Source organism: Lissotriton helveticus, chromosome 7 (genome assembly GCF_964261635.1).
Source record: "Lissotriton helveticus chromosome 7, aLisHel1.1, whole genome shotgun sequence".
Taxonomy (NCBI): domain Eukaryota; kingdom Metazoa; phylum Chordata; class Amphibia; order Caudata; family Salamandridae; genus Lissotriton; species Lissotriton helveticus.
In genome coordinates, this window is record NC_136068.1 from 555,873,536 (window position 1) to 556,853,779 (window position 980,244).

Sequence of the window (980,244 nt, forward strand, 5' to 3'; positions counted from 1 at the left end):
CACAGCTGTAGTTTGGGATGGCCTTCTGATGACCCGACAGCATCCAGAACATTCCCTCAATGGCGATTGCTTCAGAGTAGCAAGAGTCCAGAATCCGAAATCCCAGGTTGATTTGAGGAAGAATATTGGGATTCTGGTTGATTTCATTCGTTACGAAAACCATGGCGAGCACAGATTGATAATGCTCTGTATTCATTCTAATGAAGTAGAAAAAATTACTTTTAATACATGGGGGACATTATCAATGTCAAGTCAAAGGTAAGATGAAAATAGTAATTCAAAATGTCAGAAACTATAGGGAACACCATCTCAAAATGGGCTGTCAAGGAATTTGTTAGCTGTGTCCATCTGGGGTCATCCAGGAACCTCTGGACAACTGGCTTAGTCAAGCATTTGGAAGGCAAATAATATTTAGTAGCAATATTATGAGCATCATTTGGACTTGGGAAATGAAACTGAAGGCTGCAGAATGGACAGCACCCAAGTATGGTCAATTGTAAGTGGGTTATGCTAGTGTTCTTTTTAAGTATGGGCCGAAAATCCGTTCCGCTCGCGGAATTTGCGGATTTTCGGCAATTTCGCGATCTGCAAATCTCGCGAAATTGCCCAAAAATCCGCAAATCTGCTCGCGGATGGATTTTTTTTTGCACTATATATTTTCCCAACGAGGTAGCACTTACTGATTAACCAGTAGAAAGTACTCCAGTTGAGTAGAGGTATGGCACAACACGGTGGCATCTTCGTGGATAAATATGCAGGCAGGATTTATTCTGGCACAATGCTCCTGTCACAAAAATTAAACCTCAACAGGAAGCACTTACAGATATAAATAAAGCAGGTGCCTGAGTTGAAGCTCAAATTCAGTAACGCATTATAATCAGTCCAAAAAACTAGTGAGCACGGTCGAGGCTATGCAGGTGTGTTTTCTCCCCAGATCTACCATCTACAATGAGCTGTAATCCTTGATGGAGGTCTTTGCATCCACGAGTTTCTCGAGCGCAATCCCCGTGTTCTTCCTGTGATGAGGAGGCTGCTTTCTCCTCATCTGCTGCTCTGATCGGCCTCTGACCCTTTATAAACAAGAGGCATGTGAACTCGCATAGAAGCCCCGCCCGTTTGGACCCGCTCCACACACACTAGGGTTTGCAACATCTTCCTGCCCTTTCCCCCACTGTGATGGACAGCTCACTCGATGGACCTCGGCGCCTATCGGCGCGGTGGCAAAGGTACAGACACACGTGGTCACTGGAGACAACTCTTCTGGCCCTTTACACAGCTGTAGCCTAGGAAAAGCACTATACATTTACCCAATGAGGTAGCACTTACTGATTAGGCAGCAGAGTAGAAACAGACAGTACTCTAGTATATATTTGTTCAAATCTGCGAGTTTGCAAATTTTTTCGCGAACTCGCAGATTTGTTTGCCATTTCGCGAGATTTCGCGGACCGCAAATCCGCAAAATTCTTCCATACTTAGTTCTTTTACAGCAGTTGGACAAGTGATACACAGATGTTTGAAGAGTTCTTCTCTCCCATGAAGTCAGAGTGAAGGCAGAGATGGAAATCCGGTATTCTCTGAGCCACACTCCCATAAAATTGAAAAACAAGCACAGCTTTCCATTACTTAACTCAAAAATCGGTTTCACAGCAGACAGAACAGAAGTGGGGAAGAGCTGGGGTGCTGTCCCGGCAAGAAAATTCCATCACCTTGGGGGCCTTCCTCAGGTGTTTCATCATATTGTGCTCTAGTGCCTGGGTTTCACCCGCATGCTAGTTAGGCAATCCTTCACCGGGGAGGCTCTTTTTCCACAAACAGGTCGCATAGAAGGTCTCTGCTGGGTCAAAGGCCAGGACAATTAAGTCATGAGAAGGTGCTCTCCACTTAGGTAAGCCTGATTCTCTGCTCTAACAGCACTGTGTACCTACAGCCTGTCTCTAATACATGCCTGGGGTGGGTGACAGCTAGATTTTGGGCATTCCCTCTAGACAGCCTCAAACACAAGAAGCTTAGGTGTGTCTGAGTACAGATCTGTATACTGATGGCTCATCCTGGGCAGGAAGAGCGGGAGGGGGCTGACACTGACACCTGAAAAGGCAGTGTCCTGTCCCCACACAAAGGGCTGATTACCCTGTACTGATAGCCTGGAGCCTCCAGAACCTGATCTATCGGAACTGCACATCGCCTAAGCAGCAGTTTGGAGAGCTTGACACATCTCCTCGACTGCAAAGAGAAACCCGGCACATCCCATCGGAACCAACAACTCTTGGCTTTGGTGCTTCATCTTTGAAACCGACGCATCACAACCACTGAGGGATCGACACATCGCTCGATGAGAAAAGTTTCACTTTGCACGTATACGGTATTAGTCAGGACTTCGAAGGCGACAGATATGACAGGTAGGAAAACCTTAGCTTAGGTATTCTTTCATAGGTATATTGCATCGTTCGAAGGCAGATATTCAAAAGTACAGAATGCTGCACCCAACACTACACACATGGATCATATTTGTGGCCGCTTGCCATATTCACCATCAGTCAGAACGTGCTACATGTTCTGTTAGCTATTTGACAAGCGTATGAAAGTGTATGAAATTCACAGCACTGCACAGACCAGTGGATGGGACAACAGCATGTTTACATTAGTTTCAAAGGTAGATATGCTCTTAGAGTTCGATGAATGTAGGCCACGTCCTGAAGGCATCCTCAGACACCCCCCAATGTACATCCACAAACTGGAAGGAGTTGGATTTTGCACAGTGAGTCCACTAAAGTCTCAGGAAAGGCATGTCATCCTGAGCGTCATGTGGCTGTCATAGGAGGCCTACTAAAGTTTCACTTAGCATGCATTTAGACCCACTAAGGACTTCGAGGGAGGCAGGTACTTAACAGGTAGTAAAAAACGTAATCTAGATTCTTTTCATCTGTGATGTTGTGAAACTTGCAAGGCACCTGCCCACAACATGCCTGGCCGCAAGTGTATGTAAAGGTTTGCTTGTAATGTGTTTGCATGCAAGCTGGCTGATGATTGTGTAAGGGGTATGTGATTGGGGATTCAGTTGTGCTGTGTGTTAATGTGATGAACTCTTAAGTGGCAGTGGTATGTATGTTGATGTGAGTGTTGTGCTGTGTTGTATTGGGCCTGTGGGTGGTGGTATGAATGGCATAGTGTGTGCTGTGGGAAAGGCATGTGAATGATCAGTAAAGTGATTGATGTCTTGCCTTGGTTCACGGCTCACCTTCAGTAGTCATGGGTGTAATCTTCTGATACCAATATTAGTATTTGCTCTTTCAACTTAGAACTACTGATGTAAGTTTGTATCTCAGTAGCGGATGGACTCCAAAGGAACAATAAGAACCCCTCACATTTTTTAAAACTGATCACCCAAAGGTGTCCAGGGTGGTGTACCTTGCATTGGTGTCACTCACTTCCCCACAATGCCCAGGAAACTTCAAACATTCTCCAAATTACTAAATCCTGCATTTTCCATACATTACTGTGAGGGAAAGTTCTGGAATTAGTGGAGATCTTCAACTACTTAGCGTTCCCACACATCCTATGGCTCGGATATCTGGGGTTACGTAGCATGGCCTAAGATACAAACCGCAGAAAATAGGTTCCTCAGATCCCTCCTGTCACTCCCGCAATCATCCCCCACATTCTCTATACACTCTGAAGTGGGACTGGGCTATGTCTCAGACTATTTGAAAATGGCTCAGTTGATTTGTTGGGTCACAACCTGGCTGAACGTAGAGATCACTCTTAACTACCTGATATTGAAGGATTGTGTTGCCCTTGAGAAGGCGGATAGGGTCCCATGGCTGTCGTATGTCAGAGTGGCATGCGGCAGGTTGGGCCGACCAGAATTGTATTCATCGCCACAGGGCATTAAGAAGGAGGATATAGGGTGGATCCCGTATAATTTTCACAACCTGTTGGAGGCGGAAAGGGAGGAGGAAGAACTCAGAAAACCTATGGTGAGATCCATTTATGGTTTATTAACCTCTCCAATGATTGAACCGTATCTGAAGTACGTCACCAAGCCCTTCCATCCCTTTCTACTGGTCAGATGCCGGTTCAACCTCATCCATCTCACGTTAGGCATATATCCTAAATGGGGGAAACCAGAAGACACACCACCATGTACTTGTGACAGTTTTTCCCTACAGGATACGCTCCACTTGGTAATGTTCTGTGAGCACTACTCGGTGGCGCATAAAAAATTCTTAAATCCAATTCTGCGGGAATCTGGTTTTGTACAACTAAGGCCCACCCTCCTATACTTACAAATGCTTAGTTCTGTCTAGGTTACCTATAGTGTAGCCAGTTTTCTAGTTTTAACTGTAATTATTGTGCAGGTCCAAATGGGCTTATGACCATCAACTGATATACTAATCGATTGATACACTAAATGATACCCAATGATGCACTTTATACTGGATTCAAATTGCCGTTGGTTAAGGAATTTTAGTACATGTTATACTATTTGTTAAAGTATTTTAAACCCTGTTTATATGAACTGTATAAATCACATGTGTTTTTAGTCTTTACATAATTTTAATGTGGGGAAGATGATTTTGTACTGCTTTCTATGATTTTAATTAATCGAAATAAAGAACTTTGACTGACTGACTGACTGACTGAGTGGGAAAGCTGTGCGGTAGGACATTTGCAGATTCCAGAACTTTGAGGTTTGCAAGGGCTTCTGGGTAAGAAAACCTAGTAAGAACCACACGTCACACAACACTGGACTCCTCACTTTTGGTTGATTTCACCAGGGAACGGCTGAGCTAGGGTCCAAAATCCAAGTCATTCACATTGTTAAAAAAACGTAGACATTGATGGATGAAATGGGATGTTTCAAGTTGCGTTTTATGTTGCAGGCACTAGGCAGAAGCCATGTGAGAACACTGAATAGTAGAACATTTTCATTACTAATTGAATTTCTCTGCATTTCTTGATTCCAAATGTAAGCCATGTATAAGAAGGAAGACATGCAAAATGCCACTGAATTATGTTAGCATGGGTACCCACAATTTCAGAGGTATACCCATAACTACTGCTTCTAAATGATGTATTTTGTGTACAGGTTTTCTTCATACACATTTTTCAGGGAGAGGTGTGGCGCCGCGGCCAGGGCGACTGATGCTGGAATCTGGGGACCACGGTTCGATCCCCGGCTCCGGCGGCAGGTTAGCCCAGCACCATGTGACTCTGGGCAATAGCTCGCTTAATCTTCCCGACGGCCCCCAGCGCCTAGAGACCCTTACGGGTGATTGTGCGCTTTACAAATGTGGACTTTACTTTACTCTTCATATTTTACCATATGAATTGCTGTATATTCAGTACCCAATGAAAAGTCATTGTAAGGTGCAGCTCAATTGTTGGCTCCAGGTGTCTTGTGTTCATGGAGAACCAATAAACCCTGAACATCTCTGAGACCAGAAGGGTCTATTGGCTGTAACAGTATATTGCTGTTGTAAATCACCCATCATGACGAGAAGTTACAGATGAAAAAGGTGTCACAATTGATTGGCCTATCTCTGGGAAAACTGCCAAAATTGTGTCATGAAATTTTCATACAGCTCAGTGTATTCCTAAAAGTTATTCCTAAGCAATACATAGTTAAATCAGCACGGATTTGTGGTTACCATCCTTACCAATATCATAACCAATCATAATCATTAAAACCCTGAAAAAACATGCAGTCATGCTGGCCCTGGCTGTAAATGGTTACAGTCCTAAATATCAATTACAAAAATCTCCCTTTACAGAATTATCAAGGTCAAAATACTGACTTAAAAAATTATCTATTAGAAAACAATGTGGGGCCTGTTTTAAAGTTTGGCAGGCTGTTTTTGCACTTGCCAACGTGACGGATATCTTGTTATCCTTATTACAACTGCACTTGTAATGAGGTGAAGGAAATATCCATCATTCATCGTAGTTATGATGGAGTAACCTGTCCACCAAGCTCTAATCAGGCCTCCAATATAACTATAAAATATGAATGAATATATATATATGTGTTCAAGAATTCGTTTCTTGAGTGGACAGATTGTTGAGCCGATGTACTTTTTCCCGCAGAAGCACTGTATTTGATATACAACAAATTTTGACTCACACGTTATTTTGTCTTTAATAACAAATGTTCTTCCCCTGGGATCAGTTATTGATTTTAGATTCTTCCCAATCTTACATGCTTTGCACGTCATGCACTTACTGAATCCCAGTTGTCCTTTTTCCAGCCAGTTTTTACTTTTTGTTCTTGTGAAGTGGCTGTTTACCAGTGTGTCGCGGATTGATGGAGCTTTGCGATATGTTACCAGAGGTCTGTCGCCAATTAAACTGCCTATTTCACTGTCCTTTTTGAGAACATTCCAGTATTTGGACAGGATTTGGCGGATTTTGTAGCTTTCCTTGGAGTATGTTATTATTAGTCTTGGTTGTTCTTCCTCCATGCTGTTTGTACTCAATTTTGGTCTGGTTATCAATGTTTCCTCTCTTGTTTTCGCTCTCTCTTTTTGTTCTCCCTTTATTATATCAGCATGTTTGTATCCACGTTTGGAGAAGCGATCTTTGGTCTCTTTGAATTTGTTCTCCATCTCACTTTCATCAGAACAATTCCTTTTCATTCTTAAAAATTCCCCGTACGGGATGCTTTTCTTGAGGGAGATAGGATGAAAACTAGTTCCATGCAATACGCTGTTTGTTGACGTTGCTTTTCTATATACAGTTGTTTCAAGCTTGTTGTTCTTCACATACACTTTAGTGTCCAGAAAGTCTATTTCTTCCTTTTGAATGTTTGACGTGAATTGTAATCCTCAATGACAACTCAGTAGGATTACATTTCACGTCAAACATTCAAAAGGAAGAAATAGACTTTCTGGACACTAAAGTGTATGTGAAGAACAACAAGCTTGAAACAACTGTATATAGAAAAGCAACGTCAACAAACAGCGTATTGCATGGAACTAGTTTTCATCCTATCTCCCTCAAGAAAAGCATCCCGTACGGGGAATTTTTAAGAATGAAAAGGAATTGTTCTGATGAAAGTGAGATGGAGAACAAATTCAAAGAGACCAAAGATCGCTTCTCCAAACGTGGATACAAACATGCTGATATAATAAAGGGAGAACAAAAAGCGAGAGCGAAAACAAGAGAGGAAACATTGATAACCAGACCAAAATTGAGTACAAACAGCATGGAGGAAGAACAACCAAGACTAATAATAACATACTCCAAGGAAAGCTACAAAATCCGCCAAATCCTGTCCAAATACTGGAATGTTCTCAAAAAGGACAGTGAAATAGGCAGTTTAATTGGCGACAGACCTCTGGTAACATATCGCAAAGCTCCATCAATCCGCGACACACTGGTAAACAGCCACTTCACAAGAACAAAAAGTAAAAACTGGCTGGAAAAAGGACAACTGGGATTCAGTAAGTGCATGACGTGCAAAGCATGTAAGATTGGGAAGAATCTAAAATCAATAACTGATCCCAGGGGAAGAACATTTGTTATTAAAGACAAAATAACGTGTGAGTCAAAATTTGTTGTATATCAAATACAGTGCTTCTGCGGGAAAAAGTACATCGGCTCAACAATCTGTCCACTCAAGAAACGAATTCTTGAACACACAAGGGCAATTCAAAACAATGATCCAACCTATGCAACAGCCAAACACCTGAATTCACATCCTGGAAGAACCTGGAAGGACATGAAATATTCAGGAATAGCAGTGATTGGTGAAAATGAAAGAGGGGGTGATCGAATTATTGCTTTGAGGAGGTTGGAATCTAAATTGATAATAAGATTCAAAACCAGGAACCCTTGGGGTCTGAACGCCGATGAGGAACTTTATGTACACTTATAATTTCAAAACTATAATAACAACGCAAATTCCAGAATCCCTGTTTACTGCTGAGTATAAAAACAGACATCAGCAGTGAAATGTTTGACACAATGATGAATGAACAACATGAATTTTATATTTGTGACATTTGATAAGTATAATTTATATTTTAACTTTCTGTGCTCTGTGAATGCTGTTGATCCAAGCAGGAACCGACATGATGCAACTCGTAGGCACTTAGCCATGACAATTTGCTTTGGACACTCAGTCCTATAATTGTTCTTTTGGTGGCACATATATGTGCCAATAATGTGAGTTAATTGTACCACATTTATAATGTCTACAAGACCAATGTGTGCACATCGGTGAACACCACATTTATTTAGAATCGAGTAATAAATCATGTCGTTGAAATGCTTGGAACCGGCATGGTGCAGCGCACAGTTTGGAGTCACTTTATTCCTCAAAACTACTGGGCCCACAATGCACCTTAATTGCCAGGTGGTGACCACAGGTATAAAACCTAAAAAGTAATGAAGGACTAATGTTTGTACCGTGACCAGGGACAGATCTATGTCCGAAACGCGTAGGTGGTGGGAAACCCACAGAAAATAAACCAAAATACTTGATAAACGGAGTAGTGTGCGGCGTGTTTCTTTATGGAGACAGTTTTGCTGAAAAAGTATCTTGCAAGGGTGTCCCGAACCTTGCCGCTGGCACCAGCTTTTTGAAGTGCTCCTCTCATCTTGGGACATTTGCTTTTGAATTTGAATCCATGAGAGGGAGCCCAGCTTTAGTGTTTCGCCGTGGGTAATGAAAAACAAAAACACGCAAGGATTACAGTTTTCATCCTGCGCCTCGAAGCGAACAAACGGAGGATTGCTAGTTTTCCGAAGAGTATCTCGTTTCAAAGGCGAAACCGAAGAAAAACACGCAAGCAAAAGGAACTCGCGTTTACACCGGTAGAGCGCCGACTGGAAGTGTCGGAGGGCACCGCCAGCGACGGGAGACTCCCGGGTAAGTGTAAACCTTGCACGGAATGCTTGTGCGTGTTTAAAAGCTGCAGCGTGTGAGCATTATTGAACGTCTTGGAATTTTGAAAGCGTTTCTTTGTGCCGGTTTCCAGGTCGGAAACTGTAAATCACATACTCCGTTCAAGTATATTTTCTGAAGAGGGAAAGGAACAGCTGTGTTCCGCTAAGCACAAATCTAGCAGGAATTCCCCCCAGAACAGACATTTGTCACGTAAACAAAGCAAACGTCACAAATTAAATTGATAAGCAATTATACAATCCCGAAAGAACACCTAGCCTTGCAAATGGAGCAGAGAACAGTCAAACGAAGAGAAAAAGCAGAGAACATTTTCTCCATAAATGCAACTGTGCCCAATCCATCAACCAGTAAAAATGCACCTGGCACTAATGCTAAACCGACCACAAAACAACTATTCCAGCAACTAGAAAAATTGCAGAGGAAGGAAATATCAAAGAGCTGGGAAATCCTGACACTGGATAAATACATAGAATTGGGTCTAGTTCCGAGAGGATTACGTATATTCACTCTGCCCAACCATCCAGACACCAGCCGAGAAATGTTAGAAGAGTGGGGTTTAAACAATATGGATTGTTCGCGTAAAATGATCCTGATAATACTCAAACATGCCAAAATAGATGTGGACAATCTACACATCAAAATAAAAGAGTTAGAAGACCAAATACAGGCACAAGGAGAAGATGATGAAACGATGACTAACCTACGAAAAATCATGGATAAAAACCTGGACAGACATGACAACGAGATCCAGGAGCGAAAACAACGCAAATTCAAACGTGATCAGGCTGACTTTGCTAATGGCACTATATTCACATTCGCTAAACGCTTCGATGTACTGAAACAATCAAAACCTGGACCAGGGAATGTACAATATGACACCACGGTCAGTGAGACTGAATCTGAAGCAAGCGAGGGGGAATCAAACAGAGTGCCGCCAAAAAGACTCACTTTCGCAGAGGAGCTAGAGATGCTCCACAGAGATCAACTAACCCCAAAACAAAGGGGAAGGGGACGCGGAAATGCACCAATGAGAGGAGGTGGAAGGGGACAAATGGCAAATCCAATCCAAGGAGGAAAACCCGGAGAGGAAAAAAATCAAAGATATCCACTCCGCAACAGGACAGCAAGAAAGTAAAGGAAATCTTCAAAATAGACCCCAATTTGATAATCAACCTTTCAAACTATACTTTGACCAAAGCAGAGGAGACGCTATTGAACAAGGGTCTTTCATTCTGCCCTGACAAACATCAGGACCAAGTGGAAACCAGGATCGACGTGTACAAGTATGTGCGAAAATTGAAACTGAAGAAATTCTTTTCCAAAAACAAACGTGCTGAACAATCAAACACAGTGATTCAGCCAGCTATAAACAATGGATCAGAAATTTTCACAGTAATGGATGCCAACAGCCTACAAACGGCTTACGAACTGTCGCATCAAATTGACCATACTGTACTAACAAACACTCAAATACTCTCCCAAATGGGTCATGAAGTAGGAGTACGTCCAAAGACAACTTTAAGAAGTAAATCCAAATTCTGCCCTGTTTTACATCCGGGCAACCGCATAGATGTCTTTCATGATTTGGTGGTAGCAGAATTAGAAACAATGAATAATACCATCAATAACAAAAATGAAAACGTATCAATAAAAGAACGTGCAGCCCTAAAAAATCTACAGTTCAACGCCGCCATAGAAATAAAACCTGCGGACAAAGGGGGGAATATTGTAATTCAAAACAAAGGAGACTATTTGGAAGAAGCATACCGCCAACTCAACAATGTAACCAACTATGAAGTGCTAAAAAACAATCCAACGACCAGCATGATGATTAAATTACACAAATGCATAGAAACTTGGCAAGAAAATGGCCTACTAAGCGTGGAAGAAAAGAGATTCTTGACAACCACACACCCAATAATGCCAACAATATACTTTCTTCCAAAGATTCATAAGACTCTTGTAAAACCACCAGCCCGTCCAATAATATCTAGCTGCGGCTCATTGTGTGAGAACTTATCTTCCTATGTCGACTTTTTTCTAGCCCCAATCGTTCCTACACTTAGCTCCTATATCAAGGACACTGGGGATTTCCTCAGAATCATAATGGGAATTCAATGGCAACCAGAGTACTGGCTAGCAACCATAGACGTGGTTTCGCTATACACATCAATCCAGCGGGATGTGGGAGTAACTGCAACTAAATATTTCTTGAACCAAAGACCTATATCAGAACTACGACATACCAACATGGTAATTGATATGATGACTTTTTGCCTAGATAATAACGTTTTCACTTTTGACAAAAAAAAATTCAGGCAAACGTGCGGATGTGCCATGGGTGTTTCATTCTCTCCAAGCTATGCGAATCTCACCATGGGGTGGTGGGAGAAAAACATAGCTTGGAGAGAAGAAAACGAACCATACACCACGGATGTGGTTATATGGCTTAGATTTATAGATGACTTGTTCCTCCTTTGGAAAGGTTCAAAAAAGAAATTGCAAGAATATATTGCAATCCTCAATGACAACTCAGTAGGATTACAATTCACGTCAAACATTCAAAAGGAAGAAATAGACTTTCTGGACACTAAAGTGTATGTGAAGAACAACAAGCTTGAAACAACTGTATATAGAAAAGCAACGTCAACAAACAGCGTATTGCATGGAACTAGTTTTCATCCTATCTACCTCAAGAAAAGCATCCCGTACGGGGAATTTTTAAGAATGAAAAGGAATTGTTCTGATGAAAGTGAGATGGAGAACAAATTCAAAGAGACCAAAGATCGCTTCTCCAAACGTGGATACAAACATGCTGATATAATAAAGGGAGAACAAAAAGCGAGAGCGAAAACAAGAGAGGAAACATTGATAACCAGACCAAAATTGAGTACAAACAGCATGGAGGAAGAACAACCAAGACTAATAATAACATACTCCAAGGAAAGCTACAAAATCCGCCAAATCCTGTCCAAATACTGGAATGTTCTCAAAAAGGACAGTGAAATAGGCAGTTTAATTGGCGACAGACCTCTGGTAACATATCGCAAAGCTCCATCAATCCGCGACACACTGGTAAACAGCCACTTCACAAGAACAAAAAGTAAAAACTGGCTGGAAAAAGGACAACTGGGATTCAGTAAGTGCATGACGTGCAAAGCATGTAAGATTGGGAAGAATCTAAAATCAATAACTGATCCCAGGGGAAGAACATTTGTTATTAAAGACAAAATAACGTGTGAGTCAAAATTTGTTGTATATCAAATACAGTGCTTCTGCGGGAAAAAGTACATCGGCTCAACAATCTGTCCACTCAAGAAACGAATTCTTGAACACACAAGGGCAATTCAAAACAATGATCCAACCTATGCAACAGCCAAACACCTGAATTCACATCCTGGAAGAACCTGGAAGGACATGAAATATTCAGGAATAGCAGTGATTGGTGAAAATGAAAGAGGGGGTGATCGAATTATTGCTTTGAGGAGGTTGGAATCTAAATTGATAATAAGATTCAAAACCAGGAACCCTTGGGGTCTGAACGCCGATGAGGAACTTTATGTACACTTATAATTTCAAAACTATAATAACAACGCAAATTCCAGAATCCCTGTTTACTGCTGAGTATAAAAACAGACATCAGCAGTGAAATGTTTGACACAATGATGAATGAACAACATGAATTTAATATTTGTGACATTTGATAAGTATAATTTATATTTTAACTTTCTGTGCTCTGTGAATGCTGTTGATCCAAGCAGGAACCGACATGATGCAACTCGTAGGCACTTAGCCATGACAATTTGCTTTGGACACTCAGTCCTATAATTGTTCTTTTGGTGGCACATATATGTGCCAATAATGTGAGTTAATTGTACCACATTTATAATGTCTACAAGACCAATGTGTGCACATCGGTGAACACCACATTTATTTAGAATCGAGTAATAAATCATGTCGTTGAAATGCTTGGAACCGGCATGGTGCAGCGCACAGTTTGGAGTCACTTTATTCCTCAAAACTACTGGGCCCACAATGCACCTTAATTGCCAGGTGGTGACCACAGGTATAAAACCTAAAAAGTAATGAAGGACTAATGTTTGTACCGTGACCAGGGACAGATCTATGTCCGAAACGCGTAGGTGGTGGGAAACCCACAGAAAATAAACCAAAATACTTGATAAACGGAGTAGTGTGCGGCGTGTTTCTTTATGGAGACAGTTTTGCTGAAAAAAAAAAAATATATATATATATATATATATATATATATATATATATATATATATATATATCAATCAAACCACAAAGTTTGCCTGCTATGGAAGAAGCCACAACACCAGCTAAGTTTTTCGCCACTCTTTACTGGAAATTGAAGGAAGCGATGCGGGGGAACAGCCAAGTCCGCACAAATTCACCCATTTCGCCCGACGCGTTTCGTGATCTCCTCACTTCATCTGGGGCTGCCGGTAGTGAACACAGATTCAACGGCAATGTTCTTTACACCACTGTTAAATCTGATAGCTTTCGCCCGCGTGGGCGTGGCCACCCCCGTGGCCCATGGTACTTGTAGTGTTTCGGTATCCTCAAGTGAGCTGCCGTTTGATCTGGTTCGTATTAAAAAATATAACATCCCTGTGGATTGCGGTGCTTCGCTGTTACATGCCGCACCACTTGCTCATTCCTTCAATCCTGGCTCCCAATGTTCCAAAAACGGCTACGCAGAATTACGTCTCCTTGGGAGTGCTCGAACAGCAGCCGGGCATCTTCCACGACTCAGGCCAGCCGCGTTCAATCAAACCACAAAGTTTGCCTGCTATGGAAGAAGCCACAACACCAGGTAAGTTTTTCGCCACTCTTTAATGGAAATTGAAGGAAGCGATGCGGGGGAACAGCCAAGTCCGCACAAAGTCACCCATTTCACCCGACGCGTTTCGTGATCTCCTCACTTCATCTGGGGCTGCCGGTTGTGAACACAGATTCAACGGCAATTTTCTTGGCACCACTTTTAAATCTGATAGCTTCCGCCCGCGTGGGTGTGGCCACCCCCGTGGCCCATGGTAGTTGTAGTGTTTCGGTATCCTCAAGTGAGCTGACGTTTGATCTGGTTCGTATTAAAAAATATAACATCCCTGTGGATTGCGGTGCTTCGCTGTTACATGCCGCACCACTTGCTCATTCCTTCAATCCTGGCTCCCAATGTTCCAAAAATGGCTACGAAGATTTATGTCTCCTTGGGACTGCTCAAACAGCAGCCGGGCATCTTCCACGATTCAGGCCAGCCGCTTTCAATCAAACCACAAAGTTTGCCTGCTATGGAAGAAGCCACAACACCAGGTAAGTTTTTCGCCACTCTTTAATGGAAATTGAAGGAAGCGATGCGGGGGAACAGCCAAGTCCGCACAAAGTCACCCATTTCGCCCAACGCGTTTCGTGATCTCCTCACTTCATCTGGGGCTGCCAGTTGTGAACACAGATTCAACGGCAATGTTCTTTGCACCACTTTTAAATCAGATAGCTTCCGCCCGCGTGGGCATGGCCACCCCCGTGGCCCATGGTACTTGTAGTGTTTCGGTATCCTCAAGTGAGCTGCCGTTTGATCTGGTTCGTATTAAAAAATATAACATTCCTGTGGATTGCGGTGCTTCGCTGTTACATGCCGCACCACTTGCTCATTCCTTCAATCCTGGCTCCCAATGTTCCAAAAACGGCTACGAAGAATTACGTCTCCTTGGGACTGCTCGAACAGCAGCCAGGCATCTTCCGCGACTCAGGCCAGCCGCTTTCAATCAAACCACAAAGTTTGCCTGCTATGGAAGAAGCCACAACACCAGGTAAGTTTTTCGCCACTCTTTAATGGAAATTGAAGGAAGCGATGCGGGGGAACAGCCAAGTCCGCACAAAGTCACCCATTTCACCCGACGCATTTTGTGATCTCCTCACTTTATCTGGGGCTGCCGGTTGTGAACACAGATTCAACGGCAATGTTCTTTGCACCACTTTTAAATCAGATAGCTTCCGCCCGCGTGGGCGTGGCCACCCCCGTGGCCCATGGTACTTGTAGTGTTTCGGTATCCTCAAGTGAGCTGCCGTTTGATCTGGTTCGTATTAAAAAATATAACATCCCTGTGGATTGCGGTGCTTCGCTGTTACATGCCGCACCACTTGCTCATTCCTTCAATCCTGGCACCCAATGTTCCAAAAATAGCTACGCAGAATTACGTCTCCTTGGGACTGCTCGAACAGCAGCCGGGGATCTTGCACGACTCAGGCCAGCCGCTTTCAATCAAACCACAAAGTTTGCCTGCTATGGAAGAAGCCACAACACCAGGTAAGTTTTTCGCCACTCTTTAATGGAAATTGAAGGAAGCGATGCGGGGCAACAGCCAAGTCCGCACAAATTCACCCATTTCACCCGACGCGTTTCGTGATCTCCTCCCTTTATCTAGGGCTGCCGGTTGTGAACACAGATTCAACGGCAATGCTCTTTGCACCGCTTTTAAATCTGAGAGCTTCCGCCCGCGTGGGCGTGGCCACCCCCGTTACCCATGGTACTTGTAGTGTTTCGGTATCCTCAAGTGAGCTGCCGTTTGATCTGGTTCGTATTAAAAAATTATAACATCCCTGTGGATTGCGGTGCTTCGCTGTTACATGCCGCACCACAACCGGCAGCCCCAGAGATCACGAAACACGTCGGGCAAAATGGGTGACTTTGTGCGGACTTGGCTGTTCTCCCGCATCGCTTCCTTCAATTTCCATTAAAGAGTGGCGAAAAACTTACCTGGTGTTGTGGCTTCTTCCATAGCAGGCAAACTTTGTGGTTTGATATATATATATATATATATATTACCTACTGGCGGTCGCCAGTAGGTATATATAGTTAGGATTTTTTCTCTATGGGATTTTTGAAAATTCTATGTCTAATAACTTTGGCGTTTGTGGACGGAATTGGCTGAAATTTTTCAGGAAAAAGGCACATTTTGTTTCTGAGTAGCCCTTGAAAATTTGGGGGGGGTTCGTCAAGGGGGGGCCGAGAAAAAAAAAGGGGGGTCCCAAAACGTGTTTTTAACATTGAGTTTTCCATAGGGCGGTTGGCCTCACTTTTAGCCCGAACGGCTGAATGGATTTGCACGAAACTTGGCAAAATTGTAGGGACTGGTAGCCCGATGTGCCTTTTGTAGGTCTCAATATATGTGCTACAGTGGATTTTGAGAAATTAACGTTTAAAAAAAGATATATATCTGTAACAGCGGACCGGGCAGCGCTCCAGGACGCGTACTTTTCGCGCAACGAAGCTGATTGGTTCTCCGGCGTCTGTAAACATTCCAAACAGTCCGTAGCGGCCGCCATCTTGTCTCTCGGTAGGATCGAACAGCTGAATGGATTTGTACGAAACTTGGCAAAATTGTAGGGACTGGTAGCCCGATGTGCCTTTGCTAGGTCTCAATATATGTGCTTCAGTGCATTTTGAGAAATTAACGTTCAAAAACAAGATATATATCTGTAACAGCGCTCCGCTTCGCGGAGATAAAATTATATGTGTATTACCTAGCTGTTGCTAACACCAGTTAGCGACGGCTAGTAGAAGATAGCGACCATCTTGGGCCCCACTTTGCATGTGAGTGATATTTATCACTAATGACATGCAAAGTGGGCATGCCAAGATGTTAGCGACTGGAAACAGTCGCTAACATCGCTATCTCCTATTATCAACTTTTGGAAATATTCGAGATAAGCGCGAATATCTCCAAAAGCTACCACCTGCCCTGAGCAGTTCTTAGCCATGTTATCCAATGGGAGGTGGATAACATGGCTAAGAGCATTAGCTCGGTAATGCATGAATATCGCTGAGTTTTCAGCGCTATTAATGCATTGCGGTCGTTTTTTATCGTATTTGCGATAAACCTTGATAATAGCAAGGTTTATCTGCGATAATTTCTGACGGTAAAAAAATCGTTGCTAAGCATCGTTAGGGATAAATATCGCTTAACTTTGGTAATATGCCCCAACGTCTGTTAACGTTCGATTCGAAGGAAATCAGGAAGTGTTGAAAAACATTGTCTGCGCCATCTTGTCTTTTTTCAAATGCCACACTTTTGTCGTGCACGGCAGCCATTTTAGATGCCTTGACCAGACCCACTCTGTGCACGCTGTCGATCCTTAGCATGGCTCCCCACCCTCGCAAGCATCTGCCCCAGGCAGTGGTCACCCCCGCTCTCTGTCTTATGCATGGGTAATAAACCCCCCCCATCTGCGCTGCTCTTCCCTGAGAATCACACCCTGTGCCCGCCCGACACCTCCCTTTCGCCCTATTCACTACCGCACCCTCTGACACTCCTTTTCCTCTGTGTCCGATTGTCCAGGCTGGTCCTAGGGTATCAGCTAGCCCTGCAGATGTAGTTTATGGCCACAGCTGTAAAGAATCACCCCTCTTCAAAGGAGTTATAGTAGATCAAGGCCCACACTCGATGAGATCCGTCACAGCAGAAGCGTTGCTATTATCTGAAAACCATCCTGTATTGTGATTGGGGAGGGGACCGAGCCTGAAGCGGAAGATTCCAGGGATGACTCTTTGTACATCAAAGTTTTTACAATTATGTGTCACATTAAAAATATATAGCACTCCGACAAAGTAGTAAGATTATAAAACTTTAATAATTTATAAATATATACAAGAAAACAAAAATAGTAATAACATATAAACATTTTTAGGGAAAAACAACGAAGTAGCGGTCGGCTGTGCGAATAGTCCCAACGCAGCACAACGTCCAGATTTCCGGCGTGGGGCGTCGCGGGGGGTGGGTCATCAGTAGCAAACTGTTGTGCGAATAGTTCCAAGGCAGCAGAACGCGCTGAAATCTAGATGACACGAAAGTGATGTCTAGTAAGTTGCCACCCAGCAAATAACGGCATGGGGCGTCGCGGGGGGTGGGTCATCAGTAGCAAACTGTTGCGCGAATAGTTCCAAGGCAGCAGAACGATGGCACCAAGGTGATGTCCAGTAAGTTGCCGCACTGGTTTTGGTATCCTACAATGCTGCTCCGAATAACGGCGTGGGGCGCCCCGGGGGAGGCGGCGTGAACGGGCCTCTGCAGGTGGAGTGTCATCTGTTGTAGTGGGGCGCCCCTTTACCGTTTCAGTTGCCATTCCGTCCGTTTTTGGTCCACTGTGTCAAAAGCCGCAATTCAGCTGAGTTGCGCCCACTCTTGCGGTGCAGCGATAGGCGGCTGTCACAGGACTCTCAAAATGGCGGCAGGCTGTTTCCTTTTTGGGCCTGGTCCACTGAAATGGCCCTGGGACACCTTGGAAATCGGACGCTTGTCTGCTAGGTCTTGGACCCCATTCTCGAAAGCGTCCCCTCCGCCTTGAGAATTCATCAAAAGTTTTGGGGGCTCCGACTCCTGCAGGCTTCTGGTGGGGAGCGGCTGCCATGATTGCTCGCGGAATGACCACGACTGAGCTACGAGATGGTGGTGCTCTCATGCTGACGCCAGCTTCAGTCTGAAACATCCAGAAACAAGGTGGGGCTTTCATCGTTTGGGAAAAAAAAAAGTTTTCATCCAATGAAAAGTGTTGTTTTTAGGTCACATGATCAAGCCTTCCATCATTAGGAAACCAAAAGTAAAATGAACCAATGAAAAGTTTTATAAACAAGTCACATGACCTGTTATGCGGCATAGGGTATAAAATGCGGAGAAAATACGTTGGCACGTGAGGCGGCGTCAGTAGCGGACCGATGTGCGAATAGGCCGAAGGCAATACAACGCGCCAAGATCCGGATGGCACCGAGGTGGTGTCATAGTTGAGAGTTCTGAGCAGCGGTTGTAACACTGTCTGAAGCTTATTTGCAGCTGCTGCAGCTTCACTACGCGCCAAGATCCGGATGGCACCGAGGTGGTGTCTAGTAAGGTGCACTGGTGTGGCCATCCTACAATGCTGAAAGTCGGCGTGGGGCGCCCCGTTGGCCTGTGAGTTTGCGTCAGTAGCGGACCGATGTGCGATTAGGCCGAATGCAGCACAACGCGCCAAGATCCGGATGGCACCGAGGTGGTGTCTAGTAAGTTGCCGCACTGGTGTGGCCATCCTACAATGCTGAAAGTCGGCGTGGGGCGCCCCGTTGGCCTGTGAGATGGCGTCAGTAGCGGACCGATGTGTGAATGGGGCCGAAGGCAGCGCAACAATATTTTCGGAATAGAAGACACCACTAGGCGCTGAGATGCCAAGATCCGGATGGCACCGAGGTGGTGTGTAGCAAGTTGCCGCACTGGTGTGGCCATCCTACAATGCTGAAAGTCGGCGTGGGGCGCCCCGTTGGCCTGTGAGTTTGCGTCAGTAGCGGACCGATGTGCGAATAGGCCGAAGGCAGCACAACGCGCCAAGATCCGGATGGCACCGAGGTGGTGTCTAGTAAGTTGTCGCACTTCTGTGGCCATCCTACAATGTTGAAAGTCGGCGTGGGGCGCCCCGTTGGCCTGTGAGATGGCGTCAGTAGCGGACCGATGTGCGAATGGGGCCAAAGGCAGCGCAACAATATTTTCTGATTTGAAGACACCACAAGGCGCTGAGATGCCAAGATCCGGATGGCACCGAGGTGGTGTCTAGCAAGTTGTGGCACTGGTGTGGCCATCGTACAATGGTAAAAGTCGGCGTGGGGCGCCCTGTTGGCCTGTGAGATGGTGTCAGTAGCGGACTGATGTGTGAATGGGGCCAAAGGCAGCGCAACAATATTTTCTACAATATTTTCGGAGTAGAAGACACCACAAGGCGCTGAGATGCCAAGATCCGGATGGCACCGAGGTGATGTCTAAGTTGCGGACCGATGTGCGAATGGGGCCAAAGGTAGCGTAACAAGATTTTCTGTATGGAAGATACCACTAGGCGTTGAGATGCCAAGATTCGGATGGCACCGAGGTGATGTCTAGCAAGTTGTGCCACTGGTGTGGCCATCGTACAATGGTAAAAGTCGGCGTGGGACGCCCTATTGGCCTGTGAGATGGTGTCAGTAGCGGACTGATGTGCGAATGGGGCCAAAGGCAGCGCAACAATATTTTCTGACTGACACCACAAGGCGCTGAGATGCCAAGATCCGGATGGCACCGAGGTGATGTCTAAGTTGCGGACTGATGTGCGAATGGGGCCAAAGGCAGCGTAACAATATTTTCTGTATGGAAGATACCACTAGGCGTTGAGATGCCAAGATTCGGATGGCACCGAGGTGATGTTCAGCAAGTTGCTGTACTGGTGTGGTCATCCTACAATGCTGAAACTCGGCGTGGGTCGCCCCATTAGCCTGTGAGATGGCGTCAGTAGCGGACCGATGTGCGAATAGGCCGAAGGCAGCACAACGCGCCAAGATCCGGATGTCACCGTGGTGGTTTCATAGTTGAGAGGCACTTCATCTGCAGTGGGGCGCCGAGATCCGGATGGCACCGAGGTGATGTCTAGCAAGTTGCTGTACTGGTGTGGTCATCCTACAATGCTGAAATGTAGTGGGGCGCCCCTTTACCGTTTCAGTTGCCATTCAGCTGAGTTTCGGCTGCTCTTGATGCTACAGCGACAGGCGGCTGCAAGAGGACTCTCAAAATGGCGGCCTGTTCTTTGGATTTGGGCCTGGTCCACTAAAATGGCCCTGGGACACCTTAGAACTCGGACGCTCGATTTTTTTTTCCTTTCCTGTACATGCAAAAAAAGTAAATGCCCGGTACGTTACACGCTTCATCTGCCACGATGAACTCTCCAGAGGAACCGAAAAAAAATATAGTTGTGGTAACTATACCATGCATCGTCATATGGAGAGGTGGCACCAATTAATTATAGTGCTGCATAAAAGAGGAATTTGGAGGAGAACCCCTGACCTGCTAGTACATTCATCAAAGAAGTGGCACTGAGAGCTTCAGAGGCAAGGGAAACGGTCCCAAATATTTAGAAGAACTTTGGAAAGATTAAAATGACATGTTTAGATTGTGGTAAATTAATTTCATGTGGACAGATGAGTGTTACTCTAATAAATACAGCATATGAACATCATCATAGTCGATGGTTGGTAGAGACATTTTGACTATATCCTGGACCTGCCCGTCCTCGCCCAAAATGGCGCCGGAATAAATGGGACTCGTAACTCCTTGTTGTGTACTGGTTGCAGAACCTTGAAATCACGAGATACGTATGCAGTTTTGAAGCACATGGCGGGCGGGGACGAGAATTGATTGAATATTTCGACATCCCTATTGATATTAAGTTCTGATGTGTTATTGATTACTGTACTGTTGAAAATTCGAATTAACGTCACCCATGGTACTTGCCCGCAAATGTATATCTAGATAATTTTATTGTAACTGGCCCTGTCGTATTTTAATTATAAAATGTACGTCCACCGATTCCGTAACTGTTAGACACCTTAGTTCTTGCAACCTAATGGCCCGCCCGTTACGTTCCTCTACAGTGTAAATGTCTATTCATCATATACGATTACAGTTTGCTCCGTGGCAGGCCCACGTGGTTATAGGCTCGTATTTGTATAATGAAATTTTCACAATAAAGGTTTTTAAAAGAAAACATGGTAGTAGTATATACATTGGTAAAGTTTTTAATAATAGTCACTGTTTTAGAATCATTAAAAGGCAAGTGAAATAAAGCAGACCAATTACATGAAGGGTAAAAGGTATAATACGAAGGAACGCAGTAAAGATAAATGGTCAAGGGCTGTTGTGTTTTCTATTCCTGCAACATAAAGTGATCGATAAGAATCTCATATTCAGGCGTATCGGCGACTAAGACAGCAGGTCGACCCTCTTTTGCTCAACGGCTCCGTCATGGGACGAAGAAACGCTCTTTTTCTCGAAAAAAGAATATATTTTACTTGCAGGACAGTTGTAAAATTTCCGGGAAAGTACATTAGCCTGGAACATTATAACATATATTTAAGAAAAAATAATGTTCGGAAGTAATTAAAAGCGTAATTTTTAGGTGATATGACCAAGCCTTTCCTCATTACAATAAGAAAAGTAAAATGAACCAATGAAAAGTTTTATTAACAAGTCACATGACTTGTTATGCTTACGTTACGCGCTGCGCGCCCCGGATGACTTCCGGATGCGCTAACGCGGCGCGTCATATGACGCATTACGCGACAACGCAGGTCCAGAATATAGTCAAAATGTCTCCACCAACCAGCGGTCGAAACACAACCCCTTTCAGCAGGCTAAATAGTTCTGTTAAATGACAACAGAAGGGACAGGCAACAAGAACCATCAGTCAAAGAGGGGAGGGCTAGTTCTTCTCTACCGGGTTACATTGGGGCGCTACCGGAACTGATCGAATTGGTAGTCTACAGTGTTTCTGGATGTTTCAGACTGAAGCTGGGGTTAACATGAGAGCAGCACCATTTCGTAGCTCCGTTGTGGCCATTCCGCAACCAATCATGGCAGCCGCTCTTTATCGTTATTTTGGGCGGGGTGGGTGGCGGAGCCGAGCTGTTTTGCAGCCATCATTGTGTGGAGTTCAGTTCATCTCACTAGTTTTGTATTTGTCATGAGGGGTTGTTCCTAATGTTTCTATTTTAGCAAAGTCAAAAAGAGATCCCATTAGTGGCCTACTGATTTTACTCGATTCCTTTTCTTTTTTTTTACACGATTTTTCGTTATCTGCAAAGACTAAACAGAGTATTGCGACTCTGTGTTTGTTTGTAAATAGAGAATGAACCAAAGAGAACTAATTCTAAAACAGTAAATACTTGGATAACAATCAATCAAATGGAGAGAGAAGCAGGCACGACGGATTACAACGGGGGCAAAGGCCTGCGTTAACTACCTTTCACTATCTGCAAAGAGAGAGTACTCCTAATAGAAATGAGGGGGGGGGGCACCATTCAAAGCAGATCAGTGTGCATAAACACGAAAATGTTTTCACTTACCACGTACTTGACATTCGACAGCTTATGATATTTGCTATTAAAAAACCATTGAAATTCACTGAAAAAACCATAGGTTATAGACCATATATAGTTAGGAATTAGCATTTACAAAACCTTGAAAATTCACTGAAAAAACCATAGGTTATAGACCATATATAGTTAGGAATTAGCATTTAAAAAACCTTATTTTACTCACACAAAACCATTGAAATTCCATATATAGTTAGTTGCACTAACTATATATCGCGCACCCGCAATCCACTGCTGATGATGTCACATATTACATCATTCATGACATGGTCAGTGACATCACTGATGACATCTCAAATGACATCACTGATGACATCTCATTTGACATCAATGACCACATCACTGATGATATCATTCATGTGACAATACAATGCATCTCCTCACATTTTAATATAACCTCTGTTTCACCCAGTGTTAAATACAGAGTATAATTTTTGAAACCATTGACACACCAATACTAGTTACTACATACGCACTCACTGATTCGTACGTCTACACACACATTCACTCATTCACCCATACAATCATTCATACATACAATCACTCATCTTTACAACACTATCATATGCACTCATACACCTATACAGACACTCACACTCTGCCACTCATCCATGGAGTTACTCACACACCTAGTCAGTCCTGTAAAGAATCAATCACACTTCCATTTTCTAGTTTATACAGTTAAACATAGAGCACCTTACGTTTTCAACCATATACTAACACATACTTAGTCTCTTATACAATCATTGATAGTAGTACACATTGATCTGCACAGAGTCACACACCTCCCAGCCAGCCACACACACACTCAGTCTCCCATGCAAATACTTGGGCAATCAATCAATAACCCATATAGTTACTCATATAGCTACTGATCAACACATGCAGCAGTTTACAGAACAACAGACATAATGATGCACAAATTAAGACAGTTTAGTCACTAACCCATGCATTCAGTGAGACACATTTAATCACTCACTCATACAGTCAGTCACGCACCTACTAAATCCTTCATCCAGACACTTCTACATCTACTCATTCTTCAATATGTAAAACATATTTAAACTTTACAGAAACACACAGTCACTGGATGATGTCATCAGTGATGTCATTTGAGATGTCGTCAGTGATGTCATCAGTGATGTCATTTGAGATGTCATCAGTGATGTCATCAGTGATGTCACTGACCATGTCATGAATGATGTAATATGTGACATCATCAGCAGTGGATTGCGGGTGCGCGATATATAGTTAGTGCAACTAACTATATATGGAATTTCAATGGTTTTGTGTGAGTAAAATAAGGTTTTTTAAATGCTAATTCCTAACTATATATGGTCTATAACCTATGGTTTTTTCAGTGAATATATATATATATATATATATATATATATATATATATATATATATATATTCAAAAGACCACATGAATTCTCGGCACTTCCGCACATCCGTTGGGCGAACAGAGAAACACGAACCACTGGAGATTCTGGCACTATTCTTTATTGTTCCTCAGATATGACGCGTTTCGGACACCACTTGTCCTTGATCACATATCAGAAAACGCAGTTCGCCAATTTTTTAAATATGCTGTGTCACTAAAACCACGTGGTATATAGACATAGAAAACACACTAGCACAACAGTCTTCATAGTAATCAGTCTGTTTTCCTTTTGTTACATGTTTCTCTCTGATACAAACAATCCATGCCTGTCAGAATTAATGGCTTAAAACACACACACTGAGATACATGTTCCTAAGTTCAGGCGATAAGCGGAGTTTTAAACAACTTATTTATTAAATGTAATCAATTGTAAATGCCTCATTGTTGAAGTCAAATTGAGTGCATTGTACTCCATAAATAAATGTTAAAAACATGTTTATAAAAACAGATAAAACCATACAATGCAGAATAATCTTACTGCTTGAATGCAAGTATGTATGAGTTAACACCTCATCCAGAGAATTAAACCCACATAATGTTACCAACGATTCTCAACAGTGTACAAAATATGCAGTCAAAATAAAGTGGTGTGTGCTGAAGGTGCTACCCTTGGTCTAATTGACCTATTAAAGTGCATGTGCTAACAATTCATAAAATAACCTTATAAAAACATTATTCAACAAAAAATGTACATGATCCGAGCCCAGATGGAAAATAGGAGGGCTGCGGCGTGAACTTTACATCAGTGTTTAAATCTTACGACATATTGCCCCAAATGAGAAACCCAGGTATTCATCAGGGGGAGGATAGCATTGAGTAATTGCTGTGGGTCAAATATTATAGGAAATAATGCAAGTCTTCCGTATAGTTGAGTCCATTGGGAAATTTGCTGTCCAACTCCAATATCATTCTTGACTCCATCTGCCTTAACATCCTTTCCCTATCACCTCCTCTACAAAGTTTGGGAATAGCAGCCACTACAAAATACTTCAAGCAGTTAAGATCATTGTTGTGTTCTTGCTTGAAATGGTGAGTCCCCGGATACGTGGCATCGTTATTTACAATGGCCCGCAAATGTTAAAAAATTCTGACATGCACCTGCAGTTTGGTACTACCCACATATCTCAAGCCACAGGTGCATGTCAGAATATAAACTGCAAACTCCGTTCTACAATTAAAGTTGCCCTGAATGGTGATCTTATCAGGGCTGAACGGAGTTGAGTAGTGTGTCGTGTTCTCTCCAAATTTGCAAGCTCTGCATAATGAGCATTTGGAGAAAACTTGCCTGGGTTATATTCACATTTTATCTGCTGTTAGTTCTGGACTGTTCTTAACAGTTTGTGTTCGTATTGAGGGACCTTTTCTATATGTGACAGTAGGTTGCACAGAGAGCCTTGGAGCTAACACACTATCTGTAAGCACTATGGTCCAATTGCCTCTTATCATTGACCGTATCTTTCTCTCTTGTTTATTGTATGTAGTTAATATTCTTGGGGCATTGTTAGCAGTGTTGGATGTTTCTTTTCTAGTACTGGTGGTAAATAGGGATTCCCTTGTTCTTTCATTCACTTTTCTAACTGCCTCCTTGAGGGTGACCTCACTGTATCCTCTCTTTTTGAATCTAGAGAGAGCCTGTTGAGTACAGATATTCAGGTATTCTTCCATACTGCAGATTCTTTTTAGGCATAAAAGTTCACCGAAAGGAATATTTTTAATAAGATGTTTAGGGTGTGCACTGCTGGCATGGAGTGTGGAATTGCCAGCAGTGACTTTTCTGTGCAAAGTAGTCACTATTTTTCCATCTTTTATGTAAACCTTCACATCTAAAAACTCAATGCTATTTTTACTGATGTGCGAAGTGAATTTAAGGTTTGCAGTATTTACATTAATGTGGTGAATAAAATCAGTGGCACTTTTTTATCCCCTCTTCACACAATACAAACATCATCAATATACCTCAACCAGTGTTGAACATGGTTGATATATTCAGTACAGTGTGTGCGCTTGAGGACCTGCTCCTCCCACCAGCCAACATGCAAACATGCATAGCTGGAGGAGAAGCAGGTCCCCATCGCCACACCCCTCTTTTGTAGATAAACGTCATTACCAAATGCAAAGAAGTTGTTGTGCAGACACCAAGTACTAAACTTAAAGGCATCTTATTGTGATTATAGCAATCCAAGGGCCTAGTATTGAGAAAATGTTCAGCTGCATTTAAACATGTAACATGCTTGATACTGGTATAAAGCGATTGAATGTCCAGGTTGATGAATATCCAATCTTCTGCCCGTTGGACGCCATGCACTTTCTTAAGGAAATCCCCAGTATCCTTGACATACTTTGGGAGTTGATTTACAAAATCCTGCAGAAAGAAGTCCACATATTGCGTTGCTTGTTCTCCCACACTATTTATGGCTGGTATAATTGGTCTGCCAGGAATAGGTGAGGACTTTTGGTGGACTTTTGGAATAAAGTAAAGCCTTGGTAACAATGGATGTTCAACACGTAAAAATCGATATTCTTCCATGGAGATAACCCCTTCTCTTTTCCACTCCAGAAGATACTTTTTCAAGTTGTCTTTAGATAGATTGTATTGCTTATAGTTAGTTTTTTCATAGCATGATTGGTCATCAAGGTGTTCTGCGTGCTTCCAATAAATAATCTTTTTGTGGTCAAATCACTATATTGGCACCCTTATTGGATTTAGCAACAACTATCTCATGATTGCTCCTTAATTTTTTCATCAATTTAGCATATTGTAATTCATGGTCATTTTTGTAACGTTTTCTATGTTTAATTTGATGATGTAACTTTTTTATATCCTCCGTGACCACCTCATGGAAGATGTCAATTGCATCCTTTGGCATGGCAGGAATGAATTTGGATTTGGATTTGAAAGGGCTCATGCCAGCTCCTCGTTGTTTAATGTTGGCATTAGACCACCTCTTTTGTTTTACTGTTCTTAAGTAGAGTCCTGATCTCCCATGTTCCTGTTGCTGCTGAGATCATGCAGGGCGAGCAAAGTTGGAACATCAGATGCTTGGAGTTCTGTACTTGGCTCACTCCCAATGGCATTACTTAATTGCATTTCTTTAAGTCCTTCTTTGATGGCAAAGAACTTTTTTTATTTCAACTTTCGAATAAAACAGAAGAAATCAACCCTTGTACGCGCATAATTAAAATCACTCATGAGGCAGAAAGACAACCCAAGTGACAGTAGTTGTTTCTCTGCCTCAGATAGTACCATTGTAGAAAGATTGATAATAGTGTTGTCTTCTGCTATTATTTTCTGCGTCAATATGTCTTTTTCGGTTTTGTGCTTCTGCCTTTTGCGCCTTTCCCTTCTTCTTGTGTTTTTTCTGGTTCTGTTTTCCTCTTTTGATTCCTTGGTCTCAAAGTTTGGCGACGGCTAAACGCTAAAAAATCTATCTCTTCTCCTACATCAAAAATTCTTGCTTGTCCAAAATCTCGCATGCTGCTAGTACTCACACTTTCTGATGATATCTCACTAGTGAGAGACTCACCATCCAAAGTTGCAGAAGTTTCATTTTCAACAGCATTTGAATGTTGCGCAGAGGTTGTTGCCACATTTACTGGTTTGGTATTGAATTCTGCTTTCTTCACATTTTCATATTTACGATAGGCCTGGGCAATAAATTGTGTTCTGCTTGCGGAATTGCGGAATTCGGGTAATTTCGTTTTCCGCTGAGCATGCGGAATTGCAAAACAAGTGATCTGCGGCTTCGCTGAGTTTTTTGCTTGTTTGCGCTTTCAAGATGCGTGTTCGCGAGATATTTCCTCCCGAGCACACAAGCAGCATTCGCGGACAGGAAAAAAGCATTTCGAACGGGCAGCACAAGCAATTCCACATGTTCGCGGAACTCTATGTGCTCGCAGAGATTTTTTACCGTTGCGCCGAGCGCTGCGTAGTGCGACTACGCAAATTCCACCCACCCCTAATTTACAAGCAAAGGTTAATATTCAACCTTGCTCATAGTCAGAATTGTTGCGGGAAAACTTATATGCTTTGCGGGTTTTGATTCTGTCTTCTTGCTTAGTTAATTTTTCCAGTATTTCCTTTTGAGTTTTAGATATAAATTCACTGGGTTCCAAGTCACTCAGTTGGTCATTAATTTGCTCGATTTCCAAAATCAGGGCTTGTCGGTCAATCTCAGCATATTTCACAAGTATTTTTAGCAAATTCATAGATGCCTTCACCCCATTCTTTAAGCATGCTCGGATTCGGGCTTTCAAAACTTGGAGCTAGCAAAATCCTTAACCTTCGTGGGATACATCCCACTTCCACATATTTAGTGAGTGATTTGTTGTGAAGTTATAAAAATATATATTATAATGGGGGCAGGGTAGGGAACCCGCCTGGGGCAAAAAAATATAAACTTGCGATTCTTGCCACGATCCTGGGGCACTCCTGCGGGATTGGTACAAAAAACGGAAAAAATGAGTGGCCCCATTTAAAAAAAAGATATGGGGATAAGGCATGGGTAGTGCCGCGGGGTAAGATGTATTTTTAAAGGGGAGGGGCATGCTCCCCACCCTCCAGAGTTGTTTTAAGCCTCGGGGACCCCATTCCCAGGGGCCCAATGTACTAATTAAGGGGAAGGGGCTCTTGGCCCTACTCTCCAAGCCTAATGTCGCCCTGGGTATCCCATCCCTCGGGGCCAAAATCTAAATGAAAGAGGAGGGAGGCCATGTTGCCCCCTTCCTTGTTCCTAAAGAGACCCGGTCCCCCATCCCAGAGGCCATATTAAAAAATAAAGGGGAGGGGACACACGCAACCCCAGTCCCAGAGCCTTAACAATTCCCTGGGGACTCCATGTCCCAGGGCTGTCACTTAAATTAAAAGGGAGAGGTCCCCTCCCTGACCTTCTAATGTCCACGAGGACCCCATTTCCGGGGCCTGTTAAGTGACTGTTTCATAGACGCCCACTCCCACGAGACAGTAGTTACCCTGCCTGCACTAGCACGGGCAAAGAAACATGAGTTTTCTCCCATCTGATGTGAGCATTTATAAATCTCCTGTCAAACTAGAGCAAACACTAAGGGGCCGATTCCGATGTCGGATGGAAGGGCTCCGACCGACGGTCGGAGCCCTCCCGCTCGCATCGGAACTTGGCATTCGGATTCCTTTCCGACCGAGCCATTCCGATGGGCTCGGTTGGAAAGGAATCCGACTCGGATTTCCGGATGGCTTACAACAGGCTCGGAGAGCCCGGGGTAAGCCATTCGGAAACCCTTCAGTACTCCCCCGGCCACCCCTTTCCGACTGAGGGAATACAATGGCAATTTCCCACTGCCTTTTCCTGCCAGTCTTTCCGGCACAAAAAGGCAGTCGGAAACTGTCTTGGGTGTGAGGTCGCCAAATGGCGGCCTGGGGGGCACCGTAGGTGCCCCCTTGTTGATCCCTGCATGCTCCCATTGTGAAGTTTACGAGGGTCGCATCATACTTGCAGGTCCGTAACCGACGACAGTAAGTCGGTCGGTTACGATTCCTGACTATTGTTGGACGGACTCAGGTCCGTCCTACATCGGAATCTGCTCCCAGCCGATGGGGGATTTAAAGATGCTCTCGTAGGCTAGGAGCAGACTTGTGTTCTATTTACCTGCCCGCACTGATGGAGGGAGCAAGCATAGGTAGCTGCTCCCTGTGGGTGGGAGTAATGTCAAATCTTGCACCATGTGGGGATCCAGCTGGGGCTCCCCCGAGACCCCAACATATGGTATGCCGGTGTGCCAGGTGGACACTGAGACTCCCACCTCTGGCCCTGGCGATTGGGGTCCCTGGGATTCAAGAATGCCTGGTGAGAGAGGCCACATGGCCCCTCTCCTCTTTTAAAATAGATACGCCCTGTGGGATCGGGTCTCCAGGGCCTAATGAGGCTCTGGGAGGGGACTGCGCACCCTCTCCCCTTAGATTAGAGGGGGCTCATTTGAAATGTCATCTGTGATTTCATAAATGATGTCATAGAACATTTCATGAGTGATGTAACATATGAGGTCAAAAGCAGTGCATGGTAAGCGGTGCAAGTTATAATTAACTCTGCTAAGTATAACTAGTGAATTTCTGTATTTTTTTTAGTTCAAAATGTTAATGTTGCCACTAAGATATTCAACTATCTATAACATCACTTTAATCTTTGTTTTTTTTTAATGTTTATATATATATATACAAAGACAGAAAGCGAGAGAAAGACAGAGGCCCAGACAGGCACTGACAAACTCACCATTACAAGGCTATATACTCGAGACTCGTCATGAGGAGGATTATAGGTGACAGAAGAGGAGAAAGAAAAGAGAAGAGGGGACTTGTGGACTTCGTGCAAGAAGAAGAAAAGGGAGGAAAGAGATGAAAAGAAGAGAAGCAAAGATATGGTGTAGATCCTAGCGCTCCCTAGTTCACGTAGAGACTTAGAAAGTTGATACAGGGGTGCCGTAAATAAGAGAGGTTATGGCACACATATTTAAAGCCTTTCAGTAGGTAATTGCACAAACAGTGCTTAAAAGAGTACAAAGCAGCCATCATGGAGGAAAATATGTTATATTTCTCAAAGACCACTGAATCATTGAAATCTTCTAGGGATCTTTTCAAGCTTTTTAATTCTCTTACCTCCCCCCATGTCACTGGTCCCTCAGAATTTTCCCAGGAGCTCTGTGATAAAATATCTGACTTTTTTCAAACTAAAATTACAGATATTTACTCTTTGCTAGAAGCGTCCAACTCCATTGCGGGGTCGCTTGTTCGACCTATCCCCGGTTCCAGTGAGGCCTTATTCACGGAGGAGACTCCAAGGCTTCTTACTTTCCCTTGCATGTCGTTAGAGGTGACTGATCGGGTTCTAGAATGAGTCAAGTCGGTCTCTCCGTTGGATCCCTGCCCCCTCCAGGTGCTAAAAACCTGCTGTGAGATCATCATCCCTCACCTTACTGCTGGTCTTAATTTTGCTATCTCAGAGGGACTGTATCCCACCTTGTGGAAAACGACAGTGGTGAAGCCACTCTTGAAGAAACCTTTTCTTGACCATGGAGAATTAAAGAATTATCGGCCGATCTCCTGACTTCCTGTTCCAGCTAAGATTCTGGAAACCTACCTGAACTCTCACCTCAGTGCCTACCTAAAGGATCACCATCTACTTGATGGCTCACAACATGGATTTAGAAGCCACCATAGTATGGAAACAGCATTGACGGTCGTATTCAACAATGTTCGTCCTCAAGTAGACGCAGGGCATACCACCCTGCTTATTCTACTTGACCTCACCCTGATACCCTGTCTCTGCGGAGGCTGGTTAAATGCCTCGGAGAGATAGGTATCAGGGACTCGGCCTTGGGGCTTCTTGCTTCCTTTCTTAGTGAGCAGGCAGAGACGGTGAAATTTGCCCAATTCTACTCAGCCTCCAAACCCCTGTTGTGCGGTGTTCCGCAGGGATCATCCCTGAGTCCAACACTTTTTAACATCTATGTTGCCCCACTTGCTAAGATGGTATGATCCTGTGGGTTAGAGGTGTTGCCCTATGCGGACAAGACCCAAATAATGGTGTCCATCTCCCAGAGTATTAGGGATTCTGTCCTTAACTTCAGGAACCGCATGCGGGCAGTCTCCTTCTAGATGGTGGAATTTTTGAAAAAATTGAACAAAAAGAAGACAGAGGTCCTGATTTATCGCAGTAAACAGGATATCTGGTCCAGTGACTGGTGGCCGGACGCGCTTGGCATCTGTCCCTGTCCGGTATCCCATGGGAAAAACCTAGGGGTCATAGTGGATAATTTACTCTCCCTCAATTTGCAGGTCAGCAGGACTGTGTCCACATGCTTCGGGGTTATCCGGATCCTCAGAAAGATTTCCCATTTCCTCTCCTTTGATGCACGTAAGCAGGCTGTTATCGCTTTGGTAACATCCAGATTGGACTATTGTAATGCCCTTTATTTGGGCATTAACAAAGGTCTAGTGCGACGTCTGCAGATGGTGCAGAATGCTGCGGGTAGGCTGGTGATGAACCTACCGAAATATCATTCAGTCACAGCCTCCATTAAGTTGCTGCACTGGCTGCCTGTGGACCATAGGATCTTGTTTAAAGCATTGTGCCTGACTCATGATGCCTACAATGGTCCAGGCCGAGAGGGGATTAAGGCTATTTTCCATTGTTATGTTCCTAACAGGCTACTCCGGTCCTCAAATAAGAATCTGTTAACAGTACCGAGATTTAAGAAGGTAAAATGGGGAGGTAGAACTCTCTCCACTGTTGCTGCTAATCTGTGGATAGACTGTGGAACTCCCTCCCGGAAGAGCTCTCTAGTCAGGTGTCCCATTCTCTCTTCTGCAAAGTCTTAAAGACTTGGCTTTTCTCACAGACCTCAGTATGAGTACGTATTTCTGTCTGCCCTTTCAGTTCCGCTACTAGCGCCTTGACGCCCTTGGGCTAAGTTTGCGGTCTACAAGTTCAATAATCATTACTTCATTCATTCAGCTAGAGGGAAATCTGGGGTGTAGTGGTCAAAATTAGGCAAGGAATTGGAGTGGTAATCAACTGACAATGACAAGAAAGCATAATACCTAATCTAGTACATGTTTAATGTGATTTACATACTAAGGGGGCGATGGGGCAGCATCAAAAATAGCACAACCAACCCTGTGTACATCTACGTATAATGACAGGCTGGCCCAGCCACACCCGCGTGGCATACAGCTGGGGTACACAAATGCAAATGGTGAATGACTGGGTGTAAGCACCCGCCAAAGACCCAGCAGTGCTGTTGGATAGGAGTGGTATGGTGGCGCCTAGCGGTATGCACTACCTGTGAGAAGTTAGCCTGGCATATGATGTCCACTATTCTGGTGGGAACCTTGCACCAGTCTAAACGACCCTTATTGATGGTGGTTGTAAAGTCAACCTTATAGATAAGCTATCCTAGTGGTAGCATGGACCAGCAGTCATAGGCTAAGACATCAGAGAGCATGTGTAGCAAGCTGTTTTACCAATTATAATCCCTTGAATACCAAATGAAAGGACACCACACAAGGTATATATCAAATATATATGTATTTATTTCTAGCACAACCCCTCTGCACTCTTTATGAGGTCAGAGGTAAAAGTACATCACAAGTTACTCAATTAGCATACGATAAGTTGCACAAATACAGTTATGCCCTATGGGCCTCACAAACCATATACTAAGTAAGTGGTATAAGAACCTAGGGCCTAAAGAATCACTGGGGCTACACTAAACAACCAAAGGTTAGGAAGTAGGAGGCCCACGGGAGACGCGTGCAGTGTCTAAACACAGTCGCGAGTTACCATTGACTTATAATAGAGAACGTAGGAGTTACAAAGCTACTGTTTAAGGGCAATTCCGGATGGACTACGACAAAACCCCTTTCGACTAGGACACTTCGAGAGTCAAGACCCACGAGAGCACCGGAGTACTCGTGTTACCTCACCCAGGGAAGCCGGGTGCATAGGTGCCTTTTGGTGTTGGGTTTCGTCAATGCTTTCAATGGAGATCTGCAAAGAAGTGCTGCAGGCGGCCAGAGGAAGAGTGTCCAGGGGGATCCGAGGGTGGATCGAAGATGTGAAGAACCTGAAAGCAGAGGGGACAGAGTCTGGGTCACTAGTCAGTGACCAGGAAGGAACCAGGAAGGAACCAGGCGATGTCGCGATGATCTCAGGTGAAGAGGTGAAGCTTGTCTCTGCAGCCACGAGGACCAGGAGGCGTCGACGACAACCAGGGGCTGGACTCGAGCTATCCCATGAAGTATCTAGTTGACTGCGGTGTCGTTATCTGGACTGGACCCAACAAGCCTTGGCAAACGCAATCCATGCAGGAAGTGAAGATGGGCTTTGGGTCAGACCAGCAAGGTCTGAGGAGCTTCTCCTTTGCAGGGAAGCTGGAACAAGCCTGGAGCAACCAGGAAAGCAGTTTGGTTTCAAAGGTTTGTCTTCAGGAGGCATACTAGCTAATGGGCTAGCAAACGGGAAGACGCGTCAAGCTGAAATGCAAGAGCGGGCTCCACGCGGCACTCGTGGAGTGTGGAGGGCTGAGCTTCGTGCAAATAGTGCTTGGGTCTGGGGCTTCTCGTGCCCCAATGCACAACTTCAAGTTACCTCGGGAGTCGTTGTAGTTAGCAAAATGCAGGATGTCCAGGGTGTCCGGTCCCACGTCTCTCGTGTCTGCCACGGGTCTCAGCTTTGCTGTGGATGTAGGTCGGAGTCAAAGAAGTCTGGAAGTCCAGTTCTTGTGTCGCTGAGTCTTCGGGTTCCGGCGGGACCATCAACAAAGCTGACCGGCAAGTTACTGATGGTGCCTGTTTGCACAGGGTGGTCACTCCTTGACCACAAGGGAGATGTCTTCAGTCTTCCAGTCGAAATAGAACGTCGAAGGTCCAAGAGTTCTGTATCAAAGTTTCGTTCCAGGATAATCTAAAGTCCTTGGGACACAGCTCCTACACTTATACTAAGAAAAGGGGCTGGATTACCTGCTAGGTCCCTCCTATGGGTGGACCTGGGAAGGGGGTGGTTACACCCCTTTCCCTTTGTCTAGTTCCACACCAGAGCGGGGCTGGAGTGCCCCAGCAACCCGGTTTGAACCGAGCTTTGCATGGAGCACCTTGTGTGCTCCAGGCAGTGTCTCAAAAAGCATCTGCTGATGCAGCCCTCCCTGTCCCAATACACACCTGCCTGTCTGGGGAGGTGCTGGCACCTCCCTGGACAGGAAACCTATTGTCCAGGCCTCCCCTGCCGGAGTTTCGTCCAGCAGCAGGAGGTCAGACTTGTGTCTGTGGCAGCAGCATCCATTTTGTGATGCCGGGGCTCTCTTTAACTTTAACCGGGTAAAGCAGTAACATACATGTCTTTTTCCTCTAGAAGAGTGGAATGCTACCCCCGCCGCCAGAATTGGCGGGGGTAGTGTTCCAAAGTGTTTGACACCTTACACAACATGTTTTGATAAAGCCAAACCAAAGTTAGCATTAACCGCGAGGATTATAATGCAGTTATGAGTATATGGTATGGCTATATCATAGAACAGCTATAAGGAGATGGTTCCAAAAGCTGCAGAGGGGCTCAGCTCATGCTAGGGCACCCTCTCACATAAAACCAATCACTTTGCATCCAGGATTGTCGAGGCCTACCATAGGAGTGACTTATAGGTGCATATGTGTCTATATATATGGGTAGATATAAGTATACTATATCTAAGTAAGAGGTGATTACACCACCTTACCCAAGCTGAGTGAACAACCTGTGGTGTCAGTTTGGATGGCCAGCCAGGGGTGGCATAATACATGCTGCAGCCCCTTGTAGGCCTTGTATGCATCTATGCCCTGGGTACCAATGGTACACTTATACAGGGGCTCACAAAGGTGATCCAATACCCAATCAAGTATGTACCTAAAGTACATGGTATCCGTTTAGAGAGAGAGCAGCTGGGCTGTGGGTCTGATTAGCAGGCCCACAGCCACACTAAAGTAAAAAAACAGAAAATCAAAAAGTGGGGGTGACTATAGGAAGCCGACCCTACTCTCCTACACTACCTTTAAGGGGAGAAGGGGCATCAGTGCTCTCTGCCTCCATTAAAACTGTTCTAGGGTCCTGTTAGTGTGCAACTGCCTGCTTGGGGTGGACAGGGGGGTCACCCTGGAGACACCTCTATGGAAGGAGACCATGTTCAAGGAAATAAATAAGCTGAAATGACATATGCATGTTGGGACTTTATTGGCATCTCTAAAATTTGTGGCTTGATAGAGAAGGGAACCGTGAAAATCTTTCACTAGATGGAGGAGGAATGTGAGCTTTTGTACTCACAAATGTACAAGTACATGCAACATAGACTTGCCCTGTGAGCAGAACCATTGAACTGGGCAAAGGGACCTGAATGTGCTTCACTCGAAAGGCGCACCTTGCAAGGAGATGGGCAGGTGGGTGAGGAATCTGTTGCTAGAGTATCCACTAGAAAGATCATTACCGCAGGTAAGTAACTTTTCCTTCTGATGGATAATTCAACCTCCAAGTTCCTCCACTGTAGAATAGATTCCAGGGCCATGCCTCAAACAAGGGGATGGTTGATGGATGGTTACATTAGGAATTTCTGCAATACAGACTGACCATGTGACTGTCTCTGGACACCTCCAAATCCAGACAGTAATGCTTGGATGACAGTAATGCTTGGAGAACGTGTGCCCAGATGCCCAATTAGCTGTCTGGCATATATCTCATTGCAAGAGCAGAAGTGGTAGCTTTGATCCTGGTGGAATGGGCCCTAATTCCTTCTAGAGGTTATTTCTTCAGCAAGACATGACAAATCTTAATGCAGAGTATGGTCCTCCTTGAAAGTGTTCTTTTTTGCACAGCTTTGCCCCTCTGGGTACCATAATACCAAACAAAGAGGTGGTCATCCAGTTGTGCGTCCTTAGTGCAATTCAAGTAGTAGCTGACCACCTGACCAGAATCATCCTAAGCAACCGCTCTTCCTCCTTTGTGGAATGGGGAGGGGATAAAAGGTTGGACATGTGATGTATTCATTTTAATGGAAGGGCCTCACCACCTTAGGCAGGAAAGCAGCACTGGTTCTCAACACCAACCTTTCCATGTAAACAGACATAACTAGAGGAAGGGACTAAGAGCCTGTAACTCATTCACCCCTCTGGCTGAAGTTATTGCTACTAGAAAAAAATTTTCTAAGTCAACATCCTTAAGGGACAGCTATGCAAGGGCTCAAATTGAGTCGCCATCAGAAACGTTAAAACAAAATTAAGGTTCCAATGGGAAACAACAAATGGGGTTGGAGTATATAGATTCATCAACCCTTTCAGAAAATGTATAGCAATCAGCGATTTGAACAGGGATGGTTGTTCTGTTGAACAGAGGTATGCTGACAGTGGAGCTAGATACCCCTTGACAGTGCCACTCGTACACCCTTTCTGGGCAAGAGAAAGTGCAAACTGCAAGACCAAGGACAACATGACTTGCAAGGGGTATACATTGTTGTTCACACCCGATGCAACAAAGTTGCTACATCTGCCAGAGTAAGCTAACTTTGTGGAGGGGTGATGAGCTGATAGTATAACGTAACCCCCTTCCAGTGTGCAGCTGAAAGAAACTTAGATGTCCCTGCTCAATCTCTAGGCATGTAGGTGGAGCACTTGGAGATTGGGTTGCACTACCATTCCTTCCTACTGGAAGAGGAAGTTATGTCTAAATGGCAGCTTGAGTGGTGGGCTTTTGGAGGAATGCCCAATGTGTGCAAACCACACCCTTTTTGGCCAATCTGAGGGAATTAGCACAAATTGGGCACGGTCTTGGCGAACCCTTTTTAGTACTCGACACTGAACATGGGTAGTCCAAATGGTGATGCAACACCCAGGAGCATTCCAGATGAGGTGAGACCCTCGTGAAGATGCCAAACATAACATTAAGGAATGCTGCTGAGTCTGTTCCCGGCATCAGGAATTCTGAAAAAGAGGGATGTGGTGTTGGAAAATCCAGGAGTGACGGAGTTGGCATCAATGTGTCTGATGATGCCCATGAGTCGGCTGGGAGGTCAAGTCTGGCTATAAAACAGTCTAGGAACTGGATGAAGCTGAAGGTCCTGTGGGAGACCACAGTCGGAAGGGGGACTTACCTCTACCATGCTCCTCTGATTTCTGTGCTTCTTCATATTAGTCAGAAATGAATGCGAGGCTGGAGATCTTGATCGTGGTCTTGAAAGACCATAACATCACTTGCCATTGAAGACCTGTGGCATAAACAGTTTAGCTTTGCTCTCCTTGATCGCCTTAGATTTCATGCTAAGACATGGGGCACAGGAAAATTAATCATGGTCGGAGCCCAAAAACCTATGGTGTGCAGGCGTCCCTCAGAATCCCTACAGGGCTTAAAGTCTGATCGTTTAGGACGAGGCATGATGCTGCTTTTAAGATTTTTCGTGTGAGAAAAACTCACAACTCTCTTAGCAAGATCTGAATCCACGTCAGGGTAGGTGATATAAAGCTTTGGTGACATCACATGTGGCCACTTCCAGCATTGCTTAAATATTCCAGAGCCAGCCTGACACCTGGGGATTATTCTACATGTGATGTAAAGAATCTGCAAATAGAAGTTTCCATCAGAAACAAGACACTCATTATTAATATGCCCGACAACCCTCATGCAGTGTTGGGACAGAGGCCTGGGTGCCCTTGGGGACATTTAGAGGCTGCCTTGACGCACCCAGGGAGGTTGCCTTCAGCAAAGGGTTCCATTTGATCCAGTTTAAGATCCTGCACAGGGCATATTGTGATAGATCTAAGCTATACAAAATGGGGAGATCTTTGACACCCACTTGCTGGGTATGCAACTCAATGGAGGGAGCCTTCTAACATACACTGTGGGGAAGTCCTCAACTTCAAGAATATTGGACAATGATTTTGAATGATTTGTTTGCTGTTCTGCCAATCAAGATCCCCCTCAACCCTGATTTTATGCTTTCAGGTATCCCCTGTGATACTGATCTTCCATCCATGCAAGCAACTTCTATTGTGTCAGTTGGGCTTGGGCCCATGCAAGCAACTTCTATTCAGTCAGCTGAAGTTGATGGTGGCATGGCTAACATGGCCCCTACTGTTGCCGTCTAGGGACCAGTGGCTCACAGAGATAGACTAGTGCATGAAAGATAAAAGAAAAGTGGTATATATCAGATGGTGATGTCCCAAGAAATTTGAGCAAATTTGTGGGCTCTGTAAAGAGTTTCATGGTTTGGAAACTGCTGATGGTGCAGCTTCCTGCATAACAATATGTACTCTGGGTGTTAGACCACTGATGCCACCATCGACAGGGATACATGAATGGAGAAAATGACATATGAGAAGGAGGTGCTCACTGCTTCTTAACTGGGGGTCATTCTACAATGTTGTACAGGATGTTACCACTGCAGGTTGCCGTCATGTCACATGTCATTCTACAATGTTGTACAGGATGTTACCACTGCCCTGATGGAGACTCCATGGTTCTGAATATGCCTGTTTCACAAGAATGCCTAACATTGACCATGGAGGGGTTCGGTAATATGCACGTGGTTTGATAGGTTTGTATTGAAAATTAAATAAAAAAAAAATATATATATATATATATATATATATATATATATATATATATATATATATATATATATATATATATATATATATATATATATATATTACCTACTGGCAATAGCCAGTAGGTATATATAGTTAGGATTGTTTTCCATAGGGAAATCGCAACATTCTATTGGGAATAACTTTGGCGCCGGTTGAGGAATCTTCCTGAAATTTTCCTTAACTTTGCCTCGCGACGCTCCGGTCCTTCCCTGAAAGTTTGGGGGGGATTCGTCAAGCGGGGGCCGAGAGAAAAGGGGGGTCCCAAAACGTGTTTTTCCCTATGTTAATCTCCATAGGGCGGTCGAACTCACTTTTAGCCCGAACGGCTGAATGGATTTCCACCAAACCTGGCAAAATTGTAGGGACTGGTAGCCTGATGTGCCTTTGCTATGTCTCAAGATATGTGCTCCAGTGGATTTTGAGTAATTTAGGTTCAAAAAAAGATATATATCTATGGCAGCTTACCCGTGAGCTTACCGGTACGCTTACGGTACGCGTACGTGCGCGTACGGTACGCGTACCTCTAGTGCGCGAGCTGCATTCTGATTGGCTGCCAATGTCTGTCAACACTCCAAAACAGAAACTGTTGGCAGCCATCTTGTGCCTCGGTAGACTGAGGCACAGGAAAGCAGAAAAACAAACGTGTAGAACTCAAAAAGGGGGCAGGGTAGAAGCATCCTGACCCCCTAGGCCTGCTCAAGGGGTCCCACAAGGACCCCCAAGGCCCAAAATAAATACATTTACAAGAAAAAAAAGATTTGGGGGCCTTGTAGAAACACTCTGACCCCTCTCGGACTGTTCAGGTGGTCCCATACGGATATTAACATATATAAATGTTATCCGCTAATAGAATTAGCATTTAAAAAACCTTGCGAGTTCACTGAAAAAAACAAAGGTTTCAGGCCTTACATAGTTAGGAATTAGCATTTAAAAAACCTTTGAAATTCACTGAAAAAACCATAGGTTTCACACCAGTTATAGTTAGGAATTAGCATTTAAAAAACCTATGAGATTCTCTGAAAAAACCATAGGTTTCACACCAGTTATAGTTAGGAATTAGCATTTAAAAAACCTATTAAATTCACTGAGAAAACCATAGGTTTGACACCAGTTATAGTTAGCTGAACATTTTACTCATACACACACACCCCACACACATACCCCCACATACACACACCTCACACCCACCCCTCCCACACACACACCCCACACATACCTCACACACCCACACCTCCACCCACACCCAAACACCCCACTCACCCACACCCACACCCACACCTTACACACCCACACCCCCACCTACACCCACACACCCCACACACCCCTACCCACACACACCTCACTCCCCCCCACACACACAGACTCACACACCTCACAGACACACCACACACATCCCCCACACACACCTCACCCCTCCCCCACACCCACACACCTCTGACACACACCCCCCCACACACACACACCACACACATACCTCACACACACACACCCACACCCACACACACACTCCTCACACACACACACACCCCCCCACACACACACCCACACCCAAACACCCCACACACTCACACCCACACACACACCTTACACACCCACACCCCAACCTACACCCACACACCCCACCCACACACACCTCACCCCCCCACACACACACCTCACAGACACATCCCCCACACACACCTCACCCCTTCCCCACACACACACACACCTCTGACACTCCCCCCCCCACACACACACACCACACACACACCTCACACACACACACCCACACACACACTCCTCTCACACACACACACCCACACACACACCCACACACACACCCACACATCCTACACACACACACACCCCACACACATACCCCCCACACACACACCCCCACACACACACACCCATTATTTCTTTTCCTTTCTTGAGGGGGTGCCCCACACATATACCCCCACACACCCACACCCCACATCCACCCCCCACACACACCCCCACCTACACCCACACACCCCACACACCCCCACCCATACACACCTCACTCTCCCCCACACACACACCTCACAGACACACCCCACACATCCCCCACACACACCTCACCCCCCACACACACACACCTCTGACACACACCCCACACACACACACACACACCCCCCACACACACACACCTCACACACACACACACACACCCACACACACACTCCTCAACCCCACACACACCCACACACACACACACCCACACACACACCCACACATCCTACACACACACACCCCACACACATACCACCCCCCCACACACACCCCCCCACACCCCCCCACACACACACACCACACACACTCATTATTATTATTAATTTTTGAGGGGGTGCGCGCCCCGGAACACGTATCGGTACGCGTACCCTGGAGAAAAAAAGAAAGACAGAGTTTTTAAAAAATGTAGCATTTTTATATAAATTGGAGGAAGTTCTGAAAAGAACTGTTTTTTTATTCTTATTGTTGTTTTATATTTTTTTATTGTTTTTTTGTACCCCGCAACTTAAAAAAAAAAAATATATTTTTTTGCCTTGCTTCTGAGTTCGGCGGAGATGGGTAGGTGTCCCCACACGGTCACGGGCTGATTAAGCTGAATCTGAAGGCTTAACCTCGATGTACCGACCCGCCGACCACTCATGTGGCACTTAGGGGTATATTATCAAGGGGTTTATCTCCGCTTTTTTGGCTTTAAAAGCCAAGAAAGCGGAGATAAAATTATCTCCCTATTACCAAGCTGTCGCTAACACCAGTTAGTGACAGCTAATAGGAGATAGCGACCATCTTGGGCCCCGCTTTGCATGTCAGTGATATTTATCACTAATGACATGCAAAGTGGGCGTGCCAAGATGTTAGCGACTGGAAACAGTCGCTAACATCGCTATCTCCTATTACCAACATTTGGAGATATTCGTGCTAAGCGCGAATATCTCCAAAAGCTAACACCTGCCCTGAGCAGTTCTTCACCATGTTATCCAATGGGAGGTGGATAACATGGCTAAGAGCATTTGCTCGATAATGCATGAATATCGCTGACTTTTCAGCGATATTCATGCATTGCGGCCTTTTTTTATCGCATTTGCGATAAACCTTGCTAATAGCAAGGTTTATCTGCGATAAAAATCGCCGATGTGCGGCGATAATTTTTGTCTCTAAACAAGTTAGAGACAAAAATTATCGCTAGTTGTTGGTAATATGCCCCTAAGTTCTTGACCATTAGGCATAGGACTGTCCACGGAGGTAAAATATACCCACACCACATGCATGTTTTTGAGTTCCTTATTTTATAATTTTTCACTTTTTTGAGGTCCTGATGAATCGCAGGAGATTTATCCAATTGCGAGAAACATGTTGACCACCTATTATTTTCCTTAGCTCGACTAGGGTCACTCTACCTAACGAGGTGACACCAAGCGAGCTGGTATTCACGATTTTAATTGTAGTAGGGGGACCACCAGAATAAAATAGTTTCCGGCACCCCGTGCTGCATTTTAATTATCACACCAGGCTCACCTGCTCCCTTGCCCACACACCCGCACTTCACCATAGGGCAGTTGGATACAAAAGATCTCCGCCAAAGTGCCCCTCTTTGAGGTGTGCCCGTCGGGGATTGCACCGCCCCCCCGACGAGGAGCAACCGCCGATGATGAAGCATGACATCCCTCGGGGAGTGTGAGGCAAATACATCCAACAAAATGGATGCCCCAAGGTGTAATATTTACACCTCCGGTCACGCCAGTCTTTACTTTAACTTCCCCCTCGTTCTAGGAACAGTTCAGCACCTCCTTTGTTGAATGGCCTGTCATAGAGCCACCTGCCCCAGTGCCTCGGTGAGGTACTTCAGGCGGGTATCCTCTTGTGGACTCCTCACACTTTTGACTATTTGATCAACCTTCCCTTGCAGGGTTAAATTGAGATCACCTCCGACAATCAAGAGCGCATCGAGACTCTCAGCTATAGAGTCTCCCTTTCCCCCAGTCCTGCTTCCTGGAGTTCTGGAAGAAGATACCTCATCTTCCTTACTTAGAATGGTAAGGATTTACAAACTTAAATCCCTGTTCCCTTGAGCCGGCTGAAAAGCACCAGTGTTTTGCATTTACCTCTACCCAGAAACCCACAATTGTTGCATCTCATTGGGTTTCCTGTAGTAAAATTAAGTCAGAGCGATGTGTGAAGTACCTCATCACTACCCCTTGCTTCATTTTATTACCCAGGCTATTAACTTTCCAAGACAGGAGCCTAAGGGATGTGCTCCTCATTGTGCAGTGTGTTTCTACCTGTATAATGTATGTGCGCCTTCTGAACCTTCCTCACCAATCCAATCACGCAATTGAAGCAGTATCTGAACAAACCAGGTGCAGCAACTTGAACCCCACCTCCTGACCCCCCCACTCCATCACTTTGGGTGGTGGGTTTACAAGTCCCCCCCCCCCAAATACTTGAGATGCTTGCGGCCAACCCATGAGTATACTATACATTGCAAACTGTATCAAATAAAAATGTTGGTTTATGAGTAGGGCTTGTGCCTGCAGGTGGAGTCTCGTGAGCTGGATGCTCATTTAGGCCAATCGTCTCACCCCCCCACACATCGGTTTACCCAGCCATCCATACCAGACTGTATTTGCAAAGTAAATCCTCTGCCGTCACTGGAGTGATCAATGGTATCATCCACCATCTCCTCTGAGGCGATAGTGCCCTCACGGGCTCCATCAGAGTCTCTGTCAGGGACTGCCCATTTGTTCTTAGAAGACCATGGGGGTCCCTGTTACACATCCTCCACAACTTTTGCTTACTCTGATTCCGCTTAGTTCTTTGTGAGAGCTGTCCTGGAGTGCCGGCGGGACCGTAGTCTTGATTTCTGTTTTTGTCATCCTTGAGAGCCCCTACTCTCCTAGTCAGTGGGTGCTGGATGGTCGCCTCTCTTTAGCCACCCCAACACTGCTGGAGTAATGAAAAAGTGGGACTCCTTCCCGGCTGTGACCTTAAGCCAGGCCGGGAAAAGCGGGGCATACTTCATGTTGAGGTGTTGCAAGTGTTTTTTATAACAATGAGGAACATTTCATGCTGTCGCTGTACTGTGTTGGTGTATTCCAGGTAGATGTTCACCTCGCTCCCATCAATTTTCCAGGGTCCAGGAAATCGCGCCACTTGCAGGATGCTGTCCCAGTCTCAGAAGTTTAGCAGTCTTCTACAATAAGTTGGGGGACTCTCTGTGTGTGCAGTCCACAGTGGGGAGATTCTACACCTTTCCTCCAACACAGTTGACAAACGCCACTGTTCCACAAATAATTTGGTGCTGGGATCCTCCACCTTCTCTGGGATCCCCACTAAGCACATATTATTTAGCCAAGAGCGACCATCTGAATCGCTTAGCTTTACCATGAGAAAGTGAACCACTTGTTGCAGCTTTTGAATTTTGACAGAGTAATTCATGACCATGGGTTGGACCTGTACCAGAATGGATTCTGTGTCCCCTCCATTTCGCATTTTCTTGTGATCTACATGCAGCAGTCCGAGGTCAAGCACCACTGCCTGTATTTTTTGTTGCAATGCCATATTAATTTCACGTATTGCTGCCAATATCCTGTCAGTGTGAGCCTTCAGATCCATCTCAGCCTTGTCACCTGCTTGTAGAGGTTTATTCTGTTCAGGGCCCATCACTGCATATTCTCCTGAGTCTGGCAGCAACAACCTCGCACTTATCACATTCCAGGCTGTTGCGGAACTACATCACCCCCCCCCCCCAGTGGGGGCCACACCATGAGTATTTCCTCACCATCACCCACACTCTGTGATCCACCACGATCTCACCTACCTCTCTACTTGTTGGAAGCGATTGCATGCATCCACCTCCGGTTCCTTCGGTTTGCACTTTGGTCCTTCCTTGTAGTAGTTTATCCTGATGCACACCAATCCTCTGGTCCTCAGGTGCTGGGACAGTAAAGCCTTTCACTGGCATGCCTAGCCCCAAGTGTTTTTCTAGTACCACCATGCCTGCCCGGGCCATGCTTTCCAGGAATCCTTCCAGACTATACTTGGAGGCACTTATCCGTTGGGGCAAATGACGGGTTGTCCTCAACCCCCTGGTCGGCACCCGTGAAGCAAGTCAGCTCACTGTGTTGGTGGTGGCCTTTTCTCTCATATCCACACCATCCTCTGAAGAGGCACCTGCCCTCCCACCTGTTTCTGCACTAAAGGATCTGACTTCCTGCCTGAGCGCTTGGAGTGGTTTGCGCCTCAGGCATTATCTTCACTCTGGGAGCCACGCTTCCACTTTGGATGGGGCCATGTCTCCTCACACATATCAAGGGCCAAAGACTGTGAGACACTCTCTCCACCAGTCACTGGCCGTGCTCCTCTGGGCCAGGTCGGTCGCTGCGTCTCCCCAGTGACAGGCCACCTGGCTCAGGGCATTTGTCTTCTGGGCTCCACTATTTGGGGCTCTGTCTTGAACCCCAGCTTCACCTGTAGCTAACATATTTCCTCACGGGAGCCCCCTGCCGATGCACCAGGACTTCCATAGTCACCAGTGTTCTCTTTGTCCCTTCTGCAGCCTGATGGGTCGTTGGGCTATCAGGATTCTGTTGCTTGCGGGGCCAACAACACTGGAGCTCAGATCTATCCATTAGTCTCCATTGCTGTGTTGGGCACACCCCTCACAGGCGTTATTTGACATCTGTGGTAGAAGTTAATATTCTACCATGTATATTAAGCCTCTTTGCACTACGATTCCTGAATATTTTAGATTTTCCACCACCCACCTGAAATAATGCTGACCGAAACTGCCCATGCCACATCGAACTGCAACGGGCTCTTGCTCTGCAAGAGTAGACCAGGATTTTGTGGTCATATGAGTGCTGTATCCTAGAATATATCCCCACCATTACTTAATGGTTGAAACATTGGGTATGAAATATAACTTGTTGAGATCCCTGTGAAAGAATTAAAATGTTTTCTTCACACATATGCCTCTGTACATATTTCCTTATATTTTTTTTAGGCCATTAAGTACTAGCCTCCAATCAAAGAGTTCAAAGGTCTGATTGTTATGAATGCTGAATTCTGAGTCCAAAAAACATTTGTTGCTTTAAAGTATGTTTTCTGAATGATTCCCTCGTTTGCATTACTTTTGTTGCTTTGACAGGCACCTGCAACGGTCTTGGACTATCCAGAAATGAATGCTTTCCTATGCAAGAAATTTGTATATAAACGCAAGATTTTGGGGGTGAGAGAGAAGACTTTCCGGATTCCCTTGAGTGCTATGATGAAGGCTACCCGATTTCCTATTATGTTGCTGCTTATTAGGGAATTAGGGCCAGATGTAGGTGTCCAAATACCGGTCGGAAACGGCCGAAAATACCAATTTTCGGCCGTTTCCGACCGGTATTTGGACATTGGTATGTAGCGGTAGCAAAAACATACAGATTCTGTAAATTTACCGAATCTGTAATCTCTTATGTAGGTAGCACTTTAAACAGTGCTACAGGGCCTTTAGAATTCGTTATTTACCATGACATACTATGTCATGGTAAATAACGAATTCCTGTGTACATGTACATCTGTGCATGTACACCTGTGCCAAGTGGCACACATAAATGCCCTAGGGGCACGTATGTGTGCCACATGGCACACAAGCCAGAATCAGGGGTGCAACAGGGTGTCAAAGTGACACCCTGTCCCCCTTGCAAATTCGGTAATTTTACCGAATCGGTATTTACAGATTCGGTAATTGACATTGATTCCTATGGGCCTCAAGGCCCATAGGAATCAATGGCAATTACAGAATCGGTAAATACCGATTCATTAATTACCGAATCATACCGATTTGGTAATTAATTCGGTAAAATTACCTACATCCCGATTGCCAGTTCTTAAATACCGAATCGGTATGATTCGGTATTTAAGAATCGGTAATCTGGGATTACCTACATCGGGCCCTTAGACTTTTTCTGATTTTGCACCTTTTTCTGTATTGCCCTATTTACTGAGAGCCTTCATGGAAATGATTTCCTGCATTTGAACTTACGGTTTCTGTTCCACACCTTTTGCATTTTTATCTGATCTAGCACTCAATTATTGAGTCTGTCCTTACTTAATTCACTGCATTTTGACATGCTGTAAGGTGCCTTGCTTTAGAGACACATTGCCTCATGAAATTGAGGTTTAACAAGTCTCCTTTTCATTCACATATGGAAATGCTATTGAGGTTCTATTTTGTGGTGTACAATTTAGTAGTTCCCAGCGCCCACACCTATAAGTCTGAGGTCAACTCCAATATTCAGACTATGTCAGGATTCTGCCATTTCGGACAGTAGATCATCTTATACTGCAGATTGTAAGTACATAAGTTCAAGTCAAGTCAAAAAGCTTTATTCGATTGAAAACAAACAATCATAAAAGCACAATAGCAGCAGTTCACAAATATTAAAATTCCTATGAAATTCATTTAGACAAATTAATTAAGTTCATTGAGAAAAAAAACATTATTAAACTCCACAAGCTTTCCTGAATTTTCAAACTGAAACATTTAAGGAAGAAGCAATTGTTTCCTTAGACGCAAGACCTTTTTCAAATAATTTACCATCCTAAAAACAATATGTACATTGTCTAGTTGTTGTAATGCCAGAAGGGCAGGTCTACATTGGCGAAGCCCAAACCATTTTAGTACAGGTACTATGCTCATTCTTCTGCCATCAGAATAAAATTTACAAAAAAGAATAACATGAATCGAGGTCTGCTTAGACATTTTATCACAAGGGCACAGCTGTAAAACTTGGGACCAGTCATTCACTTTGGGCAGAGTAACTAATGTATAAAAAAATTCCAAGCGAAAGCGAGTTAAAAGGAACCTGTCAAAATCACTCAGAACTATAGTGAGGTAGGGTTGTATGTTAAAAGTAATTAAAATCAACTGGTTGTGCAGGACTGTAAGTTTTGCGATTTCAGTTGATAGTCTGGCGGTGTCGAGCAGAGACAAGCCCTTTGCTTTTAGTTCCTTCCTAGTTATTTTCCTGATGTTACTGGGATTCGTAAAGTACTCTGGGTGGTCAAGATCTTGAAAGAACCTTCGAAAATAGCTTATCCACAGGATTTTCAATGCCCCATCCAGTTTCAAAACGTTCCGAATGATGTCTCCCTTTAGTTTGGTGTCTTCCTTTGTCCAGACAGCACAGGCTCAAATTGTATTAAATCTGAAACAAAAGAGAGGCCCAACTCCGTGTGACAAATGCTCAGGAAAGTGGCATTCGGAACAGATAAGATATATTTTAGAAAATAATTTTCTACTGTTTGGATGGGAAGCAAGTCCAGTGGTGCCCAATCCCAGTCCCATAAATTGCAGCAGAGACACATTTAGCTTTATATATCTTGATAAGCTCCTCAGGTAGTCTTTTACCAAGTTTAATTGCAAAGGTTCTGATGGCAGATGTAGTGCGCAATAATGTCAGTTTTTTGGCAGACACCGCCTGAGACCATGAGTCATTGTAGGCAAAGAGAATGTCCAAATATGAAATTTTCTTGGTGACCCCGATCTTTTGTCCTGATACAAACATATCTTTAGGTTTTTTGACGCCAGTACTGCAATGCATGATAAAAGTATTAGAGGAATTTATTCTTAGGCCGAGCTCATTCATGAATCTTGAAAAACTATCCAGAACCCTCTAGAGTCATATATTAGTACGGGACATCAGTACTGCATCATCTGCATATAAAAGGGCTGGAATAGGTCGCCTCGCCACTTGGGGGAAGTCATGATTGTCATTTAAAAGGGCCTCACCCAGCCTGTTTATGTACAGATTAAAAAGAAACGGAGCAAGGACACAACCTTGCCTGCCTCCGCTTTTAATCGGGAGGGGAGCCGAGTGTTCGCCCTGCAGACCACAGCGCACTCGAGCATTGGCATCACTATAAAAATGTTTAAGAAAGTAAATAATCTGCGGATCGACCCCCATCACTTTTAAAATTGACCATAGTTTGTTATGAATCATACAATCAAATGCGGCTGTGAGGTCAACAAAAGCTAAAAATAGATTCCCCACCTTGGCCCTAGTGTATTTACCAACTAAAAGAGACATGGTCAGACCCTGCTCAACGGTTCCAACACCGGCACGAAAGCCATATTGCAGGTCCGACAGAACAGAGTTCTCCGCCACCCACACCTGAAGGCGTTCCAACATTTTTCTGCCTGCCACATTTGTGGTAGCATCTAGTAGTGAAATGGGCCTATAGCATACCGGATCCTGTCTATCCCCATTTTTAAAAATGGGGACAATAGTGGATTCTACCCACGTAGGTGGGAAATCAGCTACACAGCTAGCATTTAAGACCTGTGTCAAGAGAGGTCCCCACAAGATAATATCAGATTTCCACAGGTCTATTGGTACCCCATCGGGCCAGGTGCCTTTCTGCCCTTGCTAGCAGACAGAGTTCGCGCCACCTCATCCAGATTAAACATTAGTGCATTCACTTGTGAGGGGAGGTTTTATTTACAGACATCCTCGTCGGGGCGGTCCGTCAGAGCAGGAATTCCCGTGCCCTGATAGACCTTAGTAAAATGATTGATCCATTGCTTCTCTGTTATTGCTAATTCTAGTGATGGGCTGTCCTCCCTAGCCAGGAAAGGAGTCCTAACGACTTTCCAGAAAGCTGCGCTATCCTTGAGCACTGATGCAGTGAGTAATGCATCCCACAGCAACTTTCCTATCCCTGATCACTAGTTTATATGCGTCTCTGGCCACCTTTACCTCACTATTGATTCTTGGGGTTTTATGTAGCACCCTTTTTAAATGAGAATAGGCTTGAGTGCATCTGGAATCAAACCATCCTTTGCTGGCACCCTTGGTGTTTCTACGTTTAGGTAAAGACTCTGATGGCTTTCGAGATAGCCTGAAAAGAGGCTAGTATAACTTCTGAAGTGGCTGTATCACTCAGGCATATCTCTATCTTCAGTTTAGTTTTGCCCACCACTGATTTAATTAGGGCATCTTGATCAACCGAGGACCAGCACAGGGAAAAACCATTAGTACTCTTTATAGCTAGGTTACCTGACAAGCAATTGTTCTTGTTCGTTCTTGAGATTATGTTGGACGAAAGTGAGAATACTAGGCGGAGAGCAAAGTGATCACTGAGGGAATTTTTGGTAACATAGAAAAAATGGAGAGTGTGTGCGTGGCTGTTAGAGACTAGTACATAATCAATCGTGGAGCAAAGGCCCCTACCATTGAATGTACATGACATGGGAGCAGGGGTTGAGCATATTTCATTTGCGAATCCCAGATCGAGGGTAAAAATAAGCTCATTAAATAGATCCCCCAAAACTGAAGGACAAAAATGGGATACGCAAGCCCCTTCATCATTTAACGCTTCACACTGTTTATACCCCGCATTTGCACATAAGGTACAATTAAAAACCCCGACCAGAATCAACAATAAATCTTTACTTCTGCTTATATTTGTTAGCGTTTTTAACATGTTATAAATCACAGCTCTCACATTATCAGATGGAATATTATTATATAGAATAATAACTACGATCAGGTGCATAGAGTCTAGGTCCAATGTGACTAGTTGATAATACTTATCATGTGCATACAGTGATATCTTTTTAGAGTTTATGTTACACAATACATATGTACAAATGCTGCCCTTAGCCCTACCACTCAAACTGCTAACTGCCGGTGTATGGAAGGTTCTATAACCGTTCAGGTGAACCGCCTCCTTAAATCAGGTCTCCTGAAAGCACAAGATCTCGAACTGGCTAATCAATTCCCCCCCTAAAGGATTATTTAACTTGAAGGATATAGCAGCAATGTTCCAAGAAAGAACATTGCAAAGAACAGGTTTATTACTCACAGGATGTTTAACTATATCTGTCATAATTCATAATTGTATCCTCTGGTATGTTATTGGGGGGTAGAGGGATGTTTGGGGAATCCAGAGTTTCTTCAGATAATGGAATCTTTCCCTCCAACTTTGGGCTTCTCGCCTAATACAAAACTTGGAGCAACTAGGAGACAGACCGTCTAAGTACCCACTGGAAGGGCTAAAAGATCGTTCCACACTGAGCCCTTCCACTTCAGAAATTATAGGTACTTGGATTCCCGAGTACAGTCAATCTATATCCTCCAGTGAACGCAAAGCATCAAAGCGATTGAACACTGGGATTAGGAATCTGGGCTCCCTGAAACCCCTCGTATAGCCTCCCATGGAAGTGGTATCTCAGGATTCGAAGGGGTTCAGTGGTTAATAGAAATAACCTAATGGTAATAAATGTATATCACTAGTGGTTTGTCCTTTCCAAGATTGTGCGCACCAGAAGAGGTGAGCTAAAAGTTAACACAACACAATCCCCTTGAAAAGTCTTCCCTGAAGGTCTGACCCAACCTATTCTTCGGGCCATTTTAAATTCAGAAAAAAGGGGATTACCTAAACCAGTTCTTTGACCCACATAGTGAAGTGACTTATTCTTCAGCGCAGCCCAGTGTTCAAAAGAATTATGGCATAATGGGGGAACATATCCCAGGACCACTGTAGATGGAGGGTAGTTAGGGGACTCAAAGTGGCCCCTAGGAGTAGTACCTCTAACACTATCTTTGAGCGGACCAGATGGCCTAAGAGTCGGTGCTCCACTTGCTACGTCGGAGGAATTTCTGGGATGATCCACAGGAGTTTTTATTTGTGGGGGGGCTGCCTGGTGCTAGCTATGATATTTGTTACACTTGGATCTTTGCTTTTGATGGTATTACTCATACTCACTTATACATTACATTCATAACCCATCCAGAATTCCACAAGTTACACGTCTAGTTGGTTATAGTCTCTATGACCCTATATTGGGCTGCTGCTAATTAGTAGGCTTGTGAAAGGACCAAGTCATTTTACAAGCCAACTAATTAGCAGCCGCCCAATATAGGGTCATAGAGACTATAACTAACTAGATGTGTAACTTGGGATAGCCTTGTGGAGTTCTGGATGGGTTATGAATGTAATGTATATGTGTGTATGAGTGGTATGTGTGGGTTTGTTCTCTACCTGGGAGTGAATAGATTATGACTGTAGAAAATTTGTTTGTACTGGAGATTTTTTGTAAATAATATGAATATGTATTTTTTATACAAACATTGCAAATGAACTAAGATAAATGAACGAAAACATAGTAAAAATAAATAAAAAACTCTAAATTAATATGTTGTAATAAGTTATTGTTTTTCTGATTCAATAGCCCATAATAAAATGTATTTTGAAATTGGAAGTAACGTTTTTTAGGTCGTGAGGGAGTATTTTTTGTATTGTTTGCTGTTATTTCCCCTCTTCTCCCTGGCCTTTGAAAAATAATCTGTGTAGAGGGGGTCCCAATATTTTTTGCATTTCGCTCATTAGGGTTGTCAACAGACATTTGGCCCTTGCTACGCGTTCTCGGGCTGTCTGACATTACCGCAGCCTTCCCATTTAATTTTGGTCCAGATTTGCTTTGCTTCCGGGTATTCCTAGTTGTCCTTAGTACATAAGTTAGTTTAAGCCAAACAGGCACTAGGCAAAGGTGTCCTATTCACCGTTCTGTTTTCTTTGTTCATTGAGCCTTTGGCCGTTGCATTAAAGACAAGACTTGCAGATTAGGGCTCCCATCCAGGGCGCCCTCAAGATAAAATGTTTCGCAGATGATATGATCTCATATCTGGCCACTGAGGAGAATAATATTCTGAATGTGCTCACCAAAATTCAGACTTTTACGGATATTGAGGGCTATAAAATTAACTACACCAAATCTGAAGTTCTCCTCTTCAATGGTACCCCTGCGTTTGTACCCATCGAAATTAGATCTCATCATCTCATTACTCTATTACTCGTCCCATCAGATACCTAGGAATCTACATTTCACAAAACTTTTCAGATCTATTTAGACTAAATTATACCACAACCCTCAACAAGCTGTGTAAGTTCCCTGCCTCTTTCCATTATAGGACATTTAGGTTTAGTCAAGATGGTTATTCCTCCATTATTCTTGCCTATCTTTTCAAACTTCATGATGAAAATTCCCCAATCCTTCTTCACTGAAATAGACTCAATGTTATATCACTTTTTATGGCAGAGGAGGAAAGCCAGCACCAGCTTGATGACATTACAGTTAAAAGTTTAAGACATAGGGTTAGCTCTCCTGCACCTTAAAAGGTACTATCAAGCAGCGTTCTTCGACTGGCTTGCTCAAGTGGCAACGATGAGCAACTGTTTGGACTGTTTTACCCTTCCGGAAATGTTAGGGTAGGCTGATATCCGGCCTCCTGTCTTTTTAAAAAAATAACCAAAAATCCCTGAACGCATTAGAAACAAGCTACCTCACATTGTTGCTTTTAAATACGTGAGACTAAAAGACGAATTTCAGATTCCTCAATTTCATCCCCATGTTCACCTGAGGGAAGGCCCTCGGTTACGATTACAATAAGAGACTCCAGTCATAAGGGGATGGGAGGAGGCGGGATTACACAGACTCAGTGATTTCATGCTGACCAGGACGGTGATTTATTGGGAATAGCTGACTACTAATGAAACAGGATCTAAAGCTATCCGCAGAACATCCTTCATTCTTTGTTAAGGATGAAGGAAGTTCTGCGGCTAGCTTTAGATTCTGTCTGCTTGTAATAACAGAATGGATGACCCTCAGCTGTCTCAAACTGAATGTTGAGAAAATCGAGATCTTGGTTCTGGGGAAACAGCCATCTATCTGGTCCACCACCTGGTGGCCAGACACTCTAGGGCCAATATCAACTCCCAAGTAGGAATTCAAGAACCTCGGTATATGGTTTGATAATAATCTCTCCTTTGACAGGCATATAGCCAGTCCTATCGGGATCTGCTTGGGCACACTCAAAAAATGCTACGTAAGATCTTGGGTCTTCTCCCAGAGTCTGCCAGAAAGACAGTGGTCAAGGCCCGATTGATCTCTTTGTCTGGATTACTATAATGTGCTATAATTTCCACAAAAAGGTCAAGACCTGGCTCTTCCCTAAAGTATAACCACCCTAGGAGCAACATGTCATTCCTCCATCCCGCCCCTTGCTGATCACTTCTTAGTTGCACCTTCGCCAAAGCGCCAGGATGCCCGTAGGGTTGCAGCGCGCTCTATAAATGGTATAAATAAATCAATAAATAAATACCTTGGGGCCACTCAAAGCAGTTAAAGGATGCTCCAAAGGCTGCAGAATGCAGCAGCATTGGTGCTTCTGAACATCCCTAGAGTCTCTTCTTCTGCCCGGCCCTCGTCAATCTCCACTGGCTCCCAATCAGAAAAAGAGTATCCTTTAAAGCTTTATGCTTTTTTCACAAAATCTTGCATTTGAAAGGCCCTCTATATCTTCACCCTTTGATTAAGCCCTGGCGACCTAGCATATGTCTACGATCCACAGAATCTGCGCTTACTGTGGCTCCTAGGGGGCCATTGACACATATGAGAGGCCACTCGTTCAGTTTCTGGGCTGCCAAACTGTGGAACGCCGTCCATGTTGATCTGAACTGGTTTTATGGAAAAAATCTTAAGACCTGGCTGTTTGGAAAATCTTAACCAGGTCTCTGTCTCTGGACTACTATGGTTCTGAAATCTTAGCACGGGGACACTCCGAATAGAGGGCCCGATTCACAGAACTAACTTAAGACAAAATCCTAAACCTACTACCATTTTGGTATTCACAGAAGGCACTTACTCATTTTGGTATTCACAGAATGCACTTACTCATTTCGGTATTCACAGAAGTTAGGAGTCCTGACTTTAGGACTCTTAAATGCCTTCTGTAAATACCGAAAGTCTTAAAGTTAGGATTTTTCTGAATTTAGTAGTAGTAAAGTTAGGACTCCTAACTTTAGGACTCCTAAATGCCTTCTGTGAATACCGAAAGTCTTAAAATTAGGATTTTTCTCAATTTAGTAGTAGTAAAGTTAGGACTCCTAACTTTTGGACTCCTAAATGCCTTCTGTGAATACCGAAAGTCTTAAAATTGTTTTTTTTCTCAGTTTAGTAGTAATAAAGTTAGGACTCCTTACTTTAGAACTCCTAGATACCTGCTGTGAATACTGAAAGTCTTAAAATTAGGATTTTTCTCAATTTAGTAGTAGTAAAGTTAGGACTCCTAACTTTTGGACTCCTAAATGCCTTCTGTGAATACCGAAAGTCTTAAAATGTTTTTTTTCTCAGTTTAGTAGTAGTAAAGTTAGGACTCCTTACTTTAGAACTCCTAAATGCCTGCTGTGAATACCGAAAGTCTTAAAATTAGGATTTTTCTCAACTTAGTAGTAGTAAAGTTAGGACTCCTAACTTTCGGACTCCTAAATGCCTTCTGTGAATAGCAAAAGTCTTAAAATTTGGATTTTTCTCAACTTTACTACTACTAAACTGAGAAAAAAACTAATTTACTTTCGGTATTCACAGAAGGCGTTTAGGAGTCCTAAAGTTAGGAGTCCTAACTTTACTACTACTACATTGAGAAAAATCCTAATTTTAAGACTTTCGGTATTCACAGCAGGCATTTAGGAGTTCTAAAGTAATGAGTCCTAACTTTACTACCACTAAACTGAGAAAAAAAACGATTTTAAGACTTTCGGTATTCACAGAAGGCATTTAGGAGTCCAATAGTTAGGAGTCCTAACTTTACTACTACTAAATTAAGAAAAATCCTAATTTTAAGACTTTCGGTATTCACAGCAGGCATTTAGGATTTCTAAAGTAAGGCGTCCTAACTTTACTACTACTAAACTGAGAAAAAAACAATTTTTAAGACTTTCGGTATTCACAGAAGGCATTTAGGAGTCCAAAAGTTAGGAGTCCTAACTTTACTACTACGAAATTGAGAAAAATCCTAATTTTAAGACTTTCAGTATTCACAGCAGGCATTTAGGAGTTCTAAAGTAATGAGTCCTAACTTTACTACTACTAAACTGAGAAAAAAAACAATTTTAAGACTTTCGGTATTCACAGAAGGCATTTAGGAGTCCAATAGTTAGGAGTCCTAACTTTACTACTACTAAATTAAGAAAAATACTAATTTTAAGACTTTCGGTATTCACAGCAGGCATTTAGGATTTCTAAAGTAAGGAGTCCCAACTTTACTACTACTAAACTGAGAAAAAACCAATTTTTAAGACTTTCGGTATTCACAGAAGGCATTTAGGAGTCCAAAAGTTAGGAGTCCTAACTTTACTACTACTAAATTGAGAAAAATCCTAATTTTAAGACTTTCAGTATTCACAGCAGGCATTTAGGAGTTCTAAAGTAAGGAGTCCTAACTTTACTACTACTAAATTGAGAAAAATCCTAACTTTAAGACTTTCGGTATTCACAGAAGGCACTTAAGAGTCCTAAAGTTAGGACTCCTAACTTCTGTGAATACCGAAATGAGTAAGTGAATTCTGTGAATACCAAAATGAGTAAGTGCCTTCTGTGAATACCAACATGGTAGTAAGTTTAGGATTTTGTCTTAAGTTAGTTCTGTGGATTGGGCACAGAGTAACCAGGCGCTCTACAAATTCCTTTATTATAATTATTTTTATTATTAATAATAATTCATTCATCTCCTCCCTATTTGTATTCTCCTATCTGCGTATCAGCTATTTTTTAGGGCATCAATAAACAACCTTCTAGTACACTTTCTGGGGACAGTAACAACACTATATAAAAAACAACATGAATCAGTGGTCCCAGCATTTTTGATCAATGTGCGGGCCTTCACAGAATGCAAGACTGATTTACATTCATGGGCCTGGTATAATCAAATGGCCCACAAAGCCATTTGTGGAGCAAATTGAAAAAAGGAAGGCTTTCTATTCCAAATAGCTGCTGTATTATACTCCCCATTGTCTACAAAATATGTTTCCCACCAACTCTGCAGCATTTTCTATATGTGGTCACATGAAGGGTGACTGGTTACATATCTGTTTTACATGCCTGGCTCTTCGCCATTTTTGGCAAAAAAGAAATTTAGTTTATCAGCAATAAACTGCAGGTTAGTATTAGTCCAGACTCTATGGGCCTTAATCGGCATTTGCCATCCATGTATACTAAACGCAGGAACAATTCATTTTTATTGCCTGACTGATTACCTAATATTGCAAAAGTGGAGATGCTATGAGGTACCTACCTTCAACCAGTGGATAAGTAACATGAAGAGGGTGAAACCTTTGGAAGAGCTTTATGCACAAAGAATAGGTGTTATTAAATAAATTGAGGAGGTCTAGCAGGACTGGTTGGACTGATTCATTATATCATGCTTTCAAGTTTCACCTGTCATTTTAGCTGTGTCAATGTTATAAACCATGTTTGTAATTTTGTGACGTTTGCCTTCAAAGGGAAGATATATCTTTTTATCACACTTACGGAACTGTGCTGGATTCATGATGTACTTTTTGTATATATTTTAACTCTTGAATAATGATGAACATTTGTCTACTGTTTCGACACGACCATTAAAAATAAAAAATAAAAAATAAAAAAATGAGTTTATATCAGAGTCAGGTTAGGCTATATGAGAGTTTATGCCAATGCGAGGTTTCAATTGTTCATCAAGTTTGGTCATGGGACTTGGGTAAAATCGTCCACAGATTTCAATGAGAATCTGGATTTGTCACTGTCTCTTACAAGGCGTTCTACAATTTGGTTTAGGTTACCTTTATCTGCATTATGGGGATATGCTCTTGAAGCCTGAGAAGTAGTACAGCATTCTGCTGTTACCAGCACTAGCTCATGGTTATCAGGTTGGGCTGTAATGGTTCCATGGAGAGTTTGTTGATTCTACACTATCTAAAAAATATTTCAGATCTTCTGGTTCAAGATGTTACTTGGAGTAACCATTGGTAGTTATCAGCAAGGCTGAAGGCTCTAACAACCCATATTGTATGTGTTTTTGTTTCTATTAGTCTCAATACAAAACTAAACAGAGATATGGATTGTTAGCCTTTGACTGAGAAGGTTCCATTCCTCTTGGTGGCCTGGATCACCAGCCTTGCTTGTGGGTTTCTTTACGAAATAGGCAGTCATCAGCCTCGGCTGTGAAAATTTGGAGGGGTTTAATGGGAGTATGCTGTGTACTCTCTGGAACTCCAGAGCCAGTGGATATTGAATGCACAGCAAAAGTTGGTTGAAGTTGTGCAAGTACATTTCTCCTATTGTCATCCTCAATTTTGTCCAAGAATCCATTCTATTGCTTATGTTGCACAATTTCTTACCTGTAGCGACCCTTTAGGTCAGTTTTTGTAAAGAGACCAGATATCTTATCCTCAATCCAGAATCCTACCTATGCTTCCTTTCAAGTCAGTGAGCCTGTTTTCAGCTGTATCAATGTTCTCGTTATTTTCCCTTCCTGTGCCCTAGCTGACATTCCAAGTGCAGCAATTTCTTTCAAGATCTTTCAAAGTACAATTTCGTATGGTTGCGCCATGTTGGAGGTTTGGGGTGGTTTGGCAGCATGGCTGCTTCCTAGAATGATTGTCTCAAACTATGCGAACTAGACTGTCTGAAACTTGATTTCAGTTTACAGAGTGGCACTCAGTGCTATGAGTAGTATGAGGTCTGGCGGAGTAGAAGGTTTGCTGGGTTGATTGTAGTGTAGTTCCTATTTTCCCAATAGGCTCTGCGCATTGGAATAGTACCTACAGCAGTAAAGGCCTAGGCCAGACGTTAACTAGGTCTACTACTGTCGATACTAGACTTAATTTTTGGGTTTGCCAGCTAAGCTCAGAGTTCGCTAGAAACTTTCTCGAATGTTCAAGGAAGGATTAACTTCCCTGATTAGACAAGAAGGGATTTAGTTTCTGACAACCATAGAACATGACAACTTTGCTCTCCCCTAATCAAGAGTCAATCTCGAGAGTCGTGTGAGCACAAGGCAATTATTTTACTCAGTCAGTACGTGCATTCTTAGTCTCATCAGAATGTAGAGAAAAGGAAGAGACGGGCGTGTTCAATAAAAAGGTGTTATTTATTGATCAGTCTCTTTTCTCATACATGAGAAATGGATCGATATTATTGCAATACTTATAGTTAAGTAAAGTGCATACATTAAAAGCAATAGTATAAAATAATACTGTAAAAACATTGATATGGTTTCTGAGCCATATGATGTTTAAAATGATTAAAATATATTTACATACACATATACATTTGACTTAACGTACTCAACTGGTGTTTCTAAATACGCCTACCCCGTGTACCTGACCTAAGTCTAATGCGTGGGCGGGAATAGAAAGTTACAGTTTAAGTTAAGTTTGTTTTTGCCAAGTGAATAACTAAAGAATTCTCTGTGAGGGGTTATTCAGTTCTGTACCTGGAATTTACGATGAATGAGGAATGGTATCTCTTTCTCTGCTCTCGATATTCCAGGCTGCCTGCGAGGGCTACCCGGAAGCGCCGGTGCTGGGTCTCTCGGCTTGAGATAGCAGCGCGTCTCTCAGCGCGTCAGGAAGGCGGGGCTGCTGCCAGCGGGGTCTGCTTCTGCTCTCGGCTTCGGCAAGTGTGGCTTCTCCGTCCTGTCACCACGCGTGTGTTTGCATAGGGCAAGGTCGGCAATATTTATACCTTAAAGGTGCCGAGATTGACGTAAGGATGGACATAGGTACGTCAATAAAGATGTCATACGACTTGCTCGTTAGCACATTCTTTTGCAAAAGTTCTCTGTGAAATCAAAACAATGGCCGCACGGATTATCCAGGTTGTCATAGGTTTGATTTGTTATGAGAACGTCGTATGCCTTATCAGGGGCTGGAGGAATGTCGCTTGTCTAATTAGATCTCAAGCGTTATGACCTAATCAGATAACACGTTCCTGTGCCGTAGTGTGACTGCGTCAGATAACGGTATCTGCATCATGGGGGCTGTTCTTGCCTCATGGGCTGACTGTTAGTTAACTAGCTAGTTAGTTTAGCCAGAATAGGGTCAGGAATAGGGGGATCGATTCAGAACCTATAGAAATACACGACACCCACTCCACGCTAACTATGGTCATATCTACTAATCTATGCATAGTATAACATAGTACAACATACTATAGAGTATAGTGTATACCTTACCACCCCAAAATACATAAATGCATTTTGAAATTTTCAAATATACTGAAAAATTGCAGTCATATATATTGTATGTACTTAAGCTATGAATTAAATGCAAAAGTAAACACGCATTTGTATGCATTATTGCTTATTGGTATATGAGAAATACACATGAAATGGCTCTTAATATGGCTATACAGAAAGGAAGGTCGAGACCATTTCATCACATAATAAAATATATTTGTGAACATACCAGCGGGCAGCTAAAGTCTATAAAGTATCTAAAAATAGAAATTTTAGTTCTCTAGGAATAGTTTCTTACTTTAAGCAGAAGATCAGTGTCCCGGGAAAAAATATGTAGAAAAATATTTTAGGGGCTTGCTGAAAAAATTGCTGTCCGTGAACTGGATGGTAATTGTTCATGTGACTTTATTTTAAAGGTTGAAGGCCGAATTCAGGGAACGCCGTGTGCGAGTTTACTCAAAAGTCTCTATTTCTGTTCTGGAGAGAACATCATATCATTCAGGCTTTCGAAAAAACTGTCAACAGCTTCATGGGAAAGTTCCACTAAGTCGGGAATAGGGGTAACCATGCATTCGTGCGCATGATTGTCTCCATTGACATTCTGATTTGCATTGCTGGCAGAAGGTCGTACCTCTTCGATGCTGCTTTCATCTTGAACTTCACTACCCTTTAATCGTAGTGGTGAAGATTCCAGGAATGCCGTCATCAGGATTGGCAGCCTTTGAGGGCAGCACAAAGCGTGAACCTTGGTAGGAACCAACAGTGTATCTGCATCCACCGGCGCATCCGATTGTAGCGTCAGACAGGTGTCTAACACGCATTCTTCTCCGCATAGCAGACACCTTAGTACAGGTAAAACACACCTTTGCCACATTGGTCGAAATGATAGAAACCAAGTCATGTTTAGGTCTCTAAGCCGGGAGAGTCCCAGGATTTTTGATATCCGGTCCCGGTATCCAATGGCTAGGATCGTTTCTTCCATTGTCGCGAGAGTTTGATCTGTGACATGGGTTGCCATAACGAAAAATAAGGACTAGGAATAGGATTCCTGCAATTAGTCCCAGGATCAGGGGAAGTCCGCCAAAAATCGAATGGACGAAATCTGGAAAAATACTCAGTATGGCTTTGAATGGTGTTAATGCCATCGAAAATACTGTCTTAAATACCTTTGAGACCCCAGTGGTATCAGAAATATTTAAGATTTCGCTTAGGATTTCCGCGAAATGTACGGGGGAATTAGTTGATAATAATGTATGTATCTCTGCAGTCGTCCTTGCGACTTGTAGATCATACGTTTCTTTTGATGACGTGAGCCTTGTAGGCGTCTGAAGAAGCACTGTTTTCATTCTGCTTAAAGTGTCTATTCGAATAGAAGTAATTTTCAAACTGGGCCATGCCCTTGCCTCCCTGTCTGGAAAGGAGCTGGGGAACAAAGAACGTCCACAGCACTTGACCTTCGCCGTTGTAGTTACTAGATAAGGAGTCCCGGGCATAAGACTGCAACATCTGCGGTCTACAATAAGAATGTAACTCCCATTATAGAGTCTTTGAAAGAATGGTTCTATTTCAGTTGCAGGTGCGCCTTGCTGGTGACATGAAAGGTTGTATGAATTCCCTTCACAGGCTCCATGCAAACTAATTCCGTTACACAGAAGCGTGCCGCTTAGTGACATAGCACAATTGTTGCCACTAAGAAACACTTTCTGTCCTTTATTACTGACACATGCATGTGAATAGGGCAGGTTCCATGATGTTTTAAGGTACCCTTTTCCCAATTTCTCATACATGCCAGCCTGTATATATTTTTGGCAGTATTGAAACCTGAAGGTTGAGATTGGAATATTTATTATTCCGTGGATTATCCATTCACTGACAGGTCGTTCTGACATTGTCATTGGTAATCTTTCTAGTTTTTCAATGCTCAAGATTGTATAATCAGCACCCTTTTGCGCCATACCGATTTGTCTATCAGTAAGGTTAAAGATTTGGAATAGTGACGTTGTGTTGATTAAACGCCAAGGCACATAGCCTGAACGCAGATTTTGTAACGTCCAGCCAAGCTGTACAATGGAACGCAATTGTGACTGACCATGTTGTAATAACAGTAAGTCTTGCGATAATATATCGATTGCTGAAGACACAATGCTGTCCAATGAAAAAATTCTGGAGGACAGAGTCATTAACCCATTGTCCACTACAGAAAGTGATTTTTCCAAATTAATACGATCAATTTCCCGTATTCTTTCTGCTGTTTCAATTTGAGTAACCTTCCAGGCCTCATTGTATGCTGCATATACAGAGGCTGCTATGAAACGCTTGTGACGCTGTTTGCGTGGTCCCATTATGAAATCACGCAAGTCAGCACCATCAGTAAGTAAAGTTAGGTGTTGCTTAATTTCAGGCAGTGTGGAAGTCTGTAGCCATTGAAGGCATAATTTGCCCACACTGTAGGTTGTAATTATCCCTGGGTGATGTCTTTGGGGATATCTAGGGTCTGGCCTGGTCATTTTGAACCCCTGTGTTTTATTCAGGAATCTGTCTTGACAGTTATTAGTATCTGTTGGCCAGATCAACCACTGTTTCCAATCAGGATGTGTTCTGTTTTGGTTAAGTATATTGTTTACGTCTATTTCTTCATCTGTATCAGAGTTATTGCTAAACATTGTTGGCTTTGGAATAGACGGGTTATTTAAATCTTTGATTTTGGCTAAGCCAAGACAGGTGGTTTGTTGAACAGTGTCATTTAAAAATATCATTTGTTCTGGGATCATGCAGGCTCTAAACAAAGCTTCTAAACCCTGTACTTGCCAATCTTTTGTACCCCAAACACTTTTCAAATCAACATTTTTGTCCCAATAATCAAATCCAAAAGTATTCATTTTTTCAAAGAATGAATCTGAATATATCAATTTTGTGTTGGTTATCATGGTTTTCATCCCTGTCTTGTTTGACAATTTATAATAAAATGTTTCAGCATTACTTGTGTTAAAACCTTGAAAGTATGAATATTTGTCATAAACGGTTCTTGAGCTCCCTTTTGGAGGTGTTGCACAATGTTCCCATTGATTATAATTTAAAACATTTCTAGGTTGTGCAGATTTATGCAAGAAATGGTTACCATAATGGTTATAGCAATACATACTATCATAATTTGTAGAACCTTGCAAATAATCATGTTTTGTAAATTTAGCAGACATTACTAAGTCAGACATCATGTTGTTAATACTTTCGAAGTCCCAATCATCAGCAAATGAGTTTGGTTTTGCAAAGTCACTCAAGGAGATCTTGATTTGGTGTGGATATTTCAGGATCTCGACCGGACCATAAATTTCATAGTCAGTGTTGTCCCAGGCTACCCCACCAGGTATCGGATTGGCTGTGAAGTTGGCTGAAGAAAGTTCTGGAGAAAGTTCTCTTTTCTCGACGTGTGAAGATGTGTGTGGTTTGAGGACCAAGTTGATGTTCTGACTTGCTGTGTCCATTTTAGCATATTTTCCCTCAATGAAGCGTCCCAAAGTAAATACCATGATGAGCCAAAGTATGAGGATAAATGCACCAAAACCCACCCAAAATTCAATCCATGGAGAAACCAGATATGTTTCTTTCAGTTGTTTCAAATGTTCCTTAGCTTTGTCTTTAAAGGATTTTGATGATGGCTGTGTCTTTGATTCACTGAAGCCGTCAGAGGAATCATCGAAGTTGATGAAGTAACCAGATGCAGTTCTGTCAATTGTTCCAATTGGTTCAGGATTTTTGTTTCTTGCATTTTCACTTGGTACTTCAGTATAGATTGGTGTGTCTCTGCTAAATGTCTTTATTTGGGTTTTCAGAGGTCTGAGTTCTATTGCATTGATGCATAGTCCTTGTTGTTCTTCTGTAGGCGTTTCGAATGTGATGAGCCTCTTTGTTAGGACCTCTGTACTGGTAGCAAACCTTGGTGTTCTGCTACTTATTGGGAGTCCACTTGGCCTACTGTTTGTTATCGGCCACATGTTGTGGTTTTACCAGGTCAATGGATACAACTCGGTTCTCCTTTTTTCCGGCAAGTGGCGGTAGTACAACTGATCTTGTCCCGTTGACAGACAAGACAGGAACTGCTTTTCTGTAAGAAGGCCCAAATTCCTTCTTTACCGCGATCTTCTCCCTGACTCGATCCCCGACTTTTGGAATCCAGACAGGTCTTGCTGGGACAGGTGGTGATTCTTCAGTGGTTGTTGGCTGTTGTTTCAACTGTATGTTGCTCAGGTCTTTTCTTGTTTTGTTTAAGTCCTGCAAAATAGCCAAACGGTCTTTGACATCAAAGGTTTTTTCTATTACCACTGAAGTCTGACTATCAAGGTCAGAGATCAACATCCTAGTTCCGAATAATAATTCGTACGGACTGAATCCCTTCAGAGAATTTCTTGGCAAGTTATTTAGACTACGTTGGACACTTATTAGATGTTTGACCCACCCAGCTCCCGAACCTAATATCCTTTCCATTATAGATTGCTTTCTGCCTTGGTTTTTTCTTTACACCATCCCGTACCCTCAGGAAGGAAGTGAGAAGATTCCCGCTGGGCTGTGCTCATTTGGCCATGTTTCCCCCCCAGGCTGGTTTGCCTGAGTGAAAACAATGGTCGAACGTAGCATGCTCTTAGCGTATATGCCATTTAGACTCGCGAATCTTTGTATAACAGTCCGGACGTCAGCCGAGTGCTGTGGATCTACATTATAAGTGGAAACTAGCCTGTATATGTTAATCGCAAGCCATTATTTTTACTGGTGATGTTATCTGCAGTCAGATTCCACCGTATTTTATTTTTTCTCTCCCCACTGCGATTTCTGTTGCAGTTTGGGCAGTTTTTTACAAACATGGTATGATGTAGGCTCATGCCTGGCCACCAGTACCGTGATTGTAAATCTTCCAGAGAATCTTTTAGTTTGAGGTGTCCAAGACCCTCACCCATATGTGCGTCTGCGATTAACAAGTTTCTCCTGTCCATGTTTGGAATCACTCTATCCCCCACTCCAGGGATTCGAGCAAAGGGAACGGAGTTTGCATCTATTATGTATATGTAATTGAGTGGATAGTTGATCGGTAACGCCGAGCAGTCGCCTTTTGATGACGTTTTCACCGCCAGCAATGTTTCACCGTCAATGTATTTTAATGTACGCTTTTTTCGAACTACGGGAGCCGATTTAGTGGCTGCCGCTGCGGCTGTTTCAGCCAATGAATTCCCTACAACGTGAACGCCATCACGTTGATGACTCAGTGAGTGAGTCACGTGAGTCTTTGGTAGTTCTTTTTGTAAAAGAGCTATTTGTTCCCAGAGCAGTCTCTGCTTTATTGGTGCATCTGTGTCATCTTTGTAACCGTTCTGAATCCATGTCTGCAAATCGCTGTTATATGATTTGACGCAGTAATATGAATCTGACACTATAAGTGTCGGGAATTCGCGATCCGCATTATCTAGCGCCATTTTCAATGCGATTATTTCAGTTTGTTGTTCTGAATTAGTTTCTACTGAGTGTGATTTTGTTAATAGAGGTTTTAATATACCTCCGCGCCACACTTCTTTTGTAATCTCACATGTGGGGTTGTATGCTTGTTCTCCCCAAACGGAGGGTTGAGCATGTCCGTCTGTATAGATTACACAGGCGTAATGTCGTAGAGGCAGAATGTCGATTGGCAGAGGATACGTCTTTTCATTTTTTAGATTTTTCAATTCTTCTAGTTCTGGATCAAAGTAGTAGTATACTTTGTCCGTTGTGATTGAATTCACCCATTGTATCCATTCCGGATTCAATGTTGTAGTGGGTAAATTACACGGTGTTGTTAGTGCCTCAAAGGCTGATTCTGCTGTTCTGACTGTGATATGTCTACCGTCAGCTATGTCTTTTTCTCTAGCTATTGCGGTTTGAACTGCACGAATGATTTTTTCTGTATTACTGAATTTCTGTTCAGCTTCTGTGTACATGTGTGATTTGAATGCAATTGGTACCTTTTCTCCCTCATTAGAGGTTAGGTACGTGAATCCGCATCTCCCTGGATGACTCGGATCACAAGGTTGCGTGTATTATCACGTGTTTCTAATTTTGTTTTAATTAGCATGTCTGTTTGTAAGGATCTCAAAATTTCTGTGTGTGTTTGAGTCCAACTGGATCTTTTAAAGTCTGGTTTAATTAGATCGTAAAGGGGTTTGACCCTTTCTGCGTTATTTGCAATGTATGTTCTTCCGAAATTTAGGAAGCCTAGAATTGACTGTAGGTTTTTTAGTGTTTTAGGAGCTTGGATTACGGCACATTTCTCTAGGAAATTGTCTGCCAGGCTTTTACCTTCACTTGATAACTCATATCCTAAGAATAGGACTGTCAGATGGGCAATTCTGGATTTTTTAAAGTTGAATTTGTAACCCTCTGCAGCGAAACCAAGTATTATGGTGTTCACTCTTTTCAAGTGAGTCTCCAAGTCATCATCTGTTAAGTAAATGTCATCGACATAAGATAATGCTTCATCATCATATAGTTGTAGTAATTCTGTTACTCTCGCTGAGAATACCCCCGGGCTGTTCTTGTACCCCTGGGCTAACCGACAGAATTGTTTCTGAGTGCCATTTACTGAGAATGCAGTTAAATATCTGCTCTCTGGTGCTATGTTTTGACAAAAGAATCCATTGGAGATGTCCAAGGTTGTTTTGTATTTTTTGCGCACTATGTTATTCATTAGTGCAGCACTGTGTGAGTTTTGCACTGCAAAAGTTTTACAACATGTGTTAAGGTGTCGGTAATCCAAAACTAGACGGTATGAATTGTCTGGTTTGGAGACCGGAAACAAAGGATTGTTCATTTGTGAGGTGCAAGTTTCAATCACCCCCTGGTATTCTAGCTGATCTAGTATTTCATTTACTTGTTTTTTAGCTTCTTGCTTAATTGGGTACTGCCTTTGTGCAGTTGGTTGTGTTTTTAACTGGATTTTGTGAGGAGGAGAATCCTCATCCCATCCTACGTGATTTTTATATAAAGCAGGTGCTAAGGCCACTGCCCACTTTCTAGCAAGTGTATATTTTTTATGAATCGGGATTTGAGTCGAGAAGGCAGGCATAATTACTTCTTCGCCATGAGGGCACTCCCTGACAAACTCTGGTGGCCAGTGTTTTTCAGCTAGAAGGATGTCATAGCCTTTGGATAGATTATCCCAAAAATAGTCCCCTTATTTTCCTAGTCTTATCTCCCTCTATACGTAATGTTATCTCGTATATCTTGTGGGGCTTGCTAACTCTGGTGTCTGCAGTTTCCACTTGAAGATATTCATTCGTGTCCACTGTCTCCAGATGATTCATAAGGACTTTGCGAGCTATGCTCACCTCTGCTGCGCTGTCTAGCATTGTCTGAGCCCACTCTCCGTTTTTCAGTTGTGTCCTCAGTATTCTCGGCATTGTTAACTACCTTGATACTGGCTACCTTCTTTTTTGGAAATTGTAATTTCTTTCTTAGTTGAGCAGGTTCCTTGTCTTTGGACTTGGCGTGCTCTTCTGATCGTCCTCTTCTTTCCGATTTCTGCGAGGAATTCTGAAAAGATTGAGAGGGACGTGTATCAATGTCTTGATATCTATCAGGTTTTTTAATATTATCCCTATTTCTAAGGTTATATCTATTCCCCGAGGGGTCACTCTGCGGTGACCTCTGTCTTTGGTTTGGAGATTTCTCTCTTCGCCTCGGAGACCTCCCTCGGGACTGGAATTTCTTTTCTTTAGGATTGGATTGTTTGTTTCCATCCCAGTTCTTTTTTGGTGAATTATTATTATTAAAAAATATTTTTTCTGGACTTGTAGTCAGTTGCGGTTTTACAGGTATTCCACCTAGACTATCTCTGCCTAGTTCTCCATAGGATTTTTCTATGATTCTGGCAATTTCAGCTGGTTGGTCTGCTATATCTGTCTCTTTTAACCTCTGGCGGATCGCCACGTTTGCTGCTTCACCTTTTATGTTGGCTAGTAATATAGCCGAGACCTGCTTGAAGTCTTTCAGTAATTTCATACCAAGAGTTAAAGCAGGTTCTGGACCGTATTCATCTTGAATTTGTTTTAGCACATCTGGTATCACCGAAATGGATGGGACACCGTGCGTTTTTGTATAGATGGAAGCAAAGACTGTACCCCAAGTGTCACAGTCCTCAATGTGTGGTGCGATTCCCATTGGGAGACATATAGTCAGAATCCTGTGTTTTTCCAGCGGGGTGGTGTCAGGAAACACCGCCTCTATTTGGGTGATTTTCTGTGCCAACCAGAATGGTATTTGTTCCCGTTTAGCTGGAACTTTACCTAGGCAGGATTGGATGTTCTGTGGTGTTATTTTATTTGTGTTCCCCTGGTGAGGGGTCAGCTGTGGAAGTTTAATCGCTGGCTGAATTGTTGAAGTCCGCATTACATACTGAACTAATTGTCTGTGAATTTTTAGTAATTGTTTTAGCTGTATTAACAGCTCTGCTGCAGGCATTCTATCGATGTCTGGATGTGGTGTGTATCCGGCTAAGACCGGCCACGTTGCTCCTGGTCTTCCTAAAGGACCGAGCCTTGTAATGTGATTATTGTGTTTTAGGGCGCCATCAAATAAGAGTAAATGCTCTTGGAATTTGAGTGGTACTTCCACATCCTCGAAAGGAGTGTACTCATTAGGAGGTTCCTCTACTTTGTAATAGTGGAAGTACTTTGTTACAGCATTTGCTGCTGGAAAATGTATCCATGTATAATATACCTCTGTCTGCCGATATTCGTGTGCCTCAATTACGAATATGACTGTACCACCTCTAGGTGTCAGTCCATTTTCTATAAGTTTTAAGGTTATAGATCTCCTTTTAATGACCGGAATGAGTGTTATATTTGGGTCTGCTGCTTGCATGGTAGCATCAGCATCTGCGAGTTCAGTAGCTAATCTAACTGCCTCTCTTTCGTCATCACTCTCTGCCATTTTACAGACAGGATGGTATTATGTTTATTTGCAGATCAGGTTTCTTTATGGAAACAGAGATTAGATGCACAATATTTTGGAACTGTTTATCCTTCAACGTTGACTTGACCAAAAACCATACATAGGAGTTCCCTCCTGCGAGGTTTTGGAGGATATAACCTTTCACCCACTCCAGACGTCTTTGGAGTATTTGGGAAAAGGGGTCTGAGTGAGAAAGCACGACTGAGTTACTCTAAATGTCTTACGTTAGTTTTATCGCCCTTTCCAAACGCGTTGGGCGCCATGTAGTGTAGTTCCTATTTTCCCAATAGGCTCTGCGCATTGGAATAGTACCTACAGCAGTAAAGGCCTAGGCCAGACGTTAACTAGGTCTACTACTGTCGATACTAGACTTAATTTTTGGGTTTGCCAGCTAAGCTCAGAGTTCTCTAGAAACTTTCTCGAATGTTCAAGGTAGGATTAACTTCCCTGATTAGACAAGAAGGGATTTAGTTTCTGACAACCATAGAACATGACAACTTTGCTCTCCCCTAATCAAGAGTCAATCTCGAGAGTCGTGTGAGCACAAGGCAATTATTTTACTCAGTCAGTACGTGCATTCTTAGTCTCATCAGAATGTAGAGAAAAGGAAGAGACGGGCGTGTTCAATAAAAAGGTGTTATTTATTGATCAGTCTCTTTTCTCATACATGAGAAATGGATCGATATTATTGCAATACTTATAGTTAAGTAAAGTGCATACATTAAAAGCAATAGTATAAAATAATACTGTAAAAACATTGATATGGTTTCTGAGCCATATGATGTTTAAAATGATTAAAATATATTTACATACACATATACATTTGACTTAACGTACTCAACTGGTGTTTCTAAATACGCCTACCCCGTGTACCTGACCTAAGTCTAATGCGTGGGCGGGAATAGAAAGTTACAGTTTAAGTTAAGTTTGTTTTTGCCAAGTGAATAACTAAAGAATTCTCTGTGAGGGGTTATTCAGTTCTGTACCTGGAATTTAGGATGAATGAGGAATGGTATCTCTTTCTCTGCTCTCGATATTCCAGGCTGCCTGCGAGGGCTACCCGGAAGCGCCGGTGCTGGGTCTCTCGGCTTGAGATAGCAGCGCGTCTCTCAGCGCGTCAGGAAGGCGGGGCTGCTGCCAGCGGGGTCTGCTTCTGCTCTCGGCTTCGGCAAGTGTGGCTTCTCCGTCCTGTCACCACGCGTGTGTTTGCATAGGGCAAGGTCGGCAATATTTATACCTTAAAGGTGCCGAGATTGACGTATGGATGGACATAGGTACGTCAATAAAGATGTCATACGACTTGCTCGTTAGCACATTCTTTTGCAAAAGTTCTCTGTGAAATCAAAACAATGGCCGCACGGATTATCCAGGTTGTCATAGGTTTGATTTGTTATGAGAACGTCGTATGCCTTATCAGGGGCTGGAGGAATGTCGCTTGTCTAATTAGATCTCAAGCGTTATGACCTAATCAGATAACACGTTCCTGTGCCGTAGTGTGACTGCGTCAGATAACGGTATCTGCATCATGGGGGCTGTTCTTGCCTCATGGGCTGACTGTTAGTTAACTAGCTAGTTAGTTTAGCCAGAATAGGGTCAGGAATAGGGGGATCGATTCAGAACCTATAGAAATACACGACATGATATGTAAAAAACGTACAACCTTGGAGAAATCTTCATTGTTTTGCGAAAGCAACAGAATTAGTTTTAAAAGTGAATCTCCTTTGCTGTGTGACCTTACTTAAGGTCTGCCAGGAGGCCCCACATCCCACTTTATATAGTAATCTACGCCTGCCTGGCAAACGTCTTAGTGCCACTGAATGCACTGTAACTTTACTGAGTGGCCAGAATGTTTAATGTGGCTACTCAGCAACGTTTTTTGTCTTTCAAAAACAAACTTATCAACGTGGAAGTTTTGATTCGACTCGAAGTGGAGCTTAGCAGCCAGAGTTCTTCGCCATATTTGTGGCTGAGTAACCTGTCCTCTAAAACAGGCACTTAGTTTCCCTGTCAACTTTAAAGTATGAAGCATATAGCCTTTTTCAAAAGAAGTGCAGATTGTAATTTCTCAGTGTTACTGGTGAAAAAAGATGGACAGAGTGTCCTGTTTCCCTAAATCAATGATGATAACGGACTCCCAAGTTTTGTGTTACACAGTTAGCGGTAGTGCAGTGATGTTGTGTGACTTCCAAACAGACCTCAGATGGTAATTCAGGGTGAGCCTTACCGCAATTCTGTTCTTTCGACATCTTCTGTCTCTGAGGAGCCCGGGTGGGAGACAAAGGGCCAGATTCTCAGCTGGCGTCGAGAAGAAGCGCAGTGCGCAATCTCACCCGAGCCTGTGTGAACTTCCTCCATGACGTCACTATATGCTGCACTGCGCAGCCAATCAAAAGAGTATCTCCGATGCTTTGGTTTGCTGTCATGGCCATGCAGAGTCTTTCTTCACTTGGTTGTTCAGAGGCAGCAGTTTTGCTTAGTCCCAGCAAACATCTCTCATCCGGGTTGTCATGTCGATCAGATTCGGGGCTGTGTGCATCACGCGGTCATGATGCCAGTAAGGCAGGGTTTAAAGGTCTGGCTGGAACCTTTCTGGAGTGATTCCATGTGCTGATTGCGGGTCCATAAGGGTCCCTCGACAGCAGTGTATGACGTCTGCAGGGCACTACAGCATCTGAAATGTTGTTAATTGGGTCTGCTAGCAGTCTTAAATACTAAGATTTATAGATGGTAGCCATTTTGCTCATAGCCAGGCTCTGCCTCACTCTGGCCAGTGTATCTTGATGTTTTGATCACTCAAAGGAATTGTTATGCATTGAGACCAATTTGATGGTGAGAATGAAATTTGACAGGTGAACTAATTTTCTAACCACTTCTTTTTGCCGAACAATAATACACAAACAAATCGTCTCTACAGGGTAGGGTACCAGAATATTGTAAAAGCTATACCAAATAAAGTGATATTATGATAAACAATATTTCAGAAACAATAGTTCTGTCAGACAATATTTATGCTAATATTGTAACCAAAACATTTTCTGACAGAAATATTGAATTCTAAATTTTTTTTTAAATATTGTCTTATTGGGTTAATAGTAGAAAAGCTATATCCAATAAAGCGATATTATGATCAACATTAAGGGGTCGATTCCGATTTGGGAAAAACCGCTCCGAATAGCCGTTCGGAGCGTTTTTCCCGTACGAATCGTACCCTGCAACGTTCCCCGTACGTACGACGAAGTACGATTCGTACCAGGAGCCGTACTCCGTACGAGTCGTACAAGACACCGTACGACTCTAATCTCCGTACGATTCTCCCTCGGAACCCGCTGTACGCGACATCTGTACGGTTCGTGGCTGGTTTTTACGACCCAGCAAGTACGATACGTGTCGGGTACGCACCGTCCGACCCTTTTTCTACGGGAGCTGAAAACAGCCGTAAAAGCAGAGTTCGCGCCGAAACAGGTACAGAACGGCCCCCCCGGGTACGGTGCGTACCCCCCATGATCGCAGGGGTATGCACCGTACCCCTGCGATCATGGGGTGTACGAGCCGTACCCCCATTGTACGATCGGTGTATGTATGTATGTATGTATTGCGACTTATATAGCGCACGTATCACCCGAAGGTATCAAGGTATCAAGGCGCTTGCTTAGGGAACCCGTCCTGGTATTCCCCAGTGAGATACCCCGGCAGGGTATCCACAAGGTGAAAGCCAGGCATCCCGCCGCGAGGGGCCGTAGTGGAGATTAAGCAAGCTATTGCCCAGAGTCGCAGAGTGTGACCCCGTGAGTCGAGTAGGCACCAGAGCGAGAATTGTCGAGTCCGTGGAATTTTTGAGCCCGGGACCCGCCGAGGCGGGGAATCGAACCCTGGTCCACAGCCGATCTCAGCTTCCGGGTCTGCCGCCTCTAACCACTGAGCCACGCTTCTCCACGTACGAGCCGTACCCCATGTACGATGGGTGTACGAGCCGTACCCCCATTGTACGATGGGTGTACGAGCTGTACCCCCATTGTACCATCGGTGTATGAGCCGTACCCCATGTACGATCGGTGTACGAGCCGTACCCCCATTGTACGATGGGTGTACGAGCCGTACCCCCATTGTACGATCGGTGTATGAGCCGTACCCCCATTGTACGATGGGGTACGGCTCGTACACCGATCGTACAATGGGGGTACGGCTCGTACACCCATCGTACAATGGGGGTACGGCTCGTACACCCATCGTACAATGGGGGTACGGCTCGTACACCCATCGTACATGGGGTATGGCTCGTACACTGATCATACAATGGGGGTACGGCTCGTACACCCATCGTACAATGGGGGTACGGCTTGTACACTGATCGGACATTGGGGGTACGGCTCGTACATCCCATGATCGCAGGGGTACGGTGCGTACCCCTGCGATCATGGGGGGTACGGACCATACGGTGTGTATGTGTTTGTGTGCTTTTCCGTACGACTCGCCCTTACCTGACATGGACCGTACGAATCGCGTCCTCATACCCCGTTCCGGATCGTACTCCTCTGGTCGTACGGCATGTGTACGAGTCGTACGGTATGTGTACGAGTTGTACGGTTCACGGTTACAGCCTTGCAATACGAACGGATCGCGACGATTCGGACGGATTCACGGAATACGGATCGTACTTCGCGACTCGGACGGACGGGTACGATTCGTACGGAGAGGGCTCCGGATACAAATCGTACGGACAGTTTTTTCCCCGAATCGGAATCGACCCCTAATTCTATGGCAGGACCGGAGGCTTCTGATTATGCTTTCTCATTTCTTTACTGCAAAAACACAACAGTCAATGAAAGTAAAACTACATTAGTAAAAAACAACAATACCCATGAGGCTTTGAACCACGCCTCCTGTCTTACAGCCAATCACAGCAATAATAAGCATACAAAGTGGAGAGACACTAATCTGCCTCCTCTTTCTGTGCTGCTCCGCAGCCCAGATAAGTGCCTCTCTACTTTGTACTCTTGCACTGCACTGTGTTGTACATGCTTTGTTATATTTCATGATTGTATTTTGATATATATTGATATTGTTATTATTACGCTGTATTTTTCACCTATTTATGGGGCTTTGTTTAGATTTGTGCACGCTGTTTGCTAAGTGCTGTTTTTCCTTACTTACCGACCGGAGCGCGGCTTCTCCGCCACGCTCCGCTCTTTAAGTTAGCCACCATGTGAAGGATGTATGACGTTACAACGCATACTTTTACAATGCATACCTTTACAATGCATTTTTTACAACGCAACATCCATTACAACGCATGCCATTACAACAAATTTTTTAGAACTACGTTTACAACGCATTCCATTACAACGCATACTACCTTTACAACGCATACCATAACAACGCATACCATTACATTGCATGTATGGTAAGTATTGGATAGTGTAGGGGTAAAAATTACTATTCTAACTCCAGGGGGGTGCAACAGTAGGGTAAGTGTTGGATAGTGTAAGGGTACTATGCGTTGTAATGTTATGCGTTGTAATGGCATGCATCGTAATGACATGCATTGTAGTGGTATGCGTTGTAGTGTCATGCGTTGTAATGGTTGCGTTGTAATGGCATGCGATGTAATGGATGTTGCGTTGTAAAAGTTTTGTTGTAATGGTAGTGCGTTGTAAAAGTTGCGTTGTAAAGGTTGTTTCCCCGTGTGAAGCGCGTGTTGCGCTTTAGTAGCTCCCCGTACCTCCGATATTGCTGCCTGCAGCTCCGGCTGTTCGAGATCGCGGTGCGCGATCAAAGAGGGACTTGCCCCCCCCCGTCGGGAGTGGGACGCACACTGAGGCCTTTGCGGGCTCCCAGCGTGCGTCTCTCTGGGGCTCGCGCGCATCTCAGTACGTGCGCAGCCCCGTTTAAGTGCCTGCACAGATGCTCTGCCCCGGGCTGAAGAGGGGTTAACACGCAGGAGGCCAGGAGCCGATTTGGGCCGATTTTTCGACTTATTTGAGGCAGCGTCAGGGTCGCTTTGAGTGTTTTTGGTTTTCCCACGCTCGTGGCTGATATTAACACCTAATTGACCAGGGTTTTCGCCACAATTTTTTGAGAACCCTATTCTGTTCCCAGACAGGGGTTACACCTCCATTAGTCCTACACTGGGACTGTTTATTAATACGGTGACTTTTAGTATTGAATAATTGGCTCCTGCGCCTGGCACTACTCCCAATCTACGCCCTTTCCTTGGGCTGTGACGTGAGCTTCCCTCTGGGGATTTTTGAAGTGGATTTTTCAAATCTGTGCTTGAGGATGGCAGAATATGATTGCTAACAAGAGGAGGTGGCTGCGTGTGAAGGCCAGGGTGATGAAGATTACGAAGAGGAGTCCATGGAGGACCTCATTGACAAGAAGCTTGACGCCAAGAAATTGGAGTTGCTCGTCCCTAGTGGTCCCAAGGTCCCCCCGCCTTCAAACCTGGGTCAGACCCCTACTCCCATGCCCCGTGAATCCCCAGAGTCTTCCTGGCCTTATGTCCACTCCTATGCTAAGCTTTATAAGTCCAAAGAGGGCGCCAAGGACGCTGTCCCTTCCCTCCCTCCTCCCCAGTCCTCCCCTATTCCTATGGTAGACACCACTACTGACACTGATACGGACACAAGTTCCTCCCCTGCGTCCAAGCCACGTAAGTGCGCAAAGAAGCGTAAACATGCTTCCTCCCCGGTTACTGCTTCCCCTTTCTTGTTTGACCCTTCGGACATTGTCCATCCTAGATCTTCCGACTGGGTCCCTCCCCCCGCGGTGGCAGGATACCTACAAACCCACCCGCGCAAGGGGTTTGATAAAGAAGTCAGGGCAAGACTGAAGTCCGAATGCCCCCATCCAGACCTTGCCCACAAGGTGGCCCTTACCCCAGACATTGAGACATCTATGACCACTTTTCTTAAGAAATACAAAAAGGACCCCAAGAAGGGGATTGATCGCGCGCTCAGAACGAGCCAAGACAAGGTCCTCGACCTTTCGGGCCCTTTGGCAAAAATATTAGAATTGGCCCTCCAAGCTCAGGAGACAGGGGATGCCATCCATCCTGAAGTTCTGGCTGGTTGGGCGCAACGAGCTATTTGCATGCTAGGGAATGCCAACTGTGCCCTTGCTTCGGAGCGACGGAAGTCGGTCCTGCTCCGGATTGACCCACAACTGATGGAGCTGGCCTCATCAGAACCGGGACCTTTGGCGGAAGGCCAATTGTTCGGAGACAAGTTTGTTAAGGATATCGCCAAATTTGTAAGCACGTTTGCTTCACTAGACAAATCGCAGGCATCTTTGAAAAGGGTTCTGCATCAGGTCTCTGGTAGGGCCGGACGTGGCAGAGGATGCTCGACCGGCCGCTACTCAAATACCAGTCCTCAGCGAGGAAATGCCCCGAGGCGTGGCAGAGGTTACACACAAGAACCAGAACAGGCGACTTCTACCCGTCCAGATCATGCGGCTACAGAGGCCGTTTCAACCATGGTGTCAACCGAGGTTACAAGAATTTCGACAATCAGTCCTTTGGTAAGTCCTGTATGTCCTGTCACTCCTCTGGGGGGCAGGTTGCGACACTTTGTGGTGAATTGGGCGAGTCTCACTTCAGATGTTTGGGTCCTTCAGACCGTACAGGGCTACCAGATAGAAATGTTGGAGTGTCCCCGTCAGGTGTTCCCCCCTCAGCCTCTCCATTTTTCCAATCTAGAACAGAGTTTTATAGACTCAGAACTAGAAGAGCTGCTGGCCAAACAGGCTATTGCTGTGGGACCATTCATTCCAGAAGGGTTTTGCAGCAACGTCTTTTTGGTACAGAAGAAAGGTGGCGGTCAACACCTAGTATTAAATTTAAGCGATTTCAATCTCAATGTCGTGTATCGTCACTTCAAGATGGAGGGTATCCACCTCTTGCGAGATCTCCTGTTGGAGAAAGACTGGATGGTCCGTTTGGACTTGAAGGATGCTTACCTTACTGTCCCGATTTGCCCCTCACATCAGAAGTTCTTGCAGTTCCCATGGAAAGGGCAGTGGTACCGATATCGGTGTTCATCAAGCTCCTCAGGCCAGTGGTCTCCCGTCTCCGGGAGATGGGGGTGCATCCATTGTGAATTTGGACGACATGCTAATTCTGGCACAAGATCGAGATCTCCTCCTCACGCATCTAGAGTGGACGATGTCCCTATTACAGAATCTGGGGTTCGTCATCAATGCCAAGAAATCGGGGATGATTCCGAGCCAGCAAATGGAGTTTCCGGGTTTCCTGATAGTCTGCACAGCTACTCCTTCCAATGAGCAAGATCAGGTCCATAAAGAGGGAGATCAGGACCACCTTGTCCAAGGAAATGATTTCCTTGCGGGTGCTAGCAAGGATTGTGGGTCTCCTTGCATCCTCTATCCAAGCCATATTTCCGGGACCCTTACATTAAAGGGCCCTTCAGAGACTCAAAATCTTTTACATTCAAAGGAAGTTTAATTACTTTCATCTCATTCCCCTCTCCCCGGAAGCCTTGGAGGAGCTTCAATGGTGGCTGGAGCACATGACAGCCTGGAATGGGCGGGCAATCTTCGGAGCCGCCCCCGTCATGGTCTTCGAGTCCAACGCCAGTCAATGGGGTTGGGGCGCTCGCTGTGGGGATTTTACCACAGGAGGACGATGGTTTAGCAGAAGAACTAAAATTGAACATAAACTGTCTAGAGTTGTTGGCAGGGTCCTTTGCCATCAGGTCTATCTCACCTCTGAAGGGTAATTGTTGCATCCTGCTTCGAATGGACAATGTCTCAGCGGTGAGATACATCAACCGATTAGGGGGGACGAGGTCCCGCATGTTAGTCCACATTGTGAAGGAGTTTTGGCATTTTTGCCTGGATAGCAAGATCTTGGTAGTAGCAGAGTATCTTCCGGGGAAGTTCAATCAGATAGCGGATTGGAATTCCCGGTTCCTTCGGGACTACAGCGATTAAAGGCTTCATCCCTCGCTGTTTGCTCAGATCATGGTTATGCGAGGCCCATGCCAGATAGACCTGTTGCCTCTCGCCTCAATGCCCAGCTCACATTGTTCTTCAGTTGGAGACCGGACCCGATGGCGATGGGAACGGATGTGTTCCTGCATCAGTGGGGGCAGTATAGGAATTATGCCTTTCCTCCGTTTGCACTGATCCCGAGGGTGGCGGCCTTTGTCCGTCGTCAGAGGGCTTCAATAGTGTTGGTGACCCCGTTTTGGTCGACTCAGTCGTGGTTTCCCACACTGTTGGAGTTATCTGTGGATATTCCCTTCCGGCTTCCAACATTTCCGACGCTTCTCCAGGACCCTCTGGGGTCGTGCCACCCGTTGGTCCTGCAGAATCAGTTAACCCTGATGGTGTGGACGCTCTCAGGAGACATGAGAGCATGGCAGGCCTTTCACAGACGGCTGCCAGCTTTATGCAGCAGGCGTAGGCTCCTTCCACCCGGAAACGATATTCTGCTTCATGGAAGAGATGGGTGGGTTGGTGCCTTCAGAAACAGGTGGGTCCCGTGGGATCAAATGTAACTGAGATTTTGAATTTCTTGTCAGAATGTGCATTACTTACAGGTCGGTTAATAATTTCAGGTCTGCTATTTCTGCGGGACATGATCAAGTTGATGGTAAGCCTGTGGGGATGAATCTCCTGGTTTGTAAGTTACTTAAGGGTGTCCGTGTGGCTAACCCCCCTCGGCCCAGGTATTCTACTTTATGGGAGGTTTTGAAAGTTCTCTCTCTTTTAGAATCCTGGCCAGATAATGGTGATCTGTCTTTGAAACAGCTTTCTGCCAAGCTTACATTGTTGCTATGCCTCATATCATGTCAAAGAGTATCAGATGTTAAAGCCTTAGACTTGGCTGGTAGGATGTTTTCTCCACAGGTGTCTCTTTTATAATCACAAGAAGGACTAAGACCATGTCTCGTTCAGTGGTGTATCCTGCTTTTCCTCATAATAGTAAATTATGCATTTTGCAGTGTTTGAAATGATATGAGGAGCCTACTTTTGCACACAGAGCTAATCCGTTGGGTCAGTTATTAATTTATGTTCAGAAACCTTTCAAGCCAGTTGCTGCTGCTACTTTAGCTAGGTGGGTTCGATGGATTATGTCAGAAGCTGGCATTGACATTTCTGTTTATGGTGCTCATTCAGCTAGAGGAGCTATGGCTTCTAAAGCCTATTTATTAGGATCCCGCTTGGAGGACATCCTTAAGGCAGCTGATTGGTCTTCTGATTCAATGTTTAAAGTATTTTATTATAAACCTATTCCTCATGTTTCTGATGCTGTGTTTGATGAGCTTTGAACCAGCATAATCAGAAGCCTCCGGTCCTGCCATAGAATACAACATTTTCTAGCTATCGGGACAAGAATTTTAGATACTATTAAGGACACAGAGGCGAGGATTATCCCACCCGTTGGGACAGTTTTATGCAACTGTGAAGTTGTTAGATGTTATATTGTGTTAACAACTTTTTGCTCACCCGATGAGAAATGAAGTTGTGGGTTCCCTTTCTCAACCTTGTTTTTCTGTTTTAGGAAATGATTCTAACAAGAGTTGAGTACCTACTCCGGATGGAGCTACTGTGCCTTCCTGACAGAAGCGGATGTCTTCGTGTGTTTTGGATTATTCTCCGTTGAGAATTCCTACAGGAACTGTTCATCTCTCCGTTGAGAGTTTAAGACTGTGATTTTCTTATTGGACTGATTCGAGCAATGAAAGAGGAGGCCAGATTAGTGTCTCTCTACTTTGTATGCTTATTATTGCTGTGATTGGCTGTAAGACAGGAGGCGTGGTTCAAAGCCTCATGGGTATTGTTGTTTTTTACTAATGTAGTTTTACTTTCATTGGCTGCTGTTTTTTGCAGTAAAGAAATTAGAAAGCATAATCCTCGCCTCCGTGTCCTTAATAGAATCTAAAATTCTTGTTGCGATAGCTAGACAATTTTGTATTCAGAAACAATAGTACTGTCAGACAATATTTTTCCTAATAATATTCTGACATACAACCAGAAAATGGGTAACTGTATTATTGTCAGCACCACTGGAACTATGCGGTGGCATGGTTCAGTAAATTATGCAGCAAGAAAAAAAATTATGTGGCGTAATGCGCCACATTTTGTAATAGTCTTACTTCATTATTTTGACATTTTTACACCTGTTAACGCTGTCTGTTAATTGGTTGCAGCTCATTAGTGCTTAATATCCAAATACAGCAATAAACAATGGAAAGGTGAATATCAATGTTTACAAAGGGCCTCAATTGTGCGGCAACACGTGTCACTGCATTTTAGTAACTTTCGAACCGTTAGAGCTAGAAACTAACTTTTGTGGGTTAAAATCTCCATATTATGCAGCAGATGATGAATTGTGTGGCAAATGCAGCATATTCATAACTATGCCAAAAAAGCCACAGCCACACAATTCCCTAATTCCAGTATCCCTGATAATTGTCTACTACAAATCAGACATCTGTAGACTAAAACAAAGTTGAATTTTATTTGACTCTTAGTTGGTTATTATCTACTCAGGAAATACATAGCTACATGCCTAAGGAAATTCTCATTACGGTATGAACCCACATATTGCTACGCCTTCTTCTCTTCAGAGATGCCTGTGAAGATAACACAGTTCTAATTTTAAAAAAAGTAGAGTGTTCACCTAGGTCAGAGAACAAACTAGCATTGGAAGAAAGGCTGCTGAAAAAGGTAGTTTGGGAATCTTACACTTTCCAGTGCAGAAATCTAAATATGTACATGAAGTTCTCAACTCTGCATCTCAAAGTTTTCTAGAAAAACAAGTCCCTGAAGATATTCCTCTCCTTATCTTAGCATTATATATTTATAGGTGCTCCCAGTCCGTGAAGCCCAAGACATTTTTCACAATGTTTTAAAATAGTTGACGTATTGTTTTGTTTGATTTCCACTGTTAATTATTTGAATGTTTAAAATGATTTTTTTATGTAGTCATTCATAAGATATACAGGGAGACATATCTATAGACAATAACAATATATTAATAATAATTGAATATCATAATAAAAATAATAAAATTTATTTTTTAAATGTGGTTTTATCATTTCCTTATATTCAAAATTGAAACAAGTGTACATTCACTGTGGGAAATGCAATTACTAACTCAAAGAAAGTGGTAAAAAGAGAACTTAAATGCCCAAACAGCAACTATTTAGTAGGATTTCACTACTTCAGGGAGTACAAATCTATTAATTTTAAGTATGAAATCTGTGTCTGCAAATAGCTCCCTGCACAGCTATAAAATATACTTTCAGGCATTTACATTTTCTGATTTTAAAATTAAGGAGATATTAAGCAGGAGAGAGGATGATCTGAGGAACCAGATGTGGAAAGGGAATGTTTGACATACGTATGATCTCTCTAATTAACTAAAGTCAGCCCTATATAATTATATTATGCCATAAATGACTGAAACTCATACTTTTTCCTCAAAGGCAGCTGGTTTCATATCTTCATTACCAATCAAGTGCTCATTTATGTGAGTCTGCTCCACAGGAAATGCTTTAAATTCAACAGGTTCTATTCCAGCAACCTTTCTTAAATGGATGGTAAAGATATTTAGAAAATTCTAGAAAAGTGTCCTAATTTTAGATTTCTGGTACACTAATTATAATTCCCTTTATAAAATCATGAGAGAAAATCCCAGCAGAATATTGGCATTGGTGAGTGCAATAACGCTACAATTACTAAAATAAGTATAACACCAACAATATATGATTTCTGTTGTGACAAACATCTGTTTTAGCCTTTGTTATAGTGTCTTGTGACCCCCAAAACATGGCGTTCACTACAAGGCATAAACAGAGGCCAATATTAGGGAGAATTAACACTGAGAAAAATTCCTGCAGGTATATTCTTGAAACTTTTCACCTAAATAGTACAATTAAAACCACACCGTCCATCAAACAATATTCTGAATTTCAGCCTAATTTTTAAGGGTCTGATTTGCAATCGCAATGTTATCCAAGAGGGATGGCACTACTAGGTAGGTCATGCACCCCGTCAATAGCCGACTGACAGGGCAAGCCCCACTGGATAATATTACTTAAATAATGCCATTGAAGGAGCTCCTGTGACATAATAAACCACAGAATGAAGACCGAGAGGTTTGCAGAAGGCACCCTTATTCTGAAATGGTTTTCTGTGACCATCATCTATTTACCTATTTTTTATTTTTTATATAACATTCTGAGTTGGTTTAGTCAAATGTTAAGTCCAAAAATGATGTGGGACTTACTTTTCACATTGCCTGACAGCAGGTGGTTCTGTGAAGAGATTTGCTGCTTCCGTGTAAACAGTTTCTAGATGAACTGGAGCAAGCCCCCCCAAAACTATTTTTCCTTCTTGTGAGTAATCATGAATGTTGGTGGAAGCGAGGTAACAGCCTGGTGGTCGGGTTAACTCAGCAGCTGCTAAAGAGCAGAACAGGTAAAGCCGTAAAACAAGGTGTAGAGTCATCATCTCCCAGGGCAGAGTAGGCAGATAGGTACCTGATAAAATAAAATGTATGAACAAACACATAAATAAAGTCGATGTATGAGTACGTTAAATAGGATGTATACATGAGTAGGCTAGGTTGTTAGGGTGAACAAGTGAATGAACAAATTAACAAATGACTTGAATGCTAAAAGAAGCCAGTGCTTTATCTGAGGAAATATATGAAAATGTACATACCATGAAGTTTTATGTTATAATATAAATGAATGTACATTCTGCATAGGAATGAATAAGTATATTTTAAAGGGTGATAAGAACTAAATAACAATGTCCAAGCACTCACAACCATCCACAGTTAAAATTGATTACATGGCTCTGCCTCACACTCAATCCCTAAAGAACCAAATCCCTCCTCTGTTACACCCCTTAGTGCATTTAGATATTATTGAATCTATCATGAGAAAATTAAAACCTAATTACTGTCTAAATATAAATACAATTGTAACCTACCTGTTCAGAATAGTATGTAAGAGACTGCTAATACTTTGCCCTTTTTATGATCTGGCTTGACAGAGCAGATGCCGCCAGACAATTATGTGAGAAACACTAGAGAGGGATTTTGGCTCAACCCACATGTTGTGAGCCAGGTTCACATACTTTGATTGGGCAGACGTTGAGTGATTTCCTTTTAAAAAAGTGTTTGTCCTCTATGCAACTGTGATAATTTTGTTTCTCCAGCTGCCTGATCATGAACTTTCAAGGGCACACACATGACATTGTAATGCTGCAAAAATTTCCTAGATAAATAGATAATTTATCTATTTATCTGAATTTCTCTGGCAGCAGCAAAGGTGGGAGGAATGCAACCAAAATCAATGTATTGCAGTTACCAGCACCCTTCCCTTCCATTGTTAACTTTAGACATCAGAGGGCAGATTTGTGTTTGAGAGCAGAATGGGATACTCAGGGGTACCTTAGTTCTACATGGATTTTTAGGCCTGTTATGAAACATTAAATCACAGTCAGTTGGCCTGACCAACTTATTGTGACATCAGTGATGTAATTTGAGATGTCATCAGTGATGTCATGAGTGATGTCACTGACCATGTCATGAGTGATGTAATATGTGAGGTCATAAGCAGTGCATTGCAGGGGTGTAAGTTATAGTTAGCTCAGGTAACTATAACTGCTGAATTACACTGGTTTTGTATGAGTAACATCGGAGCCCAACTATAACATTCCTATAACCTTTGGTCTTTTCAGTGAATTTCGGAGATTTTTTAATTCTATTTCCTGACTAGAACGTCCCTGTCACATGTAACAGATACTAGTTACATGTCAGTTACTCGTCATGAGCATGGAAGCTGTTAAAACCAGGCCTCCGGTTTACGTACGCCTCCTCATGGTCTACCTTGGCTGTCATCCAAGGGGCTTCACGTATCAGCATCTCTTACCACCATATCACTGATATTACCTACAGAGCCTTCACCCCTTAAAACAATCTCTATCCCACCCATAATGACACACAGTGAGCCCCCTTTCCCAGTATATAGCGCACCTTCTTCACGCGCAAAAGCACTCTGTTTCTGGTCTTGGACCAACACTGGTCTAGCAAATAATTGAACATAAGCATCTAACTGTGTATTCTATTTCTTCCTGGTGGAGAACAAGAACAGATCTAGTGACCAATATGCTCAATGCTAGGAAAATCTTCCTCTTTCTTGCTCTCAATTGCAATTATCCAGGCTAGACTTCGACAACACTGTGTACTTCAGACAACTCAAATCCTGTATATTCAAAATATGACAGCTCATAGTGTGCCTTAAGTACAAAGGTTTCTCGCATTCGCAAACCCTCTGATTCAGTAAATCAGAGGGTTTGCGATTGCTAAAACCCTGTTTCAAATTAACTAAGCCCATTTAACGATTTGGAAAACGTTAAATGGGTTTAAGAAACCATGCCAAATAGGAATTTGGAGGTAGCATGTATAGGGCATACCTTCCAAATGCTGATTCCTTCTAATATGTATTAGTGTTCTGAAACTGCATTCCGGTTGTAAAACATAAACATTTCACTGACTACACAACAGTACTGATAACCCATTTGCAAATGGTAACGAGTGCCCAATAGCCTTCTTCCACTTCATGAATGCTGAAAAGAATATTTTAGGAGAAGAATATGGAACATGACGGCTTATTGCTAAGAAATGTTTTTTGCATTCATTTTCCCTTTAATAAAAAAGCCAGCTGTGTTTAAAAAGATATTGTTTTATTTTAAAGCAATCACAGAAATGGTTGCCTGCAGCCGCCATCAGTCCACCATCCGTATTATGGCAATGAGTCATAGTGAGTCCGAATGTGCGAACCACTTCATTAATATGCATGAGATAGATCAGAGGTAGCTCAATGTTACTAGTAAATGGCTTGCATAATCGCCTTGATACCTTGATGAAGTAGCTGTATTAAGCAACTTTGCATTAATGTATTCATTTACAATCACATCACTCTTTAGCCCATACTTTCAATCTGCAAGGTCCTCTACATCTGTCAGAAACTGAATCTCACTGATCCTCAGAAACCTACAACATCCATTAAGTTTACACATTCAAAACCTTGAACACACAGGACCTTAACCCAAGTCTTCGCCAAACTCTCCCACCTCAGCTAACGTTTTGACACACCAGCATTTACTCTACTTTATGATTCAACCATGTGCCTCCTTATCATTATCATTACGTGTACTCTTTTTAAACACCAAATCAACCAATGCACACTTTAACAAACTATTCAGTGTAATTACAAGCCATAGTGGATGATGCTTACATTCATCCTCCATTCTTTATCCTTGAATACCTCAAAATTACAAACTCTTCCGGGAAGCCAGAAAAGTCCAAATCAACGGTGGCATAGTAGTCATTTGAAAAACTCTCAAGTGCAATGCTATCTCCACCCAACACATAACACATATACATGCCTTAAGCCATCTATCTACCTTACATCCACAGGCATTAACTAACTAAACACAAATTACCATCCATCTAAGCATAACTTCAAATTTGTTTTAACAGCTCACACAGGATAAAACGGATGTATGTCAGTACAACGCGATCTTTTAGATCGCGGTACTTGACATCGCAGATTTTACAACGCAAGTCGTTACAACGACTTGTGTTGGAGGGCGTGGATTTAGGAATTTTATCATTTTAGATTCCAACACCAGTCCCCGTAACAGTAGGGAAGGTGTTAGAATATAAAATTACAACATTCCTTATCCCACAGCGCCATCCAGCGCAAGTCGTAGTAACGACTTGCGTTGTAATAGCTGCGTGGAAAAGGTTGTGCGGTGTAAACACCGCGTTGTAAACGACGTTTCCAGAATATAACAGAGAGTTGCATGCTCCCCACCAATATTATCTTTCTAGAGGATTATAACCCCGACTGGGGAATCCCCAACTCTAGACATGGGATAGCCGTCAACAATCGAACAAAATTACATAACCTGTAACAACACAGCTTCTTACCTACTCATACAAGAGGAAGAATTTGCATGTTAAAAAAAACCTTTATTCAGGCGTCATTCCGCCCATAAAAGGAATACAAAAATTATTAAAACATTGTCGAAAATAGTTAAATAGTTCATACACAACTGGCAGCATAGGTTAAAACAACTTATTGCCTCTTGCCCTTACAGCATCTCTCAGAAAAGAACCTGCATGTATACTAACTTCATCGTCATTCAATTGCAGAATGAATGTAAAAGCAGTTCTGGACTGCCTGATATTATTGCACTTCTTTTTAAATAATGGGATTAAAAACAGCCTAGTACACATTTCATAAAATTTACAAAAAAACAAAGTGCATCATCATTTGGCCTGTTGTTCCATCACATGGTCTTGGAATAGCACCCAAGTTTAACTGATAACCAAAAGGAAAATACAGGAAATGTTTGGCAGTATCAGCCCTAAAACAAATAACAAAGAGTGTTCCCAGCACCCCCGTGGTTGCCAAAGGTAAGTAGGTGGGTCGTTAGGAGCTCGCATAGATAGATAAAACACAACCTGAGTTTTCCCATCCATTTAATATAAGTGACGTTCTCCCTCAGAGTCATAGAAAGCAGATGCTAATTCCACTGGCATAACGAAAATTGACGGGGCCTCCCTGCAAGGTACGTAGAGGGGCACCCTCTGGGCTCAATTAGGAGGTCTCCGGACAGAGTGCAGTGCCGAGGGGGCCCCCTGGAGCTTCGGGCCCTCCTGCACCGCGTGGGATGCGGGGGCCTGTGTTACGCCCCTGGCTAATTCTATCCTATTGAGACTGAGACATGAGTCTGTCTTTGCAAAAATCTTCTGCATGCCAATATTATAATTTTTTTTTTTTTACATATGCCAGCCACGGGATTTAAAAGCCATTATCCCAAGAGAAGCAGTCATGTATAATGTCTCTAGTTAGCATCGCCTTCTCATTCTTCCAGATTGACAACCAAAATATTAACAGTCTAGCTCTAATATAATCAATTATATAGTGCAAAGTAGGATCACTAGGTCAAATAAAATGAGAGGTAGCAATTGGAACTGCTAGGAGCCATCTACAAAACCTATTTTTTCAAGTTGTAGGGCCTGGCAATTTGCGATTCCACCATAGTTCGACTCAGTATGTTGCAATGGGAACACATTGGGATTTATAGATCTGTAGCAGAGGAATCAGTTGGCCCTCACCACGAGGTTAGGGAAAGCTAAGAAGAGAGTTGAATGCCTTAGGCAATTTCATTTGTCGCTGTGCAATTCCAGGAGACCATGCACCAGAAGCAGCAAAAGTAATCCCCAAGTATGGGGTAGTTAACGCTCGTCAGCCGGTTTAGACCAATTGATGTGGTAGAAAGCTGGATACATCGTGGCCTGAATGCCATTATATGTGATTTTGAAAATTTAGTACGTAGGTCACGGGTGGTCATTAACTCTACAAAAGCAAAAGCAGTGCTTTTGGTGTGCAGGCCATAAGCACCGTGTCATCTGCATATAAAAGTGTGGGTAAGAGTTCACCCTTAATTTCCGGGACGCCATTGGAGTGTTAAAAACAGATTCAGGTCATTGATGCATAGAATAAATAAACGAGGGGCTAACACACACCCTTGTCTAACACCTCTACAAATCTCTATATCGTCGGTCACTCCTGCATTACCATTAATTCTAATCCTGACTCTCATATTTGTGTGCAAATATGCAAGAAAGTGCACAAGAATAGCATCCAGGCCTCTTAATAATAGCATCTGCCATAATTTTGGACAGCTAACACAATCAAGGGCGGCAGATAAATCCATGAAAGCCAGGTACCGGGGTCTTTGCTTTGCACAGTATTTTTACCCAGCAGCAACTTCTAATTCACACATTGCTCAATCGTCCCAATCTTGTTTCAGAATCCGTATTGTGATGGACTTCGCTTGGGACCACTCCTGAATTCTATTATAGATAACTCGCCCTAGGATTTTGACAGTAGTGTCCATCAATTAACTAGGCCTAGCAACTGGGCTCAGCCCTATTTCCCTTCTTATATATGGGAACAATAATTGATGCACGCCATGAGGCTAGCAGATTGGAGTTTGCAAGATTATTAAACACTTTAGTCAAGATGGGGGCCCAAAGATCAGTGTTATGTTTAAATAAGTCATTTGGAACACTATCTGACCAGAGGGCCTTCCCCCCAGTGCTCTGAGTAATAGCCTTTTCCACCTCGGCCAAGGTTATCTTGACTTCTATCAGCCTTCCACTGTCAATTTCAAAAGTATCCTCTACCTGTGGCACAGCAATAACTTTCCTAAATTGATTTTCCCAGGACTCGCTGGTAATATGATAAGAGACTAAAGACATTAACTGTTTTTTATGTTTGAAGTTCAAATCGGTAGTCCAAAAATACCTACTATCTTTCAGGATGGCAGCCTGCGCTTATAAATACCACAAATCTGATATTACATCCTGCCATCACTTAAAGGTAACAAACTTGTATTGTTTCCTCAGGGTGGCAATTAGTACACACATTCTGGGCTTCTTCCCGAGAGCTATTCTCAGATCCCCATTAGCCCGGATACAATTGTGATTAAACCATCAATGTCATTTATTATGGGTCCTCACAGGTATGAGTAAGGGTTTCTTTTGCCTAAACATAAATCATCAAAAGCATCAACAATCTGGTGCTCAGGATCCTCCTCAGCCAAGCAAACCTCCACCGCTCCAATAGTATTCATAATTACTGATTGCAATACTTGGGAAGGATCTTGCATTCACCATATCATCCTTAGATTATCCCTTGTAGGTTGGAGGTAACTGGCCCCAAACTCTCTATGATACTTATTCCTAGGAACTATTAAAAAGACAGCCTTGAGGAGTTTCTGGTCGCTAAAAGTAGACAGGACAACTGATCATTGTGAAAGTACCTCCTTGTGACAGATTTATAATCTAGTGTTGATGACGATGCTCCTCTACCTTTATGTGTAGGTGGATTTATAGTATCCCTTCCTACTAGCTCCAGTACATCAACCAAGTCAAGAGGGGCTAATAAGGACAACAGCTCTAGGCTTCTCGGATCGGCTCCAGATGTAGTGAAGGCTAGAGTATTATGGGCAGATGGAAGACATGCACTGAAATCGCCTGCTAGGCATAGATAGATTGCATGCCCTTCAGTAACAACTTTGTCAGACAATTCAGTAAGATGACTAGATAATTCTAGGAATTTGGGATTTGGTATATGAACAAAATCATTATTATATTAAATATTATATTAAAGATTGAAGTGATTTTTGTATAACACAACTTGGAAGCTAACACTTGGTGTATCCAACATCTCCATCTGGCCACCTATTGCTGTATTTAGCCACACTGCTAGCCCACCCACTGATCAACGACTGCTGCAATACTTTGGCATTGGTACCCATTGATTGTAGTGGAAACTACCTCCCATGTCTCCTGTAACATAACAATATCATAACTTTTAATAAATGACAACCACTCAGGCAGGCATAGTTTGTTACTAAGCCCGGCCACGTTCCAACTCAGAATTCTCAGTGAAGTACTTATAGTGGGTGGGGCGCAGCCATATCATTAAAATCCTGTAATATTGGTGAGTTGAGTGGAAACTGCTCACGTGGTCATTCAACATCTTCTAAACTATTAAGAACGTCAAACCAGTTGTTGCAGTTAAGTGGATATGTCTGCAAAGAAAGAACAGCTACACAAGGTGGTGATACTGCTGGCTTATAGAAATAACCAAGAGGTAGTGTCACGATTTGGGGGGTTAGTATTATGTGGCAGTTCTTTAACTAGCAGGATATTACACACATATGCGGGGTTCCAAACATGTACCACTATACAGTCCCCAGTAATCTCCTTGCCACCTTGCTCCACCCACCCGCCGCACCATGATGATTTTACTCATGTTCCTGGCATCAAAATTCTTGTGCCTATTTAACAAGGGAACAGTTTTGTTCTTTAGTTGTACCCACGTTTGAACATGGCCTGACTTCAATGGAGGTACGCCAGCAAGTATCAGCACATATGGACAGGATGTGGGTGATAAGATCAGTATGTATGTATGTATGTCACAGGCTGTATGTTTAGTCACCTGGGCATCCCTATCAAGTATGTTAAAACTGGTCCTTTGCCTTCCGGTACACTCAGGAGAGTTAGTGGTATTCATGGCGGGAGCCATAAGGACAGCCTCTGAGACAACAGGTGTGCAGAATGAAGTTGGCTTGCACAGACGTTCCCTGTAGGTAATTTGTTGTCTCCAATACATTTCCCTCCCCCTTGGATGGGGATGAGTAAATTAACCTGTCAGAGTAGGGTACGGAGTAATGCCTTTATTAGTAGCCTTATACTGATCTATCAATCCGATCAGAAGCCCCTCTATGTGGTCCAAGCATGCGTTAAAAGGGCACAATTTCTGGTCGAGAATAGCACTAAGTTGAGCACTCAAAGTGGTTATATTTAGTGTTTCCTCAGCTTGTTCGACCTTCAGAGGACGTGTCTGTGTTGATCTAGTCCCAAACAGGGGCTTGACCCAGGGTGATAACTGACTTTGGCGAGAACAGAGAGAAGGCTGATGTTTAATAGTAGTAGATACTTTAGTAGGTGCCTTGAGCATCCCCCCGGTTTCCTCCTTTAAGTGCAGATTGGATTGGAATTCTCAAGTTAATTTTCAGTTAGTTCAACCGCTAAGTTCCCATTAGCACAAACTGATCATATTACTCCTTAGTTCTCATCCGCATTCATATGTAATCACCTTCATACCCCAGTATCCTTCTCCATGGGAAAACATGCCAGCCCATAGAATAAGCTCACTCCTTCTTCAATCCAAGATCTCATCACCACTTTATTCAAACAAGAAAGCCCACTAACAAATGTTGAGACAACAGCTAAACATTATATGAACAAGATTACATAGATCATGGACCATTTAGCACCAATTCCACTTGCACCAAATTAAAACTTAGGGCCATATTAGCAAGAAAATGCGAAAAATATTGCAGAGCGCGTTTAGCATGAACATTTTCATCGCCAGCTATCGCTGGAATATATCGCCACGCTAACGCTGTATTAGCAATAATTAGCGCTATGGTGATATATATTCCAGCGATAGTGGGAGGGAAGGGCCAACATCACGACAAAACCAGCGATGTTTCATGGGGAAGGGGGAAAACCTTGCTGATACAACCCTGTGGTCGTATCAGCATAATCCACTCCCCCATGTTAGGTATGGTGTAGTCAGGAAAATAGCAGGTGTCAAAAAATGGCGATGACCCCAGTTAGACTTTTCACGTTGCTAACCGGGGCCAGGGCCTCCTTGCTTATAGGCGATAGGTCTTTTAGCGGCTGTTTGCTAGGTCTGTTGGTTGGGAACGCCTACTTTGCATGTCATTAGCGATGAATATCGCTAATGACATGCAAAGCGGGACCCAAACCGGCCGCTATCGCCAGAAAGCTGTCGCTAACGCCTATAAGCGACAGCTTGCTGATAGGGCGATACAAAAATTGCTGCTTTAGTGGCAAAAAGTGCCGCTAAAGCGGCGATAAGGCACTTGGTAATATGCCCCTTAGTTCTTTGACTCAACTGCCCATGCCACAAGGCCACTTACAAATATCAAGAACGAATAAAGAGGAATAAAACCTCTACAACTATTATCAAAATTACTGAAAGTTAGGAAAGAATATAAAATTATTATCCCAACAGGAATTTCCACTTCGTTTAAAAATAACATGCAAACTGCACTCACTTGAGTTCTATTCAGGCAAATAAAAAAACTAATCTACACCCCCTAATGACCTTCAGCCAGCCTCATCCGCACAAAACAGAAATGTTTATACTGAAGAGCAAATCACCTGCACCCCCTTTAAATATAACAACTGGGAGGCATCACATCCATCTCCACCAACGAGCTAGTGGAAACCATTGAAACCTCAAGCCCACAAACTACTTCATGGATCCCATTCCAATAAAAAATATCGAAGATTTCACCATTGTGGGAAATTGTGTTGCTGGTTGAGGAGGGTGAAACCCTCTTCAACCGCAATTCATGTCCAGGTGAAACACTAGCAAACCCTAAATTAATCAGTTCTTATCCCTCTGGTAGCGTGGCACAAAAGCAGTCAGATCAGAACTTAGAGGTAATGTGAAAAGTTTTTATGCAGCACATTATTAGTAATAAAGTTAAAACACAACACATGAAAACTCCCACACCATTTTAGAAAAACTGAGTAAAATGTCATAAATAATTTGACTCAAAACAACAAAAATCTAATCAGTAGAACCAGAGATATGTAATTTTAAGTACAAATAGAGCTTAAAAGTGCCAACTGTGGTTATCTGAACATGCCAGACCGGGACAAAGTCACAAGTTCAGGCCAACGGCAATGGAGCATGGGCCAAAACAGGGGCAAACTTAGGCCCGCCAAACAAAGTACCTTATATCCTGGTTACGGAGCATTGCAAGGTCTCGAGTTGAGGATGTGTCATACAGTGCCAGTTCCAAAGAGCTGCGTGCTGGGATGCAAGTTCCGGTGTTGAGGATGTGTAGCACAGTGGCAGTTCCGAGGCAATGCAGGACGGTGATTTCCATGTGGAGCTGCAAGATGATGTTCCGTGCTGCAAATGTTCTGCTAGGACCACAGTTAGTCTGGCAAAGCACATTCAGGCCCACTCCCAAGGTTCCAGGACTGGGGTGGCACTACTTTGGGGGCAGGACTCACAGCAGGCAGAGTGCAGGATTCAGGGTGGTCGCAACCTTTTCTGTCCCTGAGGTTCTGATCAGGAGGCCAGCCAACGAGCTTGGAGTCACTCTGGTGGTCCGGGGTTCAAGTTACAGGTCCAGTCCTTCTCATTCAGACAACAGGACAGCAGAGTAGCTGTGCTTCTCGCAGCAGAACAGCACAGTAGTCCCTCTTCTGAGAATTGTACTGAAGAGGTGCCTCTGAGGGTTCAATTTTCATACCTGGTGCCAGCTTTAAAGTGGGAAAATCTTCTGGAGCGTCCTCCTACAGAGGTGTCTGGAGGTGTTGAATATGACGTTATTTATATATATAAATAATATATATAAATAACTCTTTCGCGTATCCTCCCCTACTGCCAAATACCTAGAAGTCACACTAGAATCAGCCCTCAACTCATCATGCAAATCAGCAATGTGACCAAAGCAGCATTCATCAAAATGCCTTGAAATAATCTGATACCTCATCCCCAAAACAAAATCTAAGTACACTTTGGTACGGTGTTCCTTGGTCATATCTAGATCAGACTTTGACATTCTTGCTAAAATACCATTTCCTCTTTTGGAGGCCAATGCCCTTATCTTGTGGATCCTCCAACCATCTAAGAGGGCTCACGAAGTTATAGAAGCAAAGACAAGTTTGTAATTTAGCCCCCCTTGTTCAAAATGTCCACGGCTAGCAAGAGCAATTAACCCTAATCATCACTTTCAGGAACACCCCCAAGGCACAGCTTTTCAAACAATTTCTCATCTAGTGAAGGACCTTATTCCACCTCGTACGTAAACCTCTCTCCCACATCAACTCTGATCTTTCTTCCTTCTGATTTAATAAATGTAACACTCTCACCACGTTCAGGAAACACCTCAAGGCAAACATAACCAGAAAAATGTCTTGCTGAGCCTCAACCACTAAGAATCTTACTCCATCCACTGAGTACTGCTATTGTAGCCAGCTTATGTTTAATAATTACCCTCTTTCTATTTCAATATATCCTGTTACTAGTTTCATTGTGTAAGTGTAAAACACACCAATACCTAGCTTGGTTAAGGAGCATTATAAAAGTGTTCAAGTTAATAAACAGTTGACTAATATATTACCTCTAAGGCATATTCACCATTTCTTAATAGGCTCTAGAGTTCCAGGTGTTTTTTCAGGGCTGCTTTTGGTTCAGCCTGTGAGGACATGCCCACTATGCTCCACCTTGTTGACTGAATAACTTTGAAGATTTGCAGTTTCAAACACAAAGCCTCTAACCCAGGACAATCTTTGTTACTTAAAGGCAAGCTAAACCTTGGTCAAAGAATCCCTAAATCTTGAGAAGCAAATCACCCTCATCCTAGGAATCTACACACTAAGAACAACAAAATTCTAAAATAAATCATTCATTGAAATTTTAGACCTACACTTGGTCTCCTAATTATCTGCAAACTATGGCAGAAGACGGTAACAAAGCAACACAAAAGAATCTCAAACACACACCAATGAGTGAGAACCAAAGAAATCAGGCTCTTTTTTCTGCCCAGTCCTGACCCGCAGACGACTTTATTAGACGTAGTGCACACCATCCAATAGATTCTCAACACAGGTGCAGTCGTTGTGGTGGTGACCTTAGATCTCCCTCTTGCCTTTGAAAACATGATCATAGTCTACTCCAGTTCAGGCTCCAGGAAGTGGCAGGCATTGCAGACCGCAGCTATTCATTTTAGATAAGGACTCTAACATAGAGTAGATAAGGACCTTTGCACCCCTGTCAAGTTGGATTGCAGAGTAACCCAATGGTTTCTCCTCACAACCTCTCTAATTCAACATTTACAGCAGACAACTTCTATCTGTGACACTTTGGATACAGCAAAACTATCAGTCCTACACAGAAAACGTCCAGCTGCTACTAGACACCGATGACTCTTACAACCAGTATTAAACTTAAACTCCCTGACTTTGTGAAATTGAAGCATGGATGAATCGGTGTAAGCTAAAGGCAAATGGTCCCAAAACCGAACATATTTTTTCCTACAGCAATGTGTGTATCAACAAGTATCAGCAGGGTATTATGCTCACTATTTATGGCGATAAAAACAATCTTACTAATAACATAGGGAACCACAGGCTTGGCAAGACCAACAATTGAAGATGAGTTCCACATCATAGCTGTGGCAAAAAATATTAATTTCCAGCAACGTAAAATGATGGATCTATAGTCAACTTACATCTTGACCATGCAGAAGACCTGCATTTGGAGATCACCAAAATATTCCTGTATGGTTCCAGGATATCTACTTGGGAAATTCAAAACCATCCACTCTTCTGCCCATTTAAACTCCTCAGGCAAATGCCTGGGATTGTATTTTATGCTAAATGCACTGGGTGGGTGGTAAGAGTTTTCTCATTGGCCCCTAAATGATGGAAGATTGTTTCAGCTCCCTAAAAACAGGTATTACAAAAGGTTTCAGTGCTTGTTTTAGACTCACCTTTTGTCACAGGCAACCCAATGGCTTATGGAAGCAGTGTATAGAGGCACCTAGACATAGAGTGCTTTATATAAATGAACTATGCAGTTATTTACTTGTTGTGCATCCAATTTCATCACCTTTATGGCAATAAGACCTTATAAAGCCTTTACATTGGCACTTAGAGCACTAGCAGGGGAAGCTCCTTCCTATCTAAGAGACAGACTGAGTCTGTATACACAACATAGATCATTCAGGTCTAATAATCTACGCCTGATGCTTGTCCCAAAATTCTCTAAAGTTAGACGCAGAGGCAGTTCCTTTTCGGTCCTAATGGCCAAACTATAGAATGCTTTGTCAGTCAATGTCCACCGGACACCATCAGTCTCCATTTTCAAAAGAGACTGAAAAACTTTTTTTGTTTGACTCAGATTAACTTTAAAGCTAGTTACGGGCTTATATGAATCTTTGCTTTGAGCGCCTGGACGCTTCTGTTGAAGCAGCTGTGCGCTATACAAATGCCTTTAATTTAATAAAGCCTCAAAAAATTCTGTACAACGTTACAATTTAAAGACCCAAAATGTGAAAACTCCCAAGGATATCTGATGGAGCCAACACAAGGAGAATATAGACGGGGCGCTAAAACATTTCAGACACTCACCCGCAGTCACAGATCTGGGTTGAATCCATCATCATTCTTTAGATCACTTCGCCACCTCAGTTCAGACCCAGCTATATGCAAATCAGTCTTGACCCTGTGCCTCATGGGAACAGTCCAGCCGGAACTACCAAGACAGGTCTTCCCTGAACCGGAAACAAGCATCCAGGGACTGGTTTCAGAGAGCTGAAGCCATACATACATGCAGAGAAGAATAACACAACCAAAGAGGAGTGATTGGAAGCATGACATGACAACAGGCTGAATGGATGAGATTTAGTCAGTAGAAAGTTTTAAACAAGTTTGAGTAGATGCAGTCTAACTATTGTCAGAAATTGGGACTTAAAAACAAAAGCCTATTGTTAAGAGGGAAAGAGTTCCTGTCCTATGGGCTAAGAAAAACAAAGAAACATAATATATAAAAAAAAAGCACATGAAGGTGGAAAGAAATCATGTTGGAGAATAAAAATAGATCAAAAAGACTGAGAAGGCTGTGGAAGAAGGGCATACAGCAGAAAGAATGACTGGGAGCTGATTAATTTCAAAGTCCTAAGGAAACTTTCACCATATGGCTAGACCAACTCATTTACAGCTCCTGCCTGCTCACGTATTCGTGGAAATGCTCCTTAAATATTAATATCCAATAATAAGGCCCTATTACCTAATCCTATTCGTTCTATGCCAGAATATCAATCACAAAAATATCGTGCTACCAACAGTGTTGGGATTGTAAAAAAGTACGTTCAGGATCACAGAAAATGGTTGTAAAGCGGTGCCAGGAGAAAGAGGGCACCGTCGTGAGACTGACAGTCAAAGTATATCTTTATTTTTTAATAGATGCAATAGTAACTATAATCTGGAGTACTTGACTAGTCACAACACACTATTTAAAACAGTTTATTGGAGTTATAGCCCCTGCTGTAGAGACCTTTGTATACCAAGGAAGCTCCAAAGGTTGATAATAGCAAGATAACTTTGGTGGAAATGCACTTGCTGGGGAGATCTGTGTTCCTCAGACACACAAAAAATATATAACAAGCAGGGTCAGGAGTGATTTGCATAATGCATCTATTTGGAGTGGCTGAAAAGGAATGCGCTGGCATGCAACCCAGAGGGGCTGCCAATGGTTTAGGTTGTTTGCAAGCATCCGTCCCATCACATTTGTGGGTTTCAGATCTGCATGGATCCCAGTCACAGATCTGACATCATAAAAGCAAATACAAGGTTAATGTGCTTGCTGGAAATCATAGAGAGTAACATACTGGTCACAAATGTGTATTTTATTTAGATAGCTTACTGGTTTACAGCTTTTTCTGCAGAGATCATTGTGTTACCTGTAGTTATTTTGCAATAGAGCATTGTGAGCTATAAATATGCATCAAGGAGATGCAAGCAAACCTCAAGGCATACGTTTACATCACTTTTTTTCTCAATCTTTTGTTATTCTAAGGTTACTAAAAAGTGCTTCTTTCAGTAGTAATATTCCCTTATTGTAAATGCTTTATAAATCAACAGTGTTGAGACTGATCAGATGCATACCTTTTCGGCATCATGTCTCTCCGCATTTACACGAGCTTCATTGGCTCCCAGTAGCCAAAAGAATCGAATTCAAGGCCATGACTGTGGCCTACCAGGCGCTAAAGGGAAAATGCCCCGGATATCTTAAACAAAGACTATGCTGTTATAAGCAAAATCGACCTCTTAGGTAATATTCACAAAATGTGTTTTGTACCCCCCGCTTTTCGAAAGCCCTTCTGGGTAGTAGAGCGTTCTCAGTGAGGATGGCCAAAATGTGGAACACTCTGCCTGGGAACCTCCACCAAGCTGATTAAGAGACCTGTTTCAGAAAAGCACTGAAGACATGTCTCTTAAGACGTGACTAAGCTTGGGTCAGTGCCTGGACCTCTATGTGCGCAATGCCTGTTGTTAGACCCGCCGGGGCACCACTGTCTGAGGTAGCTGTTTTGCGCTATATAAGCTCCAGTATTATTATTATCATTATTATTATTACGGTGCTTGCATATCAGTTTCTTACAAAGCTTGGATAAGTAAAATACCTGGCTCCAAATTATAGGTTATGTGTTCAGTCTTTGTGAGGTAACTAACGAAGGGTCTTTGTTACCATATTGGCACTGGCATCAAGGTGTTAGGCTTCAGCTATTTTCCAACCAGGAACAGATTGGAAACAAGCATTATGCAATGCAGTAGGTCATTTGCGAGAGTTTAAGCTATTGGCATTGTAGATGACAATGCCTTTTGTTGTAATTAACACATACATAAAAGTCATTGCCATTTACAATGCCAATAGCTCGAACTCTTGTAAATGCAAGACATATTTCATTTCAAAGAAGTGGCCGCCATTGTCCCAGGCTGCTTGAAAAGTGAAAGCAAGCACGCTGAATGTTGCAGGAAAGCATGTCATGCCTGTAGTAGGAGAAACTCATTACAGAAAATAGGGCTTACACACTAAATAAGACATACCGTGTAACAACAAAATTAAAGGGGCTCGTCCTCATGGGAGGTTAAAAATGAAGCACAGCAGTACTAAGAAGGGACTAACAAGCCTATTAACGAATCCGAAGGCAGCATTTACAAAGGAAAATGACACAAGCCAATGAAAAATATGGGCGGAGAGTGTACTCGAATACAACATGCATCGGAGAGTAGTACATGTGCTGCCCAGACTCTACCCAAAAATGAGTGCGGATGGCCCTTTAAGAGAGGCTTTTGTGTTAAAGAAGCGACCCCCCCCCGATGCAGATTGCTGCTCTGAAGTCAAAGAGGACAAAGTGTGGCCACTGCTGAATGTACACCTGTGCCAGCAATCTGTACAAAGACACATTGAACACTTGTTTATCAGGGTCAGGCCAGATCCCAGATTTGCTGCTTGATACAGTGTGGTGTTGGATCCCCTTGTTTTTAAGCAATGACTACCAAAATACTATATATATTGCCAAGCTACATACATGTGGAGTTAGGCACAGTGCATCCATAAATATGTGTACTTTCAGAATATTTTTTCAGTCGATATTTAGGCTATTAAGTATTAGTAGTACAATATTTAAAACTCAGTATTCACGTAGTATACTCCCATAAGTTAAGTCTATCTAGAGCCTGATTTCTCTCATTCACTCCTTAAATACACTACAGTATGTATTTAGTACACTTTCACCATTTAACTCGGTGTTCGTTTTATTTTAATCTCTTGACTGTTTTGCATCGTGCATCTGAACATCCTACATCATTTTTGTGAGGGAGTAACCCATCCACAAACTTTAAACCAGGCCTTAGGTGTTTAGGTTTTGCAAAAACACTCCAAAAGAGCAAAATGGGGCCTTCCATAAGCATTTTATAAAACAAAAGGGCACTTGTATTTCGAAGCCATGACATATTGGATCATGAAAACTCCATAATTCATCTAAACAAAATAAGGAACCCACTACACTCGTCCCCCTCCTTTCTACATGCTCAGTCTCTCTCACTTTCTTTGGCTCTCTCTTACCCTCCCTCTAAACTGAAACACCTGAAAAATAACTTACCCTTGATGCTAATATGATTCAGATTCCAAAGATGGTACATTATAATATAAGCAAAAATGTAGGGAAACCCTCCAACCAAGAGCAGCTGCCTATGTGCTGCCTACCTTTTATCCATGTCATGCACACAAAACAGCCTCTCAAATCTCCGAAGAATTCATAATAATTAAATTAATACTTATTCTCATTCCCACGTTAACATATAATCATACAGGCAGCTCGACCATTACAGATAATGAACACATGGTATGTTGAGCATAGTGATTTGTATTTTACAATACAAGTTATAATACTTACCTTGATATTTTTGGAAGTTTCACGCCCTAGATTATCACTTACGCTGTGCACATAGTTTTCAAATGCTTAACCTATTTAAAAAAATCATTTATTGTATAATATTAGAATAATTCAATGCTATAAACAAGACCTTATAATACAGATGCTGAGAATTGGTCAAGGCAAAATTGATAAATGTACTTTATAAGTTTTTTACTTGCAGTACAGATAATTAAAAAAAATGGTAATGCAATAATTAGCTCACTAAAAATAATATTTTTATTATTGTGTTTACTATTGTGGCTCATGCTTCTTTGAAAGCTCTACGTACTGCCTTGAGGGAGACAACTGGGTTAAGTGATATATGGACTGGCTTCTATTCGCTCTATGTTGATGATCAAGCCATTTCTGTGAGCCTGAAATTCATTAAAAAAATTTATAAAACATATATATATACAGCTATATATATATATATCTATATATAGTTTGGAGATTAAGTCTAAGCCACCTTTTAAACTAACTAGTTGTGAATGGTCCGCTACATGGAATATTTTACTGCATAACTCATCAATGGCCCTACTATTGGTATCTATTAAAGTAACCATTCAAAAAATGCAGATGCTTAAAGCCAAGCTACAAAAAGAACTGGAACTTTTAAAGAACACAAAAAGTGACTCTGAAGTGGCACACATACTACAGAGGATTGCAGTAGTAAAAAAGATGACTGCCAGGAATTCTATTAAAATTAAATCTGAAAAACTAAAAAGAGATATGTTAAGATTTCATATACCTCCTCCTCCAACTAACCACTTCGTAAATCATTCTGTTTTTGGAGATTTTCTTGTCAGTGTAAGCCCTGTGAATAAACAGCATAAAAAGAACAGAAGATTTATAAGACAAAAAAGACTACATAGCATCAGCCAGCTTCAACCCTTCCAGACATCTCACTCAATTATTGACTTGACTGGAGGGCTCCTATCACCAGGTGAATTGAACCTCTTGAGCAAAGGCCTCTATTTCTGTCCTGTACCGAAGGACCATAATATGGCCAACATGATGAGAGACCTCAAAACCTTCGAGAGAAGATGCAGACTCGCAGAATACTTTTACAATAATTCTAATGTTGGTCTGCCAAGCTACCTTCCAGATCCATTTAAGAAGTTCCGCCATCCCAAATCATGGACTCCTCAATGTGGTAGAAATCCTGTTCTTGATACATACATTTTATCCATCAACAAACACATCAAGGAATCAACACCTAAAAGGATTTTTGAAAACATTAGCAAAGAAGAAAGAAAAGCTCTCCACCTCCTTCAACAGAGAATGGATGTCATTATAAAACCGGCAGACAAATGTGGTGCAGTGGTTGCCATGAAAGTAAGTGATTATATTGAGGAAGGAATGAGACAACTAATGGATACCAACACTTACAAACCTTTAGAAACTGATCCCACTGAAGATTTGAACAAAGAAATTAAAAACATGGTTGTAAGGTACAGGTGCTTAAACCTCATTGATGAAACAACAGCAGATATACTTGTTCATCCCCAACCAAGACCTGGGAGATTTTATATGCTTCCCAAAATTCACAAAATGAACAATCCTGGCCGTCCCATCATCTCTGGCAATGACACCGCCAATGAGAGACTATCTTTATTTGTTGACCTGCACCTCCAGCCCATTGTACAGGAACTTCCATCATTTGTTAAAGATATCAGTCACTTCCTTCAGATTATTGAAAAATTAAACCAAACCTACACATTTGATGATGATACTCTTCTGGCTACATTTGATGTTACATCATTATACACCAATATACCACATGAGGATGGGCTTATGGCGTTATCTGAAGCTCTTAGTAAAAGAACTGTGAAAAAACCATCAACAAATGTGCTTACCAACTCTGCTAGAGTTATCCTTAAATCCAACAATTTTACATTCAATGGTAAACACTATCTGCAGATACAAGGTACTTCCATGGGTACTCGGATGGCTCCATCCTGTGCAAATATCTTGATGGGCAAACTAGAGAACAGTATACTTGCTACTTCTAGCATCAAACCACTGGTATGGCTACGATACATTGATGACATATTTATAATATGGAATGCAGGAAGTAGAACATTGGAACAATTTACAGCTAATATCAACAATATCCATCCTACCGTCAAATTTACCAGCAGCAATACCAAACAGAAGCATCATCTCCCTTTTCTGGATGTGCTAGTCACCATTCATGAACACAAAATTACAACTGTTCTGTACCATAAGCCTACAGATGCTCATTTGTATCTAAACTGGACTTCATGTCACCCTCATCACACTAAACTGAGCATCATCTACAGCCAAGCACTCAGAATAAGACGCATCTGCAGCAATGAGGAAACCTGGAAAGACCATCTACAGGAGCTTGCTACATTATTTAGAAGGCGAGGCTATCCTCTGCATATCATACAGCAACAAACGGACAAATCTTTGCAGTGACCCAGAGAAGCACCTATTTGGAATACCAACGCCAGAAACAAAAGTGACAGAACTCCATTTGTAGTTGACTATCATCCATCAGCTCCCAACTACAGAAATATAATGCAAAAAACATTTCCCTTACTGTCCACTTGTGAAAAATTGCAAAAGGTTTTTCCAAAACCGCCAGTCATTGCTTACCGCAGAGCTCCAAATTTACGATCTCTTATTGTGAGAGCTGAACTCAAGCAAGCTGTAACAAATGCAGGGGTTCATTGCTGTGACTCTAAAAGGTGCATCACGTGTGAATACCTTTTACAAAAATCATTGCATCCAGATGGACTGAACATTACTGACAATACAACCTGATTACTGCATATCTCAAGAACTCTCAGGACTGCATTCGTTCCACATTCCAAATGGAATCTTCACTCATGATGCTTTTTGAAAATTCAGCTGTGTCATTTGTGCAGCCACTGGGCTTACCATCTTGAAACTACCTGAGGAAGGCGGAAGCTGAAACGTTGTAGTAGAAACATATTTTTGTTCTTTGGTGAATCTATCTGTTTGAGTCACTTCTTTCTTGGATATATATATTATACATATATATATATATATATATATATATATATATATATATATATATATATATATATATATATATATATATATATGATATATATATATATATATTACCTACTGGCGGTCGCCAGTAGGTATATATAGTTAGGATTTTTTCTCTATGGGTTTTTTGAAAATTCTATGTCTAATAACTTTGGCGTTTGTGGACGGAATCGGCTGAAATTTTCAGGAAAATGGCACATTTTGTTTCTGAGCAGCCCTTGAAAATTTGGGGGGGGTTCGTCCAGTGGGGGCCGAGAAAAAAGGGGGGTCCCAAAACGTGTTTTTAACATTGAGTTTTCCATAGGGCGGTTGGCCTCACTTTTAGCCCGAACGGCTGAATGGATTTGCACGAAACTTGGCAAAATTGTAGGGACTGGTAGCCCGATGTGCCTTTTGTAGGTCTCAATATATGTGCTCCAGTGGATTTTGAGAAATTAACGTTTAAAAAAAGATATATATCTGTAACAGCGGACCGGTTAGCGCTCTGGTTCGCGGACTTTTCGCGCAACGGAGCTTTGTGAAGCGAAGCTGATTGGTTCTCCGGCGTCTGTCAACATTCCAAACAGTCCGTAGCGGCCGCCATCTTGTCTCTCGGTAGGATCGAGAGACAAGAGGAGGTCAAAACAAAGGGGGAAATAACTATAAGGGGGCATAGTAGATCCTCGCTGACCCCCTAGGTTTGATGTGGAGGTTTTAAAAGGGCCCCGCGGGGCAAAAAAAAAACAAAATAATAATAATCGAACGGCTGAATGGATTTGCACGAAACTTGGCAAAATATTAGGGACTGGTAGCCCGATGTGCCTTTGCTAGGTCTCAATATATGTGCTCCAGTGGATTTTGAGAAATTAACGTTGAAAAAAAGATATATATCTGTAACAGCGCTCCGCTTCGCGTACTTTTCGCGTTACGGAGCTTTGCGAAGCTGATTGGTTCTCCGGCGTCTGTCAACATTCCAAACAGTCCGTAGCGGCCGCCATCTTGTCCCTCGGTAGGATTGAGAGACAAGAGGAGGCCAAAGCGAAGGGGGAAATGACCATAAGGGGGCATAGTAGATCCTTCCTGACCTCTTAGGTTTGATGTACCATTTTGCCAAGTTTGGTGTAATTCCGTTCAGCCATTCAGGCTGTAGACGTATGTAAATGTCCTATGGAAAATTGCATGGGGAAAACACATTTGAAAGTGTTGAAATTTAGAACCAATTAAAATGTTACTTTGGTTTTGTATTTGTGTGTGATGAAAGTTAATTGGTTATGTATATATGTCAAATGAGAGGAAACCACAGCCATTTTGTGATACTACTGTCTGAGGTACATTTGTGAGGAATTTTTGGTGGTGAATTTCTGGTGTTTGATTTACACAGTACTAACACTTCTGCTACTTTTAAAAAGGTGAGTTGTTAATTTGTAAGGGGAACTATGTTGTACACTTGAAGATAATTTGAAAAATGTTTTCTGTTATTTATTTGCAGTCCTTCTGTTATACTAAATACTTGATGAAGTTAGTTTTATATTATGTATTACTAAAAACGATAAATGAAAGTGATTATTTTTTTCTGCAATTTACAGCAAGCAATTTCAAAATAAAATGGCTCACAATGAAGAGACCGTGGCAATTTCTTTTGAATTGTCCACTACATTGATTGAAATTGAGAGCACCAATAATGAAATATTGTCACAAGGAGGACATGACTTGTATGATTCCATTAGATTGATTGAAATGGACAGCACCAAGAATGAAATATTGTCACAAGGAGATGACTTGAATGATTCCACTACATTGATTGAAATTGAGAGCACCAATAATGAAATATTGTCACAAGGAGGAGATGGCTTGTATGATTCCATTAGATTGATTGAAATGGACAGCACCAATAATGAAATATTGTCACAAGGAGGAGATGACTTGAATGATTCCACTACATTGATTGAAATTGAGAGCACCAATAATGAAATATTGTCACGAGGAGATGACTTGAATGATTCCACTACATTGATTGAAATGGACAGCACCAATAATGAAATATTGTCAGAAGGAGGAGATGACTTGAATGATTTTTTTGATCAATCTCTTGATGGCGAATTTATCGAGTGTTTGGAGACCATAGAGTTACAAGAATCATCATTGCAGACTTTTAATGAGGAGATTCCAGATGAGATGATTGAAGAGGAAATTACTGATGAGGACATGTTACTAGTTGTTTCAAATTTAGAAAATTCTGAAGAATAAATTTATATTTAGAAATCAAAAATTGTTTGAGACATTATTTATTTTTATTTTTAATTTATGAGGTTGTAGCGAAGTGATTGTAGTATAAAATGAGACTTATAGTATAGAGTGCAACATTTTTATGTTACATGGTAAGTTTACTCATATTTACTTCCCTTCTGCCACTATATTATCTCCAATGTGTATTTGACATGTCTTCTTCATCTCCGGCCTCCTTTCTCTCACTGTGTGTCTCCGATGCATCTTATCGCTGGTATTTTGTGTAATTACAGAAGAGAGTAAAATAAAATAGTTCGGAACGTGAAAAGGGGGCAAAGTAGAGTACTCCTCACCCCCTAGGCCTTTTTAGGCGGTCCCAAAAGGATCAGTTTCTGCTTTCCTGAGAGATTATGGTATGAGTTCCATATACCACAATAACTTGCATTACAACATGCAAGATATCTATCTCCTATTACCAACTTTTGGAGATATTCGCGCTAAGCGCGAATATCTCCAAAAAGTAACACCTGCCCTGAGCAGTTCTTAGCCATGTTATCCAATGGGAGGTGGATAACATGGCTAAGAGTATTAGCTCGGTAATGCATGAATATCGCTGACTTTTTAGCGATATTCATGCATTGCGGCCGTTTATTATCGCATTTGCGATAAACCTTGATAATAGTAAGGTTTATCTTCGATAATTTCTGACGATGCTTAGTGGTAAAAAATTGGTTGGTAAGCATCGTTAGCGATAAATATCGCTTAACTTTGGTAATATGCCCCAACGTCTGTTAACGTTCGATTCGAAGGAAATGAGGAAGTGTTGAAAAACATTGTCTGCGCCATCTTGCCTTTTTTGAAATGCCACACTTTTGTCGTGCACGGCAGCCATTTTAGATGTCTTGACCAGACCCACTCTCTGCACGCTGTCGATTCGTAGCATGGCTCCTCACCCTCGTAAGCATCTCCCCCAGGCACTGGTCACCACCGCTCTCTGTCTTATGCATGGGCAATAAACCTTCCCCCATCTGCGCTGCTCTTCCCTGAGAATCACACTCTGTGCCCGCCCGACACCTCCCTTTCGCCCTATTCACTACCGCACCCTCTGACACTCCTCTTCCTCTGTGTCCGAATGTCCAGGCCGGTCCTAGGCTATCAGCTAGCCCTGCAGATGTAGTTTATGGCCCCAGCTGTAAAGAATCACCCCTCTTCAAAGGAGTTATAGTAGATCAAGGCCCACACCCGATGTGATCCGTCACAGCACACGCGTTCCTACTATCTGAAAACCATCCTGTATTGTGATTGGGGAGGGGACCGAGCCTGAAGCGGAAGATTCCAGGAATGACTCTTTGTACATCAAAGTTTTTACAATTATGTGTCACATTAAAAATATATAGCACTCCAACAAAGTAGTAGGAATATAAAACTTTAATAACATATAAATATATACAACAAAACAAAAACAGTAAAAACATTTAAACAACGAAGAGACCGTGGCAATTTCTTTTTAATTATCCAATAGATTTATTGAAATTGACAGCACCAATAATGAAATATTCTTGTCAGTAGCGGTCTGTTGTGCGAATAGTTCCAAGGCAGCAGAACGCGCTGAAATCTAGATGGCACGAAAGTGATGTCTAGTAAGTTGCCGCCCAGCAAAAAACGGCGTGGGGCGCCGCGGGGGTGAGTGAGTCCAGTAGGCACCACAGCTATTCTTACCGGCATTGCAGAATTACTGCTGGGGACAATGCCTGTGCTGTAGCAGGGTCACAGCAGAAACAAAAAGGATTCTGTTGAAGATGTTGTTGGTTTTCAATTTGAAAACAGTTCTGGTGTCAACTGCTATGCTAATGTAGTGGTTAATGTTTTGTTTTCTCTAGAAAATGTAAAAGAGGGGGAGGCAGTCCAAAGTTCCGTTAAAAGGGCAAAGGAAAGGATCGGTGGTTTGAACTATCAGTCAAAAAGGGGAGGGGGTGCAATAATTTTTCCTACCGGGTCACACTGTGCTTTCACCGGAAGTAAGGTCTGCAGGATTGTAGTAATTCAAAGTGAGGCTGGCGCCAGCATGGGAGCGCCGACGTCCCGCGGATACAGTTTCGTCACTCCACGGGCGATCATGGCAGTCATTCCCCATCGGGGGTCGGAGACTCCCGCGGCTCCTCTAGAATCTTCAAGGTCGTGGAGGACTACGGTGGTGGAGTCAACCAGTGACCGGGCCATTTCTTTATGTTGGGCCCGCTCTTGCCAGGTCGACCGCCATTTTGAGAGTTCGGCAGCTACCGGCGATCGCGGGGTCACATGAGCGGACGGGCTCCACCCTGCCGGGCGAGACGTTGCAGCATGGCCACAGTGGAAGAACCGTTATCTAGGTCGTTCCGAAACTGTGCAGCACTGTAGTTGTTAGGATGCCACCGCCTGGAGCGCTGAGGGTGCAGCTGGGAAGCCTCCACCTGGGGAGGCGGGAGAGGCCTGTTCGCACCGTCTCTCCCTCCCAGTGCACCCCACGGCGTCTCGCTTGAGATTTGTTATGGCCGGACCAGGCGATGAGGACGAGGGGGGGGTCGGAGGCATGTGCAAGACATCCCCCTCCAGTGTTGTCGCAGCCATTATAAAAGAAAGAAGTGTCCCGTCCGTCTTCGGGCCGGGCTTCCGGTGGATGTCGGCCGGACGCCCCTGGCTCTGGCCCCATGAACGGGTTTCTTGGTTTATCGGCTGCAGCCGGATCCCGTCGGCCTCGGCCCCCCGACCGTTGGTGGTCGGACCGGAAGAGCATGTGGCGGGACTACCTGCAACTCTCAAGGGCCACCGCGGCCGGACTGGGAGAGAGAGGGGAGGGTCGAGGAGACATTCCCCCCCCCTGCAACTGTTCAGCGTTGTAAAGGCAATCCCCTGGCCGGGTCCCGCTGGTCTCGGCCTCTCCTCCGGCTACACCCTACGTTAGGATCTCCTGGCCGAGGCGTGGCAGCAGGACCTGCCTTATATGGGCTGCTCCCGGCTGGGCGTAGCCGGAACCCTGCCCCACCTTGGAAGTTTCCAGAGTGGGGGTGGATGTTCTACTGACTTGCATTTTCCCTAGTCTATCGATTTTTTTGGCGTGGCAGGCGGTGGGACAGCGAGGGGTGATTTGGTTTCTCTTACTGTTTTTCTGGTCTCTCACCACTGGCATATTTTAACGTTTTCTTGTTTCTAGGACATTAATAGGTTTTATCATTACGTTATGTTATCGTTTCTTTGTTCGTTGTTTAATAAAAGTTCATGTTCATCAGTGGCCTACTGATTTTCGTTTTCCTATTTTTTTCTTTCCAGGTTGTTTCATGGTAAAGTTTCTGTTAACAGGATACAGTGATCACTTCGTTATTATTGCATATGTCCTTTTCACTAGGGGTGCTCTCTGGTCGGGCCAGATGACGTATCTCTAGTAAATGGTCCGGGTGAAAAAGGTGCATCAATCAGTGGGGAGTAGATAGGCATGACAGATTACAACGGGGGAGAACGGTCCGCATTACGTACCCTTTCACTACTTGCAAAGATTTTCCTACGTTTATTTGCAAACAGGGAATACCTCCAAAAAGAACTAATTCCCAAACAGTCAATGTTCGGACAATCAATCAATCAATGAGGAATGAAATAGGTACGACGTGTTAAAGGCTTGCGTTACCTACCCTTCACTATCTGCAAAGGGAGATAGAATATTCCTATTCTTCCTCGTTTGCAGGTAGAGAAGATCGTTAAGAGAATTAACTTCGAACAATTCAATGCTCGATTGAAACAATCAACAAGGGGTACTGTGAACACAAATGAACGCCGCTTATATACATACGCATTGCTATTTTCAACAGGTTGTTCCTAATGTTTCTATTTTAGCGAGGTCAAAAGAGATCCCATTAGTGGCCTACTGATTTTGCTCGATTCCTTTTGTTTTTTTACACGATTTTTCGCTATCTGCAAAGACTAAACAGAGTATTGCGACTCTGTGCTTGTTTGTAAATAGAGAATGAACCAAAGAGAACAATCAATCAAATGGAGAGAGAAGCAGGCACGACGGATTACAAAGGGGGAAAGGGCTGCGTTAACTACCCTTCACTATCTGCAAAGAGAGAGTACTCCTAATAGAAATGAGGGGTGGGGGGCAGCAATCAAAGCAGATCAGTGTGCATAAACACGAAAAAAAAAATTCTTACCACGTACTTGACATTCGACAGCTTATGATATTTGCTATTAAAAAACCATTGAAATTCACTGAAAAAACCATAGGTTATAGACCATATATAGTTAGGAATTAGCATTTACAAAACCTTGAAAATTCACTGAAAAAACCATAGGTTATAGACCATATATAGTTAGGAATTAGCATTTAAAAAACCTTATTTTACTCACACAAAACCATTGAAATTCCATATATAGTTAGTTGCACTAACTATATATTGCGCACCCGCAATCCACTGCTGATGATGTCACATATTACATCATTCATGACATGGTCAGTGACATCACTGATGACATCACTGATGACATCTCAAATGACATCACTGATGACATCACTGATGACAACATCCAGTGACTATGTTTCTGTAAAGTTAAAATATGTCTTACATATTGAAGAATGAGTGGATGTATAAGTGTCTGGACGAAGGATTTAGTAGGTGCATGACTGAATGTATGAGTGAGTGATTAAATGTGTCTCACTGAGTGCATGGGTTAGTGACTAAACTGTCTTAATTTGTGCATCATTATGTCTGTTGTTCTGTAAACTGCTGCATGTGTTGATCAGTAGCTATATGAGTAACTATATGGGTTATTGATTGATTGCCCAAGTATTTGCATGGGAGACTGAGTGTGTGTGTGGCTGGATGGGAGGTGTGTGACTCTGTACAGATCAATGTGTACTTGTATCAATGATTGTATAAGAGAGTAAGTATGTGTTAGTATATGGTTGAAAACGTAAGGTGCTCTATGTTTAACTGTATAGAGTAGAAAATGGAAGTGTGATTGATTCTTTACAGGACTGACTAGGTGTGTGAGTAACTCCATGGATGAGTGGCAGAGTGTGAGTGTCTGTATAGGTGTATGAGTGCATATGATTGTGTTGTAAACATGAGTGATTGTATGTATGAATGATTGTATGGGTGAATGAGTGAATGTGTGTGTAGACGTAGGAATCAGTGAGTACGTATGTAGTAACTAGTATTGGTGTGTCAATGGTTTCAAAAATTATACTCTGTTTTTAACACTGGGTGAAACAGAGGTTATATTAAAATGTGAGGAGATGCATTGTATTGTCACATGAATGATATCATCAGTGATGTGATCATTGATGTCAAGTGAGATGTCATCAGTGATGTCATTTGAGATGTCATCAGTGATGTCATCAGTGATGTCACTGACCATGTCATGAATGATGTAATATGTGACATCATCAGCAGTGGATTGCGGGTGCGCAATATATAGTTAGTGCAACTAACTATATATGGAATTTCAATGGTTTTGTGTGAGTAAAATAAGGTTTTTTAAATGCTAATTCCTAACTATATATGGTCTATAACCTATGGTTTTTTCAGTGAATTTTCAAGGTTTTGTAAATGCTAATTCCTAACTATATATGGTCTATAACCTATGGTTTTTTCAGTGAATATATATATATATTCACTGAAAAAACCATAGGTTATAGACCATATATAGTTAGGAATTAGCATTTACAAAACCTTAAAAATTCACTGACAAAAACCATAGGTTATACACCATATATAGTTAGGAATTAGCATTTAAAAAACCTTATTTTACTCACACAAAACCAATGAAATTCCATATATAGTTAGTTGTACTAACTATATATCACGCACCCGCAATCCACTGCTGATGATGTCACATATTACATCATTCATGACATGGTCAGTGACATCACTGATGACATCACTGATGACATCTCAAATGACATCACTGATGACATCACTGATGACATCTCAAATGACATTACTGATGACATCACTGATAAAATCATTCATGTGATAATACGATGAACCTCTTCAGACTCTAATATAACCTTAGATACACTCAGTGTAAACACAGACTCACAGATTGTCACTCATCCATGAAGTTACACACACACCTAGACAGTCATGCAAACAATCAATCACACCTCCGTTTCCTTAACTATACAGTTAAACACACCTTACTTATTCAAACATATACTAAAACATATTTACTCACTTATACAATCCTGGATACAAGTTCACAATGATCCATACAGCCACTCACACATTCACTGGCTCTTATGCACAGTTATTTATATATGTCAACTCTCACATGTACTGTATTTTACATATGTACTTAATTTGACATGTAGCACTGAGATATCTATTCACTCACCAATACAGTCATGCACACAGTCAACCGCCCATACAGCTGTTTCCAACATGCACTTTTGAATCCATACATCTATGCACAGAGTCATACACTTCCCAGCCACCCACACACACACTCAGTCTCCCATACAAATGCTTGGGCAACCAATCAATAACCTATATAGTTACTCATATAGCTACTGATCAACACATGCAGCAGTTTACAGAACAACAGACATAATGATGCACAAATTAAGACAGTTTAGTCACTAACCCATGCACTCAGTGAGACACATTTAATCACTCACTCATACATTCAGTCATGCACCTACTAAATCCTTCGTCCAGACACTTATACATCGACTCATTCATAAATATGTAAGACATATTTTAACTTTACAGAAAAATACAGTCACTGGATTTTGTCATCAGTGATGTCATCAGTGATGTCATTTGAGATGTCATCAGTGATGTCATCAGTGATGTCACTGACCATGTCATGAATGATGTAATATGTGACATCATCAGCAGTGGATTGCGGGTGCGTGATATATAGTTAGTACAACTAACTATATATGGAATTTCATTGGTTTTGTGTGAGTAAAATAAGGTTTTTTAAATGCTAATTCCTAACTATATATGGTGTATAACCTATGGTTTTTGTCAGTGAATTTTTAAGGTTTTGTAAATGCTAATTCCTAACTATATATGGTCTATAACCTATGGTTTTTTCAGTGAATTTCATTGGTTTTTTAATAGCTAATATCAAAACCTTTACAATGTATTATTCTTTAAAAAGAAAAATATTTTTTACATGTTTTTTATACAATTTTTTTTTATTTTTTTTTGTTTCGCTCCCAGTACGCGTACCGGTTAGCTTCCCGTTAGCTCAATCCGGAGGCGCGACCCGGTACGCGAACTGGTAAACGTTCCTTTTGCGCACCTCTCGCGTTACAAAACAACATCGTGACGCTTCGCGTCAGCATGACGTTTCGCGTTCTCGCGTAATACGTCATATTACGTGCTACGTTCGCGTACCCGGAAGCGCAGCGGTACGCGAACCGGAAGCGATCCGCGGCGCGGCGCCGACCGCGTAACGTAAACATAGCAGGTCATGTGACTCGGTAATAACACTTTTCATTGGTTCATTTCACTTTTGGTTTCCTAATGATGTAATACAAGGTCATGTGATCTAAAATGGACACTTTTCATTGGTTTAGAACTTTTGTTTTTCCCAAATGATGAAAACCCCTCCTTCTTTCATCACTCTGACTTTCATCTTGGTGAGAGAAAGACCCTTTATTGAGACTTTGAGATGGCTTCATTAGTAGCTTCAGCTGGTGCTAGCCCACCACCTCCACCAAATCCAAGAAAGAGAGGACCACCTGCAGAAGTAATTTTGCAAGAAGAGGAAGAACAGGAAGAGGAGGAAGAGGAGGAAGAGCATGAGTTTTTGCCAGAGGAGCCCAGGAGGTACAATCGAAAGGAGAATTACATCTGGCAATTCTACAGAATTCCTGAGGGGCAAAAGAAAGTGAATGCACGTTACGTGTTTTGCCGCATATGCGGTGATAGATTGTCAAGGGGCACTGATAAAAAATACAGTTATGGCAATCATACTATGCATCGGCATATGAGTAGGTGGCACCCAAATAATTATAGTGCTGCCCAGCTACGTGACGAACAACAAAATCCCCTCCCAATGGCAAGAAGATCGGTGGTTCCAGAGGTGTCGGGACCAGAGGCGAGGGAGATGATCGCAAACATCCAAATGTTGTTTGGGCACGTAAAGCAAGTGTGCGTGGAATGTGGCACTTTCATCTGCTACAGAGAAAGTAGCATCACTTTGATTTTGCGAGCAATTCAAAATCATATTAATGTTTGTACGAAACGCACCAAAAAATAAATTCTTTTTTTTTTTTTTGCTCCTGTTGAGCCCTTTATAATGGATCGTTTTTGTTTCCCCCCCCCCCCAAAAAACCCCCCAAAAAATTTAAAAACGTTCAGAAAATACAAAAAAAGTAAAAAAATGTTCAAAAAATACTAAAAAAAATATAAAACAACAAAAACATTAAAAAAAAAGTTCTTTTCAGAACTAACTCCCCATTATAAAAAAATTGGTAGAATATTTGGAACTCTGCCAACCTCTATTTCTCTTAGTTCGCTCCCGGAGCGCTACCCGGTACGCGTACCGGAAGCTAACCAAAAAAAATATTTTTAAAAAAAAAGAACAGTAAGTATAAGGTAAGCAAACAGACAGTTATGTTAAAAGAAAGACAGCTCTAGGGAGTAAACTAAGGATACTGTTACCTACAATCCACTGCTGATGATGTCACATATTACATCATTCATGACATGGTCAGTAACATCAACAGCAGTGGATTGTAGGTAACAGTATCCTTAGTTTACTCCCTATAGCTGTCTTTCTTTTAACATAACTGTCTATTTCCTTCCCTTATAGTTACTGTTCTTTTTTAAAAAAACATTTTTTTGATCAGTCATAAACAGTGACATTAATAGAAACAGAGAGAGTGAACAAGAGTGAAGAACTATGGTCCTCCTCAGCCACCCTCAGAAAACCAAGGGGGTCAAGATACATCTACCGTGCCCCCTTCTACCCATTCTGAACATTATTTGCCCTCCATCTTGTATCTTGATTCGACCGAAACACAAAATGGTGGACTGCCATAACGCTGCTGGTTTGCGAACCGGGCAACTTCCCGGGAAGCGGTCCAAAAAAAAAAAAGTTGGGAAAGTAATTCACAGACACTAAGAGTAATAGAGATGGAGTGAGTGAACAAGACTGAGGAACTATGAGAACAGAGGGACTGAGAAAAAGAGTGGAAGGAGTTGAGTAAATAGGTAATAGAGAAAGGAATGAGGAAAGTAGCAAAGGCAGGAAACTGAGGATTAAAGAAGTGAAGCAGTGGATCTAATAGTAGGTGAATGTGATAGAAATGTAACGAAAAGAGTACAACTATTTACCTTGTAATTGCCGTTAAATTAATCACATTTTATTTCTATACTTTCAATCTGTGAAAGAGAGAACCAACATTTGAAAAAAATTAAAATATGTATTTAAAAATTACAAAAGACAAGGGAAAATATTGAAGGACAAATAGTTTTTCAACAACTTTGACACTGACAGAAGCTTCTGCTTCTCCAGGTCCTCTACACAATCCTAAAGATATACATTTTAAACTAACAGTATCTTGATGCAGATGAAGTGAGGCCTATCTTAAAACATGGTGCATCTTTTGCATTGCTCTTGTTTCAGAAAAGTGTCGCTTCAGTATGCCAATAACATGTCTCCTATCCAGAGATTTGTTTGAGGTGAGGCCTACTCAGAGTTCAAGATGAGATTTACACTTGTTGAAGTGTACAGAGGAGATAATATCTGTGAAAGTCTACTAATGAAGTGAGTCATGTCCACTGCACTCTTCAACAAAGTAGAAACCTCCTATGTTTCCCTGGACTGACCTAAACTTGATCTGCACAATGTGATTCGTAATGATAGGAAACACAGGTGATGTAATTGAAATATGTGCAATTTATTTTGCTCATTTCACAATCACATCACTTGTGTTTCCTTTGCTTAGGTATCTCATTGTGCAGATGTAGTCCAGCATATGAAAGAATACGTAGAAGTGCAGCACTGCATACAATAAATTTAACACTTACAGAAAACTCACCTTCTCCATGCCTCCTACACAGTTCTACATATACATCATAAATGCAAACAGTACAGAATTAATTATACATGTTAAATGGTTTATTTTTGCTGTTCTCAGAATGTATCAAAATTCACTAAAAACAGTGACTTGAAGGTATTCATCATGTAACAGCGGGGAAAAAAAAACACAATCAAAATGATTGTGTTTAAAAAACCCATACAACATCAGAAATTAAAATTCAGAACTCCTTAAAGTTAACTTACTTTCCATGACGTCCAAGGATGTCCTATGAACAGCGTACACTCTTTTGTGCTGTTATTACTTTCAGCCCGCCACTTTCTGAAAGAAAACCTCCATCGTTTTTAAAAACACGTTACATGCAATAAATGACTTCTTGCTCTCTACCACTATTTTCCACAAGGCCAAATCTAGTCAGAGATATTTATAACTCTTGGATTTCTTGTAAGCCAATCCCATCATTTGGCATTTCCGCAACTTTCAGAATTAAAATGTTGAAGATCATTTTCACAATCCTGGAATAGTAATATCTTCCCCTTCTTGCTCAGTCATGTTCTACATTTCCTATGACACTGATACTGCTTAATATGAAGCAGACTTACACTACCTCTATGAGTACTACAATTATTTAATTCTCTACATCACTTTTAATCACAAAGCAATGTAAAACAGTAGACAGCATTGCAGACTTACATTCCCTCTACTCCATGTTTTGATTGGCTGCTTCAATTAGCTTATGAAAAGAAACAGTTTTTCTGAACTCATTTAAAGTGCACATACATCTCCATGATGTCCAATCCTATGATTAGAAGTTATGTCTCTGAACTACACTTATCCTCAAGGCCAAATTGTGTAGGAGCCATTAGAACTTCTTGAAATTCCACAGATCATATCCCGAGATTATTTTCCTAAAATTTTGGTTTTAAAAACACCAGGTAAGAGTTTTTAAGGTCATACGGCAATTTTTTTTTGAAAATTAAAACAGAATCATTGCAGAATGACCAGCCATTTCTAGACTTTAAATAAGCTGTGTAATGTCCTGATGATATTGAAGGGCCGTCATGATATATAATTGCTGTAGTTACAAAAGTCCTTCCTGATATTGACAACTGCGAAGCTACAAATTTTTTTATTAAAGTTGTCAATTTTGTTCCATCAGGCCTACATCGTTGGAACATTAAAATGACGTACTGGCCATATGTTCGTATAAATAATGTGGACATCATTTCAGATTTACATTGGCTACACTCCATGTTGTGATTAGCAGCTTTTACTAGCTTATTAAAGGAGACTGATTTACTGTCTGGCAAAGTTAAATATATAAATCTTTCTGAGTCTACACTAGTAGTACTTGATACCATACAGTTCTCGCAGTCATGCTGCCATTGATAAGAAAGCCCAAACAGCTGATCTACATCTACACCTTCAGCATGTAATACATCAAGCATATACATTAAAAACTCCTGACAATCTTGCTGAATATTTTGAGAGAATTGTGTTTGGCCTGAACATCTATCTAACAGATTTCTAATTTCAGACACACTTTCTATGTTTCTTCTATCAGTGGTACATTTCTCTAACACAGAATTTAACAAACTGCAAAATCTTTGATCAGAATTGACCACAATCTCTTCTTTTACATTTTTTAGAGAAAACAAAACATTAATTACTACATTAGCATAGCAGTTGACACCAGAACTGTTTTCAAACTGAAAACCAACAACATCTTCAACAGAATCCTCTTTGTTTCTGCTTGTAATTTTAGGTTCATTCACTTTTTGTCTTTTTGCTACAACCTCCCCAGTATTGTTCTCATTTCTTCGTTTCCGGCCTACCAGACGTTTCTCAAACAAAGGAAACTGAGGCAAATGTGGCGCATACTCTCTTCTTAACCTATTGTATTCCTTAACACAATCTAGATCTGCACAAATGTTTCTGACATCACACTCAATCAAGTACAATCCCGATAAAGTTCTAACTCGTGACAATGCCACATATGCCATACCCTCCTTGAACACAGAACTGCCAATATTCACCAATGCAGTGTCTACACTTAAACCTTGCGATTTATGAATTGTCACCGCATATGCCAAGCAAACAGGGAACTGCTTACGGCGAACATATAAGTCTTTTACAAGCAAAAATCTAGCAGAACAACGAGCAATTAGCTGTACTTCCTCAATGCCATCAAATTTAATTTTTTAAAATTCAATTCCATCTCTATTTCTGTATTTCACAAAATCAACAACATTACCCATTGATCCATTTACCAGACCTCTTTCAACATGTAAATTCCTTCTTAAAATTATACGGCAGTTCAAGCACACATTCAGAGTCTTTTCAAAACCTGCAGTTTTAGATATACTCTTCTCTAATGAATCCAATTTTGTTTTCAGATTCTCAGACAAAATAATTGTTGATCCCATATGCTCTGCTCTATCAATAGCTTCCACTTTCACAATCTCTTGCTTTTCTAAATGCAACATTTTGTTGTTAAATTTGGCACATTCTGCAAGAGTTGGCATCAAACATATTCCAGATTTCTTATCAGTAATTTTCTGAAAAATATTCTCAGGCACAACATCTTGTTCTGGATATAAATTTGACAGTAATCGTGCATGTAAAGCTTCTTTCCCATGCTCGGTCACTTTTCCAATTCTAACATCTTGTAGAATAGTCTTGTAAACTTCATCCTTTGCCTGACGCATATTTTCATGCAGTTCAGCATAATTGAAGTTTAACCATATATTGACGTTGCCAATGCTGCCTAGGCACTTCCTGGTATCTTCATGCGTGAGCATTTTGAACACAGGTTGCCCTTTCACTAGTGTCAGCTGCAGAAGATCTCCGAAAACAATGATGTGTTTGCCACCAAATAACACATCATACTCTGTTTTGAGAACTTCTTGCATCCTCAAATGCACAAAGGCAAGCATGACATTGGAAACCATGCTTACTTCGTCAATGATAAGAAGTTTCATTTTCCTCAAGATTCTTGAAACTTCAAAACAAGCATCTCCAGATAGCTTGTGATATTCTAATTTGTTGTCATGCTCCACTGGCAGCATCAGTAAACGATGTAAAGTAATCCCTTTAATATTATGTGCTGCCAGTCCAGTTGGAGCAGTGACAACACAAGACAGCGATGACTCTGTCCTTTCCTGCAAATAGCATGAAATTGCTTTAATGAGGAAACTTTTTCCAGTTCCCGCTTCTCCACTCACGTACAGTCGGACAGGCTTCAACGACGTACATGAGCACTCTTTCTTATCATGACTTAATCCATGATCAATTTGCATGGTAACTTCGTCATATATTTTCCTCTGCTCAACGTTGAGTTGCCTTTCCAACTCTTCTAAGTTAACCGCATCCTCTTGAGCATGTGCCATGGCTCTTTCCACCTCATTCATAGCAGTGGCAGCTTCATTTTCAATAAGAGGTCCTCCTAGTGGATCCTGACTCAATGAAGCAGAACTCTGACTGTCCTGAGAACTGTCTCTGGCAATCTCGGCTGCAATCGTTGCTTCCTGCTCAATTTCCGCATTCAACATTTCTACATATTTGGGAAAAGCAGGACATTCTATGGTCTCCTTGGCGACATTGAAAGAGTCTTCGTAACAGAGGAAATCTCCAAGCAGTTCCTCTTCTGCACGCCAAGGCTTGAAAAGTTGCAAAAGTGCTAAATAGAAAAACTCCTTTTTTTCAGGAGATTCGCCACTCAATTTTCGATGGTTTATCAAGTGGCATTTTCTTTGCTTGACCAGACATCCCTCACTTCCTATTACAGCATACACTCCTTTCTCAGTATCTTCTTTGATGTTCCTCTTGAACATGTAATTTTGCAGAACCTCATACAGACAAACATTCTCTAGGTGACTGCTTCGATTTGGATAATATGTATCCAACATGTTTGTCTTCAAAATGTCGGTACTGTTTGGCTCCTTTTCCGCCAAATACTCAATTTCCCGCACAGGTTTGAGAACTCGATTACGCGTTGCAGCAAGACCAAGACTCGCCCAAACGATACTCCTGGACTTGGCATAGAGACTTGCTGAAGACAACCGGTCAGAACATTCGTACGCTCCGATTTCTCGATGCGACAACATCTTCAGACTGAAACTGTACAACTTCTTGCTGAGGCTCTTTTCATGGGAAATGTCCTCCCACATATCCTTCAATTCTGTCTTCTCTTTTTTGGTGATGTAAGACGTCACATACCGAGCCACAGCCATACAGTTATCAGCCACAAACTGTATATCCATGTTAGCATTCCACATGGACAAAATCACCGGGTTGTAGTCGTTGATGTACTTGGACTCTTCGTTCCTCTTCAAATTGTAAGTGTTTTTAGGTGATTTCTTCATCACATTATGTCGCAGCGAAGACATCAAACTGTTTACTCTTCCTTTAGAAATCACCGGTCGTGGAAAGCCGAAACGACATTTGGTGTAGAACTTGTCTTTGTTTCGGAATTTACGACGGCAGTACTTTCCACATCGATGGCTTTGGAAACGCAGAACTTTTTCTCTTAGGCTTTTCTTCTCCTTTGCGTTTGGAACAGCACACATAGAATACTGTTGGATGAAACTCATCACTGAGTCTTCTGGATCCGTTCCAAATTTAGGTGCATCCTTGATCCACAGCAACATATGTATATGAGGAGCACCTCTTGCTTGGTACTCCTTTCTCCAGAAGAAATCCAACACCTCTCCAAGAGGTGGATTCTTCTTATTCATGATGAAAGACATCATAGCTTCAAATCTATGATTGAAGTACCTACATACATTGACTGGATCCAAAGAGCACAGTTCTCCGGGTGTCTTGAATTCGATGTTTTCTACGTTAGCATTTGCCTCTCGTAGAAATTGAAGTAAGTCTTCCCAGCCATACTCGGCACAACTCAGAGTGAGGAACCATGTGGGAGTACCTAAGTTCCTCAGCATACATTTTAAATCACCATGACGACGGTACCAGTACTCATTAGTACCACGCTGACACGCCATGAGATTAATCAGGTGAGAATCCAAAATACTATCTTGGACATTCACTTTATCCATAAAATCACTTGCCGAGATGTTTTGCATGTGTATACCACTTTTCAAGATGTGGTTCACTGCATATGACAGTCCAGACAGATCGCTTTCAAACAGGAGATGAAACAAATAAGGAATGCATTGTCGAAACCTAGCATCTCCTGCATACAATCGCAAAGTCCGGTATTCAGAAGCAGGAATTTGATGAGGTCGCTCATCATATCTTCCTCCCTGACCTGTTGGAAAAAGCTGTGGGAAACACCGAGCTTCCAAACTTTCCTCCCAAACACTAATGGGACTCCCTTTGGCTTGTTTCATTTGAAACAACTCAATAGCATTCCCCATGACTTCCTTTGAATGCAAAGGATGAACACTATAATGTTCATATATTTCCTCACTAGTAGAGGGTTCTACTTTCTCAATTTGACCAGCACACAAATCGCTATCCTCTTCCTCACTTACTTCCTCTTCTGCAACATATACATTCTTATAGTATTTATTATTTTTTTTCAAATACAATGTTGCCTTTTTAACTTTCCTAACATCTACTAAATCTTGCCATATTTTCTTATTCTTTGTCGGAACCCCATTAACTAAGATAACCAGAGGTTCCTCTTCCACTTTTTCTACTCCAATTGTGTTAATGTTTTTCTTGAAATCTAGAGGCAAATAAACAACTCTTCCCTTTAATCCTCTCTGTAAATCTGATGGAGGCAATTTCCCTGTCTTTGGCTCCATTCTTACAATAGCCTGAAAGGGATGGATACTTTGAATCAAAATAGATTCATAAGTATTTAAGTCCTTCAATTCAGAAGGAATCTCAACCAATTCCAGATTATTATGAACTGCTCTAGCAGGCATCTGGTTTTGTTTTAATTTGTTACAACAATAAGTACACACACGTTGATCCAATCCCAAATCAAAACAATTTTCTACCATCAAGTATGTTGCAAAATCCTTCCATTCACTATTATTTTCCCTTTCACTTTTTGCATATAAATCCACTAACTTAGTCTGATTCTTATAATAAGTGCGTCTACAACACACACAAGTGAAATTAGGCCTCTCACTTGATTTCATGTCAAACGTCGCAATTTCCCTCTGGAAATTATCTGTACTGGAAACATGTACACTATCTTCCAAATGACCCTCTACTTCTTGCTCAATTTCAACATTCTCCTCTTTACTTCCAAAGTAACAAAACTCAATTTCTTCACATATATTCTTCACATCTATTTCAGAACCATGCAAAAGAGCAGCGCATAATTGTTTCAGCATAATTGCTGGACTCTTAGCATAATACAACAGTCTAACTAACTTCCTCACTTTGTTATGATGCACTGCTAGCATCCTGAAATGATGAAAAACACTCTGGCATACTCTCCTGGAAAGACAAGCCAGTGAATGACCATGCAAACCTGTCACTTCTCTCACTCTGCAAGGATCTAATTCTTGCAACAACCTTATTTTCTGCTTCAAACTTTTCTTGTTAAATGTCCGTACAAAATCACAAAGCAAATTGATGGAATCCTGTCGCACACTGCAAATACTACTACACTTCCAGGTGTACACAGGACCCTTAGCACGTCTTCCTAAAACCTCATTACCTAACAACTCTTCTGCCTCTGTTGTCACAAGTTTTTCTTTTTCAACTGGACAACCATCTTTCACTTCATAAGCACGACCACTGATGTCAACTGCATGCACCAAATCATTATCCTGGAAATAACTCTCTTCATTAAAAAATGCCTCACAGCTTGAACTATGTATCCATTCTCCAGAAAAAACTTCACAAAAATTACTACGATTAACTATTCTCTTCCATCTACTATTTCTTTTGAAATCAAAAATTGCCTTGTTTAGCTTCCTAATTCTATTGATTATCAAAATAAATAACTTACGTTTAATTTCAAAAGCCTGATCAATAACTTTCTCAACTTTTTTTTTTCTCCTATAAAAAACTAATTTCTGTTGACCTTTCTTAATATTTTTTAACAAATTGCCAATTATCCTGTTACGGAACATTCGTTTACGAATCTCCCTAAACTGTTGTTTCCTTCTACTATCATGCACAGATTTATCTCTTGCTCTAGCAGTAACATTTTCATTTGTCCTTTTCTTTCCATTTGATTTACTTCTCATGTTATGGATTGAAACATTTTCTGTACTAATATTTTTTTTATTAGAAATATTTCTTATGAAATATTTAGAGCTCTTACCCGGTGCTTTCTTCATGGCTTGAGAAATCTTTTTGTTAGAGGACTGCTGCGTTTTTTTTTTCTCCTGCTGTCTTTGACGTTTTGCAGCCTTTATCTCTCTTATTTTTGTAGGCATATTGAAATCTTGAAATGATCTGCAGTTGAATCTGAGGAAAAATATAATAAAAAATGTTATTAAACATTATTATCAAACAGTAAATCAGTAATAGTGATCAAAAACATAACACACTACTTGACATTTTAATTTGAAGATTTTTTAGTCATTGCCATTTTTACAATACAGAAATACCAGAAAAGAAATGACATTTATATTTATGTTACCTATGCTATTTTATATGTGAATCTGATCTAATTTTATGAGCATATTTTAATATTTTATTGAAGACACTACACATAACCTGTTTTTGAAGGTGTCTTTATTTTTAAATTAAACGGTTTACCTTTTTACTTTTTATTGATTATAAATTTTAAAAATAAATGTTTATAATTCCAAAGGCTCAAGCAGGTCAGCTTCCCATCCTATATCATATAATTCGGACAAATCTGCATCCTCATCACGCTCTTCTTCATCCTCAGGATTTAAATCATCCAATGGATCAACATCCACTGATGTTTCAATTACAAGTTCAATGATGAGGTCAAAATCAACTGATTGCAGATTGTCGCTCATGTTGAGGTTGTCTTTATCTTTAAAGAAAGATAACAACAATGAGATGTTGCAGAGTAAGAGACAAATCTCACAGATTATAATAGTAAAATTATTTAACAAGAGTAACATTTTGCAGCTATTATTTAGCCATGTCCAGCGATGCTGAGCAGGTGAAGCCTATGTCTAATTTTTCACTGAACAGGACTCATCTGTTCTTAACCTTGGATAAGCCTCAACGACTCTGTGTCCCCTGCACATACTCAAATGTTAAAGTGCAGATTTATATTAAATGGCACATCCCCAGGCATGCACCAGTTAATGTGCACCACTGCTTTACCACCCATGGTGTGCCGCATTTACAATCAGATAGGAGAAAGCTGCTTCAAAACCCTGCGCCTGCTTGAAGCTGGCATAGGTCTTGACGCAGCATTGTAGAGATGGGGCACCCCTGAGCCTTGCTGGAGCTGCATCGCACTTACGATACAACTCCAGCAATGCGCCACCTTTACGGCACAGATGCGTCACGCATCTGTGCCGTTTTTGCCCCATGCTGCGCCGCATTGTAAATGCAGCACAACATGGGTGGCGGAACAGTGGCGCAGGATGACTGTCACATCCCTGGTGATGCGCCACTCATCATAAATCTATCCCTAAGCTTCTTATCTTGTTACAGATGAACTGCCATATGTATCATCAAAATATTTTACATATTATAAATAGCAAATTTTAAGGAATAAATAGCGATTCTTTACTATTCCTAATTTGCAATGAGCAAATTGCTAATTGCAAATTACCCATTCATTTCCATAGGCTAGGAGGCTCATAAGAATTAATGTTGCAAGTTGTGATTAGCAATTAGCTCATCACAAAATAGGATTTTTTTCAAGCGTGCAGGGGTATCTCAAGAACACCCTGCTGCACCCCTGAAAAAGAAATTTGGGAGCACATGGCACACCTACATGCCCTAATGGCATGTATGGGCGTCATATGGGACCTTTTTTTTTTTTTTAAAAAAAATGCTTTTTGAAAAGAATTCGCAAATTACCACAAACTAGAAGTTGGTGGTAGTTTCCAAATCCTTAATATCATTTTTTACATATTTTTTTTTGATACATTGCATTTAAGGAATCACAAATCACAAAAAATTGGGGAAAAGTAATGGTTTGCAAATTTATGACAAGGACATAATGGTGTATGCTTCTCTATAAGGCATTTCAGTGTCTCTGATGTCATTTTTCCCATATTACATTATAAGACCTTTCCCCATGAAGCACATTCCTTGTAAATATGCTCCCACCTGTGCATTGCAAATTTAGATTTTGACTGTTTCAGACACATAGCCATGTTGAAAGTGACCCAAAAAAATTGCAAACGTTTTAAAAAAAAACATTCATGTGTCTTAATGACATTTTAAGTCATTTCCCCATGGACAATGTTTTCTAAGTGGCACAAAAGAGGTATACACCTATCATAAATCTGTCCCTAGCATTATAAATGATTAAATCAGGATGACAATAAGATGTGGCCTATCCAGAGGTTTGTTTAAGGTGAGGCCTACTCAGGATTGCAGATTAAAGTTACGCTTGATGAAGAATACAGAGGAGATAATTTATTGTAAAGGCCTACCAATGAAGTAAGTGATTTCTACTTCATTGCACCAGTCATCATAAATGTATCCATAAGCTTCTTATCTTGTTAGACATCAACCGCCATATGTATCATATAACTATTTTGCATTTCCAAAAAAGCGAATTTTAAGGAATAAATAGCGATTCTTTACCATTCCAAATTTGTTTGAGAAAATTGCTAATTGCAAATTACCCATTCATTTCCATGGGCTAGGAGGCTCATATAAATGAAGGTGCAATTTGCGATTAACAATTTGCTCATCACAAATTAGGAATTTATTCCAAAGGTGCAGGGGTGTCTCAAGAACACCCTGCTGCAACCCTGAAAAAGAAATTTGGGGGCATATGGCGAACATAAATTTTAACAACATTCCTTTACCTCAAAAACGATTTTCAAATCATAACTTCAAAACACTACACATGGGAAAATTACTTAAATTGTCCTTAAGACACATAAAAGCGTTTTTTGATTGGCTTTCCTGCATGGTAGGGTCACTTTTAACATGGCTATGTAACATAAACATTCAAAATCAAAATTTTCCATGTACAGGTGGGAGCATATTTACAAGCAATTTGCGCCACAAAGAAAGGTCTGACATTAAAATGGGAAAAATAACATCAGGGACAGTCAATTGCCTTATAAAGAACCATACACCATTATGTCCTTCTCATGAATTTAAAAACAATTCCTTTTCCCCAAAAACGATTTTCAAATCATAATTTCAAAAAACTGCACATGAGAAAATGACTTAAAATGTCATTGAAACACATGAAAGCGTTTTTTGATTGGCTTTCCTGCATGGTTGGTTCACTTTTATCATGGCTATGTAACACAAACATTGATAATTAAAATTTTCATGCACATGTAATAGCATATTTACAAGCAATTTGCGCCACAGAGAAAGGTCTTACACTAAAATGAGAAAAATAACATCAGGAACAGTCAATTGCCTTATAAAGAACCATACACCATTATGTCCTTGTCATGATTTTATAAACAATTCCTTTTCCCCAAAAACGATTTTAAAATCATAATTTCTAAACACTGCACATGGGAAAATGACTTAAAATGTCATTAAAACACATGAAAGCGTTTTTTGATTGCCTTCCCAGCATGGTTTGGTCACTTTTAACATGGCTATTTAACACAAACATTCAAAATCTAAATTTTCCATGCACATGTGAGAGCATATTTACAAGCAATTTGCGCCACAGAGAAAGGTCTTACACTAAAATGAGAAAAATAACATCAAGGACAGTCAATTGCCTTATAAAGAACCATACACCATTATATCCTTGTCATGAATTTAAAAACAATTCCTTTTCCACAAAAACGATTTTCAAATCATAATTTCTAAACACTGCACATCAGAAAATGACTTAAAATGTCATTAAAACACATGAAATCATTTTTTGATTGGCTTTCCAGCATGGTTGCGTCACTTTTAACATGGCTATGTAACACAAACATTCAAAATCAAAATTTTCCATGCACATGTGAGAGCATATTTACAAGCAATTTGCGCCACATAAATCATAATTTTCTCCTTAAAGCACACTATTCTCTATCTAAAGTAAAGAAATATTTTCTCACCTTAGCAAATACTTTGAGTTTGAAAACAGTCTAAGAAACACACCAATTTGTCTTCAGCAGAGCAAAAGGTATGCACTCCAGAGTCTGCAGCTATCAAAAGCACAGAAATGGTGTAATTCTTCACACATATTTCTCATGTCACCCAATCAAAACTCTTCCCTCACTTTTTTTCAAATGAAAACCCTTCCCCCTCTGCCCTTTCTGCCTATTTTCCATAGCAACCACCTCTTGGAGAAACTCTGGTGTTTGCAAATTCACACAACAATGTTGCAATTGAACTCTGAACTCTCAGTGCACCTGCATATCCAGTGCTTTCTTTCATTTAATGATTTTTTATTGACCACTCAAAATACATCTTTCAAACAACACATCTGTACACCCTAACTTTCTGTTTTCATCAATCAAAATCCACCAATCACTGTTACTACTTCATGAACACAGAAACTCCACAGTTTTTTTCATTTCAAACTCACATTTTTTCAACTGCCATTTCATTGCCACACTTCATCTGACTGCAGGAGAACCTTCTCTCACCATGTTTTCTGTCTGGATTGTTGGTCATAGTTATATTCACTGGGCTCAAAGGTACGTTGAAAGCAGGAATTTACCTAACCTCAATTTACAAGATGTGGAAATTAAGTGGTTTGGCCACAGAGGATTAAAATGTCACCAATTGATACCATTGGTGAAAACCTTTATGCATTTGCCAAAACCTGACCTGTTAATTGTGCACTGTGGAGGTAATGACTTGGGCACTTTGACTGGTGTAGGTCTGGAAATGCTTTTAAAGGACACCTTTGAGCAATTAATGGCACTTTTTCCTCAGACTGCCTTGGTATATTCAAATATATGCCAAAGACAGAAATGGAGGTGGTCAAACCAATTTTGTCCACAAATTGAGAAGTCGAGGAAGCATGCAAACAAATCTGTTTCAGCTTACATGAGAGACCATGGAATGGGCTCCCTGTACAACAATAACTTGCGTTACTACATGCAAGATATCTACAGAGGAGATGGAGTTCACTTCTCAGATGAGGGCAACAGAGTTTTCACTCTGAATTTAAAAATGTGCATTGGTACCTACTTATAAGTACCAAAATGTACCATAAACCCAAAAGCTCTTCTCAGAGCTACCCTACATCTAATCACTCACAATTATTATTTTACTCTAACTTTTTTCACTAATTTTCAACAAAGTACACTCCCTGGGGCGCTACCCGGTACGCGTACCGGGAGCTAACCTCGCGAAATTTTTTAAAAAAATGTTTTTTTTTCGCACATATAAACCTCCTCAGCCACCCTCAGAAAACCTAGGGGGTCAAGATAAGTCTACCGTGCCCCCTTCTACCCATTCTGAACATTATTTGCCCTCCATCTTGTATCTTAATTCGACCGAAACACAAAATGGTGGACTCCCGGAACGCTTAAGGTACGCGAACCGGGGCGCTCAACGGTTCGCGTACCGGGTCGCTCCCTGGGAAAAAAAGGTGGGAAAGTAGTTCACAGAAAAGCCACTGGAGACAATTTCACCAAATATAGATTAGCTCATACTACATACCAATCCCTACCATTTTCACAAATTTGATTGGAATTCCATTTAGCCATTTAGCCTGTAGACCTCTCTAAATACCGTGAGGTAAATTACTTCACAAAACACATCTGAAATGTTGGAATTGACAACCAATTAAAATGTTACTTTCATTTTCTACTGTTTTTACCTCACATTTGATTGGTTATGTACCCGAATATATATAAAGGAAGAGAAGGAAACACAGCCATTTTGACTACTACTTCCTGGTGTACATTTCAATAGGATTTTCATTAATAACTTCAACTTCTTTTTAAAGGTAAGTTGTTATTTTTAAAACTGAAGTATATTGTGCACTTTAAGTTAATATGGCAAACTTTTTCTGTTAGTTATATACTATCCCTCTGTAGTACTTATAAATTTAGATACACTTTTTTATATTCCTACTTCCACTCTGATACTATACACTGCCCAAAGATAAATTCTCTGTTAAAAACTGCCTATCTAAAATTAATCCCAACAGTGCCCTACCTCTACTAATATATATTTTTTTTATGCAAATTTCAGGAAAAATGGAAAGTGAACAAAACATTTCATTTGAAATTGTCCTTCCAGAGTCCAACACAGAAATCATTGATCCAAATGAGATTGAATTTATGGATGAAACTTGGGACCAAGAACTACTGCAATGTGTACAAGCAGTAGATAACCTCCTTGCAAATGAGGACATTTTACAACCTCAGAGACTACAATCTATATTCCATGATTATTATGAAATTTCTGACAATGAAATGTTAGAAAGTTTAATAAATTATGAAACACAATAAAAAAAGCTTAAAAAATAAAAAATAAAAAATAATCAACAAAACCAACAATCAATTAACATACAGCATTTGAAAAGTCTATCATTCATTTTTCATTGTGATACGCTCCCCAGAACGCTTCCCGGTTCGCGTACCGGGCGCTAACCACGAAAAAAAACAAAAAAAATTTTTTTTTTTGCTTAGCGGGGCCCCTTTAAAGCCTCCACATCAAACCTAGGGGGTCAGGGAGGATCTACTATGCCCCCTTATGGTCTTTTCCCCCTTTGTTTTGTCCTCCTCTTGTCACTCGATCCTACCGAGAGACAAGATGGCGGCCGCTCCGGACTGTTTAGAATGTTGACAGACACCGGAGAGCCAATCAACTTCGCTACGCGAAGTTCCGTTACGCGTCAAGTACGCGTACCGGGGCGCTGCCTGGTCCGCGCTTACAGATATATATCTTTTTTTGAACGTTATTTTCTCAAAATCCACTGCAGCACATATATTGAGACCTACAAAAGGCACATCGGGCTACCAGTCCCTACAATTTTGCCAAGTTTCGTGCAAATCCATTCAGCCGTTCGGGCTAAAAGTGAGGCTAACCGCCCTATGGAAAACTCAATGTTAAAAACACGTTTTGGGACCCCCCCTTTTTTCTCGGCCCCCCCTGGACCAACTCCCCCCAAATTTCCAGTGGCTGCTCAGAAACAAAATGTTCCATTTTGCTGAAAATTTCAGCCAATTCCGTCCACAAACGCCAAAGTTATTAGACATAGAATTTTCAAAAAACCCATAGAGAAAAAATCCTAACTATATATACCTACTGGCGACCGCCAGTAGGTAATATATATATATATACATATATATATATATATTATTTTTTCACAATGCAGCATCCAATAAAACAAGGCTAACCAATGCTCTGATAATCTGCTTTAGTAGCAATAGACACAAAATGCAGTTCTCTTTTTAATATATCTTTTTTTTTTTAAATGTACACATATATAGAAGAAGAAAAAAATATTAGGAGAACAAGTCCAACACTTGATCTATCTTTAATGAACACCAGAAAATTGTCATGTCACACAGCAGGCATTGTTAGCCCATAGTCTGCATTGGAATCTTAAAATAGAAAATGAAAGCAATTGCAAGTGCAAAACTGGCACTGTGCCGTTAAGGCAGTCATGACCCACATGTTTCCCATCATGCCTCAGGGGTGACAGTTAGGTCAGTTGTTCTTTCTGGCTCCTTCAGTCAAGACCCTGGATTTTCAGCTCTGTATTTTTTGGGGCTTTTTGTCAAAAAAGTTTCCTTTATCAGTCAGTAACTTCGGTTTATTCGATGTCTTTCTCCCGTTGAAGTAAGAGGATACCTTTTTCTGACAGAAATGTAGTTTTTTTCCTGTCATATTATGCCTTTTCTTTTCAACCCTTGCCCCTCCTGTGGCAAAAGGAAGGCCAAAACACTCACATTATGAGGTCGATTAGGATGGCGGACGGAAATGGCTACTGTCCGCCATGGTGGGGGAAATTTTACTCCCGGCCGCGCCGCGGAGATTCCGCGTTTGGGATTAGGATAATCATGTCACGAAACTCCGACCGCGGCGGACGGATCATAACCAACACCGTCCGCGGTGGACGGAACACATCCAACTCCGTCCGCGGCGGACGGAGTCCAATGAACAACCACTGCCGCGGACGGAAATGACCGCGGAAAATAACACATGTACCGCCATACCTGTGAATACTCCGTGGCCGCAATTAGGATTAATCCGCCCGGACCACGGAACTCACAGCCATCCACGTCCGCGGCGGAAAGAATGCTACGATAACCACAGCATCACTGCGGAAGGCCAACACGCACAACATCCCTAGCGGCAAACAAATGCCAGGAAGCCTACCGCTAGTCCAAAGCAAACATACCAACATTGACAACGCCCCCCCCCAACATCAAGCACAAGCCGCCATGACACGTCCCAATTATCCAATAATGCACACTAGTCAACACGCCCACCTACCACCTGACTGCCAACAACCATTGAGACACGACTATAAAATGACACACACACGCTACCACAATCCTTTGCATCACAGCATTGCTGCTAGCAAGAGGCCAAAATCGAGATACTGCAAACTCACATAGAAGACACACAACCACCACCCTACCACACCCACCACACAAACACCCACCACACAAATCCTACACATCACACACCACACACCTGCACCCCCCAACTCACTCAACTCACACACTGAGCACCACACACCATGGCACCCAAAAAAAAAAACAAATTCACGGAGACAGAGTTGAGGGTAATGGTAGATGAAATACTCCGTGTTGAGCCCCACATCTTCGGGGCCCAAGTCCAGCAGACGTCCGTGGCGCAAAAGAACCACATGTGGGACAGGATCGTCACTCGGGTGAATGCCTCGGGGACTGTGCCGAGGACGAAGCATGACATCCAGAGGCGGTGGCATGACCTGAAGACCAGGGTCAAGGGCATCCGAGCTAAAAACTTTGCCCGAGCCAATCATACTGGCGGTGGCACACCCCCGGAGCCCATACCCTACACCGATTGGGAGGAGAAGGTGCTGGTGATACTACACCCAGAGAGCCTAGACGGACTTGACAAAGGAGAAGAGACTGGTGAGTACAAACCAAGCACCACGATCAGCACGACATGGTCAAGCTCACACAACTGAGAAGAAACATCTCCTATGCCCCAACCCATGCACGTTGGACACCAACTCACTAACATGTCCATGGCTCCCAACAGGCCCCCATGCTCACGGGGAGGGTGCTGGTGGTGGTGGTGGTGGAGGGTGGGGTGTGTGAGAGGCCCAAACTACAACTCCCAACAGGCCCCCATGCTCACGGGGAGGGTGGTGGTGGTGGTGGTGGTGGAGGGCGGGGTGTGTGAGAGGCCCAAACTGCAACTCCCAACAGGCCCCCATGCTCACGGGGAGGGTGGTGGTGGTGGTGGAGGGTGGGGTGTGTGAGAGGCCCAAACTACTACTCCCAACAGGCCCCCATGCACACGGGGAGGGTGCTGGTGGTGGTGGTGGTGGAGGGCGGGGTGTGTGAGAGGCCCAAACTACAACTCCCAACAGGCCCCCATGCTCACGGGGAGGGTGGTGGTGGTGGTGGAGGGTGGGGTGTGTGAGAGGCCCAAACTACTACTCCCAACAGGCCCCCATGCACACGGGGAGGGTGCTGGTGGTGGTGGTGGTGGAGGGCGGGGTGTGTGAGAGGCCCAAACTACAACTCCCAACAGGCCCCCATGCTCACGGGGAGGGTGGTGGTGGTGGTGGAGGGTGGGGTGTGTGAGAGGCCCAAACTACTACTCCCAACAGGCCCCCATGCACACGGGGAGGGTGCTGGTGGTGGTGGTGTCGGTGGAGGGTGGGGTGTGTGCGACAGGAAACAGAAATGTCTAAAAATCTACATAACCATGTAATGTCCACATCACTGACCAGCTCTATCTTGTCCCTCAGGTGATCGTCAACTGACTGGGGAAACCAGTACCCGGCCGCCAGCCTCGCCTCCCACACCTACAGGACTCTCTGGTGACGAGGACACAGGCAGCTCCGGTGCGGAGGATGGAGCGGGACCAAGCACGCAGCCAGGGCCATCTGGCTCACAGGGACTCCCGGGACCGACCAACGTCGCAAGTGTCACTCCAGCGACACCTGTCTCTGTGATCTGCACAGTCCCCACCACCACCAGTACCACCAGTACCACCAGTACCACCAGTACCACCAGCACCACCAGCACCACGACTCCTGCCGGTGCCACCCAGCATGACCCAGCGCACAACGCTGGTCCATCGGCCCCACACACAAGCAGGGTGAGTGGGCCACAGACACAGGCAACGGGACATCAGCCAATCAGGCGAGCCACACACCGCCGTGCAGAGGAAGGACAGCTACCCCAGCCAGTGGCACAGTCCCTACAAGCCCTTGCCAGGTGCCAGGCGTCATACGACCGGTCCCAGGCAAACGCAGATAGTGCACACCAGGACTCGGTGGACAACAACAACATCCAGCGCGAAATCTGTGGCATCCTTGGCCAGATGTTGCAGATCATGGGCCAGCAGGCAACGATGTGGAGGGAATGGGTTGCCCGGAACAACCCCCCCCCCCTCCACCAAGTGTCGTAGCGCCACCGTCACCTCCGCCTCCACCGCCACCTCCGCCTCCACCGCCACCGTCACCTCCGCCTCCACCGCCGCCACCACCACCTGTGCCCCTGGCGACGGATGTGGCCCTTCAACAACCTGCCCTCCCAGCTGACTCTGGACCACCTCAGAGACGGAGGGGCCGGCCGGGGCAGGAAGTGGCTGAGAGCAGTGTTGGAGCGCCATCCACACGCTCCAAGAGGGGACGACCAGGACAATGTCACCGCCTGTGCCAGACATTCACCCAGCTAAGTATCCTGTCCCACAGACAATCATTCCCACTGGTCTGCTGGACTACCCTGACACCCCCCAATGTGGTGTCAGCACAGACATTTCATCTGCCATTACCTTCAACTCCAACTCCCTCCACCCCACTTACTTGTAAATATTCACCAGCACAGAAGCACAACCTGTAAATAAATAGCACTTACTCACACAATGATGTTTTGCCTCCATGTTTATTCACATGATTGCCTTCAGAAACAGACGTAAACAGGTTCAGGGATGACAGTCGTACATGATCATGGCGCTGCGGGAGTGACCTAGAGAAAATCAGAGACAGCAAACACACGTCAGGAAACAGATTCACACACATCACAACACAATGCACAGCAACATTACACAAACGACAACCATCACAAAAGCATGGGATGAGAGCACACACATCATGGAGACTTGTATGTCCAAAGAAATGAAGACACACATTAGCAACCATCACAAACAAGAACACCCAGCTGATTAACCCCACATCCACACAACACCAGCAAACATACATGAGGCATTGTCAACCACCACTAGAGGTAGTAACTCACATTCAAGGGAAGTAGCGATCTATGAGCTGGCGCCTCTGGTCCACACCTTCCTCCTCACCACTATCCTCATCAGTCGACATGGGTGGGATGGGAGGCCGAGGAACTCCTTCGTCTTCAGGGTCCAACAGCAGTTCAATGTCATTGCGTACTGCCAGGTTGTGGAGCATGCAGCAGGCAATCACGATCCTGCATACTTTTCCTGGTGAGTAAGGCAGGGCCCCTCCGGTCTTATCGAGGCACCGAAACCGAGACTTTAGCAGTCCAAAGGTACGTTCGATGACTCTCCGTGTCCTTCCATGTGCATCATTGTACCGCATTTCACCCGCTGTTCTCGGATTACGTAGGGGACTGAGGAGCCAGGGCCGGTTTGGGTAAGCCGAGTCGCCTATGTAGGGGGATGACAGAGACAAACATCACAACAAGATATGGTGGGTACCCCATGCAACACAGAGATCACAAGAGTCCCCACTGCACACTCACCAACAAGCCACGCTTGACCGGGTCGCAGATTAGCCATGAGTCGTGGGACATTGCTGCTCCGCATGATGTGGGCGTCATGTGCAGATCCAGGAAATCTTGCACACACATGTGAGATGATGTTGTTTGCCAGGCACACCACCTGCACGTTCAGCGAATGAAAGTGTTTGCGATTCCTGAACACTTGTTCCCGTGCCCGTGGTGGAATGATTGCGATGTGTGTGCCATCAATTGAGCCCACAACGTGAGGTATGTGGCCCAGGGCATAGAAATCAGCTTTGACAGCTGCCAACTCTTCCGGACGTGGGAAATGTATGTAGTCATCCTTGTACAGCATCATAGCTGTTAAGACATCCCGAAGAACCGTGCTGAACATGGCCTGTGACATCCCCCCGGCATGTCCAACTGTGTACTGAAATGTGCCAGTAGCAAAGAAATGGAGTACCGCCATGACCTTTGCAGTGGGTGTAATAGACCCAGGATACGTCCTACGTGGCTGCAGATGAGGAGACAATTGAGCCACAAGCTCCAGCAACCGACGTCGATCCAGCCGGAATTTCCGAATCACCTCCTCGTCAACCATATCCTCCAGCACAGTGTATGGCCGATGCACATTTGGAGCCCTCCTGTGTGGGAGAGAGATGTAACTTAGGTCAACTTGCAAACGACGCATACGTGTACAACTCCATCACATGTGAACCTTACTGACAATACTTCAGTCTGCACCCTAATGTTTAGTAGCCACATCACAGACACACATGCAACTGCATGCACACAAACGATAATTATACACACGCCATGTCATCAAGCACACATGCCAACACCAAGAATAATGTACATACGGTAATTACATGCATGGTGACACAACGTACAAAACTCATACACGGAATGCATGTGTACCACCACCACTGTAGTCACCTTGCCAGAACAAGACACAGACAACAGATGCATAATTTGAGCATACAGCCGTGATGTACTGTGTAGTTGTGAAGATGTAAGAACGTATGTAGGGTCACACCTGACGTCAACACGTACAAATGCACATCTGTTGCCCATTGTGTGCCGACCGATGGGCATTGCATGGACACACATGCTACATTGTATGACATATGACCTTTCCCTATCACGCTCACATCCCTCATGACGCAACTGCACACAACACATCACGGTGCAGCGTCTGACAAGATAACATAATTGGCGCCGCCATGGCGGTGCTCAACTTCCGCTACTTCCCAAAGGCCATACGCGGCCAGCGTCCCTCTTCCCATTGGCTGCATGTGCGGGGACCGTCACGGGCACACATCGGCAACCGCACGTGCAAGCCTCAGGCACGGATGCTTCAGTTGCAACAATGTTCCATCACTGGCGCCACCATGGCGGTGCACGTACTCAGCGGGGGAGGTGCAGGCCTATACACCCTGTAGATGTACGCAATGGACATGCCAGGTCATGACCCCCCTTACAGTCACCTTGCATCATCCACCGTACACCGGCCGTAGCGGCAGGGCCTAGGACGGCCGTGGCCGGCCATGTACACAACCGCCGTGCCCGGCCATGAACACAACCGCCGTGCCCGGCAATGAACACAACCGCCGGGCCCGGCCATGAACACAACCGCCGGGCCCGGCCATGAACACAACCGCCGTGCCCGGCAATGAACACAACCGCCGTGCCCGGCCATGAACACAACCGCCGGGCCCGGCCATGAACACAACCGCCGTGCCCGGCCATGAACACAACCGCCGGGCCCGGCCATGAACACAACCGCCGTGCCCGGCCATGAACACAACCGCCGTGCCCGGCCATGAACACAACCGCCGTGCCCGGCCATGAACACAACCGCCGTGCCCGGCCATGAACACAACCGCATGGCCGGGCACGGCGGTTGTGTTCATGGCCGGCCACGGCCGTCCTAGGCCCGGCCGCTCCAGCCGGTATACGGTGGACGATGCAAGGTGACTGTAAGGGGGGTCATGACCTGGCATGTCCATTGCGTACATCTACAGGGTGTATAGGCCTGCACCTCCCCCGCTGAGTACGTGCACCGCCATGGTGGCGCCAGTGATGGAACATTGTTGCAACTGAAGCATCCGTGCCTGAGGCTTGCACGTGCGGTTGCCGATGTGTGCCCGTGACGGTCCCCGCACATGCAGCCAATGGGAAGAGGGACGCTGGCCGCATATGGCCAATCGCAAGTAGCGGAAGCTGGGCACCGCAACAACAGGGCCAGTAATTGGCCCATCTCACGATCACGCTTCCAGGGCTGACCAATTGCTGGCGACGTATGCCACTGACACGTGCTGAGGGCCCTATATATGTGTGTTGGCCAAAATGACACTTCCTACCCTGGGGACCAGTGCTGCCTGTTCACCTCGACCTGCTGCTGCTGCTGAGCTGACCACCGACTGCTGCCTGTGACCATCACCTCGACCTGCTGCTGCTGCTGAGCTGACCACCGACTGCTGCCTGTGACCATCACCTCGACCTGCTGCTGCTGCTGAGCTGACCACCGACTGCTGCCTGTGACCATCACCTCGACCTGCTGCTGCTGCTGCTGAGCTGACCACCGACTGCTGCACTAGTGCCATACTCCGTGATCTTGCCATGTCGGGAGGCAAAGAGATCCGGTCTCGACCCTTCACCGCCGCGGAGTATGATGTCCACGTGGACGGTGTACTCCGCAACTATGGACGCCTCTACGGCGCACCAGGACGGGTGGTAAGTGCAGTGTGGGACATGTTGGTGTGCGTGAGGGGGCCAAATGATGTGGCCTATTCCTATCTTAGCTGTGTAGTGTGGGCTAGACATATGTTCCTGATTGTGCATGGCTGCTGACAGTTACGTCTTGCCCCTATGTGTGTGACAGGCCACCTGTCCACTGACTTAAACCCTTTTGTCTCCCATCATGGTAGGTCAAGCTGCACCTTCGCAAGGACCTGTGGAGGAGCATAGCACGGGAAGTACGGGCATTGGGGGTGTGCAACAGATGACATACACACTGCCACAAACGCTGGGACGACATTTCCAGGCTAAGCAAGAATGTAGCGGAAGTTACACTGGGCCTGATTCCAAGGATGCCCCGTCTGGCCCGCCGCTCCATGACCCCTCTCATGCACCGTATCATTGCAGTGACGCATCCTGAACTGGCCGAACGTCTGAGTGCCGATCAACAGCAAACTAGCGGTGAGCAAACTGTCTGTGTAGGAAACCTGTGAGTGCTATGCATGTATTGGTGCACAGACACACTATTGAGTTCCGTGTTGCGTATGTATGTCTGTGATGCCATTTTGGTCCCATTGGGTGGTTCTCATTTGACATCCAGGTCCGCCATGTTGACACGCCACTTGCTTAGTAGTTGAGTGTTGAGGCACATCCCCTAGTGGTCCATGGCCCCATGGCAGGAAATGTGAGGATGACTGGTAGAGGTGGGCCATGTGCAGGATGAGGGCTACAAAATCTTTGTCAGCTATGTAATTTGGCAATCCTGTTCCTTCTGTACGTCAGTCTGCCCATGACTCACACATCTTTTATGTGCATTTCAGGTATGATAGAGGACACTCAGCCACAGACGGTGGAGAGTAGTCGAGGAAATGAGTCCGGCTCAGACTTCGCACACACGCAGACTGACACAGAGGAGGCCAGCGCCGGAGAGGGGGACAGGACCGTCCCTGAGGACTCGCATGTGGAGACACCATCGTCCTCCTCGTCGGACACTCTTGGTGAGCCTGCACTGTTGTCACAGACTGGGAGTGGGCACTCTTCACCTTCTGTCGGAAGACAGCACACAGGGCCCACACTTCCACAAACTGCACCATGTACTGTTCGTGGCCGGAGGAGTAGGGGGAGCAGAGTGGCGTTCGGTGCAGGCACCGCTGCCCCTGCCACGGTGAGCCAAAATGCACTGTGTGCTGAGGCCGTTGATCTGCTGCGACAGCTGTGTGTGGGGCAGACCAATATGACAAATGCTTTCCAGGACCATGACAGGAAGTTGGGCCAGGTGGTGGCTTTCATGGAAGGGATGCATGGCGATCTTGCAGGTCTACACAGGACAGTGCAGACATTGGCAAGCAGTGTGTCGTCTGCAATAGTACAGTCGCATGAACAGGGTGCTACTTCTGTTTCCCCATCTACACCACTGGATGTCTCATGGGGTAGTGATTATTCTGAGCAGGACTCAAATACAGGTTATTGCACTAGAAGCAGCATCAGACAGCACGTCAGGGCACGCAGGGCACAGACCCCATCCCCTAGATCAGCTAAATCTGTTCACGTAGACGACGTCAGATACACTGGAGTACACACACAGGATCCACAAGTGTTGTTGGGGGACATGCCTTCAGGAGCTACACAGGCATTCAACACAAAAGGTACTCCCAAGGCAAGGGATACTCACATGTCCATGGACTGTACCTTGGACAAGGCCAGTCAGAAGACAAAGGCACCTACTAAGAGCAGGGAGACTCCCAAGGGCAGGCCCACAGCAGAGGAAAGGGACACTCCCAAGGACAGTGACAAGACAAAGGCACCTCCTAGGAGCAGGGAGACTCCCAAGGGCAGGCCCACAGCAGAGGAAAGGGACACTCCCAAGGACAGTGACAAGACAAAGGCACCTCCTAGGAGCAGGGAGACTCCCAAGGGCAGGCCCACAGCAGAGGAAAGGGACACTCCCAAGGACAGTGACAAGACAAAGGCACCTACTAAGAGCAGGGAGACTCCCAAGGGCAGGCCCACAGCAGAGGAAAGGGACACTCCCAAGGACAGTGACAAGACAAAGGCACCTCCTAGGAGCAGGGAGACTCCCAAGGACAGGCCCACAGCAGAGGAAAGGGACACTCCCAAGGACAGTGACAAGACAAAGGCACCTCCTAGGAGCAGGGAGACTCCCAAGGGCAGGCCCACAGCAGAGGAAAGGGACACTCCCAAGGACAGTGACAAGACAAAGGCACCTCCTAGGAGCAGGGAGACTCCCAAGGGCAGGCCCACAGCAGAGGAAAGGGACACTCCCAAGGACAGTGACAAGACAAAGGCACCTCCTAGGAGCAGGGAGACTCCCAAGGGCAGGCCCACAGCAGAGCAAGGTCCATCTCCCAAGGGCAGGGACACACACAGAGAGCAGGTGTCTACTGGAGACAGGTGCACCACAGACGACAAGTCTGCTGGCAGGAACAGGGCGGCGACCAGGGCACAGGCTACATCCAGAGACAACACTCCACCTAAGGATAAGGCACATCCTACGGACAAGGCATCTAGCATGGACAATGGCGCAATCAAGGACAGGCATACTTCACCCCTGGCTGCACTGAGGCTGATGTTTTCTACTGAACGCCAAACAGATGTCTCCGCGGCGGAGTCCCCCCATACCTCCACTCCCATCCAGGCCAGTCAGAAGCAGAGGAGGGTGTCCCCTGTTGTTGCATCCCCCATTACACATGATTCCGAGTCCAGGCGGCAGGCACAGAGCAAACGACAAGCAGGCTCCAGCACGTCCCCAGAAACCAGATCCCCGGCTGCAGATGCTCCACCTATGGTGGGTGGTGATTCTTTGGAGTCCCCACCACTTGCCAGTCCTGTCCTGTCCAGGGTGCACTCACACATCCCTAAGAAACGCAGACACACACCATTGACACCTGCCAACCCCGATTTGGCTCTAGGTCAGCTATCCCCAGCTCCCAGGCCCACCCTGCCTCCTGGCCCATACAGCCCTGTGGCTCATCATTTCAGTTGTCCCAGTGGTGCTGGTGCAGTTGATTCTCATGTATCAGATGGTGGCACAGTGTCAGTTGTGCCCTCTCCTGTTGCAGGTCCTGGCAGTGTATCTGGGTCTATGGCTCACGTGTCAGTTAGAAGATCTGTGGCTGTGTTGCACACTCCTGTTTCTGGTGCTGGCAGTCTGTCTGGGTCAGTGGCTCACGTGTCAGTGACTACATCTGTGGCTGTGTCTCACACTCCTGTTGCTGGTGCTGCCAGTGTGTCTGGGTCCGTGGCCCATGTGTGTGTCACTCGGGCTGTGGCTGTGTCTCACACTCCTGTTGCTGGTGCTGCCAGTGTGTCTGGGTCCGTGGCCCATGTGTGTGTCACTCGGGCTGTGGCTGTGTCTCACACTCCTGTTGCTGGTGCTGCCAGTGTGTCTGGGTCCGTGGCCCATGTGTGTGTCACTCGGGCTGTGGCTGTGTCTCACACTCCTGTTGCTGGTGCTGCCAGTGTGTCTGGGTCCGTGGCCCATGTGTGTGTCACTCGGGCTGTGGCTGTGTCTCACACTCCTGTTGCTGGTGCTGCCAGTGTGTCCGAGGCAGGTAGTTCACGCAGTCCCCCTGATTCTGTGATGTGAGGTGCTGAACACTTCACTCAAATGTTATTTCACATGGTGTGTCCATTGAGAACTGCGTGGCACTCTTGTGGTTCCTGTGACGGGTTGGTAGGGACACGTACTTGTGCAGCCTATGATGTACCTGCTCTGTACTCTACAATGCCCTGTTGATGCTCTGATACTGCATACTGCCCTCTCGTTACCTGCCTATGATGTACCTGCTCTGTACTGCGCATTGCCCTGTTGATGCTCTGATACTGCATTCTGCACTCTCACGTGCTGCCTCTGATGGAGCTGTTCTGTGCAATGGACTGTTGATGCACTTGGCCCCTCTCACGTGCTGCCTCTGATGGAGCTGTTCTGTGCAATGGACTGTTGATGCACTTGGCCCCTCTCACGTGCTGCCTCTGATGGAGCTGTTCTGTGCAATGGACTGTTGATGCACTTTGCCCCTCTCATATGTTGCCTCTGATGTACCTGCTCTGTTGGCCACACTGCCCTGTTGCTGTTCTGATACTGCATTCTGCCTTCTCATGTGCTGCCAGTGATGTGACTGTTCTGTGCAATGGACTGTTGATGCACTTGGCCCCTCTCACGTGCTGCCTCTGATGGAGCTGTTCTGTGCAATGGACTGTTGATGCACTTGGCCCCTCTCACGTGCTGCCTCTGATGGAGCTGTTCTGTGCAATGGACTGTTGATGCACTTTGCCCCTCTCATATGTTGCCTCTGATGTACCTGCTCTGTTGGCCACACTGCCCTGTTGCTGTTCTGATACTGCATTCTGCCCTCTCATGTGCTGCCAGTGATGTGACTGTTCTGTGCAATGGACTGTTGATGCACTTGGCCCCTCTCACGTGCTGCCTCTGATGGAGCTGTTCTGTGCAATGGACTGTTGATGCACTTAGCCCCTCTCACGTGCTGCCTCTGATGTACCTGCTCTGTACTCTACAATGCCCTGTTGATGCTCTGATACTGCATTCTGCCCTCTCGTTACCTGCCTATGATGTGCCTGCTCTGTACTGCGCATTGCCCTGTTAATGCTCTGATACTGCATACTGCCCTCTCGTTACCTGCCTATGATGTACCTGCTCTGTACTGCGCATTGCCCTGTTGATGCTCTGATACTGCATACTGCCCTCTCGTTACCTGCCTATGATGTACCTGCTCTGTACTCTACAATGCCCTGTTGATGCTCTGATACTGCATACTGCCCTCTCGTTACCTGCCTATGATGTACCTGCTCTGTACTGCGCATTGCCCTGTTGGTGCTCTGATACTGCATTCTGCCCTCTCGTTACCTGCCTATGATGTACCTGCTCTGTACTCTACAATGCCCTGTTGATGCTCTGATACTGCATACTGCCCTCTCGTTACCTGCCTATGATGTACCTGCTCTGTACTGCGCATTGCCCTGTTGGTGCTCTGATACTGCATTCTGCCCTCTCGTTACCTGCCTATGATGTACCTGCTCTGTACTCTACAATGCCCTGTTGATGCTCTGATACTGCATACTGCCCTCTCGTTACCTGCCTATGATGTACCTGCTCTGTACTCTACAATGCCCTGTTGATGCTCTGATACTGCATACTGCCCTCTCGTTACCTGCCTATGATGTCGCTGCTCTGGTGCCCACTTTGCCCATGCTCACGCATACACTGTGATTATTCCCCTATTTTGTACAATAAAGGTAGTCTATCAAGTCTCGTGGTCTGTCGTTGTCATTCCTGCTTGCGTACTACAAATGTGTATTCGTATATGCTTCTCATCAGTGGTTTCGGTAACATGACACTCCCCCTCCCTACGTCACGTCCCTTGCTGGTATTCCCCTCCAGACAGCCAATGGTTTGTGCCTTACCTGCGTCGTCGTCCATAGTGGGCCATGACTAGGACGTGGTGGATCGCGAAGAGCATCGGGAAAGCGTGTAGCGCTGGGTCCATGGTGGTGGTCAGCTTGCGGTGGGTATCTCTGCTATGTCACCTATGTTCGCTGTGTGGATTCCGCCGTGTTCAGTCAGGTTGTTTTTCCGCTGCGGTTTTATGTGGAGTTTCCGCCATCTTGATTTGGGGGACGGTCTTAGACGTCAGTACGTACGGCGGGGCCTCCGGGAGTGTTCCGTCCGCCACGTGGTCGTGTGTAGTTCGGCGGCGGTGCGTTCTTTTCCGTCGCGGACGGAAACTTGACACGTTTTCCTATCCTGATATGGCGGACGGAGTATCCGCGGCTGGCGGACACGGAAAGTGCTTTTTCCGCCTACTCCAGGGCCGCGGTGGCTCTTCCGTCCGCCATCCTAATGAGCCCCTACGTTTGCATTCACTGTCATCCTGAGTCTCGATAAGGCCACCATCCAAAGTATCGGAACCCTGCATGTCTTCATACACTTCTCATTAAAATAGAGGTACTTCTTCCCATCGACGACATCCATTGACATTGGTTCAATCCTCTCCGTTGCCGTCAACTCCGCGATGGTCAATGTCAAGGAGCAGATCTCTGTTGGCGCCTTCACAACATGCAAAGTCCTCCGTTGCCGTCAACCCGGCGACGGTCGATGTTGAGGTCTCAATCAATGTTGACACACTCCCAAAGAGGCTCAACGTCCAGAAGACATTCGCCATAGTCATCTCTGTGTACGATGTTTTGACATCGCTCTCCGTTGGCCAGAACACTGCTAACGTCAAGGCACCAGTCTTCGCGGCGGGTCATCGATTGACGTTGAAGCTGAAATCGCACTCAACATCAAGACTTCATTCTCCACCGACGGTTCGTCACTCGTCATCAAAGTCAAAATCAACTTCAGTCTCCGTCGGCTATTCATCTCCCAACGTCGAGTACGCGAAGTTCGTCAGTATCTTCCCTGCCAGAAGTCTTGGTGGAACATAGCTGTTCAACGTTGAGGCACTCTCATCTCTCTACATCGACACACTGATCACCATCGGAAAGACGTTCACATGCTTCCCGCCCAGCACTGAATGGGTGCTCAGTGTCATCAATCTCTCAGACGGGATCACCACAGGTACCTCTCTTGATGTTAAAGAGCTCCATTTCTCCATCTCCTGAATAGCGAGCATGGAAATACACACCACAGATGGCTGTTCCTCCAGCACAGCAAGAAAAGGGGCAGAGATCACCTTCCATTCATCTATCTCCCAGATGGCTCCTTTCAGTGCACCACTGGCAGAAATCTCCACTATGCAAACACAGCAACCTTTGGACTACTCTAGTCCTCTGCATAGATCTCCTCTGGCTCGTCTAGTACAGGCAGTAAACATTTCTGCTACCACATTTCCCAGAGGTTAACAACGTGACCGAACTCCTACTCCATCACCACGACGGAGGGCTCCTACACGTAGCCACAACAAGAGACATAGATCACCTTCATGGTCCTCTTCTTCTACATATTCCTCCAAGAATGACTTTTCTCCCACCTTCTAGAAATTCTCCGGTGGATGACATTACTACTTTTCATGAGGTGCTTGCAAAGTTAGCGCATAGGTTGAATATTGAGATGCCAACTCCTCAAACATCTTCTTCGGTCATCTTTGAGACTTTGCACCAAAGGTTGGCTGCAAGACCATTGTTACCTTTGGGACCGGGACTATTGCAACCAGTCATGGATACTTTCCTCACTCCAGCATCTCTCAGAACGGCTCCAGCGAGGATCTTAAACAAGTATAAACCTCCAGAGCAAGGTACTCTATTCCTGAGAGTGGATCCTCCTCCTGATTCAGTTATTATTGCTGATGTAAAGAAAACTCATGCAGTAGCCTCCTCTTCAACATTGCCTCCGGACAAAGCGAAAAGAGCACAGGACTCTTGGGGCAGGAATGTTTGTGGCACTGCAGCTTCATCCTTAAAGGTGTCCAGCACTTCAGCATGGCTGGGGCGCTATGATATGGCCCTGTGGGGCCCCTCAGAATGCTTCAAAGACAAGCTACCCGAGGAAGATCGCCAAGATTTCAAAGAAATTCTTCAGGAAGGGCGCATGGTGGCGAACCAATTGATTTGTGCAGCAGCAGAGAGGCCATCTCTAGTTGCACACTCTCACTTGCACAGCATCTGTGCTAGAAGATCAGACTGGTTATTTCTCACTGCGTTGAAACCGGAAACCCAACAGTGCATTCTAAACCTTCCTTTCTCTGAGAACTTTCTTTTTGGCTCTCATACAGAAAAGGAAATGGACAGGATGAAAACAGAACTGGACGCTCTAAGCGGTAGGTCTGGAGAAGAAAAAGGAAGTCCGTTGCCGATACAGACCTTAGGACCGCAGGCCGTTTCATCAGAGGATTCAAACCCCTCAACAGTCTCAGAGGCAGCAACACCAGACCAGAACGCACTACCAGGGGCATCACCCATCGCCAACCCTCCTCCACCACCAAGAATGCAACCAAACAGTGAGCAGCCACTTCCTCTGTCGCCGTTACCCACTCCAGTGGGGGGAAGTATCACCTACCATGTGCAAGAGTGGTGCAGTATCACAAAGGATCAATAGGTACTGAATATACTGCAGAATGGATACTCTCTATATTTCTGTCATTCACCCAAAGCAATTCTTACAGGAAAAGCAAGGTGTCACCAGCTGTCACTGCTACAGCAAGAAGTAGCCACTTTCTTAAGGAAATCTGCAAAAGAGGAAGTCTACCTCTCCCAACAAGAAAAAGGGGTCTATTCAAGGTACTTCCTAGTACGAAAGAAATATCACAGAGCAGAATTGTGTCCTATATTGGACCATCACATTCTAAGCAAATCTATCCGAAGAGGAAAACTTTGTATCCTGGCTCTCCATCAAATATATCTTCATCTCCAGCAAGGAGACCGGATGTTGTCGATAGATCTTTAGGATTCATATTTTCATGTACCAGTCACCGTACGCCACTGGAAGTTCCTGCGCTTCATGATAGGGACCAAACACTACCAGTACAAAGTTCTTCCATTCAGATTGAAGTCAGCCCCTCGTGTGTTTACAAAATGCATGGCTGTAGTAGCGGCGGCTGCTCTACGTCACCAGGGACTATTCATTTGTCCATACCTTGACGACTGGCTCCTAAAGAGTTAATCTCCTCAGGGTGTGAGAGACCACTATAAATTCTGCCTAGTATTGTTACAATGGCCGGGCCTTCAGGTCAATTTGTAAAAATAAGTTCACCAACCTACTCGATGAATACACTATCTGGGTGCTACTCTAGACTGCAGCACAGGTATCCTTCGGAGGAGAGACTATCATCTATCACTCTGAAGTGCACCCAACTTCTTCACTCTCCTCATCCCTTGGTGCAACAGGTTGCCTCACTTCTGGGGTCGATGGCCTCTTGCATTTTCTTAGTCCCCAATGCCAGACTGAGAATGCAACCCCTGCAGCAAGATCTGGAGGACAAATGGGATCAGAAAACCGCTCGATTGGACAAAAGGATTCTACTCTCCCAAGCTGCGAAATCATTCATCCCATGGTGGACCCATCGGAGAAATCTTCTGGTGGGGATTCTCTTCCATCAAACCCGGCTAACACAATCTCTGATCACAGACGCCTCCCTTCAGTGTTGGGGAGCTTACATGGGACCTAGCAAAAACATCTATATGCTAGAGCTACGGGCAGTGCATCTAGCCCTCAAGGCCTTCTATCCCTCCATCCAGACCAGCTCCATATTAGTCCAGAAGGACAACATGACCACTATGTACTATCTAAACAAGCAGGGAAGGACACACTCTCGCCCTCTCTCCTTGGAGGCTCAGGCGATCTGGCATTGGCTTCTGGCCAGACAATTGTCAATTACGGCAGTCCATCTCCAAGGAATTCAAAATGCTCAGGCAGATTACCTAAGTCGTCACTTTGAAGATCAACAAGACTGGGTTCTGCACAAGGAGGTGGTGGCAGTCATCTTCCAAGAAGGGGTCATCCAAGCATCGATCTCTTCGCTGACTACACAAACAAATAATGCCAAGACTTCACGTAAAGATATTACTGGCCAGGGTTGAAAGGTAATGCCCTTTTGATCAATGAGTCAGGGGACTTTTTGTATGCTTTCCCACCTCTTCCTCTCATCCCTTATGTCATAACCAAACTCTCCCACTCCAGAGCGAGGATGATACTGATAGCACCAGACTAGTCATGACAATGGTGGTACCCAGACCTTCTACATTTCTCACAGCATCCACACAGGAGGCTTCCATGCAGGCCGGACCTGCTTTCCAAGCTGAACGGCAGAATCCATCATCCCAATCTTCCCTCGCTGATCTTAGCCGCATGGCTCCTGAGGTCCTCCAGATCGGCCAGCTAGCACTTCCTCAGGACAGTAAGAACATTTTGAAAGAATCTAGAAGGCCTTCCATAATGCATTTATGGATTTAAATGGAAAAGATTCTACATGTGGTTGGTACAAATGGGTTTCCAGCCGACCCAAGGGCAGGAGGAGGTAATCCTTACATCTCTCCTACACTTGGCTAAGTCAGGGTTAAAATCAGACTCCAAAAATGCACATCTTGTTGCCATTAAGGCATAAAGGAAGTCACCATCCCAACCATCCTTCTACCAGTTTAAGGTACTTAAAGATTTTGTACAGGGGCTAAAGAAAGTTTTCCCCCTGATTCGACCTCCTTATCCTCCGTGGGAGCTCAATCTGGAGCTCTCCAAACTCATGGGTTCCCCCTTTGAGCCAATTCACAAGGCGACCCTGCAACATCTCACATTGAAAACTGCCTTCCTAGTGGCAATCACTTCAGCTTGTAGGGTGAGTGAGATTCAGGCCCTCTGCTCAAAAGAACCATACACAGTTTTCCACAACAACAGAGTAGTGATGAGGACCCACCCGTCGTTCTTACCGAAGGTGGTGTCGATTTTCATGTTAACCAGTCCATTTCACTTTCCACTTTCTTTCGCAATACCTCCACCCCAGTTGAAAGGTCTCTTAACCCTTTAGACCTGAAAAGAGTCTTAAAGTTCTACCTAGGCAAGTCTAAGGCCATTAGGAAGTCTAATCACTTGTTTGTAAATTACGTTTCCATCCCAACAGGTTTCCCAGCCTCTAAATGCTCCATCTGCAGAGGATAGTGTCATGTATCAAGTTGGCTTACCAGTTGTCAAATAAGCCTCTTGTGGCTACTCCCAAGCCTCATTCCAAAAGAGGGAAGGCAGCTACTGTAACCTTTTTGCACAATGTACACATCACTGAGATCTGCAAAGCAGCCATGTGGAAGTCGGTACATACATTCAAGAGACACTATTGTCTCAATTCAGGTATGAAAGCAGACACTCAAGTACTCCAGCCCTCCTTGAGAAATTTGTTCCAATGCTGTGCTCAGCTGATATTGATTCTACTCATTTGCCTGCAGGTGTAGAGGATGGGCTTGCAATTCGATTCAGTGCTTATGACTTTGATGAGGATACCCGTGGAAGAGAACTAGGATTACAGGTGAGTAACTTACCCTTATTGTACTGAACTAGCCAAGAGCACATGCACCAGGGCTCTTTTTTTGGTATGGTCACCTGTCCTGTGATGCCTGTGTTGGATGGGTGTGTGGTGGGTGTATGAGCCAGCCCTTGTGGGAGAGGCTGGATAAACACTAGACTGTTCAGCAGGACACAACATTCCTCACAAATGTTATTAAAAACAAAAGTCCAACCTGTGCGAAGGAATGAAAAACAATTAAAACAAATTAAGTCTCACTGCTTTGAGAGACAGTCCGCAGGACAGCGGTGCACAGGTGCAGTTGGTGATTAACAGTTCAAACCTGGTTCATCAGGAGCATCAGTGGAGTCGATTGTGAATGCTTGACGATGGTGTTACCTGATTCACTGAAAACAGTCTTATTGTGCTGTGACCTGTTGAAGTCTCTGTTACACATCCTGGCTGCCTCCTGAAATCCAGTGGTAGGGTTTAGTCAAGTCCATCTCTCACGCTTGGGGGAAGCCCCTTGGTTGAGTTGCCACGGGCTGCCTATGGGCTGCATATGTGTCTGCATCTAGACTGCCGCAAGGCTACCTCAGGACCACTGCCTAGTCACTCGTGCAACGTCAGGGGTGGATGTGTCCTGGTCAGTACATGCGCTTGCTACCGGGATTAGGATGTAAACCAGGTGAGCAGGTGGTCACTGGATTTCTCCAGATCATCACTGACCCTTTTCGTCAGGTGGCTGGACGGTAACACTGTGAAGCGTCGGGCAGATACCGCGTTCGCACATGCACGCGGCTTATGTTCAGTACTCAAGCTGAGCCATCCCCATGTGACGTCACTGTACCCTATTGGCTGGCTTGTGTTAGTAGATGCACTCAGATAGTGGAACCAGTCCTCATTCTTGTCCCCTTTATAAATTTCCTGCACACCCCTGGCTGTCCGTTCTTCTGAGTGACACGATTGTCACACTCCTTTCTCTCCAATCTTTTTCTTTTTCACAAGTGAAGCAACATGCCGCACTCTCTTCTTCCTACTTTCAGTGAAATGTGGCGTCCAGCCACATCTTCTCTGCACATGCTACAAAGTGGCGACAGGCCACATATTATATATCTTTTCTGCACATGCTGTGAAGTGGTGACAGGCCACTTGTTATCAGCTCTTCTCATGGGGACTTCTTGCCTGCTCCATCATTTCCGATGGACTGCACATCTTCTCCCGTCACTGACCACTCGCCGGTCCGGTTCTGTCTGTAGGACTGAGCGTCTTTTGGTGGCAGCTCTCTCTGTCATTTCTTATGACATGGTGCCCTCTGGTGGGGCATCTCTTGCCACTGCGCTGCAGTTTTAAGATTTGACCCATTTTACCTTTGGTTCTGACAAACACGGTCAGATGAAAGACTTCTGAGGCAGGGGGCTCAGAAACAAGAGGCCTGGCAGTATGTTTCAGGTTGGGGACCTCTGAGGCACAGGTTGTGTGGCAAGGGTAGCTTTGTGTAGTGGCGTGCTTATTGTTAATCGCGCGTGGTGCCACGCGATGTGCCGCCTTCTAGGTGGCAGTGCTTGCCTAGCATCAGCAGCAGCATTACAGGGCACCTTGGCAGGTGATGAGGCAGTCTTTGAAGGTGCTCTCTGCTGGCATCCTTCAGGCCCACAGCGCCCTGTACCTGGTTTGCTGATTCCGCTCCTGTTCGTCTGATGGGGGTGAGGGGCAGAGAGCGCCTCTCTATTCTGTAGGCTTAGGAGAGTGGCTTTGGCTGGGTAGGCAAAACTTCTTGCTGGGCTATGCCCTCAGTGTGGTGCTGTCATGCTTGATCCACGTCTTCCTTTTTAGGTCTCTCAAAGCGTTGCAGCGCAATGTGCTGTCGCTTTGCAACGCCTGCAGTATACAGTACAGTGGGGGAAGCTCTGCCCACTTTCCGAGCATCTTTTTCATTGGCTTAAATTGTAAATGCTTCATTCTCATTGGTTTTCAGCTTGTTGGTCCCTCCTCCTCACAGCCATGTCGTAATTTTTCTCCTTCCATGGCTATCGGCCCCTTTACTTTAAAAACACTTTTATTCACCTGCCTCCCCGTTCCCTCCTGCAGTTTGTAACTTCTCTGCCCACCAACACCAACCCCCCCTTTCCTGTTCATACGTTCTTGGACGCCCGCACTTTTGTTTACAATGCAATAGGTCTCATATAAATACGAGTCATATTGCATTTGTAAATGCTTGTTTTCTGCTGGGAAAGTCTGGGTGAGTTTGCACTATATTTTGCCTGACCTGTCCAGGTGGTTATATTATGCATGCATCCAGCAGCCGCTATACAGACGCTCCTGCGCACGAAGAGGAAGAAGCTGGAGACGTTATCATATGTAGCCATGCCAGCAGTCTTACTGCATAGCGGGCTTGGCTCCGGCGCATGGAGGGCTCTGCTCGTGGCTCCGGCTGCAGTGGTTCATGTCGTAAATGGATCACTGACATAATATCGAGGGACATAATATCGAGTAGCAAAAATATCGTTGACAAAATATCGACAGACAGAATATCGAGTTTGTATCTACAAACAGGTAAGTACAAAAATATCAAGTACAAAATATCATTTACAAAAATATAGTTTATAAAAATATCGACTTTATTAAAAACAGTGTTAAATTAAATTAATATTTAAAATAAATTACTAAAATATACTTAAAAATACTTAAATTAACTTATAATAATTAAAAAAAAAAATTACAATAATATTTGTTAAAACATATATATATAGTAACATAATATAATTAAATAATATCCAAAATTATTACCGTACGATAGCGGAAGTGTAAAAATGACTATTCCCACTCCAGAGAGTGCAAAAGTAGGGAAAGCGTTGGATAGCGTAGGGGTAAAAATTACTATTCCCACTCCAAATAGTGCAACAGTAGAGAAAGCGTTGGATAGCGTAGGGGTTAAAATTACTATTCCCACTCCAAAGAGTGCAACAGTAGGGAAAGCGTTGGATAGCGTAGGGGTAAAAATTACTATTCCCACTCCAGTGGGTGCAACAGTAAGGAAAGCATTGGATAGCATAGAGGTAAAAATTACTAGTCCCACTACAGTGGGTGCAACAGTGGGGAAAGCGTTGGATATCGTAGGGGTAAAAATTAGTATTCTCACTCCAGTGATTGCAACAGTAGGGAAAGCGTTGGATAGCGTAGAGGTAAATATTACTATTCCAACTCCAAAGAGTGCAACAGTATGGAAAGCGTTGGATAGCGTAGGGGTTAAAATTACTATTCCCACTCCAAAGAGTGCAACAGTAGGGAAAGCGTTGGTGTAGGAAGGTGGATACCTGACTATGGTTACCCCAGATTTTTTGCCTTGTGTTTAGCTGGTTTTCTACTTAGTTGGCCTGGGACCCTGCTAATCAGGGCCCCAGGCTATCTGCTTTCTCTTTAAATGGACTCCATGTACTATAGGTACATAACCAATTTGGTACTGGACACCTTGTGAGCCCCTGTACCATGCACTATAGGTGCTCAGGGGATAGATGCATCCAAGGCCTACAAGGGGCTGCAGCATATCTTTTGCCACCCCTGGCTGGTACTTAAATCGACACAACTGGCTGGTCACACAGCTGGGGCAAGGTGGTGTAATCACCCCTTGCTTAGATATAGTATACCTATATCTAAACCTATATCTGGACACATATATACCTATCAGTCACTCCTATGGCAGGCCTTTACAATACTGGAGGCATAGTGCTTGGTTTTATGTGAGATGGTGCTCTAGCACGAGCTGAGCCTGTCTGCAGTGTTCGGGACCATTTCCTTACTGCTGTTCCAGTGATACTGCCATACCATATACTCTTAAGTGCATTATAATCCTCACGGTTAATGCTAACTTTGGTTTGGCTTTATCAAAACATGTCGTGTTTGGTGTCATACGTTTTGGAATACTACCCCCTCGCCAGTTCTGGCGACGGGGGTAGCATTCCACCCTTCTAGAGGGAAAAGACATATTACTTACTGCAAATGCGGTTAATCCTAACCAGAGCCCCAGCATCACAAAATGGATGCTGCTGCCACAGACACATGTCTGGCCCCCTACTGCTGACCGAAACTCGACAGAGGAGGCTTGATCAAAGGATCTCCTGTGACAGGGAGGTGTCACACCACCCCAGACAGGAGATAGTGGATTGTAGCAGGGAGGGTTGAAAGAAACTAGACACTGCATGGGGCACACAAGGTGTCACTGGGCAGATTCCAGTCAAACCGGTTCTGGGGCACTCCAGCCCCAGTCTTGGCAGCAAACTGGACAAAGGGAAAGGGGTGTAACCACCCCCTTCCCAGGTCCCACCCATAGGAGGGACCTAGCAGGTAATCCAGCCCCCAGATTTGGAATATAGGTGGGAGCAGTGCCAATGCACTTCAGATTATCCTGACTGAAACTTAAGAAACGAAACTCTGGACCCTTCGACATCCTACTCGACGTAGAAGACTGAAGAATCTCCCTTGTGGTCAAGGAGTGACCACCCTGTGCAAACAGGCACCATCCAGCACCTCGACGTTTGCTTTGTTGCATTTCCCGCCGGAGCTCGAGCAACAGAGATCAACAAGACCCAGCGTGCCTGCCTTCTAACAGCCCGATCCACAGTCCCTGCAAAGCTGAGACCCGTGGAGGCGACCTGAAGCGTGGGAGCGGCCATCTTGGAGGAACAACGAAGCGCTGACCGTGCAGCACCTGAGGATCCCTCGAAGCTGTGCATTGGAGTTTGAGAAGCTCCAGCCCCGAGCAGCTTGTGCACCGAAGCTCACCCCTCCACACTCGACGAGTGCTGCGTGTGCCCCTTTTGCATCTTTCTGCTCGACGCGTTGGTCCGGTCGCTTGCCCGTTGGCTAGTGGCCCCAGAACCGACGAACCTAAGAACTTTCACAGCTGGTCTGGTTGCTCCAGACTGGCACTCGCTCCCCTGAAAAGGAGCATCCGCTCTGACCTTGCTGTTCCGAGTATTGAGCCTTCTTCGAATCCTGCGTGGGTTGCCCTTGCCAAGGTTTGTTGACTCCGATCCGGAAGCCGACACCGCCGACAGCGAGAGCCTTTGTTAGACAGCTCGTGATCCACTTCAGGACATCCTCGGTGCCCCAGAGTCCATGTGGCACCGGAGACAAGGCACCCGACATCAACCTGATTGCGCCCGACATCGCCTGGTTCCTTCCTGGTTCCTTCCTGGTCACTGGCTAGTGACCCAGACTCTGTACCCTCTGCTTTCAGGTACCCATCAACTTTGATCCACCCTTGGATCGCACCGGACACTTCTCTTCTGGACGCCTGCAGCATCTTCATCCTCAGGCACCATCGAACTGCGTGACGAAACCCGACACACATTGGCACCTATGCACCTGCTTCCTGTGGGTGAGGTAACTTACTAGCGCCGGTGTTCCTACACTGGTACACACCTCTAGTGCCTAAGTCTAAAGTTTGGTAGTCCTAGTCCAGTCGGAAGTCTCCTTTTGTAATAACTTTGTAACTTTTACGTGCCATTGACTTTACATTGGTGCAAGCCGTGCTTCCCGCACTGCACCCGAATCCCGCGGGCTACTCCCGTCCTAACTGCTGTTAGTCTTGTGTAGTCCAAGCGATTCACAAGGCCCTAGGCCTTACCCCCGATCGATTAGTGATTGTTATACCACTTTATTGATATATGGTTTGAGTGGCCACCGGCCTCATCCAAAACGTGCAACTTGTCTATGTTATACGGTGCTTTTATTTAAACGCTTGTGCTTCATTGCTCATAAAGAGTAGTGGGGATTATTCTAAGAATAAATACATATATTTTGATAATATATAACTTGTGTGGTGTCCTTTCATTTGATATTACAGGATTGTATATGGTAAAACAGCTGGCTTCACATGTCCTCTTGAGTTAAGCCTTTAGGCTGCTTAGTCCATGCTACCACTAGGATAGCTTGTCTTTAAGGTTGACTTACAACCACCACCATAAGGGATTGTTTGGACTGATACAAGGTGCTAACAGAACTGTGGACATCATATACCAGGCCAACTTCTCACATTGGTGAGCAGCGGTACGGATTTGAGCTTGCTGTTGTTTTACCTTTACAATCTTTTATCACATTAAGTACCATAGGTACATATAAATAAAAGCTTAGCATATTTAAGTTCTACCGAGGTAGGTGCATCACTTACACCACACTAGAGTCATGTCTGGCACAGGTGAAGCTACAGGCTCTCTACCTGTGAAGGCTGACCCTCCACAGGCAACCTCCAGCTATGACAAATTCAGCCACAGAGACTTGAGTGCCTTGTGCACTGCAAGGAAGCTGAGAAAGGGTCACAACCCTACCATTATGTAATATCTTTGTTTTCATCTGGAAGAGAAGAGGATATGTAATATCTCAGTTAAAATGTTTTACATGCTTTTCACCCTCCACTGTAGAACTCTATAATGTTGATGTCACCTAGAATGTTGGGGCATGCAGCAGACAGTGGGAGAAGGGCTGACAGCCTTGCTGGCTGCTCCTGGTGGGGCTGATTACATCTATACCTCTATGCTGTAACTTATCTTAATAAATCCTCTTGAAACATCACAACCAGCGTGGACCAAGTTACTACATATTTTATGGCGACGAGGATGGGATACGAACCCACACTTTAAAATACATAGGATCAAGCACGTATAGGGAGGGACTAGTGTAAGAGTGTGTGCACCACCCAACACTAAGAATAGACCAGAGTAAGGAGACCTGCTCCCACACACCACTACCCACAAAATATCGTGCCCAAATGAAACCAAAATACATTTCACCAAACTACCACATACACAGGTAAAAATTTTGGCAGTGAGCATTACAAACATAACTAGAATGCTGTTAAATAACACAAGAAAGCAAAAATATTTTCGCATAAAATTAATAAAATACAGTAAGCTAAAAGTACATCGGTGAGTAAACACTCTCACCCGAGATGTCAAGTGTTATCGATGACTGACATTGTTCCAAGACGATGTCCAAAAGTTCGTAGGATGAATTCTTTCATTTCGCCTTCAAAAAGTGTATTTTTTCTTCAATTAAATTTGTGCGACCACTTAAGTCTGACACGTAGGTTTCACTGTACTTGGTGTCATTGCATTTCGGACAGCGTAAACACATTCCCGAGATAAGGAAGGAAACAGTACTCTAAAATGGCGGCACGTCCCCTCACGCAAAGCCGGATGGTTCACAGCACGTCAATAGAGCAAGGCGTGTATCGGCAGTCTAAAGAATGATGTGACATCAGTAATGATCCACGATTCTGCTGCTTGACAGTTTTTGATATACAGACTCTTTCTATGTTACGTAGGGTTTTAGTCCCTTTAGTTTTCTGTTGTGCACATCATTAGTCCATACACAGTTTCCACTGGATTTAGTTTGTCTGTAGTTTATATAGGGTTATATTCCCTTTAGTTTATTACTGTGCACATCTAGTGTCTATACACAGATTACACCAATTATTGTTTCTCTGTGTTTTGCTAAGGATTATAATCCTTTAAGTCCTAACAGCACTACATTAGTCCACACATGGACCTCATATAGATTTTATTAGTGCTTACTTTGATAGAATTTATTGAAAAGTTTAAAGTTTTTCTAGCTTTTCTTGTTTTAAATTCTACTCATTTCTGCTGTGTATTTTCACAGTTTAGTGTCTTAATACTTGCAACACTTGTAAGTTCTATTCTCATGCACTGTGCAAATGAGAATTTGTGTTAATATCATATTTAGCTTGAGTTTAGTTCTATTTAGGTGCTCCCATGCACTTATTGCTAAATATGTTCTGTTTTATCGTATTTTGAAAAATTTTCTTGCACTATTACCTTTACATTACTAATTTTGTATTTTGTTTTAGGTTAATGGTGTTTAGATGAGGTTTCTTCCTTTTGTTCCTCATCTTCTTTTCTACTTATTCTTCTTTTCTGCTTTTCTGAATTCTATACTTTCAAAAAATTTCAATCTCCATTCATTCCTATTCTGGCCAGTAAGTGTGCATGGAGTTGCTTTTCATATTTAATCTATTCTTTTCTTTTCTGCTATTTAAGAAAAGAGGATGGTTTGTATATTTAATTTCATTCTGTGGTTTCTAATTTTAATTCCATTCTTCTATTCCTATTTTGCTAATTCTTTCTTTCCTGTGCTCACTTTTCTTGACTTCATTTCTCTGTTTCTAAAATGATGTTTTTAACTTTTAAATTTTATATAAGAAAGGGGGATATGTAATATCCTATAATTCACAATGTGATACATTTCTACCATCTTTAGAATGTTCATAAATGCAGCAGTCAGAATGTTAGTACTCTGACTGGAGAGTGACAGTTTGGATGGGCTGAGCACCTGGATAGGAGCTCCTGGTGGGGTCTCTTCCTAGGTCTCCACTAAGTCTCCCTAAGGTCTCTTCCTTGGTCTCCACTAAGTCTGGGCAGTTATTTTGTTTTTACAATAATTTAGATCTCATTGCACATTATTTTTTCCTTCACAACAGTGCACGTTGTAATCCTACTTAAGCTGTCCAATTGGGTTGTATGTTTTATATATGACTGCGCACATTAGTCTTTTTTTTCCCTTTTGGTTATTACTTCTGCATAATCATATTGTAAGTTGTTTTTGCAGTGGTCCATTCAAGACTGGGCGTTTCTATATTTCTCCAACTGTCGATTTCTATTTCTTCAACCTTCAGTACACTGGAGCCCAGCACTTTTCATCTTAATTAATTACTCTAATGTTTGAAAATGTATGGAGAAGGAGTTTTACATTGTATTTCTCTTTCTCTGTCACCTTCTTTTCTCCTGATGTGGATTGCTCTCTCGCATGCTTTCCTGGCCAGTTTGTGTGCAGTGGGTAATCATTGATGGTTTCTTCCTTATTCCTTGTTCTTCACTTCGTTTCCTTCTCATAATTATCAGAATAGAGGATATGTCTTTCTGTTTCTTTCTTTTAACCTTTGTTGCCTTCTTTGTATCTCCTTTTGCTTTGTTCCTTTCTAGCACTCTTTTCTCTTCTAGCTAATACATCTGAATGCGTTTTGTCTTCTCTTTTGTTTTCATTTGGAAGAGAAGAGGATATGTAATATCTTTGTTTTCATTTGGAAGAGAAGAGGATATGTAATATCTCAGTTAAAATGTTTTACATGCTTTTCACCCTCCACTGTAGAACTCTATAATGTTGATGTCACCTAGAATGTTGGGGCATGCAGCAGACAGTTGGAGAAGGGCTGACAGCCTTGCTGGCTGCTCCTGGTGGGGCTGATTACATCTTTACCTCTATGCTGTAACTTATCTTAATAAATCCTCTTGAAACATCACAACCAGCGTGGACCAAGTTACTACACATTCCTATCATGATAGCCATCATAGAAAAGGATGACCTTGAGAAAGCTAGAATAGCTCCCTCAGGATCAGGAGATGGAGTGAATCCCCCAGATACCGAGAACACCTCCCCAGAAATAGAAAATGAGGAGACAGACCCTGAATCAAATGGTGAAGAGTCAGATCAGGATCAAGGGGTTAGCCAGGTCCCAGTGGCAAGGCTTAGCCAGGCCAACTTGGACCTACATGGAAATGGAGAGGGCCAGCACCTCCCCAGAGTACATAGCAGGATTCTCCCAGGCAATAGGAGAGAGAGAAGCCCTTCCAGGGATTCTCACATTTCTAGTGCCTCAAGAGAATCACAGAGAGGAATGACTTCCCCTCAAAGAAGAGAGCATAAGGGCAGGATGAGAGCAGTTAATCTCCAAATAGAAAGAGAGGAATTAGCCCTGGCCCAAGCTAGACTAGCTTTTGCAAGAGAGCAGAAGTTAAGTGGGGAGATACCCACTGGTGGCAGCAATATCCCAAAGGATAAAGACAGGTCCTATGATACTAGAAACTTGAGTAAGATTGTGCCCCCCTACAGAGATGGGGATGATATCCACAAATGGGTAACTGCTCTGGAGAGGGCCTGCATGGTACCGCAGGTCCCCCAAGATCAGTGGGCAGCAATCTTGTGGCTCTCCTTTTCAGAGAAAGGGAGAGATAAGCTCCTCACTGTTAGAGCTGAGGATGCTAAAAATTACACTGTCCTGAAGAGTGCTCTTATTGATGGGTTTGGATTAACCACTGAACAATACAGGTTGTTGTTCAGAGACACCCAAAAAGCACAGACTCAGGACTGGACTGATTTTGTAGATTGTTCTACTAAGGCTCTGGAAGGTTGGCTACACGGCAGCAAAGTACATGACTATACAGGATTGTATAATTTGATTATGAGGGAGCAGATCCTAAGTAATTGTCAGAACCAGCTTTTACACCAGCACCTGGTGGACTCAGATCTGACCTCTCCACAAGAATTGGGTAAGAGGGCAGACAAATGGGTCAGAACCAGGATTAGGCCTACGAATCAGGGTAATGACCAAAAGAAGGATACTTCCAAGGCTCAAGAGAAGGGTGGGGATAACTCTAAAGACAAGTCTCCCACAGGGCCCCAAAATTCCAAGGATGGGGGTGGGTCCCAAAACACTTCCTCTGACCAGAAGAAACCTTGCTTGTAAAAAGCCTGGTCACTGGAAAACAGACAGCTGTTGTCCAAAGAATAACAATAAGGAAAATATTCCTCCAAGTACAGCTCCAACACCTCCTGTTACTACTAGTAGTAATCCCCCAGGTGGTGGGAGCACCCCCAAGAATTTGGGTGGGTTTACTTTTGGAGCCCAAGTGGATTCTGGCCTAACCAGGTCCCCTAATACAGATACTCTTGTCTATGAGGATGGCATGGGGTTTGCCAACTTCACTGATTGCCCAAACACTTTGAGCAAGTGTAGACAAGAACCCCTCATCAATGGTAAAAAAGTTGAGGCCTACAGAGACACAGGGGCTAGCATCACTATGGTGACTGAGAATCTAGTCCCCTCAAGGCAACTTTTACCTGGTGCCACATATCAGGTGACAAACATTGATGGAGTTCAGAAGAATCATCCCATGGCAGTAGTAAATCTCAGCTGGGGAGGTGTCACTGGCCTAAAGAGAGTGGCAGTGTCATCAAACTTGCCTGTAGATTTTCTACTTGGGAATGATTTGGTAATCTCAGCCTGGGCTGAGGTGGAGCAAGAAACCCATTCTAAAATGGTAAATCTCCATGGAAAGGTTAGTGGGGCTGTGATGGCCACAGCCCCAATCCAAGATGTCCTTCCTGAAAAGGTTGGTAGGGCTGTGCAAGACTCAGCCCCATCTTCAGCAGAATCCCTTCCTGAAAAGGTTAGCAAAGCTGTTATGATAACAGCCCATACCCAAACTGAGTCCCTTCCTGCAAAGGTTGGTGGGGCTGTGATGGCCACAGCCCAAACTCAAACTGATTCCTGTGTTGTGAAGCCTGAAACTATGGATCACTCCACACAAACAGAGAGCATTGAGGAGGAAGAGAAATATCCCTCCTACCAGACATTAGGAAAGGATCAGCCTCCTCAGGGAACTGATCTTACCCCTTATGAAGGAACTGCCCCAGAGGTAGTCAGGCCTAGCCTGGCAGAGTCCCTGATGTCAGTGGACCCTTCCAAGGTGGGACCCAGTCTGGAGCAGGTAACCTGCCCCTCTCTACCCTGCCTCAGTCAGCCCAGGGCGGCAGAGGTCAAGGAGGTCAGTGAGCCCCAAAGGGCCCCCTGTCAAATAAAACACCCCCATCAGCAGATTAGGGGCACCAAAGCTAGCAGCCCTAGCAAGGTGAAAAAGTTAAAAACTCCTGAGGGATCCCCCTACCACTAGTTAGGGACCTCCCACAGATGGAAACTGTTGGGCACAGCCAAACCTGGTACCTAAGGGCCCCAAACCTGACCTGTCCCTCCAGTAAGCCAACAGAAGGGACCCAGCCTCCAGCTGTAGGCAGCCAGAGGTTGACCCGAAGGAGCACAGTGCAACTCAGTCAAGGAAAGAAAGGCACACATGGTGGAAGAGGATTGGAGGAAGCTGAGCCCTAATTTAGTGGAGCCTCACATCAGTACTCCATCTCAACACCAGCCTTTTACTTTGCCAAAACACACCAAAGGTAGTGATTCCCTGTGGTGGAGACCCTCTGATACCCCTAGGGTGAGGCATTGCTTAGTGGACCATGAGACAGGGGGTAACCATGCTAGTGCAGGTACTTCCTTATATGGCCACTTAGGCAATATAGGCTTACCTGGACAAGGATAGCCTTATCTCCTTTCGTTTGGGGGGGGGGCTATGTAGGAAGGTGGATACCTGACTGTGGTTACCCCAGATTTTTTGCCTTGTGTTTAGCTGGTTTTCGACTTAGTTGGCCTGGGATCCTGCTAATCAGGGCCCCAGGCTATCTGCTCTCTCTTTAAATGGACTCCATGTACTATAGGTACATAACCATATTGGTACTGGACACCTTGTCAGCCCCTGTACCATGCACTATAGGTGCTCAGCGCATAGGTGCATCCAAGGCCTACCAGGGGCTGCAGCATATCTTTTGCCACCCCTGGCTGGTACTTAAATCGACACAACTGGCTGTTCACACAGCTGGGGCAAGGTGGTGTAATCACCCCTTGCTTAGATATAGTATACCTATATCTAAACCTATTTCTGGACACATATATACCTATCAGTCACTCCTATGGCAGGCCTTTACAATCCTGGAGGCAGAGTGCTTGGTTTTATGTGAGATGGTGCTCTAGCATGAGCTGAGCCTGTCTGCAGTGTTCGGAACCATTTCCTTACTGCTGTTCCAGTGATACTGCCATACCATATACTCTTAAGTGCATTATAATCCTCGCGGTTAATGGTAACTTTGGTTTGGCTTTCTCAAAACATGTCGTGTTTGGTGTCATTAGTTTTGGAATACTACCCCCTCGCCAGTTCTGGCGACGGGGGTAGCATTCCACCATTCTAGAGGGAAAAGACATGTTACTTACTGCAAATGCGGTTAATCCTAACCAGAGCCCCAGCATCACAAAATGGATGCTGCTGCCACAGACACAGGTCTGGCCCCCTGCTGCTGACCGAAACTCGACAGAGGAGGCTTGATCAAAGGATCTCCTGTCACAGGGTGGTGTCACACCACCCCAGACAGGAGATAGTGGATTGTAGCAGGGAGGGTTGAAAGAAACTAGACACTGCCTGGGGCACACAAGGTGTCACTGGGCAGATTCCAGTCAAACCTGTTCTGGGGCACTCCAGCCCCAGTCTTGGTGGCAAACTGGACAAAGGGAAAGGGGTGTAACCACCCCCTTCCCAGGTCCCACCCATAGGAGGGACCTAGCAGGTAATCTAGCCCCCAGATTTGGAATAGAGGTGGGAGCAGTGCCAATGCACTTCAGATTATCCTGACTGAAACTTAAGAAACGAAACTCTGGACCCTTCGACATCCTACTCAACGTAGAAGACTGAAGAATCTCCCTTGTGGTCAAGGAGGGACCACCCTGTGCAAACAGGCACCATCCAGCACTTCAACGTTTGCTTTGTTGCAGTTCCCGCCAGAACTCGAGCAACAGAGATTGAAAAGACCCAGCGTGCCTGCCTTCTAACAGCCCGATCCACAGTCCCTGCAAAGCTGAGACCCGTGGAGGCGACCTGAAGTGTGGGAGCGGCCATCTTGAAGGAACAACGAAGCGCTGACCGTGCAGCACCCGAGGCTCCCTCGAATCTGTGCATTGGAGTTTAAGAAGCTCCAGCCCCGAGCAGCTTGTGCACCAAAGCTCGCCCCTCCACACTCGACGAGTGCTGTGTGGGGCCCTTTTGCATCTTTCTGCTTGACGCGTTGGTCCGGTTGCTTGCCTGTTAGCTAGTGGCCCCAGAACCGACGAACCTAAGAACTTTCACAGCTGGTCTGGTTGCTCCAGACTGGCACTCGCTCCCCTGAAAAAGAGCACCCGCTCTGACCTTGCTGGTCCGAGTATTGAGCCTTCTTCGAATCCTGCGTGGGTTGCCCTTGCCAAGGTTTGTTGACTCCGATCCGGAAGCTGACACCGCCGACAGCGAGAGCCTTTGTGGGACAGCTTGTGATCCACTCCAGGACATCCTCGGTGCCCCAGAGTCCACGTGGCAGCAGAGACAAGGCACCTGACATCAACCTGATTGCGCCCGACATCGCCTGGTTCCTTCCTGGTTCCTTCCTGGTCACTGGCTAGTGACCCAGACTCTGGCTCCTCTGCTTTCAGGTACCCATCAACTTCGGTCCACACTTGGATCGCACCGGACACTTCTCTTCTGGACGCCTGCAGCATCTTCATCCTCAGGCACCATCGAACTGCGTGACGAAACCCGACACCAATTGGCACCTATGCACCCGCTTCCTGTGGGTGAGGTAACTTACTAGCACCGGTGTTCCTACACTGGTACACACCTCTAGTGCCTAAGTCTAAAGTTTGGTAGTCCTAGTCCAGTCGGAAGACTCCTTTTGTAATACCTTTGTAACTTTTACGCACTATTGACTTTACATTGGTGCAAGCCGTGCTTCCCGCACTGTACCCGAATACCGCGGGCTACTCCCGTCCAAACTGCTGTTAGTTCAGTGTAGTCCAAGCGATTCACAAGGCCCTAGGCCTTACCCCTGATCAATTAGTGATTGTTATACCACTTTATTGATATATGGTTTGAGTGGCCACCGGCCTCATCCAAAACGTGCAACTTGTCTATGTTATACGGTGCTTTTATTTAAACGCTTGTGCTTCATTGCTCATAAAGAGTAGTGGGGATTATTCTAAGAATAAATACATATATTTTGATAATATATAACTTGTGTGGTGTCCTTTCATTTGATATTACAGGATTGAATATGGTAAAACAGCTGGCTCCACATGTCCTCTTGAGTTAAGCCTTTAGGCTGCTTAGTCCATGCTACCACTAGGATAGCTTGTCTTTAAGGTTGACTTACAACCACCACCATAAGGGATTGTTTGGACTGATACAAGGTGCCCACAGAACTGTGGACATCATATACCAGGCCAACTTCTCACAGTTGGATAGCGTAGGGGTAAAAATTACTATTCCCACTCCAGTGAGTGCAACAGTAGGGAAAGCGTTGGATAGCGTAGAGGTAAAAATTACTATTCCCACTCCAGTGGGTGCAACAGTGGGGAAAGCGTTGGATAGCATAGGGGTAAAAATTACTATTCTCACTCCAGTGAGTGCAACAGTAGGGAAAGCATTGGATAGCGTAGAGGTAAAAATTACTATTCCGACTCCAAAGAGTGCAACAGTAGGGAAAGCGCTGGATAGCGTAGGGGTAAAAATTACTATTCCCACTCCAAATAGTGCAACAGTAGGGAAAGCGTTGGATAGCGTGGGGGTTAAAATTACTATTCCCACTCCAGAGAGTACAACATTAGGGAAAGTAAATACTTCATATATTATTTAAAAAAATATAAATGAATATCTATAAAAAAATAATTTAAAGTAATTACCAATTTAATATAATATAATAATTAATCAATTAAAATTACAAATTAAAAGTAATTATTACAATTAATTACCTATTAATACAAATTATTTACAAATTAACAATTAATAATTTAACATTTAAAAATTAATTAACAATTAATTCTAAATAAATACCAATAAATAATTTTACATATTTAATTAATTATAAATAAATTACTTCCCACCCAATTGCCCTATAAACCCACAACCCGCTACAGAAAATAAATTAATAAAATTAACATAATTAGCAATTAATCAATTAATTAAAATGAATTGCCAATTGAAATTTAATTAATTACCAAATATAAATGAATTAACAATTAATTAAAAATGAATACCAATAAATAAATTTACATATTTAATTAATTATAATTAAATTACTTCTCACCCTATTCCCCTATAAACCCACAACCCACTACAGAATCAAATTACGCAAAAATTGAAAAGAAAACAGGTCATTAATTAACATAAATTATAACATCAATACACACTTTTCACACATATAATAACATAAAAAACACTATAAAAAATCGATATTAAAAATTCGATAATTTTAATAACCTATATTATATACTTCGATATTTTAACTTTCTATATTTTTAACATTCGACATTACATTACTTACCTTAAAAACGATATTTTTGATGTCTATATTCTGTCCATTCGATATTTTGTCCATTCTATATTTTATACTCAATATTATGTCCATTCGATATTTTGTAGTCGATATTTTGACTGTTTACCGTCGTAAATCACCTCATGTTCCCATTCAATCCCCACTCCTTCTATGCTTGTAACTGCAAGACTAAGAGGAGGCACGCTCTTCCTGAGCAGTCATCCGTTCCCTGGCGCGCCCATTCCCGGGACAGCTCCCCAGGCCTCAGCCATGAAGATTGAGGAAGCACAAAGCACTGCACAGGGTTCGTGGGCAGGAAACTGCTGGAGACATAAGGAGAGATGTGCAGCTGCAGCACGGGCAGGGCATAATTCAAGGAGAGTATTTTACATTTTCAATTTTTTTTGCTTTCTCCCGAAGATGCAGTTTGCCACGATTGTTGCATCTCTCCTGCAGAGGAACTGGCAACGTAGCGCAGCATTTTACATTAATGAGGTGAGAAAGGTACACAGGCGGGTAGTAACAGTACCAGAAAGTTGTAAGTATTCTAAGCATGTCAACCTACACGAGACTATATGTGTGCATGTATTCCTGTTCACATATCTGGGTATAATAGGGGTCTGCATGCATATCAGGTATAGGCAGATAATTGTTCCTCTGAGTTTACCGCCTAACACAATAGCGTATTGTTTTGTGTCACAGTGAGCAGTGACTTTCCACAGTCACTGCTCTTTATTGAAAAAGTATTGTAAGGTTGGGCCAGCAAGGGATTTTGTTTGTATTATTACTGTTGAGTCAATATGAGACTGAAATGAAATTAAGTACTCACACTATTTTATATTAGTGGCTGAAGTAAATCAATTACAGGACGAACAAATTATGTTACCACACTAACATTATTAAGAATAATGATGCATAAACCAGGATTTTGAAAACAAGTTTGTTTGTGTACTTAGTGAAATAGAAATTGATCATATATCACAAAAAAGGGGTACAAAAAGAATGCATTGGAGATATAAAGGGTGTATACTCAATATTCCACAAATATATCACACAAGAGTCTAAACTGCTATTGGTTTAAACATACAGATTCCAACTCAGCTAGTAAATAGAAATCAATATTGAATAAAACTCCTGCAGAATTAGACGAGGTAGTCGACGTTTCGGTCTTCGTGTAGTAATTTCATAAGACCATCATCAGGACATAAACTTTATTGCATTTGGCTGTGGACCCACTGTAATAATGTAATATAACAACAAATTAAAAGTTATTTTAGCCTGGTCATGTCACATATCTTTCATTTAACATTTTACTAATTATTCATTAAACAATTTGCTAATCAAAAAACATTAAACATACTTTAAAAAAAATGCTGTTCAATTTAGTTTAAAACAGATTATGTAAGTCGGTGTGGCGACTTACTATTGATTTAAAAGTGACTACTAAATCTGAGTGTGTTTATGAAAAGGAACCATTATGAATCACACTTACTCAGAGTAAAAAACAAGTACTTCTTAATCAGTCTTGCTGGTCGAAGGGGTGTAAATGATTCAAACCCTTTAGTCGAGGAAAAGCGCCTGTAGCTACATATCAACATACGCTGTGAAATAAAACGTTGCTGACTTTAGTCTCATTTATCTGCTTTGTTATTTTCAACTTAAACTTTTTTTCGACAATGAAAATTACCTTCAGATTTTGGAAAAAACGTGGAGGAAGCGTTTGCAGTTCGGATAATTTCACACAATGTGTCGTCACGTTCTTTCTGTGAAGAAGGCAGTAAGCAACTTATAACTCTGGTCTAGTTACGTTTTATTACATGCCAGACTTAGTTATTAGGTGAGTCTAAGGTCATTTACAGCATTAAATCTTCGTTCAGATCGTAATAACGAACTTGCAACAAGATAACATATTCAAAATACTGGTGCCTGGTTAAAAACATACCAGAATTAAACATCTAGCAGTTATTCCATTAGTTTAACTTCAGGAGCTAGCAGACTAAGGCATTAATTATAGGTTTTGTGATCGGGTAGCTTGGGTTTACGAGTATTGCTTCTAAATGATTGAAGTTTAAAAGACTGCAATTATATTCAAACTTACGCTGTGTGGTACATATTTGCCGGTCCCAATCAAAATAATTTAGTTAGTATAATAAACCTTAATCCTTTCAAAATTACCTTTAGATCTTGATGAAAAGGCGAGGATGAAGCGTTTACAGTTCGGATAATGGCACTTGTTATATCGTCAAGTTTTACTGTGAAAAAGGCAGTAATGAATTAGAGTTATAATCTGCCTGACAGCAAAAAACATCTAGAAGTGTTTTTATACGTGAGTCATTATTAAAGAGCTGCACAGCTATTTCAACTGTTTTAGTCGCTATCTCCTTGTTTAAATCACTATGGGGGAATCCATGCTACATGCGGCTATACGATAGCGCGATTTGTCATCTATTTGGGGTATTGGTAAACAGTGACTACTGTGCTAAACAACGTTGCAGGGTAAAGAGTTTTAAAAAGAAGCTTTAAAAATTGTCCGGTAGCGATTGACATTCAGGGCTAGAAGTACTGGCTGTTTTCTAATCAGAATTGCGCGACTCTTACTCAAAGTGCTGGCTGTTTTCTAATCAGAATTGCGCGACTCTTACTCAAAGTCAAAGCTTGTGCTCGGACCGACATGTAGGTTATAAAAACCTATTGACTTACTCAGATAATCGTGCGCTGAAAGGGACAGCAGTCACTCGATCGGGCGTGGCAGCATATTCAGACGAAACAGCTGATATCTTTCGGTTACTGTTGCCTTAGTTTTATATTGCTACAAAGTGGCGCCAAAGAGATCAAATCTCGTGAGATTTGCAAGTGTGGACAGACAGATTTTGGCAGCCATACTTGGACAGGCAAGTATTTGTTGAAAAGCAGACTTTGGCGGCCATATTGAAACATGCAAATATTAGTTAGAGAAATCAATTCAAACAGGAGGAGATTCGTAATACATCTGTATGTTTAACAAGAGCCCGTTTTCAACCTAGTCGATTCATTACACATCTGAGATTGTCAACTTATACACATATTGTTTGTAATTTCTTCTTGTCAACATAAACATTGTAAAACAGACTATTTCATGATGATAAGTGTATGACTTAAGGGGCAAATCTGTCGCAGACAAGCTGCGCGCACAATCTTGGTGATTCTATAGACACTCGAAAAAATGACAATTTGAAAATGTCACAGTATGTTTATACAACAAAATTGTTGAACCATCTTTTACATCAAATGCTAAACCTCAGGAATGCTAACTGCCCTTTATTTGTTGGTCTTTTCTGTAGAGGATAGGTTGTATTTCTGAGGACCTGAGTTATCTGGAACTTCAGTGAATCTAGCCCGATGTATATTGAAGAGTATGTGCACATCACCTGAGGCACGCTAGAGAGTGCCACTCAGTGGATGAGTTCATACCATTCCTAATGCTGTCAGCGATTTCGATCCAACGGTTTTCTTTCAAGGTCAGAATATTATCTATATTTTTGTGACGAATCGTAGGTTTAACCAATTCTATGATCCACCAGGTCATTTCTTTTTCAGTGTGTGGAACTTGTAAGTAGTGGTCTACCAGAGGGGCATTCTCAACCCTGCATCGTATGCGGGACTGGTGCTGCAAGATCCTCTGTTTGACCATTTGCGTAGTTTTACCGATGTACAATTGATTGCAGGGGCAACGAATACAATAGATTACATTGCTTGTTCTGCAATTAGAAAAATGTTTAATCATCATCTGTCTACCATTGATCTCAAATGATTTGATATTGTTGGTTGTATTGCACGCTATGCAATTGTTGCATTTGTAGTGACCTTGTATTGGTGTCAATTGCCTCATGTTGTCTACAATATTGAACTCCTGTTTTTCATACGCATGGACCAGCCGATCTTTAAGATTTGGTCCTCGTTTAAAGGCAAACATAGGTTTTTCTTTAAGCTCAGGCAGGTCATGTAGCAGAGGCCAATGTTTCACAACAGTTCTTTTGATCTGTTGGCTCATAGTGCCAAATGTTGTGATACATACTAAGGGCACTTGTGTCTTTTTCGGTTTTGTTTCTAATAGGGCGGCGCGGTTGTTGTACCATGCGCGTTTTAATGAATTTTTCAAAAGTTTGTTGGGATATCCTCTTTCCGATAGTTTCATTTTTAGAATTTTTGCCTCTTGAAAGTAGTCTGACTTTTTTGTGCAATTTCTTCGAATTCGAAGAAACTGACCAAATGGTAGCCCATCACGCAATGCTTTGGGGTGATGGCTATCATATTTCAAGAGAGTATTTCTCGCCGTTGGTTTCGTATACAGAGAAGTGTAGATCGTATTGTCATTATCCACTTTAACTGTAATATCAAGAAAATTCATCTCTCTGGAATTGTAGTCCAGAGTGAATTGTAAATGAGGATTAAGACTATTAATCCATTCATGAAACTGTTTGAGAAGATTGATGTCTCCTCTCCAAATTAAAAACACGTCATCTATGTATCTAAGCCAGTTGGAAATATTGGCTAGATATGGGTTCAAGTGATGATAGATGAAATTCTGTTCAAAGTTAGACACATAGATGTTCGCTATGTTGGGGGCATAAATAGCCCCCATGGCGACGCCTTTGAGCTGTTGGTAATAGTCTTTTTCGAATAGAAAGAAGTTTTCACACATCGAAAGACGGATGCACTCTATAATGAATTCAGTAGGTACAGAATGCGGCCTTACACGGCTATCTAGTATCTCTGATAATATTACTAGAACGTCATCTTGAGGGATGTTTGTGTATAGGCTTGTGATATCCATCGTTACTAAATATTCTTCTTCAGGATTAAAGGAATGATTTTCAAGTCTATTAATCACTGAGGTGGTATCTTTGATGTACATTTCAGATTCATACACAAATGGTCTAATAAAGAAATCTGAGTATTGGGCGAGGGGTTTCAGAATAGAATTACACCCCAAGACTATTGGTCTCCCTGGTGGTGTTGTGGCATGTTTGTGTATTTTTGGGAGGATGTAAATTGCTGGTACTGTAGGAGTTTTGTTAATAAGGAAAGCTGCTTCCTTGTCACTCAGCCATCCTCCTTCTAGTCCTTTATGACTTAGAGCTGTTATTTCTGCTTCTAATCTTTTTGTTGGGTCAGATCTAAGAAGTTTATAATTTTCAGACACTGATAGTTGTTTCAACATTTCTTCTCTGTAGGCTTCACGGTCCCATAACACCAGACCTCCGCCTTTATCGGCTGGTTTAATCAATGTGTTGGTAAGAGACTGCAGATTTTTAAGTGCAAGGTGCTCTTCTTTGCTAAGGTTATTCCTACAATAGAACGTCTGTTTGAAGAGATTTTCAACTTCAATAAGTACAGCGCTTTCGAAAGTAAGAATATTTTTAGCTATCATGTTGTTTAATGGAAAGAAGGTCGATGGTGGATGTAATCCGGTTATGTTAGTCGCTCGAGTTTCTGGTCTTGATGAGAAAAAGTTCTTCAGACGCACTGAGCGAAAGAATTTGTACAGCTCAAGTTTGGTCTGAAATTTTTCGTTTCTGTGGGTAGGCACAAAGGACAGGCATGATGATAACACAGAGATTTCAGCTTCTGAGAGAATGTGCTGAGAGAGATTAAAGATGGGAATCGTGGGTGTATCTTTCACCATTCGTAGTGTTGATTGCGGGTTTGTCATTGTCCCGGGGTGTACTGATTCCTGTACCAGCCCCGTCTCCCCCCTCTGCCTCTCCGTGGAGGGCGAGAACCCCTCCTGTCCTGTCCTAAAAAAACCTGGCGTGAGGTTGATGGCTGTTGGTCTTGCGCTGAAGTATATTGGCCTCCAGTCGTTTGTTCACCGTCAGTGTCAGAGCCAGTATCAGAGAAAGTTGTTCTCTTGTATTGTTGTTGTTGATTCTGATTCTGACCTCGGAAGCTGTTCTGTGGCTGGTAAAAGTCTTTATTTAAATATGGGTAAGTTCTTTCCTTATTGTACCCACGAATATCTTTTTCTAGTTTATCTGTTTTCTTTTGTGAGTTAAACTCCTCAAACTCTTTAATGGTTTGAGCAATTTTATCTAATAATGTTTTGTCATTGGTAATGGTGGAGTCACTATTAATCTTGTTTTCAAGTGTCTCTATCTCTTTAAGTAACAACTTGATTTGTTTAAATGCTGTTTCGATGCTCAGCACCATCCAAGTGCGTGAGCATTTGTTGGCTGCGTGACTGAAGCCAATTTTGAAATCACCGTCGTCTATTAATATAATCGGTATATTACGAATTTGAAGGCCAGTTGGGATAATGTTGGCACTAAGACAATCGGTGAGAAATTTCGCGTGGAGTTCTGTTCTGACTAATTTCTTTTTTAGTCGTTCTAGTTGGTTAAGGTCAGACTCTGTAGGTAAACTCACATGTGAACTTTGGTTCCCAAGAAGAGAGGGTCCTGCCGCTATCTTCAAGATATAGTCATCAGTATAGGAAAGGGTCTCGAGTTCAAACATCAAGACACAGTTGGAATTTCAAAAAAGAAGAACTGTTGTACCAAACAGTTTTACCACTAAAATAATGGCTCACAGCAGAAAGCTTCTGCGCAAAAAATAAGAAATGAGTAAGGGTGAGCAACCCAATATACCCTTGCGGGCTTGGGCAAATATAGTATTGTAAGATTGGGCCAGCAAGGGATTTTGTTTGTATTATTACTGTTGAGCCAATATGAGACTGAAATGAAATTAAGTACTCACACTATTTTATATTAGTGGCTGAAGTAAATCAATTACAGGACGAACAAATTATGTTACCACACTAACATTATTAAGAATAATGATGCATAAACCAGGATTTTGAAAACAAGTTTTTTTGTTTACTTAGTGAAATAGAAATTGATCATATATCACAAAAAAGGGGTACAAAAAGAATGCATTGGAGATATAAAGGGTGTATACTCAATATTCCACAAATATATCACACAAAAGTCTAAACTGCTATTGTTTTAAACATACAGATTCCAACTCAGCTAGTAAATAGAAATCAATATTGAATAAAACTCCTGCAGAATTAGACGAGGTAGTCGACGTTTCGGTCTTCGTGTAGTAATTTCATAAGACCATCATCAGGACATAAACTTTATTGCATTTGGCTGTGGACCCACTGTAATAATGTAATATAACAACAAATTAAAAGTTATTTTAGCCTGGTCATGTCACATATCTTTCATTTAACATTTTACTAATTATTCATTAAACAATTTGCTAATCAAAAAAACATTAAACATACTTTTTTTTAAAATGCTGTTCAATTTAGTTTAAAACAGATTATGTAAGTCGGTGTGGCCACTTACTATTGATTTAAAAGTGACTACTAAATCTGAGTGTGTTTATGAAAAGGAACCATTATGAATCACACTTACTCAGAGTCAAAAACAAGTACTTCTTAATCAGTCTTGCTGGTCGAAGGGGTGTAAATGATTCAAACCCTTTAGTCGAGGAAAAGCGCCTGTAGCTACATATCAACCTACGCTGTGAAATAAAACGTGGCTGACTTTAGTCTCAGTTATCTGCTTTGTTATTTTCAACGTAAACTTTTTTTCGACAATGAAAATTACCTTCAGATTTTGGAAAAAACGTGGAGGAAGCGTTTGCAGTTCGGATAATTTTACACAATGTGTCGTCACGTTTTTTCTGTGAAGAAGGCAGTAAGCAACTTATAACTCTGGTATAGTTACGTTTTATTATATGCCAGACTTAGTTATTAGGTGAGTCTAAGGTCATTTACAGCATTAAATCTTCGTTCAGATCGTAATAACGAACTTGCAACAAGATAACATATTCAAAATACGGGTGCCTGGTTAAAAACATACCAGAATTAAACATCTAGCAGTTATTCTATTAGTTTAACTTCAGGAGCTAGCAGACTAAGGCATTAATTGTAGGTTTTGTGATCGGGTAGCTTGGGTTTACGAGTATTGCTTCTAAATGATTGAAGTTTAAAAGACTGCAATTATATTCAAACTTACGCTGTGTGGGACATATTTGCCGATCCCAATCAAAATCATTTAGTTAGTATAATAAACCTTAATCCTTTCAAAATTACCCTTAGATCTTGATGAAAAGGCGAGGGTGAAGCGTTTACAGTTCGGATAATGGCACTTGTTATACTGTCAAGTTTTACTGTGAAAAAGGCAGTAATGAATTAAAGTCATAATATGCCTGACAGCAAAAAACATCTAGAAGTTTTTTTATACGTGAGTCATTATTAAAGAGCTGCACAGCTATTTCAACTGTTTTACTAGTCGCTATCTCCTTGTTTAAATCACTATGGGGGAATCCATGCTACATGCGGCTATACGATAGCGCGATTTGTCATCTATTTGGGGTACTGGTAAACAGTGACTACTATGCTAAACAACGTTGCAGGGTAAAGAGTTTTAAAAAGAAGCTTTAAAAATTGTCCGGTAACGATTGACATTCAGGGCTAAAAGTACTGGCTGTTTTCTAATCAGAATTGCGCGACTCTTACTCAAAGTGCTGGCTGTTTTCTAATCAGAATTGCGCGACTCTTACTCAAAGTCAAAGCTTGTGCTCGGACCGACATGTAGGTTATAAAAACCTATTGACTTACTCAGATAATCGTGCGCTGAAAGGGACAGCAGTCACTCGATCGGGCGTGGCAGCATATTCAGACGAAACAGCTGATATCTTTCGGTTACTGTTGCCTTAGTTTTATATTGCTACAAAGTGGCGCCAAAGAGATCAAATCTCGTGAGATTTGCAAGTGTGGACAGACAGATTTTGGCAGCCATACTTGGACAGGCAAGTATTTGTTGAAAAGCAGACTTTGGCGGCCATATTGAAACATGCAAATATTAGTTAGAGAAATCAATTCAAACAGGAGGAGATTCGTAATACATCTGTATGTTTAACAAGATCCCGTTTTCAACCTAGTCGATTCATTACACATCTGAGATTGTCAACTTATACAGATATTGTTTGTAATTTCTTCTTGTCAACATAAACATTGTAAAACAGACTATTTCATGATGATAAGTGTATGACTTAAGGGGCAAATCTGTCGCAGACAAGCTGCGCGCACAATCTTGGTGATTCTATAGACACTCGAAAAAATGACAATTTGAAAATGTCACAGTATGTTTATACAACAAAATTGTTGAACCATCTTTTACATCAAATGCTAAACCTCAGGAATGCTAACTGCCCTTTATTTGTTGGTCTTTTCTGTAGAGGATAGGTTGTATTTCTGAGGACCTGAGTTATCTGGAACTTCAGTGAATCTAGCCCGATGTATATTGAAGAGTATGTGCACATCACCTGAGGCACGCTAGAGAGTGCCACTCAGTGGATGAGTTCATACCATTCCTAATGCTGTCAGCGATTTCGATCCAACGGTTTTCTTTCAAGGTCAGAATATTATCTATATTTTTGTGACGAATCGTAGGTTTAACCAATTCTATGATCCACCAGGTCATTTCTTTTTCAGTGTGTGGAACTTGTAAGTAGTGGTCTACCAGAGGGGCATTCTCAACCCTGCATCGTATGCGGGACTGGTGCTGCAAGATCCTCTGTTTGACCATTTGCGTAGTTTTACCGATGTACAATTGATTGCAGGGGCAACGAATACAATAGATTACATTGCTTGTTCTGCAATTAGAAAAATGTTTAATCATCATCTGTCTACCATTGATCTCAAATGATTTGATATTGTTGGTTGTATTGCACGCTATGCAATTGTTGCATTTGTTGTGACCTTGTATTGGTGTCAATTGCCTCATGTTGTCTACAATATTGAACTCCTGTTTTTCATACGCATGGACCAGCCGATCTTTAAGATTTGGTCCTCGTTTAAAGGCAAACATAGGTTTTTCTTTAAGCTCAGGCAGGTCATGTAGCAGAGGCCAATGTTTCACAACAGTTCTTTTGATCTGTTGGCTCATAGTGCCAAATGTTGTGATACATACTAAGGGCATTTGTGTCTTTTTCGGTTTTGTTTCTAATAGGGCGGCGCGGTTGTTGTACCATGCGCGTTTTAATGAATTTTTCAAAAGTTTGTTGGGATATCCTCTTTCCGATAGTTTCATTTTTAGAATTTTTGCCTCTTGAAAGTAGTCTGACTTTTTTGTGCAATTTCTTCGAATTCGAAGAAACTGACCAAATGGTAGCCCATCACGCAATGCTTTGGGGTGATGGCTATCATATTTCAAGAGAGTATTTCTCGCCGTTGGTTTCATATACAGAGAAGTGTAGATCATATTGTCATTATCCACTTTAACTGTAATATCAAGAAAATTCATCTCTCTGGAATTGTAGTCCAGAGTGAATTGTAAATGAGGATTAAGACTATTAATCCATTCATGAAACTGTTTGAGAAGATTGATGTCTCCTCTCCAAATTAAAAACACGTCATCTATGTATCTAAGCCAGTTGGAAATATTGGCTAGATATGGGTTCAAGTGATGATAGATGAAATTCTGTTCAAAGTTAGACACATAGATGTTCGCTATGTTGGGGGCATAAATAGCCCCCATGGCGACGCCTTTTAGCTGTTGGTAATAGTCTTTTTCGAATTGAAAGAAGTTTTCACACATCGAAAGACGGATGCACTCTATAATGAATTCAGTAGGTACAGAATGCGGCCTTACACGGCTATTTAGTATCTCTGATAATATTACTAGAACGTCATCTTGAGGGATGTTTGTGAATAGGCTTGTGATATCCATTGTTACTAAATATTCTTCTTCAGGATTAAAGGAATGATTTTCAAGTCTATTAATCACTGAGGTGGTATCTTTGATGTACATTTCAGATTCATACACAAATGGTCTAATAAAGAAATCTGAGTATTGGGCGAGGGGTTTCAGAATAGAATTACACCCCGAGACTATTGGTCTCCCTGGTGGTGTTGTGGCATGTTTGTGTATTTTTGGGAGGATGTAAATTGCTGGTACTGTAGGAGTTTTGTTAATAAGGAAAGCTGCTTCCTTGTCACTCAGCCATCCTCCTTCTAGTCCTTTATGACTTAGAGCTGTTATTTCTGCTTCTAATCTTTTTGTTGGGTCAGATCTAAGAAGTTTATAATTTTCAGACACTGATAGTTGTTTCAACATTTCTTCTCTGTAGGCTTCACGGTCCCATAAAACCAGACCTCCGCCTTTATCGGCTGGTTTAATCAATGTGTTGGTAAGAGACTGCAGATTTTTAAGTGCAAGGTGCTCTTCTTTGCTAAGGTTATTCCTATAATAGAACGTCTGTTTGAAGAGATTTTCAACTTCAATAAGTACAGCGCTTTCTAAAGTAAGAATATTTTTAGCTATCATGTTGTTTAATGGAAAGAAGGTCGATGGTGGATGTAATCCGGTTATGTTAGTCGCTCGAGTTTCTGGTCTTGATGAGAAAAAGTTCTTCAGACGCACTGAGCGAAAGAATTTGTACAGCTCAAGTTTGGTCTGAAATTTTTCGTTTCTGTGGGTAGGCACAAAGGACAAGCCTGATGATAACACAGAGATTTCAGCTTCTGAGAGAATGTGCTGAGAGAGATTAAAGATGGGAATCGTGGGTGTATCTTTCACCATTCGTAGTGTTGATTGCGGGTTTGTCGTTGTCCCGGGGTGTACTGATTCCTGTACCAGCCCCGTCTCCCCCCTCTGCCTCTCCGTGGAGGGCGAGAACCCCTCCTGTCCTGTCCTAAAAAAAACCTGGCGTGAGGTTGATGGCTGTTGGTCTTGCGCTGAAGTATATTGGCCTCCAGTCGTTTGTTCACCGTCAGTGTCAGAGCCAGTATCAGAGAAAGTTGTTCTCTTGTATTGTTGTTGTTGATTCTGATTCTGACCTCGGAAGCTGTTCTGTGGCTGGTAAAAGTCTTTATTTAAATATGGGTAAGTTCTTTCCTTATTGTACCCACGAATATCTTTTTGTAGTTTATCTGTTTTCTTTTGTGAGTTAAACTCCTCAAACTCTTTAATGGTTTGAGCAATTTTATCTAATAATGTTTTGGCATTGGTAATGGTGGAGTCACTATTAATCTTGCTTTCAAGTGTCTCTATCTCTTTAAGTAACAACTTGATTTGTTTAAATGCTGTTTCGATGCTCAGCACCATCCAAGTGCGTGAGCATGTGTTGGCTGCGTGACTGAAGCCAATTTTGAAATCACCGTCGTCTATGAATATAATTGGTATATTAAGAATTTGAAGGCCAGTTGGGATAATGTTGGCACTAAGACAATCGGTGAGAAATTTCGCGTGGAGTTCTGTTCTGACTAATTTCTTTTTTAGTCGTTCTAGTTGGTTAAGGTCAGACTCTGTAGGTAAACTCACATGTGAACTTCGGTTCCCAAGAAGAGAGGGTCCTGCAGCTATCTTCAAGATATAGTCATCAGTATAGGAAAGGGTCTCGAGTTCAGACATCAAGACACAGTTGGAATTTCAAACAAGAAGAACTGTTGTACCAAACAGTTTTACCACTAAAATAATGGCTCACAGCAGAAAGCTTCTGCGCAAAAAATAAGAAATGAGTATTTTGAATATGTTATCTTGTTGCAAGTTCGTTATTACGATCTGAACGAAGATTTAATGCTGTAAATGACCTTAGACTCACCTAATAACTAAGTCTGGCATGTAATAAAACGTAACTAGACCAGAGTTATAAGTTGCTTACTGCCTTCTTCACAGAAAAAAACGTGACGACACATTGTGTGAAATTATCCGAACTGCAAACGCTTCCTCCACGTTTTTTCCAAAAGCTGAAGGTAATTTTCCTTGTCGAAAAAAAGTTTACGTTGAAAATAACAAAGCAGATAACTGAGACTAAAGTCAGCCACGTTTTATTTCACAGCGTAGGTTGATATGTAGCTACAGGCTCTTTTCCTCGACTAAAGGGTTTGAATCATTTACACCCCTTCGACCAGCAAGACTGATTAAGAAGTACTTGTTTTTGACTCTGAGTAAGTGTGATTCATAATGGTTCCTTTTCATAAACACACTCAGATTTAGTAGTCACTTTTAAATCAATAGTAAGTCGCCACACCGACTTACATAATCTGTTTTAAACTAAATTGAACAGCATTTTTAAAAAAGTATGTTTAATGTTTTTTTGATTAGCAAATTGTTTAATGAATAATTAGTAAAATGTTAAATGAAAGATATGTGACATGACCAGGCTAAAATAACTTTTAATTTGTTGTTATATTACATTATTACAGTGGGTCCACAGCCAAATGCAATAAAGTTTATGTCCTGATGATGGTCTCATGAAATTACTACACGAAGACCGAAACGTCGACTACCTCGTCTAATTCTGCAGGAGTTTTATTCAATATTGATTTCTATTTACTAGCTGAGTTGGAATCTGTATGTTTAAACCAATAGCAGTTTAGACTTTTGTGTGATATATTTATGGAATATTGAGTATACACCCTTTATATCTCCAATGCATTCTTTTTGTACCCCTTTTTTGTGATATATGATCAATTTATATTTCACTAAGTAAACAAAAAAACTTGTTTTCAAAATCCTGGTTTATGCATCATTATTCTTAATAATGTTAGTGTGGTAACATTATTTGTTCGTCCTGTAATTGATTTACTTCAGCCACTAATATAAAATAGTGTGAGTACTTAATTTCATTTCAGTCTCATATTGGCTCAACAGTAATAATACAAACAAAATCCCTTGCTGGCCCAACCTTACAATACTATATTTGCCCAAGCCCGCAAGGGTATATTGGGTTGCTCACCCTTACTCATTTCTTATTTTTTGCGCAGAAGCTTTCTGCTGTGAGCCATTATTTTAGTGGTAAAACTGTTTGGTACAACAGTTCTTCTTTTTTGAAATTCCAACTGTGTCTTGATGTTTGAACTCGAGACCCTTTCCTATACTGATGACTATATCTTGAAGATAGCGGCAGGACCCTCTCTTCTTGGGAACCAAAGTTCACATGTGAGTTTACCTACAGAGTCTGACCTTAACCAACTAGAACGACTAAAACAGAAATTAGTCAGAACAGAACTCCACGCGAAATTTCTCACCGATTGTCTTAGTGCCAACATTATCCCAACTGGCCTTCAAATTCGTAATATACCGATTATATTAATAGACGACGGTGATTTCAAAATTGGCTTCAGTCACGCAGCCAACAAATGCTCACGCACTTGGATGGTGCTGAGCATCGAAACAGCATTTAAACAAATCAAGTTGTTACTTAAAGAGATAGAGACACTTGAAAACAAGATTAATAGTGACTCCACCATTACCAATGCCAAAACATTATTAGATAAAATTGCTCAAACCATTAAAGAGTTTGAGGAGTTTAACTCACAAAAGAAAACCGATAAACTACAAAAAGATATTCGTGGGTACAATAAGGAAAGAACTTACCCATATTTAAATAAAGACTTTTACCAGCCACAGAACAGCTTCCGAGGTCAGAATCAGAATCAACAACAACAATACAAGAGAACAACTTTCTCTGATACTGGCTCTGACACTGACGGTGAACAAACGACTGGAGGCCAATATACTTCAGCGCAAGACCAACAGCCATCAACCTCACGCCAGTTTTTTTTAGGACAGGACAGGAGGGGTTCTCGCCCTCCACGGAGAGGCAGAGGGGGGAGACGGGGCTGGTACAGGAATCAGTACACCCCGGGACAACGACAAACCCGCAATCAACACTACGAATGGTGAAAGATACACCCACGATTCCCATCTTTAATCTCTCTCAGCACATTCTCTCAGGAGCTGAAATCTCTGTGTTATCATCAGGCTTGTCCTTTGTGCCTACCCACAGAAACGAAAAATTTCAGACCAAACTTGAGCTGTACAAATTCTTTCGCTCAGTGCGTCTGAAGAACTTTTTCTCATCAAGACCAGAAACTCGAGCGACTAACATAACCGGATTACATCCACCATCGACCTTCTTTCCATTAAACAACATGATAGCTAAAAATATTCTTACTTTCGAAAGCGCTGTACTTATTGAAGTTGAAAATCTCTTCAAACAGACGTTCTATTGTAGGAATAACCTTAGCAGAGAAGAGCACCTTGCACTTAAAAATCTGCAGTCTCTTACCAACACATTGATTAAACCAGCCGATAAAGGCGGAGGTCTGGTTTTATGGGACCATGAAGCCTACAGAGAAGAAATGTTGAAACAACTATCAGTGTCTGAAAATTATAAACTTCTTAGATCTGACCCAACAAAAAGATTAGAAGCAGAAATAACAGCTTTAAGTCATAAAGGACTAGAAGGAGGATGGCTGAGTGACAAGGAAGCAGCTTTCCTTATTAACAAAACTCCTACAGTACCAGCAATTTACATCCTCCCAAAAATACACAAACATGCCACAACACCACCAAGGAGACCAATAGTCTCGGGGTGTAATTCTATTCTGAAACCCCTCGCCCAATACTCAGATTTCTTTATTAGACCATTTGTGTATGAATCTGAAATGTACATCAAAGATACCACCTCAGTGATTAATAGACTTGAAAATCATTCCTTTAATCCTGAAGAAGAATATTTAGTAACGATGGATATCACAAGCCTATACACAAACATCCCTCAAGATGACGTTCTAGTAATATTATCAGAGATACTAGATAGCCGTGTAAGGCCGCATTCTGTACCTACTGAATTCATTATAGAGTGCATCCGTCTTTCAATGTGTGAAAACTTCTTTCTATTCGAAAAAGACTATTACCAACAGCTCAAAGGCGTCGCCATAGGGGCTATTTATGCCCGCAACATAGCGAACATCTATGTGTCTAACTTTGAACAGAATTTCATCTATCATCACTTGAACCCATATCTAGCCAATATTTCCAACTGGCTTAGATACATAGATGACGTGTTTTTAATTTGGAGAGGAGACATCAATCTTCTCAAACAGTTTCATGAATGGATTAATAGTCTTAATCCTCATTTACAATTCACTCTGGACTACAATTCCAGAGAGATGAATTTTCTTGATATTGCAGTTAAAGTGGATAATGACAATACGATCTACACCTCTCTGTATACGAAACCAACGGCGAGAAATACTCTCTTGAAATATGATAGCCATCACCCCAAAGCATTGCGTGATGGGCTACCATTTGGTCAGTTTCTTCGAATTCGAAGAAATTGCACAAAAAAGTCAGACAACTTTCAAGAGGCAAAAATTCTAAAAATTAAACTATCGGAAAGAGGATATCCCAACAAACTTTTGAAAAATTCAGTAAAACGTGCATGGTACAACAACCGCGCCGCCCTATTAGAAACAAAACCAAAAAAGACACAAGTGCCCTTAGTATGTATCACAACATTTGGCACTATGAGCCAACAGATCAAAAGAACTGTTGTGAAACATTGGCCTCTGCTACATGACCTGCCTGAGCTTAAAGAAAAACCTGTTTGCCTTTAAACGAGGACCAAATCTTAAAGATCGGCTGGTCCATGCGTATGAAAAACAGGAGTTCAATATTGTAGACAACATGAGGCAATTGACACCAATACAAGGTCACTACAAATGCAACAATTGCATAGCGTGCAATACAACCAACAATATCAAATCATTTGAGATCAATGGTAGACAGATGATGATTAAACATTTTTCTAATTGCAGAACAAGCAATGTAATCTATTGTATTAGTTGCCCCTGCAATCAATTGTACATCGATAAAACTACGCAAATGGTCAAACAGAGGATCTTGCAGCACCAGTCCCGCATACGATGCAGGGTTGAGAATGCCCCTCTGGTAGACCACTACTTACAAGTTCCACACACTGAAAAAGAAATGACCTGGTGGATCATAGAATTGGTTAAACCTACGATTCGTCACAAAAATATAGATAATATTCTGACCTTGAAAGAAAACCGTTGGATCGAAATCGCTGACAGCATTAGGAATGGTATGAACTCATCCACTGAGTGGCACTCTCTAGCGTGCCTCAGGTGATGTGCACATACTCTTCAATATACATCGGGCTAGATTCACTGAAGTTCCAGATAACTCAGGTCCTCAGAAATACAACCTATCCTCTACAGAAAAGACCAACAAATAAAGGGCAGTTAGCATTCCTGAGGTTTAGCATTTGATGTAAAAGATGGTTCAACAATTTTGTTGTATAAACATACTGTGACATTTTCAAATTGTCATTTTTTCGAGTGTCTATAGAATCACCAAGATTGTGCGCGCAGCTTGTCTGCGACAGATTTGCCCCTTAAGTCATACACTTATCATCATGAAATAGTCTGTTTTACAATGTTTATGTTGACAAGAAGAAATTACAAACAATATCTGTATAAGTTAACAATCTCAGATGTGTAATTAATCAACTAGGTTGAAAACGGGCTCTTGTTAAACATACAGATGTATTACGAATCTCCTCCTGTTTGAATTGATTTCTCTAACTAATATTTGCATGTTTCAATATGGCCGCCAAAGTCTGCTTTCCAACAAATACTTGCCTGTCCAAGTATGGCTGCCAAAATCTGTCTGTCCACACTTGCAAATCTCACGAGATTTGATCTCTTTGGCGCCACTTTGTAGCAATATAAAACTAAGGCAACAGTAACCGAAAGATATCAGCTGTTTCGTCTGAATATGCTGCCACGCCCGATCGAGTGACTGCTGTCCCTTTCAGCGCACGATTATCTGAGTAAGTCAATAGGTTTTTATAACCTACATGTCGGTCCGAGCACAAGCTTTGACTTTGAGTAAGAGTCGCGCAATTCTGATTAGAAAACAGCCAGCACTTTTAGCCCTGAATGTCAATCGCTACCGGACAATTTTTAAAGCTTCTTTTTAAAACTCTTTACCCTGCAACGTTGTTTAGCACAGTAGTCACTGTTTACCAATACCCCAAATAGATGACAAATCGCGCTATCGTATAGCCGCATGTAGCATGGATTCCCCCATAGTGATTTAAACAAGGAGATAGCGACTAGTAAAACAGTTGAAATAGCTGTGCAGCTCTTTAATAATGACTCACGTATAAAAAAACTTCTAGATGTTTTTTGCTGTCAGGCAGATAATAACTCTAATTCATTACTGCCTTTTTCACAGTAAAACTTGACGATATAACAAGTGCCATTATCCGAACTGTAAACGCTTCACCCTCGCCTTTTCATCAAGATCTAAAGGTAATTTTGAAAGGATTAAGGTTTATTATACTAACTAAATGATTTTGATTGGGACCGGCAAATATGTACCACACAGCGTAAGTTTGAATATAATTGCAGTCTTTTAAACTTCAATCATTTAGAAGCAATACTCGTAAACCCAAGCTACCCGATCACAAAACCTACAATTAATGCCTTAGTCTGCTAGCTCCTGAAGTTAAACTAATGGAATAACTGCTAGATGTTTAATTCTGGTATGTTTTTAACCAGGCACCCGTATTTTGAATATGTTATCTTGTTGCAAGTTCGTTATTACGATCTGAACGAAGATTTAATGCTGTAAATGACCTTAGACTCACCTAATAACTAAGTCTGGCATGTAATAAAACGTAACTAGACCAGAGTTATAAGTTGCTTACTGCCTTCTTCACAGAAAAAACGTGACGACACATTGAGTGAAATTATCCGAACTGCAAACGCTTCCTCCACATTTTTTCCAAAATCTGAAGGTAATTTTCATTGTCGAAAAAAAGTTTACGTTGAAAATAACAAAGCAGATAACTGAGACTAAAGTCAGCCACGTTTTATTTCACAGCGTAGGTTGATATGTAGCTACAGGCGCTTTTCCTCGACTAAAGGGTTTGAATCATTTACACCCCTTCGACCAGCAAGACTGATTAAGAAGTACTTGTTTTTGACTCTGAGTAAGTGTGATTCATAATGGTTCCTTTTCATAAACACACTCAGATTTAGTAGTCACTTTTAAATCAATAGTAAGTCGCCACACCGACTTACATAATCTGTTTTAAACTAAATTGAACAGCATTTTTTTTTAAAGTATGTTTAATGTTTTTTTGATTAGCAAATTGTTTAATGAATAATTAGTAAAATGTTAAATGAAAGATATGTGACATGACCAGGCTAAAATAACTTTTAATTTGTTGTTATATTACATTATTACAGTGGGTCCACAGCCAAATGCAATAAAGTTTATGTCCTGATGATGGTCTTATGAAATTACTACACGAAGACCGAAACGTCGACTACCTCGTCTAATTCTGCAGGAGTTTTATTCAATATTGATTTCTATTTACTAGCTGAGTTGGAATCTGTATGTTTAAACCAATAGCAGTTTAGACTTTTGTATGATATATTTGTGGAATATTGAGTATACACCCTTTATATCTCCAATGCATTCTTTTTGTACCCCTTTTTTGTGATATATGATCAATTTCTATTTCACTAAGTAAACAAAAAAACTTGTTTTCAAAATCCTGGTTTATGCATCATTATTCTTAATAATGTTAGTGTCGTAACATTATTTGTTCGTCCTGTAATTGATTTACTTCAGCCACTAATATAAAATAGTGTGAGTACTTAATTTCATTTCAGTCTCATATTGGCTCAACAGTAATAATACAAACAAAATCCCTTGCTGGCCCAACCTTACAATACTATATTTGCCCAAGCCCGCAAGGGTATATTGGGTTGCTCACCCTTACTCATTTCTTTATTGAAAAAAACACCACCCTTTTGAGTGGGTTCGTTTCGAAATGTTTCAAAATAGTAAAGAAAGTGGCTCAGTAGTATTTAGCTAAACTGGGACCCTTTTTAAAAAAATCCCATTCCTGCTTAGATATGATAAGGTGCACTTCTGTTCGCTGCTGTTTTGTCTGTTGGACGTTTCTATAGACAAATTTGGCTTTGTTGTTCGTCTGCAGTTCTTTGCAATAAAATATATTGTGGACTTTGTGTGTGTTATTGGTGGTGGTGACACAGAGGGGACCTGAGCCCCACCCATTCATCTTGTTCTGCACTCTATTTTTATTGCGGAGACGAAGGGCACCCCTCGGGGAGCTAAGGCTGAGGTTGGAGGATGGGGGCTGAGACCGCCTTTATCTGCTATCACCCCCCTAGCCGGCCATCTGCTCATCGCCAAATTGTGTTATTTTATTTTTACTTCCACACTGCATGTCTGATCAACAAACATCGGCCCAGATCACAGCAGTCCCTTCTGAGCGGAGCCCCTGCACATTGACAATGACAAGTTGTCATCCTGTGTTGTGTTCCACCCATCACCACGCCTCACCCTCTTCTGTTATTTAAACTGCAAAAAGGGGTGGCAAACAGGGGTGCTCAGCTAAAATGCAGCCAGAAGCTTTCTATTTTGGCACTGTTTAATAGAACCAAGTTGGCCGATAACAGCTGTTTCCATATCTTACATTAACTGAAAGCTTGTGCTTTTTTTTCACTTTGAAGTGAGAATACATGCATCATTGGGGGCATGTTGATCTCTCCACATATATGCAGTGCGTTCCAGTGCTCCCTTCTGGCACATGTACCATACAAAAGTCAAATTAGTTATCTCTCAATTACTTTGCAAGCTTTCAATTGTCCATAGTTAATGAATATAAAAGTGCAGTTATTTTAAACAAAGGCTGGTGCTAATCATACCTTTTGGAATGAAATTAGCATTTTCGGTTTGTGGTGAAAATGTACCTATATGTGCATACTTTAGTATTTATTTGTGCACCTTTAGTTGAATTACAATGTTCGAACTGCTAGGGCGTCTTTACAGTTTCTTGAAGATGGCAAATAAGGGTTTCAACTTACTCTTTAGTTTATCTTACATTTGTGTTGACAGGTTGATGGCTAAATCACGTCTTCAGCACAATCAGACTGAAACGTGAACACTTTCCAGTGTTTGCACCTCTAATTTGTTAACCATCCACAGGCTTCTTCCCTATTTCATGTCTCAATACCTTGCATTGTTTTCTCACGTATTTTCTTTCTTGTTTCTATAAATGATTCAGGATGGGTTTGTGTTTGCTGGCCTTACAACTCAACAGCTGAGGAGGTGCTCATCCGTTTCATCACGTTCCTTGTTCTGGAGGCTGCGTTTCTGACACAGCACTTCACTACGCGACATTTTGTGACTATCTGCCAACTCTTCATCAGTATTTAAAGTTTATCATAAAACTGAAATGCCACGTCTAAAATATTATCCATTTTGCTTTATCAGTTTAATATTATAATGTATTTCATCAATTGTCAAACTTGTTTTTCTCACTATTGCTTCACAGCATTTCAGTTCTCACTCCACGTTTCACCCTCTTTCTACTCTCATGCTTTTTCATCTCTCCTAACATGCCTGATCTTTTTTAGCCAGTTTCGTCAACTCTCTACATCTCTGACACATACCAGGTTTGTCCTGCCTCCCATCGCAGTCACGGTCCTTGTTTCTCGTCCTTTGTCCTTCTCTCTCTGCTGCAGTGTTTCACACATTTTCTTCATCTTTTATTCCACCCCCTCTCTCTTTTTCCTACCCCGTGTATCCCCTCCCTAACATGTCCCGGGTCGTCTTTATCCCTTGTCACTTTCACCTCACAACCCTATCTCTCCCCTTAGCCTGTCTTTTCTCCGCTCTTGCTCCTTATTTCGTTTCCCCGTCCCCACCTTTCTCTTGTTTCTTTTCTCAACCTTTATTCTACTTTTACTCCCCCATCACATTTACTAACATTCTTTCCTTTCATCTCTCTCATCACCTCTCCCCATGCCATCTCAGTGGCCCTATTTTCACTCGTCCTCTCCACAGTGCCCTCTTTATTCTGTTGCTCTCACTGCACAGTTTCCCCCTTTTATCCAGTATTGGGGTATCTTTCATAGATTCACATGCCTGAATCATTCCCCGTCGTCGAGGCAGGAGTCCCACGGTAAAATACAAAAGCAGTGCCCTAAGTAAATAAGAGTAGTAGGCTAAAAGAAAACCCAGGGGCCTAGATCTTAGTAGCCCATCTACATCATTATATGAAGAGAACCAAAAATTAGTTCCAACCAATCAGCAACCAGCATCCTCTAGAACCTTCCTAGCAGAGGCAGTTCTCCTCAGATTTTCACCGCACGTAGTGTGGAAGGGAGTCTCCCTGAGTGCCTACTCAGTTCTTCACTTAATTTCTTCAGGAAGTCTGATAAGAAGGCTCTTTTTAGACCCTGCAGGACCGGTGAGAAGAAGAGGGTCCATGTGGAGGACCAGCATAAAGACTGCATATACGCCGATGATACCCAGTTGGTACTGGCAATCAAAGGTGATGGAGATCAAGTGTCCGAAAAATTTAAGAAGGGACTTATCGACATAGGAGAATGGATGGCCACCAACTGCCTCAAATTAAACTCAGATAAAACTGAGGTGGTCATATTTGGACCTCTTCTCCCAGCCTGGCCATCAAGTTGGTGGCCAGTTGCCTTTGGTACCCCTCCCATCCCAACTGCCAAAGTTAGGAACCTCGGTATCATTTTCGATGAAGGTTTACACTTCATGGATAACGCCAATAAAACAGTTTCCACAGCACATCTAAAACTAAAGATGATCAGGAAAATTCGAACTTTTCTCCCGGTCTCTGCCATCAAAACTCTGGTCACCTCCCTAGTATTTTCTGCCCTGGACTACTGCAACGGACTCTTTCTCAACGCTCAATCTAGAGTCATATCCAAACTGCAAACTATCCAGAATGCAGCAGCACGTCTGCTGTCAGGAAAAACAAAATATGAATCAATATCTGGAAGCATAAAGGATTACCACTGGCTCACCGTTCGAAACAGAATCCATTTCAAGTCCCTCTGTATCGTGTTCAAAGCGCTCAATAATCAAGGACCTCACTTTTTGAAAGAGCAGCTGCAACCGTACAAACCTAGCAGAATTTTACGTTCAGCCACACTCGGCCAACTGTTTATTCCCCGCACAAAGACAGTATCCTGGGGTGATCGACGCTTCCTGGTGGCAGCCCCAAAGCTCTGGAATACTCTACCCCTAAACATCAGGCAGAGCCCCTCCCTCCTTCACTTCCGTAAGCTCTTAAAAACTTGGCTGTTCGATCAATGACCTCTCCAACTCCTCGTCTTTTACCACAAGTAACTGGTTTCTCAGCGCCAAGACGCCCTAGGGTATATGCTGCGCTTTATAAATATCAAAAATAAATAAATAAATAAATACTACCTTCATCCAAAGCCTGTTGCTAAGGATTGTAGAATGTGCCGTACCTTCCCTAATAAAACTCTTAGGGATAGGGAAGCAAGACTACTTTTATGGCTAAAATCTTCCTCAGCTGAGGAGGATGACAAGGCCTCAACTTTGAGTAAAAGGGCTAGATCACATGACAGTTCTTCCAGTGAGGGAAGAAAACATCACAAGGCTTCCCATGATGTTTCTGACCATTCACAGAGGTCACCTAAGCTTTCCTCTGGGTCAATGCTGTCTTCGCCCTCTAAGGAATCTAAGAGACCATCGAGCTCTAAAACTGTGAGTAAACCCCAGGTTAAAACTCTCACACTGGTTTCATCATCGACGGTTTCCGTGACTTCTGCTGCCCCCTTGTCGATGGGCTACTGTCTCGACAATGGCCATCTCTTCACCTATTGTGTCAACCAAGATCTTTGTCACGTCTAAGAAACCTGTTCTTGAAGACTCGTTGACTAAGAGTTCACCTTCCAAGACACCGTCGACGACCGTGTCGACGTCAAACTTGTTGACGAAGGTTCCATCGATGACGAAGGTACTTCTATCTATAAAGGCAACTTCGTCGAAGTCGACCAATGTTTACTTCAGTGATGACTTCCGGCGACAATGAGTCTGTCGATGGGATCTTCGTCGACGAAGTACCCGTCGATGAAAGCCCCTTCGACGACGAGCCCGTCGGCTATTATTTAATCGACGAAGAGCCCGTCTATGATGAGCCCGTCGATGATAATTCCGTCGACGAGGAAGAGCCCACCGACAAAGAGCTCGTTGACGACGATTCCACCAGTCTCTCAGCCATCAGCAGTGGGACTTTTGCCTTTACAATCAACGCCCATATCGTAAACACATTTTCAACTGAAGACTTATCAAAGGCAGGATTACAGTAAGATATCTCCTCTCTTGCCATCTCACCTCTTGGAAACTTATGTCGAGGATGATGATTATGATGATGAAGAGGACAAAGGACCATTTGGCATAGCTCACCACCCCTCTGAGCTTAACATTAAGTACCAAGAAGAGGATGACGAAGAATACCAGGAGCATTATTATCCGGAAGATCTTACTACTCCATATCATAAGCACCCCAGAAAGGAGTCGTGTCACAGTGAGATGAATCATGTCCCTCTATCCCCCATTCAGGATCTACAGGCCATGCTGGCGGATTACCTCAAAGGTTTCCTCCACAACAGACTGTTTCTGAAAATCCACCTCCACCAGCGGAGATACCTTATTCGTTACTTCAGACTGAGGTTCCTGCTTCACTGCCTCATCCTCCTGGTCCATCTGAGCAGGTCCACCATTATACTACCTCCTTGGAGGAAGAGTTTGAAGAGGGTGAGTTACCTGACAAGACTACTATCACAGATCTTTGGGACAAATATGTCAAACCGATGCCTTCTCAACCCTTTCCTCAGCCTTTGGATTCTCCCCCTGAAGACATTGGGGGTTTTCATAATTTGATGCAAAGAGCGGCATCTAGATTCCAATTCCCTGTTACAGTAGAACACACAGATTGCTTTTTGCATGATTTTAAAGAAGAGTCTAGGAAGATCACTCAAGCTGTTCCTATCATTGAATTTCTCTGGAATGAAGGAATTAAAATTATGAAAATGCCTGCATCCATTCTGGCGGTGCTTCCTCGTATTGAGAAAAATTACTGTGCTCCTCCTGATACTCCATCTTGTTTGATTGGTCATCCCGACCAGATTCAGTGATTTCACAGGCCGAACAACAGAGATCTAAAAATCCGGCAACGCCCATAACAACACAGCCTGATAAGGAAGGACGGAGATTAGACCTTATAGGTAAAACATTCGCCACTATGGCAACAGCTTCTATTAAAGCAGCGAATTCTCTGGCAATAATCGTCCGCTATGACCGCCAGATGTGGTCAGATTTGGTGGAATTTATCAACCTCATCCCTGAAGACCGTAAACAGGATGCAAGGAACATCCTTTTAGAGGGAGAATGAGCCGCATCTGACATCTTAGATTGTGCTCTGGATATTGCAAACACCAACTTTTGCCAACTTGCTGGTGCTGCAGTGCTTAGACGCCAGGGATGGCTTTAAAACACACCTTTTAGGCCAGGGGTACAAACAAAGATCTTAGACATGGCCTCTGATGGAGAGTCTTTATTCGTAAACCACATTGATGTGGCCCTCCTTGCTATAAAAACGGATACTGATACTGCTAAATCACCGGGCGCTCTGCAATACAGGCGCGGATCATTCAGAGGTGCAAGAGGACAAGGTTTCGCGTCAAGAGGAGGATATCAAAACCAACAAAATAGGCAGTATCAATCACAATATAGACCACCTTACATCCAATCATCATACCGCCAATCCTCTTCGGCTAGTTTCTCCTGTCAGGGCAGTCGGAAGCGATTAAACAATCAAGGTCGCAATACCAATAGGAAGCAATGATTTGCGCAGAACGCCAGCCATGCCGCCCCCCTCCCCGTGGGCGCAATGATTTCAGCATTTGCTCAAAAGTGGAGACTGATTACTTCGGACCGATGGGATCTCGACCTAGTAAACAATGGTCAGACCCTGGAATTCATCAAACAGCCACCTATTACCCCGCCCAGGGGTCCCCCTACCCCTCGTCTTATCTTACTGTTCGAAGAAGCCTTAAAGATGCTCCTCAAGAATGCGATAGAGGAAGTCCCATCAACTCAAAGAGGAACCGTGTTCTATTCCCGTTTCTTCCTCATCAAGAAGAAGTCAAAGGAATGGCGTCTGATCCTGGACCTCCGCAAGCTTAACAAATTCCTCAAAAAGCAAAGTTTCCAGATGGTCACACTTTCTGAGGTCTTAAGCTGTCTAAACGAAGTGGATTTTATGGCTTCTCTGGATCTGGAGGATGCGTACTTTCACATCCCTATACATCCCAAGCATCGCAAATATCTTCGATTCACAGAGCTGGCGTCCACTAGCAGTTCAAGGTGCTACCGAACAGGCTGAAATCAGCACCAAGAATCTTCACAAAATGTTTGCCACCAGTGGCAGCAACATTGAGATCTCAAGGAATACAAGTGTTCCCTTATCTTGACGATTGGCTGCTCAATGGTCCTTCGGAGCAGGCAGCCGAATATGCTGTCACAGCATGTCTACATCTCTTCTCAGCTCTAGGCCTCACTCTCGAGGACAAATCATAGTTGCATCCTCTCCAGGTTATCCCTTTTCTGGGGGCAATACTGAACACGATACAGTGCAAAAAATTCTTATCAAAGGAACACCAGTTACGGCTCCAAAAGTTGGCAATCTCAATCTCAAAAAGAAAGTCAGTTTCTGTCCGGATGGTTGCTTCTCTTCTGGGGATGTGTTCATCTGCGATAAACCTCTTAACCTTGGCACAGCTCAGAATGAGACCTCATCAGGAAGAATTACACCTTCAATGGCAACAAGCTGTAGGATTGTTTGGAGATTCCATCAGGGTCACGTCGTGCATGATAGATTCTCTGCATTGGTGGTCCCAGATGGCGAATTTAGCTCCAGGCCTCATTTTCCTACCAGCCACTCCCGACTTTGTTTTAACAACCGACGCTTCCATGGAGCGATGGGTAGGTCATCTGCAAGATTAGCAGATTCAAGGAAAAAAGGTCCCAAGAATACAGGCAACAACTTATCAACAGGTGAGAACTTTGCTGCATTTTTCTTTCTCTGCAAGCATTCCTCCCAAGGATTGTGGGTTCCTCAGTGCTGGTTCGTACCGACAATACGACCAGCATGTATTACATCAACAAACAAGGAGGAACAAAATTGCCGACGCTGTCGCAGTAAGCCCAGGAATTGTGGGAGTGGGTCACATTCCACAACATAACCTTAAGGGCAGAACATGTCAAGGGCCTCCACAATACTCTGGCCGATACGCTGAGCAGGTCTCTAGCAGACTGCCACGAATGGGAACAGGAGCAGATGAACAGAGTCTTCAATACTTGGGGCAAACCAACACTAGATTTATTCGCAACAAGGGAGAACAAGAAATGCCAATACTATGCCAGCAGGTTACCTTAACAGGGATGATCAAGAGGGAATGCCCTGTCCATGCGATGGTAAGGGATTTGTGCATACGCTTTTCCCCCAATACCTTTGATTCCGAAAGTGCTCTGCAAAATGAAGATGGAGGGCTGCCGTCTCATTCTGATTGCACCCTGTTGGCCAAGGCAATATTGTTTCCAGGAACTACTTCTTCTATGTCAGGACAGTCCTATCTGCCTGTTTCAAACACTCAAAATGTTGTCAAGGGACAGGGGTCAAGTGGTTCATTTGGATCCACGGTCGTTGCGCTTGTATGCAAGGCTCCTGATTCCTTAGAATTCAAGGACCTTAACATTTCTCAGGACTGTCGCGAGATTCTGCCCTCGTGCTCAGAGTACAATAATAACTTATCGTTTAAAGTGGAAACAGTTCTTTCATTGGTGTGAGGTGAATAACATCCATCCTATTCAAGCTCCTGCGGAACAAATTCTTCCTTACTTGCTGTCCCTGGCCAAATCTGGACTGGCTTTTTCATTGATTAAGGTTCATATCGCTGCTCTCTCCAGATTCAGAAAAGGTACCAAACTACCTTCTCTCAGTTCATCTGCGCTTGTCAAGCAATTTATGAAAGGGCTTTTCCAAGCTTTCCCTCGAGTATGCGCACCTCCTCCAGAGTGGGAGCTCAATAGGGTGCTGGTACAATTAATGAGATGACCATGTGAACCTATCCACAAAGCTGATCTCAAGTTCTTCACGTGGAACGTTGCCATTCTTCTGGCTCTTACTTCTGCACAAAGAGTCAGTGAAATTCAAGCGTTCACTATCACAGAACCCCTCTTATATTTCACTAAGGATTATGTAACTCTTCAAGCTAATTCCAAGATTCATCCCTAAAGTACCGTCTCAATTTCACTTGAATGAGCCAGTAAAGAAAAAGTTTTCCTTCTGGATCCATCCACGCCAGCTGAGAGAGCATTCCACTCTCTTGATGTTAAACGTTGTTTAAAATTCTACTTACAGAAGACTAAAGATATCAGACGATCCAATCAGTTGTTCGTGGCCTATGGTCAAGCCACACTTGGGACTGCAGTAACAAAGGCAACTATAACCAGATGGCTAGCTTCTACAATTCATTTCTGCCATGACAAGGCCAACAAACCTTTGCAACGAAAGGTTAAAGCTCATTCTACCAGGACTGTAGCAGCTTCTACAACATTTTTGTGCTGGTGTGACTTTGGAGAATATTTGTCGTGCTGTGACATAGAAAAATGTTCACACATTCACTAAACATTATTGTCTGCAATCCGCACAGCAGGAGGATACAGCGGTAGGACAAGCAGTCCTCTGTCAACTTTAGGTATTTGCTCTCATATGATGCATGTGATGCAATGTGGGATGGGTATGCTCAGACATGAGTCCCGTGCTCTCCACGCCACTGGAGTCAAGCTATCCTGGCTGAAGACATGGCTTGGCAGTTCAGGCTGGACGGTTCCCATGAGGCACAGGGTCAAGGCTGATTTGCATATGGCCATGTCTGAGCTTGGGTGGTGTGGTGAGCAAAAAAACGATGGATTTAGGCCCAGATCTCTGTACTAGGGTGAATGTATGGCATTGTTCTGCATTCTGTCCAACAACTGTTGTTTTTGCATTTGTCACCCCGAGTGGGACGGGTATGCTCAGACGTGAGTCCCGTGCTCTCCACGCCACTGGAGTCAAGCTATCCTGGCTGAAAACGGCTGATAGCCAGAAACCGGTCCTAGGATGCTTGATTCCGGTCCAGGGAAGACATGGTTTGGCAGTTCGGGCTGAACTGTTCCCATGAGGCACAGGGTCAAGGCTGAGTTGCATATGGCATGTTTGAGCTGGGGGGTTGTGGTGAGCAAAAAAAGGATGGATTGTGGCCCATATCTCTGTACTGGGGTGAATGTATAACATTGTTCTGCATTCTGTCCATCAACTGTTTTTTTGCATTTGTCACCCCGAGTGGGACGGGTATGCTCAGACGCGAGTCCCATGCTCTCCAGGCACTGGAGTCAAACTATCCTGGCTGAAGACAGCTGATAGCCAGAAGCCGTTCCTAGGTTGCTTGATTCAGGTCCAGGGAAGATATGGCTTGGCAGTTCGGCCCGGACTGTTCCCATGAGCCACAGGGTCAAGGCTGATTTGCATATGGCCATGTCTGAGCTGGGGTGGAGTGGTGAGCAAAAATACGATGGATTTAGGCCCATATCTCTGTACTGGGGTGAATGTATGACATTGTTCTGCATTCTGTCCATCAACTGTTGTTTTTGCATTTGTCACCCCGAGTGGGACGGGTCAAACTGGAGTCAAGCTATCCTGGCTGAAGATGGCTGATAGCCAGAAACCGGTCCTAGGATGCTTGATTCCGGTCCAGGGAAGATATGGCTTGGCATATGGCCATGTCTGAGCTGGAGTGGTGTGGTGCACGAAAGAACGATGGATTTAGGCCCAGATCTCTGTACTGGGGTGAATGTATGACATTGTTCTCCATTCTGCCCATCAACTGTTGTTTTTGCAATGTTTCATATGACATATTTTATATGCTTTCATTGATTATATGCATAGCTATCTGTATTTTAATACCCTTACCTTATTTCGGTAATGTTGCTTAATATGCATCTTATTTCCTAAAGGCTTGCTTATGTTATTGACGTTCCAACAATTATGGATGCGTTTTGGGAGTTTATGAACCTTGTCTCCCACCATCCGCAAGCAACACAGTTTTTTGGCTTACTGCTTGCTATTCTGATTCAGGCATGTGAATCTATGAAAGATACCCCAATACTGGATAAGAAAACAAGTTACTTACCTGTAAGTACAGGTATCCAGTATTGGTATCTTTCAGAGGTTCAAATGCACCCACCCTCCTCCCTGGCGAGTCAGTTCTTTATATTTGGAATACTTACTTCCCACTTGTGCTAAGAAAATCTGAGGAGAACTGCCTCTGCTGGAAAGGTTCTGAAGGGTGCTGGTTGCTGACTGGTTGGAACTAATTTTTGGTTCTTTTCATATAATGATGTAGATAGGCTACTAAGATCTAGGCCCTTGGGCTTTCTTTTAGCCTACTACTCTTATTTATTTAGGGCATTGCTTTTGTATTTTACTGTGGGACTCCCACCTCAACCACAGGGAATGATTCAGGCATGTGAATCTATGAAAGATACCAATACTGGATAACTGTAGTTACGGGTAAGTAACTTGTTTTCTTCTTTTCCCTCTTCATTGACCATTTTTTACTCTGTTGGTCTTCCTTTCTCTCCCTCTCCCTTTCCCCAGTCCCTGTTCTAGCCCATGTTTAGTCTGGCTCTTCCTTTCTCTTTGTCCCATTCTCGCTCTCATTTTGTAAGGTTCCTCTGTTGCACTCGGGATAATTTTTGTTTTGGTGTTTGTGTTTACATGGAAGGGAGTGCCGAAGTTGTTTCTATTTCCCTCCATTTGGCTTCCAGTAAATGTTTGTACATAAAGGTATTTGCGATTCTGGGTGCAGAATTGTCTAAGTTTACATATATTGTGTTGATGTGTATGTGGCTGTCTGTGTGAAGTGTGCTTGCACGTTGCTGTGTGAGTTTGGGTGCTTCTAATTTTCTACACAGATTTTCATTTTCCTGGAAGTTTGGTGGTGTCCATGTTTCTCTTGGTATGTGTGTTTGTAGTTGGTTGTGGCAGTAACTGCATTTGTCAGCATTTATTTGCTGCCTATAGAGTTGGTGTGTATGTTCTGCTGTCTATTTGTTGTTTTTTTGTCGGTGTGCGAATTGCATGTTTCATGTGTTAGTGTGTTTCAGTTAGTGTATGCGCGTATCCTTGTTTGTTGCTACGCATCTACATGTGACAGTGTTTGAATCATTTTCTATGCTGGTCTGTACTTTCTTAACTGTTTGTATTTCTTCCTGTTCGTGGCCACCTGTCCATGTGTGTGTGTGTGGGAAACACAAAGTTGCCGTGGGCCTACTTATGTGCGCTAGCCTGTGTATCTGTGTGTCTGGGTGTGATTAAGTGAGAGAGAATGAGAAACTGTTGTATGTGTTCTACCGTTTGTTGATGTTTATACATTTGTTATTTGCATTTCACTGGATTTCTGATTGTGTTTGTTTCCCTCCCTATTTTTGGCTGTGTCTATTTGTCTGCCTGTGTGTGTCTGCTTTGCTGGTAGTGCTTGCATGTATGTGAGTGTAGAGCGGCATATTTTGCTTAGAGTTTGTATATATTGGTTGGTTTGTTTGTTCACCCTTCTTTAAGTCTTTGTTTTTGTGAGGGGTGTGCTTGGCTTCTTCTTATATACGTTGTCATCTACAGACCAAAAACTTTACTTTTGAGGCCCGCTCACTTAAGATTCTGCCATACTGCTGGAATCCCATCATACTTGGCCAGGTAACCTGAATGTTAATGGTTTGCTTGGTTAACAGCAATCCTATGTACATAGGTTACAAAGAGTAATGATAACTCGGACAGGTGGTGTTTTCTCAACCATGCAGCAAAAATAATTATTCCGGGGTGAGAACAACCATTAGGGTTGAAATGCAATTTCTATTATGATGGTAGTCCTTCTATTGGTATGTTGCTTAAATACGCATAGTTGCAACATGTGTGCCCCAAAAGAGGTTTATTTATGCAGGCTAGCAAATTAATTATTACTTCCCCGAAATTGATATCACCTGAACAGACCTGACTTTAGAGATTATTAATATGTCATTAGCAGGGCAACACGTAGCATTGTCACAGCTGGAGAAGCCGTCATTATTAGTCCTAATTAGCAGTTGGCAAGCAGAAAACAAAACTAGCCTCATTGCAGTAATGTGCAATAATCTGGTGCATCGCTAAATACTTATAAGGTCCCAAAGGCGAGACCGATTGCATTGCAAATGCTTGTTCTTACTGCCAGAGCTGCGGACCACAGTCTCCTTCCTTCCCTGCGGTGGTGACAGAAGGGCCACCAGGTGGCACTGTAGTCACTCTTGCCCAGTAGGGGTAGCCTCTGTGATGATGTGAGCTAGCCGCACGGCTGGAGATGCCAGCTCATGGGTTTGCCAGTGCAGGAGCAGCTTCTTTTGCTCGTTCTGACGGATTCCGGCTTTCAGGCAGCCGGGCCGCTGCGGGAGGTCTCCTCTCTTCCCTGCGGCAATCGGTAGGTGGCCCCCAAGGCCGAGCGGTTTTGTTCACCCGTCCGGGCTTCTCCTTGTGCCCGCTGGTGTACTCTTCCCCCTTAAGGGATGTCAGGCCCAGCAGAAAACAGTCACGCAACAGGCAGCAGCAATGCACAACACGAGCTCAGACTTGCAGGGGCTGCAACGGCGCATTGGGTGTAGTTCGCTTCGCAGGAGAGTGCTTCTCCCTTCTCTTGTCAACACTGATGGCAGCTGGCTTGGGCAGTGTGCGGGAGCCTCATGCTGTATGGGGCATAGCAACATCAAGGGCCCTGGCATACCTTGCTGTGCCCATACTTCATTGGCGTTGGATGGTGGGACGTGCGGTGAGGTGTGGGAGATGATCAACCTCTTCTCTCTCCTCCTTCCCCAGGAGGCCACTAGATGGCGATATAACAGCTAATTGCTGTACTTTTTCTGTTTGCATCTGCCCACAGCGTGCCAGCCCGTTAACATGGAGCAGCAGCTCCGAAACGCGTAGGGCAAGGCCATGATATTTCCAGCGACGTTGCCAGGAATGCTGCAAGGCTAAATTCGACCTTTCATTGTGTGCTTCCTAGAGTGTGTGGCAAACTTTGGACGATATTTACCGGCCAGCCAAGGTCGGGATGACAGCACCACCATGAAAATGAAGTGGGTCGCTGGTTTCAGATTCACGGAAGCCGCCCTAGCGGAATGAAAGGCGGCATTTGTATATGAACTGGCAACTGAGCTGGGGACACTATTAGAGTGTTTTAAGGTACATGTTATGATGTAGAACCCACCATGGATATTATTTATGCAAACAGGACTACAAGTCCCAGGAAGGCTTTACATTTACATAGTCCACTAGATGGCGATATAACGATATAACAGCTAATTGCGGGACTTTTTCTGTTTGCATCTGTCCACAGCGCGCCACCCCGTGAACAAGGAGCAGGAGCAAGGCCATGCTATTTCCAGCGACGTTGCCAGCTCTGATCAATAAAGGATTGCTGCAATGCTAAATTCGATCTTTCACTGTGTGCGTCCTCGAGTGTGTGGCAAACTTTGGATGATATATAGATAGTCGCCAGTAGGTAGTTATAGTTAGGATCTACTTTCCATAGGAAATCCGCAACATTCTATTGGGAATAACTTTGGCGCCGGAGGACGAATCTTCGCAAATTTCTCAAAGAAGATGGCCCGCTCCGCTCTGCTCCTTCCCTGAAAGTTTAGGGGGGATTCGTCAAGCGGGGCCGAGATAAAAGGGGGGTCCCAAAACGTGTTTTCCCCATGTTAATTTCCATAGGGCGGTTGGACTCACTTTTAGCCCGAACGGCTGAATGGATTTCCACCAAACTTGGCAAAATTGTAGGGACTGGTAGCTCGATGTGCCTTTGCTATGTCTCAAGATATGTGCTCCAGAGGATTTTGAGTAATTTAGGTTAAAAAAAATATATATATCTATAGGCTCGCACCAGCGCGCTACGAGAGTACGCGAGCGGAAAGCTGATTGGCTCTCGGGTGTCTGTCAACATTCCAAACAGTCCGGAGCGGCCGCCATCTTGTGTCTCGGTAGGATCGAGACACAAGAGGTAGAAAAAACAAAGGGGGAAATTACCAAAAGGGGGCAGGGTAGACCCCCCTGGCCCCCTAGGTTCGATGTGGGGGCCATAAAAGGGCCCCGCGGGGCAAAAAGAAATATATATATTTTTTTATTTTCGCGGGGGGAGCGCCCGGTACGCGCACCGGGGAGCGTATCGGGGAGCGTACCCTGGAGAAAAAAGAATGACAGAGTTTTTTAAAAATAAATTGGAGGTAGTTCTAGAAAGAACTGTTTTTTATTCTTTTTGTTGTTTTATATTTTTTTATTGTTTTTATGAATTTTTTTCCTTTTTTTGGCTTTTCTGAACAGTTTTATATTTTTTTGTATTTTTTATGGGGAGAAACAAAAAACAGGGAATTGTAAATGGCTCAACTGAAGCAAAAAAAAATTAATGTTTCTTCGGGCACTTGTGGTGATCACCAGCACGGATGATAAGTTTAATGCTTTGCTCACCATAGCAAATTGTCCCTCCACAAAATTTGCAAACGATTTTAAAATCGTCAAACTTGGGTTAAACGTTTGGGATCATCTCCCTTGCCGCTGGACCCAATGGAGTGGGTTGTTTACTTTGGGAGGTGCTGGGAGACGATTGGGGAAGGTTTCTGGCCAGTTCCCTGACCTCTGCCCTAGCATAGTTGTTAGGGTGCCGGCGTTGCATGTGCCGAATCATGGTGTTGTTGCCAAAAGAGTATTTTTTGTTAGGGTTCCACCTTGAAAGTTGAAAGCCACAGATTAAACAAGTAACCTTCGGCGCATTAACTTTCTTCTGGCCCTTTGGGATGGAAAAAACTCCCAGATAATGTGCTCCTCTGGCTTATATGGGGTAGTATCTTCTGGAAGGAACCTCCCCTCTTCCTCCTCCTCCTCCTCCTCTTCTTGTTCTCCACCACTGTGGTGTTGTGGTGGTCCTTGTGGTGGTGGTGGTGGTGGTGTTGCAGATGCTCCTGCTGCTGCTGCTACTGTAGCCATTTTTCAGACAAATAGGTACAGAGAGGTCTTTCAACAGGTCTTCTTCACTCAAAGTACAAAGTGAGAATGAGGAAATTAGGTGGGGGCTTTCATCATTTGGAAAACAAAACTGATCTGAACCAATGAAAAGTGTTATTTTCAGGTCACATGACCTGACGCGCTTATGCTACGTGCCCCGGGGTGCGTAGCGTAAGCGCGTCAGGACGTGCCCGGGGGCGCTCACGTAGCGCGATCGTATGTGCTCGGGCGCTTCCGGGTGCGTTTATGCCGTGCGTCATAAGACGCATCACGCGGCTACGCGATACGTCACGATGATGTTTTCGTTCGCGGCAATAGCGCTAACGGGACGCTCACCGGTACGCGCAACGGGGCGCGGCCTTGCTGCGCTTACCGGTGTGCGCATCGGTACGCGCCCCGGGAGCGCTCCGGGGCAAAAAAATAAATAAATAAATTTAAAAAAATAAACAAAAAAAAATAGTATTACATAAATATACAATATAAAATTCATTAAAAAAAAATTACATTTCATACCTATAGAGATTTGCTATTAAAAAACCTTTGAAATTCACTGAAAAAACCATAGGTTTCACACCAGTTATAGTTAGGAATTAGCATTTAAAAAACCTATTAAATTCACTGAAAAACCATAGGTTTCACACCAGTTATAGTTAGCTGGAAATTTTACTCGCATAAAACCAATGAAATTCCCATGTTATAGTTAGTTGGACTCACTATAACTTGCGCGTGCAATGCACTGCTGATGACGTCACATATTCCATCACTCATGACATGGTCAGTGACATAACTCATGACATCACTGATGACACCATCCTTGTGAAAGAGTGACAGACCTCCTTTCACTGTAATCTAACCCTTGAAACACATATTCAAAAATAGAAACTAAAATTTTCAAAAAAATGGAGATACCCATATCAGTTACAACAACCAATTCAGTAATTACACCATCTATATACACATCCACTCATTCACAAACAGTTCTATATAGTCACTCATACATATACTCACTCATCATATGTAGTGATACACCTATACATCCTGTTACACAACGACAGTCTCCAAAAGTTACTCATACACATACTCACACATGCAAATAAACTATTGAACATTCATTTATTTGCATATACAGCTATACTAAGTGATATATTATATTATATTATATTATATATATATATATATATATATTTTATATACTATACTAAGCACTAAGTAATACCCCCACCAACCCATGCAGCCACTTATACACAAAGTGAAACACTAATCCATATATTTTAATATTTAAACATTACTCACTGATATATGTATTCACTAAGATACACTTAATAAGCCAGTAAACCAATCAATTATATATTTTTTTTAAAACATCCATGTAAACACTTATTTAAACATTTACTCTTCCATCAACTTTTACATATACATATATAACACATATTTATTTTTCGGAAAGACACACATTCACTGGATGGTGTCATCAGTGATGTCATGAGTGATGTCACTGACCATGTCATGAGTGATGTAATATGTGACGTCATCAGCAGTGCATTGCACGCGCAAGTTATAGTGAGTCCAACAAACTATAACGTGGGAATTTCAATGGTTTTATGCGAGTAAAATTTCCAGCTAACTATAACTGGTGTGAAACCTATGGTTTTTTCAGTGAATATATATATATATTCACTGAAAAAACCATAGGTTATAGACCATATATAGTTAGGAATTAGCATTTACAAAACCTTGAAAATTCACTGAAAAAACCATAGGTTATAGACCATATATAGTTAGGAATTAGCATTTAAAAAACCTTATTTTACTCACACAAAACCATTGAAATTCCATATATAGTTAGTTGCACTAACTATATATTGCGCACCCGCAATCCACTGCTGATCATGTCACATATTACATCATTCATGACATGGTCAGTGACATCACTGATGACATCACTGATGACATCTCAAATGACATCACTGATGACATCACTGATGACAACATCCAGTGACTATGTTTCTGTAAAGTTAAAATATGTCTTACATATTGAAGAATGAGTGGATGTATAAGTGTCTGGACGAAGGATTTAGTAGGTGCATGACTGAATGTATGAGTGAGTGATTAAATGTGTCTCACTGAGTGCATGGGTTAGTGACTAAACTGTCTTAATTTGTGCATCATTATGTCTGTTGTTCTGTAAACTGCTGCATGTGTTGATCAGTAGCTATATGAGTAACTATATGGGTTATTGATTGATTGCCCAAGTATTTGCATGGGAGACTGAGTGTGTGTGTGGCTGGATGGGAGGTGTGTGACTCTGTACAGATCAATGTGTACTTGTATCAATGATTGTATAAGAGAGTAAGTATGTGTTAGTATATGGTTGAAAACGTAAGGTGCTCTATGTTTAACTGTATAGAGTAGAAAATGGAAGTGTGATTGATTCTTTACAGGACTGACTAGGTGTGTGAGTAACTCCATGGATGAGTGGCAGAGTGTGAGTGTCTGTATAGGTGTATGAGTGCATATGATTGTGTTGTAAACATGAGTGATTGTATGTATGAATGATTGTATGGGTGAATGAGTGAATGTGTGTGTAGACGTAGGAATCAGTGAGTACGTATGTAGTAACTAGTATTGGTGTGTCAATGGTTTCAAAAATTATACTCTGTTTTTAACACTGGGTGAAACAGAGGTTATATTAAAATGTGAAGAGATGCATTGTATTGTCACATGAATAATATCATCAGTGATGTGGTCATTGATGTCAAATGAGATGTCATCAGTGATGTCATCAGTGATGTCATTTGAGATGTCATCAGTGATGTCATCAGTGATGTCACTGACCATGTCATGAATGATGTAATATGTGACATGATCAGCAGTGGATTGCGGGTGCGCAATATATAGTTAGTGCAACTAACTATATATGGAATTTCAATGGTTTTGTGTGAGTAAAATAAGGTTTTTTAAATGCTAATTCCTAACTATATATGGTCTATAACCTATGGTTTTTTCAGTGAATTTTCAAGGTTTTGTAAATGCTAATTCCTAACTATATATGGTCTATAACCTATGGTTTTTTCAGTGAATTTCAATGGTTTTTTAATAGCAAATATCATAAGCTGTCGAATGTCAAGTACGTGGTAAGTGAAAACATTTTCGTGTTTATGCACACTGATCTGCTTTGAATGGTGCCCCCCCCCCCTCATTTCTATTAGGAGTACTCTCTCTTTGCAGATAGTGAAAGGTAGTTAACGCAGGCCTTTGCCCCCGTTGTAATCCGTCGTGCCTGCTTCTCTCTCCATTTGATTGATTGTTATCCAAGTATTTACTGTTTTAGAATTAGTTCTCTTTGGTTCATTCTCTATTTACAAACAAACACAGAGTCGCAATACTCTGTTTAGTCTTTGCAGATAACGAAAAATCGTGTAAAAAAAAGAAAAGGAATCGAGCAAAATCAGTAGGCCACTAATGGGATCTCTTTTTGACCTCGCTAAAATAGAAACATTAGGAACAACCCCTCATGACAAATACAAAACTAGTGAGATGAACTGAACTCCACACAATGATGGCTGCAAAACAGCTCGGCTCCGCCACCCACCCCGCCCAAAATAACGATAAAGAGCGGCTGCCATGATTGGTTGCGGAATGGCCACGACGGAGCTACGAAATGATGCTGCTCTCATGCTAACCCCAGCTTCAGTCTGAAACATCCAGAAACACTGTAGACTACCAATTCGATCAGTTCCGGTAGCGCCCCAATGTAACCCGGTAGAGAAGAACTAGCCCTCCCCTCTTTGACTGATGGTTCTTGTTGCCTGTCCCTTCTGTTGTCATTTAACAGAACTATTTAGCCTGCTGAAAGGGGTTGTGTTCCGACCGCTGGTTGGTGGAGACATTTTGACTATATTCTGGACCTGCGTTGTCGCGTAATGCGTCATATGACGCGCCGCGTTAGCGCATCCGGAAGTCATCCGGGGCGCGCAGCGCGTAACGTAAGCATAACAAGTCATGTGACTTGTTAATAAAACTTTTCATTGGTTCATTTTACTTTTCTTATTGTAATGATGAAAGGCTTGGTCATATGACCTAAAAATTACGCTTTTCATTACTTCCGAACATTATTTTTTCTTAAATATATGTTATAATGTTCCAGACTAATGTACTTTCCCGGAAATTTTACAACTGTCCTGCAAGTAAAATATATTCTTTTTTCGAGAAAAAGAGCGTTTCTTCGTCCCATGATGGAGCCGTTGAGCAAAAGAGGGTCGACCTGCTGTCTTAGTCGCCGATACGCCTGAATATGAGATTCTTATCGATCACTTTATGTTGCAGGAATAGAAAACACAACAGCCCTTGACCATTTATCTTTACTGCGTTCCTTCGTATTATACCTTTTACCCTTCATGTAATTGGTCTGCTTTATTTCACTTGCCTTTTAATGATTCTAAAACAGTGACTATTATTACAAACTTTACCAATGTATATACTACTACCATGTTTTCTTTTAAAAACCTTTATTGTGAAAATTTCATTATACAAATACGAGCCTATAACCACGTGGGCCGGCCACGGAGCAAACTGTAATCGTATGTGATGAGTAGACATTTACACTGTAGAGGAACGTAACGGGCGGGCCATTAGGTTGCAAGAACTAAGGTGTCTAACAGTTACGGAATCGGTGGACGTACATTTTATAATTAAAATACGACAGGGCCAGTTACAATAAAATTATCTAGATATACATTTGCGGGCAAGTACCATGGGTGACGTTAATTCGAACTTTCAATAGTACAGTAATCAATAACACATCAGAACTTAATATCAATAGGGATGTCGAAATATTCAATCAATTCTCGTCCCCGCCCGCCATGTGCTTCAAAACTGCATACGTATCTCGTGATTTCAAGGTTCTGCAACCAGTACACAACAAGGAGTTACGAGTCCCATTTATTCCGGCGCCATTTTGGGCGAGGACGGGCAGGTCCAGGATATAGTCAAAATGTCTCTACCAACCATCGACTATGATGATGTTCATATGCTGTATTTATTAGAGTAACACTCATCTGTCCACATGAAATTAATTTGCCACAATCTAAACATGTCATTTTAATCTTTCCAAAGTTCTTCTAAAAATTTGGGACCGTTTCCCTTGCCTCTGAAGCTCTCAGTGCCACTTCTTTGATGAATGTACTAGCAGGTCAGGGGTTCTCCTCCAAATCTCTCTTTTATGCAGCACTATAATTAATTGGTGCCACCTCTCCATATGACGATGCATGGTATAGTTACCACAACTATATTTTTTTTCGGTTCCTCTGGAGAGTTCATCGTGGCAGATGAAGCGTGTAACGTACCGGGCATTTACCTTTTTTTGCATGTACAGGAAAGGGAAAAAAAATCGAGCGTCCGAGTTCTAAGGTGTCCCAGGGCCATTTTGGTGGACCAGGCCCAAATCCAAAGAACAGCCATCTCACAGGCTAATGGGGCGACCCACGCCGAGTTTCAGCATTGTAGTATGACCACACAAGTACAGCAACTTGCTAGACATCACCTCGGTGCCATCCGGATCTCGGCGCCCCACTGCAGATGAAGTGCCTCTCAACTATGAAACCACCACGGTGACATCCGGATCTTGGCGCGTTGTGCTGCCTTCGGCCTATTCGCACATCGGTCCGCTACTGACGCCATCTCACAGGCTAATGGGGCGACCCACGCCGAGTTTCAGCATTGTAGGATGACCACACCAGTACAGCAACTTGCTAGACATCACCTCGGTGCCATCCGGATCTCGGCGCCCCACTGCAGATGAAGTGCCTCTCAACTATGAAACCACCACGGTGACATCCGGATCTTGGCGCGTTGTGCTGCCTTCGGCCTATTCGCACATCGGTCCGCTACTGACGCCATCTCACAGGCTAATGGGGCGACCCACGCCGAGTTTCAGCATTGTAGGATGACCACACCAGTACAGCAACTTGCTAGACATCACCTCAGTGCCATCCGAATCTTGGCATCTCAACGCCTAGTGGTATCTTCCATACAAAAAATATTGTTACGCTGCCTTTGGCCCCATTCGCACATCAGTCCGCAACTTAGACACCACCTCGGTGCCATCCGGATCTTGGAATGTCAGCACCTTTTGGTGTCTTCTCGTCAGAAAATATTGTTGCGCTGCCTTTGGCCCCATTCGCACATCAGTCCGCTACTGACGCCATCTCACAGGCTAATGGGGCGCCCCACGCCGACTTTCAGCATTGTAGAATAACCACACCAGTACAGCAACTTGCTAGACATCACCTCGGTGCCATCCGGATCTCGGCGCCCCACTGCAGATGAAGTGCCTCTCAACTATGAAACCACCACGGTGACATCCGGATCTTGGCGCGTTGTGCTGCCTTCGGCCTATTCGCACATCGGTCCGCTACTGACGCCATCTCACAGGCTAATGGGGCGACCCACGCCGAGTTTCAGCATTGTAGGATGACCACACCAACTTGCTAGACATCACCTCAGTGCCATCCGAATCTTGGCATCTCAACGCCTAGTGGTATCTTCCATACAAAAAATATTGTTACGCTGCCTTTGGCCCCATTCGCACATCAGTCCGCAACTTAGACATCACCTCGGTGCCATCCGGATCTTGGCATCTCAGCGCCTTGTGGTGTCAGTCAGAAAATATTGTTGTGCTGCCTTCGGCCTATTCGCACATCGGTCCGCTACTGACGCCATCTCACAGGCCAACGGGGCGCCCCACGCCGACTTTCAGCATTGTAGGATGGCCACACCAGTGCGGCAACTTGCTACACACCACCTCGGTGCCATCCGGATCTTGGCATCTCAGCGCCTTGTGGTGTCTTCTACTCCGGAAATATAGTAGAAAATATTGTTGCGCTGCCTTTGGCCCCATTCACACATCAGTCCGCTACTGACACCATCTCACAGGCCAACGGGGCGCCCCACGCCGACTTTCAACATTGTAGGATGGCCACAGAAGTGCGACAACTTACTAGACACCACCTCGGTGCCATCCGGATCTTGGCGCGTTGTGCTGCCTTCGGCCTATTCGCACATCGGTCCGCTACTGACGCAAACTCACAGGCCAACGGGGCGCCCAACGCCGACTTTCAGCATTGTAGGATGGCCACACCAGAGCGGCAACTTGCTACACACCACCTCGGTGCCATCCGGATCTTGGCGCGTAGTGAAGCTGCAGCAGCTGCAAATAAGCTTCAGACAGTGTTACAACCGCTGCTCAGAACTCTCAACTATGACACCACCTCGGTGCCATCCGGATCTTGGCGCGTTGTATTGCCTTCGGCCTATTCGCACATCGGTCCGCTACTGACGCCGCCTCACGTGCCAACGTATTTTCTCCGCATTTTATACCCTATGCCGCATAACAGGTCATGTGACTTGTTTATAAAACTTTTCATTGGTTCATTTTACTTTTGGTTTCCTAATGATGGAAGGCTTGATCATATGACCTAAAAACAACACTTTTCATTGGATGAAAACTTTTTTTTTCCCCCAAACGATGAAAGCCCCACCTTGTTTCTGGATGTTTCAGACTAAACTGGCGTCACCATGAGAGCACCACCATCTCGTAGCTCCGTCGTGGTCATTCCGCGAGCAATCATGGCAGCCGCTCCCCACCAGAAGCCTGCAGGAGTCGGGCCCCCAAAACTTTTGATGAATTCTCAAGGCGGAGGGGACGCTTTCGAGAATGGGGTCCAAGACCTAGCAGACAAGCGTCCGATTTCCAAGGTGTCCCAGGGCCATTTCAGTGGACCACGCCCAAAAAGGAAAGAGCCTGCCGCCATTTTGAGAGTCCTGTGGCAGCCGCCTATCGCTGCACCGCAAGAGTGGGCGCAACTCAGCTGAATGGCGGATTTTGACACAGTGGACCAAAAGCGGACGGAATGGCAACTGAAACGGTAAAGGGGCGCCCCACTAAAACAGATGAGACTCCACCTGGAGAGGCCCGTTCACGCCGCCTCCCCCGGGGCGCTCCACGCCGTTATTCGGAGCAGCATTGTAGGATACCAAAACCAGTGCGGCAACTTACTGGACATCACCTTGGTGCCATCGTTCTGCTGCCTTGGAACTATTCGCACAACAGTTTGCTACTGATGACCCACCCCCCGCGACGCCCCACGCCGTTATTTGCTGGGTGGCAACTTACTAGACATCACTTTCGTGTCATCTAGATTTCGGCGCGTTCTGCTGCCTTGGAACTATTCGCACAACAGTTTGCTACTGATCACCCACCCCCCGCGACGCCCCACGCCGGAAATCTGGACGTTGTGCTGCGTTGGGACTATTCGCACAGCCGACCGCTACTTCGTTGTTTTTCTCTAAAAATGTTTATATGTTATTACTATTTTTGTTTTCTTGTATATATTTATAAATTATTAAAGTTTTATAATCTTACTACTTTGTCGAAGTGCTATATATTTTTAATGTGACACATAATTGTAAAAACTTTGATGTACAAAGAGTCATCCCTGGAATCTTCCGCTTCACGCTCGGTCCCCTCCCCAATCACAATACAGGATGGTTTTCAGATAATAGCAACGCTTCTGCTGTGACGGATCTCATCGAGTTTGGGCCTTGATCTACTATAACTCCTTTGAAGAGGGGTGATTCTTTACAGCTGTGGCCATAAACTACATCTGCAGGGCTAGCTGATAGCCTAGGACCGGCCTGGACAATCGGACACAGAGGAAAAGGAGTGTCAGAGGGTGCGGTAGTGAATAGGGCGAAAGGGAGGTGTCGGGCGGGCACAGGGTGTGATTCTCAGGGAAGAGCAGCGCAGATGGGGGGAGGTTTATTACCCATGCATAAGACAGAGAGCGGGGGTGACCACTGCCTGGGTGAGATGCTTGCGAGGGTGGGGAGCCATGCTAAGGATCGACAGCGTGCACAGAGTGGGTCTGGTCAAGGCATCTAAAATGGCTGCCGTGCACGACAAAAGTGTGGCATTTGAAAAAAGACAAGATGGCGCACACAATGTTTTTCAACAATTCCTGATTTCCTTCGAATCGAACGTTAACAGACGTTGGGGCATATTACCAAAGTTAAGCGATATTTATCCCTAACGATGCATTGCAAAGATTTTTTTACCGTCAGAAATTATCGCAGATAAACCTTGCTATTATCAAGGTTTATCGCAAATACGATAAAAAACGAGCGCAATGCATTAATATCGCTGAAAACTCCGCGATATTCATGCATTACCGAGCTAATGCTCTTAGCCATGTTATCCACCTCCCATTGGATAACATGGCTAAGAACTGCTCAGGGCAGCTGTTACTTTTTGGAGATATTCGCGCTTATCTCGAATATTTCCAAAAGTTGATAATAGGAGATAGCGATGTTAGCGACTGTTTCCAGTCGCTAACATCTTGGCATGCCCACTTTGCATGTCATTAGTGATAAATATCACTCACATGCAAAGTGGGACCCAAGATGGTCGCTATCTCCTACTAGCCGTCGCTAACTGGTGTTAGCAACACCTAGGTAATACAGATATAATTTTATCTCCGCGAAGCGGAGCGCTGTTACAGATATATATCTTGTTTTTGAACGTTAATTTCTCAAAATGCACTGAAGCACATATATTGAGACATAGCAAAGGCACATCGGGCTACCAGTCCCTAATATTTTACCAAGTTTCGTGCAAATCCATTCAGCCGTTCGATTATTATTATTATTTTTTTTTTTTGCCCCGCGGGGCCCTTTTAAAACCTCCACATCAAACCTAGGGGGTCAGCGAGGATCTACTATGCCCCCTTATGGTCATTTGCCCCTTCGCTTTGGCCTCCTCTTGTCTCTCGATCCTACCGAGAGACAAGATGGCGGCCGCTACGTACTGTTTGGAATGTTTACAGACACCGGAGAGCCAATCAGCTTCGCTTCGCAAAGCTCCGTAACGCGAAAAGTACGCGAAGCGGTGCGCTGTTACAGATATATATCTTTTTTTGAACGTTAATTTCTCAAAATCCACTGAAGCACATATATTGAGACCTAGCAAAGGCACATCGGGCTACCAGTCCCTACAATTTTGCCAAGTTTCGTGCAAATCCATTCAGCCGTTCGATTATTATTATTATTTATTTTTTTTGCCCGGCGGGGCCCTTTTAAAACCTCCACATCAAACCTAGGGGGTCAGCGAGGATCTACTATGCCCCCTTATGGTCATTTGCCCCTTCGCTTTGGCCTCCTCTTGTCTCTCGATCCTACCGAGAGACAAGATGGCGGCCGCTACGGACTGTTTGGAATGTTGACAGACGCCAGAGAACCAATCAGCTTCGCTTCACAAAGCTCCGTTGCGCGAAAAGTACGCGTCCTGGGCCGCTGCCCGGTCCGCTGTTACAGATATATATCTTTTTTTAAACGTTAATTTCTCAAAATCCACTGGAGCACATATATTGAGACCTACAAAAGGCACATCGGGCTACCAGTCCCTACAATTTTGCCAAGTTTCGTGCAAATCCATTCAGCCGTTCGGGCTAAAAGTGAGGCCAACCGCCCTATGGAAATTAACATGGGAAAAACGCGTTTTGGGACCCCCCTTTTTTCTCGGCCCCCCCTTGACGAACCCCCCCCAAATTTTCAAAGGCTGCTCAGAAACAAAATGTGCCATTTTCCTGAAAATTTCAGCCAATTCCGTCCACAAACGGCAAAGTTATTAGACATAGAATTTTCAAAAATCCCATAGAGAAAAAATCCTAACTATATATACCTACTGGCGACCGCCAGTAGGTAATATATATATATATATATATATATATATATTTTGCGGGAAGAACGCTGTGCAGAGCACCTCTCCAACAGCTAATTTATTGGATTTCACCAATACCGTCCCCAGCACTACTCACCTGGGAGCCACTGGGGCGGAGCTCACATTCGCACCTATCCAGCGCGAGTAGGTGCATTTCAACTGCAGAGCGTCAGGACTTCCGTTCACACCACCGCAGGCGCTGACGAGGCCACACCGGCCGAAATGCATTCGCCATTAATCTGTCATTAAAGGCTCTGCCATTAAATTCCCCTTTGAGGCTCCTGCTTCTTCCATTGGAGGGAGACGATTTCTTCATTCAAACCGCGCGCTTTCCAGAGGCGCGTTTCAGCAGCCCCCCCATCTGAAGTGGCCTGGAGATTCTGGAGTTTGCCTTGGCATTGCGTGTTTCTTCATGTTCTGAATCTCTCCAGACTCGCCGACAGTCCAAGGATTTGCAGCGTTACAGCGAGACATTGGTTCTCAGCCAGGGCGGGTTGTATGCACCTCCTGCTCACGCTATTATTTTTGCTCGGAATTTCGGTTGATGGGGTCTTGGGGACTCAAGGCGGGACCCTTTTGTTTCATTTTGCGGGAAGAACGCTGTGCAGAGCACCTCTCCAACAGCTAATTTATTGGATTTCACCAATACCGTCCCCAGCACTACTCACCTGGGAGCCACTGCTGCATCCTGGGAAATGGAGTCCAAAGATTGAATCGGACCCTACGAATCATTACCTTCACCTGAGGATTTTGTTGCTGAGGGGCGGAGCTCACATTCACACCTATCCAGCGCGAGTAGGTGCATTTCAACTGCAGAGCGTCAGGACTTCCGTTCACACCACCGCAGGCGCTGACGAGGCCACACCGGCCGAAATGCATTCACCATTAATCTGTCATTAAAGGCTCTGCCATTGAATTCCCCTTTGAGGCTCCTGCTTCTTCCATTGGAGGGAGACGATTTCTTCATATATATATATATATATATACAGCATCACAGTTAGGTTGAATGGACTACTGAAGATACTAGACCTGCAGGTCTGATTTTTTTTTAATGATTTTTCAAATCCTGAATATGCATCCCTATTTCAAACAATTTTTGTAGTCCATGTCTGTTCGAAAGTTTTATTTAGGCTTATGTTTTTCACTGTAGATTGATAATTAGGTGTAACTGTGTAGCGTTGATGCCCCAGCTGCATAATTTGGTCCATAGCTGAGATCCCTCAACTTTACCAAAAGCAGATGTGAGATCAACATAGCACATGTGGAAGGAAGCCCCAATTCTTTCACTTAGAGAATGAACTTTTAGAATAGTCCAGGCCCTCAAGTTGTCTTTTCAGATGCAGTTATTTTCTAACACCCATTTGTAGAACAAAGCAGCAATTGTGTTCTCTGTGGCCTAATTAATGAGCCTCTGAAGCAATACTTTTGTGAATAATGTATTTTCTGAGTTGATCAGCACTTTGGTATGGATAAAGGGAGAATGAATCCATCCCGCATAACATCTGTGAAAAGAATAATCAATTGGAGAACCCACCCCACAGGACCAGCCAGTATATTGATTGGGTCAGAAGCATGCAGCAAGCAAATTCATTTAATTAAATCCTCTACTTCAATTGGAAGAATTCTTCTATATGTTTGTTAGTCCAGATCTTTTCTTTAACAAGCTCATTATGTTGTTCTGCATTGAAGTGTACCATTTATCATGCAGTACAGATTAGTCAAGGTCTAATCCATAGAAAATAATAGTAGATTTAATTAACTTCCAAACTGTTTGAATATCATTTGATTGTGTTATGGGCCACAATTTGAACCAAGGATCGCTCTTCTGAGCTGATGTGATCTGATTGGTCTATTTTTTTTTTAACTATCAGGGTACTCTAACGCAAACGCAATGGAGTATCCTGTCTGCCAAAACAACAGTCCACCCGTCTTACTTAGAGTCAGGAGGACAATCACCTTTCTATTGACGGAGCCTCCATTGACTCCATCAACTGAACATTTCCTCCGACAGCACAATGAAGGAGAGGCTATAGGAGGAGGAAGGGCATTACACCCCTCACTCTAATTAAGTGGGAGAGTGGCGTTGTTTTTATTCTGTTCATCAGTACCAGGTAGAACCTGGTAGTGAAGATCAGAAATAAAACAAATAATGACTCCCAAATCCAAGCAAAAAAGTCCCTGGATGTGGGTGCCATTACGTTTAGGGAAAATTGTTTTTAAAAAACAAAAGGTTTGACAAACTTTGGTGGATGGCTGTCAAAACCAATGAGGGCTATCCACCAAACATTTTGTATCGTCACAGGAACCACGATGATGGTGGATCATGTCCAAATACAGAGATCACAATTGAACCAGCTGTGATCTCTAAATCAGATGGGCAGTGGTCCATCAGTGTGGCAGACACAATGTTCTTCTCCACCCTGACGGGCAGAGTACTATCCAACTAACTCTAGATTCAACTCTTAATCTCCAGTACAAATACCTTTTCACAAGGTGCAAACCACATCTGCATGATTATCAACCATTTTGTGGAATATTACTCTTTTGTTTGGAGGACTATCAAACTAATTCCTTTAGCACTATACCTAAGGTGTAAAGCGTCTGATCTGAACTTACTAAAGGTGTATGCAATAGGTTCACAATAGAGGACAACATAGTCTAGAAAGAATTCTTAATTTGGGTCATACCATTTTTGCCTCTAGATGTGGTAACATTTTCTCTAATCAATGAAGATGCATTGAAACATTCTTTCTCTTTGACTCTAAATTAACTGTTCCTATCCCGATTCTACTGGAGAGGAACCACCATCATTATGCCCAGTGATAGGACACTGCTCCACATAGCATCAATTGTCTTTGTGTTAAATAATCACATATTGAAAAATGCTCTAAAAACATAAGAGATAACACTTTACATTCAGGACTTCAGGTACATTTCTCAGCAGGCTTAACTTGGTCCTCATAGTCGGCCCGCGTTCCATCACGGTCAGCCTGAATTTGTGACTTTGTCCTGGTCCTGCGTTATCAAATAACCACAGTTGGTGCTTGGCGCTTTTAATCACTATTTTAACCTAAATCTTTAAAATTGCACACCTCCAGTACTACTGATTCGATTTTTGTGATTTTAGTCACAATTTATAAAAATATACCTATGTTAGCTAAATTATTGTAAGATTTTTAGTGTTGTGTTATCACTTCATTACTGTTTGTGTGCTGCATAAAGAGTTTACACATTACTTCTAAGTTAAGCATGACTGCTTTTGGGTCATGCTACCAGAGGGTTAAACACAGTTTAATTTGGAGTTTGCTTATTGTTCACCCTGACAAGAATTGTGGTTGCTGATTGATTGGGGTTTCACCCCCTTCAACTAGTAGCCCCATTTCCTACAATTATGAATCCATGTTGAGATCTTTGCAAGTCCTATGTCCCTGGCTGGAATGAGGTCGATAATAAGTATATCACATTTGTATTCAAACAAATTCTTACAGCTAGATAACATCTAGAGCCTGGCAGATGTTGTTGAAGAAGTGGATGGGTAGCTTTACCAGAGGCAGGATTTACAGTTCCTAATAAAGGTTGTTGGCAGGCCTTAATATAACTGAGTTTTGCTATTGCTCACTATTCTATGGAGTGTGAACAGTGGGTAACAGGAAGCAACCTTTGGGTTGTAGGGGATTCGAAGTGCTTTATTAGGCACTTTCTTGCTCAATATTAATCTACTGATTGTTGATAGCAGGATTGTTACTACTAGTCAGCTTGGATGATGTCAACATTTTTCTTAACCTTTTCTGTTGCAAGGTGACAAAGGGATAGCAGAGACTATTACTTGGTTTGCCCATGAAAGTCAAATGTCTCATTGCAAGAGGCCTTAAAGAAGCTGAGTGTGGCTGCAGAATTATGTGCCAAAGAGACTGCTGAACGCCTGGGAGCCACAAGAACCCATTCCGTGGCTTCCCTTAAAAAAAGGAGCAAAATTATGACAAGGTGGTGGACGTCAGAGGCTGGGCAAGCTGTAGAGGCTCAGGGTGTATGCTAGACAATATCTCATCAAATAAATGCCTTTCAGGTATCCTTCCTCGGGACTTCAACGATTTACATACAGGGATGAAAGAACAAGCATTTGCAAAAAGATTAGGTTTCGATTTCGTATTTGTACAGCGTGTGCACACTTCTTTTTTATTTGCACTATCTTTTTCCTGTAGTATGGGCATAATCAAGACTGGTGTGAATGCTTCACAAACAGTGCATAATAAAAAGGTACGTTTGTAATATTACATTTGCTATTGGCACTGTGATTACATTTAAATATTTCTTTGGAAAAAGAAAATAGTTGGAACAAAGCAAATAAGTCTAGCACAATATTGGCAGGCATTGATGAGCAGTGAAAAGTAATAACTGGAAAATATTCATGCTGTACTGTGTAGTTATTGTCAATACAGTTATGCGAATATACATGGTTCATGTTCTATAGCAAAAACTGTCACTAGACAAAACTCTGATCTCGTTCCAGCACTCACCAGAGTTACATTGACCTTTTTCTTGATGAATGAAAACTCATAGACACACATAGAATTCAGTCCCACTGCCAACTGGGTTTAATCCCAGGTTATATTTTTCTGGGCCTTTGCAGAATCTTAACACGATTCTCTGGGAGAGGTCGACCCTACTGGTTTATCTCAGTCCATTTTAATCCCATTCGTAACTTACCTATGGTGTCTTCATCGGGCCAGAAGGAGCATGAGGGTGAAGTATTCCACATATGATGGTCATGTAGCCAGGTAGATATTCATCTGTTAAAACGTAATCAAGAAGATTATGCCAACAATTGATACTACCATAAACGGAGAGAACACCTTATAGTCCACCAAGAGGAAAGACAAGCAAATTACGATACACAAAGGTGAGCACACAACAGAATCTGTGTCAGTGCGATGCATCCATCGGGTCCATTGGATATCATCCAATAAGCGCACAGTGAATCGCACAGATATGAGCAAAGTGAACAAACAAGGAGCCCGCTGATCTGGGATAAAAATCTAGAGGAATAAAAGAACAAATAAAATTCAATCAGCACTTCCAATACCCAGATTTAATTATGGATGGAGATCCGTTTTCAGCATGAAGCAGATCAAACAAGATAGCCTGTAAGTGATCGTCTGTAAGCGATCTCAGAGAAGGGATCGTGATATTTTGTAGTTACAAATAGCGACAGTCAATTGGGCCTCAGTGATTGTGAGCATTTCTTTACAGATTGTTATCCAATAACACTAGCTCATACGGTATACACCAGCAGTGAGTGACAAAAACTACAAGCAATCACTGCAAAGGTGTATGAGAAAACTCTAAGAGTATATAACAATAATACAAAAAGAATATGTTGGTATGTGCTCAAATTGAAATCAAACAGAACACAAGTACTCGAAGCTGACGGATTACTACAAACAGCAAAGGTGAAAATAAGCAGCTCCCAAAGAAACAGATTAAACATTCCGGTAAAGTTCCGAATACCAAACAAGTGAGATACAATCACATTAAGTGATTCTGGAGATGTGCTCCCCCTTGTCAGAATCCACGTACCGAAAACGTGAGGACTGGCAACAATGCGAGAAGGAATGTGTGCTCTGGACGCGCTATTTACGTATGGCCCATACCCGCAATAGATAGAAGACAGCGTGTACGTAACAATGACAGCGTCACTGCTGGGCCTCGTAGTGATATCTCAAAGTTCGGAAGCATTTATATCTAATTCTTGGCTCGAAGAGAGATGAACACAGTTTGTGCTACTGCTTCTGGATAGTGAGAACACTGTGTTCCGAAAAACGTACTATTTCCTGTTATAAGTTTACTCATGGTCTGACGCCTCACAGAAATAGAGGACGATGAGGTAAGTGTCAGTGTATGGTGGGGGGCGGAAAGGTTTAATGTAGTTCAAAAACAATTTCATTTGCTATAAACGCGGATCCAGGGGACATTTGAGAAACAGTCCAGAATGTCCGTCATAGCTAGGTACAAGAAAATGCGGCAGTGAATGTAAAAATAACCCAACTGGAAGCAATGTCAAGATAAACTGTGTTGAAGGCTTTGAACAAGAAATAGTGCGTAATTAAGTATACACATTTTTGAATTACTGAGGGTTGAATGTAAATTTGTCAAATTCAAGCGGCCATTGGGTTTAGCACGTATTGAAATGTTGGTCTCAGCCTGGGCTTTAAGTGGGTCGGGTCCTGGGTGTGCCGAAGCAGGTGCCGAGACGGGTCCCTATCGGGCTCTCCATTTTTACCCTGAGGGTGGAAAAAAAAACCTTAACTCTTCACACTACCTTTGATGTAACTTCAAAGAGACTAGTTTCTTAGTTTTATATAGCGCAAACTTAGAGCGCTTTACATGAGCCCCAGTTACATTACACAACAAGGACAGACAGAATTATGTTTTGAATCACAGGCAGGGCACGAGTAGGGGGTACACGCAGGTACACAGCGTCCACCCACTATTTTCACATGGTGGATGCTGTCCACCCTGCAAAGAAGTTGGGCCCACAGAAACATGTTCAGCTTGTCCCAGTGTAATTTTGAGACACTGGAACAGGTTTAGCAGCTCCTGCACGTTGTCTGCTTTCCATTCCCAGCAGCAGTGTGGAGGCAGCGAAGGAGCTTTTTTTTTCACCTCCAGCTGGGCAAAGATAAAGTTAGAGGTTAAGGGGCCATCAGGTCTCCTTTTGATTGAGTATCTGACTGGAAGCATCCTGGAACCTCACAAATGGAAATGCACCTGGAGGAAACAAAAACCCACAGCTTATCTCTTCACAGGTACTTAAGAGATGCATGCCTTTTACTTTGTTGTACATAAGTGCATGCACTGTAAGAATGTCAGATGGGTTGGTCTGTCCCAGTATTTTGACAAACAACAATTTAAATAGTACAATTGTATTTATTTTATAGCGCTACTCATCCCAATGCAAAGTGTTGGAGCGCTTTACATAACATACACATCATCCATGCTAAATGAGTAAGTGTGTAAATCAATGTACATGGTGTTTTACATGAGACAGTCAGGGTTACAAAGATGTAGGAGTCAAATACCCTGCATAGGTCACTGTAGTCTTCTAGAAGGATTCAAATTTATTAACTGCAAGTAACAAAAGGATCTCTGTGTTCAAATCAGTAATCCACTTACCTATCTACATAAAATATAAATCTGTGATCTGCATGTTACATGATATATTTTGCAGGAGAAAACTTTTTTTAAAACATATTTTATTGCATTTTCAGTTTGCACATGTATAACATACACATATCAGAGCACTATTGCATGATTAAGTGGTACATTTATGCTTACAGCAAATGTCAAACAGAACCTGTTTGAGCCCAAGGGCGCACTTTTCACAAATCCTATAAGGTATACATGTGGTTTAACACAGCTATTCAATCAACAATTATTAAAAAAGTGAGTGAATTGTTCTGACAAACACACAAAACATTTTTTTCAATATTTTTCAACATGTGTTGAAGACCATGAAGTCCAAACAAATCAATTGAAAACAAGGTCAAAACTCGATATGAACAGTTCCAGGCACTGTGTCCAAATTTTTTTTTCTTCAGAATTTCATTTCTTGATGCGCCAAACAAATTGGTATTTCACGATTCCCAATGCATTTCGGTGCGAGTACCTTCGTCAAGGGAATACTGCAAAGATATACATACAAAATATATATTTCTAATGTTCTGTACATTAGAAATATATATTTTGTATGTATATATTTGCAGTATTCCCCTGACGAAGGTGCTCGCACCGAAATGCATTGGGAATTGTTTGGACTTAATGTTTTTGTGATTCCTAGGACTTCTGAATCATCAACACATATTGAAAAATATTGAAAAAAATGTTTTGTGTGTTTGTGAGAACAATTCACTCACTTTATTAATAATTGTTGATTAAATAGCTTTGTTAAACCACATGTATACCTTATAGGATTTGTGAAAAGTGCGCCCTTGGGCTCAAACAGGTTCTGTGTGACAATTGTTGTTTATCAGTTTCCTGGCAGGGGCTAGCCAGGCTTTACTAAGGGCAGCACCGCTGTTAGCTTTGGATCACTCGTTGTTAATTTGAATGTACATAATTGTATAGATTTGGTGTGCAGCTTACCCACCTCTACATTTATGCTTACACCATTGTATAAGATGCACACTGTTAGACCTGTCTGGATTTTTTTGCGCAGTCCCTCCTCATTATTATTTATTTTGTCCCCTTTTTGCCCCTCATACCCTTACTATTTTTCTGTCTACTACTTTTTTTGGTGTTGGTCAAGGGGATAGGTGTTCTTTTTCCCCCCATAATCTTTTACCTCAGGCCCTGAGGCCTGTTCTGACAGGAAAGTTGGAACCACACAAAATGGTGGCTTCCAACTGCCCCAACTGTCACACCTAGAACTTGGCCATAGCTTCACATAGGGCATTCCAGAACCTTCTGGTCCATGCTGGACCATTGAAGGGCAGCCTATAAAAGGCGGAATGCGGGGCAGCCATTTGGTCTGTCAGTGAGGAGCAGCTAGAGTGAAGGTTGAGGTCTAGTAGGGGTAGGATTCTGAAGGGTGGTTCCCTCTCCAAGAGTAGCCCCCTGTCAAGACTTTCCCACCTCCTAAGTCCTGTTGTCCTAGCCAGGTTAGCCCATCCTGCTGACCCTGGATAGATAGGTGAAGGGGTTAACTTTAGTAACCTTGGGAGCTGTGAAGTACCCTGCCTTGGGAACTGACCTAAGAGTTCCCCTGTGTCCTGAATCTGTCCAGTAAGGAGGGATAGGGGTCTAGTGCTGAGGAAGTGCTCTGTGGACTTGTTCTGAAGGAGCCTCCCCATTTGTAACCCCCCTCCTCGTCATAGTGAAGAAAAGAGGGTCTTTCATTGGACTAATTCAAGATTTGCGTTTTCCTAAACTGAACCTGTGGTGTGTAGCAAGTTTCCTCACCTGTGGGTCGGCAGAGAGAGCTGAGGAACCTGCATCCTGCTGGCCATCGATAGCGGGACCCCTGGGGCACTTGTCGCGCTATGTGGCAGCGCCCCCGCAGGTTCCACTGAGCCTGAGAAGCCTTGCGAGGCTTCCCTGTGTGAACGGGACCCCAGGGGCGCCTGCCGCGCTGTGCGAGAAGCGGATCGATTTCCTGCGCTGAGAGCTCTGTGTCCTGCCAGCGCTGTTCCGGTGATTAGAGCAGGTTTGCCGGTCATTGAGGGCGGGGCTGGAGGAAGCCGAGTGGAGCAGACTCCGGAGTCAGCCACTGCTCACTCGCGCATGCCCGCTCGCGCCACTCCTCTCCAGGAAGGCGGAGGCGGGATCAGTGTGAGAGGCGCCGGGAGCTGAGGAGCGGCTGAGGTGTGGGGCATCGTCTTTCCCTTTCCCCGCTCGAGCGCCTCAGAAAGGAGCCGGCGTGAGCGGGAGGGGGGGGGAAAACCAAAGTGTGCTCGCAGTTGTTCCTCCGCCCCAGCATCCAGGAAACAGCTGGTTGGGCGGGAGGAAATCGAGTGGGGCCTTGAGAATATTTTCTTCGTCGTTTCCCCGCCCCAGCAACCATTAAGCAGCTGGCTCGGCGGGAAGAGGTGGAGAGAGGCCTGGGGGTCCCTAGAGGAGCCTTAAATCACCAGCGACGCGTGGAGACTGGGACATCATCGTCTCCACGCTACAGTAAGGAGCTCTGAACACAGGGGGATAGCTTTAACTTTTGGTCATTGCCCTCAGCTGTATAGAGAAAGCTGGGCCAGCTGAATAGATAATAGTGCAGCTTCTCTTTAGACTGTTAATGTCCCTTAAACATCTTATAGCTCTGAATCCCCACAGTGACTGCTGAGCTGTTAGGAACTGTGGGAGGAGGATTAGGGGCACCTCATTGAAATCTAATTATATGTCTAAAGAATCTTTACAAAATTGAATGCAGATTACTGATGTTGCTGTCTGATGCAATGTTCTTTTAATAACAGTTCCTGAAGCAGGTTACCAATTCTAGAGTTGGCACTACTGATGTACATGACATCCAAATGTGATAAAGGTTATTGTCAATGTGAATTTTTAATGCCAAATAGTCCTGCTAATTAGGTTGCTATTAATTCTATAATATCTGCCTGCGCTTATATTGTGTAATAGTTTTCTCTCCCCAAAACTTTAGCGGATTGTTTCACTTAATTGATTGCAAAGTACTGAACTGTAAATTCTAAAGTATAAAAGAACAGAGTATATTATTTTTATAAAGCAGTACTTATTTTTCCACATTTTTGGTGTAGCGTTATTTTTGTGTGATATTGCGTGGTTTTACTTTTGGGTGGTCTGCAACCTTAACACTGTGCCTCTGAAATGTTTGTCTTGCCCTAGGCCAGGCTACCCAGTTCCAACATTTGGTGCCTAGCGGTGGGATTACTGACTTGGTTGCAGCTACTCACTAGTAATTCAACGCAATACACTAAACCTACACCAGGAGTTTTCTCCTTGCGGCCCTCCTAATTTACATTTTTGTTTTTTCTAAATTTATTTCTGGTGGTGGGTGGAGGTTAACCTCAGGTCACTTCGTGGTTTTCTCCTGCGAGTAATTACATTCCATGGCAAAGATGGAGGTGAATCTTAAGGAGCTGGAAGCCAATACTGTGGCCCAACTCAGGGATTGGTGTCAGCAGAAAGGGGTATTTTTTAATAAAGGTGCCAAGAAAGGAGAGTTGCTGACAAGCATAAGGGCATGGGTGGAAGCTCGTTTGAGGGAGGAACCAGAAACTGAAGTGGGTGAAGGGGACACTGTTACTGAGGCTGCATCGCTGAACCAAGTGGGGAGAGGGAATCTTCTGACAGGTCCCAGGATACCTTCAAGGGCAAGCAGCAGCGTCTCAGACAGGGGTTTAACCGAAGCCGAGCTAGAAGATAGGAGGGAGGAGAGGAGAATGAGGCTGGAGTTAGCTAGGATGGATATGCAAAGGGAGGAAAGGAGGTTAGCTCATGAGCGAACCCTCAAGGAGATGGACCTACAGGTCCTAATACAAAGGCCTCCCACTTCCGACAATGGTGGCAGCGAAAAGAAAGTAGACACCAGGGAATCTAGACCCTACCTACCCAAAGATGTCATTGCTAGTTACACCCCCCGGTGATGACATTGCCAAATGGTTGGCCGCCTATGAGGTTTCTTTAAGGGCTCACGGGATCCTAGAAACTCACTGGGGAGGTGGGCTGTATAAATACATGCCACCTGCTGGCAGAGACACTTTGTTGGCTCTGGAGCAGGATGAGCAAACCCACTACCCTGCCATGAAGGTGGCACTGGTGAAAAAGTTTGGACTTACCCCTGAAAGGTACAGACAAAAATTCAGGGGAAGTCACAAAATGAGTAACCAGAATTGGGTAGACTTTCTAGACTACGCCAAGAAAGCTTTAGAGGGTTGGGTCAAGGGCAGCGAGGTAAAAGATTATGAGGGGCTGTACAATCTATTTTTGAAAGAACACCTCCTCGAGAAATGTTTTCCCGAGTTGCGCCAACACCTGGTGGACAGCAAGCTGACCGATCCCCGGAAGCTTGCAGAGGAGGCGGACACTTGGGCAAGTACCCGGGTGTCCTCCAAGGGGACTGGAGGGGATTCTCAAAAAGCCGGACAGGGCGCCCCCCAGAAGAAAGAGGGAGGAGATAAAAAGAAGGAGTTCTCCAAAGGTCCCCAAAATAATTTCCAAGGTAAGGGAGCAGGTTTCACCCCTAGGGCAAACCCGCCCAGAAACCCTAATCCTGGCCAAAGCCAGCAGCTAAGGGTTCCCCACTGTTTTGAATGTGGTGGTGTTGGACATTATAAGGGAGATGTCAGATGCCCAAAGAGACCACCCCCTCCCACCGGAGGAAAGTCACCGGGAGTAGCTAGTGTAGCGCTCGGGGAGGAGTTGCCCTTAGATAAGGGGGGTGAGTGGGCGGGTGTCACCTTAGTGTCCCTGGGAGAGCGGGAGATGGTACCAAAGATCCAGGTGCCCCCAAATACTACAAAGTATGGGCAATGGGTTACCATCAATGGCCAAAGAGGGGAGGCTCTGAGAGATACAGGAGCCAGTATGACTATGGTGAGAAGTCAACTGGTGTCTCCAGAGCAGGTTGTTCCTCATGTACTCCACCCCGCCGCGATGGCTGACGGCAGAATGGGCCACTATCCAGTGGCTGAGGTTCCCTTTGAGTGGGAAGGGGTTGCAGGTTCACTTCGAGTTGCCGTAAGCCCTGCCGTGCCAGTTGATTGTCTGTTGGGGAATGACATGGAGCACAACACTTGGAGAGAGGTGGAATACCGGACGCATTCTGCGATGCTGGGTACACCTGACTGGGCCTGTGTAAGCACACGGTCTGCGACTGCCCGGAGAGGGAGTTCGCCTGGGTTGGAGCCTGGAACAATGGCCCAACCCGCTGCCAAAAAGGGTCAGAAACGGAGACAGGGACAGCCTGCTTCGGCTTCCACGCCCCATGTGACAGATCGGCCACCTGCAGTGGTAGGCCAGGAGTCTGTGGAGGGGGGAGTAGACTCTCTGGAGGAGTTACCCATCCCTGCTGAATGGCATGTGGAGGGAGGTCCTACCAGAGAGGAATTCTGTAAGGGGCAGAGGGAGTGCCCTACCCTTGAGGGACTGAGGCGTCAGGCTGAAGCCCAGGCAGCAGGTGATGCTACGGGACACCACCATATTTACTGGGAGGATGGCCTCCTCTACAGTGAACCTAAGGTTCCTCTACCTGGCTCATCAAGGGCCTTGGTGGTCCCGCAGCAATACCGAGCCTTTCTGCTGGAATTGGCTCATGCGATACCACTGGCAGGACACTTAGGCCAGGACAAGACCTTTGCACGGCTTGTTCTCCACTTTTACTGGCCTCAGATGAAAGCGGCGTCCAACACATACTGTAGGACATGTGTATCCTGCCAGGCCAGTGGGAAGACAGGGGTGAAGCTAAAGGCTCCCCTGGAACCACTTCCTGTCGTTAGCACCCCCTTTGAAAGGGTGGGCATCGACATTGTAGGGCCATTGGATCCACCAACAACAGCTGGTCACAGGTTCATCCTGGTTCTGGTGGATCATGCCACACGGTACCCAGAGGCCATCCCTCTGAGGACTGTTACTGCACCTGTGGTGGCTAGGGCCCTGATGGGAATCTTTACTAGGGTAGGATTCCCGAAGGAGGTTGTGTCTGACAGGGGGACTAACTTCCTGTCTGCTTACATGCGGACCATGTGGAAGGAGTGTGGGGTGACCTACCGGTTCACCACTCCTTATCACCCCCAGTCCAATGGACTGGTTGAGAGGTTCAATAAGACCCTGAAGGGCATGATAAGAAGTCTGCCAGAGAGCTTACGGAGGAAGTGGGACGTCCTCCTACCTTGCTTACTGTTCTCCTACAGAGAGGTGCCACAGAAAGGAGTGGGCTTCAGCCCATTCGAATTGTTGTATGGGCACCCGGTGCGTGGGCCTCTCAGCCTGGTGAAGGAAGGATGGGAGAAGTCTCCCAGAAAACCTCCCCAGGATGTGGTGAGCTACATGTTGGCCTTCAGAAGCCAGATGGCCAAGTTGTGGATGCAGGCTGCTGACAACTTGGAGGCCAGTCAGGCAGTCATGAAGGAATGGTACGACCAAAATGCTCACCCGGTGGAGTTGGAGCCTGGCCAGAAGGTTTGGGTGATGGAACCTGGAGAGCTAAGTGCCCTTCAGGATCGTTGGACAGGCCCATTTGAGGTGTTGGAGAAAAAGGGTAAGGCCACTTACTTGGTGGATCTTAAGACCCCGCGGCAGCCCCTACGGGTGCTGCATGCCAATCGCCTCAAACCCCACCATGAGAGGCCAGAGGTCATCCTGATGATGGTGACTGATGGTGCTGAGGAAGCAGAAAGCGAGCCTCTCCCAGACCTCTTTTCATGTCAAGAGAAGGATGGGTCGGTGGAGGGAGTGATTCTCTCCCCGTCTCTCACTCCTGAGCAACGAGAGGACTGCCGACAGGTATTGGGGCAGTACTCTTCACTGTTTTCCCTTGTCCCAGGAAGAACCCACCTGTGTACCCATGATGTGGACACAGGAGACAGCCCCCCAGTGAAATCCAAGACCTATAGGCTGTCGGACAAGGTGAAGGCTAGCATCCATGGCGAAGTTGCCAAGATGTTGGAGCTAGGAGTGATAGAACCGTCCAGCAGCCCTTGGTCCAGTCCGGTGGTGCTAGTCCCAAAAGCCGCCCCACCGGGCACCACACCAGAACTGAGGTTTTGTGTGGATTACCGAGGACTGAACTCCGTTACCAAAACTGATGCTCATCCCATCCCCAGGGCGGATGAGTTAATTGACCGGCTAGGAGCTGCCCAATACCTCAGTACCTTTGACCTCACTTCAGGGTACTGGCAGATCTCCTTGACAGATGGAGCAAGGGAAAGGTCAGCCTTTTCCACGCCCGAGGGACACTTCCAGTTCTGTGTGATGCCCTTTGGTCTCAAGAACGCTCCTGCCACATTTCAGCGACTGGTGAACCAGGTCCTCTCTGGAATGGAGGGATTCTCGGCTGCTTACCTGGATGACATTGCTGTCTTCAGTAGCAGTTGGGAGGACCACTTGCAACATTTGCAAGCAGTTCTCCAGGCGCTGAAACAAGCTGGATTGACCATCAAAGCCAGCAAATGCCAGCTTGGGCAGGGGTCGGTTCTGTACCTTGGACACTTGGTGGGTAGGGGGTCAGTGCAGCCCCTGCAGGCAAAAATTGAGGCAATCATGGCCTGGGAACCCCCCAAGACACAAACTGAGGTCCGAGCTTTCCTGGGCCTCACAGGTTACTACCGTCGCTTTGTGAAGGGGTATGGCACTATTGTAGCGCCCCTCACAGAGCTCACCTCTAGGAAACAACCTCGACGGGTAGTTTGGACAAAGGCTTGTCAGCAAGCCTTTGAAAAGTTGAAGCAGGCAATGTGCGAAGCACCGGTCCTGAAGGCTCCCAATTTCTCCAAGGAGTTTATTGTGCAAACAGATGCATCCGAACATGGCATTGGGGCAGTGTTATCGCAACTAAATGAAGAGGGCCTGGATCAGCCTGTAGTCTTCCTATCCAGGAGACTGCTTCCCCGGGAACAGAAGTGGAGTGCAATTGAGAGGGAAGCTTTTGCGGTGGTGTGGGCTCTGAAGAAGCTGCGGCCATACCTCTTTGGCTCGCACTTCCTGGTTCAGACTGACCACCGCCCCCTTCGTTGGCTGATGCAAATGAAGGGGGAAAATCCCAAGCTGTTGAGGTGGTCCATCTCCCTACAGGGAATGGACTTCCGGGTGGAACATCGGCCTGGAGTGGACCACGCCAATGCAGACGGTCTCTCCAGGTATTTCCGCCTTAGTGAAGAGGACTCCCAAGGGGTTGGGTAGTTCTCCCCACTTTCAGCTGGGGGGGACACGTGTTAGACCTGTCTGGATTTTTTTGCGCAGTCCCTCCTCATTATTATTTATTTTGTCCCCTTTTTGCCCCTCATACCCTTACTATTTTTCTGTCTACTACTTTTTTTGGTGTTGGTCAAGGGGATAGGTGTTCTTTTTCCCCCCATAATCTTTTACCTCAGGCCCTGAGGCCTGTTCTGACAGGAAAGTTGGAACCACACAAAATGGTGGCTTCCAACTGCCCCAACTGTCACACCTAGAACTTGGCCATAGCTTCACATAGGGCATTCCAGAACCTTCTGGTCCATGCTGGACCATTGAAGGGCAGCCTATAAAAGGCGGAATGCGGGGCAGCCATTTGGTCTGTCAGTGAGGAGCAGCTAGAGTGAAGGTTGAGGTCTAGTAGGGGTAGGATTCTGAAGGGTGGTTCCCTCTCCAAGAGTAGCCCCCTGTCAAGACTTTCCCACCTCCTAAGTCCTGTTGTCCTAGCCAGGTTAGCCCATCCTGCTGACCCTGGATAGATAGGTGAAGGGGTTAACTTTAGTAACCTTGGGAGCTGTGAAGTACCCTGCCTTGGGAACTGACCTAAGAGTTCCCCTGTGTCCTGAATCTGTCCAGTAAGGAGGGATAGGGGTCTAGTGCTGAGGAAGTGCTCTGTGGACTTGTTCTGAAGGAGCCTCCCCATTTGTAACCCCCCTCCTCGTCATAGTGAAGAAAAGAGGGTCTTTCATTGGACTAATTCAAGATTTGCGTTTTCCTAAACTGAACCTGTGGTGTGTAGCAAGTTTCCTCACCTGTGGGTCGGCAGAGAGAGCTGAGGAACCTGCATCCTGCTGGCCATCGATAGCGGGACCCCTGGGGCACTTGTCGCGCTATGTGGCAGCGCCCCCGCAGGTTCCACTGAGCCTGAGAAGCCTTGCGAGGCTTCCCTGTGTGAACGGGACCCCAGGGGCGCCTGCCGCGCTGTGCGAGAAGCGGATCGATTTCCTGCGCTGAGAGCGCTGTGTCCTGCCAGCGCTGTTCCGGTGATTAGAGCAGGTTTGCCGGTCATTGAGGGCGGGGCTGGAGGAAGCCGAGTGGAGCAGACTCCGGAGTCAGCCACTGCTCACTCGCGCATGCCCGCTCGCGCCACTCCTCTCCAGGAAGGCGGAGGCGGGATCAGTGTGAGAGGCCCCGGGAGCTGAGGAGCGGCTGAGGTGTGGGGCATCGTCTTTCCCTTTCCCCGCTCGAGCGCCTCAGAAAGGAGCCGGCGTGAGCGGGAGGGGGGGGGGAAACCAAAGTGTGCTCGCAGTTGTTCCTCCGCCCCAGCATCCAGGAAACAGCTGGTTGGGCGGGAGGAAATCGAGTGGGGCCTTGAGAATATTTTCTTCGTCGTTTCCCCGCCCCAGCAACCATTAAGCAGCTGGCTCGGCGGGAAGAGGTGGAGAGAGGCCTGGGGGTCCCTAGAGGAGCCTTAAATCACCAGCGACGCGTGGAGACTGGGACATCATCGTCTCCACGCTACAGTAAGGAGCTCTGAACACAGGGGGATAGCTTTAACTTTTGGTCATTGCCCTCAGCTGTATAGAGAAAGCTGGGCCAGCTGAATAGATAATAGTGCAGCTTCTCTTTAGACTGTTAATGTCCCTTAAACATCTTATAGCTCTGAATCCCCACAGTGACTGCTGAGCTGTTAGGAACTGTGGGAGGAGGATTAGGGGCACCTCATTGAAATCTAATTATATGTCTCAAGAATCTTTACAAAATTGAATGCAGATTACTGATGTTGCTGTCTGATGCAATGTTCTTTTAATAACAGTTCCTGAAGCAGGTTACCAATTCTAGAGTTGGCACTACTGATGTACATGACATCCAAATGTGATAAAGGTTATTGTCAATGTGAATTTTTAATGCCAAATAGTCCTGCTAATTAGGTTGCTATTAATTCTATAATATCTGCCTGCGCTTATATTGTGTAATAGTTTTCTCTCCCCAAAACTTTAGCGGATTGTTTCACTTAATTGATTGCAAAGTACTGAACTGTAAATTCTAAAGTATAAAAGAACAGAGTATATTATTTTTATAAAGCAGTACTTATTTTTCCACATTTTTGGTGTAGCGTTATTTTTGTGTGATATTGCGTGGTTTTACTTTTGGGTGGTCTGCAACCTTAACACTGTGCCTCTGAAATGTTTGTCTTGCCCTAGGCCAGGCTACCCAGTTCCAACACACACCATGTGTGTTGCGATATCATGAATAACATATCCGAAGAAGGTAGCAACAAAATAGAGGTTCAACAATCCCCAAACCCCCCCACCAAGAACAGTCGGTAATTATGTTTTGCAGGAGACAACTTAATCTTCTATATTACTTTGATTCAAATTTGGCACTACACAAAGCACAGATCCCTCCAACAAACGTGTTAAGCTCCAAAGTGATCTCATCATTATTATTATTCCCTGAGATTTACTGGGCACCTCTGCAGCAGATGCCTTAATCCCATAAAATATTTGAAAATGCAGACTTTGCAACCAATTAAGCTGAACTTCTACTACCATTATTTTCCTTTTTGCCAATTTCTTTGTGGCAGGGTTTATTAAAAAAATGTATCCATTGAGGGCCCAGATTTTGCTTCAGGATTGTACCACTTTTTTGGCACAGCCTCGACTCCAAATCTGCACTTAAATGTACTCATCATGCACCTTATAAACATATGTGTGAGATCGTAGTATTTGATGTCACTTCTTGTAATGTTACTTCCAGTGATGTCATTTCCTGGGATGCCACATAGAATGTCAAATCATCATGATGACATGTGCTTTGATGTCACTCGTCAAGATGTCACTTGCATACTGTCTAACTTGGTCAATGCCCCCACTTCTTTTTTTAGGACTTGTGCCCCGATCACAGGACGTCAGCCTTGAACCTGTTTTCTCAGCCTTAACCCACAATCTCGCCCACAAGAGCCAGTGGCAAGTGAAAGTTGTTGCTTATTTATCTTATGCAATTTACAACCAATGACAAAGCCAATAGTCCTGGCGTGTTGTTAGTGTAATGTTACTTGTTGTGTTATATATCTGTATGAATGGGCAGAAGCAGCAAAATACTTGTCAGGCTTTTATGACAAATTGTCGAATAAAGCTTGTTTGACTGACTAGTCAGGCAGCACACTATGCCAAGCACGGATTTTTAGCATCATTGTTTTAAGCCACGCCCTTATTTACAGCAGCCACACCCGTCTGAGAGACCCCCCCCCACACAGTTTTTCATCCCATTTAAAGCCCTGGTTGGTCTTATTATAATGGCTATTTCAGGTTCACTCATCGCTGTTCCACGTGATGTCACTATTGCAGAATTATGGAATGATGGGCGTTTGACCAAATCAGATGTGAACCTGAAAACATTTGGGAAACATGATATTTCTATGTTACGTTTCTTTAAAGATGCGTTAGAATGAATGGGTCATTCTATTAACACTAAAGTTTATGTTTCTGAGGAAGGATACACGATAGTTAGCAATATTTAGACAGAGTTCACATTCTGCTTGAATCTTGAACTGACTGACTTAAAAGCTTTGGATGCCATGCCTATTCCATCTATTATTAGTGATGTATATGATGAGGTCAGTCCCATTATAAACACGACGGTTTGTGAGTAAAAAGATTTGAAAGAAGGGGTGAACCCCACAGTTCACAAGGTGAGACAAGTTTCCTTAAGTGTCAGAGAGGGGCTGAGGAAGTTGCTAAATTCCCTGTGCTCTGATACCATCATTGAACCCATCGACTCTATTGAATGGATTCTCAAATGAATTAAGGATGCCCAAGCCTTTGAAGGCGATTTTTTTGATATATGTAAAGACAGTTGTTTTTTTCCTAAATCAGACTTGATTGATGCCATTTAAAGATGCACAAAAACCCAGGGATAATGATGTACTTAGATTCTGTTACAAGACTGGAGGCTTGATATTACTCATCTTCTTTACTTTCAACTCTAGCAGTGAAGTAAAAACGTTATATAATATGGAAGAAAAACTACACTTAACAATGCGAAGAAAGTCAGCTGTCTAGATGTGCTGTGGCCTCATGAATAGTCCACCAATTAGAGTCCAGCATCTGAAATAATTATCCCTGCTGAGCAGCAAAAACCCTCTTTGCTGCTCTAGCAGAGATAAGTATGCTTTAATTTATTTTCTTGCTGTAACATTATTCTGATTATTACAGTATTTATTTTGTATGTTTTTGCTTTTGTCTTGGTTTCTATTTAAAACGCAGGTTTCATCCTAAATAAACTTTGTTTTTCAATGATAACACAGAGTGCATGAGCTCTCTGGTGCCCATGTTTCTCTTCAGCAGGCACCTGCCTTGCGCAGCCATTGAAGACGAAGACCTGGCTCTCCGACTGATCCGGAGACCCCCCAGCGTCTTGAGACCCTCACGGGTGAGTAGCGCGCTTTACAAACCCCTGATTGATTGATTGATTGATTGATTGAAGTGCGCACGTCTTTAACTGACTGTCAGAGCGTAGCTCGCTCTTCTATCTGGGCCTTCCTCTTCTTTCAGCCTACGGTGCTGGCCCGCATTTAACCGTTCCCCTCTGGGACAGCCTCATCAGTCTCCGATAGCAGCATTGATCTAGTTTTGAACTCCCCCTCGAATCTACCACGACACAGGTCTCTGCCTGCTCCAGGACAAGGCCATTAATCTCACCTGACACCTCTAATGCCTGTTCATTTCTCCTAAGGAGTACGTTTCTCAATACAACCGCATTATGAGTCTGCCTCAGAGCAGCTTTCCTTTGCTATTTTCACACTTCATGACATACAAACATTTAATCATGTAATCCTTATACGTATTTAACTGATTAAATCTAATTAATTAATATGTTTTTCTCTATTTTAATAGTTTATATTTAATTGAATAATTGACTGGTATGTTCCTGAAAATAACACAGGAAAGGGAGGGCATAGATAAAAATGGTCTTAAGAGGCTAGCAGTTTCTAAACAGCCAAGAAATTCTGAGCCAAATGACTCTGACTCCTCTATGCAAGAGGAGTGCCAGGATGGACATCCTAAGCAGGAGTCTGCCTGTGACCAGCTAGTTACAGTCCCGGACGTTATACAGTCCAATGTCTCAGCATCGATGCAGCAGATGCAGGAGGTATTTGATAGAGACTTCTAGCTGCAAATTCCTTACTTTTGAATTTCCCAGGTGTCAGGTAGGATCCGGAAACTTTTGCCGAGCAATACCGACGTTGGGTGGCTTGATTCGCCTCTGCGTGACATCGTTGGCGTCGGTAATGACGTCACGGTGCCTATATATGAGCTACCTAGACGCGCAAACGTCAGTTCTTTTCTTACAGTTAAGCAGCGATCCGGGCAGAACCCTCTCCCACTTTTGGGCAGGCTTTTTCTCGACTTTTGTCAAAATTTTGGATTTTTCCCAACTTTGTGTGCGAGGGATGTCTTTTAGAAAGACAGATTTCAAGCTGTGCGGGACTTGTTCCCACATGATGTTGGTAACCGATCCCCACCACATATGTCTTTGGTGTCTTGAGTGCGGCCACGATACAAAGTTGTGCTCAGAATGTCGGGCGATGGCTCCCAAGACCTTGAGGGAGCGGGCAATGAAGTTACTCGCAGCCCGGCAGCTGACACCGTCTAGCGAGGCTCCGAGGAGGTCACGGTCCCGATTGAAGAAGAGGAGGTCGCCGGACCGCTCACTGAGCCCTAAGTCCTCTTCATCCCATTCGAGGTCTTCGGGACACTCGGAGAAGAGACACAAAAAGAAGAAGTCCAAGCGGACTCCGTCTTCACCTCGACTGGTGTCCGTCGGCTACAGAGTTAAGGAATACCAAAGCTCTAGGCATGGTTCCACGTAGCCAGAGCAAGAGTGAACTTCACACCTCCTCCTCTTTCCAGGAGCTTGAGTGACTCGCGCACAGTTAAAAGAGTTTTAATAGGCCATGTGCTACATATATGAGTGTAACGACCCCACTGGTAAGCTTTCGGGCCCACCAGCGGGACGGGTTGGGGCACCATTGGCTTTGACGCCATCGGCTACTGCCACGCCGCCGGTGGGGCCTCAGAGATCCGATCTCATAACCGGTTTGACGCCGGTCGTGCACCTGTGACCTTCCCCGGTGTCAGACCCGAGGTCGGTGCCTGGGACGTCACTGACGCCCGTCGGTGGCGCAAGCGCCATCCTCACCCCCGATGACACGGCATCGGAATAACGTCAGCTGATTCTGAAGTCGACAGAACCCAGAGATTCTATGGTGTCGCTGGAAGTGCTTTGAGGATGTGCTACGCTCAGGAGAGGATTGGCAGGGGTCTGGGGACCCTCTTGAAACCTAGGAAGTCTCTGAGGAGAATTTGGACTGGTATGGGGAACTTGGGGAGGCCAGTGGACGGATACTTCCTCAGATACTGGCATGCTTTCTCCGCCAACAGTGGCTGCAGAGGAGGGGGCATCCTATGCAATGGTGGTTTAGAGAGCAGCCTAGGTTCTTTGACTGGAGCTGCCCCGGTGCGAGTCAGGACTAATATCCTGACTGAGGTGCTTCAACCTGGGGCTTCCACATCCGAACCCTTGTTTGCCTTTAATGAGGCACATACGGACGTGCGTCTAGGAACCTGGTCCAAACCTAGCACAGGGTCTTCTGTAAATAGAACGATTGCACGCTGCCATCGCCCAGTGCAAGGTGACCTGAAGTTCCTCAGCCAACACCCCACCCCGGAGAGTTTGGTGTTGTAGGACTCTACATCCCAAGGCGCATTCCCTTCTGCCCCTCTGGATAGGGAATCCAAGAGGCTGGATTCTTTTGGAATGAAGTTGTTTTCTTCTTCCAGGCTGGCATTGCTGTCGGTGAATACCACATGCTTATTGGGCCATTTCTCCCATTCCCTCTGGGAGACGGTTGCACAAGTGCTGCCACAAGTCCCGGAGGAGGCCGGGGCTGTGTTGTCCCAATCTGTCAAGGAAGGGCGAGATGACGCAAAACTCACCATACGGTGCGGCCTAGATGTGACCAATTCGCTGGGTAGATCGATTTCAACGATAGTGGCCTTGAGGCGCCACACCTGGCTTCGAACAACTGGCTTCTCAGGCGATGTCCAAGCCAATTTGATTGTCATGCCCTTTGACGGAACCCACCTTTTTGGGGAAGAGACAGACTCGGCCCTGGTCAGGTACAAGGACTCTCGAGCTACTGCCAGATCCTTGGGCCTCTCCTCCACCCCCGTGGACAGTCTTCCTTTCGCCCCTTTTGGGGTGATGGAAGGGGTTACCAACCGCATCAGCCCTATCCCAGCCACCATCCAGCAAAGACTGCCCAAGCCATACGAGGATCTGAGCATGGTGCATTCCGAGCTAGGGAATGGAGATGATCATAAGTCATTGACCACCCTGCATCCAGCAGCCACAGGCTTCAAGCACTCCTAGGCTGATTCTGCAGGACCACACTACTCCAGTGTGTGGTAGAATTCGTCATCATCTCCCCCAATGGAGATTCATAACATCGGACAAGTGGGACTTGCAGATAGTCCAGGAGGGCTATTCTCTGCCTTTTCTTTCTTTTTTCCCTCTCCTATTCTGCCAAATCAGGAACAGCAGACAGAGGATCATTTAAAGTTGCTCCAAGAGGAAGTTATGGCTCTCTTGGCCAAGGGAGCTATAAAAAGGGTCCCCATTTCAGAAGTAGACCGTGGCTGTTATTCCCGTTACTTTCTGAATCCGAAGAAGAACAAGGGGCTACAGCCCACTTTAGATCGGACAGTCAATGTCTGCCTCAAAAATGAGAAATTCAAAATGCTCACTCTGGCTCAGGTCTTGTCTGCCCTAGACCAAGAAGACGGGATGGTAGCGTGGGATCTGCAGGACATGTATTTTCACATTCCCATCCTGCCGGGCCACATGCGTTACTTGCGGTTCAAGGTAGTCTACAAGCACTTTTAGTTTACTCTGCTGCCCTTCGTCCATACCTATGCCCCTTGGGTGTACACCAAGGGGATGGTGGTGGTTGCAGCTCATCTGCGCAGGTTACGGGTGTCAGTCTTCCCCTACTTCGACGACTGGCTGTTGAAGGTGACCTCGCGCCAGTCAGTCGTCTTCCACCTTCAGACGTTGGCTAACCTTCTACATTCTCTGGGGTTCTCCTATAAACGCGCCTAAGTCACACCTGACTTCTTCTCAGATCCCCCCTTTCATCATAGCTGTTCTGGGCACAGTGCAGATTCAGGCTTATCCTCCCGAGCAGTGAATCCAGGATATTTAGGCTATGATTCAGATACTTCAGCCTCTATTCTGGATTTCGGTGAGACTGACTTTGAGGCTGTTAGGCCTCATGTCCTCCTGCATCCTGTTGGTAAGACACGCCAGATGGCTTATGCAGGCTTTGCAGTGGGACTTGAAGTTCCAATGGGCACAGCATCGGGGAAATCTCACCAATGTGGTTCAGATATCGAAAGGAACTGCAAAATATTTGCAGTGGTGGTTAACGATCTGCAAGTGGATCTACAGCAGACCTCTCTCCCTTCCCCAACCAGATCTCACAGTCATGACAGATGCATCACTTCTGGGATGGGGTGGTCATCTGGGAGAGGGTGGCGATCAGGGGACACTGGTAGCTGGGCAAGACAGGGCCACACATAAATTTATTGGAGCTCAGAGCGATTCAGTTGGCATTGAAAGCATTTCTTCCCTCTGTCAAGGGGAAGCTAGTGCAGGTGTTCACAGACAACACCACCACCATGTGGTACTGCAACAAACAGGGTGGGGTGGGGTCGTGGACCCTTTGTCGAGAGGCTCTTTGTCTCTTGACATGGCTGGAACAGCATGACATAACCCTGGTGGTTCAACACCTGGCAGACTCTATGAACGCCAGGGTGGATGAACTCAGCCGTCGATGCCTAGCCGATCACGTATGGCGTCTCCTGTATGGAGTGGCGCATGGTCTCTTTCAGCAGTGGGGAGAACCTTGGTTGGATTTGTTCACCTCCGAAGAGAACACGCAGTGTCAGCAGTACTGTGCGCAGGAGTTTCCAAGGCAGCTATCACTCGGCGATGCTTTTCGTCACAAGTGGAGCTCAGGCCTGTTGTTCGCCTTCCCACCCATACCACTCCTGCCCAGGGTTCTGAAGATGATCAGGAGTCACTGGGCCCAAGTCATTCTTGTGACTCCGGATTGGGCGAGGTGAGTCTGATATCCAGAGTTTCTGAGAATCAGTATCATTCCTCCGATCAGGCTGCCCCTTCGGGAGGATCTTCTGTCACAGCAGCAGGGGAGAGTCCTTCACCCGAACCTGTCAACTGTACGCCTTCATGCGTGGAGTTGATAGCTTTTGACCTACCTCCTGAAGTCTGTAATGTTATTCTAGCGGCCAGGCGGCCCTCCACTAAGATGGTATATGCCTGCCGTTGGCAGAAATTTGTATTATACTGTACAGAAAGGTCAATTGACCCTCTTTCTGCTTCTTTTTCTACTGTACTTTTATTCATTCTAACCCTTGCCCAGCAGGGCTCTGCCTTGGGAACTCTCAACGGTTACCTCTCTGCTTTGTCTGCTTTTTTGTGACTGCCAGACCAGCCCTCTCTCTTCAAATCTCCTATTGTAAATAGATTTCTAAAAAGGCTGGCTCACTTATTTCCACTCATGCCCTTTGCTATGCCGCAGTGGGAACTTAATTTGGTCCTTACTGACTTGATGTGTGCTCCCTTTGAGCCTTTGCACAATAGTCCCCTCCAGCTGTTGACCATCAAAACAGCCTTCTTAGTGGCAATTACATATGCCCGAGGGTGAGTGAGTTGCAGGCGTTATCTTGCTCGCCCCCTTATCTTATGTCCTTTCAGGACTAGGTGGTGCTTCGTATCAGGGCACACTTTTTACCAAAAGTTGTGACCCCATTCCATCTGGGTCAGTCCATCACTTTGCCCACCTATTTTGCTCCACTGCATCCCTGTAAGGAAGAGGATCGTCTCCACCGGCTGGACCCCAAAAGAGCGCTGTCATTCTCCCTTGACCGCACAAACTTTTGCCTCTCTGGACCAGGCACAGCAAAATCTGAAGATAGCTTTTTCGCCTTCCATTTATTAGTGCAAAGTCAGACAAGGAAGAGCTTGCTCTTCCAGCAATTACCAGCAGAGCTCCTATTGACTATTCTTTTACGTGATCCTGGATAGAGCGATAAACAAGGAAACGCTCCTTTCTACCCACAGAAAAGAAATAACTTCTGAGGTTGTTTTCAAAGAGGCAGAGGTAGATCCACCGCAACACAGGTAGGCCATGTTATGTTAAATCTTTTTTTCCAGGCAAAGTTGGGTGGTAGACTCTATTTTTTGACAACTGGAGACTAATTGCATCAGACCAATGGGTTTTGTAGAAAATTCTATAGTATTGGATAGGATTTCACTCCACTGCTCGTTCAATAGTTTTCAGCACTCTGGAATCTAAGCTAATGTCCCAGGAGGTTTAAGACATGTTATCGAAAAGAGCAATACAGGAAGTATCAATCCAATCCTTCAATTTTCTCAGCAATCTTTTCCTGGTAAGGAAAGTAGACATAGGTTTTTGTCCTGTAATCAATCTCAGGACCCATAACAGATTTGTTTTGTATAGCCATTTGAAGATGGAAGAGATACTTTGCTTAAGGGATCCCCTTTAACAACACAACTGGACATTAAAAATAGATCTCAAGGCCCGCCATTTATCACACTCATTCTTGTTACTTTCAATTAATTAGGAAGGGTCACAAATACCAATTCCTCTCGATACACTTCAGACGTTCATCAGCAGCCTATTGCTTCTCCAAACTTCTGAAACCAGCGGTAGCCTTGTTACGCCTTCATGGTGCACTCCCAATTATACACATTGAATTATATGTTGATTGCAACAAGGCTGTGTTGCGGGTCCTATATCATCAGGCTTGCTATACGAAGTCACGCCTCTGGGATGCGTAGCACAGCTGGAAATGTGTTGGTTCAAGGAGCTGTGAGACTGCGATTCGGGTGTCAGCGTAGAGGCTGCAGAGATATGAGGACTTTAAAACCCAGCATAGTACAGTTGAAAATAACACAGCCTAAGTATTCACCAATTCAATTTGTTATGCATCAACAGAATACACCATCATTCCTTTCTATCAGTGTAGTTCATTACATTCAACTAGATGCGTAGAGGTAGTGTTATTTTCAGCAATACTAGGTTGGTTTTTAAACACAGTGATCACATTTGGTGGAAATGTAAATAATGTGGGATCAAATATTGTGAAATCTGTATGCTCTGGGTTTTTTTCATGCTCTAAAAGTATATGATAGACACCAAGACATTTTGTAGAAGTGTAATGAATGTGATGACTGTAAATTGTGAATTATTCCTTTTCATCATGTTAATTGATTTTTTGATCATATGGTAAACAATTGTTAATTGTTTCAGACAAGGCTTTGTCATATATATATTGTTAAAAATGGACTATCCTTGCTGAAATATACGGACCGAACCCCAGGCTTGCTATAACTTTCTAAAAGTGTCAGTTCCAGAATTGCAATGCAAAATCCGACTTCACCATTAGTTATGATTTTAAATTGTGATTCCAGAGACTTTAAACTTGAAAGTTTATCTATTACCATTTGGAAATTGCACTTACCAGATATAACAAGGTAACTCTAATGTTGTCCCATGGGAGAGATAGTCCTTGCAGTAGTGAAAAACGAATGTAGGAGTTTTTCAGTACCAGTACATGTAAAACTTAAAAGTACATGTCCAGCTTTTTAAATACACTGCACCTTGCCTTTAGGATTGTCTAGGGCCTACCTTAGGGGTGACATATTTATTAACAAGGAAGGTTCAGGCCTGGCAAAAGATTTATTTTTTCAGTTCAAAATGGCAGTTTAAAATTGCACACACAGGCTGTGCAATGGCAGGACTGGGACTTGTTTAGAGGGCTACTTAAGTGGGTGGGACAATCAGTACTAAAGGCCTACCAATAGCATTTCATTTACAGGCCCTGGGCACATGTAGTGCACTTTACTTTCGGACTTAGAATTTGCCAATTGAGTAAAGGCCAATGTCACCATGTTTTAAGGAGAGAGCACTTTAGCACTCTTTAGCAGTGGTAAAGTGCACAGAGTCCCAAGGACAACAAAAACAAATTCAGCAAAAAGTAGGAGGAGGAAGGCAAAATGTTTGGGGGTGATGCTTAAGAAAGGGCCATTTCCAACACTCATGCCTTCAGTGTTATGATTTCCAAACTGCTGGATTTCGCCCATCAGGAGTAGCTCAACTACTGGTATCTTTCAAGAAACCCCATGCTCCTGTGTCTCCGTCCACTTTGACTAGCAGGGCTAGATGGATCATGGAATAAGCTGGTATTGAAATTTCCTTATTCGGTGCCCATTCAGTTAGGGGAGCTACTGCCTCAAAAGGTTTTGTTTCAGTTGGCCATGTGAAAGGCATCCTTAAGGCAGGAGATTGGTCAAGAGAATCCACTTTCGGAGCCTTTTATTTTAAACCAATAGAGCATGTTGCTTCTCATATTATTGCACAGCTTAATGTAAATCTCCTCCACTAACATGATAGAAGGTGTGGATTATGTAAAGACACGAAGGCAAAGATTATCCGCCCTTCTCACCCGAATACATTTTCAGCTTAAATTCATATTGGTTGACTTCAAACTGCCTTGAGATGGAGAAATATTTTTAGGGCTCTCTTTTGACTCCAGACTGCCTTGAGATGGAGAAATATTATTATGGCTCTCTTTTCTATGTTAGAGCATTTCCTGTTTTCTTTGGTTAAGTTATGATTTAAGACTTTTAAGAATGGACTATTTCGATTGTTCTGCTGTTAAAGGAGCAAAGATGAGGGTTGTGGCTGCTCAGCTAAGACAATTATATCAGATGCTGGACTCGGATTGGTGGACTATGCATAAGGTCACTGCAGATCTAGACGGCTGTCTGTATTAAAATGTTTTTGTTTATTACATTGCTCTCTGTCTAAAGGAATACTATGCGAAATTCATACTGGGCTATGCTTACATGTTAAAACAAGCTTTGTAAAAGATGTTGTGCAAATGGGAGAAAATTGTGTCAGTCAGAGAGCAGGGTGGGGCATTTAGCTCTGTAAAAAATATGACAGTGACTGCACCCTATCCTAAGCCATTTGAAAGCACAGAAAATTGTACCATCGGGTTAGGCCCTAGTATAGACACAAGTTCAGTGGGTTTAGGAGAGCTGTTAAGCCATTGATTGGGTAACAGGAGTGTATAGTAGTGTTTATTTGTCACACATTAAAAGGATTGGAGGTAAATCATAGCATAATAGAAGATTTTGCTTATGTAGGGACAGAAAAAACATTTAAGACCTTTTTGTGGGGAGCCAGTTTTAATTTTGTTACTTATCATAAGCCCCTTGTGTACATGACGAATAGGAATGGCATGGGGAAAACGTTGTCCAAACTAATCAGGCTGATTTCAAGAATTCAATTTTGATTTGAAATACATCTCTGAAGGAAAAAAACAGAACGGACTGCCTATCAAGCATTCCCATAGAATGTACTGCTGAAATATATTTTGGGGATGGACAAGAATGTGTAGTGAGACCCATATATGCTGTTCAATCATGTGAAGGGTGTATTTCTGACAAGGAGTGGTTGAGTGAGTGTGAAAGTGATACTCCGCTCCAGGTGGTGAAAAATCGCCTTATTTTGAGCTGGCCACAGAGTTAAACATCTTAGTAAAGCAACAGTGGTGTAACGAAACTTGAGGGGGCCCCCCTGCAAAGCACATGGAAGGGGCCCCCACCCCCGGCGGCCCGGCCCACCACCTACCACTTTGCCCTACCACCCAGATATCTAGTATATTTTTATTTGAAACCTCTAACATTTAAATGAAATGCCTCTATATTGTCTTTCTCTAAGTTCTAATGGGAAAGTGGGAAACACTCTTAACATACAAGCTATGCCATTTGTAACAATACTGTCAAAAGCAGATTATTTAACTGAGGCAGCATTAAGAACAATGCCAAGGAGCAATCCTATTGTCTCAGGAACACTATGGCTGTAGAACAAAGAACAACTATGAAGTGTCTGAAATAGAAATGACATTAATGGACAATAACTTGAAACTTTGAAAGACAAACCCAAACCTGCAATTCCATAAAAGCTCGACTGACAATATACATGAGAAGTACACAATATATAACTCAGTATCCTGCGAAAGGCAAGAGAAATAGACTTGTGAATTATCTACATGCCACACACTAACAAATGGCAAGGGTCGTGCATGATAATAACGTGAACCGAGGAAGCAGTTTTAATCTCTACCATCATGGCTTTATTAGTAAGCACTGCAAAAGAGGCAGGCAAACAAGGCTGAGGAAGAAAGCTGTTTGAATGCTTCAGAACATTGCTGCAGATGTTTTTCAGTTTTAATGTGCCATTTCTGTAGTGTAAACAATGCTAAATACAAGATTTAAGGCACACGTATTACAGACAAGGGAAAGCAACACCATAAATAACACTGTGGAATAAAAACAAACCATATCAGCAAGTACTTAATGACAATCTATACAAACTGTAGTTGGTAAAGCGAAAGAAAAAGTGCAAATACTTTCAAAGTGCATAATAAGGCAACCACCAGTCCAGCAATATAGAAACATCAAGCATGTTTTGTAAAACAATCCAACTTTCTTCTTGCATCAACGTGAAAATACGTTCAAAGTGCATGATAAAAACAAGTCAAGCAGTATGCAAAAATGAAGCCAGATTAGTCAAACAATTCCCCGTTTGGTGTGTGCCTACAGGCACATATATTTCAAAGCAACTGGTAAAGAATAACAACTACAGCACCATACAATAATCAAACCAGTTTAAACTAATAATTCCCCTTTTGAAGGCTCAAATATTTTAAAGTTTACAAAGGTATGTAAATATGCAAATGGTCTCTGGCCTCGAGGGAGTTGCCTTCAACCCCCTTGCTTCTGGGCCTGGAAGCTCAGGTCACCTGCACCCGCGTCACGCACCATTTAATTTATGAGGTAGGACTGTTATGAGGCGATTCACTGGTGCAACCAACGCCAGCGAGAGAGTGTAGTCCTGCCTGTGTGCGCTACAGCTCTGATGGTGCCCCTGAAGACTGGAAAATAGGGGCTGCTGGGGGCATAGCTGCCACGGTTTCAGATTGCAATGTGCGACTGTTGTTGATGTATGTTGCATGTATGTTGTAGAATATATTGACGTGGCAGAAGTGTATGACTTGGTAGTCATTGTAAATTCATCCTTGTGCATTTGTACTGGATTAATATAAGTCAAGCTTTAAACATGTAACGTCAACCGTAACAATGAGAATAGCGATTTTATAAATATGACAAAAATAAGAATTTTACTTCCAGCCTAACCTACTTGTATGCGCTTTGAGTAATTTACCATGACTCCAGAAAAACCTTTTTCATACTCTAGAGCTAAATATAGATACTGTTTCAAAAACTGATTGTGTTAAATTGTTATTGTGTGAGTTTCAACTGTTCAAAGTCAAAAGTGAAAACATGCACAGACTTACTATTTTTCTTAAACATGAAGTTTTAGTGGTAATATTGTATTATCATGGTAATAATTTAATATGCTTTTACGTACATGTAAGGGGTTTTATTAACTATGCATAAATAAACTAAACTTAAAGTAGTTGAATATGTTTCAATACCAGGGTGGAGGATCTCATGTTTGAAAATGAATCAGCAATGTTTTCATATCTTGATATATTGACAGAAGGTATGCATAAATGTAAAGTCTGTGTCCAGTAATACTAATAGGTTGAGCTCGTCATGTTTCTTATGACATGTTATTTTTATTTTTATTATTGGCTTCAGTGGTACCATTAGACCACTATAAATGGTCCCCCTAGGATCCAATAGAGAGGTGGTCTCATTTATTTTGGGTTAAAGTGTGGAGATTGGTCAATCCCTCCATAGATGACAGGTCGATGGTATATTCATCATCTATTATTATGGTGGTGTCCCACACATATGCCCATACCTAGGTTTTCCTCAGAAAATTCAGGCCATTTTGGTCCTTATCCCAGAGCACCACTTCACCTATTATAAAGACAACAAGGATATAGAATGCAGCAACGAGTAAACTACTACAACTACACCTGCATGACCACATCACTCCAGCCATTCAACCGGCGGACATGCTCCTCCGTCAAATGCCTCCGCCTTACACCTAGGGCAATCTACAGCACTGAATCCTCTTTCATCCAAGTAAAACCTTTATAATGCATGTGAAATATCACCTGCGCATGACTGTTAGCCCTTCTCACGTCCTCCAGAATCATAGCACATAAGTATAACATGTTGTCAGTCAGCCTGCATACATGCTTCACGCCATGCTAGCTTTGCGAGTAGACCTCAAATAAAGCTGCGCCGATACCACGAGCACAAGTTATAAATAACCTTTTTTAAGTGTAAATGCCCTCAAAAAGGCAGTGTGAGTTGGGCGCAGTTCTACTTTCTTTAGGTGCTTCGCGGGGATCTATCTGCTTAGTTCCATATATTATCACTATTCAGTGTGGGGAGGGGTCATGATTCACCAGATAAAGTGCGTCATGCTGCCTCCCCCTCCCTCAGCAAAGGTAACTGATCGGAATTCACTCAAAGTGTCGACACAAGCACGTATGGTTTATGCCATGGTATGGTATTTTGTATGTAAACTGCTTACAAACAACTGTCTTTAACCGCAAAAAGAATTTGCACATTGAGATGAAGTCACAATTACTTTAACCCATTGTAAGCATGGCCATGTTTGTTTTCTTGTGTTAAGTGATTCTGAAAATGGCATCTGTGATGAGGTATTAAGTCATGTTATATTGCAAATGAGTTAAGCTCTACTACGGAAATTATATTTGAATAGAAGTAAAAAAATGTGTGAATCTGTGTTTATTGTGCACTTATTCCATCTAACGTGTTTTGATCCATATTTCTTTCACCAGCATGTCATATATAGTATATGTTCAATGTGAAATGTCAATGTTACTACCCTTGTTGAATGTATGCTCCGTGCCTTCCCTCAACAAGGGTTCAAAATAGCATATTACATCCTGTGCATCCAGAAATATGGTTTATGGCAGACTATTTTTCATACATATATATATTTTAATATATTTAGCCAAAAACCACTAGTATGTACAGGGATAACATCCTTTTGAGTAGGCCTCGTGGTGACTAGCAGAATTATTTTCCAGTACAAAGTCATTATAAAGTGTGATCTGTGAAGCAGCAAACAATGCTTTTCTCATCCCAATTCCTCTGTACTCTAACAGTACATGTCTTAATGAACATTTAGTAGTACACTTGCTCGCTATCTCGCTATATATTTTAGAGGAAGCGAAAATAAATATAGCGCAAGAGCACCCATTTAATACTACAGTGCAAAGGTCAAATTTGACGTGACACTATATCAAAATTGACAAAACACCTTTCAATGCCTCACGAGTTGCTTGTAAGAATTACTTAACAGGGGAAATAGCTCTGTTAATAGTCACAGAGCTCTTCAGTGTGATTGAAGGAGCTGAATGTATGAGTTATAATATGTTATGTGCAGATTTGTTGAGCGCACTAGCACTTTGGAGGGTATCCCATCCCTGAGCATTAAATATGATTTATTAAAACAAGTACACTGGAAATAAATCCGTGCATGAGATGAGCAGAGTATAATGGCCCCTTTCTCCCGTCTGAAATAAGGGCATCTTATTCCAAGTTATTTGCATGCCTCGATACTGGGTGTCAGGCTGGATGGATGGCGAGGAACACGAGGATTAAACGTACAAAAAACATTGATGTACGCAAAAGAAGCGTGAGGCTTGCAGGTAGAATTAACAAGATTAACACAAGAAGGGGACAAAGCCCCTCGGAAGCTTCCGTGGGCGTGGGGCCCGCTACTCCCTGGCAATGAGCGGCAGGGGCGGTGGAGCCCACCACGCCGCAGCCCACATCTGTTGAAAGACAGAGCAGGGGATGCTGCACCCGCTTTGGGCAGGGGGCGAAGGAGATTCGGGGGCCAGATTGTGCTTGGTCATATCCCGGCTGACATGGGTCTTGCACCTTTGAACTTTGGGAATCGGGATCTCTCTGTGTCTGTACGTAACACACCCTTTGGCTTCACCCAATTATCTACCACTTGGTGTACCTGACAGACTCACCTGAGGCCTGGGCAGCCTGCTGCAGCTTCAGAGGCAGGCAGGCGCCAGCGCCAAGCGGGCAGCCGAAGAGAGGGCAAGGCCGGCTACCTATGCAGCAGGGGCAATAATTAAATTATGGCCTGGGGTGCTGCACTGTGACCGTGATGGTCTCTTTCTGTAGTCACTTTGGCTGGTGGCTGGGGCCTCTGTGGGATGCCCACCTCACAATCCTGACGCGCACTTTTAATTGTGCTTCTGCGCATGACAATCATCTCCAGCCCCACCCTGAAGACGAGCACTTGCAGAGACACGGAGACATCTGCGCGCTCGGTGCGCGCCAAGCACCATAATTAATAAATAGCCTCAGAGACGCCCGCCTGGGGTCCGGCAGCCGTGGACATGCATGCGGGCGAATTAATTAATAAAGATGCTGGTCTGGACGTGCGGTGCGCACTGCGCACTATTTAATTCATGGTGGCTCCACCTCCGCTGAGTGAGGGGACCCCTGGAGCACCCACGCTTCCCCTCCCAACACGGCCTGGGGGCTGCAGGAGCCTGCTGTGTTACACCCTGGCCTGGTCGTGCGCAACAGCTGCATCATTTAAAATGTAAGAACTAAGAGGCTCGCTTAATTAATATGCTGAGTGAGGGGGGCCCCTGGATCATGGGGGCCCCCCGCAACACGGTGCTGCGGGGTCCTGTGTTACGCCCCTGTAAAGCAATGGCTCAGTTACAGTACATTGCTTGAGAGTTTCCCATTCAAAATGAAGTGATCCGCAGGCAAGGTGTATTCGTACCCCCCAATAGTTTGAAGAAAAATTGATTAACAATTTCTCCCGGTGGTCATCCAGGAATGACTGCCACAAAAAAAACCAGAACAACGCAATTTGGATTAATTGGAATCACACGTGGAGAATTGTAAGACAGTTGAAAACTACAGAAATGATTCCACAAGGTTCCATATGGAGGCTATGTAGTGCAAGAGAGTTACCAGTCAAATCTCATTCTTTCCTTCTGTTAAGCAGCCATGTGTGTCTTCTTCCTTTTCTAGTATTTGTCTTGAAATAATTGGTTAATTTTAGTTCGTTTTTGTTTAATTCAAAGATTGAGTGGTTAATTTATTTCCTGCAGATTGTTTTATGTAACAATTCCTTGTATTAATATGCTTTAAGAGAAGATGATGCTTCTTTTCAGACTTGCATTGCTTGCGAGCCTTTCCCAAGCACAATGTTTAGTTTGCCTTTATGAAGACCACTTACACTGCAGGAGATGGCGTTCTTCACTGCTTGTTCTCTGTCGTGATTCCGTGGGGCAGTTTGGCTTTCACGTCAAATCGTTCCCATTTCCTTTCCATTTATGGCCCATTAAGCTCTTCTGCTTACTGGTGGGAGTATGTATTTGCTGTGTAAACAGTTCAAAATCACAGCAGCATCTGAGAAGATTTCCTCACAGCGTGTGCTACCTTTTCCTTTTAGTACATGAACATTGGAAGAAAGTACCTTTTTTCATTATATTTACACAGTGTTGTCGTCTAAACTCTTAGCAGTTGCTTTAACATTTAAAACAATGAATACTGCTGGTGTCAATTTCAAACTTAATGATGATAAAACACAAGTTTGGAATTTATAAATATTAATTTTAAAAAGCTGGTAATGTTTCAATAGGAATGGGGGAAATTGTGGAAAATTGGCAAGAATGTCAAAGGTATTGTGCAGGTGTAGACTCATTGTCTGCCGGTAGTAGTATGACATTCCATCAGCTAAAGCCTAAAAGATAAAGAAAATTATGAATATGTTACACAGTTTTCAACCTAACCGGTTAAAAGGCATCAAATTAAAATGATTAGTAAATCAAAAAATCTGGATTCTGCCAGTGCTTCCCCAGTCAGTCTAAGATATAGGGTACATTGCCTCCTCAGGACTCAGGTTTACAACCTGACATATTACCCTCATGATAAAGGTAGATTCCCATCATAGAAAAAGGTGTAATGACAAAGTCTCCTCATATTTTTCAGATGACTCAGATGTATTTCTTTGTTTACAGGATTATGACTCTGATACTTATGATGGGTCAGATTTCAATTGGTTTTACTCTAAAAAGAATAATATTTTTTGCCCTTCCAAGTTGTCTTCTGAAAAGCCAATTATCAGGACACCTCTGATATTTTGGATTCTGCTGGTGATTTACTGTTTGATCGCAAGTTACTTCTTCGGTTGTATGATTGAACCACAACCTCATAAATCATGCATGTCTGAACCACGCATGCGAAATAACGAAGTTACATGAACAACGCAGATGTTAACAAAGAATGTCTAAACCACGCATTTCAGTACTATTACATTAAAAGCGTTTGAACCACGACAATTGCTACTCCGCATATCTAAATCACGAATTTACGCACACAAACACATAATTAAAATCAATGCAATTAAAAAAAAATACTTTGCTATTTTCAAAAAACTGTAGATATTAGGGAGATAAGACTTGTTTTGACTAAAGCAAACATGTAATATTTGTTATTTTCCATAACTATACTTCATTAAATTTAATCTAGAAAGACAAACGGCATACTAATGAGCAACTGAGGTGAAGCCTCAAAAATGAAGTCCATCATCTATTTTTACACATATGACAATGGGGTCCTCGGGGGGAGCAGAGCGCTAAGCGGTCTCCCCCCGGGGATTTTCACCCGAATGGGACGGACCATGGGCTCTGATTGGCTAGCGGGTGAGGGCTATAGCACGAGCCAGGTAGAGACATTAGTTTTAGTTAGGCGGGAATGCCATATTGCGTAATAGTGTGAGGAGGTTAGGAGCTTTTTAGGTGAGGTGTCAGGTTTAACATAGTTATTAAAACGAAAAGGAACAATATATTTACGGCAGGGATGGTGTCTCAGGAGGAGCTGCAGGAAGCGCTCCGCGTCATTGCGGAGGCTGGCAGAAGCGACCTGCTGGGTGAAGGCGGAGATAGTGCCACGGCCCAACCCGTCAGGCCGCCGAAGAGGCATGCGGCAAAAGGCGTCCAGAGGGCGGTAGAAGCTTGTCGGCCGCCGTCCGCCCTGGTAAGAGGTTTAAGGAGAGCGCGTTCAGCGAGAGGCCGCAGGACGGCGGTGACGCGAGGCGGCCAGCTGTGTGCTGTGGGAGGATGGAAATCGCCCTCGCTTTCCCCAGCGTTGCTGAAGGGGACAGGCTGGTATGCAGGGCTGTCTGGTGAGTCGAACGCGCCCACAGGAAGGAGGGCGGTCCTGGCAGGGGGTGTGCCCATAGGGGGGCTGAGAGCTCTTGGAGGAGGGAGGGGCCGTGGAGCAGGAGCAGGCTCTGTAAGGCTGTCACGTCCTAAACCGGTAGCCTTTTTCAGTGTGCCACAGAGCTCAGGCAGCACAAATTTGCATGCTTCTGACAAGCAAGAGTCTGTTAGTTTAAATTCAGGTGCTCAGCACATACAGCCCCGGGTGCTTGTGGATTATTCAAGTGGCAGTGACGAAGAGATGCCTGAACAACATCATCAGGATGAGCATGTTAGGGGGCAAAATAGTACTGTGCCTGCATTTTTTATCACCAAGGAGGCAAAGGACATGGGGGGCATGGATGGAGTGGGTCAATTCAAGATTGTTAGGAATACCAAGGATGCTGCTCAAGATAGGCAAGAAGAGGACCAAGATTGGCTGGGTGGCCAGGACATTGGACACGGGGAGCAGGTGTGGGAGGGTTTTCAACAAGGGATGTCTCACAAGGATTATATAGATTACATGTATGAAAATGGATTGGAACATACCCGGCCTAATAGGAACTACATTTTTCCGGCCGCGCGAAAGGCGCCTGCGGGTTTTTTTGGAACAGAGGAAGAAGAGTTTGCGGAAAGTTTAGCTGGGCAGTAGGTGTGGGTCGAGCATACTCCAGCGGAGGGCAAGAATCGACGCAAAGCGATCAAAGGGGCCACTAGTAGCAGGTTTGGTTTGGTGGGGAGTCAGGAGGTGGGGTTGCTGACCGGAATATCTGAACGTGTTAGGGACAAGAAGAAGGCTGGCATGGATGGAGCACGTGGCAGAGCAGCGGATCAATCAAGGGCAGCCGCTGAGCAGAGTGGTTTCAATGTTGGATTATCAGCGGATTCACAACAGGCGGGCAGGCTTTTAGAGCGAGGGCCTGCTTTAAATTGGAAAACATACAATGGGGGAGTGGGGGATGGAGAACGACCAAGAAGAAGCCAACAAGTTATCTATCCCCAGAGTACGTGGGCAAGGGATGCTGAAGTTGAGGTGGATTTGGAGGAGGTTGGATGTGAAGAGGATGTTTGGGGACATATGGAGGTTGGGACGACTTAGATAAGGGATAAGGGGAGGGAGATGGGGACAACAAGATCTGCTAATTAATTTCAGGTTGAACGGAAAGAGGCGGCACCCTTGGCACAACAGGAGAATCTCGAGCGGATATCTCAATCGGATTTGAGGAGGAGAGAAGAGCAACTACCAAAGGGTAAGCCGTGTTGGTGGGGGGCATGGGATGTTGGTACACAAGGGGGAGAGGGTAAGGAAAAAAACAGGGACAACGAGCGGGACATACTGGTGCAGCAGCAGGTGGTGGGTCAACCAACAGGTGAGAAGGTTGGGGGGATGATCAAAGGCAAACGCAAGATGTTAATAAAGAAGGGGCAAGTTTTCCAAAAAGATTACCGTATATGGGCCTGGCAATGCCTTTAGGCTCGCATTTGTCGATGAAAACTAAACAGAAGATAAGGCAACACAAATATGTTGATGTTTTTCGCTTGCTGCACCGTGATGTACAAGCAAAAGAAGGTTCAAAAGAGGAAGAAATGGAGCTAGCAAGGCGTCCTAGAGTGCCTCGCAGTATAGATAATTAGACATCAGCATTTTTAATATTTGCGAGCATTTACTGCGGAAAATACCCGGACAGGGCAGTATCAATATTCAAATATATGGATGTAGTGAGGAAAGCCCACATGCATTTCGGAGGCTTTTCGTGGTTAAACTACGAAGAAGAGTTCAGGGCAAGGATGGGTATGTCTGGGGATAGGCCATGGGGGGACATAGACGCTGAACTCTGGCTTCAGTGGATGTCATCTTCTCACCCTCCGGCAACTACACACACAGCTAGTGGGTTGCCAGTGATGTACCGGCCCTTTCCGGGGCGCGCCGCCCAGGGAGGGGCGGGAACGATGGCTCAGGGGAAACAAGTGGAATGGGATCATGCTGGAACTATAACCAGGGTTATTGCAACAGGCCATACTGCCGTTTTAAACACGAATGCTCACAGTGTGGAGGTAGGCACACGCTCTTTCAATGTTTTACAGCAGTGCCAGGCGCAATGGGGCAAAGGTTTCAGGAGCAAGGGCAATCAGCAAGGGGGAGAGGGGCACCACTACATCCTTTACCAAAAGGCTTTTGCCCCAATTAAATGGGAGTTGTTTATTCCCTGGCTTAATAATTACCCAGACACGTCGGCGGCGGCCAAATTATACTGGGGGTTTAAAGAAGGTTTCCGAATAGGCTACCAGGGCCCTAGAGTCAAACGATGGGCGGACAATTTACGGTCTGCAAAAGAATTCCCAGACGTGGTAAGGAACAAATTGCAAGAAGAGGTAGGGTTAGGCAGGGTGGCAGGCCCCTTTAGTGAAATGCCTTTTGCTAATTTGATAATTACACCGTTAGGGGTCATTCCCAAGAAAAGACCAGGGGAATACAGGATGATACAGCACCTCTCATGGCCAGAGGGCATGTCAATGAACGATTTCATTGCAGAGGAAGATACTTCAGTTTCATATACCACAGTGGATGGGGCATTGAAAATGGTCAGAGGGTTGGGAGAGAAGGCAGAGCTCGCAAAATGTGACATCCATTCAGCGTTCAGATTGATTCCGATACATCCTGTAGACTTTGAGTTAATGGGAATGCAATTTGATGGATACTTCTTTTTTGACAAAGTGCTTCCAATGGGCTGTGCAGTTTCCTGTGCCCTTTTTGAATTATTTAGCTAATTTTTGCAGTGGATTTTCCAACAGTTATGTAGTGCAGGTCAAGTTTGTCATTACTTGGATGATTTTTTATTCATGGGGAAAGCACAGTCCAGGCATTGTGAGATAGCATTGCAAACTTTTCAGAACATGGCTAAGGAATTTGGGGTGCCTTTGGCACCAGACAAAACAGAAGGACCAGATACACAGATTACATTTTTGGGCATAGAAATTAATACAATAGTGATGATGGCAAGGCTTCCGCAGAACAAGTTGGAAGAGATTAAAGCATGTGTCAGAAAGGCGTTGCAGGTAGACAGGTGCAGAGGTTATTGGGTTATTTAAACTTTGCGTGCAGAGTAGTCAGGGCAGGCAGGACTTTCTGCAGACAACTAGGTATGGCAATGTCAGGTGCAACGATGCCTCATCACAGGATAAGGCTCTCGAAAAGCATGAAAGAAGACTTGAGAATATGGCTTTTGTTCCTCGAAGATTGTACCGGAGTTTCCTTATGTTTCATTGAGGAGGGAATGATTTGGCAGGTACAGCTTTATTCAGATGCATCAGGTGCAAATGGATTTGGTTTTTTTTGGGATGGCCGTTGGTGCGCGGAAGAGTGGCCAGAATTATGAAAGATACAAGGACGCAGTATCGCGTTCCTTGAGCTGTTCCCACTGTTAGTGGCACTGCAAGTATGGGGACAGGAGCTTAGCAATCGGACGATACTGTTCCACGTAGATAATATGGCGGTGGTCAACCTAGTAAATAGACAGAAAGCGAAAGACCTGAGAGTGCTGAGTTTAATGAGGGCTTTTATGTTATTGAGTCTGAGATTGAATATAGTTTTCAAGGCTAAGCACATCCCGGGTGTAAATAACATGTCGCTGATGCGCTTTCTCGTTCCCAGTGGGAAAGATTTCGTTTGCTGGCCCGTGGAGCGGCAGTCATGAAAACACCTATTCCTCACAGCGTCTGGGCTCTAGGGGACTGAGGATCGTGCAGCTTGTGGAGCATTCTATAGCGCCGACCACTCAATGGAGTTACATGCTGGCATGGCATGAGTTTATAAGTTATGGCAAAACTTTCAGCAATATAAGAAGTGATGAGATGTGCATTCCTTTCATTTTAGATTTTGTCTTAGCATTAATCAACAAAGGGCTTTCTCATACAACGATTGCAGGAAAATTAGCGGGGTTTCTTTTTAAGGGCTATTGTATTGTGGTGTTGATCCAATTAACAATGTCTTAGTTGAAAAATTGTTAAAAGGTTTGCAGAGAGAGAATTCTAAGATGCCTCCTACGAGAGCCCCTATATCCTTTGAATTATTGCAGCAAATGTTGTTGACATTACCAGGATCCTGTTATAATTTTCATGAAGTTAGGTTGTTTAGGTTATGCATGATATGGCTGTTTTTCGGGGCATTTAGAGTTTCTGAAATATTAGGTTTAAGGACTGAAATGGGTTTAGATAGCACGGATGTATGTTTGGAAGGGAACGGATAAAAAATCTTGTTAAAAAAATCTAAAACTGATCAGATGGGGCAGGGAGTGTGGATACATTTAAATGTTAGTCAAACAAAGGGGTGTTGTCCTGTGAGGGAGTGGAGGGATTTTAAGACTGCAAAAGAATTTGTAGAAGGGCCGATTTTTGTCCACAAGTCAGGGGAGAAAATACCGAGCCATCAGCTGCTGGCGGTTCTGAGGAGAGCGTTATTATTACTGGGAAAAGACCCAATGAATTTTGCAACACATTCCTTTAGGATCGGGGCAGCGTCAGAGGCAGCGCGTTTGGGGCTAGGTTGGGGAACGATCAAAAGAATAGGTAGATGGCGTTCAGATTGCGGTGTGCGATATGTAAAGAGATAAAAAAAAAGAACAAAATGCATTGGTTATAGTTCAATTTTTAATTAAATGTTTTTCTTTTACATAGGTGATATTCGGGGTGTGCATCCTATCAAAAAACAAATATGGATCGTAGATCATTCGTTTGTCAAGTGGGCTGCGATTTTTGCCGAACATCAGATATATGGACGAAATCTGGGCATCCCCAGTGATGGACACGAACTTTACTGGTGCGGTAAAGGGGGAATGAGATGGGAAAATTTATTTCCATTGCTAGCAAAAATCTGGTATGACAGGCCCCTGATATGGTAATACTCCACTTAGAAGAAAATGCCTTATCAGGTTTAGGTTTAATAAAGAGAATGCAGTTAGACTTAGCGGTGATCACAAACAACTGGTTAGGGACCAGGTTGGTGTGGACAGAATTTGTGTTCAGGAAACATTGGAAGAATGCACGGAACCACAGTGCTATGGAGAAGGCAAGGAAAACACTGAACAGAGCGATTAACATTTTTTGTGTGGGCATGGGTATTCAGACCATAGCACATGATAACGTCACTGACAGAGAAGGCCATTTGTTTAGAGATGACAGGGTACATCTAACTCATTTGGGAATGGCCTACTATATTCTGGAGATAAGAGACATGTTGTCTAAAGAGTTGAATGTGGAGTTGTGGGTATCTTCAAGGGTGGGAGAATAATAATAAAAAAAAAAAGAATGAGAACGGCATGAACAGTTTTGGGTGGGGTCATGAAAAATCTGGGGGGTTTCCTGAGTGGCAGAATAGGGGGAGGTCAATGTCTAGAGTGGACTTGATCGTCCTTCATGAGAGAGGGTGGGGGAGGATCAGGATGGGGAAAAGGAAAGGAAAAAGAAGGAAAATTGAAAGATGGGGTGAATTCATGAAATGAAGTTTATGGATGGTTTTGGACAAATACAGTTGCAACGAAATAAAGTTTGAAATAAAATATAAGGTTTTGGTATAAAGTTCAAAATTGTACGGTTTCGAAGAAAGATATAACTTGTGTTAGTATTTATTGATATTAGAAACATTGCCTGATCTTATTAATAAAGTGGCCTTTTATGCTATCAGTGATGTTTGGTTGTTGTGGTCTGGATTACTTTGGGCGAACTAGAATGGGTACTAAAATGATGGACAATCGAACACTAGCACGGTTGTAAACACATTTTATAAAGCATTAAAATTAAATACACTTTCTCACATAATAAACAGTTTTAAATCAAACTGTTTCCAAAACATATTTTATTTTTATGAAAGAGCAACTCTAAGGAAACATAGAAAAATAGCCAACTATTATTTTGTAATCAGTTGTACTCAAAATATCGTACTGAGCACAGGCATCGTTCCGAGCTGAACTTCACAACTGACATAATTTTCAAAGAATGCTATCTAGCGGCTTCAGCAGGTAAATTTAAAAATAACATATCTATTACGAGTGCTCTAAAAGGCCTCTACAATATATACAAATACAAATTAATATTTTTAAATTTAATTTCCAGACTTTGAAAAAACACTCTTTCAGCTAATCAAACTATGCCTTCGGAATTAATCGATTAACACACAGTAAATAGAACATTTTTATGTGAATTTACAGAAAGTTATAAAGACAAATCTTCTCACAAAATGTTTAAAAGATTTTTTTAAACATTCTGCTATCGAACTTACATCAGAACATGTGCTGCTCAGAAACTTGACAATCTAAATTTTATGGCAAGGTTCGGAGGCCAATTTTATGCATAATACTTTATTGCTCCCACACAACAGGAATCTTAGAACTAGAACGCATTACAACCCTAGAACATAGAACATGCATATAATCCATACGCAGGCAGCCATCTTCCTACTTTTGTTGCTGCTCATACACAGATAAGTACATCCTTTTTATGTCCTTGATATATGTATGAGAGTATATGGTTAAATATATTAGTTTTATGGTTTTAATCATTGGAGATAAGTAGGGCATGTGTCTCTTGGTAAGGAACGGACAGGAAATGCCTGAAGTTGAGTATTTGTGACTTTGTCAATATCTGGACGAAAATACCTACAAGGGAGGATTTTGCTGATTTTTCATAGTAGCGAGTGGTACAGTCGCATGTGCTTAATGAGGAGTTTTGCAACCGTGTGTATTGTTTTTAAGAAGGAGACCAGGTTCTACTGTTAGATTTGGCAGTTGAAGCTGCACATGGGAGGAGCAAGAAAGTAGGCACATGGGGGAGCCGAGCATTCTATTTGGTGCACGCTGCTCTCTCGCTGTGTGGCTCCATCTTTTTGGGCTCAGTGCGTCTCCTCGGCGGGAGCAGAATGTTGGTATATGTTCTCGCTGAGGAGATTGATTTTGGCTAATTGGAGCCACTGTATGCGTTATGTAGTGTACAGCACTCATACAGCGGCTATTTTAAGAGATTGGAAACCGCCATGTTTTGGGAATTAGGCCGACTGGGTGATGGGCCAAAAGGTTATTGGTTCAGTTGGAGGTCGTTCGGTGATTGAGGAGCAGTGATTAGGAAGGGCATATTTTGAAGAGAGTGAAGATAAGGAATTATAAAGTTAAATAAGAGGAAGTTTATTTTTTATATATAAGAGGAAGTATATATTTTTGTGGAGTGAGGTGTTGATAGTGAGGAGTTAATGAATTAAAGTGTGTTCTTAAAAAAAGAAAGTTTATATTTTTGTGGAGTAATGTGTAGGTTCACACCCTTCGACCTTCAGATTCAATTTCAAACTGCCCCGTTGTTAGTTTGCACCCAAAAAGGATTATTGGATTAAACTAGATAAATAGACATGACGTCACATGTAAGGTGTTACAGTAAGATCACATCCATAGAGGTGGAAAATCATGTTATGAATTATAATTGAATAGATTGTCATAGCAGGCTTTCATTTTGGAATTTTTACAATGAACATTAAGTCTAGAATATCTAAACTGTTTTAAATTGTGAAAATGTTGAAATGTAAACGTCATGTTTGATAGCAAGAAATGTAAGATTAGACAATCAATGTCTTGAGAACAGTTGCCGGAAGGGTGGGGTATATGATTTATAAACTCGGGGTCTTTTGAGTTTAGAGGCTGTGTGAGTGAGGACACATGTTAGCGGTTCAAAATCAGGTTTGGGTGGGCACATGAGGCATTAAAAGATGCGATTGATGGGATTTGTAGATCTGAGGGACGGGTATTGGAATAGGTTGGTTGAAGTGATTGGTTAATCACCAGGGCGTGGTTATTTTGAATGAGGTACAAAGGGCAGAGTCACAGGGCAGGTGAGAATAGAATACATTGACATTGAAGAAGTGGAAAGTGTTTGGAGTTGTTTGTATTGTAATGGGTACAGGTACAGGAAAAAGTTTTTGTTTGTTTTGATTGTGGGCACGGTTAAATTGGTTGGGAATTTTTACGGGCGTGACTTTTAATGTGAACAAGGAGGCTAAAGATTTTTGGGAGGTGTGCTTTAGGACAATTTTCTTTGGACACATTTTGGATGTGTTTAAAAACATGTTTGCAGAGGGAAAGCGCTGTTTATTGGATGGCTGTAAAACATGGTAGGAGTCTTTTCGCAGAATGCAATGTAAAATGAATTTTGATGAATACAGGTCTGAACATAAATCTAATGGCAACTTTTTAACTTCATAGTGAATCCCTGAAGAAGGGGTATAGAAGCCCGAAATACATTGGCTAAAAACAGAACAAACTACCATGGATGAATTATGTATTCCTTTGTGCCCCAGACAAAGGCCTGGATAGGCATAGCTTTTGCATTAGAAACAATGGAAAACATAAGCATTGTACATGTGAATGGAGTAATAAATGACAAAAGAAACTTTGGAATACATGGAGCGAATATTTTTAAACACGGACAAGTTTGCGACATTTTTTTGAAAAGTCACAAATCAAGCTGTGCGTCTGGCAGGGGAGTGCAACTACTCTCCAGTTCAGTGGATTATTTGTGAATTAGTTGCGCCAGTGGGTGCAAAGGGCTATTTGCATTGAGAGGCGCAAGAGCATATCGATGAAGACTGACCCAAAATTGTCTAAGTTAGCCAGTAAGGAATTTGGTGAGGGGAGTGAAGGAAAGCTCTTTGTTGAAGAATTTGTGAGGGATATGTCAAGGTACATGTTACCTTCAATTCTTTGCAAAAGGCATAAAAGGATTTAAGGAAGGTTTTTGGTAGGCCCGGTCGAGTGAGGGGTTAATTCCCTGGCCGTGGACAGCGAATAACTCAGGGTTTCTTTCGCGAGAGGATTTACACCCTTTGGTTATGAATATGGATTTGGTTTCAACTCCAGATCGGAGCAGGGTGGGTTCTACCCACAGAAACAGAGGACGAGGTCCCATGGAATGCGTTCAGAAAGGAGAGGAAGAGGTTCTTCAGGTAAGACGTTGCAAAGACCCTTTTTCTATCCGTGTAAAATTGGGCGGCAGACTAGCCCAGTTTATTGTTTCAAAGTGGAGAGAAATAACACAGGATCTATGGGTCTTGGAAGTGGTAGAGGGATATCGTACTGATTTCATGGAGGTTCCAGTACAGTGGTAGTGTCCATGCTGAGGTTTGCAAAGGATCTGGAGGAGTTAGTGTCTCAGGAGGTAAAGGCTTTGGTAGAAAAAGTGCAAAAGAGGTTGTGGAGGAGGTTTCAGGCTGTTTTGTAAGCAATATATTTTTGGTGGAGAAGCAGTACAAAGGTATGAGGCCGGTGATGAATCTAAGAGAGTTGCACGATTGGGTGTGATACAACCACTTCAAAATGGAGGCCATTCATAAGCTGGGGGATCTGTTAAGAAAGGGAGATTGGATGACCCAGTTGGATCTGAAGGATGCATACCTGACAGTTCCAGTCTGTGTGGATCAGAGGGATTATCTCCAATTCAGGTGGAACGGCAGACGATGGAGATTCAAAAGTCTACTGTTCGGTTTCACATCAGCTTTGCGGTGCTTTACTAAGGTGATGAGACCGGTTGTGGCATGTTTGAGGTTCATGGGTGTTTGGTTAATAGTGCACCTGAATGATATTTTGATTACGGTGGAGGAGAAACTTTGGCTTTGGAGCAGACGGAGTTTGCAGTGAAAGTTTTGGAAGACTTGGGTTTTATTGTGAAGAGAAAGAAATCGTGTGTGGAGTCAGCTCAGGAGATGCCGTTTTAGGGTTTTCAGATTCAGACCTTGGAATGTGTGTCGAAGTTGCCTATGGAGAAAGTGAAGAAGATTCTCAGAGAGGCGAAAAGAGTGAGGGATGTGGAATGGCTAACTTTGCGCTAGTTGAAGAGGTTTCTTGAGCTGCTCTCTGCATCAATTCAAGCGATTATTCCAGCGCCATTCACTACAGGGCACTGCTAAGGCTGAGGGTGTATCACTTAAGACAGGGAGTGAAGTATTCTCAGAATGTGAGGATGAATCAGGAAACTCAGGAAGAGTTGGGATGGTGGTTGATGAGTCTGGAAGAATGGAATGGGAGAGCAATCTTTGGGGAGGCTCCGGAGGTGGTGATAAACTCGGATGCGAGTCTGTATGGTTGGGGAGCAAAATGTGGTGCTCTGATGACTGGGGGCTCTGTTGAATTCCGCGGCGAACCCTGGTGACCCTACCTGCAATCTTGGGGGCACTTGTTGCTGAGGCCGAATCATTTGCCGGTCCCGTTGCCCTGTGTCACTCTGCCCGCTCCCCCCCCCCGGCGCCGCGTTCCTGTACCACCAGTGCGGCCGCTGTGAGGGGGAGAGCGTGTGGCACAGCGTACTACTACTCCCAGCAGCCTTAGCGGCCTGAAGCCGCACACGGGGGAAGCGCGCCAGGAGGCGCATAAATCATCGCGTCAGTAGCGGTGGAGCGGGGGCTCTGTTGAATTCCGTGGCGAACCCTGGTGACCCTACCTGCAATCTTGGGGGCACTTGTTGCTGAGGCCGAATCCTTTGCCGGTCCCGTTGCCCTGTGTCACTCTGCCCGCTCAGCCCCCGCCGCCGCGTTCCTGTACCACCAGTGCGGCCGCTGTGAGGGGGAGAGCGTGTGGCACAGCGGACTACTACTCCTAGCAGCCTTAGCGGCCGGAAGCCGCACACGGGGGAAGCGCACCAGGAGGCGCATAAATCATCGCGTCAGTACCCGCGTCGTGGAAGCGCGAGGGAGCGCGCCAGGAGAAGCCCGGGACAAGGGCAGGACAGTCTGTGGCAGTCCAGGGCAGAACGAGGCTGGGCTGGGCCTGGCACCCTTGTCTTTGCTATACAGATTACCTACACACGCCAAGTGAGACCCATGATTTATTTGACCTTGTTCTTTGACTAATTGACTAATTGATTTTCATCACTATTGGTTTTTCTGAGGTGATATAAACCATACCTTTACTGTATCCAGCAGCCTTAGCCCTTCATAGTTAAAGACTTTGGGACCTGCCGCTAGTGTCAACTATGTCCAAACAGAAAGCCACGCTGGATAATTATTTAGTGAAAGTAGTTAACAAAATTAATAATGAACAGCGAAAATCGCTAGGTCTGGGGAGCCCTACTGCTTTATCTCCTACACTTCCTACCTCAATGATTGCATTACCATTGGATGATAGATGTGACCTTGATGCTTCAACAACGGAAGTGCCAGTTCTACCAGCGCCCAATCAGGATATATTGGATGCATCTCATGACACTGCAGTACAGTGCTCCCCAGCCGCTAGAGCACTCAGGACATGTAGGAAAGCGCAACCTAAACGTGGGGGGAACAATAACAAAAGAAAAGTTGAAATACTACCCAAAAGTACCGCATGTGATGTGGATTTAAAGGACAAGAATGGTACAGTTAATATGAACATTGAGCAATTTGATTCTTTAGTCAGCATTATAGAGGCCAAGCTAGAAAAGATCATTAAACCCTTAGTAGTTAAACTTGATCTGATTACAGCAGAAGTGTTAAGATTAGGTGGATTTCTGGATGCCCACATTGGTATGGCTGAAAGATGTAGGGCTGTCGATAAGGGCCCTGAAGTAAGTAATGATGCATCAAAGTCACATAATGGGAGGTTAAGCATAACTAAAGAAGCTACATCTGACCCCCTGCCAATAGTACGTCAGAAAGAACAGGCAATAATAGTACCAGAAAGTAAGACGGGGGCAGCAGCAGTAAAGAAAAGCCGTTTTATCAATCTCCCACCCGATTGTGCACCTTATGTAGTCGTTCTTACTAACGTACCACCTCCTAATTTAAATCCGACCCAGTCTCAGCAAGAATCACACAAATCCCTTAAAAATAAGACAGTTTCATGGTTGCATAAGGAATGCGGGTTCCCAATTACCTATTCTGATGAAATACTTACTACCAGAAGTAAGACTTGCAGAGGCGATGGTGTCATTGTTAATTTTAAACATCCCCAACACGTCGCAACTGTCTTGTTAAGAGCGGCCTCCCTAACTTATGATGAGAACAGTGTATGTGTGTGCCCACTTGGCTATTTCTACAGTCACCTTATTAAAGCACCCCCCGTTAACAATAGAAGTAGGCCTTTTACACCTACTCATAGCCCAACTTTCAAGGTCCCGGTACAGAATAGATATCAAGCCCTGAGCTCCGTGGATTCAAATGACTGACATATACAGGATTGTGAGTCTCCTATGTGTGCGATTCCTAATAACCAGGTGAATGAATTAAGTGAAAAATGCATTGACTCGGAGCTAACCCCGAAGGCCGATCTAGATATGATTTATGGCAGCGGGCCCACATTTGTCGCTGCTATAGAGAGGGTGGCAAACTACCAAGGATTCAAAGATGTAGATGATATAAATGCTGGTTTAGACGAGGTGGAGCATAGAGGGGATGGTATTAATTGTTTCACTGCTCAAGACCAGTCCAATTGTAGCAATACGAGGGGAATATCAATCGTTAGTTGGAATATAGCTGGCTGGGCATCTAAGGAAAAAATGCAGGGGTGGGCCGATTTGATCAGATCACATGACATCCTGTGTTTTCAAGAAACCTGGTGTTCTACATAGCCGAGTTTTGATGGGTTTGTATGCTATCATTTAGAAGCATCAAAGTCGCGGCATGGTAGAGCTAAGGGTGGTTTGCTTATTCTACTATCTTTGAATTTAATGCTGACCATTGTTAAACACTTAACTGTAGGGACACATTCGCAAATCCTATGGATACGTGAGAAGGAAGGTCAAGATGTGTTTAATTAATTTTTATAACAATATTTTTGACAACACACGGCACAAAGTTATAGGCGAATTAGAAAGTGCCCTATTGAAGCTTGTATTAGAGGCAAAAACTACTTTTGATTTTATTTGGCTAGGTGAATTTAACTCTTCGATCTGCCCAATGTCATTTTCCAGGGCATGTGGGGTACAAAACAACAGGGGTGATAATACACCACATTTCCCACATAATGAGTATGGTGAGGCAATAAATAATTTAATGTCAACTTATGATTTAGAGCTCTTACAGCCTGCCAAAGATGCCAAGGGCCAAACAATTCCTACCTATACAGGCAGGAATAGTAATTCTCATATTGACCATGTTATGGTTTCATCAAGCATTGTGTCATATTGTTTGACCCCGGTTATAGAGGAATCCACCCTAAGTGACCACAACTGTATTTTAATGAGAACTGAGATCTGGAAACGTAGTACACTGCGGACGTCCAGAATCGTAGTTAACGTTGAACCACATAGATCTAATGGGACAAGGTTAAGGTGGAACGGGGAAAAATCTGCGAAGGTAATGAGCATAATTATATATGGTAGATATTAATGGTATCCTGACACCTGGGAGTGCTTCAGTCTTTATTCTAGATAATTTTATTAATATTAACAAGACTATAGATACATTATTTACAGGGCCCAGGAAAGGGAAAACCGCCCATAAAAATGGATGGTTTGATCGTGCTTGTACAGCCCACCTTTCTCAATTGAAACAGCCTTTAGATCTTACACCTAGGGACAAGAATAAAGTAACATTTTTGAGACATGATTATAAAACGGTTCTTTCTAAAAGGAAGAGGGAGTTGCAGCAAGAAGCCTGGGACAATTTAGCACAGGCTGCGTATACCTCCGATTGTTGCCTGTTTTGGGCCACGGTTAACTCCCCCTTTCTTAAGGATGATAAAGCCCCTCATCTCGCGTCTAACGTCAGTAGGGAGGCCTGGGTTACCCACTTCTCAGCTATATTTCAAGCTGTCGGCCAAAAGGGTGTAGAACAAAGATCATGGCCTATAGTCCCATTGGACATTACTTTAGCCGAGGTGGAAGGCAGTATTAAGGTCAGCAAGGGGGATAAGGCCCAGGGACCGGACGGGGTTCCTATTGACATTTATAGGACTCTCCCGCTGTTATGGGGCCCTATACTTACTTTGGTTCTTAATGCAGCAGTAACTACCATGATTCCGCCAACATGGGGAGACTCTATTATTGTCCCTATCCATAAGAAGGGGGACAAGTCAGCAGCATGTAATTACCGCCCAATCAGCTTACTCGACTCATCAGTGAAAATCATGAGCAGAGTGTTGCTGACTAGGTTGGAAGAGTGGGCTGATGAGAATGGGATTCGGGCGACCTCGTAGTATGGCTTTAGGAAGGGCCGTGGTACATTAGACCAATGCTTAAATCTAGAATTATTAATTGGCAAATACACCAAGGCCGAGCACGGCACCTTATATCTTTCCTTTGCCGATTTAAGCAGTGCATTCGATCTGGTCGACCACTCTATTTTATGGCCAGCCCTGCTAGAACTCGGTGCACAGGAGGCAATTATTTTCTTTTTAGCCCGACTCTACGAAAAGATGCAAGCCTGTGTGCGCTATGGAGTAAGCGGTGAGTGTACCCCTAATTTTAATGTAACGTGTGGAATAAGACAGGGTTGTGTTCTCGCCCCTCTGCTATTCACTCTTTTTGTAAATGCTGTTGACACAATTTAATTTTAAAAACAGTTAAAGCGGATGCGCCTCGGGTAAATGGGTCAGGAGTGCCAGTACTTCTTTATGCAGATGATGTTGTGCTTTTATCACAGACCCCCATTGGTCTCCAGCGCCTGATGGACCGGGTTTCTGTTTTTATAAAAGAAAGGAAACTATTAATTAATAAGAGCAAAACCCATACGATGATCTGTGGTGCTAGGACTAACAAAAACCATACATTTTTTATAGAAGGGGTGAAAGTGCAGCAAGTCGAAACATTTTGCTACCTGGGTGTGACCTTTTCGAGGGATGGTAGTTGGTCCCAGGAGCTCGTAAATGTAAGGTCAAAAATGGCAAAAAATGCCTATGGAATATTTAAATTCGCCTCTAAAATCGGCGATAGACGAATCGGTGATATGATGCAGATTTATAAGGCAAGGAGTGTCTCAATTGCATTATATGGGGCTGGGTTGTGGGGCTTTTCCAACGTAGGCAGTTTGCAAATGGAAGAAAATGCCTTCCTTAAAAAACTCCTCTGCCTATCTACCTCTGCCCCAACCGATTTGATCCATAGGGAAGAGGGGGCTGCCTATTTATGTGACCTCGTCTCATTAAGGCCTTTAATGATCTGGTGTGCCATTTGGCACAAGGAAGAGACAGTTTTCAACCAACACGTTATTAAGGATTGTCTTTACCTGGTTAACTATACTAAGATCCCCTGGCTAAAGTACATCGTAGACAGCTTTCAGGCTATTTATAGTCTCAATATAATAGTGGACCAGTGTGCTGCGGGAGATATTCCTAAGCAGGAAATGAAAAACAAATTTAAGTTGTATAGAGCCCAAAAGCGTCTAGTTACCAATGCCCATTTGACTACAGTTAACCTCTACAACAAATATAATGATTGTGAAGGCCTTCAACTATACTTGAGCCAGGTAACCAGACCAGCCCACAGGTTTGTTCTCACAAGACTTAGATTTGGTTTGGCTCACGTTTTGGTGGCCTTTCCCAACCCTAAGAAGCATCCTGTTGGCCCTTGTCCATGTGATGGGCACTCGAAACAAAGCACACTGCACTTTATGTTAATCTGTACCCTATTCTTGATTCTCAGGGTGGCCTACCTCAAACCAATGTTTATAAAATATGGAATTTATAGTGTTGATGAGGCTATGAAGTTGATTTATAACGTAAACTCGTCGGATAAATGTTTTTTTATTGCTACTTTTATATGTAAATCTATTCATTTTAGGAAAAGTATGATATTTTAAACCTTGCATCTCGCTTTTTAATTGTATGTCGTCACCTATTAATATGTTTTTGCCAGTATGCTTTTATGGTCATTTGTATATTATGAACCGAATAAAGCTTCATGAAATGAAATTAAATGAATGACTGGGGGTCAGTGGTCTCTGGAGGAGAAGAATTTACATATAAAGTGTCTTGAACTCCTGGCGGGTCTTTTGCAGTCAAATGTTTTCTAAAAGGACAGGCCAACTGTTGTGTTCTGTTGAAGATGGACAACATCTCGACAGTATGTTATGTCAACATATTGGGGGCCCACGTTCAAGGAGTTTAGCGGAGTTGGCAAAGGAGTTTTGGAGGTTTTGTTTGGACAGACTGATAATGGTGCAGGCGCAGTATATTCCAGGGAAGAGCAATTTAGAAGCAGATTGGAATTCAAGGAATCTGAAGGATGTGAACAGTTGCAAATTGAATAGGGGGTTTTCTTGAGATTACAGGAGTAGTGAGGCCCACTGCAGGGGGATTTGCTTGCGGACAGATTGAATGCGCAGTTGAAGGAGTTTTACAGTTGAGGCCGGATCCGGAAGCGAAAGGGATAGATGCCTTCCTGCAAGAGTGGGGAATGGGTAGGCTGTATGCTTTTCCTCCGTTCTCAATGATTTAGAGGGTGCTGATGAAAGTGAGGAAGGAGAAAGTGGAATTGGTGTTAAGTATGCCATTTGGCAATCCCAGGTATGGTTTCCGGATCTTATGAACTTGTTGGTGGAAGACCATGTTTTCTTACTGAGTTTTCCAGAGGTGCTGTTGGATGCACGTGCACAAACTAGTGATAACGGGACAATTGAGGCTATTGGGATGGCTTATTTTAGGAGAGTATGGCAGTGTTCTGGATTATCAGAGGAGGCTTCAGGCCTCATCAAGGGGTCCTGGGCACCGGGGACAACTCAAGTCTATTGGTCAGCGTGGAGATGATGGTGTGGTTGGTGTGTTGAGAGGGACTTGGATCCCGTTTTAGCTACTGTAGTGGAGTTAGTGAATTATTTGTCGAGCTTGTTTTGGAGAGGTTTTACTTACAGTTCGGTGAATTTGAGCAGGTCTGCAATTTCTACTGCTCATGTGTTCTTTGAAGAAGTGCTGGTTGGTCAACACACCTTGGTTAAAAGGATAGTAAAGAGTGTTCGCATGGAGTTGCCACCTAGGGCGAAGTACACTTTTCTTTGGGATGCTTCAGTTGTGTGGAGGGAGTTGGATGGCTGGGGGTCCAATTCCGATTTAAGTCTGAAGTTGTTGTCTAGGAAGTTGGCATTATTTCTATGTTTGGCTTTCATTTAGAAGAGTGTCAGATATTAAGGCTCTGGAGGTGTCTTCGCAAAGTTACCTGCTGTAAAGTGTGTGTTTTGTGTTGAGGAGAACGACAAAGACTATGTCTAGGACAATTATTTACCCCAATTTGAAGGGGCAAAACAATTTGTGTGTGGTATGCTGTTTGAAGGAATATGAGAAGAGAACAGAATGGTTGAGAGAGTGTGGAAGAATACAGCTTCGGATTTCTTTCAGGAAGCCATTTAGGTGTTGATGTGAATGTTTTCGGTGCTCATTCGGCAAGGGGTGCTATGGCAACTAAGGCTTTTACAAAGGGCTCCAGTTTAAGTGGTATTATAATGGCAGCAGATTGGACTAATGATTCAACTTTTAAGAAGTTCTACTTTAAACTTATGGAGAATGTGTTGCAGAAAGTAATGGGAGAACTTTTAACATGCATAATTTTGGCCTCCAGGCTTTGCCATAAAATGCAGATTTTCCACAGTTTTAATGGGAAATAAATCATGATTTTATTAATGGCACGGAAGCTAATATTAACCCTCCCATGTTATGACCAACCCGTTTGACTTTTTTTTGTGTGTTGCTTTATTATTGAGATCAAAGTTAAGACAAAGAATGTCGGCGTGGGATGCCGGGGTTAGGGAGAAAATATTCTACGGTTTGAAATTTGTAGTTTTTTCGTCAATTCGCAGCTTTAAAAGCAGGAGGATGTCTGCCTGTGTAAGGATTATATGCATGTTCTAGAGTTGTTAGGGAGAAAATATTCTACGGTTTGAAATTTGCAGTTAATTAAAAGTTTTTTCGTCAATTCGCAGCTTTAAAAGCAGGAGGATGTCTGCCTGTGTATGGATTATATGCATGTTCTATGTTCTAGAGTTCTAATATGTCCTAATTCTAAGATTCTGTCGTGTGAGGAGCAATAAAGCATTATGCATAATATTAGCCTCAGTGCCTTTAATAAAATCATTATTCTCTTCCTATTAAAACTGTGGAAAATGTGCATTAATAACGCAACTGCGTAAAGTATTTACCACAGAGCAAATGCTGGTCAGTAACTTCTGATTCAAATTAATATTACAACTCCAGCAGGTACTTAACCCCAGGCAGGTACTGGTCAGTAACTCGGTTCCCATTAAAAGTACCAACACCACCAGCTACTTACCTCAGATCGAGTGCAGGTGATTGACTTGTAGATTTAATTTAATATACCAATTCCTATAGGTACTTACCTCGCAGCAGATTCTGGACAGTGACTTAAGGGTCAAAAAGATATTACAAATAGGCCTGGTACTAATCTCAGTGGGAAGGTAAGAGCTCCCTAAAAAAACCATTCAACCTGATAATTATTTCTAAGCAAATAAAATGTAATAAATAAATAAATACATTAAAATTTTGTATTCAATCTTTCAGCTATCAAACCAATAGAATATTTCAATTCCCAGTCTAAGAGCCTAGAGAACTCCTTTGGCAAGCTACTACTTTACACAGTAAGTACCAAAACAATTCAACTAATAATCTTACTAGTGCAAGAAAAATAAACAGTGACAACAAATTCTAAAGTATTATTCCAACTCCGTCCGCTACTTACCAACTCCACCAGATACTTACATCAGAGCAGGTGCTAGTCACTGAATTGGGGTCCAGTTTAAAAGTGCAGGTGCTGACCTGGGATCAGGTTTAATATTCCAACTCCACCAGGTACTCATGTCATGGCAGGTGGTGGTCAATAACTTGGGATCAAATTTAATATTGAAAGTCTGTCAGACACTTACCTGTGGAGAATAGCTAGTCGGAAACTCAAAAGCACAAAATAATTTTCCAAATCTGCCAGGAACTAGCCTCAAAGGATGAGTGAGAGGTCCCTGAAAAAAAAACGATTGAACTGGATACTTTATTTTCTAGGCAATTGCCATGGTACAAAATAAAAACAAAAGGAAATGTAACACAATTTAAAAATTGTTTTCAATCTTTCAGGTATCAAACCAATAGAATATTTTGATTTTGAAGAATAAGAGCCTGAAAAACTCCCTGATCAAGCTACTACTCTACAAAGTAAGTACTAAAATTATTCTATTATTAATAATAGCACTACAAAACTGTACAGTCATTACGAAATCAAAAATAAAATATTCCAAAACCATCAGACACTTACCACATGAAACGTAATTATCAATGACTAGGAGATGAAAATACCTATTCTAAATCCACTTCGTACTTTAAACAGTAGTCAGGTGGTGCCAGTGACTTATGGTTCAATTTAATATTCCACATACGCCTGGTACTTAGCTCCAGGCAGGAGCTGGTAAGTGACTGGGAGTCTAAATGAAAAATCCAGCTCCACCACTTACTTAAGGGCAGCTGAAGATCAGTGACTTAAGTTCCTGATTAATATTCCAACTCAATCGAGTACTTAACTCAGAGCAGGTGCTGGTCAGTGACTTGGGATCCTATTGAATAATCCAACTCCACGAGTACTTATCTCCAGTCAGGTGCTGGTCAGTGACTTGGGGTCTAAATGAATAATCCAGCTCCAACAAGTGCTTACTTCAGGGCAGGGCCCGGTCAGTGACTTGGGTTCTAGTGTAATATTCCAACTCAACAGGATACGTATCTCATGGCAAGCGCAGGTCAGTGACTTGAGGTCAAACTAAATACTCCTAATCCACCAGTTACTTAACTCAAAATGGGTGCTGGTCAGTAACTTGAGGGCCAAATTAATATTCTAACTCCACCTGGTACTAACGTCAGGCTAGGTACTGGTCAGCGATTTGAAGTCCAGATTAATATTGCAACTCCACCATGTGCTTACCTCAGAATAAGTGATGGTCAGAGATTTAGGATCCTATAGAATAATGCAACTCTTCCCGGGTACTTACCTCCGGGCAGGAGCTTGTCAGTAACTTGTGGTCCAAATGAATAATCCCGCTCCAGCAAATACTTACTTCCGGGCAGTTGCTAGTCAGTGACTTGAGTTCCAATTTAATATTCCAACTCCACGGGATACTTTTCTCAGGGCAGGTGCTTGTCATGGACTTAAGATCCAATTTATTAATCCAACCCCACTGAGTACTTAATTCAAAGCAGGTGCTAGTCAGTGACTTGAAGTCCAAATTAATAATACAACTCCAACAGATACTAACCTCAGGCCAGGTGCTGGTCAGTGATTTGAGGTACAGTTTAATATTCCTACTCCACCAGGTACTTAACTCAGAGCAGGTGCTGGTCAGTGACTTGAGATCCTATTGTATAATCCAACTCCACAGGGTACTTACCTCCGGGCAGCTGCTGGTCCGTGACGCGGGGTCAAAAGGAATAATCCAGCTCCAACAAGTACTTACGTCAGGACAAGTAATGGTCAGTGACTTGAGTTCTACTTTAATATTCCAACTCCATGGGCTACTTACGGGCTACTTATCTCAGGAGAGGTGCTGGTCAGTCATTTGAGGTACAATTTAATAATCCAACTTCAACCGGGTACTTAACTCAAAGCAGGTGTTGGTCAGTGACATGAGGTTCAAATTAATATTCCAACTCTAGCAGGTTCTAACCTCATACTAGGTACAGGTCAGTGACTTGGGATCCTATTAAAAACATCCGACTCTGCCAGATACTTACCTCAGACCAGCCGCTGGTCTGTGACTTGGTATCCTATTGAATATTCATACTCCACCTGATACTTAACTCAGAGCAGGGCCTGGTTAGTGGCTTGGGGCCAACATAAATAATCCAGGTCGAACAAGTACTTACTTCAGGGCAGGGTCTGGTCAGTGACTATGGTTCCAGTTTACTATTCCAACTCCACAGGGTACTTATCTCAGGGCAAGTGCTGGTCAGTGACTTGAGGGCCTGTTTAATAATCCAACTCCACTGGGTACGTAACTCAAAGCATGTGCTGGTCAGAGACTTGAGGTTCGGATTAATATTCCAACAACAACAGGTACTGTAACAGGGATTCTGCACAAACACAGAAATGTGCACGGAGATGTAGGACCTCAGTGAATTAGGGTGTGCCAAAACTCACCTTAGTACCCAAAATCCCCTACCAGACTAGCAATCAGTGTCACATTAGCTCCTATAGAACATGCGACCTAGAACCATCTCAGGAATGGTGGGAAGTGAGAATACTCTTTTGTCATACGCTCATACTAGTCCACAACAGGAGTAAAATAGAGACACTGTAAGGTTAAAATGTTTATTTTAACTACGTGATCTCAAGCGCATTATTTTAATCAACATCAGCATACATATGGATAATAATAATAGGGACAGCATGGTTACAATTATATAAAATACAAAAGGAGGAATTATGTTACAATGATAGTGCAAACAGGTGATAAAAACGCCTATTTAAGACACCCTCCCTATCTAGGAACTATGTATTATGAAACTATAGAAAGTCTCTGGAGTAATCTTAGGGGGACCCCATTTACCTGTCCGCTCAGTAAATGTAAATTACATCAGGATCGGTTAGTCTCTCTGCATGTCTGGAATCTTCCAAGTGTGTGCAATTCTGGCAAGTGTGCTATGATAAAGGCGCCAGAATCCTACTCGGCTTGCAGCTGCCAAATTGTTGTGTCTAGAATGTGTTACACCGACAAGCCAATAAACAGGCTCACATTATGATAACCTTGGTGGCTTAGCACTCACTGTACAGACTGGGGATACGATGTATGTCTAGAGATGTGGAAAAACAACCTGTTTCCCATGTATAGACCTTCATCCAAGCAAAGTCAGCAAAAATAGCTAAGCAGTATTGTGTGCAAAAGCAGCAAAGGGGAACGATGGTGTTTAAACTTCGAATAAGCCATGCTAACTTAACATACACGAAAAAGAGGCCCACAAACTATACGACACCCCCCCATGTTCAAGGAACACACAGCACTTAGGGCAAACAGGCTAGAACGCAGAGTTCAATTTCGAAGAGGACAGAACCAAGTTCAGAAAGCCTGTCGAGTTTGAAATTTAGGAGTAAAAATCCAAAATATATTCAAGCCAGTGGGAATACTACTCAGCCTTACAAAGAAAAAGCAAAACAAAAATAAAAATATTCACGAGCCCAGCACGTGTATATGAAGCAAAAATAGGGCAATACTTCAGTCCAACAAAGTGTAAGCACCGAATGTTGCAACTGCTTCCAACAAGAAAGTGTTGCTCTCATCCGTGAACATATCAGCCATCCAATCAAGTAAAGGGAAAGAACATACATGTTCCTCAATTGCCAGAGCCTCTAGCATCATCAGAGGACAACTCTGGCTTACTTCAAGAAAACTACGATCCAGAAAGTTATTGGCCGCAGTCCAAATGTTCCAATTGCCTAGAACCCCATGTGCCGCTGCTCAGGCCATAATCCCATTACCAGAACAGTCTATTTCATGAGCAACTAAGAGACTCATTAGTATATCAAAATCCAGATCATGAGACACCGTGTTGCAGAGACAAAAATCCAGGGCCAATTCGAATTCACAATCCAGGCAATGAAAAACAGACTGCACGCAAGTGAAGAAAGAGAACCAGAAGGATAAACCATACGCTTCACTTAGAGTCGCCAAAGTTAGCGCTCCATAGTATTCTAGCATCCGGTCACGCAGGTGGAGCAGCTGGGACTGAACGTCTAGGGGCACATGCAGCGCATCCATTTTGCAATAAACAAAACAAAAGCAGAATGCCTGCACCCAAAGCCAGAAGCAAGGGGAAACCTCCAAAGACGCTCGAAAAAATTGAATGAAAAAATGCAGTGATCACACCTAATACTGTCTGAAACGAGGTAACAAGGCCAGAGCATACTACTTTAAAAAAATCAGCCAAGCCAGTAGTCAACGAGGCATTCAGGATCATGTGGATCAAAGCACCGAAGTGCAAGGGCAGGTCCGTGTTTAATAAAGCATTTTCTTCTGTACGAGTATTTGCAACGTGAAGGATGAATGTCTCACGCGCAGATCTAAGGGGAACTTCCTTTTGGGACAATAGAGCTCTTATTCTGCTCATCTTGTTGAACTCTGCTTTCAAGGTCGGAATCGAGGGCCAGATGGAAGCATCAAGCCTGCCATGCGAAGTGCGCCCAGGCCGGTATAGAATGCCGCCTCGACGCAGACTAGACAGGACCCAGTTCATTGCTGTCCATGTAGGGCACGGAATTTACCCCCCCCGCTGCCGCGCCCCCCCTTACCCCCCCTCCTCCCCCCCCCCGGCCGCCTGCCCTGACTGCTGAGGTTTCACACAACGTGGGATGTCCCCTGCCGCTCCCCGCCACTGCCCTTCCCCCCCCCCCCGCCTCCCCCCCCTCCCTCCGCCCTGCAGCGGCAGCGACCCCACATCCTCATTTACACCCGCCCCCGCGCAGCCCACATAGGGTGCACCACACACAGCTAGGGACCTAGATACACACTACCACACTCACATATACTAGTCCAACAGTTGTTGAAATATTTTCCCTCTCCCTCTTCTTTTATTTCCCAGTTATATCTTTTGGTTGACGCAGAGATTGTTGATAACCAGGGAACACACCTTCATACAATGACTGTTGGACTTCTTGGACAGCCTGGCCTTTGCGCAGTGCTACGAGTCGCGAGCACTGCGACACGAGACATTTCCTGGCACCGCCACTTGTGAACTAATGCCTCTCCACTGGCTACTGTTTATTTTCACTTGTATATGATTGACATGTCATCCTGTGCTGATAGCCAAGTACCGTTTGTAGTAATGTTTCATTGGTATGACACTGTATGATTACTGCTTACCTCATCTGTGAAACTAAATAAAGTTTGGGACCGTTGGTCTTAAAAAAAAAAAAAAATCAAGCCTGCCATGCGAAGGAGAGAACAGCACATCCTTGCAACAAGTAACACGCTGGGAAACGGTAACAATGTAAGCAACACCGGCGGCCAACACACAACACTCCTCATTATTTAGTAACAAATAACTAAGATTAGCAAGCAGTGTGAATGTTGGTGTAATTGCCGGGACTGGGGTGCCTTTTAAAACACACCCTAAATTCGGTGCAAGCACATTACAAGAGCCGTGCGATTGAAGATTTCTGCATGTCTATGAATGATCGGGTGTAGAGACACAATCTTCACCATTTAAAAACACTTCCTTACCATCCCTTAAACATCTGTAAGTGAACAGGAGGTTCCAAACTTCATGAAGGAATGCTCCACCCAGGGGCTCAAATCTGCCTATAGCATAGTGTTTCATCCAATTCTCGAATTTAAAAAGAGAGAATGGTAAGGTTATTAACCCGTGAATAAGCCAAACAGCCGAATTTGCTTCTGCTACAGAAAAAGGCAACGGTTCTAATTTTTCAATATGCAACAGGGAAAACGTGACATCTTTCATTGACATAAATTGCTGTTTCAAAGTCAAATTAAAGGCAGAAATAACAAGCTTGTATTCATGTAATCCCATGGAACGCAACCATGTGTTTGCAAAGTCCAGGCAAACTGCATGACAGAACGCAATTGATGTTGCCCATGATACAACACTGCAACATCGTCTTGTACAATATCGACCACAGATGACACAATATTATCTAAAGTGTAAATTTGGGAAGAAAGGGTGTTAATGCTATTGTGTACCACTGCTAGTACTTTTTCTAAATTAGCTTGATCTATAGCTCTAAGCCTAGCAGCAGCCTCAATCTGAGATAGTTTCCAAACTTCATTGTAAGCAGCATATATCCATCTCCTCGATCTGCCACCCGAAGGGCCCTAAACAAAATCATTTAAATCGACAGATTCAGTGAGTTTCGACAAATGCGACTTGACAGGCGATAAGAATGAATGTCTGAGCCAACTCTGGCACAATTTGCCAACAGAATAGGTCGTTACTGAATGGCGAGTTGGAAAACGGGGATCAACTCTAACCGCCGTATAGCAAGGGGTCAGACCCAGAAACCAGCGCTGGCAGGAATCTGCACTTTTTTGCCATAGCAACCAGCCTTCGGGATTAATGCTGGAAAAATTAAAAGAGGAATTACTAAGCAATGCCTGTATTTCACTTAGGGTTGCACTGGTAAAATTATTCCAATCGGGATATGCACCCAAATCAGGAAAGGGGTATTTCATTTTTTAGAAGTAGCCAATCCAAAGCATGTCTTTTGTTAAATAGTGTCATTCCGAAACAACATGTGGTTCGGGATTAACCCTGGGTGTAAAACTATGCTCCGTTCGCGGAGTTTGCGAATTTTTGGCAACTTCGCACTTCGCTGCGAGCACGAAGTTGTCGACTACTTCGCAATCTACAGCGTAGCGTAGTAGTTTTTCTTCCTCGCGCGCTCAATAGCATTCTCGCGTACGCGGTAATGACTTACCGTGGTTCTGCATTCGCTTTCTCGCTTTTCACTCCCGGTCGCGTTCGCTTCGATGTTGAAATCCGGCCGCACAATCCCATGCGACTGTGAGAACGCGATAACGTCATTTGGACGCGCGAACATGTCATTAGGACGCGCGATCCTCCTTGCAGCGCCATGGTGGTAAGATCGCGTTTCCGAAGATGCAGAAACTGCAATCTGGCACAGAATATCTCTCGAGCATGTTAAAATCTTCTAAAAAATGTTCATTTAACCCCTCAGATTGTGATTTGGCTGTATTTTTCTGGGCTAGGAGTCCTCTTTTTGTTTCTACTCATTTTTTCAAGAGAAAGGAAGTGCCCCTGAGTCTCCAACTTCCTGTCCACCAGGCTCCTCCCAGTGATTTGTCCATGTGGTGTTCACTTTCATTTGGATTTGGAGCTGGAAGGATCACTCTTTGTGTATCTCTGCTGCATCATAGCATTTAATTGGATTTATTGAGGAATTTTGGATTTGAACTTTTCTTTTACAAGTAAGTTTAAGAATTGAGAATTGGTGTGCTGTAAATCTTTGTTTGGTTTGGGGGTTTTTAACTACAGTTTTCTGTGCTTCTCAATCTTTCTTAAAAAGTATTATTAAGGGAGGCCTGTACTTTCATGAGGGGCCAAGTTGTATGTGTTTGAAATTTCATCCAGTAGGCCTAGAGGTACCCAAGGGTCCACCCATGTTTCTGTGGTGTCTGTAAAACATCATGGATGGCATTGGATTAAATTGCATACTCTGTTGTAGTGGAATTGAATTTTTTTTTTAGTAAAATTAGGTAACCCTAGTAGTTCATGTAGTTAGTGTAGGCCTGCTTGAGTTCATTTACTTTCTGTGGGTGGCTTGGCCAGGTGGTGGCGGCCATTTTGTGTTTGTAGCCACTGTGTTTTTGCCATAGGCCTCCAAGCTTGTGGCCTATTCTGCCAGTAGGCCCAAGGGTACTACTAGAGTCCTCATCATGGGTGCATGAAAGTTGTTCAACTGTTATAGGGGTGTTTAAGTTCTAAGTGTAACATCATGTAGGTCATGGATGGCTTTGGATTGATTAGCAAAATGTGTTTTTGGTGTTGAATTGCACGTTTTGGGTGTGTGTTGAATAATATGGCTTTTTCTGCGCACTAGGTAACCCTAGAATTCAGCTCGCGTAGTTTTGGTAACTTTGCACAGTGCTACAACGCGACCTTACAGTTTTTGTCTTCTTCGCGCGCTCAATGTGCGTGCTCGGGAATGCGATAACGACGTTTTTTACAGTTCGCGCTGCCGAACACACCGAATTTGCATTCTCGCGAGCAATATCTCTCGAGTTGCCTAAAACCTTTCCGAAAATGTAGATGCTGTTCATTTTGATAAAGAAACTCCCCAGGTTGTCATTTGCTTGTAGTTTTTGAGCATGGACCACTTACTGTTTCTGTCCTCTTTGTACTTTGTTGTTTGAGGGTGGCCTGACCATGTGTGCGGCTTGGCGCCCATTTTGTGAAGCCAAGCATTGTCTTTTTACCATAGAAAAGTATTGTCTGGCTTCTCTTTCTTTTCATGTTTTTGGGGGTGGCCAGGCCATGTGGGGGCGGCCATTGTGTGTGACCTTCCATCGTGCTTTAGTTTTTTTGCCGCAGGCCTACAAACTTGTGATTTTTTCTGCCAGTAGGCATAGAGTCCCAGAGGTAGTCAGCGGGGATGCTTGATGTAGTGGTTTCCATTTTGTCTGTTGAATTTAAAATCATTTAGGACATGGGTGGCAATGTATTGAATTTTCAAATGTGGTGTTTGGGGTGTAGTTAACTGTTTGGGTGTAAACTGTAAATGCCTTTGTTGTTTTTGTTGTTGTGTAACTTTCAAACCTTTTAGCCATGGGGATTTTCTTTTTTGCATTAAGCTGTGATGTGTAACAGGCATCCTCCTTTTTCTGGCCATATAGGGAGGGATATAGGCCTGCTTGAGTTTATTGTTTTCTGGCCTTTAGCCATGTACCTGTGATGAGAGTGCCCATGTGGAGCTGTGGTGGTAGTAGTAGTGTGCTGTTTTGTTTTTGACAAATTCGCCTGTGTCTTGCCATTGTTCCTGTTGGCTTACTACTGTTTTCATCCCCATTGCTATCTGCTGCAGGTCACTGATGCTCCATCCATCCGAAATGATGCACAAATTAAGGATAAACAAGTTCCACTTCCACTAGATTTGCATTTTAGTTCTTTGCTATTCTTACTCTTACTGAGTGTACTAATACTTCTAGTAGTAATTAAAATTAAAGCTAACAAAAATCCACATTTGACTGATGTTGTTCTGCCTTCTTTGCTTGCAGGTGCACAAAAGACTGAAGAGGAGGTGTCTGTCATCGTTCATCGCCTGTTCTACTGCCAGACGGACGTCCTTCTGTACTACGTCACGTGTGGTGTGACTAACCTGACCAGACATCATTCTCAACAACTTGTGCAACTGAGTGCTGTTGCTGACAGCTGAAGAAGATGGGCCCAAAGAAAGCAGGTACCAGGTCCTCCAAGACCAAGAAAGTTGCTGAGAAGAAGAAGGAAGAACAGAAGAAGGAAGTGACACTTAAGTCTGGTGTTGACCCGAAAACCTTTTTGGGGAAAAAAAAAGTACGCCTGCAGCAGCAGTGACCGGGGTCCAAGCTGGGGCCAGCACCTCTGCATCAGTGGGCCCAAGCCACCAACCCAGGCCCAAGCAGATGAGTGGGGAAGAGGTAGCCAGCCTAATGGTGGAAAGCAGTGATACTGAGCCTGACCTGAACTTATCGCTATCTCAAAGTAGTACACATTCCACGCAAGAGGGAACACAGCAGAAAAGTGGTGAACAACAACCACCGCCCGCAATAGTAGATGTTCAACCTCAGCAACCGCCCGCAATAGTAGTTGTTCTACAACCACCTCCCGCAATAGTAGATGCTGAACGAAAAGAACAACCACAACCACCACCTGCAATAGTAGTTGTTCCACAACCACCGCCCGCAATAGTAGATGTTCAACAAAATCAACAACCACAACCACCGCCTGCAATAGTTGTTGTTCAAGAACCACCACCAGCAATAGTAGTTGTTGTTCCTCCCGAAGTCGGGGCAGTTCAGGAAATTGAGCCTGATGCAGAGCAAGAAGAGGCAGCACCTAATGCAGGAGATCTATTGTTTTCCAAATCCCCACCAAGGAAAAGGAGGTTAGTCCATCGAGTTCTTCGCCAAGCATCCCTTCTGATGATCTTGATCTCAATTGGGAGCCACAACAATCTGAGCATGAGAGGGAGAGACATCCCAAGAAGACCAGGCTAGGGAAAAGGAAGGTTCCAGGAAGCCTACCACTTATAGAGTGCGATGTTGAACAGCCGGATAATGATGGTGATGACGAGTCAGACCCAGTCATCACAAGCATTACTCCTGGCCCTGAGGACATGGAGACCAACATTTTAACCCTTGCGAGAATGGCTGCAACTAGGGATGTAGCACGCATACCACCAACACAGGCCACACAAAAACTACCTCCAGCTTCCATTTTTACATTTGCACAGAGCCGGCAGCGTCCTACATCCAGCACAAGTTCCACCTCAGCAGAAGTAGGTAGTGGTACTACTGCGCAGCCACATAGTGAAATTCAACACACAACCTCCAGTTCATCTGGCATTGGAAGTGGCACCTCTAGCAGGAAACAAAAGTTAAGCTCCCAAGTGTGGGACTTCTTTACAGTTAGCGCAAATGAGGAGAACATTGCTATATGCTCCATTTGTCATTCCTCTGTTAGTCGTGGTAAGCTTGGTACAAACTATGGTACCGGAGGCCAAATGACCCATATGAAAAAACACCACGCAATCAAGTGGGAGGACCACCTACGTCTCATAAAAGCAGGAACCATTAATGTTGGTGGGGAAGCAGTAGAAGGTCCACGGGTCGAACAGGAAGAAGAGGGAGACATTCTATCTGGTAGTGGTACACTAAGTACCCCTGTCCGACTCCCCAGCACTGCAGTGGTAGATCCCACATCCTCCGCATCAGCAACATCTCAGTGGCACCAGAGTAAGAGTAACCCGGAGACACCAATGAGTACTGGTGTGAAGTCTGCAACGCGAAGTACTGCATCGGGCATAACTGAAAGAAATACCAAGCAGCGTACCATTGTTAGCATGTTTAGGCAGGAGGGAAAGTACGAGCGCAACCACCCAATAGCACGTTTGTACAATGCTAAGCTTGCTAAAATGTTAGCTCTGGACCTTCTCCCTTTTTCTTTTGTTGAAGGGGTGGGTTTCCTGGCATTTGTGACAACCCTCTGCCCAAAATGGAATGTTCCCAGCCGCCACTATTTTGCCAGAGTTGCTGTTCCAGCACTACACCACGACGTGCTGGAATTGCTTGGAAAAGCCTTGCAGCAGAGTGCTGTGCATAGTATCCACCTGACAACAAACATGTGGACCAGTTGCCAAGCCACTGATTACATGTGCATCACTGCACACTGGATCTCTTTTTCAGGTGTTAGAGACAGAGTATCTACAGGCATTGACACTACTGAGATTTTTAATGATACTCACAGACATGCTACTATAGGCCATTAATAACCTCTGTGGGACCATGAATCTGGAATTTTACAGCATCCCATACAATCCCATCTAAAACTATTGTGTTTTTATCCAGGAGCCTAAATCGATATTACTATTTTATGCCCTTGTTCGGTTATAATCAATAATATCCCTATAACGGCATGGAAATTATATCCATATTCAGTCGTAGCACATGCTGTCACATTAAGCAAGGCTACTTCCCCGGCCCCCTAGAAAGCACAACGAGTTCTCTAAACAAATCCAAACCTCCAGCAACCTGGGAAATCCCCCTTGCTTTTGTTTTGATTTCATCCGAGAACTCCTGTAAAGCACTGTAAGAACGGCCAGTTCTTAATGACATCTTTATTGACGTCTTATGTCCAACCTTACGTCAAACCCGGCACCTTTCAGGTATAAATATACCAACGTTGCCTTAAGCAAACACACGGTGGTGATTTTGGAGCAGAGCAGTTAACTACTTGCCCGAGAGCCCAGCTGATGCAAGAGCCCACGGACGCTGCCCCTCCTCTTTTGACGCACTGAGAGAGACGCTGTCTTTTCTCCTGCCGAGAAATCCAGCTCCGGTGTTTCCAGATATCTTCGTGGGTTACTGGGATATCGAGTCCTGAGAGAGAGATACCAGACCTCCTGCTTTCTAATACCCAGGTACGGAGCTGACTAAAACCTTAGAGAGAATTCTTGAGTCAGATTCTTGGCAAAACAAACTTAACTTAAACTGCTACTGACTTACTCCTTCCCACGTATTAGGCTTAGGTCAGGTACACCGGGGTAGGCGTATTTAGAAGCACCAGTTGAGTACGTTAGTCAATGTATATAAGTATGTATATATGTTATCTATTTTAAAGTATCTTATGGCTAAGAAACCATATCAATGCTTTTACAGTATTATTTCTTAAACCTCCTTTTACTGTACGCACTTTACTTTACTATGAGTATTGCAATTGTGGCAATTCATTTCTCTTGTATGAGAAAGAAGACTGCTCAATAAATAACAACCTTTTATTGAAAACGCCCGTCTCTCTTTTTTCTGCACTCTGGTGAAATTAAGTATGCACACTTGACTGAGCGAAATAGCTGTCTATTGTTTTCACACAACTCTAGAGATACACTCTTATTCTGAGAGAGCAAAGTTGTCATGTTATATGGTTGTCAGAAGCTAATCCCTTCTTGTTTATCCAGGGAGGTTAAACTCCTCCTCGCTTATTCAAGAAAGTTTCTAGTGACCTCTGAGCTAGCTGGCAAAAACTTAAGTCTAATATAGTCAGTAGAGACCTAGTTGAACTCAGTCCTACGTCTACACTGCTGAATATATTATTCCAATGCGCAGAGCCTATTGGGACTATAGGAACTACACTACATGGCGCCCAACGTTTGGTAAGGTGATAAATCTAACGCAAGACGTTAGAGTAACTCAGTCGTGCTTTTTCACACAGACCCTTTTTCCCGTAAATACTCCAAAAGACGTCTGGAGTGGGTAAAAGGTTAAAATCCGCCGAAACTTAGTAGAAAGAGATTTCTATGTATAGTTTTTGGTATAGTCAACATTGAAGGATACAGTGTTCCAAAATATTGTGCACCTAATCTTTGTTTCCTTAAAACCTGATCTGCAACCAAAAAACCTTCTATCAGTAAAATGCCTGACGGAGACGAAGAAAGAGATGCTACAGCGTCTCAACTGTTGTTGGAAGACACAACTCTCCAACAGAAAGACCCGAATGCTATTCTCATTCCGGTCAACATAAGAAGAACTATAACTCTTAAACTTATAGAAAATGGACTAGTCGTATTCGTAATTGAGGCTCATGAATATCGGCAGACAGAGGTATTCTATTCATGGATAAACTTTCCAGCAGCAAACGCTGTCACACACGACTTCCACTATTACAAAATAGAGGAACCTCCGGATGAATACACCCCTTTCGAGGAGGTGGAAATCCCACTAAAATACCAAGAGCACCTGCTCTGGTTTAAAGGCGCCCTAAAACATAATAATCACATCACCAGGCTCGGTCCACTAGGTAGACCAGGAGCAACGTGGCCGGTTCTAGCCAGCTACACACCACATCTAGACATCGAAAAAATGTCAGTACCGGGGGTTGGGCCAAGATGGCGTCGGAGTAGGATGCTTCCTCGAGCCTCTCCGACGCCGGTCCTGCATAGCACCGTATAGCGGGGTCCCAGGACGGGCTAACTGGTGCCATTTGGTCAGAGGGGGCTGCCGATCCCTGGGGGCGTGCTCCGGTGCCATCAGCGGGGAGAATCGGAGCCTCCGGTGGCCGACAGTGAGGGACCGAGTTGCGGCCTGTGAGGCGGCGGCATTGCGTGCTCGGGAGGCCGGCCAGGGACTGAGCGGATCCTGGACCTGAGCGTGGACGCCGGACGCTGGTGCCCCCGCGTCGGACTGAGGGAGCGAAGAGCTGGACTCGCCGGCGGTGTCGCTGGCAACGGAAGCAGTTCCGAAGCGGAGTCTGCTGTGCCTGCGGGTGGCTGGGAGCCCGCCGGAGCTCAGCGGATTGGAGCCGAGCTGGGGCCTGTGTGGCAGCGGCCTTGAGAGATCTGGGGCCGGCCCGGGCTGAGCGGCGTTTGCCCAGCGGGGGAGCGTGTGTACTAATTGCCCCCACCGTCACCGGCGGTGCAGATCGGCGTGCCTGGCCTGCGGAGGAGCTGGCCGCGGGGCGGAGCAGGGACGGAGCCGGCATAACTGGCCGTGGCAGCTGGGTGACACGGTGCCTACGTGGGCCGGGCCCGGGGGGGGCCTACCGGCTGGAAGATCCTGCGTGACGCTGCTCCTGCACCCGTGGTGCGCAGGGTGAGTCGAAGCGGCTGGAAGAAAGGCAATAACGGTGGCAGTGCATTGGGTGCTGTAACGGGACATTAACCCTGCTGGTCTTTCCTGTGGCGGGTCCTAGCCTCGGGTCTGAGGTGGACCTAACCTGCAGTGCCCAGGGGACTTCGTCAGCGCGGTTGCACCTTTGGCCTGAACATTGGTTCTCCAGAGTGGCGGTGAGACAGAGACCAGAGGGCACGGAGACTAGATTGAGGGGAGCTGACGCTGCCACCCGCCCGTGAGGTGGACACCACTTGCAGCCTCGCACGTGGCACCATTTTGGAGGGGCCTTGCGTGGCAGCGCTTGGCGGCCCGGTCCTACTTGCCTCTGGAACTGGCTGCTGACTGGGGAACTTGTTATAGAGAGGTCGCACGCGTTCTATGGACTGGGCGCCGACTTCGGGGTGAGGGCTTTACCACCCATTCTCTGCCTCTTGGATTGGAGAGAGCCTCGGGTGCACGCGGGACTAGCCGGCTCGTGGTCGCCCTGGGGAAGGGGAGGCCGCATCGCTGAAAGGACGAGCCGGAGCGGAGAGTCGCCTGTCTGAGAACTGTCCCCCGGTTGCGGCCACATCGGAGTCTTGTGATAAGAGTGCTGCAGCTACTCACGGCTATGTCCTCCTCGCAGCGTAGGGGGAAAATGCTGAAGGATGGGACCTCCAAGTCGTCGCAGCAGCCGGCGTCGCCGGGTGCCAGCGGATCCTCAAAGCAGTCGGACGACGAAGCGCCTGCGACTAAAGCGTTCATGACGGAGCTCTTCGCCTCCATTAAGGATGACATCTCCGAACTCCGTACGCAGTTGGCCTCGGACCTCCGGGAGGTGCGGAGGGACGTAGATGGGATTGGTGAAAGAGTGGCGACGCTGGAGGACCACGACCTTAGCATGGCGAATGATGTGCACCAGCTCCAACAGGACATCATTCGCCTCACGGAGCAGAATTTGGATGTGCAGACCCACGCGGAGGACTTGGAGAACCGCTCTAGGAGAAATAATATTCGTATCAAGGCGGTGCCGTGGGACGGTGAAGCGGGGGATCTGCGTGGGTACGTTCAGGCCTTGTTTCTCCAGATCCTGGAGGATGAAGAGGTGCGTGACATTCAGATGGACAGAGTGCATAGAGTGGGGTTGCCCAGACGGGGCGGGGGCCCGCCCCCGGATATCCTTGTTTGTGTGCATGACTTTCAGATGAAGGAAAGGATTCTGAGGAAAGCTAGAACCATCACCTCATTACAATTTAGAGACCACCGCCCGCAGCTCTACCAGGACCTGGCGGCGACGACATTGCAGAAGCGGAGGGACTTCCGGCCTGTGACCGCCTTCCTCCGGGAGCGTGGGGTCTCCTACTCATGGGGCCATCCTTTCCGGATTATATTTCGTTGGGAGAATAGGCTGAGGCAGACCAATTCCCTGCAGGCGGCGAAGGATCTTCTGGGCATCGAGGAAGCGGAACCTTCTCAGGAAGCACGCGGCTCGCCATTCCGGAGGCGGCGTCGTTCTTCTTCCTGGCACAGAGTGGGCCCATCACCGGAGCGACGACGGCCAGATCCTGCAACTACTGTGCAGGAGAGGGGAGCCGCAGTGGCTTCGGTGGCCTCCGTCACTATGGCGGACTCCCAGATAAGCTCTGGAGCAGCGTGACCCCGGTACCATTGATTGGCGTCGGAGGGGCTCTTGGCCTGAGGTCCCCGGGGTATGATGGTACTTTTGCAGGAGACACCCTGGACCTTGGACCTGGGGGTCACCAGGTTGACACCCCAGCCCCGATTCCAGACCGGTGGGGGACTTCCGAACTGTGACCTGCTGGAGCTGATGACTACGAGGTTCAGGTTCAGTGCCTTGAGTTGTGTTTTGTTGTTTCTCTGTTTTTGGGGGGGGGGCTGGGGGGGTTTGGGGTTGGGGCTGGGGGACACGTTGGGGGGGTGGGGCACAGGGGGGGGAAGGGGGGCCAGTGGTGGCGACAGTTGGCTGTGTGTATGGGGTGCTGCATGTGGGGGTGGGCGTGTGCTTTACAACTCATTCCTAGAATTCTGCCTTTGGGGGTCATACTTGACTTGCATTTCACTGCGGAGGGCAGGCTGGTGGTGGGGAGAGGGGTGCGATGGGTGGTTGGGGACGGAAGTGGGGTTGGCAGAGGGGGGCTGGATGGGCCCCCGGGTGGAGAGGTGCGAGGACCCCATCCTCAGCTGTCTGTGTCATGGTGCGGGGGCTGTTCCTTGATTTATTATGACTATTAGTATAGGCACCTGGAACGTGAAGGGGCTCAATTCCCCGCAGAAGCGGCAGAAAGTGTGGAAGTACCTGGCGGACCACCACCTGGATGTGGTTGGTCTTCAAGAAACTCACCTAGCCAGGAAAGATGAGCTTAGGCTCCGGCATCGACATTTTCCACTTATATACAGGGCATCCGCTTCCACTAAGCACAGGGGGGTGGCTCTATTGTTTCGGGCGTCCCTCCACTTCCAACCGGGGGGGGTGAGCGGGGATAAGGAGGGGCGATGGCTGATGGTGAAGGGATTGCTGTATGGACGTGTGTGCACATTTGTGGTGGTGTATGTGCCCAATGTTTTGCAGAACGGCTTTTTGCAGACTTTGTTGGAAAAAGTGGGGGAGTTCGTGGAGGGCCAGCTGTTCCTGCTGGGGGACTTCAATATGGTGTGGGATAAAGTCCTGGATAGCTCGTGCTTACAAAGGTCCGGGGCGGGGGTATTCTCCACGGAGACGCAGCGGCGGGTGGGGGAACTGGGACTGATTGATAGTTGGCGTTTCCTTTATCCCCAGTCTAGGGACTACACCTATTTTTCCCACGTTCATTTGTCTTATTCTCGAATTGATCATGTCTTCATAAGCCAAGCATTGCGGGGGGACGCCCAGGTATCCAGCATCTTCCCACTCTCAGTGTCGGACCACAGCCTGGTTGTGCTAGGGTTGCAATGGTCGATGGGGGGGGATGGATGGAAGAAATGGTATTTCCCCGAGGCTTTAACTCGGGATGACGCTGCATGTAAGGACCTGAGGAGGGCCATTCGGGACTTCTTGGAGCTTAACCCGCCCTCAGACACCTCGGTGTATACCACTTGGGATGCCTGCAAGGCCTCACTGCGGGGTACCTGCCTAAGCCTTAATGCTAATCTTAATAGGCAATGGAGGAAGGAACGTGAGGCTCTTGAGTCTGAACTGGCAGTGCTGGAACAGGCTCATAAAGCCAATCCGTCCCGGGCGACCCTGCGACCTTTAACTGCGGTCCGGGGGAAGCTCCGGGCTCACTATAATAACAGAGCGGAATTTACGCTCCTGCGGCTGCGGAGGACTTCCTACTCGATGGGGAACAAGGTGGGGAAGCACTTGGCGAGGCAGCTTCGAGATAAACGGGAGCTTGAATATGTAGGAGGGATTAAAGATGAGGCAGGAAAGGACCAACACAGGGATGGGGACAAGGCTGCTATCTTTAGCCGCTTCTATGCTGCTCTATATGGAGGGGAGGACCTGGATCGAGCTGCTCAATCCGCTTTCCTAGCTAGCCTCCCTATACCCCAAGTCTCCAGGGAGTGGAATGAGCTTCTCTCAGCCCCTATTTCGGGGGAAGAGGTGATGGACGCCATAAAAGCTATAAAGCTCCACAAGGCCCCGGGCCCTGACGGGTACACGGCCTCGTTTTACAAGTCATTTGCGGGAGAACTCTGCGAATTTTTAGTTACCCTCTTCAACTCCATGGCTGCAGAGGGGCGAACCTCGGGATCGATGGCCGAGGCTTTGGTCACCATTCTCCCCAAACCGGGGAAGGATCCCACCCAGTGCACCTCATACCGTCCGATAGCGCTCCTTAACCTGGATGCCAAATTGTACTCCTCGATTCTTGCAAAGCGGCTCCAGGATCTGATGCCGGCCATTATCCACCCAGACCAATCTGGGTTTATCAAGGGGCGGCAAACCCATGACAATCTGCGACGGGTGATGCATCTGATCGAAAAGGCCGACCGGTTTCGCTTACCTGCCGTATTGGTGGGTCTGGACGCGGAGAAAGCTTTCGACCGTGTTGACTGGGGGTTTTTGAATTTAACACTGGAGGCATTTGGGTTCTCTCCCCACTTTGTACGAATGATCCGGGCTAATTATGATCGGCCTGTGTCTAGGGTGTTGGTTAACGGACATAGATCTGCTTGCTTCCCCCACTCCCGCGGCACGCGGCAGGGGTGCCCACTTTCCCCGCTCCTCTTCGCGTTCAGCATAGAGCCTCTGGCGCTTGCGATTAGGGAGATTACCGGCCTTCCCTTCACCGGCGAACAGCATAAGATTTCTCTGTTTGCGGATGATGTTCTCTTGTCATTAGGGGATCCGGCCCGCTCGCTGCCTCATGTTCATGAGGTTCTTTCTGAGTTCGAGAAGGTTGCGGGTTTTAAAGTTAACATGGATAAATCGTACATTTTGAATTTGACACTGCCACCTGACGAAGTAGACCGGGTGCGATCGCTTACGTCTCTTTCGTGGTCATCCTCATCCTTGCTCTATCTGGGTATTAGGTTAACCCCCACCCTGGGTGGGCTGTTTGCAGCTAACTTCCCTCCTGCATTAGCGGCGGTGCGTGGGGAGCTGGAGAAGTGGAAGCCGAAATTCATCTCTTGGCTCGGTCGCATTCACGCGATCAAGATGGTGCTGCTGCCCAAATTCTTGTATCTTTTCCAAGCTCTCCCCATACCTGTGGAATTGGATTTCTTCCGGCGCTTGAAGACCCTGATGTTGAAATTTGTGTGGCAGGGAGGCCGGGCGCGGCTTTCGTTTGCTGTACTTCGACGGCCGCGGGGGGGAGGGGGGAGTGGGGTTCCCCGACATGCACTTATACTATAAGGCAGCGCAATTGAGGGTGCTGGTGGAATGGTCACAGCCCCTTTCGGAGAAGCATTGGCTACATATGGAACGTAGTGTGGCTGGGAGATCCATTTGGGACTTGGCCTGGAAACCTAAAGCGGATCGGCCCAAGAATGCCTATGTATGCACTCCCACTAGCACAGTCCTGAAAGTCTGGGACACGGTCAATAGCGATGACCGCTGGACCACCTTTCCATCACCGTTTACCCCTATACATAGGAATCCGTCCTTTCCGCCGGCGGAGCGTGATGGACCGTTTACGCTTTGGAGTGAGGGGGGCTGTAGGGCGCTTACCCACCTGTTCCATGGGGCTGATCCCCTTACCTTCCACAATTGCATGAGGGACTATGGGGTCCCGCCCACTGAACGGTTTCATCATATTCAACTCATGCACTGGGCTACTTCGCCGGAAGTGCGAGATGCGGCCACGAGACAGCTGACGTCCTTCGAGGCGTTTATCGCCCGTACTTCTTGTATGAAAGGGACGATCTCCTTCCTATATAGATTGCTCCTGGACACTGTTATATTTCCAAGGCCCCGTTATATGGAGCACTGGGAGACTTGTCTTGGAAGGGACATCTCGAGAGCCGAGTGGGAGGGGTTATGGCGAGATATCAATGCACATAACCATTCGATTGATCTTAGGGAGGCTCATTTGAAACTTAGGTATGACTGGTACCTCTACCCGTCCAAGCTACATCGCATATTCCCATCGTCCTCTGACAGGTGCTGGCGGGGATGCGGCTTATTGGGAGATTTCCGCCATATATGGTGGGACTGTCCAATCATTAAGCCTTTCTGGTCGGAGATACTAGCTCACATCAAGGAGGTGGTTGGTTATCCGATCCCGGAGTCCATGGACTATGTCCTGTTGGGACTTCGTGATCCAATGTTGGCGCACCAAACTAGAGCTGACAAACGGATTATTTGGCTGTGCCTGGGAGCGGCTAAATTGACACTGGCGGCGGCGTGGAAGAAGCCGACGGCGCCGGCGACCTCATTGTGGCATGCGAGGTTGTGGCGATTACTGAGTCTGGAGAGGGTGTCCGATATATTTCTGGGTAGCTTTAAGAATTTCTTGTTTAAGTGGGGCCCCTTGGTCAGGTTTCTTTCCCGGGGCCTTCCGTCAGCAGTATGTCCTTCAGCACTGCGAGCGCTACACCTATTTCAGATCTGATTAAAGGGATGTATGCTTCCAGGTATGATTGTGCAGTTGGTCGCCACCGCGGGTGGGGGGGGGGTGGGGGGGAGGGTTTTGGGTGGGGACTGTTGATTTTAATTGTTTGTGCGACGCCCGGCAGTTGGTAACGGATTATAGAGGACTCCGGTGCGGATGCATACCTGGCTGGTGGCTTGGACTATCGAATACTGCCTCTGGTGGAGATCTGGCGTCTGGTGGGCTGGGCTTTGACCTAGACTGTTCCACTGTTACGAATGGACATTGGCTTTGCAGTGACATTGCAGCTTATCCTTCTTGCATTCCAGTGGTCTGTTGAGAGGACATCCCCGGAGTTTCCCTTGTGGGAATTATTGATCTTTGTCGCTGTGTCTGATTGTTGGTTTTTTTTTCTCTGACTCTGAAATCAATAAAAACTACTTTGAAAAAAAAAAATGTCAGTACCAGAACTTTTAAACAACTGATTAAAATACATAGACAATTAGTCCAATATGTAATGCGGACTTCAACAGTCCAACCAGCTATTAACATTCCACAGCTGACCCCTCATCAGGGGAACACAAACAAAATTACACCACAGAACATAAAATCCTGCCTTGGTAAAGTACCCGCAAAACTGGAACAAATTCCATTCCGGTTAGCACAAAAAATCACTCAAATAGAGGCAGTATTTCCGGATACTACCCCTACTGAGAAACACAGAATTCTGACTATCTGTCTTCCAATGGGGATCGTACCACATGTGGAGGACTGTGACACTTGGGGCACAGTCTTTGCTTCCATCTACACAAAAACACATGGTGTTCCGTCTATGGCGGTAATACCAGATGTACTAAGACAGATTCAAAATGAATACGGTCCAGAACCTGCTTTAACTCTGGGTATGAAATTACTGAAAGACTTCAAGCAGGTCTCGGCTATATTATTAGCCAACATAAAAGGAGAAGCAGCATCTGTGGCGATCCGCCAGAAATTGAAAGAAACAGATATAGCAGACCAACCAATTGAACTTGCCAGAATCATAGAAAAATCCTATGAAGAACTAGGAAGAGATAGTTTGGGTGGGAAACCAGTAAAACCCCAACTAATTGAAAATCCAGAAAAAATATTTATTAAAAATAATTTAAACACTCCAAAAAAGAGCTGGGATGGAAATAAACAATCCACTCCTAAAGAAAAAAGATTCCAGTCCAGAGGAAGGTCTCCTTGGCGGAGAGAAAGATCTCCGGACCAAGGACACAAGTCTCCCCAGAGGGAGCCCTCTGAGAAAAGATACAACCTTAGAAATAGGGATAATCTGAAAAAACCTGATGGATATCAAGATATTGATACACGTCCCTCTCGATCTTTTCAGACTTCCTCGCAGAAATCGGAAAGAAGAGGACGGTCAGAACACAGGGAAGAGCACTTCAAATCCAAAGACAAGGAACCTGCTCATCAAAGTAAAAAATTACAATTTCCAAAAAAGAAGGTAGCCAGTATTAAAATAATCAAACATGCCGAGGATACTGAGGACACAACTGAAAAACGGAGAGTGGGCCCAGACAATGCTAGACAGCGCAGCAGAAGTGACCATAGCTCGCAAGATCCTGATGAATCATCTGGAGACAGTGGACATGAATGAATACATTCAGGTGGAAACTGCGGATACCAGAGTTAGCAAACCTCATGAAATATACGAGATAACATTAAGTAAAGGGGGAGATAAGACTAGGAAAGTAAGCGGTCTATTTTGGGATAACCTTTCCAAAGGCTATGACATCCTTTTAGCTGAGAAAGACTGGCCACCAGAGTTTGTCAGGGAGTGCCCGCATGGCGAAGAAATGATTTTGCTTGCCTTCTCAAATCATATTCCAATTCATAGAAAAAATACATATGCAAGAAAATGGGCAGTAGCCCAAGCTCCTGCATTATACAAAAATCATGTTGGATGGGATGAGGACTCTCCTCCTCACAAAATCCAGTTAAAATGTCAACCAACTGCACAAAGGCAGTACCCAATTAAGCAAGAAGCTAAAAAGAAAGTCAGGGAGATCTTAGATCAACTTGAATACCAAGGGGTGATTGAAACATGCACCTCTCAAATGAACACTCCTTTGTTTCCTGTCCTCAAGCCAGATGATTCATATCGTCTAGTTTTGGACTACAGACACCTTAATTCATGTTGCAAAACATTTGCAGTACAAAACTCACACAGTGCAGCACTAATGAATAACATTGTGCGCAAAAAATACAAAACAACATTAGACATCTCTAATGGATTCTTTTGTCAAAACATAGCACCTGAAAGCAGGTATTTGACCGCTTTCTCAATAATGGGGTCACAGTAACATTTCTGTCGACTCCCACAGGGATTCAAGAATAGCCCAGGATTATTCTCAGCAAGAGTAACAGAGTTACTACAAATATATGATGATGAGGCATTATCTTATGTTGATGACATCTATCTCACAGATGATGACTTGGACACTCACTTGAAAAGAGTGAACACCATAATACTTGGGTTCGCAGCAGAGGGTTACAAATTCAACTTTAAAAAGTCCCGAATTGCCCATCTAACTGTCCTGTTTTTAGGATATGAATTATCAAGTGAAGGCAAAAGCCTAGCGGACACTTTCTTAGAGAAATGCGCTGTCCTCCAAGCACCAAAAACGCTGAAGAACTTACAATCAATACTAGGTTTCCTGATTTCGGAAGAACTTACATTCTAAATTATGCAGAGAGGGTTAAACCTCTCTATGAATTAATAAAACCTGATTTTAAACAAATCAATTGGACTCAAAAACACACAGAAATTTTGAGATCATTGCAAACAGACATGTTAGCTAAAACAAAATTGCAAACTTGCGATAACACACGCAACCTTGTAATCCGAGTCATCCCAGGAAGATGCGGATTCACGTACCTGACCTCTAATGAGGGAGAAAAGGTACCAATAGCTTACAAATCACATTTGTACACACAAGCTGAAAAAACATTCAGTATTACAGAAAACATGGTAAATGCGGTTCAAACTGCTGTAGCAAAAGAAAGCGCCCAAGCACAAGGCAAAAGGATAACTGTTTTAGCAGCAGAATCAGCCTTTGAGGCACTAACAAGCCCACGCAATTTAACTACCGTGGCATTAGATCCAAAATGGATACAATGGGAAAATTCTCTTGCTACAGAAAAAGTGAAATACTATTTTGACCCGAACATGAAAAAACTGAAAGATCTAACGTATGAAAAAGAATATCCTCTGCCAATCGAAATTCTGCCCCTACAACAGTACGCCTGTGTAATATATACAGACGGATATGCAGAACCCTCAGTTTGGGGAAAACAAGCTTACAATGCTACGTGAGAGGTTGTTAAATGCCGGTGGCACAAAGGTAAATTGAGACCACTGGTAACTATGTCTCAATCTGTAAAAGACAATTCATGTCAACAAACTGAATTAATAGCTTTAAAAATGGCGCTCGATATTGCCGATCGCGAATTCCCGACACTAATATTGTGCGATTCGCATTCCTGTGTCAAGTCTTACAATAATGACTTGCAGAACTGGGTTCAAAACGGTTACAAAGATGACACAGGTGCTACAATCAAGCAAAAAATGCTTTGGGAACAAATAGTTCTTTTACGAAAAGAACTACAAAAGACTCACGTTATACATACACTGAGTCATCAGCGTGATGGCGTTCACGCTGCAGGGAATTCATTGGCTCACAAAGCCACAGCGGAAGCAACTCAACCGGCTTCCGTAGCCACAAAAAAGCGTTAAGAAAAATACATAGACGGGGAAACCATGCTGGCGGTAAAAACGTCTTCAAAAGGCGACTGTGCAGCACTACCTGTGAACTATCCACTCAATTATACATACATAATAGATGCAAACTCCGTTCCTTTTCCTCGAATCCCTGGAGTGGGGGATAGAGTAATTCCAAACACGAACAGGAGAGTCTTGTTAATAGCAGACGCACACATGGGTGAAGGTCTAGGGCACTGAGAGATCAAGGAATCTCTGAAGGAATTACAATCAGAATACTGGTGGCCGGGGATGAGCCTGCAACATTACAAATTTGTAATGAGCTGTCAAAACTGCAACAGAGATCGCAGTGGCGAACCAGCCGGAGTAGTGCCAGGACCCCAATTAGAGAGCATAAGGCGATCTATACGCATAATCAAACAGGAAAAATGCGTCCCATTGTATATTATTTAAGACTAAATTCACTTAAAATGTGGCCCCAGCGCTCAGCTGACGCCAGAACTGTTATAAAAGATTTGCGAGTCTATATCGGCACATACGCAATTGGCATGCTACATTCTGACCAGGGACCTGCTTTCAGCTCTCGAGCTTATAAGGAGGCCATGACCAGCATGGGCATTGCATTGCGGTACTCTTGTCCCTTCCATCCTGAGGGAAATGGGATTGTGGAAAGAAAAAACCGAGACATAAAGCAATCTATAACGGCGAGGGTATTAGGTTCGGGTGATGGGTGGGTCCAACATTTAACAAGTGTCCAACGTAGTCTTAATAATCTGCCAAGAAATTCTCTGAAAGGTTTCAGCCCGTACAAACTATTGTTCGGGACTAGAATGCATATTCAGGACTTAGATAGTCAGACTTCAGTGGTAGAAGAAAAATGCTTTGATATCAAAGATCGTTTGGCTATTTTACAGGACTTAAATGAAACAAGAAAAGACCTGAGCAACGTAAAGTTAAAACAGCAGCCAACAGCCCCTGAAGATAAACCACCTGTCCCAGCAAGGCCTGTCTGGATTCCAAAAATTGGGGATCTGGTCAGAGAGAAGATCACGGTGAAGAAGGAATTTGGGCCTTCTTACAGAAAAGCAGTACCTGTCTTAGCTGTCAGCGGAACAAGATCAGTTGTACTACCGCCCCTTGCTGGTAAAAAGGAGAACCGAGTTGTATCAATCGACCTGGTAAAACCACAATCATGTGGCCAATAATAAGTAGTAGGCCCAGTGGACTCCCAAGATGTAGCAGAACAACAAAACTTGCTACAATACAAGAGGTCCAATCTGAGAGACTAATCACATTTGATAAACCTGCAGTGAATAAAAAAGGACTATGCAACAATGCCATGGAACTTGTGCCTCTTGAAACCCAAATTGCAACAGTTCGTCAAGAAACACCTGTCTACAACGATGTAGCCTCAGACTATGCTAATGAAACAAAAAATGCAAAAGCAAATAAAAATCTGGAAGCGATTCCAACAATTGACAGAACTGCATCAGGCTACTTTATCAATTTCGATAACTTTTCTGAGGATCCAAGCAAACCTGAAGAAACGCCAACAACAAAAACTTTTAAGGACAAAGTAACTGAACTCTTTCATAAACTCAAAGAAACCTATCTGATTTCTCCATGAATTGAATTTTGGATTGTGTTAGGTGTACTTTTCCTCCTGCTTTGGCTCATCGTGGTTCTTAGTTTGGGAAATTTTATTGAAGGAAAATATAGTACAATGGACACAGCAAGTCAGAACATCAACTTGGTCCTAAAGCCACACAAGTCATCTCACATCGAGAAAAGAGAACTATCACCAGTGAATGTCACAGCCAATCCAATACCCGGCGGGGTAGCATGGGACAAAACGGATTATGAAATCTATGGCCCGGTCGAGCTCTTGAAATATCCACACCAGTTTAAGGTTTCATTAAGTGACTTTGTAAAACCGAGTACATTCTCTGATGATTGGGACTTTGAAAGTATTAATGATATGTCCGATTTAGTTATGTCAGCAAAATTTACAGAACATGATTATTTACAGGGTTCATCAAATTATGAAGAAATGTACTGCTACAACCACTTTGCACATCATTACTTACATAAATCTGCTCAACCTAGAAATGTTTTTAATTATAATCAATGGGAACATTGTGCAACTCCACCAAAGGGCAGTTCGAAAATATTTTATGAGAAATTCCCATACTTCTCAGGGTTTAACACAAGTGATGCAGAAACATTTTATTTCAAACTGTTAAATAAGACAGGGATGAAAACAATGCTGACAAACACTAAATTGATCTATTCTGAAACATTTTTTGAAAAATTAACTGCATTTGGTTTTGATTTTTGGAAAAATAACATTGAAACCAAAACCATCTGGGGTACAAAAGAATGGCAGGTCCAAGGTTTAGAAGCATTATAGCCTGCATGATTCCAGAATAAATTATATTCTTGAATGACACAATTCAACAGACAACCTGTCTTGGCCTAGCCAAAATTAAAGACTTAAATAAACCGTCTATTCCAAAGCCAACACCTGACAGTAATAGCACTACAGATGTTGAAATAGACGTATCACATATTTTTAAACAAAACAGAACACATCCTGATTGGAAAAAATGGTTGATCTGGCCCACAGACACAAATAACTGTCAAGATAGATTCCTGAACAAAATACAGGGATTAAAAATGAACAGGCCAGACCCTAGATACTCCCAGAGACAACATCCAGGGATAGTTACAACATACAGTGTAGGAAAACTCTGCCTCGAATGGTTACAGACATCCACACTGGCAGAAATTAAGCAACACTTGACTTTACTTAAAGACGGTGCTGACTTGCGTGATTTCATAATGGGACCACGCAAACAGCGTCAAAAACGTTTCATAGCGGCCGGTATATACGCAACTTACGCCGAGGCTTGGAAAGTGATGCAAATTAAAACAGCAGAAAAAATACGAGAAATTGATCGTATTAATTTGGAAAAATCATTTTCTGTTGTGGACAATGGGTTAATGACTCTGTCCTCCAGAGTATATTCACTGGACAGTATTGTATCCTCTGCTATTGATATCATAGAACAAGACTTACTAATGTTACAACACGGTCAGTCCCAATTACGTTCTATTGTACAGCTTGGCTGGACGTTGCACAATCTGCGTTCAGGCTACGTGCCCTGGCGTTTAATCAACACAACGTCATTATTCTCTATCTTTAACCTTACTGATACTCAAATCAGTTTGGCACAGAAAGGAGCAGAATATATGATTCTGAGCATTGAAAAATTTGGGAGATTACCATTGACAATGTCAGAAAGACCGGTCATTGAATGGATAATACATGGAATAATAACAATTCCGATAACAACTTTCCAATTTAAATACTGTCAAGAGTATATACCAGCGGGCCAGTATGAAAGGTTGGGTAAAGGGTACATTAAGTCATCATGGAAATTACCTTACACACACACATGTTATAGTGAAAAGAAACAGAATGTATTTCTTAGTGGGAAAAGTTGCAAACAATCACTAAGCGGTATACTTCTATGTCAAGGTATTGACCTGCATGGGGCCTGTGAGGGGACTTCAAGTAACCTTTCATGTCACCAGCATGGCACACCTGCAACACGAATAGAGCCATTCTTTAGACGGCTTTCTAACGGGAGCTATATTCTAATAGTGGACCACAGCTGTTGTGGCATGGTGCCAGGAAAAGCTTATCTTGTGAGCGTTAGTTCCATGGTCACTTGCTGTATGCAAGTATTGTATCCAAACAGCACTCCAGACATGGAGGCGAAAATGTGGCCTTTTTTAAATATCTCTTCTATTCGAATTGATACTTTATGCAGAATGAACTCTGTTCTTTTACAGACAACTGTGCCCTTGACGTCATCAAAAGAAACGTATGATCTGCAAGTTGCAAGGACAACGGCGGAGATACATACCCTTTTATCATCAAACTAGCAGCCCGTCCCGACGCTGTCCGGGAGCAATTAGGCTTCTGGGCCCCCGCCCGCCCCGACGTTGTCTCAGGCTTCAGGGCCCACGCCCGCCCCGACATTGTCCGTGGGTCCCCCGGAGCTCACCCGCCACTTTCAGGGCCCCCAATGAGCCGCACAGGGGCCGCTTCACCTACCGCAGCCGCCGCTCCTCCCCGCCTGTCCGCCGCTCCTCGCCGAACCTCCCCGCCTGTCCGCCGCTCCTCGCCGCCTGTCCGGCGCGCCTCACCGCCTGTCCGCTGCTCCTCACCGCCTGTCCGCCGCTCCTCCCCGCGCTCATTTCTACCGCTCCTCCTCGCGCTCCTGTACGCCGCTCCTCCCTGCGCTCCTGATGTCAGCACGCACGTCGCGGCCGGCGCTACTTCCAAGGGACTAATTTTTTATCGTAAATATTTTAAAGAACGTATATTTTATTTTGTTATATAGCCTATGTCTATCTGCAAACCCTGACAATTACAACGATATATCGGGTGTTTGGATTGGCGCTGTGGTTCCCGAGTTTATCTGCCTCAAAGGTTCAAAGTTCTCTCTTTATAATAGTAGTATAGATTATCCATACTACTATAATAAAGATAGAACTGTTAAAGTTTTTCCCCCGAACAACGTTGGTAGGGGCTGCTAGTGTTTAACCGAAATAATGGCCCAGAACTATTTATAGTTCTGTTTGTGAGCATTGGGAAGTGTGATTTTGTGACTGTAGTTAATGGTGCTTTACATTGTTAATGGTTAACTGTGTTGCAGAATGCAGTATTGTCTTGTGAGTGTGACAGTTGAATGGAATAGCAAAGATTGCTGTATTTGAAAGTGTGCAAGAGAGCTTGAATTCCTGGTGCTATTATTTGTATTGTGTGCGCCTGAAGTGTGAACTTTCTGTATTGTGTGAATAGTATTTTGCTTCAGAGCAAAGTACCATGAATATTGCATACAGCAGCTGTTATTGTGAAAGTATATTTTTATTTATGTGAAATTGCGATGTGTGTTTTGATGTTAGCCCCCTGTGGCAACCTCTGATGTAGTGCTAAGTGTGAAAGGATTTTTGTCTTTGTGCTACAATTACACAGATGAGTGCGAGAATTGTTTATTGTTCAGTGTTGAAGTAATGTTTGCATGCACTTTTCTAAACATTGTGTGTTGAGAAGCAAGTTTTATTGAGGTGTTGACAGAGCAGTGCGAATAGGGAAAGCTCGGTGAATAATCATACAGCAGGTCTGTTTCCTGAAGTGCAATGAGCCTTCTTTAAATCGGCAAGTGTTTGTTTCACTGTCAGCCCCCTTCTTTGCACCTTTGATGTAGGGGAAATGCTGAAAGTCTGTCCGCCTTTGCTTAGCAAATAGAGTGATTCCTTTGCGAACCCCTTTGCCCAGCCCCCAGCAAGAAGCTTTGATGTAGGTTCAAATGTCAAAAGGGTTTGTTTACTTTGTGCTGCAATTACAGTGATGAGTGCCTGAAGGTTTTAGTGTTGCGTCTTTAAATGAGGTGCGCAGTTAGTAATGTAATAATTGTTGTTTTCTAATGTGCTTTTATGCTTGTTGGGACGTTAGTGTGCGACACGGTACTCGCCGTTAATTGGCATACATCATGCCAGTTTCGGCAATGTAAATGCAGCTTAATCAATTCGGCATGTTTTTATTTTAATGTCCCCCCCCCCGGCCTAAGTTTCCGTGATCCCTCCGTGAACGGCTTTGTCCCTACGACGGGGATAATGTTTTCCCTGCGCCAATGTTTGAAGTTGTTCAAAGGCTGAAAGTGTCTCCCTTCCTCGAACCCGAACGCGTTTGTGCGTACTACCGCAATAATGGGCAGAGTGCGTGAAGCAATCATTGTGGTATTTTTTTTTGTCACGTGCGTGTCGGACCAATGTTTAAACGTTTAGCATACTTTTTGTTGGAAGTACTGTGTTTTTCTAGTTAATGGAGCGTGATAGGTTGATTGGTTTAGGCGCGCCCCTTTTGTGTGCTGTGACTTGGGCTCTGACGTATGTTAGCTTGCCCCTCTATCCACGCCCCTTTTGCTTACGAAGCCGCACCCCTTTGTTTATGTTTGCTCCAAACCCTGCTTTACGAAAGGCATGAATTTACCGAGGTTGAGAGTGAAGTGAGTACCCAACCCATGGCACAGATTGAACTTGTAATGTTTTTGTTTGTAGGCATGCCCCTATCACAATGTTACCGCCCACATGTTTATTTACACATAACGACAGTCCTCAGTAACACGCTAACACCACTGAAGGTTTTTTCATGTAGTGTACAAAACGCTGTTTATGTGTCTAGTGGCACCTGAATAAAGGCTTGAAGGTTTTTGTGTGCTTGAAGGTTGCAGCCCCAGTTTGATGCATTTTGGGACATGCCCCTCTGGCAATGTTGCCGCCCATAGGTTTAGTTTGACACGCCCATGCTACTCCCTACCAGCAGAACAACGCCCACAAGGAACTACTTTAGCCCTTATGTTGTTTGCCCTTTGTAATGTATATGTTGGAGAAATGTATAGCCTATGTCCATCTCCTAGAACTCCCCTTTCCAACGCTGTATTGGGTGTCGTGATTGGTGGTGTACTTCTGGAGTTTACCCGCCTCAAAGGTTCCCAGTTCTCTCTTTATAATAGTAGTATAGATTGCCCAGTGCATTTCGCAGAAATGCTAAGCCAAATTCTAAATATGTCTGATACCAGTGGTATCCCACATGTATTTAAGACAATTTTTTCTGGACTGTTAACACCCTTCAAAACAGTTCTGGGCATTTTTCCTAATTTTGTCCATTCTGTCTTTGGCGGCCTACCACTTCTGTTGGGACTCGTAGCAGGCATTTTATTTTGATACTTCTGCTTCGATATGGCAAGCCAAGTCGCAGACAAGACTCCAGCAACGATGGAAGAAACGATCCTAGCAATACGCTATCGGGACCGCATAACTAAAGTCCTTGGATTAGCCCGGCTAAGAGATCTTAATATGACCTGGTTTCTTTCATTCAGACCCATCTGGCAGAACTGCATCCTACCTGTGCTTCGATGTATGCTATGCGGAGAAGTATGCGTTTTGGACGTCTGTCTTACACTACCATCAGCAGTACCAATGGATATAGATACTTTGCTAAGTCCTGTAACGGCTCATGCATCGTGTTGTCCCCAGCGGTTACCCATCCTGTTGACGGCATTCGTTGAGACTTCGCCACTACAGTTAAGGTGGTAGTGAAGCACGAGATGAGAGCAACATCGCCCAGGTACGACCTTCTGTGAGCATTGCTGATCCTGACATCGATGATAGCAATCATGCTCGAGACTGCTCAGTTGCGGCATTTTCGAACTTGATCGAACTTTCACCTGAAGCCGTAGACAACTTTTTTGCAAGTCTGTCTGAAATGATGTTCTCCCCTGAACAAAAAGAATAACTTTTAAGCAAACGAGCACACAGCGTTCCCTGAACTCTGAATTCGGCCTTCAGCTTTGATAAACAAAAGCTACTGAAAATATTTGGTACTATTTTCTCCCACTGAAATCAAAACTATTTTTTCTTCGATTCCAAAATATTTACCTTTTTTCCTGGTACTTGTACTCTGCTTAAAGTAGAACTATTCTTAGAGAACAGAGCTTCTATTTTTAGGAACTCTAGAGACAATATTTTACCTCAGCCTCTAGCATAGGTACAGAGATTTTATTATTATGTGATGGAATGGTCTCGACCTTCTTTTCTGTATTAAGAGCCATTTCATGTGTAAATTTCGCAAATCATTCAGCTAATAATATATATGCATCGTTTTCAACTGAATGATTACGCTGCTTGAAAAGCGTACAGTACCAATATCATTTTCATGTATTTCGCATACACCATTTCAAATGCAAAAAATGTATTTTGGGGTGGGTTGGAATACACATGCACCTATACATGTTTACTATTGCTTAGTTTTAGTAATGATGGACATTAGATCGTGGAGTGGGTATTGTGTTTTTATCCAGGAGCCTAAATCGATATTACTATTTTATGCCCTTGTTCGGTTATAATCAATAATATCCCTATAACGGCATAGAAATCATATCCATATTCAGTCGTAGCACATGCTGTCACATTAAGCAAGGCTACTTCCCCGGCCCCCTAGAAAGCACAATGAGTTCTATAAACAAATCCAAACCTCCAGCAACCTGGGAAATCCCCCTTGCTTTTGTTTTGATTTCATCCGAGAACTCCTGTAAAGCACTGTAAGAACGGCCAGTTCTTAATGACATCTTTATTGACGTCTTATGTCCAACCTTACGTCAAACCCCGCACCTTTCAGGTATAAATATACCAACGTTGCCTTAAGCAAACACACAGTGGTGATTTTGGAGCAGAGCAGCTAACTACTTGCCCGAGAGCCCAGCTGATGCGAGAGCCCACGGACGCTCCCCCTCCTCTTTTGACGCACTGAGAGGGACGCTGTCTTTTCTCCTGCCAAGAAATCCAGCTCCGGTGTTTCCAGATACCTTCGCGGGTTACTGGGATATCGAGTCCTGAGAGAGAGATACCAGACCTCCTGCTTTCTAATACCCAGGTACGGAGCTGACTAAAACCTTAGAGAGAATTCTTGAGTCAGATTCTTGGCAAAACAAACTTAACTTAAACTGCTACTTACTTACTCCTTCCCACGTATTAGGCTTAGGTCAGGTACACCGGGGTAGGCGTATTTAGAAGCACCAGTTGAGTACGTTAGTCAATGTATATAAGTATGTATATATGTTATCTATTTTAAAGTATCTTATGGCTAAGAAACCATATCAATGCTTTTACAGTATTATTTCTTAATCCTCCTTTTACTGTACGCACTTTACTTTACTATGAGTATTGCAATTGTGGCAATTCATTTCTCTTGTATGAGAAAGAAGACTGCTCAATAAATAACAACCTTTTATTGAAAACGCCCGTCTCTCTTTTTTCTGCACTCTGGTGAAACTAAGTATGCACACTTGACTGAGCGAAATAGCTGTCTATTGTTTTCACACAACTCTAGAGATACACTCTTATTCTGAGAGAGCAAAGTTGTCATGTTATATGGTTGTCAGAAGCTAATCCCTCTTGTCTATCCAGGGAGGTTAAACTCCTCCTCGCTTATTCAAGAAAGTTTCTAGTGACCTCTGAGCTAGCTGGCAAAAACTTAAGTCTAATATAGTCAGTTGAGACCTAGTTGAACTCAGTCCTACGTCTACACTGCTGAATATATTATTCCAATGCGCAGAGCCTATTGGGACTATAGGAACTACACTACAAAATGGGCCAAGCAGTTATATTCACAAATGATGTGCGAAGAGGAGTGGGGAGCCAAAGTTCCATCAATTACTTGAATTGACGTTCTTTCTTCAACATAGTGTCCATTGATCAAACGAAAAAAATATACCACAAATCCTATGGACATGATCAAAAAATTGCAATCAGCACCAGCCAAATGTAAATCCATGGAGGGACCAACATTTTTTTCTTAAACCAGGCAACAAAAAGTGACACTTTTGAAGGGGTCTTTGATGTGGATGAGCCAGAGTCAAATGAAAAACGGGATTGATTAGCCACACGGGTTTCCAAATCAGGCATAGACAAGTCAGTTGGATAAGTATATTCAGTATCATTAAGAGGATCACCAACAGGTGGATTCACTATAGGATTCCTAAGTTGATTCATTTCAATGGCAACATCAGGCCCGAGGGCAGGATCCGGGGCCAAAACAGAGTGTCACACCATTGCTGGACACGAAACCGCAGGCGTCATACTATACAGTATCGGCCACCCTGTGTGGTTTGACATGGTCAATTGAAATGTACCTGTTCCCCTTTCGTCCAGGAAGAGGAGGTAAAATTACTGTTCTTGTACCCTGGACACCAAGCACGGCAACTGGAGCTCGACAGGAAGGACCAAATTATTTTTTGTTGTCGATCTTGTCTTGGACCAGTTCTTCAACATGGGGTAGTCAGCCGACTATCGGAATCTGCAACGCAGCCTTAGACGTGGCGGGCAAGTGTTCCTTTGCAAGACTGTCTCTGGTCTTCTGTAGATTCTTTTGTAGATTCTGAAAAACATTAGAATGTTCGTCTACGTCAAAGGATGCGGCTCCCGCCGCCATGTCTAGACAGTCAAGGTCCGGAACAAACATCTTGATGTCAAAGAGCATTTCGTATGGGGTCTGCCCACCCAGAGACCTTCTAGGGAGATTATTAAGTGCACGTTGTACGCTATGCAAGTGGGTAAGCCATTCTCTGGCAGCACCTAACACCTTCACTGTCAATGATTGCTTTAAGTCACGGTTCATCCGCTCCACAACACTATTGCCCTCAGGCCTGTATGGGGACAAAAATTTGACTTGGACCCCCAATGAACCCATGGCATCCTTGTATGCCTTAGAGGCGAACGCTGGACCTGGTCCGAATGGAAGGTGCCACACGCAAAGATTCCCACAAAGACACGCAAATCTCTTATGACAGTTCTGGCATCAGTGCTCCTTTTAGGCCACAGCCACACAAAGCGCGTGCAAGAGTCAACTGCTACTTAGATGTACTTATATGCAGTCTCAGAGGAGAAAGGACCGCAGTGATCCAAATAAACACACGCAAGTGGCTTATTAGATATGAACTGAGTCTGGGGCGGGCGTGCAGCAGAAGAAGGCTTAATTTGCTGACAAATGCCACATTGAAGGACAAAATCACGTGTCTGTTTATACAAACCCCACCACCAGTATCGTTGTTGAAGGAGCGATACAGTAGCTGATACGCCGGCATGCGCCGAAGCCATTCCTGCATGGGCTGCTGTAATCAAAGCCTGTCTGCGGTCCGTGTTGGGAATCAGTCTGTCACCAACGTCGTTAATTCTCACTTAAGGAACTTTATCGGGACTTAAGTGATAAGTGTACTTTGAAGGAAAACCCTTAGGATAATTACCTCCCTTCTCAGTTGCGGCAATAGCTGCCAAGATGTTATCATCAATCTTACTTTTGGAACGTGTAACCGCTGCCACTGCAAATGTTGCTACTGCTGTCTTTGCAGCTTCGTCTGCGAGACAGTTGCCAACAGCCTGAACTCCCACACGCTGATGACCCAGAGTATGAATTACAAAAACGAGTGGGAGACGTTCTTTAAGTTCCGCCAATCGTACCCAGATAATTTTATGTTTTATTGTGCGACCTTTGGAGTCACGATAATCATTCTGAGTTCAAAAGGGTAGATTGTCATTGAAAGACTGTACACAGTAGTAGGAATCACTTACAATCAGAGTAGTCACACTGGGGTCCGCATACTCTAATGCAAGCATCAGAGCACGTAGTTCTGCTTATTGGGCGGTAGAGTCCCCTAATGTCTGTGTATGCACAACTTGAATTCACCATCCACCATTGTACAAACCACAATTGCACAGGCCGCAGAAAACGCGTGTCTAGAACCCGTAGCCGCTTGAGCACTTCCATCAATGTAAATGATACAACGAAAATCCTCCAGTGGGAGCATAGTCAGAGGAGCAGGATAAACAAACTCATACTGCAAAAACTCCTGAGTCTGCAAAGAGGAATCAAACACGAACGTTACATCCGGGGATGTCAAGGATGTAGCCCATTGTATCCACCGAGGGTGCAAAGCCTTGGAATTTGGTACCCTGCCCTTCGTCACTGCCTCCAAGGCAGGATACGGAGTAACAACCACAATGCGCTTTCCCTGGGACAGTGCACGTTCCTTATGAATCGCCATTTACACTGCTGTCAAATCTTTTTCCACAGTGGAAAACTGCAACTCGGCCGAAGTGTACAGGTGTGACTTGTAAGCAATAGGAACTGCGTCTCCCTCATTAAAAGTGAGGTACATGGAACCCACCGCCCCTGGCACGATTCTTATCACCAGGTTTGTGTGGTTGTCACGAGTCGACAAGAACTTAGATTCAAGTAAGTCAGCCTGCAAAGATAACAAGACTGCTGAATGTTCTGGCAGCCAGCACGATTTGGAGAAAGTAGGTTGTATCAACACATAGAGCGGCTTGATACACTGGGCATATTCCGGAATGTATGTATGACCAAAATTCAAAAAGCCCAGTAAGGATTGTAATTTTTTCAGCGTTGTAGGAGCGCGCAAAAGAGCACATTTCTCCAGGAAGAGAGGAGCCAAGCCTCTACCTTTGTTGTTGAGCTCGTAGCCCAGGAACAACACTGTGTATTCTGCAATGTGTAATTTCGCAAAATTTTATCTATAGCCAAAGTCCGCAAAATGGAAAATTATGCGGTCAACACGGCACAGGTGCGGCCATAATTCGTCGTCTGTGAGATAAATGTCATCCACATACAAACATGCATCTGCGTCGAGCCTCTCAAGCACAGAGACAACATGGGCAGCAAAAATGCATGGACTGTTCTTGTAGCACATGGGCAAACGAAGAAATGGCGTTGTTTGCCACCACAGGTAAAACTCATCCACTCATTACTAAAAGGGTACAAGTTATGGGCAAAGAAGCCATTGGAAATGTCAAGTGTTGTTTTGAACCTTTTACACACAAGACTATCCACTAGAGCAGAGCTGTGAGTATTCTGCACCCCACACAATGTGAGTTCAAGTGGCGGTAATCTAATACCAAATGGTACGAGCCATCGGGCTTGGTCACAGTAAAAAAGTGGGTTGTTCATCGGAGACACGGACGTTTCAATTACACCCTGATCTTCCAATTGTTCAAGGATTTCGGCCACAGAGGCTTTCGCCTCACGCCGTTGGGGGTATTGGGGTTGTGGCTGTGGCATGGACCGTAAAGGGATCTCATGTCGAGGGGATAATTTATCGCATCCACAATGAGTACGGTACAACGCCGGCGCAAGCGCCTTAGCCCAATCTTCTGCAAACTGCAGCGCCTGCTCCGTCGGCACAGTGTGCGTGAAAGCGGGGAGGATCACCACCTCCCCTTGCGGAGCGGCTAAAACAAACGGTGGGGGCCAGTCGACCTCTGCCAACAAAATGTCATAAGTAGTCGTTAGATTTTCCCAAAAGACCCCTTTTATGGTACATTCTATGTCACCTTCAATCACAAAGACTATTTCATAAAGCCAGTCAGGGGGAGCCACTCTGGTGTCTGCTGTCTCAAAAACAACAACAAAGGTGTCAGTCGCTGTCACCTTCAGTAGTGGACGCAGCGCCTCTCGAATGATGGTAATATCTGCCGCGCTGTCCAGCAGGGTCAGAGCCCATGTCAGATTCCAAAGCTGTGATCTCACTATCTGTGGAATATCTCGCTGTTACAGCAGCAACTTTCTTCTTCTGAAACTGGGGTCTCTGAGGCTGTGTCTCGTCCTGCTTGCCTTTTCCGTCAGCCTTACGAGGCTGCTCACGGCTTTGTTGGCACCTTGACCTCTGCCGCAGCCTCCTCCACCGGTGGTTGCAACTAATGTTTCCTGCAAAGAGCAAGGAGAACGTTGTTCAGGAACCTGAAACCTATCAGGTGACTTAATAGTACTGTGGTCACGCAAATCATATTTATGCTCAACAGAGGCAGGTGTAGGTGAAGCGGGACGGGAACCCTGTTTCTGCTGCTTTCCCTGTTTTTTGTCCTTACTCCAATTCTATTTCTACACTTTCGGGCGGTCATCCCTATCAGATGACCCTTGCTGAGCCTGCTGTTGTTTTTCTTTCTTCGCGAAAGACTTAACACCTAAACTATTATGGCCCACGGTCTTATAAGGCTCCGTAATAGTTTTCGGTAACTGGCGTGGTTTGTCGGCATCGGGCACCTCGCGCAGAGCATTAGAGACTTTGAAACTTACAGCATCTCCCTTGACATTAGCAAGGACGAGATCACATACCATATCAAACGCTCCCATGAGACGCATTCCCAACTCCACTGCTGCCTCTGGCCCGTGCTCAAAAGCACCAAGTGTAGACTGCTGCAAAAATCACCCCCCAAGTTGTACACTCAGTTACGTCAGGCACTAAGTCTTTCTGCAAACTCACGGTGAGAATACTGTGCTTCTCAAAAGGACTCGTATTTGGGAACACTGCTTCCAGTTGGTCAAATTTCTCAGCAAGCCAAAAAGGCATTTCTTCCTTATCTTGGGGACGCGTGCCCATGACCGTATTAACCATGACGGGACTAAGTTTGAGTCCGACACCGCCAACTAGATGCGCTGCACCAGCCGGGGCCCCACCCGGGAGGTTGCGAGAAATGTAGTGAATCAGACCCCTAATAACTGCTAACGAAGAGGCAAACAGGGGTCGGAGTTGTTGGGCTGTCAAAAAACCCGCCTGGGGATGCGGAGTGTAAGCAGCCAACACAGGCCAAGTAGCGCCTGGAATGGACAACGGTCCTTGTCTGACTGCTGTAGCAATGTGTGGGAGGGCGCCATTAAACCAAACGGCATGCTGCCAAACAGAAATCGGAATTTCTACTGTCCGATATGGAGCGTACACTGCAGGAGAATCAGCGGGGGTATAGGAGTGATAAACACTAGAAACGGTATCCACTACGGGAAATGTGACCCAAGAGTAATGCAACTCAAACGGGTACGCCACGTCAGCAGAGACTACAAAATTCACCACCTGTCCCTCAAGGGAAACAAGGTATTCCTGCAAGTGATTCTGCACAGCTACACGACTGTGAGCTGGGATATCAACCGCAGCCATATCAAACAGCAATAAAGAAGCATTAGACAATACCAGAACGCACAACTGGGTTGTAATTCAAAAAAGGTAACCTATGAAAATGAACAAGCTTGTAACAACCTATGTGCAAATATAGGTAGGTTTTTAATCCGTCACTACCGTCAACCGGAAACGACAGTGAGAGGGTTGTAGACTAATGTAAGCACTACTCAAGTGTCTCACAATAAGACCACACTCATTGGCGGCGCCATGTAACAGGGATTCTTCACAAACACAGAACTGTGCACAGAGACTTGGGACCTCAGTGAATTAGGGCGTGCCAAAACTCACCTTACCAGACTAGCAATCAGTGTCACATTAGCTCCTATAGCAAAGAAACCAATGATTAGACAACCTAGAATTTGCAACCTGAACAATCTCAGGAATGGTGGGAAGTGAGAACACTCCTTTGTCATACGCTCATACCAGTCCAAAACAGGAGTAAAATAGAGACACAGTAAGGTTAAAATGTTTATTTTAACAACGTGATCTCAAGCGCAGTATTTTAATCATCAGCAGCATACATATGGATAATAATAATACAGACAGCATGGTTACAATTCCATAAAATACAAAAGGAGGAATCATGTTATAATGATAGTGCAAACAGGTGATAAAAAAGCCTATTTAAGACACCCTCCCTATCTAGGAACTATGTATTATAAAACTATAGAAGGTCTCTGGAGTAATCTCAGGGGGACCCCATTTACCTGTCCGCTCAGAAAAGGTAAATTACATCAGGATCGGTTAGTCTCTCTGCATGCCTGGAATCTTCCAAGTGTGTGCAATTCTGGCAAGTGTGCTATGATAAAGGCGCCAGAATACTACTCCGCTTGCAGCTGCCAAATTGTTGTGTCAAGAATGTGTTACACAGACAAGCCAATAAACAGGCTCACGTTATGATAACCTTGGCGGCTTAGCACTCACTGTACAGACTGGGGATACGATGTATGTCTAGAGAGGTCGAAATACAACCCCGTTTCCCATGTATAGACCTTCATCCAAGCTAAGTCAGCAAAAACAGCTAAGCAGTGTCGTGTGCAACAGCAGCAAAGGGGAACAATGGCGTTTAAACTTCGAATACGCCATGCTAACTTAAAATACACGCAAAAGGCGCCCACAAACCAGGCGAGGTGCTGGTCAGTGACTTGGTGTCAGAATTAATAATCCACCTCAACCGGGTGACAATGTTTGTGTGCGGAAAAAAAAACACCACAAGTATCTCTGAATTCTTAAGACATAACAAGCCATTGCTTATTTCATACAGTAAACCAAAAAAACAGAAACAAACGAGTAACAAGCAACTGTTCTACAACTGAGGCCCAACTCAAGCATCATCTACCAAAGCAAAAGAAAATAACAACAAGAAACGGAAAGTGCTCTACATTTAATTTTTTTACCCTAAGAAAATTAGCAAAAATTGCTCACTCCGAGAATATAGCAAATAACAAATGATTTCATTTCACAGATTGAAAACCATAAAAAATATATATATATATATATATTACCTACTGGCGGTCGCCAGTAGGTATATATAGTTAGGATTTTTTCTCTATGGGATTTTTGAAAATTCTATGTCTAATAACTTTGGCGTTTGTGGACGGAATTGGCTGAAATTTTCAGGAAAATGGAACATTTTGTTTCTGAGCAGCCACTGAAAATTTGGGGGGGGATTGTCAAGGGGGGGCTGAGAAAAAAGGGGGGTCCCAAAACGTGTTTTTAACATTGAGTTTTCCATAGGGCGGTTGGCCTCACTTTTAGCCCGAACGGCTGAATGGATTTGCACGAAACTTGGCAAAATTGTAGGGACTGGTAGCCCGATGTGCCTTTGCTAGGTCTCAATATATGTGCTCCAGTGGATTTTGAGAAATTAACGTTCAAAAAAAGATATATATCTGTAACAGCGGACCGGGCAGCGCTCCAGTTCGCGTACTTTTCGCGTTACGGAGCTTTGTGAAGCGAAGCTGATTGGTTCTCCGGCGTCTGTAAACATTCCAAACAGTCCGTAGCGGCCGCCATCTTGTCTCTCTGTAGGATCGAGAGACAAGAGGAGGCCAAAGCGAAGGGGCAAATGACCATAAGGGGGCATAGTAGATCCTCCCTGACCCCCTAGGTTTGATGTGGAGGTTTTAAAAGGGCCCCGCGGGGCAAAAAAAAATAATAATAATAATAATCGAACGGCTGAATGGATTTGCACGAAACTTGGCAAAATATTAGGGACTGGTAGCCCGATGTGCCTTTGCTAGGTCTCAATATATGTGCTCCAGTGGATTTTGAGAAATTAACGTTCAAAAAAAGATATATATCTGTAACAGCGCTCCGCTTCGCGTACTTTTCGCGTTACGGAGCTTTGCGAAGCTGATTGGTTCTCCGGCGTCTGTAAACATTCCAAACAGTCCGTAGCGGCCGCCATCTTGTCTCTCGGTAGGATCGAGAGACAAGAGGAGGCCAAAGCGAAGGGGCAAGTGACCATAAGGGGGCATAGTAGATCCTCCCTGACCTCTTAGGTTTGATGTACCATTTTGCCAAGTTTGGTGTAATTCCGTTCAGCCATTCAGGCTGTAGACGTATCTAAATGTCCTATGGAAAATTGCATGGGGAAAACCCATTTGAAAGTGTTGAAATTTAGAACCAATTAAAATGTTACTTTGGTTTTGTATTTGTGTGTGATGAAAGTTAATTGGTTATGTATATATCTAAAATGAGAGGAAACCACAGCCATTTTGTGATACTACTGTCTGAGGTACATTTGTGAGGAATTTTTGGTGCTCAATTTCTGGTGTTTGATTTACACAGTACTAACACTTTCTCCTACTTTTAAAAAGGTGAGTTGTTAATTTGTAAGGGGAACTATGTTGTACACTTTAAGATAATTTGAAAAATGTTTTCTGTTATTTATTTACAATCCTTCTGTTATACTAAATACTTGGTAAAGTTAGTTTTATATTATGTAGTACTAAAAACGATAAATGAAAGTGATTATTTTTTTCTGCAATTTACAGCAAGCAATTTCAAAATAAAATGGCTCACAATGAAGAGACCGTGGCAATTTCTTTTGAATTATCCACTACATTTATTGAAATTGACAGCACCAATAATGAAATATTCTCACAAGGAGGAGATGACTTGAATGATTTTTTTGATCAATCTCTTGATGGCGAATTTATCGAATGTTTGGAGACCATAGAGTTACAAGAATCATCATTGCACACTTTTCATGAGGAGATTCCTGATGAGATGATTGAAGAGGAAATTCCTGATGAGGACATGTTACTAGTTCTTTCAAATTTTGAAAATTCAGAAGAATAAATTTATATTTAGAAATCAAAAATTGTTTGAGACATTATTCATTTTTATTTTTAATTTATGAGGTTGTAGCGAAGTGATTGTAGTATAAAATGAGACTTATAGTATAGAGTGCAACATTTTTATGTTACATGGTAAGTTTACTCATATTTACTTCCCTTCTCCCACTATATTATCTCCAATGTGTATTTGACATCTCTTCTTCATCTCCGGCCTCCTTTCTCTCACTGTCTGTCTCTGATGCATCTTATCGCTGCCATTTTGTGTAATTACAGAAGAGAGTAAAATAAAATAGTTCGGAACGTGAAAAGGGGGCAAAGTAGAGTACCCCTCACCCCCTAGGCCTTCTCAGGCGGTCCCAAAAGGATCAGTTTCTGTTTTCCTGAGAGATTATGGTATGAGTTCCATATACCACAATAACTTGCATTACAACATGCAAGATATCTATCTCCTATTACCAACTTTTGGAGATATTCGCGCTAAGCGCGAATATCTCCAAAAACTAACACCTGCCCTGAGCAGTTCTTAGCCATGTTATCCAATGGGAGGTGGATAACATGGCTAAGAGCATTAGCTCGGTAATGCATGAATATCGCTGACTTTTTAGCGATATTCATGCATTGCGGCCGTTTTTTATCGCATTTGCGATAAACCTTGATAATAGCAAGGTTTATCTGCGATAATTTCTGACGATGCTTAGCGGTAAAAAATTCGTTGCTAAGCATCGTTAGCGATAAATATCGCTTAACTTTGGTAATATGCACCAACGTCTGTTAACGTTCGATTCGAAGGAAATGAGGAAGTGTTGAAAAACATTGTCTGCGCCATCTTGCCTTTTTTGAAATGCCACACTTTTGTCGTGCACGGCAGCCATTTTAGATGCCTTGACCAGACCCACTCTCTGCACGTTGTTGATCCGTAGCATGGCTCCCCACCCTCGCAAGCATCTTCCCCAGGCACTGGTCACCCCCGCTCTCTGTCTTATGCATCGGCAATAAACCTCCCCCCATCTGCGCTGCTCTTCCCTGAGAATCACACTCTGTGCCCGCCCGACACCTCCCTTTCGCCCTATTCACTACCGCACCCTCTGACACTCCTCTTCCTCTGTGTCCGATTGTCCAGGCTATCAGCTAGCCCTGCAGATGTAGTTTATGGCCCCAGCTGTAAATAATCACCCCTCTTCAAAGGAGTTATAGTAGATCAAGGCCCACACCCGATGAGATCCGTCAAACCACACGCGTTCCTACTATCTGAAAAGCATCCTGTATTGTGATTGGGGAGGGGACCGAGCCTGAAGCGGAAGATTCCAGGGATGACTCTTTGTACATCAAAGTTTTTACAATTATGTGTCACATTACAAATATATAGCACTCCAACAAAGTAGTAGGAATATAAAACTTTAATAACTTATAAATATATACAACAAAACAAAAACAGTAAAAACATTTAAACAATGAAGAGACCGTGGCAATTTCTTTTGAATTATCCACTACATTTAATGAAATTGACAGCACCAATAATGAAATATTCTCACAAGGAGGAGATGACGAATTATTTTTTTGATCAATCTCTTGATGGCGAATTTATCGAATGTTTGGAGACCATAGAGTTACAAGAATCATCATTGCAGACTTTTCATGAGGAGATTCCTGATGAGATGATTGAAGAGGAAATTCCTGATGAGGACATGTTACTAGTTCTTTCAAATTATGAAAATTCAGAAGATGTTGCCTGGGTGCCGCACTGATTTGGGTATCCGGTTTGGGGCGTCCCGGGGGTGGGTTGTCAGTAGCGGTCTGTTGTGCGAATAGTTCCAAGGCAGCAGAACGCGCTGAAATCTAGATGGCACGAAGGTGATGTCTAGTAAGTTGCCGCCCAGCAAATAACGGCGTGGGGCGCCGCGGGGGGGGGGGGAGGCAGTCCAAAGTTCCGTTAAAAGGGCAAAGGAAAGGATCGGTGGTTTGAACCATCAGTCAAAAAGGGGAGGGGGTGCAACAATTTTTCCTACCGGGTCACACTGTGCTTTCACCGGAACTGAGGTCTGCAGGATTCTAGTCATTCAAACTGAGGCTGGCGCCAGCATGGGAGCGCCGACGTCCCGCGGCTACAGTTTCGTCACTCCACGGGCGATCATGGCAGTCATTCCCCATCGGGGGTGTCTGCGGGGGTCGGGGACTCCCGCGGCTCCTCTAGAATCTTCAAGGTCGTGGAGGACTACGGTGGTGGAGTCAACCAGTGACCGGGCCATTTCTTTATGCTGGGCCCGCTCTTGCCAGGTCGACCGCCATTTTGAGAGTTCGGTAGCTACTGGCGATCGCGGGGTCAAATGAGCGGACGGGCTCCACCCTGCCGGGCGAGACGTTGCAGCATCGCCACAGTGGAAGAACCCTTTTCCGGGCGCCTGGAGCGCTGAGGGTGCAGCTGGGAAGCCTCCACCTGGGGAGGCGGGAGAGGCCTGTTCGCACCGTCTCTCCCACCCAGTGCACCCCACGGCGTCTCGCTTGACATTTGTTATGGCCGGACCAGGCGATGAGGACGAGGGGGGGGGGGGGTCGGAGGCATGTGCAAGACATCCCCCCCCAGTGTTGTCGCAGCCATTATAAAAGAAAGAAGAAATGTCCCGTCCGTCTTTGGGCCGGACCTCCGGTGGATGGCGGCCGGACGCCCTTTGCTCTGGCCCCATGAACGGGTTCCTTGGCTCATCCGGTGGGGCAGGCCTTGGCGTGTGGTGCCTCTCCTGGGCCTTTCGTGCAGTGGCCTCTCCACTCCCAGGCCCTCCATGGATGCTGGCCCAGACTGGGAGAGAGAGGGTCTAACCTGCAATTCTCCAGGGTTACCGCCACCGCGGCCGGATCCCGTCGGCCTCGGCCTCTGGTTGATGGTGGCCGGACTGGGAGAGAGAGGGGAGGGTCGAGGACACGGACATTCCCCCCCCTGCAACTCTCCAGTGTTGTCAATCCCCCTGGCCGGGTCCCGCTGGCCTCGGCCTCTCCTCCGGCTACACCCTACGTGATGATCTCCTGGCCGACGGTTGGCAGCAGGACCCGCCTTATATGTGTTGCTTCCGGCTGGGCGTAGCCGCAAACCTGTTGCACTTTGGAAGTTTCCAGAATGGGGCGGATGTCTGCTGACTTGTATCTTTCCCAGTTTGCCGTTATTTGGGCGTGGCAGGCGGTGGGACAGACACGTTTTGGGGCAGTGAGGGGCGATGAAGCCTCGTTGCCTTGTGGCCGTTGCAATGTCACACTTGGTTTCTCTTACTGTTTTCAGGTTTCTTATTACGGGCCTACTTCTAACGTTTCTTGTTTCTAGGACAATAATAGGTTTTATCATTACGTATTGTTATCGTTTCTTTGTTTGTTATTTAATAAAAAGTTCATCAGTGGCCTACTGATTTTCGTTTTCCTATTTCTTTCTTTCCAGGTTGTTTCATGCTAAAGTTTCTGTTAACAGGATACAGTGATCACTTCGTTATTATTGCATATGTCCTTTTCACTAGGGGTGCTCTCTGGTCGGGCCAGATGACCTATCTCTAGTAAATGGTCCGGGTGAAACAGGTGCATCAATCAGTGGGGAGTAGATAGGCATGACAGATTACAACGGGGGAGAAAGGTCCGCATTACCTACCCTTTCACTACTTGCAAAGATTTTCCTACGTTTATTTGCAAACAGGGAATACCTCCAAAAAGAACCAATTCCCAAACAGTCAATGTTCGGGCAAACAATCAATCAATGAGGAACGAAATAGGCACGACGTGTTAAAGGTTTGCGTTACCTACCCATCACTATCTGCAAAGGGAGAGAGAATATTCCTATTCTTCCTCGTTTGCAGGCAGAGAAGATCCTTAAGAGAACCAACTTCGAACAATTCAATGCTCGATTCAAACAAGGGGTACTGTGAACACAAATGAACGCCGCTTATGTACATACACATTGCTATTTTCAACAGGTTGTTCCTAATGTTTCTATTTTAGCGAGGTCAAAAAGAGATCCCATTAGTGGCCTACTGATTTTGCTCGATTCCTTTTGTTTTTTTACACGATTTTTCGCTATCTGCAAAGACTAAACAGAGTATTGCGACTCTGTGCTTGTTTGTAAATAGAGAATGAACCAAAGAGAACAATCAATCAAATGGAGAGAGAAGCAGGCACGACGGATTACAACGGGGGCAAAGGCCTGCGTTAACTACCCTTCACTATCTGCAAAGAGAGAGTACTCCTAATAGAAATGAGGCAGCATTCAAAGCAGATCAGTGTGCATAAACACGAAAATGTTTTTACTTACCACGTACTTGACATTCGACAGCTTATGATATTTGCTATTAAAAAACCATTGAAATTCACTGAAAAAAACATAGGTTATAGACCATATATAGTTAGGAATTAGCATTTACAAAACCTTGAAAATTCACTGAAAAAACCATAGGTTATAGACCATATATAGTTAGGAATTAGCATTTACAAAACCTTGAAAATTCACTGAAAAAACCATAGGTTATAGACCATATATAGTTAGGAATTAGCATTTACAAAACCTTATTTTACTCACACAAAACCATTGAAATTCCATATATAGTTAGTTGCACTAACTATATATCGCGCACCCGCAATCCACTGCTGATGATGTCACATATTACATCATTCATGACATGGTCAGTGACATCACTGATGACATCACTGATGACATCTCAAATGACATCACTGATTAGTGCGCGAGCTGCATTCTGATTGGCTGCCAATGTCTGTCAACACTCCAAAACAGAAACTGTTGGCAGCCATCTTGTGCCTCGGTAGACTGAGGCACAGGATAGCAGAAAAACAAACGTGCAGAACTCAAAAACGGGGCAGTGTAGAAGCATCCTGACCCCCTAGGCCTGGTCAGGGGGTCCCACAAGGACCCCCAAGGCCCCAATTTTTTTTTTTTTTAAATTCAGAAAATCGCGGGGTACGCTTACGGTACGCGTACCGTAAGCGTACCTCATTTTTTTTACAAGAAAAAAAAAGATTTGGGGGCCTTGTAGAAACACTCTGACCCGCCTAGGGCTGTTCAGGTGGTCCCATACGGATGTTAACATATATAAATATTATCCGCTACTAGAATTAGCATTTAAAAAACCTTGCGAGTTCACTGAAAAATACAAAGGTTTCAGGCCTTATATAGTTAGGAATTAGCATTTAAAAAACCTTTGAAATTCACTGAAAAAACGATAGGTTTCACACCAGTTATAGTTAGGAATTAGCATTTAAAAAACCTATGAAATTCTCTGAAACAACCATAGGTTTCACACCAGTTATAGTTAGCAATTAGCATTTAAAAAACCTATTAAATACACTGAGAAAACCATAGGTTTGACACCAGTTATAGTTAGCTGAACATTTTACTCATACACACACACAACCCACACACATACCCCCACATACACACACCCCACACCCACCCCTCCCACACACAACCCCACACATACCTCACACACCCACACCTCCACCCACACCCAAACACCCCACACACCCACACCCATACACACACCTTACACGCCCACACCCCCACCTACACCCACACACCCCTACCCACACACACCTCACTCCCCCCCACACACACCTCACAGACACACCCCACACATCCCCCACACACACCTCACCCCTCCCCCACACACACACACCTCTGACACACACCCCCCCCACACACACACACACATACCACACACACACCTCTCTCTCACACACACACACACACTTCTCACACACACACACACCCCTACACATACCCTCACACACTCCCCACACACACACCCACACATCCTACACACACACACCCCACACACATACCCCCCCACACACACACACCACACACACACACACACACACTTTTTATTTTTTTTCTTTTTGGAGGGGGTGCCCCACACACATACCCCTACACACACACACCCCACACCCACCCACCCACATACACCCCCCACACATACCTCATACACCCACACCTCCACCCACACCCAAACACCCCACACACCCACACCCACACTTTTTTTTTTTCAGTCCTCATTTGTGCAACATTTAAGTAAGGAGATATCAGGGTCCCACTTTCCCCTTGGTGTATTCCGAGAGTTTCCCTTCTGGGAAATTGTGGGGCCCCTTACTTCCAATTACTATTTTTGAAGGTTACTTTTCGGGGTTGGTTGAGCTAGCCATATTGGCTACTCTATTTGGCCTTCACCCAGTTGAATTGTTGCTTGCACTAATCATCGGACTTCAGGAGAAAAAAAAGCCACACACAACTGGATCAGAGAGGACAACCCCACTTCCCTTAGAGCTTTAGCCGCCAGAATGATGATTTTCCCATAGCTCCCAAAATCTATATTTTTTAGGAAAGGGTTTCTTCTTTTTATCTAAACTATAGATTTTTAGAATTGTTGTTAGCCACTCACCCCTATTCGGTGGAGATGGGGTGATCCATTTTAAGCAAATCTCTCTCCTAGCCACGAGAATCAAAATAAACACCAGATTTTCTTCATGTTTTGTTAGCTTAACTACTGGGGGAGAGCCAAATACCCCAAATAGAACTAGATCAATACTCACAGTTAGTTGCTTTCCCAGTACCTCTTCGATAGTCTTACCCACTTCCTTCCAGAAACCATCGAGATGGGGGCACTGCCAGAACATATGCAGGTTGTTGGCCTTCATTAAACCACATTTTGGACAGGACTTCACCGTAGATCCGCTGAATTTGGATAATTTTTCCGGCGTCCAATAAGCTCTGTGAGTGGTATACAAATGGTTTCTTTTTAATGCCGCAGATGTTACTATTGACCAGCATTTGTTCACTGATACTTGCCATAGGTTGGTCGTATCCAGCGTTGGCAGATCTTTCCCCCAAATTCTCTCCGGTATCCGAAATTCCTCCTCCCCTGCAGGTATGAGAGCCCAGTACCAAAATGATATTTCCTTCTTGAAGGGTTTTTCCAACATTTTCTTTTCCAAGAGTATATTACCAGTCTTAGTTTCTTTCACGGACTTTGTCCAGCTCAAAAGTTGGTAATACTTGAATTTGGATAGTGATAAGTTCGTGGTCTGATTCAGAATCTCCCACTCCATGATTTTGTTCTGATATAGCAGTTGTCCCCATGTTATTATTCCTGCTGTTTCTAAGGGAGTTGAAAGGGAGTCCTGGAGGCACTCAGGTGTAGAAGGTGAGTTCCAAATTGGGGCTTTATCACTGTGGAGTGGGATATTCACTGTGGATCTGATACAGTACCACGATTTAGCGGCCGCCCTCAGAGTCTTCAATTTAATTTTTTTGAAGAATTTCGGGTGACCGAATTTAAAAAGGAAGTGGCTGGTGTTCTTTGTTAGCTTCTGTAAATATATTGGGTAGTCCTCATAAGGGCCTAGCATAATTCTTATGTTTTTAAATTGAAATGCTCTGCAATATTCTAGAATATCTGGGGTAGCTAGCCCTCCCTGGTTTTTCCTTCTCCTTATTTTAGTCCAAGCAATTCTGGGTTTTTTAGATGACCATATAAAGCTTGATAACTCTCCCTGGATTTTCTTTATGTGCTCCCTATTGAATTCCAACGGAATTGCACCAAAAATAAAAGTAAACTTAGGCAAGATTGACATTTTTAAGATGTTTGATTTGCCCAAAATCGTCAAGGGTAGGGCTTTCCATACGTTCAATAATCTCTTAATTTCCACATGTATCCTCTGGAGATTAGCCTGTGCTACCTTATCTAGATCTTTAATAAAGTCGATACCCAAGTATCTTATTTTTTCCTTATTATAAGGACTTTGATAGTTCTCGTTCCAAGTCATGGTTTCAGTCTTGGACTTGTTTATTAGGTAGCCCGAGATTTTCCCAAACTTCGTTAATGTTTCCTCAGTAGCTTTGAGGGCCTCCTTAAGATCAGAAGTGAATATCATGAGGTCATCGGCATAAAGAGACACTTTTTTATGCCAATCTTGATATGAAAAGGGGACAATATCTGGATGGCTCCTAAGACATTCCGCTGCAGGCTCGATGTATAGGTTAAATAATAATGGGGATAAGGGACACCCCTGGCGTGTTCCTCTCTTAATCGATATTTGGTCAGTCAAATCCCCATTTATTAATATTCTGGCCTTAGGTGCATTATAAATATTTTCTACCATCTTTGAGAAATTAGTTCCTACATCGAACTTTTTCAACACCTCACTTAGATAGATCCAGTTAACTCTGTCGAACGCTTTTGCTGCGTCGACAGTAATTATCGACAAAGGTATTTTCTCACTTGTGGCTATGTCCACTGCTCCAATGAGCTCATGAGTTAGTTCTTGTAAATTTCTTTCTGCCACAAACCCTTTTTGATTAGATTTAATCAGAGTGCCCACTACTCGTTCAAGTCTCTTTGCCATTACTTGGGTGAAAATTTTGTAATCACAATTTAAAATTGAGATAGGGCGATACGACTCGCATTTCTTGGGATTTTTGCCTGGTTTTAGGAGGACTGTAATATTTGCATCATTCCATGACTCTGGGAGGCAGCAGTTTTCAAGAAAGATTTTATTAAAGAGTGAGTAAGAGGTGTCACTAAGGAATCCTTTAGTTTGATATATAGCTCATTTGGAAGGGCGTCTGGACCTGCAGCCTTGCCTCTTTTTAGATTTTTTATGATTCCCTTTACTTCTTCCGTTATGATTTTAGTGTTTAATTCATCTTTCATCACTTGTGATAAGTTAGGAAGATTTTGTGTGTCTAAAAATGTTTTTATCTCTTCCACTGTTGGATTACAATCCTCAGAGTAGAGTTCCCCGAAGAAAGCTGTAAATTCGTGCCTTATTATTTCTTCTTCTGCTCCATTAAGCTCTGGGTTACTAGGGTCTATATAGGCAATTTTATTTCTGGACCTTTCTGTTCTTGTCTTCCACGCCAGTAGTTTTCCGCAGCCTTCCCCGACTTACTGCAATCCCATCTTTCTCTGATTTTGTCTTCCAGGGTCTCAGAAAGTTTATCTTGTAGCTTACTTCTTTCTAACACACCCACACCTTACATACCCACACCCCCACCTACACCCACACACCCCCCCACCCACACACACCTCACCCCCCCACACATGCACACCTCACAGACACACCCCACACATCCCCCACACAAACCTCACCCCTTCCCCACACACCTCTGACACACACCTCACAGACACACACACACACACCACACACACCTCACCCACACACACACACACACACACTCCTCTCACACACACACACCCACACACACCCCCACACACACACCCACACACACACCCCCCACACACACACACACATCCTACACACACACACACCCACACACATACCCCCCCCCACACACACCCCACACCCACCCCCCCAACACACACACACCACACACACACACTCATTATTTTTTTTATTTTTTTGAAGGAGTGCCCCACACACATACCCCCACACACACACACCCCCCCACACCCCCCCCACACACACACCCACCATACCTCATACACCCACACCTTCACCCACACCCAAACACCCCACACACCCACACCCACACACACACCATACACCCCCACACCCCCACCTACACCCCCACACCCCACACACCCACACCTTACACACCCACACCCCCACCTACACCCACACACCCCACACACCCCTACCCACACACACCTCACTCCCCCCCACACACACACACCTCACAGACACATCCCACACATCCCCCACACAAACCTCACCCCTCCCCCCACACACACACCACACCCCCCCACACACACACACACCTCTCTCTCCCACACACACACACACACCCACACACACACACTCCTCACACACACACACACACCTAAACACACACCAACACACACTCCCCCCACACACACACACACATCCTACACACACACACCCCACACACATACCCCCCCACACACACACACCCCACACACACATACCACACACACACACTTTTTATTTCTTTTTTCTTTTTGAGGGGGTGCCCCACACACATACCCCCACAAACACCCCCCCCCACATACTTCATACACCCACACCTCCACCCACACCCAAACACCCCACACACCCACACCTTACACACCCACACCCCCACCTACACCCACACACCCCACACACCCCCACCCACACACACCTCAACCCCCCCACACATACACACCTCACAGACACACCCCACACATCCCCCACACACACCTCACCCCTTCCCCACACACACACACCTCTGACACACACCTCACACACACACACACACCCCACACACCTCACACACACACACCCACACACACACTCCTCTCACACACACACACACACCCACACACACCCCACGCACACACCCACACATCCTACACACACACCCCACACACATACCCACCCACACACCCCCACACACACACCCCACCATACCTCATACACCCACACCTCCACCCACACCCAAACACCCACACCCACACCATACACCCCCACCTACACCCACACACCCCCACCCACACACACCTCACTCCCCCCCACACACACACACACCTCACAGACACACCCCACACATCCCCCACACACACCTCACCCCCCCCACACACACACCTCTGACACACACCCCCCCCCACACACACACACCCCACACCCATACACACATTCCTCACCCCCACACACACCCACACACACACCCACACACACACACACCCACACATGCACCCCACACACACACCCACACATCCTACACACACACACCCCACACACACACCCCACACCCACCCCCCACACACACCCACCACTCACACACACACTCATTATTTTTTTTTTTTTTTGAGGGGGTGCGCGCCCCGGTACACGTACCGGTACGCGTACCTTGGAGGAAAAAAAAAGACAGAGTTTTTTAAAAATGTTGCATTTTTATTTAAATTGGAGGTAGTTCTGAAAAGACCTGTTTTTTTATTCTTATTGATGTTTTATATTTTTTTTATTGTTTTTTTGTACCCCGCGACATTTAAAAAAAATATATATATTATTTTTTTTGCCTTGGGGGTCCTTGTGGGACCCCCTGAGCAGGCCTAGGGGGTCAGGGTGTTTCTACTCTGGCCCCTTTGCGAGTTTCACACCTTTGTTTCACTGCTATCTTGTGCCTTGGTTCAAACAAGGCACAAGATGGCTGCCAGGGACACCCAGTATGCAAGGGGAATTAGTTCCCCCTCTTCAAACATGCACGGGGGCTGTGTTGCAGAGAGGTGTAAAAAGGGTGTGGCCTCATTACACCTCTATGCAATGCAGCCATCTGGCGCATACTGGAGGCTCCTGGTGGGCTAGTTGGCCCCCAGGGACCCCCATTATGCAAGGGGAATTAGTTCCCCCTCTGCAAAGGCACCAGGCGGCTGCGTTGCAGAGAGGTGTAACAAGGGGCATAGCCTCATTACACCTCTGCAATGCAGCCCCCTGGCGCATACTGGAGGTTCCAGGTGGGCTAGTTGGCCCCCAGGGGCCCCCAGTATGCAGGGGGAATGAGTTCCCCCTCTTCAAACATGCACGGGGGCTGCGTTGCAGAGAGGTGTAAAAAGGGCCGTGGCTTAATTACACCTCTCTGCAATGCAGTCCCGTGGTGCATACTGGAGATTCCTGGTGGGCTTTCAGGTCTTATATAGTTAGGAATTAGCATTAAAAAAAACTTTGAAATTCACTGAAAAAAACATAGGTTTCAGGCCTTATATAGTTAGGAATTAGCATTTAAAAAACCTTTAAAATTCACTGAAAAAACCATAGGTTTCAGGCCTTATATAGTTAGGAATTAGCATTTAAAAAAACCTTGCAAATTCACTGAAAAAACCATAGGTTTCAGGCCTTATATAGTTAGGAATTAGCATTTAAAAAACCTTGCAAATTCAATAAAAAAACATAGGTTTCAGGCCTTATATAGTTAGGAATTAGCATTTAAAAAACCTTGCAAATTCACTGAAAAAAACATAGGTTTCAGGCCAAATATAGTTAGGAATTAGGCACAAGAAAGCAGAAAAACAAACGTGTAGAACACACAAAGGGGGCAGGGTAGAAACACCCTGACCCCCTAGGGCTGCTCAGGTGGTCCCACTAGGATATTAATATATTTAAACGTTATCCGCTAATAGAATTAGCATTTAAAAAACCTTTGAAATTCACTGAAAAAACCATAGGTTTCAGGCCTTATATAGTTAGGAATTAGCATTTAAAAAAACCTTTGAAATTCACTGATAAAACCCTAGGTTTCAGGCCTTATATAGTTAGGAATTAGCATTTAAAAAAACCTTTGAAATTCACTGAAAAAAACATAGGTTTCAGGAGTTATATAGTTAGGAATTAGCTTTTACAAAGCCTTTGAAATTCACTCAAAAAACTATAAGTTTTAGTGGTGTTATAGTTAGCTGGACATTTTACTCATACAAAACCATTGAAATTGCTCCTATATAGTTAGCTGTACTAAGTATATAGTACTAAGTATATATCGCGCACCCGCAATCCACTGCTGATGATGTCACATATTAGATCATTCATGACATGGTCAGTGACATCACTGATGACATCTCAAATGACATCACTGATGACATCACTGATGACATCATCCACGTGACAATCACATACACCTTTTCATACACTATTACAATGTTTCATCAATCTTTGTAAAATACAGAGTATCATATTTAAATCCATTGTCACAGCAATACAAGTATCTAAAAATCCACTCAGTGATTCATACATGTATACACACATCTAATCCCTTACCTATGGATTCACTCATACATGCTGTCAATGAACAATAGAACACTATAAAAAATACTTATACATCTATATCGACATTAAACAACAGCACGCATCCTATTCACATATGAAGTCATCCTACTCACTTATGCAAACAATGGATCATACTTACATATTTACTTAGCAAAACACTTATACAAACACCACTTCCTCTATTCATTTAGATAGTAAGTCATACTTAGTGAATTATAAAATCATTATTACAAGTATACAGTTATCCATACAGTCACTCACACAATCATTGTGTCTTATGTATACTTATTTATATACAAGAACTGACACATACACTGCCTTTTATTTTTCTAGTTTGTTGGACCAGTACTTTTGAGAAATATATTTGCTCATCACCACACCCATAAAGAGATTCCCTCACCCAAACTGTTAGAACATGTAGTTTTAACTTCATATATCTACTGAATAAACTATTCACACATCTTTGGACAGTCACACACCCTCCACCGAACCACACACACTTTCACACTCCCATACAAATACTCAGTTAACTAATCAATAACTAATATAGACTTTCACATAGCTAGTAACCAACTGTAGAATCAGTTTACACAACAACTGACAAAGTGATACAGATATTCACACAGTTTAGTCACTATCCACTATATTTAGTGAGACATTATAAATTGGTCAAGTAAACAGTCAATTACACTGCTACTAAATCCTCCATCCAAATATTTATTTATATATCCACTCATTCTTCAATGCAAATTGCTACATATATAATGCATATTTAAATAACGAAGCAAACCGCATTCACTGGATGATGTCATCAGTGATGCCATCAGTGATGTCATTTGAGATGTCATCAGTGATGTCACTGACCATGTCATGAATGATCTAATATGTGACATCATCAGCAGTGGATTGCGGGTGCGCGATATATACTTAGTACAACTAACTATATAGGAGCAATTTCAATGGTTTTGTATGAGTAAAATGTCCAGCTAACTATAACACCACTAAAACTTATAGTTTTTTGAGTGAATTTCAAAGGTTTTGTAAAAGCTAATTCCTAACTATATAACTCCTGAAACCTATGGTTTTTTTCAGTGAATTTCAAAGGTTTTTTTAAATGCTAATTCCTAACTATATAAGGCCTGAAACCTATGGTTTTTTCAGTGAATTTCAAAGGTTTTTTTAAATGCTAATTCCTAACTATATAAGGTCTGAAACCTATGTTTTTTTAAGTGAATATACATATATGTATATATATATAAATCCACAGATTGCATGAAAAGCAAGAAGACGCACTCAGGAAAATTGCAGCATAACGGATTTATTGTCCAGACAACACGCTACGCGTTTCGACAATAACTTTTGTCTTGATCACACGTCAATTTTCCTGAGTGCGTCTTCTTGCTTTTCATGCAATCTGTGGATTTATAACATTTTCGGCTGGTGTGGTTCGCCGAATTCAAGACGCCACCTGACTGGGGAGGAAGGACCCCGTTGTTTTGTGATGTATATATATATATATATATATATATATATATATATATATATGTGTGTGTGTGTATGCGTGACCAAAAAGTGCCTAGCACTACCACGAAATACATATATACATGTATATTCAAACCATAAATATGCAGCCTAACATATTTCCAATAGGGCAACATGCCAAAATTACATAGGTTTTTCTTGCACAAAAAGTAGTATTACACATACATACTGCAATAGAGAGCATACACTGAAATAGTGTCATACAAGAAAACCTTTATTTTCATAAAAGAAAAGCAGGTGATAGAATGCATTTGGCCTATAGGCTGCATAGATGAATAAGTATTACAGTACAGTCAAAAACTGGCACCTTGCCTTTAAGGCTTCCAAGAACTTGGACACCGTGCCTTTAAGACCTCCAGGAGCCCCCCTGCTCCCATCATGCACCACAGTTAACAGTTAGGTCTGTTCTTTTTTCCGGCTTCTTCTGTAAGGATCCTGGAGCTTGAGCTCAACAGTTTTTGATTATTTCTAGTCAGAAAGAGTTTTTACCTTCATTATTTGACATTTTTGACTGCTGGTTGATATTTATTTATCTTTTCTGACATTTTAAAATATTTTTTCCTGTCAGAATGCCAGCATTATTCCACAAATATCCATCTTCTGGAAAAAAATGGCTAAATATCATCCACACCCTGTGTGCATCGTGTGTTTGCCATCCTCTCATAATCCTGACACTTGTAATTATTGTCAGCAGTTTTCTAAACGGACTCTTCGGGACAGAGAGAGGATTAGACTCCATGCCATGCTGGAGAGAGGTAAAAGTCATCGTAAGAGTGACCTTGGGAGTGGCGAAGGCCCTTCTTCTCTTCAAGAACACCGAAAACGGCGAAGATATACCTCTCCACAGTGCAAGAAAAAACAGATTCCTGATTGCTCACCATCAGCGTCGAGACGGCCGTCGAAGAAGCAGCCGAGACACTCTTCAGCGCTGAGGGACAGATCGCCGTCGAGACAACGACATTCTCCATCTCACAAAAGTAAGTCGATGTCGAGACATACTTCCGGTTCGAAGTATACTGGTCCCGAGAGACCTGACAAACGCCCGTCGAAACATCCATTAACGGCGAGGAGCACTCCGCCACCTTCTAGGAGGTCGGCGTAGAGGAGCTCGCTGGCAAAGACACTGCCGAGAGTTTACCGACTGTCTACGTCAAGATCTCCATTGCAGTCGAGGCGCTCGCTGTCGAGAAAATCGACGCTGAAGAAGCGCGAAAGACGTTCGATGACGAAATCTCCAGTTCTGCGTTGAGGGCGTTCGATGTCGAGGGCTACGCTGAGATCAAGGAGATGAGAATCCTCCAGCATCTTGCTGCCGAGGAAGTCTACGTTGAAGGAAGCACAGACGGTGTCGTCCAGACATCGGTCGACGTCGAGAGACAAAGATCCTGTAGCCGTGTCTGAGGAAGTGGCAGAGGGGGCGAGGTTGACGTCGAGGTCACAACGTTCGACATCGAGGAGACCTTCATCGTACCCGGGCCTTAATATCGTCTAGATTTCCCCAGAGGGCTCTCCGGTTCCACCCAAGAAATCACACCCTTTCAACCTGTCGCCTAGATGGCTGGAAGGAACTGGACATACTATACAAGGGGTGCTGATCATGGAAGTCCAGGGTCGGATTATTCTCGCACCTACTCGCCATCAAGAGTTACCAGAAGTCCTCCTACAGAAGCATCATTGAGAGTTTCTCCAAGAAGAACCCCGAGAAGATCAAGATCTCCTTCCTCCCGTCATACAAAATCACGGGAGTGATATCGTTCGCATCACACTTCCTCTCCCAAGAGGAGGAGGCAAAGATCTCTAATGTGGTCAACATCCACCAGATCTTCTATCAGGAATTATAATCCAACTCTGTCTGCAACACCACCTTCCAGAGTTTCCCCGATTGATGACATTGGGACTTTCAACGATTTCCTCTGCAGGGGGGCCAAAAAGCTCGGCATTAGTATGTCGGCTTCCACGGTCTCCACATCTATTATATTCGAGACTGTACATCATCGAACATCTTCCAGGCCTCTGCTACCACTGGTCCCAGGCCTCATAGAGCGTGCCACGCTGACTTTCCTAACCCCAGTCACAGTGGGTTCTGTACCATTTCACTATGCGAAAAAATACAAGGCTCCGGCTCAAAACCCTCTTTTCATGTGCTCAAACCCCTCCACCAGACTCAGTTATTAAGGCTGCGGCCAGAAAAGCACACTCTGCTGCATCTTCCTCTTCATGTCCTCCCAAAATAGACCACAAGAAAATGGACTCTCTGGGTAAGAGGATGTGGAATACCTCAGCGTCTGTGATTAAAGTGGCCAGTGCCTCGCGGGGCATGGCTTGGCCGAGCAGCGGAATGGCTGCTTGCTAGAGCAGCTCCGCCGGCCGACCAAAAAATCCATTTATAATCCCCTCACAGGCATGCTGGACCGGCCCTAACTTGGCGAGAGTAAAGCAGACGACATCCTGAAGTGCTGTTGGGGACAAGACGGGCATCCGACTGGCCGCTGATAGCACGGGAGCGCTCGATCCCTGTAATCGCCTGAGGCCTGGAGCGCAGGGGTGGAGCCGGGCCCTACATTTTGGCAATGTCCGGAGGCCGATGAGGTCCGTTGCGGACCGGGACACGTAAAAAGAAGCCAGAGGCAGAGGGAGGTCCGGTCTCAAAGCCCGGCGTTCCGGGAACGGAGCCAAGCAAAATCGGTGGCTGGGAGTGTCGCACTGAGGGGGCAGTCTCCGAGACTCTGCGGGAATCGGCAGCGGTGCCGCGAATCAGCACCGGCGGTTGCTGCTCGTGGGTGAGACTTACGGAGCCAGACTGTATGAGGAGGCAAATCACTCGGGCTGCCGGGCAGCTGCATCATCGAGACCAGAAAGGAAGTAAGGAGACGTACGGCTGCGGTCCCCCCCTAGCGCTGTGAGCCCTTCGTCTGGGAACGGGGGGACCGGCCGCCATTTTGTTTATCGTGGTTGGTGGCCTGAGATACTTGGACAGATTGATTGGGGGCTGCAACGGGTGCAAAAGGCCTGGGGATACGGCAGACGGCTAAACAAGTTGCGGTTAATCTGCCGGCAGCCCCAGCTGGGAGGGCTCCTTGGGGCCCTTAAGGTGTGCTTGCCACTGATGGTTGGGTGCTGCTGCATGGAACAGATCGCGCCTGAGCCGAGAAGACCTTGCCGTATTTGAGAAATTTATGGTGGCAGTACCCCACATTGCCCTGCTGGGACGCAGGGTCGAGAGCCCGCGCTGAAGCTAATCCGGCCACGATCCTGTTGATTGCAGCGAAGGCCCAGGTGTGCAGGATATTCGAGGACTCGCATGGCCCGCATGTGAATGCCCGCATTTTCTGTGGAGCCTGGGTGGAGATTAGACTTGCATGGTTGTTTTGGCTATCATTGCATCCTGAAACCTCTGGTGGCCTGCCGGTGGTCGCAAATGAACGACGCCTGTGTATCGCATGGTTCCCTGGTGGAGGCCTAGCGTGCCAAAGCATCGATATTATACTAGTGCCCACAGTCTAGCGGGCAGTCCCCGGCTGCACCGGAATACAACCCTGGTGAAACCTGCTTGAACCCAGTTGTGGAGAGAGCGGTGTCACGAAGTGAATAGGGCGGGAAACTCAGCGCCGCCCACGACAGGACAGCTTGGTCGTGCCGCGGAAGGGAATATCACAACACTCTTCATGACGACTGCATTGTGCCTTGCGGACTGGGCGCCAGGTGCAAATATGGGTAAACCAGAAACGCGGCAACCGAAAATAACCTTCGAAAGGAAATCAAACAAGACTGGAGACACAGATGGTGGCCAGCTGGAACAATCTATGGGCTCCGCGGCGCCGCTACCACCTGAGGATGACATCCGCTCCATGTTCAAAGATCTGAAGACCAGCCTGCAAGGCCTAGACACCAAAATGGACTCACTGGCTGAGAGAATGGATCGTATCACTCAACATATGGACAAACAAGAAGGACGAGTGAGTGTCCTCGAGATGAGGGTTACCGAAACGGAAGAAGGTCAGACAGAATTAGACAAAAAATTGTGTGGCATGGATGGAGTGCTCCAGCTTATCAAACAAAAGAACGAGGATTTGGAAGCGAGATCGCGCAGGAAAAACATACACATTACGGGGATTGCAGAATCAACGGACATACAGAATATGTAAAAATACGTAGAGGAGATGATGAAGGAACTTTTTGGCCAGGAACTGTCGGCGATGTTCCTGATAGATCGCGCGCACAGATCACTGGGTCCGCGACCAAAGCCAGGTGCTCTGGCACGACCGATACTGGCGAGAGTACTAAACTACAGGGATCGAGACATAATCTTGAAACTTGCCAGGGAAAAGGGTGACATACAATATGAAGGTAACAACGTAGCCCTATATCCAGATTTTACAATGCAAGTCCAAAACGCCAGCAGAGAATTTCTCCCTGCCAAGAAAATCTTTCAACAGATTGGCACCCGCTACGCTTTGATATATCCTGCTAAGCTCAGAATACAGGGACACGGCAGACCTGTGTTCTTCACGGATGCCAAGGCAGCCCTCGCATACGCGAAGCAAATGGCAAAATAACACAAACAACGTGAGGCGATGCCGAACTCCCAGATGGAGAAATCCCTTAGTGACATTGATTGAGGTCTAAGGGCACGGCGCATTGAACAATCAGATAAGTGAATGTTGTAGAGACCTGATGTGTATGTGGGGGATGCGGATGCGGGTCGGAACTCCTGTAGTTCTCAACACAGTTGATTCCGTATATTTGGGCGGACCAATGGTTGGGTGTGAGGTTGCCCAGTACTCTGAAGCTACATACATGGGCTAGGTGTGGGCCATGGGCCGCATGCTGCATGTTCGGCTACCCTGCCATAAGTGCAGGGGAGTGTAGCTGACTGACTCATGTACCCCGCTGGGAAGATTCCCAAGAGTTCACAACCCTGGTTAGAATGGCATTGGGGAATTGTGAGGGGAGGGTACGTACACAACCTAATTGGGGGGTTGGTGTGGGAGGGGAGGGGAAGTTGGTTCAGTTCTTCAAGTTTCAATTGTCACACATTGCACTGCCGTGTTTGCATCCAACGATACAGTGGACTAGGCCATGGTCATACAGGCGATATTATGCAAGAGCCGTAGATGCCTCACTCTAATGATGTAAATAGAACGCTGTGCGTATGGTGCCACTTAAATGCCCTTACTGGAATTTGAGGGGTCTTAATGACCGGCGGAAGGTGAGGTTGATACAGTCGTACCTGTCGAGGTAAGAGATAGATATATGCCTACTGCAAGAGACTCATTTACGAGAAGGTGCGGCAGATACCCTCAAGAGTGCAGGATGGGGCGAGATTGTAGCGGCTGGATATTCGTCCTACTCTAAGGGGGTTGCTGTCCTCATCCATAAAGGGATCCCATGGAAAACATACACAACCATATTAGACCGGGAGGGCAGGTTTATTTTATTACACGGTACGCTCTATTGCACTCCCACAGTGATTGTGAATGTATATGGCCCAAATTCTGATAGCCGAGACTTCTTCTATGATGTTTGTCAGAAGATGCAGTCGTTCATGCCAGTGTCGCTTCTTTGGGGCGGGGATTTCAATGTGGTACTATCTTCGGTGCTTGACAGGGAAGGGGCCACACGTGAACATCATCCTAGGGCCGCGCAGGCGTTGAGGGACATCATGCAAGATCTACACTTAGTGGATACATGGAGGGAGTTGCATCCCACGGACAGGACAGGCACATGCATCACACATCATAGAAATTCTTGGTCACGACTAGATTACTGGCTAATGTCGAAGGACATTCACACACAAGTTACAGGAGCGGAGCATCTTCCGCGCACTTTTTCGGAGCATGCTCCTGTGGTGGTAAAAATACGCATCCCTAAACATTACATACAACCATTCACTTGGAGATTTCCATCACGAGCCTTGCTTGATCAGGTCTTCCGGGAGAGTCTTAGAGAAAAGGTGGAAGACTATTTCACGCTAAATGAGGGTACGGTAGACTCCACCGGTACACTCTGGGAGGCATTTAAGGTGGTCATAAGGGGGGACTGTATAGCCTTGAAGACAGGAGTGTTAAAAGACATACGTGCCACACTTGGGAGGCTGGAGGCTGAAATTCGTGCACTGGAAAGAGATTTCCAGATTCACCCTTCTGCGACCACAGTGGCATAGATCAGAAATAAATTGACAGAATTCCAGGGCGAAGCGGAGAGGGAAAACTGCATTTTTACATGAATATGCGCAGGCTAGGCGATATGGTGAGGCAGATAGAGCTGGGAAGACACTAGCGGGGCTGCTACGTGCACCGAAAGGCACAGACTTTATCACAGAGTTGCAGACAGAAGATGGGGGGGGGGGCGCTCGCACACCGCGGCATATACTGTCCACAATGGCTAGCTACTATGAACAACTTTATTCAACCTCTGAAAGCCCATCGGAAGAGGATATAGTGGCGTACTTAGACACACTTGCACTGGCATGGTTTAATGATGGAGCTCGTGAAAATATGAATCTGCCAATAACGGTTGATGACATACGACAGGTGATCAGTAGTATGCCGGCAGGCAAGGCCCCGGGGGCTGATGGCCTGACAGCCGCATTCTATAAGGAATATGTTGATCTCCTGGCTCCCCGATTATGGCAAGTATACATGGAAGCAATAGACACGGGGGAGCTACCCCCTACTTTAAGAGAAGCCATGATTGTTGCGCTCTTGAAACCAGAGAAGGACCCCACTTCCCCTGACTCATACAGGACGCTATGCTCATTAACCTTGACGCAAAAATTTACGCCAAATTATTGACGAATAGACTGCAGCCCATGCTCCCGCAAATAGCGTTACCAGATAAGTCCGGTTTTATGCCTGGCAGGGCTACATCGCACAACCTGCGGACATTGTTCGGAGTCTTACATTTCCTGGCACCGCAGGTGCAGGCAGTGGCGGCCCTCCTGGACCCCACCAAGGCATTCGATTCTTTAGAATGGAAATTCCTGTTTGTTTTATTGACTCACAAGGGCCTGAGTCTCCCTTTTATACAACAAATCCAGGTCTTATACAATAAGCCGCGAGCCAGAGTACGGATCAATGGGAAAGTGTCGGGTCCCTTTTCCATAACCATTACTATTTGCTATCGCCACTGAGCCTCTAGCAGCAAGATTGCGTTAACACCATACGCACAGAAGTATTGGCTTCACCTCCAGAGGCCTCCTGATCTCTATGTATGCAGACGACGTGTCCATCTACATGATGGATCCAGTAGACAACTTCAATCACCTAATGCGTGAAATCATCAAATATGGAGGCCTCACGGGCATTCAAATAAATTGGGCAAAGTCCACTATTGTTGCGCTCACGGCTGAGACGACACCCTGTGACACAGACTATCCACTACAGTGGGCGGAGTCCGGGACTCATTATCTCGGCATTGTCATAAGCAGATCCGTACACGAATTTCGGCTTGATAACTATGGCAAAGTGATAGAACGGATCGAATCCAAAGTGCAGAGTTGGAGGCGCCTCCCCCTGTCGCTGTTAGGGCGCATAGCGCTCACAAAAATGATCCTACTTCCCAAATGATTATATCTCTTCGTAAATATACCAATGCCACTTACAGTGCCCTTCTTTTGACGTTTACGAATGGCGGTTCTAGAGTTGGTGTGGGCGGGACGACAACCTCGGGTGTACTGGAAAATATTGACTTTCCCTTTTGACCAGGGCAGGCTGGGGGCCCCTGACTTTGAATTATACGCATACAGCGCGCAGGCGCAGTTCCTTCACTTCTGGCAACACCCGACGCCATTTCAGCCGCATGTCGCAATTCAGATTGACAGGTCTGCGCCGACTACCTTACATGCAGCGGTGTACCAGCGGTATAAACGTCCACAGGGTGAAATTGACACGGTGGCAGCGACCAGATGGGCCTGGAAGGGTATAGCGAAAAGAGCGGGAGTAACGGAATTATACGCTCCCTCTATGCCACTAGATGGAAATCCGTTGCTAACCCCCATGACGGACAGGGCCACTACTCTGCGAGCTAAGGCGCATGGGCTGGAGAAGGGGGGAGACCTTTTTCCTGAAGCCACATTCCTGTCGTTACAATATATGTGCCGGGGAGATGCGCCCTCCCTGTCAGACGCATTGCTCTACTATCAGATTAGATCGGCGTGCAAAGCCCGTTACACAGAATATCCCAAGGAGCCACACTCCCTCCCTGCTTTGGAGAATGTCTTGTCCAACTCCTCCTCAAAAAAACTTATAACGCGCATATATAGTATAACTCAAAAGACTTCTCCCATAACGTCCTACACGTCCAAAGGCAGTTGGGAAACGGACATGGAAACGTCTATAACTGACCAACAATGGTCTTTCTGCTGTGTGAAGTTAGAACACTTGTCTCCGAATTACAGGCTCAGATTGATCCATTTTAATTACCTGCATAGGGCCAGTGCAACTAAAACGAATGAATCTAAGGGCGGACTCCAATTGCTGGCACTGCAGATGTGTGGACGCAACATTCCTCCATTTGGCATGGTCCTGTAGAGAGATAGCTAACTTCTGGCTGGAAGTACTCAGGCACATAGGTGATATTGTAAACATCTTGATCCCGCCCACCCCACTAGTGGCGCTCCTGGGCTATGTTCAGGATACACCGGTGGGCTCTCGCAAATTGGTGGCGATGCTGCTGCTCTTGGCTAAACGACAGGTGGCAGTGCATTGGAAGAAGGAGAGTCCGCCTACTGTTGCTAGCTGGCTACAGACTGTCACATATTGTAGGGATCAGCTGACCCGCTACTGGGAACTGCAGCCCTGTCGCTCCAGACCAGCTGACATCTGGGAACCGTATGTGTTGTGGTTGATGGCGGGAGGCGCAGATATAGCTGCTGGTGTGGATGTCTGATATGTACACAGTGGAGTATTTGATGTAGAGGAGATGTCGGATTGGGTATATACACTGCTCAGGGAGACACCTGATATATGTGCGCTGTTCACTGACAGTCGAGTCCTGGTAGTTATAAATGGATGTAATATGTATAGGCAGATGTGTGTAGTTAAGGGTTGGGGGGAAGTTAGGTAATCTTCACATAAAATCATGACAATTGGTCAACAGCGTATCACATTGTATATATTCATTTGTTTCATCCCAGTTGTATCACCATTACCATTTGTATGAACTCTGTTTATTCATACACTACGCTGCCGTACCCCCGGGATGTCGGCATACTAGCTGTGTAACGTATTGCAGTATACCATCTTCAACGCTGCCGGCCCCCGGGTTGTAGGCATATTGCAGCTGTGTACTTTGTAACCACAATAAACAACGTTGAAAAAATAAAAAATAAAAAAATAAAAAATAAAAAGTGGCCAGTGCCTCAGCTCTGTTAGGGAGGTATGATAGATCTCTCTAGGACTCCCTTGCCAGATTCACAGAAAAACTCCCGAAAGAAGATCAACCGGACTTTCAGGAGATACTGCATGAAGGGGGCTTGGTAGCTAACCAGGTGATCAGTGCGGCTGCAGATTCATCTGATCTGGCCGCCCACGGTTATTCTCACAGGATCTGCTCCAGGTGTTCGCTTGGCTACGTCTCACAGGCCTGAAGCCAGATGCTCATCGGAGGATTGTCAACCTTCCGTTTAATGGTTCCTCATTATTCGGTGCTCATGCGGATGATGAGATGGCCGAGATGAAGACGGAGTTGGATACCGTGAAGGCGGTTGGTCTTGAGAAGTGGAAAGAATTCAGGAAATGCTTCTGCCCCTATGACAGGTGCTCCTCCCAACAGAGGGTTCAAACCCCTCAGTGGTCGTCTCAAAATCAACAACAGCAGAGGTCTCAGCTCCAGCAATGATGACCAGGCAGAGGCAACAATAGGCAGCAGTCATCAGCGGCCAAACAGCCAGCCAAGCAATGAGCAGAGGTTTCCTCCGGGCCCGTTACCCACTCCGGTAGGAGGAAGTATCACCTTTTATCTGGAAGAGTGGAGATCCATAACAAACGACAAATGGGTGCTGAGTATTGTTCAACATGGATACTTGCTGAGGTTCAAAGCCACACCTCCATCAATTCCTCCTCAAAGCAAATCCAATCATCATCTTCTACTGTTGCAGCAAGTGGTGGACAATCTGCTACAAAAACGCCACAGAGAAGGTTCTGAAACACCAGCAAGGTCAAGGAATCCATTCTCGTTACTTCCTGGTCGAAAAAAAGAGGCCTGTCAAGAGAATACAGACTGATTCTCGACCTGAGGCTCTTGAACAGGTTCATCCACAAGGAGAAATTTCGGATGTTGGTCCTACACCATATCTTTCCACATCTACATCAGGGAGACTGGATGTGCGCTATAGACTTGCAATAAGCCTATTTTCATATTCCAGTGTGCAGGAGGCATCGCAAATTTCTCAGTTTCCAAGTAAGCCGTCGACATTTTCAATTTCGAGTCCTTCCATTTGGGCTCAAGTCAGCTCTCTGAACGTTCTCCAAGTGCATGGCGGTGGAGGCAGCTTTTCTATGAAAGCCCAAGATCTTCATTTACCCCTATCTGGAGAATTGGTATCTCTACTTCAGAATCATCTCAACTACTGCCTTCAGCTGTTGCACACGTTGGGGCTTCAGGTCAACTTCAAAAAGTCAGTCCTCAATCCGACCCAGAGAATCTATTACCTGGGTGCCTCTCTGGATACCGTGAAGGCAAGCGTGTGTCCTTCGGAGGAGAGATTGTCTTCGATCAGAAGCAAAGGGCTTGATCTCCTCAGTGCAAGTCATCCTACAGTCAGACAGGTTTTGTCGCTGTTGGGCTCCATGGCCTCTTGAGTGTTCATCGTTTCAAATGCGAAATTGAACATGCATCCTCTGCAGCAGTGTCTGGAAGACCAGTGGATGCAAGTTTCAGGTCACTAGGAGGACCGTGTGACCTTGCCCCAGTCTGCCAAGGACTCCATCAGATGGTGGATGAAAAGATCACACCTGCTAAAAGGAGTTCCATTTCATCAGGACATTCCCACTCAGACGATAGTCGCAGACGTTTCCCTTCAAGGTTGGGGAGCACACATGGGGTCCCTTCAAGTGCAAGGTCTCTGGTCAGAGACAGAACGAGGATATCACATCAACTTCCTCGAATTACGAGCCGTTCACCTGGCTCACAAGTCTCTGTATCCTTCTCTCCAGTCCAACTCCCTCTTGGTTCAGACGGACAACACCACAACAATGTATTATCTGAACAAGCAGGGGGCACTAGGTCGGGAACTCTCTCTCTGGAGGCACTGACCATTTGGAAATGGCTTCCCGCAAGAGGACTCAACATCATGGCCATTCATCTTCCGGGTTCCATGAACGCCCTAGCAGACTCACTCAGCATGGACTTCGTAGAAGCGCACGACTGGGTGCTAAACGCCGAAGTCACACAAGACATCTTTCGACAATGGGGAGTGCCACACATCGATGTCTTCGCAGACGCAGACAACACCAAATGCCCCGTCTTCGCATCCAGGTTTCCCTAACCAGGGTCACGATGGAATGCCCTTTTGATAAACTGGTCTCAGACATTACTGTACGCCTTTCCACCGCTTCCTCTGATCCCTGCAGTAATCACCAAATTTTCCAGGTCCAACACCAGAATGATCCTCATAGCTCCGGAGTGGCCGTATGGCTCCTGAGGTCATTCAGTACGGACACCTAGACTTACCAGCGGATTTTATGACGATCCTGAAAGAAGCCAAGAGGCCTTCCACCATAAAATCCTATGCTTGCAAGTGGAAGCAGTTTTACTTGTGGTGCAGGGACAATCCTCATGATCCGGTCAAGGGTCAAGAGCAGGTACTGTTGCCATAGCTACTGCATTTGGCCAAGTCTTGTTTGCAGTTCTCTTTGATTTAGGTGCACCTAGCAGCTATCACTGCATACAGGAAATCTGCATCTCAAATCTCTTTTTTCAAAATGCTAGTAGTGAAAGATTTCCTTGAAGGGCTAAAAAAGGTTTACCCCCAGTGAGATCCCCATCTCCTCCTTGGGAGCTCAACATAGTCCTTACAAAGCTTATAGGTGCTCCATTTGAGCCCATTCACAAGGCCTCTCTGCAGCATTTATCATGGAAAACGGCATTTTTAGTCGCCATCACTTCTGCCCGCAGGGTTAGTGAGATCCAGGCTTTGTGTTGTAGAGAGCCTTATACTGTCTTTCACGCTAACAGGGTGGGTTTGAGGACTCAGACGAGTTTTTTGCTAAAGGTGGTCTCAGATTTCCCCATCAATCAGGTGATCACTCTCCCTACCTTTTTTCCCAATCCCTCTACTCCACCAGAGAAGTCTCTCCATTCTTTAGACCTCAAGAGGGTTTTGAAGTTCTATCTTGACAAAACTAAGTCCTTGAGACCCACGGACCGGTTTTTTGTTAACTATGGTGTCATAAATACCAGTTCAGCAGACTCAAAGAGGTTCATCTCTAGATGGATACTCTTTTGCATATCCTTGGCCTACCAGCTAGCCAATAGGGTTCTTCAGGGCAAACCCAAAGCACATTCTACCAGGGTGAAGGCTTCTAGCACGGCTCTTCTAAGAAATGTGCCTATGTCACAAATTTGTAAAGCAGCTACTTGGCGCTCAGTTGATACTTTCACCCGCCATTACTGCTTGGACTCTGATACTCAGGCGGATGCCCATATTGGGCAGGCCTCTCGGAGGAATTTGTTTGCTTGATGTCATGTTAAGGTGCTTTGTCATGTGTTTTTCTATACTATTTACTCGCCCGCGAGGTAGTGGGTATGGGCTTGCTACTCTATTCAGTGGTTATAACTATTGATGAGTATCTCCTGGAAGAGAAGGATTAGTTACTTACCTGTAATCCTAGTTCTCTTTCAGGGATATACTCATCAAAGTCATAAGCAACCGTCACTCCTCCCCAGACGAGCATTTTTAGTATATTTGGTAGTGATTGTATCTGTTAATCAGGTTACTACAAGTTAGTTCACCGTAAAAAAAGAACTGGCCTACCTGTCACCTGTGGTGCATGATGGGAGCAGAGGGGCTTCTGGAGGTCTTAAAGGCACGATGTCCAAGTTCTTGAAAGCCTTACAAGCAAGGTGCCGTTTTTTACAGTACTGTAATGTTTATTCATCTATTCAGCCTATAGGCCAAATGCTTTCTATTACCTGCTTTTTGTAATGAAAATAAAGGTTTTCTTGTATGACACTATTTCAGTGTATGTTCTCTATTGCAGTATTTATGTGCAATACTACTTTTTGTGCAAGAAAAACCTATGTAATTTTGGCATGTTGCCCTATTGGAAATATGTTAGGCTGCATATCTATGTTTTTTATATACATGTATATATGTATGTCGTGGTAGTGCTAGGCACTTTTTGGTCATGCATGCACATATATATATATATAATGTATATTTCTGTATGCTCCGGGATCCCGCACATGGGCGGGGCTTATTCAGTGCTTATGACTTTGATGAGTATACCCCTGAAAGAGACCTAGGATTACAGGTACGTAACTAATCAATTCTACACTTCCATTAGACTATTTTACCCAAAATGAAGACAAATTGGCCCCTCTACTAAATTAATTTGAGGATACATGGATTGGCTGTCTAAGCAGGTCAGGTCACAGAAGGAAACCCAGGTATCCTATAGAATGGTGCAACTGCTATTCAACGTGCTTAGAGGTTGGTGCGAAAACTAGCAATGCCATTGAGGGATGGCACAATTCCTTCAACAAATCAGTAGCCAAACAGCATCCTAATTATCATGTTCTGCAAATTTCGAAGAAGGAACAAAGTTTCCAGGAAATGAGACTGGCGCAATCACTGTCAGGTTGCCTAAATCCACAAATTTCTAAAAACGTAAAGAAATGTCTGAGAGCCTATTGGAAAAACTACAACAATTTTTGTTGATGGCCTCCAACTTCCTGGACAGTAATGCGTACATACTAAATTTCTAACAATAGTTAGCAACTTTTCCAAAGTGATTGCCAGGTTTTAAACAAACACCAGTTAATTTGGAATTCATTTCTCTAAAAAAAAAAAAAGGAAAGTTGGGGTTTCTACCTTTTGATGTCTTCTTTTTTTTTATCTCATAGTGACCGTTATACAATCCAAATGTCACCATGAGTCTCCAAATCTTGCGAGAACATTTGTTTCTCCACTCATTTATACTTTATTTTTGTTCTCCAGAAAAACCAATCAAGAATAAAAGCTTTGAAAAAATCTCTTCCCAAAAAACATCATTTCAAAATAGGCCATTACATTAGCCTTAATCCACACCAGGAATGTTTCTTTCATAAAAGAATCTAGACACGAGGATTTTCCCCTAAAAATAAAGAAATGCATTTATTAGGCAACTAATTTAGCCATATTGCACCAAAAGCCTCTTTTGTCTTCAAAAACAAAGTACTCCACAAGCTTAAAAAAATTGAAACACTTTCTTCAGGCTACTTTGTTAGCCTTAATCCAAAATGCATCCCAAAGAGTTCCCCATAGAAAAGCTGTCTTATTCAAACAAATTTCTACAAGAAAACTACATTAGCCTTACTTCTCCAACACAATGTTTTTTTTGCCAAACATCCAGAGTTCTCTTCACAAAACACAGAACTATCTGTAAATGACAACTGCATTAGCCTTAATCTTCATGTGCTACTACTGTCCAACTTCTTCGAAGACACCAAAAAAGCTGAAGTCCCTTGTTGCAAAACTCTGCTTCTTTTGCAGATCCGAAATGCATCCACACTGATCTAGAAAAATTAAATGAAAAGAATAAATCCACACAGGTTTCCACTTTTTAAAAGCTTATCTTTTAAAAAATAAATACACCATCCACGCAGAGAAAAGCAACACTAACCTGCACTGGAATGAAAATTGGGTTAACTGAACATAACATGTTAGCTACAGTACACTCTAACAACTACACAACCCTACCGACTGTTTTACTCTAGAGATAGCCACCATATTAAATAAATATATAAATTAAATCAAACTTACCCGATTGCAGATCTTCCTCCAGCCGAGCTTGAATGTGACACTCTACCGAATAGCAAAACCACGTACGTCACCGACAGTTTCAAAAATAGAAAAGGGACTATTTGCCTCATTGAAAACTGAGTGAAAGAGTGCATTTTCATTTTTTTTTTTTAAATCAGGTCAATTTGTTGTTCTGACTTCGTGGTTAAAATAACGTTGTTGAAGATACGTGGTTGAGATCGTTTCCCTACTTCACCCAAATTCAACTAAGTGGTTCACCTTGCCCCATGTTTCTGATTATATAAGGGTCCAAATGTGCATGCTTCTGGAAAAGCCAGTTAGAAACACATACAAAAATCGGAAGCCCCAAGGTCATAGATTCCCGATCAAGGTTTCCTGCCCCTTGCAGTAGATCCAAAACTCCTGACTTTTTTGTCAAAATATGGCTAAGACCCCACAAAATGGATACATTGAGCCTGGTCATCCTGCCAGGACAAGCTCCTAGATGCCCTGGGTGCCTTAAGAAAACTATTTTAATTTGCTGAACTTGTTAAGATCAACATTGATCCAAGTGATCTCTCAAATTACGGTCACAGAGCTATCTGTTTACTAGGAAAGTCTAACTCGGCAATCTATTTGGAAAGACACAAGAGATTGCTTATTACGATAGACCTACAATTGACTTAGTTATACACTTCTTTTTATGTTTGAAAGCTTTATTTACTTTAATTAATTTTAATTTTAGTTCTCATTTGCACCCCCCTGTTATTAAATAACATGTTATAATTTAAACTGAGGCGAGGAGTATCTAGTATCATGAATATTAGATAATAAAACGACCAAAATGGAACCGACATCGTCATCTGGTAGTTTCTTTGTCATTCCTCGCGAGATCAGAGATCTTTTTGGCTCTCGCGTGATTAGACCTATCAAGGTGTATGTGGATCACTCGAGAATTAAGCGTTAAATTTCTCCTGAATCATGATTAATGGAAATAAAAACTAAACAATTTAGAACGTTTATTCATGTTTCAAGGGTAAAGTCTGCACTCTTCCCGCAATATACGGGGCGGGACACTACTCGGCAGTACGGCATGACGTCCTTTTGTAGTCCGAGATTCTCTCGAACCATTCCCTCCCGCGAGAACACGCCTTCTGCGTTTGGAGAATGAGGCTCGCTTTCACGTTTGATGAACCCACCATGAAACACTCGGGTGAGCTCCATGTTTGCCTTAGAGAGTAATGACAATCGGTCTTAACGAAGTTGTTGTTTACAGCATAAAGACCAATCAGGCTACTTCTTAGCCTTGCTGTCTGACGAATCGATTTTGGAGGCATTCACATAAATTGGGCTCTTCCTGTCACGTTCGTGGCCTCCCCCTGACTCAGTACCAGCCTGAGGCAACGACGGACAGGTGAGCACCATGAGACCCAGTGGCAACAATGCTTGGGTCCAGACAAATAAGTACCAGAGATAATCTCTTTTTTAAGCTCTATTTAGTTTGTGTTTACTTCTCAGGTCATTTGTTTAATAACTGCCTAATTAGTAGCCACTTTTGAGATTATGTGGACATAGCATGAGTATAGGTCATTTTTTTTAAAACTGCTTAATTAATAGCAACTTTTGATATTATTTTGAACATAACAAGAGTATAGCTAGAGAAAAGGGTCATGCACCTGACTGATTTTAGCCATTTCGAGTAGGGATAAAGGGAGCAAGTTTGTCTCTGAGAGGCTAAGACAATATGTGCCTGAGCATACCATATTTAGAGGACAGAGCAGCACAGTTCCAGGTGTCCTTTCTGCTGTCTTTTAAGCTCAGGATTTCTTGCTTCCACAGAGCGGGGTCTCACTATTCCTGAGCCAGGTCCAGGCGAGGTGAGGTCTGTTCCCCTGACACACTGGGTGAGTAGACCACTGTCCCATAGAGCGTTTTTAATGTTTCCTGGACAGTGCGATGGGTATAAGGAGGAGTCTAATGGTGTGTTCACCACATGTTTGTTGTTTCAGATGTCTAAGACACCAGGTGACACGGCGAAGTTTAACAGATGATGGAAAATAATATCCTTTGTTTGTAATCACGTAATTTCTTTTGAATTAATTTAGCACATTATTTACCACTTGCAGTAGCATTTATAAGTCAGAACAGAGGCCCTGAAGAAAGCCTAGGGCATTTTTCCCAATAGGCTGAAACATGTTGGCCCCCTTGCAGCTATTTGGTTAAACTGCAAAAACCATATATTACTGCACTGTTCTTGTTTTTAACAGGAAGAGGCCGCTTCTTTCTCAAATAAATAAATAGTGTTCTTTTGTGGTTCTCTATCCTATTTTATATTCACCACTTTCCTAATTTTTCTGCACTGCACTTGATCCCATCAAGATCAGAGTCACATGGTCCTAAAGTGATTGTGAGTCGGAATCCCATTTCCTGATAAAGGGTACGATCCCGGTCTCAATGATCTAGAGACATGCGACCCTAATAGGATTACCAAGTGATAATATTGATCATTCAATTGTTTGATGGGAATCCTAAATAAATGTGTTTCCTCTACAATCATTGGTGGCCCACCCGCTTGATATTCTTATCCCGAGCCAGAACTAATTAGTCTTGGCTGTATCTGGTCGTACTAATTTAGACTTCCACTTAAATACATAGAGGTTCTTAACAATCCTCCCTTTTTAGACCCCTAGGTTTCTTTGTTGTATACATATAAATTATGAGGAATTTAACCTAGGCTGGTCTATAAACATTCCTCGGACCCTCTCTTAATGATTTGTTGTTTATATATGAAAGCTTTATTGAACAGTAAAAATGATAAACAACAATAGACATCAGCAAGGAGAGAAAATGCAAAACCAAAATTTAAAGTAATGTCATTGCTAATGTCATAACTGAGAAACAAAAGCATTTTATAAGATTTTAAGGCAAGAGGACAGGGGGAAGGAGGGGAAAAGAGAGTAATGTTATAACAGGATAATGTTATAATGAACATCGGCAAATAAAGCTATGAATAGAAACAATCGACCATACAACGTACACATTATATAAAAACGTTACAATATAAGAAAATTGCATCAAATTAGCAAAACATTAGCAAAAATTAGTTAAAAGGAGAGTATAAGTCCTTCAAGGGGGTTTAAAGTTCTCAGCAGTGGTATGAGTGGGTTTCGTACGGGCTAAGTGGTCTAGGTATGTGGTGAGTGGTAGCCAAGAAAGATCCACATTGCGTTGTGGCTTGCAGGAAGAAGCAAAGGCAACATCAAGCCTGTGAAAATGGCATAAGGAGTTCCACCAATTCTGTATTGAAATGTTTGTGAGTGATTTCCAATTCGAAGAAATGTGTTGGAATGCGAGTGCAAGCATAAGATCATAAAGACCATGTGAGTGTAGAGGAAGATCTAAAGATTCTGAAAGACTGCCCAGAAAAAGATGAATGATTGAAAAAGGAATAGAAAGTGTGAAAATGCGAGAAAGATAAGACCAAACCCTTTTCCAAAAAACAGATACAGCAGGACAGATGAAGAATAGATGAAAGAGATCAGCATTTAAAGAGCCACAGGTCCAGCATTTAGAATCGGAGTAGGAAGTAAAACAAGATAGAGAAAGAGGAGAGAAATAGAGTCTGTGATATAGAAAAAATAAAGATTGAGTAAGAGAGGCAGAACGAGATATTTTCAAAGTTCTAGGCCAGAGTTTGTCCCAAAGAGTAACAGACCAGGTACACTCCAAATCCTTCTCCCAAGAAAGTTCCACTTTAGTTTTGGTACGGTCTGGGTTAGGAGAGGTAAATAATTTATAAATTAGAGATGCTTTAGGAAGGGTAGAAAGAGCAACAAGCAGAGGGGATGTGGGAGTTGGTGATGTCAAGGAAGGAAGAGAATAATAACGGTCAAGAATTAGCTCCATAAGAATAGTACATTTGTGTAGAAAAGAGTGAGGAAATCGGAACTGAAGTTGAAATTGGGGAAAAGATCTAGGCACCATCGAAGAGGTGATTGACCCATATGATACCTCTTAATCTCCAAGATGTCCAACAAATGGGCCTATTATTAAGAAGTATAAGAGAATGATACCAAATGGGAGTATTTAGAAATTATTCCCGCAAGATGTTATGCGAAAAGATCAGAGGTTTGAGAAGAGAAGAAGTATATTTAAACAGAGGAAGCAAAGTATACTGAGATTTGGTAGAGAATCCAAGTATCTCCTCAAATTGAAAGGGTAGTAATAAGGTCCGTTCAATATTAAGCCAAAGAGGAGAAAAGGGGGAGGGATCCAAAGAAAGCCAGCGGGAAGCTTGTCGCAGAGAGAAGGATTTATGGTAGAGACGAAAATCTGGAAATTTAACACCACCATTCGATTTGGACTTGCGGAGAGCAACAAGAGATATTCTAGCTTTTTTATTTTTCCAAAGGAATTTTGAAAGGGAGGAATCAATGCATTTGAAATAGAGAGCAGGGATATGAACATGTAAAATGGAAAAAATATAAATAAGAATAGGGACATCCATCATTTTGATAGAATCAAGTCGACCCCACCAGGAAAGGAAAAGAGGATTCCAAGAGGGAAACAATTGATCAAGTCGGGACAAAACTGCGGACGTAGTTAGTTTGAGGGAAGAGGAAATAGAAGTGGAAAACCAAATACCAAGATAGTTAATATTTGTGCTGTTCCAAGCAAAGCCAGTTGAGGAGAACATATGGGAAAGACAAGTTTTGGTCAAAGGGAGAATTTCCGTTTTATCGGAGTTAATCTTATAACCCGAGACACAGGAAAAAGCTTCAAATTCGGAAAGTAAAGGAGGGCCAGACGATTCTGGGTTGGAAATAAACAAAAGAATATCATCCGCATTGCAGAAAGCTTTAATTGATCAGCACCATAAGGGAAACCAAAAATTGATTTATTATTTCAAATGGAAGACAGAAACGGTTCAAGAGCTAGAATAAAAAGAAGCAGGGAAAGAGGGCAACCTTGACGTACACCTCTTTGAAGTTGAAAAGATGAAGAAAGTTGACCATTCACAAGAACCAAAGCTCTGGGTGCAGAGTATAGAAGAGAAATGAGAGAAATTAATTTGGGACCAAAACCATGCCAACGTAATGAAGCAAACAAAAAGGACCAGTCCACTCCATCAAAGGCCTTTTCCGCATCAACAGAAATAGCAGCTAAAGGAGTGGAAAAAGAAGAATCCTTAGTTATTTCAAACATTAAGAAAGAGCCGGGAATTATCAGAGGTGAGTCTACCCTTAACAAAACCGCACTGCTCTTTACCAATAAGATGAGGCATAAAGGGATCTAAATGTAGGGCAATTAATTTAGCAAATAGTTTATAATCCATATTAACTAATGAGATTGGGCGGTAGTTTTTACAGAATTTGGGGTCACGGCCTTCTTTAGGAATCAGGCAGATGGTAGCATCTTGAAAGGAGCCTTCAGCTTTGCCAGAGGAAGAAAATGATTGAAAAAGTAACAGGAGATGAGGTAGTAAGAGATCAGAAAAATGTAAATAAAATGCAACAGGAAAACCATCAGGACCAGGTGTTTTACCTTTAATAAGGGAAGAAAGAGCTGTAGAAAGTTCATGTAATGAAAGATCAATTTCAAGATCGGGAAAATTGAGATGGGAAGTAGTAGGCCTGAGTAGTTTCTCAAAGTAAGACTGAATAAGAGAAGCATTAGGAGGAGATTCTGGAGTGTACAGCTGTTGGTAAAACAATTGAAATTGATCTAGTATATCTCTATCTTTATGCAAAAGGATATCATCCGAAGAATAAATGGAGTCTATACAGGTGCGTTCTTTACGAGATTTAAGATAGTTAGCCAAAAGTTTGCCAGATTTGTTGTGACCACCATAGTAGCGCGCACTACTTCGGAGAAGAATGGAAGATGCGTTATCAGTAGTGAGTTTATTAAAATAAATTTTAGCTCGTAGATGCTCCGGTGACATGCATTTATCGGAGGATGTATAAAATTGATGTTCCAATTGTTTTATATGTGCAAGAGAGAGTTTAGGTTTCTGATGAAACTGTCTTTTTTTTTGGAAACAAAATCAATGATGAATCCCCTTGCAGTACCTTTAAAGGAATCCCAGAGTATATAAGGAGAGATGGTAGGATCAGAGTTAACTTGAAAGAACTCATTAGTAAGCATGAGCGTAAAATCAGTTCCGCTCGCGGATTTTGCGGATTTTCGGTAAATTCGCAATCCGCGAACTCTCGTGAATTTACCGAAAATTCGTAAATCCGTGCGAAGCAGATTTTTTGCTTAGTCGCACTTGCCAACTAGAATCCTATACAATTTCGCGGGAGTAAACACTTGCAAACACGTAGCTGCGGCGGGCAGCGACAATCTCGCAATTGCGAGATTGCAAAATTTGCAATTTCGCACAAGAAATCCACCAGCAGGCAGCATAAACCTTGAAAATTATGACTTTTATCAGAATAACTCCTCAGGTTGACATTTACCTGCACTTTTTTTTGCAAGGAGTCCATTTTGGGGGGGGGGGAGTGCCCCACAGTCTCCAACTTCCTGTTCCTGTCCAGCAGGCTCCTCCCAGTGCTTTCTTCATGTGCTGGTCACTTTGATTTGGATCTTGACCTGGAAGGATTACTTTGTGGATGCTGCTGGATATTTGGATTTTTGCAAAACTGAAAGCACTCAGCAGGTGCAAAAGTTCAATCTTATCATTAGTAACCATTCCCTGTAGTGCTTCCTGAGGGGCCCCTTCAGAGTTCAGTTGCCTACTTGCAACTATTCTATGACCCTGCTCTGACCCTCACAGCAGGCTCAGAGAATAGCTACAAGTATACAACAAACGTCCTGTTAAAAAAAATTACCCTGCAACAGAAAGCAATTACAGATAAGGAAGCAGGTGCCAGACTGGAAGTTCAAATTCAGTGACACATTAATCAGCCCCTAATTCATTCATGTCAGTTGAGGCAGGGCAGGTGTGCTTTTCCCCCCAAATCTATAGTGATGAACTAGAGGGTGGCATGGGTGAGCCAGAGGGTGGCATGGGTGAGCCAGAGGGTGGCAGTGGTGAAACAAAGGTTGGCAGTGGTGAAACAGAGGGTGCTGTGATGAACCAGACGTAGAAACAACATGGTCGCAACCGTTGCTACCCAACAAGTAAGTTCGCGTTTGCGAACTGATACAAAACCCTTGCGAAATGGCAGAAACACTTGCGAACACAAAAAAAAAGGAATCCGCAAAATTCATTAGTAAAGGAGCGAAAAGAGGAAGAAAAATTGGGGTCAGAGAGAAGAGAACAATTAAAACTCTAACGAGATGGTTTGGGGTGAGCTGGAAGTAAATCAAGATCCGTTACAACGGGAGCATGGTCAGAAATAACTATAGGTTCAAGCGAGGAAGATAGTAAGTTTTGAGATAAGGATTGAGAAAGAAAGATATAGTCTAGTCGAGAGAAAGAGGCGTGAGGAGGGGAAAATAAAGAATAGTCCAAAGTATCTGGATGTAAGAGTCTCCAAGAATCAATAAGATGTGATTGTAAAATGGTATCTAGAAAATGTTTATGTGATTTGTGAGGAATGAAGCGAACAGTGGATTTGCGGTCAAGAAATGGGTCCATAATCTGATTGCAGTCACCACCTAAGAGGAATAAGTCATCTTTATGTGGAATGCATTTGCTCGTAATTAAAGGTCAAAATGAACAATCAGGATGGGTGGGACCATAAACATTAAAAATGGTTAAAGGTATTGAATTAATTAGTAATTTAGCTAGGATCCATCGACCATCAGCATCCTTTTCTTCTGACAAAACTTTACATTTCAATCTTTTATGAAATAAAATGACAACGCGATACAAAAGGGGATGATGGATGGAGCGTTTGAGAAAATCAAACACTCACCCCCAGTCAACTGATCTGGGTTTAATCCATCACCATTCTTTAGCCCACTCAGCCACCCCAGTTCAGACATGGCTATATGCAAATCAGTCTGACCCTGTGCCTCATGGGAACAGACAACCCCATTTTTCTTGTTATTAGAAGGGGAAAATAAAACTGCACCAACCCAATTTTTTTTTAATTTGAGGGATTCAAGCTCAGTAAGGTGAGTTTCTTGTAGAAGGACTACGGGGCACATGCATCAAAGGAAATTGCATTCGCAAATGGTGCGAATCGCAAAATTCAGCCGTTTGCGAATGCAATTCCCATTTTTGGGATGCATTAACATTTTTGTAATTTTCGCAATTTAAGAAATCGCAAAATTGTGATTTCTTAAATGCGATTGCATTTAAGGAATCTCAAATTGAGATTCCTTAAATGCAATGCATCAAACTCTAAAAATTTGCGAATTCGCAAATAAGGGGAGCAAATTACCATGAAGTTGACCTTCATGGTAATTTGCAAAAACTTTGAAAAATGCACTAAAGTGCATTTTTCAAAGTGCCATTTTACACACACAGAGCATGTGAGTGTGCAAAATGAACTTCTAAAATGATTTCAGGGGTGCAATAGGGTGTCCTTTGGACACCCCTGCACCCTTGAAATTGCATTCTTAATTTGCGAATTTCTAATGGTGAATTGCAAATTAAGAATGTCTTTCCATTCATTCCTAGGGGCCTCTAGATCTAGACCCATAGGAATGGATGGGGAGGTATTCCTTAATTGTGATTCTCAATTAGAGAATCGCAATTAAGGAATTTTAGGAAATCGCTATTTTTTTTAGCAATTTCTTGATGCATTTGCAGTTTGCAATTCCTTAATTGCGATTCCTTATTTTTCGCAATTAAGGAATCGCAAAATGCAATATTGATGCATGGGCCAGTAAATCAGGGGTGTAAGAAGCTAAATGAGAGAGGACTCTCTGCCGTTTAATAGGATTAATAAAACCTTTTACATTCCAAGAAACAACTCTAAATATTAAATAAGGTGAGGTTGATAATATCAAAAAATGCAAAACAATATGTATACATCATATAGCCGAGAAAAGAGAAAAAGAGGAAAAGAAAAGAAAGGCATGTAACAATTTCAAAAAAAGGATAGGGTTGAAAGAGGGGGGAGAGAAAGAAGATTGCAAGGATATAGATGAAGAAGAAAAAGAAGAGACAGTACATATCCAAAGGGACGACTGTAAAAAACATACCTGAAGGGAAAATACAAAGGAGAGACGGGGTAGTGGTGACACTTAACAAGAAGCACCCTGCGAAGAGTAGAAATCCAACTACACCAGGACGTCAAAGAATAGGGTGAGGAAGTTATACGAAGTAGAGGGTAAACAACGTGGGTCTATGTGAGGGAAGGAAAAGAACAAATGTTAACACAAAAGACACATGAGGAATATGGTAGCAGGTAAACAACAAACCCAAAAAACATAACATCAAATACGAAAACGTAGATAATACATTTAAGTACAAAACTTCAACAGTAACGCAACCAGAAGACTGACAAAATTAACGAAAAATCATTCAGCCAGTAGGAGGAGAAGTATCCATGCCAGAATTAGACTGAATATGAATAAAGTTCTTAAGTTCTCCAGGATCCTGAAAAGTCCATGTTCGGTTTGGTGGGTGACCTTGAAGATGCATGGGTGAAACAAACCATAGCGAGCTCCAAGGGAACGCAAAGAAGGGCGGAGAGATAGAAATTCTTTTCTTCTTGAAGCAGTGGCATTTGAAACATCCTGAGATAGGAAGACTCTCTGACCAAGCCAGGAAACCTGCCTCTTAGATCTAGCCGCTGAGAGAACTGAGAGCAGTTCAGTAAATTTCAAAAAGAGAATGATGACTCCGCGGGGTTTCATTGAGGCGGATGAGCGAGGACCAAGTCTTTGAGCTCGTTGAATACTGAGAGAAGTAGTAGATGGCATATCCAAAAGCTTTGGGAGGAAGGATGTGAAAAAGGTCACAGGGTCATCACCTTCCAGGGATTCCGGCAGACCGTAAATACGGAGATTATTTCTTCTATTTCTATTTTCTAAGTCCTCAGTATGCTGTTGAAGAGAGAGAACTGATTTTTACAGAGAGGAGATGCATTGATAGTTGGTTTGTATCTCCAACACCTGCTGCTCCACAGACGTAATCCGGGTGTCCATAGACGACCATTTTTCTTTCAAAAGTTGCATGTCTTTATTAGTTTCCTCTATAAAGGGACGCAAAGCACGTATTTCCTCCAATATGAGCTCCATAGAGATAGGAGAGGAAGATTTATCAGGAGAAGAAGGATCCTGCTTCAGTCGTTTGGTTGTAGTTGGAGGAGAAGGTTTGTTAGAAATAGCTTGGGAAGCAGAAGAGCGATTAGGTGCAGCGCCAGCCATTGATACTACAGCAGTAGAGGAATGTAAAGATGAAGAAGAAGTTACCTGGATCTCTACAGAAGGTGCAAAAACAAATTTTGGCTTGCGCAACCGAACCATAGGAGACAAATTGCTTCCAGGACGTTGATATGCAGCAAATGAGAACCACGAACAACTACCTCATATAAGCATAGCATCACCAAGTTGCAAACATTCAGAGCAAATTTAAAAAAAACAATATGCAAAGATGGAGTTCAGAGGCAGAGCACATATAAAACAATGCAATCCTGGCAGAGCAAAAGAAGGTGACTGTCTGAAGTGCCAAAAAACATCATATAGATTCTTGCATATTATAATAGGAAATGCTCCCAAAAAGACTTCAGAAGAAAATATATTTAAAGCGCAGCGTCCATGTTGATCATCACAAATATGATAGTAGAACAGGACTGTGGGAACCAGTAATTATTACAAAAATTGCAGGAATTCAGAGCAAAATTGAAAAGTCAATAGGCACAGATTCCTTTCAGAAAGAAGGCATAAGCAAACCAATGCAGTCCTGGCAAAACGATGGAAAGAAGTGATGAGTCTGGCGGCTGTATTGATTGAGGCTCTTAGCGGAGCGGTTGTTGATCTGGGAAGGACGCAGAGAGCGACACTCCCATAATCCACTCTGGGAATTACTAGGGCTTGGACTGCCCATTTAAGGTCATTCGCGGGTAAGAATGGTTTCAGTCTTCTCGGGGTGTTCATCTGAAGATTGGCTCCTTTAGTTGCAGCGCTGATGTGTTTCTGCATGTTTAGATTATTGTCCAGAGTTATTCCTAGGGATTTCGCAGAATCAATAATGCGAGGTTGACCATCGAGTGCAGTTAGGTGCTGCATCCATTCACGGATCGTGTCTGTTTGGGGGGAGTGATGAGGAGGAATTCTGTTTTTAGTGTGTTAAGTTTTAGATGGTTGTTTGCCAGCCAGATCTGTGTTTTTTGTAGCGTTGAGTTAAGGGACTTGAAGTCTTCAAGAGAGTCTACCTTAATGTAGAACTCTATGTCGTCAGCGTACATGTGATATTAGGTGTTTGAGGAGCTGAGAAGCTCTGTGAGTGGTTCCATAAACAGATTAAAGAGTGTCGGGGAGAGGGAAGATCCCTGGGGTACTCCCAAGGTGACTGGGGTGGGGTTAGATAAAGATTGGTTGATCTTGAATCTTTGCGTTCTGTCATGGAGGAAGGAAGTGAACCAGTTTAACATTGTTCCAGATAAACCCATTCTATATTTTAGGAGTTCTAGTAGGTTGCTGTGTTTGACTGTGTCGAAGGCTGAGGATAAGTCAAGGAGGATTAACAAACAGGCTTTATTTTGATCCAGTATTTGTAGGCCGTCATCTATGATGTGGGTCGTGGCTGATTCGGTACTATGCCCAGATCGAAAGCCTGATTGGAATTGAGCCAGAAGATTGAAGTAGTCGATATGATTACTAAGCTGCATGTGGACACACTTTTCGAGCAGTTTCGCCAGGGTTGAAATGTTGGATATAGGGCGATAATTGTTCAGGTCTGACGGGTCAACTGAAACTTTCTTTAGAATGGGGGTTACCTGACCCGCTTTGAGGATGTCGGGGATGGTTCCTTGCAAAAGAGAGGTATTTATAATCCTAGTCCATAGAGGAACTAGCTGTGGCATGAAGGTTTTTAAGTGGGTTGCTGGGAGTGGATCTGTGAAATGGTTAGAGGGATTCAAAGCCATGAGCGTATTTAAGATCACTTCTTCGCTGTAGAAGTTGAAGGTGGTCCAGGAAGCGTTGTTCTTGAGGTCGAGCTTTGAAGAACGTAGGTCTGTCTTTAAATTCACGGTCTTTGTAGTGAAAAAGGCGGCAAGCTCCTCGCAATTGGGGAGTGTTTCCGGACTAGCTTGGAGTGGCGTGGGAGACACCCTCTGATTGAGTTTTGATTATTTCAAATAGTTTTCTGGAGCGATTCTTAGCTTGGTCTAATTGTTTACATCTTTTGAGCGTCTAATCTTTCTGTAATGGGAGTTTCTGGTGCTCCTTAGTAGTTTGAGGTGGGCAGCGGATGGAGCGGATCTCCATTGTCTTTTAATTGCTCTCAGTGATCTTCTGTCTTCATTTAGCCTACCGTCGTACCAAGGGTTTGAGTCTTTTGTGTTGACTCTTTTCAATTGTAGGGGTGCTATGTTGTCGAGTACCATGTTCATAGAGTTGAAGTAGTGATCGGTCAAGTCCTGTACATTATTTAATCCGTCCAGTGGTGGCGTGAAGATGTGGCTGGTGGTTGCGAGTGTGGAAGGATTGAGGTTTTTCTAGGTTCCTCCTCCCGATTTTTGTTCTCGTAGGTTGGATAGAGAGTAATTTCACTACTTCCTTGATATGGAAAGTGATTATGTGGTGGTCAGACCAGTCGCAAGGAAGAATCGATTCAAGCTGAATAAAGTCTGCTTTAGAGATCACTAGATCAAGGGTTGAGCCCTTATCGTGGGTGGAACTATCACATACTTGGGACACGGTGAGGTCGGACAGAAAAGCTTTGAGGCTATTGACCTTTGGGTCGTTTAGATCGTTCCAATGGAGGTTGAAGTCCCCCAGGAAGATCTGGGTAATCTTATGACCGACATTTGTTGCTAAAATATCCATGATGTGCTCGATGAAGGTCAGGTTGTTACCGGGAGGGTGGTAGAAAGAGTGGAGTGAACATATTGGTTTGTTATTGCTCGATATGAGTAGGCAGAGGTATTCACATGAAGAGAATACCGGGGTGTTGGAGTGGTTCACAGAGAGGTTGTTCCTATGAATGCAGGCAATGCCACCCCCTAGCTTATCAGGTCAATCAAGTCTTGTGATGTAATAGTTTGGGGGAACTAAAATGTCTAAGATGGGTGAGGATGATTCGTTTAGCCAAGTTTCCGTCAGGATGATAAGGTCAGGTTCATTAGTTATAATGAGGTCAGCTCTCTCTCTCTCCTTCTCTCTCCTTCTCTCTCCTCTCTCTCCTCTCTCTCCTTCTCTCTCCTCTCTCCTTCTCGCTCCTCTCTCTCCTCTCTCTCCTTCTCTCTCCTCTCTCTCCTTCTCTCTCTCTCTCTCCTCCTTCTCTCTTCTTAATCAGTTTGATATGCTTTGTATTTTACCTCTGAAACTTAAACCACACACAAACTAACTCCTGATTTTTTATATCTAGCAGGACATAATCATGGTTTCATTCAACGTCCTGTTTTTCACTTGCGATCATGTGTGTTCAAAAAGATGGTGACTTCATGCTTTTCGACAATCCCGGAGAAGTTCTTTTTAAATGGCTGGTCACAAATCTAGATGAAGCTGGTCGGCCAATCACCGAAGAGAGAGATTTTAAAGCTATGATTCTGTTCCAATCATCTGGTAAGCACAATAAGTAAACCTTTATAATAAGTTTGCAACTGCAGGATAACAGTACAATTTACCAACCTGTTTCAGTAAAAACCTACATTTGTGATTAATGAATCCAATAATGGACAGTAAAAATGAACATGCATGTCCCCACATATGCCTTGGATTGCTCTCCAGAGACAAATGTAACACTTATGAAAAGGACTGAAACGTTTAGCTTGTGGCACTACAATAAGGCAGCCATTTTTGGATAAACTATTTTATTTAGGCAACTTTTTTCAGGAGGTTAAAGTTCAGTCTTACAATGTGTACTGTCTATTAAGGAAAGCTTACTTACTTGGTTATGGATAGATTGTACATTTGTCCTTTATTATCAATACCTCTTTATTTATATATTATGGCTAGAGCGTGAAGATATATTGCAAGTGGTCAATGTGTTCTTATCTGTTTTGAAGTTTATATGTAAATATATATTTTTTTCTCTTGCTTTTTTTAGTGAAGAAACAGTGTCTAATGATTCAGGATATTTTCCAAGAGATAATTGCAAGCTATTCTGGCACAACAGAGGGTCTAAAACAGGTGTTACTTCAAAGGGCACTGGAGGAAAAGCAGATGTTAATGGACTATGGCAATCCGGGAAGCGCTGGTAGACTTAAGAGGGGGTTACGCGAACTACAAGAGGAAGAAATTGCAGAGAAAAGATGCAAGGACAATAAAGCCAAGCAGAGTGGACTGGATTATATAAGAGTTGGTAACAAAGCTCATGCTGAAAGCACAACTTCTCAGCCTGGTGATGCAAGTTCGCGGATGAGTTTGCAGAAACTTGAAAACCTGGCCCTTTTAGCAGGGATGGCTAGTGTCCTTCATCAAAAATCCACAACTAAAAATGACGCATCAGACCGTGAAAATTAACTTGTCTTGGAGTCCCTGCTTAAATCCAAATATCAAGGACAAAAACATGCCTCCCTTTCACCACGTCATCCTAGAGTAATCAACACTCATTCTGAAAAAATATAATGGGGCCATTCTGATGTAATCAATAGCCATCTGAAACTGTCATAGGATCATCCAGGAATAATCCACACTCATCCAGAAATTGTCACGGGATCATTCCAGAGTAATCCACTTCCATCCTGGAGCGGTTATAGGATCATCCTGGAATAATTGACAGTCATCCTTAAATTAGCTAGAACCCATCCTGGAGTAATTCTCACTCATCCTGAAGTTGTCAATTAGTATTCGTGGAGTTGTAAAAGGTAATCACTTCCTGCCAGTAGAAGTCATCAGAACACCATCCTACTGTAGTTTTTGTGATGAGTCTAGGTTCGTCATCACATTTACATTTTTCGTCCTACAGGCATACTTCAGGATGGCTTGGGATGACTTCCCCAGATAATTGCAGGAATAGCCTGACTGTAATCATCAGATGAGTCCAGAATGACTCCAGGATGATCTTCCTTTTTGACATGGGGACCTCTCAACAGCGGGCCCCCGCCTACCGCAGTGCCGGTCTGGGCTTCAATAGTCCTATGCAGTGCTGTACATGTCCTCCAGCAGGCCTGCGCCGTACACTCCCAGGATGTAAGCACTCCTCTGAGGCCCTTCAGCACTGCAGCGACTAAGAGACGATACCAGGGGCACCAGGCCGCACTCAGCTTACCTGGGGCCTCTGTCAGCGGCGGCCTCCTAGATACGATGAATATCATCAGCACACTAGCTCCCAGTAGGCATCTGGTAGTAGCAACGTACTCGCAGCACTTCACGGCTCTGCAAGAACCCGCAGGACGCCCCTGCAGCAGCTCTGCTCACCTTCGCTCAATTATAACGTCCACTGCAGGCCGCGGCCGCCATGTAGCCTTCAGTGCAGCGGCGATCCTCAATCTTAGAATTTTGGACCTTCTGCCCTTCTGCTTTGCTGCCAAGCTACACCCTGTTTTACAGCGTAAGTGTCCTACAATTTGATGTTCAGGATGGCAGGGTGAATGAAAGATTATTGGCGGATGATGTGTTCAGCAGGCAGAGGTGCACTACGGCGCAGCCATCTTGCTGTGCTTCCTCTAACACACCCTCACACTTCTTAACTCTGTTCAACAATTCCCTACATCTTTTAGCAACAGTTGTAGGTCTTCTATTATTCTCAATCCAAGCTTTTTTGTCAGTGTCCACACCCTTATTTAGGGTTTTATGACTTAACAACTACTGCCTAAACCACGACTTCCTCAACAACGAAAGCTAAACAACAAACTGTACTTAACCACTACTTTTTCAAACAACTACTTCCTAAACAACGAAATAAAAAATATTAAAATGCCCATTACCGATTAATGCCATTATGTTGTTTTGAATGAATACGTAACGAACTGTGTTCTTCGGGGAGCACAATAAAGCAGAGTGAAGCACAAAGAAACCTTTATTTTTTAAAGTGAGGATTGCGTAAATAACCATTTTTGTCATTGGAAAGTGATACTTCAAAATACTGAAAAAGACTAGAAAAGTGCGTAAATTCATACAGCGCCAGAACATTTTTAGTCCATCATCTATTTTAATACAGCTGTCTGCAATGAAGACTAAAATGGTGGAATGACCAATTTGAAGTTAAAGAAAAGCACTATTTAAAAAGTCAACAATAATCACATATTCACTCATAATTAAATATTATTTTAAAAAAAGGATTGCAAAACATATTTTCAATGTCAATATAATTCAAGAACATTGATGCATATTTAAAAAACGGACATCCTCCATTTCGGTGTAATTTCAACTGTGAAAGCATGAGAGTTCAGACGCATCGAGCAGAGAAAGGCTTCACCAAAGTGAAAAGCAAAGCAACAGTGCCATCTACTGGCATAAACAGGTAATTAAATTCTAAATCATTTAAAACAACAACGTTAGATGAATTAGGAATTTATTTAGAGAAATTAAATTTAGAAATATGTTGTATACAATCAGAATTTGCCTAAATACCTCATCAAGACAGGCTAAATAAGCGACATCTACATTTTTGCAAATGTTTTAAACATGAATCATTTTAAGGAGATAAAACGTGTTTAGTATTCAAAATTGTAAATTAAAAAACATAGGAAGAGCATTGATCCACCCACATCCTCATAGTATCCTGCACCCTCTTCCCTAAAAAAACATGTCAAATTTTAAATTATTCAAACAAAACGAAATGTATTTATTCGTAAAAAATTACAGATATACTTCTTAGAAAAACAAATGATTTGAGACGTCGAGGAGTACAGAGACAACCATAAACAACAAGTATGTTTAAATATTAATTAACTATTATTTTTTTATTTTAAATCAATTAAAAAAATACTCTTTAAATATTTTATAAAAATAAATCAAAATGTATACTTTAAAAAATGGAGAAAAAAAATTGAAAGGAAGATGGTTGTTAATCAAAATAATTATGATTTTTAAAAAATTGCAGAATTATTTTGAAATTAAACAAAACTTTGAAAAAACTAAGAACAAGGAAAGTGCAGACCCACAAAGAAAGAGATTACAAAAAATATAGAAAACAAGCACGGTAAGCTCTTTTAAATTAGAAAAGCATTTCTCTTTCAATCAAATAAACTAGACAGCAATGTAAGGAGAGTTTAGACAGTGGCTATGAAATAAAAAAAGCAAAACACTTAGAAAGACAACAGAGATCAGCTGTTAAAAAAAAATTGTCATACAAATTCTTTTGAAATTACAGAATTCAAATCCAAATAAAAACCTGCATTTCCTTGATTCAAACCAAAAAGCAGCAGACTATAAGAATCTACAAAAAGAACAAAGAGATATACTAAGTAAGTACATAAAAATATCTACATAATTACATAGTCTGCGATCAACACATTGTATGTCATTGCCATGCCTTTTTTTCAGACATGTTTTTAATAAAACATGCTTAGACAACGCATACCAATAACATGCATTGTTTTTAATTTAAAAAAACAATGTGTTTGTGAGGGGAGACCCCCAAAAACCCCCAATCTTCTCTTAACAACATTTTAAAAACATGCGTTGAAAAAAGCATGAATAAGGAAAAAAACATGCATTGAAAAAAAGCAGAAAAAACTGGTTGAGAAAGATTATTTCATTTACAGAAGCAAGGAGAGAGTACCAAAAAAAAGCAAGTGCATAACAGTGACAATGAATCAACATAAAACAAGCATTTGAAAAGCAGAAAAAGAGATAGTATGCCTAAACCAAAACTTTTTTAGCATGAAAAAAGAAAAATAGAGATAGAGAACCAAAACATAAATGCAACTTATCCAGGAAGTCAACACAGAACAGCTGTGAATACAATCACTTATTGTACCATGTCTATTCTATTTTCAGGAATCTAATCCTTAAAAAACCAATGTTTCCTTGATTCAAACAATCAAGCAGAGGACTAAAAGAATTTACAAGCAGACAAAGAGATATACAAGGTAAGTACCAATACATCTCTTAAAAATTAAATAGACTGTGATCAAATACAAGTTTATAAACCAAGACATTGTATGCCACTACCATGTCTATATTTATGAGACTTTTTTTAGCACAAATATGCTTTGATAACCCATACCATTACCACGCATTTTTAAAAATTTATATACCCAACTTGTTTGTGGGGAAGACCCCCCACACTCCCACATTCTTCAATTAAAAATGTGGTAAAAGTATGCATTGTAAAAGAATGCTTGAGGTAAAAAAAAGTGTGTTAAAACAGTGTTTAAAAAATAATTTCAATTACAGAACCAAAGAGTGAGTAGTAAAGAAGAAAGTTCATAACAGTGAAAAAAAAATAATAGTGGGAGAGAACAAAAACCATCAATGCAACACATCCAGGAAGTCAACGCAGAACAGTGGGAATAAAATCTCTTAATGACCCATATCTATTCTATTTCCAGGAATCTGGGGCCTTATTATCAAGGACAGGCGATACGTTATCGCCGCTTTTATCGGCAGGAAACTGCCGATAAAGCGGCGATAATGGCCTTGTTAATATGCTCTATGAATTCCAATCGAAGCCCCTAACATAGGCTTCGATTGGAATTCATAGAGCATATTATCAAGGCCATTATCGCCGCTTTATCGGCAGTTTCCTGCCGATAAAAGTGGCGATAATGTATCGCCTGTCCTTGATAATATGCCCCCTAATCCTTAAAAAAAACTATGTTTCCTGAATTCAAATAACCAAGCAGCGGCCTATAAAAATCAACAATAAAGAACAACAGATATACATAGTAAGTACCTGTAAAACTTTTAAAATTTACAGAGAATGAGTTGAAGGGCAACCTTTAAAACATAAGTAAGAACTGATTTTATCAAACATCGCATGCCACCACCATGCCTTTTCTTTCCACACACGTTTAGCTCAAACATGCTTTGCCAACCCATACCATTACCACACATTTTTATAATAAAAAAAACAAACTAGTTTGTGGGGGAAGACCCCCAACACCCCCCAATCTACCCTTATTAACGTGGTAAAAGCATGTATTGTAAAAGAATGCTTGATGTTAAAAACATGCGTTTTCAAAAAAAAAAATGTCTGTATGAAAAAATAGTGTGAAAAAAAATCTTTTCGAGACAGAAAAAAGAAATGAGTACCAAAGACGCAAGTGCGTAACAGTGATTTCATTACAAGACCGGAGGCTACATTATGCAATCACTTTTATTGCTGCCCAAGATATGCAGCCCTTTAAAGTGTAACAGTTACATCATAAATAAAACATTCCACACAGCATAGACAAGTGTCAAAGCAACCAAATAACTTCCTCTTTTATTCGCTGCTCATGGAGAGTTAAGTACAACTTCCTTTCTCCCCTTTTTAGAGTATTTTATTTGATAACGGTTTATCTAACATATATTTCTTTTCAGATTTATCTCATTTAGGTAAGTAATATTGCACCTTGCCATTACAATTGTGTATTTTTTTGGGAAATTTACCTTTCAGGTAAGTTTGTTTTACTTATTTTTTCCACCCTTCCAATTTATGGTTGGGTTCTTTCTTATTTTCTTTCAAACAAGCCCTCCGCAATGCTGAATGCTACCTTAGGGCTCTTTATTGTGCTAGAGGAGTTTTGTCACTCCGTTTTTCTCTTCCCCGTGTTGCCCACACTGCATCTTTTTCAAATGTTCTTTAACGCTGATTGAGTCCTATCCGCGTGTATATTCTTAAGTCCTATCAGTGTTGTATATTTTAGGACTATATTTTGGGAAAGATCTCTCACTGTGTAATGAACATTTTTTAAATAGTTTATAACCACGTGGACGCTTACCTCGAGACCTCTGTTGACCTTCTCAAGAGCGCAACTAATCCCGGTACGCTTCTTCCGGGTTCTGTGTAATGTGACCCGCTCGCGGAAATGAGTGGGTCATGCCTCTCGAGCTTTCCCAATCTGACCTGCAATGCGCAAATTACAGCCAGTGACAGGCTGAAAGCAGAGGCTATTTCTCAGCTCGCGCTGTGCGTTTCATTGAAGACCTTTGCACAGCGCACAGCTAACGGCCGGTCAGCCCTTTCTTCTCTCTTTGTGAGTGACTTCTTTTTTCAAACTTTAGGACACGGATTATTAAATATTAGGATAACTACCACCTGTTTTAACGGGAATTCATTATTTTATCGAATTTTTTACCTTCTCTAGGAATCTTAGTTAATAACAATTTCTAAACTTTCTCTTTGAAATAATTTAAACATTAAAGATGACTGAGAAGGTTGATGATATATGTGAAGCTCCCCTCACAGAGAACTCCTTAATGAGTCTCTTTGAAAAACAGTTAAAGTCCTCCTTGAAAGAGGCTGTTGAAGCTGCATTATCTAAGAGGAAAAGGGATGCTCCTCATGGAGATTCTGTTTCTTCTGATGAGGAAGACCCAATTCCCAAAAAGGGCGGCAAAGTCTCGAAAAAGACCAAACATCTTGAAAATATCTGTAACCCACACGCTGAAAATGAAAATGGTGTCCCGAGCGGCACAAACAGATTGAGCGTCCTCAATGGCGCAAAGACTACTGGTGTCCTTCACGGCACAACTGGACATGGTGTCCCGAGCGGCACAAGAGACGTCATCCTTTGTGATGATGATGATTATTTGTCCCCTATTGATGACAATGAAGCTGATGAGTACATATTTTATCCATCAGAAAAACTTGATGAATTGCTGGATGAAGATTTGAACCAACCCTCCACCTCATGCTCAGTTAAAGACCCCTCAGGGGTGGAGATGTTTAACCCCTCTAAAATTACACACCCTAGAGGTTCGGACTGGTGGCCCCTTGACCAAGTAGCTAAATGTATTAAACTCTGGATCAGAAAGCCGCTTGAGAGAGACTCACGGAACCTAATGAAGTCAGAATGCCCAAGACCCTTCCTTGACAACAAAGCAGGCCTGACCCCTTTGCTAGACCCTGAGTTATTAACCTTCCTCTGTAAGACTTGAAGAGACCCTCGTAAAGGTCTTGAACGCTGTCTGAAGCAGTGTCAAGATAAACTGCTAGACACGTTAGGCCCTTTGGCCAGAATTCTAGACCTCGCTGAAGAGTCCTCTATTAACGGTACTCCAGTTGACACCGAACTCTTGAGAGGATGGAGTCAACGTGCCCTATGCATGCTCGGAAATGCCAATGCTAGCCTCACATCCGAAAGACGTAGAGGCATTCTGATTCGGATGAACCCCAAATTGGGGGACCTGGCCAATAAAGATATAGAGGGAGACCCCAAAGGACTCCTCTTTGGAGAGTCTTTTATTAAAGTTCTTGGGAAATACGTGTCCACTTTCTCTGCTTTTAGCAAGGCTCGGCTCAGAGTAATATGAGAAGGATGTTTGGAGGTAGACACATTTTTGGAAGGGCTGACAGAGGAGGACCGTCTGTCAGCCGGGGATACAACAGGTCCTTCTATCAACAGAACCAACGTGGAAGATACTTCAGAGGGAACAACTCCTTTTTCCCTCAGAGAGGACGCAACTACCGCAATCATGGAGGTGGAAACAACCGTGGAAAGTTCCAAGCTCAAGTAAATCAAGGTAACTGCCCCTTTTGGTTCTTTCCTCCCAAGGGTAGGGGGAAGACTTGCTATTTTCAGCCAAAATTGGTTATCAATAACAAACGATGCTTGGGTTTTACAACCTGAGAACATTTTCAAGATAGACTTTGTTTCTACTCCTCACCAGACCTCACCTCCCAGAGAATTAATTCTAGACCAAGATCAATCTGTTCTAGTTGACTAAGAGGTTCTCCAAATGCTAGACAAAGGGGCAATTTTCATTGTATCCAATGCTGGCCCCGGCTTTGTGAGCACAATTTTTCTCGTGAAGAAAAAAGAGAAGGGTTGGCATCCCATAATAAATCTAAAGCTTTTGAATTCTTTCCTTGTGTACAGACACTTCAAGATGGAAGGTATCCATCTTCTGATAGATATTCTTCAAGAGAAGGATTGGCTCATAAAGCTAGATCTCAAGGATGCATACTTTACTATCCCTATGGATACGGAATCTCAAAAATATCTAAGGTTTGTATGGAAAGGTGTGACCTACCAATTTCGATGTCTTCCCTTTGGCCTGTCCTCGGCTCCTTGGTGTTTCACCAAGGTACTGAGACCGGTTGTGGCATCTCTAAGGAGAAGAGGAGTCCGTTTGATTATCTATCTGGACAATATCTTATTGATGTCCCAGAGTCAGGAGGAACTTCTTCTCCACATGAGATGTACTGTGGATCTCTTACAGAGTTTAGGATTCATCATCAATGTAGAAAAGTCAGTCATGACTCCGTCACAGAATCTGGAGTTTCTAGGGTTTTAAGTAAATACGTCTTTAGCCCTTCTTCAACTTCCTTTAAAGAAATTGGCCAAAATAAAGAAAGAGGTCTCATATGTTTTGTCCAAAGACTTGGTGAGTTTAAGCAAACTAGCTAGAGTAGTAGGTCTCTTGTCATCATCCATTCAGGCGATCTCTCCAGGACCACTTCACTACAGGGCCCTTACGAGATTGAAATCCGCGGGCCTGAAGAAAGGTCTTACCACATTCCCCTGTCTCCGGCAGCTCGAGCCAACCTACTTTGGTGGCGGAACAACCTAGACAGTTGGAACGGGAAAGTGATATTCGGGAATACCCCGGACCACATTTTGGAATCCGACGCGAGCAATTTAGGCTGGGGTGCCAGATTAGGAATGTTGGAAACAGGTGGGAAATGGTCCCAAGAGGAACTAACCTTACATATAAATTGTCTAGAAATGATGGCGAGTCTGAACGCTCTTATGAGCTTCAAGTCAATTTTGAAAAACAGTGTTGTGCTGATAAAATTAGACAATTTTACAGCCGTCTCCTACATCAACCGTTTGGGAGGGGCGAGGTATTTTTTTACTGGCAGATCTAGCCAAGAAAATTTGGTACTTTTGCGGGAGCCAGAAAATAACGCTGAGAGCCAAATTCCTCCCGGGCCATCTAAATACATGGGCAGATTGGAATTCAAGGTTCCTGAGAGACGCGAGCGATTGGAAATTGAACCCTCTGATTTTCATGAGAATTCAGGACTTATGGGGCCCTTTCGAGATAGATCTCTTTGCCAGCAGATTGACCTTTCAGATAGATCAATATTTCAGTTGGAGACCAGACCCATTTGCAATTGCAGTGACGCTCTTCTCCAACCTTGGAACACTCTCAGTTGTTATGCCTTCCCTCCTTTCGCTCTAATCCAGAGAGTTCTTCTGAAAGTTCGTTCAGAACGATGCCGCATTGTTCTAATTACTCCTTTTTGGAATTACCAAATTTGGTTCCCAGGTGTGATGGAATTGGCGATGGAAGTTCCTCGTCTTATTCCAGGCAGCTTGGATCTCCTTCAGGGTCTAGAGGGAGACATACATCCTCTTCTTTTAGAAGGAAACATGAACCTTCTTGCCTGGAAGATTTCAGGGGTTCTACAAGATACTCAGGCCTTTCAGGGGAGGCTAAAAGCCTTTTGGATGAGTCATGGGCTCCCGGAACAAGGAGAAGATATACCAGTGCTTGGAAAAGATGGTGTAGTTGGTGCATGGAACGGGATATGGATCCCGTGGAGGCACCTGTAGTGGATATAGCTAATTTCTTAGCGGACCTTTTTAATTCAGGCCTTTGTTATAGAACAGTTAATTGCTATAGATCAGCAATTTCCGCAGGACATTCCTTGTTAAACAATTTTTCTATTGGTACCGATCCCTTGATTCGTAGAGTAATGAAAGGTATAAGGCTAAAGCGTCCTCCTAAACCCACATATAGTTCCTTGTGGAACGTTAATCTTATTTTTGATCTTTTTTCATCCTGGCCTGACAATTGTTTCCTTACAAGGAAACAGTTATCCATTAAACTAGCTACTTTACTTTGTCTTATTTCTTTTAGGAGAGTATCCAATGTTAAGCCTTTAGAAATATGTAATAGATTTTACTCCCCTGATGGTGTATTGTTTGAAATCTGGAAGAGAACTAAGTAACCCTGGGCGAAGAACTACGCTCCGTTCGCGGAGCTTGCGGAGTTTCGGCAACTCCGCGTTCTGCGGAGAACGCGTAGCTGTCGATTACTCCGCGATCCGGTGCGTAGCGTAGTTCTCGCGCGCTGAATAACATTATCGCGTGCGCGGCAATGGCTTACCTTGGTTCTGCGTTCGCTTTTTCCCGGTCGCGTGTGCCACCATGTTTGTAAACCCTCCCGCACAATCCCGTGCGACTGTGCGAACGCGATAACGTCATTTGGATACGCGATAGCATCATAAGGACGCGCGAGGATGCTTGTTGGTAAGATTGAGTTGCCGAACACGCAGAAACTGCAATCTTGCACAGAATAACTCTCGAGCATGTTAAAACCTTAATAAATTACCATTTTGGTTAGCAAAAAAAGTGAAAAACCCCTTAAAGTTGTACCTTTGGCTGTATTTTTTGGGGGGAAGGAGTCCTCTTTTTGTTTCTACTCTTTTTTTGAAGAGTAAGGAGGAAGGGCCCTTGAGTTTACAACTTCCTGTTCCTGTCCACCAGGCTCCTCCCAGTGCTTTGTCCATGTGGTGCTCACTTTCATTTGGATTTTGACCTGGAAGGATCACTTTCTGTGTGTGTTGGCTGCATTACTGCTTTTTCTTGGATTTATTGAGGACTTTTGGATTTGGAATTCTCTTTTTCAAGTAAGTTTGAGTAATGTATGAGTGAGTATGATGTAGAATTGTGTTTGTTTGATTTGAGATTTTTTTTAACTACAGTATTCAATCCTGGATTTAAATTATTGATGGAGGCCTGTACTTTTATGAGGTCCCAACTTGTATTTTTTTTTTAATTTCATCCAGGCTACATAGAGAGGAACCCATGGGTCCAATCATGTTTCTGTGGTCTGTGTTTAAATTGTTATTCCAGTTTGTAAACAAACATCATGGATGGCATTGGATTATGGTCATTATGCAATAGCAATGTCTGTTGTGGAATTTCTGTTTGTGTAATTTAAATGTTTTTATTTTTTTAAGCCAATAACTGACCCTAGTACTCCATGTAGTTAGTGTGTAGGCATGCTTGAGTTCTTTGTATTAACTTTCTGTGGTTGGCCTGGCCATGTGTTGGCGGCCATTTTATGTTTCCAGCCACTTTGCACTTGCCATAGGCCTCCAACCTTGTGGCCTACTCTGCCAGTAGGCCAGAGGTACTACTCATAGGGTCATGAAAGTTAATCAACTGTTTTTGTGGTGTACCCTTAATTTGAAAATCATGGATGGCTTGGATTGATTTAGAAAATCTTATTTTTATGTGTGGGGTATTTCAGGTTTTGGGTGTGTTTAACTAATCTGTCAATTTCTGCCATTAGGTAACCCTAGGAATACAGCTTGGGTAGTTTTGGTAACTTCGCACAGTCATTTATGTTGTCATGTGGTTGTAGTTTTCTCTTTTTGGAGCATGGACCACTTCCAGTTTCTGTCCTCTATGTAATGATTTCTTGTTTATGGGTGGGGTGACCAATTTGGGCGGTGGTGTGTCCATTTTGTGAAGCAAAGCATTGTCCCTTTGCCATAGGCATTTATTGTCTGTCTTCTCTTTCTTTTCATGTTGTTGTGGGTGGCCAGGCCATGTAGTGGGGGCCATTTTGTGTGTACTTCCTTTGTGATGATTTTGCCATGTTGTTGTTGGTGGCCAGGCCATGTGGTGGCGGCCATTTTGTGTATGCTTCCTTTGTGATTTTGCCATGTTGTTGTGGGTGGCCAGGCCATGTGGTGGCGGCCATTTTGTGTGTACTTCCTTTGTGATGATTTTGCCATGTTGTTGTTGGTGGCCAGGCCATGTGGTGGCGGCCATTTTGTGTATGCTTCCTTTGTGATTTTGCCATGTTGTTGTTGGTGGCCAGGCCAAGTGGTGGAGGCCATTTTGTGTATACATCCTTTGTGATTTTTCCATGTTGTTGTTGGTGGCCAGGCCCTATGGTGGCGGCCATTTTGTGTGTCCTTCCTTTGTGCTTTTGCCATAGGCATCCAAGGTTTTTTACTATTCTGGCAGTAGGGCAGAGGTACTACTACTCATAGCCATAGGTGCATTAAAGTTAATCAACTCTTTTTGTGGTGTATCTTTAATTTGTACAACGTGTATGGCTTTGGATTGCTTCAATTTTTTTTTTTTATGTGGGTACTTTTCAGCTTTTGGGTGTGTGTAACTACTATGGCAGTGGCACTCCCTGCCAGTAGGTAACCTTAGGAATACAGCTCGCGTACTTTTGGTAACTTCGCACAGTGTGGACACGCGACATTATATTTTTTGTCTTGTTCGCGCGCTCAATGTACTTGCTCGGGAACGCGATAACGACGTTTTATTCCATTCGCGCTGCCGAACACGCCGATTTTGCAATCTCGCGAACAATATGTCCCGAGTTGCATAAAAGTTTCTCGAAAATGTTGAATGTGTTTCTTGTGCACCCAAAAAAACTGCAGTTGTCATTTGGTTGTAGTTTTTGGAGCATGGAACAATTCCTGTGTCTGTCTTCTGGTTTCTGGGTGGGATGACCACGTGGGCAGCGGTGCAGCTACTTTGTGAAGCAAAGCAAAGCATTGTCCCTTTCCCATAGGCATTTATTGTCTGTCTTCTTTTTTCTCTTTCTTTTCATGTTGCTGTGGGTGGCCAGGCCATGTGGTGCACCGTGGCGGCCATTTTGTAGGTAATTCCTTTGTGCATTTATCATTGGCCTCCCAGCTTTTGGTCTGATCTGACAGTAGGCGGGGGTGCTTTATGTAGCTGTTTCCATTCGGTCCATTCAATTAACATCATTAGGGCATGTGTGTATGGCATTGCATTCCCAAATGTGTTGTCTGGGCAGGGGTGTTGGTAACCTTTTGTGTGTTTAATAATTTTATGCCTTTGGATGTGTTTTTGCGGTGTAGGTTTACAACCTCTTAGCCATGGGGTATTTTTATTCCTTGCATTAACCTGTCATGTGTAGCAGGCATCCTCCTCTTTCTGTCCATATTGGTATATATATAGGCCTGCTTGACTTTATTGGTTCTTTCTGGACTTCATGTGGCTGGGAGCTGTGGTGCTGGTAGTATTAGTCTTCTGTTTTGTCTTTTATACATTGGCCTGTGTGTCTTTCAATTGTTAATGTTGGATTACTGCTTGTTTGACTGATGTTGTTCTGCCTTCTTTGCTTGTAGGTGCACAAAAAAAGACTGAGGAGGTGCTGGTTGTTTCCATCCATCGCCCGTTCTACTGCCAGACGGACGTCCTTCAGTTGTACGCCACGTGTGGTGTGTGACTCATCTGACCATACATCTCTGCAATTTGTGCTGCTGTGTGCTGACATCAGAAGAAGATGGGCCCTAAGAAAGCAGGTACCAGGTCCTCCACCACCAAGAAAGTTGCTGAGAAGAAGGAACTGAAGAAGGAAGTGTCACTTAAGTCTGGTATGGACCCCAAAACCTTTTTTGGGCCCCCAAAAGGTACGCCTGCAGCAGCGGTGTCCGGGGTGCAAGCTGGGGCCAGCACATCTGCATTAGTGGGGGCAAGCCACCAACCCAGGGCCAAGCACATGATGAGGGTCGAAGAGGTAGCCAGCCTAATGTTTGGAAGCAGTGATACTGAGCCTGAACTAAACTTATCGCTGTCTCAAAGTAGTACACAATCCACGCAAGATGGAAGTGCTCAACAACCACCGCCCGCAGTAGATGTTCAACAACTACCGCCCGCGATAGGAGTTGTTCTACCACAACCACTTCCCGCAACAGTTGTTGAACAACCACAACCACCGCCCGCAATTGGAGTTGTTCAACAACAACAACAACCAAATCCCACAAGAGTAGTTGTTGAAAAACCACTGCCCGCAATAGTACTTCCTCAAGAACAACAACCACCATCTCCGCACGCAATAGTAGTAGTTGTTCCTCCCGAAGTCGGGGCAGTTCAGGAAGTAGAGCCTCATTCCGAGCAAGAAGAAGAGGAAGCCACTTCTGGAGGTGATCTATTGTCTTTCAATTCACCAAGGGAAAGGAGGGTTAGTGCATCGAGTTCTTCGCCAAGCATCCCTTCCGATGACCTTGATAAGGATTGGCAGCCACAACTATCTGAGCATTCAAGGAGAGACATCCCAAGACCAGGCTAGGAAAAAGGAAGTTTCCAGCAAGGCTTGAACTTATGGAGGTCGATGTAGGTGAGCAGGATACTGCTGGTGATAAAGACGGGTCTGACACTGTCATCATCACGAGCGTTATTCCTGGTGCAGAGGATGTAGAGACCAACATTTTCACCCTATCCAGAAAGGCTGCGATTAGTGATGAGCAGGTAGCACGCATAACTCCTACACACTCAACACCCAAAGTAACACCAGCTCCCATTTTTTCATCAGCGAAGGCCCGGCAGCATCCGACATCCAGCACAAGCGCCACTTCAACAGAAGAAGGTAGTGGCAGTACTAGGACTGAGCTGTCACATAGGGACATTCAACAAAAATCCTCCAGTCCATCCGGCATTGGAAGTGGGTCCTCCTCTTCCTATGGCAGGAGACAAAAGTTTACCTCCCCAGTGTGGGACTTCTTTACGGTTCACCCAGGTCAGGAGAACATTGCTATATGCACCATTTGTCATGTCAATGTTAGTCGTGGTAAGATTGGTACAAACTATGGTACTGGAGGCCAAAAGACCCATTTGAAAAAAACACACTTAATCAGGTGGGAGAACGACCTTGCAAGCTTAAAAAATGTAAGCTCTGGTGTTGGTGGGGATACAGTACTACAAGGTCCACTCATGGTTGACCAGGAGGAAGAAGAAGAGGGAGACGATGACCTTCTATCTGGGAGTGGTGCACAAATGAGCCCTGTCGCCAGCACTGGAGTGGTAAAGTCCACATCTTCCGCATCAGCAACTTCTCAGTGGCACCAGAGTCAGCCGGAGACACCAAGGAGTGCAAAGTCTGCGATGCAAGGTGGTCCGTCTAGCATAACTGAAAGAAATACCAAGCAGCGTACCATTACTAGCATGTTTAGGCAGGAGGGAAAGTACGAGCGGAACCACCCAATAGCACGTTTGTACAATGCGAAACTTGCAAAAATGTTGGCACTCGACCTTCTCCCATTTTCATTTGTTGAGGCTGTGGGATTTCGGGAATTAGTGGCAACCCTCTGCCCAAAATGGAATGTTCCCAGTCGCTACTATTTTGCCAGAGTTGCTGTTCCAGCACTACACCACGACGTGCTGGAATTGATTGGGAAAGCCTTACAACAGAGTGTTGTCCATTGTATCCACCTGACAACAGACATCTGGAGCAGTTGCGATGCTACAGATTACATGTGCATCACCGCACACTGGATCTCTTTTGCAGGTGTTAAAGACAAGTTAACTTCAGGCCTTGACGTTGCTGGGATTTTTAATGATACTCGCAGACATGCAACTGTAGCCATGTTTGCTATGGAGAAAAGTCATACTGCTGAAAACATTTTGTCTGAGTTTAACAGCAAGGTCTTTGAATGGCTGCAACCAAGAGGCCTTAAGATTGGTTTTGTTGCCGCCGACAATGGCAGTAATGTAGTGAAGGCAATGAGAGAAGGACATTATTTCAGGGTACCCTGTTTGGCACACTGCATTAACTTAGTCGTGCAGGACTTTCTGAAAACTGACGCCAAAGTCAGCAACATACTAACCATCTGCAGAAGAATATGCACGCATTTTAACCATTCTTTTAAAGCACGGAAGCTGCTACGGGTCATTCAGCGTGAGCATAAATTGCCAGTCAAAGCACTGATCCAGGAGGTCCCAACACGTTGGAACTCTACTTATTTCATGCTTGAGCGTCTCTTTGAGCAGTACATACAACTGAATGCTTATGTCATGTCAAGAAGATTAGTGGATCCTACTGTTAATCTTAAAGCCCTGATCGTTGAGATGTGGCAGTGGGACCTCATTAAATGCTTCACAGAGATGCTACTACCTTTTGAGGTCTTCACACGTGCAGTTAGCAGGGAGGACTGTACTATGGGCCAAGCCATCCCATTGTTGTACATGCTTGAGCAACAGCTGAAGGAGGTCTGTGAAACATACGAAGGTGACGAAGAAAAAGTTGATGCATATACCTTGGCCAAGGCCTTAGTCAACCGCTTATCTCTAAATGCAAGGCTTCAAATGATTGTGTCAGGTCAACATTACATAACTGCAACAATGTTGGATCCACGGTACAAATTATTTGTCAGCAGTAGCGCAGTAATTCCTTTTTCAGATGGGGATGTTGCCAAGTACAAAACTTCCATAGCTGCGGAAGCTAATGATTTAGAAACTGAACGGCTGTTACTTAAAGGCCTGCCAGTGCCAGCCCAGGCCAGTCAAAGTACTCCAGGCCATCCTCCTGAGGCAAGTTCTTCAGAGCATGAGAGCAGTGCGTCTGCTTCCCAGCAGGCACCAACAGTACCAAAAGCAGCACCTACACGATCTGATTCAGCAGACACAACCAAAAGCATAACTGCTTTTTTTCTACAGAAAGGGATGGGTAAGTCCGTTGCTGTTGCAAAGGGGAAAGAGGACCAGCAAAGCCGAGCACCAATGAACACTGAGCGGATGGTTCAGGCCTATCTGGATGACACAACAGAGGTGTTCATGGAGCAAAGCCCATTGGTCTATTGGTATGAAAGAAGGAGACAGTGGCCAGTGCTGAGCAGGCTGGCGATAAAGTATCTGGCTTGTCCTGTAGCCAGTGTCTCTTCTGAGCGGGTTTTCAGTGCTGCTGGTGCCATTGTGACAGCGAAAAGGACCAGTCTCTCCCCCAAAAGCGTGGAGAGGCTGACAATGATAAAAATGAATCAACACTTCATACCACCAGACTATAAAGTACGTGAATCAGAGCAGGATGAAGAAAGCGAGTCCGAAGACATCATCACTACTGGGTTACATGACCTACTTCTGTCCGAACCCCCAGAGTTTGAGGACGAGCTCCTCTTCCCTGACAACTAGACTTTTAAATTGTTACTTTCTCCCTTCCTTTATTTGTGTTATTTTCTTATTAACAATGGCTTTCTGGTGCAAAACTGCAAATAAAAACCACAACCAAATCCATCCCCACCACTGATTCTTTTTATGTACCTACTGGAGTTGCACGCCTGTGCATTTATTTTCACTGTATCTTTTTATTTACCTACTGGAGTTGCACGCCTGTGCATTTGTTGACTGCACTCCTGAGAGTCTTGCTCCATCTTCTTGACTCCCACTCAAGTCAATACAATTCCATCTTGCCAGCCATACATTGAATGTTGTAGATGGAGTTTAGTACAATAATGTAGCCTCTAACAGTCCCTCCATAACAAGTGAACCGTACAGTCATGACTACAGCCATCCTCTATTTCATTTGAAATCTGCAACTCATCACTGTCTTACTTTTAAGGCTACCACCTCTGTCTGCAGGCATTCATAGACGACTCTTCAGTGTCAAAACTTGAGCAGGCATCCACAACTGAAGTCAACTTGTTGTGACTCATCATTACTTTTAAAAGGCTCGGCAGCATCTGTGATCAATCCTCTGATAGTGAAAGAGAAGAGCAAGACAGGTATATTAAATGAATGATGCTATGCATTGCATTGGATGTTTTGCTGACTCTGAGCAAATGGGCATGGAATTGAAGTATACTAGTAACTTCAGACTCACGTGATAGCCAATTTTTCCATGTTATTTAATAATATAAATTATTTACGCACTTGTGTTCCTACTACTACAGGTGCAGTCAGGACTTAATTTATCGTAGTCACTCACTACAGACTGAGTTGCTGTTGCTGTTGGACTAGACGTGCCACACCTGATAATGATGGTGACACCACCATATCTTTGCACGCTGTCAGGCAGTTGGATCTGAGCTGATTGATGTACGATGTTTCTTGGAGTGGAATACAAGGTAAATACAAATAAGAGGCACATCTCTTGTATTATTTTTTTGATCTTCACTGTATTACAAATACAATTTGTTTAGGTCATTCACATTCTTTTGTATTTGCCTTTTCTTTTTCAATCCACACAGGCTGGACGTTTTTCACCCACTGCTATTATACTATGAGCATCAACTCACCCTTACCACTTATCCTCATCATCAAGCAATTGGATGGCGGGAAACCAAGAATGATATTCAGCGTGTCCTTTTCCTACGTTTATTGCTTACATTCATTGGCTAGTGGATCAACATCATAAATCATCGTCTTCATTGTTTTGCTTTTGTCGTCTCCATGCGTACTGTTTTTCTTTCTCAAACCTTTCCCAAAACCCCCGTACCCATCCATTCAACAAACCCTAACCCTCTTCCCCCGGGCTGCGTGGTTTCATCGAGGTGTGATGTTTGTTACATTAAATATACACCAACAATTTGATCACGCGCTTGCTGGGGCAGATGTGGTGAAAGCAACAATAGTGAAATTCCAACAAGGCATGGCCAGGATCTTCTTCTGCTTCCCAACTCAAGCTCTGTGTATAATGCCAAATAATTTACCATTACCATCAAACAACGAATACATCGAATGAATTGGCGTCATTGTTTGGGTTTAAGTTTACAGCATTATGATTTAGAAAAGTTTGATGTTGACGTGAGTACTACAAGTACAGTTGAACTTCTTATCTTCTCTTGCACTTAGTTTCCAGTCCCCCAAACCATTGTTTTGTTTCAGTTTAGCAGTTGCAATATTGTTTTGGGTCAGTCGTGTAATGTACTGTACTTAATACTTATACTACTCCCACATTGTCTATCACGCAAATGACTGCCTCTTTCTTTTTGTCTCAAAATGCTACTGGCAGGGCATGTCTACTACTACTATCACAGAAGTTCAGAACCACAGATTCTTCTCCATTGTCTTGGGAAACAAATGCAGCCCTTGCAGTGCCACACTTCATCATCAATCATCATCAGCAATCACAGGTAAGATAAGTTTGCTGTGAGGTATAACGCAAGACAGACTGGTAGTTCTTCTAATACTACAAATATAACTCGGTGAGGGTTGACCGCATCTATCTGTCTGCATGTTAAAGATGTGGCCAATATATTTTTTTGTTCGAAAGCACTGTCCGCTGACCTGCATGGCCCATTAAACCTTGCGATGTTGCACAACGTACATTATTTGGTGAAACAGTCCCCCCTCCACCCCCCAACAAACACAAATGAACTTCAAATGTTTTCTTTTGAAAATAACTTTGTGTCTCATTTATTTCACCATAATATAAAGATAGATGATACAAAAATAAAATATATATGAAATCTTACCCCACAGCTGTCCCTACCCTCCCCTAACCCCAACCAAATTTCCAAGTTCAATGTAACCCCCAACACCCAATTCCCACCCACCAACAAAAGGATTGAAAAAGGGGCAAACAAACAGGGTCCATCTCAAAGCCGGCGGGCTTTCAAGTGTTTGTCCACAATGAGCTTCACCCGCTCCTCTATTTCATCCTCGAGCCTCGCTACCCGGAGGAGAATATTTTTTTGAAATTCACGGCACCTACATTGGCATGCATGTTGTGGGGGGGCGGCCGATGATGAAAAAATCCGGTGGCGGGCGGCTGCCTGACCACGGCGACGTACTCCTGCAGGCTTGGGGGCCGGGGCATTGGAAGAGGCAGCAGCTGCTGCCGCCGCCTCCTCCTCCTCCTCCTCGGCCTGAGCCACCAGCCGGCGGTAGGCCTGCAGTTTCCGCTGCCGGGCCCGGACTGCCAACTCCTTTCTTGTTAGTTTTGAAGGAGTAACTATAAAGAAAGAGACAGAATTGTTGTAATCCAAAATCCCAGCAAATCAAGAACACAAAATTTATTCAACACATAGTGGCACAGTAGCACTAGCAAGCAAGCTGAGTACAAAAAATTGTGTTGCATCTATCTTCACCATTCTACGGCCTATATAATTAATTTGTTGGACTTTTTGGCACGGCATTATGCCTGCCCTAGTAGCATGGGTGTACTTCAACGGTCACACACATACGAACACCTGTCTTTTTCATATCTCATTTTATATCATATACTCTGCTTCCGGGAACAGTCTCAAACTAACATTAATTAACAGGGGCCAGCTAGTAGTAAATGTCTAGTAGAGACTATCATTCTTTATATCGCGCAACAAACCTTAGGTGGTTTGTGTTTCACCAGCAACGACCCATGCATCCAGTCGTCCCCTCCTTCCCTTGCCTTTGGGTTTGACCAAAACACCGCTGCTGAGACTATCCTACCCACCGATATTGGGTGTGTCTCCCAACCACGCAGGCAGCTGTGTTTTCCCCTTTCCATGCTTCCACAACAACCCATGCATCTGACTGCTATCAGCCACCTGCATTGCTGATTCCAAAGTATCCTTCTATATTAGATGATTGGTGCTTTTTCTTTGCTCCTTTCATCATACTTAAAATCGATCTCCTTAGTGTTAATCCATCGCAGTCATGTTGTGGATAAGACTTTTAGTCTCCCACCAACCTTTCACAGCTGAGTTGTAGTCAGATAGAAGAGGCCTGTTATTTTATCAATGCTCGCCGGTGGTAATGCTAAGCATGGTAATGACAAATAAAGGTGGCGTCATATATTGTCCAGTAGAACTTCAAGTTCATTATAAATCTCAGAGTACAGTGAGGAAGTTTTCCCCTCCCACCAAGTAATGCGGATCACTATTGAATGTAACTTACCATCGCCCACCGCTGTTGGCTCCTCCCCCACTGCTGCTGGTGCTGGTGTAGGTGCCTCTGGTCCTGTCCCCTCCGGGATCGCCTCTGCTGACGCTGCGCCGCTGTCCCCGTCGGCACTGGTGGATGGTACCGGTTCTGCACCTATAAAAATAAGTACACCTTTTTAGATGGATGCACAGCCCCCATTGTACTTGTTCACCAAGAATGGAGTTCTGCAAAACAGTTAAGTACAACGTAATCAGTAGTAGTCCACATTGCATAGTACAGCAGAGTCACTACACATATTAGCATTCATTTGTTATGGTATGGTACCCAAGCTTATCTCATTTCTACTGCTACTCTAGTCCTTGGAAATTTGAACTGAACCATGTAACCTTTGTACATCAATGTATACAGTTTTGCTCATGCTACCTCGCAGCTTGTTGCGCAGTACGAGAAGACGCCTTTGTGGCCACATGACTGTTCAATGCATACACATGAAGAGGTTGCAAAATAAAAAGGCCCGTATTTACTTTTTGTATGTGGATTGTGGAATCGAGTTTGCTTACAGGTTACACCTTTTTTTTAGCATGACTGCAAAAAACTTGCATAAATGTATTTCATACTGTCTAACGTGCACCACTTTTGTCAATATTTTTCGGCAGATGAGAAGATTTCCTTCTACGAAGCAGAGATTTCAAGAGCTTACCAAAAAGAGGCATATGTAACCAGTATACGTTCAATGGTGAGGGGTCTCCGACATTTCCCACATTTCCCTATCGTGCACTAGTAGCTGTACAAATGTAGATTACTTTATTCAGCCTTTTTAACTCTGGATTTTTTCTGGTGGGCCCCTTGACGTATTTCACGGAACAACTTAAAAACATTGATGTTACTTACTTACTTCTAACAAAATAAAGCTTTTGAAGTACCACATTGACTCTGAAGTATATTTTCAGTGTCTGTTGTCTTGTAGACTTACACGAGTGAGTGAGCAAAAGGGGGTTACCTAGGTTATGGATGGTGTAATAAAAGCATTGGGCATCTTGGTATTGGGGTTCAGGAGTGGGATAATTGAATAATTGACCAATGACTGAGCCCATATAGGTTGTCGTTCAGTGAATTGTGGGTTCCTCAGAGTTCTGTGACTGAGGTGTAAGTAAGGTCCAACCTGCCTATCACCAACATCCAATTTTCTGGTGCATACATAGTTATGTATGTGACTGCATAGAAGAATACCCACAAGAGTAGTAGTGGTATACTAACGTTTACAAAATACTAGACCAACATCTGGATGCATACTTGGTTGGTGTCAATTGGCAAAGCAGAGACATTACAGAGGAAAAAGCATAAGACAGGAGTGGACCCTGTGCCTACAGCTATTCTATCACAGATTTTTTGAAAAGATTAATACCTTAACTAAAGAGTGGGCAACAGGGCAAGCTTACCTACAGACAGTCTAATACTAGTAGTAGCACAGAGAGTCATAGCAGAGGCTCTTTGAAGGAACAGAAAGGCAGGGACAGATACCCAAAATTTTGAAAACATAATGAAAATCAAAAAAGCATTTGTCAAAATTTATTTAGGAAGGAAATGTCATTAATCGGTTGGGAAAAAAAGCTCAGTTAGAAAGTTAGGGAAATATCATTGTTCCAAAAGAAAGCACTGTTGGACTTACTGGGGACAGCAGCAGGATCCTCAGTAGAGGAGCTCTGTGCCTGTGGTTCACCCGCCGACTCGGTCCCAGCCTTCTGCTTGCCCCTGGGTTCTGTGGTTCATGTAAGAAATAATAAAGAAAGAGAAAAACATTGAGTGCTGTGAAACATAGACATCATTTCAAAAACCACTGCTAGAACATTAAAAGAAACAAACATTGATCTACCAAATGACTACTGCCTTGCAGGATTCACTGACTGTATACTTGGAGAAAACAAATCAAATGTTCCATAAACATTCTGATTGCAGATTACTAAGTAACACAGAGGCAGTAACACCTGAACAACACCACCGATTCAAGAATGGGGTAATCAATTATCTGTAAGTAGGCATTTCTTTTTTATTTTTGCCAGCAAAATGCATAGATCACAAGGAGGAGACATGCTTAACTTTGTGCATACACGAAATTGTACGTTCGTTGCATCATATTTTGTTCTGCTACTGACTAAATGCTACTGCTGCTAAGCCTACCCACTCACTAAACAAACTACATCAGTTCTATGGAGGGCTGAGGCAGGGCCAGCTCTAGGCTCATGGTGGTCCTGGGCAGGGAGCGTAGGTAGGGGGCCCCGGAAGAGGAGGTCGGGGCGGAGCACGGAGGCCAGTGAAGTGGGGGGAGTCAGGGTGTTTGGAAGTGGAACAGAGCCGGAGGCACCAAATCCCTGCCAGGGGCCGCCACGCAAATATGTATCCATCCTCAGAGGATTATTAAATTAAGGATATATATTGGTGTGGTGGCCCCTGGCGTTTGGTGGCCCTGTGCAGTTGCACAGCTTGCACATGTGAAAGCCGGCCCTGGCTGAGGTAAGAAGAACAAAGTAACTTTAGCATTCATTGCCAGAGGAGGATTCATGCAGAAGAGAAGGCCGTGAAAAAAATGATACAATATGCAAACTACGTACAATTATCCATCCACCGCTATTTCACTGACGGACAAAGGAAGGACAAGACTCTATTAATAGCATTAACTAACTTCAGTTCTCTACAATAAAGAAAATCTCACATCAATAAACAGCAATAGCTAGCGCCAAGTTGAAACAACACGCAAGAGTCAGTGAAGAAGAGCAGCACAGACCAGTGTCATACAATTACAGTAGATATAACGGAATACATCGGAAATGTAACTAGGAGCACCAGTCATCGCGTTACTTATTCAGCCAAGATTTAGAAAGATACAATAACAATACTTATACTACTATAGATATATATATATATATATATATATATATATATACACACTTTTTTTTGGGGAAGCCACTCACCAAGACCCACGACCTCGACACCAAGCAGGTCCAACAGGTCCTGCTCCCGGTCCAAAATGTCTGCCCAGCGGTGGGACAGCTGATGGTGGGTACGCCGGATACCGGAGCAGCGGAAGACTGCCCGGCGCACCTTCGCCCACCGCCGGAGACGCTCTTCAATCTGGTAGCCGGAGCCGGGCCTGCCGCCTGCTGCCAAGGTCAAGGGGAGGTGGCGCTGGAGAAAAAAGACCAGGGCAGCCACCTCCTCCTCCCCAAAAAGTTGGCGGGCCGTCACCCCTGAGGGGCGCATTCTGCCGCAAGGCAGCCGGGTTTTTTTGGGCACAGGCGCCTTGCCCTTTGAGCCGCCGATGCTGCTGGCGCCCTTCACCATGGTTCTGGGTGGAGGGGAGAAGAAAAGTTCAAGACAAAAAGGTAGGGGAAAGAAGAAGCAAGGTAAAAGAAGGAAGTAAAATAAAACAATAGAAAAGTTGAAAAAAAGTTGTAAAAGTAGAAATAAAATAAAAAATATAAACCTAGGCACAGAGAGAGATAGGTAATAACTAAAGAAAGTTTGAAAAAGTGGGTAAAAAGACCAGGATTGAAGAGATATGAGCTAGATGCTAAAGTAGGCCCAAAACCATAGCCAGAGTGTGAAATCCAAGATGGCTGCGCCCGTCGCGACCGCGTGGGTAGGTTCGCGCGATATTTAGCGCGATCACGCACTTTTGTAGTGCGAACGAGAAGATGAGTTCCCGAACATGTCTTGCACAACCCGAACACGTGACTTGTGACCCGGAACAGGAAATAAGGGAACGCAAGCGGGCGGGACAAACCTCTTGGGTAACTTAGCGCGCTAGCCATCCCGAGCATGCAGGCAGCGCCCCGAACACGCGCACCGCGCTCCCGAAGACAAAAAACGGCGCGCGAACGGGTCTAGCAAGCAACTACGCATGTCCGCGGAGCTACGCGTAGGTCGCGGAGTGCAAGTGCGTCTTCGCGTAGCTCCGCGGAGTGCGGCTCCGCGAACTACGCCCAGGGTTAGAACTAAGACCATGTCCGAGAACATTTTCTACCCTTATATTTTAGATTCTCCAAAACTATGTGTTGTAAGTTGTATGAACGTATATAAGCAAAAAATGAATTGTTTAGACCTTGCAATGAAAACCAATTGTTAATTTCTTTTGTCAAACCTCATAAGGCGATCTCTTCTGCGACAATTTCTAGATGGGTTAGAACTGTTATGTTTGAAGCTGGAATAGATTTGTCAAAGTTTGGCGCACACTCCTCTGTTGGCGCTATGGCTAGCAAGGTATTTTGGGGTGGGGGATCCCTTTCTGATATCCTTAAAGCAGCAGATTGGTCAAATGCCTGAACTTTTGTTAAATTTGACCTTAAAGCTGTCGAACATGTAAGCAATGTTGCTTTGAGAAGCTTTAAACTTGCATAATGTAGCCTCCGGTCTTGTAATGAAATGACGATTTTCCAATTATCATACAGAGAGAATCTTGATTTCATTAAAGACAATGGAGGCTGACATTATCCCTCCCACCACTGCCTGGTGGATGTTTTATTAATTATGTCTTTGGATGTTTGATTAAATATGTCCTTTTTGCATTTAATCTTTTGTACCTTATGAGACAAGTACTACTCCTTTTGCTTTTTTCTTTCAGATTCGGCTTCTTTATAAACCTTTTAATTTGATGGAAGAAGTTGAAGATACAGTCATTTTCTTCGCAGCTCTAAGAGGAAGTTATTTGGTTGCGAAGACACTTGTCTATGCTGTGTGGAATGTTTTATTAATGATGTAACTGTTACATTTTAAAGGGCTGCATATCTTGGGCAGCAATAAAAGTTATTGCATAATGTCAGCCTCCGTTGTCTTTAATGAAATCAAGATTCTCTCTGTATGATAATTGGAGAATCGTCATTCTCAAGCAGCATAAAACAAGCATTTACAAAGCCAAAAAATATACAAAATGCCAGTAACAAAACTGTTAAACCATGAAAGTTGAAAATAGATAGTGACTAAAGACCAAAGCAAAAAAAAGCAAATCACAACGAAAGTCAACAAAATCACCTGTGGAAAACAAAATACTTATTGTACCATTTCTATTCTATTCACAGATATCTAATCCTAAAAAAAAATCTTAATTTCCCTATTTACAACAACTGAGCATCATCCTACAAGAAACTACGAAATATACAACAGATATACAAAGTAAGTACCCATAACTGTCTTTATCAATTAGAGAGACTGTGACGAAATGAAATTTGAAGAAAAATAAGTAGGGAATGAGTTTAAAAAGCCTTGTATGCCACAACCATGGCTTTTCTTACAAATCACTTTTTTTTGCTAAAGCATGCTTATAAAACGCTTACCTTACCGCTTATTTATTTTTATTATTGTTAAACTAATGTATTTGTGGGGGGAAACCCCCCACAACCCCCATCTACCAATAATAACATGGTAAAAGCATGCATATTTGTGGAGGGGAGACCCCCCACACCCCCATCTACCCATAATAACATGGTAAAAGCATGCATATTTGTGGGGGGGGGAGACCCCCCACACCCCCATGTACCCATAATAACTTTGTAAAAGCATGTGTATTTGTGGGGGGGAGACCCCCACACCCCCATCTACCCATAATAACATGGTAAAATAATGCGTATTTGTGGGGGAGACCCCCACCCCCATCTTCCCATAAAAACATTGTAAAAGCATGTTTATTTGTGGGGTGAGACCCCCCACACCCCGCATCCACCCATAAAAACCTGATAAAAACATGTGTATTTGTGCTGGGAGACACCCAACACCCAAATGATGTAAAAGCATACATTATAGTGAGGAGAGATTCACCGCACCCCCAAATGTTCCCTGAAATATGTGATAAAGATTACTTTGAAATGACATGTGTTCAAGTAACATACATGTGTATATATGTATATATATATATATATATATATATATATATATATATATATATATATATATATATATATATATATATATTCACTGAAAAAAACATAGGTTATAGACCATATATAGTTAGGAATTAGCATTTAGAAAACCTTATTTTACTCACACAAAACCATTGAAATTCCATATATAGTTAGTTGCACTAACTATATATCGCGCACCCGCAATCCACTGCTGATGATGTCACATATTACATCATTCATGACATGGTCAGTGACATCACTGATGACATCACTGATGACATCTCAAATGACATCACTGATGACATCACTGATGACATCTCAAATGACATCACTGATGACATCATCTAGTGTCTGTGTGTTTTTGTAAAGTTTAAATACGTTTTACATATTGAAGAATGAGTGGATGTATGGAAGACTGAGTGTGCGTGTGGCTGGCTGGGAGGTGTGTGACTCTGTGCATATCAATGTGTACTTGTATCAGTGATTGTATAAGAGAGTAAGTATGTGTTAGTATATGTGTGAAAAGTATGGTGTTCTGTGTTTAACTATAGATGAGAAAATCGAAGTGTGATTGATACTTCACAGGACTGACTAGGTGTATGAGTGCATATGATAGTGTTGTAATAATGAGTGACTGTATGTATGAGTGATTGTATGGGTGAATGAGTGAATGTATGTGTAGACGTAGGAATCAGTGAGTGCGTATGTAGTAACTGGTATTGGTGTGTCATGATGTCATCAGTGATGTCATTTGAGATGTCATCAGTGATGTCATCAGTGATGTCACTGAAGTATGGTGTTCTGTGTTTAACTGTATAGATGAGGAAATGGAAGTGTGATTGATTCTTTACAGGACTGACTTGGTGTGTGAGTAACTCCATGCATGAGTGGCAGTGTGTGAGTGTCTGCATAGGTGTATGAGTGCATATGATAGTGTTGTAATAATGAGTGACTGTATGTATGAGTGATTGTATGGGTGAATGAGTGAATGTCTGTGTAGACGTAGGAATCAGTGAGTGCGTATGTAGTAACTGGTATTGGTGTGTCATGATGTCATCAGTGATGTCATTTGAGATGTCATCAGTGATGTCATCAGTGATGTCATTTGAGATGTCATCAGTGATGTCATCAGTGATGTCACTGACCATGTCATGAATGATGTAATATGTGACATCATCAGCAGTGGATTGCGGGTGCGCGATATATAGTTAGTGCAACTAACTATATATGGAATTTCAATGGTTTTGTGTGAGTAAAATAAGGTTTTCTAAATGCTAATTCCTAACTATATATGGTCTATAACCTATGGTTTTTTCAGTGAATTTTCAAGGTTTTGTAAATGCTAATTCCTAACTATATATGGTCTATAACCTATGGTTTTTTCAGTGAATTTCATTGGTTTTTTAACAGCTAATATCTGTAGCTGTAAAATGTATTCTTCTTTAAATCCAAAAATATATTTTATATGTTTATTAATTTAAAAAAAATGTTATATTTTGTTTTCTTCGCTCCCGCTTCGCGAATCGGGAAGCTTTCCGTTAGCTGACCTTGATGCCGCGAAATAGACCGCGAGCCGGTAAACATTCCTTTACCGCAACTGCCGCGTTAGAAAACAACATCGTGACGCCTCGCGTCCGCATGACGTTTCGCGTTGTCGCGTGATACGTCATATGACGTGCTACGTTAGCGAACTGGTACGCGAACCGAGGCGAGAAGCGCAGGTTCCTGGAAGCAAACCGGGAGGCGGCGCAAAGCGCGTAACGTAAACACAGCAGGTCATATGACTTGGTAATAACACTTTTCATTGGTTCATTTCACTTTTGGTTTCCTAATGATGTAAGACTAGGTCATATAATCTAAAATGAACACTTTGCATTGGTTGAGAACTATTGTTTTTCCCAAATGATGAAAATCCCTCCTTCTTTCCTCACTCTGACTTTCATCATTGTGAGAGAAAGACCCTTTGTTACCAGTGAGCAATGGCTTCTTTAGTAGCTTCAGCTGGTGCTTCCCCACCACCTCCACCACATCCAAGGAAGAGAGGACCACCTGCTGAAGTTATAATTCAGCAAGAAGAGGAAGAAGAGGAAGAGGAAGAAGAGCAAGAAGAGCAAGAAGAGAGGCACTTTTTGCCTGAGGAGCCCAGGACGTCTCACCGGAAAGAAAACTTCATTTGGCAATTTTTTAAATTTCCCAAAGGTCAGAAAAAAGTAAATGCAAGATACGTAACTTGCCTTATATGTCAAGATAGACTGTCCAGAGGGACCGAGAAAAAATACAGTTACGGAAACTACACAATGCATCGCCATATGATTAGGTGGCATCCTAACAACTACAGTGCTGCACAGTTTCGTAACAACCTAGATAATCTCCCTATTATGGCCAGAAGATCTGTTGTACCGGAAGTGACGGGACCAGAGGGCAGGGAGATGGTGCCAAATATACAAATGAGATTTGGTGAAGTAAAACAAGTCTGCGTACATTGCAGTGGATTCATTTGCTACAGAGAAAGTAGCATCACTCTGATCAACAGAGCTATTGACAATCATATGCAAATTTGTACGAAACGCCCCAAACAATAAATTCTTTTTTTTTTTGTTGCTCCTGTTGAGCCCTTTACAATGAATCGTTTTCGTTCCCCCCCCCGAAAAAAAACAAAAAAAAATTTAAAAGCGTTCAGAAAAATTCAAAAAAAGTAAAAAAATGTTCAGAAAAATAATTAAAAAAATATAAAACAACAAAAACAATAAAAAAAAAAGTTCTTTTCAGAACTACCTCCCCGTTATTAAAAAATTGGTACAATATTTGGAACTGTGCCAACCTCTATTTCTCTTAGTTCGCTTCCCAGTTCGCTCGCCGGTACGCGAACCGGGAGCGAACCAAAAATTTTTTTTTTAAAAAAAGAACAGTAAGTATAAGGGAAGGAAACAGACAGTTATGTTAAAAGAAAGACAGCTATAGGGGAGTAAACTAGAGATACTATTACCCGTAATCCACTGCTGATGATGTCACATATTACATCATTCATGACATGGTCAGTGACATCATCAGCAGAGGATTGCGGGTAACAGTATCCCTAGTTTACTCCCTATAGCTGTCTTTCTTTTAACATAACTGTCTGTTTCCTTCCCTTATACTTACTGTTCTTTTAAAAAAAAAAAATTTAGATCAGTCAGAAACAGTGAAAGTAATGAAATATAAAAGACTACGTAGAATATGAGCACTGTATGCAACAACTTTGACACTTACAGAAGCCTCACCTTCTCCATGCCTCCTACACAGTTCTACATGTACATCATAAATGCAAACATAACAGAATTAATTATACATGTTAAATGGTTTATTTTTGCTGTTCTCAGAATGTATCAAATTTCACTAAAACAGTGACTTGAAGGTATTCATCATATAACAGCGGGGAAAAAAAAACACAATCAAAATGATTGTGTTTAAAAAACCCATACAACATAACAAATCAGAATTCAGAACTCCTTAAAGTTAACTTACTTTCCATGACGGCGAAGGATGTCCTATGAACAGCTTACACTCTGTTGTGCTGTTATTACTTTCAACCCGCCACTTTCTGAAAGAAAACCTCCATCGTTTTCAAAAACATGTTACATACAATAAATGACTTCTCGCTCTCTACCACACGTTTCCACAAGGCCAAATCGTGTCTGAGCCATTTATAACTCTTAGAATTCTTGTAAGCCAATACCGTCATGTTGTATTTCCGCAACTTTCACAATTAAAATGTTGAAGATCATTTTCACAATCCTGGACTAGTAATATCTTCCCCTTCTTGCTCAATCATGTTCTACATTTCCTATCACACTGATACTGCTTACTATGAAGCAGACTTACACTACCTTTATGACTAGTACAATTATTTAATTCTCTACATCACTTTTAATCACAAAGCAATGTAAAACAGTAGACAGCATTGCAGACTTACATTCCCTCTACTCCATGTTTTCATTGGCTGTTTCAATTAGCTTATAAAAAGAAACAGTTTTTCTGAACTCATTCAAAGTGCACGTATTTCTCCATGACGTCCAGTGTTATGGTAAGAAGTTATGTCTCTGTACTACACTTATCCTCAAGGCCAAATCGTGTAGGAGCCATTAGAACTTCTTAAAATTCCTCAGAGCACATCCCGAGATTCTTTCCCTAAAATTTTGGTTTTAAAAACACCAGGTAAGAGTTTTTAAGGTCATACGGCAATTTTTTTTTGAAAATTAAAACAGAATCATTGCAGAATGACCAGCCATTTCTACACTTTAAATAAGCTGTGTAATGTCCTGATGTTATTGAAGGACCATCATGATATATAATTGCTACAGTTACAAAAGTCCTTCCTGATATTGACAACTGTGAAGCCACAAAATTTTTAATTAAAGTTGTCAATTTTGTTCCATCAGGCCTACATCGTTGGAACATTAAAATGACATACTGGCCATATGTTCGTATAAATAATGTGGACATCATTTCAGATTTACATTGGCTACACTCCATGTTGTGATCAGCTGCTTTTACTAGCTTATTAAAAGAGACTGTTTTACTGTCTGGCAAAGTTAAATATATAAATCTTTCTGAGTCTACACTAGTAGTACTTGATACCCTACAGTTCTCGCAGTCATGCTGCCATTGATAAGAAAGCCCAAACAGGTGATCTACATCTACACCTTCATCATGCAATACATCAAGCATATACATTAAAAACTCCTGACAATCTTGCTGACTATTTTGAGAGAATTGTGTTTGGCCTGAACATCTGTCTAACAGATTTCGAATTTCAGACACACTTTCTATGTTTGTTCTATCAGTGCTACATTTCTCTAACACAGAATTTAACAAACTGCAAAATCTTTGATCAGAATTGACCACAATCTCTTCTTTTACATTTTCTAGAGAAAACAAAACATTAACCACTACATTAGCATAGCAGTTGACACCAGAACTGTTTTCAAATTGAAAACCAACAACATCTTCAACAGAATCCTTTTTGTTTCTGCTTATAATTTCAGGTTCATCGACTTTTCGTCTTTTTGCTACAACCTCCCCAGTATTGGTCACATTTCTTCGTTTCCGGCCTACCACACGTTTCTCAAACAAAGGATACTGAGGCAAATGTGGCGCATACTCTCTTCTTAACCTATTGTATTCCTTAACACAATCTAGATCCGCACAAATGTTTGTGACATCACACTCAATCAAGTACAATCCCGATAAAGTTCTAACTCGTGACAATGCCACATATGCCATACCCTCCTTGAACACAGAACTGCCAATATTCACCAATGCACAGTCTACACTTAAACCTTGCGATTTATGGATTGCCACCGCATATGCCAAGCAAACAGGAAACTGCTTACGGCGAACATATAAGTCTTTTACAAGCAAAAATCTAGCAGAACAACGACCAATTAGCTGTACTTCCTCAATGCCATCAAATTTAATTTTTAAAAATTCAATTCCATCTCTATTTCTGTATTTCACAAAATCAACAACATTACCCATTGATCCATTTACCAGACCTCTTTCAACATGTAAATTCCTTCTTAAAATTATACGGCAGTTCAAGCACACATTCAGAGTCTTTTCAAAACCTGCAGTTTTAGATATACTCTTCTGTAATTAATCCAATTTTGTTTTCAGATTCTCAGACAAAAGAATTGTTGATCCCATATGCTCTACTCTGTCAATAGCTTCCAGTTTCACAATCTCTTGCTTTCCCAAATGCAACATTTTGTTGTTGAATTTGGCACATTCTGCAAGAGTTGGCAACAAACATATTCCAGATTTTTTCTCAGTAATTTTCTGAAAAATATTCTCAGGCACAACATCTTGGTCTGGATATAAATTTGTCAGTAATCGTGCATGTAAAGCTTCTTTCCCATGCTCGGTCACTTTTCCAATTCTAACATCTTGTAGAATAGTCTTGTAAACTTCATCCTTTGCCTGACGCATATTTTCATGCAGTTCAACATAATTGAAGTTTAACCATATATTGACGTTGCCAATGCTCCCTAAGCACTTCCTGGTATCTTCATGTGTGAGCATTTTGAACACAGGTTGCCCTTTCACTGGTGTCAGCTGCAGAAGATCTCCGAAAACAATGATGTGTTTGCCACCAAATAAAACATCATACTCTGTTTTGAGAACTTCTTGCATTCTCAAATGCACAAAGGCAAGCATGACATTGGAAACCATGCTTACTTCGTCAATGATAAGAAGTTTCATTTTCCTCAAGACTCTTGAAACTTCAAAACAAGCATCTCCAGATAGCTTGTGATATTCTAATTTGTTGTCATGCTCCACTGGCAGCATCAGTAAACGATGTAAAGTAATCCCTTTAATGTTATGTGCTGCCAGTCCAGTTGGAGCGGTGACAACACAAGACAGCGATGACTCTGTCCTTTCCTGCAAATAACATGAAATTGCTTTAATAAGGAAACTTTTTCCAGTTCCCGCTTCTCCACTCACGTACAGTCGGACAGGCTTCAACGACGTACATGAGCACTCTTTCTTGTCATGACTTAATCCATGATCAATTTGCATGGTAACTTCGTCATATATTTTCCTCTGCTCAACGTTGAGTTGTCTTTCCAACTCTTCTAAGTTAACCGCATCCTCCTGAGCATGTGCCATGGCTCTTTCCACTTCATTCATAGCAGTGGCAGCTTCATTTTCGATAACAGGTCCTCCTAGTGGATCCTGACTCAATGAAGCAGAACTCTGACTGTCCTGAGAACTGTCTCTGGCAATCTCGGCTGCAATCGTTGCTTCCTGCTCAATTTCCACATTCAACATTTCTACATATTTGGGAAAAGCAGGACATTCTATGGTCTCCTTGGCAGCATTGAAAGAGTCTTCGTAACAAAGGAAATCTCCAAGCAGTTCCTCTTCTGCACGCCAAGGCTTAAAAAGTTGCAAAAGTGCTAAATAGAAAAACTCCTTTTTTTCAGGAGATTCGCCACTCAATTTTCGATGGTTTATCGAGTGGCATTTTCTTTGCTTGACCAGACATCCCTCACTTCCTATTACAGCATACACTCCTTTCTCAGTATCTTCTTTGATGTTCCTCTTGAATATGTAATTTTGCAGAACCTCATACAGACATACATTCTCGAGGTGACTGCTTCGATTTGGATAATATGTATCCAACATGTTGGTCTTCAAAATGTCGGTACTGTTTGGCTCCTTTTCCTCCAAATACTCAATTTCCCGCACAGGTTTGAGAACTCGATTACGCGTTGCAGCAAGACCAACACTCGCCCAAACGATACTCCTGGACTTGGCATAGAGACTTGCTGAAGACAACCGGTCAGAACATTCGTAAGCTCCGATTTCTCGATGCGACAACATCTTCAGACTGAAACTGTACAACTTCTTGCTGAGGCTCTTTTCATGGGAAATGTCCTCCCACATATCCTTCAATTCTGTCTTCTCTTTTTTGGTGATGTAAGATGTCACATACCGAGCCACAGCCATACAGTTATCAGCCACAAACTGTATATCCATGTTAGCATTCCACATGGACAAAATCACCGGGTTGTAGTCGTTGATGTACTTAGACTCTTCGTTCCTCTTCAAATTGTATGTGTTTTTAGGTGATTTCTTCATCACATTATGTCGCAGCGAAGACATCAAACTGTTCACTCTTCCTTTAGAAATCACCGGTCGTGGAAAGCCGAAACGACATTTGGTGTAGAACTTGTCTTTGTTCCGGAATTTACGACGACAGTACTTTCCACATCGATGGCTTTGGAAACGTAGAACTTTTTCTCTTAGGCTTTTTTTCTCCTTTGCGTTTGGAACAGCACACGTAGAATACTGTTCTATGAAACTCATCACTGAGTCTTCTGCATCCGTTCCAAATTTAGGTGCATCCTTGATCCACAGCAACATATGTATATGAGGAGCACCTCTTGCTTGGTACTCCTTCCTCCAGAAGAAATCCAACACCTCTCCAAGAGGTGGATTCTTCTTATTCATGATGAAAGACATCATACCTTCAAATCTATGATTGAAGTACCTACATACATTGACTGGATCCAAAGAGCACAGTTCTCCGGGTGTCTTGAATTCGATGTTTTCTACGTTAGCATTTGCCTCTCGTAGAAATTCAAGTAAGTCTTCCCAGCCATACTCAGCACAGCTCAGAGTGAGGAACCATGTGGGAGTTCCTAAGTTCCTCAGCATACATTTTAAATCACCATGACGACGGTACCAGTACTCATTAGTACCACGCTGACACGCCATGAGATTAATCAGGTGAGAATCCAAAATACTGTCTTGGACATTGACTTTATCCATAAAGTCACTTGCCGAGATGTTTTGCATGTGTATACCACTTTTCAATATGTGGTTCACTGCATATGACAGTCCAGACAGATCGCTTTCAAACAGGAGATGAAACAAATAAGGAATGCATTGTCGAAACCTAGGATCTCCTGCATACAATCGCAAAGTCCGGTATTCAGAAGCAGGAATTTGATGAGGTCGCTCATCATATCTTCCTCCCTGACCTGTTGGAAAAAGCTGTGGGAAACACCGAGCTTCCAAACTTTCCTCCCAAACACTAATGGGACTCCCTTTCGCTTGTTTCATTTGAAACAACTCAATAGCATTCCCCATGACTTCCTTGGAATGCAAAGGATGAACACTATAATGTTCATATATTTCTTCACTAGTACAGGGTTCTACTTTCTCAATTTGACCAGCACACAAATCGCTATCCTCTTCCTCACTTACTTCCTCTTCTGCAACATATACATTTTTATAGTATTTATTATTTTTTTTCAAATACAATGTTGCCCTTTTGACTTTCCTAACATCTACTAAATCTTGCCATATTTTCTTATTCTTTGTCGGAACCCCATTAACTAAGATAACAAGAGGTTCCTCTTCCACTTTTTCTACTCCAATTGTGTTAATGTTTTTCTTCAAATCTAGAGGCAAATAAACAACTCTTCCCTTTAATCCTCTCTGTAAATCTGATGGAGGCAATTTCCCTGTCCTTGGCTCCATTCTTACAATAGCCTGAAAGGGATGGATACTTTGAATCAAAATAGATTTATAAGTATTTAAATCCTTCAATTCAGAAGGAATCTCAACCAATTCCAGATTATTATGAACTGCTCTAGCAGGCATCTGGTTTTGATTTAATTTGTTACAACAATAAGTACACACACGTTGATCCAATCCCAAATCAAAACAATTTTCTACCATCAAGTATGTTGTAAAATCCTTCCATTCACTATTATTTTCCCTTTCACTTTTTCCATATAAATCCACTAACTTAGTCTGATTCTTATAATAAGTGCGTCGACAACACACACAAGTGAAATTTGGCCTCTCACTTGATTTCACCTCAAACGTCGCAATTTCCCTCTGGAAATTATCTGTACTGGAAACCTGTACACTATCTTCCACATTACTCTCTTCTTCTTGGTCAATTTCAACATTCTCCTCTTTACTTCCAAAGTAACAAAACTCAATTTCTTCACATATATTCTTCACATCTATTTCAGAACCATGCAAAAGAGCAGCGCATAATTGTTTAAGCATAATTGCTGGACTCTTAGCATAATACAACATTCTAACTAATTTCCTCACTTTATTATGATGCACTGCTAGCATCCTGAAATGATGAAAAACACTCTGGCATACTCTCCTGGAAAGACAAGCAAGTGAATGACCATGCAAACCTATCACTTCTCTCACTCTGCAAGGATCTAATTCTTGCAACAACTTCATTTTCTGCTTCAAACTTTTCTTATTAAATGACCGTATAAAATCACAAAGCAAATTGATGGAATCCTGTCGTACACTGCAAATACTACTACACTTCCAGGTGTACACAGGACCCTTAGGACGTCTCCCTAAAACCTCATTACCTAACACCTCTTCTATCTCTGTTGTCACAAGTTTTTCTTTTTCAACTGGACAACCATCTTTCACTTCATAAGCTCGACCACTGGTGTCAACTGCATGCACCAAATCATTATCCTGGTAATAACTCTCCTCATTAAAAAATGCCTCAGAGCTTGAACTATGCATCCATTCTCCAGAAAAAACTTCACAAAAATTACTACGATTAACTATTCTCTTCCATCTACTATTTCTTTTGAAATCATAAATTGCCTTGTTTAGCTTCCTAATTCTATTGATTGTCAAAATAAATAACTTACGTTTAATTTCAAATGCCTGATCAATAACTTTCTCAACTATTTTTTTTTCTCTTATAAAAAACCACTTTCTGTTGACCTTTCTTAATATTTTTTAACAAATTGCCAATTATCCTGTTGCGGAACATTCGTTTACGAATGTCCCTAAACTGTTGTTTCCTTCTACTTTCATGCATAGAGTTATCTCTTACTCTAGCAGTAACATTTTTCATTGGCCTTTCCTTACTGTTTGAATTGCTTCTCCTTTTCTGGACTGAAACATTTTCTGTAGTAATATTTTTTTTACTACAGATATTTCTTATGAATGTTTTTGTACTCTTACCCGGTGCTTTCTTGGTGACTTGACAAATCTTTTTTTTAGAGGACTGCTGCTTTTTTTCATTCACCTGCTGTCTTTGACGTTTTGCAGCCTTTCTCACTCTTTCTTTGGTTGGCATGCTGAAATCTTGAAATGATCTGCAGTTGAATCTGTGGTAAAATATAATAAAAAATGTTATTAAGCACTATTACCCAACAGTAAATTAATAACAGTCATCAAAAACTTAACACACTACTTAACATTTTTACATAGAAGATTTTTTTGTACATGGCAAATTTAGAATACAGAAATAGCAGAAAAGAAATGGAATTTATATTCATTTTACCTGTGCTGTTTTATATATGAATCTGATCTAATTTTATGACCATATTTTAATATTTTATTGAAGACACTACACATAACCTGTTTTTGAAGATGTCTTTATTTTTAAATTAAACGGTTTACATTTTTACTATTTATTTATTATAAATTTATAAAATAAATGTTTATAGTTCCATAGGCTCAAGCACGTCAGCTTCCCATCCTATGTCATACAATTCTGACAAATCTGCATCCTCATCACGTTCTTCTTCATCCTCAGGATTTAAATCATCCAAGGGATCAACATCCACTGATGTTTCAATTACGAGTTCAATGATGAGGTCGAAATCAACTGATTGCTGATTGTCGCTCATGTTGATGTTGTCTTTATCTTTAAAGAAAGATAACAACAATGAGATGTTGCAGAGTAAGAGACAAATCTCAGAGATTATAATAGTAAAATTGTTTAACAAGAGTAACATTTTGCAGCTATTATTTAATCATGTCCAGCGATGCTGAGGAGCGGAGGTGAAGCCTATGTCCAATTTTTCACTGAACAGGACTCATCTCTTCTTAACCTTGGATAAACCTCACCAACTCTGTGTCCCCTGCACATAATTAAATGTAAAGGGGCAGATTTATATTAACTAGCACATCCCCAGGGATGCACCAGTTAACGTGCACCGCTGCTCTGCCACCCACGGTGTGCCGCATTTACAATCAGATAGGATAAAGCTGCATCAAAACCCTGCGCCTGCTTGAAGCAGGCATAGATCTTGACGCAGGTAGGCTGAAAGCTAAAGCAACAACTAAGTGTCGTGTGCAGAAGTTGCAAAAAAGGTAAAATGGCATTTAAACCAGTAATGAGCCCATGCTAACTTAACACAGTGTAAAGATATCCAGGATCTACATCAGTTTGTGGTTCACGAACCTGGCAGGTACAAGGCACTGAGGCTTTGCACCGTGCATGTCTCATCCCAAATCATATGTTGTTTGTGAATGAAACAATTTCCCAGACCAAATGCTTTGGATTGGCTACTTCTAAAAAATTAAACACCCCTACTATCCCGGAGTTAGAGGAATATGATGGTTGGAGTAATTTTACTCTGTTGTCCATTAGTGATTTACAGGCCCTACTCCGTAATTCTTCATTTAACATTTCCAGTATAAATCCAAAAGGTTGGCTGCTTTGGCAACGTGCCTTATCCACGGTTTAATAACGCTGCCTTTTGCTTTATGTAAGTTTTCAAATTGTATGAAATATATACCAATAGGTCATTATGAACCTTTAGGTAGTGGTTTTCTTCATGAGATCTGGTCGCTTCCATACACATACAGATGTTTCAAAGATGATCAAGAAGTTTATCTGAATGGAGAGGAATGCACTGAGACGCCAGATCATTCACTAATGTGTAGGCACATACAGTTACACGGTTCATGCAACAAAGACCAACCAAATATGGCTTGCGTGTTGCAAGGCACGCCAGTTCCTGCTATCATCCCCACGTTCAGTTGTTGGAAAATGGTAGTTATTTGATGCTCAATAATGAAGATTGTTCTGGGTTAATTAAAAGTATTCCTTTTATCGTAACAGTAAGTGAACGGGTTATTTGCTGCAGAAATGCTATATGTCCTCCCACACATGAACATAGGGAGTTTTCAATCTGGCCACAAATACCAACCTTGGGAGCAGATTTCAACGGCATGGCAAGAATAAGGGCTCTTTTGTCTCAGAGAGAGGTGGCCTTGAGTTCGGCCCGTGAAACTTTCGTGCTTCTCATAGCGAACACCCGTACAGAGGTGCAGACCCTTTTAAATACTGATTCGCCTTTCCATTTCAGAAAGATGGTTCGGACTATCTTTAACGCGTCCTCCACAAAGGGCCTGGCGCATTTTTTTAAAGTTGTTACCAGTGGTCTCGTGACTTCATTTGAGAAAATCTTTGGAGTCATCCCTGCTTTCTTTCATTCTATTTTTTCCACTGTGCTTGGTGGATTCCCATTTTTACTTGCATTAGCAGCGGACGCTCTTGTGCTTTTTTACATTTTTAAATATGGATGTCCCTCCTGTGCAAGGTCCCGCCCTGCAGCTGCTGACGCTGTTCCGCAATCGCATGCTTGAATATTATGGCACAATGCCGTTGGCGATATTAAGCACGGCATATGGATTATCTTTTCGATTCTCCTACTTCACCTGTGTCCAGCCTGTATTTCACTGCCTAACCTGTGATTTCGATTGGGCCATTGATTTGTGTCTCTGCGGACCGGTTTCTCCTGACGTCGACTTTAATCAGCTGATGAGTCCTATCATTACTCACGAGTTGGTTTGTCCTGGCGAAAGGATTATGGCTGTGGCATTGATGCATGGACTAATTGGTCCCTGGAATTTACTGGCGGCAACACAGTCTTTCTTGGAACAGAGCTTTCTTGAAAACCCACCGAGCTGTCCTCTGATGCTGATAGAGGATCCGGTGCTGGGAGAGCACGTATGTTCTTTTCCGCTTTTAAATTGGATGGCTGAACTCTTTTTTTGGATGAAGACGGTGACTTCCTATTGGAGGCTGTTGCAGCTTATTTTGCATACACAGTTATGTCATAGACCTTTTTCATGTTTGATATGCTGAGTACTAGCATTTCATTGACAATTCATTGACTTATTTGTCAAGTTTTTATTATTTAGCTTGCCTATTGGCTTAAGCCTCGATAAAGTAGTTGGCTGTTTTATTTTTTTTTAACATTAAATTTTCCTAGTTTTTAATGTTTTACCTTGCGGACCGTCCACATATAAAGTTGCAATCTGCTCTCATGAGATGGCACTTCTATTATCTTATTCAGTTCGTTTCCGGATCATGGGGAGGTGTCATCTAGATCCTGGATATCTTTACACCGTGTTAAGTTAGCATGGGCTCATTACCGGTTTAAACGCCATTTTTCCTTTTTTGCAACTTCTGCACACGACACTTAGTTGTTGCTTTAGCTTTCAACCTAGTAGTTCATCGTGGTTTACATGAGAATAATATGTTATTGCTCTACTATCTGCTTTGCTTGTTAAACTATATCTGTACAGCGAGTGCTGAAGTTTCAAGAACAACACGATACAGAATTGTTATGAGGTCTGATCTCCACGACTTCATACTCATAACATAAGGGCAGCTTCTGCCAATTCTGGGCATGAGGCGGGTTTTATATTGCTTTGCCGAACACACATACACAACACTTGATGCGGTTCACATGAAGAGAGAGCTGGTGTATACTAATGTGATTCCTTCAAATCTAAGACACTAAAGTATGGGCACGCCCTAAACCAACACAAAGAGACCTTCTTAGCAAATAATATAATATGTGTATTAGGGAGGGTGAGATAAGTGTTGCTAACTCTTATTCATTTACAGCATGTTAACATACTGTCACCATTCGCTTTTTATGTACTAGTAACTATGCTGGTAATTTTACTACTGATAATATGTGTACTTGTATTATCTAAGATACTACGCCTGAGAAGACGGCATTAGTAAATAAACATTTCAAATGCACATGTGTTCTTCTTAACTCCATGTTCTGGTTTCTAATAAATATATAACGACCGAGTGTTCATGAGTTCCACGTATCCTGAGGTACTATAAGTTCATATTCTGGATTGTCTAAACATTGAGAGTTTGTTATATCCAATGTGACACTGTACCTAGCTTGCTAAGGGGTTTTTGAGTACTAAGGTGAGTTTTGGGGCACCCTAATTCGCCGAGGTTCCAATCCTCTGTGCACAGTTCTGTGTGAGAACAGAAACCCTGCGACAGGGGCACCCCTGAGCCTTGCTGGATCTTCATCACACTTGCGATACAACTCCAGCAATGCGCCACCTTTACGGCACAGATACGTCACGCATCTGTGCTGTTTTTGCCCCATGATGCGCCGCATTGTAAATGCAGCACACCATGGGTGGCAGAACAGCGGCACAGGATGACTAACACATCCCTGGTGATGCGCCAGTCATCATAAATCTATCCCTATGCTTCTTATCTTGTTAGAGATGAACCGCCATATGTATCATCAAAGTTTTTTGCATTTCCTAAATAGCGAACTTTAAGGAATAAATAGCGATTCTTTACCATTCCTAGTTTGCGATGAGCTATTTGCTAATTACAAATTACCCATTCATTTCCATGGAGCAGGAGGCCCATAGGAATGAAGGTGCAATTTGCGATTAGCAATTACCTCATCGCAAATTACGAATTTTTCCTAGGGTGCAGGGGTGTCTCAAGAACACCCTGCTGCACCCCTGAAAAAGAAATTTGGGGGCATATGGCGCACATAAATTTTGAAAACATTCCTTTACCTCAAAAACGATTTTCAACTCATAATTTGAAAACACTTCCCACGGGGAAATGACTTAAAATGTCCTCAAGACACATGAAAGTGTTTTTTTAAAGCCTTTGCAACTTTTTTGGGTCACTTTTAACATGGCTATGTAACTCAAACAGTCAAAATCTAAATTTACCATGCACAGGTGGGAGCATATTTACAAGGAATTTGCTCCACGGGGAAAGGTCTTTTAATTTAATATTGGAAAAATAACATCAGAGACACTGAAATGCCTTATAAAGAAGCATACACCATTATGTCCTTGTCATAAATTTTAAAAGCATTAATTTTCCCCAAAAACGATTTTCAAGTCATAATTTAAAAACACTCCACATGGGGAAATGACTTAAAATGTCCTTAAGACACATGAATGCGTTTTTTGATTGCCTTTGCAGCATGTTTCGGTCACCTTTAACATGCCTATGTAACGCAAACATTCAAAATCTAAATTTGCCATGCACAGGTGGGAGCATATTTACAAGCAATTTGCTCCACAGAGAAACTTCTTACATTGAAATGGGAAAAATAACATCAGAGACACTCAATTGCCTTATAAAGAAGCATACACCATTATGTCCTTGTCATAAATATTAAAACCATTGCTTTTCCTCAAAAACGATTTACAAGTCATAATTTGAAAACACTCCACAGCTCCTATGCACATAAAAACCCTGTCAGTACTAATACTTCACATTTTCTCCAATTACAATTTCTCAAAGAAACAAAATCTATTTGTAAAACACTTGACACAAACCAACATTTGAAAAACACAACTTTCTTCATAATTTTCTCCTTAAAGCACACTATTTTCTATCTAAATTAAAGAAATCTTTTCTCACCTTAGCAAATACTTTGAGTTTCAAAACAGTCTCTGAAACACACCAATTTGTCTTCAGCAGAGCAAAAGGTATGCACTCCAGAGTCTGCAGCTATCAAAAGCACAGAAATGCTGTAATTCTTCACACATATCTCTCATGTCACCCAATCAAAACTCTTCCCTCACTTTTTTTCAAATCAAAACCCTTCCCCCCTCTGCCCTCTCTGCTTTTTCTGCATAGCAACCACCTCTTGCAAGACCTCTGGTGTTTCCAAGTTCACACAACAATGTTGCAATTGAACTCTGAACTCTCAGTGCACCTGCATATCCAGTGCATACTTTCATTTAATGATTTTTTCTTCGCCACTCAAAATACATCTTTCAACGAACTCATCCATGCACCCTAACTTTCTGTTTTCAGCAATCAAAATCCACCAATCACTCTTACTGCTTCATTAACACAGAAACTCCTCAGTTTTTTTCATTTTACACTCTCATTTTTTCAACTGCCATTTCATTGCCACACTTCATCTGACTGCAGGAGTAGGTCTGGAAATGCTTTTAAAGGACACCTTTGAGCAATTAATGGCACTTTTTCCTCGAACTGCCTTGGTATATTCAAATATATGCCAAAGACAGAAATGGAGGTGGTCGAACCAATTTTGTCCACAAATTGAGAAGTCGAGGAAGCATGTAAACAAATCTGTTTCAGCTTACATGAGAGACCATGGAATGGGCTCCCTGTACAACAATAACTTGCGTTACTACATGCAAGATATCTACAGAGCAGATGGAGTTCACTTCTCAGATGAGGGCAACAGAGTTTTCATTCTGAATTTAAGACTGTGCATTGGTACCTACTTATAAGTACCTAAATGTACCATAAACCCAAAAGCTCTTCTCAGAGCTACCCTACATCTGATGACTCACAATTATTATTTTACTCTAACTTTTTTCACTAATTTTCAAGAAAGTACGCTCCCCAGAACGCTTCCCGGTTCGCGAACCGGGCGCACTCCACGCAAAAAAACTAAAAAAACGATATTTTTTGTTGCCCTGCGAGACCCTTTTAAAGCCTCCACATCAAACCTAGGGGGTCAGGGAGGATCTACTATGCCCCCTTATGGTCATTTGCCCCTTCGCTTTGGCCTCCTCTTGTCTCTCGATCCTACCGAGAGACAAGATGGCGGCCGCTACGGACTGTTTGGAATGTTTACAGACGCCGAAGTACCAATCAGCTTCGCAAAGCTCCGTAACGCGAAAAGTACGGGAAGCGGAGCGCTGTTACAGATATATATCTTTTTTTCAACATTAATTTCTCAAAATCCACTGGAGCACATATATTGAGACCTAGCAAAGGCACATCGGGCTACCATTCCCTACAATTTTGCCAAGTTTCGTGCAAATCCATTCAGCCGTTCGATTATTATTTTTTATTTTTTTTTGCCCCGCGGGGCCCTTTTAAAACCTCCACATCAAACCTAGAGGGTCAGGGAGCATCTACTATGCCCCCTTATGGTCATTTGCCCCTTCTCTTTGGCCTCCTCTTGTCTCTCGATCCTACCGAGAGACAAGATGGCAGCCGCTACGGACTGTTTGGAATGTTTACAGATGCCGGAGAACCAATCAGCTTCGCTTCACAAAGCTCCGTAACGCGTAAAGTCCGCGAACCGGAGCGCTGCCCGGTCCGCTGTTACAGATATATATCTTTTTTTGAACTTTAATTTCTCAAAATCCACTGAAGCACATATATTGAGACCTAGAAAAGGCACATCGGGCTACCAGTCCCTACAATTTTGCCAAGTTTTCTGGAAATCCATTCAGCCGTTCGGGCTAAAAGTGAGGCCAACCGCCCTGTGGAAAACTCAATGTTAAAAACACGTTTTGGGACCCCCCTTTTTTCTCGGCCCCCCCTTCACGAACCCCCCCCAAATTTCCAGGGGCTGCTCAGAAACACAATGTTCCATTTCCCAGAAAATTTCAGCCAATTCCGTCCACAAACGCCAAAGTTATTAGACATAGAATTTTCAAAAATCCCATAGAGAAAAAATCCTAACTATATATACCTACTGGCGACCGCCAGTAGGTAATATATATATATATTCACTGAAAAAACCATAGGTTTCACATCAGTTATAGTTAGGTGGAAATTTTACTCGCATAAAACCATTGAAATGCCCACGTTATAGTTAGTTGGACTCACTATAACTTGCGCGTGCAATGCACTGCTGATGACGTCACATATTACATCACTCATGACATGGTCAGTGACATCACTCATGACATCACTGATGACATCTCAAATGACATCACTGATGACAACATCCTTGTGACAAAGTGGCAGACCTCCTATCAGCATAAAATAACCTTTGACACACACATTTAAAAATAGAAACTAACATTTTCTTAAAAAAGGAGAAACCAATACCAATTACAACAACTTATTAGGTAATTCCAACATCTACATACACATCCACTCATTCACCAACAGTTCTATATAGTCACTCATGCATGTACTTACTCATCATATGTACTCATACACCTATACATCCTGTTACACACTAATACTCATCCATATAGTTACTCACACACAAATTCACACATGCAAATAAACTATCAAAAAAACATTTACTTGATTATACTGCTATATACACACCACTACACATACTTCTACAGAAACTGAAACATATTTACTCTCTTAAACAATCAATTATAAAAACACATACTCACTAACCCACCCATACACACAATCATCCACCCATACAGTCTTGCACACATGCTGTCTTCAAAATACATACAAATAGTGAGTCACTCATTCATGCATCTGTGCTCTAAGTAATATCCCCCACCGAACCATACAGACACTGATACTGATACTCAAAAAAACAACTAATAACCCATATACACACTCATGTTGCTACTCACCAACCCATGCAGCCACTTATACACAAAGTGAGACACAGATACAGATATTTAAATATTTAAACATTACTCGCTAATATATGTATTCACTAAGATACATTTAATAAGTCAGTTAACCAATCAATTTTACACAAAAAAACATCCATTTAGACATTTATTTACCCATTTATTCTTCCATCAACCTTTAGATATACATATATAAAAAATATTTATTTTTCAGAAAGATACATATTCACTGGATGATGTCATCAGTGATGTCATTTGAGATGTCATCAGTGATGTCATGAGTGATGTCACTGACCATGTCATGAGTGACGTAATATGTGACGTCATCAGCAGTGCATTGCGCGCGCAAGTTATAGTGAGTCCAACTAACTATAACGTGGGAATTTCAATGGTTTTATGCGAGTAAAATTTCCACCTAAATATAACTGATGTGAAACCTATGGTTTTTTCAGTGAATTTAATAGGTTTTTTAAATGCTAATTCCTAACTATAACTGGTGTGAAACCTATGGTTTTTTTCAGTGAATATATATATATATATATATATATATATATATATATATATATATATATATATATATATATATATATATATATATATATATATATTACCTACTGGCGGTCGCCAGTAGGTATATATAGTTAGGATTTTTTCTCTATGGGATTTTTGAAAATTCTATGTCTAATAACTTTGGCGTTTGTGGACGGAATTGGCTGAAATTTTCAGGAAAATGGAACATTTTGTTTCTGAGCAGCCCCTGAAAATTTGGGGGGGTTTCCTCAAGGGGGGGCCGAGAAAAAAGGGGGGTCCCAAAACGTGTTTTTAACATTGAGTTTTCCATAGGGCGGTTGGCCTCACTTTTAGCCCGAACGGCTGAATGGATTTGCACGAAACTTGGCAAAATTGTAGGGACTGGTAGCCCGATGTGCCTTTGCTAGTTCTCAATATATGTGCTCCAGTGGATTTTGAGAAATTAACGTTCAAAAAAAGATATATATCTGTAACAGCGGACCGGGCAGCGCTCCAGTTCGCGTACTTTCGCGTTACGGAGCTTTGTGAAGCGAAGCTGATTGGTTCTCCGGCATCTGTAAACATTCCAAACAGTCCGTAGCGGCCGCCATCTTGTCTCTCGGTAGGATCGAGAGACAAGAGGAGGCCAAAGCGAAGGGGCAAATGACCATAAGGGGGCATAGTAGATCCTCCCTGACCCCCTAGGTTTGATGTGGAGGTTTTAAAAGGGCCCCGCGGGGCAAAAAAAAAAAATAATAATAATAATCGAACGGCTGAATGGATTTGCACGAAACTTGGCAAAATTGTAGGGACTGGTAGCCCGATGTGCCTTTGCTAGGTCTCAATATATGTGCTCCAGTGGATTTTGAGAAATTAACGTTCAAAAAAAGATATATATCTGTAACAGCGCTCCGGGCAGCGCTTCGCTTCGCGTACTTTTCGCGTTACGGAGCTTTGCGAAGCTGATTGGTTCTCCGGCGTCTGTAAACATTCCAAACAGTCCGTAGCGGCCGCCATCTTGTCTCTCGGTAGGATCGAGAGACAAGAGGAGGCCAAAGCGAAGGGGCAAATGACCATAAGGGGGCATAGTAGATCCTCCCTGACCCCCTAGGTTTGATGTGGAGGCTTTAAAAGGGCCCCGCAGGGCAAAAAAATAAAAAATAATTTTTTTAGTTTTTTTGCGTGGGGAGCGTCCGGTTCGCGAACCGGGAAGCGTTCTGGGGAGCGTACTTTGTTGAAAATTAGTGAAAAAAGTTAGAGTAAAATAATAATTGTGAGTGATCAGATGTCGGGTAGCTCTGAGAAGAGCTTTTGGGTTTATGGTACATTTAGGTACTTATAAGTAGGTACCAATGCACAGTCTTAAATTCAAAATGAAAACTCTGTTGCCCTCATCTGAGAAGTGAACTCCATCTCCTCTGTAGATATCTTGCATGTAGTAACGCAAGTTATTGTTGTACATGGAGCCCATTCCATGGTCTCTCATGTAAGCTGAAACAGATTTGTTTACATGCTTCCTCGACTTCTCAATTTGTGGACAAAATTGGTTCGACCACCTCCATTTCTGTCTTTGGCATATATTTGAATATACCAAGGCAGTTTGAGGAAAAAGTGCCATCAATTGCTCAAAGGTGTCCTTTAAAAGCATTTCCAGACCTACCCCAGTCAAAGTGCCCAAATCATTACCTCCACAGTGCACAATTAACAGGTCAGGTTTTGGCAAATGCATAAAGGTTTTCACCAATGGTATCAATTGGTGACATTTTAATCCTCTGTGGCCAAACCACTTAATTTCCACATCTTGTAAATTGAGGTTAGGTAAATTTCTGTTCTCAGCATACCTCTGAGCCCAATAGATGTAACTATGTCCAACAATCCAGACAGAAAACATGGTGAGAGAAGGTTCTCCTGCAGTCAGATGAAGTGTGGCAATGAAATGGCAGTTGAAAAAATAAGAGTGTAAAATGAAAAAAACTGTGGAGTTTCTGTGTTAATGAAGCAGTAAGAGTGATTGGTGGATTTTGATTGCTGAAAACAGAAAGTTAGGGTGCATGGATGAGTTCTTTGAAAGATGTATTTTGAGTGGTCAAGAAAAAATCATTAAATGAAAGAATGCACTGGATATGCAGGTGCACTGAGAGTTCAGAGTTCAATTGCAACATTGTTGTGTGAACTTGCAAACACCAGAGGTCTTCCAAGAGGTGGTTGCTATGCAAAAAAAGCAGAGAGGGCAGAGGGGGGAAGGGTTTTGATTTGAAAAAAAGTGAGGGAAGAGTTTTGATTGGGTGACATGAGAGATATGTGTGAAGAATTACAGCATTTCTGTGCTTTTGATAGCTGCAGACTCTGGAGTGCATACCTTTTGCTCTGCTGAAGACAAATTGGTGTGTTTCTGAGACTGTTTTGAAACTCAAAGTATTTGCTAAGGTGAGAAAAGATTTCTTTAATTTAGATAGAGAATAGTGTGCTTTAAGGAGAAAATTATGAAGAAAGTTGTGTTTTTCAAATGTTGCTTTGTCTCAAGTGTTTTACAAATAGATTGTGTTTCTTTGAGAAATTGTAATTGGAGAAAATGTGAAGTATTAGTACTGACAGGGTTTTTATGTGCATAGGAGCTGTGGAGTGTTTTCAAATTATGACTTGTAAATCGTTTTTGAGGAAAAGGAATGGTTTTAATATTTATGACAAGGACATAATGGTGTATGCTTCTTTATAAGGCAATTGAGTGTCTCTGATGTTATTTTTCCCATTTTAATGTAAGACCTTTCCATGTGGAGCAAATTGCTTGTAAATATGCTCCCACCTGTGCATGGCAAATTTAGATTTTGAATGTTTGCGTTACATAGCCATGTTAAAAGTGACCCAAACATGCTGCAAAGGCAATCAAAAAACGCTTTCATGTGTCTTAAGGACATTTTAAGTCATTTCCCCATGTGGAGTGTTTTTAAATTATGACTTGAAAATCGTTTTTGGGGAAAAGGAATGCTTTTAAAATTTATGACAAGGACATAATGGTGTATGCTTCTTTATAAGGCATTTCAGTGTCTCTGATGTTATTTTTCCAATATTAAATTAAAAGACCTTTCCCCGTGGAGCAAATTCCTTGTAAATATGCTCCCACCTGTGCATGGTAAATTTAGATTTTGACTGTTTGAGTTACATAGCCATGTTAAAAGTGACCCAAAAAAGTTGCAAAGGCTTTAAAAAAACACTTTGATGTGTCTTGAGGACATTTTAAGTCATTTCCCCGTGGGCAGTGTTTTCAAATTATGAGTTGAAAATCGTTTTTGAGGTAAAGGAATGTTTTTAAAATTTATGTGCGCCATATGCCCCCAAATTTCTTTTTCAGGGGTGCAGCAGGGTGTTCTTGAGACACCCCTGCACCCTCGGAAAAATTCCTAATTTGCGATGAGCTAATTGCTAATCGCAAATTGCACCTTCATTCCTATGGTCCTCCTGCTCCATGGAAATGAATGGGTAATTTGCAATTAGCAATTTGCTCATCGCAAATTAGGAATGGTAAAGAATCGCTATTTATTCCTTAAAGTTCGCTATTTAGGAAATGCAAAAAACTTTGATGATACATATGGCGGTTCATCTCTAACAAGATAAGAAGCTTAGGGATAGATTTATGATGACTGGCGCATCACCAGGGATGTGCCAGTCATCCTGCGCCGTTGTTCCGCCACCCATGGTGTGCTGCATTTACAATGCGGCGCACCATGGGGCAAAAACAGCACAGATGCGTGACGCATCTGTGTCGTAAAGGTGGCGCATTGCTGGAGTTGTATCGCAAGTGTGATGAAGCTCCAGCAAGGCTCAGGGGTGCCCCTGTCGCAGGGTTTCTGTTCTCACACAGAACTGTGCACAGAGGATTGGAACCTCGGCGAATTAGGGTGCCCCAAAACTCACCTTAGTACCCAAAAACCCCTTACCAAGCTAGCTACAGTGTCACATTGGATATAACAAACTCCCAATGGTTAGACAATCCAGAACATGATCTTACAGTACCTCAGGATACGTGGAACTCATGAACACTCGGTCGTTATATATTCATTACAAACCAGAACATGGAGTTAAGAAGAACACATGTGCATTTGAAATGTTTATTTACTAATGCCGTCTTCTCAGGCGTAGTATCTTAGATAATACAAGTACACATATTATCAGTAGCAAAATTACCAGCATAGTTACTAGTACATAAAAAGCGAATGGTGACAGCATGTTAACATGCTGTAAATGAATAAGAGTTAGCAACACTTATATCTCACCCTCCCTAATACACATATTATATTATTTGCTAAGAAGGTCTCTTTGGGTTGGTTTAGGGCGGGCCCATACCTTAGTGTCCTAGATTTAAAGGAATCACATCAGCATACACCAGCTCTCTCTTCATGTGAACCGCATCAAGTGTTGTGTATGTGTGTTCGGCAAAGCAATATAAAACCCGCCTCATGCCCAGAATTGGCAGAAGCTGCACTTATGTTATGACTATGAAGTCGTGGAGATCAGACCTCATAACAATTCTGTATCGTGTTGTTCTTGAAACTTCAGCACTCCCTGTACAGACATAGTTTAACAAGCAAAGCAGATAGTAGAGCAATAACATATTATTCTCATGTAAACCACGATGAACTACTAGGTTGAAAGCTAAAGCAACAACTAAGTGTCGTGTGCAGAAGTTGCAAAAAAGGAAAAATGGCGTTTAAACCGGTAATGAGCCCATGCTAACTTAACACGGTGTAAAGATATCCAGGATCTACATGACACCCCCCCATGATCCGGAAACGAACTGAATAAGATAATAGAAGTGCCATCTCATGAGAGCAGATTGCAACTTTATATGTGCACGGTCCGCAAGGTAAAACATTAAAAACTAGCAAAATTTAATGCTAAAAAAAAATAAAGCAGCCAACTACTTTATCGAGGCTTAAGCCAATAGGCAAGCTAAATAATAAAAACTTGACAAATAAGTCAATGAATTGTCAATGAAATGCTAGTACTCAGCATGTCAAACATGAAAAAGGTCTATGACATAACTGTGTATGCAAAATAAGCTGCAACAGCCTCCAATAGGAAGTCACCGTCTTCATCCGAAAACAGTTCAGCCATCCAACTTAAAAGCGGAAAAGAACATTCGTGCTCTCCCAGCACCGGATCCTCTATCACCATCAGAGGACAGCTCGGTGGGTTTTCAAGAAAGCTCTGTTCCAAGAAAGACTGTGCTGCCACCAGTAAATTCCAGGGACCAATTAGTCCATGCATCAATGCCACAGCCATAATCCTTTCGCCAGGACAAACCAACTCGTGAGTAATGATAGGACTCATTAGCTGATTAAAGTCGACGTCAGGAGAAACCGGTCCGCAGAGACACAAATCAATGGCCCAATCGAAATCACAGGTCAGGCAGTGAAATACAGGCTGGACACAGGTGAAGTAGGAGAATCGAAAAAATAATCCATATGCCGTGCTTAATATCGCCAACGGCATTGTGCCATAATATTCAAGCATGCGATTGCGGAACAGCGTCAGCAGCTGCAGGGCGGGACCTTGCACAGGAAGGACATCCATATTTAAAAATGTAAAAAACCACAAGAGCGCCCGCTGCTAATGCAAGTAAAACTGGGAATCCACCAAACAAAGTGGAAAAAATAGAATGAAAGAAAGCAGGGATGACTCCAAAGATGTTCTCAAAAGAAGTCACAAGACCACTGCTAACAACTTTAAAAAAATGCGCCAGGCCCTTTGTGGAGGACGCGTTAAAGATAGTCCGAACCATGTCGCTGAAATGCAAAGGCGAATCAGTATTTAAAAGGGCCTGCACCTCTGTACGGGTGTTCGCTATGTGAAGCACGAAAGTTTCACGGCCCGAACTCAAGGCCACCTCTCTCTGAGACAAAAGAGCCCTTATTCTTGCCATGCCGTTGAAATCTGCTCCCAAGGTTGGTATTTGTGGCCAGATTGAAAACTCCTTATGTTCATGTGTGGGAGGAAATAGAACATTTCTGCAGCAAATAACCCGTTCACCTACTGTTACGATAAAAGGAATACTTCTAATTAACCCACAACAATCTTCATTATTGAGCATCAAATAACTACCATTTTCCAACAACTTGAACGTGGGGATGATAGCAGGAACTGGCGTGCCTTGCAACACGCAAGCCATATTTGGTCGGTCTTTGTTGCATGAACCGTGTAACTGTATGTGCCTACACATTAGTGAATGATCTGGCGTCTCAGTGCATTCCTCTCCATTCAGATAAACTTCTTGATCATCTTTGAAACATCTGTATGTGTATGGAAGCGACCAGACCTCATGAAGAAAACCACTACCTAAAGGTTCATAACGACCTATTGGTACATATTTCATACAATTTGAAAACTTATATAAAGCAAAAGGCAGCGTTATTAAACCGTGGATAAGCCACGTTGCAGCATTGGCCTCTGCCACTGAAAAAGGCAAAGATTCTAACCTTTCAATATGTAACATAGAAAAGGAAGCATCACGCATTGACAGCAAGCGTTGTTTGTCAGTCAAATTGAATGGGGCAAATAAAGAAGAAACGTTCATGTATCCCCAGGGAACTTTACCATTTTTCAGAGTTTGAAGGGTCCAAGCAAATTGCATGATTGATCTTAATTGATTCTGACCATGGTATAACACTGACACTTCATCATGCACAATGTCGACAACTGACGACACAATGTCATCTAGTGTGTAAATTCTAGATGAAAGAACGCTAATACTATTGTCAACAACTGCAAGCACTTTTTCAAGATTCGCTTGATCAATAGCCCTAAGGCGTGTAGCAGCCTCAATCTGAGTCAGTTTCCAAATTTCATTGTAAGCTGCATATATCCACCTTTTCGACCTGCCACTAGCCGGGCCTTTAATGAAATCATTCAAATCCACGTCTGCATTCAGTTTAGAAAGGTGACTTTTAACTGCAAGTAAAGTTGAATGCTTCAGCCAATTCTGACACAATTTTCCTACAGAGTAAGTAGTGACAGTGTGGACCAAGTCAAACCGGGGATCAGGTCTAACATTTTTAAAACCTTCTGTTAAACCGAAAAATCGATTCTGGCAAGAATCTGAACTACGTTGCCAAAGCAGCCAACCTTTTGGATTATACTGGAAATGTTAAAGGAAGAATTACGGAGTAGGGCCTGTAAATCGCTAATGGACAACCGAGTAAAATTACTCCAACCATCATATTCCTCTAACTCCGGGATAGTTGGGGTGTTTAATTTTTTAAAAGTAGCCAATCCAAAGCATGTGGTCTGGGAAATTGTTTCATTCAGAAACAACATATGATTCGGGATGAGACATGCACGGTGCAAAGCCTCAGTGCCTTGTACCTGCCAGGTTTGTGAACCCCAAACTGATGTAGATCCTGGATATCTTTACACCGTGTTAAGTTAGCATGGGCTCATTACCGGTTTAAACGCCATTTTTCCTTTTTTGCAACTTCTGCACACTACACTTAGTTGTTGCTTTAGCTTTCAGCCTACCTGCGTCAAGACCTATGCCTGCTTCAAGCAGGCGCAGGGTTTTGACGCAGCTTTGTCCGATCTGATTGTAAATGCGGCACACCATGGGTGGCAGAGCAGCGGTGCACGTTAACTGGTGCATCCCTGGGGATGTGCTAGTTAACATCAATCTGCCCCTTTACATTTAAGTATGTGCAGGGGACACAGAGTCGGTGAGGCTTATCCAAGGTTAAGAAGAGATGAGTCCTGTTCACTGAAAAATTGGACATAGGCTTCACCTCTTCAGCATCGCTTGACATGGCTAAATAATAGCTGCAAAATGTTACTCTTGTTAAACAATTTTACTATTATAATCTCTGAGATTTGTCTCTTACTCTGGAACATCTCATTGTTGTTATCTTTCTTTAAAGATAAAGACAACATCAACATGAGCGGCAATCAGCAATCAGTTGATTTCGACCTCATCATTGAACTCGTAATTGAAACATCAGTGGATGTTGATCCCTTGGATGATTTAAATCCTGAGGATGAAGAAGAACGTGATGAGGATGCAGATTTGTCAGAATTGTATGACATAGGATGGGAAGCTGACGTGCTTGAGCCTATGGAACTATAAACATTTATTTAAAAAATGTATAATAAATAAAAAGTAAAAATGTAAACCGTTTAATTTAAAAATAAAGACACCTTCAAAAACAGGTTATGTGTAGTGTCTTCAATAAAATATTAAAATATGCTCATAAAATTAGATCAGATTCACATATAAAACAGCACAGGTAAAATGAATATAAATTCCATTTCTTTTCTGCTATTTCTGTATTCTAAATTTGCCAAGCAGTAAAAAATCTTCTATGTAAAAATGTTAAGTAGTGTGTTAAGTTTTTGATGACTGTTATTGATTTACTGTTGGGTAATAGTGGTTAATAACATTTTTTATTATATTTTACCACAGATTCAACTGCAGATCATTTCAAGATTTCAGCATGCCAACCAAAGAAAGACTGAGAAAGGCTGCAAAACGTCAAAGACAGCAGGTCAATGAAAAAAAGCAGCAGTCCTCTAACAAAAATATTTGTCAAGTCACCAAGAAAGCACCGGGTAAGAGTACAAAAACATTCATAAGAAATATCTGTAGTAAAAAAAATATTACTACAGGAAATGTTTCAGTCCAGAAAAGGAGAAGCAATTCAAATGGAAAGGAAAGGCAAATGAAAAATGTTACTGCTAGAGCAAGAGATAACTCTGTGCATGATAGTAGAAGGAAACAACAGTTTAGGGACATTCGTAAACGAATGTTCCGCAACAGGATAATTGGCAATTTGTTAAAAAATATTAAGAAAGGTCAACAGAAAGTGTTTTTTTATAAGAGAAAAAAAATAGTTGAGAAAGTTATTGATCAGGCATTTGAAATTAAACGTAAGTTATTTATTTTGATAATCAATAGAATTAGGAAGCTAAACAAGGCAATTTATGATTTCAAAAGAAATAGTAGATGGAAGAGAATAGTTAATCGTAGTAATTTTTGTGAAGTTTTTTCTGGAGAATGGATGCATAGTTCAAGCTCTGAGGCATTTTTTAATGAGGAGAGTTATTTCCAGGATAATGATTTGGTGCATGCAGTTGACACCAGTGGTCGAGCTTATGAAGTGAAAGATGGTTGTCCAGTTGAAAAAGAAAAACTTGTGACAACAGAGATAGAAGAGGTGTTAGGTAATGAGGTTTTAGGAAGACGTCCTAAGGGTCCTGTGTACACCTGGAAGTGTAGTAGTATTTGCAGTGTACGACAGGATTCCATCAATTTGCTTTGTGATTTTATACGGTCATTTAATAAGAAAAGTTTGAAGCAGAAAATGAAGTTGTTGCAAGAATTAGATCCTTGCAGAGTGAGAGAAGTGACAGGTTTGCATGGTCATTCACTGGCTTGTCTTTCCAGGAGAGTATGCCAGAGTGTTTTTCATCATTTCAGGATGCAAGCAGTGCATCATAATAAAGTGAGGAAATTAGTTAGAATGTTGTATTATGCTAAGAGTCCAGCAATTATGCTTAAACAATTATGCGCTGCTCTTTTGCATGGTTCTGAAATAGATGTGAAGAATATATGTGAAGAAATTGAGTTTTGTTACTTTGGAAGTAAAGAGGAGAATGTTGAAATTGACCAAGAAGAAGAGAGTAATGTGGAAGATAGTGTACAGGTTTCCAGTACAGATAATTTCCAGAGGGAAATTGCGACGTTTGAGGTGAAATCAAGTGAGAGGCCAAATTTCACTTGTGTGTGTTGTCGACACACTTATTATAAGAATCAGACTAAGTTAGTGGATTTATATGCAAAAAGTGAAAGGGAAAATAATAGTGAATGGAAGGATTTTACAACATACTTGATGGTAGAAAATTGTTTTGATTTGGGATTGGATCAACGTGTGTGTACTTATTGTTGTAACAAATTAAATCAAAACCAGATGCCTGCTAGAGCAGTTCATAATAATCTGGAATTGGTTGAGATTCCTTCTGAATTGAAGGATTTAAATACTTATGAATCTATTTTGATTCAAAGTATCCATCCCTTTCAGGCTATTGTAAGAATGGAGCCAAAGACAGGGAAATTGCCTCCATCAGATTTACAGAGAGGATTAAAGGGAAGAGTTGTTTATTTGCCTCTAGATTTGAAGAAAAACATTAACACAATTGGAGTAGAAAAAGTGGAAGAGGAACCTCTGGTTATCTTAGTTAATGGGGTTCCGACAAAGAATAAGAAAATATGGCAAGATTTAGTGGATGTTAGGAAAGTCAAAAAGGCAACATTGTATTTGAAAAAAAATAATAAATACTATAAAAATGTATATGTTGCAGAAGAGGAAGTAAGTGAGGAAGAGGATAGCGATTTGTGTGCTGGTCAAATTGAGAAAGTAGAACCCTGTACTAGTGAAGAAATATATGAACATTATAGTGTTCATCCTTTGCATTCCAAGGAAGTCATGGGGAATGCTATTGAGTTGTTTCAAATGAAACAAGCCAAAGGGAGTCCCATTAGTGTTTGGGAGGAAAGTTTGGAAGCTCGGTGTTTCCCACAGCTTTTTCCAACAGGTCAGGGAGGAAGATATGATGAGCGACCTCATCAAATTCCTGCTTCTGAATACCGGACTTTGCGATTGTATGCAGGAGATGCTAGGTTTCGACAATGCATTCCCTATTTGTTTCATCTCCTGTTTGAAAGCGATCTGTCTGGACTGTCATATGCAGTGAACCACATCTTGAAAAGTGGTATACACATGCAAAACATCTCGGCAAGTGACTTTATGGATAAAGTCAATGTCCAAGACAGTATTTTAGATTCTCACCTGATTAATCTCATGGCGTGTCAGCGTGGTACTAATGAGTACTGGTACCGTCGTCATGGTGATTTAAAATGTATGCTGAGGAACTTAGGAACTCCCACATGGTTCCTCACTCTGAGCTGTGCGGAGTATGGCTGGGAAGACTTACTTGAATTTCTACGAGAGGCAAATGCAAACATCGAAAACATCGAATTCAAGACACCCGGAGAACTGTGCTCTTTGGATCCAGTCAATGTATGCAGGTACTTCAATCATAGATTTGAAGCTATGATGTCTTTCATCATGAATAAGAAGAATCCACCTCTTGGAGAGGTGTTGGATTTCTTCTGGAGAAAGGAGTACCAAGCAAGAGGTGCTCCTCATATACATATGCTGCTGTGGATCAAGGATGCACCTAAATTTGGAACGGATCCAGAAGACTCAGTGATGAGTTTCATACAACAGTATTCTACGTGTGCTGTTCCAAACGCAAAGGAGAAGAAAAGTCTAAGAGAAAAAGTTCTACGTTTCCAAAGCCATCGATGTGGAAAGTACTGTTGTCGTAAATTCCGAAACAAGGACAAGTTCTACACCAAATGTCGTTTCGGCTTTCCACGACCGGTGATTTCTAAAGGAAGAGTAAACAGTTTGATGTCTTCGCTGCGACATAATGTGAGGAAGAAATCACCTAAAAACACATACAATTGGAAGAGGAACGAAGAGTCCAAGTACATCAACGACTACAACCCGGTGATTTTGTCCATGTGGAATGCTAACATGGATATACAGTTTGTGGCTGATAACTGTATGGCTGTGGCTCGGTATGTGACATCTTACATCACCAAAAAAGAGAAGACAGAATTGAAGGATATGTGGGAGGACATTTCCCATGAAAAGAGCCTCAGCAAGAAGTTGTACAGTTTCAGTCTGAAGATGTTGTCGCATCGAGAAATCGGAGCTTACGAATGCTCTGACCGGTTGTCTTCAGCAAGTCTCTATGCCAAGTCCAGGAGTATCGTTTGGGCGAGTCTTGGTCTTACTGCAACGCGTAATCGAGTTCTGAAACCTGTGCGGGAAATTGAGTATTTGGCGGAAAAGGAGCCAAACAGTACCGACATTTTGAAGACCAACATGTTGGATACATATTATCCACATCGAAGCAAACACCTCGACAATGTTTGTCTGTATGAGGTTCTTCAAAATTACATATTCAAGAGGAACATCAAAGAAGATACTGAGAAAGGAGTGTATGCTGTAATAGGAAGTGAGGGATGTCTGGTCAAGCAAAGAAAATGCCACTTGGTAAACCATCGAAAATTGAGTGGCGAATCTCCTGAAAAAAAGGAGTTTTTCTATTTAGCACTTTTGCAACTTTTCAAGCCTTGGCGTGCAGAAGAGGAACTGCTTGGAGATTTCCTCTGTTACGAAGACTCAATGCTGCCAAGGAGACCATAGAATGTTCTGCTTTTCCCAAATATGTAGAAATGTTGAATGCGGAAATTGAGCAGGAAGCAACGATTGCAGCCGAGATTGCCAGAGACAGTTCTCAGGACAGTCAGAGTTCTGCTTCATTGAGTCAGGATCCACTAGGAGGACCTGTTATCGAAAATGAAGCTGCCACTGCTATGAATGAAGTGGAAAGAGCCATGGCACATGTTCAGGAGGATGCGGTTAACTTAGAAGAGTTGGAAAGACAACTCAACGTTGAGCAGAGGAAAATATATGACGAAGTTACCATGCAAATTGATCATGGATTAAGTCATGACAAGAAAGAGTGCTCATGTACGTCGTTGAAGCCTGTCCGACTGTACGTGAGTGGAGAAGCGGGAACTGGAAAAAGTTTCCTTATTAAAGCAATTTCATGCTATTTGCAGGAAAGGACAGAGTCATCGCTGTCTTGTGTTGTCACCGCTCCAACTGGACTGGCAGCACATAACATTAAAGGGATTACTTTACATCGTTTACTGATGCTGCCAGTGGAGCATGACAACAAATTACAATATCACAAGCTATCTGGAGATGCTTGTTTTGAAGTTTCAAGAATCTTGAGGAAAATGAAACTTCTTATCATTGACGAAGTAAGCATGGTTTCCAATGTCATGCTTGCGTTTGTGCATTTGAGAATGCAAGAAGTTCTCAAAACAGAGTATGATGTGTTATTTGGTGGCAAACACATCATTGTTTTCGGAGATCTTCTGCAGCTGACACCAGTGAAAGGGCAACCTGTGTTCAAAATGCTCACGCATGAAGATACCAGGAAGTGCCTAGGGAGCATTGGCAACGTCAATATATGGTTAAACTTCAATTATGCTGAACTGCATGAAAATATGCGTCAGGCGAAGGATGAAGTTTACAAGAGTATTCTACAAGAATGTTAGAATTGGAAAAGTGACCGAGCATGGGAAAGAAGCTTTACATGCACGATTACTGTCAAATTTATATCCAGAACAAGATGTTGTGCCTGAGAATATTTTTCAGAAAATTACTGAGAAGAAATCTGGAATATGTTTGATGCCAACTCTTGCAGAATGTGCCAAATTCAACAACAAAATGTTGCATTTGGAAAAGAAGGAGATTGTGAAACTAGAAGCTATTGACAGAGTAGAGCATATGGGATCAACAATTATTTTGTCTGAGAATTTGAAATCAAAATTGGATTCATTAGAGAAGACTATATCTAAAACTGCAGGTTTTGAAAAGACTCTGAATGTGTGCTTGAACTGCCGTATAATTTTAAGAAGGAATTTACATGTTGAAAGAGGTCTGGTAAATGGATCAATGGGTAATGTTGTTGATTTTGTGAAAAACAGAAATAGAGATGGAATTGAATTTTTAAAAATTAAATTTGATGGCATTGAGGAAGTACAGGTAATTGGTCGTTGCTCTGCTAGATTTTTGCTTGTAAAAGACTTATATGTTCGCCGTAAGCAGTTTCCTGTTTGCTTGGCATATGCGGTGACAATCCATAAATCGCAAGGTTTAAGTGTAGATAGTGCATTGGTGAATATTGGCAGTTCTGTGTTCAAGGAGGGTATGGCATATGTGGCATTGTCACGAGTTAGAACTTTATCGGGATTGTACTTGATTGAGTGTGATGTCACAAACATTTGTGCGGATCTAGATTGTGTTAAGGAATACAATAGGTTGAGAAGAGAGTATGCGCCACATTTGCCTCAATATCCTTTGTTTGAGAAACGTGTGGTAGGCCGGAAACGAAGAAATGTGACAAATACTAGGGAGGTTGCAGCAAAAAGACGAAAAGTCGATGAACCTGAAATTATAAGCAGAAACAAAAAGGATTCTGTTGAAGATGTTGTTGGTTTTCAATTTGAAAACAGTTCTGGTGTCAACTGCTATGCTAATGTAGTGGTTAACGTTTTGTTTTCTCTAGAAAATGTAAAAGAAGAGATTGTGGTCAATTCTGATCAAAGATTTTGCAGTTTGTTAAATTCTGTGTTAGAGAAATGTAGCACAGATAGAACAAAAATAGAAAGTGTGTCTGAAATTCGAAATCTGTTAGACAGATGTTCAGGCCAAACACAATTCTCTCAAAATATTCAGCAAGATTGTCAGGAGTGTTTAATGTATATACTTGATGTATTGCATGCTGAAGGTGTAGATGTAGATCACCTATTTGGGCTTTCTTATCAATGGCAGCATGACTGCGAGAACTGTAGGGTATCAAGTAGTACTAGTGTAGACTCAGAAAGATTTATATATTTAACTTTGCCAGACAGTAAATCAGTCTCTTTCAATAAACTAGTAAAAGCAGCTGATCACAACATGGAGTGTAGCCAATGTAAATCTGAAATGATGTCCACATTATTTATACGAACATATGGCCAGTATGTTATTTTAATGTTCCAACGATGTAGGCCTGATGGAACAAAATTGACAACTTTAATTAAAAATTTTGTGGCTTCACAGTTGTCAATATCAGGAAGGACTTTTGTAACTGTAGCAATTATATATCATGATGGTCCTTCAATAACATCAGGACATTACACAGCTTATTTAAAGTGTAGAAATGGCTGGTCATTCTGCAATGATTCTGTTTTAATTTTCAAAAAAAAATTGCCGTATGACCTTAAAAACTCTTACCTGGTGTTTTTAAAACCAAAATTTTAGGGAAAGAATCTCGGGATGTGCTCTGAGGAATTTCAAGAAGTTCTAATGGCTCCTACACGATTTGGCCTTGAGGATAAGTGTAGTACAGAGACATAACTTCTTACCATAACACTGGACGTCATGTTGAAATAACTGCACTTTGAATGAATTCAGAAAAACTATTTCTTTTTATAAGCAAATTCAAGCAGCCAATCAAAACATGGAGTAGAGGGAATGTTAGTCTGCAATGCTGTCTACTGTTTTATATTGCTTTGTGATTAAAAGTGATGTAGAGAATTTAATAATTGTAGTAGTCATAGAGATAGTGTAAGTCTGCTTCATAGTAAGCAGTATCAGTGTCATAGGAAATGTAGAACATGAGTGAGCAAGAAAGGTAAGATATTAGTAATTCAGGATTGTGAAAATGATCTTCAACATTTTAATTCTGAAAGTTGCGGAAATACAACATGACGGGATTGGCTTACAAGAATTCCAAGAGTTATAAATGGCTCTGACACGATTTGGCCTTGTGGAAACGTGTGGTAGAGAGCGAGAAGTCATTTATTGTATGTAACATGTTTTTGAAAACGATGGAGGTTTTCTTTCAGAAAGTGGCGGGTTGAAAGTAATAACAGCACAACAGAGTGTAAGCTGTTCATAGGACATTCTTCGCCGTCATGGAAAGTAAGTTAACTTTAAGGAGTTCTGAATTCTGATTTGTTATGTTGTATGGGTTTTTTAAACACAATCATTTTGATTGTGTTTTTTTCCCCGCTGTTATATGATGAATACCTTCAAGTCACTGTTTTTAGTGAAATTTGATACATTCTGAGAACAGCAAAAATAAACCATTTAACATGTATAATTAATTCTGTTCTGTTTGCATTTATGATGTACATGTAGAATTGTGTAGGAGGCATGGAGAAGGTGAGGCTTCTGTAAGTGTCAAAGTTGTTGCATACAGTGCTCATATTCTACGTAGTCTTTGATATGATAGACTACATTTCCACAATGAGATACCTAAGCAAAGGAAACACAGGTGATATGATTGTGGAATGAGCAAAAAAAATTGCACTTTTTTAAATTATATTACCTGTGTTTCCTAACATTACACATCACATTGTGTAGATGAGGTTTAGGCCTGTTCCTGGAGACAGAGGAGGTCTGACATTTGTTCAAGAGTGCAGTGGACATGACACACTTGGTTGGTAGGCCTGCACATGTATTTTCTTCTCTGTATTCTTCAACAAACCTAAATTTCATCTGCAACTCTGAGTAGGACTTACCTGAAACAAATCTGTGAATAGGTTACACCTTATCGGCATCTTGAAACAATGATTTAAAATGTTAGGGTCAGATTTATGATGACCGTGCGCCTCATTTGCTCCGCTGTGGGTCACTTTTGTGTAAAAGATGCACCATGTTGCAAGATAGGTTTCAGTTCATCTCCAGCAAGATACCATCACTTTGAAATGTATATAATTAGCACTGTGTAGGGGACATGCAGAAGCTGAAGCTTTTCTAAGTGTCAAAATTGTTGTATACACTGCTCAACTTCTGTGTACTGTTTGATATGCTAGACTCCATCTGCACTATGAGATACCTAAGCAAAGGCAACACAGGTGATGTGATTGTGAAATGAGGAAAATAAACTCCACATTTTTCAATTACATCACCTGTGTTTCCTAAGTTTACGAATGACATTGTGCAGATGAAGTTTAGGTCTGTCCACGGACACAGAAGAGGTCTGGCCTTTGTTCAAGAGTGAAGTGGACATGACTTACTTCATTAGTAGGCCTTCACATGTATTATCTCCTCTGTATTCTTCAACAAGTGTAAATTTGATCTGCAACCCTGAGTAGGCCTCACCTTAAACAAACCTCTGGATAGGCCACACCTTATTGTCATCCTGAATCAATTATTTAACATGTTAGGGACAGATTTATGATAGGTGTATGCCTCTTTTGCGCCACTGTGCGTCACTTTTGTGACGCAGTCGCGGTTGAAAAGATTTGCTATGAGGCGACAAAATTATAAAATGATGCATCTAGGCAGATGTGTCATGCTGTAAAAATACAATGCCACATGAAACCGATGCAGCAGTCATGCAAAAGATGCACAATGTTGCAAGATAGGACTCACTTCATCTGCATCAAGATACTGTTAGTTTAAAATGTATATTTTTAGGACTGTGTAGGGGCATGGAGAAGCAGAGGCTTCTGTAAGTGTCAAAGTTCTTGAAAAACTATTTGTCCTTCAATCTTTTCCCTTGTCTTTTCTAATTTATTAAAAACATGTTTTAATATTTTTCAAATGTTTGTTCTCTCTTTGACAGATTGAAAGTATAAAAAGAACAAATGACTAACTTAACGACAATTATAAGGTAAATGTTTTGTACTCTTTTCGTTATATTTCTATCACATTTAACTTCTATTAGTTCCACTGCTTCATTTCTTTAAGCATCACTTTCCTGCCTTTGCTACTTCCCTCATTCCTTTCTCTATTACTTAATTACTCTACTCCTTCACTATTTTTCTTAGTCCCTCTCTTCTCATACTTCTTCACTCTTGGTCACTCACTCTGTCTCTATTACTTTCACTGTTTCTGACTGATCAAAATTTTTTTTTTTAAAAAGAACAGTAAGTATAAGGGAAGGAAACAGACAGTTATGTTAAAAGAAAGACAGCTATAGGGAGTAAACTAGGGATACTGTTACCCGCAATCCTCTGCTGCTGATGTCACTGACCATGTCATGAATGATGTAATATGTGACATCATCAGCAGTGGATTACGGGTAACAGTATCTCTAGTTTACTCCCCTATAGCTGTCTTTCTTTTAACATAACTGTCTGTTTCCTTCCCTTATACTTACTGTTCTTTTTTTAAAAAAAAATGTTTTGGTTCGCTCCCGGTTCGCGTACCGGCGAGCGAACTGGGAAGCGAACCAAGAGAAATAGAGGTTGGCAGAGTTCCAAATATTCTACCAATTTTTTTATAACGGGGAGGTAGTTCTGAAAAGAACTTTTTTTTTATTGTTTTTGTTGTTTTATATTTTTTTTATTATTTTTCTGAACATTTTTTTACTTTATTTGAATTTTTCTCAACGGTTTTATATATTTTTTTGGTTTTTTTGGGGGGGGGAAACGAAAACGATTCATTGTAAAGGGCTCAACAGGAGCAACAAAAAAAAAAGAATTTATTGTTTGGGGCGTTTCGGACAAACATGAGCATGATTGTCAATAGCTCTGTTGATCAGAGTGATGCTACTTTCTCTGTAGCAAATGAATCCATTGCAAAGTACGCAGACTTGTTTTACTTCCCCGAATCTCATTTGTATATTTGGCACCATCTCCCTGCCCTCTGGTCCCGTCACTTCCGGTACAACAGATCTTCTGGCCATAATAGGGGGATTATCTAGTTCGTTACGTAACTGTGCAGCACTGTAGTTGTTAGGATGCCACCTAGTCATATGGCGATGCATTGTGTAGTTTCCGTAACTGTATTTCTTCTCGGTCCCTCTGGACAGTCTATCTTGACATATAAGGCAAGTTACGTATCTTGCATTTACTTTTTTCTGGCCTTTGGGAAATTTAAAAAATTGCCAAATAAAATTTTCTTTCAGGTGAAACCTTCTGAGCTCCTCAGGCAAAAACTGCCTCTCTTCCTGCTCTTCCTCCTCTTCCTCTTCTTCCTCTTCTTGCTGAATTATAACTTCAGCAGGTGGTCCTCTCTTCCTTGGATGTGGTGGAGGTGGTGGGGAAGCACCAGCTGAAGCTACTAAAGAAGCCATTGCTCACTGGTAACAAAGGGTCTTTCTCTCACAAAGATGAAAGTCAGAGTGAGGAAAGAAGGAGGGGTTTTCATCATTTGGGAAAAACAATAGTTCTCAACCAATGAAAAGTGTTAATTTTAGATTACATGACCTAGTCTTACATCATTAGGAAACCAAAAGTGAAATGAACCAATGAAAAGTGTTATTACCAAGTCACATGACCTACTGTGTTTACGTTACGCGCTTTGCGCCGCCTCCCGGTTTGCTTCCGGGAACCTGCGCTTCGCGCCTCGCTTCGCGTACCAGTTCGCTTCCGGGTACGCTAACGTAGCACGTCATATGACGTATCACGCGACAACTCGAAACGTCATGCGGACGCGACGCGTCACGATGTTGTGTTCTAACGCGGCAGTTGCGCTAAAGGAACGTTTACCGGTTCGCGGACTATTTCGCGGCATCAAGGTGAGCTAACGGGAAGCTTCCCGATTCGCGAAGCGGGAGCGAAGAAAAAAAAATATTAAAAAAAAATTATTAATAAACATATAAAATATATTTTTGGATTTAAAGAAGAATACATTTTACAGCTACAGATATTAGCTTTTAAAAAACCAATGAAATTCACTGAAAAAACCATAGGTTATAGACCATATATAGTTAGGAATTAGCATTTACAAAACCTTGAAAATTCACTGAAAAAACCATAGGTTATAGACCATATATAGTTAGGAATTAGCATTTACAAAACCTTATTTTACTCACACAAAACCATTGAAATTCCATATATAGTTAGATGCACTAACTATATATCGCGCACCCGCAATCCACTGCTGATGATGTCACATATTACATCATTCATGACATGGTCAGTGACATCACTGATGACATCACTGATGACATCTCAAATGACATCACTGATGACATCACTGATGACATCTCAAATGACATCACTGATGACATCACTGATGACATCTCAAATGACATCACTGATAACATCTCAAATTACATCACTGATGACATCACTGATGACATCTCAAATGACATCACTGATGACATCACTGATGACATCTCATTTGACATCAATGGTCACATCACTGATGATATCATTCATGTGACAATACAATGCATCTCCTCACACTTTAATATAACCTCTGTTACACCCAGTGTTAAATACAGAATATAATTTTTTAAACCATTGACACACCAATACTAGTTACTACATACGCCCTCACTGATTCCTATGTCTACACACACATTCACTCATTCACCCATACAATCATTCATACATACAATCACTCATCTTTACAACACTATCATATGCACTCATACACCTATACAGACACTCACACTCTGCCACTCATCCATGGAGTTACTCACACACCTAGTCAGTCCTGTAAAGAATCAATCACACTTCCATTTTCTAATCTATACAGTTAAACATAGAGTACCTTACATTTTCAAACATATACTAACACATACTTACTCTCTTATACAATCATTGATACAAGAACACATTGATCTGCACAGAGTCACACATCTCCCAGCCAGCCACACACACACTCAGTCTCCCATACAAATACTTGGACAATCAATCAATAACCCATATAGTTACTCATATAGCTACTGATCAACACATGCAGCAGTTTACAGAACAACAGACATAATGATGCACAAATTAAGACAGTTTAGTCACTAACCCATGCACTCAGTGAGACACATTTAATCACTCACTCATACAGTCAGTCACGCACCTACTAAATCCTTCATCCAGACACTTCTACATCTACTCATTCTTCAATATGTAAAACATATTTAAACTTTACAGAAACACACAGTCACTGGATGATGTCATCAGTGATGTCATCAGTGATGTCATTTGAGATGTCATCAGTGATGTCATCAGTGATGTCACTGACCATGTCATGAATGATGTAATATGTGACATCATCAGCAGTGGATTGCGGGTGCGCGATATATAGTTAGTGCAACTAACTATATATGGAATTTCAATGGTTTTGTGTGAGTAAAATAAGGTTTTGTAAATGCTAATTCCTAACTATATATGGTCTATAACCTATGGTTTTTCAGTGAATATATATATATATATATATATATATATATATATATATATATATGTATATATATATATATATATATATATTTATAAAATTTCTATGGCAAAATGAAACCCCTCATTTTGTTCCTTTTCAAATTAAATGTATTAAGTGTTACCACTTTATTCCAATCAAGATGACTTCAGGTGTGCCATACTTTTGTCATAAGTAAGACTGTTAGCGTTCTAGTTGTTCTTTAGAACACTCTGGGACATTCTGTCATTGGGCTATAGTTGGGCTACATCTGGCTGATATTTGGGCTACATTTGGGCTCTTTTGTCTCTGGTGGCCATCTTGGGAGACTGCATATCAGAATTTTGTTAATGAAATATAAGAGGATTTGAGAAGTCACTCAAAATGTGCCCTAATTTTTCTTTCTTCAGCACTAATCATAATTTCTATGGCAAAATGAACCCCCTCATTTTGTTCCTTTGCAAATTAAATGTTTTAAGTGTTAACACTTTATTCCAATCAAGATGACTTCAGGTGTGCCATACTTTTGTCATAAGTAAGACTGTTAGCGCTCTAGTTGTTCTTTAGAACACTCTGGGACATTCTGTCATTGGGCTATAGTTGGGCTACATCTGGCTAATATTTGGGCTACATTTGTTTTTTTTTGTCTCTGGTGGCCATCTTTGGGCTACATTGGGCTACATTGGGCTACATTTGGGCTCTAACATATATATAGCCCAATGTAGCCCAATATATATTTTTTCAAAGTTAATTTTCGTAAAAACCACTGGAGCATATATCTTGAGACATAGCAAAGGCACATCGGGGTACCAGTCCCTACAATTTTGCCAAGTTTGGTGGAAATCCATTCAGCCATTCAGGCTAAAAGTGTGTCCAACCGCCCTATGGAAATTAACATGGGGAAAAAACACGTTTTGGGACCCCCCTTTTATCTCGGCCCCCGCTTGAAGGATCCCCCTGAAACTCTCAGGGAAGGAGCGGAGCACAGCGAGGCAAAGTTAAGGAAAATTACAGGCGGATCCCCCATTTGGCGCCAATGTTATTCCCAATAGAATGTTGCGGATTTCCTATGGAAAACGATCCTAACTATAACTACCTACTGGCGACCGCCAGTAGGTAATATATATACATATATATACAACAACCAAGCAACATATGTAAAATCTCGGACAGGAAATACCCTTCCTCAATATGGTGGGTACCTCTATTGTAAAGATGAAACAGTTGAACCCAGAAGTCATTGGAGGTGTGTGCAATACTTCTCGTCCCATTGCAAAACCGTGGTTAGGACAACAGACCATAATCACTCTGCCTCTGCAATGGAGATAGAAGTAAGAGAAAATGTCCAACAGAACAAACTTCTAGCACACACCTCCAATGAAAACTGTGGTACAATACTGAAGGATGTGGCTCAGAACATACCTTTGCATGTTGCAGGTAGCATGCCCTCCATCCCCAACCTTAGACGGATGGTTCAAAGAGAAAAAGTGTCAAGTAATTCACACCAAATAACACCCCGTAATTTTGAAGATATTAACATCCCTAATCATCTATTACTAACTTTCTCTAATGAAACCTTTATTTTATATGATAATGGTGACGTTCTTAAAAGAATTTTAATTTTTAGCACTAACCATAACATTTTGACCCTTGAGAACAGTCCAATTTGGATGATGGATGGTACTTTCAAATCAACACCCCATCCATTTTCTCAAATTTACACTGTTCATGCTAATACAAATAACACAACAGTCCCTTTAGTGTATGTGTTGCTGCCTGACAAACGATCTTCTACTTACACTGAATTTTTGTCAGTATTAAAAAGCAAAACCATGAATAAAACTCCTGCAAAAGTAATAATTGATTTTGAATTGGCAATGATTACTACAATCACAAAATTATACCCTGATACGCAAATCCAAGGATGTTTCTTTCACTTTTTGCAGGCTTATTGGCGTAAAACTCAGAAATTATCCTTGGTAGAGGACTATTTGTCAAGCATCAAACTGCAATTTGAGTTAAGGAAACTAACAGCATTGTGTTTTGTACCACCTGAGAGTGTAGATGAGTACTACACTGCAATTACAGATTCAGATTTTTTTTTACCCAAAATGAGGAAAAATTGGCACCAATTCTAAATTATTTTGAGCATACATGGATTGGCCGTCTAAGCAGGTCGGGCCTCAGGAGGAAACCCAAGTATCCTATAGAATGGTGGAACTGCTATTCAACCTGCTTGGAGGGTGTTGCAAAAACCAACAATACCATTGAGGTATGGCATAATTCGTTTCATAAAACTTCATCCTAATATATATCATTTTCTGGAAACTTTGAAAAAGGAACAAAGGGGGTCATTACGATGGCGGGAAGTCCGCCACCGCTGGGCCGGTGGTGAGGACCGCAGGCCCGGTGGTGGCGGACTTCCCACCATCACCCTGAATATTCCCACTGCCAAATTAGGATGACGGTGGGAATGCGAAAGGTACCGCGGTGGATGGAAAGACTGTCCTCCGTGGTCCCGCAAGGCGGTCCTTTTCCGCCCACCTTGCGGGACTCGGTATCATGGGGCAATGGAGGCGGTGCCGTGCAGGCACCGTCGTGGGCATTATGATGCCTGTCTTTTGCGGCGGAGTTCCCGCTGCAAAAAGACAGCCGGAGAATGCCTTTGGGGACCTGTTACGGGCCCCCAGGGGGGGAGTGGGTGAGGTGCTGCACGTGGGGAGTACCTATGGTACCCCCCTGCATTTGCATGTGCAAGGTGCAGGCACCGCACGGTATCTGCCACGTTGTACATGCAAAACATGTATTTTTACATTGTGGCGTGTGCTGCCACCCGCCACAATGTAAACATACAGGATGCGCCCGCCAGTGTGGCGGGCGCATCCTAATTCATTTTGCGGGACCGCCGCACCTATGGCGGCGGTCCCTTTTGCACCAACGTAATCATCGTAATCGGCCCCAAAGTTTCCAGGTAATGAGACTAGCGCAATCACTGTCAGGTAGTCTTAATCCACGGATTTCCAAAAAAAGCAAACAAATGTCCGAGAGACTATTAGATAAAATTCAACAATTTACGTTGATGGTGGCTTCAGACAACCTTGACAGTATTGCATACATTTTACATTTACATTTTACATTACTGAAAATACTAACATCATTAGGGAATTACTTGACATTTTTTCATCTAAAAACAATTCATATGGAATTTTTTTATTTATTTTTCACCAAATTAGGGAAAGTTGGTGTTTTTAGATGTCTTCTTTTTTTCAACACAATGGGACTGCTTAATAATCCTTGAGACACCATTGGTCAACAACTTCAATTTCCGGAATCTTTTCCCCCCCACAAAAATTTTCATTTAGCCAAAATAAATCGCAGAATATCTAATTTTATTGATAAAAACAAAAAAAAAACATGAAAATATGAAAAAAAATAGGCAACTGCATTAGCCTTAATGCATTGCATAACTGCAATCTCCTTTTATCCACCTGAAAATTATGTAATGTACCAATGAAAATGTGGCTTTTTTCAATTACCAACATCCAAATAGAGAATGCTTTTTTAAGAGTAAGCAGAAAGCAGTTACAGAAACGCTAAAAAAAAAAGAGAATGAAAGAAAGGCAACTGTATTAGCCTATTCCTATGATATTTTCTAAATGTCCGAAGATATGCACTCTCCAAAACCCAAAAAAATGTGAATTGCTTGTAAGATGAAAATTCTTCAAAATCATCAGACAAAGCAGAACTTTCCAATTCTTCAACAATTTCTGAAAAATGACAAATATCCAGGTTTTAAATACCATTTTCGTCCAGCACTCGACAACCTGAAAAAAAATTGCCCTGACTTAGTGTTTCAACAGAATTATTATCTATAATTTAAAAAAAGCATTCTCTTTAAACATAGACATATTTTTTTAGGAGAAACCATTCGCATGGAGGCAATGCAACATGTAAAATGCATTGGTGTATTAGAACATGAAAATTGAACTTAACAGTACCTTAGACTAAACACGTTTAACAGCTATGCACTTCCCTCACTTTTAACTTTACATTAGAGGTGTCCACCATATTATAAAGTATAATATAAAAGTTTAATCTTACCTGTCTGCAAATCAGTCGTCATCACATCTTCACCGGAAGGCAATACGGTCGGGAAAATTAAAGAAAAAGATCTGCCGCATACAGCAGCAGATTTGTGAAAATGGCCCCTCAGGGGGAGCGGCGCGAGCTGTCTCCCCCTGGGGTTTTTCGCACACATGGAACAGTCCATGCGCGAGATAGGAAGGGAGCGTTAGGGAAGTTTAGCGCGCGCTAGGCTGTGAGAAGATTAGGCGTAGGCTGAGACGCAGGTAGGAAAAAGACGGCGAGGTTTTCACCTCAAGCAAAATCAGCCCCACAAGGTCGTTTCTTCGAGATAATAGGGGGCAGAGGTTGCCATAAATACAGTGAGTTTTCGTCAGCATGAATATGAGTGAGCAGCTGGTAGCAGCTTTGAGAGTCATTCAACAGGAGGGGAGAGAGGACATGCTGACGCAGGCTGCCCGTCAGGAAATGCTCCCTCCCAAACGTCCTCCACAGCGGAAAGCGGCGAAAGGGGTGAAGTTTGCGATCGAAGCTTGTCAGACAGCGCATGTCAAAAAGGAGCCAGGAGAGCGCGCTCATTGAGCACAGGCACTGAAGGACCTGCAAGACTTGGAGCAACAAGGAAATTCGTGGATATGCGCAGGGGCATTTCCCTCACACCTCAGAAAGTGGTGAGTCACGAGGATGACATACATGACTTTGTAGATGAGAGTGCGCAGGTTCCAGTACTTAAAAAGGGAGTTTCTAGTGGTGCTAAGCAGGCAGCCATCAAGAGAAAAGGGAAGGAAAAGGCTGTGAAGAAACTGGTAGTCACCCAAAGCGGGCTGGGGGTCCAAGGGATGCCTACATTACCCCCATCAATGCGCCTTCAGAAGGGATTTGCCATTTCTCGTCAGGATAACAGGCCAAGCGCCATGAGTCAGAATTTTATAGAAAGGGGGCGAGAAGGTTCATTGGTTGATTATTCCACAACAGCGAGGAGGGGAAAGAGTATGCGGCTCAGCCTATTAAGGAGGTGCCCCTTTCCAGGACACGGAGTAACATGCCATTAGACAGGAGCGGGATTGAGGAAAACACAGAGTCAGGAGTAGAATGCCAACCGTTGGCAAAACAGGGGGGACCCCGTGCGCATACACAGATATACTTAGATCAAGAGCCACAGGGTACAAGTGGCTTGGAGGTAGACCTAGACTCAGACAGTGAGGAGGAAGGAGGAGATGACGAAGGAATTGGGGAAGGAAGAGACACAGTTCGTTCATGCTCGGCGGTAAGGAGATGGGATACAGAATATTTATTCCTGCGCGCTCGCTCGCCACCGTTTGCAATGCAGGATATGAGCGACACCCAGAACAGGAGCTGGGAAGGACAGTTGGTATGGGTTGAGCACTCAAACTCTGCTGGTGACAACACGACAGAGGGAAAAAATTACAAAGAAAGTTTCAGCTCTTCGCGAGGTTCTCGCGAAATTTCTGACGTGCAGATGGGTGGTTTCTTTACTATGCCATCTGTTAAAGCGCCTACCTCTAATGTATCACCGTCCATTGAGGAGCTTGGTTATGTCAATAGTAGCGAATCTAGAGCGAATTTTGTGTGATCGGGCAGACCTCTGGAGCGGAGCTCTGGCTCGGCTTGGACAACCTTTGATGGTGGGGTTCGGGATGGGGTATGTCCCAGTACTAGTGAGATGCTGTACGAGTCTAGACAGGGTACCAGGAAACAGGATGGGCTGTCGCTAAGGGGCAGCGATAATTTTAATAGCAAAAAGGTTCCTCAACAAACAGTTTCAGGTATGGTATATAAAGCAAAAGGGGGAAAAAAGGGGAGGCAACACAAAAATCTTCTTTATCGTTTCAGAGGTCAAGTGCGGACTCTTCTAATACAGAATTAACACCAAGAGATTATCAAGAGCGGATGTCTCGAACGGAGTTACAGCAAAGAGCGGAACAGTTACCTTACGGTAAGCCTCATTGGTGGGCAGCGTGGGATGAGATGCAAGGTAAAAGGGGGAATGAAAGAATTTTACATAGGGTAAAACCTGTTGGGGAAGTGGAAGGTGGAAAGAGTAGGTTGGTAGACGGGTCTGTATCATCGAGAGTTCTGACACCGCTTAGCGTAATGGGTACAGGAGAGTCACAAAATAGGTCAGCTAGTTTAGAAGAACGGCGGGCACAAGAGGAAGTTTCTGATTATACAGTGTCCCTTAATGTGAAACGAAGGCTTCCTTACATGGATCTTGCGATGCCCTTGGGGACGCACTTATCAGACAAAACCAAACAGAGGTTATGGAACCATGAGTTTGTTGACGTTTTCAAGTTACTACACCGGGATGTGCAAGCTAAAGAGGGTTCAAAAGAAGAGAAATGGGAGTTAGCGCGACGTCCCAGGGTTCCTCGTACCATTGAAAACTGGACCTCGGCTTTCCTGATATATGCAAGTATTTATTGCGAGAAATATCCTGAGAGGTCAGTTGCCCTCTATAAATACATGGATATAGTCAGGAAAGCGCAGCGGCATTTTGGGGGATACTCATGGTTGAACTATGACGAGGAATTTAGAGCTCGTATTAGTATATGCGCTGAGAAGCCGTGGGGGGACGTGGACTCGGAACTTTGGCTGCAATGGATGTCCACTTCTCACCCATTGGCAACGACACACACAGCAAGTGGATTGCCAGTGCCCTACCGGCCCTTTCTGTGGCGTCCCGCTCAATCTGGGGCAGGTGCATGGGGAAGGGGTTTCAGCTCTGGGACGGGGGCCTGTTGGAACTATAGTAGGGGAATGTGTAGTAGACAATTGTGCCGCTTTAAACATGAATGTTCACAGCGTGGAGGACGTCATCCACTCACGCACTGTGGTTTCCCAGCAGGAGGTTTCGGCGGCCAAAGATTCAGTGAACAACAAAGATTTAACGAACAGAACAACTGGGCATATAGGGGAAAAGGCGCCCCTTTCCATGCTTTTCCAAAAGGCGCATACACCAGTTAGATTGCCAAGTTTGACGCCTTGGTTAGACATGTATCCAGATACTGACACAGCGGCTAGATTGTTTTGGGGGTTCCATGAAGGCTTTAAGCTTGGATATCAGGGCCCCCGTCATCATAGGTGGGCTGACAATTTAGGTTCTGCTAAAGAGTTGCCGGAGGTGGTTCGTCGTAAGTTAGACACAGAAATCAAGGAAGGCAGGATAGTGGGCCCCTTTCAGCACTGTCCTTTACCAAATTTAATGGTGTCCCCACTAGGTGTCATTCCAAAAAAGACAAAAGGAGAGTATAGCATGATACAACATCTGTCCTGGCCAGAAGGTGGCTCCATTAAGGATTTCATCTCAGCAATTGACACTTCAGTGTCTTACACCACAGTAGACGAAGCGAATAAGTTAGTGACACGGATGGGAGAAGGGGCAGAGATGGCTAAATGCGACATCCAATCTGCTTTCTCTTTACTACCAATTCACCCTTCTGATTTTGAACTGCTGGGTATGTTTTTTCAAGGCCAATACTACATGGACAGAGTTTTACCAATGGCCTGTGCGGCTTCATGTGCGCTTTTTGAGATGTTTAGTACGTTCATTCAGTGAGTATTTTCTCAAGTGTGTACTAAAGGCGTCAGCTGTCATTATTTAGATGATTTCCTTTTTGTTGGGAAGGCTCAGTCGGGCCATTGCAAGGAAGCACTCACGCAATTCCAGGCACTGACAGAGTCTTTGGGGGTCCCATTGGCTCCTGATAAGACAGAGGGGCCTGGCCCGATAATGACTTTTCTAGGCATTGAGATTGATACACTGAAGATGACAGCGCGCCTCCCAGAGGGTAAGATTCAAGAAATCAGATCATTTTTGCTATTGGTCCTAGACGCACGGAAGATTGAGTTGAGTCAAGTACAGCGCTTGTTAGGCTATTTGAACTTTGCGTGTAGGGTAGTGAGAGCAGGGAGGACATTTTGTAGGCGTTTAGGCATGGCGTAATCAGGTGCTTCTCTCCCACACCATGGAGTTCGCATGACTAAGGGAATTAAGGAGGATTTGAGAGTGTGGTTGTGTTTCCTGGAAAGTTTCAACGGAATACCGTTGCAATTCATGGATGAGGATTTCGTTTGGCAAGTACAAATTTATTCTGACGCTGCTGGATCAAGTGGTTTGGGAGTATTCTGGGAAGAGAGGTGGTGTGCCGAAAGCTGGCCGGAGCATTGGAAGAATAAAGGCCGCAGTATTGCCTTCTTGGAGCTGTTTCCATTGATTGTTGCTCTGTTGGCATGGGGTCATGAATTCCAAAATAGATCTGTCTTATTTCACGTAGATAATACAGCAGTGGTAAATTTAGTGAATAACCAGAAAGCCAAAGACGTGAGAGTTTTACAATTGCTCAGGATGTTCATGCTATTGAGTTTGCAGTTCAATATGATTTTCAAAGCTAAGCATGTCCATGGAGTTAACAATTCCATTGCTGACGCCCTTTCCCGCTCTCATTGGCAGAAGTTCCGAGAATTGGCGCTGGGGGCGGATGTCAACAAAACGAGGGTGCCACACAACCTTTGGGCCCTAGGGGAATGAGGATCGTACAGCTAGTCGAGCAGTCCATTGCCCCTTCGACTAGACGAAGTTATGTACAAGCATGGGAAGAATTTTTACACTATAAACAGGTTTTAAATGGGTCAGGGTCAGCAGAAAAGGAGAGTGTAAATATTTGTGACTTTGTTCTAATGTTAATAGATAAAGGTTTATCTCACACGACCATTGCAGGGAAACTGTCGGGTTTGTCATTTTATGGACAATTGTTGTGGGGTTTTGATCCAGTAGATACTATTTTAGTTAGGAAAATGTTGAGGGGACTCAAGAGGAGGACAGTTAATTTTCAACAGCTACGGGCCCCCATTACTTTTGAGCTACTAAAACAGTTGTTAGAGCAGCTGGCGTTATTTTGTTATGATGTTTGGGAATTGGGGCGTTTTAGATTGGCTATGATTTGGCTGTATTTTGGCACATTCAGGGTGTCCAAAGTTTTGGGTTTGGGGAGAGATCGGGGTTTATGCAGCACGGAGATTTCAGTTTTTGAGCATAAACTAGGTATATGGGTTAGGAGGTCCAAAACTGATCAGTTGAGTAGGGGTACATGGGTTTTTCTGAATGACAGCGGGATAGCGCATTGCTGCCCGGTACAGGAATGGGTACAATTTTCTTCTTCAAGCTCTTTTCAGCAAGGCCACATTTTTACGAGACTGGAAACAAAATAACAAGTGCACGATTCTTAGCAGTATTGCGAAGAGCCTTAACGTTCTTAGGAGAGAACCCGCAAAATTTTGCCATGCATTAATTCAGAATAGGGGCGGCTACAGAGGCAGCTAGGTTGGTCTGGGACTGGACGTATTGCAACGTATTGGCAGATGGAAATGCAGTTGTTACAAAAGATATGTACGCAAATAAATATGCATTGACAATCGGAATCTTTTTTGCAGTAGATTAATTTCTGTTTTCTTTTAGGTAATGTTCGGGGAGTTACATCAAAATTTAAAAAGCAAACGTGGATGGTAGGTCATTCCTTTGTAAAATGGGTGGCTCTTTTTGCGGAGAAATAGATTTACGGAAGATCTCTTGGTATTCCCAGCGCCCAGCATGAATTGGTGTGGAAAGGAAAAGGAGGTATGAAATGGGGTGATTTGTTCCCAATGCTAACACAGATGTTTCATGTACGAGGTTGCCCGGATTATCTCATTATCCATCTAAGAGAAAATTATTTGGTGGACTTATCGGGCCTAACGCTCATCAAAAAGATGCAATTAGATTTAGCGGTTTTGAAAACCAATTGGCCGGCCACTCACCTCATCTGGACTGAATTTATTTATAGACAATCTTGGAGAAATGCCAGATGTCATACTGCAGTAGAGAAAGCAAGGAGAAAGTTGAATAAAGCAATGAGGGTATTTTGTACAGTGATGCAGATCAAATGTATTGTTCATGAGAATATCACAAGCACCGAAGGTCACCTTTTTAGAGATGACGGAGTACATTTGTCACACTTAGGCATGGCTTATTATTTAATGGAAATCAGGGATATGCTGGCTCAAGAGCTACAAGTCAATTTGTGGTATAATTCTAAATTGTGAATCGCTTCAGATTAGGTAGAGGGTGGGGCCAGGAAAACTCTTTGGTTTTCCTGGGTGGCAAAAATCTCGGGGAGGAAAATTCTAGAGCGGGCTTCTCCAGTCATTAGTTGGGGGTTAGGGGGACTTATAGAGAACAATTGAGGGGAAGGATGTAAAGAAAATGTTGGGGAAGTTTATTTCAGTTTGGAATACAAGAAAAATATATTGATGGTTTCGGTCTGAATTCATATTTATAGTTAAAAAAGTTAAGATGACAAATGGTTTTGTGTTCAATTGCCAAATTGTATATTATAATATTAATAAACGGTTATCTGATGGGAATTCATATATCCTGAATAAAGTGGCCTTTTATGCTATAAAGAAAAGCGAGTGGTCTTGATTTTGTGGGCGAATAGAAGACGGACAAAGATGTCCATTCAAATAAATACAAATGTGTGGGAAAATGTAATTTTACAGTATTTAAGCATCTTTTAGGTGAAAAATACTACAGCATCAGTTTTTAATAATAACATTATTGAATAGATTTCAAGTGAAAAAGGAACACAATATTAATAAATATATTTTTAAAGCAAAAATGGATGTGTACATTATAATTTATTCTGAAAAAGTGTCAATTTTTTTAATGTGTATATATTGTGTATAATAATATTATTTTTAATGTTATTTACAATCATTGTCATATTAAATTAATTATTTGTTTTGAAATTACTAATTTAAAAAAAGATGGAATAAAAAATGTAATCAGAGTATTATACTTTTACAACCCATTTCTCACAACATCCCTAAAACATATATTCCTTAAATAATATATATTTTTTAATGTAATACCTGGGTAAATAAATTGTTACCTGGGTATTAAATTACTTCCCCACCCATTAACCCTATCCTCCCTACATCCTGTCCCTAAAGGTAAGTATCTTTAATTGTTTTTTTAACTTTATTAAATAGATTGGGATGAAGGGGCTGAGATGATTGATGTAACACTCCTACACTATCAAAAACAAGATGAGATGAGGGGTTGAGATGGGGCAGAGAGAAATAGCGTGCCACGCATAGTGCGAGGGTGCTAACAAGAAATAATGACTAGACATACTCATTCCCAAAATGTAATACCCGGGTAATAACTTTGATGCCTGGGTATTAAAATACTTCCCCACCCATTACCCCTATCCACACTACATCCCGTCCCTAAAGGTAAGTATCTTTAATTCATTTTTTCAACTTTATTAAATATATTGGGATAATGGGGCCGAGATGATTGATGTAATACTCCTACACTTCCTAAATCAAAATGAGATGAGTTGTTGGGGAGGGGGGCAGAGAGAAATAGCAAAGCCACACATAGTGCGAGGGTGGTAACAAAAAATAATGCCTAGACAATACTCATTCCCAAAATGCAATACCCGGTAATAAAATTGATACCTGGGTATTAAAATACTTCCCCACCCATAACCCTACCCACACTACATCCCGTCCCTAAAGGTAAGTATTGTTAATTCATTTTTTAACTTTATTAAATATATTGGGATGATGGGGGGCTGAGAAGATTGACGTAACACTCTAACACTACCAAAAACAAGATGAGATGAGGGGTTGGAGAGGGGGGCAGAGAGTAATAGCGTGCCTCACATAGTGCGAGGGTGCTCACATGAAATAATGACTACACATACTCGTTCTGAAAATGTAATACCCGGGTAATAAAATTGATACCTGGGTATAAAAATACTTCCCCATCCATTACCCCTATCCACACTACATCCCATCCCTAAAGGTAAGTATTTTAATTTTTTTTTTTAAACTTTAATAAAAATATTGGGATAATGGGGCTGAGATGATTGACATAACACTCCTACACATCCTAAACCAAAATGAGATGAGGGGTTGGGGTGGGGGCCAGAGAGTAATAACGTGCCACACATAGTGTGAAGGTGTTAACAAAAATAATGACTAGACATACTCATTCCCAAAATTTAATACCCGGGTAATAAAATGTATACCTGGGTATTAAAATACATCCCCACCCATTACCCCTAATATCCCTACATCCCGTCCCTAAAGATAAGTATGTTTAAAAAGTTTTTCAGAATTAAATATTAATATTTAATGGACACGTTTTTATTTAATACATAGGTAATAAAAATATTATCTGAGTATTACTTCACAAACCAATGCACCTTAAATCCTAACATCCCGTCCATGATGGGATTATTATTAAAATAAATAATATTTTTAAAAAACGTAATACTGGAGCAATAAGAAGATACAGAAGTATTGAAAAACTACCCAACCCAATACCCCTTTAATCCCTACATCCCGTCTCTAAAAGTAAACGATTTAAAGAAACTAATAATTTATTATATATTTATATATATAATAAATTAATTAAATGTTCATAAAATACATTTATACCCAAAAAAGTTACTTGAGTACTAAATACTTCCCAAACCCACTACCACTATCCACTATACATTCTGTGGCAAAGGGTAATAAAATATGTTTAAAAAAAGATTGACCTACCTGAAAATGCCAGTAAATTCCAAAAGAAGCAATTCCCATGCCCTGCAAGCAAACTGGAAAAATGCAAACTGCACCCAAACACTTTTTTTTCACTCCAGTTAAATTTTCTGCAGGAATGCCTTTCAAAAGGCATGGATCGCAAAAATGTATTTTTATTACAAAAATAGTGCCATATCTAAATAATGTGAGGCATTATCAGTTTCTATACTGTTCAGTTCAGAGAAGTGAGGAGGCGGAGAAAATTGATGTCATGCTCCTACTCTGGCGAATCAAACAGCAGAAAATGTGTAGTGAGACGGAGAGAAGAGACGTGCATAACATTCTTTCCCGTTCCAAAACAATACGTCAGCCTTTAAAACAACGTGGATACAGATCCAGTTGCGGTCCTCTATGAAAAGTCGTGGTTCCAGACTTCATGGTTCCAGACTTCGTGGTTTGTCATGCTTCGTTAAGACTTCGTAGATAAAGTAAGTCTTTGTTTAAACTTCACTGTAAAGTATGTTTCCCCTTATTGAGCCCTTCAGAAATGTCACCTAACAAGGGGTCGTAGTTACTATGACTTAGAAGCCCTTTGGTGGCTGGAACACCTCAAAGCCTGGAACAGGAAAACTATTTTCTATTTTGCTCCAGATAGATTATTAAAATTAGGTGCAAATGTGCCTGGCTGGAGAGCTTGTTGCAGCAAAGGGTTGTAGTCTGCACATAAATCCTTTAGAAGTTCTTTCAAGTTCCTTTGCAATTCAAATCTTCACAGAGAACGTCTGCTATTCTGTAGTTCTTCAGATGGCCAATTTCATATTTGGTACAGTACATCAATCATTTTGGGAGCACAGCTTAAAAAATGCTGGATACACTAGTTTTGAGAGTACGCAGCATTTGGAAACTACATCCTTCTTTTTTCTAATTCATTCATTTAGTCCTTTGGGACTCCTTTCCATACACGTATTCACTTTGAGAATCAACAATCAATGTTGTCAGTTTTACCATGGGCCAGATTCCTTAGTTTTGGCAACTAATGCTTTCCTCTAGCTTGGGAATGCAGGTCGTACTTATGCCTTTCAAACTTTCCAAATCATATTACAGCATCTGGCTTAGGCTAGGAGACAATTGACTACCATTGTGATAATAGCACCCTACTGACCATCTCAGATATGGTTTTCTCAGTCAATTGTGCATGCTTCATTTCATCAGAGGTGCAGAGAAATAGAGAGATGGGCATTTTCAATAAAAGTATTTATTGAACAGTCTTCTTTCTCATGCAGAAGAAATTAACTGCTACAATCGTAATACTGGCTGCAAAGTATAATACGTACAGCAAGAAGAGTATTATAAAATAATACTGTAAAAGCATGGTATGGTTTCTAAGCCATAAAATACATACATAAATAAATAAATACTAAAAGTACTCAACTGGTGCTTCTAAAATACGCCTACCCCAATGTACCTAACCTAAGTCTAGTACGAGGGAAGAAGTAAGTTAGGTGTAGCATCAGTTTAGTATTCATTGCCAAGAATCTATCCAAGATAGACACTCTAACACTGCCAAAAACAAGATGAGATGAGGGGTTGGAGAGGGGGGCAGAAAGAAATGGCGTGCCTCACATAGTGTGAGGGTGCTCACATGAAATAATGACTACACATACTCGTTCTGAAAATGTAATACCCGGGTAATAAAATTGATACCTGGGTATAAAAATACTTCCCCACCCATTACCCCTATCCACACTATATCCCATCCCTAAAGGTAAATATTTTAATTTTTTTTTAAACTTTAATAAATATATTGGGATAATGGGGCTGAGATGGTTGACGTAACACTCCTACACATCCTAAACCAAAATGAGATGAGGGGTTGGGGTGGGGGCCAGAGAGAAATACCGTCCCACACATAGTGCGAAGGTGTTAACAAAAATAATGACTAGACATACTCATTCCCAAAATGTAATACCCGGGTAATAAAATTTATACCTGGGTATTAAAATACTTTCCCATCCATTACCTCTTATATCCCTACATCCCGTCTCTAAAGATAAGCATGTTTAAAAAGTTTTTCAGAATTAAATATTAATATTTAATGGACACGTTTTTATTTAATACATAGGTAATAAAAATATTATCTGAGTATTACTTCACAAACCAATGCACCTTAAATCCTAACATCCCGTCCATGATGGGATTATTATTATAATAAATAATAGTTTTAAAAAAATTAATACTGGAGCAATAAGAAGATACAGAAGTATTGAAAAACTACCCAACCCAATGCCCCTTTAATCCCTACATCCCGTCTCTAAAAGTAAAAGATTTAAAAAAACGAATAATTTATTATATATTTATATATATAATACATTAATTAAATGTTCATAAAAATAAATGTAGACCCAAGTAAAAAAGTTACTTGAGTACTAAATTACTTCCCAAACCCACTACCACTATCCACTATACATTCTGTGGCAAAGGGTAATGAAATATGTTTCAAAAAAGATTGATCTACCTGAAAATGCCAGTAAATTCCAAAAGAAGCAATTCCCATGTCGTGCAAGCAAACTGGAAAAATGCAAACTGCACCCAAAATTTTTTTTTTCACTCCAGTTAAATTTTCTGCAGGAATGCCTTTCAAAAGGCATGGATCGCAAAAATTAATTTTTATTATAAAAATAGTGCCATGTCTAAATAATGTAAAGCATTATCAGTTTCTGTGCTGTTTAGTTCAGAGAAGTGAGGGGGCGGAGAAAAGTGATGTCATGCTCCTACACTGGCAAATCAAACAGCAGAAAATGTGTAGTGAGGCGGAGAGAAGAGACGTGCATAACATTCTTTCACGTTCCAAAACAATACGTCAGGCTTTAAAACAACGTGGATCCAGATCCAGTTCCGGTCCTCTATGAAAAGTCGTGGTTCCAGACTTCATGGTTCCAGACTTCGTGGTTTGTCATGCTTCGTTGTTAAGACTTCATAGATAAAGTAAGTCTTTGTTTAAACTTCACTGTAAAGGATATTTCCCCGTATTGAGCCCTTCAGAAATGTCACCTAACAAGGGGTCTCAGTTACTATGACTTAGAAGCCCTTTGGTGGCTGGACCACCTCAAAGCCTGGAACAGGAAAACTATTTTCTATTTTGCTCCAGATTGATTATTAAAATCAGGTGCAAATGATTCCGCCTGGAGAGCTTGTTGCAGCAAAGGGTAGTTTTCTGCACATAAATCCTTTAGAAGTTCTTTCAAGTTCCCTTGCAATTCAAATCTTCACAGAGAACCTCTGCTATTCTGTAGTTCTTCAGATGGCCAATTTCATATTTGGTACAGTACATCAATCATTTTGGGAGCAGAGCTTAAAAAATGCTGGATACACTAGGTTTGAGAGTACGCAGCATTTGGAAACTACATCCTTCTTTTTTCTAATTCATTCATTTAGTCCTTTGGGACTCCTTTCCATACACGTATTCACTTTGAGAATCAACAATCCATTTTGTCAGTTTCACTATCGGCCAGATTCCTTAGCTTTGGCAACTAATGCTTTCCTCGAGCTTGGTAATGCAGGTCGTCCTTATGCCTTTCCACCTTTCCAAATCATATCACAGCATCTGGCTAAGGCTAGGAGACAATTGACTACCATTGTGATAATAGCACCCTACTGACCATCTCAGACATGGCTTTCTCAGTCAATTGTGCATGCTTCGTTTCATCAGAGGTGCAGAGAAATAGAGAGATGGGCGTTTTCAATAAAAGTATTTATTGAACAGTCTTCTTTCTCATGCAGAAGAAATGAACTGCTACAATCGTAATACTGGCTGCAAAGTATAATACGTACAGCAAGAAGAGTATTATAAAATAATACTGTAAAAGCATGGTATGGTTTCTAAGCCATAAAATACATACATAAATAAATAAATACTAAAAGTACTCAACTGGTGCTTCTAAAATACGCCTACCCCGATGTACCTAACCTAAGTCTAGTACGAGGGAAGAAGTAAGTGAGGTGTAGCATCAGTTTAGTATTCTTTGCCAAGAATCTATCCAAGATTTCTCTTAGGGTCTAATCAGCTCCATACCTTGGTTTTAGAATGAAGGAGGTCTGGTATCTCTCTGTCCCGGGACTCGATTTCCCAACACCCCACAAGGGGAGCTTGGAAACACTGGAACTGGATTTCTCGGCAAGAGAAAAGACAGCGTCTCTCTCAGTATGTCAGCTGGAGGGTTGGCTTCCTTCGACACTTGCTGCAGCGAGCTGTGTCGGGCAAGTAGATAGTCGAACTGCTCCAAACCACCGTGTGTTTGCTAGGGCAAGTGTGGGCATATTTATACCTTGAAGGTGCCGAGTTTGACGTAAAGTTGGACACAATAATGTCATCAAAGAATCGCAGTTCTTTGAAAACTCCATGAGTTCTTGGACAAATCAATATTCAAGCAAGGGGAAGTCCCTAACTGCTGAAGCCAAGTTTTCCAAGAAATCGTTGTGGCTTTTCGGAAATAGTGCCTGTATTTGGACTGCATGGGCTGAGTTTAAATATGGTTATGATTTCTACCCCTATATGAGGACAAGGTGATTTATACCTATATAAGGGCATGAATCGGGAAAATTACACTACAGTCCTAAAATGCTATACAACAAGGACAGGAGCAAGACCACTGACTCATTGTCAGTGAAACTTCTCTCCCACCCTCGCAGCACCACCATTAAGTGAGGCCTCTCATGAGCCTCTGCAGTCCCGTGGTGTTGAAGTTCGAGGCCCTCCTCCACCTGCAGGTTATACCTGCGCCTTATTCCTGGTGGTCCAGTGGACCTCTGACTCCTTTCTCTCGCTCCGCTTCTGCCCCTTTCTGCTCGATTTTTCACCCTTTAGCTCTATCCCCCTCTTACTAATATTAGCACTCTTCTACTGCTTTTGCTTGGTTTTTCACCCTTTAGCTCTTTAGCTCTTTCACCCTTTCACTCTTCTTAGCACTCTTCTTCTGCTTTCTGCTCCACTTTTCACCCTTTAGCCCTTTCACCCTTTCACTCTTCTTAGCACTCTTCTTCTGCTTTCTGCTCCGTTTTCACCCTTTATTCTTCCCACCCTTTTACTCTTCATATCTTTTTTTTCTTTTTTACCCTTTTACTCTTTACTTTTTTCCTTTTCCCTATTGCTTGCTTTCCTGTTTTTTCCCACTGCTGCTGCCCCCGCGGCCCCTCCCGCCCAGCAAGACCAGCTCAAGCCAGTTCCCCTTCCCGCTCCCAGCTGGCCAGCCCCCCCGACCCCTGCTTAATGGCAGACGCACTGCTGGTGCGCCAAAGGCAAACCCATCTGCACCCATCAGCGACCAGTGCCAGGACCCCTGGATATCCGCACCGCCAACGCTACAACCCAGCGGTACTCCACGCACTCAACTCAGGCCGCAACAACACCTGCAAGCTAGCATCACCAGCTGACACCAACGGACCCTTCAGCTGTCAAAGCTGTCAGCACACCTGCAGCACTGCCATGAACATGGACCCAGCACAACCTGCCCGCAAAAACACAACTGAATCGAAGACCCTGCAAGACCTTGTGGAGAAGCGTGGCTCAGTGGTTAGAGGCGGCAGACCCAGAAGCTGAGATCAGCCGTGGACCAGGGTTCGATTCCCCACCTCGGCGGGTCTCGGGCTCAAAAATTCCACGGACTCGACAATTCTCGCTCCGGTGCCTACTCGACTCACGGGGTCACACTCTGCGACTCTGGGCAATAGCTTGCTTAATCTCCACTACGGCCCCTCGCGGCGGGATGCCTGACTTTCACCTTGTGAATACCCTGCCGGGGTATCTCACAGGGGAATACCAGGACGGGTTCCCTAAGCAAGTGCCTTGAGACCCCTGGGTGATTAGTGCGCTATATAAATCGAAATACATTTACATTTACATTTACATCCTCCTCAACGTACGATCACTTCACAAACACGCTGCTGAAATCTGGGACCTCCCCGACAGCACCAACCCTGGATGTAGCATTCTTCACCGAAACCTGGACCAACACCACCTCAGGACCGGACATCGCCATCGCTATCCCCCAAGGATACAAGATCTGCTCGAAAAGAGGAATTTCCATCATCCACAAATCCACCCTCTGCCTGAGCACACTCCCCGACTAGCCCACAGACCTGTTGGAACACTTCAAGATACAGGTCAGCCCTACCACCAACCTCCAAGGAACTCTCATCTACTGACCCCCTGACCCTGCGGACCTTTCACCAACTTTATCACGGACATCATCTCCCCACAAGCCATCGCATCCACCAACTACACCCTGCTGGGAGACCTCAACTTTCACCTAGACAACCAACTAGACCCCCAACACCGCATCCCTCCTGGACAACCTCCACAACATTGCACTCCACCAGATCGTGGCCGAACCCACACACTCAGCAGGACACACCTTGACCTCTCTTCACAGCAGGAAACTCCATCACTTTCAGCCACACCTCCGAACTCTAGTGAAAAGACCATCGATGCATCCACTTCACTTTGAGAACACCCACCATCCACAGACACCCGCATCTGCTCCCATGAAGAAACTGGACCAAAATCCCCGATGACCAGCTCACCTCCTCACTCAGCAACTTGACCCCTACCACTGCAGAAGACGACGACCCCAACACCGCAGCCCGAGCTCTGCACAGATGGATCTCCGACAGCGCCAACACCATAGTCCCCCTCAAGAAGAACAACAACACACATGCCAAGAAAGCCAGATGGTTTACCACTGAACTTTGAGAGTCCATATGCACATGCGGCAGCCCCGAAAAAGCCTGGAGGAACTCCAAATCCACAGAAGCCCACAACAACTTCATAACCGCCGCCAACGCCCACGACCAACTCATCAGAAACACGAGAAAAACAGCTATCAAAGACAGAATCTCCACACACGCACACAACAGCAAAGAACTCTTCAGCATTATCAAGGAGTTCACCCAACCCACCAGCTAGTCTACTGACATTCCTCCCTCACAAGACCTCTGCAACAAACTCAGCACCTTCTTCCACCACAAAATCAAGAACATCTACGACAACTTTGACAAAGACAACCAACACACCGAACCCTCACTAGCCACCCCGACACCCTGATGCCAACAATTGGCAGCCGGACAGCCCTCAGCACTGAAGACACACTGAAGATGATGAAGTCAATCCACTCCTGGGCCCCCACGGACCCCTGCCACAACCACATCTTCAACAGAGCTGCTGACACCATTACACCCATGCTTCGCCACTCCATGAACCGCTCCCTGGCAATCGCGTCCTTCCTCGACGACTGGAAACACGCCGAGGTCAACCCCCTCCTGAAGAAGCCCTGGGCGGACCCCTCTGACCTCAAAAACTACCGACCCCATCTCCTCGCTCCCGTTCTCAGCAAAAGTCATCGAGAAAGCCATCAACAGCCAACTCGCCACCTTCATCGAAGATCACAACATCCTCGACTCCTCCCAATCTGGTTTCAGAAAAAACCACAGCACAGAAACCGCCCTCCTTACCGCAACAGACAACATCCACTCCCTACTGGACAAAGGGGAAACAGTAAACCTCATCCGCCTCGACCTCTCAGTGGCCTTTGACACAGTCTCTCACTGCACCCTAACAAGCAGACTTCACTACGCAGGGATCCGGGACAAGACCCTCGACTGGATCCTCTCTTTCTTCTCCGGCAGCATGCAGCTGGTCGGACTCCCTCCTTTCCTCTCGGACCCTACACCAACAACCTGTGGAGTCCCCCAGGAGTCCTCCCTCAGCCCCACGGTCTTCAACGTCTACATGGCTCTACTCGCCCCATCATCAGAAACCACAGACTCAACATTGTTTCATATGCAGACGACACCCTACTCATCCTCTCCCTATCCAACTAACCCAACGCAGCCAAACAGAACTTTATATAAGGATTGAAAGCTGTCGCCAAATGGATGAAAAGCAGCTGCCTACAAGTCAACACCGACAAAACAGAAGTACTCATCATGGGCCCACAGCCTGATTCCTGTAACGACACTTGGTGGCCCCTTGCCCTCGGTAGCCCACCCACCCCCACGGACCACGCACGTAACCTTGGAATCATCCTGGACTCTGAGCTCAAAATTGACTGCTAGATCAACTCCGCGCATCCTCCTGCTTCCACACCCTCCGCCTCCTGCGCAAGACCTTCCAATGGATCCCCCTCGAGCACAGAAAGACCATTACTCACGCCCTCGTAACTAGTAGACTTGACTACGGCAACGCACTCTATGCTGAAATAAACAAAAACCTCACCGCAAGCTACAAAACATCCAGAACACTGCCGCAAAACTAGTCCTCAACCTGCCAAGACACTGTCATATCTCCCAGCACCTGCGCACACTCCACTGGCTCCCCATCGAGACTAGAATAACCTTTTAAGATCCTCACCCATGCACACAAAGCCCTCCACAACACTGACCAGCATACCTGAACAGCCAATTCAAATTCCACGCACCCCAAAGGACCCTACGATCAGCCCAGCTCTCCTACGCTGTGGTCCCCCGTGCCAGAAAGACCAGATAAGGAGGCCGCTCCTTCTCCTTCCTCACGGCCAGAGCCGGGAACGCCCTACCACTCCACCTCAGACAGACAACATCACTCCCCATCTTCATGAGAAACCTCAAAACTTCGCTCTTCGACAGACCTCCTCCTTGATGGACTCAAACCAGCAACTCTCCTCCTCCCCAGCGCCTTGAGACTCTTACGGGTAAATAGTTGCGCTTATCAAACACGTGATTGATTGATTGAGCTGCACGCACAACCTGCTTCTCAGAGAGTGGATAAAATCCCTGTCGCAACATCCCCTGTAAGGGTTGCTGTGGCCACCCTTACTTAAGGTGTTATGTAACCTGAATCAGGGCTATCTGCAGGTCCTATTTGAGCCACAAACTGTCCCCAGAGGACACAAACTGTCAGGGCTGGAGTGGCCATGTCAGAGTTGGATTGTTTTTTTGCCTCCCTCTCACCACTTGACCCTTCACAGAAGTCTAGTGGAGTTTGGCTTATGACTCTGTTTTATTGTTAAAGTATGTTTAGGCGGTTTGCTTTTGGGATGGGGAGTTCGAAGTTAGGGTGTGTGTTGTTTGTCTCAGGGAATGCGATGCTCATTGTGGTGGGAGGTGTGGGTTCAGGATTGGTCTGAGATAAGATGCTTAGACTAGAAGGCTACTAAACATCCAGGGCTCATTTAAATGACATGGAACATCATGGGGATGGGTTCCGCATCCATGCGATACAACTTGCATGGATAATTTAGGCGCAGAGGGGTGAACATTGCCATTCTGCAGGAGACCCATCCCTCATTGTAGAGGTAGAGCGCTTACGACGCAGGTGGTAAGGCCAGCTGTATGCTACCTCCTACTCCACCTACTTTTGGGGGCACTGGTGTGGGTCAAGCCTGGGACTCCTTTCGAACGAATACAATCTTATATAGAAAAAGAAGGGAGAAATGTCCTGCTCAGGGGCAGACTATTGGGAAAGGCAGTAACGTTGGGGAGCATATATGCAAAAAACCAGGACCATCTGGTGTAACCAATTGAAAAACAAGGCTTCCTTTCATTTTCTTGATTGCATATACCACTCACAAACAGACACCCATCCACATATTTTCACATCAGCTATACACAGGGGAGTCTAGTTGCAGACCCAAGGCCAAAACACAAGAAATAGAAAACATGTCTATTTTTTAATATTAAAAGCATATACAAAACATATCAAAATCAATTGATCATTAAAAACAAGATAAAAAGAGTTATACATCAAAATTACGTGAATTTCAAGTTCATACATAAATTAGACAGTTTTGCTTAATCGTGGCTGAGAAGGAAAAAACAATACAATTGTAGACAACTCATCAAGATAACAGATAATAAAAACAAGAAAAATACACAAGAAAAGACAGCACAATGTGTCATGGAGAGTACACAAAAAAAGACTATACAATTTGTCATAAGAAACACACATCTGTGTTAAAGACAAGTAACGCCTGGAACCCAATATGTTGTGCCTAATTCAATATCTGTAGTTCCAGCCACTACACGGATTGTGTACACAAGCGTCAACACGTTTTGATGGTAAAATTCTAATTAGACCATTTTCATCAAGACCCAAATATGACTCCCACAACACCTGTATGTTGCCAGTGTTAGGTCGTATACCTCCTATTCTGTGTTAAGATCTTCAGCTGCTACCAGTGGCCAATAATACATTAAGGGCTAAATGGTCCCTTCAGCAGTCCTCAATCAATCAATCAGTCATTTGTAGAGCACACTACTCACCCGTGAGGGTCTCAAGGCGCTGAGGGGGTGGGGGGGAGCAGCTACTGGTCAAACAGCCAGGTCTTGAGAAGTCTCCTGAACGTCCGCAGGTCCTGGGTGAGACGCAGGTGGGTGAGGAGGGTGTTCCATGTCTTGGCGGCGAGGTGGGAGAATGATCTGCCACCGGTGGTCGTTCGGTCAATGCGTGGGACGGTGGCAAAGGCGAGTTCGGCAGAGAGAACCTGGCAGTTCGGGGTGTAGAAGGACAGTTGCTCGTTGAGGTATGCTGGTGTTGTGGAGTGCTTTGTGAGCGTGGGTGAGGAGCTTAAAGGTGATCCTCTTGTTGACCGGGAGCCAATGCAGATTGCTTAGGTGGGTGGTGATGTGGTGTGGCAAGGGAGTCCGAGGTTGAGGCGTGCAGAAGCGTTTTGTATGTGTTGCAGTCTCTTCTGGAGTGTAGCCGTGGTTCCTGCGTAGAAGGCATTGCCATAGTCCAGCCTGCTGCTGATGAGTGCTTCGGTTACCTTTCTTCTGGTTTTGGTGGGGATGCATCTGTAGATCTTGCGGAAGAAACAGTGTTGACTTGCTGGGTCATAGAGAGTCCTGGTAACAATCAGTATAATAGCGGCCCTATCTTCGGGGTTATGCCAATTGGAAAGGGCAAAATACTCTGTAGATTCCTTACTTCTGGCGTATGTTCAAGGGGCGCTATGAAAACTGCCACCCTCCTTTACACAAAACTTTACATATAAAATCTGCTATCTTAGGTCTTGTGGCGCATCCTATTTAAAAAGGGTTTCAATAAATATCTTCCTCTAAGTATGTTTCCCAGCCCTTCTCAGACTTCGACAGTGCCCTTCATCAATTGGGCCTTCTCGCCAGTAGAACAGCTCGGTAATGCGCTCCTTGCGTTGTCCTCACAAATCCGGAAAGCGTTACTCCAGTTCCTGTTGGCACCCCTGGGACTATTAGCGAGTGATATGTCCTGCTCCTCGGGGGGGGGGGTTTATTGTGTCACAAACATGCACCTGGAGCGCTCCACTCCCCCCCCCTTCCCAGGGCACAGGTACATAGAATGAACATGGGCCTCTGGGAGTGGTTACAACATTGGGAGCTGACTGACATTTGGTGCACCCAACTTGGGGTAGAGTGAGATTACGCCTACTGTTTGCACATTTATGCGTTACACACTAGGCTGGACAGGTCTGTGTGTTCTGAAAGGCTGAGTCAATATAGGCCACACCCTTTTGGACCACAGCTCTCCTCTACTCATGAGATTCCAGCAGATTGATGACCATTCGGTAGTCCCCACGTAGAGACTCTAACTATCGGCGATTGAAGATACTTGCTATAGGGACTCCCAACAGACTCATGGAGTATGTTGACACCAATCAGGGCTCTGCCTTTACTGGCCTGGTAGAGTGGGGGGCACTTAAGGTGCTGATCCGTAGTCACTGCATTGGACGATGAACTATGTAAACTGGATGCCACGCTTCATGCACTAGATAATAACTTGGGGGCAGCCCTGTTATGCATCATAGGCACCTTATAGCAAAGGAGTGCTACAATAGCACACTGGAGTGCCTGTGCTGTCATGATTATAAGAATTACTTAGCCCAGGCACACAAGGAGGAGGGTAGGTCAGGGAGGCTTTTGGTATGGCTCATTCACCCTGAGAGGTGGGCAGGCTCCGTAACCAAAATTCCATCTGCTAGAGGGGTGCATCTCTAATCCAAGGGGGCTATTAATGATGCGTTTCGAGACTACTAAGAGACATTATATTGTTGTCCAGAGATACTTCCAGAAGTACTTCAGTTATTGTTATCTAGGGGGATGGCACAGCACCTAGTGATATGGTTCTATCGGGCTCTGAACAACATGGTGCAGAGACCACTGGCTACACTTAAGGCCAGGTGGGATGGCATATTGGGCTGCAAAGTCACAGACTGGGAATGGAGTAAGATAGTGGCCAACCCTAAGAGGGTTTACTGAAATACAAGACTGAAGTATATCCAATTTAACTTTGTTCACATGACCTACCTTACCCCTCAGAGCTGAGGAAAGAGTCCTGCTTAGGGAAGATGCACAGGGGGTGGTGAGGAGATGCCCCATAGTGGTTCTATGGATGGAGGTTCTGGAGAGCTGGGAACATCCAGAGAGAGACACTGACTCAGAACGGGAGAACCCAAGCGAAGAGATTCAAGGTGGGGACCTGATGCAAGAGCGGAAGCGAATCCTCCCTTAAGAGACCGGCCCTTCTTGAATTCTGCAGTATCGCGCCTGCCACATGTTGCACTGTCTGCCTACCCATGTACCCCCACATCCTTCCTTTTCCCCTGCCCTGAATGTTTTGAATCCAACTTTATGGGACACACAAGCACACTAATGCCTGATTACCTACAGCTCGCCTTCGTCCTGCTATTTAGAAATGATGCACCCCGAGACACCTCAGTTCTTCCCCCTTTTTTATTGGGTTTGCTTTTAACATATCCCCAGTTGTTGCATGTAAGCCGTGTTTACTTGTCTTTGTGTTTTATACCAACTCATGCGTATTGGACCACGCTTGCTAGTTTGTGTATTTGTTTTTTTGATCAAATGCTGATACAAAATATTTTGAAAAAAAGTATGATTTCAGAGCAATAACCCACTTCTTGAAGATAATTTTGCCATCTATTTGCACAATTATATTTTTTATAGGCCTCTGCAAATTTTGTGAGACTGCTGAGCACGGTATTTACCTTTGTTCAGATCCAAGGTATGACTACTTGCATTAGTAAAGAGGCAAATCAAAATAGGCTCTGTGGTGTTGCCGTGGAATCAGTCCAACAGATAATCATGACATCAACATTAGTGACATAAAGCATGTGATCATTTTACTTATCTTGTATTGTATGCTCTTTGAATGTCTTGCTGGGAAACCTGGGATGCTAGTTATGAGGTACTGTCAAAAGTGGAAGATCATGCGATGTGCACTCAAGTGACCTGGTTCTTGCAAATGCCTTCCAGCTATATACAATTCTACTGTAGGGGACAGTATGGATAATTATTCTTTTTTTACTTAGTTTTGAAATTGATTAATTGCATATAATATGTTGAGCGTCTCATTTTTTTATCTGCCCCCTGGTCGGGTTAAACCCCTTAAGTGCGGGTCATGTGACATCAACATCCTCCTCGTTAACTGTATAGTGCTGAGGACTTGGACTTCGTTTCCTTAGACCAAAGGGTAGGAATCCCTTATATTTGGGCTTATTTTGTTACTTTCTGGCTTTATTTCATCAATGTATCAGTTTATAATCATCCCAATCAATGCTTCATGCCAAGCAAATCTGGAACCTTATCAATTATTCATTATCACCCAGATTCATGAAAGTGCAATTCTGGGAATAGCAATTTGCGAGAAATAGCGAATCGCAATTTGAAATTCGCAGAATGGCATTCATGTAGAAATGCGATAGAAAAAAGCGAATTGCAATCGGTCGCAATTGCAGATTGCGATTTTGCCACAATCGCTTACATTTTGCAGAATCGGCATTTTTCCATGTAGAAATTGCGATCTCGCAATTAGCGAAATCGCATTTTGCGATCTCGCTAACTGCGAGATCGCATAAACGGGAAGTCCCATTTCGAGCCCATTGATGACATCACAACCAGGAAGTAGGCTTTTCCCACCCACAAACAGAACACTGAGCCAGACAGTGGAAGCAGCATTCTGAAGAGCTCCAAACCTCTGATTGTGCAGCACCCCAGCAGGACACAAATCCTCAACATGACCCAGGAAGCAGTAGGGAGCAGTGGGCAAGGGAGGAAGAGAAAAATCAAGTTCTCTGAACAAGAACTAGAGTACTTGATTGAGGGGGTCTGCAAGGACCATGGACGCCTCTTCGGCAAAGACTCCCGGTGGGTGCCAGAGGCAGACAAGTGCCGGATCTGGCTGCGCATCCGCGCGAAAGTAAATTCGGTCGGGGTGACCCAGCGGTCAATTGATGACCTCAAGAAGCGCTGGTACGACCTGAGAGGTCGTGCAAAGGAGCGCATTGCCGAGAGGCTTGGGGAGCGACTGGCCACCGGTGGAGGGGATCCTATTGCCACACCAAACACTCCATTGGAGGACCTCATAGAGGACACCCTCGTACCAGAAACCTGCGTGGGGGTAATCCAGCTGGACTCGTCCCGACCCAGCCAACAATCAGAAGGTAAGTGCCATGCAACTGCGACCCTGTCCCCCAACAATGCCCAGGACTCCTGAGCTAGCAATATGACATCCCCAGTAATGCAGGCCATGCACACCTGAAATGCCCCATTGCATTGTGGTAGTTGTAGTGAAATAATAATTCCCCAGATAGCTCAACACAGCTAGACCTGTCAAATCAAAGTAATTCCAAAAGCCAGTCAGGGAAAGCAAGCCTGCATGCATGTATCAACATCTCATGTGCAAGAGACATAACATTAATCATGCACCCTTTTACATCACAGGTGCTGTCGACAAACCCAGCACTGATAGCGAGGCCCTGCACATCGCGGAGATCCAGGAGGACACTGAGGGTGAGGGCCAGTCCAACCAACAACCTGGTCCATCACAGCCACCTGCAGTGCTTCCACCACCACCACCCCGTGTGGACAGGGCCACCCCTGCAGCCACAGGTGTCCAGCCAACACCCCAACAGACACCCACAGCAGTGGTACAGGCCACACCACCAGCGCCTAGGAGGCAGACGAGGCGCACAGCTGGAGCAAGAACACACTCCAGCGCACTGAGGCGCCAGCAGCGTCAGGCCTCAACAGGCACGGGCAGGGCACTCCATCTTCCTGATCCTGGCCTGGCCATTGAATGCCGCATGCTGGCGGTGCACCGTACCCAGGCGCGTCACCTGGCAGCAATCCATACACAGCTGCAGGCGACTGGCCAAAATGTGGCCCAGATGACCGCTGCTGTCAGGGAGAACAGCCAGCTGCTGGTAGCCCAGCAGGACATGACCTGCCGCCGCCACCGCCAACTACTGGCCCGCCTGTCGGCCTACACCAGGTCGAACCACATTGTAGGTAATGCGACGTCACAGCTGTCACGCAGGTCACTTGCCATGCAGGGCCAGATGGTACAGTGCTGCCAGGATGTGGCCAGGTCACTTGATCTGCTAACAGCAGCAGTGCTCGGCAGCCAGCCCACTGCCCATGGAGAACCAGGGGGGCCTGACGATGTGAGCGAGGTTGCGTCGACAAACAGCAGCATATCCTTGCCGCCTGTGCCTGTACGTCGCCGCAGCAGCAGGCCCACAGCATCATCTCGGGCCAACACCGTCCCTCAGGACCCAGAGAGACGACTTGGTGCGTCTCGTCGCAGCCGCCAGTGAGAACTTGGACACTGTCGGTAGGGCCATGCTGGACACCTCTGCAAGCCCTCTACCCCTGCATGGGGAGGTATGAAGAAATACTGTCCTCATGTGACACCAAAGAAACAAAAGGCCACTTTATTGTGCATTAACAATAAAGATTTATGGTCTGACCTAAATCCAACTCATGTCATTATTACATTTGTCATGCATGAGTGCAGTGTTGTGTGAGGGGTATGGGTGCACTAGAAACAGTTAATAGTGATGTGGTTGCGGCGCCTGTGACCTTCAGCAGGATTTTCCCCGCATGCATGACGCACATGTGGAGGTGGGCGGTTGTCCCCTTCCGACTCACTGCCAGATATCTCCACTGGTATCCTGCGCTTGGTAGCAATGTTGTGGAGTATTGCACACACGGCCACGATGCGGCAGCAGACCTCAGGTGTGTTTTTGATGGCCCCACCAGTCTTGTGAAGTATGCGAAAACGGCTCTTCAATAGGCCAAATGTTCTCTCTATGCAATTTCTTGTGCGTATGTGTGCAGCATTGTAACGCCGTTGCTGTGGTGTGGCAGGGTTGAGGTATGGGATGAGGAGGTACTCACGTAGACCGTTGGCGCTGTCACCTGAAGGTAAGAAGCACAGGGTGAGTGCCTGTTCTGCGCAGATACATGATCACAGTGTACTATTTGGGGGCATGTGTACTTACCTAGTAGGTGTCCTTCGCCAAAGTCTCCCCTGGCCAGTCGTGTGTGCATGCCGCTGTGCCGGAAGATGAAGGAGTCATGTGTGCTCCCTGGATATTGTGCCACTATGTCCTTGATGAAAGTCTTGGCGTTGCACACCATCTGGATATTGAGGGAGTGGTAGGACTTGCGGTTGCGATACATGCATTCCATTTGTACTGGTGGGCAGATGTGAATGTGGGTACAGTCAATGCATCCAATTACATGTGAAAATTGTGCAATGTTGTAGAAATGAAGCTTGGTGTCATTCAAGTCCTGTTGGGTGGTGGGGAATGAGATGTAGTGGTGTAGCCGGGTCAGCATTGCATCCAGGAAACTCCTTAGGCAGTGGGACATGGTGGGCTGGGACATCCCCCCTGCAACAGCGACTATCCCCTGGAAGCTTCCGGAGGCCAGTAGGTGCAGGCTGCACAATACCTGGACATGGGTGGTCATGGCATTGGTCCTCCTTGTTGGGTTCTGCATCAGGGGGTCTAGGTCCCGGATCAGCTTGATGATCATTGCCCCATTCAGGCGGTACTTAGAGTAAATTTGCTCATCAGTTTGGCCCAGAAGGATGATCCGCTGGCGGAATATTCGCTCCTGGATCCTGCGTTTGTTCTGTGTTGCTCGCTGTAGCCTTCGCCGCCTGACCACCATGTAGAGTCCTGGCATTGTGCGAGTCCTCATGCTCCAGCTGCGTCTCCTTAAGTGTGTTTGGTCAGAGCTGCACCTGTTGGTAGTTTGTTAAAGTTTGGGGATTTTTTTTCCCTTACTGGTTACCACCTGGTTTGGGTTCTCCTTGAATTGCGCCTCGCAAATAGCGATTTTCTGGTTTTTCGCATTTTGCGATTTTTCTTGAATAGCGATTGCGATTATTTTGCCATTTCGCAAATTGATTCGCAGAATCCATGGTATCTCACAATTTCCGATTCGCCAATGGGCTTCTTCCTGGATTCTGCGAATTTATTTGCGAACTCGCATTTTTACTTTAGCGAATTCGCAATTATAGAGTTTTCACTATCAAGAATTCCTTTTCTTCAAATTGCGCTCGCAAATGCGAATTCGCAGCAATTGCGAGCGCAATTTGGCTTCATGAATCTGGCTGTTGAATTCCTTTTGCTGTTCGTAGATTGTATTCAGCAGGATTGTATATCATTATAAATACAAAATCATTTCTGATGAACAAGCTTTTGCCCTAAGACAACAACACCTCTGTGTTTATTGATTGTAACCATACCTGCTACTCTTTTATGATGCCTGACCTCTTCACCGCCGACTACCTATAGAGTTCAAGCTTAGTATTCTGTTTATTCTCAATGTTGTGTCCTTTCTTTATATATTTGACTAGTTTTGTTAGCTCAATTATACCCTACCTCCCGTTCATGTAATGCGCTTTGATTCCCACTAGGGTCATGTTCGCGCTATTCAAAACTTTATAAATGAAATAAATAAATAAAATAAATGTTCGGAACTCTGTAATGCCTATGTCCCTGGCTGGGATTAAAACGATAATAAGTCTCTCATCTTTTTGGTTACTGTATTTATGCAATGTGAGTTCCTCTGCTACAATTCCACAAAAGCTGTTGGAGAAGAGGATGGGCAGCATTTTCCCAGAGGTAAGTGTTACTGCCCCTATTTTCTCCTTTCCTGGTTGAGTGTGGGTAACAATGCTGTTATTGAAAGTATTACTGGAGGTTGCTGGCCGGTACTTACCACACGCCTGAGACCCCTTCAAGCGAGCAGCACTGCTTCAGGTGGGACACTTTGACACTGTGTGCACCCACTCACAGTCTCTACTACCACACACTCACAAAACTCATCATGCCCGGTTTCGCTAGTTTAACCATGTTACACTTAATTGTCTTTCATCACCTATGTATCCATGTCTGCCTTGATGCTCATAGGATGACTGATATGTATAGATACTCCCTTTGTATAAAATAAGAAAACTCAGTAAAGCTAGTTTAAAACAATATAGAGGATTCCTGGCAGGATTCACGCTAAGGTACGGAATACTTGGCTACTGCCAACCTTCTGAATGTGCACAGTTGATAACAGAAAGGGACCCATGGCGTTGCAGAGGACTCAAAGGTTTTACGGTACCCTTCGCTCTCATTTATAATCTGTTGAGCGTTGACAGGACAACATGGCTGCCAGCTTTAGGCAGCTTAGATGATTGTCGTAATACCAGTGACATTTCTTATCTTTCTTTCTGATGCAAGGTGAATTGGGTATGGCAGATGCTATCACTTGGTCTGCCTATCAGATTTCAGATGGGTGTGTTCAATTGCAGGAGGTTTTAAATAAGCTAAGGATGTGGCTGCCCATCAGTGTGCCACAATGCTTGCTGAACAACTGTTAGCCACAGGAACCCATCATATGGTTGCCCTTGATGGGGTTGCAGCATCATTAACACAAGGTAATGGATGTCAAAGGCCGGATGGAGGAGACACTGATGTAGGGTCACCAAATGTTAAGAAGAAAAACTGGGACAAGCCAAACATAAAAGTAGGACTAACACCATCAACCATACTTCTGTCTGTCTTGGCACTATTTTTATTTTGTAAATCGCACGCACGTATGTGGTACATTCACTTAACATTAGCTATGGCAAGACTTCTAGCCTCCACCCTGACTACTCCTGCCCTCCTTCAAACTGCTGCTGTCTGAAACAAATACATTATTTAACAAAAGCAGTTTTTGATTTCATTACAAGACCAGAGGCTACCATTATGCAATATACTTTTATTGCTGCCCCAACATGCAGCCCTTTAAAGAACATTAATACATCATAAACATTTAGAACGTTTATGAAGAAGTTTAAGTATCCAGTGCACAGGCCTATCTCTCTCTTTTATTAGCTGCTCCTCAACAAACTAAGTATACCTTTCCTTCCTGTTGCATTCATTGCATTGTTGTATTGCTTTTTTCTAAGCTTAATTAGCCTTATTGTATAATTATGTAATGATGTATATAATAACTTGACTAGATGTACTGTATGCCATTATTTTTCAATTGATAGTTTAACTGTGATGAATATTTAATTAGCTAGGTTAATCTTAGTGTCTTATATTCCCATTTTTGAGATAATTGATGGTACTGTATTTGTATTTCGTGTTTGTCTGCCTTCCAATTTATCGTTTGCTTAGGCGGGTATTGCGACTATCACCACAGTTTATCATTACCAAATAACCTTCAAGAAAAAATATTGCTGAGTTATCTTTCTGCCCATAACATGCCAGTCCCCTAATTATAGAAGAACCACGGCACAACTTTTGCACCTACAGTTGAACCACTGCGTCCTTTCTCCTTTATATATCTGAAACAAAAATATGTGAGACCTTACTGTGTTTCCGTGAAAGCGCAAATGGGACCCAGGGAGACCGGGGTGCGAGCCGGTGTCCCCCTGGGAGGATTCGCGCGGTGGGAGCAATCCCCCGTGTGATTGGTTGAGGGAGGGTATAGGGGCAGGTCTAGTGGGTTGATAATATAAGCTGGGGAGGAGGGCGGGAATGACGTCAGGGAGGCGGAGAAGAGGTGGCGTCGGAGCTTTGGAGGCGGCGCAGCTTAGTGAGGAGAGCTGAGGCGGTGTTTTTGAGGCGTTTTCTGGGTCGAAGGTAGAGGTGTTTTTTCCAGCGCGCAGCATGGAGAGCGACGGCGTCGTCAAGGACGCGGTGCGAGCTATTGTGGAGGCGGGGCGCGGTGACCTACTGAGGCCTGGAGCCGCTCTTCAGTTTGAAACGGGCTCGAAACGCCCGAGACGTGCGGCGGCTGTAGGGGTGAGTAATGCGGTGGCTGCTTGCTTGCCAGCATCGTCCCGCTTACCCATTCAAGTAATGCCCATAATTAGCAAGCCGGCTTTGGCGCGTAGGGGTGCCCTACTGTGAGGAGCGCTCGAGCAAAAAGAGCGAGGCCTCGAGCTGCATCGATGCCAGCAGCTTTGCAGGGGCAGGAAGTTGAGGTGCTTTCACAGCGCGCTAGGAGGGCTGCTATCAAAGGAAATGGGAGAGGTTCTGGGGGCTCCAGCAGTGTGCTGGCCCCTGCGCTTCGAAGTGGGAGCATGTCCTATCCTAACCAGCTTGGTAATGCCCGTTGTGAATCAGCAGCACAGGAGGTTAAAAGGTCAAAAGGAGTGTTAAGGTTACACAATGTTTCACAGACTGGAATACATTTGCAGAATAATGACTTTCAGATTAACATAGCCCCCCCAGTTCTGGAGGACAGACGCTGTGCTACGTTGGTGGATTATTCTGATGATAGTGAAAGGGATGAGGAGGGACACGTGGAAGATGCAGACATTTTCTCACGACCTACAGTTGAAGAGTGCCAGGAGGATGGAAGGGGGGCTACAGGGGGCATGGTTAGGTTTGAGTATTCCTGTATGCCAAAGCCTAGAGGCCCCCCAAGGTCTACAGCTGCATTGGGTTCTAACTGCATGTTGCTTAATGCGGAATTAGTGGTTCCTAATAGCTATGTTGAAAGTGAAGATGCGTCAGGCCAGGATTTGGACTTTTGGTCAGTAAGGGACCATGTGCACGATGGTACGATTCAAACTGTTCCTAGGGAGGATATTGTTTAGATATTTCCAGAATCCCGCCCGCCACCTTGCCCTTCTCAGATGGGTTTTGACTCTGCTCGTGGGCCACAGAATGGGCAATGGGTTTGGGTAGAACATGCAGATATGTCGGCGCTTGCAGCTGCAGGATCTTCAAAGGTGCATTCGTGGGGTAAGTCAACAATGACTTCATACAAGAGCGGGAAGAAGTTGTTGGCAGACCCTGCTACTGGGCAGGGTTTTTAATTTTCTTATGTCCCTTATGAGAAGCAAAGTGCGGCTTTTGGGGAGGCGGTTTCTCATCATAGCAGATCTAGAGCGGAGTTTGAGTCTGCGGCCGGGTTCTCTCAGCGGAGGCCGTGACCTCTTGGAGAGATTATGATGGAGGTATTGGTGACGGTCAGATGCCGAGCACTAGTGCTGTGAATGTATACGGCTCTGAGCCACTCGATGATACAGTTTTTGACAATGATAATGATTATGAGGATAATACGGTTGGAAATGTGGTACACAAGACGGCTCCTTCGGGTTACCTTAAGGAGTTGGGTGGGGGGATCGGGGTGCATTTACTTCTTTGAGTATTTTGCAGAGGTCTCGAGCGGAGTCCGTCGGATCAAGATCGACGATGGAAGAATAAAGAAGATCCTCAGGAGTTTCAGAAGCGGGCTACGCAGCTCGCGTCAGGTAAGCGTCATTGGTGGGCTGCATGGTCTAAGCCTGTAGCGGGTGGCAATGCTTTGGATGCTGGTGCGGCTGAGGTGGTGATTTCTAAACCTACAGGAGTTGGGGATTATGTTTCTAATGTTTTACCTAAGTCACGGCCTGGGTCACATGTCCAGATTATTGATACAGAAGGCTTTTCGGCTGTTCCCTCTGATTTGACTGTTCAAGTGTCAGGAGTTAGCAGGATGCGTACAAAGCTTCCTTATATGGGATTGGCTATGCCACTTGGTATACATTTATCGGACAAAACTAGACAAAAAATTTGGAATCATGGATATGTTGATGTTTTCCGTTTGCTGCATAGGGATATTCAATCCAGGGAAGGTTCCAAAGAAGAGGAATGGGAACTGTCACGTCGCCCCAGAGTCCCTATCTCCATTGAGAATTGGACGGCTGCCTTTCTCATTTACGCTAGCGTGTATTGTGAGAGGTATCCTGATAGGGCTTTGGCCATGTTTAAATATATTGACATAATTCGCAGGGCACATTTACAGGTGGGTGGTTTTGCCTGGTTAAATTACGATGAAGAATTTCGGGCCAGAATTAGTATTTTCCACGACAAACCTTGGGGGGAGGTGGATCCCGAACTCTGGTTGCAATGGATGTCCACTAATCAGTCTCAAACAACAATCCATACCGCCAGCAGTTTGCCGATATCATATCGGCCCTTTCTACAGCGTCCCGCCCAATTTGGAGCGGGATCTTTGGGAAGAGCACAAATGCCTGCAGCAGGTGCATGTTGGAATTACAACCGAGGTGCCTGCATCAGGCAATTTTGTAAATTCAAGCATGAATGTTCACAGTGTGGGGGAAGACATCCAATTACCCAGTGTTTTCCCATCCAAAATTTTGCAGAGGCTGGGAGGGGTCAGAGGGGAAGAGGAGTCGTTCAAGCAGTTGTTCCAAAAGGCTCCTACCCCGTTGATTTGCAGGCTCTGTCAGTATGGCTGGATGTTTATCCAGATACAAAAGCAGCATCTAAGCTATTTTGGGGTTTTGCAGTAGGATTTCGATTGGGTTATCAAGGGCCTAGAAGTCATTGTTGGGCTGATAACTTAAAGTCAGTCAGGGATCTGCCCGATATTGTGCGTCTGAAACTTGACAAAGAAATACAAGCTGGGAGGATTGTGGGCCCCTTTACGGAATGTCCTCTGGATAATCTGATTGTATCCCCCTTGGGGTGATCCCTAAAAAAGTGACATGTGAGTTTCGGCTTATACATCATTTATCATGGCCGGAGGGCCAGTCAGTTAATGACTTTATATCACAGGATGATGCCAATGTAACCTATACGTCGGTGGACGATGCTTTGAGGCTGGTGCGATTAGCTGGGATAGGTGCTGAATTAGCGAAATGCGACATACAATCAGCGTTTCGTTTATTACCGATTCACCCAATGGATTTTGAGCTACTTGGTATGTATTTTGACGGAACCTTCTATGTTGATAGGGCTTTACCGATGGGGTGTTCTATCTCTTGTGCCTTGTTTGAGACATTTAGTACATTTTTGCAGTGGTGCCTGGTACAGAAATGTGAGACAGCCTCAGTGTGTCATTATTTGGATGATTTTTTGTTTATTGGACGGGCATCACTGGGTCAGTGTAGCTCAGTTTTGAATTGTTTTCAGGATATGGCAAGAGAGTTTGGAGTGCCTCTAGCTCCGAAAAAGACTGAAGGCCCCTCTACAAAGCTCACCTTCTTAGGTATTGAGATCGACACAGACTAGATGATGGCTCGCTTACCGACTGATAAGGTTCGGGAAATTAAATCTTTCCTGTTGGAAGTGTTGGGTAGACGTAAGATGGAACTCAGGCAGGTGCAGCGTTTGCTAGGCTATTTGAATTTTGCGTGTCGGGTGGTGAGAGCAGGTAGAACGTTTTGTAGAAGATTGGGTTTTGCCATGTCGGGGGCTTCCCTGCCGCATCATAGGATAAGATTGACAAATGCGGTCAAGGAGGATCTTAGGATATGGCTATAGTTTTTGGAGAATTTTAATGGCTTATCGATCTTTTTTCTGGAAGATAACACCTTGTGGCAGATTCAGCTATTTTCTGATGCAGCTGGGGCACATGGATTTGGCATATTCTGGGATGGACGTTGGTGCGCTGAGAAATGGCCGGAGCTTTGGGTGCAACAGGGCAGGAGTATTGCTTTCCTTGAGTTTTTCCCGCTTCTAGTAGCTTTGCGAATTTGGGGTGAAGAATTTAAGGACAGATGTGTTTTGTTTCACATTGATAACATGTCTGTTGTGGAACTGGTCAATCGTCAACGGGCGAGAGATGACCGTGTGTTACACCTGTTGCGTCAGTTTATGTTGATTAGTCTACAACTGAATATAGTGTTCCGGGCAAGACATATTCCAGGTGTGAATAATTCAATAGCAGATGCACTATCCCGTTTTAATTGGCAGGCTTTTTGTTCATTGGCACCAAGGGCGGACAACTGCAAAACAGAGGTACCTACAGACGTTTGGGCAATGGGAGAGTAAGGATCATCGAGTTGGTAGAGCAATCCATTGCGATGTCCACCAAACGCTGCTATCAGAAAGCCTGGTCGGAGTTTGTAAATTATGCTAAGACTCAGAATCAGCCCTGTATGGCGGTTGGTAACGAGGAATTCATTTTGCAGTATGTATTATATTTTATGGATAAGGGTCTGTCACATACCACGATTGCGGGTAAACTGTCAGGCATTTCTTTTTATGGTGATTTATTATTTGGGAAGGAGGTTGGGGGTGGGATTTTGTTGCGTAGAATGTTGAGAGGTTTTAGCAAACTGAAGGCACGTTCTTTACATTACTTTACCTATTACTTTTTCTCTGTTACAGCAGCTGTTATTGTTTTTGCCACAATGTTGTTTCAGTGGGTGGAAGGTGTCTCGTTTTAGGCTGGATATGATTTGGGTTTTTTTTGGGGCATTTCGTGTGTCCGAATTGTTGGGGCTGAGGGGTAAGTTGGGGATGCACACAACTGATATACAGGTGCTGCAAGGTGAATTGAGAATATGTTTGAGACAGTCGAAAACAGATCAAATGGGGAAAGGGGCATGGGTTCATTTACGTGGGAGTGGGGTGGAAGGTTGTTGTCCTTTGGATGAATGGATTTCATTCTCAAAATCTAAGGTCTTTCGTCAAGGAATCATTTTTTGTCACCAGGATGGCAGCAGTATTACATCTTTTCAGTTATTGGCGGTTTTGAGGAAAGTTTTAATCCTGGCCGGTCAAAACCCTTTATTGTTTGGATTGCACTCCTTCACAATTGGGGCTGCAACTGAAGCTTCAAGGTTGGGTTGGGGCAAGGATGAGATACAACGTATAGGCAGATGGAAATCTGATTGTTGTACTAGATATGTTTGGTCATGAGTTCTTGTTTTATTTTCATTATGCCAGTCTAATGTTATCTTTTTGTCATCACAGGACGAGTTAATCCTATGCCATGGAAAATGAGAACTTGGATTGTATGACATTCATTTGTTAAGTGGTCGTCCACTTTTGCGGAACAGCAGCTTTGTGGCAGAGCTTTGGGTTTACCAGGGAAAGGTCATGAGGTATTTTGGTATGGTTTGGGAGGGATGAAATGGGGTGCGTTGTTCCCTGTGCTTTCTAAATTATCTAAGGAGAGGGGGTTTCCAGATTTATTAATTATTCATCTAGGTGAGAATGATTCAGTTGACCTCTCTGGTCTAACTCTTATCAAACAAATGAAGTTGGACTTAGCTGTGCTAAAAGATAACTGGTCAGGTACATCTGTGGTGTGGACGGAATTTATTTTTCGTCAGCGATGGAGCGGAGCTAGAAGCCACATTGCCGTTGAAAAGGCGCGACGCAAATTAAATAGAGCAATGAAGCTTTGGTGTCCGGCTATGGGCATTAAGGGTTTATCACATGGACTCATTACAGGTGTTGAGAAACATTTATTTCGGGATGATGGGGTACATTTGTCAAGAATGGGTCAAGCTTACTACTTAATGGAGTTGCGGGATTGGTTGGCGAGTTTTTGGGGGGAGAATTTATGGTGCGACAGCAATGTTAAATAGGGTTGTTTATTTCATTTTGTCTAATGTCTGGGTGGGGCCAGTAAAACTCTTTGGTTTTCCTGGGTGGCGCTGTGTGGGGTCTGGGATAGTCTAGAGCGGGTATATCCTTTTCCTCGGGGGGAGGAAAAGGTTGAAGATGGTGGTTAAATGATGACATAACTCAATGCTGGTTTTGGTACAATTTAAGGGAATTTGTGATTACAAAATGTTGGGAATGTTTTTGGTTATAGTAAGGAAATGTTTTTGGGAAAATTGTTTCTATGGTTAATTATTTAGGTTTAAGTGCTTTATTAGGATGATCTGTTTTGACTGTCTTAAATAAATATGTGACTTTTTTTGCTACAAATATCAAGTCTGGATTGTCCTTATTGCGCAATGGGACCCAGGGGGACCGAGGCGCGAGCCGGTGTTCCCCTGGAAGGATTCGCGCGGTGGGAGCAATCTCCCGTGTGATTGGTTGAGGGAGGGTATAGGGGCGGGTCTAGTGGATTGATAATATAAGCTGGGGAGGAGGGCGGGAATGACGTCAGGGAGGCGGAGAAGAGGTGGCGTCAGAGCTTTGGCCCCCCCACCCTCCCCCTTTTTTGTTATTTATTTTATATATTGTATGTTATTTATTTGTTTTAATTTTATTCATAAAAAAAAGGATTCGTCACATTTAAGACAGTATACAGTTATCCTATATTTTATAATTCTTTAGGCGCTGTGTGGGGTCTGGGATAGTCTAGAGCGGGCATATCCTTTTCCTCGGGGGTGAGGGGAGGGGAGGAAACTGTTGAAGATGGTGGTTAAATGATGACATAACTCAATGCTGGTTTTGGTACAATTTGGGGGAATTTGTGATTACAAAATGTTTGGAATGTTTTTGGTTATAGACATCAAGTAAGGAAATGTTTTTGGGAAAATTGTTTCAATGGTTAATTATTTAGGTTTAAATGCTTTATTAGGATGATCTGTTTCGACTGTCTTAAATAAATATGTGACCTTTTTTGCTACAAATATCAAGTCTGGATTGTCCTTATTGCGCGATAGGCGCTCACTCCGAGGACGCTCTTGCATGTCTTAGTTGCCGTCGCATATCAGCAGAGAAGGATTAACGTTAGTCCTTCCTCTCTGTTGACTCCCGCTTGCAGCGTAGCCTTGACAACAGCCTTCACCCAAGCTGTAAAGACTGCGCTGCAAGGAGACACTCCGGATGGCAGGCTAGTACGAAGTTAAAATTAAGAATAACTAAACATTGACCCTACCTAGTGGATCCTTTGGGTATATACTGGCAATAAGAACAAATCAACGTGAGTAGCGCTTTTAACAGCTGTCACTTCGTAACCAGAATAAACCCTTACCATCTATACTGACTAGCAACAAATCGCATCATACTGATTAATTTAAAATTACTAATACAATCATTTACTTTTTTTTTAAAAAGAGATAAATATGGAATTGGATAATCCACAGAACCAGTGAGAACCTGGGATAAAAGGGGACAGCATTAAGAAATTCCTTCAAGAGGAACTAAGATCCTCTGTTAAAGAGGTGGTAGGCTCCCCAATATCTAAGAGGAGGAGGGATCTCCTTCTGAGGAGAATTATTATTATCTTTCCGACGTAGAACTCCCTTCCAACGCCTGGACCCTAAAAAAGGGGGAAAGTTTTAAAAAAAAGGAAACACACGGAGAAGGCATTTGAACACGCCTATGGCACTGAAAGCCCCCATGCTACAATAGGCAATGGTGCTCTTAGCAGCACAAGAGAGGACGGCCACCTGAACGAGGCACAAAGAGAGGTTGCCCCCAGCAGCATATCAAGAATGAGTTACCTTATTTGTACAATAGATCATAATAGATCATAATAACTTTATCTCATCAGCAAATAACACCACTGATTTGGATATGGCTGAGTTCATATTTGATCCACAAGACACGTTTGACTAATTAGATGATATAGAGGAGGACATAGATCAACCCTCCACTTCTCAAGGGATCAAGGACCCCTTTGGGGCGAAATGTTTAATACCACCACAATTAAACACCCTTGTGGTGGCCATTAGACCATGTCTCAAAATACCTAAGCTATTGGGTAAATAAACCTCTAGATAAGGCTACACGAAACCTCCTTAGAAATGAGTGCCCATGATCCGCCAGAGAGGACAAGGTGTGTAACACACCTAACTTAGACCCCGAACTAATAACCTTTCTATTCAAGTTAGGCAAAGACCCTAGAAAAGGTATTGAGAAATGCTTGAAACAATCACAGGCCAGATTCTTAGTTATCCTTGGCCCACTTACACGCATCTTGGATATGACGGAAGATGCCAGAGGCAACGGAGCAATTTCAATGGTTTTGTACAAGTGAAATGTCCGGCTAACTATAACACCCCTAAAACCTATGGTTTTTTCAGTGAATATATATATATATATAATATATTCACTGAAAAAACCATAGGTTATAGACCATATATAGTTAGGAATTAGCATTTAGAAAACCTTCTTTTACTCACACAAAACCATTGAAATTCCATATATAGTTAGTTGCACTAACTATATATCGCGCACCCGCAATCCACTGCTGATGATGTCACATATTACATCATTCATGACATGGTCAGTGACATCACTGATGACATCACTGATGACATCTCAAATGACATCACTGATGACATCACTGATGAAATCTCAAATGACATCACTGATGACATCATGACACACCAATACCAGTTACTACATACGCACTCACTGATTCCTACGTCATTTCTACACTTTAAATAAGCTGTGTAATGTCCTGATGTTATTGAAGGACCGTCATGATATATAATTGCTACAGTTACAAAAGTCCTTCCTGATATTGACAACTGTGAAGCCACAAAATTTTTAATTAAAGTTGTCAATTTTGTTCCTACATCGTTGGAACATTAAAATGACATACTGGCCATATGTTCGTATAAATAATGTGGACATCATTTCAGATTTACATTGGTTACACTCCATGTTGTGATCAGCTGCTTTTACTAGCTTATTAAAAGAGACTGATTTACTGTCTGGCAAAGTTAAATATATAAATCTTTCTGAGTCTACACTAGTAGTACTTGATACCCTACAGTTCTCGCAGTCATGCTGCCATTGATAAGAAAGCCCAAACAGGTGATCTACATCTACACCTTCATCATGCAATACATCAAGCATATACATTAAAAACTCCTGACAATCTTGCTGACTATTTTGAGAGAATTGTGTTTGGCCTGAACATCTGTCTAACAGATTTCGAATTTCAGACACACTTTCTATGTTTGTTCTATCAGTGCTACATTTCTCTAACACAGAATTTAACAAACTGCAAAATCTTTGATCAGAATTGACCACAATCTCTTCTTTTACATTTTCTAGAGAAAACAAAACATTAACCACTACATTAGCATAGCAGTTGACACCAGAACTGTTTTCAAATTGAAAACCAACAACATCTTCAACAGAATCCTTTTTGTTTCTGCTTATAATTTCAGGTTCATCGACTTTTCGTCTTTTTGCTACAACCTCCCCAGTATTGGTCACATTTCTTCGTTTCCGGCCTACCACACGTTTCTCAAACAAAGGATACTGAGGCAAATGTGGCGCATACTCTCTTCTTAACCTATTGTATTCCTTAACACAATCTAGATCCGCACAAATGTTTGTGACATCACACTCAATCAAGTACAATCCCGATAAAGTTCTAACTCGTGACAATGCCACATATGCCATACCCTCCTTGAACACAGAACTGCCAATATTCACCAATGCACAGTCTACACTTAAACCTTGCGATTTATGGATTGTCACCGCATATGCCAAGCAAACAGGAAACTGCTTACGACGAACATATAAGTCTTTTACAAGCAAAAATCTAGCAGAACAACGACCAATTAGCTGTACTTCCTCAATGCCATCAAATTTAATTTTTAAAAATTCAATTCCATCTCTATTTCTGTATTTCACAAAATCAACAACATTACCCATTGATCCATTTACCAGACCTCTTTCAACATGTAAATTCCTTCTTAAAATTATACGGCAGTTCAAGCACACATTCAGAGTCTTTTCAAAACCTGCAGTTTTAGATATACTCTTCTCTAATGAATCCAATTTTGTTTTCAGATTCTCAGACAAAATAATTGTTGATCCCATATGCTCTACTCTGTCAATAGCTTCCAGTTTCACAATCTCTTGCTTTTCTAAATGCAACATTTTGTTGTTGAATTTGGCACATTCTGCAAGAGTTGGCATCAAACATATTCCAGATTTTTTCTCAGTAATTTTCTGAAAAATATTCTCAGGCACAACATCTTCGTCTGGATAAAAATTTGTCAGTAATCGTGCATGTAAAGCTTCTTTCCCATGCTCGTTCACTTTTCCAATTCTAACATCTTGTAGAATAGTCTTGTAAACTTCATCCTTTGCCTGACGCATATTTTCATGCAGTTCAGCATAATTGAAGTTTAACCGTATATTGACGTTGCCAATGCTCCCTAAGCACTTCCTGGTATCTTCATGCGTGAGCATTTTGAACACAGGTTGCCCTTTCACTGGTGTCAGCTGCAGAAGATCTCCGAAAACAATGATGTGTTTGCCACCAAATAACACATCATACTCTGTTTTGAGAACTTCTTGCATTCTCAAATGCACAAAGGCAAGCATGACATTGGAAACCATGCTTACTTCGTCAATGATAAGAAGTTTCATTTTCCTCAAGACTCTTGAAACTTCAAAACAAGCATCTCCAGATAGCTTGTGATATTCTAATTTGTTGTCATGCTCCACTGGCAGCATCAGTAAACGATGTAAAGTAATCCCTTTAATGTTATGTGCTGCCAGTCCAGTTGGAGCGGTGACAACACAAGACAGCGATGACTCTGTCCTTTCCTGCAAATAACATGAAATTGCTTTAATAAGGAAACTTTTTCCAGTTCCCGCTTCTCCACTCACGTACAGTCGGACAGGCTTAAATGACGTACATGAGCACTCTTTCTTGTCATGACTTAATCCATGATCAATTTGCATGGTAAGTTCGTCATATATTTTCCTCTGCTCAACGCTGAGTTGTCTTTCCAACTCTTCTAAGTTAACCGCATCCTCCTGAGCATGTGCCATGGCTCTTTCCACTTCATTCATAGCAGTGGCAGCTTCATTTTTGATAAGAGGTCCTCCTAGTGGATCCTGACTCAATGAAGCAGAACTCTGACTGTCCTGAGAACTGTCTCTGGCAATCTCGGCTGCAATCGTTGCTTCCTGCTCAATTTCCACATTCAACATTTCTACATATTTGGGAAAAGCAGGACATTCTATGGTCTCCTTGGCAGCATTGAAAGAGTCTTCGTAACAAAGGAAATCTCCAAGCAGTTCCTCTTCTGCACGCCAAGGCTTAAAAAGTTGCAAAAGTGCTAAATAGAAAAACTCCTTTTTTTCAGGAGATTCGCCACTCAATTTTCGATGGTTTATCAAGTGGCATTTTCTTTGCTTGACCAGACATCCCTCACTTCCTATTACAGCATACACTCCTTTCTCAGTATCTTCTTTGATGTTCCTCTTGAATATGTAATTTTGCAGAACCTCATACAGACAAACATTCTCGAGGTGACTGCTTCGATTTGGATAATATGTATCCAACATGTTGGTCTTCAAAATGTCGGTACTGTTTGGCTCCTTTTCCGCCAAATACTCAATTTCCCGCACAGGTTTGAGAACTCGATTACGCGTTGCAGCAAGACCAACACTCGCCCAAACGATACTCCTGGACTTGGCATAGAGACTTGCTGAAGACAACCGGTCAGAACATTCGTAAGCTCCGATTTCTCGATGCGACAACATCTTCAGACTGAAACTGTACAACTTCTTGCTGAGGCTCTTTTCATGGGAAATGTCCTCCCACATATCCTTCAATTCTGTCTTCTCTTTTTTGGTGATGTAAGATGTCACATACCGAGCCACAGCCATACAGTTATCAGCCACAAACTGTATATCCATGTTAGCATTCCACATGGACAAAATCACCGGGTTGTAGTCGTTGATGTACTTAGACTCTTCGTTCCTCTTCAAATTGTATGTGTTTTTAGGTGATTTCTTCATCACATTATGTCGCAGCGAAGACATCAAACTGTTCACTCTTCTTTTAGAAATCACCGGTCGTGGAAAGCCGAAACGACATTTGGTGTAGAACTTGTCTTTGTTCCGGAATTTACGACGACAGTACTTTCCACATCGATGGCTTTGGAAACGTAGAACTTTTTCTCTTAGGCTTTTTTTCTCTTTTGCGTTTGGAACAGCACACGTAGAATACTGTTCTATGAAACTCATCACTGAGTCTTCTGCATCCGTTCCAAATTTAGGTGCATCCTTGATCCACAGCAACATATGTATATGAGGAGCACCTCTTGCTTGGTACTCCTTCCTCCAGAAGAAATCCAACACCTCTCCAAGAGGTGGATTCTTCTTATTCATGATGAAAGACATCATACCTTCAAATCTATGATTGAAGTACCTACATACATTGACTCGATCCAAAGAGCACAGTTCTCCGGGTGTCTTGAATTCGATGTTTTCTACGTTAGCATTTGCCTCTCGTAGAAATTCAAGTAAGTCTTCCCAGCCACACTCAGCACAGCTCAAAGTGAGGAACCATGTGGGAGTTCCTAAGTTTCTCAGCATACATTTTAAATCACCATGACGACGGTACCAGTACTCATTAGAATCACGCTGACACGCCATGAGATTAATCAGGTGAGAATCCAAAATACTGTCTTGGACATTGACTTTATCCATAAAGTCACTTGCCGAGATGTTTTGCATGTGTATACCACTTTTCAAGATGTGGTTCACTGCATATGACAGTCCAGACAGATCGCTTTCAAACAGGAGATGAAACAAATAAGGAATGCATTGTCGAAACCTAGGATCTCCTGCATACAATCGCAAAGTCCGGTATTCAGAAGCAGGAATTTGATGAGGTCGCTCATCATATCTTCCTCCCTGACCTGTTGGAAAAAGCTGTGGGAAACACCGAGCTTCCAAACTTTCCTCCCAAACACTAATGGGACTCCCTTTCGCTTGTTTCATTTGAAACAACTCAATAGCATTCCCCATGACTTCCTTGGAATGCAAAGGATGAACACTATAATGTTCATATATTTCTTCACTAGTACAGGGTTCTACTTTCTCAATTTGACCAGCACACAAATCGCTATCCTCTTCCTCACTTACTTCCTCTTCTGCAACATATACATTTTTATAGTATTTATTATATTTTTTCAAATACAATGTTGCCCTTTTCACTTTCCTAACATCTACTAAATCTTGCCATATTTTCTTATTCTTTGTCGGAACCCCATTAACTAAGATAACAAGAGGTTCCTCTTCCACTTTTTCTACTCCAATTGTGTTAATGTTTTTCTTCAAATCTAGAGGCAAATAAACAACTCTTCCCTTTAATCCTCTCTGTAAATCTGATGGAGGCAATTTCCCTGTCTTTGGCTCCATTCTTACAATAGCCTGAAAGGGATGGATACTTTGAATCAAAATAGATTCATAAGTATTTAAATCCTTCAATTCAGAAGGAATCTCAACCAATTCCAGATTATTATGAACTGCTCTAGCAGGCATCTGGTTTTGATTTAATTTGTTACAACAATAAGTACACACACGTTGATCCAATCCCAAATCAAAACAATTTTCTACCATCAAGTATGTTGTAAAATCCTTCCATTCACTATTATTTTCCCTTTCACTTTTTCCATATAAATCCACTAACTTAGTCTGATTCTTATAATAAGTGCGTCGACAACACACACAAGTGAAATTTGGCCTCTCACTTGATTTCACCTCAAACGTCGCAATTTCCCTCTGGAAATTATCTGTACTGGAAACCTGTACACTATCTTCCACATTACTCTCTTCTTCTTGGTCAATTTCAACATTCTCCTCTTTACTTCCAAAGTAACAAAACTCAATTTCTTCACATATATTCTTCACATCTATTTCAGAACCATGCAAAAGAGCAGCGCATAATTGTTTAAGCATAATTGCTGGACTCTTAGCATAATACAACATTCTAACTAATTTCCTCACTTTATTATGATGCACTGCTAGCATCCTGAAATGATGAAAAACACTCTGGCATACTCTCCTGGAAAGACAAGCCAGTGAATGACCATGCAAACCTATCACTTCTCTCACTCTGCAAGGATCTAATTCTTGCAACAACTTCATTTTCTGCTTCAAACTTTTCTTATTAAATGACCGTATAAAATCACAAAGCAAATTGATGGAATCCTGTCGTACACTGCAAATACTACTACACTTCCAGGTGTACACAGGACCCTTAGGACGTCTCCCTAAAACCTCATTACCTAACACCTCTTCTATCTCTGTTGTCACAAGTTTTTCTTTTTCAACTGGACAACCATCTTTCACTTCATAAGCTCGACCACTGGTGTCAACTGCATGCACCAAATCATTATCCTGGAAATAACTCTCCTCATTAAAAAATGCCTCAGAGCTTGAACTATGCATCCATTCTCCAGAAAAAACTTCACAAAAATTACTACGATTAACTATTCTCTTCCATCTACTATTTCTTTTGAAATCATAAATTGCCTTGTTTAGCTTCCTAATTCTATTGATTGTCAAAATAAATAACTTACGTTTAATTTCAAATGCTTGATCAATAACTTTCTCAACTATTTTTTTTCTCTTATAAAAAACCACTTTCTGTTGACCTTTTTTAATATTTTTTAACAAATTGCCAATTATCCTGTTGCGGAACATTCGTTTACGAATGTCCCTAAACTGTTGTTTCCTTCTACTTTCATGCATAGAGTTATCTCTTACTCTAGCAGTAACATTTTTCATTGGCCTTTCCTTACCGTTTGAATTGCTTCTCCTTTTCTGCACTGAAACATTTTCTGTAGTAATATTTTTTTTACTACAGATATTTCTTATGAATGTTTTTGTACTCTTACCCGGTGCTTTCTTGGTGACTTGACAAATCTTTTTGTTAGAGGACTGCTGCTTTTTTTCATTCACCTGCTGTCTTTGACGTTTTGCAGCCTTTCTCACTCTTTCTTTGGTTGGCATGCTGAAATCTTGAAATGATCTGCAGTTGAATCTGTGGTAAAATATAATAAAAAATGTTATTAACCACTATTACCCAACAGTAAATTAATAACAGTCATCAAAAACTTAACACATTACTTAACATTTTTACATAGAACATTTTTTTGTACATGGCAAATTTAGAATACAGAAATAGCAGAAAAGAAATGGAATTTATATTCATTTTACCTGTGCTGTTTTATATATGAATCTGATCTAATTTTATGACCATATTTTAATATTTTATTGAAGACACTACACATAACCTGTTTTTGAAGGTGTCTTTATTTTTAAATTAAACGGTTTAAATATTTACTTTTTATTTATTATAAATTTATAAAATAAATGTTTATAGTTCCATAGGCTCAAGCACGTCAGCTTCCCATCCTATGTCATACAATTCTGACAAATCTGCATCCTCATCACGTTCTTCTTCATCCTCAGGATTGAAATCATCCAAGGGATCAACATCCACTGATGTTTCAATTACGAGTTCAATGATGAGGTCGAAATCAACTGATTGCTGATTGTCGCTCATGTTGATGTTGTCTTTATCTTTAAAGAAAGATAACAACAATGAGATGTTGCAGAGTAAGAGACAAATCTCAGAGATTATAATAGTAAAATTGTTTAACAAGAGTAACATTTTGCAGCTATTATTTAACCATGTCCAACGATGCTGAGGAGGCAGCCGCGGGCCGTGGAGGGAGTTACGGTGGAGCAGGGAGGCGGGTAGGGGGAGGGGCAGGGTGGAGGGACCTAAAAACTGGCATATGAATAATTGCAGGTAAGTACACAATTCAATTATTCAAACGAATTTCGTAGCGCGCACAGCATCGCAAAATGCGATGCTGTGCGCGCTACGAATTTCGTTTAAATAATTAAATTGTGTACTTACCTGCAATTATCCATATGCCAGTTTTTAGGTCCCTCCACCCTGCCCCTCCCCCTCCCCGCCTCCCTGCCCCACCGTAACTCCCTCCACGGCCCGCGGCTGTGAGGAGGTGAAGCCTATCTCCAATTTTTCACTGAACAGGACTCATCTCTTCTTAACCTTGGATAAACCTCACCGACTCTGTGTCCCCTGCACATAATTAAATGTAAAGGGGCAGATTTATATTAACTAGCACATCCCCAGGGATGCACCAGTTAACGTGCACCGCTGCTCTGCCACCCACGGTGTGCCGCATTTACAATCAGATAGGACAAAGCTGCATCAAAACCCTGCGCCTGCTTGAAGCAGGCATAGATCTTGACGCAGGTAGGCTGAAAGCTAAAGCAACAACTAAGTGTCGTGTGCAGAAGTTGCAAAAAAGGAAAAATGGCGTTTAAACCAGTAATGAGCCCATGCTAACTTAACACAGTGTAAAGATATCCAGGATCTACATCAGTTTGGGGTTCACGAACCTGGCAGGTACAAGGCACTGAGGCTTTGCACCGTGCATGTCTCATCCCAAATCATATGTTGTTTGTGAATGAAACAATTTCCCAGACCAAATGCTTTGGATTGGCTACTTCTAAAAAATTAAACACCCCTACTATCCCGGAGTTAGAGGAATATGATGGTTGGAGTAATTTTACTCGGTTGTCCATTAAAGATTTACAGGCCCTACTCCGTAATTCTTCCTTTAACATTTCCAGTATAAATCCAAAAGGTTGGCTGCTTTGGCAACGTGCCTTATCCACGGTTTAATAACGCTGCCTTTTGCTTTATATAAGTTTTCAAATTGTATGAAATATATACCAATAGGTCGTTATGAACCTTTAGGTAGTGGTTTTCTTCATGAGGTCTGGTCGCTTCCATACACATACAGATTTTCAAAGATGATCAAGAAGTTTATCTGAATGGAGAGGAATGCACTGAGACGCCAGATCATTCACTAATGTGTAGGCACATACAGTTACACGGTTCATGCAACAAACACCGACCAAATATGGCTTGCGTGTTGCAAGGCACGCCAGTTCCTGCTATCATCCCCACGTTCAAGTTGTTGGAAAATGGTAGTTATTTGATGCTCAATAATGAAGATTGTTCTGGGTTAATTAAAAGTATTCCTTTTATCGTAACAGTAAGTGAACGGGTTATTTGCTGCAGAAATGTTCTATTTCCTCCCACACATGAACATAGGGAGTTTTCAATCTGGCCACAAATACCAACCTTGGGAGCACATTTCAACGGCATGGCAAGAATAAGAGCTCTTTTGTCTCAGAGAGAGGTGGCCTTGAGTTCGGCCCGTGAAACTTTCGTGCTTCACATAGCGAACACCCGTACAGAGGTGCAGACCCTTTTAAATACTGATTCGCCTTTCCATTTCAGCAAGATGGTTCGGACTATCTTTAACGCGTCCTCCACAAAGGGCCTGGCGCACTTTTTTAAAGTTGTTACCAGTGGTCTCGTGACTTCATTTGAGAAAATCTTTGGAGTCATCCTTGCTTTCTTTCATTCTATTTTTTCCACTGTGCTTGGTGGATTCCCATTTTTACTTGCATTACCAGCGGACGCTCTTGTGCTTTTTTCATTTTAAATATGGATGTCCCTCCTGTGCAAGCTCCCACCCTGCAGCTGCTGACGCTGTTCCGCAATCGCATGCTTGAATATTATGGCACAATGCCGTTGGCGATATTAAGCACGGCAGATGGATTATCTTTTCGATTCTCCTACTTCACCTGTGTCCAGCCTGTATTTCACTGCCTGATCTGTGATTTCGATTGGGCCATTGATTTGTGTCTCTGCGGACCGGTTTCTCCTGACGTCGACTTTAATCAGCTGATGAGTCCTATCATTACTCACGAGTTGGTTTGTCCTGGCGAAAGGATTATGGCTGTGGCATTGATGCATGGACTAATTGGTCCCTGGAATTTACTGGCGGCAACACAGTCTTTCTTGGAACAGAGCTTTCTTGAAAACCCACCGAGCTGTCCTCTGATGGTGATAGAGGATCCGGTGCTGGGAGAGCACGTATGTTCTTTTCCGCTTTTAAATTGGATGGCTGAACTCTTTTCGGATGAAGACGGTGACTTCCTATTGGAGGCTGTTGCAGCTTATTTTGCATACACAATTATGTCATAGACCTTTTTCATGTTTGATATGCTGAGTACTAGCATTTCATTGACAATTCATTGACTTATTTGTCAAGTTTTTATTATTTAGCTTGCCTATTGGCTTAAGCCTCGATAAAGTAGTTGGCTGTTTTATTTTTCTTTAGCATTAAATTTTCCTAGTTTTTAATGTTTTACCTTGCGGACCGTCCACATATAAAGTTGCAATCTGCTCTCATGAGATGGCACTTCTATTATCTTATTCAGTTTGTTTCCGGATCATGGGGAGGTGTCATCTAGATCCTGGATATCTTTACACCGTGTTAAGTTAGAATGGGCTCATTACCGGTTTAAACGCCATTTTTCCTTTTTTGCAACTTCTGCACACGACACTTAGTTGTTGCTTTAGCTTTCAACCTAGTAGTTCATCGTGGTTTACATGAGAATAATATGTTATTGCTCTACTATCTGCTTTGCTTGTTAAACTATATCTGTACAGCGAGTGCTGAAGTTTCAAGAACAACACGATACAGAATTGTTATGAGGTCTGATCTCCACGACTTCATACTCATAACATAAGTGCAGCTTCTGCCAATTCTGGGCATGAGGCGGGTTTTATATTGCTTTGCCGAACACACATACACAACACTTGATGCGGTTCACATGAAGAGAGAGCTGGTGTATGCTGATGTGATTCCTTCAAATCTAAGACACTAAAGTATGGGCACGCCCTAAACCAACACAAAGAGACCTTCTTAGCAAATAATATAATATGTGTATTAGGGAGGGTGAGATATAAGCAGCCGCGGGCCGTGGAGGGAGTTACGGTGGGGCAGGGAGGCGGGGAGGAGGAGGGGCAGGGTGGAGCCCTCTCCACCCTGCCCCTCCCCCTCCCCGCCTCCCTGCCCCACCGTAACTCCCTCCACGGCCCGCGGCTGCTTATAAGTGTTGCTAACTCTTATTCATTTACAGCATGTTAACATACTGTCACCATTCGCTTTTTATGTACTAGTAACTATGCTGGTAATTTTGCTACTGATAATATGTGTACTTGTATTATCTAAGATACTACGCCTGAGAAGACGGCATTAGTAAATAAACATTTCAAATACACATGTGTTCTTCTTAACTCCATGTTCTGGTTTCTAATAAATATATAACGACCGAGTGTTCATGAGTTCCACGTATCCTGAGGTAATATAAGTTCATATTCTGGATTGTCTAAACATTGAGAGTTTGTTATATCCAATGTGACACTGTACCTAGCTTGCTAAGGGGTTTTTGAGTACTAAGGTGAGTTTTGGGGCACCCTAATCCGCCGAGGTTCCAATCCTCTGTCCACAGTTCTGTCTCAGAACAGAAACCCTGCGACAGGGGCACCCCTGAGCCTTGCTGGAGCTTCATCACACTTGCGATACAACTCCAGCAATGCGCCACCTTTACGGCACAGATACGTCACGCATCTGTGCTGTTTTTGCCCCATGATGCGCCGCATTGTAAATGCAGCACACCATAGGTGGCGGAACAGCGGCACAGGATGACTAACACATCCCTGGTGATGCGCCAGTCATCATAAATCTATCCCTATGTTTCTTATCTTGTTAGAGATGAACCGCCATATGTATCATCAAAGTTTTTTGCATTTCCTAAATAGCGAACTTTAAGGAATAAATAGCGATTCTTTACCATTCCTAGTTTGCGATGAGCTATTTGCTAATTACAAATTACCCATTCATTTCCATGGAGCAGGAGGCCCATAGGAATGAAGGTGCAATTTGCGATTAGCAATTACCTCATCGCAAATTACGAATTTTTCCGAGGGTGCAGGGGTGTCTCAAGAACACCCTGCTGCACCCCTTAAAAAAAGAAATTTGGGGGCATATGGCGCACATAAATTTTGAAAACATTCCTTTACCTCAAAAACGATTTTCAACTCATAATTTGAAAACACTGCCCACGGGAAAATGACTTAAAATGTCCTCAAGACACATGAAAGTGTTTTTTTAAAGCCTTTGCAACTTTTTTGGGTCACTTTTAACATGACTATGTAACTCAAACAGTCAAAATCTAAATTTACCATGCACAGGTGGGAGCATATTTACAAGCAATTTGCTCCACAGGGAAACGTCTTACATTAAAATGGGAAAAATAACATCAGAGACACTCAATTGCCTTATAAAGAAGCATACACCATTATGTCCTTGTCATAAGTATTAAAACCATTCCTTTTCCTCAAAAACGATTTACAAATCATAATTTGAAAACACTCCACAGCTCCTATGCACATAAAAACCCTGTCAGTACTAATACTTCACATTTTCTCCAATTACAATTTCTCAAAGAAACAAAATCTATTTGTAAAACACTTGACACAAACCAACATTTGAAAAACACAACTTTCTTCATAATTTTCTCCTTAAAGCATACTATTTTCTATCTAAATTAAAGAAATCTTTTCTCACCTTAGCAAATACTTTGAGTTTCAAAACAGTCTCAGAAACACACCAATTTGTCTTCAGCAGAGCAAAAGGTATGCATTCCAGAGTCTGCAGCTATCAAGAGCACAGAAATGCTGTAATTCTTCACACATATCTCTCATGTCACCCAATCAAAACTCTTCCCTCACTTTTTTTCAAATCAAAACCCTTCCCCCCTCTGCCCTCTCTTCTTTTTTGCATAGCAACCACCTCTTGCAAGACCTCTGGTGTTTGCAAGTTCACACAACAATGTTGCAATTGAACTCTGAACTCTCAGTGCACCTGCATATCCAGTGCATTCTTCCATTTAATGATTTTTTCTTCGCCACTCAAAATACATCTTTCAACGAACTCATCCATGCACCCTAACTTTCTGTTTTCAGCAATCAAAATCCACCAATCACTGTTACTGCTTCATTAACACAGAAACTCCACAGTTTTTTTCATTTTAAACTCTTATTTTTTCAACTGCCATTTCATTGCCACACTTCATCTGACTGCAGAAGAACCTTCTCTCGCCATGTTTTCTGTCTGGATTGTTGGACATAGTTACATCTATTGGGCTCAGAGGTACGCTGAAAACAGGAATTTACCTAACCTCAATTTACAAGATGTGGAAATTAAGTGGTTTGGCCACAGAGTATTAAAATGTCACCAATTGATACCATTGGTGAAAACCTTTATGCATTTGCCAAAACCTGACCTGTTAATTGTGCACTGTGGAGGTAATGACTTGGGCACTTTGACTGGGGTAGGTCTGGAAATGCTTTTAAAGGACACCTTTGAGCAATTGATGGCACTTTTTCCTCAGACTGCCTTGGTATATTCAAATATATGCCAAAGACAGAAATGGAGGTGGTCGAACCAATTTTGTCCACAAATTGAGAAGTCGAGGAAGCATGTAAACAAATCTGTTTCAGCTTACATGAGAGACCATGGAATGGGCTCCTTGTACAACAATAACTTGCGTTACTACATGCAAGATATCTACAGAGGAGATGGAGTTCACTTCTCAGATGAGGGCAACAGAATTTTCATTCTGAATTTAAGACTGTGCATTGGTACCTACTTATAAGTACCTAAATGTACCATAAACCCAAAAGCTCTTCTCAGAGCTACCCTACATCTGATCACTCACAATTATTATTTTACTCTAACTTTTTTCACTAATTTTCAAGAAAGTACGCTCCCCAGAACGCTTTCCGGTTCGCGAACCGGGCGCTCCCCACGCAAAAGAACTAAAAAAACGCAATTTTTTTTTTTTGCCCTGCGAGGCCCTTTTAAAGCCTCCACATCAAACCTAGGGGGTCAGGGAGGATCTACTATGCCCCCTTATGGTCATTTGCCCCTTCGCTTTGGCCTCCTCTTGTCTCTCGATCCTACCGAGAGACAAGATGGCGGCCGCTACGGACTGTTTGGAATGTTTACAGACGCCGAAGAACCAATCAGCTTCGCTTCACAAAGCTCCGTAACGCGAAAAGTCCGCGAACCGGAGCGCTGTTATAGATATATATCTTTTTTTGAACGTTAATTTCTCAAAATCCACTGGAGCACATATATTGAGACCTAGCAAAGGCACATCGGGCTACCAGTACCTACAATTTCCCCAAGTTTCGTGCAAATCCATTCAGCCGTTCGATTATTATTATTTTTATTTTTTTTTGCCCCGCGGGGCCCTTTTAAAACCTCCACATCAAACCTAGGGGGTCAGGGAGGATCTACTATGCCCCCTTATGAGCATTTGCCCCTTCGCTTTGGCCTCCTCTTGTCTCTCGATCCTACCGAGAGACAAGATGGCGGCCGCTACGGACTGTTTGGAATGTTTACAGACGCCGGAGAACCAATCAGCTTCGCTTCACAAAGCTCCTTAACGCGAAAAGTCCGCGAACCGGAGCGCTGCCCGGTCCGCTGTTACAGATATATATCTTTTTTTGAACGTTAATTTCTGAAAATCCACTGGAGCACATATATTGAGACCTACAAAAGGCACATCGGGCTACCAGTCCCTACAATTTTGCCAAGTTTCGTGCAAATCCATTCAGCCGTTCGGGCTAAAAGTGAGGCCAACCGCCCTATGGAAAACTCAATGTTAAAAACACGTTTTGGGACCCCCCTTTTTTCTCGGCCCCCCCTTGACGAACCCCCCCCAAATTTTCAAGGGCTGCTCAGAAACAAAATGTGCCATTTTCCTGAACATTTCAGCCAATTCCGTCCACAAACGCCAAAGTTATTAGACATAGAATTTTCAAAAATCCCATAGAGAAAAAATCCTAACTATATATACCTACTGGCGACCGCCAGTAGGTAATATATATATATATATATTTATATATGACATATTACATATATTCCACAGTCAAAGAAAAAAGGCAAACATGGTTAATACCATGCCTAATGTATAGATTGGTCAGTGGGCAATAAGGCTTAAATATTTACCTATGTACACTTTATTTGTGCCATTATACACTGTATTCTGAAACCGAAAGCATAACGTCATGTTAGTTTTGCTTGTGGTGCAGTGATCTGGAATTAGTGAATTGCAGTGAATGAGAATTACCTTTTGGTATCTGAATGTATTATTAGAGAACTGCAAACTGGTTTAACATTGTTTGAGCAAAACATGTTTGGTAAAAGAGATGTCATCTGATCGGTGGGGTCGCTGATGGAATATTTGTTCCTATAGAGATATACCTCTGAAGAAGGTACCAGGAGATATTTGAAGACTTACACGTTCTGCATTTGCAAGACATTTCTTTTGCTCTACTCTGATTGGTCACTGCTGTCACCCCAGTATTTATATATTATTTTGAGTTGCTTTGAGGGTGTGCTGCACCTCTGACTAGTGGCAATTGTATCATGTCCATGATCACTGGAGTTCTGCAATTCTGCCACTGCAGACGTTCTTGCATAATTATGTATTTGTCGCAGTAACCACATTATGGTCAATCAACTGCATGCACAATTTGCAGACTGGTCACCTTTCAATTGTTTGCAGTATTCAGGAGTGAAACTGGTACTAATCTTGTGAAATATTTGCCCAGATGATATTGATGTGTTTTAAAACTACAAAATAGCAAAATAGCATGGCCTCAAAAAGTACCATAGAATTAGCTTTTTCTTGCTGCATATGGAGGCTACCATTATGCATATAAATTTTAATGCAGACTCCAAACAGCCGCATATGTCACAAAGCAATAGTTCCATGTAGAACATTCTTAACAAAACAATTCCAGTAAGCACTAGGCAATCAGCCTCTTTTAAATGCCGCTCCAAGCAGATAAGTCATGTTTTTATCATACTCTCCTTTAACATTGCTAATCATTTGATTTACTATTTATTACTGCTATTTATAACTTATACTTATTATTAACTATTACTGTTACATTACCTGCCAATACTACCTGATGATTGTAATGCTTTTATTCAATTTTCCTTGCTCTTTTTTCCCATGGGACGTTCTGTTCCCTCCCCCTTCCCTGACTCGATCGCCCGTCCTCTAATTTATGGAGGTCGGCTCCCTTTCATTGCCTCTGTTTGTTCACATTATTTTAATTAGTAATCGCGCTCTTTTCATTTCACGCGCTACGGAATTGTATTTGTTGCTTTTGAGTGAAGCGCCTTGCGCTTCGACATACCTTGCCTCGTTCGGTCGCTTTTTCGGGTTTCTCCCCTCACCGCTGCCCGTGACTGTGTCTTTTTCTCAGAGCCTGCCCAAAATTGAGGAAAGACCGTTAGCAACACACGCACTGCATGTTATCGTTGCTTAGGTACTTTCCTCGGTCTCCCAGCTCACAATGAGCGTTTCTGGGCAACTGGCTGATCGCGCTCGAGGAGACAGGCAGTTTCCCGACGCGATCAGCTGTTTTGAACATATTTACCGTCTCTACTACGTTTTATTGGATTAAAACACAATTTCGACTTACTTCTTAGGTAATCTTAAATCGATTAAAAAACGATTCACAATCCATCTATAATCTCTCTCCTAAAAAAAAAAAAGGGGGAATCACATTGAGTTAATTTATATATATATTATACCAAAAAAAGAAAAGAAAGGTCTTTACTTATTTATTTATTTATTATTATACCTCTTTATTCCCCATCCTTATCATGTCTGACTCAGATTCAGACCAAGATAATCTGTCTCTCCCCAACATTGAGAATGAGGCATTTAAATCTCTAATACACAAAGAAATGAGGTCTTGTATGTTTTCTACACTTTCTAAAGTCATGGCATCTAAAAGATCCTTTTCTCCCGAAGAGGAGGATGAATTTCAATATGAATTAGAGAATGATAATGACCTCACTGAAATAAGGGGTAAAAAGAGTATAAAAACTAAAAATATTGATTGTACCCCTAAGAGCACTACTTCAGGTCCTAGTATCTATAATCTTACTACAGGTAATCTTACCTCAGACGATTCGGGTGTCCCTAGCGGCACAATATTTAAGGGTGTCCCTCGCGGCACAAATTATAAAGGTGTCCTCCGCGGCACAACTTATCCAAGTGCTCAGAGTAATGAATTCATCCGCCATGATGATGATGATGATGATTTTAATAACTATGACCATGATGATACTGCCTCAGAATTCCCCGACGAATACGTCCTTGACTTGGATGATAATCAAGATTTTGAATCCTTTGACGATAATTTACCTTCTTCCTCATAGGATAGCGTTCTAGATCCTCTAGGCTAGGAGATGTTTTCACCTTTTAACATCAGACATCCTAGAAGCTCTAATTGGGTTCCTATGGATCATGTTAGTAAATTCATTACCAAATGGATTAGAAATCCCCTGGAGAGAGACACTCGTAATCTCTTACAAGCAGAATGTTCAAGACCTTCTATCGAAGGCAAAGTCTGTCAAACACCTAATCTTGACCCCGAGCTGATAAAATATCTTTTAAAGCTCGGTAGGGATCCCAGGAAAGGTATGGAGAGATCCCTTAAAATCAGTCAAGACCGACTTCTTGATATTTTAGGTCCCCTCACTAAAATTATTGATGCCGCTGAAAATAGTCATATCAACGGCTCTACTTTGAACACTGATATTATCCGTGGCTGGAGTCAAAGGGCACTAGTACTCTTAGGAAACGCCAATGCCAGTCTCAACTCTGAAAGAAGGAGAGTTGTTCTCACTAAGATTAGCCCAAAGTTGAGTGACTTGGCTGATAAAGAACCTTCACTTAATCCTAAAGGCTTACTTTTTGGCGAAGACCTAATCAAGACATTAGGTAAATATGTGTCCACCTTTACAGCCCTGGATAAAGCACATCAAAACATGAAGAAGGTTTTAAACGTCAACAACAATAACCTTTTTGGCAGGGCCGGAAGAAGGGGCAAATCTTTCGGCCGATTTAATCGTAGGCCCTATGGTAGATACAGAGGTTATAACGCAAGAGGCGGCTACCAATCATCATACCAACCCCAATTCTACCCTTCAAGAGGAAGAGGCTTCCGCTCAACAGGTTCGAGACCTAGAGGAGGATCTAACGACGCAAACCTACAAAGTAAGTGCTTTGATTCCTTTTTCCCCTCCCACAAAAGTGGGAGGCAGGCTAAAATTCTTACTCGAGAATTGGAAACTAATCACTCAAGATCCTTGGGTTCTGAACACTGTTACTGGTTTTACAATAGATTTCATAGATACTCCGATTCAGTTTTCTTTCCCAAGAGCAATGTCTCTCTCTCTGGATCAAGAGAAGATTATAGAAGAGGAGATCTCTTCAATGCTCCAGAAAGGCGCAGTCATAGAAGTCCCTATGGAATTTCTGTGGTTTGTAAGTACTCTTTTTCTTGAAAAAAAAAGGACAAAGGTTGGAGACCTGTCATAAATCTCAGGGAGCTCAACAAATACCTTGTTTACAGGCATTTCAAGATGGAAGGTATCCATCTTTTGAGAGATCTCTTATTAGAAGGAGACTGGTTGGTCAAACTAGATCTCAAGGACGCTTATTTTACCATCCCTATGGCCAAGCAAGATCAACCCTTCCTTCAATTTATTTGGAAGAACCGACTTTATCAATTCAAAGCTCTCCCTTTCGGCCTGTCATCAGCCCCTTGGTGTTTCACCAAGATAATGAGAGCAGTCGCTTCATCTCTGAGAGAAAAGGGTATTCGTATGATTATATATCTAGACGATATCCTTATTATGTCTCAAGATTATACTCAAATTCTTCAGGATCTCAAAACTGTTATGGATCTTTTAGAAAACCTAGGGTTCATTGTAAACAAAGAAAAGTCAATACTGTCCCCCTCAAAGTCCATGGAATTCCTAAGTTTCACAGTAGACACCACCAATTGCCTTCTCCTTCTTCCTCCGAAGAAGATTTCCAAAATCAAAAGAGAGATAAGACATGTCCTCAAACATCACAATCTTTCTTTAAGAGAACTAGCCAGACTTTTGGGTCTTCTCTCATCCTCCATTCAAGCCATGTTTCCAGGCCCTCGAAATTATCGAGCCCTTCAAAGGATAAAAGGAAACGCTTTAAGATCGGGTCTTTGGTACGGAGAACGTGATTTCCTGAACCAAGAATCCATTTCAGAACTAACCTGGTGGTTGAAGAATTTGGATGCTTGGAACGGCAGAGCAATATTTGGTTCAACACCAGATTTTATTTTGGAATCAGATGTGAGCCTTCATGGCTGGGGTGCCTGTCTCCTAGATCAAAATACTGGTTGAGTCTGTTCTCAAGAGGAGTCTTCTCACCATATAAACTACCTAGAACTGACTGCAGGCCTTTATGCTCTAATGAGCTTCAAACACTCTCCTCAAGGCATATCAGTTATTCTAAAAATGGACAATATGTCCGCTGTTGCCTACATAAACCGCCTGGGTGGAACAAAGTCGGAAGACTTGTCAAATTTAGCCAAAAAACCTTGGATCTTCTGTCTGGAACACAAAATATCTCTAAGAGCAGAATACTTTCCAGGGGAATCCAACCTTTCTGCAGATTGGAATTCGAGATTCCTCTTGGATCATTCCGATTGGAAACTCAACACCTTAGTGTTCAGATCCCTCAACCACTTCTGGGGTCCCTTTCAAATAGATCTTTTTGCGAGCAGGTTGACTTTTCAACTAGATCTTAATTACAGCTGGATGCCCGACCCGGGTGCTCTAGCAGTCAACGCTTTTCTTCAATCATGGGTGGGAGTCAACGCTTATGCCTTCCCTCCCTTTGCCATGATCCAGAGAGTCCTCCAGAAAGTGAGACATCAATATGCCTCCATTGTCCTGATAACTCCCTTTTGGCCTTCCCAAGCCTGGTTCCCAACTACTCTAGAGATGTCTTACGATCTTCCTTTCCTGATTCCTTCTCTCAACAACCTTCTCACCGACATAGACGGTCAAATTCACCCTCTTGTTCAAATAGGGAGGATGTACCTTCTTGCCTGGAGAGTGTCAGGAGATCCAATGATCTCGCAAGGCTTTCGTCAACAGCTTCAACTCTCCTCGGAGAATCTTGGGCCCCGGGAACACACTACCGGTATAACAACATTTGGAAAGTTTGGTTACGTTGGTGCTTGGAAAGGGACTTGGATCCCGTGGAAGCACTTATCGTTGATATAGTCAATTTTCTCGGAGAACAATTTGACAGGGGTCTAAGTTATAGATCTATCAATTGCTATAGATCGGCTATTTCTGCTGGTCATTCCTTGGTCAACAGTAAGACGGTAGGTAAAAATACTATTATTTGTAGAATCCTTAAAAGTATTAGACTTAGAAGACCTCCAAAACCTAGATTTCAATCTTTGTGGGATGTTAAATTAATTCTTGACCTTTTCTGTAGTTGGCCAGATAACTCACTTTTGAACAGAAAGAACCTTTCTATCAAATTAGCTACCCTTCTTTGTTTAATTTCATGTCGTAGAGTTTCTAATGTTAGAGCTCTAGATATTTCCTATAGATCTTATGATATGTTTGGCGTTAAATTTGAACTCTGAATAGATATCATTTTCGGCAACGAAAGAAGCAATCAGATCCCCACGCCTTGCTCCCGGACATTCTTGAGCTGTTGATATATCTATATCGGGATAGAATAACCAATACAGGGAACTCTCCATATCAGGAAGAATTTCCCCTCTCCTTTTCTGCTACTGCTGCAGTTATTAAAGCTCTTGTGTTATTATATATCCGCAAAGTCCTGGGAGCAAGTGATTATCCTCTCTCTGATCAAAAAGAATCTTCGCATAATTGGAAATTAAATACCTGTGTCTACGTAACCGCAATAAGTGTAAGCTGAATAAATTGAGAAAAAAGCACGACAGAATCTACCCTGATGTCTATAATCTCGCCAACTTGACTTGAGCCAAGTAGATAAGTTGGGCTGCAATACTGCTTGTTTACGAATTATTTGCTTATCAACGGCGAAGACATAACATGCAATACCCACTGCACTAAAGAATAGCTAAACGTGGTTTCTCCAGAAGAAGACGCTGGTCGCCGAAACGCGCGTCGAGATTAATTACATTTGCCACTTTTTTCACTGTTATACTATTTGGTTTTTATGTTTTTAATATGAATTGTGATAAATTTTAATCTGTAATTGCTTATATGTGATATTTGTTTTTATGCAGAATCTAATAAATACTGAATATATACTTTTTGTAACCTCTCTTTCTGTGCAATATTAAGTTTTGGACTATTGTTACGTTCAAGTACCTAGGTTGTTTTGTTTCAATTGAAATTTGAACTCCACAGAAGAACTAAAACTATGTCTGATTCTATTTTCTATCCTCGTTTTGATATTTGTAAAAAACTTTGTGTTGTTGATTGTATGAAACATTATGATTCGAGAATGCATACTCTTCGCCCTTGTGGCGTTAATCAGTTGCTTATTTCCTTTGTTAAACCTCATAAGGGTATCTCCTCTGCCTCTATTGCAAGATGGGTCAAAATTGTTATGAATTTTGCTGGTGTTGATTTAAATATCTTCAAACCACATTCTATCAGAGGTGCTATGGCCAGTAAGTCCTTTTGGTCAGGAGGTAAGTTGGATGATATTCTTAAAGCTGCTGATTGGTCGAATTCTAAAACTGTTGCTCATCATTATTGTAAACCAATCACTCATATGTCTGATGTTGTCTTACATGGCTACCAACATGCATAATGGTAGCCTCCGGTCTTGTAATGAAATTGCGATTCTCCTATTAACATGACTAGAGAATCTGGATTTCATTAAAGACACGGAGGCTAACATTATCCCTCCCACCCTTCACTGGGTGGTTGATGGATGATCGTTTACTTACTGTTTATTTCATATAATATGTTTATAAATGCAATGGTGAACTTGCTATGACAATAAACATATTTTAATAAAAGAAATGCTTATTTGAATTCTTAATGTTCCTTTTCACTTAACGTTCCTTGTCAGGATTAATCTTTGTTTATATTTCTGAATTTATTTACACTTCTTTTCTTTTCAGATAACCTCTCGTGAACTCATGTTCCTGATTCTTTCTCTACGAATCTTGGAGATTTTGTTTGTCCTTCATCTACCTTGATTTTGTGAAGTCTCATCGTTGAAGTTTTTATTGGGACATTTCCTTTCTCTCCTTTAGTCCTTATTTAAAAGAGGCTGATTGCCTAGTGCTTACTGGAATTGTTTTGTTAAGAATGTTCTACATGGAAGTATTGCTTTGTGACATATGCGGCTGTTTGGAGTCTGCATTAAAAGTTATATGCATAATGTTAGCCTCCGTGTCTTTAATGAAATCCAGATTCTCTAGTCATGTTAATAGGAGAATCGCAATTTTCTTTTACATTGCTATATAATTTCAGTGGCCCTGGCCATAGTCCATGTGCTTTGTGTATATCTAATGAATCTTGTCTGCATCCCCAGATTCAAAAAAGCCCGAACAGGAGGTCGTCAATTCTCAGTTCAGGCGGCCAAGGGCTGGAACGCACTCCCTCGCGCCCTCAGACTGGAATCCAACTTCCTTGCGTTCCGAAAAAAACTAAAGACCCATCTGTTCCCCAAATAATACCCCTCGGCTACCTACCCTCTCAATGGGATTCAAGTTACATAGCGCGGGGATGCCCTTGGGTCACCAGGCGCTTTAGAAATCGCTAAAATAAATAAATAAATAAATAAATAATGCTGTAGTTTAGGGTTTGACAGGACGCTTTAGCAATCTTTATATACATATACTCTCTCATTGAGTTCCTAATATATTGCACTATATATGCTCACTCATAGTAAACTATCCACTTGAGTGGTGCTCATTGCTTGATGTGCATTGTTTTTTATTGTGGTGAGGGGAGGGGAAAAGGTGAGACAAACAGTTTATATGTTTAAAGGTGACCACTTCACTCCAACCCAGGTAATTACTCACTGTGTGCACAGTGCTGAACTTTTCAGCTACACATCATTAATTTCATTAAAAAGTCCAGGACTGGGTACAGTACCCAAATGACCTTGAGTAAGGTCGTTATACTAGTTTTTGTGGCAGTAAAGCAAACACTGTGCAGGGAGTGCAGGTACCATGTACAGGGATTGGGAGGGGTCACTCGATCCTGGAACAAACCTTACCATGATGGGGGTCGGTGAGCTAATCTCTGTTCTGGAAAACTAACCTAACAATCTAATTATCTTCCATGGTGATAGAGCTTCATTGTTTAAGGATGGATTAACTTTTTTTAAAAAATACAACAATAGTCTTGGTAAGAAAACAGTGGTGTACCATGATTTTCATCAAATATTACTCCAGTGTAGCACAGCAGTAGTCCCAGGGTTAACCGTAGCATTACAAATCTATTGAGCCATTTTGTGGATTTTTTAAAGGTGTGATGCTTCCTGGCAATTTAATCTTAGGTAACAATTGGACATTTGGTATACTTGGCAACAATAAACAGATTCTAGGTACTGTACCATACAGCTAGTAACCAACTGATGCAGCAGTTTACACAACAATTGACCAAGTAATGCAGATATTCACACAGTTTAGTCACTATCCAATATATTTAGTGAGACAGTATAAATTACTCAAGTAAACAATCAATCATCAATCACACTGCTACTAAATCCACTATCCAGATTTTTATATATCCACTCATTCTTCAATACAGATTGCTATATATATTTAATACATATTTAAATATGGAACCAAGCAACATTCACTGGCTGATGTCATCAGTGATGTCATTTGAGATGTCATCAGTGATGTCACTGACCATGTCATGAATGATGTAATATGTGATCTCATCACCAGTGGATTGCGGGCGCGAGAGTTACAGTTAGTACAACTAACTATAACGGAGGAATTTCAATGGTTTTGTATGAGTGAAATGTCCAGCTAACTATAACACCCCTGAAACCTATGGTTTTTTCGATGAATTTTTAAGGTTTTTTAAATGATAATTCCTAACTAAAACCTGCTTGAAACATATGGTTTTATCAATGAATTTCAAAGGTTTTTTAAATGATAATTCCTAATTATAACCTGCCTGAAATCTATGTTTTTTTCAGTGAATTTCAATGGTTTTTTAAATGACAATTCCTAATTATAATGTTGACCACTTCCCCATATCTTCAACAAGAAACGAAATCTGCAATGCTACCAAAAAAAACTGGCAATAGTTCCACTTACCACTAACAAATTAACATCAACATCTAACTAGTGTAAGGACGTCGACTATGTACTGCGTGAATTACATACAACTCACACCCATATTTAAAGAGGAATATGTGATAGAGGTACTAATTTTACACTTCTGAAACCCAACAAAATCACAATACCCAGCACCACTACCACTACAACCACACCTCTTGACCCCTCCCCCTCTACTACCTGAGAGGCAGCGCAAAACAGGACAACCAACCTTCCCAAAATAATATATCCCCTCAACAGCACACTAGCTTAATGTTCAGAGATGTGACAACCAACTATGTATAAGGGAAGGAATTCGCACATCAACAATAATGTACACAATGCTAACACTACCGGTGATATGCTATACACAACTCACTATACAAACCAAAAACTTTTCCATGTGTAGATATACCATTGATATGTGTAGTGTACTGCACATTGGACGCAACCATATTATCTCAGACTCTGGGGAATATCTTGGCCATGTTGCTGTGTTGTCTCCCCCCTTCAAGCAGAACTGAAGTGGGCTGATAATAATAATAATAATAATAATATCCACATTTGTAAAGCGCACAATCATCCGTTAGGGTCTCTAGGCGCTGGGGGCCGTCGGGAAGATTAAGCAAGCTATTGCCCAGAGTCACATGGTGCTGGGCTAATCTGCCGCCGGTGCCGGGGATCGAACCGTAATCCCCAGATTCCGGAGTCAGTCGCCCTGGCCGCGGCGCCACACCTCTTCCCTTGATCCAACGTACGCAACGTCAGCGTAAGAGTATAAATAATTAACCTACACCTTGGGCGTGGTTCACTTCTGCAAAGAGTATAAATAATTAACCTACACCTTGGGCGTGGTTCACTTCTGCAAAGAGAAAAGACTCTGCAAAGGTCCTCACCCTGCCACGTGGCTGCCGCCATGACCACGTGCCTCCTCGATACAGGCCGATTGCGAACTCAGCGCCACAGCACCGCAAACTTATGTCTGTATCAACTACTGCCTTCGATCTGTACTGCGGACAGCCGGGTTCACAACTTGAATTCAGCTTTGTATCTACACTACGCACAGCATTTAAGTTATCCTTCATTTATGTAAGGCAGAGACAATTTTCTTAAAGTTTGAACAGTAGGAAATTCAGCCTTCATTTATTTAATGCAGAGACAATTCTACTATATGTCTTCAGATTTTGTTTACATAAGTGACAAAAGGCATTTTTCCATGTCTGTCTCAACAACTGACTTCAATCTAAGCTGCGTACAACAGGGTTCACAACTTTAATTCAGCTTACCATCTACACTACGGACAGCATTCAAGTTATCCTTGATTTATGTAAGGCAAAGACTATTTTGTTAAAGGATGCCACAAAGAACATTCCTCAATGACTGTACTGAGTTCTGTTTTCAAATGTACACTGCGATCAAAAGAGTTTACCACTTGATACCAGTGGCGCATAAGCACTACAGACAACATAAAATTCAGTCTTGATTTATTTAAGGCAGAAAAATAGTACTGTGTCGTCAGATTTTGTTAAAGTATGTGAAAAAAAAACATTCCTCGATGTCTGTGTCAACTACAGCCTTCGATGTACTCTGCGGACAGCAGGGTTCACAACTTGAAGTCACCTTTGAATGTATACTATGGACAGTAAGGAATTCAAACTTGATTCATTTAATGCAGAGACAATTGTACTGTATGTGTTCATATTTTTTCAGCTAGAATGACGATTGTACATGACGCATTGCAGTAGACAAGAGACATTATACCACTGTGACCCCCCCCGAACCATGAATCATCACAGGGTATGCACACGCTGAGTTATTTCGGTACCACTGACTCACTACACCACAAATCATTTCCCCATAGCCCTATTAAAGCAGAATTCACTAGGCAAAAAACATTGCTCCCAGTACAGCCCCCCTGCATTACGCATTATCGCAGGGTACGTACAAGCTCAGCGCCAAAGATACTACTAACTCAGTGCACCATAAATCATCGGAAAGAAGAGTGAACAGTTTTATGTCAGCAATGAGGCATACTATCACTTTTAAGTGGAATTGATGCAGAATCCAATCGACAAAAGACATTACTCCAATTACTGTGCCCCCCTCCCCCAGACCACACATCATCGCAGAATATGTACACGCTAAGCACCAAAGGTACTAGTAACTCAGTGCACCAAAAATGGTTATCACGTGGCCTTACTAAGGCACCATTCACAACATAAAAAAAATTACTATCAGTACGGCCTGCCCGGACCACGCATCATCGCAGGCTCCACAGAACCTTGTTGTTTTAGATACCACTAACTCAATGCAAACCAAACTAAGTATAACACCTATCAAACCCTATACAATATCCCTTTATTATGCTTCCTTGAAAAACTTATTTTATATCAATTATAGATTTATTTGAATAATACAATTTACGCTGCATATATGTTATATCTTCTACTTCAATCATGATTGCAGATGATGCAGTCCACCCTAAGATCTACACTGAGGACAACAGGGTTTACAACTTCAATTCAGCTTTGTATCTACACAACAAACAGTAGAGAACTTAGCCTTGATTTATTTAAGGCACACACAAAAAATACTCCTGTGGCACTGCTAGCATGCACAAGCACCTTTAACCACATCGCTGCTTACTACTTTCCCCTCCTGTGCTGGACAGCAACGAAAATGGGTGTGATCATGACTAGCTCAGCTCGTCATGAGCAGCTAAGAGGTATATGCCATGACGAGCTGAGCTCGTCATGAGCATGGAAGGGGTTAATACCTACATCCTGTGAACTATGTTTACAAAGAAAGTACAACACAGCGCCAGAATGTACCTCCACCACCGGTAATACCAAGTACCACTGGGGTATCACCTTTAACTTCGCAACCAGACAAATGTCCCCATTTTGAGAAATTTAGAATGCACTGCGTGAAATGCAATCATTTAATTTCTTATGGAGAGCAATCAGTAGACATAGTTTGAAGAGCAATTGACAACCATTGATGATAGTTTTTTTTTCAACCTCAAAATTCATGCAGACCAGTATGCAACACTCAATATTTTGAGTACCGACCGCTCGAACCATGCATCATCGCAGGCTGAGTACACGCTGAGCACCACACGTACCACTAACTCAGTACACCATAAATAATCGCCACGTGGCCTTATTAAGGCAAAAATCAGTTGCCAAAAGACATTCTTACCAGTTCGTTCTGCTTGAACCACGCATCATCGCAGGCTCTACATAAACCGCCCCTACCTCAGTGTACCACAACTCATGAACACTTTATGATAGAATCTTCTGTCTATTATTTCACATATAGTGCTCCTACCTTAGTAGAGCAGAAGTCATAAACCGTTTACAATTAAATATCTGTATATAATATCATGATTACTATTCTACTTGTTACCAACAACGTAATAAAATGGAGTTGAGCGCATGTGCCCGTACCCACTTCAACTACCTATCTGTGTCTGTGTATTTATTATGTTTCTAATATACTGCTCCTGCGCCCTACCATATTATATTGTGCTATAAATAGCGTATGCAACCATCTTACCTCTGATTGTAAGTGTGGACTATTCCTCCTTTTTTAATTTTTTTTGCGTATTTATACAGCGCAAAATCAACACAAAACTATATCAGCAATCTACGCGAGCACCGTATTTACAGTATATTTTCAAGCACGCGTAGATAACGGCATTACTCTACAATATCAGGATGTGGACGCAAATCCAAGCCTCGATAACTGATTTCCAGCAACAAGTTTGACAGTGTTCCTGATTGACCACATACGTATATATATTAGCTGTCCTTCATGTGCCAAAAACTGCAACTTAAACCTTTCACAGCCCTGTATTTCTACAGCTACAACACTCTACTGAATGTGCAACAAACATTCATAATCACAGAAATGCGTCATGTCCACCATCTTTTATGTGTGCAACTATGAATGAATATAGAGTCAGTGATACCCCGCACACATTTATACCAAATGGGAGTTCCATGGTGACTCATAGTGACGTGGAAGTCGCAGTACAGAAAGGGAAGAAATACAACAGCTCTAATACAACAATTCGGCAATAAGGCAAAAGATATGGGAGAGTAATATAACAGAAGGTACAACACAGTGATAACCTGTACCTTTCATATTGGCCATGTTGTGAACATTTACAGACATAATGATACATTTGCATTTAAGACCCGGGTGACGTCAGCACTACAAAACGGACACCCAATTCGCTCCATTTTTCATATAACTCACAACGGAACCACACCCATAGCGCCAGAATCATGGTTCAGATTCTCACGCAGCACTGGCATACGTCACACCAGCCCACTCCGCTTGCGCTTCCAAGGAAAAACAAAAACGCAACATTGCCCAGATTTCCATTGTATGGATTTCTTAGTTCCAGGTCTAGTTGTCAAAACTGCACACACACACACTCCCTCATGGCTGGTATACACCCAAACCACACCCATCTAGCACATGCGTCACTACACACGTGACCCTACCAATAAAAAAGACGAAGCGCACGTGCTATATGCCGTTTTAGAGTTGCTCCCATCGCAAGTGCTCTGATGGTCCATCCTGGTGATTAAGAAGCCTCATGTAGGCCTGAACCACCAAGTACAAGGGCCCACCACTACGTGCCTGGCCTTTGTGGTCACTGAGTTAGTGGTACCGCAAGGACTGAGTGGGTGAGGAACCTGCGATGATGATGGGAGCACGAGTATTTCATTAGCCATACCGATATCAAGACTCTGCACCATATATCAGATTTCTTGGTGACAGAGCGGGACTGCATGATATAGAGGGTGTCCTGTCCACGAAAAGGTAAGCAGTGAGGCCTCGATGCGCATCGGAGAGAGTTTATGGGGTGCAGCAGACTAGATACAAAAAAGTGATGCAGCGATTTAGGCGTACGCAGTCCTATATACCGTATCTTATTGCATTAAAAAAAAAAATTCCAATAGCAGGATCATTTTTATAATCGGTCAAATGTCCGTTATATAAACTGTACAAACTGTTGTTTTTAAATGCGAGAGGGAAGGTGTGTGAAAGGGTGATGTAATTCTACTCCACATTAAGATAGTAACAAATACCAATCACAACATCTTTCTTTTACTATCTTTTAAATGTAGAGCTTCAGGTTGAATTATGTCCCGGCACGTGGTGAAAAACACACCGGTGACAGAAAGTTGAGCTGCGAATATTCCTTGCAGTCACTCTCCCACTTTCTCTCTCCTTTGATAAACAAATGGCACACATTGTTAACTTCCTTTTTAACTTACAGGTTGTGTTTCAAAAATTGGTGTTACCCCCCCAAACACCTCCAAAGCTCTACGTTCGAGCATTCTGCGAAGATGCATGGCCATCGTAACAACGTCTGAAGAGGCTGCTTCGACATGTGGTGCACCCTCTTTGAATCACGCCAATGGCACAAGGTGAGCAAAGAAGCTTGTTTCCGAAACGACGGCAAGTCATCTGTGGATGGAGAGAGTGGGTAGTGTGTAGCAGCTTCACTGCGTAGGAATGTACAATTACCTCGGAGCTGTGAGAATAGATAGGTTACAAAAGTCTGAGGGGCAAATTTACAAGCCTCTTGTGCCACTTTTGTGTCACTTTTAACATGGGAAAAGTGACGCAAGGAGCTTGTAAATCTGCCTCTGACTTCCCATGAAAAACACTCACCTCCGGACTCTGCGAGTCAATGAGGTGCAACAGTCTAGGTACGCAATATTGAGAACTCAGTGGGAGTGCATGGGATATACTACTTTGGATGAGAACAGCGCACAGACACCTCCTTACAGTGGAACTTGATGAAATACATTATCCTGAGTGTACAAATAAATAAAGCAAAAACATACGTGTGCAGTTGTATGTACTATGCTATTGCTAACTCTATATACTATCTTTCAGATCAATAAACTGGAGGGTGCACCAAGAACTAGCACGTGCTTGGACACACAATGGAGGCAAAAGGTGAACTACGATTATTTTCTACAGTATTAACTGCTCTACCTATAACTTTCTCTCTCTCACAGTTTTAATGTTGTTTTTTTCTCTCTTTCTCTCTCTCACATCGTTTCTCTTTCTCTTTTAAAGCTATGGACGCTGCTGTCCACTCTGCCGTGTACAACCAAAGCTGAGTTCAAGTTGTGAACTCTGTTGGTCACAGTGTTTACACAAGGTAAGCAGAGCGGCCTAGATATACAATGCCTCTGATTAAATGAATTATAAATAAAATAGCTTATTTACAAGCACCTTGCACCACTTTTACGTCACTTTCAACATGGGAAAAGTAACACAAAAGTATCTCAAGAGTCATGTAAATAAGCAACAAAAATTTTTTTTCCTGCATAATAATTTGATCTCTCACCTAAATCTGTCTCATCTCTGAATCATTTTAAAGACCTGTTGGTCCATAGTGTAAATCTGACGCAGTAGGCACTTCCATACAGACACCTCTTAAATGCGGGCCTATAAGACAGCTGAAATGTATCAGGCACACTGCAGACGTGCAAATAACTACATTTTGCCAAGTGTTACCTTAACTTGTAATGTTTGACCTCATTTAGTCACACCGATCTAATTTTGAACACTTATTTTCATTTTTGTTTTGCAGATTACCTACCCTACTTCTATTGGAGTCCATATTACATTTTGTTGAATTGTTTTTTTTAAGTTATGTTTCTAGTTATTTATTACATTGTTATCTTTAAGTTACGTTTCCAGTTATTTATTGTTGTTTTAATAAAAGTTAATTTTAAAAAGCATACACGTCTTTTTTTCTGACAACATTTCACTATTATTCAATGTAATTATATAGTTAGAAAAAATTTAAAAATAGAAATGATATTTATAACTTGAAGTATAATACTGAGGCTAACTCTTTACCAGATCTTTACCAGAGTCTATAGCTACGTCTAACAGTTCCTATGGAAATGTTTTAAAACTCCAGCACAGTAACTGTTTCAATTAGTAACATAGTGTGGTGAACTTCTAACCTCATTTAAGTGTTCCATGAACTGTTACTAGGGTAACAGGCAGAAAGCCATTTGGGGGTAAGGTTAAAAGGTACTAGCTGTACAGAAACCGTTATATTTACCCAGGATCCTCTACATTACAGAAAGGAAAGCAAAGTAAAACAGAACACTGTGTATCAGATTTACAACCCCTTTGCGCCACTTTGGCGTCACTTTTCCCATCTTAAAAGTGATGCAATAGTAACGCAATGAACTTGTAAATCTCTCCCTATGCACATTACGTGCCGAACAAGTACACAACTCCATCAATTCTTTATCGATCACAATTAGACAGTGTTGCTTCACGATTCACACTGAACTTCAATAAATATTTCATGCCTATTTAAATGGAAGACCAGATTGTCGACATTATAAAACTTAGTAGCACATTTACAAAGATGGAATTAAAATGCTCCTCGCTTTAATACCCGCAAACTACAGCAAAAATGCCGCAAATGGACTTCAAAATCCTTTGTTATCTTACCGAAAGATTTTCTCAACATTGCTGTTTCCTATACAAGACTGAGAGCTACCCCCGGGGCAATAAAATAAATGGTTGTGGGGGCTCCAAGGCCTCCCCCTGCAAAATTAGAAGTGTGGGGACCTCAACGACCCCCTCAAGCCCCAGGAACCACCACCCCTGCGATTTATGTATTGTGGGAGGGAGACTGCGTGGCCCTCCGCCTGGACCCCTCGAGGGCCCTGGGGACCGCCATGCCCCAGGGCCGGCCCTTGTAGTGTCCCAGGGTGCCTACCCCTGGGACACTGCTGTTTGCTATGAGAAGGCGGGAGTCTCGTGGCCCTCCAATAGCAAACTTAGTTTGCATTTTGAAAGACACAGCAGTGAAATCTGTTCTCACTTTCAAAATCCAAACCAGATTGCTTTTCCACATGCAATTTAGCATCTCCCCATGTGGAAAAGCAATGCCGGATCCCGAAGGACATGGGGGGGGGGGGCATTGTGGCTCCCCCAAGGTCCCCAACATTTTTTATAAGACCCGGGGGATAGGGTCCCCGGGGATATTAGAAATTACTGATAGGGGCTATATTTTTACGGTAAAATTAAAAGTCGCGCACCCAGGGCAGCGCTCAGTGCGGCCCCCTGGTGTGTACGTGCTGGATGCACGACTCATAATCTGTAGGGTGCTCGACTGCAGTGCCTTTGGTGCACAATTTCTATGCATTTGGGAGCCAGCATTGCTTTTCCACATGGGGAGCAACTAACATGCAGCTCCCCATGTGGAAAAGCAATCTGATTTAGATTTTAAAAGAGAGAACAGATTTCCTTGCTATGGGAGGGTGGGATGGATACCCCGGGACACTGCAGGAGCTGGCCCTCCCACAATACATAAAGCCCCGGGGAGTGGTGGTCCCCGGGGCTTTGGAGACCTTGCAGCCCCCCCACCATTTGTTTTGTTGCCCCGGGGGTAATGGGGCCCTTGAGTGCTCCAGGAGGGGGGCCAAGCAGTCCCCCTCCCACAATACATAAAGGCCCGGGGTGGTAGTCCCCGCAGCTTTGGGGACCTTGGACCCCTCCCCCCACCATTATTTTTTTTAGCCCCATGGGGGTGATGATCCCCGGGGCTGGGGGGCCCCTCTGGGCCCCCCATAAAATGTAATAATTTTGCCCCCGGTATTTAGCCCCCTAGGGGCTAATTATAAAAAAAGCTCAGTTTTATTTTATTTATTTTACAGCAGAGTCTGCCCACCCTACACGCACATGCCGAGTCTTTTAAAAAAAAAATAATTTGTGGGCCCTGGGGGTCATTCTGGGACCCCCTAAGCAGGTCTAGAGGGTAAAATTATTTCTACCCTGACCACTTTCTACGTTTTGCACACATATTCCTCTGACTTCCTCAGCCTCGCTTCTACCGACGCACAAAATGGCTGCCAACAGTTCCTGGTTTTGAATATTGACAACCACTTGACAGCCAATTAGCATTCAGCACGTGATTGGAAGGGTGCGCTTATGGTATGATGACAATGCGCGCAGACTCCGCGGATCCACCGCGCCCATAGATATATAAATGATTTTAACTGTATTTTCGCAGTAACTACTGAACAGATTGACACCATTTAAGCAAAAGGCACAAGTCTGAACTGAAGACTACCTCTTTGCCAAATTTGGCGTAATACCATTCAGCAGTTCAAGCTGTAGCTGTGGCTAAAGGTCCTATGGGAAATTGTATGGGGAAAACACGTTTTGAGACCCCCTTTTTTTCTCGGCCCCCACTTGACGAATCACCGTGAAACGATAGGAGTGGACCAGAGCTGGCCAAAAGTTTGGAAAATTTCATAAAGATTCATCAATCTGCGCCAAAGTTAATGGGAATAGAATGTTGCGGAGTTCCTATGGACCTGTAAAGCTACTAACTAACTTATGCAGTAGTTTACACACCAAGAGACTGAGTAATACAGATATTTACACAGTTAAATCACTATCCCATATATTTAGTGACACACTTTAAATTAGTGACTTAAACGGTCAACCACACTGCTAGTAAATCCTTCATCCAGACACTTATACTTCGACTCATTCTTCAATGCAGATTCTGTGAGGTAATGCCCTGCTCTTCGGGATCCGGGTGATGCTCACAGGGTCCACCTTCCGACCTCCCCAAGCTTGGTTCCGATCTGTACCCAAAGCTTAGAGGTGGTCTGGCGAGGGAAAAATGTATAAGGCCGGGATGGTGCGGCCCAAAGGGTATCAACCTGAAAAACAAAGGAAGAACCTGTTACCACAACTCTATGGCACCTCACTACATAGACGTCTCAATGAGGTCAAAGGCGTACCTTGTTAGGATTACCGGTGTGGAACAACCAACGCGGTCACCTGACGCTCTTCTCGTGTGTAACTCCCTGAGATATACCTACAATGACACAAGCACAGGTTATTCCTTCCCTGCTCTCCGCTATAAGTCTCTATCCTTTCCGCCTCCCTTTTGTGTACGTACCAGAGCCTCACACCCCGATGTCACTAATGAGCATGACAGGCCTCACCCTTCACCGGTATTGTCAGCAATCATACCAATGGACCTATTCCCTACTTCTGTTCCGTCACAGAAGCAAAGGCGGGAATTCACAGTTGCACCAGAGCCCAAATCAAATGGAGAAATAGAAAACAAAAAATAAAGGAAGGAACAATAAGCAAGGAGGGTCTAATGGCCAGATAGCCTTAAATCCTACCGCCAACCTCCAATGGAGTCTACAGAATCATTGGGCTCCCACGTTGACAGTAGCAGGCGTCTCTTCCATCCCTCGGAGCATTGCTCGCAAAAGGCTTCCCTCTCCAAACCTGCAAAGGGAGAGCAATGTCCAGCGTCCGTGTCTTCGCGCTCAGAACAGAGAAGCACCACAGCGCCGCAGAGTGTGTCAGCCGACACACCTCCTCCGTCCTGGGAACACCGATCCAAAGGTGGTTGTGTCTTCGCGCAGCTCCTTCTGTGCAAAGCACCACAACCACTCCAACAAGGAGACCGCGTCTCCGACGCTTCCCCTCCGCGATGGCAAGGTTCCCGACCCAGCCGGGTCAAACACACTGGAGTCCGTGTCTTCGCGCCTGAACCAGCGAAGCACCACGGAGAACAAGCAACTAACGGGCAGCCGCACCATAAGTCCAAACACCGCTAAACGAATCCAATACAACCTGACTTCCGGGTTCAGTCCCAATATGTACGTTCCGCCCCCATATCACCGGGACTCCTGGGACTTGTAGTTTCCCAACTCTAGGTAGGGGCCATGGTCCGGGTCACAAACCCTGACAGATTGCTATATATAATATATATTTAAATATTGAACCAAACCACATTCACTGGATGATGTCATCAGTGATTTCATCAGTGATGTCATTTGAGATGTCATCAGTGATGTCACTGACTATGTCATGAATGATGTAATATGTGACAACATCAGCAGTGGTTTGCGGGCTCGCGAGTTATAGTTAGTACAACTAACTATAACAGAGGAATTTCAATGGTTTTGTACGAGTGAAATGTCCAGCTAACTATAACACCCCTAAAACCTATGTTTTTCCAGTGAATATATATATATATATATATATATATATATATATATTACCTACTGGCGATAGCCAGTAGGTATATATAGTTAGGACCTAGCTACCATAGGAAATTCGCAACATTCTATTGGGAATAACTTTTGCACCGGTGGAGGAATTTGCGTGTAATTTTCCAATATTTTGGCCAGCTCCGCTCCGCTACTTCCCTGCAAGTTTCGGGGGGAATTCATGAACTGGGGGCCGAGAAAAAAGGGGGGTCCCAAAACGTGTTTTCCCAATGTTAATTTCCATAGGACGGTCTGACAAGGCTACAGCCCGAACCGCTGAATGGAATTACACCAAACTTTGCAAAATTGTAGGGACTGGTACGCAGAAGTGCCTTTGCTATATTTGGGGAAAATTGCTCCAGTGGTTTTTACGAAAATTAACTTCAAAAAAATATATATATCTGGGCGGAGCCTAACCACACATCTCATCGTGAGATCTGATTGGCTGTCAGCACTTCATCCAAGAAGTGTTGGCAGCCATCTTGGGACCAATATACATGATAGCACCTCATTAAAAAGCATTGCAGTTAATAGAAGGTTTTAGGACTTTAGTTGCATTATAAATCATTTGTTGATGGTACCATACTCATTTTAGGAATTGTGGTGTGTTCTAAGGTGATTTTAGCATGTGAAAAAGCCTTCTGCTGGGATATCATGAATCATGTTTGAAAGAAAACTACTATCTCATGCTTTTCCCACAGTGGTTTGGAAGGGGATCTATAAGCTAAACTGAAAGCATATTTTCTGTAAATTCACATTATCTTTCTCAGTCATGTGAGAATGAAGTCTGACATTCTCAGTAAAACATGTACATCCAACAAGGAAAGAGACTGTCAGTCGATTCCTTTGTGTTCTACTGCAGCTTCCCAGAGTGTTCTAAAGAACAACTAGAGCGCTAACAGTCCTACTTATTACAAAGGTATGCCACACCTGAAGCCATCTTGATTGGAATAAAGTGGTAACTCTTAAAACATTTAATTTAAAAAGGAACAAAATGAGGAGGTATATTTTGCCATAGAAAGTATGATTAGTGCTGCAGAAAGAAAAATTAGGGCACATTTTGAGTGACTTCTCAAATCCTCTTGTATTTCATTAAAAAATTCTGACATGCAGTCTCCCAAGATGGCCACCAGAGACAAAAGAGCCCAAATGTAGCCCAAATATCACCCAGATGTAGCCCAAGTATAGCCCAATGACAGAATGTCCCAGAGTGTTCTAAAGAACAACTAGAGCGCTAACACTCTTACTTATGACAAAAGTATGGCACACCTGAAGCCATCTTGATTGGAATAAAGTGGTAACTCTGAAAACATTTAATTTAAAAAGGAACAAAATGAGGGGGTTCATTTTGCCATAGAAAGTATGATTAGTGCTTCAGAAAGAAAAATTAGGGCACATTTTGAGTGACTTCTCAAATCCTCTTCTATTTCATTAAAAGATTCTGACATGCAGTCTCCCAAGATGGCCACCAGAGACAAAAGAGCCCAAATGTAGCCCATATAGCACCCAGATGTAGCCCAAGTATAGCCCAATGACAGAATATCCCAGAGTGTTCTAAAGAACAACTAGAGCGCTAACAGTCTTACTTATGACAAAAGTATGGCACACCAGAAGCCATCTTGATTGGAATGAAGTGGTAACTCTTAATACATTTAATTTAAAAAGGAACAAAAGGAGGGGGTATATTTTGCCATAGAAAGTATGATTAGTGCTGCAGAAAGAAAAATGAGGGCACATTTTGAGTGACTTCTCAAATCCTCTTCTATTTCATTAAAAAATTCTGACATGCAGTCTCCCAAGATGGCCACCAGAGACAAAAGAGCCCAAATGTAGCCCAAATAGCACTCAGATGTAGCCCAAGTATAGCCCAATGACCGAATGTCCCAGAGTGTTCTAAAGAACAACTAGAGTGCTAACAGTCTTACTTATGACAAAGGTATGGCACACCAGAAGCCATCTTGATTGGAATGAAGTGGTAAGTCTGAAAACATTTAATTTAAAAAGGAACAAATTGAGGGGGTTCATTTTGCCATAGAAAGTATGATTAGTGCTTCAGAAAGAAAAATTAGGGCACATTTTGAGTGACTTCTCAAATCCTCTTCAATTTCATTAAAAAAACTCTGACATGCAGACTGAAACATGCACTTTGAATACCAGCAGCAGACTTCGCTGGTGAGCAGTAGCTTTACTACAGTGATATAATGAGCAACTAGAGTGCTAACATTCAGAATTTATGGCAAATGTGTGACACATCTGAATGCCTTCTTGATCAAAGTAAACAAGCATTGAAAATGCAATAGATCTCTCCCTCGTTTAAGTTAAAGCCATTCTGTTGGTAATGAGGTGGCTTTTTAGCTTTGCTTTTAATAGTGTTTTTCAAACTTTCATGTAAATAACATGCATATGTATGCATATATGTATATGTATGCATGCATTTATATTTGTATTTATATAGATATGCTGATTATATATGTTTATATATGTATGTATGTATATATATACACATACATATATATAAAGGCATATATATGCATATATATATGTGTATATGTGTGCGTGCAGATATACCGAGGCACAAGAAAGCAGAAAAACAAATGTGAAGAACACAAAAAGGGGGCGGGGTAGATACAACCTGACCCCCTAGGCCTGCCCAGGTGGTCCCACAAGGACAAAAAAGGCCCACATTTTTTTTTTAAAAAACCTGGTCTGTTTTTTTTAAAATTACCCCCCGGGGGGACCAAATCGCGGCGGCATAGTGATAAAGAAGTGTGGGGGGTCCACAATCCCCTCCACACTGCCCCGGGGACCGCCGCCCCCGGGGCAAAGCAACGCAGCCCCTTGGCGCATACTGGAGGCTCCTGGTGGGCTACTTGGCCCCCAGGGACCCCCAGTATGCAAGGGGAATTAGTTCCTATTCTGCAAACACGCCAGGGGTTGCGCTGCAGAGAGGTGTAAAAAAGGGTGTGGCCTCATTACACCTCAATGCAATGCAGCCCCCTGGCGCATACTGCAGGTTCCAGGTGGGCTAGTTGGCCCCCAGGGACCCGCAGTATGCAAGGGGAATTAGTTTCCCCTCTGCAAACACGCCCGGGGGCTGCGTTGCAGAGAGGTGTAAAAAAGGGTGTGGCCTCATTACACCTCTCTGTAATGCAGCTCCCTGGCTTATACTGGAGGCTCCTGCTGGGCTAGTTGCCCCCCAGGGACCTCCAGTATGCAAGGGGAATTATTTCCTCCTCTGCAAACGCGCCAGGGGTTGCGCTGCAGAACGTTGTAAAAAGGGGGCGTGCCCTCTGAACATCTGCCTGCAAAAATGTAGTAAATCAGTATAAAAAAATAACAATTAATACATTTAAAAATTGTCATTTAAAAAACCTTCGAAATTTAATGAAAAAACCATAGGTTTCAGGCCTTATATAGTTAGGAATTAGCATTTAAAAAACCTTGCAAATTCACTTAAAAAACCATAGGTTTCAGGCCTTATTTTGGGGCCGATTAGGATGGCGGTTAATCCGCATCCCCCCGGCGGCCGGGAGGATGCGGATTAACCGCCGCTGCCACAGACAACACCCACCTGACAATGTCATGAATGATCTAATATGTGACATCATCAGCAGTGGATTGCGGGTGCGCGAAATATAGTACAACTAACTATATAGGAGCAATTTCAATGGTTTTGTATGAGTGAAATGTCCAGCTAACTATAACACCCCTAAAACTTATATTTTTTTGAGTGAATTTCAAAGGTTTTTAAAAGCTAATTCCTAACTATATGAGGCCTGAAACCTATGGTTTTTTCAGTGAAAAAAAAACAAATATATATATATATATATATATATATATATATATACACACAACTCCAGTCTTGTATTTCCACAAAACACTATTCGAGAGCACGCAAAAAAGCAATTCAGGGGGGTTAAGTTATATATTATTTAATAAACGCTTCAGCAAGCAAGTTGACAAATGCGTTTCAGCGTTCCCGCCTTCATCAGTGTCAACAAAAACTTTACGCATTCGTGTTTAATTAAGTCCTATTTACATGTGCTTAAAACAAATCATAATAATCGACGATGGTCTAATCATGGCGGCCATCTTATAGTGGTGTGTTTACTTTCACCAATACATTCGTGTCTCGCTACAGCGCCATACATAATTTCAATTAAATTCAATTAAATTCATACTTTGTAAATACTTTGTAAATAGGACTTTCTATGTCTTTGGATTGGACTGCAATGTTTATGATTTAAACACGAATGCGTAGTTTTTGTTGACACTGATGAAGGCGGGAACGCTGAAACGCGTTTGTCAACTTGCTTGCTGAAGCGTTTATTAAATAATATATAACTTAATCCCCCCTGGATTGCTTTTTTGCGTGCTCTCGAATAGTGTTTTGTGGAAATACAAGACCGGAGTTGTGTATACGATTACGCGTTGCACCACGCGTCGAGAAAGGACCCGTAGCAAAGAGGAGCAATGGCTGGTGAAGAAACGAGTTGGGAATATATATATATATTGGTTCTTCAGCAGAGTGACCCCCCGAAACAGCTTTCGGGCAATTGGTGGACAAAATTACTAACGGCGGCCCACGTCGTGGGGGGAGCACCGTCTCTAAGAACAAAAGGGACCATCAGTGTGATGGGAAACTGAGAAGCTGTGCCATGAGACTGGCTTATAGCGTGCAGCGCTGAAGGACCGAAGTACTTAGTCTCTCTAAAGTGGATCTTATCCTACGAAGGAAATGTTTGCTATCACTTATGCAATGCCAGTGGAAACCCACTTAGGGAAAATAATGCGGCGCTCTTTTTGGAACCACAACTCCCGGCGTGCAACGCGAGGGATTGAACTAATCAAGCGTGCTTCCAATTAGCAATAAAAGAGAGCCTCCCACCCTGGATTGCGAGAAGCCAGCCTCTGATGAGATGCAAGTCGCATCGAAACGCGTCAGGCAGTTATTTTTAAAGAACACGGCGGAGAGCAGGAAAATACATACCGTATGGTGGTTCTTCAGCAGAGTGACCCCCCCGAAACAGCTTTCGGGCAATTAGTGGACAAAATTACTAACGGCGGCCCACGTCGTGGGGGGAGCACCGTCTCTTAGAACAAAAGGGACCATCAGTGTGATGGGAAACTGAGAAGCTGTGCCATGAGACTGGCTTATGGCTTGCAGCGCTGAAGGACCGAAGTACTTAGTCTCTCTAGAGTGGATCTTATCCTACGAAGGAAATGTTTGCTATCACTTATGCAATGCCAGTGGAAACCCACTTAGGGAAAATAATGCGGCGCTCTTTTTGGAACCACAACTCCCGGCGTGCAACGCGACGGATTGAACTAATCAAGCGTGCCTCCAATTAGCAATAAACGAGAGCCTCCTCCCCTGGATTGCGAGAAGCCAGCCTCTGATGAGATGCAAGTCGCATCGAAACGCGTCAGGCAGTTATTTTTAAAGAACACGGCGGAGAGCAGGAAAATACATACCGTATGGTGGTTCTTCAGCAGAGTGACCCCCCGAAACAGCTTTCGGGCAATTGGTGGACAAAATTACTAACGGCGGCCCACGTCGTGGGGGGAGCAGCGTCTCTTAGAACAAAAGGGACCATCAGTGTGATGGGAAACTGAGAAGCTGTTCCATGAGACTGGCTTATGGCGTGCAGCGCTGAAGGACCGAAGTACTTAGTCTCTCTAAAGTGGATCTTATCCTACGAAGGAAATGTTTGCTATCACTTATGCAATGCCAGTGGAAACCCACTTAGGGAAAATAATGCGGCGCTCTTTTTGGAACCACAACTCCCGGCGTGCAACGCGAGGGATTGAACTAATCAAGCGTGCTTCCAATTAGCAATAAAAGAGAGCCTCCTCCCCTGGATTGAGAGAAGCCAGCCTCTGATGAGATGCAAGTCGCATCGAAACACGTCAGGCAGTTATTTTTAAAGAACACGGCGGAGAGCAGGAAAATACATACCGTATGGTGGTTCTTCAGCAGAGTGACCCCCCGAAACAGCTTTCGGGCAATTGGTGGACAAGATTACTAACTGCAGCCCATGTCGTGGGGGGAGCACCGTCTCTTAGAACAAAAGGGACCATCAGTGTGATGGGAAACTGAGAAGCTGTGCCATGAGACTGGCTTATGGCGTGCAGTGCTGAAGGACCGAAGTACTTAGTCTCTCTAAAGTGGATCTTATCCTACGAAGGAAATGTTTGCAATCACTTATGCAATGCCAGTGGAAACCCACTTAGGGAAAATAATGCGGCGCTCTTTTTGGAACCACAACTCCCGGCGTGCAACGCGAGGGATTGAACTAATCAAGCGTGCTTCCAATTAGCAATAAAAGAGAGCATCCTCCCCTGGATTGCGAGAAGCCAGCCTCTGATGAGATGCAAGTCGCATCGAAACGCGTCAGGCAGTTATTTTTAAAGAACACGGCGGAGAGCAGGAACATACATACCGTATGGTGGTTCTTCAGCAGAGTGACCCCCCGAAACAGCTTTCGGGCAATTGGTGGACAAAAAATAAATAAAATATATATATATATATATATATATATATATATACATATACATAGAGCTGTAAATATATATGTTTTTCATATATAATTTTTATTATTTCTGGGGTCCCCTCACATGGGTGGGAATATTCAGTGCTTATGACATTGATGAGGATACCCCTGGAAGAGAACTATGATTACAGGTAAGTAACCTATCCTTCCTTGATCAGAGCCTGAACCTTATTCCCTAGGGTTAGACCTCCAGAAGGAATGAGAGGGATCGCTGGACCCTGCAGAATTCCAGACCTACGAAGAAGAAGCTATGTACTGATGTGAGGAAATGGGTGAAGCTAGTGGACTGAATATGTCTCCAGATACTGGTATGCTTCCTCCCACTACCGTGGCTACAGAGGAGGTAACTTCGTATGGAAGGGTGGTGCGGTGGGTGGCTGAGGTCCTTCATTTTCAGTTGTCCTCGGTTACAGTCAAGACTTACGTCTTGACAGAGGTGCTGCAACAGGGAGACTCCATCTGGGAGAGGAGTTGGCCTAACGGTTAGGGCGGTCGACCTACAATCTGGGGATTCGGGTTTGAGTCTCGGCAAAGATGTGCAACATCCTGTGATTCTGGGCAAATCACTTAATCTCCCCGTGCCTAACAAAAAAAATGAATATGTCCTCATGTAACGCAACTGATACTCTCGTGTTCTTGTAAAGCTCTGATACCCAATACCTTTGGGTCAAGTTTGCGCTATATAAATCGCAATAAAAATATATGTCACAACCGCTCTGTTGCCGACGAGAGAGTTGAAGCAAACTTCACAATACGCTGTGGACTCAAAATGGCCGACTCACTGGGCGGTTTCATCGACAGTGGCCACGCCTGGTTGAGAACGACTAGCTTTTCAGGTAATTTCCAAGGTTCCCCTATGGATATGCTTCTTTGATGGCAACTGTCTCTTCTGAGACAAGGCAGATTTGGTGCTCAAGCGCTTCAAGGTCTCTCAGGCTATGGCCAAGTTCTTGAGTCTCTCTGCGACCCCACGTCATCGCCAATCTGTCTATCTCACTTTTTGTGGCTATGTGGAATTACCTCCCAGCTGATGAGCTGCGCACACTCCCTAGCCCCTGCATGGACGAGGGTGCGATACACAGAACTCATGGGTCAGGTAGCCAGCGTTCTGGTTAGTCCACCGCCCCCCACTGCAGCTCCAATCTCCAAACCCTTCTAACCTGTCCCTTTACCACCAGCGGCATCCAGTTGCTGGCAGAATTCACCATCACCTCCCCCACCGGCAGTCCATAAAATCGGACAGGTGGGTTTTACAAATTTTCCAAATGTGCTACTCCATCGCCTTTGAGACTACTCTTCCCTCCAGGCCACCATCTCACGACTGGTTTTTGGAGGCTCATCTATCATTTCTCTGGTGGAAGTCATGGCTCTCCTGGCCAAGGGAGCTATAGAGAGGGTTCAGGGCCTAGAAGTAGGCAGTGATTGATATTCACACTACTTTCTGGTTTCCAAAAAGGACAAAGCCCTTCATCCTTTGATAGATCTCTGAGCCCTCAACTTCTTCCTGAAGAAGGAGAAATCAAAATCTTTACATTGGCTCAGGTTTTGTCTACCTTGGACCCAGGAGACTGAATAGTAGCGTTGGATTTGCAGGACACTTATTTTCACATTCCTGTCCTGCCTGCCCATCAGCGCTATCTGTCGTTCACAGTAGGCCATGAGTATTTTTAGTTCACTGTGCTCCATTCCTGGCCTTACTAATGCCCCTCAGATGTTCAGCACAATGATGGTGATGATTGCAGTTCATCTGCAAAGATCAGGGGTGCCAGACTTCCCCTATCTTGATAACTGACTGTTGAAGGCGGGCTCGCTCCAGACTGCCATCTCTCACCTCCAGACTACTACAGCGAACCTCCTTCACTCACTGGGGTTCACTGTGAACATGCCGAAGTCGCACCTGACTCCCTCTCGAACACTCCCTTTCATCGGAGTCGTTGGATACATTGCAGTTTCTTGCTTATTCCACCGAGTGGCGAGTCCAGGATATGATACCGATGTTTCAGCCTCTGTACTGGGATTTGGTAAGACTGACTCTGAGGCTGCTTGGCTTCATGTCCTCTTGCTTTCTGCTTGTGATGCATACCTGCTGGCATATGCCTCTGCAGTGGGACCTGAAGTTCCAGTGGGTGCAGAATCAGGGAAATCTCTCCAACCCTTTTCCTTTCCTCAACAATACCTAATGGTAGTGACAGAAGCATCACTCCTGAGATGGGGTGGCCATGGAGAGGTGGAGATCAAGGGATTCTGGTCTAGTGCAGAATCCAGACTCCACATGAACATACTGGAGATCTGAGCTATCTGACTGCATTGAAAGCCTTTCTACCATCTATTAGGGAAGACTAGTGCAGGTGTTCACAGACAACACCACCGCCATGTGGTACGACAACATACAGGGCGAGGTGGGGTCATGGACACTTTGTCTTGAGGCCCTGCCTCTCAGGACATGGCTGGAACAGCAATGTGAATCTCAGGTGGTTCAACACTTGGTGGACTCTCTAAATGGCAGGGCAAAGTAACTCCGCTACCGATGCCTAGCTGATCATGAATGGCATCTCCAGTTGCTGCAAAGTCTCTGCTAGCAGTGGGGAGAGCCTTGGTTAGATCTGTTTGCCTCCGACGAGGATGTGCAATCTCAGCAGTTTTATACACTGGAGTTTCCAAGGCGGCTCTCATTTGGTGACGCTTTTAATCTTGAGTGGAGCTCAGGCCTTCTGTACACCTTTCTGCCCATACCACTCCTGCCCAGGGTTCTCAAGAAGATCAGGAACGACCAGGCCCATGTCATCCTTTTGACTCCGGACTGGGCATGGAGAGGTTGGTATGTCGTGCTACTGAGCATGGTCATTTATCCTCTGATCAGCTGCCCATTCTGGAGGATCTTCTGTCGCAGCAGCAGGGGAGGGTTCTCCACCCAAACCTGCACACTCTCTGCGTTCTTACTTTGAGATTGAATAGCAGCAGTTGACAGCTTTCGACGTTCCTCCCAAAGTCTGTCACGTCATTCTGGCAGCCAGGCGTCCCTCCAGCAAGATGGTAAATGCCTGGAGTTGGAACATGGTTTGTAAAAAAACATATTGATCCTATTTCTGCCCCACTTTCCGAAATCTTACTGTTCATTCTTTACCTTGCCCAGTAGTGCTCTGCTCTGGGCACTCAGTTTTCAGTTTCAGTTTCAAAAACTTTATTCGGTTAAAATACAAATAACCATAAAAGTAACAAACATATACAACAGGCTACAATGATTACAACTCTACAAATAAGTGTTCAGTGAGGGAGATCAATAGATTATTAAAGTTTAAACCATTTCTCTAATCATTTGTTTCCGTAAATAAAACACAGTTTTTAAAAATTTTAAAACCACAGTTACAGTTAAAACCATGTCCATTCTCTAGACCTCTAAAAAAGCTGGGCGGCATCTGGTTAAATTCATTTCTTTTAAAAAAGGGACGATGATTTTAATACGAGAGGCTCTATAAAATCTGCAAAAGAAAAGGATATGAATATCCGATTGTTGTGAAATGCCATCGCATGGGCAAGTGGGCAAGATGCGAGTCCATAGGTTCATACTAGGAAAGGACACCAGTCTAAAATATATACAAAATCTAAATCGAGTTAAAAGAAAACGATCATAGTTTGACATGGGCAGGGAAAGATATGGCTGTACAGTCTTAGTCTCACATAGAGTAGGGTGGTGGGATTGTACAGAATGTTTCAGAGTTTCAACTCTCCTCCTCTTGTCCTCAAGATGGTCCAGGCAGAGGGCTTTCAATGTGCTCCTTGAGATGCTGTCCATTGTAGATGGATCCGAAAAATAAGAGAAGCACCCCAAATCAGTTAGGAAGCACTTAACATATCCCAACCACTGTGATCTCTCCACGTGCTCCAGGCGGAGGGTGTCCTGTAAAAGAGCCCGGTTCATAGTACATTCATTTGTAGTCCAAACCCTGTGCCACAGCAGGATGGGTTGAATTTTGATAATATCTGATATATGAGATTGACCCAGTTCGGCGTGACAATTGAATGTGGCAACGCACTGTGGAACAGCAAGGACTTCCCTCAAAAACTTATTTTCCACAACCTGGATAGGATCAACATTTGCGTACCCCCACAAACCTGAGCCGTACATAGCCACAGATAAGCATGTTGCTTTATATATAATTAATAGTTCTTTTATTGGTTTCCTGCCCAATTTTCTGACAAAGTTCTTTAAAGCCATGATCGTTTTCATAAATAAAAGAGTTCTGGCCTTAATTGCACTTGTCCATGAACCTGACTCATGAAATAAAATGCCCAAATAAGAAAAGGTAGGGGTATTGTCTAGTGGAAGATTATTTAAAAACATTCTTTTCATTGGTTTACTTGATTTGGGGCCACAGTTCATTGTAAATGTTTTGCTACGATTAACTAGCAAATCTAGATTCAGCATAAACTTCTCAAAGCTTACTACTAGCTTTTGCAGAGCCTGCGGTGTGCGTGCCATAAGCACGGCATCATCCGCATACATGAGCGCAGGGATTGCCCTCCTCCCGACCCTGGGCATATCCCCGCACTCATGCAGCAGATGATGCTCAAGCCCGTTAATGTAGAGGAGGAAGAGAAAAGGTGCCAGCACACAACCTTGACGTACTCCACGACCCACACTAAATTTTCTGGAGCATTCCCCCCCTCTACCGTAGCGAACAGAAGCTGTGGCTCCACTATACAGTTCCCTCAGAAAACAAATGATGGTATTATCCACTCCCATACCTTTCATTACTGCCCATAATTTGGCATGCGACACGCAGTCGAACGCAGATGAAAGATCCACAAAAGTAAAATACAAGCGTTCCGACTTAATCCTTATATACTTGTGCTGTAGTAACATTAAATTTAGGCCTTGCTCAATTGTGCCGATCCCTTTTTGAAAACCAAATTGCAAGTCACTCATGACGTCATTTTCTTCCGCCCAGCTTTGGAGTCTTGCCAACACTATTCGACCCAAGATTTTTATTGAGGAATCAAGAAGGGAGATGGGCCTATAGCAGGCACAGCTGTTTCTATCCCCCTTCTTGTAAATGGGGACAATGACAGAGGTGAACCAGGAATCTTTTAAGCCCCTTGACAAAGCTGCATTAAAAAGTTGTACCAATATAGGGGCCCAGATTTCAGAGTTTGCTTTAAAAAGGTCCGCCGGGATCCCATCGGGCCCAGCTGTCTTTCCTCCCTTAGTTGCTTTTAAAGCGAGCAGTACCTCATCAAGTGTAACAATCAAATTTGGCCCTGTTTGTAAATCCAAACTAGTCTGGGGGCCACCTCCTTGATTGTCATCCTGAGCCATATAAAGATTTGAGAAATGATCCACCCAATTATCCTCATTTATTGCAATCTCAATTCGCGCAGTGTGGGTTTCATAAGGAAAAGGTGTGTTAATTACTTTCCAAAATGCAGCAGAATTTTTGGATTGTGAGGCCTCACAGAGTGAATCTAATGCCTCCTTATTTAGCACAATTTTCCTTTCTTTAAGAGCCTGGTTATATAGTGACCTACATGTTCTTATTTCGCCTAGGTCTCTGGGGCTTCTGTGAACTGCATGCTTTAAATTTTTCAGCGCCCTAGTACATGCATTATTGAACCAGCTCTTACATCCCTTACCACTACGCTTTGACTCCACCCTTAAACTGCTTTTTATATTTGCGGCAATGATACCAAAATGTTCAATAATTTGATCACTACTCGCATCATTTCCCAAACAGGTCAAAAAGCTAGTAGAGCACGCCTCCCAGAGTTTCTTAAAGAACATTGCGGGGACTATTTTGCTCCACTTAAGTGAATACCCGTTTTGTCTCCCAAGAACCACATCAACCGCTGCCTCAACAGGAGGCGCGGCCGTAGATGGGTCTGGGAATAGATCAACTACCTTAAGGCATTGCGGGAAATGATCACTTATGGGCAATGGGATGTTTGTAACCTCCACCGCTCTATGATTAAGGTTGCTGGAGGTGATAATAAAATCAATAGTTGACGTCAAGCCTCTACCAACAAAAGTGGGAATAAAGGGTGCGGGTTTTAGGGCTGTTTCATTAGCAAACCCTAAGTCAAACGTAAATAGTATTTCGTTCAGCAAATCCCCCATTAGATTATGGTCAAAGTGGGTCAGATTCGTGTCTCTATCTGTCATTAGACCACATAGTCCCTGACTACCTTTGGGACAAAGTGGACAGTTAAAATCTCCCCCCCATAAAATTACAAATTCTCTATTGTTTTTATCTACCTCTACCTGAACTTCCTCCTTGAGTTGCTTCATTGCAACCACAATTTCTTCCCTCGTGATCAAACCTCCTTTAGCCCTTCCAAAATGTCCTCCAATTGCTGGGGTGAAAAAAGTCCTGTAGCCATTTACGTGGATTGGGTCCTGAGTCCATGTTTCTTGGAGGGCCACTATATCCTGACCGCTTATTATGAGATCCCATGCTGGGTTGCTGATTTTTTGTCTCAACCCAGCTACGTTCCAGAAAAGCAGTTGGCAAAAATCACTCTTCGCCTGTATCGGACCATTCCCTATCTGTTCTCTGGGCCCATTAGTGTCTTCTCCGGAAGGCTGCATCTGTTCCGGGAAAACACTGTCACAAGTTGTTAACCCGTCTGGGATGCTGGTCTTATTTAATATGGGAGATTCATGAAGTGAATTAATGGGGACCTCAGTAATGCTGGGGAGTACCCTGCCCCTAGTAGAGACTTGAAGAACTGGGGGTGGGAGCCGTTCCTCAGCCACAGATTCCGTGAGAGTCTGAGCTTGCTGTCAATCTACACAATCCAAGCCCGACAAAATATGATAGTGGTTTTGGATCGGTAGATTATACATAGGTGGCAGCGGTCCTCTATTATTCCATGGTCTCCCTTGGGTAACATTAGGTCCGAAATAAGGTGGATAGTGATTGATGGTAGGTGGATTTTGGTAAACCTGGTAATCATTCCTACAATAAAAGTCCTCCGGGCTCTCAGTATAAAAAGAGGGGCCTTGACCACTTGCGTAACCAGAACTAGCCTGCATAGGCAGTTTGCCCCCAGGCCCATCCCTATCCCATGATCTTGCATTTTCAAACCCCCAGCGTTGACGGACTGGCTTCTTAAAAAGCTGCCTGTCCCTCCCCCAATTAGTAAGACTTTTTGGGGGTGCATAGGGATAAAAATAGGAAAGAAGATGCATGGAGATAGAGTCGCTGCTACTAGCATCGAACCAATCCCCAATATGCCTCACAGCCCTATGATCCTTAAAATTGATGATTATAACGTCACCACTTTTGTCCTTAGGCCTAACCCCCACCCAATTGGCACGCCTTAGACTTAGAATTTCGCCATTTATTGAAGCAGGCAACGGTCTATTATCACGGAGCCAGAAAACAACCTTATTTCGTAGCGCTCCGTGATCTTCCCGTTTACCTGCGAGGAGTTCTGGGACCCCTGCCATAACAATGACAAAAGGGGCAGAGTCAGGGGTTAAGTCCACAACACGATTAATTTTAGTTTTAATGGGAGCGGTTGTCGAAAGATTACCTTTACTTAACTTGGTCGTTGGCGGATCCTTACTACCATCTCGATTTTGGGTGTCCCCTTGTTTAGTTGGTTGTTCATTAATTACCGGAGCCACCTGTTGGGGTATAGCCATCTTTGGGGCTGGAGTAATTAACGTAATTGCAGGGCTACCTGCTCTTACCCCCTTTTGTACGGAGCTCTGTTTTTGCAGCAATACTGGCGTTTTTACTGTTGGTGTTATGGGTGCTAATGACAGAGGGGGCCCTGTTAGAATAGGTTTTACAGGAGGATTGACCTTGGATTTTACAGGTGGATTTACTTTAGGTTTTCCTAGCCCCTTTGCCAGGTCAAGTAGGAGAAGGGAATTGTGTTCAACCTTCTTCTCTATTTGATCTAAATGAGCACACAAGGTAGTTGTCTTATCTAGGAGTGGTTGCATCGCTCCCTTAATAAGTTCTGCAATTTTGGCCATCATGGCCACCTCCCCTTCTAGAGTTTGGCCAACTTGTGTCAATGGCACACAGACAACCCCTTTTCTTATTTTGTTTGCACGATTTCCCAGTGGCTCACCTCCCCTTTTTAAACTATTAGTTATAGTAGGGGGGGATGTTGGGGACGTAGGAGATGGGTCAATAGGGAGTCTAGGGGAGCCCGATAGCCTAACAGTATCATTCACAGTAAGTAGGTCCAATACAGGAGAACTAGTAGGTGTGCTGGACAAAGGGAGCTTATTAATCATGGTTGGGTCATAGGAGGACCTTTCTATATTATCGGTGACCCCTGAAGATGACAAATCAATAAGTAGCAGAGAATCTCTAGGGCATTCGGACGCAATAACATCCCCTTTTTCTCCTGTTTTACCTGATCTAGGTTCAAAACATACTGATATAGTACCAAACACTCCCCCCCTCCCTGTTTGGTTTTGTGGTTACTTCTCCTTTGCTTTCCCCTGCGCCTCACTCGGGCTTTCCTAAATATTCGTGGGGGATCCTTTGTTGCAGGCTCCTGTATTTCGGAAGAGCCTGTAACTACCCCGTGGGTGTTGAAAACCTCATCATTCGCACCCGCATGAATCAAAGCAACTACCGTCGTAGCTTTGCATGTAGGGGCAGGGGGCTCCTCCAAAGGAGTATCTGTAACGGTGAGTGGAAGCTCAAGAGAGTTTGTCAAAGGAAGCTCCAACCCCAAGGACGCCCTTCTGTTGCTGTTAATTAGTGCAACCTTTTTGATTAAGAAGTTGTCCATAGTAACAGGTTTGGGAGGCATAGTAAGTTCCTATAATAGTAGTTACTAATGTAATGTAAAGCAGTAGATTCGCACTCACATATATAAATGACTAAAGCAGGGATGGACTTAGGAGTGTGGCCCCGGCCCGGCTCCCTCGGTCCCCGGAGGGCCACAGAGGGCCCGCCCTTTGCCCGGGCTTAGCCCCGGGCTGCGTCCCGCGTGCGTCCCGCGGTACGCGGTCCTAGGCCTACTGATATGGGAAAGGCTTCCAAGGGGGCGTGGCACTGGGAGGGGGCGCGGCTCCCCCGGGAAGAGGACACAGCTGTAGATGATGAAGGCTGTTCCTCGCAGTCCCGGGGCCGCGCCTCTCACCTCCTCTGCGGCCTCACGCCTCCCTCCTCACGATGGCAAAGGTCCTGGAAACAGATTCAAGGCAAGCTACTCCTGTAGCGCGATTCAGCCAGAAGACAAGGGAAACTCCTCACACGAGCGGCACCCGCGAAGCGGGGCCGCGAGGAGTAAAGAGCTCTCAGATGGGGGCGGGCACTGGGAGGGGGCGCGGCTCCCCCGGGAAGAGGACACAGCTGTAGATGATGAAGGCTGTTCCTCGCAGTCCCGGGGCCGCGCCTCTCACCTCCTCTGCGGCCTCACGCCTCCCTCCTCACGATGGCAAAGGTCCTGGAAACAGATTCAAGGCAAGCTACTCCTGTAGCGCGATTCAGGCCAGAAGACAAGGGAAACTCCTCACACGAGCGGCACCCGCGAAGCGGGGGCCGCGACGAGTAAAGAGCTCTCAGATGGGGGCGGGCACTGGGAGGGGGCGCGGCTCCCCCGGGAAGAGGACACAGCTGTAGATGATGAAGGCTGTTCCTCGCAGTCCCGGGGCCGCGCCTCTCACCTCCTCTGCGGCCTCACGCCTCCCTCCTCACGATGGCAAAGGTCCTGGAAACAGATTCAAGGCAAGCTACTCCTGTAGCGCGATTCAGGCCAGAAGACAAGGGAAACTCCTCACACGAGCGGCCACTCTTAAGGGCTATCTCTCTGCCCTTTCTGCCTTTTTGTGGCTGCCTGACCAGCCCTCATTGTTCAAGACCCATATTGGGCATACATTTGTCAAAGGTCTTATCCATATTTTGCCTCCTTCACCATTTATCATGTCTCGGTGGAACCTTAATCTGGTCTTAACTTCTCCTTTTGAGCCACCCCCAAGTGTCCCCTCAGTCTACTGACACTGAAAACAGCCTTCCTTGTGGCAATTACATCTGCCTGCTGAGTCATTGAGCTGCAGGCCTTATCATCTAAGTAACCATTGGTCTCTGTCCCCACCAGGAAAGGTGGTGGTGTTTCGTACACGGACCTCCTTTCTACCAAAAGTGGTCACCTCATTCCATGTAGGCCATTCTATCACCCTGCCTACCTTTTGCACTCTTCCACATCCCTCTAAAGAAAAGGTGCGACTCTACCGTCTGAACCCAAAAAGAGCGTTGTCGATCTACCTTGACCGTACATAAGAGGTCTGGGTGGATGACGAAACTCCTCTTGGAATCTGTTGGTGTAAAGAAAGGTCGGGCGGTGCAGAAGCAGACCAACTCCAGATGCGTCGTGCTCTGCATCAAAATCGGCTTTGCATTGGCCTAGAAGCAACCTCCTGAAAGCTTGAGAGCTCATTCCACCAGAGCCAAAGCTGTAACCACTGCATTAGTACATAGAGGTCTGGTCCTGGACATCTGCCAGGCATCAACATGGGTCTCATTGCGCACATTTACCAAACATTACTGTCTGGACAGTCAGGTCGGCAAAGATGGGCACTTTGCCCGTTCAGTCCTGCAGGACTTCCTTGTATGAAATTTGTCTGCAGACTTACCTCCGGGGAGCTATTGCTTGGGTATCTTTTTCAAAAGTAAGAATCAGCGGCTAGAAGTCTCTATTGGATGAACAAGTTACTTACGTTCAGTAATGCTTTATCTGATGGAGACTATATCTAGCCGCAGATTCCTTACTGACCCACCCATCCTACCTGATCTGCAAACTGATCTTTAGGGACAAGGCTTATGCTTATTAGGGCCTAGTTTTACACACCACTGATCAGTGATCTTCATGGCTCCGAGCTTCTGTCGTGGAAAGTCATGAAAAGTAACTGACGTCAGCGCTCCTCGGTAGCACCTATATAGGTACAGGGATGCACTTCCGGCAAAGACCATGCTGACGACACATGTGGAGCCAATCAACTGCTTACTAAAAATGGTCCGGATCCAGTCTGATGCCTGGGGACATTCATTTTTTTTCATTTCATGAAGCTTTATTCGGTACATGTTAAACAAATGACCATAAAAGCATACAGGCAAAAGAAAACATTTACATACAGATAAAATGCAAACAGAATTAAAACATCATACTTTTCTGATGATAACTAGATTTGCATATAAAAGTAGCGGTAAAAACACATATATCAGGAGAGTTTACATTAAAAATCAGTTTCATAGCCGCGTCAACACTGCAAACTCCATACTTAATGAACAATGGTTTCAGGTAAACCAATCTAAGACTCAAGAATAAAGGGCAGATTAGCATAAAGTGCAGTGTGCTTTGCTTGGTATGACCCTCACATGGGCAGGGGCCTACGAAATGTTTTTTAGGATGGGGAAAGGCCACCAAGACGTGGGCCATGCTAAATCTCAATCTCGTAAGAAAGAACCTGTGGGCCGGCCTGGTTACCTGTATCAGGTACAACTGCGGACCTTCACATTCATTGTACATATTATACAGATTTATGGTAGACAGGTGAACATTATTAGCTTGACGCTTTTCTACTTGATGTGCTAAAAATGTAATTTTCAGCACAAGTTTTGGTATATCACCGGCACCAAACGGGTTCTCAATTATATCCAGTCCAAAAATATCTGGAAAAGCATCTACGGTGTATTTTAACCATGGGATCTTTTTATAGTTAGCCAAGCCAAGACAATCCCGAATGACATGTTGATTATAAAGTGTCTCTTCCTTATGCCAGATGGCACGCCAAATCATTAGGGGCCTTAGTGTGACCAGATCAGACAAATAGTCAACCACCAGTTCCCTGTGGATCAGATCAGTTGTGGCAGAGGCGGGTAGGCAGAGAAGTTTTTTCAGGAAAATATTCTCTTCCGTTTGTAAACTGCCTACATTTGAATATCCCCATACCCCTGCCCCATATAATGCAATCGAGACACTTCTTGCAATATAAATCTGCATCATGTCAATAATACGCCTATCACCTATTTTAGAGGCAAATTTAAATATTCCATAGGCACTTCTAGACATCTTGGACCTCACGCTAGCAAGTTCCTTAGACCAGCTTCCATCACTAGAGAAAGTCACACCCAAGTAACCGAATTTATCAACTTGCTGCTCTTTAACCCCTTCTATATAAAAATTATGTTTTTTATTTGACCTTGCACCGCAGATCAAGGTATAGGTTTTGCTTTTATTAATAACTAGTTTCCGTTCATCAATAAAAGTGGAAAATCGATCCATCAGGCGTTGAAGTCCTAATGGGGTCTGGGACAGAAGCACAGCATCATCTGCATAAAGCAGTACTGGTACTCCAGACCCGTTTACCAGAGGGGCATCAGCTTTAACATTTTTTAGGATTTTATCAACAGCATTGATGAAAAGAGTAAAAAGCAAGGGGGCAAGAACACAACCTTGCCTTATTCCTCGTCCAACTTTAAAATTAGGGATGCATTCCCCGTTGGCCCCAAAACGCACGCAGGCTTGCATTTTTCCATATAAACGAGCCAGAAAGAATATAATTCCTTCTGGTGCACCAAGTTCTAACAGGACTGGCCATAGTAATGAGTGGTCAACAAGATCAAATGCACTGCTCAAATCGGCGAAGCAGAGATACAGAGTGCTTCGCTTGGCCTTGGTATATTTGCCGATTAGTAATTCAAGATATAAGCATTGATCCGTTGTGCCACGGCCCTTTCTAAAACCGTACTGGGAGGTAGCCAGTATCCCCTCTTCATTCGCCCACTCTTCCAGTCTGATGAGCAGCACTCTGCTCATAATTTTCACAGACGAGTCGAGTAAGCTAATAGGGCGATAGTTACATGCTTCTGACTTCTCACCCTTCTTATAGATTGGTACAATAATGGAGCCACCCCAAGTTGGCGGGATCAAGGTTGTTACTGCAGCATTAAGGACCAAGGTAAGTATGGGGCCCCATAGTAGCGGAAGAGTCTTATACACGTCAATGGGTACCCCATCCGGTCCCTGGGCCTTACCCCCCTTACTAATTTTGATACTACTTTCCACCTCGGCTAAAGTAATATCTAAAGGGACTGCGGGCCAGGATATGGGATTTTGATTCTTTGGGCCATCTGCCTTAAATATATTAGAGAAATAGGAAACCCACGCCTCACTGCTAACATTTGCGGCAAGGTGGGGGGCCCTATCATCCCTAAGAAAGGTGAATTAATCGTGGCCCAAAACAGACAGGAATCAGAGGTATCTGCAGCCTGCGCAAGATTATCCCAGGCTTCCTGCTGCAACTCCTTCTTCCTGGTAGAGACGGCCAATTTATATTTGTGTCTCAAAGATGTTACTCTTTATTTGACCCTAGGTCTGAGAGCTAAGGCCTGTTTCAATTTGGAGTGGAGAGTTGTGCATGCATGATCGAACCACCCCTTATTTCTATCGATTTTTACTTTACTTGTCCTAGTAAATATGGTGTCCACAGTCTTGTTAATAAAATATGCTACTAAAAACTCAGAGTCATTCCCTGGTGTAAGGATACCGTTGATATCAGCCATGGATTTTGTTATTATTTGGCTCAATACCTTTTCAGATTTGTCCCCATTCCACCTCAACCTAGTCCCGTTTAATCTATGTGGTTAAATATTACCAATACTCTTAGAGATCTGTTGGGTTCTAGGTTTCCAGATCTCATTCCACATGATGATACAGTTGTGGTCACTAATGGGAGATTCATCAATGACCGGGGTATGACAAAAAGGCACAATACCTGAAGAGACCATAACATGGTCAATTTGAGAACTACCATTCCTGCCTGTAAAGGTCGGAATTAATTGACCCTCAGAATCTGTTGCAGGTTGCAGGACTTATAAATCAAAATTTGACAACAGGTTATTTATTGCCTCACCATACTTGTTGTGCGGGAAATGTGGTGTGTTATCGCCCCTATTGTTGTGTATCCCACACACCCTGGAAGTTCACCTAGAACAAAGAGTAGAATTAAAATCACCTAACCAAATAAAATCTAAAACAGTTTTAGCCTGTGATGCGAGCTTCAATAGAGCACCTTCCAATTCATCTATAGCTTTATGTCTAGTATTGTCAAAACAATTATTATAAAAATTAATAAGAAGCACCTCTTTACCTTTCTTCTCACTTAACCATAAGATTTGTGAGTGAGACCCGACAGTAAGGTGCTTGACAACAGTCACCATTAGATTCAGAGACAATAAAATGAGCAAGCCGCCTTTTGCTCTACCAAAACGTGACTTGGTTGCTTCTAGATGATAGCTTACAAACCCTTCAGGGCTTGGTTTAACCAACCACCAAGTTTCTTGAAAGCATAATATATCATAAGACCTTAACAAGTCTGTCCACCCCAACATTTTTTCCTTGGAGGCTCAGCCAGCAATGTTCCAACTAATAATAGAGGTCCCCCTCGTGTTACAGCAGTAGGACAGCTCTTGTACCTATAAACAATTGTCATTATCTATAATCGCTGTATAATCTAGATCAGCACTAATCGTTTCCACAAAGGTGGAGGCTTGATCAATAACAGACCTCCCATCAATGAAAGCATTCTGGTCCCCTACAACAGTAAAACATAAATCACCCGTCTCAGTTCTCTCTGGTTCTGGACTATCAGCACCCAATTCATTTTCTGGGCTAATAGAAGACATAAACATAGGAGGCTCGGAGTCCAGTAAATGTCAATCGTTTGTATCCAAAGAGCTCAAATTTGGTACCTGTTTTGTACTGGGACCTTGTAAAAGGAAGGCTGAGTAAGTGTTAAGATAGAAGGGGGTGGTCTGTCTCTTCCAATGCCATGCGGTGTTTTAATGAGGTGGCTGTAAAAATACCCAAGGGGGCGGACACATATACTATTCACGTCGTAAATCATAGAAGCCACTCTAAGCAGAACAGTGGCGACATCCTGAGGGTGTTTAAAATTAATGATGACACAGTCACCCCTACAGGATTTACTAGAATTACCAATCCAATTTACCCTTCTTGTGGTGAGTATTTGATCTGAGAAGGCAATTGGGAAACCACATTTATTGTGCAGCCAGGAAACTGTTTTGTTTTTCAGTGATTCATGAGTTTCTGGCTGGGGTTTACTCAGATTAAAGTCAGGAGGGGGTACATTGGTTAAAACTACTACATACGGTGCACAGTCGGGTGGGAGGTTGATGAAACTGCTTTTTTTGCCCGAAATAGCCCCTGTTTTGCAATCAGGTATAGGTGACACAATATCCTTCCGTAATAAGGGCATAGGGACAGACACAGCTTCTTTGATTGTATTAACCCTCCCATCCAATGTCTTTTGTACATTCGTACTGGCTTCCGATTCCTTAAAGATACCCCTACTATTTTCACACTTATCACACTTGTCATTTTGTGCACCTAAAAGGCCTCCTAGTCTCACCACCTAAAAGGGGTTGAATGATCTTCTCGAGCTTGGCGTCTAGAAGACTGGTTAGAAGTTTGTGTTGCTCTAAGCTCCATGTAGCTGCCTCCTTGTTAACATTAGCACCCATGTCAGAATTGGAATGTTTAGGTGCAGCTTCATTTTTCCTCTTACCATGGTTCCCCCCTCTTTTAGGTTGTGTTTCCCTGCATGTCCTTACTGCTCGTGGGGCAGGAGAGCACTGACTGGGATTACCATTAGATTTATCACAGCTATCTTGGGTAGGTGCAGGAATAGATATCACTTCAGGTGTAGTATCTACAACATCACAGCTGTCATCTAGTGATGTTAATATAACTGGAGGAGGTGAGGTAGATGTTATGGGTAAACCCGGGAAACTCCCCTTACCCAGCGATTTTCTCCGCTCATCATTAATCTTGTTAACTACTTTCACCAGATAGTTGTCCATTGTCGCCTTCTGTTTAGACATGGTACCTTAGCTCTAAATACTCCTGATTGCCGAAGCCAAGCACTACAAGTGAGAGGCAGGGTACTTAAGACAATACAGACTATATAGATTCCCTCGATATTACAACAGTATTTAAATTGCACACAGGAAGGTGCAAGAAAGAAAGAAAGAATTTAATAAGTAAAAAGGGGTCTAACTTAACTCGAGTGGTAGACTGCATCGTGGCAACCAGCGTCCCTGGCCCAGCCCAGACACGTCCTGCCCCGGACTGCCACAGACTGTCCCACCCTTGTCCCGGGCTTCTCCCGGCAACGCCCGCGCGCGTCCCGCGATGCGGGAGTCGGTTCCGGCTCTTAATGTGCCTCCGGGCGTGTTGATGGCGTCACTAGCGTTGCGCCGGGCCCCGGGGCTTCAGGGAATTGTAGTTCGCCCGCTGAGGGTCCGGCGTGGTCACCCTGCGGCCGTTTCCCTCACGGCAGGGAAAAGGAGAGATGCAAGTACGTAGAGCCGTTCCCCTCACGGCGTGCAAAAGTGCTCCTGCAGCGACCCCCAAGCTCGTCCGGCGCTCCCGGTTCTTAATGCGCCTCCGGGCGTGTTGATGGCGTCACTAGCGTTGCGCCGGGCCCCGGGGCTTCTGGGAATTGTAGTTCGCCCGCTGAGGGTCCGGTGTGGTCACCCTGCGGCCGTTTCCCTCACGGCACTGGATGGAATAGAGATGCCGTTGCCCTCACGGCAGGGAAAAGGAGAGATGCAAGTACGTAGAGCCGTTCCCCTCACTGGGGACATTCAAAGTTAAGGAATCTGCAGCTAGATATAGTCTTTACCACATAAGGCATTAACAAAGGTAAGTAACTTGTTCAATAAGTGCATTTACAATGTTACTTTTGCAGGCATAATTGTGGTTTAGAATTAGATAATTGGAAAATTGATATTTTCTGTTCCAACAACAAAAGGTCTAGCACAGTATTTTCAGGTATTGGTGAGCATTGTAAAGAAATTATTTAGTGAAGAGAAACATAACTGATATATGTTGTAGAGGAGTTGGTGGGAGGAAAGAGGCAAAAGTGGAGCATAAGGGATAGCCAGCTTTTTGAGAGTGAATTAAGCTGTATCTACACTATGAGAGTCTGTCACAAACTAGCTGGATAGCAAGAATGATAGGGGTCATTTTTAGGTCAAGCCTAGCGTTGCAACGCAAGTGTTGCTCACTTTGCGAGGCATGCAGAATTCAGTATGGCATGAAAGCTCTGTGGAAGCTCCGCCCACTCTCCGCCCATATTTTTCATTGGCTTTTGTCTTAAATTCTGCCTTCCGATTGGTTGTAGGCTTGTTAGTCCCTCCTTATGACGGCCATGTCGTCATTTGTGTCCTGAGCACACAGAAGAATACAAAGTTCCCCGGGGAGAGTACTATAGTGTGGAGAGGAGAGTGGACGTACAGAGTCAAGGGACTAAAGGGGTTCCCTTGTCGGAACTAGAGAGCCTCACACACCCAGAGGGTTAGGCGTGGAACACACCCTGGCTGAAGGATGTCCAGTATCATCATCGGCTCACTGCTCCTCGTCAGACCGGCACTGCAATGTCTGACGGAGTGCCCAGAGGCACTCTTTTGGCGGAGTTCTTTTGTTCCTAGCCGATGGTGAGTGTGAGTGAGGAAGAAAGGGAGCGTAGTCGGTGAAAAGTGAGTGAGTGTTTAAAAAGGGGTAGTCAGTCCACAATGGGTTTTATTGACGTGGCTGATTCCCTGATTAAAAGGGGTGGGAGGGGAGCTAGAAGCTGTGGAAGTATACAGAAAACTAACTCAACCCCCTGGTGTGGTCAACATGTTTCTCGCCAACCGGCGATTCGTCAGGACCTAGACAGGGTACTAAACACGAAGACAAGTGATTAAATGCTCATTCACATAGTAAAAAGCACATACAACCTCTCTGGAACGAGTACATAGAGGGCCACGGGGTCCCGCTCTAATTAGGCGACCTAGAGGTAGGAGGAAAAAGTGATTAAAAGAGAGCGAGTCAAGTCATATCTCAATTATGTGACTGTACAATCTGAAGATATAGAGTGACTTCAGTGAATGCTCTCCACACTGTGGAGGGTGAGGGGGGGGGGTTTGTGTAGGGAAACCGATCATACCGAACACTTGGTGGGATTTCCCTTCATAATCGGTCTAGTGATGGCATGATTATCATCTCTCATTGGAGGAGCCAGAGTGCAAGTGAAACACTAGTCTGAAGTGTATAGCCGAATCTATCAATATCACACCCATTCCTAGGAAAAATGCAGGAAAGTTCTTACCCTAAGGGAGAGTAACACGGGCCTCGCAGCATGCTCCCGTGAGGCCAGCGCTGTCTGGTGGATGAACCTGTAGGGTATGTAAGGGACGGAATGATTTGCGTGTCACGCATCAAAGTGTGGTATGTTAGTGCCTGATGGTGAAGGCTTGTATCACTAGTGACCTCCAGATTAAAACAGTGACGCCAGTACAAAGTAGTGGAATTGGAGGAAGGTTGGCCACTATGCCCGCATTATATGTAGGAAGGTTAGCACGGAGCCCAGAATGTGGGATCGGTACTCAATTAACACTCCATGTTGACAAGTCAGAAGCCTTAATGAACCAGGCTGCCGTAATATGGCGAAGGGCTGCGCTGGTCACCACATTGGTCAATACCCTCATAGTATGGGTCAAAAACAGTAAGTATAATCGGGGGGTAGAGAGCACTCACCCCTCCGTTGGTATGCCAAACCACACGTTAACCAGGTGGCACGAGTCAATGGTCGGGCTGGGAGCGGTCCCCGTAACAGTCAGTACCATGGAGTTGCAAGTATAGCAAACGGCATCAGGTAGGAATGGCACTGTCAAGTATGGGCGCGTCTACAAGTCGGGGCTGGGAGCAGTTCCCGTCACTATCAATAAATAAAGGGGGGGCTGCAAGCAAACAGACGCACCTCAGGGCATCGGGCATGGACACAAAAGGTTTCCTTAGTGCAGGCGCTGGTATGGTGGAGACACCTACCCCTCACGCTCGCGGCACCTGGTCAGGGTGCGGAGCAGCTGGTAATGGATTCCAGTGGGGTCCGTCTATAAGTAGGTAGTGTTCATTTCCGCAAAAGCGCCATCCGTAATGTGGCGCCTATCGCGCGTCACGCGCATGCGTGTAAGCAATGCGGTAGCTAGGGCTGAATCTGGATGGTGGTGGCAAGGCATAGCGGCCATGTTGGGAAGGTCGCTAGTGCCGTCAATCCGATCTGCTAAAAGTGGAGGTATAGCAGGTAGCTACAGATGACAAAGACTCAGTCGGGTATCTGTGAAGGAAACCCCTTGGTAAGCTAAGGCGCGGGGCGAGTATATTTGGAGAGGGTAGTGGTGTTAGTGGAGGGGGGTTTTGTTGAAGTGGTGTAACAATTATGGATGGCGGAGTGTCGTACAGCCGTTGGGAAGAATGAGATATCACCGATGTAGACCCCGGGAATGGCAAAGTAGGCCCATGTTGAGGCAGGAATGCTAAGCTCTAATGAGGGATGACAAGGGTTGGTAAGGTGCTAGGGGGCCATAATAATGAGATACCTCGTTCGTGAGTCAGCAAGGATATGACAAGTCATTAACCCTCTGTAGTGGGAAGACCTGTGACAAGCTTTGATGAGTGTGAAGCATAAAATAACTGGGTATAGGGGCTAGCTAGGGGATGTTATCTAGAGACCGTAGCCCAGGGAATAGCATCATTGAGCCCTACTATATCAAGCTGGAGGCGATGTACCCATCTCTGTTCAAGCCTGAACAGTGCCTGTCTGGTCATGGCTGGTTGGGACTCGAGCACTAACCATTGAATGCTATCTGCAGAGTGATTGTATAATTGGTAGTGTTCATACAATCTTGTGTGGGTCTTGGAGCACCGTATGTTACTTTTGTGCTCCGTTATTCTGAGATTCACCTGCCTCATGGTCATTCCTACATAAAATTTGTCGCAAGGGCAAATTAAGAGGTAGATACATTTAGTGCTAAGGCAATTTGTGTGTCTCATGAGTTTCCACGTGAAGGAATTAGTAAGCTTGATTTCTTTGCATTGTCTGGACTGGGGACAAACCGCACAACCACCACAAGGGTAGTGTCCAACAACGGGGGGAAGGTGCCACAGTGTCCGCTGCCCACCACCGAGTTGTCTCTTAGGGAGTGTATGTATCAGGGAGTCTTTAAGGTTGGCCGTACGTTTAAAAGCGAACCTTGGTTTTGGTAATTCAGTGCCTCCTGAATTTAGGATACCCCAGTGCTTATTCACAGTTTTTTTGATGAAGTTGGAGTTTCTGGTAAAACTAGTGACGCACGTTATTAGGTCATCACACTCCTTTTGATGTACTTCAAGGAGAGCCTCCCTATGATTATTAAGGGCTCTCTTACTGGAGTCACGTATCAGTTTAGTAGGGTATCCTCTATCTTGCAGTTTGTGGTGGAGGGTATTAGCTTCTTGTCTATAGTCATCCCTAGAGGAGCAATTTCTACGTACCCTCAGGAATTGGCCAAAGGGAAGATTTTCGCGTAGTGCTTTAGGGTGGTGACTATTGAACAAGAGAAGACTGTTTCTGTCCGTGTCCTTGCGGAACAAGGTAGTGTTCAGACCGGCTGGGCCCAGCCGTATCGTGAGGTCAAGGAAGGGCAGGGCTGTCTCAGACATGGAACCTGTAAATTTTAGATAAGGGTTCTGTTGGTTGATCCAAGTACAAATCTTAGTACAGCTATGACGGTCACCCTTCCATAGTATCAGAATGTCGTCTATGTAGCGACGCCATAATGTCAGGTGTTGTCTGAAGGGGTTGGATTCTGGATAAATGAACTGATTCTCAAAGGCTGCCATGTAAATGCAGGCAATGCTAGGAGCAAAAGTAGAACCCATTGAAGTACCCCTGATTTGATGGTACAACTGTGATCCGTATTGAAAAAAGTTTTCTGTTAGGGCAATACTTGCGCAAGCCATGATGAATGGTATTGGAGTAGGTGAGAACCATTCCTCCTGTAAAAGGGCAGATTCCACGGCTTCTAGTGTGGCTGCTTGGGGAATATTAGTATATAAAGCTTCCACATCAAGCGTAAGGAGGAGGTCCACTTCCTCTCTGCCTTCGATGGAGTCTATGAGGTGTAGGACATCCCTAGTGTCCTGCAGGAAGGAGGGTATTTTCTTTACAATGGGCTGGAGGAATACGTCACAGAATTTAGACAATGGCTCCAATAATGACCCAATTCCTGAGACAATGGGTCTCCCGGGGACTGGACTGGTTCCTTTATGGAAAAAAAAAATAATAATTTGTGTCCTTCCATGGTTACTGGCCCCTTTACTTCAGCACTACTTTCTTCCCATGCTCTCCCTGCTGCAGTCTGTGCCTTCTCACCCGCCCCCCCCCCCATGTTCGTGCTCTCTGTACTCCGGTTTGCAATGCAATAGGACTTGCGTAAATGTGAGTCCTATTGCATTGCCAATGCTTGTTTTTTCTTCGTCTGGTTTACTACGGCGTTGGCATGTGCAAGCCCAGGACGCGTGCACGGCCGGGGCCTAGGTGTTACTGGGGCTGATGTTGAGGTGGAAGCAGACTTGGGAGGTTCTTGTGCTACTTAGTTGTACACTATTATATGCCACCTCCTCAATCGACAACCAGTCTACCCAAGCTTCAGTGTTTCTATCCACGTAACAACGCAAGCATTGTTTCAGGGTCTGATTCACCTCTCTGTTTGCCCGTCTATCTGGGATTGAAACTGGTGGAGGTAGCGGCAGAGATCTGCAAAGCTGAACACCATACCTTCCAGAACTGTACCGTGAACTTAGAATCACGATCAGACACAATTACTTTTGGGAGACCATGTGCTCTGAGAATGTGGGTAAGCAACATTTGGGCCACCTGCCCCGACGTAGGTGATTGTGTACAGGCTGTGAAAGGACCCATTTTTGTGAAACTGTCTATCACCACAAGAATGGTTGTACACCCCTGATCCGTAGATAACCCCACAATGAAATACAAAGATATATGCTCCCAGGGTACTGTAGGAGTTTGTAAGGGACCTAAATGACATTAGCGTTTGCCTCGTTCAGATTTTTTCTGCAGACAAATCTCACATTTCTGAAATATGGCCGTAATGTCCTTTATAACAGTTGGACACCAGAACTGTCGCAACACTCTTTCTGTTATTTTTCCACTTCATAATGCCCTGCAACAGGAGCTGAATGACACTAGTTCATCACCACAGTAATTCAACAGATGGAACCAATATCTAGGGAAAGGGTGCATTTTAAATCACTCTGCATTGTATTTAGAGCTGCGCACAATTTGGGTCCTATTCCGTTACGAGAGAAATTTACGTGGTATAATCCAAAAAGGCAGCTACGATCTTCTAGTAGAGGCCTGTTGGCGACTACTAGATTTAGGCGCTCCAGGATGGGGGGGAGGGCCTTTAGCGTGGTGGCCGCCCAACTATGGAATGGACTGCCACAGAACATTAGACAGGCCAACTCGTTGACAGAATTCAGAAAGAGCCTGAAAACTTGGCTCTTCCCTAGAACTGACCTTTAACACAGCCCCTACGGTTGCTTTGGTTGCGTGTAGGCTGATTGTTCTAAGTCTGAGCGCCAGGATACCCGTAGGGTGACAGTTGCGCTATATAAAAGCTCAATTCAATTCATTCAATTCATCTAATTACCTCCCTGTCTCATTACCCATTCTGCATGATCCCCTAACCATGCTTTCCAATGAATTGATTCCATCTTTTGTTTGATCTTTGCAAGGAACTGTTCCGTTTGTATAGTACATATCACCTTCTGACGATTAATAATAGCCTGTGCTTTGTTTCTAAAGATAGAGGTGCTGATTCTTGTCTGGTAAGTGCATCTGCTTTTTTGTTTTGTTTTCCTGTTCTGTATGTAAGGATAAACTGAAATTCCTCAAAAAACAGCATCCAACACAACTGTCTTGGTGATAACTGACGAGCGGATTTCATAAACTGCAAATTCCTATGATCCGTATACACGGTAATGGCATATTTTGCCCCTAGTAAATAATGGCGCACTCCTTGAATGCATCTATTACTGCTAGGAGTTCTTTCTCTGCAATGATGTAATTTTTCTCTGCATCATTTCATTTCCTTGACATATAAGCCACCGGATGTAATATGCCATTCTCAGTGTTTCTCTGAGATAATACCTCCCCTATCGCCACCTCAGAGGGATCAGCTTCTGCTACAAAATGTTTATCAGAAGCAGAAATGAGCCAGAATGGGATCGAATGTGAAAGCCCTTTTTAGATGAAAAAAAGCTGTGAGAAGTTGGCCTGGTATATTATGTCCACTATTCTAGTGAGCACCTTGCACCAGTCCAGACGACCCTTATTGATGGTAGGTTGTAAAGTCAACCTTATAGAAAGCTATCCTAGTGGTAACTGTGGAGAGCAGCCTTCAGGCTAAGACTTAGAGGCGAGTTAAGCAAGTTGTTTACCCAATTATAATCTCTTGAATGATCAAATGAAAGCACACCACACAAGGTATATATCAAATATATATGTATTTATTCTAAACACAACCCCTCTGGACTCTTTATGAGGTCAGAGGTAAAAGTACAATACAATGAACTTAATTAGCATATGATAAGTTGCACAGTATACGTAATGCCCTAGGGGCCTCACAAACTATATACTAAAATAGTGATATAAGAACCACGTGAGAGTTAGAAAGCAGGCCTAGGGCCTGTAGAACCGCTGGGGCTACCTAGAATCACTAAAGGTTAGGGTGCAGGAGGCCCACGGGGGAAGCGTGCTGTGTCTAAACACAGCCAACTAACAAGTTACAATTTTAAAGATTAAGGGCACTTCTAGGTGAACTACGATGGAACCCTTTTAGACTAGGACACTTCAGAGTCAAGACCCACGGGTGCACTGGAGTAGTCGTGTAACCTCACCCAGGGAAGCCGGGTGCATAGGTGTCTTCTGGGGTCGGGTTTCTTCGTCGATTCCAATGGAGAGCTGCGAAGAAGTGTTGCAGCCGGCCAGAAGAAAAGTGTCCGGGTGGATCCAAGGGTGGATCGGAGATGTGAAGAACCTGAAAGCAGAAGGGACAGAGTATGGGTCACTAGCCAACTAGCCAGTGACCAGGATGGGGAAGAGAAGATGCCAGCCGATGTCAGGTGCTTTCGGGTGAAAGAGGCGAAGCTTGTCTCTTCAGCCACGGGGACCAGGACGTTTCGACGAAAACCAGGAGCTATATTCAAGCTGTCCCACATAGGATCTAGTTGACTGGGGTGTTGGAATCCAGATTGGACCCAACAAGCCTTGGCAACTGCAACCCATGCAAGATGTCTAGATTGGCTTCGGTACAGACCAGGAATGTCTGAGGGACTCCTCCTTTGGAGAGGAGTGAGAGAACGTCTGGAGCAATCAGGAAAGCTCATGAAATTAAATATGGCCTTTCGTGGGGGCTCGCTAGCCAATGGACTAGCAACCGTGAAGGGGCCTTGAGCGGAAATGCACAAAGCAGGCCCACGGGACACTCGTGGAGTGTAGGCCTCTGAGCTTCAGTGCAAAAAGTGCTCGGGGCAGGGGCTTCAAATACCCCAATGCACAACTTCAGGATACCTCGGAAAGTAGGTGCAGTTGCACAGATGCAGGATGTCCACGAGTTCTGGTCCCACGTCTCTCGTGTCCGCTACAGGTCTCAGCTTTGCTGGGAGTGCAGGTCAGCATCAGAGATGTCTGGAAGTCTATGTCTTGTGTCACAGATTCTTTGGGATCTGGCAGGAGCCTCAAAAATGCAGACCGGCAAAGATGCTGTTGGTGCCTATTTGGACAGGGTGGTCACTCCTTGACCACAAGGGAGATTTCTTCCGTCTTCCAGTCGAAATGTAATGTTGAAGGTCCAGGAATTATGTATCAGAGTTTCTTCCAGGGTAATATAAAAGTCTCAGGGACTAGGCTCCTATTCTTATAGTAAGTTTAGGGGTTGGACTAACTCTAGAGTCCCACCTGTGGGCGGACCTGGGGAGAGGGTGGTTACACCCTTTCTTCAGTTTCGCGCCAGAGCTGGGGTTGAGCACCCCAGCAACCGCTTTGAACTGGGAAATGCATGGAGCACCTTGTGTGCCCCAGGAAGTGTCTGAAAAACATTCACTGAATGCAACCCACCCTGCCCCAAAACACTAAAGCCTGTCTGGGGAGGTGCTAGCACCTCCCTGGACAGGAAACCTATTGACCAGGCCTCTCTTGCCAGAGTTTTATCCAGCAGCAGGAGGGCATACTCATGTCTGTGGCAGCAGCATCCATTTTGTGATGCTGGGGCTCTGTTTAACTTTAACCGGGTTTACCAGTAACTACATGTCTTCTCTCCCTAGAAGGGTGGAATGCTACCCCCGCCGCCAGAACTGGTGGGGGGGGTAGTATTCCAAAGTGTTTGACACCTTACACAACATGTTTTGATAAAGCCAAACCAAAGTTAGCATTAACCGCAAGGATTATAGTGCACTTAAGAGAATATGGTATGGCTATATCATAGAACAGCTAAAAGGAAATGGTTCGGAAAGCTGCAGAGGGACTCAGCTTGCAAACCTGTGGTGTCAGTTTGGAAGGCTAACCAGGGGTGACCCAATACATGCTGCAGCCCCTGGTAGGCCTAGGGTGAACCTATGCCCTGGGTATCTAAGGTACCATATACAGGGGCTCACAAGGGTGACCCAGTGGCCAATCTGGTATGTACCTAAAGTACATGTTATCAATTTAGAGAGAGAACAGTCAGGCTGTGGGCCTGATCAGCAGGGCCACGGTCATACTAAAGTCGAAAAACCAGTGAAACACAGCAAAAAGTGGGGGTAACCATAGGAAGCAGACCCTACTCTCCTACAAAAGCCTTTTGCGTATCCTCAGACCACCCAAACTTAACCTTTTTCCTGAACAGATAGGTTATAGGTGATACTGCCTCCAAAAACTGAGGAATGAACCTATGATAAAATTGGCCAAGCCTAAAAAGCACTGTATGTCTCGAACATTACCCGGTATGGGACAGTCTTGTACTGCCTGAATTTTCCTCATAGACATTACTTGTCCTTGTGCAGATAGCCTAACACCTAAAAATTCCACTCTGGGAACATGAAACTAACATTTGCTCAGTTTACAGAAAGGTTGTTCTCCCTAAGTGCATTCAAAACAATTTTTACATGTTGACTTTGTATCGAAATGGTAGGTGAACAAATCAAAATATCATCGATATACACTATTGCAAATACATCCAAATATTCCCTCAGTACATCATTTAGGAAGTAGTGGAATGCTGCTGGGGCATTACACAGCCCAAAGGGCATGACCAAATACTCAAGGCGCACCTGGTACAGAATGCGGTCTTCCATTCATCTCCCTGCCACATACACACCAATTGATAATCCCCTCACAAATACAGCTTGGTGAAAATGAATGCCTTCCTAACCTGATCCAACAATACTGGGATTAACAAAAGAGGATACCTAATCTTGATGGTCACCTGGTTCAGTGCCTTGAAGTCACTGCATACCCTTAGCTCCCCAGTAGCCTTAGATATAAAAAAAAAACAAAGGGGAAGCTGCTGGTTATTTAGAAGGCCATATCAACCCATTGGCCAATTATTTAGCCAAATATTTCTTTGGGTGTTCATTCTCAGGTTCAGAGAACGCGTAGATTTTTCCACAAAGCACCACCGCACCCGGTATCAAATCAATCTGACAATCATATTGCCTATGCAGGGGTAATATTTCCGCATTAACATCACTAAACACCTCCTGAAATTCAATGTACTGTTTCAGAAGAGTGATATCTTCGTCAGCTGCAGTGGCAATGGTATGTCCCATCGCAACATTTGGACAGGAAACAAAGACTGAGAGAGACAGTGTTGATTACAAAAGGTGGAACTAAAACAAATTATTCTCTTTTCCCAATCAATCTTAGGATTATGCTTCTTCAACCATGGCAATCCTAGAATAACTCCATATTGTGGTGAATTGATGATATTAAACTCTAATGTCTCTGTATGATTCTCCAGTCATAACATCTCTTGTTCCTGTGTTTAGAAACAAATGGGTCCTGATTCTAGTTCCCTTTCATCCACAGCTAAATTCTTTTCAGGCCTTCTTCCTCAGGAATACCAAACTCTTCCACCAAGGACTCATTCATGAATATCCCTGTAGCACCAGAATCTAATAGTGCATTAACAGAATGGGAATGGTGATTCATCCTTATTCTAACTTTAAGAAAAAAATGTTTTTTGAAAGAGCAGGTTTTGTTATTCAGTAAAGAGATTTCAACATAGCCCTTGGTATTACCTTCCTTAATTCCAGGGCTTCCTCGATTTCCCACTCGTTTGTGGTTGCTGCGGCTGTTTTCTGTAAAACCCATTCCAATTGTTGGGTTTAGAGTTGCAATTTTTCACAAAATTTCCTTTTTTTCTCACAATACAAACAGAGACCTACCTTACATTTTTTTTCTCTCTCTTCAGACGTTACTTTTAACTCTGCCTGTGCAGCGTCTTGATTGCCCAGTGTTAAACAATCTGGTCCAGCCTGGGAGGAGGCAGTTGTGCCCCCCAGGTAAATGCACACTGCAGTGCAGACGCACACTCTTCATATTTTTTACAAGAACCGAATGACAGCATGAAGCACGACAGGTAAGACACGTAACACAGATCTGACAGTTGAGCCTTTAGTACAATTTTCAACTGCCATTCCAATCTTGCAAAGGAAACCTTTTGTCATGCCTTAAACCTCCTTTTTTATACTTTAAGTCACTCCAAAGGTAGGGCCTAACAGCTCCAAGAGAGGGAGTGCCCAGTCTTTATAAAAATTAAACCTACATCTCCTACTTTTTATATCCTGGCAGTGAAAAACTCCTAAATTCATTACTCACTGTTGCAAGGCTATCTCTTCAATTGGTTAATACTGGGTTACCCTATTACATTTATTAAAGTCCTAACTTCAGAATGGAAGCAGATAGAAATGTATTTGTAGAGTCTTTTGAATTGTAATTTAAACTCCTCTTTAATGGTAAAGTTGTATTTTAAGTCACAATTCTAATAATGCCACTCTTTGGAAAGTTGGCTATTCAGTGCCCAAATCGGCAGTTCCTTTCTGCCAGTAGCAGGGTCATGTCACTGTGGCTGTCTCCCTTGTAATAGGTTATTCATTACTTTTAGACATGGGGACAAAAAGGACTTAGTTATGACAGGATGGGACTTCCTGGCAGGACATCAGAGGGAGAAGTTGTACCCAGACCTGACGACATTTACAGGTGACTTGGCTGCAGCCCATACAAAGGTGCATACAACTAGCCGTTTGTCACTCTAGACATTTAGGAGCCAAACCCAGAACGAACAGGGAACTGGTCAGAACTAGTTTGAGAGTCGGCTTGTAGTTGCCCCAGACAAAAACTGGCACCGTGAATAAAAGATGGCATTCTCCGACCACAAGTCAGAACATTCCTTGACCTGTGGAAGGCTCAGAAGAAGGACTGCCTTGCTTTTACAAGGTCAACCTACTGCCCTGCTTTTAAGAAGGAAGATTAAATCTGCTTGCCTTCAACCCAGGATACCTAGAGTCTGCAAAAGTCAGTTTGCTGATCACCTGTCTGAACTAAAGGGTCACAGCACGTTTTCAGTGGCCTCCCTACAACTGCCCAGATGATCAGCACCAACTTGACCTACCTGAGCCCTGGTTTTGACCTCGGCTGAAGTGAGTCCTGATCCCCAATAGATGCTCCTCCAGACCTGGACCATTGACATCAGAGTGTAGTGCTCCTGGTGAAAAGGTGAAAATCCTAAAGTTTGGGTGCTGTATGTCAAGACTCTGTTGCCTGTGACAACAGCCAATGCAAAGTTCCTTTGAGAGCTGCTCTTTGCAACGATAGCTCTAATGAAAAATTCAATGAAAACATTTACATAGATTGTTATATATGTACTCATTTACTTACTTCTGTTTCAGAGGGTGTGACTTAGATTTAGTTACTGGTAACGTATGAACTGTCTTCTTATTAAGTCATTAGTCATGCATAAGAATTATTTAGAAGATGGAAATGTAGATTATATACTGTCTCAACAGATCTCTTACCTAATATTATGTGACTTGAAATGTCTTCAATATTTTAGAATGCCTTTACAGCTTTATATTATTAGCTCTGGAAAAACTAACATCTGGCAGACTCACTATTCCCCTGCAACTTGCCATTGGCCCCAGACCCCTGAATAGGCCGCCACGAGCACCATGAGACTCGAACTGGTGATATTTAACTGTGCCTGCTGTTTTTGTTCTACCGGGCTGCTGGTTACCACACCCCCATACCACCAAACTTCCAGCTGGGGTGAGCAAGGTAGGCTGATGGTGGGAGCCTGGCGACCCCCTGTTGGAGCAGTGACAAACTAGCATTGTGGCTTATGCATCCACTACTCACTGATCTGATGTGCCCTAAGGCAGGCACTTGCCCCAAATGGGCCGGTCAAGGAGGACTGCTTGATCACAGGCTTGTACGGCCACAATGACTGACTGATCACTCACAAGCTCCCAAAAAGGAGCAAGTGCCCAGTCGACCTGATTCGAATACATCACCAACGGACTGAGACAAGTTACAGCCCATTGTGAAAGCCATTACACACAGTCAATCTGTCTTACAGCAAAAAAAAGATGCACTGGTACAAGATATGGTTATAATACGGGAGAATCAATGCAAGCTATATGAAAAAGTGCAAACCAACAATAAACTTCTTCAAACCCTTGCCCAGCTGAACAGGGATCACACCAAGATTCTGTCAGACCTCTCAGAATGCGTGCAGCATCTAGAAGGCAGAGCTGAGGATGCAGAAGGGGGAGTGTGTTGCAATAATATTAGAATTGCTGGCCTTCCAGAGAGACTTGAGGGACGTGATCCCACAATGTATATATAAACCTGGCTCCCATGGTACTCACCAGGATCCCCCACCAGGCAGGGCACCACCACCCATACTGGTGCACATCCTCAACTTTAGGGACACTCTGCTGACCGCTACACGAAGTGCAGGCCAGTTGCAAGTTCAGAACACTAATGCAATGATATTTTCAGATTCCAAATTAGCAGTGAAACACAAATGTTCCTCCTTTCTCCAGGTTAATAAGAAACTGAGGGAGTTGGGAGAATGGGAATAGTGATTCATCCTTATTCTAACTTCAAGAAAAAAAATGGTCTTTGGAAAGAGCAGGGTTTGTTATTTAGTAAAGGGATTTCAACATAGTCCTTGGTATTATCTTCCTTAATTCCACAACTTCCTAGATTTTCAACTCGTTTGTGGTTGCTGCGGCTGTTTTCTGTAAAACCCCATCCCTATCTTTGGGTTTAGAGTAGCAATTCCTCACAAAATGTCCTTTTTTCCCAAAATACAAACAGAGACATAACTTTCTTGTTTTTTCTTTCTCTTCAGTAGTTACTTTTAACTCTGTCTGTTCAGCGACTTGATTTGCCAGTGTTAACCAATTTGGATCAGCCAGGGAGGAGGCAGTTGTGCCCCCCAGGTAAATGCACACCGCACTGCAGACGGGCACTCTTCATATTTGTTTACAAGAACCGAATGACAGTGTGAAGCAAGGGGGGTAAGACAGTCTCACAGATCTGCCAGTTCAGCCTCTAGTACAGTTTTGAACTGCCATTCCAATCTGGCAAAAGAAACCTTTTGTCATGCCTGAACCTTCCTTTTCAATAGTTATAAGTCACTACAAAAGTTGGCCCAAACTGCTTTAGTTTTATGTGTCCTGGCAGTGAAAACCTCCTAAATTCATTATTCACTGTTGCAAGGCTATATCTTTAATAGACTAACACTGGGTTACCCTATTACATTTAATAAAGTGCTAAATTCAGAATGGGACAGATAAAAATTTCTTTGTAGACTCTTTTAAATTGTAATTTAAACTCCTCTTTAATGGTAAAGTTTTATTTTAAGTCACAATACTAGAAATGCCACTCAAAGTTGGATTTTTAGTGCCCAAATCAGCGTGCCTTTCTGCCAGTAGCAGGGTCACGTCACTGTGGCTGTCTCCCTTGTAATAGGTTATTGATTACTTCTAGACATTGGGACAAAAAGGACTTGGGTATGACAGGCGGGCCCTTCCTGGCAGGACGTCAGAGAGAGAAGTTGTACCCAGACCTGACTACATTTAAAGATGCCTTGGCTGCAGCCCACACAAAGGTGCATACAATTAGCCGTTTGTCATCCTAGAAATTTGGGAGCCAAACCCAGGAAGTACAGGAAACTGGTCAGAACTAGTTTGAGAGTGGACTTTTAAACTGTTTTTATCTGTGTTGTGTTATTCTGAAACCAGCTTCACCTTACCTAAAGCGCCGGGATTCTCTTTTTGAGTAACCGTTGCGCTATATTAAATAATAAATAACATAACATAACATAACATAACCTGTAGTTCCCCCAGACAAAAACTGGCACTGTGAATAAAAGATGGCATTCTCCTACCACAAATTAGAACATTCCTCGACCTGTGGAAGGCTCAGAAGAACTGCCTTGCTTTTAAAAGGTCGACCTTACTGCCCTGCTTTTAAGAAGGAAGATTGAAACTGCTTGCCTTGAACCCAGGATACCTAAAGTAATTGCAAGGGTCAGTTTGTTGATCACCTGTGTGAGCTACAATGACACAAGTTTCAAGTTGCCTCCCTACAACTGCCCAGAGGGTCAGCAACAACTTGACCTGCCTGAGCCCTGGTTTTGGCCTCTGCCTGAAGTGAGTCCTGGTCCCCAATAGATGCCCCTCCAGACCTGGACCCTTGACATCAGAGTGTAGTGCTTCTGTTGAAAATGTGAAAATCCTAAGGTTTGAATGCCTTGTGTCAAGATTCTTTTGCCGTGACAGCAGCCAAGGCAAAGTTCCTTTGAGACCTGCTCTTTGCACCAACAGTGACCATCTACAATGACTGGCAACAGGTGTCTCTAGTGACAACCTTCTCTTCACGTCAACAGCGACCGCCGAAGGCTTCAGCAATGTAAGCTAGAGTGACGATCCACACTCCATGTTGCAGTCAACAATCACCATTGTGAAGCTCCAGTGGCAGTATAAGGCAGATCTGAGCACAGTGATGCAAAAACAGATAAAGCTTTAAAAGAAAGTGCTGACAAAGAATTTGAGCTGATCATTGCAGAATCATCATCATAGAAGTGTGCAACAGGTGGTGCAACAGGACGTTCAGAAAAAGAAAGAGTGGTAAACCAGAAGGACACAGCTCCTGAATGGGTGTATCTGAAGAATATCACACTGGATGAAAGAGGCTGAACAGAAAGGTCTTAGATTTTTGTTTGGAGAGTGACATGAGCAACTGTGATGTAAAATCACAAATGAATTATAAAATGATCAATGCTAAATAAGTGTCCTGATGAAGAAGTGAGCTGTTACTGTGCATTTTTAGAAGACTGATTTTTTCATTTTAGAACTGTTGCTTTTGACAGGTCTAAACTATTCAATTTATTTGAAATGTATTTGCATACGTTGCTATTTTAACTCTTGAAAATTGCATTGATATTGAAAGACTATTTTATAAGGGCTAGAGAAAATGCCTTCATTAAAAAATAGAATTTATATGGCATTCCAAATATTTTTATAATTTTTATTTTGGCTGCACTTAGTGGTGTGTGAATGTATACATACCTTACTGCTGGGTATCTTCTAAACACTTCTTGAAGTTCAATAATTATGAATAGTGCCAAGAATCATACGTTAGAACAGTTCTTATGCAAAATTCAATGAAAACATTTACATATATTGTTATATATGTACTTATTTACTTACTTCTGTTTCAGAGGGTGAACCTTAGTTTTAGTTACTGGTAACCTATGAACTGTCCTGTTATGTTATTAAGTCATCAGTCATGCATCAGAATTATTTAGAAGAGGGAAATATAGATCTATACTGTCTCAATAGATCCCTTCCCTAATATTATAAGATTTGAAATGTCTGCAATATTTTAGAATGACTTTATAGTTTTATATTACTAACTCTGGAAAAACTAACACCTGGCATATTTACTATTCCACTGCAACTCGTCATTGCCCCCAAACCCCTGAATAGGCCCCCACGAGCACCATGAGACTTGTGCTGGTGATATTTAACTGTGCCTGCTGTTGTGGTCATACCGGGCTGCTCGTGACCACACCCCCATACCACCAAACTTACAGCTGGGGGTGAGCAAGGCAGGCTGATGGTGGGAACCTGGCGACCCCCTGTTGGAGCAGTGACAAACTAGCATCGTGGCTCATGCATCCACTACTCACTGATCTGATGTGCCCTAAGGCAGGCACTTGCCCTGAATGGGCCGGACAAGGAGGACGGCTAGATCTCAGGCTTGTACGGCAACAATGACTCTGATGGATCACTCTTAAGCTCCCAAAAAGGAGCAAATGCCCAGTTAACCTGATTTGAATAAATCACCAATGAGTATGAGTATGAAAAAGGCTTTATTTCGATAAAAGTTATCTTAAAAGCATGAACATAAAATCAGCACTTTGGGGTAACAACTCAATTCATCAATGTTAGCACCCTAGTTACAGCTTTTTGTAGTTTCTTGAGAAGATATGCATTTTCACAACAAAATTGGTCACATTTAAGAATGAATCAAATCTATTTAAGCTATTTACACAAATAAATAAAATCTTAGATTAAATGATTTCTCTCAGCCTTTTGCATCTGATCAACCAGGCCCATCTCAGAAACTTTGCCATTCCGCAAACATACAACAATCGAGTGTCAGATTTTAAAATGCGCAGCGCTACAGAGTGATCTCTTGTACCCATTTCTCTGCACAATGGCTTAAGCCAGTAACTCCTGGGTGCTTTGTATACCGGACAGGCAAACAAAATGTGTGCGATCGACTCTACCCTTGAGTCGCAATTGGGGCAAGAAAGACATGTTTGGAGAGGGGCTTTCCAGCGGGCAGTGAATTCCCGTATTGGCAATGTACCAATCCTAAATTTAAAATACAACGCTCTATCGGCTGACTTTTGGATCATATCAAGATAAGGCTCACCAACTGTTTCATCCTTGATCCTCAAAAAATCGTTAGTTATTCTTCCTAATTTGGGATCAGAGTTACGTTTATTGGATACCCAGCTCCAATAAAGTTTCTTTAATACTGCCTTCGGTGGAGCTGATTTTCTTTCCCATGCCTCGCAGAGGCCCAAATCACATAGGAGGGATTTGACATCTTTGAGCCATTTAATTTTGTGCCATCCCGACATAGACATCACTTCCGACAGACCTTCAGCATACTTCGCTAACTCCGGCGCTCACCATAACCGAGCCCATAGTAAAAGTGGTGGGAGTTTAGCCAGGTCATTTATCGAGTGGCAACCCAGATCCAATAGCAGGGGGACCATAGGGGTACTCTGTGGTAGTGCCATTAAATCTTTTAAAAATCTGTTTTCAGATTTCAGATTAGATTACCTGATCCCCAGAGTTCGGCTCCATATAGGGCCGAACTTACACCTCTAGCCTTATAAATATCAATTGCTGGGCCGATGGGTCTAGTTGAGGAAGAGCGCTGCTCCTTGAGGATAGCCCCCACTACCCTTTTGTGGCCTAGGAGCATTTTCTGGATATGAGGGTTCCACTTCATTGAATCTGAAAGACATATTCCCAGATAATCGAAGACCATAACTCTTTCTAGCGATACTGAGTTCAAAACTGGGGGCCTACCAAGTTTTTTTGGCGCATTCAGCACCAAATACTTGGTATTGTCTGTATTTATCACAAGCCCTTTCAGGGTGCAGAAAGTCGGGAAGCTATCTAGGAGGTTCTGAAGGCCAACCGGGGACTTTGAAATAAGGAGGGTATCATCGGCGAACAGGAGGGTTGGAATTCGCTCGCCCGCCAGGGATGGTGCATCGGATGGACTTTTCAGCAAGTGCTCCACCACGCCGTTCACATAAAGTGAGAACAGAGTGGGAGCAAGAACACATCCCTGGCGGACACCCCTGTTCACCGGAATTCTGCTGGTGTTCTGCCCCTGGGGACCCCACCTCACTTGAGCAAAATTACCATCGTGAAGCCTCACTAATAGTGACAGGATGTACGATGGTAACCCCATATCGGACAACACTTCCCATAAGCGTTCACGAGGCACCAGGTCAAAGGCAGTCTTTAGATCGATGAATGCGAGGTAAAGACTGCCTTTCCCTATCTGGACCACTTTCCTGTAAATGAGTAACAACCTGAAGGCCTGCTCTATTGTCCCAGTTCCAGATCTGAAACCTGCTTGGTAATCCGATAGGACTTTGTTTTCCTCTGCCCAATGCAATATTCTTACAAGTATCACCTTCCCGACCACCTTCTGGGTGGAATCGATGAGGCTTATTGGTCGATAATTGGCAGGGTCGCCCCTATCTCCCTTTTTGAAGATCGGGACGACCTCTGCCCCCTTCCAAGACTCAGGAATAGGAGCCCCATTATCAATGGCATTTAATAAGCTAGAAATAAGCTTTGCCCATTTTAGGGAGTCAGAGCGAAGAAGGTCACCGGGAATGCCATCGGACCCTGCTGCTTTTTGTGGCACGATACACTTGACCGCGTTTTCAACTTCCTTAACGGTGAATGGGAAGCTATTTGGGTCCCCCGGGAATTGGCAAAGGGCTAAAGGGGAAAGGCTCATTTTGGCCACCATGCAGACAAGAGTACAATTTAAAGAAGCGGTCAAACCATGTTTGTCATACTATGTTACAAGTTATCATATCATGGCCTGGTCTATTCTTAGTTCTTATTATGTTCCAGAAGCGGCCTGCGTCTTTCCCAAGGCTAGCCTCTTTAAGTGATCGCCAGTACTGGTCTTCCCACTCCTTTTTTGCTTCCACCACAGTCTGCTTATATTCTTTCCTAGCCAACTGAATACACCCTTGGGACTTGCTCTTTACAACCTTTATTAGTGCGGATTTCATATGGCGACATTTAGTGGTGTACCATCCCTCTATATACTTAGATCTATGTGGATCTCTCAGTGTGGCACCTTTGGTTTGGACAAGAAATAAGTTACCCAAGGCTTCAATGCACTCCTGAAAAATGACTGAAACCCTAGGTAAGCCGCATTGATCAGCAGGGGTTGGGTATAACTTAGACAGTGCAGCTAGCAGAATAGACCCGATATTCTCAATTTTCCCCTCGTCCAAAGCAACTTTGCACCATCTCAGGCGCCTACCACAATTAGAGGGGCGCACTTCTAGAGTTGACATTGATGCCGGTGGTAAAACAGAACCGTGCACACATGACCACAAGGGATGCAGGCTCAGGGAAAGAAGATTGTGATCACTATCCGTAGTTGGAAGTACGTCCATGTCCTGCATAAAACTCCATAATTTAAAATCAAGGAGAATATAATCAATCCTTGTGGAATAATTTACCCTGTTATACGGGTGTGCCCCGGTCGGATCTGAAAGGGTTCTACCGTTAGCTGCTCTTAGGCCAAATTCCATTACAAGCGTGTTCATCTGTATAGCCCCTTGTGACCCCTCCTGATATCGTCCTCAGCAGTATCTAGAATGTCATCTGCGGCAAGGGGCTCAAATGAGCAATTGAAGTCCCCTGCAACGAGGACATGTGCGCTCTGGCAGCACCGCCTGAGTTCTTCTTCCAAAAGTGCAACTGTAGGAGATGGAGTGCAACCCTTTGTACCACGGGCATATATATTAAATATCTCCATGGTTCTCCCTCTCCGTTCACCACTAACTGAAATCCTTAGAATGTCTGTCGAGTTGCATTGTATTAGTTTAGAGCTGCATCCCAACGAAATGCTTACCCAGACTAGCAACCCACCTGAGGGGCGACCTTTCCCTGTACGGGAGGGTATTGCTGGTAGAAAAAAGGTGGTGTAACCCACTTTGTAGTGGGGCTCTAGACTCCATGTCTCCTGGAAAATACAGATTTTATAAGACTCAACCAGGGCATTCCAATCAGGCAAGTCTAATTTCCTGGAGATGCCCGCTATGTTCCAAGACAATATCTTTATAGGAGGATCAACCACAACTACACTTTCAGGTATGTATGATGGCGCTAAAGGAGGGGTGACTCCTGCCCCACTGGGGTCTACTGCCTGGTGTGGCAGGGTGACTACCCGTGAGCTAACAGTATTTCCCATCCCAGAGGGTTGGGTTAGGACGATCAAGCTCCTTTCCTGATCTTCTACACCAGAACCTTGGATGCCACTTAGTTTAGTTCTGGTAGTAATCCCCTGCAGTTTTATCTCTCTCTCGATGTTCCCACAGTTACTGTGGGAAATAAAGGGGCCAGGAACTGGACTTAAGTTAGAGCTATCAATGTTACTACTAGGAGCACAATCAGTGTCTCCAGGAATCCATTGTTTCTTGGCAGACACCCTACTGCCAATTGCCAAAGACCCCACCACGTTATTGGATGTCAAAATGAGGGGACAATGGTCCCCTTGTCAATATCTGTAATCCAAACCATATGGCAGAAGACTTCTGTTTGAAGCGGGTGCTGTGGCCCACATGCATCAAGCATTTTTGTAGTCGCAAACGGTGTGATTCCTTAAAATCGGCCGTTTGCGAATGCAAAAGTGCTTTTTGGGATGCATGAAGCAATTTTAGAATTCGTAACATGTGTGCGAATTCTAAAATTGCGGGTGCTTTTAAGAAGTCGCAGATGTGCGATTTCTTAAAAGCAATGCATCATTTTTTTAAAAAGTGAAAATTCGCAAATAGGGTGCCAAATTTACCGAGTGGTTGAACCACTCGGTAAATTTGGAAAAAGTGTGTAAAATGTTGAAAATGTTTTTTTTCCAACATTCATGTTACGGACACACATGTCCTTAGGACATGTGTGTGTGCAACATGATGCGAAAAATACATTTCAGGGGTGCATGGGGGGGTCCTTTGGACCCCCCCCTGCACCCATGAAATTTTCTAAGTGCCACTCGCAATTTCCATTGACTCCTATGGGCCTTTTGGCCCATAGGAATCAATGGGAATTGCGAAAATTAAGTTAAGAAATCGGTATTTCTTTGGGATTCGGTAAAAATTGCAATTTTTACCGAATCTTAAAAGAATACCGAAAATATTGATGCATATCATTTTGCATTTCTTAATTTGCGATTCCTTATTTTTCGCAAATTAAGAAATGCAAAAAGACACAATGATGCATGTGGGCCTGTGTGTGTAGAGTGGTTAGTGAGAATGGACCCACTTTGAGCCCCCCCCCCCAATGGGAAATAGGGATTCTGAGTACACTGGGGATCTGCGAATTGTTGGTGGAAGTAGCGCAAGTCATAAGTGCCAATTCCACTACAATTATAGTCTGTCTGTTGGTTACAAATGAACCTCGAGACACGAGGATCCCTGAAATTTACAAGGATGCAGTCCCCAGGGGTATCCTTAATCCTACTACCGACCCAATGTACCCTCCTAACAAAAAGAACCTGGCCATCAAACTGAGTTGGAAGTGGCCTGTTCCTATTCAGCCAATAGGTGGTTTTGTTTTATAATTCATGATAAGATTCATGTTTCCCAGACTTTAGCTGTGGTACTCCTGTTAACACCACTACACAAGGCTGACATTCGGGCGGTAAGCTAATATGATTCAAATTCTGGCTATCTGATGTTACTATCCCAGATTTTACATTTAAAGTAAGATGACCACTAGGATGCCCAATTTTTTTGCTTGGGCTGCTATCTTTTTCCCGGTCATGTACGGAGGAGCCATGCATAGGTTCTTTTACCCCTTTGGTTGTAGTTGAGTTTGTTGATTTCTTTCCAGATGTAAAACTAGTGATTGAGTTGTCTGTTGCTGTACAATCCTTGCCGGGTGGGACCCCAGAAACTACGGCAATGTTGGTTGAATCTAAGTCGGGTATGGAAGTAAGGTCTACCAGAGGTTTTTGTATGTGAACACAGTCGTCTTGTTTAGTTCTCGACTGCAATTTGATTAATGTTTTAAGTGAGAAGAAGTTGTCAAGGGTGGCTTGCTCAAATCGGTCCAACCTCTCCAACAATACCTTTACCCTCTCTAATATAGGAAGAATCAATGATTTTGCAATTTGTTCTATTTGAGCGATAAGAGGGGTCTGAGATGTAGTGCCTGCGGCAGTGAATGGTTTAGGACAAGAAGTTGCCAAAGCCAGTAGACTACCCGGGGCAGAACTACCAGCAGGTAGTTCAGTAGCTGGTGAGAGGGGTAATGATTCTAGTGGCCCCCTCTGCCCAATTTTCTTCCCTATTGCGTTTTGGTTCTTAGATTTAAACTTTTTGGAAAATAATGGATGCCCCCCCTTCCGGCCGCTCGGAGCTCTTTTTCTTTTGTGGGTACCTATTCTGGGCCCAAGAGAGTGTGTAGACATTGGGTGTGTTGAAATGCCCTGGGATGGCAAAATACGTGTAATGGGCGTATATTCCGTATTTGAGAGTACCCCCTGCGATGGAATTAAAGAGTCTGGCTGTGATGTGCAACTTTGTGTAATGGGCCTCTCTATGTCCACCTCTAAGCTCGGTGATGCATTAACCAGCTGAGTGCCTTTAGTATGTTCCTGAATATTAACTGGAGAAAGAGCCAAAGATAGTGGCCCCAATGAGGAACGTTTACGATATAATGGTTCAGTGGAAAGGCGCCGCTCAGTGATTGCAATTTCTCTCTCGAGGACTGAATATGCACGGGTGATAAACTGGTCTAACGTGCCACTCACGCAACCCCCCCCCCTAGCCTTTCCTGAGCGCGTGGACATTGACATTGAAAGAAAGTTTAAGCCAAGTTAATAAAACAAAGCACTATATTACATCAAGTAGTTAAATGTCCATACACCTTTATAAAGTACCTTATATAGTCCAGGTCAATGGGTTGGAGTTAGGGGGGTGGCCCTGCCAGGCCTCTTTCGGCCTCGGACAGCCGTAGACGGCCCGCCCTTTGCCCAGGCGACACGGGGGCTGCGCTTGATTTTATGCGCCTCCAGGCGCGATGGTGACGATGACAACTTCCGCCGCTGGGGAGGCTGGGAGTTGTGGTCCGGGGTCCCCCTCCACACTGTGGCCGCGATGAGGTGGTGACTGCGGCGGCGGGAGGGAGACGGCTAGCGGGTGCAGCGGCGGAAAAGGGAGAAACAGCAAGGTGTGAATGCCCAGAGTAAAAGTAGCAGCAAGGTAAGGGAATCCAAGAAGTGTCACCAATGGACCAAGACAAGTTATACCCTATTGTGTAAGCCATCACAGACAGTCACTCTGCCCGAAAGCAAAAAGTAGATGCAGTGGTACTATATATGGTTATAATGCGGGAGAATCAATGCAAGGTATCTGAAAAAGTACAAACCAACAGCACACTTCTTCAAACCCTCCACCAACTGACCATGGATCACACCAAGATTCTGCCAGACCTCTCAGATTGAGTGCAACATCTAGAAGGCAGAGCTGAGGATGCAGAAGGGAGAGCGTGTCGCAATAATTTTAGAATTGCTGGCCTTCCAGAGGGACTTGAGGGACGTGATCCCACAAAGTACACCAAAACCTAGCTCCCATGGTACCCACCAGGAACCGCCACTCGGCAGGGCACCACCACCCATACTGGTGTACATTCTCAACTTTAGGGACACTCTGCTGACCGCTACACGAAGTGCAGGCCAGTTGCAAGTTCAGAACACTAATATAATGATATTTCCAGATTACAAATTAGCAGTGAAACACAAATGTTTCTCCTTTCTCCAGGTGAATAAGAAGCTGAGGGAGTTGGGACTCAAACATGCACTTTTAATCCTGCAAAACTGGGGGAGGAGCCTAGCTCGCGGCCGCGATGGTCGCCCTTTAGCTCGGCTCCCGCAGCCCTCCGTCCTGATTGCTTATCCTGTCTTCTATCCTGTCCGGGGACGACACATTTTTGGGGCATTGGAAACATAACGGCTTGTTTGTACTCACCATCCGACCCCGGGGTCTCGGCGTGCAGTGGCTCCGGAGTTGTGGCCTCTGAGAGAGCGGGGCCTCTGCGGGACTTGGACCGGGACCTGGCCGGTGGGATCCGACGGCTCTCGGCCCCGGCCGAGAGCGAGAACCAGTGTTGGGAGCCGATGTGCGAAGATCCCGGCGATCCTGACCCGGGCCTGCCCGGGTGGCCGCACGGCCGACGTGGGTGAGAGGCCCGGGGACCTGAGTCTGTGAAGGGGTCTCTCCCCGCCGCTGCTTTGTCCGACGGCCCTGGTCCTCGGGGCCCGGACTCCGCTTGATTGGGGCACCGGTGCTGGTGCTGGCGGAGACCCGTCTTGGGCGGATATCCTTTTGGCATCAAGGCCGCCCTTGCCGGGACCCCCGGAGCTTGTAAAGTCCTACATTTGAGAACTGTTCTTTCCGGGGGTCTTGGTGAGCGGCGATTGGGCTGATTCACGAAATGGCGGCCGACCCTCTGAAACGAGAATCACCCTGTGGCGGCGGGCCCGTGTTGCCTATTGGTGTGGGGAGCGGATCTGGTGGACGTGAGCCGACGGTCAGAGATATCCTGGAAGCCCTGAGATCCCTACACGCCTCTCTGGCCCTGGACGTCTCGGTGGGGACGCCACGATCTGCCGCCATTTTGGGCGGCCATTTCATCTTGTCGCCCTCTTGTTTCGAAGACTTCATTGCCTCACCCCCCTCGATTGACTTGAGTGTCTCCGCCACTGATCGAAGATCGTGTAGTGTGTCGGTGACTTTGGGGCTCCCTGCTTTTCAAGATTCGGACCCCGGGTACTTGGATGCTGTACTGCGACCCTGTTCGACATTGTTGCCTGACAATATTGATGAACTGCCTCCTGTGCCTGCTTCGATGACTTTGCCTGTGTCTATAATTGGGGCCACCTCGCCCGCTCCAGTGGCGCAACTGAACTCCTGTTTTTCATTGCTCGTGCTGCGATATTTGATGCATCGATACTTTCTGTTTGGACTATTGCTCCCTTGTGGATCTGTCTACCCCCCAAGTAACTATGCTAGTCACCATCCCACTCGATTATATGCTGATTTCGTATTTAGTATGTGGTTTTCCATTGCCATGTGGTGGGTGGGGTTTGTCGCTCGAAAGGGTTGGGGGTGAAATGTACGACTTCCGTTTGATTCCCGGTATACGATTTCGTAGCATAATTGTTTTTAATCGTAGAAAGGTGGGAGGTCCCCTTCTCCTACTGTTTTGTGGCGCGTGATGGGGTGTCGTCCTCGTCTGTTTTTGACTGTGCTTGTCTGGTTGGGCGGGGGGCTGCGGCCGCCTGTTCGGATATTATGGTTATTCTGCTCCTCCCTCCTGTCTTTTTTTCTCCGCTTTTCTTGCCTTTTTGTCTCTTTCTTCTTTCTTACTTCTCGCTATATTTCGGGTTCTGGTTTAGGGCGACAGGCACGCTGTTTGAAGGGTGGGCCATAGCCTTCTACAGGGGTGCAGGGTGGGAAGGGTGGGTTGGGCTCTATTTTTTGTTTGTCTTCTGGTTCTATGGCCCTTTTGTATCTCTTTTTCGTGAGGCCGCGTCTGTCCCGACCTCCTATGGTGTGTTTCGGGTGGGGGGTGTGGCGTTGTTAATCCTCCTGCTCTGTTCCAGCTGTCTTTCTCCCCGATCGCCATACCCCCACTTGGGCCGCTACTCCTTTTGTCTCCTGTCTTCCCGCCACGGGGGGCCTGTATCGGCGTGTCTTCTTCCTTTCGTTTTTCTTATTTTATTTTTCTTGTTTTATTTTGTCTTCCCTCCATTTTCCTTTCCCTTCCTCTTCCCCTTCCCCACTTCGTCCCCCCCCCTTTGTTTTTCCTTCCTGTGTCCCAGAGGTTATTATGACGGGCTGGTTTTGATGCATTGTTTTTCCGATCCCTCTGTTCTGGCTTGGTAGTGTCTTGGGTGGCGGGCATGTTACGAGGATAATGCTCAGGGGCTGATTGTGTCTCACGTATCCTGATTTTCTTGACTGCATTGTGTTGTCCCCCCGATACTTTGCCCCCATGCCCCCTTATTAATGTTGAGGTGGGTTTGGGATATCGGATGCCTCCGTATTGAAAGTGAGCCTGTCATGTGTCTTCTCCCCATATTATAAAATTAAGCCTTATTTACTCCTGTGTTTTAGCCCTTTGGTTTCTGTACTCTTTTCCCCTTCTGTGATTGTACGGCCTCTGCTTTGTATTGATTGATTATGTAATATTTGCCTGGTGACTCCTGATTATTTTGCACATTGCGGCCGGCCGGCTTGGTTGTAGGCCTCGACTTGTCTCACCTTTTGATGTCAATAAAGGTTTTAAAAAAAAAATCCTGCAAAACTGTGGATTGCTGCTGAACTGGACTTACATTTCTCCACTGGACCAGAACATGCCTGCAAATAGAAAGAGAGATGTCAGGTGCAATTCTGCACGCATAACGCGGGCAGACCTCCATGCACTGCCAAAGTCAGAGCACACGAGAGCAAATGGAAAATCATCAACTGGACAACACCAATGCAGAGACACTTAGCCGATTCCTGTGGACCAGAGAGCGGCACTGGAGGCTAATGCCCCCATCACCGGGGGCTGCTGTTCCCCTACATGCTTGACTGTTAATTCTACCTCTTCCTCTGGAGGGACTCCGATAACTGACCACGATAACCTCTATTGGTTGTCACTCCTTCATGTGGTCACACTGCAACCAGCTGAGGGCCTTGTATAGTTTCTTGTATAGCGACGCTCTTGTCACTGGAACAATAAACCTCTATACCTTGAGTCACAGCGGCGGCACGGATTACCGGCCACACGGCCCGGGGCTGTCTCGTCTGCAGCCTCCTTGCCCACAGTGGCGCCATGCCCTGATTGGTTTTCAGAGCGGACGGAAACAAAGGAGAGTTGCTGAGGGGTGAGGTGCGAATCGTCAGTACTTTGGCTGGGGCACAGTTTGGACATAGTCCACCAAGCAGGTTTACACACGGTCTAAATTTCCAGCTAGCTGGCCCGCTTCCACAGAACTTCTCAACCACTACATGCACTTCACAGCTGTGAGTGGGCACCCTGGCCTGTTGCACTTCCTCAGTTTCATGAACAAATAGTTGGGGGAGTCTGTCCTAAGGGGGGTGGGAAGAGGTTTCTTTGGTTGCTTAGTTACAGTTTGTTTGTCTGTATCTCTCAGGACACTAACAATAGGAAGCGGTGGCAGAGTAGGAGGAGGGGACGTGAGACTAACACGGACAGATTTTCGACTTGGCAATGACACCACCATATCATATCTGGTGTGCTATAAGTTTATCACCTGGAATGAATATTAGAGTTCTCCAAGCCCCATTAAGCACTACAAAGGGCCTGATTTAGATCTTGGCGGATATCCCATCCAACAAATTGTAAATCTCATTAATTCGTATGGGATTTATATTTCAATGGACGGGATATCAGCCACTGTTGTTGAGGAGTACCCAATCCACCAAGATTGAAATCAGACCCAAAGTCTAGTCTTCTCTGCCGTGATGGGGCGCACAGATAGTGTTTTTGCAGGTGAACCACCTTATGTGTATAGAGTGCACCCTCTGTACACGTAAGGTAGGTCAGCTGCAAAAACACTACCTGTGCGCCTCATCACATCAGGGAAGACTAGACTTTGGGCCTGATTTCGATCTTGGCAGATGGGATACTCTGCCAAACTACAGTGCCGATGGGGGTCAAGTATATGCCACTAGATACTCCACTTATGCCAGACGGTCTCTGATATGGGTGAGATTGGAGGACGTGTTGGATGTTGAGGACACCCATTTAGATCAGGAAGGTCGATATAGATTGCTCTACGGTAAACTAGATGGGATGTCCCTGGTATTGGGTAGCATTTATGCCTCAAATGCTGACAAGAGAAAATTCTGGATCTCCCTCAACAGGGAAACTGGTTAAATGGCCTGATATCCCTTGGATCTTAGGGGAATATTTTAACAATGTCCTCGATGTGACCCTAGATAACTCTATACAACCTCTTCCACAAGCTGTACCAGCACAGCAGGCCACGAAGTTATGCAGATGGCTAGCAAGATGGGCACTGGTGGACGGCTGGCGCATGCTTCACCCAAATAAGCATGAATATTACTTCTACTCACAGTGCACACCTTCAATAGGTTAGGTTGCATTGTCTACACCACAGAGATATTAGCCCTGTTCCAAACATGGAGCATCAACCAAAAACTGTCTCCGATTGCAATCTGGTAGTGACCACATCAAGTTGGGATAGGCTCCTTTCCCCTCATCCATGAAGACTGCAATACTTCTCGATGGTCCCTTTTGACATGATATGGAAATGCATTTTGAGAAGTTGTTAAAAGATAATGAAGGTATGGCTTCTTCACTGTTAATTGAGTGGGAAGAGTTTGAGGTATGTGCCAGGGGTGTTGTGTAGTTCCCACTATTCTGTAGGACCTGCATGTCTGTTGGACAACATATGTTTTGGGTGAGGTGCCAAGTCTGATTCCGGGTACCCCCACAAGATATGTTGGCCTGGAGACCAGCTAGCACACAGTGCCAGCATAAGCCCCCCTAACCTTACCAGGGGAAAATGACTACTGGCAACCACTGAACCCGACAACTCTGACCCTTCAGGGATCATGGAAACAGATCAGAACCTTTTGCTCAGTCACTCGTGCTTACTTGCTCATAGAAATATACAGTGAAAAAACAGTGGGATGTTTTCAATATATTTATTGAACCAACGTTATTCTTGTATAGAATACATGTGCGGCGATAATCAGTAGACAAAAGCAGATTAAAGTGATTACAAGCACCATGAGCGTAAATAGTAGATACAGTTCTACCATGATGCTAAAACAGTGTATATATGCAGGCATATGGACAAGGCAGTAATCAGGTGTACTCCTACTATACAAGCCCTACTCTGCATGTACCTAGAGTGCGTGTAGATGTGAAGCCGAGAATCACCCCATGGGACGATCCAACCCCATTACCTAGCAGTAGAGAATGTAGTAGCCTGTCATGGTCACAAACTGTACACTCCCTCACAGAGATGTCAGACCTCTGGGGAAGTCTCAGCATGCAGAGACCCATGGTGTCAGCTGAAGTGACTCCTCTACTAATATTTTGGGATGCTCATTATTTATAATAAAAAGAAAACATCCTTGTGATGTGCGCATAGATTAGCGATGTTATGGATATGTAGAGAACCCTATCGTCCCGTGGATGAAGATAGAACGACATTTGTACATAGTGCGTCAAGAGGCCTTGTACATGGTATTCGAGGCATCGTGATAATGTTATGTGAAGCTAGCTGTGTTAACAAAGTAGTTGCAGAGAAACAAATCCAACATTGTCGCGCACACAAATATGTGCAAAAGTTCACTGTAGAAATGTTATTGTGCAAAATTACGATAATGTAAGAAAAAGGTGTAGCTCTGTACTAACCCAGGCACATACCAAGGGGCTTTGCAGCCAGACCACGACTGGGCCCCATAGATTCCCTACTAAATAACATACATAGACTTGAGTGTGAAATGCCTACAGTGGAGATAAGCTCCCCCACTGGTTGGCACCCGCAGAGCCGAGCTCTCAGAACTCTTGAAGCAGCATACCAAAGGTATGGAAAAGCTATGATGCCTGGATTATTCCATATACCTCGCTGAAACACATCAGGAAGGCTGACTATTAACACAAATGCTCAAACCCCTCCCCCTCTGATGCACACTGTGGCTATGTCCATCAGGGACTACTTGGAGAATCTGTGGATCAAGCTTGTAGATATTAACTCTGCAAGCTACCAATATTACTAAAGCTCCTATCAATGACCTGACCAAGATGCTAGAGAGGATTCCTTGTGGCAAGTTGTACTCCCTCATTTGAAGCCAAATCAACAGATGGCTCTGGAGGCCTCTATCACCGAACAGGAAGTCAAGGGAGTACTTTGTCACTTGGCAGCTAGGAAGATCATGGGCACAGATGGGATCACCTTTGAGTTCTTGCCCCAGTTGACACCTAAACTAGTGAAGCTCTATAACAGCACATTCGCTGTGAGAAGCGTACAACTTTTTACCAGTGAAGCCCTGGTCACCTCGGTTTTGAAACCTGACTGAAATGCCACTGACATGGGAGTTTATCGGCTACTCTCCATTCATAACTCTGTCTACAAAGTTCTCAGCAAGTAGCTGGCAACCAGAATGTTGATGGAACTCCCCTCCTCGATTCATGCAGACCAGTGTGGGTTTTTCCCAGGTTGCAGCACTTTTATGAACATTAGGAGGCTTTACTCAAGCTGGGGGCGTGGCCTGCAGCCAATGCGGACAGCCGCCGCCCAGTAAACAGATATCCTGATCCCCTAAAGCATGGGGGAGCTACATTTTGGTCCAGAGGGCACCTGATACTGGCGGCATTCATAAAGGAGCTTTGCACTGTGTTTGCAGCCGCTTCACAAGCCGAAATCGGTGAAATTCGTTCCTGCCTCGGAGACGGCAAGATGGCGCCCATCTCGGGATTGGCCTCCTAAGTCTGCGTTCTCCCATAAATGGAGGTCCTAGTGCCCGCAGGGGCGTTTGCGATTCACACCGGGGTCCCTAGCCACCCTACAGCTGAGCGGCGACCCCCGGTCTAGTAGCCGAAGGGCCGCGGCAAGAAGTGTGTGGAGCGGTGGAAGCCGCCGCAAAATGGCACCCATATCCCTGCGGCAGAGCCCTGGCCTCGATGCTGGCTGAATGCATTTACTTCACTAAAGCAGCCCGGTGAGGGGTATAAAAAGGCGACAAAACAGGAGGGCGCTGGTGACTGGGGTACCACCGAGCTGCCTGCACAGACTGTCCAGTAACTTGTAAATCGTTGAGAAGACGAGGAGACCTGGAGGCGGGTGACCGGGAGTGAGCCTGCGCGAGTGTGGGCCCTGCAACGGTGCAACTGGACACTGGGGACTGATGCCCATTAGCAGTAAGTGGCATCTTACCCCAGGGAGCCCCCGGCGAGTGTGGAATGCCTGAGCCACATGGCCTGACTATGGTGACTGTGGGATATGCCTGAATCCCTGCAGGGCCCGGATTGCATCAGGGGGTGGTGCAGTGTCTGCCCGGAGTAGTCGGGTGGCACGTTCCTGCATCGCCAGCGCTGATTCACCCGGCCATAACGGCGGAATCTGGGAATCCCAAGAGTGTGCACATCAGAGGGAGCCCTTACGAGGGGAGCCCTGCGGCGCTGGTGCATACCTTCTGTGGGGGGAGAGATCTCTGCTGCGACCTCCTACGGAGCCTCTTGAGTGCACGCTGCAGTGTGGGCAAGCTCTGCTGCCATTTACGACAACGTTTGGTGGTCCCCACACCCTGATTGCACCTTCAGCTCTGCTCTGCAAGTCTGGCAGACGCATAAGCGCTCTGTGGAGCCACCCTCTCTGGACATTGACCACTGGCATCTTGCTCCCGAGGTGAGGAGAGGCTGGAGCACCTTGTGCTAGTTGAACTGCCTGACAACGCTGATCCCCTAATGAGCTGCAATGACGGTGTCAAAATGGCGGGCAGATTGTGAAGGCCCTGTGGTAACTGGCGTATTAAATTATTGACTGCCTGCGGTGACCCCCACATGACAATCTCAGCAAGCAGCGAGGTTCGTTGCTGCTGGTGAAGTGCTGAGGCCAATTGCGGCAATTGTGGCCCTCTATCCTGCCAGGCGCAACGCTAGCAGGGCTGCCCGCAAGTTGGCGCTTACTTTCCAGTAAAGTCCCCGGCTCGTCACTTACCTGCCCAGTGCTCAGTGCTGATGGTGTTTTGCTTTGGGAGGCAGAGGCCCCTGTTGAGCCTCGTCGCAGCTGCATCCAGTATCTACCATGGGGCCCCATTGAAAGGCCTAGAACACACAAAACTCAGGCGTAAAATTTTACTTACTGGTGCGTTGATTAAACTGTATGCATCGGCTTGTCTGTCCTTACTTTGGCCAGTGCAGAGAAGACGCAGTGAGTGCCCAAGACTGACAGAAGCGGCCACTCGGCTGCGACTACTGACAGGGCCTGCGGACAACTAGCAGTAGTTATTTCAGTGAGAACATTCGGCTCACAACGGCTTAAGCCGAGGAGAACACTGAGTGCAGGTGTGACGTCACGCCTAGCACATGAATTCGGGAAGTGTGTGGCAGCGGGAGACCCGGCGGAACTGATGACACTCCAACGCACTTGCCGAGGCAGGCACTGAGGTTGTCTAGATGACGTGCTGGCACATAGCGACGTTGAGATGGGGAGAACCCAAAGGAAGAGGGGGTTCACAGTCTTAAGTGTGGACGCTCCGGGAACCCACTCTGATGAGGAAGATGACATGCCTGAGACCAACAGAGACCTGAACATCTGGAAACCCACGTGCCAATATCATGCAGGCAATAACAGCTTCCAGGGAAGCACTGGAAGGGAAAATGTACGCCATTGGTACAGATCTCAGCCTGCTAAAAGATGATCATCGCAAGCTTAAGGAGAGACTGTCCATCAATGAGAAAGAGATGTGTGGCCTGCCGGAATCTGTCCTAGAACTGTGTCGTTCCCACACTACCCTGGAAACAAAAGTAAAAACCCTGGAAATGAGAGCCGAGGACAGTGAAGGGAGATCACAACGGAACAACATCCGCATCATTGGAATACCGGAAAATAACAGAAGGGACAACATGGTCTGTTACTTGGAGGACTGGCTCCACTCTGAAGTGGCTCCCACAGGTCTGTCCCCTTACTAAGCCCTGGAGCGAGCTCACAGAGTCCCAGCTAAACCACCGAAACCAGGAGCTCCTCCCCGACCTACTGTGGCTCGATTATTACACTTTCGGGACAGAGACTATATTTTACAAAGCGTTCGCCAAAAACAAGACCTGCACATTGACAATAACAAGGTCATGATTTTCCCAGACTTTACCAGGGAGGTGCAGCGCAACAGAGTGTCCTTCACCGCTGTCAAGGCTAAGCAACGCCGATTTCACCTGCCATACGCCATGATATTTCCCGCTCGACTTCGGGTGGCAGACCCGACAGGTGCTTGCTTCTTCACTACAAGAAGCGTGGGACTGGCTCAAAGCCCGCGGCTCGGCTGACCATCATGTCTCACCTCCAGGAACTCCGCAGCAGAGCCCCTGCAACCATAGAAACGAATCCAAAGCCCCTTCGCCCAGGGAACTTAGCCTTGAAGGCCTCAGGGCAGTGCCGGCGGTTGTGTTCCACAGTCAAAGAAGTCCTGGTTCTTCTTCAGTCGGCACCGGACTCCGCTCTGACAGATCGGAAACCTCACCAGACCGCATCGATAATGAGAGCCTGAGAGCAGATTACGCCCCAAACGGCTGATGACCTTGTGTAAGAGCTGTGTAACGTAGCCACCCATGGGGACTTCCTGAGACCTGTTATCCCCATGCCAATGGCGCAGTTTCTGAGAACTTATGGCTTCCCCACTATGAATTCTGAATGACATTCAATTGAAATGGGGCTAGTTGGCTAGATCAGATACTGGGGAGGCGGAGGTATGTGACCATCGGCAAGGCACTAGTCAGGTGACTACCCCTACCGCTGTCCCTAGATCATGCTTTGTTCTAATACAGTTTGGACCGGGACTCCCGTTTGGATACCTATTGGGGTTTTTAAGGGGATCCAGGCGTATCACAGTGGAACAATTTTTTAACAAACGTGTTACGGGGGAAGGTTTTTTAAAAGTTACACATACTGGTTTCAACATTGGGACCCCCATTAGGAGTGGCCTGTTTATCCTGAAATGTGAGGGGAATGCACCACATGACCCGACGTCATAAAATACACTCCTACTTAGTTTGCAGAGACATTCAGATCGCATTCTTCCAGGAAACAAATTTGCTGGCAAAAGAAGGGAAGGCATTGCAGACTCACTGGAGGGGACAGGCTTATTACACTACTTACTCCTCTTTTGCAAGAGGAGTTTTGATATGGACTAGGGCCAGAGTACCATTCCAATGTACGTCACAGCTTACTGACCCAGACGGTAGGTATGTGGTGGTAACAGGGAGGCTGGATGGTAGGGACTTCACCCTCGGAAGTATATACGCACCCAACACAGACCAACCACCCTTCTTCACCCATGTATTGGGGAAGTTGGCGACCGTCCTCACGGGCTTCATTTTACTAGGGGGCGACCTTAACTGCACCTCCAACGTCACATTGGACCATTCACACCCCCTTCCTAATGCACCCGCACACAAATTGGCAGAGGCACATTGTAGTTGGCAACAGAAATGGGGCTTAATAGATACTTGGCGGGCAGAACACCGTGACACCCGCCATTACCTCTACGTTTCAGCCCTCCACGAGTTAAATGTTAGACTAGACACCATTTTAATCTCTTCGGATGTTCATGAGGGATTGGGTGCAGCGAATACCTTACCAGGACAATCTCTGATCATAACCTGGTCCTAGTGCAGTTGCAATGGTCCTGTGCTTGTCTCAAAATACCCACCTGGCGGCTGCGACCCGAGGCCCTAGATGACCAAGTCTTCCGCGCAGTGATAGGCTCAGCTATTTATTTTAATTTTTTTATTTTAGGAGTTTTCTATAGCGCTGGCCAGACCCGAAGGTATCGGAGCGCTTCACAACAGGATATACATAAGTCAAATAACGAGTAAAATACACACAAAGATAAGCGTTCAGAAAGTCCACAGGTAAAATACACACAAAGATAAGCGTTCAGATAGACCACAGGCGATGAGGGCTGAGGTGTGTCGCTGAGGAATAGGGATCAGGGTATCGGAGGTCGTCATTGAGGTAGAAACGGTCAGGGAGAGTTCTTGCTGACTCGGCAAAGTATTATCCTGAGAGATTCACCTAGCGGTGCTGACCCTATGTGATGGGGAGGAAAGAGGGGATGAGGTCGGATGCAGGTGCATGCGGTCTGAAGGCTGACAAGTTAGAGCTTGAGAGTTACATAATTGGGTTTGGGAAGGCACGGTTGAGGTAGAGGTCTTTCAGGCGGCTTTTAAACTTTAGAAAGGAGGGAATAGTTCTGATGTCCATTTTTGGAGCATTCCCTGCAAAGGAGCGGTTTGCCGTTTTCTGTTTGCGTGTTTTCAGAGGGATGAGAAGGAGGGAGTTTGAGCTTCTGAGACTTCTAGATTGACCGGCTGTCTTGAGTTTCGAGGCTAGGTATTCTGCTTTCCCTATGTGCAAGGCTTTGTGTGTCAGGCAGGCCGTTCTGGAGCTGGCCCGCATTTCCACTGGAAGCCATTTTAGATCTCTGAGTGCTGGAGAAATGTGATCAAATTTTTTTACTCCTAAGACCATTCTAGCTGATGCATTGTGGGTGGTTTTTAGGGGTGTTAGGTGGGAGAGAGGCGTACCAGAGAGGATCGTGTTCCCGTAACCAGAGATTGGGTGGGTTTGATTTTGTTGAGTAGCTTCAGATTGCAGAAGGCGCTCTTTGCAGAGAACTTGGGGCCAGATGTAGGTGGCCAAATACCGGTCGGTAACGGCCGAAAATACCGATTTTCGGCCGTTACCGACCGGTATTGAGCGTTCGGTATGTAGGTGATAGGAAAGAGGCCGAATTAGTAAATTTACCGAATCGGTAAAATTACCGATCGGTAAAATACCGATTATGAAATTTTACCGATCGGTAATGTTACCGATCGGTAAATTTACCGATCGGTATAGTTACCGATCGGTAAACTTTCCGATCGGTAAACTTACCGATCGGTATAGTTACCGATCGATAAATTTACCGAATCGGTAAATAAGAATAGGTAAAATTGAACATTGAGATGTAGGGAGGCTCTGAAATACCGATTTTGCCTCAAAATCGGTATTTAAGAGTCGGTATTTACCATGGATTCAAATCAGGTGGTAACCAGGTGCAGCCTATAAAAAAGGACCCAAAATGCAATTCAGTTTGCACAATGGCAGCATTTTATGTAATAGCAAGACGGCTACGGCTACGGGAGGAAGGAGAGAGGGAATGGCTGAGACAGGAGCAGGTCTACAGGCAGAGGGTGACCCCGTTCATGCTCACAGAGGAAGAGATACTTCAAAGGTACAGGTTGGCTCCAGACACCATCTTGGAGCTCATCAGGAACCTCAAACGACTATTGGAGCACCCCACCCCAAGGGCACATGCAATTCCAACACATGTACAGGTGCTGTGCAGCCTCCACCTGCTGGCGTCAGGGAGCTACCAGAGCGTGGTTGCTGTGGCGGGAGGGGTGACCCAGAGCAGCCTCTCAAGGTTTTTTCACAAATTCCTTGACGCCATGTTGCATAGGATGGAGCATTACATTTCTTTTCCATCCACCCATGCTGAACTTGTACAAACAAAATCTGAGTTCTACCAGATGGCAAGATTTCCCCATATCATCGGATGCATTGATGGCACGCACATCCCCATTTGTCCCCCTGCTGCCACAGAATACATTTACCGCAATAGGAAGTCAAGCCACACCATCAACGTCCAGGTGATTTGCAATGCAAAGTACGTCATCACAGACCTTGTCGCAAAATTCCCAGGAAGTACCCACGACTCCTATATATTTCAGAACAGCGGCATCTATGCACGGCTGTCAGCAGGGGAATTTGGCGAAGGATACCTCCTAGGTAAGACAGAGTCAGCGACCCCTTCCACACCTATTGCAGTGAGAATGACAAGTATGCATGTGAGTAATGTATTCCCATTTCCCTTTTAGGAGACAGTGCATATGCCCTACGTTCATTTATCCTGACTCCCTACCTCAACCCCTCCACACCCAGCCAAAGGAGGTATAACCGGGCCCACAAAAGTACACGCAATGTGGTAGAACGGACCTTTGGCATCTGGAAGAGCAGATTTAGATGCCTTCACAAGAGTGGAGGCGCAAGGCAGTATACCCCCACCACCTGCTGCAAGATCATAGCTGCCTGTGCCATGTTGCACAACTTGGCTGTGAGGAAGGGTACAGAGGTCGAGTTGTCTGACTACGAGGATCATGACGACGACAATGCTGTGCCTGACATACAACCTGCTGGAGTCACAACACCAAGTGATGGCAGGTACAGACGTGAGGAAATAACAAGCAACTATTTCTGAGTAAGTAATGAGACACAGACAGGTTGTGTATGGGACAAAAGTATTTATATGTAGCCACGAAGTTAAAACACTTAAGTGCAACAATTTTAATTTAAGAAAGGTGGGGACAACATGTCCTGGGTTACATCACCCACTGGCAAAGTCATTTTCGCGCGCGCTTCCCAGAGCCACTGGGATGTTCCCCACTGCCTTCCTCCTGGCCTGCAGGCTCAGCTGGGCGCCTGCTGCTCCTACGGGGCTGCACCACAGCGCTTCCCATGCTACTGCGGCTACTGCTGTCCTCTCCCTCAGGCACATCCAGGGCAGGATTGTGTGCTGTTTGAGAAATCATCATTGCCTCTAGGGCACTGGTGATTCTGGCCATGCCCCTGGTGACCTCGGCCGTGTTCTGGGTGAGGCTTTCCTGCATGTTATTGCCTCTACGGCATAGCTGTGCTGTGGCAGTGGCGAGGCGATTCATGGCCCTATTGGTTGCTCGGGCGTCCCTGCGCCTTGTGTGCTCTATGTTGTCCAGTTTTGTGCACAGCTGCGTAATTGCAGAAGTAATTCCTGCAGCTAGGTCTGCATTTGATTTTACAATGTCCCTGTTGCTTTGTGCAATGTCACTGATGCCCTTCCCCATTTCTCCTACTGTTTGGTTTAGGGCACGGAATTGGCGGTGGCAGGCCTGTATATATTTGCCCTGCATGCGCTGGATGCGCACCATGCTTCCCTCCAGCCCACGGAAGACAGTGCCATCTCCAGAGCCACCTGCACTGCTGGGCATGCGGCGACGTCTGCGCATGGTGTCAGATTCTGTGTTGGGCTGCAGTGCAGCATGAGGCATAGGTGCAGTGTCTTGAGCCTCAGCTTCTGCTGCCTCCATCATTGGCAGTGGGGCCACTAGTCGCCTCCTGGCTGGTGGGGTTGCTGGTGCAGCCTGTAACATTGATGGGGATGTCTCAGGAGAGAATTGCAATGCAGGGGATTGGGAAAGGTGTGGGGAGTGTGCTAACTCGGGGGTCTGGACTGTCTCCTCTTCCTGTGTGATGGCAGTTGTGTCCTCCTCATCCTGCGATGCATGGACATGGCTTGGCCCTGCCTCGTCACTCTCCTCCCTCGCTGCTGCAGTCCCTGTTGTCGGTGTGACTTGACTGGCTGATGGTGCCCCTAGGTGTAAATAAGCATATGTCAACTGAGTGCTACTGTGTCACAGTGACTAAAATAAAATCTTTACACATTTTACTTTCATTAATCGCCATTACTTTCACTGCCTTGCTGATGTCTGTTCAGTTATACATGGTCTAATATAAGCTGACTACATTTCCCATAATGCATTGCTCCTGTATAGTGCTAGCAGTACTGGACTGGGGTTGGCCTGTGCACAAAGGATTAAGGGATGCTGCTTGGTATGGGGTGTTATGCTGCGCATGCATCTTACCTTTTGCTTTGGCTCTGGCTGAGCTGTCCACGTCTCCCAGTCCCACGACACTGTCTGGCTCGATGGTTGACGCCACCAACTCCTCCAGGTCAGTCAGGGGGGGTGCTGGGTTCCTGCCTCCACCGGTGAGACCAGCCTGTTTGTGCAGCTCTGCCATCTTTTTCTTTGTGAGGCTCCTGATGTCGTAGAACCTTTTCTTTAAATCTTCCAAGCTCCTGCTGGTGACTCCCACAGCATTCACCCTTTCAACAATGTGTAGCCAAGGCTTGCGTTTTGCAGACTCAGCTAGAGTGAGGGACTGCTTTCCAAATAGTTGTGTGTGGACTCTAACCACCTCCTCCACTAGTACCTGCAGCTCCATGTTGCTAAACTTTATTTTTCTCTTTCTGTCAGCCTTCTGGCTCTCTGTGCTGCTTGCCATTCTTTCAGTATTACACTCAAAACTAATCTCTCCCTGCTGCTCTGTCTCTCTGCTCAGCTCTGCCTGCCTCCAGAACCTTCTAATGAGTTGCAGCTGCCTGGGCAGGCACTTCCTGGTAGGAAGGGGGAGGGTGGTTGCACCTGATTGGCTGTTGTGTTAAGTTTCACTTTTGTTTGCTGCACGTTTTTGAAAATACCGATCGGTATTTACCAATCGGTATTTACCGATCGGTATTTACCGATCGGTATTTACCGATCGGTATTTCCAATGCATTCCTATGGGCCGAAAGGCCCATAGGAATGCATTGGAAATACCGATCGGTAGATACCGATTGGTAAATACCGATCGGTAAATACCGATCGGTATTTTCCGATCGTCCGATACCGACTTTTACCGAATCGGTAAAAAATACCGATTTTTTATCTACATATCATTTACCGATTTTTAAATACCGAATCTGTAAAATTCGGTATTTAAGAATCGGTAAAATGAAATTACCTACATCTGGCCCTTGATGTGGTTAGTCATGGATAATTTATGGTCCAAGGTCATTGCCAGTGATTTTACCGAGTTTGACAGAGTGAGATTCGTGTTGAGAGAATCAATGGCTTTCAGCCACTCCGTCATTTGCGGGTTTTCTTCCTTGTTTGAGATGAGGAGGATCTCGGTTTTTCCTTGATTGAGTTTCAGGTGGTTCAATGATAACCACTCTTTGACTTCTTTGAGAGTATTATTGAGTCCTAGAATGTCGTTGAGGGAGCAGGATTCCAGGTATATCTGGGTGTCATCTGCGTATAGATGGAAGGGGATGTTGGCTTTATTTGGAATGGAGGCGAGGGGTACCATGTATATGTTGAACAATTGAGGGGAGAGAACGGAACCTTGGGTGACGCCTCTGTTCACAGGGAGAAGGTCAGACGAGAAGGATTTGATTCTGACTCTCTGGGAGCGATTTTGGAATAAGGATGAGAACCATTGCAGAACCTCTTGTTCTGCACCAACTCTCTCTTTGAGAGCCTTGATCAGAAGACTATGGTCTATTGTGTCGAAGGCTGCTGACAGTTCAAGGAGGATGAGTAAACAGCAATGGTCTGAGTCGAGGGAGTGACGGATGTTATCCACAATGTTAAGGATTGCAGTTTCGGTGCTACAGCCTTTTCTAAAACCTGATTGATGCTGATCTAGAAGGTTGATAGTGTTGATATGTTTGTTCAGTTGACGGAGCACGCATTTTTACAGAATTTTGGCCAAGAAGGGAAAATTGGAGACCCGTCTGAAGTTATTCAGGTTGTTTGTGTCCAGGCCTGTTTTTTTCAAGAGAGGAGTTACTTGTCCGACCTTGAGGCAGTCGGGTATGGTGCCCGTTTTTAGCGAGCTGTTTATGATTTCGCACCAGAGTGGGGCAAGGGAGAGTGTCAGATCTTTGGCCAATTGGGATGGAAGAGGGTCCAAGTTGTGGGATGAGGGTTTAGATGTGGCGATTAAGTTGAGAATCTCAGTTTCCGTGACGGGGTCAAAGGCGGACCAGGAAATTGCGGGTCGCCTGCTCGAGGTGGTTTTGATTGTTGTGAGGTTGTTGCCTGGAGGATGTGGGTTGATGTCAAGGGAAAGTTCGATCTTGTCGATTTTGTCGTTAAAAAAGTTGGCAAAGTTATCGCATTAGGCTTTGGAGGGCTGGAAAAGGGAATTCAACGGTTTGGACATTTGCTTTTTAATGATGTCAAATAGTTCTCTATGTCTGTTTTTTGCCTTATCGAGCGCAGTACAGAAGAAGTTGTTTTTTTCATTGATGATATGATTTTTGTACTATCTTCTTGCTGATTTGAGCTCGTCACAGTGGCTATCACCACCTACTTTCATGAGGGCACGGCCACACCATCAATTGTAGAGTGGGACGCATGTAAAGCGTTCCTCTGAGGGAGGTGCATATCTGAGATGGTTGGTGTTCGGAAGGTACTCCTTCAGGACATAAACAGAGATGACGAACGCCTACATGCCCTTGAAAAAGACAGGCCTGAAAACCTAGACAGGCAACAGGATATTCTCAAAGCTCGGGAGGCCGTAGCCACGCAGGTAGAACGCTTGTGTTACTTCGAATACAAAAACTACATAACTCGTGCGCATTCCGAAAGGGACAAGTCGGTAGCCCTTCTGCCTTGCCAACCCAGCCAGACGAGGATCTGTGATCCTTGAGCTCCATGACCAGTATGGGGTGCCCAGATATCACCAACAGGGTATCAATGACCTATTTTAATGTATTATACTGAGCTCCACAGGAGTCAGTTGTCCCCCACTGATGAGGAATTGCATGAGTTTAGGCGGGAGGTCAACCTGCCAGCCCTGGATGACGATGCCGCAGCCTCACTGGGGCAAGAGATTGAACTTGGGGAGGTACGGGGAGCTATCAAGAGTATGGCCCGCAACAAAACTCCAGGCATTGATGGCCTACCAATTGAATTTTACCTCGCCTATATAGACCTTCTGGCTCCCAAACTAGTTCAGTTATATAAAGACTCCAAGTGAATTGGCAAACTACCGGTCTCCACAAGGGAAGCATTTATTATTCCCCTGCTCAAGCCGGGCAAGCAGGCATGGGATAAAACGGCCTATCGCCCACTCTCTATGCTCAATTCGGACTATACAATATTAAGCAAAATTTTAGCTACCTGGTTACTTCCCCACTTGAGCAACTCAATCAGACCAGTGAAAGCAGTATCTTTGAAAAGGAACAAAGATGGATTTATCGTCTTTCAACGCACATACATGGACTGAATGATGCCATACCCTGGGGGTCAGTTATGCGACGATGAGCCGCTTACTGATACCTTTGAGGATGCCATCTAATTTTTAAATGCATTGATTACTAGACTTTATGTACCGTTGTTCCTTCCAAGATTTATTGTCATACTGACCTTTTGACTAGAGTCCATGTACAAACAATTGATTTTGCTTTGATGAACGCTGACTAAATAAATAGATTTTCTATTACCCTAGGCACACGAGGTTTCTGAGAGCGAGGTATTCTATGTGGCTACACGGCTAATTACATGGATGTTAGATATAGACACTTATATGTTTTCATCCATACAAATCATGTGTTTTCAACTGCATACATCACTGAAGGCCCCTTGTATGCTCATGCAAAATTTACGATCTTAACGAACAGTCACTGCAAGCAGCACACATTGGTGCTTTCGATTGTGTTTTTGCTCCCCCTTTTTGTAAACCATAAAAAAAGAGATAATTTCCCTTGACTGTTTCCCCCCCTTTTTTTGATTACTGACAAGTACTTCGTTTGTCCCCATATGTTAAAGGAGATCACATCTCTTTCTAGTAAGAACGAGTTGTTTATAATATGCCCGGGCTTACACACACTCGTTTTGATAAAGTTTGTCCAAAAAAAAGAGAAATGCTGCTCACACTAGCGAGTCAGGCTTTAAACGACATCGGGCCCTTTAAACTTTAGGGACGTTGGGATGAACACGTGATCGGAACTAACGCGGATCACGTAGTCTTTTAAAATCGGCGTTTCTCCTCAGCCCCGGTGTATTCAGGCCATGTATGTGGAGACTGCAGGTTAGCTGGAGGGCAGCCGCTTGGTTGAAAGTAAGTTGACATGGTAATACTGTTTGGTTTTTGGCCGAATGGTTTCCATATCCTCTGACCATTTCTCTTTAATTTGTTTATGAAAGAGCTTTAAAAAACACGTCTTTCATTTACGTGTCACCTGACCTGGGCTCTATATATATTTTCCAGTGGATCCGGGCGTGAAGATTTCCCCCTGCCATGAGCCTATGGGGCACCGCTCCTGAGTTATATGAGTGAGTGTCATGACCAAGGCATTTTTCTTACCGTTCATTCTATCTGAAGGTGTATTTTAATGTATTTATTGAATTTCTAAACTGACACTTTTTTCCATTGATTTACGTGGGAATCCCTCCTGGCCCATTGATTATAATAGATCATGAGTGCCTCTACGAGGTTGATATTCCAAGGGTGATATTGCACCAGAAATGCTGCGAAGTTGAAGCAGAGGTTATTGAACACATATAACTTTTGTGAATGTTATTGAGCGGAATTGGCTTATTAATATAGTTTGATGGGATATAATGAATATCTTGATGTAACCACCTTCGTGACCTTTTCGGTGGGTTGCACTTATAATAATTCTTCTGGCAATCATTATGTTGTGGTACAGACAGACTAATTGAGAAATGTTCAGTGGTTTATTTGTTCGATTTGTTTTCTTTTTTATGTTTATTGTTATTTTTCAGAAATGTAATCTCTCACGTGTTGGAGAGGACGCACGAGGAAGTACCTGTGCATCGATTACATTTAAGTTTGTAACCTGTTATCTGCCTCGCCGCTGTTGGTTCTAGTGCCTTAGAGTGCACCAGCTGCTAAGCTGACTAGTAGCTCTCTATAGCAGAAACATGTTGACCTCTGTTGTTTTTCTTTATATAGGACTTTTTGGTTCAAACTAACACAACCATATGCATGTCCGCTTTCACCATTGTTTTTAATGGAGTTAGAACTACCCCTTCTTTAAAAGAACTTTTCTGATTTGGGGAGTAGTCCATACTCCTTTTAATTCACCCTTTTTGCACTTGTGGATACTAGATCACGCATTTCATAAGAACCCAATGAAGACAACTGGAAACCGACTTTCAGTTGGTGCCTGAATGTTCTATTTCCACTCTGTGCATGCAAATTTCACTGGCCTTCTTTTGTCTGTCTTTGTTGTGGTACTATGGTGGTAGAAACTGACCTTTTTGACTACCTTTCTGTGATAATTGAGGTTTCCCTGTCACTCTTCTGTTGATTTGTATTTACTTCCCCACTTGACCACCCTGGTTCACGAAGATCAATCCATGTTTATTCCCACCAGAAACACAGCGCTCAATGTCAGAAGGCTTATGAGGGTCCTGGAGGCAGACGCTTACCACACAATTGATGCCACGATATTTGCAGAGGAAATAGAAAAAGCCTTTGACAGTCGGGAGTGGGCTTTCATATTTCAGGTGATGCGGACCATGGGCCTGGGCTCTGACTCTGACTCTGACTCAGACTCTGACTCTGGCTCTGACCTGGGCTCTGACTTGTGAGCTGGGCGGCTCTCCTATAAAAGCTGATTTCACTACCAGAGTCAGAACTGCGGGGCTCATCTTGGATGCCTGCGAAGTGGGCTGGGGCACGCGTCTCCTCTCCCCGTTACTGTTCGCCCTGGTGATGGAGCGTCTGGCGGCAGAAGCTAGATCTGGGCGAGCCTACCGGGGGCTTGATAATCATGGCTAGGTCCATTACATAGCATTATATGCTGATGACCTTTTGCTTTTCCTAGCTGACGCAGAGTTGGAACTCCAGGGAGCAAACCGTCTACTCCACGCTTTCAGCAAAGTGGCAGGATTGAAGGTGAACTGGTCGAAATATTGCTTGTTCCAGGCACGAAGGGGCCAGGTCGACCCGCAGAGCTCAGAGGGAGTGACTTGGGAGGACCGTTGCCTTCCCTATTTGGGTAAACAGATATACCACAGCCAGGAAGACATTCTTGAGGGTAACATTGGAAAAGCGATTAGGGGATTCAAATCTAACTTTGAATTCTGGGGCTCCCTGCTGTTGTCAGTTGCAGGCCGAGTGGCCCTGCTCAAAATAACAACCCTCCTGCGGCTCTTATATTACTTTGGGACCTTGCTAGTCTGGATCCCAACAAAATTCTTCAAGCAACTCCATTCCATGATCTTGGCCTTCATTTGGGGCACATGCTGATGACGAGTGACGCTCAGCACACTCATGCGACTGAGAGCAGAGGGTAATCTGGCGGCTCCAGATTACAAGACCTATTACCTGGTGGAAGGGTATGCTCAGATGTGAGTCCCTTGCTCACTGCACCATCAGGATTCAAGCAAGCCGGGCCGAAGACGGCTGTAATGCCAGAAACCGGTCCCCGGAAGCTTGTTTCCTTTCCAGTAAAGAATTGGCTTGGTAGTTTGGTCTGCCCTGTTCCCATGATGCACTGGGCCAGGGTCAGACTAATTTGCATGTAGCCAGGTTCTGAGCTGGGATGGTGCAGTGAGCTAAAAAACGGTGATGGATCAAGCCCTGATCTTTTGACTGGGTAGGAGTGTTCTGCTTAATTCAGATACTCTGTCCATCACCACCCCCTTTATGAATCGTTTTGGCCACCACAAGTGTGGAAGGGTATGCTCAGATGTGAGTCCCTTGCTCACTGCACCATCAGGATTCAAGCAAGCCGGGCCGAAGACGGCTGTAATGCCAGAAACCGGTCCCCGGAAGCTTGTTTCCTTTCCAGTAAAAAATTGGCTTGGTAGTTTGGTCTGCCCTGTTCCCATGATGCACTGGGCCAGGGTCAGACTAATTTGCATGTAGCCAGGTTCTGAGCTGGGATGGTGCAGTGAGCTAAAAAACGGTGATGGATCAAGCCCTGATCTTTTGACTGGGTAGGAGTGTTCTGCTTAATTCAGATACTCTGTCCATCACCACCCCCTTTATGAATCGTTTTGGCCACCACAAGTGTGGAAGGGTATGCTCAGATGTGAGTCCCTTGCTCACTGCACCATCAGGATTCAAGCAAGCCGGGCCGAAGACGGCTGTAATGCCAGAAACCGGTCCCCGGAAGCTTGTTTCCTTTCCAGTAAAGAATTGGCTTGGTAGTTTGGTCTGCCCTGTTCCCATGATGCACTGGGCCAGGGTCAGACTAATTTGCATGTAGCCAGGTTCTGAGCTGGGATGGTGCAGTGAGCTAAAAAACGGTGATGGATCAAGCCCTGATCTTTTGACTGGGTAGGAGTGTTCTGCTTAATTCAGATACTCTGTCCATCACCACCCCCTTTATGAATCGTTTTGGCCACCACAAGTGTGGAAGGGTATGCTCAGATGTGAGTCCCTTGCTCACTGCACCATCAGGATTCAAGCAAGCCGGGCCGAAGACGGCTGTAATGCCAGAAACCGGTCCCCGGAAGCTTGTTTCCTTTCCAGTAAAGAATTGGCTTGGTAGTTTGGTCTGCCCTGTTCCCATGATGCACTGGGCCAGGGTCAGACTAATTTGCATGTAGCCAGGTTCTGAGCTGGGATGGTGCAGTGAGCTAAAAAACGGTGATGGATCAAGCCCTGATCTTTTGACTGGGTAGGAGTGTTCTGCTTAATTCAGATACTCTGTCCATCACCACCCCCTTTATGAATCGTTTTGGCCACCACAAGTGTGGAAGGGTATGCTCAGATGTGAGTCCCTTGCTCACTGCACCATCAGGATTCAAGCAAGCCAGGCCGAAGACGGCTGTAATGCCAGAAACCGGTCCCCGTAAGCTTGTTTCCTTTCCAGTAAAGAATTGGCTTGGTAGTTTGGTCTGCCCTGTTCCCATGATGCACTGGGCCAGGGTCAGACTAATTTGCATGTAGCCAGGTTCTGAGCTGGGATGGTGCAGTGAGCTAAAAAACGGTGATGGATCAAGCCCTGATATTTTGACTGGGTAGGAGTGTTCTGCTTAATTCAGATACTCTGTCCATCACCACCCGCTTTATGAATCGTTTTGGCCACCACAAGTGTGGAAGGGTATGCTCAGATGTGAGTCCCTTGCTCACTGCACCATCAGGATTCAAGCAAGCCGGGCCGAAGACGGCTGTAATGCCAGAAACCGGTCCCCGGAAGCTTGTTTCCTTTCCAGTAAAGAATTGGCTTGGTAGTTTGGTCTGCCCTGTTCCCATGATGCACTGGGCCAGGGTCAGACTAATTTGCATGTAGCCAGGTTCTGAGCTGGGATGGTGCAGTGAGCTAAAAAACGGTGATGGATCAAGCCCTGATCTTTTGACTGGGTAGGAGTGTTCTGCTTAATTCAGATACTCTGTCCATCACCACCCCCTTTATGAATCGTTTTGGCCACCACAAGTGTGGAAGGGTATGCTCAGATGTGAGTCCCTTGCTCACTGCACCATCAGGATTCAAGCAAGCCAGGCCGAAGACGGCTGTAATGCCAGAAACCGGTCCCCGGAAGCTTGTTTCCTTTCCAGTAAAGAATTGGCTTGGTAGTTTGGTCTGCCCTGTTCCCATGATGCACTGGGCCAGGGTCAGACTAATTTGCATGTAGCCAGGTTCTGAGCTGGGATGGTGCAGTGAGCTAAAAAACGGTGATGGATCAAGCCCTGATATTTTGACTGGGTAGGAGTGTTCTGCTTAATTCAGATACTCTGTCCATCACCACCCGCTTTATGAATCGTTTTGGCCACCACAAGTGTGGAAGGGTATGCTCAGATGTGAGTCCCTTGCTCACTGCACCATCAGGATTCAAGCAAGCCGGGCCGAAGACGGCTGTAATGCCAGAAACCGGTCCCCGGAAGCTTGTTTCCTTTCCAGTAAAGAATTGGCTTGGTAGTTTGGTCTGCCGTGTTCCCATGATGCACTGGGCCAGGGTCAGACTAATTTGCATGTAGCCAGGTTCTGAGCTGGGATGGTGCAGTGAGCTAAAAAACGGTGATGGATCAAGCCCTGATCTTTTGACTGGGTAGGAGTGTTCTGCTTAATTCAGATACTCTGTCCATCACCACCACCTTTATGAATCGTTTTGGCCACCACAAGTGTGGAAGGGTATGCTCAGATGTGAGTCCCTTGCTCACTGCACCATCAGGATTCAAGCAAGCCGGGCCGAAGACGGCTGTAATGCCAGAAACCTGTCCCCGGAAGCTTGTTTCCTTTCCAGTAAAGAATTGGCTTGGTAGTTTGGTCTGCCCTGTTCCCATGATGCACTGGGCCAGGGTCAGACTAATTTGCATGTAGCCAGGTTCTGAGCTGGGATGGTGCAGTGAGCTAAAAAACGGTGATGGATCAAGCCCTGATCTTTTGACTGGGTAGGAGTGCTCTGCTTAATTCAGATACTCTGTCCATCACCACCCCCTTTATGAATCGTTTTGACCACCACAAGTGTGGAAGGGTATGCTCAGATGTGAGTCCCTTGCTCACTGCACCATCAGGATTCAAGCAAGCCGGGCCGAAGGCGGCTGTAATGCCAGAAACCGGTCCCCGGAAGCTTGTTTCCTTTCCAGTAAAGAATTGGCTTGGTAGTTTGGTCTGCCCTGTTCCCATGATGCACTGGGCCAGGGTCAGACTAATTTGCATGTAGCCAGGTTCTGAGCTGGGATGGTGCATTGAGCTAAAAAACGGTGATGGATCAAGCCCTGATCTTTTGACTGGGTAGGAGTGTTCTGCTTAATTCAGATACTCTGTCCATCACCACCCCCTTTATGAATCGTTTTGGCCACCACAAGTGTGGAAGGGTACGCTCAGATGTGAGTCCCTTGCTCACTGCACCATCAGGATTCAAGCAAGCCGGGCCGAAGACGGCTGTAATGCCAGAAACCGGTCCCCGGAAGCTTGTTTCCTTTCCAGTAAAGAATTGGCTTGGTAGTTTGGTCTGCCCTGTTCCCATGATGCACTGGGCCAGGGTCAGACTAATTTGCATGTAGCCAGGTTCTGAGCTGGGATGGTGCAGTGAGCTAAAAAATGGTGATGGATCAAGCCCTGATCTTTTGACTGGGTAGGAGTGTTCTGCTTAATTCAGATACTCTGTCCATCACCACCCCCTTTATGAATCGTTTTGGCCACCACAAGTGTGGAAGGGTATGCTCAGATGTGAGTCCCTTGCTCACTGTACCATCAGGATTCAAGCAATCCGGGCCGAAGACGGCTGTAATGCCAGAAACCGGTCCCCGGAAGCTTGTTTCCTTTCCAGTAAAGAATTGGCTTGGTAGTTTGGTCTGCCCTGTTCCCATGATGCACTGGGCCAGGGTCAGACTAATTTGCATGTAGCCAGGTTCTGAGCTGGGATGGTGCAGTGCGCTAAAAAACGGTGATGGATCAAGCCCTGATCTTTTGACTGGGTAGGAGTGTTCTGCTTAATTCAGATACTCTGTCCATCACCACCCCCTTTATGAATCGTTTTGGCCACCACAAGTGTGGAAGGGTATGCTCAGATGTGAGTCCCTTGCTCACTGCACCATCAGGATTCAAGCAAGCCGGGCCGAAGACGGCTGTAATGCCAGAAACCGGTCCCCGGAAGCTTGTTTCCTTTCCAGTAAAGAATTGGCTTGGTAGTTTGGTCTGCCCTGTTCCCATGATGCACTGGGCCAGGGTCAGACTAATTTGCATGTAGCCAGGTTCTGAGCTGGGATGGTGCAGTGAGCTAAAAAACGGTGATGGATCAAGCCCTGATCTTTTGACTGGGTAGGAGTGTTCTGCTTAATTCAGATACTCTGTCCATCACCACCCCCTTTATGAATCGTTTTGGCCACCACAAGTGTGGAAGGGTATGCTCAGATGTGAGTCCCTTGCTCACTGCACCATCAGGATTCAAGCAAGCCAGGCCGAAGACGGCTGTAATGCCAGAAACCGGTCCCCGGAAGCTTGTTTCCTTTCCAGTAAAGAATTGGCTTGGTAGTTTGGTCTGCCCTGTTCCCATGATGCACTGGGCCAGGGTCAGACTAATTTGCATGTAGCCAGGTTCTGAGCTGGGATGGTGCAGTGAGCTAAAAAACGGTGATGGATCAAGCCCTGATATTTTGACTGGGTAGGAGTGTTCTGCTTAATTCAGATACTCTGTCCATCACCACCCGCTTTATGAATCGTTTTGGCCACCACAAGTGTGGAAGGGTATGCTCAGATGTGAGTCCCTTGCTCACTGCACCATCAGGATTCAAGCAAGCCGGGCCGAAGACGGCTGTAATGCCAGAAACCGGTCCCCGGAAGCTTGTTTCCTTTCCAGTAAAGAATTGGCTTGGTAGTTTGGTCTGCCGTGTTCCCATGATGCACTGGGCCAGGGTCAGACTAATTTGCATGTAGCCAGGTTCTGAGCTGGGATGGTGCAGTGAGCTAAAAAACGGTGATGGATCAAGCCCTGATCTTTTGACTGGGTAGGAGTGTTCTGCTTAATTCAGATACTCTGTCCATCACCACCACCTTTATGAATCGTTTTGGCCACCACAAGTGTGGAAGGGTATGCTCAGATGTGAGTCCCTTGCTCACTGCACCATCAGGATTCAAGCAAGCCGGGCCGAAGACGGCTGTAATGCCAGAAACCTGTCCCCGGAAGCTTGTTTCCTTTCCAGTAAAGAATTGGCTTGGTAGTTTGGTCTGCCCTGTTCCCATGATGCACTGGGCCAGGGTCAGACTAATTTGCATGTAGCCAGGTTCTGAGCTGGGATGGTGCAGTGAGCTAAAAAACGGTGATGGATCAAGCCCTGATCTTTTGACTGGGTAGGAGTGCTCTGCTTAATTCAGATACTCTGTCCATCACCACCCCCTTTATGAATCGTTTTGACCACCACAAGTGTGGAAGGGTATGCTCAGATGTGAGTCCCTTGCTCACTGCACCATCAGGATTCAAGCAAGCCGGGCCGAAGGCGGCTGTAATGCCAGAAACCGGTCCCCGGAAGCTTGTTTCCTTTCCAGTAAAGAATTGGCTTGGTAGTTTGGTCTGCCCTGTTCCCATGATGCACTGGGCCAGGGTCAGACTAATTTGCATGTAGCCAGGTTCTGAGCTGGGATGGTGCATTGAGCTAAAAAACGGTGATGGATCAAGCCCTGATCTTTTGACTGGGTAGGAGTGTTCTGCTTAATTCAGATACTCTGTCCATCACCACCCCCTTTATGAATCGTTTTGGCCACCACAAGTGTGGAAGGGTACGCTCAGATGTGAGTCCCTTGCTCACTGCACCATCAGGATTCAAGCAAGCCGGGCCGAAGACGGCTGTAATGCCAGAAACCGGTCCCCGGAAGCTTGTTTCCTTTCCAGTAAAGAATTGGCTTGGTAGTTTGGTCTGCCCTGTTCCCATGATGCACTGGGCCAGGGTCAGACTAATTTGCATGTAGCCAGGTTCTGAGCTGGGATGGTGCAGTGAGCTAAAAAATGGTGATGGATCAAGCCCTGATCTTTTGACTGGGTAGGAGTGTTCTGCTTAATTCAGATACTCTGTCCATCACCACCCCCTTTATGAATCGTTTTGGCCACCACAAGTGTGGAAGGGTATGCTCAGATGTGAGTCCCTTGCTCACTGTACCATCAGGATTCAAGCAATCCGGGCCGAAGACGGCTGTAATGCCAGAAACCGGTCCCCGGAAGCTTGTTTCCTTTCCAGTAAAGAATTGGCTTGGTAGTTTGGTCTGCCCTGTTCCCATGATGCACTGGGCCAGGGTCAGACTAATTTGCATGTAGCCAGGTTCTGAGCTGGGATGGTGCAGTGCGCTAAAAAACGGTGATGGATCAAGCCCTGATCTTTTGACTGGGTAGGAGTGTTCTGCTTAATTCAGATACTCTGTCCATCACCACCCCCTTTATGAATCGTTTTGGCCACCACAAGTGTGGAAGGGTATGCTCAGATGTGAGTCCCTTGCTCACTGCACCATCAGGATTCAAGCAAGCCGGGCCGAAGACGGCTGTAATGCCAGAAACCGGTCCCCGGAAGCTTGTTTCCTTTCCAGTAAAGAATTGGCTTGGTAGTTTGGTCTGCCCTGTTCCCATGATGCACTGGGCTAGGGTCAGACTAATTTGCATGTAGCCAGGTTCTGAGCTGGGATGGTGCAGTGAGCTAAAAAACGGTGATGGATCAAGCCCTGATCTTTTGACTGGGTAGGAGTGTTCTGCTTAATTCAGATACTCTGTCCATCACCACCCCCTTTATGAATCGTTTTGGCCACCACAAGTGTGGAAGGGTATGCTCAGATGTGAGTCCCTTGCTCACTGCACCATCAGGATTCAAGCAAGCCGGGCCGAAGACGGCTGTAATGCCAGAAACCGGTCCCCGGAAGCTTGTTTCCTTTCCAGTAAAGAATTGGCTTGGTAGTTTGGTCTGCCCTGTTCCCATGATGCACTGGGCCAGGGTCAGACTAATTTGCATGTAGCCAGGTTCTGAGCTGGGATGGTGCAGTGAGCTAAAAAACGGTGATGGATCAAGCCCTGATCTTTTGACTGGGTAGGAGTGTTCTGCTTAATTCAGATACTCTGTCCATCACCACCCCCTTTATGAATCGCTTTGGCCACCACAAGTGTGGAAGGGTATGCTCAGATGTGAGTCCCTTGCTCACTGCACCATCAGGATTCAAGCAAGCCGGGCCGAAGACGGCTGTAATGCCAGAAACCGGTCCCCGGAAGCTTGTTTCCTTTCCAGTAAAGAATTGGCTTGGTAGTTTGGTCTGCCCTGTTCCCATGATGCACTGGGCCAGGGTCAGACTAATTTGCATGTAGCCAGGTTCTGAGCTGGGATGGTGCAGTGAGCTAAAAAACGGTGATGGATCAAGCCCTGATCTTTTGACTGGGTAGGAGTGTTCTGCTTAATTCAGATACTCTGTCCATCACCACCCCCTTTATGAATCGTTTTGGCCACCACAAGTGTGGAAGGGTATGCTCGGATGTGAGTCCCTTGCTCACTGCACCATCAGGATTCAAGCAAGCCGGGCCGAAGACGGCTGTAATGCCAGAAACCGGTCCCCGGATGCTTGTTTCCTTTCCAGTAAAGAATTGGCTTGGTAGTTTAGTCTGCCCTGTTCCCATGATGCACTGGGCCAGGGTCAGACTAATTTGCATGTAGCCAGGTTCTGAGCTGGGATGGTGCAGTGAGCTAAAAAACGGTGATGGATCAAGCCCTGATCTTTTGACTGGGTAGGAGTGTTCTGCTTAATTCAGATACTCTGTCCATCACCACCCCCTTTATGAATCGTTTTGGCCACCACAAGTGTGGAAGGGTATGCTCAGATGTGAGTCCCTTGCTCACTGCACCATCAGGATTCAAGCAAGCCGGGCCGAAGACGGCTGTAATGCCAGAAACCGGTCCCCGGAAGCTTGTTTCCTTTCCAGTAAAGAATTGGCTTGGTAGTTTGGTCTGCCCTGTTCCCATGATGCACTGGGCCAGGGTCAGACTAATTTGCATGTAGCCAGGTTCTGAGCTGGGATGGTGCAGTGAGCTAAAAAACGGTGATGGATCAAGCCCTGATCTTTTGACTGGGTAGGAGTGTTCTGCTTAATTCAGATACTCTGTCCATCACCACCCCCTTTATGAATCGTTTTGGCCACCACAAGTGTGGAAGGGTATGCTCAGATGTGAGTCCCTTGCTCACTGCACCATCAGGATTCAAGCAAGCCGGGCCGAAGACGGCTGTAATGCCAGAAACCGGTCCCCGGAAGCTTGTTTCCTTTCCAGTAAAGAATTGGCTTGGTAGTTTGGTCTGCCCTGTTCCCATGATGCACTGGGCCAGGGTCAGACTAATTTGCATGTAGCCAGGTTCTGAGCTGGGATGGTGCAGTGAGCTAAAAAACGGTGATGGATCAAGCGCTGATCTTTTGACTGGGTAGGAGTGTTCTGCTTAATTCAGATACTCTGTCCATCACCACCCCCTTTATGAATCGTTTTGGCCACCACAAGTGTGGAAGGGTATGCTCAGATGTGAGTCCCTTGCTCACTGCACCATCAGGATTCAAGCAAGCCGGGCCGAAGACGGCTGTAATGCCAGAAACCGGTCCCCGGAAGCTTGTTTCCTTTCCAGTAAAGAATTGGCTTGGTAGTTTGGTCTGCCCTGTTCCCATGATGCACTGGGCCAGGGTCAGACTAATTTGCATGTAGCCAGGTTCTGAGCTGGGATGGTGCAGTGAGCTAAAAAACGGTGATGGATCAAGCCCTGATCTTTTGACTGGGTAGGAGTGTTCTGCTTAATTCAGATACTCTGTCCATCACCACCCCCTTTATGAATCGTTTTGGCCACCACAAGTGTGGAAGGGTATGCTCAGATGTGAGTCCCTTGCTCACTGCACCATCAGGATTCAAGCAAGCCGGGCCGAAGATGGCTGTAATGCCAGAAACCGGTCCCCGGAAGCTTGTTTCCTTTCCAGTAAAGAATTGGCTTGGTAGTTTGGTCTGCCCTGTTCCCATGATGCACTGGGCCAGGGTCAGACTAATTTGCATGTAGCCAGGTTCTGAGCTGGGATGGTGCAGTGAGCTAAAAAACGGTGATGGATCAAGCCCTGATCTTTTGACTGGGTAGGAGTGTTCTGCTTAATTCAGATACTCTGTCCATCACCACCCCCTTTATGAATCGTTTTGGCCACCACAAGTGTGGAAGGGTATGCTCAGATGTGAGTCCCTTGCTCACTGCACCATCAGGATTCAAGCAAGCCGGGCCGAAGACGGCTGTAATGCCAGAAACCGGTCCCCGGAAGCTTGTTTCCTTTCCAGTAAAGAATTGGCTTGGTAGTTTGGTCTGCCCTGTTCCCATGATGCACTGGGCCAGGGTCAGACTAATTTGCATGTAGCCAGGTTCTGAGCTGGGATGGTGCAGTGAGCTAAAAAACGGTGATGGATCAAGCCCTGATCTTTTGACTGGGTAGGAGTGTTCTGCTTAATTCAGATACTCTGTCCATCACCACCCCCTTTATGAATCGTTTTGGCCACCACAAGTGTGGAAGGGTATGCTCAGATGTGAGTCCCTTGCTCACTGCACCATCAGGATTCAAGCAAGCCGGGCCGAAGACGGCTGTAATGCCAGAAACCGGTCCCCGGAAGCTTGTTTCCTTTCCAGTAAAGAATTGGCTTGGTAGTTTGGTCTGCCCTGTTCCCATGATGCACTGGGCCAGGGTCAGACTAATTTGCATGTAGCCAGGTTCTGAGCTGGGATGGTGCATTGAGCTAAAAACGGTGATGGATCAAGCCCTGATCTTTTGACTGGGTAGGAGTGTTCTGCTTAATTCAGATACTCTGTCCATCACCACCCCCTTTATGAATCGTTTTAGCCACCACAAGTGTGGCAGGGTATGCTCAGATGTGAGTCCCTTGCTCACTGCACCATCAGGATTCAAGCAAGCCGGGCCGAAGACGGCTGTAATGCCAGAAACCGGTCCCCGGAAGCTTGTTTCCTTTCCAGTAAAGAATTGGCTTGGTAGTTTGGTCTGCCCTGTTCCCATGATGCACTGGGCCAGGGTCAGACTCATTTGCATGTAGCCAGGTTCTGAGCTGGGATGGTGCAGTGAGCTAAAAAACGGTGATGGATCAAGCCCTGATCATTTGACTGGGTAGGAGTGTTCTGCTTAATTCAGATACTCTGTCCATCACCACCCCCTTTATGAATCGTTTTGGCCACCACAAGTGTGGAAGGGTATGCTCAGATGTGAGTCCCTTGCTCACTGCACCATCAGGATTCAAGCAAGCCGGGCCGAAGACGGCTGTAATGCCAGAAACCGGTCCCCGGAAGCTTGTTTCCTTTCCAGTAAAGAATTGGCTTGGTAGTTTGGTCTGCCCTGTTCCCATGATGCACTGAGCCAGGGTCAGACTAATTTGCATGTAGCCAGGTTCTGAGCTGGGATGGTGCAGTGAGCTAAAAAACGGTGATGGATCAAGCCCTGTTCTTTTGACTGGGTAGGAGTGTTCTGCTTAATTCAGATACTCTGTCCATCACCACCCCCTTTATGAATCGTTTTGGCCACCACAAGTGTGGAAGGGTATGCTCAGATGTGAGTCCCTTGCTCACTGCACCATCAGGATTCAAGCAAGCCGGGCCGAAGACGGCTGTAATGCCAGAAACCGGTCCCCGGAAGCTTGTTTCCTTTCCAGTAAAGAATTGGCTTGGTAGTTTGGTCTGCCCTGTTCCCATGATGCACTGGGCCAGGGTCAGACTAATTTGCATGTAGCCAGGTTCTGAGCTGGGATGGTGCAGTGAGCTAAAAAACGGTGATGGATCAAGCCCTGATCTTTTGACTGGGTAGGAGTGTTCTGCTTAATTCAGATACTCTGTCCATCACCACCCCCTTTATGAATCGTTTTGGCCACCACAAGTGTGGAAGGGTATGCTCAGATGTGAGTCCCTTGCTCACTGCACCATCAGAATTCAAGCAAGCCGGGCCGAAGACGGCTGTAATGCCAGAAACCGGTCCCCGGAAGCTTGTTTCCTTTCCAGTAAAGAATTGGCTTGGTAGTTTGGTCTGCCCTGTTCCCATGATGCACTGGGACAGTGTCAGACTAATTTGCATGTAGCCAGGTTCTGAGCTGGGATGGTGCAGTGAGCTAAAAAACGGTGATGGATCAAGCCCTGATCTTTTGACTGGGTAGGAGTGTTCTGCTTAATTCAGATACTCTGTCCATCACCACCCCCTTTATGAATCGTTTTGGCCACCACAAGTGTGGAAGGGTATGCTCAGATGTGAGTCCCTTGCTCACTGCACCATCAGGATTCAAGCAAGCCGGGCCGAAGACGGCTGTAATGCCAGAAACCGGTCCCCGGAAGCTTGTTTCCTTTCCAGTAAAGAATTGGCTTGGTAGTTTGGTCTGCCCTGTTCCCATGATGCACTGGGCCAGGGTCAGACTAATTTGCATGTAGCCAGGTTCTGAGCTGGGATGGTGCAGTGAGCTAAAAAACGGTGATGGATCAAGCCCTGATCTTTTGACTGGGTAGGAGTGTTCTGCTTAATTCAGATGCTCTGTCCATCACCACCCCCTTTATGAATCGTTTTGGCCACTACAAGTGTGGAAGGGTATGCTCAGATGTGAGTCCCTTGCTCACTGCACCATCAGGATTCAAGCAAGCCGGGCCGAAGACGGCTGTAATGCCAGAAACCGGTCCCCGGAAGCTTGTTTCCTTTCCAGTAAAGAATTGGCTTGGTAGTTTGGTCTGCCCTGTTCCCATGATGCACTGGGCCAGGGTCAGACTAATTTGCATGTAGCCAGGTTCTGAGCTGGGATGGTGCAGTGAGCTAAAAAACGGTGATGGATCAAGCCCTGATCTTTTGACTGGGTAGGAGTGTTCTGCTTAATTCAGATACTCTGTCCATCACCACCCCCTTTATGAATCTATTACCTGGCAGCGCAGTTCCAGTGGCTCACTCATTGGGTGGCGGACGCCATCAAGGGGGATGACAAACACAGGGAGGACATTAGGGCCCTGTCATTGCTATTCCACATCGTCCTGCGGCTCCCGGTAAATGCTGCATCCCTCACCCTGGAACTTAACACAGTGAGAAAATGCTGGAACAAATATCTGCGATGTGCCTCTATCAAATGCCCTTATGCCCCGGAAATACCATTGCATACGTGTAGGGCCTTGCCACATGGAGGTAAGTGGAGGAGGTTTGGGATGTGAGCGGAGCAGGGACTGACTTTCATGGGAGACCTGTATGTGGATGGCGCCATGGTCCTGTTGAATAATCTGAAGGCCAGATATGACCTCCCTGGGGGGGATTTCCTACAGTACACAGCCCTTACTGCAGCTATTAGGAGTCACTGGGGAAGAGGGCTGACAGAACCACAAACTTCCCTAGGCTGTCAATAAGTGGTGATGGTCCCTGGCACATTTAAAGCAGTCACATGTCTATACAGGCGCATTACGCTAGAAACTCTACTCCCCTTGACTGACCTAAAGACCAAATGGGAAACTGATATTGGCGAGGGCATCCCGGATAAGGCATGGGGGATGATAGTGAAAAGAGCCTGGAAGAGCACTAGAAATGCGCGGTTCCAACTATTACATTTCTATTTTTAGCACAGAGCATATCTCACCCCGGAAAAGCTACACAAGTATTTCCCGACCCACACAGCGGCCTGCCCGCGCTGTAATGCGGACAGTGCAGACTTCAAGTATATATTATGGGACTGCCTGTTCCTTGACAGGTACTGGGAGGTGGTAACGGCAGTCCTTTCAGGCCTCACTGACAGAGGGATCAACCCGACCTTGGCGCACTGCCTCTTGCACTGGTTCGCACACACGTCAAAGAACAAAATCACTAGTAAATTTATATATCTGGGCCGAATACTGCCAAACGAAACATCACCTCACATTGGAAGGCTAAACAAGGTCCCACTATAGCAAGGTGGAAAGCAGAATTCATAAAATGGGCTGAATGCGAGGGAGTGATCCGGTTACAGTTAGCGAAGTGAGCCGGGACTAATAAGGCCCTAGATGGGGCGAGAGCCTGGGAAGCACTGGTCGTCTGACTCAAAACCCCTGAAGAGTTAGATGATATTGATCCCATAGATGCCCCCAAAGAGGCTGCAACATAACATGTGAATGGCCCCCGGATCCTCTTGGCCTGCAACCTCAGGTACTGGGCTGGTCCTAGTCAAATCTGATTGACCATCATACCCGAAGCCACATCCCACTCAAACAATGTTACATCATGGCGGGCTTCAACCTGTTGGCCCCCCTTTTGCTATCTAGTCTTAGTGACACGTCTGGGGGGGTCGGAAGGGTGGTGAGGGATGGAGGTTCATTTGGGATAAGCTTTTGTATTTGTTGTATTTTTCTCACTGAGCAGTCTGCATACTATGCCTGACAAGAGGGCCTGAACACTCTATTTTGCCACCTGATTTCAAATGTCATGATTGCACCTTTGTCTTCTGCTGGAAGCTCGATACCACCACTCCGCACACCTCACCTTTGATTTGGAAAAGACATGACTCCTTTAATTGGACATACATGCATTAGATTCTGAAGAGATATGTATTCTGCTGGTGCACAGAAACCTGGATGAAGAGCCTCTATTCTAGCCCTACAGTATGACTGAAAACAGCCTCTTTTACAAATCACAGGGACACTCAGCAGGGGTTCCCTCTCTCCCCCTATTTACAATAGCGATTGAATCACTTGCAGAGTTTCTCTACTGAGTGGGGGCAGGCCTGGGTATCCATGCTGGCAAGACAACGCATGTCGTTTTGCTCTACATGGATGACCTACTGGTTTATGTCCAGGATCACGCTGCTGATCTAACTGGAATAGAAGAGATGCTGTGCCAGTTCAAGCAGCCGCGGTCCGTGCAGGTAACAGCGGTGGGGCCGGGTTGGGGGGATACTGACAGATTAATGAATGAATGAAGGGAGTCTTTTATCGCGTAACTTAGCCCAAGGGCATCAAGGCGCCGAAGCAGGTCAAATGAGATGTAGTCAACCAAAGTGGGCTATTACCGATAGACTTCAGAGAAAAGCCAGGTTTTTAAAGCCTTGCTGAAAAGAGCAAGCGACGGTTGCCCCAGGAGTTCGGGGGGGAGAGAATTATATAACCTGGGTAAAACCGAGGAAAATGCTCTACCTCCCCATTTCACTCTAACGAACCTTGCCACTTCAAGAAGATTTTTGTTGGAAGAGCGAAGGAATCGACTAGGTGAGTAGGGGTGAACCAAAGACCTGATCCCCTCAGGGTCTGTACCGTGAAGGGCCCCATGGGCAAGACAGAGAATCTTAAATGAGATCCTGGACTGAATAGGAAGCCAATGTAGGCTTCTCCGGGCTGACGAGGCCGAGGCAAGTCTGGGAAGATTAAGAATCATCTTCGCCGCCGCATTCTGGACCATTTGCAGACGGTGGATAAGGCTCTTGCTTATGCCCACATACAGGGCGTTGCAATAGTCCAGTCTTGAGGAGACTAATGCCACGGTAGCCTGTTTCCAGGCATTGGGGGAATGATAATGGGCCATTCTTCTGAGACTCCTAATGATACCACAGCAGGTGGAGACAGTCCTGCTGACCTGACGGTCAAAGGAAAGCAAAGTGTCCATTAGCACCCCTAGGTTCTTGGCAAACGGACGGGGAGGAGGACAGTCCCCAAGTGAGGGCGGCCACCAGTCCTTTGACCAAATTTCCTGGCAGCCTCCAAAGATCAGCACCTCCGTTTTCTCCCCGTTTAATTTCAGGAAGTTCTGTATCATCCATCGAGACACAGCCTCCATGCAGTTCCTGAAATTGCACGGCAGAGACCTTCACGGGCTGCGTAAGAGAGACCATAATTTGGGTATCATCAGCATAAGACAGCACCTCCAGCCCGAAGGATCTAACTACCCTGGCAAGTGGGGCCACATATATGCTAAAAAGGGTAGGGCTCAGTGAGGAGCCCTGAGGGACCCCAAAATGCACAGGCTTAGGGGCGGATAGAAACTGGCCCAGCTTCACTCTCTGTTCCCTGTCATTGAGAAAGGAATCCAGAAGGCTCAGTGCAGGACCTCCGACCCCTAACTCCCTAAGACGGGCGACCAGAATGGAAGGAGACAGAGTATCAAAGGCCGCCGTCAGGTCTAGCAGGACCAGAATAGTGGTATGGCCCTTATCGACCTGGGAGCGGATGTCATTAACAACTACAGTAAGGGCGGATTTGGTGCTGTGAGATCTCCTAAAGCCATGCTGAGAGACATCCAGGAGGGCAGAATCCCTAAGGAAAGAACTCAGATGCTGATTAAGATGGAATTCCAGCATCTTTGCAGGGGCGGGAATAAGTGAGATGGGGCGGACGTTTTTCAAAACCCCCGGATCCAAAGTGGGCTTCTTCAAAAGAGGTTTAACCACCGCTATCTTCCATAGCGAGGGAAAAACTCCCTCCGTGATTACACGGTTCATGACCTTCATAAGAGGGGGAATAACTACTTCCCGACAAGCTTTCAAGACTCTAAGCGGGCATGGATCTAAAGGAGACCTCGATTTGATGTTGTCCAGGAGCTGGTTCATCAGCTCAAGAGTGAGGAGGGGGAAGGACGAGAGACTCGGAGGTGGTCCGCCGTACACAGTCCCGGCTGAGGAGGGAAAGGGAATGGAGGAGGGTTCCAAACCAAGATTCAAGGTTTCAAGAGTGCCATGGATATCCACGATCTTAGAGTGGAAAAAGACTGAGATGCTGTCACACAACTCCTGGGATTCCACTCTAGGGTCATCTACTAAGGGAGACGATAGAGGGTCTATGATTTTAAAAAGCTCTCTGGGAGAATTGAGGGAAGCAGTGATCTTAGTATAATAGGCCTTTTTTTCCTCCATAATGGCTAGCTTGTATTCTTTTAGACGAAGTTTGTGTTGTTCCCTCTCCTAGGGATCCAACTGAGCCCGCCAGAGCCTCTCCTGTTTGTGATACCCTGTCTCAGCAGCCTAAGCCTGTCAGAAAACCAGGGAGCCGAGGGACTCTTTCTCGCAGAGTAATGCCGTTTAGGGGGGGGCCATGGTGTCCAGAGCCCCTGAAATGGTACTCGCGAGTTCGAGGGCAGCAGAATTAACATCCTGCACTTCAACAGGCATCAAGTTATTCAAGTAGGAAGCAAGAACCTCATTATTGATGGCATTAAAGTTCCTTCTAAGTTCCCATTTCCTGGCGTCTGAGGACGGCGGGGCTGCGTCCTGATAAAAAAATTCTAACGGGACGGCCGAGTGGTTGGACCAGGCGTCCCACCTTCAACCTAAGGTCTTTGGTAAAGACTCCGTCGAACGTGTGACCAGCCAGATGGGTGGGGCCAGTCACCAGCTGCGTCAAACCGCAGGAATCCAGAGTTTCCAGAAGTGTCAGGGTATCTCTTGATCCCATATCTTCCAGGTGAAAGTTAAAGTCACCAAGAAGAGTGATAGGGGAAAATTATTTATTTATTAAATTTTCCCTCTGCATCGTTCCTTGAAATCCCCCCCCCCCCCCCCCCCCGGCCCACCACTGTTACCTGCATGCTCTTTCAACTCAAGATCAATTGGAATAAATCCTGCATCTTTCAGCTGTGTAAAGGGATTATCCCAAGGGCGCTGCCTAATGGGCTGAACAAACGCCAAAGCGTCAATAGACAACAGCAAACAATAAGAAGAAATCTTAACATCAAAAACACGGGAGAACCTAGTAGTTTGAAAAGTCTATCTTATTTTATATATTTTTTGTTGAAAAAATGGAGTACATGTAGATAAAACCATTCAGCACAAAGTCATGGAGAGAAGTACAAATCAAATTGACCTAACAATGGGGACCCAGGGGGATTTTGGTGTCAACCGATGTCCCCCTGGGGTTTGTTCGCTCAATAGAACAATCCACACGCTGGGATTGGTGGGTTTAGTTTAGGGCTCGCGGGCAGGTTTTCAGTTGGTGCGGCGGTAGTTTAGGCGGGAAAGGGCGCTGAGGAGGGCTTGCGCGACGTTTGTTGTCATTGAGGCGGCCTCCGCATGCTTTGTTTCCTGTCAAGGTTTGGAGGCGCTACTTCTGCGGCGGCATTGACGGCTGTGCAGCGGTGATGAATGCGGCCCGAGTTTCGACGGAGGAGCAAGGAAACATGAAGGGGCCTGAGGTGTCTGTTTTGGGCATGGCAAATGTGCAGAGGCTGCAGAGGACGGCGGTGGAGGGTGTAATGGAAGCAGTAGCGGCATGTAGGCCAGTCCGGGGTTGCCTGGCAAGCTCTTCAGTACCTTCACATACAGGCAAGTCTGGTGTGCGCAGGGGAAGGGAAGTAAGGAGGAGCGCAGCTGGTAGACTGGTGTCCAGGAGCTGCCCCACTTCGTCCGCAGATGCTAGGAGGCGGCTGGGGGCAGCACCAGTGTTACGTGAGAGCCGGTCCTTGAGGCAGACAGGGTGCAGGGGGGCTGCACAAGACAATTTGAGGGTCTCTGCTGAACTGCGCAGTGTGGGGGTGCGTGGCGGCCCCTTGGTTTTTCAGAAAGGTTGTCGGCCCTTCAGCAGAGTCAGTCATTGTTGGGGCTTGGTGACTTATGGCCACAAGGGTTGTCAAAGGGTGCTATGCCCTTTGTGGATATAGCCCCTGCAGTGCCGGTAGTAGTGTTTTCAGCCCCCCTCGTGGATTATGCTGTGGATAGTGAGGAGGAGGAGGAGCTGGAGGAGGTAGCCCTTGCTGGTAGTAAGCAGTCCGCACCTGGGGACTTTGAGGATGCGTGCGAGGATAGCCATTTGGTGGAGGTACCTACAGTGGTTTATTATGCTCAGAGAGCTCCACGGAAGGCTGGCAGACTGGCAAGGCGTACACCAATGCGACAATCTGCGTTGTGTGACTTACTTGACTTGGACAGGGGCCTGGATTCGTCGATGCATAAGTCAGCGGATGATTGTTTTGGGGTGGACTTGGTACCGGATTCGGAGGAACATTTGCATGTGCCAGCAGATGTAGTGCCTGTTTTCCCTGTGTCTCGCCCATCTTTTTCTCGTCCACAGGTCCCAATTGAATCGGATTTGGGTCCGCAGAAAGGTCAGTGGGTATGGGTGGAGCACTCTGCCCCTGCGGTGCCCGGGGCTGGTATTCGCGAACAGGTTTCTTCTTCTTCTTCTGGTAAGTTCAAGGCTTCGGTCACGCGCGGACGGAGGCTGGCACAGCATTCACGAGTCCCGGCAGCATCTGGCGTCTCCGGAGGATTGCAGGCGGACCAGGTGTTTGTTTCTGGTAGGCTCTCTTTACCGTGCGGATCAGGTGCGGATTTTGGTGATACGGCCAGGTTGCCGAAACGGTTGCCTGTGTCCAATTGGAAAACATATGATGGGGGAATTGGGGATGGCGTGAGACCAGGTACCAGCAAAGACAATTTTGATCTCAATGTGGCAGGGGATAATCAAGAATTTGCTTTTGACAATGCTGATGATGATGTGGTGGTGGAAGATGTATTGGAGGAGGAGGGTGTTTCTTTTTCGCAGGTTCGAGGACGCCCAGCCAAGGGCAGGGGTTCAAATAATTGTTCTAGTCTTTTGCAGGAGTCAAGAGCGGACTCTACTGCGGTTCACGAGCGGAATTCAGGATTGCAACACCGGGATGATCCTCAGGAGTTCTACAAGCGGGCGGTCCGGTTAACTTCAGGTGAGCCTCATTGGTGGGCTGCTTGGTCTGAGCCGCTTGTGGGTAAACAGGTTGATGAGGGAGGGAGTTTGTTGGGTAACGACACGGTTTGCATAGACAAAAGGGGTAATAGGTTGGGTTTTCCACAGGTATCCGTTCCTTCAGCCTTGGCAGGTAGTCGTGCAATTTCGTATGTGAGGGATTCACTTACACAGTCTTCTCGTCGTGGCAAGACTGTTTTATCTAGTGAGTCTGTCTCTGGTGATAGACACAGGAAGCTGCCTTATATGGGTTTGGCCATGCCGCTGGGTATACACCTTTCTGACATGAGTAAACAGCGTATTTGGCAACATGATTTTGTGGATGTTTTTAAACTCTTGCATAGGGACATTCAGGCCAGGGAGGGTTCCAATGAGGAGTGGGAGATTGCTCGACGCCCGCGGGTCGCTCGCTCCATAGAGAACTGGACTGCTGCATTTTTAATTTATGCTAGTGTGTATTGTGAAAAATATCAAGATAGGGTGGTGTCGTTATTTAAATATATGGATACCATCCGCAAGGGTTACTTGCAGTTTGGGGGTTATGCATGGCTGAACTACGATGAGGAGTTTAGGGCACGGGTGGGTTTGTTTAAGGATAAACCCTGGGGTGAGGTGGATCAGGAACTTTGGCTCCGGTGGATGTTGGCTTCGCAGCCTAATGCTACCCTTCACACAGCAAGTGGTTTGCCTATTACTTATCGGCCCTTTCTGCAGCGTCCTGCCCAAACTGGGGCGGGTTTGGTTGGAAGGGGACAACTGCCAATCTCAGGTGCCTGTTGGAACAGTTCTGCAGGTTTAAGCACGAGTGCTCCCAATGTGGAGGGAAACATGCAGTTACTCAGTGTTTTACACACAGACCATATGGAGGACAAGGGAATTTCCAAAGGGGTGGGGGTGCAGTTCCAGCAGTTATGCCAAAGGGCTCCTATACCAATTAGGTTGCAGGCTTTGTTACCCTGGTTGGAGCGTTACCCGGATTACAAGGCAGCCTCGAAAATGTTTTTTTTTTTTTTGGGAGGGTTTCAGAATTGGTTATCAAGGGCCACGTTCTTCGCGCTGGTCTGATAATTTGAGATCCGCCAGGGATCTCCCTCATATTGTTCAGAAGAAGTTGCTGGGTGAGTTACAAGCTGGTAGGATAGCAGGACCGTTTGCACAATGCCCTTTGGTCAATTTGATTGTGTCTCCTTTGGGGGTGGTACCCAAAAAAAACTGGCTGGTGAGTACAGATTAATTCATCATTTGTCCTGGCCTGAAGGTTATTTTGTAATGACTATATTTCTTCTTCAGATTCCAATGTTTCGTATGCGTCTGTTGATGATGCACTCCGGATGGTGAGATTGGCTGGAGTTGGTGCCGAATTGGCTAAATGTGATGTGCAGTCTGCGTTTTGGTTGATTCCAACACATCCTGCAGATTTTGAGCTTTTGGGAATGTTTTTTGATGGCGCCTTTTATGTTGACAGGGTACTGCCCATGGGTTGCTCCATCTCTTGTGCTTTGTTTGCGTGCAGGAAGGACTTTTTGTCGGAGGCTTGGTATGGCAATGTCTGGGGCCACCCTTCCGTATCATCGTGTTAGGCTGTCTAGGGCTGTCAAAGAAGATCTCAGGGTTTGGATAAGATTTTTGGAGGAGTTTAATGGTGTTTCTATCTTTTTCCTGGAGGACAGCACGATTTGGCAGATACAGGTTTTTTTCGGATGCTTTTGGTGCGCATGGTTTCGGCCTTTTCTGGGAAGGACGTTGGTGTGCGGAGCCTTGGCCGCCCAATTGGTTGCAGCAGGGCCGCAGTATTGCCTTTTTGGAAGTGTTTCCTTTGGTGGTGGCTTTGTTGATTTGGGGGAAGGAAATGCGTGACAGATGTGTGCTGTTTCACATAGACAACTTGGCTGTTGTTCACCTCATCAATAATCAGAAGGCGAAGGATCTGCGGGTGCTTCAGCTGTTACGGTATTTTATGCTTCAGAGTTTAAAGTACAATATTGTTTTCAGGGCACGGCATATCCCAGGGATCAATAACTCAATTGCTGATGCCTTGTCTCGTTTCAATTGGTGGAAATTCCGAGAGTTGGCACCAGGACCGGATCTTTGCAAAACTGCCATTCGACAAGACATCTGGGTTCTGGGGGACTAAGAATAACCGACTTGGTTGAGTACTCTATTGCACCTTCCACCAGACGCAGTTATCGTCAAGCCTGGTTTGAATATGTATCTTTTGCTGAATCTCACAAGGTTTGGGGTTTGTACCAGGGAGCAAACCTTTTATGTTGCAGTTTGTATTACATTTGATTAATAAAGGTTTGTCACACACTACTATTGCGGGGAAGTTGACTGGGGTTTCCTTTTATGGTCAGCTGTTTTTGGGGCAGGACTTAGTTACGGATGTTCTGTTGAGGCGAATGTTACAAGGTTTCAAGAAGGGGCGTTTTCACTCGTGGCAATTGCGGGAACCCATTACTTTTAACCTTTTGTGTACTTTACTGGGGCATTTGCCCGCCTTTTGCTATGATTCCTGGGAAGTTTCACGTTTTAGACTTTGCATGATTTGGTTGTTTTTTGGTGCTTTTAGGGTTTCTGAGTTGTTAGGGCTAAAAGGGCAATTGGGTATGCAGTCCAGTGCCATTCAGTTACAGGATGGCATTTTGCAGTTATGGTTACAACGTTCCAAGACGGAGCAACTGGGTAAAGGAACTTGGATTCCTTTACAAGCCAGTGGTGTGGCAGGGTGTTATCCAATTGAGGAATGGTTTTCTTTGCTTCGTTTGCCTGACTTTATACCTGGGCCTATATTTATTCACCATGCGGGTGATAATATAACCAGTTTTCAGCTTTTGTCAGTATTGAGAAAAGCATTGTCATTAGCTGGAAAGAACCCTTTACTTTTTGGGACGCATTCTTTTCATATTGGGGCAGCTACTGAAGCTTGCAACTTGGGTTTGGGTTGGGAGGGTATCAAGCGGATTGGTAGGTGGAAGTCGGACTGCTGTGCTCGTTATGTTAGGTTGTCATTTTTTCTGCTGTTTAAGTTTTTTGTTCTAACCCACATTTTTCTGCCTAGGTCGTGTTTACTATTCCTTGTCACAGAAAAAATCCACATGGCTGGTGGGACACTCATTTATCAAATGGGCAGCGTCATTTGCGGAACAGCAGATATATGGCAGAGCGTTGGGTCTCCCTAGCAAAAGTCACAAACTTTTATGGAAAGGACAAGGTGGGATGAAATGGTCCAATTTGTTTCCTATGTTATCACAGTTATCATCAGTCAGAGGACTCCCGGATTTGATTATCATTCATTTAGGTGAGAATGACCTAGTGCAACTCTCAGGTTTATCCCTTTTGAAGCAAATGAAGCTTGATTGAGCAGTCCTCAAAGACAATTGGGATGGTACTACTGTGGCGTGGATGGAATTTATCTATCGGTATCATTGGGTGGGGGCTCGAAATCAGGCTGCAATGGAAAAGGCTCGTAGAAAGCTAAACAGGGCCATGAAGTGTTATTGCAGTGCCATGGGTATCAAGGTTTTGTGCCATGAAAATATCACAGGTAAGGAAATGGTTCTGTTTCGACAGGATGGGGTTCATCTTTCTGAATTGGGTCAGGCCTATTACTTATTGGAGGTGAGGGATTTCTTGTCTGTTTTTTTGGGGTGACAATCTTTGGTGTTTGGCTAAACGTGATGTTTAATCCCAACGTTTCGTTTGCTAGCCTTGGTGGTGGGGGGGGGGGGTTGTTTACTGACCAGGAAAACTCGTTGGTTTTCCTGGGTGGCGCTTTTTGGGGGATGAGATGGTCTGGAGCGGGCTCATCCTTCCCCATGGGTTTTGGGGGTGAGCGGGGAAAAATGGAAGGATGAAAGAAACCATGGCATTGTTCTGTTCATTGGGGAAATTGCTGATACAAGGTGTGTGAGGAAGTTTGAAATGTTAATAATAAGGAGTATTCATAAGGTTGTTCTAATGTACAATGTTATTTCTGTTATGGCTATACTGTTTTACCTGTCTTAATAAAGTGACCTTTTCTGCTAGAAGGCTTTCATGGTGTGGGTTGTTCTTGTTGCGCGATGGGGACCCAGGGGGATTTTGGTGTCAACCGATGTCCCCCTGGGGTTTATTCGCGCGATGGAACAATCCACGCGCTGGGATTGGTGGGTTTAGTTTAGGGCTCGCGGGCAGGTTTTCAGTTGGTGCGGCGGTAGTTTAGGCAGGAAAAAGCGCTGAGGAGGGCTTGCGCGACGTTTGTTGTCATTGTCCCCCGCTCGCTTCCCTCTTTTTGTAAGTATGATTACATTTGTTGTATATATTTAATTTTGCAACGTCACTATAAGACAGGTGACAGTGCCACGTGTTTGCTGTTCTTTTTGGGGCGCTTTTTGGGGGGATGGGATGGTCTGGAGCGGGCTCATCCTTCCCTATGGGTTGGGGGAGGGCGGAGAAAAATGGAAGGATGAAAGAAACCATGGCATTGTTCTGTTCATTGGGGAAATTGCTGATACAAGGTTTGTGGGGAAGTTTGAAATGTTAATAATAAGGAGTATTCATAAGGTTGTTCTAATGTACAATGTTATTTCTGTTATGGATATACTGTTTTACCTGTCTTAATAAAGTGACCTTTTCTGCTGGAAGGCTTTCATGGTGTGGGTTGTTCTTGTTGCGCGATACATGACTATACAACTAATCCAATTAAATCATAAGCAACAAATCTCTTGATGAGAATGTGTATTGCTCCAGAATGACAACATTTCTTGGGAATAGAGGATAAGGTTGACTTTAATAGCTCAGAGCAAGCTCGAAAATGCCAAACCACGTAATCTGTGAATGGGAGAACCTTTGTAGATAAAGTCCATTTGATACGCACTTACTGCAGGAGCGCTGCTTAATTAAAAGAAATTACGGAGCTATCGCTAGAAAGACAACACTTTTAACTTATGTGCATTATGTGTTAATAGTCCAAAAATTCCACTTATGTCTTTTGTTAAACTTCAGGTCATTTACATGATTTATAGTTACTGTGTGCTTTCTTCTATTGATAATGAACTTTGTTAGTAATATTGACATCGACATTACAGTATCGATATGTGATTTTCATTTATCATTTGATCTGTTTTAATTCATGCGCCCTCCGGATGGAGACAACTGTTACCACGACAATCAGTTGGTTAGACACCCCCCCTTTTTTCATGAAATAGATATTTTAAGATGGTGGCCGTTTCATTTTGATATGGCCCCTCTTTCTATATTAATCCTCTACCTTAATTCAAGTTGAGTAGTTTAGAACTTATAAGATGGCCGCTATTTTGGACCGAATTTGTCCTTGTACAATTTCTACCACCGGCAATGAAATCCTCAGGGGGAGCCGAGCAGCAAGCGGTCTCCCCCCGAGGATTCTCGCCCGATTGGTTCGGGTCAAAGGCGCTGATTGGACGGCGGGGCTGCAGCGCGTGGCGGGTGGTTATGTAGACGGAGAGCGGGAGCGCCATTTTAGCGCGGCGGTTCTGTAGAAGGCAGGAGAATATTGTGAGGCAGACGCGCATACGGCTTTATAATTTGCATTCAGGCGGCGAATTTCTTTATTTGACCGCATTTGTATCAGGAGTCATGGTTACTCAAGAGGCGCTGCGAGAGGCGCTCAGAGTAATTGCGGCAGCCGGGAAAAGTGACCTGCTCTTAGAAGGTGCCGGGGATGCTCTTTTGACCCCATGTCAGGCCACCCATGAGTAGCGCTTCCAGAGGAGTCCTCCGCGCGGTGGAAGCATGCAGGCAGTCTTCAACTCTGAGATGAGGTGTGAGGAGGACGCGTTCTGCTGGAGCCCGTCGAGTGGCATCTGGGAGAGGAGGCCAGCCACTACAGAGACAGACAAAACCGCTCTCACTTTCTCCAGCTGGGAGGAGAGAGTCCAGCTGGTGTGCGGGACAGATGGGTGAGTCAGCTGAGCGCCTAGACAGGCGGGCGGCACTGGCAGGGGGAGGGGCCCAAAGGGAGCTGAGGGCAAGGAAGGGAAAAGGGGGGCGAGGAGCAGGAGCAGTATCCTTGAAGGGACACAGGCCCAAACCGGTTGCGGTTTTTAGTGTACCACAGAGTGTTCCGTGTGTACAAGAGCATGACTGTGATGAACAGGGAGGGGCTGCTCTGCCGTTAGACTCTAATGATATTCCTGCCATGGCGCTAGTAGATTATTCAAGTGGCAGTGATGAAGAGCTGTCTGATCCGGTGCCACAGCCTGGGGTGGGTGGTGGGAGGGCAGGTTATGTGCCTCCCATTTTCCATCACAGAGAAACAAAGAATTCGGGGAACGTGACAGCAGCTGGTCAATTTACAATTGTTCAGAATTCAAAAGTCACTTCTCAACCCAGGCAAGATACTGACCAGGAGAGGTTGGATGACTGGGATGGTGAAAATGATCAGCAGGAGGATATAGGTTTACAACAAGATAGGGTCCTGGAGGGATATATTGATTTCATGCAAGCCAACAGTTTAGAGAATACACGCTTCAAAAGGGAATATTTATTCCCAGTAGCCAGAAAAGCGCCTAAGGGTTTTGGAGACGAAGAAGCAGAGATGGGAGACCTTTTGGATGGGCAATGGGTATGGGTGGAACACACCAAGGCGGCCGACAGTCATCAAGGCAAAGGCAACAAAGACATCACTAGAGCCAGTTCATTTTCTAGCGGGAGGCAGGAAGACGGGCTCTGGAGCAAGGTGTATGTCTACAGTAAGGATAAGAAGAGGACTGGCATGGTAAGAGCACATCACGGAGCGGCCGCTGATCGCAGTGGTTTTATTGTTGAATTGTCTGCGGATTCCCCGCTGGCGGGCAGGCTTTTAGAGCGAGGGTCTGCCTCGGATTGGAATACTTATGATGGTGGGGTTGGGGATGGAGAACGTCCAGGTGGAAGTCAACAAGCGATGTATCCCCAGAGGGAAGGGATAAGAGAGGTAGATATGGAAGGGGATTTGGAGGGGAGGGGAGGTGAGGAGTACGTTTGGGAAGAGACGGAGGACATGTCACACAAAAAACAGAATAAGGGGAGGGGGAGTGGGGCAACGAAGTCTGCTAAATCATTGCAGGTTTCTCAAGACGACGAGGCACCCTTTGACCAGGAGAATCACGAGCAGATCTCTCAAACCGAGTTCCAGCGAAGAGAAGAACAGCTAACAAAGGGTAAGCCAAACTGGTGGGGGGCATGGGATGTAGTTTCTCCTACAGGGAAAGGAACAGAATCAAGGGACAAGGTCCAAGAAATGGTGCAAAACCAGGTGGTGGCTTCGACACATAGTGGGGGGTTTGGGGGTGATGGTCGCAGTACACAACAGGAAGTGACTACCGAAAGGGTAAGACGGCCAAAGAGACTACCATATATGGGTTTAGCGATGCCTTTAGGTTCGCATTTGAGTGTACAAACAAAGCAAAAAATATGGCAGCATGAGTATGTTGATGTTTTTCGTTTGCTGCACCGCGACGTTCAAGCAAAAGAAGGTACTAAAGAAGAGGAAATGGAACTAGCTAGGCGCCCCAGAGTGCCCTGTAGTATAGGTAATTGGACATCGGCATTTTTAATATTTGCCAGTATTTATTGTTAGAGGTACCCAGAGAGGGCGGTGTCTATATTTAAGTATATGGACGTTGTGAGGAAAGCGCACATGCATTTTGGTGTTTTTTCTTGGTTAAACTACGACGAGGAGTTCAGGGCCAGGATGAGCATTTCTGGGGATAGACATGGGGAGACATTGACGCGGAGCTATGGCTTCAGTGGATGTCCTCCTCCCACCCTCCGTCAACTACACATACGGCTAGTGGTCTGCCAGTGGTGTACCGGCCCTTTCTCGGGCGCGCCGCCCAGGGAGGGGCGGGGACAGTGGCTAGGGGGCACGCAAGCGGAGCTGGGGCATGTTGGAATTACAACCGGGGTTACTGTGCTAGACCATACTGTTGTTTTAAACATGAATGCTCTCAATGTGGGGGTAAGCACGCACTCTCCCAATGTTTTACAGCCGCATCAGGAGGGATGGGACACAGGTTTCAAGAGCAAGGTCAATCCGCAAGGGGAAGAGGGGCACCACTCCCTGCTTTACCAAAAGGCTTTTACCCCAATTAAATGGGAATTGTTGGTTCCGTGGCTGAATATTTATCCGGATACATCAGCAGCGGCGAAATTATACTGGGGATTTAGAGAAGGTTTCAGAATAAGCTACCAAGGCCCGAGAGTCAAACGATGGGCTGATAACCTGCGGTCTGCGAAGGAGTTTCCAGAGATTGTAAGGCAAAAGTTGTTTGAAGAGGTAGGTTTAGGCAGGGTGGCAGGTCCTTTTTGCCAGATTCCTTTTGAGAATCTGATCATTTCACCGTTAGGAGTCAAACCTAAGAAAAAACCAGGAGACTACCAAATGATACAACATCTTTCATGGCCAGAGGGCGGGTCTATTAATGACTTCATTGCAGACACTTCAGTGTCATATACCACAGTTGATGAGGCATTGAAGATGGTCAAGGGGTTGGGACAAAAGGCAAAACTTGCAAAATGTGACATTCAATCGGCATTTAGGTTGATTCCAATCCACCCAGCAGACTTTGAGTTAATGGGAATGCAATTTGATGGTTACTTCTTTTTTGACAAAGTGCTTCCAAAGGGCTGCGCTGTGTCTTGTGCCCTTTTTGAATTGTTTAGCTCGTTTTTGCAATGGGTTTTTCAGCAGATATGTAGGGCAGGACGAGTTTGTTATTATTTGGATGATTTCTTATTCATGGGCACTGCGCAGTCTGGAGAGTGTAAGTTAGCATTGTCATCCTTTCAGAATATGGCCGTTGACTTTGGAGTACCTTTAGCAGCAGATAAAACGGAAGGCCCAGACACTAAGATCACATTTTTGGGCATAGAAATTGATACAACAGTAATGATGGCAAGACTTCCACAGGACAAGTTAGTAGAGATTAGAACATGTATCGCAGAGGCGCTAAAGGTGGACAAATTGCAGTTGCGGCAGGTACAGCGCTTGTTAGGGTATTTAAACTTTGCGTGCAGAGTAGTCAGAGCAGGCAGAACTTTCTGCAGACAGATAGGTATGGCTATGTCAGGTGCCACTATGCCACATCACAGGATTCGGTTGACAAACAGCATTAAAGATGATTTGAGAATTTGGCTTCTTTTTCTAGAGGAGTTTAATGGTGTTTCTTTATATTTCATTGAAGAAAGCATGACGTGGCAAGTACAGCTTTATTCCGACGCTTCAGGTGCGCATGGATTTGGAATTTTTTGCCGCGGGTGTTGGTGCGCCGAGGAATGGCCGGATTCATGGAAGACACAAGGCCGTAGCATTGCGTTCCTTGAACTTTTCCCCTTGTTAGTTGCACTGATGGTGTGGGGACCTGAGCTGAGCAATAGAACGATATTGTTTCACGTGGATAATATGGCGGTGGTCAACCTGGTAAATAGACAGAAAGCAAAAGACTTGAGGGTTCTGAGCTTATTGAGAGCTTTTATGTTATTGATTCTCAGATTAAACATTGTTTTCAAAGCAAAACATATCCCGGGAGTAAATAACACAATTGCTGATGCGCTTTCTCGTTCCCAGTGGAAAAGATTTTGTTTCCTGGCCCCTGGAGCGGCAATCTCGAAAACACCTATCCCTCACAGCGTCTGGGCCCTAAGGGACCTAGAATCGTGCAGCTGGTGGAACAGTCTATAGCGCCGGCCACTCAACGGAATTACAGGCTTGCGTGGCAAGACTTTATAAGTTATGGAAAGTCCTTCAACTTTGTACCACGTGATGAATGGGCCATTCCTTTTGTTTTCGATTTTGTGCTAGCGATAATTAACAAAGGTTTTTCCCATACAACGATTGCAGGGAAGCTAGCGGGGGTCTCTTTTTATGGGCAGTTGTACTGGGGTTTTGACCCAATTGACAATGTTTTAGCAAAGAAAATGTTAAAAGGCTTGCAGAGGGAGAAGCCCAGGTTTGCGAAGGCGAGAGCCCCCATATCATTTGATTTATTACAGCAATTACTTTTGAAACTGCCAGAGGTCTGTTATGATTTTCAGGAAGTTCGAATGTTCCGTTTATGCATGATTTGGTTATTTTTTGGGGCATTTAGAGTCTCAGAATTATTAGGTTTAAGGTCTGAACCGGGTTTAGATAGCAAAGAGGTTTTTCTAGAAGGGGACAGGCTCAGAATATGGTTAAAAAAATCAAAAACTGATCAGTTGGGACATGGATTGTGGATTCATCTGTACGCCATTAACTGTGTAGGATGTTGTCCAGTGGGGGAATGGAGGGTTTTCAGGTGTTCAACAGAGTTTTCAGAAGGCCCGATTTTTGTCCACAAGTCAAAAGTGAAGTTAACAAGTCACCAGCTGCTGGCTGTACTGAGGAGGGTTTTGCTATTGTTGGGAGAGGACCCGTTACAGTTTGCAACGCATTCTTTTAGAATAGAGGCAGAGTCAGAAGCAGCAAGATTGGGGTTAGGTTGGGGGACGATCAAAAGAATAGGCAGATGGCGCTCAACTTGTGCGCGATATGTGAAGAAGTAAAAAAAAAATGTACAAAAAAAACTGTGCACTTAACAGCGTTATTATGGTTTTCGTTTTGTTTCGTTTTTCTAATGCAGTTTTTTCTTTTACCTAGGTGATATTCGGGGTTTATGTCCTAGCAAAAAACAAATATGGATCATAGGTCAATCTTTCTTCAAGTGGGCTGCGATTTTTTCCGAACACCAGATATTTGGAAGAAACCTGGGCATACCCAGCGATGGACACAAACTTTACTGGTGCGGTAAAGGGGGCATGAGATGGGAAAGTTTGTTTCCATTGCTCACACAAATTTGTTATGACAGCGGTGGCCCAGAAATGTTGATACTCCACTTAGGAAAAAATGATTTAGCTTCCTTGTCTGGTTTAGGTTTAATAAGAAAAAAGCAGTTGGATTTAGCAGTGATTAAAAATAACAAGGCTGGTATGGACGGAATTTGTTTTCCGGAAACAATGGAGGAATGCTCGGAATCAAACTGCCATTGAGAAAGCACGAAAGAAACTGAATAGAGCAATGAAGATTTTTTGTGTAAGTATGGGTATCTTGACCATAGCGCATGACAACATCACTGGCTGAGAAGGCCATCTGTTCAGAGAGGATGGTGTACACTTGACTCAATTGGTAATGGCTTCCTATATTCTTGAAATTCGGGATATGTTATCTAATGAATTGAATGTCGATTTGTGGGTGTCCCGAGGAGTTGAAGATCACTAAACTCATGGACAAATGGTGGGGTCAGGAAAAATCTGTGGTTTTTCCTGAGTGGCGGAAGAGGGGGAGGTCAATGTCTAGAGCGGACATTGATCGTCCTTCATGAGAGAGCGTGGGGGGAGGATCAGGATGGGGAGACAGAAAAGGAAAAGAAAGAAAGTTGAAATCTTTTGAAATATGGGGTGATTTAATAAAATGAAAGTCATGAAGGTTTTTGGGTAAAAACAGTTACAAAGAAATAAATTTGAAATGAAATTATATGCTTTTGGTATAACGTTCAAAATTGTACAATTTCGGAAATTAGAATAAACATGTGATATAAGTTATGGATATTTAAATATATTTGCCTGATCTTACAAATAAAAGTGGCCTTTTTTGCTACAGTGGTGATGTTTTCTCTTTGGTCTGAATCATTTTGGGCGATACCACACGCAGCCTGATTAAACACTTCCGGGTGTGACAGTTCAAAAAAGCCGATTACATCTTTGGCATTTCACGTGCTGCTGTGCTCCATGTAGAAACGCCGTCACTCGAGTGAGGTATGTTTAAGCAGATTGTTAGTTGCTTTTAATATCATTTCTTGATTGGAAGCTAGGAAAATATCTATTTCATGAAAAAAGGGGGGTCTAACCAACTGATTGTAGAGGTAACAGTTGTCTCCATCCGGAGAGCGCATGAATTAAAACAGATCACATGATAAATGAAAATTACATATCGATACTGTAATGTCGATGTCGTTATTACTAACAAAGTTCATTATCAATAGCAGAAAGCACACAGTAACTATAAATCATGCAAATGACCTGAAGTTTAACAAATGATATAAGTGATATTTTTTGACTATTAACACATAATGCACATAAGTTAAAAGTGTTGTCTTTCTAGCGATAGCTCCGTAATTCTTTTTAATTAAGCAGCGCTCCTGCAGTAAGTGCGTATCAAATGGACTTTATCTACAGAGGTTCTCCCATTCACAGATTACCTGGTTTGGCATTTTCGAGCTTGCTCTGAACTAATAACGTTATATTGTCAACCCCTCGCAAAGTTTATTTAAACGGTACTGCCGCAGCAAGCACATCTATAATAATCTTTATCCACAGAGGTTACACCTCAGCAGACCTTTGGTTCTGGCACACTCGAGTCTTGTGGTATCTCTAAGGAATTTACATTTGCACAGAGCCTTCTTTTAGAACTTGACTGTGCTTTTATATATCATAAAAATATTTTTTGCACCAGTTTGATATCTTCATTAACCACTGTGCAGTTAGTGCACATGATAGACCCAGTGAGACATGAGCACCTGTGGTCAAGTTACCTTTACACTTTTAATATGCGGCTTTCATTTCGAATATGCAAACATTAAGTCTAAGCATTTTTGTGTTCGAGTTTACATTACATGAGTCTTCATAAATATCGGTTCTTGGTGGCGGTAAGCTGTCAATAATAGCTACTTTAGACTGCCATATAGCACACTAATCAATAGGTGTGTCTATGTTATGCGATATATAGCTATCATATTGAGAATTGCTCCATTATGCCCTGATATAACTCACAGTATTCGTGCATTCTATTACAAATTGTGAAAATACATACAGCATCCTACAGTCATCCATCTGTACTCAGACAGATCTTGGCTGAAGAAACAAACTTAAGGTAACATTTTGTATTATGTTTAAATAGGAATCATTTTGTCAGCAACAATTTTTTTCATCCTGAAGATGGTCTGAGGGACTACAGCCGAACAGACCGAAACATCAACCTTATCCTCTATTCCCAAGAAATGTTGTCATTCTGGAGCAATACACATTCTCATCAAGAGATTTGTTGCTTATGATTTAATTGGAATAGTTGCATAGTCATGTATTGTTAGGTCAATTTGATTTGCACTTCTCTCCATGACTTTGTGCTGAATGTTTTTATCTACATGTACTCCATTTTTTGAACAAAAAATATATAAAATAAGATATACTTTTCAAACTACTAGGTTCTCTCATGTTTTTGATGTTAAGATTCCTTCTTTTTTTTGCTGTTGTCTAATGACACTTTGGCATTTGTTCCGTTAGGACTAACTCCCTTATTTATCTCTGAATAACTTAAGACTGTTGTGAATTAAATCCCTTGTAGGCTCCTTTTACCATTTATATTGTCGCCCAAGCCTCCAAGGGTACATTGGGTTCCCCCCAACTATTGATTGCCTAATGGGCTGGGCACGGCACTGTTTTAAGTGCCTCGGAGTCCGGGTTCACCACACTGACACGAATAACATTGATGTTAATTTGGGAGCAGCGATACACGCTCTGGATTTGCAAGTTAAATTCTGAACCACACTGCCCCTATCTATCACAGTCAGCCGGTGATAGCCAAAATGGTAATTGTTAGAGCTATCAGCCCTAGGGTGGTCTTATCCTGCATTTTTTCCCTTTCTGACTCCATTTTTACCACCATCTTTTGCTGGACATAGGACTCTGGGCACCCTACCGCTGCTGAACAGTGCTGAGGTGCAGGTACTCTCTCGTAACAATAAGGTTGCCATTGGCCCCTGCTACTGCGGAGTGGCCACTGTCACATCTGTGCACTAGTAGTTGGGGTCAGGCTGGGACATAATGTTACTGTAACTCTGAGCTTCCCGCCTCTTGTCACTTGAGAAGCCACCACAGAGTCCCCAGAGCCTTCTGGAATTTTTCAACCCCCCAGGTTGGCGCCAGAACTTGCAGCCATTTTTGTAGGGTCACCTGACCTAGGGGTATAAAGGTAAGGGAGGGAAAACCTGACAGTCAGTTGGAGTACTACTGGGCCTGGGGACCCTCCGCTGGAGTATAAGTTGCTGAGCTAGGGGGAGGCCACACTACTGGGGCTGACAAACCTTAGGCCTGCTGCCACAAGATAGCTGAGTGATCCTGCCATTCGGCAGACCTGATCCAGTGTGAGGGGTGCCAACTCCAGTCTGCCTGCTCATGACTACCATTCCCCCACCCCCTTCTACTAACCCCTGCAACTAATGCCTTCCATCTATTACCAGCACTGAGGAAAGAAGTGCTGGGTGCCTAACACCTGGATTTCCCCAACTAGCGCTGTGATCCCTGAGCGCTAAGGAACCTGGGAGCGCTGCTGCTGCGGGGGAACCACCAGGTAAAGCTCTATACTACAAGAACTTTCCCCCCCCCTACTAGCGCTGTGCTAATTAAGCGCTGTCCTCCACGAACTTGCCCTTCTCTGCAGGCGCTGCACTGGGGTGTCGCTGGGTGCCCAAGACCACTGCCACTGTAGGGAGAGCACTCTGGCCCTAAGAACCCCGCCGCGGCCCGTGAAGGAGAAAAGAGGATGAATGGGGGTCGTCACGGACTCACTCCGCTGTCTGGGGCCTGCCACGGTGCGGCTATATCCTTGAGGAGCGCTGTGCCCATAGAGCACTGTGGGCCCAGTATCACCGCCGCCGGCCCAGGAGCTGCAAGGAGAGCTGCACGGGCTTCCCCTGTGATGTCAGGGGAGCCGCGCTGAGAGTCGTCCCCCTGGGAAGCGTCTCCTAGCAACCGGGTCTCTCGTGAGGCACGCCCCCGCTGTCGTCAGCTTCCTGCGGGGAAGGCCACGCTGAGACCGCTGATTGCGGAGGGAGACGCTGATCCTGAGAGAGCTGATTCGACCTCGAAGAGGAAGAAGAGACCGGAGGGGCTCTGACCCCCTACCATGCCAGGTAACACCCTACGCGGGAGGCTTTCCTACGCGGGGAGTGGGGCTGCTGAAGACTGCGTCTGGAGTAAAGAGGCAGCCCCGTGACCACTGCTTGCTCAGGGAGATCTGGGCCCAATCTGCGGGGGAAGGAACTTAACCCCTCCCCGCACTCCGGAGCTGTATTGTTTGCCTCTGGCCTACCCCGACGAAAGGGTCTGGCATAATCCCTACCGGGACAGCCCAGAGGCTCCTGGGGCCTGTGCTCCCAGCCAATGTAGCCCCCATGAGTGACACCTCGGCGCAAGGAGTGTCTCCTTTAACTCTGCCCTGAACCACCGTAGGGGACAAATCGCCTGCATTGACCCACTGCCGAAGAGTAGTTACCTACATTGTACCTCTGTTCATGACTGCTTCCTTATCTGAATTATTAAAGGGGGCCTGGGTCCTAAATTGAATATATAGTTCCACCTAGGAAGTGTCGCTGGTAAAGAAGGGGTGCCTGTAATAGAACTGCTACCTGGCTGTTCTTCTACAATGGGCATTGTTACAGATTTTTCCTACCTAAATGAGCCTGAATGCCCACGTTAAGTAGCAACCTTGAGACTGTTCATTTATATCGCCTAGTGGGTTAGGAGTGTTACCCTTTTGCATTTACACTACAAAGGAAATGTTATCTTTATTGACCAGGCTCATAAGTGATGTTGCCTATGTTGACCATGTACAAGAGAAATGTTACCATTAGTGAGCATATGCCCCAGAAGTGTACCTGTATTGCCCTGAGGTTATCAGAAACCTCCTAACCTATTTACTGTGAGAAACCTATGCTATCTGCTCTAACAAGAAATAGATAAAAATACTTGTTTTTGTCAAATGCACTGGAAGTGGTGTCTATTTATTGCGTGTGCTTTACCGGGTCAATGTGAGTGTGTGCTGCACAACCACTTAACACATAGCTTCCGGCGTGCCTTCCCGACTCGTGCCAAACTACCACGTCGGAGTTGGTGGTCCCTGGGACCTTATGGGTCTAACAGTACTGCTGCTGTATTATTTTATCAACATACTCATGGTCTTGCCTAGATCCTTTTTTTTTTTAGAGCTGGATATCCTACTCCGGGGTCTGCTGGAGGAAATTGGGCCGAGATGATTACCATTGTTGATGCTTCATTTACCCACAGAATAGGGAGGGCTAGAGATCCCTCACTGCGAGAAATATTATGGAGTGGCTCAGCTGCCACTCTCCAGATAAAATAATGCTGGGTCAAACGCTGCTCAACTCTAGAGTGTTACAGACAATGCTATTTCCTACTACTGAGCACACCACCGTGGGCCCGTATGTAAGCCTTGCAGCCCACAAGGTAGGTTGCATGACATTTAAAGGCGGTACATGTAGAAAATTAATGTTACTATATCCCTACAATGACAAGGACCTAAAAGCTATTTTTGCTGTGGCAGGCCTATCTGTTCTATGTAGAAAACCAGAGCATAGATTAACGTACTAATAACATATCTTAGAAATATGATATGCTAACGAAACATTAAACGGCTATTGTTAATAGTTATTAAAAATCCAATTTGATGGTGAAATCTGATTTTTAATAAAAGTAAGGAAAATTAACTAATAGACTTAACATTTCTACTTGAAATGCCAGGAGGCTAGCTAAAAATGAAGGAAAATGAACTTTTAGAGAGTTATCTTTTCTGCCTGAACTGGCAGAAGGCTTCTTAGCATAAGCCTTTGCCAAATTCCAGCCAGTGAACAAGCCAAGTAAAACGTGTGAAATTCTAAAATAGCAGTAAAAAAGATAGTCTGATCTGAATTCGCAGAGATGCCTACTCTGAACTTGACGGAATATTCAGAGTGGATGTTGTGCCACTCCTGTTTATACTGGGTTATCAAATTCTGCCTGTCAGGTCTGTTCAGCCACATGTAACAATTGGTGTGCACATGGAAGGGAGAGAACAGGATGCCAAGACCATTCTTGTGTGAGCCCTGTCTATTTGCTAAATGACCCTGCTTTTGTCCTACCAGACTTCTATCTCTAGATTTGTTGTGGGTACAGTGCCTGCTTCAAATGGTATTTTGGTGTTAGTTGTGGTTGGATACTTTGGGATACTACAGTCCACTCACCTATACAGTCGTCATGTCAGAGCCCAGGTTTAGTGTGGCTGAAGTCATTGGCCATGGTGGTGGATGTTAGGATGCGAGGGTAGGGATAGTCCTTTTTTAGTGTTCATGGACTGCCATCACATGATCGAGTAGCAGGGATAAAAGTCTGTCCTACCTTTATGTCCCTGCTAGTTATTGCTTTTTGTGAAGGTTCCTGGTTCCTGGTTGCTGTTTGCAGATTCTGAGTACATTTTAGCTCCTTTTCAAGTATTCCTCACGGGCTCGTGAGGTCTAGTTCTAGTGTCTCCCCTTGGAGTACACTGTCTTCGTTTTTTTTGGTCCTGTTTTCCTAGTTAGTTAGTCTTGCCCATTTCCCTTAGTCCCGACGTTTTTTTTTGGCACTGGTTACTGGAGGTTAGGAAAACAGATAGGGGCTCCTATCGACCTCCGCTATTTAGGAGTGTTTGTTTTGATAGCGGTGAAGCCCGAGGAGACGCAGTTCATCGCGGGGCTTTTCGGCTTCGTGACGCGCTCCTTTATTTTGTAACCGCTCCATCTCCTTATGCGGAAGTGACGCCTTTTCGGGTCATTCCGCGAGTGCCGAGAAAGCCGATTTTCTTTTATTCCTTTTCCCTGGTCTGGAATAGCTTGTTGTCCTCGATACGACAACTATAATATGGGTTTTTTCTGGTGTGCTCTTGATGCCTTTGAGCACTTCTCCTTTTTCCCCTAGTGTATAGCCTTCTGAATGAGGGACACCATAAAATACTGAAAGTCTTTTTCCTGAGTCCCTGAGTGTTGATTTGGACTCGATACCAGCTGCTGCCCTGTGTCTCTTCGAGGCAAAGCCTGCATTGTTTATAGGTAAGCTGTGGTGATTGTGGTGGCAGGACATGCTCATTGGTTTTGGGGGTTTGGGATTACCTTGACTGCTATATATTTGGTGATGTGTACTTCCTTTTGTCTGTGTACCTAGGTGCAGAGGCGAGGAGACGGGAGCAGTGTCTTTTTAACTACCAGAGGGTGGAAGACTTGGTGTCACCTCAATACCACCCTCTTTCCAGGTCCATTGACACACTCATAGTTGTTTGTCTGTGAAGTGGCACATGGGCAGGGAGAGGGGATTGGTGCATACTTCACTTCGTTCCTGCAGTGCATGGGCTGAGTGGGCGGAACCCCAACAGAATAACTAGCCCAAGTGTTAACGCACTGCCGGGACGAAGATGAACGAGGATTCAGGGAATCCCTTGGGTGGTGGTACGGGTGTACCCACCATGCAGGATGTTATGGGGGCTTTGACAGCGTTGCAGGCCCAGGTGCAGGATTTACGGCAAGAGAATATGGGTCTGAAGCAAGAGTTAGTGGCGGTGAGGGCTAGGGAACAGATGCAACAAAGGGGGCAGGGAACGGTTATCCAGCCAGCGACTTTCCAGTACAGTGGTGGGTCAGGTTCAAGTGTTGCGGGAGGAGGGGTTCCTCTCGCAGTTACGGTTAATACCCCTGTTTCGGTGCCCTTGGCTCCCCCTGAAAGGTTCTCTGGGAATAGTGAGAAGTATGCCACCTTTATGAACCAGTGCCAGTTGCACTTTATGTGCAAGCCTGGTGCTTTTCCGGATGATTCGGCTAAGGTTGCTTTACCATCTCATATTTGGCTGGCACTGCTGCTTAGTGGTCCATTCCCTTGATTGATAGCGACAATCGCGTATTGTATGATTGTGCGGCATTTGAAGAGTTGATGCGGGGCTTGTTTGCGAAGCATGCTTTCATGCAGGCGAGTGACGCAGAACTCCTGAAGTTACGGCAGGGCAGGCCGGATCTGTTGTCATATATAGCTTTGTTCAATCGGTTGGTATCTGAGACTCATTGGCCAGCAGAGAAAAGGACTTCCCTGTTTTACCAAGGTCTTTGTGAGGAACTTAAGGATGTGGTGTCACAGGTGGTGGATCCACCTGGGGATTGGGCAGCATTCATTGATCTGGTGGTCAAATTGAACCATCGATTGGCAGAGAGACGTGGGGAACGTAGTCGTTTTCAGGTCTCACGGGGAGGTTATGTTAAGCCAGAGGCAAAACCAGTGGGGGATAGCAAAACAGCGCCGGAACCTATGGAGATAGGAGGGATGCGAGGGCCCTTGACTCCGGAAGAGAAGAAAAGGAGAAGGTAGTTAAATCTGTGTCTGTACTGTGGACAGGGAGGCCATTTTGCCAGGGAATGCCCTGTGAAACCGTCGGGTATGGGGTATGGCAAGAAGGTAGCTTTTGTTTAAGTGGAGGAACGAATGAGACAGTATGATGTGTTGGGAGCGGTAGATCAGGCGCCAAGGCATTTCATTATTAATGCCCATCTTTTGCTTTCTGTGTCTGACCGGGTCCCTGTGTCAGTTTTGTTGGATTCAGGTGCGACTGGTAATTTTATTGATATATCGTTGGCTAAGAAACTACGGATCTCATGTCATTATAAGGAACAGCCAGAACCAGTGAGAGCCATAGATGGGACCGAATTGACGTCTGGATGTATTACCCGCCAAACCGTTCCTTTACGGCTGTTGTGTGAGAACGGGCATTCGGAAGCAGTGGTCTTCGATTTGATCGATGCACCTTCTTTTGGTCTGGTATTAGGGGTTCCTTGGCTGCAGGAACACAACCCCCAAAGATTGATTGGGTGCAGCGGCTGGTGACGTTGGATTCCGCTCATTGCTTGAAGCATTGTTATGTTGAGGCCAGAGAGCGGATACATCCTTTGTCTTGCGCGGTGACTGAAGCGAGCTCTATTCCCTTGCAGTATTCGGAGTTTAAGGAGGTCTTTGACAAAGGATGTGCTCAGGGTCTTCCCCCGCATCGGTCATTTGATTATAAGATCGATCTGGTGCCGGGTGTTCCGTTACTTTGTAGCCGTATATATGCCTTGTCGGAACCTGAGGAGGTGCATCTCAAGGAATACATCGAGGAGATGTTACAATTGGGCATCATCCGTCCCTCCACTTCGCCTGTGTCATCGGCGATCTTCTTTATTCCGAAGAAGGAGGTGTCCTTGAGGGCCTGTGTAGACTATAGGGCCTTGAATAAAACAACAGTGACGAACAAGTACCCTCTTCCCCTCATCCCTGTGTTATTGGACCAGCTTCGCAAAGCCACAGTTTTTACCACATTGGATTTGCGGGGCGCTTACCACCTGATACGGGTTCGACCCGGGGATGAGTGGAAGACGGCTTTTAAGACCAAACAGGGACTGTTCGAATATTGCGTAATGCCGTTTGGCTTATGCAATGCGCCGGCGGCATTCCAGTTCTTCATTATTGAGGTCCTTAGGGAACACCTGGATAGAACTGTCATCGTCTATCTGGATGACATACTCATTTATTCAGAGACGGGTGCTGAACATCAAGATCATGTGACACAAGTGTTAAGGAAGTTGCAGGAACACCATCTGTATGCGAAATTGGAGAAGTGTCAGTTCAGCACCCCAGAGGTGGAGTTCTTGGGGTTTATTATCTCGGCGGCTGGAGTACGGATGGACCCTAAAAAGATCCAGGCTATTGTATCCTGGCCCATACCGTCTACTGTGAAGCAAATCCAGGTGCTCTTGGGTTTTGCCAACTTTTATCGGCGGTTTATATCCCACTTTTCCGATGTAGTGGCTCCCATGACCCGTTTATTGCGGAAGGGGGTTCCCTTTGTATGGTCTACTGAGACTCAGGAGGCTTTCCAACTGTTGCTTGAACATTTTACAACGGCACCTGTGTTGGTGCATCCTGATCCTGCCCTGCCGTTCTTTGTTGAGACAGACGCTTCCATGTGTGCGGTGGGTGGGGTGTTGTCCCAACGGGATGAAGACACTGGCCATATGCACCCCATCGCTTCTTTTCCAAAACCATGTTACCAGTGGAACGTAATTATACGGTGGCGGAGAGGGAATTGTTAGCAGTGAAGTTGGCTTTCGAGGAGTGGCGTCACTATTTATGGGGTGCACGACACGTTATTACTATCTATACCGACCATAAAAATCTGGAGTTCTTTAGATCAGCTAGGGCTTTAACACCTCGTCAGATGCGGTGGGTTCTATTCTTTAACGAATATGACTTTGTCATTACTTATAGACCCGCAGCACAGCAGATCAAGTCTGACGCCCTTCTATTGCTCCTTGGGGTACCATCCCAGGGCTATAGCCATTCAACCCACTGGGCATGTGCCGGCCATCGATGATGTGTGTAAAAAGCTGAGTGATATCTGGGGTTTGGCTCGAGTGAGGTTGCTGGAAGCCAAGGCTGAGATGAAGAGGCAGGCAGATAGACATCGGGCCCCATTGTATAAGGTGGGTGATAAGGTTTGGTTGGCCTCTCGTAATTTGAGGATGCAGGGTTCCCGCAAATTGCAACCTAGATTCGTGGGCCCTTTTCCGGTACTACAGGTTGTTAACCCGGTAGCCATGAAGCTTCAGTTGCCCCAGGACTATAAGATACATCCCGTGTTTCATACATCATTACTGAAGCCATATGTACCCTCGGCTCAGGTGTTGCCCCCGCCCCCACCTTTGGTCATCGATGGGGAGGTTGAGTTTGAGGTTCAGGCTATCCTCGACTCAAGGCGTAGGAGGGGTCACCTATATTACCTGGTTGATTGGAAGGGCTTTGCCCTGGAGGACAGGACCTGGGAGCCAGCTGGGGGGGTGCACGCACCATGTTTAGTCCGTATGTTTCATAGGAGGCATCCCGCTAAACCCCGCCCCGTGGGGAGAGTCATTGGGGGGGGGGTACTGTTAGGATGCGAGGGTAGGGATAGTCCTTTTTTAGTGTTCATGGACTGCCATAACATGATCGAGTGGCAGGGATAAAAGTCTGTCCTACCTTTATGTCGCTGCTAGTTATTGCTTTTTGTGAAGGTTCCTGGTTCCTGGTTGCTGTTTGCAGATTCTGAGTACATTTTAGCTCCTTTTCAAGTATTCCTCACAAGCTCGTGAGGTCTAGTTCTAGTGTCTCCCCTTGGAGTACACTGTCTTCGTTTTTTTGGTCCTGTTTTCCTCCCCTCCCCTCCTTGCTTATTGTTTTCCCTGGTTAGTTAGTCTTGCCCATTTTCCTTAGTCCCGACGGTTTTTTTGGCACTGGTTACTGGAGGTTAGGAAAACAGATAGGGGCTCCTATCGACCTCCGCTATTTAGGAGTGTTTGTTTTGATAGCGGTGAAGCCTGAGGAGATGCAGTTCATCGCGGGGCTCTTTGGCTTCGTGAAGCGCTCCTTTATTTTGTAACCGCTCCATCTCCTTATGCGGAAGTGACGCCTTTTCGGGTCATTCCGCGAGTGCCGAGAAAGCCGATTTTCTTTTATTCCTTTTCCCTGGTCTGGAATAGCTTGTTGTCCTCGATACGACAACTATAATAGGGGGTTTTTCTGGTGTGCTCTTGATGCCTTTGAGCACTTCTCCTTTTTCCCCTAGTGTATAGCCTTCTGAATGAGGGACACCATAAAATACTGAAAGTCTTTTTCCTGAGTCCCTGAGTGTTGATTTGGACTCGATACCAGCTGCTGCCCTGTGTCTCTTCGAGGCAAAGCCTGCATTGTTTATAGGTAAGCTGTGGTGATTGTGGTGGCAGGACATGCTCATTGGTTTTGGGGGTTTGGGATTACCTTGACTGCTATACATTTGGTGATGTGTACTTCCTTTTGTCTGTGTACCTAGGTGCAGAGGCGAGGAGACGGGAGCAGTGTCTTTTTAACTACCAGAGGGTGGAAGACTTGGTGTCACCTCAATGCCACCCTCTTTCCAGGTCCACTGGCACACTCATAGTTGTTTGTCTGTGAAGTGGCACATGGGCAGGGAGAGGGGATTGGTGCATACTTCACTTCGTTCCTGCAGTGCATGGGCTGAGTGGGCGGAACCCCAACAGTGGACATAGCACATTGCATTTTGCAGTAAGGCTAGCAAGAACCACTGCAACATTGGGAAGGTAAGTGCCTAGGTTCATTTACTCCATTGGTCAGAGAGAAACTAGGGTACTCCTCCCCCACTCACATGCTGGCAAGGTACGCAAAGCTGGACCTTCACCCAACCTTTTTCGGAACACTGCCGGACTTGCAACAGGATAGCCTGTGGACAGAACCTGCTGCACTTGGCATCTGTGGCCTGCAAGAAGGACCTGAGGAGGTTGGATCCCCTTCCACTTGAAATCCAGGGGCAGAAAGATCTCCGAAGACCAAAAGGCTGATCTTCTGGCTAGCCCGTGTAACATAAAAAAAAACCATTGTCAACTGCACCTGCACTGGTCTTTGTTGTTGTTCTCTGCCTCACACTGTAAAAATCTTTAAGTTTTCTCCCTGTGGTCCTTAGAAGCTACTCCTGGGGTTGCTTGGGCATCAAAAGAAGTTTGGGAACTTTTTCAAAACTTTTTTTTCAGAGCTTGAAGGGGATCACCCGTGAAAAATATCAAATCGGCAAATATATGCTGTTGGATTGAATTGCGTGTTTGCCCTGCATGGAGTAGTGGTTTCCCTCAGAAAATTGACAAAGTCCTTCATTATATATTGGGATTAGAAACTTTTTTGAATTTCCCACTTTCAGGCCCTATCAGGTGCCTTTGTACTCGGTGTATGCGACCCGTGCTCCTCTGCAATCCTCCTCAAATCACTCATAGGTCTCGGACTGCCACTAACACTTGACACTTTTTGGTGCAATTTTCACTTAAATCTTCAAAATTCATCTCTCTGTTTCTCCTTTTTGCATTTTTGTCCTTTTGGTATCATTTTGCCTATTACCCTTTTCTTTATTTTTATAAATTCAAGTGGATTTTGCTTGTATTGTGTTGTTGACCTTTTAACTGTTTTGATATATCTAAATGTTTTGTACATTTTCTCTAGGCTAAGCCTGTCTGCTTTGTACCATAGCTACCAGGGACTGAGCTCAAGCTTAAATTACTGAAACATTTGACCAGACCTCACAAGGTAGCAATTTTATTATTGTGGTGGACTACCATTCAATTATATTAATAATTTACTTTCTCACAATTCCTAGCAACCAAAGTGGCAACAAATCTTGAAATATGGTATAGCATTCAAAGAGAAAATCATTCCTCTTCGGAGTTCTACCAGTTCACATAAACAGCCAATTACAATATAAGTTCAGTCAGAGCTTCAAATACCTAAGGCAGCACTGGGATACAGCTTTGTCTTGTCAATAAATTAGCACATTTCTTGAAGGTATGTATCCATGCATAAGCAATGCAATATGTATTTGATACATCCTTGCTGAAAGAAATGGTGTCTTTTGACATTTATCATCAAGCTCTAAACCACATTCTCCAATGCGTGTTGATAAAAAAGTAGATTTCATAGTGAAGAAGATCCTCGGTTATATCAACATGAGGAGACCGTTGCATTACTTGGGAGATTTGAAGAGATACAGATTGGAGGACATTAAATGAGCCACTGGTTCCTTGGGAGTGGAACAGTGCATAAAAGGGGCTGGTGACAACATCATGGGAAAAACCCAAAGCAAGAAGCAACAAGACGCATTGGGCAGAAACACAGATATATGTGACTCCTTTCCCAAATGGGCCCTAAGATGATGGCGTCCATATGATGACTCATGACACACCTGAGAAGGATTTCGCAGCATTTCTTTCTGTAAGAGCGTAGGAACATAGGAAGTGACCTGTAATCCATGTTGCACAAATAAAAGGTAATTCTGGACCAAATACTTTGAAAAATCATACTTTTTGTTTCCTCAGGAGCGGCGGCTCTTTGTTTACCATCCTAGAGCTTACCTTTTATGGATTTAAATGTCTTATGTCCTCTGCTCCCAGCTTTATCATTATTCTGAAATTTGGGAGGCTTTAATTTACAGCGTTTAACCACCGACAAAGTTCAGTGTTATTCAGTGGAGAAAGAGTCTGTAGAAAGAATGTATCGGATAGAGACTACAAGTCGCAGATTCCTTAATGTAGAATTATCCCCAGGCGTGGAACTGGATCCGAATTTTTTTTTGCCACGGCATCCCTGCGTGCTGGGGGGACAGCATCACGCGACTCCGTCCTGACGTCCGCGTACGTGACGTTAGCGAGGTCACATAAGTCTCACCCTGGTGCGCCTACATCAGTTTTTTCCTTTTCTGTGTGCAACGCGGATCCGGATCGTGCTCCTTGCCTGTTTTGGGCCTTTTTTCCCTTTCGCTTGTGGCTGTGTGTGGGAACAGTGTGCAAATGCCTTCAGGCTTTAAGACGTGCTCGTCTTGTGCGCACCATATATCGGCGACGGATCCTCACCCCATCTGCATGTGGTGTTTTGGGAAGCACCACGATTCCACTGGCTGTGAAGCATGTCAGCAGATGAAGCCGAAGTCCCGGCGGGAGCGCCGGATGAAACTCCTTTCGGCACGCATGTCCAGGTCGGCGTCGGTGCCACCGCCGGCCCCTTTGGAGGGTTTCAGGAACCACCGCCTCTGTCTTCGACATCGTCCCTCTCCCAGACCACAAGAGCATCGCTCGCCTGTTGGTAAGTGTTGCAGTTTGTCCCTGAGGGCTGGTTCCAGGCCTGTCGGGGGCTCAGGCTCTCCGCGGGTGGTGCGGCCCTGCGTGTCGTCCCCCTATCCGCAGTTTCCTGGTGTGGGGGTGACTAGAGCCCAGATAGAGACATATGCAGCGGCCTTGAAGGCCTTCCTGGCTTCTCCTTCTCCTCCTTCCCCCCTGGAATGTCTGCGGATCCCTTTCCATGTGCGGGGCCTTCTGCAGCATTGCCGGTAGCTCCGGCCCCGGCGCCGACAGGTTCGGATCCAGGTTCGGAGAATGTGATGCCGTTGGGGTGCGGCCCTTTGGGGGTCCCTCCTTTGGACCACGGCGCCTCTGCCTCGCCTCAAACCCCCACTGGGCTCCCCGTGGTGTCGCATGTGGTCACCAGGGCTCGGAGCGTATCCCCGAGTCCCCCTCGGTCTTCTGGGCAGGCGGCGGCCTTGTCCGAGGCTGAGGTGATGCCGCTTAGGCGCCGGTGGCTGCTGGCCTTAGCGGTGCCACAGGGGCTGGCGGAGGGCCCTGCTCATCCCTTCACAGGGCAAGGCTGGTGGGGGACCCCTCGTCCCTCCCCAGGCCCCTCTCGTCCCTCCACGCAGGCGGCTGCCTCTTCGGAGGTCGAGACGATGCCTTTCCGGCTCCGTTCCTTTGCCGCCCCGGCTCCGACCTAGCCTCGGTCTCCTGTGCCATGCGCTGTGGCGGAGGTCGTTCCGGCGTCTTCCTCAGTGCCAGACGATGCTGATCTAGGGTCAGAGGTTCGGCGCTTGCTGGTTTCGTCCTCGCCTGAGACGGGCCGTCGCGTTGTGGCTCTTTCCCTGACGTCGTCTAAGGACGGCTCTTCGCCGTCACCGCGGCAACGGTCTTCTCCAGAGGCACTGCAGGTTCCCCACTCCTCGGTACCTCTTCCTCCTTTCCGGACTTGGCCTTTCCTTCCTCCGGTTGGCTTGGGGGATGGCCGCCTTAGCTTGCAGCCGTCGCCCACCGAGGAGCTGCTTTCTCCACCGCAGGGCCCTACGGAGGCAGGTGCTGCCTTCGCTCGCGCTGTTTTCAACGGCTTCGGGAATTTCGCGCATGGGCGATCCAGCTGCACATTTCCCCCGGATCATCTTCTGGAGGTCCTCCATCAGGGCTCTGGTGGTAGGGAGCTGCTGCTTCCCTTGGAGGGTTCACTCCACTCTTCTCTTTTGGGGGGCTTGGGGCCGTCCTGCCACAGGGGACCCGGTGCCCCAACACCTTCTGCACCTCCACCATCCGGCACTGCGTGATCCTGCGTGTCTTTTCCTCCACCCCTCTAGCAGGGGCCCTCTTTTGCAGAATGCCTTTCCCTCCCTGCCGCCGCTGCTGTCTCCCTCGTCACGGAGGCCCACTGGCTAGAATCCTGGGGGCGCAATTTACCTCCCTCCACAGTTTGGCTCTGCGGGCCCTTAACACTCTGTGTGTTTTGGCTAGGGCCACTTCTTGCTTGTGGGACTCAGCGGAGTCCCTTATGTCTGCCACTTCTCAGGAGGGTGCCTGTGTTGATCTGCGGCACCATGGGTTGGATGGCCGGGAGCTGGCAATGTTTATTCTTCGCTCTGCTCTGGACATTTCGAAGGTGCTATGACTTCTTTGGTCGCACTTCGTCGACATGTATGGCTTCAGGATAGTGTGCTCCCGGAGAACATTTGGGAACGGCTGGAGGATCTTCCCTTAGATGGCGCTCTTTTGCCCCTGTGGACTCTGTCATTCAGAGGTTCCTGGCGGGACTTCGGCCTCCTCCTCCTCCTCCTTCTCCCCCTCAGCGACCGGTGAGTTGGTCTGGCTTTTGGGAGGTGTTCTTCCATTGGGGGGGTCGTCCCATTTGTGTGTTCTATGGGCTACTGTGCATTCAAGTTCATTTTGTTAGGACTGTGGTGCTGTTGGCTGCTGGCCGTCCCCTTTTTGCATGTGTTTTTTTGGCTTTTGCTGAGCTGTTTTGGCCCTGAGATTAGGTATTCTGTTTTTCTTATTGGCTGATGGCAAGCTGTCTGTGGGTTCTCTGCAGGTCTTTTCTGTTGTCCTCCGCTGTGGAATGTTTTTCCTAAGAGGGTTCCCATGTTTGGGACGTAACATGCTCTATGCGGAGTAATGGTAGCTATTGTATAGCTCTGTCATGTGCTGGTGAGGTGTGGCCGCCCTTCGGGCTTCTGCTCTCTGTGGCGTTTCGATCCGTTGCAGATGCGACCCTCTTGCTGATGGTTGGTATGGCTTTAGTCGCGTCCCGGGCTGTCCTTCTACGGGCTCGCTGAGTTGCTAGCCTGGTCTGGCCTGCTGTTTACGACCTGGTGTAGTAGCTCTACCTGGTTCCACTTCCTTTTTGGGCCGTGTGTGTGGACTCCTCCTCTGTGGCATGTCCGGGCCCTTCTTAGCCTTCCTGGCCTCTGTCTTCGGCTGGTGTCTGGCTTGTCATGGGTGCGCCGTTCCGTGGTGTTGTCTGCAGCCGGCGATGCATGCTGGCGCCGACCTGCTGTTTTTCTACACCATTGTGCCTTCTTGGCCGTTCAGCTGGGCGGTCGTCCTTGCCTTGTCCGCTTTCTTCCAGTGGACCCTGCCTTCAGTTCTGCCTCTCTTGCCTAGGGGTTGGGACAGCTCTTGAGTTCCTTGTTCCTCTTCGGGCGCTCTCTATGCCCTGCGGGGAGTTGGACAGTTCTCCCTGGGTGAGCCTAGACTTTCCTTTCAGCTTCCGCCTGCCTTTTTGCTGAAGGCACCGTTCTGTCTGGTCTATTGCCTTCTGACTGTGATAGGCTCGGCTGCCCTCTTCACTGAGTGTGTTCCCAGTGGGGGGGGGGGCACCTTTGCTCTACCTCTCCTCCTTGGAGTCTCTGGGTTGCTCTTCTTCCTCTTCATTGCCTGGGCCTTGGGGCTTCTGGTGGAGACGATAACACAAATGGGCACTGGACTTAACCAGACACCCTGAGAGTAGGAGAGGTAATGACCGGAGTATATCCTCCCAGAGAAGTACAACACGAAAAAATACTCCAGTGGACCACGGGGTGGTCAGTTGAGTAGAAGGTAAAGAAACTGTACCTGCGGTCTAGAACTGGAAAAGTAGGAGCCACACGAATAGTTAAACTATAAGGTTGTGTCTAGCGAAACCATGTGTTCTTTTGTCTCCAGGAGGGGGGCTATCTACGTACTGGCAGGTTTGCTGATCAGGGCAGTGTTCTGGTCTTTATTCTTTTTTCTTTCCCTGCCTTTAGGTACTGCAGTGTATGGCACTGCTCCTTGTGGTGTTGTTCCTCACCATTCCTTTTCTATATTTCTGCTCTTTCACACACTGTTCCTGCACTGTTCCCATACTGTCACGGTTTTGTCTGATGGCTCCGCGTTGTGGCGCGGAAAAGTTCTCCGAAGAAAACTGACGTAGGCGCACCAGGGTGGGACTTATGTGATCTCGCTGGCGTCACGTACACGGACAACGTCAGGGCGGAGTCACGTGATGCCGGCGCGCAGGGATGCTGTTGCAAAACATTTTACGGATCCAGTCTCACGCCTGGGGATAATTCTACGTTAAAGAATCTGCAGCTAAAATCGTCCCTACCAGATACATCATTACCGAAGGTAAGTAACTCGTACATCGTGGTTATGAGCTCTGGTGTGATACCACTGTGAGTTGTGGAGCATGTTTTTCTTATAGATGCCTGTATGTGAGGCTAACTATTCCTCTAAGACCCAATATTGAAACATGACTGAGGTTTGGCCAGGACTGATCTGAGTTGGAGTGCCCTACTGTGTGATGCTGATCAATCTAGGCTTCTACTAGATGAGTATCTGACAACTAAAACTGCATTTAGATATGACACACTTGTGTGACGTAGTGTTCTAACATCCAGTATCATTCTGCATACATGTTAGAAATGTCCCCCCTGTCCATCCTTGTGATGCAGGAGGGCCCTCTGACTAATTTGTCTCCATATCTCTCTGGGAAGGAACAAGGAATTTAAGATTAAGGTATTTTAATATTAATATTTATGTAGATTGCTATAAGTACTGATAAACAAAGAGAGAGTAAGGGTATAACAGATCACTCTTTTACCCCAAAGGAATAATTACATAAACAACTAAAGAGTGATGTAACAAAACACCACAAACGGCAAAAATATTGAAGTGGTGAAGAAAGGACAGAAAAGTGAAGGAAAACCAAAGGTAGGTTGAGTAAGAACCCTCACTCACCACCTGGTGGTGACATGCTTCATCACCGGGTTCCCACTGAAAAGACCTAGCGTCTTTCCAGTGTGCTACAACGCCTGTGTTACAGCGGAGCTGGATTGTTGTGAGTGTTGAGGGTGCAAACAGAACAACCGAATTGTGCTAAGTGAGTGCAATTAATTAAAAAATGCGCAGTTGTGACAATCAACTATTTTATTCAAAGTCCAACCAGCATTGGTTAAAAACAATTTAAAGTGGAAACATAGGATAAGTCTCAATGATTAAAGACACCTAGTCCACTAAGTGAAAAATGGTCGACATGTTTCTGCTGGATGAGCCCAAGTCGCTCAGCTTTCATCAGGACCAAAGGACAGTGATCCTCCAGTGGTGTGCACGCACTAAAGTGCACCCAGCCGTGAGGAATAATATGTGAAAAAATGTTTTTAAAAAATATAAGGAAAATTGTTCCAAAATATTCCCGGCTTAAGGCCGGTTGAGACCCAGGCAGCAAGTTGCTGGGGTCAGTACCTGTAAGAAAAATGTTATGTATTATCAGCACAACATCATTACAGTGTTTCATTAACAATAAATAAACAGGGTAATCCTTCACCACAACTGACCACCCAAGTGACGAAATCTAAATCAGCGGGCAGTGTCATTACTTCTGCATAGTAGGGAGTCCTAGCAGATTGTATTAACAATTAGTTCTTAGGCAATTATGGGAAGACCCAACAATTTGTCACAGGTATCAAGATCCTATGAGTTGGATCTATTTTAATCCTCATCTACAAAAATCTTTCACCATACTTTTAGGGGTGTTTTTGAAATTAATAGCTCTTTGCCCACAGGTGCAATTAGTTTAAAGAAACATAATATGTCCAAATGCACTCCTACTTGAGGAGACAAAAAGATGACCAAAAGGTTTGTGCCAAGCAGTATAATACCATAGGAAGAATGGGAAAACAGACTCTAACTCACTGTCAGAGGACGATAATCTCTCCTCATTGGCAAACGCGGTGGAGGGAAATCTTCTCGTCGCGTATCTGAGGAGAGACATCCATAATGGATTACATGGTTAAAGTAGTAACTGACATCGTGTGGTGGGATCTCTAATGTGTCAGGGTACTATGCTAGTTGTTCTAGGTAGCAATGAGAAATAAATAGCGCTGTTGTCGCGTATGCTAAATATATCAGGGTACTGTGCTGATTGTTTCGGATAGCAATAGAAAACAATACAAAAACATCCATAATCATATGCACGGTTTAAGCGGTCATGATTAACACGTAGTCGGATGTTGGATATATCCATGTACCGCGCGTTGTCCTTTACAAAAAAAGAAAGGGGGGGAGGGACACACGCATTAACATTAAGGCTGGCATCCACAACTATTTTTTGGAAATGGACAGGTCATAACTAGATTAAAAAAAGTCCAAATGTCGCGCTAGTCTTAGGAAACTTATAAGGAACACTCACATTCACGCTGACGCCTCCCCGCCTGAGACCTAGTTTGTCAACACCGCGGCCCGGAAGAACGCCGAGTCTGCGCGGTGTGGAGATACATCCCCTCTGTAGCGATCACGTGGTAATCACGTGACCTCGTGTTTAATCCGACAGACACTGTCGGTTAAAGGGGCCCCGTCAATATTGCCCGGAGCTAAACCAGGCTTCAATGGGAATTTAGTCAGTGCAGTAAAGTAAAGTAAAGTCAACAGTGGAGGTAGATGGGCCAGTTAATTCAAAATTAATAATGAACGCGAGCTGGCTCGGTAAATGTTGCGGTCATGTCGAACCAATTTACCTGTCCAGACGTGTTATGTAAAAAACGTCCACTTCAGGTAAAAAAGGTGTATTTTACATTATGAGCCCCAGTAGTCTCTGTATGGAACCTGGTTTTTCAATAAACCCCTATGACAGTAGCGAAAGTAATCAAATTAATAGGCCAAGGTATACTGCCTCTTCTGCAGAGCACGTAGTAGCGACCATGGTTAAGAGTGCATCAAGCAGAGCGAAACAAAACAAAACAAAAACAAATTCAGACTGTTCTGTTAATATGTCATGAATGTGGAGTGAATAGACCATTTCACAGCGCATTGGCTAACATGTGTTTGTACTAAATGTTAGAACACAGTTCCCAGTCCAGAGGTAAGTTGTACTTGATCCCTTTATAGATATTTTGTATCATAGAAGTTAAGGGATGGAATTTGTTTACGAAGCAGTATTTGATATGCAGATTATGAACACATTTAGCGCCTCAATACAGAACCCCACGGGATATCATCGTTTAATCCATGTTTATGACTGGATAAACGGTGAATCCACCGTTGATCTTTTTCAAAAAAAGGTCTTTCATCACCTTGAATCTGCTCCACCACAGTCCACCGCATATCATTCGGTGTATGATTACTGGCGATGAAGTGGTTCGTGAGTTTTGTTGCATTACGTTTGCACCGAATACTACTGCGGTGCTCACAGATCCTTAACTTGACCCTTCTGGTGGTCATACCAACATACTTTAATCCACAGCTGCAGATGATCAAATATACCACATTACTGGTATTGCAGTTGGTATGACCGTGTTGTTCCCATTGTTTGCCTGGTTCAAGGTTCAGGAATTTTGAATGGGTGGTAAGATGACAAATACTACAATCCCCACAAGGGAAATTACCCTTTACTGCTGGGAGCCCCCAGATTGACAAAACTGTGGAAATAGTGTTATTTTGTTTTTTGGCCGGGCATGTGTGAACTAGTGCATCCTTCAGACTGCTCGCTCTTCTATACGAGAATAGAGGTTTTTCCCACTTCAATTTATTGCTTGTCAACATTTTCCAATTTCTCTGGATACATCGGCTCACCCTGTTGGACATTGTGTTGTATGTTGTAACACACGTTAGTGGGATTTCTTGTACTTCATTTCTCGGGATGTTTTCCAGTAGAGCGTCTCTATTTTGGTTCTGGGCTCTCTTCCGGCTCTTATTGAGTATCCTTTTTGGGTAATTGCGTGCCTCCAGTTTTTCTGTCAGTTCGTCTGCTTGTTGTCTGAAATCAGACTGATCACTCCAGTTTCTTCTAATGCGAAGATATTGTCCATAGGGGAGATTCTCCCGTAACGGACGAGGATGAAAGCTATTAAACAACAACAAGTTGTTCTTCGTTGTTGGTTTATAGTACGTTTTCGTGTGAAGCAGATGTTCTTTCCTATTGATGGTGATGTCGAGAAAGGTAATATTATCCCTGGCATGCTCATGCGTGAATCTCAGATGGGGATCACAGATGTTAATCCACGTAAAAAAAGGGGTCAAAGAGGCCTCATCTCCCTTCCATAACAGCAAGACATCATCAATATAACGTTGCCAGACAACCATATTGGACTTGAAGGGGTTCGTGTGGTTGAGGATGAACTTCTTTTCAAAACTGTACACATACAACCCGGCCACCGAGGGGGCAAAGGTACTGCCCATAGAGGTCCCTGTGGTTTGAAGATAGATCTGACTCTCGTATTCAAAATAATTTCTCTTAAGTGCTAGAGTGGCACAGTCTACCACAAAGCCTTTCGGTACCGAGAAATTCCAGTCAGTTTGTTCTAAAATCTCTGTCACTACTTTGATGGTGTCGTCCTGTGGTATACAGGTGTAGAGACTCTCAATGTCTAGGGTTACAAGAAAGGTAGGTTCTTCTGGTAATTCAATGGTCTTGAGCATGGCTAACAGGCTTTTAGTGTCTTTGATATACGTCTCAGTCGACTGTATAATCGGTTTCAGAAAAAAAATCGCAGTATTGCGAAAGAGGTTCCAAAAGCGAACCGATACCAGACACTATTGGGCGTCCAGGTGGCGGTAAGATGTTCTTATGAGTTTTAGGCAGCGTATAAAAGTATGGTATCCTGCCGGTTGATGATGTGAGGAAATCTGTTTCTTGTTTGGACAACCATCCTTCAGATTCAGCTGTGGAAACCAGTTCCAAAATCTCATCCCGAAGACTCTCCGTGGGATCCACCATCAGGGCAGTGTAGTTGTCTGTGTTGTTCAGTAATCGTCTGCATTCAGCATCATAGGCTGCTTTGTCCTGGATCACTATGCCCCCGCCTTTGTCAGCACTTTTTATCACTATGTTGGTATTCTTTTTCAGTGACTGGACTGCTTGATGTTCAACAGCACTGAGATTGTTGAAGGACGGGGGACTGTTAAATGCTTCAACCTCAGCAATATACCGCTTGGCACAAACCTTTTGGTCATCTTTTTGTCTCCTCAAGTAGGAGTGCATTTGGACATATTATGTTTCTTTAAACTAATTGCACCTGTGGGCAAATAGCTATTAATTCCAAAAACACCCCTAAAAGTATGGGGAAAGATTTTTGTAGATGAGGATTAAAATAGATCCAACTCATAGGATCTTGATACCTGTGACAAATTGTTGGGTCTTCCCATAATTGCCTAAGAACTAATTGTTAATACAATCTGCTAGGACTCCCTACTATGCAGAAGTAATGACACTGCCCGCTGATTTAGATTTCGTCACTTGGGTGGTCAGTTGTGGTGAAGGATTACCCTGTTTATTTATTGTTAATGAAACACTGTAATGATGTTGTGCTGATAATACATAAAATTTTTCTTACAGGTACTGACCCCAGCAACTTGCTGCCTGGGTCTCAACCGGCCTTAAGCCGGGAATATTTTGGAACAATTTTCCTTATATTTAAAAAAAAAAAAAATTCACATATTATTCCTCACGGCTGGGTGCCCCTTAGTGCGTGCACACCACTGGAGGATCAGTGTCCTTTGGTCCTGATGAAAGCTGAGCGACTTGGGCTCATCCAGCAGAAACATGTCGACCATTTTTCACTTAGTGGACTAGGTGTCTTTAATCATTGAGACTTATCCTATGTTTCCACTTTAAATTGTTTTTAACCAATGCTGGTTGGACTTTGAATAAAATAGTTGATTGTCACAACTACGCATTTTTTAATTAATTGCACTCACTTAGCACAATTCGGTTGTTCTGTTTGCACCCTCAACACTCACAACAATCCAGCTCCGCAGTAACACAGGCGTTGTAGCACACTGGAAAGACGCTAGGGGGCAGATTTATGTTAACTGGCGCATCCCCAGGGATGCGCCAGTTAACATGCGCCACAGTGCGCCACAGCTCCGCCACCCATGGTGCGCCGCATTTATGATGCGGTGCACCATGGGGCAAAAACGGCACAGATGCGTGACGCATCTGTGCCGTAAAGGTGACGCATTGCTGGAGTTGCGTCGCAAGCGCGACGCAGCTCCAGCAAGGCTCGGGGGTGCCCCATCTCCACAATGCTGCGTCAAGACCTACGCCTGCTTCAAGCAGGCGCAGGCTTTTGACGCAGCATTGGCCTGAAAGTGACTGAGTGAAATCTTATAGATTTCACTCAGCCACTTTTGCGAGGCGCACCAGCCCCGGAACGCCCACCCTGCGCCGGAACGCCCACAAGCGGCGCAGGGCTTTACAACGTGACGCATCTGCCCCTTTTCACCAGGGTTTTCCTGGCAGTGACTGGCAATGAAAATTGGCCTGTATGTCCGCCCATCTAAATTAGGTGGGCAGTCTAGAGATCAAACTCCGATGGCCCTTACTCCTTCGTGCCACTGGAGGGGCATAACCATGGCAGAGATGGAGTAATCTCTGATGTGGCTACGCGAAAGGCCAGTCATTATGTTGGCGGTAAGGATACTCCATCGCCTTTGCAACAGAGTATGCGTATAGCATATATTTAAATCAGGTCCCTTACCCCAAATCACTGTATTCTTTGCTTAAACCATGTTATTTCAAAATATGTGTGGAATGGTCTTGTAGATTCATTACAATTTTCATCATGTCATTTTTTCTGATTGATTTGAAGGACATACAGACATCCAGCGACTATGAAGATTCCACATCATCGGAATCGGAATGTATTTAAGCAAATCCTAGTTGCGAGACACAGGTTGGTGTAACTGTATTTTAAATTTGTTTTATTGCTTCATGAGTATTTCAAATGCATTTTGACAGCACCATATGCTGAATTATTTTTAATGCAGTACACATACTTCATTTTATACTTGCTGTCATACTTTCTAAAGATGTTGAATGATATTTAAGGCATTTTGGTAAAGGGCAAAAGCAACTTCTTGTGATTAACTCCACAGTAAATGGAAAGTGACACAGTACATTAATAAAAGACTATCTGAGCTGGTTGAATTTTAGCATCTCTCAGGTGTTGGTGAAGTACTATTGGAAGCGCTCACAGACTTAGAATTCTCTTGCCTCTGATAATATCCAGGTTGAGTATCTAGGGAGTACTCTGGTGTATTACTGGGTAAATTACTATTAGTGTACACCAGAGTCTTAGAAAAGGGTATGTTAGTTGCCTCTTTGGGGAGGCATTAATAGTGGCGGTTCCAAAACCTCACTAAAACCCAGCTGAGTCCTCTTCATATTGACCGCTCTCGAAGCTGAATGTAGATGCAATCATTTTTAATAAGGTGATAGCAACTCTTCAATTGAGAGTCACTCATACACTTGCCCAACCTGACCTATCTAGAATTCACCAGGAGCACGCCAAGAACCAGATACTCTGCAGAATCGTCTTCCCTTGTAGTCTTCCAGCCTGTATTACACATTATCTGTACGTTCGGAAAATGGTCAGGGTGGTTCCTATTATATTAAATTGACATCAAAGATTTACCAAAGAAAGATTTTGAATTAATCAATTCAACGTATTTAATTGCAGAATCTAAAGAAATGTTACACAATGCTCTTGGGATTCAGAGCATACATTTTGGTCCATATTTCACCTTCTTTAGAAAACATTCTTTATGCAGAACAAAGCAGATGGTCCATACTTTTGTTATTCAAAGCATTAAATCAGAGCGGTGCTGCTATTTTAGATACATTGTGGTGTTTACAGTGCTCTCAGTGAAAAGAAAAAGGAAGGCATTTGGAGGAATGGGAGTGGTTGGGTAAGTGGGGGACTGGGTACAGGTGATGTGACATAAACACAGTTTCACGATATATACAATTGAACCTTTACAGCCTAATTTCGGTCACAAAGTTCCCTATTATCATAACACATGGGACATGATCAATCAATTTCTTCTGTCCCCATGTGTCTGGGGCGTAACTGGTAGTCTACGTTTCAACCCCGAGATATGGAGGGTTATTGATTCCTCATAGTGGGGTCTTCATCAGGACAAGTGTTTGTGTGGAGCACTTGAAAGAGCGGCTGTGGATGGATGTTCACGGTGGGCAGCGAATGTGCTCCTCCAGTTTTCGAATGTATAACGATGGTTCAGAATATTAACTTCTCAATCTGTCAGGGTATCCTCTGTCTCAATGGTAGAGTTGGTTAACGGTGTCAATAGATCTCCCGTCATGGGTTGCTGATTAGTCACCCTACTGCCCCGCTGTCAGTCGAATTCGACATATCTATTGCCGAGGGTATTCACAAAATGCATTGAGCCGATCGCAGTGCACTTGAGACAGCAAGGCCACCAGATATATCCGTATCTGGAGGACTGGCTCATAAAAGGTGCATCATTCAAGGAAGCATGACAAGCCCTAGAATACTGCATGTTTTTATAATTTTATTCCAAACTTTAGGACTGTGGATCGCCATGGAGAAGTCTTCCGTTGTTCCAGTGCAGTCGCACCAGTTCTAAGGAGCCAAATTACAACCTCAGGAAGCAAAAGCGTCCCCCTCGGAAGTGCGCACGCAAAAAATAATGCAACTGACAGTACGATTAAAAGCTAAAAGGTTCACTTCAGTAAGAATCTTCAAATCATTGCTGGGATTGATATCATCCTGCTTTTCATTAGTCCCCAATTGTCGACTTCGCATGCGGCCCCTGCAAGAACTACTTGACAAGCAATTGGTACAAGCCCATGGATCCTTCGAGGATTGAAATACTATCAACCCTCAGATCAGAAAAGCTCTGTCATGGTGGGGCATGAGGGAAATACTTATCAAAAGGTCTACTGTTCGAACCCCAATCTCAAAGCTATGTCACAACGACAGATGCCTTGTTACACAGATGGGGAGCGCACCTTCAGGAACTGGAAATACAGGGTAATTTGACAATGCAAGAAGCCCAATTGCACATCAACATGCTCGAGTTCAGAGTGGTGTTCCTGGGTCTGCAAGCTTTCCTACCCAGAATTCGAAACACGCCTGTTTTAGTCAAGACAGTCAGTAGGACAACAATGTTTTACTTACTGAAGCAAGGAGGCACAAAGTCAAAAAATCTCTCAAGAGATTTGGAACTGGATGCAACAACACAACATTTCCCTGCAGGTCCAGCATGTTCCTGGAGTATACAAAACAAGAGCAGACCTCCTAAGCAGATCGACCTCAATCTGTCACAAATGGGAATTAAATCAAACCCAGCTCGTAAGGATATTCAGATTATGGGGTACACCAACTCTGGACCTATTTGCAAATCAGCACAACAAGAAATGCAAGCATTTTGAAAGTTGATTCCCTCAGGCGGGCTCGTGGGGAAATGCGCTACACATTCGTTGGACGGGGATGTTTGCATACGCGTTTCCCCCATTTCCTCTCAATCCAAGGATACTACGGAAAATGAGAGCATCTGATCCTAATAGCCCCAGCTTGGCCGAGACAGTTCTGGTTCTCGGAACTCCTTCAGCTGTCGGTAAATCCCAGAGTACAGTTTCCACTGATACAGGACCTGATCTCCATGAGAGAAGGGCAAGTTCTTCATCCGCAGCTAACCTCTCTGAACTTGTCAGCCTGGAACCTCATGAGCATGAATTTTATTCCTTAGATATTCCTCAGGACTGCAAGGATATATTATCAAACTCTCTCACAATATCTACCAACAAAACTTAAATAGCAAAATGGAAAAGATTTTGCCATTGGATTTCTGATCAACATCTGCATCCTTTTCACTCCTCGCCGGAGCAGATTCTACCATACCTACTTCACCTGGCAAAAGCTGGGCTATCCCATGCTTTAATAAAAATACATCTTGTGGTTATATAAAGATATCGTAGAACGCAAAATCTTCCATTGCTTTGGTCGCGGAGGATCATAAAGGAATTTCTAAAAGGATTGTTCAGAATGTTCCCACCATATAAGCAGCTATCCATTCCATGGCAACTCAATGTAGTTTTGTCATATCTCATGAGTTAGAGTTTCTCTCTTGGAAAGTGGCATTATTACTCGCCTTCACTTCCGCCAGAAGAGTCAGTGAGATCCAGGCGTTCTCTGTCTCAGAACCATTTCTTCAATTCAAATCGGACAGAGTCATTCTCAGGACAAATCCAAAATGTATCCCCAAAGTCCCTACGGCTTTTCATCTTAATGAACCAATTGTATTACCTACATATTTCAAGAATCCATCTTCAGTAGCAGAGAAATCGCTGCAAACTTTGGGCATCAGAAGATGCCTCAAATTTTACATGGACAAAACAAAATCATTTTGGAAAACAGACCAATTGCTTATCGCCTTTGCAGGGCCCAGGAAAGGCTTAGCTCTGTCAAGATCTTCCATTTCAAGATGGATAGCCTCAGCCATCACTTAATGTCATGAGAAGGCAGGAAAGCCTTTGCGCGCTACAGTTCGCGCTCATTCCACAAGAAAAATGGCAACGTCGACCGCATTGTTAGCAGGAGTATCGCTTCCGGATATTTGCAGAGCGGCGGCATGGACTAATGCACACACGTTTACCAGTCATTATTGTCTAGACACAGCGTGGAAAGCGGACACAGCAGTTGGACAAACAGTTTTACGGCACCTCTCATTCTATATATTGTATATTTGATTAGATTGTCTGTTATATGCATTGTTGATTCTTGTTTCATATGTCATATTAACATGGTGACAAGCAAAAATATGCATATCTTTTTTTGGGAGCAGCATAACTCTATGATTTCTAATATTAGGAAGCAGAGCCCTACAAAAATGGGTCTATCCTACAAAGGCTGCTTGGGTTATGCACTGCTCACTATTCTGATACAAGCATGTGCATCTATGAAAGATATAATACTGGAGAAAAAACGAATTACTTACCTGTACACTATGGTTCTCCAGTATTAATATATTTCATAGATCCACATGCGGCCTGCACGCCTCCCCATTTTTTAGCGGATAGACCACTTTTTATCTCTAGATACATCCTTGGCTCACTCTATGGGCTGGTTGGAAATCTGAGGTATGGTGGCTCTGCTGGGGATTGTGATCTCAGGGCTGGCAGCAGATTGGTTACTGTTTGGACCACATAATAATGGTGATAAGCTACCAAACTATTTACTTCCCTATGGGTTTTCTATGCAGTTTTTTCTTTTACTGCTATGGGTATTCTTTTACCGTGAGACTCCCACCATGACGACAGGGAAGATACAAGCATGTGAATCTATCAAAGATTTTAATACTGGAGAACCATAGTGTACAGGTAAGTAACTAGTTTTTTCTGTTTGTTGTCAATGACAATCCAGAGCTTTCTAGTGTGTGTGCTAGGGGTGGGAGTTGCTCCAAAGTTGGCCGTCCAGAAGGTCGAGTCCTACAGGAAAATGTTCATTCTGAAGATTATCACCCCAGTCTTGGTGCTAAGTTTGAGGCAATTAGATGCATCCAGTGGCTTCTTCTGGCATGCATCCGGTGAACTTGTTCCTGGTGTTGAGGATAGGGACAGTCTGAGTTGCATGTCATTGAAACAGGATAGGTTTTTGTTGTTGGAATAGGATAGCTTTCTGATGTCATGGTTGTGGATAACGTTGGCCAGAAGGGTCATGCAGGTGTTAAAGAGGGTGGAACTGAGTGATGAGCCTTAGGATACTCTGCATCTGAGTTCTCGGGCTTCTAATGCGTATGAAGCCATTTTGACTGTCTGTGTTCTTCCTGTCAAGAAGGAGCAGATCCAGTGAAGGGCAGGTCCCTGGATGTGATCTTGTGCAGACGTCAGATGAAGATAGGGTGTGATACCGTATCAAATGCTGCAAGAGGTTCAGTAGGATGAGGGCTGCAGTTCCTTCTCTGTCTAGGATCCTGCAGATGTAATCAGTTCTTGCAATGAGAGCTGTTTCTATGCTGTGATTGGGTCTTAAGCTGGACTGTGTGGGGTTGAGGCGCTAGTAATAAGCAAGGTATTCTGTGACGCACCCGTTAATAGTTTCCTCCAATGTCTTTGCTGGGTATTTTAGTAGGGAGATGGGTCACTAGTTTGTGAACTTGGTTGGGGCTGTTGAAGGTTTTTTCATTAATGCATTGACTGTGGTGTGCCTTCAGTCTTCGAGGAAGGCAACTTCGCTGATGGAGGATTCAAGGATGTGACTGCAGAGTTCACTGATGGAGGTGACACCTTTGTTGAATGCATGGTGGGGGCATGGGTCAGAAATGGCACCAGGCCCAGAATGACCAGACTAAATGGTACTGGTGGTCCCTTCTGTGTTGATGGTGATCCATGTGCCCTGGGTTGTACGTCTATAGACACCAGAAGTCTTGTTGTAAGGTTGATGGGGTTTTGTTAGGAGAGGAGGCGAAGTTACTGTAAATCGATGTGATCTTGCTACTGAAGTGCATTGAAGTCTCTGGTGATGAAAACAATTATTTTCTGTTGTTGGTGCAGGCTTCTATACAGTTTGCAAGGGTTGTGTGTTTGGTGTGTCTTATTTGGTATTGGTTTTGCTTCAGTGCAGATTTAAAGGTGCCCTTGTCTGTGGTTTTGTGGCTCATTCTCAACTAGAGCTCCAGTTTCTTGCGGTTCCACTTTGTCAGCTTGAGTTCTTCAATGTATCTAACTGGTTTGTGTTCATGTTCTTATTATTTTGTTGTGTTTGAGGGAGAGTTTTGATATATTCTGCAAGGTTGCTGGTTTGCTCAGGGTGGTGCTTAGAGAGGATGGAAGCCCAGTACTCTTCTGAGATGTTAATCCAGAAAATGGAGGCAATTCCCAGGTTGGACAGCAATCTATGGCATGGGATAGTAATGTTGAAACTGACAATAGGTGGTTTGCCGAGTTGATAGGAGACGGTTTATTGTCTGTGATGTGCTGAAACAGGTGAAGATAGAATCAAGGAGGTGTCCGCCAGCACGGTGGGATCAGTAACATGTTTGGTGAGGCAGAGATTCCCAATGCTTTCACGGGGACGATTGAGTTGTTGTCACTGTGGTCTTCTAGGTAGAAGTTCAAGTCTCTTAGAAGGATGAAGGTGCTGGAGTCGATAACGAGGGGTGCAATAAAGTCTGTGATGTTGCTGACGAAGTTGCAGTGGGATCTGGTCTTTAGAAGAGGATTCCTCCCAAGGCAACGTTAGTCGTGTTGTGTAGCTTCAAGAAGGTTACAGCGTCTGTGTGGGTGGTACAGCTAATCAAATCCTTGAAAATGATGGTGTTTCGTCCTTCAGGGTATGTTACCTTTACAATGAATCATTTGCATACACTTACATTTACAATGTTTTTTTATTGCATGTCATTTGCATAGACTTACATTTCCATAGCATTTTTAACAATTTGTAGTAATTCTGAGTCTATATAGTGACACGTTTATGTTCCTCGTTTTCGGAACAGGTTAGAAAAGTAATATAGGAGCAAACCGGGAAGTAATTTACTATGCAAAAAGTTCTTAAAATAAGAAATTGACTTTAGTCAATTCGATTTGAGAACAGGTTTTAAAGTGGTATAAGAGCAAAGGGTGACAATTATTTAAATTCGATGAAAGCAAGGACAAAAGGTTTACATAGAATGTTGCCAGCAGTGATGGAGAAGTACTGCAAATATTCTTTTGAAAATCAACTGTACCTAATGATTCGAACCTATGCAGATCTCAATCTAAACAAGCATTTGCAATGCAATAGGTTTCGCATTTACGTGAGTTTAAGCTATTGGCATTGTGAATGACAATGCCTTTTATTTATGTTTTAAAAACAAAAACAAAAATAAAAGGCATTGTTAGTTATTTGCAAGGTCAATAGCTCAAACTCGCATAAATGCGAGACCTATTGCATTGCAAATGCTTATTTAAGTGGCCAAGAGAGAGAGGATAGTGCAGTGCTTCAGAATGTGATTCTCCAGGTGATGTCTGATGGATGTCAACAAAAGGACACATCTAATTTCCCTGAGTAACTCATAGCCTTAAAAGAAGCAAGATCATTTGGTGTCCTAGTTGAGGCGTATGGTGCCCTGAAAAATGTGCTACAAAGGGATGTACATCAAATTGTCTATAAGTCGGGGGGGGGTAGTTATATCTATGACTTGAATTGTTTCTGGCCCGAAATCATGAAAACACTTTTTTGCTTTATCATTCAGGTTGGTGCATGCAGGATCGCCTGTATAAGGCAGTCTGGAATGCATGCAGGCTATTGAGTAAAGATATCATGTACTGTAGGCAAAAGGTGGCTAATGCTTATATGGCCTATTTGAGATCTTCTTTGGGCCTGAAGTGATTACCCCTTATGAGACATGTTAATCTATGTTGTTTAGTATGAAATATGGATACTTGGAATTAAGTATCATCTCGTAGTAAAGTCCTACTTTTGGAAGATTAGTCTGCCATCTTTATTTAATGCTACCAATAAGGTCTGGCTGATAAGTAAGCAGTCTCGTTTCGAATTCGTTTTAGCCAAGGTACACTCATCTAGCCTTGTATCCAGGCATCATTAATGTGATAGAATGAAATACTGAGGTACATTTTTACATAATCTGCATGTTATCTGCTTAGTGATGGTAGGAAAGGACACGTGTTTTAAATAATTCTCCTACAGTGTTGAGATATAGGTTAAATAATTTAGGGATCAATAACAGTCTGGCAGCGTTCATATAGGCACAACTTGGCCACTGTAGTGCTGGCCCAGCAAGCCTGACACTAGTAAGGAGTGTGTTAAGAGGTATGTTGTGCTCATCTGTATCAAAAGTTGATAGTGGGATCAGTACCTGTTTCTACAAAAGTGTGTTAGGGAAGTTGGACAAACAGCATTTTTCCTGGTGTTTCGTATCCAAGGAGGTGCACTTAGATATGACACCCTTATGTCTACCCAGTCGATTGAATTTCATAGATGGATGTTCAAATTTAAATCACCTCAAAATAGACCTAGTAAAAACAAAGGTTCTGTGTTTTGGTAGAAGTCCCACCGAAAGAAGCTGGGTCATGTGGCATGAAAAGCGTATTTTTTTTATTACATTGTGCAAAACAATACAGTGGAGTCAATATATAACAGTATCCATAAACATTTCCCATAGAACCCACACTCAGGTATAAAAAAGGAGTCTGACATTTCCCATATCTGATAGAGACTTCTAGCTGCAGATTCCTTACCTGTGAACTTCCCAGACAGGATCCGGAAGATTTTTCTTGAGTAATACCCCTGCGCACCGATAGATGACATCGTTAGACTCCGCGTTACATTGTCGGTGTCCTCTCTGTCAGTCTGATGTCTGTGTCATCTACACAGGTGCAACCCCTGCGCGATGATGATCTGTCGAAGAAAGCTACCCCCTGTCATTTTTAAAAACATTTTGTCCATTTTTCTTTGTGTAGGCCATCAAGTCAAAAAGACATCTGGATTCAAACCGTGTGGCCCCTGTCACCACACCATGTTGGTCATGAATCACCACCTTGTGTGTCTTTGGTGCCTGTAGCACGACCACAACCCAAGATGGTGCTCAGACTGCTGGGCCACGGCTCTGAAAGTTTTGAGGGAGCAGTCCCAAGAGCAACTTGCAGCCCGGCGTCAGGCGCCTTGGAGGTCTCCTCGGAGGTCTCAATCCCAGTCTCGGTAGAGAGAAAGGTCTGAGCACCTCTGCGGGGGCTCCAAGTCTTCATCCTCCCATTGAAAGTCTTCACAGGGGTCAGGTAAGAAGCACCACGAGAAGCACAAGAAGTTGAAGCGTGCTTTGACTTCACCCCTTCAGTCACCTGATGCAACAGAGGAGACTCGACATTCTAGGCCTCGTTCTACAGAACGTGTTCTGAGGCTGCTCCACATTTCCCTTGCTCGGGGCACGCCTATTTGCAATACATGGTAAATGTATCTGTGTATAAAGAGACAAAGCATTACAAATTATTAGACTTGGAGTCAATATAAGGGACTTCTTCAGTTAAAACTGGTGTCATTGATGGTGGGAGAGGTACCCCTTTCGTTGAAATTTATTGTGGATTTCAGCCTCTCCTTTCCTTAATTGAATCACTCCCCTTATGAGACTTATCGCGGTTCACAAGTGGCATCTCCTTCAGGAGGATCTTATGTCGCAGCAGCGGGGGTGGGTCCTCCACACAAACCTGTCAACCCTCTACCTCCTTGTGTAGAGATTGAGCAGCAAAAGTTGATAGCGTCTGACCTTCCTCCCGAAGTATGCGAAGTTATTCTGGCAGCCGGGCGGCCCTCCACTAAATCTATATATGTCTCAAGATGGCAAAGATTTTTTAAATATTGTACAGAGAGATCTATTCACCCTCTGTCTGGTTGCCCATCTGACATTCTCCTTTTCATTCTAACTCTTGCCCAGCAGGGCTCTGCTCTAGGCAGTCTTAAGGGTTACCTTTCAGCCCTTTCTGCATTTCTACGGTTAAGGTGGTGACTAATTTCCATCTAGGCCAGTCTGTCACCTTGCCAGCCTTCTTTGCTCTGCCGCATCCTTCTAAGGAAGAAGAATTTCTCCAGCATCTGGACCCAAAAAGAATGTTATCATTCGACCTTAACCATACTAAAGAGTTTCGAGTGGATGACCAACTCTTTGTGGGGTACGCTGGAGCCAAGGGACGTGCTGTGCAGAAGAGGACTATCTCCTGATGAGTTATCCTCTGCATGAAAATCTGGTATGCTCTGCAAAGAAACAGCCTCCTGAAGGCCTCAGTGCTTAGCAGCCACCACGGCTCTCCAGCGTGGGGTCCATATGTCTTTAGGTCTGGTGTGTGGGATCTGCAGGGGGGCAAAGGTTTTGGCTATTTTTCCCCCATATGCAGCATCCTTGAGCCAATCCGCAGTCTGAAGGGGCAGGCCTTTCACCCTCATTTTCAGGAGTCAATGTGTCACAGACTTTAATAAAACAGGCAATATTTTATGCTCTGCCTTGGGAGGTCCTTAGCATAACTCAACAAAAATACTCTGGGGGTTCATTCCATTGCAAGTCTGACAATGTTACCAATAAAGCATGCTGTCTCAACCAAACACTGCGCCATCCATGGGTATTCCCATGCTAGGTGGAAGAAACCTGCATGCTCAGCCTGCCATTGTGTGGAACAGAGGGCCGATCTGGGTCAATTCTGTGAAGCAGGGCAGAGGTGCAGTACAATCTGTTTAAAAGTGTAAATGAAGGAGTGTGTGATGGTGGTTGATGGAAACTTCTATTGTTTATATGCAGCAGTATTTACAGATCTCGGGGCAGCTTTCTTCCCAATGTCAGTTTCCCACCTCCCTAATACCCGACTAGGAATTACATGTTGGACAATCTATACATCCTAGACACCCACCTTCCACCCCCAGGATCTCTGATCATCTGTGTGAGCTGGGGAAACTCCTCCAGTTCATCGAGATATGACTGCCATCTCAATCTGACGGCGTGCCTGACTCTGAAATAGTCGAAGCTTTCAAGAGCTGTTAGCGATTGCCCTCACCGAACTGCTCATAGATAAGGAACTTTGTAGCCACAAATAGTTGCCCAGTGGTACGTTGCCCAGCTGTTACAAGCCTGATCTTAACCTTTTTGTCTAACATAGGGGGAATACTAGGATCGTTTGAAAGGGGGATTTCAGAAGAGTATGTAGGCACAACGCCATCCGCCTTGGCTCATGTCGACCAATTGGTGGAACAAACTGTGAGGGCTAAATACATTTGGCTTGGTGTTTGTAGCATAACACTAGTGGAGAAGCGTGGCTCAGTGGTTAGAGGCGGCAGACCCGGAAGCTGAGATCAGCCGTGGACCAGGATTCGATTCCCCGCCTCGGCGGGTCTCGGACTCAAAAAAATTCCACGGACTCGACAATTCTCACTCCGGTGCCTACTCGACTCACGGGTACTAAACAACAAAATTGCTGACCCTTACAATGGTTTATCTCTCAAATTAATGAGAATACAAACAAAGAAAAATCTTCGGTTTGTTGGGGTTATTTTATTTCAACCCATTTGAATTTTTAAATCATTTTTATATATTTTTCATGAGCGAGAAAAAACACTTTACACAAAAACATTTACAATATTTACAACTATCATACAACTGACATATATACAGATATACAGATAAATCCACATTTATATACAAACTCCTTTTACATTAAGACAATGGCAATTGTGTATCCACAAATAATTTTTCTTTGTGAAAAATAGAACCACTGTAGTGCCCAAAAAGGTCAAAAACAAGCAAGGCAACAAGAAATTGAATTAAACTCTTTCCAATTAGTTTAAAGAAATGAATAATCAACTCAAAAACTAATGAATTATGGTGCCTATTTGCCGTCTGCCGACGCGTTTCGAATCTGGAAACAATTCACAGATTCTCCTCAGGGCTCTGTCAATGTGGTAATCTATGGAAAATAAAGGAAGTTCGATTTAATTGCTAAAAGTTACAAATAAGCATTCCCCTGTGTCATACTGAAAGTCACTGTTTGGATTACCTTCACTAGTATATAGCACGGTCCCGCCGTTCGTAAATTTCAGATGGGGACGGGGGCCATGGGCTTTTTGATTTTGGCAGAAAAATCTGTGTTTGGAAAAAATACGTGATGGTTACTAGACCATCCACTACAATGCAGTTAGAGTGTCTCTATAACTAAGGCTCACATGTCATACCTTTGCATGTTGTGGCGACAACGCTACTGGTGTTTGCACCCTGACATTATTCTGCTCGTAGAGCGATGCCGATGGAATCTGTAACGCACAAGTATAGATTGTGCTTACTGATAATGATTTTAAATACAGACATTACGTTTAGATTTTCTACATTTAAGTTCTTACGTGATGCCTGACATACCTGTGGGGGGGAGCGAAGTTTTGTTTGCTGGTCACATTGTCGTTAGTCTGAACACCGCCGTGATCTTTACTGAAAGCGGGGAGCACGCTATGGGCTTTTCAGCGGCGTGTAGAGGTGCGTGCTTTAATCGCGCAAAATTCAAGAGATGAAATTACGGGGAATTGTTAAATTTGGAACGACATACGCTACAATGTGTTTGCCATTGACCGAGGTCTCCATTCCACTCACCTCACTCTCGGGTTGACGGACCAGGAAATGCGAACTCATTGGTGGAGAAGCTGCCATGTGAGCTCCTACTTCACAGTGAACGTACCGCTCGGCATTGTGGTTGTTGTAGTTATATCATTATAGGCATTATGACAAGGACAAATTATAGCATAAACCACATTCTTTGTTCTGCAATTGGTAAAACCTAGGTGGGTCCACGTCATGTTAGTATGTTGAAGGGTTTTACCCTCAATGGTTGTGTCGCATGCGATACAGTTCCCACATCTGTGGTGTCCTTGTCATAAAATTTATATAGGCAAGACGAATCAACAAGTGAACACACGCATGACACAACATAGGTCACGCATCAAAAACAAAGTCCTTACTGCGCCCCTGGTTCAACATTTTGTTGATAACAAACATGGAGAGAACGAGTTCCAATGGACTGTTTTGTTTAATATTAATCAATCCAAATCTGGTGCAAATACGAACAAATATTACTAAGGAAAGAGGCCTACTTGATTGTGGAAAAGTAAATTTTGCCATGTTCTGTGTCCCTACGCGTCCTCCATCATATGTTATCTGTGCATGATTAATATGCATATGTATTCCCCATGTTCGATTAATGACGCAATTACAGTTGTGTCCATCTCTAGTATGTCTATTTCCAGTTCTCGTGAATACTACGAATATCAGGCCTATGTAAAGTTACGTTGCCACGTTTCTCAGTGTGCACGTTACTTCATTGTAAAGTCCCCGTTTCTAGGCCTCAAAAGGGCCCGGACACCAGATTCAGCTCCTGTCTTCTGAGTCCTCGCTGAGGAGCGATACAGCCCCCACCTGTATCCCTGACCCTTCACTTACTTCCTGCCTCACAGTGCCCGGTTCAGCCTGGCTCTGCCTCTGAGTCTGCCAAGAGTATGTTATGATTCTAGTTATCAGTCCAGCCCTCCTTCTCTGCATTCCTAAGCTACTGAATCGCATCAATAGTTTCCGTCATTGTCTAGCCTTTACGTCTCCATGTAAGAGAAATACTGTATTAATGGTCATTTAGTATTCTTCATCACGCACTACATGTAGAATAATGCATGCTCCAGTCTTAGAATCAAGTTAGCCTTTCCCCTCCTGACTTCTAGTTTATATCAACATGTTCTCTAAACATCAGATACTAGATACCGTTTAGGTACATGTCGCCCTGACTCTCCAGACTTCAGTCTCTGCTCCTAGCACAGAGTTCGTAGCCCCCAGCTTCTCCTAGTAATACGTCATTGCCAGTTTGCGCGCACCATCAGGTTAGAGGTCCCGGCTCCTTAGGTAGCCCCCTCCATGTTTCCGCCCCATTCATGACATATTCTGTTACGTTTGCAGCACATGTCTATGTATACGCCCTGTTACACCCACTTTCACCCTTATCTTTCGCGACTGCTACGCGTCACACCCTTTGCTCCACCCACTGCTCCGCCTATCATATGTACTGTAATGCAACTGTTTTACTATATATGCTTGTGTATTGTTATTAAATGCTAGCGCGCTCATCCCAGATCCAGCCCCTGCAGCTGCCGGGCCCTGCCATCCTATTCCTATGCAGGTTGTCCTGTTCCCGTCCTTTATGCTGTAATAAACCTGCAAAACTCCTACTACCTCGAATCTTGACTCTTATTTATTGAGCTATCTGTTATTGCTATGCCTAGTCAAACCTAGATCTGGTATTATTTATTTATATACCACATAATGGCGCCCGAACAGGGACTTGCCCTTTCCCCACGCGTCGGTGAAGCCATGCCGGCCCCCTGACCCTCTGCAGTCGTGACGGAACTCTTCTGCGCACCGGCAGATATTTCTGCTTCAAGTATCCCTCAGGCCCACGGAGGAGACGGAGGAGGCGGTCCAGCATCCAGACGAGACGGTGGAGGAACGCGGCGAGTCCCGACCAGAGCCCAAGCCGAGAGTCCAAGGTCCGAGGTATCCGGAGGCCCACCCGTAACAGAAGTCCGAAGTTCGTCTGTCCGGCGTCGAAGCAGTCCAGTCCAGTCCGAGGCCTTCCGTTCTTGCTGCCCGGTGAGTACCGTTGCTGGGGTAGTATCTAGACAGGGTCAATCTAAATTGTCTCTGGTCCGATGGGTCTGGGTACGCAGATCTGAAACGAAGTGTTCACCTAGGTGGATACGGGTCTTGATGCGTCCCTTTATGGGACCGGTATGTTCCGTGCTGTTTCAGCAGCGCATCCAGTAATTCCAGTCTGTTCCGTTCTCGAGAAATTCATGTGTTTCTGTTCTCAGTGTTCCAGGTAGTATTCCGTCCGAACTGTTGCTTCATAATGTTATTCAATGTATTTTCAATGTCGTGGTATGCCTGAATTGTTTTCTCAATTGTTATTGTTCCTCGTATATTGTATTGTGTTCAGATTCAAGTTTGCAATGTCCCTCTTTTCGAGATTACGTCAGTTAAAAACTAGAAAGGGTCTGCTAGAAGAAGCAGTTCCTGTCCCGCCTAGGGACAGTCCAGGTCATTTTATGTATCAGAAGCATGGCATAAGCGCCATATTATATCTAGATTTATGGGTAGAGTATACCAAGGAGTTAGAAGAAAAGTATAGATGGCCCGTATCAGGTACGTGGGATGCCGAGTGCATCATGAGAGTAGAAGAAGCATTATGGAAAAAGAAAGCCAGACAGTCACAGAAAGATGCCATCGAGTTATGGCGCAAAGAATCTCATAAAAGAACCGAAAAAGAAATCAGAAAGTCAGAACTAAGTAGAGAATCCTTAGAACGAGCCCAAGAAAGGGAACTAATCGAGATAGGTGAACGAGTTAAAACAGAACAGTCAGACAGACAGAGGCATGCCCTCATCAAGGGTATGTATCCTCTTCTTGCCGAGGGCTTGCCAAAAGCGACCCCGGAGGCATCCAGTAATTTCCCGCCACCATTAGTTCCGCTCAAGCTACGTCACAAACCGACCGCAGCTGATATTTTCATTTCGTCCTATTTGGACGACACAGTCCCAGAATATGCAAATCCCGCTCCGCCAGTCCCTGTAAATCAGGCACTTCCTGCTCCTCCAGACACCGGGGCACCCCTTGCAGTACCTGCTACGGTCCCCCAGGTTCAGCCCGCCATACAAGTTCAGCCCGCATTTCAATTTCCCGCCGCGCTAGTACGAAGAGCATCAGTCGATGATTCCAGTTTAGGGGCCGCAGGAGGAGGTCCTCCTGGTACCCCGCCACCGCACCAACGTAAAACGTTGGCCGAGTTACATGAATGTGCGTCACAACGTACGCCCAAATATCAGTCCGCTGCAGATATCCGACGAGTCCTTACTGAATGTCGCTATGACCCAGTCACAGGTGATGACAGTATGATTCTATATTCTATACGTGTAAGACGGGTGCTCGGGTTTTTAGACACCCTACCAGATATGAAAGAAGATCTAGACAGAATATATCGTTTCATCCGTACAGGGAATGATCCAGAAAGTATTAGTGACGTTATGTGCCAAAGAAAAGTTGAAGTCCAGCTCATGCTATTAAAGTTTCTGATTAATTGTCTAATAAGAGAACAAGATTATCCGACCAAAGATCAAGCCGAAATGAGAACCCTGACAAGATGGAGTGATAATATAGCCGACGGTAAGCATAGAACTATCGGTAGTATAGAGAGTATGTACAAGAAAATTCGTAAGGAAATAATAAGGTTACACGAACAACGTAAAGCAGCACAAGTAAGCGAGAAAGAAAATGACTCTGCGGAAGAGGTAGGGGACGAGAATCCCGCCAGAATAGCGTATGTAGGAAAATCTAGATTTCCAGACCGCCATTTGCGCCTAGAACACAAGTCAACTTTACATCATCCAGCACCAGAACAAGGTTCTCTGGAACAAGTATTTCAAGCTACCGATCACATTCTGAAATCACGAATCGGTTATAACGAGTTAAGTACTATGCATGAACAAGAACTAGTCCGATCAGCAGTCCGATGGATTACTGATTCTACCACTTTTCCAGACGAAATAGTGGCACAAATGTTTCTGAAATTGCCCCCAGCCGAGCAGCGACTGGCGGGTATGTATATGATCCAGCACCTCATTACATTGTATGAGGGTCAACATTCTGATCCAGGTCCGTTACATGATGTCCTGAACGAGTTACTCCAGTATAAATGGAAAGGTTTAGGTACCGATTTAATTAGTGTCATTCTGGAACAGCGCCACAAATATAGAACGTTCTTGAACCCGCATTTTGTTCATGTCTCACCCCCAGAAAGTAAACCCTTTTACATAGACAGACAGAATCCGTTACGAGAAGTCCACCCAGTTAGAGGAACGGGTGGCGAACTAGAACGAGTGTTTGTTTACACCCCGATTACAAAGATGGAACTCTTAGAGATGAAAAAGTTAATTCCCTGTCATGATAAAGATCCAGCAGGGTTCCACCGAGAATTGAAAGACATGCTCCGCATGGGAGAATACACGTATCCAGATATTATTAAAATGTTAAAGGTCCTGTTGCCCGCAGGGGTATATGAGAAACTCAAGGAAAAAGAATGGGAGGTGGGAGAGAAAAAGGTCGATTGGGCAGTTCTAGAAGCTGAAGATAAGGCACGAGTACCAGGTACCGGTCTTGGAGATAAATGTAAAGAATTACCTGAACTGTTAATACAAGTTTTGCCCAGACTATTAGCAACTAAAAAGGAAGACTGGGATGCAATCTCAGCCTGTAAACAGAAACAAGATGAAGATATTAGTGATTTTTATTCTAGATTTGAGAAATGTTTTAGCATCAACAGTGGCCTCAAGACGAGTAGCGAGTCATACCCTCACCTTTTTGTTACTAAATTAGTCGAGAATTCAAGTCCACCAATTAAGAATCGAGTTTTGAAAGTCGAAAGTACCTGGCAAGCTAATACCCCGTCCCAGATGTTACAGATGCTTCAATATCACCAGAATAGAATCAGAGAAGAGCAAGAACACGAGAGAAAGCGTATGAAAGACACGAAAATGAAAGTACTAGTTGCACAATCTGTCCCACAAGACAGTCAGAAGAGGGGTCCGAATCAAGCCAGTCATCCTGCAGCTCCCGTTAAAGGGAACTGCAATTATTGTAAACAGCCAGGTCATTTTATAAACGAGTGTGCAGTTCTGAAACACAACATAGCTACCGGTAAGACTAAAGAAAGACCACGTCCGCCTAGACAAGAACAAGTTTCACAGACTCCTCAGCCACAGAATGCACAACAGACAGTTACTGTACCGCAGCCCATCGCTGCAACACAGCATGTTACACAGCAGATGTACCAGTATGCTCAGTCCGAGTATCCAGAGTATCAACCGTATTCATGAAACAGCCTAGAGAGGGAGGTAGGCTTGCCTCTCATCGAGATACCTGTAGATCAAGAAGGTCCCTATGTTCACAGTCAAGTACTAGGGAAAGACAGAAAGTTTCTGATTGATACAGGGGCAAGTAGGACCACTATAAGTCACGCCGAAGTTCCAGGGGCTCCGCTCTCAGGCTCTAGAAATGTTTCCCTTGGATTTTCGGGAAAGCCTATTGTAAATGAAATATCAAAGCCAGTTACTCTAGAAGTAGGTCCATTGTCCCGCACTACTGATCTGTTACTTACTAAGTCATGTCCAGAAAATGTATTAGGCATTAAAACACTGAAAGAATTAGGTGCAGTTATATGCCGTTCCCCAGAGGGAATACGATTGTTCCTACGTGACTTCAAGGGTCACTATGTATTACGAGATTTTGATCCAAGATTGTCTAATGTTCCGCAGCATCTATGGGCGCAAGGTCCAACTGATGTTGGCTATATGCAAATCACACCCCATCGTGTGACTCTCAAGCCAGGTGTAGTGTTACCACGAATCAGACAGTACAGATTGCCACCTGAGGCTGTAGCAGCCTTATCCAAAATTATTGACGAGCTCATGGCTCAGGGAGTAATTGTGGAGACCGACTCCAATGTATGTAAATCTCCGATCATTCCTGTCATGAAACGTACTGATCCAAATGCACCTCCAGTATATCGATTAGTGATTGACCTTCGAGAACTTAATAAATGCATTATTCCCCAGTACCCAGTTGTCCCAGATATCTCTTCCCTATTGACAGCCATTGATTCCGAAGCCACATTTTTTACAGTCATAGACCTCAAGAACGCGTTTTTCAGTGTCCCCATTCATCCAGACAGCCAGTTTCTTTTCGGATTTTGTTTAAATGGAAGGAGCTATATGTTCACACGCGCTCCTCAAGGTTTCACAGAAAGTCCTAGTATTTACAGTCAAGCACTCAAGAGACAACTAGACAACATTCACATGCCAACTGACACTGCCCTGCTCCAGTATGTCGATGATCTACTGATCACAGCCCGTTCTGAACGTGCTTGCGAGCAAGCATCACTTACAGTCTTGTATTTCCTAGCCGAGATGGGGCACAAGGTGTCCCCTTCGAAGCTTCAATTCTGTGTCCAGCAAGTGGTCTACTTAGGACACTTACTGTCCAAGAGGGGTAGGCAGTTGACACCAGATCGTATTCAGTTAATAGCGAGTCTTCCTCAGCCCAAGACCCAGAAGGAGGTACGTGCTTTTATCGGCCTTACTTCTTATTGCAGACAATGGATTCCTCAGTATGCATTTCTAGCCAAGCCACTGATACAGTTAACGACACAGGAGGCAGCCGTATCGACTGTCCTCCCTTGGACATCTGAACATACACTTAGTTTTAATGAATTAAAGAAAGCCCTATGCCAAGCTCCAGTTCTAGCTACACCAAACTACAGTAAGCCTTTTATACTTTTCGTCACTGAACGCGAAGGTACAGCATTATCTGTTCTCACACAAGATCAAGCAGGACAATACAAGCCTTGTGCTTATTTTTCGAGCACATTAGATCCTGTAGCCCAGGCTCTGCCTGCGTGCCTCAAGTCAGTTGCAGCCACAGCACGAGCTATCAGACAAAGTGATTCCATAGTCTTAGGACACTCCCTGACAGTACAAGTTCCACACTCTGTGGAAGTTCTTTTAAACCGAACACAAACTCAGCACTTGACAATTGCACGTTTAACAGGTTATGAATTGACACTGTTCCAGCCACACATAGAGATCAGACGCTGCAACGTCCTAAATCCTGCCACACTGTTACCATCAGTTACTTTGAATCCTGCCACACACGACTGTGTGGAAGTAGTTAACATCATGACCAAGCCAAGACAAGATCTGACAGATATTCCATTACCAGATCCCGACCTGACGCTTTATGTGGATGGTTCATGTATGAGAACAAGTACAGGAGAACTAGTCGCCGCGTATGCAGTGACTACTGACACTGAAGTTATAGAGACACACCGTATTGACACCCTGTCTGCTCAAGCGGTGGAGCTAGTTGCTCTGACTCAAGCCTGCATACACGCCAAGAACCTGAAAGTTAATGTTTACACAGATTCACGCTACGCATTTGGAATCGTACACGACTTCGGAGTGCTCTGGCAGGAGAGAGGTTTCATGACTTCTCATGGAACCAAGATTCAGCATGGTCTCCTTATTCAAGCTCTGTTAGATGCAATACACTTACCGACATCCATTGCTATCATGAAGTGCAAAGCACATACGAAAGTTACTGACATTATTTCCCAGGGTAATGATCTAGCGGATCGCACAGCTAAGCTTACAGCACAGGCTCCAGACATTTCAGTTAAGCCAACACAGACACTTACTCCAGATCCGACTACCTGTATGACAGTTAAGGACCCTACACAAGATGTCATAGACATACAGTTACATGCTACTCCTGAAGAAATCAAGAAATGGTCCGAACAAGGAGGGGTCCAGACAGATCAGGGATGGTTGACGAAGGGAAAAGCCACATGGTTTCTCCCCGACTCTATGGTTCAAGTCATTATTAATACCGCACATAGTCCAGCACATTTAGGGGAAAAAGCAATGTTAAACAGTATCCAGAACATTTGGTTCAACAAGCATTTACGAGCTGCAGCCAAGCAGAAAGTCCGTACCTGTATGATATGTTGTCAGTTTAATCCAGGTAAAAGTGTTCCGGTGGAACAAGGTGGATTCCAGCCCCCTGACCACCCTTTTGAAGTCCTCCAGATGGATTACATTCAGATGGAGCGATGTCGAGGTTTCAAGTATGTCCTTGTAGTTGTATGCGCTTTGTCCAGGTGGACAGAAGCATATCCAGTCCCAGATTACACAGCCGCGACCACTGCCAAGCAGTTGGTTCGTGAGTTCTTCCCCCGTTATGGACTCCCTAGAGTCGTGTATTCTGATAACGGCCAGCCATTCTCATCTGAGTTGATGAAACATGTTTCCCTGTTGTTAGGGTACCAGTGGAAGTTCCATTGTGTACGCCATCCTGAAGCAGCCGGTCTCGTAGAGAGACATAATCAGACCCTGAAAATTCGCATTGCCAAAGTATGTCAAGAGAAAGGTGTGGACTGGCTAATAGCTCTGCCAGTTGCCCTGTTCTATATGCGCATGGTCGCACATTCCAGATCAGGTCTGTCCCCGTATGAGGTCGTTTTCGGCCGCCCCCCTAACATGTGGGGTACTCCTAGACCCCGAAGTATTACCGATGTTTCAAGTAATATGCTGACAGATTACCTAGCTTCCTTGATGTCTGCCCTCAACTCTTGTCGTTCACAGGTTGCCGCCGCATTTCCAGACAATACCGAGGTGGCACCGCATGAAATCGTTCCCGGATCCATGGTCCTAGTGCGAAATTTTGATCGTTCAAGTCCGCTGGAGCCTCGCTGGAAGGAGCCCCGACAGGTCCTCCTGGCCACCCGTACAGCCGTGAAGTTGGAGGGACGCAAAGGCTGGGTGCATCTTTCGCATATCAAAAAGTTTTATGGATTGAAACCAGTTTCAAAGAACATTTCCGAGGATTTAAAGGACTGCCAAAGTACTATTTTTAAGGACTGTCCCGCAAAAGACAATGTTACTGCACCCTCCCTGTTAGAGACAACTCCGCAACAGGAGTATAAGAAAAAGTTAAGGTCTAGTAAAATAAGTCAGCCAGTTTGATTGTCTAATTCCTCCCCTAGGTGAAACGGTTAGACCGGTTTCTGACATGTATAAAATAGACCCCCATAGTGAGAGAGTTAGTCAAAACTCAATCCGATGTATCGTTTTTCTAAGTTTCATATTATTTCTCAGCATTATGATTTCCTGCACCAGTTATGCATTTTATTTGTATTTTCCAGTTTCTCATGTAAATAAGTCTTCTAATGTTACAGTAGAGCACACGTTTAGTGATCTGCCTCCTCATGAACTCTCTTATCGCCTCGCTATGCGTAACAATTCTTTTATCCGCATGTTACATTATTTACACCAGACCAGCAATGCCACTAATTGTTGGGTGTGTGGTCGACTCCCCCCTTTCCAGACACCGAAGGGAGTTCTGCCACTCTTTCCTTATCCATTTTCTCATAATGGTTCGTGTGGAGCATGGTCCACGTTAACGTCATCCTCAACAGATATGTCTTTTCTTAACAGTACATGTTTCCCAGACAAGCAAGGTCTTCCCCACAGAACAGGGTTAGATCTAGAGAATGAAGTTTACAACTTAGGTAATTATTCTTCGAATTTCATGGTCCTGAATGTTCAGTCTGATTCTACTCCAGACTTACCTGCTATTTCAGTACTACCAGTCAAAGGTGAATTATGTGTCCGAAATAATGGTTCCGTACATGTAGGCCATAGTGATTGTACTACTCTTGTCAAGTATAGTGACAGTGGGAAATCTATTTTCAAAGCTTCACGTCATTCTTATTTTGTTTGTGGCCAAACCACATATGTTCGTCTGCCCCTCGATTGGGAGGGAACCTGTTACATTGCCTTCCTACTGCCACCAGTTTTCCTAGCCCCACCTGATTATCATAGAAACACACATCTAGTACACATTAGACATAGAAGGGAGATCGAGTCCCCGATTGTCGATTATACTGAAACTGCTCTAGAACAGTATACAGATTTCAATAGAGGTTTCTTCTTCTTTATAGGACCTATCCAGAATAGCAAGCTAATCCGTAGGTTAACAAGAACCCTTGAAGCTGTAGTAAATGAGACTGCCTCTGCTCTAGGTAACTTAACCGAAGAGCAATCTGCTATGAGATTTGTCGTGCTCCAAAATCGTCTCGTCCTTGACGTCATACTGGCCGATAGGGGCGGGGCCTGTAGAGTCATCGGATCTAGTTGCTGCATTTTCATTCCAAATAACGCGCCGTCTGTTTATTCAGCTATAACCAGACTCCATAAAATTGCCCATCTGTTACACCAAGATCCAGGCACCTGGACATGGTCCGGTTGGTTCTGGAATATAATTTCCGCTTGGGGATGGAAAGTATTGTCATTTCTGGGTATTGCAGTAGTGATCATATTCAGCTGCTGCCTCTGTATACAATGTGGCCCTGCGATTTGCGGCATTTGTGCTACCTCTTGTATTCCTAGTCCCAAGCCCCGTTCTAAATCCCGTTCCAAGAAAATTCGAGACGAGCAAATGATACTGTATGAAATGATAGATGGTATCATGAATATTGATGTTTCCTGATGGAAACGTAGTGACAAGGAGGGAATGTGGAAAAGTAAATTTTGCCATGTTCTGTGTCCCTACGCGTCCTCCATCATATGTTATCTGTGCATGATTAATATGCATATGTATTCCCCATGTTCGATTAATGACGCAATTACAGTTGTGTCCATCTCTAGTATGTCTATTTCCAGTTCTCGTGAATACTACGAATATCAGGCCTATGTAAAGTTACGTTGCCACGTTTCTCAGTGTGCACGTTACTTCATTGTAAAGTCCCCGTTTCTAGGCCTCAAAAGGGCCCGGACACCAGATTCAGCTCCTGTCTTCTGAGTCCTCGCTGAGGAGCGATACAGCCCCCACCTGTATCCCTGACCCTTCACTTACTTCCTGCCTCACAGTGCCCGGTTCAGCCTGGCTCTGCCTCTGAGTCTGCCAAGAGTATGTTATGATTCTAGTTATCAGTCCAGCCCTCCTTCTCTGCATTCCTAAGCTACTGAATCGCATCAATAGTTTCCGTCATTGTCTAGCCTTTACGTCTCCATGTAAGAGAAATACTGTATTAATGGTCATTTAGTATTCTTCATCACGCACTACATGTAGAATAATGCATGCTCCAGTCTTAGAATCAAGTTAGCCTTTCCCCTCCTGACTTCTAGTTTATATCAACATGTTCTCTAAACATCAGATACTAGATACCGTTTAGGTACATGTCGCCCTGACTCTCCAGACTTCAGTCTCTGCTCCTAGCACAGAGTTCGTAGCCCCCAGCTTCTCCTAGTAATACGTCATTGCCAGTTTGCGCGCACCATCAGGTTAGAGGTCCCGGCTCCTTAGGTAGCCTCCTCCATGTTTCCGCCCCATTCATGACATATTCTGTTACGTTTGCAGCACATGTCTATGTATACGCCCTGTTACACCCACTTTCACCCTTATCTTTCGCGACTGCTACGCGTCACACCCTTTGCTCCACCCACTGCTCCACCTATCATATGTACTGTAATGCAACTGTTTTACTATATATGCTTGTGTATTGTTATTAAATGCTAGCGCGCTCATCCCAGATCCAGCCCCGGCAGCTGCCGGGCCCTGCCATCCTATTCCTATGCAGGTTGTCCTGTTCCCGTCCTTTATGCTGTAATAAACCTGCAAAACTCCTACTACCTCGAATCTTGACTCTTATTTATTGAGCTATCTGTTATTGCTATGCCTAGTCAAACCTAGATCCGGTATTATTTATTTATATACCACATTTATATAGGCAAGACGAATCAACAAGTGAACACACGCATGACACAACATAGGTCACGCATCAAAAACAAAGTCCTTACTGCGCCCCTGGTTCAACATTTTGTTGATAACAAACATGGAGAGAACGAGTTCCAATGGACTGTTTTGTTTAATATTAATCAATCCAAATCTGGTGCAAATACTGAACAAATATTACTAAGGAAAGAGGCCTACTTGATACTAAAATTCAATAGTACCCACATTCTTTGTTCTGCAATTGGTAAAACCTAGGTGGGTCCACGTCATGTTAGTATGTTGAAGGGTTTTACCCTCAATGGTTGTGTCGCATGCGATACAGTTCCCACATCTGTGGTGTCCTTGTCATAAAATTTATATAGGCAAGACGAATCAACAAGTGAACACACGCATGACACAACATAGGTCACGCATCAAAAACAAAGTCCTTACTGCGCCCCTGGTTCAACATTTTGTTGATAACAAACATGGAGAGAACGAGTTCCAATGGACTGTTTTGTTTAATATTAATCAATCCAAATCTGGTGCAAATACTGAACAAATATTACTAAGGAAAGAGGCCTACTTGATACTAAAATTCAATAGTACCCAAACGGGGTTGAATTCTTTGTCCGAGATTTCTCGCCTCTAAAATCCAAAAGCGCCCTATAATGATATAACTACAACAACCACAATGCCGAGCGGTACGTTCACTGTGAAGTAGGAGCTCACATGGCAGCTTCTCCACCAATGAGTTCGCATTTCCTGGTCCGTCAACCCGAGAGTGAGGTGAGTGAAATGGAGACCTCGGTCAATGGCAAACACATTGTAGCGTATGTCGTTCCAAATTTAACAATTCCCCGTAATTTCATCTCTTGAATTTAGCGCGATTAAAGCACGCACCTCTACACGCCGCTGAAAAGCCCATAGCGTGCTCCCCGCTTTCAGTAAAGATCACGGCGGTGTTCAGACTAACGACAATGTGACCAGCAAACAAAACTTCGCTCCCCCCCACAGGTATGTCAGGCATCACGTAAGAACTTAAATGTAGAAAATCTAAACGTAATGTCTGTATTTAAAATCATTATCAGTAAGCACAATCTATACTTGTGCGTTACAGATTCCATCGGCATCGCTCTACGAGCAGAATAATTTCAGGGTGCAAACACCAGTAGCGTTGTCGCCACAACGTGCAAAGGTATGACATGTGAGCCTTAGTTATAGAGACACTCTAACTGCATTGTAGTGGATGGTCTAGTAACCATCACGTATTTTTTCCAAACACAGATTTTTCTGCCAAAATCAAAAAGCCCATGGCCCCCGTCCCCATCTGAAATTTACGAACGGCGGGACCGTGCTATATACTAGTGAAGGTAATCCAAACAGTGACTTTCAGTATGACACAGGGGAATGCTTATTTGTAACTTTTAGCAATTAAATCGAACTTCCTTTATTTTCCATAGATTACCACATTGACAGAGCCCTGAGGAGAATCTGTGAATTGTTTCCAGATTCGAAACGCGTCGGCAGACGGCAAATAGGCACCATAATTCATTAGTTTTTGAGTTGATTATTCATTTCTTTAAACTAATTGGAAAGAGTTTAATTCAATTTCTTGTTGCCTTGCTTGTTTTTGACCTTTTTGGGCACTACAGTGGTTCTATTTTTCACAAAGAATAATTATTTGTGGATACACAATTGCCATTGTCTTAATGTAAAAGGAGTTTGTATATAAATGTGGATTTATCTGTATATCTGTATATATGTCAGTTGTATGATAGTTGTAAATATTGTAAATGTTTTTGTGTAAAGTGTTTTTTCTCGCTTATGAAAAATATATAAAAATGATTTAAAAATTCAAATGGGTTGAAATAAAATAACCCCAACAAACCGAAGATTTTTCTTTGTTTGTATTCTCATTAATTTGAGAGATAAACCATTGTAAGGGTCAGCAATGTTGTTGTTTAGTAGTTATATTAGGTCCAGCTGCCCCTTAGACCCAGGACCAGACTCCGTTGCTTCTCATACTCGACTCACGGGGTCACACTCTGCGACTCTGGGCAATAGCTTGCTTAATCTCCACTACGGCCCCTCGCGGCGGGATGCCTGGCTTTCACCTTGTGAATACCCTGCCGGGGTATCTCACAGGGGAATACCAGGACGGGTTCCCTAAGCAAGTGCCTTGAGACCCCTGGGTGATTTGTGCGCTATATAAAATCGAAATACAATACAATACAATACAATATGTTTCCTACGTTGTTTTTTTATTTTGTTTATTTAAGCAGATGGGGTACTCCACACTGTGAGTTAAAATACACCACATAATGAGACTGACTGGCAGTGTGATAATATCTTTTCAGGGCTGGGACCTCAAACCCATCCATGCCATACGGAAGTGTTAATGCATGCTATGCCATTCTGGGATTTTGTCTTTCCCCCAGAGCAACCTGATGAGAAATGATTTAACCTTGCCAAAGAAGGAGTGGCTTAGGGTAATTGGAATTGTAGTATAAGTGCATATGTATTGTGCATATCGTGCTGTCACAAGATGCGCTGTGGTGCATTATTGGAAGGTGTTTATGTTTGGATATGTCCATGTTCCGACTTCCTGGAGGTTTGGCAGCCCTTGAAATGAAGCTCATTCTGCTGGCAAATCGAAGAGTGTAGGAGGTCGGTTGTGGACTCCTGTGTTTTAGAAACACATTAAAGTCTCATGCCTTGGCACAATGCCAGTTTCGTTCTTGAAGTTTCTTTGTGAAATCCCACTTAAACATTTGGCTACAAGGTCGGAATTCCATTGTGTTTTGGGGTTTGGAGTCCACTGACAGCTAACAGTCAACGGCGCTTGGCTGGCGAATCGAAGGGAGGTTGCCACTCACTGCTGCATTGTAGATCTCCGGTGCTGCTTTTTCCTCTGTTGGGTGCTTTGCGTTGTCTTTCTAATTCGGGCAGAGCCGAATTTTGGTCCACATGTGCTGTTCCCTGCTATTGGGAGCGAGCATGACATGCGCTAAGTTTCTTGCCAACACAGGCATCTAAACATGCCATCGTGTGAATGGGGCTCCTGGGGGTGACACTCACAGAGTGTTCACCCCGGGCAGTTTTGGGCAGTGGTGCGACCCTCTCCCGCGTTGTTGACAGGGGGCCACAGGGATTGGCCGGGAAGCGCGAGGCGCAAACGTTGGATGCTGGCATTCTAACTGCACACTTTTAGACGGCCAGGCAAGGTAGGGTTGTGAAATTAGGCACTCTGAGGTTTATATTTTGTTTAAAAAAATTAGCGTGTTTTAAGTGCGATGGAGCAAGCCGCTTCATCAGGGAAGCGCTGCGAATGCTGGCAGAGGCGGGGCAGGAGGACCTATTGCTGCCGGGCACGCTTTCTCAAGTGTGGGTCGGTTTGGAAAGGGGGGGCACCGAGCAGTGGGCGGTGTTTCTGCGACCGTAGTCGCTTGTATATGGAACAGACCTCGGACAATGGTTTCCAGTGCATGCCGGAATTTCAATAAAGGGTACTGCGTTAAAAAAAAACCTGCAAATACAACCATGAATGCTCCAGATGCGTTGGCAAACATGCAGTCACGCAATGTTTTGGGGAACAGACAAATTGGTGGAGTAGTTTTCCGGGCAGAGGAAGAGGGTTTCCAACGCAGTTTGGTAACAAGGGCTTTTACACCAATCAAGGTGGACATTTTATGTAAGTCGTTACAGTTCTCTCCAGACACTCAGGATGCTGCTCTATTGCAATGGGGTTTTCAAGAAGGTTTTAAGCTAGGATACCAAGGCCCACGAAGCCCCAGATGTGCGCCAAATTTGAAATCTGCCACTACTTTTCCACACATAGTCATGAAGAAATGATGGAGGTTCAAGAAGGCCGGATGGCAGATCCCTTTAAATATTGGCCCTTGGACAATTTAATTGTGTCTCCGCTGGGAGTATTTCCAAAGAAGGCAGAGGGCAAGTTTAGGATTATTCAACATCTATCATGGCCACAAGGTTATTATGTCAATGACTTTATTGCCAAAGAGGACTCCATGGTACATTTTGAATTGGTGGATTCGGCTTTAGTTATGATCAGGAACTTGGGGGAGGGGTCAGAGTTATCCAAGTGCGACATTAAGTCCGCTTTCAGGTTACTGCCAGTACATCCATCGGATTTTTCATTACTAGGCATATTTTTTGAAGGGCAATATTTTGTTGACAAGACTCTTCCTATGGGCTGTGCCATCTCATGCAAACTTTTTGAGGCATTTAGTTCTTTTCTTCAGTCGGGTTTTTCTTTCCACACAGGACATAAGGGCATTACACACTATCTTGATGATTTTATTTTTATGGGCGCAGCCAATTCCCACCAATGTGAAGCTGCTTTACATGATTTTAGACTTTTTGCTGATAAACTGGGAGTACCATTAGCAGAGGATAAAACTGAAGGCCCTTGTTGTTGCCTTACATATCTTGGTATTGAGATAGACACCATCAAAATGCAAGCTAGGCTTCCTCAAAAGAAGCTATTAGAAATAACAAGGCTCTTAGACCATGCACGCACTGCACAAAAATTTACTTTGGTGGAAGCACAATGTTTACTGGGACACCTAAACTTTGCCTGTAAGGTTATACGCACTGGCAGGTCTTTTTGCAGGCACTTGGGTTTCTCTATGTCAGGGATGAAGCTTCCATATATCAGAATAAGGGTTACAGCACACATGCGAGCGGATTTCGAGGTTTGGTCAACATTTTTATCAGATTTCAATGGCATAACACTTTGGTCTTTGGATGAAGATTTTGTCTGGCAATTACAACTTTTTTCTGATGCTTCTGGCGCCCATGGATTCGGCCTTTTTTGGGCTGGTAAGTTGTGTGCGGAGAAATTGCCGGAAAATTGGGCTGTCGAAAAGAAGAGTATTGCCTTCTTGGAATTGTTTCCACTTATAGTGGCGCTTGCAGTATGGGGTCACAAACTGGCCAACAAAACAGTTTTATTTAACGTTGACAACAAGACAGTGGTGGATTTAGTAAATGGGCAGAAGGCGAAAGACAGACAGATGTTAAAGTTACTACAGATATTTATGCTAGGATGTTTAAAGTTTAACATTGTCTCCAAGGTTAAACACATTGCAGGCATAGCAAATAATATCGCGGATGCCCTGTCTCGTTTTCAGTGGGAGAGATTCCATGGTTTGGCGCCCGGAGCAGATTTACAGAGTACTCCCATTCCCAGCGAGATATGGAATTTGGGGATATGAATGCTTATCACCTCGTCGAGAACTCCTTAGCAAAAAGCACCAAATTGGCTTACAGAAGAGCTTGGCTGGAATTTTTAGATTCAGGTGCTATGTTTAGAGTTTGCAATAGAGTGGGTTTACAACAGCGTTGAGAGGATGTAGTATGATTTATTATGTTTAATATCAAGAAGAACGTTTCCTCCACCACTATAGCCGGCAAGTTAGCGGGCATCTCTTTTTATGGGAAATCATTCTGGGGATATGAGCCCTCAGCAGGCGAGATGGGTAAGAGAATGCTACAAGTTTGGTCTAAATTTTTAAAGACAGTGGTCCTTAGACAAGAGGAAGATTTTAGGAGAATGAATATAGACCAAATGGAACTATATTTTTAAAAGAAGTGTCCAGCCGGACAATTTATTATCTTGATAGAAATAATCACAAAACGATAAAACACAGAGTGTGATAGAAGCGGGACACCAGCCGATGTCCGACTAACACACTAGGGGAACACAATCCTCACACCTGCAAGGACCCCCATTGCGGACCTGCTCCTTATACTGTCAGAATTCTAAACGAGGGCATCTTCCCTGCTGATCCACTCGAGTCTAGATTTGGACTCACCCATTGAATACAGCCCTATATCGAGTTTCGTGCTGAACCCCTTTCAGCCTCACTCCACCGTGGGGACAACTGTGAATGTTAACTCTTTAGGCAATTATTCTTTGTCCTGAGGATGAACCGATATTGTTTAAGGTTCGAAACGTCGTCGACCTAAATGCACTAAATGCATAGCTGACACAAATCTTTCATGCATATGTGTATATTGTGGATTATCTGTTTTATGATTTACGATATCCAGATGACCTGATATTGCCTACTACTTTTCCCTTTTTGTTTGTGTTCCCCTAGTGTGTTAGTCGGACATCGGCTGGTGTCCCGCTTCTATCACACTCTGTGTTTTATCGTTTTGTGATAATTTCTATCAAGATAATAAATTGTCCGGCTGGACACTTCTTATAAAAATATAATTCCATTTGGTCTATATTCATTCTCCTAAAATCTTCCTCTTGTCTAATGACCACTGTCTTTAAAAATTAAGTACCTACCCAAGGTCCTTAGCATATTGCGCCCTGGGTTCCCTTGTTTTGTTTAAATAACAAGTTTGGTCTAAGACAAAAAAGAGGGGTTCATATCAGAGAGATTCTATATCGCTAAGGCTGTTATCCAAGATAATCACAGTCCTGCCCAAGATTTGTTTTTCTGAATTTGAGTTCCGTTTGAATAAATTGTGCATGGTTTGGCTCTTTTTTGGAGCTTTCATAGTGTCAGAACAACTGGAAACTGCCATTAACGATGATTTGAAGACAACACAAGTATCTCAGCTTCATTCACACATTTAAATTTTCCTAGAACACTCAAAAACTGACCAGACGGGTAGAGGTTCAACGGTAATCTTGCAACCTATAGGAGGTTTTCTCTGCCCTATACAAGCATGGTCTGAATTTTTAAAAGTAGGAGGTGCAGTTTCAATATTTCTTTTTTCGTCATCAGGATGGCTCACCACTCAATGCATCACAATTGTCAGCCATACTAAGGAAGTCTCTGAAGAGTATTGGTGAGAACCCCCCAAAAATTTGGTACACACTCTTTTCGCATTGGGGCGGCCTCCGAAGCGGCCAGATGGGGTTTCTCTGTTTGTGACGTTAAAAAATGAGGGCGATGGTCTTACGATTTCTTTTTATGCTACATTAGAAAACTGGAACATGACATTTAAGGCAGGGATATTAATTGTTGTTTCTTTCTAGGTGTTGAACACTCGCACCAGCAAGTATGGCTAATTGGCCATTCCTTCATCAAATGGGCAGCCACCCAGGCAGAAAAACGGCATTTTGGCAAGAATCTGGGTTTCCCTCTGATTAAGTCGTTCTATCGTGGTGGGGAAAGAGCGGTATGAAATGGGGACAGTTTTTGCTGCTAATGAGTGAGTTATCCTCTAAAATAATGCCGGATTTGGTTTTGATTCCTCTTGGGGAAAATGACCTGGTTCAATTGTCAGGTTTGGGGCTGTTGATAGACATGAAAACTGATCTGGAACTCTTTTCAAAGACATGGCCCAGAACTCAACTCGTATGCCCCGCAGAATTTGGAGAGGGGCGGACAGTTTCACCACTGTAGAACGGGCAAGAAGGAAAGTTAATCGTGATTTACAACGATTTTGCTTTAGCAATGGTATTCATTGGTTGGTTCACGATGAGGTTAATAGGGAGGATTTTCAGTTTTTTCGACATGACGGAGTTCATTTGTCTTTTATTGGAAATGAAATTTATATTTTGAACATACGGGAAATGATTGCTGGGATTTTAAATTTAAATACATGGTGTTGAGAATATGCTGTTTAAGCGACAGCATACATATACATGCATGGTTTTCAGCAACAATGCTTTTCTTGTCTAACAGTTCACCTTTTCTGTCTCTCCACTTCCCTCCCTCCCTTTCCCCTCCTCCCCCCCCTTTTTTCTTTCCTTCTCCCTCCCCCCTCCCAAAAAATGTTTGCAAACTATTTCCATTAGTTCCCCTTTATCGTTAAATTTCAGTAGTTTTTTGGGGTGGTAGTTTTCTCTGTGTATATCTTTATTGTGATGATGTTCTTTACTGTTATGGCGACAGTATGGTTGTTTCTTTGTTTTTTCAAATTGTTTTTATTTGAATAAAGATTTGTCCTTTTTGGCGACAGCAGTGGCGTCACTAGGGTTGGTGTCACCCGGTGCGGGTAACTCATGGTGTCACCCTCTTACCGCATGGGCTCGAGTCTCGTCAATGACGCTGAACATCCTGCGATTCTACGCAAATAACTTAATCTCCCTGTGCCTAACAAAAAATGAATGTGTCTTCATGTAATGCAACTGGTGCTATGTAAAGCACTCTGATACCCGATTCGGGTCAAGTTCGCGCTATATAAAACTCTGTATGATATCCGATTAGGGTCAAGTTTGTGCTATATAAAACTCTGTAAAATAAAAAAATAAAATGTAATATCACTTAACCCCTAGTCTGTCGGCTTCCACCACCCCGCCCCCCTGCTCATACCTGTGCAAGCAGGTACTGGGTCTACCTCGTGAATGCACAGTACCATAGCTGCCAAGGTTTCGGATTGCTAATGTGTGACATTTTCATAATTGCAGTGTAATTATGAGTGACATTCAACGACTATGAGTGACACTTTCTCGCAAGCAAAATCAAGCAATGACGAAGTGCAAAACATATAAATAACAGACATTACACCCATTTGGGCAACGAAAAACTCAGATCTTAAAACTGCTGTCAAGTGGTAAAAATGGAAGGGCACTAACCTAGTAAAAAGCAGTTGCTCACAGATAATCCTCATAAAATACAGTTTTGTGAACATGTGGTTCCTGTTCTTTCTCCCCTTTTATCCTCTTACTTGCTTTTTCCCTCCTTCCCATTGTCTCATTTTCCATTTTCCTCTCTAGTAAACTTTTTCTTCCTCTTTCCTCACTCAAAAGGTAACAGTGGTAAAACGGGTTAGCCATGTGGCATCATTTGGGATCAAAGCGTGCATGATGTTACTTCCGCTACCCCAGACGTTTGGGCGGACACTTTATAAAACTTCCTCTGTATGCTGATAGCACCAAGAGGCCTTATTGATCCAGAGCCCCAATGCAGGCGTCCCTGGAGGGTGAAAGGGCGCCGTAAGCTGCCATCGACCCTGGCTGACTTTAGCACCCCGTTCGGGACACAAGCACAGCTGTGCACGTGCAACTATTAATGTATAATTGGTCTAGTTACTGCCAGACAAGGTGATCAGGAAGGTGCAGCTAAACCTGCTCGAGCAATGTACTGTAAAAAAAAAACTTCTCTGGAGCGTCCAGGCAAGGAAGCACTTTCCTGGCTCCATTCATTAATTGTATTGCCCGTTTTCTGCAGCCTTGGCCACGGTGCCTTGCCCCACTCACTTTAAGTACAGATAGGTCAGTTGCCCTCGCTGCATGCACCCTCCGACCTCTGGTGTGTGAAAGCTTCCGCCTGCTATAGCATACGCTCTAATTATGTTTTGCAAGGTACAGGTGATGGCGATTGTGCATTTAAACTTGTAGCGCAGCAAATAAAACAACCATTCAACGTGCCCCCAAACAGCCGCCACTTTGGTGTAATATCGCCGAAAACACCATCCTGTGCACAAGACTCAGCAAGGCCTGCAGGCAGCCAAAATAAACTAAAGCAGAAACCACTGACCTGCACAGGTACTGGCATCTCGGAACTTCGCAGTGCCGGCCGGGGTAATACCGCGCAATCAGCACAGCGCGACTACCCTTCAGCCCCCTAAGCACAGCTATTCGACTTGAGTACTGTCTTGGAATATTTGTTGGACAGTCTCCTTACCCATAGCTGCCAAGGTTTCAGATTGCTATGTGTGACAATTTCATAATTTCAGTGTAATTATGAGTGACATTTCAACAACTATGAGTGACACTGTCTCGGAAGCAAAATCAAGCAATGAAGACCAAGAAAACATAAAGATCAGAAATAACAGACATGACAAGCTTCTCCCATCCACACACACATGTAGCCTGTGGTTTACTTTTAAGGTATTGGAACGTTTTTCCGACCTCCACGTTATAAGCAACGGCCTTTAACTGACTGTAGGATGTCACCAGCTGCAGAACAACTGTACTTTTAAATTCAACTCTGAAATTAAAATTATCAAGTCGCAAGTGTGACTGGAAAATCAATATTTTCGCATCAGACACAAAAGCTAATATGAGTCCTCCCTCTCTCAGTTGAGCCAGTAGCGCAGCACGTCAGAAAGGTTGGACCTGGGAAATAACTGCCTTGCCTACACATTAACAATACATATATCAGAATTCAGAATTAAAGCAGATGGAATATTTGAGCTGTTCTATCTTATGCCCGTAGCTACTGACAATCCAGGGGGATTTCCGTTACACTATAAAAGCCGACACCCAGTTACCACTCATACATCAAAAACATGTACTGAAAAGAAGGGGTTCTTTGAACCCCTGCCGTAGCTGCACACTTTTCCGACCGGGCCATTAAGCAGTGTGATTAAATCAATAGCTGAACATTGCCCCCGGGGTCTGTGGTGCGGCCGCTCATTATTAATAACGAGTTTCACGGCCCTCTCTGTCCACGCACCCAGCACCTACCAGCAGCCAAAAAACGGGACCTGGCTCCAGAGAACTCACTGGTAACTTTGTTTTCAAGCAACTCCATCTGAAGAGCACAGAGCGTGACCACGGACGGAAAAGGAGATGCCCTGGAAAGTGGAAACAGCAGCACAGAGGGGATGCTGCAGAGGAAGGGCCAGGCGAACGGCACAATCACCCCCTGCGGCTCTTGCTTTCTACCACCACCAAATTGCCAGGCAAACTTACTTTACAGCAACGAAATTACAGCACAGCAGGTTTTACTGTATGTAGACAAATACTGCCGCTCACTTACTGATTCAGGCGTCAGTGGGCTTGGATCGAGTTACATGGCCAGGGTGTGATCCAATCGTCATTACAACCTCAGGCCGCGATGACGACGTGGCAGCAGGACGTAACGTCGCGTGGCACATATGACGTCAATCAGAAGGTAATGTTGGTGGAGGTGGGACTGGGAGTCTATTGATAAATTTTAGTACTAGTAGCCGCAGCTTCCAGCGCTACAAGCCACTTCAGTTTAGCTATTATAGCAGCCCTACCAGCTTACCAGCCGAGGCGCTATCTATGCATATTATGCGTGACAATGCATTTCAGTGCGGTGATGCGGTCCACCGCACTGAAATGCATTAGTGTTGCACGTGTTGCATGATACTTAGCAGGGCTGCTTCCCTGGCATTTGCAGTTCAGGGCCACGGTGACTGGGCAGCGCCCGAGGCCACTCAGTGGCCATGCTGATGAATGATGCTGCCCGTGAGAATTACGGTACACCTGCTGTGTTTGTGTTACACAGCGAGTCAGAGCAGCGTAACCAGATTGGTGTCACCCCATGATGGGGTGACACCCGGTGCGGTCCGCACCCCCCGCACCCCACTAGTGACGCCGCTGGGCGACAGTGGTTTGACACAAACATTTTCTATTATAAAGGCTGACAAAAGGTGGGGGGGACAGGAAAAACGCCTGTGATAGGGTTTTTCCTGGTGGCAGATTTGGAGGAAATCAAGACAGGCAGGAAGGGATGGGGCATTAGGAATAGGTTCGGACAGAGGGAAGCAGGGGAGAGAAGTTGGAGTCAAGTGGTAGGCAGGAGATGGAGATAGGCGTTTGGGGAGGAGGTTTAGGCCGAACAAGGAGGGGAAATAGTTGACTTGGGGATATGGCTTAGGGGAAGGGGGTGTTAGTTTGGGAAATGTTTATATTATGATCTGTTATGTATTTATATTGTGTATTGCCTACCTGTCCAATAAAGCGGCCTTTTACCCCATTTTTAGGTCTCGGCTAGCGTAGGCTGCGCATGCGAAGTCTTGCTGGCGAGATCTTATGTCTCAGAGTAGCGCGGCTTAAACCTGCCCCTCTTCTCCATTGGCTGGCCTCCTAAACGGCGGCCAGCCATTGGAGAAGAGGTCTCTGTGACGATCTCTTTTCGCTGTAAGCCCCCTTCTTTTTCGGATTGAGGGGCGTGTTTTTTTCGTTTCTTTCTCTAAAGAAAAAAACAGCCCCCCCAATCCGAAAAGGACGGGGCTTAGAGAAAAAAATGGCGAGCGATTGTTTTTTTTATTGTTTGTTATCGGGACGCATATCCCTGCTGGTTGTAGAGTACCACTAAACATCTTGTAGTGACCTCAAGGCCCTTTGGGCTATGGGTACAAGTGAGAGTGAATGACGAGTTGCTTTAAAGTCCGTGTCAAAGCAAGTGGTGGGGAACCAATATCGGTAACGTGGAGATTGGCAATCTAACCAACTGGACAACCAGACCTAGCCAGAGCAGTAGACTTGGGAGTCTTATGAAGAAACCTAGTAGGCCTTCAACACATGCTTCTATTTTAAGGAAATCTGAGCACTATACGTGTCCGCCACGCTTGACTGCTGGGGGTGTTGCCGGGCATCAGTGTAGCTGAATTAAGAGAGAGGTTTCCAGTGGCCTAGGCTCCGCCCACTGCATGCAGGCCCGCCCCTTTCCCCAGGACTGCAGATTTGATCCCTGGCCGACGGGCTGAAGTCGGAAACATGATTCCGTCGTGAAGTGTAGTGTGAGCCTGAATATAGACTTTAAGCAGCTGGGCTAGTCATCACCGTCAGAGCCAGTGGTGCAAGCGTGCACGGCGCACTCATCGTCGCCAAACTCCCACGCTGATATCAGATGCTAACACTATCCAGATGAGGTTGCACTAGCACAAACATGTGACCCACCCACTGCAGTCACTGCACATTTCCCCCAAGTTGCACCTGGTTATGGCGTTATGTGCACGTGAGCACGTTTCTGAAACCCACGTTCAGCCAGTAGACATTCGCCTACTTCCTGTTAACAAACCCCTTCGGCCTGGCACTTCCATCTGCAGGATAACGTAACCTTGCGCACTACTTCAGCAGCCCCAAACTAAGGCATCCTCAACGATCACCACTGGGTCCTTTCCGTCTGAATATCACACTCAGGGCTGCACCTGGATTTTGCATGTGATGTTAAAATGCAACCAATTAACGCACAGATTAAAACAGTTGCTTTGCAGACGTTGTTTAGCGCAAACTGATCCAATTTGTACAGAAACACACATTATGTAGCGTGTCACGTCCGCAAAACAAAATGACAGCTGGGACCAGGTGTGCTGGCCATTAGTGAGCACAGTTGCGCACGTGAAAGCTATTCTAGTAGTTTCTGTGCGCGCTGTTACACTAAAGAGGGACGGTTCCCTCAGAGGTGGCTGGATTAGTACGCTCAGACATGCCGCAGTTCTTTTTACAGTATTAGCAACCACATGTCTATGTTTCTATGTAGACTCCATGTCATCTGGGCAGGCTGTCGTTGAACATTCAATTGGACATGTATAAGGAAGCGTCTCACGTTTGCGCCTGGTACTTACAAACTAAACGGGTACCTTTGTGGAAAAGATTAAGGACCTCTGTGTTAAAGTGCGTTTAACCCGATACTCAGCTGGCCACTGCCAATACCTTTTAGTCAACTCTGAGTACAGCATGTGTGTGAGGGGGCTCCATTATATAAATGGCAATTACGCTTCTGCTTGAGGTAAGCACAAGATGACGTGTGGTATCAAACACATATTTTCACACATCAGACAGTCGACGTAAACCCGTGGGGACTGTGGGGCGCGTAAAAACATAATGACTAATTCCTTCTCTCCGGCTGAGAGCTCGAGCCTCCGAGAATACCATACCATTGTTGGTCTGGGACGTGGTTATTGCCCGATGTCGTCATCAGTAAGCCGCATTGGAAGCAACTTTCATCGTTTTGTCAGGCTGTTTAGCAACGCTCCGAAGCAGTGGCGTAACGAAAGTTTAAGGCCCCCCTGCAATGTACACGGAGGGGCTCCCACTCCGGATGTTATCCAGAGTGCTCAGATCTGAGTACTGTGCTAAGGGGCCTCCCTGCAGCTGGGACCAGGGCTCAAGTTGGGGTACCACACGGATGGACGGCCTCCCCCCACTTATTTTACCGGCTGGACGCCGTCACCCCTGCCAAACAGCTGGACTTCACTCTTTGGCCTCTCTGTCATTAACTGTGAGGGGCGAATGCTAATTTGTGCTCCGTCTCCCGCGGATCTCGGTGACGGTGCACCACTGGGTTTGTTCATTTTGACAGGACACCATTAACTTTGCAGAGGGGAGGCAATGAGCGCGATGCTGCAAGCTATCTTTCGTGACGTCACTTCCTGTCGTGACATCACTTCCGGTGACAGCGTCCCCCCACTTCTTTTTTAGGACTTGTGCCCTGGCTGGGACCCCCCGCACCGTAGGGGATGCGAGGGCCTGTGTTACACCCCTGCTTCGAAGGCAACTTTCTGGCAGAGATTACATCACATTGGAGTTACCGTTGGTGCTGGTAATAAAGCAGTGACAGGCACACCTATTTCCAGCCTGTTTCCATTTGATTTCTAAGGAATGTCAGTAACAGGCACACCATTATCAGCCTACACCGTTATTTTGGGTCTATCTTTGGTCACAGGCACACTAGTCTGAGGTACTGTTCTTTACCCTTTTCGCTGTTAGTCAGCCTGCACTATTGTTTGCTGTCTACCAACCTGCAACTTTGGTGTAGGAGTTTGTTTATTGGTGCCAGGAACACCATTTTCAGGTAATGTATATGCTTGTTAAAACTTTGTTACCCAAGTTAAACTTGTTGGGTCTGTTTTTCTGCAACTTTATTCAAGCACAGTAGCTGCATTCTGTTAAGAGTATATTGCCTGCATTGTAATTAGTTGGTTATTTAAGTATGGCTACAACCAATGTGTCTCAGTTAGCGCAGATTGTACCATTTTTGCAAAACCCACGCAAGCCACCTTGATTATGGAAACAATGGTTTTGTAGTTTTGAGAACTATGTTGTGGTCACTGATGCAACAAAATTTGACTCTAAAGGGAAAATGGCCCTGGTATTTAGCCATCTTGGGCATGAAGGCCAACCAGTGCCTGATAGTTTGCCTGAAGTGGATGCTCCTTCAGATTTTGAAGGCTCCTGGAATGAATACACAGAGGCTGTGGCTTGATTGACTAACAAGTTCTCAAAAAGGCCCAGTTTCTTAATTGAACGTTTCAAATTTTTCAAACGTAAACAAAATAGTGAGGAGCCTGTGAAGGAGTATATTTTGGCTTTAAGGGAGTTCGCCTCTTTGTGCAATTTTAGGGGGAATGCTGGGCGCGTATATTAGAGATCAGTTAGTGCATAGCAGTGCTTCAAAGAAAATTCAGATGAGGCTACTGAGTTGTAGGAACCATCTGTCAGAAGTGATTAACTTTGTGAAAGGCATTGAAAGGTCCATAGTTTCTAGCAGGCCCTTGGCTTCTGAGAATGGTTTCGCAAGGTGCCTCTGCTGTAGATGTGTCTGGGGAGTCTAGCTTAGTTGCAGCCATTTCTACAAGAAATAGATCATCATAGCTTAACCCAAGGAAATGGTCTAATGTGAAAGGGTCCAACGTGTGCTTTAGATGTGGCTCTAAGTCCCATTTAGAAAACTACACTAATTGCCCAGCTGTAAACAAAAGATGTAGTAAATGTTACAAGACTGAGCATTTTCAGAGTGTTTGCAGGAATGTGAAAACTCAGTTTAGTGTAAGTAGCATTGAAGTAGATATGTGTGAATGTCAAGAAGATTTCTCTAAAGTTGTTTTGACAGTTACATCTGAGTTCATTGTGGCTGGTAGAGCTAAAGGACCTTGGTGCCTAGCTCACATTGGGGAGGTGTATTCGAGTATGATGGCGGATTTAGTGCCAACAATGAAAATAATTTCAGACACTTTGTTATGATGTTTGCCCCAGGGTCTGATAATCCTATTGTGTTGGCAGACACCCAATCTCTTTCATTGAATTTAAAGATGAACTGGCTGTTGAGAATTTTGGTAGGGTGGCCCTAGGTATCTCTTCTGGATCCCCTTTGGATCCTCTGCCACAGAAAATCTGGAAAGAGTTTGAGGCAGAGCTGTTCCCTACACTTCGGTTAATCTGTAACCAGTTTCTTCTTAGTAGAGTGGTCCCGTCCCACTGGAAACAGGCACTGGTGACACCTCTTTTAAAGAAGTCCACGTTGGACTCGGCCAGCCCCAAAAACTATAGGCCGATCTCCCTTTTGCCTTTTCCTGCCAAAATTGTAGAAAGAGTGGTTGGTAGCTCTCTTTCAAAACATCTGGAATTTAATAAAATCTTAGAGAACGTACAATTTGGCTTCCGCCCGGCTCATGGTACTGAGACGGCCTTGGCGACCGTGATGGATGAGCTATGGATGCGGGCAGACAGGGGTCAAGCAGCAGTTCTTATCCTGTTTGACCTGTCTGCAGCATTTGATACGGTCAACCATGTCATCTTGCTGAGGAGGCTGAGGGAGGTAGGGGTGACGGGCCTTGCTCTGAGCTGGTTTCAATCCTTTCTTTCAGAAAGGAAACAAGCAGTGACCCTCCCCCCTTACCAAGATTGCGGTCATGAAAGCGCATAACATTAACATCGTAAATTATGCAGATGATACGCAACTGATTCTCTCCTTAGGGGGAGATCAGTCGACATCTTTGGAAGTGTTTCATAGCTGCCTGCGTGCCACAGCTCATTGGTTGAGGGAAAACTCACTGCAATTTAATGTTGGAAAGACCAAGGTGCTTTACTGCTCAGTGGGAAAGATTCCTTCTGTGCTGCCTGGAAATGTCTAGCCCCTAGATACATTGACTGCACTGAGGCCTGTGGAGAAGGTCCGAAACCTGGGCGTTATGTTTAACATTGGAGGTTCAGGTTACTAAAACGGTGGGAAGCTGTTTCTCTATTATTTGAAGTTTGCGGAAAATGTTTCCCCTGTTGCCTTCCCATGCGCGAGCGCTAATAGTACAAAGTACTATTTTTATCAGGTTAGACTACTGCAAAGTGCTGTTGTTAGAGTCCCCGAAATATCTTCTGGATAGACAAGCTTGCCTTAGGATGGCCCAGAGGTTCCTCCTCCTCATCGGCTTTGGCGAGCTGCAGTGGCTCCCGTTAAGACAAAGAATCCAGTTTAAATCTCTCTGTTTAGTGTTCAAGGCCTTGCATGGATACCATGCAGAGAAAGTTTGGATGGTATGTACCAGGAAGAAGCCTCCGCTCCTCTTCGGCCAGAGTGGTGAAAATACTAAGATTCAAAAAAGTAAAATCAGGTGGCAGAAGTTTTGGCGTAGCAGCCACCAGACTATGGAATGAGCTTCCACTGGAACTGAGACAAGTCAGAGATCTTCTCCCTTTTAGGAAGAGATTGAAAACGTGGCTGGTCCCCAAAGTCTGATTTTGTTGTCAGCTCTCGGGCATACTCATAAATTATGCACTCTGAATGAATGTCAGCATAAGGATGCCTCTTAGGTGATAGAGCGCTTTACAAGTGAGATAAATAAATTGTAGACAGGGTTGTATGCAAATTTCCTGGTATTTTCAACAATAACATTGGCAATATCGCAAAATGTGAGCATCTCATTATACTCAAGGAGTTAGCTGTCCCAAATGTACATAAAGTCAAGCCAGTCCCCATGAATTTGAGACCTGAGTTGAATCTTTTACTTAATAAATTGTGTGCGGAGGGCGTTGTTCCGTCTACCGAGTCAACTGAATGGATCAGTCCCATTGTGATGGGAACAAAAAGACAGGTGAGCTCTGTTTGTGGGTGGTTCTTTGCAGTTTAAACAAGAACATTGTTGTTGACTGCCACCCCTTGCTGAAAGGGCAGGAGCTGTTTACCAATTGGGGGGGCCAAGGTGTTTGCGTTTTTGGACCTCAGATCTGCATACCACCAAATACTGTTTGCGGCAAGAAGTCAAGGCCTCACCACTTTTATTACCCCATTTGGTGCAAACACATTTCTCTGGAAGCCCTTTGGTTTATCCTCTGCAGCCAGTGTGTTCCAGATGTTTATGAACACTATTTTGATGGGAATCCATTCGTTGCAGGCGTTTTATGGGGACAGTCTTATCTTTGGAGAGTCAGTCAGGGAGCACAATCTAGTACTAGTTATGTAAGTTTCAAGATGTTGGCATTACATTAAGAAAAGAGAAGTTTATAGTCAGTTGGACAATTTAGGGCATTCAATATCTGATCAAGGTATCAAACCCAAGATTTCACTGGTCAAGGCAATTCAAGACACCAATCCACCAGGTAAAAAGGATGGACTTTGGTCGTTCTTAGGCCTCTGTGAGTTCTATTTACCTTTTATTCATGGGTATGCCTTAATAGAATAACCAATAATGTTGCTTCCCAAGAAAGGGCAGAGGTTTGTTTGGTCTGGTGAAGCCATTGAGGCTTTCCTGAAAATTGAGGCCCTGATTACTTCTGCTCCTATTCTTTAATTTACTGCTGGTGAAGCTTGTTTTTTAATGGTAGATGACAGCCAATTGGGGCTGGGGGCTGTGTTGTCCCAGTGGGTGAACAGCAAAGAACATACCATTGCCTTTGCTACTCATTCCCTCGCATCCGCTAAATCTAATTACAGCACCATTGAGTGGGAAGCATTGGCTTGTTCATGGACTATTGAAAAGTTTAGAACCTTTCTATGGGGAAATAAATTTGAGGTGTTATCAGATCACAAACTATTGATTTATATGCTCAACAGCAATGGTGCTGGAAAGGCTTTGGCAAGGTTAGTGAGATTATCCAGTACTGGGGTATCTTTCATAGATTCACATGCCTGAATCATTCCCCATCGCCGAGGCGGGAGTCCCACGGTAAATACAAAAGTAGTGCCGTAGGAAAATGATAGTAGTAGGCTAAAAGAAAAAAGCCTGAGGCCTAACTCTTAGTAGCCTATCTACCTCATTATAGAAGAACCAAAAGTCAGCTCCAACCAATCAGCTACCAGCACCCTCTAGAACACTCTCAGCAGAGCCAGTTCTCCTCAGATTTTCACCGCACGTCGTGTGGAAGGGAGTCTCCCTGTGTGCCACTCAGTTTTTTCTTTTCTTCAACTCCATGATGTCTGACAGGAAAGCTCTGTTCAAGCCCTGCAGGACCTGTGACAAGAAGCGGGTCCATGTTGATGACCAACATAAGGACTGCATTTATTGCCTCTATCCTAAGCATGAGGCAAAGGATTGCAAAATCTGCCCTACCTTCCCTACTAAGACTCTTAAGGATAGAGAGGCAAGATTGCTTCTGTGGCTCAAATCCTCATCGGCTGTGGAGGATGACAGAGCCTAAACCTCTAGCAAAAGGGATAGATCACATGACATCTCTTCAAGTGAGAGAAGAAAACACCATAAATCTTCCCATAATATTTCTGATCCTTCACAAAGGTCACCTTTCATTTCCACTGGGTCAACGCTGTCTCCTCCGTGCTCAGCTCTCAAGAAGTCTAAGAAGGCATCTACTTTAAAAACTGTGAGTAAAAGCCTTATAAAATCTGTCATTTTGACTCCATTGTCGACAATTTCTGTGACTTCTTCTGCCCCATCGTCGACAGCTATTGTCTCAACTGCGGCAATAACTTTGCTTATGCTGTCTATGAGAATACCTATAACTTCCATGAAGGCTGTTGTTGAGGAATCATTGACGAAGAAATCATCGATGAAGTCACGGTCGATGTCCACATCGACAAAGCCTTCACCGTCGACGAAGATATCATCATCGACAAAGTTTACGTTGTTTGCGTCTGCCCCGTCGATGATGTCACCATCGATGACTCCATCGATGACCGTCCCGTCTACGACGGCACCATCATTAAAAATACCGTCGACGAAGAGCCCATCGACGATGAACTTACCTGTTCAATCTAATATATCAACTATGACAGTTGTTCCTACGCAGTCAACACATATATCATCTGGGCTTTTCCAGCTCAGGTACTTTCAGAGACAGGATAACAGCAAGATTTCCCCACTTACGCCTTTGCATCTCCTAGAATCTTACATTCAGGATGATGACTATGAGGACGAACACGATGAGGGACCTTTTGGCATAGCTCACCATCCATCTGAGCTCCACATCAAGTGTCATGACGATGACAATGAGGAGGATTACCAGGAACAATATTATCAGGAAGAACTTACGGTTCCATACCATAGAGTTCATCGTGGAGAGCCTCGCCAGCGTGAAATGAGCCACCTACCTCCTATGTTCATACAGGATCTACAAGCCATGCTGGCGGATTACCGGCAGAGGTTTCTCCACAACAGGCTGTTCCAGAATATCCGCCCCTACCAGCGGTGTTTCCAGATCCTTTACCTCAATCTGGGGTTCCTGTTACACAGCTCAGCCTTCAGGCTCTCCTCAACATGGACAAGACACTACCTCCTCTGAAGATGAGGTTGAAGAGGGTGAACTGCCCGATAATACTCATACTACAGATCCATGGGACGAGTACATTATACCAATGTCTTCTCCGCCTCTTCCTCTACCATCTGATTCACCCCCGGAGGATATCGGGGGCTTTTACAATTTGAGCCAGATTCCAATTGCCTGTTACTGTCGAACAGACAGAATTCTTCCTGCATGATTTCAAGGAAAATCACAAGAGCTGTTCCTATCATTGACTGGAATGAAGGAGTTAAAATAATGAAGACGCCTGCATCTATTCCAGCAGTGCTTCTCAGCATAGAAAAGAAATATCGTGCCCATGCTAACAGCCCATCTTGTCTGATTGGCCATCCACTGCTGGATTCGGTCATTCCTCAAGCCGCCCAACAGAGATCTAAAAATCCGGCAACACCCATCACTACACCGCTTGACAAGGAAGGATGTTGCCTTGACCTTATTTGCAAAACATTTTCTACCATGGCAGCAGCCTCTATTAGAGCTGCTAATTCTCTAAAAATAATCGGCCGTTATGAAAGTTAAATGTGGTCAGATATGGCTGTGCTTATTGACCTAATTCCTGAAGATCGCAGGCAGGAAGTAAGAAAAATGTTGCTAGAAGGAGAACGTGCAGCATCCGAGACTATAGATTGCGCACTGGACATTGTGAATACCAACTTTCGTCAACTTGCTGGTGCAACAGTACTCAGATGTCAAGGTTGGCTTAAAGCCACCACTTTCAGGCCTGAAGTGAAAACAAAGATTTTAGACATGGCCTATGACGGTGAATCGTTGTTTGATAAACACATTGATGGAGCCTTCTTAGCTATAAAAACTGACACGGATACGGCTAGATCGTTAGGCGCTCTTCAATACAAGCACGGATCTTTCAGAGGCGCAAGAGGACGTGGTTTTTCATCAAGAAGAGGATACCAAAACCAACAAAACAGGCAGTACCAACCCCAGTATAGACAAACTTAAAACCAGTCATCTTACCGGCAATCCAATACAGCTGGTTTCTTCTGTCAGGGTGGTCGAAAGTGATCACAAAATCAAGGTCGAGACACCAACAGGAAGCCAGGGCGCCAACCAAATTACCTTTCATACCCGTGGGCGCGAACATTTCAGCTTTTGTAGACAAGTGGCAGAAAATTACTTCAGATCAATGGGTTCTGGACCTAGTAACCAACGGTCACACCCTGGAATTTATCAAGAAGCCACCTACTACTCTGCCCCTCCTCCTCGTCTTCACTTATTATTTAAAGAAGCCTTAACAATGCGCCTCAAGAATGCGATAGAGAAAGTTCCATCATATCAGAAACAAACAGGTTTCTATTCTTGTTTCTTCCTGATCAACAAGAAGTCAGGGGAATGGCGACCAATTCTAGACCTTCGCAAGCTAAACAAATTCCTCAAAAAAGCAAAGTTTCTGGATGGTCACGCTTTCCGAGAATCTAGGTTTTTCAAACAAGAGAGATTTTATGGCTTCTTTGGATATGGAAGACGCGTACTTCCACATACCAATCCACCCCAAACATCGCAAATATCTCTGCTTCACAGTGGCTGGCGATCACTCTCAATTCAAAATTCTCCCGTTTGGACTGAAATCAGCACCAAGAATCTTCACAAAGTGCTTGGCACCTGTTGCAGCAGCTTTAAGATCTCCAGGAATCCAAGTATTCCCTTATGTAGACGATTGGCTGCTCAAAGGTCCTTCAGAACACGCAGCCAAGGTTGCCACAACAACGTCTCTTCATCTCTTTGCTTCTCTGGGGCTGACTATCAATGAGAGCAAATCACAGTTTTCTCCACAACAAGTCCTTCCTTTTCTCGAAGCACTACTAGACACGGTCCAGTGCAAAGCATTCCTATTTCACAAACGACAAGTATATCTTCAAAAGCTGGCAACTCTAATTTTAAGAAAAGGGTCAGTTTCTGTCCAGGTGTTTGCTTCCCTCCTGGGGATGTGCTCTTCTGCAATAAATCTCATACCCTTGGCAAGGCTCAAAATGAAACCTCTTCAAGCGGAGCTTTACCTTCAATGGCAACAAGCCGTGGGTTTGTTCGACGATACCATCAGGGTTACACCACGCAGAATAGACTCTCTGCATTGGTGGTTGCAGATAATGAATTTACCCCAAGGTCTCGCATTCCTTCAGACCATTCCGGACTTTGTTTTAATGACAGATGCTTCCATGGAGGGATGGGGAGGTTATCTGCAAGATTTACAGATTCAAGGAAAATGGTCTCAAGTACACAAGCAACAACATATCAACAGTCTGGAGCTACGCGCCATCTTTCTGTCTCTACAAGCATTCCTTCCAAGGATTGCGGGTTCCTCAGTGCTGGTCCGCACCGACAATACGACCAGCATGTATTATGTAAACAAACAAGGAGGAACAAAATCAGCTACCCTTTTGCAGGAGACTGAAGAATTATGGGAATGGGTCACACTCCACAACATAACCCTGAGAGCCGAGCACGTCAGGGGTCTCCACAATACCCTGGCAGACACGTTGAGCAGGTCCCAATCGAACTGTCACGAGTGGGAACTGGAGCAGAACCAAGCGAACAGACTGTTCCAGGCTTGTGGCAAGCCAGCACTGGATTTATTCGCAACAAGGGAGAACAAGAAATGCAGACATTACGCCAGCAGGTTCCCTCAGCAGGGCTCAAGGGGGAATGCTCTGTCCATGTGATGGTCAGGGATTTGTGCATACGCTTTTCCCCCAATACCATTAATCCCGGGAGTACTCTGCAAGATGAAGCTGGAGGGTTGCCGTCTGATCCTGATTGCATCCCGGTGGCCATGGCAGTACTGGTTCCAGGAACTTCTGTTACTATCTCAGGACAAGCCAGTTCGCCTTCTTCCAAAACCCACGATGTTGTTGAGGGACAAAGGTCAAGTGGTTCACCCGGAACCACAGCCTCTACATTTGCATGCATGGCTCCTGATTTCTTAGAGTTCAAGGACCTTAACATTTCACAAGACTGTCGTGAAATCTTAGAAAAATCACAAGACCAGAGCAGAATCAAGACTTATCGTCTCAAATAGAAGCGTTTTTGCTGTTGGAGTGAGGTGAATATTATTCACCCAGTTCAAGTTCCTGCGGAGCAAATTCTCCCGTATTTGCTCTATCTAGCCAAGTCTGGACTTACCTTTTCATCGGTCAAGGTCCATCTAGCTGTACTCTCCAGATTCAGAAAAGGCGCTAAGCTTCCTTCTCTCTGTTCGTCTTCATTGGTCAAACAATTCATGAAAGGGCTCTTCCGAGCCTTCCCTCCAGTACGAGCTCCTCCTCCAGAGTGGGAACTCACCACTGTGCTAGCGCAAATAATGAAACATCCATTTGAGCCGATCCACAAAGCTGAACTCAAATTCCTCACTTGGAAGGTCTCCCTGCTATTGGCTTTTACGTTCGAAAGAAAGGTTAGTGAAATCCAAGCTTTCACTATCAAGAAACCGTTTCTACATTTTACTCAAGACTACGTAACCCTTTGGACAAATCCTACATTCATCCCCAAAGTACAGTCACAATTTCATTTGAATGAACCAGTGAGATTAAGAACTTTCTTTCTGAATTCATCCAGTCCAGCGTAAAGAGCTTTGCACTCTCTGAATATTAAGCGCTGTTTAAAATTCTACGTACAAAAAACTAAAGACATAAGACGATGTTCGTGGCCTATGGCCAAGCAACACTTGGAAATGCAGTCATGAAAGCAACATTGCCAGATGGCTGACATCTACAATTCATTTCTGCCATGACAATGCCAACAAACCTTTACTGAGAAAAGCCATAGCTCATTCTACAAGAACTATGGCAGCTTCTACAGCTTTGTTTGCTGGAGTGACTCTGGAAAATATCTGTTGTGCTGCGATATGGAAGAATGTCCACACATTCACGAAGCATTACTCTCTTCAATCTGCACATCAAGATGATGCAGCGGTTGGACATGCTGTCCTACGGCATCTCTTTCTTTAACCACTTGGATGCTAAGGGGTGTGCGAGTAGGTCCATGTAATTTCCATTGAAATCAATGGAAACTCCATGACGAGTTACCCTTGTCATTAGCACTGAAGGGGTTAAGGTCAGATTCAGGTACCTTTTCTCTTTTATATGCTGCTCTACGGCTGTCAATATTCAGGCTACATACAATTTTATATGACTAAAGAAATGTTTTATATATATATATATATATATTGCTGCTCGAACTCCACCTCCAGTGAAGCACTCACGGGCGGGTGCGCTATGCGATTGTTGAAGCCGCAAATTATTGTCGCTCTAGTCCCTCCAAGTTTGAAAGAAACTTCGCACTCGCGGGGGCGTTTGAACTAAGTATGGGCTGAAAATTCGTTCCGCTGGCGGAATTTGCGGATTTTCCGCGATTTCGCGATCCGCGAATCTCGCGAAATCGCGGTAAAATCCGCGAATCAGCGGGGACGAATTTTCAGCCAAGCACTTACAGGGTTACAGCAGCAGGTGCAAAAGTTGAAGCTAATTTTTTGTAACCTTTTACAAAAGGGTTACAAAGAAATTAACTTCAACTTGGGCACCTGCTGCTGTAAGCCTGTAAGTGCTTCCTGGCGCCTCGTTGCCTACTTGCAACTATTCTCTGACCCTGCTCTGACCCTTGAAGCAGGGTCAGAGAATAGTTACAAGTAGGCAATGAGGCGCCTGTCACGAAAATTAAACCTCAACAGGAAGCACTGACAGATATAAAAACAAGCATTTGCAATGCAATAGGTCTCGCATTAAGAAAGTTTGAGCTATTGGTCTTGTAAATGACAATTTTTTTTATTTATGTGTTGGTTTTGAAAATAGCTAAATTAATAGCTATTAATAGCTTTGTCATTTACAATGCAAATAGTTATAACGTTCGCAAATGCGACACCTATAGCATTTGTAATGCAACATGTTTTGTATTTAAGTGACTTAGCTGTATTGATATTACAAATTACAATGGCTTTTAATTTTTTTAAATAAATAATACTTAAATAAAAGTGATTTTAATTTATAATGGCAATAGCTTAAACTTTGTAAATAACTTTTGTGAAGATTATGTTCAGTGTATTTTATTGTGACGAAAATCCAAGAACAGAAGTGAAATATTTACATCTTTTTGTGACATTTGTAATAAAGTTTGAAACCTTGAGAGAACATATTTGAACCAGTTGTTGTGGAATGGTTGCGCAGATTGATGCTGCGGTGGCGCTGAGTGGTGCTGTGGTGGTGCTGAGTGGTGCTGCGGTGATGCTGAGTGGTGCTGCGGTGGTGCTGAGTGATACTGGGATGGTGCTGAGTGATGCTGGGGTAGTGCTGAGTGGTGCTGTGGTGGTGCTGAGTGATGCTGTGGTGGTGCTGAGTGATGCTGTGGTGGTGCTGAATGGTGCTGTGGTGGTGCTGAGTGATAATGTGGTGGTGCTGAGTGATGCTGTGGTGGAGCTGAGTGATGCTGTGGTGGCGCTGAGTGGTGCTGTGGTGGTGCTGATTGGTGATGTGGTGGTGCTGAGTGATGCTGTGGTGGTGCTGAGTAATGCTGTGGTGGTGCTGAGTGGTGCTGTGGTGGTTCTGAGTGATAATGTGGTGGCGCTGAGTGATGCTGTGGTGGCGCTGAGTGATGCTGTGGTGGCGCTGAGTGGTGCTGTGGTGGCGCTGAGTGGTGCTGTGGTGGTGCTGAGTGGTGCTGTGGTGGTGCCTAGTGATGCTGTGGTGGTGCTGAGTGGTGCTGTGGTGGTGCTGAGTGATGCTGTGGTGGTGCTGACTGATGCTGTGATGGTGCTGAGTGGTGCAGTGGTGGTGCTGAGTGATAATGTGGTGGTGCTGAGTGATGCTGTGGTGGTGCTGAGTGATGCTGGGGTAGCGCTGAGTGATGATGTGGTGATGCAGAGGGCTTAATGGTACAAAAAGCAGTCTAGCAAAGGGCAGAAGGGCAGAAAAACAAGGGAAAAACGAGTCTAACAGAGGGCAGAAGGGCACAAAAAACCAGTCTAACAGAGCACAGAAGGGCAGAAAAACAAGTCTAACAGACGGCAGAAGGGCACAAAAAACGAGTCTAACGGGGCAGAAAGGCACAAAAACGAGTCTAACAGAGGGCAGAAGGGCACAAAAAACGAGTCTAACAGAGGGCAGAAGGGCACAAAAACAAGGGAATAAGAGAGGGCAGAAGGGCACAAAAAATGAGTCTAACAGAGGGCAGAAGGGCAGAAAAACAAGGGAAAAACGTGTCTAACAGAGGTCAGAAGGGCACAAAAAACGAGTCTAACAGGGGGCAGAATGAATCCCGCCCTGCGTGTTTGTCCACGATGATGCCACCTTTTTGTGCAATACCTCTACTCAACTGGAGTACTTTCTACTGTCTAATCAGTAAGTTCTCCCTCGTTGGCTAAATGTATAGGGGAAGATTTACAATAACTGGCGCATCCCCAGGGTTGTGCCAGTTATTGTGCGCCGCAGCTCCGCTACCCATGGTGCGCCGCATTTACAATGCGGCGCACCATGTGGCAAAAACGGCACAGATGCGTCACGCATCTGTGCCGTAAAAGCAGCGCATTCTGGAGCTGCGTCGCGCTTGCGACGCAGCTCCAGTAATGCTCTGGGGGGCCCTATCTCCCCAATGCTGCATCAAGCCTTGCGCCTGCTTCAAGCAGGCGCAGGGTTTTGACGCAGCATTGGCCTGAAAGTGACTGAGGGAAATCTTGTAGATTTCACTCAGCCACTTTTAGGAGGCGTTCCTGCGCAGGAACGCCCTTCCCTGCGCCGGAACGCCTCCTGATGGCGCAGGGCTTTACAACGTGATGCATCTCTCAGATGCGTCACATTGTTAATACCAAGCACCATGGCACATCTTTTGTGCTGCCGCTGCGTCACAAAAGGTCTCGGTAGAGGGTGGCAGTGGTGAACCAGAGGGTGGCAGTGATGTACCAGAGGGTGACAGTGATGAACCAGAGGGTGGCAGGGGTGAACCAGAGGGTGACAGTGCTGAACCAGAGGGTGGCAGTGCTGAAATAGAGGGTGGCAGGGGTGAACCAGAGGATGGCAGTGATGAACCAGATGGTGGCAGGGGTGAACCAGAGGGTGGCAGTGGTGAACCAGAGGGTGGCATGGGTGAACCAGAGGGTGGCAGTGGTGAACCAGAGAGTGGCAGTGGTGAACCAGAGGGTGGCAGTGCTGAACCAGAGGGTGAGAGTGGTTAATCAGAGGGTGGCAGTGGTGAACCAGAGGTGCTGTGATGAACCAGAGGGTGGCAGTTGTGAACCAGAGGGTGGCAGTGGTGAACCAGAGGGTGACAGTGCTGAACCAGAGGGTGGCAGGGGTGAACCAGACGGTGCTGTGATGAACCAGAGGGTGGCAGTTGTGAACCAGAGGGTGGCAGGGGTGAACCAGAAGGTGGCAGTGGTGAACCAGAGGGTGGCAGTGCTGAACCAGAGGGTGACAGTGGTTAACCAGAGGGTGGCAGTGGTGAACCAGAGGTGCTGTGATGAACCAGAGGGTGGCAGTCGTGAACAGAGGGTGACAGTGCTGAAGCAGAGGGTGGCAGGGGTGAACCAGAGAGTGGCTGGGGTGAACCAGAGAGTGGCAGTGCTGAACCAGAGGGTGGCAGTGGTGAACCAGAGGGTGGCAGGGGTGAACCAAAGGGTGGCAGTGATGAACCAGAGGGTGGCAGTGGTGAACCAGAGGAAGCTGTGCCCATACACGACCGCATGGGTAACTTTGCCATGCAAGCAGTCCGCGAACACGCAAAAAGCCCCGTGAACACACAAAAATCCCCGCGAACACGCAAAAAACCCCACGAACATGCAAAAAAACAAAAATCGGCAAATTCGCACGAATTCGCGGATTTTGCGGATTGGGAATTCGATTTTGTGCAAATTCGCGGAACGCGAATTCGCAAATTTCGCCCATACTTAGTTTGAACAAAGTTTTATTTCATAGCCAGCAACAAACGTGTTTCGGCGATCTGCCTTCTTCCCTGTTAGTGAACACAGCGGAAGAGGCCATTTTTAAAAGACATCTTGACAGTGCTTTCAAAACAAAAGAGGGACAACAGTCATTTCATTAGACTGTATGCCATCTTAGAAGTTCACAAGATATTTTCTAAATAATATATTAAGCGTTTTCTTTGCACATGTGAAATACCATAGTGTACTTGATTATTTTACTTTATCTACATTACCAGCAAATGACACTTTATGTATATACAAATTTACACACTGTTCTTTTTCACACGCTGCTAGCCGTGGATCGGCTATTCTTCACTTTTACGCAAACTGTATATTTTGCCAGCGATTATGCATTTTATTGATTATATAAGACCTACATATATGTAGCGAATAAAAACACATCTTAGCCGTGTATCGGGTAAAAAGTGGTGTGCATGAAATTGTTACATATTTTCTTGCCATGAATGGGCACTGGCAGGCCGCCATCTTGTAATTCGTACATATTACCATGTGTAAACTTATGATCACATATTTACCTCCCATCGCCTTATATCGGCACTTCTAATTTGAATACGCGAAGATGGTCTGCCAAAATACCTACTGGCGTTACCTTCATTAAACATCATAATAACTTGTATTTGCTATCTTGCCGTGGATCGGCATAGGTCCCTCTTTTATCATTTCACTGTTGTAATTAATGTGCACTATTCCACTCTAATTCTAATTTCAAATTTCACATCTCAGGGAGTTAGCATTTAGCATGGTCAATACTCTTAGTTTCTTAAGAGTCATACACTTTTTTCAGAGTTTCCTATATTATGATCCCATAATATCTCTCGTGTTTTACAAATCAAGACTCTCGTTTCACTACAATAATTATATTTTCGGAAAAAAACTATTACATTCACTCCTCATAGGTCTACTGATTATATTTTGATTTTCTTGATATTAATTTTACTTGATGAATCATACCAGTTTCTCAGTATTACAATCCAATATGAGGCGCCAATTCCTCTCCGCTATTTAATCCATTGGGGAATTTTATCAGTAGGTCTATAATATAGCATGACTCAAGCCTTCTTAATTTTCGTAACCTGTCCCCTCCTCGAACATTTACGGGAATGTAATCTAGACCAAAATATTGCAGCTGATTTTAGTCACTGGCGTGTTTCTCAGAAAAGTCACGTGCCACAGGATAAGCTGTATCATATTTATCTATGGCCCTTTGATGTTCTAATACTCTAATTTTTAGTTGATGAACTGTACCATCAATGTAGCGTAGCCCGCATGGGCATTTTATGCAATATACAGCATATGTGGTGCTGCAGGTCAGGAACTTATTTATTTGCTTGGTTATCCCTATCTCTGGTACATCATAAGACAGGACCCTTCTACTGTTTCCACAGGCTTTGTACCTGCTACAAATGCTATAAGCCTGCCATGTCCTTCAGGGTACCTGCTTTCGGTGGCATTTTATCTAAGTGTCTTTTCACCAGCATATCCCTTAGAGATCTTGCCTTTTTAAAGGTGAGAAGGGGGTATGCTGGAATATCCTCACAGATAATATTGTCTGGTTTTAAAAATTTTCTTCAGCATCCGCTTCAGATAATTGGCTTCCGCTGAGTAGGAGGTAACCATCCAGAATTTCCCCTCAGTTGTACTTTCTTTCTCTTTGATTTTGTCTTTCAGCAGATTCAGCCTCGGTATCCCTCACTCTTTTTAATGTGGTTTCTAAGGTTTCATTGTAATACCTTTTCTGTGTAAATTTCACTATGCAGTCTTTTGCAGCTATCTCAAAATCTTCATCTCTGGTACTGTTTCTTTTTAGCCTAAAAAGTTCCCCAATCCCCATAAGGGATGCTATGCACCAATTTAGGGGGATGGCTACTAGTAGCGAAGAGTATAGAATTCCCTGCAGTTGATGTACGATACAGGGAAGTTTGTATTTTACCATTATCTACAAACACCTTCAGGTCCAGGTAGTCCACTGCCACTGGACTAACAGTACCTGAAAAGTGCAGATTCAAATCATTGGTGTTTAGACTCTCGATATACTCCAAGGCTAATTCAGTTGTCCCTTGCCATACAATAAACAAATTGTCAATGTAACAATACCACTTAATCACTCTTCCTCTTAGGCTCTCACTTTCGTACGTCCTGGGCACCTGCTCCTCCCACCAGACAATGAATAAATTTGCATAGCTGGGGGCGAAGCAGGTGCCCATGGCCGTACCAGAGACTTGTCTGTAGTATCTGTGCCTAAACAGAAAAATATTATTGGTGAGACAGAACTCTATGAAATGTAGTAGCATTTAACTATGTTCAGAGTAGCATAACTGACGTTTGTTCAAAAAATACTGTATGGCCTTCAGACCATCATTGTGGTTTATACAAGTATATAGGCTTGTTATGTCCAATATCATTAGCTTGTAAGCAGGGTCCCATGTTATGTCCGTGATTTTTTTCAAAAAGTCTTTAGTGTCCTTGATATAAAACTCTAGTTGTGCCACAAAATTAAACAAAAAGTAATCAATAAACATAGAAAGGTGCTCCGTCAAACTGTTCTGTGAAGAAACAATAGGCCTTCCGGGAGGATGAACACTGTTTTTATGTAGTTTGGGAATGTGGTAGAAGGTTGGCTCTACTGGGTTTGCACTACGTAGAAACAACTGTTCCTCAATCCCTAACATTGATTTAGTATACCATGTTCTAATCAAATCATCATACTTTTTTATGCTTTGTTGGTATATTTCACTTGTGGTGTTTTCATAATAATTGCTGTCCGTTAATTGCCGTAGTCCTTCTTTACAGTAGTCATTTCGAGATGGAAGGACCACGTACCCACACTTATCAGAGGGTTTTATGATGATAGTTGCATCCTGCATTAGATTCTTGATTGCCATTTTCTCTTCCAATGTCACGTTACTTTTTACGGAACCTCTTGTTCTCTTCGATCTAAATTTTAGTAAATCATTCACCATTGCTTCCGAGAAAATGTCTATTGAATCCAGCGGCATTTGAAGATTGAAAAGGGATTTGGGTTTGAAGGAGCTCTCTTGCTCTTTCCTGCTTGATTCCGATATTTCTGGCTTTTTCTGCCATATTTCCATAGACTGGTTCGTTTTCATTTGTTTCCAGTCGAAGACTCTCAAAAAGTTCAGTAGCCGGTAAATCTTTACCTATAAGCACATCTGTCGCTGTTAGTCGCTGTGCTCCTGATTTTACATCTTTGATGTTCGTCCTTAGTTTAAAATACTTGTGTAATTTCAGTTTTCTAATGAAGTTGAACAAATCAATTTGCGTTTGTGTATTCCAAATGGCTACTTGGGCAGAATGTTAGGCCCAGGCTCAGTACTTTCACTTCAATTTATGTCAGGGGTCTCGTTGTTAGATTGGCCACAGTCAAATCTGCACTTATTGTCTTTTGTTGGTTCTCTTGCTGCGATTTGTCCAGGTGAATTTCATTCCTCATCATCTTCCTGCCCCCTCCTGCTCTTCGGGTCTTTCTGTGCCTTCTTCTGGGGGTTTGTTCTTGCCACCCCTGAGACACGACTGGCGAATGATTTGAAATTCGTCGTGAAAAGGAGTAGTGAGTTTTCTTCTTTCCCCTGATCCGCCCATCGTATTGTCTCCTGACTCATTCTCTGTAAGGTCAGATTCTGATGTTTCTACCCTTTATGATGTTCCTTGGGCAGACCTTGAGTCAGTTCTTTCCTGGGCCCATCAAACTCGCGGGCGAAAGTCAGTATTCTCCCTTGTGAATAATCATTCTCATCACGACTGAATTTTTCTAGTTTTCGTGTTTTGATTTTTTATTCATACTTCAGTAGTCTTGTTTTCATTTGTCCTTTGAGGTCTTCTATTTTCTCTTTTTCTTCCACTTCTTTAACCAATTCCTCTTCTAAATCTTTTATCTCAGTTAGCGCTTTATCGCGAACACTCCAGGCATACTTTACCAAGAGACCCAGTGTCCCCCGACAATGCTGTGCTGTGTGCTCCGCCCAGTCAGTTAATAATTGGGGATCGGGAGTCTCATAGGATGGTACAGTGTATACCCGTTGTCCTCTAGGTACCATATTCTCATCTATATCGTTTTGAAGGTTTGTTGCCTCCCACCATTTGCGTGTCTCGCGTTCATAGAGCCGCTCCAATTTCTTCATGATTTCGTTTGACTTGCTTTGTTGCCTTCTTGCCTCTGATTGACTTGCACGTGCTCCTCCCCCTTGTTATGTAGGTCTTTTATAATCAATGAAATGCATAATCGCTGGCAAATATACAGTTTGCGTAAAAGTGAAGAATAGCCGATCCACGGCTAGCAGCGTGTGAAAAGGAACAGTGTGTAAATTTGTATATACATAAAGTGGCATTTGCTGGTAATGTAGATAATGTAAAATAATCAAGTACACTATGGTATTTCACATGTGCAAAGAAAACACTTAATATATTATTTTGAAAATAACTTGGCATACAGTCTAATGAAATGACTGTTGTCCCTCTTTTGTTTCGAAAGTACTGTCAAGATGCCATTTAAAAATGTCCTCTTCCGCTGTGTTCACTAACATGGAAGAAGGGCAGGTCGCCGAAGCGCGTTTCTTGCTGGCTATGAAATAAAACTTTGTTCAAACGCCCCCGCGAGTGCAAAGTTTCTTTCAAACTTGGAGGGACTAGAGCAACAATATATATATCCATATATTGATATTTGTGTCTGCATGTTTCATTTAATGATGTATTCTAACATAGCTTTGAATTCTTAAACGCTTGGTTACTTTAAAATTTCTCAACCATTATGGATGCAGTTTGGGAGTTTATGAACACTTGTCAACCGACAGTATATTTTGCATACTGCTTGCAACTCTGAATCAGGCATGTAAATCTATGAAAGATAACCTATTAGTAGATAAGAAAACAAGTTACTTACCTGTAACTACACTTATCCAGTATTGGTATCTTTTATAGATTGGTACAAAAGGGGGTGGTGATGGACGGAGCATCTGAACCAATCAAACACTCACACCCAGTCAACAGATCTGGGTTTAATCCATCACCGTTCTTTAGCCCACTCTGCCACCCCAGTTCAGACATGGCCATATGCAAATCAGTCTGACCCTGTGCCTCATGGGAACAGTCCAGCCCGAACTGCCAAGCCATGCCTTCCCTGGAACGGAAACAAGCTTCCGAGGACCGGTTTCTGGCATTTCAGCCGTCTTCAGCCCGGCTTGCTTGAATCCAGTGGCAAAGTGAGCAAGGGACTCACGTCTGAGCATACCCTGCCAACTTAATGCGAACAAAGTGGTACAAAAGGGGGTGGTGATGGACGGAGCATCTGAACCAATCAAACACTCACACCCAGTGAACAGATTTGGGTTTAATCCATCACCGTTCTTTAGCCCACTCTGCCACCCCAATTCAGACATGCAAATCAGTCTGACCCTGTGCCTCATGGGAACAGTCCAGCCCAAACTGCCAAGCCATGCCTTTCCTGGACCGGAAACAAGATTCCGAAGCCCGGGTTCTGGCATTTCAGCCGTCTTCAGCCTGGCTTGCTTGAATCCAGTGGCAAAGTGAGCAAGGGACTAACGTCTGAGCATACCCTGCCAACTTATGGCGAACAAAGCGGTACAAAAGGTGGTGGTGATGGACGGAGCATCTGAACCAATCAAACACTCACACCCAGTCAACAGATCTGGGTTTGATCCATCACCGTTCTTTAGCCCAGTTGTTTTTGCATCTTTTATAGATTCACATGCACCCACCCTCCTCCCCGGCGAGTCAGTTCTCTATAATTGGGATGCTTCCCACTTGTGCTAAGGAAAATCTGAGGAGAACTGGCTCTGCTGCGAGTGTTCTAGAGGGTGCTGGTAGCTGATTGGTTGGAGCTGATGTTTGGTTCTTTTTACTATAATGAGGTAGATAGGCTACTAAGATTTAGGCCTCAGGCTTTTTTCTTTTAGCCTACTACTATTATTTTCCTATAGCACTACTTTTGTAATTTACTGTGGGACTCCCGCCTTGGCGACGGGGAATGATTCAGGCATGTGAATTTATTTAAGATACCAATACAGGATAACTGTAGTTACAGGTAAGTAACTTGTTTTCATCCTGTGCAGGCTACCAGAGTGCAACTTTTGTATTATGTATCTGCCTAGAGGTAAGAATGGTAGGGCTGACTGTCTCATCCGGATTCCTGTGGAAGCTAAAGTGTCTGATGGATTAGTAGATGGTGTGGAGTGTGTTGAGGCCCTGGTGGGTGATGGAAACATCGATCATGATGGCTCTATTTCTAAAGAAGTTTGGTTGGAAGCCTCGCAAAAAGACATCATTGTGATGATGGTGTTTAAATGTGTCAAAGGAGGCTGGCCCAAAGAAAAGATTTTGTCATTTAGTTTGAAGACATTTGCCCAAGTAGCTAGTGAATTTTCCATTATGGAAGGTGTTCTGGTGAGACAGGATCTCTTGTTCCACCTGTAACTTTGAGAAAGTTTTTGTTTAACATATTGCATAAAAGTCACCTCTGGGTAACAGCCACTCTACCCAATCTCAAACAGTGTTATTGGTGGCCGGATTTGGATGCCCAAGTTAACAATAGGCGTCTGATTATTGTGAGAAGATGGCCTGGTATATGATGCTCACTAGTTCTAGTGATCACCTTGTACCATGCCAAGCAACCCTTATGGTGCAGGTTGTAAAGTCAACCGTATAGACAAGCTATCCTAGGGGTAGCATGGACTAAGCAGTCTTAGGCTAAACTCTGTAAAGGCATGTGAAGCCAGCTGTTTTACCATACACAATCCCTTGAATACCAAATGAAAGAACACCACACAGATATATATTGAAAATATATATAGATTTATTTCTACAAATAACCCTGATACTCTTTATGAGCACAGAAGCAAATGCGTTAAAACAAAACACAGTTTAAATACACAAAAGTTGCACAATTATGGATGAGCCCTAGGGGCCACCTAAACCGTATACTAAAATAGTGGTATAAGAACCACTATGGGGAAAGTGAAGAGGCCTAGGGCCTGGGGAATCGCTGGAGCTGTTCGGGACTAGCAGTGAAGAAGTCGGGAAAGGCCCGCGGGACTCGGGTGCAGTGCGGAAAGTGCACGCTTTACCAATGCAATGTCAATGGTGCGTAAAAGTTACAAAGTTAGTTAAAAAGGAACCTTCCGAGTGACCTAGAAGGATGAAACTTTAGACACAGACCCTAGAGGTGTGTACCAGTGTGGGAACACCGGCGGAGCTGAGTTACCTCACCCACAGGAAGCGGGTGCACAGGGTCGAAGTAGTGTCGGGTTTCGTCACGCAGGTCGATGGTGCTTGGAGCTGAAGATGCTGCAGGCGGCTCGATGTGAAGAGTTCCGGTGGATCCAAGGGTGGATCTGAAGAGGTGAAGACCTGAAAGCAGAGGGGACAATGTTCAAAGTCACTAGCCAGTGACTACCGTGGAACCAGAGTGGAACCAGGCAATGTCGGGTGCAAACAGGCGTCGAGGTGTAGCTTCTCTCTGCAGCCACGTGGATACGAGGGGTCAAAGACGTCCAGGAGTCGGTCACGAGCTGTCCCACGCAGGCTTCTCGCTGTTGGCGGTGTCGGCAACTTGATTAGAGCAAACAGGCCTTGGCTAATGCAAGCCACCCAGGAATCGAAAAAGGCTTGTTACTCGGACCAGCAAGGTCAGAGCAGGTGCTCCTTTTTACAGGAGCGAGGGCAAGTCTGGAGCAACCAGACCCGCAGTGTAAGTTGAAGGTTTCGTCGCCAAGATGGCCGCTAGCCGCGTGGCAAGTGGCCGGGATGGCGCGTCGAGTGGCACGGTGCAAAAGGGCCCCACGCAGATCGTGGAGATGCTGGGGGGCTGATCTTCGGTGCAAGGGCTGCTCGAGTTTGGGGCTTCTCAAACCCCAAAGCACAGCATCGAGAGTGCCTCTGATGCTGCGCAGTCAGCTTCTCGGGGGTCTTTCAAGAGGTCCAGTCCCACGTCTCTCGGTGCCTCCACGGGTCCCTTCTTTGCAGGGACTGTGGATTGGGCGGTGAGAAGTCTGGGAGTCTGGGTCTTGTCAGGCTCTGGGCTCGGGCTCCGGCGGGAGGCGGCGGCAAAGCAGACGTCGAGTTGCTGGTTGGTGCCTGTGTTCACAGGGTGGTCACTCCTTGGCCACAAGGGAGATTCTCTTCCGTCTTCTGTGCAGCAGAATGTCGAAGTCCAGTCTTCTTCTGTATTTCAAGTTGATTCAGGATGATCTGAAGTCTCAGGACACAGCTCCCACTCTTATTCGAATCTGGGGGGCCGGATCACCTACTAGGTCCCTCCTCTGGGTGGAACCAGGAAGGGGGGTGGTTACACCCCCTTTCCTTTGTCCAGTTTTGCACCAGGACTGGGGCTGGAAAGCCCCAGCACCGGTTTGAACTGGCCTATGCACAGGGACACCTTGTGTGCCCCAGGCATGTCTGATTCTATTCAGCTCTGTCCTACCCAATACACAAAATCCTGTCTGGAGTGGTGCTAGCACCTCCCCAGGCAGGAAACCCTTTGTCCAAGCTGCCCTCGCTGGAAGGACTCCCAGCAGCAGGAGGTCAGACTTGTGTCTGTGGTGGCAGCATCCATTTTGGGATGCAAAGGCTCTGTTTAACTTTAACCGGGGTTCAGGCTAGGTACATGTCGTGTCCCTCTAGAAGGGTGGAATGCTACCCCCGTCTCCAGAACTGGCGAGGGGGTAGTATTCCAATTCGTATGACATCTTACTCGACATGTTTTGATAAATCCAAACCTAAGATAGCATTTAACCGCGAGGTTCATAATGCACTTAAGAGTATATGGTATGGCAATATCATGAAACAGCTAAAGGACATGGTTCCAAAAGCTGCAGACAGGCTCAGCTCATGCCAGAGCACCATCTCACATATTTCCAAGCACTCTGCCTCCAGGATTGATGAGGCCTTCCATAGGAGTGGCTGATAGGAACATATGTGTCCATTTTAGGTTAGGTATAGGCATACTACACCTAAGTAAGGGGTGGTTACACCGACTTACCCCAGCTGAGTGATCAGCCAGTTGTGTCAAATATGGAGGCCAGGCCAGGGGTGGCACAATACATGCTGCAGCCCCTGGTAGGCCTTGGAAGCACCTATGCCCTGGGTACCTGGGTACACTGTTACAGGGGCCAATAAGGTGAACCAGTTCCAATTTCGTTATGCACCTAAAGTACATGGGTTACAATTTAGAGAGAGAACAGCAGGCTGTGGGTCTGATTAGCAGGCCCACAGCCACATTAAGTCATAAACCAGTGAAGCAAAAAGCAAAAATTTGAGGTGACCATAGGATAGCAGACCCTACTCTCCTACACAACCCCCCCCCCCAAACGCAGGGACATTAGACTAACCTTGACCAGTTGTGTCTTCATGTTCTAAGTGGAAGTACCTGGAGAGACCATCTGCATTACCATGGTCAGTCCCTGGGCGGTGCTCCACTGTAAAGTCCATCCCCTGTAGGGAAATGGACCACCTGAGCAGTTTGGGGTTTTCACCCTTCATCTGATTAAGCCATAAGAGGGGCTTATGGTCGGTCTGAATCTTGAAGTGAGTGCCAAACAAGTATGGTCTCAACTTCTTCAGGGCCCACACCACAGCAAAGGCCTCCCTCTCAATGGCTGACCAACGTTTCTCTCTGGGGGTCAGCCTTCTGCTAATGAAAGCAATGGGCTGGTCTTGACCATCTACATTAAGTTGTGAAAGCACAGCTCCCACTCCCAACTCAGAAGCATCTGTTTGGACAATAAACTCTCTTGAGTAGTCAGGACTCTTCAGGATAGGTGCAGAGCACATGGCCTTCTTCAGGTCGTCAAATGCCTTTTGACAGTATTCTGTCCACTGAACCTTTTTGGGCATCTTCTTGGATGTCAGATCATTAAGAGGAGTCACAATGGACCCACAGTTCTTAACAAACTTCCTGTAGTACCCAGTCAGGCCCAAGAAAGCTCTGACCCGAGTCTGGGTAGTTGGAGGAGTCCAGTCCTTTATGGTCTGAATCTTACTCTCCAGTGGTTGAACTTGGCCTCCACCCACAAGGTGGCCCAAGTACACAACCTTACTCTGCCCTATCTGGCACTTGGTTGCCTTGATAGTGAGGCCTGCCTTTTGCAGAGCCTCTAGCACTTCCTTCAGGTGGACCAGGCGATCCTCCCAGGTGGAGCTAAAGACAGCAATATCATCCAGATATGCTGCACAAAAGTCATCCAACCCAGTAAGGACTTGATTCACCAACCTTTGGAAGGTGGCAGGTGCATTTTTCAAACCAAAGGGCATCACCACAAACTGGTAATGCCCACTGGGGGTAGAAAATGCTGTCTTGGCTTTAGACTCCTTAGCTAACCTGATTTGCCAGTAGCCAGCTGTCAAGTCGAATGTGCTCAGAAACTTGGCAGAAGCCAATTTGTCTATGAGCTCATCTGCCCTTGGAATTGGGTGTGCATCTGTCCTGGTGACAGCATTGAGTCCTCTGTAGTCCACACAGAACCTCATCTCTCTCTTTCCATCTTTGGTGTGAGGTTTGGGGACCAGAACCACTGGGATAGCCCAGGGGCTCTCTGAAGGCTCAATGACACCTAACTCCAGCATCTTTTGCACCTCAGCCTTGATACAGTCTCTGACATGGTCAGGCTGCCTGTAAAGTTTGTTCTTTACAGGAAGACTATCACCAGTGTCCACCACATGGGTACACCAGTTAGTCTGACTGGGTGTCAGGGAGAACATATGTCGATATGACTGCAAAACCTGTCTACAGTCATGTTGCTGACGTTCAGTGAGGCTGCCATCTAAGGCCACACCATCAACTGAGCCATCCTCAGGGTTCTGAGTCAGCAGGTCTGGGAGAGGGTCACTCTCTTCCTCCTGCCCCTCATCTGTAGCCATGAGCAAGCCCATGTCTGCCCTGTCAACATATGCTTTCAGCCTGTTAACATGGAGCACCCTGTGGGGGCTCCTGGGAGTTCCTAGGTCCACCAAGTAGGTAACCTCTCCCTTTTTCTCCATGATTGTATGGGGTCCAGACCATCTGTCTTGGAGTGCTGCTGGGGCCACTGGCTCCAACACCCATACCTTCTGTCCAGGCTGGTACTCAGTCAGGACAGCCTTTTGGTCATGCCAGGCTTTCTGTAAGGCCTGGCTAGCCTCAAGGTTTTTGGATGCCTTCTCCATATACTCAGCCATCCTGGAGCGGAGACCAAGTACATAGTCCACTATGTCTTGCTTGGGCTTTTTGAGAGGTAACTCCCATCCTTCCCTCACCAGACATAGGGGTCCTCTTACAGGATGTCCAAACAACAATTCAAAGGGGCTGAAGCCAACTCCTTTTTGTGGGACCTCTCTGTAAGCAAACAGAAGGCAGGGCAGAAGGATATCCCATCTTCGCCTGAGCTTCTCAGGTAATCCTTTGATCATGCCCTTTAGGGTCTTGTTGAATCTCTCAACAAGCCCATTGCATTGTAGATGATAGGGAGTGGTGAACTTATAGTTAACACCACATTCCTTCCACATAGCTGTCAAGTAACCTGACATGAAGTTTGCACCTCTATCAGATACTACCTCCTTAGGAAACCCCACTCTGGAGACAACTCCAAGTAAGGCCCTGGCCACAACAGGAGCTGTTGTGGTCCTAAGTGGAATTGCCTCTGGGTACCTGGTGGCATGGTCCACCACCACCAGTATGAATCTGTGCCCAGATGCTGTAGGGGGATCCATTGGACCAACAATGTCAATCCCCACTCTCTCAAAGGGCACCCCCACCACAGGTAGTGGTATTAGGGGGGCCTTTGTGGTACCACCTGCTTTGCCACTTGCTTGGCAGGTTACACAGGAGCGACAAAACTCCTTGGTATCTTCTGACATGTGAGGCCAGTGAAAGTGACAGACAAGTCTGTCCCATGTTTTGTTCTGGCCTAGGTGTCCTGCTAAGGGAATATCGTGTGCCAAGGTAAGAAGGAAGCCCCTAAATTGCAGAGGTATGACCAACCTCCTGGTTGTACCAGGCTTGGGGTCTCTACCCTCTGAATAAAGGAGCCCATCATCCCAATAAACCTTATGGGTACCTTGAGCATTCCCAGCAGCCTCAGCAGCAGCCTGCTGTCTGAGGGGTTCAAGAGAAGGACAGGATAACTGAGCCTGCCCCAAGTCTGCCCTAGAAGGTCCCCCTGTCCCCAGAAACTCAACCTGATCAGGTTCAAGCTCTATAGGGACAGTTCCTTCAGGGGTCTCAGAATCATCTTCCTGTGAAGGCCGATTCTCACTTGTAGGCATTTGGGAAGGCACAGCCTTTGCCCTCCTGTTCCTTGTCTTGGGAGGTACTTGGTCCATTGTTCCAGGATCCAAGACCTGAGGTTCAGAGAGGCACTTTTTGGCCTGTGACCTGGTCACAGCAAGGACATGTGATGATATCCCTAACATCTCTGCATGAGTCCTGTACTCAACTTCTGACCATAGAGAGCTCTCCAGGTCATTGCCCAACAAACATTCTACTGGGAGATCAGCACTAACCACAACTCTTTTTAGGCCAGTTACCCCTCCCCAGGAAAAGTTAACAATTGCCACACTATGTGTAGTAGTGACATTGCTGGCATTGGTCACCAGGTAATTATCACCTGGTATGTACTGTCCAGGGTCCACAAAGCTAGGTGTCACCATAGTGACACTGGCACATGTGTCCCTGTATGCTTGAGCCACTTTTTCATTAATTAAAGGTGTCTGTCTGTACTTGCCCAAATTATTGGGACTGACAGTAGGGTAGAAATCAATCTCCCCATCACAGATCAGAACAGCCTGTGTGGGGACTCTGACTAGGTCAGAATCTCCATCAGTTCCCAAGGTGATACCCACTACCCCCTTAGTCTGTGGTCCAACACTGCCAGCTGTACTAGTGGGTGCAGGTGCCTTAGGGGCTGCAGTGTTGGTGGCTCCACCCTTTTTACAATCACTTGTCCAGTGAGTGGTGTTTTTGCAAAAGCTACACCAGGGTTTTCTTTGACCTTCTTTCTTCTTCTTCTTGGAAGTTTGGGACCCACCCTCAGTATTAGTTTGGGGCCCTGTTGAAGACTTCTGGTCTTTAGCTTTCTGCTCCCCACCCTTCTGGTCTGTTTTCTTTTGGTCACCACCCTGGTTCTGGTTCTGGTTCTTTTGCTTAACTCTGGTTCTAACCCATTTGTCTGCCCTCTTTCCCAATTCTTGGGGAGAGGTTAGATCTGAGTCAACCAAATGTTGATGCAACTGCTGGTTCTGACAGTTATTTAAAATCTGTTCTCTCATAAGCAAATTGTACAATCCTTCATAGTCTGTAACCTTACTTCCCAGCAACCAGCCCTCCAGAGCCTTAGTGGCACATTCAACAAATTCAGACCAGTCCTGAGTCTGTGTCTTCTGGGTATCTCTGAACATTAACCTGTACTGTTCAGTGGTTAAGCCTAACCCATCAATCAGAGCACTCTTCAGGACCAGGTAGTTTCTAGAATCCCCATCACTAACTGTGAGGAGTCTGTCTCGGCCTCTACCTTCAAAGGAGAGCCACAAGATTGCTGCCCACTGCTCCTGAGGGACCTGCTGTACTTTGCAAGCTCTCTCAAGTGCAGTCATCCACTTGTGGATATCATCCCCAACTTTGTAGGGGGGCACAATCTTACTCAGGTTTCTATTATCATAGGACCTGTCTTTATCCTTAGGGATAGTGCTGCCACCAGTGGAATCTAATCCACTCTCTCTAGGCTGCCTTGCTCTAGCAAGTTTCTCCTTGGCCAGGGCAACTTCTAATTCTTGTCTCTGGATCCTAAGTTCAGCCTCTCTCATTTTGGCCTCATGTTCCCTTCTCTGAGGGCTAGTGAACTCCCTTCTGGAGTTACCATGAGAACCTCCAGAAACATGGGAAGTATTGGATTCACCTGAGTGATTCCTCCTCCTCCTATGCTCCTGGTTAATTCCATTTGGGGGTCTGAATGGGTTGGACCCACCTTCAGTCCCAAATAAGCTTAGGTTAGCCTGGTTAAGCCTGCTGACTAACACCTGGCTATCTCTATCATCATCAGACTCACTTTCTTCAACCTCCTCCCCCTCTTCTTCCTCAGGCTGAGTATTCCCAGTGGTCTGGTCTTCCTCATCTATCTGGACAACAGGGGCAGGGGCATCAGGGTTATCATCTTCAGTGGGAGAGCCTCCATCTCCAGTCCCTGAGGTGCCTGGTTTGGAGTTCTTTAGAGCTTCAGACTGGTCTAACAGCTCTCTGAGGTGTCCTGCTGTAGGAGTAGGACCTGTTTTGATTCCTCTCATGGAACACAGTTGCCTCAGTTCCTTAAATGGAAAGATAGCAAATTTGGATGGTGCCCTTGGAGGGTCACTCTCAACAGAGGTGGTTCCAGTGGATCCCTCTGCTCCAGACATTGCTCTAGTGTGGTGGATGTGTTGTAATCTACCTACACTTGTGTTTTCCTACAAAACCTATCTAGTAGTTGTAGTCAGGGTGTGCTACTCCCTATCCTCTACAACAACTAAGTTCAGTAGAACTTAAGTATATCTAGTCTTGTTTTAGTGTACCTATCAGGTACCTGTATGATCTTTCAAATGATATTTTCAAAGATTGTAATGGTAAAACAACAGCAAGCTCAAATCCCAATCCGCTGCTCACCAATGTGAGAAGTTGGCCTGGTATATGATGCTCACTAGTTCTAGTGATCACCTTGTACCATGCCAAGCAACCCTTATGGTGCAGGTTGTAAAGTCAACCTTATAGACAAGCTATCCTAGGGGTAGCATGGACTAAGCAGTCTTAAGCTAAACTCTGTAAAGGCATGTGAAGCCAGCTGTTTTACCATACACAATCCCTTGAATACCAAATGAAAGGACACCACACAGATATATATTGAAAATATATATAGATTTATTTCTACAAATAACCCTGATACTCTTTATGAGCACAGAAGCAAATGCGTTAAAACAAAACACAGTTTAAATACACAAAAGTTGCACAATTATGGATGAGCCCTAGGGGCCACCTAAACCATATACTAAAATAGTGGTATAAGAACCACTATGGGGAAAGTGAAGAGGCCTAGGGCCTGGGGAATCGCTGGAGCTGTTCGGGACTAGCAGTGAAGAAGTCGGGAAAGGCCCGCGGGACTCGGGTGCAGTGCGGAAAGTGTACGCTTTACCAATGCAATGTCAATGGTGCGTAAAAGTTACAAAGTTAGTTAAAAAGGAACCTTCCGAGTGACCTAGAAGGATGAAACTTTATACACAGACCCTAGAGGTGCGTACCAGTGTGGGAACACCGGCGGAGCTGAGTTACCTCACCCACAGGAAGCGGGTGCACAGGGTCGAAGTAGTGTCGGGTTTCGTCACGCAGGTCGATGGTGCTTGGAGCTGAAGATGCTGCAGGCGGCTCGATGTGAAGAGTTCCGGTGGATCCAAGGGTGGATCTGAAGAGGTGAAGACCTGAAAGCAGAGGGGACAATGTTCAAAGTCACTAGCCAGTGACTACCGTGGAACCAGAGTGGAACCAGGCAATGTCGGGTGCAAACAGGCGTCGAGGTGTAGCTTCTCTCTGCAGCCACGTGGACACGAGGGGTCGAAGACGTCCAGGAGTCGGTCACGAGCTGTCCCACGCAGGCTTCTCGCTGTTGGCGGTATCGGCAACTTGATTGGAGCAAACAGGCCTTGCTTAATGCAAGCCACGCAGGAATCAAAAAAGGCTTGTTACTCGGACCAGCAAGGTCAGAGCAGGTGCTCCTTTTTACAGGAGCGAGGGCAAGTCTGGAGCAACCAGACCCGCAGTGTAAGTTGAAGGTTTCGTCGCCAAGATGGCCGCTAGCCGCGTGGCAAGTGGCCGGGATGGCGCATCGAGTGGCACGGTGCAAAAGGGCCCCACGCAGATCGTGGAGATGCTGGTGGGCTGAACTTCGGTGCAAGGGCTGCTCGAGGTTGGGGCTTCTCAAACCCCAAAGCACAGCATCGAGGGTGCCTCTGATGCTGCGCAGTCAGCTTCTCGGGGGTCTTTCAAGAGGTCCGGTCCCACGTCTCTCGGTGCCTCCACGGGTCCCTTCTTTGCAGGGACTGTGGATCGGGCGGTGAGAAGTCTGGGAGTCTGGGTCTTGTCAGGCTCTGGGCTCGGGCTCCGGCGGGAGGCGGCGGCAAAGCAGACGTCGAGTTGCTGGTTGGTGCCTGTGTTCACAGGGTGGTCACTCCTTGGCCACAAGGGAGATTCTCTTCCGTCTTCTGTGCAGCAGAATGTCGAAGTCCAGTCTTCTTCTGTATTTCAAGTTGATTCAGGATGATCTGAAGTCTCAGGACACAGCTCCCACTCTTATTCGAATCTGGGGGGCCGGATCACCTACTAGGTCCCTCCTCTGGGTGGAACCAGGAAGGGGGGTGGTTACACCCCCTTTCCTTTGTCCAGTTTCACGCCAGGACTGGGGCTGGAAAGCCCCAGCACCGGTTTGAACTGGCCTATGCACAGGGACACCTTGTGTGCCCCAGGCATGTCTGATTCTATTCAGCCCTGTCCTACCCAATACACAAAATCCTGTCTGGAATGGTGCTAGCACCTCCCCAGGCAGGAAACCCTTTGTCCAAGCTGCCCTCGCTGGAAGGACTCCCAGCAGCAGGAGGTCAGACTTGTGTCTGTGGTGGCAGCATCCATTTTGGGATGCTAAGGCTCTGTTTAACTTTGACCGGGGTTCAGGCTAGGTACATGTCGTGTCCCTCTAGAAGGGTGGAATGCTACCCCCGTCGCCAGAACTGGCGAGGGGGTAGTATTCCAATTCGTATGACACCTTACTCGACATGTTTTGATAAAGCCAAACCTAAGATAGCATTTAACCGCGAGGTTCATAATGCACTTAAGAGTATATGGTATGGCAATATCAAGAAACAGCTAAAGGACATGGTTCCGAAAGCTGCAGACAGGCTCAGCTCATGCCAGAGCACCATCTCACATATTTCCAAGCACTCTGCCTCCAGGATTGATGAGGCCTTCCATAGGAGTGGCTGATAGGAACATATGTGTCCATTTTAGGTTAGGTATAGGCATACTACACCTAAGTAAGTGGTGGTTACACCGACTTACCCCAGCTGAGGGATCAGCCAGTTGTGTCAAATATGGAGGCCAGGCCAGGGGTGGCACAATACATGCTGCAGCCCCTGGTAGGCCTTGGAAGCACCTAAGCCCTAGGTACCTGGGTACACTGTTACAGGGGCCAATAAGGTGAACCAGTTCCAATTTCGTTATGCACCTAAAGTACATGGGTTACAATTTAGAGAGAGAACAGCAGGCTGTGGGTCTGATTAGCAGGCCCACAGCCACATTAAGTCATAAACCAGTGAAGCAAAAAGCAAACATTTGGGGTGACCATAGGATAGCAGACCCTACTCTCCTACAATTATGAAATGTGTTTGGTCTTTTTTTTTGTCCTCATAACCACCATGAATCTAAATGCCAAGGCGGATTAGCCATCAAACAGCTGTCTCAGTTTATCAAAACTGCCAGGGATAAAAGCGGACAAAGTGGGGGCCAGACATCCCTCAGCTGTTACGGACTCCACCGAAAGGCAAAGACCAATCGATTACCTAAACAACGGTAACCTAGGTCGGAATAGCAGCCTGCATGGGCCGGACTAGGACCGGGCAGCAGCTGTGCAAATGGTGTAGGCAAAGGGACACCATAGTAGTGTAATCATCGGACCCGGGGAAGAAAAAAAACCACAAAAAAAACCCAGGCAATTCATTGCATCCATGATAACAAATACCAAAAGGCCCTTTTACTCTGGTTACCAGACCTAGCCAGGTCCATACAAGAGGTCTGCAAGAGAGAGGCTTGCCAGTCACTGAAGGAGGGAGGTAAAGGGTCTTTCCATTTTCTGCATATCTCCCTTCTCGCAAGCAGCACTGCGTAGAACACCAAACTCTTAGCTGAACTCTGAACTCCATCCAGGATCCCAAATATCACCAGAGGCAAATTTATGGTAACCAGAACCCCCAATGATGTTGTTAGAATGTTACTAATCGCTTCCCAAAAAGAGTCTAATCGGGGACATTCGAAAAACATATGGGCATCTATTGCAGCCATAAGCCCACACTTAGCGCATGAAACTGAATTACCTTCGGTGAATTTAGATAATCTAAGTGGAGAATAATAGGCCCTGTGAAGGGTATAAAGATGGTTTCTACTTAGCCAAGAAGGCTTCACAATGTTCCATAGAAGCTCAAAAGAAGCAGACCAAAGCTCTTGCAAATTGTGGCCGATAATTGAAGAGCCCCACAATGAGTCAGGTAAGCTAAAGTCGCCATCCGTTTCCTCAAGTATAAGTTTATACCATTGGGAGATCTCTTTTTTAGCTGGTCCGCTATTCACTAAATTGGTAATTAGAAGGCTATAGCCACCAAGAACAAGTGTATTCCCTCTATGGGGTGAAGATTTATATGCTTGAGTCCAACTGGACATTTGCAGGTATTTAAACCTTGAAAGGTTGGGGCCGATCTTGATTCGAAGATGTTCCCATGAAAGTAAGTCCCCATCAAAAAATAGGTCTCCCCAAACTTCCAGGCCTGCCTCTCTCAAGGGTGCCGCCAAGCCGGACTTTCAGGTAACCCCCATAGCGGTGTTTTGTCACAAAAATACCCGTTTTATAGATTTTGTTACATCCGCCCACATTTTTGCAAGACCTTGTAGGACCTTCAGTTTGATTTTTTTTTAAACTTCGGATTGCCAAATTTCAAAAGAAAACTAGATTGACTGACACCTTCCCCATCCAACATAGCGGAGAACATTAAGCCCAGCCCGTGGTCAGTGGGGATTTTCAACAGCATTCGGGTATGAGAGAGCTGAAAAGCCCATGCGTATAGTTTTAAATCAGGAGCCGCCAAGCCCCCCTTGTCCCTTCGCCTCCTGAGCTTTTTCCATGCTATTCTTGGCAAGTGGTTGTTCCAAATGAAAGATGATATATCTGACTGAAATTTAGCTAAACAAGATTGGTCAAAATATAAGGGAATGGTATTAAATAAAAAGGATATTTTAGGTAAAATCGACATTTTAATTAAGTTGATCCTCCCAATTAAAGAAAGAGGGAGGTGGGACCATGATTGCAAAAGCTTACGACACTCTTTTACCACAACTAAAAGGTTGATTTGGGCAACTTTATTGATATCTTTTACGATATTCAAGCCCAAATACCGCATTGAAGAACCTGCCTGTACCCCGGTGACGGTCTCCTCATCATTCCAAACAAGCATCTCGGTCTTTGCAGTGTTGATCTCATATCCAGATACTTGACCGAATGCACAAGCAATTTTTAAAATTGCGGGGAGTGCAGTGCTAACCTCTGAGGTGAAAATAAGCAAGGCATATAGGGCCACTTTTCTCTCCTACCCTCTGTATGAAAAAGGTTTAATAGTACTCTCATCCCTCAGTTGTTGCGCAAAGGGTTCGATGTAAAAATCAAACAGTAGGGGGGAGAGCGGGCAACCCTGCCGTGTCCCCCTTGAGATGGTAAAAGGGTCAGACAGGTCTCCATTTACTAATAAGCACGCAGTTGGATTACGGTAAAGCAGGCTAACGGTCCAGCGGAACCCTGCTCCCACGTCAAACTTGGCCAAGGCCTCCGACAGGTATCCCCAGTTGACCCTGTCGAAGGCCTTGGTTGCATCCAACGTAAGAGCTGCCATCGGAATATTCTCAGACGAAACCATATCTATGGCTCCTATCAAATCATAAGTTAGTTCATGAAGTTGTCGGCCTTTCACAAAACCTTTTTGGTCTGGATGGAGAACCAAGGGTGCAATCAAGGCCAGCCTAGATGCCAGTATTGTGGTAAAGATTTTATAATCCACATTTAAAATTGAAATTGGCCTATAAGATCCACAAGCATCCCTTGGTTTGCCCGGTTTAAGAATGAGGGTAATTTAAGCATTATCCCAAGATGCAGGGGGAAGCTGACCTTCAAGTAGGAATTGATTGAATAATGTGGTAAGAAAGGGAACTATTTCTGTTTCCAGAGCTCTATAGATTTCAGCCGGCAACCCATCAGGTCCGGCCGCTTTCCCTTTCTTGCTTTTGTTAATGGCCGACTTTACCTCTTCCTCAGTAATAATACTGTCTAAAAGTTGAGACTGCTCAGGGGAAAAGGAAGGTAGATCAATATCCCTCAGCCAGCCCTCGATAGACTCTGGTAAAATCACATTATCCTCCTTATAGATCTCTTGGAAGAACTCTCTGAAGGCCCTCCTAATATCCTCATCTGACGAAAAGGTGTTGTTATTTACCGTGATTGCCGCTATGTTGTTCCGGACCTGATCTACTTTGGTCTTCCACGCCAATAGTTTCCCCGCCCCCTCACTGTATTCAAAATGGGCTAACTTACTAGCCTCCCATCTCTGTTGGACTCTGAGATTTAATATCAAGCCCAGACTAGCTTTCAGGACCAGCAGTTGGTTCTGGAGAAGATTTAAAGCAGATTCAGAAGCTGTTAGGTTAGTGTCTATGTCCAGTTGGATTTGGACTATCTTAGCTTCAATAGAGGAAATTTCCTCCCTGTGCTGCTTTCTTCGATAGGAGACTTTCCCCGTGATAAGTCCTCTCAGGAAACCCTTAAACGAGTCCCAAATGACCCTTGGAGTCACTGAGCCTCTATTAGATATCATGAAATTATAGGCCTCGAACTTAAGGTCGGCAATGTCCTCTGGAAAGGAAAGAAGAGAGCAGTCAAAAAACCATGTGGTGGAAGACCGTTTAATAGGCCAAAGCATTTCCATTTCTACTGCCGAGTGGTCTGATAAATGCTGAGGAAGATAGCTAATAGTACTGACAGAGTCTGCCAGTCTCAGGGAGAGTAAGATAAAGTCTATCCTGGACTTGTGATGGTACTTATAGTTCCGTAAGGAGACACCTTGTTGTTGTCCAGACCTCTCTCTCCAAATATCAACAAAACCATATTGTTTCATTGCGCTCTGTAAGAAGGACCTAGTTTTAGACAAAACTAGGGAGCGGCTTTTAGCAGGTTTATCCAACCGGGGATCCAATACAACATTGAAGTCTCCGGCAAAGATAGTAGGTTCAGGAAATCCTGGTTCGGACCATAATAACCGAGGACTGTGATTGTGACCCAGCTATGACCACCGACGCGATGGCCCATCTGCCACATGGGTCTACCGCCTGTGATAACAGCCTAGCCTTAGCCCTTTTTTTTTTAAAATAACCGAGACTCCTCTCGTATTTGTTGTTTGTGTCGTAGATACTGCAAAATCTATCCATCTATTTTTCCTAATGAGGGCAAGCATTTCGATCTGAGTTAAATGGGTCTCCTGAAGTATAATGACCTGCGTATCAAAGTCCTGCAAATATTGCATGATTTTATTAGCTCTGGGCTTGGTACGAAGGCCATTAACATTCCAGGAGATACATTTTAGACTACCCATAACATATTAATAAAACTAGGAATGCCAATTGCAACCTTAAGTCGTTGAACAATTTCTGATCCATTCCCTTTAACACTTCTTAAACTAATGAGGACATTTTTACATTTTTGCCACCACCCAACCCAAAACCAACCCGCGTGCTTCCCCCCCCACTCACCACCCACCCCCTGAAAAACCCTTGTAATATCTAACCGGAACAGATTCCAGTAGATAGTGCCCCTCCTCAAGCTCCCGGCCAGATGTACCCGCCACTACTCCGAGAGATAGGGGATAAAAGAACAACAACCCTCAATAAAGATAGATACCTAACTAAATTGCTAAGAAGGAAAATGAAAAAAGAGAGAATGGGGGAAGTAGCAGTAGTATACAAAATCAAGATAGGGAATTGCTGAATTAAAGTTGACAAAAATAAGGTTCAACAGTTTAAGATTCTAAAATCACACTACAAACCCTATTTATTCTCTTTACCCAGCTTCATCAAGAGCTCATCTGCTGCCTGTACCGATCTGATGTTAAACATCTTATTATTGTACATAATTTTTGAAGCAGCTGGGAACATAAGTTGGGCTGTTGCTCCTAAAGCCCTAAAAGCCTCTAAACGCCTCCCAAATTCCCATTGTTTTTCCAAGGTAACTCTACAGAGATCCGATACAATTATGAACGTAAACCCCTTCCCAGCCAGAGATTTCTGCTTCAATGCCATATTAAGAATCTGCTCCTTCAACACATAAGTGTGAAAGTTAACAAGGATTTTACGCGGCTTAGACCTCCGAGGGTTCTGTCTAAAGGGATCCCTGTGTCCTCTCTGTATGTCAGTGGCTAGCTCTTCAGTTGATTGCTCTAGTCCTAGAGATTCCTTTAGGAGCATAGTAATAAACAGCTTGATATCTGAGCCCTCTGACCCTTCAGGGACATTTGGAATGCGAATATTCCCCCGCCTGCCGTTGTTTTCCAACATCTCCATCCTTATACTGAGTGCCTGGTCTTCCTTGGTAAGTTTCTCTATATCGACCTTCGCCTGATCCAAATGAGTCGAAAGTACTGCTACCGTCTCTTCCAGAACACCGGTTCTCATAGTAAGCCCGTCGATCCTATGGTCCAATGATTCACAGTACTTTCTTATCTCTGCCTGGTTTGCGGAGGATTCAGTAAAACCTTTCCGTATCTCCATTGTGAGGGCAGAAAACATTCCCAATAGAGAAGCTGCTGTTATGGAAGACTCACCTCTACAGTCCACTGTGTCAACATGAGCGGCAAAGCCATCAAGCTGCTCACTGCCTTTCTCCACCTCACCCCATTCAGCAGCGATGACATCACCGTCTAGCCCATGTGAAGCTGCTAGGAGATCTACAGGAACTACAACAGAAGACTGAACCTATGAGGGACCCGGCTCCGCAAAGCTGTGCTCTCCTGTCCCTGAAGGTGAAAATTCCATCCTTGCTTCCTGATCTACTTTAGGTCCCACGGGGTTGTAAATCCACCCCATCTACATGGACAAGACTAGAGGTAACAGGAGTATCTGCCTCGACCACATCCTCGGTCTCAGCCCCAACCCCAGCATCCATCATGGAAACCGATAGAGGAGATAGTATAGCTGGGATGGAGGTGGCTGGGGTAACCAAAGCGGTTGCCATAGTGCGATCCTCCAATAGATGCAGTGTTTGAGGGACTACTTTAAAGTATGAACGGAGCAATGGAGTAATTTTTGGCACTGTAGTTAGTGCAGCCTTAAGGCCCTTTCCCTTTTCCTTGCTCTTATTCCTTGAACGTTTAGACTTCACCTCAGTGCTTAAAAAGGAAGAGGACTTTTTTCCAACCAGCACCTGAAGAACCTTAACAGAACACTCACCCCTACCCTCACTCTCTGATGAGGCTATTTTCTTCTAGCGGCCCCTCTTGCTGAGATTGGTATTAGGGGTGTTTAACAGCGCTTCCACTGGGCTGTAATCTGCGTCTGAGCCTGATGACACCGCAACAGGTATTGAAGGAATAGAATCAAAAGCCTTACCACCTTCACGAACCTCCAGCCCCTCCACTGTAGCAGCCGTTGGTGAAAGTAAATGCGATTGCAACTGTGCCTTACTACCCGGTGCTTTGGCCGGGGCGCCGCGTGTATTTGCGGCAAAAGACAATCTTCGACACGGCTGCGCCAGGCTCCGCAGCTTTCTCCCCTCCTCAGCTCCAGCGCAGCTGTCCAAAGCCGGAGTCGCGGTTGTAACCAGGACTCCTGCAACGCGCTGGAAACAGCAGACCGTGAGTCTAAGGCAGGCCTTTGCACCAACAAACGATCAAACAAACAATCCTGGCGTCCTCCTTCAAAATCGACTGCGAGACAGGTGCAAAGAAAACGGACTGCACGCTGAGGCACCTCCGGAGGAAAAACTCCGTACTGCATTCCAGCGAGATGTACCCCCGGGATCACGGCAACCGATATCCTGGGTTCATAAAAGAAAAACTCCCGTCAGCAAAGCCGACTTCAGAGTCACAGTGAGTTCCACGGCATGTTCCCCAAAAAAAAAACGTCAGCAAAGTTCAGTTTTGGGCATCTTAGCGGGAGCTCGTACCGGAGCACCGCGACTGCTAACTAGCAGCCGCCATGTTCTTCCCCTCTTTGACAAGCACTGCAAAATGTCAGAAACCAAGTTACTTGCTGTTCCCTTGTCTGATGGTCCATGAGTGAAGGTTTCCCTTGATTTTGGGGAGCCCAATGCTCTTTTGCCAAGCTCCCAAAAATATTGTTTTGTCCTGGTTGATTACTTTTCAAAGTGAATCTACTTTGATTTTGTTTCCTTACCAGACCCATGTTCTGTCACTTCTTTCTTGAAGAAAAGTTTTGAGGTTGAAGGTCAGCCCAAGGAATTTATCACTGATAATGGTACACATTTTAAGTCTCATCAGATGAGACAATTCGTGAACAGCCACAACATCAAGCACATGCGAGTTGCCTTATGCTCACCTACCTCAAATGGCCTGGTGGAATGGGTCACTAGATTTCTTAAAGGAGGGGTGCAACCATCATTGTCATCTGGTTTGCAGGTTGAGAGTTTTTTAAGAAAGAAAAGATGGAACTATTTGGTAGCTACTCTCCACAGTATGACATGAGTTTCCCCATTTAAACTGCTCTGCAATAGGTCACAAAAATGTACCTTCGGTCCTGATTGAGTTCAGGACCGGACTGGATCTGATGTTCAGTTTAACGTTAAGAACAGAGTCAGAGAAAAACAGCTGGCAGTCGAGGAATACTTTAATGACAAACATCACACTAAAATTGTTGACTTTAATGTGGGCGATATGGTGATCATCAAGAAATGTAATAAGGTCAAACAAGCATTTGCAATGTATTAGGTCTCTCATTGCTGAAACTTTAACCTATTGGCGTTGCTAATATTAATGCAACACCAATAGCTCAAACTTTCAGAAATGGGAGAGCTAATGCATTGTAAATGCTTGTTGTTTCTAACTGCCATGGACTCATTAACACTAACCTGTGAGACACCAACAGTTCAGAGAAGCATCTGGAACAGATACTTGTTTGGGAGTATAGTTTGTAAATGAGAATCTTGGATCAAGCTGATCTGTAACATTCTGCGACTTTCTATAATCTCAAACGCAGCACAGAACACAGACACCAGCTCTTTCACTCTTCTGATGTTTGTTCTCATTAGTTGCCCGGACATCTCCCTTCCAGAAATGGTCTCATCTGAGAAGTGTTGTATTATATATACTCAAGTGTACGTGAGACCTATAGAAACAGTTTAAATTTGTAACATTATTTCCTCAGTGCTTTAAGCATGGGCGGATTTTGTGGATTCGCAATCCGCGAATTTGCGGATTTGCGTATTCGCGGATTGCGAAAATACGCGAAATCCGCGAATTCTCGCGGATTTGCGGATTTTTTGGGGGTGTGTGTGTTCGCACGGGTTTCTGCAAGTTCGCGAGGGTTTTGTACTATTTCGCAAATTGCGAACTTACTTGTCGGGTCGCCAGTTTAGCGAACTTGTTGTTTCTACGTGCCCAGCCTGTTTGCTAAGCTTTCTTCATCACTGCCACCCTCTGTCACCACTGGCACTCTCTTTGGTCACCCATGCCACCCTCTGGCTCACCCATGTCACCCTCTGTGTCATCACATCACCCTCTAGTTCACCAGTGTACATTATTGGGGCAAAGCAAAGCACTGCCATCCTCTGTCAACACTGGCACTCTGGTTCACCCATGCCACCCTCTGGCTGGCACACCCATGCCACCCTCAGTGTCATCACAACACCCTCTGATTGACCACTGAGTGAACAAACACCTGCTAAGTGCCTTAAGTTTTGCAAACAACAACACCTGCCCTGCCCCAACTGACATTAATGAAGGCTGGCACCTGCTTGTCTGCTCCCTTTCCTTTTTGTTGCAAATGCAAAGTAAATAATTTTTTTTAACAGGATGCAATGGCATACTTGTAACTATTCTGTGACTGTCAGAGCAGGGTCACACAATAGTTGCAAGTAGGCAACCGGATTCTGGAGGGCCCCTTCAGGAAGCACTACAGGTAAATGGTTACAAATGATGAGCTCGAACTTTTGCACCTGCTCGTTCGTTTTGCTTTTGCAAAACTCGTTTTTCGGTAATTTCGCCCTATTCGCGGGGCGCGTCGTAGTGCGAACTGGCCCGTGGAGGCCGCGAACTCGTGCGAGTTACCTCAAGGTTGAGTATGGGCGCCGCCATTTTGTTTGCGTGACGTATTTCCGTTTCCGCCCGCTAAGTGTAATCTCGCCCGACTCGCGCCTTGCGAATACAAGTTCGCACGAGTTCGCGAGAGAAATCGCGTGCGAACTTACTTACGCGCACGTGATCGGGCCGCCATCTTGTTTTTCATTCATTCCTATGTGTCTGGGTATGGTGTTTCTATCCTCTCTATATCTCTGCCATCCTTTGCTTGTTTTACTATTTTTTTGATCTATTTAACTTATTTTCTATCCCTGTATTTTTCTAGATCTATATTTTTGTGTTTTAGGCTATTTTTGTTTACTTTTGAACTACTTTTTTAAACTTTTACTTTCCTTCTTCCCTACTCTTATTCTTTTTCATTTTGTCTCTTCTTTACTGCTCACACCTGCCCAGAACATGGTCAAGACAGCTGTGAAGCTGCCCAAGACGGGCACCGCAGCCCGTGCCCGGCTCCCGTGTGGTCGATTGAGGGCGGAAATGGTGGTGCCCCGGGAGATTTTCAGCCCTGAGGAGGTGGGCGCACTTGTTTTTTACGTGCAGCGCCGTCTCCCCAGGACCATCGCGGCAGGCGGCAGGATTGCTGCTGGTTACACCAACAGCCAGGAGCGACGGAAGCGGTGGGGGCAGGTGTGCCGGGCCCTTTTTAAGATCACGGGGGTCCAGCGCACCTACAATCAGGTCACCCACCGCTGGACCGACATCCTTGACCGAGAGCGTGACCTGCTAGACGTGCTGGGAGTGGAGGTCCCCGGTCTTGGTGAGTAGTAGTAGCAATTTTTTCATTAATATTTCAAAATCTTCTGTGCATTTCAGGTGCACTGTTCTCCTTCTCTGTGCCGGTGCCACTGCTTATTTGTTATCTATTTTGTGTTCATTTAATTGGGCTGAGTATGAGTGTATTTTACAGAACTGCGTAATGCTAGACACAAAGGGGCAGATTTACAAGCCCCTTGTTCCACGTTTACACTGCCTTACCTGACGCACAGCGACGTAAACGTGGCGCATCCCTGCGAGTCATGTACAACGTGATGCATCTAAGGAGATGCGCCACGTGAATGCCTGGGCCTGCGCCTCAATGGGTGCGTTCCCACGCAGGGGGGGAGTGGGGGGTGGGTGGTGCCGGTCAGGCAGATGTGTGCCTCGCAAAAGTGCCTGCGTGAAATCTACAAGATTTAACGCAGGCACTTCCGCGACGCTGCTATGTCAATTCTTTATGCCTGCTTGCTTGAAGCAGGCGTAAGGACTGATGCGGTATGTAGAGTATTGGGCAGCCCTGAGCACTGCTATAGTTGCATTGCGCCCGCGAAGCGACTCTAGAGATGCGCCCCTATTTCGTCACGAGATGCGTTACGCATCTGCCTACCCTTGCGCCAGGGTTTGCCGCATTGTAATAGCGGCGCATCTGCCGTGACGCAAGGTTAGTTTTGCGTTACGTATTTGTTCTGGTGCACATCTGGAGGTGTCCAGCTCAGAACTCGTAAGTATGCCCGTAAGTGTCAGATTAGCAATTACCTGCGCATCCCTGCAAAGTGTGTGGCACGGCAGCACCACCCATGGTGCGCCGTATTTACAATGCGGCACACCATGGTCCCAAAACGTCACCGAAGCGTTACGCATCGGTGCCGTAAAGGCGGCTCTTTGATGGAGTTGCGTTGCAACGATGGCGCAGCTCCAGCAATGCTGCGTCAAGCCGTAAGTCTGCTTCATGCAGGAGCAGGGTTTCAGTGACGCATCATTGTCCTAAATGACTGATTGAAATGTTATATATTCCCCATAGCCACTTTTAGCATGCGTTCCTGCGCAGGAACGCCATCCCTTGCGATGGAATGCTCCCTAATGGCGCAGGGTTTTAGAATGGGATGCATCTCCCATATGCGTCACGTTGTTAATATACGCCAGACCATGGCGCCTCTCTTGTGGCGCTGCGTCACAAAATTGACGCAAGAATGGAGCAGAAGAGCTGCAAGGGGCTTGTAAATCTGCCCCTAGAGTAGAGGCTCAGGTGCAGTCCTTCCTTTGTAGCCCTCTTTTTGGATGAAATAGTAGGTTCTTGTTCTTTCTAAATGTTTGATTTGGTTGACAAGGACATCGGCAAGCAGCAATCATCAATGTTTTCTGTTATTTCTTTCATGTTGTACGTCAGGTCCGCCCAGGGGCAAGCGGACCGAAAAATCTGATGCAGCAGTGGCTCCAAAGGAGGAGGATGCAGGCCAGGGCGGCGAGTGCTCCTTTGCTGGCCCCAGTAAGTTTTCATTTAAATATAGAGGACCTATTGTTGTCCAAGCATTCCTAATTTAATTGTTTCGAAATAGTGTTTAGATAGGAGCAAAATCAATAATCCTACTGTTGCAGGGACAATTCTCCACAAACCGAACTATGGACACCAAAGACCAGAGTAATAATATTTCAGAGTGGCGTGTTTGGCACACTGTATAAATAAACCTGGTAGTGTCAGCAGCACAGATTCCTCCTTCCAAAAATTGCAAAACTTTTCGCTCAGTCACTCTAGTCTGGACTCTCTGGAGGAAAAACTACAGAGTCAATTCAAGTTTAAAAGCTTTATTAAAAGTTTAAGTAAACACATATATTAAAATAAAGTTAGTTGGAAATGGAAAAGTGCTTGGTGCAGAGTTGATGAGTACTGGATTGGTAGAAATTTCTTGTGGTCGAGCCGAGCTTTCACCTGGTTTCAAGTTGATGTTCCTCTTGTCCTTAGAAGTCCAGTTTCTGTCTGTTCAGAGAAAAATAATGTGTGTTAAAATTAAGCAAGCATTCAACAATTGTGACAAAAAAATTAAGCAAGACAACAGCTTTCCCTGGAAGGAGGGACATTTACTTTAGACTAGAGTAGACAGTCAATTAATTTTTCAGTTGTTTTCACATTTTTTCATTCATAGACCAAATACTAGTGGAGTGGTGTAATCTAACATTCTTAAATCTACTTTGTAGGTGGAACATCTGGTGGCGGGGCCAGCTCGGATGTGGTCATCATTGACTCGGAGTCCGAGGGTCAATCTGGGGAGGAGGCGGCGCTAGAGGAGTCGGACCAAGAAGAAGTACAGACTGTGAGGAAGGAGACAGTGGCGGTGGCGAGTACAGGTAAGCTGGATCATGGTACTATCTGACTCTTAGATAGGATATGATGTGTATCCAGTGGTGGCCCAGTGACAAATTACAATATGGTAATTACAGCAGGCTGGGACCGAAAGACAGATAGAGGCAGAGACAGAGAGAGAGGAAGACAGAAGGAGAGATAGAGAGGGAGGGAGCCAGAGGAAGGGTGAGGGAGGGAGACAGAGAGAGAGAGACAGCGAGGTAGAGGGAGACAAAGGGAGACAGAAAGAGGGAGACAGAGAGAGAGAGAGAGAGAGAGAGAGAGAGAGAGAGGGAGGGAAACAGACATATCGCCTGGGCCTGGTGCAGATGATACGGTTGCTGGTGTGGTTAACGGCTCAGAGGAAAAATCACTCACTTCTGCCACATCTCTTTCATATGAAAGAGCACCAAACCAAGGATACAAGTGAGTTGTGGGAAGGGAAATGGTGATTCAAGCGCCCCTCCCTGCGGACGCCCATGATACTGGCCTGAATAGTTTTGTACTGCCCTGGCTAGTTGCTAGTTGTACTGTGACACAACTTCCTGCTGAATCATTTTGTGTTAATCATATTCCTAAAGAGCATTGCTTACAGATTATGTCTTTCTTTCTTCATATAGTTGGCAATACTAAAACCTCCAAACCAACGAGGAGTATGCTGGCTGTACTGGCCCGGCAACGGAGGCTGGAAGCAACTGTTGCCGAATATCGGCGACTGGTGGAACTCGAGGGGGATGACACGCACTCCAGTGCATCCAACTTAACATCGTCTACATCCTCCTCTGTTACCCCACGTTCTGCCGGTAAGCACAGTGCTCCAGCGAACCGGAGCCGTGCCGGAAGACGCCACCGCCGAGCAGCAAAAGCTGCACCTCGCAGCACTGTTAAAGGTCGCTTGCGCCGTGCACTCCGCAGAGTGTCAGACCTAGAGGCGGAGGTCCAGAAATGGCACAAATTTCAAAATGTGGTGGAGGGCCTCCGCCTAGAGCAAGCCATCCTCCAAGAAAAATATGATGCCCTGGCCCTAAAGCATGATGCCCTGGAGGCCAAACTTACCAGCTTGCATCCCTAGAGTGTCCCTTGCCCCTTTTTTTGAGACTTTTGGGGGGTGGGAATTGGGAGTTGGGTTTTTTGGGGACTTTTGAGGACTATTTGTTGGGGTTAGGGAGGGTCTTGCGGGAGATTATTTTGTTAGGGATATAAATATACTTTTTCAAACTTTATCTGAGCATACCTGTTTTTTTACTACTTTTGAGCTGGGTGGGTGGTGGTTTTGCAGTAATTTCATTTAACTGAACACTGTCATCGTGTTGGTTCACGTGCAATAGGCCAAATGTTTTCCTAAGTAAATGCCTGTCACAGAGTTTGTTAATTCAAGAGCCCTAGGACTTTGCTGCTAGTACCACTGTCACTCTCTCGCCTCTCCGAATACTCCATTATACTACCTCCCATCCAAAAGCTTATCTTACCTGTAATTTGTGTTTGAGGGCTGGCTCCACCTGGAATTCACAGAGTCCTAACGCGTTCTGCAGCAGGGCCACAACTGGAGTTTCCCGGCGTGGATTTTCTGCAAATCAAAAGCAATCAACATTAGAAATGTGGTAGCGGTGCTGACACAACCCTAAAACCTAGAAGCCCCAGAGACAGCACCCCTGAGACAGGCAAGCGAGCAATATAACGCCTACACGTTCACGTGCAATAGGCCAAATGTTTTCCTAAGTAAATGCCTGTCACAGACTTTGTTAATTCAAGAGCCCTAGGACTTTGCTGCTAGTACCACTGTCACTCTCTCGCCTCTCTGAATACTCCATTATACTACCTCCCATCCAAAAGCTTATCTTACCTGTAATTTGTGTTTGAGGGCTGGCTCCACCTGGAATTCACAGAGTCCTAACGCGTTCTGCAGCAGGGCCACAACTGGAGTTTCCCGGCGTGGATTTTCTGCAAATCAAAAGCAATCAACATTAGAAATGTGGTAGCGGTGCTGACACAACCCTAAAACCTAGAAGCCCCAGAGACAGCACCCCTGAGACAGGCAAGCGAGCAATATAACGCCTACACGTTCACGTGCAATAGGCCAAATGTTTTCCTAAGTAAATGCCTGTCACAGAGTTTGTTAATTCAAGAGCCCTAGGACTTTGCTGCTAGTACCACTGTCACTCTCTCGCCTCTCCGAATACTCCATTATACTACCTACCATCCAAAAGCTTATCTTACCTGTAATTTGTGTTTGAGGGCTGGCTCCTTCATTTCTTCATTTCTTCATTTCTTCATTGTGCAGAATCCAGGCATCAGCATTATGGGTAATGGATAGGGTGAGTCTGGAGGAGGAGGACTCAGGATAGACGACCAGGACTGAGTTCTTGTCAACTAACTGTTGTGAACCTGAGGAATGCTGCGGCATCAAAATCAAGATAGTTCTGTTGATGGGCTTGTTGTTTTATTGGTTGATTACAGTTTTGTTGGGAATGTGATGAAGCACTTGCTAAAGAAAGACAGACACACAGGAATAAAAGTGAATAAGGAGGACTATTTACAATTAATGAATGATTGAGTCATTTTCAGAACTCGCTGTCAGGGAAGCAGAACTCGTCCTCATACTCTGCTAAATCATCAGTCGGGGTTACTTCTGGTAACTGAGGAGAACTTTCCTCGGGTAGGGCGGTGTCCTCTTCTTCCTGCGTGCATTCTCGTACTCTGTAATCTGGTGGTATGAAGTGCTGGTTCATCTTTATCAAGGTGAGCCGCTCCACATTTGCGGGCAAGAGGCGGGACCTTTTGGAAGTCACAATGCCACCAGCAGAACTAAAAACACGTTCTGAAGACACGCTTGCGAGTGGGCAAGACAAGTAATTGATAGCCAGGTTGGTGAGCTCTCGCCATATTTTTCTTTTCCCATGCCAATACGCCAATGGGTCCTCAGTAATATTGACCTCTGTTGAGTCATCCAGATAGGCCTGCACCATTGAAAGAATGTCCTCCCGGATTCCTGTACTTTGCACTTCTGTGTCCTTTCTAGGACCAGGAAACCCTAGCTGAGTTAGCCAACTCGCTTCAGACATATCGCATGCGCCTGGTGCAGATGATACGGTTGCTGGTGTGGTTAACGGCTCAGAGGGAAAGTCACTCACTTCTGCCACAGGCACAGATGGTGAAGTGCTTTTTTGGGACGCCTGATCGCCTGCTGATTCACTAGTAGTACTGTCTTCTCCTACAGTTTCCTTCCGTTCTATTTCAAAACGAATGGCTGACTGAGCTAGCCAACCTTTGTACTCTGTAACATCCGATGTTTCAAAAGGAATTATTACTTTGCCAAACAATGGCTTTTTGTAACGTGGATCCAGAATAGTAGCACAAATGTAGTGCTGTTGTTTCTTGATATTTACAAGCCGTTCATTGCTAACTAGGCGTTGTAATAATCTCTGCGCCAACTCATGTGCTTCGTTCTTTCCAACGTCCTTTAATTGTGAAGACACCACCTTGACTTGGTGCTCGAGCTTCAGCAACAGTGGGATAGCTTTGCTCAAAGAACAGTCCTCCCTGCTCACGTCACGCGTGAAGACCTCAAAAGGCCGAAGCATGTCTGTCAGGCTTTTAACTAGCTGCCATTGCTCCACCGCTAGTATCATTCCTGTCGTATCACCACCCAGGTTGTAGAAATACTCATTGACTACTGGAAACAGCTCATGCAGACGCTCAAGCATGTAGAAGGTTGAGTTCCAACGTGTTGCCACCTCCTGGATAAGTGCTTTCACTGGCATTCTACGTTCATTTTGCTTGCGCCTCAGCTCCTTCCGGGCCTTAAAAGAATGGTTGAAATGTGTGCATATTCTTCTGCAGATGGTCAGTGTTTTGTCGACTGCAAGTTCTTTTTTCAAAAAATTTTCGCAACAAGGTTGATACAGTGCGCCAAACACGGCACTCTGAAATAGAAACCGTCCGCCATGGCCCTAACTACATTGCTGCCATTATCTGTAGAAACATAACCAACCTTGCAATGTCTTGGGCGCAGCCATTGCAAGACCTTTTTGTTAAAGTCAGCCAAAATGTTGACTGCAGTATGACTTTTCTCCATGCCAAACATGGCTAATGTTGCATGTTTACGAGCACCCTTAAAAATCTCGACCAAGTCACCACCTGCATTTATCTGTTTAATAACCCCTGAAAAAGAGACCCAGTGTGCAGTGATGCACATGTAATCAGTGGCTGCGCAACTGGTCCACATGTCTGTTGTCAGGTGTATAGTGTGAACAGCACTCTTCTGCAAAGCTGCCCCCACCAACTCAAGCACCTCTTTGTGTAGTGCTGGAACAGCAACCCTGGCAAAATAGTACCGGCTAGGAACCTTCCATTTAGGGGCCAATGTTGCCACGAGTTCAAGGAAACCCACACCTTCGACAAACGAAAAAGGGAGAAGGTCCACCGCTAGCATTTTTGCCAGCTTAGTGTTATAGAGGCGTACAGTTGGGTGGTTGCGTTGAAATTGCGCATCTGAGGAGAACATGGCTGAAATGGTGCGCTGGACAAATTTACGGGATGATGCTGATGCCTTCTTCGACCCACTTCTGATCAGTGTTGACATTTTCCGCATTGGTGTGTCTCCCAGACTCTCAGTGTGCCTGCTATGTGTTACGGAGGGTGTGGTGCTGCAAGGGGTACTGGGTGCAACCGGACACATGTCTGACGCTTCTTCTACCTCCCCATCATCTTCAGATGAAACACCTACTATGGGTATATTTTGGCCACTTGCCCTTTGGGATCGCTTTCCCTTGACGTTTGCTAGGTGCGGAAACCATTCGACAGCGTGCTTTCTTTCAAGATGACCTATCTGGCCTCCGGTTCCATAGTTGGTACCAGTCTTACCACGGCTAACGCTAGTCTTACAAATGCAACAAACGGCTATGTTATCATATTTTTCATGGACACTAAAAAAGTTCCAAACTGGGGACTGGAAACTTCTGGTTTTGCCGCACGAGGTGATACTGCTGCCAATGCCAGATGAAGCAGTGGTGGATGAGCCTTGCAGACATCTACTGGGTTGTGCAATTATTGCAGCAACCTTACTTGAGGGAGTCGAGCTGGATGGAGTCCCCCTCCGGGGAGAAAATATGGGAGCTGTAGGTTTTGTTGAACTTGTGGTACTACTTGACTGCGTTGGTGGTGCTACCAGTGGCACGTCGCCAGGGTCACGCTCAGCATGACGTCGGGATAGGGTGTAAATGTCTGTCTGCTGCATGGCCGGTGTGGCTGGACTGACATGTGTGATGACTAGGTCATTGCTGTCATCCTCTTCAACAACATCAGAATGCACCACTTCATCAAGTCCGACGTTCGGATCCATAAGTATGAGCTTTCCGGGGCCCTTCCTTTTAACATTTGATACCTTTCGCAGCTCATGGTGTGCCTCCCTCTCAGACGTCGGAGATGGTTGCCAATCCAGATCCAGATCATCATCTGATGGAGCGGGGCTTGAAGAGGAACTTCTACACACCCTCCTTGATCTTTTCCTTGCTGGGGAGCTGGGAGAAAATGAATCATCAGGAGGAGTGGCTTCGTCTTCCTGACATGATACCCCGGCTCCAAAGTCAATTTCCTCCTGTGCCCCTACTTCTGGAAGAACATCCATTGTGGGCACTTGCACCGCTCCATGGCCATCTTCACTGACCTCTACTTGCAAGTCTCCATGGACCTCTCCTTCTCGGCCTTCTCCTTCTCGGCCTTCTCCTTCTCGGCCTTCTCCTTCTCGGCCTTCTCCTTCTCGGCCTTCTCCTTCTCGGCCTTCTCCTTCTCGGACAGCTCCTTCTCGGCCTTCTCCTTCTCGGCCTTCTCCTTCTCGGCCTTCTCCTTCTCGGCCTTCTCCTTCTCGGACAGCTCCTTCTCGGCCTTCTCCTTCTCGGCCTTCTCCTTCTCGGCCTTCTCCTTCTCGGACAGCTCCTTCTCGGACAGCTCCTTCTCGGCCTTCTCCTTCTCGGCCTTCTCCTTCTCGGCCTTCTCCTTCTCGGCCTTCTCCTTCTCGGACAGCTCCTTCTCGGCCTTCTCCTTCTCGGACAGCTCCTTCTCGGACAGCTCCTTCTCGGACAGCTCCTTCTCGGCCTTCTCCTTCTCGGACAGCTCCTTCTCGGACAGCTCCTTCTCGGACAGCTCCTTCTCGGACAGCTCCTTCTCGGACAGCTCCTTGCGCATGTACTTCTGCTTGTACTAGTAGCCCATGCAGTTGTTGTTGCGGCTTTGGTTGTTGAATAGTACTTGTGAGATGAGTTAAAACCTGTGTTGATGGCGTGCTGCTACTTTCTTGCGATGATCCAACATCACTGGTCGTTGGTGATTCAACAACTAAACAGGCTACCTGTGCAGCACTCATGGTGGGCCTTTGTTTTTTTGGTTGTTGTTGCCCAAAAAATGTCTTGGTTGAGCAACCAGTCGCCTTGGTAAGTGGTGCCACTTGCTTCTTCTTCTCCTTAGTAGAGACATCTTTCTTGGAAGAGGACCTACGGGCACCTCTTTTTGGAGCCATCTTCTTCAGATGTCGGAACAACAGGCCGCAGCAGCACTTCTTCCTGGCACTGATGCTCAACGATGATGATGCGTAGTTTTGTGCACCTAAACGCAAACGAAGACAGAGGAACATCAGTAAATATAAATGTTGCATATGTAGCGCTTGAATAAACAGTTAGCAAGTAGGCATTTATGAATACACACGTGCACACCACACAATATGGAATTTTCAGAATTAGGATTTGCTAAATTTTTGGGAAACAGGAATTTAACATTGATCCAAGAGAGCACACACACAGAGGGTTGTGCTTTCATGTACCCCTGACTCCGCCTGGGCACAATGGGTGAAAGCAAGGCACAATGGGTGTAGGCCTATGTCTCAAAGCTCACTGCCTGCCTTCAAAATGGCCGCTTGACCCCCCCATCCACATGGCCAGGACCATGCCTCAAAATGGCCACCACCAACATAGCCAGCACCCAACCCCTACTCCAAAAAGTGAAAACACACAACACAAATCAAATCACCACAATCCAATGCCATCCATCCATTTTCAGAAGGCTTATGCTGCCTGCTGGTGGTTTTCCGGTGCAAAATTGCATTTCTTACAATTTCGCGAGTGCGAGATTGTTGCTTCACGGCGCGAACGTGGCAAAAACCCACAAAATCCGCGAACAGACCGATTCTGGGCCCCCCTGGGCATAATGGATGACATCAGAGCACAGTGGGTGCAGGCCTATGGCACAAAGCACACAACTTACAAATGGCCCCTAGACCCCCACCCACACGGGACCAGACAATAAAATGGCCCCCACCCCCATAGCAAGCCCCCAACACCACCCCAAAAAGTCCTAAAACACACAAAAATCAGCACAATCCAATGTCATCCATGCCCTGGCCAGAATCATGTTAACAAAAATAATTTCAACAAAACAGTTGTATCATCCATGCACCCATAAATAAGCCTGGTGGTTTTCAATTCATGTGCAGCAGAATTGTAATTTTTACAATTTCGCGAGTGCGAGATTGTTGCTGCGCGGGACACGAGCAGTGCGAACACAAGCAAAAACATCCTCAGCTCGCGAACTTGCAGATTTTCCCCCCCAAAAAGTCGAAAAAAAACAACACACACAAAAATCACCACAAACAAACAACATCAACTTACTTCTTTGTGAAATCAAAATTCGAATCCAAAAGTAATCCAAAAAGCCTCAAATCCAAATATCCAGCAGCAACCACAAAAAGTAATCCTTCCCAGTCAAGAATGATCGAAAAGTGGCCAGGAAATGGAGGAGCTTGCTGGACAGGAACAGGAAGTTGGAGACTGGGGCACTTCCTTCACCCCACCCCTATGGGAGGAGCTTGCTGGACAGGAACAGGAAGTTGGAGACTGGGCCACTTCCTTTACTAAGTAATTTTTGTACTTTCGCTAGTGCAAGATTGTTCCTGCCCGCGCCGCGGACCGCGAGCAGCGCGAGCAGTGCGAACACAAACAAAAAATCCGCTTCGCGCGGATTTTGCGTATTCTCGCCGCATCCGCGAGAGTTCGCGGTTTGCGGATTCTCCGAAAATACGAAAAATCCGCGAGCGTAACGGATTTTACGCCCATGCTTAGCTTTAATCCTGCCACTATTGAGTGAGGTCAAGCTAGCTGATGGTAAACCAAAGGTTCAGTAGAGTCTTACCGGACATTTGTAAATACTGTAGCAACACCAGCTCTGAGTGAGCTCCATCCCTGATGTTATGATGCTGATGGGTTGGTTCTAAGGGAGAGGTCCGGGATACCTGTTAAGAGTACCCCATGAATCCTACTAATAAGAGCACAACAAGTGGTTATAGAATGCATACATTCTATTATGACACACAGCTTGGGCTCCCACGGCTGTTCATCTAAGTGTGTGTCACGTCACATGCACACAATACAGAGGCACAAATACAACCACATACAGATACATAAATACAATTGGAAGAACTTTCCTTATGACCCTATACAAAGTTTGGCTGAAGCAATGGTAGGCAATACGTCACCTGCCTGCTCTGATGAAGTCCAACATTTATAAAGGAATGTTTGGCTCTAGCATGGACATACCTAGGCTAGAAATACCGTGGGGAATTTATTAGCTTGACAATTTGAGAATGGGATGTGTTTATCCCTGCCATGAATACTGAGAATGCCGTCTACACGGCAAAGAAGGTAGCTACTTTAATTTTTACACAACTTTGTCCCTTAAGGCATTTTCAATGTATATATTTATTAGTTGTCAGTTCAGTTTCAAGAGCCCTGCATAATAGAGGGTGTGATAACATGAGGCAAAATGGGACTAATGTGCTGACGGGTGCCTGGTGCAAAAGCTGCATCGGTTTCAGAGGCACAATACTATACTGAGATGCAGCAGGTGATCTAGGCACAGCTAGCTAAATATTGAGCATCCATTGAGACTGGGTGCACTTTTAACTGCAGGCCTTAATATCTGAAACACTTCTACAGAATGTAAATAGGGCCCGTTCTTCACATACATGAACTTCTCTATATTTCACATATAATGCAAGTAAAGATTAACTATAAGTGATGTGCCATCGTTGCCAAGATGAGGTTACTGGGGTGAGGACTACACTCAAATCCCTCCAAGCTTTCTTCATTCAAGTTTGACAAACAAATCCAGAACGCCCATGTGCATAGTAGGAATGGAATTACAACACAAGCACAATTGTCATTGCAGTTTAATTCACCTCTGCATAATTATTCTGGCAGGAAGCTGGTCTCCCGAGTAACAAAACAATAGATGGAATTTGGTACTCACATCTTCAGGAAAGCTATTTAACCTGTTGTCCACCGTAGCAGTTTCACCAGCCTCGCCGTACTGAGGTGCACATATGCCGCAAGATTGGTCTGTAGATCATTTCACTGCCTATCTAAGCATTGCAGCCACCTATGCAAACACCACCTTGTTTGGATCACATAAGGATTGAAGGAGCGCATGCACTCATTGACACGTGGTGTAAATAGGCACAATTGCGAGGCCACCCCCGCGGCTAAGGGAGGGGGGCCTTTAGTGGGATTCCATGCCTGGCGGGAGAGTTTCGATTCTCCAGGCTACTACGGAGAGTTTCGATTCTCCAGGCTACTCTCATGGGGAGGGTCTCACAGTAATGTGAGATGGCAGGTGGGCGTCTGGGAGCCCTCCCCTCCCCAAGGTATTAAATTTGCAGTGCCCCAGGGAGTAGCCCTCTTTGTCTCTCGCCTTCAGCACAGGGAGGCCAGCCGGAGCAACAGTTGCCGTGCAGTGAAGGGACAGGCCCGGCGGCACGGGTTCAATCCGAAGGTGAGAGGCCATAGCGTGGCAAGGAGAGGTGTGGATGCTGGCGGGCCGTGGGGCATACAAAGAGAGTCTCCGGTCAATGGGCAGAAGAGAGCAGGGTTCGAGGCCGGTCAATAATGTCCAAAAAATGTGTGAATTGGTGGGGCGGGTTATTTGGTTTATATGAATGCAGGGAAGCGGGGCCCGGTAGCATACAGGTGGCGTTGTATCCGAGTTTGTAGCGCAGAAGTCACGGAGGTGTAAGAGTGCTAAACGAGATGGTAGAGCGCGTGTGCCCGTATCTGTGTATGTGGGGGGTGGTAGTTTTGTCTCCGATTTGGCCCGGTTGCACAGCGGTGGCGCCATATAGCGGATGGTGTTAGAGCGCTTCATAATAGGCACAGCGGTGGGCCTGGGCACGGAGGGGGCGCCGTTTTTCATGTTTTATAGCGCGGAAGTTACCTGAAGGTGTCCGAGCTCGTTACATTAGGCACAGCTGTGGAGGCACGGCCGGTTGCGCGGAGTGACTGCCTTCAATTTTATGGCGCTGAAGTTGCATAAATGTGTCAGATCACTTCAGAATGGGCGCAGCAAAGGAAGCGTGGCCCGGGCACAGAAGTGGCGCTAACTTCTCTTGTATATAGTGCGGACTTTACCCAAAGGTGCCAGAGCGTGTCACAATAGCCATAGTGTAGGAAGCGCAGCGGGTTGCACAAACGGGGCTCTGCATTCGATTTATATAGCGCCGATGTGACCGGAAAGTGTCAGAGCGTTTCACAAATTGGCACAGTAATGATTAAAGAGGGGGAAATCGCAAGAGTACAAAATATGGTAAAAACAAACGTTAAGTTGCAGGAGCCTAAAGTGGCAATAGATACAATTACAGCATAATGCCGCTAGTGAGTCAACATGGAATGCAATTCACAAGAAGACGCCTTATGGCAGCAAATTATGTTTATAACGGTGGGAGGCCTAATGGGGGCATAAATTAAGGAAGGAGCGCGACAATGGTGGGTATGTGTTCAGGTAGACAATCAAGCAGAATGGCGCGAGCAAGCATGCTAGCCTGGGAGGGCGGGGACGAGTCCAAATTGGATCTGCTGGCATGTCAAAAAGGGATTGATAGGCATGCCAGGTTACGTCATTGTCTGGGGGGGTGAGCGCGATACCCCTGGGGAACTTAACCAGTAGACGGAGGGCACTAGGGCGGTGAGTATCTCTGGTGCACGGTTAAGAGGGGCATGGCCGACATGAGGAAAAGAGGCGCGCCGGTGCGAGGCCTGTTGAAGGGGCATGGAAGTTTTGACCAGTTAATAATTGTGCTTTCTTTTTCTTAGTAGACGGGATGCCGCCCAAAAGGACACTGGGGGGGGGCAAGGAGGCCCCAGCATCAACAGAGGAATTCCGCTCGTTGGCGGCATTGTGGGAGGTCGCAAAGAAAGGAGGTATCGATTGGGCCCTGAAGACCCTATCTCAGGATGAAGGAACAAGCGGGCAGCAGGAGCCTCCCCTGCCAAAACGCGTACGGCGGACGCCTATTCGCTTTAAAGACTCGCATCAGGAGAAAACCAAGCGGGTCTCGGAACCGCAAGCGACCCTTCCAGGTGAGGCAATGGCAGTGGGCCAGCCCCTGGTGGTCACGGACAATATGCGGGTGACTGATGTGCGCGCGCAAACAGGCTCAGAAGAAGGCGGGTTGTCCCTTATGGGGGGGCCTACACAGAGTGCGGTACTGACAGCAGGGTCAGCCGGGGGGGCTAGTAGCCAGGCAAATACGGGGGTACAGGGGGAGGGGGGAGCCGCGTCTGGTACGGTATCGCGGACTCCGGTGGAAACAATACAGGCCCCTGTGGTGGCGACACAAGGTGGTGGGGTGGCTCAGGTGTGGGTCCAGTCAGGGGGAGTATTGCAATCGCCAATGGTGGTGGCTACCACGGCTCAGGGCCCAGTGAGTAACGCAGGGGCTGTGGGGTCGGGGATAGTTACAGTGACAACACCGCCCCCCCCGGCGACGGTGGCATCGGTGCACACTCCTTTACTACATAGCCCGGTGTTATACGGTTCAGCTTCATTGGCAGTGTCACCGTCAGCAAGTATAACTTGGCATGTGCCTGCAGATACAAGGGAGAAGATCTTTAAAGGGGAATATGTGGATGTCTTTGATTTGATTAATGCAGGCGTGGTCCCGGGGAAGTCCAGGTCGGGTAAAGATGGGGAACTGAAACAAAAGAAGGTTTGGGTGGAATGGTCGTTGAAGAACTGGGTGACTGGGTTTGCTATTTACGCAGCGATTATGGTCGAGCGGTTCCCTGCATTGGCAGCCCAGTTGATAAGCTACATGTCATTGATTCATGGGGCAGCTTAAGAATTTCAGGGGACGGCCTGGTTGCAATATGACACAAAGTTCAGGCAGATGAAAGCAGTGAGGTCTGAAGTAGCATGGGACCAGCGGGAGATTAATATATGGCATGGGGAGTTTTATTCGGCGCTGCCAGTTAGCAAGCCAACACATTCCTTTCGGGGAGACAGGGGAGCCGGGGACAAGAAGCAAGCATGTTGGCAATTCAACAAGAATGAATGTAATAGAGGAACAGCATGTAAGTTCAAGCACATTTGCTCCTTCTGTGGGATGTTCGGGCACCCAGAGATTAAGTGTTTCAAGAAAGGGGGAAAGCCCAAGGAACACCGCCCTCCCACAGCTACCGCTCAACCAAAACCTCGCCCTGCCCAATAAAGATCAGAACTTGCCTACTCCCATACACCTGCCAATATTAGCACATCTGCTCGCCAGATATGAGAGGGTGGCAGAAGCACAATTTTTGTATGAAGGTTTTAAAAATGGTTTTCACATCCCGTCTGCTGCAGTGCCAAGTGCAGCTCCCCCTCGCAATCAATTGTCAGTGAGGAGGAACCCAGAAGCGACTTGGGAAAAAATTTAAAAGGAGATAGCGTTGGGGAGGGTGGCGGGTCCTTTCCCGACATTGCCAAGGCAGGACCTGGTCGGTTCACCATTGGGGCTGGTGCAAAAGAAGGAAGTGGGGAAATATCGTCTCATACACAACTTGTCGAGTCCATCGGGCAAGTCAGTCAATGAGGGGCTGGATCCAGATTTGTGTACAGTTCACTACACCACTTTTGACACTGCGATTAAGAAACTGCAGAGATTGGGAGGGGGGGCACTGATGGCTAAAGCTGATATTGAGTCAGCCTTTCGCCTCCTGCCGGTGCATCCAGATGACACTAGATTGCTAGGCTTTACATTTGAGGGCAATTTCTTTGTGGATTTATGTATGCCTATGGGTTGTTCCATTGCATGTGCAATATTTGAAACATTCAGTCGTTTTTTGGAATGGACAGTGAAGGAAGCGGTGGGCACGCAGGATATCGTGCATTACTTGCATGATTTCCTTTTTATGGGGCGGGCAGGCTTGTCAGATTGTCAAGAGGCATTGGTGGGTTTTCAGCGGATGGCGGAGGCATTGGGGGTGCCGTTGGCGGCAGGGAAAACAGAGGGACCAGCAACACAATTGACTTTCTTGGGTATTGAGATAGACACAGTGGAAGGCGTGTGCAGATTACCGCAGGACAAAATTAAGGCTTTTCAAGGGTCTCTGGACCAATGCTTAAGGGCACGCAAGGTTACACTGCATCAATTGCAGGTGTTGGTGGGTCAACTTAATTTCGCACTGCGAGTTATACCGATGGGCAGGGTCTTTTCAAGAAATATAGCCAGGGCAATGTCAGGTTTGAGGGAAAAACATCACCACACTAGGCTGACAGCGGAAGTGAAGGAGGATTTGGTCACATGGAGGGATTTCTTGGAGCACTTCAATGGTTCAGTGATATGGCAACAACCGGCACAGGACAATAGAGAATTAGAGCTTTATACAGATGCAGCGGGCAGTGTCGGGTTTGGGGCAGTGCTAGGAACAAGGTGGTGTATGCAGCATTGGCCGGAGGATTGGTTCAGGAGAGGGTTGGTCCGCAATATCACATTCCTGGAGTTATTTCCCATAATTGTGGCGCTTCAGATATGGGGTACATTGCTGACAAATAAACGAATTGTGTTTTGGTCAGACAGTATGTCAGTGGTCCTGGCGGTGAACAACCAAAGGGCAAAATGCCCGTGGGTACTCCGTTTGTTAAAAGTGTTGGTGCGGGAGTGCCTCAGGCGTAATGAGCATTTTACTGCCAAGCATGTGCCAGGTGTGGTAAACACAGTGGCTGACTCGCTGTCTCGTTTTAAGTTGACAGAATTCAGAGCGCAATTGCCACAAGCAGATGGTCAGATGACGGCATTCCCGGAAAGCCTTTGGAAACTTGGTGCCCCATTGCTTCAGATCTCATAGCGGCTTCGGTTGCGCCCAAGACTAAGAGTAGGTATGACAGGGCTTGGCAGGTTTACATGGCAGTCTTACAGAGAAAAGGGGGTGCAGGGGAATTTACACCGCTGGGGGTGCTCAGGTTCATAGTTAACCAGAGACAGGAGGGAAGGTCCTTAACTCTGGTGCGCAGACAATTGTCGGCAATAGCCTTCTTTGCGGGGATAAAAGGAGTAGCGGATCCCACTAAGGACCTTAGAGTTAGAAGGGCTATGAGAGGTTGGGAACGGCTGGCTCCAAGGGTGAAGGATACCAGGAGACCGATAGATTCCAAAAGGTTGGTGAATATTTTGGGGATGTTACCACAGGTGTGTTGGTCGCATTATGAGATGCAGTTGTTGCAACTAGCCTATTCTTTAGCATTCTTTGGGGCATTCCGGATATCAGAGCTAGTGCCAAGCTCCAAGATGGAAAAACAAGGGGGAATGTCTGTGGGGGATGTGGTGGTGACTGCGGAATTACTGCAGGTGAGAGTGCGGAGGTCAAAAACAGACCCGCTGGGCAAAGGTGTATGGGTGCAACTAAGAGCAGTTCAGGGGGCGGGTTACTGCCCGGTGATGTTGATGGGGAGGTTCCTGCAGATTAGGCCAGGATGTGATGACGATAGACTGTTGGTGCACGCAGATGGTACACCTTTGACGAGTTTCCAGTTCACACAAATATGTAAGCAGGCTCTGGAATTGTTGGGTGAGGACATAGCTCATTTCACATCACATTTGTTCCGTATTGGGGCGGCCACTACAGCAGCGGAATTGGGACTCTTATCGAGCGCAATTAAAAAGATGGGCAGGTGGAGTTCATCGTGTTTTGAGCGCTATGTGCGACCACAGCTGGTGTAGGTAGTGTCGGTATTTTCAGCAGATTGGTATTTATGCACCTCTTTCTTTTCTATTCTTTTTTGGCCTCGTACGCAGTGGTGGCAAGTCAGAGGACGCAAGTATGCTGGTGTGGAGATTCGGTCATACTCGAAGCTGGGCAATGGTTTGGAGAGTCCGGGGTGGACAAGACGCAAAGGGCCTTGGGAATTGTCCATAATTGGTTAGGGTTTGAGGGGCAGCGGGCCGAGGATGTTTCTGCGCATTTGCAGACTGCGCTCAACAAAGGTTTGCCCATTCCAGACGTGCTGGTTATTCACACTGGGGCGGAAAGCATGATCCCTGGGGGCAGGAGGGGAGCCAAGGAGGCCTTATTCTCTCTACTTACATGGATCAGGAAGGTATTGCCGGGCACTATAATTATTTGGTCGGAGGTGCTCACTCGGAGAGTATGGGGGGTGATGTTCCATCACCCGCAATGAATACATCGGTGAAGAAAATGAATAGGGAAGTCGAAAAACTGTTGAGGGGGTCACGGATACATGTTGTCAGACATAGCTTACTGCAGACATTGACCTCAGACAAGTACCGGGCAGTGGGGACACACTTGTCCAAGGCAGGGTCGGAAGTGTTGGTGCAAACAATTCTGGGGGCCATTGCCTTACAGCTTGGAAAAGTAACAGAGCATTAGGTGGGGGGAGGGCAAGAGCGCCAGAGGGGCTTCTTGCCCTGTGGCGGGGTCCCGGATAAGAGAAAAGGCCCGGGGACTCTTTTTGGCCGGAAAATGGACGACCCTGAAGCAGGGGAGGCAGTTATGGCGGCTCTGGGCTGGCGGGAGAGGGGGCCGTCCTGCTGGTGGTCCTGGACTCTCTGGCCCTACCCTAGTAGCTGGTGCTTGGTAAGGGGGTGGTGTTGTGTCCTGCTGGTACAACACGCCTCTAAAGATGCTGAATTGTATATACATGTTAACCTGTGGCGCATATGTATGGAGCGCATCATTTATGTGTGAATTTAATAAAAGGTCAATTTAATAAAGGTCAATGTGGGAGGTTTTACCCACAAGTGAAATGGTGGTTTTGGTATAATAATAAAGCTACGCAGTGGACAACAGTCACTTGTAAGTGTTTTACTGGGGGTCGGGTGAGCAAAGGGTGATGAGCAAATGGCCGAGATATCCCCACTATTACCTTTGGACACAGCATATAGAGTGACTGGGACAAATGGGCAAACACATGTATATGCAAATGGTATAGCAGATAGTCAATGCCTGAAGTGAGATCCAAGTAGACAGCCAGTAAGGGTACCAGATAAGAAAGACTGCAGCTCAATTAGACAATATAACCTTTACGGCACAGTAAGCAAAGCTTGGCCAGACCGTACCAAACTAGTTAGGAAACAGCAGTGAACATTTTACCCAGGTGTATGATAGAGAGGCCTGTACTAAAGCACTCCATCTGGCTCCTGCTGCGGAGACGCTGAATTGCTTTCAGTTGCTAAATCTAAGATACAAGCATTTGTAATGCAATCAACTTCGCATTTCTGAAAGTAAAAACTCTTGGTGTTCAAAATGACAATGGTTTTTACTTTTGCTTTCTATTGTATGCAGAGTTGAAGTTACAGTTTTCAGTAAGTGGGGAGGAGCGAGACGAAGAGTAGGAAAGCGAGGGGGGACTCCAAGAGGCATCAGTTGAATAGTGAACAATGGCTTGTTCAAAGAAAGAAGAGAAAATGAAGGTAGTGCTTCACTGGCAAATTGTGTAAAGTGGCGCTAATGTGTTTGGTTGTCAATAAAACTTATTTGCAAGTTTTCATATTTTTAACCATATTTTTTACTCTGTTCCAGGGCACGCATCCTAGATCCTGCATGAAAAAGGTTTATTCGCCTCAGCAGGAACGGCATACCTGTTTCCCCCGTTAGAAGAGCATCTGCAGGCTTTAGCTTACGTGGAAAGTCACCTGGCTCTTGAGCCTTAGACCCTTGATCTAGGGAACACGTCCTCCTTCGTATGTGCCAAAGGGATGCCAGCCCGCTTCGCCGGTTGGAAGCAATGACTGAGCCGCAGGGAGCATTTCCTGAGGACTCACATGGGTGTCACTGCGCAAAGCGAGTCTTGTGAAATGTACAGCCAGAAGAGGGTTGGGGTCTGCCCGGAATAAAGAGCCTGCGGCGGCGCTGGCACTGCCTCTTTTATACCCTCCCACTTAAAGCTGCAGCCTGATTGGTACGTCTGTCCAAAAGGAATGGCCCTTCAGAACATTCATGAATGGCTGGTGTCAACGTTGCCAAGATGAGGTAACTGGGGTGAGGACTACACTCAAATCCCTCCATGCTTTCTTAAGTTTGATAAACAAATCCAGAACACCCATGTGCATTATAGCAATGGAATTACAACACAAGGACAATTGTCATGGCAGCTGAATTTACCTCTGCATAATTATTTTGGCAGGAAGCTGGTCTCCCGAGTAACAAAACAATGGACAGGATTTGTTACTCCCATCTTCAAGAAAGCTATTTAACCTGCAGTTTCACCAGCCTCGTCTAACACACTGAGGTGCACATATGCCGCAAGATTGGCCTGCAGATCATTTCGCTGCCTATCTAAGAATTGTAGCCACCTATGCAAACACCACCTTGTTTGGATCACATAAGGATTGAAAGAGCACATGCACTCTGTTTGACCTGTCAGCCCTAGGGTGGTCTTACCCCATTTTTTTGCCCTTTGCCTTGTTTTTCCCACCATCTTTTTTGTTGGACCTAGGTCTCTGAGCGCCTTACCACTGCCAAATAGTGCTGAGGTGCAGGTGCTCTCTCCCAACAACATGGCTGCCACAGGCCCCTGCTACTGCGGAGTGGCCTTTGTAGACACACACTAGTAGTCAGGAGCAGGATGGGACATCAGGATACAGTAACACTGCCATCTCAGTCCATAGCCTAGAATCTAGAAGCTCCTGGAACCTTTCAGACTAGGGATGGGGTTACGCTTTGCCGCCTTTAGAGAGTGGTCACCTGACCTAGGGGTATAAGGGGAAATGAGGGAAACCTGCCTATCAGTTGGGGCACCACTGGACCTTGGGGAACCTCTGCAGGAGTTTAGGTGGTTGGGCCTAGGGGAGGATCCTACACCACTGGGACTGACTGGGCCTAGGCACTGCTTTTCTAAGTTAGGTGAGCTTGCTGATCTGGCCCAGCGCTGGGGAACCCAGGGAACCACCTCCAGTGTGCCAAGGGGAACCATCCTGCCTCTGAAGCCACCAACTCAACCCCCCTTCTCCCCCACGAAGAAACTACACCAGAAGGGCACTGGAACCATCAGGCGCTGTAAGAAACCACCTACCTGCCGCGAGGACTGCTGGGGGATCAACCAGGTAAAAGTGCTGCCCCATCTAAGCACTTCCCTGCGCTCCGGGGCTGCTGTTGAATGTCTCCAGGCTACACTTGGCTCTGCCCCCAAAGCGCTGTGAACTCTAGGTGCTACCCTGCCAGAACCGCTGTGCCCCCCAAGCGCTGGACTGTTAGAGACTGCCTCCGCTTACTAGCGGTGTGCCTACTGGATGCATGGTTGTAAAGTCTGGCCCCTCTTGATAGCGCTGTGGCCTTCAAGCGCCACAGTGTCACTGGCTGCTGCGCTGACCCCCGAACTCGCCCCTGCTACTAAGCGCCGTGATCATAGAGCGCTAGAACGCTGAAAACCTGCAAGTGCCCTAAGCGCTATGGTGGCGCGCCAATACCTGGGTCTGCTGTGGGCGCTATATTGAAGTACGCCCGTGGCCCCAAGTCACCTCCGCCGCCCCGGCCACCCGATGAGAAAAGCGTATGATCCCTGGCATCGCTGCGGCCCCCGAAGCAAGGGGAGGGCCGCTGCGGGAGCTGTGAAGGCCGCGCTGGGCCTAAGGAGGGCAAAAAGAGCGTTGCGGGGCAACCGGGGCACGGACCGTGTCATAGGCCGCGCCCCCGGTGAGCCGCGCACCCATTGGCTGCCGGAGTCGCGCCCCTACGAGCCACGCTCCGATTGGGCCCTATGCCCCTGGGTCGAGTGAGGGAGACAGAGCACGCTGGAGCCTTGCAGGAAGCCGAGCGAAAGAAGGGGGCCTCTGGGACTGTCCCGGACTGGGCCCTCTAAGGGGGTGAGAGAGAAGAGCAAGATCGCCTCCCCCAGATCCCGCTCATAAGGCAAGCGTGGGCTGGTTGGGGAGGAGGCGGCCTGTGTCTGCCGGGGCCGGTGAGCGCGGATGCCCGCCCGCGGGTAACAGGGCCTCCCCGCTGTGAACATTGGGAACTGCACCGCATGAGGGAACCTGCCCAGCATTGCCGCAGTACTGGGGGTAAAGGAATGCTCCCATCTCCTGAAGTAAGGCCTAAGGGTGTGTAGCGGCCGGGATTATAGACCCCCAAAGTTATGGTATCTGTTTTGCTAACACCCCTGGCTGCCTGCCGATACTTGCCTTGACCAGCAGAGGCACACCCTGAATTAATCCTTGCCTGGAAACTGTTGATGGCACTACATTAATGTTTTAGATGTCCATGGTTTCAGGGGAAAGTGCCTGTTGCTCTTGCCATACCCCTGAATAATGCCAGTGTCGCATTTATGAGGCCCCGGTTGACCTGCTTTGAAGAACCCCGTTCACAAGCAATGTTTTATAATAAAACCAGTCCTATGAAATGTTGTTTTTCATGAGCCTGCTTAGGAGAAATGTTATTGCCTAGCCTGCCCTAAATAATAGTGGTATTTACAGAACTATTGGCCTGATGTTTGAGAAATGTTCAATTGATGCCTAGTAAATAGGAGAAGTTACTTGTCTACAATGAAGAAAGTCTAGATAAAGAATCTTGTTTTAAACCATTACCTGGTGTGGTGTCATTGTATTGCCTCCCTGTCTCAGTGTGAGTGTGTGCTGCACTTCTGCTTTACACCTAGTCTTCGGGTGCCTTCCTGCTCGCGCCAAGCTCCCGCAGTGGAATTAGTGACCCCAGTTCTAACATTGGTGTTCGTGGCGGGATAAGGACCTGTGGTTGTGCAGCACCCTCTAGTGATTCAGTGTGCGCCGCAATTGTACACCTGTGGTATGCAAGCCTAACAAGTTGACCTCCACTGTCTAATTGATTGCGCAGACTCCTGTTTTAGACCTGTTACCTAATTCCTAGTGTTCTTTCCTTTAAATTGTCTGGGTCCCCACCTGTCAAGATGGAGTTTGAGCTGGCGAACCTAGAAGTGTATACGGGGGCACAGCTGAGGGACTTCTGTCAGGGGATAGGGGGTGTCTGTCGGGCGAGGCGCCAAGAGAGATGAGCTTCGGAAATCCTTGCGGGCATGGGTAATGGCCCACCCAGAGGGGAGAGTGGATGAGGGACAGGAGGAGGCGGGTGCTCAGGGAGAGTTAGACCTACTGCACACTGACGTTAGTGAGAATGTGTTGCTAAGAAGACGTTCCGGGGCAGGCAGTATGGTGTCAAAGAGGAGTGCATCGCCAGAGGAGTATGACGACAGGAGGGAGGAGAGGCAACTGAGATTAGAGCTTGCTAAGATAGAAAAGGAGAGAGAGGAAAAGAGGCTAGCCATGGAGGAGAGGAAGCTTGCCACAATTAAAAGTGGTTCTCCCAGCGACCCTGCCCCGCTTCGCTTCCTGAAAAAAGTGTCTAGCACCCTCACTCCACCTCTCACGTCCCTCATCAACGCCTCCCTTACACAGGGAGTAGTCCCTCCCAGTTGGAAAGCGGCGGTGGTTAAGGGTCTTCTGAAGAAACCTTCACTGGACCCCAAGGACCTAGCCAACTATAGGCCAATTTCCCTCCTTCCAGGAAGCAGTAAGATCACGGAGAAGCTAGTGAATAAAAAACTATCACTATTCCTAGAAAGTAACAACTTGCTCAGGAACTCCCAGACAGGTTTCCGCCCAGGTCAGGGCACCGACACCGCCCTCCTGGCGGCAGTGGAGAAGGCCAGAAGCATTCTGGATACAGGAGGATCAGTGGCAGTGATCCTCCTGGACCTCAGTGCGGCCTTCGACACTGTAAATCACCAGACTTTGATCCAGCGTCTGAGTGACATTGGAGTAAGGGGCACGGCCCTGAAGTGGCTTACGTCTTTCCTAGACGGCCGCTCCTTCCAAGTCTGGGAGAATAACAGCCACTCCTCCGCGATCCGCCTCCGCTGTGGTGTACCGCAGGGCTCATCTCTTAGCCCGACGTTATTTAACGTTTACATATCCCCGCTGGAGGAACTGGTCACCCCATTCGGCATGACGATCATCAATTACGCCGATGATACCCAGCTGGTGGTGACCCTCTCACACCCGCACCAAGATTCTTCCAATCTTCACGGATGTCTCACCGAAATCCACAACTGGATGAACACCTCAGCGCTTAAACTGAATGGGTCCAAGACAGAGATCCTGCTGCTCGGACACAAAGGGCCCTCCTTGCCGCCTAACATCTGGCCTGGGTGACCCCCCAGCCCCTAAGGAGGAGGTCAAGAGCCTGGGCGTATGGCTCGAAAAGGACCTGAGCTTCAGAACTCAGGCAAAAAAGACGGCAGGAATCTGCTTTGGACTCCTCAGGGCATGTAGGAAGGTCTTCCCCCTGCTCCCTGCCACTTCTCGGAAACTTCTTATCCAGGGCCTCATCCTGGCGAGGTTGGATTACAGCAATGCAATCTACCTGGGCGCCCCGGAAGCCACATTCAACACCCTGCAGAGAATTCAAAACGCCGCGGCCCGCCTACTCACTCTTACCCCAGCCAGATCCTCGGCTAAGCCAGCTCTGAAGCTCCTTCACTGGCTTCCAGTCAGAGAGAGGGTTGCTTTCAAGGCCCTCTGTCTGGCCCACAAACTTCTCCATGACAAAGGACCACCAATCCTCAAGAATTTCATCGTTCCCTATAAAGCGACAAGAGCTCTCCGATCAAGCGAAGAGAACTTTATCACCGTTCCCAGAGTAAAAAAAGCTCGGTCTGGAGGACGTCGCTTTTCGGTACACACTGCCAAACAATGGAACAGTCTCCCCCGGAGACTGAGAACCGAACCTAACCTCCTTCAATTCAGGAAGGCTCTGAAAACTCTTCTCTTCCCCTAAAACCCTTTCTCCCTTCCGCTGCAGTCCCCTCCCTAACTCAGGTTCCAGCGCTGGGATGCTCTAGGGTTACTACGCGCTTTACAAAACTTTTAAATAAAATAATAAATAAATAGAACAAGCTTAGCCTAAACGAGTTGGAGCTGCAAGCAATGCAGATAGGTGCGCAAGGCAATATGAATGGTGGCAGCGTACCAGAGGTTCCAAGAGAGCCTAAGTTGTATCTACCGAAGGAGGTGATAGCCAGTTTCAGTGTGAGGGATGACATTGATAAGTGGTTGGCGGCATATGAGGTGTCTTTGGTAGCCCATGGGGTGCCCGAGAGTTACTGGGGGTGGCCTGAATCGGTACATACCTCCAGTGGTAAGGGACACACTCCTGACTTTAGAGAAAGCGGACCGAACCAACTACCCTGTCATGAAGGAGGCTCTGCTTAGGAAGTTTGGCCTCACCCCAGAGAAGTATCGCCAGAGGTTCCGCAACAGCCATAAGCTGCATACCCAAAACTGGGTGGAATATGCACGAAAGGCATTAGATGGTTGGGTGCGGGGCAGCGAAGTGAGCGATAATGAAGGGCTGTACAATTTGTTTTTAAGGGAGCACCTTTTAGATAAATGTTTTCCGGAGCTGCGCCAACACCTGATGGACCGCAAGCTGACCGACCCTCGGGAACTTGCAAAGGAGTCGGATACCTGGGTTAGCACTCGGGTGTCCCACAACGGACCCGGGGGAGATGTCCTGAAAGGTGGACAGGGTTTTCCCCAGAGGAGAGAGGGGGGAGATAAAAGGAAGGAGTTCTCTAGAGGCCCACAAAATAGACCACCTTGGAAAGGGGTAGGTTTCCCACCCCAATCTGGATTCCAGAAACCTACTTACCCTGACAAGAGTCAGAAGCCCAAAACTTCAGGTGCTACGAATGTGGGGAGGTTGGACACTACAATGGGGATCCCCAGTGTGGTAAGAGGTCCTCAGCCCCCACAGGAGGTAAGAGCCCCAGGGTGGCTAGTGTAGCGCTGGGGGAGGGGTTGTCCCTAGATGAGGAAGGGAAGTGGACAGGCTTGACCCTGGTCTCAGTCGGGGATAGAGATTTGGTCCCAGTGACGCCGTTACCCTCGAACACTGCCAAATACCGGCAGAGGGTGCGGGTTAACAAGGAGGAGGTGGAGGCTCTGAGGGACACGGGTGCGAGCATGACGATGGTGCTGAGACGGCTGGTGTCCTCGGAGCAAGTGATCCCTGACGTATTCCATCCGGCTGTATTGGCTGACGACAGTGTAAGTCACTACCCTGTAGCTCAGGTTCCCTTTGAGTGGGGAGGGGTCTCGGGCCAGTTGAGAGTTGCTGTAAGCCCTGCCTTGCCATTTGAGTGTCTGCTCGGAAACGATCTGTAGTATACCGCCTGGAAGGAGGTGGAGTTCCAATCCCACACAGAAATGCTGGGGTTACCAGGATGGACTTGCGTGGTCACGAGGTCCATGGCTGCCCGGCAAGGAACTCAACCCGGGTTGGAGCCTGGAATATTGGCCCAGCCCAATGCTAGTCAAGAAGAGGATGTTGTGGAGGACATGCCCCGTGATATGGATGGGGAGCCCGCGGAGGTAACTCTGCAGTCCGCGGAGGTGTATGTTGTTCCCGTGGGGGACTTGCCAACCTCTGCAGAGTGGCAGGTGGAAGGAGGGCCTACCCGGGAGGAATTCTGTCGGGCACAGAGAGAGTGCCCCACGCTTGAAGGCATGCGGTGGCAGGCCGAAGCCCAAGCGGCGAACCAAGAGACCGGCAATTAAACATTTACTGGGAGGATGGCCTCCTCTACAGTGAGCCTAAGGCTCCGGTGCATGGATCATCAAGGGCCTTAGTGGTCCCCTAATGCTACTGAGCCTTCCTTCTAGAATTAGCACATGAGATACCACTAGCTGGACAACTGGGTCAGGACAAAACCTTTGCATGGTTGGTCCCACATTTCTACTGGCCCAGAATGCGAGTTGCCTCTGACACCTTTTGCAAGACCTGTAAGACTTGCCAGGCAAGTGGCAAGACTGGGACTAAATTGAAGGTCCCCTTGGAACCGCTCCCGGTTATCCGTACCCCTTTTGAGCGGTTTGGCATTGATATTGTCAGGCCAATGGACCCGCCACCCGGTTCATCTTGGTGTTGGTGGACCACGCCACCCGGTACCCAGAGGCCATACCTCTGAGGACCATCACTGCACCTGTGGTGGCGCGGGCCTTGATGGGGATTTTTACCCGTGTGGGATTACCCAAGGTCGTGGTGTCGGATAGGGGCACGAACTTCATGTCGGCCTACATGCAAGCCATGTGGAAGGAGTGCGGAGGGACCTACCGGTTCTCCAGTCCTTACCACCCCCAGACTAACGGGCTCGTAGAGCGCTTCAATAAGACCCTGAAGGGGATGATCCGGAGCCTGCCAGAGGACTTGAGACGAAAGTGGGACATCCTCTTACCCTGTCTGCTATTTTCGTACCGAGAGGTGCCGCAGAAGGGAGTCGGGTTCAGCCCCTTTGAGCTGCTCTATGGCCACCCCGTTAAGGGGCCACTCAGCCTTGTGAAGAAGGGGTGGGATAAGACTTCGAAGAAGCTACTCCCTGACGTGGTCAGCTACATGCTGGCATTCCGCAGCCAGAAGGCCAAGCTGTGGAAGGAAGCCTCAGACAACCTGGAGGCTAGTCAAGCCATCATGAAGGAGTGGTATGACCGCAACGCTCGGACGGTGGAGTTGGATGCTGGACAGAAGGTGTGGGTCATGGAGCCCGGAGAGCTCTGCTCCCTCCAGGAACAGTGGACTGGACCGTATGAGATCGTGGGGAAACGAGGCCAGACCACTTACGTTGTACACCTCAAGACCCCCGACAGCCCCATAGGGTGTTCCACATCAACCGCCTGAAGCTACACCATGAGCGATCTGAGCTTGCTCTCCTTATGGTGACGGATGGCAGCGAAGAGGAAGAGAGCGAGCCTCTTCCAGACCTTCTGGCGGCCCAGGAGAAGGATGGATTGGTGGAGGGAGTGGTCCTCTCCCCGTCCTTGACCCCTGAGCAACAGAGGGACTGCCGCCAGGTATTGGAGCAGTACTCCTCGTTGTTCTCCCTCACTCACGGAATCACCCATCTGTGTACCCATGAAGTGGAAACAGGGGACAGCCCACCCATGAAAACCAAGTCTTAGCGGCTATCTGACAAGATCAAGACCAGCATCCAGAGTGAGGGGGCCATAATGTTGGAGCTGGGGGTGATTGAGTCTTGCAGCAGCCCTTGGGCTAGTCCGGTGGTGTTGGTGCCGAAAGCGGCCCCACCGGGCACCACACCAGAACATCGGTTCTGTGTGGACTACCGTGATCTGAACTCCGTGACCAAGATGGATGCTCACCCGATCCCTCGGGCGGATGAGCTGATTGACCGACTGGGAGCAGCTCGGTATGTGAGTACCATCGACCTGACGTCAGATTGCCATGACGGAAGGAGCAAAGGAGAAGGCTGCGTTCTCCACCCCCCGAGGGCCACTTTCAATATTGGGTGATGCCCTTCGGACTCAAGAATGCTCCTGCCACTTTCCAGCGGTTGGTTAACCAGGTGCTTTCTGGCCTAGAGGCCTTCTCAGCTGCGTACCTGGACGAAGTAGCTGTCTTCAGCAGCAGCTGGGAGGACCATCTGCAGCATTTCCAGGAGGTGCTACAGGCTCTACAGCGGGCTGGCCTAACCATCAAGGCTAGCAAGTGCCTGATTGGACAGGGATCTGTCGTCTATCTGGGGCACTTGGTAGGGGGGGTAAGGTGCAACCCCTCCAGGCCAAAATTGAGACCATCCTGGCCTGGGAGACCCCCAAAACCCAAACGGGGGTCCGAGCTTTTCTCGGCCTCACTGATTATTACCGCCGGTTTGTCAAGGGGTATGGAACCATCGTAGCCCCCTTGACTGAATTGGTGTCCAAGAAGCAGCCACAAAAAGTCATCTGGACGGCTGCCTGTCAAGAGGCATTTGACACCCTGAAGCACGCGATGTGTACCACTCCGGTGCTTGCAACTCCAGATTTCTCCAAGGAATTTATCGTGCAGACAGACGCCTCTGAGCATGGCATAGGAGCTGTGCTCTCTCAGCTAAATGAAGAAGGACTTTATTATAGTGCATCATGTCCTCATGTGAAAAATGGAACCAAAATGTGTATATTAATGTGGTCTACTATATATAAGGTTTCCAGATTTACAAAGAACTACCATTTATATATCCATTTTTAGCAGCACAAATATACAATGATATATGCTGAGCGGTGGATCGTTCTCTTTATACTTGTCGGTGGCGTTTCGACCCCTATTTTGGGTGGGGGGTCCCTTCAGGACTGAGATGACTGGGACAAGCGTCGAGGGGCTCCGGACTTGGCAGGGCTGGGGACGGCCCCCTGGTGCCAAGGAGAAGGGAGGGCTGAGCGTCGGGCGGCGTGTCGGTACCAGCGGGTGATCCCGTCGAGGCCGGCAGAAGTAGGCCCACAGCGGGCTCGCCGGCCCCTACACCCACAGGGCCACCACGGCTTGGGGACCAACATTGGAGGAGGAGCGACGCGAAAGTTGTTTTTAATGTTGCTAAAAGGGTGCACTCTGCACCGCCGGCTGGGAGGGTTGGTTGTTCAAAGGATGTGGAATTAGTTTATGACTAGGATAGTATGGAAGAGGGAGAGTTGAAAGATGGTGAGGGGGGACCGAGTCATGTTGTTACTAGTGTATTGCAGGTGTCACGGCGCCGGGCGGAGCCCTCGGGTCGGACATCACGCTGGGAGGACAAGTCGGGGGGAGCAAAGGTCGGTATGCGGTTTCCTAGGCTCCAGGTAAGCGCGCGGGCGGCCGCGCGACCACTTTTATGGTGTCGGTGGGTTGGAGGGAGAAGGGGGGACATGGGGTGCAGGTTACGAAAGGGGACGTATGTGGCAGACGTGGGGGTAGGAACTGACGAAGCGCTGGAAGGAAGCTGGGAGCTGCAGGTAAGATAGCAGGAGGCAAGAATGGCGCTGGTGCGGGGCCAGCGGCTACTGTGGGCGGCACGTGTAAAGGACCAGGGGAGGCAGAGAGCGACACTACGGGGGAGTCAGGTGTGAAGGTGGAGAGTAAGGAGTTAAAGTTGAAGCAGTTACCTTACATGGGCGTCACAAAGCCGTTGGGGGTGCATTTGATGTTGATTACTAAGGGGTGTATTTGGAAGGAGGAGTATGTGGAGATACTGAAACTCCTGCACCGGGAAGTTAGGGCTAAGGAGGGTTCAAAGGAGAAGGGGTATGAGCTGCAGAAAATGCCAAAGGTGCCGCTCACAATAAAGAAATGGACGGCGGCTTTCCTCATTTATGCCAGCGTATATTGCAAGAAGTTCCCCGACTGGTCGGTGGCCATGTTTAAATATATGGATATCATTAGGAAAGCTCAGATTACTTGTGGGGGCTATGCCTGGGCCCAATACGATGAGGAGTTTAGGTCCCGCATGGCATGGGACCCTGAGGCCAAATGGGGTGGGCTGGACGCAGATTTGTGGCAGCATACAATGGGGTTAGCAGGGTCGGGGAAGACCATATTTACTGGCAGCGGGCTACCCATAGTTGATCAGCCCTTTCAGGGTCACCCCACCCGAGGTGGGGTAGGGGCCATGGGCAGAGGGCAGTCGGGAACCACAGGAACCTGTTGGGACTACAATAAGGTGTTGTGCACCCGAGAATTCTGCAGGTTCCGACACGAGTGCTCGGGTTGTGGTAAAAGTGGGCATACCCTAGTTAAATGCTGGGGAGCGCAAGGTAGGCAACAGGGGAACCAACAGGGACAGGCAGGAGGGTTTGGGTCCGCCAATCAATCACAGCCTGCAGGGAGACGGGCCAAAGGGCACGTACACCGGATAGGGTCGACAGGTTGGTCGCAGACCTGCAGGATATGCAGACGTGGGGCTGCGGACAGGCTGCGGGTGGGGTTCCTGGAAGGGTTTAGACTAGGTTAGGATGGACCAAGAGCGAGGCGGTGGGCTGACAACTTGAAGTCGGCAAAGGAGCACCCCGAGGTGGTGCAGGAAAAGCTGGACAAGGAAGTGAGTGAGGGCCGCATGGTCGAACCCTTTGAGGATTGACCTCTGGTTGATTTGTTAGTGTCCCCCATTGGGGATGTGCCTAAAAAGGAGAAGGGGCAGTTTCTCCTCATACAACATTTGTCGTGGCCCGAAGGTGAATGATTTTATTGATTAACGGGAGACCATGGTGTCATATTCATCAGTTGATGCAGCCATGTCCCCTGTAGTGACCGATGGCACAACAGCAATGATGGCAAAGTGCGACATCAAGTCGGCTTTCCGGCTGCTTCCATTTCACCCGGACGATTGGGGCTTACTGGGGATCCAGTTTAGCGGCCGCTGGTACGTGGACAAAGCACTGCCGATCGGCTGCTCGATGTCTTGTGCACTGTTTGAATATTTTAGTACATTCCTGCAATGGTGGTTCACGGAACGAACGGGTCACCATGGTGTAACGCACTACCTGGATGAGTTTTTCATTGTGGGCACCCCAGGCTCCACGGACTGCCAGGATGCACTGGACAGGTTCCAAGAGATCATGGGGGAGTTGGGTGTGCCAGTGGAGCCATGTACGGCACTGTCATTTGTAGGAAATTAATTGGACTCGGGGGCAATGGAGGCCCGCTTACCAGCTGATAAACTGCAGCAAATGTTGGGGCTGCTGGCAGCTATGTTGGCACGGGAAAAAGTCACGGTGATGGAGATACAGGTGCTACTGGGCCACCTGAACTTAAAAATGCAGAGTTGTACCAGGGGGACAGACTTTCTGGAAAGACTGGGCAGGGCGTTGGCGGGGCGGGAGCCACCACATGATCTTGTGCAGCTGTCAGCGGGCGTGAGGGAGGACTTGAGGACGTGGCAGTTCTTTTTACCGAATTTTAATGGTGTGCCAATGATGCAGGGAGATGACATGGTCTGGGATATACAGATCTTTTCAGACGCAGCAGGGAGTGAAGGGTTTTGACTGTATTGGCAGGGAAGGTGGTGCGCGGAGCGGTGGCACCCTGAATGAGCGGGGGTGGTCGAAGCATACCTTTCCTGGAATTTTTCCCGCTGGTGGTGGCGATCTCGCTTTGGGGGGACTTGCTGGCCCACAGGAGGGTGACTTTCAGGATAGACAATATGGCAGTGGTTAAAATTGTGAATCGGCAGTCTGCAAGGGATGCGCAAGTTCTGAAGTTGCTGAGACTGTTTGGGCTGGGCTGTTTGCGGCATGATATTGCCTTTCGAGCAGTGCATGTGCCAGGGGTGACAATGACATAGCGGATGCTTTGTCTCCTTTGCAGTGGGGGAGATTCCGTGGATTAGCCAAGGACGTCGACAAGAACCCGACCATCATGCCGCCGCATTTGTGGTACGTAGGCAACACAGGATGTTGCAGCTGGTTTTAGGGTCCCTGGCGCACTCAACTAAGGTGACACACATGACGGCATGGGAGGAGTTTAGGGCATATGGGGCAAAGCGGCGGTTTTCAGTGGTGGGGCGGCAGGAGGATGTGATACAGTTTATTTTGTCACTAATCGAGAAAGGGCTCACGAGAGTCATGATAGTGGGTAAATTGGCAGGGATCGCTTTTATGGGTAAGCTCCTGTGGAGTTATGCGCCATCGGCGGGGGAACTCGGCTCGTGCATGTTGGAAGGGTGGGCCCGGGACTGTGGGCGGGCGGCTCAGGTCAGGAACCCCCTGTCGTGGGATCTTTTAGAGCGAGTGCTGCAGACGTTGCCACGGGTAAGAGGGACGACTGGAAACTTTGCCTGTTTTACACACTGATGTTGTGGATGTTCGTGGGGGCTTTTCAGGTGTCGGAATTATTGGGGTCCAAATGGGGCGACGGTTTGCTGTGGTCCGAGGTTTCCCTCCAGGGGAACAAAATATGTCTGTGGCTGCGAAAATCAAAAATGGACCAGAGGAGTGGGGGTCGATGGGTATCGTTGCAGGCAGCCGAATCGGGCTTGACCTGCCCCTTTGGATGGGCGTTGAAATGGAGGGCCTTGGCCGCAGGCACGGCGGGTGTGGTGTTCAAGTATGCGGATGGGCGGACGGCAAAAGGGTCACAGCTTTTGGCCATACTGAGGAAGGCCTTGTCCCTTCTGGGCTTGGATGGTAAGCTTTTTGGCACCCATTCATTCCGGATTGGCGCGGTGTCGGAGGCAAACAATCGGGACTGCGGGCGAGGGGACATCATGAGGTTGGGCAGATGGTTGTCAGACTGTTACCAGCATTATGTGCGCAGTGCTCCCAGCAAATTGTAGCATGGTCCTGTATTTTTTCCTTGTGTTCATTCTTGTTTCTCGTTTTAGGTTCGGTGATGGGTCCCCTCGCCAGGGAAATGTCCATTTGGATCGTGGGCCATTCTTTTGTGAAATGGGTCCAGGTTCAGGCCCGCTCCAGCTATTTTGGGGAGAACCTTGGATTTAACAAAGAACTGTTTAGTGTTTGTTGGAAAGGGAAGAGGGAATGCTCTGGAGAGAGCTTTTGGAAGTACTGAATAGTTTGTTGGTGGCTGGTAGGTGCTCTGATGTCCTGGTTATTCACCTGGGGGAAAATGATATGGTTAAGGAGACGGGTTTGGCACTGATGAGGTGCATGAAGCGTGATTTGGAGGTGATTAAGCAGCAATGGGCAGGGTGCTCAGTAGTGTGGACGGAGATTGTCCCGCGTCGGGTTTGGAGGGGTGCTGTGAACCCCAGTGCAGTGGACAAGGCCAGGAGAAAGTTGAACGTGGAGATGGTGCGGTTTTGCCGCCATTTGGGGTTTTCCAGGATCAAGCACAAGGATATCCGATACGACAGAATTTTTCAGGGGTGATGGGGTCCATCTGTCACGGCTCGGCATGAACTTGTATTTGTTGGAGTTGAGGAAAATTCTGGTCAGGATGTTGGGCATGCGCAGAGGCTAAACACTGCAATTTTTCGGGGGTCCTTGCGGGAGTTAGGTTTAGGCAGGGGTTTTAGGGGGCAGGGAGTTTGGGCTAGGGGCAGAAAAAGGTGGTGGCGGCGTATACGCCTACCCTCCTGCCTTTTCCTGGGTGGCGGGGTTCGAATTTTGGCCAAGTTTGGCTGGAGTTTTGTAGTTTCTGGTTAAGTTTGGGGAGTTTGTGAACAGGAGCAGGGAAAGGTTAAGCAGGCTGGAAGTTTACATTAGAGGTTCGGTGGTTACAGTTGCAGGAAGGCAGGCAGGATTTTAGGTCATGGGACGGTAGGAGTTGTAAATGCTATTCTGATGGGTACATCTGCCAGTGAATTCCTCACCTTGTGAATATCCCTCTGCATCAGCAACATTCGGAAATTCTTTTGTAGCTTCGCGCCGACGTGGACGGCGTCATAGAAGTACGGCATCGCGCGCGGCTCCGCTGACGTCACCGACTCCATAATAGCCCCACGTCGGCGTGATGACATCAGTTCCCTTTTTTCCGCATCATCGACGCTAACGGTTTTCAAGGGATCCTCTGTAGCGTTGATAGTACCTTTGTTACTATTGTGGTTTTCTGTGTCTTCTCCAGTGTTTCTGTCTCCTGTCGTGATGTCGACTAAGAAGACTGGTTTCAAGCCATGCGGTGAAAGCGGGAAGATGATGTCAATCACGGACCAGCATGATGACTGTATATAATGCCTGAGTTCGGATCATAACGTCCATGGTTGTCATTCCTCGAGGTCCCGGTCGAGGTCCGCTTTGAAATCGCCATCGGGGCATGCTTCCAGATCAACGAAAAAGAACATAGGAAGAGGAAGCGTGGATCAAGGCACCATTCAGGAAAGGAGTCGGATTCGGGAGCGAAGTCGCCTGGTAGACGGCATTGAAAGGATGTGGTATCTCCTTCTCCAGCACCGGATCCGGAAGGTGAGGCCTTGCCCTTGGAGTTGCCAGAGCATTTACCGGCTCAGGTGTCGAATCCCTCTCCGGCTCTGTCTCGGTCTCCAGTTCGGGAGGAGGAAGAGGTTCCCGTTCCTCAGGGCTCTACAACTCCGGCTCACCAACCCGAGGAACAAGAGGAGTCGATTCCGGTGCAGCCTCCTCGAGAGCAGCCGGTGGGTTCATATCCTCCTTTCCTGGGTCCAGGACAGGACCCTTCGCAGCTCTTAAAAGCCATGTATGGTGTTTATGCGAGGGCCATGTACCCCTCTGGAGCACCGGCTGGTCCCATGGGTCCGTTGCATACAATTTGGGAGTCCCCCAAGCTTATGCTCCGGCGCCGTTTTTGCCGGTTATGCCGGCGCTGACACCGCCTTGGCATCTCTTGGCGCTGCCGAAGTCATCGACGCCGGTTCCTGCGTCACCGGCTCCGGACAGACCTCGAGATCTTTGGCAGTCCGACTCGGAGTTCGCCGCTGGCTCCGGCTCCGAGTTCGACGCCGGCTCCGGCTCCTTTGGAGTCGATTCCGGATACGACGACGTCACTTCGGAAGGAGAGGTCGAGGCGTGAAGCCCAGTGCTTGTTGGAGGAGCAGAGCTATAGGGAAGCTGAGTTTGCAAGAGGGTGAGCTTCAAGAATCTGAGGATTATTTTGATGATTTAAGAGAGGCAAGTGGGATGGAACTGTCCCCTGATTGGGATTGAGCCTCAGTGTTGGATGCCCCTTCTAAAGATGTGGTTCCCTACCATGTGGTTATCAGGAAGGCAGCGAATCTGCTGAATTTGACTCTGCCCACTGCGGAGTATAAATCAAACATTTTAACTGAAGTCCTCCATTCTCCCACATCTGTGGTGGAACCTATGCTTCCTTTTACTGATGGTTTTACCGATCCTATCCTGGCGGTGTGGAGTAGTCCTTTTACGACTCCTGCGGTTTCTAAGGCCGTTGCAAGGCGTTATAGAGTGGCTCCTGGGGACCCAGACTTTTTGTCCTCTCATCCTTTGCCAGAGAGTTTAGTGGTAAAAGATCTGCAGGTGCTTTTCCCCAGGTTCCTGGTGATAAGGATTCAAAAAAGCAGGACAAATCTGTGAAGAAAGTTTTTTCATCAGCAAGTATGGCCCTCAAATCTACAAATGCTACTTGCCTCCTGGGTCGTTATATCCATGCCTTGATGGATACTGTAAAGCAATTGAGCCCTAAACTTCCTGAAGAGGACAGAAAAATCTTTAATGAGGTGCTTTCCTACACTCAGGCTGCTGCTCGGCAGGTCATACAGAGCGGAATGGACACTGTGGATTCTGTGGCTAGGGTCATGGGGTCTTCGATTGCCACCAGAAGAGCTGCCTGGTTGAAGACTTTCGAGTTCTCTGCAGATGTTCAGGCTGCTTTAATGGATTTGCCCTTTGATGGCTCAGGCCTTTTTGGTAAAAAGGCTGATGCTGCATTAGAGAGGTTCAAAGACAGCAGGGCAACAGCCAGGTCTTTGGGTTTGCAAACTAGAGGATCTGTGAGCAAAATTTATAGGGGCTTTGGAAGATCTTCTTTTCGTCCCTACAAGCAGTCACAACAGCAGCAGCAACAACAAAATCCGTTGTATAAATCCTTCAAGGTCAGACAAAGAGCTCGTGCTCGGGGACGTCAGGCATCCTCCTCTTACTCTTCCTCTTCCTCTACCCACCCCCCTCCTACAACAGCAAAGCAGCCCTAGATCCGCCATTCCGGATCATGCGGGTGCTGTGGAGGTGCGGCTTACCTATTTTTTACGGGATTGGGAATCAGTAACATCAGACCTTTGGGTTCTCAACTTGTAGAGATTGGGTATGCTCTTCCCTTTCGAGAATTTCCCCCGAATTACTCTCCTTGCCAAGGGTTTTGCACAGAGGACCACCTGCTGCTCTTGTAGGAGGAAGTTCTGGCACTGTTAAGAAAAGGTGCGATAGAGGTGGTTCCGGAGCAGGAAAGGGGCCAGAGATGCTACTCCCGGTATTTCCTGATCCCCAAGAAGGATGACAGACTTCGTCCAGTTCTGGATCTCAGGATCTTGATCCTTTACCTGAAGCAAGAGAAGTTCAAGATGCTCACCCTTGCACAGGCTCTTCAAGCGCTGCTGGAAGAAGAGTGGATGGTGTCAATCGACTTACAGGATGCTTATTTCCATATCCCATTCTGAAGTCGCACAGGAAGTATCTCCGTTTCACGGTGGGTTCGCAACATTACCAGTTTGCGTTCCTTCCATTTGGTCTTACTACTGTGCCTCGAGTCTTCACCAAGGTGATGGCGGCACATATCAGAAAGTCGGGGATACCAGTATTCCCTTATTTGGACGATTGGCTGATCAAAGCGGAATCTCCAGAGAAGGTGCTCCATCATCTGAAGGTTACAACTCAATTGTTGTACAGGTTGGGTTTTTCGATAAATGCACCCAAATCTCACCTGGTGCCCTCCCAGCGCAACCTGTTCATAGGTGCGGTACTGGATACTACTGTATGTCGGGCATTTCCTCCTCCACAACAAATTCGCGACATACAGGAAATGATTCCTTTATTTCACAATGGAGCGGTCGTTCCAGTCCTGAAGGTCCTTCATCTGCTCGGTCTGATGGCTTCCTGTATTCTGCTGGTCAACCATGCACGCTGGCACATGAGGGCACTCCAGTGGTGCCTCCGCAGGCAGTGGTATCAACACAACGGAGATCTCAGGGAGTCGATCAGGATCTCCAGAGAAACTGCTGCAGATCTGTCTTGGTGGAGCGTGGAGGGCAATCTGTCTCAAGGAAAGCCCTTCCATCTACCTCCATTGGTGGCCACAGTGATTATGGATGCATCCACTCTAGGGTGGGGTGGTCATCTGGGGGATCTGGAGATCTGGGTCTCCAGAGGAAAGGTTGCTTCATATCAACCTTCTAGAGTTGCGGGCGAAACGTCTGACGCTCAAGGCCTTCCTCCCTTCCCTTTGCGGTCAGTCGGTTCAAGTCCTGGCAGACAACACTACTGCGATGTGGTATGTCAACAAGCAGGGAGGAGTGGGGTGGCAGTGTCTCTGCAGAGAGGCTCTGCGTCTCTGGTCCTGGGTTCAGGACCATCAGATTTGTCTGTTGGCAAATCATCTGGCCGGAGTTCTGAACGTACATGCGGAAAGTCTCAGTCGGCAGTTATCAGCCGACCACGAGTGGATGCTTCATCCAGAGGTAGTTCGTCACGTCTTTCGGACGTGGGGAACTCCTCGGGTGGACCTGTTCGCCACTCACGAGAACGCTCACTGCCTGTTATTCTGCAGTCTCCAGTATCCGATGCAGGGAATGTTGGGGGATGCGTTTCAGTTGAGTTGGGACTCAAGACTCCTTTACGCGTTTTCTCCCATACCCTTGATTCCTCGGGTTCTCAGGAAGATTCGCCAAGACCGGGCCCAAGTCATGTTGATCGCCCCGGATTGGCCAAGAAGGGTGTGGTACACAGATCTTCTGCACCTCTCCCCGTGCCCGCCGCTCTGTCTCCCTCTCAGGGCAGATCTCCTCTCTCAGATGGAGGGGCAGGTTCTACACCCCCACCTCCAGACCTTACACCTTCATGCCTGGAGATTGAACGGGGCTACCTGAATTCCTTTTTGCTCTCACATGATGTGGTGGATGTCATTTTATCGGCCAGGCGTGATTCCACCAAATCTATTTATTCTTATAGATAGACTGAGTTTGTTTCTTGGTGTGGAGAGAAGTCCATTCACCCTTTGAAGGCTAAATTGTCTGATATTCTTCAATTTGCACTCTCTTTGGGGCAGCAGGGTTTTGCTGTGGCTACGGTTAAGGGTTATCTTTCAGCTTTGTCGGCTTTTCTCTGTCTGCCGGATCAGCCATCCTTATTTAAATCTCCTGTGGTCTTGAGTTTTTTAAAGGGTCTCATGAATAAATTTCCTCCTACTCCCTTTATTGTGCCTCAATGGGACTTGAACCTTGTGCTTACTTCTTTAATGGGTTCGCCTTTTGAACCTTTGCATAAGTGTCCCTTGAGACTGTTGTCTTTTAAAACGGTCTTCCTGATTGCGATTACCTCGGCAAGGAGGGTAAGTGAGCTTCAAGCTCTTAGTTCGAAGCCCCCCATTCTTGACCATTCATGTACTCAGGACCAGGGCTGATTTTCTGCCTACGGTGGTAACTCCCTTCCATCTAGGGCAGTCCATTACCCTTCCTACCTTTTATCCTCCCCCTCACCCTTCCAAGGAGGAGGAGCGACTTCATCGCCTGGACCCTAAGAGGGCGGTGAGCTTCTACCTGGACAGGACCAGAGAGTTCGAGTGGATGATCAGCTCTTTGTGGGTTTCGTTGGTGCCAGAAGAGGCAAGGCGGTGCACAAGCGCACGCTGTCAAGATGGATTGTCTTGTGCATCAAGATATGCTACTCTCCGGCGGGTAAGGAACCTCCTGAAGGTTTGAGAGCACATTCTACTAGAGCAAGGTCTGCTACATCTGCTCTGTCTAGGGGTGTGCCTGTAGGGGACATTTGTAGAGCGGCGACTTGGGCTACCCTCCACACTTTCGCGAAGCATTACTGCTTGGATTCCGAAGTGAGGTGGGACAGCCACTTTGCGTGTACGATCCTCCAGGATTTTCTGGTATAGGGGAGTGGACACCCTCCTCCGGGAGTGGGGACTGCTGTGGGACTCTATTCACAAGGTGAGGAATCCACTGGCAGGTGTATCCATCAGAAAAACAAGTTACTTACCTTCGGTAACGCTTTTTCTGGTGGATACAGTATCTGCCTGTGGATTCCTCACTGACCCACCCGCCTCCCCGTTGTCCACTCTTCTATACCTGATTTTCTGTAATATTAATATTTTATTGTCAAAGGAAATGTGTTATTATAATTGCTTTCCTGCATGGACTACACACTGTGTGTGTTATTTTGATTATTTGGTACTATGTACCTGGTGTGTATATCTACTGTTGTTGATCCGTTCGTGTGCCTCGAAGGCACGGAAAAAATGGCGGAACTGATGTAATCACGCCGACGTGGGACTATTATGGAGTCGGTGAGGTCAGCGGAGCCGTCAGCGGAGCCGCGCGCAATGCCGTGCTTCTATGACGCCGTCCACGTCGGCGCAAAGCTACAAAAGAATTTCCGAATGTTGCTGACGCAGGGGGATATTCACAAGATGAGAATCCACAGGCAGATACTGTATCCACCAGAAAAAGCGTTACCGAAGGTAAGTAAATTGTTCTATTGTAAGATTGTGTAATATTATTGTTATTGAAAGTTATTTATTGTATGTTGCAGGGTGGGAGTTAATGATGTGGGGATCGTAGGGGTGGGGGGAAGACAAGGGGTCAGGTAATTTGATGTATCAAGGGGTTTTAGTTGTGTAAGGCAGTGTCAGTGTTATTAAAATTGTGATATGCACCTGTTTCAATAAAGCAGCCTTTTACATACACAAATGGTTGTCAGTGTGGCTTGCCTCCCTTCCCTCCCAATGGGGGTTTGGGGGGCAGCCGAGCATCACAAGATCTGCCCCCCCGGCAGATTGGGAGGGGGTGGGGCCAGAGGGGCGCGGCAATTTTGTGGCCTTCGGCTACTTTGGGACTAGCCCAAATGTAGCCCAAATTTGTATTAGGAGCCCAAGCTACTTAGAGGTTCGTTAGTTACTGTCGCACGAAGGCAGTTAGGATTTTAGGTCATGGGAGGGTAGGAGTTGTAAATACTATATTGTAAGATTGTGTAATATTATTGTTATTGAAAGTTATTTATTGTATGTTGCAGAGTGGGGGTTTATGATGTGGGGATCGCGGGGGGAGACAAGGTGTCAGGTAATTTGATGTATAGGGAGGTTTTAGTTTTGTAAGGAAAAGTGCCAGTGTTAATAAAATTGTGATATGCACCTGTTTCAATAAAGCGGCCTTTTATACACACAAATGGTTGACGGTGTGGCTGGCCCCTCTTCCCTCCCAATTGCTTCTAGTTGCCAAATCTAAGATGCAATCATTTGTAATGCAATCGGTTTCGCATTTCTGAAAGCAAAAGCACTTGGTGTTGAAAATGACAATAGTTTTTACTTTTGCTTATTATTGTATGCAGTGTTGAAGTTACGGTTTTTACTAAGTGAGGAGGAGCGAGACGAAGAGGAAGAAAGTGAGCGGGGGGACTCAGGGGGGCAGCGGTTGAACAGTGAACACTGCCTTCTTCAAAGAAAGAAGAGAAAACGAAAGTTGCGCTTCACTGGGAAATTGTGTAAAGTGGCGCTAATGTGTTTGATTGTGAATAAAACCAATCTGACCAGTTTTCATATTTTTAACCAAATTTCATATCTTCATTCCAGGGTACGCATCCGAAATCCTGCATGAGAATGTTTTTTCTGTCTCCCCAGGAACTGCTCATCTGCTACCCCCGGTAGTAGAGCCTCTGCCGCCTTGGGCTTACGTGGAAACTGTCCTGGCTCTTGAGCCTTAGACCCTAGATCTAGGGGACTCACCCTCCTTTGTATGTACCAAAGGGATGCCAGCCTGCTTCGCCGGTTGGAAGCCATGGCTGAGCTGCAGGGAGTGTTTATTGAGGACTCACAGGGGAGTCACTGCGCAAAGCAAGTCTCGTGAAATGTACAGCCAGCAGAAGGTTGGGGCCTGCTCGGATTAAAGAGCCTGCGGGGGCGCTGGCACTGCCTCCTTTACACCCTCCCACTTAAAGCTGCCACCTGGTGTGTAGGTCTGTCAAAAAGGAATGCCCCCCAAGAACATTTATGATCGGCATAAAAGAGAATATTGTTGTGCGCTGGATCTGATCAGCATGATCATGCAATAAACAATATCCTGCTAACAGTGGAAATTTAGGCAGCTTTGACGGTAGCCTTTCTTTAAGCGAGTGACAAAAAAGCAGCCACAGCCAGTATAGGGCATGCCACCGGGCGGTGACGTGGGGCGGGGGAGGGGCAGGGTGGGGAGTTGTAAAATGCGGCAACGGAAGTATGAAGTTACTGGTGGCAGATGTAAGCGGGCGCTGTGCTAAAATCTAGTGATGCATCCGCGCATGTTAAACCTTTGTGCATGGCGGGCAATAAAACAGGCACCGTGGTCATAAAAAAAGTAATGATGAAAGTGGGTGCAGTGCTAAAAGGGAAAGCGCAACACCCTTACATACTTAACTTATGTGCATACTTAACTTATGTGCATGGCGGCCTGTGAAGCGGGCACCATGGTGATAAAAAAAACATGAACCCAGGCACCATGCCAGGCGCCGTGGCTACTCTATCAGTATAAAAAAAAAAAAAATCACTAAACACAACATATAAACAGTTGTAGCGTAACAAAACTATAGTTGTTCCGTGCAGCTTCCGATAAATCGGAAGAGATGTTTTGGGAGCACCAACCAATAAGGAGGCGGGAAATCAGAATAACGCATAAATTAACCAATCGCAAGCAGCAGGCGGGATTACATTCGCTATAGTATTTACACCGGGTCTTGCAAACAGTGCATGCCCGCTGCCTAGGCCAGACCTAAAAAGGGAATTCAGAATTTCTCTGCCTTTCAGAATTTCTATGGTTTTGAATGGGCTCCTGGGGGTGACACTCGCAGAGTGTTCACCCCCGGGTGATTTCGGGCATTGGTACGCCCCTGCGCCGCGTGTGGTGGAGGTCATCTGGGATTGGGCAGGTGGCACGAGACGCAAGAGTTAGGCTCTGGCGTCGTCGTGCCTGTGGTAGTTTCCAGAAGGTGAGGCAGGTGCTCGCAAGTTTGGCCCACATTGCTGTAAATTTAATTTTGTGTGCGTTCATTTCTCGTCATGGAGAATGCCTCCGCTTCTGTGTGGGAAGCGCTCCGTATGCTGGCAGCTGCTGGGAGAGGAGACCTGCTTGTGCCGGGCACGCTGTCACAGGCGTGGGTCTGCTTGGAGCGGGGGGGAGCGTCAGGCGGCAGGAGGCGTTTCTGCAGCTGTTGCTGCATGTCATTCGAGTGAAGGCTCACCGGCAAGGTCAGAGAAAGGAGAGCCCTCGCAAATGATTCATTCCTTCAGTCAGCAACGCTCAGCGGCAGCAGAGACAAACTCCTGGGTCCAAGTCTACCTGTGAGTCTTTTAAAACCAAGGGAAGGTGGGGAAGACCACGAACAGCCACAGTACCTGCGCTTAAAATAAGTAGACCATCGATTTTTAAGAAAAATAAAGCGCAGACACAGGTTTATTCTAATAAGACCTCTCATGTGCAGAGCGTTCCATCTAGGGGCCAGGCTGGGGATAGGCCCTGTTCGCCTGCTAATACATCTGATGTTACAAAGAAAATTGCTATTTTTTGGCAGGTTTAAGGCAAGTGACTCTGTTTTTTCTCCGGCAATACAGATGGACAGGGGTTTATCACCCATGATATCCAATGAGCATGGGGATGTCATTGTGGGACAGGATATCTCTTCGCCAAATCTTAAATGTGAACAGGCATTACCCACACACAGAGCTAAGGTGTCTGATAAGGTTTCTGACTTTTCAGTTCCAGTGCATTTGGTGACTCCTTCCAAGGATATTCTTGCTCAAATGGGCGGGATGCAGGGCCCCTGTTCCAAACATCTTGGGGGACAAGGCGAATGGGTTTGGATTCCTCAGGATATTTCAGACGAATGCAGGTTACTGAAATTACAAGTGGGCTGTAAGAATCCGACTGCAAAATTAAGCGTTTTGCAGTCCTATGAGGGCACAATACTATCAGGTGCAACAAAGAGCAGTGAGAGTGCTTCAGACAGCCATCAGGCGTCCTGCACCGCCAGAAGTCAGAACACACGGAAAGTTTCAGCGACTTTTCCGACACCTTTGGAGGACAAGAGAGCGGCTCGCTTTAAGAAAGTGGTCAATTGGAGGGAATTTGACTGTGGTGTTGGGGACGGGGAGCTACCCAGTAGTAGTGGTGGGGATGGTAGGTTAAGTCAGGATGGGGTGGTAGGATCTTTTTCAAGGGATGTGGACACTGTCTCCTTGGAAAAGGGGGAATTGTCGGAGTCTGATGACAGGGAAGTTGTTTTGCCCCAAAATTTGGGGGTGCGGGGGGGTCTACTAAAGACTTGTCCAGCTTCTATTTTTTGCAGAATACCAGAACGGACAACGATACCTTTGGAGCCCACGGGAAAAAGCAGAACAAGGGGGTGAAGCACGCTTTTGTGGCAGAATATCAAGCTTTGAATAAGTCAGGTGAGCATCCAGTACAGATTGCGAAACGCATAAGATTGGACAAGGGCATGGGTACTGATGGGGCTCCTTATGTAGATTCTTTGCAGGTCGGCACTCATGATGGTAAGGGGGTACAGTGTCTGACATAGTTCCAAATGTAAAAGTTAAAGAGACTGAAAACAAAGCAGACTCTGATCCTAAAACAGCAACCATTTTTAAACGACTGCCTTATCTGGATGTTGCTATGCCTTTGGGTGCACATTTGAGCAAGGCTACGAAGCATAGAATATGGAAAGGGGATTTTATTTACATTTTTAAGCTTCTTCACAGGGAGATACAAGCTAAAGAGGGCTCTAAAGAAGAGACTTGGGAACTTTCAAAATGGCCAAGGGTACCTACCAATATTGATTCGTGGACTTCTGCTTTTCTCATATTTGCTAGCGTATACTGTGAAAAATTTGCTGACAGATCGGTCTCCCTTTTTAAAAATAAGGGAAGGCAACAAATGAATTTGGTGGATACGCATGGCTTCATTACGACGAGGAGTTCAGGCTAGGTTAACATAAATGCCGGACAAACCTTGGGGGGAGGTTGACAATGGGCTTTGGGTTTGTAGGTATTCCAGATGTGCTGGAATACCAATTCTGAAGAATTCGGTATTTACCGATTCGGTAAATACCGAATCGGTAATGCCCATTCATTCCTATGGGCTTTGGAATGAATGGGCATTACCGAATCGGTAAATACCGATTTGCACAAGGGTGCAGGAGGTGTCACTTTGACACCCTCTGGCACCCCCAAAACAGGCTCGGGTGCCATGTGGCAGGCATACATGCCCTAAGGGCAGGTCTGCCTGTCATATGGCATAGGTGTGCATGCACACATGTGCATGCACACCGGAATCGGTATTTTAACATCAAATTGGATTTGATGGTAAAATACCGATTCGGTAAGGCTTGTGGGACTCAGAAGAGTCCCACCTACATCTCAGATTTACCGAATCGGTAAAAATACCGATTCGGTATTTTACAGAATCGGTAAATTTACCTAATCGGTAAATTTACCGATTCTGTAAAATATTGCCCCTACATACCATTTCTGAAATACCGGTCGGTAACGGCCGAAAATACCGATTTTCGGCCGTTACCGACCGACCTACATCTGGCCCCTAGTTCTTTTCTTCAGTGGTGTTTTTTGTTCCACAGAGGGCACAAAGGCATTACACATTATTTGGATGATTTTCTTTTTATGGGTGCAGCTAATTCACAGCAATGTACAGCTGCTTTACATGATTTTCAACTTTTTGCAGAGACACTGGGTGTGCCTTTAGCAGAAGACAAAACTGAGGGCCCTTGTTGTTGCATTACTTATCTGGGCATAGAGATTGACACGATCACGATGCAGGCTAGGCTTCCTAAAAAGAATATTACAGAAATAACAGGCCTTTTAGTACACACACGCTCCGTACAGAAATTGACTTTGGTGGAAGCTCAATATTTACTGCGACATCTAAACTTTGCTTGTAAAATCATACGCGCTGGCAGATCTTTTTGCAGGAGATTGGGTTTCTCTATGTCTGATTTGAAGCTCCCTCACCATAGACTTAGGGTGACAGCACATATGCGAGCTGATTTTGAGGTTTGGTGCACATTTTTATCAGACTTCCCTGGCATAACACTTTGGTCGCTGGGCGAAGTTATTTGGCAATTGCAACTTTTTTCTGACGCTTCTAGCGCTCATGGTTTCGGTCTGTTTTGGGACGGTAAGTGGTGTGCGGAGAGATGGCCTGACAATTGGGTTGCCGAGAAGAAAAGCATAGCCTTTTTGGAATTTTTTCCACTCATAGTGGCGCTTACTGTATTGGGTTACAAATTGGCCAACAAAACAGTGTTATTTAATGTGGACAACAAAACAGTGGTGGATTTAGTGAACGAGCAGAGAGCAAAAGACAAACAGATGTTAAAGTTGTTGCAGATCTTTATGTTGGGATGCTTAAAATGTAACATTGTTTTCAAGGCCAAACACATTGCAGGCCTAGCTAATAATATCATGGAAGCCCTGTCTCGTTTTCAGTGGGAGAGATTCCGTGGTTTGGCGCCCAGAGCGGATTTGCGAAGGACTCCCATTCCAAGCGAGATATGGGGTTTGGGCATGTGACTGCTTATCAGCTCGTCGAGAACTCTCTAGCACAAAGCACCAAGTTGGCTTACAGAAGAGCTTGGCTGGAATTTTTAGGGTCAGGTGCTACATTTAGAATTTGCAACGGAGTGGGTTTACGGCAACGTAGAGACGATGTAGTAAACTTCATTATGCTTAACATTAAAAAGAATATTTCCTCAACCACTATTGCTGGTAAACTGGCAGGTATTTCCCTTTATGGGAAATCATTCTGGGGACATGAGCCTTCAGCAGGTGAGATGGGTAAACGCATACTACAAGGTTGGGCTAAGTCCAGAAAGCGAGGTTCACATCAACAAAACCCTATATACCTACAGCTTTTAGCTAAGATTATCATGGTGCTTCCCAATATTTGTTTTTCTGAATTCGAATTTAATTTGATCAAATTGTGCATGGTATGGCTCTTCTTTGGGGTGTTTAGGGTTTCAGAGCTACTGGCTACTGCCATTCATGATGATTTGAAGACTTTCAATGTTTCAAAATGTACTTCACACATTGAAATCTTTCTAGAGAAGTCAAAAACCAACCAGACAGGCAAAGGTTCTACGGTTACTTTATAGGCTATAGGCGGTTTTCTTTGCCCTTTACAAGCCTGGTCTGAATTTTTTAGCATAGGTGGTGTATTGTCTATTTTTGTTTTTCGCCATCATAATGGCTTCCGATTTACATCTTCACAATTACTAGCTATTTTGAGGAAGTACTTGAAGATTATTGGCGAGAACCTTCAACAATTTGGTACACACTCTTTTCGTATTGGGGCGGCCTCCGAAGCGGCCAGGTAGGGTTTTTCTGTGGGTGACATAAAAAACTGGGGAGATGGTCTTCCGATTGTTTTTTACGTTATGTCAGACATTTGGAACATATAATTTGATGTCAAGGATATTAATTATCATTTCTTTTCAGGTGTGGAGTTCTCCCGCAAGACAGTTTGGCTCATCGGCCATTCATTCATAAAATGGGCAGCTACTCAGACAGATAAAAGACATTTTGGGAAGAACCTGGGTTTCTCCTCTGATGCAGTGGCTTTATCATGGTGGGGTAAGAGTGCAATGAAGTGGGGCCAGTTTTTGCCATTGATAGACAAATTCCCTCCTAAGAACATGCCGGATATCCTTTTAATACATCTCGGGGAGAATTATTTAGTCCAACTGTCTGGTTTAGGTTTGTTGATTGAAATGAAAACAGATCTAGAACTTTTCGTAAAGACATGGCCACATTCGCGTCTCATCTTAACAGTACTTCTGCCTCGAAGAGTTTGGAGAGGGGCGGACAGCTATACTGCTGTTGAAAGAGCACGCAGAAAAGTAAATCACGATTTGCAACGCTTTTGTTTCATAAATTGAATCTTTTGGCTGGTGCATGGGGAGGTTAACAAGGCGGATTTCCAATTCTTTAGGCACAATGGGGTTCATCTTTCGTTCATTGGTAACGAAATTTATTTGTTAAACTTTAAAGACATGATTGCAGGGATTCTGAATATTTATCCTTGGTGTTAAAGCGACAGTGGGCCTGTATATGTTTTTGTTATCAATAGTGCCTGTTTTGCTGACATTTTATTCCCTCTATCTATACATTCCTTTTTTCATCTCGGTTTACTCACCCTTTCCGTCCCTCCCCTCCCTCATCCTACATTTTCTCTTTCTCCTTTTCTTTTTTCTCTTGTCCTTGGTAAAAAAAATCGAATGTATTTATTGTTCAATTATAGAACAGTTTTCAGAGTTTTGGGGGTGTCTGGGTTTTTTCTTCTGGGTATATCTGTATTGAGATAATGTGTTTTTGGCTGTTATAGCGACAGTACCGTTTTTTCATGTTCTTTTTCATTCAATTTGGCATATATTAAAGATTCTCCTGTTTGGCGACAGTTGGTTTTTTACATACCATTTTGATAATGATAACGGTCTACGGTAAAGGGGGGGGCAGGAAAAACACCTGTGATAGGGTTTTTCCTGGTGGCAAATTTGGAGGAAAGCAAGACAGGCAGGAAGGGTTGGGGGCATTAGGAATAGGTTTGGGCAGAGGGAAGCAGGGGAGAGAAGTTGGAGCCAAGAGGTAGGCAGGAGACTGAGTTAGGCGTTTTGGTAGGAGGTTTAGGAGGTACAAGGAGGGGAAATAGTGGTTAGGGGGTCATGGCTTAGGGGATGGGGGTGTTAGCTTGGGAAATGTTTGAATATGATATGTATGCATTTAATATATTGCCTACCTGTCCAATAAAGCGGCCATTTACCCCATCTTGGTGTGAGGCATGGTTATTGCCCGATGGGCTCCTGGGGGTGACACTCGCAGAGTGTTCACCCCGGGCGATTTCGGGCATTGGTACGCCCCAGCGCCGCGTGTGGTGGAGGTCAGCTGGGATTGGGCAGATGGCACGAGACGTGAGAGTTAGGCTCTGGCGTCGTCGTGCCTGTGGTAGTTTCCAGAAGGTTAGCCAGGCGCTCGCAAGTTTGGACCACCCTCCCACCCCCTTTTTTGTTATCCAATACTGTACTCATGTTCCAGTTTATTCATCACGATAATAATTGTATATATTGTGTTGTCGTTTGGACAGGTGGCAGATTTGGAGGAAAGCAAGACAGGCAGGAAGGGTTGCGGGCATTAGGAATAGGTTTGGGCAGAGGGAAACAGGGGAGAGAAGTTGGAGCCAAGAGGTAGGCAGGAGACTGAGTTAGGCGTTTTGGTAGGAGGTTTAGGAGGTACAAGGAGGGGAAATAGTGGTTAGGGGGGTCATGGCTTAGGGGATGGGGGTGTTAGCTTGGGAAATGTTTGTATATGATATGTATGCATTTATTATACTGCCTACCTGTCCAATAAAGCGGCCTTTTACCCCATCTTGGTGTGAGGCGTGGTTATTGCCCGAAGGAACCATACTGGTGGAAGTTAGAGTGTGGTGGAGTAGAAGGCGTTTGGTAAAAATGTCCCCAAAACAAGCCAGTAAGGTTCACAAGCTGAGAGGAAGTAGCAACTTGTTACATAATGATCTTACTGCTGATGCATGCTGTTTTTCAGGAAGCACTGATGTTTCACATTCCTGTAATGAAGGAGACATTGGTTGCTGTTCTAGAGGCCAATCTGCAAGTTCTTGCAACCAAGATGATCTTTATGTTGGTTTTAATTCTAGGCTTGGTTCCACTTTTGTGTCTGGACCATTTTGTCCGGATCTGTTAGTCAGCTCTGAGATTTGTCCATCACAAGGTGTCAGATGTAGGGTTTCCCTCGGGTTTGTATTTGTTTTGCTTTTGCATAAGAGGAAGGGTGATGTAGTATACATATAAACATATGTATTGTGCATCTCATGCTGTGTCAAGAGGTTGCACTGTGTTGCATTATTGGAAGGTGTTGATGTTTGGATGTGTCTACATTCCGAGTTCATAGCTGTTTGGTTTGCCATTGGAATGAAGCTCGGTCGGTCATGTGTTTCTGTATTTTAGAGACACACAAAAAGTCTCCTGCCTTGGTACAATACATATCTCCTTCTTGAAGTTTCTTAGTGAAGTCCCACTTAACAAGGATATTATTAAATAAGTATAAAAACCTTGGTAGAACAATCATTTTCATAAGAGCGAGTCTGCAAGTCATAGACAGGCTAGCAACATCCAGTGCTCCACCTGGTCAGGAAGTTTATCAAGCAGAGGGACAACTGGAACAGTGTCTCCTGCCAAAGTAGGAGGTAGTCCAGTCGGCTGAATAATAGACACGACAGGGGATAGCCCTGTTTTGTACCCTGTAGATTGGAAAGTACTATGAGGTACAGCTCTATACTGACCATAGCTGTGGGTCTAGCATATAAGAGTTCTGTGAGTCCTACGAGATTATGGCTGACCCACAATATACACAGGACTGAAAATATATATGGCCATTACAAGGAACAAAATGCCTTCCTGGCATCTAAAAACATAGAGGAAGCATTAATCTCTGGTCATATCCTTTGAAGCAGGGTGAACAGTGTCCGTAAGTTACTAAAGGTGGCTCTGCTAGGGACAAACCTAGATTTTCCTGGATGGACTAATCCGTCCATCAGTGAATTCAGAAGATTTGCTATGATCCGGGCCAAGATTCTATTGTACAAATTCATCAGAGATAGCAGCCAATAGGCACCGTAAACCTGTGTGTCCTGACCCTGTTTTAGCAATACAGTGATTAGCGCCTCGAGTGCCATGGTGGAAAGATTACCTAGTTCCATAGATTCCTGATACCGATTAGCCATTAGCAGTGACAAGAGAGACTTTTTTGCCTTTTAAAACGCTATGGTCCGCTCATCCTATCCAGGCGCTTTGCGCCCTTTAAGGCCTTTTACAGGAAGGATAATCTTCTGTGTGTCTATATCTTTTTGTTTTTCTTCCATCCATGCTATTGTAGTATCCTGAAGATAGACATCCACATCAGACTGACTCTTTGTCAGTTTGGAACTCTAAAGAATTTCATATAGGAGCTAAACACTTGCAATATAGCTGCCCCACCCACATCAGTTCACCAGCGTGCTGCCTAATTGAGTGAGTAAGTCTATGCTGATGATTCTTCTTTAAGATCCAGGAGAATGTTCCACTAAGGTGCTCACCTTTGATGTAGATGTGAGCACCCACATCTCTGCCCATTAAGAGTCATTTGCTGTCTGTTAGCTCCCTGCCTAAAGGGCACTGTTTAAATCAGCCAGGAGGCCTGGCTGATCCTCAGATTCATATTTCTCCTCTGGTTCCTGTTGCACTTTCTGTGCACTGGCTAGTGAATTGTGGATAGATCGCAGTACTCCCATCTGCTTCTCCAAACACCCCCCCATATATGTACTTTGAAGGTTTTTCAGAAAAGTGAGAATTTGTGTACCAAACCAATATTTAAGTCAAAACATTCGGTAATGACAGTCTGTAGGTCCGTGTGGCAAACCAGATCATTAAGGACTTTGGTGAGGAGGAAGCACTACATTCGATTCACCCCTTCTGGCTTAAGGAGGTCCAGCTGTAAAAGGACCGGTCAATGGCCATAGTCTGCAATAAGTGTATAATGTCAGTGATCAAAGGCAAAATTTACTCAGGGCGAGCCAGAATCAATTCATGAGGGAGTATTGTGGGCTGTAGAATAACAAGAGTAGACACTATGAAGTCCTCTCTGTACCCTCCATACATTGTGCAACTCATCCATATCAAACATATGATAGCAGACTTTGGCAGCATGACAGTGATCAACTCTGGTGGGGTTAACGCTGCCGGAGTAAGGTTGAAGAGTTAAATTAAAATCACCTCCCGCACACAGGATATTGTGGGTATTATGTTGTCTACAGTTCGCGATCACATTGTCCGAGAACTCAGCGGAGCCTGTATTGGGTGCATATACATTAATAATTGTTACCAGGAGATCATGTAGAGTGCCCATCAGTAGGCTGTATCTACCCCGTGGAGATGCCACATGTGAAAGCAGTGTTTTGTTAATCAATGTTGCAATCTTTCTTGCATATGCCCTATGTGATGCAAAATATCTACAATGATCCCATCCATCTGCAAAGGAGCCAGCATAATCCTAATCCAGGTGAGAAGTCTCCTGAAGCAGGACTATCTCAATGTCATTTTGTTCAAGGTAAGCCAGTATTAGTCTCTGCTTCTTTGGTTTTCTGAACTCCCTCAAATTCCAGGTCATAATCTTGGAGACCCTACCAGGACTGCCCTGAGAAAGATAGCATATGGTATCGTATTATTCTTGATTTACCTAGCACCACTGCGCTGTTGTAACAAATGTAGATTAACTCAAATGAAATAACTTCACACATATTACCATCTGCCCCCTACCAGCCCCTCCCACTCTGAAAACACCAACTATTAATGAGACAATCAGAAACATATCAACACAAGATAAAACTAAGATTGTGCTACTTTCATGGGGGTATCAAGCATCAACCATTCCCAGGCTCATAAAAAAGGATTCATCCTGGAATATCATGTTTTGACTGTTGACGTGCCCAACCGCCTTATGGGCAGATAATGAAAGATCTGGTAATCGAGAAGCTGCCGTCATGGCTACATAGACCTATCCTAGTAGCAGATTATTCATCCCTCCAGCTGTAGGCGGCTGCAATGTGGAGGCAATACTGTTCCCCATGCACAGTTCAGGCATACATGGCATATAGTGACGTCATGGTCTCCGACCCTGTTGCAAACGTAAACCAAGTAGAGGAGCCAATAACCAATCCACAACCTTCAGTCCATCTCAATGTTCATTTGAGTTACTATTGCTGGCAGCAACTCCGCGATCCCTGGGTCTAGCATCACAGGTGGCAGTCTTTGCAAACTTCATCACCTCCTAGGGGTTGTTGAACACCTGAATTTGATCTGTATGCAGCACTTGGAGCTGGGCTGGATAGAGCATGGTGTATTCGATGTTACAAGACCTCAACAGTTTTCTAACATTTGCGAATACCCTGTGGCCTTCCTGGACTGCCATTGTAAAATCAAGGAAGATGAAGAGTTTGATGTCCTGGTGCCGTATGAGGAATAGGGTCCACTTTCCCTGTTTCCGCCACCTAAAATCAGGTGCGCCAGGCACAAACAGAGAAAGGGCACCCGATTTCATTGCATGTGCTTTCCCGCGGGGCAGCCGTGAAGTCGTGCTGCCCTGGGGGCAGCGCATTCAAGTAAAAAACGGAGCGGCTTTGAAGCAGCTGCTCTGTGTTTTTCACTGTGCAGGCGGCAACTCGCCTGAACTTTTAAGAATGGAGAGAGATCTCACAGACGGTTGCAGTGAGTGACTGATCCTACCTGGAAGTGGATGTCTGGTGGGTCCATAGTACCCCCTTTTCCTCCTCCCATCAGAGCTGAGGGGCTGCCATCAGAGGGGACACTGACAGTGCTCCACATTTTAGGTGACAGACTCAGTGCTCATCATGGGAGCTTCTTTGCCTCTGCACCCACGTTTCAAATATGCAAAAAGAACAATTGAGGGACATAATACAAAATAATGTCATAAATTCACCCAGTACAGAGACTGGGCTTAAATCCATCGTGTTTTTGCTCCCCATGCCATTCCAGTTTTAACCCAGCCATATGTAAATGAATTTTGACCCTGCGCCCAGTGGGAACAGTCCAGTCCGAACTGCCAGGCCAGGTCCTCCCTGGACTGGAAACCAGCATCTTAGGACCGGTTTCGGGGTTTCACCCCTTGTCAGCCAGATTAGCTTGACTCCAGTGGCATGGAGAGCAAGGGACCCATGTCTGGGCATACCCATCCCACTCAGGGTGACCAATGCAAAAAGAACAATTCATGGAAAAATGCTGAACAATGTCATACATTCACCCCAGTACAGAGATCTAGGCCTAAATCCACAGTTTTTTTGCTCAGCATGCCATTCCAGTTTGAACTCAGCCATATGCAAATCAGTCTTGACCCTGCGCCCAATAGGAACAGTCCAGCCCAAACTGCCAGGCCAGGTACTCCCTGGACTGGAAACAAGCATCCTAGGACTGGTTTCAGGATTTCTCCCCTAATTAGCCAGGATAGCTTGACTCCAGTGGCATGGAGAGCACGGGACCCACGTCTGGGCACACCCGTCCCACTCGGCGTGACCAATGGAAAAAGTACAATTGATGGAAAGAATCCAGAACAATGTCATACATTCACCTCAGTACAGAGATCTAGGCCTAAATTCATTGTTGTTTTGCTCAGCATGCCATTCCAGTTTGAACCCACCCGTATGCAAATCAGTCTTGACCCTGCGCCCAATGGGAACAGTCAAGCCCGAACTGCCAGGCCAGGTCCTGTCTGGACTGGAAACCAGTATACTAGGAGCAGTTTCAGGATTTCACCCCTAATCAGCCAAGATAAATATTTAAAAACTCATGCTTTTCTTGACATTAATTGCTTTAATTGCTTTAAGCAGGAAAGTAGCTGTAAAAAACCAGACATCAGGATGGTGCAAGTTAAAAAGCAATTTCATAGAGTCATGAACTGTCCTGACACCAAACTTGACGAAAATAGGTTTTAAAAAAGTTTTGCGAAAATTCCCATACAATTGACACAACAGAAGAAAGTGCATAGTGCTTTGTACAGAGATATTGTCACACGGGCAGGGGCCAACAGGGTGTTTATTCAGGGAAGGGAAAGCAACCAGGTTGTACACAGTCCCCATCCTTAACCTTGTTAAAACAAACTGGTGGGAAACTCTGGTCACTTGAGTCAAATACGGTTGATAGCCCGCTATTTTATTTAGCCTGCTGTAAAACACACAGGTGGATAACTTTCCTTCATTACTGGTCCGCCTCTCTGATTTGCATTTCAAAAAGATGTTCTTCAATTCAGACTTAGAAAAGTCTGAAGCCCCATATCGATCAGTAATAATATTAAGGCCATAGAACTCCTGAAAGCTGTTGATAATATATTTAATCCAAGGGATCTTTAGGTGGTAGTCAACAATGAGACAATCATTAATGAGAGCTCTGGTTAGAGATGTCTCTTCTTTCAGCTAGATTGACCGCCACAACAATAGAGGTCTCAGAAGAATCAAATCATTTAAGTATTGGATTCCGAGTCCTCTATGGATTAAATCGTTAGAGGTGGATTTTGGCAGACACAAAAGTCTTTTTAAAAAGACGTTCTCCTCCACCTGGAGGCTCCCAGCTGGGGCCAGACCCCAAACCCCTGCACCATAGAGGGCAACTGAGAGACATCTAGACTGAAAGATCTTAAGCATGTCTTTAATCCGTTTGTCCCCTAATTTGGTGGCAAAAGTAAACACCCCGTTTGCGCTCTTCATCATCTTAGTCCTAACATTCTTATGCTCACTAGCCCAGCCACAATTCTTAGAAAAGGTAATGCCAAGGTAACAAAAATTGTCAACTATTTGCACCCTTTATACCTTCTATAAAATAAGATTGGGACTTACTCGGCCCTGGCCCGCACTCCATAACATAGGTTTTGGTTTTATTAATCACAAGTTTTCTGCTCTTGATAAACTGCGAAAACCCGTCCATCAAGCATTAAAGGCCTATCGGAGTCCTAGACAGCAGCACGGCATCGTCCGCGTAGAGTAATACAGGGACGTTAAATCATTAACTCTCGGGGCATCTGCCACTACTGTCTGTAGGACCGAGTCCACTTCATTAAAGAAAAGTGTAAAAAGTAAGGGGGCTAAAACACACCCCTGCCTTATACCCTTCCCGATCTTAAATTTGGTGATACACTCCCCATTAGAGCCATATCTAACGCTAGTGCGTAATTTGGCATAAAGTCGGGCCAAAAAGAAGACGATACCCTCGGGTGCCCCCATTTCAATCAATTTTGCCCAGAGAATTGCGTGGTCCACCATATCAAAAGCGCTGCTCAAATCTGCGAAGCAGAGATAGATAGATCCCTTCTTGGCCTGGGTATATTTCCCGATCAGGAGTTCAAGATTTAAGCATTGCTCATTTGTCCCACGCCCTTTTCTGAACCCAAACTGGCAGTTAGCCAGGATCCCGTTGGTTTCGGCGCATTCTTCCAGTCTAACCAGGAGTACCCGGCTCATAATTTTCACTGAGAAATCCAACAGGGAAATTGGGCGGTAATTTTTCACATCCCCCCGGTCGCCTTTCTTAAATATGGGGATGATAATTGATTCTTCCCAGGTTGGGGGTATCTCATGACAAACCGCTGCGTTAAAAACTTTAACCAGCAGTGGGCCCCATACCTCTGGGACTGCCTTATAGACGTCGATGGGCACCCCATCAGGTCCCTGAGCCTTTCCCCCTTTACTAGCGCTAATGCTGTCCAAAACCTCCATAAGGGTAATGTCCAGAGGGACAATGGGCCAACCGTCCTTACAATTACCCAGGGCTTTAACTGAGTCAAAGATATTAGAGAAGTGGGATATCCATGTTTCCATATTGACCATAGATGTTAATTCTGGTCCTTCTCGTCTTTAAGAAACGGACAATTAACTGTGGCCCAAAATAATGTACAATTTTTAGACTCTGCAGCCAGAGTCAATTTATCCCAGGCCTCATGTTGTAACTCCGTCTTCCTTCGCTTTAATTTAATCTTATAGTTCATTCTGAGCTGGATCACCTGGCTCCTAACTCTAGGTTTGGCTGCCAGAGCCTCTTTAAGCTCTTTGAGCGAGGTAGTACATGCATGGTCGAACCATCCCCTTCGTTGGTCGGACTTCCTCCCAGCTGTTTTAGTAAACTTGTTGTCAATGATGGAATTAATTCTAATAAAATATCCAATAGGATCAACAGTGATGTTAGCTTGCTCGAGGATTGCAATGATTTCTAATAAGCAGCTATTTATGATTAAATCAGACGTCAGTTCGGCTTTATCCCCTTTTCATCTTAACCTAGTACCGTTGGGTCTGTGGGGTTCAATGTTAACAATAACACCCGAATCAGGTACAGGTTTTTCTTTCCAGAGTGTGGCCTTGATAGTAATACAGTTGTGGTCGCTGAGCATGATATCCACGACCCTAGGGGCCGAACTCCAGGGGATAAGATGAGAAGACATGCATATAAAATCAATAACAGTATTAGCCCCCCTGCCTGTAAAAGTGGGGATACTCTCACCTAAATCATTCTTCTCATTTTCCATAATTTCAATATCATGTGCTGCTAACAGGTTGTTCAGAAATTCCCTGTACATGTTATGTGGAAATTGGAGATCAGCATCCCCAACACGATTACAAGCATCCTAGGACTGGTTTCAGGATTTCACCCCTAATTAGCCAGGATAGCTTGACTTGAGTGGCATGGAGAGCACAGGACCCACGTCTGGGCATAACCATCCCACTTGGGGTGACCAATGCAAAAAGAACAATTGATGGACTGAATACAGAACAATGTAATTCACTCACCCCAGTACAGAGATCTGGGCCTTAATCCATCGTTCCTTTGCTCACCATTCCAGTTTGAACACAGCCATACCGAAGAGAGGTCCCCCCCGGGCTGTTTGGGAGGGGTGGGGGGAGGGAGTTTTCAAGCATTACCGAGCATTTTGTTTTGGGCTCATTTTTATGTAGCCCAAATGTAGCCCAACGTATAAATGCGTTGGGCTACTGCTCCCAGCCACCATTTTGTTTTTGGTGACCTGGTGGCTGGGAGCGTTAGTTAGATACATTTTTTCAGTGATTTTCAGTCAGGTTTAGTATCGTTCATTTAACGATTCTCTTTAATAAGCGTGTGGGTGTTTAGCTGGTTGAAGATTATGGCGGCGGAAGATGTCCATGTTCTTGAGGCTCTGCGGCTTTTGAGTGAGGCTGGCCGCCTCGAATTGGTGCTGGGAGAAGCGGGTCGGCGCGCCCAGCGCGGCAGTCCTCGGCGGATTGGGAGCAGGGGGGAACAACAGCGGCAAGTAGTGCATCCTGCAGGTGTAAATGAGATGGCAGTGGTGAGCAGTGTTTTTGGGGGGAGCACCATGACCAGGGGTCCACCCCTCAGTTGTTGAGAGAGCGTTTAGAGATGGGGGTTGTTAAGAGAGGGGGAGGGGAATGGGCCACTGAGGCAAGGGCCACAGCTGTTTTACTGAACAAAGGGAAAGAGATGCAAGAATGGGGTCAGGTTGGGAAAGTATGGGGGGGAGGCAACTAGCCCTCTTCTTTTTTACCCATCTCCGGGTAGAGGGAAGGCTTTTTCAGTAGGGGGCAGTTCACTGGGGGTAGGGGGAAAGGGCACAAGTGGGGGTGGGTGGGTTGCAGCCCTTGGGGATGGGTCAAGGTCAGGTTTCTGGTTTGGATCAAGGTTAGGTTGGGGTAGATGACTTGTCGGATGAGGACTTGGACCCGGCGGCGGGGGGTCAAGCGTGGGAGGGTTTGCATGTATTCCCGTCTTGGTCGGAGGGAGTGCGGGGCGGGGGCGAGGGTGGGCAAAGCGAACCGTTTACCCTTCAGAGCAAGAGCTAAACCCGAGGGGGGTTCGAAGGGTCTAGGTTTGGATCCTCGTGGTTTGTTGAGGGGGTAGGGAGGAGTTTTCAGTTGCCAACGGTTTCCGCGCCATCGGCGCAGACGTTGTTGGAATGGAGTGAGGGTGAACTGGAGGGGGACTCCTCACCTCCAGTTTGCTCCCGGGTAAGTAAAGTTAGGTCGTTGGCTGGGGGGCAAGGCGGCGCAGGAGCAAGGGGGCACTTGTTGGAGTGGGCAGGAGAGTAGGTCTGCAAGTTTATGGTGAGGTCCCAGCACACCAGTCCAAAATTTTTCTTCACAGGGTAGGGAACGTCGCGGGATAGCAGACTCGGTAGGGCGAGGTGCGGCCCAACTGCGCCAAGGAGAATGGAGGGTGGAGCCTTGCACGGCACATTCCGTACCAGCGGGGGATCCCGGCAAGGCCAGCGCACGAAGGTCCAGCGCGACCTCGCTGGCCCCAACAACCAGTAGGACCCAATGGTCAGCTGGACCACTGGATAGGAACCTTCAAGAAAGTCAACGCGAGTATCGGCGAGAACAGTCGCCACCCCCAGGAGCTTTTTCAGAGGCAGCTAGGGCGAGTGTCAGCAATGTGGAGCCGGGTAAGGCCCATAGTGTTGGTTTTGTGTCGGATCCTCTACAGATAGAGGAAACAATGGTGTTGGACTATGATGATGATAGCCCCGAAGAAGGGGAGTTGAGAGACAATGAGGAGGGGGGGTGCCTTCTCATGTCTTCTAGTGTTTTAAAGTCATTTCAGTCGGTGCAGCCCAGTGTAATGCACGCACCTTGTTTGTCTCGGAAGTGTCCCGGAGTCACGCTGCTTAACACCCTGTCTCCCCCTCGTCACCCCCCGGGTGCCAGGAACAAACACTAACACCCGACAAGTAACCAAGGGGAACACAGGGGAACAAAACAAGGGTGAGAAAGGGAAAAGAAAATGGTGCTCCACACTCTTCTTCACTCAGATGATGTACTCTCCTCTGGTGATGGCACTGCTGTAAAACATAAGGACAGTAAGTGAAACTAATCCCCTCCCTTATGTTCCCAAGATATGGAGTGTAATGCAGTGTGTCTTTACCTTATGAAAATGTGGAGGAAACTTATACGGAAACAACTATTCTGGGACTTCGAATGTCTGACTGGTTTAAGGTATATATGCTGTAACAATGACCTAAATATAGAGCAACACATTAATCATTGTGTATCACCACTGATACGTTATTCACGTCTTACTGAGCAACTCACCAGGTCTATAACATGAGACCGTCTCAAAAGAAACTCCAACCTAATAATCTCTTAGGTTACAACCAAGACATAACCACCACGCAATTTGTGTGGCAAACAAGGCTCTTGAACTGATTAGTCCAGAGTAAATTCAATAGTTATCACTCACTGTTGAATCAGCACAGCGTTGATATATAACATACACGGAAGACAACGATAATACAACTGTTAGAAGCAAGACGCTCCCAAAACTCACGACTTTCCAAAACGGACTTTCAAACACCGGAGTCCTCTAAGCCGCCCACACGATCCACTATCTCCTCGGACGCCACGCCAATACCAACCCGGAACGACAAAGGTCAAACACTGGCTAAACGCGAAGCGTTTCCTGTAAGTTAGAGGCGGGCTTAAAGCGGGGAACACTGCACTTTCGCGCATGTGCTATATCACGCATGCACCGATATCCTTGTACTCATTTGCCAACCACGCCTGTGCGCCGCTATGATACACGGAACTGAACATATAAAATAGACTTGAATGCGGCATTAATTCTTCCCGAGTGTACCACTACCCTGAACCCGACAGGCATGACACCCAGGAGGGCAGTGTCAGTGGGATACAGGAGAGAGCACAGCCCCACGGTGAGGGCTCCTCGAGCAGTGGACCCAGTTTATCATTTAGCATGGAGATCAGCGCCTGGTCGGGCAGCCTTGTTGGAGCCACGTGAGAGTGTTGACCCATGGGCCAAACCAAAGATGGTGTTGGTGGGGACAGGGGGTGAGGATGTATGGGAGGAGCTGGGTGGTAGGCTCCATAAGGGAAGGTATGTTAAAGACCAGGGTGTGGGGACTGCTGCGAACGTGGCGCCAGGCGCTAAAGTGGAGAGTGGGATAAATACAGAACTTGAAGTGGCAAGTAAAGACCTTCTACCGAGTAAAGAGTTGAAGATTAAAAAGTTGCCATATATGGGCGTGACAAAGCCCCTGGGTGCACATTTGATGCTAGACATGAAAGAGCCTATTTGGAAGGGGGAATATGTTGACATTTTAAAGTTACTACACAAAGAAGTGCGATCCAAAGAAGGGTCTAAATAGCAGTATGAGCTGGCCAAGCGGCCTAAGGTGCCGTTAACGATTGAAAATTGGACGGCAGCGTTTTTACTATGTGCCAGCGTATATTGCGAGAAATTTCCTGAGCGCTGTGTGGCCATATTTAAATATATGGACGTGATTCGGAAAGCACAGATTACGGGGAGTGGGTATGCATGTGCGCAATATGATGAGGAGTTCAGGGCCTGGAGGGCATGGGAGCCAGAGGCAAAGTGGGGAGAATTGGAATCTGAATTATGGCAGCATACAATGGAGGCGTCCGCTGGGGGTAAGACCATCTTCACAGCAAGCGGTTTGCTTCTAGTGTACCGGCCCTTTCAGGGAAAGCCCACCCAGGGAGGGGTGGGGGGTGCAACAGCCTTACAAGTGGGGTCTGGAGCATGCTGGGCAAGGGCATGTGCACAAGAGAGTATTGCAGGTTCAAGCACGAGTGCTCCCAGTATGGAAAGAAACTCCCTTTGGTTAGGTTTTGGGGACTCAAACCCCAAGGAACTCAGCAGTGGCAACAGACATGCGCTAACACAGCAGGTTCCTCACAGCAGTTCCAAAGTGGGAGGGGTGCTAAGGGACCTCAGGGGGCTGGGCCCAAGGGCTCCTACGCCAGTTAGATTGAATGCATCAAGAGCTGGTCTGCAGGATTATGAGGATTTGGAAGCCAAGCGGGTACTGTTGGAGGGTTTTGAAGAAGGGTTTTGCTTGGGGTACATGGGGCCATGGCAGTGGCGATGGGCAAAAAACTTGAAATCAGCCTTTGAGCATAAGTCGGTAGTGCAGGAAAAATTGGATAAGGAAGTGAGAGAGGGTAGGATGGCAGGTCAGTTTCATGACTGGCCCTTGGAAGACTTGATTGTGTCCCCAATCGGGGTGGTACCCAAAAAAGAAGTTGGACAGTACAGACTAATACAACACTTGTCATGGCCAGAAAGGTTTTCGGTCAATGATTTCATTGACGAAGAGGCAGCCGCAGTGTCATATTCCTCAGTTGACGTTGCTATGTCAGTGGTTGTGACCGTGGGCGCAACTGCAGAGATGGAGAAATGCGACATAAAATCTGCATTTCATTTGCTTCCCGTACACCTGGACGATTGGAATCTTTTGGGAATCCATTTTTAAGGTCAATGGTACGTGGACAAAGCTTTGCCGATAGGTTGTTCAATGTCTTGTGCTTTGTTTGAGTGGTTCAGTACTTTCTTACAGTGGTATTTCACACAACATACTGGTCAGAGGCTGATAACACACTACTTAGACAACTTCTTTTTTGTGGGTTCCCCGGGCTCCGCGGAGTGCCAGGTAGCACTGGACAAGTTCCATGAGCTTATGGGTGAGCTGGGTGTGCCTTTGGCACCAGAAAACACGATGGGTCCCTGTACGACCATGTCTTTCTTGGGCATTGAAATTGATTCAGTTGGTATGCAGCATGATTGCCAGTTAAGAAGAAGGAGAAGATGTTGGATTTGTTGGAGGAAATGCTTTCTAAACACAAGGTAACGGTAAAAGAAATACAGGTTTTGTTGGGACATCTCAATTTCGCCAGCAGGGTGGTCAGGTCGGGGAAGACTTTTTGCAGGAGACTGGGACGTGCTTTGTCAGGACACCATTTGCCTCACCACAATGTCCGCTTGTCGGCAGGGGTGAAGGAGGATCTGCGTATGTGGAGAACTTTTCTGCATTCCTTTAACGGTATACCATTGGCCAGGGGAAATGATTTTCAGTAGGATGTTCAGATTTTTTCAGATGCGGCAGGTAGTGATGGTTTTGGTGTATACTGGCAGGGCAGGTGGTGTGCGGAGCGATGGCCTGAGCAGTGGAAGGATGGTGGGAGGAGCATCATCTTTTTGGAACTCTTTCCAGTGCTGGTGGCGCTGGCTTTGTGGGGCGAGAAACTGGCACAAGAGAAGGTGTTATTCAGGATTGATAACATGGCAATGGTTCAAATTATCAACAGACAGTCAGCAAGAGACGAGCAGATTTTGAAGTTGTTGCGGGTGTTTGTTCTCGGTTGCCTGAGACATGATATTGCGTTCAGGGCTCTGCATATCCCTGGTGTGGACAATGACATTGCAGATGCTTTGTCTTGTTCGCAGTGGGAGAGATTCCATGGGCTGGCCAAGGAGGCGGACAGGACACCGACACCAAAGCCGGAACATCTTTGGTATGTAGGCAACGTAGGGTTGTACAGCTGGTGGTAGGTTCATTGTCAGCTTCTACTCGTGCAGCTTATGCTTTGGCCTGGAGGGAATTCTTAGCATCAGGTGCCTGTCGGAGGGAGGAATCCTGAAGGCGCTCAGAGGATGTGATTCAGTTTTTGTTTTGCTAAGTCTTATTGGAAAAGGTCTCTCTAAGGTCACTATCGCAGGGATATTGGCAGGTATTTCTTTTGTGGGAAAGCTTTTGTGGGGTTATTACCCTTCTGCGGGAGAAGTGGGGAGGAGGATGTTGGAAGGGTGGGATAGGGAGCGGGGCAGTGCACATTTGGCCCGAAGCCCTTTATCTTGGCAGACTTTGGCGCGTTTGGTGGCAGTGTTACCTGTTGTTTGCAGGGATGGTTTTGAGGCATGTTTGTTTTCTACCCTCATGGTCTGGATATTTTTTGGAGCTTTTAGGGTTTCCGAGTTGTTAGGTTCCAGGCTTAGAGTAGGTATCACTTGGTTAGATGTTTTCTTCGCCGAGATGGGCGTTCATATTTTGCTGGCAAGTGCTAAAACAGATCAGAGAAGTTGTGGTAAGGGGGTTTGGCTGGATGCAGCTTCCCCTGTGTCGACATGCCCTTTACGTTGGGCTCGGCGTTGGAGGAGGCTATCGGGCGGGGATGATAGTTTGAGGGTTTTTCGTCATGCTGACGGGGTTAGGGTGAAGGACTATCAGCTGTGCATGGTGCTGCGTAAGGCATTGAGACAATTAGGCCTGGATGGGGCTCAGTTTGGGACACATTCGTTTAGGATCAGGGCGGCAACGGAAGCTGGTAATCGAGACTGGTCTAGGGGGGAGATTATGCGACTTGGGAGCTGGTAATCAACTGTTTTCAGCGCTATGTGCGGAGCAATGCAGATGAAGCGCTTGCGTCAACCTCTTTTTCTTGAAGCTCATATTGTTTTTTCTTGTTCCAGGTTCTGTAGCGGGCCCCCGCTCTCCGGAGCTGACCATTTGGATAGTAGGGCACTCTTTCGTAAAATGGGCCCATGTACAAGCTGGCAGTTGTTATTTCGGGAGGATGTTGGGTTTCAATGAACGCTTGTTTAAAATTGTTTGGAAAGGGAAGGGGGGAATGTTATGGAAGGAGTTGGTGCCGTCTTTGAATAAGTGGCTTAGAGTAGGTATCACTTGGTTAGATGTTTTCTTCGCCGAGAAGGGCGTTCATATTTTGCTGGCAAGTGCTAAAACAGATCAGAGAAGTTGTGGTAAGGGGGTTTGGCTGGATGCAGCTTCCCCTGTGTCGACATGCCCTTTACGTTGGGCTCGGCGTTGGAGGAGGCTATCGGGCGGGGATGATAGTTTGAGGGTTTTTCGTCATGCTGACGGGGTTAGGGTGAAGGACTATCAGCTGTGCATGGTGCTGCGTAAGGCATTGAGACAATTAGGCCTGGATGGGGCTCAGTTTGGGACACATTCGTTTAGGATCAGGGCGGCAACGGAAGCTGGTAATCGAGACTGGTCTAGGGGGGAGATTATGCGACTTGGGAGCTGGTCATCCAACTGTTTTCAGCGCTATGTGCGGAGCAATGCAGATGAAGCGCTTGCGTCAACCTCTTTTTCTTGAAGCTCATATTGTTTTTTCTTGTTCCAGGTTCTGTAGCGGGCCCCCGCTCTCCGGAGCTGACCATTTGGATAGTAGGGCACTCTTTCGTAAAATGGGCCCATGTACAAGCTGGCAGTTGTTATTTCGGGAGGATGTTGGGTTTCAATGAACGCTTGTTTAAAATTGTTTGGAAAGGGAAGGGGGGAATGTTATGGAAGGAGTTGGTGCCGTCTTTGAATAAGTGGCTGATCGGGGGCCAATGCCCGGATGTTTTGTTAATCCATTTGGGTGAAAATGATTTGTGTGGGGTGAAGGGTGTTGTTTTGTTGTGGGCAATTAAACGGGATTTGGCCCTTTTGAAGGACAAGTGGTCTGGTTGCCATGTGTTGTGGCTGAGCTTGTGCCTCGCAGAGTTTGGAGGGGCGCCCGGAATCCTAGGGCGATTGATAGGGCACGTAAGAAGGTCAATTTGGAGATTTTGAGATTTTGCAGGGACATTAAGTTCGACTCTGTGGACTTTTTCAGGAGCGATGGAGTCCATTTATCCCAGATGGGTATGGACCTCTATTTGTTGGAGGTTAGAGAAGTCTTGTCTAGGTGTCTTAACGTGCAGGAGCATTCGAGGGCGGATTAGTTGAGCATTTAATTAGAACAGAGTGAACAATGGCGTCAGTCAGGCGTTCTTACATTTTGGGGGGCAGAAAGCGGGGGGTAGTCTCCTCTCCCCCGGCTTTCTGGGTGGCAGGAATTTGTGAAAGTTTTGCCAGGGTTGGCTGAGTTTTGTTTTGGCTAGTTTAAAGTTGGATCATCGACAAGGATTGTTGGGGCAGGTTGATTGTTGGGGCATTTACAGAGGTTGGGTGATCGTAAGTAGTGAAGGAGCAGGCAGGGGAGTTTTGTATAACAGATGTTCAGTTTTATAAGGTTATGCTTTTGCATTGATTTATTGTTATTGTATTTTGTAATGGTGTAATGTTCGGGTGGGGGGCGGGTTCCAAATAACTGTTAGGGGCTGGGGAGGGTAGTAGGGGGATAGGTAAGTGTTATTTAGTGAGGTTTAGTTTTGTAAGGCATTGGCCAAGGAGTTTTAATTGTTATGTGCACTTGTTCCAATAAAGCGGCCTTTTTCACACACAGAAGTTGTTTGTGGTCTTCTCCCCCCCACCCCTCCTTCCCAAAGCGAAGCAGTTACAGCCCATACTCTCAGAGGTTGAGTGGCCTTTTCCCACAAACCCCAGAGTCTGGGGCACTTGAGTTTGGGTATGTATGTAGCCCCCAGAGGGCTGCACAGTCAAACATTAGATCCCCTCCCAGTCGGACTCGGAACAGCTTCCCCCAGTTCTGAACTCTTTATCGCAGGGGATAAGCACCATGTCCACAATTAGTCACCAAGTGTTGAAAACGGATTCCCATGCGATGCGTGGGTGAAACGAGCTGCTGGCGCGAGCACTTCAAGTGCATCTAGTCACGTCCAGTCAGCCTCAATTAAACCGTGCTGGGCTGGTGGCGTCAATTCCCTGTCTGACAAATTACAAGGGGTTCCGGGAATCGTTAGTTTTTGTGATGACTTGTGATGAGTGATCGGGCAATGGATTTTATTTCTCTTTTTATTAGCTGGCCCCAAGGACAGCCAGTGTGCTGTTTGAGACATAATTCGGGTATTTGGAGATGTGCACGGGTGATTTTTTGCCCTGTAGCATTTTTATAGAGCGTTCATTTCTATGCACCTATTAAACCTGTGCAATGCTTTTTGTTTTTTTTTGGGGTGGGGTCTCATTTGGAAATGTGGCATGTGTTTCTCACTCCCGTAGGTTTGTTAACAGGCATCTTTGATGTTAATCTGCACCTTCTCTCATTTACTGGAAACTTTAGAAAGCTCTGAATACAAAGTTGAACCTATCGATCGCCCTGACGCCTTTCTCTTGCACAGAAGGCGCCCTGTGAAGCATTAGTGACAGTACGAGGCCGGCTGCACGCCCCATTCGTCGCTGAAAGCCACCCAGACCGTGCCAGACGGAGAGAGCCAGCTTGGAAAGGTTGTAATAAGTTTTCTGCCTCAAGTTCTCGCATCACCCCCACGCCTCCTCCCTTAAAGGCACAGGCCATAACGATACACTTGAACATTTCAGAACTCGGTGTGTGTGACCGGCCTCGGAGGTGAAAGCCTCTGCTCCCTCGCACCAGAAATGCACCGAGGTATGTCCCGGCCTAACTTCCACTCCGCGACCCTTTGGCGCACAGTGTTTCCTGTCAGTAAAGAATTATGTGTAGAGTCAGGCTCACTTTGTCATGACATTGGAGGGCAGAATATTTTAAGAGAATTTAAGTGTCCCTGTTTGGCAATCTGAGAATTGCAACATGACCTGCCAAGTGGCCCTGTATATCTATCGCAACCCCTCGAGTCCCTGGTTTTTGCCAACCTCACTTTACCTTCTGTTTATTGGGTCTAAGCTTCAAGAATGCTACGCTCTGAGAGCTAAAGAGCCAGGGCCTGCCGATGGTGTCACGCATGGCGTGGAGATAGGACGGGGGAGGAAAGCTTCTAGCAAAAACAAGCACGGCAGGTCTGCCGGCAGCAGGAGGAGGTGCCTCGCACGGCAGAAAAGCAAGGGGGAAAGGGGAGGGGAGAGGAGGGGGCCGGTGCGATTCACTTGCAGGAGCGAGGGGCTGGCGCCCCGATAACTGATAACATTTGGCGCCAGCTGCTCGCTCCCGCGAGTGAATAGCCAGACGTGCACGCGTTGCCAATGGAAGCAATGCAACACGTGCACGTTTTTGCCGGGAAAGCTGCATTGATCCCAAGAGGTCTTTTTCCTCTGCAGGGCATGCGCGCTACAGAGGCCGAGACCTAACCAGTACAGTGATACAAAAGGGAGGACATGCACACATCTCAGGACAATAGATTCAACCATTTGCCCCATTCAAATACATTTTAATGCATGGATTCTCCTGTCAGTTTAAAAACCTGGTAGGATGGTTCTATTATGGAGGTGGCAATGTCCATTTATAGCTAAATGTGATTTCAAAGATAAAGTAAAAAACGGGTCAACATGTTTCGCGCTCCTGTTGGTCAAAACGATCCTTGGTGCTTTTTTAGGTTCAAGAGCAAAGGGAGGGTGATAAACCGACCCCAAGTGTAATCTTAGGGATAATATCACTGATTATCAGACCTAGTCGTGATTTTTATCAAACTTCATAGGTTAATGCAGAAGTATACGCACAGTTGTTTCAATGACTGCGCTGCTCGTGGCACCTACCCTCACCTCTGCATACCCAATTTGCCTTTTTCTTGGGCCAGACAGAATGCAGCATCACAAGCTTGATCATTTAGGAGCCAGGCTATCAGGGCCCTGTGTGGTGCTCCAAGTAGAGGCTGAGGAGCAAGCGACCGATGAGCCCTTTTAACCACCAGAAAATCTGTGAAATCATACCTACCAAATAGGTCTACCAGAAGCTGCGCAACAAACATCTTGGGCTTACCCATGTTGGCCGATTCCAGACGGTCAATAATTCAGATATTATTACTGCGGGAACATGACTGAAGTCCCTCATTCTTTGCCATAGTTTTGGCCATCTCCCTCTCATGCCTACCGTGATGATCCGTGGCACTATCCTCAGCGGTTGAGATTCGTCTCATCCAGTGTATCCCGGTGCTAGTCAAGACGGTCTTTCCTAAGATACCTTTTGAGTCAATGGCTTTTGACTTGATCTTCCATTTCCAAGGGGATAGTCCTGAGGTCTTCGTTGGGATCAGTTCAGTGAATCAGCTTCCCCATGCTGCAGCATCTTCCTGAGCTCAAATCTGAGTTTTCTCTATCAAGCATCAGGTTTCCCCATGTCGTGAAGGTGGGTAACAGGCACAGTTGGAGAAGTCCAGAAGTCACCTAGGCAATAGCAGTCACCCAGGTTGGACCTCCCACACTTCAAAGGTAAGGAAATGTCAAGGATTCCAGTCTGTGTTAGGCATCAGATATTTGCAAGCTATTTCCTCGGTTAGACTACAGATGCCAAAGTGTTAGGAGACCGAGCTCCAGCCAGCAGGCCTTACTCATTATGCTGGAGCAGCATAGCCTGCGCTGCAGGTTTATGAAATGTGAACGTAGAGGGACCGGGGCAGCCAAACAGTCCCAGGGAATGTGAAGTGAGCAGAAGAGAGCCTCCCACAGTGTGCCCACAGGAGCCAGGAACGCCATTCACTCCCTTTAGGGGGATCGGGCCAAATCCGTTACAGCAGGGCTCCAAGTGCCATGCCCTGCCAGTAGCATATCCCGGCGCTTGCGGTGCAGAGCAGTCAAATTCAGGGGGCAGAATGTAGATGGTGGCCCATCTCTCCATTAGGGGAGGGCTCACAGTCCTTTTGGTTTATTTAGGCAGCAGGAAACCTCCGAGTGTGCCGCCCAGCCAGCACCATCCACAGGACTGCACCGGGTCTTCGCTCAGGGGATTGTCTCCAGGCGGTCCCACCACCCCCAGCCATCCATCACAGAAGGGTTGTTGCAGTGACCCCAGTCACTAATGGGTAGTGTCAGCACAGGCATCAGTTGCCAAAAGAGAATGGAAGTGAAGCCGAGGGAGGAGAGCTCCTCAATTATGCAACCATCATGGATGGTGTCAGATCAAAACTTGTGCCATGAAAAACTTGAAATATCTGGGCATCTAATTTGAGTCATATTTAATCTGGTGGCTATCATTTCATTCTAAGAAGCATTCACCTTACGCTCCTGTTGACGGGGCATTCCAGATTCAAATGTGATTATGGTGGACTTCCAATCATGGCCTTTAGAATGGCTTGCATTGTTAAGGCCGTAACTACATTAATATATGTTGTATAGGTCTGGTTCTCTGGATGTTAAGTCATCCGGGGCGCTTTAGAGACCTTGATTTGGAGGAAGGCGCTGTGATTGCACAATACATGTTTGTCTTTGAAACAGTTAGACATGAACTGCCTGCATGCAGTACTATATTCACATACTTACATTGGCAGTATCTTTTCTCCAAGGCAAATCCCAGCTGTTTGCTTGGCCTGATTAAGAAGGTGCAATTGACCTTGACTGTAGCCTGGATGTGATATGTCTGAGGGAGAAGTATGTTTATCAAAGTCATCGCCCCGATTTAAGTTCTTAATACAGAGACACATTGAAGAGTTTTGATTATATGCTGCCCTCACTACTGACATGAAGCAAACTTTACATGCTTGGGATCTACCCTTTTTAGGTAATGGGCTCCACCAATATTGTGAGTCATACTGTTTGTTTCTTTTTTTATATCAATTTTGTTTTATTTCGTTTTAAGCAGCAATAATGATATAACATTTTCTGCCTACAACCACCTGGCTGGCGGGTCAGTGAAAAGGCAAGAAAATGAAATATGAAAACATACAGAAGTCAAGAAGTGAATAGAACTAACCAACCCCATCCACCTCTCCGTCTCCCTCAGACCAGCAACCACGTCCTCCCGTATGTTTCTGAAAAATCTACAATTTGTTACTGTCACTTTGATTCATGTTCTACTTCATCAATGTTATTTTCCCACTTTCATCTACATGGCCTATCTAAGAACATTCAGATAGCGGGGAAGGTAAGGTCTCGAAATTCAGAACAGGGACATTTCAAGTCTGCGTTCCACCATTTTGCAAAGTCACTTCCCTTTTGCTTGATTGTCCTAGACATTTTTTCCATGCCCAGTAGGTCCTAAATCTTATATTCCCATTGATGGTGATCTGGAATGCTAGCAGATCCCCAAACGTCCAAAAAGCACTTGCTTGACCTCACACAGAAAGTTTGCCTTTCATTTGCCCCTGTAAGAATGAAGAGGATAAGAAAGGCTATCTTCAACCCCCAAGATTATATGCAGTAGCATTCTCAGTGTCTTGTTATTGAACATGGAAACCATGTCATTTAGAAGCTCGTCCCAGTAGTTAGTAGGGTTGGGACAATGTCAGAACAAATGCACTAGTGACTTTGGGGCATATTAGCAAGAACCTCCTTAAAATTATCGCTGTTTTAGCGGCAGGAAACTGACGCTAAAACGGCGATAATAGGCTTACTAATATGCGTTATAGAATTCCAATAGAAGCCCAGGTTAGAAGTCCTGCACATCTAACCTGAGCTTCTATTGGAATTCTATAACGCATATTAGCAAGCCCATTATCGCCGTTTTAGCGGCAGTTTCCTGCCGCTAAAACAGCGATAATTTTAAAGAACTTCTTGCTAATATGCCCCTTAGTTTGCCCACATCCTCTCTAGCAAATACTGACTTGAGCGGTATTCCAGGCTCTTAACTGATCCAGAGAGTAGTAACAACAGAAGGCTATTTTAATTAACGTCTCCCTGAATGCTGTACTGGCTTCTGTTGTTTTTACCTGGTGGAATACTGCCTTCCATTCCTGCACCCCTAATATTCAATTCAATTCAATTTAGTCTTTATTTCGATCGAAGGCTTTCTCCAGGTCAACCGATAGTACCGTTCTGATCATTAAAGACACACAGAAAATTTACAATAGCATATAAATATTCTTAAGTAAAAACATGATTTCTAAAATAGTAAGACATAATATACTGTGACAGTTGATAATACACAAGGGCATAAAAACATGCTAATACCATTGATTAAAAAACACATAATTCATTATAAGAGTTATATCTTCATAATATGCTGTACTTATACCAACAGTAATTTAACTTTTCATTTCATTCGTGCATCGTACTTATAAGAGAGCCCAATACAAACTAAAGAAAAATACAGGTAAATATCAGAGCATCATACAGAGGGTTAGAGCTAATCAGTGGCAGCTGTACTTTTAAAAAATTGGACCATGTTCTCCATATTCAACTTAAACGTTTTGCTAGGGCTATCACAATGGGCTTGTGGGTACTGGTCTTCAATAGTTTTAGAGCAGTAGCACATGACCTAGTACCCAAGTTAGAGCAAATTGGTTTAAGCCATTTGCTCCATGGAGAGTTGTAGGCTGGGTATACAAATAGGATATGTGGTATCCTTTCATCCTGGCCCTGACAAAATACACATGTACTATCTAGGATCTTTTTCCATTTGGCAGTGAAGGATGGTAGAGTACCCACTTGAAACTGATAAAAAAAAGCTTCCTGTCGCCAGGCTTAGTAATAAAGTCCCAAAAGTTTTCAAACATAGGCTCTGGCTTGTGTTCCAAAAGGCACTGGTCAATATATGATTTCTAGTGGATCGCATATTATTTTATTTGATCATGGTCCAATAGGCCTCTTTAAAAGCTTTTTTGGAGGGAAACGTGTTACCAACCGGATCTTTCCATAAGTGGGTCATGCCCATGTTCACTATTTTATTTTTTGCAGCCACATTATCTTGTGTGACGTATCAGCATCTCTAACATCTTTGAGCGATTTTGCATAATGTGACAGCTCCGGGGTTGACCACAATCTTCGCCAAAAAGCAAGAGGTCTAAACCTTGCAACCTTAATCAGTGTGTTGCATCCCAAATCAGAATATAGGGGTTTAAGAGGTGTATTCTGAAAAAGACCAGTGAGACTCCTCACAAATTTGTTCTAGGTTAAGGTAAGTGGTAAAACATTCTCAAAACCCCAGAGTTCTGCTCCATAGAGAGTGGAAGCCAGGACCTTTGTACTGTAAATCTTTTGGACTGGGCCTATCAACTTGGTCTGAGAAAGCCTATGCTCATTTAGTAGGACACCTGCAAATTGTGAGTGCTTCAGGGCCAATAAGTCTATCTGGGGGCCTGCAGTCTAACTTTTTGCCTAATGTAATCCCCAGGTAGGTTAAAACTTCTGTTTGTTCTGATGAGACCCTATTCATAAAAACCCTGCCCCTAACCGCCTTGTGCTTATGCAGAACCATGAATTTGGTTTTATCCAGGTTCACCACTAATTCTTGATCTCTGCAAAAGGCTTCATAGCGACAAAGTGCTTGCTGAAGCCCCACTAGAGTTTTTGATATAATTAGGGTATCGTCAGCAGACATGGGTATTGGGACCTTAGAGCCTAATGAAGAGGGAGCATCGGTAGGATGTGCTAAGAAATAGTTTACAACCCCATTTATAAACAATGAAAATAAAGTGGGGGCCAGTACACACCCTTTGCGTACCTAGGTCTTTCAAAACTGCCCAAAGCTTGTTACGTGGGACTGTATCGAATGCAGATTTTAAATCAACAAAGGCGGCATATATGGTGCCAAATGCTAAAATTATAACACACCAATAAATTAAACGAAAGACCTGATCGATGGTACTTTCATATGCCCTAAAACCTGCCTGTAAGGGTCATAGTATGCTGTTTTCTTCAATCCATGACAGTATTCTATTTAACAGTAATCTGGCCATTAGTTTTTGTGGGAGTCAATTAGACTAATTTGCCTATAATCACTGGGACTGGCTCGATCCCCCATTTTGTAGACAGGTAAAACTTCAGCTCCTCACCATAAGTCGGGTATGTTTGCTCCACTGGCTATCGCATTCACAAGCAGCTGAATATACCATAGCCAACTGTCTTAGTCGTATATGAACAAGTCCGCAGGGATACCATCAGGGCCAGGGGCTCTACCCCTTGGTACTGCATTCAGGGCATTTTCCAGCTCACTTTTTGTAAAAAACAGAGTCGAATCTGGCTTTAGTAATTGAGACAAATCAACGCCAATGTCATAGACCCCAACAGCAAATTGCTCCTCAAAGAAGGAAACCCACTTGTCTGAGGCAACATGGTTTTGGGGTGCAGGCCCAATCCTCCTCTGCCCCATTTTACCAGCTGCCAGAATGTTTGCATGTTTTTCTCTTTGCTGGCCTCCAAAAGTCCCAACCATCTTGACTCATCCCAGGACTTTTTTGCTAAGGCTTGTGTATTTTATTACATTTTACATTTAATTTAAATATTTCCCAGGTCTTTAGATCTGATAGCTTGAGTCAATTGCTTATACACTGCTCTACATTGCTTGTTGTACCAATGATCATGCTTTGGGGGGGGCTATTACTGATTTTAAGAGGTTTAATAAAAAATCTCTTAATTTTACCAAACATGTCCTCGTGAACTTGAGTTATGCTGGCTTTCAGTTCAACCTTGGTAGAAAACCTTTGGAGATCAACTAATGTGCTCTCTACTACATCCTTCATCTGGGAAAGTGAACTTTCATTTTCTACAATCCTTGACCACTTGACCCTCCTCATATCATTCCACAAAATTATGTCAGTGGTCACCATTGCAGGGTTTTGAGATTGTGCTGTTGCATAGCCTGAGACAGACATCTTTAACAGGAGCGGGTTGTGATCACTTTCATTTCTAGGACATATATATCAATAAGAGACGACCAGTTCTCAAGGTTTATAAAAATATCATCAATACGACTGCTTCTCAGTCCATTACAGTAGGTATGAGAGCCCTGGTGATCTGAAGATGTTCTCCCGTTCGCAGCCCTAACATCCCTCTCCAGACTCAGTGTTTTAAGCTGAAGGGTGACCTCTGTCCATTTCCTTACTGGTGGCAACTCCAGGGGGGGGATGCCCCATTGTTCATCTTCTTCAACACTGACGTTGCTATCCTCGTAGTCGAGGGGCTTGAATGTGGTATTGAAATCATCTACTATAACCAGGTTGTTTGGGCCTCTATTTTTATCTACGAAGCTATTGAGTGAGGAAATTGTCATAGACATTCTACCTCCCACATTACCTCTTGCATACATGTTAATCACCATTAGGTGTGGGGGTGTTTAAAGCATAAAAGAACTGCCAAGATGTCTGGGTGGTCAATCGGAATCTCCTCGATTTTAAGACAAGAGCATTGTCTGAACCAGATGGTAAGCCCACCTGAAGGTCTACCTTTACGCACACCAAGTGCTGGTTTTGAAAAATTAAGAAAACCATTATGGTAAATTGAAAAGGCCAGTATATCCTGATCCTCCAAGAAGGCTATCCAATCCAGAGATGATATCTTGGAGGGCAGGTCTGCTATGTTCCAAGATGCTAGCGCCAAATGCGTGAGGTTCTGGTTAATGGGAAAACTACAGGGAATAATCTGGGTGCGTTTTCCCATATCCTGAGGTAACTGCACAAGCTTATGATTTTCTAAGGGGCACAATGAATCAACATGTAAAAACAATTTGGCCCCTATGGGCCCTTCAGCTACGTCAGGCCCTCTGATTCTACAGTTGAATGGAGCATCCCCTATCCACTACCCCAGTATGTACCAGTTCCACTATTCGAGAAGGTGGAGAGCGGTTCCTTGGGCATCAATCTATGTTGTGTAGGGTGGAGGCCTCATTGCAAGGTGTGGCTAAATTGATAGATTTATGGTTGGTAAGTCCAACCTGGGGATTGAGTTTCATCCTTATGTTTGTTGAAATAAGATGTGATGTCCTCAGGTCAAAAGCCACTAAGTTTGCTGCAATATCCACAGATACGAGTGTAAAGCAAACATAATCAGTGTTTTGGTTTGGCCCGAGGTGTGAACCTTTTGGCGGAAGATTTATCTTCCCTGATTATGGACCTACACTTTCATACATGCCTTAGCCATTGAGTACATTTATTAATTAAGGACTGTTCATCTTCCCTACTTAGGCTGGAAGAGATTTTAGGGATGTTAGTCAAAAAGATTTTTCGTTTTGCATAACTGGTTGGGGGTCTCTCAGAGCTAGTGAATCTATTGTTTGAAAAAATTCCAAAAGAGTGACCAGGTCGAGGAGTGATACGTTGTTCTCTTCTAGGTTCCATGGTTTGCGAGCATGGGCCTCTGTGTGCAACTGGAGTGTTAATATTGGAAGACTGTAATTTTGTAGGGCCAGAGTATGTTCGCTTCTCACAAAGATTAGACTGTCCTATATTGTCACTAGCACTACTCCTTATATCTGTGCCAGCCTTGATTGAGTTGCTGGGCTTAGGATCGTAGACCATGGACTGTGTATCATTGGGTAGGTGTGAAGGGCAAGTAGAGACTTCAGGGAGGCGGAAAGCATATCAATCATACCCTTGAGTACACTAACTTTGTCTGAGAAGTTTCTTATCTGTGCTTTCACCCCCCCCCCCTATCTCACCAATAGATTGATCGGTACACGTGGACTTACAGGGGCAGGTAGGAGTGACAATTTTAAAACAGTCTCCTATTTCTTCAATATCCTGAGGGGCACAGGGTTCCTCACTCAGTCCCACCAAGGGGAGAAATCTGTTAGAACATTCAATTACCTGATCTAATGGACTTTTATAGGTTGTGTTAGAACATGATATCATAGGATTAACATTCAAGGTATCTGTTTGAGATGATACAAAGTCCCCCTTTGGTAGAGTTCTTTTAAACATATCTGGAATTGATAAACCTCCACTTGGGAGAGTGGAGGAGGATGAGTGACACACAACTGTTGAGCTACAATCAGGGCCCGCAGGAGCAGCTAATATTTCATGGCAGTCACTCACTAAACTATTGATGCAACTCATAACACAGTTCTTATTTTTTTGCAGTAACTGTTTGATCCAAGCCATCTGCAGCTTTCCTTTTCCCCATAGCCCTTAATACAAAAAACTTATGAAGCATCAAATGATATTGAAAAGATGGTGAAACGAGACAAAAAGAGGAACAATTGAAACAGTAAAATGTTACCAGATACCAGTAACCAGCAGACTTAACACGCCTCTCAACCAGCTAACGCAAAGTGTCACTGAACGATGGTTTACTGACTCAGTGTCTGGGCCAAACGGGCAATGTAACTTTTTTTGCTGCGGAGTTCTGCTATATACCAACGTGTCAGGGGGGTTGGCTCTGTCGTGTCTCCTCCTGGCGCAGACAGGCCTCCCTTTGCATGCCCGGGCACATCCCGCACTGTGGGGCGCCCACGAGGGATCTTGTAGGCGCCTCCAGGCGTGTTATAATGATGTTTGCAGCAGAGTTTGCCCGGGACCCTGGGACAGGTAAGCAAGTCCCCTCTGCCTCAGCAGTGGCAAACAGATACAGGCTTCCAAGCTCTTTTCCCATCTCAGCTGGCCAGCTGTTCTCCCCAACTGTTTTCCATGTGTGAGAAATGTGTATATACCACGCTAGGAACCTAGGCCTCATCCTCGACACCAACCAAACTATGAAGTCCCTGTTCAATGCTGTCACTTCCTCATACCTCAATCACTGGCGTCATTTCCACCTACCCACCAGACAACTTCACTCAGCATCATTAATTCGCAGATACACCATGCATCCACAGAAGCAGAAGGGGAAGTCGATCATTTTCCTACCAAGCTGACAAATCCTGAAATGACCTCCCACAACATGCCAGGATCTTCTCCTCACTCTTGAATTCTGCAAGAAGCTGAAGGCCTAGCTATTTAATTAGTCTTGTTGTGAGACCACCGATAAAGCCTGTATTCATGCCCGGCCTGACCACACTCACCTGCTCAGATTTGATTTAATTTTAGGATTTATATAGCGCACGATTGCCCGGGGGTGTCTAGGCGCTCAGCGGATAGTCAACTTACATCTGGATTATGAAAGTGAAATTTAGCTAGCAAATAGCCAGGTTTTCCGTAATTTTCTGAAAGTAAGCAATGTCGTGTTGTTCTTGATCTCTATTGGGAGTAAATTCCACTGTACCCAGAATGAAGCTTCTTCCACCCCAACGTGCTTTCTTATATTTGGGTGTCTGAAGAAGTTTACTCTGAGATGAAATAAGGTTTCTAGCAGGCGGGTACCAAGTAAAATGTTGTCTCAGGAACCTTGATCCGGTTCCCTGCAGAGCCTTGTAAACTAAACAAAGGGACTTGAAATCTGTCCTTTTTATTATGGGAAGCCAGTGAAGTTTCTTTAAGCCATGGGCAATAGGCTGGAATTTGGCAATGTCCAGCAGCAATCTGGCAGCTGCATTTTATTCCTGTTGCAGTTTGATCATATATTGTTTCTGAAAGCCAATGTACAGAGCATTGCAATAATCAAGTCAAGTCAGGGCTAATGCTGTTACCAGCGTTTTTACTGCTTCACAGGGAATGCAATTACACACTTTTCTAATTGCTTTTAGTATAAAAAAGACCGAGGAGGAAACCTTGCTGACCTGATTTTGAAATGTAAGTCTATCATCAAGAATTGAGCCCAGGTTCCGCACCTTACAGACTGGGGCAGGAAGTGATCCCATATTTGATGGCCACCAGTTCTGTGTCCAGAAGGAGGTGTCAGATCGTAACAAGAGCACTTCAGTTTTGCTCCCATTGAGCTTTAGGCAGTTTGCTGTCATCCACTGGTGAATTTGGGTCATACATTGACTAAAACGTTCTGCAGTTTCTTCTGAGTTGCTTGTGATGGACACCACTATTTGGGTGTAGTCTGCATAGGAGACCAAAGAAAAACCAAACTGCCTGATAATGTCCGCTAGGGGGGCAACATATAGATTGAACAATGTAGGGCTCAATGCTGAGCCCTGCGGCACTCCACAAGGAAGTGAAAAACACTCAGAGCAGGAGTCACCAATATGAACATATTGACACCTGTTGTTCAGATAGGATTTGATCAAGTCAAGAACAGTATTTTTGACACCTACTTCTTGGAGGCTCCCGATTAGAATGTCATGGCTCAAAGTGTCAAACGCCGCAGAGAGGTCTAAAAGGATCAAGGCGGCCTTGGCACCCATATCCAGTATTGCCCGAAGCTCCTCTACTGCTTTTAACAAGGCAGTCTCCGTGCTATGTCCCTGTCGGAAACCATGTTTCGAGGAGTGCAGCAGGTCTGCTGAGGAAACAAATGCAGACAATTGTGAGTTAAGGATCTTTTCAAATACATTGGCTAGGAAAGGAATCCTGGCGATGGGTCTATAATTACTAGTGTTGCTGGGATCTAGAGTGGATTTGTTTAATAAAGGCAAAATTGAGACCGTTTTTCAGGTGTCGGGGAAAATGCCTGTTTTGATGATTACGTTAAACAGTAAGTGGAGATGTTTGCTAACACTATCTGAAGCCATTTGATATATTTTTTTGTTGGGAAGGGGTCAGTGGGAGCGCCGGATTTTGTGGAGCTCACTAACAGTGAAATCTGTTCTATGCTTGGTAGTACGAAGGTGTCCAAGACTGTGTTAGGACCTGTGAATGTTATGGTAGGGGAGGCTCTTAAACCATCTATTCCCTTGTCTGAGAGAGTATCAAAAATACTTTGCACCTTATCCCTGAAGAACTCAGACGGTTGCAGAATTCAACACTATTGTAAAAGTATTTTACTAGAATTACCTGCCTGGCGAAATTTATTTGAAAAATAGCTACTTTTTCTGTCCAGGATCATTTTTTTGCAGACAGTTAGTGCATAAGTGGATGTTTCCCTATCATCATAATTCCGTCTCCAGCATCTCTCTAGTTTTCTGCATAGTTGCTTCTGAGTTTGCAGTGCATCGCAAAACCAAGGTTCAGATTTTTTGACATGTTTACTGGTAAAGCTTCTTAGTGAAGCTAAAGTGTCTACTGCGGACGTAATCCACTTCGTGAGGTTAGCTGTTGCCAGATTTATCTCTGCCATTAGAACTGGTTTTGAAGCTGCTAGAGCGTTTTGCAGTGCCTGGGGGTTAATATTCCTCCGATTACGCCCTTTGGGTGTCTTGTAGGAATTATGGGTGCTTAGAGAGGAGTGAATTTAAGATACTGCAAATATAAAGGCTCTGTGGGCTGACCATGGAATGGGCAGAGTCTCTTGGATGTTCAAATAGGGGCTGGACGTGAATATGCCATCGAGAGTATGAAAGGCCTCATGCATAGGATGCTTGCCTTTTTGTTCCATTCCTGCACTGGCCATCATCTCTATAATCGATGCTGTGTTGTTATCATCCCTATTTTCTAGATGGTAATTAAAAGCACCTAGAATGGAATAATCCGCTGATTCAAAACTTGATTCGATTATAGGACTAATCAGATCTATACAGTAATGTTCCCTTGAACGTGTAGTTATCACTTAAGAGTGATTTTGAAGGAAAGCAATTCCCATTCTGAATTACTTCCTACAGACGACCCCAATATATTTAGAGTGTCTTTAAGTATGATTGCTAGCCACCTCCCTGTTTCTCTTGCCTATCATTTCGAATGATAGAGAATCCTGGGGAATGGCTGAGACTAGGTCGGAATCCGAGAAGCTATCAGCCCACATTTCAGTGACAAAAGCCATGTCTATCTTGTGTGCTGTCAATAATTCAGAAAATTCCACATTATGTTTAACTAGAGAGCGTGTATTGATGAGCAAACCTAATACTTTTTTTGGAGAGATTGGTTGTTGATGTGGATAGTTTGTCCCTGTGTTGGCAGTTCTTATAGGGTCGAACTGCTGACAATTGGGCATCATGTAGAGTCTATTATAGCTCAGTAGAGTATTTCGTGAATAAATCAGTCTGGACTCCGGTATAAGAGAGCAACGAGCAGGGGTTATGGCCCTGGGCGCCAGTCCAGGCGTGGACGGGCGCAGAGGGGCTTGACCTTAGCACGCCGCTGGCGCGCCAGCCGCGCATCTGCATTGGCATTCTGCTTATGTGGAAATGAGCAGGGAATGGCGCGCAAACTACAGCTGTCCCCTATGAACAGAGAAGTGAGGCTGAAGTTCCTCCGGTTCACCGGCCCTCCACAACAAAATGGCACTTGCCACGATGGAACGGGGCTGTGACCAGAGATGTCAAGTAAGCATGCTACAATTCACAGTGCAATCCAAACTTTTAAAAAGACAATAAGAATGTTAAAAACTATAAAGTGCTGAGTGCAGTGCTAAAATCAATATAACAAGGTTTTGAAACGAAGGTTGTGTCATAGAGTTATAGCAAAGATTAAGAGCAAGTTTAAAACAAATAGGAACAAGCATTGGTATAGCCAATAGGTCTTGCCTTTGGGACCTTATAAGTGTTTAAACAAAAGCAAATATGGGTAAATATTCGAAGGAATGGGTGAAACTACTCTATGAAAATGAAATATGTAAATAAAAATAAAAAAACTAGGCCCAAGCAAGACTCCTTTTACACCGGAATTATCTTGCATTAATTCATGCAATTCGCATGTCTTGTTACGCGAAGTTCCCAAAATCACGCCGTTATGCTGTGAACAACCTGTAACTAGAACACGAGCAGCTGTTATTCGTAGAACTTATTTACCATTCACAGTACTTCATACTTCTGTCAGCGCGAAATGCATTCTCAAGTCCAAAATAGACATGAGGCCCATTGTGCCCTAAAATATATTACTAAACACCGGTTTTGGATGTCACATTTTTTTTTCACAACTTGACCCCTGACGCTGACATATTTATGCCACTTTAGCACAGCCTCAGGCATTATATGGTTGATTCTTTTCCTTAAAAAACAAAAAAGCACAAGCAGAATGCCGAGATGGGCTAAGACATGCTCCTTATACAGAACCTAATTTTCCTTTACGTTAACAACGACAAAGAAAACAAGCACCACTCCCAATTATGGTAGGGCCATAGCAGGTTACATGATTTCACTGACAGTTCTTTTGGCTGTTTTTCCCCACATACTATCTGTACATCATATGCTGTATATTTTTAGCCATTTATTAAGATCATGCTTTACACTGTGCAACTCACTATTAAATTGCGTGTGCTCCTATGTTAAGTATTCTGATGCTCTTTGAGTCTGGCTCACCTTATAAAAGACTGTCAATAAATAAATGAATAAATGGAGAATCCTGACAGCTCCTTCCCCGTCAGACTTCAGAAATTCTACTGAGTCCAGATCCATGTGTGCGGGGCACGTAGCATTCTCTTCCCTGAGAGCGGGAAGTGGGTGAACAAAATGACATGTCGGACAATGGAGACTAAAAGTAGGAAGCAATACAGTTCAAAGGGTGCATATTACAGTGGGACAGTAAGTGTGCTGGCAGATGTTGACAATGCCTCAGCCCCGATTAGCTATGAAGCATGCATATATTATTGGGACAAACTGCCTATTTCCCATGCGGGGAGAGCAGGAATCATTTGAAATCCAGAGGAGACACATTAACTGAATTGTGAAATGATGTCATAAAAAGAGGAGAGACATCCTTTCGTAAAGAGCACAACACCAAAGCATACCCTCATGATTAACTAACCCCTATGGAAAATCCCACCAGATTCATGTAAATACAACAAGCACGTTCCTCGCGCTAAAAGGAGGCAGCAGGGGGAGGTGCGAGAGGAGGGGGCGGGTGAAAGTGTTTCACTTGCGAGAGTGCCACGCGCTCCCGCAAGTAAATCGCCACACGTGCACGCGTTGCCATTGAAGGCATTGGAACGCGTGCACGTTTTTGGCTGAAAAGCCAAAGAGATTGCAAAAGGTCTTTTTGCCTAAGCAGCGCATGCGCGCAGCGTAGGCGAGACCTAAAAAGCAGGTATATAAAAAACTGATTTAATGCTTGGGAATGGCAGGAATGTAATAGCGTGATATGTGGGAAAACCTATTGCTGGCTATCCTCACAGGTGACAGACAGAGGTCCACAAATCCACCTTACTTTACCCATCTATCTCAGAGGTTGTGTTTGTGCCCTGATTTGGTAAAACATCATCCTTCCAGAGGGATCAGAAAGCAGCTGGCCACAGGATTAATTCCGGGTTTGGTGATCAATGTCGGATTTGGCAATATTGGAACTGCCCCCCCCCCTCTAGTATGTCATAATCGGATTTGACTTGCTCAAAAGTCTTAAGCACCTCTAGGTAAAACAGGGCCCCAATCCTCCACCAGCCTGCTTTATGCCATGCAGCAAATACCTCCTCATTGAGGCCTGGCTAAAATCCGGATTGCTAAATATAGGAGTAATAGAAGAGGCCACCGTGGTCTCAAGACCGGCATGCCCCTATCCCAGGTTGCTATTGCTGTGCGTATGATCGGGAAGGATGTGCGTTGTCATTCCGGGAGTCATAGGAGTTTCTGTATCTGCATTACCACAGTAGGCTAGTCCATGAAAAAAGAGTTTTCTCACTCTCACCTGCGCTACTCTACCACATAGCATAATTGGGATGCACGTTAAAAATTAGTGATGTGGTGGGAGGCTCAGTCCGCCCTCTTCTAGTGGCCAGAACATTTGCTTAGCTGCAAGTCAGGGATCTTCCTCATCTCAGAAAACGTTATTTGAAATTAGTTGTATATAGTTCAGCATTCCTATAGGTGGGGAGTAGAGGCATTGATTGGGCCAGGAGTAGAATTCACTTCAATGCAATCTTCTTGGCCGCAGCAATGCAACACAGCCACAATAGGCCTGCGCCATGCCAAGTCTGAAAGTCTGATTTGAGTTGCTGGACCAATCTGTCATAATTTTCCTTTGCTGTCCTTTGGGTGGTGGGAGTGATATGGTGCCCTCAAGATATGCTGTCTTTTGCCTATGGGAGCAGAAGCTGGGATTGAAGCAGCATGTGGGTCTCCAAGGGGAGAACGATTCCCAACAGCTAGGACTTATGGGTGTTTACTTTAAAACCTGGGACCTCTCTAAAACGAGGAGCTTGGAGAGGACCACTAAGAGGGAACCCTCAGGATTGAGGCTCAGTCTGTGCTCAATGTGACCCAGTGTCACTCCTGTGAGTTACTTATTTCTCCAGATAGCTATAGCGAGGGGTTTCATGTATAATGCAAATAATAGAGAGGACAGCGACTTTCCTTGCCTTGTTCTCCTCCTTATCCATATCGGGGAGGTAAACAAGCTGTTCACCCTAAGCCTGGCCTGGAGATCTTTATAGCCACTGAAGGCTCACAAGATTAATCTAGGAGCTAACCCCATTTTTTTGCAATGCAGCTCTGAGGAAAGGCCAATGGGCTTTTTTGGTGTTAACCGATAGTTTGACTGCCTCTGGCCTGCACTCAACTTTATCAATAAGATGGAGGATCTGTTTGGTGTTTTCCTCACTAGTGTGGCCTTGGATGAAGTCAAACTGGTCTGGCTCTACATGATATTGCATATGCTCCCCTAAGCAGAGCGTCAGGTCACCTGTTAGCAGCTTAGCATTAATATTAAGCAAAGCTATCAGGTGAAAAGATTAGCAAAGTTGGGGATCTTTCCCCGGTTTAGGTAGGATTTAAAAAAAAAATATTTTTAATCCTCATCAAGCACGATTATTAAGAATATGGAGGAGTCGGAGGCCCCATTATCCGATCAGTACCCAATTCACTGTGACCAATTCTGTGTCCCGCCAGAAGTGCGATTGACCTTGTCCTTCGGGGCCCCTTTTTGTCCACACCTAGGAATACGATTTTCGGAGGGGGAGGAGCTAGCCATGTTGGCTACTCAGTTCAAGACCCAGCTTGAAATTGTTGTTACCCTTGCCTTAATCATTGGACCCCCTAAAGATTGCAGTGTTGTACCTTTCCCAAATATTCCAGAATTTATTTTTCTTACTATTCTTCCCCTGTTTATCCAGCTTTTATACCCTTAAAACTGCGTTTAGCCAGTCAGTGTGGCATGGTGGTGTTTGCTTTACACAGTTAATACATATTTCCTTTCTGTCTAGCAATATTAGCAAAAACAGCATGTCTTCTTGGCCCTTAGACAGTGTAGGAAGATGTGCCTTATAAATAATCCCAAAGATAACCATTTCCATGCTTACCTCAATGCGTTGCTCTATTACAGAGGAAAGAGTCTTACCAATCTGCTCCCAGTATTCCTCCAGCTTAGTACACTCCTGAAACATGTGCAGGTCATCCGCTCTTTCTTCCCCGCACTTGGGACACTTTTTTACTATGTTGCTGTTTATCTTGGACAGTTTTTCAGGGGTCCAATATGCTCTATGTATCGTGAAGCTGGTGATTTTTCTTCAGTGGAGCAGATTTTACTATACGTCATGCAATTGCGTTTGAGGTTTGCCAGTAGTGGGTAATGTCTAGGCCGGGCATGGCTTTCCCCCAGGTTTCGTGTGGGGCTTTGTGTCTTATTTCGCCTGCTCTTATAAGGGCCCAATACTAATATGATATTTCTTTTTTAAAGAGTTCTGTGTTCAGAAGTTTTTGCTCAATGACATCATCCCCTTCTAGGTTTTACTTTATGCTTTTTATCCAGCTGTTTAATTGGTAATGCTTGAATCTGGATAGTGTCCCATAGGTTTCTCTGTGAAGGATCTCCCATTCTGCAATTTTGTTGTTTATCAACTGCCCCCAGTCATTTATGTTAGCTTCCCTTAAAGAGGTCACTAGACCGTCTTTTAGACATTCAGGGGTGCCTGGAGATTCCCAGATAGGTGCATATCTACTATAGTAAGATATTCCCAGGGTGGTTCTTATACCGTACCAGGTTTTTAATGCTGACTTTACAGTCTTTAGTTTAATCTTTTTGAAGAATTTGGGGTGTCCAAATTTATAGAGATAGTGGTCACCCTCGGGGCCAATTAGGGCTTTCCAATGCATAGGCCATGTTTCCTATATGTCTAAAAGCTTCCTTATGTTTTTGACCTGAAAGGCTCTGCAGTAATCGAATATGTCTGGGATGGCAATACCACCCTGTGCTTTGTTTCTTCTTAACTTTTTCCAACCAATTCTTATCCCCGTGGCTGCCCAGATGAAGCTGGATCTCTCCCTTTGCAATTTTTTGATCTGCTCTATCTTAAAGTCCAGCGGAATAGAGTTGAAAAGGTATGTGCATTTTGGCAGTATTGTCATTTTTATTAGGTTGGACTTCCCTTCGAAAGATAGGTGTAGTCCTGACCAAGCTTTGAGAAGTTTTCTTATGTCTTTGTGGACTTTGGTGAAATTTGCGCTGGCTATCCCGTCAATGTCCTTTATGTATTCTATTCCTAGATATTTTATTTTATCTTTTACCAGGTGGTTCCCGGACACGACATTCCACTCCATTATTTCCGATTTCAATTGGTTCACGAGGTAGCCTGAAACTGCCCCAAACTAGCCTATGATATCCTCTATCTTTGGTAATGAGCTGTTTAGGTTGCCAGTAAATATCATCAAGTCATCTGCATATAAGGCGACTTTTTTCTCCCAACCTTGGTGTCTAAAAGGTGCTATCCCCTCTTCTCCTCTCAATAGACATGCTAAGGGCTCTATGAAAAATTTAATAGTAGGGGAGACAGGGGGCACCCCTGCCTTGTGCCTCTTTTTATCTGTATGCTATCCGTAAGAGCCTCATTGACCAATACCTTAGCTGCTGGATTTTTGTAGATATTCTTTATCGCATTCTCAAACTTATTCCCAAGAGTAAATTTAGCTAGGGTGGCACATAGTGGCACTCAGGAAGGGCCAGCTAACCCTGTCAAATGCTTTTGCAGCATCGAATGTTATGACTGCCAAAGGTGTAAGGTATTGGGTCGCGATGTCTATGGTGGTGATAAACTCGTGCGATAACTCGAATATCTGCCTGCCTTTAACAAATCCTTTTTGATTTGGGTGGATCAGGGACCCTGCCACTGCCCCTAATCTTTTGGCCAGAATCTGTGTATAGATTTTGTAGTCAGAGTTCAGGAGGGAGATGGGGCTATATGACTCACATTTGGTTGGGTTTTTTCCTGGTTTTAATATAATACTTACTATTGCCTCGTTCCATGAGTTAGGGAGATCTTGATTTTCTAGGAATATGTCATTAAAAAAATCAGTAAGGGGAGCTAGCATTACTTCCTGTAGAGCTAGGTGGATTTCGTTAGGTAGGGCATCTAGGCCTGCTGCCTTTCCTCTCTTTAGGCTCTTTATGCGGCTAGTACCTCTTCTCTGGAGATCTCCTGGTTAAGATCTGACTTTTGATCTGGGGAGGCCATCGGGGTCTCAATTTTATCAAGAAAGCTTTGTATTTGCTAACTGGAGCAATAAGACTCTTACGCATACAGATTTGTGAAGAAAGCTGTGAATTCCTGCCTAATTTCAGAGTTTTCTGAACAGTGTCCCTGTAGGCCCGCTCTCTGTAACTTTGAGACCCTATTCCGAGTTAGATCAGTTTTTGCTTTCCATGCCAGGATCCTCCCGCAGCCTTCTCCATACTCGTATTGTGAGAGTTTGCTAGCTTCCCACCTTTCTTTAACTATTGTTTCCAGGAATTCACTCAACTCTGATTTCTTGTTTTTTAGTTTCCCCTCTATTTCAGTACTTTCCAGAATGGACTTGGCTCTTTTAAGCTCTATATCCAAACTCATAAGATCTTTTTCAATAATTTTTATAAAGATTTTTTTCTCCCTATTGTTGTGCGCCATCATGCTCATGATTTTCCCTCTCATAAAAGCTTTATAACCATCCCAGGCCATTTGCTTTGTCATGCCTTCTTTATTTAGCTCAAAGAACTGTTGCGTCTTGTCTGCTAATTTGTCGGTACATGATTGGTCTAAATAGATTCTCTTATCCTCCTCTGAGAGAGGAGTGAGTCTATGAGGACTAGGTTAAGTTGTACTGCTGAGTGGTCCGAGATATGCTCTGGGATATGCTCAACTTTTTTTGTATGCTCCACTAGGCTCTCGCTGATCAGAAAGAAATCGATTCTAGATGCATGTTCTAGTCTTTTGTTTTTAAATGTGAATTTGTGATGTTTATTCCCTTTGTCCTCCCAGATATCCTCAATCCCAAGATCTTTGATACAAATTCCAACCCATTCCCTCATTTTCAGTGCTGTGAATAATTTTCCTGCTGGGTGTCGGTCTTCTTTAGGGTTTAACAGGATATTAAAGTCTCCCCCCATTTTATTGGTGTATTGGCTGCCAAGAGATGGGAGTATAGGTTTTGAAGTGGCTCAGGGTCATGGACGTTTGGTCCATAGTAGCCAACTATGGTGTAAAAGTTGCTATAGATTCTTGCTTTCACGCTGAACCATCTTCCCTCTCTATCTGTTTCTGTTTTCTCAATTACTGCCTTCTGGGACTTCTTGAATATAATCGCCACTTCCTTTACATTGCAGTTTTGGCTTGTACATATGCAGTGCTCTATCCAGCTTTGACTATTACACATAGGCACCCATTCCTCTTTAGTCAAATGTGATTCTTGAATTATTATATTTCACAATCCTGTTTTTTAGGTATTCCAGGATTTTTAGTCTCCGTTTTTTTATTCTCAGCCCATTTATGTTCCATGTTAAGATGTTGAGCCTTTTTTCTTTCCCTCTCTCACCTGTATTGGCCATCTCTAGTTTGTTTTCTATGCTTTACTTTTGGGCCACCGATCTCCTCATAATCCGCTTTTAGGACTTTTTTATTATTATTTTTTTCTCCCATTTTGCTCCCCACCCAGTGACATGATTTATTTCTTTTTTCAAGTTTTTTGGGTGAGCATGTATGCCGTGTACCCCTTCCCTCCCCGGAGAAGCCTCCCTTTTCTTCCTTCTTCTGGGCATAATTCTGCCCTTTTGAGCTCCCTGCCCTTCAGTTTGATCAGCGTTTTTTTTTTCAATCTACCACCGGTTTGAGTCTGCCTCATAAACAGCGGACTCTGTTTAGTTTACTGAGAGTGATCTTCCCGTTGTGTTCTAATTTGTTCAATGAGCCTTTCCACTTACTTTGGATCTCTCATATTTAACATTTTATTGTTCCACATAATTCTCAGTGAGGCAGGAAAACGCATCTGAACATTCGCGCCAAGTGCCCTTAATTGTGGCATACGCTGGCCCAACTCCCACTGCCTATCCTGGATCGTTTTTTATATATCTGATCTGATTCTACAGGTCCAGCCATCCTTGGAAAAGGATACAGCCTTTAGTCCCCGACTCAAAATCCTTTCCTTCAACGAGTACGTCATAAAGTTGATCAATATTTTCCTTGTATTTTTTCTTGGTTTGCCCTTCCTGAAGGGGTCGTGATGGATCCTTTGGATATCTTCGGCAAGGCTAGCTGATTTGGTCCAGGGGATTCATTCTTCCAGTAGCTGGATTACAAATCCCTTTATGTCTTCCCCTTCCGTGCCTTCTGGTACATCCAGAATTTTGAGGTTGTTCCTCCTAGAATAGTTTTCTAGCGCCTCCATTCTTTCACTGATCTCAATTTCCCTGGTTTTAAGTCTGGTTATTTCTTTGTGGTGTGACTCTGGTTTTTTGCTCAGAACCTCTATTTCGCCTTCCACATGCGTCACCCTATCTATGAGGGTGTTTAGTTTTTGATCCAGAGTCTCACAGGCTTCCTGTATCTTAGTCTGGTTCCTCTCTGAGATCGCAAACTTGTCTTTCCTCTCTCTCAGCATTTCTCCCAGGATTTTCTCAGCCTGTGAACTGCTGGAGCTGTTAGTGTGTGGTTGGTCTAGAAAGGGAGTAGTACTGTGAGAAGGTGTTTGGTCATGTCCTGGTATAGCACAGAAAGCACTCTCTGTGGCCTCGCCTCCACTTTCTATTTCCTGAGTTGAGAGAGCATGGCATTTATTGCTTGTTACTAGGCCAACACTCCCTTCTTTTGATTTCTCGGCCATGGTTTCTCCTTTTGTTTTTATTGGTATTTTTAGTGCGGGTATGAGTAACTGTGAGTATGTTCCTAGTGCAGCGTGACCGCCGGACCCTGGGTCACTTGGCTCACTCCTTCTTCCCTCCCTGTTAAGGGTCTTTTCCTGGACTTTAAAGAAGGATCTGAGAGAAGGAGTGATTTTTTTGGGCACTGCTATGTCCTGCTGTTACTAAGCTTAGACGACTTGCTCTAGATAGAGGCGCTTGTGGCTGCCCTGAGATGTGCTTATTGTTCTTCCTTTTCACTCCCCTGGGTATAGGCTTGCTTTTGTCCTTGGTATTTTTTAAGTCTCTTGCCTCCAGGTATCTGCTCCTCAAGCTATATCCCGCTCCTAGGTTTGTCTCTCCTGCCGGGCCTCTGCTATCCGTGGAGGGGGCCTTAGTGCTTTCCAGGATTCCTGTTGATACTATTACTGCACTTAATCTTGTAAGGGGGCCAAATCGTGGTGCTCTCTCATCTGCCTTCAACCTGTCTTTGTCAAATGTTTTGAGGCCCACCCTTAGTCTCCCCACACCACAGCCACCAACAGATGAGCCACTTACCAGGTCCTGCTGTCGCCCAGCTTCCCCTTTCCTCTGATCTACAACGCTGATGTTTTCCTCTGTTCTTCTCCAAGCTGGCCTGGTGGGTTCGCTGTGAAAGGGGCTGCCCCTCCTCTCTCGCTTCTCCTGGGCTACCGCTGCCACTTTCCCCTGGAAGGAAACCCGATGCGCGGTCCTCGTGTTGCTGCAGGGCGCTCTGGCCGCTTCCGCCCACAACACAGGCTAGCGAAGCTTCGCCACGTACGGCTCCGTCCTCCCGGCCCGTCCGTGGGTGCCCAGAACTGCACCAAGGGTCCCCGCAGTGCGCCACGCTCACTCCACAGCGCAGATGGCCCCAGAACCTCTCGACGCGGTATGCTCAAACATCAAGTGGCAAGTGGTCGTCTGCAAGCGGCTGCAACGGCCAGCACAGACGGGGCTGAGATCCTCCCGACGAGGATCCCCAGGTGAGCCTGTGCTACTCTGCTCCTTGTTAGTCCGTGGTTCCTCTAGTACACGGGAATACTCACATTAATTGTCTCACTCCACTCCTCAACGTTCCTCGAACTCCGGTGGCCATTCTGTAGGTTGTATCCCTCCAGGCTGGGAGCTCACGACTGAGCTCTCTTAGTCAGCCGCCATCTTCTCCTTTTGCTTCTACTTTCATTTGAAAGTAGGGACACTCTTAGGTAGGATTGTTATTTTTGCTATGATAACTTCCTCCACCTCATTGGGCTTCCCCAAATCACATACCTGGGAGTTTCAGAAGGGGGACTGTTAGACCTGTCAGCCCTAGGGTGGTCTTACCCCTTTTTTTCCCTTTTCGCCTCATTATTTGCCACCATCTTTTTGTAGGACCTAGGCTTCTCGGCGCCTTACCACTGTCAACCAGTGCTGAGGTGCAGGTGCTCTCTCCTAATAATATGGCTGCCACCGGCCCCTGCTACTATTGAGTGGCCATTGTGTATACACACACCAGTAGTTAGGATCAGACTGGGACATACTGTTACTGTATCCTTGCCATCCCACTTTTTTCTCTCATAGACAGACATGGTAGAAGCCCCTGAAACCTTCCATCCAGGGAGGCATTATACTTTAACGCCTTTCAGGAGGGTCACCTGACCTAAGGGTATAAGAGGAAAGGAGGGAAACCTAACTAGTCAGTTGGGGCACCACTGGACCTGGGGGAACCTCTGCCGGAGTATAGGCGGTTGGGCCTAGGGGGGAACCTACACTACTGAGTCTGACTGAACTTAGGCCCTGCTGCACCCAAGATAGCTGAGGGACACTGCCAGGCAGCTGACCTTGCCCAGTGAGGGGTAAACCCAGGAGACCAACTCCAGTGTGCCACAGGGAACCATCCTGCCTCTCGTGCCTACCAACATCCTCCCCCCACTGCAACTAACCTCTACAACTACCACCTGCCATTCTCTGCTATCCCCAAGTCTAGGAAGCGCTGGCAACCCTCCAAGGTAAGCGCGGTGTCATTCAAGCACTGCACGTCAAGAACTTGTTTCCTCCTACCAGCGCTGGGCTCACTAAGCGCTATATATTAATGAAACTTGTCACCTGCTAATAGCGCTAGACTGGCAGAACCTGCTGGCCTCTTGCTGGGGCAGTGTGTCCCCCAAGCGCTATACCCCAAAGTTGCCGCCTGCTGCTTGCGGCGCGCTGCATGTGCCCAGGACCTGTGTGTGCCTTCCGCCTGAGCGCTGTGCCCGAAGTAGCGCTGAGAGCCCCAATCATCGCTGCAGCCCGGGTCCCGAGGAGTAGAGGAAGGGCTGTGACCAGGGACGCTGCCGCGGCCCCCGAATCCAAGGGAGGGCCGCCACGGTTGCATTGAAGGCCGCGCTGGGCCTAGGAGGCGGGGACTCGCAACGCGGTTGGAATCAAGGCCACGCGGGCCTGGAGTGCGCTGGGAGGGCGCCGGCCGCGTCATTGGCCGCACCCCCACGAGAGCCGCGCGGCCATCGGCGAGACCGGCTCTGAGGAGAGGGGGGCTGTGATCTACCCTGACCAAGCCCCCCCCAGAAGCCGGAAGTGAGTCTGCCTCCCCCGGTCCAGGCCCCGAGTGTAGGAAGAGGTGGGCTGACTGGGGAGGCGTCGGCCGATGCTGAGGTGAGACTGTGTTTGCCCCCGAGGCTGACCCGGTGAGTCGTTGGGATTTGGGGCCTACGGCTGCGGGGAGGCCCCCATCCGGTAAGCAGCTGGGGTGGCTCCTCGGGACCCGAGACTTTCATCATCCCAAGCCACACCCACGGGGAGAACCGCCTGGGGCGTGCGCCCTTGCTGAGAGGCCCCCCTTGGAGCGTGCAGGGAATATTGCCTTAAGCAGGAGGCCCTGTAGTGAACATCGACAGAAGGCTGATTACTGGTACTGAATAGGTGCCCAAGAGTGATTGCCTGTAGGGAATCTCTGCCTAAGGCATCTCATCTGCCTGAGAAATGCTGTCTATATTACCCCCAAGTATAGGAGATGTCACTGATGTTGAATACCTGCATTCCAAGTGGTGCATCTCATGAATGTGTGCCCTGTATTCACCCCTGCATAAGGACTGTTACTTTTAGTGTGCACCTGATTATGAAATGTGACTGGTCTTGAATACGTGCCCACAAAGTGTTGCCCTATTGAAAATGTGCAGAGGGGATGTTACCTTTATTAATGTTTGCGTAGGGAATGTTGCCTATGTTGTCCCTGAATATGAGAATTGTTACCTGGATTGAATGTATGCCTAAGAAATGTTGCATACATTAGCCAGGTGCCTAAGAAGTGTTACCTGCATGGATCTAATGTTATGAGAACTGGTTCTCTGTTTCAAGTGAGAACCTAGCGTTGCCTGCCTGAACCAAAAGTAGATAAAGAGTCTTGTTTTATAAAACAGCCTGGTGTGGGGTCTCTTCATTGTGTGCGTATTACTGAGTCTGTGTGAGTGTGTGCTGCACCTCTGCTTAACACATTGCCTTCGGGTGCCTTCTTGCCTTGTGCCAAGCTACCGTGTCGGAATCGGTGACCCCGGTTCTAACAGGGACGTTGTCCAGCAATGCTGCTATATCCAATTCTCAAGGTTCTTCATCCACACATAGGGAGGTATAGAAGGCAGTGAATGTTCGTTCAGTCTCATTGACCGTAGTATATAGTGCCCTAGTCTCAAACAAATGGAGCATATGTTAGTTGTTGCTATCTGTGCCTGAAATTTACAGGCAAGGATCCTGATAGCCTTATTACCCCCTCTATAGTATTTCTGATTTAATCTAAGGAGTGCATATTTAGCCCTGTCTAATTCTAACATTTTTATCTGGGAGTGTGGTGCTTGTGAGGCATGCCACGTCTTGGAAGCCCCAGTTTTTGTATGTGCCCTCTCCAGTCTCTGAACTTGGTTGTCAAGTTGGGTACATTTAGCTAATCGGTCTTTATTATTGGATGCTGTTAAAGAAATAAGGGCACCTCGTATAGTGATTCCAAAAGGTGTGTGGGCGTATACCGCCTACGTCATTCTCTTTGAGGAAGTACAAAATAGCTCCTCCAATGGCAATCCTCTTCTGATCACTATGGAGGAGAGCGTCTCTCAGGCGTATGTGTTTTGGCGGTTACAGGGTGTGCAGGGTGGTCAAAATCAGAGCATGATCGGCCAGTGTCAGTTTCTCCGTTTTCAGATTTTAGGAAAAGTACTGCTGGGGCACCATTTGGTGTGCATATTTTACCAGCCTGTGGCAAGTAAAGGAGTTTCCCACACCTGACCTGGACACCACTGGGCCAACGGGCCTGGGTTCTACTCCTGCATTGAGAATAATTGTTCATTTTCTCAATGTGTGTGGAGACAGTGTCCTCCCCTCCACCCTGGACTGTGTATTATTACTTTATGTAGTCCCCTTGTGTGTCTTTAGCATACTCACAGGGTATACCGCTTTCGGCTGACGTATTGGTTACCGGTTCCTTTTATTGCAGCTAGCACAACTCCTCTTTCAGCTGCTATAACATCTCCTAGGGGCATCACAATTTTTTTTTTTACTGATTGCAGCCTCTTCCAGTGATTAGCTTTCCGAGGTCACTCAGGAGATGCCGTATGGCATTGCGCAGTAGATATAGGTTCTGAGGGTCACCCATTCCCAAGATTCAGTCAACGATCTCTGCTGGTAGAAGATGCCTTTTCGTGTGAAAATCAGTCTCAATGAATGTCCAGATCTGTAGCGGATGCCTTTAGATTTTAAGGAGTCTGTGACTTGGCAAAATTCCCCTCACTTCTGCAAGGTGAGCATCAACAGATTTTGGAAAAAGCACTAACGTATGTCCCTCAAACTCGAGCTTCCCTTGGCTTCTCGCAGCTTTTCATAATAGACTCCTTTTGTTGAAAGTAGTGGAGGCATGGTTTGCCTGGCCGGGATGAGACGACTTGATGTGTACAGTCGAGGAGAATGCTTTCGTCATGGAGAGTAAGATGGATCTGCTTGAAGAGCCTTGTGTCATAGCCCTCTACATCGCACCCCACCCTCCATCAGCTGGGGAGCTCTGTCAAGACTCATATTCTGTCGCCTGGAGCATTTTTATTGTCGTTCATATGGGCCTGCAGATCCTCAGTGCCATCTTTGAGGAGGAGTTGTTCTTTCTTCAAAAATTAAATTTTCTTCTCTGTAGCATCTCTCTGCCCTTCCAGTGTTTCGACTCCATCGCCTCACATGTCTTGTTTCAGCAACTGGAAATCCGATCTATGTTCCTCCTTTAGGGTGGAAAAGTTCTCTCTCAAGTTACAAAAAGTTCCTACATGAATGCCCACATCAGCATGCCCTCGCTGTTAATTAGCCTGCTTGAGGACCCCAACCCAGGGATGAGGGTGCAGCTAGTGTTACATAGTTCTGTGTAGCACCTTGGGATTTTAAGAACATATCCTTAATGGTCAACTTCTTTCTCCTTTTGCCAGATGCCATGCTTAGTTGAGTATGTACTCTCGTGCGAGGGGATACTTATTAGTGGCTCACGAAGGGGCACACAATCTCCCCACAGGGGTTTTCTCTTGCTGTGAGGCGCTGTCCAGCTTCCTGCTCAGGGCTTACGCAGGTCACGCACGGGCACCCGGTGAGGACAGCGATGCCAGGACCCGGTCCGCGTGTGCTCGGTTATTCCTGGGGGGCCTTGTAAAAGAAGGCTTCCTCTTCGATTGGAATAACTGCACCGCCCATGCGCTGTCAGTGTCCCGAAGTCCATGAACCCTGGGCGTACCGTACTGCTGGTTTGTCTTGGAAGTGACAATCAGGTCAAGACTCGCTCACTCAGGCTACCTGGTTGCCTCCCCCTGCAACCCACCAGTCTCTGGGAGTGCCTTTTCCGGTTGCTTCAATCTCCAGATTGGAGCAGCCCATGCAGGAAAAGCTCTGCTTTCTGTCCTCTGATGCCAGCTGCCAATCTATGCTCTGGCGGGCTGATCCTCAGCTGCGGACCAGTAGGGAAACGCCCAAACTTGCAGCGATTACAGCCTTGTTATGGGAGGAATTTGCTCTCATTTCAAGCCAGCTGGGACAGAGGTACAGTGGGCTAGTCCTACCACACTGCCATCTTGGCCATGCCCCATTTATTTTAATATTTACTGAAATTAAGGGTATCTCAACTTGAAGTTGAAGAGAGGCAAGAGAATGTAGACCCTGTGGTGGTGCTGTGAAAACATTTCAACAGGTAATCATGACATGTATGGTAGTGACCAAACCAACAGACGTTTCCATTTTTATATGCTCCTACAGGGACCACAAATGTGGAGGATTGTGTGATGTACATACAAGTCTGCTTGTTCCTGACATTCCTTCCAGATATGTAAGTCTGATTGAGACTTCTAGCTGCAAATTCCTTACCTTTGAATTTCCCAGGTGTCAGGCTGGATCTGGAAACTTTTGCTGAGCAATACCCCTTGCGCGGCGTCAAGTGGCTCCAGTCGGCTCCGTGTGACATCATCGGCTATGATGTCACGGTGCCTGTATAGGCGCCACCCAGATGCACAGAAGTCAGTTCTTTTCTTTCTGCGCCAGTTAAGCTCTGATCTAAGAAGAGCTACCCCGTTGCCGTTTTTTGGCAGGTTTTCTCTTGACCTTTGTCGAATTTGAAAAAAAGATCCACTTCTTGTATGAGAGATGTCTTCGAGGAAAACAGGTTTCAAGCCGTGCGGTGCTTGCCACCGCATGATGTCAGTTACCGATCCCCACCTCATCTGTCTCTAGTGTCTCGAGCGCGAACACGATTCAAAGTCATGCTCGGACTGCTGCTCCATGGCTGTAAAGGCTTTGGGGAAGCGAGCGATGAAGCTCCTGGCAGCCTGGCAATTGACACCGTCCAGCGAGACTCAGCGGAGGTCCTGGTACCAATTGAAGAATAGGAGGTTGCAGGACTGCACCTCATCATCCCACTTGAGGTCCTCAGGACACTCTAGAAAGAGGCATAAGAAGAAGAAGTCAAATGGAGGTAAGGAGCACCAATGCTCTAGGCACGGTTCCACAGAGCCCGAGTGGACATTGGCCTCCTACCCTTTCCGGTAGCTGGAGTGACTCCCGCTCAAATGAAAGAATTTTACGAGCCCATTTGTCACGTATGTGAGGGGAACGGTTAGCCCTCGGGCCCGGCAGGGTCAGAAGGTGCCCCACTGGGTTTGACACCGTTAGCTCCGGCCACTGCGCCAGTGGGGCCCCAAGGATTTGATTGCAGACTCGGTTGATGCTGGTCGTACCATTGCAATCTTTCCTGGCATCAGACCCAAAGTCGGTGCCTGCAACGCCACCGGTGCCCATCGGCTGCAACAGCCCCATCCTTATCCCTGATAACATGAAGCCGGAACAACGTCGCTCAATTCCGATTCCGGCGGCGATTGAACTCATAGGTTCTATGTTGTCGCTGGAGCACTTTGAGGATGTGCTTGGCTCGGGAGAGGAATGGAAGGTGTCTGTGGACCGTCTGGAACACCACGATGTCTCTAAGGAAAACTTGGACTGGTATGGGGAACTTGGGGAGGCCAGTGGACTGGACACCTCCCCAGGTACTGGCATGCTCACTCTGCCAACAGTGGCTATTGAGGAGGGGGCATCCTATGCCATGGTGGTAAAGAGGGCAGATGAGGTGCTTGGACTAGAGCTGCCCTCAGTGTAGGTCAGGAGTAATCTCCGTACTGAGTCGCTTCAACCGTGCGCTTCCACTTCAAACCCCTTTTCCTCTGTACTGAAGCACTTATGGATGTTCTTCTAGGTACATGCTCCAAGACTGGCAAAGAGGCTCCTGTGAATAGGACTATTTCACACCGCCATCGCCCAGCTCCGGGCGACCCTAAGTTCCTCAGCCAACACCCCACCCCAGAAAATTTGGTGGTGCAGACCACTACATCCCAGAGTGCGTTCCCTTCCAGCCCTCTGGATAGGGAATCCAAGAGGTTGGATGCATTTGGGAAGAAATTGTTTTCTTCCTCCAGTCTGGCATTGGGGTTGGTGAATAACGCATGCTTATTGGATCATTTCTCCCATTCCTTTTGGAAGATGCTTGTGCAAGTGCTGTCACAGGTCCCGGAGGAGGCCTGTGCTGTGCTCTCCCAAGCGGTCAAGGATAGCAGAGATGCAGCACAATTCATCATACAGTGTGGCTAGATCCTTGGGCCTCTCCTCCACTCCACAAGGCCGGTCTTACTTTCACCCTTTCCCTGGCAACGGAAGGGGTTTCCATCTGTGTCAGCCCTATTCCAGCCACCGTCCTGCACAGACTGCCCAAGCAGTGCGAGGACGTGGATAAGGTAGATTCCAATCTAGGAATGGAGGCCAGAAGTAGTCGGCCTCACTGCCCCCAGCAGCCGCAGACTCCAAGCATTCCTCGGCTCTGCAGGGCCACACTACTCCAGCTGGTCACCACGCCCCCCCCCCCACTGGAGATCTATAACATCGGAAAAGTGGGTCTTGCAGATCATCCAAGAGGGCTATTCTCTGCCTTTCCTTTCCACCTCTCATTTTGCCCAATCAGGATTTGCTGACGGGGGTTGTTTAAAGTTGCTCCAAGAGGAAGTAACAGCTCTCTTGGCCAAGGGAGCTATAGAAAGGGCCCCAGTTTCAGAAGTAGGCAGAGGTTGTTATTCATCTACTTTCTGATTCCAAAGAAGAACAAGGGGCTATGGCCCATTTTAGATCTTCGGACCGTAAATCTCTTCCTTAAGAAGAAGAAATTCAAGATGTTTACTCTGGCTGAGGTCATGTCTGTTCTGGACCAAGGAGACTGTATGGTAGCTTTGGACCTACAGGATGCATATTTTCACAGGTAGGCCATGAGCACTTTCACTTTACTGTGCTTCACTTCGTTCGTACCAGTGGCCCTCGAGTGTTCACGAAGGTGATTGCAGTGGTCACAGCTAATCTATGCAGGTTAGGATTGTCAGTCTTCCCCTACCTCGACGACTGGCTTTTGAAGGTGTCTTTGCCCCAAGCAGTCATCTCCGACCTTCAGACTGCGTCGAACCTCCTGCCTTCGCTGGAGTTCTCTATAAACGTGCTGGTCACATCTGACTCCTTCTCAGACACTCCCTTTCATTGGAGCAGTTCTGGACACATTGCAGTTTCGGGCCTTTCTTCCCGAGCAGCAAGTCCAGGATATTCAGGTTATGAATCTGATGTTTCGGCCTCTATCCTGGATTTTGGTGAGACTGACTTTGAGGCTGTTGTGCCTCATGGCCTCCTGAATCCTGTTGGTGAAGCATCACAGGTGGCGTATGCGTGCTCTGCAGTGGAACCTGAAGTTCCAATGGACACAGCATCAGGGAAATCTCACCGACAGGGTCCAGATCTTGGAAGGAACTGCAAAAGATCTGCAGTGGTGGTTGTCAGACCATGATTGAGTCAATGGCAGACCCCTCTCCCTTCTCCAACCAGATCTCACAGTTGTGACAGATGTGTCACTTCTGGGATGGAGCGGCCATCTGGGAGTGGTGGAGATCAGGGGACACTGGTCTCCGGCAGAGTCTGGGCTCCATATACATTTGTTGGAGCTTCGAGCGGTTCAGTTGGCATTGAAAGCATTTCTTCCCTCTCTCAAGGGGATGCTAGTGCAGGTGTTCACACGGAACACCACCCCCATATGATACTGCAACAAGCAGGGCAGGGTGGGTTCATGGACCCTTTGTCGAGAGGCCCTGCGACTCTGGACATGGATGGAACAGCAGGACAATGCCCTGGTGGTTCAACACCTGGCAGATTCCCTGAACGCCAGGACGGACAAACTCAGCCGTCGATGCCTAGCGGATTACGAATGGCATCTCCGGTTGGAGGTGGTGCAAGGTCTCTTTAACAGTGGGGAGAACCTTGGTTAGATATGTTTACCTCTGAAGAGAACGCGCAGTGTCAGCAGTACTGCGCACTTGAGTTTTCAAGGCGGCTATTGCTCAGCGACGCCTTTTGTCACAATTGGAGCTCAGGCCTGCTGTACGTCTATGCCACTCCTAACCAGGGTTCTGAAGAAGATTAGGAGAGACCAGGCAAGGACTGGCGGATCCTTGTGGCTCCGGACTGGGCAAGGAGAGTCTGGTATTCAGAGTTTCTGAGAATGAGCATCGATCCTCCTATCAGGCTGCCCCTTCGGGGGGATCTTCTATCACAGCAGCAGGGGAGGATTCTCCACCCGAACCTGTTAACTCTGTGCCTCCATGCATCGAGATTGAGCAGTGACAGTTGGTAGATTTTGACCTTCCTCCTGAAGTCTGTAATGTTAATCTGGTGGCCAGGCATCCCTACACTGTACAGAAAGGTCTGTTCACCCTCTTTCTGCTTACTGTCCTTTTGTTCAGTCTAACCCTGGCTCACTTTTCTGCTCTGTTTGCTTTCTTACGGCTACCAGACCAACCCTCTTTCTTTCAATCTCCAATTGTACATTGATTTCTGAAAGGGCTGGCTCACCTGTTTCCACCTACACCTTTTATCATGCTGCAATGGACCATAATTTGGTCCTCAACTATCTCATGAACGCTCCCTTTGAGCCTTTACACAATTGTCCCTTCCGGCTGTTGACCATCAAAACAGCCTTCTTGGTGGTAATGACATCAGCCGGGCGAGTGAGCTGCAAGTGTTATCTTGCTCGCCTCCTTATCTTATGTCCTTCGTGGACAAAGTGGCACTTCGCACTCGGGCATCCTTTTTACCTAAAGTTGTGACCCCTTTCCTTCTGGGTCAGTCCATCATGTTGCCCATCTTCTTTGCTCATCCGCATCCCTCTAAGGAAGAGGAGCGTCTACACCGACTGGACCCAAAAAGAGTGTTGTCCTTCTACCTTGACAGCACTAAAGAGTTCTGGGTGGATGAGAAACTCTTTGTCGGGTACATGGGAGCGAAGAAGGGAAGAGCAGTGCAGAAAAGGGCCATTTCTCACTGAGTCATTCTCTGACTCAAGATCTGTTATACCGTGGCAAAGAAACAGCCCTCTGAGGGATTAAAGGCCCATTCCACCAGGGGAGAGGCTGCCACTATGGCCTTGGCTTGGGTGTCCCTGTGCAAGACATCTGTCAGGTAGCAACGTGGATATCTTTGCACACATTTGCAAAACACTACTGCCTAGATCAGAGGTCTTCAAACTTTTCCATGTTGAGCCCCCCCAGCTGAATTCCCCAAGATGTTGGGCCCCCCCACCACCCGACAGAAACCTCGGGAATCCAGCACACCACATGATCGACTGCCACATGCACACCACGGGCCATATCCGGTAAAGAATGCTCAACACAACAAGAGTGCCTAGTAAACTGCAGGCCGGTGAGTGGGTGTGGCGTCCCTCCATCTGTGCCCCATCCACATCCAAACGCCTTCAACCACTTACAAACCCATCCACCATCCATCCATCCATCATCTCACCCATCCATCCCTCCATCCCCTCACCCATCCATCCATCATCCATCCATCCCTTCGCCAATCCATCCCCTCACCAATCCATACACTCTTCCACCCATCCATCCACCTACTCATCCACCCATCCATCCACCCACTCATCCATCCAACCATTCACACCTTCACCCAAGCTATCCTCCCACTCATCCATCCACCCCTCCACCCATCCATCTACCCTTCCAACCATACACACATCCATCCTCTCTCCCACCATCCATTCACCCCTTCACTCACCATCCTTCCACCCCTTCACTCCTCCATCCATCCCCCCGTCCATCCACCCTCCTCAATCACCCATCCATTCCCACATCCACCCCTTCACTCATCCATACATCCATTCATTCACCCCTTCACCCATCAATACATCAATCCATCCATCACCTCTCTTATCCATCCACCCACCGACTCATCCACCATCCACCCCCCCATCGATCCATCCACCATTTCACTGATTCATCCATCCCTCCACTCATGCATCCATCTTCTCTCCCACCATCCATTCACCCATTCACTCACCATCCATCCACCCGTTCACCCATCCATCCATCCCCTCACTCATCCATCCACCCCCCACCCATACATCCACCATGTCACCCTCACATCCACCATTCCACCCATCACCCCACCCATACATCCACCACTCCACCCATACATCTATTCTCCCACATGGCAACATAACGGACTTCTGGTGGCCGGCTCCACCCGACATCCCTCACACATTTAATGATTCAAATTCGAATCTGCAGACCAACATCCCTGAACACCGACACTTCGGTGCCCACACAAAGATCCTCATGAGTTGAGGACCGCAGACCAGAGCCCACCTTCCCGATTCATGACCCAAACCCGGATTGCAACCTCTCCCTCCCTTCCCAAAATAACTGAAGGTCGGTCAGCCTTAGTGTGGGAACCTACCTGCGCAGACTGATGAACTGAGTATCAAAAGCATAAGCCAACGTCCTGCTCCTGAAAGATGTAATCAGATCTGACAAAGTACCGACATACATTAGAAAAATTGTAATAATGAAGAGCCACACTGCACTCCACAAAGAATGGCCATCTTTTCCTATCTTAAAGTGCAAGTGACAAAGTCTGAAAGCACCGTATGAGACTTGCGCTAGTCCAACAATATGCTGTCGTATGAGTTTCATGACGCTGGGTGAGCACTAGGTGGTCTACGGTTTCAAAAGTGGTGGAAAGATCCTGCAGGATCAGTGATGCTGCCTTTCTCTCATCAAGTATGGTCCTCCTCTCAATCCAAGGCCAGGATTAGTGCAGTGTCTGTCCAGAAGCCCAGTCTTCAGGTTTTAATGTGGTGGTAAGGCTCTTAAGGAGCTTGCATTTTTTACCTGTATTGTTGATTTCTTGTGCTATGACACATAATACTTCACACATTTTCTATCCGCGTTGCCTTTTTGCTTAGGAGAGCATACCACAGGGAGGTCAAAGAACCCTAATGGAAAACTGTTAATCTTTGGGGACTGGCATGGGGAACATAACTCAGAAGGTCATTTTCCCAAACTTGCTGTAAGCTTCCTTCGAAACGGTTGGTCTTGTTTCCTCACTCATTAGCTAGGAGCTTTGACAAAGTGAGACCTTTCATACATGCTGCCAAAAGTTTATTCTTTTCTTGTCATCTTCCTATCATGGTGACTGTAAAACAGGATTCATCTCTTTTGATTCTAAAGTGAGGAAATTGGTGAATGGTGTGGCAAGACCAAACAATAAGCCACATTCCGTCATTATGCGTTAGCACACTAACACAACTCTCTGCCTGGGAATAAAGGCCCTCCCCCCCCCCCTCACTCCCACCCCCCTTGAAAGGTTGGGGTCCTGGGCCAGAGCCCACCCCGCCCGTGCCTCGAAACCTCTCTGGAAACCTTCTCTGCCTTCTGTGAAGAGCGAACTCTCCCAGGAGAGGGTTAATTCACAGAGTCCACATTTTCAGCTGCAGTGGGAGGTAAAGGGTCTCCTCTGCTAAAACTGAAAGCGTGTCTGTTTGTTTGCTTTTGTTTTTGGCAGAGGAGACCCCTGCCTCGCACAGCTGTCGACTCCGTGAATTGGCCCCCTCCAGGGAGAATCACCCAGACAAAGGGAAGACCGGAGTGGAGCCCGCGCCCCCCCTGGGATGGTGCCGCGGCCCCCCAGGGGGGCGCGCCCCACAGATTGAAGAACCCTGGCCTAGATAGTCAGGTCTGCAGGGACAGGCACTTTGCCCGTCAGGACCTGCAGGACTTCCTAGTATTGAATATTTGTCCGCAGCCCAAAGCCGTGATGTTATGGCTTGGGTATCAAATTCAAAGGTAAGGAATCTGCAGCTAGAAGTCTCTATCAGAGGAACAAGTTACTTACCTTCTGTAATGCATTATCTGGTAGAGTCTCTATCTAGCTGCGGATTCCTTACAGCCCCACCCATGTATCCTAGCTTTGCAGATTAATATTGTAGGGCTAGTGTTACTTCCCTTTTCAGGTCCCTAGTTTTGCACACGACTACATCAGTTACTTTGTGGCTCTACGCTTCTGTCATGGAAAAAATGACATCCATGCACCTGGGTGGCGCTTTTATAGGCACTGCGATGTCATAACCGAAGCTACCGATTCCAAATACGTCATGCGGAGCTGGATGGAGCCAACCGATGCCGTGCGCATGGGGTATTGCTCAGCAAAAGTTTCCGGATCCAGCCTGACACCTGGGAAATTCAAAGTTAATGAATCTGCAGCTAGATAGAGTCTCTACCTGATAATGTGTAATCAAAGGTAAGTAACTTGTTTAACCATGCTGTAGGGAAGGTTTGGGGTAAATATTTTTTATTAACTCCATTTTAAAATTGATGATCTCTGTACAAAACTTTTGGCGTTATTATGTTTTGTTTTCTGGTGTTTGCATTAATTTAACTCCTTGAGTGAGACTGACGTAACATCCTTGTCCTCCTCTTTATCTCTTTAGTTTGGGGAGTGTGAATGTTGTCCTGACATCAACAGGTAGACATCCCCTTTGTGCTCACATAATTAGTATTTTTAGCTATTTCTTGTTATTTGTTCACTTGTATTCATGAATTCTCCAGTTTGTATCTTTTATAGATTCACATGCTAGAATCTTCCCCATCGTCATGGTGGGTGTCCCATGGTAACAGTAGAAATAGCAGTACTGAATACATTACATAGACCTCCATGGAAAGAAAATTCAATTTAGCACTCTTTCAGCCTCATTCTATAACATCCAAAGTTCAGCCAATCACAGCAGGGACCACAGAGTAACCCTCTCCACAGAGCCACCACACCTCAGATTTCCTACTGCACATTGTGTGAGTGGGAGTCTCTCTGAGCTCTGATCAGTAACAGTTGGCTATTCAACTTTTGACCTCCAGCTTGCAGCTCAAAGTATTCCTTTATTATGACTTTCAAAATGCCATATAAAAAAGGGTTGTTTCGGTCCTGTGGGAAATCTAGGCTTTTCTCAGAAGATCCCCACAAACAATGTCTCTATTGCCTCTACCCTGACCATTAGCCCAGGGAATGCAAATACTGCCGTACCTTCTTGACCAAAACCCTCAAGGATAGGGAAGGAAAGCTGCTCCTCTGGTTACAGAAGAAAAAAACTGTTTCTGAATCTGACTCTGAGACTGAGGAAAAACTCCAGAAAAAGAAAAGAAGGCAGCTCCTCGTCTCACCAAGGGGACTTCAAAAGATCTAAATTGGAGGAGCAAGGAAAATCTGAGGTGGAACACCACATAAAACATGGAGAAGTGGCTTCAAAACCATCTTCTGCTCCAGTCTCTGCTTCTCTGACTGTGTACGACATTGACGGTTTCTACAGCGACTGCGACAATGTCGATGATCTCAACGTCAACAGCAACTGCGTTGACGGGGCCGCAGTTGACCTTGACGACGGCTTCACCATCTACGAGACCATCACTGTCAACGGGACCTTCCTCGATGAGTCTCCTTCTGCAGGTGAGAATTTTTCTGTCTACCACCACTCTGTTGATGATGCTGTCCTCGTTCCCACCAACGGTGGTGGTATCAGTGTCGACGAGCTCGCCGACGAGAGAAAAAGTCCTTTTCAGACGTTCAAAAATTAGGATTTTTTAAAAATATCTCCTTTGCCTCCAGCACATCTGCTTGATTTTCAGGAATCCGAAGATGATAGTATGTTTGGCCCTGCGTATAGTCCATCTCAACTGAAAGTTAAGTGTCAGGACTCTGATGATAAGGACTTAAAGAACAATGACACTTTTACTAAGCAGGAGAGTATTCGCTCATTGATAAGGCTACAGTTCAACAGCCAGAATCTTTTCAAGAACTTTATCCCTATGACAAAGATGATCCTCGCCATTTTAGAGAACCATCTATTTACGTCCCGGCATCATTGGTTACGGATTTGCTTAATATGTTAAATCACTATTACAGATGCTTTCCTGAGGCTAATGCTTCACAACATCCTACACCTCCTCAACATGCCCTTGTATAACATGCAGGACAAGTAACACCTAAGCCCACAAGGGAAAAGGTTTTGCCTCCTCCAATCATTATTGCTGAAGACACTCAAAATGTGGATCAACAACAAGTAGAGGAGGAAGGGATACACATTGATGTTGATACCCGGGTTGAATGGGATGATTACATAGCTCCCACACCGTCATCTCCTCTTCCTCCTCCTACAGACGCTCCCCTTACTGACACTGGTAGCTTTCATGACCATCTGGAACACGTATCTAAGTGCATTGATTTGCCTATGCCAGTTAAACAAACTGAGTGTTTCTTGTATGGCTTTAAGCCTGGCACTTAGCGATCCATTAGGGCGATTCCCATAGTGGATTACGTATGGCAAGAAGGTCTTAAACTTATGAGGACACCTGCTTCTATCCCAGTGGTGATACAGAAACTGGACAAGAAGTACAAACTCACCTACATGCCTCGTTAGTCATCCTAGGCTGGATTCTGTGATCATGCAGGCCGCACAAAGAAGAGCTAAAAACCCTGCAGCTCAGTGTTCTGCACCTCCGGAAAAAGAAGGTCGTAGGCTCGACAACATTGGTAAAAGGTTCTCCGCTCTAGCGGCTACCTCTATAAGAGCTTCTAATGCAATGGCCAGATGTGGACAGATTTGTCTTCATTTTTAGAACATCTTACTGAGGATAAGAAATAGGAAGCGAGGGGTATCTTGTCGGAAGGAGAAAAGGATTCCACTGAGATTTTAGAGATTGCTACAGATATCTATTCTACTTCCTTTCATCAGATGGCAGGAGCAGAGGTGCTGAGATGTCAGGGGTGGCTGAAAACAACTAGCTTCCGTCCTGAAATTCGGCTTAGGTGTTAGATATGCCAATTGATGGCCATTGTTTATTTGGCAGTCATATAGATATAGTCCTTAGATCTATAAAGAAAGACACAGACACTGCTAAATCCTTGGCAGCGATGCAACAACATTGTTTCCAGCCCTTTCGGGGTAGAGTTCGAGGGCAGTATACACCTAGACCGCAGTTCAAGCAGCGGTTTCAACATTATCCTCAAAACACCTATCAAATGTACAATCAACCATTCAGGTCTGCCACTGCATCATCCTATTCATGGCCCACTGCTCGTAAAAGGCAGCAATCCGCTAGTAGATCACAGGATTCGAACAAAATGCAATGCGTTTCACTTGGCTCCTGCCACTGCAGTCCCACAACAATTCGATCCAACCTGCTCAAACTCCTTATAGTGGATGCCCATCTCGTCGGACAAATAGGTGCTGGATATCTTTCATCACAGTCACACCTGGAAAAGGTACCCTTTCATCAGCACATTCACGGGTTTTATTACCATTTCTTCTTAATCCACAACAAAACAGGGAAATAGGGACAGGTCGTAGACCTCCGATTGCTGAAGAAATTAATCAAAAAACAATTATTCAAAATGTTGTCTCTGCAGGAAATCATTTTTTCTATGGAAAAGGGGGATTATCTGTCATCTGTTGATCTTCTTGATGCTTATTTTTACATCCCCATTCATCCCAAGTATTGCAAATATCTCAGGATCGAAGTGGCGGGTGACATTATCAGTTCGGAGTGCATCCTTTGGGGTTGAATTCTGCCCCCAGGGTCTTTACAAAATGCATGGCTCCGATAGCCGCCTTTCTGAGACATTCAGGTCACCAGGTATTTCCCTACCTAGACGACTGGTTAATAAAAGCTCCTTCGTTTCAGGCAGACAAAAGCTCTACTCAAGCTTGATGGAATCTCTTCCAGTCTCTAGGTCTTCACCCCAATCTGGAAAAGTCTTCTCTCATTCCTTCCAACTCTCTGACTTTTCTAAGAGGTTGCATCAACACAAATCTCGGAACGGCCTTTCCAACTCCCAAAAGGGTCTTGCGTCTCCAGGAGATAACACGCCTTCTATCATCAAAAAGGTCAGTTTCTGTCAGAAAGTGCAAATCTATGCTGGGGATAATGCCTGCATGCATTCAACTAATTCCCAATTGCCGTCTTTCTATGTGCCCACTGCAGGAGCAACTGGTCACTCAATGTGTTCAATCCAAGGGGTCATTCAACGGCATGATCCAAATCTCGACGGCTATAAAAATTATTATGGCCTGGTGGAAGACCAAGGAAAATCTTACTCAGGGTCTTTCTTTCATTCATCATGACGTTGGATGCATCCATGGAGGGTTGGGGGGCTCACCTCCAAGAACTACAAGTGCACGGAAAGTGGTCCAAACAAGAGTTGAATTATCACATAAACCTACTATAGTTAAGGGCGGTGTTTTTGGGCCTGAAAGCTTTCTTGCCTCAGATCCGGGGATCTCCAGTTCTAGTCCGGACGGACAACACTACCACCACGTTCTATCTCCAGAAATAGGGTGGCACAAGATCTCAAGCTCTCTCTTTTCAAGTGCAGCAGATTTGGGAATGACTTATCAATTGAATCTCACTACGAGTGGAGCATGTGCCAGGAGTCCACAATCAGTGGCCCGACTCTCTCAGCAGTGTGTCCAAACAGTGCCACGAATGGGAGCTCAATGACCAGATGTTGCATATGGTCTTTTGATCTTGGGGCTCCCCAACTTAGATCTATTTGCTACATACCTCAACAAAAAGTGCACCTTTTACGCAAACAGATCTCCTCGACTGGGATCGTGAGGAGGCACTTTTCTGCTTTCCTGGACAGGAAAATTTACCTACACCTTCCCCCCATTTCCTCTCATTCCTCAAGTTCTCCAAAAAATGAAAAGGGAGCTGTGCCGTATTATTCTCATTGCTCGCGGATTGGCAAGGCAATTTTGGTTCACAGAGTTACTTCACCTATCAGAGTGCACTCGGATTCTCTTTCCTCCGAGAGAGGATCTTCTATACATGGACATTGGGCAAGTGTTTCATCCTCAAATTCTCTCTCTTCCCTTGTTGGCTTGGCACCTCATTCGCTGGATTTAGAAATCTAAACATACCTAATGATTGCAAAGCAATTTTACAAAATTCAACGGTCATTCAGAAAAAGAATGATGGATTTAACCCAGCTCTCTTAACTGGGGTGAATGTTTTGATTTGTTCTGCATTCCGTCCATCAATTTTGTGTCTTTTGCATTCATGAATTGTATTCACCAGGATTTTAAATCATTATACATCATGTTTGGACCAATGTAAGTCCTATGTTCCTAGCTGCTATAAAGCCCATGGTAAGTCTCTGATCTTTTTTCTTTAATGTATGATTACACAGTGATTGCATCTCCTACTTTTTGACAGAAGGTGTTGGAAAAGATAATGGGCAGCATATTTTCTTGATGTGATGGTTACTGCCCAAATACTGCAGCACATTACGCCTGCAGACGCCAGCGCTCCTGACTCCAAAAGAGAGGAGATCGATCTCCAACGCGTGTGACTTCGAGGTCCCCCACAACTCCTAAACCAACCTCCGGAACCGACTCCTGCGGACGCCGTGTTTTCAGAAGCGCAACGAAAGGTCACCAATGCCCTCCATTTCTAAAAGGTATTGTTTGCGGGTCTTCCCGACATCGTAACTGGCCCACGACACCACGGTCAGCCAAAACTGTTTGGATTTATTTACTCACGACGCCGTGATAGCCCCGGACGGAGTTATCAACACCAAGAACTATTTTTAAAGCATATTTTTATAAGTGAAGATTTTGAAGTACTGTATAGTGGATTTTTATTCTTTTAGGTCTTAACTTAAGTATATAAAAATATTGGATATTTTTCTAAACTGGTGTGGTGTCCTTTTGTAATGCTTGCACTGTATTACTGTTGGTTATGTGCAAATGCTTTACACACTGCCTCTAATAAGCCTGACTGCTCGTGCCAAGCTACCAAGGAGGTGAGCAGGGGATATTTTAGGAGTGTAACTCCCTTATCCTGACTAGAGTGGTGGTTTCTGCCTGGCTTTGGCACATGCCCGAGCCAGCCAAAAATCCAATTGCTAACACTACCAGTTTGGGGTCCTTCCGTTCAGTCTTACATCCGCTCAGCGGGTCTTCACGAAGGTGATATCTGTGGTCGCAGCACGTCTCAGAAGGTCAGGGATTCCTGTTTTTCCCTATTTGGATTACTGGGCGCTCAAAGCAAAGGCACCAGAGATGGTGCTGCATCATTTGCAAGTAACAACAGGTCTGTTGTTTGACTTGGGGTTTTCACTAAATGTACCCAGATCTCACCTGGTGCCCTCTCAGCTCAACCTGTTTATAGGGGCAGTACTGGACATTACTGTGAGTCGTGCTTTCTCTCCTCTTCAGAGGATTCTAGACATCCAGGCTATGATTCCAATTTTTTAAGATGGAGCAGTTGTTCCTGTCCTGAAGATCTTGTGCCTGCTCAGTCTGTTCGCTTGATACATACTGTTTGTCAACCATGCATGCTGGCACATGAATGCACTCCAGTGGTGCCTCCACAGGCAGTGTTCAACACAATGGATATCTGAGGGAGGTAATAAGAATCTCCAGTGACACTGCAGTGGGTCTGTTACGGTGGAGTGTTTCGGACAATTTCATGCAAGGGAAGCCGTTTCAACCTCCTTCTCAGGTGGCCACAGTGATAACGGATGCCTCCACTCTAGGGTGGGGAGTTCATCTGCGTGGTCTTGAGGTCAAGGGCCTTTGGTCTCCAGAGGAAAGATTGCTTCACATCAATTTTCTGGAATTGTGGGCGATACATTTGGCTCTCAAGGTGTTTCCTCCCTCCCTATGCAGTCAGTCAGTTCAGGTCCTGACGGACAACAATGCTGCGATGTCGTACATAAACAAACAGGTGAGGAGTAGGGTTGTATATCTCTGCAGAGAGGCTTTGAGACTCTGGTCCTGGGCTCAGGATGCTCAGATTTGTGTGATGGAAAATCATCGGGCCGGACTGCTAAATATGCACACGGACAGTGTCAGTTGGCAGTACTCAGCCGATCACGAGGATGTGGGGGTTTCCCCCGTTGGACCTGTTTGCCACTCACGAGAACGTGGATTGCCCTTAATTCTGCAGTTTGTAGTATTGTAGTATCTGATGCGGGGAGCGTAGCGGGATGTGTTTCAGCTAGACTGGGTCTCATAGATTCTTTAAGTGTTTCCTCCCATACCCTTAATTCCTCAAGTTCTGAGGAAGATTCACCAAGACGGGCGCAAGTCATTTTGATCACTCTGGACTGGCCAAGAAGGGTATGGTACACACAGACATCTTTACCTCTCATCTCACCCCTGCTCCGTCTCCCTCACAGGGCAGACCTCCTCTTGCAGTCGCAGATTCTACACCCCCACATCCAGAGCCTGCACCTTCTGGAGATTGAACAGGGCAACCTGAGCTCTTTCTCTCTCCCGCCGGATGTGGTGGATGTTATTTTATCAGCTAGAAGACACTCCACCAAACCTGTTTACTCCGGTGAGTGGGCCAGGTTTGCAAAATGGTGTGGAGAGAGTTCGATTGATCCTTTACAAGTTAATTTGTCTGAAAGTCTCAATTTCTCACTTTCCCTGGCAGAACAGGGTTGTGTGATAGCAACTGTCAAGGGCTACTTGTCTGCCTTATCGGCCTTTCTCTGCTTACCGGACCAACCCTCTTTGTTTAAATCTCCCATAAATATGAGATTCATTACGGGTCTCACTAATAGGTTTCTGTTGGATCTGGTACCATTGGCGTGAGTCTACCTTCCACTTTTCGCAGTTGTCTCCTCTGTTTTTTTATATGTTGTTGCTGGTTACATGCTTTGGGCACTGTGCCACTGCTATTCAGTGCCACAGTCTAAGTGCTCCCTATTGTAAATTGCTCTAAAGGATTAGTGAATCAATAATTGGCGTATTTGATTTACTGGTCAGACCATGTGTGCCCAGGGCATATAGATCAAATGCTGCTAGTGGGCTTGAAGCACTGATTGTGCCTTCCACAGAAGCAGCTTATAAAGTGTTTCTCAGGCCTGCCATTGCAGAGCCTGTGTGCAGTCTAGTACTGCCATGTTGACTTGGTAGGTGCACCCACTTACCAGTCCCTAAACCTTCCCTTTTCTACATGTTAGCCACCCCAAAGGTAGTCCCTATTGCAGGGGGCATTATACATAAAAGGTAGGACATGCCCTGGTGTGTGTGGCATGCCGTTTTTCACTATTGCAAGGATACATGTCCAAATAGGCTAGAATGGGCAGTTTGATTATAACATCTTATAATCCTAACTGACCCAGGGAACATGATAGAAAAACGAATTTAGTATGCTTGAACTCAGAATGATAAAATACATCTTTTAGTGAAGTTGTTTTTAACATTCTGTGTTTGAAAATACCACTTTTAGAAAGTAGGTATTTTCTTACCTAACCATCCAGCCTGCCTCTGCTAGGTTGTGTATTGCATGTCTGGTTTGTGAATAACAGGCGGGCTTGGGCTCCAGCAGTCTGATGAGTCAGGGCTGGGCTGGGCTGAATAGGACTTTGGCTGAATAGAGAGGAAGGGGGGGCGGAGATTTCCTTTCAGTGCCCACAGCCTTCATAGAATTGAGAGCAGGGGGAGGAGATTTCCTTTCAGCTACCTGGGCCAGGTCTGCTTTCAACAATGCTGTCTCCACCTCCTGCCAGGAAGCTGCACACAACTGTTTTTGGCTAGGTACAGGCACCCTCCGCCCTCAGAGGACAAAGGATTTACTAGTATAAATATTGGGGCCCAGACCCCAAGACTTTAGATCACTTCTGAGAATCAAGACGAACCTTTGCCAAGGAGAAGAACCAGATAATCTGAAGGAGTTTGACTGCCCCTATGCCAGTGTGCTATTTTTTGTGGTTGGCCTGCTGTGAATTCTTTATTGCCAAGAAAAGGAAAAGGAACTTTATTGAGCTTTCATCATCTTGAAGAAGAATCTCCATGAGCTTGAACTGTGCTTGCCTCCTACTGAAGTCTCAGGGATACAAGACTTCACCCCCAGCTCCCCCCTGAATTTCCTTGCTGGGAATTCTGTCTGCAGGTCGAAAAATCCACCACCCACTGTAATAACGTTGCTGAATTCTTCTACCAAAAAGTAAACACCATCTACTCAGCCTTTCCCCCCACCACCAAAAACATCACCTCCTCTATCCAACCCAAAATATCCCCAATACCATACCCCCCCTACTACCTCAATCCACTTTGGCTCACTTTCCCCTACTGGACCTCACAACCCTTGAATCCTTAGCGAAGATGGTCAAATCCAGATCCCCTGATGACCCAGCCCCGCCAGACATAATAATGGCCGCCTCCCAGGTCACCCTGCCTATAATTAGGGAGGTAATAAATGCTTCAATCACCTCTAGCACTGTTCCGGTCGTCTGGAAGCAGGCCAAGGTCAGAGCTCTACTAAAAAAGCCCAATCTAGACCCAACTGACCTGGGTAACTACCGACCCATCTCCCTGCTCCCCTGGGTGAGCAAGATCCTAGAAAAACATGTAAATCATCATCTAGTAAACTTTTTGGAAAACTTTCACTTACTAGACTCCACGCAGACGGGCTTCAGACCGAAACACGGGACCAAGACCGCCCTCCTCATGGTCACCGAGGAAGCCAGAAAAATCCTGGATCAAGGAGGGTCAGTGGCAGTGATCCTCCTTGACCAAAGCGCAGCGTTCGATACGGTCAGTCACGACACCCTGCTGTACCGTATGTCCTGTGCCGGGATTAAGGACAAAGCCTGGTCGTGGTTCAAGTCCTTTCTAGAGGATAGATCCTTTAGAGTCTTTGAGGGTGAGTCCGTCTCCTCCAGCAGACCTCTGAAGTGTGGAGTCCCCCAGGGCTCCTCTCTGAGCCCCGCACTCTTCAACCTGTACATGAGGCCACTGGCTGAGGTCGTCCGTCCTTTCGGGATTAAGATCATCTCGTATGCGGACGACACGCAGCTGGTGGCCTCACTGGCGCAGGAGGACAACCGACCTGCATCAGGTGGGCTCAGAGAGTGCCTAGAAGAGGTGAAGACCTGGATGTCCTCTTCATCCCTCAAGCTGAACGGGGACAAAACGGAGCTGATGCTCCTAGGCCCCCCAGATCTCCACCTCCCCGACGCCCTGTGGCCCCCGTGTCTGGGTCTTCCTCCAACTCCCAAAGACAACATCAAGAGCCTCGGAGTCTGGTTGGACAGATCCCTATCTTTCAACATGCAAGCCACAAAACTGTCAGCCACCTGTTTTGGCATCATGAGGATGCTAAAGAAAATCTTCCCTCTCCTTCCCATGGAAGCCAAACAGGTGGCTATACAAGGGCTTATACAATCACACCTTGATTTTAATAATGTGCTCTATCTCGGCGCCCCAGAGTACACTCTGCGCAGGCTGCAGACAGTGCAGAACTGCGCAGCCCGCTTACTGCTGGAGATCCCGCGCAGACAATCAGTGAGGGCCGGACTGGTTAGCCTCCGCTGGCTACCGGTTCGCCAAAGAATTCTTTTTAAGGCAATGTGCATTGCCCATCAAGCCTTCTGGGACACTGGTCCGAGTATCACTCGCGACCTAGTCACTCACTACACGCCCAACAGAAGTCTTCGCTCCAACCAGACCTTTCTAGCAGTGGCTCCTAGAATAAAAAGATCCAGATCCTTGCAGGACCTTTGCCCACAACGCCTCCAGAACTTGGAATGCCCTTCCACAACACCTCAGAGCCAATCCCAAACTCACCGTGTTTCGCAAACAGCTTAAAACCCTCCTTTTTAACTCACCCCTTTAACTTCAACCCCCTTCCCTATCTGTCTCTCCGGTAGGTTCTGGTTATTGCTAGCGCTTGGACGCCTCAGGGCAACAATTCGCGCTCTACAAATCCACATCAAAATCAAATCAAAATCAAATCAGAATCCTGCGTATTGTTGGGAGCTGGAAGCGCGACTCAACGAAAAGAAGCGTGTTGCATCCGCAGCTGTTGCCATTGCATCATCGGAGAAGTGTGCCTCCACCCCAAGGGTCGCATCACCGGAGAAGCGTGTCGCTATCGCAAGGGTCGCCGTCGCACCATCAGAGAAGCGTGTTGCAGGGCCTGTTGCGGCTCAGAAATACCTGAGTCCCCGCACAGCCTTCATGCGTGCACGCATCGTCCTTCATGTCGTTGCATCGCATCAAAGACGCCATCTTGTCGCATCGTACCAGATTGTCACATAGCATCAAACCATCTTGTCGCATCGCAACCGGGATGCATCACTAGATCGTCGCATCGCCTACTTTGCGCAAGCACTGAGGAACAGACGCATCACCTCCCCTGAAGCAAGGAATCGACGCATCGTTCTCCCTGCGAACCTTTTGTTTATCTTGCGTTACGCATCCAAAGGTACTTTGTGAGAAATGTGTCGCATTTACCATCTAAAGTGAACTAAGCTATTTCTACCGTCTAAAAGTCATTTTCTTAATACTGTATTGTGGATTTTTTGTAGTTTGGATCTTGTTTTAAGTCTATAAAAAGAATCTTTATTTTGATAAAACCTGTGTTGAGTCCAACTGTAGTAGTTCACTGTGTTATTGTATGTGTTCACAAACGCTTTACACACTGCTTCTGAGATGAGCCTTCCTGCTCGTGCCAAGCTACCACAGGGTTGAGCAAGGATTATTTAGGAGTGTAGCCCCCTTACCCTGACTAGAAGCAAGGGTCCCTATTTGGACAAAGGTTGCAAACCACTGCCAACTAGTGACCCCCGGTTCTAACATTGGTGGTCAGCGGTGAGGATTCTGGACTTGCATTTGTGACTCATATACAGTGATTGGTGTACACTACTAGTGAGTGCAGACCAAACGCAACCACATACATTTTTGGTAGAATTATTTTTCCTTGGAACTGTTATTTTTGCTAATTGTGCCGATTTCGTCGATGAGGGAGAGCTACGGAGATAAGTTTCTGTGGAATGCTACATAAGAGGTACTACCAAAGGTGAGGAATCCACAGGCAGATACTGTATCCACCAGAAAAAGCATTACCGAAGGTAAGTAACTTGTTCTTTACAATATTAAATGTACGGGCACCCCGGTGTTTTACATATAGATATTTAATTGAAAAATGCATATTCTCCAGTATTGTACCTTTTAAAGATTCACATTCTTGAATCTATCCTGTCGTCATGGTGGGGGTCCCACAGTAATAGTAATATAGCAGTAGTAAAACTTTAACATTCAAATGCCCATAATAATTCACCAGCTTTTAGCAACCTATTACCATTGTTATAAAAAAGGGTGTCTTCAACCTTTTCTGTAAAATGAGCTACTTATCTTAAATGAAAGTCATCCCAAGCTACTGATATCATTCTCGTACTACAGCCCCACGGCCAGGTGAAAATAAACTGCTAGGCCTGGTGTGGGCCAGTGCTTAAGTTTGCTTTAGGCATTTGTATGTTCCCTGCCTTGAGCAAGCATGGGTGCAACCTTGGCCGAACAAATGATTTACACTCCTCCTAATTTTGTAATGAATTTTTATGTGTTATAATATTTTAATAGCAGGATATTTCGCAAAAACTTAGAATGCACTGTTTTGAGACGTTTTTACATTTTCAATGTATTTGATTTTATTGTATTGGTATGCAATTGTTTTAAATAACTATGCAAATAAACTTGATTTGATATAAGTGTTATAATAGTGAGCACATCAAGCAAGGTTACATTAGTGGCTAACCCCAAGCAAGAGTATCAGAAGTGAACACATCAGTGCATCAAGCAAGGTTGCCAGCAGTGATGATCTTAGAAATTATGCACATTTCCATGTTCAGTACATGCATTTCAATATTGGTATACATATATTTTTTTAACCATGCAAACGTTTCTAATTTAGCAGTCTGGTCTGCAAACACGAGAGCTACTTACAGGTAACTGGAGAGCTGCCTGTAACTCACAAGCTACTGGTTGCAGAAGCCTGCTCTAGCCAATCAGAGCTTAGACCATAGAATCCCTTTACCCTGCAAGGCCATCATACCTCAGATTTCCTACCACACGTTGTGTGTCTCCCCAAGCTCTGCTTAATCATGGTGTTTTGAACTCCAGCTAACTGTTCACTCACTTCACTTCATATTTCTTCTGAGGCACAGGCCAGGAGTGTGAGTACCTATTTTGTCTTCATAATGTCAGAGTCTAAATAAAAGGTTGTTTAGGCCCTGTAAGACTTGTGGGAAGTACAGACTTTATCTAAGGCTCGACATAAGGAGTGTCTATACTGTCTGTATCCAGACCACAAGCCCAGAGAATGCAAGTACTTTCTCCTCAAAAACTCTCAAGGACCATGAGGGTAGGCTGCTTCTCAGGCTACAAAGGAAAAAAGCAGCAAAGAACTCTGACTCTGAGGCTGAGGAGAAGCCAAAACCTCCTCCAAGGAGAGAAAAGAAGAAGGGTTTTCCTCATTGTTGAAGGACCCTCCAAAATCTAGATTCAGAGTATGGAGAGGATTGAGTAAAGAGTCTAGAAAGACCAGCCCGGTCTCTCTTCTTCTCACAAGAGGTTGGGTTCTGCTCCTACGTCAACACCTCTTACTCCTTCCAGAGATTCTACAGCTGACAGAAAACGCTTGTCGGTGGCCCCTTAGACAAATGCTCATCGGCGGCCCCATCGACAAAGAAATCTCCGTCTACGGCCTTCGTCTCCACTGCAGCAGGCACTCTGTTGACGGCTTCGCAAGCGACGCCTACTATACTGACGGTCAAGTTGACAGCGACGGCTGCGTCGACGATGGCAGTGGTGGTGTCACCGTCGTTGGCTGCGATTAGACCAACTCCGTCAGCATGAGGTTGGCCGTCGACGGTTCAGGATGTGCGTTCACCGTCAACGACTCTTCAACTGCCGCAGTCGGTCAACGACCCCATCGACAGCCCCATAAATGAGGGAAAAAGGCAGTCTACTTTTGAAACTGATGCTTTCCTTTCTACAAGACTTTTGAAAAATGTTTCCTCTACCACCTACCCGTTTTCTGGATTTTTAGGAACCTGAAATGATGGGCCATTTGGTACTGCTTACAGCCCTGTGTGACTCAGAATTAAGTGCCAGGACTAGGAGGAGAAAGAGAAGAGATAATAGATGATCCGTCTACGTATTTGGAGGGGGCTACTCTTTCTTGGATAGGGGGCGTCCCAGTTCTCAACATTTGGAAGCATTTAAAGAGCACTATCCTTATGAGGAACAGGAAGAACAAACTCAAGAACCCACTATAACTATCCTTGTGTCATTGGTAACTGATCTTCGGTTAATGCTGAACGACTATTATAAGAGGTTTCACCAAGCAAATTCTGCTCCACACCCGCTTCCTGTTCAAGAGACCCCCACTCCTGTATCGCTGGCTGTACCCCCGTTGAAGAAGACCAAGACCGTTGTGCTACCTGTGGAATTTCCTGTACAAGGTCAGGATGACGACGGCCAGCAGCTTGAGGAGGGGAAACTGCGGTTGGACCAGGATGTCCATGATGAGTGGGACGGCTATGTGGCCCCTACTCCACATTCTCCTACTCCGCCTATAGCGGAATCTCCGCCTGCAGACATCGGCAGGTTTCACGATCTTCTGGAACGCACTTCTAGGCGTTTTGACCTTCCTATGCCTGTCAAGCAGGCAGAGTGCTTTATATACGATTTTAAGCCTACAATGCAGCACTCCTCTCAATCTATTCCCATTGTAGACTTCTTTTGGCAAGAAGGCCTGAAATTGATGAAGACGCCAGCTTCTATTCCTGCAGTGGTACCAAAGTTGGACAAAAAGTACAGGGTGCCCGAGAACTCTCCAGCGTGCCTGATTGTACACCCCGACCTGAATCAGCCATTATGCAGGCGGCTCAAAGGAGGATGAAGAACCCTTCCTCTCCGTGCGCAGCTCTGACTGACAAGTAAGGGTACCGATTGGACAACATCGGCAAAAGGTTCTCCTCATTGGCGGCCACTGCCATCAGAGCCTCCAATGTCATGGCTATCCTCAGAAGGTATGACTGCCAGATGTGGTCTGACATCTCGGCCTTGCTGGAGTTCCTTCCTGAGGATAAGGAAAAAGAGGCAAAAGAGGGGCTGTCGAAAGGAGAGAGAGCCTCTTCTTAAATGATTGATATGGCTCTGGACATTTGGCGGGAGCAGCTGTATTGAGACAAGAAGGGTGGCTAAAAGCTATGACGTTCCAACCGGACGTTCAAGCCAATGTTTTAGACATGTCGTTCAATAGCAAATTTCTCTTTGGGAAACATGTGGACGAAGCGCTGCAACGGCTAAGTCTTTAACTAATCTGCAGCAGAATAAGTTTGCTGCCTTCCGAGGCAGAGGCAGAGGTCAATATCTTTCTCGGTCCCTGCTTCAACAGTATTTCCAGCCATATTATCAACAGAACGTTTGTACACAGTACTCTTCGCTGCTTTTTCGGCAAACCTCAACACCTGCCTACTCTAGAGCAGAAGCACGTCAACGCCCACCATCAGGAGGAGGGGCTCACGACTCTAATAAGAGACAATGAGGATCCACAGGCCCCTGCTACCGTAGACCCACTTCAATTCAGCCCGCTTTCTCCAAATTCTTCAGTCAATGGAAACTTATATCTTCCGACAAACGGGTGTTAGACATATTTCGACACGGTCACACCCTGGAATTTGTTCAACAGCCCAGAATTTGCCTCCGCGAAGATACTCCCATTGTCATCTCCAAATCCTCAAGAGGGAGATCTAATTGCTCTTAGCCACGCGGGCAATCGAAGAAGTGCCACCCGATCAGCGCAATCTGGGCTTCTTTTGCCACTTCTTCTTGATAAAGAAAAAGATGGGAAAATGGAGGCATACAATGGATCTCAGGTCATTGACCAAGTTCATCAAATCTCAGCCCTTCAGAATGTTGTCGCCTCTGAAAAATTCTACTTCTCATGGATGTGGGGGGACTATATGTCTTGTCTGGATCTTCTGGATGCCTATTTTCATGTTCCCATCCACCCAATCAGGACCGACTCTAGGGCAGTGTGATTGCTTCCACCACAGTGGGCACTGACTTGGGGTAGGGGTATCATTTTTACAAATAAATTATTATTTCAAAAGCACCTGCTGCCACGTTTATGGCCTCCAGCAATTTTCAGTCATCAATTAAAATGTAAGGTAGTGCAGAGGGTTAAAATGCCTCTTTCTAAGAATGTGAACTATGCAGATAACAGAGTGCATACAACGTAAATAGGTTAGTAGGTTACTGCTTCTGAAAGAGAACTCTTTTTGTAACTCATCATCAAGAAGTCAAAATCCTAATATAGAACATTGAGCTATTAACTGTCATCAAAGAGCTGCATGCAAACTGCAAGGGTATATGTTAGAGCTATATGTTTTTAGCCCAGTCTTTCATAATCCTAATTTTGCAAAAAGGGTTAGTTTAGGTAGAAAACAATTCTTATTATTAAAGAGACCCCCCCCTAACAATGATGTTACATTTTAAATTCTGAATTTGTGCTTTTCCAGAATAAGGGCTCTTAAACTTTATTGCCTACAAGTATTGATGACATGTCACTCCTACACCTTGTAGTCCTGTCTGATTTAATATTTCCTATACAATGATTCACATACATAGGTGTGTGTGATGTAAAGTACTCTGAAACCTTACACTGGTATGAGCAGTGCTATAAAACTAAATTAATCTGAGAGACAGAGGTTATGGAGAATTGAGGGGCACTGTTAAAGAGGTAGTCCTTGGAGGGGAGCTAACAGACATTGTCACACAGGGCGCCACCAGTGTTAAAGCCGGCCCTGCACCCAAAGCATCTTCGGGTTAAAGTCGGCCCCAAGACTCTTCACCAGTGGCGCCTTTTCTGCTGCGAGCCATTCATAAGGCATTTCCTTATCTGGATGACTGGTTGATCAAGCCCCATTGCTCCAGACTGCCAGAAGATTGACAGACTCCTGTATTCGGCTGTTCCACTCACTGGGGCTCGGAATCAACCAGTAAAAGTCCTCTCTGGCTCCCTTCAGGTTGATAGTATTTCTAGGAGCAACTCTGGACACTACGCTCTCAAGAGCATTTCCCACAAAAGAAAATATCTTAGGACTGCAAAAAAGAATGCGGGGTCTGTCTGCAAAATAGTGCGTTTCAGTGAGGAGATACAAGTCAATGTTAGGGATGATGTCATCCTGTATCCTACTGATTCCACACTGTCTCTTAAGGTATAGACCACTCTAGGAGGGCTCGAAACTCAATGGATTTAATCTCAAGGTTCATTTGAGGACATAATTTCAATCAAACCGGTGATGGTTTCAGCATTGTCCTGGTTGACAGTCAGGGACAATCTCTCTCAAGGTCTCTCATTCCTCACTTCAAAGCCAAAGTTAGTTATGACATCGGACGCTCGGATGGGTGGGATGCCCACCTGCAAGAATTGCAGATCCACAGAAGGTAGTCGGCTCAGGAAGCACAGTGTCTCATACACTTCTTGGAACTGAAAGCGTTTTTTCTGGGCCTCCAAGCATTTCTACTGAGAATCAGGAAGTCATAGAACTTGATTCACACAGACAACACCACCACCATGTTCCATCTGCTGAAGTAAGGTGGGACAAGATCTCAGGACCTCTCAATCCTGGCTTAAGATATCTAGGAATGGTTGATAATCCATGGAATATTGATACAGTTCAACGTGTGCCAGGAGTCCAAAACGACTGGGGGATTCCCTCAGGAGGGAAACGAAGCAGTGCCACGAGTGGGAGCTAAACAATGAACAGTTGTAAAGAGTTTTTTGTTACTGGGGATTTCCAACCCTAGATCTGTTCACTACATCACTCAAAAATGCAGATTCTACACCAGCAGATTTCCTCAGCCAGGATCTCTAGGAAATGCCTTCCACTTCTCTTGGGAGGGAACATTTGCCTATGCATTCCATCCATTTCCTCTTGTTCCATAGGTTCTACAAAAGATCAAACAAGAGCCTTACAGTATCATTCTAATCACCCCGGTGTGGGCGCGACAATACTGGTTCACAGAGCTGTATCGCCTATCAAGGTTTTCTGTCAATTCTGTCCCACCAAAAAGAAAATTTCCTCTCCATGAACCAGAGCCAAGTGGTTCATCATCAAATCAGCAAGCTACACTTGTCAGCTTGGCTCCTCAATAGAGAGAATTTGGACAATTAGCAATTTCTGATGAATGTCAGGCAAACCTCAGAAAGCCCGAGCGCCTTGTACAATCAAATGCTACTCGGCAAAGTGGAAAAGATTCTGTATATGGTGTACAGAGCACTCTTGCGATCCTCTCTCATCGCCCCCTGAGGACATTTTGCCTTATGTCTTATCTCTCGCCAAAGCTGGTCTGGCACATACGACCATCAAAGTGCACTTAGCGGCAATCTCCAGGTACAGACGACGTTCCTTGTGGTCTAATAGACTGATAAAAGAGTTCATGAGAGTACTTTTCAGGGTCTATCCTCCAGTAAGACCTCCTCCAGTGCTATGGCAATTGAATACTGTCCTGTCGCAGCTTATAAAATCACCGTTTGATCCTTTTCACAAGTGTGACTTATAAGTGAAATTCAAGCCTTCACAACAATGGAGCCCTGCCTGCAGTTCTTTCCAGATAAAGTCATTCTTCGTACCAATCCATCTTTTATTCCCAAGGTACATTCTGAATTTCATCTAAATGAGCCAGTGGTTGTGCCCTCCTTCTTTTCAGCTCCTTCTTCGCCAGCCGAGAGGGCGCTCCATTCTCTGGGCATTAAACAATGTTTAAAATTCTACTTGCAAAGGACTCAGCCTTTCTGAAAATCTATTCAGTTACTCATTGCCTTCTCTGCCCCTAGGAAGGGTCAGGCTTTGAAGCGGGCGTCTATCATTTGCTGGGTCTCTTTGGCTGTCACCTTTGTCATGAGAGGTCTGGCCTCTCTCTGGTTTCCAGGGTCGCAGCGCACTCAACATGCAAGGGCAACCTCCTCTCCCCTTTTCGGAGGAGTGTCTGCTGATATCTGCAGGGTGGCAACGTGGGCGAATGTCCATTCCTTCACAAAACATTACTGCCTGGATGCCTGGCAAAAGGCAGATGTGGCAGTTGGTCAAGCTGCTCTGTGACATCTATTCGCATAAGGTATGATCTCCTAAGGGTTTTTTTCTATAAAATAAGTGAACTGTTGTTATGATAAGTAATTAATATGCTTTCAAATACTTTTCTATTTTATGTTCTGGCATATGTGTACATTGTTATAAGTTCATGTCATATGCTCTTTATGGTTATCATTCGTGTTTCAATTTCTGAGTCGCATGGTGGGATGGTTCATCTTACCCACCACCCCTGACCCTTTAGTACTGCTTGCTATTCTGATTCAAGCAAGGGAATCTATGAAAGATACAATACTGGAGCAAAATCAAGTTACTTACCTGTACACTGTTGTTCTCCAGTATTGATATACTTTATGGATTCACATGCAACCCTCCCTCCTCCCCTTTTCAGGTTCACCTTCGATACCTCTTTTATCACCTTGTGGTACTCATGCTCGAAATCTGAGGTATGGTGGCCCTGCAGGGGAATGGGATTCTAGGGTCTACACTCTGATTGGCTAGAGTTTGGATGTTTTATAACAATGGCAATAGGTTGCTAAAAGCTGGTGAATTCTTATGAGCAGTTGAATGTTAAAGTTTTGATACTGCTATTTTACTGTTACTTAGGGACTCCCACCATGACGACGGGGAAGATTCAAGCATGTGAATCTATAAAAGATATCAATACTGGAGAACCACAGTGTACAGGTAAGTAACTTGTTTTCTATGGACAAAAAAGTCTAGCGCAATATTGTCATGTATTAACCTCTTCGACGCTCATGACGGAACGGTTCCTTCATCAGCATCAGTTGGGCTGTGCTGATGACGGAACCGTTCCGTCACGACCCCGCCCGTTTTTCAAACTTCAGCACAGCGCGAAAATTCACGCCGCGCTGAAGGTGTTAATGAGCCGAACGATGTAATAAACAAGGAACGAGAAATGTAATTGATATATGTTGTGGAGGGGTGAGTGAGAGGCTAGAGAGCTATGTGCCAAGGTGCCTTGGCACATATGTACATGAGCAACTAATCCTTTTGTGCCTTTTCGCTGATGAGAGTTTGGTGTTTTCATTGAAAACCAGGCGGAGATGGGACTTACCACCTAACTAACCAGCTACAGAGATTGAGGACACCTGAGCCAGTCAATATCTTTACAATAAGTACTACGCAGATGCTCTTCCTATGGGTTTCAAGGATTTGCAAGAAGGGAAGAACGAGTATTTGCAAATACGGTAGGTTTTGGTTTTGTACAGCATCTATGCCCACGCTTTCAGTGTATTCCTAGATTCCTTTTCCTGTAGCATGGAGATAATTGAGAATGGCGTTTGAGCGCTACATAGAGAATACACAAATAGGGACATTTACAATATTTTATTTGAGGGCTCCCTTGTGGTTTTCAAATAGATATTTAATTGAAAAATAAATATTCTTTGGACAAAAAAAAGGCTAGCGCAAAATTGTCATATATTAATGAGCCGTATACAGTAATAAAAAAGAAATGAGAAATGTAATTAATTCTTTCATTCAAAAAACTTTATTGCGGCTATTTTGGCCATAAAAGCACATATAACATTTTACAGTACACTAAAATATAATCAATAGCAGCACTAGGGAGTACAAATTGTTAGCATACACAGGTTACACAAGCATCAAAGAATTCAGACTTGGGAATCACTTCATCCAATTAAATGCTAGTATTTTAAAAATATAATTTAAGGTTAAGACAATTTCAAACTATCCTTTAAAAAGACCATAAAACTAGTATCCATTTACAGTAAGGCATTCAATTTTAGACAAAGGCAGCCACCAATAGCTAAGTTACATTCTTTAACAAATGTTTTCTTTTAAGCAACATGGCGGAAAAAAAATGTGCACACGCCACTACGTATGCAGCTGCTGTATCAGATTGTAGGATCCTAAAAAAGTCTCTATGATTTCTGATGCCCAGGTTTCTACACAGTTGAATGATCCATTTTGTCCTTGACAGTTTATATGCAGGGCAGAATAACATTACATGGGTCACTGTTTCCTCCTCCACCATGCATCCCGGGCATAAAGACTTAGTGACCCCCGCCCACTTATTAGTTACTGCGTAGAGCAGGAGTGACCCATATCTGAATTGGAGATACAGTTTGCTTGCTAGAGGCGGCTGAATTAAGTCTAATACCTGTTCAAATTGGTATTGTAATTTAAAATCAAGGAACCCATGGGTTAGGCTCGTGGTTTTTACTGCCTGTATTAGGCTGGTCAGTTTATAGTCCTTCACAGCTTTAGCTAATTGTTTTTCGGAAGTAGCTGCACATGCTGCCTCAGGACTTGTCCATAGATCCTCCCTCCCCATGATCCGAAAAGAGTCCCTAACAAACGACAGCCAAGGTATTCTACCGGCAGCCCCCAGTAGGGCCAATACCGTTTTCAATTCTTCCCTATAGTGTCTCAACTCGGGTGTACTCCACAACCGCCGCCAATATAGCAGAGGTCGTGCCGAGATTAAGTCCGCTATAGGGAGAATATTCAGATCCATCCGTAACGGAACTAGGGGCGTACTTACTGGCAAAGCCAGAATGTTTCTGATTAGCTTATTTTCAGTAAGTAATAGGGCATTGGAGAGACAATGTCCCCACAGCTCTGCCCTGTATAAAGCGGCAGACCTAGCCTGTACTTTATAGATCTCAAGCGGCGGGCTTATGGTTCTCGCACACAGGTCTTGTGGACTTTCATTAGTCCCCCTATTGCCTGGGTGAGCTTCAGATTGACTTTCTCAATTAGGGGGCCCCAGCTCATCTTGTCAGTTAGAGATAGTCCCAGATTATCAAAGATGCTGACTTGCTCTAATGGTCTATAATCCATCAATGGATGAGGGCAGTTAGTGGAATTGGTATTGAAAACCATATATTTTGTTTTGTTGATGTTGACTATCAAATTTCTTTTTTTACAGAACTGGTCAAACTCCTTCAACACCCTTTGCATACCCATCGATGATTTTGAGAGGAGCAGGGTGTCGTCTGCGAACATTAATGCGGGAAATTTAGATGTCGCTATTCTCTGAGAGTCCAAGTCCTGCGTAGCAAGGAGGTAATCAATAAGACCATTTAAAAATAAAGAAAAAGGGGTTGGGGCTAATACACAGCCTTGCCTAACTCCCTTTCCAACAGGGAAGGGCGCTGTTAGTAGGCCGTTCTTGCCATATCTTACTCTGGCATAAGTATCCTCATGGAGGCGTTTAAGTTGGTAACAGAGATACGGCGGAACTCCCATGTCCAGCAAAATAGTCCACAGCTGGTCACAATCCACCATATCAAACGCTGACTTCAAATCCACAAATGTAAGATAAAAGCTTCCAGTAGATTTACTGGAGCCTAAACAATTGGTCTATTGTTGAAATTTTTGATCTAAATCCAGCTTGCAGCGGGGTTAATACATCTTGGTCTTCCATCCACTCCTGCAATCTGCCCAATAATATTCTTCCATAGATTTTCAGCGTGACATCAATAAGGCTAATTGGCATGTAATTCGCTGGTTCAATCGGGGACCCTTTTTTAAAAATCGGGACAATCTCCGCGCCTGCCCATGTCAAAGGTGTATGGAGGCCGTGAAGAATTCCATTAAAGAGTAGTGCTAGATATGGTACCCACACTGTGTGTTCATTTTTAAACAGGTCCCCAGGGATCCTATTCAATCCGGGTGCCTTATTGGATTGAAGCTTTACTAAAGCTGCTTCTACCTCACCCATTGTGTATTGGGGTATTTCATGTAAAGGATCAAAATTAAAATTACTTTGCGGTGCCTTACCGTCGTTCGAACTAGAGTATAATTCTTTAAAATATAGATGCCAAGATTCTTCATCAATGTTGGGGACAGTAGCAGTCCTGCCCTCGGGATTCCCCGAGTGCACCAAGTTCCAAAAGGATCTACTGTCCTTTGGACTAGAGCAGTCTTAATAGCTTGCCATCTATCTGCATCCCAGTCTAGTTTGGCTTCTTTTATAGTTTTCCTGAATTCTGCCCTTGCTTCCCTGATGCAATCATTATTACTCCCCTTAAGTGCAAGCAACAAGGCCCTTTTTGCTGCACTACAGTCTTTATTGTACCAGGATGTTTTATCCTTACCGTGTTATATTTGTTTGGCCCACTTTTGAAAAAGAACTCTCCCAGAGTCTGAGCCATCTCGAGATGGATCTCTCCAAGGTCGTTATTAGCGCCTAAGCTCAAACTGTCCAGCGTTATACAGCTGGCCTTCTCCAGTAATGGGATGGCACTTGCATAGAGCTCAGACAAGGTTTCTGGCGATTGGATAATTTTAGCCCATCCAACCCGTCTTCCACCCTGAACAACTAACAGATTATTATTCTGCATGGTATCATTACTAGTACCCCCTCCCCCCAACTGAAAATCCAGGAGGGTGATTAGAGGGTTATGATCACTTTCGCAGCGTACATCGACGCTGAAATCAACTACATTGTACCAAATCTCCAGGCTACACATTAGATAATCAATTATTGAAGCTCGGTCACCTGTCTTAAAAGTAGGATGACCTGGGCTATCTCCGGGAAACCTCCCATTGCAAGCCCTTAGGGAGAAGGTCAATGTTAGTCTAGATAGCTGCAGGACTAGGGGTATGTGTTAGGAGAGGGAATTGACCAAATGTCATCCTCGTCACTACTTATAGTTTGTGCAAGGCCATTGAGGGGCTCGTAGTGGCAGTTGAAATCCCCCCAATTACAAGATGGGTACCCACCTGAAGTGTGCTTAAAAAACTTGCCAAGGAATCTAAAGTAGCAGAGGTAGCACCATACTGAACTGGTATAGAATAGAGATTAATAACAGCTAGCTTCGGGAGGTTACTGTGTGACAGGAGGATACACATGATGTCTGGGGAATGTGTGTCTACTCGCTTTATCTTGCATCCTAGATGGGAACTCACCCATGTGCATAGTCCACTCAAGGGTCTACCCATCTGCCCCTTGGAGGCTGGTTCACAGTATGCTACATACCCTGCTCTGTACTGGGGATCTACCGCCCACATTTCCTGGAATAGGCAGATCTCGTGGCCATCGATTTTAGCCCCCCTGTCGGGCTCATCTATTTTGTTCACGCGGCCCGCAATATTCCATGATAAAATTCTTAGGCCTCCATGAGCCAAACGTTTGCCCCCACGAGGATTTGCCTCGTACGTCTCTGCCAGTCCTTCGACAACAGTTCCAGCATTTTCCACAGGATATCCCTTTACACATTGGTCCAAAACAACACAGTCACAATTAGGGGCTATTTTATTAGTAAGGTTGACCTTTGCCCCACTACATTGGACGTCGATAGAGAACCATCGATAGACCGCCTCTCCTCCAGATTTGGAGTGGTTTGAGAAGTTAAACCCTCGCCCGCTACCTCGCTGGAGAATAGACTTTGTCTTGGCTGTACATTCAGACTGGTACTCATAGGTGGCAGTCAATCTACCATGTCCAATACGCTATTATAGTGGAACCTGAAGATCTCATGGGTCTCGAGCACACATGGCCCACTACTCTCGGATCCTTAAAGTTTATAACAATACAATCACCTGCAGAGTTTTTAAATCTGCTCCCCACCCAGTTCACTCTTCTCACACATAAGATATGGCCATGGACTTCTCTCGGGAGCGGTCTATTATTGTTTAATCAGTGTATCGTTTTATTTTTAAGTTGGTCATGTGATTCAACCTTCCCCTGGTCTAATTCTGGCACCCCAGACAATATTGCAACGTACGATGCACAATCCGGGGGTAGATCTAAGTGTGGAAGGCTATTCTTTACAGGTGGCCCTAATTCAGTTCCCCGGGTGACATTAGTCATTCTCTGCGTATTAGGGGCTCCCAAGAGTGTCCCCTCGTTAGAGTTGAGCCTATCATTAAACACGTCTGAGGCTGGTAAATTAATCGTGTCCCGAGCTTCACCTCTCCCTACGATACGGGCCATTGGCTGCACGCTCTCGTTAGAGTTGGCTCCCACAGACACCCTAGTGCCCCTTAGACCCCCATTCACAACAACATCATATGGTCTATCTTGCTGCATTATAATATTCTTAATGACATTCTTAATGTCAACAACACTAGATACCATCATTTCTTCCATATTTAACAGTTTACTTTCAATTAGTGAGAGTCTGTCCATTATAGGTTTCAAGGAGGAGGCAATGAGTCCGCTAATTCTTTGCCAATAAACATCATCTGTCTGGGGTACACCATTGGCAGTGTCTTTCTCGATCAGTGGGCTGGCGGTGGCACAACTATCCTGTACAGTTTGCAAGGCAGGGGAAACCACCGTTGCCAAAGTGCCGCATTTATTTGGTTTGAAAGCCTTTGGGTTTCTTCCCTTCTGTTGGGCACCCCCTCGCTTCCTCCTGGCGATTACGCTCTGTGTCTGTTCGGGGGGATGCGATAATTTTTTGGCAGCATCCATTGCTCGTGTGGCAGGGCCACTATTACGTTCAAGTGATAGGCCGCTCGGCAAAGGAGCTATCTGTACCGATACCTCAACTAGAATAGATGTTCCAATATCCGAGACCTGTGGTTTACAGATACCTGTAATTGGAGCTGAAGCAGTAGGGTCTAATTGTGGATTTTTATCTGGGGTTCGCGCACTCAGTAGGCCCCCCAGGGATGAGCGTTTATTAAAAATTGGATCCAGAGAGAGTCGCCGTTCTGTGATAGCTATTTCATGTTCCAGAACAGATGAGGCTCTTACTATAAATTGATCCAAAGTCCCGGCCACGTACCCAGCACCTGTGACCTTCCTCTCCTTTCCCTCCTGTGCAGGCATCTTTACGTTAGACAATTAGCTCTAAGACACAGGTCCACTTACTTCTTCAGGTGTCCAGACTTCCAGGGTAGCAGGTCTCGGAGGGAGGGCCCAGCCCAGCCTCCCCCGGTCTCCAACGGGCACAAACGGGCCCGCCCTTGGCCCGCGCATGTGCAGCGTAGCTGGAGGTGGGGACTAAATAAAGCCCCGGTGCAGGAAAAGGAGGGGCTGTGGGTCGGCTTCCTCGCCCTCTCCCTGGTCTCCTCAGGCGATGCGTCTCCCGCAGAGCGGGAGTCGCGAGAAGTTATTAACGGTCCCGGTGCAGGAAAGGGAGGGGCTGCGGGTCGGCTTCCTCTCCCTCTCCCTTCTGGTCGCTGTAGTCCTTAGCAGTGCCCCTGGTCTCCTCAGGCGATGTAATTAATATATGTTGTGGAGGGGTTAGTGAGAGGATAGAGAGAAAACGGGAACAGGGGCTGGAGAGTTTTCTGTGGGTGAAGTAAGCTGTAGCTACACCTTATCAGTTTGTCACAAACTGGTTGGACAGTAAGAATCATAGTGCTCATTTTGCATGTGCCTTAAGAATAAGAACGGTGTATCTGAATGTACTTACTTTTGCCTTTGAAGGGAGTCAACAAATGGATATGTCTGATGATAATGTGTATTTTATTTCACTTCTTAGGGAAGGTGCCAGAAAAGAAGCAGCCTTTTTAAAGCTCAGGGTGCCCTGGTGGAAGGAAATTGTGATACGAAGGGATAGGTCCTTTCTCGTACTCATGCAGAAGCGGTTTAAGGCTCCTTATGGCTGGGGTGGAGCTAAGAGTGTCAGAGAAAAGGTGTTATGGTTTTATGTGGCTTATCTTCCATCTCCGAAGTTTGTGGGAGATGCTCAGTATCCCATTCCTGCATTTCTATTACAGCTGGCAGCGTGTATGCCAATATTGCCAGATCATCAACAGCTTTCTAATCCCTTCTCTATGCCCAGATATGTATCTTCTCTGCTAGGGCCCACTCTATAGTATGTCTCATCCACATGGTCTCTGAGGGGCCGAAATAACTGAGCCAGCCTATGTGTATTCGCTGTTTTTCTAATACCAAACCCAGTGTTGCAATCTGCTGCATGGCTGGAGAAGGACGGCCAAGACATCCAACCCATCCATATGTTAAACCCCCAGCACAGCAGTCCTAAGGATGATGGAAGGGCATCCAGTGAGCCTTTGAGGTGCCCTGGTTGTTCTCTGTCAAGCGGCCCTGGCCCAGGAGGCAACAGGATTCATTATTGGTGAATCTCAGGTGTATCTGCTCTTTTAATTTTTTCTTCAAATAGTCTATGTTTGTTTGGCAAGGTTGGTTTCCATCAGGTCTGGCCTAATGTGATTACAATATTTTGTGGTGTTATCATTCTGGCTGAAGCATGGAGGATCGCTTTTAGGAGTACATTCCTGAGAGCTTGCAGGCTACTGAGAAAGGATATCATGTACTCTAAGTAAAAGGTGGCTAATGCTTATATGACATATTTCAGATCTTTTTTGGGTAAACATTTCTTGATTAATTTGAGGAGTTTTAGTTGTTACTGAGTATCCTTTATCATAGCACTGATATGTTAATCTATGGTAACTTCGTGTTGAAACCTGGATGTTTGGCATTAAGTATCACCGTGCAAAAGTCCTACTTCTTGAAGATTATTCTGCCATCCTTTTACTATGTCACCATTAGGGCCAGGGGTGATTAACTAAGTCATACGCATTTTGATTCAGTTTAGTTGATGTGCACTCCTCCAGTCTTCTATTAAATCATTCTTAATAGGACTGATTGAAGTATAATCTGGATGACATCCACTAATTTGTGGTAGGAAAGGACAAGGTTTTTTAAATAAGGCTCTTTGACTGTCAACATATAGGTTAAATACAGGTCTGGGTATACTTGAACCACTATAGTTCCAAACAGCCAATTGTAACAGGAGTAGGAATGGTGTTCAGTTGTATGAAGAAAATCAAAAAAATTATGGGGTTAGTGATTTTATAGCCGGCACGTTTCCCTCAAAACCAGCCCCACTGGTATGTCAATACTTCAAATCCATCAAAGGTGGTGCAAGTTAATTAATAATCCTTATTTTATTCTTGCACTTAAGTTAGCTCGTAGCAATTCACTGCAATCTATATTCTTATTTTTTTCAAATACATCTCTAACTAGTTTGAGTCCAAACGTACAGTCAGCCAACACGTGTTTCGAGGGACACGACTCTTACTCAGGGCTTATGTGTAGCAGTTTTTTCAAAGTCAAATTTTTTAATAGCATTTTGGCCGTACTTTAGAAAGGCTAGGAGGTACATGTGACAAACATGTAAACCTTTCAGCCTTCAAAAAGGCTATGGTTATCAAGAAATGGGGTTCTGAAGTTTCCCTGTCTAGATTTGGCTCGTTGGCAGTATTGATTGTTTATCCTATGAGGGAAATGCCCTTATGCCCACAACTATGAAGTACATTTAAGTCAGCGTAGGCAATTCTCAATAATAATAATGCACATGTGGTTTGATATTGCTTGAGTAAAATAGTGGTCAGATATTACATACTAATCGCTTCATGCGTTATTTTTCTCCCTGACAGTGAAGATAGGGGGCCCTCGCATCCAGGTGGCAAAGGTGCTTCCTAACATGCTTGGGCTGTTTTGCCACCCTAGGACACAATCAAGAGATTGTGCAAGGCCTTTCTGAAGTAGCGTCTTGAGGCCCCTGATAGGCAGGAGGCGGATTTCCAACCTGGGTTTACCCCCGATGATGATTCCTACTTCCCACATGGAGTAGGCGCGGATTCCGTGCATGACTCCAATAATTCTGATTGGAAATCTGGCAATGAACCAGGCCCCATTAGACCATGGCAGTTGGAAGGCGATGGTAAAAGACCCAGGATAGATGAAAAAAGTGAGCCTATCGCGCAGGATTCAACAGGTTTGCAAGATATGTTGAATCCAGGGGAAACTTACCATCCCCCCTCCACAAATTGTATACCAGCTGATAAGGTAGCGCAATATGTGGTCAGCCACATTCAAAAGCCTATGGAAGAAGAGGTTCGGGGAGGACTGAGGGCAAAATGTTGTGGACCCTCGTTGGCTAGGAAAGTTTTCTGTCTCCCCTGAGATCAACAGTAAGATGGCGACATTTATTAAAACATGTATTAAAGACCTAAAGAAGGGCCTTGATCGCTCCTGTAAGTCCTACTAGGACATGGTGCTCGATATCTTAGGTACCCTCACGCAAATTCTTGATATGGCGAGAGAGGCCTGCGAGTCGGGCAAAATGATTGATCCCACAATCATCTCTGACTGAGCTCAACGAGTACTCTGTTTTCTGGGTAACACCAATTGTGCGTGGTCTACTGAACTCAGACATTCATTGCGCATAAAGATCAATCCCAAGCTGTGTGAATTGGCTATCATGGAGGCTTGACCAATGACAGTAGGAGGTCTCTTTGAAGACACCTTCATTAAAGAACTCACAAAGTTTGTGACCACTTTTTCTTCCCTTTTCAAGGCGCAACAATCTATTTGCAAGCAATTCAGACGATAGGTTTTTGGACAGGCTGGAAGCGGTAGGGGGCGCTCTTCCGACCGGGCCTATATCTCGAACCCCGCAGACTACACGCCAGATGCTCCGTGCAGTAGCAGGACCAAAAGATGTTTGGGGGTTTCACCCCCTCCCGTGATAGCGGCAGAGGCCATGGTGGAAAAGGAGCCTTCTGGAGAGCCAGCAACACCCAGGCGGTACCAACAGTAAGCAATACCCTTTTTTCCCTACAAGAGAGGGGGGGGCAGGTCAAAAGGGTTCCTTCACAATTAGGCAAAAACAGGAGAAGAGTGGGTACTCTAAACTGTTGGGGGGGTTCACATAGAATTTTATAGTACACCCCCCATCAACTTTGTTGCCCCAGGGCACTGTTTTTTCTTGTATGAGGGAATGGTGGATCTGGAGGTGAACGGGCTATCGGCATGAAGGGTGATCACCCCTCTGTTCTCCATCCCATGAGATTCTTAGCAACATTTTCATGGTGGTAAAAAAGGACACAGGATACAGTCCCATGCTCAATGTGAAAGACTTCAACAAGTGGAGGGTGTATTAGCACTTCAAAATGGAAGGCATAGATCTACTCAGAGACATACTTCTCCCAAATGATTGGCTGGTAAAACTGAATCTCAAGGATGCTTACCTCACCATTACAATTTTTCCCCACCACAGACGCTTCCTGCAGTTTGAATGAGGGAGTACAGGTCTACAAATTCACCTGTCTTCCATTCAGTCTGTCCTCCGCACCATTGTGTTTCACCATGGTACTTAGACCGGTCACGGTACAGCTGCATCCTCAGGGGATCAGGCTTCTATTATACTTAGACAACATTCTCCTGATGCACCAGGATTGGAACATCTTATTGGCTCAGCTTCAGCTGACTAAATCCCTTTTTCAGGAGCTTGATTTTATTGTCAACATATAGAAATCGTAGTTTGTACCAATCCAGAAACTAGTTTTCTTAGGATCAAGATAGATACAAATCTTCAGTCACTCAGAATACCACAAAGGAAAATATTTCTCATCCGCAGGGAATAGCACAAGATGCTGGATAGAGAGAGGTTTTCTCTGACATATGGCCAGGATCGTGGGACTACTATCCTCTTCCACCCACGCTATCTTCCTGGGTCCATTGCACAACAGAGCACTCCAACGTCTGAAGGCGGGACACCTCAGGAGGGATCTAACGTATGCCCTAGAAGTCACTCTTTTGCACAAGCTCAGACAGAGATTTATTGGTGGCACGATCACATGTACAACTGGAACGGCATCTTTGGCAGGACTTCGGATCTAGTTATAGAGTCTAATGCAAGTCACCAGGGATAGGGCGCTCGATGTAGGGATGTTATGACAGTTGGTCAGTGGTGAGAAAATGAAGAATCTCTACACCTTAATTACATGGAACTGCTAGTAGGGTCCTTTGCAGTGAGAATTCTGGCAGCGAACAAGGTCCCTTGTTCCATTCTTTTGAAAATGGACACCATCTCAGCGCTTCACTGTATAAATCGCGTAGGCGGCACCCATTCAAAGGTGTTACCCAACCTAGCCGGTAATTTTTGGAATGATGCCTGCAACACAGGATATCAGTAACAGTGGAATATCTACTGGGTCTATTGAATCAGACAGCGGACTGGCATTCCAGGCATCTGAAGGGCTTCAGTGCTTGGAAGCTGGACCCAATTCTGTTCTAGAAGATTATTGACAGGTGGGGTCCTTGTCAGATAGATCTCTTCACCTCATGGTTGAATCATCAGCTACTGCATTTCTTCAGCTGGTGCCAGGACCCTCTACAGAGAAGACTAGTGTATTCCTACAGGATTGGAGTCAGATTGGAGGGTACTCTTTTCCTCCTTTCTCTTTGATTGCTAGGCTCATGGCGCAGGTCAGACGACAGGAAGTGGAGGTGATCCTGAAGACACCACTGTGAAAATTGCAAGTTTGGTATCCACTTCCTCTGGAACTTCCATGGATTTTCCAATCTCACTTACCCAGCTCTGAATCTTCTGATGGACTATCCCAGCAACTTGCACCAGTTGGGACAGGACCAAACTCTCCTTCTGATGGCATGGAAGATTACTGGTGATGCTGAAAAGTCCCAGGCCTCTTGGCTCAGTCTGCCCTTCTCATCAAAAGAGCACAGGTCAACTCTACGGACAAGTGATACAGCTCAGCTTGGCTTACATGGTCACCGAGTGTCTACGACAAAACATTGTTCCCATGGGGGCAAATGTAGTCGACATTGTAAACAAAAAAAAGTCCAAATTGCCGTTTTTCAGGTTGGTGTATTGCTTGATCAAAGCTAGTTCGGCAGGTCATGTGCCTTTTCATGGTGGTTTTCATTGCAAGTTGGTAATATTCTAAATTATAAATTTTCTTTAAGAAGACATAAGTACACAACTTATCCCTTGTTTGTGGTTTTTTTCCTAGGGTCAGAATAGAAACAAGAACTGTCGCACAAAGAACAAGCATTTGCAATGCAATAGGTCTCGCATTTGCAAAAGTTTGAGCTATTGGCATTGTAAATGACAAACCATTTATTTATGTGTTGGTTTTGAAGTCAGAAATACATGGCTTTGTCATTTACAATGCCAATAGCTTAAACTCTTGCAAATGTGAGACCTAGAAGTCCACGGTGGTTACGAAATGATTTAGCATGAACTTTTAGAGGGATTCAAAAAGCGGAAAAAATGCCATATGTTCAGTTAAATTTTTTTGACATTTGAAACTGTTGTGAGAAAAAGGTATACAAATAAAGCAAGAAAGGTTTGATATTTAAATCTATTTCTACAATTCATTAATTGATATATTGTCTGAGTTGTTAGAACTTTATGAAAATATGAATCGTGTAAAATGTAACAGAAAATAAGCTAAATAATATAACTGAACATCGGGAAATCCCATGTCTCTCTGTAGCTGGCCTTTTAATTTTCTGAAGTCTAATCCTGGGCAGTCAATTTGCACAGGAAAGAAAAAAGGAAAGAAACCGGAACACGATAAATTACCAATAATGAGAGCAGGTGTGAGACTGGGAGGACAAAATGGAGAGAGGGGGAAACTGGAGCAGGATTAGGGAGAAGATACAACAGACTGAAACAAGGAGAACGAAACTAAAGCGAGCATAGAAAGAAGAGAGGAGTAAAATCAGTCCCTGAGAGCAGACATGGAGAGAGAGAGTGTGTGTATGCCCCCTCCCCTTCCTAACAGCAGGCATGAAACAAGAAATGACCGATGGCATAGAAAGGAGAGCAATTAACAAAGCAAAACATTAGCGAAAAGAAAGAAACCGGAATATAGGGGAGATGTATAAAGAAAAAATAGAAGTAGAAGAAAGAGAAGGAAAGTAAAAAGCGAGGCAAAGAAATGAGAGCAAATAAAGAATAACACTCAGAGAAATGGAGAGCGAGAAGAAAGAAAAAAGAGAAAAATGAACAAATGCAAACAAAACTAGAGAAGCACAGCAAAATGCACGAAGAAATGACAAAACAAAGTTTGTGTGGCAGGAAATGCCCCCGGAATCCCGCCGCGGCTGCCCCAGAAGTCAGGCAAGGTCGCCTGTGACGAGGGCGGGCCACATCCGGACCGGAAAAGGAGGCAGGCGGAGTGAATGCGTCTCGCGGCCCGGGGCTCCTGTGAGCGGTGGAGAGCCCCGGGGGCCACCAGCAGGAGTCTGCGCAACTGTTGCGGGGCTCCCTTGACCAAGAGGGAGCCCCGGGAAAGGAGCTGCCAAGAGCCGCAGCTTGAACTCTGCGGAGGGGGCACGAGGCACATGCCCAGTGCCTGCCCCGTGCTCAGAGCGGAGTCCCCCGAGATTGGCCCGGTAAGTTTAAAAGGGGGCTGGAGGGGGGCTCCGTACGTGCTGTTGCCCTGGCCGACCATGGCCCGGGAGGATCACGATGAAGTGCGCATTGCAAGGGAATTGTGGCCAAAGCGAAAGCGCGCCCACACAGCAAGCAGCCAGCAGCCAAAGCGCGCTCACAAAGACAAATCCGAGGCAGAAAAAGCGCGTGGCCGACTAGTGTCTCACATTCCCAGAAGTCAGTAACATTAGTTGTCGAGCTTGGACGCATGCTTCGCATGCTTATTCCAGCTCGACCTAAAAAGGAAGTGCTTTTCCTTGGTGGAAGAATATAATAGGACTTACTCTATAGTTGTTGATGGATTGTGTTCAACAGTAAAGACTCATGGGATTTGTAGTCTTTTGTTAAAGGTTTTGTCAGGGTTTTGGTGTGGGCTGCTAAGTAAATAAAGTGAAAGAAAAATGCATAATCCTTGACTCCGTGTCCTTAATAAAAGTGAAACTTTTCTTGACTGTAGCAGGGAATTTTTAAATTCTATTGCTCTTAACATGAGGTTAAGAATCCATCAGCTTCCAAATCAACTTATGTAAAATAACCTTAGCTGCTGCTATTTTGTGTGTATAAAAGATGATCAATTTAGAATGTACAATAACCAATTTTTGCTGGAACAGTACTCTAAAATTATTCATATTAGTGAATATACCATGAGGGCAGTGATTGCAACTGATGCATACAAATGCTTCATACCCTTGAAATCACTAAATACTCATCACTTCAAATCGGCCACCCTGCTTTTCACAATGCGTGTATATATTCAATGTAAAAGTAACCGAGCATGTGGAATCTATCGGCCGTAGGGTGAACATAATAAATACTTTGTCTCTTGATACACAGACATTTAGTGTGCTCTGGGAAAGATATACATAATATCGTAATGTTCTCCCCACATTTACAATGGAAACCTCCATAACTTGGTTATATTTGACAACAGACTACCAGACAAATAACCTTGAATAAGACCGGCCCTCTATGACCATCAGTATTTTTTCTTTTCCTTTCTTTTTCTTGCCTTATTGTAAGTGATAAAGTACATAAAGCTACCCAATGCCAATTCAACATGGAATCTAAACTCCTGGCAGTACATTTTTACTATTAAACCTCTATTACAATATGGATGCTCTCTTAGCACAAACACGTTTCTCCATTATCCTGCTAATTAACTTCTTCTTCCCTTTAAAAGAGACCTTTTAGGGGAAGAGTGAGCGGATGTGCCTACCTTGCGCTCCGTCCCTGTCCGATACAAAGCACGCCTAACTGTAACCCCCCCCCCGGCTACAGTCGCATCAGGGGGGGCTGTAAATCACTTGGGGGGGCCAGTCCTGAGCATCCGGGGCCAGACAGAGCCTGTTTGGTGACTGCCCGGCGGAGCTGAAAACGTAGTGTGCACCGAGGCCTGCAGTGAGTGCAAGGTGCGCTATTCATGAGCGACAGTGGAGCAGAGCTGAGGTGGCGGCGGTCCCCTGGTTAGTGCGCATCCGGGGGAGAGCGTGTATTATTAAGCACGGGTGTTGACTGCCCCGAGGTTGGACAATGCCCATATGGAGATCGCCTGGAGGGGCCCATGGGCGGAGGTGTGCTGAAGCCTGTGCCGCGCCTGGATCGTGATACACCTGAGCAGCGGCCGGAGCGCTGTGAAAGCGTCAACCTTGAGTCTCGCTGTGGATCGGAAGCAGGAGCAACTCGTATTTAGCTTCAACCCAGAGGTTCCTGCATTGGCGGTCCGGACCTCCGCAAGCTCCTGGCAATATGTGAATGCACTTGAAGGCCCGCTCCCCAGAGAGGGCCTGTCTCCAGGACTCGGGCCTCTGTTGGTGAGTGCACCCTGTGTGTGTCTGGGCCTACGATCTGGCCTGCTTCCCTTGACTCTGCACCCCACATACCAGCTCCCCCACATCTCTACAGTTTACAGAACTTGGGCTTCGGGGGGGGGGATTCGACAGACCACAGGAAGGCTTGCATCGGGTTGGATCCCAACGACATTCACCTGAGCAGTGACGGGTGCGAAGTGAAGGCGTCGGCCCTGAGTCCAGTGGTGGGCAGGGAGCAGGAGCACTTTGTCGACAGCATTGGCCCGGAGGTTGCCGCTTTGGCAGCCTGGACATCCACGGGCCCCCGGCAGCACGTGTAAGCACATCAAGGAGAGGGCCTGTCTCCAGATCCTGGGTCCCTAGCGGTGTGTGCATCCCGCGCGCGTCTGGGCCCATGACCCGGCCTGCTATCCTCAACATTGCATCCCATATACTGCCCACCCCCAAGTCTTTACAGTCTACAATGCTCCTGGGGCCCCAGGGGGATCTACTCGCCACAGGAAAATTTGTATTGGGGTTATACTCCACCCGTCATCGCCCTGAGTCTCCTCCCGCCATAGAGAGCAACAATAGAGCAGGGCCAATGCTGGAGGCCCCAACGGGGGGGTAAGACCACTGGGCGGTTCTTGCAGCAAGGGCCTCCACTTCCACGCCAGCCAGGCTAGGGCCCACTGGAAGCAACCCCGGGAATCCCCACATGACTCTTAGACCCGCGTCTCCTGCGTATGGCGGTGGCCTAGAGCAAGACACTGTGTGGTACACTGAAGCCCTGTGACCTTTCTGCTCTAGATGGTGCACTGCCTGTCAATCCGGCGGTGCCCTCGTGAATTTCGCACCCTCTGATCCCTGGGCCAGGGAGTTGGAGCCCTGGTCACAGCTAACGGCAAGAAGGACAGATCTGTCAAGGACATGCTGCTTAAAAACACAATGGAATCCCAGCCCCAGGAGGATTCTAAGCAAGTAGGTGAAGGCGACAACCCGGACAGTTCAGTAACCCGTGAATTCCTCGAAGCGATGTTCGCATCCTTGCGAGAAAATTTACACCCGATTAAAAAAGATCTTACGATGCAGCTAAGGGAAGTGCGCTGAGTAATCAATGAAATGGGGGAAAGAGCAGTGGCCCTTGAGGAGAGCTCCCTAAACAGGGACGTAGAAATCGAAGCTCAGCAGCAGGAGATCATCCATTTGCAGGACCAGCAACTAGATCTTCAGTCCCACGCCAAAGACCTAGAACACAGGTCAAGAAAGAAAAACATATGCATTAGGGTGGCTCCCACAGCCGCAGAAGATATGAACCTCGAGGGCAACGTCCTAACCTTATTCGGAAGCATCCTTGGAGACAACGCGCTGAGCAGCACCAACCTAGACCAATGTCACAGAGTTGGCCTCCCCAGGGCACCTCCTGACCCGCCAGCAGACATTCTGGTCTGTGTCAATAACTTCACCGAAAAAGAGGCGTTCCTCATGGCTGCCAGATCTGACCAGAAGATGCAGTTCTGTGGCCACTCAATTCAGCTATTCCAAGACCTGACAGTATCCACCCTCCTGAAAGGGAAATAATTTTGGCCAGTCACCTGTCAACTTCACTCCCAGGGCATTTCATACTCCTGGGGCAATCCATTTTGCCTCATTTTCCAGCTGGACAGTAAAACCTACCAACTGCGTTCCCTGATGGAGGCCCTCAAAATCCTTAATCTTGAACTTCCTGACTTGTATTCTCAATGCCCCTTGACAGCTGAAAAAGTCCAAGGCAGGAACAACCGTAGATCCAGTTGAGGTCTGCAACCCATGCTCCACCACCCTGAATCAAACACCATGGCCAAAGAAAGGACTGAAGTACTGCCTTCCCTCTCCGGTGAGGGCAAACCTAATGTTGATTTGCACTGTCAGAGAGGGTGTTATCATAAGGGTGGGGGCAGAGGCGCTAAACCACACCATTTAATATTGGCTCGCTGGGCCATGCTAACCCCCACAGACCTGGACTTCCTAGTCACAAGACTTTATTGTCTACATGTTTATTTGAGTTTCTAATTTTTTGTTGGGGTTTGGGGGCTTTGTTAGTGGGTTCCCCTTCCGACTGACTACATGTGGGTGAGATGACATACCTCTGTAACTCTATGATGCCACCGATTGTTTGACCTCCTTGCACTTCGCAACTAATCTCTCCTGCTCCTAGTTTACACCTGCCTAGTCCTCTTTACATCCCTGATCATGGAGATAAAATGACTTATTCTTAATGTGAAAGGCCTTCACAACCCCACTAAGAGGTCAGCAATACTTTTCCTTTTAGAATACTAGCAAGGCGATATCTGTTTGCTTCAAGAAATGCATTTGCTTGTGCAAGACACTCATATAATGCATACTAGGAGATTCCCACACCAATTTTGGTCACCGGACAGGGGGAAGAGGGGGGAAGTGGCAATCCTTTTCTCTAGGAGCTTCACTGGAGTGATCTTAGGTACCAGTCAGGAGATAAAGGGCTGCTTGCTAGCCATCCCGGTGCATTTAGGGGCATTTCATTTTACGATTGCCTCACTCTATGCTCCCAACGAACGACAGGAGAACTTTATCATTGGTGTACTTGCAGAGGTCCTTAAGGGCCCAGATCAGGTTATTTTGGTGGGAGGAGATTTCAATATTTTCACGGATGGGGCGTGAAGACTCTTGGAAAATGACTGGGCATGCAGGGGCCCTTTCCCTGGAAGGGCTGGCGTGGCTAGCAGACTATGGACTTAGCAGTGTGTGGCATCTACAACACCCTGATGAACGGGACTACACCTTCTATTCAGCACAAACCCTATGACCACCTAGAATTTCTTTTAGCCTCTTCCTTAGCATGGGACCGAATAACGGCTTATTCCATTGAGCTCCACTCCCTGTCTGACCACGCAGAAATCACACTTACTCTAATAACACACGCACCCCCCTCTCAGCTGTCACCATGGCGCCTACATGAAACACTGTTGCACTCTCCAGATGTGGTGTCTTCAATCAGATAGACAATCACTGACTATTTGGCCATTCATGACTGAAGCTAAGTCCCCCTCTCCTCGGTTTGGGAAGCCCTTAAGTTAGTTGTCCAAGGATCCTTTAGAGTGAAAGCAGCCCATGACAACAAGGCTCGGAAAGATAAAAGGGAGGAGTTGGGAAGGTCGGTATTGGAACTAGAGACCAACCATAAGCGCACTGGGGCTCCTATAAACTTGTGCAAACTGGAGCAGGAGAGACTTCAGGTCAAACGCTTTGACTTAAATAGAGCTGAATATGCAATGCTACGCCTCAAGCATAAATTTAATATTGGGAATAAAAGGGGGCGGATGCTAGCCCTACATTGAAAATATGGGACAAGGTAGTGAAGACTGCCAGGCTCTCATCCCTCCCCTCCCCTAAGACTCCATTATTTGCTAACCCGGAGTTCCCACCGGGTTTGTCACCGGGTATTGCTAAGCACTGATTGGTGGGTGGCTGCAAGCAGGTAGGCTGCCTTTTCGATCACGAAGGTCTTATCCCCTTTGACCAACTCAAAACTCATCACTCCTTCTTGGAACCTGACCGGTTTACTCACACTCAGCTGACCCATTGGGTGCTCAATACAGAGACGTGCCCTAAAGCTAGCAGACCTATGGCCCCCTTTGACAAATGGCTGTTCCTCAAAGAAGATGATGAGAAACTAATTTCAGAAATTTACCACCACCTAATGAAAGCACCCCTCAGTCATAGGACCCCCGGCCAACCCCGTTGGCAGGCAGAACTTGCGTAGCCTCACTGACAAAGAATGGAGAGACATATTCTATAGATCGCACCACTCAGCACTTAACGTCGGACTCACCGAAATAGCATATAAAATCAGCTCATGTTGGTATTATACCTCTGTACGCATTCAGAAATGGAAAGCGATATGCGATGGTCAGTGCTGGCGTTGCTGTGGCAATCCAGGGACTCTGATACTCCTCCTGTGGACTTGCCCCAAACTCACATGATTTTGGAAACCGATTCTGAATGATAATGCGCTTTCAATACTGAGCTCCCCCGATTCCCAGCATACATACTCTTTGGGCTCCCCACGCTCTCACATATTCACTCCGGTCCACCTGAGGCCAGCAGATAGCTATGGCCCTTAATGCTGCGCATAGGTTACTCTTGACGAACTGGGGATCTGACAAAATCCCGGATCATAGACAATGGCTTCACCAGCTTGTTGGTTATGGAAAAATTGTTGATGGCCTCCAATGCTGACCCCACAACGTACGGGAAAATATGGTCCCTATTTATTACTATCCTGTCCAAAGAGTTCAGGGAATTGACCTGCCCAGCGTACTTGCTTATTTTTAGACTACTGCCTCTCAAACACAGAGAGGTTGAGACCCCATAATACCAATGTCCCTGATCCACAGCAGTTTTAATCAGAAATGTGCACACATAGCATAGTCTAGTCGGAAGGGAAGAGGGTGGGTGAGGGTTTTGTTCAAATTTAAATGTTACTTTCCTTTTGTTTGATGGTTTTACTTGTCATGCAAAGCCTTCCAACACACCCAACAATACAGTGCTACGGTCATGGTTATTCTCAGCTGTCTATGACAATTTTTGTATTTTTATTCAACTTGGAAGGCCTCCATCTTCTGTTGCCCATATGCGGCCGGCCCAACTTGGGTTGTAGGCGGCATGCTGTGTATTTTCATCCTCACTCCGTGATTGCTACTCTGATGTGTTAGGCTCTGCTCCTGGGTAAGCATCTGAACTTCGCGGTCAGCCCTTAATGGGTTGTAGGCGACTTGCTGTGTATTGATTTGCTTAATTGTCTGCTGATAAAAAGATTTGATCCTAAAAGAGACCTTTCATCTGAAATTGCTCTTCCATACACTTTTTACTGGACCGCAGGGACCAAACATATGGCTACCAATGAAAAAAGGTGTTCTCTGCCTAATTTATGGTACAAAAAGTGCACTTGCTTTATCAAATGAGCTGTATCACAATGCAATACTAGCGATTAATTTTCAAACCTGTCTCTTGCCTATATTTTCCTAATTTCTTTACCCATCCACCTACCGTTCTCTTCCTCCTGATAGATATTGACCACACTTTCATAAGTATTGTGAAAGCCACTTCGCTATTAAGCAAGCACAAATATCTACTACCGGAAGATACGATTAGGACCACAATGACAGGCAAGGGATTATCACTTAAAAAGCCCCATTTAATTCAGGTTAACTTTTAAAGCACATAAATAACATTAGCTTGCTCATAAACCTTTTCTTAAATGTTTGTTATCTTTTAGACCCAAACAGCTTACCTACAATCTATGTGAGACCAACCATAACACTATTTTTGACATTCAAACCATTTTAGGTAAAACCACTCTTATATTAGCAATGCTGCCTGTAAACCATTTGACCAATGTCTGGGACACCCTCTCCAAACATGGTTGCATGCACCTATTAAACAACTTTTTGACTTGCTATCTAGGACCCCTGCTTGAACCTCCATGCCTAAAAAACAAAACATTCTGTCACTTAAAACCAGGGCCACTGGGACTATGCGGCAGAAGAGGGACAAATTATGCAGCAGGGTTGAGTAAATTATGCGTCAAGAAAAGTCAAATTGTGTGGCGAAGTGCAGCACAAGTATTACTTCATTGATAACCTCACGACTTGACTACGGGAACGGTCTCTACACATGACTTCCCAAATAGCTGGTCGATAGGCTGCAGTTGGTCCAGAATGCAGCGGCACGGACTACCTTCGGGCTCCACATAATTCCCATGCCACTTGCCTTCTTGTGAGTCTTCATTGGCTCAGGAAGAGGATAATTTTTAAGCTATTGCTCAATATCCAGAAAGCTCACCAGAGAACCAGCCCGGGCTACTTACAAGATAGAATTAAGTTCTATACCCCCAGAGAAATCTCCGTTCCCAAACTTTCTGTCTAGCCACATTTCCACGGATTAGAAAGATATGGTTAGGGGGAAGCTCTCTCTCCTTCTTGGGCCCTTCTCTCTGGAACAAACTTCCTCTGACTCACAGGTGCATCAAGGTGACACTTACGTTTAAAAAAACTTAAGACCTGGCTTTTTTTTTGGCCCCTATGCCTATCCTTCCTCCTTTCTTTCCTGATGATGGTCTTTCTGCAGTCGCACAAGGACACTCTTTGGAGTAACAGTTGCTTTATAAATCACAGACAGACGTAATTTTGGCATTTTTAAACTTGGTAACACTCTCTGGACATTGTTGGACATTGTTTGCACCTCATTAGTATCAGTTTAACACCCAAATATAGCAATAAGCAACTGAAAGGTGACCAGTCCAGCTTTGCACAGGGCCTTCCACTGTGCACGTGCTGTAGTATGTTTAGTAACATTTTAATCATTTGAGCTAGAAACAAAACTTTTTTGGTTAAAATCTGCAGATTATGCAGTAGATGGATTGTGTGCCAATGCAGCAAATCTATATGCGCAAAATCGCAGCGTCCACACAATCCAGTGGCCCTGCTTAAAACACTAGCACTAAGACACCGAATATGACAGTTTGTTTCCTTCTTTAAAAAAGAAATCTCTTACAAAAAGCATGGAGCGGTTTGTAAGCACGAATTGTAGCACTTGAAAAACTGATGCAAATACATTTTGTAATTTTTAAAACATTATTGTTTATTTTTATTTTTGTCTCTCCTTTTCACTTGTATGTAATCTTCATAAGCATTTTTTCTTTCTGTGACACAAGAATTCCTGTAACTAATATTACTCAAACGGCTTGAAAAAAGCCCCAGGCCTATGCACTAACCATTGAGAAGCGAATGGGGTTTGGGGGGGGGCGTCCGACCACCGAGAGGCCTGCCACTCCCGGGGGTCTATGGGGCCCGGAGGGAGGGGGGGGAGAGGGGTACCACTGGTCACAGGGGGATTTGGGCTGCTTGGGCTGGCGGCGGCTTTGTTGGGCTTCGTTTGGGCTGGGGCTTGTTCTGGTTGGGCTGGGGGGCTGTTTGAGCGGCCATCTTGTGTCACTGACCACCATTTCGGTGGCACTGACACGGCAGCCGGAGGGGGTCCTGGTCACGTGTTTTTGCTTGTGGCCTGGTTTCGTGTTTTTCTGGGGGTATTGTTGCGTGAGTAGGCGAGGTTTGTTTCGCGTTGTCGGTACCTGTGGCTGTGGTGATCTGCGGTGGTGTTCGGCGTTTTCAAGCGAGACATGGCGAGGCTGAGTGATCCCCGCGTCGTCGAGGCATTGAGGCTCCTGGGTGATGCGGGACGTCTGGATCTTGTGAGGCCGGAGGTGCAGGTGAGGCCGCCGCGACACGCTGCGGACGGCGCCGCGACAGCTGTAGTGGCGTGCGGGCCCCCGCGGTCTCGGCTTTGGAGGGCTCGCGGTGAAGGTGGGAGGGGCGGGAGCGATGCGGAGGGCGGGCAGCGTGGTCGGGCGGCTCTCAGGAATGGAGCACCGCGGCGGAGGGTGGGGGAAGGAGGGGCGCGAGGGGTAATAGGTCTCTGGAGTTCGTTGAAGGAGCTGGGGGGTGGGGGGAGGGAGGAGGGGGTTGTGGGGGTTGTGGGGGACAGTGAAGCCACAGTGCCACAGGGTGAGGGCCCAGGGGGAGAGGTGCTGCCCCGGGAAGAAGGGCAAGGGGGTGACAGGCCGGGTAACAGTGAGGAGGGAGCAGTGGAGGCCACAGGGGGAGAGCAGGGGGGATAGGAGGGTGGGTTTCCCAGTGTTAATTGAAGAGTCGGAGCTGGAGGGGGAGGGGGAGGGGGTGGGGGGCAGGGGGGGTGATGACACTGATTTAGACTGGGTATCTTCATCTGGGGAAGGGAATATGGTGAGCCCCAGCAGGTCACCGTCCCTGTCGGGGTGCAGGGGGAGAGGGGGTGGGGTAGTGGGGGGGGCGAGGGGGGAGGAAATGAGGGGAGAGGGGGTGGGGTTCCTGGGGTAGGGGCCAGGTGGGGGTGGGGCGATGGGGGGCAGGAGTGAATCGGGTGGGGTTGAGGGGCGGGGGCCGAGCTGGGGGGGCCCGGGTTGGGGGGGAGGGGAATGGGGTGGGGTGGGTTTGGCGGGATCGGGGGGGTGGCAGGAGCGGCTGGCTAAGAGGAGGGGGCACTCCGCGGGTTGGGGACGGGGGCCGCAGAGGGGCTGGGGAGAGGGGGAGAGTTTGGGGGAATGGGGGGGCGTTTTTTCTTCGGCATGCTGGACTCCACGTTTTTTCCTTGGCAGGAGCGGTGGGAGAGGCGCTCGGGAGAGCAGCTTGCAGCTCCGGTCCACCGAGGGGATGGGCCGGCTCTGCCTTGTACGGGCGGTCATGCTCCACCGAGGGACCCAGCAGGAGAGCATGGGAGACGGCGGGGCGATGGGTCCCCGCCTGCCCCGACCCACGAAAGGTCGAGACGGCCGCCAGGGGTTGGGGAGCACGAAGCGATGTGGTGAAAACAACTTGCGGGTCATGTGTGGAGGAATGACGGAGAGTGAGTGTTGATTTGGGTGCGTTGATGAGGGTGTGTAGAGAGAAGGCGGGGTTGAGTCGAGTGGAGGCCACAGGGGGCGACCAGGAGTTACTGGGTTTGCAAGTGGATGGGGATGGAGAGTCAGAGGAGGAGGAGGAGATTAGGGAGGGGGGGAAGTAATGCTGTTGGAAGTGTATTGCAGGTACGACATCGGTTGGACGCGCCCAGAGTGACGGCCCCCTCAGCTCCACTGGTTAGGCGGCGGGATCCAGTGCAGACGCCGGCCTTGACACCATGTAAGGTGGGGGACGGAGCGGGGAGTGGTTTGGGCAGGAAGGTCAGCGCACAGGTGTCGGTGGGGACGGATGCAAGGGGGGAGGACTTGGTGCGGCTGGTGAAAGGACGGTATGTGACGGATGCGGGGGTGGGCACGGACGGGGCGGTGCCGTCGGAGAGGGTAGCGTAAGCAAGTGCTGGGGCGGGCAGCGACGGGAGTGCAGCGGCGGGAAGTGCGAAGACGGACGGTGCGGCCGCCGGGGTGAAAGAGAGTTGCATAGTGCCGGTGCGTAAGCTCCCATATATGGGGGTGACTAAACCGCAGGGGGCCCAACTCTCGCTGGCGACGAAGGAGAAGATATGGAAGGGGGGGTACGTGGAGATGTTGAAGCTCCTTCACAGGGAGCTGACGTCCAAGGAGGGGTCTAAGGAGGAAGAGCAGGAGTTGGCCAGGCGCCCCAAGGTGCCGCTGACGATTGACAATTGGTCGGCGGCGCTCCTGATAGCTAGCGTATATTGCGAGAAGTATCCAGACAGGTCCATAGTGTTTTTCAAATACATGGATGTGGTTCGGAGGGCGCAGGTGATGTACGGCGGTTACGCCTGGTCGCATTATGATGAGGAGTTCCGAGCGCGGATGGCGTCGGACCCTGACGCGAAGTGGGGTGAGCTGGACTCGGATTTGTACCAGCAGACGATGGGCGGGGCGAAGTTCGTCCACACTGTGTATACGGCTAGCGGTCTGCCGCTCGCGCCGAGCCCCTTTTCAGCCCGCTCCACCTCGTGGGGGGGTGGGGCAGGGAGAGTGCGCAGGGCAGAACACAGTCGGGCATGTTGGGATTTCAATAAGGGCGTGTGCGGCCGGCAAGTGTGCCGTTTTTGGCACGAATGCTCAAAGTGCGGAAAAAGGCACCCAGTGGTGCGCTGCTGGGGAGTCGGAGGTACGTCGGGACAACAGCCCGCGGCGCTGGGTAATCAGGCCGAGGGGGGGGGAGGCAGAGGGGGAGCGGGAGCTCTGGGAAAAGTCTCATACACCAGTTAGGTCGGACTGGCTGGAGCCATTGCTGGCGGCCTATCCGCGGGCGGGCGATGCGGCCGTTTTGCGACGGGGCTTCCGGGAGGGTTTTCAGTTGGGGTACGAGGGGCCGTGAATTGCGCGCTGGGTGGACAACTTGAAGTCGGTAAACGTGCGGAAGTGGGTGGTGCGAGAGAAATTGTTCAGGGAGGTGAAGGAGGGCCGGATGGTGGGCCCCTTCGCGGAGCTGCCATTGCCAAACCTGATTATCTCCCCGATTGGGGCAGTTCAGGTTTATACAGCACTTGTCGTGGCCGGAGGGGTCTTCGGTGAATGACTTCATATTGGCGGAACTCGCGTCTGTGTCGTACTCGTCGGTGGACGTGGCGCGAAAGATTGTAGCGGCGGCAGGAACGGGGCGCTGATGGCGAAGTGCGACATTAAGTCGGCTTTCAGGTTGCTCCCGGTGCACCCGGAGGATCACCAGTTGTTGGGAATCCAAGTCGATGGGGGCATTTTCGTGGACAGGCGCTGCCTATGGGGTGCTCGATCTCCTGCGCGTTGTTTGAGCATTTCAGCTCCTTCCTGCAGTGGGCTTTTTCCTGGTGCACAGGCTCTGAGACGGTGACGCACTATCTGGATGACTTCTTTCTGGTGGGACGGCCCGGTTCGACGGATTGTCAGCAGCAGCTGGACGATTTTCAGGACGTAATGGGTTACTTGGGAGTTCCCCTGGTACCTGAGAAGACGCACGGTCCCAGTTTGGTGCTGTCCTTTCTAGGCATAGAGCTTGACTCGCCTGCCATGGAAGCACGCCTACCGGAAGACAAGAAGGCAGCAATGTTGGTGTTGGTAGGTGGCATGTTGGACAAGCGGAAGGTGATGGTGCGGGAAGTGCAAGTGTTGTTGGGACACCTGAATTTTGCATGCCCAGTGGTGCGGGCGGGGCGTACGTTCTGTCGTCAACTAGGTTTGGCGCTGTCGGGGTTGACGTTGCCGCATCATCACTTGCGTCTGTCAGCGGGGACGAAGGAGGATTTGCGGATGTGGCTGGCGTTTCCGGGACGGTTCAATGGGGTGCCCATGGCGCCACCGGAAGACTGGGAGTGGGACGTCATGCTGTATTCCGACGCGGCGGGTGTTGGTGGCTTCGGTTTGTACTGGGCGGGTCGGTGGTGCGCGGAGCAGTGGCTACCGCAGTGGCAAGCGGGAGGCCGCAGCATTGCGTTTTTGGAATTTTTCCCTTTGGTGGTGGCGGTGGAGGTGGCGGTGTGCGCTCGAGAGTTGGCCCACAAGCGGGTCCTGTTCCGGGTGGACAATATGTCCGTGGTACAGGTGGTGAACAGGCAGTCGGCCCGGGACCCGCAGGTGCTGAAATTGATTAGAGTGTTCGTGCTTCGCTGTTTAGAGCATGACATCCTATTTCAGGCCCGACATGTGCCTGGGGTGGATAATGACATTGCGGATGCTTTGTCTCGTTCACAGTGGCAGAGATTCCATGGGCTAGCCACGGAGGCAGAGGAGACCAAGACGCCGGTGCCGAGGGAGCTGTGGTCGGTGGGAGACGACGGGTCGTTCAACTGGTGAGGGCGTCGGTGGCGGCATCAACTTGGAAGGCATACGTGCAGGCTTGGGAGGAATTTCGGCAGTCTGGTGCGGTAAGACAGTGGGACCGGTTGCGGCGGGAGGAGCAGGTGGTACGGTTCATGTTGGCTTTGATGGATAGGGGTTTGTCGAGGGTGACGATTGCGGGGAAATTGTCGGCGGTGGCATTCATGGGGAAGCTGTGGTAGGAGTATCCGCCGTCTGCGGGGGAGTTGGGGGCGAGGTTGTTGGAAGGCAGGGCACGGGAGAGAGGTGCGAGGGTGAGTCAGCGGAGGCCCATTACGGAGGACATGCTGGGATGCCTGTTAGCGACGTTGCCTTCGGTTTGTCGCAACGGGGGGGAGACGTTGTTGTTTGCCACGCTCATGTCTTGTTTGTTCTTTGGGGCGTTTATGATTTCTGAATTAGTAGGTCAAAAAGGGGGGCGGGGGTACTGTGGGAGAAAGTTGAGGTTCAGGCGCGGAAGGTGGCGGTACAATTGCTACACTCAAAGACGGATCAGCGAGGGGTGGGAACGTGGGTGGTGATGGGGCTGGGGAGGCTGGACGGGTTGCCGGCGTTTGGCGGCCGGGCAGAGGACATCAGGGGGGAGGTGTTTGGTCGGGGGGTGAAGGCAGGGTGACGGCGGGTCAGGTGTTGTGGGTCCCGCGGCACGTCCTGCGGTTGATGGGTGAGGACCCGAAGGCTTTCAGGACGCATTCCTTTAGAATAGGGGCGGCGACGGACGTGGCACAGAAGGGCTGGGGTAGGAGGACATTAAGCGATTGGGGCGGTGGAAGTCTGATTGTCACAAGACGTATGTCCGGTTGCGGGGGGTAGGTGGGGCGCAATGAAATGGAAGTTTTTCGGCCCTCTTATATGTGTGTCTTTGCAGGTGCTGTGGCAGGGCCAGCTGCGGCGGTGTTGCAAATTTACATTGTGGGACATTCCTTTGTTAAAAGAGCAGAAACGGCTGAGTGGGACAAGCATCGGAAGCTTAATCTGGTACTGGACGACAGATTGTTTAGATGTCATTGGCGGGGTAAAGGGGGGATGCGTTGGCACGAGTTGATGCCGTTATTGAATAATGTGGTGCGGGGGGGGTTGTCCTGATGTGGTGGTCATTCATTTGGGGGAAAACGACCTGGGTCTGTGCAAGGGACTGGCCCTGGTGAAGCAAATGAAACGGGACTTATTGGAGATAAGGAAAAAGTGGGCAGGATGTCATGTGATATGGTCCGAATTCATTCCCAGGAGGGTCTGGCGGGGGGCGGAGCACCCAGGGGCTATAGACAGGGCACGGAGGAAGATCAATAGGGACTTGAAGGAGTTTTGTGCGAAGGAAGGAATAGGGTGCATGGAGCATCCTGAACTGAGATACGGGGCTGTGTATTTTTTTTAGAGAAGACGGGGTTCACTTGTCTCGGTATGGGATGGAACTGTACATTGTTCAGTTGAAGGAGGCCCTGGATGTAGCTTTGGGGGTGCGCAGATATCCAAGGGAGAGGGATTCCTATGGGGGGTCAAAAGTCACTAGGTGGCTTTCGAGTGGCGCTTTTCCTAGAGAAAAAGGGGGCTGAGGGTAGGAGGCCTGGGTTTGTTTGACAAGGGGTGGGGATTGCAGAGATCAAGGGATGTTTATTTCAGTAAGGAGGTATGTTGCAGGTGGGATGTTGTGGTTATGTTGTGATTATGTTGAAAATTGTGGGAAACCATTTAGAGGAGGGGGGTCTGTCAGGTACTTCATATTTAGTGAGGTGTAGTTTTATTCGGCACAGGCCAAGGATTTGTTATTTAGGGTGCACCTGCTTCCAATAATGCGGCCTTTGTCAAGCCTTAATACTGTGTATGTGGTCGGTTTCTCCCCCCCCCCGCCCTCCTGGTGGGCCCCAATGGGGTTTTGGAGGGGCGGCCGACCACCGGGAGGCCTGCCACCCCGGGGGTCTTTGGGGCCCGAGGGAGGGGGGGAGAGGGGTACCACTGGTCACAGGGGGATTTGGGCTGCTTGGCTGGCGGCGGGTTTGTTGGGCTTCGTTTGGGATGGGGCTTGGGCTGGTTGGGCTGGGGGGCTATTTGAGCGGCCATCTTGTGTCACTGACCACCATTTCGGTGGCAGTGACACGGCAGACGGAGGGGGTCCTGGTCGCGTGTTTTTGCCCACCCTCCCTCCCCATCGTTTATAGTTTTGGTGTTTTTTTCCCTGGGGATGGGTGGTTTTCTTACGTTTCTGGGGGAGGTTTGGGTTTTTTTCTGGTTCAGGCGTAGGGGGGGGGGGGTTTGCTCAGAGGGGTTTTCTTGGGAGCCGGTGCATCAGGGGTCAGATGTTGGTGGGTTCTCGTGTCGCTGGAACAAGTGCAGGTGTGCAATACAGGAGGTTGGCGCTTTTCCTAGAGAAAAAGGGGGCTGAAGGTAGGAGGCCTGGGTTTGTTTGACAAGGGGTGGGGATTGCAGAGGTCAAGGGATGTTTATTTCAGTAAGGAGGTATGTTGCAGGTGGGATGTTGTGGTTATGTTGTGATTATGTTGAGAATTGTGGGCAACCATTTAGGGGAGGGGGTGGGGGGTCTGTCAGGTACTTCATATTTAGTGAGGTGTAGTTTTGTTCGGCACAGGCCAAGGATTTGTTATTTAGGGTGCACCTGCTTTCAATAAAGCGGCCTTTGTCACACCTTAATACTGTGTCTGTGGTCGGTTCCTCCCCCCGCCCTCCTGGTGGGCCCCAACACGTGTTGGCGGGCCTAAGTTCTCTGCTGCCTTGCAATTAAATTGAGGCTTTCATTTGTTTTAAACTTCATTAAAATAAACATATGTTACAATTAGCACGTAATCGCCGACTATTTTACTCAAGGAATATCAAACTACATGTTTGTTATTATTATTGAGAATTGCTTACTCTGCCTTATTTAAATGTAAAATAAGATGTATTGCCTATCACATTAATTTACTTTAAAAAATGGAAGAAAAAAGGCATAAACCTTTAAAAGTAGCTAGAAATAATTAAAAGTGACCTTATAAAAACGTCCTTCACAAATTTGTTTCACTTCTTTTAAAGTAAATGACAGGGGAAATCTAGGGCAATGTAACTGTAGAGGCTGCAGCATTGAGACAACGAGAACAGAACACTGCATCTTTAAGGATGCTCTGACATCCAGTGTCCCATCATGCCTGGCAGGTGGCCGTTTACCCAGTTCTTTTTTTCCAGATCATGTCGACAGGATCCTGGAGAAAAGCTTCACTTTAAAGTTATATACTCGACGTCCAGTAGAGCAAAGAGTATTTTTTTTATAATTTCCTGGCAGGAAATATATCTATTTGTTTGCAAAATGCCATCTCTTTTTGCAAAAAATGTCTAGAATGCCCAAAATGTGGCAGTAAAATGGCAAAAAACAGACCTGCACCGGCTCTGTATACTCTATTTGCCAGACTCTCATGACCCTAAGACATGTTGTCCTTGCAGGGCCATCTTCAGACACGCTTTGATAAAGAAATGTGCCTGCCTGGTCAAGTGGAGCACTGGAGAAGGCAAGACTCCCTGGTTGGAGAGACATCAGAAGGGCAAGGAGTAACTGTCCTGTCTACCAGTGCCCCATCTTACCCTCTGAGGACCCCCGCAGAGGAAAATCCAAAAGGAGAAGATCTGGTGAGAAACAATGTCACTGTTCATCGGCAAGGACATTGACGTCAAGAAGAGTTACCTTTCTAATTGCTAACCGTCAAGGGCTGGGTTGATGGTTTGACGTCAATAACACACACGATGTCGAGGAAAGGAGCACCGTTGATGTTGAGAGGTACTTTGATTTCAAGACACTGGAACATTGAGAGTGTTAACATATAGACATGGTTCGTCATCGAGACATCACTCCACTTCCTGGACGAAGACGGCAGAATTGCTTTCACACATGAAAGCTTGCAGAATACAATCTGAGTAGGACTCTAAGTAAACCAGAACCTTCTCTCAATCTATACAGGCATCTCCAGTCATCATTTCGGAGTCACCAACGCCTTCTCAAGTTCCAATAGAAACTTCTCCACCTCCTTCTATGCCTCTTCCACCTCTGCCCCCAAAACTGGCAATTACAGTGGTGTTTTTGCCGAATATGTGACATTATTCCGCGTGTTATTTTCCCGCATACAACGCATTTAACATTCAGCAAATACCATTTTTCCGCATTTTTTATACCAATTCAAACGCAACTAAAATACGTTTTAGAAATGAAAAAGTACATTTATAACTAATATAATTAGGACGAATGCTTTTGCAACGAAATTAAATTTCATATAATTGTTTTCTTTTTTATTATAACTTAATTAATATACTGACACTGAACCCGTGTAAAATTATAGGTTTTGGGTGGGTAATAAATTGAATAAAGTACTCGTGAACTGGGACGGGACAGTGATAAAAACAGGAGTTTTGGGTGGGTAAGTAATTTTAAAAAGTACTCGAGTACTGGGATGGGACAGTGGGAAAAATTAGGGTTTTGGTTGGGTAAGAAATTTAAAATAGTACTCGAGTACTGGGACGGGACAGTGGGAAAAATAGGGGTTTTGGGTGGGTAAGTAATTAAAAAAAATACTCCAGTACTGGGACGGGACAGTGGAAAAAATAGGGGTTTTGGGTGGTTAAGTAATTAAAAAAAATACTCGAGTACTGGGACGGGACAGTGAACAAAATAGGGGTTTTGAGTGGGTAAGTAATTTAAAATAGTACTCGCGTACTTGGACGGGACAGTGGGGAAAAAAGGGGATTTGGGTGGGTAAGTAATTTAAAAAATACTCGAGTACTGGAATGGGACAGAGGGAAAAATAGGGGTTTTGGGTGGGTTATTAATTTAAAAAAATACTCTAGTACTGTGAGAGGACAGTAGGAAAAATAGGGGTTCTAAGTGTGTTATTTTGGGTGGGGTAAAAAAAAAGAATACTAGGACAGGATATAGGCAAAATTAAGAATAATATTAGGATTTAATATACTATAAAAAAAGAAATTTATTGAAAGTTTAAATTAAATCAAACAAATAAATTATTTTTTTGAAAAAAGACAGTTTTGAAAAAGCAGTCATTTACAAATTATAATTTTTTTATAAATAATTTTACATTCGAATAAACATATCATAATATTTTACAATTAAAAATAAGGTTTTACAAACAAAAAACAATAGAGGCAATAAAACGATCACTGTACATTAAATATGAGTCCTTCAACTATGTCCAGTAAAATTGATATCATACTAAGTTGACAAAATGGCGAATAGAAACGGAACGGATATATAGTGATAATGTAGATTTAATAAACAATAAAAGTAAATGTAAGTTTAGTCATGAAATGAATCAAGATTTAAAATGGTTCGCAAAACATATTTTAAAATTAAAAACAGTAGAATCATGTTCAACATATACATTTCGCCGACCACCATTTTGAGATCATTACACAAAATCTTCCGAACTCTCTAGTCAGAAGGTGAAAGTGTATCAAAAGTTGAGAGACAGTGCCATCTACTGACAAAAGTAAGTACATGAATTATCAATAATTTACTTGTTAATAAAATGGTACACGTTTTACACACAAAACAATTATTAAAATGTACATTTTAATTTTATTGTTATTAGAATGAGGTAATATGGAAGCAAATGTTTGCTAGAAGAACAAACATAATAAAAAGATTTTAGATAGACTATTAATGTATTTCAATTCATAACATCTTTTTTGAAAATATAATTAATAAAAATGTCTAGAAATGTATTTTTCCAGAACAATTTTTCACAAATAATAGACAAATTCATCATCTTTATAGAAATAGGTGTGCCAACTTAATTTAATTGAAAAAGGTATTCATTTAAATTTCTGTAATTAAAAGATAACTGTAAGAAATTAATAATATAGAAATAAAAATGATTCAGATTTAACAAAGTTTTACGAACTATGCCTTGTTAATTTATTTATTTAAAAATATATATGCAAATGAATGTTTTAATAAATAAAAGTATATAATCACTCCTTTAAAAATAATTAACAATCGGAAAAAAAAGAATTTAACTAAATACATCAGCTTTTGTAGAAATAACTTCAAATAATGATTTTCGTTTTTAAAGTAACAGGAAACCATTTTGAAACCATTGAAGATTCTAAAAATACTGGGACTACTAAGTCATTGAAGCTGCAAAAGAAATCTCAAAAGAAAAAAAAAGAAGTACCTCTCTTTGAAGAGGTAAGTTTAGAAGCCACCAGTACACCTACATTACCAACACAGTAATTCGAAAAATGTATTCCAAAATATTAGGCAATATTCATTATGAAAAGTGTAGGTTATTGAAGCAGAGCCAAATAAAAATTCTAACTCCTGAGGATCAGTAGGGAAAGTGTTGTTGAGTATAGCAGTTCCAGAAAACTATACTAAATCCATAGGGTGCGTTCAGTAGTGAAAGTGTTGGTCAGTGTAGCGGTGCAAGATAACTAAACTAACTCAAGAGGGTGCATTCAGAAGGGAAAGTGTTGGTGAACGTTGCGATGCCAGATAACGAGTGTGTTTTCTGTAGGGAAAGTGTTGGTGAGTGTAGAGGGGCAGGAAAACTGTTCTAACTCCAGAGGGTCTTTTTCAGTGGGGAACGTGTTGGTCAGTGTAGCTGTGCCAGATAACTATTCTAACTCCAAAGGGTGTTTTCAGTAGGGAAAGTATTGGTGAGTGTAGCGGTGCCCAAAAACTATTCTAACTCCATAGGGTTTTTTCAGTAAGGAAAGTATTGGTGAGTGCAGCGGTGCCTGATAACTATTCTAACTCCCATATGCTCCCTTGAAATAAACTCCTGGACAAGCTCAGAAACGGCTGATCCCTCTGCTCTGGTGAAAGCGGGCTTTCTAATAAATGCGAGGTCCCTTGTTAAGAATAGCTTAGCCTTTAGGGAATTTGTGCTTGCCAGAAACCCTCCATGGGTCTTTATCACTGAGACCTGGGGATCTGAAAGCTCGGGTCCAGACCTGGTGGATGCTATCCCTGAAGGATATGCCCTTGCCAGGTTTGATCGGGAGAAACGGAGAGGAGGGGGACTCGGGATTCTCTGTAAAGAGGAGTATATTTGTCGTATAGACCCCCTCTCATCCCCGACTGATAAAGTGGAAGCCCTATATTTCTCTATACAGCTTAATGCATCTACATCTTTCTCTGGCATTCTGTGTTATAGACCTCCTGGCCCTCGGTCTTCATTTGCCAGTGATTTGATTAAATTACTAGAACCATTCTTAAATAAAGCATGCTTCACCATTTTAGGTGATTTTAACATTCATCTTGATAAAGTTGAGGATACTGATACCATCTCCCTTGTCGAAGGTCTGAAGGTATATGACTTCAAACAATTGGTGGTGGGTTCGACTCACTTAGCCAACCATACACTTGATGGCATCTTTACGAATGACGACAGGCTGACTACACTGCCTCCTATTCCTCTCACGTGGTCTGACCACTACGCTGTCCCTTTCATTGTGAATAGGGCCACGATTGCTGATCCGGCTAATAATAACAATAATCCCTGGGAGGTTGTGAGAAATTATCGAAATGTCAATAACGACACGCTATCATTGCTTCTTCCTATAAGCGATTCCTGTCTAGAATCCGGCTCAGACTTTGCGGCGCAATACTGGTCAAACGGACTGGAAAGCGCATTAGATATTTTGGCACCGCTTAAAAAACGTTATACGGCCAGAAAATCTCCCTCGGCCCCCTGGTACTCTGAACGACTCAGAGGACTTAGACAGAGATGTAGACAAAAGGAGAGGGCATGGCTAGCCAGGCCGAATGAGTTTGAGAAGTCACAACACAAACTCTCATTAAAGGACTATAAAAAAGCAATAATTGAGGAAAAAAGGAATCACTTTATTAAAATTACAACTGGGTCAAAATCAGCTAGGGAGCTCTTTCAAATCATTAATTCCCTATCGGTCCCGAAGTCAGCTTCTTCGGTGAGGGAATCACAACTGTTGTGCAATAATATTGCTGACTTCTTCTCGACCAAGATAGCTGATATTCATACAGCACTGGACATTTATAACCAGAGGATGAACAATGAAGTGGACTATGATACAGCGTCCCCACATCTCAACTGTATAGAGACAACTGAGGCCCCTAGCCCTATTTCCTCTTTTGTGAATTTTCCGTTGTTATCCCTAGAGGAAGCAAATTCTATTCTTGATTCCATCAAATCTTGCTCTCCCTTAGACCCCTGCCCGCTGAGAATTTTAAAGTCTTGCAGAGCCACCTTATTGCCATCACTTCTTGACATCTTAAATGGTGCCATTACAGAGGGGGTTTTTCCCCAGCTGTGGAAGCTTGCCCTGGTTAAGCCACTGTTAAAGAAGCCCTCCTTAAATCCAGAGGTGCTAAAAAATTTTAGGCCGATTTCGCTACTACCAGCCCCGGCAAAAATGCTGGAAGTGCACTTAAATCGGCACTTGACAGCGTTTCTGGAAAAAGAAAACTGCCTGGACCCATCTCAGCATGGTTTCCGTGCATCTCTTAGTACGGAAACCGCCCTTACGGTGGTAGTAAATAGCATTAGAACTGAGGTGGATAAGGGCCAAACCACGCTGTTGGTTATGCTGGATCTAACAGCAGCTTTTGATACCCTGTCCCCCTCTATCCTAGTGGAGAGGCTGAGGGGGATAGGGGTAGGAGGCAGTGCTCTGAAACTCCTCTCCTCCTTTTTGCACTCGAGAAAACAAAAAGTGAAGCTGGGTGAGTTTATGTCCCCCACTATGGCAGTACAATGTGGAGTTCCACAGGGCTCAGCGCTAAGTCCAGTGCTGTTCAACGTTTATGTGACCCCCCTGGCCAAAATTATAAGGGACTGTGGCTATCAGGTGTTATCGTACGCTGATGACACACAGATTATTGTCTCGGCAAATCAGTCAGGGAAAGACGGTGCGGCTAAATTCAAGGCCTGTATGGAGAGGGTTGCTTCCTGGATGGTAAGAAACTATCTCAAGCTTAACGGTGAGAAAACGGAGGTGTTGGTAATAGGTAAGAACCAGGATCTGTGGAACGAGGAATGGTGGCCCACAGCTCTGGGCGAATGCCCTCGGCCGGCAAAATTCGTAAAGAATTTGGGCGTCATTATTGATTCCACCTTATCTTTTGACCGACAGGTAAATAGAACGGTCAGTACCTGCTGTTCTATTATCCGCACTCTGAGGAAGATAGCCCCGTTCTTATCTCCCGAGGCGCGCAAACAATCGATGGTCGCCCTGGTGCTATCCAGGATTGATTATTGTAACGCCCTCTACTGTGGGATTAACCAGAAGGAGATATATAAACTCCAGGTTATCCAAAATGCTGCCTCGCGATTAGTCTTGAATCTCCCGAGACGTTCATCAGCGACGGCAGCAAGAAAAGAACTGCATTGGTTGCCTGTACAGGCAAGAATTTCATTTAAAGTTCTGTGTCTTGCTCACAGTGTTTTTTTTGGATCAGGTCCAAAAGGGGTTAAGGGCCTGTTGAAGACCTATACTCCAAACCGAGCTCTTCGATCTGCCTCAAGGAATATGCTGGAGGTGCCGAGAATCAGCAAAGCGAGGTGGGGCGGTAGAGCTTTTTCTTGGCTTGTTCCTAGGCTTTGGAACTCGCTCCCGCCTGAACTGGCCACCCAACCTTCACTGTCCATCTTTCGCAAATTGCTGAAAACGTGGCTGTTTCCTTCTTCGTGTTAGTTCCTTAGGAATTTGGCTCTGCTTTTCTCCTCTAACTCTACGAACTGGCTATGATTATTCTTGCTCTTGGTATTTCTCAGGTTCTAGCGCCTTGATACCCTTTTTGGGTTTAGTGTCACTATTTCCAACTCGACTTTTAGCGCTATATAAATCTTATTCTATTCTATTCTATTCTATATTCAGTAGGGAAAGTGTTTGTCAGTGTAGCAGTGCCAGATAACTATTCTAACTCCAGAGGGTGTTTTAAGTAGGGAAAGTATTGGTGAGTGTGGCGGTGCCCAAAAACTATTCTAACTCCAGAGGGTGTTTTCAGTAGGGAAAGTGTTGGTCAGTGTAGCGGTGCCAGAAAACTTTTCAAAATTCGGAGTGTGGTTTCATTAAGGAAAGTTTTGGTGAGTGTAGCGGTGCCAAAAAACCATTCTAATTTCTGAGGGTGCGTTCAGTAGGAAATCTGTAAATCAGTGGAGCGGTGCAAGATGTTTAAACAAATAAAACATAACAGTTTTTTTCATATCTCAACAGAAATCATCAAAAAAAGCACTGAAATAACACCAAATTGGAATTTAACAACAACATCAAGGCAGCCAAAGACTAGCAACACAACAAATCCAAAATCAAAAGCTCAATAAAGAGGTGAGAAAAGTACAGAAAAAAGCATATACAGACAATTTGTTTAACAAAATGTGTTTTTTTACATTCAACAGTAAAAAAAAATCCAAAGATGTATATCTCCAATGTGTCTATTCTAAAATTAAGGAGATAGAAAATGTTTTAGCGTCAAAAAAACAAATCACTCAACAGAGGGAGAGTTAATTAGGCAAGGTGTAGATCAGCCTAACAGTGCCAGATAAGAATTGTAAGACAAAATTTAAATTATGGTAAGATAAAAAGGTTGTTCTGTGTAGCAGTGTAAGATATCTATTCTAACTCAGGAGGGTGTTTTCAGTAGGGAAAGTGTTGGTGAGTGTAGCGGTGCCCAAAAACTATTCTAACTCCAGAGGGTGCATTCAGTAGTGAAAGTGATGGTCAGTGTAGCTTTGCCAGATAACTATTCTAACTCCAGATGGTGCGTTCAGTTGGGAAAGTGTTGGTGAGTGTAGCGGTGCCAGATAACTTTTCTACACCCAGAGGGTATTTTCAGTAGGGAAATTGTTGGTGAGTGTAGTGGTGCCAGAAAACTATCCTAACTCCAGAGGGTGCATTCAGTAGGGAAAGTGTTGGTGAGTGAAGCGCTGCCAGATAACTATTCTAACTTAAGAGCGTGCATTCAGTAGGGAAAGTGTTGGTCAGTGTAGCGGTGCCAGATAACTATTCTAACTCCGGAGGGTGTTTTAATTAGGGAAAGTGTTGGTCAGTGTAGCGGTGCCAGAAACATTTTCAAAATTCAGAGTGTGTTTTCATCAAGGAAGGTTTTGGTGAGTGTAGCCGTTCCCAAAAACTATTCTAACTTCGGAGGGTGCGTTCAGTAGGAAAGCTGTAGGTCAGTGTAGCGGTGCAAGATGTTTAAACAAATGAAACATAACATTTTTTCATATCTCAACAGAAATCCTCAAAAACAGCACTGAAATAACACCAAATCAGAATTTAACAACAACATCAAGGCAGCCAAAGACTAGTAACACAACAAATCAAAAATCAAAAGCTCAATAAAGAGGTGGGAAAAGTACATAAAGAAGCATATACAGACAATTTGTTTAACAAAATGTGTTTTTTTAAATAAAACAGTAGGAAAAGATCCAAAGTATTATATCTCCAATGTGTCTATTCTAAAATTAAGGAGATAGTAAATGTTTTAGTGTCAAAAACCAATTCACTCAACAGAGGGAGAATTAATTAGGCAAGGTGTAGATCAGCCTACCAGTGCCAGATAAGAATTGTAAGACAAAATTTTAATTATGGTAAGATAAAAAGTTTGTTCTGTGTAGCAGTGTAAGATATCTATTCTAACTCAGGAGGGTGTTTTCAGTAGGGAAAGTGTACGTGAGTGTAGCGGTGCCCAAAAACTATTCTAACTCCAGACGGTGCATTCAGTAGGGAAAGTGTTGCTGAGTTTAGCTGTGCCAGATAACTATTCTAACTCCAGAGGGTGCGTTCAGTAGGGAAAGTGTTGGTGAGTGTAGCGGTGCCAGATAACTTTTCTAAATCCAGAGGGTGTTTTCAGTAGGGAAAGTGTTAGTGAGTGTAGTGGTGCCAGAAAACTATTCTAACTCCAGAGGGTGCGTTCAGTAGGGAAAGTGTTGGTAAGTGAAGCGGTGCCAGATAACTTTTCTATATCCAGAGGGTATTTTCAGTAGGGAAATTGTTGGTGAGTGTAGTGGTGCCAGAAAACTATTCTACCTCCAGAGAGTGCATTCAGTAGGGAAAGTGTTGGTGAGTGTAGCGGTGCCAGATAACTTTTCTACATCCAGAGGGTATTTTCAGTAGGGAAACTGTTGGTGAGTGTAGTGGTGCCAGAAAACTATTCTAACTCCAGAGGGTGCGTTCAGTAGGGAAAGTGTTGGTGAGTGAAGCGGTGCCAGATAACTTTTCTACATCCAGAGGGTATTTTCAGTAGGGAAATTGTTGGTGAGTGTAGTGGTGCCAGAAAACTATTCTAACTCCAGAGGGTGCATTCAGTAGGGAAAGTGTTGGTGAGTGAAGCGGTGCCAGATAACTATTCTAACTTAAGAGGGTGCATTCAGTAGTGAAAGGGATGGTCAGTGTAGCTTTGCCAGATAACTATTCTAACTCCAGAGGGTGCGTTCAGTAGGGAAAGTGTTGGGGAGTGTAGCGGTGTCAGATTACTTTTCTACATCCAGAGGGTATTTTCAGTAGGGAAACTGTTGGTGAGTGTAGTGGTGCCAGAAAACTATTCTAACTCCAGGGGTTGCGTTCAGTAGGGAAAGTGTTGGTGAGTGAAGCGGTGCCAGATAACTTTTCTACATCCAGAGGGTATTTTCAGTAGGGGAATTGTTGGTGAGTGTAGTGGTGCCAGAAAACTATTCTAACTCCAGAGGGTGCATTCAGTAGGGAAAGTGTTGGTGAGTGAAGCGGTGCCAGATAACTATTCTAACTTAAAAGGGTGCATTCAGTAGTGAAAGGGATGGTCAGTGTAGCTTTGCCAGATAACATTTCTAACTCCAGAGGGTGCATTCAGTAGGGAAAGTGTTGGTGAGTGTAGCGGTGCCAGATAACTTTTCTACATCCAGAGGGTATTTTCAGTAGGGAAACTGTTGGTGAGTGTAGTGGTGCCAGAAAACTATTCTAACTCCAGAGGGTGCATTCAGTTGGGAAAGTGTTGGTGAGTGAAGCGCTGCCAGATAACTATTCTAACTTAAGAGGGTGCATTCAGTAGGGAAAGTGTTGGTCAGTGTAGCGGTGCCAGATAACTATTCTAACTCTGGAGGGTGTTTTAATTAGGGAAAGTATTGGTCAGTGTAGCGGTGCCAGATAACTATTCTAACTCCGGAGGGTGTTTAAATTAGGGAAAGTGTTGGTCAGTGTAGCGGTGCCAGATAACTATTCTAACCCCGGAGGGTGTTTTAATTAGGGAAAGTGTTGGTCAGTGTAGCGGTGGCAGAAAACTTTTCAAAATTCAGAGTGTGTTTTCATTAAGGAAGGTTTTGGTGAGTGCAGCGGTGCCCAAAAACTATTCTAACTTCTGAGGGTGCGTTCAGTAGGAAAGCTGTAGGTCAGTTTAGCGGTGCAAGATGTTTAAACAAATGAAGCATAACATTTTTTCATATCTCAACAGAAATCCTCAAAAACAGCACTGAAATAACTCCAAATCAGAATTCAACAACAACATCAAGGCAGCCAAAGACTAGTAACACAACAAATCAAAAATCAACAGCTCAATAAAGAGGTGAGAAAAGTACATAAAGAAGCATATACAGACAATTTGTTTAACGAAATGTGTTTTTTTAAATAAAACAGTAGGAAAAAATCCAAAGTATTATATCTCCAATGTGTCTATTCTAAAATTTAGGAGATAGTAAATGTTTTAGTGTCAAAAACCAAATCTCTCAACAGAGGGAGAATTAATTAGTCAAGGTATAGATCAGCCTTCCAGTGCCAGATAAGAATTGTAAGACAAAATTTAAATTATGGTAAGATAAAGAGTTTGTTCTGTGTAGCAGTGTAAGATATATATTCTAACTCAGGAGGGTGTTTTCAGTAGGGAAAGTGTTGGTGAGTGTAGCGGTGCCCAAAAACTATTCTAACTCCAGACGGTGCATTCAGTAGGGAAAGTGTTGCTGAGTTTAGCTGTGCCAGATAACTATTCTAACTCCAGAGGGTGCGTTCAGTAGGGAAAGTGTTGGTGAGTGTAGCGGTGCCAGATAACTTTTCTAAATCCAGAGGGTGTTTTCAGTAGGGAAAGTGTTAGTGAGTGTAGTGGTGCCAGAAAACTATTCTAACTCCAGAGGGTGCGTTCAGTAGGGAAAGTGTTGGTAAGTGAAGCGGTGCCAGATAACTTTTCTATATCCAGAGGGTATTTTCAGTAGGGAAATTGTTGGTGAGTGTAGTGGTGCCAGAAAACTATTCTACCTCCAGAGAGTGCATTCAGTAGGGAAAGTGTTGGTGAGTGTAGCGGTGCCAGATAACTTTTCTACATCCAGAGGGTATTTTCAGTAGGGAAACTGTTGGTGAGTGTAGTGGTGCCAGAAAACTATTCTAACTTCAGAGGGTGCGTTCAGTAGGGAAAGTGTTGGTGAGTGAAGCGGTGCCAGATAACTTTTCTACATCCAGAGGGTATTTTCAGTAGGGAAATTGTTGGTGAGTGTAGTGGTGCCAGAAAACTATTCTAACTCCAGAGGGTGCATTCAGTAGGGAAAGTGTTGGTGAGTGAAGCGGTGCCAGATAAGTATTCTAATTCCAGAGGGTGCGTTCAGTAGGGAAAGTGTTGGTGAGTGTAGCAGTGCCGGATAACTTTTCTACATCCAGAGGGTATTTTCAGTAGGGAAAGTGTTGGTGAGTGTAGTGGTGCCAGAAAACTATTCTAACTCCAGAGGTTGGGTTCAGGAGGGAAAGTGTTGGTGAGTGAAGCAGTGCCAGATTACTATTCTAACTCAAGAGGGTGCATTCAGTAGGGAAAGTGTTGGTAAGTTTAGCTGTGCCAGATAACTATTCTAACTCAAGAGGGTGCGTTCAGTAGGGAAAGTGTTGGTCAGTGTAGCTGTGCCATATAACTATTCTAATTCCAAAGGGTGTTTTCAGTACGGAAAGTATTTGTGAGTGTAGCGGTGCCCAAAAACTATTCTAACTCCATAGAGTTTTTTCAGTTGGGAAAGTATTGGTGAGTGCAGCGTTGCCTGATAACTATTCTAACTCCAAAGGGTGCATTCAGTAGGGAAAGTGTTGGTGAGTTTAGCTGTGTCAGATAACTATTCTAACTCCTGAGGGTGCGTTCAGTAGGGAAAGTGTTGGTGAGTTTAGCTGTGCCAGATAACTATTCTAACTCCAGAGGGTGCGTTCAGTAGGGAAAGTGTTGGTGAGTGAAGCGGTGCCAGTTAACTATTCTAACTCAAGAGGGTGCATTCAGTAGGGAAAGTGTTGGTGAGTTTAGCTGTGCCAGATAACTATTCTAACTCCAGAGGGTGTTTTAATTAGGGAAAGTATTGGTGAGTGTAGCGGTGCCCAAAAACGATTCTAACTCCAGAGGGTATTTTCAGTAGGGAAAGTGTTGGTCAGTGTAGCGTTGCCAGAAAACTTTTCAAAATTCAGAGTGTGTTTTCATTAAGGAAAGTTTTGGTGAGTGTAGCGGTGCCCAAAAACTATTCTAACTTCTTAGGGTGCGTTCAGTAGGAAAGCTGTAGGTCAGTCTAGCGGTGCAAGATGTTTAAACAAATGAAGCATAACATTTTTTCATATCTCAACAGAAATCCTCAAAAACAGCACTGAAATAACTCCAAATCAGAATTCAACAACAACATCAAGCCAGCCAAAGACTAGTAACACAACAAATCAAAAATCATAAGCTCAATAAAGAGGTGAGAAAAGTACATAAAGAAGCATATACAGACAATTTGTTTAACGAAATGTGTTTTTTTAAATAAAACAGTAGGAAAAAATCCAAAGTATTATATCTCCAATGTGTCTATTCTAAAATTAAGGAGATAGTAAATGTTTTAGTGTCAAAAACCAAATCACTCAACAGTGGGAGAATTAATTAGGCAAGGTGTAGATCAGCCTTCCAGTGCCAGATAAGAATTGTAACACAAAATTTAAATTATGGTGAGATAAAGAGTTTCTTCTGTGTAGCAGTGTAAGATATCTATTCTAACTCAGGAGGGTGTTTTCAGTAGGGAAAGTGTTGGTGAGTGTAGCGGTGCCCAAAAACTATTCTAACTCCAGACGGTGCATTCAGTAGGGAAAGTGTTGCTGAGTTTAGCTGTGCCAGATAACTATTCTAACTCCAGAGGGTGCGTTTAGTAGGGAAAGTGTTGGTGAGTGTAGCGGTGCCAGATAACTTTTCTAAATCCAGAGGGTGTTTTCAGTAGGGAAAGCGTTGGTGAGTGTAGTGGTGCCAGAAAACTATTCTAACTCCAGAGGGTGCGTTCAGTAGGGAAAGTGTTGGTGAGTGAAGCGGTGCCAGATAAGTATTCTAATTCCAGAGGGTGCGTTCAGTAGGGAAAGTGTTGGTGAGTGTAGCAGTGCCGGATAACTTTTCTACATCCAGAGGGTATTTTCAGTAGGGAAAGTGTTGGTGAGTGTAGTGGTGCCAGAAAACTATTCTAACTCCAGAGGGTGGGTTCAGTAGGGAGAGTGTTGGTGAGTGTAGCAGTGCCGGATAACTTTTCTACATCCAGAGGGTATTTTCAGTAGGGAAAGTGTTGGTGAGTTTAGCTGTGCCAGATAACTATTCTAACTCCAGAGGGTGCGTTCAGTAGGGAAAGTGTTGGTCAGTGTAGCTGTGCCATATAACTATTCTAATTCCAAAGGGTGTTTTCAGTAGGGAAAGTATTTGTGAGTGTAGCGGTGCCCAAAAACTATTCTAACTCCATAGAGTTTTTTCAGTAGGGAAAGTGTTGGTGTTTATAGTGGTGCCAGAAAACTATTCTAACTCCAGAGGGTGGGTTCAGTCGGGAAAGTGTTGGTGAGTGAAGCAGTGCCAGATTACTATTCTAACTCAAGAGGGTGCATTCAGTAGGGAAAGTGTTGGTGAGTTTAGCTGTGCCAGATAACTATTCTAACTCCAGAGGGTGCGTTCAGTAGGGAAAGTGTTGGTCAGTGTAGCTGTGCCATATAACTATTCTAATTCCAAAGGGTGTTTTCAGTACGGAAAGTATTTGTGAGTGTAGCGGTGCCCAAAAACTATTCTAACTCCATAGAGTTTTTTCATTTGGGAAAGTATTGGTGAGTGCAGCGTTGCCTGATAACTATTCTAACTCCAGAGGGTGCATTCAGTAGGGAAAGTGTTGGTGAGTTTAGCTGTGTCAGATAACTATTCTAACTCCAGAGGGTGCGTTCAGTAGGGAAAGTGTTGGTGAGTTTAGATGTGCCAGATAACTATTCTAACTCCAGAGGGTGCGTTCAGTAGGGAAAGTGTTGGTGAGTGAAGCGGTGCCAGTTAACTATTCTAACTCAAGAGGGTGCATTCAGTAGGGAAAGTGTTGGTGAGTTTAGCTGTGCCAGATAACTATTCTAACTCCAGAGGGTGTTTTAATTAGGGAAAGTATTGGTGAGTGTAGCGGTGCCCAAAAACGATTCTAACTCCAGAGGGTATTTTCAGTAGGGAAAGTGTTGGTCAGTGTAGCGTTGCCAGAAAACGTTTCAAAATTCAGAGTGTGTTTTCATTAAGGAAAGTTTTGGTGAGTGTAGCGGTGCCCAAAAACTATTCTAAGTTCTGAGGGTGCGTTCAGTAGGAAAGCTGTAGGTCAGTCTAGCGGTGCAAGATGTTTAAACAAATGAAGCATAACATTTTTTCATATCTCAACAGAAATCCTCAAAACAGCACTGAAATAACTCCAAATCAGAATTCAACAACAACATCAAGGCAGACAAAGACTAGTAACACAACAAATCAAAAATCATAAGCTCAATAAAGAGGTGAGAAAAGTACATAAAGAAGCATATACAGACAATTTGTTTAACAAAATGTGTTTTTTTAAATAAAACAGTAGGAAAAAATCCAAAGTATTATATCTCCAATGTGTCTATTCTAAAATTAAGGAGATAGTAAATGTTTTAGTGTCAAAAACCAAATCACTCAACAGAGGGAGAATTAATTAGGCAAGGTGTAGATCAGCCTTCCAGTGCCAGATAAGAATTGTAAGACAAAATTTAAATTATGGTAAGATAAAGATTTTGTTCTGTGTTACAGTGTAAGATATCTATTCTAACTCAGGAGGGTGTTTTCAGTAGGGAAAGTGTTGGTGAGTGTAGCGGTGCCCAAAAACTATTCTAACTCCAGACGGTGCATTCAGTAGGGAAAGTGTTGCTGAGTTTAGCTGTGCCAGATAACTATTCTAACTCCAGAGGGTGCGTTCAGTAGGGAAAGTGTTGGTGAGTGTAGCGGTGCCAGATAACTTTTCTAAATCCAGAGGGTGCGTTCAGTAGGGAAAGTGTTGGTGAGTGAAGCGGTGCCAGATAAGTATTCTAATTCCAGAGGGTGCGTTCAGTAGGGAAAGTGTTGGTGAGTGTAGCAGTGCCGGATAACTTTTCTACATCCAGAGGGTATTTTCAGTAGGGAAAGTGTTGGTGAGTGTAGTGGTGCCAGAAAACTATTCTAACTCCAGAGGGTGGGTTCAGTAGGGAAATTGTTGGTGAGTGAATCAGTGCCAGATTACTATTCTAACTCAAGAGGGTGCATTCAGTAGGGAAAGTGTTGGTGAGTTTAGCTGTGCCAGATAACTATTCTAACTCCAGAGGGTGCGTTCAGTAGGGAAAGTGTTGGTGAGTTTAGCTGTGCCAGATAACTATTCTAACTCCAGAGGGTGTGTTCAGTAGGGAAAGTGTTGGTGAGTTTAGCTGTGCCAGATAACTATTCTAACTCCAGAGGGTGTTTTAATTAGGGAAAGTATTGGTGAGTGTAGCGGTGCCCAAAAACGATTCTAACTCCAGAGGGTATTTTCAGTAGGGAAAGTGTTGGTCAGTGTAGCATTGCCAGAAAACTTTTCAAAATTCAGAGTGTGTTTTCATTAAGGAAAGTTTTGGTGAGTGTAGCGGTGCCCAAAAACTATTCTAACTTCTGAGGGTGCGGTCAGTAGGAAAGCTGTAGGTCAGAGTAGCGGTGCAAGATGTTTAAACAAATAAAACATAAACATTTTTTCATATCTCAACAGAAATCCTCAAAAACAGCACTGAAATAACACCAACTTGGAATTTAACAACAACATCAAGGCAGCCAAAGACTAGCAACACAACAAATCCAAAATCAAAAGCTCAATAAAGAGGTGAGAAAAGTACATAAAAAAGCATATACAGACAATTTGTTTAACAAAATGTGTTTCTTTAAAATAAAACAGTAGGACAAAATCCAAAGTATTATATCTTTAATGTGTCTATTCTAAAATTAAGGAGATAGTAAATGTTTTAGCGTAAAAAAACAAATCACTCAACAGAGGGAGAATTAATTAGGCAAGGTGTAGATCAGCCTAACAGTGCCAGATAAGAATTGTAAGACAAAATTTAAATTATGGTAAGATAAAAAGTTTGGTCTGTGTAGCAGTGTAAGATATCTATTCTAACTCAGGAGGGTGTTTTCAGTAGTGAAGCTGATGGTCAGTGTAGCTGTGCCAGATAACTATTCTAACTCCAGGGGGTGCGTTCAGTAGGGAAAGTGTTGATGAGTGAAGCGGTGCCAGATAACTATTCTAACTCAAGACGGTGCGTTCAGTAGGGAACGTGTTGGTGAGTGTAGCAGTGCCAGATAACTATTCTAACTCCAGAGAGGGCCTTCAGTAGGGAAAGTGTTGGTGAGTTTAGCGGTGCCAGATAACTATTCTAACTCCAGAGGGTGCGCTCAGTAGGGAAAGTGTTGGTGAGTGTAGAGGTGCCAGATAACTATTCTAACTCCAGGGGGTGCATTCAGTAGGGAAAGTGTTGATGAGTGAAGCGGTGCCAGATAACTATTCTAACTCAAGAGGGTGCGTTCAGTAGGGAAAGTGTTGGTGAGTGTAGCAGTGCCAGATAACTATTCTAACTCCAGAGAGGGCCTTCAGTAGGGAAAGTGTTGGTGAGTTTAGCGGTGCCAGATAACTATTCTAACTCCAGAGGGTGCGTTCAGTAGGGAAAGTGTTGGTGAGTATAGAGGTGCCAGATAACTATTCCAACTCCAGAGGGTGTTTTAATTAGGGAAAGTATTGGTGAGTGTAGCGGTGCCAGATAACTATTATAACTCCAGAAGGTGCGTTCAGTAGGGAAAATGTTGGTGAGTGTAGTGGTGCCAGAAAACTATTCTAACTCTAGAGGGTGCGTTCAGTAGGGAAAGTGTTGGTGAGTGAAGCGGTGCCAGATAACTTTTCTACATCCAGAGGGTATTTTCAGTAGGGAAATTGTTGGTGAGTGTAGTGGTGCCAGAAAACTATTCTAACTCCAGAGGGTGCATTCAGTAGGGAAAGTGTTGGTGAGTGAAGCGGTGCCAGATAACTATTCTAACTTAAGAGGGTGCATTCAGTAGTGAAAGGGATGGTCAGTGTAGCTTTGCCAGATAACTATTCTAACTCCAGAGGGTGCGTTCAGTAGGGAAAGTGTTGGTGAGTGTAGCGGTGTCAGATTACTTTTCTACATCCAGAGGGTATTTTCAGTAGGGAAACTGTTGGTGAGTGTAGTGGTGCCAGAAAACTATTCTAACTCCAGAGGGTGCGTTCAGTAGGGAAAGTGTTGGTGAGTGAAGCGGTGCCAGATTACTTTTCCACATCCAGAGGGTATTTTCAGTAGGGAAATTGTTGGTGAGTGTAGTGGTGCCAGAAAACTATTCTAACTCCAGAGGGTGCATTCAGTAGGGAAAGTGTTGGTGAGTGAAGCGGTGCCAGATAACTATTCTAACTTAAGAGGGTGCATTCAGTAGTGAAAGGGATGGTCAGTGTAGCTTTGCCAGATAACTATTCTAACTCCAGAGGGTGCATTCAGTAGGGAAAGTGTTGGTGAGTGAAGCGCTGCCAGATAACTATTCTACTTAAGAGGGTGCATTCAGTAGGGAAAGTATTGGTCAGTGTAGCGGTGCCAGATAACTATTCTAACTCCGGAGGGTGCTTTTAATTAGGGAAAGTGTTGGTCAGTGTAGCGGTGCCAGAAAACTTTTCAAAATTCAGAGTGTGTTTTCATTAAGGAAGGTATTGGTGAGTGTAGCGGTGCCCAAAATCTATTCTACCTTCTGAGGGTGCGTTCAGTAGGAAAGCTGTAGGTCAGTCTAGCGGTGCAAGATGTTTAAACAAATGAAGCATACCATTTTTTCATATCTCAACAGAAATCCTCAAAAACAGCACTGAAATAACTCCAAATCAGAATTCAACAACAACGTTAAGGCAGCCAAAGACTAGTAACACAACAAATCAAAAATCATAAGCTCAATAAAGAGGTGAGAAAAGTACATAAAGAAGCATATACAGACAATTTGTTTAACAAAATGTGTTTTTTTAAATAAAACAGTAGGAAAAAATCCAAAGTATTATATATCCAATGTGTCTATTCTAAAATTAAGCAGATAGTAAATGTTTTAGTGTCAAAAGCCAAATCACTCAACAGAGGGAGAATTAATTAGGCAAGGTGTAGATCAGCCTTCCAGTGCCAGATAAGAATTGTAAGACAAACTTTTAATTATGGTAAGATAAAGAGTTTGTTCTGTGTAGCAGTGTAAGATATCTATTCTAACTCAGGAGGGTGTTTTCAGTAGGGAAAGTGTTGGTGAGTGTAGCGGTGCCCAAAAACTATTCTAACTCCAGACGGTGCATTCAGTAGGGAAAGTGTTGCGGAGTTTCGCTGTGCCAGATAACTATTCTAACTCCAGAGGGTGCGTTCAGTAGGGAAAGTGTTTGTGAGTGTAGCGGTGACAGATAACTTTTCTAAATCCAAAGGTTGTTTTCAGTAGGGAAAGCGTTGGTGAGTGTAGTGGTGCCAGAAAACTATTCTAACTGCAGAGGGTGCGTTCAGTAGGGAAAGTGTTGGTGAGTGAAGCGGTGCCAGATAAGTATTCTAATTCCAGAGGGTGCGTTCAGTAGGGAAAGTGTTGGTGAGTGTAGCAGTGCCGGATAACATTTCTACATCCAGAGGGTATTTTCAGTAGGGAAAGTGTTGGTGAGTGTAGTGGTGCCAGAAAACTATTCTAACTCCAGAGGGTGGGTTCAGTAGGGAAAGTGTTGGTGAGTGAATCAGTGCCAGATTACTATTCTAACTCAAGAGGGTGCATTCAGTAGGGAAAGTGTTGGTGAGTTTAGCTGTGCCAGATAACTATTCTAACTCCAGAGGGTGCGTTCAGTAGGGAAAGTGTTGGTCAGTGTAGCTGTGCCATATAACTATTCTAATTCCAAAGGGTGTTTTCAGTAGGGAAAGTATTTGTGAGTGTAGCGTTGCCCAAAAACAATTCTAACTCCATAGAGTTTTTTCAGTAGGGAAAGTATTGGTGAGGGCAGCGTTGCCTGATAACTATTCTAACTCCAGAGGGTGCATTCAGTAGGGAAAGTGTTGGTGAGTTTAGCTGTCAGATAACTATTCTAACTCCAGAGGGTGCGTTCAGTAGGGAAAGTGTTGGTGAGTGAAGCGGTGCCAGTTAACTATTCTAACTCAAGAGGGTGCATTCAGTAGGGAAAGTGTTGGTGAGTTTAGCTGTGCCAGATAACTATTCTAACTCCAGAGGGTGTTTTAATTAGGGAAAGTATTGGTGAGTGTAGCGGTGCCCAAAAACGATTCTAACTCCAGAGGGTATTTTCAGTAGGGAAAGTGTTGGTCAGTGTAGCATTGCCAGAAAACTTTTCAAAATTCAGAGTGTGTTTTCATTAAGGAAAGTTTGGGTGAGTGTAGCGGTGCCCAAAAACTATTCTAACTTCTGAGGGTGCGGTCAGTAGGAAAGCTGTAGGTCAGTGTAGCGGTGCAAGATGTTTAAACAAATAAAACATAAACATTTTTTCATATCTCAACAGAAATCCTCAAAAACAGCACTGAAATAACACCAACTTGGTATTTAACAACAACATCAAGGCAGCCAAAGACTAGCAACACAACAAATCCAAAATCAAAAGTTCAATAAAGAGGTGAGAAAAGTACATAAAAAGGATATACAGACAATTTGTTTAACAAAATGTGTTTCTTTAAAATAAAACAGTAGGACAAAATCCAAAGTATTATATCTCCAATGTGTCTATTCTAAAATTAAGGAGATAGTAAATGTTTTAGCGTAAAAAAACAAATCACTCAACAGAGGGAGAATTAATTAGGCAAGGTGTAGATCAGCCTAACAGTGCCAGATAAGAATTGTAAGACAAAATTTAAATTATGGTAAGATAAAAAGTTTGGTCTGTGTAGCAGTGTAAGATATCTATTCTAACTCAGGAGGGTGTTTTCAGTAGTGAAGCTGATGGTCAGTGTAGCTGTGCCAGATAACTATTCTAACTCCAGGGGGTGCGTTCAGTAGGGAAAGTGTTGATGAGTGAAGCGGTGCCAGATAACTATTCTAACTCAAGACGGTGCGTTCAGTAGGGAACGTGTTGGTGAGTGTAGCAGTGCCAGATAACTATTCTAACTCCAGAGAGGGCCTTCAGTAGGGAAAGTGTTGGTGAGTTTAGCGGTGCCAGATAACTATTCTAACTCCAGAGGGTGCGCTCAGTAGGGAAAGTGTTGGTGAGTGTAGAGGTGCCAGATAACTATTCTAACTCCAGGGGGTGCATTCAGTAGGGAAAGTGTTGATGAGTGAAGCGGTGCCAGATAACTATTCTAACTCAAGAGGGTGCGTTCAGTAGGGAAAGTGTTGGTGAGTGTAGCAGTGCCAGATAACTATTCTAACTCCAGAGAGGGCCTTCAGTAGGGAAAGTGTTGGTGAGTTTAGCGGTGCCAGATAACTATTCTAACTCCAGAGGGTGCGTTCAGTAGGGAAAGTGTTGGTGAGTATAGAGGTGCCAGATAACTATTCCAACTCCAGAGGGTGTTTTAATTAGGGAAAGTATTGGTGAGTGTAGCGGTGCCAGATAACTATTATAACTCCAGAAGGTGCGTTCAGTAGGGAAAATGTTGGTGAGTGTAGTGGTGCCAGAAAACTATTCTAACTCTAGAGGGTGCGTTCAGTAGGGAAAGTGTTGGTGAGTGAAGCGGTGCCAGATAACTTTTCTACATCCAGAGGGTATTTTCAGTAGGGAAATTGTTGGTGAGTGTAGTGGTGCCAGAAAACTATTCTAACTCCAGAGGGTGCATTCAGTAGGGAAAGTGTTGGTGAGTGAAGCGGTGCCAGATAACTATTCTAACTTAAGAGGGTGCATTCAGTAGTGAAAGGGATGGTCAGTGTAGCTTTGCCAGATAACTATTCTAACTCCAGAGGGTGCGTTCAGTAGGGAAAGTGTTGGTGAGTGTAGCGGTGTCAGATTACTTTTCTACATCCAGAGGGTATTTTCAGTAGGGAAACTGTTGGTGAGTGTAGTGGTGCCAGAAAACTATTCTAACTCCAGAGGGTGCGTTCAGTAGGGAAAGTGTTGGTGAGTGAAGCGGTGCCAGATAACTTTTCTACATCCAGAGGGTATTTTCAGTAGGGAAATTGTTGGTGAGTGTAGTGGTGCCAGAAAACTATTCTAACTCCAGAGGGTGCATTCAGTAGGGAAAGTGTTGGTGAGTGAAGCGGTGCCAGATAACTATTCTAACTTAAGAGGGTGCATTCAGTAGTGAAAGGGATGGTCAGTGTAGCTTTGCCAGATAACTATTCTAACTCCAGAGGGTGCATTCAGTAGGGAAAGTGTTGGTGAGTGAAGCGCTGCCAGATAACTATTCTACTTAAGAGGGTGCATTCAGTAGGGAAAGTATTGGTCAGTGTAGCGGTGCCAGATAACTATTCTAACTCCGGAGGGTGTTTTAATTAGGGAAAGTGTTGGTCAGTGTAGCGGTGCCAGAAAACTTTTCAAAATTCAGAGTGTGTTTTCATTAAGGAAGGTATTGGTGAGTGTAGCGGTGCCCAAAATCTATTCTACCTTCTGAGGGTGCGTTCAGTAGGAAAGCTGTAGGTCAGTCTAGCGGTGCAAGATGTTTAAACAAATGAAGCATACCATTTTTTCATATCTCAACAGAAATCCTCAAAAACAGCACTGAAATAACTCCAAATCAGAATTCAACAACAACGTTAAGGCAGCCAAAGACTAGTAACACAACAAATCAAAAATCATAAGCTCAATAAAGAGGTGAGAAAAGTACATAAAGAAGCATATACAGACAATTTGTTTAACAAAATGTGTTTTTTTAAATAAAACAGTAGGAAAAAATCCAAAGTATTATATATCCAATGTGTCTATTCTAAAATTAAGCAGATAGTAAATGTTTTAGTGTCAAAAGCCAAATCACTCAACAGAGGGAGAATTAATTAGGCAAGGTGTAGATCAGCCTTCCAGTGCCAGATAAGAATTGTAAGACAAACTTTTAATTATGGTAAGATAAAGAGTTTGTTCTGTGTAGCAGTGTAAGATATCTATTCTAACTCAGGAGGGTGTTTTCAGTAGGGAAAGTGTTGGTGAGTGTAGCGGTGCCCAAAAACTATTCTAACTCCAGACGGTGCATTCAGTAGGGAAAGTGTTGCGGAGTTTCGCTGTGCCAGATAACTATTCTAACTCCAGAGGGTGCGTTCAGTAGGGAAAGTGTTTGTGAGTGTAGCGGTGACAGATAACTTTTCTAAATCCAAAGGTTGTTTTCAGTAGGGAAAGCGTTGGTGAGTGTAGTGGTGCCAGAAAACTATTCTAACTGCAGAGGGTGCGTTCAGTAGGGAAAGTGTTGGTGAGTGAAGCGGTGCCAGATAAGTATTCTAATTCCAGAGGGTGCGTTCAGTAGGGAAAGTGTTGGTGAGTGTAGCAGTGCCGGATAACTTTTCTACATCCAGAGGGTATTTTCAGTAGGGAAAGTGTTGGTGAGTGTAGTGGTGCCAGAAAACTATTCTAACTCCAGAGGGTGGGTTCAGTAGGGAAAGTGTTGGTGAGTGAATCAGTGCCAGATTACTATTCTAACTCAAGAGGGTGCATTCAGTAGGGAAAGTGTTGGTGAGTTTAGCTGTGCCAGATAACTATTCTAACTCCAGAGGGTGCGTTCAGTAGGGAAAGTGTTGGTCAGTGTAGCTGTGCCATATAACTATTCTAATTCCAAAGGGTGTTTTCAGTAGGGAAAGTATTTGTGAGTGTAGCGTTGCCCAAAAACAATTCTAACTCCATAGAGTTTTTTCAGTAGGGAAAGTATTGGTGAGGGCAGCGTTGCCTGATAACTATTCTAACTCCAGAGGGTGCATTCAGTAGGGAAAGTGTTGGTGAGTTTAGCTGTCAGATAACTATTCTAACTCCAGAGGGTGCGTTCAGTAGGGAAAGTGTTGGTGAGTGAAGCGGTGCCAGTTAACTATTCTAACTCAAGAGGGTGCATTCAGTAGGGAAAGTGTTGGTGAGTTTAGCTGTGCCAGATAACTATTCTAACTCCAGAGGGTGTTTTAATTAGGGAAAGTATTGGTGAGTGTAGCGGTGCCCAAAAACGATTCTAACTCCAGAGGGTATTTTCAGTAGGGAAAGTGTTGGTCAGTGTAGCATTGCCAGAAAACTTTTCAAAATTCAGAGTGTGTTTTCATTAAGGAAAGTTTGGGTGAGTGTAGCGGTGCCCAAAAACTATTCTAACTTCTGAGGGTGCGGTCAGTAGGAAAGCTGTAGGTCAGTGTAGCGGTGCAAGATGTTTAAACAAATAAAACATAAACATTTTTTCATATCTCAACAGAAATCCTCAAAAACAGCACTGAAATAACACCAACTTTGTATTTAACAACAACATCAAGGCAGCCAAAGACTAGCAACACAACAAATCCAAAATCAAAAGTTCAATAAAGAGGTGAGAAAAGTACATAAACAGGATATACAGACAATTTGTTTAACAAAATGTGTTTCTTTAAAATAAAACAGTAGGACAAAATCCAAAGTATTATATCTCCAATGTGTCTATTCTAAAATTAAGGAGATAGTAAATGTTTTAGCATAAAAAAACAAATCACTCAACAGAGGGAGAATTAATTAGGCAAGGTGTAGATCAGCCTTCCAGTGCCAGATAAGAATTGTAAGACAACATTTTAATTATGGTAAGATAAAGAGTTTGTTCTGTGTAGCAGTGTAAGATATCTATTCTAACTCAGGAGGGTGTTTTCAGTAGGGAAAGTGTTGGTGAGTGTAGCGGTGCCCTAAAACTATTCTAACTCCAGACGGTGCATCCAGTAGGGAAAGTGTTGCGGAGTTTCGCTGTGCCAGATAACTATTCTAACTCCAGAGGGTGCGTTCAGTAGGGAAAGTGTTTGTGAGTGTAGCGGTGCCAGATAACTTTTATAAATCCAGAGGGTGTTTTCAGTAGGGAAAGCGTTGGTGAGTGTAGTGGTGCCAGAAAACTATTCTAACTGCAGAGGGTGCGTTCAGTAGGGAAAGTGTTGGTGAGTGAAGCGGTGCCAGATAAGTATTCTAATTCCAGAGGGTGCGTTCAGTAGGGAAAGTGTTGGTGAGTGTAGCAGTGCCGGATAACTTTTCTACATCCAGAGGGTATTTTCAGTAGGGAAAGTGTTGGTGAGTGTAGTGGTGCCAGAAAACTATTCTAACTCCAGAGGGTGGGTTCAGTAGGGAAAGTGTTGGTGAGTGAATCAGTGCCAGATTACTATTCTAACTCAAGAGGGTGCATTCAGTAGGGAAAGTGTTGGTGAGTTTAGCTGTGCCAGATAACTATTCTAACTCCAGAGGGTGCGTTCAGTAGGGAAAGTGTTGGTCAGTGTAGCTGTGCCATATAACTATTCTAATTCCAAAGGGTGTTTTCAGTAGGGAAAGTATTTGTGAGTGTAGCGGTGCCCAAAAACAATTCTAACTCCATAGAGTTTTTTCAGTAGGGAAAGTATTGGTGAGTGCAGCGTTGCCTGATAACTATTCTAACTCCAGAGGGTGCATTCAGTAGGGAAAGTGTTGGTGAGTTTAGCTGTCAGATAACTATTCTAACTCCAGAGGGTGCGTTCAGTAGGGAAAGTGTTGGTGAGTGAAGCGGTGCCAGTTAACTATTCTAACTCAAGAGGGTGCATTCAGTAGGGAAAGTGTTGGTGAGTTTAGCTGTGCCAGATAACTATTCTAACTCCAGAGGGTGTTTTAATTAGGGAAAGTATTGGTGAGTGTAGCGGTGCCCAAAAACGATTCTAACTCCAGAGGGTATTTTCAGTAGGGAAAGTGTTGGTCAGTGTAGCATTGCCAGAAAACTTTTCAAAATTCAGAGTGTGTTTTCATTAAGGAAAGTTTGGGTGAGTGTAGCGGTGCCCAAAAACTATTCTAACTTCTGAGGGTGCGGTCAGTAGGAAAGCTGTAGATCAGTGTAGCGGTGCAAGATGTTTAAACAAATAAAACATAAACATTTTTTCATATCTCAACAGAAATCCTCAAAAACAGCACTGAAATAACACCAACTTGGAATTTAACAACAACATCAAGGCAGCCAAAGACTAGCAACACAACAAATCCAAAATCAAAAGTTCAATAAAGAGGTGAGAAAAGTACATAAAAAAGGATATACAGACAATTTGTTTAACAAAATGTGTTTCTTTAAAATAAAACAGTAGGACAAAATCCAAAGTATTATATCTCCAATGTGTCTATTCTAAAATTAAGGAGATAGTAAATGTTTTAGCATAAAAAAACAAATCACTCAACAGAGGGAGAATTAATTAGGCAAGGTGTATATCAGCCTAACAGTGCCAGATAAGAATTGTAAGACAAAATTTAAATTATGGTAAGATAAAAAGTTTGGTCTGTGTAGCAGTGTAAGATATCTATTCTAACTCAGGAGGGTGTTTTCAGTAGTGAAGCTGATGGTCAGTGTAGCTGTGCCAGATAACTATTCTAACTCCAGGGGGTGCGTTCAGTAGGGAAAGTGTTGATGAGTGAAGCGGTGCCAGATAACTATTCTAACTCTAGAGGGTGCGTTCAGTAGGGAAAGTGTTGGTGAGTGAAGCAGTGCCAGATAACTTTTCTACATCCAGAGGGTATTTTCAGTAGGGAAATTGTTGGTGAGTGTAGTGGTGCCAGAAAACTATTCTAACTCCAGAGGGTGCATTCAGTAGGGAAAGTGTTGGTGAGTGAAGCGGTGCCAGATAACTATTCTAACTTAAGAGGGTGCATTCAGTAGTGAAAGGGATGGTCAGTGTAGCTTTGCCAGATAACTAGTCTAACTCCAGAGGGTGCGTTCAGTAGGGAAAGTGTTGGTGAGTGTAGCGGTGTCAGATTACTTTTCTACATCCAGAGGGTATTTTCAGTAGGGAAACTGTTGGTGAGTGTAGTGGTGCCAGAAAACTATTCTAACTCCAGAGGGTGCGTTCAGTAGGGAAAGTGTTGGTGAGTGAAGCGGTGCCAGATAACTTTTCTACATCCAGAGGGTATTTTCAGTAGGGGAATTGTTGGTGAGTGTAGTGGTGCCAGAAAACTATTCTAACTCCAGAGGGTGCATTCAGTAGGGAAAGTGTTGGTGAGTGAAGCGGTGCCAGATAACTATTCTAACTTAAAAGGGTGCATTCAGTAGTGAAAGGGATGGTCAGTGTAGCTTTGCCAGATAACATTTCTAACTCCAGAGGGTGCGTTCAGTAGGGAAAGTGTTGGTGAGTGTAGCGGTGCCAGATAACTTTTCTACATCCAGAGGGTATTTTCAGTAGGGAAACTGTTGGTGAGTGTAGTGGTGCCAGAAAACTATTCTAACTCCAGAGGGTGCATTCAGTAGGGAAAGTGTTGGTGAGTGAAGCGCTGCCAGATAACTATTCTAACTTAAGAGGGTGCATTCAGTAGGGAAAGTATTGGTCAGTGTAGCGGTGCCAGATAACTATTCTAACTCTGGAGGGTGTTTTAATTAGGGAAAGTGTTGGTCAGTGTAGCGGTGCCAGAAAACGTTTCAAAATTCAGAGTGTGTTTTCATTAAGGAAGGCTTTGGTGAGTGTAGCGGTGCCCAAAAACTATTCTAACTTCTGAGGGTGCGTTCAGTAGGAAAGTTGTAGGTCAGTCTAGTGGTGCAAGATGTTTAAACAAATGAAGCATAACATTTTTTCATATCTCAACAGAAATCCTCAAAAACAGCACTGAAATAACTCCAAATCAGAATTCAACAACAACATCAAGGCAGCCAAAGACTAGTAACACAACAAATCAAAAATCAACAGCTCAATAAAGAGGTGAGAAAAGTACATAAAGAAGCATATACAGACAATTTGTTTAACAAAATGTGTTTTTTTAAATAAAACAGTAGGAAAAAATCCAAAGTATTATATCTCCAATGTGTCTATTCTAAAATTTAGGAGATAGTAAATGTTTTAGTGTCAAAAACCAAATCATTCAACAGAGGGAGAATTATTTAGGCAAGGTGTAGATCAGCCTTCCAGTGCCAGATAAGAACTGTAAGACAAAATTTAAATTATGGTAAGATAAAGAGTTTGTTCTGTGTAGCAGTGTAAGATATATATTCTAACTCAGGAGGGTGTTTTCAGTAGGGAAAGTGTTGGTGAGTGTAGCGGTGCCCAAAAACTATTCTAACTCCATAGAGTTTTTTCAGTTGGGAAAGTATTGGTCAGTGCAGCGTTGCCTGATAACTATTCTAACTCCAGAGGGTGCATTCAGGAGGGAAAGTGTTGGTGAGTTTAGCTGTGTCAGATAACTATTCTAACTCCAGAGGGTGCGTTCAGTAGGGAAAGTGTTGGTGAGTTTAGCTGTGCCAGATAACTATTCTAACTCCAGAGGGTGCGTTCAGTAGGGAAAGTGTTGGTGAGTGAAGCGGTGCCAGTTAACTATTCTAACTCAAGAGGGTGCATTCAGTAGGGAAAGTGTTGGTGAGTTTAGCTGTGCCAGATAACTATTCTAACTCCAGAGGGTGTTTTAATTAGGGAAAGTATTGGTGAGTGTAGCGGTGCCCAAAAACGATTCTAACTCCAGAGGGTATTTTCAGTAGGGAAAGTGTTGGTCAGTGTAGCGTTGCCAGAAAACTTTTCAAAATTCAGAGTGTGTTTTCATTAAGGAAAGTTTTGGTGAGTGTAGCGGTGCCCAAAAACTATTCTAACTTCTGAGGGTGCGTTCAGTAGGAAAGCTGTAGGTCAGTGTAGCGGTGCAAGATGTTTAAACAAATGAAGCATAACATTTTTTCATATCTCAAAAGAAATCCTCAAAAACAGCACTGAAATAACACCAAATCAGAATTTAACAACAACATCAAGGCAGCCAAAGACTAGGATCACAACAAATCAAAAATCAAAACCTCAATAAAGAGGTGAGAAAAGTACATAAAGAAGCATATACAGACAATTTATTTAACAAAATGTGTTTTTTCAGATAAAACAGTAGGAAAAAATCCAAAGTTTTATATCTCCAATGTGTCTATTCTAAAATTAAGGAGATAGCAAATGTTTTAGTGTCAAAAACCAAATCACTCAACAGAGGGAGAATTAATTAGGCAAGGTGTAGATCAGCCTTCCAGTGCCAGATAAAAATTGTAAGACAACATTTAAATTATGGTAAGATAAAGAGTTTGTTCTGTGTAGCAGTGTAAGATATCTATTCTAACTCAGGAGGGTGTTTTCAGTAGGGAAAGTGTTGGTGAGTGTAGCGGTGTCCAAAAACTATTCTAACTCAAGAGGGAGCATTCAGTAGGGAAAGTGTTGGTGAGTTTAGCTGTGCCAGATAACTATTCTAACTCCAGAGGGTGCGTTCAGTAGGGAAAGTGTTGGTCAGTGTAGCTGTGCCATATAACTATTCTAATTCCAAAGGGTGTTTTCAGTACGGAAAGTATTTGTGAGTGTAGCGGTGCCCAAAAACTATTCTAACTCCATAGAGTTTTTTCAGTTGGGAAAGTATTGGTGAGTGCAGCGTTGCCTGATAACTATTCTAACTCCAGAGGGTGCATTCAGTAGGGAAAGTGTTGGTGAGTTTAGCTGTGTCAGATAACTATTCTAACTCCAGAGGGTGCGTTCAGTAGGGAAAGTGTAGGTGAGTTTAGCTGTGCCAGATAACTATTCTAACTCCAGCGGGTGCGTTCAGTAGGGAAAGTGTTGGTGAGTGAAGCGGTGCCAGTTAACTATTCTAACTCAAGAGGGTGCATTCAGTAGGGAAAGTGTTGGTGAGTTTAGCTGTGCCAGATAACTATTCTAACTCCAGAGGGTGTTTTAATTAGGGAAAGTATTGGTGAGTTTAGCGGTGCCCAAAAACGATTCTAACTCCAGAGGGTATTTTCAGTAGGGAAAGTGTTGGTCAGTGTAGCGTTGCCAGAAAACTTTTCAAAATTCAGAGTGTGTTTTCATTAAGGAAAGTTTTGGTGAGTGTAGCGGTGCCCAAAAACTATTCTAACTTCTGAGGGTGCGTTCAGTAGGAAAGCTGTAGGTCAGTGTAGCGGTGCAAGATGTTTAAACAAATGAAGCATAACATTTTTTCATATCTCAAAAGAAATCCTCAAAAACAGCACTGAAATAACACCAAATCAGAATTTAACAACAACATCAAGGCAGCCAAAGACTAGGATCACAACAAATCAAAAATCAAAACCTCAATAAAGAGGTGAGAAAAGTACATAAAGAAGCATATACAGACAATTTATTTAACAAAATGTGTTTTTTCAGATAAAACAGTAGGAAAAAATCCAAAGTTTTATATCTCCAATGTGTCTATTCTAAAATTAAGGAGATAGCAAATGTTTTAGTGTCAAAAACCAAATCACTCAACAGAGGGAGAATTAATTAGGCAAGGTGTAGATCAGCCTTCCAGTGCCAGATAAAAATTGTAAGACAACATTTAAATTATGGTAAGATAAAGAGTTTGTTCTGTGTAGCAGTGTAAGATATCTATTCTAACTCAGGAGGGTGTTTTCAGTAGGGAAAGTGTTGGTGAGTGTAGCGGTGTCCAAAAACTATTCTAACTCCAGACGGTGCATTCAGTAGGGAAAGTGTTGCTGAGTTCAGCTGTGCCAGATAACTATTCTAACTCCAGAGGGTGCATTCAGTAGGGAAAGTGTTGGTGAGTGAATTGGTGCCAGATAACTATTCTAACTTAAGAGGATGCATTCAGTAGTGAAAGGGATGGTCAGTGTAGCTTTGCCAGATAACTATTCTAACTCCAGAGGGTGCGTTCAGTAGGGAAAGTGTTGGTGAGTGTAGCGGTGCCAGATAACTTTTCTACATCCAGAGGGTATTTTCAGTAGGGAAACTGTTGGTGAGTGTAGTGGTGCCAGAAAACTATTCTAACTCCAGAGGGTGCGTTCAGTAGGGAAAGTGTTGGTGAGTGAAGCGGTGCCAGATAACTTTTCTACATCCAGAGGGTATTTTCAGTAGGGAAATTGTTGGTGAGTGTAGTGGTGTCAGAAAACTATTCTAACTCCAGAGGGTGCATTCAGTAGGGAAAGTGTTGGTGAGTGAAGCGGTGCCAGATAACTATTCTAACTTAAAAGGGTGCATTCAGTAGTGAAAGGGATGGTCAGTGTAGCTTTGCCAGATAACATTTCTAACTCCAGAGGGTGCGTTCAGTAGGGAAAGTGTTGGTGAGTGTAGCGGTGCCAGATAACTTTTCTACATCCAGAGGGTGCATTCAGTAGGGAAAGTGTTGGTGAGTGAAGCGCTGCCAGATAACTATTCTAACTTAAGAGGGTGCATTCAGTAGGGAAAGTGTTGGTCAGTGTAGCGGTGCCAGATAACTATTCTAACTCCGGAGGGTGTTTTAATTAGGGAAAGTGTTGGTCAGTGTAGCGGTGCCAGAAAACGTTTCAAAATTCAGAGTGTGTTTTCATTAAGGAAGGTTTTGGTGAGTGTAGCGGTGCCCAAAAACTATTCTAACTTCTGAGGGTGCGTTCAGTAGGAAAGTTGTAGGTCAGTCTAGCGGTGCAAGATGTTTAAACAAATGAAGCATAACATTTTTTCATATCTCAACAGAAATCCTCAAAAACAGCACTGAAATAACTCCAAATCAGAATTCAACAACAACATCAAGGCAGCCAAAGACTAGTAACACAACAAATCAAAAATCAACAGCTCAATAAAGAGGTGAGAAAGTACATAAAGAAGCATATACAGACAATTTGTTTAACAAAATGTGTTTTTTAAAATAAAACAGTAGGAAACAATCCAAAGTATTATATCTCCAATGTGTCTATTCTAAAATTTAGGAGATAGTAAATGTTTTAGTGTCAAAAACCAAATCATTCAACAGAGGGAGAATTAATTAGGCAAGGTGTAGATCAGCCTTCCAGTGCCAGATAAGAATTGTAAGACAAAATTTAAATTATGGTAAGATAAAGAGTTTGTTCTGTGTAGCAGTGTAAGATATATATTCTAACTCAGGAGGGTGTTTTCAGTAGGGAAAGTGTTGGTGAGTGTAGCGGTGCCCAAAAACTATTCTAACTCCAGACGGTGCATTCAGTAGGGAAAGTGTTGCTGAGTTTAGCTGTGCCAGATAACTATTCTAACTCCAGAGGGTGCGTTCAGTAGGGAAAGTGTTGGTGAGTGTAGCGGTGCCAGATAACTTTTCCAAATCCAGAGGGTGGTTTCAGTAGGGAAAGGGTTGGTGAGTGTAGTGGTGCCAGAAAACTATTCTAACTCCAGAGGGTGCGTTCAGTAGGGAAAGTGTTGGTGAGTGAAGCGGTGCCAGATAAGTATTCTAATTCCAGAGGGTGCGTTCAGTAGGGAAAGTGTTGGTGAGTGTAGCAGTGCCGGATAACTTTTCTACATCCAGAGGGTATTTTCAGTAGGGAAAGTGTTGGTGAATGTAGTGGTGCCAGAAAACTATTCTAACTCCAGAGGGTGGGTTCAGTAGGGAAAGTGTTGGTGAGTGAAGCAGTGCCAGATTACTATTCTAACTCAAGAGGGAGCATTCAGTAGGGAAAGTGTTGGTGAGTTTAGCTGTGCCAGATAACTATTCTAACTCCAGAGGGTGCGTTCAGTAGGGAAAGTGTTGGTCAGTGTAGCTGTGCCATATAACTATTCTAATTCCAAAGGGTGTTTTCAGTACGGAAAGTATTTGTGAGTGTAGCGGTGCCCAAAAACTATTCTAACTCCATAGAGTTTTTTCAGTTGGGAAAGTATTGGTGAGTGCAGCGTTGCCTGATAACTATTCTAACTCCAGAGGGTGCATTCAGTAGGGAAAGTGTTGGTGAGTTTAGCTGTGTCAGATAACTATTCTAACTCCAGAGGGTGCGTTCAGTAGGGAAAGTGTAGGTGAGTTTAGCTGTGCCAGATAACTATTCTAACTCCAGCGGGTGCGTTCAGTAGGGAAAGTGTTGGTGAGTGAAGCGGTGCCAGTTAACTATTCTAACTCAAGAGGGTGCATTCAGTAGGGAAAGTGTTGGTGAGTTTAGCTGTGCCAGATAACTATTCTAACTCCAGAGGGTGTTTTAATTAGGGAAAGTATTGGTGAGTTTAGCGGTGCCCAAAAACGATTCTAACTCCAGAGGGTATTTTCAGTAGGGAAAGTGTTGGTCAGTGTAGCGTTGCCAGAAAACTTTTCAAAATTCAGAGTGTGTTTTCATTAAGGAAAGTTTTGGTGAGTGTAGCGGTGCCCAAAAACTATTCTAACTTCTGAGGGTGCGTTCAGTAGGAAAGCTGTAGGTCAGTGTAGCGGTGCAAGATGTTTAAACAAATGAAGAATAACATTTTTTCATATCTCAACAGAAATCCTCAAAAAAAGCACTGAAATAACACCAAATCAGAATTTAACAACAACATCAAGGCAGCCAAAGACTAGGATCACAACAAATCAAAAATCAAAAGCTCAATAAAGAGGTGAGAAAAGTACATAAAGAAGCATATACAGACAATTTGTTTAACAAAATGTGTTTTTTTTTAAATAAAACAGTAGAAAAAAATCCAAAGTATTATATCTCCAATGTGTCTATTCTAAAATTAAGGAGATAGCAAATGTGTTAGTGTCAAAAACCAAATCACTCAACAGAGGGAGAATTAATTAGGCAAGGTGTAGATCAGCCTTCCAGTGCCAGATAAGAATTGTAAGACAAAATTTAAATTATGGTAAGATAAAGAGTTTGTTCTGTGTAGCAGTGTAAGATATCTATTCTAACTCAGGAGGGTGTTTTCAGTAGGGAAAGTGTTAGTGAGTGTAGCGGTGTCCAAAAACTATTCTAACTCCAGACGTTGCATTCAGTAGGGAAAGTGTTGCTGAGTTTAGCTGTGCCAGATAACTATTCTAACTCCAGAGGGTGCATTCAGTAGGGAAAGTGTTGGTGAGTGAATTGGTGCCAGATAACTATTCTAACTTAAGAGGGTGCATTCAGTAGTGAAAGGGATGGTCAGTGGAGCTTTGCCAGATAACTATTCTAACTCCAGAGGGTGCGTTCAGTAGGGAAAGTGTTGGTGAGTGTAGCGGTGCCAGATAACTTTTCTACATCCAGAGGGTATTTTCAGTAGGGAAACTGTTGGTGAGTGTGGTGGTGCCAGAAAACTATTCTAACTCCAGAGGGTGCGTTCAGTAGGGAAAGTGTTGGTGAGTGTAGCGGTGCCAGGTAACTTTTCTACATCCAGAGAGTATTTTCAGTAGGGAAACTGTTGGTGAGTGTAGTGGTGCCAGAAAACTATTTTAACTCCAGAGGGTGCATTCAGTAGGGAAAGTGTTGGTGAGTGAAGCGCTGCCAGATAACTATTCTAACTTAAGAGGGTGCATTCAGTAGGGAAAGTGTTGGTCAGTGTAGCAGTGCCAGATAACTATTCTAACTCCGGAGGGTGTTTTAATTAGGGAAAGTGTTGGTCAGTGTAGCGGTGCCAGAAAACATTTCAAAATTCAGAGTGTGTTTTCATTAAGGAAGATTTTGGTGAGTGTAGCGGTGCCCAAAAACTATTCTAACTTCTGAGGGTGCGTTCAGTAGGAAAGTTGTAGGTCAGTCTAGCGGTGCAAGATGTTTAAACAAATGAAGCATAAAATTTTTTCATATCTCAACAGAAACCCTCAAAAACAGCACTGCAATAACTCCAAATCAGAATTCAACAACAACATCAAGGCAGCCAAAGACTAGTATCACCACAAATCAAAAATCATAAGCTCAATAAAGAGGTGAGAAAAGTACATAAAGAAGCATTTACAGACAATTTGTTTAACAAAATGTGTTTTTTTTTAAATAAAACAGTAGAAAAAAATCCAAAGTATTATATCTCCAATGTGTCTATTCTAAAATTAAGGAGATAGTAAATGTTTTAGTGTCAAAAACCAAATCACTCAACAGAGGGAGAATTAATTAGGCAAGGTGTAGATCAGCCTTCCAGTGCCAGATAAGAATTGTAAAACAAAATTTAAATTATGGTAAGATAAAGAGTTTGTTCTGTGTAGCAGTGTAAGATATCTATTCTAACTCAGGAGGGTGTTTTCAGTAGGGAAAGTGTTGGTGAGTGTAGAGGTGCCCAAAAACTATTCTAACTCCAGACGGTGCATTCAGTAGGGAAAGTGTTGCTGAGTTTAGCTGTGCCAGATAACTATTCTAACTCCAGAGGGTGCGTTCAGTAGGGAAAGTGTTGGTGAGTGTAGCGGTACCAGATAACTTTTCTAAATCCAGAGGGTGTTTTCAGTAGGGAAAGCGTTGGTGAGTGTAGTGGTGCCAGAAAACTATTCTAACTCCAGAGGGTGCATTCAGTAGGGAAAGTGTTGGTGAGTGAATTGGTGCCAGATAACTATTCTAACTTAAGAGGGTGCATTCAGTAGTGAAAGGGATGGTCAGTGTAGCTTTGCCAGATAACTATTCTAACTCCAGAGGGTGCGTTCAATAGGGAAAGTGTTGGTGAGTGTAGCGGTGCCAGATAACTTTTCTACATCCAGAGGGTATTTTCAGTAGGGAAACTGTTGGTGAGTGTAGTGGTGCCAGAAAACTATTCTAACTCCAGAGGGTGCGTTCAGTAGGGAAAGTGCTGGTGAGTGAAGCGGTGCCAGATAACTTTTCTACATCCAGAGGGTATTTTCAGTAGGGAAATTGTTGGTGAGTGTAGTGGTGCCAGAAAACTATTCTAACTCCAGAGGGTGCATTCAGTAGGGAAAGTGTTGGTGAGTGAAGCCGTGCCAGATAACTATTCTAACTTAAGATGGTGCATTCAGTAGTGAAAGGGATAATCAGTGTAGCTTTGCCAGATAACTATTCTAACTCCAGAGGGTGCGTTCAGTAGGGAAAGTGTTGGTGAGTGTAGCGGTGCCAGGTAACTTTTCTACATCCAGAGAGTATTTTCAGTAGGGAAACTGTTGGTGAGTGTAGCGGTGCCAGATAACTTTTCTACATCCAGAGGGTATTTTCAGTAGGGGAATTGTTGGTGAGTGTAGTGGTGCCAGAAAACTATTCTAACTCCAGATGGTGCATTCAGTAGGGAAAGTGTTGGTGAGTGAAGCGGTGCCAGATAACTATTCTAACTTAAAAGGGTGCATTCAGTAGTGAAAGGGATGGTCAGTGTAGCTTTGCCAGATAACATTTCTAACTCCAGAGGGTGCGTTCAGTAGGGAAAGTGTTGGTGAGTGTAGCGGTGCCAGATAACTTTTCTACATCCAGAGGGTATTTTCAGTAGGGAAACTGTTGGTGAGTGTAGTGGTGCCAGAAAACTATTCTAACTCTAGAGGGTGCATTCAGTAGGGAAAGTGTTGGTGAGTGAAGCGCTGCCAGATAACTATTCTAACTTAAGAGGGTGCATTCAGTAGGGAAAGTGTTGGTCAGTGTAGCGGTGCCAGATAACTATTCTAACTCCGGAGGGTGTTTTAATTAGGGAAAGTATTGGTCAGTGTAGAAGTGCCAGATAACTATTCTAACTCCGGAGGGTGTTTTAATTAGGGAAAGTGTTGGTCAGTGTAGCGGTGCCAGAAAACGTTTCAAAATTCAGAGTGTGTTTTCATTAAGGAAGGTTTTGGTGAGTGTAGCGGTGCCCAAAAACTATTCTAACTTCTGAGGGTGCGTTCAGTAGGAAAGTTGTAGGTCAGTCTAGCGGTGCAAGATGTTTAAACAAATGAAGCATAACATTTTTTCATATCTCAACAGAAATCCTCAAAAACAGCACTGAAATAACTCCAAATCAGAATTCAACAACATCAAGGCAGCCAAAGACTAGTAACACAACAAATCAAAAATCAACAGCTCAATAAAGAGGTGAGAAAAGTACATAAAGAAGCATATACAGACAATTTGTTTAACAAAATGTGTTTTTTTAAATAAAACAGTAGGAAAAAATCCAAAGTATTATATCTCCAATGTGTCTATTCTAAAATTTAGGAGTTAGTAAATGTTTTAGTGTCAAAAACCAAATCATTCAACAGAGGGAGAATTAATTAGGCAAGGTGTAGATCAGCCTTCCAGTGCCAGATAAGAATTGTAAGACAAAATTTAAATTATGGTAAGATAAAGAGTTTGTTCTGTGTAGCAGTGTAAGATATCTATTCTAACTCAGGAGGGTGTTTTCAGTAGGGAAAGTGTTGGTGAGTGTAGCGGTGTCCAAAAACTATTCTAACTCCAGACGGTGCATTCAGTAGGGAAAGTAATGCTGAGTTTAGCTGTGCCAGATAACTATTCTAACTCCAGAGGGTGCGTTCAGTAGGGAAAGTGTTGGTGAGTGTAGCGGTGCCAGATAACTTTTCTAAATCCAGAGGGTGCATTCAGTAGGGAAAGTGTTGGTGAGTGAATTGGTGCCAGATAACTATTCTAACTTAAGAGGGTGCATTCAGTAGTGAAAGGGATGGTCAGTGTAGCTTTGCCAGATAACTATTCTAACTCCAGAGGGTGCGTTCAGTAGGGAAAGTGTTGGTGAGTGTAGCGGTGCCAGATAACTTTTCTACATCCAGAGGGTATTTTCAGTAGGGAAACTGTTGGTGAGTGTAGTGGTGCCAGACAACTATTCTAACTCCAGAGGGTGCGTTCAGTAGGGAAAGTGTTGGTGAGTGAAGCGGTGCCAGATAACTTTTCTACATCCAGAGGGTATTTTCAGTAGGGAAATTGTTGGTGAGTGTAGTGGTGCCAGAAAACTATTCTAACTCCAGAGGGTGCATTCAGTAGGGAAAGTGTTGGTGAGTGAAGCCGTGCCAGATAACTATTCTAACTTAAGAGGGTGCATTCAGTAGTGAAAGGGATGGTCAGTGTAGCTTTGCCAGATAACTATTCAAACTCCAGAGGGTGCGTTCAGTAGGGAAAGTGTTGGTGAGTGTAGCGGTGCCAGGTAACTTTTCTACATCCAGAGAGTATTTTCAGTAGGGAAACTGTTGGTGAGTGTAGCGGTGCCAGATAACTTTTCTACATCCAGAGGGTATTTTCAGTAGGGGAATTGTTGGTGAGTGTAGTGGTGCCAGAAAACTATTCTAACTCCAGAGGGTGCATTCAGTAGGGAAAGTGTTGGTGAGTGAAGCGGTGCCAGATAACTATTCTAACTTAAAAGGGTGCATTCAGTAGTGAAAGGGATGGTCAGTGTAGCTTTGCCAGATAACATTTCTAACTCCAGAGGGTGCGTTCAGTAGGGAAAGTGTTGGTGAGTGTAGCGGTGCCAGATAACTTTTCTACATCCAGAGGGTATTTTCAGTAGGGAAACTGTTGGTGAGTGTAGTGGTGCCAGAAAACTATTCTAACTCTAGAGGGTGCATTCAGTAGGGAAAGTGTTGGTGAGTGAAGCGCTGCCAGATAACTATTCTAACTTAAGAGGGTGCATTCAGTAGGGAAAGTGTTGGTCAGTGTAGCGGTGCCAGATAACTATTCTAACTCCGGAGGGTGTTTTAATTAGGGAAAGTATTGGTCAGTGTAGAAGTGCCAGATAACTAGTCTAACTCCGGAGTGTGTTTTAATTAGGGAAAGTGTTGGTCAGTGTAGCGGTGCCAGAAAACGTTTCAAAATTCAGAGTGTGTTTTCATTAAGGAAGGTTTTGGTGAGTGTAGCGGTGCCCAAAAACTATTCTAACTTCTGAGGGTGCGTTCAGTAGGAAAGTTGTAGGTCAGTCTAGCGGTGCAAGATGTTTAAACAAATGAAGCATAACATTTTTTCATATCTGAACAGAAATCCTCAAAAACAGCACTGAAATAACTCCAAATCAGAATTCAACAACATCAAGGCAGCCAAAGACTAGTAACACAACAAATCAAAAATCAACAGCTCAATAAAGAGGTGAGAAAAGTACATAAAGAAGCATATACAGACAATTTGTTTAACAAAATGTGTTTTTTTAAATAAAACAGTAGGAAAAAATCCAAAGTATTATATCTTCAATGTGTCTATTCTAAAATTTAGGAGTTAGTAAATGTTTTAGTGTCAAAAACCAAATCATTCAACAGAGGGAGAATTAATTAGGCAAGGTGTAGATCAGCCTTCCAGTGCCAGATAAGAATTGTAAGACAAAATTTAAATTATGGTAAGATAAAGAGTTTGTTCTGTGTAGCAGTGTAAGATATCTATTCTAACTCAGGAGGGTGTTTTCAGTAGGGAAAGTGTTGGTGAGTGTAGCGGTGTCCAAAAACTATTCTAACTCCAGACGGTGCATTCAGTAGGGAAAGTGTTGCTGAGTTTAGCTGTGCCAGATAACTATTCTAACTCCAGAGGGTGCATTCAGTAGGGAAAGTGTTGGTGAGTGAATTGGTGCCAGATAACTATTCTAACTTAAGAGGGTGCATTCAGTAGTGAAAGGGATGGTCAGTGTAGCTTTGCCAGATAACTATTCTAACTCCAGAGGGTGCGTTCAGTAGGGAAAGTGTTGGTGAGTGTAGCGGTGCCAGATAACTTTTCTACATCCAGAGGGTATTTTCAGTAGGGAAACTGTTGGTGAGTGTAGTGGTGCCAGACAACTATTCTAACTCCAGAGGGTGCGTTCAGTAGGGAAAGTGTTGGTGAGTGAAGCGGTGCCAGATAACTTTTCTACATCCAGAGGGTATTTTCAGTAGGGAAATTGTTGGTGAGTGTAGTGGTGCCAGAAAACTATTCTAACTCCAGAGGGTGCATTCAGTAGGGAAAGTGTTGGTGAGTGAAGCCGTGCCAGATAACTATTCTAACTTAAGAGGGTGCATTCAGTAGTGAAAGAGATGGTCAGTGTAGCTTTGCCAGATAACTATTCTAACTCCAGAGGGTGCGTTCAGTAGGGAAAGTGTTGGTGAGTGTAGCGGTGCCAGGTAACTTTTCTACATCCAGAGAGTATTTTCAGTAGGGAAAGTGTTGGTGAGTGTAGCGGTGCCAGATAACTTTTCTACATCCAGAGGGTATTTTCAGTAGGGGAATTGTTGGTGAGTGTAGTGGTGCCAGAAAACTATTCTAACTCCAGAGGGTGCATTCAGTAGGGAAAGTGTTGGTGAGTGAAGCGGTGCCAGATAACTATTCTAACTTAAAAGGGTGCATTCAGTAGTGAAAGGGATGGTCAGTGTAGCTTTGCCAGATAACATTTCTAACTCCAGAGGGTGCGTTCAGTAGGGAAAGTGTTGGTGAGTGTAGCGGTGCCAGATAACTTTTCTACATCCAGAGGGTATTTTCAGTAGGGAAACTGTTGGTGAGTGTAGTGGTGCCAGAAAACTATTCTAACTCTAGAGGGTGCATTCAGTAGGGAAAGTGTTGGTGAGTGAAGTGCTGCCAGATAACTATTCTAACTTAAGAGGGTGCATTCAGTAGGGAAAGTATTGGTCAGTGTAGCGGTGCCAGATAACTATTCTAACTCCGGAGGGTGTTTTAATTAGGGAAAGTGTTGGTCAGTGTAGCGGTGCCAGAAAACTTTTCAAAATTCAGAGTGTGTTTTCATTAAGGAAGGTTTTGGTGAGTGTAGCGGTGCCCAAAAACTATTCTAACTTCTGAGGGTGCGTTCAGTAGGAATGTTGTAGGTCAGTCTAGCGGTGCAAGATGTTTAAACAAATGAAGCATAACATTTTTTCATATCTCAACAGAAATCCTCAAAAACAGCACTGAAATAACTCCAAATCAGAATTCAACAACAACATCAAGGCAGCCAAAGACTAGTAACACAACAAATCAAAAATCAACAGCTCAATAAAGAGGTGAGAAAAGTACATAAAGAAGCATATACAGACAATTTGTTTAACAAAATGTGTTTTTTTAAATAAAACAGTAGGAAAAAATCCAAAGTATTATATCTCCAATGTGTCTATTCTAAAATTTAGGAGTTAGTAAATGTTTTAGTGTCAAAAACCAAATCATTCAACAGAGGGAGAATTAATTAGGCAAGGTGTAGATCAGCCTTCCAGTGCCAGATAAGAATTGTAAGACAAAATTTAAATTATGGTAAGATAAAGAGTTTGTTCTGTGTAGCAGTGTAAGATATCTATTCTAACACAGGAGGGTGTTTTCAGTAGGGAAAGTGTTGGTGAGTGTAGCGGTGTCCAAAAACTATTCTAACTCCAGAGGGTGCATTCAGTAGGGAAAGTGTTGGTGAGTGAAGCGGTGCCAGATAACTATTCTAACTTAAGAGGGTGCATTCAGTAGTGAAAGGGATGGTCAGTGTAGCTTTGCCAGATAACTAGTCTAACTCCAGAGGGTGCGTTCAGTAGGGAAAGTGTTGGTGAGTGTAGCGGTGTCAGATTACTTTTCTACATCCAGAGGGTATTTTCAGTAGGGAAACTGTTGGTGAGTGTAGTGGTGCCAGAAAACTATTCTAACTCCAGAGGGTGCGTTCAGTAGGGAAAGTGTTGGTGAGTGAAGCGGTGCCAGATAACTTTTCTACATCCAGAGGGTATTTTCAGTAGGGGAATTGTTGGTGAGTGTAGTGGTGCCAGAAAACTATTCTAACTCCAGAGGGTGCATTCAGTAGGGAAAGTGTTGGTGAGTGAAGCGGTGCCAGATAACTATTCTAACTTAAAAGGGTGCATTCAGTAGTGAAAGGGATGGTCAGTGTAGCTTTGCCAGATAACATTTCTAACTCCAGAGGGTGCGTTCAGTAGGGAAAGTGTTGATGAGTGTAGCGGTGCCAGATAACTTTTCTACATCCAGAGGGTATTTTCAGTAGGGAAACTGTTGGTGAGTGTAGTGGTGCCAGAAAACTATTCTAACTCCAGAGGGTGCATTCAGTAGGGAAAGTGTTGGTGAGTGAAGCGCTGCCAGATAACTATTCTAACTTAAGAGGGTGCATTCAGTAGGGAAAGTATTGGTCAGTGTAGCGGTGCCAGATAACTATTCTAACTCTGGAGGGTGTTTTAATTAGGGAAAGTGTTGGTCAGTGTAGCGGTGCCAGAAAACGTTTCAAAATTCAGAGTGTGTTTTCATTAAGGAAGGCTTTGGTGAGTGTAGCGGTGCCCAAAAACTATTCTAACTTCTGAGGTTGCGTTCAGTAGGAAAGTTGTAGGTCAGTCTAGTGGTGCAAGATGTTTAAACAAATGAAGCATAACATTTTTTCATATCTCAACAGAAATCCTCAAAAACAGCACTGAAATAACTCCAAATCAGAATTCAACAACAACATCAAGGCAGCCAAAGACTAGTAACACAACAAATCAAAAATCAACAGCTCAATAAAGAGGTGAGAAAAGTACATAAAGAAGCATATACAGACAATTTGTTTAACAAAATGTGTTTTTTTAAATAAAACAGTAGGAAAAAATCCAAAGTATTATATCTCCAATGTGTCTATTCTAAAATTTAGGAGATAGTAAATGTTTTAGTGTCAAAAACCAAATCATTCAACAGAGGGAGAATTAATTAGGCAAGGTGTAGATCAGCCTTCCAGTGCCAGATAAGAATTGTAAGACAAAATTTAAATTATGGTAAGATAAAGAGTTTGTTCTGTGTAGCAGTGTAAGATATATATTCTAACTCAGGAGGGTGTTTTCAGTAGGGAAAGTGTTGGTGAGTGTAGCGGTGCCCAAAAACTATTCTAACTCCATAGAGTTTTTTCAGTTGGGAAAGTATTGGTCATTGCAGCGTTGCCTGATAACTATTCTAACTCCAGAGGGTGCATTCAGGAGGGAAAGTGTTGGTGAGTTTAGCTGTGTCAGATAACTATTCTAACTCCAGAGGGTGCGTTCAGTAGGGAAAGTGTTGGTGAGTTTAGCTGTGCCAGATAACTATTCTAACTCCAGAGGGTGCGTTCAGTAGGGAAAGTGTTGGTGAGTGAAGCGGTGCCAGTTAACTATTCTAACTCAAGAGGGTGCATTCAGTAGGGAAAGTGTTGGTGAGTTTAGCTGTGCCAGATAACTATTCTAACTCCAGAGGGTGTTTTAATTAGGGAAAGTATTGGTGAGTGTAGCGGTGCCCAAAAACGATTCTAACTCCAGAGGGTATTTTCAGTAGGGAAAGTGTTGGTCAGTGTAGCGTTGCCAGAAAACTTTTCAAAATTCAGAGTGTGTTTTCATTAAGGAAAGTTTTGGTGAGTGTAGCGGTGCCCAAAAACTATTCTAACTTCTGAGGGTGCGTTCAGTAGGAAAGCTGTAGGTCAGTGTAGCGGTGCAAGATGTTTAAACAAATGAAGCATAACATATTTTCATATCTCAAAAGAAATCCTCAAAAACAGCACTGAAATAACACCAAATCAGAATTTAACAACAACATCAAGGCAGCCAAAGACTAGGATCACAACAAATCAAAAATCAAAACCTCAATAAAGAGGTGAGAAAAGTACATAAAGAAGCATATACAGACAATTTATTTAACAAAATGTGTTTTTTCAGATAAAACAGTAGGAAAAAATCCAAAGTATTATATCTTCAATGTGTCTATTCTAAAATTTAGGAGTTAGTAAATGTTTTAGTGTCAAAAACCAAATCATTCAACAGAGGGAGAATTAATTAGGCAAGGTGTAGATCAGCCTTCCAGTGCCAGATAAGAATTGTAAGACAAAATTTAAATTATGGTAAGATAAAGAGTTTGTTCTGTGTAGCAGTGTAAGATATCTATTCTAACTCAGGAGGGTGTTTTCAGTAGGGAAAGTGTTGGTGAGTGTAGCGGTGTCCAAAAACTATTCTAACTCCAGACGGTGCATTCAGTAGGGAAAGTGTTGCTGAGTTTAGCTGTGCCAGATAACTATTCTAACTCCAGAGGGTGCATTCAGTAGGGAAAGTGTTGGTGAGTGAATTGGTGCCAGATAACTATTCTAACTTAAGAGGGTGCATTCAGTAGTGAAAGGGATGGTCAGTGTAGCTTTGCCAGATAACTATTCTAACTCCAGAGGGTGCGTTCAGTAGGGAAAGTGTTGGTGAGTGTAGCGGTGCCAGATAACTTTTCTACATCCAGAGGGTATTTTCAGTAGGGAAACTGTTGGTGAGTGTAGTGGTGCCAGACAACTATTCTAACTCCAGAGGGTGCGTTCAGTAGGGAAAGTGTTGGTGAGTGAAGCGGTGCCAGATAACTTTTCTACATCCAGAGGGTATTTTCAGTAGGGAAATTGTTGGTGAGTGTAGTGGTGCCAGAAAACTATTCTAACTCCAGAGGGTGCATTCAGTAGGGAAAGTGTTGCTGAGTTCAGCTGTGCCAGATAACTATTCTAACTCCAGAGGGTGCATTCAGTAGGGAAAGTGTTGGTGAGTGAATTGGTGCCAGATAACTATTCTAACTTAAGAGGGTGCATTCAGTAGTGAAAGGGATGGTCAGTGTAGCTTTGCCAGATAACTATTCTAACTCCAGAGGGTGCGTTCAGTAGGGAAAGTGTTGGTGAGTGTAGCGGTGCCAGATAACTTTTCTACATCCAGAGGGTATTTTCAGTAGGGAAACTGTTGGTGAGTGTAGTGGTGCCAGAAAACTATTCTAACTCCAGAGGGTGCGTTCAGTAGGGAAAGTGTTGGTGAGTGAAGCGGTGCCAGATAACTTTTCTACATCCAGAGGGTATTTTCAGTAGGGAAATTGTTGGTGAGTGTAGTGGTGTCAGAAAACTATTCTAACTCCAGAGGGTGCATTCAGTAGGGAAAGTGTTGGTGAGTGAAGCGGTGCCAGATAACTATTCTAACTTAAAAGGGTGCATTCAGTAGTGAAAGGGATGGTCAGTGTAGCTTTGCCAGATAACATTTCTAACTCCAGAGGGTGCGTTCAGTAGGGAAAGTGTTGGTGAGTGTAGCGGTGCCAGATAACTTTTCTACATCCAGAGGGTGCATTCAGTAGGGAAAGTGTTGGTGAGTGAAGCGCTGCCAGATAACTATTCTAACTTAAGAGGGTGCATTCAGTAGGGAAAGTGTTGGTCAGTGTAGCGGTGCCAGATAACTATTCTAACTCCGGAGGGTGTTTTAATTAGGGAAAGTGTTGGTCAGTGTAGCGGTGCCAGAAAACTTTTCAAAATTCAGAGTGTGTTTTCATTAAGGAAGGTTTTGGTGAGTGTAGCGGTGCCCAAAAACTATTCTAACTTCTGAGGGTGCGTTCAGTAGGAAAGTTGTAGGTCAGTCTAGCGGTGCAAGATGTTTAAACAAATGAAGCATAACATTTTTTCATATCTCAACAGAAATCCTCAAAAACAGCACTGAAATAACTCCAAATCAGAATTCAACAACAACATCAAGGCAGCCAAAGACTAGTAACACAACAAATCAAAAATCAACAGCTCAATAAAGAGGTGAGAAAGTACATAAAGAAGCATATACAGACAATTTGTTTAACAAAATGTGTTTTTTAAAATAAAACAGTAGGAAACAATCCAAAGTATTATATCTCCAATGTGTCTATTCTAAAATTTAGGAGATAGTAAATGTTTTAGTGTCAAAAACCAAATCATTCAACAGAGGGAGAATTAATTAGGCAAGGTGTAGATCAGCCTTCCAGTGCCAGATAAGAATTGTAAGACAAAATTTAAATTATGGTAAGATAAAGAGTTTGTTCTGTGTAGCAGTGTAAGATATATATTCTAACTCAGGAGGGTGTTTTCAGTAGGGAAAGTGTTGGTGAGTGTAGCGGTGCCCAAAAACTATTCTAACTCCAGACGGTGCATTCAGTAGGGAAAGTGTTGCTGAGTTTAGCTGTGCCAGATAACTATTCTAACTCCAGAGGGTGCGTTCAGTAGGGAAAGTGTTGGTGAGTGTAGCGGTGCCAGATAACTTTTCCAAATCCAGAGGGTGGTTTCAGTAGGGAAAGGGTTGGTGAGTGTAGTGGTGCCAGAAAACTATTCTAACTCCAGAGGGTGCGTTCAGTAGGGAAAGTGTTGGTGAGTGAAGCGGTGCCAGATAAGTATTCTAATTCCAGAGGGTGCGTTCAGTAGGGAAAGTGTTGGTGAGTGTAGCAGTGCCGGATAACTTTTCTACATCCAGAGGGTATTTTCAGTAGGGAAAGTGTTGGTGAATGTAGTGGTGCCAGAAAACTATTCTAACTCCAGAGGGTGGGTTCAGTAGGGAAAGTGTTGGTGAGTGAAGCAGTGCCAGATTACTATTCTAACTCAAGAGGGAGCATTCAGTAGGGAAAGTGTTGGTGAGTTTAGCTGTGCCAGATAACTATTCTAACTCCAGAGGGTGCGTTCAGTAGGGAAAGTGTTGGTCAGTGTAGCTGTGCCATATAACTATTCTAATTCCAAAGGGTGTTTTCAGTACGGAAAGTATTTGTGAGTGTAGCGGTGCCCAAAAACTATTCTAACTCCATAGAGTTTTTTCAGTTGGGAAAGTATTGGTGAGTGCAGCGTTGCCTGATAACTATTCTAACTCCAGAGGGTGCATTCAGTAGGGAAAGTGTTGGTGAGTTTAGCTGTGTCAGATAACTATTCTAACTCCAGAGGGTGCGTTCAGTAGGGAAAGTGTAGGTGAGTTTAGCTGTGCCAGATAACTATTCTAACTCCAGCGGGTGCGTTCAGTAGGGAAAGTGTTGGTGAGTGAAGCGGTGCCAGTTAACTATTCTAACTCAAGAGGGTGCATTCAGTAGGGAAAGTGTTGGTGAGTTTAGCTGTGCCAGATAACTATTCTAACTCCAGAGGGTGTTTTAATTAGGGAAAGTATTGGTGAGTTTAGCGGTGCCCAAAAACGATTCTAACTCCAGAGGGTATTTTCAGTAGGGAAAGTGTTGGTCAGTGTAGCGTTGCCAGAAAACTTTTCAAAATTCAGAGTGTGTTTTCATTAAGGAAAGTTTTGGTGAGTGTAGCGGTGCCCAAAAACTATTCTAACTTCTGAGGGTGCGTTCAGTAGGAAAGCTGTAGGTCAGTGTAGCGGTGCAAGATGTTTAAACAAATGAAGAATAACATTTTTTCATATCTCAACAGAAATCCTCAAAAAAAGCACTGAAATAACACCAAATCAGAATTTAACAACAACATCAAGGCAGCCAAAGACTAGGATCACAACAAATCAAAAATCAAAAGCTCAATAAAGAGGTGAGAAAAGTACATAAAGAAGCATATACAGACAATTTGTTTAACAAAATGTGTTTTTTTTTAAATAAAACAGTAGAAAAAAATCCAAAGTATTATATCTCCAATGTGTCTATTCTAAAATTAAGGAGATAGCAAATGTGTTAGTGTCAAAAACCAAATCACTCAACAGAGGGAGAATTAATTAGGCAAGGTGTAGATCAGCCTTCCAGTGCCAGATAAGAATTGTAAGACAAAATTTAAATTATGGTAAGATAAAGAGTTTGTTCTGTGTAGCAGTGTAAGATATCTATTCTAACTCAGGAGGGTGTTTTCAGTAGGGAAAGTGTTAGTGAGTGTAGCGGTGTCCAAAAACTATTCTAACTCCAGACGTTGCATTCAGTAGGGAAAGTGTTGCTGAGTTTAGCTGTGCCAGATAACTATTCTAACTCCAGAGGGTGCATTCAGTAGGGAAAGTGTTGGTGAGTGAATTGGTGCCAGATAACTATTCTAACTTAAGAGGGTGCATTCAGTAGTGAAAGGGATGGTCAGTGGAGCTTTGCCAGATAACTATTCTAACTCCAGAGGGTGCGTTCAGTAGGGAAAGTGTTGGTGAGTGTAGCGGTGCCAGATAACTTTTCTACATCCAGAGGGTATTTTCAGTAGGGAAACTGTTGGTGAGTGTGGTGGTGCCAGAAAACTATTTTAACTCCAGAGGGTGCATTCAGTAGGGAAAGTGTTGGTGAGTGAAGCGCTGCCAGATAACTATTCTAACTTAAGAGGGTGCATTCAGTAGGGAAAGTGTTGGTCAGTGTAGCAGTGCCAGATAACTATTCTAACTCCGGAGGGTGTTTTAATTAGGGAAAGTGTTGGTCAGTGTAGCGGTGCCAGAAAACATTTCAAAATTCAGAGTGTGTTTTCATTAAGGAAGATTTTGGTGAGTGTAGCGGTGCCCAAAAACTATTCTAACTTCTGAGGGTGCGTTCAGTAGGAAAGTTGTAGGTCAGTCTAGCGGTGCAAGATGTTTAAACAAATGAAGCATAAAATTTTTTCATATCTCAACAGAAACCCTCAAAAACAGCACTGCAATAACTCCAAATCAGAATTCAACAACAACATCAAGGCAGCCAAAGACTAGTATCACCACAAATCAAAAATCATAAGCTCAATAAAGAGGTGAGAAAAGTACATAAAGAAGCATTTACAGACAATTTGTTTAACAAAATGTGTTTTTTTTTAAATAAAACAGTAGAAAAAAATCCAAAGTATTATATCTCCAATGTGTCTATTCTAAAATTAAGGAGATAGTAAATGTTTTAGTGTCAAAAACCAAATCACTCAACAGAGGGAGAATTAATTAGGCAAGGTGTAGATCAGCCTTCCAGTGCCAGATAAGAATTGTAAAACAAAATTTAAATTATGGTAAGATAAAGAGTTTGTTCTGTGTAGCAGTGTAAGATATCTATTCTAACTCAGGAGGGTGTTTTCAGTAGGGAAAGTGTTGGTGAGTGTAGAGGTGCCCAAAAACTATTCTAACTCCAGACGGTGCATTCAGTAGGGAAAGTGTTGCTGAGTTTAGCTGTGCCAGATAACTATTCTAACTCCAGAGGGTGCGTTCAGTAGGGAAAGTGTTGGTGAGTGTAGCGGTACCAGATAACTTTTCTAAATCCAGAGGGTGTTTTCAGTAGGGAAAGCGTTGGTGAGTGTAGTGGTGCCAGAAAACTATTCTAACTCCAGAGGGTGCATTCAGTAGGGAAAGTGTTGGTGAGTGAATTGGTGCCAGATAACTATTCTAACTTAAGAGGGTGCATTCAGTAGTGAAAGGGATGGTCAGTGTAGCTTTGCCAGATAACTATTCTAACTCCAGAGGGTGCGTTCAATAGGGAAAGTGTTGGTGAGTGTAGCGGTGCCAGATAACTTTTCTACATCCAGAGGGTATTTTCAGTAGGGAAACTGTTGGTGAGTGTAGTGGTGCCAGAAAACTATTCTAACTCCAGAGGGTGCGTTCAGTAGGGAAAGTGCTGGTGAGTGAAGCGGTGCCAGATAACTTTTCTACATCCAGAGGGTATTTTCAGTAGGGAAATTGTTGGTGAGTGTAGTGGTGCCAGAAAACTATTCTAACTCCAGAGGGTGCATTCAGTAGGGAAAGTGTTGGTGAGTGAAGCCGTGCCAGATAACTATTCTAACTTAAGATGGTGCATTCAGTAGTGAAAGGGATGGTCAGTGTAGCTTTGCCAGATAACTATTCTAACTCCAGAGGGTGCGTTCAGTAGGGAAAGTGTTGGTGAGTGTAGCGGTGCCAGGTAACTTTTCTACATCCAGAGAGTATTTTCAGTAGGGAAACTGTTGGTGAGTGTAGCGGTGCCAGATAACTTTTCTACATCCAGAGGGTATTTTCAGTAGGGGAATTGTTGGTGAGTGTAGTGGTGCCAGAAAACTATTCTAACTCCAGATGGTGCATTCAGTAGGGAAAGTGTTGGTGAGTGAAGCGGTGCCAGATAACTATTCTAACTTAAAAGGGTGCATTCAGTAGTGAAAGGGATGGTCAGTGTAGCTTTGCCAGATAACATTTCTAACTCCAGAGGGTGCGTTCAGTAGGGAAAGTGTTGGTGAGTGTAGCGGTGCCAGATAACTTTTCTACATCCAGAGGGTATTTTCAGTAGGGAAACTGTTGGTGAGTGTAGTGGTGCCAGAAAACTATTCTAACTCTAGAGGGTGCATTCAGTAGGGAAAGTGTTGGTGAGTGAAGCGCTGCCAGATAACTATTCTAACTTAAGAGGGTGCATTCAGTAGGGAAAGTGTTGGTCAGTGTAGCGGTGCCAGATAACTATTCTAACTCCGGAGGGTGTTTTAATTAGGGAAAGTATTGGTCAGTGTAGAAGTGCCAGATAACTATTCTAACTCCGGAGGGTGTTTTAATTAGGGAAAGTGTTGGTCAGTGTAGCGGTGCCAGAAAACGTTTCAAAATTCAGAGTGTGTTTTCATTAAGGAAGGTTTTGGTGAGTGTAGCGGTGCCCAAAAACTATTCTAACTTCTGAGGGTGCGTTCAGTAGGAAAGTTGTAGGTCAGTCTAGCGGTGCAAGATGTTTAAACAAATGAAGCATAACATTTTTTCATATCTCAACAGAAATCCTCAAAAACAGCACTGAAATAACTCCAAATCAGAATTCAACAACATCAAGGCAGCCAAAGACTAGTAACACAACAAATCAAAAATCAACAGCTCAATAAAGAGGTGAGAAAAGTACATAAAGAAGCATATACAGACAATTTGTTTAACAAAATGTGTTTTTTTAAATAAAACAGTAGGAAAAAATCCAAAGTATTATATCTCCAATGTGTCTATTCTAAAATTTAGGAGTTAGTAAATGTTTTAGTGTCAAAAACCAAATCATTCAACAGAGGGAGAATTAATTAGGCAAGGTGTAGATCAGCCTTCCAGTGCCAGATAAGAATTGTAAGACAAAATTTAAATTATGGTAAGATAAAGAGTTTGTTCTGTGTAGCAGTGTAAGATATCTATTCTAACTCAGGAGGGTGTTTTCAGTAGGGAAAGTGTTGGTGAGTGTAGCGGTGTCCAAAAACTATTCTAACTCCAGACGGTGCATTCAGTAGGGAAAGTAATGCTGAGTTTAGCTGTGCCAGATAACTATTCTAACTCCAGAGGGTGCGTTCAGTAGGGAAAGTGTTGGTGAGTGTAGCGGTGCCAGATAACTTTTCTAAATCCAGAGGGTGCATTCAGTAGGGAAAGTGTTGGTGAGTGAATTGGTGCCAGATAACTATTCTAACTTAAGAGGGTGCATTCAGTAGTGAAAGGGATGGTCAGTGTACCTTTGCCAGATAACTATTCTAACTCCAGAGGGTGCGTTCAGTAGGGAAAGTGTTGGTGAGTGTAGCGGTGCCAGATAACTTTTCTACATCCAGAGGGTATTTTCAGTAGGGAAACTGTTGGTGAGTGTAGTGGTGCCAGACAACTATTCTAACTCCAGAGGGTGCGTTCAGTAGGGAAAGTGTTGGTGAGTGAAGCGGTGCCAGATAACTTTTCTACATCCAGAGGGTATTTTCAGTAGGGAAATTGTTGGTGAGTGTAGTGGTGCCAGAAAACTATTCTAACTCCAGAGGGTGCATTCAGTAGGGAAAGTGTTGGTGAGTGAAGCCGTGCCAGATAACTATTCTAACTTAAGAGGGTGCATTCAGTAGTGAAAGGGATGGTCAGTGTAGCTTTGCCAGATAACTATTCAAACTCCAGAGGGTGCGTTCAGTAGGGAAAGTGTTGGTGAGTGTAGCGGTGCCAGGTAACTTTTCTACATCCAGAGAGTATTTTCAGTAGGGAAACTGTTGGTGAGTGTAGCGGTGCCAGATAACTTTTCTACATCCAGAGGGTATTTTCAGTAGGGGAATTGTTGGTGAGTGTAGTGGTGCCAGAAAACTATTCTAACTCCAGAGGGTGCATTCAGTAGGGAAAGTGTTGGTGAGTGAAGCGGTGCCAGATAACTATTCTAACTTAAAAGGGTGCATTCAGTAGTGAAAGGGATGGTCAGTGTAGCTTTGCCAGATAACATTTCTAACTCCAGAGGGTGCGTTCAGTAGGGAAAGTGTTGGTGAGTGTAGCGGTGCCAGATAACTTTTCTACATCCAGAGGGTATTTTCAGTAGGGAAACTGTTGGTGAGTGTAGTGGTGCCAGAAAACTATTCTAACTCTAGAGGGTGCATTCAGTAGGGAAAGTGTTGGTGAGTGAAGCGCTGCCAGATAACTATTCTAACTTAAGAGGGTGCATTCAGTAGGGAAAGTGTTGGTCAGTGTAGCGGTGCCAGATAACTATTCTAACTCCGGAGGGTGTTTTAATTAGGGAAAGTATTGGTCAGTGTAGAAGTGCCAGATAACTAGTCTAACTCCGGAGTGTGTTTTAATTAGGGAAAGTGTTGGTCAGTGTAGCGGTGCCAGAAAACGTTTCAAAATTCAGAGTGTGTTTTCATTAAGGAAGGTTTTGGTGAGTGTAGCGGTGCCCAAAAACTATTCTAACTTCTGAGGGTGCGTTCAGTAGGAAAGTTGTAGGTCAGTCTAGCGGTGCAAGATGTTTAAACAAATGAAGCATAACATTTTTTCATATCTCAACAGAAATCCTCAAAAACAGCACTGAAATAACTCCAAATCAGAATTCAACAACATCAAGGCAGCCAAAGACTAGTAACACAACAAATCAAAAATCAACAGCTCAATAAAGAGGTGAGAAAAGTACATAAAGAAGCATATACAGACAATTTGTTTAACAAAATGTGTTTTTTTAAATAAAACAGTAGGAAAAAATCCAAAGTATTATATCTTCAATGTGTCTATTCTAAAATTTAGGAGTTAGTAAATGTTTTAGTGTCAAAAACCAAATCATTCAACAGAGGGAGAATTAATTAGGCAAGGTGTAGATCAGCCTTCCAGTGCCAGATAAGAATTGTAAGACAAAATTTAAATTATGGTAAGATAAAGAGTTTGTTCTGTGTAGCAGTGTAAGATATCTATTCTAACTCAGGAGGGTGTTTTCAGTAGGGAAAGTGTTGGTGAGTGTAGCGGTGTCCAAAAACTATTCTAACTCCAGACGGTGCATTCAGTAGGGAAAGTGTTGCTGAGTTTAGCTGTGCCAGATAACTATTCTAACTCCAGAGGGTGCATTCAGTAGGGAAAGTGTTGGTGAGTGAATTGGTGCCAGATAACTATTCTAACTTAAGAGGGTGCATTCAGTAGTGAAAGGGATGGTCAGTGTAGCTTTGCCAGATAACTATTCTAACTCCAGAGGGTGCGTTCAGTAGGGAAAGTGTTGGTGAGTGTAGCGGTGCCAGATAACTTTTCTACATCCAGAGGGTATTTTCAGTAGGGAAACTGTTGGTGAGTGTAGTGGTGCCAGACAACTATTCTAACTCCAGAGGGTGCGTTCAGTAGGGAAAGTGTTGGTGAGTGAAGCGGTGCCAGATAACTTTTCTACATCCAGAGGGTATTTTCAGTAGGGAAATTGTTGGTGAGTGTAGTGGTGCCAGAAAACTATTCTAACTCCAGAGGGTGCATTCAGTAGGGAAAGTGTTGGTGAGTGAAGCCGTGCCAGATAACTATTCTAACTTAAGAGGGTGCATTCAGTAGTGAAAGAGATGGTCAGTGTAGCTTTGCCAGATAACTATTCTAACTCCAGAGGGTGCGTTCAGTAGGGAAAGTGTTGGTGAGTGTAGCGGTGCCAGGTAACTTTTCTACATCCAGAGAGTATTTTCAGTAGGGAAAGTGTTGGTGAGTGTAGCGGTGCCAGATAACTTTTCTACATCCAGAGGGTATTTTCAGTAGGGGAATTGTTGGTGAGTGTAGTGGTGCCAGAAAACTATTCTAACTCCAGAGGGTGCATTCAGTAGGGAAAGTGTTGGTGAGTGAAGCGGTGCCAGATAACTATTCTAACTTAAAAGGGTGCATTCAGTAGTGAAAGGGATGGTCAGTGTAGCTTTGCCAGATAACATTTCTAACTCCAGAGGGTGCGTTCAGTAGGGAAAGTGTTGGTGAGTGTAGCGGTGCCAGATAACTTTTCTACATCCAGAGGGTATTTTCAGTAGGGAAACTGTTGGTGAGTGTAGTGGTGCCAGAAAACTATTCTAACTCTAGAGGGTGCATTCAGTAGGGAAAGTGTTGGTGAGTGAAGTGCTGCCAGATAACTATTCTAACTTAAGAGGGTGCATTCAGTAGGGAAAGTATTGGTCAGTGTAGCGGTGCCAGATAACTATTCTAACTCCGGAGGGTGTTTTAATTAGGGAAAGTGTTGGTCAGTGTAGCGGTGCCAGAAAACTTTTCAAAATTCAGAGTGTGTTTTCATTAAGGAAGGTTTTGGTGAGTGTAGCGGTGCCCAAAAACTATTCTAACTTCTGAGGGTGCGTTCAGTAGGAATGTTGTAGGTCAGTCTAGCGGTGCAAGATGTTTAAACAAATGAAGCATAACATTTTTTCATATCTCAACAGAAATCCTCAAAAACAGCACTGAAATAACTCCAAATCAGAATTCAACAACAACATCAAGGCAGCCAAAGACTAGTAACACAACAAATCAAAAATCAACAGCTCAATAAAGAGGTGAGAAAAGTACATAAAGAAGCATATACAGACAATTTGTTTAACAAAATGTGTTTTTTTAAATAAAACAGTAGGAAAAAATCCAAAGTATTATATCTCCAATGTGTCTATTCTAAAATTTAGGAGTTAGTAAATGTTTTAGTGTCAAAAACCAAATCATTCAACAGAGGGAGAATTAATTAGGCAAGGTGTAGATCAGCCTTCCAGTGCCAGATAAGAATTGTAAGACAAAATTTAAATTATGGTAAGATAAAGAGTTTGTTCTGTGTAGCAGTGTAAGATATCTATTCTAACACAGGAGGGTGTTTTCAGTAGGGAAAGTGTTGGTGAGTGTAGCGGTGTCCAAAAACTATTCTAACTCCAGAGGGTGCATTCAGTAGGGAAAGTGTTGGTGAGTGAAGCGGTGCCAGATAACTATTCTAACTTAAGAGGGTGCATTCAGTAGTGAAAGGGATGGTCAGTGTAGCTTTGCCAGATAACTAGTCTAACTCCAGAGGGTGCGTTCAGTAGGGAAAGTGTTGGTGAGTGTAGCGGTGTCAGATTACTTTTCTACATCCAGAGGGTATTTTCAGTAGGGAAACTGTTGGTGAGTGTAGTGGTGCCAGAAAACTATTCTAACTCCAGAGGGTGCGTTCAGTAGGGAAAGTGTTGGTGAGTGAAGCGGTGCCAGATAACTTTTCTACATCCAGAGGGTATTTTCAGTAGGGGAATTGTTGGTGAGTGTAGTGGTGCCAGAAAACTATTCTAACTCCAGAGGGTGCATTCAGTAGGGAAAGTGTTGGTGAGTGAAGCGGTGCCAGATAACTATTCTAACTTAAAAGGGTGCATTCAGTAGTGAAAGGGATGGTCAGTGTAGCTTTGCCAGATAACATTTCTAACTCCAGAGGGTGCGTTCAGTAGGGAAAGTGTTGATGAGTGTAGCGGTGCCAGATAACTTTTCTACATCCAGAGGGTATTTTCAGTAGGGAAACTGTTGGTGAGTGTAGTGGTGCCAGAAAACTATTCTAACTCCAGAGGGTGCATTCAGTAGGGAAAGTGTTGGTGAGTGAAGCGCTGCCAGATAACTATTCTAACTTAAGAGGGTGCATTCAGTAGGGAAAGTATTGGTCAGTGTAGCGGTGCCAGATAACTATTCTAACTCTGGAGGGTGTTTTAATTAGGGAAAGTGTTGGTCAGTGTAGCGGTGCCAGAAAACGTTTCAAAATTCAGAGTGTGTTTTCATTAAGGAAGGCTTTGGTGAGTGTAGCGGTGCCCAAAAACTATTCTAACTTCTGAGGTTGCGTTCAGTAGGAAAGTTGTAGGTCAGTCTAGTGGTGCAAGATGTTTAAACAAATGAAGCATAACATTTTTTCATATCTCAACAGAAATCCTCAAAAACAGCACTGAAATAACTCCAAATCAGAATTCAACAACAACATCAAGGCAGCCAAAGACTAGTAACACAACAAATCAAAAATCAACAGCTCAATAAAGAGGTGAGAAAAGTACATAAAGAAGCATATACAGACAATTTGTTTAACAAAATGTGTTTTTTTAAATAAAACAGTAGGAAAAAATCCAAAGTATTATATCTCCAATGTGTCTATTCTAAAATTTAGGAGATAGTAAATGTTTTAGTGTCAAAAACCAAATCATTCAACAGAGGGAGAATTAATTAGGCAAGGTGTAGATCAGCCTTCCAGTGCCAGATAAGAATTGTAAGACAAAATTTAAATTATGGTAAGATAAAGAGTTTGTTCTGTGTAGCAGTGTAAGATATATATTCTAACTCAGGAGGGTGTTTTCAGTAGGGAAAGTGTTGGTGAGTGTAGCGGTGCCCAAAAACTATTCTAACTCCATAGAGTTTTTTCAGTTGGGAAAGTATTGGTCATTGCAGCGTTGCCTGATAACTATTCTAACTCCAGAGGGTGCATTCAGGAGGGAAAGTGTTGGTGAGTTTAGCTGTGTCAGATAACTATTCTAACTCCAGAGGGTGCGTTCAGTAGGGAAAGTGTTGGTGAGTTTAGCTGTGCCAGATAACTATTCTAACTCCAGAGGGTGCGTTCAGTAGGGAAAGTGTTGGTGAGTGAAGCGGTGCCAGTTAACTATTCTAACTCAAGAGGGTGCATTCAGTAGGGAAAGTGTTGGTGAGTTTAGCTGTGCCAGATAACTATTCTAACTCCAGAGGGTGTTTTAATTAGGGAAAGTATTGGTGAGTGTAGCGGTGCCCAAAAACGATTCTAACTCCAGAGGGTATTTTCAGTAGGGAAAGTGTTGGTCAGTGTAGCGTTGCCAGAAAACTTTTCAAAATTCAGAGTGTGTTTTCATTAAGGAAAGTTTTGGTGAGTGTAGCGGTGCCCAAAAACTATTCTAACTTCTGAGGGTGCGTTCAGTAGGAAAGCTGTAGGTCAGTGTAGCGGTGCAAGATGTTTAAACAAATGAAGCATAACATATTTTCATATCTCAAAAGAAATCCTCAAAAACAGCACTGAAATAACACCAAATCAGAATTTAACAACAACATCAAGGCAGCCAAAGACTAGGATCACAACAAATCAAAAATCAAAACCTCAATAAAGAGGTGAGAAAAGTACATAAAGAAGCATATACAGACAATTTATTTAACAAAATGTGTTTTTTCAGATAAAACAGTAGGAAAAAATCCAAAGTTTTATATCTCCAATGTGTCTATTCTAAAATTAAGGAGATAGCAAATGTTTTAGTGTCAAAAACCAAATCACTCAACAGAGGGAGAATTAATTAGGCAAGGTGTAGATCAGCCTTCCAGTGCCAGATAAAAATTGTAAGACAACATTTAAATTATGGTAAGATAAAGAGTTTGTTCTGTGTAGCAGTGTAAGATATCTATTCTAACTCAGGAGGGTGTTTTCAGTAGGGAAAGTGTTGGTGAGTGTAGCGGTGTCCAAAAACTATTCTAACTCCAGACGGTGCATTCAGTAGGGAAAGTGTTGCTGAGTTCAGCTGTGCCAGATAACTATTCTAACTCCAGAGGGTGCATTCAGTAGGGAAAGTGTTGGTGAGTGAATTGGTGCCAGATAACTATTCTAACTTAAGAGGGTGCATTCAGTAGTGAAAGGGATGGTCAGTGTAGCTTTGCCAGATAACTATTCTAACTCCAGAGGGTGCGTTCAGTAGGGAAAGTGTTGGTGAGTGTAGCGGTGCCAGATAACTTTTCTACATCCAGAGGGTATTTTCAGTAGGGAAACTGTTGGTGAGTGTAGTGGTGCCAGAAAACTATTCTAACTCCAGAGGGTGCGTTCAGTAGGGAAAGTGTTGGTGAGTGAAGCGGTGCCAGATAACTTTTCTACATCCAGAGGGTATTTTCAGTAGGGAAATTGTTGGTGAGTGTAGTGGTGTCAGAAAACTATTCTAACTCCAGAGGGTGCATTCAGTAGGGAAAGTGTTGGTGAGTGAAGCGGTGCCAGATAACTATTCTAACTTAAAAGGGTGCATTCAGTAGTGAAAGGGATGGTCAGTGTAGCTTTGCCAGATAACATTTCTAACTCCAGAGGGTGCGTTCAGTAGGGAAAGTGTTGGTGAGTGTAGCGGTGCCAGATAACTTTTCTACATCCAGAGGGTGCATTCAGTAGGGAAAGTGTTGGTGAGTGAAGCGCTGCCAGATAACTATTCTAACTTAAGAGGGTGCATTCAGTAGGGAAAGTGTTGGTCAGTGTAGCGGTGCCAGATAACTATTCTAACTCCGGAGGGTGTTTTAATTAGGGAAAGTGTTGGTCAGTGTAGCGGTGCCAGAAAACTTTTCAAAATTCAGAGTGTGTTTTCATTAAGGAAGGTTTTGGTGAGTGTAGCGGTGCCCAAAAACTATTCTAACTTCTGAGGGTGCGTTCAGTAGGAAAGTTGTAGGTCAGTCTAGCGGTGCAAGATGTTTAAACAAATGAAGCATAACATTTTTTCATATCTCAACAGAAATCCTCAAAAACAGCACTGAAATAACTCCAAATCAGAATTCAACAACAACATCAAGGCAGCCAAAGACTAGTAACACAACAAATCAAAAATCAACAGCTCAATAAAGAGGTGAGAAAGTACATAAAGAAGCATATACAGACAATTTGTTTAACAAAATGTGTTTTTTAAAATAAAACAGTAGGAAACAATCCAAAGTATTATATCTCCAATGTGTCTATTCTAAAATTTAGGAGATAGTAAATGTTTTAGTGTCAAAAACCAAATCATTCAACAGAGGGAGAATTAATTAGGCAAGGTGTAGATCAGCCTTCCAGTGCCAGATAAGAATTGTAAGACAAAATTTAAATTATGGTAAGATAAAGAGTTTGTTCTGTGTAGCAGTGTAAGATATATATTCTAACTCAGGAGGGTGTTTTCAGTAGGGAAAGTGTTGGTGAGTGTAGCGGTGCCCAAAAACTATTCTAACTCCAGACGGTGCATTCAGTAGGGAAAGTGTTGCTGAGTTTAGCTGTGCCAGATAACTATTCTAACTCCAGAGGGTGCGTTCAGTAGGGAAAGTGTTGGTGAGTGTAGCGGTGCCAGATAACTTTTCCAAATCCAGAGGGTGGTTTCAGTAGGGAAAGGGTTGGTGAGTGTAGTGGTGCCAGAAAACTATTCTAACTCCAGAGGGTGCGTTCAGTAGGGAAAGTGTTGGTGAGTGAAGCGGTGCCAGATAAGTATTCTAATTCCAGAGGGTGCGTTCAGTAGGGAAAGTGTTGGTGAGTGTAGCAGTGCCGGATAACTTTTCTACATCCAGAGGGTATTTTCAGTAGGGAAAGTGTTGGTGAATGTAGTGGTGCCAGAAAACTATTCTAACTCCAGAGGGTGGGTTCAGTAGGGAAAGTGTTGGTGAGTGAAGCAGTGCCAGATTACTATTCTAACTCAAGAGGGAGCATTCAGTAGGGAAAGTGTTGGTGAGTTTAGCTGTGCCAGATAACTATTCTAACTCCAGAGGGTGCGTTCAGTAGGGAAAGTGTTGGTCAGTGTAGCTGTGCCATATAACTATTCTAATTCCAAAGGGTGTTTTCAGTACGGAAAGTATTTGTGAGTGTAGCGGTGCCCAAAAACTATTCTAACTCCATAGAGTTTTTTCAGTTGGGAAAGTATTGGTGAGTGCAGCGTTGCCTGATAACTATTCTAACTCCAGAGGGTGCATTCAGTAGGGAAAGTGTTGGTGAGTTTAGCTGTGTCAGATAACTATTCTAACTCCAGAGGGTGCGTTCAGTAGGGAAAGTGTAGGTGAGTTTAGCTGTGCCAGATAACTATTCTAACTCCAGCGGGTGCGTTCAGTAGGGAAAGTGTTGGTGAGTGAAGCGGTGCCAGTTAACTATTCTAACTCAAGAGGGTGCATTCAGTAGGGAAAGTGTTGGTGAGTTTAGCTGTGCCAGATAACTATTCTAACTCCAGAGGGTGTTTTAATTAGGGAAAGTATTGGTGAGTTTAGCGGTGCCCAAAAACGATTCTAACTCCAGAGGGTATTTTCAGTAGGGAAAGTGTTGGTCAGTGTAGCGTTGCCAGAAAACTTTTCAAAATTCAGAGTGTGTTTTCATTAAGGAAAGTTTTGGTGAGTGTAGCGGTGCCCAAAAACTATTCTAACTTCTGAGGGTGCGTTCAGTAGGAAAGCTGTAGGTCAGTGTAGCGGTGCAAGATGTTTAAACAAATGAAGAATAACATTTTTTCATATCTCAACAGAAATCCTCAAAAAAAGCACTGAAATAACACCAAATCAGAATTTAACAACAACATCAAGGCAGCCAAAGACTAGGATCACAACAAATCAAAAATCAAAAGCTCAATAAAGAGGTGAGAAAAGTACATAAAGAAGCATATACAGACAATTTGTTTAACAAAATGTGTTTTTTTTTAAATAAAACAGTAGAAAAAAATCCAAAGTATTATATCTCCAATGTGTCTATTCTAAAATTAAGGAGATAGCAAATGTGTTAGTGTCAAAAACCAAATCACTCAACAGAGGGAGAATTAATTAGGCAAGGTGTAGATCAGCCTACCAGTGCCAGATAAGAATTGTAAGACAAAATTTAAATTATGGTAAGATAAAGAGTTTGTTCTGTGTAGCAGTGTAAGATATCTATTCTAACTCAGGAGGGTGTTTTCAGTAGGGAAAGTGTTAGTGAGTGTAGCGGTGTCCAAAAACTATTCTAACTCCAGACGTTGCATTCAGTAGGGAAAGTGTTGCTGAGTTTAGCTGTGCCAGATAACTATTCTAACTCCAGAGGGTGCATTCAGTAGGGAAAGTGTTGGTGAGTGAATTGGTGCCAGATAACTATTCTAACTTAAGAGGGTGCATTCAGTAGTGAAAGGGATGGTCAGTGGAGCTTTGCCAGATAACTATTCTAACTCCAGAGGGTGCGTTCAGTAGGGAAAGTGTTGGTGAGTGTAGCGGTGCCAGATAACTTTTCTACATCCAGAGGGTATTTTCAGTAGGGAAACTGTTGGTGAGTGTGGTGGTGCCAGAAAACTATTCTAACTCCAGAGGGTGCGTTCAGTAGGGAAAGTGTTGGTGAGTGTAGCGGTGCCAGGTAACTTTTCTACATCCAGAGAGTATTTTCAGTAGGGAAACTGTTGGTGAGTGTAGTGGTGCCAGAAAACTATTTTAACTCCAGAGGGTGCATTCAGTAGGGAAAGTGTTGGTGAGTGAAGCGCTGCCAGATAACTATTCTAACTTAAGAGGGTGCATTCAGTAGGGAAAGTGTTGGTCAGTGTAGCAGTGCCAGATAACTATTCTAACTCCGGAGGGTGTTTTAATTAGGGAAAGTGTTGGTCAGTGTAGCGGTGCCAGAAAACATTTCAAAATTCAGAGTGTGTTTTCATTAAGGAAGATTTTGGTGAGTGTAGCGGTGCCCAAAAACTATTCTAACTTCTGAGGGTGCGTTCAGTAGGAAAGTTGTAGGTCAGTCTAGCGGTGCAAGATGTTTAAACAAATGAAGCATAAAATTTTTTCATATCTCAACAGAAACCCTCAAAAACAGCACTGCAATAACTCCAAATCAGAATTCAACAACAACATCAAGGCAGCCAAAGACTAGTATCACCACAAATCAAAAATCATAAGCTCAATAAAGAGGTGAGAAAAGTACATAAAGAAGCATTTACAGACAATTTGTTTAACAAAATGTGTTTTTTTTTAAATAAAACAGTAGAAAAAAATCCAAAGTATTATATCTCCAATGTGTCTATTCTAAAATTAAGGAGATAGTAAATGTTTTAGTGTCAAAAACCAAATCACTCAACAGAGGGAGAATTAATTAGGCAAGGTGTAGATCAGCCTTCCAGAGCCAGATAAGAATTGTAAAACAAAATTTAAATTATGGTAAGATAAAGAGTTTGTTCTGTGTAGCAGTGTAAGATATCTATTCTAACTCAGGAGGGTGTTTTCAGTAGGGAAAGTGTTGGTGAGTGTAGAGGTGCCCAAAAACTATTCTAACTCCAGACGGTGCATTCAGTAGGGAAAGTGTTGCTGAGTTTAGCTGTGCCAGATAACTATTCTAACTCCAGAGGGTGCGTTCAGTAGGGAAAGTGTTGGTGAGTGTAGCGGTACCAGATAACTTTTCTAAATCCAGAGGGTGTTTTCAGTAGGGAAAGCGTTGGTGAGTGTAGTGGTGCCAGAAAACTATTCTAACTCCAGAGGGTGCATTCAGTAGGGAAAGTGTTGGTGAGTGAATTGGTGCCAGATAACTATTCTAACTTAAGAGGGTGCATTCAGTAGTGAAAGGGATGGTCAGTGTAGCTTTGCCAGATAACTATTCTAACTCCAGAGGGTGCGTTCAGTAGGGAAAGTGTTGGTGAGTGTAGCGGTGCCAGATAACTTTTCTACATCCAGAGGGTATTTTCAGTAGGGAAACTGTTGGTGAGTGTAGTGGTGCCAGAAAACTATTCTAACTCCAGAGGGTGCGTTCAGTAGGGAAAGTGCTGGTGAGTGAAGCGGTGCCAGATAACTTTTCTACATCCAGAGGGTATTTTCAGTAGGGAAATTGTTGGTGAGTGTAGTGGTGCCAGAAAACTATTCTAACTCCAGAGGGTGCATTCAGTAGGGAAAGTGTTGGTGAGTGAAGCCGTGCCAGATAACTATTCTAACTTAAGATGGTGCATTCAGTAGTGAAAGGGATGGTCAGTGTAGCTTTGCCAGATAACTATTCTAACTCCAGAGGGTGCGTTCAGTAGGGAAAGTGTTGGTGAGTGTAGCGGTGCCAGGTAACTTTTCTACATCCAGAGAGTATTTTCAGTAGGGAAACTGTTGGTGAGTGTAGCGGTGCCAGATAACTTTTCTACATCCAGAGGGTATTTTCAGTAGGGGAATTGTTGGTGAGTGTAGTGGTGCCAGAAAACTATTCTAACTCCAGATGGTGCATTCAGTAGGGAAAGTGTTGGTGAGTGAAGCGGTGCCAGATAACTATTCTAACTTAAAAGGGTGCATTCAGTAGTGAAAGGGATGGTCAGTGTAGCTTTGCCAGATAACATTTCTAACTCCAGAGGGTGCGTTCAGTAGGGAAAGTGTTGGTGAGTGTAGCGGTGCCAGATAACTTTTCTACATCCAGAGGGTATTTTCAGTAGGGAAACTGTTGGTGAGTGTAGTGGTGCCAGAAAACTATTCTAACTCTAGAGGGTGCATTCAGTAGGGAAAGTGTTGGTGAGTGAAGCGCTGCCAGATAACTATTCTAACTTAAGAGGGTGCATTCAGTAGGGAAAGTGTTGGTCAGTGTAGCGGTGCCAGATAACTATTCTAACTCCGGAGGGTGTTTTAATTAGGGAAAGTGTTGGTCAGTGTAGCGGTGCCAGAAAACGTTTCAAAATTCAGAGTGTGTTTTCATTAAGGAAGGTTTTGGTGAGTGTAGCGGTGCCCAAAAACTATTCTAACTTCTGAGGGTGCGTTCAGTAGGAAAGTTGTAGGTCAGTCTAGCGGTGCAAGATGTTTAAACAAATGAAGCATAACATTTTTTCATATCTCAACAGAAATCCTCAAAAACAGCACTGAAATAACTCCAAATCAGAATTCAACAACATCAAGGCAGCCAAAGACTAGTAACACAACAAATCAAAAATCAACAGCTCAATAAAGAGGTGAGAAAAGTACATAAAGAAGCATATACAGACAATTTGTTTAACAAAATGTGTTTTTTTAAATAAAACAGTAGGAAAAAATCCAAAGTATTATATCTCCAATGTGTCTATTCTAAAATTTAGGAGTTAGTAAATGTTTTAGTGTCAAAAACCAAATCATTCAACAGAGGGAGAATTAATTAGGCAAGGTGTAGATCAGCCTTCCAGTGCCAGATAAGAATTGTAAGACAAAATTTAAATTATGGTAAGATAAAGAGTTTGTTCTGTGTAGCAGTGTAAGATATCTATTCTAACTCAGGAGGGTGTTTTCAGTAGGGAAAGTGTTGGTGAGTGTAGCGGTGTCCAAAAACTATTCTAACTCCAGACGGTGCATTCAGTAGGGAAAGTAATGCTGAGTTTAGCTGTGCCAGATAACTATTCTAACTCCAGAGGGTGCGTTCAGTAGGGAAAGTGTTGGTGAGTGTAGCGGTGCCAGATAACTTTTCTAAATCCAGAGGGTGCATTCAGTAGGGAAAGTGTTGGTGAGTGAATTGGTGCCAGATAACTATTCTAACTTAAGAGGGTGCATTCAGTAGTGAAAGGGATGGTCAGTGTAGCTTTGCCAGATAACTATTCTAACTCCAGAGGGTGCGTTCAGTAGGGAAAGTGTTGGTGAGTGTAGCGGTGCCAGATAACTTTTCTACATCCAGAGGGTATTTTCAGTAGGGAAACTGTTGGTGAGTGTAGTGGTGCCAGACAACTATTCTAACTCCAGAGGGTGCGTTCAGTAGGGAAAGTGTTGGTGAGTGAAGCGGTGCCAGATAACTTTTCTACATCCAGAGGGTATTTTCAGTAGGGAAATTGTTGGTGAGTGTAGTGGTGCCAGAAAACTATTCTAACTCCAGAGGGTGCATTCAGTAGGGAAAGTGTTGGTGAGTGAAGCCGTGCCAGATAACTATTCTAACTTAAGAGGGTGCATTCAGTAGTGAAAGGGATGGTCAGTGTAGCTTTGCCAGATAACTATTCAAACTCCAGAGGGTGCGTTCAGTAGGGAAAGTGTTGGTGAGTGTAGCGGTGCCAGGTAACTTTTCTACATCCAGAGAGTATTTTCAGTAGGGAAACTGTTGGTGAGTGTAGCGGTGCCAGATAACTTTTCTACATCCAGAGGGTATTTTCAGTAGGGGAATTGTTGGTGAGTGTAGTGGTGCCAGAAAACTATTCTAACTCCAGAGGGTGCATTCAGTAGGGAAAGTGTTGGTGAGTGAAGCGGTGCCAGATAACTATTCTAACTTAAAAGGGTGCATTCAGTAGTGAAAGGGATGGTCAGTGTAGCTTTGCCAGATAACATTTCTAACTCCAGAGGGTGCGTTCAGTAGGGAAAGTGTTGGTGAGTGTAGCGGTGCCAGATAACTTTTCTACATCCAGAGGGTATTTTCAGTAGGGAAACTGTTGGTGAGTGTAGTGGTGCCAGAAAACTATTCTAACTCTAGAGGGTGCATTCAGTAGGGAAAGTGTTGGTGAGTGAAGCGCTGCCAGATAACTATTCTAACTTAAGAGGGTGCATTCAGTAGGGAAAGTGTTGGTCAGTGTAGCGGTGCCAGATAACTATTCTAACTCCGGAGGGTGTTTTAATTAGGGAAAGTATTGGTCAGTGTAGAAGTGCCAGATAACTAGTCTAACTCCGGAGTGTGTTTTAATTAGGGAAAGTGTTGGTCAGTGTAGCGGTGCCAGAAAACGTTTCAAAATTCAGAGTGTGTTTTCATTAAGGAAGGTTTTGGTGAGTGTAGCGGTGCCCAAAAACTATTCTAACTTCTGAGGGTGCGTTCAGTAGGAAAGTTGTAGGTCAGTCTAGCGGTGCAAGATGTTTAAACAAATGAAGCATAACATTTTTTCATATCTCAACAGAAATCCTCAAAAACAGCACTGAAATAACTCCAAATCAGAATTCAACAACATCAAGGCAGCCAAAGACTAGTAACACAACAAATCAAAAATCAACAGCTCAATAAAGAGGTGAGAAAAGTACATAAAGAAGCATATACAGACAATTTGTTTAACAAAATGTGTTTTTTTAAATAAAACAGTAGGAAAAAATCCAAAGTATTATATCTTCAATGTGTCTATTCTAAAATTTAGGAGTTAGTAAATGTTTTAGTGTCAAAAACCAAATCATTCAACAGAGGGAGAATTAATTAGGCAAGGTGTAGATCAGCCTTCCAGTGCCAGATAAGAATTGTAAGACAAAATTTAAATTATGGTAAGATAAAGAGTTTGTTCTGTGTAGCAGTGTAAGATATCTATTCTAACTCAGGAGGGTGTTTTCAGTAGGGAAAGTGTTGGTGAGTGTAGCGGTGTCCAAAAACTATTCTAACTCCAGACGGTGCATTCAGTAGGGAAAGTGTTGCTGAGTTTAGCTGTGCCAGATAACTATTCTAACTCCAGAGGGTGCATTCAGTAGGGAAAGTGTTGGTGAGTGAATTGGTGCCAGATAACTATTCTAACTTAAGAGGGTGCATTCAGTAGTGAAAGGGATGGTCAGTGTAGCTTTGCCAGATAACTATTCTAACTCCAGAGGGTGCGTTCAGTAGGGAAAGTGTTGGTGAGTGTAGCGGTGCCAGATAACTTTTCTACATCCAGAGGGTATTTTCAGTAGGGAAACTGTTGGTGAGTGTAGTGGTGCCAGACAACTATTCTAACTCCAGAGGGTGCGTTCAGTAGGGAAAGTGTTGGTGAGTGAAGCGGTGCCAGATAACTTTTCTACATCCAGAGGGTATTTTCAGTAGGGAAATTGTTGGTGAGTGTAGTGGTGCCAGAAAACTATTCTAACTCCAGAGGGTGCATTCAGTAGGGAAAGTGTTGGTGAGTGAAGCCGTGCCAGATAACTATTCTAACTTAAGAGGGTGCATTCAGTAGTGAAAGGGATGGTCAGTGTAGGTTTGCCAGATAACTATTCTAACTCCAGAGGGTGCGTTCAGTAGGGAAAGTGTTGGTGAGTGTAGCGGTGCCAGGTAACTTTTCTACATCCAGAGAGTATTTTCAGTAGGGAAAGTGTTGGTGAGTGTAGCGGTGCCAGATAACTTTTCTACATCCAGAGGGTATTTTCAGTAGGGGAATTGTTGGTGAGTGTAGTGGTGCCAGAAAACTATTCTAACTCCAGAGGGTGCATTCAGTAGGGAAAGTGTTGGTGAGTGAAGCGGTGCCAGATAACTATTCTAACTTAAAAGGGTGCATTCAGTAGTGAAAGGGATGGTCAGTGTAGCTTTGCCAGATAACATTTCTAACTCCAGAGGGTGCGTTCAGTAGGGAAAGTGTTGGTGAGTGTAGCGGTGCCAGATAACTTTTCTACATCCAGAGGGTATTTTCAGTAGGGAAACTGTTGGTGAGTGTAGTGGTGCCAGAAAACTATTCTAACTCTAGAGGGTGCATTCAGTAGGGAAAGTGTTGGTGAGTGAAGTGCTGCCAGATAACTATTCTAACTTAAGAGGGTGCATTCAGTAGGGAAAGTATTGGTCAGTGTAGCGGTGCCAGATAACTATTCTAACTCCGGAGGGTGTTTTAATTAGGGAAAGTGTTGGTCAGTGTAGCGGTGCCAGAAAACTTTTCAAAATTCAGAGTGTGTTTTCATTAAGGAAGGTTTTGGTGAGTGTAGCGGTGCCAAAAAACTATTCTAACTTCTGAGGGTGCGTTCAGTAGGAATGTTGTAGGTCAGTCTAGCGGTGCAAGATGTTTAAACAAATGAAGCATAACATTTTTTCATATCTCAACAGAAATCCTCAAAAACAGCACTGAAATAACTCCAAATCAGAATTCAACAACAACATCAAGGCAGCCAAAGACTAGTAACACAACAAATCAAAAATCAACAGCTCAATAAAGAGGTGAGAAAAGTACATAAAGAAGCATATACAGACAATTTGTTTAACAAAATGTGTTTTTTTAAATAAAACAGTAGGAAAAAATCCAAAGTATTATATCTCCAATGTGTCTATTCTAAAATTTAGGAGTTAGTAAATGTTTTAGTGTCAAAAACCAAATCATTCAACAGAGGGAGAATTAATTAGGCAAGGTGTAGATCAGCCTTCCAGTGCCAGATAAGAATTGTAAGACAAAATTTAAATTATGGTAAGATAAAGAGTTTGTTCTGTGTAGCAGTGTAAGATATCTATTCTAACACAGGAGGGTGTTTTCAGTAGGGAAAGTGTTGGTGAGTGTAGCGGTGTCCAAAAACTATTCTAACTCCAGACGGTGCATTCAGTAGGGAAAGTGTTGCTGAGTTTAGCTGTGCCAGATAACTATTCTAACTCCAGAGGGTGCGTTCAGTAGGGAAAGTGTTGGTGAGTGTAGCGGTGCCAGATAACTTTTCTAAATCCAGAGGGTGCATTCAGTAGGGAAAGTGTTGGTGAGTGAATTGGTGCCAGATAACTATTCTAACTTAAGAGGGTGCATTCAGTAGTGAAAGGGATGGTCAGTGTAGCTTTGCCAGATAACTATTCTAACTCCAGAGGGTGCGTTCAGTAGGGAAAGTGTTGGTGAGTGTAGCGGTGCCAGATAACTTTTCTACATCCAGAGGGTATTTTCAGTAGGGAAACTGTTGGTGAGTGTAGTGGTGCCAGACAACTATTCTAACTCCAGAGGGTGCGTTCAGTAGGGAAAGTGTTGGTGAGTGAAGCAGTGCCAGATAACTTTTCTACATCCAGAGGGTATTTTCAGTAGGGAAATTGTTGGTGAGTGTAGTGGTGCCAGAAAACTATTCTAACTCCAGAGGGTGCATTCAGTAGGGAAAGTGTTGGTGAGTGAAGCCGTGCCAGATAACTATTCTAACTTAAGAGGGTGCATTCAGTAGTGAAAGGGATGGTCAGTGTAGCTTTGCCAGATAACTATTCAAACTCCAGAGGGTGCGTTCAGTAGGGAAAGTGTTGGTGAGTGTAGCGGTGCCAGGTAACTTTTCTACATCCAGAGAGTATTTTCAGTAGGGAAACTGTTGGTGAGTGTAGCGGTGCCAGATAACTTTTCTACATCCAGAGGGTATTTTCAGTAGGGGAATTGTTGGTGAGTGTAGTGGTGCCAGAAAACTATTCTAACTCCAGAGGGTGCATTCAGTAGGGAAAGTGTTGGTGAGTGAATTGGTGCCAGATAACTATTCTAACTTAAGAGGGTGCATTCAGTAGTGAAAGGGATGGTCAGTGTAGCTTTGCCAGATAACTATTCTAACTCCAGAGGGTGCGTTCAGTAGGGAAAGTGTTGGTGAGTGAAGCGGTGCCAGATAACTTTTCTACATCCAGAGGGTATTTTCAGTAGGGAAATTGTTGGTGAGTGTAGTGGTGCCAGACAACTATTCTAACTCCAGAGGGTGCATTCAGTAGGGAAAGTGTTGGTGAGTGAAGCGGTGCCAGATAACTATTCTAACTTAAAAGGGTGCATTCAGTAGTGAAAGGGATGGTCAGTGTAGCTTTGCCAGATAACATTTCTAACTCCAGAGGGTGCGTTCAGTAGGGAAAGTGTTGGTGAGTGTAGCGGTGCCAGATAACTTTTCTACATCCAGAGGGTATTTTCAGTAGGGAAACTGTTGGTGAGTGTAGTGGTGCCAGAAAACTATTCTAACTCCAGAGGGTGCATTCAGTAGGGAAAGTGTTGGTGAGTGAAGTGCTGGCAGATAACTATTCTAACTTAAGAGGGTGCATTCAGTAGGGAAAGTATTGGTCAGTGTAGCGGTGCCAGATAACTATTCTAACTCCGGAGGGTGTTTTAATTAGGGAAAGTGTTGGTCAGTGTAGCGGTGCCAGAAAACTTTTCAAAATTCAGAGTGTGTTTTCATTAAGGAAGGTTTTGGTGTGTGTAGCGGTGCCCAAAAACTATTCTAACTTCTGAGGGTGCGTTCAGTAGGAATGTTGTAGGTCAGTCTAGCGGTGCAAGATGTTTAAACAAATGAAGCATAACATTTTTTCATATCTCAACAGAAATCCTCAAAAACAGCACTGAAATAACTCCAAATCAGAATTCAACAACAACATCAAGGCAGCCAAAGACTAGTAACACAACAAATCAAAAATCAACAGCTCAATAAAGAGGTGAGAAAAGTACATAAAGAAGCATATACAGACAATTTGTTTAACAAAATGTATTTTTTTAAATAAAACAGTAGGAAAAAATCCAAAGTATTATATCTCCAATGTGTCTATTCTAAAATTTAGGAGATAGTAAATGTTTTAGTGTCAAAAACCAAATCATTCAACAGAGGGAAAATTAATTAGGCAAGGTGTAGATCAGCCTTCCAGTGCCAGATAAGAATTGTAAGACAACATTTAAATTATGGTAAGATAAAGAGTTTGTTCTGTGTAGCAGTGTAAGATATATATTCTAACTCAGGAGGGTGTTTTCAGTAGGGAAAGTGTTGGTGAGTGTAGCGGTGCCCAAAAACTATTCTAACTCCAGACGGTGCATTCAGTAGGGAAAGTGTTGCTGAGTTTAGCTGTGCCAGATAACTATTGTAACTCCAGAGGGTGCGTTCAGTAGGGAAAGTGTTGGTGAGTGTAGCGGTGCCAGATAATTTTTCCAAATCCAGAGGGTGGTTTCAGTAGGGAAAGTGTTGGTGAGTGTAGTGGTGCCAGAAAACTATTCTAACTCCAGAGGGTGCGTTCAGTAGGGAAAGTGTTGGTGAGTGAAGCGGTGCCAGATAAGTATTCTAATTCCAGAGGGTGCGTTCAGTAGGGAAAGTGTTGGTGAGTGTAGCAGTGCCGGATAACTTTTCTACATCCAGAGGGTATTTTCAGTAGGGAAAGTGTTGGTGAGTGTAGTGGTGCCAGAAAACTATTCTAACTCCAGAGGGTGGGTTCAGTAGGGAAAGTGTTGGTGAGTGAAGCAGTGCCAGATTACTATTCTAACTCAAGAGGGTGCATTCAGTAGGGAAAGTGTTGGTGAGTTTAGCTGTGCCAGATAACTATTCTAACTCCAGAGGGTGCATTCAGTAGGAAAAGTGTTGGTCAGTGTAGCTGTGCCATATAACTATTCTAATTCCAAAGGGTGTTTTCAGTACGGAAAGTATTTGTGAGTGTAGCGGTGCCCAAAAACTATTCTAACTCCATAGAGTTTTTTCAGTTGGGAAAGTATTGGTGAGTGCAGCGTTGCCTGATAACTATTCTAACTCCAGAGGGTGCATTCAGTAGGGAAAGTGTTGGTGAGTTTAGCTGTGTCAGATAACTATTCTAACTCCAGAGGGTGCGTTCAGTAGGGAAAGTGTTGGTGAGTTTAGCCGTGCCAGATAACTATTCTAACTCCAGAGGGTGCGTTCAGTAGGGAAAGTGTTGGTGAGTGAAGCGGTGCCAGTTAACTATTCTAACTCAAGAGGGTGCATTCAGTAGGGAAAGTGTTGGTGAGTTTAGCTGTGCCAGATAACTATTCTAACTCCAGAGGGTGTTTTAATTAGGGAAAGTATTGGTGAGTGTAGCGGTGCCCAAAAACGATTCTAACTCCAGAGGGTATTTTCAGTAGGGAAAGTGTTGGTCAGTGTAGCGTTGCCAGAAAACTTTTCAAAATTCAGAGTGTGTTTTCATTAAGGAAAGTTTTGGTGAGTGTAGCGGTGCCCAAAAACTATTCTAACTTCTGAGGGTGCGTTCAGTAGGAAAGCTGTAGGTCAGTGTAGCGGTGCAAGATGTTTAAACAAATGAAGCATAACATTTTTTCATATCTCAACAGAAATCCTCAAAAACAGCACTGAAATAACACGAAATCAGAATTTAACAACAACATCAAGGCAGCCAAAGACTAGGATCACAACAAATCAAAAATCAAAAGCTCAATAAAGAGGTGATAAAAGTACATGAAGAAGCATATACAGACAATTTGTTTAACAAAATGTGGTTTTTTTTAAAATAAAACAGTAGGAAAAAATCCAAAGTATTATATCTTCAATGTGTCTATTCTAAAATTAAGGAGATAGCAAATGTGTTAGTGTCAAAAACCAAATCACTCAACAGAGGGAGAATTAATTAGGCAAGGTGTAGATCAGCCTTCCAGTGCCAGATAAGAATTGTAAGACAAAATTTAAATTATGGTAAGATAAAGAGTTTGTTCTGTGTAGCAGTGTAAGATATCTATTCTAACTCAGGAGGGTGTTTTCAGTAGGGAAAGTGTTGGTGAGTGTAGCGGTGTCCAAAAACTATTCTAACTCCAGACGGTGCATTCAGTGGGGAAAGTGTTGCTGAGTTTAGCTGTGCCAGATAACTATTCTAACTCCAGAGGGTGCATGCAGTAGGGAAAGTGTTGGTGAGTGAATTGGTGCCAGATAACTATTCTAACTTAAGAGGGTGCATTCAGTAGTGAAAGGGATGGTCAGTGTAGCTTTGCCAGATAACTATTCTAACTCCAGAGGGTGCGTTCAGTAGGGAAAGTGTTGGTGAGTGTAGCGGTGCTAGATAACTTTTCTACATCCAGAGGGTATTTTCAGTAGGGAAACTGTTGGTGAGTGTAGTGGTGCCAGAAAACTATTCTAACTCCAGAGGGTGCGTTCAGTAGGGAAAGTGTTGGTGAGTGAAGCGGTGCCAGATAACTTTTCTACATCCAGAGGGTATTTTCAGTAGGGAAATTGTTGGTGAGTGTAGTGGTGCCAGAAAACTATTCTAACTCCAGAGGGTGCATTCAGTAGGGAAAGTGTTGGTGAGTGAAGCCGTGCCAGATAAATATTCTAACTTAAGAGGGTGCATTCAGTAGTGAAAGGGATGGTCAGTGTAGCTTTGCCAGATAACTATTCTAACTCCAGAGGGTGCGTTCAGTAGGGAAAGTGTTGGTGAGTGTAGCGGTGCCAGGTAACTTTTCTACATCCAGAGAGTATTTTCAGTAGGGAAACTGTTGGTGAGTGTAGTGGTGCCAGAAAACTATTCTAACTCCAGAGGGTGCATTCAGTAGGGAAAGTGTTGGTGAGTGAAGCGCTGCCAGATAACTATTCTAACTTAAGAGGGTGCATTCAGTAGGGAAAGTGTTGGTCAGTGTAGCGGTGCCAGATAACTATTCTAACTCCGGAGGGTGTTTTAATTAGGGAAAGTATTGGTCAGTGTAGCGGTGCCAGATAACTATTCTAACTCCGGAGGGTGTTTTAATTAGGGAAAGTGTTGGTCAGTGTAGCGGTGCCAGAAGACTTTTCAAAATTCAGAGTGTGTTTTCATTAAGGAAGGTTTTGGTGAGTGTAGCGGTGCCCAAAAACTATTCTAACTTCTGAGGGTGCGTTCAGTAGGAAAGTTGTAGGTCAGTCTAACGGTGCAAGATGTTTAAACAAATGAAGCATAACATTTTTTTATATCTCAACAGAAACCCTCAAAAACAGCACTGCAATAACTCCAAATCAGAATTCAACAACAACATCAAGGCAGCCAAAGACTAGTATCACAACAAATCAAAAATCATAAGCTCAATAAAGAGGTGAGAAAAGTACATAAAGAAGCATATACAGACAATTTGTTTAACAAAATGTGTTTTTTTAAATAAAACAGTAGGAAAAAATCCAAAGTATTATATCTCCAATGTGTCTATTCTAAAATTAAGGAGATAGTAAATGTTTTAGTGTCAAAAACCAAATCACTCAACAGAGGGAGAATTAATTAGGCAAGGTGTAGATCAGCCTTCCAGTGCCAGATAAGAATTGTAAGACACAATTTAAATTATGTTAAGATAAAGAGTTTGTTCTGTGTAGCAGTGTAAGATATCTATTCTAACTCAGGAGGGTGTTTTCAGTAGGGAAAATGTTGGTGAGTGTAGCTGTGCCCAAAAACTATTCTAACTCCAGAGGGTGCGTTCAGTAGGGAAAGTGTTGGTGAGTGTAGCGGTGCCAGATAACTTTTCTAAATCCAGAGGGTGTTTTCAGTAGGGAAAGCGTTGGTGAGTGTAGTGGTGCCAGAAAACTATTCTAACTCCAGAGGGTGCATTCAGTAGGGAAAGTGTTGGTGAGTGAATTGGTGCCAGATAACTAATCTAACTTAAGAGGGTGCATTCAGTAGTGAAAGGGATGGTCAGTGTAGCTTTGCCAGATAACTATTCTAACTCCAGAGGGTGCGTTCAGTAGGGAAAGTGTTGGTGAGTGTAGCGGTGCCAGATAACTTTTCTACATCCAGAGGGTATTTTCAGTAGGGAAACCTTTGGTGAGTGTAGTGGTGCCCAAAAACTATTCTAACTCCAGAGGGTGCGTTCAGTAGGGAAAGTGTTGGTGAGTGTAGCGGTGCCAGATAACTTTTCTAAATCCAGAGGGTGTTTTCAGTAGGGAAATTGTTGGTGAGTGTAGTGGTGCCAGAAAACTATTCTAACTCCAGAGGGTGCATTCAGTAGGGAAAGTGTTGGTGAGTGAAGCCGTGCCAGATAACTATTCTAACTTAAGAGGGTGCATTCAGTAGTGAAAGGGATGGTCAGTGTAGCTTTGCCAGATAACTATTCTAACTCCAGAGGGTGCGTTCAGTAGGGAAAGTGTTGGTGAGTGTAGCGGTGCCAGGTAACTTTTCTACATCCAGAGAGTATTTTCAGTAGGGAAACTGTTGGTGAGTGTAGTGGTGCCAGAAAACTATTCTAACTCCAGAGGGTGCATTAGGTAGGGAAAGTTTTGGTGAGTGAAGCGCTGCCAGATAACTATTCTAACTTAAGAGGGTGCATTCAGTAGGGAAAGTGTTGGTCAGTGTAGCGGTGCCAGATAACTATTCTAACTCCGGAGGGTGTTTTAATTAGGGAAAGTATTGGTCAGTGTAGCGGTGCCAGATAACTATTCTAACTCCGGAGGGTGTTTTAATTAGGGAAAGTGTTGGTCAGTGTAGCGGTGCCAGAAAACTTTTCAAAATTCAGAGTGTGTTTTCATTAAGGAAGGTTTTGGTGAGTGTAGCGGTGCCCAAAAACTATTCTAGCTTCTGAGGGTGCGTTCAGTAGGAAAGTTGTAGGTCAGTCTAGCGGTGCAAGATGTTTAAACAAATGAAGCATAACATTTTTTTATATCTCAACAGAAACCCTCAAAAACAGCACTGCAATAACTCCAAATCAGAATTCAACAACAACATCAAGGCAGCCAAAGACTAGTATCACAACAAATCAAAAATCATAAGCTCAATAAAGAGGTGAGAAAAGTACATAAAGAAGCATATACAGACAATTTGTTTAACAAAATGTGTTTTTTTAAATAAAACAGTAGGAAAAAATCCAAAGTATTATATCTCCAATGTGTCTATTCTAAAATTAAGGAGATAGTAAATGTTTTAGTGTCAAAAACCAAATCACTCAACAGAGGGAGAATTAATTAGGCAAGGTGTAGATCAGCCTTCCAGTGCCAGATAAGAATTGTAAGACACAATTTAAATTATGTTAAGATAAAGAGTTTGTTCTGTGTAGCAGTGTAAGATATCTATTCTAACTCAGGAGGGTGTTTTCAGTAGGGAAAGTGTTGTGAGTGTAGCGGTGCCCAAAAACTATTCTAACTCCAGACGGTGCATTCAGTAGGGAAAGTGTTGCTGAGTTTAGCTGTGCCAGATAACTATTCTAACTCCAGAGGGTGCGTTCAGTAGGGAAAGTGTTGGTGAGTGTAGCGGTGCCAGATAACTTTTCTAAATCCAGAGGGTGTTTTCAGTAGGGAAAGCGTTGGTGAGTGTAGTGGTGCCAGAAAACTATTCTAACTCCAGAGGGTGCATTCAGTAGGGAAAGTGTTGGTGAGTGAATTGGTGCCAGATAACTAATCTAACTTAAGAGGGTGCATTCAGTAGTGAAAGGGATGGTCAGTGTAGCTTTGCCAGATAACTATTCTAACTCCAGAGGGTGCGTTCAGTAGGGAAAGTGTTGGTGAGTGTAGCGATGCCAGATAACTTTTCTACATCCAGAGGGTATTTTCAGTAGGGAAACTGTTGGTGAGTGTAGTGGTGCCAGAAAACTATTCTAACTCCAGAGGGTGGGTTCAGTAGGGAAAGTGTTGGTGAGTGAAGCGGTGCCAGATAACTTTTCCACATCCAGAGGGTATTTTCAGTAGGGAAATTGTTGGTGAGTGTAGTGGTGCCAGAAAACTATTCTAACTCCAGAGGGTGCATTCAGTAGGGAAAGTGTTGGTGAGTGAAGCGCTGCCAGATAACTATTCTAACTTAAGAGGGTGCATTCAGTAGGGAAAGTGTTGGTCAGTGTAGCGGTGCCAGATAACTATTCTAACTCTGGAGGGTGTTTTAATTAGGGAAAGTATTGGTCAGTGTAGCGGTGCCAGATAACTATTCTAACTCCGGAGGGTGTTTTAATTAGGGAAAGTGTTGGTCAGTGTAGCGGTGCCAGAAAACTTTTCAAAATTCAGAGTGTGTTTTCATTAAGGAAGGTTTTGGTGAGTGTAGCGGTGCCCAAAAACTATTCTAACTTCTGAGGGTGCGTTCAGTAGGAAAGTTGTAGGTCAGTCTAGCGGTGCAAGATGTTTAAACAAATGAGGCATAACATTTTTTTATATCTCAACAGAAACCCTCAAAAACAGCACTGCAATAACTCCAAATCAGAATTCAACAACAACATCAAGGCAACCAAAGACTAGTATCACAACAAATCAAAAATCATAAGCTCAATAAAGAGGTGAGAAAAGTACATAAAGAAGCATATACAGACAATTTGTTTAACAAAATGTGTTTTTTTAAATAAAACAGTAGGAAAAAATCCAAAGTATTATATCTCCAATGTGTCTATTCTAAAATTAAGGAGATAGTAAATGTTTTAGTGTCAAAAACCAAATCACTCAACAGAGGGAGAATTAATTAGGCAAGGTGTAGATCAGCCTTCCAGTGCCAGATAAGAATTGTAAGACACAATTTAAATTATGTTAAGATAAAGAGTTTGTTCTGTGTAGCAGTGTAACATATCTATTCTAACTCAGGAGGGTGTTTTCAGTAGGGAAAGTGTTGTGAGTGTAGCGGTGCCCAAAAACTATTCTAACTCCAGACGGTGCATTCAGTAGGGAAAGTGTTGCTGAGTTTAGCTGTGCCAGATAACTATTCTAACTCCAGAGGGTGCGTTCAGTAGGGAAAGCGTTGGTGAGTGTAGTGGTGCCAGAAAACTATTCTAACTCCAGAGGGTGCATTCAGTAGGGAAAGTGTTGGTGAGTGAATTGGTGCCAGATAACTAATCTAACTTAAGAGGGTGCATTCAGTAGTGAAAGGGATGGTCAGTGTAGCTTTGCCAGATAACTATTCTAACTCCAGAGGGTGCGTTCAGTAGGGAAAGTGTTGGTGAGTGTAGCGATGCCAGATAACTTTTCTACATCCAGAGGGTATTTTCAGTAGGGAAACTGTTGGTGAGTGTAGTGGTGCCAGAAAACTATTCTAACTCCAGAGGGTGCGTTCAGTAGGGAAAGTGTTGGTGAGTGAAGCAGTGCCAGATAACTTTTCCACATCCAGAGGGTATTTTCAGTAGGGAAATTGTTGGTGAGTGTAGTGGTGCCAGAAAACTATTCTAACTCCAGAGGGTGCATTCAGTAGGGAAAGTGTTGGTGAGTGAAGCGCTGCCAGATAACTATTCTAACTTAAGAGGGTGCATTCAGTAGGGAAAGTGTTGGTCAGTGTAGCGGTGCCAGATAACTATTCTAACTCTGGAGGGTGTTTTAATTAGGGAAAGTATTGGTCAGTGTAGCGGTGCCAGATAACTATTCTAACTCCGGAGGGTGTTTTAATTAGGGAAAGTGTTGGTCAGTGTAGCGGTGCCAGAAAACTTTTCTACATCCAGAGGGTATTTTCAGTAGGGAAACTTTTGGTGAGTGTAGTGGTGCCCAAAAACTATTCTAACTCCAGAGGGTGCGTTCAGTAGGGAAAGTGTTGGTGAGTGTAGCGGTGCCAGATAACTTTTCTAAATCCAGAGGGTGTTTTCAGTAGGGAAATTGTTGGTGAGTGTAGTGGTGCCAGAAAACTATTCTAACTCCAGAGGGTGCATTCAGTAGGGAAAGTGTTGGTGAGTGAAGCCGTGCCAGATAACTATTCTAACTTAAGAGGGTGCATTCAGTAGTGAAAGGGATGGTCAGTGTAGCTTTGCCAGATAACTATTCTAACTCCAGAGGGTGCGTTCAGTAGGGAAAGTGTTGGTGAGTGTAGCGGTGCCAGGTAACTTTTCTACATCCAGAGAGTATTTTCAGTAGGGAAACTGTTGGTGAGTGTAGTGGTGCCAGAAAACTATTCTAACTCCAGAGGGTGCATTAGGTAGGGAAAGTTTTGGTGAGTGAAGCGCTGCCAGATAACTATTCTAACTTAAGAGGGTGCATTCAGTAGGGAAAGTGTTGGTCAGTGTAGCGGTGCCAGATAACTATTCTAACTCCGGAGGGTGTTTTAATTAGGGAAAGTATTGGTCAGTGTAGCGGTGCCAGATAACTATTCTAACTCCGGAGGGTGTTTTAATTAGGGAAAGTGTTGGTCAGTGTAGCGGTGCCAGAAAACCTTTCAAAATTCAGAGTGTGTTTTCATTAAGGAAGGTTTTGGTGAGTGTAGCGGTGCCCAAAAACTATTCTAGCTTCTGAGGGTGCGTTCAGTAGGAAAGTTGTAGGTCAGTCTAGCGGTGCAAGATGTTTAAACAAATGAAGCATAACATTTTTTTATATCTCAACAGAAACCCTCAAAAACAGCACTGCAATAACTCCAAATCAGAATTCAACAACAACATCAAGGCAGCCAAAGACTAGTATCACAACAAATCAAAAATCATAAGCTCAATAAAGAGGTGAGAAAAGTACATAAAGAAGCATATACAGACAATTTGTTTAACAAAATGTGTTTTTTTAAATAAAACAGTAGGAAAAAATCCAAAGTATTATATCTCCAATGTGTCTATTCTAAAATTAAGGAGATAGTAAATGTTTTAGTGTCAAAAACCAAATCACTCAACAGAGGGAGAATTAATTAGGCAAGGTGTAGATCAGCCTTCCAGTGCCAGATAAGAATTGTAAGACACAATTTAAATTATGTTAAGATAAAGAGTTTGTTCTGTGTAGCAGTGTAAGATATCTATTCTAACTCAGGAGGGTGTTTTCAGTAGGGAAAGTGTTGTGAGTGTAGCGGTGCCCAAAAACTATTCTAACTCCAGACGGTGCATTCAGTAGGGAAAGTGTTGCCGAGTTTAGCTGTGCCAGATAACTATTCTAACTCCAGAGGGTGCGTTCAGTAGGGAAAGTGTTGGTGAGTGTAGCGGTGCCAGATAACTTTTCTAAATCCAGAGGGTGTTTTCAGTAGGGAAAGCGTTGGTGAGTGTAGTGGTGCCAGAAAACTATTCTAACTCCAGAGGGTGCATTCAGTAGGGAAAGTGTTGGTGAGTGAATTGGTGCCAGATAACTAATCTAACTTAAGAGGGTGCATTCAGTAGTGAAAGGGATGGTCAGTGTAGCTTTGCCAGATAACTATTCTAACTCCAGAGGGTGCGTTCAGTAGGGAAAGTGTTGGTGAGTGTAGCGATGCCAGATAACTTTTCTACATCCAGAGGGTATTTTCAGTAGGGAAACTGTTGGTGAGTGTAGTGGTGCCAGAAAACTATTCTAACTCCAGAGGGTGCGTTCAGTAGGGAAAGTGTTGGTGAGTGAAGCGGTGCCAGATAACTTTTCCACATCCAGAGGGTATTTTCAGTAGGGAAATTGTTGGTGAGTGTAGTGGTGCCAGAAAACTATTCTAACTCCAGAGGGTGCATTCAGTAGGGAAAGTGTTGGTGAGTGAAGCGCTGCCAGATAACTATTCTAACTTAAGAGGGTGCATTCAGTAGGGAAAGTGTTGGTCAGTGTAGCGGTGCCAGATAACTATTCTAACTCTGGAGGGTGTTTTAATTAGGGAAAGTATTGGTCAGTGTAGCGGTGCTAGATAACTATTCTAACTCCGGAGGGTGTTTTAATTAGGGAAAGTGTTGGTCAGTGTAGCGGTGCCAGAAAACTTTTCAAAATTCAGAGTGTGTTTTCATTAAGGAAGGTTTTGGTGAGTGTAGCGGTGCCCAAAAACTATTCTAACTTCTGAGGGTGCGTTCAGTAGGAAAGTTGTAGGTCAGTCTAGCGGTGCAAGATGTTTAAACAAATGAGGCATAACATTTTTTTATATCTCAACAGAAACCCTCAAAAACAGCACTGCAATAACTCCAAATCAGAATTCAACAACAACATCAAGGCAACCAAAGACTAGTATCACAACAAATCAAAAATCATAAGCTCAATAAAGAGGTGAGAAAAGTACATAAAGAAGCATATACAGACAATTTGTTTAACAAAATGTGTTTTTTTAAATAAAACAGTAGGAAAAAATCCAAAGTATTATATCTCCAATGTGTCTATTCTAAAATTAAGGAGATAGTAAATGTTTTAGTGTCAAAAACCAAATCACTCAACAGAGGGAGAATTAATTAGGCAAGGTGTAGATCAGCCTTCCAGTGCCAGATAAGAATTGTAAGACACAATTTAAATTATGTTAAGATAAAGAGTTTGTTCTGTGTAGCAGTGTAACATATCTATTCTAACTCAGGAGGGTGTTTTCAGTAGGGAAAGTGTTGGTGAGTGTAGCGGTGCCCAAAAACTATTCTAACTCCAGACGGTGCATTCAGTAGGGAAAGTGTTGCTGAGTTTAGCTGTGCCAGATAACTATTCTAACTCCAGAGGGTGCGTTCAGTAGGGAAAGTGTTGGTGAGTGTAGCGGTGCCAGATAACTTTTCTAAATCCAGAGGGTGTTTTCAGTAGGGAAAGCGTTGGTGAGTGTAGTGGTGCCAGAAAACTATTCTAACTCCAGAGGGTGCATTCAGTAGGGAAAGTGTTGGTGAGTGAATTGGTGCCAGATAACTAATCTAACTTAAGAGGGTGCATTCAGTAGTGAAAGGGATGGTCAGTGTAGCTTTGCCAGATAACTATTCTAACTCCAAAGGGTGCGTTCAGTAGGGAAAGTGTTGGTGAGTGTAGCGGTGCCAGATAACTTTTCTACATCCAGAGGGTATTTTCAGTAGGGAAACTGTTGGTGAGTGTAGTGGTGCCAGAAAACTATTCTAACTCCAGAGGGTGCGTTCAGTAGGGAAAGTGTTGGTGAGTGAAGCGGTGCCAGATAACTTTTCCACATCCAGAGGGTATTTTCAGTAGGGAAATTGTTGGTGAGTGTAGTGGTGCCAGAAAACTATTCTAACTCCAGAGGGTGCATTCAGTAGGGAAAGTGTTGGTGAGTGAATTGGTGCCAGATAACTAATCTAACTTAAGAGGGTGCATTCAGTAGTGAAAGGGATGGTCAGTGTAGCTTTGCCAGATAACTATTCTAACTCCAGAGGGTGCGTTCAGTAGGGAGACTGTTGGTGAGTGTAGCGGTGCCAGATAACTTTTCTACATCCAGAGGGTATTTTCAGTAGGGAAACTGTTGGTGAGTGTAGTGGTGCCATAAAACTATTCTAACTCCAGAGGGTGCGTTCAGTAGGGAAAGTGTTGGTGAGTGAAGCGGTGCCAGATAACTTTTCCACATCCAGAGGGTATTTTCAGTAGGGAAATTGTTGGTGAGTGTAGTGGTGCCAGAAAACTATTCTAACTCCAGAGGGTGCATTCAGTAGGGAAAGTGTTGGTGAGTGAAGCCGTGCCAGATAACTATTCTAACTTAAGAGGGTGCATTCAGTAGTGAAAGGGATGGTCAGTGTAGCTTTGCCAGATAACTATTCTAACTCCAGAGGGTGCGTTCAGTAGGGAAAGTGTTGGTGAGTGTAGCGGTGCCAGGTAACTTTTCTACATCCAGAGAGTATTTTCAGTAGGGAAACTGTTGGTGAGTGTAGTGGTGCCAGAAAACTATTCTAACTCCAGAGGGTGCATTCAGTAGGGAAAGTGTTGGTGAGTGAAGCGCTGCCAGATAACTATTCTAACTTAAGAGGGTGCATTCAGTAGGGAAAGTGTTGGTCAGTGTAGCGGTGCCAGATAACTATTCTAACTCCGGAGGGTGTTTTAATTAGGGAAAGTATTGGTCAGTGTAGCGGTGCCAGATAACTATTCTAACTCCGGAGGGTGTTTTAATTAGGGAAAGTGTTGGTCAGTGTAGCGGTGCCAGAAAACTTTTCAAAATTCAGAGTGTGTTTTTATTAAGGAAGGTTTTGGTTAGTGTAGCGGTGCCCAAAAACTATTCTAACTTCTGAGGGTGCGTTCAGTAGGAAAGTTGTAGGTCAGTCTAGCGGTGCAAGATGTTTAAACAAATGAAGCATAACATTTTTTTATATCTCAACAGAAACCCTCAAAAACAGCACTGCAATAACTCCAAATCAGAATTCAACAACAACATCAAGGCAGCCAAAGACTAGTATCACAACAAATCAAAAATCATAAGCTCAATAAAGAGGTGAGAAAAGTACATAAAGAAGCATATACAGACAATTTGTTTAACAAAATGTGTTTTTTTAAATAAAACAGTAGGAAAAAAAGTCCAAAGTATTATATCTCCAATGTGTCTATTCTAAAATTAAGGAGATAGTAATTGTTTTAGTGTCAAAAACCAAATCACTCAACAGAGGGAGAATTAATTAGGCAAGGTGTAGATCAGCCTTCCAGTGCCAGATAAGAATTGTAAGACACAATTTAAATTATGTTAAGATAAAGAGTTTGTTCTGTGTAGCAGTGTAAGATATCTATTCTAACTCAGGAGGGTGTTTTCAGTAGGGAAAGTGTTGGTGAGTGTAGCGGTGCCCAAAAACTATTCTAACTCCAGACGGTGCATTCAGTAGGGAAAGTGTTGCTGAGTTTAGCTGTGCCAGATAACTATTCTAACTCCAGAGGGTGCGTTCAGTAGGGAAAGTGTTGGTGAGTGTAGCGGTGCCAGATAACTTTTCTAAATCCAGAGGGTGTTTTCAGTAGGGAAAGCGTTGGTGAGTGTAGTGGTGCCAGAAAACTATTCTAACTCCAGAGGGTGCATTCAGTAGGGAAAGTGTTGGTGAGTGAATTGGTGCCAGATAACTAATCTAACTTAAGAGGGTGCATTCAGTAGTGAAAGGGATGGTCAGTGTAGCTTTGCCAGATAACTATTCTAACTCCAGAGGGTGCGTTCAGTAGGGAAAGTGTTGGTGAGTGTAGCGGTGCCAGATAACTTTTCTACATCCAGAGGGTATTTTCAGTAGGGAAACTGTTGGTGAGTGTAGTGGTGCCAGAAAACTATTCTAACTCCAGAGGGTGCGTTCAGTAGGGAAAGTGTTGGTGAGTGAAGCGGTGCCAGATAACTTTTCCACATCCAGAGGGTATTTTCAGTAGGGAAATTGTTGGTGAGTGTAGTGGTGCCAGAAAACTATTCTAACTCCAGAGGGTGCATTCAGTAGGGAAAGTGTTGGTGAGTGAAGCCGTGCCAGATAACTATTCTAACTTAAGAGGGTGCATTCAGTAGTGAAAGGGATGGTCAGTGTAGCTTTGCCAGATAACTATTCTAACTCCAGAGGTTGCGTTCAGTAGGGAAAGTGTTGGTGAGTGTAGCGGTGCCAGGTAACTTTTCTACATCCAGAGAGTATTTTCAGTAGGGAAACTGTTGGTGAGTGTAGTGGTGCCAGAAAACTATTCTAACTCCAGAGGGTGCATTCAGTAGGGAAAGTGTTGGTGAGTGAAGCGCTGCCAGAAAACTATTCTAACTTAAGAGGGTGCATTCAGTAGGGAAAGTGTTGGTCAGTGTAGCGGTGCCAGATAACTATTCTAACTCCGGAGGGTGTTTTAATTAGGGAAAGTATTGGTCAGTGTAGCGGTGCCAGAAAACTTTTCAAAATTCAGAGTGTGTTTTCATTAAGGAAGGTTTTGGTGAGTGTAGCGGTGCCCAAAAACTATTCTAACTTCTGAGGGTGCGTTCAGTAGGAAAGTTGTAGGTCAGTCTAGCGGTGCAAGATGTTTAAACAAATGAAGCATAAAATTTTTTCATATCTCAACAGAAACCCTCAAAAACAGCACTGAAATAACTCCAAATCAGAATTCAACAACAACATCAAGGCAGCCAAAGACTAGTATCACAACAAATCAAAAATCATAAGCTCAATAAAGAGGTGAGAAAAGTACATAAAGAAACATATACAGACAATTTGTTTAACAAAATGTGTTTTTTTAAATAAAACAGTAGGAAAAATCCAAAGTATTATATCTCCAATGTGTCTATTCTAAAATTAAGGAGATAGTAAATGTTTTAGTGTCAAAAACCATATCACTCAACAGAGGGAGAATTAATTAGGCAAGGTGTAGATCAGCCTTCCAGTGCCAGATAAGAATTGTAAGACAAAATTTAAATTATGGTAAGATAAAGAGTTTGTTCTGTGTAGCAGTGTAAGATATCTATTCTTACTCAGGAGGGTGTTTTCAGTAGGGAAAGTGTTGGTGAGTGTAGCGGTGCCCAAAAACTATTCTAACTCCAGACGGTGCATTCAGTAGGGAAAGTGTTGCTGAGTTTAGCTGTGCCAGATAACTATTCTAACTCCAGAGGGTGCGTTCAGTAGGGAAAGTGTTGGTGAGTGTAGCGGTGCCAGATAACTTTTCTAAATCCAGAGGGTGTTTTCAGTAGGGAAAGTGTTGGTGAGTGTAGTGGTGCCAGAAAACTATTCTAACTCCAGAGGGTGCGTTCAGTAGGGAAAGTGTTGGTGAGTGAAGCGGTGCCAGATAAGTATTCTAATTCCAGAGGGTGCGTTCAGTAGGGAAAGTGTTGGTGAGTGTAGCAGTGCCGGATAACTTTTCTACATCCAGAGGGTATTTTCAGTAGGGAAAGTGTTGGTGAGTGTAGTGGTGCCAGAAAACTATTCTAACTCCAGAGGGTGCGTTCAGTAGGGAAAGTGTTGGTGAGTGAAGCGGTGCCAGATAACTTTTCTACATCCAGAGGGTATTTTCAGTAGGGAAATTGTTGGTGAGTGTAGTGGTGCCAGAAAACTATTCTAACTCCAGAGGGTGCATTCAGTAGGGAAAGTGTTGGTGAGTGAAGCCGTGCCAGATAACTATTCTAACTTAAGAGGGTGCATTCAGTAGTGAAAGGGATGGTCAGTGTAGCTTTGCCAGATAACTATTCAAACTCCAGAGGGTGCGTTCAGTAGGGAAAGTGTTGGTGAGTGTAGCGGTGCCAGGTAACTTTTCTACATCCAGAGAGTATTTTCAGTAGGGAAACTGTTGGTGAGTGTAGCGGTGCCAGATAACTTTTCTACATCCAGAGGGTATTTTCAGTAGGGGAATTGTTGGTGAGTGTAGTGGTGCCAGAAAACTATTCTAACTCCAGAGGGTGCATTCAGTAGGGAAAGTGTTGGTGAGTGAAGCGGTGCCAGATAACTATTCTAACTTAAAAGGGTGCATTCAGTAGTGAAAGGGATGGTCAGTGTAGCTTTGCCAGATAACATTTCTAACTCCAGAGGGTGCGTTCAGTAGGGAAAGTGTTGGTGAGTGTAGCGGTGCCAGATAACTTTTCTACATCCAGAGGGTATTTTCAGTAGGGAAACTGTTGGTGAGTGTAGTGGTGCCAGAAAACTATTCTAACTCTAGAGGGTGCATTCAGTAGGGAAAGTGTTGGTGAGTGAAGCGCTGCCAGATAACTATTCTAACTTAAGAGGGTGCATTCAGTAGGGAAAGTGTTGGTCAGTGTAGCGGTGCCAGATAACTATTCTAACTCCGGAGGGTGTTTTAATTAGGGAAAGTATTGGTCAGTGTAGAAGTGCCAGATAACTAGTCTAACTCCGGAGTGTGTTTTAATTAGGGAAAGTGTTGGTCAGTGTAGCGGTGCCAGAAAACGTTTCAAAATTCAGAGTGTGTTTTCATTAAGGAAGGTTTTGGTGAGTGTAGCGGTGCCCAAAAACTATTCTAACTTCTGAGGGTGCGTTCAGTAGGAAAGTTGTAGGTCAGTCTAGCGGTGCAAGATGTTTAAACAAATGAAGCATAACATTTTTTCATATCTCAACAGAAATCCTCAAAAACAGCACTGAAATAACTCCAAATCAGAATTCAACAACATCAAGGCAGCCAAAGACTAGTAACACAACAAATCAAAAATCAACAGCTCAATAAAGAGGTGAGAAAAGTACATAAAGAAGCATATACAGACAATTTGTTTAACAAAATGTGTTTTTTTAAATAAAACAGTAGGAAAAAATCCAAAGTATTATATCTTCAATGTGTCTATTCTAAAATTTAGGAGTTAGTAAATGTTTTAGTGTCAAAAACCAAATCATTCAACAGAGGGAGAATTAATTAGGCAAGGTGTAGATCAGCCTTCCAGTGCCAGATAAGAATTGTAAGACAAAATTTAAATTATGGTAAGATAAAGAGTTTGTTCTGTGTAGCAGTGTAAGATATCTATTCTAACTCAGGAGGGTGTTTTCAGTAGGGAAAGTGTTGGTGAGTGTAGCGGTGTCCAAAAACTATTCTAACTCCAGACGGTGCATTCAGTAGGGAAAGTGTTGCTGAGTTTAGCTGTGCCAGATAACTATTCTAACTCCAGAGGGTGCATTCAGTAGGGAAAGTGTTGGTGAGTGAATTGGTGCCAGATAACTATTCTAACTTAAGAGGGTGCATTCAGTAGTGAAAGGGATGGTCAGTGTAGCTTTGCCAGATAACTATTCTAACTCCAGAGGGTGCGTTTAGTAGGGAAAGTGTTGGTGAGTGTAGCGGTGCCAGATAACTTTTCTACATCCAGAGGGTATTTTCAGTAGGGAAACTGTTGGTGAGTGTAGTGGTGCCAGACAACTATTCTAACTCCAGAGGGTGCGTTCAGTAGGGAAAGTGTTGGTGAGTGAAGCGGTGCCAGATAACTTTTCTACATCCAGAGGGTATTTTCAGTAGGGAAATTGTTGGTGAGTGTAGTGGTGCCAGAAAACTATTCTAACTCCAGAGGGTGCATTCAGTAGGGAAAGTGTTGGTGAGTGAAGCCGTGCCAGATAACTATTCTAACTTAAGAGGGTGCATTCAGTAGTGAAAGGGATGGTCAGTGTAGCTTTGCCAGATAACTATTCTAACTCCAGAGGGTGCGTTCAGTAGGGAAAGTGTTGGTGAGTGTAGCGGTGCCAGGTAACTTTTCTACATCCAGAGAGTATTTTCAGTAGGGAAAGTGTTGGTGAGTGTAGCGGTGCCAGATAACTTTTCTACATCCAGAGGGTATTTTCAGTAGGGGAATTGTTGGTCAGTGTAGTGGTGCCAGAAAACTATTCTAACTCCAGAGGGTGCATTCAGTAGGGAAAGTGTTGGTGAGTGAAGCGGTGCCAGATAACTATTCTAACTTAAAAGGGTGCATTCAGTAGTGAAAGGGATGGTCAGTGTAGCTTTGCCAGATAACATTTCTAACTCCAGAGGGTGCGTTCAGTAGGGAAAGTGTTGGTGAGTGTAGCGGTGCCAGATAACTTTTCTACATCCAGAGGGTATTTTCAGTAGGGAAACTGTTGGTGAGTGTAGTGGTGCCAGAAAACTATTCTAACTCTAGAGGGTGCATTCAGTAGGGAAAGTGTTGGTGAGTGAAGTGCTGCCAGATAACTATTCTAACTTAAGAGGGTGCATTCAGTAGGGAAAGTATTGGTCAGTGTAGCGGTGCCAGATAACTATTCTAACTCCGGAGGGTGTTTTAATTAGGGAAAGTGTTGGTCAGTGTAGCGGTGCCAGAAAACTTTTCAAAATTCAGAGTGTGTTTTCATTAAGGAAGGTTTTGGTGAGTGTAGCGGTGCCCAAAAACTATTCTAACTTCTGAGGGTGCGTTCAGTAGGAATGTTGTAGGTCAGTCTAGCGGTGCAAGATGTTTAAACAAATGAAGCATAACATTTTTTCATATCTCAACAGAAATCCTCAAAAACAGCACTGAAATAACTCCAAATCAGAATTCAACAACAACATCAAGGCAGCCAAAGACTAGTAACACAACAAATCAAAAATCAACAGCTCAATAAAGAGGTGAGAAAAGTACATAAAGAAGCATATACAGACAATTTGTTTAACAAAATGTGTTTTTTTAAATAAAACAGTAGGAAAAAATCCAAAGTATTATATCTCCAATGTGTCTATTCTAAAATTTAGGAGTTAGTAAATGTTTTAGTGTCAAAAACCAAATCATTCAACAGAGGGAGAATTAATTAGGCAAGGTGTAGATCAGCCTTCCAGTGCCAGATAAGAATTGTAAGACAAAATTTAAATTATGGTAAGATAAAGAGTTTGTTCTGTGTAGCAGTGTAAGATATCTATTCTAACACAGGAGGGTGTTTTCAGTAGGGAAAGTGTTGGTGAGTGTAGCGGTGTCCAAAAACTATTCTAACTCCAGACGGTGCATTCAGTAGGGAAAGTGTTGCTGAGTTTAGCTGTGCCAGATAACTATTCTAACTCCAGAGGGTGCGTTCAGTAGGGAAAGTGTTGGTGAGTGTAGCGGTGCCAGATAACTTTTCTAAATCCAGAGGGTGCATTCAGTAGGGAAAGTGTTGGTGAGTGAATTGGTGCCAGATAACTATTCTAACTTAAGAGGGTGCATTCAGTAGTGAAAGGGATGGTCAGTGTAGCTTTGCCAGATAACTATTCTAACTCCAGAGGGTGCGTTCAGTAGGGAAAGTGTTGGTGAGTGTAGCGGTGCCAGATAACTTTTCTACATCCAGAGGGTATTTTCAGTAGGGAAACTGTTGGTGAGTGTAGTGGTGCCAGACAACTATTCTAACTCCAGAGGGTGCGTTCAGTAGGGAAAGTGTTGGTGAGTGAAGCGGTGCCAGATAACTTTTCTACATCCAGAGGGTATTTTCAGTAGGGAAATTGTTGGTGAGTGTAGTGGTGCCAGAAAACTATTCTAACTCCAGAGGGTGCATTCAGTAGGGAAAGTGTTGGTGAGTGAAGCCGTGCCAGATAACTATTCTAACTTAAGAGGGTGCATTCAGTAGTGAAAGGGATGGTCAGTGTAGCTTTGCCAGATAACTATTCAAACTCCAGAGGGTGCGTTCAGTAGGGAAAGTGTTGGTGAGTGTAGCGGTGCCAGGTAACTTTTCTACATCCAGAGAGTATTTTCAGTAGGGAAACTGTTGGTGAGTGTAGCGGTGCCAGATAACTTTTCTACATCCAGAGGGTATTTTCAGTAGGGGAATTGTTGGTGAGTGTAGTGGTGCCAGAAAACTATTCTAACTCCAGAGGGTGCATTCAGTAGGGAAAGTGTTGGTGAGTGAATTGGTGTCAGATAACTATTCTAACTTAAGAGGGTGCATTCAGTAGTGAAAGGGATGGTCAGTGTAGCTTTGCCAGATAACTATTCTAACTCCAGAGGGTGCGTTCAGTAGGGAAAGTGTTGGTGAGTGAAGCGGTGCCAGATAACTTTTCTACATCCAGAGGGTATTTTCAGTAGGGAAATTGTTGGTGAGTGTAGTGGTGCCAGACAACTATTCTAACTCCAGAGGGTGCATTCAGTAGGGAAAGTGTTGGTGAGTGAAGCGGTGCCAGATAACTATTCTAACTTAAAAGGGTGCATTCAGTAGTGAAAGGGATGGTCAGTGTAGCTTTGCCAGATAACATTTCTAACTCCAGAGGGTGCGTTCAGTAGGGAAAGTGTTGGTGAGTGTAGCGGTGCCAGATAACTTTTCTACATCCAGAGGGTATTTTCAGTAGGGAAACTGTTGGTGAGTGTAGTGGTGCCAGAAAACTATTCTAACTCCAGAGGGTGCATTCAGTAGGGAAAGTGTTGGTGAGTGAAGTGCTGGCAGATAACTATTCTAACTTAAGAGGGTGCATTCAGTAGGGAAAGTATTGGTCAGTGTAGCGGTGCCAGATAACTATTCTAACTCCGGAGGGTGTTTTAATTAGGGAAAGTGTTGGTCAGTGTAGCGGTGCCAGAAAACTTTTCAAAATTCAGAGTGTGTTTTCATTAAGGAAGGTTTTGGTGAGTGTAGCGGTGCCCAAAAACTATTCTAACTTCTGAGGGTGCGTTCAGTAGGAATGTTGTAGGTCAGTCTAGCGGTGCAAGATGTTTAAACAAATGAAGCATAACATTTTTTCATATCTCAACAGAAATCCTCAAAAACAGCACTGAAATAACTCCAAATCAGAATTCAACAACAACATCAAGGCAGCCAAAGACTAGTAACACAACAAATCAAAAATCAACAGCTCAATAAAGAGGTGAGAAAAGTACATAAAGAAGCATATACAGACAATTTGTTTAACAAAATGTATTTTTTTAAATAAAACAGTAGGAAAAAATCCAAAGTATTATATCTCCAATGTGTCTATTCTAAAATTTAGGAGATAGTAAATGTTTTAGTGTCAAAAACCAAATCATTCAACAGAGGGAAAATTAATTAGGCAAGGTGTAGATCAGCCTTCCAGTGCCAGATAAGAATTGTAAGACAACATTTAAATTATGGTAAGATAAAGAGTTTGTTCTGTGTAGCAGTGTAAGATATATATTCTAACTCAGGAGGGTGTTTTCAGTAGGGAAAGTGTTGGTGAGTGTAGCGGTGCCCAAAAACTATTCTAACTCCAGACGGTGCATTCAGTAGGGAAAGTGTTGCTGAGTTTAGCTGTGCCAGATAACTATTGTAACTCCAGAGGGTGCGTTCAGTAGGGAAAGTGTTGGTGAGTGTAGCGGTGCCAGATAATTTTTCCAAATCCAGAGGGTGGTTTCAGTAGGGAAAGTGTTGGTGAGTGTAGTGGTGCCAGAAAACTATTCTAACTCCAGAGGGTGCGTTCAGTAGGGAAAGTGTTGGTGAGTGAAGCGGTGCCAGATAAGTATTCTAATTCCAGAGGGTGCGTTCAGTAGGGAAAGTGTTGGTGAGTGTAGCAGTGCCGGATAACTTTTCTACATCCAGAGGGTATTTTCAGTAGGGAAAGTGTTGGTGAGTGTAGTGGTGCCAGAAAACTATTCTAACTCCAGAGGGTGGGTTCAGTAGGGAAAGTGTTGGTGAGTGAAGCAGTGCCAGATTACTATTCTAACTCAAGAGGGTGCATTCAGTAGGGAAAGTGTTGGTGAGTTTAGCTGTGCCAGATAACTATTCTAACTCCAGAGGGTGCATTCAGTAGGAAAAGTGTTGGTCAGTGTAGCTGTGCCATATAACTATTCTAATTCCAAAGGGTGTTTTCAGTACGGAAAGTATTTGTGAGTGTAGCGGTGCCCAAAAACTATTCTAACTCCATAGAGTTTTTTCAGTTGGGAAAGTATTGGTGAGTGCAGCGTTGCCTGATAACTATTCTAACTCCAGAGGGTGCATTCAGTAGGGAAAGTGTTGGTGAGTTTAGCTGTGTCAGATAACTATTCTAACTCCAGAGGGTGCGTTCAGTAGGGAAAGTGTTGGTGAGTTTAGCCGTGCCAGATAACTATTCTAACTCCAGAGGGTGCGTTCAGTAGGGAAAGTGTTGGTGAGTGAAGCGGTGCCAGTTAACTATTCTAACTCAAGAGGGTGCATTCAGTAGGGAAAGTGTTGGTGAGTTTAGCTGTGCCAGATAACTATTCTAACTCCAGAGGGTGTTTTAATTAGGGAAAGTATTGGTGAGTGTAGCGGTGCCCAAAAACGATTCTAACTCCAGAGGGTATTTTCAGTAGGGAAAGTGTTGGTCAGTGTAGCGTTGCCAGAAAACTTTTCAAAATTCAGAGTGTGTTTTCATTAAGGAAAGTTTTGGTGAGTGTAGCGGTGCCCAAAAACTATTCTAACTTCTGAGGGTGCGTTCAGTAGGAAAGCTGTAGGTCAGTGTAGCGGTGCAAGATGTTTAAACAAATGAAGCATAACATTTTTTCATATCTCAACAGAAATCCTCAAAAACAGCACTGAAATAACACGAAATCAGAATTTAACAACAACATCAAGGCAGCCAAAGACTAGGATCACAACAAATCAAAAATCAAAAGCTCAATAAAGAGGTGAGAAAAGTACATGAAGAAGCATATACAGACAATTTGTTTAACAAAATGTGTTTTTTTTTTAAATAAAACAGTAGGAAAAAATCCAAAGTATTATATCTTCAATGTGTCTATTCTAAAATTAAGGAGATAGCAAATGTGTTAGTGTCAAAAACCAAATCACTCAACAGAGGGAGAATTAATTAGGCAAGGTGTAGATCAGCCTTCCAGTGCCAGATAAGAATTGTAAGACAAAATTTAAATTATGGTAAGATAAAGAGTTTGTTCTGTGTAGCAGTGTAAGATATCTATTCTAACTCAGGAGGGTGTTTTCAGTAGGGAAAGTGTTGGTGAGTGTAGCGGTGTCCAAAAACTATTCTAACTCCAGACGGTGCATTCAGTGGGGAAAGTGTTGCTGAGTTTAGCTGTGCCAGATAACTATTCTAACTCCAGAGGGTGCATGCAGTAGGGAAAGTGTTGGTGAGTGAATTGGTGCCAGATAACTATTCTAACTTAAGAGGGTGCATTCAGTAGTGAAAGGGATGGTCAGTGTAGCTTTGCCAGATAACTATTCTAACTCCAGAGGGTGCGTTCAGTAGGGAAAGTGTTGGTGAGTGTAGCGGTGCTAGATAACTTTTCTACATCCAGAGGGTATTTTCAGTAGGGAAACTGTTGGTGAGTGTAGTGGTGCCAGAAAACTATTCTAACTCCAGAGGGTGCGTTCAGTAGGGAAAGTGTTGGTGAGTGAAGCGGTGCCAGATAACTTTTCTACATCCAGAGGGTATTTTCAGTAGGGAAATTGTTGGTGAGTGTAGTGGTGCCAGAAAACTATTCTAACTCCAGAGGGTGCATTCAGTAGGGAAAGTGTTGGTGAGTGAAGCCGTGCCAGATAAATATTCTAACTTAAGAGGGTGCATTCAGTAGTGAAAGGGATGGTCAGTGTAGCTTTGCCAGATAACTATTCTAACTCCAGAGGGTGCGTTCAGTAGGGAAAGTGTTGGTGAGTGTAGCGGTGCCAGGTAACTTTTCTACATCCAGAGAGTATTTTCAGTAGGGAAACTGTTGGTGAGTGTAGTGGTGCCAGAAAACTATTCTAACTCCAGAGGGTGCATTCAGTAGGGAAAGTGTTGGTGAGTGAAGCGCTGCCAGATAACTATTCTAACTTAAGAGGGTGCATTCAGTAGGGAAAGTGTTGGTCAGTGTAGCGGTGCCAGATAACTATTCTAACTCCGGAGGGTGTTTTAATTAGGGAAAGTATTGGTCAGTGTAGCGGTGCCAGATAACTATTCTAACTCCGGAGGGTGTTTTAATTAGGGAAAGTGTTGGTCAGTGTAGCGGTGCCAGAAAACGTTTCAAAATTCAGAGTGTGTTTTCATTAAGGAAGGTTTTGGTGAGTGTAGCGGTGCCCAAAAACTATTCTAACTTCTGAGGGTGCGTTCAGTAGGAAAGTTGTAGGTCAGTCTAACGGTGCAAGATGTTTAAACAAATGAAGCATAACATTTTTTTATATCTCAACAGAAACCCTCAAAAACAGCACCGCAATAACTCCAAATCAGAATTCAACAACAACATCAAGGCAGCCAAAGACTAGTATCACAACAAATCAAAAATCATAAGCTCAATAAAGAGGTGAGAAAAGTACATAAAGAAGCATATACAGACAATTTGTTTAACAAAATGTGTTTTTTTAAATAAAACAGTAGGAAAAAATCCAAAGTATTATATCTCCAATGTGTCTATTCTAAAATTAAGGAGATAGTAAATGTTTTAGTGTCAAAAACCAAATCACTCAACAGAGGGAGAATTAATTAGGCAAGGTGTAGATCAGCCTTCCAGTGCCAGATAAGAATTGTAAGACACAATTTAAATTATGTTAAGATAAAGAGTTTGTTCTGTGTAGCAGTGTAAGATATCTATTCTAACTCAGGAGGGTGTTTTCAGTAGGGAAAATGTTGGTGAGTGTAGCTGTGCCCAAAAACTATTCTAACTCCAGAGGGTGCGTTCAGTAGGGAAAGTGTTGGTGAGTGTAGCGGTGCCAGATAACTTTTCTAAATCCAGAGGGTGTTTTCAGTAGGGAAAGCGTTGGTGAGTGTAGTGGTGCCAGAAAACTATTCTAACTCCAGAGGGTGCATTCAGTAGGGAAAGTGTTGGTGAGTGAATTGGTGCCAGATAACTAATCTAACTTAAGAGGGTGCATTCAGTAGTGAAAGGGATGGTCAGTGTAGCTTTGCCAGATAACTATTCTAACTCCAGAGGGTGCGTTCAGTAGGGAAAGTGTTGGTGAGTGTAGCGGTGCCAGATAACTTTTCTACATCCAGAGGGTATTTTCAGTAGGGAAACTTTTGGTGAGTGTAGTGGTGCCCAAAAACTATTCTAACTCCAGAGGGTGCGTTCAGTAGGGAAAGTGTTGGTGAGTGTAGCGGTGCCAGATAACTTTTCTAAATCCAGAGGGTGTTTTCAGTAGGGAAATTGTTGGTGAGTGTAGTGGTGCCAGAAAACTATTCTAACTCCAGAGGGTGCATTCAGTAGGGAAAGTGTTGGTGAGTGAAGCCGTGCCAGATAACTATTCTAACTTAAGAGGGTGCATTCAGTAGTGAAAGGGATGGTCAGTGTAGCTTTGCCAGATAACTATTCTAACTCCAGAGGGTGCGTTCAGTAGGGAAAGTGTTGGTGAGTGTAGCGGTGCCAGGTAACTTTTCTACATCCAGAGAGTATTTTCAGTAGGGAAACTGTTGGTGAGTGTAGTGGTGCCAGAAAACTATTCTAACTCCAGAGGGTGCATTAGGTAGGGAAAGTTTTGGTGAGTGAAGCACTGCCAGATAACTATTCTAACTTAAGAGGGTGCATTCAGTAGGGAAAGTGTTGGTCAGTGTAGCGGTGCCAGATAACTATTCTAACTCCGGAGGGTGTTTTAATTAGGGAAAGTATTGGTCAGTGTAGCGGTGCCAGATAACTATTCTAACTCCGGAGGGTGTTTTAATTAGGGAAAGTGTTGGTCAGTGTAGCGGTGCCAGAAAACTTTTCAAAATTCAGAGTGTGTTTTCATTAAGGAAGGTTTTGGTGAGTGTAGCGGTGCCCAAAAACTATTCTAGCTTCTGAGGGTGCGTTCAGTAGGAAAGTTGTAGGTCAGTCTAGCGGTGCAAGATGTTTAAACAAATGAAGCATAACATTTTTTTATATCTCAACAGAAACCCTCAAAAACAGCACTGCAATAACTCCAAATCAGAATTCAACAACAACATCAAGGCAGCCAAAGACTAGTATCACAACAAATCAAAAATCATAAGCTCAATAAAGAGGTGAGAAAAGTACATAAAGAAGCATATACAGACAATTTGTTTAACAAAATGTGTTTTTTTAAATAAAACAGTAGGAAAAAATCCAAAGTATTATATCTCCAATGTGTCTATTCTAAAATTAAGGAGATAGTAAATGTTTTAGTGTCAAAAACCAAATCACTCAACAGAGGGAGAATTAATTAGGCAAGGTGTAGATCAGCCTTCCAGTGCCAGATAAGAATTGTAAGACACAATTTAAATTATGTTAAGATAAAGAGTTTGTTCTGTGTAGCAGTGTAAGATATCTATTCTAACTCAGGAGGGTGTTTTCAGTAGGGAAAGTGTTGTGAGTGTAGCGGTGCCCAAAAACTATTCTAACTCCAGACGGTGCATTCAGTAGGGAAAGTGTTGCTGAGTTTAGCTGTGCCAGATAACTATTCTAACTCCAGAGGGTGCGTTCAGTAGGGAAAGTGTTGGTGAGTGTAGCGGTGCCAGATAACTTTTCTAAATCCAGAGGGTGTTTTCAGTAGGGAAAGCGTTGGTGAGTGTAGTGGTGCCAGAAAACTATTCTAACTCCAGAGGGTGCATTCAGTAGGGAAAGTGTTGGTGAGTGAATTGGTGCCAGATAACTAATCTAACTTAAGAGGGTGCATTCAGTAGTGAAAGGGATGGTCAGTGTAGCTTTGCCAGATAACTATTCTAACTCCAGAGGGTGCGTTCAGTAGGGAAAGTGTTGGTGAGTGTAGCGATGCCAGATAACTTTTCTACATCCAGAGGGTATTTTCAGTAGGGAAACTGTTGGTGAGTGTAGTGGTGCCAGAAAACTATTCTAACTCCAGAGGGTGCGTTCAGTAGGGAAAGTGTTGGTGAGTGAAGCGGTGCCAGATAACTTTTCCACATCCAGAGGGTATTTTCAGTAGGGAAATTGTTGGTGAGTGTAGTGGTGCCAGAAAACTATTCTAACTCCAGAGGGTGCATTCAGTAGGGAAAGTGTTGGTGAGTGAAGCGCTGCCAGATAACTATTCTAACTTAAGAGGGTGCATTCAGTAGGGAAAGTGTTGGTCAGTGTAGCGGTGCCAGATAACTATTCTAACTCTGGAGGGTGTTTTAATTAGGGAAAGTATTGGTCAGTGTAGCGGTGCCAGATAACTATTCTAACTCCGGAGGGTGTTTTAATTAGGGAAAGTGTTGGTCAGTGTAGCGGTGCCAGAAAACTTTTCAAAATTCAGAGTGTGTTTTCATTAAGGAAGGTTTTGGTGAGTGTAGCGGTGCCCAAAAACTATTCTAACTTCTGAGGGTGCGTTCAGTAGGAAAGTTGTAGGTCAGTCTAGCGGTGCAAGATGTTTAAACAAATGAGGCATAACATTTTTTTATATCTCAACAGAAACCCTCAAAAACAGCACTGCAATAACTCCAAATCAGAATTCAACAACAACATCAAGGCAACCAAAGACTAGTATCACAACAAATCAAAAATCATAAGCTCAATAAAGAGGTGAGAAAAGTACATAAAGAAGCATATACAGACAATTTGTTTAACAAAATGTGTTTTTTTAAATAAAACAGTAGGAAAAAATCCAAAGTATTATATCTCCAATGTGTCTATTCTAAAATTAAGGAGATAGTAAATGTTTTAGTGTCAAAAACCAAATCACTCAACAGAGGGAGAATTAATTAGGCAAGGTGTAGATCAGCCTTCCAGTGCCAGATAAGAATTGTAAGACACAATTTAAATTATGTTAAGATAAAGAGTTTGTTCTGTGTAGCAGTGTAACATATCTATTCTAACTCAGGAGGGTGTTTTCAGTAGGGAAAGTGTTGGTGAGTGTAGCGGTGCCCAAAAACTATTCTAACTCCAGACGGTGCATTCAGTAGGGAAAGTGTTGCTGAGTTTAGCTGTGCCAGATAACTATTCTAACTCCAGAGGGTGCGTTCAGTAGGGAAAGTGTTGGTGAGTGTAGCGGTGCCAGATAACTTTTCTAAATCCAGAGGGTGTTTTCAGTAGGGAAAGCGTTGGTGAGTGTAGTGGTGCCAGAAAACTATTCTAACTCCAGAGGGTGCATTCAGTAGGGAAAGTGTTGGTGAGTGAATTGGTGCCAGATAACTAATCTAACTTAAGAGGGTGCATTCAGTAGTGAAAGGGATGGTCAGTGTAGCTTTGCCAGATAACTATTCTAACTCCAAAGGGTGCGTTCAGTAGGGAAAGTGTTGGTGAGTGTAGCGGTGCCAGATAACTTTTCTACATCCAGAGGGTATTTTCAGTAGGGAAACTGTTGGTGAGTGTAGTGGTGCCAGAAAACTATTCTAACTCCAGAGGGTGCGTTCAGTAGGGAAAGTGTTGGTGAGTGAAGCGGTGCCAGATAACTTTTCCACATCCAGAGGGTATTTTCAGTAGGGAAATTGTTGGTGAGTGTAGTGGTGCCAGAAAACTATTCTAACTCCAGAGGGTGCATTCAGTAGGGAAAGTGTTGGTGAGTGAATTGGTGCCAGATAACTAATCTAACTTAAGAGGGTGCATTCAGTAGTGAAAGGGATGGTCAGTGTAGCTTTGCCAGATAACTATTCTAACTCCAGAGGGTGCGTTCAGTAGGGAGACTGTTGGTGAGTGTAGCGGTGCCAGATAACTTTTCTACATCCAGAGGGTATTTTCAGTAGGGAAACTGTTGGTGAGTGTAGTGGTGCCATAAAACTATTCTAACTCCAGAGGGTGCGTTCAGTAGGGAAAGTGTTGGTGAGTGAAGCGGTGCCAGATAACTTTTCCACATCCAGAGGGTATTTTCAGTAGGGAAATTGTTGGTGAGTGTAGTGGTGCCAGAAAACTATTCTAACTCCAGAGGGTGCATTCAGTAGGGAAAGTGTTGGTGAGTGAAGCCGTGCCAGATAACTATTCTAACTTAAGAGGGTGCATTCAGTAGTGAAAGGGATGGTCAGTGTAGCTTTGCCAGATAACTATTCTAACTCCAGAGGGTGCGTTCAGTAGGGAAAGTGTTGGTGAGTGTAGCGGTGCCAGGTAACTTTTCTACATCCAGAGAGTATTTTCAGTAGGGAAACTGTTGGTGAGTGTAGTGGTGCCAGAAAACTATTCTAACTCCAGAGGGTGCATTCAGTAGGGAAAGTGTTGGTGAGTGAAGCGCTGCCAGATAACTATTCTAACTTAAGAGGGTGCATTCAGTAGGGAAAGTGTTGGTCAGTGTAGCGGTGCCAGATAACTATTCTAACTCCGGAGGGTGTTTTAATTAGGGAAAGTATTGGTCAGTGTAGCGGTGCCAGATAACTATTCTAACTCCGGAGGGTGTTTTAATTAGGGAAAGTGTTGGTCAGTGTAGCGGTGCCAGAAAACTTTTCAAAATTCAGAGTGTGTTTTTATTAAGGAAGGTTTTGGTTAGTGTAGCGGTGCCCAAAAACTATTCTAACTTCTGAGGGTGCGTTCAGTAGGAAAGTTGTAGGTCAGTCTAGCGGTGCAAGATGTTTAAACAAATGAAGCATAACATTTTTTTATATCTCAACAGAAACCCTCAAAAACAGCACTGCAATAACTCCAAATCAGAATTCAACAACAACATCAAGGCAGCCAAAGACTAGTATCACAACAAATCAAAAATCATAAGCTCAATAAAGAGGTGAGAAAAGTACATAAAGAAGCATATACAGACAATTTGTTTAACAAAATGTGTTTTTTTAAATAAAACAGTAGGAAAAAAAGTCCAAAGTATTATATCTCCAATGTGTCTATTCTAAAATTAAGGAGATAGTAATTGTTTTAGTGTCAAAAACCAAATCACTCAACAGAGGGAGAATTAATTAGGCAAGGTGTAGATCAGCCTTCCAGTGCCAGATAAGAATTGTAAGACACAATTTAAATTATGTTAAGATAAAGAGTTTGTTCTGTGTAGCAGTGTAAGATATCTATTCTAACTCAGGAGGGTGTTTTCAGTAGGGAAAGTGTTGGTGAGTGTAGCGGTGCCCAAAAACTATTCTAACTCCAGACGGTGCATTCAGTAGGGAAAGTGTTGCTGAGTTTAGCTGTGCCAGATAACTATTCTAACTCCAGAGGGTGCGTTCAGTAGGGAAAGTGTTGGTGAGTGTAGCGGTGCCAGATAACTTTTCTAAATCCAGAGGGTGTTTTCAGTAGGGAAAGCGTTGGTGAGTGTAGTGGTGCCAGAAAACTATTCTAACTCCAGAGGGTGCATTCAGTAGGGAAAGTGTTGGTGAGTGAATTGGTGCCAGATAACTAATCTAACTTAAGAGGGTGCATTCAGTAGTGAAAGGGATGGTCAGTGTAGCTTTGCCAGATAACTATTCTAACTCCAGAGGGTGCGTTCATTAGGGAAAGTGTTGGTGAGTGTAGCGGTGCCAGATAACTTTTCTACATCCAGAGGGTATTTTCAGTAGGGAAACTGTTGGTGAGTGTAGTGGTGCCAGAAAACTATTCTAACTCCAGAGGGTGCGTTCAGTAGGGAAAGTGTTGGTGAGTGAAGCGGTGCCAGATAACTTTTCCACATCCAGAGGGTATTTTCAGTAGGGAAATTGTTGGTGAGTGTAGTGGTGCCAGAAAACTATTCTAACTCCAGAGGGTGCATTCAGTAGGGAAAGTGTTGGTGAGTGAAGCCGTGCCAGATAACTATTCTAACTTAAGAGGGTGCATTCAGTAGTGAAAGGGATGGTCAGTGTAGCTTTGCCAGATAACTATTCTAACTCCAGAGGTTGCGTTCAGTAGGGAAAGTGTTGGTGAGTGTAGCGGTGCCAGGTAACTTTTCTACATCCAGAGAGTATTTTCAGTAGGGAAACTGTTGGTGAGTGTAGTGGTGCCAGAAAACTATTCTAACTCCAGAGGGTGCATTCAGTAGGGAAAGTGTTGGTGAGTGAAGCGCTGCCAGAAAACTATTCTAACTTAAGAGGGTGCATTCAGTAGGGAAAGTGTTGGTCAGTGTAGCGGTGCCAGATAACTATTCTAACTCCGGAGGGTGTTTTAATTAGGGAAAGTATTGGTCAGTGTAGCGGTGCCAGAAAACTTTTCAAAATTCAGAGTGTGTTTTCATTAAGGAAGGTTTTGGTGAGTGTAGCGGTGCCCAAAAACTATTCTAACTTCTGAGGGTGCGTTCAGTAGGAAAGTTGTAGGTCAGTCTAGCGGTGCAAGATGTTTAAACAAATGAAGCATAACATTTTTTCATATCTCAACAGAAACCCTCAAAAACAGCACTGAAATAACTCCAAATCAGAATTCAACAACAACATCAAGGCAGCCAAAGACTAGTATCACAACAAATCAAAAATCATAAGCTCAATAAAGAGGTGAGAAAAGTACATAAAGAAACATATACAGACAATTTGTTTAACAAAATGTGTTTTTTTAAATAAAACAGTAGGAAAAATCCAAAGTATTATATCTCCAATGTGTCTATTCTAAAATTAAGGAGATAGTAAATGTTTTAGTGTCAAAAACCATATCACTCAACAGAGGGAGAATTAATTAGGCAAGGTGTAGATCAGCCTTCCAGTGCCAGATAAGAATTGTAAGACAAAATTTAAATTATGGTAAGATAAAGAGTTTGTTCTGTGTAGCAGTGTAAGATATCTATTCTTACTCAGGAGGGTGTTTTCAGTAGGGAAAGTGTTGGTGAGTGTAGCGGTGCCCAAAAACTATTCTAACTCCAGACGGTGCATTCAGTAGGGAAAGTGTTGCTGAGTTTAGCTGTGCCAGATAACTATTCTAACTCCAGAGGGTGCGTTCAGTAGGGAAAGTGTTGGTGAGTGTAGCAGTGCCAGATAACTTTTCTAAATCCAGAGGGTGTTTTCAGTAGGGAAAGTGTTGGTGAGTGTAGTGGTGCCAGAAAACTATTCTAACTCCAGAGGGTGCGTTCAGTAGGGAAAGTGTTGGTGAGTGAAGCGGTGCCAGATAAGTATTCTAATTCCAGAGGGTGCGTTCAGTAGGGAAAGTGTTGGTGAGTGTAGCAGTGCCGGATAACTTTTCTACATCCAGAGGGTATTTTCAGTAGGGAAAGTGTTGGTGAGTGTAGTGGTGCCAGAAAACTATTCTAACTCCAGAGGGTGGGTTCAGTAGGGAAAGTGTTGGTGAGTGAAGCAGTGCCAGATTACTATTCTAACTCAAGAGGGTGCATTCAGTAGGGAAAGTGTTGGTGAGTTTAGCTGTGCCAGATAACTATTCTAACTCCAGAGGGTGCGTTCAGTAGGGAAAGTGTTGGTCAGTGTAGCTGTGCCATATAACTATTCTAATTCCAAAGGGTGTTTTCAGTAGGGAAAGTATTTGTGAGTGTAGCGGTGCCCAAAAACTATTCTAACTCCATAGAGTTTTTTCAGTAGGGAAAGTATTGGTGAGTGCAGCGTTGCCTGATAACTATTCTAACTCCAGAGGGTGCATTCAGTAGGGAAAGTGTTGGTGAGTTTAGCTGTCAGATAACTATTCTAATTCCAGAGGGTGCGTTCAGTAGGGAAAGTGTTGGTGAGTTTAGCTGTGCTAGATAACTATTCTAACTCCAGAGGGTGCGTTCAGTAGGGAAAGTGTTGGTGAGTGAAGCGGTGCCAGTTAACTATTCTAACTCAAGAGGGTGCATTCAGTAGGGAAATTTGTTGGTGAGTTTAGCTGTGCCAGATAACTATTCTAACTCCAGAGGGTGTTTTAATTAGGGAAAGTATTGGTGAGTGTAGCAGTGACCAAAAACGATTCTAACTCCAGAGGGTATTTTCAGTAGGGAAAGTGTTGGTCAGTGTAGCATTGCCAGAAAACTTTTCAAAATTCAGAGTGTGTTTTCATTAAGGAAAGTTTTGGTGAGTGTAGCGGTGCCCAAAAACTATTCTAACTTCTGAGGGTGCGGTCAGTAGGAAAGCTGTAGGTCAGTGTAGCGGTGCAAGATGTTTAAACAAATAAAACATAAACATTTTTTCATATCTCAACAGAAATCCGCAAAAACAGCACTGAAATATCACCAACTTGGAATTTAACAACAACATCAAGGGAGCCAAAGACTAGCAACACAACAAATCCAAAATCAAAAGCTCAATAAAGAGGTGAGAAAAGTACATAAAAAAGCATATACAGACAATTTGTTTAACAAAATGTGTTTCTTTAAAATAAAACAGTAGGACAAAATCCAAAGTATTATATCTCCAATGTGTCTATTCTAAAATTAAGGAGATAGTAAATGTTTTAGCGTAAAAAAACAAATCACTCAACAGAGGGAGAATTAATTAGGCAAGGTGTAGATCAGCCTAACAGTGCCAGATAAGAATTGTAAGAAAAAATTTAAATTATGGTAAGATAAAAAGTTTGGTCTGTGTAGCAGTGTAAGATATCTATTCTAACTCAGGAGGGTGTTTTCATTAGTGAAGCTGATGGTCAGTGTAGCTGTGCCAGATAACTATTCTAACTCCAGGGGGTGCGTTCAGTAGGGAAAGTGTTGATGAGTGAAGCGGTGCCAGATAACTATTCTAACTCAAGAGGGTGCGTTCAGTAGGGAAAGTGTTGGTGAGTGTAGCAGTGCCAGATAACTATTCTAACTCCAGAGAGTGCCTTCAGTAGGGAAAGTGTTGGTGAGTTTAGCGGTGCCAGATAACTATTCTAACTCCAGAGGGTGCGCTCAGTAGGGAAAGTGTTGGTGAGTGTAGAGGTGCCAGATAACTATTCTAACTCCAGAGGGTGTTTTAATTAGGGAAAGTATTGGTGAGTGTAGCGGTGCCAGATAACTATTATAACTCCAGAAGGTGCGTTAAGTAGGGAAAATGTTGGTGAGTGTAGCGGTGCCAGATACCTATTCTAACTTCAGAAGGTGCGTTCAGTATAGAAAATGTTGGTGAGTGTAGCAGTGCCTGATAACTATTCTAACTCCAGAGGATGCGTTCAGTAGGGAAAGTGTTGGTAAGTGTAGCGGTGCCAGATAACTATTCTAACTCGTTCAGTAGGGAAAGTGTTGGTGAGTTCAGCGGTGCCAGATAACTATTCTAACTCCAGAGGGTGCGTTCAGTAGGGAAAGTGTTGGTGAGTGTAGCGTTGCAAGATAACTATTCTAACTCCAGATTTTGCGTTCAGTAGGAAAGTGTTAGTCAGTATTGTTGATCAAGATAACTATTCTAACTCTAGAGGGTGCATACATTAGTAAAACTGTTCAACAGTGTAGCAGTGCCAGATAACTATACTAGCTCCAAAGGGTGTGTTCAGTAGGGAAAGTGTTGGAGAATTTAGCGATGCCAGACAACTAATCAAACTTAAGAGTCTTTTATCATTTGAAAAGTTTTGGTCAGTGTACCAGTGACAATTAACTATTCTAACTCCAGAGGATGTGTTCAGTCGGAAAAATGTTAGTCAGTGTATCTGTACCCGCTCACTATTCTGACACCTTAAGTTGTTTTGTACTTGAAACGTTTTATACAATGTACATGTGCCAAATTAAGCACGTACAACTGTATACATTTTATTTAAAATGAAATATTTCTATATTCTTATTTTAAGACAACATCTTTTCTTTTTCCAGATTTTCAAGCCATGTCCAGTTGAAGGGAAGCAAAATATGTCACTTCAGCCAAATGAAATAGATTACTGATTTTTGGAGGCTATTTAAATTGTAAGGATAGACATACTGAACCAAGGAGTCATTGCAGGTGTGTTCAATATCATTCTTCACATTGCAGAGGCAGAGCGGTAACAATTGGAAACTTGGTACAGAAAACCACCGAGCATAACCACTCTGCCTCTGCAATGGAGATAGAAATTAGAGAAAATATCAATCAAATGAAAAATCTAGCAATAACCTCCAATGACTCCTGTGGTTCTATTATGAGGGAGGTAGCACAACATATTCCTATGCATGTTGCTAGTTCTATGCCTTGTATTCACAATTTAAGAAGGAATATACAACGACAAAAGCAGGCAAATAACCCGCAACGCATAACTCCTCAGACCTATTCTGATATTCTTATTCCTCATAATCTAACACTTACTGTAACTAATGAAATATTTCTCTTATATGACAACGAAAACCCTCAAAAACGTCTTTTAATTTTTAGCACACCCCGTATCCTACTACAATTAGAGTCTAGTGATATTTGGATGATGGATGGTACGTTTAAATCCACGCCCCATCCATTTTCACAAATATACACTATACATGCCTATATTAACCAAACAGTAGTACCATTAGTCTATAGTTTACTACCTGATATACATTCCTCGACATATACTGATTTTTTTATCAGTAACTAGCTTACCCGTCGCGCGTTGCTGCGATCTCCGAAGAAAGGAAATTCGAGGAAACTCGTTATGATAAAATTCAATTTACATTGTGTCATTTTTATTGAAACTTATTCATTTTAATATGGAAAACATTTCAAAGTGTCGTTTTAATTCTATTTATTTATTCGAGTGCTTGTGGATACACGATTTTTAGTTTTTCTGTCTGGTGCGTACATCAGTATTCAAAATATTATGAGGGCCCTGGGGGGCCGATATTTAAAAAAAATGTATGCCAGAAACCTTTGCGGGAGTGCACTCAACAACTTCCCAAAGTTTCCTGGCGATCGGATGAATGCTGTTTTAATTCTATTTATTTATTCGAGTGCTTGTGGCTACACGATATTTTGTTTTTCCGTCTTGTGCGTACATCAGTATTCAAAAGATTATGAGGGCCCTGGGGAGCCGATATTTAAAAAAAAATTATGCCAGAAACCTTCGTGAGAGTGTACTCAACAATGTCCTAAAGTTTCCTGGCGATCGGATGAATGGTGTTTTAATTCTATTTATTTATTCGAGTGCTTGTGGATACAAGGTTTGTTGTTTTTCCGTCTGGTGTGTACATCAGTATTTGAAAGATTATGAGGGCCCTGGGGGGGCTGATATTTAAAAAAAAATATATGCCAGAAACCTTCGCGGGAGTGTACTCAACAACTTCCCAAAGTTTCATGGCGATCGTATGAATGGTGTAGTAATGCATAAAGGACAAACAGACAGACAGAAAGACATACATTCGTTTTTATATATATATAGATAAAATCTAAAGGAAATAACAAAAGTCCGAGAAAAGTCATAATTGACTACGAATTAGCTATGATTAACACCATATCAAAAACCTATATGGACACCCAAATTCAAGGATGTTTTTTCCATTTTTCTCAGGCATATTGGCGCAAGATTAAAAAAACATCCTTAGTTGAGGAGTATATAACTGATAGTAAACTGCAGTTTGAATTGAAGAAACTCACAGCATTGTGTTTTGTTCCACCCGATAGTGTAGAAGACACATCAATTTCCGAAAGGGAATTTTATGTGTCAAATGAAGATAAATTGGGCCATTACTAAATTACTTCGAAGACACATAGATTGGCCGTCTAAACAGGTCAGGGCGCAGAAGGAACCTAAAGTTTCCTATCTAAGAGGCCTATTAGGATGGCGGACGGACGCAGGTCCGTCCGCCATCCTTAAGGTGGAGGGACCGTACGCAGGGGCAGCGGCGGTCCCTCCGTTGCAATTAGGATGTGACCGCCACCCTGGCGGTCACATCCCGTATCTTTAACCTTGCGGCGGTGCTGCTTGAAGCAGCACCCGCCGCAAGGTTAAAAATGCATGATTTGCATTTACATGCACAACGCGGCAGGCACCGCGCGGTGCCTGCCGCTTTGTGCATGTAACTGCAGGGGCGTACCATAGGTACCCCCCATGTGCACCCCCACCCCCCTTCACCCTGGGGGCCCGCAAGGGGCCCCAGAAGCAAAGTTCCACATGCGTTTCTAAGGCGGAAAAGCCGCCACGGAAAAGCATATTTCACCACACATCCTAATTTGGCTGACGGTGTCTTGCAGACACCGCCACCAAATAGCGCTCATCATCCCGCGGATCCTTCCTCATCTGGCGGTGGGTGTTTTCTGTCACCGCAGCGGTGAATCCGCATCCTCCGGGCCGGCGGTGGCTTCCACCAGCCCGGAGGATGCGGATTCACCGCCATCATAATCGACCCCTAAATTTTGAACTGCTACATGACCTGCTTAGAGGGTGGAGCAAAAACCAATAACGCCATTGAGTACTACACATCAATTTCAGAAAGTGAATTTTATGTGTCAAATGAAGATAAATTGGGCCCATTACTAAATTACTTCGAAGACGCATGGATTGGCCGTCTAAACAGGTCAGGGCGCAGAAGGAACCTGAAGTTTCCCATCCAAATTTGGAACTGCTACATGACCTACTTAGAGGGTGGAGCAAAAACCAATAACGCCATTGAGGAATGGCACAACTCCTTCAATAAAACAATTGGAAAATCACATCCCAATTTCTATCATTTTTGGGAAATTTTGAGGAAGGAGCAAAGTTTCCAAGAAATGAGGATTGCCCAATCTTTATCAGGAAGTCTAAATCCACGTACCTCTAAAAAAACAAAGGAAATGTCAGAGCGACTATTGGCACATATTCAACAATTTTCGTTGATGGTGGCTTCAGACTTCCTGGAAAATATTGCGCACATCCTACATTACTAATAGTACCCTTTTTCTTCTGCTCGTTATTTGCCTGTTTTCATAATTAAAAATATATTTTTTGCATTTTTTTTAACATTAAACATGCAATTTTTTTATACTAAAAATCATCTTTTATTTTTGTAAAAATTTACAAACACATTTAATTTTTCATCTATGTCATTTCTATATTACTTCTAATTATTTATTATAGATGTTTTTATTGATATAATCTCCACTCTTTTTCTAATCCGGGTAAGATGATTTCCCTAATTTTGAATCATCTTAAAAAAAAAAATGTAAATTAAGTATAATCCTTCTTATTTGTTTACAAAAAAATAACATTTTTAATCTACTCCTTTATTTTATAAAAAAAAACCTCATCTTTTAATGACCAATTTAAAAAAAAAACATTTAGGGGCCAGATGTAGGTAGCCCAATACCGGTCGGTAACGGCCGAAATTACCAAATGTTGGCCGTTACCAACCGGTATTAGGCATTTGAGATGTAGGGGCCTAATTCAAGGATTCGGTAATTTACTGAATCGGTAATTTAAGGAATCGGTAAATTACGGAATTCTTAAATACCGATCCGGTAAATTACCGAATCTGTGATGTTGGGAGCACTCAAGTGAGTGCATTTGTCATTTAAGGATTTGTTATTTACCACCAACTACAAGTTGGTGGTAAATATCGAAAACCTGTGAAAAAGCAAATTTGTGCTTTTTCAACAGTGCCATGCGGCAGACATACATGCCCTTAGAGCATGTATGTGTGCCACATGTGCACCCATGCACTATTCAGGGGTGCAACAGTGTGTCAATGTGACACCCTGCCACCCTTGTAAGTCTTCCCTCTATTACCGATTCGGTATTTACCCAATCGGTAATTCCCAATCGGTAGGCCCCTAGGAATGAATGGGAAATACCGAATCGGTATGTACCGAATTTTAACGATTCGGTTAAAATGACCAAATCAATACCTACATACCATTTACCGATTCTGGAATACTGAATCGGTGAAATTCGGTATTTTAGAATTAGTAAATAGTATTTACCTACATCTGGCCCTTAATATATACAACTATTAATTGTGAATACTAGTATTTCAACTTCAACATGCATAGGAATATTTATACATTTCTATTTTTAAAATTTTAATAATCAATGTAATACAAAACTTTATACCTCCCTCCTATGTCCTTACAATACATATAGCCTTTTTTTCTATTTATTTATTTTAAATTAATTTTACCTTTTCGCAGATCATTCTTCAAGCTGGGCCTTAATTTTACACTTGCTGCATCCATAGAAGACTCCATTCAACCAAACGATCATCTTCTTCTGTAAAAATATTCAGAATTGTTTTTAATTGCATTCTATTAAACTTTAGATATCAATATAATAATAAAATCTGTTTATTAAAAACTTTGAAAAAGTTACAAACAATGAATCATTTAAAAAAAAAATTATACTATTTTGGTGTATTTATTATACTTATTATTCTGCATCTTTCAAATAAAGTAAATGAATATTTTTTTTAACGTTTTCTTTTTTATTATTTACTAATAATAGATCAAATGTTTTTGGAAAATATAGTGGACAAACATATCCTGTTGCTTTGGATGGTATAATTTTGCTATTCTTCTCACTGCTTTTACAATTCCTTTTTTCCAACTCGACTCAATAGCCACCAGTCTTCCTTCATATCGTTCTCTGTGCACTATACCACCAGTGGGAACATTGTCCAACTCCGCCAAAATACAGTTCAAAAACATTTGCATAAAAGTTTCCATATTTTTCAGGGTTTAATATGTCAGACCCAGCCTCATATTATTATAAGGTTGCACCAACATCAGCACAGAAAAATATGTTAACGAACACCAAACAAATTTACTCTGCATCCTTTATTGCCCAGTTGTCTGAATAAGGTTACGATTTATGGGAGGACACCATAGACTTGAAATCGGTCTGGGGTACTAGAGAATGGCAAGTTCATGGAACAGAAACTTTATTTAGAGCATGGCTTATCCCTCAACAAATCATGTTTTTGAATGAGACAGTGCAACAGACATCTTGCTTTGGGCTAGCCAAGAACAAAGACTTGAACACACCTCAGCTGCCACTACCATCATCAACCGAGGGTAATGAAACATTATAAGAAGGGATTAAATTAGATGACCTTATACAATATAACAGATTAGATCCTAATTGGAAGAAATGGTTGATTTGGCCCACAGACATCAATGGTTGTCAAGAAAGATTCATGGGTAGAACCAAAGGATTTAGTATCCATTGGCCAGATCCACGTTATGTAGAGAGACAACATCCAGGGGTAGTGACATCCTACAGTGATGGGACATGGATCTTAGGTATTTTTTACTAGGTCCAAGGATTACACGTCACACACATTTCATATATGCTGGCATTTATGCTGCCTACAATGAAATATGGAAAATATCCCAACAAGAGGCCGCAGAGAGACTACCGGAAATAGACTATATAAATCTAGAAAAATGACAATGGGTGAACAACATTGACCGTCAGGATATATTCCTTAGGCAACATTGTATCTTCTGCGATAGGCATGCTGGAACAAGATTTGGCCATATTACAACACGGGCAATCTCCATTACATTCTATTATGTTGTTAAGCTGGACGCTACAATCTTTGTGTGCAAGCTATGTGCCTTGGTGTTTTATACACAGTCTGTCTCTGTTTTCTGAATACAATCTAACAGATAAACAGATAGAAATGGCACAAAGGGGAGCTAAATATACAATGCTGCGTATCGGAAAACTGTATAGATTACCGTTCACAGTGGCAGAATCACTGCACACAGAATGGCTAATCCATGGCCACATAACTACCGGTCACTACTTTTCAGTTTCAATATAGCCTTGAACAAAAGCAGGCAGGCAAATATGAAGAAATGGGTAAGGAATACATTAAGGAATCTTGGGAATTACCATACATATTTTGATGCCGCAGTAGGGATCGAGAAGTGTTTCTCAGTGGTACAAACTGTGAGAGCGCTTTAAGTGGATTGCTCATATGTCAGGACATTCTACTGCACGGGGCTTGTAATAGTTCTGTGGCAATCCTTTCCTGTCATCTGAGGGGTGCCCTAGCGGGATGATTACTCCAGCATTTGGGATACTTTCGAATGGGAGTTACTTGATGCTGAACAGTCAAGGCTGCTGTGGAATGCTCCCGAGCATCGCATATCTGGTAACCATGAGCTCCATGGTAACTTGTTTTATGCAAGTATTGTTTTCACCGACACATACCGTCAGGGAGGCATTTTTATGGCTTTCACTGAATGTTTCTTTAATACGGTATGATACTCTAGGCAGAATGAAAGCCATGCTTTTACAGAAGCATTTCGTAGAAATAGTAAATCGTGTCTTTAACATGTCTGATACGACTGGCATTGTCCACCTTTTTAAACCATATGTCCTGGACTTCTAAGCACCTTTCAGACGGTACTGGGAGTAATACCAAACTTTATACACTCCGTATTCCGAAGCATCTTTGGAGGTGTTCCGCTGATCCTGTTTCTAACAGCAGGTATCCTGATTGTCTTCTGTCTGCTACGCAATGGACGTCCCAGTCACCAAGGAGATGGAAAAAGCGCTCCTGGAGCAGAAATACCGTGACCGAATGGTAGAACATCTAGGAACGCCTCGTCTGATGGAACCAAGTGCATCTTGGTTCCTGTCATTTCAAACAGTCTAGATGGACTGCATCTTACCTGTCCTCCAATGCCTGTTTTGCGGAAAAGAAGGCTTGTTAGACCTTTGTATGACACTTCCATCATGTGCACAACCAGACTTGAATGCTCTACTGGACCTGATAACGGCCCATGTTCTGCAGTGTCCTCAGCGCATTCCAATGTTGTTGGTGGCATTCCTTGAGCCACCACAGGTTGTAACTGCACCTGTTGGTATGAATACCGGCTCCTCCACTGACACTCAAGCTTTGGACGGTGCACAGGCTGCCCCAGCACAGGCTGTGGACAGTGTGGAACATCATCTGTGCTCAATTGACGTACTCTGCAAGGTGTTACAGGGGCCGTCTACTGCGGAAGCAAGCAACGAGAATGTTGCGTCTACCAGCCAGGACACATAAACAATTGACTAATTTTGCTTCGTCGTGTGCTGGAAGAAATTTGCCCTTTTTTAATAACAAACTCAATTTGGAATTCAGATATACAATTGACATTCCTATTCATTTATTTGGGCACGAATGGCTTTCTAATGCTTATAGTAGTTTGGACTAAAACAACTCACATTTTTAGAGCTAGGGCCTGCAAAAAGTATTTTTTAGAAATGTTTTAGATGTTTTTAAAAAAAATGTTTACTAAAGAAATGTTTTTAACATTTGAGTGCGTACCAATGTCTACTTAGAATGGTAGTACACGTATAGATTACATATGTTGTCCAGTCGGAAGAGGAGTGGGTGTTATATTCCATATAGGTACCCTATATAGGCGCAGGTAACACTGCAACCTTTCACCTATAATCCTTCCCTATGTTACATACATAACAGTTCATAGGGACTGACCTTTTACCTAGATATGACACTGCAATAAGAACGCAGGTTTTTCCTTGGTTCGATACTCATACATTAATCATGAGACTTCTCAGAAGCACAGTAGGACTCACATCAGGACTCACATCTCCTGTATAATATCGATGTTAAAGTTCAAACCTGACGTCATCCTTTAGGCTGACACAGTAACACAGCAAGGTAGGACTCCTGGGGAGACCAGTGGGTATATATACATCATGCCCTGCTTAGGGAGACAGAGGAGACCGTGACTTCCCGGCTGACACACTGAACAGAGAAGCTGAGGTTCCTGCATGCAAACGCTTCAGCTAGCAGTGGTCTAACATCCCTCGTAGGGTGCCCAACTCAAGACCAGGACGGGGTTCCACATTCTCTAATTCTCAGGTAATGGGGTGGACTACATCCTAGAGGGACTCTTGGCATAACACCTACACATAAGCTAGGTACACTTAGGTACATCTAGTTAGGGAGACATTGTAGGAGTACGCACCTATTATCATGTATTCTATGAACTTGTAAATAATCATGATTTCTGCATAATGGTAGAACTAGACCATCCCTCTACTTTAGTAGTATTGCTAACCATATATATCTGCCACTGTCTGATGGTTGTTACAGCACATCTATTTTTCACTAGAATAACAACTGTTCAATAAATCCTATTAAAACGCCCAGCTTGTTTATTCTGTGTATCTTGGAAACAAACTAAGTGAGCACGAGTGACTGAGTGAAAAGTAGTATATTGTTTTCACGACCCTGAGGGATCAGCATTGTCATGTTCTGAGGTTGCCAGAAAGTATTCTCTCCCTGATAAGGAGATTCTAGTGGAACTGTGAGCTAGCTAATTCAAACAGTCTAACATATCTGGTGGGGGTGCTCAGAACCAGTCTGCCACCAAACCCACAGTTTATGTTATCCGGAACCCGCAGATCCTGTATAGGTAATATAGGAACTACACGACAAGAGCTTCTGTATTGAGACCCCATGTGGGGTCTACTCACCTTAGCCAAAGCAGGGTGGGAAGGAACCTCAGAGTCTCCACAGAAGAATGTGGTGGTCTATGTGATTGGCCTCAGGCTGTTGATGATGGTACAATACATGAGTCAGGCAAAGAAAAAACTCCAGGCCAGCCAAGCACTGATGAAGGAGGTGTATGACCTGAAAGCTACGCTGACTGGGAATCAGAAAGGTAAGGAGGTATTGGCTCTGAAGCCTATTTGTTGTAGGGCTTTGGAAGACAAACAGTGTGGGCCATACAAGGTAGTTCAGAAGATTTCCGAGGGAATCTACTTGGTGAACACAAGAAACCGAAGAGGATGTTACATGAGAACAGTCTGAAGCCTTACCTCCGGAGATATTACACATGTAAATGTCATGGCTATTGTAAAGGAGTGAGTATCCTCCTGACTTGCTGCATACTGACATGAAGAGGGGAACTGTGGAAGGGGTTCAGCTAGCCACTGAGTTAACGCTTGAGCAGCAAATGGAATGTGGACCGGTGTTGTGAAGATTTGCAAAACTCCTCTCACTGGCTCAAGGGTTGACACCTGTCTGTGTGCATGACAGAAACACGTTAGACAGGCTGCCAGTGAAGGGCAGAACACACAGAATGTCTGGCTGGGTTCAGGGATGCATGAAGGTGGACGTTGCCAAAATGTTGGACATAGGGGTCAATGTGAGATCTAATAGTCTATGGTCTAGTCCTGTAGTGCTAGTACCAAAGCAAGGGTCTAGCATTTCTGTGTGGACTACCAAGCCCTCAGTGAGGTAACCAAAACTGATGGCCATCCAATTCCAAGGGTGCATGAGCTTGTGGATCAGTTAGGTGCTACAAAATACCTGACCAGTGGATATTGTCAGACTCCTTTGGCACCAGAGAATGGGTTGAAGAACGCTAGTGCCACTTTTCAGCACCTATTAAAACATGTTCTCGCAGGGCTGGAAGAGTTCTGTAGGAACTACATGGATGACATTACAGTGTTCAGCAAGTGATGGCAGTACCACCTGAAACACCAAGCACCGGTGTTGGCCAGGGTACAGGAGGCAAAACTGATTATTAAGGTGACCAAGTGAAATTTGGGGCAGTCCTCTGTAGTCTACCTTGGGTCTGAGAAGGGGAAAGGGGAGCATTGTCTGTTGGATGCCAAAATTCAGTCTGTGGTAAAATGGGAAGTTGGCAAAGGAAGTCCAGGAATGCACATAAGTGGGGACTTTTAATTTGCAGACTGTTACCAGACTTGATTGTCTCAACATTTGGGGAGGTCCCGAAACAAGCAGCTGGTGTTTCTCTGTTTATTCATTGCTTGTCTTGGCTGGAGGGCCAATGAGTGAATTATTTCATTGTGAAGGGGATGCTGCAGTTCACTTACCATCCATGGATGATGCCATCAGACTGGTGCAGTTTTATGAAGCTGGGTGAGTTAGCTAAGCATGATACCAAATCCATGTTTACTCTGAAGCCAGTGCACCTGCTGGATTTATTACTTCTAGGACTATAAATTGAATAGCAGTTTTTTTATGGTTAAGGTGCAGCCTATGAGGCGTTCAATTTTGTGTTGATTATATAAAACTTTCAGTACATTTTGCAATGGTGTTTGGTGCCTTTTTGGCGTCATGCGTCTATGGCACATTACCTGGATTACCTCTTGTTCACAGAAGCTAGCAGTTCTATTCAGACGGCTTTGGCACTGTTTCATCAGATTGGGGAGACTTTGGGGGATCAGTAGCTTCTGAAAAGACCGACCGGTCAATCTGCATTTTTTCTAGGAATTGCATTTGACATGGTTGCTTTGCAGGACAAGTTGCAGCAAGCACAAATAGTGTACACACTGATGTTGTTGAAGTGAGCAGGAGAAGGAGCAGTGGAAGCCCGTCAAACAAAACTGAAAAAGTGCGAGGTTATTGGGCCATTTGAAATTGCATGTAAAATGGTTGGGGCTGGCAACACATTTGATAAGAGATTGAGTTTCGCGATTTCTGGTGCACAACACCCACACCACATTGTCAGCTTTTGTGCAGGGTTTGAGGTATGATTTGAAAGCGGAGAGATATTCTGAGGCTTTTCAATTGCGTCACAATGCGGTCCTTGGATGACATAATGCTAAGGCAGGTTTGAATATTCTGTGTGGCAGCAGAAGTATTGGCTTTGGATTGTTTTGGGACTGTATGTGGTGTTCAGTGCTGGCCTGCTAGATGGTTGAGGGAAGGAGATGGTATCGCCTTTTCGTACCTATTTCCCTTGCTGAATGCATTGTTTTTAATAGTGTTTAATGCCTCAGTTTCAGCTTGCATTGATTGATTGATTGAGGTTTGCGATAGTTACTATTTGGGCCACTGGTGAAGTGGACAACTACAAGCAAAAAGTGGGGCTACTGTTCCTAAAGAGAAAGAGGAGATATCGACAGGTTGTGCAAGAATCGGGCATATGCACGGTGGCAATCAGCAGGACTGTTTCATGTTGCCCTCAGTCATGCTTCATCATAGGGCTACTGCTCCTCATTGGGCCGGCGCTGCAATGTCCAACGGGTCCCCCAAAGGGTCACTTTGGTGGTGATCTTTTATTGGTATGCCGTGTGATGAATGCAAGGTAAAGTCTAGGTGGGGTGGTATCTCATGTGTGATGATGTGAGTTAAAACTGTTCACGGAGGCCACCAACATCTTTTAATAACTGGATCGCCCTGTCAGATTTCAAAAACATTTTTTGGGGGGGGTTTCAAAAACTTTATTGAAAATTTGCACGGTACATCAGTGTTATGTAAACCACAAATCTAATATCGCAGTATGTAACACATAGTTAACACCTTCCTGTATCAGCATTGTAAGTTTTAAATCCCCTCCCCTAGTAACTTTGGCCTTATGCAACAATCAGCATTAAAAGAAGTCCAGGTAATAACGGTACAGTATCTTAACGCATTTTACAGGTAATGACATACTCCAACATGAATAAGGTCTTGATGTCATCTGGTACGGAGCCGACCTATTTAGTGTTTAAGACAGCTATATTTCAACAGTAACTCTTGCTATACTGATATGATAGTTAGAGGTCACACCCCAGCAGCCTATTAATGCGTGTCCACAGCACTGCCCTCTTGTTGGGTTTCCTCCATACACGGCCCTCCCTCTCGGTCCTCCTCAGTGTTTGCTTCTAGCGCAAGAGGGTAAGAGGTGAGCGGGCCCAATATGTCTTTTGGGCGCGACGTGATAGGTAACAGTTCCACATAATAATGCATGTGGTCTTGCCAGGTGGTGTAGCGACAGGGTAATTTGTTCTATTTTAGACTGGTGGTGACTATGATCCACTACCATCTTAGTCCTAGTTGCATTTGCGTTTATTTGTAGGGCTTACCTATGTACTTTGACAGGGTTTAGCGCCTTATATCGTCTTTTCCGGCCTAAAGGCCCGAAAGCTAGAGAGAAGCCATCTTTGATTCTGCCTCGGCTGTCCGAGGCGTTTGCAGGGTAGAGGTAATGTTTAGAGTTTAGCCTGTTATTTGCTAGTGAGGAACCGGTCAAGACTGGCCCTTATCGAAGGAATGTGTTTGTCTCCCGGGTTTTAGATGCAATACGCAGGTGGCCACTGTGGATGCGCAGAGAGCCTGGGGACTGGTACAGGAATTCGGTGGGAGTCGGCCTATTACTGGAAATTTCCATGTAGAGAGAGAGCTCTATATTATCAAGGAGCGAGCAGATAGAAAGAGAGAAGGAGACGTGCAGAGTAGACAGAAGAAGTTGGTCAGAAGGCTGGTGCAGAGAGAGAGTGATGTCATCAGCTAATTGGAATCCTGGAATGAAGAAGGGAAGTGATTGAAAGTCCTGTAGTGACATCGTACAGGAGTTGTAGAGACTGAGTCCAGAAGAGGGTTTGAGTAATTTGGAACCATGGCAGTCTAGACGAGGCGTAGCGGTGCAGACGTGTATTCGTGAGCCAGAAGGAGAGAGAGAGCAGAGTCCCGAACACATTGAAGACAGAGCGAGAGAAAGGGATCAGCTCAACTGCCGAGATGGAAAGACACACGTCTAAGGTGAGGCGTTCTAAGCTAGTGTAGCATACATATATAATCATCTATTTGCCCCCTTCTTAGGTCATAGATAGTAATTAAGCTAAATCATGTTTCTTCTGTTCATTCTGTTATTCTTAATTTTAGAATAAAGACTTAATAATAAATACATTTGAATGTTGTTTTTATAGATGAGATTAACCTTTCCTTTTAACCAGGTGCTGACATACAGAAGGATGGGATATTCCCTTCTGAGAAGGTAACTGATGATGGGGGGAGAGTGTGAACTTCATTTAGGAAATAACTTTTAAAGATGAACCCCCATTAATATAGATACCATAGTTAAGTACAAATCGTCAGGTGACGTTAAAGAAATCGTCGGGTGACTTTAAAGATATTGTCGGGTGACGTTAAAGATATCGTCGGGTGACGTTAAAGATATCGTCGGGAGACGTTAAAGATATCGTCGGGTGACGTTAAAGATATCGTCGGGTGACGTTAAAGATATCGTCGGGAGACGTTAAAGATATCGTCGGGAGACGTTAAAGAGTATGTAGTGAGGTAATTATAGGATATGATATGGAATTCCTTAGATGTTAGTGGTATATTTGAATGTATAGGCTTGTAAATAGCTCTTTTTCACATTCTCAGGTGAGTATTCTGAATATCATGTGTATAGTGGCCTGAGAATAGTGTGGTTACGTGACGACTGGGTTAGCTACGGTTGGTAGGCTGCTTGGTCTGAGAATCCGGTCGTTACAGGTGGTCATAGTGTGTACCCAATCTTTGAATTTAAGCGCACGGCCCCTTCCCCATCTACACGCCACTTGGCGTTTCGCAAGCAGCATACTCATTGCTAAGAGTTTTTTGTGTAGTGTATTGGTATCTTGGGTGAGGCCCAATAAGGCCACGCGCGGGCATGGTTCCATCTGGACCCCTATCATGGCCGAGACACCTTCAAAAACCTGCGCCCAGTAACCAGCGATCCGGTGGCAGCTCCACGCTAAATGTGAGAAGTTTGCACCTTCCCTCCCACACCGCTCGCATCTGTCATTATCCCTGAGGTGGAATTTGTGTAACCTAGTTGGGGTTTGGTACAAGCGGTGTAAGAATTTAAAATGTATAAGGCGTAGTCTGCTGTTGCTTGGGTTTTCCTCTGTTTGCGCGCAGCTAAGCACCCACTGGTCATCTGTTAATGGTTCATTGAGGTCTTTGTCCCATTCCTGCCTGGCCCAAGGGACCTGGGGGGGCAGTGCCGCCTGTGTGTGCTTGTATATGAGGGATATTACATGGTGGGGAGCTTCTTTTGATAGCAGGTCGTGTAGGGGTGCAAAGGTATCTGGTTCTTCAGGGAATGCGGGAGTGGCGGCCTTCACACTTTGTCTGAGACAAGTGTATAAAAATAGGTCCATCGTTGTAGGTGTGTGTGTTTCGAAAAACTGCTCCTTGGAGCGGAATCGTCCCTCGATATAGAGATCTCTCCAAGTATGATAATGAAGACCCTCTAGCATTTTACGACATATCCCTTCACATTTGACTTTTAGTAGAGGGTTGTGTAGTAAGGGCATCTTAGGAGAGTACATCATGCAGCTCCCTAATCTGCAACCTATTTGTCGCCATGCTACAATAGTGCAGTCCACAGTGGACGGGTCATGTCCCTTCTCTTTCACAGTAGCAAAAAGATAGTTCCTCGGGGTTAGTGGTGCCATGTAGCCATCCTCCACCGCTAAGTGTGGCATAAAGGGTGGCGGATGGAACCAGTAAGTTGAAAAGTGAGCCTGCGCGCTGTAATAATAAAACTCGAAATTGGGGACATCGAATCCTCCTTGATGTTATTGAAGCATCAGTGTGGTTAAGCTGAGCCTAGCTTGTTTTCCCCCCCATATGAGCCTGATGAGCTGGGTCTTGAGTGTTTTAAAGAAGAACCCTCCTGGATTATATGGTATGTTGATAAACAGATATAAAAGCTTTGGTAGTATGACCATCTTGATGAGCGAAATCCTCCCTACCATGGAGAGCGGGAGTCACAGCCATTTGGTTATGTTGTCAGGTATTTTGTCAATGACTGTGCCATAATTCAGTCTCTTGTTTCGCGTAACGTATATACCCAAGTACTTTAACTCGTCGGTCTCCCAAACCAACTGGTAATCTAGGTGGTGTGGCGGGGTATTGTCAGTGAGGGGGAATGTTGCAGATTTCGACCAATTGATTTGTATTCCAGATATGGCGCCAAATTTAGTTATTTCTCGTAATACTGGGTTGAAGATTTTCGTGGGGATTTTTGATGAACAGCGTCATATCGTCCGCGTATAAAGAGATGAGCAATTGTCAAGCCGGGTAGATCAGAGCTCTCTCATTATGGTGCTGCCGATGTTTGGCAGCTAGGGGTTCGATGGCTAGGGCGAATAGTATTGGGGATAACGGGCAGCCTTGCCGCGTATCCCTGGATATAGTGAAAGGAGACGATTTAGCGCCATTTAAGAGCACCAATGCTGTCGGCTGACTATATAACAGCCTCAGCCAATTAAGGAAGACGGGTGGCATCCCTATGTATTCCAAAGTGCCCAGAAGATAGTCCCACTCCAGTGAGTCGAACGCCTTTATGGCATCTAAAAATACTACTACTGCCGAACAATTTGGATCAATGTCTTGTAGGACAGCGGCTAGGGTTCTAAGATTATGTGATGTGGCGCGGGTCGGGACAAATCCAGCCTGATCGGGGCGCACCAGTCGATCCATCAGTAGGTTAAGCCGTGTCGCCAGGACCTTTGCCAGTATTTTAGTGTCACAATTTAACAAAGAGAGTGGTCGATATGAATCGCAATGAATTGGTGGTTTACCAGGTTTTAACAATGATGTTATAAGGGCCTCGCGCATAGTCCTGGGTAGAGAGCCTTCCTCCACTGCTACATAGTAGACCTCCTTTAGAATGGGAGCAGGTAGCGTAGCATACGTTTTATAAAACTATCTGCCCCTGAGGCCCTTCCTGACTTCATATGCATGATGGCCTCAGTGATTTCGCCAAGCTCCAAATCTAGGCTCAAGAACTTCCGTTGGGTGTCCCCCAGCCAGGCTAGTGCGGTATCTTCAAAATAGCATGGCAGGTCTAGTGGGGTGCCCCTCTGAGAGGAGTAAAGGGTTTTATAGTAATCTTTAAACGTGTTAAGTTGATCTGGAAGGTTTCTGTGTGTGTTGCCCTGCGCATCCTGTATCTCCGCTATGTAATTCGAAAAACAGGGGCTCCTAGTTGCTTGTGCCAGGGCTTTCCCTGGACGATCTCCTTCTCCATGTACTCTGGCCTTATGTGGTTTACCCCTGAATTTACTCTCTTTATCTGCAAGAGTCTCATATTCTGTCAATTTGTCCCGCATGTGGGCCCTAGTTACATTATTACCTGAACTGGAGGCTAGATAATTTTCCAATTGTTTAAGCTCCCTTTCCAATTTGTGGAGGTCATTACGCAATGTCCGAAGAATACCTCCCCCTTTAGATATGCACCAGCCCCGTGCAGTTACTTTAAATGCTTCCCAGACAGTCGTGATACTGGACACAGACCTCACATTGCGTTAAAAAAAGTCTTGTATGTCCTGTTCCATTTCAGCTCTAAATACTGTATCTTGCAGATGTAACAGGTTAAGGCGCCATTTATTGTACGGGGGTTGAGCTAGGGGGGCTCGCATGTCAACCACAACAGGGGACTGGTCTGAGTACGTGCGGGCCAGATGAGGAGTGTGCGCTAGCCAGTGTGCCATTCCCAAGGATACCAGTAAATAATCCAGTCGTGCCCATGAGGAGTGGACTGCTGAGTAGTGCGTGCCCTCCCTTGTTGTAGGATGCATGTACCTCCAAGAGTCTATCAAATAGTTAGTATCCACTATGTCTTTTAGTGTTTTGTGTGTATTAGTAAAGTGTGCTTGGGAAGTGTGGGACCTATCTAGCCGAGGCTGCAATGTAGTGTTGAAGTCTCCCCCCCAGACAATGTAGGTAGTGTCTATCGCTTGAATCTTACTCCATAAAGTGAGAAGTGTGTGCGGGTCATCGGCGTTGGGACCATAGTAATTGGCAAATGTTATATCATAAGAATGAAGCCTCCCCCAGACCAGACAGTATCTGCCATTGGCGTCAATTTCCGACCCAGCTGGGACAAACGGCAACCCCTTTTTAATCAAAATGGCTGTTCCCCGAGAGTACCCAGAGTACGATGCAAAATAGCGATGTGAGGCCCATCGTAAGGCAATCTGAGGTGGGTCCCCAGAGTGCAGGTGCGTTTCTTGAAGCAAAGCCACTGTGACATGGTGTCTATCCAGGTAACTCAGTATCTGTCTCTTTTTCCGGGGGTTGTTCAGGCCCCTTACATTCCACGATGCCACCCTAAAAATGTTGGTGTCATGTGTATTATCAGCCATATCCATTATCGCCATATTCAATACCTGTTCAGATGTTGTAAGTTATATAAGCACGGACTAAAGTCAACATTCCTGTAACCCAACTCCCTCCCAGCTCCCACACCGGCTTCCCCAACTCGCCGGGCATATATTCCCCTCCCCTAGAAACAAACCCATTATCCAACAAAAGGTCTCCTTCCTCTATGGAAGCTTGGGAGTTCGCCCTCATAGGGTTATCGCTAGTGGCGCACGACCTGCCCACTCTCCTCCATACTTGCACCCACCTGCAACCCCGCTGTTAGGGCGGGCAGCTTGGCGGGACGGAGGGAGGTAGCCGAGCAGGACATATTACACATTATTAATAATGTCAATACTTCACTATTAGGGGTCCGACCTGCAAATTCAAGCCTGCGAGAATGTTCACCAGCGGATCAACATGCATCCCCATTCTCAGTCTATGGTTGATAGAGGTGACGAGGATCTGCATCGCTCGCGTGCCACCGCATCTCTAGACGCAGCACGGCGGTGCTTTTTGAGGTAATATTTGGCCTGCTGCGGGTTTTGGATGTAGGGTTGCTTCCCCTGGTGAGTAATCTTCAATTTCGCTGGATACATCATAGTGTAGGGGATTTCCTGTGCCCGGAATTTTTTCTTAACTGCAGCGAATTTCGCATCTTGCACTGTTTGCGTGAAATCCGGGAAGAATGCCAGCGTGGTGTTCTCATAGTGGACCTGCTTCTTGTCGCGGGCCAGGCGTAGGACTGCATCTCTGTCTCGGTAATTTAAAACCCGGGCTAACACCGGTCTCGGGGGTGCACCCGGAGGTCGGCGAGGAGCCAGGGATCTGTGTGCCCGCTCCACCGTGAGATGTGGCGAGAACAAATCTTTCCCGAACAGATCCACCACCAACCTTTCGATGAAGTCTTCTATGCAACCCGTGTTGGTAGATTCTGCCAGGCCATGAATGCGTACGTTGTTTCGTCTGGAGCGGGCCTCCAAATCTTCATTTTTGTCTGAAATAATTTTGAGCAACTTGTCCATTTGTGACAGCTGACCCCTGCTCGTTGTGACTCTATCTTCCAGATCTGACACCCTGGTTTCTGCTTCTTTGAGGCGCTGTTCATGATGTTCCGGCTTAGTGATGACAGAGTCCATCCGTGAGTTCATCGCGTCCATTGTAGCGTCAATAGATGTGAAGCTTTGCTTCATGCCCAACAGGAGCGCCTTCCAGTCCTCCTCCGGCGCCTCTGTAGTATCTGAATCCACGTGGTCCGTCGAGTTACACTAGGGTGCCTTACGTGCTTCGAATGAAATTTTGGTTTGTTTGCCATCGGTGCATCCCATGATGGGTGCAGGTAAGTAGATCAAGGCCGTAGGGCACAATAGTGGTAGGGTACAGACCGTGATTGAGCGTGTATATGAGCTCCGCAGCAGTATCCTTCTGGTCCAGCAGTGTAAAAGTCCTCACGGAGGGCCCCAGTAGCCTAGCGTGCAGGGGCAAACAACCTTGCCTCTATATCTGTGTGACTCCCAAACCCTCGCAGGACTGTGTGTAGTGAGGCCTGGGCATATACCCTGTAGTAGTCACAATAAGTAGGGTTTCACGCATCCATGCGCTCTTCTGAGGATGCGGGCACCCAGACAGGCGGGTAGGGGCAGGTGGATCCAAACAATGGGACGCGGGGGTCGTCGCCGCACAACAAGGGACTAACAGGCCAGCGCCCAAGCCCAGCGAACACCCGCAACTGATGACAGGTATCAAACGGTCTGGAGTCCGACCCACAGCATAATCCAGCCATTGTCAGTGAGCGCAGTAGCCCCTCGCAGTATGTGTTGGAGCTGGGGGCCCAGGTCAAGTGATCCACAGCTGGCGCCAAATTACTTCCACCGTTGCCCTAGGCCGCGCCTGTCAGGCAGTGCAAAATGGCAGCTATTTCTGACCGCACCGGCGGCTGAGCAAGGGTTTCTCCTTCTATGTGCCCTGTAGTAATTAATTGAGCATGGCAGGGCTAGCGTTGTGTAAGGTGCAGTCATTTGGGCCGATAGTCAATTCTCTGCGTGTCCCCGCTTTCACACCTGGCCGCTCGGCCCACGCTCTAAGATACAGAGCGTTATGGCGTTGCAGCGCTCTGCTCAGTGTCGTGGGGGGGTGCCAATAGCGTCTCCCACTGCGGCGCCTACATCCAATTGTTCCCCAGGGCTGGCGCTCACCTTGTGCGGTATTTAAGCGTGCTGTGGCAGGGTCCTGCGATATTCAGCCTTCTGGTCCTCCAGCGTCCGGGCCTATGAAGCAGCGACCTCTTCTGGTCACAGCGTCTGATGTGAGTTCCCTCTTTAGGGACCAACTCTAGTCAATCAACATGTTTAGCGCCCCTAGTGGTCAGGAGAATAGGTGGCGCTTCATCAGGACAGGAATAGTGAGTGAATCTTCCTACCCCACAAATATGTCAAAAATTGTGCCTTTTAGAACAAGGACATTAGGGGATTCAAAATAGATCAGTCGGACACATATGAGGAAAAAATATCGCTGTACGCGAATGATGTCCTTTTGTACGTCACCCAGCCTGACACCACTATTCCGGCTTTATTCGATACGTTACGCCGTTGTGGCGCTTGTGCTGGCTACACGATCAACTGGCACAAATCAATCTTATATGACCCCCGACGGGGGGAGGACTGGTCCCTATTGCCTGGCGCGCTCAGGACTACAGACGAAGGGTTTGTGTACTTGAGGGTCTTTTAACTCTAGAAAGAAACCTCTCATATCAGAAGAACGTCAAGCGGGTGCTGGTAAATTTTGTTCAAGATGCTGCCAGGTGGAAAATGCTCCCCTTGACGATCTTAGGGTGCGCTGCCATGTTTAAAATGATTACGTTGCCGCAGTTTCTTTATGCCCTACAAAATGAATATTTCCCACTCCCCAGGCAAGTTTTCACTGACATAAATGCGGAACTGAGATCGCTGCTCTGGCAGGGTAAACAATCCAGAGTGGCTTTGGGGACCTTGCAAAGAAATCAATACAATGGGGGGGATCTCTCTGCCAAATATTGAAGCCTATTACTGGGCGGAGCACCTAACCCCTATCAATGACTGGTTTCCCGCACCAGCAGACCATCCCACGTATAGACTGGAAAGGGGGACGATGGCGCAGCGCGACTGCCTACATTACATATACGGTGGAAGGGGAGGGAAAGACTTCATGCAGCAACGAGGGTTATGCTGGGGATATGGGAAGGGCGACCAAGGCAATAGGTTGGACTCATACACCGACAAAGCAGACCCCAATATTGCACTGTGCATGGCTGAGGGAGTTGAACAAGCTGCGAGGGTTCAAGAGGTGGGACAATATTGATATCTCCGTGCTGGGGGATCTGGTGAAGAGGGGAGAACTAAAGTCATTCCAGGTCTTGAGAGGGGAATACGGCTTGCACCACACACAGCACTTCAGATATCTGCAACTACGACATGCATGGCTGGCAGAGGAGGCGCTCACCTCGTCCCTTCTAGAGTATGCCCCGCTTGAAGGGCGTTTATTGCAGGAACGCATTCCTGGTAAAGCAGTTTCCCTGACTCATTGAACACTGATCAATAACATGCCAGATGGCCTGGTAAAGCTCAGAGAATCGTGAGAACAAAATGTAGGGGTGATAGATATAGTGGATTGGGAGACAGTCCTAATGCATCCATGGGAAGTCACAATTAAGTCCCGTCTGAGACTTATTCAATATAAAATCCTACATAGGGTGTACTATGACAGGGTGCGGCTACATTGCATGGGCCGGGCTAGAGACACGAACTGTCTTAGATGTGGCTCGGGCAGGGAGACTTCTACCATACTGTTTGGACATGTCCCATAATACAGACGTACTGGGCCGAGGTTCTGGGGGAGCTGGGAGAAGTGCTGGAGGTCGCTTTGCCGTTGGACCCCAAGCTGGTGCTGCTGGGAGTAACAATTGACGTGGACTTGGGTCGCCCACTTCTCATCTTTGTAGTTTTGGCATTAGTGGTGGCTAAGAGGGATGTGGCCCGGGCATGGGGGGCCACCACACCGCCGAGACTAGATGAATGGAGAAGGGACATGGATCTGTACATGGTGGCGGAGAGAGTCATGTACAAGGCTAGAGGATGCCCAAAGGAATTTAACAGAGTTTGGGGGAAATGGCGCCGATACCATGGGCTGGATGGGGGACTGTAAACTAAAGTGGGAGAGGTACCCGCTGCACTGACTGAGGATAGGGCGGAATTGGAAGGGGGGGTTTTATTTCCACACTTTAGGGATTTGGGCGCAAACAAGGTACAGTCCTGTCAAGATGAAGAGGGGATCATGTACAGGCGGGAGGGGGGAGGAGGGTGGATGGTGGGAGGGAAGTGGAGGGTGGTTGTATGTGACATGCCTATTTTGTTTATGCTTCATAAAAATGCAAATAAAAATATATATATTTTTTTAATTGTGCCCTTTGAGTGATACCTACTTTTTGATGTTGGCTTTCCAACCAGTCAGTAAAGAAAAAGGAGACAGAAGTATTATGTTCCTGGCATAAGAGCGTCTTATTGACCAGGATATCCATTATTGTGGACCAAAATGTTCGCCTGGTGCTGGAGTGGCATCCAGATATGTAGAGACATAAACAAGACACACACAACATAAAAATAGGTAGGGTGAAGAGCCAATCTATGAGAATAGCTCGCATTTAGAATTAATTAATTTCAGCAAAGTTCCCAGCCTAGAAAATCGGAGGCTGGTATCCACATACAACTAAATAGCCGCAGATCACAATAATTAATGGCATTCGGTATGAGAAAAGGAAATTTCATTGTGTAAGTGGCACAAGATTTCATAAATGCGATGCGACTTTGCAGATAGTGTAAATTGCAAGTGTAGCAGTCACGTGTTTTATATACACACGAGTGATCACCCTAATGTGTGCTGCTATCTCATAAGTGGTCACAGTGTTAAAAATGGTCAGTGTGTTTCTATTATTCTCTTATAGATCTTGAGGCACATAATCTTACCTCCAACTGGAGATAAAAGACGCCCTAGGGTGTGGCAGAGGTGCCGCGCTCAGTCGTGCTAAATTGGATGTAAGTCGGTAAGATAAATAAGGAGGATCCAAACCGCAGGATCACATATGCTGTAACAGCATCAGCCGGTTCAGCGACCTGTATTTAGTACTCATGGTTTCGGAGTGCAATCTGGTAGTACAACTAGATAAACGAAGTCTAGGCCTTTCAGCAAATCATTTGGATTGAAAAAGGATGAGTTTAGCTAGACTGGTAGGATTGGGGACGGTTGTTTCCATGGTTGGTGGAGTTGTCTTTGGGAAGACCGTGTCCAGGTTTTCTGTCGATACCACTTGGTGGATGTGATCTTGTTCTGTTGGATGTCTTGGTTAGTTCTTCTGGAAGTTATGGAAAACAACCTTGTTGAAGATTGGTTAGCAGAAGGAGGTGATGAGACACTATCTTGATGAGAGTGGAGCTTCACTAGGCAGGATATCCAGCTGTGGAAGGGGAGGCGGATTAGGTAGTGGTTCATAGCAGGGTCTTTTGGTTGGGGGGCAAGACAGAAATATATTGGTAGATGGAGGTATTGGATGATTTTGAGTTTATGACTGTGAATTGTAGTTTTATTTGTTAGGCGGGTTATTCATTGTTGTAAAGTGGTTTTGGACAACAAAAGTTCCTATCAAAATAGTATTTTACCCTTTAATCCAATTCAATGATTCTTGTAATTTGCAGGACCATTAATCAAGTTGGTAGAAAAGCCTGCTGATCTTACCATTTCTGGTTACAGTTTACAGGAATGCCACTTAACCCTTTCGCACCCAGCAACTTTTAACAGCAGTCAAGATGTGGTGCGTTGGCCCTTAAAGGTTAATCACAAAGTGCCCTTTGATGTGCTGCAACCAGCAGACTGGTCTGCAGAGCAAAACAACCTCAAACAGACTGGAGCACCTGATAGGCCAGTGGGGCTGACAACGGGTCATTTGCATGTCAGGCAGTAAATTAGACGTGCATGTCTGACTCTGTGCCTGCTTTCCAGCTTTTCAGAGGAAATCACCTAATGTGAACTATACTAGTTCCCATGAGCTTGGATCTGGTTGTGGCTCCTACTGTGGTCCAGAGCAGGCTTAGCGGAAAACCAGGGGTCTCAAGTTGTTAGGATTCCCAGCTTTGTGGATGACTAGAAAGCTACAGTCCAGGTTTGTTGGCACCTTTGTTTTTAGGGACGTTTAATTTTCTTTTGAACACAATAAACAGAACTGCAAGTGCCAGAATGCAAATACATGAAAACCTGGACAGGGCAGCTAAGCACACTTGGATCTGGGAAACTTGGTAGGGATGGGCTCTGGGGGACTCAGAAGCACCACCGCAAATGACCTTAGAAGGAGCCCACGTCTATGTTCTGGGGATGTGTATGATTTGAGAATAGACTAGGACAAGGTTTTGGGTATATTTGTATTACAGGCTTGTTTTCCTTGTTAAGTCGACTTGAAAGACGACATGTTCCCTCGACCTATATGGTGAAATGTACTGAAGAGGCAATAGTATTGTCAATGCACAAATAACTACTTTCCATCAGGCTTCTGCAAAGAGATGGTTTGCGGCCCAAGCAAGCCCGCAATGTCTCTATCAGTTGTGCTTGTGTTAAAAGCGTTTACATAAGTATGTGTCCTTGTTGCATCGTACTAACTCAAATGTAATATTTTCCTTTGCCCTTTTTTATGTCTCTTTCAGCAGGAACATGGTAAATTCTGGTGAAATGTTAAGTTTATATGTACGTTTTGGGTCTTCCAGTTGAAGTATATTTAGGCAAGAACGTCTTTGCCGTCTTGCACATCACACATACACATAAACCAATTTACAGACAATGTAGTTCAGACACTACTTGGAGACCGTTGCCCAATTATAATAATGCCCTCCCTTAATTTGCACCTGTTATTTTGCCGTGTCATCATTGTAATTTTGAGCTAGCCTTGGTGTTTCATAGAATATTGCTAAGAATGCTGGGATTTGTAGTTTTAGTTTACAATTAAAGGTATGGGCCTACAAGTGCCAAGATTTTCATGCTGAAAAATCAAGGTTTGAAAGTCATGCTTATGACGAGGGGGCTGCTGTGCTAATTTACTCTGCACTCCAACGTGCTCACTATCACCACGTTTTAATGATGGGCATATGAGAGAAAAAGAACAAAAAAAGTTCTGCATAATGCTTGTTGTGGCCATTACTAAGGTAGCCACGAACACCTGCTGAGTCATGCTGGGGCTTCTCACTGAGGAAATTGCACAGATTTTTATGGTCAGGGGCGTAGTTTGGTCAGCAAGATTGGGGGAGGGGGGGGACCTTCAAATTTCCCAAAAATCACACTGGAGTATCTTTTGAAAATATATTATATGAGAAGCAGGTGCGTGCCTTAGAAGTACTTAAATCACAATATTTTTCATACTGAGCAACATTTTTTAAGACCTTCAAAACAAAAAATGTGTGTGTGTTTTTGTCTGTGTGCATGTGAAAATACTAGTTAAAATCTGACAGACACTTCACCATACCGGTCTAAAAGCACTTGTACCCAACTATTTACTACAGAATACATTTTTAAGGGGAGGTTGTAACTCCCCAAACACCCCCTTAAAGCTAGGCCCTCGTTCATAGTGAAAGGCAAATCCCCGTTTCTGTGTTTGTAAAGTATTCATACAATTGACATGCACCATTTAGCATGGCATTCTTTAGAACAACCACCAAAAGCCTGCTGTAATGTGGTCTAAAAGAGATGTTTTGCTCTGGCTAATGTTACTGGCCATTCTGCTGTACAATGCATTATTTAAAAGGTGTCTTGGGTGTGGAACTCAAACAACCACATCAGGGCCAAAGGTTTCTTGGATTATATTCTGTAGGCCATACATGCCAACATTTTCGAAGAGGAAAGTGGGTGATTGTTTAAAAAAACAAAAAACACATATCGGGTCTATTGGCATGTATGTGTAGGCCTATGACAGAGTGATCTTTGCGTGATGCCCATTTCTGCCCAAAGTTACTTGCCCAATTGTCCTTAAAGCACACTGTATTCTTGCATTTCTCCTGGATATTCCACGAGCAAAAGGTTCCTGCCAAATAGCTCCCAAGTTGTTAAGTGTATTGTCTGGCACCTACAGCCAGCCAATCTTGTGTTTTATTCAGCAGTCCATTGCTGTCTGGGACTTGAGGTTTTTCTACTTAGAAGAATGTGCTCAAATTTCCCTGCATTCAATTTATTGTTCAGAAATCAGAGACTGGCTAAAGATGTCACAGATGACATGTGGTCACTTGAAAGCTGTGAGCCTCCTGCAAAGGCGTAATCATAGCCGCTCTCACTAGTGTTAGGACCCTGACAGTTTTTAAATTGCACAATTGACCACACGATTTTCCCATATAATTGACATGTATTCCCTATACTACGGTAAAGTAGCTTTAAACAGGAACCAGTTCCGTATAATTTTACTGGACTGTTACAAACAACACCATTTCTAATGTTCACATAGTTCCTTGGAGGAGAGCCTCACAACCCTCTTGTAAATGAAACTATAAACTATACTTTGGGTTGTTCTCAATACAGTCCTGTCAAGTATCACGCATCAGACGTGACACTAACGCTGAGGGCCTGTCTTCACTGGTGCAGAGTCACGCTGCCTTAGCCTGGGAAGAGAAGAGTGCGAAGACGAACTGAGAACAACACTGTAAGTGAACTCACTATCAGTCACTAACCCTATCAAATGAATGTAATTTTAGGAGTGCAACGTTATGTATTTATTCTAATACTGCTGCAACAAGCGGCGGTGCATTCATTATGGCTTCCGTGAGGCCGAACATCTTGGGACAGCAGCAGTCGGGCGCTGCGGCTCCCCAGGACAGGCACCGGCAGCATTCAGTGGTGCACAGCCAGGAGTGGGGAGTGACGTAGAGCATGATTGCAGGGGTTATTCCCAGCCAGGTGAGAAGAGGGGTTCTGGCTGGGGGATCGTAGTATGCATACCAGATATCTGCTAAAATTGTGTCAGGTTAAGTAATGTCAATCTGAACATAACACAAGAGGTTAAAGACGCACAAACTCTTTCCTTGAAATAGTGACATTATATATCTAAAAAATCACATTTCTGATCACGTCAAACTGGCGCGTTGACGTTGATATTTTGAAATTAAAACTGATCTCTAATATTCATGGCAAATGCATGTCTGCTTTGTACACTTTGACTGTAGGAAGCGGAATATACTTCAATGTAAAATGTGTTGGTTCTGCAGCAGCACATTGATCGAAGGGGAAACAGACAGCGGCTCGCCCAGGCTGCTTAGAGGCCACTTGGGGCTGGAACAGGGTCTGTCACATATCTAGCATTAGTTCAGTAAATCAGATATCAGTCTTGCCCCATTCCTACATGCTATTCAGATATATAAGATTGTAGCTAAACCAACACATTTGCTCGTGGGATAGTTGAAAATGTATCGACATTATATATTGGGATTGCTCCAAAAAGTAACCCCCAGCAAGGCCACTATCTGGATTGCGGACTCTTGCTACCTCTGGGTTGTGTCAAGATCTGGTCGCACTTCTACGGTCATTACCAGATACTAATTATGATTATGCAGTTACCTGACACCAATTCTAAACGTTATTACACCATTACGCTAAATTATATTTAGAGTTGGCTTTCAAACATATCCATCGTTTGTGTTTTTCGACAAGATGTACTTTAATACGGGCCATTTAATACACATTTCACCAAATCTTCAATTATGGGTGAGATACCCAAGCCCTTCAGCAAAGTGGGTTTCTAGAACATGTATCAATAAATGGGACCTAAAATCATCGACAAAATTAACCAAAATATCTGGTGTACTAGTTGTGAAATCATGCAACCTTTGACCTGACCAACCCACCCCCCAATGTCATGCACGTTTGACACCTTGCTTGTCGCTTCCCTCCCTCCCTCTGCCTCTCAACAGCTTTCTATTGGCTGCCAAGGGTATATCGAAGTCAAGGAATGGAAACTACAGGATATTAACAAGTCTTCGGAGCCCTGTTTAATTTCTGTTCCTGCTACTACCTTTTTTGATCTGTGAGACCAAGGGTAGCAAGGGCCATGCAAAAGTATCATATGGCAGTGGCGGTTCAACATGTTTCTGCCAAATAGCAGGAGTATCCGAATGTAAACAACTCTGTGCCATATATGTTTTTTAGACTAGTCTTACATCCTGCTGCATGACACACATTTAGAATTATCACTGCTAGTCAGTGTCTCAGAAAATGTCTTTTTAAGTAATACAGCCTACATAGGTAGGCTATGTGTACCTTAGTCAGCCTCTTCTCCTGAGGCTTGTCCTAACCCCCCTCCCAATCATGCCTCATTGTACTGTAATGTTATGTGCTTAGAATAGCCATGCAACTTACTCTCAGCCACAGGTTAATAATAGCTGGTGGCGCTGTACTTTAATCAGTGAATTGATTTTTATTAAATTGCTCAATGTGTCTTTTTGAAAAAAATTACACTTTGCGGACGAATTGTGAGCCCTAGCTATGTGTGTGCCCTTCCATTTGTGGTGCTTTCCAGCAATTTTGACATCTTCTTAGAGTTTCTTGTTGCTCTAATGGGTGTAATTTCCTAATATATATATGTTTCCCTCGTCTTCATTGCTTGATATTGTTCGGGAGAAAGTGTCACTCATAATTGTTGGAATGTCACTCATAATTACATTGACATTATAAAAATGTCACACGTAGCAATCTGAAATCTTGGCAGCTATGTCAATAGGGTTTTCTAAAGTCTGAACAGTTTGTAGAAAATCACTGTTCATCCATTTCTGAAGATACCCTATGCATAATATTTCAAATGCAATGTTCTCCTCAGCATTGTCGAAAAATTCCATACAGCTTCTAATCTCCACACGAACCAACAGTGTCCTACGACTTCACTCCCTCTGCCACGCAAGTTGCCCCCTAGCATTTGATCTAATGAAGATCTGCAGCCCGCGCACCCACAAAGTCACTGCAGTTCCTCCGACAGCCTCCTCTTTCTTTCCCGCCTTCACCACCGCTCCCACAGCTTCTATTCTCTTCATGAGCCAGCAGTCTATTGCCACTAAATGACTGTATTCTCTCTAACTAACTGTCAGAATGGATCTGGCTGGAACCGGTTCTCTGGAGTTGTTATTACGTGCCACAAGATGGATGCTCCCTGTGGCAGGGAGCACTGAGCAAGGCTTTCTTTTATGTCTATGCCCCTCCATAGAATTCTAAAGGGGGAAATGCAGTGCAGTGAACGGCCATTGTTTAAATTTACTGATTACAAGGAATAAACATTTAAATATTTTGGTCAATGTAAATTACAATGAAACTATACATTGTTAGTTATATTAGTGATTAAATTAGTGTTAAAGATGGCAAACCAAAAACAAATCAATAAGAATATATACGGGGTGTCTCTTATGACCGTTGTTTAACTGTCCTGTGGACGGCATGCTCATTAATTTTGTGTTTTTAAATATGAGAACTTCATTGAATAATTGAGACTTCAGGTCTGGGTGGGTGTGCGTCTATGCACCAGAATCTGTTTATTATAATTTGATGTCTGTCAGTAATAGTAGAAAGCTGTTTGGAATCAAATGTCCAGATTATTTCAGAAAGTAGGCAGCCAGTCAGGTCCTTGCTAATGATACTAGTCAGTTTTTCGAAAGCGCTTTATTCGCTTGATGTCCTTGAAGTCTCCAAATTTGCTTCTGCTTCCTCCTAGTTTGTGTAAAGCAGTTTACACATTGCATTCCGCATTGAAGCTTTTCGGGTATTGACAAATGTCCGACTGACCCATATGAGACAAATTATAAATATAGTTGGCATAGCCAAATGAAAGATTTTACAGTACTAGAGTTTCATGACTGGCAAAGGGGAGAGTGGGGCATTGGAGCCCCTCTTCTTTTATTGTGCTTGCACCAACATCTCTATTTTGCTTACACCTTATGCTCTTTCACGTTTCTCATGTTTTACCAAACTTGCCTCTGATGTATTTGCCATTCCCAGCAGAGTAATGAAAAAATTCCTAGCTATCTTAACAGAAAGTTCAATTCTATTAAGGACGCGGAGGAGATAATTATGCTTTTACTCTCTTCGCTTTAATATAACACAGCAGTCATTTCAAAGATACAAAAACTACTATTCCCATGAACCCTTGGGAATACACAACAGTTGAACAACCAATGATCATGAAGTCCATGTCTCAAACAATCAGGGCTCCCTTGTCTCCATATAGTCCTCCACTTGTCTTTACCCTCCCTCTTTCATTGCGCAAGTCACGCTGAGGACCTGAAATTATGGCTCCTGTTTATTGGCCACCGCTCCAGGGTAGAAAAACGAGCAATGATTTAAAGTCACAATCCAAGAGAGTAAGATAAAGAGAGAGTAGCAAAATACAACAGTGCATCGTTAACGGCCAACACTGACACATGAAGAACCCCATACTGGACAATGTAAACTTTAACCAGTAGCAAACCAAATATGTTTAACACTCATCATCAAGGAACACAATACCTTACTTACTAATCACGGGGAGGGAGAACAAGCCATACACTTTGGGAGGGAATAATCCTTTCCTCCGCATACGTAATAGAATTTAAACTTTCTGTTACGATAGCTAGGATAGTTTTCAGGACTGAAGGAGAGGATTATGCTAGTTCAAAGCTTCCTCACCACTAAGTGGTCCATATCAAGCACCAGCTTGAAGAAGAACCTCATAAAGGTAGAGTCTGTTGACCAGTCGGCTGCATTCATAATGTCCTCCAGCCAAGCATCCATGGTGAATGCTTTTAAAGCCATTGCACATAGGGCCTAATGTGCCCAGAAGATTATAAAATCAATGGCCACCTCCTACATTACCCACCGTATCCAGCGAGCTATCGTAGGAGAAGAGACCACATTGTGTGATTTCCTAAGGCACAAGGACCTGACACTCTCCCGGAGGACAAAACTCCTTCGACATTGTCCCATAGGCTTTGAGGCACTGCACCTCACACAGCTTTAGTACCTCTGGGAAAGATGGGTATGAGATGACCCAAAAATTACATTTAGTTTGGTGGCTGATCATGAAAGATACCCACAGAGGGGAAAGGAACCTGCCAAGATATGTCCAAGGCCCGGACATCGGACACCCTCCTACAAGAGATCAGGCACAAGAGCATTGCTAATTTTGTAGAGAGATCTTTCCGAAACAGAAATCTGTTGGGCTGCCAGCACATAAATAGGTTAAGAAACAGATTGACATCACAAAGGGTGGAATATCGCAGTTCCCAGAGGAAGCGACAAATGGACACCTTGCAGGTGGTAACAGACAAAACGATGCTCCCCCATCAGGCGCCATCAACTGGAATCTGGCATGCCGATATGCCAAAGAAAAAAATGTTTATGGAATGGTAGGCCAGGCCATCAGAGGCCAAGGCGGCCAAGAAATTGAGGACCTGTATTACATCAGCGACCACGGGATCAAGACCCCTTTGCATGCACCAACGGGCCCATTTGGTCCAAACCAATCTGTATCTCTTGATCGTGCTGTTGGCCCGGGCTTTAGAGAGGAGCTCTTCAGCCTTGCGCGAGAGGCCTGAGACTGACCATCTACCCCTGTAATCCACCATTCCATCAGGGACATCGATCCGTCTAGAACCATTTGGTGTGGACTCTGATCTGGATCTAGGAAGAAAGTCAGAAACTTTGTGAGATGGATTGGAGAATCCTAGGAAAATCCAGAAGAACCCGAAACCAAACTTGAGAGTTCCAAGTGAGCATAACCATCACCACCTCCGCTTGCTGATGCCTGACCACAACAGAGGCTTGCATGATCATCGCAAAGGGGGGAAAGCATGTCCCCTCTCCTGGCTCCAGTCCTGGAGAAACACATCTGTGATGACCGCCTGTGGGTCCAGACACCAGCTGACAAACCTGGATAACTGGAGGTCCAGTCTGTATGCAAACAGGTCGATGGAGAAAGGGCCCCAAGTCTGTTGGAGAATTGTAAAGATGCTTCTAAAGGCTGGAGTCCCGAAAGTGGCACGAGTGCCACTCTGCCACGTAGTTGTCCTACCCGGGTAGATATTCGTCCGTAACTGAAATGTGATGATCCAGGCAGTGCTGCCAAAAACTTGTTAGTCAATCCAAGAGTGTTTTGGAGCAGGCTCTACCTAGATGGTTGATATACTGGATCTCTGATATACTGTCCATCTTCAACAGAACACATGACTGGATCCTGTCTCGAATCCAACACAGGATTGTAAAGGAGCCGGCATGAAGCTCCAAACAGTTGATATTTAATTAGTGTTCCTGAGGAGACCACTAACCTCTGGTGGAAAACTCTCCACATCAAGCGCCCCATCCTGATCCGCTGGCGTCTAACTCTACGATCACATCTAGAGCAGAGCCAAAAATCACCCTCCCATTCTAGGCCTCCATGTGAGCCACCCAAGAGGAAATCTAGTCCCTTGCTTCTGCTGAGAGGGAGACCCTTTGGGACTACGTAAGACCCTTCCTCAAATGGACGGCCTTCAGGCTTTGCAGGGCCCAATAATGTAGGGGTCCTGGGAAAATCAATTGGATCGAGGATGACAGTGGGCCAACCAGACACGCGATGTGCCGGAGGGACACACAAGTTTTGGCCAATGTCTGCCGCAACTCGTGACAAATCTTTGTCACTTTTCAAGACAGGAGGCTCAAGGTGGTCTTGTTGGACTCTATCACAAAACCCAGCAAGGTATCTCTCGAAGAGGGAAACAGAAGTGACTTCTTGTTGTTTATAACAAACCCCAGATTTTGTAAAAGGGTAACTGCCAATTGCAGTTGGAGGGACAATGTTTGAGGGCACTGAGCCATTAGGAGCATGTTGTCCAGCTAGACAATGAGACGCACCTCTTGCGCTCTAAGATACTCCACCACCAGTTTGAGAACCTTGGTGAAGCAGCAAGGGGCGGAGGAGAGACCGAAGGGCAGAGTGTAAAACTTGTACATTTGGTGTTGCCAAATGAATTGCAAGAATCTCCTGTGGTGGGGGTGGGGGGGGGGGGAATTAGGTTTGCGAAGTATCTGTCCATCAAGTCGAGATGTACCATCCAATCCGAGGGGACGTAGGATGTCCCACAGAAGGTAAACACCCTCCGTTTTGAAGTGGTGTGGTATACAAGCCACTCGTTTAATTTGTGCAGATTTATGACAGGCCTCTGCTCCCCGTCCGCCTTGTCGACGAGAAAATATTGCTGCTGAAACCCCTTGGGTAAGGAAAAGAGAGGCAGATAGCCCCTTTGTCTAACAGGCAGGAGACCTCCACATTTATCAGGGCTGTTTTCAGGGAGGAGAACTGAATTGGCCTCGGGGGTTTGTCTTGATGAGGGAAACGTTAGAACTCTATTTGAAAACCCTGAAACGTCTGCAACACCCAAGCAATGGAGGTAATGGTGCTCCAAACATGAGCAAAACTTGCAAGATGGCCCCCTATCCTAGGAAGTGAAGAAGGGAGAACACTCACAGGACTGGGAACAGTGTGAGATACTTTTCCTCAGCAATGGAAACGCTGTTATCTTGTGGTGTAAAAATTGGTGAACCTGGATTGGTCTTGATAGGCGCCTCGCCTAGAGCCTTGCCCTTTTGCAGTGCATTGCGCATATATGCGGCCGGACGAGCGACCTCTACCTCGACTGCCCCCCAAAAATCTGAGGGTGAAAAATCTTTTTGATAGAGGATTAAGCCTTGTCTAAAGAAGTAAAAGTACTGACACACTTGCCTAATTCCTGTATGAAGGGCTCCCCAAATAGGCCCCCCTGCGCTACTGCGCCTGCCTCCGAGACCGCCAGATCCCCAAGCTTTGGAACTACTTCTACTTTTATTAGGAAGGATCGTCTACGCTCTGCTGAGAGTGCATAATTCTTGTTGACAAGAAAAATGATAGCATGCTGTCCCCATCCGGAAAGTATTTCCAGGGAAATGAGCGTACCAGAAGCCTTGGCATCTTCGGCCATGTCAAATATTTTCGTTAGCGGGTCGAGAGTGTCTAGGAGCTTGCTATGACCCATCAATCCCCTTTTAGGGGTCATTTATAAATTTTACTAAAATGGTGGCCATGGTGGGGTCCAGCTCAGGCATTAGGGTCACTTTTGCATCCAGGGATGGGCAGAGACATTCCTGCCGGAAGCAATTGCGAGCTTCTTTTTCAAGGGGCTTTCAGATGCATGCTGCTACATAATTTGCCACCTTCAGGGATGTTACCCATTTTGCAGACCTGGGATAAATTATATCATCAGGGTCTAGTAGGTCTGGCCCGCATCCAGCCTAGGCTTGTCAGTGGGTGGTGGGAGAGAGACGGAAGCCAAGGCCTTGAAGGTGCAGGTTCTTTGTCTGTGTCTGACTGGGGGTCATCTGGGTTCGGGGAGGGTGGGGGGTCAGAGTTCAGGCCGGCAGGTTTCCAGGACAGGGTAGGAGGGTGGTTCTGGTTTAGGAATGCGTGCTTAAGGTGCTCAAAGGTGTCATGACAATGGCGCTTGGCCAGAACTTTCCCCCTGTCAGGTGGCTGGAGGGGGTCCTCAGAGACCTGGGGGTTGGGACAGATTGGGATGTCTGTGCAATCTTTGCGCATTCACACTCATTTTGTTGCCTCCCCACAGCCCTATACATGGAGGCATCCACGGCCTCATAGAAATCATCATTCCAGGGGTTGAAGGCTAGAGAATTCTCCTCACCCTGGGTGTCTTCAAAAGGATCCATAGAAGCAATCACTAATGGGCACTAAGGACTTTTGTGAGGATAAGGTGCACTTAACTGGTGGAACCGGCAGGCTCAGCAGTATTTTGGGCTGGGTGACAGCCACAAACTTTAAGAAGACAGATCCTCACAGCAGTGGGTCCAAGCCCTAGGGCACATTCTTCCCTTGGTGCTAGATATAGAGGGGATATTTTTCCCTGGGAGTGTGTGTCCCCTTATGCGCACAAGCCGCCTCTGCTTTGGGATGAGGATGATTGGCAGAAGAAACCCCCACCAGGATATTGGCGGGTGTGATGTGGGTCCTATTTCAGTTAAGGCCGAGTAGGCCTCATCAGCTGCGCAATAGCAGGGTAATACTGCCCCCCCACAGGCGTCAAGGGAGGTGGCGCACAGAAAATACAGATCCCTA

The 980,244-nt window shown here is 44.4% G+C and overlaps 2 protein-coding genes across 2 annotated transcripts; both read right to left on the bottom strand.

The window, feature by feature from the left end:
• Positions 1-369,423: 369,423 nt before the first annotated feature.
• LOC144769176 (uncharacterized) lies at positions 369,424-974,162 on the bottom strand. Its single transcript, XM_078653191.1, has 5 exons — positions 974,091-974,162; positions 950,379-950,467; positions 372,360-372,449; positions 370,703-370,843; positions 369,424-369,779 (listed from the first exon to the last, which is right to left on the bottom strand). Exons 2-5 carry the CDS (start codon positions 950,443-950,445, stop codon positions 369,424-369,426), a joined length of 654 nt encoding a protein of 217 aa, XP_078509317.1. The 5' UTR covers positions 950,446-950,467; positions 974,091-974,162.
• On the bottom strand, positions 697,919-701,782 carry LOC144766886 (zinc finger BED domain-containing protein 6-like). The gene is made up of 2 exons (XM_078650592.1): positions 698,276-701,782; positions 697,919-697,999 (listed from the first exon to the last, which is right to left on the bottom strand). The coding sequence occupies exon 1, from the start codon at positions 699,817-699,819 to the stop codon at positions 698,620-698,622; it is 1,200 nt and encodes a 399-aa protein (XP_078506718.1). The 5' UTR covers positions 699,820-701,782; the 3' UTR covers positions 697,919-697,999; positions 698,276-698,619.
• Positions 974,163-980,244: the final 6,082 nt, after the last annotated feature.

Bases quoted from the DNA above. Each gene is read 5' to 3' on its own strand.
- LOC144769176 (XM_078653191.1), bottom strand. From the start codon at position 950,445: ATGGAGTCTTCTATGGATGCAGCAAGTGTAAAATTAAGGCCCAGCTTG. The intron at 370,844-372,359 runs GTAAGTCCAACA...TTATTTTTATAG, and splicing joins GGATCCTGCTGCTGTCCCCA to GTGCAGAACCGGTACCATCC. The intron at 369,780-370,702 runs GTAAGTTACATT...CTTTCTTTATAG, and splicing joins GCCAACAGCGGTGGGCGATG to TTACTCCTTCAAAACTAACA.
- LOC144766886 (XM_078650592.1), bottom strand. From the start codon at position 699,819: ATGCCAGTGAAAGCACTTATCCAGGAGGTGGCAACACGTTGGAACTCA.